This window comes from Lissotriton vulgaris, chromosome 6 (genome assembly GCF_964263255.1).
Source record: "Lissotriton vulgaris chromosome 6, aLisVul1.2, whole genome shotgun sequence".
Classification (NCBI taxonomy): domain Eukaryota; kingdom Metazoa; phylum Chordata; class Amphibia; order Caudata; family Salamandridae; genus Lissotriton; species Lissotriton vulgaris.
In genome coordinates this window covers 1,098,770,439-1,099,923,871 of record NC_141694.1, presented here as the reverse complement: position 1 = coordinate 1,099,923,871, position 1,153,433 = coordinate 1,098,770,439, and the positions used below count along the sequence as shown (strand labels likewise).

Below are 1,153,433 nucleotides of genomic sequence, written 5' to 3'. Positions count from 1 at the left end.
TGACAGCTTCCTGCTGCCCCTGAATCTCACCTTTTCTCTTCAGGGGTGAAGCAATACCTCCTTATCAGTGTTTCTTTCATGGGGGTATACCTCTGCCTGTCACTCCTTTCTAGGGCCAGTAGGGCATCCCTCCAGTTCTCTGAAATATAACTCCCCAGACAAAGGTCCCAATCTGCCACAGGGATCCTGCGCACTACCAGAACTTCCTCTTACTCCTGCAACTACAGACATATGTCATCCCCCTCCTTGTAGCTAGGCCCCAGGTATGTGGGTGGTTTTCTCACACTAGATTCATAATGTCTGCCGCCACTGGACTCCACTTGCAATGATAGTGAGTTCAGAACTCCTAAACTAGGCTCATGGGCTAACTGTGACTCAATAGCTAGTTTCTCTCTGGCGAAGGCTCCCTATCTATGTACTGGCGTCCCTGCCCTGCTATTATTTCCCACCCGCTTAGTCTTGTGAGGGTCACTGCCCTCCAGGGGTGGCAATTGGGAACCCTCCCACTCAGAGTCCTCACTAATTTCAGGGTCCTCCTTAGGGTCCCCCTCCCCGCTCCGGTTCTCTTTTAGGCTGCTACCTTGCGATTTCTTTCAAAGTAGAATAGTGTTTTGTAAAGGCCCCACTAAATACATGCCCTACTCACTGCAAGCCCTCCCTCCCTGCAGCATCCCTTCAACTCCACCTCAGTGTGCTCCAACAGGTCATCTTCATTATAGATTAACCCCATTCTGGTACGGTACACAAACACAATTGCAGCAGTCAGTTTCCCAGGTGCAAGAAAACAAGACAGGGAGCAAGCATAATGGTCTAAGTGCAGAGTTTGTGCTAGAGCAATGAGTCACTATGGTATCACACAACCGCAAGTCCTATCCTCGCCGCTGATCACCAATGTTAGAATTAGGATTTCTGGTTGGCGAGTGTATGCACCTAAGTCAGGCAACACCCACCACTCTAGTCAGGGCAAGTAAGTTTCACGCCAAAGATAACCTGTGCTCCCCCGCTCGGTAGCTTGGTAAGAGCTGTCAGGCTTAACCCAGAGGCAATGTGTAAAGTGTTAGCGCAACACGCACACGCAACACAATAAATACACATCAAAGGGAGACTCCACACACTGTTATATAAAAATATAGAGTATATTATCCATAAACCGTAGACCGAGATGACATAAACTAGTGATTACTTTCCCAACAAGGCAATTGTCAAAAACCTCACAATGCATGCAATTAAAAGAACGACTGTTATGTTGCAAAGCATCATGAAAGAAAACATTACGGTGCATATTATGCAGCCCCTAAATAGTACTTGTTATCCTGTCAGTGCAAGGGTAAAATGACATATCATCACATCACAGTATATAATGCTAGACATAAAGATTTACCAAAGCATCCCAGATACACATCAATACCATATGTATCTTCATAGCTTTATAGAGCACAGTGCTATTGTGGTCCTGTTAGACACTATACAGTAATGTGACCCCAAAAAGGAAGTGTAGGGCCAGAGGTATCAATTCTTCTACTAATGGAATGTGGAAAATGGTGGTTCTCTTGAAATTTCCCTTTTGCGGTAGTTCCCAACAGGGGGCCCCCGTTAAGGACGCCCCCCTTGTATACCAACAAGGAACTGGCCAGCACGAGTACCCCCCTGTACTACCCAACCAGAGGAGAGGGGCACCCACAGTAGCGGTCTAGGGGGAGGCCTCGTTGGCCCCCTGCATGCAGAGAAATCACCAGCAGCAGCCCACAATGCTGGCAGTGGATGGCGCTGCCAAGGAATGGACCTAAACAGCAGCCTGCCCCAGCTCCAGGTATGTCCCAAAGGCGGGTGCCCTACATGATGCAGACTCCTGTGTGGAGGCCTTTCTTGGTCCGTAGCAGCTCTGGGTCTTGGGCGTGCCTCGCACATGGGGCCCACTCTGAGGGAAAGGAGAGTTGGGCTGGACCCATGCAGATGCAGGCTGGGGTGCAGCGGTATCCTACACGCTATGCTGTCCCTTAGCCTTGGGGATTCTTCTTGGATGTGACTCTGGGGGCAGGTCACCACAACGAGGCTGTGCTTCCTGGTTGTCGAGGTGACCATCCAGGCAGAGTCCTCCCTGCCTGTGCAACAAGCCCACATTGGGAAGTAAACCTGGCAATTCCAATGATGAACGCACTCAGCCCACGCTGACTTTCCGTGGACACAGCACCTCACACGCACTGGTGACCACAGTGCTCACCATATGCTGGCAGGTCAGATGCAGCCCTCACTAAACACTAATGTTGGACTAAGGGGAAATGAGAGTCATGAAGCGCCCATAACGAGCTAGTCCTCAGGACAGATCAAAGGCCATAATCAAATGCCAATGAAGAGTTCTCTCCGCACTAGTTGCGGGTGGGAGAGGCAGGACTCATAGACCCACATCCAATTATGGGCAGTCACCGATACTACGATACCAACTGGGGGCACAAGAGCAGGGAACAAGCAGGAGACCACCACATCAGAGTACTTGTAGTAAAGTGTCAGTCCTTCTTGTAGTCCAGTAGGCCACAGGTCAGCACAACAAAAAAGAAAGTCCCATGACAGTTCTTCCTTGCAGCAGAACAGTTTCTTCAGGTAATGTGCAGTCTGTAGAGCCAGCAGAGTCTGGTTAAAAACATGTGGTCAGAGCCGAAGTACTTATACTCAAAATGTCTTTGATCTGGGGGAACTTCAAAATAAACCTTAGAGGTGCACCACACCTTTTTTTTAACTCAGCCGCCCAGGTTCCATATGTACAGTACGAGGTAAATGAGCCCGTTGTGTGAGGTCAGGAAACAGCCTATGCAAATATATGTGCGCCCGCCTACCGCTCTCCCTGACCAGGAAGACTGTTCAGTATGCAGATGAATGCATATGCAACCCTGTAACACCTAACCCTCCCTGTGTGATGGCTGTCTGGAAAGTATGCACAAAGCATAGCTGTCCCTCTGTCCTAGATGTGAATTGGAGTCAGGCTGAAAGCACATAGAGTCCTAAACACAGAGACATGCCTACTTTCTAAAAGTAGCATTTTCAACAATAGCAATGACAAACCCACCTACATCAATAAGCAGGATTTGACACCACTATTTCAAACATACCAAACATGGCAGCGCTACTCCTTTCAGATCAGAAATTACCATGTAAGTACCTTTAAGGGAATTCTCGATGTTAGCCTATAAGAGGAGTATGTCTCACAGCAGTATGAAACCAAATAGTCTGTTTGTAGCTACCAGGACATGCCACACAATAAAGGCACATGCCCTACCTTTCACCTGCACAGCACCCTGCCCACAGGGCTGTCTAGGCCCTACCTTAGGGGTGACCTATATGTAGTAAAAGGGGAGTTTTCGGCTTGGTAAGTAACTTGAAATGCTAATACAATGTGGCAGTAAACTGCACACGCAGGCTCTGCAGTGGCAGGCCTGAGACAGGTTTGAAAGGCTACTTCTGGGGGTAGCGTAAGCAGCGCTGCAGGCCCACTAGTAGCAGGCCCTGGTATATGGGATACCACTGCACAAATGAGCATACAAGTAAACTAAATATGTGAAACCAGTGTAAACCAATCATACCATGTTTAAAGGAGAAAGCACATACACTTTAGCACTGATTAGCAGTGGTAAAGTGCCCAAAGTCCTAAAGCCAACAAAAAGAGGGTCAGAAAAATACAGGAGGAAGGCACATCGTTTGGGGATAACCCTGCAAAAACGGCCAGGTCCAACATTGTTGATAGCCCATTGGCTAACACGTAGATTGTATTGAGCTGTGTAAAAATAGATCATGAATCCTGAACTCATAGTTTGCTTTTGCACAGCTAAATACCGACAAGCGAAGAAACAATGACCCTGATGCAAAGGCAGTTTTCACCCTGCACTTTTCTGTTATTGTTTGACTTCCCTGACCTGAACAGGTCCCAGGCAGGGAAATCTAGAGACTCTTGCTCTACTCTTTAAAGGGCAGCTGAATATCACATGGTAGGTGAGCAGCCAGGTATCAGATTTCTGACTGTGGAGCCAACTAAGACTCCTCTGCCAGAAACCTGGGGGCAGATTAACTAACAAGTCACGTAAGCAGCGCAGCAAGATAATTTGCTATGTCTCATTGCATGAAATGAAGAAGGCAGAAATGCGCCATATCTACTAAAAATTGGTTATTCCTGACCTCTCCTTGCGTTGGTGCACTGAGTGAAGCCTAGCGCCAATGCAGGCATCCTTGTGCCATGGTGCATGGTGCCTGCACACAATTGTTTTTTTGTGTGGAGGAATGGATATCTTCCTGTACAGAAACAATTCTCAGAGGCATTTTCCTCTTTCTACGTGTGTGCGTATAGTCTTAGTAGATATGAGAATGCACCACAAACCATGGATGGATGATTGGGAGCACCCAAGCTCTACCTATAGAACGCCTTCCCAGTGTAGAGTAAGCATGACAGCATTTTGCATTTCTTTGAGTTACTCCATATTTACTAAGCTACGCACAGCCATGCAAGGTGGCTTTGGTTCGCTTAGTAAATCTCACTAAAGCCCTATTGTTCTGTTGTGCCGCCTTACGTGATTCGATGAAATGCAAGGGCATCGTAAATCTGGCCCTGATGTTTTGCCAACCTATAAATGAGATAGATGAGACATTAGTTTGGAAGGACCAATAAATAACAAGTTTGGAGTGGTTTAGCTGCTCTGCCAAACTCTAAATAAACCCCTTTTCACATGTCTATCTTCCCATATTTTAAATTCTGGGGGCCTCATTTATGTAGGCCTTGCGCCACTGGTACGTCACTTTTTCCCATTTTAAAAGTGACGCACCGGCGGCGCAAGACCTTCATAAATAAGGCCCTGGATTTTTTGAGCCGTGAAAGGAGACTGTGGTTTACACTTGTTCTCTGAATGTAACACCTTTAAAAACAAAGCTGCTTTGTACCTTTACCTATGGTGACTGGGATATGGTTGTACGATAGTACAACGCATGCAAATATTTTGCATGCCTTTCACACACATTTTTTAATGTGCATGTTTTTACCGCAAATATGCATTTAAAATGCATGCCAATAACACGCTTTGTTTTTAGATTTAAAAACAATGTATTTGTAGGGGTAGACCCCTCAACCCCCCACCAACTCACGCTAAATATGTGGTATTGGCATGCGTTGTAAATGCATATTTGCTGTAAAAATATATGATCCAGTGCGGACCCAATAATATGGACAGGGACAAACATCCAATTAATTCATTTTCTTTGGCCCATACACATACACCCAAAGTCCCTGTTGCGCTGGTGTAAAGTTTGCAAATTCTTTACCAATTCATACACAGTTGTTCAATATTTAGACAGTTCACAATTTACACAATAAACCTTTTGTTCAAAATTCCATCTTCTTGGTCTATGAGCCAATTAGTTGAAAAATTGAAGCCAACATTTATTCAAATCATAGACAGACTGAAATACCCACAGACTCTTCTTTTGAAAATAGTTAAATTTTGTCTAATTCAAATGCATTATTCGTAAAAAATACCTCATGAGAGAGAATACACTCTAAAAATAATAGCTAGCAAATGATCAGTCTCAAGAAACATATGCTGCATGGAGGGGATAGATGAAGAGACAAAAGTACAACGATAAAAACTTGAGTTATCAAAGATACCAACCCAAGGAGTATGAACGAGGAAAACCACCACCCAGGCTTAGGTAGCAGCAGGGGACCCCCAGACAGAGAGTCAGGGATCAAAGACTCTAATCAGGACAAGGATAGGACTGAAACAGCTAGGTCTCTCTGCAACCCGACAATCAGCAGCGCACCCTCCTCTCTTCATGCCTAAAGCAGCAGCCGTATCTGCCACCCTCACATCGACCCAGACCCCACCCCTAAATCACCTATTCTTTATACCCTTAACATACATGTCCATCCCACTTAAGTTGCTAAAGTCACCCATTCTAGCTACAGGATTGGTTAAAAACGAGGAGCGGATGGTCACCCTACCAGTAGATCACACTTTTTGACTACCCCATTGTTTTATTTCCGTTCCCACATATTCGGTATATATGCCTGATTTCTCATGAGGTTAATGAAACACATATTAAGGGCCAATGTTTATACAGTTAACATCTTGTGCATTTTCACATGAAAACTCTGGAGTTGGCTGCACGTCAAGCGTCATGTCCTTCACCGTGCCACACTCATTCAGCTTGTTCAGCATTCCAGCCACTCAGTCACGTGGTTTGTGCACGCTGCAAGATTCACTCATTACAGTTTGGCTAACTTAACACAAAATGGAGACTGGTCCATTTACTAAAAGAACAGAAAGCAGACATTTATTAATAATGTGATAATGAAATGTTCACTGTTAACAACCCACCTTATCTCTAGTCCATGTTAACAGTTAACCTAGCATAGCATAAGCAGGAAAGCGGCATTAAATATTATGGCAAAGCAACACACGTCATGCATTTTATTCCATATAAATACAATTTGCCATGCAAAACATCCATAACACGTTCCACACATAATATTATTAAGATTTTCGGTGATTTACGTATTGTTAGGATCAATTCTATGCATATTGCAAAGCAAATCTCCCACGTGGGATATGTGATTGCACGTTAATATACTTACTATTTTAAATGAGTACGTAATACAGGGGTATTTAATCCAAGTGGGTTTCTTTTTGCGAAACTCCCTCCATCATATGCATGGTAAAAATGCATGGTAAAGGCACAACAAGGTAATAACCTCGTTGTAAAGGCGTGTTTCCCCTTGGATATCCTTCCCCCTGAAGCATAAGCTATACAAGAACAATGGATGTAGCCTTAAAGTTATACGAAGGGGCTGTGACATTTATAGGAAATGGATTTGTTAGTTTATTTATTGTTCAATGGGTTTGTGTCTCATCCATGCATTAATGCAAATTCCAAGCAAGGGATTTTATTCTGTCCCATACTGATCCTCTTGCCTCTGTGGAGCAAACCGCACTGAGCCAGATTTGTAAATCTTTTTTGTGTGCATACGTTCTCTGTAAAACTGTAAAAAATGTAATCTATAGGAGCAAAACTCTATTCCTGATTCACAGAGTCAAAATGGTGGGATTCTACCCTTGGAATTATGATTTTCGCACACTGTAATTCCTTCAGTATACTGGGATTTGCGTGTGATCAAAACAAGTGTGTGAGTATCCACTGATGAAGGAGAGACAGTCAGAAGTAGCAATAGGATGTTACTGCTGAGCACAAGCAGAAAGCATGCCTGCACAACACCTCTGAAAAATTGCAGCCAGCACACGGCCCAGCTACCCACATCCCCAGTCAGTTTACCTACAGCCACACTCTTGACTTGATATTTCTAACGAGTCATTGGTGAGTGTAAAAGCATAGATGGGGTGACGGACAAAGATGGGCAAATGGAGACACCTCGGAAATGGAGGAGTAGAAACATCTTATGCAACCTAGAGCCTAGTGAAGGGATTAAAGTTCCTGCTTTAATTCTTAATAATTTTTTTCTACATAAAAATAAGGAGACAAAGAATAAGTCAAGGTGCCTTATAAAAATTTTGGAGGACACAAAACTCCATCACAAAGATGGGGATTGTCCCGTACGTGGCATTATAAGGGCGTAATAACCTATGGTACTTGTAATAAGGCAAACTGGATATCCGTCACTTTTTTTTAATGAGTATTCTGTCCGCCAAAAGTGAAGCCCAAGGTCTACTTGTGTGTCCAGAGATTTAAGAGATTTTATTTTATCTGATGTCACCCGTATGCATGTTTTCATGAAAAGGGTGCAGTCCTTGTCCCTCATACTGAGACCAATCTCCAAATAAATACATTTTTCCTTTCTTGTGCTAAGCATTTAAATGAGGCGAATCAGTACTTTTCAATGGGAAGTTGTGGAAGAGTTACATCTTGAAAGAATTAAGGTGTTACAAGATGTTATTGAGCTGAAACAGTCAACCTGGCCAACCATGATGTTTCAGGCATAAGTGGTCTTTCAGGGTCATCAGTAGTCATGGAAATATATGGGGGTTTGGGGGCAATTTAAGTCTATTTGAGGACAAGCTTTTCTCAAAATTCCTGAAATGTTTAAGTGTCTGAGTGAAACACTGTAGCGTCCTCCACAGCCCGCATACTGTCCAATGACTACACCACAAACAGAGCTTAGTATAACACGTCTTTATTCTTCTGTGTGTAACTGCGAATTCAACATTCTAAACCTGCATTCACTTCACTACGCTCTAATGCTTATCTCACAGTTCTACGGTCATTTTCTATGCTGACAAGCAAGCACTTGATCTCCTCTAGTGAACATAACACCTTTTGCATGTCAACGCTTGTCTGCATAGGCCTTCATTTTCCTCTTACAATCCAAGTCCTTCATGTGGGTTTCTTCCTCAGTATTTGATCTTCTGTTGGTCCTTTGAGGTAACTTGGTTGTCATGGCTCTCTTGAACATCAAGGTTGCAGGACTTTCACCTGTGGTTGAGTGAGGGGTTGAACAAAAGCTTGAAGGGTCAAATTTAAGACTGCCATAAGGTCAAGCTTTTCTAGTACAGTACACTAGACAGCTTTCTTAAGAGCAGTCGTGAAACATTCAACAAGGCCTTGTTCACTGTCACTGCCGACTACGTCTCACAAGTGCCTCCAGAATGCCCTGGCATCCATTCTAAGATGGCTGAAGACATTTGTGAGAAGTTGTCAGCAGGGTTCTGATCTTTCCCTGGACGATGGACGATGGTGTAGTTGCATTTTTGCAATCACAGACACCTGCATTCAATGCAAGGAGGCATTTGTGCCTCTGGATTGCCAAAGATAGTCAACAATTCTTGATGATTTGTCACCATCGTAAAGGGCTTCCCAGAAAAGAATACATAGAATGTTCACAAGCCCACCACTGCTAAGCTTATTTGCTCAGGTTGTGAATAAGCAAGTTCAGTTTGGGACAAACTTTGTCTTGCATATGCCACAATATGTCTTCAAGCATTTGGGTGTCCACTGTGCTGTGCAAGATTGGCGCCAAACCCAACGGGCCAATGTCAACAACAACCTCTGGTTGAACCTTTGGATCAAAGTATGCCATTTCAGCAATGTTCTCAGTAGCTTGTTTGATTTTCTGGAAGCTTTGCTCACATTTATGTGACCAAAGAAAAGAAACATTCTTTTTTGTCCAGTGTTTTATTGGTGCATTGACAGTGGCAAAGTATCTTATGTATCTGGAGCAATATCTGGCAATGCCAAGGAATGAATGTAACATGGAAACATCTTGTGGGGGACTGGCAATTGACAGCGCTGGCACTTTAACTAGATTGGGTGTCATGCCGCCATCAGAAAAGATATGGCCAAACAACTTTAACTTTGTCTTATGGAACTCAGCATTCAAAGGTAAATCGGCATCAGCAAGCAACTGCCACTCTTCTGTCAGAGCTTTGCTGTGATCCTCTACGTAGCTCAGAAAACCAATGTGTCATCACTATAACTGAAAGTATTCATGCCAGGTTGTATGAGACGTTGAATGGCTTCTTGGAATAGCACCACAGCTGATGAGACACCAAAAGTAATCATTCGTAACAGACCAGACCAACATGTATAGAAAAGGTTGTAATGTACCAGTAATTCTCTTTGAGTTATAACTGATGATATTCTTTATTTAGATAACTACTTTTGGACAGGCCCTGTGGCATGCCTGACTCCTCCCCGCATGGTGGGTCGCGGACACCTACTACCCCTGTTCCGCGGACAAGAACAACACCTGCAGCCAGCCGGGTCGATACCCAGCTCTTCCCCGACAGAATATTGGCTCATAATCATAACATTCTCGGCTGGCCCGGGTCCCCTCCCGAACCACCGTCCCTGGCCCAGCCGCCATCTTGGACCCTCCACGACCAGGCCTCGTGGCCTCGGGTCGACCTCAGCCCCAGGCCTAGCCCAGCCCCGACATCGAGGCACCACCATCCACCCAGGGGGTGAAGAGACCACTTGGCTGGTCAATGGGAGAAGGAGTGTCGATGGCTCCCCTCCGCCAGGTTTCGATCGCCCCCAGCCTCCCTGGGCGCTGGCTCCACCCCCCTGCTGGGTGTCTGGACTCCCTCATCCCGGACCTCCTGACCTCCAAGTGCGAGGGTCCAGACATCAAAGGGCGCCAGACCTATAATCGGGCAGCTCCAGAGCAGGAAGGCAGTTGTATCCTGGAGTCGAGAGACACCGAGACAAACTCATCCTTGGAGGCCTGCTGGCGCGGCTCCTCTTCGTGAACCCTCTTGAAGGCTTGCTGGCGCTGCCGCGGCTCATCCTCGTCGTGAAACATCTTGAAGGCCTGCTGGCGCTGCCGCGGCTCATCCTCTTCGTGAACCCTCTTGAAGGCCTGCTGGCGCTGCCGCGGCTCATCCTCTTCGTGCACCATCTTGAAGGCCGCGGCTCATCCTCTTCGTGAACCATCTTGAAGGCCTGCTGGCGCTGCCGCGGCTCGTCCTCTTCGTGAACCATCGTGAAGGCCTGCTGGCGCTGCCGCGGCCCCTACTTGTGAACCCTCCAGCTCGAGGATTGTGAGCTCCACACCCGCTACCCCTGTACCGGACCGGTACTGAGACTGTCCCGCTACCCCCTTTCCTAAAGAGACTAGAGTTGACGGGATCCTCGCATCCTGGTCCTGCTGTATCGTCAAGCTACCTTGCCTAAGAATACATATAAAAGTGTACCGAACGTATCTTTGTGTGGTGTCTATCTGTGGGGGGGAAGTTGCTCGTCCGTACGATTGAAGGAGAGGGCCCTCGCCAGGAGACCTCTCCCCCTTGCTCGGCCGACCCCCTCCGGGTCCCCGTCTAACATTTGTGGCAGCGGTGGGATCCGAGCCGATGCATAATCGTACAGAGAGTAACTCACCCCACGACACACAGCAGCAATGTCGACAAAGGAGAGTGGAACAACCGCAAAATTTCAGATAGAACGGCTGGAAGAATACAGCCACAAAGAACTAAAGCAATTCTGCCTAGATTTGGGCATCGCTACCACGGGACTGAGCACCAAAGATGACCTCAAACACGCCTTGGAGTCTTGGGTGGAGACAGAAGCGTCCCCACCCCAAAATGAAAACATTGAGGCCACAGAAACGCTTACCACCCCCGTAGAAGAACGAAGAGCGGGCCTCTCGTCCGAAGAGGCCCGAGAACGGGAGAAACGCCGACTCCACGAGTTGGAGCTGGCTCGACTTCGCTTAGATGGAGAACTAAAACTGGCAGAACAAAAGATAACCCTCGAACACTTACGGCTCCGGGAAGAACGAGAAGAGAAAAAGAGCCAGAGGGAGCTGGAAGAAAAGAGACTAGCGTACGAACATGAGCGCAATTTAAAAGAGCTAGAAATTCGACAACAAAACAAAGACCTCGGCGTCCCCGAGAACCAAAGCTCCGCTCCCCCTACGGACCCCAAGGTCCACATTCCCAAGGACGTCGTCCGAGAATACTACAGGAACGACGATATCCAGCAATGGTTTAAGGCCTACGAGGTAGCCATGATCTCCCACCGAATCCCGCGAAAAGACTGGGGAGCCGGGTTATGGGGGAGATTCATCAACGAAGGAAGAGATGCCCTGCTACAGCTCCCCGACCATGAGATGACATCCTACGAACACATGAAGACCGCCCTTCTCACTCGCTATGGACTCACGCCCGAAATGTACCGGCAGCGATTTCGAGACTGTAAGAGAATCCCCGGTACCACCTGAGTGGAGTACGTGAACTTTTTTAGCCGAGCCTTCGAGGGATGGATCAAAGGCAGCCAGGTCACCACCTACGAGCAATTATTCGACCTGATTGTGTGGGAGCACCTCTCCAATAATTGTTTCGTGGAACTAAGGCAGCATCTCCTCGATAGCAAGCTGACCGAACCCCGGAAACTCACCATCGAAGCGGATCGATGGGAGAGCACACGGGTCCCTCGGAGTTGCCCAGGCGAACAGAACAGAGCCTCCCAAGGGCCCCACCGCCCACGGGGGGGGAGGAGGAGGCCAGGGTCGGGGCTGGGACACCTTCACGGTGCCCCCCCACTAGCAACCCCCCGCCCGGAAGAGGAAACCCTCCGACGCGACCAGGATTCCGCTCCAACGTTGTCTGCCACAAATGCCAGCAACCCGGCCACTACGCCAATGATCCAAACTGCCCGAGAACCCAGAGTCCAGTGAACCGCCAGATCACCGCCGTCGCCCTAGGAGAGGAGCAGTGCGACGAAGAGCAAGAAGAGCGCGAACAATACCAGCCCGAGTGGGAACCTGCCGCCATGTCCCTAGTCTGTCTAGGGGAAAGGGACATGGTCCCGTGGGCCCCCATCCCCGCCAACACGCAGAAATACAGCCAGTGGGTCACCATAAATGGACGCCGGGCGGAAGCCCTCCGTGACACAGGGGCCAGTGTGACCGCCGTCCGCTGCCATCTGGTGACCCCTGATCAAATCCTACCCAATGTACTTTGTCCAGTGCGGTCTGCGGACAACTCCGAAAGCCTGTGCCAGATGGCCCGCGTCCCCTTCGAGTGGGGGGGGGGTGTCGGGCATGCTGAAAGTGACCGTCCGAGACGATGCCCCCGTGGACTGCCTCCTGGGGAACGATCTCGAGAGCTCCCCCTGGGCAGCCGTTGAGCGAAGAGAGCACCTGGGGATGCTTGGCCTCCCTGAATGGGTCTGTGCAATGACCCGATCCATGGCCGCCCGCGCCATCCCCCTCACGGAGGAACCAGAGTGGCCCGAACCTCCTCCGCCGATCGTAGCAGAAGAAACCACACCTGAGCCTGGTCCTCCGGGGCTCGACAGCGAAGAACCTGACCAACTCCAAGACCTCCCGGAGCTGGCCCAGTGGCGCCAAGAAGTGGCCCCACTCAGGAACAGTTCCGCCAAGAACAAAGAATGTGTCCCTCCCTCGAGGGGCTCCGACAACAAGCCATAGCCCAGAGCGCAGGGGATGCCTCGGGGGCCCACTGGATCTACTGGGACAACGGGCTGCTCTACAGTGAGCAAAAGATTGCTGAACTGGGAGCCAGCCGGGTGCTGGTGGTCCCCCTCCGATTCAGAGACTTCCTCTTGAACCTGGCACACAATGTGCCTCTTGCCGGGCACCTGGGGCAGGACAAGACGTACAGCCGCCTGGTGACCCATTTCTACTGGCCGAAAATTCGGAACGATGTAATGAACCACTGCCGGGCCTGCCCCACCTGCCAGGCCAGCGGGAAGAGCGGCCGGAAACTGAAAGTCCCCCTGCAACCCTTTCCCATCGTCACCACCCCCTTTGAGCAGGTGGGAATTGACATTGTGGGGCCCCTGGAGCCCCAGACAGCGCAAGGTCACCGGTTCATCCTTGTACTGGTGGACCATGCCACTCACTATCCCGAAGCCATCCCTCTCCGGACCGTGACAGCGCCCGTGGTGGGCTGAGCCCTGATGGGGATCTTCTTGCGGGTGGGCTTCCCCCTAGAGGTCGTCAGTGATCGGGGCACGAACTTTATCTCCAGGTACATGAAGTCCCTATGGCAACAGTGCGGGGTCACCTACAAATTTACGACCCCCTATCACACGCAAGAAAACGGACTAGTAGAACGATTCAATCGCACCCTCAAGGGTATGATCATGGGCCTGGAGGAGCCCCTACGCCGCCAATGGGACGTGCTGCTCCCATGCCTCCTGTTTGCCTACAGGGAGGTCCCCCAGAAATCCCTGGGCTTCAGCCCCTTCGAGCTCCTGTTTGGGCACCCCGTCCGGGGCCCCCTCAGCCTGGTCAAAGAAGGGTGGGAAGTGACCCCTCAGAAGACTCCCCCTGAAGTGTACAAGTACCTCTTGACCCTCCGGAACCAGACCCGGCGGTTCAGGGAACTCGCCAAAGCCAACCTCGAAGCCAGCCAAGAAGACATGAAGCGCTGGTATGACCAAAATGCCTCATCCATCGAGTTCGAGCCGGGACAACAGGTCTGGGTTATGTCCCCGGTCGAACCTTGCGCCCTCCAGGACAAATGGACGGGACCCTTCAAAGTGGTGGAGCGCAAGGGCCCCGTCACCTACCTGGTGGACCTGGAATCCCCCCGAAACCCTCTCCGTGTCCTCCACGCCAATAGACTTAAGCCACACTTCGTACGCTCTGAACTTAGCCTCCTGATGGCTACCGACAGTGGGGCTGTGGAGGACTCCGAGCCCCTTCCCGATCTCCTGAGGAACCTCGAAAAAGACGGCTCCGTGGAAGGAGTCCACCTCTCCGATGCCTTGTCCCCAGCGCAATGCCAAGACTGCCAAGACTTGCTACACCAATTTGCCGACCTATTCTCCCTCATCCCCGGGGTCACCCCCTGGCGCCTCCACGATGTCGACACCGGAGATAGCCCCCCTATCCGGCACAGGGCGTACAGGGTACCTGATCGAGTGCGCGCCTGCATCCAGTCGGAGGTCTCCAAGATGCTGGCTCTAGGAGTGATCGAGCCCTCCGACAGCCCCTGGCCATCCCAGTCGTGCTGGTCCCCAAGGCCGCTGCCTCTGGCGTCACCCCAGAGCTCAGTTTTTGTGTGGACTATCGGGGTCTGAACACCGTCACCAGGACAGACGCTCACCCCATTCCCTGAGCAGATGAACTGATCGACCGCATGGGGGCCGCCCGCTACCTGAGCATCTTTGATTTGACAGCGGGCTATTGGCAGATCGGCCTCACCCCCGGGGCCCAGGAGCGATCCGCCTTCTCCACCCCGGATGGCCACTACCACTTCAAGGTGATGCCCTTCGGAATGAAAAACGCACCCGCCACCTTTCAGAGGCTCGTAAATAAAGTCTTGGCGGGACTGGAGGAGTTCAGCGCCGCCTATCTGGACGATATTGCCGTGTACAGCCGCCAATGGGCAGAACACCTCCAACACCTCCGGGAGGTCCTGAACGCCCTCCGGCGGGCAGGGCTAACAATCAAGGCCAGCAAGTGCCAAATCGGCCAAGGGTCCGTGACCTACCTGGGGCACCAGGTGGGAAGTGGCCTGGTGGCCCCTCTCCAACTCAAGATCGCCGCCATTCAGGCGTGGGAGCCCCCGGTAACACAAACAGAGGTCCGAGCCATGTGCAGCGCCCCCGTGCTCCAAGCCCCCGACTACAGCCAAGAATTCATAGTACAGACGGATGCTTCCGATCATGGCATTGGGGCCGTCCTCTCCCAACTCAACACCGAGGGAGTTGACCAGCCAGTGGCCTTCATCAGCCGACGCCTGTTGGCCCGAGAACAGCGCTGGAGCACCATCGAGCGAGAGGCCTTTGCCGTGGTATGGGCCCTCAAGAAGCTCAGGCCCTATCTCTTCGGTACCCACTTCCGGGTACAAACAGACCACCGACCACTGCAATGGCTGATGCAGATGCGGGGAGAGAATCCGAAGCTGTTACGTTGGTCCATCTCCCTGCAAGGGATGGACTTCACTGTGGAGCATCGCCCAGGCCAAGACCACGCCAACGCAGACGGCCTGTCCCGCTTCTTCCGCCTCGGCGAGGAGATTACCCAAGAGGATGGGTGACTCTCCCTGCCTTCAGCTGGGGGGGACGCATGTTGGATAGGCCCTGTGGCATGCCCGACTCCTCCCCGCATAGCCGGTCGCGGACCCCTACTACCCCTGTTCCGCGGACAAGAACAACACCTGCAGCCAGCCGGGTCGACACCCAGCTCTTCCCCGACAGAATATTGGCTCATAATCATAACATTCTCGGCTGGCCCGGGTCCCCTCCCGAACCACCGTCCCCGGCCCAGCCGCCATCTTGGACCCTCCACGACCAGGCCTCGTGGCCTTGGGTCGACCTCAGCCCCAGGCCTAGCCCAGCCCCGACATCGAGGCACCACCATCCACCCAGGGGGTGAAGAGACCACTTGGCGGGTCAATGGGAGAAGGAGTGTCGATGGCTCCCCTCCGCCAGGTTTCGATCGCCCCCAGCCTCCCTGGGCGCTGGCTCCACCCCCCTGCTGGGTGTCTGGACTCCCTCATCCCGGACCTCCCGACCTCCAAGTGCGAGGGTCCGGACATCAAAGGGCGCCAGACCTATAACTGGGGCAGCTCCAGAGCAGGAAGGCAGTTGTATCCTGGAGTCGAGAGACAGCGAGACAAACTCATCCTTGGAGGCCTGCTGGCGCTGCCGCGGCTCCTCTTCGTGAACCCTCTTGAAGGCCTGCTGGCGCTGCTGTGGCTCATCCTCGTCGTGAAACATCTTGAAGGCCTGCTGGCGCTGCCGCGGCTCATCCTCTTCGTGAACCCTCTTGAAGGCATATCGCTCTGTGCTGTCTTTTTTGGTCAGTTAACCAAGCATTCTCCATTTTACGAAAATGTTGTGCCACAGTCCCTACATCCTCCTGTATATTTTGTTCACATCTCTGAGGCCTCAACCTATTTGTTACAGAATCCAGTCCAGACAGTCTCTATGTGACAGAAACAGTAGAAGAAGTGGAAGTGGTAGTTTTTTGGATGATTGTGTCCTCAGAAGTTGTTGATGTTGCGATGTCTTCCGCTTCAATATTTTCCAGATTCAGTACTGTGTGGGTCTCAACATCTGCAGGGTTTATGGAAGGAAGCTGTGGTTCTTCGGCTTGGAAAGTTGCAGTTGCCACTTCTTGAAGTTCTGCAGTAACAGTATTGATTATTTCGTTGCATATCAAAAGTATTAAAAGAAAACATTTACAACTTTTTGCATTTCATACTTCTGTCTTATTTGAATTTTCTCATATTTGTTAAATTTGTTGACTATTGTTACTCAACTATGTATAGTATTTAGTTATAGTTTTATTGCAATAGATAAACAATACCAGACTACCAGTGCCATTGTTCTTTGCAATATTGCTAAATGTGTACATATAAACAGCTAGATAGTGATATTGATAGATTTGTTAATATTTATATTTTTTACATTTTTTATCATGTACAACAAATTGACTATGGGACGATAATGCGATAGATATTACACAACATGCCACTTATCACTTCCAGTGACTCCTGTGCTTGAAATGTCAATTGAAGATACACCACTGATTGCTTCAGGGTGTAAAGTTGTTACAGTTAGTTCTTCATTTGTAGTAGTTAGACTTTTGGAACTTAGCCCACCTCTAACCGCTGTTGCATCTCTTTGCCTTGATGCTAACCTCTCATTTGTTCTTAATCACAGAAATTCAGATTGCAGCACACATAGAAAAAGTAAACAAGCATTTGCAATGCAATAGGTCTCGCATTAGGAAAGTTTGAGCTATTAGTATTGTAAATGACAATTTTTTCATTTATGTGTTGGTTTTGAAAATAGCGAAATTAATAGCTTTGTCATTTACAATGCCAATAGTTTTAACTTTCGCAAATGTGACACCTATAGCATTTGTAATGTAATATGTGTTGTATTTACATGACTTAGATGTATTAAGATTATAAATAACAATGGCTTTTTTTAAATAATTAATGCTTAAATAAAAGTTATTGTAATTCATGATGGCAATAGCTTACAATTTTGTAAATAAGGAAGATTATGTTCAGTGTATTTTATTGTGATGAAAATCCAAGAGCAGAGGTGGAATATTAACATCTTTTTGTGACATTTGTAATAAAGCTTGAAACATTGAGAGAACATATTAGAACCAGTTGTTGTTGAATGGTTGCACAGAGTGATGCTGTGGCGTTCAGTGGCGTTGAGTGATGCCGTGGCGTTCAGTGGTGCTGAATGATGCTGTGGCCTTCAGGGGTGCTGAGTGATGCTGTGGCCTTCAGTAGTGCTGAGTGATGCTGTGGCCTTCAGTGGCGCTGAGTGATGCTGTGGCCTTCAGGGGTGCTGAGTGATGCTGTGGTCTTCAGTGGTGCTGTGTGATGCTGTGGCCTTCAGTGGTGCTGTGTGATGCTGTGGCATTCAGTGGTGCTGAGTGATGCTGTGGCATTCAGTGATGCTGAGTGATGCTGTGGCATTCAGTGGTGCTGAGTGATGCTGTGGCGTTGAGTGATGCTGTGGCGTTGAGTGATGCTGTGGCGTTGAGTGATGCTGTGGCATTGAGTGATGCTGTGGAGTGGTGCTGTGGCGTGGAGTGGTGCTGCGGCGTGGAGTGGTGCTGCAGCGTTGAGTGGTGCTGAGTGATGCTGTGGCGTCTGCTTGCATTTGTAAAGTGTAGTGAGGGGGCAAGCTTGAGATCCATGGGACTATTAAAATATTTTAAAATATATACAACCCCCTTCACTGTAGTTACCATAGTATTACACTTTTGTAGCCGCAAACTCACATCCACTCTTCCACAATGTGATCTCAGGAGCGTCCAGTTGTGAGGACGCCTAAGCAAGGGCAAGTTAATAGTTGTAGATAACTGTATTTAACCAAATGTCTGAATGGAACGTATCCGACTTAGCTACAATCAGCGGTTTAAAACCGAAACACTTTTGGCTGGCATGTTGTTAATTTATGTCAAAAGCAGTTTTCAATGGAAATGTGTCAAAATACATGCAAAGAGATAAAATTAAACACGTACAAAATCAACCAACTTTATAAAGACTTCAAAAATGCTATTCTCTCTGTGATGTGCTAAAGCAGAGATCTCCATACAGTTAATAAATATAAACACAGATCAATGCATTGCAAACAAGAGTGCATGCGGCAAAACATATCAACTAACATGGTGCACTGGGCGAAAGCATAAGAGTGTTCAGGTGCCCTTGAGAGTCTGTGACATGGTGAAGTCCTTTAGCTGAGCTACAAAGCATTTCCCATGGTTTGCGAAGAGGCCGCTGACCTTTTAGTCTACTTTCGATAACTCGCCCCACGCAAGAACCCTTATGATTAGCAGTCTGGGAGTAGGGCATGATTCACCCGCTCCCACCCACATAATAACTTGGCAGTGGAAGCTCTGGGCGGGGGGTTTCCTTTCTTCAGTGGTGTCAGGATGAAGAGGGCACTCATGTGCTCAGAACAATCTGATCACCTCAGCCAGCACCCTAACAAATGAAGGAGGGCATGAGTGGCAGTGTGAGCTAACATAACCTTCAAAGGCCATGGCATATAAAATAGCACAGCTTAGCTGAAGCATCCTCGTTCTGTTTTTTTCTGATGCGTTATGGGATTTGCAGGCCAGCTTTGAAAATGGAATCAGCCGGGGTACAATTGTAATCAAGAAAACCATGCACACAGCAGCCATAGCAATTAAATAGAAGTATGATCATTACCCAAAGATCAGATAAGAGTTTGGCGGGGTCAGAGGACTTCATGCATCACAATCAGTGATGAAATGGAAAATCTACATGTAAATGTGGGCAACAGACTGACAACACGAAGAAAAAAGCAGCAGCATTTAAAATCATATGTTTTATTAAAAGCAGGAGGACGGCTGTAGCAGAAAATACTCGGGGCAGAACAAACGGGGGTGCATGCGACATAGCGGACAGATGCTCCGTGGGGGGTGGCAGGGGAACACTGAAGAAAAAAACAGGGTCGGGGTACGTGGAAGCAACACGGGGATGGTGGAAGATGACAGAAGCAACATGGGGGAAGAGGGAATGAACACAAAGGGTGCAAGTGGGGAAATTAACAACAGGCATAGAAAAGAAGTGCATGGGTGGAGGGAAACGTAACAGGGGGCGGTGAAAAGCACATGCACTACAGAGAGCAAAACTATGCTGGGGGAGAGAAGCATAGGGACAAATAGTAACCGCCGCAAGCAGCGAACGGAAAGCTGGAGGAGGCTGCACTCGCCTCTCCGTCACATGTTCAGCCTCCCTCTCACTGCCTTCTCCCTCCACGGGCACATTTGCTTGCTGGCATGGCCTAGCGGTAGATACCAATGGCCCGGACTACGCCTTCATCTTTCGTTTCTGTTTGCTTCACTTACTTGCATTTTGGTGCAGCAGGATTGGTGTAGGCGAGACCGAAAAAAATAGGTGGCTTTGGAGAATGCTATTCATGTCCTTTTGTGGGCAGGGACTGCTTTGGTTCTGTTCTCTTGGCGGCTCTTTCGGTCACAGGCCGGGCGCACAGTTGATCGAGTTGAAGCCCACTGTGGACTTTGCTCCTGGTGGCGGTATTGTGCGTGTCCGCCCAGGATCCTGCGTCTTCTTCGGGTAAGACGAGGCTTAAACGCCCAATGGGGGTTAAATGGGTTCTGAATCCACAGCCTTAGTAACTACTTTTAGCTAAAGTCGTCCACTGTGCACCGTGAAAGCCGATGCGTGCACAGTGGACGACTTTAGGTGAGCCTTGTTCTGAGAGCAGCACCCGTAGTGAGCGCCCTATTCAGCTGAAACTCGCGTGTGATTACCAGCCGTCTGTGAACCCGGAAGGTTCTAGATTTCTGAGGAACGCTCAAAAAGGCGGTTTACAATCTTCACCCGAGGTGAGCCTCGTTCTGAGAGCAGCAGCTGCTGACGCTTCCCTTTTTAGGGCAGTTTCTATATAGCGCTAACTTGACCCGAAGGCTTCCGACTTTACAGTGCCCGAGGACTTTACAGGAGCACCAGTTGCTGTACTCATGATTGCAAAATAAGGTGATTTGCTTAGAAAACAAGGGGAGTCCGACAGGGGGGAGGGGCGCGCGTGTGTGTGTGTGTGCGCGTGTGTGTGTGTATATGCGTGTGTATGTATGCGTGCGTATGTTAAAATAGCCCGATGACTGGTGGAGGTGAGGGGATGGGGGAGGGGGTTTGCGTGCGAGTGTCTGTGTGTCTGACTGTGTGTGTGCGCGCGTGTGCATGTGTGTATGTGTGTGTTTGCGAAATTGTGGAAATCTGAGGCAGGGGATGTGCACGGCGCCGGACTGGGCGTGCGCGCCCACGGGGAGAAATCTGAGAAATCTCTGCGCGTGCCCGACCCCTGTCTCAGATTCCCAGGAGACTGACAACAATAGTCGTCAAGCTAGACGCATGCTTCGCATGCGTACTCTAGCTCGACCTAAAAACGAGGAGAATAGACATATTTCTCCTCATTATGCCTTCCCTGGGAAGGCGTAGCGTTTTGACACATTTCCAGGTCTGTCACTCATGGTAAGTCTGGGAATGCACCAAAATCAATGAGTGGATGCGTGGGAACACCCACGTTCTACCCATGGAACACCACCCTGGGGCAGAGTAACGCAAGGCAGCCAGTTGCTCTGCCTTGCGTTACTCCTGATTCACCAAGCCATGCAGGGCCATGCAAGGTGACCTTGCATGGCTTGGTAAGTCTCATTCTAGGTTTTGCATCATCCTGCATCCCCTTGCGTGGCGCAAGGGCAACACAAAATCTATGATAAATATGGCCCCTGGTTGGCAAGTAGTCAGATAATATATCCCTAAGATAATAGGGGCCCGTTTTGTGAACTGCTATGTGCGTAATCAACACAGCCTTAAACTGAATCCGTTTTTAGGTTGCAGCCTACCAGACAGTCCAGCTGCCTGGTTTAGTAAATATATTGTGGGGACATTCAGAAAGTTGACCTAGGAATGCATTCTGCCCGGTGCTTACCACTGGCTTTGTGGGTTGTAACTCACATTTTATAGCTTTCTATTTGCTGGCTTTATTTGAGTTAGGATGTTCAGCTCGAGTTTGTCCCTCCCGTCGCTCAAACCTTGTTTACTGTATTATTCCATGAACTTGCTTTCTGTAGACATGTTTTCATTTTTGTCCTTCTCTTGTCACATTTGCAGTGTATTTAAAAACAGAGGTCAGATATCAGGGAGCTTGGTGGTTACTTTTCTTCCTCTGACTTCAAAGTAAGAGGATGTATGATATAGTCATGCTGGCTAGTGAGGTCTGCTTGAGAAAGGCTATACAGATGTTATTTATTTCCAGCACACAACAAAATGTAAATGTCTCTAAATTAACTGTTCTGATGATCCAATCAATACATTGGATAATGACATTTCCACACATTATCATTTGTGCGCTGTATACTTTTATCAGTAATACTGTATGTGAGTGCAAATGTAATGCTCCTTTCAATTGAAGATGTGCTGTCTGTAATGGCAGTACGCTACCATGCCAAGCCTACTTCGCGTTACCCCACTTCACGCTGCACCACTCCACACCACTGCACTCTACTCGGCACAACTCCACACTATGCTACTCCGCTCCACTCCGCACGATCGCGCCGTAGAAGGTTCTACAGCACGATCGTGCTCCGGAGACGGTTTTGGAAGTTCCATTGAGAACTCCAGGAGCCTTACTAAAGGCTTCCGCGCCCAGCAGCTGTATCCAGGAATCTGCAACCTTTTAGGTGCCCCAACTGGAACCGGTTCCGCACATCTTGATTGCGACATCTCACCGGTATACGGGTACTCATTGATACTTAACTCCCCGACAGAAGCCTCACTACAGGCTTCCACGCCCTGCAGCCGAATCTAGGAATCAGCAAATTTTCGGTGCCTCATCTGGAACCGGTTGCGCACACCTTGATTGCGACTTGTCACCGGTCCGTGCATTAACAGCGGCACACTGTCAACACCGATTGTACAGCCTAGTGCGTAACCCGGGGACCCTCCAATTTAGGTTCCACGCAGGCGTAAGTCGGCCAACCTCTAACCAGCGCTTCTGGAACTTACCTTGAACCGTTGGTACACCCCTTCCTGGCTCCTTATTTTGGCAGCCCGATCGACCCTGACCTAACACAACCCTATAGGCTTTCAATTCAGGCAAGCATTTGAATGTCCTGATGATGATCCATAATCCTAAACTGGATCGAAACGCCGTCGACAAATTATGTAGTCTAAACACCAGCTGACAACCTTGTGCTAAAAATTATGTTTTTTCTACATTTGTGAAGCAAATACATTGAAAATTTCCTTTTTTGCTCCTGTACCTTTTTAATGCCTGAAAATCCCTAGTTAACTGTACTGTGTATTGTATGTATAGCGCTGTGGATACAGGACTGTGTCCCACTGCCCTATTGTTGTTCTGTGAAATTTGACTTATCTCACTATCAAATACATTTTGAAGTCCGGCTGGACTTTATGTTCATTATAGTGCACATTGTAGCCTATAATTATTGAAATTGTAATTCTTCTCTATCAAGGACCATTGTTGTTTACTTTAATTGATACCCCAGGTCCTTGCTTACCTAGTGGGTTCCCTTGTTCTTTAGTAAAACTCCACTCCACACAGCATCACTGCACTCTTCTCTGCACAACTGGATTCTACGCCTCTCTACTCTACACCACTTCACTCTACTCTATGCTAATGCACTCTACCCGACACTACGCTAATATGCACCACTTCACTCTTTGCTACTGCACTCTACACCACTCCACGCCACTTCACTCCTTGCCACCCTACTATGCAAATCTACACTCTATGCCAAAGCACTCTATGCCGAAGCACTCTGCACCACTTTACTCAAAACTAAATAACTCTTCGCTAATCTACTCTGCATCAAATCACTCTATGCCACTATACTCTATGCCACTGCAATCTATGCCACTCTAATTTACTTTGCATTACTGCACTCTACAGCACTCAACTCTACACTGCACCACTGTACTCTAGGCCACTGCTCTCAATGCCACTTTACTCTGCGCAACTAGCCATCTACACCAATGCACTAAACGCCCCTCCACTATACACCATTGCACTCTATCACAGTAAACTCTGCAACACTGCACTCCTTGCCACTCTACTTTATGACACTCTACCCCACTGAACTCTATACCACTGAATACTATGCTAATCCACTCTAAGCCACTCTTATCTACTCTGCAGGCTATAGCACTCTACCCTATACCACTGCACTCTACGCCACTTCACTCTACTTTGCCACTACAGTCTACCCCATTCTATTGTACTGTGTGCCACTCCAAACGACGCCACTCCATACCATGCCACTCAACACCACACCACTACACTCTATGGCAATACACTCTACACCACTTTACTAAAAACCAATACACTCTATGCCACTGGTCTCTATTCCAAAATACTCTACACCACTTCACTGTATGCCAATACACTGTACTCTATGCCACTTCACTTCCTGCCACTCTAATCCACACCATTGCAGTCTACATCTCCTTACTCTGCCCCATTGTACGCCACTACACTCTATACAATGCACTCTATGGCACCATACTATACATCACTGCACTCTCTGCCACTGAACTCTCTGCCGCTGAACTTTGCCACTCTACTCTGCACCACTCTACTCTTCGCCACTTTACTCTATGCCACTGCATTCTATCCTGCACCACTCTATGCCACTCTTCTGCACTCTATGCCAAGGCACTCTGTGCCACTCTAGTCTACTGTGCAGCATTGCACTCTGATACTGCACATCATGCCACTTCACTCTATGTCTCACTACTCCACTCTGCAACACTCTACTCTATGCTAATGCACTCTACCCCACTCTACTGTGCACCTTTGTACCCTTCACCACTGCCCTCTACACCACCTTACTCCACTCCACTCAGCAACACTGCACTCTACAGCAATGCACTCTATGCCACTACTAAATACCACTCCACTTTACCCTGCACCACTCCACTCTACACTACTTCGTTCAACTCTGAAGCAATCTACTCCACGCCACTGCACTCTAGCCTGCGCCACTCTATGTCACTGCACTGTACACCACTCTATTCCACTCTGAGCCACTTCCCTCTACACCACTGCAATCACTCTACTCAGTGCCACTCTACTCTATGCCACTGCACTCTACCCTTCACCACTAAAAGGAACTCTGTACTACTCCACTCTACTTCACTCTACTCTGAAACAGTCTATGCCACTGCACTCTACGCCACTCTGCACCACTCCACTTTATGCACTGCACTCTATGCTGTGCCACTCTAGGCCACTGCACTCTATTGTATGCCACTCTACTCTAAACCACTGCACTCTACACCCATTCACTCTACACCACTTTACTCAAAATCAAGGCATCCTACGCCACTATACCTATGCCAATGACTTTGACCACTGCACTTTACACCACTATACTCTACAGCATTATGCTCTATGCCAGTTCACTCTACGCCACTGCATGCTATGTCACTCTACACCACTGCACTCTATGTCAGTGCACAATACGCCACTCTATTCTACTCTGCACCACTGTACCCTAAGTCACTGCTCTCTGCACCACTCCACTGTACTCAGCACAACTCTACTCTCCACCACTCCACTCTGCAGCACTCTATGATCCTGCACTCTATGACCCTGTACTCTGACATTCTACTCTGCATGACTGAATATTATGCCACTGTACTCTATGCCACTGTACTCTTCTCTGCACCACTCAGCTCTATGCCATTCTACTGCACTCTACACCATTGCACTCTACACCACTACACTCTACACCACTGCACTCTATGCCACTCACTCTACACCACTGCACTATACGCCACGGCATACTACGCTACTCAACTCTACACCTCTGCCCTCTACCCTGCACCACCCCTGTCTATGCAAATCTACCCCACTCTGCGTCACTTTACTTCACTCTGCGCCATTCCACTCTATGCCATTGCACTCTGCGCCTCTGGAACCTACTCTGCAATGCTCTATTCTATGCCACTGCACTCTACACTACTCTACGTCATTCAACTCCACACCACTGTACTCTATGCCAATCTACTCTCAACCCCTGTACTTTACACCACTTCACTCTAGGCAACTCTCATCCACTCCATGATGCTCTACTCCATTAAGTCCACTGACAATCTACTTCACTCTATGGCACTCACTCTACTTCACGCGGTGCCATTCTACAACACTACTCCACTACTCCACTATACAATGCTCTAGGCAACTCCCTCTATGACACTTTATGCCACTTTATTCACTCTGTTCTATGACAAACTACTCCAGTCTACTCAAGGGCAATCTACTCCACTGTATGCCACTCTCATCTATAATACTCTACTCCACTCTATGCAACACCCTCGAAGCCATTCCACTCTGCCTTAATCACTCCATTTACTCTATCTTACTCCACTCTACAACATTCTACTAAACTCTGACACTGTGCTCCACTCTACTACACTGAACTCTACACCCTCCCTCTCTGGGACACCATACTCCCTCCTCAACACAGCATGCTATTCCATGACACTTGACTTCACTCCTCTCCATGCCACTCAACTCTACTGTATGCTACTCCCCGCTACACCACTCTACTTCATTTTACGCCACTCCACTTTATGCCACTCTCCTTTACACTCCTAACTTTTAGCCATGCTGAACAGCAGCCAATCCAGTGTACAACATTGCTGTCCGCCACTCTCATCTATAACACTCTACTCCACTCTATGCAACACCCTCAAAGCCATTCCACTCTGCATTAATCACTCCACATACTCTATCTTACTCCACTCTACGACATTCTACTAAACTCTGACATTTTGCTCCACTCTACTACACTGAACTCTACACCCTCCCTCTCTGGGACACCATACTCCCTCAACAGAGCATGCTACTCCATGACACTTGACTTCACTCCTCTCCATGCCACTCAACTCTACTGTATGCTACTCCACGCTACACCTCTCTACTCCATTTTACGACACTCCACTTTATGCCACTCTCCTTTACACTCCTAACTTTTAGCCATGCTGAACAGCAGCCAATCCAGTGTACAACATTGCTGTACGCCACTCTCATCTATAACACTCTACTCCACTCTATGCAACACCCTCAAAGCCATTCCACTCTGCTTTAATCACTCCACATACTCTATCTTACTCCACTCTACGACATTCTACTAAACTCTGACACTGTGCTCCACTCTACTACGCTGAACTCTACACCCTCCCTCTCTGGGACACCATACTCCCTCCTCAACAGAGCATGCTACTCCATGACACTTGACTTCACTCCTCTCCATGCCACTCAACTCTACTGTATGCTACTCCACGCTACACCTCTCTACTCCATTTTACGACACTCCACTTTATGCCACTCTCCTTTACACTCCTAACTTTTAGCCATGCTGAACAGCAGCCAATCCAGTGTACAACATTGCTGTATGCCACTCTCATCTATAACACTCTACTCCACTCTATGCAACACCCTCAAAGCCATTCCACTCTGCTTTAATCACTCCACATACTCTATCTTACTCCACTTTACGACATTCTACTAAACTCTGACACTGTGCTCCACTCTACTACACTGAACTCTACACCCTCCCTCTCTGGGACACCATACTCCCTCCTCAACAGAGCATGCTACTCCATGACACTTGACTTCACTCCTCTCCATGCCACTCAACTCTACTGTATGCTACTCCACGCTACACCTCTCTACTCCATTTTACGACACTCCACTTTATGCCACTCTCCTTTACACTCCTAACTTTTAGCCATGCTGAACAGCAGCCAATCCAGTGTACAACATTGCTGTACGCCACTTCATCTATAACACTCTACTCCACTCTATGCAACACCCTCAAAGCCATTCCACTCTGCATTAATCACTCCACATACTCTATCTTACTCCACTCTACGACATTCTACTAAACTCTGACACTGTGCTCCACTCTACTACACTGAACTCTACACCCTCCCTCTCTGGGACACCATACTCCCTCCTCAACAGAGCATGCTACTCCATGACACTTGACTTCACTCCTCTCCATGCCACTCAACTCTACTGTATGCTACTCCCCGCTACACCTCTCTACTCCATTTTACGACACTCCACTTTATGCCACTCTCCTTTACACTCCTAACTTTTGGCCATGCTGAACAGCAGCCAATCTGGCGTAAAACATTGCTAAAACATATTGGCAAAGTCAATAGCTCTTGCATACGCCAAATCTATTTGCTTTGCTAATACGTCTTCTACTAGGAGCCAATGTACTTAATTCAAAAGGTGGAGATGAACTCCTAAGGGGGGCTGTAGCGAATTAGCCTAGTGGCCTTGTTCTGGAAAGCTATGCAATGCAGCCATTTGGTTGTTCAAACAAGTGGAAATATTCCATTTTATAGTTATAGGGAGTTCAAATGATTTGCTTCATTTCATACCTGTTGTTACTTCTATGACCATTCACATAACATTTTGTATGTAGCATTCTTGTATGGTTTAAATTTATGTGTATTTTTTCACTGATAATGTGTTATAGCAACATTGTAAACAGCACGGAGCAACCCCTGTCTATCTCCTAGACGCAAACTGCTTTGCATGAGTGATCTGTAACAGACTCAACATAAACTCATATGGATATTTTCCCTTTGTTCTTACACACAGTCGCACATTTCGATTTTCCCACATCAATTGTACATTTAAGATGGCTTTTGGCGTTCTCCATGTAGTTCTCGACTTGAGGAACATACTCTGGGGCTTATTTACAAGCCCATTCCACAGACGGTGCATCACTTTTATGTGTCACACCAGCGGTACTGTGTGCCTGTCCATTATTACAAGGCCACATAAAGCCACGCTGCAGGGCTTTTCATGGCATTGTAAATATGGCCTCCTTTTATTGCCTCCTTTTCTGCATTACACTGCGTGAATGGGGCGTACTGTGGGTGTTGCTGTGGGTGTTCCCACGCTTCATCCATGGAACCTAACCTATTCCCAATCACCCCTAAAATGCAAACACCCTTGCATCATGGCACAAGAGTTCCTGCTTTGGTGCATGGCAGCCAATTGTGATCCAGCGCAGGGGAAAAGGACAGGAATGTGCTGTATCTTTTAGATATGCAAAAAAAATAATTGATAAACAGAATGCAGAACAATCTTATGCATTCACCCCAGTACAGGGATATGGGACTAAATCCATCATTTATTTGCTCCCCATGCCATTCCAGTTTGAACCCAGCCATAAGGAAATCAGCCTTCACTCTGCCCCCGATGGGAACAGTCCAGCGTGAACTGCCAGGCCAGGTCCTCCCAGGACCGGAAGCAAGCCTCCTAGGACCGGTTTCGTGGGTTTCACCCCTCATCAGTCAGGATAGCTTGACTTCAGTGGCATGGAGAGCAGAGGACTCACGTCTGGGCATACCCGTCCCACTTTGGGTGACAAATTTAAAAAGAACAATTGATGGACTGAACGCAGAACAATATCATACATTCACTCCAATAGCTTGATCTGGGTCTAAATCCATCATTTTTTTGCTCTTAATGCCATTCCAGTTTGAACACAGCCATATGCAAATCAGTCTCGACCTTGTGCCCAATTGGAACAGTTCAGCCCAAACTGCCAGACCAGGTTCTCCCTGGACTTGAAACAAGCATCCTAGGACTGTTTCGGAGTTTCACCCCTTATCAGCCAGGATAGATTGACTCCAGTGGCATGGAGATCAAGGGCCCACGTCTGGGCATACCCGTCCCACTCTGGGTGACAAATGTAAAAAGAACAATTGATGGACTGAATGCAGAACAATGTCATATATTCTCCCCAGTACATTGATAAGGGCCTAAATCCATAATTTATTTGCTCCCCATGCCATTCCAGTTTGAAACCAGCCATACGCAAATACGTTTCGACCCTGCCCCCAATGGGAACAGTCCAGCTTAAACTGCCAGGCCAGGTCCTCCAGCAAGCATCCTAGGACCGGTTTCGTGGGTTTCACACCTCACCAGCCAGGATAGCTTGACTCCAGTGGCATGGCGATCAAGGGCCCACGTCTGAGCATAACCGTCCCACTCGGGGTGATAAATGCAAAAAGAACAATTGATGGACTGAATGCAGAAAATGTCATACATTCACCCCAATACAGTGATCTGGGTCTAAATCCATCGTTTTGTTGGTCGTCATGCCATTCCAGTTTGAACCTAAACATATGCAAATCAGTCTTGACCCTGTGCCCAATGGGAACAGTGCAGCCCAACAGCCAGGCCCTCCCTGGACCGTAAACAAGAAACCTAGGACCGATTTCCGGATTTCAACGCTCATCAGCCAGGATAGATTGACCCTAGTGGCATGAAGAGCACGGGACCCACGTCTGGGCTTTCCCGTCCCACTCAGGGTGACAAATGTAAAAAGACCAATTGATGGACAGAATGGAGAGTAATGTAATACATTCCCCCAGTACAGCAATCAGGCCCTAAATCTATTGTTTTTTTGCTCCTCATGCCAGTCCAGTTTGAACCCAGCCATATGCAAACCAGTCTTGACTCTGCGTCTAATGGGAAAAGTCCAGACAGAACTGCTATGCCAGGTCCTCCCTTGTCCGGAAACAAGCATCCTAGGATCGGTTTCGGGGTTTCACCCCTCATCAGCCAGGATAGCTTGACTCCAGTGGCATGGAGAGCATGGGACCCATGTCTGGGCATACCCATCCCACTCGGGGTGACAAATACAAAAAGAACAATTGATGGACAGAATGCAGAACAATGTTAATACATTCCCCCGTACAACCTGGCTGATGAGTGGTGATGCTCCGAAACTGGTCCCAAGATGCTTGTTTCCGGTCCAGGGAGAACCTGGCTTGGCAGTTCGGGCTGGACTATTCCTGTAAGGCACTGGGCCAAGACTGATTTGCATGTGGCTGGTTCCAAACTTGGGTGATGTGGTGAGCAAAAGAACGATGGATTAAACACAGATCTTTGTGACTGGGGGTGAATGTTTGCATAGTAGAGCATTAGGTACATCATTTGTTCTTTTTGCTTTTGTCACCCTAAGTGGGAAGGGTATGCCCAGGTGTGGGTCTCAGGCTCACTGCTCCACTGGATTCAAGCTAGCCTGGGTGATGCCACGAAACCGGTCCCTGTATGCTTGTTTCTGGTCCAGGGAGGATCTGGCTTGGAAGTTCAGGCTGGAATGTTCCCATGAGGCACAGGGTCAAGACTGATTTGCATGTGGCTGGGTCCAAACTGGGGTGACGTGGTGAGAAAAAGAACAATGGATTGAATCCAGATCTTTGTGACTAAGGGTGAATGTTTGCATTGTTCGGCATTCTGTCCATCATTTGTTCCTTTCGCTTTTGTCGCCCTAAGTGGGAAGGGTATGCCCAGACGTGGCCCTATGCTCCCTGCGCCACTGGTTTCAAGCTAGCCTGACTGATGAAGGGTGATGCCCCAAAACCGGTCCCAGGATGCTTGTTTCCAGTCCAGGGAGGACCTGGTTTAGCAGTTCGGGCTGGACTGTTCCCATGAGGCACAGGGTCAAGACTGATTTGCATGTGGCTGGGTCTAAACTGGGGTGACGTGTTGAGCAAAAGAACAATGGATTAAACCCAGATCTTTATGACTGGGGGTGAATGTTTGCATTGTTCAGCATTCCGTCCATCATTTGTTCCTTTTGATTGTATCTTTTAGATGTGGCACATTCCTGCCCTTTTCTTTTGACGTACTACTGCACAGCAGTAAGGCTTGCTGCACAGCTGGTTATCAAAATATTGTAAATGAGGCCCATTGTCTGTTGTTTCTCCTATAGTGGACCAAGGGGCTTATTGAAAAACTCCTTGTAACGCCGCTGCATCTATTTTTATATGGGAAAAAAGTGATGCTCCTGTCACCATTACTGGTTATAATTCAGTAACAGAACTATGTAAGTGAGTTCATCAACCTTTTCTGTAATAGGAGCCACTTATGTCCAATTAGCACATTGGAAAGCTGAGCGCTCCGTTGAAGACAATTGAGTGCTCTGGGTTCCTAATTGCCGGTAGAAGTCCGGAGCATCATCATTCCAATGTTTGACAAAACCCTCACAGAGCCCAAGGGGATTTCAACCCCCTCGGGCCCTGTGAGGCATTTGTTTCACAAATTAAAACCTTCTGCCCTCTAGGGGCGGAATGTTCTAATAGCTTTAGAGCCCTCTGTAACAGGTTCTGCTGGCCATTAAAGCTCTGCTCCCTTGTTAAAGGCCCTTGCCTTTGGCTTGGGCCTTTAACACTGGAAAGGACTTTTAATGGTCGGTAGAGCCCGCTTTGATGGACTCTAAGCTATATTAGAACATTGGAATGTTGAACGCTCCATTGACGACAAGGTTGTGCTCCCGTCTTCTAATGGCTGGTAGAAGCCCAGAGAGCAACATTCCAATTGTTTTTCATTTCATAGCTGTTGCTGTGAACAAAGGCCTTTCAAAGCCAGAGGGGATTTAAACCCCCTCAGGCTCCGAGAAGCCGTTGTTTTTATTAATTTATTTATTTATTTTCTGACATTTATAGAGCGCGAACAATTACCCTTGGGTGTCTCGGCGCTGGGCTGCAGTAATGTCATTCCCTAGAGGTAAGGATGCGGTAAGGATGCTGCCTTATAGTGGGCTCTAACAGCCATTAAAGGCCCCCTCCCTAGTTAAAGGCGCTCGCCTTTGGCTTGTTCCTTTAACGCTGGGCCAGCCTTTAATGGCTGGTAGAGCACGCTATGTCAGTCTCTAAAGCTATATTAAATTCCTTGTGAGCTACAAATATTACTATTGCTGTAATAGTTTCCGGTCCAGGGAAGACATGGCTTGGCAGTTCGGGCTGGACTGTTCCCCTGAGGCACAGGGTCAGACTGATTTGCATATATCCATGTCTGAACTGGAGTGGCAGAGTGGGCTAAAGAACGGTGATGGATTAAACCCAGATCTTTTGACTGGGTGTGAGTGCTTGATTGATTCAGATGCTCCGTCCATCACCACCCCCTTTTGTACCGCTTTTGGCCGCCATAAGTGTGCCAGGGTATGCTCAGACGTGAGTCCCTTGCTCACTTTGCCACTGAATTCAAGCAAGCCGGGCTGAAGACGGATGGAATGCCAGAAACCGGTCCTCGGAAGCTTGTTTCCGGTCCAGGGAAGACATGGCTTGGCAGTTCGGGCTGGACTGTTCCCATGAGGCACAGGGTCAGACTGATTTGCATATAGCCATGTCTGAACTGGGGTGGCAGAGTGGGCTAAAGAACCGTGATGGATTAAACCCAGATCTTTTGACTGGGTGTGAGTGTTTGATTGATTCAGATGCTCCGTCCATCACCACCCCCTTTTGTACCGCTTTTGGCCGCCATAGGTGTGGCAGGGTATGCTCAGACTCGAGTCCCTTGCTCACTTTGCCACTGGATTCAAGCAAGCCGGGCTGAAGACGGCTGGAATGCCAGAAACCGGTCCTCGGAAGCTTGTTTCCGGTCTAGGGAAGACATGGCTTGGCAGGTCGGGCTGGACTGTTCCCATGAGGCACAGGGTCAGACTGATTTGCATATAGCCATGTCTGAACTACGGTGGCAGAGTGGGCTAAAGAACGGTGATGGATTAAACCCAGATCTTTTGACTGGGTGTGAGTGTTTGATTGATTCAGATGCTCCGTCCATCACCACCCCCTTTTGTACCGCTTTTGGCCGCCATAAGTGTGGCAGGGTATTCTCAGACGTGAGTCCCTTGCTCACTTTGCCACTGGATTCAAGCAAACCGGGCTGAAGACGGCTGGAATGCCAGAAACCGGTCCTCAGAAGCTTGTTTCTGGTCCAGGGAAGACATGGCTTGGCAGTTCGGGCTGGACTGTTTCCATGAGGCACAGGGTCAGACTGATTTGCATATAGCCATGTCTGAACTCGGGTGGCAGAGTGGGCTAAAGAACGGTGATGGATTAAACCCAGATCTTTTGACTGGGTGTGAGTGTTTGATTGATTCAGATGCTCCGTCCATCACGACCCCCCTTTTGTGCCGCTTTTGGCCGCCATAAGTGTGGCAGGGTATGCTCAGACGTGAGTCCCTTGCTCACTTTGCCACTGGATTCAAGTAAGCCGGCCTGAAGACGGCTGGAATGCCAGAATCCGGTCCTTGGAAGCTTGTTTGCGGTCCAGGGAAGACATGGCTTGGCATTTCGGGCTGGACTGTTCCCATGAGGCACAGGGTCAGACTGATTTGCATATAGCCATGTCTGAACTGGGGTGGCAGAGTAGGCTAAAGAACGGTGATGGAATAAACCCAGATCTTTTGACTGGGTGTGAGTGTTTGATTGATTCAGATGCTCCGTCCATCACCACCCCCTTTTGTACCGCTTTTGGCCACCATAAGTGTGGCAGGGTATGCTCAGACGTGAGTCCCTTGCTCACTTTGCCACTGGGTTCAAGCAAGCCGGGCTGAAGACGGCTGGAATGCCAGAAACCAGTCCTCGGAAGCTTGTTTCCGGTCCAGGGAAGACATGGCTTGGCTGTTCAGGCTGGACTGTTCCCATGAGGCACAGGGTCAGACTGATTTGCATATAGCCATGTCTGAACTGGGGTGGCAGAGTGGGCTAAAGAACAGTGATGGATTAAACCCAGATCTTTTGACTGGGTGTGAGTGTTTGATTGATTCAGATGCTCCATCCATCACCACCCCCTTTTGTCCCGCTTTTGGCCGCCATAAGTGTGGCAGGGTATGCTCAGACGTGAGTCCCTTGCTCACTTTGCCACTGGATTCAAGCAAGCCTGGCTGAAGACAGCTGGAATGCCAGAAACCGGTCCTCTGAAGCTTGTTTCCGGTCCAGGGAAGACATGGCTTGGCAGTTCGGGCTGGACTGTTCCCATGAGGCACAGGGTCAGACTGATTTGCATATAGCCAAGTCTGAACTGGGATGGCAGAGTGGGCTAAAAAACGGTGATGGATTAAACCCAGATCTTTTGACTGGGTTTTAGTGTTTGATTGATTCAGATGCTCCGTCCATCACCACCCCCTTTTGTACCGTAATAGTGACCACATCACACGAGATTACTTTAGAGGTCACAATAAGCAAGATTACGACAAACTACCATGCGTGGTTGCCAGCAGTACTACAAAGAGACTTTTGAAATACTGAATGCACTACATTAGTAAGCACAATTTAAAGTTGGAGAAACCTGACAAACAGTATGTCAGAGTAGTTCCAAAACGCAACTATTGTCACAGTAAATATTCATGTGCAGTTCTCATAGGGTATTCCAGGTTTTCCCTGTCCTTTGTGCAAGGTCCAAATTCCAAAACATGTCGCTAGTGGTTTTAACCCGAAGGTTTTTTTTAGGGGAAGTTTTATACAGCATGAACTAGACCTGAAGGTATCAGAGCGCTTTACATGAGCACCAGTTATGTTACAGACAGACACGTTCATTTTTGTTAGGCACAGGGAGATTAAGTGATTTGCCCCGAATAACAAAATGTTGAGCGTCCCTGCCGAGACTTAAACCCGGTTACCCAGCTCTGAGGTCGACCGCCCTAGCCCTCAGGCTCCCAATAAATGTAATACTATTTAATAATAAATGTGATAAAAATCTAATAATAAATTAATGAAATAGGTTTGATAGAAAGCAGTCTGTATTAGGACAGAGAGAAACTTAGGTGCATATTTAAAAACCCCTATTTCCACAGGAACGTCACTTTTAGTGACGTTCCTGTGGCGATAATTTCCTCACATTATTTAGAAAGCGTTGTTAAGTCACTTACAGCCTGATTCATCAAGCCGAAATCGGCTCGCAAAGGGCCAGATTCTGAGAATCTGGCCCTTTGCGAGCGCTATTTTTGCATTTGGGATTCATCATCCCAAATGCAAAAATCGGTAATAGCGATTTCGCTATTTTGCGATGATTTACATTTAAGGAATCTCTATTTGAGATTCCTTAAATACAGTTCATCATCCATTTAAAATTTGCAAATTTGCAATTTCGGCCCGCTATTTACCGCGAGGTCAAACCTCGTGGTAAATAGTGAAAACTCAGAAAAATGCTTTTAAAAGCATTTTTCTGAGTTGCATGTTGCACACACACATGTCCTTTGGACATGTGTGTGCGCAACACCTGTTTAAATTAGTATTTAAGGTGTGCTACAGGGTGTCCTCTGGACACCCCTGGCACCCTTTAAATCGCTATCTTATTTGCGATTAGCTAATTGCTAATCGCAAATAAGGAATACTCCCCATTCATTCCTATGGGCCTTTTGGCCCATAGGATTGAATGGGGAGTTATTCCTTATTTGCGATTAGCAATTTGCTAATCACAAATAAGGAATCAGTAGGAATCGCAAAAGATTTTGCTATTCCTACATGAATCCCGGTTTGCGAGTCTGGAATAGCGATTCCTTATGATTCGCTATTTCAGACTCGCAAAACCGCCCAATGATGAATCAGGCTGAATATGTGGCTTAACGCTGCCTTGTAAATAAGTCACCCTTTCATGCTGTACTTAGTGTGAAAGGGGAGGGGAATGGATATTGCGGTGGGGGTTCCACTGCAACACCCATTGATTTTGAAGCTTCCCCCAATTTACAAGCGCAGCGTAAAAAGAAGGCAGCACCAAAATTAAGTACCGGGATAACCTGGTCTTAAAAAGATGAAACGAAGAGAAATGCCTTATTTCTCATTGTTTTTGCTGTTTCCATGTGTGCTACGTTGTGCCGAACATGTAGAAACAGCAACAGGCCATTGATTGTTTATGTACAGGAGATCTTCCTGCACAAAAGCAATCTTCTTCTCAACGCAGACATCCTTGCACTATGGTGCAAGGGTGCCTGCGTTTGTTGCTAGGCTGCTAAATTTAGCGCCAGCGCAGAGGGAAAGACAGGGCTGCACCATATGCTTGTAAATATGGTGCAGCTCTGCTGTTCTGAAGTGGAGGAGCGCGGCGTTAGGCCAAGGAGGCTAACACCACCCTTTGCCGCTTCATTCTAAATATGCCCCTTGGTTTATTAAATCCCAGCACAATTTTCAAAAATTTTTACTTAAGGAGTTGTGGATAGAGTTTGCAGTTTCAGGCGTCATGTGGCAAAAGATTGGATTTTTTTCCAAGATTGGTGCCCTGTAAAAGAAGAAAAAAGTACACGCTTCCAAAATTATATTGTGCATATCCTAACCGCAGTTCTTATATATGGTCTAGAAGGTGCAGAAAAGCTTGGAGGTTTTCATGGATCGCATAATGGGCCATGGCCCCTCATGTGATTTTCACAAGCGAGCATCACTTGAAAATGAACATCAAAGCGTTCTTTCTTGGGTGTTTTGTGGGGCATAACATTCCTATGGAGCACTAAATATTCATTGATCTCCAGTGGCTGTCAGAGCCTAAAGAGGTTCAGAAAATGATCGAGGAGAGTATTAAAGAAAACACAGGAAGCAGCGAACATTTAACTATAACAGTTCCAAAACTTGGCAGGGTGGCACACACTAAATTCTGCCCAAGAAAACATGGCTGGTATTCAAGTGCCCGCCATAAAAAAAAAAGCTTTCTGCAGCGTAAGGAAGGTGGCTCGAAGGAATTTAGACTGACACATTATTGATCTAAAAGAGATGGGGCAGTCATAATTGAACTAAATGTTAAAATGGAATTTTAAACATGCTGATCATACTGAGTATATTTTATCTAGAGTAGAATGGCGAACCTGACGAATGAGGGAGTACTTTAATTAATTAATCTCAGTCACTAGCAACTACTTTTGGTAACACTGGACGCCATGAGTCTTTTTTGTATCTCTGCCATTACAGAAGAGCACCGGTACACATACAAATAAGTTGCAGTGAGCCTCTGTATGCCTTTGATGCAAATGGGAGACAAGGTTGTGTGTGCAGGGGCGGCTCCTCCCTTAAGCCCGAGGTCCCCAACTGAGCAGGCCAAAAGGGAAAAATAAAATGTTAATTACTCATTGTTTTTTTTATTTTTTTATTTTTGAAAACCTTTATTGTACATCAACAGCATACATATACGGGCCTACAACCACCTGGCCGGCCTCGAAAGCAATTATTAGCACATCCGTCGGCAACAAAGCAACTCAACAGTCCCCCCAGTACGATAGACGGCAGTATTTCCAAAACAGTACTTCAGTTTAACGTGACCATTGAGCTACAGGATTCAATATGGTTAATTTTACTATTATAAAATAATAAGGATCAGATGCAGTACAAGCAATCGAGAACAGGGAGTGAGCAACGCCCGCAACAAAATATCAACAGACCAAGTAGTCATAATCGAGGTATCGGTGCTAGAGTATACTTATCAGGATGAATAAACACATAATCACATTTCGCACCAGTCATCGCCCGCCCCATGAACGTAGAGTTACCATAATAATAAGTACAAAAAGCACAAAAAGCAAAAATGGCAAAAAGTGCAATATCTAACCGGCATGCTGACCCAAAACGGAAAGGAAAATAAAGAAGACAAAGAAAAGGAAAGGAGAAGAGACAAAAGAGGCCCATAGAAACTGAAAAAGGACAAAACCAAAGAACCCCCCCCTCCTAACCCCCCACCCTGCACCCCTGCAGAGGCTACGGCCTACCCCCCCCCCCTAGCAGCGTGCCTGTTGCCCACGAGGAATACCTGAAATTTAGTCAAAGAAAAGAGAAAGAAAAGATGTTTTATAAAACTGGAGGAGGGCCATCTGTACGGGTTCCCGGCCACCCCCTCCCGCAAAAACACTCATCCCCAAAGCCTATAGTCCACAACAGCAATCAATCAAGTCAATCAGTAATGGGGAGAAGTATCAAAATACTGCACAGATAAGCGTATCAAAAATAATGCGCGCCCCCCACCCCCGCCAGCCACCTAGATGTCAACATTGGAGGGATACATCTCATCCTTGGCCAGACCTTTCAAGTCCCTTGAGGCATGTCTGCCGATTGATTCTCATATCAGCCGGTGGAAAGAAACAAAGTGTCCAAGCAAGGCCGAAGAGCAACATGAACATACAAAATGGACGTCGCTGGCCACCAACAAAGTCATCAGTACATACGGCCATCTTTCTTAAGACAGTCCCAGTACACGTAGTCCACATCGGAAACGCGAGGACAAGGACGGAAGAAGCAGGCACAGGAGCCAGCCGTCGCTGTGACCAAGCATGGGGCGTCGGTAGCGGTGTAGAGTACGAAGCCGCCATCGTCTGCTGTAAAGGGGGACCATCAGAATAGTCCAGGCCCAAGGATAGCTGTCCATAATTCACCGCACAGTCCAATATCACACGTGTCCCTCCGGAAAGAGGGGCAGCCACGGCATACCCTTCGGAAACAGTTTGGGGCAGATCCTTACGTACCAGGGGGCCGTCCGACCGTAAGTGCCCCAGCAGGAGCGTAACACCATCCAGCTTCCTCCCCAGCTCACAGGAGCTATGTTCCCAAGCAGAGCGAAAGTCACCAATAGCAGCAAGGATGTCGCCGCAGGACAGCATAGTCCTTTTCTCCCATATCGCAGCGCCACTTGACTGTACATACTCCCCCCTTGCTGTACCACGGTAGCCAGGATGGCAATCTCCACCCTTTCCAGGCGACACTCTGGCGTTTCCATCACAAATGGGGACTGGGAGTCGGTCAGAGGCGGATCAGCTCGATGCGACCGCTTTTCGATTCGTGAAGACAAGGAAGGCAGACTCCCACGGAGAGATCTCCCGCATCGGTCATCCTCACCCCGATTATCGCCAGCCGAAAATTCGGGTGCGGCCCGCGAAAACCGGGCCGAATCTTATGCAGCGTCGGAGCAGCTAACATATGTGCTCCTCAGGCATATAATTCGTCCTCCAGGCCAGCGTTTCGGGGGGTGGTACACCGCCGCGTTGCTTGTCAATTAGGGCGTCCGCGGCAAAAATCTGCCGAGGGTCACTGCACACCAATAGATCGACTCCGCTCTAGTACAAATGGCCGCTGTTGTTGCCTTTGCACCCGGCCATTTTCTGCAGCCTACGTCCCGGCTCCAGAGTCTTCAGGGCCGCAGACTGCCATCGCAGATTTCTCTGGTTTTGGGGCCGGCAGGGATCTCGGGGTCGCGCTATCAGTTTCAGCGCTTCTTCCCCAACACAGAATGTAGCGCGATGTCAGGATGATGTGCAGGATAGTCGTGCGGGGCTCGGAGGTTCACGGAGCCGGGAGCCTACGCGTCCGTCCCGATCGCCATCTTGGCTCCTCCCCCGATAATTACTCATTGTTATTATCATATGTATTTTTCCGTTGTTGCTCAGTTGGGTAGGTGCAGTTGGGGCTGAGCTCTCACGGATAGTGGGCATACCGCGTGCAATTCCCCCATAAAACCGGCCCTGGCAAAGTGCTCGGCAGGCCACCCCCCTTCCCCCCGGGGGACGGGGAGGGGGGTTTGGGGGTGCCGCCAAACTCTTTGCCAGGGCTGGTTTTCGGACAATTTTGTTACAGGGACAATTTTGCAGCTCTGCAAAAATGGCCCTGTAACAAAAACGTCCCCCTGGGGCCCAAAACCGGCCCCCATCCGTGCGGCGCACCGGGGGATTGCCTGGTGCCCGCTACGGCCAGTCCGGCCCTGCCCCTGATCCATAGCGCCCAAATCTCCCATTTGTTACACTCCCCCCCACAAAGCACACCAGGCAAGTAGTTGGTCTTCACTGCAAAGTCTTTATTAACTTCAGATAAACACAATCTTTACATTGTTGATGCACAGTCAACTCTCGACCATCTTTATTAAAATTCCAATTCAGCACACATTGATAAAGGCAATAGGCTTGTGAAATATACAATTTAGCTAAAGGTTGATATATATTGTATTTACATTCTGAATCTCCAGAACCACGCTTGATGCGTGTTGTGCCAGCAGGCCACAACCAATTCTTCACAGCTCCCCTTTGCGATAACTACCCGTCGTCTATCCCCTAGACGCGGCCACCAGAGCACTGCTTGGCACCTTTCTTGCACGCCAACTCCCTCAAAGTTGCTTACCACAAGCGTTGGCATCTCGGGTAGGGCCGGATAGTCCAGGACCACCAGCAGGTTAGCCCCCCCTCCTGCCGCCCAATAGTCAGCCCTCCCTGTTTGTTCCAGAATCAGACAGTCCCCGCCAATCTGGAGTCCCTGCCATTTCTCTTACCGGGGACCCCGCCACTCAACCAACAAACCTTTAATCTAAGGGATGGGTAGGTGGGTAACTCTTTTGCAGCTCCGATCCGCTGGACACCGCGGTGAAGGGACAAAGAGGGTTTCCCCCTCGTGACCCCTGTCTTTTATCTCCTTTGTCCTAGTGGGTCGCCAGCGCACCTTGGTGATGCCCCTTCGACCTTTCCTGTCTCCTGGCGATGCCCCCTCATCCCCCTTGACCCTCCGGACCGGAAGTTTGGTTGGCTCTTTTCCCAGGTGCCACTAACGGCCCCCAGTCCCAGGCGTGGAGGGGCCTGCCAGGATGTGGAGGAGGAGTGGCTCATACTCTCTTATATGCACATGATGGATTGGCTGACCGTGCATGGACATGGCACTCAGACCAATCACAGTGGTGCATTGCAGCATTGTGGTTGGCTCAGGTGAGCCTGGGTGCTTCCAGGCTGCTTCTTGTTTCTGCCAGTGGAGGAGAAGAGACGCGACCAGGAGGAGCGGCAAGGAGGACACAGCAGTAGGTAGGTTTAAATATTTTTTTGTATTTACCTCACAGCCACCCTCCCACCTCCCGCTGCCACCCCTTAACCCCTGATCGGTGCCGGTCACCACTCCCAGAGATTCACAACCTATTTAACACAATAGTGGTCCCTAAAAGAGAATATGAACAGAGAGCAATGAATACAGACCCAATCAGTGCTATATTAGTTGAACTTGTCCAGCCGGACAGAGGTTCAATGTTTAATAAGTCAATAATTATCTAGGTAATATGCGAACAAGGATACTGAAAGTGGGACACAAGCCTGCGTCCTACTACAGAAACATGGAGACATACAGTTTGGGAAACATTAAGGTGGGGCTCAGGCAATGCTCACGGATTGTTTCCAAGACAAATTATCAATAGACAAACAAATTGCAAGGGACATCCCTACATAGGAAATAATAACATCACAGTGCATGTATGAGAAGTTTGAGGTGTCAACGGCGTTTCGATCTTGGAGGAATATTCTTCTTGGAGTAAAGAATCCGTGATGGAAGTGTAGCCAGCGCGCGAATGGTGACCCGTGGAGGTAATCTGTGGCACACAGGTGAAAGTTCTAAGATGAATGCGGCATGGCTGCCGGTTGCGGGTTAGATAAGCGGTCGCCTGGTGGAGTGAGGCAGCATGAGCGTTGGATAAGCGTCCAAATTCCGAAGTCACGGTCGTTTGCTAAATAGTGGCGCGGTGGCCTGAAGCCGGGCGATGCGGTATACTGAACCGGGGGTCAGAATCCGTGAATGCACGACCGTAACTTTGCAATTGGGATGCTTATCCAACGCCCATGCTGCCTCACTCCACGAGGCGACCGCTTATCCATTCGGGCACTATATGTCTTCCCAGTGGCAGCATTACGCGTCACAGGTCAGGAGTCAGGGGGGCAGATTTACAAGCCACTTGTGCCACTTTTGCATCATTTTTAACATGGGAAAAATGACGCAAAAATGGCGCAAGGTGCTTGTAAATCTGCCCCAGGGTATTTTAATATTAGTAGAGGCAAGGGTGCTCCTGTTCACCCTTACTCTTTGCTCTGTACATCGATCCGTTCCTTAGCAAAATCGAAGGGAATTTGGATATATCTCTGATAAGGATTGATGGTACAGAGTATCGGGCCCTGGCCTAGCAGGCGACATTGTTGTGTTAACATCAGACGTTTCTTCTGCCTTCTCTTTCCTTAAGGTTTCTGCTGAACAGTTCGGATCGGTGTCGGGGTATAAGTTAAATGTGGATAAAACTCAGGTGGTTCAAACAACTAATATGCCATACTCCGATGCCCCAGTGGTCAGTGAAAAAACCACAGTCGATGGACAGAATGCAGAACAATGTCATACATTCACCCCAGTACAGAGATCTGGGCCTAAAACCATCGTTTTTTTGCACTCCACACCACCCCATTTCAGACATGGCCATATGCAAATCAGTCTGACCCTGTGCCTCATGGGAACAGTCCTTATAAACAAACAAGGGGGACCCACTAAATGGCTTGGGACCATGGGTATCAAGTATTTCAAAGAACAAAGGTCCTAAGCCTAGAACAGTATTTCAAAACAATGACATAAGACCACAATCGGACAGTATGTACACTTCTCTTATACCCAGCCGGGCAAAGAATTTATTAGGGAATATATGACAAGTAGTCGATTTATACGTTACAATGTAACATCAAACATTTAGTGTTTGAAGTAAGGCACAAGCCTGTGCCGTACTAAGCGATAGAGAAAGGGTTGTGAGAAAGGGTGCAGAAGAGAGAACAGTTTACATCAGGCAAAAAGAAGGTTTGAGCAAAGCCCGGTACTGCTTTAAGATTTAAATTGGCAGTATTCCCTAGAGTAGAACATACATATATAAATAACAATGAAACAACTGTATGTCTACAAAACAAAGTCGACGGCGATGCTGGAACCCTCAACCTAGAGAAACCCCTTTTCGCATTTCGGAAGAATAAAAATCTGAAAGATCACTTGGTGAGGACAGCCTTACCGACCCCTATCCCCCGGACCACTCTTGACTCCAACTGGGGGTTACCACCACTGTACGGTCATGTGAAATGTGGGCACTGCATTGTTTGCGAATTTACAATTGAAACAAGGAATATTAGTCATAATGGCGTAAATTTCGAGATGAAATCATTTACAAACTGCAATACTTGTAATGTCATTTACGCGATATTCTGCCCATGTAAGAAAATGTATATAGGTCAGACCAGTCAAAAGGCTAAGACACGCATCAGCCAGCATCGGAGCAGAATCAGATGTAGTACGCCCAATGCTCCCATGGTGGAACACTTCACAGAGATGAACCACACAGCTGACGACATCAAGTGGACAATCCTCAAAGCTATCAAACTCCCACAAAGAGGTGGGAATCTCTCTCAACTGTTGAACAGAGAAGAACTCAAGTCCATCATCCAGTTTAATACTATCAGGACTGGCTTGAACAGAAGCGAGGACTGGACAAATCTGTTGTGAATCTAACCCAACTTCTTTTTGCTTTTGCTTTTATGAATACCGGAAATTTGAACTCTTGACCTAGCCCCGGTTCTTTGAAAAACAATCTTCAAGTTGTTCTGATAATGTACCCAGAAGGTCTAAACATAGACACTGTGAACCTGGTTGTTTTAAGTGTTTTGTATAGCATAATGTTTTTTGTAAGTGACTTTCTGGTTAAACTATTGAATTACGTATGTCACTCTCACCCCATAGCACTAATCCGACACATTGGGGGCATGGCAAGAACCAATTCACTGCGCCGTTGCCTGTCCCTTCACTTTGCATCCCCACTCTAAGATGGCCGCCGCAGTTTAATCGCGATCACGTGACCACGGTCACATGACCGTACTGCCTTATCCTCGGCTGCACGCTATCCCAGTAGGAAGCAACGCTGCCCGCGAGGAACTGGTGTATTGGCACCCCGTCCGTCTTGTGAGGTAAGAACTCCCCCGCAGTCCACAACTCCACCCCGGTCACTCCGTGATCACAGCCATATCCTAAACCCCATTTCTGTTTACAGCGGATCGTGCATTATTCCGACCGCCGCCACGGACAAGCTTCCTGTAAACACGGTGAGAACGCCTTCAAACCACGGCGCTCACCTTGCCCCCGCACAGCGGATCATTGAACTAATCTGACCGCTCCTATGGATTAACTCATCTTCTAAAAGGTGAGAACGCGTCCGCCCATGACCCTCGCCGTATCTATGCACCCCTCCTGTTGTTAATTCCCATCATTATTCCCTTTCCACAGATCGTAATTTAAACACAGAATTAATCATCTAGACGGAGCTCCCACACTGGGCGGCTTTAACCAAAACTACAGAATCAGTCTGCAATTATTTGAATTGCGAGTTGGTAAGTGTCGACCATAGAGGCGGCCTGCCACCCGAGCCCACCAGGGTCCCATAACTAACTATTGCCATATCTCTTATAGTTCCTTGAAGTTCTTCACCCAACGTGCTGAGTGGCCCTTGCCATTTTACTTGGAACCCGTAATCTTCCAGCCCTTGGGGTACCCGAGCATGCTATACCGCTAACAATAAGTCTGATCACTCTCACTGGTAGTTCTTTCGAGTCCTGCACCTTGCCATTTTTAGCACCAATCTTCACCGAATCCGACTCCTAGATAGCGGATATATACACACGCTGCCATTTCCTCACGATCACAGAAATGGCAACGTTTCACAAAACAGGCACAGCTAAGCAGTATCACTATGACCAACCTGTATGCCACAACCAACACCAACCAACACTATTCAATGCACTGCGATTCCGAATTGCATGACGGTTAGAGTGTGACTAAGTTGACTTTTTACTCTTTACCACAGAGTAGCGATCTAAAAATATTTTTGCCTCTCTGTTTTCCCTGTCTCTCCTTACAGGCATATTGTTTTATGTTACTCCAGGCATCTATTAAGTCCTGATGATGATCCCATTATTTTGATCGCGGGATCGAAACGCCGTTGACTTTGTTTTGTAGACATACAGTTGTTTCATTGTTATTTATATATGTATGTTCTACTCTAGGGAATACTGCCAATTTAAATCTTAAAGCAGTACCGGGCTTTGCTCAAACCTTCTTTTTGCCTGATGTAAACTGTTCTCTCTTCTGCACCCTTTCTCACAACCCTTTCTCTAACGCTTAGTACGGCACAGGCTTGTGCCTTACTTCAAACACTAAATGTTTGATGTTACATTGTAACGTATAAATTGACTGCTTGTCATATATTCCCTAATAAATTCTTTGCCCGGCTGGGTATAAGAAAAGTGTACATACTGTCCGATTGTGGTCTTTATGTCATTGTTTTGAAATACTGTTCTAGGCTTAGGACCTTTGTTCTTTGAAATAACAAATCATGGGAACAGTCTAGCCCGAACTGCCAAGCCATGTCTTTCCTGGACCGGAAACAAGCTTCCGAGGACCGGTTTCTGGCATTCCAGCCGTCTTCAGCCCGGCTTGCTTGAATCCAGTGGTGTGGAGAGCATGGGACTCACGTCTGAGCATACCCATCCCACTTGGGGTGACAAATGCAAAAACCACAGTCGATGGACAGAATGCAGAACAATGTCATACATTCACCCCGGTACAGAGATCTGGGCCTAAATCAATTGTTTTTTTGCACACCACACCACCCCAGTTCAGACATGGCCATATGCAAATCAGTTTGACCCTGTGCCTCATGGGAACAGTCCAGCCCGAACTGCCAAGCCATGCCTTCCCTGGACCGGAAACAAGCTTCAGAGGACTGGTTTCTGGCATTCCAGCCGTCTACAGCCTGGCTTGCTTGAATCCTCTGCGCCAAGATATGGGAAGGCGTTCACTGAAAGACATAGTTTGTCTTCAACCTTTATTGTTCTGGGTACATCTTAGAAGGACCCCGGAATTGACAAATTATGAGGCTGTCCTGGATGAATAAATTGCACTCAATACGGATAATAAGATCAAGTTGTTGAGTAACCTCAGGCAGCTGGTTTGTGTACAGGAGGAGGATATGCGTAGCGGTAAAGAACAGTATTTGGAGTTTAAACCTGTAAGGAAGCTTGAACCGTTCCTTGATTTTAGACAAAAACCTTTGGATAGATCGCTCTATCTAAAATTAAGGTTTGGGACCCTCCCGGTAAACGAAACTACAGCAGGGTGGAAAAAGTCAAGCTCCCCTACTTGTCCTGGGTGCTCAGCTCCCATGGAGTCTGTGGCTTACTTCCTCTTTGCATGCTCAGCATATAGGGGCGCAAGGAAGACATGGTTAAAACCAATTTGTAAAGATCTGGGCCTTAGGGGTCACAAGATGGCCCTTCGGGTTCTAACCACCGATGCATCATCCGTGGTTACAGTTTGTGGGGTAGCAAAATACCTGGGTAGTGCTTGACAGACACGCTCACGGATGGTAAAGCAAATCTCCCCATAGATGTCTATGTGTACTGATTAATGGCATTTTTAACATTTTGTATTGTGATTATGATCTGGTTTTATTGTATATATTCTTTAAAAAATTTTTTTATTTATATACCAAATATGGTTGTATGTAATAATGGATTGGTGTTTTTTTATTCTGTATAAGGATGTACATACTTTTATGATAAAAAATGTTATCGAATAAAGTACATACAACTTCTTCTAAATAATTTAAAAAATGTGTAATTTACAATGCCAAACGTTCCAACTTTTAATAATGCTAGCCCTATTGCATTGTAAATGCTTGTTTTTTTACTGATCCCTGGCTAGTTTCATACCCTACTGATATTGGTGCTAGCTTCTAAAATGTCTCTTCATCCGGGGCTTCCCATCCCCTCTGCCTCACTTCCTATCCATGCCTTTCTCACTTCCCCCTCCCCTAGGAAGCTCAGTCGCCACTCTGCTAGACATCTAATGTGCAGTCTAGGGGATTTCTGGTGACATTACAACATGGACTAATACATGCCTGTTACTTCAGACTTCATGTTGATAATGTTAAATGCCTTGACGCTAATGTCTCGCAGCAATTTTAGATGGTTCTCACCACTTTCTTCATTTCTTCATCTCCTCTCCAATTTCACATAAACTCCTCCCAAGTAAGAATTAGTTGTGTGATATGTTGTTCAGGATAGCAATTCATAATTCTATACAAGTAATACTCAGTCAGTAGTTCATGAAAATGGTGACAAACTTCCTTTTGCAGCTCTCTGGTTTCATTATTTAAACTGCACCTGCATGGCCATTTTACAGTAGTTAACATAAAGCATGCTCTAATTTAAACACTATCAATCAATCAATCAGGGTTGATAGAGCGCAACTACTCACCCATGAGGGTCTAAAGGCACTGAGGGGGCATGAGTGCTGCTCCATTGAGTGATGGGTCATCCGAAGAGCCAGGGCTTTTGGTCCTTCCCGAACTAGGGCAATGTGGAGCTTGCCGGAGGTAGTTCCAGGCCATGGCTGCTAGGTAGGAGAAAGACTTTCCTCCTGTTCTGGTCTTGTAGATGCATGGGATGGTGGCAGGATAGAAATTGACTGATCTGAGGTGTCTGTTGGGTGCGTGGAAGGACAGAAAGTTGTTCAGGTATATGGGTCTGATGTTGTGAAGGGCCTTGTATGTGTGGGTGAGGAGTTTGAAGGTTATTCTTCCTTCGACTGGGAGCCAGTGGTGATCGCTGAGGTATTGGGTGAAGTGATTGCGACGGGGTTGTCGAGGATCAGTCTGGCTGCAGCGTACTGGATGGTCTGGAGGTTGCGAAAGAGTTTCTTGTTGATTCCGATGTAGAGAGCATTGCCGTAGTCCAGTCTGCAGCTGATGGAAGCGTGCATGACAGTTTTTCTAGATACGGATGGGTTCAATCTGAAAATTTTTCGAAGCATGCAGAGGGTGTTGAGGCAGGTCGAGGATATGACGTTGATCTATCGGTTTATTGTGAGTGATGAGTCCAGCACGATGCTGAGGTTTTGGGTGTGTTCCGTTTGAATGGGAGGATTCCCGAGGGGTGGGGGCACCAGGAGTTGTCCCATGCAGAGGGGGTGGAGCCAAGGATGAGGACTTCTGTTTTCTCAGAGTTGAGTGTCAGGCAGCTGTTCTTCATCTTCATCCAGGTGGCGATGGCTTTCATCCCTTCTTGGAAGTTTGTTTGGTGATGTTGGGTTTGTTTTTGAGGGCCAGGATAAGCTGGGTGTCATTGGTGTAGGAGATGATGTTGAGCTGTGGTTCCTGATGATGGTTGCGAAGGGGGCCAGTGGGGGCCCTGGGGCACTCAACAGTTGGTCTCTGTCGGTCCGGAGAGGTAGGGAGGGAGGCTGACCAGCTGAGTTCTGCCAGTGAGGAAGGAGCACATCTAGTCGAGGGCCTTGCTGCGGATGCCGGCGTCATGGAGGCTGGTGGCTAGGGTGCGGTGGGAGACGGAGTCGAAGGCAGCCAAGAGGTCCAGGAGGATGAGGGCTGCTATTTCGCCCTGGTCGAGGAGGGAGCAGATGTAGTTGATGGCCACGAGTAGGGCGGTCTCAGTGCTGTGGTTGCAGCGGAATCTGGATTGGGAGATGTCCAAGATGTTGTTAGCTTTGATAAAATCTGCTAGCTGGGTGTTGACGACTTTTTTGATGACCTTGGCTGGGAATGGAAGCAGGGAGATGGGCCTGAAGTTTTTTAGGTCTGTTGGGTCTGCAGAAGGTTTATTCAGGAGGGGATTGACTGTGGCATATTTCCAGGGTCAGGGAAGGTGGTGGAATTGAAGGAGCAGTTCATCGCCCAACTTAGTTAAGATTTGATAGTCGAGGTGGCTCAGTAGAAGATGTGGTGTGAGCAGGGGTCTGCGGGTGCTCCGGAGTGGATACTTTTCATGGTCAAAGTTGTCTTCTGTCGTGACTGGGGTCCATTTGAGCAGAGTCTCTTGGGTGGCATCACATGGAGGGGGAGCTGGAATAGTGAGGGGTTCTTTGTTGTTGAAGTTGTCGTAGATCATCTTATTCTTAAGGTGGAAGAATGTGCTCAGTATGTTGCAGAGGTCTTGGGAGAGTGGGACGTCTGTTGTTCCCCTGCAGGGTTTGGCGAATTCCTTGCTGATGGAGAAGAGTTCTTTGGTATTGTGAGCGTTGGTGAGGATTTTGTCTTGGAGGGATTTCTTCCTTGTGGATTTGATGAGATGGTGGTGTGCGGTGGTGGCTGCTTTGTAGGAGGAGCATGTTTCGTGGTTTTGTTGTTCCTCCATGTCTTGCCGAGTCCAGCTTGCTTTCTTGATGTGTCTTCCTGGGGTTTTCTTGAAGGAGGTGATCTGTCCAGAGGTGTTCAGTGGTATGGCTGTAAAAGATTCTGTTTCCTTTGGTGAAGACGGGGTCAAGTGTGTGTCCTGCTGTGTGTGTGGGGGCGGTGACTAGTTGCTTCAGTCCTTTGTTGGCAAGGTTTTCTAGGAGAGAGGCAGTGTTTGAGTCATCGTAGTTGTCCGGGTGGAAGTTTAGGTCACGGAGTAGGGCGCAGTCTGTGGAGGCGAGGGCATAGGGTGCAATGAGGTTGGTGATGGGGTTGGTAAAGGGAGCGCTGGGGCCTGGCAGCCTGTAGATGAGGGTTCTGCAGAGAGTAGCTTTAGGGTTGATCTGATCTGCAGGTGGAGGCGCTCCATGAAGGTCGTTGTGTCGTCCGGGACGTTGGTTTTCATGCTGAAGGTGCTTTTGTAAACAATGGCAATGCCTCCTCCTGGGCGGATGGGGCAGTCCTTGCCCCGGATCTTGTATAGTTCGGGAATGGTGGTGGTGATGTTGGATGAAGAGGTGGATTTGGTCCAAGTTTTTGTGAGGAAGGCAACATTGCGCGAGTGGGTGTTGAGGAGGTGCCAGATTTCTATGATGTGTTTGTGTGGGGAACATACATTGAGGAATTCAGTTGAGTGGTTTGTGAGGGTGAGGCTGGGAGATGCTTCTGGGGTATGGAGGTGGATGAAGTGTGACAGCAGTGTAGACAGGAGAGAGGGCCTTGGGTTTTGTTCAGTATCTACAGCTGGCAGTTGTTGCTGCCTCCAGGGTGGAGAGTGTGGAGGGTGCTGGAGTCGCAGCGGATGCAAAAACAACAGTTGATGGACAGAATGCAGAACAATGTCATACATTCACCCCAGTACAGAGATCTGGGCCAAAATCCAAGCCACCCCAGTTCAGACATGGCCATATGCAAATCAGCCTTGACCTAGTGCCTCATGGGAACAGTCCAGCCCGAACTGCCAAGCCATGTCTTCCCTGGACCGGAATCAAGCATTCTAGGACCAATTTCTGGCTATCAGCCGTCATCAGCCAGGATAGCTTGACTCCAGTGGCGTGGAGAGCACAGGACTCCTGTCTGAGCATACCCATCCAACTCGGGGTGACAAATGCAAAAACAACAGTTGATGGACAGAATACAGAACAATGTCATACATTCACCCCAGTACAAAAATCTGGGCCTAAACCTAACGTTTTTTTGCTTACCAAGCCACCCCAGTTCAGACATGGCCATATGCAAATCAGCCTTGACCTAGTGCCTCAAGGGAACAGTCCAGCCCAAACTGCCAAGCCATGTCTTCCCTGGACCGGAATCAAGCATCCTAGGACCGGTTTCTGGCTATCAGCCGTCATCAGCCAGGATAGCTTGACTCCAGTGGCGTGGAGAGCATGGGACTCACGTCTGAGCATACTCGTCCCACTCGGGGTGACAACTGCAAAAACAACAGTTGATGGACAGAATGCAGAACAATGTCACACTTTCACCTCAGTACAGAGATCTGGGCCTAAATCCATCGTTTTTTTGCTCACCAAGCCACCCCAGTTCAGACATGGCCACATGCAAATCAGCCTTGACCCTGTGCCTCATGGGAACAGTCCAGCCCAAACTACCATGCCATGTCTTCCCTGGACCGGAATCAAGCATCCTAGGACCAATTTCTCTCTATCAGCCATCATCAGCCAGGATAGCTTGACTCCAGTGGCGTGGAGACCACGGGACTCACGTCTGAGCATACCCGTCCCACTCGGGGTGACAATTGCAAAAACAACAGCTGATGGACAGAATGCAAAACAATGTCATACATTCACCCCAGTACAGAGATCTGGGCCTAAATCCATCATTTGTTTGCTCACCAAGCCACCCCAGTTCAGACATGGCCATATGCAAATCAGCCTTGACCCTATGCCTCATGGGAACAGTCCAGCCCGAACTGCCAAGCCATGTCTTCCCTGGACCTGAATCAAGCATCCTAGGACTGGTTTCTGGCTATCAGCTGTCATCAGCCAGGATAGCTTGACTCCAGTGGCGTGGAGCGCATGGGACTCACGTCTGAGCATACCCGTCCCACTCGGGGTGACAAATGCAAAAACAACAGTTGATGGACAGAATGCTGAACAATGTCATACATTCACCCCAGTACAGAGATCTGGGCCTAAATCCATTGTTTTTCTGCTCACCAAGCCACCCCAGTTCAGACATGGCCATATGCAAATCAGCCTTTACCCTGTGCCTCAAGGGAACAGTCCAGCCCGAACTGCCAAGCCATGTCTTCCCTGGACCGGAATCAAGCATCCTAGGACCGGTTTCTGGCTATCAGCCGTCATCAGCCAGGATAGCTTGACTCCAGTGGCGTGGAGAGCATGGGACTCATGTCTGAGCATACCCGTCCCACTCGGGGTGACAAATGCAAAAACAACAGTTGATGGACAGAATGCAGAACAATGTCACACTTTCACCTCAGTACAGAGATCTGGGCCTAAATCCATCGTTTTTTTGCTCACCAAGCCACCCCAGTTCAGACATGGCCACATGCAAATCAGCCTTGACCCTGTGCCTCATGGGAACAGTCCAGCCCAAACTACCAAGCCATGTCTTCCCTGGACCGGAATCAAGCATCCTAGGACCAATTTCTCTCTATCAGCCATCATCAGCCAGGATAGCTTGACTCCAGTGGCGTGGAGACCACGGGACTCACGTCTGAGCATACCCGTCCCACTCGGGGTGACAAATGCAAAAACAACAGCTGATGGACAGAATGCAAAACAATGTCATACATTCACCCCAGTACAGAGATCTGGGCCTAAATCCATCATTTGTTTGCTCACCAAGCCACCCCAGTTCAGACATGGCCATATGCAAATCAGCCTTGACCCTGTGCCTCATGGGAACAGTCCAGCCCGAACTGCCAAGCCATGTCTTCCCTGGACCTGAATCAAGCATCCTAGGACTGGTTTCTGGCTATCAGCTGTCATCCGCCAGGCTTGACTCCAGTGGCGTGGAGCGCATGGGACTCACGTCTGAGCATACCCGTCCCACTCGGGGTGACAAATGCAAAAACAACAGTTGATGGACAGAATGCTGAACAATGTCATACATTCACCCCAGTACAGAGATCTGGGCCTAAATCCATTGTTTTTTTGCTCACCAAGCCACCCCAGTTCAGACATGGCCATATGCAAATCAGCCTTGACCCTGTGCCTCATGGGAACAGTCCAGCTCGAACTGCCAACTGGTCCAAGTTTTTGTGAGGAAGGCGACGTTGAGCGAGTGGGTGTTGAGGAGGTGCCAGATTTCTATGATGTGTTTGTGTGGGGAACATACATTGAGGAATGCAGTTGGGTGGTTTGTGAGCGGTGATGTACGGTAGGCTGGGAGATGCTGCTGGGGTACGGAGGTGGATGAAGTGTGACAGCAGTGTACACAGGAGGGAGGGCCTTGGGTTTTGTTCAGCGTCTAAAGCTGGCAGTTGTTGCTGCCTCCAGGTTGGAAAGTGTGGAGGGTGCTGGAGTCGCAGCGGAGGCGGGTTTGAGGACCTGGGTCCCTGGCACTGGTCGTGGTCTGTCGCGGAGGGGAGCAGACAGGCTTGCATTTGACACGCCTTTGGCACGCCAACTTTGCGGCTGCACAACCGCCCCCATTAAGTAGGGATCAGGGGAGGGTGGGTCAGCTGGGAGGCGGGAAGGACACACTAGAGGGGGGAGAGGCTGTGGGGACAGCAGCCACAGGGGGGAAATGCAGTAAAAAAAGAAAAAGGGGAAGACAGAGAAGAAAGGAAAAAAAGAGGGCATAGAGGAAAGAGCCAAGAGAGAACAAGAGGGCATGGTGAAAAAATACCCGAGAGATTGAGGCAGAACAGCAGAAGAGCAGAGTGCTCTTCCACTGGACAACCAGGAATGAGGCGCAGGCAAGAGCCTGCGGGTGGAGGAGGGCCTCGAACACCCTGCAACAGTGTGCTCAGGGGGCAACACTCAGTGGGGGAGCTGCGTGGGGGAGAGCAGTCACACTGACCAGGTCAGTGATCTTGCTCTTCTTGCCATGCAGCAGCCACCATTTTAAGGGATCGGTGGGGGTAGCAGGTCAGTTGAGAGGTGGGAAGGACACACTGGAGGGGCCATGGGGGAAGCAGCAGCGGGGGGAAAAATGCTCTAAAAATAAAGACAAAAACTCTGTATAAAAAAGAAAAAGGAAAAGACAGAGAAGGCAACGAAAAAAGAGGGAACAGAGGAAAGAGGCAAGAGAGAAAAAGAGGGCACGGAGAAAAGAGGCAAGAGTGACAGGGGCGGAACAGCAGAAGAGCACAATTCTCCATCCTTTCCAGGAAACAGAATTGACCCACATGGAACTAGAGATCTGTCCATAACCATCTTTCAGTCAAGTGTGAAAGCCAGGATCAGCACTTGTGCCTCCTTGCCACACAGTTGACAGTTCAAGTAGTGGGCCATATCTCCAGCCCTGATTTGCCCATAACCCATTAAAGCACATCACTGGACACATGGATAGACAGCTAATCTTTGCAATTTATAGTTAAATTCCTACAGCAAGTTGACAGACCCATAGTATCAACTCCTAGTTTGTCAATTTTCTCGGCCTGATGGACTATTAGTCCAGGCTAATAGTAAAATAAACAAAGGAAATACCTTCTACACAACCCTGAAAGAGCATATCCAAACCAAAGAAACTGTCAGATAAATATAGTATTCTAGTTCAGGGAACAAGTCCAGCCGGTAGGAGTAAAGTCCGTAGCAACTTTGTTTGAGAGATTTCCCACTGATTCCAAAAATATACCTAAGGAAGGGATAAAGATAGTAAAAATGAATACCAATCAATTAACTTCCATAACAGATTCTGTTATTATATGCTAGTTAAATTCTACAATATACATGAATGGAATTAGACTCTACCATGAAAATCTAGATAATCAAATACAAGAAAATAGGCAGATTGGAGTCAATTACATTGTGTTAACATACAAACAGATTTTGACCATGGCGGACCGAGTACCATCCTTTAGGGTGGCAAAGGATTTAAAGTTCACCACCGTGATGAACAGTAGTCTGTCTTATTTAGAGATGACCACTGGCTAATGGCCATTGATGTACACTGAAAAGAACTGCAATTATTACAGTTCCCTTCAAGGCACAAAAAGTTGGTTGGATGGCCGCTATCAGTTTTGACGGTAGAGTGCCAAACGTATGATTCTTTTTATTTTTCTCACAAAATAGAACTTTATTAGTAAGAAAAAAAGAATGACTCCACACCCTGAGAGTTTTCTTTCATGGTGTGGGTGAGTGGCCAACAATTTTTTTTTCTGTGCTCCATGGCCAGATATTCCCTGGCGGTGATGGACAAACAAAAGACCCATCAGACCGTAAACGCTAAACAGAGTGGGATTTGTGATAACTTTAGTCTGATGTACTATACTGTCGGGCCATCGGAAGTAGCTTTCCGTCAATACAGCCCCTGCTGTCAGGGGCTGACCGCCCTTTCAACCGTAAGCGGGGAGGGCAGACTGTCAGTTTGGCGGATAGGGTAAGCTGTCATGTTTGCAGTGGAGCACCTTCTGCCAAACTCTAAATTACCCGCAATGTTGCTTTGTGGTATTGGTGTGCTCTTTCATAATTGTGAATAAAGCACTTCAAAGAAGCAAAGCCTTTCTTAAAACTGACAATTCCTTCATTCTTCTACACTGGTTAGCTGCAAAAACTTGCGTTATAGTCCAGTACAATACTATGGCCCAATGACCCATTGGTGGTGCCATTTGAATTGCTTACATTCTTAAAGGTGAGGATAGCAAGCTGAGCTAGTCCTCTGAGACATCTATGGCTGAGGGTATGTTGGGAACCACAAGTCCATGAAGCGCTTTTTTACTGCTGACAGCTCACCGTGAACTGCCATTTTAAACTTTCGATGGCTACAGATGAACTTATGCCAAGGTGGTTTATTACTATTTCTTTTTGTGTTTAGGCTACGTTAGAATACCAGTTCCACAATGTTACAGAATCTGGCGTTTTAATTATTGGTTAGTTAGATGAGGACACTGCCCATCGGCTATGAATGGAAAAGAATGAACCGTGAAAGCTTTCAGACGTGTTGTGGCTCTGTTCCTGACTGGGGAACGGGTGCTTTTAGTCTGGTTAAACTACGCCATAAACACCATCCTGAAATGGCAAACTATTGGTTGCTGCTGTAAACAGGAAAGCTTGGCAGACTCCCAGATGAGGTTCCAGCAGGTTACGGAGGAGAACAGCCAGTAACCTAATGAATTTGCCTCTATGTTTTCTGTCTGTTCTTGGTGCAGCAAATTGTCCCTACACCAAAGGACCCAATGTTTTGTTTACAGAAGTAATTGGGTGTAACTATTTCAGGCCACCGTTCCTGTCTGCATGTCCCAGGGAGCAAGTAGATTAAATTTGTCCATATGCTGTCAAATCTTTTTTTTTAATGGCACGCAAGATCCAGCTCGCTTATTTTCAATTCTCTAAAATGCCTACAGTTCTCTTACTGAGCATCACAGGCTGAATGTTCGTGCCCCTGATGACAGCCTTACCTACAGAGTGGAGAGGTGTGTGTAGAATATTCTGCTCAGTACCTGATGCCAGCATTACCTATGTGTGTCAAACATAATGCTCATGGACGTATTTGAAAATGGTGTGCGCTGTGACACAAAGGCTTGTGGTAATTGAGGATATGTAGTTACTCTTGATGATCTCTGCAGAGGCCAAAGTCTTCAAACCAGAAGTAGAACAGTTTGAACCTCTTGCTAATCTGTCTGCAAGCTGGTTCACCAGGCAGTGGGTTAGTTAAAATCCCCTGAGCCAGGGAACTGTCTAAATGGTAAAGAGAATATGCAGCTGGACTATGCAAGTAAGAGGCCCCATCACCACCTGTTTCCTGCATCCCTTAATCCAGGCAGCTCCTTCTCCACCCTCTTCAGTCCATGATAAGATACCCTCTCTCAGCAGTTCAACAGTAAGCGTAAAGGCACAATAGCAATTGTGAGCCAATCTGTCTTTATGAGCATAAATATGCCATAGTGCATCCAACTAAATAATGCAACAATAAATATGCAACCATTAAAAGATCTTTTAAAACAAATAGCAGCACTCCCATCCCTTTAAAATCACCAGTTTGCATATTTCACACTAATATTCAGCCCCTATAAAGGATGTAAACTATGATGGAGCGCTTACAGCACTCTAAATTGTATTGGTGCATTATACTCATGGTTTACACGCACTCACATGTATTTTAACATTTGCAGCATTTTACGTTTATTAAGATGCATTTATCCACACTATATAAGTAGTGAATTGTAGTGTACACAATCAAGTAGGATTTTACATGTATTAGAGACACTTATAATTCCTGTATGTATAATGTGCAGGATGACATTATACTTATATAAATGTAATTGTGTGTCGTTTAAGTTCTGTTCACTGAAGGCCCAGAACTACAGGTTGTTGTCGATTTAGACTACTTGGTTGCTCAAGAAATAATTAAATGAATCCTTTTGTGTGCAAGGACAGTATGTTCTCATCCTACTGCAGGTGTAGGAATTCAACCTCGTAATTCTTAGTTTAAGGAGATACCCGGAATGTCTTTGAAGAAGTCTGAAAGGCGAGAAGGGCGGATGCCTTCAGTGCCTGGCCTATCTGAACCTCGAGGCCACTAGAAGACAAGTAGAACTTAATTAAAGCATCTATGGAAATCTACTATAGAATATTACAAGTGAAACAGTTCATCTTGGGATACATTTGGGGGGGCTGAACTTTGTTTTTTGTATGATGCGCAGGGACAGAAAGAAAGAGACGTCTGCATTTTTCTGAGGAGAAGGAGGATCTTAGAACAAGCTCCATAGCCTTAAGCTGTCTGACCCATTTAACATGAGTACTTCTTAGGAAGTCAACACGTGCTGACGCCTTTGGGGTATGAGCTAAGGGAAATAGGCAGGACTCTCAGTGAGAGCAGTGTAGGGAAAGATAACCTTTGTTTTCTTCCTCATGAAAAAGGATTTGGACTCAGCTTCAATTCTGGGTTGCATTTTGATTTTGGAGTTTATCACATTATGCCTTCTATGCCGAATTAATTATAATCGAAGGTTCGGCTCTGTATTGATTTTGATGTACCTATATCCTCTAATTTTAAGGTGTGTTTATATCCAATTATTTCTGGCCATAAAATAAAATCCATAAACTGGAATTCGGAGTTTGTAGTCTTTTTGACATGACTAAATTGTAAGTATAGTTTTGAATTGTTTACTCCCCTCAACCACTTTCACAAGGCAAATAAAAGGCCATCTGTGCTGAATTTAGTAGGGAAGGCAAGGACTAAATTTAGCATAATCAAATGGTAGCAGAGGTAGGTTTGGCTCTAAAGTGAGGGGAGAATGAAGGCTTTAGAGTAAAAACCAGAGGAAAATTGGGCTATGGACTTGGAGTAGACAACGGCGAAAAACAAAGATTGGTGGAGGTCGGTGGATGCTGAGGATGCGGCAGAAATGGTATTGGTGTGAGAATGAAATTGTGGTGTGCTAGATTGCTGTGATGAATTAATTGTGCGATGTCTTGCCAGTGGGAATGCAAGTTGAGTGATTGTGGGTGAATCGGTCTGGACACGTGCAGATCAGGAAGTTTAGTGAGCGGGCTCAAGAGAAGTCCAATGTCCCGGGATAGTTTTGTATATGTGATTGTCCAATCAAAAATTGTGGGTGTCATGAAACGCTATCGGAGATCCACTTGTGATAGGGAACTTTGTGTGAATGTAGGAGTAACGTCGTGGTGGAAAGCCTCAGGTACCGGTAGTAGACTACGGTGATTGGGTGACCAACGCAGGACGCGGGTCACATCGCTTGTTCTTGTAAGAGTGTTCTATCAATCTTTAGCGATGAACAATTACTTGTTTATGTAAGTGTAAGTTATTGTGGCTGTGTGAGGAAGCAGTTACTTAGTTTAATGACTTTGGATATACAGTTACTTGTAGTACGAATGTGTGAGCGAGTGTACAAAATGAAATTGTAATGGAGGGTGAGCCGCTGCAAAGAGGGAATTGTGACATTAGTGCGAGCCGCGCTGGGATAGGTCAGTTGGTGTAACACAACGCTGGGATTGGAGGAAGTTCGTCCAAAGTTGAATATTGAATTCTGGATTGCAAATGACTGATTTTCACAATGAAATGTTTTAAGGTATTGCTTGATTTGTGTAGAGGCGACACGGGTGGTAAATATTTTTTATTTTTATTTTTATTTTATTGCAAGCAAGAACAGATACATAATTCACATTGAAGAGGAACAAAAAATGAAACATAAGAAAAAGAAGTACATTACAGTTCATCATATGCTCATATCTCAGAGAATCAAGAAAAAAAATCTGTTTAGTTAATATTATATAAAGGTTGCCAATTTCCCAGTTCTTCCTGTATCCATTGATAAATTGGATCCCAAATGTCCCCCCCATTAGTCTTTTAACACGTCCTTTCACAGCGTAGATTGCCTGTTCTATGTTATACTTTGCTAAAAGCCGAGCCCTCCAAGTATGAAATTGTACCGGATCTGGACTAATCCATTCCTGAGTAACACAGGCACGATAAACAGACATACATATAAATAAGAGGTTTTTTTATCCTCAGGAATGTTGATAGATGAGGTACCTAACAAAACAATCTCCGCTGTGAGAATAATATTACATTCAAGAATTAAAGACATAAAGATCTGTCTCTGGTTTAGTACTGATGAGAGCATCGGGCAGAAAAAAAACATGTGAGTTGCATCTGCTGCTTCTAAGGAACATCTCTTACATGCAGTGCCTGTGGATGCTCCCCATTTAGAAATTTTTTCAGGGGTATGTTATAAATCATAGAGAACCATATAATGCTGAGTACGGGATCTACCCATAAGTAAAATAGAATTAGCCATCATAATGGAGTCTTTTTTTTTTTTTAAAGTGAAAAGGTTTTATTGTTTCAGTTAATTAAAGCCATAACAATACATTTTATAAAATCAACTACTCATAAAAAATGTCCTTTTGTTTGGATAAATTCTCTATTAATTCATTCTAAAACATTCTGAATTTAGTGCAACACTTTGTTTTTTGAGAACAACTAAGCAGTTCATGTAGTTTGTAGTTCCAAGAGTACTGATATTTACATGTTATTAGGTTCAAGAGGGCCCTCTCACAAAACTACCGCTGTTATGTTGTCCTTATGTGGGCAAGATGCCTGGTTCTGTTTTAACGCTTGGGCGTGAGCCTCGAAGGAACTTTAATAATAAACAGTTCAAACAGGTGTCTGTTGGATTCAATGTTGACATAATCGCCGATCTACACTTTCTTATGCCTCGTTCGTTCATTGCCTTTTTCAAAAAGACTGCTCGTCCTTGGGCTAAATTCGGACAGATGCAAACTAGATGGATAAAGTCCTCCTTGCTGCTCCCACATAGTCTACAGATTTTGGGTCCGTCGTGCACCCAAATTGGTTGATCCATGGTAGATGGAAGATTTCCCAGACAGAGCCCCATTAATTTTTGTTTTCTGTAAGCTGGGAATGTGATTGTTAGGTGTGGGGCTGCAGTGAGAGTTTTGTAGTTTGATATGACCATCCAAGCGTGTTTTCTCATGCTGAACGTGGCTTTGTCAAGTAGAAGAGAATGGAATTTTGTTGACTTGTTTATGGCTTGTTTGAACGTTGGGTAAGGCAGATTGAGATCCCAGAGATTTCTTGTTCCAGTCTCGGTTATGGCCTTCTCAAGGTACTGGTTGTGGGGGGATTTAACATCATCTTTTATTTCTTCCCACAGTGCTTGGTGCAGTTTTGAGGTTGCCATGTTCTGTTTCAAGCTGTACCAGTACTTTATATTTGCGTACTTTCTTCCCACTAATTCATTTATTATTCCAAATTCTAATCTCGTCTGAGCTGGTGAAGCTCCCCGTTGAATTTGGAAGGTGGATTTAAAGATGGCTGTCTGCATTGTGTTAAGCAGCTCCGCGTCTTTCCCGTGCAGTCCCACGCTGCCGTATGACAGGGTGGGAAGCACTTTTGCTTTTATTGTTGCCAGTAGAGGTTTGTATGTAGGCCCCGTCAGTTTTTTGGCCAAAGATCTAAAAGCAAATGACAGTGAGTTTGCCCTCTGGGCTATGTACATCTTTTGTTGCTGGTGGTTATGTCGATTATCAAAGTAAAAGCCCAGGTACTTGTAAGTTGGTCACGGCCTCTATTTTTGTTCCCTCCAGTTGGATGGGTGGGTTGACTGATCGACGTCTGGTGATGACCATTGTTTTTGTTTTTGTTGTATTTATCTCCAGGTTGTTGTTTGTTATAAATTCCGCTAGCTATGCTAGTGACCTTTGTAGGCTAATCTTCGTTAGGCTCACCAATACCACGTCGTCCGCGTAAGATAGATGAGTTAGGGATAAAGAGCCTAGTTTGGGTGAGTGGGATGAGATCTTGTTTAAAGTTGGGGATAAGTCTGCCATGAAAAGATTAAAAAGATGCGGTGCCAGAACACAGCCCTGCTTGAGGCCTTTACTGGTGTTGATTTTTCTTGAGAGCCTTGTTCCGTTCTCCAATTTTACTTCCATCCAAGTGTTGGAATAAAGGAGTAGGATTCCTCTCAGTGTTTTGTCCGGGATGTTCCAACTGCGCAGTTTTCTCCATAAGATGTTACGATCTACGCTATCGAAGGCCGCCTTTAAGTCGATGAAACATAGGTGGAGGGGCTGTTTTTTCCGTAGATATTTGTCGGCTATCACTGAGAGAGACAGGATGTTTGTCATCGTCCCGGTCCCTTTCCTGAAGCCTGTTTGATTGGGCGGTATTCTCTTTGTGGCATCAGACCAGTTTGTTAGGTCTATCAGGATTAGGGATGCAAAGTATTTCGCCTCCACATCCAGGAGGGCGATCAGTCTGTAATTTGCCGGGGATGTTCTATCTCCTCCTTTGAAGATGGGTGAGATTATGGAGCCCTGCCAGCTTGATGGAATTTGATTTACCATTTCTATCTCGTCAAATAGTTTTTTTAGTTTTCCGCTCCAAAAGTCCAGGTCAGTTTTAAAAATTATTGGTGGTATCCCATTCAGCCCTGGAGCTCCACTGCCGCGAGTGTTCCTTAGGATTTTCCTTATGTCCTCTTCGCGGAACCTTGTATGTTTGGGCTTGTTTGTTGTCTCCTTGATCTCCAATGGCTGAACCATGTCATGGTGAAGACTTGTTATGAGGGGATCCCCCTCTGATGATTGGTTTGTTCTGCCTTCTTCCTTCTGGTGTTGCATCTGCCTACGATAAATTTTGAGTTCGCCGCTGGAAACGATGCTCGCTTTGCTTTGTTTGTCCCCTTTGTTGGTATTTTGTTGGTTTGCTTCTGAGTTGGGCTGGTCCAGGGTTACTTGCGAGAACCTCTGTATAAGTAGCGCGGCCCAGTCTGCTTCTTGGACGTTAGATGTTATTGGTTTTGAGGGATGATTTAAACTGTTTATGATCCTCCAGAATGCGGTTGAGTTGGTGTTCTTTGTCGTGCAGAGTAGTCTTACCCAGAAGTCATCCTTAAGTGATCTTTTATGTTCCCACATTTTCTTTTTATACTCTTTCTTAAGGTTCTGTCTTTGAGCCCTGTCTTTTGGGGACATGGTAGTCTTTGTTAGTGCTCTGGCATTTCTCCTTATTTCTGTTTTGAGCTTTACCAGGGTCTTTGGCGGTGAGTTTTTATGAATTGGGGCCCTTATTTTTTTTGTGGTGTATTTAGTTGTTGTTAACTTTTTCGTAAAGTCCTCCCATTTTTGTATTTGGTTGTCTGTGGTTGTCTCACTTTCAATTTTTAGTCTCTGTACATTTGCCTGCAGCTCGTCGATGTTGGCCGTTGTCCAATTGAGTCGTTTCAGGTTAGTGGTAGAGGAGCTGTCTCCCACTGACTTGAAGCTATGATGTTTGGTGAGGTTTAGATAATTGAAAATCGCTGGACGAATTGCAGTAATGGAAGTGAGACTGCTATGTAATCGAGTCTTGAGGTGGTCAGGGTTTCTAAATGTGTGTACTGCGGTGGGTTATCACCTGGAGTTCTTCCGTTGAGGAACCGCAGCCCAAGAAATTCCAGGGTTGTTACTAATTGTTGGCCGATTTGATCGAAGCGCTCTGCTTTGAGCTGGCTTTGTGGTTTGACATTACAGAATTCATTGGCAGCGCTTAGCATCTCATCTTCCTCTGGAGTAAAGATTACATTTGAGTTAAAGTCACCTGTTAGGATGACTTCCCAGGTGGAGTTGTTATTTCGGATGTCCCTAATTGTGGATACTAGCTCATCCAGCTGGGCTTGTTTCTCTTTCACCTTTGGGGGTGCGTAGAAATTAACCAATAATACCGGGACTGCTTTCCCAGGTAAAGATAGTTTTATTAATTGCATGTTAGGCCCTTGCGATGCTATTTGTTCTGATTTGATGTTGATTTCCGACGAGATATAAACTGATAGCCCCCCTTTTGGTCGGCCGTGAGTAAAACAAATTCTCGCAGGTATGCTAAAATGTGTGTACCCAACAAGAGGTAGCCCCTCGAGTGCCCAGGTTTCTTGAAGGGCGATAATATCACATGAGGTCCAGTTGTGGGGGGGTAGGCCTTCTTCCAGCCACTTCCTGGACCCAGCTATACTCCAGGACAGTAGATGGAGGATCTCCTGACTGTTTTCCTTTACAAATTTTTTGGATGGTCAGTTTTTCTTCTGTTTGTTTATTGTGTCTGTTAGACCGCGCCAGTAGTTGGCGTCATCTTTGGGGTTCGATTTTTGTCCTGTATTGAATAGTGGATAGTTTGCCAATGGTGGGCTATTCCCTCTTGCGTTCCGTAGTACTGGAACTACCTGAGATTTTTGTTCTAGCAGATTTTCTTTCTTTTTTCCTGTTTCTGCCAGTGATTCTTCTAGAGGGCCTGGGTAGCGTGGTTTTGCCTGCCTGGAGAGCCTTATGCCCCATGAGCCGAATCTCTTTCTGAAGGATAGTATTAACTGAGTGATCTCTGCTGTTCGCCATGTTGTTATAATGGAGTCTTCTATCAATACATTTGTCACCCCCAGTTTTTCTGCCCAACGTTCTTAAACTACAGTTAAGTCATCTGAGTATGATGAAATCAATAAGTTGTAGAGGAAACCTATCTTTCTTTTAATTTATAGAGATTCAATCAGAAGTATTTTCTGAAGCCCTAGGCGTTGCTCTGGAGATAAAGTATTAAAGTAGCTGTGTAATTAAAAGTATTTGAAATAATCCAGAGTCGAAATAGTAAATTTAGCCTGAACAGTCAAAAAAGAGATCATTTCATCATTCTGCCATAAATCATTAATAGAATTAATTCCTTGTTTACTCAATTTTAACATAATTTGATCTCTAAATATATCCGGCAAGATGTGCTTAGATGACGGGGGGTATATCTCAAGATTTTCGGAATCCCTAAATGTCGCTTGATAATCTTCCATGCCCGGTATGCTGCTATTACGGACTTGAATTTAATTTTCTTAAAGTAACTAGGTTCAATATTTCTTAAAAAGCAGCCACGAGCTTCTGTCCCTAAAGAAAATTCATAAATGGAAGGGAAATGTGCTTCATGAATTGGGGCTTTAATGCCGATAATTAAGGAATTAATGAACTGCAATATTGATGCTAAATAATAAAATAAGAAATGTGGTGTGCTCCATCCTCCTCTGTCCTTAGGGAGAGTCAGCTTTTTAAAAGCTCTACGGGGACGTTTATATCCCCATAGGAATCTTCCTGCCATTCTCTCCAATTGTTTAAAGAATTCTATTGGAAACTCAAGGGGTATAGTTCGAAAAAGATATAAAAATCGTGGAACTATTAACATTTTTAATACATTATTTCTACCATGTAATGACAGGTGTAAGTGGTTTATCCGTTCCAGGGTAGTATTTGCCTTTTTAAGTATAGGGGTGAAGTTAAGCTTGGGTATGTCAGAAATTGGAGTTGTGATATTGATTCCTAAATATGTTGCAGTGGGTACTATGTTAAGGTGTGTAGGGGGATTTTGACCTACAAATAAAATTTGGGTTTTTGAGGAGTTTAATTTATAGCCTGAAAAAGTACCGAACTCTTCCGCTATCTCTTCGATTTTTGGAATTGCCTTTACGATATCAGTGGTAGTCACTACCACATCATCAGCATATACCAATGCTATGTAAGGAGTCCCTGCCACCTCCACAGGTTTTATATCTCCCTCTTGATTAGGTTTATTAAGGTATATGTCAATATATATAGAGAATAGCAGTGGAGATGATGGGCACCCTTGACGGGTACCCCAAAAGATAGAGAATGGACTAGAGTTACAGGACCCAATTTTAATATGTGACGATGGTGATAAATATAAAGTTTTCAGAGCCTCAATCATTTTTGGCCCAAAGCCTTTCAGAGCCAATACATCCCATAAGTAAGGCCAAGTCACCCAGTCGAATGCCTTCTCGGCATCCAACAGGGTGATTCCGATAGGTGTGTTAGTGGTTTGGGCCCAGTCCATCATAGCAATTATTCTACGGACATGGTCCGCAGTGTCTCTATTAGGGATAAACCCGTGTTGCCATCGTGAAACGAAAGCAGATATCACTGTTGACATACGGGTGGCTAATATTTTTGAGAAGACCTTGCTATCAGCGTTTATTAAGGAGATCGGTCTGAAGGATGCCGGATTCAGGGGAGGCTTATCCTTTTTAAGGAAAGCCATCAGTGTGGATTGACTCCAAGATACAGGTGGAGACCCTCTCTGAGCTTCCTGGAATGTAAGCAGTAGGTCTTCTTTCATATCGTTTCTAAATCTCCTAAAGAATTCAAGAGGGATACCATCCGGGCCCATGGCTTTTCCCGTAGCCAAAAAGAGTAACGCTAATTCAATTTCATCCCATGTAATGTCCTTTTTGAGGGAATTTGATTGTAAATCATTTAATTTTGTAATATTGTTTTGTCCTATAAAGCTTAACAACATATCGTGAGAATATGTCCTATTATCGATTTTGTACAGTTGGGAATAGAATTGCCGGAATACCTCAAGGATTTGATCTGGATCATCATGGACTTGACCTGCCTCATCTTGTATCGCATTAATTGAGTTTGAGATTTCTTTCTCCCTGGTTCTTTTTGCAAGTATCTTTCCGGAATTTTCACCCATTTCATACTTTTTCCGCTAATTTAGCTGCAAAAATTTCATAAACCCTGGTCTTATGTATATCTAATGTAATTTTAATTTGTTCAATATCTTGATGTTTAGAGATAGCTATAGCAAGTTTTTCCTCCCATTCTCGAACTAGATTAAAATTCTGTTCTGTTTTCTCTTTGATAATTGTTTGTTTTTTAATTGAATAGGAAAGTGTTTCCCCCGAACCCCCGCTTTAAAAGCATCCCAAACTATCTGAGTAGATGTACTGCTTCTATTAAAAAGAAAAAAGTCTTTAATCCATCTACTCATTGTTTCTAGATATGGTGGATCTGCAAGTAATTTCCGATCAAATGACCAGGATCTTAAAGTTGAGGATGAACCAGTCACTGTCGTAACTTCTATTAGTATTGGGTTGTGATCAGATATTATTCGGGGAAATATTTTAAATAGTGTGTTGTTTATTAGACCGCTATTCAGAAAAAAGTAATCTATACGTATAAATTTTTGACGGGGATTAGAAAAAAAAGTGGATCCAGGTGAAGAAGGGTTTTTTATGAATCCCACGTCTTTTAAGCCATATTCTGTTACCAGCCCTTTAACAGCATTTAATTTAATTTAATTGTGGCTTACTAACACGCTAGAATCAACTCCCGAATGAGTATCTCTGCGCAATAGACCGCTGGGGAACCCGTCCTGGCTTTCCCTGTGAGATGGTCCCTATAGGGTATCTCCAAGGTGAAACCAGGCATCCCCAGCATATGTGGGGGGCCATTGTGGAGATGAGGCAAGCTAATGCCCAGAGTTGCCGAGTGTGATACCTGGTTAGAGTACACAAGGGGGTAACCCAATGGAATCACAGGGACCTGGGTACAATACGTATTAAGAGGAAGGGGTCCCAGTGAAAGTGGGAGACATAAAAACACTTCACAAGAATTGATCTAGAGCAATAGTTTAGATCCACAAAGTTTTATTCAAAATGGGATCCAGTGTCATAACTACACGTAGCAAAGCAAATAGTCAACTGTATTCATGGTCATACAGTGCCCCAGGGAGGAAAGGGAAGTGATCGTGAAGGAGGTAAGGGAGTGGTGGGATAGCGTGACAGTAAAACCAACAATTCAAAATATTCTTGTGCTATAAATCACATAGCAGTGGGTGCCACAAGCTTATGGCAACATTACATATAAACAGGCATACGACACATGATACAATATAAATGCAATTTTTCGCAGGTGTGGTTGCCGTAATTGAACAAGCCGTCGACGTTTCGACCCTCTGAGATTGCAGGAAGATTTAACCTTGCTGCAGGGTCTTCATCAGGACCAAGGAAGGGGCAGGGGACCTAGTAAACGAGTATAATTAATTTAGTTTAGAGGGGTATGGCTTCAACCTCTATTTATCACATAGGTAGGAACGTGGGTACATTTCAATCAACATTCTAAAGCATGCTTAAGTGCATATAAATCAACATAGTGAACAACTCTTACATAAGTATATAAATTAGGGTAGTTGAATAAAATAAAGTCGAGTAGCGTAGGCTTAAATTGGCTTATTATTACGAAAGTCTAGGTGCCTGTGTGGGAAACTGGCGGAGTCAAAGGCGGACAGACATTCGCCTGGTAAAGATACAATAGATAACCACAAATGAAGAAACATAAGGATGACCACAAAGGTCCCAAAGGGCCTTAAATTAGTTGGTTACAGATGCTAACATTTTACGAACGTGAGGTAAAAATGTGGAATTAAATAAATAAATTACGGACATACCACATGGTCCGTCGTATGCAACGTGGCCTTGTAACTACTTGGAACACGGGAGGTCTTAGTCAGCATCTGAAGGCAATTGGTAGTATCAATTAGAAAAGGACTAGGATGACAGTAGCAAGATTCGGCATAGCGTAAAAAGGGGGAAAGCTTACCGAAACGTGGCATGGTGCCGGTACTCGTTATTCGGTAAAGCAACTTTCACAGGGAGTTCAATCCACAGTCGAGCTGGGGAGAGAAGGCATTGGAATCATAAGGCGTCTGTTCAATGAACGGATTCCGAGTGGCAAATTAACAGAGCGAGACAGGGGATAGTAACTTACTCGGTGACAAAAGTTCACGGAGCTCCGTTCGCGGGCAGCCGATCGGCACGGCATTTCCTGGTTAGATGAAATAACCATGGAAACAGGTCACGTGGTGACCGTCCGAGTCATAAACACTAAGGATAGACTATGCAAAGCAGAAGAGTCTGGTAGTCAATGTTGTTACACCATAAGGGAATGGAATGCGACCAAGGCAATTATTAATTATGGTAGTGACACGCAAATAGTTGCAGCGTTACACTAAGCAACAATTGGGAATTGAAAACAATTCAAATATTATTACAGAGCGTAAATCGTTGACATGGGGGTGTTCAATGGTCAATGTATTACATCGTTAGGTGACTGGAAAACGACCAAGGTAACAATTCATAATGATGATAAGTTACATATAAATAAGTACAGCGTCACACTCAGCAGAAAAAAGGGAATCCAAGACGCATAAATTATTATTGCCGGGCGTACCTCGTCCACATGAGGGTAAGGCCCATAGGGTAATAATTGCAATAATCACAGGTTGTTGGCAATGTAGTGTACATCAAAAAAGTAGAAAATTGTGGAGGATGGCGTACCTATCGCACATGATGGTAAGGCCAGCCTGACAAGATCTTTTAAAGGATTGTTAACAAAACATTGTTTAAACAGTTTGTAAACCAAGGCCCATATGGGGATCGATATAAACATGCACATTCATTGAGGAAAGACAAATGACCGAGAGATGGCATACCTATCACAACTGAGTCAAGATATGTTGTGTTGGAGTCAGGCTACAATTATAATCAGGTGATACTCGGAATTGATAGGAAAATGTAAGCCCACATGAATGGATATCATGGTGATTAATGAAGGTAGTAAATCAGAATGAATCACGGGAGTGTGGCCAATTGTGAGAATGAACTATCCTGTTCATTGAGGCCAGTTTCTATGGAATTGAAAAAGTATATCCATTTCAGTTCTCGAGTATTCAAAACATCCGAGATGTTACCACCTCGTGGTCCTAGCATGGTTTTTTCAATAACTAGCCATTGTAGACTTTCGGGTGGGTGGGCATGCAGTTTAAAGTGATCCACAAGGGGCGCGCCAGAAACATCGCATCTAATGCGGCTCATATGTTGTAGGATACGAGCTTTAATTTTTTGCTGAGTTTGTCCAATATAAATCTTATGACATGGGCATATGATGGCATAAATGAGATTATTGGAGTTACAATTACTGAAAGATTTCAGTTTGACAGTTAAATGAAGGTGTACAAATTCTTTAGTCTGTATGGTTGATTCACAAGCCTTACAGTGGCCGCAGCGAAAATGGCCGATGACCGGTGGAAGATTCCACAAGGTGTTAATGGTGGGTTGATCTTCAGGCGGTAGGAAGGAGCACACAACATAGTCTTTGATGCTTTTGGCCTTCTTAAAGGCATGAAGGGGTGTCTCTGCTTGTTTGATTTCATCCGAAACCAAATGCCAGTGCTTATTGATAATCCTCTTGATATTATTGCTTTTGGTATTGAATGTAGTGACGCACACAATACGACTCTCATCACAATTTGTTCTGTCTTTGGGAGTTAAAAGTTCCTCGTGTGGATAAAACCATGCGCGTTTGCGTGCTTTTTTAATCAATCGTCTTGGGTAACCTCGTTCAAGCAGGCGATTGGAGAGAACCTGAGATTCTGAGAAATAATCGTCTTTGTCCGAACAATTTCGTCGTATCCTCAAAAATTGCCCAAAGGGGGAGGAGCTTCGCCGGCGATCAAGATGGCCGCGTGAGCTCGGAGCTCCGAAGACCTCCCGATCCTCCGCAATAATCCTGATGCCTATCCTGTCCCACAACTGTGGGAATCGATTGCTGAGTGGGTCCTGATGCGGCGCCCGCTTTCGGAGTGAAAATCGGACATTCCTGGACCCCGTTAGCTCGACGGACCCTGGTGGCTCCGCCCGTGACACTGGTCTATTGCTGTGGTGCGCAGCGGTGCTCCCATGCGGGCGCTTCTTTGTCTAAGCCGGGACCCCGTGGTGTGTGACTCCGGTATTTGACCGCTCTGGTACTCGGCCGATGTATTGGACTCTGGTGACATCGTTGAGTGTGTGGCGCACCTTCCACTGGACTTCCTGGTCCCTGTTAATCGTCTTGTCGGCCACGCCAACATGGCGGGCAGAGGGGACCTGGACAAAGGCAAGCCCCAGCGGGTCAACAGAAAACCGTCCCAGTCCCAATCTACCATCCCAGAGCGCTTCTCCCAGTCGAAGGGCTCGCCGGTTCTGGCAGGCCGTACCAAGGACCCGACTAGGGATCGATCGCCGGAGGACTCTGAGATAACGCTTCGGGACGTTATGGGTGCAATCACGGGAGTGCAATCAGAAATGCATACTCTCCGAGAAGAACTGTCCAGCAAGGTCGACTCCCTGAAGATTGAGTTGAACCTCATCAGAACTGACCTCGGGAAAACAAACGACCGGGTCAAATCGCTGGACCTCAAGACGGCTAGCCTGATCACCGACGTGTCGGATATACAGACGGAGGTGCGTGACTTGAAACTGGCGAACGGTATGCTGGCGCGCCGGCTGGACGATTTCGAAGGCCGTGCGCGACGCCAGAATGTTCGCATTACTGGGGTCCCGGAGAAGGCCGAGGAGGACTCAGTGGAACTTTTCGTGGAGGAATTGGTGCTTAAGAACTTAATGCCCGGTGGCTTGAGTAAGTTCTTCTCTGTGGAGCGGGCACACAGGATACCGGGGGGACCGCCGAAGTCTGGCGCCTTCCCTCGCCCAATTATTGCACGGCTCTTTAACTTTAGGGACAGAGACGCTATCCTGCAGGCATCGAGGACCGCGGGCCCTCTGCGTTTCCAAAACTCCGAAGTTAACTCCTTTCCAGACTTCACCCAGGCCGTGCAGAAAAAACGTCAGAGTTTTACAGGGGTGAAACGGCGACTGAGGGAAATGGGCCTGCGGTACTCCATGCTCTACCCAGCCAAGCTTCGGATTGAACGTGACCACCGGACCTTGTTCTTTGACTTTCCAGATGAGGTGGGACACTGGCTGGACACCCTTCCCCAGGAGCGACAGGAACCGGCTGACCAGACGGAGGAGACCACCGGAGGAGCGGAAGCACGGGAGTGATGGTTTTCAGTTTGACTTTCCGTTAGCTGGGTGACCGTATGGGACCTCAACTTCAGACATTGCTGCTATTGGTTTTGACTCTTTTTGTCTTTAATATGGGGGATGACGGGGGGCGATAGGATGTCTCCTTTCTCCTCTGTAGACTTCTTGTAGATTAGTTAAGGGGCGACAGGCACACTGCTAGTTGGGGTGGATTATAGTCTAATGCAGGGGTGCAGGGTGGGGGGTAGTTGGGGTGTGATGTTTAAACCTTTTTTTCTGTCTTTTTCTTTGTTCTGGCTGAGGGTTCCTTGGATTGTTATGTCGTTGCGGTGGGCGCCATTGCGGGGGGCGGGGAGGGGGTGGAACCTCTTTGACGATGGGGGGTAAATCTCTAAACTTGCTGAGCTGGAATGTCAACGGGTTGGGGGACCGCATTAAGAGGGGTGTTGTGTTGCAGATGCTTAAACGTTATTCGCCTGATGTCATTTTCCTGCAGGAGACCCATCTAGTGGGACACACTTGTAAAGCACTGAGCAGACGTGGGTTCAAAATGGTGGCACACTCGGGGTTCTCTTCGGGATCACGAGGGGTGGGCATCATGGTGCGCATGTCCCTCCCGCTGGAGGTGGAGTCAGTGACTGCGGATGAGAGAGGCAGATACGTGGCTGTGGTGGGTAAATGGGAGGGCCGTACTTTGGTTTTGGTTTCAGTTTACATTCCCCCGGGGTTACAGGAAACTACTTTTAGGGACCTGGCTGCCGCCATTTTGGGTCTCCCCGAGGGCCTGTTGTTGGTGGGTGGGGACTTCAACTCTGTCGTGTCCGGGACCCTGGACCGCTTCCCATCCAGAGACCTGCGTCCTTCCCAGTCCTGGTTGCCTGACTTTCTGGGTTCAATGGGGATGGTCGATTGTTGGCGGTTGATGCACCCCTCCCAGCGGCAGGACACGTTTCTCTCCGGCGCCCATGGTAGCCTGTCCAGGATAGACTACGTTCTCTCCCCGGCGGCCCAGGCGCAGTCCGTATCCACGGCGCGTCTTCTGGCTAGGGGTGTCTCGGATCATTCCCCAGTGTGGGTTTCCTTCGATTTCCAGATCCCCGCGTCCTCGCGAGTGGCTCCCATTAACCCGTGGTACTTCCGTGACCCGAAGTCCAGGTCGCTACTGACCAAAGCAATGGATCGGTACTTTGCCGAAAACACCGGCTCAGTTGACTCAGCAGTCTCCCTCTGGGAGGCTTTCAAGACCGTACTACGCGGCGAGGCCTTCTCCTTGATTGCGGAGGCCCGCCGCCGGCGGGATGAGGATGTTGTTCGGCTGGAATCCGACCTTGCTGAGCTAAACTCCCAATTGGAGCTAGATCCCTCTCCCGAACTGCTTCACGCGCTCTCCCTTAAACAGTCCGAGCTCCGCGCGACTGCCACGGATGCGGCGAAAGCCCTGAGTAGGGAGCAACAAGGTAGGATATACGACGCGGGGGACAAGGCTGGTAAGCTCTTGGCGTGGCTAGATAGAAGGGAACTCGCGTCCCGAGTGGTCCCGGAGTTGGTGGGAGAGGATGGTGTCACCTTGACCGACCCGGCCGCGATAGTTGGATCCTTCGCGGACTACTTCGAGGAGGTCTACGCCTCGGCGGACCCTCTTCCGGAGTCTGCGTCGGCCTCATTTTTGGACGGCATGGAGCTTCCCTGTCTCTCGGACCTTGAGCGAGACGACATGGACCGGACACTGACGGTGGACGAGGTGGCCCTGGCCATTAAATCCTTGCGTTCTGGCAAAGCGCCGGGGCCTAACGGCATCCCGGTTGAGCTCTACAAACTCAGGGCTGACTCGCTTGCCGGGCCTTTGTTGAACATGTTCCTTGAGGCCCGTGCTGTGGGGGAACTCCCCCCCGACCAGCGGTTGGCCACCATCGTGGTGATACACAAGGAGGGGAAACCACGCAATCTCTGCCGGTCTTACCGACCCATCTCCCTTTTGAACGCTGAGCCTAAGATTCTGGCTAAGATACTGGCTAACCGGCTAGTGGGCGTGATCTCGGACTTGGTCCACCCTGACCAGTCCGGCTTCATTCCGCACCAGAACACGGCGCTCAACCTGAGACGGCTTCACGCAGTAATGGCACGTTCGCACCTGCTTCGTGAGCCTGCTGTCCTCGCTTCTCTCGACGCCACTATGGCCTTCGACTCGTTGGAGTGGAATTACCTGTGGGCGGTACTGGCCAAGCTGGGGTTTGGACCCGCATTCATTGGCTGGGTCCAACTACTATACTCTGCACCTCTGGCCAACGTGGCGGTTAACGGTCGGCTATCGGCCTCTTTCGCGCTACGCAGGGGCACTAGGCAGGGTTGTCCGCTTTCCCCGCTACTCTTCGCTCTGGCACTTGAGCCACTGGCGGCGTGGATCAGAGCGCACCCCGATATCTCTGGCATACCGTGGTCCCCGGGATTTGAGGACCGGGTGTCGCTCTATGCTGACGACATCCTTTTATACCTCACTTCTCCCTGTCACTCGCTCATAGTGGCTTTCGACCTCTTGGGGACTTTTGGGGCCCATTCGGGCCTGGTAATCAACTGGACTAAGTCCTCGCTGTATGTACTGTTCGGAGATACGCCGCGTCTCCCCCGGGGGTGCTCAATCCAGGTGGCCCAACAGGGCTTCCGGTACTTAGGCATCTATGTGTCGCGGGACTCCCGAGCCCGTTATTCGCACAACCTCCTTCCGCCGTTGGAGCGGCTGCGCCGGGACGTCGAGGGCTGGCGGAAGTTGCCGATATCCCTTATGGGCAGAGCGGCCCTTTTTAAAATGATGGCGTTACCTCGTTTCCTGTATGCCCTGCAGAACACCCAGGACCCTGTGCCAGCTAAATACTTTGAGCGAATCGAATCCCTCCAGCGGGCGTTACTGTGGGACGGCAGGCCGCGGATTGCGCTGGCCAAGCTGACTATACCGAGTTATGACGGGGGTATTGCGCTGCCTGACGTGCGGCGATATTACTGGGCGTCCCAACTTGTGGCAATCAATCACGGCCTCTACGGACCGGCGGTTAACCCAGGCTATGCTATGGATCGATGGCTCGTGGGAGACGGGAATTACTACAGAGCGTTATACTCCAGGTCTCTGGATCGGAAGCTTACGGGTCCCACTAAGACTATGGTTCATATCTGGCGGGCAGTTACTAAAACACTGGGCTGGCACAATAGGGTTACCATGGCCACCCCGCTGTTTGATTCGGACGTGTTGGGGAAGTTGTGGCACACGAAGGGCTTCGACAGGTGGGACACCATTGGGATATCCAAGGTTGGGGACATGGTGGCCAGGGGTAGGGTCAAGTCTTTCGAAGTGTTGCAATCAGAGTACCAATTGGCGGCAACGGAATATTTCCGACACGCCCAGCTTACCCATGCTCTTTCCCCTTATGTGTCGGGGGCGGAGGTGATCCCTGAATCATCTCCCCTGGAGGATCGGGTGTTGGACGGCCACATGCCGGACAGTGCTATCTCCCTGACCTACAAAAAACTTATTAATGTGCGAGTTGATTTGCTGGTACGATTGAGAGAGCTTTGGGTGCATGACGGAATTGAGGTGGATGACGAGGAGTGGCAATCGGCGATTTCCTCTCCCAGAGAAGTGGCAATTTCAGCGCGTCTCCGCCTGGTGCAACTGAAGATACTGCACAGGGTGTATGTCACCGGTCCCAGACTAATACACATGGGGCTGTCTACGGATGGCATGTGCCGAAGGGGATGTGGAATGCTTGGGACCTTCCTCCACATTATATGGGAATGCCCTTGTGTGACCAGATATTGGACGCGTGTGCATGCCGTGATGGAAGAAGTGACTGGTGTGACCCTGCCGGCTGAGGCCCGGAGATGCCTCCTTAACATCTGGGGCCCGACTGACTATAGTGTTGCGCAGACCCGGTGGGTCACCCTGGGTAACATGGTGGCCAAAAGAGATATTGCCCAGAAGTGGGGTGCGCCGGCTCCCCCCTCGCTCAGCCTCTGGGAATCGAATATGGACTGGTGCATGCTGCGTGAGAAGACGGTGTATGTGGCCAGGGGCAAGCCTAGAACGTGGATGTCTGTGTGGGGAGCCTGGAACTCCTATAGGGGAGACATCTGCGACCCCCCCGTGGAACTCGATACCGAAACCCTGCCTTCCCCGTAGTGCCCCATACCCGGGACTCCACTGTATGTCTCCTGCTGGGTTACCCCCCACGTACTTCACGGTTGCCATTCTTATTGTGCACAAGCTTGGGTGTTGAGCCTCCGACCCCCTCCCGCTATAATAGCCCGCTATATCTGTAATGTCCTCAGCCTCCCTCTCTTTCTTTTTCGCTGTCAATCGTGCTTCCTGCACACCTTTTTCTTTCGGCCCTTCCTGGGCCTTTCTATCTCATGGTTTATTTATTTTTGAGTTCACTCTTATTCAAAATTAAACCTGACTGCTTCTGCTTATGGTGTTGTGCACGACTTTTCCTGTTGACTCCATGCTGCCTGGCCTCCGGGATGTATGGCTGAATAGCGGTGTACTTTTTCTATCAATAAAGGTTTTCCAAAAAAAAAAAAAAAAAATTGCCCAAAGGGAAGATTGTCACGGAGGGCACGTGGATGATGGCTATTGTAAGCCAATAAGGAGTTTCTCTCTGATGGTTTACGATACAATTTTGTGCACAGTCTTCCTGATTGATGGTAAATGGTTACATCCAGGAAATCAATAGTAACACTGTCTGATGCCATCGTGAACTTGACATGCTGGGATTGTTGGTTTAACCAGGCAGAGAAATCATTCAATTGGTCATGGGTACCATTCCAGACCATTAAAATGTCATCTATATACCTCATCCAGAGGTCGATATGCTCTCTGGATGGGTTGAGTTGGTTCAGGACACTGTCTTCTTCAAATGCTGCCATGTATAGTATGGCTACATCTGGGGCAAATGGAGCGCCCATAGCTACACCTGAGATTTGCAGGTAAAACTTATTATCAAACAGAAAAAAATTCCGAGTCATGGCTATTTTGAGCAGAGCCACGATGAACTCCGATGGGACTTGGACTGGTGCAGGACGATCTTGGAGACATCTGGTTATCACAGTGAGTGCCTCTTGTTGCGGAATGCAAGTATAGAGGGAAACTACATCACACGTGACTAACCTTTGTTTAGTTGGATCGTATGGAATGTCTTCAACTATGTTGATGGCGTGCATTGTGTCTCGAAGGTAGGACGGGGTAGATTCGGCAAGTGGTTTGATGAAAAAGTCGATATATTTACCCAACGGTTCCAATATGGAGCCACAGCCAGATACTATTGGGCGACCAGGAGGCTGGGTCATGTTCTTATGTATCTTGGGCAAAGTATATAATGTTGCAAGACGAGGATTTTTATTGTTCAAAAATTGAAATTCATTTTCGGACAGAAATCCTAAATTGAGGCCTTCCTGGGTTATTTCAAGAATCTCCATTGCAATTGAGTGGGTGGGATCAGATCTCAACAGTTGGTAGCAATTGTCATCCTGTAATTGGCGAAGAATCTCAGACTTGTAGGCACATAAATCCTGTATGACAATGGCGCCGCCCTTATCAGCAGGCTTAATGACGACTTGGTGATTGTTAGCCAATGATTGTAGGGCTGCCTTTTGAGATTTACTGGTATTGTACCGAACAAAAGTCTTATCTTGAAGGGCTCGTTGGACATCGCGCCAGACCACAGATTCATATGCAAGAATTTGATTGGACATGGTATGGGCATATGGAACAAAGGTGGAGGGAGGTCGCAGGCCCGTAACAGATGACTTGGGCTGTGTTGCAGAGTTGCGAAAGAAATACTTCAGTCTGATTTTTCGAAAGAATTTATAAAGTTCACTTCTGATAATGAAGTTGTCTGGATTGTACGTGGGCACATAAGATAGTCCTTTGCTGAGCACTCCTAGTTCGACATCACCGAGTGGCTGCTTGGAGATATTCACCACAGGATTTTGAGTTTCAATTTGATTTACCAGCGGTAGGTCTTGTTGCGAGTCACTCTCTCGCCGTGCTGTTCCGGTTGGAACCGGACCTGTTTGGAAGATTGACCTCGTCCTGAATCCCAGTTGGTTTGGTTCTGCTGGGAGCCACGTTGATTTTGCCCACGGGGCCATGCATTTCCTCGTCCTCCTCGTGGGGGTCGCCAAGATCCCCGGCCGGGTCCTAAAAAAGGAGAAAATTGTTGAGGTGGATAGTTGTAATCGGGGTATTGGTATTGGTAGCTAGGGCCTGCTGTTTCTTGTTCACCCTCGGAACTGTAGGACGAGTCCGAAAAGGTAGGGTAGTTACGTCTACCTCGATAGCCACTACGACCTCTATTTGTGAATCGACCTTGAGTGTCTTGCCGGTAGTAGTCGTCTTGTAAATAGGGATAAGTCTTTTTTTTGTCGTAAAGACGAATATCCCGAGCCAATTTTTCGAGTTTCCGTGTCTGAGTAGTTAAGTCGAAATCCTTCAAAGTGGCTTCCAAATTAGTTAATGCCCCGGTTACTTACCGGTAATCTTCATTACTCCGAGTATAGTCTTCCTCGCCACATGAGTTACATAGTGAGCTTTAGCTCCACAACAGAACCCTCCAAAGCAAAAAGAAACCACCTCCCACCCCCTCCCAACATGGCCGACCAGTCCCACCTGACCTCTATAAGAGGCGGGCCGGCCCAACCAATCAGCCTGATCTACCAAGCAAACAATGAAGCCGATAGCCAGACAGGGAGGGGGGGAGGGAACTCATGTGGCGAGGAAGACTATACTCGGAGTAATGAAGATTACCGGTAAGTAACCGGGGCATTACCTCCTCGTTAGTCTTCCTCGCCCCCTGAGTTACATAGTGAGCAAATACCCAAGCCAACAAGGCTTCATTGACCACCATAACAACAACACCACACGGTGAAGCAGAGAAACCAACCCAAGGTTGAAGTATAACAACTGAAAAGAAAACAGGGATCACAGGAAACCTGAAACAAGACCTCCAGGAAAAGAAGGCCAACCAGGAGTCGCAGCTCCAGCACTCAGAATGGCCCCAGCGAAGTCCCCCCGGGACTGCTAGAGACCCACGTACCAGGCGGGGGACGACCACGCCGAAGCCAGATAAAACTCCACAGAGGAGACACCCATGAAGGGGGCCCAGGGAACAGAGCCACACCTCGCGGACCGACCCTGGGCCCCCGCCGGATCCACCGAACCCAGCGAAGCGTAGGGAAGGAAGCCAGCCTGCCACTGAGCTAATAACAGCCGAAACGCGGAGCACTTTATAATGAAATGGTTCCCCGGACCTCCGAGAAGGAGACCGACGCGCTGCCAATCCGACGAAGGAAAACGCACCTGGAGGCACTTATAGCTTAACAGTACACGCAAGTACCAGAGTAATCCCGACATCAGCAATTGCGTGCCGAAGAGTAACACAAATCCATCCAATTACTCTGGGCCCGCCCCCGAGAGGTGGGAGGCGCCCGGAACCAATCATAGCGCGGCAAACCGCCGCGGCCCGTAGGGCAGCCACATCCATGAAGGGAGGCAGAGGGGAGACCCGGCCGCGACCAGCGTCCCAGGCCCGCAGGAGGGGAGCACCCGGTCCGGATCGCAGAGCCCCCGAGGACCCGCCGAGAAAAAGGTAGGACCGAGTCCGCCCCCCTCCCCCCCCCCGAAGCGCAGATCCGCAAGGCTCCAGCACGTTGTCATTTTACATCAGTGCTTACCTTGCAACAGAGTTTTTCGGTGCTCAGCACCGGGCCCTGAATCAGCAACACCGGCGCATACCATGAGCACCAGCGAAGGAAGCAGTCATTTGCAGACAGATATTCCTTCGTGTACCTGAGGGAATCCCAGGTCAGAAGCCGGACAAGCGGCCTCACAACAATCAGCGCGCCCACCGGACACAACAGAATGCCGAGCCAGAGACGCCGAGACTCGAACCCGGCTCTCCAGCACCGAATTCGACAGCTTTGACCATTATGTCAAATCCTCTCCCCCCAATAATAAAATAGAAATACGAAACACACATCGGACTCGAACCTGGGTCATGTTTAAGCGCCAAACCGTCCATGACCCCAACTCGGGGAGCAGTCGAATCATACACGCAGGCAGTGCCACAGCGCTAACTGCTGCCTGAGGGTGTAAAACCTTGCGCAACACACCCCCGTAACCGAGGCACATGCATGTAGTCAGAGCGCAATTCCATGCGGTAACTACACAGTGGAGTCAGGTCAAGAAACACCCCTGCTTGAGGGGAGTGACAAACACCAGCATGACCACATACAGGAGAATGCGCAGGACCCAAAAGCCCATTCAATGGCTCGGGCCCCTCAGTAACGACCGGGGGAGACACGGGAATGTACAGCCACTCCACACCCCCGGCCGCCCCCCCCCCCCCCCCCCTGTAGACCCATGGCACGCTACAGCAGCACCTAACCGGCCCCACAGGACCGGGGGAAGGAAGAGGGGGGGGGAATTTTTAAGCATAAGGCACCAGAGACCGCTAGAGCAGGTCCACACCCTAAAACCCCAGGGCCAGCTCACGCCGGCCCATCTTACCTGAACAGTGCTCTGGAGAGAATCGTGCAGAACAAAAAAAACAGGCTGATTGGTTGGGCCGGCCCGCCTCTTATAGAGGTCAGGTGGGACTGGTCGGCCATGTTGGGAGGGGGTGGGAGGTGGTTTCTTTTTGCTTTGGAGGGTTCTGTTGTGGAGCTAAAGCTCACTATGTAACTCATGTGGCGAGGAAGACTAACGAGGAGGTAATGTGTCCTTTGCACTAGCAAAGTTGGAGTCAGCAGCAATTTCAGCTTTCAGTGTTTTCATCTCAGCAGTGAGTAGTTGTACTTGATCAGCAGCTGTTTCAACGCCCAACACCATCCAGTGGTGCGAGCAGTTGTTTGTTCGGTACAATACCAGTAAATCTCAAAAGGCAGCCCTACAATCATTGGCTAACAATCACCAAGTCGTCATTAAGCCTGCTGATAAGGGCGGCGCCATTGTCATACAGGATTTATGTGCCTACAAGTCTGAGATTCTTCGCCAATTACAGGATGACAATTGCTACCAACTGTTGAGATCTGATCCCACCCACTCAATTGCAATGGAGATTCTTGAAATAACCCAGGAAGGCCTCAATTTAGGATTTCTGTCCGAAAATGAATTTCAATTTTTGAACAATAAAAATCCTCGTCTTGCAACATTATATACTTTGCCCAAGATACATAAGAACATGACCCAGCCTCCTGGGCTCCATATTGGAACCGTTGGGTAAATATATCGACTTTTTCATCAAACCACTTGCCGAATCTACCCCGTCCTACCTTCGAGACACAATGCACGCCATCAACATAGTTGAAGACATTCCATACGATCCAACTAAACAAAGGTTAGTCAAGTGTGATGTAGTTTCCCTCTATACTTGCATTCCGCAACAAGAGGCACTCACTGTGATAACCAGATGTCTCCAAGATCGTCCTGCACCAGTCCAAGTCCCATCGGAGTTCATCGTGGCTCTGCTCAAAATAGCCATGACTCGGAATTTTTTTCTGTTTGATAATAAGTTTTACCTGCAAATCTCAGGTGTAGCTATGGGCGCTCCATTTGCCCCAGATGTAGCCATACTATACATGGCAGCATTTGAAGAAGACAGTGTCCTGAACCAACTCAACCCATCCAGAGAGCATATCGACCTCTGGATGAGGTATATAGATGACATTTTAATGGTCTGGAATGGTACTCATGACCAATTGAATGATTTCTCTGCCTGGTTAAACCAACAATCCCAGCATGTCAAGTTCACGATGGCATCAGACAGTGTTACTATCGATTTCCTGGATGTAACCATTTACCATCAATCAGGAAGACTGTGCACAAAATTGTATCGTAAACCATCAGAGTGAAACTCCTTATTGGCTTACAATAGCCATCATCCACGTGCCCTCCGTGACAATCTTCCCTTTGGGCAATTTTTGAGGATACGACGAAATTGTTCGGACAAAGACGATTATTTCTCAGAATCTCAGGTTCTCTCCAACCGCCTGCTTGAACGAGGTTACCCAAGACGATTGATTAAAAAAGCACGCAAACGCGCATGGTTTTATCCACGCGAGGAACTTTTAACTCCCAAAGACAGAACAAATTGTGATGAGAGTCGTATTGTGTGCGTCACTACATTCAATACCAAAAGCAATAATATCAAGAGGATTATCAATAAGCACTGGCATTTGGTTTCGGATGAAATCAAACAAGCAGAGACACCCCTTCATGCCTTTAAGCAGGCCAAAAGCATCAAAGACTATGTTGTGTGCTCCTTCCTACCGCCTGAAGATCAACCCACCATTAACACCTTGTGGAATCTTCCACCGGTCATCGGCCATTTTCGCTGCGGCCACTGTAAGGCTTGTGAATCAACCATACAGACTAAAGAATTTGTACACCTTCATTTAACTGTCAAACTGAAATCTTTCAGTAATTGTAACTCCAATAATCTCATTTATGCCATCATATGCCCATGTCATAAGATTTATATTGGACAAACTCAGCAAAAAATTAAAGCTCGTATCCTACAACATATGAGCCGCATTAGATGCGATGTTTCTGGCGCGCCCCTTGTGGATCACTTTAAACTGCATGCCCACCCACCCGAAAGTCTACAATGGCTAGTTATTGAAAAAACCATGCTAGGACCACGAGGTGGTAACATCTCGGATGTTTTGAATACTCGAGAACTGAAATGGATATACTTTTTCAATTCCATAGAAACTGGCCTCAATGAACAGGATAGTTCATTCTCACAATTGGCCACACTCCCGTGATTCATTCTGATTTACTACCTTCATTAATCACCATGATATCCATTCATGTGGGCTTACATTTTCCTATCAATTCCGAGTATCACCTGATTATAATTGTAGCCTGACTCCAACACAACATATCTTGACTCAGTTGTGATAGGTATGCCATCTCTCGGTCATTTGTCTTTCCTCAATGAATGTGCATGTTTATATCGATCCCCATATGGGCCTTGGTTTACAAACTGTTTAAACAATGTTTTGTTAACAATCCTTTAATAGATCTTGTCAGGCTGGCCTTACCATCATGTGCGATAGGTACGCCATCCTCCACAATGTTCTACTTTTTTGATGTACACTACATTGCCAACAACCTGTGATTATTGCAATTATTACCCTATGGGCCTTACCGTCATGTGGACGAGGTACGCCCGGCAATAATAATTTATGCGTCTTGGATTCCCTTTTTTCTGCTGAGTGTGACGCTGTACTTATTTATATGTAACTTATCATCATTATGAATTGTTACCTTGGTCGTTTTCCAGTCACCTAACGATGTAATACATTGACCATTGAACACCCCCATGTCAACGATTTACGCTCTGTAATAATATTTGAATTGTTTTCAATTCCCAATTGTTGCTTAGTGTAACGCTGCAACTATTTGCGTGTCACTACCATAATTAATAATTGCCTTGGTCGCATTCCATTCCCTCATGGTGTAACAACATTGACTACCAGACTCTTCTGCTTTGCATAGTCTATCCTTAGTGTTTATGACTCGGACGGTCACCACGTGACCTGTTTCCATGGTTATTTCATCTAACCAGGAAATGCCGTGCCGATCGGCTGCCCGCGAACGGAGCTCCGTGAACTTTTGTCACCGAGTAAGTTACTATCCCCTGTCTCGCTCTGTTAATTTGCCACTCGGAATCCGTTCATTGAACAGACGCCTTATGATTCCAATGCCTTCTCTCCCCAGCTCGACTGTGGATTGAACTCCCTGTGAAAGTTGCTTTACCGAATAACGAGTACCGGCACCATGCCACGTTTCGGTAAGCTTTCCCCCTTTTTACGCTATGCCGAATCTTGCTACTGTCATCCTAGTCCTTTTCTAATTGATACTACCAATTGCCTTCAGATGCTGACTAAGACCTCCCGTGTTCCAAGTAGTTACAAGGCCACGTTGCATACGACGGACCATGTGGTATGTCCGTAATTTATTTATTTAATTCCACATTTTTACCTCACGTTCGTAAAATGTTAGCATCTGTAACCAACTAATTTTAGGCCCTTTGGGACCTTTGTGGTCATCCTTATGTTTCTTCATTTGTGGTTATCTATTGTATCTTTACCAGGCGAATGTCTGTCCGCCTTTGACTCCGCCAGTTTCCCACACAGGCACCTAGACTTTCATAATAATAAGCCAATTTAAGCCTACGCTACTCGACTTTATTTTATTCAACTACCCTAATTTATATTCTTATGTAAGAGTTGTTCACTATGTTGATTTATATGCACTTAAGCATGCTTTAGAATGTTGATTGAAATGTACCCATGTTCCTACCTATGTGATAAATAGAGGTTGAAGCCATACCCCTCTAAACTAAATTAATTATACTCGTTTACTAGGTCCCCTGCCCCTTCCTTGGTCCTGATGAAGACCCTGCAGCAAGGTTAAATCTTCCTGCAATCTCAGAGGGTCGAAACGTCGACGGCTTGTTCAATTACGGCAACCACACCTGCGAAAAATTGCATTTATATTGTATCATGTGTCGTATGCCTGTTTATATGTAATGTTGCCATAAGCTTGTGGCACCCACTGCTATGTGATTTATAGCACAAGAATATTTTGAATTGTTGATTTTACTGTCACGCTATCCCACCACTCCCTTACCTCCTTCACGATCACTTCCCTTTCCTCCCTGGGGCACTGTATGACCATGAATACAGTTGACTATTTGCTTTGCTACGTGTAGTTATGACACTGGATCCCATTTTGAATAAAACTTTGTGGATCTAAACTATTGCTCTAGATCAATTCTTGTGAAGTGTTTTTATGTCTCCCACTTTCACTGGGACCCCTTCCTCTTAATACCTGGTTAGAGTAGGCACCAAGGTGAGAATTATCGAGTCCGCTGACCCTGGTCCACGACCCTGCTGCGTCGGGCATTGAACCCTGGTCCCAGGCTGTCCTCTGCTCCCGGGTCTGCCACCTCTAACCAGTGAGCCACACCACTCCACTCCATTATACGTCTTTTTTTTATACCTGGGTATATACTATCACTAGATATGTCAAACTCTCCTGCAAGGTGCATATTCAAATCTCCACCAAATATAAGCAAGGATGGCCAATCCGCTAATTCTAAACTAAGATAATCTATAATCTCAGGATCATCTGTATTTGGGGCATACACTGAGCAGATAGTCCATAATTTAGCATTCATCTCAAGCTCGACTATTGCCCATCTTCCATACTGATCGACTTTTGAGCGTTTTAAACGCCCTCGTCCATATCTCATAAGGATTGCCACACCTTTTGTGGTAGTACCTTGTTTAGTACATGCTAATAGTTGCAAACCAAAATCTTTAAACATGTTTCTATCACTCCATCTGATATGTGTTTTTTGAAGACACATTATATCTATATTCATACTCTGTATAATCTGGTTACAGATCCCCCTTTTTTTTTTTTACTAATTCCACAGACATTCCAAGAACAAATACTAAGTTTACCCATCGTCATCAATTATACAGTTTTCTTTTCTGTTCACCTGCATATATCCAAGCTGCCTAGAACAATGATCATTTATATGCAAATTCAAATTTTTATATTCACCCCTTCAAAGAAAGAAATTATAATAAACAATGATGGAGCAACAGTCTGAAAATGTAACAATTTTTTTTGCTGTTTTTGCTTGCACCCGCCACCCACCCTGGTGTCCCCCCTCCCTCTTCCCCTTCCCCTTGACCCCACCCCATCTTGGGCATAAGGACTAGTAGTCCCTAGTATGGATGATGTGAGAAGCATCTAGTGTCTCACCGCCCCGCCTCTACATCCTTCCCACCTTAAGCTCTTGCTATGAACCCTATTCAAGAGAGAAAAAAATGTCTTATTTTAGTCAGCAAGTAATACATTATTTAGTTAGTTGCTGTTCCATCTACACAGAAAAAAAGTCAAACTTTTTTTTTTTTTTTTACAAACGTTGCATTCAAAATTAAGCCAGAAGCTCTTTAGCTGCCCCCTCCGAGGTCAAAAAGTACGATTTTTCTTTGAAGATTATTTTAAGATTATTTTAAGTTTAGAAGGATTTAGAAGGAAGGCCTGAGCACCTTTGGCTTGGAAGGCAGGTATTAGTTGTCGAAACTGCCAACGTTGTTCTACTGTGGCATGACAGTAGTCAGGCGGATCAAAGAATTGAACTCCTCTCCCCCTTCTTTTCCTGTCTGGCCTGGCCAGGTCACGGGTGGTAACTCTGGTGGGAGAATAAGCTCCATCAGAGGATACCCCGGCACGTTATATGGCAACCAATGACGGTCTCCATACTACAGTGTGGTTGCAAAATTGGCACAAAATTACAGAGAAATAGGGAAAATTGGCTTTCCCTCGTTATGGGTCATTTCGGATGGAGGTGCTCTACCAGCTGAGAGGAGTGATGTCTTCTCTGAAACCTGCACCTAGACCAACACAATTTGAGGCATTAGATGCGTGAATGAGAGCAGCAATGGCGAAGAAAAGAGAAGCTATACAGGGAAGAATGAAGAAAGCAATAAAAACATATCTGGATGCTAGGTGGGATGCACAATTGAAAAGGTGGAAAGTAGACACCATAGAGAAAGAGCACTTATATCCATTCAGGTTGCTAAAAGGAGGGTCTGAAGGACAGAGCAAGACAGAGGAGGACAGTGATACATATGATAGTTTTCTAGAGAGGCTGCTAGCAAAACGTCCTCAACCTTATGATTCCAGATTGGAGAGGGAGAAAACGCAGCAATCTGGGGGAGTTATAGGAGTGGGTCGAACTGGTTCAGAGGAGCAGACAACTGGAGTAAGAGGGAAAATGGCAGTGGGAATAAGAATTCCAGGGGGATCTGGAGGGCCAGGATATGCAGATCTTGAATATGACGGAGGTGCATGTACTATGCAGTTACGAGACTCTCTTACGGTACTAGTTACAATTGGACCTGTGGTTTCGATCTATTACCCGAACAAGAGAGCAAGTGAAAGGTAAAAGCAGACAGGAAGCAGGTAAGAGACTATGTCAATGAGTGGAACAGGAATGGCTCAGATGCCAGTGGAAGCTAGTACTCCACTGCCAGCCACGGCTGATCCATCCCGAATGGACAGTGTGTCGGAACGAAGACAAACAGGAGCTTTGGCAAATTCTAGGTCAGACACCAGAATGTGGGTTCCACCAGTGAGGGAGTCCATGATGTCAAGAGAAGAACTGGAGATGAGACGAGAGGCACCTAGAGTATTATCGGAACCACAGGGTTTGTGTGAAGGTAACCATTGGAGAAGTCGAAGTTGTGAGAGGGAAAGTAGTCCAGTGTTGAGAATGGTGGAGAGTGCAGGATCAAGGAGGGCACAAAGTTGTGGCAGGGAATAAACAGGAAGTGGGAGGGGCCAGAGAATCATACAAGTGGCAATGAAGGCACCATTGTTGGATGTGGTACGATTGAAAGTTGAAATTGATGAAGTGATAGAAGGGAATCTGCCATTGGACAGGATTAAAACATATGAACCAAGCGAGTTGCTCTTTGTAGCCAAGGATGTTACTAAAAAGGCAAAGCGGGCTCCTGAAGCATTGGTACAGTTAGCACGAAGGTATGAGGTGGATGTGACCGAGATGAAATTGATTCAGGGAAGCTGTAGATTGACTTTTACAGATCAAGATTTAGAGGAAAAACGAATGACAGGATTAAAGGCACAAATTAGAGATTTGATCATAGCAATGCGACCATGGAGAGAATTAGACAAATGGGAAGAAAGGTGGTCGAAAAAGAAAAGGGCCGAGAAAGTGATAGGAGATACTCCGCCTCAAGGGGAAGGGATGTGTGCAGCAGGAAATTTCCCTCTGGGAGAAGTACAGAATGGGGGGTATTTACATGTGCCAAAGACCCGGGTTGATTTGGCAGCTTTCACTAACGATTTTCCTCAGCTGAGGGAGAAACCTGCTGATTGGTATAAACAAATTGATCAGTTTGTTAATATTTCGAAGGTGTTATGGATTGATTTGAATACTTTGTTTGACATAGTGGTTCCGGGTGATCTATGGACGGCATGTAAGGTTGGTGTTGATTGGCCTGCTGCAGAACCGGCTAGAGATGTGGTGACTAATGGTCCTTCGGGTGAGGTAATGAAGAAATATGAACAGGTGATTACATGGGATGATGACTGCTGGAGAGCCTTCCTGGAGCTGAGAGAGAGCCTATGTCGCGCTCCAGCTCTGAGAATGCCAGATTACAATAAAGTGTTTTTACTCTTTTGCTGTGAGAGAGAAGGATATGCATTAGAAGTCCTTGTACAGACACATGGAAGCACGCGTAGGCCAGTGGCTTATTTTTCCGCTACACTAGATCCTGTAGCTTCTGCGTTGCCCGGATGTCTCAAATTCGTTGCTGCAACGGGTGTCAGCATTGAGAGATGTGAAAGCATAGCGATGGGTCATCTGCTTATTGTTTCTGTGCCACATTCAGTAAAACTGTTAATGACAGGAACAAAGACACAGCCTTTAACGAATAATAGACTTACAAAGTATGAGCAAGTTATAGTGGCTTGTGAAAATGTTACCCTAAAACGCTGCACTACCTTGAATCCTGCAAATTTGTTACCTCTTCCGCAAGAAGAAGGAGAGAATTGTGAAGAGCATGACTGTCTGGATGTTACTGAACTATCTACCAAACCCAGACCTGACATTGTTGATTAACCTTTGCCTGAATCTGATTTGATCCTCTTTGTTGACGGTTCATGCTTAAGAGACAATGAAGGTTGTTTGAGAACAGCTTTTGCTGTGTGTACCATCTTGGGGGTGGTTGAAACTGCCTGTTTGAAAAGAGTATATTCTGCTCAGGTGGCCAAAATTATAGCCCTGATACGTGCCTGTACCATCGCGGATGGAGTTCGAGTGACTATTTATACGGACAGCCACTATGGGTTCAGAGTACTTCATGATTTTGGACAGTTATGGTCTCAAGGGGGATTTTTAAAGTATTCAGGATCCCCAATCCGTAATGGAGAATATGTATGGAGGCTTTAAATAAACCTAGAGAAATAGCTGTAGTCAAATGTGCAGCCCATAGAAAGGGAGAAGATTTTGTCACCAAAGGTAATAACTCTGCCCATGAAGTGGCTCGTTTTTGTGTTTTCAATGGAGAATATGTAGGAGAAAGCACAGAAGAGACAGAGCTCACCATGATGTTAGCTGTAGCCGATAGATGGGATGAGGTGAAGCAGCTGCAGGATGAGGTCTCAGAGGAGGAAGATGCATCATAGGTTAGAGCAGGCTGTGAAAAGAGAGAAGATGGCATTTGGGTATCGACAGATGAAAGGGCAGTGCTACCTAACTGTTTACTGAGCCAAGTGGCAAGGCAGATTCACAGAGCAGTTCATCTTGGAAGAGATGCTATGGTGCAAGTGTTTAGGCAAACATGGTTTAATCCATGATTCCGTGTGCATGCTGAAGTGAGTCTGTTACAGGTGTGTTACATGTCAATAAATGAATGTGGGAAAAAGAACTGTGGTTGCGATGTGCCACATTGGAAGATCAGGAGGTCCTTTCAATGGGATGCAGTTGGACTTTATTGAGATGCCGAGATGCAATAGTTTGAGATATGTGTTTGGTGGTGGCGTGTATCTTCTCATGTTGGGTTGAGGCGTATCGAACTAGACGATGTGACAGCCTCACAGTGGCAAAACTGCTCTTAAGGAAACTGATACCGCGGTTTGGATTTCCGACCTTGGTGGAGACAGATAGAGGAACACACTTCCATAACAAAATCATGAAGTTGTTGTGTACAGCTTTGAATATTCACCAAAGATTGCACTGTAGCTACAGGCCTGAGGCTACTGATCTTGTGGAGGAGATAAATGGCACAATCAACATGAGGGTGTCAAAGGTGTTTTTGTCCATTTCATTGAAATGGCCAGATGCGTTGCCGTTGGTATTGATGAGTCTGCATAGTACACCTGATAGGAGGACAGGGCTCTCTCCCCACAAAATATTGATGGGTAGAGCTATGCGATTGCCTATGGTGCCAGCTACAGCATTGGTAAACATCACAGATGATTTGGTTATGGATTATTGTAGGGGATTGGCTGATGTGGTTAATTCTGTGCCCACCAGGTCGAGGCTGTGACTGCATCCACCTCGAGAGACCTGCTGCATGATCTTAACCCTGGTGACTGGGTGCTTGTCCGAAAGCATGTGAGGAAGAGCTGCCTTGATGCTTGCTGGCGGGGACCATATCAAGTGCTCTTGGTCACAAGTACAGCAGTGAAGTGTGGAGGATTGCCGAACTGGATCCATGCTTCACAAACTCGCAGAGTCCCAGAACCTGTTGAGGATATGATTCCCTTGTTCCGAGAAGTGCAATCGAGACTGCAACAGAAACAGAAAGAACAGGTCAGATGGTGAGAACTCTTGATGAGGCGGAACAATCAACTGAGCAAGAAAGAATAAATCAAACTGCTCCCGAGGTAAATTCAGACTCGGAGATAGACGACATTATAGAGGTAAACTTTGAACCAGAGCAAAGTTAACAGCCTGATGCAGAAGTATCAGATCAAGAGGAAGAGAGGAGAGCAGATGTTGCAGCAGCAAAGTGCCCAACAAAGAAAGAAAGGCTAAACATAAGGATTGCATCTGAGAAAAATCTTGCTCCGATTCCTGAAACATCTGAACTCGATCAAAGTGAAGTTGAAGAAAGACCGGATGGTCTAAGATGATCCAGAAGGGAGAGAGTACCGTCTCGAAAGTACTCATCTCCTTAGTAGACAGCTCTAGCTGCAGATGCAGAGACTGGAAAAAAACAGGAGGTTTGGGACTGGCACAGTGAGTCATGGAGAGAGCACTCTGACAATTGATATTCAGTTAATAGTCCCTGGAGTTGATGCCTTCGGAATTCTGACTCTAACAGTTCCCCATCCACCAAGGCTGAGTGGGTTACGATTTCTGATCCTCAACCACGTTGCTGTCCCCACTTTTGGTCGACAGCCAACCGCACAAGAAATGGAAGAGATTCATGCAGAAATACTACAGCTTGTTCTAGCTATGCTTGGATCTAACATCATTAACGATGAAGCTTAAACTGTGAAAGAAAATCGTATTAGCCTTAGAAAGGAGATAACCTAGCCCCAAGAGGAAGAAGATTTAAAATAGGGACTTTCAATAGAAGAAGAATTGAGTGTTCGTGCTGACTATGTCTCTTCAATAGGTTTAGTATCATTGAACTGAACATTGCAATAATCAAATGGGAAATGGAAAATAAAGAGACATTGTAAATAACCAAATTAAGCAAAGTAAAAAGAACAGAGACTTTGTTGAGTTCATTTACGTTTAAACCCAAAAACAGTGGTTCAAAATGGAATCTGAAAAGTCAGGACACAAGCAAAAATGCATAATTGGTACCCTTATTGTTGTGGTGCTTATTGTCATGACTGTGGTGATTGTTACATCTTTGGTTGGGTCTCGCAATGCTGAAAAGAATGAAGTGACACCTACCCTATCTACCGCAGATGTAGGAGAGGGTGCATCTGCCAAGGATAGAGATATGATTAGGGAAACTAGTCGGATGTTACACGTAGATTTATCAAAGGGTGATTTTATGCTAAATGCATATGCCCATTTGTTGTATGAGTATGTCGATACAATGGAAGCGAAAGATCGTTATGTGTGTATGCAATTGCCAGCATCAGTAGAAGAGGGCATCTGATATCATCACTAACCTTTGACTTATAGCATTACATGTAGCGTGCTGCTGAGCATGTTTTACAGTAAGGCCCATTTTGAGTACTACTTCCCAAATTATGATGTGGTACGCTCGGAAGTTCCGGTCCTTAAGTATATGGATAAGTATGATTACTAAAAAGAGGTAGAGAGGATGTCTACGTATTTTGTGCCTACTATTACTCTAGATCCATCATATGCTCATAGACACAATTTGACTTGCATATTTACTGCCATTGAAAAGAAATTTGTACATCAGATAGAAGATCGGCACAGACAGACCTTATTCAGACCAGACCCAAAGCATAAGGTTATCCCACGGACACAGGAAGAATTAGATCATAAGGAGAATGGAAGTTCTAGTCCAATAGCTTTGGACTTTCAGCAAAAATGAAAATTGTGCATTAGACACCCGTCAACATATTATGATAAAATATTTGTAGGTGAGAGTGACAGTGAACACCTTTTCTTGATTGAGGAGGCAATAAGAAAGGCGGTATTGGATAAATTAACAACAGTACCAAATGTGTATTTTGTGTGTGGGAAAAGTGCGTATGTGAAATTGCCCAAGAATTGTTATGGTACATGTTATTTAGCGATGGTATTTCTCAGAATCTTTCATGTACATGATCTATGGCCCTTGGAGGGAAAAAGCGTTCACAGAGGAAAATGTGGTGCAAGTGCCGGAGAAATTGTTGGAGATGTATTTGGAGCCATGATACTGAGAGTGGGTGTGATCTTGAATGATGTGAAAATTTGAAAGCTGGAAACAATAGTGGATAAACTCTCTGTGACTACGGCCCAAATCCTATTACTTGTTGATGGGGAGATGGTTTCTATTAGGGCTATGGTTCTTCAAAATCGTTTTGCTTTAGACGTCCTATTAGCAAAAGCTGGAGGAGTCTGTAAATTATTGAAAGTTCAACAATGCTGCACGTATATTCCTGACAATAGTCGGGATATATTAAAATATATCAGTAATATTTCAAAGATACATCAAGATTTACGCGATTTGGCTGCAGATGGCATCTGAGAACAAGTTGGCAAGGGATTTGGGAAGATTGGTAGATGGTTTGGAAGTCTGGGACAAGGGATAATGAAAATACATCTTGAAACCCATCATAATAGAGGTCATTTGTATCATTGTGTTATTGGGAGCCATCAAAGCTTCTAAATGGCGAAAGGCATGCCATAATGAAAATTCCTTTAAGAAATGAGAGCATCAGTTAGAACGACTGCAGGACAGTCATTATCTGCAACTAAAGGGATTTGAAACATTAAGACAGGAACAGCAAGCTACAACTTCTGTTTAGGTTGATCTCCTGAACAAGGAGAAAACTGTAGGTGAGTAAGATGTTGGTGTTATGACACCAGTCATAACAGGGGGGGACTGATAGAGCGCTTCCAGCATTTTAAATTATATGGGTGCATTATACTCATGGTTTACACGCACTCACATGTATTTTATCGTTTGAAGTGTTTTACGTTTATTAAGATGCATTTATCCACGCTATATAAGTAATGAATTGTAGTGCACACAATCAAGTATGATTTTACATGTATTAGAGACACTTATAATTCCTGTATGTATAATGTGCAGGATGACATTATACTCATATAAATGTAATGGTGTGTCATTTAAGTTGCCTGCCCTGAAGGCCCAGAACGACAGGTTGTTGTCGGTTTAGATTCCTTGGTTGCTCAAGAAATAATTAAATGAATCCTTTTGTGTGCAAGGACAGCACTTTCTCATCCTACTGCAGGTGCAGGAATTAAACCTCATTATTCTTAGTTTAAGGAGATACCCTAAATGTCTTTGAAGAAGTCTGAAATGCGAGAATGGAGGATGCCTTCCGTTCCTGCCCTGTCTGAACCTCAAGGCCACTAGAAGACAAGAATAACTTAATTAAAGCGTCTATGGAAATCTACTATAGAATATTACAAGTGAAACAGTTAATTCATCATGTGATACATTTGGGGAGGACTGAACTTTGTTTTTTGTACGACGCGCAGGAACAAAAAGAAAAAGACTTCTGCATTTTTGCGGAGGAGAAGGAGCATCTTAGAACAACTCCTCAGCCTTAAGCTAACTGACCCATTTAACATGAATACTTCTTAGGAAGTCAACTCGTGCTGACACCTTTGGGGTATGAGATAAGGGAAATAAGCAGGACCCTCAGTGAGAGCAGTGTAGGGAAAGATAACCTTTGTTTTCTTCCACATGAAAAAGGATTCATGCTGAATTATTTATATTTGTATGTTCGGCTCTGTATTGATTTTTATGTACCCATATTAAGGTGTGTTTATTTACAATTATTTGTAACCTTATAATAAAATCCATAAACTGGAATTCGGAGTCTGTGGTCTTTTAGACATGACATGACTAAATTGTAAGTATAATTTGGAATTGTTTACTCCCTCAAACCACTTTCAGAAGGCAAACAAAAGACCATCTGTGCTGAATTTAGTAGGAAAGGCAAGGACTAAATTTAGCATAATCAACTATAAATAAGGCAAAGTTTTCATTGATTAGGTGACAAACTATAGGACAATCGTCCTATACTTAGGCCACTAATGCTTCGTTATACCAAAAGAGCATCAACATTGACGATTACACAAAGGAACACCACCAACATAATTAGAGGCTTATTTATGAGCTCCTTGCGCCGCCGGTGCATCACTTCTTGTGACGCACCGGCGGCATAAATTAGGAGCCACACTGTAACATATTTACAAAGTGATGCATTTAAGCAGATACATCATTTTGTAAACCACTGTGCTATATTATACCTGCCTCAGGTATAATGTATCCTGGGTGGGCATTCCAACTCAAAAAAGGGTCGTAGAAGTGGTGCAGTAAAATCTATCAGATTTCCCTTTGCCACTTCTATGACACCACTGCGTCAAATCCTCAGAGCAGGCGTAAGACTGATACAGGCCCTTTCACATAGGCCTTGCCTCATGTGAAAGGACACATTGCTGGAGTTGCGTCTGCTTTCAGACAAACTCTAGCAAAGTGGCAATGTTGTGCCTGCTGATACATCAGAAATACGGACGTATCTGTAAATCCTTGTGACGTGGAGCGCCGTACAGTAAATACAGCGCATCCATGGAGTCGCATGCATAGCGCTATGAAAAGTGTTGCATCGCTGGTTTCCCTCAGTGATGCTATACGTTTCATAAATGAGGCCCTTAACCGTCAGTTGAGCCTAGGCTATCAAGTACATTCTTGTAACTGTCCAGGCAGCCTGAAAATAACTGGCCACTGCCATACGGACTGATGGATTACCTGTTCTGTAGCAAAGTGCAAGTACTTTAATCAAGTTAGTCGAGAACTGCTTAAACAGTGGTACAAGCAATTTGGAGAGTTAATGCCAAGTTTTAGTGCAAAACAGCAAAACAAAAATTGTGTGTGCCTCCCACGCTCTAAACTTACATTTCAGCAATCCATCCCAAAATGGTTAATAGCAAACTTGGCCAAATATACTCTGGAAGGTAGAATACCCAAGCAGAACTTTTTGTACAAAGTGCTGTGTGCAATAGTGGCAATTTCATTTAGATATTTTCCCATACCTAATGTAGGTTTTACTTGCAAATAGTTAACAATCAAATTTAAGGAACAGGCCTATCCAAAGTCTCCATCTCAATAAGGTGTCTTTTACCCAAGCCGACCATAGTGTAGGATCTGGATTGGACCAAAGATGACAGATTCCAAGTTCATCCAGGCATCTCTTAACATAGATTAGCCTGGGTTTGTACAGAAAGTTTCTTAAAGGTCGATCCTTCCATAACCACTCTCAGATATGATGCTTCATGGCAGTTGCGATTTACTCATATTCAAAAGGGGAATTGCAGGAATGAATTTTCAGTTTTTTACAATTGCGAAGCAGTCACTGTATCCCCAGAGTTGCTGCTACTACAGCTGTTTGCCTGTAAACTTGCAAGATAAACATCAGGAAGTAGAAACCAATTTTATATTTAATCCAAAGGATGCCATTTGCTTGGCGCTACAAGACATTGGTTGCCCTTTTCAATATGGTCGCACCAGTTCAGTTTGTTATTGAAGAGGATGCCCAAGCAGTAATAGCTCTTAATGGTTTCAGGCACCTTGGGATGCATTTTTTCCCCAAAACGGCATAGCTGCATTAAACATCTTAGACAGGACCATCCTCCACACCTTGGGGGTCACAGCTAAATATGTTCACTGGGACACGATCAGGGCCAGGGGCTTTATTGGCTTTTTGCTCTGTACGTGCTCTTTCTAACTTCAGGCGTAGAATGTTTAGTTCTCCAGTTGGTCTATGTTTGGCGAATTCTCTCCCAAATGTGTCAAACCATCACTGCCATTATATACTGCCTTTTAGTGGTCCACCCAGGTCTGTGAGCAAATCTAATGGCCATGACTAATTGGATCATCCCTAAACACTCTGGCAATTTTTCCCCAAAAAGGATCTACTATTTTTTCTCTTCTGCTGCCTTATTCAGGTCGTTCCACACTCCTTGCTGGTAGTTTGATTTCTTCTTCCTTAGGAGGGTTTTCAATTTCTTCCTTTCACTCCTAAACATTTGATCGTTGATTAACGGATGATGCCGGTCCCCATATGAATAATAGACCTTTGACTTGGCAGGTATACACTGCTTATCGTACCTCCAGAATAATTCTTTAAACAACCATTATACTTGGCCTTTCTCAATGTAGACCAATAGTGTGGAAGTTCACTTGATAGAGCCCTATCATTTTCTACTGCCACAATATGGTCTCCATTTTCTACAGCTTCAAAATTCAGAAGATATTCCTCTATGGATGCCATCAGCATGGTATTGTCTGCTGAGTAGGTATCCGCAATCCATTTTACATCTCTCCTACTGTCCTCATAATTCAGAAAAGGGGGAGGTGATGGACAGAGTATCTGAATTAAGCAGAACACTCCAACCCAGTCCAAAGATCAGGGCTTGATCCATCACCGTTTTTTAGCTCACTGCACCATCCCAGCTCAGAACCTGGCTACATGCAAATTAGTCTGTCCCTGGCCCAGTGCATCATGGGAACAGGGCAGACCAAACTACCAAGCCAATTCTTATACTGGGAAGGAAACAAGCTTCCGGTGACCGGTTTCTGGTATTTCAGCCATCTTCGGCCCGGCTTGCTTGAATCCTGATGGTGCAGTGAGCAAGGGACTCACATCTGAGTATACCCTTCCACGCTTATGGTGGACAAAACAATTAAGAAAAGGGGGTGGTGATGGACAGAGTATCTGAATTAAGCAGAACACTCCTACCCAGTCCAAAGATCAGGGCTGTAATGCCAGAAACCGGTCCCCGGAAGCTTGTTTCCTTTCCAGTAAAAGAATTGGCTTGGTAGTTTGGTCTGCCCTGTTCCCATGATGCACTGGGCCAGGGACAGACTAATTTGCATGTAGCCAGGTTCTGAGCTGGGATGGTGCAGTGAGCTAAAAAACGGTGATGGATCAAGCCCTGATCTGTTGACTGGGTACGAGTATTCTGCTTAATTCAGATGCTCTGTCCATCACCAACCCCTTTTTTCTGAATCGTTTTGTCCACCATAAGCGTGGAAGGGTATGCTCAGACATGAGTCCCTTGCTCACTGCACCATCAGGATTCAAGCAAGCCGGGCCGACGACGGCTGTAATGCCAGAAACCGGTCCCCAGAAGCTTGTTTCCTTTCCAGTAAAAGAATTGGCTTGGTAGTTTGGTCTGCCCTATTCCCATGATGCACTGGGCCAGGGACAGACTAATTTGCATGTATCCAGGTTCTGAGCTGGCATGGTGCAGTGAGCTAAAAAACGGTGATGGATCAAGCCCTGATCTGTAGACTGGGTACGAGTATTCTGCTTAATTCTGATGCTCTATCCATCACCAACCCCTTTTTCTGAATCGTTTTGTCCACCCTAAGCGTGGAAGGGTATGCTCAGACACGAGTCCCTTGCTCACTGCACCATCAGGATTCAAGCAAGCCGGGCCGAAGACGGCTGTAATGCCAGAAACCGGTCGCCGGAAGCTTGTTTCCTTTCCAGTAAAAGAATTGGCTTGGTAGTTTGGTCTGCCCTGTTCCCATGATGCACTGGGCCAGGGACAGACTAATATGCATGTAGCCAGGTTCTGAGCTGGGATGGTGCAGTGAGCTAAAAAACGGTGATGGATCAAACCCTGATCTGTTGACTGGGTACGAGTATTCTGCTTAATTCAGATGCTCTGTCCATCACCAACCCCTTTTTCTGAATCGTTTTGCCCACCCTAAGCGTGGAAGGGTATGCTCAGACATGAGTCCCTTGCTCACTGCACCATCAGGATTCAAGCAAGCGAGCCGAAGACGGCTGTAATGCCAGAAACCGGTCCCCGGAAGCTTGTTTCCTTTCCTGTAAAAGAATTGGCTTGGTAGTTTGGTCTGCCCTGTTCCTATGATGCACTGGGCCAGGGACAGACTAATTTGCATGTAGCCTGGTTTTGAGCTGGGATGGTGTAGTGAGCTAAAAAACGGTGATGGATCAAGCCCTGATCTGTTGACTGGGTACGAGTATTCTGCTTAATTCAGATGCTCTGTCCATCACCAACCCCTTTTTCTGAATTGTTTTGTCCACCCTAAGTGTGGAAGGGTATGCTCAGACATGAGTCCCTTGCTCACTGCACCATCTGGATTCAAGCAAGCCGGGCCGAAGATGGCTGTAATGCCAGAAACCGGTCCCCGGAAGCTTGTTTCCTTTCCAGTAAAAGAATTGGCTTGGTAGTTTGGTCTGCCCTGTTCCCATGATGCACTGGGCCAGGGACAGACTAAATTGCATGTAGCCAGGTTCTGAGCTGGGATGGTGCAGTGAGCTAAAAAACGGTGATGGATCAAGCCCTGATCTGTTGACCTGGTACGAGTATTCTGCTTAATTCAGATGCTCTGTCCATCACCAACCCCTTTTTCTGAATCGTTTTGTGCACCCTAAGCATGGAATGGTGTGCTCAGACATGAATCCCTTGCTCACTGCACCATCAGGATTCAAGCAAGCCGGGCCGAAGACGGCTGTAATGCCAGAATCCGGTCCCCGGAAGCTTGTTTCCTTTCCAGTAAAAGAATTGGCTTGGTAGTTTGGTCTGCCCTGTTCCCATGATGCACTGGGCCAGGGACAGACTAATTTGCATGTAGCCAGGTTCTGAGCTGGGATGGTGCAGTGAGCTAAAAAACGGTGATGGATCAAGCCCTGATATGTTGACTGGGTACGAGTATTCTGCTTAAATCAGATGATCTGTCCATCACCAACCCCTTTTTCTGAATCGTTTTGTCCACCCTAAGCGTGGAAGGGTATGCTCAGACATGAGTCCCTTGCTCACTGCACCATCAGGATTCAAGCAAGCCGGGCCGAAGACGGCTGTAATGCCAGAAACCGGTCCCCGGAAGCTTGTTTCCTTTCCAGTAAAAGAATTGGCTTGGTAGTTTGGTCTGCCCTGTTCCCATGATGCACTGGGCCAGGGACAGACTAAATTGCATGTAGCCAGGTTCTGAGCTGGGATGGTGCAGTGAGCTAAAAAACGGTGATGGATCAAGCCCTGATCTGTTGACCTGGTACGAGTATTCTGCTTAATTCAGATGCTCTGTCCATCACCAACCCCTTTTTCTGAATCGTTTTGTGCACCCTAAGCATGGAATGGTATGCTCAGACATGAGTCCCTTGCTCACTGCACCATCAGGATTCAAGCAAGCCGGGCCGAAGACGGCTGTAATGCCAGAATCCGGTCCCCGGAAGCTTGTTTCCTTTCCAGTAAAAGAATTGGCTTGGTTGTTTGGTCTGCCCTGTTCCTATGATGCACTGGGCCAGGGACAGACTAATTTGCATGTAGCCAGGTTCTGAGCTGGGATGGTGCAGTGAGCTAAAAAACGGTGATGGATCAAGCCCTGATATGTTGACTGGGTACGAGTATTCTGCTTAAATCAGATGCTCTGTCCATCACCAACCCCTTTTTCTGAATCGTTTTGTCCACCCTAAGCGTGGAAGGGTATGCTCAGACATGAGTCCCTTGCTCACTGCACCATCAGGATTCAAGCAAGCCGGGCCGAAGACGGCTGTAATGCCAGAAACCGGTCCCCGGAAGCTTGTTTCCTTTCCAGTAAAAGAATTGGCTTGGTAGTTTGGTCTGCCCTGTTCCCATGATGCACTGGGCCAGGGACAGACTAAATTGCATGTAGCCAGGTTCTGAGCTGGGATGGTGCAGTGAGCTAAAAAACGGTGATGGATCAAGCCCTGATCTGTTGACTGGGTACGAGTATTCCGCTTAATTCAGATGCTCTGTCCATCACCGACCCCTTTTTCTGAATCCTACTGTCCTCATAGGCATCCTGGGATCAGCGCACCCACAAGAGAGCTCGGACATGAGGGGGTTGGGTACTTTGTATTATTGGAACCGGGGTTCCATTTTACCAAACCTACTAAGTGCTATAATCTATTAATATTTTATTAAGTGTCATAATTTTATCTTTTGTACTTTGCAAAGGTTTTCTTTTAAATGATGCAATAAAATTATCTTATACTTCTACTTCTGTTATCTGGGACGATACTAGTGACATAACATGAAGGACTTTCAAACCCTGTCACTATTTCATGCTTGAAGCACAGAGGGTCATGATCACCCTTAGGCCGCCGAATTACTTGCATTTCCATCACCAGTTCCCATTAGCTGTTCGGAAATAGGATACTACTTCTCTTATTGCTTTGTAACATAGGAGTCGCAGGGCTATCCGGGGTGGTTTAGCCATTTTGGAAGCTTAGATTTAAATGGGAGAGGAAGTTAGCGGAGGATCTCCCTTCACTATATCTGCTGAATGGAATAGAGCAGGCAGTATCAGGCTCCATTCCTCTTTGCTCACTGCCTCGTCCCATATACATTTGGGCGGGCGAATAATAAAATCTCCACAGACTATCAGATAATGCTTGTCACCGAGGTAACATTGGCCTTTATTCCATGGATGACTTCCTGTGGTAATGCAAATTGATCCTTAGGTTTACCACACTGGTTGGGCTTCAAATAGACATTAACAGCATCTATTATGGCTTGTGGGCCTTGTTAAGTCTTACATGCAACAAAAATAATCAAGTCATGGACAGAGAAACCTTTCATACCACATAAACTAGATTTGTTGAGATCCAGGAGCAGAGCCCCCTCTCTCTCAACTGGATCTATTTGCGTTGGAGGCAGACCCCATGTAGCTTGACGGCACCATAGTACCATCTACAGCCCAAGTCTCCTGAAAGCAGCAAATCACCTTAGAACTAACAAATGCCACTTAGTGCTCATCCTCAAACTTTGATTGTAGGCTGGCTATTTTCTCAGACATCATTGTTATCCCGCTGGCTCTATTCTGTAAGATGTCTCCAGGTCTAGTGGTACAATTTTTTACAGGAAACTGGGTGTCCTTTTAGTTAAAACGACGAGGCACAGGTGGAATAAGTTTTATAACTTGCTGTATTAGGGCTGTTCACTACTGCTGGCAGCTAGTGCCAATTAATGCCCCCACCTACTGCAGGTTTAAGGCTCCTCTTCTGATTGATAATAACAGTTCTATCGCCGTATTCTCCCCTGGTAACTGCCATATTTTTGCCTCCCTTAGGACATCGGGAGTCAGTTTATAAAGTGCCTCCAGTCATCTAAGGAGGACTAGCTTATCTTGTTGCTTCTAGTTCTCCTGGCCCAATTCCATCTGGCAATCATTCTTGTGAATGCTGTGCTCCAATCCATGCAGATGATCCATGTTATCATTTATCAGATTCGGAGTAACTGGTGTATAAAACTCCACGTCAATCCTGCAAGGTTATCAGACTAAGTGCATGAATAGCCTGGCACACTTAATTTAATGGAAGTGGAAATCTTGGATCAGGGAATAGAAAAATAAAAGTACATTTCACTAGTGCTTGGGGAGTCAAAATATTACAATTCTCAAGGATCCCTAGAGGTTTAGTTCCCACTACTGTGCTTGTTGGTTCAGGCAGAAAACCCCTCACACAGGGGTTTAATGGCACAGAGCTCCTACCAACTGCACCAATTTGCTCTTCACCATAAATTCCAGTGTTGTTATCTTCGAGGACACTTGAGGGCGTCATTGCCTGGATGGCTGTGTCTCCTCTAACATTTCCTGCATCTGCATTGCTCTCCTTATCTTTTTTGTGTGCCTCAGAGCCAATCTAGCTTGCTTAATTCTCTTAACTTTCTTCTTCATTTTGCACTTTACTTTTGGTTGGGAGGTGGACTAGGCACATGGCTCTGCAACGTGGGGGTGCAGTTGGGGTATTAGGGTTTTTTTCCTAAATATTGGATACAGTTGCATATAGTCTTTGTTGTGTTTCTCTTGCTCTCCAAATAGCTCTTCCACTACTACTGTTGAACCATTTTGATTTGAAGATTCTGGTTCTCTCCTGGCTGGTTTACTTCTATTATGGCCTCCTTTTGTTCCCATTTCAGTGGCTACCACTGTGCTATTTAGTAATGCTTGGTCATTTGCACCAGGCTGTGTGACAATCCAATTGCCTTAGGGATTCTACCTTTCTGTCTTTCCCCTTTAGATAGTAAGGGCCCCATGGGGACCTCTACAATATGATTTTCTGCTACTACGCTGTTATCCACATTTAGTGGTGTAGTTTTCCTTACACCAAACAGCCGCTACACACACTGTGCAGATGCTGGGTGGTTTCACTTTAAGGTTGCCAGCACTGGTGGACTTCTCCGGAGATGCAGACAGCATGTACTCATTTGGTAGCTACACGTCTGTGGTTGGAGGATCTAATGTTGACATATCTAAGATGGTTTGCAGCGATTAATTGTGTGGGTGCACTGCCCTAAGCAGGTGAGAAAGTGAGAAGGAGTGATGCTCCCTGTTGTCACGATTCGCTCCCAGCATTCTTGTGCCCACCACCAGAGGGGTGCATAGTGTGACCTTACTGTGTTCTAATAAGCTTCCAAGTACTCCCCTGCGGGCATATCCTAATTTCCTTCCATCCATTTGGTCACTATTTGGGAATTGACATCCATTCCCAACCAATGCCAGGTTTTGTTAAAGCCTGCCTAGTCTTGCATAAAGCCAGTCTGCAAACGTTTGACACCCTGTTACCTAGAATTCTCTGCTCACTGCTTCGTCCCCACCCCTGCGGGCCAAGGGTGGGTGGAGGAATTCAGTCGCCCTGTGGCTGGCTGCTGCTAGCCTTCCCACATCTGAAGCATGTGATTTCTGTGAGCTCTTTTAAGCCCCAGGTCCCTTCAGTCAAAGGTTGGTCATTGTAGCCGTGTAATGGTGAGACCATCCCTTGTTTCAAGTGTTTCCTAGGTAAACAGTCAAAATATCGAATTTTTAATTTCGACTTACACTTATATCGAGTTGCTAATATCGATGGGACAGAATATCGATGTCCAGAATATCGATGGCCAGAATATCGACCCTAAGGTAAGTAATATCGAAATTACTTATATCGATAGCATATATATCGATGTAAGTAATTTCGATTTACTAATATGTGTTAGAAATTTTAGTTAAGTATTTAAATTAATTGTTATAATATGTGTTTAATATGTTTTTATAAATAAAAAATATATAAAAGTAAATTTTTAAGTAAATTATATGTTTTACTACCGGAGCGGGTTGTGGGTTTTTAGGGGAATAGGGTGGGAAGTAATTTATTTGTAATTAAATAATTATTTTTTAATGATTAATTTATTTTGCAATTAAATATTAATTGGCAATGAATTATTTTAATTGATTAATTGATTAATTAATTGATAATTTATGTATATTTTTAAGTAAATTATATGTTTTACTACCGGAGCGGGTTGTGGGTTTATAGGGGAATAGGGTGGGAAGTAATTTATTTGTAATTAAATAATTATTTTTTAATGATTAATTTATTTTGCAATTAAATATTAATTGGCAATGAATTATTTTAATTGATTAATTGATTAATTAATTGATAATTTATGTATATTTTTAACTAAATTATATGTTTTACTGCTGGAGCGGGTTGTGGGTTTATAGGGGAATAGGGTGGGAAGTAATTTATTTGTAATTAAATAATTATTTTTTTATGATTAATTTATTTTGCTATTAAATATTAATTGGCAATGAATTATTTTAATTGATTAATAGAATAATTAATTGATACTTTATGTATATTTTTAACTAAATTATATGTTTTACTACTGGAGCGGGTTGTGGGTTTATAGGGGAATAGGGTGGGAAGTAATTTAATTGTAATAATTAATTTTGGGTAAAGGAGTATTTTTAGGGTTCAGGGTCAGTTTTGGGTTTTTGGGTAAAGGGGTATTTTTAGGGTTCTGGGTCAGTTTTGGTTTTTGGGGTAAAGGGGTATTTTTAGGATTCAGGGTCAGTTTTCAGTTTTTGGGTAAAGGGGTATTTTTAGGGTTCAGGGTCAGTTTTCAGTTTTTGGGTAAAGGGGTATTTTTTAGGGTTCAGGGTCAGTTTTCAGTTTTTGGGTAAAGGGGTATTTTTTGGGTTCAGGGTCAGTTTTCAGTTTTTGGGTAAAGGGGTATTTTTAGTGTTCAGGGTCAGTTTTTAGTTTTTGGGTAAAGGGGTATTTTTAGGGTTCAGGGTCAGTTTTCAGTTTTTGGGTAAAGGGGTATTTTTTGGGTTCAGGGTCAGTTTTCAGTTCTTGGGTAAAGGGGTATTTTTTGGGTTCAGGGTCAGTTTTCAGTTTTTGGGTAAAGGGGTATTTTTAGGGTTCAGGGTCAGTTTTAGGTTTTTGGGTAAAGGGGTATTTTTAGGGTTCAGGGTCAGTTTTCCCTACTGTTGCACCCACTGGAGTGGGAATAGTAATTATTGTTAAGTAAGTATATATTATATATGATTTTTAATTATTATTTTTTAATTAAATATGTATTATTATTTTTTTCACCATTATTACATATATTTAAATATGTTTAAGTAATCAATAAGTATTATTTACAGTATTTTTTATGTTATTTTAAATCCCAAAAAAATCGATATATTTGACAACGATATTTTTAACATCGATATCATTTTTTCGATATTTTGGTACTTAGCATGTTGTACATAGGGCGTCAATATTTTTGCTATCGCTATAATTACGCCGATATTTGTGTAGGTCGAAATTCTGTCTGTCGAAATTCTGTCATAGATCCTGTTTCCTAAGCTTTTGATATTGTTGATTCCATTGTTTCTTGAGCTTTTGATATCTTTGTTTCCTGAGCCTTAGCATTCCTTGTTCCTGGCCTGCATCAGTTTCCTTTGTTCACGAACTAGCACTGCCTGCAGTGCTACCTTGAGTCCTGAGCTTTTGCTCAATTCTAGTTCCTTGTCCAGCACTGCCTTTGGTGCTACTTTGTTTTCTTGATGCCTGAACCTGCACTACTCTAATATACACTTGTAACCTTCCCTTTTGTATATCCTTTTCCAGTCCCTGCCTTTCGTCTCATTTCCTTGGTTCCAGTTCTAATTTGCTGTCTTTCTATTCTACTGTCTTGCTTCTATTACCTTGTATGTTTGTTACCTGCTTTCTGCCAACTGTGTACTGTGAATTCCTCCCTTTCCTGTTAAGCACTCCTCCTTGTCAGCTCCTTGTCTATCGTACTTGTGTTTAGTTTTACCCCCTTGCTGTTACTGCCTTGAGAGTTCCTGTTTGATCACCGGGATCCATGGACACAGATCACTACCTGGGTGGTGTTTCTTGTTCACTGTGAGTATTGTCTTTGAGTTACATTTATAACATCACCATTGGTATAAGCTCCACAAACCCTGCCTTTGCATGCATGTCCTATATGTGGGTATTTGCAGTTAGTATCTGTAACAGCAATTGTGGGTGAGGAACTTACTGAGCTTCTGTCTTACCATGTGGAGTTCCCGGGTGCTTTACCTCACATCCCCCTTATTGGTAATGTTGTTTTATATATCATTGTATTGCACATCCGTCCTCTGTGTAATGATTCTGAATGCTGAACCACCTCGTGAGTGCCTGTCCTTTCTGAGTCTTAGCCATCTTGTTCCTTCGTGCAGGCTTTCCCTTTGGATCCCTTTTTTCCTCTGACTTCCTGTGTGATCCTGGGCCGTGCTGTACTCCTTTTTCTGCTTTATTTTCCACCCAGTCACCAGTATTTGCCCAAGTCTCTGAATATGTCCCAGACTCTCCCGGGCAGTCCCTGACACCTGTTTGACAGTGGTTATTGGTCCCTGGACCTCCCTGTTATATACAGGCTCTTTCTTGCCCTCGACCATTGTGCAACTACCTGTGGTATTTTCAATCCCCTCCAGCTTGGGTGCTTCAGCCCCTGCTCCATTACTCATGGTCATGAAACTAGGACGGCAACTTACTAGGGCACATTGCCAGCATCGCACATTCCTATACACAGATTCTAAGGACACATAGCATACACTTTACCCATTATAGAAACATAACAAAAGGAACACACATCATAAAAAGAAGGAAAAGAAATCTAAAGCTACCACAATCACAACCTCTATAACATATTGTAATCATAAACTTGGCAGAAAGTCCCCTAGCTTCACTACTAGCCTAACTCCGCCGTGACCCAAACCTACTCCATTTGGACATAGGAACAGAAAGCACCATCATTCATAAGAAAACATGGCAAGATGTTGCCAGGAACAGGGTAAACAGTACAAAATTACTCCTGCCCTCTATACGCAGATATGTTACTCCTATTCCACACATTACCCCCTTCAACCTAAACTGCTCATTCTTATTGACAGGGACAGGATTACACAGTTAGATTGTGATTTATTATAACTCCTATGATGTCTCCTTCTTACGTAATCATACACTCCAGGCAGATTCTCACAAGGGTCTCTCTCTTTCCATCCAAATAAATGATATTTCTCTTTATATATTCTTCAACTCTAAGTATTACCCCTAAAAATGATCTTCATGTGTAGGTTCCTTGACATTCTCCTTCAACCACCATGGTGCTAGGTGAGACCTTGTTTCCACCCACTCTACAATGCAAATGGTGAAACCCCATAACGGAATTAAGCGTAACCATGAAAGCAATATTGATCGGAATGCTCTGTGCCTTGGATTAAGGTGGTAAAAAGTAATCCTTTTATGCTCCACACCACACTTGACAAGATAATTTGCAACCCTAATGCAGGTCAACCCGTGGCCTATTATCAGTAACCAAGTAATAATTAACGCCCTTGTTACAAAAGGCATTCTATAAAAATTGATTACAGTACTCAAAGTCACACTTTCATCAACATTCAACTCTGGACATTTGTCATACTAATTTACAACGACAAAAGCCTAAACCTCCCTCCTGTCAGTGCCTGGAATGGTCAGTTCAGATCAATCCCAAGCTTCCACCAAAACCCTTCAGAAAGATCCACAGGCAAGGACTGAACCACACAAAATGTTGCCAAAATATCACTTCCACCACATAATTTGCCTTGCCTCAGCCAACGATCCACGACTTTATCCACCATTTGCCTCTGAACATGTGAAGATTAATACCACAACTCCAGTCGGCATAATATCAGGAGGGAAGGGAATTAAATGTGGCCTGCTAAAAGCCTGATCTTTGGTGAAACATGCCATAGAACGAAATGTCCTACTGGAATCCAATGACTGGGAGATCCTTTTCATTGCTGAAACCTGGATTTTCTGTGACTCGGAGATGGATCTAGGAATAACTTGCTAATCAATCAACCGAGGGCTGAGAAGATTGGAGGGGGAGTGGCTGTTATATTTTTAAAAAAAGGGAGTTAACCCTCAAAACGAAAGGTGGTACTGGTGTCTATGGGCTCCTTTAACCCCCGATGGGTAAAGGACCGGCCAACCAGGCCAGCAGAGGTTATGGTTCTCCACCCTGCCCCTCTACAGAGGAGATACCACGCAAGTGGCTACACTGTAGGCTGAGGGGTATGTCGAGAGGCTGTTTTGGGGCAGCTCAGAACCTCTGTTTCGTTTATCAATCACAAACTTACAAGTGTAAATGTGTTATTGAAGAAAAATCAATCATCCTGATGTACAGTGATCTCCTATGGGGTGTCCTGGGTTACTAATGTATTTCCCTGCCCAAGGCTGCCTTGCACTCCAGTGTGGGGCAGTCTGCAAAGTCACTGGTTTGTGTCAACACAGCTAGCTGAAGGTCTGACAGGACTAACCCTGCAGTTGCCCCACCTCTAATTGGGTGGGGCAGAAAAGCAAGTTTGGTTGGGGTGGTAAACTGCCAATTTATGGTAGCTGACTTGCTCTGCCAATCTATAAATGACCCCTACGTCTGGTTCACAGTGTTAAATGGAACAGAAGTGAGAATGGACAATGGTACACAGGAGAGGAGGAGAGGGAATATAATGTAATGTTGGTTACTTGTATAGTGCACTTGCCACCTTAAACATTTGAGGGGTCAGAAGAGGGAAGTATGTGACTTGAAAGGTGAGGAGCTACCAGGAAAGAAAGAAAGATAAAAGTATTGCCTGAGACAGAGGAGATGGCAACTTCACTTTAATGCATTACTGTGTTGGATGCGGGAGACGGCACTACTGCTCAGAAGAAGAGCACACTAAAGATGTTTCTTCACCAATTTAATGACCTAATGTCCCAGTATTTGGCATGCAAACTGCTTAATGCAGCCTTCTCAGGGCTGGCTCCAAGAATTTGGAATGAAATTAAATGAAATTAAATGAAGAAGGTTCTTAATAGAGCGCACTGCGACCAAGCGGCTTCCTGGCGCTGAGGTAGAAGGCTAGGGCAGAGATGTGATTCAGCCGGAGTATGCTATGGAAAACAGATGTGTCTTGAGGGCTTTACGGAATTGGGAGTAGGATGGGATAGACCTAATTGACAGGGTGAGGCTGTTCCAGAAACGGGGAGCCAGCACCGAGAATCTGGTGCCTCCCGTTTTAGATTTGCGAAACCGCAGGATATTGAGGAGGAATTGGTTGGAAAAACGGAGGGCACGGGTGGGAGTGTAAGGGATGATGAGTGAGTTGATGAAGGCTGGGGCCATGCGAATACGGGCCATGAAAGCCAGGCAGCTCATCTTGAAAAGGGATCTTTGGCAGATGGGAAGCCAGTGAAGGGATTTCAGGACGGGCGTGATGTGAGAAGATTTAGGCAGGCGATGAATGATTCGAGCAGCTTGGTTCTGGATGGCCTGCAATCGGTGCAGTTCGTAAGCCGGGATGCCCGCGTAGAGACTATTCCCGTAATCAAGACGGGAAAGAATCATTGCTAGCATGATAAGTTTAAGGGCATCGGAGGAGAAAAAGCGGGACACTTTCCGAATAATACAGAGGGAGAGAAAACAAGAAGAAACAACGGAGCTAATCTGGGCATGCATGGAGAGGTCCCCACTGACTTTAATGCCCAGGGTCTTTGCAGAGACCGATGGTATGGGCGGAGGGCCAAAGATAGGAGGCCAAAAAGCAGATGACCATGGGGAGATGGAATGGCCAGTCAGGACCAACTCCGTCTTGTCCAGATTGAGCTTAAGTTGGTTGCAATTCATCCACTCCGAGATGAAGACAAGAGTGGAGTGAAATGTAGGTAGGGAGTGCAAAGGAGAGGAAAGGTAAAAAACAAGCTGGAGGTCATCCGCATAGTTATATACGGAGACCCCCATGTCAAGGAGAGAAAGAATAAGGGGACGAATGTAAAGATTAAAGAGAAGGGGGGACAGGGAGGAACCTTGGGGGACCCCGCAGGGGACCAAGCGGGTAGGGGCAATGTGGCCAGCCAGATGGACTGCCTGAGTCCATCCGTTAAGAAAGGAGGCGAGCCAAGGGAGCGCGGTACCCTGAACGCCCGCTGCGCTGACCCGGTCGAGAAGGATGGAATGGTCGACCGTGTCAAACGCAGCGGACAGATCGAGCAGCACCCAAGCTTGTGACAAGTTGGAATCTGCCTTGCTCTTGAGCTCGTCCAGGACGGACAGGACCACTGACTCAGTAGAGTGAGCTGGGCGAAAACCCGCTTGGTGGGAGGCCAAGAGATGGTTGTCCTTAATGTAGGAGGAGAGACAGGAGGTAATGTGGCTCTCTAATATCTTCCGAAGGTAGGGAAGAAGGGAAATAGGTCTAAAGTTGGAAGGAAGGGAAGGGTCTGCACCGGGCTTTTTTAGGATGGGGCGAACTATTGCGGATTTGAAACATTTGGGAACTAGGCCTGAGGAAATAGAAGAGTTAAGAAGCGAAAGAGGGGGATCAGGGCAGTAAGTGAAGAGCTCTCTCAGAATGTGTGCAGGAGCACAGTCAGCTGGAGAACCTGACTTCACTTTCTGAAGTAGTGCCAAAAAGGGGTTTAGAGTGATGAGTGGAAACTGGTCAAGGAGCGAAAAGGGGGGGGGAGTGACAGGGAGGGAGAGGAAACAAGGGGTGTTGAGGGAATGTTGGATTAGATCTTCACGATTTTGTCTAAAAAGAAGTCATTAAGGGACAAGCAAAGATCTTGGGAGGGGACAGGATTGGAGTTAGCTCTGTCCGAGGCGACTAAGTTGCGGACTATGGAAAAGATTTCCTTCGGTCTGTTAGCTGATTGAGATATCTTTTCCGAAAAATACCGAGTTTTGGCTAAGAGAATAGCCTTCTTGTAATTATTCAAGAGAAGTTTATATTTGGATCGCAGAAGAGGACAGTAATTACGTCTCCAATGGCGTTCAGAGTGCCTAAGGTCCAGTTTGAGAACTTTCAATTCGTCTGTGAACCATTTTTGAGCATCATGGGGGCGACAGGTCTTGACTTTTCTAAGAGGGGCAACGCGATCACAAGTGGAAGACAGCCACTGATTAACAGCTTCTGCTTGAAGATCAATGGAGAGGGCACCTGGGTCAGGAGGAGAAGCAGCAAGAGAGGAACAAAGGAGGTTAAGATCAACCCGATTCCAATTTCGAGCTGTGATATTCTTAGTCAAAGGGGGTTTTTTTTTGGGCTCCAAGGTCAATAAGAAATTAGATCAAAAAGTGGTCGGACCAGGTACAAGGGACGATTGTGGGGGAAGTAACAGTGCAGCTGGCTGACCATATCTGATCTAAGGTGTGGCCGTGAATATGGGTAGGGGAATGGAGGTGAGGAAGAAAATTAAGACACTGGAGAGTAGCTGAAAAATCTTTGGAGGACAGGTCCTCCCTAGGATCACCTGGCCAGTAATTAAAACCTCCGAGAAGGAGTAGTGAAGAGTTGTTGACCACAAGAGTGGCCAATAATTCTTGTAAAACAGGTACAAAAGTAGGCATGTTCTGAGGGGGACGATACATTAAGATTATTGTGAGGGGGGCTAAGAGGTTGAGTGAGCGAGCAACCAAGAAATCTATATCAGGTATAGGAAGTTGGGGAAGAATCTGAAACTGGAGATGGGAACGAATGATCATCGCCACACCCCCGCCGGCCTTGCCGGCTGGACGATCCGCCCTAAGAGCGTAGTACGAGTCGGGGAGGGCGGAAACAGATCAGGAAGGGAATCAGCAGAAAACCACGTCTCGGTAAGGAACAAAAAGTCTGGAGCGTCAGTATCCAGCAAGTTAAAGAGCTCATATTTGTGCTTGCCTGCTGATCTGGTGTTTAACAGGCAGGCAGTGGCCATGGTGGGTGTGGAGAGAGAGAGGGGAGTGAGCAGTGCGGATTCAGGCGAGGTAGTAGAGGGAACATAGATGCCCAGGGCCGCCACATGCATAGACAAAGACGTGCTGATGGGCTGTACTGTGTTTAAGGGGAGAAGTTGGGCTGGGGTATATGTGAGGATTGGGCTAGAGTCCGAGGCCCCTGGTCCCTGTCGGTCGCGGACGGGCGCAGACGGGCTTGCCTTTGGCGCATTGACGGCGCACCCGCTGCGCCCGTCCGCTGCGCGAACGGGGAAAGCACATTATTTATAGGGAGATAAGGTTGCAGGGGCGTGGCCTAATGAAGGTGGGCGTGGCCTCGGGAGGATGGCGGCGATCAAGTTGGAGCCCGCTGCAGCTAATTAGTCTGCTGCGCGGGAAAGCCCAGAGCGGAAATACAGATCCTCAGGAGAGGGAAGTATGTGATAAAAAGCACAATTGAAAATACACAGTTGCACAGTTTTAAAAGTAGTTAAAATCCTAGCGTCTCCCGTCTTTCCGCCTCAGGAGTAGGGGTTTGGTTCTAATGGCGCTCGTATTCAGCGCAATTTTAAGCCCTCGGTGGGGGGCGTGGCCTAATGAAAGTGGGCGTGGGCTCGGGAGGATGGCGGCTATCAAGTTGGAGCCCGCTGCAGCTAAGTAGTCTGCTGCGCTGGAAAGCCCAGAGCGGAAATACAGATCCTCAGGAGAGGGAAGTATGTGATAAAAAGCACTATTGAAAATACACAGGAATGCCCTTCCAATAAAGATCAGTACCAACCCCTCCACTGCTTCATTCAATGAACAGGTGAAATGGCTACTGTTGGAAGAACTTCATCAGCAATAGCCTCTATGTCATTTGCTAGACACTTACCTTTCGTGCTTGACAATCGTTTTACTTTGTGTGTTGAAATGTATGCTTGACAATTATTTTCACTTTGTGTTTGAAATATGTGCTTGACATTCATTTTTACTTGGGGTTTAAATCGCATTTCATCGTTCTATGGAAGTAATTCGATGATGAAACCGCTCGGCCCCATCTAGGTGGGTTTTTACCTGTTTGATCACTTGCTACCTCTTCTTCCCCTAGCATCCTCATTTACTTTATGCTTCAGGTTCCTCTCATGTTGCTTTATTGTATTGTACTTATACTGTCTCTGCACGTCAACATCAGTGTTTCTCTTTCTACAGCGCTCTAATACCCGTCTGGGTCTTGTTCATGCTTTATAAAACTTTTCGAATCGATAAATAAATACATTTCAAGTCATGTTGGTTGCTAGTAATGCACAAACAACAGACCGAAACTTCTATAGACATTGATCTCAAGAGGGGATGTGAAGATCAAGGGATGAAGGTGTACTAGAAATCAGTAGGTCACAAGGAGCAGATTATTTGCTTGGACATGTCTTAGAAGTCAGGGATAAGAGGGATCATGGTATGAGACTGAGTTAGAGATTAGTGAGAACAGTGGGTTGGAAAGGCACTAGGTCCAGACAAAGAGATTCCAGGGAGACAGTTGACACCACTTTTCCCATTCTCTTTGACAATGTTTGATGAAAGATACAGGTCCTACCCCTAGTCTACAATCCCAATTGAGACTTTGATGTCCAGAGACAGAACTTGAAGACTGAGTAGGATGAAGCAATAAGGAGTAGGAAGGGCTTCAGAGACATCAGTCGTCAAGTCAGAAATATTTTCTAGGGTGCTGCACACTCCTAGCCCAGGACTGATTGGCGTAAGCTTACAGAGTTTCAAGACTGACCCCGGGCTGCCTTAGCAGCTGCTCTGATAGGCGTTATTGGTCTTTAATCCAAGAGGCCTAAGGAAGTGTTCAGGAATATTAGGGGGGACCCATGACAGATGTGGGGCTTATTTCAAACCAGGATTACAGGAGCACAGTTGGTGGTGATGGAAAGTTGCTAAATGCAGAGGACCAGAGACAAAAAAGCCCCAGCTGTGTAAGTGGAGGGCAGAAAAAAAGGTTTACTGAACTAAAGTCTTCAGCTCGAGGACCGGTGGCTTAAAAATTGGAGCCTGGCTTCAAAAGATATATTTTGCCAATCCTTACATATCCCAAGCCTCATCTTAAACAGAACATGCCTAGCACTCCAGCCCAGCCTACTTTTTTTCCACAGACCCCAAGTTCCAAAATATCTTTAAATTTCATCTCTGAGACCAAGATTCTCCTGAATCTGAAATTGATGGGAGTATGCCAATACCAACGTCAGTCACTGGAGTATAACAGAGTGGGTGGGAAGAGGGGTGGAAGGGTGGGTCTGCGGTCCATTCTGTGTGGGTGGAGTTGAAGTTAAGGAAGGTGGTTAAGCTTTCTAGGGTGGCGTTTGAGGGCCACGGCATGGGGCTTGGTGCACCTCAGATGGCCATGACAACCTGGTAAGGAGTTTACTATCCAAGTGGCACTGGATGCGAGAGACTATCCATCAAATTCAGCGGTATCAGAGACTCGCAGAATAAGGGTTTCTTGCATAGCGTTTGTTACAGGAAAAGGCTGCTTCAAAGCTCTGAGGAACACAAGATGGAAGGAGGAATGAGGGAAGACGAGAAAACGATCATCTGCTGTCATGACAGTTTCTGGTGCAGCTTCAGTCACGCCATACATTTGCCTAAAATCAGTGAGTGGGACAGTTGGGGGAAGGAGGCAAAGTGAGAAAGAAGGGGCGACACAGGAGAGTGGGGAGAAGGGTGAGCTGCTGAGTCAATAGAACAGAACTGCTTCATGTAACTTGTGTAAGAAATACTTGGATGCAAGACATTTACTTTAAAATATAGCCTCGCCGTTAAGTGTTTGCTTAATTTGAAGTCTTGTAAAAGGTCAAGTAACTGCAGGGCCAAAGTAGACAAAAAGGCAAGCTATATTATTTCCTATGCAATGAAGAAGAAATTAAGTCTGAGCTGGGCTGAATGACTAGAACTAATCACACGGGGTGTGAGTGCTCCACTGAGCAGTAAAATATCCTTGCAATTAGTTATTATGAAAGGAAGCGACATTTTAACATACTTCTATCAAATATTAGTTCATGCACCCTCTGTTGAATTGCCCATTTGTACACACATCACTACAACATTTCATAAATACCTGAATAGTTCAAGTTATGGTTATATTTAATACAAATGTAAAGATCACTGCAGTCTGATAATGTGTTAACATGCACTTGTCTTGCCACACGACATTATTATTTTGAGGGCGTTCAATGTTGCTGCCTTTAAATCCGATGTCTTTCCTTTTGAATTAGGGCTGGCTGCTCACTCTGAAACGGAAGTCGCATTCAGTTCTCGATCACTGCTGTTCGTCGTATATTGTAATGCACAAATCAAATGGAACGCCTTCAATTATGTATAAACAATAAACCATCTCCTACTGGTTGAAAAAATGTCTTCCAAAAGTATTTCTTCTCTAATTAACGTGGTCCGGAGGTCATTGTTTATTCAGTTATTTTCTTTTATTCCTTTAAGGGAATGCGCCGAGTGATTATCAGGTTTTTAAAATGCACCAAATAAATAAATAAATAAATACATACATAAATAAATAAAACATGTAAGTAAACAATATAGTTCTAAGTCCAAGCGCGACCCTGAAAAAGAGGTTTCCTAGCCTACGTTGAAACTGAAAGGTGACCCGTGACCCCCTCCCCCATCCACCCCTTCAGCATGTGTACTTAATTTTAGAGACTGAGGGCAAAGTATAGTAATACACCGATGAGGTGATCTCAGAGAAGGCAGAATCCTAACCCTCTTATGGATTTTGCCTATCTCCATAGCATCAGCATAAACCCCTTATGACATCACACCATCTGCACTATGATGTCACAATGCGCGGGAACATGAAAACACTCGAACAGGGAGGACTCTGCTGTAGCAGAAGCAAGGAGGGGACATCGTAAAATCAGCAGTCACCTCAGAGACTACACGACGAACTGTCCACGTCACTGGTCACATGAACTACACAGGTAGAAAGACGACTTAGAAAGCACAACTGCTGCTGTGCTGTGGATGGATTTCCGTTCCATCCCCCACAGCCACGAGGCACATGGTCTTTCCCGATTGTGATGAGGAATGCATTGTGACATATTCTGGGGATATAAGGGGCAGTTACCAGGGAGCCGCCGCATTAAAGACTCTCACATGGCCACGATGCAACCTCTGCTGGAGCCTAGGGACCACCGAGAGTCCATGGCTGAATGACACGGACTCCCTCAATGGAAGAGGAGAGGGTTACCTTGCCTGCCACAAAGAGAACATGTGAGTCAGTGAAGCAATACCGCTCACAACAGACTTGTACCCCGATGTGATAATCCACCTTAACCCCAATTTTCGAAATATCTCCACACCTCTAAATCGTTCTATGCAAATCTTCCCTACTTACACCACTTCATGAACTAAGTGGCTTTGCCCAAAATCTGAAAAGCCACTTAGTTTTCTTCCAGTCTTTTCAATCCTTCCCTAATGTCTATTTCCAAAACCTGCCTTATGACAAATCTGTTTCCCTAGTTTGTATACCTCCCCGACGCCCATACCTTACTCCCTTCAGTCACCATACCTTACTCTCGTTACCTTCGATCACCTCAACTTGTCACACACGCTGCCCTTATCATATTTTAGTCCCTCCCTTAAACCCAGTCTGTTTAATTTTATTCCCCTACATTAGCCCATCATCCCTATTACTCGTAACCCATTTCTAGAGGATGAAGCCTAAAGGCTAGAGCGGTCGACCTCAGAGCTAGGGAACCGGGTTCGAGACTGCAAAGGACGCTTAACATTCTGTGATTCTGGGCAAATCACTTAATCTCCCCATTTCTAACAAAAATGTAACTGTAACGAAACTGGTGCTCATGTAAAGCACTCTGATACCTGATATAGTTCGCGCTATAAAAAAAATCTAAAGAAAACATTCCATCTGACTGCCACCCACTTCAATTTGTCCCCTATTTTGCACACTCCATCCTCCATTATTTGCCAACCTTCCACACCTCGAGTCCTTACTTCAAAGCACTTCCCTTGTACCAAACGTTAATTTACCCAAACCGCACCTGGGCCCCATTTTCCACCAATTCCACTTCTCCATTATCATTACAACTTTGGGTTACATCGAATATACATTTTTAATCATTATGTTGTTTATGGAAGTGTTGTATGCTTTCATGGCTTATTGACGAATACAGATGGTTTTGATTGGCTGCATCGGATATTGGGCATAAGCACTGTTTGAGCCTAATCTCTCATCCGGATAGTGTGAAATTGCTGCACTTTCGGTTGTCAGGCATAACAGATTGTAATGAGGGAAAAGTGCAGATTTTGGGCATGGTAAACCCGCATTTGCACGTCATTTCCTATCCCGACCTCATTTACTCTGAAGGGGGAAGTGAAACTGTCGGGGCAAAACACTGTTAACTGAGGTACCCTGGGGAGATTTTTACTAAGACGTAATTCTGAGGCATTTGTAACAACGCCATTGATTTCAATTTTTTTTGATAAAGCAGACTGTAAACCCAAATAACCCAAATTTTGGCCTTACATGAACGTGTCAACAAAACAATTGGACTTATTCTTTATCGAGCGCCAGCGCCGAATTATGGGGTCCATTAGGATGGCGGACGGATCGCCACCGCCATGCAGGCGGTGGCGATCCGTCCGCCATCCTTGCCCGTCCGCCACCTTTCTTTCCCTGCCATATTACAATGGCGGGGGGGACCGTGGCGGAGGGGAATACCATACGCCCCTTTGCCGGAAAAGGCCTGATATGGTGGCGGTGTCTATCAGACACCGCCAGCCATATTAGGATGGCCTGGGAGGAATGCCTTTCCGTGGCGGCAATGCCGCCACGAAAAGGCATAAGGTTCCTGCTTTGGGGGCCCGTTGCGGGCCCACAGGATGAAGGGGGGTTTGGGTGTGCACATGGGGGGTACCTATGGTACTCCCCTGCATTTGCATGCACAATGTGGCAGGCACCGCGCGGTGCCTGCTGCTTTGTGCATGCAAATGCACAGTATGCATTTTTTACTTTGCGGCGGGTGCTGCTTAAAGCAGCACCCACCGCAATGTTAAATATACGGGATGTGACTGCCAGGGTGGCGGTCACATCCGAATTCCAACGGAGAGAACGCCGCTGCTCCTGCGGACGGTCCCTCCACCTCGGGGGTGGCGAACGGACGCAGGTCGGTCCGCCATCATAATCGACCCCTATGTCACGCCCGGAGCTCAAACTGAAAATTTACTGAATAATATAGGTAGTGAGTCTGGCTGGATTTAGAAATTAAATACAAGTTGAAATTTTTGTAGGGAGACATCCATATCATGGAGTTTATCTCTCTTCAACTTTTGTGTTTGGAGTTTTTGTTTCCATGCGTGACCACCATTTGAGAAAAAGGATGGTAAAGCTACTTAGGGAGGATGAAGGGTTGTCTGGTAAAATTGTGGGTGTTCCCTGGAGCCTTGACTGAAGAGGGTAACATTATTTTTCTTCTCCCAGGTTCGAGCCTCTCAATGCTTTGGCTTCTGGTATTGTAGTGAACATGAAAGAAGGACTCTTTTCTGCTAGGTATGATAATCAGCCTTCTGTAACAGATTTGTAGTTGATGCAGCAGTTCTTAAAGATGATGCAGGACCACTACAAACAAGAATGGTCCCCAAGAATATCAACTACAAACTGAGCAATAGGTTTCTAAGAGTGCAAACGTAATTGAACCAATCATCATAGGGCCAATGAAAGTGGTTTATAATAATAGAAGCTCCACGCTATATTCATGCCGTCTCCATCTTCTTTGTGATACGGTGGTTGAAAAATAGGTTGCTGTTTTAATGTATAAGCAAATGCTCATTTAAAAACATTTAAAAAATGGGAAATTATTGAATTTATAAATGTAACTAGTTTTAACCCTAGGATATAGTGTTTTTCTCGAATAACCACTCTATAATTAAGTTCATTTATATTCGACATTTTCAGTCCTATTTACTAGGAAATGGCGGAGCCCAGCGTTAGCCACCTTGGCTTAACACCATGCTCCACCACTTCCAAAACAGAGGGGTGCCCTGTATTGACAAGGATACGGTGCAGCCCTGCGTTTCCCCCTGCGCTGGTGCTAATTTTAGCTGCCTAGCGCCAATGCAGACACCCTTGCACCACAGTGCAAGGGTGCCTGCGTTGCAGGGAAACATTGTTTATGTGCAGTAAGGTGTGCCTTCCTGACAATGACGGTGCCCCTTCCTGCACATAAACATTCTGAAATGGCATTTTGAAACTTCTATGTGTGCTGCTTAATGCAACACACATAGAAGTTGCAAAACATATATATTTTTTAAATGCTTATGTAATGAATTAAATGAATTTGTACTTGTAAAGCACACTTATACCCCAACCGGGGTTTCCTGGCATTGTACGCATACCGCTGTGGAATCCTTCCTGGCTTTTTCCCTGTGAAATGTCCACTCCTGGGCACCCCCAAGGTGAAGCCAGGCATTCCACCGCTGTTGGGGCCGTTGTGGAGATTAACCCTTTCGATGCTCATGACAAGCTCAGCTCGTCATGAGGCACGGTTGAGCTGTGCTTATGACGAGCTGAGCTCGACATGAAACTATAGTATTCAAACAAGTTCAGCACAGGAGGGGAAAAGTCACAGCAGCCAAGGTGTTAAGCAAGCTATTGCCCAGAGTTGCAGAGTGAGACTCCATGATTAGAATAGGCACCGAAGCGAGAATTATCAGGACCGGGGAAATTGGGCCCAAGACCTGCCGAGGCGGGAATTAAACCCTGGTCCCGGGACAGACCTCTGCATCAGGGCCTGCCGCTCTAACCATTGAGCCACACTTCTCCACAAACATCTGTGCAGGAAGTCTCACCTTCCTGCACATAAACAATCAACGGTCTTTTGCTGCTCTATGTGTGCTGCACTACGCAGCACACACAGAAACAGCAAAAACGAGGAGAAATTAAACATTTCTAATCATTGCGCCTGTTTAGGACCAGGTTTTCCCTGGTCTTAATTTTGGCGCTACCCCATATTTATGCTGCCCTTGTAAATATGGGGCAGCATCAATACCAATGGGTGCTGCGGTGGAACCCACACCACAACACCCATTGTCAGCCCCTTTCACGCTAAGTATATCTTGAAAGGGGGCATTGTTTACAAGGCAGCGTTAAGCCACATTAAGTGGCTTAATGCTGCCTCAAAAATAAGGCGAAGCCGAGATAGCCACAGTAATGCCACTAAAAGTGATTGTCCTGTGGCCACAGGGGCTTGTAAATATGCCCCATAGAATATAGAGTGCTTAAAGACTGGTGAAAAATGACAAAATACTTTGGGGGTTATTCAGTGCTTGGTGGATGTGAGACATCTGCAAATAACTGGTGGATTCTTGTCAATACTAGTTAGAGTTTATCCTGGATATTCTCTCTTAATAGTACACAAAGAACATCCATATTTTTTGGTAGATCTTCCAAATCCACCAAACTCGAAATAATACCTTTTGCCATTTTTCTAATTTCACATGGAAGCCACCTGAGCTAACCCTTTGCTTAAAATGGTGGTGAATGTATGTCTGTTCATACATGTGATTTTTATTTGACCTCATCTTATACAATTCAAATCATATACATTTGAAATTATCTGCAAAACCTTGAGGCTTCATGAAAGGAGAAGTGACAAACTGAGCTAGAAATCACAGGGAAGGGCAAAGTGGTGAAAGAGTTATGAATAAAAGGGACCTCATCTTCATAATATTGCAAGATACAGCTCTTACCCATCCTCTTCACACCCTCTCACAATAACAATGCCCACCCAGCAGTCTCATAGAGAATACCTAAACAATAATATTTAAGCACCCCATGATACACAGACCAGACAATTTGTTCCTTATTACTTCCAATCAACTGCTGACATTTATTTTTCCTTTTGACCCTGCAGAAACGCTGGAGCTGGGCTCCCATCTTGTAAAACATGAATATATTCATCTCATGGACTACCTTATGGTTTACCCTTATCAGGGCAGACTTTAGGACAAAGGTGTAAATGTCCATTTCATGTAACACCGCATTTGCAGCATTTGATGCCTCTTTTGTGGGGTTTCATACTGAGGTCCGTGAAAAAAAGGACAACTGCTCCGGAGGTTTTCATATGTGTTTGTCAGTGTGATACTAGCTACTCATCTACTAAATCAAGAATGAAGCTGAAGTTTTGGAGAAAAGTCCAGAGAATGAAGTCTATTGATCCTAGTTATCCTCACTAATGTGGGGAGTGATGAGCTGGGATGAGATGAGGGGTCTTGTGCAATTTCCTAAAGGACAGCTAGAATTTGCCAAGTGCGCATTGCACGCAGAAATTATGTAAGCCGTTAGGCTCTAAACAAGAAGATCTCAAAAGCAGCAAAAGATGGAGGTACAGTCCATCAAAGCATGAAGTGCCTAGAAGGAAGAGCATAGTGCTGGTGCAACAGCCAAGAAAGAAACAACTGATCCACAATGGAAAATCAGAACAACTCAACAGTATGGAATAGTCAAATTACATATTTTAACTGAAATCAATCTAACCTGAACAGACTAGGATGCAAACTAGAGCGGTATTCTCTCCCCCAGAAAACACCAGCCCATTCCAAATGTACTGCCTCAGAAGTTGAACCGTCTTACCCAAAATCTCCACTATTAGACCATCCTTTACTCCTCATTGTGGTTTGGTTGAAGCCGTTACAATGTAAAAATTCGACACTAACAACAGATTACACCCTCATAATGCTTGCCACCACCGTACACCTATCATCGTTGCCTTTCAGATATTCATCCCTTTCATGCCTCATACCTTTGCACTCATTTTACTTTTGGTTCCTTGTTTGAGGTACTTACAACCACAACTTTACTACACTATGCCACTCCACCTTACACCACTCCACTCAACACCACTCCACACAATTGAATTCTACTGCACTCTACACCACTCCACTCCACACAACGCCACTCTGTGCCACTCTACTCTACACCACACCACTCTATACCATTCTACTCTAACCCACTCACCACCAGTCCTCTACCCCATTCCACTCTACACCACTCCATTCTACACCACACCCCTCTACACCACTTCATTCCACTCTACTCTATGCCACTTCACTGTATGCCACTCTATGCAATTCTACTCTACTTCACCCTTCTGTATGCCATTCTACTCTACAGCACTCCACTCTACTCTATGCCACTCTACTGCACACCACTATATTTAACTCTACACAAGTCTAAGCCACTCTCTGCTCAACGCTACTCCACTGTAGTCTATGCCACTCCACTTTAACCACTCCACTCTACGCCACTCCCCTCCATTCATTCAAGTCCACTCCAATCTATGCCACTATACTCTACCACTTCACTCTACGCCCACTCTACTCTGTGCCACACCACTCTACACCACTCCACTCTACACCACTCCACTCTACTCAATGTCACTCCACTCTAAGGCACTGCACTCTACGTCCCTCTACTCCATGCAACTCTACTCTACACTACTCTACGCTGCTCCACTCCATGCCACTGTCCTCTACGCCACTCTCCCCATGCCACTCTATGCCATGCCACTAACTTTTACAAAAATAACAATTTAGCCATGCAGAACAGCTGCCATGCCACTGATCAATATTGCTAAAAGACTGGCAAAGCCAATAGGTCTTGCATAGGCAAGAGCTATTGACTTTGTACATGGTTGTTTGTGTCTGCTGCTGCCTCTGGGCTTTTTTGGTGCCTCCTGCTTGGGCTGCAGTGTCAGCCTACTTCAGGTACTGATTCATTTTTGTGCTATTCAGATTTTATTTTGACTTAGCACAGCATACACCACAGGGCAGTGGGATATCCCATTTTAGCTACTGATCAGTTAGACAGCTATTCTTGTTTTTGTATGCCCACAGTATTTGGGACAACACTAAAGTATACAAAACTGTGATGGATAGAATGCTTGAATTAATGTCAACCACTGGTAATTACTCAGGCCGCATCCCAAGCCATTATTTTGCACACCATCCCATCTTAGTTTGGACCTAGCCATATGAAAATCTGTTTTAACCCTGCTCCAACGGAAACAGTCCAGATTGAACTGCCAGGCCAGGTCCTGCATGAGATGAAGTAGGTTTAGGGCCGTCAATGTGTTCTGGGTTCTTCTACATTTTTTTCGCTGAAGAAGAGGTTGATGGCATTGCACTTTTCTGTAGAGTGATGAATAGGTGAATCTGGCAGGAGAGATGCACACCTTGATTGTCTTGAAGAATGTTCTGCTTCTTTTGGTGGATTCATTGATGGTGATGGTATAGTACTGTACTTAGGCTGATGTGATGACCTATCTGCATTGTGCACTGAGGGCCTTCACTATCAAGAGCTCCTCAGGACTTCTGTTTTTCTTACCTGCTTCATATGGATTGTTTATTTTCAGCAATGTCTTTAGAATGCTGGGGTGCTAAAGTCTTTGTCTTGCACTTGCATTTTGTAATTTGGGTGTGGATGTTTGCAGGAAGCTGGCTCTGTATATACTGTACCAAAAGAGGTATAGTGTGCACAGAGTCCAGTGAGTCCCCAAAGGTATAGCAGAGGTTAAAGTAGATAATACCTTACTCTCAATTTAGTGGTAGCTGGACTGAGCGGCAAGGCTTATCAGAGGGTAGTGTTAAGCATTTATTGTACACTCCCAGGCAAGAAATGATGCCTCACACTCGAAGACTGAATGCAGACCAATGGGTTGTACAAAAAGTTGTTACTTTATTGGTTTATTACTAAAAACTAAGAATCATTTACTGCAGGTAAGTTCCACAGTGGTTTAAAAGTAGCAATACTTTTCAAGAATGCAGTAAAGTTTTGTGAATGCAGTTATATACTTTACATTCTTAAGGATATTTTCTTTAGATGTCAATCAAGTATAATTGTACGCTTTAGCAGTCATAAGGTTTGAAAGTTCAATGCAACAGATAGAACAACAAAGCAAATGTATGGAGGAAAACAATGTTAAACAGTTTGCAGGTAAGTACCTAAACTTACTTTCCCAGGCTTTTAGGGTTTAAAACAACACAAGGCAAGGTTCAAGACCAGGTAGGTACTGCACTACCAGTGGCACTGGGGCGGCTGAGTGCAGGGGTCACTGGGCGCAATGTTATCCATTGGAGCCGGGGGGTACCTCGAAGAGGAACAGTTTGAAGGTAGGTACACATGGTCTAAGGGCAAATGCCTGGGGTTGAAGTGTGCACAGAGTGGGCACAAAACAGCACCTAAGCTACACCACCAGCGGCACAGGGGTGGCCTGGTGTATGGTGCAAATCAGTGTCGGGCAGCTAATGCTTTCCAACGGAGTATGTCGTTTTCAGAAAGAGGCTGCAGGCTTGGACCAGGATGCTGGATGAAGGTGACCAATGGTTGTGCAGGTATTATTTTGCGATTTGTAAAGCGATTTGTAAAGCGCCTGGTGAGCCGTAGGCATCCCCACGCTGTAAATTTTTTAAAACCAAGAGGGGGAGACCGGGGAAACTATTTGGGGAACAGGAAGGTTTTTAGTTTTTTTTTCGGAAGAGGGCGTGACAAGGTTCAGTTGCAGTGTGTGGGTGTTGAGGTGAGATCCTCATCTCACCTCAACACCCACACACTGCAACTGCAGGCTGCCCTCAGAGGTACCCTCTGGTCACAAGGCCATTGGTACCAGTGGTACCTTTTACAAGTGACTTGCATGTGTCCCAGAGGTGTGCCAGTTGTGGAGACAAAGGTACAGTTTTGGGAAAGAACATATGCCCTGTAAGCCAGATAGGCAGGGGCCCAGGGCACATCCAGTCAAGTTGGCTTCATGTATCTGTCAAAAGGTAAGGGGTAACTATGCAAAAAGGGACACCCAAAGACTGAATTAAGACCATTAGGATTGTGCAAAACGGTATTTTGTTATTTTATTTCTAGAACCAAAAATCACTTAGTGCAGGGTAAGTTTCACAGTGGTATGAAAGTAGCAATACTTTTCAAGAATGCAATAATATTTTGTAAATGCAGTTATATGCTTTACAGTATTCAGAATGTCTTCTGTAGATGTCAATCAAGTACAGTTGTATACTTTTGCAGTGATAAGGTTTGACACTTCAATGCAATAGCTAGAACTACAATGCAAATCTATGGAGGAAAACAATGTTAAACACTTTGCAGGTAAGTACCTAAACTTATTTCCCCAGGCTTTGGGGTTTAGGCCAACAAAAGCCAAGGTAGGTACTGAACTAACAGTGGCACTGGGACTGGGGCATCTGAGTGCAGAGGTTACTGGACCTAATGTTATCCATTGGAGCCGAGGGTACCTCGAAGAGGCACGGTGTGCAGGTAGATATCCACGGTCCTAGGACAAATGCCACTCTGGAATTGAAGTGAACAAGGGTGGCCACAAAGCGGCACTAAAGCTATACCTCCAGCGGCACAGAGGGGCCGGGAATAGGGTGCAAAACAGTGTCGGGTACCCAATGCTTTCCAACGGAGGTCGTAGTTTTCGGACAGAGGCTGCAGGCTTGGACCAGGAGACTGGATGAAGCCGAACAACAGTTAGGCAGGTAAGATAGATAGCTGGGGGACACCATTAGCTGGGCTCCCTAAAGTCAGGGGGGAGAAGATGCAGGGGGTGCCTTTTGGTGTCAAGCTTTCGCAACTGGTTACAGTCGCAGTGGGCTGCAGGCGTCGAGGTGGAGGGGGGGTCCTGCATAGGTCAGACACTGATACAGACGAGGTCAGGATCGCCAGGGAGACTTCACAGGATAGGTGAATCACTTGAACTCGGCCCTTGCGCATCAAGTGCAAAGTGTGCTACGGACGCGGATCCTCCTGGATCCGGAGTCCTTGAAGTTGGAGTTTCTTTGTTAGACAATCACTGTCCTCGGAGGACGAGAGTCTTTTTCAAAGGCAGGGCAGGTCTCCAGGGCTCTTGGAGGCTGCTTAGCTGCAGGAATCACTGGTTTCAGCTTGAAGATTCTCTGAAGTAGAAGACAGGCTGGTAGGGATGGGGCCAAAGCAGTTGTTGTCGTCATCCTTTCTGCAGCACGGCTCTTTGGTTCTTCTTAGGTTGTCGTATCTGAGTAGCAAGGTTCAGGTGTGCCCCTAAATACCTAGATTTAGGGGTGTTACAGAGGGGATAGACTGGGACAAATGGGTCCCCTTCCCTGGGGTGTCTACGCCCCCTCTTATGACACCCTCTAGTTGGGGGGGGGGGGGCATATGCCTCATCCTCATTGGGGGTGGCCCCTCATCTTCAAAATGGAGGGGACTGAGATGTGTGCTTCACTTCACCTCTCCCAGCTGAGTGGTGGGGTTGGCAAAGGTAGGCACACCTCCCTTTCTCTCTAGGTTTTCGGGCGATTCACCTGCCCAAAGTAGGGGTCAGAACCGGTGGGAGTCAGCTCCTGAAAGCAGCAGTGGCTTTGGCTAGCTAACAAAGGAAGCAAGCCTTTGAAGCTTCCAGTTTGTGGAACCTGCCCATCCTTGGGGAGGAGGCATGACACCTCTGCCTAGGATGTGCTTTTGTTCAAGACCCAGAGAGGTGATGGATGGCAGAGAGCCATTCAGTAACCACCCCTTGGATGGCCACTTTCCAGGGGGCATCTCTAAGATGCCCTCTGAGTGCATTTTACTTTAAATCCAACACTGGCATCTGTGGGGGTTTAATGTGCTGTGAAGTTTGGTACCAAACTTCTCAGTCTTCAGTAAAGCCATCATGGAGTTGTGGAGTTCGTGCTGACAAACTCCTAGCCCATATACTCAAAATGGCTTCACTGCACTTACAATGTCTGTGAATGGCACAGACACTGTAGGGGCATATTGCCCATGCAGCTATGCCCTCACCTGTGGGATGGTGCTCCGTTCCTTTAGGGCTGTACTGCCTGCTAGAGGGGTGACTTATCCATGCCACAGGCACTGTGAGTGGGTATTGTACACAGGGATGTGTCCATGTCGACTCTTTAGTTTGGTCTGCACCAAAGCACGCAGCCTGGAGTGGCAGTGTGTGGGTGTTAAGGTGAGGGGTCTCTGAGGGTGGCATGCCCACAGAGGACCTTTCTGGGCACTAGGCCCTTGGTACCAGAGGTACCATTTATAAGGGACTTGCATGTGGCCCAGAGGTGTGCCAATTTTGGAGACACAGCTACAGTTTTCGGACAGAACATAGACCATGTAAGCCTGACTGGCACGGACCCAGGGCACACAGACAAGTTAGAATCATGTATCTGTCAAAAAGGTAAGGAGTAACCATGCAAAATGGGGCACTCAAGTACTGAATTCAGACCATTAGGTTGTACAAAAGATTATTACTTTGTTATTGTATTTCTAGAACGAAGAATCTCTTAGTGCCAGTAAGTTTCACAGCGGTTTAAAAGTAGCAATACTTTTCAATACTGCAATAATACTTTGAAAATGCAGTTATACTTTACAGTATTAAGAATGTTTTCTGTAGATGTCAATTAAGTACAGTTGTATGCATTTACAGTGATATGGTTAGACAGTTCAGTGCAATAGATAGAACCACAATGCAGTCCAACAGAGGAATAAAATGTTAAACAGTTTGTGGGTAAGTACTCAACTTACTCCCCCAGCCTTTGGGGGTTTAGGACAACACAGGTCAAGGTTCAAGGTCAGCCGGATGCAGAGGACTCTGGGTACAATCTTATCCAATAGAGTTTGGGGGTACCTCGAAGTGGCACGGTTTACAGGTTGCTACCCACGGTCTTACGTAAATGCCCTGGGGGGTGAAGTGAGCACAGGGAGGGGCCACAATGTAGCACCAAAGCTACACCACCAGCTGCACAGGGAAGTAGGGTGCAGGGTGAAAACCAGCATATGACGTCCAATGTTTTCCAATGGAGGTCGTCGGTTTCGGAAAGTAACTGCAGCCTTGGACCATGAAACTGCACGAAGGCGATCAACGACTGGGCAGGTAAGTTGGATAGCTGGGGGACACCTGGGAACCGCCAGCTGGTTTTCAAAGTCGGGGACAGAGGATACGGGGTGCCTTTTGGTGTCAGGGTTTTCTCATGTGGTTCTTGTTGCTGTCGGGGGAACCCTTCGAACAGAGAATGCAGGCATTGAGGGGGGGGGGTCCTGGAGAGGTCATCCACTGATGCAGGCAAGGTCAGAATCGCCGGGGAGACTTCACAGGATAGGTGAGTCACTTGATCTCCCGCCATTGGCGTCAGGTGCAGAGTGTGCTGGGGACACGGATCTACCTGGATCCAGAGTCCTTGAAGTTGGAGTTTCTTTGTTGGAAAATCCGTGTCATTGAGATACAAGAGTCTTTTTCGAAGGCAGGGCTTGTCCCTGGGGTTCTTGGAGGCTGCTGGCTGCAGGACTCACCAGTTTCAGCTTGCAGGCTATCCGAAGCAGGAGACAGGCTGGTAGGCCAGGGACCAAAGCACTGTTGTCGTCCTCTTCTCTGCAGTACAGCTCTTCGGACCTTCTTTTTTTTAGGTTGTCGTATCTAAGGAACAAGTTACCAGTTCCCCTTAAATACCTAGATTTAGTGGTGTTACAGGGGGGTATAGGTTGGCACCAATGGGTCCCTTCCCTGGTGTGGCTACACACCCTCTTATGCCACCCCCCAGTGGGACGGGGCTTATGCCTCTTCCTGATCGGGGCAGTCCCCTCATCTTCAAGATGGAGGGCATTGAGATGTGTGCTTCGCATCAACTCCCCCACCTGAGGGGTGGGGTTGACAAAGATGAGCGCACCTCCTTTTCCCTCTAGGTTTTTCTACTGATTCTCCTTCCTAAAGTAGGAATCAGAGCCAGTTGTTGATAGCAGCAGGGGTAGCTAACAAAGGCAACTGGCCTTTGAAGCTTCCCCTTCGTGGACCCTTCCCATCCTGGGGAAGCAGTCATGACACCTATGCCCAGGATGTGTTTTGTTTCAAGACCCAGAGAGTGGAGGTTCTCTACGCAGGAGCCAGAAACCTGTCTAGAGGTGGTAGATGGTGGGTAGCCATTCAGGAACCACACCAGGGCTTGTCGCTTTCCAGTGGGCATCTCTAAGCAGCCCTATGAGTGCATTTTACATTAAATCCAACACTGGCATCAGTGTGGGTATAACATGCTGAGAAGTTTGGTATCAAACTTCTCAGTCTTCAGTAAAGCCATCATGGAGCTGTAAAGTACATTCTGACAAACTCCCAGCCCAAGTATTCAAAATGGCTTCACTGCACTTTCAATGTCTGCGAATGGCACAGACACTGTAGGCGCATATTGTTCATGCAGCTATGCCCTCACCTGTGGTATGGTGTACCTGCCTTTAGGGCTGTTATACCTGGTAGAGGGGTGACCTACCCATGCTGCAGGCAGTGTGGATGGGCATTGCACACAGGGATGTGGGCCATGTCAACTCTTTAGTGTGGTCTGCACCACAACACGCAGCCTGCAGTGGCAGTGTGTGGGTGTTAAGGTGAGAGGTCTCCGAGGGTGGCATGCCCTCAGAGTTCCGCTCTGGTCACAATGCCCTTGGTACCAGAGGTACTGTTTACAAGGTACTTGCATGTGGCGCAGAAGTGGTCTGGAGAGAAAGGTACCATTTTGGGAAAGAACATAGCCCCTGTAAGCCTAATTGGCAGGTCCCCAGGGCACACTCAATCAAGTTGGCATTATGTATCTGGCAAAAAGGTACGGGGTAACTATGCAAAAAGGAGTACTCAAATACTGAATTCAGACCATTAAGTTGTACAAAACGTTATTTTGTTATTTTATTTCTAGAATCAAAAATCACTTAGTGCAGGTAAGTTTCACAGTGGTTTAAAAGTAGCAATACTTTTCAAGAATGCAGTAATGTCTTGTAAATGCAGTTATATACTTTACAGAATTAAGACTGTTTTCTGTGGATGTCAATCAAGTACAGCTGTAAGCTTTTGCAGTGATAAGGTTTGACAGTTCAATGCAATAGATAGAACTACAATGCAAATATGTGGAAGAAAACAATGTTAAACAGTTTGCAGGTGAGTACATAAACTTATTTCCCCAGGCTTTAGGGGTTTAGAACAACACAAGGCAAGGTTTAAGACCAGGTAGGCACTAAACTAACATCAACAATCAATAAAGCCTGTCCTTTGGGCGTAAAAAATGTCAGTATATTTTGTAACAGACCAGTCACATGTTCATGATCTCTGTTACACTCCCCTATCCACCGTCTTTAGCCCTGACAAATCTGCCAAATACATTGAGGCAGAGAAACATGTTGGCGATAGATAATAGTATGCAATGGTAGCTACCAGCCTTTTTAATTCAATAGTTCACACCTAGTATCTAGGAATAAAATTGCGGAGAGGTGTGCCTGTTGATTTTAAGCACATTTATTTGTCACAAGCAGATTGGATCTGCTACCACTTTCCTTTTCACTTTTTGGTTTTTGTTTGGACACACGTATCCTTTTTTTTAAAACTGAATGACGACCAGTGATAAGAAAGGGGCACAGTCTGGTGATCACTTGCCAGTTGCCCCGAGGGTGGTGTTCCCGTGAGGTGTCATTCGGTTCTTCACACATTTTTTTGCAGAAATCTGTCTGCTGCTAATCCTATGCGGTGGATTCTCTGTATTGATTAGGGTCTCAGACAGTTTTGTGTTGTTCTATGTGACTGTCAAGAGTTGTTGGCCAATATGTTTTCTTTTTCACTTTCTAAAGAATAATGGATGTATTGCAGTAAATACCCTGTAGAAAAGATGGTGGATAGGGGAGTGTAACAGAGATCATGAACATGTGACTGGTCTGCTACAAAATATACTGAAATTTTTTACGCCGAAAGGACAGGGTTTATTGATTGTTGATGGTCTTTGAGTGGAGGGCAACCCTGTCCTTTCCTTTCCCTCTGAGCTCCTTTTTGTGATAGGCACTAAACTAACAGCAGCGCTGGGGCAGCTGAGTGACAAGGTCACTGGGCCTACTGTTATCCAATGGAACGGGGGGTACCTCGAAGAAGCACGATTTGAAGGTATTTTTTTTTTTTTAAATATATTTTTATTGCAGAATTATAAACCACAGGATACAATTAATCAGCCAGTTCAACCGTGATATCCCCCCGTCCAATAAGAAATCCCAATCGTACACAGCCATTCAGCCCGCATCCCGGAGGCTGGGCGGCATATTACTTCATTCAATAGGAAAACATCACGGTGCACGTCCCATAGGGACCATGGTTGAAATGTCATTTTGCGTATCTGCTTTTACCCCCCCACCCACAACATCACTCCCGTCAGCCATCCCAGTGATAATCAGTGGTACCGCCCTTGTCGGGACCTGCCCTAGGCGCTATGGGTTTGTCACGCCTGGCCGCTCTCCCCAGCCATTCCACACTCCACACAGTACCCACCGTCCTAGTAGATCCAAGGTGCCCTAACGAGCTACCATCTAATGGCTTCCGGCCCACCCCAAACTCCCGTCAACCAGCCCCCCCAAAGCCCCCCCTCCCCTGGCAACTGCTAAGGTGTGTGCCTCGTCCTGTCGAATTGGATGGATCCACTACAGTGCGTGGTACAATACTTCTGTGTTCGCCCCGCGGTGTCCATCGGCTTAGTTCTCACCATCCTCATCCTCTACCAAAGAATCACGCAAAGCTTGTACCACTAACTCCCATGCACGCGCCGCATCCAATGCCTTCTCATTCCCCATCTTGACAGCCTGCCTCATCCGGAGCACACTCTCACAGTCCGACCACCGCAGCAGTTCATTCTTCCATCTACGCAGTGAGGGTCCCCCCCTGGACTTCCAATGCCACGATATTTCCCTCTGCGCCAATATCAAACCCAGGTATATGAATTTGCTTGTCACCTTGGTGTGTTTAGTATGCGGGAACCAGAGCAGCAGGCACGCCGCCATATCGAATTCCACCTCCCTATCAGTCACTTCATTCAGGAGTTCCCCTACCTCCGCCCAATAGGTCCCCAGGTGTGAGCACCCCCAAAACAAATGGTCCATGTCCGCTCCCAGAGACGAACACCATGGGCATCGAGCATCCGGCACCTGAAAGTACCGCTGTAATTTCTCAGGAGTTAAATAAGCCCTATGAAGCACATAGAAATGTACCTGCTGAAAGCGCGCATTTCTCGTGCCCTTACACGTGCGCCGCAGGATGTGGCCCCATGCCGTATCCGGTATGGGTCGGCCTACGCTCACCTCCCATTTAGCCTTGAGCCCTTGGAGTGGTTCCAGTCCCTCATTCAGCATCCTATTATGGAGGCACGTCACAGCTTTGAACGTACCTGCCGCCATCACCACATATTGGCACGCCATAGTCGTTGTGGGTTCCATGAGCCCCCCTGTCCAGTGCTTCTGTATGGCAGCCACCACTGCCGCGTGTAGCAGGAAACCCCCATCGGGCAGCCCGAACTGGTCCCGGAGCGCTTCGAACGGCGCCAAAGCCCCGTCTATGTATACGTCGCCCACTACCTGCAGTCCCGCCTCTTCCCAATCCAGCAACGGGGACCAATCTCCCCCGTGCGGCAAAGTCGTCAGCATTCCGATCGGGATCTCCGGTGCATAAGGCCGCGAGGCCTTCGCTCTCCGAAGGCTCCTCTGCCAGCACAGCCGGAGTGTCCGCTCTTCCATGGTAAGGGCCCTTAACTCGAGCCTCTGTTGCATGATGATGTAGGACAGCACGTGGTGTTGTATCCCCCGATCCTGGTCCTCCTCTGGACCCCGAAACACCCTAGCTACGTTCTGTGTAAGGACCTGCAACTGCGCCGCAAGATAATACAGCTCGAAGTCGGGCACAGCCATGCCCCCTTCTAGCTTGGGGCGAAGTAGCGTGCTCAGGGCCACTCTACGGCGGCCAGGCCCCCATAGGAAGCCAATAATCATTGACCGCAGGTCTCTAAAGACCCCCTGGGGAATCCAGACAGGCAGCATTCGGAAATAATAGAGGAAGCGGGGGAGCGCCACCATTTTCAACAGTGCAATCCTACCCAGAACCGTCAGCGGGAGGGTCGACCAGAAAGACACGCTGCCCCGCAGTGCCCGGACACAGCGACCAATGTTGCCCTCCAATAGGTCCGCAGTCGCGTGGTAGATGCGAACACCCAAATAGGTGATGCAAGAGGGCTCCCATACCACACCCAAATCGCTGCCAGGGACTGGCGATCCCGCTCGCAGCGGTAACACACAAGTCTTCGCCCAATTGACCTTAAGGCCCGACAGCCGGCCGAACTCAGAGAACAGATCCATCGCTCCGACCAATGCCCCCGAGGTGTCAGCTAGGTACAGGAGCAAGTCATCCGCATATAGCGATATATAATGCCACTGCCCGCCGCTGACTATCCCCGCGTACCTGTCACCTGACCTCGCATGGACCGCCAAGGGTTCCATCGCCAGAGCAAACAATAGGGGGGAGAGAGAACATCCCTGTCGTGTGCCCCTGCCCACCGGGTACGCCGCAGACACCAGGCCGCCCAAACGCACTCTCGCCGTTGCCGAGGTATATAAGACCCTCGTCCACCTGCGGAACCCCTCGCCCATGCCAAACCTCTCTAACACTCCATCCAGGAAAGACCATTCCAAACTATCAAAGGCCTTCTCGATGTCCACGGACAGGACCGCCGGAGCTCCCTCCCCGTCCAAGATGGCGTCCATTATTCCCACCAGGCGGCGGATATTCAGCGCCGTGCTCCTCGTGGGTATAAACCCGGCCTGGTCCTTGTGTACCAGGCCCGTCATATGTGGGGCCAGCCTGGTGGCTAGGATTCGGCTCAGGATCTTATAATCTACCGTCAGCATGGATAGCGGGCGATAAGACCTCACATCCGCGGCATCCCGGCCAGGCTTTAGGAGCGGTACAATCAAGGCCTCCCGCATGGACCCAGGCAATGCCCCCGCCTCGAAAGCTTCCGTATACACCACCAGCAGCCTGGGAGCCAAGCTGTCCACATACTGTTGATAAAATTCAATCGGCAGTCCGTCCACCCCGGGCGTCTTGTTGCGGGCCATATGTTTGATGGCCACCCGTATTTCCGTGAGCGTGATCGGGCTACCCAGCTCCTTCGCGTCCTCCTCGTCCAGGACCGGAAGCTGCCTCTCCTCCAGGTATTCCGCAATGTCCTGAACCCCCACTCCCAGCTGACTCTGGTATAATTCCTCAAAATACCCCCTAAAACGTTCCAATACCGCTGCCTGGGAGTACACCATTTCTCCCTGCGCATTATTAATGCTGAGGATCGGGCAGCCCCTAAGTTCCGGGTTAGCTAGTCTGGCCAAGAGGGTACCCACCTTGTCCCTTTCTGCATGTGCCCTGATGATATACTGCCTGTAGTCATAACACCTTAAACGTTCCGTCTCGGTGGCAACCACTTCCTTCGCTTCCAATAACTGGGCCTGTAAATCTGGCCTAGCCGGCCTGCGGCGCTCCAAGTCCCTCAAAGTTTCTCCCGCTTTCATTAGGTCGTTCAACACAGTCGTGCGAGCATTCGAGAACCTACCCAAACACACCCCTCTCACCACCACTTTCATTGCATCCCATTCAGTGGACCTACTCGTGGCCGTGCCCTCATTCACTCCGAAATAGCTATCAATGCCTTGCCGAACCGCGTCGCTGAACACAGAATCCTCAAGCGTCTCCGGCCGAAGCCGCCATGTTGGTATCACTGAGCGCTCTCTCTGCCACTGAATGTGTACCAATAGGGGGTTATGATCGGAGATAGTCCTAGCCAGGTACTCTGCATGGGAATTCAATGGGGCTAGGGATCCACCGCAGAGCACCGAATCAATCCTGACATGCAGATCATGGAGAGCAGAATAAAAGGAATAATCCCTGGCTCCCCTGTGCCGCTCCCTCCAGACATCCAGCAACCCCCATCGTTCCTGCCAGTCCTTCCTGTGCGCGGCCAGCCTGCGCACCGGGGAGTCCACCAGGGGGGGATGGGACCTATCCAGAGCTACATCCGTGATCGAATTGAAGTCCCCCCCTAACACTATCGGGCCCGCCAGGAAAGAGGCCAAGGACCCCGAGAGGCTATCAAAGTATCGAGCTTGTTCAGTGTTCGGTGCATATACACAGCAGAAAACCACATCCCGTCCATATAACCTCCCCTCCACCGCCACAAACCGGCCATCCGGATCCACTACTTGATTCAGCACTTGAAAGGGTATCCCCGCCCTCACCCAGATCAACACCCCCCTGGCATACGCTGAGTAAGTGGTGCCAAACACCTGGCCCGCCATCTTTTCTGCAAGGCAGCGCACTCTTTTTTGGTGAGATGAGTCTCCTGGAGCATAGCAATCTGAACCCCCCTGCGTACTAGATATGCATGTACTTTGTGACGTTTCACCATAGTCCGTAGCCCCCGGACATTCCACGTCAGGCATTTCAAATTAGGTAATGTCCCCATTCCAACTTCGTACAGTCCGATTCAAATAACGAAGGTTCATAGCCCCCCCAATGCAGTTGCCCCCCCCCCGAACATTCCCAAAACTGAAAAACTTCCCAAACCCCACTCCCCAGGACAGAGCACACGAACCCAATGGCCGCCCCCATCCAAACCTTGAACCAACTCCTCGCACTCTTACCCTGTGGTCTCCACCACAGTTGGCCTTAAGGGCCCAAGGGGGGTGAGTCACCGCCGACCCCAGCAAGCGGAGCCCGCGCCCCGCGCCTTCATCCCCTCCGAAGCACACAGCTCCCCCTCCCGGCAACCCGCCCTCCATCAACAGGACACCACCCTACCATGAAGTCTCGATCTAGTCCCAATTCTATCTCAGCCGCAGAAAATACCATCCGATGTCTGTGGGGTCACTATTGGCCCCTTCGAGCTTTCCGCCTCTGAGAGTTCCTCTCCCGTCCTGCTGCCTTCCCCTCCTGAGTCCGTTTCTGCCCGTTCACTGTTCTGTTGCGACCCTGTAATGGCCGCCGTCGCTGCGAGCGCATCCCTCTTCTCCGCCGCCATTTGAGCCTCCAGTTTCTCCCGCTGGCGCCTGTTGCGGGATCTGATGCGTTGTGACTGCCTCACCCGGGGCTGCTTGGGTTGGTCTCGCCTACTTTTATGCGATCTGTCCGTCCCCGCTCTATATGACTCCAGCCATTGCCAAACTTCATCCGGAGTCTGAAAAAAGTGCGTAGAGCCATCCATTATGATCCGCAGCTTAGCCGGGTAGAGCAAGGAGTACTGGATGCCTTCCTCCCTGAGCTCCTTCTTCACCGCGAGGAACGATGCCCTGTTCTTCTGGACCGCTTGAGTGTAGTCCGGGAAGATCGTAACCTTACTGTTCTCCACCTCATACGGGCCCGACATCCTGGCCCGCTGGATGAGGAGATCCCGGTCCTTGTAGTGGAGGAGCCGCACCACCATCGGTCGGGGGGGGCGGCCAAGCCCCGGCGGGCGATCAGGCACTCGGTGAGCTCGCTCCAGGGTGAAAAAAGGAGTAAGCCCCTCCGGCGCTACCACAGTGCGGAACCAGTTCTCCATATAGGCCACCGCATCCTCCCCCTCAATCCGTTCCGGCAGGCCTACGACCCGCACGTTGTTCCGTCTATTGCGGCCTTCGGCATCCTTCGCCCTCCGCTCCAGTGAGTCCAGTCGGGCCAAAATGTCCGTGATCCTGTGCTCCGCGGTCACCACCGATGGCTTCAGGTCCAGCAACAGTTGGTCATGGTCCTTGACCCTGTCCGCCAGCTTCGCGTGATCCGCGCGTAGCAGCCCCAGGCCCGTGGCCACTTGGGCAATGTCATGGTGCAATGCTTCCTTAGTTGAGGTGATCGCATCAAGTATGGCATCCAAACGCCGGTTCAGCCGCTGTTCTTGGTCAAGCTCCGGGGAGGGACTCTCGCTCAGCCGAGTTGATGTCGCCGAGTCCCCCTCAGCGTGACTCCCGGGCATCGGCCCTCCGATCGCCGCCATGCCAGGGTGCTGCGTCACAGGTCCGGGCGCCCGTTTTGCGTTGGCGCCCGTGGTTCCGTGCCAGTCTCCGGGCACCGGGCAGTGCAATGTCCCCACCGACGCTCTCAGGAGCAATGACCAGTTAGACGAGCTCCGTTCCGTCGCCCCCCTCCGAAGCCTGAGGGGGGAAGGATGAGTCTCAGGGCGGTGGCCAACGAAGGTCCCCAAGCTCCTGGGCAAATCAGGTCAGCGTCCCCTGGTCTCAGGACACAGCACCGCCGATCCAAGTGCCTCGATCAGCCGAGTGCAGGATCTCTTGCCAGTCGGCGACAACTTGGCTCAGGGCTGAAGTTCGGGGCCGTCCGACCTCTTCGCCGCCATTTTCTTCGCACCCTCGGCAACACCTCGGCCGCCTCTTCACTCGATCTTCTCGGGGCCAGCATTCCCCAAGCGACTCTCCGATTGTGCCCAGCAGTCCCCTTACACTTCAGAGGGTAGGAGCGTCATCTTCGGGTCGCCTAGGGTCCCGAAAACAGGAGAATTAGCGGGATTCCGCGCGGAGCAGCGAGCTCACGCCGCCATCCCGATCGGCGACCAAGCCACGCCCCCGAAGCACGATTTGAAGGTATGTACCTACAATGTAAAACAGTTTGCAGTTAAGTACTCGACTTACTTCCCCAGGCTTTGGCGGTATAGGACAACACAGGGAAAGGTTCAAGACCAGGTAGGTACTGCACCACCAGCGGCACTAGAGCGGCTGGACGCAAAGGTCGCTCGACACAATGTTATCCAATAGAGCCTGAGGTACCTCAAAGAGACACGGTGTGCAGGTAGGTACCCACGGTCTTCGGGCAAATGCCCCGGGGCTTAAAGTGAGCACAGGGTGGCCACAAAGTAGCACCAAAGCTACACCACTAGCGGCACAGGGGTGGCTAGGTGTAGGGTTCAAATCAGTGTCGGGCATCCAATGCTTTCCAAGGGAGGTTGTCGTTGTTGGAAAGAGGCTGCAGGCCTGGACCAGGAGGCTGGATGAATTCAACCAATGGTTAGGCAGGTAAGTTGGATACCTGGGGGACACCCTCAGCTGGGCTCCCTAAACACAGGGGGCAGAAGATGCAGGGGTACCTTTTGGTGTCAGAGTTTCATAACTGATTCCAGTCGCAGTCGGGCTGCAGGCATCGAGGGGCAGAGGGAGTCCTGCATAGGTCAGCCACTGATACAGACGAGGTCAGGATCGCCGGGGAGACTTTACAGGATAGGTGAGCCACTCGTATTCAGGCCGTGGGCATCAGGTGCAGAGTGAGCTGGGCACAGGGATCCGCCTGGATCCGGAGTCCTTGAAGTTGGAGTTTCTTTGTTGGACAATCCGCTCCCTCGGAAGACAAGAGTCTTTTTCGAAGGCAGGGCAAGTCTCCAGGGTTACTGGATTCTGCTTAGCTGCAGGACTCGCTGGTTTCAGCTTGCAGGGTCTCTGAAGCAGAAGACAGGCTGGGAGGGATGGGGCCAAAGCAGTTGTCGTTGTCATCTTCTCTGCAGCAGGGCTCTTCGGTTCTTCTAAGGTTGTCATATCTAAGGAACAAGGTTCACGGGTGCCCCTAAATACCTTGATTTAGTGGCGTTACAGGGGGGTACTGGTTGGGACCAATGGGTTCCTTCCCTGGAGTGTCTTACCCCCTTCTTATGCCCCCCTGCAGTGGGAGGGGGCATGTGCCTCGTCCTGATAGGGGGAGTCCCCTCATCTTCAAAATGGAGGGACTGAGATATGTGCTTCGCTTCACCTCCCCCTCCTGAGGGTCGGGGTTGACAAATGTGGGCACATCTCCCTTTCTCTCTAGGTTTTGTGGGTGGGCATTGCACACAGGAATGTATGCCATCTCAACTCTTCAGTTTAGTTTGCACCAAAACACGCAGCCTGCAGTGTGTGGGTGTTAAGGTGAGGGGTCTCTGAGGTTGGCATCATACATACTGCAGCTCTCAGAGGCCCTCTCTGGTCACAAGGCCTGTGGCACCAGAGGGACCTTTTACAAGGTACTTGCATGTGGCCCAGAGGTGTGCCAATTGTGGAGAAAAGGGTACAGTATTGGGAAAGAACACAGGCCCTGGAAGTCTGATTGGCAGGGACCCATGGCACACTCAGTTACGTTGGCAACATGTATCTGGCAAAACATTAGGGGGTAACCATGCAGAAAGGGGCATTTTCCTCTAATGTTTACATAGTTTTCTAAGAAATTGTTGAGTCCAGGCAGGCAGGCTTCATGCAGAGTACAGGCAGAGTGCTTACTTGACAGACTCCTAATTTTAGTTCAGGCCCATATTCCCCCATTAACTGTTGGTGCTGGGATGTAAAGCCAATACCTCATTTTGATTCCATTAACTACTTCCATCTTTTTCTGGAGAAAGATTTCTTTGAGGAAATTAGGCACCAAACAAATGTACATGCCTTTCAGTTTCTGAGGAATCACGGAGGCATTCTGTTGCGTCAATCTGGGTACACCTGGAGACTCCCACTCCACTTGTGGAGCTAAAAGAAATTACGAGCCTAACACTTATCATGGGGAAACCTACACAACCCAACTGTACAGTTCTTCTCCTCATGTGGTTTGGGCAACACCCAGCTTCGCACTGGTCATGAGCACAGCTAGGTTTTTGATTTTGGAGCCTATGTTGCTTTTCAATAAAAATTCAGCTGCATTGCCTCGGGATCACCCATACCATGGCAGACTGTTCAAAATACAGCCTGTTGTGGAACATTTGTCTGCCAAGTTTCTAGAGATTTATATTCTTGGAAAGAATATAGCAGTCAATGCTTCCTTGATCTTGTACAAAGGGGGATTTCTGTTTAGGCAATACATATCAAGTATGAACTAGTTACGGCATCAGGATGTACATGTTTTGCGAGAGTGCTACGAGTTATATGTACAGCCTAATAGTATATACAGGAGAACACTCCATAATAATCTTGCAGGTTGCTCTTCCACTTTAGGAGTTAGTGAGAAGATTGTATGGCAGCTTGAACCCTCCTGCCCCAGGCATACTAGCATACTAATCTTTCTACCCCCACTGGATGGCATATAAGGGGTGTTTAATCTCAATCTGCCCAAGAGAATCAGAATGCCAATTGGGCCACTTGGAAATTGTTACATTTACTGTTTTGACTGGAGTCTCCCCGCTCAACATGGGTCTGTGCTCCCTATATCCCCTGGATAAACAGTTTTTCTGACCCCCCCTTGAGGGGTGTTTGTTCCTAATCTGCTCCCCAGGGGATAAAAAGCTTGCTAAATGAAAAGTGAATTGCAGAGTTAATTTTTGGGGAGTGAGAGGCCCCAGGACAAAATATGAAATGTGGGCAGCCCGCCCTGTTATTGGGCTTAGACCCTGTCGCTAAAACCTCTAAAGCCCAACAGTGTTTCTGGGTGCCTGGTGCACTGAGCATTCCCATGGCAAGCAAGAGGAAATTTAAATTGGTCTGGGTGCAAACTTCACATATGGACCGGCAGAGTGGGGTTAAATTCAAATTTCATTTTTCATGCCATACTGCCATGCTAAATGGCTGACATTTCTGAAAACTAGACACCAGGGGAGCACAGTGCAGTGTGTCAGCTTGGCAGTGATTTATACATTTGGCATTCAGCCCCTCCATCAGGAGAAGGAGTAATCTACTCTGTGTCCTTCTGGTGGAACAACGGGTCATCCACCATAATATAAATTGGCCCCTAAGCCTTTGTCTTGAGTGATGCTCCTTACAATAGGATTAGCTCGAGGCTCAAGCACCCACAACAGATGCACAGAGGAGGTGTGAGCAGTCTTCACCTTCACTATAAACAGCCAAATCTAATAGAAATCAGGAAGCGAGACAATGGGCTGTTGACCTTCTAAAGAACTTTCACAACCTGAGAACAGATACTGCAGGCCAAATGCAATAATTGGCTAGCAATTATAGTCCCAGACTGCATTGTGTGAGATAGGCTGCGCCCAATTTCAATTATTCATCTGTGAATCCAAGTTTATCCAATACTTTATTTATGGTGCAACTATTTAGAAATCTTTTTAACTAACTGTTTTCCAAGTATATTACATTATCTCAAAACAATTTAAGAGACCTCCTTTGTTGTCAATCAACTACCAATGCATTTTGGACAAACTGTCCTTCAGGGGAAATGATCTTATATTTCTGAAATACAAAATATAGCTATTCTCAACTGAGGAAGCTTAATACATGATTACCAAAACAAATACATACCACTTGACCGTTTGGCATGTTTTTAAGGCTTGTGGACAGAAGGCCTACTAGACCAATGCGACTAAACATTGAAAAAGGTTTCATTTAGGTTGAAATTAGAGTGTGTTGAGAACCAGAACTAACAGACTCTGCAGTTCCACAACCCTACTGTCCATCAAAAGACTGTTCCATCAGCAGCCCTCTGTATCAGAAAGGACCTAATCGAATTTATATGGGGAAGGCTTGCCTCAACTTTTCCCACTTCAGTGTCTGGGTTCAATTCCTCTAGTCTTAGGAATGTCAGCAAAACATTTCCACTGGCTAAACATACTTCTAGCCATGGTGTGTCTATGAATAGCCAAAGGCTTCTAAAATGGAAACCACAGACCTATGTCGCTCTGTTCACCCATACACTGCACACCACCACACTAGCATACACCCACATGCTTAAGTGCATAGGATTGTGGTGCTACGATACAAATCATGTTGAACAGCAGAACAATAATGCTGCCACCTCGGTACCACACATGTGAAGCACCTGAAAGCGACAGTAGTCCAGCTGTCAACATGAGGATTTCACTTGGTTCGCCCCTCAAAGTCCAGGACCAGCATAAGTCCAGTCCTTCTTGCAAGTCAATGGCAAGCTTGGTCTTCTGAATACACACTGCATTAGTGATTCACCATGCAAACTTCAACTATTTCCCTCAATAATCATGTAAAGCTGGCAAGCTGAGCCTTTGCGTAACAACATAACTGACAGCTTTCACAGCCATACTACAAAATAATAAGTCACTAACACTTGACCAACTGATTGACACTGTCACCACTCTATTTCATGAGCATGCTATTTACAATAAACCTCAACCCACAAAAGCTGTTTTTTAAGATCTTGACAACATTCTTGATAACCTTCACACTCTGGCCCCTCTGAACATTCTTGGGTTTTGTAACAGATACACAAACACCCACATACAGAAAACAATCTCCTCTCTACTTGATGCTGACCAGATACTCATTAATATTCATGCATGCTTTACTCACAACACAACAACCTCATACTGAACTCTGGACACAGAGGCTACTTCTGGCCCTCCATGTCCACATTCCTCTGATCAAGCCTGCTTGCACATAACAGTTACATTGCCTCCATAATGATTCACGGAGTGTCAACTCATCTATCTCTAGATATAAAATTCTATACTTTACGTCTGCTGGCTGTACCACAGTGCACACTAATCCTTCTACTTCACCAAGTCCCAATATCTTCTATAACCTCAGAAATACACTTCCCTCACTCTTAGATCTACACTTGCATCTCAGAATCTGTAACCCTCCAGCACTACATGCAGAGCAATGGATCCTTTTTGATGTCCAATCTCTGAAAGCCAAGCTACAATCCCAGTTGCAGTCAGTGCTGGAAACCACCCTGTACCCCTCAATACCTAGAAACGTACAAAATCCCACTCCTTGTCTTTGCTTATAACTTGACAAAACCAAAACATTTTTCAATCACAATTTTTATCTTCACTCCAGAGTCATAAAACATGTCTTCCACATGCCTTACAATCACTGTCCTCCATAATTCCATATCTGTCACTTCAGAAACTCTTGCAGACACCCATTTTGATACATATTTCTCCTAGAACATTTACATCAGTATCACAATGCCCACTCTTTGTGCAATACCCCTAGCTCTCTTATTCACCCCATACTCCTATAACTAGAACTATTGCACAGCATCTGCCTCAAGGCATACTCTCAACATAAGAGTATTCAACGTTACCAACTCCTTCACACACTCACCTCAATCATGCGTAACAGACTACAGAGTAGGCCTTCTAAACAAATCACTGAGAGCTACCTGTCAATACTTCAACTTGGCGACACTAGAACAACTGACCATTAGCATCATTGTCATCTTCAATCCACCCAGACTTTCAAGAATCTAGAACAACATCCTAGATCTACAAAACCCCTTTGCCACTGGTTATATTTGGAGACTGTACTTAACTAAAGAACCACAAAAGAAACACACTCTTCTCACAACTTCTTGTTGACCGTAAGCTAAACATTACATATTCCATTCAATCACACTGCAATCCTCTTGACTGCATACACATCTCTCAGCATATCAATAACTCTCAAATCTTCCTGTGCCTATCCACCTTTGACCACATCCTCATCCACTTGTTCCTAACAGTACCTCCACCCAGTAGTCACCTAATTCACCAATCTCCAGACATCCCTGATTACCACATCACAGTGCAAAACTATCTCATTATTTCAACTGATCCCAACTCCTTCAGTAACCTCACAACACACTACACTTAACATTAGATTCACACTTCCCTTTGTGAACTATGATTTTACAAGCACATTACCCTGGATCTTTCCTGGCATTGATCTTTAATAACTAAAGTGCGATCCCAGATGCACAGCTGGAAAAAATATCAAAGTCCTGAAATATTAAAAACATTTGCTTCTTGCCCTCACCACTGCTCTTGTCTAAAACCTAATCATACTAATACTGAAATATCATCTTCATTCCAGCCTTATCTAAACCAATCACCAGCTTTTTGTTCACTTTTATGCAAACTAAATCACCTGTCATAGTTCTTCTTCTATTTCTCTTGACTTCTTTATATGGGATACTTCATTGCACTCGTGTCCACACATCTCAGTCCTCAATACCTAACCACATAGACATAATTTTGCAGGCAGCCTCTCTATCTTTCAGTGACATAAACAGGATCTATAAGTAATGGAATATATATATATGTATTCCGTCAAAATCCAAAAATATTTCTCACAATCTCCCAAGACATGCACGGGGATAAGAAAATCCAAAGCTAACTTGATCCATGATTTCCCAATAACTTCTGTTAGCGACAAAGGTGGTTCACTTACAGTCTTTATCTCCACTACTGACACATGCACAACACTCTTTCACCTTTTCTTTCATTTGCTTGACAACATCAGAATGATTGGCTCGTCCTCCTGTAAGCCACTCAGGATGCCTTTTACAGTATTATTCAGTTTCTTATGACTAGAAGTGGTACAATTGAAGTCCTCCTCAGAAGTTCACTCTCATGCATACAAAATAAAGACATGTCTTTGCTTCTGGAAATTGATATCTATCAGTCAAACCATTCGCTATTTCTTTTTTATATAATTCATGAAGGGTCCTTCTTTATCACTTCATCTCATTTTCCATTACGCTGGACTAGTTCCTCTCCCATCATCACGACCATGTAAGAAATTAATGCAAATTCACAAAATTGAACTGCCCACTATGTGTAGAACTCAATTAGGATGCGTTTAAATGCTGTTGAAATGTTGCCTTGGAAAATGAGATACAGATACATGATTGCATTTTGATAGAATGTTAATCAATACACTGTGCAATGTATTTTATTTGTTAATGTAATAATTTAGGATGTCTTTGAAATGGCTCATTAATAAATGCATGTTTTAAAAAAAGTTGTACCAGGCAGCTATTTTGAATCCTGAACAGTAACAAGGCCCAAAGGCCTTTCTTTCAACCTTTGCTCATAGTGGAGCTGTACTGTATGTCTGCTTAGCACTGATGTCATCTTAGAAATGTGCTGACTATAAGATGTTTGCTTAACTTTTCACCCCATGTTAGATCCTTGCAATAGAATACCATGAGCTTACTAGATTTTTATAGAATAAATGGTGACATAGACTTTTGTAAAATATTGCTTCCGAATAAAATGTATAGTTGTCTTGGAGAACCGGGCCTTTAAACCCAGCGGCGTCAGGGCCACGCCTGCAATCTCCGGATTCACCTGCCTTGCTATACAGAGACACGGAATACTTCTGGGTGGCGTCAGAGACCAAGTTTGTTAGCTGCAGCTGGTTACAGTGGTCCTAGAAGTACAACACGGTGTAAGTTCTCGGGAGACTGCTCACTTTACTAATGCGAGACGTCTCTTTTTATGCAGAAAAATCACATTATAAATGCACACCCACTGCACAAAATTCTGACCAATCGGTAACATTTTAAAACGAAGTATGACACAGCAAAAACTCAATTTACTGTAACCCAACCCAAAAGTTAATTATTAGGAATGTCTTAAATTCATTTTCCAAAAGGTGAACAAACCTATAATTGAAAGCATGACCCATGTAATGAAGAAACATAGGAAAGAACAGTTATAGCTGATGAACAAGATAAGGCAGATTGCAAGGAAACTAAAAGGTAATGATGTCCTGAACATTGATTGGCAATTTCAAACCGAGATCGATCAGGGAAATTGGCTTTGCGAGGTCAGTTTCAGGTGAAAAGGTCAGTTTCTATAGTTCACTCCAGTGTCAGAAGGAAACCTAGTTAATGTGTACATGAACCAAGAAGGCCCGGTCACTTTGTTCGTTAGGCTGCCTTCATGAGCCTACGTGAGGGCAACACAGAAATGGTGGCACAGTACAAAATGGAACCCATATTTTAAAGTGGAGTCGTGCAATCTATTGTACTTGGAAATTACAGAACCTCAGACCCTCCTTTTGCCATTATGTAGGAAATAACCTAGGACTCACTTTAATCTGAATCTAGGTCTATATCAATGTTCATTAGGTCATCAAGGTGTCGCTGTAACATTATCTTATTATTCTCTACTTCTTCTACAAATGGCGGGACCACACTGGATGCAAAGGCAACAAGAGAAGAGAATAGCTAAAATCATACCAAGGAATGTCTGGATCTTCCATCCCCATTTGGACAGTAGTCCCCAAAACCATCCTGTCAATGGCCAGTCTCCTTCGTCTACGTGGATAGGCCTGGTACACTGTCGGGGCATTATCTGGTATGTATAACAGCAACTAGATCTGATCAATTTGCATACTCCTCCTCGATCTGCAAGTATAATGTCTAAAACCATACGATTCTGCAAGGTCATAAGGCGGTCCGCTTGAAGCTCCGCTGTAATATTACTTAACGCTCCTGCTGTCTCATTGGCTTCAACAACGCGACAAGCTGTCGAATATGCCTACTATTCACCATAGGACCACAAAAGGGCAGGAAACCCTTAAATAAGTCTCCTACTTCCTGTGCAGCAGTATCTTCCTGATCAAAGACACCTCTACCATATCTTGTTCTATGATAGTCTGAGGAGGCAGTATATGTCGGGGGAAGCAGAAACGCCACATAACACGTTCATGAAAAATCAGGTGGCAACCATGTATAGGCTCTGTCGTGACAAACAAAATATGTCCTTTTAGCTGGTACAAACGGTGGAGAAGTCCGGGATGGGTAGACATAGGTTTGAGCACACACACTCCTACCTAGCTGAGCTCTCGGATTTCGACCATTACCTTGTAGGCAAAACTGACCTCGATGGGGCACAATCCAAATAGGAGGAGACCTTTTTCGTCTCTCCTTTTCTGTCAAACTAGCACTGTATCAAGTTACATTCCAACCAACGTAAGCTTGCACCTCATCCTTAGGAATAGCATTATATGCATCAATATCTCAAATCATATCTACTATTCCTCCGATCAGGGCACTATTGTTCAGATTGTCTTTAGAGGAACGTAAGGGGTATACCTCATTTGCATAGATGAACATAGTCTGGAAAGCCCACACAGACCCATTAAAAGAAAAAGGCAAAACCAAATATGGCATACCTTTATCTGTTGTATGAGGCATAAGGCCACAAACCCAACAGTTAGTGGTATTCACTACCAACTGATGCTGATGCAACAACTGTATGAACAAGTTGTTAACAAATTATGATCTCCTTATCTGTTCATGTTCAGGCAAAGTATGAAACTGGTGCAAAGAAACAGTAGTGAAAGAAAGCATAGGTTGGGAAGTGGGTGCAGATGTCAATTGTGTAGCAGAAACAATCCAACCCACACAAGTTAATATAACACTTAAAAACACTAAAATACACATTGCTATAAAACAGTTATTATGTAATAATGTATCACATTTTGATCTAGATTTCAACTTCGAAAAACTCCTTCTCTCAACAACAGACTCCATCCTCTAACCCTGCTGTTCGCGGCAGTTGTTTCTTTTCGCTCAAGTGTGCATCTGTAAGTCCAGGGAACGCCCTAGAACAAACCAGAACCGCTGAACTTGCGTCCACACGGCTCACAACCTTAAGTCTTTATACCGCGACCCTACAGCTGAACCCGGATGGTGGTTCGAAAAAGCAGCAAACAAAAAAGTCTGTGTTTGGAAGAAGTAAAAAAATCATAAAAAACTCAAAATGTATTTGTCCTTATTAGATCTGAGATTATAGCGGTCTTTGCCAGGCACAGTTTGATCACAAAACAATAGTTCAGGTTCTGTAGTGTCCAATCTCAAATGTGGAGGCACAGCTGCTTGTAAAACATCATCGTCCTCTAGTTCAGACCGAGTCCATTCAAGCTGTGCGTCACTAAAAGGCACAAATCTAGGCACTTTCTCAGTCTCAGAATCGCCAATGCCTTCACGGACCCACTGGTCGTACGCTAGGGGTAAAGGTACCCTCTTACAGTGTACGCCGTGGATCCAGTTCTTCTTGCCGAACACCTTCACAGCCGTCCGGGTGGTGAGAAGAACTTGATATGGTCAGTTCCAGCGAGGCTGAAGGTTCTTGGTCCGTTGAAAATTTCGGACGAGCACCCACTCGCCTGGGTTGATAGCGTGGCCTGGGTCTACAGATGCTGATGGGAGTTTATCATGAACCTGTTGGTGAAGGACACGCAGTTTAACAGTCAAATCGTGTAAGTAATCAATTAACATAGGATGTTCAATGTTGCTATACTCGCTGGGTCTAGGGACCGCCCAAACATTTGCTGGGCGTCCAAACATGATCTCATATGGGCTAAGTCCCACACGAGAATGTACTGTAGTCCTTGTTGACAAATTTGCCGACGGCAAAGCGTCGGGCCATGTAAGGCCAGTGCTCGCTTGCACTTTCACTAGCTTCAGCTTCAGAGTGCCATTATAGCACTCAACCAGGCCTGCTGACTGGGGGTGATTCGCAGCATGAAATTTCTGTTTGATACCCAATCCCGCAGACACTTTCTGCATAATCTGACCCACAAATTCACTTCTGTTGTCACTCCATACAATTCTCGGCATTCCATACCTAGGGAAGAATTCTTTGAGCAAAACCTTGGCTGTAGACAAGGCAGTATTATCCTTTAGGGGGTAGGCCTCTATCCATCTGGAAAAGGCACAAACAACCACAAGGAGATACTTCAAGTTATTGCATCTTTCCATGTGAATGTAGTCTATCTGTAGCACCTCGAACGGATACGTTGGAGGAGCAAAATGACCTGCAGGAGTTGGGGTTCCCTTTCCAGGATTATGCATCAGACAAATCATGCAATGCTTAACCAAATTCTCAGCACACTTAGGAATCCCACTATTCTGCCATGCCGGAGCTAACAACTTGCATATACCTTTCGAACTAATGTGAGCCAACCCATGAGCCATAGTAACCATCGGAAGCACATACGCATCTGGTAACAACCATCGTTGGTGTTCTGACAACTCAATCCAACATCCTGTAGAATCTAACATTCCCATACTCTCTCTCCACGTACTCAATTCTTTCTCAGTAGCTTCTGCCTTGTATCATCTTCACACTCTCTATTGTGTCTTCACACATACCACCTTCCGCGATCCAATTAGCAGGGCCTGCTACATACATTCGACTCGTCACATCTCTCGCTGTTTCTTTCTCAACCTCGTCTGCAAATGCATTTCCTCAACCAACATCATCCGTAACTCTCTTGTGTGCGCTACACTTCACAATCGCAACTAGTGTAGGCAAAGTAAGTGACTCAAGAAGTTCATTCACCAACTGTCCATGCTGAATCTTAGCACCATGCGAAGTCAAAAACCCTCTCTCTTTCCACAAACGACCAAAACTGTGAGCCACGCCAAATGCATACTGACTATCCATATAAACATTCACTTGCTTTCCTTTTGAAAACACACACGCTCTGGTCAAAGCAATCAATTCCGCTGCTTGCGCTGAATTCTGCACGATACGTGCTGTTTCAACCACTGTTCGCAAAGTCGTAACCGCATACGCTGCAGTCGTTTCACCATTCGGCAACCTAAAGCATGATCCCTCCACCCACAAAGTACCATCAAGATTCACGAGTGGAGTGTCCTTCAGATCCACTCTACTCTTAGTTTCTTCCTCTGTCCTAAGAAAGCAATCATGCTGTTCTTGATCATCCATCTCAACTGAAATCGTCAACAACGTAGCAGAATTCAATGTGTTGCATCTCTTAATGTGCACATGGCTAGCCAAAGTGTCAACTCGTAACCTGACAAACGTGCACTAGTAAGATGTTGAGTTTTCGTTCTATTCAATAGGGTATCCACTGCATGTGGGACCATCACAATCAATGTATTATCCAATACCAAACCAGCAGACTGTCGAATAGAAACAGCCGCTGCCGCTGTAGCTCTCAGACAACTAGGCAATGCTTTAGCTACTGGGTCTAAAGTAGCCGAAAAATACGCACATGGACGCTGCTTATCTCCAAATTGTTGTGTCAACACTGACAACGCACAACCTTCTCTCTCGTGCACATAAAGCGTAAAAGGCTTCCTGTAGTCAGGGGTACCCAACACCGGAGCAGAACATAATGCATCACGTAATTCAATAAAACTCTTCTGACATTCGTCAGCACAAGGAAGAGGGTGTGGTGTATCCTAAAGAGTAAGTGCCAACAAAGGTTTCGCTAGCAGAGAAAAATTCGGAATTCATTGTCTACAATACGACGTAATACTCAAGAAAGCACGCACTTCTCTCTGCGTACTTGGCAAAGTCATTTGAGCAATTGCTTGAATACGCTCTGGGGTCAATCGCCTTCCCTCCTTCGACAAGAGATGACCTAAGTAGGTCACTTCTTGGCTGCAATATTGTAACTGCGAAGGTGACACTTTGTGATGAAGGTTAGACAAGTGTCGCAACAAAGAAAGAGTAGCTTCTTTACAAATTTCTTCATCATCAGCAGCAACCAACAGATCATCAACATACTGGATAAGAGTGGCACCAGAAGGCAAGGAAAAAGTATCAAGCTGAGTTTTCAATGCCTGACTATAGATGGAGGGACTCTCACAATAACCTTGAGGAGCGCGCTTAAACCGGAAACTTTTGCCTCCTAAAGAGAAGCCAAAAATATCCCTACTCTCCTCAGCAATCGGAATACTGAAGAAAGCATTTTTCAGATCAATAACGGAAAACCAAGCAGCTGAGGCAGGGATCATAGTCAGTAAAGCAGTAATGTCCGGAACAACAGGAAACTGTGGCACAACAATCTCATTGAGCTCTCGATGGTCGATCACAAACCGATACACAGGTGGCTGGGAAGAGTCAGTACGCTTAAGGACAGGCAGAACAGGACTGCTACACACATTACCTCTTGTTTCTTCAATCACATCTTTCTCAACCAAATCATAGATAATCGCTAAAAGAGCTCTTTCGCCATCACTAGAGATCTTGTACTGGGGAATGCGAGGTAGCTTAGCATTCGACTTGAGGGTAACAACGTAGGGTGGAATCTGCAAGAGACCAACATCATTGGGACCTATAGCTCAAAGTGTATCAGGAAGAGCATGCAGTTCAGGTGGAAGCCGATCCTTAGACAAATACATCGGAGAAATCACTTTCCTACCCACTGTAAGATGTACCCCTGAGGGAGAACAATGTAAATTTGCATGCAATATTTTCAACAAGTCCAAACCCAACAGATTCTCACCACAACCAGTTGTTAGAATAAGGTGAGCTTTCAAATCACAAGGACCAATAGAAAGGGGCAAAGGACAAGAAACCGGATTACGAACTGGGGCGCCAGAAATTCTACCGAAACATTCGTCAAGCCAGACAAAGGTGCGCCAGGGAGTTTAGAGTGCATAATAGAACTCTTCGCCGCACCAGTATCCACAAGAAAAGGTACTGCCACACCTAGTGTAATCACTTCAACATAAGGCCCACTCTGGTCTACTGGAACTGACACAACTCCCTCCCTTTGTCCATGGCTGTCCTAGCAATCATTAAACCCAGCACTCTCACTTTCAACATAATAATCATCCGTATAGTACTGAGCGGACTGAACAGTCGGAACATTCTGTTGGTCAAAATAATTCATAGAACTCTGAGGGGGAAAGGAACGCTCATTCTGAGGAAACGCACCACGTCCCCTACCCCTAGGTGCTTGTTGAAAACCACCACGACCTTTCAGACCAGACATACCATTCGCACGCTGTAGCAGAACCGGGCAACTATTCTTGAAGTGACCTTCTTCTCTACAATAAGCACACTGATTAGGGCCTAGCAGGAGTCACGGAGCAAAAAGCTCAAGCTTCTGCAATAATTTCTGAAACTGTGGGGGTTGCTGAAACTGGGGAGGTTGCTGAAACTGACGCTGATTAGGACTAGGCGGATAAGCCTGCTGCAGAAGAACGTTCGTCTTTAGTTCTCTAGTTTTCTTCTCTACTTTATCCTTTTCATCCTTATCTCTGTTCTCATAGTACTGTGCAGTAGCCAATATCTGGGCCGAAGAAGAAACAGCCCATGAACTCTCAGAGTCCTTTAACTTATTAGAAAGTTCAGGAAGCAATTTAAAAACAAACTTATCTACAAACAACCTCTGGCCACCTTCTGTACTCATATCCTGACCACTGTTATCAATGAAAGTTTCCTCAAACCTAGTGAAGAAATCAGACACACTCTCGTCTTTCTTTTGTTTGCATGCTGCTAACTTGTCCCAATTCACTCGCAAAGCAGGCATCATTGTCTTCATCAATGTGATTATTCTACCAGGTAATTCCGTAATGAATGAATGAATGAATAAAGTATTTAATAAAGCGCACGGTGGCCGAACGGCTTCCTGGCGCTGGGGACCTAATCAGAGCTCAGCAGAGGGAACCCAAGGAGGATTAGGAAGGGAATGCCTGAGAGAAAAGAAAAGTTTTAAGAGCTTTGCGGAAGTGAGTGTAGATGGGAATGGAACGGATAGAGAGAGGAAGACTGTTCCAGAACTGGGGGGCCAGGACTGAGAACCGAGTGCCCCCCGTTCTGGATTTACGGAAGCGGGGAATATGAAGAAGAGAAAGAGAAGAAGAGCGGAGAGTGCGGACCGGGGCATGAGAAGAAACAAGAGAAGTGATGAACAGGGGCGCAGAGCGGAAATGAGCCCGAAAAGCTAAACAGGCCAATTTGAAAAAGGATCTAAAGTGAACTGGAAGCCAATGAAGTGATTTGAGAACCGGGGTAATGTGAGAAGATTTGGGGAGGGAAAGGATAAGACGAGCAGCTTGATTTTGAATGGCCTGTAGGCGGCGGGATTCGTAAGCCGTAATCAAGGGTTCAGGTTTGGCACCTCCTACCTGTCTACCATCCGCAGCAGTAACATTAACCCATGAGTCGCCTAACTCTTGCGCATGATCCTCGTGACGGATCTTCGCCCACAAAGGTTGAGGAACTACATTACCCAGCAACATATCTATGTCAGCTAAATTCATAACACACGCATCAACTGTCTGAGACAACTCCTTGTAGTAACCAGCAGGGTTTTTACGAGGGTCAGGCAAAGTCTGCTTAAGAGCCAGGACCTCAGCTCTCTTCCAAGGGACATGTACCCACACTCGCTGAAAATGAGCCAGTGCAGCCACAATACCATGAGCAGCATCAGCCACAACTGCTTCTGTCCATACAGGGGGAACCTTTCTCATGGGATACTGCTTCACTCTTCTCCTAACAGAAGGATCAGGGTCGAACAATGGCTGAGAAGGAAGTCCAGTCCTAAAAGTAAGAAGCGTCTCTACCGCTCCATCAACATTGGAACCCAATATCGTCCCTTTAGCAAATTCAGTCTGAATTTTAAGCAATCCCATAGGGACTGACTCCAACTCATTATCTTCCCACTCCTCACGGAGAAAGGTACACATGGTGTCAAACACATACCTTTGTTTTGGTTCCTCCCACTGTAGAAAAGTATCTAGGACCACTTGTGGACTATACTTAGAGGCATTCAAAACCCATCAACGAGCAAGAAGATCCAACACTGTCCATTCCTCGGGACCAGGAAGCTGACTACGTCTTTGTTTTCGTTCAGAAGCAGGGGTCATAACTAGCGACCCAAGTAAAGGAGCCAGAAAACTAGTGACAGAATCAGCCATTCGCTGACGAGTAGAAGGAGAAACAGACATAAGAACAGGAGAGAAAGTGTTTTGGGGCGAAAGAGGCGTAGAGGCAGAAACAGAAGAAGTTGAAGATGAAGGGGTGTGAAGCAAAGAAGCTTGAGGCAAAGGAGTGTGAGGCAAAGCCGGCAGCCCTGGAAGGGGCGGCGCCGGAGGAGCAAGAACCAACTGTGGAACAACGGGTGGCTGAACAACAACCGGAGGCTGAACAACAGCAGTGGGTTGAACAACTGGAGGTAACAGAGGCGCAGTAGCACCCTGCACATAAGGGGAGGTAATCTCAGTAAATGAGACATCAAAGGATCCTTTTCAGGGTCTTCAGTCGCATTTGAAAGGGGAGGTGGCAAAGCCGGGTAACATTTGTCAACGGCCATGCAATGTTGTCTATCTGACACTTCAATCGCATGATCTTCTTCATCTTCCTTAAACTGCCTAGCAGCTTGCATTACCGATATATTCCTTTCCTTCCTATCTCTCATAGCTTGCTTAATTTCTCGCTGTTTGGCTTCCTTACGCCCAAGGCGGAAAGAGTCAAACATCGCCGGCCGGGCTTTCTTCTTAAACAGTTTAACTTCTAGATTATCTAACACATCTGTCTGAAAACTACCATTTTGGGGCCATCGCAAAACACCATCTTTCCTGGTGTAACGGACCCATACTTCATTAAAGGTAATAGGACCCACACCATGCTTTGAATAGAGCTCATAAGTTGGAGTTCCAACCGGAGGTATCGGACACGAGTCCTCCAATCGGGAATTCCTGTTACAACCAAGACCAAACTAATTTCCAAATTTGCTAAGACTAGGCATCTTATAGCTCACTAATCTAGCTTCAAACTTCAAGGGGTTATCTCTACCAATACACTCGCAAATATACGAGCCCCTCGGCTCCGGCAATTGCAATGACCGAATCAAACCTAAGAACCAAACAAAGTAGTGGGAGCGACCCACTTATACTTAACCAAGATGTCTGTTACGCCACCAGAAGACCGTCTATCTTCTCACCTTACAAATCATCACAAAAGGGTCCAAGACAGGGCGACAGTCAGGGCAGCAGTCCTTCGCAGCCGTCAGAAGGGGGAAGCCTCGCAGAAAAGACCTTCGGTCCACGTCGACATGCAGGGGTCGATGAAGTGGCAGCCTTCCTCCAGAATTTCCTCACGAAGCTCCTCACAATCTTCGGGCTTGGACCGGTACCGCTGAAGTCGCCCCACGTTGGAAGCGCCAGTTGGAGAACCGGGCCTTTAAACCCAGCGGCGACAGGGCCACGCCTGCAATCTCCGGATTCACCTGCCTTGGTATACTGAGACACGGAATACTTCTGGGTGGCGTCAGAGACCAAGTTTATTAGCTGCAGCTGGTACAGTGGTCCTAGAAGTACAACACAGTGTAAGTTCTCAGGAGACTGCTCACTTTACTAAGGCGAGACGTCTCTTTTTATGCAGAAAAATCACATTATAAATGCACACCCACTGCACAAAATTCTGACCAATCGGTAACATTTTAAAACAAAGTATGACACAGCAAAAACTCAATTTACAGTAACCCAACCCAAAAGTTAATTATTAGGAATGTCTTAAATTTATTTATCCAAAAGGTGAACAAACCCATAAGTGAAAGCATGACCCATGTAATGAAGAAACATAGGAAAGAACAGTTATAGCTGATGAACAAGATAAGGCAGATTGCAAGGAAACTAAAAGTTAACGATGTCCTGAACATTGATTGGCAATTTCAAACCGAGATCGATCAGGGAAATTGGCTTTGCGAGGTCAGTTTCAGGTGAAGAGGTCAGTTTCTATAGTTCACTCCAGTGTCAGAAGGAAACCTAGTTAATGTGTACATGAACCAAGAAGGCCAGGTCACTTTGTTCGTCAGGCTGCCTTCATGAGCCTACGTGAAGGCAACACAGAAATGGTTTCACAGTACAAAATGGAACCCATATTCTAAAGTGGAGTCGTGCAATCTATTGTACTTGGAAATTACAGAACCTCAGTCTCTCTGTTGCTGAATAGCTTTTGTCTACACAATGAGTTTATGGAGCATCCTTATCTTAGGTAAGAGGGTTCTAATGAGAACCTTCCCTCAAGTAACAAACATAATACAATTTGTATCAAACTTGGAGACGAGTCCAGACTGTAGAAATCAGAAGAAAATGCATTGCGCGACTGGTGACACAATCACATGGGTGACTTTCATTCTTCATCAAGTGATGGATGACGCCTTTGTATAATTAAACAATTTCAGAAAACCTATAATAATGAGTGTTCCTAGTATGGCCACACTTCCTATTCCTTTGCCTTGTCCAGTGGTCACACTGCTGGATTATATCTGTCCTTAGACCTTTCTTTATGGAGAGTTGATTCCTTTGGCTATTCTTGAGGTGTCTGAATCTTATGATCAATAATACTGCACAGATCATTTTCTTAGAACACAGTTGGTATTACAACTGTGGGGAGACTCGGCTAGTTTCCAGAACTACTCTTTATGAGAAGTTCCTTATCCTCGCTGGCTCTTTTCCTGATGGAACTCTTTATGGGTTCTGCTTATAGTAGAGTTAGATTATCAGGGTTTCTTTATGGAACACTGTGTTTGTTTTATGCTGAAATTTTAAACTAAAATAAAGATTTTAAACTTTATTAACCGCTCATCATTTACTCATACGAAATCCTAAATGTCTTTGAATATTTTGAGATTTGTTTCCAGGCTGTAATTATAGCACAGTGGAAAAGGCCCATTGACCTCTTCAGTGTCCGAGGATTCTCCATGGGGATATTTGTAAGTGAGTGTAATTGATTGGACCATCTTGGCGGGTCCTTGGGCTTCCACAACCAACTGCTACTCAGTTTTTGTCCTCCATTTTATCTCCTTCTTTGTTGCTCAGGAATCTCAGTAGGCCATCAGCTTCTACATTTTGTAAACTTTTCACTTACTGTACCTCAAAATAATACTCCACGCTCCACACTTGGGAGTTACACATCCATCAAATACTCAAAGATATATGTAATATGTCTGAAATCAGTTTAGCTTTAAACCGAATGATTCATCAGCAATATTCAAATGCCTCCATCTCCATTGCAGAATACCATACGTCACCACACCAGTCACCCCAACGAGACAAATGCAACAAGCTTTTTATTCTTCCATTAGCTGTGTCCAAAACCTCAAAAACATACATTACTAGAATCCATGGTAAACGTAGTGTGACATTTAGCACCAAAATTACCAAAACAGGATCTTTACTTGTAATAGTTTTTTATGCGCTCAATCGTTTCTGGGCACACATCATCCCATGTAAACCCATCTTTGCATTTTCTTTTCTTTGTGTTTCAACTACATTCAAGAAGTTGTCCACAATTAGAACATTATTCAGAGATCTGTTTACATCACCTCTCTGATCATACTTTCAATTAAGTTTATGTCCTTCCCCGCAATCCCAGTCCATCATCAGATACAGAAAGCATGTGCATATATGATTCTTTGCCCATCAGTGTATATAAGCTATATAATCTTCAACATTTCCCTAATTTATATGAGCAACAGTATGGGTTATCCATCTTTTTACTAATCTCCATCATCTGGATGCCAATAATGTTCCCATTTTTCTTATTATTTTTACAAACATCTTCTAACACCGTCTTGTACATGTTCACATAGATCTATTTGTTGCACTGCTACATAGTTTTGCAGTGTCCATCTTCTTTCCCACACTCTCAAATTTTTTTTTTGCTTCACTTCATGCTATGTGCCTAACATACACAAATCTGTAGCTTTTTTCTTTTATGTGAATACTTACTGTGATCTTTAAATGTTCGCATAGCCAATAATTTTTCTCCTTGTCACTGATGGGGTTGCTCGGTGCTTAACTTTTTAATATAAATCTATTTTATTAAGGAAGAGAAGAAGAATTAACATGTACACAGCATGTCGCCTACAAACCTTTGGCGAGGAGGCCGCATGATGATGTAAGCACGCAGTGAGCAAGGGTGTGGAATTGTGAGGCTATGCATGGAAATTGGATTACACAGCAAGTCGCCTACAACCCAAGCAGGGCCGGCCACGTAGCATGATATTCAAATGTGGTGGGTGCAGGTTTTAGGACTTCTCCAAATGAGTAGAACCATAACAAACAAATGGACTCAAACATAAAACAATATGCAAACAAAAGAAGAGGAGACGTGAAAGGAGGGGAGGAGCCCCCGAGACTCTTAGAGGATAAGGAGTGAGAAGAAATAAAAGAAACAGTGAAAAAAGAGAGACGAAGAGAAAGAGAAGAGAAAGTGAGGGTGGGCACGAGGGTTGGGTATTGCAGGGAGCGTGGCTGGGAGGACAAATTGCACAGTGTTGACGTTGGAGTCAAGGGAGTGCATCGAAGATATGAAGGTGTATTTCGTCTTCAAAAAGGCATAAAGCCCGGTGTTTCGGGGGCTGAAAACGGGCATCTTCTACCCTACAGAAATGATCAATTAATGGTTTCCAAAGTTTGGTGAAGTGGATGTCTCTGGACTGTAAGCGCGCAGTGAGTAATTCCATCACCACAGTATGCCACAAGCGAGTGAACCAAATAGTGACTGGCGGAGTCTCCGCTTTTTCCCAATATAGGGCTATGAGTTTAGTCGCGCGCAACATATAAAGACAGATGTGCCAGTCTCTGTGTGTAGGCAAAAGACATACAATTGATGGACGGAATGCAGAACAAATCAAAACATTCACCCACAGTCAAGAGATCTGGGTTAAATCCATCATTCTTTTGCTCACCATGCCACCCCAGTTAAGATCTGGCCATATGCAAATCAGTCTTGACCCTGTGCCTCATGGGAACAGTCCAGACCGAAATGCCAAGCCAGGTCCTCCCTGAACCAGAAACAAGCATCCTAGGACCGGTTTCGGGGTTTCCCCCCTCTTCAGCCAGGATAGCTTGATTCCAGTGGCACAGTGAGCCCAGAACCCATGTCTGGGCATATGTGGCGCACTTAGGGCAAGAAAGCAAAAGACACACAATTGATGGACGGAATGCAGAACATATCAAAACAGTCTCAGCATGTCAGCACACGCAGATTGTCAGGCTTAATACCCAAGAAAACCGTAGCTGGAGTTTCAGGCAGGGGAAACCAAGAACCAGTTTAATGTGGCTGAGGATCTCTTTCCAATAGGTGGGCAGAAGTGGACAAGTCCACCAAACGTGAAGGAAATCTCCGGGAGAATTCGAGCATTACCAGCAAAGAGGAGAGGATGTAGGGAACATTTTATGTAGCCTGTCTGGGGTGTAGTACCACTGAGTCATCACCTTATAAGCAGTTTCCAGCTGAGAGATGCAACAGTAGACCTTTGGAATGCCGCGCCAAAGGCGATCCCATTGTGCGGGTGTGATGTCTGTGGATAGGTCAGATTGCCAACGAGATTGATAGGTATGCAGGGCTATCCGCGAGGGGTGCTAGAGAATGTAATACGTACTAGAGATAAGGCCCCCAGAGTTATCAAATGAGCGAACCTGCCGCTCAAAGGGAGTAAGGGCACGTGTGGCTGCCTGCGTCAGAGATTTGCTTTGTAGCCAGTGTCGAAGTTTCAAATATTGTAGACCAGCCCCTTCGGGGAGTTGAAACTCATGTTTACATTATTCAAAAGTCTTGAACGTGGTCCCTACGTAAAGGTCCCTAATCGTTCTACACCCACCATCCAGCCATTCACGGAAAACGGGGAATGTAGGGCAGGTGGGAAGAGGGAGTTACTAGCAATGGGAGTGTGGGGTGGTTCAATTTTTAACTCTCCAACAGTTTTTTGCAACATCAGATTATTCAGCATCCATCTCTCATCCTGTTGGAGTCACCACAAAGGATATGCTTTGCAACTCCTCTTTGGCAGCACGTATTTCTTGCTTTGGTGTATTGTACTCTTATATGTGGATGATACTGAAATCTTCTCTTTCCCCTCTTTCACCCTAAAAGTACTTTTCCTACATCTCTACCTTTTATTTACCTGTCTCATAACTATCTACTACTACATCGCCATGGACTTCCTTCTAATTAATGCTGTCAAATCAAATAGATAGATTTCCAACCTCCATGAACTTTCTCATCGCCTTCCCATCTCAGAGACCATCACTCCATCCTCCACGAGGAGAAACGAGGGAATGATTATTGATGCTATTGATTCACAATTGAGGAATTATCTCCTCCACAGCCTAGGGACAGAGTATCTGCTCCTATGCATTAGAAAAATCCATCATCACGTCCCTTTCCATCTCAACACAAATCTCCTTTGTACACCTGTTCCATGAACAAGCTATTGCAGTAATCTAAGTAATCTTGATTACTGCAATAGATTGTTCATGGAACTCACCAAGTATGTGTTCTCTCCCATTGACAATGTTATCAGTTTCTCAACCTAAACATCTTCTCCCTTTCACATAAAACTCCCACCTCTCCCTCCTGCGTTTAGAGTGGTTGAGTTGCAGCCAATGGCAACCCCAGCACAAAATGTGTATCATAATCTTAAAACAATTTATGGCCTTGACCCTCACCTGTCACACCTCAACTTGATCACTTTGATCTGCTAATGCTCACAGTTCTGATCGTTTCATGTGCCAAGTACCTCTTGTGCTAATCCTACCTACCATGTACCCTGAAACCTGCAAGCCTTAATTATCTTTAGTTTCACAATCGTACAAAATTCCAGCCACACATACCTACATGCCTTTTGTGCAAGTATTGGATCTCACAAAGAGAGGCAGAAGTATTTGAACTAATGTTTTAGAAAACATTTAATTGTCTTCATTCAAGAGAACAATGGTCAGTTGTTTTTCTTTTTTTAAAAACCTACTAAATTCATTAGTGAAGGTGGTAAATGTAAATTTGTAAGTACTCCCATAAAGACTTCTTTAGGCCGCAAGGCAATGTAGGTTTTGGGACAGTTGTCAAATGTTGTTCTTAAGTGACACATTCTGGACCTGCAGACTTTTCTCAGGACAGGATTCAGGAGATGGTATTCTATAGGCATAGCTACTCTTAGTGATGTTTGGGGACCAAAGAGTCCAAAAGCATTCCCCCTACTAAAAATTGAATACGAGATGGTGGATACTGAGGCTTTTCACTGCCTGCATCTGCACCATGCCCTAAAAGAATTGTGGGTCTTGAGAGTGAGGCAAAGGACACCTCGCCCATAAAGCATAACATGTTAAATTAATCTTTTCATACACAATGGTATCCATGATCTACAAACCAATTTACAACAACCATGTAGTATGGAATGTCTCCAGGCTGGATGGCTGGCTAATCTAGGCCATATTGAGAAAACTGTTTAGGAATAAATGATGCAACCTAAAGTTGTGAGCATTTGTCCAAGATTCAGACAGGTAAAATATAAACTTTTACATTTATGCTCTGATTACAAGTAATTGGTGCAAAATGTATTCCTCTGAATAAAATCCAACTCTTCTGAGTTGGAATTTATTGTGTGACATAAATACCACCCAATTATGAGTTTTTCCTCGATAATAGAGAATAATACGCAAGTTTTAGTCCTTACTACGTCAAAATCAACATGTTCTGGTATTTACCGGGCATCATCCCCTTCCAAGTAATATCCGCAGGTTTGACCTGCTGAAATTTATCCAGAGGATGTGATTTTCAAATCACTACTTATTACTACTGATACTTAAATGTGCAGGATTTGGAATTACTGTACAAACTGAAATTTAAAGGCCAGCTCATAAAGAGGGCCAGTATCTACTACACTCAAATACAGATGTTATGATTATAAAACGAATATTCATTCACGTTTGAGAGGATGTACCCAATGATGTACTTTTTTCCTTATTTGGAATGCCGCAGTTACAAGTGTTTTGTAAGGAGGTTGCGGAAGGCCTCAGTAGCACCACTGACGCCTCTGTGCCTTCACATGCTGGGGTAATGTTGTTTGGGATGTCGGATGGTTAGAATCCTGCCTTGATTTATGTAAAGCTTTTAGGGATGTAGGATTGGTAGCGGCACGCTAAATTGCCAGACTGTTGGGCAGAAGATACGTACCACAATTTAAGACCTGGTTACCGACAGCAGAATAGGGCATCCATACCGGTAATGGTTGTCTTTGTATGTTTATTAAACTAGGAGGCCCTAGGAGAATGTTCCTTTGAAAAGAGACCAACTGGTCTGAATGAAGGTGGCCATCCAATAATAAATTATCTAAGAACCACATTGAGAATCAGCAGTCAAGTCTAAAATTGTGGCTACCACTGTTAAACCTGGTAGGGTTTCCACCACCCTTCCCAGCTGAAATCTATAGGAGCTATACCAGGAGATAAATACCAAACACTTGGTCACCCTCATCAACACTATGATGCACCTTGGTGAGATACCCCATGGGCAGTCCATTTTCATTAGATAATGGAAGATAAGCCTCTTTCTTCAGCAATCATCATAGTCGCTCTCCTATGAATCATTTGAAAGATTGGGAAAGCTGCCATTCGTTACTGGTCTCTCCGGGATTGAGCCGTCCGGGGTATGTTTCTGATGTTACAGAGGCAGCACCCAGGCCTGGCTCCACACAGACATCTTTGAGGTTATTAATGGTGAGTCAATTGACCTTGAGGGTGAAGTGAAGGCAGAATGAGTACCATCAGCTGTTGGTTTATTTTCTCTCAGCAGGTATGCGGTTACATATTTGAATTCTCATTGTTTATCTAGGGCGGAAAGGGAAACGTCTTGGAACAGCAAGACGTTATCGCCGCAGAATATCACAGGCTCCTAGCTCTGCACTGCCTGGAGCTTCCTATGTGGACAGTGCATGAGATTTTTCTTATTTTACCCTTTTCCCTGCCATTGTGGGAGAAGACATGGGAGGGCTCCACTCTTAGCCGTCCTCTATGTGCATGGCAGTCCTGAGAAAGGTTGGATGGTCTCTCTGAGGCCCTTGTAAAAGTGTCTTGTTGGGTGACACAAGGCTCTGAGCCGCTTTTGGCTACTGTGATGGGAGAGGGCCCAAACGCTTGCAGGACTAGAAGCAGTATTGCCCCTTCGGCGTTTCCTATCCTCTTGTTATGCCTCAGAAGCAGGCTCCAGCCTAATGACCTTGCCTCTGATTTCCCACAGCCTGCCAATTCTCAGATGCATGTAGGTATCCTTGGGTAGGGGTGTGCCACTTCCGGCAAAGTGCCTGCTTGTATTGTGACCAAAACGATGACGCAGCTCTGATAGAGGATTATCGATCTCATGGCCCAGTTCTCACATGACACCGATAGTGGAGAGGGGTCAACATACGATACACCCATATTGAAGGGCGCAGGAGATCAGCGTTCAAGCACCAGTTAGCCATCGCTAAAGCCAGGTGGTTGTATGACAGAACCACGCCTCATTTGCAATTCATGCCTGTACCCCCATCCATTACCACACAATGCCTTTACCATGCATTGCCTTTACAAAGCAGTCTTTTACCATGAATACACCTTTACCAAATATGCATTTACAACACAAGGTAAGTATATATAAGGTAAGTGAAACTTTATATATGTGTGTGCGTGCGTGCGTGTGTGCATGTGCATGTGTGTAAAAAGGTTATCAACCTATTTCCAATTTACCAAGTCCAAAAATAATAATAGCTATACATTCATATGTATAAAAACAGAATTATTAATTAAATTAATATATTGAATATAGAAAGTAAATGTAAAACATTTAATAATAATGTAAACCCTAAAATTCTGTGAATAATTGGAACAATATAAACACACAATATTAAATAGAAATAAAAAAAATCTATGAATGCAGGTTAACAAACATTCCATAAAGTAATTGACTTACTAATAATTATTTTACTGTTCATTCTCCATCCTATAAAACAGTAATGCAAGTGTTGGACTTCAAAGGGGTTATATTTACTATTCACTCTCCAGTCAAAGCAACTGAGGGGAGAAATTGGTCAATAAAAGATCTTCAAATAAGCAGGACACACGCAGTAGATTCACAGCAGAGGTTTATTATAAACACCTCATCCATCAGCTTCTGGCCAGTACTGCCAGATGAGACACAGAACCAAATACATTGCAAATTCTATGTTCCAAGGAACTTTCATCGCATGAATGCAATGCAGGGAGACACCACATTCAGAAAGGGCACAACAAGACAGTCAGATCCTCTTGTCGGCACCTGTTCCAATCGGATGATTAAGCATGAATTGGATTCAGAACTTGTTCATACTGGACACACTATGTAAGGTGCACAAGGGGTGGCTCTAGGCTCATGGCGGCCCTGGGCTGGGAGTGTAGGTAGGGAGCCCCGGAACAGGGGGTTGGGGCGGGGCGGAGCCCCCGCCCCGGAGCTCAGGAAGGTCTTTTAATAAAACGTCCAGAAATGGCGTTAGATGACCAGTACCTGCGGCTGCTCCTACCCTTTCGAATTCGTCTCAGAACGATAACATTTAGGAGGAGCCAGATTGCTCCTTCCTGTGACGCTACGAAAGCCTGCTGAGCCGCCTTTCTCTTTCATTTTGAATAACCAGATTCGTGTACTCGAATTCTCTTCATTTTGCTTGCAATGTTATATACACCGGTACCAGCGGGCCAGAAGTGGATAGGGAAAAAAAGAATTTTCACAACAATGGAGAGAGAGAGGGAAAATAATAATGCTAGGCACTATGTGAGGTGGGAACTCCTGGTCCCCCAATTAATCTGAAAAAACAATAAAGGAGTAAACCCTCGTGGGTAGAGAGAAAGGTAACTCTCTTACAATGAGCACTAGTGCTCTGGTTAGCACATTTTGCCCCAACCTGTTACTGGATAGAGCATATCCTTATAGAAGACCCCTCACTCACCAACCTAGTTGGTGACATGCTTCATCATCGGGGTCCCACCCCATAGGCCGAGTGCCTACAGGGTGTGCTGCGACACCTGATTACAGTGGAGCTGGTTTCGTTTTTATGTGTACAAGACTATCAAAATTGTGTATTAAAAAGGGCCAACACTACTCACTTCAAGTATTTATTCTTGAGCGCTTGAACCCTTAGTAAAAATAAAGTGTGGCACCTTTGCCCAATTAGGAAGGCTTTGGTGTCAAAAAGTCGTGTTAAAATATATAAAAATAGCGAAAGTGTGCTATGTGAATGTGAATGTACAAAACTATTGTTTAAAAAGGTCTACATGTTTCAACCCAAACATGGATTCAAGGGTTTTCGTCAGGACCGTAGGTGATTTGAACTGGGTGGTCCGCCCACGCTAAGGAGCGTCCTGCCCTAGTTCAATTTAGAGATCGTAAATAGGGATCTCGTGCAAAAAGGTGCGTTTTTCACTTTTGAAAAAACGCTTGAAAGCGAAACTCTCGCTTCATAGGCACCAGCGTTACCAAGTGGACAGGATTCCGTTCTCTTGTCGCTTCTGATCATCAGACCAATTAACCTACTTGGTTCTTGCTCGGCGTGCCCCGTGGAAAGAGTTTCGCTTTCAAGCGTTTTTTCAAAAGTGAAAAACGCACCTTTTTGCACGAGATCCCTATTTACGATCTCTAAATTGAACTAGGGCAGGACGCTCCTTAGCGTGGGCGGACCACCCAGTTCAAATCACCTACGGTCCTGACGAAAACCCTTGAATCCATGTTTGGGTTGAAACATGTAGACCTTTTTAAACAATAGTTTTGTACATTCACATTCACATAGCACACTTTCGCTATTTTTATATATTTTAACACGACTTTTTGACACCAAAGCCTTCCTAATTGGGCAAAGGTGCCACACTTTATTTTTACTAAGGGTTCAAGCGCTCAAGAATAAATACTTGAAGTGAGTAGTGTTGGCCCTTTTTAATACACAATTTTGATAGTCTTGTACACATAAAAACGAAACCAGCTCCACTGTAATCAGGTGTCGCAGCACACCCTGTAGGCACTCGGCCTATGGGGTGGGACCCCGATGATGAAGCATGTCACCAACTAGGTTGGTGAGTGAGGGGTCTTCTATAAGGATATGCTCTATCCAGTAACAGGTTGGGGCAAAATGTGCTAACCAGAGCACTAGTGCTCATTGTAAGAGAGTTACCTTTCTCTCTACCCACGAGGGTTTACTCCTTTATTGTTTTTTCAGATTAATTGGGGGACCAGGAGTTCCCACCTCACATAGTGCCAGGGAAAAAAAGAAGCCAATCAGGAACCAGGAGGAATGCAGGCGCAGAGGCCAGTGAAAAGGGGGGGGGGGTGAGGGTGTTTGGAAGTAGAACAGAGCTTGAGGCCGGCAAATCCCTGCCAGGGACCACCACACAAATATGTATCCATCCTCAGAGGATTATTATACTAAGGATATATATTGGCGTGGCGACCCCTGGGGCTTGGCGGCCCTGTGCAGGTGCACAGCTTGCACATGCCTAAGGCCGCCCCTGGGTGCTCTGATCTAGGGAGATAAGACCTTCAACTGACTACTGTTCATGAGTGTCAACTTCATATAATTATACAGCTTAGTTAGAGAAGAATGCCATTGCACACTGATAATATTCGATTGTACGATGTAATAACATTGATTTGTAGCTCTGATGCAGAGTATTACTTAGTCCTTATGGTACTCAATATCTTCCCTTGCATTACAATTCAATTTGGGAACCTTGGTCATGAATACAATAGGTTACTTATTCTGGGCCCCCTTCTCTTATGTAGTTATTATAGTCACTACAATGTATGTGTTTGTCCGCTGCCTGAAAATTAAACAAGCCAGCATGGTTGGGTAGGGAACCAGAATGAGTAGAAAGACCATTAAGAATGCTGCTATGGGGGAGGAGCTACGACGGCAAACAAGATGGATGCTTAGGTTCCCGGCTCCGCCGACCTTCGTATTCCGCCACAAGATCCTGTACGATATCCTGATCTTACACCCAGCCTCTGCCTGGATGAAGTGTTCCTCATTCCGGTTGTGAAATCCCCAAGCTTTTATCGGTTGATTTCACAAACTTACACCGAGTTAAAGATTGTGGCCTGTTCTAGCGTTGAAGCCGGGGCCTCGAGTAACTGCATGGCCAGGTTGCAGTTCAACAACATCGGCTGAGAGACCCTGGCAGGGTCCGGTCCATCGTAGTGGAGACTTTGTCTACGCCCGAATTTGGTGGCGATTGTTATCCTTGCCCAGCATTGAGAGAGAGGTGACCTGCTGCTGCTGATTGTGTGTGGGGATCCCTGTACCGCGGACCCGGTATAGATTCCTGCCGGGGTTCGGCGGGTCGGGACCCCGGACTGCGGTGCTGCACCGGGTTCTCCCGGCTGTGGATAACTACGGGTTGCCGTCCACGCTTCCCCTCTCATTATCCTGTTCATCCCCCCCGAAAATGCCTGATTCACCCGGGGAGTCGATTGTGACTGCTACCGAACTTGGTATAATGGATCGAACGGCGTCTGGGCTAACGCTGAGATCAATATTGGCAGAACTTTGGGCATTTTAAAATGGATGTAAGTCTGACTGGGATTCTGTTCTAAGTACCGAACCCTGCCCCACGGTTGAACCATTAGAGTAAATCTATTCAACAAAAGATACCTCTATAATGTTTTATTCACATTATAGGAAAAGAGCAGTAATAAGCATTCACAAAGCATACAAAATTGTAATGGTATAGGTGCCCCTGGGGGTGGAAGGGACGTGACATAGTGAAGGTAAAGTGGGGGGGATTCGTGACAGTAAAAACACGATATTGATCAAACAATAATATGAATTCAATGTCCAATATTCGGTGAAACAAATGATTAATCAATGCCAAAATTCATACTGGCCCAATTTTAAATGATGTTCCCCTTTTGTATAGATTGTTCGAGTGGCTCTCCCCATCCAGCATTCGGATCTTCCCCGTGAAAACCGGACTTTACTTAACAAGTAAGTCCTTTGGTGATTTCCATTACTAATTCATTGGATTTAATCAGAATGACAATATTTTTAATGGGTACAATTATGATTTTTCTCAAGGTTTGAATAAACGTCATCGACCTTTCCCTGGAATATTTTACTTCCCAAACTGATGTACTCAGGTACGTCTTTTTTACCCTATGTGTCTACCCAGACCAGACTTAAGATTTGTTCATTATTTAAGTATAATTATCTAACTCATCTTTTTAATGTTAGGTTGGCTGCCCCACTATCTTCACCCGTCCTGAAGAAGACCCACATGCAAGGAATTCAACTAATCCTGCGTCCTTAGGGTCGAAACGTCGACATACGTCCCTGCCCTTTAACAGCCCCCTCCAACCCACTATGCTTGTATAATATGGACATTGGGGCATGTGCTTTTTTGAATTTTGGCATTGATTAATCATTTGTTTCACCGAATATTGGACATTGAATTCATATTATTGTTTGATCAATATCGTGTTTTTACTGTCACGAATCCCCCCCCACTTTACCTTCACTATATCACGTCCCTTCCACCCCCAGGGGCACCTATACCATTACAATTTTGTATGCTTTGTGAATGCTTATTACTGCTCTTTTCCTATAATGTGAATAAAACATTATGGAGGTATCTTTTGTTGAATAGATTTACTCTAATGGCTTTTAAATAACATGGTTTCTTCCTTCACTGGGACCCCCTTATTCTTAACGATAGTTACCCAGGTCCCAGCGACTTTATTGGGTTAACCCTTCTTTCACATAACGTACCACGGTTGAACCAGCAAACAACAGCCCCTCAAGCCGCGGCCATTTTGACTTCGTGCGAGGACCCCGTGTGGGAACGAGAATGGATGTTAATATCAAATTCAACGGATGGCGCCCTGGAAGATGGTGTCCCAGAGACCATGAGCGTATCACAGTACCTTTCATCATCATTGACTTTGGAGGCATCGAATGGTGTTCCCCCCCCGGAAACCTGTGGTGTAAACTCTTCCCTCATCTTGTGGTTTTATACCCCTTTTCTGGACATTCTACTATTCCGGGGCAAGAAACATCGGGACAGTCCAGCTAGGAGAGGGGAATTTTCCGCGTGTGAAGTCCTCGTGGAGTCACTAGCTACATGGGGTAATGGATTGACTTTCGATGCTTTCCCTCTCGTCTATGACTTGTTTGTGTCCTCATGGGTTTCTCTAGGGAGGGTTCGTGTGCTGATTCGAAAGGGTCAAGGTTGAGTCAATTGAATTGGGATGGTTAGGAACACTTGTTATGGAAGTTTGAATTGTAACTGTTTAATTATAGAGACTGGGCGGTGTATCACGGTGCCCCTTATTGTCTTTTGAAAGAGTTGCTTTACGTCCGTCTTTTGCGGCAGGGGGTGTCTGTGTTTTGGCGGGGGAGCCAAGGGGCCGGGAACATCGTATGACTATGCCCTCCTCCATTCTTCTTCTTCCTTCCTTTAGGGTTTAGGTTAATGGGGCGACCGGCACGCTGCTAGTGGGGTTAGGCTATAGCCAACGGCAGGGGTGCAGGGTGGGGGGGTGGGGGGGGGGGGTTTATTTTTCCTTTTTTATTTTCTATGGCCTTTTTCTCCCTTCCCATATATTCCTTTAGGATCGGTATGGTCTGTGCTTTGTTTTGATTTCACTGTGATCTGAATTTAGTGTCCATGCTTCTCACGTTAGTCGAATTACTGGGTGGGCGGGCCCTGAGAACTGGCGTTCACGAATATGTATACTGTCCTGCTGTTTATACTGATATATAAGCATTAACGCCAGAGTTCCACGAATGGCTGTTTCTACATGCATATCCTGTTTTCTTGGCCTGTCCCCCGTATCCTATTGTTAGATTGTATGGCACCAGATCCGATCATTTAAATAATATAAAAAAGAAGACCGTTATTATATCCTGTGATCTATCAATGCGTTCTAATACAAGATCCATCCTGAATCGTTGCCGGACCTCAGGGTTGTCGGCTGAAGAGCTGTGTTGTGTTATGATAAATCGAGTTTTACTTCTGTTTAGCGGCCGGCCCCTGCGGTTGTAGGCCCATACTTGTACTTTATGAATGCTGCAATAAAGGTTTTTCAAAAAATAAGAATGCTGCTATGGTAGTTTGGAGCCAGCACCTGTACTCTTGATAACAGTTTAACCTGAGATTTATTATGTAGGTCTCTGATTGTATTAGAATGAGGAGGTGGTTCTATGACTAACATTTGTGACCCTGCTTTAAAATTGTTGCCTAGTGTATGTTGCAATGCTAGAAACTTTATCTCAGCGCTCAAGACCTCAAGCACACCTATCCTCTCCAATTCCCTACCCGCCCTGGCAGGTTTGAATTGACACATCCATGAGGTCTGTGACTGATTTAGCTACCTGTGCCTCTAATGCAATATCACCACCGACACGTAGTGAAGGCTGGATCAATTCTGGGAGGCAACACATGTTACGGCTATTCTTTTAGGAGATAGTGAGCTGTTATTGATTACTGGAGACTTGCAGGCTGTGAGGTCTGTACCACATCACTCGGCCTGGTGGCTACATTGGTTTTCCTTCTCGTCTTTAAAAAGATATGGATTTTGTCACAGGCATGCCAATGCTTTAGGAAATTATTCCTGGCTTATAATAGATTCCACATCCTCAATCAGGAGGTCAATATCAGCTAACGTACATTTATCCACAGCGTGCTTTGGGATCTTTCCCCTTCCCTTAGCCCAATACAGAGCTTTCTTTTTCTCCATAAATCCAGTTAGATAACCAGTTAGATAATGAGGAAGAGATTACGTACACATATTTAGACAGATTATTTAAAAGAAAAAGGATGAAAACAAACTTAAAACTCATACATAATCAGCCGATTGCAAAGAAAAAACCTAGCATAAAAGAACATTACAGAAAAATAGGAGGAGGGGAATGAGCTGCGCCATGGCTGTTCCCAAACCCAGCTTCAAAAGGAGGAGGGTTAAATATAGGGCTAGCTAACTCCCTATGTTAAATAATGCTAGCTGCAGAAACATTGACTAAAAGACATCCTGGCTTAGAGGCGAGAGGGATCTCCTTCACAGGGAGCTCTGACACCTTGTTTGAAAGTCAGAAAGAAAGGTGACCTGAATAACTGCATAAACTACAGATGGGTAACTCTTCTAACAACCCCATAAAAATGTGTGCAACAGAGTTATCGTGAACAGAATGAATAAACAAGTCAACACTCAGTTATGAGACCAGCAATCTGGCTTCCTCACAGATAGATCCTGCACAGACCAAATTGCAACACTGCGTATCATCACTGAGCAGTCGGTGGAATGGAACTTCCCCACCTATCTCAATTCATCAACTATTAGAAGGCATTCAACAGTGTGGACAGAGAGAACCTTTGGAAACTACTGAGGCAATAGGACCAGATGCTGCTTGAACTCGACTGTGCCTTCACCATGTGTGTCAGTCACATAAGCTGCCTTTAATGTATGGAAGGCACCCCTAAGGAAGTGCACCTTAGCCCAGGAGGCAGGCTGCATTATATTTAAGGTGTGGACATGAAAGTGCAAGCCTATATGTCCCTTTAGTGGTATTTCCAATCTGATACCACTATGGGAAAGTATCATTTGGCAATTACCAATTAGCGATTTTTAAGAAATCTCTATTTGGTAATGACAAAATGAAATGATACAAAACAGACAGGAAATAACGATTCCCTAATTGCCATTTCTTAAAAATCGCAAACACAATGAGGGAATTGCTATTTGCAATTGCGACTCCATTTGTTACTATGGGCCTCTAGGCCCATAGGTGAGAATGGTCTTGCATTACCTAAATTGCGATTACCTAATTGGTAATCGCAAATTAGATAATGCAAAGGCAAGGATGCCCAAAGGCCTAAGGTCCCCTGAAACACCCCTAACAGAAAAGATGCCCATGTAAGGCACACACATGCCCAAGGGACATGTGTACAACACATGGCCCTTTGAAAGATGCAGTTTTGTGCTTTTTTCGAAGTTTGCACATGGTTACATCAACTTGAAGTTGATGGTAACAGAGTTTCCTAAATGCACTGTTCACATTTAGGAAAGGCTTCTTTCATGTGTATTAGGGAGTCGCAAAATGCGAGTCCCTATTTGCATTCGCAATTTAGGTCATCACAAAAAACTGCTAGTACCTAAATTGCGAATCCAAAAGCCTATCATACATGAGGAAAGGCCATTTTGCATTTGCAAACGGCTGAATTTTGTGATCCGCATCATTTGCAAACGCAAAATTGCTTGATACATGTGGACCTCTATGTGTTATTGGTCCATTGGCTAACATGTGCTGCCAACCGGGTACCCTTCTGATTGCCAGCTCAGTGATGGTACCACTAAAATATGTCATGTTTTGTATCAAACAATATTTCTAATGCCCTGGGTGACATGGCATGCACCCAGTGAGCTCTTTAGAGATTACCCCCTGTTCCCCCCCAGCTTTACTGTGTTCTGGCTGACCTGACTACGCTATCCTGCGCTTGCTGCCACTGAGACAAGATTATGACCTCCTGACAGGCAGTGTGATCACTCCCAGGAGTCAGAGACAAAGGCTAGGCAGGAAGGAGGTCACACCTCCCTCCACCCCAGATTGCTAGTGAATTGGCACATCAGAGCTGTGAGCTTGAAAGGCTACACCACCTCTGATATGCGTCTGGGCTGTCCCTCTGAGGAGGAAACACCCTCACCTTATCCCAGACATGTTTGCACATGGGGAAAGGAGGGAAATTAGCTATGCAGGAGTGTGTTAGTCTTGCCTGGCCTGAAGTCTCAGACCCCAATGTTTCTCCCCTGGACCCAGTGAAGCTCCCAGCACTTTTTCTTGTGCCTACCGCTGCCAGGGTTTGTTGGTCACCAGTCTGATAACAGACCCCCTCACTCGACGAAGCAGCTACAGAGAACATTGCGCAACCATCATCTGAAGTCAGCAGCTGTGTACCTGTTGTGTTTTTGCATTTTGTTTCTTGCAGCGCTGTGTGCGCAGTAAAAACAGCACAACTCCTGTTCAGCACCAACGACAGCCAGAACAACTCTGCACCCGAACTCCACAGGATAGATAAAATTGAACTGACTGTTGTGGCCTTACCCCTATCAGGGTTCCAAGTAACTCGAACGACAAGTGACCGATTGTCACTAGTGGATTTGCCATTGACCACAATGTTATTTTGTCTATTAATTGTACTGCACTGATTTAATATTGCCTCAAAAATCTATAACTCCACTTATATGTATGATATTCCGTTCATTTTGGTGTCTAAAATAAGATAAAAATACATCTATTTATTATAAATTGGTGTCTGATTTCTCTCAAGGTGTGTCAATTACTTATTGTCCATGTTGGTACTCTGAAAATGCTTAACACATGTTCCTCTAGTAAAGCCTGATGGCTGTTTTCCACTCTGACAGGACAGAGCTATGGATTTATAAGTGTGAATCCAAGGACCATCTTTGGGGTATTATAATATTTCATGATAAGGTCACCCAGCCATAGCAAATAAAATTCCACTTTCCTACATAGAACTATCAGTCTACTGGACAATCTGTCTTCACCAGACAGGTACTGGACTGGGCAAGCACCATAACTGGATGCAAAACAGTTCGATCTTATCCCCTCTCTGGTCAGATTTTCACTCAAAAGTCTGCACTGTTTATCAGGCTTTTAGACCTGCTTTGACATACTTCAAAGAAAACCTAGATGTGATTGCGAGACTGCACCACAAGACTTATTCTTAGGTGTGCTAGTGAACCAAAGAGAAATTGATTGAGAGAAATACAATAAAAGGAGGAGTGAGGCAGCGGTGTGAGTTAGTGATGACACTCTTTTCTCTATACATCAGTGATGTGATTATCTCTCTGATGGAAGGTATCAATGCACTAGGTGGTATGAACATTTCAGCTTTTTAATTTGGAGATGATCCCCTTCTCATATCTAAATCTCCTATGGCCTGCAAACCCTTTTAAATAGGTTTTTTGTATTTTGTACACAGAGAGGTCGCGAGCTAAACACCTCGAAAACTAAATGTATGGTGCTTAAGGCACATAGAACCATAGGAGCAGGTTGTATGTTGGTAATGTGCTAGAACAAGCTAGTAACTTTGACTACTTGGGCGTCAAGAAAGCTGACACTCTTTCTTAAGCCCTGCATGTCAACAAGAGTAGTCTAATAACTCAACACAGAGCAAAGGCAATTTTAAATATGTTCAGAGCCGTAACTCCGGTGAGCCCTGGCTGTGTAAAGGGCAAAAGCGCAAAGTGCAGTTTATACAGTGCAGAAATATGGGGTTTGCATGCTACTCATACATTCGTTTTTTAGGAAAATAGGTTTGTACAGGACTTTGGTAAATGTCCCTGACAGCACCCTGATGCTCCCTCTATTTTTAGATATGAATATAAAAAGAATATCCTACTTAGTGACCATAAAACCATTACTATACAGGCTTAGGGTATGGTTCACCCCGGGAAGGACTGGTTTGAGGGAATTGGCCACAAAGACTCTGTGATTCAAATACATACACACTTGGCTTTACAACATAGGGCTAAAGACCTATCAGATAATCACAGTTTTATTTCCAGTAAATCTGTTGCATAATTCATATGTGGTTATTGGCAATGTATCAGTGATAGCTGGTGTATATGTTTAAAAAAAGGGGGGCTGACAAGGAAATTATTGGATTTCAAGTTTGTACCCAAATTTTAGTTTTTTTTTACAATGTTTTATTTCCTCCTTTGTTAAGAACTTTGTATGTTAAATTTAGGCTGGGGAACTTACCTTTAAATAGGTTTACTTTTAAATTGGATAAGGGTTTGCAGAAGCAAAGTTTTGTGATACATGCTTTGCTTTTCTCGAAACCAAAGCACATTTTTTGCTCTTTTGTCCATCTTATCAAGAAGCTTGACACAGGTGGCTATGGCCAGTTTGCAAGAACTTAAGTATTAGTCTGTACTTACTTACTCTTATGATTTTTAAAACTGATTTGTCTGATTTTATTGTTTATGCTGTGAGTTCGTTTTAGGTACTGCTTGATTTGCATGGAGATCTATTGTGGATCTGCTGATGTATATTCAAATTTACTTGACAAATTGTAATGTTTTATCTCACCATTATAACATACTTATTTAACTTTCTTTTTTTCTGATGTTTTATGGATTATTCTCAACATAAACATTCAATGAAACTAACTTTTTATTAAGCACACCGCATGCTCCTGTGCAGGGGGTCTATTTGGCCTATGTCCACCTAACCATGAAGAGGGTCTTCCCTTGAAACGAGAGGCACTCTTAATCTATTGTTTTTTTTAAAGTAAGCACTATCACTTTTTCTACTAGAGCTGTGGTCCCCCCTCTGAAATGTAAAGTGTGGACCCCCTCTCACCACTGAGGCTGTCATATTTAATTTACAAGTAAGTCTCTAATAAGGTAGTACCATCTCTGTCCAGGGCCTGTAAATTAAATGCTACTGGTGGACATACAGGACTGATTTGTGCCACCAGCTTAGATTGCAACTTAAACATGTTCATGCCTGTCAATGCAGTCTGTGTGTGTAGTTTTTAAACTGTCATATGGACCTGGCAAAATGTTGCCAGGGCCAACCCTTCCTTTTATAAGTCACACCTTGGGTAGCGCCCTGGACAAACCAGAGGGGAGTGTGCAGTGCATCTGAAAAGTTAGACATGTATTTTTTCATTTTACATGTCCTGGTAGTGGAAAACTCATAAATTCGTTTTTCACTACTACAAGGCCTACCTCTCCCATAGGACAACATTGGATTAATCTTATTACATATAATAGGCTGTGATTTCCAAATGGAAGCAGGTCAGCATTTCATATTTTGTGTCTTTGGAATGGTAGTAAAAAGTCCTAACTTATGGTAAAGTCGGATTTTAAATTACAATTATGAAAATGCCACTTTTAGAAATAGATAGTGCCTGATATTGGGAAAATCCAAGAGACAGATTCATTAACCCTTATAATACTCACAGAATGTAGGAGTACTTCACTCTTTAGTCACGATGAAGGGAGACAATGAAGTATTCTTTAATGACACTGCAGTGGCAGAAATTCTTAGAGCACAATCACTCCTATCAGAGACTATAGTCCCTCAGACTTTGATACTTGCAGATGATTGGGAAACACTTTTTACCATGGAGAAGGAACAGATAAGGACTTCATTACATGGGGCTGTTATGGCTAAGTATCTGAGCAAAAACGCAGCTAATAGGAGTCTGATTGTAACTACTGAGAACTGTGTATTTTTGAATAATAAGGAATTCAGAATGAACTGGTCTTTCATAGCCTAGAAGTGTAGAAGGGATTGGCTGGTAATGATTATAAACACAGCAAAAAAGATAGCAGATTTTCAGCTTATCGAAATCCAAACCAGGGACAATAATCTTAAACCTCTGTACACATTTCAGTATTCACAAAGAAACTGGAGGAAATTAACACACACCAATCACAGTATAAGGAATACATTACCCAGTCGAAATTTACAAACTTCAGGAAAGATGTTAAAAAATTCCGCCATGAGAAATTGTTCCTGTACCCAACTGATGAGCATTACGAGAAACTTCAGAACCCCCAATTCTAGAGACATCAGCCAAGATTCAGACCTACTCCTCTGAATTGGATCTTCAGTTCTGGGGATGATAGGAACAGTAGCAGTTGTGATGAGGGCGGGTTGAGTGGTCCACCTAGACCATTCTGTTCAGATGCAACCAGCAGTCTACCAATGATGTCCATTGGATACTGGCCCCAACCCTACCTAACAATGCAACAAGGGTTTCCCTTCCATCAAGGCAACCCTGCTTTTTTACACAGAGGCAGAGGAAGAAAGAGACAAAAACCTCACAAGCAGGATGCCAGTGTGCAGTGGGAGGACCAACAGCCAACCCAGAAGGTCACGAGGAGCAAAGTGAGGAGATCCAATCCATCTACTAGCAGGAAAACTCCATTGTAGTAAAATTGAGCATGACCACCCTTGCAAGTGATGAAATGGGGTGTCCTGTCAAAGGGTTTGGGATTTGTTCCCACACCGAGAAGTGATTTGTTAACCTTACGTACCGAATTGGCACAATTTTTCAGACAAATCAATTTACAGGCCTTCTTTGGAGATTATGGTATTTCCGTAGAGGGAAATGAAAATACAGGGTTAAGGAGAAAATCTACCTTTCTACCCCCATTGCCGTCACTCCCATGTGAAGTTTCGGAGTTTGAGCAGGCAGTCCTCAGAGAGATTGATACTATCGAGTAGAACACCATTAAGACCGTCCACAACCTCAATAAAAATTAGTCTCTTGAAACCCTGAAGAACAACACTGAGCTTGTTATTAAACCAGCTGACAAAGGGGGAGCAACAGTTGTCTTGGACAAAGTCATGTACAACAGAGTGTCACCACTTTTTATCAGATAGAGCGAGTTATAAAGTTCTAGAAAAAGACCCCACTTTGAGACTAAGCAACAGCATTACATTTCTGGTGAAGGAGGCACAATCCAAAGATTGGATCATGAATCGCGATGCAGAATTCCTTATTGCAGAGAAACCCAGATTCCCGAGGTTTTATACCCTACCAAAAATACATAAACAAAGATTACTACGCTCTGTGATACCAATGGTTTTGGGGGTAGGATCACTACTGGAACCACATTCACAGTTCTGTGACTGGTCCCCGAAGCCAATTGTAAAAACATCTACCGCGTATCTACTTGACACTAAGGATGTCTTATGTCAACTTCAGGATATGGAGATCAGGATTCTGGAAGATATGGTAATAACTATGGTTATAGAAGTACTGTACACCAGCATATCTCAGAGATGTACCCTGGAAATGGCAGAGGGGATTCTGGCAGAAACAAAGTGGGATTTCATGACTCCGAACCACTTTGTTATGGAATGTGAGAACTGCACTAACATACATTTTTTTGAATTGGAAGGAGTGATACACTATCAGATACAGAGAACATAAATGGGGAGTACCTTCGATCAAAGTACTGCCTGCCTCTACGTGCACCAATTTGAGGTGGTCCACATTTTCACCCAGGAGAACCCATACAAAGATAACGTTAAATTATGGCGCAGATACATCAATTATGTACTGAAAATATGGCATGGCAGTGAACAGCAGACCACAAATTTTGACCACTGAATTTACTCCAGAGACAGACACTTGAGGTTCACTCATATGATATGTAAAGAAGAGGCAGTTTTCCTGCTCTTAGTGATTACCATTGGGCACAGTGGCATTGAGATGAGTGTTCATAATAAAACCACAGGCAAGAACAGGTTGCTTCTATATGACAGCTTTCACTCTAGGGCCCTATGTGGGAGCCTTTCAGTGGGCCAGTTCCTGTGAGTAAGGCACAACCGTTCCTTCCTGGAAACCTTCAAGACACATGCCACCATACTTGAAGAAAAACTTCTGGCACACCATTATCCCAGTAAAATCATTAGGAAGGCAAGAAATAATAACAGAGAGCCATTTGTAGAGACCCACCACAAACACAACACTGACAGATTTGCTTGTGTCACTACATATACCCCCATTTTAAATAAAGTATAGCATGACATCAAGAAACATTGGAGGACATTGAATAGTGGAACCAAGCAGTTGTCTCCACTACTGTTTGCATTTAAACTGAACACAAATCTATGTGACCTATTGGTAAACACCAAAGCTCAAGCACCTATCAATCCATCAGACCACCCTATGGAACAATGAACCTTCAGTGGGTCATTACCCCTTTGTAGCCTGCCACTTCACAAAACCTATGAAGGAGGTGGAAATCAAAACAGGGAGACCAAGGATCTCAAAAGTCAATAGTGAGAACATGGTGTACTTGATTACCTGTCCATGTGGTCTGTTCTATGTTGGGATGACGACTCGCAAAATAAAGGTGCGCATAAATGAACATCGAAGCACTATACCTTGCAAGAAAAAACAACCCTAACTTGACACGCCCCTATTTGGAAGCTAATCATAATGATGGTGACATATCCTAGGTGGTTCTTGAGAAAGTGGCTGCTACCATCCCTGACACTTCTGAGAAACTGTTCACACGTGAACACAGGTGGGTGTACAACCTGAGAACATGGATAAGGAGCCTCAATGATGAGATACCATGGCTACATGTGAAAAAACACACCTGTTGCACAAATCTCCAAGCATTCGAGGTCTGTCACAAGCCACCTTAGGTGCCCCAGGACATAATACACACCAAGTAACGAAACACGACCCCCCTTTGCAGCACATGAGGGATGTACATAATGATTATATTATGGGGCATATTTACAAGGGGATTGCCCCACTGGACAGTCACTTTTGTTGATGTTCCTGTGGTGCAATACCCTGCACCATATTTACAAAGCAGCATTAGGACACTTTGACTGGCTTAAATTCAATATCCAAATATGGAATGCTTTCACGCAGATATCTGTGTGAAAGGGATAAGTACAATGGGTATTGCTGTGGGCATTCCACTGCAACACCCATTGCTTTTTGATGATGCCCCAGTTTTACAAGGATGTGTCGATCTGAGGCAGTGCTAAAAACTAAAGCCCTGCAAAAGCACGTGTTAGATTGGTGCAATGAGGAGAAATACTTTTATTTCTCCTCGTTTTTGCTTTTTCTATGTCTGCTGCAAAAAAACCTATAAATTATTGCTTTTGTGCAGGAAGATGTCCGTTCCTGCATAAAACAATCATTAAATAATAGTGATTTGCTAATTCTATGTGTGCTGCGGAGTACAACCCACATAGAAGTAGCAAATTGCCATTATTGATTGTTTTTGGCAGGAAGTGACACCTTCCGGCACAAACAGAACACAGGCGCTTTTGATAGAGCGGAATACCTACAAATCAGTGACTTATTTAAATTGGGAGCCATTACAGAGGCTGATACAGCATGCCTCCTTGACTCTATGAAGAGTTTTGGGTTTTTGCAATTGGTGGAGGAGCCCACTCATCAGGCTGGCCACACGCTCAATGGAACCTTTTCCAACAATCCACATATCATAGTAAAGGACACCCTGCCACTTATCCTGTCCGATCATTAACCATCGTGTTCACTATTGGACTATCAGAAACAGTCTCCCAAACAGGTGGTGTAGTTAGGAGTAGATTAGTGAGTGCTTGGAACAGGATTAATCAACAGAAACTGCAAAAAAACTTAGCCAGTTCCCAACTAGAGTACAGGGAAGATGTAGACAAAAACACCAGTATTTCAACCACTGGTTGAAATTAAATGTTTCACTATTAGCCCCCTTGGCCTCTTTGCTCTCTCTGAACAGTCCCCCGATGCCCCCCTGGTACTCGGATAGGCTGAAGGAGTGCAAAGTAGGATGTAAAAAACAGGAACGTATTTGGAGGTCGGCCTATGACCAGGTAGGGAGACAAAAATAGAAACAAAGCCTGGGTTAATATAAAGAAATGATAAGGAGTGAAAAAACTATATATTTTTCACAAAAAATAGAGAGTGCTAAAACTTCCTCCAAGGATCTTTTTAGTACTGTATTATCTCTCACCCCGACACCCCCCCCCCTGAGAATTTGCCAACCCAATCTCGGTGCGACAAGATCGGCACGCACTTTGTGCACAAAGTGGAACCAAGGAGAAACTGCCCTTTCCTGACATCAGGCATGCTGTAGGTAAGCCTGCCGGGAGCCGAGTCTTCACAAGTTTGTTGATCTGGATAAGGCGAAAGTTGTGGACCTAATTGCAAAAACTAAATCAGGCTCACCGACCGGCCCCTGCCCAGTGGTAGTGGTAAAATTGGCACAAGAAATCGTAGTGAACAATCTGTCAAAAATGTTCAATCTAATCTTAAAGACAGGAGACTTCCCCAATACCTGGAGAACTGCATCAATGCGGCCTATTTTAAAGAATTCCAACCTAATCCCTGAGGACGTTATCAATTATCATCCTATATCGCGTCTGCCTTTACCTGCCAAACTCTTAGAGAGGGTGATGAATAAACAGACTGAGGAATATATCAACCTACATAGTTGGCTAGATGAAACACAACATGGCTTTAGAGCCGGTAATAACACTGAATCAGGCCTGATCAAATCAGTTGAGGAAATCAGTGAATTTTTATTTATTTATTTATTTATTTATAGTGTTTTGTATAGCGCGGACAAGACCCGTGGGTATCAGAGCGCTTAACAGGAAGGAATTGCATATAAAGATAATAAAAGCAATAATAACAACAAGAGCATAGTGAGGTAGAAAGGCAATATACTGTATGGACGCGATTAATATATATATTCATAATGATTGTGCAATTGTCATTATATGGAGAGCAAGGCTTGGCTTGTGTCATGTTAACAAACCATGCTCGTTGAGGTAGGGTTATAAGGCGATTCAGTGCATATCAAGGATAATAAGTATAAATAAATCAAGTGAGGTAGAAGTTATATATAGTGGTTGAGACAAATAGTTAAAGTTCCACATATATGGGTAAATAAATCAAGTGAGATAGAAGTTAAATAGTATGACTGTGAGATATAGTTCAAATTCAAATTCACACATGTATACGAGGTAGCTGTGAAGTGTCAAGCCTCGGCTTGCACACGGTATCAGTTCATTGTTCGATGATGATCTTTCCATTTTCCATGGAGAGGGCAGCACTCCGTTAGCGTCATTGATCATCCCAGTGATCCTTAAGTTACTCTAAGTAGGGTATTTACTCATCAAGTGGCTCTTCAATTCTCGTTTGAATGTTACTGTATTTTGAATCTTCCTGATGTTTGGAGGGAGTGAGTTCCAGATTCTGGGGGCAGCTCCGGAGAATGCTCTGTTGTAGGTCTTTTTCTTGTGGAAAAAGGCTGGTCGTAATAGCAAATCTTTTGCGCTTCTCGTTGTTCTGTTACCTCCTGAGATCTGAAGTTTCTTGGCTAGGTATCTCGGTGTGTTGTAGTGAACCGCTTTGTGCGTGATACAGGCCATCTTCATTTGAATTCTGGCTTCATAAGGTAGCCAGTGTAGTGCTTTCAGGTGAGGAGAAATGTGATCGAATTTCTTCGTTCCCGTAATGAGTCTCGCCGCTGCGTTGAGGCAGGCTTTTAGCGGTGCTGTGGATGTTTTTGGCAGGCCCGCCAATGTGGTGCAGCCATATTCGATCCTCGAGATGACTAGTGATTGTATAGCCAGTTTTAGATCTGTCTCAGTGATAAAGGGTTTCAGTTTTCTTAAATAGTTCAGGTGGAAGCGGGCGCTCTTGGCCATTGCGTTAATATGGTTTTTCATGTCGAGGTTCTTATCTAGTGTAATTCCTAGTGATTTGGCTGAGTTAACTAGGGTCGGGGTGCATTTTAGCGCAGTCACCAGTTTAGTCCACTCTATAACTTCAGATTGGCTCCTTGTCGGTGAGATTAGCAGGAATTCGGTTTTCTGGGCGTTTAGTTTCAGATGGTTCATCGTTAGCCATCGCAGAGCACTCTTTAATGTCTTGTTCATTAGGTCAATGTCCTCAAGGGAGGCGATCTTTATGTATAATTGCGTGTCGTCCGCATACATGTGATAGGATACTTGTGATTTTTGAAGGATCTCCGTAAGAGGTTCTACGTATAAGTTGAATAGATCTGGGGATAGCGTGGAGCCTTGCGGGACCCCTATTGCGTTGGGGCTCGGGGAAGAGATTGCTTGGTTAACCAGGAATCGCTGAGTCCTGTTCTGTAGGAAAAAATTAAACCATTTCAGCACGTTTCCAGACAAACCCATCCTGTTTTGTAGTCTGGTCATAAGCACTTCGTGTTTAACCGTATCAAATGTTGATGATAGGTCTAGGAGGATCAGTAGGCAAGATTGATTTCGGTCTAGGGCTTGTAAGGCGTCATCGACAATGTGCAGGATCGCAGTTTCGGTACTGTGCCCTGTTCTGAAACCTGATTGGCAATCATCCAGTAGCAAGAATTTAGCGATGTGTTGACTTAGTTTGCCCTGCACGCATTTCTCAATGAGTTTAGCCAGTAGAGGGATGTTGGTCACTGGTCGATAGTTGTTCGGGTCTGTGGCAACAGCTGTCGGTTTTTTAAGGATGGGCATCACCTGCCCTGTTTTTAGACAGTCAGGGAGGGTTCCTTGTGCAAGTGAGGCGTTTATTATCTCAGTCCAGATCGGAACTAGCGTGTGGCTGATTTCTCTTACACACTTTCCTGGTAATGGGTCTTGAAAGTGGTTGTTCGGTCTAAGTGCCGCCAGCGTTCTGGCGATTTTTTCCTGGTCACTGGATAATGGTGGGAGTGCCACCCTCATTTTATTAGAGCTGTCGGCGGCCTTCAATACTGTCCACCATACCATCTTTGTGGAAAGGCTAGCAGCGATAGGAGTGCAGGGATCAGCACTCCATTTGCTTAACTCTTTTTTGCAAGACAAGGCGCCATTTGTAGCTATGGACCTGTTCAAGTCTAACTCTTTTCAGCTCCTTTGTGGAGTTCCACAGGGCTCTTCCATTAGCCTCACCGTTTTCAATGTTCGAATTGCAGCCCTAGCCCAAGTCGTAAAATCTTCTGGCTGTTCCTTAACGTCTTATGCCGACAACACACACATTGTCGTAGCAGTCATTAAACAACCTCACACCATTAGTAAGCAATTCAATTATTGCATTTCAGCAATAAGTTCATGGATGAGCTTTAATAGTTTAAAACTGAACTCTAATAAAACTGAGGTTGTGCTTTTTGGCAACAATCCCTCTTTCTGGTCCCTCTAGGCATCCTGCCTGAGTCAGTCAAAAAAGTGAAAAATCTTGGGAAAAATATAGACAGTAGGCTCTCGTTTGTCAACCAGATCAATGCTCTGACATCCTCCACTTTTTCACCTTAAGAAAACTCTGAAAGATTTTGGCATTTATCCCAGAAAATTCCCCAAAACTGGTCATATGGGCTTTGGCAATGGCTAGATTAGACTATTGCAACAGCCTTACCTTAACCTTTGGGCCCAACATCGTAGGAAACATCAGGTATTGCAGAATACAGCAACTAGAGTCCTCACTCGCACCCCCAAACATGTCTCAGTCAGGAAAACCATCAAGCAGCTGCATTGGCTGTGATTAAAGGAGAGGATTCAATTCAATGCTTTGTGCTTCACGTACAAAGCCTTGCATAAACAAGGACCAAAATATCTAGGCCAGAAACTCTGATGGTACTTGCCTAATAGCCCACTTAGATCGTCCAATTCGAGAACTATGGTAGTACCAAAATTCAATAGAATGAACTGAGGTGGCAGAAGTTTTTTTTTTTGGAACTACAGCAATCTGGAATAAGCTTCCATTATCCATTTGATCTGTCACCTCCGTTCTCAACTTCAGAAGGGAGTTGAAAACTTGGCTCTTCAGTATATCAGATTTTTGGTAAGATACCTGCCTTCTATCCGATTATTGGCTAGCGCCAGGACACTGATTGATAACAGAGTGCTCTATAAATCTCCTACATTAACATTATCATTATTGTGTTTCAGCTACCTAGGGACCTTAGATTAGAGAAGGTCAACAAAAGTCATCCCTATGCTGATATTGGCATGAACGGTGGCGTGTGCCATGCAGGTATCCTGTGTTTCTGTCCTGAAGAAAGCCAAGGACTAGAATGAGCCATCAGCCAAAAATGTATTGACAGTGTGAGTAGTTATGGGGTATCAGTTCCCCTTTCCCTCACAATGTTTTCTTAATACCAAGTGGTATTTCATTCAAATATAAAGGTCAGTTTGGTATATCATATTGGTTTTTCATTTTTCTATGGCTTGGCTCCATTCCTAGTTAGAAGTGCCTCCCTGACCTCCAAATGTAGACCTGCTAATCATCAAAACATGTTTTTGAAGAGTGTGGTGAGTCCTAAGATGTAGCATGACATGTCGTGGTGTGTGAGGACATCCTGTCACATTTTTGTTAATGTCCAGATATAGGCTGTTGTAAGGAGTAGCATTGGTTTTAATAACTTCTCAGTGGTTTAGTTGTGTTTAACTCTTAGAAAGTTGGCATTTACCTGCTTTAGCCTTTTGGTGCCTTCAGCCTGTCTCTGGGTCACATGACTGGGCATAGTTGATAGATGGGCTTTGTGTATTCCTCCTAGACAGCGACACACAATAGGGAGTTTAGGTGTGTCTGGATTTGCCATCACTAACAGGATAGGAGGGAGTGTTAAACCTTAGGCTGCAGCATCTACTTTATCGGCGCCATCTTGCCCCCTTTTCGAGCCCATTCATGCGCGTAAGCGGCAGCCATTTTGAGCACCATGGCCTCTCTGCCCATCGTTGATAGCCAGCGCGTCTCTCTCTCTCTCCCCTGACCTCGCAAAGCATCCCCCGCACGCTGACAGCCCCCACTCTCACATGCCTTGGGTCATAAACCCCTCTTCCACGCAGCTCTGCCTCGGAACCCCATCCTGTTCCCAGCGCGACACCTCCTTCCATTCCTTTCATGGTCCCGGATCCTTTGATAAAACCCCCTTTCCTTTGTGCCCGTTTGTCTTACTCGTTCCCAGGCCGCCACCTGGCCCTGCGGATACTGTTATTGCCCCCCTCCCTCCTGTACAGTAGGAAGCCTCCCCCATCAAAGGATCCATGAGTTGACCAAAGCCCCCACCCCATGAGATCCGATCGACCTCACACATTCCGTGAATCGGCGGAATGTCCAGCTGCGCGATAATCATCACCTGTTGTGACCGGGGTGGGGACTTCAACTGTAAATGTGTGTGGGAACGGGCCTGAAGCGGGGATTCCGAGGATGTCTTTCCTTGCATCAAAGTAATGACAGAGATGTGTTTAACGTAATAAAGCAATAAACTCGTGTATAAGAGGCCAGTCCTCAGAGATGCGGTTAGAGCACCTCGAGAAGATACCCTGTTGTCTGATTTGATGTGTTCTGCTCCGTCGGAATAAAACTTCTGTTTCCTGCCTTCCAGTCTCCAGCGCCTGCCTCTTTGTTTGGGTAAACTCAAGTGGGTATAGAGGCGACTAACGCCGGGCAACTTCGGAAAAGGTCTTCTGCCTGTACCTTTTTCAACAATTGGCGTCCCAAACGTGGGGCCCATCAGCGACCAGTGGATCCAGTGGGAGAGGTCCTGACGACAGAGTGAACGACTGCAACGATCGGGAAGTGCACCTGTCCGATAGACCCTCGTCTGACAGACGATCATCCGAACTTCACTGGTTCCGAACAGACCTCTCTCGAGTGATCTACGGTCCTGACGGAGAACCATCAGGAGTGCCGCGAGGAATACGAAGAATAGAGGACGATCGGGCGCTGGATTCGGAAGACAAGAAACTGTCCATGCGGTCCGGGTAAGGTCATGTAAACACGACAAATTGCAAAATGATTGATTGTTTGAAAAATACTAGTATTACTCTTTGTTGATTCATTTGGAGATCCGCTGCCTGCAAACGGGGAAACAACAGGCTCTCTCTTTGCAAGCAGTAAAGGATAGGTAACACAGACTTTTGTCCCTATTGTCATCTATCGCGCCTATCCTTCTCCCCCACTGATTAATTGATTGAACCCGAACTGCCGTTCGCGGATTATTTTCTGGAGATTCTCTATCTACAAACAGGAAAGAACAGGTTCCCTCTTTGCAGATGGTGAAAGGGTAGGTAACGCAGACTTTTGCGGGCCTACTTATTCTCCCCACTGATTATTTGATTGACCGAACATTGACCGCTCGATATTGGTTCATGAGGTATTCACTGCCTGCAAACAACGTAGAATAGAAATATTCTGTCTAGTCTTTGCACACAGTGATAAGATAGGTAGTGCTGACTTTTGTCCCCATTTCCGTCATGCCTGTCTTCTCCCCACTGATTGGTAGCCTGTTTAGCCCGGACCGCTTATTAGAGATGAACCATCCGGCTCCACTGGAGGGCACCCCTAATAAGGACATGTTCATGAAGCATGGATTGATCGCTATAGCCTATAGCAAGCTGTGGCATAAATATACAAAAAAGGATCGAGAAAGTCAGTGGCCACTGATAGGATCCTTCGATGATGATAAAATGAGCGCGCTAGAAACAGCCCTTGGTAAAAACAAGACAACGCCCACTATGCTTGATAGTTTCGGCATGTGGCGCAAAGAAACTGAACAACGTAAAAAGAAAACTGAGAGTAGGTTGGGAAAAGAGCTACGAAAAGCAGCCCACCTAGCTGCTCAGAAACTAGAAGAAGAGATAAAAGAAAGAGAGGAAGCCAAACAGAAACTAGAAATAGAAACATCAAACCAGTGTCCGGTTAGAACGCCCCCTATGCTCTATCCTGAATTACCCTCGAAACAACGAGCCAACGATGATCTGCTGTTAGGTCCTCCGATCATCTACATGCCCCCTCCATATGCCCCCTCCCAACTCCTAGCACAGCACCCATTACCCCCAAGTACAAACAAGAGTAGTGCCACAGCTTCGGCCCCCATGGCCTCTGTGCCGGCCGAACTCCTTGTATTAGATACTACACAAACAACAACGTTAGGCGACCCCGAGACCCGAGGGGCCGGTCCTGCCAGAACAAACAGATTAAGCAAAGATGAGCGAGCAGGGATTGACAAGATAGCAAGGACACTGGTAGAAAGGAAGGAAGATGAAGAGTATATCACAGATATGTTTAAATCGTATACAGGAAGTCACAGACGACACTTTACCGTTCGACTGTGTTACTATGTCTTGAACGCATACGAAGACCGATATCGAGACAAAGGTCCTGAGAGCCTAACGACTCTGTACCGGAAGGTCGATATCGGGTATGAGGGCGAGTGTGATGTGACGGACCTCCTTACGCGCACGCTTGAGGTTTTCCGCCACCTCACTGAACAAAAATCGGGAACTAAAACCACGACATCCGTAGTGACCGAACCACAAACTGAGCAATCTAACGCCATGATGCCGATACGAGAAGCTGCTCCTTACTGGGTTCCTCCACGAGGTGAGGGGACTCACGATGATGCAAACAACAAAGATGCAAAAGGAAGGGTAGTGTACAACTGGGTCTACCAGCCGTGGGACTGGCAAGAGATTCTGACATTCCGGAAATCTCTGCCCGATCTACGTAAAAACCCCACTGCCTTCTATACTGAGTTAGCTACAGCCCTAGGTTCAACGATTATGACCCTGGCTGACTTCGACTTGTTTTTCGGGTTATGTCTACCAGCTGATGTGTGGAAACAAATCCGGAAAGTCGACCACCTTGAGCTGTTTGGACATACCTGGTCACAACTCGATGGCATTGATAAGCAACGAGAACCTGGACAAAAGCCTTTGAAATCCATTTTAGACCTCCCAGATAAGATCGTACAGAAATTAAAAACCCTGATTCCAGAAAAAAAAGTGGACTGGTCAATAGTAACGGCCTGTCGCCAGAAACCCCAGGAGGATGTATCGGATTACTTCTCCCGGTTTGAAACGGTGTTCTCCGATTACAGCGGCCAGGACATGACCACTGCAACCGGACACCATCTGTTTGTCCAGAATTATGTTAAGGGTCTGTCAACAGAGGTCTCCCAGAAACTGCAGGCCAGCGAGAGTAGTTGGGCAGCCTCCAAACCTACGGCTATCCTCCAGATGGCCCAATATTATGAACATCAGAAAAATGAAAACGATAGAGCAACAGAGAAAAAGAAGAAAGACTTGAAAGAGAGGGTGATGATTGCGCAGCTGCAAGGGGTGACTATAGGACGAGACCAATACAGGGGAAATTATCAGACGAACGCCCCTAAGAATGCACCTCCCAAGGACCGCGCTTCGACTCCCCACATTGGACGTACAGACATTAGAGAGGACCAGTGTGCTTTCTGTAAAGGAACTGGCCATTGGAAATCCCAATGCCCGATCCTTTTGGAAATAATCAGGAACAAAGACCCCAAGGACATAGCAAGTGGACCGAGAAATAGGGGACAACCGCGAGAGCCCCCAAATGACACGACTAACGATAGATCAGGCAGACCAAACACATTTGACCGACCCAGACAGAACCAATGCCAGCAATCTGACTACGATGACGCCCACGACTTTGCATAGGACTGCCAAGGGCAAGGGAGGGATCCAGTCGAGCTCTATGTTGACCAGCAAGGCCCTTATGTCACTGCTAAGGTCCTGGGTACAAGGTCTCCATTTCTGGTAGACACTGGCGCAACACGTAGTGCGTCATCTAAACGACTGATTCCAAGGGCACCCTTGTCTGGCTCACTCATAACCTCGACAGGTTTCGATGGAACGCCCTCCACTAACCCTTTGTCCGCCCCAATCCTCTTCGACTTAGAAAACAACACCACTGACACCACGTTTTTGCTTTCTGCCAATAGCCCTGACGCCATTATGGGACTTGACTTATTGAAACACTTCCGAGCGACAATCAGATGTTCTCAAGACGGAGTTCGAGTTTTCCTTTACGACAACCCTGTTCTGCTTAGACATTGCCCTCCCCGACGCATGTTCTCCATCACCGACGCTGACACCTCCCTGCTTGACACTCTGCCTCCGCATCTGTGGGCCAAGACGGATTCGGACGTAGGGCGCATGATGATTGACCCAGTGCACATTACTGTCCGACCAGACGCAACACTCCCAAAACTTCCACAATATCGGATATCGCCCGAGGGCGAGAAGGCATTGGTAAAGATTATTCAGTCACTGATAGACGCAGGAGTGGTAGAGGAAGTGGTCAGCAACGTTTGCAACAGCCCTATCTTGCCCATCATCAAGAAACAGGGAGAAGGAGATGAGAAAGCATACCGCTTTATCATTGACCTTCGAGAGATCAAAAAGTGGTGGTACCCCAGTACCCCGTGGTCTCAGACATTACCACCATCCTGACTCTGATCCCTTCTACGGCCACCACCTTCACTGTCATTGACCTCAAAAATGCATTCTTTTCCATCCCCATCCACCCAGACAGCCGATATCTCTTCGGCTTCACCCTAAAAGCCCGCTCATATAGGTTCTGCCGAGCACCCCAGGGCTACACAGAAAGCCCTAGCATCTACAGCCAGGCCCTCAAGAGACAACTAGATCAAGTCCAGTTACCCGATGGAGTGGTGTTAGTGCAATATGTCGATGACATCCTTTTGGCAGCCGACACCACTCCATTAGCAGTTGCAGCCACCATTCAACTCCTGCACTTCCTTGCGGAAAACGGCCACAAGGTCTCCAAGAAGAAGTTGCAATTCTGCCAACCCCAGGTCACTTACCTAGGCCACCTTTTGTCCAAAGACGGAAGGAAACTCACTCCCGACCGGATCCAAACCATTCTCGAAACACCTGTCCCTAAGACTCAGAAACAGGTTCGCTCCCTACTAGGCCTCACCTCCTTCTGCCGACAGTGGTTGCCAAACTTCAGCCTCATTGTGAAACCGCTGCTTTCTCTGCTAGCCAAAGACGTCCCCTTCCCACTCCCTTGGACCCCTGAATGCCAAACCTCCTTCACGGAACTATGAGATGCCCTTTGTTCGGCCCCTGTCCTAGGTACCCCCGATTACACAAAGCCCTTCTCCCTTTACACTCACGAAAGGGAGGGGTGCGCTTCGTCTGTCCTGACCCAATCCATTGGCCCAAAGCAACGACTGTGCGCTTACTTCTCTGCCACTCTTGACCCTGTAGCCAGAGCCTTGCCTGCCTGCCTTCGAGCTGTGGCTGCCGCTGCTATCTCTATCCGACAGAGTGAGGGGATCGTACTCTCGAATCCCCTCACAGTACTGGTACCCCATGCAGTTGACACCCTCCTGAACCAAACCAAGACGCAACACCTGACGAGTGCACGACTGACTGGATACGAGCTGACTTTGCTTGCACCCCATATCACCCTGAAAAGATGCACCACACTGAACCCGGCAACTCTGTTACCTTTACCAGAGAACGATCCCAATGTGCACCCTGTACATGACTGCGTGACTCTTACGGACGAACAGACTAGAAGTAGGGTTGACCTCAGAGACACGGCTTTTCCTGACCCTGACGGAGAGCTGTGGGTGGACGGTTCTTGCATCAAACTCCCCGATGGCACCACTTCAGCTGCCTATGCAGTCACCACGGCTCGAACTGTAGTCGAGACAGCCTGCATCACACAACGATCTGCCCAGGCAGCGGAACTGATTGCCCTGACACGAGCCTGCATTCTAGCTGCAGGAACCACAGCGAACATTTACACTGACAGCCAGTACGCCTTCGGGGTGGTTCATCATTTTGGGCTCCTTTGGAGAGAAAGGGGATTCTTGACCTCACACGGCACCCCCATCTTGCATGGAGATTTAGTCTCCGCCTTGATCGAAGCTGTCCTTCTCCCCAAGAGGCTTGCGGTCATCAAATGCCAGGCACACAAGAAGGTGACGGACATTATTGGACAGGGAAATGCACTAGCCGACATCACTGCCCGAACGACAGCCGAAAATAGGACGACAACACGTATGTACGTGACCAGGTCACAAGCCGGAAAATGGACTGACGCTAGGGACACTATTAGAGACATTCAAATGGCTAGCACACAACACGAACTGACTGAATGGACACGGGTGGGATTGAAGGATGACGAAGGCTGCTGGCGGACAAAGGACACAAACAAATGGTTGCTACCTGACTCGTACCTGATTCCCATACTGACTATGGCACACTCCCCTGCCCACATAGGATCAGCCCCCATGATTGAACTTGTCTCCAGAGTTTGGCACAATGATAAAATCACAGACTCTGCCAAACGTCTGGTCCAACAATGCTTGATATGCCTGCAACACAACCCCGGGAAAGGAACTGTAGTACCCCGGGGAGGGTTTGGGGTCCCAAATTACCCGTTTGAAGTCCTGCAGATGGACTACATCCAGCTAGACAGATGCCAAGGCCTGAAATATGTACTTGTAGTAGTATGCGCATTTAGCAAGTGGGTGGAAGCGTACCCAACCCGTGACAACACTGCTATGGCCACTGCAAAGGTACTATTAAAGGAATTTTTCCCTCGCTACGGCCTCTGTCGAATTTTATGGAGCGACAATGGCCCCCACTTCATAGCCGAAGTCATCCAGCTCATCATAAAGGGGCTGGGCATCAAGCAGAAGTTCCACGCAGTTTTTCACCCCCAGTCTGCGGGTCTCGTTGAGCGACACAATGCCACCCTGAAGCTCAAATTGGCCAAGATAGTGGCTACCACGGGTCTGAAATGGCCAGATGGCCTCCCACTGGCATTGCTATCGATGCGTTCCACCCCCACCAAGCATCACTTGACACCTTATGAAGTTGTTTTTGGTCGACCCATGAGTGTCTGGTCTGCACCGAAACTAACTTCCATTCATGACGTCCCGGACGTCCTAATGTCAGATTATCTGTATAAATTGACTGAAACTCTGTCTGTCATTCATCAGCAGGTGCAGCAGGCCATCCCCGATGCTTCCAGGGGTCCGGGTCACACCATCCAACCTGGAGATTTCGTGCTGATCCGAAATTTTCAGCGAACGAAAAGTCTGGAACCCAGGTGGACGGGCCCCTGGCAAGTGCTGCTCACCACCCGGACGGCTCTTCGTGTGGAGGGGAAACGGCACTGGCTGCACGCGCACCACTGCAAGAAGGTCTCCTCGACCCTGACCACGACAGAAAACATCGACAACCAGGAAGAGCTCCTAAACAAGGACCGACCGTCTTTAGCCTGCTATCCTGACTCCGAAGCCCTTGAACTTGCAAATTTCTCTGATCCTACCGTGCCATCCAGAGAAGGGTATTTCCTGCGACGAAAGGAGGGAGCTTCGGCTAAGCAGACCACGGACTAAGTTAAATCTCAGAACGGTGACCAAAACATCAACAAGGGTCACCCGGAGAGACGCTAAAACGAAGTCTGTGGCTCTGCCCGCTACCGAGCACCTTGAAGATGATGGAAGCGCCAAACAAGAAGATGATGGAAGCGCCAAATAAGAAGATGATGGAAGCAACAGGAAATACCCACTACAGAAACCCGAAAGCAGACAGACTCCACAGCTCAAAGACAATTGCACTTTTTATCACGATCCTTTTCTGCTTTCTCCTCATGACCACGCTCTGGATTATAGAAGAAAATGCACCTGCTCACGAAACATTCCTGACCACTGCTCAGCCTACCACCATGAAGGAACATTACCTGATTTCGCTCTCTCCTCAACTTAGAGAGAGACGAAAGGAATTTTGGAATAACTCCTTTGTACAGTTACTGCACCAGCACAACCTTGCAACCAACGCCACCAACTGTTGGATCTGTGGGTTGCTACCCCACACCACTGGACACTCGATACCTTTCATCCCTTCACCCTTTTCAGTTCATGGCTCCTGCCTTGCTTGGCTGATCCTCCTGCAAGAAAGCTATAAAGACAATGCCACCTCCGGCAAAACCATGACACACTTCTATCATGGGGTCTGGCGAAACCGGACGAAGACACACTTCTGCCCGCAGACCTCCAACGACTCAATCCACATGGACATCCCTGCTAAGGAACGAATTGAAATGCAGGTGTTCAACAATCCAACCAGACCCACCTTCTCCTACCTGCGGAAGCGAACGGCTGCCACTCTGACTGTGGCCCTGTCAGTCATCAACTTCACGGGCCACATGTGCATAGAAGGGCTCGGGACACAGCTGGTAGGCCACAGTGCTTGCCGTTTTACCAGAACTTTGGACTCCACTGATCCACCTTCCTTTGTGTCATCCCCAAATATGTATTTCGTCTGCGGCACAAAAGCTTACACCTGGCTCCCCAAAGGCTGGGGGGGCACTTGTTTCATCTCCTTCATCCTTCCTCCGACTTATGTGGCCCCAGCGAATCATCATAGACAAAAACAAGCCAAGGACATTGAACAAGCTGACTCAACAGGGGCGCAGTTCCTCGATGCTATGAAGGGACTTGTTCCACTCTGGGGCCCGATGGCAAACAGCCGTGCCATCCGACATCTGACCCAGGCAGTTGAGACAACAATGAACATCACAGCTGGTATCCTTGCTAACAACACCGCCAAACTTCAAGCAGTCCGCTTGGTGGCCCTTCAGAACCGCCTTGTCCTAGATGTGGTTCTTGCGGACCGTGGTGGAGCCTGCCGAATTATTGGGTCCAGCTGCTGTACATTCATACCGGACAATTCACCCTCAGTGTACAAGGCCATCGAACATCTCCACAGACTCTCTTCAGAAGTCCACCAGGAACAGGAAGAATGGTCGCTTGGTGGCTGGTTCTGGAGTACTGTAAAGAACTGGGGCTGGAGACTGTTTACCATTATCCTGATCCCTGTAGTTGTGATATGTGGTCTATGCTTAGGAATTCAATGTCTGCCACCTCTGTGTTCACTATGCTCAAATTGTATTTGCCCTAAAACTGTGGACTTTAGAAATGAACGCATGGAAGCATTGTATGATGCCGAGGTCAGAGATCTAATGAAGATTGATATCGAATAGGCAAGCTGGCTAGATATGTTGAAAAGGGAGGACTGTTAAACCTTAGGCTGCAGCATCAACATTATCGGCGCCATCTTGCCCCCTTTTCGAGCCCATTCATGCGCGTAAGCGGCAGCCATTTTGAGCACCATGGCCTCTCTGCCCATCGTTGGTAGCCAGCGCGTCTCTCTCTCTCTCCCCTGACCTCGCAAAGCATCCCCCGCACGCTGACAGCCCCCACTCTCACATGCCTTGGGTCATAAACCCCTCTTCCACGCAGCTCTGCCTCGGAACCCCATCCTGTTCCCAGCGCGACACCTCCTTCCATTCCTTTCATGGTCCCGGATCCTTTGATAAAACCCCCTTTCCTTTGTGCCCCTTTGTCTTACTCGTTCCCAGGCCGCCACCTGGCCCTGCGGATACTGTTATTGCCCCCCCCCTCCTGTACAGTAGGAAGCCTCCCCCATCAAAGGATCCATGAGTTGACCAAAGCCCCCACCCCATGAGATCCGATCGACCTCACACATTCCGTGAATCGGCGGAATGTCCAGCTGCGCGATAATCATCACCTGTTTTGACCGGGGTGGGGACTTCAACTGTAAATGTGTGTGGGAACGGGCCTGAAGCGGGGATTCGGAGGATGTCTTTCCTTACATCAAAGTAATGACAGAGATGTGTTTAACGTAATAAAGCAATAAACTTGTGTATAAGAGGCCAGGCCTCAGAGATGCGGTTAGAGCACCTCGAGAAGATACCCTGTTGTCTGATTTGATGTGTTCTGCTCCGTCGGAATAAAACTTCTGTTTCCTGCCTTCCAGTCTCCAGCGCCTGCCTCTTTGTTTGGGTAAACTCGAGTGGGTATAGAGGCGACTAACGCCGGGCAACTTCGGAAAAGGTCTTCTGCCTGTACCTTTTTCAACAGGAGAAGCTTGGACCAAACCCACTTACACATGAGTAGGCTGTGTCCTGTCTCCACACAAAGGGCTGCATACCCCTTGTAGCTAGTCTGGAATCAGAAGCTTGTCCCCACTTCAATGGCACAACTGGAACCTCAGACACCAACTCTACAGTACACTTCTGGACATGTGGATACTGCCAGGGAGAAGGGCTACTGTGCTGCTGAAAGGATTGCCATGCTTCTGGACTGTTGTACTGAAGAACTGCTGCCCTCCCACGCTGCTCTGCTGTGCTGACCTGACCTGCTACTCTCTTGCCTGGGTGAGAAAAATGGACCTGCATCTCTTAAACCCAGAATCCAGAGTGACTCCTAAGGCTAGTTGGTTGGCCTCCCAATCTGAAGCCTCAGGGACACAACAGGCTTTCTACAACCTTGCACTTGGACTCTGTCATCTGTCAATCTTCCCTGCCAAGTGGTGCCACTCCAATTGTGGACCCTTGGAAGTGAACTTGATGTGCTCTACCAGCCTCAGTGGATCTAGCGGAACCGACACACCTCCCCTGCTGCATGGGGCAAACCTGAGCAGGATTGCCACATCGCTTCTGCTGTGTGGATTGGACCCATCGCAAAGAACAGCATCTTTTACGCAGCCCTATCAGAACAACCTTTGCATGATGTATCAATAGCACAGGCCCTCGCCTCTCTCATTGACACTACATTGCAGCACCTCTGAACTGACGCATTGCTGCAACTATGCAGTGCATCCTTGATGCCGGACTGCGCATCACCAGCCTCGACGGGATCCTTGACGACGTCACAGGCCCTTGCATCGCTTCATCTCGGAACAGACGGTATCGCTTTGGCTGCGCCAGACAGCTTTGACCATGCTAACAATGCTCTGCATCCCAGGATTTAAGGGACTCTATTTAGCATGCCTAACAGACTCCCTGTAGCTGGCCCATGCTCTATTGCGGCCAGCCTTAACTTGTGACTTTGTCCCGTTACAGTGAGACCAGACAGCCACAGTTGGTGCTTTGTGCTTTTTAGTGGTATTTGCACTAAAATGTTTATAATTGCATATCTCCGGTTCTACTGATAGGATTTTTGTCATATTGGTCTTCTTTTATTTATTAAAGAAAATTCTATTGTTTTAACTTGGTGTGGGTTTATTTTCGTGTGGTGTTTTAATTTTATTACTGTTTGAAGTATTGCACAAATATTTTACACATTGCCTGTAAGTTAAGCTTGACTGCTCCATGCCAAGTTACCAGAGGGTTGAGCACAGGTTAATTTAAGGTTGGCTTCTGCCTCACTCGAATAAGGATTGAGGTTGCTGCTTGACCAGGGCTGACACCCCAGCCAGCCAACAACCCAATTTTCTTACAGTGGAACAAGAATATCTTCACCTTCTGATTCATCAACTGACTAATGAACAAATGCAAACATATATGTCAGAGAAGAAGAATCATCTACTATGGTCAATCTCGTTTTGCAGGCATGTGATTGGGAGATGCAGGTTTGTAATTACTGCCTGCTCCAAACTTATGAACTTGTCTCAGTCAAGATTTGGCTACTAATCTAAAGTTCCACATAAAACCTGTATTATAACACTCTCTTATTTAATTAATGGACATGCTTAAAAAATGCTCATGAACCAGAATTTATTGCCAGAACACATACATTAAATACACAAATAACGACAATAATATCTGTTTATTTTGGAGAAAAAAAAACAAACTATAAACCAATAACCTCAAGCGTCACTGATTTACTTTTCAATTTAAACAGTCATTGTTTTCCTGAACCATCAAAGAGATGGAGCTACAGTTGTTGGAGAAAATGACTGAAAACTGAAATCTAAGCTTAGAAACCTTTTTCCACGTTTGTCTTTCTCTTCTATGGGTAACGAATGACAGAGTCTCTTGAGGATGACAATGCGTAGGAATGGGGGAAATCATTTGTGAACATGGTCAACCATACAAATAAATAATTATGTACAAAGCAAGACACATCAATAGCTGGGAAAGCATAAGCATAAAGTTGCAAGTCAAATTGAAAAGTAAGAGCATGTGAGAACAACTAATAGGCTTGGGGCGTTTAAGACTCTACTACATGGTAGTAAAAACCTCTTTTTGGTTTAGAAAATCATAGAGTTTGCAAGATGCCATTGCAAGAAGCCAGCAACAGCAGGTCTTTTGCAAATACAGTTCTTTTTTTCTAACAACATTTTCTAGATCTACTTTACTTCACTTGCTTGTCCACATTGTTTCCATACAGTTTGCTTCCAAATTCCTAGTCACCTCCAACAGGTAAATTCACTGAAGCATTTCAGATAAAAAACTATAATCTCCATTAGCTACACGACAGCAGTTTGGCATAAATGATTCCAAGTTTCGCACCATCTTTGAAAATGTTAATATTCACATTTGCACTTCTTTATTTACAAGGATATATAATATATTTAACAAATATTATCCACTGGCTGGTTAAATAAAGGTTGGGTTGCGTATTCAGTGAAATTCTGTTCAGACCAGCAGTTTGTGATTGCGTGATGTACAAACCCGTACCCAAGCAGAGTGTGGCCTGGCTGGATTTATTCAGCTGTCCCTTTGCATGTGGCTGGCATCATTCAGCCTGACTCAGAGAGATACAACCCCTTTGGGGTGTCACAACAATATTTTTGTTTATTCACTGAATTGCATCTTTAAAAAGTTTATTAGGCCAGTTAGGAGGACCTTTCGCTCTATGGTCTAACCAGAACTACAATCCGTGTCAAAAATTGAGTTGCCTTTTTCAGGCCACCACTCATTTGACTGGATACGAAATTGCTAGCACGTTTCAGTCGCATCCTAGCAGGAGCACAACCATTTGATAAATATCTGTAACTCTTTCGTCATCAAAGATATCTCTCCGGGAGTTTGAGGACTCCTTTTTACTATCACAGTATGAGAACATTTATGCCTCTGGTCCAGGAGCACTTAGACTGCAGATGTATGCATGATATTCACAGTCAACTTAAAGCCACCATGGCAAGAAAAATTGTATTGCTGTTGCACGGTTATTGCAACTATGATGGATATAGTTGTTGTATGTCTAAAACTAAAATAAAAGGAGAAAACTCAGAGAGAAGTATGCTTTCATTGCTTTCTCACACTGGAAAGCTGATGGTGACACATACAGTGCAGAAGTGAGGCAGAATATTGTTATGTTATTTCATGTTACGTTAAGTGTCTGTGTACAGCAGAAATATCACCGGGGAGGGTATCCTGGCACTGATGAGAAAGGGTGTTGCTTGCTGCCGTCTGGGTGCTATGATGTTTTGTTCCTGAATTCTAAGACTAACTGGCAACGCTAACTCAAAGGGAAAGTTTTTTCCAGGCTTCAGGAAGACAGACAAAGGCTCATTTGACTTTAATGTTCAAAATACATCAATGAAATAATGCTTCCTCAAAAAGCTGAGTCTAGGGAATAAAGAATGTCTCAGATCGATCACTCTATAATAAATCTCATCTTTTTTTAATAATATCAGTAGAAAGGAAAGAAATGAAAGTATTCCTTTAACAGATTCATATAATTAGGTTCTGTTTGTGAGGGTAGTGGTGGGAGGAATCAAGAATAGCTCATACGGCATTGCTTTCTTTGTTTCCTGATTCTCCTAATCAATAGAATCCCTTTTTTCTCAATCTTTTTTGTGAGAACATGTTTATACTTGCTAAAGGCACAATGTGAGAAGGCACACAATCGAACCGTCTTTTTAGACTAAACGCATAGCGGGAATTTCCTTGACAATGTGACCCAACATAGAAAACCAAACATTTGTGCATGCACTCTGTGAATCATGCTGTAGCAAGAGCAGAATTTAAATTGTGCCCCCTTGCTTTCTCCTTTGTGTCTCTTTTTAGCGCCAGTTACATCCAATTTTCATCTTCTTGCGTCTCGTCAAACTGGGGGTCAGCTAGAATTTTGTGCTGTGGCTGAAGGTGTCAGACATGATGATATTCTTGTAGAAGTTGTCAGAGTGACCAGAACAGTATCCCTTGAATTTGTCGATAACTTGGTGAACAGGGATGATTGGTGTTTGCTCTCCATCCACACGGGCAAACTTTACTGAGGGCTTGTCATAAAATACGTTCTCTAAAAAGAGGAACAGAAACAGGGAAGGGTTAGTTAACAATGGGTAAATGAGGAGTCAGACGTCAAAGCGCAAGTATGTTTAGTAGTACAGTAATTTACGTTCCATTTATGATTTCCACACAAACATTTTTCAAATGATAGAGTCACCATTATGTAACTTCATTACCTAACCTAACATAAGAGCTTTCAGCTTATGTTCTAAGTATTGGTTTCTGGATATGAATAATATGATTGGAGTATTCAATCTCCTGTTCTAGATCACCTAAAAGTAACGTCTTCTATATTGTTTCTTTTTTTTAATCTAGGTAAGACAAAATAAGTATTTACAAATCAAATGCTACTATATTCCTACATATATCATAGATTAGAAGAGAGAACAAGATAGTACATTTTTAAACTGTATCTTCAATGATACTACGGTTTGAACTTGCCCCATATTTCCAGATCTAATTTCCTACCAGCTCCATCTTTAGTTTGTAAAGTGCGCATTTAGCTTAATAAATAGCGGACGTTTTCTGCCACCAATGTGCATATTAAGGTAAATCTCAATTTTGTCAAATATTTAGCAATAATGAATTTAGTTACTGTGATTGTAACAAAATAAAAGGCTACGGTAGCCAGAGGTATAAGCTGTTTTTTGTAATAGTTAAGTAGTACAAGAATGAGCGATATATGTGTTTTTGCGTCTCCGTTCTCCAGATCCCGTACGTCATTCATGATTACCACAGTGACCAAGCTTTGTGAGGTCAAGCAGTTCCAGGGATGGTTGGCGGTTGATGCTGAGCAGATGAGAGAGCTCTGAATATTAATCTGATCCTTTTGATATACACTTGTTAATTCATTACTTGTAGTTCAAACCATTACTTCAATTTGGCGACAAGCGCCTGTTTTAGATGGAAGCCAAAAGTCAGGAAGTAGAGCCCAGGATGTGTTTATCAACATATTAGAAATTAGAGGTACCTTGTTCACAAGTTCATCGGTGAGAGCAGGAGCAGAACTTTACTTTTTGCGGCTAAATGATCACATTTGGTTCACAGTGTGAGCCAATATGGTAACAATTTAAAACCCCTCTTGAATTCAGAGCGAGGTCACGACTGCTGCAATCTTTGTCAGTGCGAAGGGTCCTGAACAGTAAGCTTCCATTAACATTATATCACCTTGCTTTCTACTTTGTGTTACTTTTAGGCGGTGGTTACATCCAATTTTTATCTTCTTGCAGCTCTTTGAACTGGCACTCAGCTAGAACTGTTTGCTGGGCTGAAGGTGTTCGACATGGTGATATTCTTGAAGCCGGTGTCAGAGTAACTAGAACAGTATCCCTTGAATTTGTTGATAACCTGGTTAACAGGGCTAATTGATGTTTGCTCTCCATCCACACAGGTAAACTTTATTGAGGGCTATTCATAAAATGTATTCTCTAACATGAGGAGCAGATACCAGGCATGTGCCTGACACATGCATGTTTACCTCCTTCCACTTTAGTCGGGAGTATGTTGCGCCCTCTGCGACCGTCTGCATTTTGCCAAGCCTGACACTTTTGACTAGGCTTACTTCTTTCTACAAAAGGATTTATGTAACAAAGAGGGGAAAAGAACCATTGTCTCTTAGTAACAAGAGAAGAAGGGCTAATTTATCTAATCTTTACTGACATTTAAAGTATTTAATACAAATGCTTATTCAATAGTTATAATGGATAACTATTCATTACAATCAGTTGCTGCGCACCCAATGCTTTTGCCTCTAGCTGGTCCACCGCCAGTTATATGGGAAAAGTGGACTTGAAGCAACTGACTGACTACATTTAAACCAATGAGGAAGAGACCTCTTTCAATCAATGCTTTAGCAAGGAGGGGCTACAGGTTTTTAATTCTATCTGTTGCTATGGGAGCAGACAACACAGAAATAACAGATATGTATGTGTAATCCAAGAAAAGGTAAGATATATGTAGACACACATTTTATACACAGCCACAAAGAAGTCATGAGACAGTGGGTCAGTTTGTAACTAGACTAAAAGAATTGGAGGTGAAGTGTGACTTTGGTGAAATGACAGATCAGATTAGAGATCAATTTATTGTACAGTGCAATAATGAAAGAAATTCTGGAGAAACTCTGGGCCGCACATAATCCCACATTAAGTGATGCAATAGGAATTGCAAACATTGTAGAAGAGTCAGGCTTATACATGTGAGAAATGCAATAAAGAGATGCAAAGAGAGATGAGCATGTCAATGCTGTACAGAGAAAAGACAGTGCAGCCAAATCTTTTAAGAGATTAAACAGTATAGGAGATTATTTGGGAAGTATTATAGAAAAACATAAAAACATGCAAACTAACAACAAACTGTAATTTGAAGGTGTTATAGGTGTGGTAGCATGTCAAATGCTGCACACTTTAAGGGATGTCTAGCAAGAGACAAGGATTGTTCAAAGTATGGGAAACTAGATCATATAACAAAAGTGTGTAGAGACATGTCTAAAATGCAGGTGGGATGTATAAAATAAGATAAAGAAAGGGTTTTGTGCATTGAAGATAAAGGAGAGGCATGACCAAATTGACTTTGCTTATTAGTCAAAGGTTGATCCAGGGTCTATGTACACATTTATTCTGAAGATATGATTTGAAAAGACATGGCTTCACACTTTACAACATAGGGATATACAGCCTAAAGGATATGGTGGAGGAGACATTCTGATTTTAAGATACATGGAGTGGCAAAAGGCCAAATGTATTTGCTACAGAGTGGTCCTGCTATTTTAGGGTGGGTCCAGCAATATGGTCTGCATATAATTCTAGATCCCATGTCTGAGGAGCAGGTGTTGCATGTTGCAGGAAGCGAGTCAATAGAAGACATAGTAGATACATTTAATATTGTTTTCCAAGACACATTTGAATAGTTGAAGGGGTATGTACACGAAATAAAACTTAATAATGACATAGTGCCAGTAAGAGATTACATAAGGAGAGTTCCTACAGCAGTCCGGGGTGAAGTTAAAAAAATGTTGGAAGACATGCAAAATGAAGGTATTATAGAGGGGGAACAACCTTTACAATGCGGTCATCACATCGCGTAACCTTTACAACGTGGTTGTTACAACAACTGCGTTGCTAAAACACAGTACCATTACAACGCAAATCATTACAAAGACTTGCTCTAGCTGGTGCTCTAAACTAAGGAATAGTATAAATTACTATTCCAACACCTTCCCTACTGTTGCACACACTGGAGTTGGAATAGTAAATTATACTATTCTTAAGTTTTGCATGTCATCTAGAGAAAGTTGTTGTAGTGACTTGCGCTGTAATGGTACTTCATTGTAACAATGCGGTCGTTGTAATGACTGTGTTGTAAAAGCATGCAATGTAATCCCTCACGTTGTAATGAGACATATTCCGTATATAGTTCGTTGAGGCTTCAGAGTGGTTGTCTCTGGTAGTAATAAGAAAAAAAGAAGATAGCCATTTAAGGATGTGTGTGGACTTAAGGAGCCTAAACTGACGTATATTGATGGACAGCTTCCATTTACCCAACATTTCAGTGATGGTTTTATTACTCATTGGCTCCAGATTTTTCACTAGACTAGAATTGAAGTCTGCATATCACCAAATTAAATTACATCCCAAATCCAAGCGGCTCACTGCTTTTTTAATGATGGAAGGAGTTTTCCAGTTTACTAGACATCCTTTTGGGTTAGCGTTAGCTTCAAGAGTATTTAAGTGCATGATGAATTGTTTGTTTAAAAACATGCCATATGTTTTTTTTTTCAGGGCGACATTAACTTATTAGTGCCACAGTGGAGGAGCATAATAGGGTTTTAGTTAGTGTTAGAGATATTGACGAAAGCCAGTTTTAACTTTGTAAAGAGAAATTAATTTTCTAGTGAAACAGACTGAGTACTTAGGATACACTGTTTCAGAGCAGGGTATTAAGCCTAAAGAAGACTTGGTGAATCGTATCATATTGGCTCTACCATCCCAATGAAGAGATCACTTACTGTACTTCATGGGACTAAATTAATATTATGCTAAATCTGTTAGCGATTTTGCAGAAAAAAAACAAAGACATTGAGAAAATTGTTGAGGAAAGGAAGGAATTTTGTTGGGAAATGATACAAGATGATGCTATTGTGAAGCTCAGATACGACATTAGTGACAATCGAATATTGACTTTGTTTGAACCAAAATGCACAAGTAAATTGAATTTGGATGCCAGTGCTCATGGGTTGTGAGCAGTTTTATTACAACATATAGGGGGGAGTTGAAGATCCTGTTGAATTTGCCTCCAGGGAATTTAGTGTCATTAAACACAATTATGCAGATATTGAGTGAGTGTGAGGCTCCTGCAGCTGCATGAGGGGCTGAGTATTTTCATACCTATTTGTGAAGAGCCTATTTCACATTATGCAAGGAACATAAACCTTTACTTAAAGCGTTACAACTAGGGGAAATTAGCACAGTTTCAGCAAGATTGGCCAGATTTGCATCTCATTTATAAGAGTACAAATATAACATTGACTATGTAGAGGATTGGAGGAATGTACCTGATGATTGTTTATCAAGACTTCCTTTGACATGGAAGGGTAATGGAAATAGTGATTAGTGTCCTTGTGAACACCGAAGATGAGCAAAATGCAATTACAAAGGAAGAAAGGGAAAAGGCTGCACAGAGTGAGGGGGATTCATTGTAAGTGATTGTGACAGTCGGTTAGAGAAAAGCAAATTTGTGTATTCATGTGCGCAGATGTTAAAATTCGACATGAATTGTCTATGGATCAGAGGTGATAGTTATGAGAGGGAACATATATATATTTCCAGAAGGAGTTAAAAGGAAGGAGTTAATAAGTTAATTTATGAGTGAAATTTTGGTCAATCACTTACCAAAAGACATTTGAAGGAAACGTTTTGGTGGCCAAGAATAGATGATGAAGTCAAGGAAGAGGTAAAGGCCTGGGATTTGTGAAGGGAGAGTCAGATGCGTTTGCAATTAGGAGGTGAAGCTATGGGTACTTTAACTGATTCTGAAGAAGCCTAGATGAAAGTAAGGGTAGATTTATTTTGTCTTTTGGATTATTTATCTGAAAGGAGTGTTTTGCTATAGTGTTGGTAGACATATTCTCAAGATGGATGGTGGTGGAATTTGTGAGGAACATCACCATAGAAACTGTCATCCATTTTTTAAATAAAACTTTCAGAAGAGAAGGCTGTCCGGAGTAATTGTGACAGACAACAGGACCCAATGTATATCTGTATCAATGCAGGAGGTTTTAAAAGGACAGGGGATCAAATATATGCATGCATCCCTTGTATAATCTTCTCAGGAAATGGGTTAGTAGAATGAGCAGATGGGGTGGCCAAGGGCACCATTCAGATGGCTCTGAGAGTAAGGAAAGAAGTAAGGACTCTTGTAGATATATTGGTTTAGACGTGCAATACTACAAGGAAGGGATCTACTGGTGAGTTGCCAATTGTGAGTATGAGAGGAAGAGTACTCAGAAGAAAACTGAAATCTCAGTAGCTGGAGACCAGTGGAAATAAGGGCGTGGAGAGTGATGAGCCAAAAAGAAGAAGAGTTTCTGAGAGTGATTTTGTGAAAATCAAATTGGGAAGGAGGAATGATGGAAGAAATGCATTCTCTGGCACATGGTCGTAAAGTGCGCACATAATTGGCATATAGTACTGACAATTGTAAAAAATGGAAGAAAAGGATAGTTGCATTATATTGTATGAAAAACAAGACAAAAGCAAAAAGAAAACCAATAAAAAGCAACATTGATGATTGAGGGAAGACAGTGAAAACATCAGTAAAGGGTGTAGGAGTTTCATGATAATGGATGATAGAGACACAGTTTAGAATGAAAACGCATTGGAAAGAGATGTGATTTAAATGGCCAATGAGGAGTGATTGAGAATTGTGCAGAGGATTGAGTGGTTTGGTGTTGATTTGCAGGAAATGGTTGAAGAAAACATTGTTTGTCACTAGATTTCAATATTTTGTGCTGAATTGATAAAATATACGCAGTTTTTTAGTCACAGTTTGTAGAGTTTTTGGTATTTCTCTCTTGATGTATCACACATTTATTTGTGTTAAGTTTTTTGATAATTTCCCCTTTAAAGTGCTATTCTCTCTCCCTCTCTTTTCAACCTCTTTATGGAACCCCTCACCCTTATTCTTAAGCATGCAGGAATCAAGTATTACCTCTACGCCGATGACACTCAACTTTATCATAAGATTCAATCCTGCTCTGACATGCTACACCTCAATGACGCCTTGAATAAGATTCAATCCCTCGGAATTAACATTGACCAGAACCTCTCTCTCATCTCCCACATACAAAACCCGTCCAAAAGCGCTTTCTTGACTCTCTGTCACCTCAAGAAATTAAAACCCTTCATTCTAGCTGATGACTTTAGATCAGTTGTCCAATCACTGGTCCTGCCTAAAATCGACTATGGTAACGCCATTCTCTCTGGAACACGTAAATTCCACTTAGCACCAATCAAATCTGTTCTTAACATCGCTGCTAGGCTCATTACCGGCCTCAAAAGGTTTGATCATATCTCGCCTACCCTTACAGCCCTCAATTGGCTTCCCATTGAAGACAAGACCGATTGCATTATGTACAAAGCCGTGCATCAGCACACCTCGCTGTACCTCACAGATAAACTCCTCAAAGCGGGCTGCTCTCGAACATTGAGGAGCTCAAGCACTCTCGTTCTTGTCCCTCTTCTGTTAAACAAGAAGTCCACACAATCACGCTCCTTCTCCGGAAATGTGCCTACCATCTGAAATGCACTCCGTAAGGAACTTCGTTGCAACCCCTCCTACTTCAGCTTCAAAAAAGACCTCAAACTACACCTTCTCAGCAAATTCTGGGGTCCTTAACCCCTTCTCTGGGCTCATATCCCAACCCGCTTTCCTACTGTTTAGGATCCCCCTTCTGATCTCCCAACACCCTTTCTCCACCCCTTTTCCACTTCTTACTGTTCTTCTCGCTCTGTCTCACTAATCTCTTTCATAGGCCCTGCCTGACATACTTGATATTTCCGTACCCCCCTCACAGCCTCTCACCATTCTTACATCCTGCCCCCCTCTTCTCTATCCTCCCTTCTCCACGTCAACCCCTCTTCTCTTGACTTGCTGTTGAATATCGCAATTTGTTGTAACCAGATCGTATAAATTGAGATACTTTCTATTGTTTTAATTGGACTTGAATGCTACCTCATTTTCTTTTTGCTACTTTCATATGTACTCATGTGACCCTTGTAAAACACTCTTATACCCTTGGGTCCAGCCAGTGCTATATAAAACCTTTAAAATAAAATAAATAAATAAATAAATTAAATAAAGTAAAGTGTTATTATTGTTCTCTGTATTGAAAGGAGAAATGTTGTAAAGTTACATTGTTCACAAATGTATGATATGTGTGTGTTCTCCATCTCCATTCTCCAAACCCCGTACTTCTTTTCTTGTTACCACAGTGACCAAGGTTTGTGAAGTCATGAGATTCCAAGGACGGTAGATCGTTGATGGAGAGTAGGTGAGGGAGCTCCTGATTATCAGCTGCACCTTATAATTAAACACTTGCTAATTCATTAGTTGTGGTTTAAACCTTTACTTCACTGTTCAATGTCTACTCCTAATATTATAAACAAAGCACTAAACTTAATCCTGGTTTCTGTATTTCCAGTTAACGTATTTGTTATCTAGTCCCACTAATTCCTAAGCGTTGGTACACATGGCACCCATGTGTATTTCATCTGCCTCTTCCATGGTGCATCTAGGGCATCTAGAGCAAAGGATTTTTTCCAGGAGTCCAGCCTGCTAAGGAAAAATATAATCAATGCATTGTTTTATATTATTTCAATAATAAGTTGGCTGCCCACAGATATTTATTTGCTTGACTGATGCATTATAACATTATTGCAGTTCTTATGTGGAGATGTAAAGCCACAGTACATTTCCCCGCTAGCTGAGGAGTACAATTTGAAGCTCTCTTTCAGTATTTCCATTATTTCAATTTTATACATTAATAATGTGCTCTTCAGTAAATAGTCCCTCATTTGAAGATATTTAAAAATCCTCCTTCAGGTGAGGAGATCTATATTACTAAGATCCTATAAGACAGCATGTGTTCATGCTTGAAGAGATAGCTTAATTGAACAACCACCTCTTTTTACCCATTTTTGTGTATGCCATCCTAAAACATTTCCAGTAGGTCTGTTTTTCCACCGATTGGGTATACCAATTGAGTGATAGAATATTAAAATGCTATACCCATTGTAACCAATAGTATCTTGAACTTTCATGCTTGTAATTGTTGGGATCAAAGGGATGGGGTAGCCAACCCATAGTCTTACTACTTAGGCATATCAAATATATATTACTGCCATGAACCTTTTCAAAGGACAAAGCAGGTTTCCAATTCTTTTCAGATGGCAGCCCAGCATTAGAATTGGAAGTTTCAACATTTTGGTGGTGTGGCGGAACTGCTTAAATCCTTATCCAAACGTGATAAAGATGAATTTAATTGTTTAAGAAATGATAAAGGACTACGTATTGGATTAGAATAAAATAAGTATGAAAAAGTATAGTAATTTTAATTAGATGAAATCTCCTGATAAAGGATATATGGAGTTTATCCCATATTTTCATTAATATTTTAATAATCCCAAGAAGTGCATGGTGATTCAAATGCTAAAATCTCATACATAGTGGTTCAGATATATACACCCAAATATTTGACTGCCTTGAATTTCTGATTTGTATTTTGTGCAATAATAATGTTAGTTAAAACCGCCATATTGGTGATAATTAATTTATAACTTGAAATTCTCCCACACTTGGCGGCTATTTGATCAACAGCAAAAATACCAGATGATGGACGGAATGCTGAATAAATCAAACATTCACCCCTAGTCACAGATCTGGATTTAATCCATGGCTTTTTTGCCCATCACGCCACCTCAGTTTGGACCCAGCTGTTTGCAAATAAGTCTTGACCCTGCTTCTCAGGGGAACAGTCAAATCCGCACTGCCAGTCCAGGTCCTCCATGGACTGGAAATGAGCATCCTGGGACTGGTTTCAGGGTATCACACCTCATCAGTCAAGCTAGCTTGAATCCAGTGGCACAGTGAGCATGGGCCCCACGTCTGGGCATACCCTTACCGCTTATGGAGATGAAAGCAAAACTAGCAAATATAGGGTGGAATCCTGAACAAATCAAACATTCACCCCAGTCACAGATCTGGAATTAATCTATTGTTTGTATGCTCACCAAGCCGTCCCAGTTTGGACCCCGTCATATGAAAATCAGTCTATATCCTGCCTCTCATGGGAACAGTCCTGCCCGAACTTCCAGGCTTGGACCTCCCTGGACTGGAGACAAGCATCTTGCGACTGGTTTCAGGGTATCGCCTCTCATCAGCCAGGCTATTCTGCATCTAATAGCACAGGGAGCATGGGACCTATGTCTGAGCCTACCCTTCTCATTTGGGGCAATAAAACCAAAAAGTAAAAATGATGGATGGATGGAATGCTAAACAAATCAAACCTTGACCCTCCCAGTCACAGATCTGGGTTTAACCCATCATTTTCTGCTCACCACGCCACCCCAGTGGGGGCCTAGCTATATGCAAATCAGTCTTGTCCCTGCTCCTCATGGGAACAATCCAGCCCGAACTACCAGGCTAGGTCTTCCCTGGACCAGAAATAAGCCTCCTGGGACTGGCTTGTGGTATCACCCCTTATCAGCCAGGCTAGACTGAATCCAGTGAATCCTACTTAGGGTGACAAAGGCAAGAAGAAAAGATGATGGATGGAATGCTGAACAGATCAAACATTCATCCCCAGTCACAGATAATGGTTTAATCCATCATTTTTTGCTCACCCTGCCACCCAGTTTGTTGTATTTGTTAAACAGCAGGAATAGCTGCTTCAACATTTCTGGGAAAAAATGCCATATCATCTGCAAATGTGGCTAACTTTAACTGGTACTCATTTAGATTCACCACAGATATGTGACTTTCTTCTTTTACCTTCCATAGATAGGGATCTAGATATAATGCAAAAAGTAATGGGGAGAGCAGGCATTCCTGGCATTTGCCACGGTGCATCTCTATAGTTGCTGATTCCTAACCCATCAGCACTACATAAAGTATTGGATGTAATATAATTTTTGTGCAAATTTCACAATTTGCCTTTGTTAATTCATGTAGCATAACACCTCCTACAAATACTCCCAGTCTACCCTATGAAATGCCTTCTTGGGGTCAAGTATGATCAAAGTAGCCCTCCTGCTTGCGGCATCAAACATACTTATGGCCATATTCATATGTTCAGTGGTTTCTCTTCCTAATAAAAAACTGTGTTGTTTACTTGAGAATAGCTGTGGCATTATTGCAGAAAGCCTGCAGGCCAAGATTTTAGCATAAATGTCGGCATCTGCATTGATCAAGGAGATAGACTGGTATATTCCACAAACCTCCACAGGCTTGTCTTCTTTAAAAAAAATAAAGAGATTAGAGTATGTTGCCAAGTTGCTGGAATTTCCCTCCCATTATTTATACTAATCAGTACATCCACGTATAATGGGAGAATACCATTTAACCCCTTCAGCGCGGCGCAAATTTTCGCGCTGTGCTGAAGGTTCTAATGAGCCTATTGGCTCATGACGGAACGGTTCCGTCATGAGCACAGCTCAACCGACGCTCATGACGGAACCGTTCCGTCATGAGCATGGAAGGGGTTAAAAATATTTAATAGAATTCCGATGGCTTGGCATCTTCCCCAGTTGCTTTCCCATTTGCTACATTTTGAATTGCAAGTCTGACTTCTTCCTTAGTGAATGGAGTATTCATAAATTATGATTCTACGGAATAGTCTTTTGATTTTTAAAAAAAACCTTTGTTTATAGATTTTCAGCAAGTACAGACAGCGGCATATTGCACCAGGTGTAAGTGGTGCTGGGGAGACATGTAAAGGCAAGTAATTACGTGTGTACATTCAAATACACAGTTACTAAGTCATGAGGAGTGGAAGTCCAGCAGTACATGCAATGTTCTGTCATCTGCATATAATCACAACAATTTGTATATCAGTCCGGAGGGCAGCAGCCGCATGTCAACAAAAAGGAAGGAGAAAGAAAATAGAATAGAGAAAGAGGTCTAAAGCGGGGATCATCTGGGGAGGCGGGGAGAAAGGGGAGGAGGAGAGAGGGGAAGGGGGGGTGTGAGAGGTATCTCTCTGGTCTAATTGAAAGAAAAGGGTACGCCGATGTGCTGGACGGTCCCCCCTACATCGCATGCATCCCTGGATCGCTTACACCTCCACCGCGGGGGCATGTGCATGGTCAACTGGGTATGTTCGTAAAAAACTTTGCAAGCGTTCCCATATGTTATGAGGACGTGCCGGTGCAGGCATTAGTTCCCTAAACTCTGACAGTTGGTTATGGCAGAAAGAATCATCCCTAAGCCATTCGTCCCTACGCAGCCTACGCTTACAGCCCCAGCAGATAGCCAAATGCCTCTTAGCCAATGGCAGCATCATGGCTGCCAGCCTTCTTGTGCATGCCGGGAGGTTCTTAACATATCCTAGCAGGGCAGTCAGCAGAGAGCGCTCCAACCTGCATTCCAGCATTTCATCCAACGTATCAAACACGCAATCCCAATATTTCGCAACATCCATGCATTCCCAGGCCAAGTGCATGAAGGAGGCCTCAGGCACTCCTCAGCGTACGCATTGCGCCTCCGTGCTCAATCCCGCTTTGCACATACCATACAGGGGTCCTGTAAAGTCTGTGGAGGTATTTAAAATGAATATGCCTCAATCTATAATTGGGTGACCTATCTCTTGACTGCGTGCAGCTGTAGGCCCATACTCCCTCCAAAAATGGGGTTCCCAGACTTTCCTCCCATTCGCGCTGGGCAGGGGGTATGCTTATTGGGGATTCACACTGCATGCCAGAATAGAGATGTGTTATAAGTTTGCGAGGTGAGGGATTAGTTAAAAATGCTTCCAGAACATGTAGAGTTGGGGGCGAGATCGGAAACGATGCATATTGTGATCACAACGCCGCCCGCAGCTGGAAGTATGTAATTCTATCGAGGAGGCCAGTGTGTTCGTCCCCTTGTGTGGCATCTAGTCTGATGAAGATGCCATCAGGGAAAGCTCTCCCCAGCGTATGCAGCTGGAGCTTGCGCAGTCATTGACAGATCCCTGCCTCATCCATGAATGGCAATGCTGGGTGCCTAGTGAGCAGAACCAACAGTGCGTATAAAGTGTCAAGATGTGCTCTGCGACAGAGTTGCTGCCATGCCCAAACCGTGCAGCCTACTGTATCAATCCCAGAGCGTGGGCAGTTTCACAGATGAAACAATGCCATGTGTAATGGGGTTGGGTCTGCTTGGTCACTTTCGAGGTAGTGGGTGTCATAAATTGAGTCGGATATATCCAATGGAGCCCGAATTGGGCCTGTGCGCAGCTATGATACAGTTCCATATCATGCGCTCCCAAGGCACATTGCTCAAACAGGAGCGTGAGGGTCTCCCAGGCTACATGGGGTTGCCCGCCCACCCATGCAAGGCAAATCAAATTTGAGCTAAGCCTCTTCTTGAATTCGGAGGTAAGAGGGAGCGGGAGGTTTACAAAAACATATAAGAATTCGGGCAGTATCACCATTTTGGCAATGGCAATTCGGCCTGCCAAAGAGAGGGGGAGCGCTCTCCAGCGGGGTAATTGACTTTCCAGCCACTCCATGAGGCTGCCATAGTTATAGCGCCACCGCTCTTTGTGATCCCTGCTGATCCAGATACCCAGGTACTTCACTGGGGAGTCTGCCCATTTAGGAGGGAATTCTGAATGAAAAAAGGATTTTTTGCTGGGCGCACAGCGTGATTTGAACGTTTTAACAGTTTGTATGGAACTCCAGAGTATCGCCTTCTGCCTGGAGGCGTGGTAAATATGAAAAGGGTTGCACTCTCAACACTGAGAGATGTCCTCCGGGTTCCAAAAAAGTCCTTACATAAAGGTTTCACAAAGGATTGTAAACTTTACTCAAGAAAGTTGTTTGAATATTTATTCATATATTCAATGCTTGTTGCATTCACAAGTATATATTTGGTTATTCAAATTTCATTTTTTGCACTCATATGATCCCAATGCATTTCGGCATTCCAATCATGCCTTCATCTGGGGATGTGTTTCTGTAAACGAAGAAAATGTTTGTATTTTATATGGAGTATAAAATGTTCACTAGCTAGGTGGTGCACTGTGACCAATAATGGTTTAATTGTGCCGAAGCATGCTCAAACCTGTGATTGTGTTAAGATACCGGGTTGCTGTGCTTAAAAAAATATATATAAGGGTTGGTTCAGGTGTGCAGCGTGATTAATAGTGAACTAACGAGAACGAGTGAAGGATGGTAAAATAGCGCATAGTTTAAAGCGTGAGGGGAAAGCGCGTATAACACGCTAAAGTTTTAAAGAAACTCGTGCTCTGGTTACCGAGCGTATCAACGTATAACATAGCGCTTAGATTAAAGCGTGAGGTGAAAGCGCGTGTAACATGCTTAATTTTTAAAGAGACTCGTGCTCTGATTACCGAGCGTATCAACATGTAACGATCGAATCGTTCTTTGAACAGAGCGCTTACCGTGAAAGTGCAGACCGAGTTTCTAAACGCCGACAATCTTAGTTGTGACCGGGTTCGGGTTACGTAGTGACCCGGAAGTTAATATAGGCAAAAGGGTGACCCAGAAGCGAAGCGTTAAAGGGGACGTGTGGGAAACGTGTTACCAGAAGGAGATGGGTTATTTAAAAATAAAGGTCGAAGCAGCTTTGAAGGCAAAAGGGTGACGCAGAAGCGAAGCGTTAAAGGGGACGTGTGGGAAACGGTTACCAGAAAGAGATGGGTTATTTAAAAATAAAGGTCGAAGCAGGGTTTGAAGGGTGACATGCACTGTTAAACAGTGCGCGAATATACACAAAGGGTATGTGTGAGATCAGAAAATACAATTATGATATGAATACCATTCTAATCAAGATTATAGAATTAGAGATGTAAACAATAAGAACAAAAATATAAATCTCAGTGTATGTGCACCAGTCTATATAGGAAAACAGTGAATTACTCTCAGTAAAACATCAAACTGTAAATGGTATAGCGAGTTAACCACTCTGCGGATATAAGGAGTCCTTGGCTGGAATTCCAGCGGTTCAAAGGTAACAAAAATATTCCACAAAAACATATAAGAATTCGGGCAGTATCACCATTTTGCCAATGGCAATTCGGCCTGCCAAAGAGAGGGGGAGCGCTCTCCAGCGGGGTAATTGACTTTCCAGCCAATCCATGAGCGATCTGTCCGCCATCCTAATGGACCTGCATGTCGGCTTTCGGCTTCGCTCACAGATTCCTCACTATGATCCGGGCTACCTATCTCCAACCTCGATCTCATGTGTTGATCAATGGTAAACAATCACCCTCTTTTCTCCACTCTCAGGGCACCAGGCAGGGGTGTCCTCTTTCCCTCCTACTCTTTGCTCTCAGCATTGAGCCCCTGGCTGTAGCGATCAGAGCAAACCCTGTGATTCAGAGGATTCTTTTCACAGGGATCAACATAAAATTTCCCTGTTTGCTGCCAATGTCTTACTATCCCTTGCTGATCCAGCGACATCGCTTCCACTGGGTGTCCGGATCACACCTACAATAGGAGGTCTTTACACCACTAATTTCCCTCCCATATTGAGGAGTATCCAAGCAGAGCTCATCAAATGGGAACCCCTCTTCTTATCATGGCTGGGTCGCATCCATGCTGTAAAAATGACTCTCCTGCCTAGTCTCCTTCATCTATTTCAGGCTTGGCTATCAAAATGGAGAGGGAATTCTTCCAACGAGTTAAGACTATGATCCTGAATTTCGTATGGTATGAGGCAAGCGTGCTTCTCTTTTACGATGGTATAAGGCTGCCCAACTACATGTTCTCACAGAATGGACAAAATATGAGTGAGATAAACATTGGCTGCACATGGATCGTAGTGTGTCTGGTCGAACCATATGGGACTTGGTATGGCGCCCTAAGCGCGATAGAACGGCAAATACCTATCTTAGCACCCCTGCTTGCACAGCACTCAAGGTTTGGGACTCTGTGTCGGGCGACGAGAGATGGACCTCCTTTCCCTCCCCCTTCACGCCCTTGCATTTTAATCCTGCATTCCATCCAGGGCTTCAACCTGGCCCATTCGATGCTTGGAGGGAGGGGGGATGCCTGGCCCTTACGCACCTTTTTCACAATTATGACCCCCTCACCTTTGATAGTTGTAAAAAGGAGTACAACTTCCAGAACTCAGAGAGTTACCACTATAACCAACTATTACACTGGACCCTCGCACCACCAGTACAGGAGGCGGCGACACGTCCACTGACAAAATTCGAATCCTTCCTCACTAAGGCAAACTCCATGACAGGCACGATCTCCTTTATATATAAATTTCTCCTTACCACCACACTCTCTCCGCGCCCCCGTTATATATCAATGTGGGAGGGGTTTATTCAACGGGCATTACAGATGAGGATTAGTCCCATTTATGGTCTGATATTACAAAGTTTAACCACTCCGTCGATCTCAGGGGAACACACCTTAAGACCGTGATGGACTGGTATCTTCATCCCTCCAAGCTTCGAAGCATTTTTCCCGGGTCCTCCGATAGATGCTGGAGGAGATGTGGTTTCCTGGGAGATTTCCAGCATATCTGGTGGGAATGCCCACACATAAGGCCTTTCTGGGAGGAAATACTGGCTCATATCAAAGACATGCTCGGTTATTCAATTCCCACTACTATGGCATGGGTTTTGTTGGGGCTTAGGGACCCTTCCTTAGAACACCAGACATGTGCAGACAAAAAGATCATGTGGCTCTGCATAGGGGCCGCAAAGATTATGCTAGTGGCGGCATTGAGGAGAAGGGAAACCCCAGCGATTTCCCTCTGCTTCTCCAGATTATGGAAGCTCCTCAGCATGGAGCAAATGTCAGATATCTTTAGAGCCGATTTTAAAAACTTTGAATTTAGATGGGGTTCTTTGGTCACCTTCCTTTCCAGGGGTCTTCCGTCCGCTGTATGTCCTGCCTCCGCCAGGGCACTCTACCTTTTCCAATTGTGATGTGCTATCCACTGAACAATCTGTAGCGTGCGCTTTTTCTACCTTTCTTTTTCTTTTAGGCCGCCACCATGTAGTGGGAGGGGTTGATTACTTATTTTCCTGTTTAACGCTCCGTGGTTGGGAGCTAACTTCACTCTGCTTTGGTGCTCCCTTTACATCTCCCTCGATGCAGAAGGTTTCCGGAGGATGACATTACAAAGCTCGATGGGACCTCTATCGAAGTATTTGCCACATTATACGATGAGCCAAGTGCCTAGTACACTAGAAGCTGTTCCCCCTAAACGTGCATTCCACTATGTTTCGGCCGGGGCTTGTCTTCATTGACTTTCATGTATCTTCATGCTGTTAACCTCTGTAACCATTGTTTTATGTTCCTATGTGAAGAATACAATGGCATTGTGGAGTGTTGTACTATGCAAAAAAGTTCTAATAAAAAAATAAGTTTGACAATAAAAGATTTTTTGCAAAAATCGAAAAATCTTATTGAGAAGGTTGGTCCTGCATCTAGCGACTAACTTTTTATTGTTTGGTTTTATTTCACTGCCCAAGGCTCCTCCTCCTGCCAAGGCTGGACTGGAAACCTAAAGTTGCTCTAACAGATGTTGTCAGACCATTCCCTGCACAGTGCACACCAACTGCAGCGAGTGAGCCTGACCACTGCAAAGGGGGCTTTGGGGGGCTCTCCCCATATAAAATTTTGGGGAAAATGGTGCATTTTACAAGACATTTGACATTCAATCAATCATGGCATTTTTAAAGCGCACTACATACCCGCGAGGGTCTCAAGGCGCTGGGGGGGGGAGCTGTTACTGTTCAAAGAGCCAGGTCTTGAGGAGTCTTTTGAAGGTCAGAAGGTCTTTGGTCTGCCGCAGACGAATGGGGAGGGTGTTCCATGTCTTGGCGGCGAGATGGGAGAATGATCGGCCGCCGGCGGTCACTCTCCGGATGCAGGGGACGGTGGCGAGGGCGCAGTCTGCGGAGTGGAGCTGGCTGGTGGGGGTGTAGAGGCTGAGTCGGCTGTTGAGGTACGTTGTCCAGTGTTGTGGACATTATATATTGAATTGTATTAGCTTTTAAAGCATAGTAAATAATGACCTTACCATCACCAGGATACAAAAATCTTTTGCCAATCTTCAATGATTGACAATCTTTAATGATTCCCTCGCTAATACCCTCCAACAGGGCCTCTCATCTCTCCATAACACATGTATTTAATTTATTTTATAGCACATCTCATACCACTGTAGGGTGTCAGAGCACTTTACATCACACACATACAGAGACAATGGATCATACATGTGTAAGATCAGTTAATAGAAAATGTTACAGAAGGGGACCACAAGGTGTAGGATTGGCATGTCATCCATACTGGGAGGCGTTTTTGGAGAGTTCTTGCTCTGAAGAAGCACAGACTCAGGATTTTGAACATAACACAGGGGTTAGCGTGGATTTATTAATAAGGAATTTTTGACGGGGAAAAAGCATAACTTACTAATTTGTACCATGCAGTTTGGCTGCAGTTTATAGCTCACTGTGCTAGATTATGATTGGAACTTGTGAACTGCACAATAACAAAATAATCTTGGAGGCAAAAGCAGGAACACAGTGAGCTATGCCCAAAATAAAGGACTGTTTTTTTAATGCATGGTAGACATTCTTTGCAGCAGGCATAATAACCATCTGCACTTCCTTAGATCAGTCTAAGCTGCCACTGGACAAAACCCTCATCTCTCTCCAGCATGGACATTAATCACTGGAGTTATCTTGACACTTTTATTGCTGCCCAAACACTGCTCATTAGAAAAGGAACTTGCAGTGCTTTTAAACCTGCTTTCTGCGGACCCCCTGGGAATGTGTCACGGACCCCTGGGGGTCCGGGGACCCCAGTTTGGGAACCACTGGTGTAGGGTAGTGTTTTAGGGTTTAGGGTAGTGTTGGGGGGGTCGTGCAGAATAGTGTTTCAGTGTAGGGACCGGACTGGGAGTCGGGGGAGGGACGTGCTGGGGGAAGCGTTTTAGGGTAGTGTTGTGGTGTTTGTGTAGTGTAGGGTAGTGTTTTAGGGTTTATGGTATTATTGGGGGGTCATGCAGGGTAGTATTTGAGTATAGGGACCGAACTGGGGGTCGGGGGAGGGACGTGCTGGGGGAAGCGTTTTAGGGTTTAGGGTAGTGTTGTGGTGTTTGTGTTGTGTAGGGTAGTATTTTAGGGTTTAGGGGAGTGTTGGGGGTCATGCAGGGTAGTGTAAATGTAGGGAGAGGACTGGGGTTCAGGGGAGGGTCGTGCAGGGGTACTAAACGACGGTTTATGGTAGGGCAGGGAAGAGTCACTTACCTTTGAAACATTTACCATGAGTATACCTTTACCACACATGCTTTTGCATTGCAATTGCATGCGTGGTAAAGATATACAGCCCGATTTGTCAAGCTAAATTGCGCTCGCAAAGGGCCAGATTCTGAGAATCTGGCCCTTTGCGAGTGCAATTTTTGCATTTGGGATTCATCATCCCAAATGCATAAATCGCTATTTGCGAAATCGCATATTTGCGAGGAATTAGATTTAAGGAATCTCTATTACAGATTCCTTAAATGCAATTCATTAACCAATTTGAAATTGCGAATTCGCAATATTTGGTCGCTATTTACCACGAAGTCTGACTTCGTGGTAAATAGCGAAAAATTAGAAAAAAGCACTTTAGTGCATTTTTCTCTGTTGCATGTTACACACACACATGTCCTTTGGACATGTGTGTGCGCAACACCTGTGTAAATTTGCATTTCAGGGGTGCTACAGAGTGTCCTTTGGACACCCCTGGCGCCCTTGAAATGGCTATCTTATTTGCGATTAGCTAATTGCTAATCGCAAATAAGGAATACTCCCCATTCAATGAATGGGGAGTTATTCCTTATTTGCGATTAGCAATTTGCTAATCGCAAATAAGGAAGATGTAGCAATCGCAATATTTTTTACAATTCCTACATGAATCCCGTTTTGCAAGTCTTTAATAGCGATTCCTTATGAATTGCTATTAAAGACTCGTAAAACGGGTCTTTGATGAATCTAGCTGATAGTTGTGGTAAAAGTTTGCGACGTAATGGTATGTCGTTGTCATTGAGTAGTAATACCCATGTTGTAATGGCATGCGTAGTATTGGTATGCAATGTAATGAGTCATATTAAAAAAAAAAACCAAGGAGAAATAAAAATATTTCTCCTTGTTGCGCCAATCTAACGCCTGCTTTTGCATGGCGCTGCCTCAGATTTACACATCCTTGTAAATCTGGGGCAGCATCAAAAAGCAATGGGTGTTGAGGTGGAACAGCCACAGCAACACCCATTGCATGCCCCTTTGATGCAGATGGCTACGTGAAAGGATACCATATTTATAAAGCGGCATTACACCATGCAAAGTGGCTTAACGCCACTTTGTAAATATGGTTCAGGGCACTGCGCCACCAGAATGCCAATAAAAGTCATGTTGCGATGGTGCAATCCCCTTGTAAATATTAGGCCTGGGCGTTGAACTCCACTACGTGTGCCGAGTTTGCAGAGTTTCCTGCACTCTGCGCTCAGCGGAGCTCGCGGAGTGCAGAAAACTCTTCTTAGCGTAGTGCAGTGGAGTTTTTTCCCCCCTCACACTTGCGAACAGAATTTCTACCCAAGAGGCAGGAAGACCTGCACGAACCGAAGCTCCTACTAGAACCCTGCCACTTACGTAACGTTGCCGAGTTTTTTTGTAACTCCGTAAATTACTCCCAGGCTTAGTAAATATGCCCATTAGTGCCATATATTGTGCATGGTGTTAAGTTAAGTTGAAGGCATGTCTTACCCGAGCTCTCCTGTGTTCTGGGCTGACAGGCGCTATATTCTGTATTGTTTGTTGCTGCAGTTTTTATATAGAGCAAACTCGACCCGAAGTACTGCAGCACTTTACATGAGCACCAGTTACATTACACAAGGACACATTCATTTTTGGTAAACCCTGGAAGATTTAGTAATTTCCCACAATCACAGGATGTTGAGTTGATGCGAAGACTCAAGTCTGGTTTCCCAGCTCCTAAGTCAGCAGCTCTGGCCATTATGCCACATGTGTGTACAATAAGGAGGGGCGTTGGGTGCCCTTAAACAACTCACACAGGAGTGGGAGTTCCAGCATAAACAAAGGCCCAAATGAAAGTTATCAAAATTCGAGTTATGCCGTTCCTCTAGAGTCAGAGAGTGCTAAGTCAGGAAAGACCGGAAACCCCATTGCCCCAACAGGGGTCAGTGCTGGGAATCCATATGTTGGATAGTAATGCCCTCACACACCCTTGCAGGTGTCATGCTTCATCATCTGGGCTGCTCCTCGTTGGGTCGGCGGTGTAATACCCAACGGGCTCCCTATGATAGAGGATCTTTATCGGAGATCTTTTATCGAACAGCCGTGTGGTGACGTTTGGGTATTGGGCCAGAATTGTGTAGATGTAGTAATGTGAGTTAAAATAAGGTTGGGAGTACCAAGGAGAACAGACTTTTATTCTAGGGGTCTCCTACCCTAAGTAAAAACAAAAAACAAGGCACTAGCCCGAGTGTAATGTCTCGTGTAGTGGTGGCCTTGTTATGAAGTGTGGGGCAACATGTTTCTAGCTTCTGGATCAAAATCCTCGCGATTCTTCAGGACCTAATTGATTAACCTCTTCGACGCTGATGACGGCTCCCGGCTGTCATGAGTCATGGTGGGCGTGTGCTGATGACGGCCGGGAGCCGTCATGACCACGCCCGCGATTAGAATCTTCAGCACTGTGGCGGAATTCGCGCTGCAGTGATGAGGTTAACTATCTACACTTAAAGTTAGTGGTATATCGTCTTACTCACAGTAATAGTGTAAATTACTCAATGTACCTGGAGTAACCTGGATTTACCTGTTGTTGGAGACAACAATGTATAGGCATCATTCAGGTTGATGTAGCACATTACAAACATAGACACGGTCTTACAGTGACTCTGAATTCTGTCTTTAACACACATGGGGTGAACACAATTGCGTAAGAGGACGTTAAAAAACAGTAGTTTTAAAAACAAGTGGTGAGTCTCCACAGTGAGCTATTGTGACTATAAGCACCTATGGAAAACCATGATGCAGCAGAAATATAGTAAGGTGGACTCGCCCTATTCAGTATAATCTCCAGGCATCAACAGTACCGGGTGGGTTACGCATAAGGCTTGGCTCCTATGTGTATTGGACTAAACAGGAAAAAACACAATTCATGCATATAGTTGGATACATATACGTGTGAGGTACAGGTTGAGGTCTCAATCATTTTTTGTTTTTGCGTCTTGCATAGATTGTTATCAACCCACTAGGCTTGGTTACTCACACACTTGTTGTTTAGTTGTAGTTAAATGCGACTTAACATACGGTGCATAGTTATGTTTGCTATAAATTCATATTGTAGTTGTTTGTTCATTGCCAAACCAATAGATGCATAGATTACGCCCAGTCATGCGCATCGTTGGGTGCCAGACGTGTTTATCTCAGGTTCGTACCAAAACGGGGTCCTAGATGTGAGTGGGAAGTATTTGTCCTTGGGCGCACTCTGCGGGCTGGGGCCGACAAGATGCCTGCTTAAGTCTAATAAATCTCGGGTGCGGTTACGGGTTCGGGAGCGGGACGTGTACGTCTCACTTAGTATCAATAGTATCAAAAACAGGGTCCCTGATTAGAGCGGGACTTGTGTGCTCGAAATGAAATCACCTATGGTAGAAAGGTGGTGCACTGCTTCTGGTGTTCAATAAAACTAGACCCGGGTGCTAGCAAGTGTGTTATTCATCTTGCGTCCAACGTTAGTCACGGACGCTAAGTTCTGTGCACTCGGCGGGCTGTGTCGACCAGTTGCCATAGTAAGTTTAAATAAAAAAGACATTTTTAATAAAAAATTATCAGGTGCATCTATGGCGCGTGTACACTGGTGCGCACAGTTGCATCCCTGTCTGTCATATGAATGCAATCCGCTGGATGTCTTTACCCAGTATTTATGTCACCAACTCCTGGGCAGTGCCTCCCCTTCATTACTATACAGACGGGTCTGTTACACAAAGAAATCAGAGTCTGTTAGTGTGGTACAAAGCTTACGCTCATATCAAGAGCAGGGCCATTCCAACTTGTAGTTCCATACAAGCTGCCTAGCGGTACAGTGTTACTTACGGTTTCTGCACATTATGCTGAGTTCTCGACCTGCCCTATCCACCGGGTCTGGGAGGTGGCGAGGTCAATGGCTACGGTGTTTTTGTAACCTCAGCGGGTCACATGACTGTGGGTGCGGTTTGGGCTGAGTTTGGGCTAGTCTAATCTTCCATTTTCCCCTGGATATTTACATTTGAGCACTTTGAGCCTCGACTTGGGTGGAGGCGGGGGCTGCTTCTGATTCTGTTGCTACTATCCTCTCCTCAAGGTTCGACACCCTGTCACCTACATTTATGCAGGACTTGGAGAGTTTTCTTACAGCCCATTGCATCTTTCTCATTGCTGCCTGGGCCTTGCCAGAGTCCACACAAACTGTAACACAGCGACTTGTATTTATTTTCTTACATGTCCTTGCAATCTGTACTATGTGGGAATGACGACTCGCCCAATCAAACTGCGCATCTCAGAACACTGCAGCAACTTTTGCTGCCACAAGAACAATACCAAAATGTGTGCCCACTATCTAGAAAAAAACACACTCACCAGACTCCCTAAAATGGGTAATTCTGGAAGCAACACAGAACATTTCTAAGACCAACCTTTTTGCAGAACAACAGAGATGGATACATCGCTTATCCACACATGACAAGGGGCTCAATGAGGACATACCCTGGAGCTCTATTAGGATCTAGCTGGTCTGTCCGAAAGATCTGACTTTTAGCGCCCAACTCTAGTATGGATTCATGCCCCATTGACAACCGTTACTAACCATTATGCTGAGTACCAATTCAACCAACTCAACCACTAGTCGATGGCCATTCTAATCCATTGGAGCTGGTCCGTGTTACTAACCATGATGCTGAGTACCAACTCAACCACTAGTCAATGGCCATTCTAGTCCATAGGAGAACTATAGGCTTACTGATGATTTATGCACTAGTACCTCCAACAAAACAGCATAAACATACAATGTGGCCATTTAAACATACAGCACCAGAGTAATAATCACTTTTGGATTCATTGCGCCCATCTTTTCCTTAACACAAGTAGTACTAATCACCGTTAAAAGATGGCTGCCGCCATAGTACCAACTCAACCACTAGTCTATGGCCAATCAAGTCCATAGGAGCTGGCCCGTTTCTACCATTGCAGAACAATAGGCTAACTGATTAGATATGCAATAGTACCTTCAACATAACAACATAAACGGACAATGTGGCCATTAAAACATACAGGACCAGAGTAATAATTACCTTTGGATTCACTACGCCCATCTTTTCCTAAACACTAGTAGTACTAAACACCGTTCTAAGATGGCCGCCGCCATAGTTCTCACACTAGACTAGCCCAAAACCAGCCCAAACCACACCCACAGTCACGTGACCCGTTGAGGTAACAAAAACATAATAGCCATTGACCTCGCCACCTCCCGGACCAGGTGGAGAGGGCAGGTCGAGGACTCAGCATAATGTGCAGAAACCGTAAGTAACACTGTACTGCTAGGCAGCTTGTATGGAACTGAAATTTTGAATGGCCCTGCTCTTAATATGAAAGTAGCTTTGTACCACACTAACAGACTCGGAATCCTATGTCTAACAGACCGGTCTGTTTACTAGTGAAGGGGAGGCACTGCCCGGGAGTTTGTGACATAAATACTGGGTAAAGACATTGGAAGCCAGCGGATTGCATTCATATGACAGACAGGGATGCAACTGTGCGCACCAGTTTACACGCGCCCTAGATGCACCCGATAATTTTTTATTTAAACTTAACATGGCAACTGGTCGGACACAGCCCCCCGAGTGCACAGAACTTAGCGCCCGTGACTAACGTTGGTCGCAAGATGAATAACATACTTGCTAGCACCCGGGTCTAGTTTTACTGAACACCAGAAGGAGTGCACCGCATTTCTACCGTAGGCGATTTTACTTCGAGCACACACGCCCCGCTCTAATCAGGGACCCTGTTTTCGATACTAAGTGAGACGTACACGTCCTGCGCCCAAACCGGTAACCGCACCCGAGATTTATTAGACTTAAGCAGCCATCTTGTCTGCCCCAGCCTGCAGAGTGCGCTCAAGGGCAAACAAATCCCGCTCACATCTAGGACCCAGTTTTGGTACGAACTGAGACACACAGGTCTTGTACCCAACGATGCGCATGACTGGTCGTAATCTATGCATCAATTGGTTTGGCAACGAACAAACAACTACAATATGAATTTACAATCAAACATAACTAAGCGCCGTATGTTAAGTCACAATTAACTACAACTAAACAACAACTGTGTGAGTAACCAAGTCTAGTGGGTTGATAAAAATCTATGCAAGACGCAAAAACAAAAAATGATGGAAACCTAAACCTATACCTCACATGTAGATGTATCCAACTATATGTATGAATTGTGTTTTTTCCTGTTTAGTCCAATACACATAGGAGCCAAGCCTTATGCGTAACTCACCGGGTACTTTTGATGCCTGGGGATTTTACTGAATAGGGTGAGTCCACCTTACTAAATTTCTGCTGCATCATGATTTTCCATAGGGGCTTATAGTCACAATAGCTCACTGTGGAGACTCGCCACTTGTTTTTAAAACTGCTGTTTTTTAACGTCCTCTTACACAATTGCGTTCACCCCACGTGTGTTAAAGACAGAAGTCAGAGTCACTGTAAGACCGAGTCTATGTTTGTAATGTGCTACATCAACCTGAATGATGCCTAAACATTTTTGTGTCCCACAACATGTACAGCCAGGTTGCACCAGGTACATTGAGTAATAGACACTATTACTGTGAGTAAGAAGATATACCACTAACTTTAGAAGTAGATAGTTAATCAATTAGGTCCTGAATGATCGCGAAGATATTGATCCAGAAGCGAAAAACATGTTGACCCATACTTCCTAACAAGGACACCACTACACAAGACATTACACTCGGGCTAGTGCCTTGTTTTTTGTTTTTACATCGGGTAGGAGACCTCTAGAATAAAAGTTTGTTCTCCTTGGTACTCCCAACCCTATTTTAACTCACCTTACTACAGCTACTCACCCGTTGGGTATTGCACCGCCGACCCAATGAGGAGCAGCCCAGATGATGAAGCATGACACCTGTAAAGCTGTGTGAGGGCATTACTATCCAACATATGAATTCCCAGCACTGACCCCTGTTGGGACACAGGGGATTCCAGTCTTTCCTGACTCTGCACTCTCTGACTCTAGAGGAACGGCATAACTCGAATTTTGATAGCAACCATTATGCCACATCCTCTTCCCTATTAAAGGCAATGGCAGCAGTTATGAGTTCTTTACAATAACTGATGGAAACAGCAGTACTTGTAATGGTTATTTGAATTTTACCGAAGATAACTTGCCCATAGGGAATTAGATAGGATACAGCAGGAATTTGTTGTAATTAGACCTGGGTGTAGTTTACGGAGTTTTGCTAAGCAGAACTCTGCGAAGTTACAAAAAAGTTCTCTTTTGTGCTGGTATTTCTGCCACTCGGGTAGAAATTCTTACAGTTTGCAATCACAAACTTACAGTTCGTGATCATGAGCGGGGAAAGAAACTACACTGCCCATCGCGAAGTGGAGTTTTCTGCACTCTGCGAGCTCCGCGGAGTGCGGATTGCAGAAAACTCTATGAACTGAGGAAGTTCACCAACCAGGCCTAGTTGTAATCTCTTGTCTAGGAAAATATTTTTTCTCTGGAGACCCCCCACCCACCAGGGTTGCCCCAAGGTGGCATGTTTCATCATTGGGGTTCCTCTCAATCCTCTATGGATTAATGTGTACTGTGACTTGCGAATTACTTATGGGCACTTTTTATTGTAGACTATGTGTAGTGCAGTGATGTGGAGTGGAGTGGAAAGGGAAAGAACACTTAAAAAACACCTAACTAGCTGGCCGCTCTTTTATTTCTGCCCCTAGTTGGTTTGGTTAAAAATCAAGGGTCGTTTACGGAGAAGAAACCTTACCTTAATGAGTCTGGTTATCTCAGTAATGTGTTGTTGTCAACATGTTTCGAGCTGTTCCCCTAATAGCTCTTCGTCAGGATTCCAAGGGGTCCAGCCCCATGTGTACCACTCCTAGTGACTCCTGGAATAATGACACAAACCATGCACACCTAAAGCACATTGCGGTCTCCAGGGAGAGGAGTAGGTTACTGTACCAGAGGCAGCTTTGACGAAAGTGTGACTATCAAACCCCTCTACCCAACAGACAAATTCTTGCCGTATCCCACCGAATTTTCTATGGGCAGGTTTTCTTTGATATACTTGATTAATGTCTAACTACGTAACTACCAGGAGGATAAACCTCTGCCTCCCTCTCTACTTCGGTACCTATTTGAATTTTACCAACAGACTGGGCACTCACTGGTGGCTAACCTGGCATGTGTGTAAATCACATGGCAGAGAAAGCTGCTACTATTACTGGCATCAGCTTTCTGATACACTGAGATTTACATCAACATTACACTAACATGAAGCCCATATCAGTAAGCTTGGACAAAACCCAACATTGTATTGATATGGATTTTGAAGCGGAGTCATAAAAAGAGATCCATAACTAAATTGTTCCATGTTCTGCCACTATATTGTGAAATGCTACTACACGCTATATTGTTACATTGTGAAAAGCCTTCTGTGCAGCAGGAGGACAGACCCCCAAACTATGCACCAATGACCAGTAAAAGTACAGCTAATTATAATGAAATTGTCACCATGTCTTATTTTGATACGAATGTGAAGAAAACACAAATGAACTCAGCATCAATGATTTGGGCATAGGTAGCCTCTCTCAGAGTTAGAGTGGGCACGAGGTGCTTTGGGTCTTCAGTTAGGCCATTTTCTACCACCAGGAAATCACCCTCTGACAATAGCAGTGCATCAGAATAGATACGCACTGCTGGAATATCTACAAGGTCCTGAGCCACAGGAAACTGAAGAAGCATATGAAACACCGGAAGAAAACACCAAGAGAGGCGGCCCTCCTTCTCAGCTCATAACCACTAATAAGAGCAATGTTTCTGCAGAAGCCAAGTGGCTTCAATACATGCCTGAGAGCTTTTAAGGACATGCAAAGACCAAGGATGATGAAGCTGATGAAGAGCAATATAGCATAAGTAGGGAAAAGGACAGCTTAATCCCCTGCCTTCAGAAAAAGGATACTTTATTACATTTAATTCTGCAATCTGCAAAGGATACACTCCAATGCCAGCTAGAACTAGGCAAGGAGATTCACTATATCCGCACCAAAGTGGAAGATAGGGAGAAGTGGATTATATTCTTCTCAGAAAAACTGGAAATTCTGGAAGAACCAGTCAAGAACCATAAAAAGGTATGTACTAAACACCATGGAGAAACAATTCTGGCCATTAATAAGCTCAAACTTAAAAAAGGTGACTTGGAGAATATGTCCCACCGATGCAATTTGTATGTAGTTGGGATATCAGTAGGCACAGAAAGCACAAAAAGGGCTAAAACTTATTTGTCGAAGAAACAATAACTGATCTACTAAATGAGGTGGTATTGCAAACCCAAGCAAGACATGAATTGTTAATAATCAGAGATCATTAACTACATTTTCAGAATAAAAATAAAAAAAACAAAAGCATGTACTGTTCTGGCTTGCTTTTGGACTATCTTCTGAAACTGAAATTCCAGAGATAAGGTCAATTGAAGGACAGGTGCAGATGGTACAGCAAACTAATTTAAGAATACTCTGGAAGGGGGGAAATAAAGTGATGCAGGAAATAGAAGATGCCATCACATTTGTTTCTACAATGAGAACAAAGTCTAAGGAATAAATATGGCTTTAATGCTAGTGAATTAGCATAGCCCTGTCTGCAGGAACACACCACAATACACCAATTTTGCACAACGGATGCATGCAATCGCATCCAAAGTTGGGTGGATAATTGCCGCCTCTCCTTCCACACAGAAGAAGCAGTCTATGGGGACTGAGGCTGACAGCTTGGAGTGGGGGGGTTGGACACTGGAGGTATTGAGGTTGGACTGGGGATACGTGGGGAAAGATAGAGAGGACATAGAAGAAGACAGATCTGCCATTCTCAGATAAAAATGGACATAGACAGAAAGGAATGGATATAGGGAGTACACAATCAGCTACAAGAGTGAGGGCTATAAAAATAATAGATTTAAGTTCACTTTAAATTATTAGTTGGAATGAGAATGGATTTAATGCTAGGTGAAAAAGAGCTCTAATCAGTCGAAAGTTGGCCAAGTATAATATATATCTATATATATATATATATATATATATATCTATATCTATATATATATATATATATATATATATATATATATATATATATATATATATATATATATATATATATAGATATATATATATATATATATAGCATTTAAAAAATTTGCCTGCAGAAACTCTTAATTTTAACACCCTGCACCCTCCAGGAAATTGTTTCCCCCAACCAACACTCACCCGGACTTACTGCATTATGGGAGCTGTAGTGGTGGCAGGACTGCAGCGCAGTTGGAGTCATGTGACCAGTGGTCAGTGGAGTTCCACCAATGAGGGAGACACTGGATAAATACAGGTGGGGGTGGAGTTACACTCTGCAAACGGCGGCATCCGAAGAAGGCCGTGAGGCCGAAATGCATCGTGCCATGCTGTTTAAATAAAGAACTTCCCGAAGACTCCCCTGAGTGGCCCTTTCCTTATCTGGAGGAGATTTGGATTTTGTGGATGTGTACGCGCCAGCCAGAGGTGCGTTAAGGGTCCCGCTCCATCAAGAGGTCGGAGTGTTACTGGTCCCCCGCTGCTTGCAGCGCTTCTGTATCAAGGTATTGATATTCTCCAGCACGCCCCAGAGTGTACCCCATTCCAGGAATCGCTGCAGTGTGCAGATCGTCAATCGACGAGGAGGCAGTGATAACCCATCCTGTTTCCCGAACTGGGGGGTGTATGCGCTGAGAGGTTGGAGCGTCAAAGGGGACGGAAGGAAGAACTTTGTTGCCTGCAGAAACTCTTAATTTTAACACCCTGCACCCTCCAGGAAATTGTTTCCCCCAACCAACATTCACCCGGACTTACTGCATTCTGGGAGCTGTAGTCGTGGCAGGACTGCAGCGCAGTTGGAGTCATGTGACCAGTGGTCAGTGGAGTTCCACCAATGAGGGAGACACTGGATAAATACAGGTGGGGGTGGAGTTACACTCTGCAAACGGCAGCATCCGAAGAAGGCCGTGAGGCCGAAATGCATCATGCCATGCTGTTTAAATAAAGAACTTCCCGAAGACTCCCCTGAGTGGCCCTTTCCTTATCTGGAGGAGATTTGGATTTTGTGGATGTGTACGCGCCAGCCAGAGGTGCGTTAAGGGTCCCGCTCCATCAAGAGGTCGGAGTGTTACTGGTCCCCCGCTGCTTGCAGCGCTTCTGTATCAAGGTATTGATATTCTCCGGCACGCCCCAGAGTGTACCCCATTCCAGGAATCGCTGCAGTGTGCAGATCGTCAATCGACGAGGAGGCAGTGATAACCCATCCTGTTTCCCGAACTGGGGGGTGTATGCGCTGAGAGGTTGGAGCGTCAAAGGGGACGGAAGGAAGAACTTTGTTGCCTGCAGAAACTCTTAATTTTAACACCCTGCACCCTCCAGGAAATTGTTTCCCCCAACCAACATTCACCCGGACTTACTGCATTCTGGGAGCTGTAGTCGTGGCAGGACTGCAGCGCAGTTGGAGTCATGTGACCAGTGGTCAGTGGAGTTCCACCAATGAGGGAGACACTGGATAAATACAGGTGGGGGTGGAGTTACACTCTTCAAACGGCGGCATCCGAAGAAGGCCGTGAGGCCGAAATGCATCATGCCATGCTGTTTAAATAAAGAACTTCCCGTAGACTCCCCTGAGTGGCCCTTTCCTTATCTGGAGGAGATTTGGATTTTGTGGATGTGTACGCGCCAGCCAGAGGTGCGTTAAGGGTCCCGCTCCATCAAGAGGTCGGAGTGTTACTGGTTCCCCGCTGCTTGCAGCGCTTCTGTATCAAGGTATTGATATTCTCCGGCACGCCCCAGAGTGTACCCCATTCCAGGAATCGCTGCAGTGTGCAGATCGTCAATCGACGAGGAGGCAGTGATAACCCATCCTGTTTCCCGAACTGGGGGGTGTATGCGCTGAGAGGTTGGAGCGTCAAAGGGGACGGAAGGAAGAACTTTGTTGCCTGCAGAAACTCTTAATTTTAACACCCTGCACCCTCCAGGAAATTGTTTCCCCCAACCAACATTTACCCGGACTTACTGCATTCTGGGAGCTGTAGTCGTGGCAGGACTGCAGCGCAGTTGGAGTCATGTGACCAGTGGTCAGTGGAATTCCACCAATGAGGGAGACACTGGATAAATACAGGTGGGGGTGGAGTTACACTCTTCAAACGGCGGCATCCGAAGAAGGCCGTGAGGCCGAAATGCATCATGCCATGCTGTTTAAATAAAGAACTTCCCGAAGACTCCCCTGAGTGGCCCTTTCCTTATCTGGAGGAGATTTGGATTTTGTGGATATATATATATATATATATATATATATATATATATATATATATATATGTATATATATATATATATATATATATATATATATATATATATATATATATATATATATATATATATATATATATATATATATATATATATATATATATATATATATATATATATATATATATATATATGACAAACAAGTCCTTGAGAAGCAGCTTGCCAGGGCAAAATCTCCACCCAACGCTTCTTACCAGGAACGGACCACAACGAAAGGTAGTTCTTTTAAAGTGCAGTTTTTATTACCACCAACATGACGCGTTTCGACTAGGTTACCCCAGTCTTGATCACATAACATGCTTGAAAAGCCCATGCCCTTAAATACCTTGTGGCTACAATAATGACACTCCCAATAGGGTATAGAAATAGAGAGCAGACTATGATTTTTAAAATGTTAAGTAAACAAACAATGTTTTAAAAATCAATTGTAAATATCATTCGAAAATCAATTGTAAATATCATTCCAAATATCATTTAAAGAAATCCAGGGCAAGTGCCCTAACCAACTATAAACGCCCGCAAATACCTATTTCACCTAAGAATTAACATACCGAGGAGGATAACAAAGGAGCCCACAAAAAGGTACACCCAAAGTGAAAGGACTAAAATGTAAAAATTATCACAATATTAGTCCCCAAACAAATTTCATTTACAATCTGATGAGCAGATGCGAATATTTCAAAATACAGCAGAACATGATGTCATAGGCTAATCGATACAAATTATTGGAACATTGCAATGATACAAGTATAAAATTGTATCTGGTCGTCTTAGAATGTCTGTAATATAAACATCATAAATAGAGAATGTAGAACACAACAAACATTCATATAAATGTGGCCAATTCATAACACCTCTGCCAGAGAATTATCAGTAAAACTAAGAACCCAGTTAAACCAATAAGAAACTCCAAAACTTTGAGTAAAATGCATATAGCCAATAAATACAATAAATATTACATTAGAGTGCCCAAAACTCAATAATGATATATATACACATAAGCATTCAAATATGGACAGAACTCCAAATTTCATTATTGCTAAAAATCCATTGAATAAAAAGCAGCATCATAAAGGATAGTATTTCATCATATAAGTAAAAAATATATATAAAAGAAACATCACCAAATTGATTATAAACCTGCAGACTATATTAAGCAATTTAGAGAAAGTTGACTAAATCTTCCCCAGTATTGAGCCCATTCGGCATTTTAGTGTTAAGACGCACAATATATTGACTTTCTAGTTGCCGAAGCTTCTTTTCACGGTTTCCCCCTCTTATAGATTTAGGAACCGAGTCAATAACATAATATTTTAAATCCTGAAGTTTATTTTGATGCACTAATTTAAAATGTCGGGCAACCGGGTAAGCGGGGTCTGAATTGACGATTGCCCGTAAGTGCTGCAAAATACGATTGAAGACAGGAAGTTTAGTGCTGCCGACATAGCATAATTGACAATTACATTCTAAAATATAAACCGCAAAATCAGTTTTACATGTAAAATAGCCTGCAATTTGATTAGGCATATTAGAAAAAGGATCAGTAAAAGTCTTTTTGTTTGTCCCAAACTTGCAAGCACGGCATGAACTGCATTTAAAAAATCCTATCTTATTAGTGAGCCAATTGGCAGAACCAACTGACTCTGGACTTGTTCTAACCAATGCGTCTCTCATAGAGGGTGCTCTCCTAAAAGTAATGGTAGGTTGTGTAGCAAGTTCTGGGGCTAATACTAAATCCGTTTTTAAAATAGGCCAATGTTTATTAACAATCTTTCTTACTTCTCTTTCCTGACTACTGTACGTGGTAATAAGTCTCACTACAGGTTTTGCTTGAACCAAAAAGATCGGAAGAGCTTCTTCTGAATTAGAGACATCATCAGATGGTGTTACTTTGTTCAATTTGGCCAATGCAAGTTGCAAGATTTTAGGTTCATATCCTCTGGCGAGAAACCTATTCTTAGATTCAGTAAGACAAGTATTCAAATCTTCTTCTCTGCTGCATATTCTTTGAATCCTTAAAAACTCCCCATAAGGGATACTTTTAATAAGGTGCTTAGGGTGAGCACTATTGGCATGGAGTATTGAATTGCCAGATGTAACTTTTCTGTGTAGTTTAGTACAGATGACACTCTCTTCTATAAAAATCTCAACATCCAAAAACTCGACTTTTATGTTACTTATTTGAGCAGTGAATTCAAGATTAAGTGAATTGACATTAATCCTACTCACAAACTCCAATGCAGATTCTTTGGAACCTTTCCAAATGACACAAACGTCATCGATGAATCTCCACCATCGAATGACGTGGTCAGTAAACTCTTTCTTAAAGGTCTTAGCCAGGATATGCTTCTCCCACCAGCCTACGTGTAAACACGCATAGCTGGGGGAGAAGCATGCCCCCATCGCGACACCTCTCAGTTGCTGGTACAATTCCTTATTAAAAATAAAGAAATTGTTGATTAAACAAATTTCTGTCATACGCAGCAACATTTTCGTGTGTTCATTGTAACAGATATTTCTATCTGATAAAAAGTGACGTATAGCATTTAAACCAGCCAGATGATCAATACTGGTATATAATGAACAGATGTCCATAACTAAAAAGTGGTAATCTTCTTCCCACTTGACCTCTTTTAATTTTTCCAAAAAATGACCCGTATCCCTGATAAACGAGGGAAGGTTAGTAACATAGTCATGAAGAAAGAAATCAACCTATTTTGACATGGCCTCCAATAGACTCCCTTGAGCAGAGATTATTGGACGACCTGGTACTGGCATGATTTGTTTATGGACCTTGGGCAGAAGATATAATGTGGGAGTGATAGGGAACTCTGTTTTAAGAAAATTAAACTCATCCTTGTTAATTAGCCCCTCCCTCTTCCACTGCAAAAGTTCTTTTAGAACATTTTCTTTAACTTTTAATAAAGTGGGAAAGGCTACCTGTTTGTAACAGTTAATGTCACTAAGTTGTTTCTTAGCCTCATCCATATATGCTGCCCTAGGCCAGAGAACAATATTCCCACCTTTGTCCGCTTTATTAACAATAATGTTCTTTTCTTTGCTGATTTTATCCACAAGGCGTGAATATTGTTGTTCTCTATAGTGTCTACGTTTATTTTTAGACAAACAATCTCTATGAAGGTTCTTCAAATCATCAACCACACAGTCCCCAAATACATCAATTGCATCTCTAACCATGACAGGCATAAAAGTAGAGGGTGGGCGAAAATGTGTTTGGGCAGCCTTGTTTGTAATGATATCCATCCCCAACAAATCCTCCTGAGTACTAATAGATTCTGTATCATTTATTTCAGCCAAATCAGTCACAGTTCTTAACACAGGAACATCAGAAATCTGGAAAGCAGCACTAGGTTGACTGAGAGTGTCAATGATAGATGCTCTAGAATTCGCACTCTTCAGTTTGTGAAATTTCATTAGTTTAAGCTTTCTTATGAATTTAAAAGTATCAATTCTAGATTGAACATACTTAAAGTCATTTTTTGGACAATAAGAAAGTCCTAAAGATAGTAACTGAAGTTCTGCCGTGGTTAACTCCAGTTCAGTCATATTTATCACAGTATTTACATTTGCCGTGTTCACCGTTTCTGTGTTTCCCTCCTCCTTATTTAGTTTCTTTTGTTGAAACCGCCGCGCTTTCCTCCTCTCTTTGCATTGCTTGTTTCTCCGACGGCGCCTTGAGACTGGGGCTGTGCCCGTGGTACTCTCGGTCTGAGGGTTTGCCGACGGTCCTCGATCATAAACCCCAACTCTTCAGAGGGGCTAAAACTAGGAGGCTCATGTAACATTGTGACTGTTGAGTCATTAGGAATGGATTCCACACTGCTTGAAAGATGGCTTTCACCTGAAGTGGATGCAGCATCAGTGCCCTGATTAATAGAAATTAACGGTGGTTGAATTTTATTAGTCGCCAATTTCTTTACAGAGTCAAAACGCTTTGCAAATGTAAAAATGCGTCCGGTTTCATAGTCTCGTTTGTCGCGAGCAAATTTAGTGACCTTTCTGTTCATAATTACATTCTCGTGTTTATCCAAGCGCTTTTGAATATCTTCTCTGCCTTTTTTAACCAAATCCTTTTGATCCAGGGCATCTAATTTCGCAATTATTTCATCAATTTGAATCACAATCTCATTTCGATCAATCTCTGCGTACTTAATTAGCATGCAAACCATATTCATGGAACAGTCCAAATTATTGGTCGCCCATTCCTTCAACATCAGTGGGTTTGGGTTTTCAAATGAAGGAGCTATAAGTACTCTCAACCCCCTCGGCACTCTCCCAACCTCTTTGTATTTTTCAAGGGATTTACGTTCCCACCATTTTGTAAGTTCATTACGCTGTAATTTCTCCAATTTCTTCAATAAACCCTTAACATCATTCTGCTCATTTGTTTGCACCTTGTTCTGTTGGCCGGAATTACTTGCTGCCGGCATGTCGGCAAACATCGCATCTGCTCGCTCATCTCGGCTTTTCAGCACGTCTGTTGTTGATGCCATAGCGTATTAAAAGGAAAAACTTGTATGCACCAAATATTAATGTCTTGCGAACCCTTAGTTGCAATAACGGCAGTAACAACAGCAATGCCTGAGCCCAGGCAAGTTACTTTCTGCCGAAGGGTCGCAATAACCTTTCAATCTTCGCACCCGCTATATCAGCGTATCACAAGGGTACAGCTCTTCTTTCACATGGACAGTGAGCGGCTCACCTGAACTAGGACCTAAATGACACCCGTAGTCCTCCGACTCCAGAAGCCGCCTCGGTCCCGGCACGAATCACCACTCAGTTGTTCCGCTTCGCAAGCCCCTTGTTTTCCAATGTGCGGGGAGCCAGCACCAGTACCACTTCCGGGTCAAATGCAATGATGCAAAATGCAAAAAAATGCAAAATGATTTGGGCATAGGTAGCCTCTCTCAGAGTTAGAGTGGGCACGAGGTGCTTTGGGTCTTCAGTTAGGCCATTTTCTACCACCAGGAAATCACCCTCTGACAATAGCAGTGCATCAGAATAGATACGCACTGCTGGAATATCTACAAGGTCCTGAGCCACAGGAAACTGAAGAAGCATGTGAAACACTGGAAGAAAACACCAAGAGAGGCGGCCCTCCTTCTCAGCTCATAACCACTAATAAGAGCAATGTTTCTGCAGAAGCCAAGTGGCTTCAATACATGCCTGAGAGTTTTTAAGGACATGCAAAGACCAAGGATGATGAAGCTGATGGAGAGCAATATAGCATAAGTGGGGAAAAGGACAGCTTAATCCCCTGCCTTCAGAAAAAGGATACTTTATTACATTTAATTCTGCAATCTGCACAGGATACACTCCAATGCCAGCTAGAACTAGGCAAGGAGATTCACTATATCCGCACCAAAGTGGAAGATAGGGAGAAGTGGATTATATTCTTCTCAGAAAAACTGGAAATTCTGGAAGAACCAGTCAAGAACCATAAAAAGGTATGTACTAAACACCATGGAGAAACAATTCTGGCCATTAATAAGCTCAAACTTAAAAAAGGTGACTTGGAGAATATGTCCCACCGATGCAATTTGTATGTAGTTGGGATATCAGTAGGCACAGAAAGCACAAAAAGGGCTAAAACTTATTTGTCGAAGAAACAATAACTGATCTACTAAATGAGGTGGTATTGCAAACCCAAGCAAGACATGAATTGTTAATAATCAGAGATCATTAACTACAGTTTCAGAATAAAAATAAAAAAAACAAAAGCATGTACTGTTCTGGCTTGCTTTTGGACTATCTTCTGAAACTGAAATTCCAGAGATAAGGTCAATTGAAGGACAGGTGCAGATGGTACAGCAAACTAATTTAAGAATACTCTGGAAGGGGGGAAATAAAGTGATGCAGGAAATAGAAGATGCCATCACATTTGTTTCTACAATGAGAACAAAGTCTAAGGAATAAATATGGCTTTAATGCTAGTGAATTAGCATAGCCCTGTCTGCAGGAACACACCACAATACACCAATTTTGCACAACGGATGCATGCAATCGCATCCAAAGTTGGGTGGATAATTGCCGCCTCTCCTTCCACACAGAAGAAGCAGTCTATGGGGACTGAGGCTGACAGCTTGGAGTGGGGAGGTTGGACACTGGAGGTATTGAGGTTGGACTGGGGATACGTGGGGAAAGATAGAGAGGACATAGAAGAAGACAGATCTGCCATTCTCAGATAAAAATGGACATAGACAGAAAGGAATGGATATAGGGAGTACACAATCAGCTACAAGAGTGAGGGCTATAAAAATAATAGATTTAAGTTCACTTTAAATTATTAGTTGGAATGAGAATGGATTTAATGCTAGGTGAAAAAGAGCTCTAATCAGTCGAAAGTTGGCCAAGTATAATATATATATATATATATATATATATATATATATATATATATATATATATATATATATATATATATATATATATATATATATATATATATATATATATAGCATTGTAAAAATATGTTTGCAGTAAAGACATGTTCCCTATGCAGAGTGAAAACTCTTTGATCAAATGGGCTTAAGTATTTGAGGTTTTTTTTTAAACTTTATTTATCAGTTTCAAATTGCAAAACAAAATACCATTCCAGCTCCAGTTCCATGACAATGGATACAAACAGTTGCCTGTTACGTAATGTGCCTAGGACATGAAATGCAATATCTCTACACGATTTAAAGTGTGCTCAAACAAGAGTACGTTTGCACAGAGTGCTACATCTCGCATCCCATTTATAACCCCTCTGCCCATATATCTATCAATACTTAATATGAATAACCATCTTAATTGTAACATCAGAAAGCTTATGTCCAATTACATTGTATAGGTGGTCCTGGATTAACCGATACCAACGGGTTCCAGGCCAGCATCTATCCGTGCGTCAGATTGAGATTGTGTTGTTGCTGTATATTGTTGAAAAGGGCCCCAAATGGCCCGGGCGGAATGTGCTAGGCAACATGGAGGCGTATAAGTCCTAATTTAGGTTACAATATGCCATACTTATCTGCCAGTAAGTATTAGATTTAATTTTACACAGAGATTACTGTTCCTATGCATAATATACAGCAGAGTTATGTGGCAAATTACCTTCTTAAGTCATATTTTGCCTGGGACGCTACAGATTTATTTAACTTGGATGCTGCCTGCAGTTTAATCCAGTGAGCTTAGTCATTACCTTAGACAGATAATGTGTTTCTTTTTGAAGAGGCTGAGACTGGTTACTGACCCAATAGTTTCTAAAACATCTGGATTCTTCTTGAAGTCTTTGCTCAAGCCTTCACCAGAACTTGCACTGTCATCCACTATTGCAATAAATAGTGGTCAGACCATGAGAAGGCATAGTGCCAAAAGCCTGTCCTCCAATTTACAGCATATGTCCACTGCTCACTTAACATCTATTGAAGTAAGTCACCTAAGACTTAGCTCAGAATGGCTAGATGAGCGCATGTACGGACTGGAATGTTATGTTATGTTATGTTACGATTATTTATTGTGCGCACAGATACTCCAGCCAAGGAGCGTCCTGGCGCAGCCAAGGAGCGTCCTGGGAATGTATGTTTCCTGCACATAGAGGGAAAGTGACATGTTTCACTGAAATGAAGATAAGATGAAGTCTATAAAGATTTATAGCAATTTGTGGTCTACTATTTATCAGAGTCTGTCCTCAGACCGAACAGCAGCATTGACATAGGTGTGGATCTATCTTTTTAACTTCTTATAAGGCAATGCACCACAGTTTTTGCTGGAGGCCATTTGCATTATTTATTCTTTTTTATCAATTCATCCTCTGTATCTATCACAGGGTAAACAATGAGGATGACAAACACTGCAGGACCGATTCACAAAAATGTGTACACTTGGTTCTACTCTTTACATAGATTTTTGTATTTACAAAATGCAACGGATGGATAGTGGAAATCTATGTTAATCCAAAAATGTTAAAGCATTCTTCTTGACTCCCAGACCCATCCTGTCGATTGACCAAAGAGGTGACAATGCACTTGAGTATATGTGGGGTGCCAACTGTATTTATCGGGCATACAGGTTATTTTTTCAATTAATTGTCTACGTGAGAAAAAATTTGATCCATAGGAAACCCCTTTCCATTATTCCATTGCCTTTAAGTATGAAGTTTGTCTAATCTTTTCCCACCACATAAAATCCAAGAAAATGAACTGTTTGTGAACACCCATAGATGAATGTGTTTTTGGGTTCACCACATCTTGCATGGGCATCTCTCTTGATTCTACCTTGAACTCCCACTACCCTTCCATAACATCACAGCTATGACAGTTGACAATTTGCCTAGCGGACTTTCCACAGTAATACATCTTATCAACCAGCATAAATGGACACTATTTCTAATTCCACAATATTTTGTTTTGCACAGACATTTCTCTTACATGCACATAGCAATGTATATCAAGCTGTGTGTGACAACTTTCTGTGGCTGTGGTAGGCATGGCTTACTCAGTCAAGATTTGTGACTGTCTGCTTCCTCCACCAATCTTTTAATTTAGAAAATCGCTTCAACGCTCGGCTACAGTCTACATTTGCAACACAGGAAGGTATCATCGAGTGTGGAATGGTACAGCACAACCCATGTCTGATGCCCTTTCCTGGCGACTGACATAAGCGACCTATCCCATATCGACAAAACAGCTTAGTATACCTTAGTGGATGTGAGGTTATATCTTGCCAGTCAAAGACACAAGTAGCAGCTATCTCAAAAATCCAGGATTACGTATAAATCTTGCAAATATATGAGAAGTCTGAAAAAATGAGCCCCTTTGTTCACCTAGAGGCGGCACTAGCCTCAGCATTCTGAACATAGTGTCAGTCATCAAGTACAATGATTCATTTATCACATGCATTGACCAGCTCATCACTCATGTATCATCCTTTAGCCCACAGCAAGTCCAAATCTTTCACTGTGTATTGTGAGAAATATGCCCATCTGGAGGTATTATTATACCCTCCTAACACAAAGTATTCCTTGTATTAACATCATGATAGTCTCTCACCTCTTTTAGATTTGTTTAGTGGGGTTTTAAAATGCAATTACATTGTTTTTTGAATGAACTGAAACTCACAATTCTCTTGACTGGTCCAATGATTATGACTTTCAAATATGAAACTAGGTGCTCCTATAAGAACGTTTGTTGAACTCTCCCACACACAAACCCGCATACCAACACATGAAAATCTGTCTGTCTATCCTTTCTTTGTACTCACTCGCCATTCTTAATTTCCATGTGGAAATTTCACCAACTGGTGAATAGTCAGGTGCCTGATGGCTCAGTGAACGCAGCACCCTCAGGATAATTTATGTAGCAGCTTTTGACATGACCTTCCGGGTGATGCCCATATCCGTTGACCCACAGTGGTTGTTTTGTATGGCAATATTAACAAATTACTTTGTGAGTGTCCAGAAAAATACCATACTAATGCAACAAAGGGCATAAAGCAGCTGTAACACTACAGTGAAAGCCCTTGCTTAGAATATCAGCCTTCAGTCAGCAAGTTTAAGAGAGTATAATACTGTAATAATCCAAAAGAAATTTGGCTGCATCCACTGACTTATGCCATGGCTGACTGATGGAGTTGGGCTGCATGACAGATCAAAGCGGTGGTTGTCCCCCTTCCTTTGCCAACCGCAAGCCCTGAAATAAGCCCCCAGCAGTCACACCGGAGGGGCAGAGCGGGAGCTGATGCGGGCTGAACTGCGACCCCGCGCGGCAAGCTCGAGTGCGGAGCCGGGCAGTGGCCGGGGAAAAAGTGTGAAGAGGAAAGGAAGTTAGGATAGGACGGAGAAACAGAACGACTGCTGCTATCGCGCTTCGGAGAGAGAGCACCAGGAACAGCCGTGAAAAGCCAGCTGCAGGAGAGGCAACGCCCACTACAGATGCACTCGTGGAGAGGGAGCACATCAGAGACGGGAGCAGAGGTACCGTGGTCAGTATGGAGGCAACATTGAGCAGTTAAGGAGAGAGGGAGAGTGAGGGCTGCGAGAGCGACGACTGCCGCCCCTGTTTTAATGGATGCGGTAAACAGCAGTCTAGCCAGTTAGTGTACATGATTCACGACAAAACAGTGGACCTATATCCACACACGCACTACTCCACCTCAGACAGCACAGGACAGTGTTTGGGGTCCGATACAAGCTGAAGCAAAGCATTGCTATTCCGAAATGGCTAATTAAGATGCAAGATGACCGCGGGTGGAAGAGGAACTTAAGCAACAAGCTCTGGGCGGGAGATTGTTTCTTTTGGCATTAATACCTTGGTGTCAGCTTTAAGAGACCCTCTAACACTGCACACATAGAAAGAGGACTAAGGAAATAGGCCCTAAATTTCCCATAACATACATAGAAACAGGACTAGAAGAAAGGAGTGGACCTACTCGCTATAAGCAAAATAGCCGAACTTTAAGTTACCCTCTCCAACAGCAAACATAGAAAGAGGACTACGGAGATAGGTTCCTAATTTTCACATAACATCAATAGAAAGAGGTCTAGGAGAACGGGAAACAAGTAAAGACTACCAACTTCATAATTACTCTCACGCCCATCTAAGGAAGGTACTATCAGCTCTCCCCTACAACAATTACAGAAAGAGACCACTTCCCCTGATTCAAGAAAAGGTCAAGAGAGGGACTCAGGAATCAGAAGAAGATTTATAGACCACTCTTCTCTATGAATACTGACTTATGTACAATACATAATCTTATAAATTGTGGAGGGGCGAGATAGCCTGAGTGCATAGAGCAGCTTCAGATGCCCCTGACATGAATGTATTGATACCCAGTAGTCTGCTGAAGGGCACCATCAGAGTGGTGAGACTTGGGTCACATGTGACATTCCATATTGGGGCCCCAACACGATCATTAGGAGCACACAGGACCTGGTCCTTGGCTGGGGTTTAATCCACTCAGGGAAGAATAGCTCGTGCCCCACTTGCCGGAAGAGGGTTTCTAGGACACTGCCTGTACGACCAATCAGCCACCATGACTAAGATAGCTGCGCGAATGGATGGACAGAGGAGAGCTTGGAAGACGCTTGGCTGAAGAGGGGACCGCGGCTTCCAAAAAAGGCTACCTAACCCCAAAGCCCTGAGTTGTTAAATGACCCACAGATGGTGCAAAATGACAAAGTGCGAATGGAGCCACCATTTTATTGTTTCTTGTCCTCTTCCTCGGTCCGTCTGACTGCAACCTGCCGACCCTCAGACATTGCTCCTCGGCTGGATGGCCTTATCTCTTTCTCCCCCCAGGTCCCTATCTCTCCTAAAACCTATATCACCTCCCTCCCCTCCCTCTCTCTACCCCCTTGGATGTCTTATTTCTCCATTCACTCTGTTGAAAAGTAACATACAATCGTTTTTATCCTACTCGTTGTGATAATAGAACCCTGAGTGAATTTACTATTTTGCATAGTAACAACTCTAACCACCAGTATATGTGTAAGTTCTTTGTACTTGATACCACCATTTTGTGATTCTGAGCTTTTTGCGTTTACATTTATCTCCTGAGTGACTCTACAACGTATTAATTTCCTTTTATCTCTTCCTTGTGGGACTCTTCAACTCGCTGACTCCCTCCCTTTGTCCTCCATGACCCTTGCCTTTCGTGGATCCTGTCTTTTTCTGGATCGCTAATTTATCCGGGTATTTTATGTGTCATCTTTCTGTAATTAATGCAATTTTCTTTTGCCGTTTGTTCCCCCTCTGTTGACCTGCCAGTTCCGATACCCCTCCTAGCCCCCTATCCCTTGTTGCCCTTTGACTAAGCACTCCTTCTCCCCTTGTTGGGGAAAGAGCTAATATTTTTACTCTGGAGTCTCAAGGAACCCTCTGAGAGAGTCCACAGTGTCAAGGGAACCGTGCACAGCTGAGGCATGGTATGGTGCCCCTTACCAAAGCGCTCCCTCTCCCCTTGTTGGGGAAGTATCCAGTAGGTGGACCTTGGAGTCTTAGAGACCACTCTGAGAGAGTCAACTGTGTAAAGCACCCCCCTCTTTTCATGCTGTCTCTCACCCTTTCCTACCGCTTTCCCTCTTTTATTCTTTTTCTACTTCCCCTGCTCCTATCCCCTACCCCCTTATTCTCTACCCTTGCCTGCTATGCCCCCTAGCCCCCTGTCCAGTGCGCCCTTAGCCAAGCACTCCTTTTCCCCTTGTTGGGGAAAGATCCCACTACTTATACTCTGGAGTCTCAGTGATCCCTTTGAGAGAGTCCACAGCGCTAAGGGAGCCACTCACAGTAGAGGCATGGTATGGCGCCCCTTGCCAAAGCACTCCCTCCCCCCTTTTTGGGGATGGATCCAGTAGGTAGGCCTTGGAGTCTCAGAGACCCCTCTGAGAGAGCCCACTGTGTAAAGAGAGCCTCGCGCATCTGAGTTGGGGGAATGATACCACTTCCCCTGGGATCACAGCTCACTGGACTTTGGTTGCAGTTTTTACTCGTCTATCGGTTTATGCCCCCGTCATCCTCCCCGTCTTCTTTCATGCTGTGTCTCTCACCCTCCCCCTCCTCTTTCCCTTCTTCATTTGCTGTCTACTTCCCTGCTCCTACCCCTTCCCCTCTGAATCGCTCCCCGTGATTGCTTTTTCCCTTATGCATATGCCTTCATTGTTTGTCTCGACTGAACATGTAACTATGTAGCTATGCTCTAATAACTGGGTAACCTTTGTAACAATGTAACTTTCAACTATGGTCCAATACTCATGTAAAGCGCTCTGATACCTCTGGGTCGAGCCAGTGCTATATAAAACCTTTCAAATAAAAAAATAGGTAGATATCAGTGAGAATGCTCTGGTGCAAGTGATTGGCTAAACGCGGTGAGCTAATACTCTGGAAAACACACAATTCTCAGGCCAGCATACTAGATAGTAACACTGCTTCTGAGTTGTCCATAAACAGGGATTCCAAAATAAAGGCGCAACTTAGCAGCATCCTCATCATTCAGGAATAGGACGGGTTAAAGAACAGCGTAGAAGTATTGACACTGCAGATGAGACCACACAGTGATCTTAGAGAAAAGAACAGTAGGCAAGCTGCAAATGCTGTTTTTGAAAAAAGCTTTACAAAGAAGGTTGGCCATATATGGCACTACTGTGGGATGCCAAAAAATGTAACAAAGTTACAGAGCCTTAATCTGTTTCAGAATGCTAAGGATAGTGGAGCATATTTTCTGTCTGGTAGGCCAACCCAAAAAAGCCTAGAAAGTCAGCATATTGAAATATAAGGGCAAGGAGGCCACGGAGCATCTTGAGATCTAAGAAATGCCTAAAGCCATCCTAAATTCATGCTACAGTTGAGCACGGTACAGGGAGACTTCTCAATCAGTGCAGAGATTTCTGCATGGTAAAGTGTTAGAAAAAATAAAAGGTGTATTAAACTCAAAAATAAACATTATTAATATTTTATGCGAAAAATGAATACAAATTACTTTTGTACATTTATTTAAAATGTAGGACCAAATAAAAAACGCTATAGCACTACTAACTTAATTTTTATATACACTTTAATAAATGGAAACATAGTTTATTCAATTAGAATTGTTTTTTGGAAGTTTAAGTAAAAAATCTGTTCCTGCCTAAAGAAAAGAATAATCATTTTTTATATGCATTATTGTTTATTAAAAGTTATGAACACAATTAATTAAAAGTAATTTACTTATTAAGTAACATTAATGTAGTTATATTTTAATAAAAAGTATTGGTATGTTACTTTTTAAATTCAAAAAAGGGTAATACAATGCGATAATTAAATAATAAATAGGTACTATTTTTATATCATTTGTAGCATTACATTATATTTATTTATATCTTAACTATTTTAAATATTTTAAGGTAATTTAAAATTTTTGCTTATGTGGTTTAATTAAGTCCCTATCACCATTATTTTCTTTAGGATGGTGTTGTAGTAGCACTGTTTGGCCATGTGCTATGCTGGACTTACTATAGTTTTTTTAGCAGCAACTTACACTTATTAAACTTACTCAAAAATATAAATTACTTAAAAGTGTTAGTTACCTTTATAAACAAAGGCCCTTCGTGAATAGCCAGTAAAGTTACTCAAAAGTGTAAGTTACCTTTGTGAATAAGGCCTACACTATGAAGACACACAAACATGCTACCATCTAGGATTATAAAAGGAGAACTCTGCTACATGTGGAAGGGCACATAGGATACGCACCCAAAGAGTGTGCTGAATTGTTATTCTCTACAGGCCTCGAAGGCCTTCCTACGCTGAACTGTAGATTATCTGCCAAAACAATGGACAGCATCTTGTGTCTTGCCAGTCATGAGCGAAAGACAATATCAGTGTCGTACTATTGCCTTGTAGCCCGCCATAGCAGGATATACCAGCTAATAAAGGCCTGCTGCAGCGTTAAAGGCCCGAGCAGAAGGCGAGGTACTTTAACAAGGCAGCAGGACTTTAAAAGCCGGCATCGCCCTGCTACAAAGGGCTATAAGGCAATTAGAACATTCTGCCACTAGAGGGCAGAATTTTCTAACAAATAAAACAAAGCCTTCAGGGAGCACGAGGGGATTGAAATCCCCTCAGGCTCCCTGAAGCTTGAGGGGATTCAGCTCTGGCTGTGAACAAAGAAACATGGGAATGTTGGAGCACCGGGCTTATACCAGCTATTACAAGCACTCCATTGTTTTCAACGGAGCTACCAACATTCTAATGAGAAATAGACCTCAGCAGCTGTGTGTGCCATAAACCACATATGGATTCAAGAGTTAAAGATTTGCTCGTGTCATCCGGAGATTCAGAAGCTCAACTGGTGGGCCTGCGACCCAAAGCTCCACTTAAAGAATTGGTTGCAATACTTTGTTTGACAAGCTGCCTCTGAGAAGACTAAGGGAGGAAAAACAAGCTAAAAGTCAATGTTGACTCATGCACCATGTGGAAATCTGGAAAGAGCGACACCTCACATTTAGTGTTCTTCTAAATGCCAGTATAAAAACTATAACAAATCATCCTCTTAACTTGTCTTTCATTTCCACAGTAACCTGATATCATGAAGCAGAGGGAAGGGACCTAAGTCTTATAACATATCACATCAAATACTGATTCTTTTTAATTTTTTATTGGGTTTCTGTCCATAAAATGAGTGAACCTACTTTTTCTCCAACATTACCTGAAACAAACCAGAATTATGTTGTCTTCCAATTCTCCACATAGCAGTTACCAACTCGCTCAGCGTTGTCTTGCAAAGGGTGGTTTAAATGATTTTGTTCACTGGCTTTTTATTTTAAGGTGTTTGGAAACATTATGGGGCATATGAGCAAGGGCAATATCGCCGCTTTAGAGGGACTTTTTCCCGCTAAAGCAGCGATATTTTTATCGCCCTATTAGCAAGCTGTCGCTAACAGCAGTAAGCGACAGCTTTTAGGCGATAGCTACAGGTTTGGGGACTGCTTTGCATATCAGCGATATTCATCGCTTATGACATGCAAAGTGGGTGTACCCAACCTGTTAGCGACTGAAAACAGTCGCTAACACAGCTATCGCCTTTTAGCTAGGCAGGCAAAGCGATAAACAAAATCGCGCTAAGCGCGATTATCGCTGTAAACTAACGCCTGCTAAAAAGTTGACTTACCTGTATAGTCAATGGGGGGTGGATTATCAGATTAAGCCCCCATTGGCGTTAATGCGAGAATATCGCTGCCAGCGATATTCTCGCATTTCGCCACTATCGCTGGATATTTTAGCACAATGGAGAAAAACGTTGCTAATAGCATGTTTTCTCCGCTAAAATATCCAGCCATAGGCAGCGATAAAAAATAAAGTCGCTAACCACGTTTAGCGATAAATATCGCTATATCTTTCTAATAGGCCTCTATGTTTTTTTTGCAGAATGTTTTCTCACACTAAGGGTATGGAGATGGTATCTCTTTGGTCTAGGTCATCTGAGAAATTTCATGCTAATTTCTTGCTTCCCAGTTTCTCGCATCTTCTGTGCATTGAAAATGTGTCTTTGATGTTTAATATGGGTTTCACTCTTTTTTTTGCAGTGTTCTATTGCAGAGAGATCTTGGTGTTTCTAGATTTTCTCTGCATCATCTGGCATACATTCTTTCTCAATCATTTTTTCTCCTGGCTAGATTCATTTCAAGGCATGGGCAAAATGAACAATTACCCAAGGTCCCCATCTTTCAAAAAAAGTGATTTTTTCTCTATATATCACCTTAATTTTTCTAGCTCAAAATCTTTCTCACTTTCGGCCTACCTCTACCTCTGACTCTGATTGTTTTAATCCAGTATCATCTGAAGGATTTTCTGGGCCTCTCTAGGATATATTTCAGTTGTTTTTTGTGACTCTGTTTCTTGAAAAGGTATTGTATGATTCAATATTGCTTGCCATCATGTTCACTTGAATTAGCAGAAAATTAAAGTTGTTCAGAACACGAGGCCCCAAAATATGCCTTGCCCTGGGCCCAAAAAATACTTACCATTACCCTGCACCTGGCTTCTAGGCTCACCCAATCTGGATGTCACTGTTGTGCCATAAAAACCCTGCTCCTCAGAAAAGACACAGGCTGCAACCAATTCATGATGATAGAGAAGAAACATCTTGTTCTGTTTCCAGAAATGTACTAATACAAATAAAAATAATTCTGAATGTTTGTGTGGAAAAAAGCCGGAGAATCAGGAAATTCGGAGGGATCTGGGAAACATCTGACCAGTTGTTCTTCGAAATGTACACACCTGGCTCCAACCATACATGATCATCTCAGACCAAGCCCCTCTTCAGGACTCACCCCAAGCAGCTGCAACCAAAATTGTGGCTCTTTGATCAGATCTGTCATTGAGTGGGTTTTGGAGATTGCAGTCAAAACAACCCAATCATAGGCATGGACCACCATTAAAGGTTTGTTGTTTGCACATGCTCAGCATAGGTTTACATACATGACTCGTCAGCTACCTTTGTGTAAATCCTGATAATAAGGGTTGATATATATGCCATTGAGCTCCACCTTTCAAACCTGGTATTGGGTTTTATTTCACCCTTTCTCACACAACAAGAAATCAGAAATACATAACTAATACATACATAAGAATAAATATGACCAAGATAATTTCAACATATGAAAACATTGAACATTTTCAAGAGCAAAAAGAAGAATATAGAGCGGATGAATTAAAAGAATAAAGAACAGGCAGACCAGATTACACCAGGGCGTCACCACTATAAAGCATAGCCGAATTTGAAACTATGCCACCATTTTGTTTGGAGAGACATTTGGGCTTATTTTATCCTCTCGCTCACATACTCTGTGCCTCTGTTTTTATGATTTGATTTTTGTATATCTTGCCTATTAAAAAGAATGTATTAGTTATGTGTACAGTATGGTAGGTCCCAAGTTAACAAAGGATTTGTGTTCTCCCGCAGGTTAACAAAACAGCATTACACTTCCATATAGAAACAAACTCACCTGCCCGTATTACCCAAAACAAAACAAGTGAAGCCTAGGACAGTGGATTGAATGTAATTATGTGTCAAATATTATATTCTGTGAATCAATCAATGATTCTTAAAACCAAAGGCTGGGATTGTATTCGTTTCTGGCGCATCCACCATTTAAATCGAAATAAAGGGCAGATTCTGTGAGCAGATGTTCGTGTGTTCAGCCCCTTTTAGTAATGTACCATGGCGCCGCAAGTAGAATCTTGTTTCTAAATCACAACTTTTTTAATGTCTTTTGTAGTAATTTCAGAAAGAAAGTTTGTCAAATTTTGAGTTTTTAAGTAAGGAATTTCCGTTTCTTGGCTCACTTGACGTACTTGCCATGGTACATTGTCTGGCAGGGTCTGTCTCAGAAGCCCATGCATGACAGAGAGAACAAGTGTTCGAAGCCCCTCTCCCTTCCCCCATGAGAATCAACGACATGGGGAAACAGGCAGCGAGAACAAGCAGTGATTTCTTCGTCTCCATTGCCTTCATGCAAGAGCATGCCCACGCCTTTCTTCCAAAGAAATCATGCATTCAGCAAAAGTGACAAACTTTACCTGTAAGGTTCCACCTCAGCTTAGGGAATGCTCTTAGAAGATATTATCTATGCCATAAACACATGAATGTCTCAGTCATTTCCAGATTTCGGCAGTTAAACGTTATAACAGTACAACATTAACATTAGCATTCAAGGCACCCACAGAGGCAGAAAGTAATAAGAATATATTGCCAGTGCTCTGACACGCTTAACAAAAAAATACATATTCACGATTAAGCAACAACAACAACAAAAATTATGCAAAGAACTCTAACCTGGAAAACTGAAATGATAAGAAATGTTTTCAAAACTAAATAATGATAAAGTTTGAAATTATCTCACGGTGTATTTACACTGCTACCAACACTGAATAAAGGAATAATGTCTGATATTTGTCTTAAAAAAGCACCCATTGATAAGTTTGACATTTTGAACGTCCACATGCATGAATGACACCGTTTTTGACTAAGATAAATTGTCCCCAATGGTGGAGGTTGCTATAATTTTAAAGTTTTGAATTGTGACTTTTATTTAAAAAAAATAAACAGGGACAGAATTGGTAATACCTCACCAAATGCAGCGCAGCATCCTATAGACCTATAATCCTGGCCCATTGATATACTTCTGTAAAAGAATTATGGTCCAGAGATTTACATTTTTGATTTGTGTTTTTGTATCATTAGAGAAGTCATTTAGTTAGGGTTTACATTGCTAATCCATGCTGAATTTTTCTAGAGGACATTTTTTAAATTGGCAGATGTGTTGCAGAGATGATGTAAGATTTCAGGAACTATGAGACCTGTATACTTCATTTTGATGTCAAACATAGGTTTTTGGGGTAAAGTAGTCTTATAGAGACAGAAAAAAACTCCTCAGAGGAACCCTTCTACCATTTTTCAAAATGGCAGATCTATAATGATTTGTTTTAGCCATCATATTGGTAATTAATTTCAATATTGTTTCTGTTTCAGGTTTTCCATTGATTCTAATTCATAAACATGAGCGAAGCAGGCGGAAGCAGAGGATGTTTACCCCCTGACAGACTGCTGCTAACTACAAAATCTGAGGACTCCTTTAACAAAGAAAAATGTGTCATATGCCAAACTAATCCAAAAGACATGCTAACATCAACTGCAGCTATAGAGAAGAGAGTTTGAGATGCTGCAGAAATACGACAAGACGGAGTTCACAAAAGATTGAAACTGATGGGTGAAGAGGATCAAATATTTTATCATTGTAACAACAAATGCTACCAATCATATACAATGTCAATGAGGAGATGGTGCCTGCAGAGATATATTCAAAAGATATGGTCCATATTGTTCAAGAACTCAACAGCAAATTAGAGGAAGCTGACCTTCATGTTGTGCCACATATTGAGTGGGCTGCTCGCAATCGAGTCATTGTACGGTCAAATGACAAAGAGTTTATTATTATTGTGCTACTTAGATTTGTTGCAATGTTCCTAAGTCAAGGATTGTCAGAGTTATTGATATGTTATGTAACAGGTGGGAAAAGTCACTTCATATTCTGTACAAGAAACTTGACCCAGAGATGCCCAGGTGATGACGCTTTGAGCATAATTAGAACAAAGCCTGGAGCTTTAACTGCTGAACCTGTGAAGTTTCTAAAAGGATTCAAAGAGTTTGCTGAGGCAGAAGAAGAATGTGACTTTAGAGACATAGAAAAACACCTTGTGTGTGGAAAACGAGTTCTGACTGACACACATTTGATAACCTTCGGTACAGTGAGTTCAAGAGATCATTCCAGCTAAGTGACCTTCCACTGACGTCATATTTTGTGCGTGGACACATTAAAAGAGTGTTCTACTTGATCAGAAAATGTGTTATTGTTTTGGATCATGCACATGTAGAGAATGATCTGTTTGAATTTGGAAGATATTGATGGGGTGCTAAAACCTACAACATTTTAAAAGCCTCTACCCACAGAACTTACACTTACATCTCCTTGGAAAACCTGTGCTACAAAAAGTTGTCTCTGTCGATATGCTCTTCTCAAATGTTCAACATTCTGCAACTGTACCACTAACAAATGCTGAAACAAATAACTAAAGTGGACTTCGAAAATGTGTCTAAAACAGGAGAGATAAACATTATTTGTTTTCCTATTCAGATCATAACATGTTTTGGTATATCCATAACAGGGTTAAAAATTAAAAACCATTATTATTTGTTTGATATCTATCTATGTCTCTCCTTCCTCTGTTACAGATGCCATTCTGGAAAATGGCATACGGGTTACTCTGAGGAGTTATTATCTATTTCTATAAGACTACTTGACGCCCAAAACCTATGTTTTGACACCAAAATAAAGTATATAGGGCACATGGTTCCTGAAATATTACATCATCTATGCAACACATCTGCCATTTTTAAAATGACGTCCAGAAAAATTCGCCCCAGATAAGCAATGTCTACCCAAGCTAAATTACTTCTCTAATGATTCAAAAACACAAATAAAAACTTAAAATTTCAGGACAGCAATTTCTTTTACAGAGGTATATCAGTGGGACGGGATTACTAGAAGAGGGAGAGCAGGACAACACCAGATCTACTAGAGTATGGAGCTGCTGCTCTCTTCCCAAGTGTTGTCATACTTTCTAGTTACCTAGCATCAACCACACAAGATGTCTGTGTGAGTTTAGCTCTGGTTGTATAGTGGAAGGGTACCCATATGGCACGAAATACTATGCTCAGACGTACCTTTAAACTTTTCTCACTTTGTGTGTGCAAGAACTGTTCACAAACTGTTACTCTCAGTCAGAGAATCCTCAAATGTCAGCAAAGGCCATAGGGATATCATTTTAAAGTGCACAGTTACTGATCAGGTGTTTCTGTTGTTTTAGGAATCTGCCATAGTGGGGCATCACCTGATTTTTCCTTTTAAATGGGCATTCATCCCCACCCCCTATAGTGAATTGGGAGTCTTTTTTCAAAAAATCTAATCTGGGGAAACATTTGGAAAATGCTTTGAATTGTGTAATGGCAGACCCAACACAATTGTTTAAGCCACTGCAGCTAGTCTGATTGTGGAGGTTCACATAAGTCGCTATCTTTTCATCGAATTACAAGCCCGATGAGAAATAGACCTTTCTCAGCCAATCAGGTTAGTTTTAACCTTGAACTGAAATTCATGAACCATTTGCGAGCTGAAAATCAAGAAAAGCAGTGAGAGCCTAGCATTCCAAATATACATAACATTTGGCATTCAAAACACTCACCGCGTTTTTTATGTAAATATTTGATAAAAACTGCTAATTGAATTTACACCAAAATAGCAACGACTATATTTTAATTAAAGCTCTATTTTCATGACAGATTTAGTGTAATTCCTTCAGCAGTTTTTGCGGTAGTGGGGAGCAAAAATTCCTATCGAACTTATAATTGGAAATGCTGTTTTTTATTTGTCCCAGGTAACTTTGGCCGACCGTAACCAATCAGGACAAAAACTGAAACAAATGACTGGGACTTGACAGACCAAATACCTGCACCATTGTGTCCAGATTAGTCGAACATGGCAAACATGATAGAAGTCACATTAGGGTGCAAGGAACACGCCACAGTTATTGTCACTGGTACCCCCAGCACCACCTGCCCAGGCACACAGAGGGCCTGAAGATCTATGTTCTTGTACTCTTTTTTAATGCATTTATTTGTAGTTTTTATGTTTCGCCTGTACAGCGCTTGTGCAATCTCTTGTATTTAATATATCCTAAAAGGGGGCTCTTATCAGTTCCCATACCGGTATTACTGTGTTTGTTCTCTTTTGTGTGGAACTTTTTTTTTGGTAACTTCCCATGGCTACACGCATTTACGATACTTCTACTAAAGGTGTTCACACTGTTTGAGCCCCATTCCCTGCCAAAATAAGATATCTTCCCATGGAAAAGGCAAACAGCTTCTTACAGTATGCTGGAATTCTTGCTTTTTATTACTTATTTGTGTAAAGTAGATGCTTTAACCTTAAAATATTTGTGTCATTTCCTATTCATGTCTCAGTGCATTTCTTTGCACTTTGTAGGCATTATCAGATTGATTTTTTTTAACTTAATCTATTTGGTCATTATGATCAAATTCTAAATGTTGTAATGAACATTGCACTGGAAAAATAAAGTTAATATACAAGAGCTATGCTATATTTTACTAATAAACAGGCAGTAACAGGAGCAGTTCCCTTTCAGACAACAGGGTCATGATTGGAATGGTGCAGCAGGTGCAGTAGCACTGGGCCCAAAAGTTTCAAAACTCCTCTAAAACATATAATATTTCTATATTTGACTACTAAACAGGAGGTCACAACTGCAGTTACCTTGCAGACAACAGGGTCATGATTTCAAAGGTGCAGTAGGTGCAGCGATACCAGGACTAAAACCTCAAGGCACCTCACTAAACACCTAAAATTGCGATATATTAAAACTAAACAGGCATTCACAACACAGTTATCTTGCAGACAACAGGGTCATGATTTGAATGGTGCAGCGGCACCGGGCCCAGAAATTGTCAGAACTCCTCTAAACACCAAGGGGGTCATTAGCATGGCGGGCGGACAAAGTCCACCCTCCATACCCCCGGGAAATGGGACCGCCCGCATTGCAAGCGGCGGTCCCGCACCTACCATTAGGAATCGGCCGGCACCCTGGCGGGCACAGCCCGCATTTGTAACATTGCAGAAGGCGGGCAGGCTGAAAGGACCGCCCACCGCAATGCCACAAATGTGCCAAATATACCAATATTTTACTACTAAACAGGCAGTCACAAATGCAGTTATCTTGCAGGCAGTAGGGGCATGATTTGAATGGTGCAGCAGGTGCTGTGGAACCATGCCCAAAAGTTGTCAGAGCTCCTCTAAACACATAATATTGCAAGTTATGAGTTTCAATGCACAACGACGTGACAGGCACCGCGTAACGCCTGCCATGTTGTACACTGAAATGCAGGAGGGTACCATAGGTACCCCCATTTGCACTTCCTACCCCCCAGAATCCCTGTGGGCCTGCTACCGGCCCCCAATGTTGAAGATTGCCTGTCAAAGGCAAAACCCTGCATGCATTCTAATATGGATGGCGGTGTCTACCAGACAACATATTAACAGCTTTTCCGCCCGGTCGACTCATCGACCGGGTGAAAAAATGGCATACGATCTTTCCATACGCCGGTGTTACCCCAGCCATAGTAATACGGTGGAGGGAATAGGCATGCGGACGGGCAGAAATGTCAGGCAGATCGCCACCACCATGTGGGCAGTGGCGATCCGCCTGACATACTAATGTGCCCCCTAGTATTGCTATATTTTACTACCATACCTTGCACTTAAAAGGGGCTTGATTTAAATGGTGCAGCAGGTGCAGTGGCACTGGGGCCACAAGTTGTCATAACTCCACTAAACACCAATGATTGCTATATATTATTCTAAACAGGCAGTCACAAGTGCAGTTATGTAGCAAACGCTAGGGTCATGATTTCAATAGTGCAGAGGGTGCAGTGGCACTGGGACCAAAAGCTCCAGGCCCCCCACTAAACACCTATTATTGCTATATTTTACAACTAAACAGGCTGCCACAAGTGCTGTTATCTTTCAGGTACTAGGGTCATGATTTGAATGGTGCAGCAGATGCAGTGGCATCAGGCCAAAAAATTGTCAGAACTCCTCTAAACACATAATGTTACTATATTTGACTACTAAACAGGCAGTCACAATTGCAGCTGAAAGGCGCTTTATTTAAATGGCGCAGCAGTGCAGTGGCGCCAGAACCTAAAGCTCCAGGCACCCCACTAAACACCTAATATTGCTATATTTTTTCCCAAACAGGCAGCTACAAGTGCAGTTACCTTTGCAGACAACAGGCTCATGATTTGAATGGTGCAGCAGGTGCAATGCCACCAGGACCAAAAATTGTCAGACTCCTCCTAATAATGCTATATTTTACTACTATAAAGGCAGACACAATTGCAGCTATTTTTCAGTTAGGGACTTGATATGAATGGTGCAGCAGGTGCAGTGGCACCAGGGCCAAAAGCTCTATGGATCCCACTAAACACAGAATATTGCTAAATTTTACTACTAAACAGGCAGTCACAAGTGCAGTTATCTAGCAGGCACTAGGGCTCTGATTTATTGGTACTTCAGGTGCAGTGGCACCGGGGCCAAAGGTTGTTAGAACTCCGTTAAATACCAAATATTGCTATATTTAACAACTAAATAAGCAGTCAAAAGTGCAGTTATCTTGCAGGCACTAGGGTCATGAGTACAATGGTGGTAGCAGGTGCAGTGACATTGGGGCCCAAAGCTTTAGGAACCCTTCTAAACACCAAATATACCAATATTTTACTACTAAACAGGCAGTCACAAATGCAGTTATCTTGCAGTAGGGGCATGATTTGAATGGTGCAGCAGGTTTGGTGGAACCAGGCCCAAAAGTTGTCAGAGCTCCTCTAAACACATAATATTGCCATAACATAAATTAATTCTATTTCCCCCTCTTTCATTCCATTTTTCAAAATGTTGCTATAAAGTACCTGCACTAAACTACTAGTAACAGCACAGTATATTGCATTTTTGTGCGCAAACAAGTCATAACACTTTAACAGACTTTTTGTATCTTATATTGTACAACTACTAAGCAAGTAAATAAAAAAAACAGCTTCTTATTAATAATACAGGAAAACCTATTGCATTTGCCATTGCTTGTTTAATAGTGTGACACAGAACCCAAAATGTTTCAAGAGGACTCTACAGAGGTCAGTAAATTAAAAAAATGATTAAATAAAGAGGATCCAGAGATGTGTTTATATAAAAGAGTCTCTATTTACTATGTTAATTAATATGGAGAACTCTGAAAAGAAATATAGAATGAGTTTAAGGCAGTAAGAAGATATAGGGCCAGATGTAGGGAAATCATATTTACCGACTCTGAAATACCGAATTTTACCGATTCGGTATTTCATAGTCGGTAAATATGAAGGGGGGAGATGTAGGTATTTCCAGATGTGGAAATACCGAATCGTTTGAATTCGGTATTTACCGAATCGGTAATTACCGAATCGGTATTCCCTATTGATTCCTATGGGCTGTGAAGCACATAGGAATGAATGGGAAATACCAATTCGCTAATTACCGAATCGGTAAATACTGACTTTTGCAAGGGCGCAGGGGGTGTCACTTTGACACCCTCTGGCACCCCAAAAATAGGCATGTGCGCCATGTGGCACACAGACATGCCCTAAGGGCATGTCTGTCACATGGCACATGTCACATGGCTAGGTGTGCATGCACACAAGTGCATGCACACCTGAATTCGGTATTTTAACACCCAATTGGATTGGGTGTTAAAATACCGAATTTGTAGGGCCTTTGGGACTCAGAAGAGTCCCACCTACATCTGAGATTTACCGAATCGGTAAAAATACCGATTCGGTATTTTACCGAATCGGTAAATTTACCGAATCGGTAAATTTACCGATTCTGTAAAATAATGCCCCTACAAACCATTTCTGATGTACCGGTCGGTAACGGCCGAAAATACCGATTTTCGGCCGTTACCGACCGACCTACATCTGGCCCATAATTGTGAGATGTACTGCAGAAAAATAGACTTTTTATCTCTTTTCTGAACACTGAATGTAAACTATTCAGGCTCGTTGGGTGGTGAAAGAGGAATTCCAGATTCTCGGGGGGTGTGCAACCTGAGAAAGACTGCATCAGAGGGCTTTCTATCCCCTGGTACTTTCAGAGGAAGTACGTCACAGCTCCTCCTTGCTGCAGGGAGTGTAGGAGAGGGCTTCTTTGAGCTGTAATTTGAAGGTGGTGAGTGACTGCGTTAATAGATGGAGAACGGCTTTGCTATCCAATTGGAAGGAGTAGAATCACAGAAGGTTTGGAGGCGTTTGGAGGAGGAGGGGACATAGTGGGGGAGGATGGAACAATGGACCCTTAACTGATGACTGTGTGGAACGTCATTGGATGCGGTGAAGAACCAAGAGCCAGTCAGCGAGTTATTTGGGGACTGTTGTCAGGGTACTCTTAGACCTTTCAATAAATAGTAATTTTGAAGTTACAAAAAAGAATGTTACATTAAGGTTTTTGAAAATACCCTGCACAATTTTGAAATACTTCCAAAAAGATCCCATAATTTCTTATTTTTATAATCAATCGCCTGTACCATAAAGCAAAGGCAATTTGGGGCATATGATGATCGCAGCATCATTTTCATCGTAACACAATCCCGAATTTGTAGGAAGCAGCTAAAATATGCAGGGATATATTTCCAGTCAGTATCGCTGAATGCATATATTTAAGCATAGGTGATGCTAAATTTGCATATATGTGTGGCGAATTGCAGTGTGGTGTAGGAAAATGTAAATGTTTCTGTGCAAAAATTATAAAATCACGTTGTCGGTGTGTTCTGCAAAGTAAGGCCTGAAAAATATCATATTGAATAATCCAGAATTTTAAATTCCTCAAAGGTTAATGAGTTGTAGGAAGAAACGTTTAAAGTTTGTAATCCACAATGAGAATCTATGCTATGAGTTATGGGTTCCCCAGTTATATATTTTTTTTACAAAGAAACTGCCTCGGAAGCGACTGACCCACTGAGTTCTGAAAATGGCAGGAACCAGGGTGGGCCTTACAGAGGGCGAACAATAGTGTGGAACAAAGCCTCATACAGTGATTCTGGTAAAATACACGAGTTGCTAACGTTTACCAAAAACACTTGTGCTTGGGCACTGTTTTACTCAAACTGTGCTGCCGCGCAACCCCACCTGACAGTCTGCACGGGGACACGCCGTGATGGCGTTACTGAGCGCTCTATAAGCTCTTTATTATTATTATAAACGTTCTGGTCTGATTTGGTGGGCACCTGCACTCATTTTTGGGGACCATGATTTTTTTTTCTTCATTAGACATATTTGGAGGAAAAATGAGTAAGGAAGACAAGTGAGACATAATTAGGACGAGAAAAATAGTAGAAAATGGAGAAAGCAAGGATGATGAATCTGGAAGAGTGAGATAGAGACAGGAAGTTTGGGGTGGGTGGGAAAGAGGCATGACATTGAAACAACACTAGGCAGTGTTGGCATCCGACATGTCCCTTTTCCTGGAGTCAGAATAGTTTATTTATCAAGATTTGTGCATGCCGACATTTTCCTGTTGAAATTCATCAAATGTTTACAAGTGCATCTGGATGTTGGGTGGAGCAAATTAACTTTCACTGAGCTAAACGAACTGACTGCCTTAAACATTGTAACTGACACTTATATATGTTGTAACTGATTCGCTTACACATGGTAATTGAGCTGCTTACACATAGTTACTGACCCATCTAAAATTGTAACTGACCCGCTTACACATTGTGGCCATAATTCCATCCCAAATGAGTAAAGAATACTGCGTGTACCTTTTACTCAGGGGTGTGGAATTGAAGGAAATTCAGAGATGCACCTTTAGATGTCATTAGAAAATTGCGACTTACTGGGGGAATCAGTAGTTCTGGGCTTATTCCCTTGGTAATTTCCCATTCCCCAATACATTTTCTTTTGTAGACTGTAGTGCTCAGCAACCATAATTTCTAGGCCAGTATTACTAGATCTGCATCAAAAACGTGAATTTCAGAACTCGAAGGGACTGGCAACTCTTGTAATAGATTCGATCAGTGATTTCAAACCTATGTAATCAGCTCTTATTAAACTTGCAATCTGTGGGGCAGATTTATGATAACTGGCGCCAGTTATATTGCGCCGCTGCTCCGCCACCCATGGTGCGCCGTATTTACAATGCGGCGCACCATGGGGCAAAAATGGCACAGATGCGTGACGCATCTGTGCCGTAAAGGTGCCGCATTGCTGGAGTTGCGTCGCAAGCGCAACGCAGCCCCAGCAAGGCTCGGGGGTGCCCTATATGTCCAATGCTGCGTCAAGCCTTACGCCTGCTTCAAGCAGGCGCAGGGTTTTGACGCAGCATTGGCCTGAAAGTGACTGAGTGAAATCTTATAGATTTCACTCAGCCACTTTTGCGAGGCGCACCTGCCCCGGAACGCCCACCCTGCGCCGGAACGCCCACAAGTGGCGCAGGGCTTTACAACGTGACGCATCTGCCTAGATGCGTCACGTTGTAAATGGGTCGTAGGGATGCGCCACATTTACGCCGCAGTTGCGTGACGCAAACGTGGCGCATTACCAACATAAATCTGCCCCTCTGTGTTTTGACTGAGAAAATGCTTGCATGTTGCAAGTGGAACATCACTCTATCACTCAAATGCAGCTCAGGAACATTCTGCGTTCATTGCCGGTGTCATTCGCTGAAGATACACACAAGATCGCCAACAGAGCCACACTAGAAGACACTCACCTGGGTTGCTGTTCTTTTTGAAGAAATGGTTGGAACTGGATTTGGATTTCGATGTCCAGGACGTAGAGTTGGATCCGATCGAGCTGGAGGATAAGGACTTTCCCATGTTGTCTGAGCTGGCCTTTTTTGTGGTGTTGGTATGCGTCTTGCTCCAATCTACAAGAGAGTTTACAAGCATGTCATTAACTCATGTTAAGGGAGAGAAAAAGGCAAGAAAACAAAGCATAATAAGCATTGGCAAAACCAATAGGCCTGGTGTTTATTAAGGGAAGTGATAGGTAGTAGTATGGGGACATTCTGCACTTTACCTCCAGGTGTCCAACAAACAAAATTCAATAATGAATTAGCATCTTAAGGCGAAAATAAGGATAGGAGTAGGACGCCTTTGCTAAACAGACTGTATTAGGAGAGTTAAGCTGTCCCCTCAAAGAAGAGTGTTGTGAAAAGGAGTCAGCAAATGACTTGCATTGGAAGTGGTGAAATAAAAGGCATACACAGCAAAATTGATTGCACTCTTGAATATTGAGTACAGGGCACACTTGTATCATAGACAACATATTAAGGGACAAATATGGAAAGGTAAGTGGACAGAGTGAAGTATATATTTACTATTCATAACTCCATAACTATGTACCTTGACAATGCACATATTGTAAAGGTACATGGATGTGGAGTTAAGCATGGAAAATCTATACATACTTACCTTTTGATAAGGACATCTTGATGCACCATCACCAAAACCTGATGGCAACTCATATTAGACAATGTATCAATCCACGAAATCCCAAGGCCCTGAAGGATAGCCCATCCAACTAATTTCAGACCATGCGAAGCACACGAACACCAATGGATAAAAAGGCTCATTCAAAGCCCACTATCGAACTCAGGGGCCGATTATGATGGCGGACGGACCTGAGTCCGTCCGCCACCATAGAGTAGGAGGGAACCTCCGCATGGCCTGCGGAGTTCCCTCCTGTGCAATTAGGATGTGACCGCCACACTGGCGGTCACATCCTCTATTTTTACCATTAAGGCGGGTGCGGCTTCAAGCTGCATCCGCCGCAATGGTAAAAATGCATACATTGCATTTGTATGCAGAAAGCGGCAGGCACTGTGCGGTGCCTGCCGATTTCTGCATACAAATGCAGGGGGTACCATAGGTACCCCACATGTGCATCCCCCACCCCCCCTTCACCCAGGGGGCCCGCAACGGGCCCCCGCAGTGAAGTTACACATGCTTTTCCACGGCAGAAAAGCCGCCGCGGAAAAGCATGTTTCACAGCCCATCCTAATCTGGCTGACGGTGTCTGAGAGACACCGTCACCATATTACAGCTTTTCCGCGGCGGTTGTAAGCCAAACGCGGCGGAAAAGCTGCGGACGGAAACCAGGACCCACCAGCCATCCTAATGTGGCTGTGGGTCTTTGGTGGGTCCGCAGAGGATTTTCCGCATCCTCCAAGCCGGCGGCGGGTTCCGCCAGCCCGGAGGATGCGGAAAATCCTCCATCGTAATAGGCCCCTCAGTGTCTTATTGTACTTTTTTTGAAGAGTTTATGACATTAGGCCTTTTTTATACAGTGCATGCTGCCAAGTAGCCTGACATCAAAAGAAGACAGGTCACCAATTGGCAATGCAGGCAGTTTTTCTAATTAGCAATGTAAGTATGTAAGTGTGAGCCTATGGACAGGCCAAAGTAGGGCTTTAGAATTCAGACCTGTGCACAACAGAGGGTTACAGAAAAAGAAAGGGGTGCAGTGAAAGTAGATGACAGAATATAGGCAGTGTTTACAATAACTAATTAGCCAGTGCAGAAAATGATGTCGAGAAGGGGAGTAGAGCGTTTTCCAGCTGGGAGGAGGGAAATGGATTCTCTTCAGGCAGAAGAACATCACATAAAAAGAAGAACATTGTCTAAAATTCGGACACCACGCAAGTAATGTGCCCATTAACAGACATTGTATACTCACAAGCAATGAGAACATATGTCTTAAGTTGCCTTCAAGCTGGCCCTTACGTGACCCTCCCATTTGAAGCGTACCATCCTGGAAAATATCTGAGTGAAGGCCTTGAACAGGAGGCAAGCGTTCACACATGCTTCTTCTCATTGGGTTGGATCTGAGCGGATTCAAGAGATGGAAAGTCCTATGTTTGGATGGCAGTTCTGTTGTGCTGGTACAGATCTTTCTGCCATAGGCCAAAGACTTAGGTGTCCTCATCTCTTACATTTAGGCCTGGAAAAGTTCCCCACAACATATAGGAACCAGCTGATGCCTTCTACACACAGACTTGGTTGGGCACTAAGCAGCTTTTTAAAATCATTTTCTTGTCTTGCCTGCTCCTGTTCCCCTGCCAGGTAGCTACAAAAGACATCATTTGTGGTATGTGATCAGTGCCTAATCTGTAAAAACAATAAGTGCCAGGGCCTTCCTCAGAACGCCACTGCAACTTGCACCACCTTCTGTCCTGCCTGAGCTGCCAGTGATAGTACCAACGCAACTACTAATCATCGCACTCCTACAAGTGTGCTAATTCTGACTATTCCCGGCTCCCAAAGCTGGGGCCTGGGCGGCAGGTATTAGTAATGTTTAATGTGAATTGAATTAATAAACAACTGTTGTTGTGGTCATCTCTAAAAATAGGCAAACAGCGCTTCCATGTGGAAGATCATCATAAGGGCCAGTGTTGACAATTAAGTGTCGGTATTAAGCACTGGAAACCACTGGCTCAAATTAAGCACAGCCTGTGCTGCCATTAAAAAATAATTATAAATGCAGTCACAGCAACATTCTCAACCCACAGTTGCTGGGCTGTCTTTCCTAGAACCATATGTTCTAAAACACATGGCAAGCCATGACATTTGTGTGAGGCAGCTTAGTGCATGACGAATGAGAGACAAAGACAGAAAAAAAATTACCAGTCTCTTGGAACCCTTGGGAGGTGCAGCTCAGTGAGTAAATGCAGGGGACTAGTTAATGAGATAGACCACGCAACTACAAAAAAAAGTATGGTTCATAATTGACTTATTGATTGTATTAAGTGAGGGGGGTAACATGAGGCTTGATTACCATTTTGAGATGACGAATGCACTTACATTGTTTTACCTGTGTTAGGTTTCCATAATCTTACATTTTTTTTGGGTATAACTGTTTTTATTCTTAGAAAAAAATAGAAGACTTGACCGAGGTATATAAGCAAGGCAAGAACAAGTATAATACTGACAGTAGTTGGCCAACATTGCGCAATAAACAAGGAAGTGTAGGTGGGTTAGGGCAGCCAATTAATGCCATTCAAATATAACGGATCAACCCAAAAAATATAAAAGAAAAGCAAAAGAACAGAAGAGCAACAAAACAGCATAAATAAGTCCTCAGTGTATAGAAAAGTAAGGTCGCAGCGGCCAAATGATCTGTAATTGCAATGGGGGAGAGAAGAACTCCCCGGTCCCATGAGCTTCGCCTTACAATATAGGAGGAACAATAGGTAAGGGGACGTAATATGGAAAAGAAAAGTGTAAGAGGGAGATGTGTATCAGTGAGGTATTGCCCTTAAATGTGTCACAGGCGGGGGAAGTGAGGAAGGGATATGTGTGTGGAGTGGGGGGGATATGGACCAGGAGTTCCCTATTCTGAGCGCACTGTCTAGGGAGAACTGGACGGGGCCATAATATTAAACCATTTTGATACGGTTTATAATTGCATTTATCACGTTTACATCCAACTGTTGTTGTACATAAAAGCTCAGCTGGTGAGTCAGAGTGAATAATACACTTGCAGAAAGTAAGCAGAAGCTACACACTGATAAAATGGATCGAGGAGGAAAGCATGTGCAGTGCTTTGTGCTTAACCGTGATATTAACTGATTCAAACCCCGGCAGGCCTAGCCCAGCCATTTATCTTCGATATGTGAAGATACTGAGCACCACTGAACTTGGAAAAGAAAAATCCTTTTTTTAAAGTCTTTGCAGTCAATTCCCTTGGTGGTGCACCCTAGCCAGAGCCACTCTAGTCTCCATAATATTTTCATGACATTGGGGTGAGAGCAGCTTTTTATAGATTTCTAATAAACATTTTAAACATTCCAATCCACATGTGGATCGTTTAAAATACAAAGATGTAATTTCCCTTCTTATGAGTTTGAAGTGTCAGGAAATCCAAGCTAGGGAGTATGTCTGTCATGCTACACTTAAAGCGCAACTCTAAATTTGCTCAAGGTTGGGATTATGACATAAACCCAAGAAAATGAAGGCAGAGGATGCAGAAATATTCATCTATGAATCTTATATGCAACCCTAGAATAGGTGTGACTGAAGAGTATATTACCAGTATATGGAGAATCAAATATACACAAATTGTGGTACAAAAATATCTTAGTCAGAATATGGGCTTACAAAATATTTTGAAAAATAGGTGTATAGTGTTTAGTATTGATGTAATATTCATACTTCCACATACATCTACCATTCTGATACATACCTTCTGGGTACATAAATGTGCAGGTGAGAACAGTAAATCTCTACTATACATACTTACTTTTAAGACATGCTGGTAGTCGATATTCTGGCTATGGTATTTTTGCAGCACAATATTTGTGGGGTTGATATTGTATAACCATATCATACTTTTCTGAACCAATAAGGGAAGGTTTATCATAGACGTTGCCACATGTTAAAAACCTTTGTTTAGGGGTTTACACCATTGCAAGTGTATCATCACCCAGTGGTGTCCGTATCACCTGGCACCGCAGGCGCACAAGTGACATAGTTCACAGCAAGCAGACCAGTGAGGTCCTACAATCTGTTCGGGAGCAGCCAGTTTGCGCGCCCTTACCGGAGTTGTCCGCCAGACGCAGTTTGCCACAGCAGAGATGCCGCCTCCACTGCTTCTGCACATTTTCCTTCATTGCACAGTGAAAGACGAATATAAATAAACCTGGAATTGAAAAACTCATGTTAGAAATCAGGCATCCTTTAAAGGAACGTATTGTTTCTTTCTCACGTGAGGCAGAGAAATATTGGTAGAGCTGTGTGGTTGTCCTTTGGTGCGATGCCGTGGGCGCCTTGCCTTACCAGATACTTCATTTTTGAAAGCTCTGATTTAGTAATCTATTCATACTTACAACTGTTTTAGGTCATGAACGTATTTCTGTTAAAGTATACAAAAAGTGATGGATGGAATGCTTGAATTATTCTCAGCCACTGGTAATCACTTGTAGCTGCATCTCTGTCCATTGCTATTTTGCACACCATGCCACCTCAGTTTGGATCTAGTCATATTCAAATCAGTTTTGGCCCTGCTCCAATGGGAACATTCAGTCTGAACTGCCAATGCCTATTTTTCTGGCCCATGAGAGGATATATATGCCACTTAAAAATCCTGTTACCTTATAATTATATCTAAGTTTATTTAAAAAGAAACATAAAACAACATTGATGGTGTAGACAGAGTGTTGTTGCTCAACATTGCGCCATGGCAGACGGGGCGATCCATACTAGATATTCAGGATATCTTCTGACTACATTCATGAAGTCTATTTAATTTAAATGACTGTAAATTTACCGTAAGCAGATATCAGGACAGCTCGGTAGAGCCTACAATTTTACATGAATATTTGAGAAACAAATATTGGGCAGCTTATGATGAGTGAAACTAGCTAGTAGTAAAGATAGGTTGAAGTCTCTCTTCTGCTTGAAAGCATTCACAAGTCTGAAGCCAAGTGCATCCTCCTCCAAGCGCTTTTAAGAAAGGAGTGTTGAGGATTTACTGATGCTCACTTGTTTGAATATTCGTGGTGGGACCTCCACTTTTCTAACCTAAACTAACAAGGCTCTATTCCTAGCCCTATAATGCAATGCTCTTATCCAGGATTTCTGCTGAAAGTGGTTGCTATTGTACTATCTGTTTTTGCTTGACTTTCCATTTGTCTTCCTTATCTATCAGTCATCGCTCTCTTTTTTCACATTCTGCCTCTTTATTTCTTTTGTTTCCTTTCTCTTCCTCGCACACATTCTTTTTACTAATTGTGTCATCTCTTTCTAGCTCTGATTCCTATGGTCTACCTCTCATGCTCTTTTTTTTCAGGGAATACCTTCTTCTCTTTTTCATTGTTGCGCTCTCTGTTTGGCTCTCGCTCTCATTCCTGCTCTATTTATCTCACTCTCTCCTTGCTTACTCATTATGTATGTCTCTATTCTTTCTCTTTGAATCTGAGCTCTTATTTCGCATGCTGTCGTTTTCACTCCTCCTCCTGTTTCGTTTTCTTTCTACCTCTTTCTAGTACCCCTGTTTCGTTCTCTCTCTCCGTCACTGTCTCTTTCTCTCTCTCTCCCTCTCATTCTCTCTCCCTCTCGTTCTTTTCATTCTCCTTCTCGCTCTCGTTCTTTCTCTATCATTCTCACTTCCTCTGTGTCTTGTAATCTGAATCTCATTCTCTTTCGTTTTGTTTTTTTCTTCTCTTTTTCACTCTCCCTTCCTTCCTCTCTCTATCCCGCTCTTTCTCTGTCTCTCCATGTCTTTGTATGTATTTATCTCACTCTTCATATCACTCTTTTTTTACTGCTGTTCTCCCTCTTCCTACTTTTGTCCGCCATTGTGGCCACTAGGGAGGTCCATCTTACCTTGCAGGGAGTTGAAGATGGCAAAGAGGTACATGAAGGCGATTTGCACAGGTCCCCAGGCGAAGAAGGCGAAGCCCCAGGTCATCCCCAGCAGGAAGGTGAGGCTCACCACACTGCGCACGTTCCGCAGCACCTCCTCCCTCATGCTCCGACTGTTCCTCTTCCCATTCCTCCCGCAGATCTGCACCATCACCACCACAAACATGGCCACGTTCATAAGAAACATCACGGCAAAGTAGGCCACGCAGGCGACGTAAAAGACGACGTCATCCTTGATCCAGCAACTGCAAGGAGGAAGTCAATTAGTGCTGGTGTGCTGCTTGTGTTTGCAGGTGTCACACAGGGCACAGTAATGCATGTCGGATTGAAGTGCTTCATGCTACACTGATCTGTTTTCCCAAACATTCAAACATTGGGAATGGGCATTGGAGTGAGGTAGTCACACATCAGCCACTTGACAGACAGTTAAATCTTAATTATACACCAAACAAGTCCAGACACACATCCTGGTCACTGAACACTGGCATGTTTTCCCAGCAGCACTTTCTGCTTTGTCTTTTACATCCATTCTTCCTCCCTCCTTCTTATGGTGAATATTTTAAAATGAACTTGCCTTCCAAATATGCTCCAGGAGAAGTGCCTTTCTGCTAAAACTACCTACATTGACTTCAGAGAGTTCTAAATGCAGAAAATAGCAATGTTTCCTTTTTCTAATTAATTAAATATTATGAAAAAGTTTTATGAAGCTGAGAAATACGTATTCAATACCTACGTATATGTAACATTGAAGTAGGTTGACCAACACATTAAATTACAATATCCATGTTTTCCAGAAAACATCATGAGAATGAAATACCTGCATTTTGAACAACATAAACGTACAATCCACATGAACCTTTGCTCTATGTAATGATCATTACCTGATTCAGTAGTAATGTAAATACGAATTAAAAGGACCACACTCCAGATAGGAGCTAAAAAAAGAAAACATGAACAAGCGACAAAGATTTCCTATCTATAAACTCTACTCATATATGCATTTATAATTATAATTATATCAGCTTCCTTCATTTCTGTGTTCTAAGTGGCGTAAGCTGAGAATATCGAATCCCGAATCTCGACGACGAAGAACATCATTACAACAATATCAAGGGACAAAGTATCAAAAGGTAAGTTTCTATACATTGTCTACACCTAACTCCACACCTATGTACCTTGAATATATATATATATATATTCAATGAAAAAACCATAGGTTATAGACCATATATAGTTAGGAATTAGCATTTACAAAACCTTGAAAATTCACTGAAAAAACCATGGGTTATAGACCATATATAGTTAGGAATTAGCATTTACAAAACCTTATTTTACTCACACAAAACCATTGAAATTTTGCACTAACTATATATCGCGCACCCGCAATCCACTGCTGATCATGTCACATATTACATCATTCAGGACATGATCAGTGACATCACTGATGACATCACTGATGACATCTCAAATGACATCACTGATGACAACATCCAGTGACTGTGTGTGTCTGTAAAGTCAAAATATGTCTTACATATTGAAGAATGAGTGGATGTATAAGTGTCTGGATGAAGGATTTAGTAGGTGCATGACTGACTGTATGAGTGAGTGATTAAATGTGTCTCACTGAGTGCATGGGTTAGTGACTAAACTGTCTTAATTTGTGCATCATTATGTCTGTTTTCTGTAAACTGCTGCATGTGTTGATCAGTAGCTTTATGATTAAGTATATGGGTTATTGATTGGTTGCCCAAGTATTTGTATGGGAGACTGAGTGTGTGTGTGGGTGGCTGGGAGGTGTATGACTCTGTGCCTAGATGTGTGAGCAGTTGATTCACTAGATGTATGGGTTCAAAAGTGCATGTGGAAACAGCTGTATGGGCGGTTGACTGTGTGCATGAGTGTAGTGGTGAGTGAATGGATATCTCAGTGCTACATGTCAAAGTAAGTACATATGTAAAACACAGTACATGTGAGAGTTGACATATATAAATAACTGTGCATAAGAGCCAGTGAATTTGTGAGTGGCTGTATGGATCATTGTGAACTTGTATCAGGGATTGTATAAGAGAGTAAATATGTGTTAGTATATGTTTGAATAAGTAAGGTGTGTATAACTGTATAGTTGAGGAAATGGAAGTGTGATTGATTCTTTGCATGACTGACTAGGTGTGTGAGTAACTCCATGGATGAGTGACAGTCTGTGAGTGGCTATTTACTCTGAGTGTATCTAAGATTATATTAGAGTCTGAAGAGGTTCACCGTATTATCACATTAATGATGTCATCAGTGATGTGATCAGTAATGTCAAATGAGATGTCATCAGTGATGTCATCAGTGATGTCATTTGAGATGTCATCAGTGATGTCATCAGTGATGTCACTGATCATGTCATGAATGATGTAATATGTGACATGATCAGCAGTGGATTGCGGGTGCGCGATATATAGTTAGTGCAACTAACTATATATGAAATTTCAATGGTTTTGTGTGAGTAAAATAAGGTTTTGTAAATGCTAATTCCTAACTATATATGGTGCAGTAGTGTGGCTCACTGGTTAGAGGCGGCAGACCCGAGAGCAGAGGACGGCCCGCGACCAGGGTTCGATTCCCGACGCGGCAGGTTTCTGGACCAGGGTCAGCGGACTCGATAATTCTCTCGCCTCGGTGCCCACTCTGATCAGCGATCACACTGGGCAACTCTGGGCATAAGCTTGCCTCATCTGCACTAACGGCCCCACCAGACCGCCGGGGATGCCTGGTCTCACCCTGGAGATACCCATTAAGGGACCATCTCTCAGGGAAGCCAGGAAGGGTTTCGCAGCGGTCGAAGCGCGGAGATACTCCTCCGGGAGTCGATCCTAGCGCTATATAAACTTGCAATTAATTAATTAATTAATTATAACCCATGGTTTTTTCAGTGAATTTTCAAGGTTTTGTAAATGCTAATTCCTAACTATATATGGTCTATAACCTATGGTTTTTTCAGTGAATTTCAATGGTTTTTTAATAGCAAATATCAAAAGCTGTAAAATGTCAAGTACGTGGTAGGTAAAAACATTTTCGTATTTATGCACGCTGATGTGCTTTGAACGCTGCCCCCCCCCCCTCTTTTCTTTTAGGAGTATTCTCTCTTTGCAGATAGTGAAGGGTAGGTAACACAGGCCTTTGCCCCCGTTGTAATCCGTCGTGCCTGCTTCCCTCTCTATTTGATTGATTGTTATCCTAGCATTTATTGTTTTGGAATTGGTTCTCTTTGGTTCATTCTCTATTTACAAACAAGCACAGAGTCGCAATACTCTGTTTAGTCTTTGCAGATAGTGAAAAATCGGTAAAAAAACAAAAGGAATCAAGCAAAATCAGTAGGCCACTAATGGGATCTCTTTTTGACCTCGCTAAAATAGAAACATTATGAACAACTCCTCATGACAAATACGAAACTAGTGAGAGGAACTGAGCTCGACACCATGATGGCTGCAAGACAGCTCGGCTCCGCCGCCCACCCCACCCAAAATAACGACAAACACTATGCAAATATTATAAATATATACAACACACCAGCAAAGTAACAGGGTAAAACGTTTTATTAAATAACTATTTACATGGCAGCCTGCTGCAACATCGATCCAAACAAGCCTTTGTATTTTGGGCTCAAAATCAACCATCAATAGTAAGATTTTCATAGGTGAGTGTAGGTTCATGGTTTTCCATCCACAGACTAAAAGCCTGGAGTGGGAGTGAAAGAACAATAACTAGGTAAGAAGGAAGGCAGAGGTTGTGGGAAGGACTCTGGATATGGTATGTTGCTTAGTCCCTGAGATGCTTCGATGTCACTGCCTTGCACAAATGGCATAAGTCCTGGATGTTGGGTGCCATAGTTGAGGGTTCCGAGCAGCGCTTGTAACACTGTCTGAAGCTTATTTGCACCTGCTGCAGCTTCACTATTCTCAAAGTAAATGGGGGCTGTTAGTGGACCTGACTGCATTGGAAAACAATGTGATGCGGTGCCTCCCTGAACCGCTTGACGGAGGCCCCAGAGATAATTGTGCCTGCTCCACACCTTGTCCCACAATCCGTTTGACCTGAAGACACGTCCTGCGGTGCCCTGGTCCGACCATCACACATACCTGCGCCAGGAGACGGCGTGGGGTGCAGTAGAAGGGAGAGGCAGAGCGAACGAGCCTCCCCCACCTCCCCAGGTGGAGGTTTCTCAGCTACACCCCAGCGCTTCACTCGACCAGCTGACTTGCGCCCGCTCTTGCGACACAGTGCCTCGCTCGGCTAGCTGAATTGCGCCTGCTCTTGCTATTACAACGTCTCACCCGCCATCCAAAGGAATTGCACCCAATCTTGCGGTACAGTGACAGGCGGCTGCTACGGAGCTCACGAAATGGCGGTCGGCTCCACAGACTTGGCCCTGGCCTGCAAAGATGGCTCTGGGCAACCCTGGAACTCGGACGCTTGACTGCTAGGGCATGGGCCCCATTCCCAAAAGAGTCCCCTCAGCCTTGAAGATTCTACAACAGTCACTGGGACCCCCGACTCCCGTAGACTTCCGGTGGGGAGCGGCTGCCATGATTGCTCGCGGAATGGCCACGACGTAGCCGTGAGATGGTGGTGCTCTCATGCTGACGCCAGCTTCAGTCTGAAACATCCAGAAACACTGTAGACTACCAATTCGATCAGTTACGGTGGAGCCCCAACGTGACCCGGTAGAGAAGAACTTGCCCTCCCCTCTTTGACTGATGGTTCTTGCTGCCTGTCCCTTCTGTTGTCATTTAACAGAACTTTTTGGACTGCTGAAAGGGGTTGTGTTCCGACCGCTGGTTGGTGGAGACATTTTGACTATATTCTGGACCTGCGTTGTCGCGTAATGCGTCATATGACGCGCTGCGTTAGCGCACCCGGAAGTGCTCTGGTGCGCGAGGCGCAGCTTCCCGGAAACGATCCAGAGCGCGGAGCGCAGCGCGTAACGTAAGCATAACAGGTCATGTGACTTGTTAATAAAACTTTTCATTGGTTCATTTTACTTTTGTTATTCTAATGATGAAAGGCTTGGTCATATGACCTAAAAATAACACTTTTCATTGCTTTCGAACATTTTTTTTTCCCAAATGATGAAAGCCCCACCTTTTTTTTTCTCACTCTGACATGTAAAGCAAAGGACCCCGATGCATTTACAGTTTATCACTAACAATGTTCCAGGCTAATGTATTTTCCCGGGAAATTTACAACTGTCCTGCAAGTAAAATATTCCTATTTCGAGAAAAAGGGCGTTTCTTCGTCCCATGAGGGAGCAGTTGAACAAAAGAGGCTCGGCCTGCTGTCTTAGTCGCTGATAGGCATGAATATCGGATTCTTATCGATCACTTTATGTTGCAGGAGTGGAAAACACAACAGCCCTTGACCATTTATCTTTACTGCGTTCCTGCGTATTATACCTTTTAACCGTCATGTAATCGGGCTGCTTTATTTCACTTGCCTTTCACTGATTCAAAAACAGTGGCTATTATTCAAAACTTTACCAATCTAGGTACTACTACCATGTTTTGTTTTAAAAACCTTTACTGTGAAAATGTCAGTACAAAAATACGGGCCTATAACCACGTGGGCCGGCCACGGAGCAAACTGGAATCGTATATGATGAGGGGACATTTACACTGTAGAAGAACGTAACGGGCGACCCATTAGGTTGCAAGAACTAAGGTGTCTAACAGTTGCGGAATCGGCGGATGTACATTTTATAATTAAAGTACGACAGGGCCAGTTACAATAAAATTATCTACATATACATTTGCGGGCAAGTACCATGGGTGACGTTAATTCGAACTTTCAATAGTACAGTAATCAATAACACATCAGAACTTAATATCAATAGGGATGTCCAAATGTTCAATCAGTACTCGTCCCCGCCCGCCATGTGCTTCAAAACTGCATACGTATCTTGTGATATCAAGGTTGGGCAACCACTACACAACAAGGAGTTACGAGTCCCATTTATACCGGCGCCATTTTGGGCAAGGCCGGGCAGGTCCAGGATATAGTCAAAATGTCTCCACCAAACAGCGGTCGGACCAGAACCCCTTTTGGCAGTCCAAAAAGGTTCTGTTAAATGACAACAGAAGAGATAGGCAACAAGAACAATCAGTCAAAAGAGGGGACGCTTTCGTGAATGGGGCCCATGCCCTAGCAGGCAAGCGTCCGAGTTCCAAGGTGTCCCAGGGCCATTTTAGTGGACCAGGCCCAAATCCAAAGAGCCGGCCACCATTTTGAGAGTCCTGTTGCAGCCGGCTATCGCTGCACCGCAAGAGTGGGCGCAATTCAGCTGGATGGCGGGTGAGTCACTGTACCGCAAGAGCGGGCGGAACTCAGCTGGATGGCGGGCGAGACGCTGTACCGCAAGAGCGGGCGAAACTCAGCTGGATGGGGGGTGAGGCACTGTGCCGCAAGAGCGGGCGAACGCTAAGGGGCGCCCCACTGCAGGTGAGGTGCCTCCACCTGGGGAGGCGGGAGAGGCCCGTTTGCGCCGCCTTCCCCCCCCCGGGGGGCACCCCACCCCACAAGGGCACCCCACGCCGTCTTTCGGCGCAGCATTGTAGGATGGCCACACCAGTGAAACTTGCTGGACACCACCTCGGTGCCATCCGGATCTCGGCGCGTTGTGCTGCCTTCGGCCTACTGTAGCAGCAAGTGCGGGCACAACTCTGCTGGACGGCGAGTGAAACGGTAAGGGGCGCCGCACTGCAGATGAGGTGCCTCCACCTGGGGAGGTGGGAGAGGCCAGTTCACGCCGCCTCCCCCCCCCCCCCCCCCCGGCACCCCACGCCGTCTTTCGGCGCAGCATTGTAGGATGGCCACACCAGTGCGGCAACTTGCTGGACACCACCTCGGTGCCATCCGGATCTCGGCGCGTTGTGCTGCCTTCGGCCTATTCGCACATCGGTCGGTCCGCTACTGACGCCGCCTCACAGGCCAACGGATTTTGTAGGCTTTTTATAGCCCAAAGCCGCATAACAGGTCATGTGACTTGTTTATAAAACTTTTCATTGGTCCATTTTACTTTTGGTTTCCTAATGATGAAATGCTTGATCATATGACCTAAAAATAACACTTTTCATTGGATTGAAACATTTTTTTTTCCCAAACGATGAAAGCCCCACCTTTTTTTTTCTCACTCGGCAATCCAAAAAGGTTCCGTTAGATGACAAAAGAGGGGACAGGCAACAAGAACCATCAGTCAAAAGAGGAGAGGGCAAGTTCTTCCCTACCGGGTCATGTTGGGGCTCCACCGGAAGTCATCGAATTGATAGTCTACAGTGTTTCTGGATGTTTCAGACTGAAGCTGGCGTCAGCATGAGAGCACCACCAGCTCGTAGCTCCGTCGTGGCCATTCCGCAAGCAATCATGGCAGCCGCTCCCCACCGGAAGCCTGCGGGAGTCGCGGGCCCCGATGACTTTTGTAGAATATTCAAGGCTGAGGGGACGCTTTCGAGAATGGGGCCCAAGCCCTAGCAGGCAAATGTCCGAGTTCAAATGTGTCCCAGGGCCATTTTAGTGGACCAGGCCCAAATCCGAAGAGCCGGATGCCATTTTAAGAGTCCTGTGGCAGCCGCCTATCGCTGCACTGCAAGAGTGGGCGCAATTCAACTGGATGGTGGGCGAGACGCTGTAGCCGCAAGAGCGGGCGCAACTCAACTGGATGGTGGGCGAGACGCTGTAGCCGCAAGAGCGGGCGGTAAACAGCTGAATGGCGGATGAGGCACAGTGCAGCAAAAGCGGGCGGTAAGCAGCTGAATGGCGACTGAAACGCTAAAGGGGCGCCCCACTGCAGCAGAGGAGCCTCCACCTGGGGAGGCCCGTTCGCGCCGCCCCCCCCCCCCCCCCCCCCCGGGGCACCCCAGGCCTTTTTTCGGCGCAGCATTGTAGGATGCCAAGACCAGTGCGGCAACTTACTGGACATCACCTGGGTGCCGTCCGGATCTCAGCGCGTTGTGCTCCTTTCGGCCTATTCGCACAAAGGACCGCTACTGACGCCACCTCACAGCAGCCCATTGTTGCTTTGTTTAAATTTTTTTTTTTTTTTAACGTGTTTACTTTGTTGGAGCGTTGTATATATTTATAAGTTATTAAAGTGTTATAATCCTACTACTTTGTTGGAGTGCTATATATTTTTAATGTGACACATAATTGTGAAGACTTTGATGTACAAAAAGGCATCCCTGGAATCTTCCGCTTCAGGCTCGGTCCCACACACCCTCACAGTGAGAATCCCCTCCCCAATCACAATACAGGATCGTTATCAGATAGTAGGAACGCGTGTGGTGTGACGGATCTCATGGGGTGGGGGCCTTGATCTACTGTAACTCCTTTGAAGAGGCGTGATTCTTTACAGTTGGGGCCATAAACTACATCCACAGGGCTAGGTGATAGCCTGGGACCGGCCTGGACAATCAGACACAGAGGAAGAGGCGTGTCAGAGGGTGTGGTAGTGAATAGGGTAAAAGGGAGGTGTCGGGCGGGCACAGGGTGTGATTCTCAGGGAAGAGCAGCGCAGATGGGGGGAGGTTTAAGGCCCATGCATGAGAGAGAGAGCGGGGGTGACCAGTGCGTGGGGGAGATGCTTGCGAGGGTGGGGAGCCATGCTGAGGATCGGCGGCGTGCAGAGAGTGGGTCTGGTCAAGGCATCTAAAATGGCTGCCGTGCACGACAAAAGTGTGGCATTGGAAAAAAGGCAAGATGGCGCAGACAATGTTTATCAATACAGATTAATTTATAACAATTATTTTTAACAATATATTTACTCGCAGTGACAAAATGGCGGTCAACACTTCCTGATTTCCTTCGAATCGAACGTTAACAGACGTCACGCAGCAAAAAAAAAGAAAAAACCGCTCACGCGCAGCCGCTGGAAGACATGTATCAACATATATGAGCATCCTCAGCCACCCTCAGAAAACATAGGGGGTCAGGATACGTCTCCCGTACCCCCTTATACCCATTTCTCACATTGTTTTTCCTCCATCTTGTAATTTAATTAAAACGAAACACAAAATGGCGAATTCCTGTTTCGCGACCCGGTTCTACCGCAAAAAATCAATTTTTTTTTATTTGCCCCACGGGACCCTTTAATAACCCCAACATCATTCCTAGGGGGTCAAGAAGGGTCTACCTTGCCCCCTTTCATTAAATTCCCCCTTCGTTTTTCTCCTCCTCTTGTCTCTCGATCCTACCGAGAGACAAGATGGCGGCCGTTCCGGACTGTTTAGAATGTTGACAGACACCGGAGAGCCAATCAGCTTCGCTTCGCAAAGTTCCGTTACACGAAAAGTTCGCGAACCGGAGCGCTACCCGGGACGCTGTCACAGATTTATCTGTTTTTTAAAACGTTAATTTCTCAAAATCCACTGGAGCACATATATTGGGACCTAGCAAAGGCACATCGGGCTAACAGTCCCTACAATTTTGACAAGTTTCGTGCAAATCCATTCAGCCGTTCGAGCTAAAAGTGAGGCCAAACGCCCTATGGAAAAATGAATGGGAAAAACGCGTTTTGGGACCCCCCTTTTTTCTCGGCCCCCCCCTTGACGAAACCCCCCCCCAATTTTCAGGGGCTGCTCAGAAACAAAATGCGCCATTTTCCTGAAAATTTCAGCCGATTCCGTCCACAAATACCAAAGTTATTAGACATAGAATTTTCAAAAGTCCTATAGAGAAAAAATCCTAACTATATATACCTACTGGCGACCGCCAGTAGGTAATATATATATACGCGTCATGCCGATGGCGAGGAAAAATAAAGCCACTTCTTAAATCTTACCTTGGAGTTTTGGTGATCTGTTCCACGGTGGTGCGAGGAGACGCACTGCAGGACCCTGTGTTTTGATATATATATATATGTATATATATATATATATATATATATATATATATATATATATATATATATATATATATATTTTTATATATATATTCACTGAAAAAACCATAGGTTTCGCACCAGTTATAGTTAGCTAGAATTTTTACTGACATAAAACCAATGAAATTCCCACGTTATAGTTAGTTGGACTCACTATAACTTGCGCATGCAATACACTGCTGATGACGTCAAATATTACATCACTCATGACATGGTCAGTGACATCACTCATGACATCACTGATGAAACCATCCTTGTGACATAGGGACAGACCTCCTTTCACTGTAATGTAACACTTGAAACACATATTCAAAAATAGAAACTACATTTTTATAAAAAATTGAGATACCCATATCAGTTAAAACAACCAATTCAGTAATTCAACTATCTATATACAAATCCACTCATTCACCAACAGTTCTATATAGTCACTCATACATATACTCACTCATCATATGAAGTGATACACCTATACATCCTGTTACACACTGACAGTCATCCAAAAGTTACTTACACACATACTCACAGATGCAAATAAACTATTGAACATCCATTTATTTGCATATAGAGCAATACACACACTACCACGTTACTTCTATTGAAAATTACACATATTTATTCTCTTAAACAATCACTTTTCGAAACACATACTTATTTAAACAGGAACTCTTACAATCTCTTACTCTCACATATACTCACAAACACTCATACTGATACTAATAAAACATCTAATAACCCATGTACATACACATGTACCTACTCACCAACCCATGCAGCTACTTATACACAAAGTGAAACACTAATACATATATTTAAAAATTTAAACATTACTCACTAATATTTATTTTTTAGAAAGACACACATTCACTGGATGGTGTCATCAGTGATGTCATGAGTGATGTCACTGACCATGTCATGAGTGATGTAATATTTGACGTCATCAGCAGTGCATTGCATGCGCAAGTTATAGTGAGTCCAACTAACTATAACGTGGGAATTTCATTGGTTTTATGTCAGTAAAAATTCTAGCTAACTATAACTGGTGCGAAACCTATGGTTTTTTCAGTGAATTTATTAGGTTTTTCAAATGCAAATTCCTAACTATAACTGGTGTGAAACCTATGGTTTTTTCAGTGAATATGTGTATATATATATATGGTATGTTCCTGCGGACTTCGGTACGTAGGGAGTACCAAACTCCAGGTACACATGCGCATATTACAACACCTACGAGCCATACTCCATAACGATCCGGCCTATCCAGTCGCAAGGCATTTCAACCATACTCACAAAAGAGATCTATCTTGCCTTTCGTATTATGTAATTGGTTCTGTACCTCTGTCCAGGAAAGGTGGCAATAGAGAGCTATTACTCAGGAAGTTAGAATCGAGGTTTATACTTGAGCTGGATACCCGTTGGCCCAACGGGCTTAACAATATTGAAGAACTGCACCACTTTTTAGAATAACACTTCATTCCTTAGATTCTCTCTTCCAGTCTATAAGTGTAACCCTATAAGCTCTCTGACATCTCAAGTTAGGTTCCCTATTTGTGATGTCCATCATTTAGGTACATCCATCTCTTACCCAGCCACTCATACCTTTGTCCTCCGGCTAACTATTGGTACATAAGTTAGGTTCCCTATTTATGTACCCTGCAATTTGAGTGTATTTCCCCACCATGTCTCATTCATGCAATTCTATTTTTCCTTACTTTGATATTGGTGTGTTGAGTCTTGCACTGTGTATAGCACTTTATATAATTGCTTGTTGCACATTGTTTATTTGCTCTGTCTTAATTGATTGTAGATATTGCTATATTTATAAGAAATTTTGATACCAGCTTTTTAACACTATTTTAACACTTTTTCTACACTTTTGATACTTCTTTTAGCTTCTGTGACATCGATTGCCTTTATATATTTATGACCTTTTTTTAATTCAGGGCTCTGAATACAGTTATATCTATTGCTTAGGCTTCCGTTGTCCTGGTGGTATTTGAGGCTTAACATATACTTCCATAAGACGTTGTCCATCTTCCGTCGCAATCACTATTTTTGCACTTTTTTGTCACATATGCACTTTATTATGGTCTATTTGCTGCTAAAAACTACTTTGCTATATTTTGCACACTTATACTATGGTCCTGACGCCTGTTTGCACTTATTGGATTTCCATTCCCAATATTTATAACAGTTTTTTCGCATATTACACGCTATGTATGCTAATACAATAATGAATTACTCTGTATATATGTGGATTTAACCAGTTATTTTGTGCAATTCGCTAACATTGTTTATTTATTTATCATGGATTTAACCTGACATTTGTTTTAAGTGTGCTTAGAGAATAATAATCCCCAAGCAGCGATAGTCTCTCTACACTTATGTTTATCACGTGGTATAGGAAGCTACCACCAGGGGGTGGTAACCTACACAGGTGACATGCATTTAAAAACGGCTTGTGATTGCTTTATTCTTTGCATAGCAGCGTGAGCAAGGGCATCCGTGCCCGAAACGCGTCGCTGATATATGGCTGTGTGAACTGCAAAAAATAAAATACTATTTGCCTGCCAGATCGGTGGTTCGTCTCTTCCTTCCTGTGGTTGGCGTGGAGGCAGTGTCCGCATACGCAGAGCTAAAGAGAAGGGATCCAGTGTTCTCATATATATATATATATATATATATATATATATATATACATATATATATATATATATAAATATATATATATATATATATATATATATATATATATATAATTAATAAAGGTATTTATATGTTATATTAATGTCATTATTATTTTAAATGTACCATTATGGACATGTATATTTACATACATGTTTTCATATTAATAAATGTCAAATATTAAAAACAAAACATAAATAGTCAAATACATATTTATTTGTTATATTATATATTTATAGTATTACATTTATAATAGAAAAAAATATAATTTAGATTGGGGGTGACAAGGTCTTCTTGTGTCCTGAGGACCTTATGACTAAAGTGGCTTTCATCCTTCAAGCAGCAGATCGCCAGGAGGACCATGCACCCTAACTTTCAGATTTCAACTATCTGAATCCACCAATCATTGCTTGTGATTCAAGAGCAGAGAAACTCCACAATTATTTTTTTGTAAACTCCTACTGTTCCAACTGCCATTTCATTCGCACACTTCATCTGACTGGACCAGAACCTTCTCACATCATGTACTCTGTTTGGATTATTGGACATAGCTACATCCACTGGGCTCAAAGGTATGCAGCTAGCAGAAATTTTCATAACCTTGATTTATCAAATGTGGAAATCAAGTGGATTGGCCACAGAGGATTAAAATGTCACCAATTGATACCATTGGTGAAAACCTTTTTGCATCTGCCAGAACCTGACCTTATAATTGTGCACTGTGGTGGAAACGATCTAGGCACATTAACTGGGGTAGGTCTGGAAATGCTATTAAAGGACACCTTTCATCAATTGATGATACTTTTTCCCCACACTGCCTTGGTATATTCCAATATATGCCAAAGACAGAAATGGAACTGGTCCAACCAATTTGGTCCACAATTTGAGAAAGCACGGAAACATGTAAATAAATCTGTTTCTGCTTACATGAGAGACTATGGAATGGGTTCAATATACAATAATAACTTGCGTTACAACATGCAAGACATCTACAGAGGAGATGGAGTGCACTTCTCAGATGAGGGGAATAGAATATTCCTCCTGAATTTAAGAATGTGTATTGGAACCTACTTGTAGGTACCTAAATCAACCACAGAACCCAAAAGCTCTTTTCAGAGCTACCCTAACTCTGATCATTCAAAGCGTTTATTTTTTTCTAACTTTTTTCACTATTTTTCACCAAAGTACGCTTTCGGGTACGCTTAAAGGTGCGCGCACCAGGCGCTACCCCCGTGGAAAATTAAAGATTTTTTTTTTTTTTTTAACGTTTATGAGCCTCCTAAGCCCCCCTCAGAAAACCTAGAGGGTCAAGAAGTCTCTACAGTTCCCCCTTCTATCCATTCCGAACATTGTTTACCCTCCATCTTGTGTCTCGATTGTACCGAAACACAAAATGGAGGACTCCCGTAACGCTGCCAGTGCGCGTAAAGGAGCGCGCACCGCTAAGCGCTCGATAAAAAAAGGTGGGAAAGCAATTTACAAAAAAACCACTGGAGACACTTTCATCAAATATAGAATAGGCCCTACTACATAGCAGTCCCTACCATTTGCCCAAATTTGGTGAAATTCCATTGAGACATTTAGGCTACAGGCCTGTCTAAATATCCTGAGGTAAATTACATGACAAAAACACACTTGTAATGTTAGAATTTACAACCAATTAAAAAGTATCTTTCATTTTCTACGATTATTTCCTGACGTTTGATTGGTTAAGTACAAGAATATATATAAAAGAAGAGAGGGAAACACAGCCATTTTGACTACTGCTTCCAGAAGTACACTTGAAAACAAATTTCACTGACAACTTCAACTAATTTCTCTAAGGTAACTTCTAATTATGGAAGTATATTGTACACTTTAAGTTTATTTCTGAAAAAATATTCTGTTAGTGATATGCTATCCCTCTTTAATAGTTAGAGATAGAGATAGACTTCTCTGTAATAGTTATGGATTGAGTTAGGCTTCTCTGGTATACAGTACCCTAGCTCTACTAATATAGTTAATTTGTATGCAATTTTCAGAAAGAAAATGGAAGGAGAAAATAAGGCAAATGATACTTCTATCAAAGTAAAGGTGGAAAAACCAGAAGATCAAAAAAAAGAAGTTGATTTCATGGATGACTCTTTGGATGAACAGTTTATAGAATGTTTGGAAGAAATGGAATCATGTACATATAATTATGAGGAAATTCCGGACAATATTATGTTAGAAATTTTATTAAATTATGAAAAAGAATCAGAGGAATAAATGTATCTTTAATAATTTCAATTGTTTCAGACAATATTCTTTTTTATATGTAATTCATAAAGTATTACCAAAAATGTTTAAAATATAAAGTGAGACTTATAGTATACTGTTCAACTATTTTTCTGTTACATAGTAAGTTTACTCATAGTTACTACCTTTCTCCCACTATATTATCTCATATGAATATTTTACACCTCATTTTCATAAGTGAGCAGGATAGACTACTCATGATCCCCTAGAAATTCTCAGGGAGTGCTTAAAAGATCTGTTTCTCCTTTCCAGACAGACTATGTTATGAATTCCATATACCACAAAAAATACAATAACAACATGCAAGATGTCTACAAAGAAGATGGTGAACATTAAATTTAAGTCTCTTCATTAGTACCTACATGTAGGTACTTACATAAAATAAAAAAATTAAAAAAAAACAATTAATAAACATACAATGTTTTAAAGTGATTATTTTTCCATAGTACCCTCCTCGATACGCTCCCCCGTGCGCGCACCAGGCGCTTCCCCCGCGAAAATCGAAAAAAAAAAAAAAGGGGGTGAGACCCCGCGGGGCCCTTTAATGGCCCCCACATCAAACCTAGGGGTACAGGGAGTGTCTACTCTGCCCCCTTATGGTCATTTCCCCCTTTGTTTTGGCCACCTCTCGTGTCTCGATCCTACCGAGAGATAAGATGGCGGCCGCTCCGGACTGTTTAGAATGTTTACAGACACCCGAGAGCCAATCAGCTTTCTGCGCGCAAGTCGCGTGTCGCGCCTGGAGCGCACTCCGGTGCGCGCACCGGAGAGCGCCTATAGATATATATATTTTTTTGAACCTAAATTACTCAAAATCCACTGGAGCACATATCTTGAGACATAGCAAAGGCACATCGGGCTACCAGTCCCTACAATTTTGCCAAGTTTCGTGGAAATCCATTCAGCCGTTCGGGCTAAAAGTGAAATCGACCGCCCTATGGAAATTAACATGGGGAAAACGCGTTTTGGGACCCCCCTTTTATCTCGGCCCCCGCTTGACGTATCCCCCCCAAACTTTCAGGGAAGGACCGGAACCCCGCGAGGCCATTTTCAGGAAATTTTCAGGCAGATTCGTCAACCGGCGCCAAAGTTATTCCAAATAGAATTTTGAGATTTAACATTGAAAAAAATCCTAACTATAACTACCTACTGGCGACCGCCAGTAGGTAATATATATATATATATATATATATATATATATATATATATATATATATATATATATATATATATATATATATATATGTATGTATGTATATATATATATATATATATATATATATATATATATATATATATATATATATATATATATATATATATATATATATATATATATATATATATATATATATATATTTCCACAGACGTCTCCCCCACAAGAAGAAGACTTGAGGCAGCACTCGAGGTCCGTTCAATCCTTTATTTTCAATTAACACCATGGGCATTAACGCGTTTCGGGGGTTTACTTTCCTTTGTCAAAATGCCCCCCTGGTGAGTAAGTCGCCACTGCTGCTAACAATCCCTTCATCAAAGAAGTGTGTCCTTCCCACCACTTGAAGTAGCGTGGGTTGCCTCCAAAACACGGTGTGGAGTCGCCTCTGTGTTCGCAGGTGAATCACATTTCCCAGCATGCAACATCATTCCCAAGCTGGCGGCGATCCCATCCATCGGTGCGTTTGTTTGGTGAGTGACCGATGGGTTGTGTGAGCAGGCAGGGAGTGTAGCTAGTTTTCGGGGCATTTAAAAAGTCAATCACGGTCCTCTCCCCCTCCCATGCACTTCCATCCGTCGTGGCGCCGAGAACACCGTTAAAGTAAGGGTGTAGTCCCATAAAGTATATATATATATGTATGTATATATATATTCAATGAAAAAACCATTGGTTTTAGGCCATATATAGTTAGGAATTAGCATTTACAAAACCTTATTTTACTCGCATAAAACCATTGAAATTCCATATATAGTTAGAAGCGCTAACTATATATCGCGCACCCGCAATCCACTGCTGATGATGTCACATATTACATCATTCATGACATGGTCAGTGACATCACTGATGACATCACTGATGACATCTCAAATGACATCACTGATGACATCACTGATCACAACATCCAGTGATTGTATGTGTCTGTAAAGTTTAAATATGTTTTACATATTGAAGAATGAGTGGATGTATAAGTGTCTGGATGAAGAATTTAGTAGGTGCATGACTGACTGTATGAAAGAGTGATTAAATGTGTCTCACTGAGTGCATGGGTTAGTGACTAAACTGTCTTAATTTGTGCATCAGTATGTTTGTTGTTGTGTAAGCTGCTGCATGTGTTGATCAGTAGCTATAAGAGTGGCCATATGGGTTATTGATTGGTTGCCCAAGTATTTGAATGGGAGGCTGAGTGTGTGTGTGGGTGGCTGGGAGGTGCGTGACTCTGTGCATAGATGTGTAAGCAGTTGATTCACTAGGAGTATGAGTTCAAGAGTGCATGTGGAAACAGCTATATGGGCGGTTGACTGTGCATGGGTGTGTTGGTGAGTGAATGGATTTCTCATTGCTACATGCGCAAGTAAGTACGTATGTAAAACACAATACATGTGAGAGTTGACATATATAAATAACTGAACATAAGAGCCAGTGAATGTGTGAGTGGCTGTATCAATCACTGTGAGCTTGTATCAGGGATTATATAAGAGAGTAAATATGTGTTATTATATGTTTGAATAAGTAAGATGTGTATAACTGTATAGTTGAGGAAATGGAGGTGTGATTGATTCTTTGCATGACTGACTAGGTGTGTGAGTAACTCCATGGATGAGTGACAGTCTGTGAGTGTCTGTTTATACTGAGTGTATGTAAGGTTATATTAGAGTCTGAAGAGGTTCATTGTATTATCACATGAGTGATGTGATCAGTGATGACAAATGAGATGTCATCAGTGATGTCATTTGAGTTGTCATCAGTGATGTCATCAGTGATGTCATTTGAGATGTCATCAGTGATGTCATTTGAGTTGTCATCAGTGATGTCATCAGTGATGTCATTTGAGATGTCATCAGTGATGTCATCAGTGATGTCACTGACCATGTCATGAATGATGTAATATGTGACATCATCAGCAGTGGATTGCGGGTGCGCGATATATAGTTAGCGCTTCTAACTATATATGGAATTTCAATGGTTTTATGCGAGTAAAATAAGGTTTTGTAAATGCTAATTCCTAACTATATATGGCCTAAAACCAATGGTTTTTTCATTGAATTTTCAAGGTTTTGTAAATGCAAATTCCTAACTATATATCCACTATAACCTATGGTTTGTTCTGTGAATTTCATTGGTTTTTTAATAGCAAATATGAAAAGCTTTAAAATGTAAAGTACGTGATAGATAAAAACATTTTCGTATTTATGCACGCTGATGTGCTTTGAACGCTGCCCCCCTCCCCTCTTTTCTCTTAGTAGTACTCTCTCTTTGCAGATAGTGAAGAGTAGTTAACGCAGGCCTTTACCCCCGTTGTAATCCGTCCTGCCTGCTTGTCTCTCCATTTGATTGATTATTATCCAAGCATTTACTGTTTTTCAATTGATTCTCTTTGGTTCATTCTCTATTTACAAACAAGCACAAAGTCGCAATACTCTGTTTAGTCTTTGCAGATCGTGAAAAATCGTGTAAAAAAATAAAAGTAATCGAGCAAAATCAGTAGGCCACTAATTGGATCTCTTTTTGACCTCGCTAAAATAGAAATATTATAAACAACCCTTCATGAGAAATACGAAAATAGTGAGATGAACTGAGCTCCACACCATGAGGGCTGCAAGACAGCTCGGCTCCGTCACCCACCCCGCCCAAAATAACGACAAACCCTATGCAAATATTAAAAATATAGACAACACACCAGCAAAGAAACAGGGTAAAACATTTTATTAAATAACTATTTACATAACGTTGGTTTATAAGATGATGTCAGTAGTGGACCGATGTGTGAATAGGTCGGAAGCAGCACAAGGCGCCAAGATCCGGATGGAAAGTCCTGGATATTGGGTGCCATAGTTCAGAGTTCTGAGTTTGAGCCTTTTTCAATGCCTGTGCTTTGTTGTTTCCCCTCCATCAAAAACAAAAAAAATATATAAAACTGTGCAAAAATACAAAAAAAACAAAAAATGTTTACAAAAGCAGTGCTTGTAAGACTGTCTGAAGCTTATTTCCACCTACTGCAGCTTCACTATTCCAAAGTAAGTGAGGGTCGTTTGTGGACCTGACTGCATTTGAAAACAATGTTATATGGTACCTCCCTAAACCGCTTGACGGAGGCCCCCGAGGGGCGGTGTGATGACACGGACTCGGAGAAGACGCTTGGCTCCGACCCCCTCCCCAAGTCTTATAGCACTGGTGTAGCCTGAGATCGCCCCCGACATAGGCGGCCGGCTCCCGGGGTCCGGCGGAACTTTTTGCCTTTTGATGACTCTTCTATTCTGGACTTTGTCCCACAATCCGTTTGACCTGAAGACACGCTGTAGTGGGGCGCCCCTTTACCGTTTTAGTTGCCATTCCGCCCGCTTTTGCTACACTGTGCCTCTTCCGCCATTCAGCTGTTTACCGCCCGCTCTTGCGACTACAGCGTCTCGCTCACCATGTAGTTAAGTTGCTCCCGCTCTTGCGGTGCAGCGATAGGCGGCTGCCACAGGACTCTCAAAATGGCGGCCGGCTCTTCGGTTTTGGGCCTGGTCCACTAAAATGGCCCTGGGACACCTTGGAACTCGGACGCTTCCCTGATAGGGCTTGGGTCCCATTCTCGAAAAGCGTCCCCTCAGCCGTGAAGATTCTACAAAAGTCTTGGGGGCCTCCGACTCCCGCAGGCTTCTGGTGGGGAGCGGCTGCCATGATTGCTCGTGGAATGGCCACGACGGAGCTACGAGATGGTAGTGGTCTCATGCTGACGCCAGCTTTAGTCTGAAACATCCAGAAACACTATAGACTACCAATTCGATCAGTTCCGGTAGCGCCCCAACATGACCCGGAAGAGAAGAATTTGCCCTCCCCTCTTTGACTGATGGTTCTTGTTGCCTGTCCCCTCTGTTGTCATTTAACAGAACTTTTTGGACTGCTGAAAGGGGTTGTGTTCTGAACGCTGGTTGGTGGAGACATTTAGACTATATTCTTGACCTACGTTGTCGCGTAATGCGTTTTATGACACGCCGCGTTAGCGCACCCGGAAGTGATCCGAGGCGCGGCGCGCAGCGCGTAACGTAAGCATAACAGGTCATGTGACTTGTTAATAAAACTTTTCATTGGTTCATTTTACTTTTGTTAATTTAATGATGAAAAGCTTGGTCATATGACCTAAAAATTACGCTTTTTATTTTTTTCGAACATTATTTTTTTTTCAAACATATGTTATAATATTCCAGGCTAATGTACTTTCCCGGAAAATTTACAACTGTCCTGCAAGTAAAATATATTCCTTTTTCGAGAAAAAGGGCGTTTCTTCGTTCCATGACGGAGCCGTTGAGTAAGAGAGACTCGGCCTGCTGTCTTAGTCGCCGATACGCCTGATTATCAGATTCTTATCGATCACTTTATGTTGCAGAAATGAAAAACACAACTGCCCTTGACCATTTATCTTTACTGCGTTCCTACATATTATACCTTTTATCCGTCATGTAATTGGACTGCTTTATTTCACTTGCCTTTTACTGATTCGAAAACAGTGACTAAAAGTAAAAACTTTACCAATGTAAATACTACTACCGTGTTTTGTTTTAAAAACCTTTATTGTGAAAATATCAGTATACAAATACGGGCCTATAACCACGTGGGCCGGCCACGGAGCAAACTGAAATCGTATATGATGAGGAGACATTTACACTGTAGAGGAACGTAACGAGCGGGCCATTAGGTTGCAAGAACTAAGGTGTCTAACAGTTGCGGAATCGGTGGACGTACATTTTGTAATTAAAATAAGACAGGGCCACTTACAATAACATTTTCTAGATATACATTTGCGGGCAAGGAGTTACGAGTCCCATTTATACCGGCGCCATTTTGGGCGAGGCCGGGCAGGTCCAAGATATAGTCAAAATGTCTTCACCAACAATCGGCCAGACCAGAACCCCTTTCGGCCCTTTATGCTACAAGATGGTGTCTTCCATTCAGAAAATATTGTTGGCAGCATTTTGAAAGGAAAGATAAACAGCCGTTCTCCTAGTGAGTCTCACATTGTTACATTTAGGAAGAATGTCGAAGAGTAATATGTGGAAAATCTGAAGCCATTTTTCTACAAACTCTCAATCAGCCTAAGTCATGGGCGATCTTTGTCCACACCAGGGCAATAGTGAAGCTGCAGCAGGTGCAAAGGAGCTTCAGACAGTCTTACAAGCACTGCTTTTCTAAACATTTTTTTGTATTTTTGCACAGTTTTATATATTTTTTTTTGTTTTTGATGGAGGGGAAACAACAAAAAACAGGCATTGAAAAAAGCTCAACAGTGCAGGGCGCCTTGTGCTGCTTCCGACCTATTCACACATCGGTCCACTACTGACATCACCTCATAAGCCAACGGGGCACCCCACACTGACTTTCGGCGCAGCATTGTAGGATGGCCACACCAGTGCGGCAACTTGCTGGACACCACCTCGGTGCCATCCGGATCTCGGAGCGTTCGAGTCACTGTACCGCAAGAGTGACCGGAACTCAGCTGGTCACACCGTCTTTCGGCGCAGCATTGTAGGATGGCCACACTAGTGCGGCAACTTGCTGGACACAACCTCGGTGCCATCCGGATCTCGGCGCGTTCGACTCACTGTACCGCAAGAGTGACCGGAACTCAGCTGGACACGCCGTCTTTCGGCGCAGCATTGTAGGATGGCCACACCACTGCAGCAATTTGCTGGACACCACCTTGGGCAACAGTGAAACTGCAGCAGGTGCAAATAAGCTTCAGATAGTCTTACAAGCACAGCTCAGAACTCTCAACTATGGCACTCAATATCCAGGACTTGCCATTCGGATCTTGGCGCCTTGTGCTGGTTCCGACCTATTCACACATCGGTCCACTACTGACATCACCTCATAAGCCAACGGGGCACCCCACGCCGACTTTCGGCACAGCATTGTAGGATGGCCACACCAGTGCAGCAACTTGCTGGACACAACCTCGGTGCCATCCGGATCTCGGCGCGTTCGACTCACTGTACCGCAAGAGTGACCGGAACTCAGCTGGACACGCCGTCTTTCGGCGCAGCATTGTAGGATGGCCACACCAGTACGGCAATTTGCTTGACACCACCTCGGTGCCATCCGGATCTCAGCGCGTTGTGCTGCCTTCGGCCTATTCGCACATCGGTCCGCTACTGACGCCGCCTCACGTGCCAACGGATTTTCTACGGTTTTTGTAGCCCTATGCCGCATAACAGGTCATGTGACTTCTTTATAAAACTTTTCATTGGTTCATTTTACTTTTGGTTTCCTAAAGATGGAAGGCTTGGTCATATGACCTAAAAATAACACTTTTCATTGGTTTAGAACATTTTTTTTTCCCAAACGATGAAAGCCCCACCTTGTTTCTGGATCATTCAGACTGAAGCTGGCGTCAGCATGAGAGCACCACCATCTCGTGGCTCCGTCGTGTTCATTCCGCGAGCAATCATGGCAGCCGCTCCCCACCGGAAGCCTGCGGGAGTCGGGGGCCCCCAAGACTTTTGTACAATCTTCACGGCTGAGGGGACGCTTTTCGAGAATGGAGCCCAAGCCCTAGCAGGCAAGCGTCCGAGTTCCAAAGTGTCCCAGGGCCATTTCAGTGGACCAGGCCCAAAACCGAGGAGCCGTCCGCCATTTTAAGAGCCATGTGGCAGCCGCCTATCGCTGCACTGCAAGAGTGGGAGCAACTCAACAACATGGTGAGCGAGACGCTGTAGCCGCAAGAGCGGGCGCAACTCAGCTAGATGGCCGCCACCTGGGGAGGCCCGTTCACGCCGCCTCCCCCACGCCCCCCCCGGGCCGCCGCACGCCAATTTTCGGAGTAGCATTGTAGGATACCAAAACCAGTGCGGCAGTTTACTGGACATCACCTGGGTGCCTGTCCTACATGTTGTGTCAGCCATGTGACACTGGACACAGACCGCTACTGACGAGGCCTCCCCCCGCACCACCCGGGACGCCCCACGCTGTTTTTCTGTGCTGCATTGTAGGATCCCTAAACCAGTGCGGCACCCAGGCGACATCACCTGGGTGCCGTCCAGAACTCTGCACGTTGTGCTGCCTTGGGACTATTCGCACAAAAGACAGCTTCTAACCATTGTTGCTTTTTGTGTTGAGAAATGTTTAAATGTTTTTAGTTTTTGTTCCGTTCGTTAAAGTTAATAGTTAATAAAGTTTTATAACCTTACTTTGTTGGAGTGTTATCTATTTTTTTAAAAACGGGTGAATGGGGCCTTGAATCGGGTTATTGTCATGTGTGGGCTTTGGAAGTGTGCTGCTGCAGGATCGGACATTTCAAACTCAAATGCACGTTCTTTTTCTTACCTTTCCGAAGCATGGAGCGCAATAGCAAGCAGAGAAAGGGTGATGCACGTGTTGAACACTACCTGACCTAGCAAGTTGCTGGCAGTGCCCCCCCGCCCGCTCCTGAAAGAGGAAACACACACACCGCCGCTCCGAGTACTTCACAAATCTTTAAAAGACCATGCGCTTGTTCATGAGGCTTAAATGGTTTATCACCTCTTCTAGAACCCCTGCATCGACCCTCTGACGTTTCCTGGAAAAATTACCATGTAACACAATACCAAGACCTGTCAGCTGAAACCCCCAAGGAATCGTGGGCATATTATCAAGGGGGTTTATCTCCGCTTTTTTGGCTTTAAAAGCCTTGAAAGCGGAGATAAAATTATCTCCCTATTACCAAGCTGTCGCTAACACCAGTTAGTGACAGCTAAAAGGAGATAGCGACCATCTTGGGCCCCGCTTTGCATGTCAGTGATACTTATCACTAATGACATGCAAAGTGGCGTGCCAAGATGTTAGCGACTGGAAACAGTCCCTAACATCGCTACCTTCTATTACCAACTTTTGGAGATATTCGCGCTAAGCGCGAATATCTCCAAAATCTAACACCTGCCCTGAGCAGTTCTTAGCCATGTTATCCAATGGGAGGTGGATAACATGGCTAAGAGCATTTGCTCGATAATACATGAATATCGCTGACTTTTCTGCGATAATAGCAAGGTTTATCTGCGATAAAAATCGCCGATGTACGGCGATAATTTTTGTCTCTAAACAAGTTAGAGACAAAAATTATCGCTAGTTGTTCGTAATATGCCCCCGGGTTTTTGCTTGCAGAAATCGGGAGGCGGGAGACTAGCACTGAAATCAGTAGTCACACGCCTGAATCGGGAGGATTGGCATGTCTGAATTCTCTACAGCTGGGGCCATAAACTACATCCGCAGGGTTAGGTGATAGCCTGGGACCAGCCTGGCATCTAAAATGGCTGCCGTGCACGACAAAATTGTGGCATTGGAAAAAAGGCAAGATGGCGCAGCCGCTGGAAGAGATGTATCAACATATATCAGCCTCCTCAGCCACCCTCAGGAAACATAGGGGATTAGGATACGTCTCCCGCACCCCCTTATACCTAGTACTTTAATTAACGAAGCACAAAATGGCGAATTCCCGTTTCGCTACCAGTTTGCGGCCCAGTTCGCGGCCCGTGAAGCGCTTCTACCGTGAAAAATCATTTTTTTTTATTTTCCCCACGGGACCCTTTAATAACCCCAACAACATTCCTAGGGGGTCAAGAGGGGGATACCTTGCCCCCTTTCATTAAATTCCCCCTTAGTTTTTCACCTTTTCTTCTCTCTCGATCCTACCGAGAGACAAGATGGCGGCCGCTCCGGACTGTCACGCAGCAAAAAAAAAAAAAAGCTCACGCACAGCCGCTGGAAGAGATGTATCAACATATATCAGCCTCCTCAGCCACCCTCAGGAAACATAGGGGATTAGGATACGTCTCCCGCACCCACTTATACCTAGTAATTTAATTAACAAAGCACAAAATGGGGAATTCCCGTTTCGCTACCAGTTTGCGGCCCAGTTCGCGGCCCGTGAAGCGCTTCTACCGTGAAAAATCATTTTTTTTTTTTTTTTCCCCACGGGACCCTTTAATAACCCCAACAACATTCCTAGGGGGTCAAGAGGGGGATACCTTGCCCCCTTTCATTAAATTCCCCTTTCGTTTTTCACCTCTTCTTCTCTCTCGATCCTACCGAGAGACAAGATGGCGGCCGCTCCGGACTGTTTAGAATGTTGACAGACACCGGAGAGCCAATCAGCTTTCTGCGCGCAAAGTTCCGATAAGCGAAAAGTAAGCGGACCGGATCGCTGCCCAGAGCGCTGTTACAGATATATATCTTGGTTTGAACGTTAATTTCTCAAAAACTACTGGAGCACATATATTGAGACCTAGCAAAGGCACATCGGGCTAACAGTCCCTACAATTTTGCCAAGTTTCGTGCAAATCCATTCAGCCGTTCGAGCTAAAAGTGAGTCCAACCGCCCTATGGAAAAATGAATGGAAAAAACGCGTTTTGGGACCCCCCTTTTTTCTCAGCCCCCCCTTGACGAAACTCCACCAAATGTTCAGGGGCTGCTCAGAATCAAAATGTGCCATTTTCCTGAAAATTTCAGCCGATTCCGTCCACAAACGCCAAAGTTATTAGACATAGGATTTTCAAAAGTCCCATAGAGAAAAAATTCTAACTATATATACCTACTGGCTATCGCCAGTAGGTAATATATATATATATATATATATATATATATATATATATATATATATATTCGGCTCACGGTCTCCACCAGACTTTGCACGAAGGAAAGAAACCACGCACTCCGGGGGTCGTTTTCAGTTACTTTATTTTCTAGTTTGCAACAGACGCGTTTCGGCGCTCCGCCTTCCTCAATGTTACAAACATTGACGGTAGGCGCCATGTTTTTAATAGCGTTCACACGTGATCAGTGGGCGAAACAAACAAGGGACAACAAATCATTACCCCATATTGGAAAGTGTTAACAGTAAACGACACGTTGTGAATTGCTGTACACTTTAAAGGCTGTCCTACTTAATTCGGCCCCAGTAATTGCTAACATTAGTTTCTAGCATTATTAACGTTTGTGATTTAAATAAAGCTTTGATTATGCGCAATTCACTTTCGCATTTTATGGTATTTCGCCGTGAATCGGCATAAAAACCTCTTCGTGCTGGCCACCCATCGGCCATGTTGAAGTGGCGTAACATTTATCATATTAAATCACATAGTCAATAGAATACAAATCAATGTACTGAACCACAACCAGTGCCGAGTGGAAAACATATCGCCGTGGATCGGCAAGTCACCCTTGATTCATTTTGTGTTTCGTCCCAATATTAAACTATAGTCATCAACATCATTTCATATTTTCTAAATTCACACTGTGGAAGTTCTACAAAAGAGCAAAGTTTAAACGAAAACAGAATACTAATAAGTGAACCCATTACAATTGACTTCTAGTTCATTACACTTGCTGCACCTATTCTTCTTGTCCACAACACATTTATCACTACTTAGAAGCACCCAGATTGGAATAATGTTTTTCATGTTGCTTTTACAGATATATTTTGTATCGCAGATTCATTAATCGGGTATGGTATTTCACTACATTTATACACATATACATATACAGTTCTTAGTTCATCATGAATTGTGCATTTTTTAGTAGCTTCTTCCTTTTTACTGGCCTATGTGAGAAGCCAGTTCCTCCCCCGCGTTTAAACCTTTTGGGTATTTAGTCATTAAATCAATAATATATCGAGATTCCAGTCTCCTCAAACTTTGCAGTCTATCACCGCCCCTTGGATTTTCCGGTATGTGGTCTAGCCCGAAATATTGCAGTTGGTGTCTGTTGCTTGAGTGTTCCTGCTGAAAGTGTCGAGCAACTGGATATGCCTGGTCATTTTTATCTATTGCTCGCAGGTGCTCTAAAATCCTCATTTTCAGGGGTTTGATTGTACTCCCGATATACATTAGTCCACACGGGCATTTAAGACAATATACTGCATAGGGTGTGTTGCATGTGAGGTATTTATAATTGTTTTTACTATCCCTGTGTCTGGAATCTCATAAGTTTTTACCCTCTTGCTGTGTGCACAGGCTTTGCAATGGTAACATGGGTGGAAGCCCTTCAAGTCTGCGAGTCTATTGGTTTTCTTCTCAATTTTCTGTAGATGACTTTGAACCAACATGTCTTTCAGGGATCTTGATTTCTTGAAAGTTACCAAGGGGTGCTCTGGAATATCATCCTTAATGCAACTGTCGGTTTTTAGAATATGCCAGTTCTTTCTCATCATGCGTTTTAAGTAATTCGCTTCCGCCGAATAGGGGGTTACCAGCCGGAATTTACCCTGTTCCATCTTATTGTCCATGGCAGAATGATCTTTTTCCGTCAGTAGATTTGATCTTTTTAGTGCGTTTACCTTTTGTAACGCGCTTTGTAGCGTTGACATTGCGTATCCTCTTTGTGAGAATCTACTGATGCATGCTGATGCTGCAATCTTGAAGTCTGAATCTCTAGAACTGTTCCGCCTAAGCCTAAGCAGCTCTCCATACGGTATGCTTTGTATTAATGCCGGCGGGTGGTTGCTAGTGGCATATAGTATTGAATTACCCGCTGTACTTTTGCGGAAAAGTGCTGTTTCTATGCTATTGTCCACAATGAATACTTTTAAATCCAGGTATTCTACGCATACATTACTTATAGTGCCACTAAACTTGAGATTCATGTCATTTGTGTTGAGGACATCTATGTAGGCCTTTGCGGTGTGTTCCGATCCTTGCCAGATTATAAACAGATCGTCGATGTAACGACACCACTTGATTACACTGCCTTTTTCTCCATTCAACTCCAGCGACCTGGGTACTTGCTCCTCCCACCTGCCCACGAATAAATTCGCGTAGCTGGGGGCAAAGCAAGTACCCATCGCGGTTCCAGACACTTGTCTGTAGTAGACGTCCTCAAATAAAAAGATGTTATTTTTTAAACAGAATTCTACAAAGATTGCTAGCATCTGATTGTGCTCCAAAAACCTCAGTTGTCGTTTTTTTAAGTAGTGTTCCACTGCTTTGATGCCTTTCTCGTGACTGATGCAAGTATACAGGCTTGCTATATCTAATACTAGCATCCTGTAGTTTGAGTCCCATTTGATTTTATCAAGTTTGGATAAAAAATCCTTAGTGTCTTTCACATAGGAATCCAATTGTTGCACTAGTGGGTGAAGAAAATGATCTATGAAAGTAGAAAGATGCTCGGTTAGACTGTTTTGAGACGAAATGATTGGTCTGCCCGGTGGGTTATTGCAGTTTTTATGAATTTTTGGAATGTGATAGAAGGTTGGGATGGTTGGATTATTGCTCCTTAGGAATAGATATTCCTCCTTGCCCAGCATGTCTTTACGGTACCACTCAGAAATCATTGTATCATATTCCTGTATGCTCGCCATATACATTTCTTTCGAGGACCGTTCATAATTTACTGCATTGCTCAGTTGTTGCATTGCTTCTTTGCAGTAATTATCTCTGGTTTGAAGGACAACGTTCCCACCTTTATCTGAAGGCTTGATTATCACGTTCTTGTCCTGCATTAAATCAAGGATCGCCTTCCGTTCATCCGCGTTCATATTGTTGCTTCCCCTATTTTTAACATCTTTACTACTTTTCATCCTGAATCTTAGTAGATCGTTTGTCATTGCCTCAGAGAATATGTCTATCGCATCCAATGTTAGCTGCGGGTTAAAATGTGATCTAAGTTTGTATCCGCTTTCCTCCCTTTCTTGTGGGATGCCAGTAGTTAATGCTCTAATTTCATCCTCCTCGGAAGTGGGTGGGAGTTGGCTGCCATATTCTTCCAGGGCTAGACTCTGTGCTATTTCCACCGCTGGTAAGTCTGTGCCTCTCAATGCATCAGTCACGGACGCTCTCATTTGTGGTCTTGATACATTTTGCAGGGATGGTCGTGTTTTAAAATACTTGTGCAGTTTCAGTCTTCGGACGAAATTGAAAAGATCAATACGCGTTTGCGTGTACTCCAGATGGCTTGTGGGGCAAAAACTAAGACCTAGGCTTAGAACTTTGTTTTCGGTGTCGTTGAGGACTCTTGGTGTTAAATTTATGACAGTTATGCCCTCTACTGTGCTTTCTTGCGATTCACCCAGTTTGATCTCTTGGGTCTCCCGCGTCCTCTTCCACCTACTGCCCCCTCCTCCTCGTCTTGTTTTTCTCCTTCTTGTTCCGGGGGTTTGTTCTTTCCTCCCCGTAGCCACGTGTACTGTATTACTTGATATTCGCCCTGAAAAGGTGTCAGCTCAGATGTGCTTGCTTGGCTTCTCTCCCTCGTTGTTGTTTCATCCGCGGACTCATTTTCTGTCGCGCTGGATTCCGAGGTTTCTATTCTCCGTGCCTGTGCCTGTCCTCTCTTTTTGCTTAGCTCTTTCCTTGGAGCATCGAATTTTCTAGCAAACGTGAGAACCCGGCCCATGGAGTAGTCTCTTTGGTCACGGTCAAACTTTTCTTGTTTCCGTGTTCTTATTTTTTGCTCATATTTGCCAAGTCTTATTTTCATTTGTGTTCGCATAGTGTCAATCGTTTCTTTACTCTCCTCCATTTTAGCCATATCTTCCTCAATGCTCCGTATCTCCAATAACGCCTTTTCCCGATCACTCCAGGCGTACTTAATGAGAAGACTCAAGGTTCCTTTACAATAGTGTGAAGTCAACTCTTCCCAATCCGTCAGCAATTGGGGGTCGGGGTTCTCGTAAGAGGGCACCGTGTACACTCTCAGTCCCCTCGGTACCATCTTCTCATCGCAGTAGTGTTGAAGGCTGGTTGCCTCCCACCATTTTCTAACCTCTCTTTCATAGAGTCGTTCCAGAGATAACATACGATCAGTTATTTTATTGGGTGGGCTTACTTTGGAGGGCTGTGGTCCTTCCGTGTGCTTTTTGAACATTCCTTTTACGGCTTCATGCCGTGACGCTTCGCAAAACATAGCGCCATCCATGATAGAACTTGCGTTTGTAGATCTTGTATTGAAAACGTATACCCCTTTGTCTTGCCTAGTATGCTTGATATAATAGGAAAACCGATGTCTCCTCACCACTCTGTTGGCCGTCGTCAGTCCTCTCTCCGAAGCGCTGCTCCGATCCAACCAGTCGCGAAGAAGTCGGTGTTTTTAAATCCTTTGCTCAGCGTGGCGGTGCTCCTGAGTTTAGATCCAGCTCGAGTCCCTGCAGGTATTCAGGAGCACTCGCAGACGGGTGCGTGATGCGGTCGCAGGACCCGCATTGTATTCGGCTCACGGTCTCCACCAGACTTTGCACGAAGGAAAGAAACCACGCACTCCGGGGGTCGTTTTCAGTTACTTTATTTTCTAGTTTGCAACAGACGCGTTTCGGCGCTCCGCCTTCCTCAATGTTACAAACATTGACGGTAGGCGCCATGTTTTTAATAGCGTTCACACGTGATCAGTGGGCGAAACAAACAAGGGACAACAAATCATTACCCCATATTGGAAAGTGTTAACAGTAAACGACACGTTGTGAATTGCTGTACACTTTAAAGGCTGTCCTACTTAATTCGGCCCCAGTAATTGCTAACATTAGTTTCTAGCATTATTAACGTTTGTGATTTAAATAAAGCTTTGATTATGCGCAATTCACTTTCGCATTTTATGGTATTTCGCCGTGAATCGGCATAAAAACCTCTTCGTGCTGGCCACCCATCGGCCATGTTGAAGTGGCGTAACATTTATCATATTAAATCACATAGTCAATAGAATACAAATCAATGTACTGAACCACATGTGGTTCAGTACATTGATTTGTATTCTATTGACTATGTGATTTAATATGATAAATGTTACGCCACTTCAACATGGCCGATGGGTGGCCAGCACGAAGAGGTTTTTATGCCGATTCACGGCGAAATACCATAAAATGCGAAAGTGAATTGCGCATAATCAAAGCTTTATTTAAATCACAAACGTTAATAATGCTAGAAACTAATGTTAGCAATTACTGGGGCCGAATTAAGTAGGACAGCCTTTAAAGTGTACAGCAATTCACAACGTGTCGTTTACTGTTAACACTTTCCAATATGGGGTAATGATTTGTTGTCCCTTGTTTGTTTCGCCCACTGATCACGTGTGAACGCTATTAAAAACATGGCGCCTACCGTCAATGTTTGTAACATTGAGGAAGGCGGAGCGCCGAAACGCGTCTGTTGCAAACTAGAAAATAAAGTAACTGAAAACGACCCCCGGAGTGCGTGGTTTCTTTCCTTCGTGCAAAGTCTGGTGGAGACCGTGAGCCGAATACAATGCGGGTCCTGCGACCGCATCACGCACCCGTCTGCGAGTGCTCCTGAATACCTGCAGGGACTCGAGCTGGATATATATATATATATATATATATATATATATATATATATATATATATATATATATATATATATATATATATATATATATATATATATATATATATATATATATATATATATATATATATATATCCAGGTGAGCTCCTTCAAAGAAAGAGGTGAGGCCACAAGAGGGGAAACCATGAGGGCAGCTTTATTTCGTCACTGAACACGGCGAATGCATTTCGGCACCATTTGCCTTCCTCAGCGCCAGCAGTGTTTGAGATGTGTGCAGGTCATCGACTTAAAAATATTTCACAGTCTCCGCCCCCAACAGCAGTAAGTACTGGAGCTCACCTGTTGCAAGTCACATGGTCTGTGTGAACTGCAACTCCCAAAGTCCATTTCGACAATCAGGTAGGTGTAGCGTGGGGAAAGGAAAGTTCCAAATTTTGCGGGATGTGTTTAAAAGCACGATGAAAAATGAAGCACCAAACCTGTTTATTGCCAGTGTCCGATTTCCAGCACCCCCTCGGGTCCCCAACCGCATCAACCCAAAGTTCAGAGTCTTGTCCGTGGGGGCTGAAATTAGCAATCCAATAACGCCCAATTGCGAGGTCAATGACCCCTGCACCACTTTCTCTCCTCCAAAACGAATGGGTGGGTTCTGGCAGTTCCAATACCTTGGAGCAAAGTTTTGTTTCCGCCGCAGCAGACACCAGCAGAGCCAGACCAACTTAAAGATGCGGGGACCTCACAGCGCGTTCCTGGTCGCCGCGCAACGTAACCAGGTGAGCTCCTTCAAAGAAAGAGGTGAGGCCACAAGAGGGGAAACCATGAGGGCAGCTTTATTTCGTCACTGAACACGGCGAATGCATTTCGGCACCATTTGCCTTCCTCAGCGCCAGCAGTGTTTGAGATGTGTGCAGGTCATCGACTTAAAAATATTTCACAGTCTCCGCCCCCAACAGCAGTAAGTACTGGAGCTCACCTGTTGCAAGTCACATGGTCTGTGTGAACTGCAACTCCCAAAGTCCATTTCGACAATCAGGTAGGTGTAGCGTGGGGAAAGGAAAGTTCCAAATTTTGCGGGATGTGTTTAAAAGCACGATGAAAAATGAAGCACCAAACCTGTTTATTGCCAGTGTCCGATTTCCAGCACCCCCTCGGGTCCCCAACCGCATCAACCCAAAGTTCAGAGTCTTGTCCGTGGGGGCTGAAATTAGCAATCCAATAACGCCCAATTGCGAGGTCAATGACCCCTGCACCACTTTCTCTCCTCCAAAACGAATGGGTGGGTTCTGGCAGTTCCAATACCTTGGAGCAAAGTTTTGTTTCCGCCGCAGCAGACACCAGCAGAGCCAGACCAACTTAAAGATGCGGGGACCTCACAGCGCGTTCCTGGTCGCCGCGCAATGTATCCAGGTGAGCTCCTTCAAAGAAAGAGGTGAGGCCACAAGAGGGGAAACCATGAGGGCAGCTTTATTTCGTCACTGAACACGGCGAATGCATTTCGGCACCATTTGCCTTCCTCAGCGCCAGCAGTGTTTGAGATGTGTTTGAGATATATATATATATCCAAGATGCCCCCAGGCAAGGACGCACCCGGACGGCAACTAGCGTAGAAGCCCTTTATTGAGGTAAACTGAGTCGAGCATTCCGAATATATTTAAAGCCTGCTTGCCGATACCAGCCTGACGATTTCAGAGCTGGTATCGGCTTGAGAACTACCCAGAGTTCTATCCTTCTTTTTTGCACAATTTATGCGTCACTCAATGCCTAAAAGGGTTTTGTTTTTATATATATTTTATATATATTTTTATATATATATATATATATATATATATATATATATATATATATATATATATACATATATATATATATATATATATATACATATATATATATATATAATAGATATAGATGTAGTGAGCAACTCGGACTTGCCCGCCGAAACGCGTCTGGTCGTCTTTCTTGTTAATAAAGACCTTTGATTATGAATCCCACGGAGTCGGTGCCTGCTTTCTGAAGGATTTTGAACACAGGATTTGGTTCATATATATATATATATATATATTCCATGTGACCAAGCTCCGTTCGCGGAGCGAAACGCGTCAGGGACGGCACTTGCTCTTGCACTTTTGCTTTAATAAATTTGCACTGCTGGCACCTTACGTGGAGTGATGGCTTGTTGATCTAACAACAGTGATTTTTGTGGAGTAGAGGTCTGCGCCCATTGCTGCCGCTTCGTTAAGCGGTTGGGATCTTGCTTCTTCATATATATATATATATATATATATATATATATATATATATATATATATATATATATATATATATATATATATATATATATATATATATATATATATATATCTATATATATATATATATACATATATATATATCACTCCAAACCTCGCTCCTTTGAACAGGTATGAGCTGCATCCAATACTATAAAATTTTAAAGCTTTTTTTGCGTTCTGGCGTTTTCCTAATATTTTTCGGTCAAATATGACCTTCTTCAGAGGACAGCCATTTCATCTCGAAACTTCTGCGTGCGCTCACATCAAGCTGACAGCGTGTTCGTTTTTATGCCCTCTGGTGGATGCCTTGATGGTCAGGGCTGAGGCATGCTGGAATATGTGGTGCACTCGAGTCTTATGGTCTTTCCCTTTGGTGGGCGATGTTTGGCGCATTCATTTTATCGTAATCCCCAAGCAGTCAGCCTTTCATGCTGCAGGGGTTCCGAACCAAGGTCCAGTCCTTGGTGGCAGCTCGCTGCCCTTTTTGTTGCTTTTGCAGTCTTCAGATGGCGGTTCGGTTACGGGCAGCATAATGGCGCTCTTTTGTCGGCGGTGCAGGGCTCTTAGGCGGGACCACGCCTATTAACATCACTCCAAACCTCGCTCCTTTGAACAGGTATGAGCCGCATCCATTACGATAAAATTTGAAAGCTTTATTGTGTTCTGGCGTTTTCCTAATATATTTCGGTCAAACAAGACCTTCTTCGGAGGACAGCCATTTCATCTCGAGACTTCTGCGTGCGCTCACATCACGCTGACAGCGTGTTCGTTTTTATGCCCTCTGGTGGATGCCTTGATGGTCAGGGCTAAGGCTTGCTGGAATATGTGGTGCACTCGAGTCTTACAGTCTTTCCCTTTGGTGGGCGATGTTTGGCGCATTCATTTTATCGTAATCCCCAAGCAGTCAGCCTTTCATGCTGCAGGGGTTCCGAACCAAGGTCCAGTCCTTGGTGGCAGCTCGCTGCCCTATGTGTTGCTTTCGCAGTCTTCAGATGGGGGTCCGGTTACGGGCAGCATAATGGCGCTCTTTTGTCGGCGGTGCAGGGCTCTTAGGCGGGACCACGCCTATTAACATCACTCCAAACCTCGCTCCTTTGAACAGGTATGAGCCGCATCCATTACGATAAAATTTGAAAGCTTTATTTGTGTTCTGGCGTTTTCCTAATATATTTCGGTCAAACATGACCTTCTTCAGAGGACAGCCATTTCATCTCGAGACTTCTGCGTGCGCTCACATCACGCTGACAGCGTGTTTGTTTTTATGCCCTCTAGTGGATGCCTTGATGGTCAGGGCTGAGGCATACTGGAATATGTGGTGCACTTGAGTCTTATAGTCTTTCCCTTTGTATGGGCGATGTTTGGCGCATTCATTTTATCGCAATCCCCAAGCAGTCAGCCTTTCATGCTGCAAGGATTCCGAACCAATGTCCAGTCCCTGGTGGCAGCTCGCTGCCCTATTTGTTGCTTTCGCAGTCTTCAGATAGCGGTCCGGTTACGGGCAGCATAATGGCGCTCTTTTGTCGGCGGTGCAGGGCTCTTAGGCGGAACCACGCCTATTAACATCACTCCAAACCTCGCTCCTTTGAACACGTATAAGCCGCATCCATTACGATAAAATTTGAAAGCTTTATTTGTGTTCTGGCGTTTTCCTAATATATTTTGGTCAAACATGACCTTCTTCAGAGGACAGCCATTTCATCTCGAGACTTCTGCGTGCGCTCACATCACGCTGACAGCGTGTTTGTTTTTATGCCCTCTAGTGGATGCCTTGATGGTCAGGGCGGAGGCATGCTGGAATATGTGGTGCACTTGAGTCTTATAGTCCTTTCCTTTGGTGGGACATGACAACATGTTAATGCGCTGTTTACTTATATCAGCAATTTCAGGTATGAATTCGAATATGCACGGAGTGGCTGACGAAAGGCATGTTACACCAACAGCTCACAAATAACAACAGCATTTGGAGAGAGACTAACAATGGCCCAAAATATCGGACAATTGTGTAAAGGCATGAACATCTGATCCATCACGAGGGAGGAAATTCATTTCCAAAGTCGATAATAAAAAGAAACATCAATTTAGATGGGACTTAAATGCACCTTTTCACCTTCAAAGATGGCGCCGCTAAAACAACAAACAGGACCATGATGCAATTGTAGTCCTCCCTTGTTTGCCATGACATAGAAGCTGTGCTTCTGGAGCTATTTAAACCGTGGAATATGAACAATCGGTTTTCATCACACAGCATTTGATAAAGGCCTGGTGGCTGAAACGCGTCATGCGAGATGAAATAAATGTGTTTTAAATCAAGCCTGAGTGTGCTCCTGTGGCGTTCCTGGGTGAAGGGACAATTGTAATAAATATGTATATATATATATAAATAAATATCTCTTTATTGTACGCAGATGTGAGGAACCTCCCTATGTGCACTAACCTTTCGTTATATTGTCTATCTATATTATTCTAACAATATTCGGAATTTGATATCCCGAGCCACAATTGTTCTAGGTGCATTAAAAACCTCTCTTGTTTCAAATCTAAACTTACCACTGCACTGTCTCCACTTATTTTCTTCTGTCTACCACTAGGTTTTGCTTTACATATATGTGTATAGAGCCTGTTGACATTATTGATTACAAATGTTCGGTTGGATTTCTGTCAGGCACCACTTTCTTTTATTGATTAATTGTCATATTCAGGTATTGCTACTGATGTAACAACACAGTAGTTGTTGATTGCTAATCGAATGTCTACCTTGTTCTCACTACATCCCTACAGCACATTGTTTTGGTTGCACTTGCTTTAGGGCCCAAGGGATGTGTGTGCGACCATAGACCTGTTTATTAACAGAGGCGGCTGGTGATATGCGAAAGTGGTGAGCGGTAAACTTACTGTTGGAGTGCACTGTGGCGAGCGAGTGAGCGCAGCGAGCGAGCCCGAACATTTCAAGGGGTGTTCGGGGGGGTTGCGCCCTCTGTCCCCCCCCCTCCCCCCCTTGGGAAAAGAGTGGGTAAATGGTGCATTTTCAAGCTCAAACTCAAAGGATTTGAGTGACTGTGATCAAAATACAAGTGGTGTTATCCCCCCTAACCTAAAGTGCCTGGTGGCAGCTGTGGGATTCTGTCACCTGAGTCTTGTATCATCCTTAGGCCTTAGGCAGAGGGCGAGCCTCACAAGGTGGTGCAAGTCCAGATGTATTACCTGGAGGAGGTAGTAGCTCTGCCTGAAACCTGGCAGCACGCACAAGGAATGAAATGAGTATGGTAGTTAGTTACAATATTTTTATAGAACGACATTTTTGTTTGGTGATGTTTGTGTGCTTAAAGAAATAATGTAACGCATGACGTTGCTACTTAAAAAGATAAAGATCCGCAAACCGCCCACCAAAGACACACCAGCCGGCAGGCTGTTTTTCAGATTTTTTAAAAGATAAGTTACGTAGGTGAGCCCACGCGCATACTAGCCCCGCAAAGTTTTTTTTATGATTCAGCATGAAAAGCAGACACCCTCATAACCCCTGCTCCACAATGTGCAGCGGGAGTGATTCACCAACTCTGGCTGCTCAGTCCAGATGGCCCTCCCTCCCCCACGGCCCCTCCTCCCTCTCTTCCCAGGTCCCCAATGGTCATCAGCGCAGGCATCTCTGGAGCTGGCCTCAAAGCTGCATCTGCCCTATAGTCACCCGGAGCTAAATTTAGAATTAAACAAATAAAAGGTGAGGCTCACATGTTGCCGCTGGTCTCCAGAGGTTTCTGGGATTCAAACACACCACGTTTTGTCACCATATACAGCCCGACATGGAGTAAATTGATGCATTGCATTAAACTTCACAACATATTCCACTTTTCATTTCCTGTCTGGCTTTACCATGTCTGCCCCCTCCCTTAATTCCTTTGTTATGTGCAAATTAAAAATGCTTGTAAAGTTCCGTAGCGCTCTCGGAATCTGGGAGTTCTAATCGGCTCTGGCTCGTGGTTGACTGAGCCAAAGAGGTCTGCTGATATTATGTTTGGTTACGTTTCAGGCTGTTTAGAGATGAGTCACAGTGGGTGGTGGTCAGCGAGGTGAGCATGTGCTGGAGTCTGTACAGTGGCTGGCCAGATTCTGACGTGGGTCAGTGTGGCGCATTCTGTGTAAGGGCGCATGCACTGAAAGGCTACTGCAGACATCTGCTCCAAGAACAGTTATTTTGTAGAGGCTTGAAACTAAACACAAGAAGTGCCAGCGGGTAAACTAGGCGCTAAAACAGGAGTGCATACTAAGTGCTAAAACAGGAGTGCAGTGTCTCGGACCTGATAGAATTCCCCTCTTCCACATCTCCTGCTCGCTGTCTGTAAGTGTCACCCTACAACAGGAAATGCATGTGCACACCTCTGCTTAGCGATGGAAACAGCACACAATTCTACCACCGACTGCAGCACTGACCTTTGTGCTCAAGAAGCTCCTTACCAGCGCCCCTTCCCCTCTGATACTTTAAAACTGCTTATAGCAAGTGTATGGCTCAGTGAGCTATTCAATACTCTACTACACATTAAACTTGCAGCCACAAGCGCACTAGAATGACAACTGACTGCAAGCACTTTTATTGACTGCTGATACTCTCGGCAGCACATCACCTGCTGAGGTATGTATATGGTAACCTTTACCCTGTAAAATCTTCTCTAATGCATACTTTGTAATTACACAATGTAAAATTATAAAACAAGTTGTTACCGTATCTGAGTGTAAATATATTAAGCATTCAAACTGCATTCATACCATCATTTTTTTCACATCGACCTTTCACATTGTGTGTCAAAGATACTGCTGTGTACTTTCTAAAATATATATAGCTTTTAAACACAATAAACTGTATTTGCATCTATTTATCGCGTTTCATGCGCAACAGTCCAGCTTGTTTATAGTCAAGACAATCACTGCACCTACTTGGGTACTCTCTTACAGTCATTCCAATAGCCAGTGACACTTCGTGAAGGATGCGCTGTACCCATGAATTCACCCACTATGGGTAACCGTGACTCCTGGAACCACTAACGCTGTAGTGTCTTAGCTATCCGCAAAGCGCGTAATCGCCTCGTCAACAATCTTAAGCACTCTGCAACTCACTACATGTCATTCGCGGCTTGCATCACAATACTCGCAGGGGTAGGTTGTGTGGGGTTAGGGCAACCGCAGTTGGCAGTAGGAGTTCCTGCAGGGCGGTGACGTGGGGAGGCAGGGTGGGTGGTAGTAATGTATGGATTACGGAGCTTAACAGGTAAGTAAACATATAAATAAATAAAAAGAATTTCGTTGCATGCACTGCATCACCAAATGCAGTGCAGTGCGCGCAACAAAATTTGTTTTATTTATATGTTTACTTACCTGTTAAACTCCTTAATCCATACATTACTACCCCCCACCCTGCCCTTCCCCCTCCCCACGTCACCGCCCTGCAGGAACTCCTACTGCCGACCACGGCGGGGTAGGGGCCGGTGAATTAAAATAAAAATAAGAAAGAAAACGTACCTGACCGCCGGTCCGCGCCACCTCTGCTGTGCCCTTGGCGCCTTCACTGGATTGGCAACCCCTCAGCCAATACGGGCGCTACTGGAGTAGCCCCAGGATAGGCTTGAAGCAGGGTTACTCGCCGCCCGCTTGCCCATTAGACCGAGGGTTGAGCCTTTGATCAACCCTCGCTCTCCTAATGGGTAGGTGGCAGCCAGAGAAGACACTAGTGCGCATGACTGGGCACGGCGGAAAAATTCACCAACCTTCACCAGTCATGCGTAATTGTGGTGCTGCCTGCCCCTGGTCTGCATCATGCATGTCAGTCAACATGACGCCGGACCGCCAACCCCCTTCAGACTCTGAAAGAGGTGGGCGGTCCGACATCATGCTGAATGACATGATTGTAAGTTCTCCCTCTGTGTCTCTCAACTTAAGTAAATGGAGTCAGTTTACTTAAGTTCACAAACGTCAAGGGAGCTGTGGGCCCAGGCAGCTTGTGGGGTAATGTCCCAGCACCCTAATGGACGCACCACCACTGTTTATTAGTGGCCCCGGTGAAGGGTGGGAAAGGTTAAAATGGGAACCAGCACTTTGTGGCACTGGACCTGTGCTCCAGCATTAATGGCTGATTTGTCCTGTTTCATGTTCCATAACAAGACCTCCTGTGGAAACTCAGCAAGATTATATTTGCATGATGTAAACTCATGCAAGCGAGAGAAATCTCACTTTTGAACGTGCTGTCTGAAGGTCTCAGACAGTGCAATTCAGATTAGAAAAGGGGCCCTTAAGTACTACTATATTGCACACTTTTTCCACTTAGCAACAAACGCACTAGTTTGCACTTCTTTAGCCCTCATTACTAGTTGCAAGGTACTGGGGGAAATGGTATATTCCTATATAAAATGTACGCTACAATGTAATAAATCTGCTCCAATACAGTGCACTTCATAGGATTTGAAGGTTAAACCCTATAGGACTGGGAATTACGCGTGGGTCTGATTTCTTTTGTTGTAAATGTACAGGGAATTTTCAACTTGGTGGGGTTTAATGTACCACTGCTCTGAGCTGGTGGTAAATGTGTGCAGGGGCCTTAGGTGTTTGGTGAGTGAGGGAGAAGGATGGAGGGAGAGGGGGTGGACAAAAAATAGTTTTTTTCTGTTGGGGGAGCATGTTATGCACCCCGCCAGGGAAAAAACAGGGAACGATAGAATGAGGCCTGGCTACTGCCGCAGCCAAAGCCTCATTCGGTGTTCTCCTCTGGGAGAAGGTCTAGGAGTGGGGATGGGCCTAGTCTTGTTAGTGCAATGGCAAGGGTTTTAGAGATACCAGATTGTACGGTAAAGGAATGTTTTGGGGAGGCAGGTTGGTGACTGGAGCAGTGACTGGGACAGCTGCAGTAAAGGGCTCAGACCACGGAAGGCTAAATTGGTTATTAGTGCACAGCGTATGAATATGACAAGGAGCAGCAGATGGAGGAATGGCATTCGAGGTTAGAGCAGAATTTGCAATGAATTTGCTGTGTGAATGCAATGTTTCTAAACAACTTGCCAGGGTATTTTCGACGACATAGTCTGGAGGACAATGAGTCTAATGATGACTTCATTAGGTTTCCCAAGAATTGTACTGCTGTAAGGGTACATTTAATGTCCTCAGATTTGCTGATAGGGTATGCCCATTTTGGCCCGCTAGGCCTCACAGCGGATCCTGATTGAGCCCAGGCCCTGTATTCCACTGCTTTCATTGAGGGGGGTGACAGTTTCTTACGCTTCACGGGGGGGAGGACAAGTCAGCAGGAGAATTGGGAGAAATATCCTTGGAATTTACCTGGGCACACCCATTATTAGTAGAACACGTGGTCAAACCCTTGAGGTTCTCATCTTTGTAGTTCGACGTGGAGGGAGGGACAGCACTTATGATGTCTGCTGATGTTTGAAGACATGCCCCCAGTCTTCAGACATGCCAACCCTCCCGATTCAGGCGTGAGACTACCGATTTCAGGGCTAGTCTCCCGCCTCCCGACTCCTGCAAGCAAAAACTCGATTCCTCGGGGGTTTCAGCTGACAGGGCTTGGTATTATGTAACGTGCTAATTCTTCCAGAAAACGTCAGAGCGGCGATGCAGGGTCTAGGAGGGGTGAAAAACCAATTAAGCCTCATTAACAAGCATGGTCTTTTAAACACCTGTGAAGTACTCGGGGCGGCTGTGTGTGTGCCCTGTTTCAGGGCGGGCGAGGGGGGGGGGGGGGGGTGAATGCACTGCCAGCAACGTGCCAGGCCAGGCAGTGTTCAACACTTGCATCACCCTCTCTGCCTGCCATTGCGCTCCATGCTTCGGAAAGGTAAGAAAAAGAACGTGTATTTGCGTTTGAAATGTCTGGTCCTGCAGCAAGCAGCACACTACCAAAGCCCACACATGACAGTAACCCGATTCAAGGCCCCATTCTCCCGATTTAAAAAAAAAATCTCCCACTTTGCTCTTCTGAAATGTTGGCATGTATGAGTCTTGCCTCAGCAATCTCTTTATGGATCGAGCCCATTGCGCTTGACAGGAAAGTCATTATAGATGTTATGAGCTTGCCCTGAGTCTTGGAGGTGGGCAATTTTCTTTTTAACCATGATGGCGCAAAGTTGAAAATGCAGGGCCAAACTCATCTGGCCCCGGACAGGCACAGACCAGCCTGCTCTTGGCCTGGACACGTGCCTGGGCATGTCCCACGTGTGTCCACCTCTGTCGGAGTGCTACCGGGGTGATACGCACCTCCTGGTGCAAAAACAGCCGGAGCCACCTTCCTGCCACTGATGATGGGAGGTGGGAGCTATAGTTCATGGTTCCCAACTCTGGAAGGCGTCCCGCTCTGCGGGAGTGCTGCAGGCGTGATATGCACCTCCTGATGCGAAAACAGCTGGAACCGTTTGTAGTTCGGGGCCCCGGCTCTGTCAAAAGCGTCCAGGGCCAGACTGGCCATAGTGGGCACCGGGCAATCCCCCTGGATGGCATTTTTGTTACAGGGCTGTTTTTGCAGCATAGCTGCAAAATCGGCCCTGTGCCAAAATCGGCCCAAAACCGTCCGGGCAAAGAGCTCGGCGACACCTCCAACCATCCTGAGTGGGGAGGGGGGCCGGCAGAGCACTTTGCCAGGGCTGGTTTTGGTTCCCAGTCCGGCCCTGAAAGCGTCCCACTCTGTGGGAGCCCTGCAGGGGTGATAAGCTCCTCCTGGTTGGAAAACAGCCTGAGCAGCCTCCCTGCCGCCGGTGATGCTGGGCCCTGTAGTCTGTGGCTCAGCCTCAGTGGAAAGCATGGCAGTCAAATTCTCAGGGCCCAGCCTGTTAAGGCAGCAATGACAATGTCGATTTTCTCACTCCAGGACACAAGCCCGAAGTCAACAACATGACTCCATCCCTGTTCCAGATGTGGAAGAGTGCCAATGAAACACAAGGTTTAAGCGCTCATGAATCCCAATGACCTGTTTTGCATCACAGTGCTCTGCGGCACATGCTACCCCTCTTCCAAATCGGTCTCTGATGCTAGGCTGGGCTCTTATTCGACCTTCATTACGGGTGCTGAGGAAATACTGGTTCAATCGGTAATTAGGATGACAGGAAATGCAGTAATCCTGAACCTTAGGGGATTTTCTGGGACACATTTTAATAGTTAAAACCTGTCGGAATATGCTCACAGAAAGAATGTTCACAGGCATCCAAGAATCAATGTGAAAACACTGATAATAGCAAAGGAGGTCTATCTCATAACTGCGAGTAAATACTGCACCCGAAAAATGAATACACCTTATGGTATTGGAATATCAGGGTGTTTTTTGTTCCCACAACAGAAGACCCATGACACAAGTAACGAAGATTTGTTGGCAATCAATGAAAGCACGTTAAAGAGAGGTACAGCTACAGTCGTTTACTTACAAATCATCACCTCCATCCCCATTGGTAGTTTTGCCATAGTGCTGTTTTCCATAGGCACTGTTTTTATTCGTGCTTGCTAGAATAACTGCCACAATTACAGCTGGTACACCTGTATAAGAACAGCATATAATATAGGGTTAAGAATAACCGAATAACAAAAGGACCAGATTACCTGTATTCTCCAAAGACAATGTACTCAAAAGAGTTTAATGGCACTTAGTGCCGATATCGGCAACCCTTCCCGCAAACATGGTAAATAGCTACTTAGCACACAATGAATGAAATAAATCAGATAAGACATGGTTTAGTGGACAAAAGTCTGCTCTAGGTTAGTTTTATAAATGAAATATGCTGCAGTGGTGGGTTAACTTACTGGAGATCCAAGGGCAGTCAGCGGTGAGTGCCCTAAGATGCCCACCCGCATGATGAGACAAACAGTACTTTGGGCCAACCCATTCGGTGCTACCATTTTTTATCTGGAGAGTTTTCTCCCTTAAATCCGTCACCACCAGTCCAGGATTATTATTAACACCTTTTTAGGGATGGAGCGTCAACCAGGCAAGCCCACGGTTGCTCAGGCTTGCAACCGCCCACGGCATCGTCGCTTACATCCCAGGTTTTTGCCATAAAACAACCCTGCTGTGCTCCCTCAGATGGTACCCCTCTCTACCAAACGGCCTCCAGACCGCCCTGTAACTTCTATATCAGTAACTTCTTAACTCATTAATGAACAGGATCCACACCTGCTCAAGCAGTGGTATTTGTTTTCTGTGGTCCTGTGGGAAATTACTGGTTGAATGGGGTGTAAGCCCTGGTTTAGCAGCAACCATAATCCTTGTTAGGGAAAAGTCCAAAGGCAAGCCTGTCTGTGCCTGTCCGCGACCCGACCGCGGCCAGCGCCAGGAACCCTGGGCCTACAACCTCCCACCGTTTCAACTCCACTACCCTCCTCGCACTCAACCCCGGAAAAAACAACAACTGCCAGAGGTCGAAACCGAACACCACCCACGGCCAGTTCTCCTGCCAACACTGCAGACAATCCTTCACAATCAGTTCCCCCCTCAGCCGCTGAACCCAAAACGGACACTTGCACCGCCGAAGCCTTGACCTGCATACTCCTAAAAGTGCGCTCCCATACAGACACGCCACGCCACGCCACGCCACGGGGAACTGTTCGACACCCTCTCTCTAGATGTCGCATTCTTTACGGAAACATGGACCAACGCCACCTTTACCTCAGACATCGCCACCGCTATCCCCGACGGATACAAGATCCAAATACAGGAACCGCCCAGGAGGAGGACTCGCCATTGCACACAAGAGTTCCCTCCGACTCTCCACCTCCAGCACAAGCAACTCCCTCCCCACTGAACACCTCCACTTCCAGATCCAAACCACCCCCAGAACCAAGCTGCATGGGACCCTCATCTCCGGGCCCCCCGGGCCTTGCGCCTCCTTCGCCTCCATCATCGCCGATCTCGTCGCACCCAAAGCCATCGCCTCCATGCACTACATTCTCATCAGAGACCTGAACTTCCACCTCGACAACCGCTGTGATCCCAACTCCACCACCCTCCTTGACAACCTCGCCAACCTCGGACTAAAGCAGCTCTTCACCACCCCTACACACAGAGCCAGACACACCCTTGACTCCATCTTCACAGGAGGGACAGAAATCCACTACAGCCACACCATGGAGGCCCCCTGGACAGACCACCACTGCATACACTTCGCCTTCAACACAACCACCGCACCCAATCCCGCCACGCGCCCACCCCGAAGGAACTGGAGCAAGATCACAGAAGAATACTTCAACACCACCCTCCTCCATGACCAACGCCAACACCGCAGCCAAAGAACTACACCGCTGGATTTCCAGCTGCGCTGACATGCTGGCAGCCCTCCACCACCCTTTCAAACAACCCCCCCTGAAGGCCGCCTGCTTCACCACCGAACTCCAAGAAGCCAAGCGCTCCTGCAGATGCCTCGATAAACTATGGCAGAACAAGAAAACCACTGAAGACCAGAACAACTGGAATGCCATGAATGAATACCACCTGCGCTTAAGAGCCACCAAGCGGACCTTTAACAAGAACAAAATCCACACCAACACCAGTAACGCAAAAAAACTCTTCAACGTCATACAGCAGTTCACCACACCACCCCCCCAGCAAAGCCACAGACATCATACCATCCATCACAGGACCTCTGCAACAAGCTCGGCTCCTACTTCCACCTGAAAATCAAGGCCCACTACGGTGACTTCAGAGAACAGACTCCGGTCACCACCCCCCTTCCCACCACCGACAACCAACCGACCATCACCTCCTGGAAAACCGCTACTACCGAAGACACCACCACGACCATGAAGAACACCCACTCAGGAGCCCCCACGGACCCTTGCCCGTCGCACATCTACCAAAGAGCTGCCGCCACCATAGCACCCGAACTGGGCCGGACCATCAACACCTCCCTTGAATCCGGCATCTTCCCCAACTACTGGAAGCGGGCAGAGGTCAAGCCCCTCCTCAAGAAAACCTCGGCCGACCCGACAGACCTGAAAAACTATGGCCCATCTCTCTCCTTTCCTTTGCAGCTAAAGACACTGAGAGATTTATCAATGCCCAGCTGACCACCTTCATCGAAGAGAACGCCATCCTCAACTCCTCCCAGTCTGGATTTTGAAGTAACCACAGCACCTAGACCAGCCTCCTCGCCACCACTGATTACATCCGCGTGCTACTTGACCTGGGCCACACTGTGGCTCTCATCCTACTAGACCTCTCTGCAGCCTTCAACACTGTCTCACACCACACTCTCACAGCCAGACTCCACGACACCGGCATATGAGAACCGCCCTCGCCTGGATCTGCTCCTTTCTCTCTGGCAGAGCCCAAAAGATCAGACTCCCCCCTTCCTCTCCGAACCTACTGAGATCAATTGTGGAGTACCCCAAGGATCTCGCTCAGCCCCACGCTTTTCAACATCTACAGGGCTCCCCCTCGCCGCCATCATCAGACAGCATGGGCTCAGCATAGTATCCTACACCCACGACACCCAGCTCATCCTCTCTCTCACGAAGAACCCCGAAGACACCAGACTCAGCTTCCAAGAACGAATTAAAGAAGTCGCAGCATGGATGAACGACAGCTGCCTAAAACTGAACTCGGAGAAGACTGAGGTCCTCGTCCTCGGATCCTCCCCCACTGAATGGGACAGCTCCTGGTGGCCCCCTGCGCTCGGAAACCAACCCACACCGAAGGACCACACCCAGAACCTCAGAATCATTCTAAACTCCTTCCTTACCAGACCAACGCCGTCACCTCCAACTGCTTCAACTCCCTCTGCATCCTCCGCAAGACCTTCAAGTGGATCCCCCCGAATGCAAAAAAAACGTCACCCACGCACTCATAACCAGCAGACTGGACTACGGTAATGCTCTCTATGCAGGAATCAATAAAACCCTGCTACACAAGCTCCAAACCATCCAGAGCACCGCAGCCAGACTCGTCCTCGGAACCCCATGACACGAACAAATGACCCAGCCCCTACAAGACCTACACTGGCTCCCCATTGAGAAGAGAGTAATATTCAAGCTACTCACCCACGCCTACAAATCCCTCCACAACATCGGACCCAAATACCTCAACAAAAGAGTCTCATTCCACGTACCCAAAAGGAACCTCCGCTCCGCCGACCTTTCCCTGGCAGAGACCCACACATCTGCAGAACCAAAGCAGGCGGAAGGGCCTTCTCCTACCTCGCAGCAAAGACCTGGAAAGAGCTCCCTGTCAACATCAGATGCTCCCCCACTCGGCACACCTTCAGGAAGAGCCTCAAGATCTGGCTCTTCGAATGATCCGGAGCTGCAACCACACCCCCACCCCACCCCACCAGTGCCTTGAGAGTTGAGACCCTCACGGGTGAGTAGCATGCTCTACAAACCCCTGATTGATTGATTGAACCCCAAATTAACCTGTTCTCAACCCCCTGGTAGCTTGGCACAGAGCGGTCAGACTTAATTTAGAGTCAATATGTAAAGTATTTGAACAATCAACAAAAGAGTGATTCCCCAAAAAGAGCGTTTAGTACAAGGAGTCACTGTATTTGCACTTTCACATAAGGATGTGACTGGCCACTTGCAACCACATTGTACATCGGCCTACACAATTTTTGAACCTTGTCTTACTTCACCAATAAATTCAGTTAAGACAATTAAAGACATTTTTAACTTTGCACTTTCACCTTTTTCACCTCACAAAAACCCGCTCCGCTGTAATCAGGCATCTTAGCACACCTGTGAGGCATTCGGCCCCTCGGGTGGGATCCCAATGATAAGGCATGTCACCAACTAGGTTGGTGAGTGAGGGATCTTCTTAACAATAGGCGTTAATACTTGTGCTAAATGCTCTTTGTTGGGAATCACTCTTTTGTTGATTGCTTATTTGTTACAAGGGATCAAGAGTGGCTCCATAAATATTCCCTTTCTCTCCTGTTGTTTTGATATAAAGTATTTGAACAACACTTCCAATAGTGAGACAGTGACACCACCACACAAAAAGGATCCCACACCAAATTAGAAAAATAAAGCAACATTTAATAAACAAAACAAGACCAAAAGGGCAACCTTCTTTTTAGGCTCAGACTAGGACTGGTTACCACTATTCCCTTGTGAATTATATTTTACTATTTGGGGTGCTGCACAAATACTTTACACATTGCCTCTAAGTTAAGCCTGACTGCTTTCTGCCAAGCTGCAGAGGGTTGAGCAGGTAAAAATGAAGTTTGTTTGTGGTTACCCTGCCAAGGATTGTGGTTGATGCTTGACCAAGTAACCCAATTTCTCACACGTATCTACTCCCAAGTCTTTCGATCCTTGTACTCTGGGTTTGGGCTTCACCAGGCAAACATGCAACATATTTTCGTTTTTCTGCTCATGATATTTGTTTATGATATATGTTTTCATTCTGTATGTTCACTGAGTTTGCTCACGAGTTATTGTTCATGAGGGATAAAATCTTCCACTACTCCGTGTGAAACAAGGGTTACTCAGCTCCATACAATTTGTTCACTCATTAGGATGAGGCAATGATCAGAAGACATCCTTCATAACTTGGAGTGAAGTGTTAAGAAGCACAAAGGTATAGGCAAGAAAGGTGGGCAAGAAATGCGTTAAATCACATTTCAAATATACAAAAGTGACCTAGTAGTCTTGGGCCAATTGTGCATTGGAGGCTTGCATTTTCTGAACCAGTGCTAAAAAATCAGTACTATTGACGAACCAAAAAATAGATAGTAGGAAATTTGCTGGAAAATCTTAAGTTTCTATAATCCTAAAAACCTTTTGACAGCCATCTGACAGATGAGTTATTTAGGATAATCCTGGGGATTTATACTTGTTCGTCTAGGCCAAGTTTTGCGAATTTCATTAGTGTGAACAATGTGAAAAGCGCTTGCTTGCTAACTTTAAGTGTGACTGTTTTCAAGTAATAATGACTAGTGTTTTGTTTTTAAGTCGACTGCTAACTCCTTTTGTTATCTATGGCTATATAACATGTGATACTGCAACGGATTTGTTGGCACATAGGCCCTTCTAGATATAGCAAATGGACTGCAACACTTTGTATAATCTATAAGGGTGATTTCGTTTAATTTAACAAATTGAAATCCTGAATGCAATATGGTACATTTAATGTACTAGTTATTGTCATGACTTATACCCCTGTGAATCCTTCAGTCTACCACGAAGATGCTAAATCAAAGGTGCTGTTGTAACTGCTGAGATCCTTTTCTCTAGTACCCAATGCAGCCTCAATTCTGACATAGAAATGTAAGCAAACGCGTTAACATTCTCTTTTATTATTCAAATTCGGTCCAAAAAAAGTAGGTGCGAGAAGTCCACAACACCCCTCCTCGTTAGAAAATTAATATCTTTTATTTTGCATATTACTTCCCCTACCTACATTAGGAGAATTATTTAGGCTACACTGGTGGTACCAGCGGATGTGTTTTTTAAGAGTTATCTTGTGTCTTTTGTTCCTTTGCTAAGAATCTTAATTATGGTAGCAGTAAGGATATTTATGTAGGAACAAAATATTCCACAATATCCCAAAACTATACAGTTCAGCATCAGAAAAGAAGTCTATCTTCTAATTAAGTTTTGAGCTACCTCTACTCCGTCTAAAAGTATTTTATATTATGCCACTGGGGCAAGGCAATTCATAATCCCACTGGAAAGATCTCAGATTCATCAGCCTAGAACTGATCTGATATTTAATGCAGTTTGTGAGCTGAAATTCATTATCTCCAATGATGTAGACGCTGTGGTTTGCTTAATCAATGTGGAGTACAGGACTATGCAAATAGGTCCTTATTTATTTATTTATTCATATATAGTACAGCTTCTGTTCGAGGCCATCTTGGTGGTTGAACAGGCAGGCAGAAAGGAAAAAGAAAAGGAAAACCAACAAAAAGAAACAGTTTAGCTGAAGAGTTGATTGTTTACCCTTTTCCCGAAACAGTGATTGAAGAGAGATTTACTTTAACATCTCTTGGTATGTGAAGCGAGATACATGATTTGGTCAGAAGGGAAATTATGTTTGATCATCATTGTCAGATACACAAACTGAGATGTGATGTTTGTCCTGATGTATTTGGAAACAATTTTGAGGTTACAACAACTAAATTAAATCATATGACTGAGAATATATATGTTGAAGGGATGGAGCGTATTGTATGGAACCTTCCTGAACAGAGCATTTGTGTGAGTTTAGCAAAATGTAGATTAGAGTTCTTAGCATATATTTAGTTTTAGAGAAGATGAGGTTCCATTGGTCTCATGTAATGTATTAGTACCCAAAAACACGCTATGAGACTTTAAGTTTGACACTCTGATACTTTGAAAATCCTGAAATTGCAAGCCCGCAAAAAATGAGGGTTTTTGCGTGGTGTGTATGTTTGTTCATCTGTCTGCTTGTCTGTGAGCACACGCACAGGAAGTGGACTCTCTGGGTTAATCTCAGTGGTGGTTTCGCTATTAAGCATAATACTCTCAATAAACTATTTGGGGATCTAGCAATTTCAATTTGGATGGCCCACTAAAGTAAGCTGGATTTTTACCAACATGCTCTCTTTATAAGCCTCTAGGCTAATGCCATCCCCTATACATTTTGTTTCTGCAATTTTTTATAATAGGAACTTGGGTCAAGGGAATTAGGGCACTACATATGAGAACCAGACATTGTAACGTGAGAACCATAAGTTACACATTTTTTCACAAATTTGTTAGGAACTGAAGACGTTAAGCGATTTGCCCTAAATCACAGGATGTTGAGCCAAGGCCTGGATTTGAGCCCGGTTCCCCCAGTTACAAAGTCAGCAGCTCTGGCTGCTAGGCCACATCTCCTCAGGCAATATACCCCTTGGAAGAAATTATGAACTTTCAACAAGAACGAGAAGGGGATTGGGATACGGCTCGGAAAATAAAGCTCTTGACTGGAAGTGCCAATCTCTACAAATATTTTTTGATTTGGTATTTGGGGGACACATAGACCATCTCTAAAATGGGGAAGTCATGTTCGGCAAATAATAAATGCATTAAAACTTTATAAAGTGAAGGAAGATGCATACTTTTATAAAGAGATGTTGGGAAACTCAATGAGAAATGCGCAGCCACTATGACAACAAGGTAAAGAAAGACCAGGCAGGTTGTAAAAGGGTCTCTATTAGGAATACAAAGATTCTTGTTCGCGAAACATAAAGGACCTGATTACGAATACGGTGGTCCTGGGATCACCGTACCCGTGGATGGCGGTTAGACTGCCACCATTGCATTTGGCTACCCACCTAATTACGATGGTGGTGGGAACACCACAAGACCGCTGGGGAATGAAGGTGGGAATCGTGACAGTGCAGGTTCCGGAACCAGAGAGCAGATTAAGACTTGCCTTTCTACCAAGCCATTCATGGCAGGGACCCCGCCATGAAATGCTTGGAGGAAAAGCATGTAAAGGGACCCCCAAAAGGGCCCCAGGGGAAATCTGCCCAAGGGGGTGCACGCGGGGGGCACATGATGTGTCCCCCCAAAAGTGCACCGTCATGCATGCACTGTGTGGCATGCACTACATGGTGCATTCCACAACATGCACAGATGTGCTGGAGGCGCTGTCATGGCGTCAATAGGCTTTTTAGGCTCTCCTATGAGCCAAACATTCCCACCACTGTGACACTGCTGCACTGCCTGTCCTGGATTAATATTGTAATCCAGCGGGTGGGTTTACCGCAGACATGGCGGACTTCCTGGGACCTCTGCAGCAGCATTCCTACAGGAGGACAGCCAAACTCTTAATAAGGCCCTAAGTACCTGGTTTTCCTTCTGGATGTAGTCTGGGGTCAGATGTTAGTAATTTTCTCTTTCAAATTTTCAAAGGTGAACTAGAGTACTAATTGTGATAACTACACAGAAATTTGAAGACATATACCTTAGGAGGGCTTTAAAAATCCCATGAAGTGGATAACTCTTCCAAATCAAGAGTCAACTGTGAGAGAATATTTTGTTCCAAGAGCGGGACCGTTGTTGGCTTTCTTTGTTGTATGTATATGCCAAGAACAACCTTTTGAGGCAGATTGTAGCTTGGCAACGCACTGGTTTTCTGATCAGCAAACTGTTTATCAATAGAGTTTGGGCCATCTCTAATTTGTTATGAGCCAAAGATCATTCCTTTGCATAGTGACTTTGTTGGATGTGTGAGGAATGTTGTTTGCAAAATGGTACCTGCTCTAGCTTTTTAACTGGGCAGAGAAAAACTGTTTAGTACTTACCAATTAGGCTAGCTAGAGTTTGGCTTAGTAATATAGACCATGTATGTATCCTGGATTATCTGATTTGAAGGTCCAGTGAGCAGAGGCAACAGTTAATGTCCTTCGCTATTGACCTCTGTGTTTCTTTTGACTAGGTTGACAGGAAATTAAAAAAGATGATGCTTGAAAATATGGACCATTGAACACCAAAATGTCTAATTCCCTAACACATGAAGAAGGATTTGTACAGGCAGAGTGTGGGTGGCTACAGCATATCAAGACAACTGATATGTAGTGTGTCTCAAGTTAGGGTGCATTACTCATCGCAGGTCTTTTGTATACAGAGGATGTGGACTTACTGTACCAAGCCTGAATAGGGCTGAAACATAGTTTAAGGGGTTTGGATGTGTACTGCACCCCAAATGAATCAGCCAAACAGGATAATAAAGCTGAAATAGTGAAAGAAAGTGGAAGGTAAAATGTGCTTGTGGCTGAAATCCAGGATACCACAGTAAATTCTAACAGATTCTAGCATTCGTTTTTGCAGGTCCCTAGTCGGTGGTCTGGGGGAGTGTTTGCGCTCTGCTGAACTAATCCTCCATATTTAGAGGGAGCGCAAAAGTATTTTTGAGACAGAACGAAAAATAAATATAACTTGGCCAAAGTGAACGCTTAGTCCGAGCACAAGTGCGCTATACATTCACAGAGGCATTTATTGATTTCTTAGTGACTATTGAAATTAATGTAAACTCCTAAATATTACTACGAGGTTTTAACATGTGAGCCAAACATCTAAAAAGATAACCAGTGGAGAAACAACTTGGCGTGGTGAGAGGGTGCAAGCAAAAATGTGGCCATACTTCAGACACAGGGCCCCATCACAAAGGCGCTGCAAACCACTGGTGCTCATGCTAATTTGTGCTACTGTGGGATGTGCAAATTGATGGGTGTGTAGTTTGCACCTTATTATGAGTAATGCAAAATATATTGCAGAATAATGTTCTAGTAACACATGTTATTCCCCACTTTGAGGGGTACGAATAGCAGAAGAGCTGTATCTGCTCCTGTGAAATGGGACAAGCAGAAAATCTGTGGATCTGTGGGGCTTTACTTTGTAGTCTCTTAATTAGCAGATGGTAATTCTGCAAGATAGATGACCACTGTGTCTTTTATATGCACTTCTTTGCACTGTTTTACTAAAGGCTAAAGAACAAATATTCAAAGCTAGTCCTTTTCTACTGGAAAAAATATCACTTATGCAGAAGCAGTCATGTTTTTCTGCAGTTCTATTTTAAATCATGTACAAGATCAATTAAAGTTCCAACTCACCCCAGCCGATAATGCAGAACTTAAGAATGTAGCGCCTGATGTAGGTGTTGAAAACTTTAACCAGTGCAATGTACATGTGAACAGCCTCCAGCCCCATCCACGTGAAGGTTGCAAGTAGGAAGAAATGCAGGAGGGCCGCCACTGCGATACACAGGCCTTCGATGTCAAATGACGCAAGCCAACTGTCGAGCAGGAAGATCAGGTTGAGGAACAGCAAGGCCGTACTCAGGTTCATTAAGATCTTGGATGGGTAATCTCGTCGTATTTTTCTGAAAAAAAAAACACAAGTCAGTAGTTAAATCTAAGCTAGAAGGTGTACGTGGATTGGATCCATAAACGAAGTGAACAGATCCTGACATGTAGAGCTCCAAAAAGGGGCTTGTTTTGTTATTTTGTCAAAAGAACTTGCTGAGTGAAGATCTGTTTTAGCTGGACTAGTAGGTAATATGCAATGGCATTTTTGTTTAAGTGGAGATTGGCATAGGCCGTGCTTGAACAGACCACTCCCATGTTCTGAAAACTTTGAAAGAACTGGCCAGAATTAGGTCAATACTTCTAAAAACTGTTTTGTTGCTGCTTAACAAACACCAACATATGGCAAATTGCAGGAATTATCTTTATTGATTGTTGTTAAAATTCGAGAATACCACAACAGATGCAATGTCAAAACACCACTAAACCTGATAATACAACTGCTGTGCAATCTTTCACTTCTGGTTTTTCCACCTGTTACCCATTCTTCAATTCTTCCATTGTTTCCTTGGATTCTTTGCCACACTCTAGTACATTCAATTCACCTTCGGAGAAGTCAAATGTTCCCTACATACCCTTTCATTTCCACTCAATTTTCACCTGTGCAGATGGCCACAAAAGCTGCCCTATCCACTTCTCTTAATTCCATGCACTTCTCTATCCCTTCTTTCCTGTTTTCCTAGAATTAGCTCTTATTGTCAAGGTCCCTAAAGCCACTACCTTCATGCATTTGCCATAAGCAATGTATGTATTTATTTAGTAGTTTTATGCACTGTGAAGAATGTGGGCACGTTTCAATAAACAGTGGGAGCACAGTGAACGAGCAACGAGACAAAGAACAGTGGCATAGGCCACTGAGAAACATAAATCAGGAGATACAATTCACTAACCCAAAATGAGTTTGAGTGGTTTAAAAAACAGATGTAAAATATAATTCAGTAATCCAGTATATGTTGGATGGCTTAAGATCAATACATTCTGCATGAAATGAGAGGAAAACAGTATTAGTAATCCATGCTTTAGTCCAAGGCCAAATTAATTCCCTCCGCAGACGTCAATCAGTTCTTTCACGTGCCATCATCCTTAATAGATTGCAATTGCAGAAAACCACCTCTTTATCCTACCTTTTAAAACCAAGCAGGAACCACGAGGAATGTACTCTAGTTCTAGATTCATCATTTGAATAAATTGTTTGGTGCTGAGCAGTTCCCACTACACTGCTTATCACATTGATGTTTATATAGCAGGAACCTACCAGGGAGGCAAACAAGCATTGTACATGTATAGGGGAAATGTAGGAGACAAACCAAGACCATGAGTATTAAGTATTTTACATATTTGAATTAAAACATTTAAAATTTAATTTCATTACACATATTATTACAACTTTATGTGCAAGGAAAAACCTTATTACGAGACATTGGGAATTTTAATGGAGAAGTACCTGCTTAGGAATTACCTAACCCCAAACTTGGAGCCTCACTAGTTATGGAGCCTAGAATGGGGAAGAACAGGTCAATGGCTACATGAGGATAGCTATTTGGCGTCCAATAAAAGAGCTTTTTCTAATCCCTCAACAACATAATTGTGCAGTGTATTAATTAGGAGATTTAACTTTAAATATGTCAACATATTTGAGAAATTGCAGTGCATTTTGCCTTTATGTTATGTTATGTTTACACCAGCAATGTCCTTTCTAGGTTACTTAGGAGTTTTAGGTTATTGGTCAATGACATAATTTTTCATTTGAAACAAATGCAGTATCTGTGGTCATTTGTTTATAGAATTTGTTGAACAGGTGAAGCTATCTTTCATTCGCGAACTAGTGACATCTTGCACTTGTAAAGCCGGTGCTTTTTAAGGCACGAGATACCTTTTCATTTTAAACTCCATTCCGTGCAATGCTCTATCATCTCAAGCATTAACAGCCGTTCAGGGCTGATAGATGTATGTCAGTGAGAAGGAAAAACACACTATCCCATCACTAATTATATTGAGAGGAGGAGGGGTTTTGGTGCTGATCAAGACGCCCTACCAGCTCAGAAGTTCTGTCTCTCAGAGGTGCTTCTTTGGAGAAAAAAACACCATTTTGCGTCGACTCACCATGTACTTTTATAGGTGCCTCTCTCTGGACAACTAGGGAAATAAAAGGAAGGCGGTTTTCAACATAAGGAAAAACTGTTTTTTCATCACTATTGCGGGCACTTGCTGAGGGAAAGCAGCTTGATCACTATTTTAGATCACTGCTTCACTGAGAAAGCTTTTTTTTAAACTTCAGGACTGCATTTTTGATGCACTCTTGTTCTAGTATGGTGAAACACTTCTAATTATAAACTGAGCAGCAAAATTACATATTTGAAGCAGGGGCGGCTCCTCCTCAATGGCAGAGGAGCGTCGCCCCACTGCCTGTCTCAGAGCCAGCAAATGAAAAATAAAACGATGTTCTAGCATCGTGTTATTTTTCATTTGCCGGCTCTGAGCTAGCTTGTGCAGCGAGGGGCGGGGCACGGGAGGAGTGCTATGTGCACTACCCTAAGTGTGCATATGTGTTTGGCTGGCTGTCTCAGCCGACCAAAACACACATTCACACTTAGGTTTCTCCAGCCCTGCTGCATTGAACAGCTGGGCTGGAGAAACCCCCCCAGACTCCCTTGCCTGAGCAGAGCGTCTTGTAAGCCTGCTCAGGCCAATCCTTGCACTGCTCTCCTAAGAGAGCAGCACAGGGATTGGATGGGAGTCTGTCCCAGAGGCTGCTGGGAAGAGAAAAGGAAGCGCAACGCGACGTGGGAGGCGACCTTCGGCTTTAGGTATGTTTTTTATTAATTTTTATATATCCCCCCGCGTGCTCTCCCGCCATCCTGCGCTGCCTCCACCCGCCCCACCACCGTTGTTTGTAATGGTGGCAAATGATTTGAAGAGTTCTGAAGCATTATATTTAGTTGCAGCACTTAAAGACTTTTATCTAGTGTGACTGTTTAGTTTCATCATTCATATTATGGCTGCTTTCTCCTCCTTATAGATTATTTTGCCTATGTTATTTATTCAGCATATAAGTGTTTACCTGACTCATTTATGAGATACTTACTCAACATAGGATATGCTGCCTAACCCTCTGATCTATTGAACTCTGATCTATTGAAACTTATTTTCAATAGGATCCCATGTTCTGTGTTTTCTTTCATAGCTTATAGTCATTGCTTTCTTATAGCAATATTGTAATAAATATTTATAATCCAGAGGTGAGCAGAGGTGCTCTTTATATAAGAGTTAGAAAATGTGGCACTTTGGTATCTGTAAGACCTAAGATCGCTAGGTGATTCTATACATGGTGGACAGGCCTACAAACCTGTTATTATTAAATAATTCTAAAAGCTCCTTTTCTAACATGGCTTCTGTTTCTAATTTCACCATAAAGCATTAGCCTTCCTCATCAGGTGCTAAATCTGAACACATTAGGAATGATCCTCTATCTCGAAATCATTCTCTGAAAATCCTATTCTCAAGAAAATATTACATTAAATAAGCGCTCTTTGACCATTAAGGAATCAGGATTGCTATGAAAAATCGATTGAGTTGGAGCAACTATTACAAGTAATTAGCAATTTGCAAGGTATTACAAGTAACGTTCCTGGCTTGTTTCGAACGTGATATTTGCACTTACAAAGTCATGATGAAAATTTTAAGAATTGGAATCAATGCCATAACTTAAGACGATATGGCGTGCATTAAGGAGTAGACAGTATTAACTTTTTTAAATGAACTCTGACTGAAATAGTAAGTCTACCTAATTATTTAGGTTTAATTATATAAAGATTTGGCAAGAGTAACCCCATATGCAGCAGCTACTTGTCATATCATGCTATTTTTGGAATACATCAACCTTTTAAAAATAATAAGAGCAAGTAAAGATAAAAAGAACTTACGTGCCCTGGCCAGCAGTTGTTCATTTTGAGTATCATTCTAATGCAACAAATGTCAGTATGAAAGACATTCTTGCTATGAGACCAACATTGTGGCAGCCTAATATTCATTGTGGTAATATTAATTCCTTGAATCGTCAAGACCAAACATAATGGAATCTCCCAATCCTTTAATGAACCATGCCAGCTACTAGTATATATATACAGAAACTGATTTACTACTATATTGAAATTCCTGCTGCAATTATGAATTATTTGTTAAGTTTTGAATTATGACTGTGCATTCATATCATAACAAATAATTTTTATCTGCAAGCATCACTCTCGCTTGGGTGTCATGTCCATTTTACACTCAATGTTTTTTTTGTTATAGGTACATTTAAGTTCAGGGAGTTTTCCCTTGAACGATTTGTTTCATGTTTTCATTGTCATCTACTTCTCAAATTAGGTTTCTCTTTTTTTCGACATCGATCTTTAACTATTAATACTGGCTCATTTAATCTTGTCTATGAAATATTTCCATGTATGTGTGAAGAATTGTTTTATTGTGATTGATATTTTTCTTTTTGTCATCACAGGTCATCAGTATTGGGTGCTTTGCTGTATCCTGTTTTTTCATTATTCATGATCAGTTTGTCTCTTGGAAAGTGTGTGCTTTGGGCAACTCAGTTAAAAGGCAAAAACAAATACGAAAGTTGCCTTTTACGAGAAACTCATTGTAAAGAATCTTAACTATTAAACCTTGAATGTTTTTGGGTAGGTAATGTTGCCTATTCTGCAGCTATAAATCTCAAATGAGGTGTTGCAGTTCTCTTTCATAAATCTCTTAATGTTGATATCTTATTCCAGGAGTGTGATACTGAAGCAAGATAGATACTACTTGATGTCACTATTAATAAATAAGAATTCCATTTTTAATATATGGCCTTACAAAACTAGACACTTCTTTTTCGAATGACATCAAAACTGAAATCCCACGTCTCCAATAAAAATATTATTATTAGTGGTGATTTTAAAAATGCTCTTGATCCCTTCATATGATATAAAGCCTACATGCAAATATACATCTCATACAGCTTTAAATTCTGTTATAATAAACAGAAAAGCAAATGATATGTGGAGACTCTTTAAATAAGACCCCTACAAATGTTCTTTCTTTTCTTCAGCTATAATAACTGAAATGATGATTTTATGATTAACATATCCCTTACTCAATGCACATTTTTGATTCAGATGTGTGTGATCTTTATCTCAGATCAAGCTCCTATTGAAGTTAATTTTAAGTTATTCGATTTTAATTTAAAACACAATAAACGGATATTAAACAAAAATAGTCTAACACTTTCAGTACTGAATTATTTGATTTTAAAAACTTTCTTATACTAATATGGCAACAAATTGGGATGCCTTTAATGTGGCTTTGCATTAATTCAGAATGTCATTTATTGCTAATATGAACATAAAATAAAATAAAATGTACAATATAACTCCTTATTGAAACGATATAAAGTATAAGAAAACACATTACTAGTAAATCTGTTAAAGTACTATAAAATTAAATGCGAGCACAATTTAATGTCAATAAAATTTCAACAATTAGGCCCAGAATTAAAAATATTTAGCGACAAGTTTGCATTACTTTTTTAATGCAGACCTGACGCAAAATTCAGGTTGCTGTTTACACATCCATGTAAATGCTGGTTTGTGTTGTATGTAACACAAAGAGATGCCACACAGCGCAATGTGGTGGCATGCTCTACTTTGCGTCAAGGGGACATTTAATGGATGGTGCATGGGTGTTCCTGTGCATCCACCCATTGATTTTTATGAAAATCCATATCTACAAAGGATTGTAGGTATGGGTTTGCTCCAACATTCTGTGCCTCCCTGAGGCTAGCATAACTAGGAGAAATATTTTTTCCTTGTATTTTCCTCTTGGCATGTGTGATGCATGTGTGCTTGCCAAGGTGGCAAAGTATTTTCCACTTGAACAAGACACTATCTCAAGCCAACATTTTGTTTGAATTGTGTACACAAGGAACGCCCTCTCGTTCAATCTTCACATGTAATACCTGCCAAGTTCCTTTTATGTAATGCAGAGTGTTTCATATAGTTTTCAAGAAAATAACACATATTACAAAAGGGAACCATTAAGGAATTTTACCAATCACTAGATACGCGCTTCAGTATTTAGTCAATGCCTATACGCTTTGGTTGACAATAACAACAAATGAATTATCTTCAAGCAGGTTACTAAATTAAGCAGAAAAGTATTTTCAATGAACGACAAATATATTTGAGGCTCAGGAGAGCATTTGTCTTCCCTTTGTGATTCTGTTGCCTCTGTGTCTGTCAATTTCCAGGGTAAGATACCATTTAAGAGAGTCAGTAGACGCACCACGAGAAGGAGATGCAGAACAGTCATAACTGACAATACCGACCAGGGTGGGGTCTGAAACGCACTGACTCAGCCACCAGTAGACGTGCAGTTGACTTCGACATCATAAAGGGCAGAACCTTGGAAAGTGTTAGTGGACCCAGAAGACCATGTCTGGAACCATCAATTTTTTGGACTCTTTCACTTGGTGCTTTAGTTAACACCAATAATGCAATTTCCTCACCTTGGATGTTTTCCCCCATATTGGTTCCATTGGCTTCGCTTCTTCCTATTTTTTGGACTGACCCTTGTTTATGTTTCGGAAGAACCTTCGTATCTGAAGCAGATATTGTTTTTTAACCTATTCTCATTATCTCCTGGGATTTGACTTTGGTGACTAATAACCTGCTTTTTGGACTATTCCCCTTTTTGGTCTCCCAAATACAATTCTACTTTCCCGTAGAGGAGTGTGCAAGTCATCTTAGGTTCTTGGGCAAGATTCCAGGTTTGACTAGGGCTCGTTACAGCACCGCCTCCTCTAACACTGGGTAAAGTGCATCAAAGTTATTCCATAATACTTACCTGTTATCCGATATTCACTGTCTTCTGTTTCCTCACTTAACAGTGAGTACTATGGTGCCTCTGCAATGCTGTGCCATCCAGTATCTCAAAGAGTTCAGTCCGGGATCTCTCACAATCACCCTGCTGGAAATGAGTGTCACTTTTTCTCTAATTTCTCACCCTCTCAATCCTTTTTTTTAAAACAGGTTATACCTACTCTGCTGGAATGTGATGCAGGGAGTGGGGCCATATATATGGGAAGAAGGGAGGATTAACCTTAACATCCTTCCAGTAATATTAAAAGGGCCATGATACTATCTGACATTCTTAATTCATATTAGTAATATAAATCCTGATTGTATTTTCTTTATCCATGTAATCGGGTTGCAATGAATAATTGTGTCAGCCAACAAGTGTATATGGGCATGTATGTTAATGTATAGTGCATGGCAGTCTTAAAAACATATGGCAGACCATGCAAATTTCTTGGCCTCATTTTCTCATGCTAAGTCACTTTGTATATAGGGTGTACTACAACAGCCCAGCCTCAGGGGGTACAGCTATAATCAGCGCAGTAGATGCAATGAAACCACAGCACTGGATTGTACAGGTAACTGTATCCACATTTGTGGCTGCATTTTATCACCTTACCAACAGGGGCCTATTTTCCTTGCATGTATTTGCATCCATGGCTCACTTGCTATGCACCGCCATAGGATGCTTCTAAACTTTGACAACTTGCTTTGTGGGGTCAAGAGGTGAGGAAAATATTATATGCCCGCAGAGAGGGGAAGCTGTAGATTATACCCTTACAAGCCAGACTCAGGGTTTCATTCCGAGGTCTACAGTAATCCCAGTTCGGCTGTGAATGGGAGTTAGCAACAGAATGAGGAATTACAAGATCTGTGGTAACTCTCTGGATCTGTGGTTTTCATCCAGGGATTCTGGGTGAGGCACTGGGGAAAAATGAGGTTTTGTTGGGGGGATTCAGGGCTGTGATTAATAATTCCTCTGGTAGTTCCTTATTTCTAAGGAAACCTTTAAGGTCCCACCTGGAACTTCATCCCTTAGGAGTTACCCATCAAGTCTCAGTATCAGTAGCCCTAGGGGGCGGAGTTACTGCAGATTACTCCGGACCATTTGTAATTGACCCTTTAGAACGACGTGCCATCACCAGGACTCAGAACATACTCATTCTGGAGCACACACTTTACTAGCCTCATGGGTTGCTATAGATAATTCAAAAAGGGTCAAAAATACTTACTCAAATGCAATGTAGGTGAGTAAAGTAGCAGCTGAGCATATAGCAGATATTCCACAACCTATATAGGAGATGAAGGTAAGGACTTTGTTGTTGACCGCGTCAATTTGTGTACTCGTCCTCTGGAGGTCCTAAATGGGAAAAATCAGGAACAAGAGCGATCACACCAGATCTTAAGCCAAAATATTCCCCAAACACAAATTGCTCAAGTTAGGTTTCTTAACCTTTCTATCATCTGTAATTAACAAGGACATACTTCTTTGCTGGGAGCAACAGAGATATGCGTTTAGGTCGATCAACACCAAGAAAAGCTAGCTGGCCTTCAATGGCCTTTCTACACTGTGTAGTTATACTGATTAACCTTTCCCCAGCAAAACACGATCTCCTTGAGTAACAAACATTATTTTAGGATGCCCCCCAAATTCCAAATGTTTCATCAAACTGATATGTTTCAACTCAACAGCATAGTTTCAGATACATACATTCCTTCTAAAGTATCTCTAGAAATTCTCACCAAAGTAGATACAAGACAATCCAGCCACCCCAGATAACTCTTTCCCCTTAGAAAAAGTTATGAGAGTTACTCCTGTAGTGACAACAGTGCTTAATTTGCGGCCGTGCTTGCAGGTGGGGCATCATTTATCCTCTTTGATCCAGAGCAAGCAAGAGAAAAACACAAAAGTGGGAAGAAGGAGGAATAGGAAGACAGAAACACAGTGAGAAAAGGAGAGAGCGTCATGAAAAAGAACCTGTAAGAAAGTGATAAAGAGGCAGGGTGAAGTTTGGTGGTGGATTAAAACTGCATGAGGTGAAAAAAAGACTGTGCTCTTGGTATTCAGTGCCATAGCCTTCGATGGTGCCTACTGCAGCAAAACATATAGCCCCAGCACTTTCTCTTTTACAAATAAATCACGGTAGCGTCTACATGTAAAAATGGTATCAGTAGGTGTTATGCTGATAGCATAGACCTTTACAGTGAGACCACATGTCTCACTGAGGTCTTCTTCCCATTTGAGATATTAACAAGAGAGTAAACAAGAACATGATAGGTAAAGGGACAGCACACAATCCTCTGCATAAACACTCTGCCGCTGGCCGGTATCAACATGAGAGTGCAACATCAGGGTATTGATGCACTGCCCAGCACTTATGGACAAAGCATGCCACCATGTTCCAACACCCAACTTTCTGTACTGATCAGCAAATGGGAAGAGAGTCAAGAGGCAGCAACTAGATTGAACATGGGTCAAAGGGTGGAGGAGACCACTCTGGAGAGGGAAGGCGACCAAGTGGTGGTCGGAGATCCCATACACCAGTGGGAAAGAGAAAAAACTATGGAAAAAGAACAGTGGAAGTAATACAGCCTAGTCTAGATAGTGGATGAGAGAAAGAAAATGGTTAGTTAATCATAAAGAGACACCTATGTGTCAAGGCAAAGAATGGGTGAGAGAAAATATTTAGCTAGGGAAAGAAAACAGAAGGAGTGGAATTACTTTATACACTTTACATCGTTTTTCAAAATCAAACCAGGGACATTTGCATAGCGCACACATCACTTGGAAGTCTCATGGCGCTTGCAGACGGCTCTGGTGGAAATAGCCATGACTTCAGCTTCTTACGAAAGAAGTTATGATCAGGGATGATGCGTAAGTGTGTAGGAATTTTGTTCCATGATGCCGGCGTGAGAAAGGAGAAAGACGTGCCTCCTTTCCTATCGGTGCGGATTCTGCGAGGGGTAAGCAAGGATTCATTACTGGATCTGAGCACCCTTCGTGGCTGGTACTAACATCATTTTTTAGACCAGTATCTTGGGCCTTTTCCATACATATGCTTACATGTCAAACAAAGGATCGTAAAGAGAATTTGTTTTCTCACTGGGAGTCAGTGAAGGGCTCTTAAACAGGGAGCAGAGGAAGATCTGTGAGGAAGATCTAGGACCAGCCTAGCAGCAGTCTTCTGCAAGATTTGAAGTCTATTCGAAAGGTTTTCATTAATTGAGAACAATAGGGCATTTCCATAGTCCATTCGGTTTATTATTAGTCCTTGGACTAATGGTTTCCTAGCCGCAGTAGGAATCCATTTGAAAACCTTCCGTAAGCTGCGCATCACTCCGAAACAGGTGCCAATGATGTGATTAAACTGGCTTTTCATGGACAGTTGGTTGTCCATGTAGAAGTCTAAGTTACATACCATTGATTTGGGAATTGGACAGGGGCCCAGGTTAGGTGGCCACCAGTCGTGTGACCTCGTCAAAAAGCATGATCTCTGACTTGCCAGCGTTCAGTTGGAGGTGGTTGGAGCTCATCCACCTGTCAATATGAGACATACATTTTTTGAAACGCTGCTTTGTTTCGACAGGATCTGGGGCAATAGTGATCAGAATCTGCGTGTCATCTGCATAAGATATGACATCAAAATCATAAGATCTGATCACCTTAGCCAGAGGCGTCATATACAGGTTAAAAAGCGTTGGGCTCAAGATGGAGCCCTGTGGCCCTCCCATCTCGACCGGTCTTTCACATGAGATGCTGGTACCCATTTGGACAGTTGTTACTCGGTCTGCTATATCACTCTTAAACCACTTGAGGGCATTTCCTCTGACACCTATATCTCAAAGCCGATGTTCAAAAATGCTATGGGATATGGTGTCAAAGGCGGCAGAAAGATCGAGCAAGACGAGGATGGCTGACTGATGCTTGTCCAAGGCCAACCTGAAATTATCTGTTACCTCGACCAATGCTGTCGCTGTACTGTGCGCTGCCCTAAAACCGGACTGTGAGGGATCAAACAGCCCATGGCTCTCGAGATGGTCAACGAGCTGTTGGTGTATGAGAGATTCCAACATTGTCCCAAAGTATGGAAGTAGAGAAATTGGACGGTAGTTTAGGAGCAGTTTTGGGTCGGCAGTGGTTTTTTTTAAAGATCAGTCTAAACCTAGCTGCTTTCCACATTTCAGGAAAATCAACCTCCGAAAGTGATTTATTAAAAAGACCTGTTAAACTTTATAATAATACCAGTGCAATAGTGGGGGAAAATTTAGGAGGTACAGGGTCTGTGGGGGAGCCTGATTTTATCTTCTGCATGACAGTGGTAACAGACTCAATGCTGCATTTGACAAATGTGTCCAAAATATGTGGGGGGTCAGAGGACATGCTAGGCACATCTTCAAAGTAGATGTTAATATGTTGTGATGGGAAAGAGTGATGGATAGCTGTAATTGAATCTCAAAGAATTTGACAGAGTCAGACCAATCTTCTTATGCTTCTCTCAATACATTGGCCCTGTGATCAGTTGGAGTATATCTCAGTGCAGTCTACAGTTGTTCTCGTTGCCTTAAAGAAATCTTGAGATTTTTATAATATCTCTTCTTTAGAAAATCCGCCGTTGACAGGCAATGCAAAAACCACCGTTGATGGACAGAATGCAGAACAATGTCATACATTCACCCCTGTACAGAGATCTGGGCCTAAATCCATCGTTTTTTTGCACTCCACACCACCCCAGTTCAGACATGGCCATATGCAAATCATTGTGACCCTGTGCCTCATGGGAACAGTCCAGCCCGAACTGCCAAGCCATGCCTTCCCTGGACCGGAAACAAACTTCCGAGCACTGTTGTGCATGCATTGAGTGAACCACTGAAACACAAGCATTAGTTTCTTCCTCGGATTCATTAACTATCTCATCTCCTTCTTTGAATTCTTACTTAAACTTGGGAGGAGGCAAAGGCGATATTGTTCATAAGTCTAAAGGAAGGTGTAGTTATTAAATTTGGTATTTAAAAGTACCTACTTTAATTATCACATTAATCGGAATATATTTTAACTTCGAACAAAATCTCTTGCTTCATTTGCTTAAAGTGCTAGAATGCAGGGTCAAATCGCTTTTGAAAAAAAAGTCTATGTGAAACCACTGCAGAACGTAAAAGTAAGCCTCTGGTCCAAGACCTTTTTATGAGAGAACAGACCGAGGTCCTGAGAAAGCCACCTTTTGTAGTGGGTTACTGGAACATATGCAAGCAGTTACAATCTGAACTTTCTCAAGGCCTGTCTCCATCCGTCATCAAGACCTCCACCATCACTGCAAGCACTACCCACATAGAACGCTGCATGCCAGAGAGTACACACTAGAAAACTGAAAAATAATGATCATGTTTGAAATGTGGTGTATTTACCCATCAGACCTTTCATTTCAGTTCATGAAAACCGTCTTGGCAGAGCCTAGAGCCCATATGCAAAGGAAAGGCCTCAGACCAATCAGGGTGTTTTTTTCACTCCACCTAAGTTTCAGACGAGCATCTGGGGCAGTGTCTAGGCTCCACGCTATAAATACCGCCAATTTTCTTGGCTGTGAGATCGGTTTGATGGAGGGAATTAAACTTTTTTAACTTCAGCCGAGCTCTGGGACACTTGTTGTGCGCATTGTAAGATCCAGTCCCATTCCTTATTTATCCTGTTGTGCACCAGGTCTGCCTGCCATTTTAGTTCGGCTTTAAGCTGGTGTTTTGGTACCTTATCATTGAGTGCCTTATATAGCATTGTAATGAAGTGTTTACCACCCCCTATCGTCAAGAGTAAGTGCAGGATGTCGTGTTGTGTGGGGCTACCTTCTTTCGGGTCCCATAATTGAAGGCCCAGATTACTGCTGCATATGTTCAAAAAAACGGTTTTGTCTAATATCTGGTAGAGTCTCTGTAAGTTATGCGAAGTATTCTGCATCAGTATAAATATGTTCTGATCACAATAAATCACTGTCATCATGTAAGGGTACAGGCATGTTGACAACATCTTGCTGGATATTTGAAAATCAAGGTTCAGCATGGACAGTGGTTGAAGTCTCCCTGGTTTTACCCGGCTTAGGCAGGGGTACCCCCAAATCCTCCCGTGTTGTCGCTAGGAACTCTCCCTTTTCTAAGGACGCAGCATCTTTGGCCAGCTGTGGGGCATGGAGAGTAGAGTATGTTCGATAGAATTTAGCCAGTAATCTGTCCAGCCCTGGTAGCTTTCCTTTCTCTTATGGCCCCTCGTATTTCGTTCTGGGTAATCGGGACACCACATTTTTTCCTATCTCCTTGGCTCACTGTGTGGAGCATGGCCCTATCAAAAAAGGCGTCCTCCCGGGAAGCCTCAGCGTATGGTTCAGACAGTTCATATAGTAATCAAGGAAGACATCATCAATGTGGTCCTGGTCATATTCCCTGGTGCCATCAAGAACCTGGAAGATAAGTATCGGAGAGCCTATCAACTCCTGCCAAGCCAACCTCATTAATACCCTCCCTGGTTTGCCCTCTCCTTAATGCACTCTGGTTATATGCTCCCTGTAGTGGTGTCATCTAACCTCTCAATAATTTTTGTGTAGTCAGCTTTGCAATCAGCTAGTCTTTATTAGGCATCTGGATGTCAGTTGACTCCCGTTCTAACTCATGTATTGTCTTGTCCAGTCGCATCAGCTCTTTATCCAGTTACTGCTGAATTCCTACAGTCTTATCGAGGCAATTACCTCTATTACCACCTTAAAGACCCCGCAAACGATAAGGCCTGATGATGTTGTTCATTAATTCAGAACAAAGTACTCAGAGATGGTCGTACAAAGCGATTCTCTGAAGAGGGAGTCAGTCAAGAAATTGGGCTGCAGCTTCCAGGCGGGCATCGGAGGAGAGGTTCATCCCACCCTCCATGTGAATATGAGGGGGTTATGATCTGAGATTGTTCTCCAAGATATTCTGCGCTTGTCAATGACGGGCCTACTTGTCTTGAGCAGGACATACATGGACATTGTGCATTGTAGAATAACAAGAATAGTCTTTGGTGTTCCTGTTATGCTGCCTCCAGACATCCACCATTTCCGAGCTACATACCCAGGTGGAAAACCCCTTAGCAACCCGAATATATTGTGCCCTCTGCACCGGTGGAGTGAAGTGGCCTAGTCCCACACTAATAACATAGTTATAATCCGCAATCAATAGTAGAAAGCTTGTTGAGAAATTCACTAGTTGCTGTGAGAGAGAGTCTAAATATTCAAGCTAGTTGTGATTCAGAGCAGAAAGAACAATAAGGTGAAGGAGGGCCTAAGGGAGTTTAAAGACCATGCAGAGACACATTCCTTAACTGAACATATGAAACACAAAGGTGTCAAAGGGTCTAAATACAAAGTCTATGTGTGGTTCATTGAACTAAAGAAATCTGTGTCAACCCATTTAAAATCTATCAAAAAGCACTTCTTTATGCTTTTTCATAGATTTTAAATGGGTTGACACAGATTTCTTTAGTTCAATGTACCACACATAGACTTTGTATTTAGACCCTTTGACACCTTTGTGTTTCATGTGATTAGAGCAATCATGCTACCCAGGAGAATCTCCTGCCCATCAAACTTGCCGGCCACTAGGACCCTTACCCCACCGTATCAATTCTAGTGAGTGCCCCTCTCATGTATGTGGAGTAACCAGTCGTGATGAGTTGTCCTCTCTATCCACACTTGAGTCTGGTTACGTCCTGCCATGCAAGGTGCGCATGCATAATATGTGTGCCTTCCTGAGACCCCGGGAGCAGATGTAACCAGTGACTACTGGATGACGTCATTTTTAACTGTCCCAGCATGCTGTACAGGAGCATTAGGACAGGTGTGTAAAGACAACGTGGCACCCTAGGATTCCTCAAGGGGAGCCTGACTTCTAGAACCCTCCTCTCTCCCTTTTAAAAACTCTTGAACAAGGGGAAGACTCTCTCTTGCCTAGTGATTTTTCTGGTCTTTCTGAGGGAGAATTCTCAGGCTTATGCATCTTCACTAATGTTGCCTTCCTCAGATCCCTCTGGTGGGTCCCAACACACAGGAGGGTCCCATCCTGCCGGGCATTATAAAACATATCCTGCATTTGGTCTGCCATGCGTGATCCTACACACTTGAAGAATTCAGTGGGCAGACCATTAGGGCCAGGGTATTTCCACCCTTTCTTTTTGCCTAGGGCCTTAGCGATCTCCGTCTCCCTAATTTAATCTTCACTTGCGTCTCTCCCCAATCTAGGGGTTGGGAATTCTGCCATGTATCGAAAAGCAAGCAAAACGTCCCTAAACGTTGGGGGTATACCCTAAGACGTATGATAACCCCACCAAGGAAACTTGGGGGATATCCACGATTTCAGAGAGAAAATTATTTTCCTAAAATCAACATACATACAGTTACTAAGTGGAAGCTAAAGTCAGTGTAGGAACCCTGTGTACAATTTGCAACATTAATTATTAAAAAACTATAATCTTCACCAGTTTTAAAAAAATCAACAGTTTATTGTTTAAAATTTTTAACATAATGCAGTATAACAATACAAAAAAGAAAACAAGTTACTTACCTGTAACTTCAGTTATCCAGTATTGGTATCTTTCATAGATTCACATGCCTGAATCATTCCCCGTCGTCGAGGCGGGAGTCCCACGGTAAATAAAAAAGCAGTGCCAAAAGCACTTTGTAGTAGTAGGCCCTAGAAAAGGCCTGAGGCCTATATTATAGTAGCCTATCTACATCATTATGCTAAAAAGACCAAAGTCTTTGCTCCAACCAATCAGCTTACAGCACCCTCTAGAACCTTCCCTGCAGAGCCAGCTCTCCTCAGATTTTCGTAGCACAAGTGGGAACAAGTATCCCGAACTTAGAGAACTGACTCTCCGGGGAGGAGGGTGGGTGCATGTGAATCTATGAAAGATACCAATACTGGATAACTGAAGTTACAGGTAAGTAACTTGTTTTCTTATCCAGTATTGGGGTATCTTTCATAGATTCACATGCCTGAATCAGAATAGCAAGCAGTATACCAAGTATACAGTCGGTTGCGGATGGTGGGAGACGTGTGCTGATAAACTCCCAGATGCATCCATTATTTGTTACCAGAGGCTTGATAATGCAAACCTTCAAAGTTAAAACATGATTTATACGAACTAAAGAGACATGCATAATAAAGTCCAAACATGGATATGTAAATCTCATACACATCCAATATATCAACTAAAGTACATATAAATATAATATGTTAAAATCGCATAACCTCATGCATATCATGAATAAAGGCAAGCATAGATAATATTTAAAAAGCCAAAGGGTAACAGAAACTGGTATTAACGAAAAAAGGTAGCGTAGGACCACCTGTCCAAGTGCCGAACCCTCTTGACATGTAGACTAAAGGCAGTAATGTCTCGTGAACGTGTGGACATTTTTCCATGTCACAGATCCACATATCTTCTGGAATTACTCCAGCCTACACAGCTGTGAATGTTGATACTGTTCTAGTCGGAAAGAGCTTTGACCTTCCTCTGCAAAGGTTTGTTAGTCTTGTCATGGCAGAAAAGATGCTAATCATCTGGCTATTCTTGCCTTTGTTACAGCCGTTCTAAGAGTAGCTTGACCATAAGCCACGAACAGCTGGCTGGATCATCTGATATCCTTAGTTTTCTGTAGTTAGAATCTTAAACAGCGTTAAACCTCCAGCGAGTGTATTACTCTTTCAGCTGGAGGAGACGGATCGGGAAAGAATGTCTTTAATCTTACCGGTTCGTTAGACTGAAATTGTGTTGTTACCCTAGGAATGGACCTGGGATTTGTCCAAAGGGTTACATAGTTCCGAGGAAAATGTAAAATTGAGGTGTTCCTTTATAGTGAAAGCTTGGATCTCACGAACCCTTTTTTCCAGAGGTAAGAGCCAGTAAAAGGGTAATTTTCCAGGTGAGGAATTTGAGATCTGGTTACTGGTTAAGCTCCAATGTACACTGCATTAACTGCACTAGCAATGCCGAGTTCCCACTCTGGGAGGGTGCTCGCCTGGAGAGAAGGCTTGGAAAAGCCCTTTCATAAACTGTTTGACAAGTGCCGAAGAGCAGAAAAAAGAAACTTTAAACATTTCCTAAATCTGGAAGACGCATTTTGTTCGATGAAAAAACTAAGCCCACACTTGGCTAGAAGAGCAGATAATGGAGAACTTGTTCTGCAGTAACTAATTGAGGGAATGGCATTCACCTCACACCAACCGCAAAATCGCTTCCATTTGAGGCGATAAGCCCTGATTGTACCTTGGGTACGAGATTTGGCCAAAGTTTCACAATAGTTCCTTGAAACGTTGATGCCCTTGAACTCTAACAAATGATAAGCTGTGCGTGCAAGTGTAGTGACTGTGGGTCCGGACGAACCACTTGGCCTCCGTCCCCTGACAACATCGTAAGCTCAGGCCGTAGCCGAATGGGCTTGCCTGTAAACAATAGCAGAAGTTCCGAGAACCAATTTAGGCCAACGGGGCGCAATCGGAATCAGATGGTAACCTTTCAGCTTCATCTTGCAAAACACCTTCGGAACCAATGGCATTGGGGAAAAAGCGTATGCACAAACTTCTGACCATTGCATGGACAGGGCATTCCTTCTTGATCCCTGTTAAGGGAACCTGCTGGCATCATATCGGCCTTCCTTGTTCTCTTTGAACGCAAATAGATCCCGTGCCGGCTTAACCCAAACTTGGAATACTGGGTTCACCTGTCCCTTTCCCAGCTTCCACTCGTGACAGTCCGACTGAGACATGCTCAGAGCATTGTGGAGAGCCCTGACGTGTTCAGCTCTCGAAATCTTGTGAAATGCGACACCTTCTCACAATTCCTGAACCTTTTGCGAGAGTGTAGCCGATTCAGTTCCTCCTTGTTTATTGATATAATACATGCTGATGATATTGTCGGTTTGGACTAGCACAGAGGAATTCTCAATCCTCAGAAGGAATGCTTGGGGGAACAGAACAGCGTTGTGGAGATCAAGCCTGTTGATCTGCTGTTGTCTTTGTCTTTGAGACCATTTTCCTTGAATTCTGCAAATCCTGCCGATGACCTCCCCATCCTTTCATGGAGGCATCAGTCGTTAAAACTAACCCTGGAATGGTTTGCAGGAACGTGCGACCCTGGGTTATATTCTCTGTCTGCGACCAGCAATATACCTAATTTATCATGCACAGCGTAACCTTGATGGTATCGTCGAACGAACCCATTGTTTGTCTTCCTGAAAAGGTCCCATTTTGAGCCACGCTAAGGGTATGAGATGTATCGTTGAAGAGCACATCTTCAGGAACGAAGCAAACATTTGATGCTGTCGTTGAGGATCCGCCCCAGATACAAGACGAGATGGGTACATCTACTGTGGCAATCTTGGTTTCGTGTTCTGAAGGACCTCTGAGCAGTCATTCTTCTAGATAGGGGAATACTTGCATTCCTCAAGATCTCAATGCTGCTGCCACTGGTACCAAGTACTTCGTGAATGGCTCTTGGTGACGATTTCAGCCCAAACGGGAGCACTCCGCACCTATAATGGGCGCCAGCCACGTGAAAGCGAAAATATTTGTGCTGTTTGGGGTGGACAGGTATGTAGAAATTTGCATCCTCTCCATCCAGAGAGGCCATAAAATATTTGTTTAAATAACTTATTTGTTGTGAAAACGATGGGGACCCCTGGGCGGAGTAGTATATGGTTGTTTGATAAATTCCAGGGAGTGGCCATTGGTTACTAGGTATAGAACCCATTGGTCTGACATAGTTCTTTGTCACTTGTAAACAAAAACCTGAAATCTTCGGGCCCACGCGAGAAAAGGGTAAAATGATTGGAGCCCTGTGGGGATCATGGCTTCCTGTTAGCGTCTCAGCCTTGATACTTAAATCTCTTTCGACCACCCTGACGGGAGAAACTAGACAGACTATCTACAGCAAGATGCCTGGCTGCAAGGCTGTACCGAGATTGATACTGCTCCTCCTCTTGATGAAAACCTCTTCATCTCGCTCCTCAGAAAGATCCGCGCCCATATTGAAGGGTGCTTAATGATCGTGCAGTATCAGAGCCAGGTTTTATAACTAAAAGGGCTTCTTTAAAATGTTTACCCAACCAAAAACTCTTCATCATAGGCCATGCCAAGAATCTTTGCTCAGGGCTTAAGGTAGCGGCTTTAAGCCATCCCTGACGTCTAAGCCCTGCCTCCCCTGCTAAATGACGGAGGTTGTTGTTGTCGATGTTCAAGGCGCAATCTAAAGTTTTGATGCGGCATGTTCACCTTCCAACAGAATCTTTCCTGCATCCCGCCTTCGGTCCTCAGTAATGAGGTCATTGAAACTCGTTATGTCCAACCATATTCGACAGTCATAACAACCGATCATGGATAAACGATTGCCAGCTGTACTAGAGGCTGCTGCCAAAGTAGAGAATTTTTCCCCATAAGGTCCAGACGACACCCTTCTTTGTCAGGCGGTGTGGTAATAGGCATTGCAGGATTTTAGATTGCTGTTGAGCGGGCTGTGAAATTACTGAATTTGGTCGAACAGTTGCCTATCAGACCGGATGGGCTGTTAGTAGGTACACATCATTTCTGTTCTATGCGCAGAAACACTGGAATAGACTTAGTCTATAATAGGTACTACTCTCGTAAACTTCCTGCATACCTTCTCAAAACCATGAAGGAGATATTCTGTTTGCTCGCCTGTAACTGGCAGTCAAACTCTAGCTGCTGCCCACTACATTAAAAAATATATATATAATGCTGTTACCGCTGAAGCCATCGCAGCCAATCGCATCATAGACTTTGTCGTAGACATGGTTATGTAGGCCAGGTTAATGCAGACTAGAACGACGTCAAAGATAACCATCATGAGCAACCATCCTAGACGAGGCTGTCATAAACGACAGCCATATACAATGCCATCGAGGATGAGGCAATCATAAGTGAGGGCATCCGTAGATGAGGGTAACACAAATGTGAGACCATTGGTAGAACAGGCCATCGGTAGATGAGGCCATTGGTAGATCAGGCCATCGGTGGATGAGGCCATTGGTAGATCAGGCCATCGGCGGATGAGGCCATTGGTAGACGAGGCCATTGGTAGACGAGGCCATTGAAAGACAAGGCCATTGATATACAATGCCATGGTTAGAGTAGGCCATTGATAGACGAAACCATCGGTAAACGAGGCCATTGGTCAACGAGGCCATTGGTCAACGAGGCCATTGGTAAATGAGGCCATTGGTAGACTAGGCCAGTGGTAGACTAGGCCAGTGGTAGACTAGGCCAGTGGTAGACTAGGCCAGTGGTAGACTAGGCCAGTGGTAGACTAGGCCAGTGGTAGACTAGGCCATTGGTAGAGTAGGCCATTGGTAGAGTAGGCCATTGTTAGAGTAGGCCATTGTTAGAGTAGGCCATTGCTAGAGAATGATGCTGTCATTGAAGACAGTCATAGCGATACCATCATAGATGAGGTTAACATAAGTGATAACATCCGTAGATGAGGCACTCAGATGAGGCAATAAAATGATGGCCAGCCATAGGTGATACTATTCATAGATGGTGCCATGTGTAGTATAGGCCATTCACAAATGAGGTCATATGTATATGAGGCTACCTTGATAAGGCAGTCATAGACGACCATCGTAGCTAGGCATTGCCATTGTAGATGACACTATCAAAGATCAGGCATAGACGATCACCTTAGATGAGGCCCTCGTCAACGACCGTCCGTCATAGACGAATTTTGTCATCGTCGACGACCGTCGTAGACGAGGCCCGTCGTCGACGACCCTCGTAGACGAGGCCCGTCGTCGACGACCCCCGTAGACGAGGCCCGTCGTCGACGACCCTCGTAGACGAGGCCCGTCGTCGACGACCATCGTAGACGACCATCGTAGACGAGGCCCGTCGTCGACGACCGTCATAGACGAGGCCCGTCGTCGACGACCATCGTAGACGAGGCCGTTGTCGACGACCGTCGTAGCCATCTCGTAGAAGAGGTCATCGTAGACGACCATCGAAGATAAGGCAGTCGTCGACGATCATAATAGATGAGGATTATAAAGGTAAGGCAGTAATAGTAGACATGGAGTTACGTTATATACTCCTAATGTCAGGTCAAGTGGACTTCCCTGATGCAGTGTCAGGGAAGAAAAGGGAGTTGAATCCTCTGCGAGAAGTGCCTATAAAGACTCAAGGCGAATCTTATGGCTTTTATGCGCGCCCTCAGTAGGCTCCTGGCGCGACTTCTCCCTTTGACCTCTCATCATCCTCATCAGAAGTGGCAGGTTGAAGTCTCTGACCCATAATAGCCTCATCTCTCAGAACGTGAGAGCTATTGAGGAAAAGGTTAGACATAAAATATAGTCTATTACCTTGTTTACTGCCATTCTGCCATATTACTGCCTTAACAGGGTCAGAGAAATGAAGTATGATCTGGAACTCCAAAAAGAAGTAAAACTGAAGAAAAAACTGAGCAGAGCTCAGGGAGACTCCCTTCACCCACAACGTGCGGTGAAAATCTGAGGAGAGCTGGCTCTGCAGGGAAGGTTCTAGAGGGTGCTGTAAGCTGATTGGTTGGAGCAAAGACTTTGGTCTTTTTAGCATAATGATGTAGATAGGCTACTATAATATAGGCCTCAGGCCTTTTCTAGGGCCTACTACTACAAAGTGCTTTTGGCACTGCTTTTTTATTTACCGTGGGACTCCCGCCTCGACGACGGGGAATGATTCAGGCATGTGAATCTATGAAAGATACCCCAATACTGGATAAAGATTTTTTACAGTCAAATACAAATTTAAAAAAACAAAAGTCGACGCGGCGTTTCGGTGTCTTGTATTGATGGTAACACCTTCTTCAGGACGGGGGTTTTTTTGTTAAAAATCTCTAAAAAAGTAAAATTACAAAAATATAATTCTGCCATGGAGCCACTCATGAGATTCTTGATCCTTCTTGGCCCAGGTCCAGTACAGACCCCCCAAATAGGAGGTAAAAGCTTGTGCCATGGCCACATTTCAGCCACATCTCCTGTGGAGTACCTGACCATTGACACCTAAGGTTGCCCCTCCTCTCTACATGACATCCAGAGCAGGAGCTTCCCCATCTTCTCGCCCATCTCATTTAACCTGCCTTGCTGGGTCTGGAATTTTGCACTCACCTCCTGTTGAGTATGTGCCCGCAGATCAGCTCTTAGCCTCTCAATCCTATGGGTGAGACCCGGGGAGGGGGCAGCCACATATTACTCTTCCAAGGAATTCAATAGTCTTCCAATTTTCTCAATTGCCTGTATCTCGCTTTCTTTTTCCCCGACATGTGTGCAATTGTTTGAACCCTTAGGACTGCCAGAGGATCACCTCAGAGTCTACTGTTCCCTTGTTGCCTGAAAAGTACGTTGTCGTAGCCTCGGCCACAAGCTTACAAGTGTTCCAATCTGTCAGCTCTCTCTGCAGTCATGGGGCAGTGGTAATCGGGTAAGTAGCAACAGAAGAGTGATCAGAAATGTCCCTAGGCAGAAAGACTGTGTGAACAAATTGTCCCCGCTAAGCATTCAGCACCAGTAAGTTGTCTGGACAGAAAGAGCATCTTGCTAGCTGCATACAAGTATAAACAGGCTCCTGGGTGTTCCTTTCTTCATAGGTCAACCAGCCCCAAAGCCTCTAGAAATTTGGACAGGCAGTTGTCTGCCCAGGGCCTCTTCCCATAGCTGTCACCTCTTGCCATTAGGTTTAGATCTCCTCCAACAAGAAGGAGAGTCCCTGGAGCCCCACTATCCAATTCCCCAATCAATCCAGACCCTTTGATTGCAAGACTGGTGGCAGGTAGAAGGAAACTAGCACTAAGTCTTCCCCATTCCACTGTCCCCGAACCGCAGTCTGACATCTTGGATCAGAAAGGAGTAATCAGTAGACGGAGAGATTTGAGTGTTAGAATTCCCACTTCCTAGACCCCCTGGGGAACCCTGCATAGGTCAGTAGTTTTTATTGGCCTTAGCTCATGATGCCACAGCAGTTGCCGACAAGGTGAGTTTCTTATAAAAAAAACTTAAATCTGGGTCATGCCTGGAAAGATACTTCCAAGCTATACCTAGCTTGAGCTTATTGCCCAATCCGACATTCCAGGAAAGGATTTTTAGGGTCTACCCTGAGACTATCTGTCTGGACACCCACCCTTTTTGGATATGTTTCTCAGAACATTCAATCATTTGTCTTGAGTCAGCATACCACGAGTAAACTTCCCATTCCCCAATCCTCACTACCTAGCATCAGGGACCCCAAACTACCTGCCACCCCAAAGCCTGAGAAGCCTGTTGCCTCAAAAACAGGAATGTGTGCTGCTTGTCAGTGAACACTGACAGTCAATATAGAAGATGATGTTTAAATATCAAAGCGTGAGACTCAAGTGGTGAAGTGCACCACGGAGCCAGTATAGATCGCTGTCTGCTGTGAGTCCGCCCCTGCGGCACTCCACCTAAGGCCCCTTTGCCATCATTAGAGTGACCACAGGATGGACCTCTTCCTCCACATCTCCGTTAGAAGCCTCAGAGTCCTCTGTTGACATCTCAGAGTCTTTTACCAGGACAGTCCAGGGATCACCTGGATGCAAAAATTGGCACAGCTGAATGTCCACCACCACCTTGCCCTTTCTGTCTTCACCTGTTCCTGGGAGGGGGCAGCCCATGATCGTCTATATGCCTGGCAACATGAGGTCTGTGCCCCCCACTCCTGCCGTTACCTCCATCTCGCTGTTCTGGGGCTGGGTTCCCCTCATTTCCAACCTGTCCCATTGTTTCTGTTGCTGAGTTTAAGTAACAGGCCCCATACTGGTCGATTATCTTCAATTTTGCAGGGAAGAACTGTGGATATTTCAGATTCAGTGTTCTCAAATTGACGTTTTGCCGCAAGTGTTTCAGTGCATTGGTGTAGTCCGAGTATATACTCCCTGTGCCTCTCCCCAGCTCCAAAGGGCCATGTGCTTGGGCCACCTAAAGAAAATTATCCTAGTCTCTAACATTGAGGAGTCTTGCCAACGCCGGATGGAGTGGCGCCCCTTGTTCTGTCAGGTGCAGGCTGGTCCCCACCCACAAGCTGGGGCCTCTGGTAGGAGGAGAACGTTCTCCAAAGGGCCCGCCACCAGAGCTCTACACTGATGCGACTGGCTCAATACGTGGCAGGCCAAGCCCAAGTATGTAACAGATTTGTGCAATTTTATAGGGGAGCCCAGGTGACAAGGATGTATTTTTTTAAATGTTTTGTTCCATGTAATCTGCCAGTAATTCCCCATGGTGTGTACTCTGCCCTGTAGTATGTCACGTAAAGAAGAGCTGCATGCGTGTCTCTATGCACCCAGCTCCCAAACCCCAGGGTGACAAGGCAATAGCCCGTCGCCCAAACCAAACAACAACAAATTGGAATACTGAAATATTAAGTTCAAAGGCTAATGGCTAAACAAGGGTCAGTGTATTTAGCTTTCAATCTGACTACTGGGGCTCTGGCTCTCCCCTCCTCTCTTGTCGTCCCTACCAGGCACATGAGAAGTATTGGAAATATAGAATATCAGAAGTCCCAGCCAAGCAACTCATAGGCAGTCCAACCCAGAATTGCTACAGCTCAGTGTTCTTACCACAGCTGCTTTTCAGTAGGCCATATCAGAGATCATCTGCCATGCCGGAGCTAATCTGTGGGTGGCTGTCCCCATCAGAGACGACACCGCCCAGACAGAATCAGAGGAGCAATTCTCAGATGCCCTCACACTGTTCTCCTCAGACTGGTGTCTCATCCGATTTCTGCAGCCACCAACACTGCTGCAGCTCTACCCTTCTCTAGATGCTGTTTGATTGGTTTACGTGCGCTCCTCAGAGCCTTTCTTCTCATTAATTTTGCCTTTTCAAGCAGCTGACAATGTGATGATCACAGTGCATTTTTGGTCAGTCCATTACTGTAAAACTCAAGCCACCACCATGCTGCAGTGGGGCTAAGTGAAGAACAATGATTAACCATGTATCAGGACCTTCAATTTTGCTGAGAACATTAAGGCGTTATGAGCGTTAGTTTCTGTGAGTGCTCTTTTCAACCTTAGGAGGAAGAACCTCTTGGTTTACAGAACCATTGCGTAGTCTGGAAAAAAGTGCAGTAGGAGATCACTGTCCCGGTAGTGTAGGAGTTTGGCCACAACTGCCTTGGGGGTCTGCCTGGAGGGGGCCTCTGGGCAGGCACCCTGTCAGCACGTTCTAAGACAAGAATTGTGTTAAGCTAGGAGGAGCCACCTCAGCACTTATTCAGTTTTCCAAATAGGTAACCATGTCAGTGCCTTTAACTCCTTCTGGGAGACTTACAATGCGCATGTTGTTTCTTCTCCTACCTTCCTCATCACCCCCCCCCTGTTTCAATTGCAAGTCAGTGAGGGAGTTCAGATGAATCTGTGTCACCTTGTGCTCAGGTTTTAGCTCTTTGAGGCCTTCCTCATTAGATTTTCCTTTGTCAACCAACTAACAGTAAAAAAATTAAAATGTAAATCCGTATTTGTAAAGCACAACCTACTCACCCTTACGGGTCTCAAGGCACTGGGGGCCATCGTGGAAATTAAGTGAGCTATTGCCGAGAGTCACATGGTGCTGAGCTGAGCTGCCGCTGGAGCCGGGGATCGAACCGTAAACCCTGTGCTCCGAAGGCAGCTGCCCTGACCGCTGCACCACACCTCTCCACTCAGTGCCCACTCTGCAACCCTCACCTCCAGAGTCACTGTGTCTATCTTGGTCTCCCATGCCACTCTAGAGGCATTGTTCACAGCCAGTACTGTATTGAGGTGGAGATGGAGATAATCAGGGAGTTCCGCCTATTCTGGCGGCTATTCAGCATTTCCCCTCTCGCAGCCATACAACTGAAGGTTCGACCACTCCACAAGGGTCAGGCTCGATAACGGGTTTGGGTTTCCCCTGGGATATAAACCACTCCAAAGTTTCTCCACTGTCAGTGCCCCAAGACCATTCACTATTGTCTAGTGCTCTCACTTTCTCATAGAAGAAAAGTCCAGAGCAATCTGCATTCACAAGGGAATATGTTTCAGGCGTGATTCAGGGGGGCTCGCTCCCCTGTTCAGCTTTGTGGTGTTAGTCCTGGAAGCAATGGTATCTCAATAGCCTGTCCTCAAAGCCAAGTCCTACCAGGGCCAATTATCAACAATTGGGGCCTCTTTCCAGCATGGCTTCCATCCCCCAGGTGTGTTTTTGGCTAAAACTGGGATGGTAAAATCTCTGGCGCACTAGTGCGCACAAGGTAAAGGTACTAATGCATGGTAGGACCTTGGCTGATAGTCACGAGTATGGGTCCACCAAGGAGGTTTAGACTGTTTGGGCAGGCCAGGAACAATCGTGCCCCTTGGGTACACTTTCATGGACATTCAGGCATTGCCCACAGTAGGGGCACATGTGATCTCTATCGCACAATAGATCATAATTGTTGAAAATGCTATTCCACAAATTTCCAATCCCTGCCCTTTTCATCAGTTCCTATCGCATGTACCTATGTCTCTTTTAGATTCTATTTGGGGGTTTACATTTTTTTTATCATTTCTGAATTTGCTTTATACATTCATCTGAAGAAAGCTGTGCATCTGTGTCAGCAGTCGAAACAAGTTTGTATTCTATGCCACTTATAACAGCTTCTTTTGTGTACTGATTATGCCTTGTTAAAGACTTTTCTAAAATTGCGGTTTTCCTCACATTTTGTGCTCTTTTTCCCATCAATAAAATATTAAAGCAGACAAAAATACAAACAAAAAATGTAGTGTCCTAGAAGCTAATACTTTGTGTAAGCAGTAATCTTATTAAAATTACAGATAATCATTGAACCCAATATAGGGCGTATGATGGGTGCAAAACAAATGTAAGCCAGAAAATTAGGCCGAAAAATAAAATAAGAAAGACAATCTTGTTGGTACAAAATCAAAAATGCTAAGGCCATCTCATGCGAAAGGTACAGAATATTTCTATTTCTAAGTATCATGCATATTCAAATCTACAAGTTGAAGTTAAGCAGTTAATTATTTGGAGGTCATGGAAGGCTTTCAGTTTAGCACTGATAATTTTAACATATTCACTATAAAATCAGTCAAACGTGTATAAAAGATATATTACATGAATGAGTCTCACTATATGCTATTTTGGTTAATGTATCCCCAAACCAAAAAATAAGGTTGTGTGAGCCATTGCCTTCAGACACTAGACATTTAGTTATTGGTAAGGATTGGATTACCTTGAATTCAATGTTGGGCCTACATTAGTGAGACCACGACTTGCACTTGCCTTATTATTGTCACACTGAAGTCACTGTATAATGATTACTCTTCTCTTACCTTATCCATGATTCCATGATCATCTCCAGAAAAAGTAAGAGTTAATACTGTCTGGTGCTGTATTAATATGTTTACATTTTCTCAAGCAAAGGGAACAGATTCTAAGCCTTTGAAATGATCTCTCCATGTTTGACAATCGGCAAAGACTACAACAGTGATTGAATTTCATCACTTACCATCAGTACCCCAAAGTGTGTGAGGTGATTGCATAGGCACACAGTCTCGTCTGCACTGGATTCTGCATAGAGCACTCTGCAACCCGTCGAATTCCATCCACCACTGTAATCTGTAGGAAAGGAGGGGGTTGATTGTGTTTAGGAAATGTACAGAAAAGTGGATTTAGTCAACTTCCATGGTCTTTCCACAAGGTATCTGGATTAGGAACTGCAAAAGTCTTATGGCAAAACGAACTCTACCTAAAGACATTTCTCCATATTTGAATATATCTGACCATAATGAGAGGAGAGTGAATAATAATAATAAATAGGCACTTATGAAGCGCGCAGCTACCCCAACGGGGTAGGAGGAGAGTGGACTGCAGTGGAGAGGAGAGGCAAGGAGAGGAGAGGAGAATAAAGTGTGGGAAGTGGAGAGAAGAAGAGATAGAGACTGATTTAATTTCAGAGACATTGAATTCCTAAACTTACTATTTTTTGTCATATCCCAGAAAACGCACGATGGCTTGGGGTTTTCCTGAAAAAATAAATCAAAATCAATTACTTCTGACAATGTATCTTCCAGGACTTTTCTACATCCCTTAAGAAAGATGTGTTGGCTTAAATTCATGGAGGTATTTAATTCTTCCTCAACTCCATGCTAGTAAGACGTACCATCACCAACCTTCTTATTAAGCCGTCCGCCCAACTCATCTTGCTCTATAAAGAAAAGGCTTTTGTCTCTGAAGCAGATTTCAGAAAAGCTGACCAGGCTTGGACAAATATCATTTTGCCCCCCTACTCAATGGCATCAATTAATCACAAAATCACATCTGACATCACTTGAAGAACATCCTTCATGCTGCTTCCTGACGGTATACAACCGTTACAACGCAACTTTTACAACTACCTACCATTACAACGCAACTTTTACAACGCAAACTATTACAACGCATTGCGCTGGGGGGGCGCTCTAGGATAGGGAATAGGTTCATTTACTATCCAATAACCTTCCCTACTATCCACGGGGACTGGAGTTGGAATAGTAAATTAAACTATTCACTATCCAGCGCCTAAAAGCATTATGCGTTGTAATGGTATGCGTTGTAAAAACCGCGTTGTAAAGGTAGGCGTTGTAAAAGTATGCGTTGTAACGTCATACATCCCTTCCTGACTCATTAATGGACTGACGATGTTTTTACAGAACCCCCCCAAACCCTCAAATACCTAAACTCACTACGAGTGTTCATTCTTGTCAAAGTCTGTTGCATCAGCCAGCTACGGATTGGTAACGCAGGCACTCCGGCAATGCCAGAGAGGCAGGTTTCCAGTTCCAGCTGTGGGCTGCTTTTTTGAGCAGCATAGGGGGCCGATTAGAACAGCTCTGCATTGTTCGGAGGTCGCCAGCGGCCCAGTGGGTGCCCAAGTGGCCTTTCTGGAGGCAGATGGGCGTCCATTACATCCCTTTTACCAACGGCACAGAGGTGTCACTCACTTTCTCGCGCTGGGCACGCCCATTAATATCGAGCGGGGGCAGGGGGCCTGAGCAGAAGTGGCCACACTTGTTTTCAGGTGTGTTTCACCAGTGCGAACTAATCCATGCATTGTTTTAACCCCACGCCTCCTTTTCCAATAAAATTTTGCTGAAGCAGTGTTTTGTGGAAAGGCAATATGCAAATGTGGGCTGCTTTTTTTTAGCGTGCCCGAGCTGATTTTTATTCCCAATCCAACCCTGGCATCACCTTCAGCGCTGTACACAGAATCACCCACTACTGTGGCAAGTAAGAACAAGAACTCCGACTGGTAACATTACACTTTTAGCAGAAGCATCATCAGGCTCAAGATGTAGAAAGCAGACAAAGCACTACACCTTCTCCTTCTTTCCAGAATTTGCTCCAAGTCTGTGTTACTTCCTCCCCACCCAGAATCTGTAGGCTCCAACATTCCTGCCCTTCCCCAAGGAACTGAAGACCTTACTCTTGAAGTAACATTTAACCCACATGTAACTCTTTTTATCACTTACCTCAAGCATGAAATCCATTCACCCTATCAATATCAGTTGCTACTTCGATGGCTTTTACATCCAGAGTCATTACACCATAGTAAGTACATCGGAGTAAGTTGTACATTTACATCATAGTATATTACTTTGGGAGTGTCTTCACTTCACAGGTTAGTTGGTTAGTATTATTTTAAGCCCCCTCTACATATGGATATAAATGTGTGTGCGTGTGTGTGCGTATTTCAATTCTAATCTATTTTTAAGTATTTTTTTTTAATTACACTAATAATTTATTTTATTTAATGCAATATAATTTAACATTATCCATCACTTAACTCTAACCATTGGCTCCACCCATTCCTAAACTCTAAAAAAAAATCCTTACCACCACTAAACACTATCCATCCATGAACACTAAAAACTCATTTCTACATCTAAACAATACCCATCCCTGAACCCTAAAACCCCCTTACTACTGCAGAACCATTTCACATACTTCAAAATGCAGTTTGCAAATATACCCTTTGGTTCTACTTTTTCCGGGGGTTCTGGATTATTACCTCTCCTATATTATGGTATGTACGTCTAAAGCACATGTCGTCATTGTTAGTCCTTTTACTCTTGATTTTTCTTAATGTCATGATTTAGATTGGAGACATTTTGGGGTGTCGCTTTTCTCCTACAACCAATTGCTATAGTTTTTACTAACATGCTAATAAAAAATCACAATGTTTTCTCTGAAGCCTTGTTGTTCAGTAGTTAATTTCAGACACACTAAGAGAAATTTTAATACCAAATGTATGCTGCGTTGGTGCTTTCAACTTCAATAAAATGCACTAGAAGAAAATGACAGGGAATAGGTGAATGCGTGCACGGGCCTTAGCAAGGAGCAAAAAGCAACTCAAATTGTATTCTGTGAGTCTGCAATGACTCCTTATATTTTGGCCAATCCCTCCCTGAAACCTACAGGAAGGATAACTGCTAGACCTGACAGCCTTTGTTATTGTCTTTCCCCACATTTTTGCTTAATCATCTCCTGCTTTCTGAAATTCATTTATGTTTGCTTTAGGAATCTATGCCCTTTACAACTGCCAACTACACCTAAGGTGCTTGTGCTCACTCCATAAAGCATGGCAAAATTGTTTACACCTGATGGGCATATTTAATTTGCTGAAAAGTCCCAAGTAAAGTGGTAGGACATGTATCCAGGGCCTGTTAATTAAATGCTGCTAGTGAGCCTGCAGCACTTATTGTGACACCTACTTAAGTAGCCCTTTAAAACATGTCTCAGGTCTGCCATTGCAGCCTGTTTGCAGTTTAAAACTGCCAATGCATCCTGGCAAAATAAACCTCTTGCCGGGCCAAAACCTTCCTTTTTAATACATATAAGTCACTCCTAAGATCGGTCGTAAATAGCCAATAGGGCTGGGTGGAGTGCATTTAAAAGGTTGGACATATACTTTTCAGTTTTACATGTACTAGTAGTGAAAAACTCAAAAAATAGTTTTTCACTACTGTACGAACTATCTCTCACACAAGATAACATTGGGTTGCCCTATTAAATTTAATAAGTGCTAACATGTTATTGGGAACAGGTAGAAATATCAAATTTGGGATCACAAAATGTCATTTAAAATCCTCTTCAATGGTAAAGTTGGATTTTAAATCACAATTCTGAAAATACCTCTTTTAGAAAGTTGCCAATTTCTTTTCCTAGCCCTTTGTCGCCTGCAGCCTGTGTTCTAGGTCACATGACTGTAAATAGTTGGCGGTTAGCCTTTGTGTATTCCTCCCAGACAGTTAGGCAAAGGGGGACTAGATGTTGGCAGAATGGACCAATCATCCAGAATGAAAGGGATGGAGCTGCTCCCTGCCCCACTTACATTTCGAAGGGGCAGCTTTCAGCAGACTCACTAAGAATTTGACACCAGACCTTTGTCACCCTAGACCTATTGGAACCTGGGCAGGGGAGATAGGAATTTGCGAGAATTAGATGTGGGGGGAAGTCCAGAGGTTTCTCCCAATTCAAAGGCTGGCACCAGGTATAAATATTGGACCCACAGACCAACTTTTCAGTTCACTCCTAGACCTGCAGAGGACGCCCAGAAGGGCTGCCTTGTACTTCAGAGGACTGCTCCGCTGCTTGAGGCCAGCTTTGTACCTTAGAGGACTGCACTGCTGCTACAAGAGGACTGCCCTGCTGCCTAAAGCGTGCCTTGCACCCTCACAGGACTGCCCTGCTGCTTGAGGCCTTCCTTGCTCTTTGATACCAGGACTACCAGAGTTCCCTAAGCACTAGTCGGTTGGCCTCCTGTTCTGAGCTACACGAACACCAAAAGCTCCAACAACCATTGAACCTGCACCTGGACCCTGCCTGAAGTGAGCCCTGCCCTCCAAATAGAATCTTGGGACTTAAACATCTTCCCACCAAAATGTGTTCTGTGGACAGACAGAAGACCGGGATGTACCTGCTCGCCCATCCACCCAATCTGTATCGCAGGTAGGCCTGCCTTTGCAGTAGCTCCGCAGTAGCAAATCCTGTTCAGCAGCTCCTCTTCAGAAGAGTCTTGCCTCACGGAGGCCTTGTCGACTACAAAAAGCAGCTTCGCTGACCTGGAGGTTTTCAACTTCCAAAAAAGAGACAGGTTCCGAAAGTAGAAATCTTCACTGCAACTTCATCCAGTAGCACCCCAACCATGACATTTCCTTTAACTTTAATTTTTCAGACATTTTTCTTCAAAAATTCTTCTAAGTCCAAAAGTAAGTTGAGGCCAGCCCCAATCCACCTCGTGTATCCAAACAAAGCTCCATATTGGTAGGACATAACTTTTGACTGTAGCCTGGTCTGATGTAACTAGACATCCGCAGTTGGCCTTAGATCTTTTAGGTGCTATTTTTCACTAAAAACTTTTAAAAATCATAACTCCAGTTCTACTGATTTAATTTGTTTTAATGTATCATATTTAATAAAATGTTCTGTATTTTCCTAAATGAGTGTGGGATTTTTCTTGTGTTTTGTTTTAACTTTATTACTGTTAGAGTGCTGCCAAGATACTTTACATATTACCTCTAAATTAAGCCTGATTGCCTTTGTGCCAGATTACCAGAGGGTTAAGTGCAGGTTATTTAGTGACTTTTGAGGTTCACCGTGACAAGGATTGTGGTTATTCCTCGAGAAGGGTTTTCACTCCCTCAAAAACAAATCCAGTTTCCTATAGTAACACAGCTGCAGCAAATGCATTAAATATTTAGCATAGCTGAAGGATAAATTGGTTTTGCAGCATTAACATGCAAATGGCACCTTGGGTTTCATAAAGGTATGTTTTACAAATCATACGTGAAATATTTTAATCTTATAATTAAAAGTAGCACATTTCAGATGTGATCCTTAACGTGGATGGGACTCCCTTTGTTTATTTTGACCCAAACATGAGGTGTGAATAGTGATGCTGTTCCGTGTGCATGGAAAACAATGCCAGCCTCAGATAAAGCTGAGCTGCATTGCCCATTGTCTCTGCAAGAGAGATGGTATCCATTCAAGATTATTTTTTGGTGGCGATATGATTATAGATTCTATTTAACCAAAAAAGCCAAACAACTCTTATTGCTCCTGTATGAGCTAGAGCCACCAAAAGATAAGGCCCTGCCCTTAACAACTGTATATCAAACATCTCTTCAGTTGGTGGGGACGAATCAGGGATTTCAGGAGCTACCTTCCCACTAGAGTACAAAGGTTGTTTCAAGTTTAATTTATTTGCATAGTTAATTAAAACCGTTGCAATACGAATATGATCATCAATTAAAAGCATTTATACATATAACATTTTATAGTTCCTATATTATATATTTAACAACATTTTAAATCAGTGTTGTAATCAGAGAGAAAGGAAGTTCTCCTAACCAAACTTTTGGAATTTGCACATATTATTTAAAGGTTGAAGGTACTTATTTCCAGTCCGTATCTTCCCTTCACTGATTGTGCCATACTTCGGTATAAAGTGCAAAGAGTGCTTAAGACTTTAATAAAGTGCTCTAGTGCCAAGAGTAGAGTAAATAAAAGGGAGCTTCATCTTTTATCCTCCATGCTGGCGTTGCACTTGTTCCTGTTTTCTAAAAGGGTTAGTATTTATTGAGTTGGCATTTTATTTTCGTATGTCCTCAGGAACTTTACTAGGCAGCAGATTTGTTGTGGATCATTGGGTGCAAAACATGCCACCACCGCTTGTCTTCTAGTGCATACCCCTCGCTGGTTAAAATGGCATTTTAGCAGTTGTTTCCATTCTTGTAAAAGTTCTTTACATGTACACAGCAGGTGCAACAGATCTTCTGGAGCTGAGCGGCATAAGGGACATGTAGAGCCCCCTTTTTAGGGCTTGCGCCTGCGTAGCTGTGCGCAGCCCTGATCGAGCAGCGAGAGCCGTTTTGTATGGGGTTCTGAAAGCTGCTCACACACTCGTGCATGTGAGCAGCTTTCTGCGGCTGCCATTGGCTTTCGCGTGCTTTTTTTTTTAAAAAGCCAGCACACAATTGGGCCAAGGCGGGTGCATGTCCCGCCTGTGCTCCACCCATTCTCTACGGCGGCTAGCACGTGCAGCAGCACGCGTATGCCTCGCTGCCGCGCTCCCTACCCCCTCTGTGTTTTCTTGTTTGAGGTAGTGCGTGCTAATCTCAAATATTTCAATGTTTGATCTAGGTCGTTTAAAATGTTACGGGCCGTCCACGACATGCCATCTGTCACCCCCCCCCCCACCCCCGGCGCATGTCACTGCTGCCCTCGGTGTGCAGGGGCCACCATCCATGGCCTGTGTGTCACTGCTGTCCCGAGGCCCCTCCTGCACTGGCCGTATGTCCTGTGTGCACACGTCAGTCCTCGCAGTGCCCTGCTGCTTGTGAGTGTCTTCCTTCGTGTTTACCCGGTAATTAGCTTCTAGAAAGGGCCTCCCCCCCCTCCGGCCAGAGTGAGGGCCCCTCTCTCCAATGGGCGTCCGACCCGCCTCTGCAGGGCATCGACCCTCACATTCTTGTGCCCCCCTTCCAGGCTCGCCCTCTGCCCGGCTCCCCCTGCTCCTCGCTCTACCATGCTCTCTTTCCTTCATACTCGCCCCTCCTACTCTTTCCCACCCCTGTTAACGGGCCGGCTGCAATCGCCGGACGTTATTTTGGGTTCCTTGGTAGCATAACGTTCATGGCACTCACTGCGTCCTGTCGGCTGCTGCTGTGGGTCCCACGAGTTGCTGGTAGTAGAGCCCCCTCTGAGCCGGCACCGGGCGGGAAGCGAGCCTCGGGTTCTTCATGCTGCTGCTGTGGTTTATGCCGCGGTCCTGGTGCTGTTGTAAATACAGATGCAGCGGTCCCTGGTACTGCAGTCCCTTGTGCGTTTGTTGTTTCAGCGTGGGCCTTGTCCTGCTGTGGTATCTGTTTCTTCTTGTGCTGCTGTAGCTGCGGCTCTGAGTGTGTCCGGAGATGCTCTGACCTTTCAGGCCTGCACTGGCCTCTTTATATCTGTGACTCTGACCATGCTGCCCCCAGGCACACACACAGGCCCAGAGGCGTCAATGTAAACACGCCCTCTGAATGCGTGCTGCCCCAAATGGCGCGGGGACACATGCACCAGAAGGTGTCAATCACACCCAAGCAGACACAGAGGAGCCCCCACCCCTGTTAGTTTATTAAATAGTCAAATTAATGAGCAGGATCACAAGTGAGCGCAGGGGACCGGACGCCCTGCTGCGGGGTTGGTTTTGATACATTTTGACTTGTTCATTGGTTTACCTAGTCCTAGACATTATATCTAGGGGTGGGCGGAATTGGCGTAATCGCGTTACACAGCTCCGCGAAACAGTAAAAAATCTCAGCGAACACGCAGAAATTTCGTGAACACACGGAATTGCTTGTTCGCAATGCTTTTTTCCTGTCCGCAATTGCTGTTTGCGTGCGCGCGGGGAAATATCCCGCAGACACGCATTTTGAGAACGCAAACAAGTAAAAAAAATTGCAAAGTCGCGGAACGCAGAATTTTGGGCAATTTTGTGTTCTCCGTTGAACGCGAAATTACCCAAATTCCGCAAATTCCGCGAGCGGAACGGAATTTTCCGCCCAGGCCTAATTATATCTTACGAAACCAGCAGCTTCTCTACAACTTTTATCATACTTAGTTATTACCTAATTTGTTTAACCCCAGAAAGACAGGTACCAGAGGTGTCTTCACTTGCAGCAGCTGCTGAGCTGTGAAACTCAAGTTTCTAATACTAGTGCCGTCTTTGACAATTCATGGATCAAATCCATTTTTCAAAAACTTGTTTTTTAAATTAGAGAATGAGTCGAGATTCTGAATTTCGTAGAAATTAAGAGTAACAGGACTTAAGATAAACACTTGGCTCCTATTTTAATTGCATCTTTCGTGAATTGCATACAATCATTTTGATACAGGAATTCACCAGCTAACCATGTCTCCTGAAAACAAATAATTTAATTTTCAATCTGTATCTTAGGACCTCATTTAGATTTCGGCAGACATGTTACTCTGACACAAATGTTTCTTATATCCTGTCAGCCAAAATATAATTCCCATAATATCCCATGGGATTGATATATGTCACCGCTGTGAGGGAGTAACTCATCTACCAAAATCTAAATCAGGCCCTACGTCAGATCGACTGTATTACATAGAGTCCTATGTCTTCCACTGTAGATGTTTGTGGGGTTCTCACTATCCTAGTGACCCCTTTTACAATGAGCTGTAACCCTGCCATCACAACACATCACTAAAAGGCATTGTCATTTACAATGCCAAAAGCTCAAACTCTCACAAATACAAGACCTATTGATTTGCAAATGCTTGTTCCTTTAGCCAGGGTGGGAAATGCTGTATACAAGGTAACAGGTCAAGTCTGTGCTTCAAAACCTGATTTTTGTGGTTTTGGCATAGCCCAAACCAATATAATTTTGAGCAGCTGGCGCAGTATAGGTGTTCAGAGTCAACCACCCATGTGCCCTTTTCAAGAGAGATGCCTTATCCTCAGTCCATGACAAGTTTTTGACCGTCTTCCAGAACAGTTTTTTTAACGTGCTGGTATTTGTAGTTGTATCCCAGAGCTGGTTCAGCCCCATATTGTGCAGGCTGCTTTTGAGATATTTGGCAGCAGGTGAAGTAGTTTGTAGTTGCACCTTCTTCCATAGATGTTCGTTTAGAGTTCCTTGAGCAGATTTCCGCACTTTGTCCCAGGTAATAATATAGGCCCTTGTCTCGCAAAAGACTGTTTCTGAATACCAAACTCTAGCCTGATTTGTACAGGTGAGGTAGATTTGGGCAGGCAAAAAATGACTCTATAAGAAGCTGTTACTCTAGTATCAAGTGTTTTAGCATCTCTTCCTCTTTGTGCCTCGCTGCCATAGGCAATTGTTGGCAGAATCTTAGCACGAGCCACCAGTACCAAGGGCATGATCGATGGGCCGTTTAATTTGATGTTCAATGCTTTTAAAGAGATTGCCAGGCAAGGCCTTTATACCTAATGCAGTTTTTCTGTGCAGAGAACCAGCCGCCTTTATCTATCGTCACGCCAAGATATTTGTATTTCAACGTGTCCTCAATTCGGTTCTTTCCCCAAAACCAAGCTGCTGCAAAGGCTGGGTGAAGAGGCTTGTAAACTCCAAAAACAATTGGCTGACAATATTTTCAAAACATTATACCTGAAGATTGTTCAATCATTTCAGAAGGTTCCTGATGGGTTCTCTCAAGGCCATGCAGTGTCCTCGCACGAAATATTGATTACCATTCTCTTTAAATGTTTTAGTCTTTGAGGAAACAAACTTCAGAATTTTAGGGAGAAGTGTGGCGCAACGGCCGGAGTGGCTGACTCCAAAGCGAGGGCCTCACGGTTTGATCCCTCAGAACCGCATCATCCCTCAGCTCAGCATCATGTAACTCTGGGCAATTGCTCACTTAATCTCCCCGACTGCTTCCCCCCAGCGCCTGGGCAAGTGCACTTCCAGCGTGACTTGAGCCTACCTCCAGGCTGAGACTATTTGGGCCGAAGGAAGCTTTGCAGAAACTATGAGCCCGATTCACAAAGGGCCTCCACACTTGTAGCGGAGGCCCTGCAGTCGGGACGGGACCTCTGCAATGATAAACTGCAATATGGATGTCCCGCTACGAGTACGGGTCACCCGCCACTACTGCGGGGCTTCCGCCACAAAAGTGTAGGCCCTTTGTGAATTGGCCCTCAGTGTCCAACTTGCCTGCTTCGCCAAAGACCACCTCTTAAGTTACCAACAAACATTACGCAGGAGCAAAATAAAGAGCTCACTTGTGCAAACTGCTTTTTCTTTGAAGCCAGTCCTAGTTCCAGTTGTTTCCAGACTGACTAATGGAAGCAGGAAGTGGCTAATACCATGACATAATATAACATGTGTATTTGTAAAGTGCACGTTCACCCAGAAGGGTATCTTGTGGCTGAATAACAGATGTTTATTGTTACCCAACTCAATGGTACTCATAATAAGAGGTTCTGTCCATCTACACCCTTAATAATAATCCCTACTGAGAATTCTACAAGGATAACTCTGCTGTCTTGTAGAATAAACTATTAAAAAGAGGCTGTTATATTCCAGGGTCAATTGGATGGTTGTTTATTTTCCGCCTCCTCTGGATGTTATTGCCTTATTTCTTTAAGCGCAATACATGGTAAATCATTCTACTTTTAATCATACCTTTTCTGAGCCATACATTTATTTTCGCCCCAACTGTGTTACGTCAAATCTTACGCTCTCCTCACGTCTTGGGCTCATACCGAGTTAAAAAGATGGCGAGGCAGGGGTGGCTGTGGGATACTGGCTCGTCTCTGTGTGTGAGCTGTATCCTTTTTAAGGACGGGGGTCTGTTATAGAGTGTTATAAATGTATGCGCTCGCTCTTCCACTTCTGGGACAGTGCGTTCCCTACAAACACCCTTGAAGAATCCGTTAAGAAACTGTTCTCTCGGAAGGGAAGCTGGTTTGCGCACAAGGAACTTGAGAGGACAGGTCCGCTGATTAACGGGGTCGCTGTTCCAGCTCCGCCAGGGAGCGCGCGGGAGGTTATCGCGCAGGTCAGGGGGCATTTTGCGGCAGACACTGCAGGAAATGCTAGAGATGCCCTCTGTGCACATTCGTAGAAGTTGCTGCCAATTATTCAGGAAGCAATGTCTGCCAGATGCCGTCTGCTCCTGTCTACGAGGGATCCTGCGCCTTGTTGCTACTTGCCTTCAAGCAACACATTTTTTCCGAACCAACGTTCGCAAGACTTTAAAAGAGTGAAGGTCACACAAGTTTAACTCAACAACAGCATCAAAACAATCACGGAATGGGAAGCACAAATCCAGTTACATATGTTCCCCCTACTGGTGTTTCTTCGATTCTGTGGGCCTCATTTGCAAGAAAAATCGGCGAGGAGCGATGCTGCAAGCCATCTTGCAAAAACCACAGTTGATGGACAGAATGCAGAACAATGTCATACATTCACCCCAGTACAGAGATCTGGGCCTCAATCCATCGTTTTTTTGCACTCCACCCCACCCCAGTTCAGACATGGCCATATGCAAATCAGTCTGACCCTGTGCCTCATGGGAACAGTCCAGCCCGACCTTCCAAGCCAGGTCCTCCCTGGACGGGAAACAAGCTTCCGAGGACCGGTTTCTGGCATTCCAGCCGTCTTGAGCCCGGCTTGCTTGAATCCAGTGGTTTGGAGAGCACGGGACTCACGCCTGAGCATACCCATTCCACTCGGGGTGACAAATGCAAAAACCACAGTTGATGGACAGAATGTAGAACAATGTCATACATTCACCCCAGTATAGAAATCTGGGCCTAAATCCATCGTTTTTTTTTTTTTTTTGCTGCACTGAGCTGTGTCATTTTAAAAGCACAGGAATGCGTCATATTAACAGCGATACAATGCATCCGAGTGCTTTCCCCTGCACTGGGGCACAATTAGGCCAGCGCAAGCACCCTTACATCATGTTGCAAGGGGGCCTGTGGTGTGATTATTTTTGTGCAGTAAGGGACACCTTCCTGCGCAAAAACTACAATTAATGTCATTTTCTTCTTTCTATGCAGCACGCATAGAAAGAGGAAAAAACAAGGAGAAATAAAAGTATTTCTCTGCGTTCCACCACTCCTACACCTCCCTTGGATTCTGACGCATTCCCAGGTTTACATAACTTTGTAAATCTTAGAATGTTTCAGTTTCCATGGATGTTGCGTGGGAACGCCCACAGCAAACCCCATGGAATGCCTTTTTCATGCAGAGTAATGCGTAAAAGGTGCCCATATTTACAAGTCCAGGAAAAGTCACGCAGGGTGGCTTTACATGGCAATGTAAATATGGGCAGGTACACTGCACCGCCGGTGCGTCAAAAAAAGTGACGCAGCAGCTGTGCAATGGCCTTGTAAATGAGGCCCTACGAGTTTTGTCGGATGCTTTTGCAGGACGTAGGAATCTGAATGTGAGGGTGCTATCAGATTTGGAAGTGTGTCAGCTCTGCCCAGGATACCTTGTGAGAAGCAGTTGAAAAGAACAGAAGAACAGGTTTATAGACTTGGAAAATCACAAAGCAGTGGAGCAGGGATTGTTTTTCAACTTCACAGGAACTCACTGTGTTGCGTGCCTTACCAAAGACCTTGGGGTCACATTTTTGAAGCCTGATAGCAACGACTCATGGTTTCCTTTTCCTGAGGCCATGAAATGAAAAACCATTGAGCTAGACAACACTTATGCGTTTTTGTCAAGAACTTTCATTGTAAGCAGTTGTTTCTACTTCCAGCAGAGGGCGATAACTGCTGTAAATTGTCCTAGACAAAGGCAGCTTTTATGGAAGTAGCAACAAACAATGAAACACTGTACTCGATGGGTGTTTTACAGATAAAGTGAAAAGGGGGAGAGTGCAGCTCTAGCTTCAACGGTAGGAGTTACACTGCTGAGGGGAAGGTTGCTGGGTTCAGGCTTGTAAGGAATGGCATGTCACGGTGAGCTGGGATCAGTGCTTAATTTGTAAAAAATGAAGCGCCAGGGCCCTTCTCGGAAGGCCACTGCAGCCTGCACCACGCAATGCCCCAGGCAGTGCTGCCAATGACAGTACCAACATGACACCTAACCATCACACTCCTACAAGTGTGACAATTTGGACTATTTTAGGCCACACGAAGCTATAATAATGTTGTGAGGAGCTGGTATTATTCATTTTTAATCAGGCGTGGTCGGTACAAGTAGGAGCAGTGGTCAGGGTGGAAGTTGGCAGACGACAGGATAGGGGAAATAAATACATTAAACCACTTACCTTATGCCCCCTCATTGCTGACTAAGCTCCACCTCACTGCTCTTACCTGTACCGGCCACACCTCTTTTCAATGCCATTTCACTTCATAAACACAGCTGTTGTGCTCGTCTCAGACAGCACCACCATGTAGTGGACTATCACTAGAGCGGTTGCTGACAGTTAAGTGCTGGTGCCGAACACCGGAAACAACTGGCTCAAATTAAGCACTTGCTGGGGATGAGGGAAGAGAGAACTCTTCCGACCTTCTTTAGCATCCGAGTTGGAACATGCACCAGTCAAAATCTCACGAGAATCTGCAAATCCCTGACTCAAGGAAAACATTAAAAAGAGCCATCATGCAACTAAAACCGAAGAATGTGTGGATAAAGCAGGAGACTCTCAAACTTCTACGGCATAACTGTGTGTATGACGCAGGAAAACACATGCCTGTTGCATTTACTGTACTTCCATGAGATAAATTCTGGACATTATTTAGAGAGGCTTACTGTTAGTAAAGTAGCTCCAGTAATAGTGCCTTTAGATATGTTGTAGGTGGATTTTGACCTCACCTGTGCTTTGAGGTGCTTAATGGTGATCCTGACTTCTTCTTGGAGATCCCGAATAGTAAGGTTTCCGATACTGCATGCAACCACGAAACTGGCAAACTCTTGCCCGGATCCATTGATTTGGGGATCCTTTTCAAAAAGAGATGGAACGAAGCAAGCTAAATACATTTCCCAATAATTAGATAGATCAAACATGACAGATCAGACACAGTTTTATATAATTCTAATAGCTGAATGGTAACTACACTACAAGCAGAACATTTCTAAACTTCTGAAAACTCTCTGGATCCTCTGCCTCCTCCCCTATTACATTTAGCACCACCAGAAGGGAATTTGCAAGGGTCATAGTCAGCCAGCGTTGCTTTCCTCCTAATGACTCAGACGGCAAACAACGCTACTCTATAGGGCACACAATGCCGACTGATAAGGGGTCATTTAATTAGATCACTTCCTTAGCAAATAATGCACTAGTTTTCTTTATCTGATAGGCACACAAGTCCCTTATTAAAAATGGCTGTGTAAACAACTGATATTGCTTTCTGTCTGTTGCGTGCTAGTGTCAAATAGACATAGGCACACTGCAGAATCGTGTAAATAAGGAGAGAAAAAGCTGAACATTTACTGGAAGCTTATGCATGAACCACGAGTGGCAGATTTAAGTGGGCTCTTATGCTCAAAGCAGGTATTGGGTATTGAGGAATATTCTGTATACAGGGCACTGTGGCAAGTGCTAAGATGCTGCTTTTCGCTGTAAAAGGAACCTAGCTGCGTCTCAAACACCTCAGATTTGCCTCCTAGCATTTAGTGAATTGGTGACTGAATAGTTGAACCTTGCCAGCTTCAACCACCGACTGAAGGTCCCATTCCTTGTCATCTTACACCACCACACCAACATAGCTCGGTGCGCCAATTCATCGCCATCCTATGCCATCTCGTCAGATGCAGGGTAGAGAGGACTTGGGTTTGCGAAATTTGTGTAATTTCCTATGACGTAATTGATTGAAATTTTAGAAAATTTAAATGAAATGAAAATCTGGCATTTTGCAACATTTCTACAGCACACAGTGCACAAAGACGACCTTTAGGCTGATAAAATAGCACGAAAAACACAAGGCCACAAACAAGAGCCACTCATTCTGTCCGCTAGCATTGTACCAGTGCTCCCGCAACATGATATCTTTACATGAGCAACCGCCAACCACACCATGAGGGATAATGGCAGAGTTTTGCATAAAAATTATAACATGAAATCTTAATAGCTTTTCTTCATTTCCATATGCATAGATTTGCAAATAATTCATTTAAGGCTTGATGTGTATTTGGGAGGAAATGGAAATGTTTCCATGTTATAATTCCACTGGGAGCGAAAATACAACTACTGGGTATTCTTCTAGATTGAGCATTTCTTCTGGAATTCTGAGATTTTTTCATTACTGCCCAACTTTAAGTCAGCCCTTTAACTTCATGAAGGGGCTTATGGAAGACGTAAGCGGCAGACTGCACTGTAAAAGCAAATTAAAGGTGAAGTCAAGCGATTACATTTCACATTTGATAGCGCTTTTCTATAATATGGTTTATTAACAATTACAAATGCAAAAAAAGGTACTGGGTTTATTCTGTTAACTGAATTAGAGATGACCATCCGGAACTGCTTTCAACTTGCGCATGGACAATGAATGCAACCTCTTTAAATTTAATCTTTCCAGACAATTTGCTGGAAAAGCTTCAACATATTACAACAATGACTGCTGGACGCAGGTAGTATCTAACTATAGTACCATTCCCCCTTATGTTTCCAGCGACAACCTTTTTAATAAGAAATGGGTGAGATTCTTCAACTAAGTCTATGCCCACTTCAGGTACTTTTTAATTATTTTTGGCACGAATGTAATGAGGCTGGCTCAGTATATTTACAAATGCCTAAACACCTTTTAGTTTTTATGCTAGTGATAACTAAAAAAACCTTCGTTTAGTATTCAAATTGTTCAGCCAAAAATTAGAAAAATTCACAACCTTTTGTAGAGTTCCTTTAATTTACTCTGCTTTAATTGCACTGTAGAAATATGTGCCCTTGGATGCCACAAAAAATAGATATTAATGTGGCTGTCCTCTTGCTACAGAAAGGTGTATTTTTCTCTTAAACGGTGACAGGTGCATCCCATTTATGGCAGTTTAGGTGCAGGTATCTCTTCCCCAACCTCCTTCAGATTCCCAGAAAACAGTTTTGATGATTTGTATGCTCAAATCCAACTCCACTAGCAAAGCCTTTAAGAAATCTTCAAAATATGACTTAATATGGGCATACAGGCATCTCTGCAATTAATGTATGAAAACACTGTTATGTACATTATTGGTTGAAATTGTGAATGGACTTGGAATCTGACCACAGGTGGGATTGCTGAATGGTTTCAAGCATGAGGCTGAAAGATAAAGGCACAGTTTCATATACTGCAGATATTCATGGACGTCTGCATATGTACCCTTCAAGGAAATCCAAGGCTCGTGCCAGAAGCCTGGCTTTGTGTCCTTCCTAAAGAAAAAGTTTACTTGATGACCCTGTGATCTTTCCAGGGAAAGGGATTTTTTTTATGTTTCCTTTATTTGTGAAAACTCTGAAAGCCTTCCTTCCTAATCCACTTGTGTGTGAGGAGCTGGCTGTCCTGATTACTCCCACAGTTCCCTGAAGGTGTGAGACATCCCAATGTATGTATTTCATCATCGCGCCCTGCTTCCGGCCCTTGATTTCACTTGCGTATTTGGAAAATACCAATCAGTCATAACAAGTGCAGGAATGTTTGGTACTTGTGTTTACGTATTCGTATCATGCAGTCAGCTCGTGGGCCCCAAATCGCTGACTGTTAAAGTGCGAGAAAAGTGCTGTGGTGAAAAGTGGTGACTCGTGACATGGCGAACAGAAAGAGTGGCGAACCTACTTGATTGGCCGCCCAAAAGCCATGCACAATAGGGGTTTTCAACTCGTGTCAGGTCGGGGACAGGAGGACCTGACTGAAGACGGGATGGTTTACTCCTGCGGCACATGGCAAAAGGATGTGAGCAGCGGTGATTGGATGCCTGGGGCAGGCCAGGAGCAAGGCCTGGCCCAACGCCAATGGCTGTTTGCATCAGTGAAGGGAATTATTTCAAAGACATTGGTTGAATGTATTATGTCATTAAAAAAACAAATTAACAGTAAAGACTACAATTAAGGTGAAGTTATGGTTAGGATTTGCTATAACACCTTAGATTATGATTAAAAAACCTCAGAAAGTCAGTTAAAAACCATAATCAAAGTGGAGTTATGATTTCAAAACAAAACCTAAACGCCAATTAAATTCACCCTTTATTTGTTAGGTTGGCAATCCACAACTCACACAACAGCCATTAATACCATACGTCAAACACCATAATGCAATGCTCATGACCTCACAGAATTTATACCAATAAGCAACAATACCTAAAAGCATTTGATCACTTGATTACACTTTATACTCAGACCACTGGATAATACTACATGAATAATTGTCTCATTCACAGTGTTAGTGATAACAAAGTATGTAGCCAGAACTGTAAGATAATTTTTGAGACTTGCAATTGCATCTGTTACATTAAGGGTAAGGCAATGAGCATTGCATGTGGTGTGCGAGTTATCGTTTACATGGCTGTTGTGCATAAAGCGGATTGAAACCTAGGCATAACTGAAGAATTTCAATGGTGCTTAGGTGCTGTTTTGTACTCACAAATTCACATTAACTGTGTGTTTTTAAGTGGCTTGTTCGGGATAGGTATGGCTGTGACACAGTAAATACAGTTAGAGGGCTCATGCAATAATGTGCAAAGCCTAGCCAGGCACATTGAGAATAGGGTGTAGTTTAAGGGACCACTAGTCACAAGAGTTTTTAGTAAACTAGAAAATGTTGGGGGGTTGTCTCTAGTAAGAAGAAGTTGCAAAGGGTTGTGTTACCCTTTGTTAATCTGTCCATGTAACATGTGATAGATTGCATGTTAGACTATTGTTGACAAAAATATTGTTCGGTAGAATCATTGTATCCAAAATATGATTTACAAGCAAACATTACTTTTGGGATTAAAATTTATGATATTAGCTTCAAATGGGAAACATTTCTGTAAATAGTATTTAGGACACAAATTTTGTGTTAAAAGGTATATAGCCAAATATACACCAGCACTATACCAAACTGGTCCAAGAATCGAAAGAATAGAGCGAGTGCCTCTAGGGCTAGAGGGACTGTGGTATCATTGCAAAACAATACACAAAACTACAGACAATTATTCATCAAACAAATAAATAAATGATTAAATATGTTATGTAATTCATAAACAAAGATACACAATAAAACAAATTGTAATTTTAAAGGGAAACTTGTCACTTTTCTAAACTGGGCCTCTCATTGTCCATACTATATTCTGTTTGATGCACCTGCACTGCTCCCACGAATCAATCTGAGGATACTAACTTAATTTTCAACCTCCAATTGCAAACTGCTTCACATTTTGAGAACGTTTTAAAATGTTACATTTGGCATGTTGCTTCTTTTTTTTTTTTTTTTTAGTAATGTGTTAATAATGTTTGATTTTCTAAGCAGTTGCAGACCCCCTGAGAAGGCATCCTGTCGTCCCCGGACCACACGTTAAGAATCACTGCTCCAAAGGAAGCAGGAGAATCTGCTACCTATGAATGCAGGAGCAGGGGTTCCCCCCAGGTGCAGAGGACTTTCCTCCTAACACACAGAAATGTTTGCCATTTATTTATTTGTATTTAACATTGTTTTTATAGCGTGGACTGGACCAAATTGTATTTCTGTGCATTACATAACCAAAACAGTATAGAACATGTAGAACAGTGTAGCAGTACATAAACAGATCAAGGGAAAGATTCGGAGTGTTCAACACAATACACTGCAAGTATGATACTACTTCTGCGCCTATAGGTGCCAGTTCAGCAGTGGGCAGATGGAACTAGTATATGTGCAAGTGGAAAATATATGTTTTTGGTAATTTTCTGAAGCATAATAGTGTTGAGTTCTCAGATGCTTGGGAAGAGTGGCCCACTGGTCGTTGGTCATCCCATAGAAGGATTGATTTATAGCTTCAGTTGACTTGAATTTGGGTTTTTACAACTGGAGACTCCTTGCTCCCCTCTCTCCGTAGCCAACTGACGTAAGAGTGGGAAGACAATGGGACTTATATAGAGTCTGGTGGATGGAATACTCATAAATAATATGAACGTCATATCTGCCTTATTACAAGTGCTGTATAGCATATGGTCCGTTTAATGTGGCGGAAGAGATATTTGCCACGTTTTGACAAATTATCCCGTCCGACAATCTCTAAATAAGGTCTAATAACCCTTCTTACCAGCTTCCCAATATCTTCATGGAGTTTCACAATAGGGCCCAGGCAAACATTAACTGCCCACAAGCCAATTAGAATTCAGCAGTCAGATTGTGGATGCAGGGCTAGTCTCTTAATTTGATAATTAACCACATGCCATCAATTTGAAGAACATAAACTTCATGGGACCTTGGTTCTTCTTCGAACAGCGCAACATCACCAGATGGATGAGTAGTTTTGCGATGAATATGGATGGTGTGTGTCTGTGGTTGTGGGAGACTAATGAAAGCTCCTTGACTGGAGAATACAGCAAGCAACATGGGTGTTCGTCATGAATTGATCACAAGTTGTCTCAAGTGAACAAAACTGTCCTCAATGCTCAATACTGAAATTTGGTCGTGCAGAAGAAAGTCTTACATTCTCCGACAGCAGATTGAATTTCCGGTTGGAGAAAGCCATTGAGAAATTAGAAAATACTTTGTTCTTCCAAACTAGAAGTAACTTATTTTTGGACTCATGGCACAAAATGCAAGAACCATTTATGACTGATGGCTGCCTTTAGCTTGCAAATTTAAAAACAAGGATCATCCCCGCATTCACCCTATTTACAATTTCAAATGTATGAATGTATCTATTTTTAAAAGGCATGCTTATGTTGACAAAATCGTAAGGTGAGTAAGCAAGTATGTTCTTTCTCTTTTTAGAGGTAGGCCAAATTGTCAAAGCTCATCCACTTGTTTGTGAAGTTCTTTAATCTTCACCAAGTTCTTGACAGAGTAATAAGCATACAAGTTGTTTCAAAAACTGTAAAGTATGTTTTTTTATGGGCAATGTCTAGAGCAATCATCAACATGTAGAGCATTATTTTTTTGGCAGGAAGACCCTGGGTCTTTGTACAAGAATCACTGCCCTCAGGTAAAAGCTCTGAGATGAACACAAACCTTGATACTTCGTGAACTTCACAACTTCGCACAACTTTGGCCAGACGAATGTTAACATCTCATTCTGATATCAGACCGACAACTATGTGTTGCCAAATTTTGGACCCACTCTATTATGTTCAATGAGTAGTTTAAATGTGCACGTTGAAATGCAGTTAATCTTACCTGGAACAGCCCCTTCTTTTTGAAGAAAGTAAACTGAGCTCTGGATACTGCATCGAAGTCAGATGGCTGCAACGCTGTCAATAAACTTGAAGGCAGGACCACCGAAGCCAAGGAGTTTGGTGGAGAGCTCCCCATGTCAATCTGTTTAAAACATATGAAAAGAAATTAAACATTCATCTCACCTTAGCCTTCTCCAACACTAAATTGTTCGGACTTTATTAAATTGTTCGGACTTTATTAGATAATATTAGATAATATAATTATCACCTATTCTGACTTTTTGGGGGAATGATTTGTGGGTGTTAGTGCTTTCTACACCAAAATCTGCATGTACCTAATATCAGGGCGTTTACCCTTGTTAACTTCCGGCAGGTTTGATATACTGAAACTTAACAAAGAGTGTGGTCTTTATAGCGACTACTAATTAACGGGTGTGATAAACATTGCACCACTTATAATTCCGATCCCTGCGCTACTTGTTCTTTCCGAAATCTCAGATCAACAGGCCAGTTGGAATGAGCCTGTAGTTGATAAATGTTTAATATTTATTACTTACCTAATCTGACGATTGTTGACAACTAAAATTCAGACCAAAATGAAGCAAAGCAAATTCCAGTACTCTGACCAAAGAACGCTCTTGATATGTACTGATCACCTTAAACGTCTTTCTTGGCAAAACGGTGACAAGTTGGCAGCTCCAGAAATAAACAGACAGGCATTACAACAATTATGTGCATTGTGATCATGGAGGAATTTGGATTTTTTCTTTTTTTTAGTTCTGCTGATCCGCTCCAAATGTGCGGATTAGCCTACCTAATGATGGTAAAGCCACTTAACTCACTGAGAAATAAAGGGGGGGGGGAGTCTAAATAAGATGGGCATGGCAGAGCACAGAATAAGAGAGAAAAGAGACAAAGGAAGGAATTGAAGTATGTTGGACACAGGCACAGTCTAAGTCAAAACAGAAGCGAGACCAAGAAAGGGAGAGAAAAGATCAAAATAAAGATGTAAAACATGTGAAGTGTATTTAGCATATCCTCTCTCAAGAATAACTTGTGCAGTAAATCCAAGCATTTATGAATAATTAGAACATTGATAATCTGAGACTGCCATTAAAGACAAACAGTGTCAGAAGCCCAGTGATGGTAGCTACAGACCTTCTGATTCCTCTGTTCAATGTAAAGAATTGTACCTGTGGTGGGTTGATGGTCCCACCCATCCGCTCACAAATGCACACACATTCTCACACCCATCCACATTGCATACTCCCTCCCATCCATCCCTTCACAAGTGTGCACACATACACCCACCATTCACAAGCACACACACCCATTCACAGTGCACGTTCAGTGACCCATACATTCATGCATACACACCAGCATTCACCAATCCTTTACCAGGCTGCAGCAGTGTAATTGAGGGGCCGGGGGGGATAAGATGAAAGGCCTCTGTGGTTCCTGCGGGGTTTGGGAAAGAAAGGGACATACAGAAAACCTTTCCTCTCATGCACTGACCTTGTCATGGGCCAGCCAATGAGAGAAGGACCTTCCCTAACTCCTCACAGAGTGGGGTAGGGTCAGTAAGACTTCCAACGCTGTTACGAGGCATTACTAATAAACAGCCAGGGCTGGGCACTTCAGGGCTTCAACCTGAGGCACCCAGGTCTGATTCTATCAGTGATGCCCCCCCCTTCTCATGAGGAAGAGGACCTCACAGGGTTTTGCTGGGCTGATGAGGACATGCCCTCAGGGCTATGAAATCTTCAACGCAGCAAAGCTTGGCTCAGTAGCTGTGCATTAGCAATTACAAAGTGCCTAGCTGCCTGGCCCTGGTATGGTGAGTGCCTGCTAGGCTTTTCTCAGCCTGACAGACACTCATGAATTGAAAAGGGAGGGAGCCAGACAACCCTTAGTGGTGGGCTGCCCCTGCACCCTCTATAATAAACTATAGAGGTCTTTTGCAGTGGGAGTTTTGTCTGACCATATATGTGCATAAGCTTAAAAAGCAGTGGACCTCAGTGTGAGGGCAGATGGGACAATACTTTAATTTAACTATGTTTTTTTTCTTTCCATTCCGTAACCTTTTTTAAATCTGTGTAGTTTTCCTTGTATTCTCCCATGGCACAGTTGCTGATGTGCTGAAGAAGATCTCTGAAGATCGTGATGGTCTGTGTTATTAATGCGATGCTCCAAGATATAATTCCAAAATATAATTATGGCAAGGGTCACAAAGATACTCCAGGAAAACATATTCCATCACCACCAATAAGGATTCAGATCAACAAAAGGGTTGTAAACCACTAAAAGACATCTGTGAGACCCTCCTTAAAAACCAGAAGAAAGACCAATTAATACTTTTATTTTCCTCAACATCACCAGTACCCATGACATGGTGGCCCATCAAATACCACTTGATTGAGCTGAGTAGCGAATGAGCTAAGGGAGGAAGTATCACCACATTTCTTAGACATATCTTATTTTGGATGATGGAAAATTTCCTTTACTTGAACAAAATGGATTCTAGAAAGATTAATCCTACCTTTCACAGGACCCCATATCTAGAACTTGCAGTTTCAAAAGTGAAAAACCCAACAGTCCTTACAATAATCGTCCTTTGACTCCCAGATTATAAAGTTGTTGAATAATTTAACACCTTGGCTGCTAGGGGTTTCCCCCCCCCCCCCAGTGCTGGACTCACAGAGTTGTCTTTATCCATGTCGAGCTCAGCTCATCATAAGCACAGCTCAACCGTGCCTCATGACGAGCTGAGCTCGTCATGAGCAGCGAAGGGGTTAAACTCCAACGCCATGTTTGGAGTAGTGGCCCAGCTACTCATTTCAACCCACAAGGTGCAACTAAGAAGATTCCTAGCAAAGGCTGAACCACTGTGACATTATAAGTGCCAACCTGACAATAACAAAAACCCAAAAACTTCATAGGATTCAGGACGAGCGATAGAGGGTTCTCATGAATTACCAACATTTGAGCATATCACCCTGGCCTTGGAACCTTTCACCTACTTCCAGTACATCAAAGTATCTGGTTCAAAGTTTTGGGCACCATACACAGAACATATAACATAGAGGTGCCCTCTACCTTTTAAAATTAGCCTTTAATTTCATACCTCTCCGGAATTTCAGGAGTAATATACTACCCTAATATGCCATGACAAGCCAAAAAGGAAAAAGATGGAGGAAGAATGCTCAATGTACTTGGATTTAATATTTGGAAGGCTGTTGCCCAAAACCTGAGATAGCAACCAAACTCCAGCTACCATTTTAAAAGAAGATGTAAAACTCAAAATGAGATGGCCTGGCCACTGGGCACATCTGGCAGACTATGTCCTCCAGAACTCTGACTCTCTTCCAACCGGAGGTTTCGTTTTGCTGTAACCGATGATTGCTGGAACTGGTACTGAACCATCAAGGTTCTAGCAGCAACACCTTTGAGAAGAGATCGCCCTCCATGCGCAAGTACGAGGGATATTTGCAGTACTTGTAACATCTGACCCACAGTACCAAAAGGTAGTACCCTGGAATGGTTGTGTCGGAACATTGTTTTTGATGATATTTAAAACCACTACTAAATGAACACAAAATTAGGCTCTTTCCCGCGAGAATGCAAAAGAACTGCAGGAGCGAGTTCCTCATTGTACCTCTGGCTGTCTGGTGACGTTTTGTATTCTGCTACTGGTTTCTTGTAGAAGATGTGTTTGGCCTCTGGAAGCCAGTGTTCATTTGTGCCAATGTTCACAGGTGTTGGGGACTGGCACTCATTTTTGGCGTTCAGGCTTACTTTTCGTTATCAAACTTTAACCAACAGCAAATTAAAGAAAGACAGTGGAGGGGAAAAAAGAAAGAGGAAGAATAAGACAGGAAAAGAGCGGCATAGGGAACAAAACAAGAATGAAAAAGAACCCGCAAGAACGAGGTGAAGAGACACGAAGTGTTGAGTGGTGGAAAAAGAGGCCTGAGGTGAAATCAAGGCTTTAAACAGCTTTGGTATTCTGCAACCCCGGCATCAGGGGACGAGTCGGGGGTACACGCTGGTGGACGGCGTCCTCACACTATTTTCACAGTGTGAACGCCGTCTACCCTGCCAAGACTTTGGGCCCCTCTGAGTAATGTGCTAAACTCATCCCGGTGTAAATTCGGAACACTGGGACACTTTCAGCATCACCTGCACTGTTGTTGTCTGCTATCGTTCCACAACAACGCGCAGGTGGGGACGGAACAGGGCTCCTGCTGAGCCCATAACAAAGGCCGAATTTGAAGTGTCATTTGGCCTCCTGATGTTCCAGTCTCATGGCTGGGAGCAGTCAGGAGCCTCACACCTGATGCAAATGCAGCTGAAGGAAAACAAAGTCTCACACCTTGTTAGCACTTCACACATACTTAAGAGAGGCAGCTTTTCACTTTGTTCAGTCCCTGTTTAGGAGATATGCATGCACTGTAAGAATATGCAAAAACAACAGGTGATGGACCAGATCTTTTGACTGGGGGAGTGTGTGACATTGATCCACATTCAGTCCATCACTTGTTGTTTTTGCACTGTAAGAATGCCAGATGTGTTGGTCTTTCCCGGTATTTAAACAAAGCAAATTGCATTTATATAGAGCTTACTACACCTGAGATGGGGGTGAAATAATTTAAGTATCACTATTTTTTCTTGTATAGCCCTACTCATCCCAAGGCAGGGTGTCAGAGCGCTTTAAATCAACATGTGCATGTTGCATGTACAATACATTATACAAGTTTTTAAATGAATGTACTGGATGTGTTACATAAAACTGGGGGATTGCAAGGTGTAGAAGTCACATAGTATCTTCCTTTGCTCGCTGTGATATTATCCACACAATGCGCTCAAACGTACACACGATAGACCTGCGAAACATATATGTGAGGGCTTTAGATCTGATGTCACTTCTTGTGATGTCACTTCCTTTAAAGTCGTGGCTTGTGATGCCACTTTCTATGATGTCAGTTAGTGTGAAGATCTGATGTCACTTCTTGTGATGCTACTTCCTGTAAAGTCGTGGCTTGTGATGCCACTTTCTATGATGCCAGTTAGTGTGAAGATCTGATGTCTCTTCTTGTGATGCTACTTCCTGTAAAGTCGTGGCTTGTGATGCCACTTTCTATGATGTCAGTTAGTGTGAAGATCTGATGTCACTTCTTGTGATGCTACTTCCTTTAAAGTCGTGGCTTGTGATGCCACTTTCTATGATGTCAGTTAGTGTGAAGATCTGATGTCACTTCTTGTGATGCTACTTCCTGTAAAGTTGTGGCTTGTGATGCCACTTTCTATGATGTCAGTTAGTGTGAAGATCTGATGTCACTTCTTGTGATGCTACTTCCTGTAAAGTCGTGGCTTGTGATGCCACTTTCTATGATGTCAGTTAGTGTGAAGATCTGATGTCACTTCTTGTGATGCTACTTCCTTTAAAGTCGTGGCTTGTGATGCCACTTTCTATGATGTCAGTTAGTGTGAAGATCTGATGTCACTTCTTGTGATGCTACTTCCTGTAAAGTCGTGGCTTGTGATGCCACTTTCTATGATGTCAGTTAGTGTGAAGATCTGATGTCACTTCTTGTGATGCTACTTCCTGTAAAGTCGTGGCTTGTGATGCCACTTTCTATGATGCCAGTTAGTGTGAAGATCTGATGTCTCTTCTTGTGATGCCACTTCCTGTAAAGTCGTGGCTTGTGATGCCACTTTCTATGATGTCAGTTAGTGTGAAGATCTGATGTCACTTCTTGTGATGCTACTTCCTGTAAAGTCGTGGCTTGTGATGCCACTTTCTATGATGTCAGTTAGTGTGAAGATCTGATGTCACTTCTTGTGATGCTACTTCCTGTAAAGTCGTGGCTTGTGATGCCACTTTCTATGATGTCAGTTAGTGTGAAGATCTGATGTCACTTCTTGTGATGCTACTTCCTGTAAAGTCGTGGCTTGTGATGCCACTTTCTATGATGCCAGTTAGTGTGAAGATCTGATGTCACTTCTTGTGATGCCACTTCCTTTAAAGTCGTGGCTTGTGATGCCACTTTCTATGATGCCAGTTAGTGTGAAGATCTGATGTCTCTTCTTGTGATGCCACTTCCTGTAAAGTCGTGGCTTGTGATGCCACTTTCTATGATGCCAGTTAGTGTGAAGATCTGATGTCACTTCTTGTGATGCCACTTCCTGTAAAGTCGTGGCTTGTGATGCCACTTTCTATGATGCCAGTTAGTGTGAAGATCTGATGTCACTTCTTGTGATGCTACTTCCTGTAAAGTCGTGGCTTGTGATGCCACTTTCTATGATGCCAGTTAGTGTGAAGATCTGATGTCACTTCTTGTGATGCTACTTCCTGTAAAGTCGTGGCTTGTGATGCCACTTTCTATGATGTCAGTTAGTGTGAAGATCTGATGTCACTTCTTGTGATGCCACTTCCTGTAAAGTCGTGGCTTGTGATGCCACTTTCTATGATGCCAGTTAGTGTGAAGATCTGATGTCTCTTCTTGTGATGCCACTTCCTTTAAAGTCGTGGCTTGTGATGCCACTTTCTATGATGTCAGTTAGTGTGAAGATCTGATGTCACTTCTTGTGATGCTACTTCCTGTAAAGTCGTGGCTTGTGATGCCACTTTCTATGATGCCAGTTAGTGTGAAGATCTGATGTCACTTCTTGTGATGCTACTTCCTGTAAAGTCGTGGCTTGTGATGCCACTTTCTATGATGTCAGTTAGTGTGAAGATCTGATGTCACTTCTTGTGATGCTACTTCCTGTAAAGTCGTGGCTTGTGATGCCACTTTCTATGATGTCAGTTAGTGTGAAGATCTGATGTCACTTCTTGTGATGCTACTTCCTGTAAAGTCGTGGCTTGTGATGCCACTTTCTATGATGTCAGTTAGTGTGAAGATCTGATGTCACTTCTTGTGATGCTACTTCCTGTAAAGTCGTGGCTTGTGATGCCACTTTCTATGATGCCAGTTAGTGTGAAGATCTGATGTCTCTTCTTGTGATGCCACTTCCTGTAAAGTCGTGGCTTGTGATGCCACTTTCTATGATGTCAGTTAGTGTGAAGATCTGATGTCTCTTCTTGTGATGCCACTTCCTGTAAAGTCGTGGCTTGTGATGCCACTTTCTATGATGTCAGTTCCTGTGATGCCATGTGCAGTGATGTTGTGCACCGTAAAATCATGCAACGTGATGTCGTGCGCTGTGATGTCAGTTGCATACTGCCTAACTAGGGTAGTCCCCCCACTTCTTTTTTTAGGACTTGAGCCCTGCCCGGCATTCAGCAGCGCCAACAGCCTGCTCTTGAGATGTACAGCCCGCTCTTGAGATGTACAGCCCGCTCTTGAGATGTACAACCCTGCGCCTGTTTCACGTTGACTATTAAGCACTGAAGCTAATGAAAGGCTCGCTCATTGAAAAGCATGGCTACTCCGCAGATGTGTGTGTGCCCAGCAGCAGTCCATTGCTAATGCGTCCATTACCCCTCGCACCACAACGACCTTGAACCTCATCTTTGAACTTGAGTTACACGTTCGGTGAAAGTGAAGTTTCCTTTGCGAGCACTGCCTATAGCGAACAATGTATAACTAACAGCCCAAGACCGGTGTCTCGGCCTCATGATAATAAACGTGTCAATCTCTCGCCTTGGGGGCACGGGATCTGCTTATCAGAGCTTGCAGCTTCCGCGTTAAACAATTTATGGAAGAAAAAACAAGTGCGGATTTGTAAGAAGGGTGAGTTTCCTTTCGTCTGCTAATCGCCTCGCAAGCCAAGTTCATGTAAATGCAACCCTGTTCGGAACCTGTTTCAGAGGAGTGCGCAAGAAAAACATACGCAGTCGAGAGACGATAAAGGCCCAAGAAAAACAAGTGCCTTTGACCTGCGAGGGTGGGCCGCGTCGCTCAGCCATGTCCCACAAGCAAGGCAGCAAGGAGCAGCGAGGCGGGAGGAGTCAGTGCTGTACCGAAGTTCAGAGATAGCGCCTTCGTCTGATTTTAATGCGCTCTCCCCTCATGTCTTTGACAGCAGGGCGCGGAGGAGCCCAGCTAAGTGGCTGCTGTGCCTGGTGTAAAAACGTAAAGACTCACAAGGGTGCATTGTAGAGAAGGTACGACACCCCTGTGCTAGGATTACGGATGACTCAATGGCAGTCTTTGGAATTTCATTCTTTGGAATTGTATTTAACAAAAACTGCTTTCTGGTGGTTGGTATGCTGTTTTACTTCATTTGAACCATTTGGACAACAGCACGAGGCAGTAATGATGTGTAAAAAGAATGCTCGGGACAGGTTGTAAGTTGTTAGGTGCCTAGATTCTGGGGAGCAACATTTGTCTTCATAAAGCATATACTACTGAATGAATCATCAGAACGCTAATTCATCTTGAGACCGAAATAGCGGATCGCGCTGCATGGGCGTCCGCAGACATTTTTTCAGAGGGGGGTGTCATAATTAATAACATTTCAAGATGGCGCTGCTATATATTACACAGGCAGCGCCATCTGGTTTTTAAAGGGCAAGTGAAAAATCCAGGATCTGAAGGGGGCAAATCCCCCCCCCCCCCTACCCCCTCCTTGCGGACGCCCAAGTTGCACTGGTGTAGTTCAAATAGCGGCAGGAGTCAAGAGAAGCAAAATGTCATACCACTTTATGATGTTGCCTCACAAGGCCAAGTTCTTAATAGAAATTTTAACTGACAACAGGAAATATGGCAAGAAGGACACCACCGGGTGGCCACTTGAGAAGGGTTTGATGTATGAATGTTCACTCATTATAATGCCATGATTAACACCTGTTGACTATTGATGACATCCCAAGTTTGTGCCATTGCCCCACCTCTAACGCTTCTTGTTTGATGCTACAAGACTAGGGTAAGGACAAGTAAGGGGTTCAACGGAAGGTGCACCTGATACACTTCAGTTTACTAGGTAGTCCTACTACGGCCTCCATGATCCCCAAGACTAGCACCATCATATGTAAGAGTCGCAAACGGAAAACAGAACGCAGGTGCTTTTGTCAGAGCGGAATACCTGCAAATCCGTGACATTGCTCTGCTGCCCAGCGCTGAAGGAGGAACCATTGTAGGAGGAGGCATTGAGATGAGAGACTCCAAGGGCCAGGTTCCGAGACCCAATGCTGACAGACGGCCCGGTGAACTGAAGCTTCAAGGCCAGGGCGTCAATGGTCTTTAGAGCTCTACAACACAAGAGGAGACACAGATATCATGGTTATAGATGGAGTATTTCCAGGAACTTTAAAGAGGCGAGCCAAGCAAATTAGGGAACACACAATACTGTGTTGGGAATGAGGAAAAGAAAAATATGACAATAGATATTGAAATGAGGGAGGTGTTACTGGATATGCAAGCTAGAATTGCTCCACTTGAGTTAAAAATTGCTCACAAGTATACTGGCATGCACAGTTGCATCACCAAGTAATTTAAAATTACGAGTTGACCACTTTTGCATTGACTATGAATCGATTTTAACAATATAATAACAATATAATAGTAAGAAAAGTAAACACAAAGGAGACACCTCTGGTTTGCAAAGCTTAAGTCAAGTATCCTTACTACAATTCCTTAACACTCTCAAAATAAACACAATATATTTAGTTTTAAGGTGAATTGTATTTTAGACAATCAGCACGTATTCAAAAAAAAAGAATGTTCTAAATTGTAAGTCTGTCCAGTATGTACTGGTTTGTAGATTCATATGGAATTATTTTCCTGTGTAGGCTGTCTCATGGGGACAATAATGTAATATGTTAGAGTTTCTTTACATCCCTGATTTGCTTGGTCTTCACCATTATAAAGACTGAGGGCCTTTCTTAGGGCCTGATTATGATTTTTGTGGTGAGCTCACGGGTCCACCCTCCCAGACCATTGAAACTGTGTACGCACCGCCTGCCAGATTATGACTTTTTCAGTCAGTGGCGGGCAGTTCTTTGGCGTTCCGTCGGCGGTGCATTTGAAATAGACACTGCAATGGGTACATCCAAAACAGTACCTGCACGGCATGGACTGGTACAGTCCCTGCTAAGCAGGTACTGGGGTGCATGCACACATGGGGGCACAACCTGTATCCCCCCTCGTTCAACCCATGGCCCAGAGGCAACAGGAGGCCCTGTAGAGCCCCCTTTGTTTCCTCTCTGCCATGGTTTTCATGGAGATGGAACCACCTTGAAAACCTTAGCGGAGAGAAAACTCGTAATATGCTTGACGGGACTGTCGTGGTCCTTCCAAGCATATTGTGGCCTCAAGGCCGCAGCGTCACCCCCAGGGATCTCTGATCCCTGGCGGTTGCAACCGTTCACTGGTGGTCCAACCACCCTAGTTGCTATAGGGCAGTTGGAGACCCCCACCGCCACGCCCCATGAGTCTGGCGGTTCATGAATCGCCAGACTCATAATCAGGCCCTTAGAGTACGATGGGTGGGATTACAAGTGCCATAGGAAATAATGCACTTGTAATATATCAGTCCGGACCTACACCACATTTGTGCTGCTGGGCTAGATGTACAATGGGTTTAGCATGTGCAAACCCTCTGAGTTGGAAACTCAGTGGGGTTGCGAACACTAAAACCCTTTTAGCTATGTATTAAATGCATTTAGCAATTTAGATTTTTTTCTTCAAATTGCTAAATGTTCTTACAAATAGATACTGATTGGGCCCGATTCACAGAACTAACTTAAGACAAAATCCTAAACTTACTACTTTTGATATTCACAGAAGTTAGGATTTTGTCTTAAGTTTGTCTTAAGACAAACTTAAGACAGACTTAAGACAGACTTAAGTTAGGATTTAGTCTTAAGTCTGTCTTAAGTCTGTCTTACCTTTGTCTTAGGACAAACTTAAGACAAAATCCTAACTTCTGTGTATACCAAAAGTAGTAAGTTTAGGATTTAGTCTTAAGTTAGTTCTGTGAATCGGGCCTTCTGTATCTGGAAGAGATGTGTTGTAGGTATCCCTTCCAAATTCCGAATCAGTATCATATGTAGCAATGGCTTGCAGCTGAAATCCGGTCGCAAAATATTGAAATTTTACAGACCGCCCCATGATGGAGTAGTAACGTGTTTGCCGAATCACTGACAGAATTTCGATTTCTAAAAAATCGACCTACTATAACATCGAGTCTCTAATATCGTTAGCACTAATATCGACACCCTATACTTAACATGTAAACTACAATAATATCGAGCAAACTATATCGATGCACAAAAATATCGTCTACAGAAATATCGTTAGCATTATTTTCGAATACAATAATATCGACACTCAATACTACATATAACACACTACAATAATATCGATTACTAAAATTTCGATAGCACTAATTTCGTCCATATCAAAATATCGATAGCTAAATAATACTCCTTTTTTTATATATAACACCAATAAATCTATTATCTAAGTAATACTCACATTTCAAATGACTTCACTAATGTATTTTCAAATTATTAAGTAACATTTAGTGTACGAAAATTTATTTTCGCCAACTAACGAAATTTTTATATAAACTCGTTGTAAACATACTTATTTAATACTTAGTACTCATTTTACATAATCTTAATTTATTACAAAAGTTTTTTTTTACATAAATATATCATTTCAATTCTTCAACATAAACTATTTAAGAAGATATATCTTAAATATTTAACTTAAAAAAAATTCAAACTAACCAATAGTAACTCGTCTTTACATATCTGACCAATCAGATAGCAAACTTAATTACACATAGACTATATAAACCAATCACAAACAGCCATACAAGTTGCAGGAAATATTCTTCGTGACCACATACTGCCAATTTTGGGAGCACCATCTCTATTCTTCTCTGCAAGAAAATTCGTCCTGAAACTACAAGTAAGTAATCATATAGCTCTGTTACTAAAATCTAATGTTATTTTGCTATTACTTATAGACCAAAATTTGTAAACTAATTTGTTATTTCTTTATGTACTTTACCTTTAAACAGACTCTACAAACAAATAAAGTTATACTTCAACTTCAAGATACAGGACACTTTACATTTAAAAAAGGTATCTACATATGTTTAACATTTACTTAACGTTATTTGCCAATTATTGGCCTAATTTAAAACTCTTTACTTTGTTTCTTAGCCTGTAAATCTTAATACATAGTGTGAAGCCAGAATGTTTTGAGGAAAAAACATTACAATGTTGTGTAAAAAATGTTTTCTTCCTGTTCTTAAATATGTTTTTCTGTGCTTTTACTCATAATACATATGTCATCCTCGGTTCTTTTTAGCAAATAAGTAACAATGCTTTATAACAAATGTGCATTATTTATATAACATATAAACGCTTTAGTAATTTTCATCAACTTTCTCTCTAAACAGAACTCTAAAGTACAGAAAAGAGAAAATTCACATCAAACAACAAACATTCTGATACTACTATAATTCTCTTGGTAAGTTCACAAATAAAACATAACTAGTCTTTATAAACTCTATATAATGTACTCGAAATAAAAGTGACTCTTTTTATGCATCTGTTACTATAATCTTCCTGTTCTTAAATATGTTTTTTTGTGCTTTAACTCATAATACAGGTATCATCCCCGGTTCTTTTTAGCAAATAAGTAACAATGCTTTAGAACAAATGTGTATTATTTATATAACATATAAACGCATTAGTAATTTTCATCAACTTTCTCTCTAAACAGAACTCAAAAATACAGAAAAGAGATAATTCACATCAAAGAACAAACATTCTGCTACTACTATAATTATCTTGGTAAGTTGATAAATAAAACATAAGTAGTCTTTATAAACTCTATAGAATGTGCTACAAATAAAAATGACTCTTTTTATCAATCTGTTAGTATAATCTTGGAAATTTCTCTGTTTAAATCCAAATAAACTAAACTATTTTTAGAGACGTTATAAAGTAAAAAAAATGTTACCAAAAAACAAATAGTAACTTATCCTATAACATACTTATTTATTTCTCTACAGACCGTGCCAATAGAAGAACAACATCAAACTGAACAAGCATCTACTTTCGATAAATAGAACATTACTGCTGGTAAGTAAATTACTAGAAGAATACTAGCTTTATTTAAAATCTTTTATACATTTCTGAATATATTAATATTTGTATATTAACTTTTCTAGATACCAGAACTCAAGAATGACTGATGATGCAACATTTATTACATCTCAGAAAGGCAAATTTTTGTTATGCTATATGGGCTACATTTATACTCAGGAGAAACAAAAAGACCTTAAAGTGAATTGGAAGTGTACAAAATATTACTCCAATAAATGCTATGGCCGTGCTACAACAAGGGAAACTAGTGTTATAAATACCACTGAACATAATCACCCACCAAACATCTCGGAAATAGAAGTGAGATCCACTCTTGAGAATATCAAGGAATTAAGTACCAGATCAGAACTACCTACCAACGTAATTCTTAAAGAATTACTACCTAAAGTTCCCAAAGAAGCAAGAGGTCAACTACCATCTATTGCTTCCATTAAAAGAACAATAGCAAGAACAAAAAAAGCAAGTAGACCCAATATACCAACTCCTAAAACTTTTGAAGAAGTCATAATTCCGCCAGAGCTTGTAATTACTCATAATGACGAGCCATTTATTTTTTATGATAATCATAGCAAGGATAAAAGAATTATAATGTTTGCAACTAATAACAATATAAAAAAATTAACTGAAAGTACTACTTGGATGATGGATGGAACTTTTTCTATATGCCCAAAACCTTTCTACCAGTTATACACAATTCATGGGCAATATCATAATACCTGTATCCCCTTCATATATTGTTTATTACCAAACAAACAAGCCACAACTTACTCTGAAATCTTACAAAAAATAAAGGAACAAACTTCTGATTACTTCCCAATGAAAATCATCATAGACTTCGAGCAAGCTATGATTAATTCTATTTTGAAAACTTACCAACACACATCCATTCAAGGATGTTATTTTCATTTCAATCAATGTCTCTGGAGACATTTATAAAAATGTGCCCTTAGTGTTGAGTATGCAACAAATATAACTTTTGCATACCAAATCAAACATCTCATTGCTCTGGCATATGCACCAGTAACTGATGTGGCCGAACATTACAATTTGTTAATTGAAAGTCCTTTCTACACCCAAAATGAGCAAAGACTCGCCCCACTTTTAGATTACTTTGAGGACAACTGGGTAGGAAGACTACACAGGTCAGGCCACAGACGCCAGCCAAAATTTGCAATTCCCTGGTGGAATGTCTATCTACCAACACTCAACCAAGAGGCAAAAACGAACAATGCTGTTGAAGGTTGGCACAATGCCTTCCTCTCTTCTACTGGACGTACAACACCCACATTACACAAGCTAGTCACAGCTATACAAAAAGAGCAAAGCTTTCAGGAACTACGTATGCAGCAATCTGTCATACAACTGAAACCAAAACTCTCTAGACAAACTGCTCAAATGTATTTATATCTTCAACAGCAAGTCCAACTATATCCGACAACAAGAGGACTGGAATATTTAAAAATGATAGCCAAAACATTGAACTAATTGCAATAACTAAATTAATTAATAGAGATCAAACAATATCCTTAATCTAATAAAACACATATTTTAATATAATATAAAAATATTTATTTAGTCTAATTTATATTTTAACACTATTCTAAAAAGACTAAATAAATATATTATTATATCACAATATTTGTTTTTAAAAACTGCTTCCATCCAAATAAAATAACATAAATTTATAACTTACCTTTAAATAAAACATCATAAAGATAATTCTTTACCGACAATACAATGTGTAAATATCAAAGACTTAATCCAAGAAATCATTATTTATGTTTTCTGTAACTCTGCTAAAACTCTCCATCATCCAAATTAAACGACTATTTAAATGCCATTTAAAATAACGACTGTTATCTTAAAGTGTGAAAAATATTTCACAGAACTGAAAATATAAAGGAAGAATGTAAATCATCTCCGTTCTAACAACTGAAACACACTTCCTTTCCCCCCCAAAAAAAATTCGGAAACGGAAATAGCTGTTTCAAAATACGAGAAAAAAAAACAGCTAAACAATCCCACCGACATAACAGTAACGAGTATCCCATAATATATAAACATAAAAATCCTATTAATTTTTATTTTAATAAAATTATACCACATACTCATTAACTCCAATTTTTTTAAATGGCTCAAAAAGTCGTGAACGAAAATACGTATTAATTCCACTCCATTATATGTAAATAGTCATACTTTAATGACCAACCCCAAATTAACAAAATATAACCTTTATTTTTAATTTACATTACTTTAAAAATATAAAAGTAGAATCGTACCTACTCAAAAGTGAACCTGCTTCCAACCGCGACTTTCCCTTTACCAAAATAACGCAAAAAGACAAACAGTGGTTACAAAATAAACAAGCCAAATTATATGTAACTGTGAAAAGTACTACTATAAATGTCCATTATTGTTATATATATGGCTCGAAATTATGTGTACTGTAAAAAAAATTGTATAGTATATTGTAAATAGAAATTCTTTTTGGCTGTATATTATTTATATATTACATCATTTTAATATTTATTACATTAAGTATGAAAATATATAAATATTTAATGTAATATTTATTAAAATTATTATATAACTAAATATGTAATATTGTATTTGTTTATCAGATTTAATTGTTTACAATATGACTAATATGTGAAAATTGTTATTATTAAAACGTATTTATTAATAATAATAGTCATACATAAGAATATTGTAATGTTAAAAGAATCATTGATGATGATGTACATGTTCTCATTAGGATATTTATATTTTATTAAACATTTAAAAGTGTTCATATGTTAATATCATCATCAGTATATCATAATATGTATTAAAAATTTGTGACTTATGTTTTTCATTACACATGTTTGATGTTTTATTAAGAAACAATAATTGTATTATGTATGTATAATATCATACATTGCATTATGTGAACTAACAATTTTTTCTCTACAAATTAAAATTACTTGTCAAGAAAATTACTCAAAAATGTGATTATTCAAAGAACATTATCCTCCTTTTTTGTTTATATGTATACCAAACATAGCTTGATAAAATGTATATGTGATCGTATATTTCAAGTGTTGAATAAAAAAATATACAGAAAAGAAAACTGGTGTCATTATTTTGTATTACCTATGACAAAATCATTATTATGTATTTTAGCAAATGTATTATAACTGTAATGTTCTATCTATTTCTATATACCACATGTAAATAAATAACATACTATACACTGAAGTTATAACAATTATTAATCATACACCCATATACATATAATATCAATATTTGAAAGACACATAATTAAATTTTTTAATATTCCGACTCCAATAACCATTTACTTTAGGTAATTGCTTCTCAAAAACCGTGATTAATTTACTATTAGAACAGCATTCACCATTTAATTAGAGTAAGTGCAGGACACAGAACATATTAAATTTACTCTTCCAACTCCAAATAACAATTAATTTAAGTAACTGCAGGACATTAAATAATAATAAATTATTATAGTAAATCAAATGTAAAAAAATGAATAATGTAATATAATGAAATTTAATTTAATGTAATAAATTTAATTTAAATAGAATCTTAATTTATGTTTTTCCTGAACACCTATAACTAAAAACTGACCCTGAAACCTAAAAATACCCCTTGACCCACAAACTAAAAACTGACCCTGAAACCTAAAAACACCCCTTCACCCACAAACTAAAAACTGACCCAGAAACTAAAAAATACCCCTTTACCCACAAACTGAAAACTGACTCTGAAACCTCACAAAACCCCTTTACCCACAAACTAAAAACTGACCCTGAAACCTTACAAAACACCTTTACCCACAAACTAAAAACGGACCCAGAAACCTTACAAAACTCCTTCAGCCACAAACTAAAAACTGACCCTGAAACCTAAAAATGCCCCTTGAACCACAAACTAAAAACTGACCCTGAAACCTAAAAATACCCCTTCACCCACAAACTAAAAACTGACCCAGAAACCTAAAAAAACCCATTTACCCACAAACTGAAAACTGACTCTGAAACCTCACAAAACCCCTTTACCCACAAACTAAAAACTGACCCTGAAACCTTACAAAACACCTTTACCCACAAACTAAAAACTGACCCAGAAACCTTACAAAACCCCTTCACCCACAAACTAAAAACTGACCCTGAAACCTAAAAATACCCCTTCACCCACAAACTAAAAACTGACCCAGAAACCTAAAAATACCCCTTTACCCACAAACTGAAAACTGACTCTGAAACCTCACAAAACCCCTTTACCCACAAACTAAAAACTGACCCTGAAACCTAAAAATACCCCTTTACCCACAAACTGAAAACTGACTCTGAAACCTCACAAAACACCTTTATCCACAAACTAAAAACTGACCCAGAAACCTTACAAAACTCCTTCACCCACAAACTAAAAACTGACCCTGAAACCTAAAAATACCCCTTTACCCACAAACTAAAAACTGACCCTGAAACTTAAAAATACCCCTTTACCCACAAACTAAAAACTGACCCAGAAACATAAAAATACCCCTTTACCCACAAACTAAAAACTGACCCTGAAAGCTTACAAAACACCTTTACCCACAAACTAAAAACTGACCCTGAAACCTTACTAAACCCCTTCACCCACAAACTAAAAACTGACCCTGAAACCTAAAAATACCCCTTCACCCACAAACTAAAAACTGACCCAGAAACCTAAAAATACCCCTTTACCCACAAACTGAAAACTGACTCTGAAACCTCACAAAACCCCTTTACCCACAAACTAAAAACTGACCCTGAAACTTAAAAATACCCCTTTACCCACAAACTAAGAGAATGTACAAAAAAACTTTGTTTTAAGAGGAGGAGTGCTCCCCAGGACCACTCTTTCTCTTTAACAAACAAAAACGAAAAAGGAATCTTTCGTTTTTAAAAGAAGTCTATTACCTTTAATGAAAACAGGCTGCATTAAAAATACATTTGCTTTCTTTGAAAGCACTCACAGACATAGTGGTCTTCTGAACCTAGCAGGCCACCATCCCTGTGATAACTGTTAATTGCGATAGGTTGCACTTTGGACCTACCTCATTATATTCATATTATTGCACAAAGGTTAATTTGCAAAATACTGCACTGGTCGCAAAAATATTTTTACTTTATTATATCACAATATTTGTTTTTAAAAACTGCTTCCATCCAAATAAAATAACATAAATTTATAACTTACCTTTAAATAAAACATCATAAAGATAATTCTTTACCGACAATACAATGTGTAAATATCAAAGACTTAATCCAAGAAATCATTATTTATGTTTTCTGTAACTCTGCTAAAACTCTCCATCATCCAAATTAAACGACTATTTAAATGCCATTTAAAATAACGACTGTTATCTTAAAGTGTGAAAAATATTTCACAGAACTGAAAATATAAAGGAAGAATGTAAATCATCTCCGTTCTAACAACTGAAACACACTTCCTTTCCCCCCCCCAAAAAATTCGGAAACGGAAATAGCTGTTTCAAAATACGAGAAAAAAAAACAGCTAAACAATCCCACCGACATAACAGTAACGAGTATCCCATAATATATAAACATAAAAATCCTATTAATTTTTATTTTAATAAAATTATACCACATACTCATTAACTCCAATTTTTTTAAATGGCTCAAAAAGTCGTGAACGAAAATACGTATTAATTCCACTCCATTATATGTAAATAGTCATACTTTAATGACCAACCCCAAATTAACAAAATATAACCTTTATTTTTAATTTACATTACTTTAAAAATATAAAAGTAGAATCGTACCTACTCAAAAGTGAACCTGCTTCCAACCGCGACTTTCCCTTTACCAAAATAACGCAAAAAGACAAAGAGTGGTTACAAAATAAACAAGCCAAATTATATGTAACTGTGAAAAGTACTACTATAAATGTCCATTATTGTTATATATATGGCTCGAAATTATGTGTACTGTAAAAAAAATTGTATAGTATATTGTAAATAGAAATTCTTTTTGGCTGTATATTATTTATATATTACATAATTTTAATATTTATTACATTAAGTATGAAAATATATAAATATTTAATGTAATATTTATTAAAATTATTATATAACTAAATATGTAATATTGTATTTGTTTATCAGATTTAATTGTTTACAATATGACTAATATGTGAAAATTGTTATTATTAAAACGTATTTATTAATAATAATAGTCATACATAAGAATATTGTAATGTTAAAAGAATCATTGATGATGATGTACATGTTCTCATTAGGATATTTATATTTTATTAAACATTTAAAAGTGTTCATATGTTAATATCATCATCAGTATATCACAATATGTATTAAAAATTTGTGACTTATGTTTTTCATTACACATGTTTGATGTTTTATTAAGAAACAATAATTGTATTATGTATGTATAATATCATACATTGCATTATGTGAACTAACAATTTTTTCTCTACAAATTAAAATTACTTGTCAAGAAAATTACTCAAAAATGTGATTATTCAAAGAACATTATCCTCCTTTTTTGTTTATATGTATACCAAACATAGCTTGATAAAATGTATATGTGATCGTATATTTCAAGTGTTGAATAAAAAAATATACAGAAAAGAAAACTGGTGTCATTATTTTGTATTACCTATGACAAAATCATTATTATGTATTTTAGCAAATGTATTATAACTGTAATGTTCTATCTATTTCTATATACCACATGTAAATAAATAACATACTATACACTGAAGTTATAACAATTATTAATCATACACCCATATACATATAATATCAATATTTGAAAGACACATAATTAAATTTTTTAATATTCCGACTCCAATAACCATTTACTTTAGGTAATTGCTTCTCAAAAACCGTGATTAATTTACTATTAGAACAGCATTCACCATTTAATTAGAGTAAGTGCAGGACACAGAACATATTAAATTTACTCTTCCAACTCCAAATAACAATTAATTTAAGTAACTGCAGGACATTAAATAATAATAAATTATTATAGTAAATCAAATGTAAAAAAATGAATAATGTAATATAATGAAATTTAATTTAATGTAATAAATTTAATTTAAATAGAATCTTAATTTATGTTTTTCCTGAACACCTATAACTAAAAACTGACCCTGAAACCTAAAAATACCCCTTGACCCACAAACTAAAAACTGACCCTGAAACCTAAAAACACCCCTTCACCCACAAACTAAAAACTGACCCAGAAACTAAAAAATACCCCTTTACCCACAAACTGAAAACTGACTCTGAAACCTCACAAAACCCCTTCACCCACAAACTAAAAACTGACCCTGAAACCTAAAAACACCCCTTCACCCACAAACTAAAAACTGACCCAGAAACTAAAAAATACCCCTTTACCCACAAACTGAAAACTGACTCTGAAACCTCACAAAACCCCTTTACCCACAAACTAAAAACTGACCCTGAAACCTAAAAATACCCCTTTACCCACAAACTGAAAACTGACTCTGAAACCTCACAAAACACCTTTATCCACAAACTAAAAACTGACCCAGAAACCTTACAAAACTCCTTCACCCACAAACTAAAAACTGACCCTGAAACCTAAAAATACCCCTTTACCCACAAACTAAAAACTGACCCTGAAACTTAAAAATACCCCTTTACCCACAAACTAAAAACTGACCCAGAAACATAAAAATACCCCTTTACCCACAAACTAAAAACTGACCCTGAAAGCTTACAAAACACCTTTACCCACAAACTAAAAACTGACCCTGAAACCTTACTAAACCCCTTCACCCACAAACTAAAAACTGACCCTGAAACCTAAAAATACCCCTTCACCCACAAACTAAAAACTGACCCAGAAACCTAAAAATACCCCTTTACCCACAAACTGAAAACTGACTCTGAAACCTCACAAAACCCCTTTACCCACAAACTAAAAACTGACCCTGAAACTTAAAAATACCCCTTTACCCACAAACTAAGAGAATGTACAAAAAAACTTTGTTTTAAGAGGAGGAGTGCTCCCCAGGACCACTCTTTCTCTTTAACAAACAAAAACGAAAAAGGAATCTTTCGTTTTTAAAAGAAGTCTATTACCTTTAATGAAAACAGGCTGCATTAAAAATACATTTGCTTTCTTTGAAAGCACTCACAGACATAGTGGTCTTCTGAACCTAGCAGGCCACCATCCCTGTGATAACTGTTAATTGCGATAGGTTGCACTTTGGACCTACCTCATTATATTCATATTATTGCACAAAGGTTAATTTGCAAAATACTGCACTGGTCGCAAAAATATTTTTACTTTATTATATCACAATATTTGTTTTTAAAAACTGCTTCCATCCAAATAAAATAACATAAATTTATAACTTACCTTTAAATAAAACATCATAAAGATAATTCTTTACCGACAATACAATGTGTAAATATCAAAGACTTAATCCAAGAAATCATTATTTATGTTTTCTGTAACTCTGCTAAAACTCTCCATCATCCAAATTAAACGACTATTTAAATGCCATTTAAAATAACGACTGTTATCTTAAAGTGTGAAAAATATTTCACAGAACTGAAAATATAAAGGAAGAATGTAAATCATCTCCGTTCTAACAACTGAAACACACTTCCTTTCCCCCCCCCAAAAAATTCGGAAACGGAAATAGCTGTTTCAAAATACGAGAAAAAAAAACAGCTAAACAATCCCACCGACATAACAGTAACGAGTATCCCATAATATATAAACATAAAAATCCTATTAATTTTTATTTTAATAAAATTATACCACATACTCATTAACTCCAATTTTTTTAAATGGCTCAAAAAGTCGTGAACGAAAATACGTATTAATTCCACTCCATTATATGTAAATAGTCATACTTTAATGACCAACCCCAAATTAACAAAATATAACCTTTATTTTTAATTTACATTACTTTAAAAATATAAAAGTAGAATCGTACCTACTCAAAAGTGAACCTGCTTCCAACCGCGACTTTCCCTTTACCAAAATAACGCAAAAAGACAAAGAGTGGTTACAAAATAAACAAGCCAAATTATATGTAACTGTGAAAAGTACTACTATAAATGTCCATTATTGTTATATATATGGCTCGAAATTATGTGTACTGTAAAAAAAATTGTATAGTATATTGTAAATAGAAATTCTTTTTGGCTGTATATTATTTATATATTACATAATTTTAATATTTATTACATTAAGTATGAAAATATATAAATATTTAATGTAATATTTATTAAAATTATTATATAACTAAATATGTAATATTGTATTTGTTTATCAGATTTAATTGTTTACAATATGACTAATATGTGAAAATTGTTATTATTAAAACGTATTTATTAATAATAATAGTCATACATAAGAATATTGTAATGTTAAAAGAATCATTGATGATGATGTACATGTTCTCATTAGGATATTTATATTTTATTAAACATTTAAAAGTGTTCATATGTTAATATCATCATCAGTATATCACAATATGTATTAAAAATTTGTGACTTATGTTTTTCATTACACATGTTTGATGTTTTATTAAGAAACAATAATTGTATTATGTATGTATAATATCATACATTGCATTATGTGAACTAACAATTTTTTCTCTACAAATTAAAATTACTTGTCAAGAAAATTACTCAAAAATGTGATTATTCAAAGAACATTATCCTCCTTTTTTGTTTATATGTATACCAAACATAGCTTGATAAAATGTATATGTGATCGTATATTTCAAGTGTTGAATAAAAAAATATACAGAAAAGAAAACTGGTGTCATTATTTTGTATTACCTATGACAAAATCATTATTATGTATTTTAGCAAATGTATTATAACTGTAATGTTCTATCTATTTCTATATACCACATGTAAATAAATAACATACTATACACTGAAGTTATAACAATTATTAATCATACACCCATATACATATAATATCAATATTTGAAAGACACATAATTAAATTTTTTAATATTCCGACTCCAATAACCATTTACTTTAGGTAATTGCTTCTCAAAAACCGTGATTAATTTACTATTAGAACAGCATTCACCATTTAATTAGAGTAAGTGCAGGACACAGAACATATTAAATTTACTCTTCCAACTCCAAATAACAATTAATTTAAGTAACTGCAGGACATTAAATAATAATAAATTATTATAGTAAATCAAATGTAAAAAAATGAATAATGTAATATAATGAAATTTAATTTAATGTAATAAATTTAATTTAAATAGAATCTTAATTTATGTTTTTCCTGAACACCTATAACTAAAAACTGACCCTGAAACCTAAAAATACCCCTTGACCCACAAACTAAAAACTGACCCTGAAACCTAAAAACACCCCTTCACCCACAAACTAAAAACTGACCCAGAAACTAAAAAATACCCCTTTACCCACAAACTGAAAACTGACTCTGAAACCTCACAAAACCCCTTTACCCACAAACTAAAAACTGACCCTGAAACCTTACAAAACACCTTTACCCACAAACTAAAAACGGACCCAGAAACCTTACAAAACTCCTTCAGCCACAAACTAAAAACTGACCCTGAAACCTAAAAATGCCCCTTGAACCACAAACTAAAAACTGACCCTGAAACCTAAAAATACCCCTTCACCCACAAACTAAAAACTGACCCAGAAACCTAAAAAAACCCATTTACCCACAAACTGAAAACTGACTCTGAAACCTCACAAAACCCCTTTACCCACAAACTAAAAACTGACCCTGAAACCTTACAAAACACCTTTACCCACAAACTAAAAACTGACCCAGAAACCTTACAAAACCCCTTCACCCACAAACTAAAAACTGACCCTGAAACCTAAAAATACCCCTTCACCCACAAACTAAAAACTGACCCAGAAACCTAAAAATACCCCTTTACCCACAAACTGAAAACTGACTCTGAAACCTCACAAAACCCCTTTACCCACAAACTAAAAACTGACCCTGAAACCTAAAAATACCCCTTTACCCACAAACTGAAAACTGACTCTGAAACCTCACAAAACACCTTTATCCACAAACTAAAAACTGACCCAGAAACCTTACAAAACTCCTTCACCCACAAACTAAAAACTGACCCTGAAACTTAAAAATACCCCTTTACCCACAAACTAAAAACTGACCCAGAAACATAAAAATACCCCTTTACCCACAAACTAAAAACTGACCCTGAAAGCTTACAAAACACCTTTACCCACAAACTAAAAACTGACCCTGAAACCTTACTAAACCCCTTCACCCACAAACTAAAAACTGACCCTGAAACCTAAAAATACCCCTTCACCCACAAACTAAAAACTGACCCAGAAACCTAAAAATACCCCTTTACCCACAAACTGAAAACTGACTCTGAAACCTCACAAAACCCCTTTACCCACAAACTAAAAACTGACCCTGAAACTTAAAAATACCCCTTTACCCACAAACTAAAAACTGACCCAGAAACATAAAAATACCCCTTTACCCACAAACTAAAAACTGACCCTGAAAGCTTACAAAACACCTTACCCACAAACTAAAAACTGACCCTGAAACCTTACTAAACACCTTCACCCACAAACTAAAAACTGACCCTGAAACCTAAAAATACCCCTTTACTCACAAACTAAAAACTGAGCCTTAAACCTAACAAAACTCCTTCACCCACAAACTAAAAAGTGACCCTGAACACTTAAAATACCCCTTCGCACATACACAAAAAAAGACCCTAAAAGCACAAAAAGTACCTTAGAAAAAACTACCCACCCTGATCCACTATAAACTCGACATCCCACTCCTAAAAAAATGATACATTTATTTATAAAATATCTACTAACTTATATATTTTGTATACTTTTTACTACATACACAAAATACCTCAATTTAGAACACAAACATAATAGTGTTCATAATTTCGTATTTAAAGCATATGTTTATAAAATTTCTAAGAGAAACAAAAAAAAAAATTACGAAATTTTTAATTCTATGATTAGAGTATACTTTGTTTATACACTACCCACCCTTATCCCCTTGAAACTATACATCCCACTCATAAAATATTTAGACTAATATTTTACGAAAAAATCTAAAAATATTATAATTACAAATCTATTTTAGTATATACACAACAGCAAACTAAAAAAATAAGTACTATATTCGATAACAATCGATAGCATTTCGCATTATTCAAAATATTTTGAATTTTAGAAATTTGGAAAATTTATATGAAATTGCGAAATTTATTTTTATATAATTACCCTATATATTTTTTAAAAACTACCCACCCTTATCCCCTATAAACTCTACATCCCACTCCTAAATGTATAGTACAAATATTATAAAAATATAATGTAATATTTTATTATTTTTAAAACTTTTTTGCACATACACAAAAATGAATCATAATGTTTATTATACTCCCTTAATTTCGATAAAAATTCGACAACTACAAATATTGTTAAAAATTTTCAAAATTTTGAAATTTAAAGGAAATTCGAAATTTTAAATTGTACAATTTCGATATACTTTTTTAAAACACTACCCACCCTTATCCCCTATAAACTCTACATCCCGCTCCTAACATTAAAATACAATTATTTAGTAAAAATTTTAAAATTTAGATATATTTACACAATTTATTAATATATATCCAAAAGCAAAGTACAAATAATTTAACAATACTCAATAAATTTATATAAAAATTCGAAATTTTAAATAATTTGAAATAAATTTCGCAAATTTAAATTTTTTAACAAATGCGAAATTTATTATTCCATATTTACAATATACTTTTTTAATACACTACCCACCCTTATCCCCTATAAACTCTACATCCCGCTCCTACACTTCTAACTAATAATTATAAAATTATATGTAAAAATTACATTATATATATACAACATTTAACTATATCATTACTTAACATACTTTAAAACATCACTTTTACATATCGATATTTTTGACATTCAATATTTTCAGCATCGATATTACTGATTTCGACATTAATGTCTTCGATATTTTTGACACACACATAAATCGATATTTTCTACTACGATATTTTGGTTTCCGATATTTCTTACCATCGATATTTTGGACTCGATAATATGGTACATCGACATTAACAACTCGATATTTTGACTGTCTACCGTGTTTGCCAGTGGAAAGGGGTCACTTTGGGTCCCCTTTCCCTTTGAGAATGTACAAAAAAACTTTGTTTTAAGAGGAGGAGTGCTCCCCAGGACCACTCTTTCTCTTTAACAAACAAAAACGAAAAAGGAATCTTTCGTTTTTAAAAGAAGTCTATTACCTTTAATGAAAACAGGCTGCATTAAAAATACATTTGCTTTCTTTGAAAGCACTCACAGACATAGTGGTCTTCTGAACCTAGCAGGCCACCATCCCTGTGATAACTGTTAATTGCGATAGGTTGCACTTTGGACCTACCTCATTATATTCATATTATTGCACAAAGGTTAATTTGCAAAATACTGCACTGGTCGCAAAAATATTTTACGACCTTTGCTGTGGACAGCTGGCCAAAAGTATCCATTCTGCCAAAGTCTAAATAAGGCCCAATGTAATTTTAAAATATAAGACTCCAAAGTTTAATAAAGTCCGTCTCAAACTCACTACACACAGTGGAATAGCAAGGTCAGGTGGTACCCGGTGCAGAACATTTCTTGTCACCCCCGGCTAGACAAAATGGCAAAAATATGTATTTAAAACACATATTTTTGCCATTTTGTCGAGCCGGGGATGACAAGTGTCATCACTGAGGGGGGGTGACAAAACGGCAAAAATATGTGTTTAAAATACATATTTTTGCCATTTTGTTCCCCCTCAGTGATGACGCCCGGGGCGGCCCGCACCCACCAACCCCCTTCCTACGACCCTGACCACACATTAAAAGCAGCACGATTTATGTTTTAAGGAACTGAGACACCTAAGTCGCACTCACTCTGAGAAGGATTTCGAGAGCGCCTCATCTGAACTGCTAATGATGTTAGAAAACACATTTAAAACAGTGGACCCCAGCGAAGCGTTGATCTCGGCGCCGTTCACGAGCTTCTTGAGTTGCTGGACAAAGGTGTCTACTTTTTCTTGAGTCAACTCTTGACCGTCACCAGTGAGATTCAAAAGCTGGTTGGCTAATTCTTCCGGGTTTTCGATGATATCTAAAACAAATACACATATTGTGAGTGCATTTTGTACTGTCTGGATTCAACCAATAGGTCTTTTTTGATAGACTTTTCGATTTTGTTCCAATTCGGAGGTTAAGTGGGACAGCAGTCACCAAATAAGGAGAAAAAAGTGAAAAGAAGAAGAAAGAAGGAAGACAAGGTATCGATATACAGTACAGTTGTAGATAAACAAGTAACAATACTACAGTAAAAATCAAGTCGAAAATGTTTCCAGGTTTTTGCAAGTGATTTGACTTTGTTGGCCTGCATGCGGCATCAGAAATTCTACTGCTATCCCCAGGGAGTTCTATGTGACTTTGATCGACAACTTCCTTTCCTCTTCAAGGCCCGTGAGCAGAGGCAACCTTCCCTGCACGGGTTCACGTCCATCAACTGTATAGGGGAGCCCACAAGTCGAATTACTACACCTTTCATTCTGGATATCTGGTTCTAGTTTTAAACATTTTCATGCAATTACCTTTATATTTGTACTAATTTGAAACCTACTTATTTCATAATGCATCATGCTATAAACGAACCTGGTATCCAGTCTTTACTGTCTGTATTGCTTGCCAAGCAGTCATAGCCAGATAAACAAGCATTTGCAATGCAATAGGTCTCGCATTAGGAAAGTTTGAGCTATTGGTATTGTAAATGACAATTTTTTTTATTTATGTGTTGGTTTTGAAAATAGCGAAATTAATAGCTTTGTCATTTACAATGCCAATATTTTTACTTTCCCAAATGTGACACCTATAGCATTTGTAATGCAATATGTGTTGTATTTACGTGACTTAGATGTATTGATATTACAAATAACAATGGCTTTTATTTTTTTTTAATTAATACTTGAATACAAGTTATTGTAATTTATAATGGCAATAGCTTAAACTTTTGTAAATAACTTTTGTGAAGATAATGTTCAGTGCATTTTATTGTGACGAAAATCCAGGAACAGAAGTGAAATATTAACATCTTTTTGTGACATTTGTAATAACGCTTGAAACATTGAGAGAACATATTTGAACCAGTTGTTGAATGGTTTCACAGATTGATGCTGTGGTGGCGCCGAGTGATGTTGTGGTGGCGCCGAGTGATGCTGTGGTGTTCAGTGATGCTGTGGTAGCGCATAGTGATGCTGTCGTAGCGCATAGTGATGTTGTTGTGCCCCTGAGTGATGCTGTGGTGGTGCTGAGTGATGCTGTGGTAATGCGATAGATAGATAGATAGATAGATAGATAGATAGATAGATAGATAGATAGATAGATAGATAGATAGATAGATAGATAGATAGATAGATAGAGTGAGGGAGATAGATAGATAGATAGATAGATAGATAGATAGATAGATAGATAGATAGATAGATAGATAGATAGATAGATAGATAGATAGATAGATACATAGATAGATAGATAGATAGATAGATAGATAGATAGATAGATAGATAGATAGATAGATAGATAGATAGATAGATAGATAGATAGATAGATAGATAGATAGATAGATAGATAGATAGATAGAGTAGTTGCACTTGATTGGTTGGGGAGTCCCCTCCTTGCTGCTCCCCTCACAGAGGGCCGGCTGCCTCCATGAAGCTCCCAGATACATGTTCAGCTGTTCTTTGTTTTAGCTACTGTGTGTCAGTGCACCGTGTAAGCGCACAAGCATACCCTGCTCTCTCTAGAACACTCACACTGCTGAGTCTCTCTCACTCTGCTGTCACTCTCACTCTGCTGTCACTCTCTCTGCTGTCACTCTCACTCTGCTGTCACTCTCACTCTGCTGTCACTCACTCTGCTGTCACTCTCACTCTGCTGTCACTCTCTGCTGTCACTCTCACTCAGCTGTCTCTTTCACTCTGCTGTCTCTCTCACTCTGCTGTCACTCTCACTCTGCTGTCACTCTCACTCTGCTGTCACTCACTCTGCTGTCACTCTCACTCTGCTTTCACTCTCACTCTGTCATCTCTCACTCTGCTGTCACTCTCACTCTGCTGTCACTCCCACTCCTCTGTCACTCTCACTCTGCTGATTCTCACTCTGCTGTCACTCTCACTCTGTCACTCTCACTCTGTCACATTCACTCTGCTGTCACTCACTCTGCTGTCACTCACTCTGCTGTCACTCTCACTCTGCTGTCACTCTCACTCTGTCATCTCTCACTCTGCTGTAACTCTCACTCTGCTGTCACTCTCACGTCACTCCCACTCTTGCTGTCTCTCACTCTGCTGTCACTCTCACTCTGCTGTCACTCTCACTCTGTCACTCTCACTCTGTCACTCTCACTCTGTCACACTCACTCTGCTGTCACTCAATCTGCTGTCACTCACTCTGCTGTCACTCTCACTCTGCTGTCACTCTCACTATGCTGTCACTCCCACTCCTCTGTCACTCTCACTCTGCTGATTTTCACTCTGCTGTCACTCTCACTCTGTCACTCTCACTCTGTCACATTCACTCTGCTGTCACTCACTCTGCTGTCACTCACTCTGCTGTCACTCTCACTCTGTCATCTCTCACTCTGCTGTCACTCTCACTCTGCTGTCACTCTCACGTCACTCCTACTCTTGCTGTCTCTCACTCTGCTGTCACTCTCACTCTGCTGTCACTCTCACTCTGTCACTCTCACTCTGTCACTCTCACTCTGTCACTCTCACTCTGTCACACTCACTCTGCTGTCACTCAATCTGCTGTCACTCACTCTGCTGTCACTCTCACTCTGTCACTCTCACTCTGCTGTCACTCACTCTGCTGTCACTCACTCTGCTGTCACTCTCACTCTGCTGTCACTCTCACTCTGCTGTCACTCACTCTGCTGTCACTCTCACTCCGCTGTCACTCTCACTCTGTCATCTCTCACTCTGCTGTCACTCTCACTCTGCTGTCTCTCACTCTGCTGTCACTCTCACTCTGCTGTCTCTCACTCTGCTGTCACTCTCACTCTGCTGTCACTCTCACTCTGCTGTCACTCACTCTGCTGTCACTCTCTCTGCTGTCACTCTCTTTGTTGTCACTCTCTCTGTTGTCACTCTCACTCTGCTGTCACTCTCACTTTGCTGTCACTCTCTGCTGCCACTCTCACTCTGCTGTCACTCTCACTCTGCTGTCACTGTCTCTGCTGTCACTCTCTCTGCTGTCACTCTCTCTGCTGTCACTCTCACTCTGCTGTCATTCTCACTCTGCTGTCACTCTGCTGTCACTCTCAGTCTGTTGTCACTCTCACTCTGCTGTCACTCTCTCTCTGCTGTCACTCTCACTCTGCTGTCACTCTCTCTGCTGTCACTCTCTGCTATCACTCTCACTCTGCTGTCACTCTCACTCTGCTGTCACTCTCACTTTGCTGTCACTCACTATACTTTCACTCTCACTCTGCTGTCACTCTCTCTCTGCTGTCAATCTCTGCTGTCGCTCATTCTGCTGTCACTGTCACTGCTGTCACTGTCACTCTGCTGTCACTCTCTGCTGTCACTCTCACTCTGCTGTCACTCACTCTGCTGTCACTCTCACTCTGCTGTCGCTCTCACTCTGCTGTCACTCTCCCTGAGATATACAGCGATGTCTCACACTCACACACTTATCTTTCCCTCGCACACACACACTCCCTCAGGCATACACAGCTTCCTCTCTCCGTTACCCATACACAAACGGAGGCTGCTGTCTCTCTTCCTCACACACACTGTTCCTATTGTGAAGCGTTCTGACACCTTCGGGTAAAGTTCGCTATAAAAACGCATAAAACAAATACATAAAATAAATAAACGCTGCTGTATCTCCCTCAGACAGACACACCTGCCTCACGCACACTGCTGTCTCCCACGGTCTGTGGCTGCACCGGGCACGGACTGCCAGTCATGTGACCTGCTGGATGTGGCGCTGAGTCACAGGGGCAAACCCTCCTGGACGGTGGCACCCGGGGTCAGACTGGGACAGTAAATAGACCTGGCACCTAAATAAACGCGGACCATGCAAGTGTTACAATACACGTTCCTAATGGAGAAGTACACATTTAAAAGAATTAATATGAAATGCAATAACGGTAGAGAGTGGACATGCAGCACTTTGCAGCTGCTTCCTACTTAAACTAGCGAGACCTAACAAGGCAGCTTGACGAAGCTTCAGAGAAGAAAGTTCGTCATGACGGCCGTAATGCAGGCAACTATGTCCGGAGAGGCCGTTCCGAAAGCGGACAGGGCGGCAACGGAAAACCCTCCTTTCTAATGGGAAGCCAGCGTTTACCATGAACACTGACGCTACCCAATAGAAAGGAGGGGCGGGGCTTAGGCTCCCTTTTTGTTTGCAAGATCTCTCCGAGGGCGGGGCAGCTTTGCTGCCACACCCACGCGAGGCCTAAAAAGCTCAGTCTCTTATATGATGGGGTGCAAGATTTTCAGTAGCGGCTGCCACCGACCAGGGGTGGTAGGGTGGAGGGACGAGGGAATGGGGAATAAAAAAAAAGCCCTTACCTATTTACCACCGATCGTCAGCCGCTGCCTCTTCTTTCTCCGTCCTCCTCTCAGCAGGAAGCACACAGCCTCCCAGAATCCCCTGACCAATCACACCGCTTCCTTAGCAGCGTTGTGATTGGTCTGAGCACCGTGGTTCGGTGCAATGACAAGGGCTGGCAGGCTGTGCATGTTCTCCACCCAGTTTGTAATGCAGCCTGCGTGGAGAACATGCAGAGTGCGCTTGTCACTTTGGCCGGCCAGAGACAGCCAACCGAAGAATCATGCGCACTTTAGGAGCTGCCACCACTCTTCCCCCTGTGACACGGGGAGCCCAGCCACGCCCGCCTGGCTTCAGCTGCAAGCTGAATACAAAGCACAAAATGATAATAACTAATGTTATCATTTTATTTTTTGTATTCAACTTGCAGCTGAAGCAGTGGGGGCAATGCTTCTCTGCCTTAGCAGATGAGCCGTCACAGAATATTTTACTGGTTGGAACTTTTAAACCAACTTTACAATAATTTGTATGCCAAAGTTTGCCACCCAAACCATACTCCGTTTCCCAGTCATTAAATGTAGTACACATCAAAAAAAGTATTGGTGGGCATTTGTTTAACTTGTTGGCAGTCTTTTTGTAGTTGCTTCGTGGTAGATGTTCTCAGGACTAGAGCTATTTATTACGCACATTGTAGCTGAGCCACTAAAGACTGATTATAGTCAAACTATCAGTCAATAATGAAGTCAACAAAACGCTGGTTCTTCTCACAAGCATATACCAAAGGACATGATGCATCTAGTACTTAAGTAAAACCATTTACTCTACGAAAATTGGATGAAAAAAGAAGAAAAAAAACTTACCGCTACAGTTTGACAGATCAGGACTGTCCCAGGTTGGAGTGTAATTACGTGAATCCAAAAAGCTGATAGAGAAAATATAAATGAATGTTCATTGGCTTTGCCTGTCACACAACTCTTATTCTTGATTCAGAATCAATTAAATTTGTCTGAGGTATACATTTTTACAAATCAATTTCAGAGAGCTCCCAAGTCAAAGTAAACAAATGAGAGCAGTGCTTAATTTGAGGCGGTGGTTTCCTGTGCTTGGCACATGCACTTTATTGTCAACATCAGCTCTTATAACAGCATGCAACATTGTGGTGCTGTTTGTCTAATTTTAAGAGGAGCACAACAGTTGTTTAATAATTAAATATACACTAAAATCACTAATAACCGCCATCCAAAACTTTAAAAATAGCATGAGCGGCCTGGATAAGTCATTTTGAATGTATATTTTAAGTCTGAATTATCACACTTGTAAGGTTGTGTGATGATTAGTTGTGATGGTACTGTCATTGGCAATGCTAATTCAGGCGATGGATGGTGAAAGCTGGAGTGGTCTTCTCATAAGGACCCTGGCACTTATTTTTTTATAAATTAAGTACTGCATGTGAGGAATCTAAAAAGTAACTGGGTGAACTCGACATTGTAACTAGTGGTGTATGAACTTGTTAGCTGTTGTTTCAGCTCAGTTCAGGACTTTCTTTCAAATCGTAGCCTTTGTGAACTGTATAATATGGTCAAAATGTTTTTAAACAAAAGCAAATGTAAAAAAGCTACCATAAGTTGGTGTTTGAGTGGGATAACATGCAGAAATCATCATTCACAGTCTCTTTTTATATGTGTGCACTATAATGGCTTGCTATCCCACCCTCCATGAGTTTCTCCTACTGGGGCTTCAGTAACTTTGGTGGTGGGTGGTAGAGAGGAAATAGCATGGATTCTGAGTTGGGTATCATCAAATTAGCGAATTGTTGTGAAATTATGAACACTGCATCTGATTACCTGGTAATTATTTTTTCACATAATGTCAGGGTTAAACACTTCAGATCAGCAGATTCGTCAACGATCTCATCATCTCAAGATGGCCTTAGCTTCTTTTTCAATTTTGCATACCATGGGACTCAAAATAAGGCTATTAGAGGGAAAACTGTGCTTCAAAAGTTGTTTTAGTGTCAGAATTTAATAGCAATCCAACAGCCAAATAATTTTAAGGTGTACTAGGGCACCCAGTGTGCAGCAATGTGGATCGTGGGGGGATCCTCAATGACCCATCGGTCCCTGCTGGCTCCCCATCTCTATTGGGAGTCGGCATTGCTCCTCCACATACTGAGCAGATAAAATGCTGCTCCCTGTGTGCAGGAGCAATTATTTCATCTGTTTTCCTGCCCGCTTGACAGTGGGCAGGAAAACAAATGAAAAGACTTCTCCCAGGGAGCGTGAGAAGTTTTCTTGCTCCCGTCGGCTGAGAACAGACTTATAGTTTGCTCTCACTAGGCAGGAGCTGTTAAAGCTCCTGCCAAGCAAAAGAAAACTGCTATGCCTGAGGGTGGGCACCTTGGGAGATAGAGAACCGGCCCTGGGGGACCTGCTCCCGCCTGCTGGAACCAGAGTGTTTGCTTTGGCTTGGTGGGAGCTGTCACAGCTCACATCAAACACAAATCAATATAGCTATGTCCTGATGTGTGCACCCAGGGACATAGCAGGAGCTGGCCCTGGGAGATGCATGTCCCCAGGGCCATTATTGGCTTCAGGAGGGGTGCCACGTGGCCCCTTTTTTAATGTTAATTGTAGCCCTGGGGAGGTAGTGGTCTCTTGGGCTCGGGGAAGGGGGGGGGGGTTCACGCAGCTCCCCTATTCCTTTCATTTATAGCCCACAGGAAGTGGAGGTGGTCCCCAGGGCCCAGGAGGTCCGCACACTACCCCATACATTTTAACATAAGCTCCGGGGGGGGGGTGGTGGTATCTGGGTCTCGAGGAGTCTACGTGGCCCCCCCTATTCACTTTAGTTATAGCCCTGGGGAAGTGGTGGGTTGTGGGTATATATATATGTGTATGTGTGTGTGTGCGCATATATATATATATATATATATATATATATATATATATATATATATATAGAGAGAGAGAGAGACCACAAACCTCATCTGAAACTCCCCGATGGCGAGGAAAAATAAAGCCACATCTTAAATCTTATTTTGGAGTTTTGGTGATCTGTTCCACGGTGGTGCGAGGAGACGCATTGCAGGACCCTTTGTTTTGATATATATATATATATATATATATATATATATATATATATATATATATATATATATATATATATATATATATATATATAGAGAGAGAGAGAGAGAGACCACAAACCTCATCTGAAACTCCCAGAGTCCTCCTGGAAAGACGAACATAACATATAGGTAGTTATAACTAGAACCATGTTTCCATAGGGAAAGCATTTTTTGACTTGCCTATATCTTTGGCACTGTTAGATGAATCTTCACATAATGACTCCAAAAAAATATGTAAAATTATATATAAGAAATTAAGTTTTATTCTTTTAGATCTATTTGAGGCAGAGAATGCAGTGTCTAAATTGGTGATAAGGAAAAACTGACATCCTGAAATTATTGTTAAATCATAATTTTCATTTGAAGCCTTGGGCAGTAGGTAATCTGGCCATTCCAAATATACATCACATCACCACTACTGGAAAGTGGAGGAAACTATGGAAAAAGAAGAAACTTAACCTCAGGAAGGATTTGGACGTGTCAGTACTCTAAAGTTTGAGTGCCACAGCATGATTGGCGGTCATCAATGATGTCATTTGAGATGTCATCAGAGAGATATCCTTTGAGATAGCAGGATTGGCTAAAGGAATGGGTGAATATGTTGGTTCCTGGGGATCAACTATTGGTCTTAACCTGGGGCCTGGTCCTGACCCAACCATGTGTGCGACTAACCTGAGTGTTCCTGGAGCAGTGTGCAACTGCCAGACCCTCACAAAAATAACTAAAAAATAATAACAAAACAAGGGTACACTACAAGATGTGGTGCAAATCAGCTAACAATAGCAGTCCGGTAGCAGCGAACAGCTGCTTAGCCTTTGCAAAAACTAAAATGAATAAAAAATGGAGGAGGTGGGAGACAGAGCGAGGGCAGTGATGCACTCCCATGGGGTTCAGAAGGAAAAATAGTTCCCTTACATCACGGGAGAAAGGATACAATTCACCGAAGCAAAACACCGTGAGACTGAAATTCTCCCTGGGCGGGACAAACACAAGCATAGGAATGAAGCGACTTTAAGTCTGTATTGTTTATTGGCGAGACCTAACAATGAAGAGCATAATGAAGTGGTTGACATGAAGGAATGCAGAAGGACAACAGCTCTTACCACCTCCTTGAGGCTGTGTGGATTAAACTGCCAAAGCACGGAATAGTTGGGGTCTCATTTGGTTTGGTTGCCGGCCACACATATAACGGAGGACTTTCATCTGCTGCACATTGCTCTGAGTGGAAAAAGAACACAAGCTTGTTAAGGGTCACAAAAGCACATTTCTAATTGTCTAAAATTATTTCTTCGTTAACCTACTTTGCTCCGAATTGTTAAAATGTAAAATAAGGATGTAAACTAATACTGCGGTTCTTCATAGAGAAGGTTGCTCATATTATCAAAGTGGCAGGAAGCCTTGAATTCCTTTCTTAAACTTTATGTCTTCAGTGTGTCACTGTATTTTAACCGTACTTTAAGTAATGTAATTTCATTCTTTTTTTTTTACCTAGAGACAATTTATGAATTTTACAAGTTAAAGCGAAGATTTTCTAAAAATCAATTCAAAATTCATCATAATCTGCGTTAAGAATATTTCTATTATATAAAGTTCTTGAAAGTAATTGAAGCCGACATTTGTCTCCTAATCTTCCTTGCCATCCTCTTTTGTTTTCCCTCTCCCCTTTCCCTCAAGTAATTTATTTTGAAATATTTGTAAAGTTCATTCATAAGTATTTAATTATTGCTGTGTGTTAGTAGAACACAACATCCTTTCCCACTTTATTCTCGGAGGAGTTAACAATATGAAAAAGAAATCTTGAAAGACAAAATCTGTTGTGATCTCAGAAAGCACATGTTTCCCTACATTTAAGGCAACTGCATTGTATGTGGATGTGCTCCTTATGAAAGAGCAGACTTGTGTCACTCACGGTGAAATTAGTCAATGGCTGAAGTTGACTGACCCAAAGCTTGATGTAACACAGGAAACCAATGGATGAAGAGGGTTGCGTGAAAAAAAAAAAAATATATATATATATATCCCCTTTGGCGAGTTTTTACGCGCCAGGAGGAACTGCAGCACCGAAGAGAAGTACCAGGAACACAAGAAAATAATGCATGATAGGTTCAAAGTGAGAGGTTACCACGCCAATATGTTGAAAAAAGGCGAAGATAGAGTAGCCCTCATCCAGAGAAACAAGGCATTATTTAAAGACTCCAGAGCCAGTCCCCACAACGCAAAAGCCCCTATAAGACTGATAACCACCTACAATACCCAGTCCTCAGCTTTCAGCCAGATCATAAGGAAAAGATGGGACATCCTCTTACAAGACAAGGTACTAAAAGAAAGGCTAGATCCACATCCCTCCATCACCTATAGGAGAGGAAAGTCTATCAAAGATTTAATAGTACAGAGTCACCTAGAAAGAAAGAAGACCTGGCTGTCAGCAAAAGGTGGGTTCTTTAAGTGTGGGAAGTGCAAGGCCTGCAGCCACAGCTCAAACGTAAGGGAGGTCGAGCTCAAAAGAATAAAAAGGAAATGGAAAATAACTAAAAACATCCAGTGTACCACTGACCATGTCATTTATGTTGTGACCTGCCCTTGCGGCAAATGGTACATAGGCTCAACCACTTTCCCTGTGAAAAAGCGAATTTTGGAGCACTGGCGTGCAATCACCAACAAGGACTTTGCATACAGTACGGCCAAACACTTCCACCAATACCATGATGGAGATTGGACCAAGGCGAAATTTTTCGCACTGGATTCTATCCCCAAACATATCAGAGGAGGGGATCGTCTGACAGCGTTACGCAGAGCAGAGTCCAAATTCATTTTACAGGCAGGGTGTATCTTTCCTTTTGGGATGAATATTGACGAAGAAATGTATGTACATTTATAAACTACTGTTCGGCAGGCTTCCCAGCCTCCCTCTTAAGGTACTCTGATTTCATGACATATCTCTTCAATTATGTCTTTTTAACCGATATTGTTTGTTTTTCAGTATTTGTTTGGTTCCTTGCTGAATATAGGTTTTATTATCTTTAAAAATTCTAAACAGGTTGTAAGTTTGGAAAGTTATGACTTCGTGAAGATCGCTATGCTGTCTCTTAAATGTAAATGTACAGTTGATTTCAATGTACTAATATGTTCTGTTTTCACTTTTTCCTCTCCCTAGAGTATAAGACCTCGTCTTGATATGAAGCGACAAACCACTGATAGAAAGTATTGCTATGAGCACCACTGCTTCACTTGGATATAGATACAACTATGAGCACGAGGTCCTTCTCCCATTTCTCTTTCTAGGGGAGGGTAGAGTTAAATCACCTTTGTTTTCACTATATGACATTGTTGACTAGACATAGAACATAGCTTCCTTTTTTCACTTACTTTAACATGAATGAAATGAGATTGGAATACACCAGATGTTGTTACAGAGGGTACTATACCCAAGTGATCTTAGTCTTTATAGATATATTTATATCCTCTCTCTAACTATAATTTTTCATCCCTCCCTGTTTAATTTCTCCTAGCTTTACAACCTGTTCTTTTTTGTAAACATACCATGGGTACTACACCCTTAATGAGCATTTTTGAAACGTGACATTGTTTACTTGAAATGTTATGTTATCATTTACTATATATCTTTTCTTTAAAACCAAACAATTGGGGGCGTGGCTTGAACGCCGTACAAGATGGCGGACTGATCTCGGAGCTCCGTCAGCCGTCCACCGGACCCGGCGATTTTCTCCGCGTTTCCTGACCAAATGCGAGCGCTGTCGCTGGAATCCGCCGCCGGAACATGAGGTGAGCAGGGGGAACTAATCTGCTCTCCTCGCAACCGGCGGTGTCAGATTATAACATCTGCGACGCGCTTCGCTCGTCAGCGGCCGCCATTTTCGCCACTCTAAGTGCGCAACGCTCCTTTCCTCAAAACGCCGCTTTTTCACTGCCATGAATGCAACGCGGTTATTACAAGCACCGGACTCTTGCTTTTCTTGCCTCCTCTTCACCACTTTACCACCTCATTTGTAAAGTGTATTTACTAGCTCTGTGACAGAAAACGATGAGGTATTTTCTTCTCTCCTAACTGAATGCTAGTTCCTCGTGTATGTGAACTTCCTTTCCACAATATTCTGTCGCATTGCTCTACATTGACTCTGCAGTTCAGCCACCATTTCATTATGCGCTTTCCTTGACATGAGGTGATATTTTTCCTATATAATCTTCCTTATTTCTTTGAGAAGGCAATATAAAAACTTTTGTGGAAGAACATTGTGCTTATTCTCTGCACTCCTACGCAAGTTGTGGTCTTAATACACTTCTTTTTCCCGTTATTTATGGGGAAGCTTCGACAACTTAAGCTTACAGCCCCCAAAGCTAAACCACAGCTTTCCTCAGACTCTGACTCTGCGTCTCACGTCATGGATGACTCTGTTCCTGTCAAACCGTCCACAGCTCAAGGCGCAATTCCTAAATCGGCTACACCTAATAAGCCTCTTCAACCTGCTTCAATCAAACGTCTGAAAAAAGACCCTCCATCTCCGGATTCCTCGGCGCATTCTGCGTCAATGGATCTTATTCTGGAGGAACTTCGTGCACTCAAACCCTTCATGGCTGAAACGACTAAAACTTTACAATTCCTTCACGACAAATGGTCTACTCTGGAATCAAGGGTTTTACTGGTGGAACAATCTACAGAATCTCTTCAAACCTCCTGTGCAAAAATTACACTTTTGGAAAAGGATATTTCAATCTTGAAACGACAGTCGGAAGAGTTGGAAAATCGTAATAGAAGGAATAACCTCCGCCTTTATAATCTTCCGGAACTTACAGAAGGATCCGATCCGACAGCTTTCTTCCAAACATTTTTGCCAAAAATTTTGGACCTTCCTTCTTCCACCTCTCTTAATATTCAACGTGCGCACCGTCTCGGCCCTAAAGTCTCCACCAAGCCCAGAGGAGTCATCATGCTGTTCCTCCAATACACAGATCTTCTCCAAGTATTATCAGCAGCAAAGACTAAAAAACAAATTATGTGGGAGGGTCGCAGGCTATACTTATCTCAAGACGTTGCTAAAGTCACAGCTGATCGTCGAAAGCAATTCCTTGATTTAAGACCGCGTTTGAGAGATCTTGGCGCTCGTTATGGACTGCTTCATCCATGTCTCTTCAAGGTGACCTACAAAGACAGAACAACCACTTTCGAAGATCCACTCGTCCTGGAGGAATTTCTTCGTCGTCATGAGACTGTTAACATGGACACTGCAAGACCTGTTTAATCATCTTTGTTTTACCTTGCTCTCTAGACTTGTCTCCCTCCAAGTCCCTTGTCGTTTCTTGTTTCTAATGTTTGTATTTTACTGATTGCCTCCTATATTTCTACATTCTGCCCTCGTTGTTCAATTTCTCCGGTACTCTTCTTCTCTCATTCTTCATATGTACGCCTAATGTTCTTTCCAATTTTTATCTCTTCACAGATCCCAACCTTATGTCTCTCCATCCCGGTGTATCCGTGCTTCCATTCATTTGTTCCTTCGCTGGTTCCTACGGTGTTCGACGATGTGAGTTTCCGTTGTTGATGTCGTCCTCTTCTGGCGTCGTCATCCCTCAACTCTCTTGATTTATTCGTTGTTAGTTACGATGTTGCTTCTCTCTGTCCTCATCGCTATCTCTTTTCTATTACTTCTTTCTTCTCTTTCCTTACTCAATTCTTTCTCTTTATTCCTCTACTTTATCATCTATATTCTCTCTTGCTCTTTTTCTCTTCTATCTCATATTTTTTCGCATTTTTACTTTACCTTACTTCACATTTTCACTTATCTCTTACTATATCTTACCTCATATCATTTTACTAATCTTGTAAATTCCGAGTAGTTACTTGGAATGTTAAAGGGTTAAATAACCCCATTAAACGTCAGCGCGTCCTCACCCACCTGGCTAGGCTCAAGGCCGATGTAGCTCTAATACAAGAATCCCACCTTTCTGATGCAGAAGCTACTAAACTTAAAAGATGCTGGGTAGGACATGTTTTCCATTCTCCTGCTTTAGGTAAGAAAAATGGTACTGTTATTTTATGTCATAAGAAGTTAAATGTTTCTGTTGTTACTCAAGAACATGATGATAGTGGACGTTGGGTTATTACTAAGCTCCTTATTGATAAAATACCTATTGTTATCTTTAATGTTTACGCTCCTACAGGTGTTGATAAATTGTTTTGGCCTGCTATTTCTGATAAATTAGTTACTCTTAATGAACAATATGTTATTTTCGGTGGTGATTGCAACCAAGTCCTAGACCCTTTCCTTGATAGAAATTCCAAAGTAAAATTTATCCCTTCCAAGATGCATTCCCAGTTTAGTGCCTCGATTCAAAACTATGCTCTAGTTGACATTTGGAGATTATGTAACCCTGACCTTAAAGAATACACGTTTTATTCCCCCACCCATCATTCTCAATCTCGTATAGATTATTTGTTTCTCAGTAAATCCCTAGCACAACTAGTCACTCATTCAGAAATAGGTTCCATTCTAATTTCAGACCATGCCCCCGTTTTTGTTGATATTGACCTCATTCCCTTCTCCCCTCATTCGGGACGTTGGAGATTCAATAATTCTCTACTTTTAGACCCCATTTTCACCACTAAATTTATAGAGTTTGCCTCTGAATTTTTTACACTAAATCACCTCCCTGAGTCTTCCTTTGTCAATGTTTGGGACTCTTTCAAAGCAGCTGCTAGAGGATTTATCATTAATTTTGTCTCTCAAAAGAAAAAACAGTCGATTCTCAAGTCAACTCAAATTTTGGATAAAATAAAGAAACTAGAATATACATATTATAATTCTACCTCTGAATCTTCACTTCGTGAACTTATCTCTGCCAAAATTGAATTCAATAGATTTACTACTAACGCAGCTTCCAACTCTCTTCTTAAATGTAACTCCCGCTATTATGGAGGTCAAAACAAAATGGGCAAACTTCTAGCTAACTACCTAAAAATACGCAAAGAAAGAACAAAGATTGAGTCCTTGCTGGATTCAGCCGGTGTTTCTCTGTTCAAAGACAAAGATATATTAGCTCAGTTTGTCTCATTTTACCAAACTTTATACACTCCTGAGTCTAGCCCTGCCCCTGATGACCTTTTATCATATTTCCAAGATATCCCCTCCCCTCAATCTTCTCATGTAGATTTTCAATCCTTGGAGCTGGATATTTCCCCCTCTGAAATCTCGCATGCGGTTTCCATTCTCCGAAAAGGCAAAGCTCCAGGGCCAGACGGTTTTACTATTGAGTTTTACAATCATTTCTCTTCCCTTCTCCTCCCTAAGCTTTTACTATTATTTCAGTCCTTTGTCCAATCTGGATCTTCTCAGGGATCTTTTCAGGAAGCGTTAATTTGTCTCATACCCAAGCCAGATAAAGATCATACGTTATGTAAAAATTATCGTCCAATCTCTCTGGTAAACACTGATTATAAAATCTTCGCCAAAATTATAGCCCTTAGACTCGATCCTCTATTACCAGAACTTATCGGTCCGGAACAATCCGGTTTCGTTAAAGGTCGCTTATCGTCCGACAATTCTCGTGTTTTCTTTAACATTTTAAATAAAGCGTCCTCTCTTCCATCTCCTTTGGCTGCCATCTCTCTCGATGCCGAAAAGGCCTTTGATAGAATAGGATGGGATTTTATGTTTCAAGCTCTTCGTTGGTTTGGTTTTCCACCTAAATTCATTTCTCTCATTTCTTTACTTTATTCCAGCCCCCATGCCTCCATCTTTGCCAACGGTATTACTTCTGATTATTTTCCTCTTCGAAGAGGGGTTCGTCAAGGATGTCCTCTATCTCCTCTTTTATTTATCCTAGCTTTAGAACCCTTCTTAACTAAAATTAGACGAGATGAGCACATTTCTGGTTTTCAATATGGCCCCCAACAACAGATCAAATTATCGGTCTACGCGGATGATATTTTATTTTACTGCTCCGACCCTCAAACAACTCTACCTTCCTTCCTCAATCAAGTATCTGCTTTCTCCATTGTATCTGGTTATAAACTAAATACGGACAAATGTGAAATACTCCCCCTGAACCCATTATGCCTCAAACATCTATTCGACACCTCTGGTTTCTCCTGGCAACCTTCTAAGATTAAATATTTGGGTGTCTGGTTCGCCCCTCGCCTTTCTGATACCCTCAAATTTAACTTTGATTCTCTTTCTACTAAGATCACCAATTCTACCACACGTTGGAATCCTCTCTTTCTTTCTTGGTGGGGACGATTGGACTCCATAAAAATGATGCTGGCGCCTTTGGTTTTATACACCATTTCTATGACTCCTATTCATATCCCAAATCATTACTTCAAGTCCATAGATTCTATTTTGTTGAAATTTTTATGGAAAGGAAAAAGATCTCGAATAGCTCTTTCAGTTTTGAAGAGAGACAAATCTATGGGTGGGGTCAAATTCCCCAATTTTAAAGCGTATCATAATGCCTTTTCTTTAAAACAAGCTCTACGCTGGCTCACTTCAGATCTTCCGTACTATCCTCCACTATGGCTTACGCTAGAATCATCCTTCCTCCATCCCTATGACTTCAATGAAGTTCTTTCCTTTTCCTCTAATGTTTCTTCTCTTCGGTCCCCTATAATTTCTCGCACTCGCTCCCTTCTCCAGCCCTACTTATTATCTTCTTATCCTTCTACTTCTTCTCTTCACACTCAACCTATTTGGCATAACAAACATCTTCAAATTCGCAACCGCTCTCTCTATTGGAAATCTTGGCACTCTCGTGGTTTAAAATGGATTTCTCAACTTCTTTCTGATACCGATCCTCTCCCCTTTCACCTTCTTCAAGAACAATTTTCACTACCTTCCTCTTCTCGTAAACAATATTTATCGCTGATTCCTTCCCTTCTCCAATATCTCTCCGATCTTCCCTCCACCAACTCTATTCCTATACCTCATCTTTCCATCTCTAATGCCCTTGACCAATCTCCCTCTGCTTCTTTTCTATATAAAAATCTACAATCGTCGACTGAACGCTCTAAATCTAAGGTTGAGCTGGCTTGGGAAAAAGACTTGTCTCAAGAGTGGCTCCCTATTTTTTGGGATAAGATTTGGTCTAAAATTCACAAAACATCTAGAGCTGCTAATACTACCCAAACCTTATTTTTTATATACAATCGTACATTATACACTCCCTCTATTTTGTCATCTTTCTCATCAGACACTCCCTCCACCTGTTGGTCATGTTCTTGTCCTATAGCTGATTTGAAACACATGCTCTTTGAATGCCCTCCCATTCTCCGTTTCTGGCATTTAGTTTGGTCTCAAATCCAAAAACTTTTCAATATCACTCATCCCTTTTCCATCCTTCATATTTTTCTGGGTTCCCTTTCCCCTGATCTTCCTGGATCTCACCTCAAACTCAAACTACTGGACCTCCTGATTGCCATAGCCTTTCATCATATTACATCACATTGGAAACAGGCTAATGATGTTTCCTTCACTGCATGGTGGAACGCAGTGTGTTTTAACCATCGTCTAGACACAAATTTTGTATCCCCTATTTCCCTAGCAATTCAACGTGACCTACTATGGATACCCCTTACCGAATACCTATCCCAGTTCTCCAGACCACCTCCCACTTCTCCATTACGCAATGTCGAAGTTCAAAAACCACCTTGAATGTTTAGTCTTAATATATATGAATCTATCGATGCACATTATGTTTTCTTATTGTTATTTCTACGATTTTTACTTCTAATGATTTTCCCTTCTCCTCAATATTCTTGCATCTCTTCAATATACATTGTTTTCTTTACGTTATTTTTCATGAATAATTCCACTGTAATGTAAGAGAAAAAGTTGTGTTTTTATAACTTATGATTGTTTCTTCCTGTACTACTGTACTGCTTTGCTAATCTCATTCCTTAATAAACTTCAAACTTAAAAAAAAAAAACCAAACAATTGGGAAAATGCATTAACTAAGATACTCTTTGAGTTTCTGTTTCTGCTGAGATAAAATGCATTGCTTTTAAAGGGATCTCCGTGTGATGTTTGTAAACATGGAGATCTTTCTTCCCTTTCCATGATAATGCAACAGTATATATACATGAGTGAAAAAATGCTGGTCATGTGACCAAGAGCCCGTGAGCTCGAAACGCGTCGTTTATGCCCAAATAAACTACCTTCTGAAGTACCTGATGGTGTGGCTTGTCATCCTTGATCGAAAACGAGAGGATTCTTTGGATATATATATATATATATATATATATATATATATATATATATATATATATATATATATATATATATATTTCCAAGGATAAGAAATCCGATAATGAAGATCACTCGAGCCCGCACGATCAAGGTTTGCAGGAAATGTATTTTCAAAGCTGCAGACAAGGACGAGGCGTTTCAACCAGTCCTTGGTCTTGGTCACATGACCTCCGCCTCCATTACAGTGGCATTTAAAGGTACAGTAAAGTGACACACTAATGAACATAAAGAAAATACTAAATGTTAATGCACATGTAAAGCATAATGGTGGTGAAAAAGTTAAAAAAAAACATGCCAAACAATTGAGCAGACATTGCAGCATAGTGTGTACTTAATGGTGATTGTATCTTAAGTTTCTGCCATGATATCTTTGGGTAGCATCTCCGACTGGGTATATTTGCACGGGATCAATCTTGTGTGTCTTGATTCCACGTATGTTTGTCAATATATATTTATATATGTATATATTTCTAGAAAAATCTAAAGGTCTTGACTCACCCCGCATCTAAAAAGCAATATCACCAGGGTTACAAACTTTGATGAGGTCTAAGCACTGCAACTAAGGTCTTTGTGGTTGCAGAGCTGATGATTTTACCACTTCACTGAGCTTCTTCATTGGTAAGTATTGAAAAGGACAGTCTGCCCCTTATCACAAGGCAAGCTATTATTTTTTCTGTCTTACTGATCGCTGGGGCTGCTCTGCTTTAATAGAGTAGAGAGAACACTTCTCAGCAAGGGTACTATTTAAAGGCACAGTCTCCAGCAGGGTTGTAATACAATGAAGTAGACATTACTGCAACATCTTGACATACTACACTGGGGCCAGACAAGAACTAATCAGCAGTGTTCTCATGCTCTTGATTGAGACAGCACTGACCCTGCTTAGCATGCATACTATACTGGGAGAGTTCCTGTACTTCTAAGACAGGATGCTGTACTATAAGCATTTTACCCTGTACCCTGATACTACAGATTATAAAGTTTCCACTAGGCAACATATCTTGTCCCTTGGATTTTGTTCTGTAAACGGGTGGTATTTCGCACTTCTAAGCAGGAGTGCAGTGTTTTAAAGGCTGGCCTTTCTGAACAGGTCAGCTACACATTTAATGGGACAGCATGGACACTTTTTGACACAACTGCTGTACATTATCAGGACAGCACCAATGTGTTTCTAGAATTTAACGACACGGGTACAGTCCACTGTTGCATCTGTGTTTATACCGTGTGCCTACGTAGTCACAACAGACTAAAGAGTGCTAAATTTCATGACCACTACCTCCTGATCCTCTGATCGTTCCTAACCTGTGGTACAGGGACCCCTGGGCGTCCATGAAGCCTCTTCAGTGGGTCCATGACTGTACAAAATTTACAAAATTAAATAACATTAGAGTTAATACATTAAAAGTGATAAAGTATAGATAAATGAAGCAAAATTGTACTTTTGTAAACGTTTCCATATTTGATTGTGAATGACACTAAATATTCCAATACTTGGGCATTTGTGTGGTGTGCAAATTGATTTGTACTTTTGTGTGTTGTTGTGAAGTTCAAGTGATAGAAATTCTTTAGGTTGACGGTCCCCATATTCCAATAATGACTCAGTTGGGATCCCTGGATTGCACTTCTGATTTAGTGGGGTTCCACAGCAGTAAAAACATCAAGAATCGCTTCTCTATAATATTACTACACCAAAGCTCTCAAGTTGCTCCATGGCAAGTGTGAGTAGCTCACAATGACCTCGTTTGTGCTATGGATTTTGCATTTGTATTCTTAAATTTGTAATGGAAAAAGCTAAACTAAAGATACAACAGTGGAAAGTTAAAAAATGATGTGAAGAATGCATTGTTCAATCAAGCTTTTAGATCCTAAGCTCCAAAAATGAGACAGAGGCCATTGGCTTACCGAGTGTGATATACTATGTTTAACAGTCGATAAAGCGGAATGCATCCAGCCGGCTCACTGCTGATGATTCACTGTGGGATCCTATGTGATGGTAATGACTTAAAAAATACAAGCTAGGCTGGCATTTTCAAACACCACCAAGATCTTATGAAAATTGCAGGTGCATGTGGCCTCTTTTTTGGTGGTATCTTCTGAGATGGACTGTATGTTCTTCTAAAACTCGTTCAAGCACAGTGACACTGACATCTTTGGAGTGTATGTTACTGTTTACGTATTCCATTCTACCAGCATGCACGATTAGAGCCGTATATTTGTGTCCATGTTGGTTGGAAGCCAATGCTTACTTTGTAAAACGAAATGAATAAATAAAAAATATGCACCCAAAGTTTTTCTTTGATACCCACCGCTGACAATGCTCAATGCCGGGGCATCGTTCAGAATACTAAAGCTGTCTAGTCTTGATTCCATCTCAGGCAGCTTTTTTCCACACCCTACATTTCCTGACTCTTTATTCCATTTTTGCAGATTGTGTTTTAATCCCTACTTTCTCCCTTTGGCACAATGTTTCTATATTTCTTCTCCTCCTTTCTCCCTTATCTGCCTTTCTCTTTCTTGCTCTGGGTCAAAGTCTGATGTCCCATCACATGCACCCACCGGCACAAATTAAACACTGGGGGAAGTTTTGAAGTATCTTGGTCATGTGGAAGTCATAAGAGTGGCAGAGTCAGCAGCACTCATAGTCGGTGATGGAGTGCCAACATATACTACTGTGCACGAGTAAATGAGTATCGAATTCCTGAGAAATATAGTTCAATTAATTTCCAGAACATACTTAGGTTTCACCAAAGCAGGGAGTAGCTATACATAATGCTGCAGATGAAGTGGCATCAGCCCTAGGGTTAAGAACGGTCATGGGCAACCCAGTTATTAATGTTTTCATTTACTGCCAAACCAGAGGTTGGAGGCTCATTGTCTATGCTTGCATTATGGACCATATCACTATTGTGACGCCACTGCAAAAAACCAAAGGAAGCTAAAATAAGGTTTGACGCAATACAAATTACAAGTCTCACCTTACCTCGAGACAGGCAAGAGTCCACCCAACCCAACTTTTAATGCTGAACCAGTTCACAGCATAAATAGTGGGGACCATGGTCATGCGAGCATGCTGCTGCTTTCAGCCCTTAAAAACCTGCTCGAGGGACCTGCTTCTGTGACCCTTGCTCCATCTACCCATGCTAATACCCGAGAGTGTAATGCGGAGACAGAGACATCAGTCTATGGATATTAATTCTCATCCAAATGTGAGCAGGCTATGCCTCCACTGGATTTCTATATCTGTTATGGAACGCACACCCAGTTGAGGAATCCATTGGACTTGCTTGAGAAATTCTGCTCCACCCGATCACAAATGGGCCTGTGTTTTACACCTGGTTTTCCCGGGTGTGGGAGCACCGGACACAGTTTTTGTTGGCTTGAATTTCCAGCTCCTATTAACCACCTGCAGGGGTAGCAATGCGATCCCTTGACAGCTATGAGTACAAGCACTAGAAGTTTGAAAAGAACCCTGTTTTTGGGATATGAATCAGCAGCTGTTGAGGTGACAAACTGGGGTAGCGGTGTGCTTTCAGTACATTATTTTTGCTGGTGGTTGAAGATGACAGGCACAGGCACTCAATTTTGGGATCTTGACTTATTTTCCACCATTGCACATTCAGCTGGAGCAAAAGCAAGACATGCAGAATAGGGAGTAAAGCAGTGAAAAGGGCAGAAAGCAAGTATAAAAAGAGCTTGCAAGAGGGAGATAGACAGGAAGAATAGGGCGGAGGAGGAAGAAAGAGGACTGAAGTGGAATCAAAACATGCAGCTTTGTTAGTCGGGAGTTGCTACCGCACTGGTTTTGGAACTACTACATGGAGAAAACAAGGTTCTGGACAAAGGACTGGAGGTTGGATGTGACCATGGTGGACATGCTTGACATTGGCCCTATGGACTCGCAGGGGTATTAGGAATGTAGCAACGGAAAAATCCCATGAACTAAACCATATCCTACAGACCCGGCACACAATTCAAGCTGGATGATATAGATGGAAACAAACTACATGGTTTCCTAGAGAAAAGGTACCGCTAACTGAATTTAGTTAACTCGAGTTTAAGGAAGTTTTAAGGTGGAGGGCTCATTAGGTGGTCATCCATGAAAGGTTTATTTCAGAAATAAAAATTGTAACTTTAGCTTGGGTAGGAGAGCTATGTGTAAAATATAAGAGAAAAAAATGAATGTGGGAAGCATACGAATATGGATCGCCGTTCTTCGATTTGCTTACCAATTTTTCGTACATTTACGTTCCGTAGCACCAGTCCACCCGGAACGCTATGATTGTTGTTTGTGAGTCTGTCCTCAATGACATGGTCTGTCAAGGTGGCGTTGTTGGTTTTGTTGTAAACCAGAAGAGCCCACACCACATAGCTGTAAGTAAAGAAAGGTCGGTTAAAAACTTGCAAATGTTGAGCGGGTCAATGCAGCATGCTTTCAAGGTGTATACACTGGGAAGTGAGACGAGAACCAGCGCCAACATGCTTATATTCTGCATCAGTGGTTGCCACATAACCACGGTTGGTTACACACACAAAATGACGCTGAGTGCGTACTCACTATGACTAACTTAGAGGAAATAGATGGTCAAATTAAATCTTTCCCACAAGTGGCATGTACATCATTTACATACCTGCTTGGGCCACTTTTTTCATAGAATGCAAAGCGAAAAAAATGCACCAAGCTGTTTTTTTCACGCGTAATGAAATGAAAATTGTTGCTATGGGTTGCAGAGGGTTTTCCAGTTTGGGGAAGGGGGGTGGGGGGGAGCCTCTGAAATTCCACAAAACCTGCGAAATTAAACATCAATCACAGAATTTCGCCCACTGCAAGAAATATACAGAAAGTGCAAAATCAGTTCGCAGTGGAACTCTATGCACTGCGTGCTTCACTGGAATGTTTCGCCCCATGCAAGTCAATTTCATGGAATTTCTTGACACATGTAGAGCTCCATTGTGCACTAGATATACATTCTGTGTCATTATTATTAAAGTTTATTTGCTCTTTAAAACAAATCTTACAAGTGGTGCAGTATCATGAAAATTTGAACAAATTCGTATCTTCAACGTCCTTCGATAGATTCTGAGACTTCACGTGGTTCAAAAGGGAAGAATACCTCAAACACTGCAATGAAAATGCAAGTGGGCTGATTTGCCAATGTCACTCCACTACTCCAGCACCTTTGGAATCTCCTATCATCTGGGGACAACCAGTACCAGGGGCAAACATTAAGAACTACACTGTACACCTTCGCCTGGTCTTCTTGACAATAAAGTAAGAGAAGTGATGATTCATTATGTATATATTGATGTATTCCCAGATCTAAACAGCTTTAACCCATTAATCGAGGCTGTCTATTGAATCACTTTCACATGGTCTCAGCGGTACAAGTCATCAAATCTAATGACATTGATAAAGGGCGACTAGAAAACAAGGGGAGGTCATGGCGATCTCAGAAACATCTTAATCTCCACGGTCGAGTTTGCCTTTAGTAATAATGGCATACTAATCCTCCAACATCTGGACCATTCTCCATGTATGCTACCGCCTAAAGAATATACCACAGAAGGGAGCAGTAAATCCACCGAAGATCTCATCCACCCAGCAGAAGGGACTCAGTGGCAAACAGGGTGTGACAAATCGGCAACCATAGGAAAAATGTTGACCATTAACCAGCTACTACCCAATGGCAATGGAAATCTGATATCACAACGTCTTATTTTATCTTGCGAGTGATATATCGCTCACTCCAGAGTCAAGTGGCTGAGGATCAAGTAGTAAGCACTGACAGAGATTGGAGATGGTTATCTCAGGCGCTGGACGGCAGAACCTCAGGGAAAGTATTGGAGGAGATAAATTGAAATGTACAATTTAGTACCTCCTATGGTAAGATTTTTTTTTTACATTTCTTTATTGGCATTTAGGTATAAACAACAGTACAACAATATCCCTAGGGGAGTGAGAACAGCAGGGGAGGGGAGAAAGGGAGGGTCAGGGAGGAAACGTGGGAGGAGCACAGTACTAAGCAATAAGGTTCACAACAACAATGTGCTCATTTCTCGTACACCAATGGCCTCAAGTATCACAACTGGGAGGATATGCTCCTCAAGTTAAGAGTGCCCCTCTAATCGGACCGCTGATATCTGGGCTTGGAGTGCAATGTTTCTAAGTGGTTGCATTGTAAGTTCCATGGCACAGGGGCGCCGGACTCAACAGAGCACATAGCACTTAAGTATTTAGGTTCCGAGGGTTTGAGTGCTGGTCCCAGGGTTAGCCTCCATTTACAGTGAGGGGGGAATCCCTTCATCTTAGAAAGGTAGGTAGGGGATCTCAAATATCCTTGGGGCAGGAGTGCAGTGGCATTAGTTCCAGAAAGTGGTATAATTGTTCTTGACAAAATGTTGCATCCTTAAACCAAGCCTCTATAGTGGGGCCAGGCCAAATGTATGACAGCCATGCGCTTGGCCAAGAGAAGGAGCATGGCGGTGAGTCTGTGGTTCCCCACGAGTACAACCAGTACATACCCCAAGAGACCCACCAGTGGACTGTGTGGCGGAGAATGGCCTGTAATGGAATGCACAGTGGAGAACACTTCAGACCAGAAAGCCACCACCTGCGGACATTCCATGCGAGGTGTAAGAAGGAGGCTTGTGAGGCTGTTCATTGAAGACAGTGTGTCAGTGACCAGCCCCATATGGAGGACCTGTAGAGGGGTATGGTAAAATTGGTGTAAAAAATGTAAGTGAATTAGTCTGTAATTTGGAGAGAAGGTCCCATCTGGCCACAACAGTAGGGCCACTGAGCATCAGAAATAGAGGGTTCAGTGTCACAGCGGTGGTTCCTCCACTATGGCAGAGGAGCGTCACCCCCCCCCCCCCCGCCAGCAGCCAAAAACATGAAAAATAAAACAATAATAAACCCTTGTTTATTATCATTTTCTTTTTCCTCTAAGAGCAGAGGCTTGGGGGCGGGATCAGGGGATGACAGGCACTAGGGGAAGTGTTTTGCACTGTTATCAGCACACCTAACGGTTTAGCTGGCTCTCTCAGGACGGCTAAACCGTCATGCGCACAGAAGCTCTCTCCAACATGAGCTGCGTTGCCGGGTTGGAAATTACAGGCACAGGTTCCCAGTCTAACTGGGAGCACAAATCGAGGGTGCCCGTGCATTGCGGTCAAGGTATTTCATCTCGCCAATGGCATCCTCATTGATCTCGGTCAGTTTCTCCTGAATGGCAGACATAGTGGCCACACTTTTTGAGGTGATATAGTCCATTTCTCGATATTGGATGTCCGTTTCCAATCTAGTGAGCTGCCCACAGATCACCTTCAGAATACCTGATTGTTTTGCAATGCAAGCGTCCCAGATCACCACCTTAAACGCCTCCCACAGAGTTGATGGGGAAGATGCAGAGCCCTCTTGTGCTAAAAGTAATCAAAAATTGTTCTGTAGGTCTCTATGCAAAAGACCGGAAATCCGAGGGCATGCACCAGCTGTAAACTTGAAGGACCGTCTGTAGCAGATCAAGTACCAAAAAAACAGGGGCGTGGGTCCAACAAGGGGTTGCACAGAGATCAGATCAGGGTAAGAAGTAAAGCAGTGTAGTTGTTGTTTTGAAATACCGGAACCTGACATGGCTTATTTCAGGTCTAGGACTGGTATGGGGTTTAAAGATTACCTAGATAAAATACAGCCAAACCAAAGAAGGCCGATATATATTTTGGAGACTAGGGATACTCCTAACAAGGTCATATCTCGTCAAAATAAAGGAGGACTCTCCCTGCAATTGCTTTGAAGGGGGGAGAGAGCATACTATAATCCCCTTGCTTTTGTCTTGTTCAAAATACACTTCCATTAGATCTAGGTGGCAACAGTCTCTCTTTGAATCATACGGGATTTGCAGCATTACAGATGTGACTGAGTTATGTTGTAGGATAGATAGGGAGGATATTTTCAATAATGTATCAGCCAATCTTTGGGGGACTTGGACGGCTGTCAGGCAACTGACAGTAGCAGAACAACCCCCCACCCCACACCCACATACACCCACATACACCCAATAGTGCCCGCAGTTTAATATAAAGCAGTAGCAGAGCCATTCATGTCACTTGTAGGTATCTTTGCATGGAATTGCATGCCCCAACCTCATATCAATACAAACCCTTTAACTGTGCTAAATTGTATGAAAATGAATTGTACTTTAATTGTCTGATGTTTACCACTCAAGTCACCTTATAACTGCTGGCACTTTATATCTAAGGGTTTGCCAGTTGGTGAACACTCAGCAGATTTACATCTGATAATTATTTCACAGGGCTTTTTAATGTTGTTTTTATTTCACACTAAGCGGCACTCTGGTCGAGGATGGTACCCGGAGTGAAGTTGCAAAAGAAGTATTTTAAAAGTGTAGGGTACTCCAATAAGTCCTGAATGCTGGGGGGTATATTATCGCTCAACGTAACTTGTACCAGTGATGATCCGGTAGACTGTGAAATATTTGTTCTCCCTATACCCCATCTCGAAATTGTTTACTATGTGACAACATATATCTGGTTCTTAACTCGTTTACTGTCATTCTCTTCTGTTTTATTGAATGAATGAGCCATTTTATATTCTGTACTCTATGAAGGAATGCTTAGATTTTATCTCCATTGCTGTATGGTGAATTTTAATGAATCATATTCTTCTGAAGACAAGTATGAAATGTTGTTATATAGATTTCGTTATGAAGGATTCTTCTTTTTATTAGGGAAACATGTTTGTAAGTCTTTTTATGCTGACATAAAATAAAATTGGATTGATTGATTCCTAGTTTTCGTCTACAGCACGCATGTGCTGTCAGCAAAAGCTATAGTTATAAAAAAAAGTTTTAAAAACAGGCTTAGAGCCGTCCCATTACTAACCAATACTTTCCATTGGCTGGTTTCCACTTCACTCACGTCTCCTTGCTTCTTATTGGTCATGCCTCCTGCTTCCTGCCTCCTGCTTACCTCCTTCTGCATTCTTCTCATTGCTTCTGTCTCTGCCGTGGAGCTTGGATCCAGCACAGCTACCTGTTTGCGGTTAGTGTCCTTCCACTGGCCGCATCCCACTCCAGGTACTTTAGTTTTTATTGCATTTGGCCATCCACTCTATGAGAGTGCATGGTACTGCACCGTCTCCTCACCCTCCACCACACCCCTGCTGTCCACTTCCCACAAGTCCCCAACACCATCTGTTTTTCCTCTCACACCCCAGTAGTCTGTTTAACCCCACCACCCTGCTCTTAATATTTCCCTGACATCCCCTGCTGTCTATTTTGTTTCCCTCTCCTTTCCCCCTCCTTTCACCCTCCTTTTACCCTCCTTTTACCTTGTGCTGCTTAATCAGCCCCCTACCCATGTATTTACACATACTGCGCAGCACCACGAGCTTCTGCACAACATGTCTTAATCAAAGCGTCTTACACAATGACAAAACTAATAGGTCTTGCAGAGGTGAATCTAATGTGTGTTTCTCTCCTGTTGGTCCATCAATGTTAACACTGCAGCAGGCGCGCAAAACCCATTGGCCTCAAAGGGCTTCAGCCCCCCCCCCCCCCCATCGTGTGTGGCAGCCCGGGATGAGACACTTCCCGGGCCCGCTCACAGTCGCACCCAAGCCCTTCACAGGTCTTCAAAAGACCTTGTGCATGTTAATGGGGCTTTCTTTGTTGTTTCACCCCTTCTAAGAGCCCCTGCAGCTCGACTTTGCCGATTGCCTAAAGATTCAGCCCCCCCCCCCCCCCGAAATTTTCTCTTAGCCCCCCCGAAATTTGACTCTAGTTGCGCCTCTGCACTGCAGCCCTCGGCCCGCTTGACAGTAATGCGGAAAAACCAATAACAAGTTATGAAGTCAATAAAAGGCTCAATACTTAAGAGTATTCAATAATAACCGTAGCAGGCTTTGTTGCCAGGGCTGTGAGATCAACCAATTTCTAATGACCTTTTTACTAACCATGCGAACTTTGAGCAGTACAGATAAAACATTGTAGAAATCGATAATAGAGCGCAAACACCACTAAAGTCGATAGACCTCTCCTGTTCTCTTACAGCATTGACGGGGGCACATAGTGCGCTCTTGCAGCTAAGTTGGAAATACTAACGTATTTGTAACTTGGGAAAAAGTATCCTTAATATTGAGTGATTATCATGCTAGGATATTTATTCAGCATTCTACTCAAAGCATCCTGTGTAGTAGTATTATTTGTGAAGTCAATTAACCACACTTTTAAACCATGAAACACCTAAACTTACCCGGAAGAAAAATAAAGTAAGGGCCTCATTATGAAAAATGGCGCACTGTTGAGCAAAAACAGCGATGCAACACTTTTCATAGCACCATGCTTGTGACACCATAGATGAGCCGTATTTACACTACAGAGCTCCATGGTGCAAGGATTTAACAGATAAATCAGCTTCCTGACCCACGACGCATTAATGACGCATTACTGGAGTATGTTGAATAACTGGTGCAAATCCAGCAGTGTGTCATTACACATGGGTGAGTTCCATGTGAAAAGCCCTGCTTCACTCCTTGCACCTGCTTAAAGTAGGCTTAAGGATTGTGACGCAGTCAAGTCATAGGAGTGGCGCAATGAAATCTTATAGATTTCACTGCGCCACTTCTACAAAGCTTTTTTAAGGGGGAACGTCCACCCTGCAAACATTATACCTGATGCAGGTATAATGTAGCAGGCCTTTACAAAGTGACATATCTGCCTAGATGCGTCAATTTACAAATAGGACGCAGTGTGGAACATTGATTATGCCGCCACAGCATCACTGAAAAGTGGTGCAAAGGCGGCACAAGGCCTTAATAAATGGGGGCCCTAAGATTTTTAGTACAATATGTTTGTCATGCTTGATTTCCACGTAATACCTAGATACAGATAACATCCTGTCACCCACTGCAGTGATGACGTAAAGAAACAGTCACTTGGCGTCTGCGATAACACCTGGCATCATGCCAGAAAGAATGGACACTGAATGACAGTTCTTCCACCCTTAAGTATTCAGACTTTCTTACTTTGCCCATCAATCTCGAAAATCCTGATTTGACCTCTAACAGGAGTTTGGGGCTGAATTAGGATTATGAGTGATGTTTGACAACTCTAACCATCCGTTTCCCCCTGGACCCCGATCATCAGTGAAAAGCAAGTGGAATACATTTGTAGAAATGTTTTTGGTTCAGAGTAAAATGTTTATAGATTGCTTTGCAAGTGACAGTTTCCATGGTCAAGCCTCGTTTCAGGGCCCAATAGTCACGATGGTGTAACAATACCACACATAGTTATTTGTGTACCAAGACATCAGCAATCTAGGGACCGACGGTGCAATAAAAAAATAAACTAAAGACAGGCCTTCTTTATCTATGCACCCAAGACATGGAATATGGACATCAGAACAACTCAGACCCTACTACTGAACCAGGCACAATCTCCGCTTGAAAACAGGACATTTTCTCTTTTTTTTCTCATCCCATTCTTTACATTTGTGAGGTGTCGAGAGAAACACCCCACTGACATCAATCAATCAATTAATCAGGATTTATAAAGCGCCGCTAATCACCCGATAGGGAATCCAGGCGCTTGCAGGCCCTGGAGGCGTATTCAAACAGTGTAGAAAAAAGAGTTTCCTTTCTGTGTAATTCACTATATCTAGACTCAAGACCTTATTATGTCGTTTAGAGTAGAACCTGAAGCATTTACCTCCACACACAGATTTTAAAATGTTACCTCGATTTTATTTTCTAAAAACTGGAATTTAATGCCCCAAGTGCCATGAATTTTTCATACATTTAATTCAATATTCACAATATATCAAACATTTATCAGTTTTTCACAAAATACATAATGTACATAAATAAAATATAACTAAAAATGGGGTCCTTTTGTCGAGGTAACATTTTAAAATCTGTGTGTGGAGGTAAATGCTTCAGGTTCTACTCTAAACTACATAATAAGGTCTTGAGTCTAGATATAGTGAATTACACAGAAAGGAAACTCTTTTTTCTACACTGTTTGCACTTCCCAGTCCTTTCTGGTACAAGGGAAACTCTCTCTTTTTCTGAAAAGGCTTATTCAAACAGCCAGGTCTTGAGGGCCATTCGGAATTTCTGGAAGTGGGGTGATGGTCCAGTGGTGCCTGGGGAGGCTGTTCCAGGTCTTTGCTGTGATGTGGGAGGAGGAGCATCCTCCACTTCTGCTTCAGTAGATGTGGGGCGAATGGGCAAGATATCATCGGGCAAGATATCATCGAAATTACTTATTAATTACACATAATTCATAAAAATCTTCCCCTTGTTCTTGTATCGCAAAGGGGAACCCATCAGCCAATAAGTCTTTGTTTCTATCGCTGAGAAGACTACGTAGAACTGCTGGAAACCAGGTCAAATTCAGAAACATCTGTCGCAGATTACTCTGTATTTTTGTCATGGTCTGAGTTCAGTGGTTTGGGGAGCAGCCCTTCTTTCCAGCATGGGAACACGTTGTAAGCTAATACAAGTAAATTTCAAGTCATTTGACTGTCAGTCTGTTTTTGCCTTGGAGATCTTCACACTCCTTATATCTCAATCCTTTATTCCTTAGGATTTATTCTTGATGCTAAGTTCAATTTAATGCATTTTCATTTAATTGAAGTTCATGGCTCAGCGCTGATGCAATGTTCTTTGTCAAATAAAGCTTCTCCTTTTTGGTTCTGATTTTTATTTCACTGACTCAGCCTTGGCTATTTCCAAACTGAGTGATGAGAACACACTTTTTGTGCGCCTCCCTGATTCTGTCTTTGCACCATTGACATCTATTTTGCATGCTGCAGCTCAGCTGGCGGTGGTACTAGAGTTTTGGTCACACCAGTCCCAACTTGGTATCTGCACATTGGTGTTCTCAGCACCTTTGTTCTCAGTGTGAGTTATAAGATATTGCATAGAAGGCGATCTATACTGACTTGCACTAAATTCTGGCATTCTTAGAAGCTTCCAGGATCATGCATACTAAATATTCGAATCTAACCTTTTCTAAATGTAGGCATAAACTGTTAAATAATAGCTTTTGTCTATCATTCTTTCCAAAGTGATGGAATTTGGTTTCATGAATAAACTCTTGTTCGTTTGCTTTCGTTAATTTCATTTATAATATTTGTATTCCTGTTTTATTTTTTGAACCTCATGTTATGGACCTTAATACTTACTATTTATTGTTCTGTACCTTATTAACCTTTGAGCTATGCATCATTTTCCTGTAAGCACGGCTATGGATGGCAAGTTCTTTTTGGGCTTTACACATTTTTTAGCATTTCCATATTTGTCAAACCATGTTAAAAGGGCCCCACCTCTAGTAAAGTACGGTAGGTTGTTAACTTTTACAAATCAGTTGCTAGTGGGCAGAACCCTGCAGCAATTTATCCTTCTTTCAAGCCCTGCGAATAAGGGTAGGGTCTTCTTCACCTGAGCAGATGATTTTTTTAACCTTGAGTGTCAAGCAAGCGTATGCGTTCACTGCAGACATAGTAGAACTACCACCATAAGCAATGTCTTTGAAAAACAGATCACAGGATGTAGTCTTTCTTCGGTTCTAAAACTGATGAAAGGCTATAGCGTCCTATTGTTATGCTGCAGTCAAAGCCAAAAATAATCATTGTGCTATGTGATCAGCAGAACATCATCATACCATCTTCATTAATATTCATAAGCAGGCATTGAAGTTGAGTAGCCAAACTCCAAGTGCTGATGTTTATAAGGGGTTTGACTAGCTCTCATGAGCTCATCTTCGAGCCACTCATTTCGTGATGCTTTGTAACTCAGATGAAACCCTTGATAAATATAAAACTGATATTAATACTGTGCTTTCCTAGTTTTAGTCAAAGCTCAATAATGTGAAAAATGTAATGAAAAAATAAGATAGCGAGTATCTGAAGAGAGTCAACGTAAGGTTTCTTTCAGTCTTCTTTTCACTATCTCACAACAGGGTCTTTACTCGCTCTCTTTATTTCTTTCATAACCCCGCATGTTGCCAGAAGTGAACTCAGTGGGTTCTCAGCATGTTGCCATGTTGTTCATTATATGCTCAATCATCTCAATATTCACTGTTAGAATTATTACAGGGGTTTGAGTAACTATTGACCTTGCATAAGTCAACACTCATCACTGGTGTAAACAGCTGGTGTTGCCTCTTAAAGCCATGACAAGAGAAGAGCAGTCTACAAGTTAAGTTACTGAGTCACAGGTAGCTACTCCTACCCTTAACAGTTGTCATCAGATTACCATGACTATAACCATCTCTTTGAGCATACTCCGACTGTCACCTAACAGCGTTTATAGCTCACCTATTGCTGTCCTTGCATGAGCAACCAACCTTAACTGCTGCCCTTTTCTGCATCCCAATGCACTTAGTATGCTTTACATTTGTTTATCACTGGAGGAAAATTGATCTCCAATTTGTCTGGGAATGTTTAGCAAACAATACTGGGCATATTCTTCAAGGCATGGTCAGATGAGCAGACTATTCAATGAAAGCAGATTTGTATTTTGTTTATTTATTTATAAAGTTTTATATAGCGCGCACTTGACCCAAGAGGGTATCAGAGCGCTTTACATTTAGGATTGTTGCGCTACAAGTTACATCAGTTACAAGAGCATAGTAAGGTACAGTACACAAAAACAATGTTGCAAGAGTTCGCAGGAGGGAGGGGAGAAAGGAGTAATAGCGGGGAGACGAGGAGGAACTGTGCCCAATGTCCGGCTGGGTAGGTGACTGTCAAGGGGGAAACCAGGGGGAAACCAGGGCTAATCTCCTCATTAGCTGTCTAGTAGCTCCACCGGGCATCGGCCATGTTGCTCAGGTCTCAATTATTTGATTTGAGAGGTTTAAATAGCGCTGGCTAGACCCGGATGTATCAGAGTGCTTGACCAGATGAAATAACAAATCAAGGTTGAGTGTTTCTGCACAAGTGACTCCTTCCACGTCAGGGTAGGAAGGAGTAACACAACTGGTAAACTCAGAACTGGATGTATTCCTAACTTTTACAGGAGGATTCAGGACCTTTAGTGACCCCAAAGGATCAAAAGTGTTGACACAGAAAATGTGAACATCTGTTTTGCATTTTGCGATACAGGAGGTTAGTGTTTAAATATGTCATTCCTGCCACTGATGTATAGAGTGATCTTTGCTTCTCGTGGATGAGACTTTAGGAAAGTGTATTATAACAGTCCTGCTGTGATCTAGGCTACTTACCGACTGTAATAGCTTTCCAAGATTAAAAGTCGGAAGCAGAAGGTACGACTGACAGACATTAACTTGCCTAATTCTGCCTGTATTTTCAGAAATTGACTTTTATCTACTTTATTTTCAGAGAGAAAGACTTAACTTCACACAGGTGCTGTTGGACAAAAGGTTAGTTTTTAGTTTACAATGGGAGTGTGAAATGTCACTTTTCTCTTTAAATTCTTCTTTTGCCCTAGTGATGGATAGAGAGGGTGATTTAGGCTTGGGAGATAGCTTTTTTCCTGTTAAGAATGCCCTCTGGCCTTTCTCTCATAAGTCTTCTGCAAATCTTTCTTAGCCATAGAAACATGCGAGTATTGCGTGTGGGAGTTACTACCCCGTAGGGTGAAATGTCTTTATCAACGGTGTACTAGGTTTGAGCTTTGTCGTTGATTAGTAACTTTTCAATTTGAAAGTGGCTGTGGCCTCAATTAAAGGCTATCACCCAACAGGAGAACAGTGAAAGATCAGTTCTTAGCCTGGACTTGGTTCAGAACAGGAACAACCAGTTTCCGTAAGTGGCATGTAGGGATAGTGAGCCCTGAGTCTGTAGCAAATTGTTTGCAAGCTAGCTCCTGAAGGCTGAGTGCCTCCAGGAATTCAGACCTCTATACAGAGGAAGCCATCAATTATTAGTATAACATGACTACTTGGAATATTGATCGGACTTGTACAAGATGTGTGGGGACACTTGGGCTGCTAGCCCCGTAGTGGGATGTATTTTATAAAGTCTAGCAGTACCAGGGAATTGAAGGGGATCTGGAACAGAGAAAGTCTTTTACTCCTAGGAATAATTACATTCTGACTGTTGCACTAAGATACATGTGTGCACATGATCTAGCAGAGGCAATCACCCAAAAGCTTTTGCAATGTGACCGTGATGCTGGACACCAATCAATGGTGTAATTCCCTCCAGTAACATCACCCCGGACTTCACAGTCCCCACCGACAACGCTTCTAACCTAGCTCAGCACCAGAACGACATGCACATCACCACTTCCCCCACCACACCAGTCGATCACCCACCAGCTGTAACCACCCCACACTCCGCGATCACGGACACAATTAGCTCCCCATCTTACACCAGCCACCCCCACACCTCCGTCCCGGGGACCCCTATCCATAACACCCCCACTCCTCCTCTCCCCCCTGATATCACAGACCCTGCCCACAACCCCCCTAACTTAGCTCAGCGCCAGAACGACACACATAGCGACAATTCCCACACTCTGTCCCCCCCTTCTCTCAGCCCCCACTCCCACAGGCTAACTAACCATGCAGACCACATCACCTCTACTATCTTAACTCCCCCTCCCCATGACAGGACCATCTCCAACCCTAGCTCCCCCCCGACTCTCAGCCCTCACTACCCTTCAGGCTCCCCCATCACCACCATCATACACTCCACTTCCACCCGCTCTCTCCGCCTACCACGAATTCCCTCCTCTACGCCACCAACCTCCTCCGTACTCCATCCACTCTCATCGCCCCCTTACCCCCCCTCCTCCCTAACACCAACCCGTACGATGACATCACGGAGCCCTGCATGAACACCAACCCTCCACCCCATCCGCACGATAAGTCCCAGGTCAGCCACCCACCCATGACTTCCACCCCCAGCACAAACACTTATCCCACGCTGGACAAGATTATGGCCTCCCTCCTACAACTCAAAGAAGAAATTCACACCATCAAAGAAGACATGCACACCATAAAAGAGCTACTCACCACACCCCCTGGACTCACCTCACTCACCACCACCCCCCCTCTCAACTTGCTCTCCTCCCATCCTGACGACGAGCCTAAGCTACGTCCCTCACACAGGACCGCGATCCATGCCCACAATCGCAACAACCGCACCCGCCGTTCTCACTGGACCGCGATCCCTGCCCACAATCGCAACAACCGCCCCCGTCGCACATGCAACCCTCTTTCAGATCTCGACACTCTCTCCCTCCTCTGCTCCTACGACCCTGCACCCCTAAACCTCACAACCACCTCGACCTCGCACCACCCCATTCCCACATTACTCTCAAATCCCCATAGACCCTCCACTATAAACAACAGAATATCCGTCCCGAATAACCTTAGAAAAGTCCCCCTCTCTCTAGTTCCCTCTTCCTCTCCCGACACATCCCGTCTCAAATGCACTCTCCTAAACTGCAGATCGGCTTCTAAACACTCCTCCGCCATCGCTGATCTCATCCTAAGATTGGACCTGGACCTAATCTTCCTAACTGAAACCTGGCTAACCGAATCTTCTACACCTATAATGGACATTCTGGTTCCCCCCAACTACCACATTATTAGGCTTGACAGGTCTGGCAAGATAGGCGGCGGAATCGCATGCATATACAGGAACAACCTTTCTGTTCTGAAAGTCTCCGCGCCTTCCCTACCCTCTCCAACTTGCTATGAATACATCTGCCTCGATATCATCAGTGATGGCAAACCGATATGCTCTCTTCATGGCATTTACCACCCTCCCAGAGACCACCTCATCTTCGCCCAACAAATGATGGACTTGATTTCAACCAACGCAGGACGACAGCTCACCCAAATATACCTTGGTGACTTCAACCTCCATTGGAACGATCTCAATGATGCGGTGGTAAATAATCTCAAAAGCTTCCTCAGCGCCCTGGATCTCACACAATTATGCAACAGCACGACCCACGAGAAAGGTTCTATCCTCGACCTTATCATCGCCAAAGAGGACGCTGCTCAACTTGAGTCTATTCAACCCTGTGACTGGTCAGACCATCATATCGTCACATTCCACATCAATGAAAAAGTCAAACTCAACCCGGTTCAACCCTCCTACCTAAAGTCTGGAAAAGAGATCTGAAAAAACTCAACCCAGTCTCCTTACCCCCGAACAGACGCGACATCCTACTCCCGCCCTCGGGCGCTACAGATGTACAATCCCTGACTGACCACTATCTCAACGCCATGACCTCAATAATCAATGAGGCTGCTCCTATGCAGCTAAAAAGAGTCTCCGCTAAAATCTCCAATCCATGGTACGACGGGAGTCTCAATGAAGATAGACGAGCCATGCGAATGGCAGAGCGCACCTGGAGGGCAGCTCCCTCTGCACTGCACCTGAAAACCCTGAAGAAAAAGAGAAATGCCTACTTCAGGAAAATAAAGCGCTCAAAAGCAAACTTCTTCAGCCTCCAGCTCGACCAAGCAAAAAATCGCCCAAGAAAACTGTTTGAGTTAATCAGAACACAAACGAAGGAACAACCCCAACCTCTCAGTACCTTGCACGAAGCACCCTCCTGTGAAGACTTCGCCGCTTTCTTTACCCAAAAAACTGACAACATAAAGAGTGATCTCCGCGCTGACGCAAGACTCCACACCACACTCAACTGTATAACACCCACTGGACCTAAAAACAATGCTACATGGTCAACCTTTGAAACCTACTCCGAAGAAGAAATAGGCAAACTGCTCAGCACCCTGAAACCTTCCAATCACCTCACGGATCCCCTCCCTGCTAACGCTGTCAAAGATTTCACCCCACTACTCCTTCCACTCTGGACTAAGATTATCAACAGCTCGCTCCAAGAAGGAATCATCCCTGACTCCCTTAAAGTTGGACAAGTCACACCTCTGCTAAAGAAACCTACTGCCGACCCATCTGACCTAAACAACTACCGTCCCATTACCAATATTCCCACTCTCGCCAAATTATTGGAAAAATGCGCTCAACTACAACTGACTAAACACATTGATCTGTTTGATCTCCTCAACCTTCATCAATCAGGCTTCCGAGCAGGTCACAGCACCGAAACTGCTATGACTCACATAATCGACGACGCCCTTCAAATCCTAGATCAAGGGGATACCTGCCTCCTCATTCTTCTTGATCTCTCTTCAGCGTTCGACACTGTTAAACATGAGAAATTACTCGATCTGTTGAACACAAGAATGGGTCTTTCCGGGACTGTTCTCAAGTGGTTCACCTCCTTTCTACACAACAGGTCACAGAAATTCAAGAGTAACAACCTGCTATCCTCTCCAATACCTGCTTCGTTAGGTGTCCCCCAAGGATCCTCCCTTTCACCAACATTGTTCAACTTAGTTATGGAACCTCTCACCACCTTGCTTCAAGCATCCAATGTTCTTTTCCACATGTACGCAGATGACACTCAACTATATCTCAAATTACAATCCCCCAATGACATCTTACTCCTGAACTCTACGATCAGAAGCACCCAATCCTGGCTTGCTGATAATCATCTCAAACTCAATGCTCTGAAAACAGAATTCCTGCTGATCTCACCTCCAGCGAAGATCTCTACCACTCAAACCTGGCTTAAACAGCTAACTGCACTCAATGTCCAACCCACCATAGTGGATTCAGCGAAATCCCTAGGCATAACTCTCGACTCCAATCTCAACATGCAGCATCATATCAGCAAGGCTACTAAGGGAGCCAACTTCCAAATCAATACCCTAAGGAAACTTAAACCCTTCCTACCAGCCAAAGACTTCCAAACTGCAGTACAAGCACTAGTCATACCGCGAATTGAATACGGCAGCACCGCCCTCTGTGGTCTCCCGTTAACCACTACTGCACCCCTAAGAGCCTCTCTAAACGCTGCAGCGAGACTCATCACTGGATCAAAAAAGCACTCTCATATCTCCCCTGACCTGAAATCACTAGACTGGTTGCCTTTTGAAGCCAGAATACATCTGAAAATCGCCTGCATGACACACAAGGCTCTACACCTGAGCTCTCCCGGATACCTCACTCAGAAGCTGTCAATCTCTGGCGGCTCTAGAAACACCAGAGGCACAAACAATCTTCTGCTAAAACCTCGAAGATTCCGGAAGGAAAAAACTTATAAACGTTCTTTCTCAGGAATGGCACCCAGGATCTGGAACTCACTCCCTCCTGAAACTAGGCTCATCTCCTCCACTACACTTTTTAAGAAAGAAGTGAAAGCTATTTTTATGGCCAAATACACCTGACCTATGAGCATAGATCTAGAAAGACTCTACACCGACCTGTATTATTATGTTCGATCTCTATGACTATGTATTTCACCTGTATTATTGATGCTACTGACTATCTATGCACACTTTTAACAGTTATATTTATATTAATGATTTGCTGTACTAATTTGCTCCCTCACGTACCTACCCTTCCCACTTATTATGTTTAAATTCACTCTCTTGTTGGTATTCCCGGCTTTGTAAAGCGCTCTGATATCTGCAAAGATCTTGTTCGCGCTATATAAAACTTTCAAAATAAATTGGCAATACAAATTCCTGAAAAAATAATGCTGCTGCTAGGCGGGCATATGTGTACATCTCTGTACTATGCAACCTTAATCGAGATACTGCTCTGGGGCAAAGCTGAAGTTCAAATATGAGAGAATTTCATTGCCAGCAAAAGTGGACTGAGGTTGCTGGGAACGTACGAGAGGACTAATAGTACCTCACGAGAGCTAAATAGAGCCAGGGAATCCAATATATAGCCTCAAACAGCCTTATGTTGGGGGCAGCATATAAAACATATTGGGAAAATATTCAGGCTCATTACATTTAAGACATCAAATTTTGCCTACAAATGTTCTACGGCTCACTAAATGGTTTAATTTGGAGCACAGTTACCGCATATTGGCACACTGCATATTGGCAAAATCCTTGGGTCAGTTGCTTCCATCAGTCATTGACTGAATTAGATCCTGCTGGGATCTGGGAAAGATAATATATTTGCCAATAATTTTGCTGTATAGTTATAAACAATTTAAGGATGACCATACATCCCTCAGATTTGGAGTTGGGGATGGAACTTGGTTCTTATGATACAAATTTACCATTGCAATATTTACACTCTTCACCATGGAGCCCTACTAGACATGGGATTTTACATATGAGTTTTATTTTACTATTTATCCCAATATCAATTCATATGCTTCAGGGTTAGCTTTAGGAAAGTGTTAGAGGACGTTGTTCATACTATTATCTGTCCAAGGTGTCCCTTCCCGCACATAAACATTTGCCCATGCAGCGCAGTCACCCTTTCAACAGGGCGCAAGGGTTGTCAAATCTGTAAGAAAGTTAACGGTCACTGGTTGAAATCTCGTAATAAACAACTGAGCTTTTCATCCTTCAAGGTTAACGAAACAATAGCACTGTGTTAGCTGATAGTACCAACTTCCAGTTACTGTGTTACCTAATTGTTAAACCTTGTTAAAATCCACAAGCAAAAAGTTAAAGCTATATTTCATAAAGGGCCAAATATATGGCACCTATCAATCCTGTCATCTCACCTATTTCTGTTATGTTTATTTATCAATCGCAGACAGTAGCATCACGCCTAAAACTAGTTAGGCAACATGTAGGCATAGAACAAGACATTTGTATCAGTTAGCCCTGGATAAGAATTGCATCTTAGACTGGTACACTCAAAGAAGCTATTGTTAATACTGAGTGCCCCAAGGCAGTGGTTTGTTGTCCAGATTTAATACTTTAACCACGTTCAAAAAACTGCTACGAACAATGGAAATTGGAAACTGGCTAAGGTTTTTTCCGTGATAGTCTAGGAAGAAAATAAACCAAGAAAGAACAAAGGGTGTATTGAATGTTTTCATGAACATAGTTATGACCACAAACTAATGTATGCCACTGTAATTGCAGCTACCGCACTTACTCGCTGGTAAGCCACACTTGTCTGATCTTATACTGCATGCACTTGACGTAGGGGCGGCTCCTCCATTATGTCGGAGGAGCGTCGCCCCACTGCTGGAACCAGCAGATGCATGTAAAGGAACATGATAACAAAGCAGTTATTTAAACTGCTTTATCATTTTACTTTACTCCAGAGCTGAGCTACAACTGAGTCTTGAGGGTGGGGCCAGCAGGAGGAGTTGTGGGCTCAGGGCACTGCCAGTGCGCATACAGTTTGGATGGCCGTCCGCGACTGGCCAAACCAGCATGCACACTTGGAAATCTCTAGGCTGTTGCTTGGAGTTATCAACAGGGCTCAGGCTCCCAATCCCTGCTGGAGCATGGAACCATCCCACTCCGTCCAATCCCTACGTTTCTCTCAAGCTGGGTAATACCAGCATGAGAGTAGCATCTACAATGGCGTAGCGGACTCTGGGAGACTGTGTGAACATCGTCGGAGCAGAAGAGGCGGCGGACGTCAGGCTGCAGGTACGTTTTGTTTTTCTTTATGTTTTCCCCCACACTGCCTCACCGATTTCCCTTGCTAGCGGCCACCACTGACTAAGCTGCTGTCATTTAGGTTTCATCATTTTGCAACAAATTAATTGACATATATAGGATAGTTCCAGTGTTATGCTATTTTGTAGAGCATGCAATTCACCTGGAGGGGTATCCTTGTGCGTATGCAGGAGCAGCTTGGGCTGAGCCACGGCCTGGCCTAGGGGAAGAGCTACGTCTTCACTTCTTGCAGATCTCAAGAACTGAGGAGGCAGCTATGATGTGCAGGAGCAAGTACCTTCAGGCTTTAGGAGCAAGACAAGAGAAAGAAAAGCACTTGGTTCTGAATTTGTGGTGAATCTGTGGGAGTAGGAGTTCAGCTTAGGATAGGTTTGTGGAATCTCATGTGGTTGATGAGGTGTGTGTAGAGGTGGGCGAGCCACTGAAAGCTTGAATCAGGCTCGAGCTAGGTCTTCTTGGAACCTCATGCCCAAAACAAGACAGTGTTTTGTGCGGCTTCTGCCTGTGACCCATGCTCACGCACCAAAAATGAAAGCAAAAGTATGAGCATTAGATGTAAAACAAGAGAGAGAAAAAGACACCATCTGGTACCCAAATTGTGCAATGTGAAAACCGAAAACCTGGGATCAATCCCAGCTCCCCGCTTAGCAAATTGGTATGATCCTATGCATATATTTTATTTTACCGAGCCTCTTTTTGTTATCCTACAGGAGAGCAGTATACAAGCTGTACAAACACATCTTGCGGTTCATTGAACAGACTATAATGTTGGCTATCATTGATGTAGAAGACGTGGTGACACCAGGACCCCTAAAGGACCCATAGAACAATGATAATGGATGTATTTTAAAATCTAAAGAGACAAAAGGGCCATTTCCTTGGTTGCATCAGGACCCATGGCATTGTTGTAAGTTATTGGTGATGCTCCATCTATACGGGTCCACATTTGATAGAAATGCATTAACAGTAAGACACGTTATCAACTTTTACATGATGTCAATATTTTCAGGGTTCAGCTCATGATTAACTTCTTGGAGCCAGGCTAGACTCTTTGGTCAGCTCTGGATAGACTCTCTTTGTTAATGTATTGTCTCATCAGCCATTAGTTATGCAGGGCCCATGTTGTGTGTAGGGCATTGACTGTGAACATGAGGAGCATAGAGAGCTCATTTGTGGATGGGGCACCAGTGGTGTTCTTCGAGGTATTGTGTGATGTGGTGCATAGTGGGATGTTGAGGGTGAGCCTGGGTACTAAGTTCTATGTGGTATGGAGTAGTATATGGAGTGGTATAGTATGAGCTGACTCTCGTTGACATAGGGTAAGACATAGAATCCATGTGCGCGGATGATGCTATCAACAGAGGTCATGTAGCCGTTGAAAAAGGTGGGGCCAAGCGATGATCCTGAAGGGTCTCAACAGATGAGGTTGAGGGGGTTGGAGCAGAAAGGGATTAGGTTGACTAACTACGTACGGCCTGTCAGGAAGGAGCTTAGCCAGCAAAGTGCAGGCCTTTGGGATGCCAGCTTCAACTCTTGTATGAGGATGTGGTGGAATACGGTGTCAAATGCCACAGAGAGTTCCAGAAAAAGAGGGCTGCGGCTTCTCCCCTGTTCATGATCATTTGGATGTTATCTTTTGTTGTGTTTCCGTGCCATGGTTAGGTCTGAATCTAGATTGTGTGGTGTCAAAGAGATCATTTTCTTTAAGATGGGTGACTAGGCATTTGTTGATTACCTTTTCTAGGACTTTTGCTGCGTAAGGCAGAAGGGAGGGATGTCGGTAGTTGTCTAGCATACAAATATTTTGTTTAGGTTTTGAGAAATTGATGTCATAATATTGATGTCGAGTGTTTGGAAAAATAGGAAACAGAAGGACTTTTTTATATTCTTCTCTTGTCATTTTAGCAAGCACTGGTTTACGAAAACATCTATGGTCTACATAATTCTATGTATTCACCGCGATCACAAGCTGTAAAGCTGACAATTACATATCTCGGTCTTGTGTCTCTTTACGATAACAGTTGTCAAGTGCATTGATTACATTTTTATATCTGTGGCGCATTGTTTGTGTCAATGTATTTTTTTTTTCCTTCGTCAAGCTGCTGTCCTAGGTGCTACATTGCCTTGTTACGTAAACCTTCAGCCTGATTCATCAAGCCGAAATGGTCTCGCAAAGGGCCAGATTCTGAGAATCTGGCCCTTTGCGAGCTCTATTTTTGCATTTGGGATTCATCATCCCAAATGCAAAAATCGATAATAGCGATTCCGCTATTTTGCGATGATTTACATTTAAGGAATCTCAATTTGAGATTCCTTAAATGCAATTCATCATCCATTTTAAAATTGCAAATTCGCAATTTCGGCCCGCTATTTACCGCGAGGTCAAACCTTGTGGTAAATAGCGAAAACTTAGAAAAATGCTTTTAAAAGCATTTTTCTAAGTTGCATGTTGCACACACACATGTCCTTTGGACATGTATGTGTGCAACACCTGTTCGTATTTACTTTTAAGGGGTGCTACAGGGTGTCCTTTGGACACCCCTGGCACCCTTTAAATCGCAATCTTATTTGCGATTAGCAAATTGCTAATCGCAAATAAGGAATACTCCCCATTCATTCCTATGGGCCTTTTGGCCCATAGGAATGAATGGGGAGTATTCCTTATTTGCGATTAGCAATTTGCTAATCGCATATAAGGAATATGTAGGAATCGCTTTTGTTTTTGCGATTCCTACATGAATGCCGTTTTGCGAGTCTGGAATAGCGATTCCTTATGATTCGCTATTTCAAACTCGCAAAAGGGCACTATGATGAATCAGGCTGATAGAGAGGTAAACAGTGATTTTAGTTTTCAAGTCCTCTTACAAATTGAAAGAATGTAAAAACAATCGTAAGATGCAGTTGATAAATCAGTTGCTAAATTAAAACACACATGGAATTTCGAAAAAGTAGTAATTTAGCAAATGCATTGATTGCCATTTTAACTTTGCTCAAAATTCCAATTCACCATCAAGCTATAGAACTACTTACAATGTATACAAAATGCCATTCTCAGCCATTCTCAGCCATGGTGGCCGTAAGGAGTGCGAATGGGGATAACGCACACTGCAAACTACTGTTGAGGTTTGGTAGCAGTGTCTGGAAATTGGCTGACCCTTTTAAAGTTAAAAAATGATTAAGAAAGATTTTATTTTAAAAAACACGCAATAGCCTACACTCGTTGGCACTAAAAGGGACTGCTTTGGGTTGATGAATTTGTATTTTGGCAGAATGATTGCCACTTACACAAAATTAACCAATGGGTAAAGTGGTCTGATTTATTGCCCATACTATACGATGTGGTAGGTTGAAGCAAAACGTAAATGACGCTACAGCAGACCAGTGGATACACAGGGCTTATACAGCAAAATCAAAATGCCTTGTATGAAACCAAATCAAAAAAGTAGAAAACCCTTTGAAACGAAGGTGGCAACTTGTTCATCCACCTTTTGGAAAATGATCAAGATCCTTGCTCATGAAGATGCAGCATAGGATCCCACGGTGCACACATGGAAGACATCTTGAGGCAGCAGCACAGTGTTTTCAAACCTGCACCACAGATGTTAACTCAGCCCACATTTGGCAGAGCCACATCTGTTTATTAGTTTGCCCAATTTAGACAGATCTACCTTTCTTTTCTAGAGGATGAGGTTCTTATGCTCTCTTGGGCTTGGTAAGTATGCGAGTGGCTGCAGTTATATTTCCATACTATCAACAAACATAGCACTGGTATTATTTACTCTGAACTCAGCCAGTTCAAGAAGCAAAAAAAGAAAAATATACCCACATTCTGAGGCTCGTTCTGTTTCACTTACCACCAAAACGTCCACAGCATTCAGCATCTAAATGAATATCCTTACATTTGTAATCAGTGCAACACTTCAGATTCTAAACCTTGTATATGTATGCGTAGTGCAATCCATACATTCATACAGTTGCATGGATAGATTGGGCCTGATACATGAAATTTCCGCTTGCAGAAAGTGCTCCCACATTGTGCACTGACTTTTTCGAACAGAAAGGAATTTTGCAAAACTACCTGTGCGCTAATATGTTGCTTCACAAAATTCCAAATCATAGTGGGTCGAAATCCGTCACACAGCTGTTTTTGTTCGTGCATGCACCTTTATCTGAGAAATCAAGGATGTCAAAATAGCCCATGATGTTGATGTTGGTGTCTCCTCCCCAGCTAGCAGGGGACCAAAGATGTTTTTAAAGTGCAGACGAACAAGTTTGATTCTTGTTATACTGACTCGTAGATCAATGAGTGCGGGCGTACAGGTTTACGGTCTTATCTAGCTGTCTAATGGAATCATGAAGGTACACTGCCAGGTAGATACATGCGCCCATCTTTTTCAAGAGGTTCCAGTGGACTAGGATAGCCCAGGTTTTGATGTAAATGACTATTTCCCGGATAGCAGCCTAGTCCAGTTTATCATAGCTTTGTCTGAAGGCTTTTTCAGAAGGTTCTAAGGTGCCAGGAAAGCATAAGGTTTTAATGTCAGTGTCTGTTCCCCGGCTGGCAGCCAGGCCCAGTCTGTTGTGATTTTGTATGGGGGGTCCCAGAACAACCCCTGGCTGGTGTCCATTTTCACTGCACCTCGATGCGCTCGTTTACTTGTTTGCTTAATTTTTGTTCTCATTTATTTAAAAATGTAATGAAGCACCTGTTCAGTACAGGGTTGTTGGGCTTCAGACAGGATATGACAGCCTGCCTGTAGGTGCAGACCCCTTTACTTTTTAATGAGGGCTTGAGGAGACGCCTGCTCTCCACTGCCATTTTGGGGCGGAGTAGGTATGGGCGGAAAATCCGTTTCGCTCGCGGATTTTGCGGATTTTCGGGAAATTCGCAATCCGCGAGATTCGCGAATCTCCCGCAAAATCCGCAAATCCGCGAGCAGCGGATTTTGCTCGCACTGCTCGCACTGTTCGCGTGAGTTCGCGGCTTCCCAGTACAACTTCGCGCCCCGCGAATAAGTGCTAAATTGCAGAAATACGATCTTAGCAAAACTGAAACTACTTGCCAGGTTCAAAAGTTCAGGCTCATCATTAGTAGCCATTTCCTGTAGTGCTTCCTGAGGGGCCCCTCCAGAGTTCAGTTGCCAGTTGCAACTATTATGTGACCCTGCTCTGAACCTCAGAATAGTTACACATATGCCACAAAGGTCCTGAATTACAGCTAAGGGAGACAAGCAGGAGCCAGGCTGGAAGTTAAAATCCATTAAGCAGCCCCTAATTCATTATTGTCAGTTGGGGCAGGGCAGGTGTTGTAACTAATTTTGCAACAATGAAAGCACTTAGCAAGTGCAAAAGATCACTAATCAGGGCGCACTAAGGAAGCAGGTGCCAGCTAAAAAAATATTCTGTGACACATTAATCAGCCCCAAATTAATTCAGGTCACTTGAGGCAGGGAAGGTGTGCTTTGCTTTGCCGAAAATAATGTACACTGGACAACCAGAGGGTGTGGTGATGAAACAGAGGGTGGCATGGGTGGGCCAGAGGGTGGCATGAGTAGTCAGAGAGTGGCAGTGGTGATAGAGAGTGGCAGTGATGAAGAAGAGTGTCCCAAACAGGCTGGACACGTAGAAACAACAAGTTCGCAAAACTTGCGACCCGACAGGTAAGTTCGCAAATTGCGAAATTGTAAAAACCCTCGCGAACTGGCAGAAACACGGGCGAACACAAAAAAAAAAAAAAATCCGCAAATTCGCGGGAATTCGCGGATTTTGCGGATTGCGAGTTCGCAAATCCGCAAAATTCGCGAACGCGAGATCCGCAAAATTCGCCCATGCTTAGGGCGGAGGCAAGTTAGGTGCAGGAGGCTCTCTTTGTTTGATCCGCATAAACAACAACATCTGTCGCTGGGGTATAGCAGTGCAGGCAGGGCCAGCTCTATTTTTTTGGGGTCCAGGGCAGAAACGCAGCGTGAGAGGCCCCTCTAATTTGCATACAGACTTACACATTCAGAGCTGTTTGCATCTCAATAGATTACCCTGGTCCTGAAGCGTTTTTTGTACAGACCCCTCCTGGGATGCAGCCCCTCCCTCTCAGCCACCTACAAGCACCTCTCAGCAGCTCATAATGGGCTGAATGCGTGAGAGTTGCTTTTCAACAGGAAGGTTTAAAACTGCTGCAGGACAATGGGCATCCCATGGTGCCTCTGAATAGGCAGCAGGACACAAGTCCTGATTGCAAGACAACCCTGCAAAGGTGTCGCCTTGCAACTGTGCCAATAGGAGGGCCCCCCTTCGCTAGGTCTAGCCTCACTATACCATGGTTGTGAGGCCCAGGGGAGATGGCATACACGTTCATGTATTTCGCCATGCTTGAGCAGATATGCATCATGACATGGCAGTCATTTTTTCTCTTTTTTGTGTTCAATTTACAGTTTCAAGATGTCAAACACCAATCTTGGAGCATTAAACTAATAACAAATATGCACAAAAGCACATTAAATAAAAGGAGGTAAAGGGAGAGACCCAGTAGTAAACAGGAGTTGTTATGCCCTGAAAAAAAGAATTTTACTGTAATAATGCAAATTGAAAGTTGGGAGATCAACAGAAAAGAGGTTGATCAGTGCTGGAGTCAGATGTCAATGCCGGGAAGCAACAGGCAGCTTTTAGGGTGTAATTGAAGTAATAGAGAAGTTGGTGGGATTAAAAATAAAATAGTGAAAGCAGGTGGGGAGGGGTGGGGCAATTATCAGTGTGTGTCACTGTGATAGTCCAAACCAAAATCAATGCCATGTAGACTGAGCTTTGCTTGAATAAAAATATTACATAGGACATGGAAGGATGGTACATTGGTTTTGAAGTACACATAGCATTACTTTAGCTTAGGAGTACAGGAGCACTGTATCAAATGATACAACATCATGTAAATAGTTGGCATGGCAGATAGGTTCTCTTCATAGTTTAGTCCAGGAGGAAGGGGGAAATAGATGGTCCATAGTCAATATAGCAGATTAATCGTGTATTAAAGAAATGCATTTTCAGCCCCTCTGTGAAGTGGAAGAAACAGGGAAGAGCCTGATATGTGGGTTGATGTTGTTCCATATCATATGTGTAGCTTTACAATTCTTGTCCTCTAATCATTTCCTTTTAGCACCTCTTGATATCCAACGTAACAATGAATTGGCTTTATGTATTAGGTTTGCCACTAAGATGGTGATTCTTCCAGTCAGGTATTCTAGTGTAGTAGCTGTTACTATCTTGTAGATAACATAAAAAGCCTTGGAGAAAATATAAGACTATGAAGGAGGCTAGTGATGCTGATGGCATTTTCATCCTTTAAGCAGAAGTGGGCCAAAGTTTGTTTGGTGACGTTTAAGGTAATATATTATTGTGAAGTGGAGGGATAAATTGTACTACTGACATTTCTTGATGTGTTGTTCGTGAAAGAACGTTGTCCCATGATTATGAAACCAATAAATGTTGTGTTTGATTCTGGATTATAACAGAGAACCACTCCTGGATCTATATTTATTTAGAGCTGTAGGCAAAGAAGGTGTCTGTGGACTTTGTAGGATTCACTTTCAGGCTTCACCTTAACATCTATCCTTTTATATGGGAGAGGCAGTCTTTGAGGTGGTTTGCGCCACTGCTTGTGTGGGCTCTTTCATGCATATATGTTTGCATGTAGTCAGCATATTGGTAATTGTTTCTGTGGTTGAACTGAAGTACCAAAGAGAATGAGTTTAAGGTACCCTCTGTGGCACTGGTATTCAGAAAGGTCTGGAGGTGTTTAGCTGAATAAGTTGATACGGGTTGCAGTGACAGAAGAACCAGTGTAATATGGTGTCATCAGATTCCATGTCAAACATTGCGGAAGGAGGTTGAAAAACCGAGGAGGACCATAAGGCAGGAGTCGCCCCTGTCTGTGATAAGCATGGCTTCGCCCATGGCCTAAATGGTTGCAGTCCTTGTGATGCATCATGCCTGGATCTTGCACTCAGCGATCGCTCCCACTCGCTCCTCCTCGAGCCCTGCCTGTCCAGAGAAAGTGCCTCGGAGATTTCATAGCGCCTGGTATCGTTTGTGCTCAGTGCTCCTGCATAGCGCCTGGTATCGTTTGATTTGATTAATTTATTAATTTGTGCTCAGTGCTCCTGCATAGCGGTAACATAATTTATTTAATTGCACGTGTACTGTATTTAGGCATTTTGAAGGACGACTGTGCCCCTGCTTTGGCTCGCGCTACCCTACCCCCATTTTGCTGTTGTTGTTGGTGTTTACCTTGTCCCCATGTCTCCTCCCCGCTCCCGCCTCCCAGCTGACCCTCCCACACACTAGTATCGCTCTGCAGGCCCCGTCCTCCTCTGCCTCTGTGACCGTCTGGATCTTGCACTCAGCGGTCGCTCCCACTCGCTCCTCCTCGAGCCCTGCCTGTCCAGAGAAAGTGCCTCGGAGATTTCATAGCGCCTGGTATCGTTTGTGCTCAGTGCTCCTGCATAGCGCCTGGTATCGTTTGATTTGATTAATTTATTAATTTGTGCTCAGTGCTCCTGCATAGCGGTAACATAATTTATTTAATTGCGCGTGTACTGTATTTAGGCATTTTGAAGGACGACTGTGCCCCTGCTTTGGCTCGCGCTACCCTACTGCCATTTTGCTGTTGTTGTTGGTGTTTACCTTGTCCCCGTGTCTCCTCCCCGCTCCCGCCTCCCAGCTGACCCTCCCACACACTAGTATCGCTCTGCAGGCCCCGTCCTCCTCTGCCTCTGTGACCGTCTGGATCTTGCACTCAGCGGTCGCTCCCACTCGCTCCTCCTCGAGCCCTACCTGTCCAGAGAAAGTGCCTCGGAGATTTCATAGCGCCTGGTATCGTTTGTGCTCAGTGCTCCTGCATAGCCCCTGGTATCGTTTGATTTGATTAATTTATTAATTTGTGCTCAGTGCTCCTGCATAGCGGTAACATAATTTATTTAATTGCGCGTGTACTGTATTTAGGCATTTTGAAGGACGACTGTGCCCCTGCCTTGGCTCGCGATACCCTACCGCCATTTTGCTGTTGTTGTTGGTGTTTACCTTGTCCCTGTGTCTCCTCCCCGCTCCCGCCTCCCAGCTGACCCTCCCACACACTAGTATCGCTCTGCAGGCCCCGTCCTCCTCTGCCTCTGTGACCGTCTGGATCTTGCACTCAGCGGTCGCTCCCACTCGCTCCTCCTCAAGCCCTGCCTGTCCAGAGAAAGTGCCTCGGAGATTTCATAGCGCCTGGTATCCTTTGTGCTCAGTGCTCCTGCATAGCGCCTGGTATCGTTTGATTTGATTAATTTAATAATTTGTGCTCAGTGCTCCTGCATAGCGGTAACATAATTTATTTAATTGCCCGTGTACTGTATTTAGGCATTTTGAAGGACGACTGTGCCCCTGCTTTGGCTCGCGCTACCCTACCGCCATTTTGCTGTTGTTGTTGGTGTTTACCTTGTCCCCGTGTCTCCTCCCCGCTCCCGCCTCCCAGCTGACCCTCCCACGCTCCGCCCCCCCCCCACTATCCATTTATGGACAGATGGACCTACGCGCAGCGTCCACGCGCTGCGGCCGCGCTGAAGGTGCGCCAAAGGTAAGCCCGTCTACGCCCGTCCGCGCCTGGACCGCGCCCAGCGCCAGACCCCCTGGTCCCCGCCGCTCCCAACCCTCTAGAGTCACATTTGATGCCGCTACTCTCCTCGCCCTCAACCCCGGACGTACTCCACTATGCTGCGAAGCCACTCCAGGACGTACCCACGGCCCATTCGCCTGCCTCTCCTGCAAGTTCAACTGCTTCAGGACCCTCACCAAATCCACGTCCTCCAAACACAACTCCGACTCTAACCGCCTAAATTGCATCCTGCTCAACACCCGCTCGGTCCACAGACACGCAACAGAACTCTGGGACCTAATCGACACTGCGTCACCTGACATCGCCTTCCTTACTGAAACATGGATGAACACATCATCTGCTCCCGACATCGCCATAGCCATACAGGACGCTTTCAAAATTATCCGAAAAGACCGCACCAATCAAACAGGAGGAGGCATCGCCATCATCCACAGAAACACCATCAAAATCACAACCAGCTCCGACGACAATCTTGCAACCGCCGAACATCTCCACTTCCAGTTCCACACCGACCCCAGGACCACACTTAGAGGCACCCTCATTTACAGGCCTCCAGGCACCCGCACTCAATTCAGCGATGACATCACGGACTTCGTCAGCCCACACGCCCTTGCCTCCGAAAACTACATTCTTATAGGAGACCTCAACTACCACCTTGAAAACAAACACGACAACAACACCACCACCCTTCTGGACAACCTGGCCAATCTCGGACTCAAACAACTTGTTGACACCCCCACTCACACAGCCGGACACACGCTCGACCCTATCTTCACCTCCAGCAAGCACATCTCCTTCGATCGCACTACAGCTCTCCACTGGATGGATCACAGTTGTGTTCACTTCAGCTACAAAACCACCCTGACCCACAACCGTCCACAACCTATTCCTCAGAGAAACTGGAACAAAATCACCACCGACCAACTCCTCACATCACTCAGCCAAAACCCTCCCACCCTCTCTATGGACCCAGACCAAGCGGCCACCAACCTCAGGCATTGGATTACCCTCAGTGCGGACAAATTAGCACCCCTGAAAAAGCACCAGATGAAATCAGCCAGCAAAAAGGCTCCCTGGTTCAATGACGAACTTAAAAAATCCAAGAAGCTATGCCGCACCATAGAGAAGAATTGGCGAAAAAACCCAACCTCAGACAACATGGCCTCCCTCAAGACAGCCACCCGCAAACACCACCACCTGATTCGATCCGCCAAGAAATCAGCACTCAAGGATCGTCTTGACAACAACACTCATAACAGCAAGGAACTCTTCAATATCGTCAAAGAATTCACCAACCCCACCGCAGCAACTAACGACATCACCCCCTCCCAAGACCTCTGCAATGCGCTATCCTCCTTCTTCTACAACAAAATTGCCGACATCCACAACAGCTTCGAGAATTCTCCCAGCGATCAACCCGCCCCACCCCCTTCAGATCCTACTCCTCCAACTAACATCCTCAGCGCCTGGAACCCAATCACCACTGAAGACACCATTCACCTCATGAACTCAATCCACTCTGGCTCGCCTTCTGACCCCTGTCCCCATCACATCTTCAACAAAGCTGACTCCATCATCGCACCCCAACTCTGCGATGTCATCAACTGCTCTTTCAACTCTGCCACCTTTCCAGAAAGCTGGAAACACGCCGAACTCAGCGCCCTTCTGAAGAAACCCACAGCGGACCCCTCAGAACTGAAAATCTACTGACCCATATCCCTCCTCCCTTTCCCGGCCAAAGTCATCGAGAAAGCCGTCAACAGCCAGCTCGCCACCTTCCTTGAATCCAACAACTCCCTTGATCCATCTCAATCCGGGATTCGAGCCAAACACAGCACCGAAACCGCCCTCATTGCAGCGACCGACGACATCCGAGCCCTCCTGGACAACGGAGAAATAGTGGCCCTCATCCTACTCGACCTTTCCGCCGCTTTCAACACTGTCTGCCACAGCACCCTTATACATCGACTCAGCAACATCGGCATACAAGGAAAAGCCTTGGACTGGATCATCTCATTCCTCGCTGGGAGAACTCAAAGAGTCTGACTTCCCCCATTCTACTCAGAGGCCACCGAAGTCATCTGCGGCGTACCTCAAGGATCCTCACTCAGTCCCACCCTCTTCAACGTCTACATGAGTCCTCTCGCCTCCATCGCGCGTCAACACAACCTCAACATCATATCTTACGCCGACGACACCCAGCTAATCCTTTCCCTCACCAAAGACCCCAACACCGCCAAAACCAATCTTCACGAAGGCATGAAAGAAGTAGCCGAATGGATGAAACAGAGCCGCCTAAAACTCAACTCAGACAAAACGGAGGTGCTCATCCTAGGATCTTCACCCTCAGCTTGGGACGAATCTTGGTGGCCTTCAGCTCTGGGCACAGCACCCACACCCACAGACCATGCACGTAACCTTGGCTTCATCCTAGACTCCTCTCTCTCGATGTACAGACAAGTCAACGCCGTCTCGTCCTCCTGCTTCAACGTACTTCGCATCCTCAAAAAGATCTTCCGCTGGATCCCCCTCGAGACAAGAAAGACTGTCACCCACGCACTGGTCACGAGTCGACTGGATTATGGTAACACACTTTATGCCGGAATCACAACAAAATTACAGAAAAAACTCCAGCGCATCCAAAACGCGTCAGCGAGACTCATATTAGACATCCCGTGCCAAGATCACATCACCGGACATCTAAAAGACCTCCACTGGCTTCCCGTCAACAAAAGAATTACCTTCCGCCTTCTCACCCACGCACACAAGGCCCTCTACAATCTAGGACCCGAATGCCTCAACACTCGATTGTCCTTCTACAAACCCACCCGCCAACTAAGATTGTCCAATCAAGCCCTCGCCGCAGTCCCGCGCTTCCGGAAATCCACCATGGGTGGCAGATCCTTCTCCTTCCTGGCTGCCAAGACCTGGAACTCACTCCCCACCCACCTCCGCCTTAATCAGAACCACATCTCCTTCAGAAAAGAACTGAAAACCTGGCTATTCGACAAATAAGTGAACCCCTTCCCCTAGCGCCTTGAGACCCTCTGGGTGAGTAGTGCGCTATACAAATGCCTGAACTTGAACTTGAACTAAATCCTATGAGGGAGCTGTTGTGGTCTTACATCTGGATTTTTAGTGTAAACATATTCTTAGGAAACTCTAGTCAGAGTCTTCGGGTAGAAAAACGCACATGCCATCCGTCATGTAGGACTACAATGACGAGGCACTGGGACATGACACAACAGTAGAGTACATTCTGCTCTGTTGCAGCAGCAATTAACACGAAGGGTGTTGAATATTTTCCATTAAATGTTTTGTGCACAGACCAATAGGTCAGGTGCCCCTTCAACAGAGCTAAAGATAAATGTAAACTAAACCCGTGACAAAGAAACAGACAAAGGACTGTTTAATGCATAGATATATACTATCATGGAATAACCATTTGCTCTGTTAGTCTCTGCATAAACCTTGGCCCATAGTTTCCAAGTATCTCTTTCCTTAGTACGTTAGCATACGAAGACATATCTCTACATCCACTGGAAACGACGGAAATTGTATCTCCTGGAACAATAATCTCTCAATCTAACCTCAGCAACCTGGCTCCATATTTCACAACACAGTATTTGAGGATTTCTTTCGGTCACCCGTGGCTGTTTCTTTCCCTGCCTTACCTGAACAAACCAGGCATTTCTCTCACATGTAAGACTTGACCATCCTCAAGAAACAAACAGTACCTTGCGCAACTGGTCTTACAACTGGATTTCATTCCGGTTTGCAAGTTTGACTGAGAAGACTGAATCTGTTGCTTGGGCAGTTATCCTGTCAATGAAAAATCCCACCCAGGTGCATCTCAAGGGTAGATTCACCTTTCTATCAGTGAGGACAAAAACTCGCCTCTTCTCGGTGATACCTGGCCTAATTTGACATTTCAACCACACAGCGACACAGAATACGAAGGCAGCATAGTAATGTTTCTGGATAAAATTATGGTTTATATACCGTCCCATTGTTTCTATGAGATAGTTTGAAAAGATATATTTAAAAACATAATACCTGTTCTGTCTTGTTTTACTTTCCCCATGCTGAAACTAGAATATATTGAAGAATTGTAGTATGCTGTGATGCCATCAACTTGGACTGTAAATGCACACATTTGCTGCTAGGCTGTATGTCAGGTTAGTTTCCAAGTCGCTACATTTCATTTAAGGTGTAGACTAGCTAATCATTAACATGGGATAAAACACAAAGGTGTCTGATTGTTAGTACATAGGGCAAAGAACCTAGCGGAGGTCCGAAAGAAAGTTCATGAAAAGGGTAACAGCAGAATCTAATGGATCATGAACAGTCTGTGTTTCTGAATCTATCCGAGCCAGAGAGACTAAAATGAGAAGAGGAGAAAGGTGTACTGGAAAGTGGAAATTATAACTTTTATTCTGTGAGTTACATTGGGCCAGCGCTCAAATAGAAACAATACAAACCTGCCAACTTGAAGAACAATCTCACGTGTGAGGATGGGACAGGGCCCAAACCCCCTCCTCCCCAAACAAATATCTAGCTGAGGCTGGTGCCAATGTCTGGGGGTGTATAAACACCCCTTGATAGACGTCTGCAGTTCAAAGCCACATAAAACGAGCTGGAACACCACTATTCACAGTGGTTTACAGCTCGTTTTCCCTGCCACCATGTGTTAATCGGCTCCTCACCGGGAGACTGTGTGATGGTAGCAGATATCGTGTGTCACACGGTGGCACCGTGTGAGTTGGCAGGCATGCAATACTAATTTGAGAAGTTCTAACAAAATTTGCCGAAACGTTGCAAGGACATCCCAGTGGCAAAATTTCCGCTCGTATTTTTTTCTAGCACCTCAATCAAACTCTGGTAGGATTCAGAGAAGAAAGCCATATGGATATATTTATTCCTAGCTGTTATACAATTCTTGCCTCATTATTCTCAGCCAGGGGAAAAATGAACAGAGCCCATCAGCAGAGGGTTCTGGGAGTACAGAGCAGATGCTGCATGCGATATTGTACGCTAATCCAAAATCAAAGATGCTCTAAAATTACCCACACGCTGTTTTGTGAACACATTAATAATTTATGACAAACCATTGCAAACTAAATTGGACATATCATTTATTTTCTATTAAAAACAGCTAACTTAGGGGTGTCCAAAAGGCCTGAATCCATGCCAGATTTTCTGGATATACTCTTGATCAATTTACATTAAATCAATGAAAACAGATGTCTCAATAAAGCAACAACCAAAATCAAGCTCAATTGATTGATGGCCCTTCCTATTTAACCTGAAAGGCTGCCAAGTTTGAGAATACTCTAGGATGTCATGGAAATAGTTTTAAACACTGCACACATTTGAATAGCATAACGTCATTAGATAGTCAGCCCTCATAGTGATGCTGCATTCTTCCCGCCTTTGGGGCCTTCGTTGGACGCTCTTGAGCTAATGTATGTTTAACAACTATCCACATGGTCTCTAATGCTTAATATGTAAGGAAATACTTTCAGGTGGGTTTCAGTGTTTTTGTGTTCTTGTACACTGTTTAGACCATGATCATCACCACATTGTTTCTGTTGGCTAATGGTCTCTGATGTCCCAGAGGCAGCAATGTACAATGCTGTCATCACTTCTGGGATATGATTCTTTCCTACTCATAACCTTATTGAGCCTCAGGATATTTTCTGCATGTTTTACTCACCCAGCTCCTTCAAGAAAAGGAACATATTTTTTAGACCTTTCAGCGTCCTTTTGTAATCAAGTTCTACTGTATCCTACTCACTGGATTAGGCCTCCTCTGAACGCGATGAAGAAATTGCTTTTTTAGCAGAACAGAAAGTGATTCACTAGATGCATCCAATAATATTTTGATAACATTTAAAGAGCCCATCCTTCAAAAGTACAATCAGAATTTATATTATCGTAACATTGCGCTAGAATCTAGATTGTGTGGTAAAACAAAACTATATTGCTGAAATGATTCCTCAATTCACACCTTATACAAGGTGTTGTAGGGGCGGGGGAGGTGAGTGAAGCCTGGACTTAACATTTTCAAATGCAGCATTTAAATAGATTGTGTGCAGACATTCTGGCCGTTACCAGAAATCACAACTGCCAGGAATCCCTGCACACAATTTGCAATTGGGCGCTTTGTAATTTTGCTGAATCTTGAAGTATATAATTGCCAGTTTTGTAACATCGCAATGTAAATAAAAAAAAATGCCAGAGACATCATGAAAAGAGGATGTTTTACAATTTAAATGAAAACTTTGTGAAACCTTCTTACTGGAGGAGAATGATCCTTAAAAAAAGATTGAGCTAAAAACTCTCCCCAAAAACTTTCAATGGGAAATTTCACATGCAGGCTAAGTTAGGGAAGATGCCAAGCTTTTCAAAGTTGCAAAGTTTTGCACTTTGCAACGGTGCCATATAAATTCTCACACCTCTAGTTGCAAATCTGCTGTGCCTTGATGGAAGCAGTAAGCAAGATGCGGAAGCAAATGACAACTGCATCAAACGTGTGACTTTGAATAGACACTCACAGGAGTCTTGCATCTGCATGCCAGCCGCGACAAATGTTCAGGCAAAGCGATCTAATCCATACTTGACTTCAACTGCACTTCACAAGATGTAACGATGGTGGATTACCTGGTACTGTTGATGTTGATGCGACTGTCGACACTTCTCTTCACGATTTTGGGAGATCCCAAATTTAGAATCTCGATACTGAAAAGAAAAGTGGCCCGTATACATGTTAATAAGATATACGTTTTACTGCTATCAGCATTGTCACTCTAGAACTGTCAGTGTGTAAAATGAGTGGATTTATCTTATAGAATTTCCAACAAAGATCAATATTTCACTAGAAAGTGTACAGTTATCTCCAAAAAGGGTGACACTCGAATATGCAACACTATATATCAAGAGAGTTTTTTTGCTGGCCTCTTCCCCTGACAATGAAGTCTCTTGATTCATGTTAAATGTTTCAATTATATTTTCATGTTTACATTTGGCCAATGATTGACCTTTGAGGACCGAAAAAAGTAGACAATAAGTGTAGACAGAAAACACAATGCAGTCACACTTTTTTCCATCACCAATCGTCAGATCGATACTAAGAAGAGGGGCGTGGGGCTACCATTAAAGATAGACATCAGTGGATATATGTCATGGAGTCTTGGGCAAACAGCTTCGGTGCCAGAGTGGTGATATGGGCATTATGTCTTCATTTTTAACTCTTCTCGCACCATTGGAACCTTGATGAGCTGGTGGAGCACCAAGGGCTTCCTAAAATTGACTGGCGATACTATTGATGGTTTTCAAATCAGGGTGGTGTGACACTAGTAAGAGTCCCACTTGCATGCAATTGGATTATGTTTGTTCACCCAATTTAGTCCAGTCACTGCTGAGTCCCTTAAAATCTTTTAGGATTAAGATACTGGATGCTTCACAATGATCCAGGATCTGGTACGACCTGCTACCTCATGATGTTTAGTAGAACAGGCCAGCGGGTAAAGGCAGAAAAAGCTATCTTTCCCATCTCCGTGCCCAGCCTACGCTAAAAGTGCAGTTCACAGAGTTCTTTTCCTAGTCGAGCATTAACAAAGTTATGAAGAAGCTGAATTTCCAATCATCCAAAACCTTAATTTTGAGGCCCTACTTCCACATCTTGATGCTACCAATGTACCACTGTCAGCTTTTCGACCATTGGTTGCCTTTCGTAGTTTCACCGGTCACTTCTCTCGCTTTTTCACCAAACAATTATTCTCTTTTTTTTTTATATTAGTATTGACCACGGATCACACCCCAGAAGAAAAATAGACATATGCGTGCTTATCAATTGATTACGTACCTGACATTTACCACAAACACAGAGTAATTCCAGTTTTGAAATGTTCCATTCAACTAAAAAATGAAAGAAATGAGAGTCAAGAGCAAGCCTTACAGTTAGTGTGTTGAAACGCACACACACACGTACACACACAAGCACACACACAAAGAGCGTGGAGTGACGCACAGCTTCTGTATTCTTCGCCTGGTTGCAAGACTCTTACTACATTAAGACCGCTGAAGTCAGCTACTTTACCATGCCACAAGAGGTTACAAGTGGACACCGCAGTGCATATCTCCACGCTGTTGGGGAGTACGAAATGGCCAATCATCGCACCACAGCTTATTTCCACAGGCAACAAATTGTGGCGTTGAAGGCCCCACATATCTCTGCAGACAGATGTTACTACTCCCGCTCTTTCACAGACACACTGGGACTGTTGTTGACATACATGCCATGCTGAGGCTGAAACGTGGATTCCTGCCTAGGTGGTGCAAAAACTGTCAACCGAAAACAACTGCTGGGATGGAAACTTCAAGTGGATATTGGTTACATTGCTAGTAAAGGTGAAGTTGCTAGGACTTAAGAGAAGGAACAACAACCTGTATCCGACTAGTACAGACATGATCACCTTCACTGAAAACCTTGCTGGTGTAGAACCTACTCATTGAATCTGCATTGGCACACATTCATGAACAAGCACAAGCCGATACAAAATTCCTGTTTTTACATATGTCACTAATACACAGAAGTGTGATGAGAACAGACTCACAACTCATACTTACCCACTCTGACACCTTGTTCTGTACCTCTGCGTCTGAATCCAGATTAAGTTTGAAAACAGTTAAAGAAATGCGGTAGAAGATCCCACCTGTTAAGCAAAGGCATCATTTACACATCGAATGTTTTGATATAATTATACATAGAATACTGTGTTATACATATACAGTATAGGGGATCACTAGGTGAACTATGCCGATTGCGCTCGGAATACCTGCAAGCACACAAACTCAAAGCGGATGCATTGATATAAATTTGATCAATGCATAGGTCTATGTGTACATATTTTTTATGGCATTTTAGGAAATTATTTGTTTATGGCCCTAAGCGACTAATGTGTGATGTTGCGCCAATCAGGAAACTCTGAATAAAAAATGATTCCTGTTTGTTTTATGGTAATTTAATTTCGTTATGACTGTGGCTGATTGATTAAAATCACCACACCTTCATGTAGAAAAAGACAATGCTGAAGGCTTTACGGGTCGGCACTCCAAAGTGAAGAGACTGAGGAACTGCAAAAAAGGATCCTTTGATTCTCCGTCACCCATTCTGAACTAGGAGACATTTTTTCAGGACGTCTTAAATTTAGAAGCTTTCTTAGATCACTTTAATATGCCCCCCCCCCCCTGTGCCAAAGGGATGTATGTAGGTCACACAATGCAACCTGCTTTGAGCTTGCCTGTTCCAGGTGTTTAACAAAAATCTACAAGTTGTATAGTTTTCAAGATAATTCGTCAGATTAAAGGAAGATACAATAGAATGGAACCCTCTACTCCCCGTCCTATAAATGTAGACACAAAACAGTGTTAGTAAAGGCTAGCGCATTGTAGGAATCTAGTAGAGTATATATGATGTCTTGCTAGTCTAGGGCATCTCTACATAAAAGCTATGGGTACCTCAATCAATGGCAAATCCTTTGACTTCTCTTGATGGAAAAACGGATTAGATGAAGAAATTTGATGAGTGAAATGGTTCTTTCGCTTGGATTAGTGGAACAACCTGGTCTGGCCAGTTGAAGTAATCCAACAGCCTAATGCCTTAAATTTAGGCATTCCAAAGCATAAGTAATATGAATAAATACCATGCCGCCAGTCCAAATGGAAAAGAATGTGATCAGACAACTTTTGTCAATTTACCATCATAGGAAACAATTCTAAGTCAGGACCAGAGGTGATAATTATGCTTTGTCAACAATACCTTCCCCACAGATTATGAGATTAGAACTGTAACATGTGACCAACATAGCCAATCACAATCCTTAAATGTCCTCACAATACAGAAGCTTGTCCCTATCAAACTCTTTTTCTGTTGCTCGGGAGCCACATACATTTTTCTCAATTTTGGGAGTGGCGAGAGATTCTAACAAACAACTCCCCTGTCTCCCTGGGCATTTGTCATTCTATTTTATCTTATCTGGCTCCTACATTTTCGGGGGCCTTTTGTGCACAGTCGGAGGCCAGAGTGGTAGTCCCACAGACTACAGTGTCCATCAAGACTTCTCATTGCAGAACCATGTTCTTTGCAATCTTTTCTCATCAGGTCTTAAGCAGGTACTCTGAGAACTGCTGTCAGGTGAGGAAAACCTGCATGGTGCAGTTCAGAGCGACTGTAAGCTTGTTGCACCTCCACGTGCGAGGGGTAAAGGGGTTGCGCGCAATCACCTGAAGCTCACCCAATCTCATTTCCAGGTCAACAGACATGGTACCAGCTACAAAGCGAAAGGTTGGTGTTACCGTCAAGGTGATTGGTGCCTCAGTGGCAGTCTTTAGCCCCAAAATCAAGATCACTGTGCATGAGAATGTTGTTTTGACCCTGATTATTTGGAGAACCACCCATGGCCATTTAGTGCCAGTGGGGCAGTTTGTGAAACAAGTCAACTACTGAGCAGGGAATCCATTGTACCTTGTGGGGAGTGTGATATTAGTATGGCACAAAGACATAGGCAGTGATTTGTTCACAAGGTGATATGGTAGAGGAAGAGCAGATATTTTCCGAATGGACGAAGAATTTCCTTAAGCCATCGATTGCTTTGTCCAATGGGCTATATGAGAAACCCTAAAAAGATTAAGTGCACAGCTGCAGAAACTGGCACCCTTAGCATTGAGCCCTTCCCCCTGAAGGAAGACGAGTTTTGGGATCCAATAGTCCTTAGCTATCGGAGGACTTATGAACTCATGCTGAATGTGAAAACCAAGAGAAAGAGGAATCCCCCCGAGTATTTAGATGCCTTCAATTTCTAAAAGAGGACAGCCTTCTAAAAGGCCAGAGGACGCATCCCATACCCTCAGTCCAGGAGACTGTAGAATTTAGTTCATGTGGCAACTCAGTTTATCTAAAGAAGGTCCTCCAACAGAGAAAAAACCTCTTATGGCAGATGAGAAGTCAGGTGACAAGGAATTCTCGTGTGAGGCTAAACCTGATTCTGGCTAGCAGTGGTGCTGCACCCCAAGTGGCAACCTGTAAAGTAGGTATGAGTATCAGGTTTTCCCATTGGAAATGTATGGGATGAAATGCAATAAAGGGGAGGGGTGCGCACACTTGCTGATACCTACTACTACACTAGATCTTAAGACTGGGAGATAGAGATACATTTGAAAATGTGCCCTCCAAGGCCAAATTCACCAGGAATACTAAGAAGGGGATTAGACGTTCTAGGTGGTCTTGCCAAGACAAAATCTTAGACGTTCCACCACCCTTTACACAGATTTTAGCTATGGCAGAGAAGGCTAGAGAGCCCGGCACCATCATTTCCCGAGACACACGTTTGAAAAAGGCCAGCATACACATTTGTGTGTAGTGAAATACCATTCGTCCAATTTCAACAGAGATGTAATTTGCTGTTCATAAATGTGAGCACCATGCTTAGGCAACCCTTTCGTTAAAGAGTTGGATACGTTTGTTAGTACATGTACTTCTTTGGATAAGACTTATGATCAAAAGGTCTTTAGTTCAATTTTATATATTGGCCGGTCATAGCATGGGATACTCCGCCTGTGGGGTGGTAAACTAAGGCTTCAGGAGAGGTTAGGGCTCCTATAGTGAAATCAGAAGCAAGATTATATGTGATTGAGAGGCTTTTTTCTATCCAGAGTCAAAACAGGCTTTGGCTGCAGGAGCAACTACTGAGGGTTCTAGGGGAACAATGCCACACAATACTCAGGGGAGAAGAATGCAGTTTTCCTGAGTATGACTGAGTGGATGGTTGGCTAAATTAGTTCCTAACTGGCGTCTACTGATTTGGGGCTCTTGAGTGCTTGAGCTTATAACAAGATTCCACACAGAAATGTATGACCCCCACCACTGAGGCAGGGGGTGAAATTTCTACCTCTGATGTTTTCAGAGGACAAGCACTCCTTTATTGGCAAAAAGATAGCAGAGATCGAGGTCAAAGGGGCAAAAGTTAGGGCAGTTTTACACTCCAGTGCTTTCTTGAGCAACTTATTTCTGGCGGAAAAGAAACACAAAGAATATCAGCTAGACCTATGAAAAATTTGGGAGTTGAACATGTTGTGGATTTAAATACATATCAATTTTAATCGACATCCATCTTCTTAAGGAATTCCTTCTGGAGGGGGACCAGGTGTTTCATCTGGTCCAGAATCCTCCTACCTGAAGGTACCTATTCTTGCTCCTCACAATAGGTTTGTACAATTTTCCTGGAGAGGGCAAGTGTTCATTTTCAGATCCCTTGTTTTCAAACTTTCCTCATCTCCATTCTGTTTTGCAGAACTGATGGAGAAAGTGGTGGAGGTCCTAAGGATAAGGAGACTATGGCATTATAGTACACCTGGATGATATCCTTTTTATTTGCCAGGAGCAATAGATGCAGCATAAACAGTTTGTCCAAGTGGCATAACTTCTTCAGGACTTAGGCTTTTGTATTAAATGCTGACAAGTCAGAACTGGCCACCAAGTGATCCTTGAACTTTCTAGTTTATGATAAAGTCAGTGACATTGAAGCTTTAACAGATCACTCTGACAAACATCAGCAAAGAGTTTAGGAAGTTTATGGTCAAAAGCAACATTTCCTTAAAATATTTGTTGGCACTGGCTGAAGGTGGTGCATCTGAGCAAGGACCTTGCCCATTCAGAATGGATAACCCGGACAGAAGAACATAGGAAAGAAAATTAATATTGGTTGGATCACATGGTTGTCTGGAATGGCAGGGATATTTTTGGTGTGACTCCAGATCTTGCTACTGAAGTGAATGGCAGCTGCCTAGTTTTGAACACATTCTGTGGATGTTGCTACATATGATACATGGTCAGGAGTGGAGCTGAACCGTCACAGTAAATATCTGCAACTCATCGCGGGCTCCTTTGCAGTCAGAACTGTCTGAGGAAAGATTAGATTGAAATACAATACATTTTTTAAGTCCATGATTTTCAAGGGTCAGTTTCTGTTAGATTGATCACCTGTGTGGGAACAACATTAGATGAGAAATTTAAGGGGGGGGGAAGTGGGGGGGGGGGGAGACTCACTGTCACTCAAAAGTACTTACTTCCAAGTGAAGGATTTGAACAGTGTTTTACATCTGCTTTTAACAGGATGCCAAATGATGGTCTCTCTAAGAATGAGCTATTGGTTTTGTTACCCATGATTTAGTGTCATGCAGAAGGGTGTCAGATGAGATGCTGGGCATTGTACTTGTCACCCCAAAAGGGGTCAACTTCACCATTGCTAAGTGAGCAAAATTCTTAAATCAATTCAATTTCCTATTCCGAGACTTGGTAAACAATTTTAAATGGTGATCTCGGTATAGAAATCTTGAGCTCTGGTTATCACCAACCCTAGTGAGGTGGGTTCATTGGGTAAGGAAAGGGGTGAAGGGTTCCATGACTCCCTAAGGTTTTTTTAGTCGGAGGTAATCTGGAGGATATAAAGTTGTTTGGCCAAATAGTCAATAGAGTTTTACCATTAAGAAATTCTATTTAAAAGCAGTAGTAGATGCTACTTCTCTATAAGTGAAAAAACTTTGAAAAACTATCATCCTCACCACTGGTCCAGAACTAGAAAAAAAGTATTCTCTATCGCGAAGGATTCTATTAGAAACACAGAGGTGAGGATTATCTTTCCAGTACCTTTTTGATAATACTAAGCTACTGTGTGGTCCACCCCAAGTTTTGGATGAAAAATGTGTTCCTAGGTTGTAAGATGTGGGTACTTTGTATTTTAAGTTAAATACCCTGACAGTATGTGTCTTGAAAATGTCTATAGATGTCTAACCTGAGTTATCTATTTTTCTGGATCTGAGCAGAATAAAGTTTAGTTGCGCAGTCTGAACAAATATAGCATCTGAATATCTGCTCTATATATATTCGATGGGCTGTGTTTATTCATGGCATCAAGAGAATCCACAGGCACCATCTTGTAAAATGGATTTAGCAGAGCAAATTGAATACAGATAAAAGGCATCTAGCATGCATTAATACATAGATTTGTGAAAATCATCACAGTATTGACTTCTATGTTTTCACCTCTATGTTTTTCCGTGCAGCATTCTCCTTTGAGATACTTGAGCTAGATAACAGGGTTTGGTAGATACTGGAGTCTATAGTCTAATACTAATTACAGTCTAATATTATAAAATGTTCTAATCAATGTACTTTGTTACGGGCTTCTAGTTGCCTATACATACTACTTCTACTTCTAAGCGATCATTCAACAGTAAATCTAGTTCTATAGAAAGCAGGGATATCTACAACTTTGTACGCTAACATCTTAACAAACTGGACTTGCCGCTGGGTCTGCAAAGGCAGTTAGAACCTGTAGAAGGATCACATGTACAGGGTACAACAGCCGAGGGTCGGACAAGTGGATCCAAATCTTTACTGGCATCTTGATGTTTATCTGTTCCGGGAGACAAAGTACGGCTGAAGCTGTCATCTTCAAGAGTGGTGTATAAATACTTGTCATTTTCTGGAGATTCCTTTCCTTGGGATGAAAACAGAGCTGATTCAGCTGTTGACAAGGAGCTTAAACTATTTCCCCTCATATCTCCACTGGATGCAGGAGATGCTGAACCTAGTTGCTTAATCTGCTCTGATTTTAGAGCAACGGCATCAATGCTGCTACCGGTCGGCTCAAGAAAATGTCCATAGTCTTCGTCAGAGGTATACCTAGAATATGGTAGTTCCGTTTCCAGGGAGAAGTGATGCTGGCCAGACCCTTCAGCATGACCAAACGAATAGGTACCTTGCTCCCCAGGGGGCATACTTAACAACAGACCACCTTCATCATTCATCATGAAAGAAGTACTTTTCAAATGTCCCACGCCCATTGCACTCATGCTTTGTCCATTATAATACATAGAAATCGGGTCTATATTCAGAGTTTTAAGTGAGTTAGGCACTGAAATCGTTGAGTGATTGCTTACTGGTTGTGTTGTGATATGAAATCCCTTTGCTGTCTCTGGGACTTCTAAGGTTGTTGAGATTTGATCTGTAGCCAGTTCATGGTTCATTGATAAAGGTGTTGTAGGATAGGCAAAATCTGTTAAATAAATGTTGATATCCGTACGAAACCCTTCCAGTGTTTCGGGATATGATAAGAGGGTTGGCTCCAAAGAATCCGTCAGGTCGCCTGGTCTGGATTGTGTCATGGTTCCTGAAAATTGAATTTCTTCAGTTAAGTTGTTTCTGTTTCCATTAATATCAGGCAGGTTTTCCTGATGGGAAAAAATGTTTTTCGGATGTCTCAATGTTGAAAAAGGTTTCAGATCTGGATCAGCTGGCGCCGAGGTGTCCAAATAGGATACTGGTGTAAGTAAAGGCTTCTCTTGGAAGCAGCTTCCATCAGGGTCATTAATGTCAGTGCATTTTGACTGACTATGGATGTCTGGGAGAAACCCTGGTGTAGATGGGAACAGAATGTGTCCTTGATCTCTAGACATACCTTTTACAATTTGCTGATCCTCAGATGAGACAATCATTGCATTTTCAAATGACTCCATATCAGGTCCCGGAATTGCGCTTGGTGCTCTTGAGGCAGAGTTCTGCAACTCTAACGATAGACGACTCGGGAACAGTTCCTCAGGAAAAAATGAAGTGTGAGATGTAGGCTTTAAAGAATCGCTGGTATCAAGTGAAATGGTGCTTTTTCCCACTAAAAGTGATCCATCAGTTTCTGGTTTAGCTCCCCCCGTACCATACGTTGCAATTGGTTCTATCTCAGTATCTAAAAGAGAGGCTCTTGCAGATAACATGTTTTGCCTGTCTGAATAATGCTGTTCATTAGCAGAGTATTTCCAGTCCGTATGAGAAGCCCTAGAAAACAGCACCGATGGTTCTATGTCATGCTGTTGTGCGGAAGCAAATCCAACCTCAGTGTGAGCATGCAGACTGAAAAGTTCTGTTTTCCAAGAGTTACTATGGGGTGCAGAGTTTTTTGACTGCAGAGAGGGGAGAAGAAGATCCACAGATGGGTCACCTTCTCTGTTGTTTGCATGCTCAACTCGAAGCAACTCACTGGGTTTCCACTGCACACTGATAAAGGGGTTTAACTGTGCTTCCATGTGGTAGATATGGGGCACAGCTGTGCCCTGTACTCTGCCATTCTCTGCTTCAACAGATGTGTCTTGGATGGCAAATGTGGTTGGAGGACTTTCTACAAGTCCATGAGGAGGTATTACGGATGCACTCAACAATGGTTGGCTCGGAGGTGTTCTTGTTGAAAACACATGATTGCCTTGTTGTGGGGTTGACTGTATGTATTCCGCACTGTTCCATAATGATAAACTGGGTACCCCTGTGCTGTACTCCAGTGGTAATGTGTGAGTATCGGACTTCTGCGGGATGATTGTTTCTCCAATTTTCTCCGTAAGTGACTGGTTAACTGATGCTGGTTGCGCAATCTTCTTCTCTGCATTCATTTCATTACTACCTTTGTAGGAAATTGATGATATAGACTGTATTCCACCCTTCACTGCAGTGGTAAGAGAAGAACTTTCTGGAAAAATTCCTGGAAGCGGCACACTCAGACTCAATGAAATACTGTCTGCTAAATATTTGCGCAACTGAAAACTCTCTGCAGTTAGCTGATCTAATGATACTTGGCTGCGCCTGTTCTCCGGACCCAGTGTGCCTTGTGCATTTGCTTGTATGAAGTAAGCAGTATCGTGCCAGGGAATAGACACCTCTTGAGACGGTTCGATGTTAGATTTCGTAGTGGTTCCGCGCTCCAAAGAAAGGAGTTTAGATTCATCATTCCATCTTTGATGGCCAGAGGAGTCAGCACGCATGTGATCTTCCCCTTCTGCATTCAAAGGCAGAAGGACAGCTTCCATAGCAGTATCCAAGGAGACAGAATGAGATGGAACTGTTCTGATGATGTCTACCACATAGTCTTCAGAGAAAGCAAACTGTTCAAGGGATGATACATTTAGGGCTGTGCTGTTCCCTGCATTCACATTTTCTAGAGTAGGAACAAGTGCCTCCAAATCTGCCCTCCCAGATACTGTTAAAACAGCTGCAGTTGGCATAAGTGACAAGCTGTGCATATTGTTTCTCTCTGACATTTGATCCTCAGATGTTATACTTTTCTCCCAAAGGAGGGGTCTTTGTTTCACTGGCCATATGATTGGCGTTGAGATGATTCCTATGCTTCTGACTCTTTTTACATGGGAGTCCAGCTGCGCTTGGTCATGAACGTGGTTTGATGACTTTCTCTTTGTTCTGACTGAAAACGTAGCGGGTACATTGAATCCCTGCAAGCCTGAATGTGTTAAGCCGACAAAGTTAATGGACAAAAAAGCATAGCTCAAGTAAATTTACAATGTGCTACCTTAAGACCATACAACCTGTTCTGCTTACAATACCCCCTCACTTTATTCTTTGACTCAGTCTGTCACTCGCCTATGCTGTGATTGCTTGTAAGATCTGTTATTTACTCATCACTTTTACCTTTATTGATGATAGCTGTTCAGATGAGTGTACTGATGGTTGGTTATTAATAGGGAAAGTAAAAACCTATAAATCACTTTTTTGACAGCACAAAACCTCACTTGCATCAACGTACTTTCCCACCACTTACTCCAGTCTCATTTTAATATCCTCAGATGTTAAGGACCGCACCACATTTTAAAGTTAAACAATCATAAAGTCGACTGCAAAATATGAAGTACACAAATGCTGTCTAACATATCCACCCAATCAAATGACAATTCTCCTAATAGCAGTCTAGACCGCTGATGGGACTAGATGCGCCTTTCTCTTTTAGTACTCTTGACTTATTCCAGAATTCCAGTCTTTAGCCAAGAGAGCTCCTGGAACATAGGTGGATGACAGGAATACTACAAGAGTAAGCCACAGCAACATGTTAGTGAATTGGATGTGGTTCTTGTCAGAAAATGCAAACAGTTCAAACCGTGTGAATGAACTAGGGACCAGAATTAGATTTTCGAAACTTATAACATTTATTTTGAAACAACATGAGAGTGTGACGCAATTTTCAGGTGTTCCCTGCAACCGCCTCTTCCTAGTGCAGACAATCTGAGTGCCAGTGACATTCGCATATGATGACCAAGGGCATATCCACCCGTTGTTCCCTATGAAATGTGGGATTATAACTGCAGTATATTTTCTGCCAAATAGGATACTCGGGAAGGGACGGCCAGACACTTTAAGGTACATTGTCACCATACAGAGGTACATAAAGAGCAGGACCTTTATACTGCACTAAAGAGCACAGTAAGATCTGAATAAATCCAAGATATCAAATTCTCCCTCCTAAGGAGCAATCATTTGTGAATGTGCATGCACCAAATATATTCTGTTTTTGTTTACTTCCTATGGGCTATTACCCCAGGGTCTACCATTATTCTAGAAATATCATACACTTACCCATGATTCCCTCTACTGGTCCTGTTGCCTTCAGAAATGCATCTTAGTGAAAGTAACGTTTAACTTTATTCAGACATGACTTGGTTACCACACATGTGAACAACAAAGAGGGACATAAAAAGGACAATATTTGTGGGGGTCCAGTGAACCTGTCCTAAGAACATGCAACCAAGTAATGTACAAAGTTCCCCAAGAGGTAATGCTAGTGTGGCAAGGTAGTCTCTCTCTCTACGAATGAAGGTGAAATCAACAGTCAGGGAACCAAAGGGGTCCCTTGTCGGAACTAGGAAACCTCACACAACTAATTAGCTGGATGACTTGTTTCATCCCGCACGATGGTTGTCTTGCCTCATCAACGGCTTCCTGCTCCAACGTCAAGCCGGCGCTGCAATGCCTGACGGGTAACACAAGGTGCTACACTTTTATGGAGATCTTTTGTTCCTTGCCGTTGTTGAGTGCGTGTGAGGGGCCTGGGAAGGTGAAGTAGTGAGCGAGGGAAAGTGTGTTTAAAAAAGGTTAGTTTAGTCCACTAAGTCAACTTTATTCACGTGGCTAACTGCCTTATTAAAAGAGTGAAAGGAGGGGTACCGAGAACCAAAGTCAATGTAGTTTGGCCTCGTTCAACCCTCGCCTGTGGTCAACATGTTTCATGCCCTATAGGCAATTCTTCAGGACCTAATTGTGCTCATAAACTTATAAGGGACCCAGCATGGGCTACAGTGTATGCAATATACAACCTGGTGGGTCAGTAACCAGAGCAGGCCGATGGTCCTGCATAAAAATCAGACCCTAATAAACCATGGGAAAATCCCCGCAGACTGTTCTTGTGGGACCTGTGCTTCTAGGTGATTACCTGGTCAGCGCGAGGCCAATGCCTCTAGGAACCTACCCCCACACTCCGGCGTGTCACGGCACGCAGTTGGTTACCACACACCCACTCTTACTTTGGAAACATGTTGTCATTGCAGACTTTTGCCTTTATTCTTGAACACTTCATTTGGAATTCTCAAGAATTCAAAGCAAGTGTCTCGGGGTACTTATGCTAACGTCTACTGTCAATTTTAAAAAGTGTGTAAGTATGTAAATTGGTATAATCAGACCCTTGTGCTATTGTTACCGTTTTATATAAATCTATTACATATGCTAAACTAGTGGTGACACAGAGTCATCATCATTTATTAGTGTTTAATAAAATGTTAATCTGAAACCCGCATAACCATAACCTGCATGATTTATCCATGATTTATTTACCATTTACAAATTTTCCATACACCATTCTGCATGTTGATTTATATTTATGTACAATAAATTGAATGAATTATAGATTGATTAACTTAAGTTAGCTTATGTGCACTTTGACACTTTCGTGGATAGGCCTGGGTGCCTTCCTCCATGTTTGAGACAAACGTTCAATTTTTACTCACTGTGCATAAAACTTTTTCTGTTGCAGCCACCAGAGTTACCGTATGCTCACTGGGTTTTGATTGGTTCCTGTCCGATGGAAACCCAAAGAATGTTTCATTTGAACGAAACTTATGTTTTAATGGTGTGAACCTTGTCAGTTAAGTCTGAGGCCAATTGTTCTTTACTTTTCTGTCAATAGATATACTCTTGAGAGAAAGTATATTGCTTAATAGTCTAGTTGGAACATTTTTGGGGTCCTTCTTTCTGTGTTCTTTTGCTGCCACCTGCTGCACATCAGTTCCCTCAGCCGCACTCCAGGCCCCTGCTGCTTTCACACCCCCTCCCCGCTCCGCCCCCTCCCCTGCCCGCCGTCTGTTCGCCGTCTGTTCCCTCAGCTGTCTGTACCCTGCTGCTTAACACCCTCTCCCCCGCTCCGCCCCCTCCCCGCCATGTCGCATGCAATCGTTTCGTATTTTTGATAGCCGAAGCAGCCACAAGCCTTTGTCTCTTTATTTACTAAATGACGGGTGCCAGGATTGCTTTAAAAGGAAAGATATTTCTATCATACTCACAGATTTAGGGGCCAATACCTTTTTGCAAATCTCTAAAAAGTAATACACAAGGAGCATCTCAGTTATCGGAGTAAATTCCCGTTATTTTTTTGGGACAGAATAACTAAAAAGTAGCTTCCGCACACCCTTTCCCCTATTTTGCATCTGCCGCACCTCTGTGATGCGTCCACAACCATGCCCGTGTTCCTTTCGCCTGCCCCCTTGTTTCTATTGCATTGCAAATGATTTGATAGCCGAAGCAGCCACAAGCCTTTGTCTCTTTATTTACTAAATGACGGGTGCCAGGATTGCTTTAAAAGGAAAGATATTTCTATCATACTCACAGATTTAGGGGCCAATACCTTTTTGCAAATCTCTAAAAAGTAATACACAAGGAGCATCTGTGTTAGTTAACAGGCCACAAGGACATGTGAGCATACCTCCATATAATAAGAAGGCTCACAAGTTGTTGTTGTGCGTACACACCAGCAACCATGCCAGTGTTCCTTTCGCCTGCCCCCGTACAGAAAAATGCTACAGTTCCTGGTGAAGCTGAGGAGAGTAAGAGTACAAATCATGAGTAGGGTTGCTAACGGAGGAAATGAAATTACTGAACTGAAGTTCCTTTAAACGTGACCAGCAACTTCTGAGATACAATATAACTGACTCAAAACAAGATTAATGCATTATTTAAGCATGCAGACTGTTTCCCTACTTGCGTCGAAGTGGAAAGTCCCCGACGATCTCTGTTCGATCTTTAGTCTGCTTTGCTTTCACTTTCTTTTAAGACAGTAAAGTTAGCATTTCCAGGAAAGGAAGGACACCCACGCGCAGTACATGTGAATGCCCTCACCCTCACTCACCCTCAACCCCTCACCCTCACTCACCCTCAACCCCTCACTCACCCTCAACCCCTCACCCTCAAACCCTCACTCACCCTCACTCTCACTCATCCTCACTCACCCTCAACCCCTCACCCTCACTCACCCTCAACCCCTCACCCTCACTCACCCTCAACCCCTCACCCTCACTCACCCTCACTCACCCTCAACCCCTCACTCACCCTCACCCTCACTCACCCTCACTCACCCTCACCCTCACTCACCCTCACTCACCCTCAACCCCTCACCCTCACTCACCCTCACCCTCACTCACCCTCACCCTCACTCACCCTCAACCCCTCACCCTCAACCCCTCACCCTCACTCACCCTCAACCCCTCACCCTCAACCCCTCACTCTCACTCATCCTCACTCACCCTCAACCCCTCACCCTCACTCACCCTCACCCACCCTCAACCCCTCACCCTCACCCTCACTCACCCTCAACCCCTCACCCTCACTCACCCTCAACCCCTCACCCTCACTCACCCTCAACCCCTCACCCTCACTCACCCTCACTCACACTCACCCTCACCCTCACTCACCCTCACTCACCCTCACCCTCACTCACCCTCACCCACCCTCAACACCTCATCCTCACTCACCCTCACCCTCACTCACCCTCAACCCCTCACCCTCACTCACCCTCACTCACCCTCACTCACCCTCAACCCTTCACCCTCAATCCCTCACCCTCACCCTCACTCACCCCCTCACCCTCACTCACCCTCAACCCCTCACCCTCACTCACCCTCACCCTCACTCACCCTCACTCACCCTCAACCCCTCACCCTCACTCACCCTCACTCACCCTCACTCACCCTCACTCACCCTCACTCACCCTTACTCACCCTCACTCACCCTCACTCACCCTCACTCACCCTCACTCATCCTCACTCACCCTCAACCCCTCACCCTCACTCACCCTCACCCTCACTCACCCTCAACCCCTCACCCTCACCCTCAACCCCTCACCCTCACCCTCACTCACCCCCTCACCCTCACTCACCCTCAACCCCTCACTCACCCTCACTCACCCTCACTCACCCTCACCCTCACCCTCACTCTCACTCACCCTCAACCCCTCACCCTCACTCACCCTCAGCCCCTCACCCTCACTCACCCTCACCCTCAACCCCTCACCCTCACTCACCCTCAACCCCTCACCCTCACTCACCCTCAACCCCTCACCCTCAACCCCTCACTCTCACTCATCCTCACTCACCCTCAACCCCTCACCCTCACTCACCCTCAACCCCTCACCCTCACTCACCCTCACTCACCCTCACTCACCCTCACCCTCACTCACCCTCAACCCCTCACCCTCACTCACCCTCACTCACCCTCACTCACCCTTACTCACCCTCACTCACCCTCACCCACCCTCACTCACCCTCACTCACCCTCACTCACCCTCACTCTCACTCATCCTCACTCACCCTCAACCCCTCACCCTCACTCACCCTCACCCTCACTCACCCTCAACCCCTCACCCTCAACCCCTCACCCTCACTCACCCTCAACCCCTCACCCTCACTCACCCTCACTCACCCTCAACCCCTCACCCTCACTCACCCTCACTCACCCTCACCCTCACTCACCCTCACTCACCCTCAACCCCTCACCCTCACTCACCCTCAACCCCTCACCCTCAATCCCTCACCCTCACTCACCCTCAAACCCTCACCCTCACTCACCCTCAACCCCTCACCCTCACTCACCCTCACCCTCCCTCACCCTCACTCACCCTCACCCTCACCCTCACTCACCCTCACCCACCCTCAACACCTCATCCTCACTCACCCTCACCCTCACTCACCCTCACCCTCCTTCACCCACCCTCAACACCTCATCCTCACTCACCCTCACCCTCACTCACCCTCAACCCCTCACCCTCACTCACCCTCACTCACCCTCACCCTCACTCACCCTCAACCCTTCACCCTCAATCCCTCACCCTCACTCACCCTCAACCCCTCACCCTCACTCACCCTCAACCCCTCACCCTCACTCACCCTCACTCTCACTCACCCTCACCCTCACTCACCCTCAACCCCTCACCCTCACTCACCCTCACTCACCCTCACTCACCCTCACTCACCCTTACTCACCCTCACTCACCCTCACTCACCCTCACTCATCCTCACTCACCCTCAACCCCTCACCCTCACTCACCCTCACCCTCACTCACCCTCAACCTCACCCTCAACCCCTCACCCTCACCCTCACTCACCCCTCACCCTCACTCACCCTCACTCACCCTCAACCCCTCACCCTCACTCACCCTCACCCTCACTCACCCTCACCCTCACTCTCACTCACCCTCAACCCCTCACCCTCACTCACCCTCAACCCCTCACCCTCACTCACCCTCACCCTCAACCCCTCACCCTCACTCACCCTCAACCCCTCACCCTCACTCACCCTCAACCCCTCACTCTCACTCATCCTCACTCACCCTCAACCCCTCACTCACCCTCAACCCCTCACCCTCACTCACCCTCACTCACCCTCACTCACCCTCAACCCCTCACCCTCACTCACCCTCACTCACCCTCACTCACCCTCACTCACCCTTACTCACCCTCACCCACCCTCACTCACCCTCACTCACCCTCACTCACCCTCACTCTCACTCATCCTCACTCACCCTCAACCCCTCACCCTCACTCACCCTCACCCTCACTCACCCTCAACCCCTCACCCTCACCCTCATCCCCTCACCCTCACCCTCACTCACCCTCAACCCCTCACCCTCACTCACCCTCAACCCCTCACCCTCACTCACCCTCACTCACCCTCACCCTCACTCACCCTCACTCACCCTCAACCCCTCACCCTCACTCACCCTCAACCCCTCACCCTCAATCCCTCACCCTCACTCACCCTCACTCACCCTCAAACCCTCACCCTCACTCACCCTCAACCCCTCACCCTCACTCACCCTCACCCTCCCTCACCCTCACCCTCACTCACCCTCACCCACCCTCATCCTCACTCACCCTCAGCCTCACTCACCCTCAACCCCTCACCCTCACTCACCCTCACCCTCACTCACCCTCAGCCTCACTCACCTCAACCCCTCACCCTCACTCACCCTCACACCCTCAACCCCTCACCCTCAATCCCTCACCCTCACTCACCCTCACCCTCACCCTCACTCACCCTCAACCCCTCACCCTCACTCACCCTCACCCTCACTCACCCTCACCCTCACCCTCACTCACCCTCACTCACCCTCACCCTCACTCACCCTCACTCACCCTCACTCACCCTCACTCACCCTTACTCACCCTCACTCACCCTCACTCACCCTCACTCACCCTCACTCTCACTCATCCTCACTCACCCTCAACCCCTCACCCTCACTCACCCTCACCCTCACTCACCCTCAACCCCTCACCCTCAACCCCTCACCCTCACCCTCACTCACCCTCAACCCCTCACCCTCACTCACCCTCACCCTCACTCACCCTCACTCACCCTCAACCCCTCACCCTCACTCACCCTCAACCCCTCACCCTCACTCACCCTCACCCTCAACCCCTCACCCTCACTCACCCTCAACCCCTCACCCTCAACCCCTCACTCTCACTCATCCTCACTCACCCTCAACCCCTCACCCTCACTCACCCTCACTCACCCTCACCCACCCTCAACCCCTCACCCTCACTCACCCTCAACCACTCACCCTCACTCACCCTCACCCTCACTCACCCTCAACCCCTCACCCTCACTCACCCTCAACCCCTCACCCTCACTCACCCTCACTCACACTCACCCTCACTCACCCTCACTCACCCTCACCCACCCTCAACACCTCATCCTCACTCACCCTCACCCTCACTCACCCTCACCCACCCTCAACACCTCATCCTCACTCACCCTCACTCACCCTCAACCCCTCACCCTCACTCACCCTCACCCTCACTCACCCTCACTCACCCTCAAACTCTCACTCACCCTCAACCCCTCACCCTCCCTCACCCTCCCTCACCCTCACCCTCCCTCACCCTCAACCCCTCACTCACCCTCACTCACCCTCACTCACCCTCACTCACCCTTACTCACCCTCACCCACCCTCACTCACCCTCAACCCCTCACCCACACTCACCCTCACCCTCACTCACCCTCACCCTCACTCACCCTCAGCATCTTCACTAAATATATTTAATAAGTTTTAAGCTATTGGCAATATAAAATAAAATCCATTTTATTTACGTATTAATTATTAATTGTTTTTTAAAGCCATTGATTTTTTTTATATCAATACATATAAGTCACATATAAGTCCCGTTAATACAAAACATGTTGCTTTACAAATGCTAGAGGTGTCACATTTACAAAAATTATAACTATTGGCTTTGTAAAGAAGAAAGCTGTTAATTTAGCTATTTAGAAAAAACAACACATAAATAAAAAACAAAAAAATAAATAACACCTATAGCTCAAACTTTACTACTGCGAGACCTATTGCATTTCCAATGCTTGTTTGGTTGGGGCGGTCTTCCTGGTTAGGAAGGCTTCTCACTATCCCCTTTCCTTCCAGCTACTCTGTGGATAGGATACCAGAAATCATCGAGTCTTTCCTTGCTCCAGTGTTGGCTGACTCCATCACTTTCCACTTAGGCTATCAGGCAGTTTCCGGGTAGCTAGAGGGACTACTCACAGCATCATGTTGTTCATTGACAACTAAGCACATGAATATCCATTTTTCTTGTTTGAAGCAGTAGAAATGCTTAGACTTGCGGTATTCATCTTTCAGCCCTTTTGCTCCAGACTCCACCTGGATATACAAATTCCATTACTGATGAGAGCAGACCAATAGTTCCGAGGCTACTGTGGTGTCGTCTGCTTTAAAACAGTGTTATCTCTCTCTCTCTTTCTATTACTCCCTTTTCGCCCTAGGGTTTTACCCAAGCCTGGCCTCCAAATGCACTGGAAGTTCCTCTGCTCTGCTGCAGTAACATCTGTAGTACACAGCCAATTCCTTGTTGATTCTCTGAACCTGATACTCTACAGTGTATTTACAACACTTTAAGAGGTCAAAAATACTCTGTTGTTGGCTTAAGCAAGAATCTGATGCTGATCTTTTAACTGTGGTAGGTTACATTTATGAGTCATGAACTTGTATTCAGTCCATGGTGGTTCTGTAAACTGGAGCCCATTCAGAAACGACTGATTTCTGTTTTGAGGAAGAAAGGTGAATTTCAACAGCCAACTCAAGGAGTCAAGATTACAGCTGGGAACCCATGGGTATCAGGTATGGAAGAGAGCTGTCCACAGTCCCAACACCTTTCCTCTTACAATCTCTTTTAGACCTTCATAACCATGACCCAAAACAAAACTAAATAATTAAGAGGAGATGCAGGGGTTGGCGGGCTTAGTCTTTAAGATAACACTGAGGGCACAAATGTAATTGTACATGCCCTGCACAGGTAAAGAGCTTGATCTGACTTCATGAAACTTGATTTATACTCTTGGAGTGGGAGGCCACACACCTTTAACGCACACAGCGAGGAGTAGTGTATGTGAGGTTCTTCAAGAGAGGTGGCACATGCTTTGTGAAAAAATACTGCCCTCACTCACAAGATTGTGAGCACGGGGGCATGTGCTCATGACGGCGCGGTTCCGTCATGCCGCTGCCGCTTCGCCCACGCAGCACTATGACGGAACCACGCCGTCATGAGCACACTCCGCCCGTGCCTCATGACGGCGTGGTTCCGTCATGAGCACCGCAGCGCCGCGCTCACCCCTTAGCCCCCACGTGCCGCTGCAGAATTCGCAGCACAGGGAAGGGGTTAATAAAGTGTTCTTTCCGCACAACGGCTAAACATTGACATCTTTAGAGGAACTGTGAAATGCATGTTGTACTGTACCTAGACTCACTCTACGCCTCCTCTCTGGAGTTAGGCACCACTAATTGCACCTCTATGTCTTCTTGCATGGTTATAGAGATGTAAGCTCTTATGTAAGAACACATTTTCCCATAGACACAGAATGAGTCAAACTCTTTGATACATCAGCACCTTAGTAATTTTGGTATTCCATTTCAGATCGATTACTGGGTATCATGATTAGGAGAAACCACACACATTCCCACTTTCACTATTTCTTGTAGGTCCTGAAAGTAAGCACTGTGGAGAACAAACCAGACATGATCCCACATATTGAAGGATGACAAACATTCAAAACAGGAGCCCAGTCTTCATTCCTGGAAGAAGAAAGAAAAGGGAAAACAAAGGACAAGGTGTCTTACCCTTCAGGAGGTTGCCTGGCGTATTAGTAACAGGCATGTTAGTGGTGGGGGTGGGTTGCGGAGGTAGTTCAGTGGTAGCTGGTAACAAAGACAAGAAATACATAAACTGGCATGGAAATATAGTCAGTCTGGGAAAACAATACAAATTACTGCAATACAGTGCATGCTGGGAGACATGTTGGGGTACACTACTAGGACTGAACAAACCATCGGAGTAAACAAAGCAGGGTGCTTAATTGGCAGCTCGTGAGCTGCAATCAATTCATAGCAGGGAATAGATCAATATGAAGTGATACTTCAGTCAGGCATATTAACTCCTGATAAATGTAACTCTTTTTTGATAGTGCTTTTTATACTCAATTTGGACTCTTACCTTAGAATGAACCTCTGGTAGATCCTCAAGATCATCTCGCTGTAAATCTTCTGTTTTGTTAAACATGCTTGTGCCTAAGGTTTAGCGTTGCGTCTCATAGGTCTGAATTGCCTCGGGAGGCATGACCTCCAAACACTGGTCTTGTATAATTGTTTTCATGTGGACCAAGCACTAAGGTGCCCTGTGGCCGGCAAATAGAAACTTAAAATCTCAGAGACTTACATATCAAGCAATGGAATTTTAGTCTGTTTGACCCCGAGACTACAAGTTTTTTTTAATAAAGGTATTAGGTTGTACATTAAACATGCAATCACATTTTTAACAAAAACCATCAATAAATAGATGAACAATAAAAAACAGCCCCATAAGTGTGGCTCATGAAAATGTTAATTACAGCTTGACACACCATTCTTCATATAATCTCTGGATAACCCGGCAAATCATATATCAATCAGCCATTATATAACACCATGGGTAAAACAGACAAAAAAACAGTAAAAAGGCTGGATGTATGACTAAAATCTAAATAATACGTGTGTAACCGTCATCAGGATCATGATATCCCTTTTCCCCCAGTAGCTTTGCGGCAGACAACCGGCCACGAAACGGCAGGTGATAAAATGGATTTTGGGGCCCATAGCAGGCACCCCCTTAATACCTGGGCTAGGAGGAAGAGCAGTGGAGGGCATCTCTGGTGCCCCCCTACATTTCCCTGCACGATGTGGCAGGCACCACATGGTGCCTATCGCGTAGTGCAGGGAAATGTCTACGGTGCATTTTTCACATTGCAGCTGGTGCTGCAGCTAGCGGCACCCGCTACAGTGTTAAATATAGCAGATGCGACTGCCGTGGCGGCGGTCGCATCGTAATTCCATATGTGGAACCGCCACCTCATAGGCGGTCCCCATCCCCGGGACGATGGCTGACGGACAGAAGTCCGTCCGCCATCGTAATCAGGCCCTATGTTTCTTCGCTTCAAGTTGAGAGTGTGTTGATATCGTCAGAATGCCCCTTGAAAATCCTGAATCTCTAAAAGATGGTGCACTTCTGGGAACTGAATCATAGAATGTGCTCCCTCCGCTTATACACATTTAAATAAATATGTTTACCATCAGAGTAAAATGGAAATCAACCTGTTATAAATTATTTTGCCATGTCAAGTACGATTTAATAGTGATTCAGCTCAAATGCCCCTTCCATTTAATCGCTCATTCATAAGTTCATTCATTGATTCCGTCAATTTTAGCTTATCTATTCCATAATTGACTCAACTGAATGAGATAGCATTAGTTAGAAAATGCATTAATTCATTTTTTAACACAGAGCGTGTAGCCTGCTACTTTTATGTGAGCAGCATAGTGCCTTAACACACAACAGTCCAAGAGTCTCAGTGATATTGTCACAGGCTTGTTTCATTGTTTGGAAATTGTGTAGGTTGGAACTCTACAGTTTACAAATCTCTGGAGGAGTTTTACTTCATAAATGCTTGAATGTGGGGGAAGGGAGAGGAATGCCACCTCTGGGTCAAGCTGCTGACTGGATGTCATGTGATGTTGGTACACAATTCCAGAGTGTATCAAAGAAAACAAAATGGATTTATTACATTGTGGTTGCTCTTGCAAAAAGGAGCTGGGCCTCAGTTGTCAAATTAAATTAAAAAAATGTACGCCTGTCACTGATAGTGATTTTATTCCTAGAGAAACGGTGGGTGTTAAGGGGATATGTGGCCTCCGCTTAGTGTAGTGCTTCTCAGACAGGAGGTTAGACCCAACAGTGTTTTGTAGCATTTATATAGTGCTCCGTACATTCGATCAGGCCGCGAAGTCCTCCAATTTGCATTGGATTACTGGCGCCTTTTCAACAAGCGCACGCTCTAAAGGATGCTTGTTGGTTGCAGCTGGGCCAATATGGAAGTTATTAGGTGAGGTATGTGGGGTTCAAAGCCGCCCTGCCAAGTGCCACATATTAATTTAATAAATTATTTGAGACCAAAATGACGTGGAGGATGGGTCGCGCAACGGCGATTCCGAGGCGCTCCGGGGCAATGATGTGGAGTCCTGCGTCGACATCAAACATGTCTTGTAGAATCATATAATGTGAAATACCAACTAGTGTGTGCCTGTACTGATTTCAGGTTGAGGTTTTACATTTTCCGCTAGCATATTAGAGAGTCTCTAACCGGTTTGTCTGACTCCTAACATTCATACGCATTCGGAAGATAACTATGTAGGAGAGGGGTGAGAGCGGAGAGGGGTGAGAGCACCTGCACGTTCTCCTTTTCTCCGAAAGGTCTAAGTTACTTTTTAGGGTTTATGAGATCTACTGCATGTGACCCCAATCATTTGGGGTAACATGGCAAAGATGGACCCTCAACAAGGAAAAATAGAAGTAGTTCTTGTAAGGTACATCACTACAAATTTTGCCCAAGTCGCTTGGGGACACTTGAGACCTCATTACAAATGCCCTAGTATTCCCGATTTAGCAAGTTCCTAGCCGCAATAGGAGTAACTTCACAGATTGGGAGTATTTCCCCCTGAGAAGGCAGCTCTCCTGCTGAAACAACATGTTATGGGGCATGGCTGCGAACATGGTCAAAGACCCAAGGGTGGTGAAAAGTCCGACCTAGAAGTGTAAGTAAATAACAGTTATGTTATGTCTGTCCTTATTTATGTTTTGCTCTCAGAACAGATTGGTCGAGCTCACAACAGAGTGTTGTAAATGTGCACCCACTATACCAAATTAGAAAAAATACATTGTAAAAGAATGTGTGGAGATTTACTGATCTGTTTGCATGTACTTTTTACACTTCTTTAAAATTCACAAGTATTCCCAGTAGAAAACTTGGAAATATTCCCCAAGCAAAGGTTGACATGTGTGCTACTGGTAATGCCATGTGATATATTCCGCAAAGCGTAATTCTATGCATGCATTTGTACACTGGGAAAATACGGTCTGAAATGCAATTACACATTTTTTTCTTTCCTTTTTTTCCATACTACGTGAGAAAAAATTTCTCCATACAGAATCCACTTTCCCTACAGCCCTTACATGTTCAGGAATGGTAATGGCTGTACCTACAACCCTCTCGTGCAAAAAAAACTCCAACCATTTCCAGGGAGCGTAGGTGTCGGTTTGGAGTTTGGGATTACCAACAATCTCACAAGTCTGCAGGTATTCACAAACTTTTAAGGCAAACAACGGCTCAACCTTTCGGGATGTACCATAGCAGATTTCTCATCACATGTAGCTGGAAAAATTGCAATAGGCAAGTCATATACTGCTGTAACGAATTTTTGTGTGAATTCTTGACAGACAGACTTAAAGAAAATCTTTTCAGCCATTAAGAACTTTGTGAATCAGCCCCATTGTGCTGATTTCAAAACCAATCTGGAAGAGAGAACATATTTGAAGGTACTGCTGGCAAGCAACATGCCACACATTTGGGCAGTAAGATGATGTACTGATTCCAGGAAACTGACTTTACAACTTGTCCAATGGATGGAACTGCTGCCAAAAATAGATGCCATGTCATGTCTCACAAAGACCAAAACCTGATCTGAAATGCTGTGTATTTGTGCTGTGCGACACACCTTAAGTTGGCCATTGACAATGACCTTAAAACCACTGTTTTCCACCATGTCTCTTATTTTCTGATGAAACATAAGTGCAGGAGCACGTATATTCAGATGAAGACACCCGGGCATTCGTTTTATCATCTTTTGAGAAACATTTTATGGAAATCTGCACACAATGTTAGTGACCTTGAGTGTTCTTTTATCAGTGTTATTAAATGCCTCCTAATTTTAATTTGAATGAAAGGCAGAACCTCGCCTAAGGCTTGCAGAGCACAAGGCTGCAGTCTGTAACACTGTGCGTCTCGAGTACTTTAACAAAGTTGGGCAGGTCCAACGCAAGCAATGGCCAAGCAAAAAAAAAAAAAAAATGCTGTTATTGTATATTTTTGGCACAGTGCCCTTGTTCACAACCATTACTCCTACAGAAAAAAATGGCTGAGACAACAGCCTTTTTGTCCAAAAGATTCATTTTAAACCACGACAATGTCTTTCTTACAAAGTTACTTTGGTAGCAAACTTCTGTATGAGGTACACAGAGACTGAAGATTGAGCTGCAAGGCTTGTGTACTGACGTCAGAGGCAGGTTTGTAAATGGTTCCATAAAAAGGCCTATGAAACATCATCCAACCCACCATAGTACAAGGGGTTTGCCGAAGATGCTTGAAAGGATTGTTTTGCTGCATTAGTCGAAAGACATCTCAACAACCGCATCTTGCATTCTGAGTAGCAGTTTGCTAAGCCCGAAACCTTGCCCTTGCAGTTAGACCAAGGCTTCACAGACTTTGCACAGTGGCAACATTTGCAGTTGCCAGCTTTCCCCGCAGAAGAGGTTTGATGCAAGGAAAATCTGCAAAATAATTTCTCACTCGGATCTGGTTCCTAGTGCCCAGTAAATTTAGAAGTAAGCTTAATTGCCTCCAGCTCAACCTCAAACTGGGTTTTACGTTCAATTTAAGATTACTAGATGTGCAGGCCTGATTTTTTTCCTTGTAAAGATCAGGAAAACCCCGGTGAAATTTGAATGGGGAAAAGAAGTAAGAGGTTTACAGTGCTTAATTTGTAAAAAAAAAAAAAAAAAAAAGGAAATGCCAGGGCACTTGTCAGGAGGCCACTGCTGCTTACACCACACAGTGCCACTGCTACACTGCCAATGATGGTAACAACTACTAACCATCACACTCCTACAAGTGCCAATTCGGACTCTTTCAGGCCTCCAAAGCTTTAAGAATGGCTTGGGTAGCAGGTAATAGTCGTTTTAATGTATATTAATAATTAGCTGTTGTCGTGGTCATTTCCAAATTAACCAGACAGTGCCAACTTGTGGCCGACTGTCACAAGCTCTGGTGTTGGCAATTAAGTTCCAGTGCCGAGCACCGGAAACCACAGGTTCAAATTAAGCACTGAGAGTTCAAACCTATGCTAATCACTTGTGCAAACTCCAATACCCCCGTTTATCTCTCATTGACTAGAAATGGAGAAGTATGTATTGTTGCAAGGAAGATCACATATTTTCCAAGAGTAAAACTATTAGCTGATAAATCTAGCCTATTTGAGACAGCCCTATAACAGTGCTTTGCAGGGTTGTTTTGCTAATAAATCTACTACTAGCTGAAATTGTTTCTCACTGGGGCCCTCATTTCAAGTGGCCAGCAGCTAATTGGTGTGATATTTATGGCACATGAGTTGACATTTATTGGGAACATTAACTACTGTCCAATTACGAGTTTTTGGGGAATAATATGCAGATGTTGGTGATTTCTGTATTAGCTTCCCTATTTTTTGTTACACACCAGGCAGTTTTCCCCTGATAAATATTGCCAGGTTTGACCTGCCGATCTGTAACAAAACTCAAAATTGCAATGTGAACCGCAACAGTAGTTATTGCACATTTTATGCAATTAACTGAGCTGCTCATAATAAGGGCTTAATTCTTTAAAAATGTTTTGTACCTTATGAGATTATTAAAGATTGTTAATTTTTTTTAAAAAAGCTGTGGAGGATAAAACCTTTGTATCTATGCACATCCGAAATCTTTAACTGTTCATGCAATCCTTCAGTTGTGCTACAGCCTACATCCCTCGTGTGTATCAGTTTAATAAAATACTTTTTTATGCCAAAGCTGAGGCTTTTGATCTATGTTACTCCATCGCCCCTATTGAGTTCTTTCTCTGTGCTGTGTTGCAGTAACAGTTATCTCCTAAGTACTGCAACAAACTCAACAATGATACATTGGATGTAAAATCTGCAAATCACAGAAGGTTAAGAGAAAGTGAAAGAATGATGAATACCATGAAGAGATATCTCAGAAATGAACAAGAGTTACTCAGCCCTATTCTTCATTTTTTAACCCCTTTAGAGCGAGGATTGGCCGGATGTCAGATGAAGGATGAAACCTGGGAGGGTTCAAAAAGAACCTTAGGTGCTTGTTAATATGAGGTTACTGCTGTGCTCGTCTGGGAACGTGGCTGGCATTGCGAAAGTCTTTGCGTTTGAATGGACTGCAAAATGGTTGGTGCCTTGTTGTGGCTTTACGGTTCACTTTCAATAGCCTGATACTGTCATTAATATGTACTCTCTGAAGCTAGAACTTTTGGAGCTGCCAAAACCACCCTGTTTAAGTGGTGGTTTCACTTTAAATTAACAGTAACAACCCCTCACATTTTTGAGAAATGAACACCTGGAGGTGTCCAGGGTGTTGACATGAGACATCCCTGGGGACACCAGGGTGGTGTTCCTTACATGGATCTCACAATGTTTTCTTACCCACAATGCCCTGCAAACCTCAAATGTTGCTATAAATCACATATTTTCCTTTCATATTTCTGATGGAAACTTCTAGAATCATCAGAAACCCACAAAATCCCTGCCACCCACCGTTACCCTACTTGTTCTGATAAAAATGCTACCCCACTTGTGTGGCTGGGCCTAATGCCCAGCTGCAACAGGAACGGGTCGGGTCAAACCTAGGTAAATGGGAGTGAGATGAGAGAAGATTGTGAGATACGTGCAAGCCACACCATCATGGAGTCTGTGGTTGTCTAGTTTTCAGAATTGTGCTGGTTTGGTAGGTTTCTCTGGGTGGCAGTCCAGACAAGCCCCAGAATCCACATATATCCACATTGCAAGAATAGGGTTGGTTTGAACGGGAAACATTGATGAATCCATTATGCTCTTTGAGTTGGCTCCTGCCACAGAAGGAAGGCACCATTTTTATCGAGAAACAAGGTGGGGGCAGTGGGTGGTAGGAAATGTGTGTCTCCCTTCTAAATGCAGAACTTTCCATCACAGAAATATGTGAAAATGTGTGTTTTTAAATAAAGTTTGAAGTTTGCCAGGGTTTGTAGGTGAAAACCCTGGTGAGAGACACACAAGTCACGTCACCCTGAATTCTCGCTTGTGTCTAGTTATCTGGAAACGTGTTTAGGACACCTGTTGGTAGGAAATCTGTGGCTCCCTGAAAATTCCAGTACTTTTCGTCACATAAATATGAGAACATTTTTGGTTTTAGATACAGTTTGCAAGGGCCTTTAGGTGAAAAACCTGGTGATAGACATGCTAGTCACACCCGCCTGACCTCTCCTAGTACCTAGTTTTCAGGAATGTGCAGCTTTATTAGCTTTTCCTAGATGTCAACTGAGCTGGGACACAAATTCCACAGCAACCCAAATTGCCAAAAAAGTTTGGTTTTCAATAGAAAAAGTCAATGCATCCATGTTGCTTTTGTATCCCTTTCCCATTGCAGATGTTAGGCCCACCCACACAAATGAGGTGCCATTTTTATCAGGAGACTTAAACAACTGGGTGAAATGTGTGACTCTGTACAGGCCGGAACTTTCTGTCACAGCAATGTGAGCAAATGTGTACTTTTTAACAAAGTTTGAGGTTTGCAAGGGCATCAGAGTAAAAAACAGTGGATGAGACCCACAAAAGTCATGCCACCCTAAACTCCTAAGGGTGTCTAGTTTCCAGAAATATGCAGATTTAGTAGGTTTCCCCATGTGCAGTACAATTTTTATCTGGAGACTTGAGGTAACGCTGGGTAGTACGAAATATTTTTCTCGCCGCAGAATTCAGAACTTCCTGTCACAGAATTGTGAAGAAAATGTGCTTTAGACAAAGCCTGAAGATTTCAATGGTTTCTGGTGAAAATATCATTGTGAAAGACACTCAGGTCACACCACACTGGACTCCCCTGTGTGTCTAGTTTTCATAAATGTTCTCGTTTTGTAGGTTTCACCGAGTGTCGGCTGTGCTAGGGCCCAAAATCTACAGCTAGCCAAATTGCAAAAAAAAGGGTTGGTTTACATTAAAAAAAATGTGATCTGTTCTTGTTGGGTTTTGGGCCTTATCCTGTCAGAAACATTAGGCCCACTCACACCAGTGAAGTGTCATTTTTATCGGAAATTTGGGAAAATTGTGGCTTCCCACGGATTCCAAAACTTTCTATTACAGAAATGTGAGAAAAATGTGTGTTTTTAGGCAAAGTCTGACATAATTTAACTAAACTACAGCATTAAAAACCAAATGTGTCAACTGGACTCAGAGCAAACATCCATCAATAAAATACTAATAATAAGCAAGAGTCAAACTCTGACTCACAAAACATTTTCTGTACAAGAAAGACAGAGAAGGAAATCCATCTCACCCAGACATTTTGATTACTTTCAGCAGGAGAAATGCCCAGGTGAAAGTCTTATGACCTGTGGTGTTCTGTGAGATCAGTAATTCTGATTAGGCCTGTAGCTCCCGGCTGAATTGGAATTACCAGCTGATTTGTGATTGGCCCCCTACTGAAAATGATGTGGACAGTCCATCCGACAGAACTCTTCCTATTGCCATGCTGCAAGGTGCTGGCAAGGATTGGACCACTATTCAGCCCGTGTTTGGCATGAGCTACAGGGCTCACGCCTGGGGCGCCAACATTTAGAGCGGGGCATTGAGCTGTCTGAATTAAAGCTAAACACGCAGCATCGGTTTGAAGAAGCTAACCAATGGTCAGTTCTGGAAAGGTGGGGGAGGAGCTTGGGGGTTGTGCTCAGAGGAAAACCAATGCTCTGATCAGCTAGGAATGGACCTGTGAACACAAAAAAGTCGCTATCGCGCCTCATTTTAATCAAGTGCAACAGCAGCGAATGGTGCAAACATTTGTTTCTGCCCAGAGCACTATCTGAGCAAGGGCCAGTTCTCAGTGCAATTTAGCTTGCCACAGTGATTGTGACTCATTACTGCATCCTCTGGGGTGCTGTGACAGCTGAGACCCAGCACTGTACCGGAATCCTTCAGAAAACATTCTATTCTTCAAAAGTAGTCCTTAAAATTTATCATTTAAAGTATTTATTCAAACATGCACACTGAAGCACCTTTCTACCACCAAATGTTTATCCTTGCTTATTATAGAGACTAGTGACTACTTCTAACTCCTGCTGACTTATCTTTGGTTTTTAATGCCATAGCTTTATTAAATTATTGATTTGGGCTCATTTATCAGCACAGGAAGTTCCTGCTTTAATTTTTAATGTTTGAGGTATGACGTTGATTTACCTTTACCTCATCATGACTTCTAACGAGAAGCCTCGTGCTTAGCATGCTACCCACAAGCGAGCAGCAGCTACAGCAAGATAAGGGCTAATTTATAACCCACTGTTCTCTGTGTGTCATGGCTAGCAATAGCTGATATTAGAGGGAGTTCTCATATGTTTTCTACCTGCACCCCTAGCTATGGTCTACTACTGAAGATTATTAACCTTCAGTCAGAGAACATAGCTAGAGGTGCAGGTGGGCATCACATTCAAAGCCCCACTAATTCTCAGTGACGCAATGTCACCTTCTCTTGCTGCTTAAGCTCTCCTCTTTCTGTCTCATATTATATTTTCCACTTTCTTTCTTATACTAATATATCTATAATAGTCCATCCTCCCTTACCACCTCAGCTTCTCCATGCAAGTGTTATGCTATAAGTTAACCATCATCGTCATGGACCATACCAGAATTGCTTCTCATCAGATTGTGCCTCCAAAATTGTATATCATTTTCTGTACATTGTCCTAGTGATACAGATCATGCTAAAACAATTTATCTTATGGTGGCTACATGTCCTCCATGTTCGCATCAGCATTCCTCTTATTCTGAACATGAAATCCGTCCATTTTTCAACCATTGTGACAGTGACACACAGGACAACCTCCCAATCGGCCTACTACATGCTGCCCTTTAATGTATCCCTCCCACCTCGTACTACTTCCCATTGTTTGCAACAGAAGGGTGTAAAGTTTTTATTACGCAAGCACTGTCTCCCAGACTTGCTGATTCTAGCCCTACATGTGGTTCTTTTAGGTTTTTGATTTATACATGCCTAGGTACTCACATAGTATTTTCTTCTTGTGGGCTCCAGTAACTTGCTAGCATTTTGTGTGCATTTTCTTGCTTAGCTTTTTCTCATGAGAAGTCTGTGGCCATGTCAAGCTTCCAACTCACTAACATTTTGTTGGCAAATGTATACCTTTTCTAAACACAAAGGGCCTTTTTAAGCGTACGACGATCTATAGGACCACCGTACTTGTAGTGGTGGTCCGACCGCTGCCACACTGTGGATCCTCCTGCAGTCTTAGAAGTGTGTTGGTTGGACCGAAACTGGAATGTTGCGTCCACTGGGAATATAAGATCCCAGGGCGGTGGCACAGTGGTCAGGAGCACTAATAAGCTGGTGAGGCTGCTGACCCTTTCATGGTGGTGAGCTCGCCATGAAAAGGGTAGTTGAGAGGCAACTACGGGGGACCTAACAGAGCCCTCTACTGCTTCTGGATCTGGGGATGCATGGGGGGGGGCACATGTTGTGCCCCCCGGATATGCACCCCCATTTCCTGCATGATGTGGCATGTATGCCACACCATGCAGGAAGGTGCAGTTGGAGCTCTGACAGAGGCAGTCTGCATATTAGGTTCCTCTGTGAGCCTAACAGACTGCAGCTGTCAGACAACCGCAGGACTGCCCACCTGACCAGGATTGAAGTCCTAATCTGGCGGGCAGCAGCAGCACAGCTTTGGCGTTCCTGCAGCGGATGGCGCATGTTGGAGTGGGCCCTTTTTGGCTAAAGTTCCCTAAACTTTTCACCTTTCCCCTAGACCTTTTTCAGACATGGTGTTGCCAACTTAGATGCTTTGGGCACTTTGCCTCTGCTGATCTGTGTCAAAGTGCGAGTGCTCCCTGTATAAAGTGTAATGGTAATTGGTTGTCCATAATTAGTATATTTGTTTTACTAGTAAAGTGCACTATGTATGCCAGGGCTGGTAACACAAATGCTACTAGTGGGCCTGCAACACTAATTGTGCCACCCACACCAGTAGCCTTAAAGAGAGAACTCAGGCCTGCCACTGCAGTGCCTGCATACAGTTTGTTAAACTTCCTTGTTTTCCTAACAATTGCACCCACTTGCCAGGCCTAACCCTTCCCTTTTTATGCACATCAGACACCCCTATGGTAGGGCCAGGGTACCCCCCTGGGCAGGGTGCAGTGTATGTGAAAGGTAGGGCATGTACTGAGGTGTGTACCATGTCCTGACTGTGAAATACTCTCCATTTTGGTTTTCAGTGTTGAAAGGCCATCTTGCCCATATGACAGAATGGGGAGGCGGTGTAATATTTTTCCAGCCTATCTTCCCATAGGCTTAAGATGGAGAGGTGACGTTTAGCATGCCTGAACTCACAATTTAATAGCATATCTTTTTGTGAAGGTGGTTTTTGCATTGTGTGTTTAGAAACCACACTTTTAGATGTGGCTGGTTTTTTGTGTTCTAACAATTTTGTGTGTCTCTGCCTGGTTGTGGATTGACTGTCTGGATTTGAAAGTGATAGGATCTGGGGAATGTCATGACCCAGGGGAGGAGGTGAGACAGCAACAGGCTGACCTGCATCTGGTGTGTAAGGGGGAGGAGTAGCCCCTGGAGGTGAAAAAGCCTGGGCTGCCACCATAAAACAATGGCTCCATCTCCTGCTGAGTGATTGAGGATCCAGACCCCCACTATCAAAGGAAGAAGGTCTCACTGGCAGGGAGACACTCAGAATTCGTTTGGACAGGGGTTAGTGCCCCCTGAACACAAAGACTTCAAAGACATTTAGGGGTATATTTATGAGAGCTGAAACCCATGGACTTTGGACTGATCAAGACTGAAAAGGATTGAAACTACTTTGTGATCAAGAGGAACCTCTGCCAAGGAAGAAACAGCTGAAGAGACAGAAGCAAAGGACTTGTCCTTGATGAGTGTTCTGGGGCTGACCTGCAGTTTGCTGATGTAACCAAGGAGAGGCTAAGGGACTTTGCTGTGTGCTGGGTCCCCCTACTTGAAAGGACTTTGCTGTGTGCTGTGTCCTGAAGTAACTTGTCCCCAAGGGTTCCGAGGAGAGCTGGCTCCCTGTTGTGGAAGCTCAGGAACATAAAAGTTTCCAGAGGTGTCTCAGCGAAGCTGTGTGCACATGCTTTTTGCAGCCTGAGACCTTCGTAAGAACTGCTCTGTGATCATGTGCACCCGGAGTCCATGTGAATCTCAGCAACGCTGTGTGAGTGTGCTTCGTACAGCCTGAGACCTTCGTGAGATCTGCCCTGTGATCGTGGGCACCCGGAGTCCAAGTGAGTCTCAGCGACACTGTGTGCGTGGGCTTTGTGCAGCCTGATACCTACATGAGGATTGCCCTGTGATCGTGTACACACGAAGTTCAAGTGATTATCAGCGACGCTGTTTGCATGTGTTTCGCGCAGCCTGAGACCTTCGTGAGGATTGCCCTGTGATAGTGTACACCCGAAGCTCAAGTGAGTCTCAGCGACGCAATGTGCGTGTGCTTTGTGCAGCCTGAGATGTTCGTGAAGTTTGCCCTGTGATCGTGGGCACCCCGAGCTTAAGTGAGTCTCAGTGATGCTGTGTGTGTGTGTGCCCTGTTGCAGCCTGAGACCTTCGTCATTTCATCCGCCGGGACCGGCATCCCCAGAGGAGTTGGGCCGCCGGTCCAAGCCTGCCTTTTCTAAGGAGGGACCTCGAACCATCCCTTTCAGGGGGGGGGGGCTGTGTTTCACTGCCCAAGATCAACAAAGTCGCATCGGAGGCCCAAGACGCGAGGAGAGGAGAGTGAGATTGCACCCTCCAGGTAACGCTCTGCGAGCGTGCGTGTGTCACGCCTGGGGCGGGGTGTGGGCTACGAGAGAAACGCTCTTGGCCTTTCCTCACTTTGCAGAGAAAGCCTCAGCTGAAGTCCGTATTGCGGCCCGTACTTGCCGAGGAGTGGCATCACGAGGACAGTCAAATCCTGGCGAAATTGTTTTTCCTGAAAATGGCCAAGAATTCTGGAATTACCTGCTAAAATCGATGAACTATCACAGATTCCATATTCCATAGGAAGAAGTGGAAATATTCTAGTAATTTCTCATCATGCTATTACTGATCACTGCACCTTAAGTAAAACACAAGTGAAATTACAGATGTGGGTATGTAGTATGCCACACGATGAGGGCTTGCGGGCTTAAATCAGAAGTGTGGAGTACCACCAATTTAAGCGCACACTGGGCTTTGTACGGAAATAAGCATTGCAAAGAGTGTGCAAATTTTACAAAGTTCATTTGGTATTACCCTGCAGTAATCTTTCCAGGTGATAACTGTCCAAATTTGCAGGCAGAAAAAAATCCACGGTTATAAGTTTTGCAGCTCAGAACAAATTAAAACATGTGGAATTACTGGGTATTCCTCATTGCGAGCTGCAAAACACATAATGGAAAGGTAATACCACGAAAAGGAATAACTGCATCACATAATGCGTGCCTGCAGACTTCTTGAATTTAGAGTTTTTGCTGTCTTAAAGGTACAATTAATCTCATAGAAATGCATTTCTTATCTTATTTCTGTTAGGAGTGCAATTATATCTATTCCATAATTCGAGGCAAGTAACTAGGTTTTCTCTGACTTTGAGGAGTTATTTAAAAGTGGTACTTCACCTAGATTTAAACGGTTTTAATTAGGTTTAAACAGTGTCCTTTATTACATGAGCTGTGGAAATCCTAACTCGTGGGCAGATGAGTGTCTGTGTCCAAATTGGAATTTTGTGCACCAAATTTCACACATTCTTGACAGTTTTCCCCAGGTAAAATAAAAAAAAATTGTGCCTGGCAAAACATAATATTCCGAGTTTAGCAGCTTGAAAAGGGGGGAAACGTGTGGTATTGCCAGATTCGACCATATTGTGTACTACAGAACCTGGAGCTTGGGGAGTGAGCAATACTGTAATGAGCAAAAACTGAAGCCTACAGAATCAGAATTTCCTCAGCCAGTTCTACCTCCAGTTTAGCCATAATTCTTGAACAAAGGGCCATTTTGTATTAAGTTTTTATTTAGTAGGCCTGGGTATGATTGAAAACCATCCCAGGTAGGACAACAACATCCTGGACCCGTCCCAGTCCGGATTCAGATGAAACCACAGCACTGAAACAGCCCTCATCGCCGCCACAGACGACATCAGGCGCCAACTAGACAATGGCAAAACATCAGCCCTCATCCTCCTGGACCTGTCAGCCGCCATTGACACGGTCTGCCATCGCACTCTAAAGTCACGCCTCCTAGAAGCCGGAATCCAAGAGAAGGCCCCTGACTGGACCTCGTCCTTCCTGACCGGCCGAACCCAAAGTGTCCGCCGCCCACCCTTCCAATCCGAAGCCACCGACATCATCTGCGGCATCCCCAGGGCTCATCACTCAGCCCGACGCTGTTCAACGTCTACATGGCCCCCCTTGCACTACTGGCCCATCATCACAACCTCAATATCATCTCCTATGCCGACGACACCCAGCTCATCCTCTCCCTCACCAAGGACCCACACACTGCCAAAACCAACCTCCAGAAGGAATGAAGGCCGTTGCCGCCTGGATGAGGAGCAGCCATCTGAAGCTGAACTCTGAGAAGACGGAGGTCCTCATCCTCGCATCCACCGCCTCAGCCTGGGACGACTCCTGGTGGCGGACCACACTGGGAACAGCACCAACAACCACCGACCAGGCACGCAATCTAGGATTCATCCTCGACTCCTCGCTCTCCATGTCTAAGCAGGTCAACGCCGTCTCCTCCTCCTGCTACAACACCCTCTGCATGCTCCGCAGGATCTACAAGTGGATCCCGACCAAAAGAAGAAGAACGGTGACACAGGCCCTCGACAGCAGCAGACTGGACTATGGAAACGCACTCTACGCAGGAATCCCAGCCAAACACGTACGACGACTACAACGCATCCAAAACGCCTCCGCCCGACTGATCGTCAACATCCCCCGCTGCAGCCACATCACCCCCCACTTGAAAAACCTACACTGGCTCCCCGTCAACAAGAGGATCACCTTCAAGCTCCTCACCCACGCACACAAAGCACTTCACAACACCGGACCAGCCTACCTGAACAGCAGACTCAGCTTCCACACCCGCACCCGCCAACTCCGCTCTGCCAGCCTCGCCCTCGCCGCTGTCCCCCGCGTCCAACGAACGACCTCCGGTGGCAGATCCTTCTCCTACCTCGCAGCCAAGACTTGGAACACCCTCCCCACCCACATACAGCAGACCCAAGACTTACTCACCTTCAGAAGACTCCTCAAGACCTGGCTCTTCGAGCTGTAGCAGCACACCTCCCCCCTCCCTTCAGCGCCTTGGGACCCTCACGGGTAAGTAGTGCGCTTTACAAGTACTCTGATTGATTGATTGATTAGTAAAAAATTAAGATGTTTAAGAAACTCACTTTGACAAACTCCTCCCAGACTTTCACAGGTTGTCGGTTCTGGTGACGTAGTAGGCATTTGGAACGTACCTAGAGAAGAAGAACACGGTTTGTCAGATGTGTAAAATGCACCCTGGAATGCTAAGTGTTAAATCACATGAAAGCAAGAATTCAAAACAGAAAGAATGTAGTCAGCACTCTTTTCCTGCCAATTGCTGTGTGTGTCTGCAGATCCCAGTGCTTAATTTGTAAACTAATATGTGCCAGGGCTCTCATCAGGACACCAGTGCAACATGCACCAAGCATTACCCCTACCATGCAGCCAATGACAGTAACAACACAACTACTAACCATCACACTCCGGCAAGTGTGACAATTCGGACAATTCCAGGATCCCTAACCTATAAGAATGGCTTGGGCAGCAGGTAATAGTAATTTTTTATGTATATCAAATAAATAATTGACTGATGTTGTGGTCATCTAAGACAGTGTCACCTTGTGGCAGACCATCACAATCACCAGTGTTGAAGATTAAGTGCAGGTCCGCAATGGAAACCACCATCTAAAATTAAGCACTGGCTGATCCACACTGACAAGGAAAATAATGCTGCACTGACAGCGGCTCTCAGAGAGTTCTCACTATGACAGCAGAGATCATAGCAGAGAACATAGCTTTGGGCAAGGAGAGGGAGGGAATGTGCAGATGTTGATGGGGAAGGATGGCAGAAAGCAAATTAGGGATGTTATTTATTATGGGTGACGGGAGGGAAAAAACAAAGTGCTAGGATGGCAGGGCGAAGGGTTTAGAGTCTTGAATTGGGGTGGAGGGAGGGTGACAGGATATAACATAACTTTATTAACAATTGAATGGGGTAGGAACAATGCCTTATGTTATGGGTGGTTGGGGGCAGGCCAACTGGCATTGTATTACCCATGATCCGTCCACTCTAGCACTGCAGGGCGGGGGAGAGAGGGCGGGTCAGTCAGGCATAACATAAAATTGAAGGCCAAAAAATTTGAATTAAAGGGCTATTTTTAAACCTGGGATTCTGAGTTACTTCTTCAAAAACTAGACATTTTCTCTAGTTTTCTATTTGATGTCACTCAGAATCCCTCAGTGAAAAACATCCCTGCTGTTCACAATTAGTCATCTATGTTTCCCAAAGGGCTAATTTTTTGTTTCTTTAATCAGGAAAAATTACAGGAAATTTGATAGTTCAGATGTGTTTTTAATCATATTTGGCAGCTTAACCCCTGCAACATCAAGGAAAACAGTGGACAAAAGGCTAAATAAAGTGTCAGAAATTGCTCCCAGTGGCTTACAGAGAGGACGTTTTTTAACATTTGCAGGTCGATGTTGTCTTAAATCACCGCCACTGCCAGGTCCCTGCTCTCCTGTTACCGCCTCTGCTGAATGCGCCCACCCTTGGTCCTCCTTAATGCAGGCTGCTGCATGACCCCATTGAGAAGGCACCTGGGCTTCTGCCTGACTGTTGACAGCTCCTGTTGCCAGCACCAGCTACTTTCGGCTGTCTCCCTGCTCATTTCACCTCATTACTACCGTGAATCTCCACTGCTGCCAGGTTCACATTCTCCAGTTCCCACCTCTGCTGAAGCCCCTCCCACCCCAGAACCTACTTAATGTCTGCACTGGTCCATGCCTGGACTGTGCCCAGTCCAGGAACCCTGGCCACCGCACTATCTGATGCAAGATCATAGTCGCAGCTGACACCTGCTCCGAAAAACCCCACCTCTACTCTGCCGCCTTCCTCCACGGCCTTAACTCAATAAACTGGCCTTCATGCTGCTACCAAGCATTTCCCTGAACCATGATAGGACCTTTTACCTACGCCCACTGCAATTTCCACTGCAACACCTCTCGTGCATACACAACTGCCACCAAGCAACCAACACACGCCACCAAGCAACCTAAGTACAACATCACCACCACCCCAAACCATCTGTCTACTATGCTCCTTAACGCCCGCTCACTAAGGAAACACTCCACAGAAATCAGAGCCCTCCCAAATAGCAATGCACCTGACCTTCTCTTTCTGACCGAAACTTGGCCAACCAGGACATCACCGCAGCCATCCCGCCCACCTACAAAATCATAAACCTAAACCGAACCCACAAACCTGGTAGATGACTCACAATCATCGACAAAAACACGATTGACTGCACCACCTCCACGGACTTGGTCTCCAACCTCATGAAACACTTACACTTCAAAATACAAACAGACAACACCACCCTAAAGGAAACCCTTGCCTACCATCTCACAGGCCTCCAAGGGGAATTCTGCAACCACATTGTGGACCTAATTGCTCCCCTCTCCATAAGATCGGCAAACTACATCATCCTCTGGGACCTCAACTTCCACCTGGGAGACAACACAGACCTCAACTCCACAGCCCTCCTCAAAAGCCTCAGCAACCTTGGACAGACCCAGCTAGTCCATGGACCAACCCACACAGCAGGCCATGACATCGACCCAACTTCTCCTCAAACGACTTGATCATCATTACCCATCTGACTATGTAGTGGGCTGACCATCTGAGCTCACATCGTCAGACTACTACATAGTCTACTTCAGGATACCTGCCGACTGGGTCACTCTTACAAAAGCAAACAAAGCACCATCACGACACTGGGGTAGAGTATCCGAACAAGAATGGACCAACCCCCTACAGGAACAACCCCCACCGACACCGGATACCCGGATGTCGGCACTAAGATCTTCAATTCCTGGATCACAAATTGCGCCACCCACAATGCTCCTCCAAAAACAACACCAAGAACAACAAACAACCCAACTGGTATAAAAGCGACCACAGGGATATCGAACACCACTGCAAACAACTCGAAAGAAAATGGAGACTCAGCAAAAATGGCACTGTAAGATTCATGTACACCCTTAACCTCTACCACAAACTACTAGAGGATGCAAATAAAATATCCCTAGCTCTTAGACTCAAAGCGAACTCAAACAAATGCAAATAATTCTTTACCATCATCAAGGAGTTCTCCAATCCTGCAGCAGCTAACAACGGCATCGCCCCATTCCAAATAGTGAGGACCTCTCTAACATTATCGACAAGAAGTTTGCCAAGATCTACAAAAAAATTCAACCCACTGACCAAAACTCACCGATCAGCTGGACTCTGCCACATCGCCAAACAGAAGATCAACAACTGGAACAAAGACACCACTGCCCTGATAAATGCCGTACACTCAGGAGCCCTTTCTGACCCCTGCCCCCACTTCGTCTACAACCTAGAAAGTACCACAATCTGTCCTGCTCTGACCATGATCATCAACACCTCCTTAACCATCGCGATATTCCAGGCAAATTGGAAAAATGCAAAAGTCACCGCCCTGTTGAAGAAGCTGTCAGATGACCCCAACGCCTTCAGCAACTATAGACTCATCTCACTTACCATTCCCAGTCAAAGTCATGGAGACAGCCATCAACATTCAAATTTGGAGTGCCACCAACTCAACAGATCTCAATTAGGTTTCAGCAACAACCACAGCACTGAAACACCTTTATCACAGCCACCAATGACATCAGAAGCACCCTCGAACAAGGAAAAACAGCTGCCCTCCTCCTCCTCAACCTCACCGCAGACTTTGACATCGTCTCCCACCACACACTTATCAGAAAGTTTCATCTCCTGGGCATCCGTGGTCCAGCCCTTAAGTGGATATTCTCATTCCTCATGGGAAGAACACAAGTCAGACTACTACCCTACACATCAGATCCCAATAATGTCATCTGCGGATTCTATAAAGGCTTGTCCCTCAGCCCAATGCTCTTCAAAGTCTACATGGCACCCCTTGCAGACATCGTCAGATCGCACAGCATCAGCATTGTTTCATACACCGATGAAACACAGTTCATCCTCTCCATAACGAACCAACCCAGAGCTGCCAAAACCAACTTTGCCAACTGCAGGAGCAAGGTCACATCATGGATCAGGGACAACTGCCTCCAGATCAAACACAGACAAAACCGAAGTTCTGATTTTCTGAAACAACCACTTCCCCTAGGATGCTTCATGGTGGCCCCCACCCACGCCAAATGACTATGCTAAGAACCTTGGGATCATCCTAAACCCCAACCTTGCCATGAATAAACAGATCAACATTCTTTCTCCTCATCATGGGTCCTCAACCTGCGAATGCCATGCAAGTATGCAAGACTTTCAAAGGGATTCCTATGAACACCAGATGAACGGTCACCCAGGCTCTAATAAGAAGCAGACTCCACTATGGAAGCGGAATCTATGCTGGAATCCCAGTACACATTCTACGTCGACTCTAAACCACCCAGAATGCAGCTGCCAGACTAAACTTGGACATCTCACAAAAACCCCACATCTCACCACTCCTCAACACACTCCACTGGCTCCCAGTTCAGGAAAGATGCAAATTCAAGCTGCTCACGCATGCCTACAAAGCTTTCAACAAAATCGGGTCAACACTGCCTCAAATTCTACCAACCCACCAGACACCTTGGGTTGGCCTCCAAGGCTAACGCATGAACCTCTCGCATCAAGAAAACCAGATGCGGAGGATTATACTTCTCGCACATCGCAGCCAAAACCTGGAATGTCCTCCCGCAACAACTCAGAAGCGCTCCTCCCTAATGGTCTTTCGAAAGCAGTGCAAGCCCTAGCTCTTCCAGAAAAAACAGGCACGAGTCAATCCTTCAACCTTCTTGGACCATCGCCCTGCTCAGCACCTGGATGCCTTTGCGGGTAATGGCCGCACTGTAGAAGTCCACATAACATTAGCAGATGGGTAGATTACATTTTTTAACAGGACATTTTATGACAATGCGATACAAATAAAACACAATAACATTTGACATCAAATTCTCATGTAGGGTCTACTTCATAAAATGTCCATTAACCAATGAAAACATGCACATGCGGTATCATTACAACAGAGGGCATAAAGCATATATGCAGAGGCACCTCTGTGAGAAGTGGTGCACAAACCACATTTTGCTCAGGTGCACATTGCTTATGATACGCCCTTTTCCTAGAAGGAACTTTTTTCATGAAAAGTGGCGTTGCTAGACTACCACAAAAAATAACTAAATCAATCAAGTATTGCTTTTCTACCTTAAATGTTTATAATTCTCCCATTCAAAGTCCTCTATCTATTCAAGGATTCCACTTCTTATGGAAACACATACACTGATAAACATGTCTGCTTAACCTCCCTCTCTCGTTTCCCCTTCCTAATAATACCCCTCCTCTCTCTGCCACCGCAGACATCCCTCCTCCCCTCCCACAATCTTTGGTGTAGCCAGATAGCAAAATCCGGGACTTTTGAATCATTGCACAACATAAAATAGCATAAATTCCATAAAATGACAAAATGTGGCATGACATAACACATGAACGTGCTTGCGATGATTGAAAAGAGGGGACACAAAGCAACATCAATACCAAAATGTGTCAGACTGACAGGAAAAGAAAAGTAGACATCAGCATATGTAATCCGTCCTACAACAACTGATATATGTAACCTATATTCATTTTTCTAAATATGATTACCAATGTAGTATGGACTAGATTTTTTTTAATTATTTTTATGATGTCTAGTTTTTCTAATTCGTTGTTTGCAGTTATTGGAATTTCACTGTTATGCTCTATCTTTATGATTGTATTTAAAGGTTTTGATGCGAACCAGTTCTCTAGCGCCTCTGAGCGTTCTACAACATGCAAAGTAATAGCTGTAGAATCAACATTTTGACAGACTTCTGTACTAGTAAACATAAGAAGCCTATTCTCACAATGTTCAAAGCTAAAAACCTGAAACAATACAACAGCAAAGAACATGTCATCAAAAACAAGTAGGTGACAATAGGGAACATAAACCAGTCAATGCGAATCATAATAATATGGTTGTCACGTAACAGGAGTGGTGTTAATTTTGTGTCATCACTCTCTAACTTCCTGCTTCAAGAAGAAAACTTTTTACGAGTTTGTTGGTGGCACTGTCCAGTTGTTACGCTCTGTTTAGAGGAGGAGACAAGGAGCTCAGTGTGGCTCTAGACGATAGATAAAACAATTGCCTGGCAAATCTGAAAGAGGACTCACATGAGGAGTTCGAGTGAACAGACATTCCCTCTGCAGCGGGTATGAAAGATGTGAGATGACAGAGGTCTGAAAGAACGAGGTGTCCAACATTGGTGCTGTGACAAAGCGTTTAGCACTGAAGAACTTGCCGGAAATTGTTCAAGGCAGAGAAACATGTTGGCAGTAGGTATTGGTATGCATTGATAGCTACCATCCCCTTTTTAATTTGACAGATCACACCTTAGAATTAAGAATAAAGTTTTGAGAGAGGTGTGCCTGTTGATTTTAACCACTTTGTCACCAGTGGAGTGAGATTGTTTATCGCTCACCTGCATTTCACACATACACTTTTTTGTTTGGACACTTTTTTTTTCTGGGACAAAAAATGACTGCCTATGATAAGAAAAGGGGCCCAATCTGATGAGTACCTGCCAGTTACCCCGAAGGTGGTGCGCCCGTGAGGGGTCATTTTTGTCCTTCACATTTTTTCACTCGTTATCATATCACATAACTTGTGTTTCAGACACAGCTTTCTTCTTTTTTGACTGTCATTTGAAAAATCATTTTTTAGAGAATTTTTTTTAACTTTCTAAATAGAGGGCGAAATACAGTAAACACCCCGAGAGAAGGAATGGTAATGAGGGGGGTGTAGCAGAAGAAATTGATAAGGAGAATACTTTCTGCGAAAAAGAATTGATATATCATTCGCCTAAGAGACAGGGTTATTGTTGTATTGATGACTTGTGAGTGGAGGGCAACCCTGGCTCTCTTTTTCCCTCTGGGCTCCTGTTGAAATAGACGCTCTATTTAGAGTCAGGTAAACCCTCATGTTTCCACCAGCGGTGCTCCTGGTGGATCAGCCTGTGAAATCTTTAGACCGACGGCCTGATAAACTTTAGGCCGTCGCTCTAAGTAACTTAGAATGCCCACCGTTTTAAGAGTGGACATTCTGATATATTTTTTCCCTGTTCATTATTGCCAGGAAAAGAATAACAGTCCCCCAGCAGAAAAAAAACATAAAAAAGGTAACCTTAAAACCCTGGGAGAAAACTGAGGGTGTCACATCCATTCGTTCTTTTTTGTGTTTTAAAAAAAATAATCTTCAGCTTTGGGAGTTTGATACTGAGGAAGAGAAAGAAGAAAAACGTTTTCTGCGTGGCCTTGTGAAACATGACGGCTGTTTAGTAAACTTCCAGCTCCTACTGAGGTTCAGCTGTGACTCAGGCTCCTCTGAAAGTACAGAGATCTCTGTCAGTCAGACAGAGTACTTTTAAAAAAACATCTGTTTATTATTTTCAAGTCACATACAAGAAATCACAGTAACTTCATCAGAAGAAATGGTACAATAATCGGTACAGTAGTTGGGTCTTATTACCTTCAAGGTACATAGTAGTAGATGTCTCCTCATGCTATGCCAACTTAATGCCCTGAATGCTTGTCGGACTGGTGAACACCTGTGCATTGTTTAGTGTATTCTGGGAGAGATATTTAATCACATTTACAGTTCCGGCACCCGGCTCCTGTAAAACATATCCCTCCTCATCCTTGACAAAAAGCTTACATTTCAGCAACCGCAGGCACAAGGACGGCAGGCCACTCTTTCTCCCTCTCCCCTTTATTTACTATGACAGGCCCTCCCCCACCCACACCATCCCCCGCTTCTCAGAAGCATTAGTATAGCCACACCGATCTATGGGGGGTACTTGGATGTGCGAGCAGGTAGCATGTTAGCGGAGCCCATATATCCCTGGGCCTGGATGCTACGGGCAACAATTCAGCATATGTGGAAAGTTTTTCTTGGCACAATATCAAATCATCAATCCAGTTCTTAAATTTGGGTGCCGGCCCCCTCCCCCAGGGACATGCCACTCTTCTCTTAGCCATGAGCATTGCCAGTGCTACAAATTTTCGGTGCTAAGCCCGTAAGGTTTTAACATAACCTAAAAGGGCCATCAACGGCGTAGGGTCAACGTGCATATCTATCATCAACGTTATAGCCTGGAAGATCTGTCTCCAGTACTCATGTATCACGGGACACTCCCACACCAGATGAAGAAAGTCTGCGTCGTCGGCCTGACTTTTGTCACATCTGTTCGAGTCGCTTAGGCCAAACTTGTGCATCCTAGCAGGGGTATAATACAATCTGAGTAAGAATTTATAATGAATTATGCGGAGCTTACTACTGGCTGAGACCTGTTCAGTCTGTAAGCAACAAAACTCCCAGTGATCATCAGTTAGGGCAAAGCCCAGCTCCTCCCCCCATCTTGTGCAGGACAAAGTGGCCGGTACGTCCCTCTGCTTGTGTACTGTATGATATATCAAGGATACCAGACGCCGAGCTGACGTGCACTGCAGTAACAGTTGTAATGGTGTTAACGCTTGGGGCACTTTTGGAAAGTCCGGGGTCAGCGAGCGCATCCCCTGCCTAAGCCGGATATACAGAAAGGTGTCCATTGGGGTCTGCTGTGTATTCTGGAATATTTGCTCCATAGTTCGGAATTGGCCATTATGGAATAAGTCCCCCAGGTGTGAATATGCGTGCGTTTTTTAAAGTTCTGGAAAGTGAATTCTTGCAAAAGAGGCATGTTTGGGTGATAAGTGAGAGGCAACAATGGAGAGTATATCATGGGTGTGCCCAGCATACGTCCTATATGCTGCCATGCTGAAATTGTACATGTAAGGGTCGTCAGCATCTTGTCCCTTACTCCCACATTTTCATATATGACACCATCTATAGGTGTAGGGTGCGCTAGCCAGTGTTCCGCTGTAACTTGTGGCATGTATCTCAGCTGCGTTACCCAGAACCAAGCATAGTGGGCTTGCGCGCTCATGTAGTAGAGTTCAAAGTTTGATATTCCAAACCCTCCCTGTGAGTAGGGCCTAGTCAATATGCTCCATTGCAACGCGGCTGCCTACCTCCCCATACTAGGCGTATCAGTTCCGATCTCAGTGTTTTGAAGAAAAAAACCCCGGGGTAGTACAGTGTATTTAGAAAGAGATAGAGCAGTTGGGGGAGTATCACCATTTTAATCAAGGATGCTCGACCGGCCGTGGAAAGTGGTAGAGCTATCCAACGGGTAACACTTTCCGTTATGCGGGTCATGTTTGTACCATAATTCAATCTCATGAGTTCTCCCCTGTCTCTAGCAACTCGTATCACCAAATATTTCAATTCCTCGTCGCACCACTCTAAAGGATAGTCTAGTTGAAAGCGGGTTGACACTGTTGTCAGAGGAAAAATATTTGACTTCCCCCGTTTAATTTGGATTCCCGACAGCTTCCCAAACACTATGAATTCCCTAAGCACCGGGTTTAGATTCTGCTATGGGTCTCGAATGTAGAGAATAATGTCAGCTGCAAAAAGAGATATAAGTATTTGACGCAAATTACATTTCAGGGCCTTATCCTTATGGTGATGTCGCAGTTTTGCAGCCAGCGGCTCCACTGCGATAGCGAAAAGTAACGGGGATAGTGGGCATCCTTGGTGGGTGCCCCTAGTGATGTGAAATGGTTGCGAGCTATGTCCATTGATCAACACCTTAGCATTCGGTAAGTGATATAGCAGCTTGATACACAAGAGGAATAGGGGTGGAAAGCCCATTCGGAGCATCACACCAAAAATATAGTCCCACTCGATGGAGTCGAAGGCCTTCGTGGCATCCAGAAAAACTGCAGCCATAGGCAATTCTTGGGAGACATTATTCAAGATGGCGAATAGGGCCCTCAAGTTATGGGAGGTGGCTCTTCCAGGCACAAACCCCGTCTGGTCAGGGAGTATCAAGATCTCCATCAACTGACTTAGCCTAGTTGCGATTAGTTTTGCAAGTATTTTTGCATCACAGTTAAGGAGAGACTATGGCCTATAGGAATCACAGTATTGTGGCAACTTATCTGGTTTCAGCAACAAGACTATAAGGGCTTCCCTCATAGAGGTGGGGAGGCAACCCACCTCTAGCAATTCCTCATATACCTCACGGAGAATGGGGGCCATCAGGTCTATATATGTTTTGTAGAATTCTACTGGGATCCCGTCAGTCCCAGCGGCCTTCCCAGATTGCATACTCATGATGGCTTCCTTAACTTCATCTACCTCAAAAGGGGCACATAAAAATGTCCTCTGTACATCTCTTAGCCAGCCAAGCGCCACGTCCCCCAAGAAATTCTCTAGATCCAGCCTATCCACCCTGTTCGTGGTGTAAAGCCGATGATAATGGCGCGAAAAGGCGTTAAGAATATTGGTCGTGTCTTTATAGACTTTCCCATCTAAATCCTCAATTTGCAGGATATAATTAGCGCAGATAGGTTTTCTAACTATTTGTGCCAGGGCCTTGCGAGGCCTTTCACCTTCTCCATAGCTCCTGGCCAACCAAAATCTGCCCTGAAATCGCACCTCCCTTTGTGCCATATCTGTGTATTCTGTGAGCGTGTTTCTGAATTTAGCCTGAGTGTCTCCATTTGGTCCCGCCACCAGTGCCTCTTCCAGTGCCTTGAGCTCTAGCTCCAGCTTTCGTATGGAGTTAAGTATATCTTTCAGGACCCCAGAACCCTTCGATATGCAGTGCCCTCGAATTGTGACTTTAAATGCCTCCCAGATGGTGTCAACGCTGTCCACTGAGCCCTTGTTCCGCACAAAGAAATCCTGTATTTCTTTTCGTAATTCCTCCTGAAAAACTGTGTCTAGTAACATAGGAGCATGGAGCCGCCACCCACCTCATGGCATGGCAAAATTCCGGGAAGAGAACGTGAGCAGAACTAGAGCATGATCCGAATCCGTTCTGGCTAAATGTCTTACTTGCGACACTGGGGGGGCCAACCCTCGGGAAACCAACCAAAAATAGAGCCTTGCCCAAGATGCTGCCTGTGCTGTGTAATGTGTGCCCTCCTGTGCGTTAGGGTGTATGTACCGCCATGCATCAGTCTGTTGGTAGGTATCTACAGTGTCATTCAGTATCGCCCGCGATTTGGTGTAATGGTGCGGAGCAGGATGTGACCTATCCAACCTGGGCTGAAGTGTGACATTAAAATCTCCTCCCCAGAGTATGTGGGTAGAGCCAACTTCAAATATTTTGGCCCATAGTGAGGTAAAATATCCCGGGTCGTCAGTGTTCGGCCCATAACAGCAGGCCATTGTGATGGATTCAGAACCTAGTCTCCCCCACAGTATACAATAGTGGCCCTGTGGATCACATGCTGTGCCTGCCAGGTGGAATGGTACACGCTTTTTAATGAGTATCGCAGTCCCTCGTGCATATGTGGAGTAGGAGGAGAAAACTCTGTGTTTCGCCCATCTACTTGCAAAGTTGTTAGCTCTCTGAGGTGCAATGTGAGTTTCTTGTATCATCGCTATGTGCACTCGGTGTCTATCCAGATACGGCAAGATATGTCTTTTTTTTCGTGGGTCACCTAGGCCTCTAACATTCCATGTAATTACATTCAGGATTTCAGAACTTACGCTGGTTCAGACCCAGACATCTCGTCTTATGCAGCAAAATATATATCGTATGATACCCAGTCCACTAGTACCTACGTATATTATTCCTGTAAAACTCTCGTGACTCCAACTGAGTATCTCAACTGCCCAACTCTCGCCCCCCCAAAGTGGCATTCTGATGTAGACATATAAAACAACAATGCAACCACTCAGCCTCTCCTTTCAGCCCACCCCTCTGTCGTAGTCCTAAACATTTCCCCCCCGTACTGCCCACCTCCCACTGAAGCAACCCCAACTTGCCAGCATCATTTTCCCACCCACCCCCTGCTATCCCTAACACAATATGCAACACCAACAACACTGCAGACTCCCATTTTGTCATGCAATAGATAAGTCGTGAGGTACACCCAATGGGGGTCATGTCAGGGTGGCAACACTATAACCCCTCTCCCTTCAGGCCCATCCCAGATGGAACAATCGGGTCCCATGGAAGATTGGGGTGCCCAGTGTGCAATATGTATCGCTTATTAGACCTAACACCTCATATATCATACAATCCTTGAGTTCAAGCCCCTACTCCGAATCATGTATACTACTAGTTCAAAAATTATAATCTTGTCTTGACAGCGATGTCGTGCTTTACTGCGAGCCATCCCCAGCTCCTGTCGACCCAGGTTGTTGAGATGCAGTCCCAGCCTCATCAGATCGGTTAGCGTGTTTCACATGCTGGAAAAAGTCCTCCACTTGCTGCGGTTTCGTAAAGAATCTTTGTTTTCCTTGATGCGTGACTCTGAATCTCGCCGGGTACAATAGTGCGTAATCAATCTGTGCCTTCCTCAGCTTGCTTTTAACATCTAAAAACTTTCGCCGTTCTTCTTGTACCATGGGCGTAAAATCTGGGTATATTGAGAATGTGTTCCCGTCATATGATAGAGACTGCTTATTCCTTGCTGTACGTAGGGCCACATCGCGGTCTCTATAATTCAATAACCTCGCTATTATAGGCCGCGGAGCAGCCCCCGGTGACGGGCGCGGTCCAAGTGATCTGTGGGCACGTTTCACAATGAACTGACCCGAAAAGGATTCCGCTCCTATCGCCATCAGCAGCATTTTTTCAACATACTCCTCCATCCTACCGTGTTGGTGGATTCCAGAAGACCAATCATTCGAATGTTATTGCGCCTACTGCGCGCTTCTAAATCTTCGTTCTTGGCAGCAATCACTCGTAATAGCTGATTCATGTGAGCCAGCTGCGTGGTGTGCCCAGACACCATATCTTCTGTGTGTGAAATGCGCCTCTCCGTTTCTTTTAACCTTTCTTCGTCCCCCTCCAGCTTGTGCGCTATGGCATCTATACGTGCCGACATACGGTCAACTTTGTCCACAATAGTGGCAAATCCTTGCCTAACCTCTTGTAAAATGCTCTGTATGTCCGTTGTTTGGGTCACAGCACTGCCCTGTGCCTCATCTCCACCATCACGATCTTGGTCATTCTGCGCGGCGAGGCCAGTCCGCTTTGCAGCGGCAAAGTTCAACTTGGGTTGTCGCGTGTCCGGTTTCTCCATGCTGGTATCAAGGTGGGAGCAAACGCCAATCTGCCTCTTTCTCTCACTTTCCCACTGTCGAGGAGGCTCAAGCAGTTCAGTTCGGCAGCACACCCAGCCAGCCGATTGCACCTAGATGTATTGATCGCCAGTAACCTCACAGGTCGCAGAAAACCACAGCGGAAGGAAGCCGGATACTAAGGCGTGTAAAGGAGGGGAGTCCCTCAGAGGCAGCTGGGTCCTGCTGCACACGCCTTCTGATGTCTCTAATTTAATTACAGCAAGCACACGCCGATGTCAGTTCCTTGAATAGTGGAGTCTCAATGCTGCTCACTATAGTCAGGAAGTGGGGGCACTATCCACCGCCCACCCCCATCCTAAGTAGGGTCGCCTTCAGATGCCGCCCGGGGACTACTTCACTGACTATCAGTGCAGCAAACTCTCCAGCCTGCTGGGTCGTCCTCACGCTGTCCCGGTTTTCAAAACGACGCCTCTAGCATTTATGATGAGAAATGGCGTCAGGATGAGCCAGTAGTCAGCGTCCACCTACTCAGCAGGGTGAGGGGGGCACATCTCCAAACTTCTGCAGCCCTTCCTCACCCTAGTTGGGGATACAGTTGTCACGCTACTCTCCCCTGCACTGCCCAGTCTTCGTACAGGTCGTGGAAGGAAGGGGGGGGCGGCCGCAGCCCCCTCCGCTATTACGATGCGCGCATCCGCCTCACCTCCGATCGTAGTCCAGGAATCCCCGCAATGCAGGCCCGGGTATCTATGTGCCTGCAATGGTCACTCGCGGGGATGGGAGACGCCGCTCACACCTTCTCGCGGCACCGGCTGCCAGATCCTGCTTCGCGCCCACTCTATCTCTCTGCTCCTCACGTCTACTCCCCGCGGCACCGGTGTCAATATCTGGTAAGCGCTTCACGGTCCACCGTGCACAAGCACCGGTCTCCAGGCACTCTCAGTTTGGAACTGGGTGAAGGCGCCCCGCCTCCGCTCCCAACACGCTACGCTCGTGGGCAGGCTTACGAGTCCTCAGTGCGAGCACGGCCTCAGGTGACCTGCGTATCCCCGCCTGCTCTCACAAGACGTCCGTGTCCTCTCACAGCTCTGGCTTTAGCACGACAGAACTCGAGCAGGCTGCAGTCTATCTCCACCAGATTTTCACCGAGTCTACACGGAGCAAAGGTCGTCCATTAGGCAGTGTTTATAGATGTTTTGCAGGCCTACAAGCAGGATAAATAACAGGATTGGGACACGGAGCTGCAGGAGCCTCACCTCAGTGTGGCCATCTTGCCAGTGCGCCACCTAGCGCCCCTTCCAGAGAGTGTACTTTACGTATGGTGCACTGTATGTCTGTCAGGACAGCAGAGTACATACCTCCACTGCTCCAGCGGAATGCAGTACAACTGGCCAAACAATAAATAACCACCCAAGGCTCTTATTTAGAGTAGGTTGGTATTGAAAATCCTCTGAAGGAAAGGCCACATCTGGTAGCAAACCCACCAATGTTCAGGCCTCCAAAGGAAGGACTAAATCTAGAGACAAATTCAGCAATAGAAAATTCTATGATGGGAAGACTAAGTTCCTAATTTATATTTTTACGACAAGAAATTCTGTCACAAACGTGACGAATATCCAGCCCACCTTATTACAAGTGCAATAGGATATAATTAGGGCTCCCGATTTTATGGTATTTATTTTTTTGACATTTCTGTCTGTATTTATCCAAATTTATTTTTTGTTAAATTTTATCTGTATATTTATATATTTATTTGGGATTTTGTGGAGCAATGAAGCTTAAATTAGTATATTTCCACATTTATTTAACCAATAAATATGCACTCATGCTTGAATGCCTGACAGGTTTCAATGCTGTGAACATCCACAGAAGATAAATCAATGCCCTTATATGAAAATATCCACATTTCAGTATCAACCTTGTGCATATCTGCTGCTTTTAAATCCTCTTTGCTAAAATTATTTTCTTTTACCCCCTTGCCTATCAATCCACAGACTTATGGGCCTGGAATTCATGGCAGACAATATTTAGAATAACTCAAAAAGCAACCCAATTTCCGTTTTTATCCACATTTAAAAATAAATACATACAAGAAAACAAATGTTTTCTGTCTGTGTTTATCTGTACAAATCAGTAAAAACAGAAAACAGGTAGTCTTAAATATAATGCACTTCTAATACGGCGAGCAGGATATTTCTCATGTTTGTGACAGTGTCTGCCGAAATATAAATCAGGCCCTAAATCTGGATGGAAAGCCAACAAGGGAAAACCCTACAAAAGGAGGGATAATTCTGGGGGCAAATCCTTCAATAAAAATCCTTCAAAAGAAGGAATAAATCTAGAGGGAAACCACCAACTGAATTTTCTCCACCGAAGGGGCAGTAATACCACTGGTGGATTCTCATATAGATTTAGCACCTCTTTCTAAAAATCACCATCCAACTCTAAATAGGTTCCTTTGACTAATTGTTGCTGCAATGCTTACTTCCAAACTTTATGCTTATATACCATAATATTAATATTGCCCTACCACAGTACTGCAGCAAAAATATTGATGACCCAATTATCGAGAAGGTATGTATGTATATCTAAGTATAGCTCTGCTATTCTTAACTTTTCAAATATAAATCTTCAAGATTAATAGATATTGTCAAGATTCATATATGATGCTTTAAGTTTAGTAAACCTATACTTACTTTGTCGATACTTTGGCTGTCGATATTTCTGCTACTATATTCTAGCAGCATATTACAAAATTGATATTGTAGTATGATACCAACAAGCCAATCAACTAATAGGTGATAACGAGAACTAAAACTCATTTCTTGGTATGATTTTCAAGATACTGCTTAGTGGAGTCACAGAAAGACCATCCATGAGTTTGCTGGCGTGGAACCACTTTTCTTTAATATTTTCAGATCGATCTGTAATTTACAATAGGTGTCTCCAACTCCGGGCCAACGTCTTCTACTTTGTAATGGATCTTTGCCACCATTTTAGAATAGAGCTTCAATAGAAAAATATCAATAGACATCATCAATTTAGTCATTTAGTTCAGTCAATGATGAGAGTTTTGGATCAGTTTGAAAACCTTCATTTATCGATAAGAGTCTAGTGTCTATTTTGTCTTCTTATTCAAATAATAAATAAGATAAATCTGTTTACAGAAATATCAAGAACAGTCATAGTTAGAATCAATCAAGTAAATGACAGCATGTGCCATAAAGAATATTAATCCCTTTTCTACACTAAATGGATTCTAACTTTCCAGAACGCATAAAGAGTCCTTTAAGAAAAGACCAAGATTTAAAGGGACATTGAAATAGAATCAGACTGAAGCTGAACTCCTCAAGAAGAATAGTTCCGGAAGCTTATCGGAGTCTCTTCTCTCACATCAGCATCAGCAAACAGTCGCAGTAACAACTGTTCATATTAAGCTAAGAAAACAATCACAGCCTTAGCCATAACCGTCAAAGAACCCACATAGTAGAAGGCAACAGAAATCACTGTCAGCAATAGATCTCGGTGAGTAGGGTAAAAAAAGTACTAAGGTAAATAGAAATGGTCGCAGAAGAACGGCCTGGACCAGACTGCCCTAATTCTAACTAGGAACACGTATTACAAAACACAAAACAGATGTGCCAATCCATAGTGGTGTTAGGTTATCCTAAGCCAATGAGGAAGTATCATCCGATGGTCTGCTGCTTCTTCCTTCGCTCCCACTGTAGATGCACGAAGTTGGCAATGTGCTATCTACAAGCCTCAACTGAATTGCTAAACATTCATGAGAGTTAGTTAGCTTCACTCTGAGTTCCTATGAAAACCCTGCAGTCTAAACTGCTTGTTATTCAGTATTCAACTTAATGAACTATTCTAAAGGCAGAAACATTTCAGTTGTCACCTACGTGATTAATTCATGATTCATTCATGAGATTCATTATTGTTTTTATACACTATTCAATATTCATCATTGTGAACCCATGGCAGCTAAGACTATCTTAATAAATGACAAAATGTAGCTTAGGAAAAGAACAAATATATTTTATAGTCAGCATATTCTACAGAGATGTTACTTTTAAGCAAGTCAAATGTGAATCATTTAAAAAATAAAATTGCATAGTTCAGCATTTCCTAAAAGTATTTGTGTATTTATTATAGAAGAATATTAACTGATAGAAAGAAAGATGGAAGAGGCCGAGTCTGGCCTAGTATTGTAATTACGATAAAAGTGAGTGCTTACTGCAAAAATCAAGCTACACGTTAAATTTGCATATGTGAGAAAAGGCACATTTTCCTGTTTCATTTTATTAAGCATTTTCGTGTGAATGTCTAGTATAAATTATGGCATTTATTTAAGCTAAATGAGTCTACTCTATAAAGTTCAAGAAAGTTCTCGGGATGAGAAGAATCAATTCAAGACGTACATCTTGAATTATCCCATTTATATTTCCTAAATAAATCCACTGTGCTCGGTCCTGGGGTCCATGGAGCTGCTATTCATTATTTCCACTGGAGTGGGCGACAGCAGCAGCTAAGCTGCCTGCACATGAATTAACCAGATGCCATATGTCTTCTGTCCATTCAGATTGACTGTGCAGAATGTGGCAATAAATAAGGACCCCCTTCATTTTAGATGCGCTGACAACGTGCTGGGAAATGGTAACGGAATCTCTTGCGGCACATCTTGAAAATCACCCTCAGGCGCCTATCGAAAAAAAAACCGCACAGACCGAGATGTAGTCTCCAAACAACTGTCAGAAAATCTGCAAACGAAAAAAACCGCAAATGCCATCCAGTAAGCACTAAAGATAGTAGGCAAACAAAGCACGCACAGGGCCTGGGTTCCAGAGTTTTTGTCAAAAGCAAAACAAAATTATCAATTGCTAAAGATACCATGGTCTCCAGGGCTCATGATAGCCTCAGTAAGCTTCCGTGAAACCGCCCCACCTCGTGTGATTGTTTGAATTTTTTGTTTTCACTGTTTCAGGGCATTTTTGTGAACATTTTGAGGTTTGGTGATGGTTTGTGAATTACCTGAAGATGCCAAAACATTAACAAACTTTCATGATTCTTGGCTTTTCTTTGCAGCCTTATCCCATCTGTTTCGTGGCATGCGCAAGTGAAATTCCACAGACCAGATATATTTTTCTACCGCATTTCGTGACACAAAAAAAAATTGCCCAGGCCCAAAGGCCTCATCCTTAGAGGAACGTCATCACATGCTCCCGCTAAATGTTAGTCCAAGAGGATATGCCATTTAAGAACGCAGCATACTACAATGGCGCTCACTTAGCACAATCAACCACTCTGACGTAGGTGCTGTGCATGCCACACATTATCTTCAAACATTACCATGAAAGGTAATTGAAAAATAAGGCAAAAGTCCTTCCAGGAAAATTTAAACTGGGATTTCCTTTTCTGTGGTCAGTAGGCACCAGGAATTTCGTGAGATGGATTTGGTCTCAATGGATAGCAGACTCCACTAATGGAGGGCAACCAGCCTTGCAGGTAAGCAATGATTCTATTGACCAATATGCTGAGAATATGCTTCTTCATTTGATAGTCTCCTCGCCTACAGACATTCTTTCTTCAAACAACACTGGCACTGCATTCAGATCTGAAGTGTCCAGAACCCACTAAGCTCAGCAGAATATCTGTTACTTGACAAGACAAAAGGCAATGACTCGTCCAAACCTTGCTCAATGACAGTAGCCTGGATAGAGTAAAATCCCAACTTTCACACAACGCCAAGTCTCTTGAATTCACTTGATTTACCCTGGACCCAAACCTCCCTCTCAAAATGACATTGTGAGGAATACAAAGATGGCCCCTTAAAATATTTCTCTTCTAATGAAAGTGAAACCCACCCTCATCAGACAGATACCCTCACATCTGGATGGTGGCAATACCTTGCTCTACGACCTCTCAGCCTCCACACCAACCTCCCTCATGAGCATCATTTACACTGGTGGACATCTCATTCAGGGCCTGCAGAAATATGACCATATCACCCCATGGCTATTGAAATTCACGAGTTCCTCCTGCCGGCCTTCACCATCTTCAAAACCAGTTGCATCATTTACAAAGTGGTCATCAGCAGCACCTCCACGTAGATGGCTGACAAAATCACAATCTCCAGTAGCTCTCCGAAAACCTGCAGTCAGTACACCATTGACTGAATACAAAGAAGTGCAAACAATTGAGGAAAAAAAACCAAGACAACATCCCTTTTCGATTTATGTGTCCAAGAGGGAGAACAACATCTCTATATCCCTCAGGAGCACTCAAATCTTGCTCAAATTTAGAAAACAGCTACAAATGTACCCATTTAAAGAGCAAAATATCATGAGGCACTAACCATCTTTTTATGGTGACAGAGCCTAACTACCCTTCCAATATCTCATTTACTGTATTTTTGCATTTGACTCTGTACAACTCTCTGCTGCCTTTTGGCTAGGTTAGCACTATGCAAATACCACACACGTATACGTACATATGGGGTAGGAAGAGGAAAAAGAGGCAATGTTGAATTAATTGCTGGGAAAAGAGCTTTTCAGATTGTCAAAATTGAATTAACCAATATGACAAGGACTTTTAAGAGAGTGAACAAAGTTCTAACTCTCTCTAGTTAAATGCAATCCTTACAACGTGTGTGTGCTTAGGAAGCCTTTTAGGCTCATCACCTGTAGATTTATCCCTATCATTTCTTTTGACAATTTCACCCTTGAGTTAGGTTAATCCAACTGCAAAATAAAGAAGAGGGTGGAAACATGACAATATAACAAGGATGTTCTTGGTCTCCTGTTTTTCTGGTGAGAGTTTGGAAATGGAACATGGGACACAAGTACAAGAGGGGAAGGATGTATGGTAGATAAATGCAAGAGGGAACAAAGGCACACAAATGAGTGAAAGAAGAGAGACAAAAGTTGGATAGAAGAGGTACCTAAAGTATGAGAGAGGAGCCCACAAGGGGTTAGAGTGCATTAGGGTGCAATGAAGGATTATAGTGGAATGAAGTACCTGCCAGCTGGGAGAGGAGCTATAGAGATGATTTCAGACAGACAGTGACAGTGCGAAGCAAGGTTCAAACTGAATGAGATATGGGAGTAATGTCCAGGCCAGATAAGAGAAGAGAGTGATGCACAAGAAGCAGGAGAGATAGGACTAGGTACATGATGGCCGAGAAATGAGATTGAGTAATACGGGTAAGAGAGGGGATCAAGGCATACAACTGATGAGAGACTCAACCAAAGCACAGTGGGGATTAGCAAGGCAACCCAGGGAGGATGACATTTATGAGAAGTATTCAAGACACAATGTGGGTGAGAGTCAGGAGTGAGGAACAAGATGGATTAGAGAGAGGAGGTAGGCATGCGTTCAACAGCGGACAAAAGATAGGTACAGGTTGGATGAGATAGGACTGAAGTGTAAGATGTTGCTAAATGAAACCGGGGCACATAAAAATGGAGAAAGGAGACCAAGGCACAAGATGGATGGCAAAAGGGACTCGCATGATAGATTGAATGTGAGGTGGATGCAAGAATGAAAAACGAAACATATTGGAAGAGAGAGGGGAGAGTGACATAAGTTAGATCTAAAAGCAAGTAAAGTGAAAGACAATGAAAGTGTGAACCGAGGCTTGCAGCGCATGAGAAAGGGACTTATCTTATCTTAATAGTCATTTCTTGAGCGCACGTACACCCTTGGGTTTCTTGGCGCTATAGAGTCAAGACAAACAACACCATTCTTAAGCGTAAGCCTGTTGGAATAGCCAAGTTTTTAAAGATTTTTGGAACGTCAGTAGATCCTTGCTCTGTCTGATAGAAAGGGGGAGAGCATTCCAGAAGGAGGCAGCCAGATGGTGAAAGCAGCTGCCGCCCTGGCGTTTTTTCTTAAATGAGGAGACATTTGCAAGAAGTAGATGTTTAGAGCGTAGGTTGCGCGAAGGTGTGTAGTTGGTGATAGATTGCCTGATAAATCTAGGGCCATAGTCGTGGAGCGCCCTAAAGGTGATACATCCTGTTTTGAAGGCAATCCGCTGGGCCACTGGCAGCCAGTGAAGTTTTTCTAACCCAGCTCTGATTGATTGCCACTTTGGTTGTTTCCAGATCAGTCTTGCCGCCTGGTTTTGAACCATCTGTAAACGTTTTAGTAGTCCCGCCGGGAGACCTAAATAGAGACTGTTTGAAATATCTAACCGGGAGAGAACAAGGGCAATCACCACTTGAATAAGTGCAGAGTGTGTTAAAAGATGGTCAATTTTTCTAATCTTCCTAAGTTGATAAAAACTAGCGGAAACTACCGTTCCCACCTGTCCTTTGAGAGATAGATCCTCATTGAGTGTAATCCCCAGGCTTTTTACCAATTGGGTCTTTGTGGGGGGGGATCCCATGTCTGTTGGCCAGCACAGTTGCCCCCAGCTCAGTCCACTTTCCCCAGGCAAAATCAGTTCTGTCTTGACTGGGTTCAGTTTAAGATGGTTTGAGGTCATCCACTTTTGTATGTGTGACATTATGGCTGAGCATTCGGCTGCAGAATTTGGGGAATTTAGAGGAATGATTAGCTGAAGATCGTCAGCATAATTAAATAGGGTTATTTTGTAATTTTTTAAGGAATAAATCAGTGGGCCGAGGTAATGGTTAAATAATAAGGGGGAAAGTGATGAACCTTGGGGAACACCACAGGTCGATGACATCTTGGGGGCTGTAAATGATCCCAAACGCACCGATTGTGTGCGATTTGTGATAAAAGTGGCAATCCAATTCCGAGCGGGGCCTCTGAGGCCGGCTTGTTCGACACGGTTGATCAAGATGTTATAGTCAACCGTGTCGAACGCGGCCGACAAGTCAAGGAGCACCAGGGCCTGATGGATGCCTTTGTCAGCATTAGATCTTAATGTGTCTTGAACAGCCAGAATGACAGTTTCCGTGGAGTGGCATGGCCGGAATCCTGCTTGGTTTGGTTCCAAGTATTCGGAGCTTTCAATAAAGTTGGATAGACATCTGGAGACATGTGCCTCCAGAAGTTTAGAAAAAAAAGGAAGAAGAGAAATAGGTCTATAATTAACTAAAATTGAGGGATCAGCTCCTGGTTTTTTTAATAGTGGAATCAAGGTGGCGTTTTTAAACCCGTCAGGGACTTTGCCCTGATTGAGTGATTCGTTCAGAAGGGGAAGAATTGCTGATGGAATAGCTAGGCACACTTCCTTTAAAATGTGGGGGGGGCAGCTGTCAAAAGGCGAGCCTGATTTAACACGTGAAAGAAGTTCTAACAGGGTCTTCTCGTCGATAGGAGGGAGTGTATCTAGTGTGGTTGGATTGAAATAGATATCTTCAATAGGTTCCCCATTCGAGAGACCTTGAATATTCTTTTTGATAATGGCGATTTTCTCTATAAAAAAGTCATTTAAGGAGTCACAAAGCTCCTGTGAAGTCGCCAGAGGAAGCGCAGTTCTGTCGCTGTTACACAGGTCATTTACAATATTAAAAGTGTCCTTTATTTTATTTTGGGAGTTTGAAATTTTTCCAGAAAAGTAGTTGATTTTGCTTTGTAAAATAAGCTTCACATATTTCCTACGGGCCATAATATATTCCTCCTTATCTTGAGGTTTACATTTTGCTCTCCATTTCCTCTCTTTTTGTCGTACCTCGAGCTTTAGATGTTTGAGATCCGAGGTAAACCATTTGTGTGCATCTCTGGTACGTGCACGTGTAAATTTTATGAGAGGTGCATGAGAGTCAGTTGCCTTTGAGAGCCAGTGTGTAATGTCCTCTTCCATAAGATTTAGATTTACCTCCTTTTTAGACACTGGTACCGTAGATGCCAGTGTTTCAATGAAGGCAGGTAAATTTATGGCTTTCCATTTCCTGGTTTCGCCGCCCGCCAAAGGTGGATTTTTTCTATATCCATCAATAGTTAGCATAAACTGGATAATAGCATGGTCAGACCAAATGCAAGGCATTATAGAAGTTAGTGTGCAGGAAAGATTATACGACCAGATTTGGTCTAGCGTGTGGCCTTTCTCATGCGTAGCTACATGTATATGCTGTGTTAGATTAATGTTGGAGAGTAATTCTGAGACTTTCAGTGCCTGAGGGTCGCAGGTAGTATTGTCGAACCAGTAATTTAAGTCCCCGACCAGAAGTACATTTGGGTATTTAGTCACCAAGTGTGCTATCTGTTCTGCTAGCGACATAGGGAAGGTAGTCATGATTTGAGGAGGTCTATAAATCAAGACAAGTAATAGCGACCCCCCAGTTGTATCCATTTTCATTACTATATTCTCTGTGTCACTCAGAGTAAGAGAGGGCAGTTGTGAAAATTTGTGCTCTTTACGGATAATAGCTGCCACTCCCCCACCCCTTTTACCCATCGGGCGATTCTCAGCTAGAATATAATAATCGGAGGGAAGTGCTGCGAGAATGTCTGGTAATGAGTCCTGGGAGAGCCAGGTCTCTGTAATTAGGAGGATGTCCGGTTTTTCAGTGGAGAGTAGTAAGAAGATGTCAGTTTGGTGCTTGACCATAGATCTGGTGTTGAGGTATTTACACCGTAGCTTTGTTTGGGAAGTATTAGCCGATGAGACGGTGCAGGGTATATCAATTGGATAGGCTGCCATGTCTTGAGAGATACCATACATGGCCGTACGTCTCCGGATATGAGGAGCGATAGGAGGGCAGAGATGTGATAGAGGTCTGAGGGAGATAAGCTCCTCTGCTGAGTAAATAATTTTTTGGCCATAATCTCTGGCCCATGGACCCGGCTGGGCGCGGACGGGCGCAGACGGGCTTGCCTTAGGCGCGCCTTCGGCTTGAAAAGTCTTGAAAAGTAATATGAAAAAGTAAGTGTGCCACAAGGTGGTTGGAAAAGGGCACAACTATAAAGTGCAGGAAGTAGGTTTTAAAGTCAATCTAAAGAAAATATTTGTTAAGCTTTGGTAAAAGGTAAGAAATACATTTTCATAGTTATTTGGGAATCCTATGAATAATTCAACATGAAAAAACATAATGACAAGATAACCCTTCCTTTGTCACAAAAACTAATGAGTCAACACCAAACTCTACACAACTGATGAGCTGAGGTGAAGAATCAAAAAGGGACTAGTGTTTGGAAAAGGTTGCAAAAGCAACCATCAAGAGTAAGTTTACTGAAAGAATTGTCAGAGCACCACAGAGTTTTTGTCAATTTTGTCACTCAGGACATAAACCTGTATTTTTCCTGGGTGAAAATGTGACGAAACGGTTGCAGTCTGGAATATCATGCATGGAGTATCAGTTTACCGGAATATCATTGACAAAATATTTAGGACCAGGTATTAAGGAGGTAAGTGCATATAGGTAAATTTAGATTTAATATTCTTAACTCTGCATCCATGTAGCTTGAACATATATATATTTTCAAGGTACCTTTACGTTGAGTTAAGTAAAAGTGAACCACTACTTAACCTATTTATGCTTAATTTGTCGATAATTTAGTCCTCGTTATTTTTAGCAACTATATTCTGGTAAAATGATATTCTCTACTCGATATTCTATACCATGACTTCAGACCACATCTAACATTCACATTACCAAAACATCTGCACAGCTTGACATTTGGGAATGCTTTTGTTTCATTAAGTGCCTTCACTACACTAATCTTAATGCCTAGTTCCACAACTCATAGCATTTCCGCCCTGGTGCAGATTATCTCATAGAAAATACTCAAGCAAACTATGTTCTAGATAAAAGATTGAGGTTCTTATTAGGAGTGGCCTGGAAAATGAGCTGTCATTTCCTCACCACTGAGTTGCAGATACAAGAAGAACCAGAAACTCTGGGGTTGGGGAAAATCTGGTCGAGAAATATGTAATTAACAGGGGAATTGATAATTCTGTATTCAATTACTCTGGTAAATCATGATATCCCATGGATCTTCACACAGCAGTAACAGCTATCATCTGGATGAAAGCAGTGAGATCTGACGGACAGTAACTACTGTAATCAGCCCTCAGAATTACAAGGCATCTCATAATGAGGGCCTAAGAGAGTAGTTTTAAAACAAATTATTTTATTGTTTTTTTAAAACACAGTAAAATAAGAAATTATGTGCCAAACTAATGGGCAGAATTCTCCTGGGTAGGTTAAAACAATGGGGTGAGGAAAAACATATTCTTACTGACACACAATAAGGGTTTAGGAGTAATATTGGAATGATAGAACAATGTGTCAACTTACATCTGCTAATTAACAAATACACAGTTACAAAGAAGAGACACATGCACCTAAGCTTTGCAGATCTGAGTAGTTTGTTCGATCTGGTACACCATAATACATTATGGGAAACACTTGTGGACATGGGTGCCCCACAGGGTTATTATCAACTACCTGTCCCAATGGTACTCTCACCTTGTGCACAGGTGCGTTATGGTCCAAAGGGGGAATGCACAGAAAGTTTTAAGGTTGCCCGAGGGATTAGACAGGGTTGTGTCCTTGCCCAGCAGATCTTCTCACACTATATAAATGGGGTGGATGAATGTTTACAAAAAGTTAAGGCTGACGACCCCACATTGGATCTCGCTCAGTCCCCATTTTATTATATGCAGACAATGCAGTCCTCCTATCTAGAACAGGCAATGGGCTGCAGATCTTGATTGATAACTTTGTTAGTTTCATGGAAAACAAAGACATGAAAGTAAATTTAAAGATAACTATTACCATGGTGACTGGAAAAGGAAGAGCAAAAAAGAGGATACACAGTATAAAGGGGAGAGATTAGCTGAGACACAAATGTTTGTTTTCATACCTGGGAATTCAGATTACTGCATCAGGGTTTTGGGAAAACCAATTAACTATCTCTAAAATAAAATTCCAGAGAGCTATAGAATCCATCTTTAGGTTTGCGTGTAAAATAGGCCAGAAACCAATCAGGGAGATACTGATATTGTATAAAAGCAAATGCCTCCGACGTGCTGGTTACGGCGCTGCCCTCTGAGTGTGCACAAACTGAGCCCCATTGCAAACTCCTGAGAACCTGTTCTTGGCTCGACTGCTGGCCGTCCCAAAAACAAGTTTAAAATACATAACACACAAGAAAGTGGCAGTTCCCCGTTTTAGAGGACGAACCATACATTAGACCCATCCTTGTGTGGCATAATATATGGATTAAAGTAGGGATAGAGTTTACAAAGGTGATGATATTAGACTGCCTTATGTTAGATGCTTGGAAGAAAATAAAATGGTTTTCTTATATAGACAGCCACCTAAGAAAAGTGTGCCATGCCATCAGAGCCATGGACACAGATAAAGTACTAAAATATTCCAAAACATATGTGAAATCTAGCTTAAATCCAGTTGAAAAGTGAGCAATTGACCCATGTCTGGGCATACCCTGCCAATTTAGGGCGAACAAAGCAAAACCAAAGGGGATGATGGACGGAGTGTTGAACATTCCAAGCACTCACCCCAGTCAACTGATCTGGGTTTAATCCATCATCATTCTTTAACTCACTCCACCACCCCAGTTCAGACAGGGCCAAAAGCAAATCAGTCTGACCCTGTGCCTCATGGGAACAATCCAGCCCGCACTGCCAAGCCATGACATCCCTGGACCGGAAGCAAGCACCCTGGGACCGGTTTCTAGCTAATAAGCCATCATCAGCCAGGCTAGCTTGAATCCAGTGGCAAAGTGAGCAAGGGACCCACGTCTGGGCATACCCTGCCAACTTAGGGTTAACAAAGCAAAACAAAAGGGGGATGGTGGACAGAGTGTTGAACATTGCAAACACTCACTCCCAGTCAACTGATCTGGGTTTAATCCATCATCATTCTTTAGCTCACTCCATCACCCCAGTTCAGACATGGTCATATGCAAATCAGTCTGACCCAGTGCCTCATGGGAACAGTCCATCCCGAACTGCCAAGCCATGTCTTCCCTGGACCGGAAACAATCATTGAATGGGAGGTTGTCGGCTGACACTCCCCACCCTACAGCAGAAGTCATCTTTGTTGTTACGTCTAACTTTAACAAGGTAAGCAGCTCCAGGCAATCTGAGTGATATCATTATAAACACTGACACACATTAGGCCCTGACCTTATTCATTTTACATTCATAGGCTGTCCACCCTTCTTGCAGTCCTTATGAAGACCCACCTTTAGATGCACATAGTCAGCGCATCCCATTTAGGGTCGAAACGTTGACGTTCTGTCTATGTATTGGTCCACACAGAGTTTTAACTAAACTAAAGAAATAATATATTTGTTTGAAACAATTGTGCTTCAACGTGGACACTGATCATTGAAATATGGTGTTTTTATGTATGCTTAAGATTATGTTCTTTGTTTAATTTTCTGTAAAGCACCCAGTCACCAGTCACAATTCACCTATCTAATATACATTTTGTTGATGTATTGTTTGTCTTGGACAGTTTCTTAAAAATATTGAGAATCAAACCGACAAAGGCCAAATACAAAAGATTTGCCTATAACTTCGATTGTGGTCAGTTTCTTGCTCTGTTCTCCTTTGAATTTAGTTTCTTGATATATCACTCACAGGATATATTTTCACCATTATAAATTCAATATACTTTCAATGTAAATGCGATTCCCAACAGAACCATTGTTTTTGTTTAGTTAAACTAGTTAAACTCAGATCAATAAAGTTACTTCCGCCTGCTTCATGAAACTACGCATGATAAGAAAGATCCTCCCTTACCTCCCCATGGATTCCCGCCGCACAGTTACCCAGGCCCTTATCACGTCCCACTTGGATTATGCCAACAGCCTCTATGCAGGGGCTCCCCAGTACCTGATTGGTCGGCTGCAGATTGTCCAGAATGCTGCAGCCAGACTGATCGGTAATATCCCGTACCGTCAATCTGTCTCTGCATATCGGAGGAAACTCCACTGGCTCCCTGTGGCTAGCCGCATCCAGTTTAAGGTCCTCACTCTTACCTATCGAGCCGTCAACAACTTCGGTCCTACTTACCTGAAAAATCGGGTCTCGATATCCCGCTCCACCAGATCCTTGAGATCCAATGACCTCCGCCTCCTGATCTCGCCCCGTTTCAGACTGTCCAGAACCGGTGGCAGAGGTTTCGGTGTCATTGCTGCCAGACTTTGGAACTCCCTTCCACTTGAGCTGAGGTTTTGTCCCTCTGAAACCATCTTCCGAGCCAAACTTAAAACCTGGCTCTTCTCCTGACTCTAGTCTCCCTTTCATCGCCTTCTTTTTCACTTCCCCTTTCACTTGGTAACCCCTGGATTTTAGCGCCGGGACACCCCTTCGGGGGTAGCTGCGCGCTCTACAAACTCCATAAAATAAAAAAAATAAAAAAAAAAACTACTCAGGTTCTGAGGGTCACTGGGTTACCCCATTACTTTTAATGGCGCAGCAAGGCTTTGGCAGTCTTTGTGTCACTCCACGCTGAATCTGATGGAACCTTCATTTAGGCCATTAGGAATTCTCTCTGAAGCTAGCCAAGGGTCCAGGACCTGGGAGACACACCTCTTGAGGATCACTAAAGCACTCCAGCAGAGACCGGCAGGGCTCAGGCAGGTTCAACTGCAGGTCCAGGAAGGTCCAGTGCAGCAAGTTGGCTGGGCATTTGCAGGGAGGCCCCTGGAGCATGTTGTATCCTTGTAGCTCAGAACATGAGGTGTACCAACTGACCCTTGGAGTTATTCCGCTACTCTGGGCTAAAGGGAACAGGGTCAATATTTTTTCTCAGAAAACAGAGCAGGTCTCAAGCACCAGGGCAGTCTTCAACCACAAGGGCCGTCCTTCTTCTTCAGTGTCCACAAGTCCAGTAGTGCAGTGAAGAGTAGGTCTGAATGTCTAATAGTTATACCTAGTGTCAGCTTTAAAATGGGAAAAAGATCTAGACTCCCCTTCATATCTGGTTCAGGAATTACCTTCCCCCCCAAACTCCAAGAGGTTTAGGGTGACAGAGGACTTGTGTGAAGTCGTATGTGAGTGCGCTGAGGCAGCCTTTTTGAAACATAAGTGGGGCAGGAAACAGCTTTGCCCATCCTGCCAAAACACTTAGTCCCCCTTTGTCTTACTGTCTGAGAGGAATACACAAAGGCCAACTACATCCAGTCCTGTGACTCAGGACAGCGGCTGAAAGTACCAAATAATTAGGACAAGAAAATGCTAACTTTCTAAAAGAGGTATTTTTACCATCAAAGAGGGATTTAAATTACAATTCTTTTGAATGTAAACATGAAATTCATGCCTCCTCCCAATCAAAAGTTATCGTTTATGAAATGTAATAAGGCAACCCAATGTTATCCATTGAAAGAGATATGCCTCACAATTGTGAAAACACAATTTGGAGTTTTTCACTACTAGTATATGTAAAACCTAAAGACACATGACCTCCTTTTAAATACAATGTACCATACCCTATATGCTATTTAGGGCATACGCTGTTTAGGGCCTACACAAGGGGTGACATATGTTTTAAAAAGGAAGGTTTGTGCCTAGCAGCTAGTTTATTTTGCCAGGTCAAAGTGGTAGTTTAAAACTGCACGCAAGTTACAATGACAGGTCGGAGATATGCTTTAAAAGGGTACTTTTAGTGAGTGGTAGAATGAGTGCTGCTGCCCACTAGTAGTATTTAATTTACAGCCCCTGGGTACAAGTAGTACCACTTTATTAAAGACCTATAAGTAAATGAAATATGTCTTTTGGGTGTAAGCCAATTTTACCACGTTGAAATGAGTGAGCACAGGCCCTTTGTCACTAATTAACAATGGTAACATGCACAGAGTCCTAAGTCCAACAAAACAAATTCCATCAAATTGGAGGGGTGAAGACAAAACCTTTGGGGGTGACCGTGCAAAGAGGGACAGTTCCAACAGGTATGAAATAGGGAGTGCAAGATGTAAGATGGCTGATGCCTACAGAGACAGAGTAAGGACTGCTACAACCTCCAGCTCCTCTGCATCACTCAGCTCTTTTGTTGGCCCAAGCGAAATTTCAATTATGTTGGCATACTCTCAGGTAATTTCAGGTTACGCTTTTTTTTTGAATGGGGTAATTACAGTGCTTCCTCGTGTTTGAAATTTATGTGAAGATGCATTTTGCACTAAATACAGCGCCAAATCCAAAATTTGCATTTCATGTAATTATTCAGAAATTTTGCAAAAATATGCAAAAACAAACTATGTGACTTTTGCAATCCCATACTCTTTTGTTTACTGATCCTGTCTGAGAAAAATATACAGAGATTCTCATTACAAAGCTGAAATATTATACCTGTTTGGTATCATGAAAGCAGAAGCACCCACAGTCTTGTTCTGGTAGCAGGGCATGCCCTCACCCTTCCCAGAAATATCTCTGAGGAAGGAAATTGTGTCACAACCTAGTTGTTTGGAAATTTGCAATTAACTTTATATTAATATTGGTGCTTGCTTGGAGTCAACTGTTGCTCATCTACAGAGGGCTCGACTCTATGTTGAAGCCCCACTCCACTTTATTAAGACCAGCGAGTCTTGTGTGGGCCCTGCTGTGGTTCTTCCCTCCCCCCCCCCCCGGCACACCCTTGATTCCCTTACTCTTGGACTTGGGCATTAGGCCTATTTGTGAAGAGATAGCCCTTAGACCCCTAACTTACTGGCGGCGGCTATTGGTGACCCCAGAACTGGCCACATATCGAGTTGAGCTTAAAGAGATATTGAGCAACCCGGGCTTTGCAAAGTTACACTGGTTCAATCATATTAGGGTTCTTTGTAGGAACCTGGGAAAAAACTGAATTTTGGAAATCAATAGAAGAATCATGCCCATTAACTTTCCATGTGTCATGCTCAGCGGACCTTTTTAAACTAGTAATTATGTTTCTATTATCCTGAAAATATTTTTACTGTTTTAACTTGGGATAGCTGCCCAATTTTATTTGTTTTAATTGTTAACTGACTTTTTTTGCACCTGCACTTTAATAACAAATCTTGTCTAGGTTGGTGGAGAATTCCAACATGTATTTCAAATCAGGTTCATTCGTTTTCAAATGTACAGTTTTCTTTCCATACATTGGCATATGTAGTAGTTCTATGATGGTGTACTATCTATGATATAAATGTATATATTGTCTTTTTTATATTGCTATGAACTGTACTTTTATGTTCCTTGAGACCGAAATAAAGTTATTGAATGGAATGGAATGGCTTACAAAATGTGGAACTTCATGCTGACTGTTCCCTTGAGACTAGAACAAATCCTACTGCCCTGCTGAACAGTGCTTACTTTGTAAATAAATATGTGCTAGGGCTCTCGTCCGGGGGCCACTGCAGCTTATACCACACATTGCTCCTGCCAGCGCTGTCAATGAAAGAACCAACACAACTACTAACCCTCACACTCCTACAATTGTGACAATCTAACTATTTCAGGCTCCCAAAGCTATAAGAACAGCTTGAGCAGCAGGTAATAGTCATTTTACATTTATATGTAATTACTAATTACCTGTTGTTGTGGTCATCTCTAAATTATCAAGCAGCTCGCTGCAGTCCCGTCATGCATATTACAAGTCTCCTCTCCGCCACGGTTTTTATGGCGGTTCCTTCACCATGAAAACAGTGATGGAGAGGAAACAAAGGTGGCCCTACAGAGCCCCATGTTTCCTCAGGGCCATGGGGTACATGCAGGGGGCACATGTTGTGCTCCCCTGTGCGCATGCACCTTATAATCTGCACGGCAATGACTGCACCAGTCCATGCGGTGCAGGTACTGCCTTGATGTTCCCATTGCGGTGCCTATAAAATAGGCACTGCCAAAGAACCGCTCACCAGTGACTGTAAAAGTCATAATCTGACAGGCGGTGCACACACAGGTTTGGTGGTGTGGGAGCAGGCAGTGGCATGGTGGTCCCGCTCCCATACTGCCATACTCATAATTTAGTATTTGATAGGAGGCATAACATGCCTCTTTATTATCGAAAAGATTTTTTATGTTACCAATCACATTTTGTGTTTTACTTAAATCCCCCTGCAGCAGCAGAAAGACTTTATTTTACCTAGAATTCAACTTCATTCTGTCTGGGCCTTTATTTACAGTTCGATTTGCCAAACTCCTTCTCCCCTAATGTACTGCTACCACAATACACTGTATTATGGAAATTTCTGTTGGATTCCAGGACTTAAACGTGGAATGGGTTTCTGACAGACTGGGCTGCTCATATATTAACATTTAACCACAGTAGCCTGAATCCTTTAATTAAAGGAAGGAAAAATGAGACCGAAGGGCTGCTACACTGATAAAAGAAAATAAAGAGAAAACCCACAGCTGAGTGACTCTGGTATCAGCTCTTCCCAAACTCTGTCACTGGACCCTCGATGAATGCGGCCCTTATGACGCATCCTGGAATCAGAAGCTCTCTCATGAGGTTCCCAGATGGCGCAGGTCTGTTGTGGCCTCTGAGGCGTGGCAGAGCGAGCATCCCCCCGGGGCGAGGATGCTTTCAGTGAATGAACAAGAATAGGCCTGTGTTCGGCCAAGTGACTAGGCAACCTCATTCTGAAATGGGAGACAGTGACTGACTTATGTTCGTGGGAAGTGCTTCCCCAGGCCTCAAATTCACTTTTTCTACAGAGGCGATCCCTATCTGTCAAACAAGAGACACGCCTTGTGGAGCTGTGAGCTCATCTCCGCTTTCATTTTTGATTCGCGTTTTCCTGCTCCAGTTATATATATTTAGGGCAGTGTTTGAAGTGGAAATATAGAAGTGCAGGTCCTCTGTAACAGAATACTTGCTTGTTTATGGGAAGTGTTGGTACTCTCCAATTGAAAATATAACGTTTTTCTTGATTAGTGCAGGTACTCTCCGTCAGGGCCGGACTGGGAACCAAAACCGGCCCTGGCAAAGTACTCGGCTGGCCCCACGGGGGGGGTTGGGAGTGCGGCCGAGCTGTTAGCCATGGCCAGTTTTGGCCGATTTCGTTACAGCGGTCGATATTGCAGCTATGCGGCAAAAACAGCCCTGTAACATATTCGGCCCCCAGGTGCCCAAAACCAGCCCCCAACCCTGGCAGCCCATCGGAGAAATGCCCGGTGCCCGCTATGGCCAATTCAGCCCTGCTCTCCCTCTCAAAACAAAAAGTGCAGGTACTCAGTACCGGCCCATTTACAGCACTGATTTTAGGGCTACCAATCGCCCCCCACACCTCCATCAGGTTCGGCTTCTGTCCTGTATCATAGGCTCACCCATGCCAGTTGCTTTCATTATCAGGCTTGAAACGTCAGGGAACACCAGATTTGGCTCGCCATGACTTGATAATATTCCAGTTCAAGGAATTTCAATCCTATGGTTCGGACTGCCGGCCAAAATATTGTGGGCCGAATTGAAAAACTCACAATAGTGCTCTTCATTTATTTACTTTCCAGTTTTAAAATAGCATGCACTCGACTCGGGACGTTTGGAGCGCTTTACATGACCACCAGTTACATTAAACAAGGTCATATCCAGGTTTTTTGTTTTTGTTTTTAGGCAGAGGGACATTAAGTGATTTGCCCAGAATCAAATGGAGTTGATCCTACATTGAGACTCGAACCTGGTTCACCAGTTTGAAAGTTGTCAGCTTAGGCCGTAATGCCACATCCTTTCCTCTCATCCTATTTATAGTGTGGGATTTTACTTTCAGTGCCACTTTTAACACAATAGAAACCATAAATCACATTAAAACATTCACTAATGCCAGATAACTACTGATTTTGAAGAGGTAAACATCAAAATCTGTATATCATTCCCATTATCAGAGAAAACTCATAATTGGGAGTTGATACATTCCGACCCAACAGTGCTGGATTTTACTGAATCCTATATATGTCGGCGCAAACACTGCCACTCCTAATGAAGGCCAGGCACTATTGTTTTTAAATAGGTTGTAAGGGAAAACTTGATGTTACATTTTTCTGCAATGACGGAGGAGCGTCGCCCCACTGGTCAGTCAGCAGCTAAAAAATAAAACGATTTTTCATCATCGTTTAATTTTCAAGCGGCTGGCTCAGCCAGCGTGTGCAGGGAGGGGCGGGGCTAGAGCATGGAAGGGAGCAGAGGAGTGCTGTGTGCACTCTCTAAGTGAGCATGTGTGTTTGGCCGACCTTCTCAGGACGACCAAAACACACATGCGCACTTATATTTGTCTGCATCGAACAGCTGGGCTGGAGAAACCCCACAGACTTCCTGACCTGAGTGGCCCGTCTTTCCAGCCCACTCTGGCGAATCTCTGCGCTGATCTCACAGGAATTGGAGAGGGAGTCTGTGACGTAGTCTCAGTGTCTGCTGGTATCAGGAAGAACCAGGATAGGGGTACACGGCGCAGGAGGAGGCCGGCAGCAGGTAAATGTAACTTTTTATTATTCTTAAATTACCTCCCCCCCTGTGCTCCCCCTCCGGTGCTCCCCCACACCCTCTCCCCCACCCCACCACTTTATTTATGTGGCGGCCACCACTGAAAGAACCTAGCCACAGTTTCACCAGTCCCCTTTATATATTCTTGTGGATTAAACACACTCTTACACTGCTTTGGTACTGATCTATCACTGACTGTGATGCAGCACCCCATGATACAGATGTCTTCAGGGAAGACACACACCATGACAAACACATTTTTCACCCCAGGTGGGACGGGTATGCCCAGATGTGGGTCCCGTGCTCTCCATGCCACTGGAGTAAAGCTATCCTGGCTGATGAGTGCTGAAAGGCCGATACCGGTCCTAGGATGCTTGTTTCCAGTCCAGGGAGGACCCGCCTGGCAGTTAGGGCTGGACAGTTCCCATTGGGCGCAGGATCAAGACTGATTTGCACATGGCTGGGTCCAAACTGGAAAGGCATGGTGAGTAAAAAAACGATGGATTTAGGCCCAGATCTCTGTACTGGGGTGAATGTATGACATTGTTCTGCATTCTGTCCATCAATTGTTCTTTTTGCAGAAGACACACGCCATCCCATTGATTTAAAATCTCACTGTATGGGCCTGATTATGAGTACCTCTTGTCAGTTGTGAAAATGATCACCCTTATAAAAGCTGACACCGAGATGTCAGTAGTTATCTGGTGTGATAGTTGTCACATGTTCTGACGTTTTGAGGAATAACAAGCAGATTTTTATATTTATTGGACCGTGGGCATCATGTTCAAGCACATATTGAGCCTTTCCCCTCCAAAATTTTACATGGGATGCAAATTTGATTGCATCCGATAATTCGCATGTGCTTTAAACTTCGAAATACTTATGGTGTTTATGCAACAATCCCAGTTTATAGGGTCAGTTGTAATTAGCCCCTTAGTAAATTAACACTGGGTAACAGTTGTATTTTTCTCTTGTTCCATAGTGCTTCCCTGCTATGGCAACCCTCTGATATATCATTTTCGAAATCTAATTTTATTTTCCCACCAAATATCTTTGTCATATTTATTGCTCTTCATTTAAGGTCTTACGTGTCTATAAAACTCCTCTGTAAGTAAATGTTACCCTAGTACAAAAAGGAATAGCACATTTTAGGGTACCTGAAAAGTCTCCCCTACAGATGTTGAAAGTAATTGCCATGAGTAGTATCTGAGATATTTTGGCTCTGATGTGAAACACATGAATGTCATTGGTGCCAAGAGAGAACAAACAAACCCTGCGGCAAAATGAACATCTTATAGACACAAGAGAGGTGAGGCAATTCTGTTGCTTCATATTTTAAGTTCCTTTCTGACAAAGAAACATTCAATAATCCACCTAGAAACACAAGTGGAGACTTTTGCTGAGATACTCACCGCAACTTAAGTTTCCTTCTTCTCTCAGGGCTGAAGCTGGAATATTCCAGAAGTCGTTTTCCCAGTTGACAATGTTCCCTTCCACCTCGCAGCCAGGGGCGGTGTGATTTTGGAAATCCATGGTGTAATTCCAAAGTCGAAAGTTGTAAATGTCTCCTTGTAAAGGAGATGTTATATTATCATAAGAGCCCAATATTAAATTTCCGTCTTTCGGAACAGACTGGCCCTTAGTACTTGGGCAGGACAGTGTCCTATTGGTGTTCCTGGCCTTGACACCAACCAATCCCGTGGAGCCATCCCACGTTATGCAGACTTGTTCAAAAGATCCTGTCAAGAGCTGTCCGTCCGGATTAACAGGCAGCACACTGTCTAGGGAGCAGTTTGCGTCTGCAATTTTGACAAAGTGTCCAGTGGTAGACTTTCCAAAACTGAAGGAGTCTGTTGAAGAAACCAAATACGAGAAGACTTTCCACTCTTGGACAGTGCTGGTGGGGTCCCTGGTTGCTTCGAAGCAGAGAGTAAACTGCGTGAGCTCTGGTTTCGGTACTCTGGGCGATACAGACACAATCCCGTTACTTCCATTCGGTGGAATCGAGACCACCTGGTTTCGCAAAGATACAGCAACTAGAGGAAGAAATGCAAAAGGAAAACATTAAAAGGGTTACTGTAAAAGGCTTGATATCATGGTGGAACAAGCATTGGAAACGCCAACAGGTCAGGCATTGTCAAGAGTGTATTGTGTTTTTACATTTTCATTTTTTGAAAACATATGCAAGATGTAAAACAGGTTTGTCACAGATATAAAAAAAACTAAAGGAGAGGAAAAGCAGGCCAGAATCACCACCCCTGGCATTAAAGTGCACACTTTTTTAGGTGAATGTGCACATCTGATCTGAATGACTCACTGTGCTGAGAGCCAATGCCTGGAGTATACTGACCCATTGCCCCGTGCTGTTTGTTGTGGTGGGTGGAAGAAAAATGTGAATGACTCTAGAACAGACAAATAGCTGGTGAGAACTGGCCAACATCTTGCCTGCATATGTGGATATACATGTAGTTTTATTATGATTTTTTGGGAAAAGACGAGGCTGTCAGAAAAGCTAAAATGTCTCTAGATCAAACATAAACGGTTAATCTATAGAAATCTTATTTTTATATCCAACTTCCAGAAAGTAAAGCATAGCAAATATTCAGTAATTCATTCAAAAGTGTTTATGCCAATCATCTGTGTCATTTTTAGTAAATGAAATTCGAGTGACATTGACATTATTTTTTGGCTTTTTTTCACGCAAATTTTTGTTGTTCTTAAAATACTGGGTTGACAGAAGTAAGAAAACGCCCCACACATTTCTTCAATTGTGTTTATTAATTAAGTAGCTTTATAAAGTGCTGCACGTCAACAAGAAAATTTGATCCGCACACACTATACACAAGAAGTCAATTCCACCAGGTAAGTTGGTTCACACAATTCTTTATTCTTTGAGTCTTTATTTTCTTTTTTCTTTTTTCTTCACAGTAGCCAACGGGTTTTGTCCTATTAAAGGACTTCTTCAGGGCTCATAAGGCATTCAGTCTTGTTCCAAAATGTGTCCCCTCTTCTCAAATCGAGCACACCTTACACTCCTTCTTCTGTATCCCTACAGTCCTGTGGTCTTCCTGTTAAAGGACGCACTTGTCTTTGTGTGTCCCTATAGGATTCTGTTTGTAGTAATGCAGCATCAATGGCTTTGCTTCTTCAGTCTGTAGTCGTTAGACAAGATGGTATTGTAGTAGAAATTTCTTGAGCATTATACAGTCAATGTTGACCCATGCTTCTTACAAGTGTAGCACCAGTACAGCGTCCTCCACTATGTTTCACACCGCCAATGTTTCCTTGGTCAACGCACCACATTGTTACAAAATTCCTCATAATATAAATAAGTGCAGTATCATATATTGACCCTTTTCAGTAAATCAAAGCTCTGCATGTCACCTGTGAGCTACTTCGGAGCACTGATAACAGCAAAGACAACTTCGGGCAGGTCTAGGGAAGGTTACCATTCCACCAGGTAAGGGAGGTTAAGTGCTACATTCTTATTCTTGCTTAAGAAAATATGTGGAAAAGAAACTAGTTGGACAAGTTGCTGAAAAGTCATGGCAGTATTAAGGGGTCACTTAAGGAAGCTGCAGAAAAGTCAGAGTAAAGTAAGCAGACATCCTGTTTACCCAGATTGACCAGCCTCTAAAGCAAAGCCATGCATGGAAATAATGAGGAGGTGCCAGAGGTAGCAGCTGCTATCCCTTGCTTGCTCATTGCTACCCCTGGTCTCAGAAGTGACAAAAGCAGTGCGAAGAACCGAAGGCAAACAGTGCCATGATGAACACTGTTTACTTTCTGCAGCTCCTACTGGGAACCTGGACATTAGGCTTTCAGTTTTGTAAAACGTATACATTCAGCAGAGTAGTGCACACTCTCCTGAATAAATAAATAAATGAGATACATAAAAAAAGAACACTTTTTAAAACAACCCACCGCTGAGTGTCAATACTGTGAATACATGGAGAATGATTTGCTTTAACAACAACTTCATTTCTTCGCTTTGTATGGCGTAAAGTGCCTTTTAAGTGATCATATCCAAAACTTTGTAACAATGATAAGGAATAGTTTAAATTAATAACTTTGTCCACAATGAATATGAGGTTTGCTCAACATGAATTAATATTGGTGAATGGAACTAAAATTATTTTATAAAATCTCTTTTGAATGTCTGTTTGTAGTATATTTCATTGAGTTACACACTAGGGGAACCATTATGGCATCACAATTTGTAGCTGTAATAATTTCGGTTTCTACTGTTGTTCAGTTTCTTTGTCACACTATAGCTTCCTCTTTGAACAACATATAATTTTTCATGCAAATTTAATTTTCAATTAATACCCTATTTCATATGTTGTCTCATATAAACTTTATTACGGTCATACAGCTCTTAAAAGCACCAACCTAGACATACATAGATTATTACTAATTAGATATTCCTAATTGATTAGATTCTTTTTTTAAAAACTAATTGGAACATAGATACAGTTTACATATGTAATAAAAATAAATGAAAAGGAAGCTATGTCCATTAAAAATCGAATAGCTAAAAGGATAACATTTTTATAAAACAGTGAATTATTGAGTCTTAGACCTTTTACTGTTATAAGTTAATGTATTGTGTACTTTGGGACAGTCCAAACTGCTGTTCACTGGCCAGGGTTAGAAAATCACAATAGAACAATTTGGCAATGTAGATAGTATCAGTCGTAACTTCCTTCTATACCTTTCCAACACTTCTTGAAAGTGGCAACGTGCATAAACAAAAATTAATGCTAGTAACATGTAGACAGTTAATCAATGTGCCACAGGCCTTCTGGTTTTTATAAGTTGGTACATTGTATACTTTAAAACAGTACAAATTGCTGTTCGCTGACCAGGATTAGGGAATCACATTGAATCAAATTGTCACGGTAGATGATTTCAATTGTGCCTTCCTTCTGATTCCCCGCATGTGACTTAAAAACTTAGCGGTCGCGCAAACAAACAAATCTAAACAGTATTTGGTCACTTCTTTCTTACTGTTTTTGAGAAATTATGTTTTTTCCTTCTTTCTTCTTTTTTGAATAACTTAAAAATTCTTTGGGTAGGTGTTGGACAGGCCTCGTGGCAGGCCCGACCCCTCCCCGCATGGCGGGTCGCGGACTACTGCTACCCCTGTTCCCCGGACAAGAACCACACCTGCAGCCCGCCGGGTCAACCCCCGGCCCTTCCCCGACGGAACCTTGGCTCATGATCACAACAGCCACGGCTGGCCCGGGTCCCTTCCCGAACCAGCCACCATTTTGGACACTACACGACCAGGCCTCGTGGTCTCTGGTCGACCTCGGCCTCGGGCCCAGCCAGGCCCCGACATCGAGGCACCACCATCCACCCAGGGGGTGAAGAGACCACTTGGCAGGTCAATGGGAGGAGTGTCGATGGCTCCCCTCCGCCAGGTGTCGATCGCCCCCAGCGTCCCTGGGCACTGGCTCCACCCCCCTGCTGGGTGTCTGGACTCCCTCATTCCGGACCTCCCGACCTCCAAGTGCGAGGGTCCGGACATCAAAGGCCGCCAGACCTATAACTGGGGCAGCTCCAGAGCAGGAAGGCAGTTGTATCCTGGAGTCGAGAGACACCGAGACAAACTCATCCTTGGAGGCCTGCTGGCGCTGCCGCGGCTCCTCTTTGTGAACTACCTTTGAAGGCCTGCTGACGCTGCCGCGGCTCATCCTCGTCATAAACCATCTTCAAGGCCTGCTGGCGCTGCCGCGGCCCTCCTCGTCGTGAACCATCTTCAAGGCCTGCTGGCGCTGCCGCGGCCCTCCTCGTCGTGAACCATCTTCAAGGCCTGCTGGCGCTGCCGCGGCCCTCCTCGTCGTGAACCATCTTCAAGGTCTGCTGGCACTGCCGCGGCCCTCCTCGTCGTGAACCATCTTCAAGGCCTGCTGGCGCTGCCGCGGCCCTCCTCGTCGTGAACCATCGTCAAGGCCTGCTGGCGCTGCCGCGGCCCCTCCTTGCGAACCCTCCAGCTCGAGGATTGTGAGCTCCACCTCTGCTGCTCCCGTACCAGACCGGTACTCAGACTGTCCCGCTACCCCTTTTCCCAAAGAGACTAGAATTGTCGAGACCCTCGAATACGGGTCCCCACTGTATCGTCACCATAACCTGCTTCAGAATACCTATAAAAGTCTACGTAACCTATCTTGGTGTGGTGTCCATCTGTGGGGGGAAAGTTACTTGTCTGTACAATTACCGGCGAGGGCCCTCACCTGGAGGCCTCTCCTCCTCTACTCGGCCGACCCTCGGGGTCCCCGTCTAAAATTGGTGGCCAGCGGCGGGATCCGAGCCGACGCATAATCGTACAGAAAGTAACTCACCCCACGACACACAGCCACCATGACGACAAAGGAGAGTGGAACAACCGAAAAATTTCAGATGGAAAAGCTGGAAGAATATAGCCACAAAGAACTAAAGCAATTCTGCATAGAGCTGGGCATTGCTACCACGGGACTAAGCACGAAAGATGACCTCAAGCACGCCTTGGAATCTTGGGTGGAGACGGAGACATCACCACCCCAAAATCAAAGCCTCGAGACCACCGAAACAAGTACCACCCCTGTGGACGAAAGAAGATCGGGCCTCTCGTCCGAAGAGGCCCGAGAACGGGAGAAAAGCCGGCTCCACGAGTTGGAACTGGCTCGACTCCGCTTAGATGGAGAACTCAAACTGGCAGAACAAAAATTAACACTCAAACACAAACGGCTCAGGGAAGAACGAGAAGAGAAAAAGAGCCAGAGGGAGCTGGAAGAAAAAAGACTAGCATACGAGCATGAGCGCAACTTAAAGGAGCTAGAAATTCGACGGCAGAACAAAGACCTCGGCGTCTCCGGGCATCAGAGCCCCACTGCCCTTACGGACCCCAAGGTCCACATCCCCAAGGACGTCGTCAGGGAATACTACCGGAACGATGATATCCAGCAATGGTTTAAAGCCTACGAGGTAGCAATGACCTCCCACCGAATCTCGCGGAGCGACTGGGGAGCCGGGTTATGGGGAAAATTCGTCAACGAAGGAAGAGATGCCCTGCTGCAACTCCCCGACCACGAGATGACATCCTACGACCACATGAAGGCCGCCCTCCTCACTCGCTATGGGCTCACGCCCGAGATGTACCGGCAGCGATTTCGAGACAGCAAATGAATCCCTGGTACAACCTGGTTGGAGTACGTGAACTTTTTTAGCCGAGCCTTCGAGGGATGGATCAAGGGCAGCCAGGTCACCACCTACGAGCAATTATTCGACCTGATTGTATGGGAGCACCTCTCCAATAATTGCTTCGTCGAACTAAGACAGCACCTCCTTGATAGTAAGCTGACCGAACCTCGAAAACTCGCCATCGAAGCAGACCGATGGGAGAGCACCCGAGTTCCTCGGAGCTGGCCCAGCGAACAGAACAGAGCCTCCCAAGGGTCCCACCGCCCACCGGGGGGAGGAGGAGGCCAGGATCGGGGTCGGGACACCGTCACGGTGCCCCCCACTAGCAACCCCCCACCCCTGGCCGGAAGAGGAAGCCCTCCAACGCGACCAGGGTTCCGCTCCAACGTTACCTGCCACAAATGCCAGCGACCCGGCCACTACGCCAATGATCCCAACTGCCCGAAAAATCAGAGCCCCATGAACCGCCAGATCACTGCCGCCGCCCTGGGAGAAGAGCCGGGCCCCGAAGACGCCGAAGTGTACGAGCAGTACCAGCCCGAGTGGAAACCAGCCGCCATGTCCCTGGTCTGTCTAGGGGAGTGGGACATGGTCCCGCGGGCTCCCATACCCGCCAACACGCAGAAATACAGCCAGTGGGTCACCATCAATGGACGCCGGGCTGAAGCCCTCCGTGACACAGGGGCCAGTGTGACCGCAGTCCGCTGCTATCTGGTGACCCCTGACCAGATCCTACCCAATGTACTTTGTCCAGTGCGGTCGGCAGACAACTCCGAAAGCCTGTGCCAGATGGCCCGCGTCCCCTTCGAGTGGGGAGGGGTGTCCGGCATGCTAAAAGTGACTGTCCGCGACGATGCCCCGGTGGACTGCCTTCTGGGGAACGACCTCGAGAGCTCCCCCTGGTCAGCCGTTGAGCGGAGGGAGCACCTGGGAATGCTTGGTCTCCCTGAATGGGTCTGTGTAACGACCCGATCCATGGCCGCCCGCGCCATCTCCAGCCCAGAGGAACAGGAGTGGCCCGAACCTCCTCCACCGATCGTCACAGAAGAAACCACCCCTGAGCCTGGTCCTCCGGGGTTCGGCAACGAAGAACCGGATCAACTCCAAGACCTCCCGGAGCTGGCCCAGTGGCGCCAAGAAGGGGGCCCCACTCAGGAACAGATCCGCCAGGAACAAAGAGCGTGTCCCTCCCTCGAGGGACTCCGACAACAAGCCATAGCCCAGAGCGCAGGGGATGCCTCGGGGGCCCACTGGATCTACTGGGACAACGGGCTGCTCTACAGTGAGCAAAAGATTGCCGAGCTGGGAGCCAGCCGGGTGCTGGTGGTCCCCCTCCGATTCAGAGACTTCCTGTTGAACCTGGCACACGATGTGCCTCTTGCCGGGCACCTGGGGCAGGACAAGACGTACAGCCGCCTGGTGACCCACTTCTACTGGCCGAAGATGCGGAACGATGTAGCGAACCACTGCCGGGCCTGCCCCACCTGCCAGGCCAGCGGGAAGAACGGGCAGAAACTGAAAGTCCCCCTGCAACCCTTTCCCATCGTCACCACCCCCTTTGAGCGGGTGGGAATCGACATTGTGGGGCCCCTGGAGCCCCGGACAGCACAGGGACACCAGTTCATCCTTGTCCTGGTGGACCATGCCACCCGCTATCCTGAGGCCATACCTCTCTGGACTGTGACGGCGCACGTGGTGGGCCGAGCCTTGATGGGGATCTTCTCGCGGGTGGGCTTCCCCCGAGAAGTCGTCAGTGACAGGGGCACGAACTTTATCTCCAGGTACATGAAGTCCCTATGGCAACAGTGCGGGGTCACCTACAAATTCACGACCCCCTATCACCCGCAAGGGAACGGACTAGTAGAACGATTCAACCGCACCCTCAAGGGGATGATCATGGGCCTGGAAGAACCCCTACATCGCCAATGGGACGTGCTGCTCCCGTGCCTCCTGTTCGCTTACAGGGAGGTCCCCCAGAAATCCCTGGGCTTCAGTCTGTTCGAACTCTTGCATGGACACCCCGTCCGGGGCCCCCTCAGCCTGGTCAAAGAAGGGTGGGAGGTGGCCCCTCATAAGACTCCCCCTGATGTCTACAAGTACCTCCTGACCCTCCGTAACCAGACCCGGCGGTTCAGGGAACTTGCCAAGGCCAACCTCGAAGCCAGCCAAGAAGACATGAAGCGCTGGTATGATCAGAATGCCTCATCCATCGAGTTCGAGCCGGGACAACAGATCTGGGTTATGTCCCCGGTTGAACCTTGCGCCCTCCAGGACAAATGGACAGGACCCTTCAAGGTGGTGGAGCGCAAGGGCCCCGTCACCTACCTGGTAGACATGGAGTCACCCCGAAACCCCCTACGTGTCCTCCACGCCAACCGACTCAAAGCCCACTTTGTGCGCTCTGAACTTAGCCTCCTGATGGCTACCGACAGTGGGGCTGAAGAAGACTCCGAGCCCCTCCCCGATCTCCTGAAAACGCTCGAGAAAGACCCCTGTGGAGGGAGTCCGCCTCTCCGATGCCCTGTCCCCAGCGCAACGCCAAGACTGCCAGGAACTGCTACTACAATTTGCCGACCTGTTCTCCCTCATTCCGGGGGTCACGCCCTGGTGCCTCCACGACGTTGACACCGGGGATAGCCCCCCTATCCGACACAGGGCGTACAGGGTGCCTGATCGAGTACGCTCCTGCATCCAGTCGGAAGTCTCCAAGATGCTGGCTCTGGGAGTGATCGAGCCGTCCGACAGCCCCTGGGCCAGCCCAGTCGTGCTGGTCCCCAAGGCCGCCGCCCCGGGCGTTGCCCCCGAGCTCAGGTTCTGTGTAGACTATCGGGGTCTGAACGCCGTCACCAGGACCGACGCTCACCCCATTCCACGGGCAGATGAACTGATCGACCGCATGGGGGCTGCCCACTACCTGAGCATCTTTGATTTGACAGCGGGCTATTGGCAGATCGGCCTCACTCCAGGTGCCCAGGAGCGATCCGCCTTCTCCACCCCGGATGGCCACTATCACTTCAAGGTGATGCCATTCGGAATGAAAAACGCACCCACCACCTTCCAGAGACTAGTGAACAAAGTCTTGGCGGGTCTGGAGGAATTCAGCGCCGCCTATCTGGACGATATTGCCGTGTACAGCCGCCACTGGGCAGAACACCTCCACCACCTCCGGGAGGTCCTGAACGCCCTCCAGCAGGCTGGGCTAACCATCAAGGCCAGCAAGTGCCAGATCGGCCAAGAGTCCGTGACCTACCTGGGACACCAGGTGGGAAGTGGCTTGGTGGCCCCCCTACAGCTCAAGATTGCCGCCATCCAGGCCTGGGAGCCACAGGTCACCCAAACAGAGGTCCGAGCCTTCCTGGGGCTCACCGGGTACTACTGGCGCTTCGTAAAAGACTATGGCAGCATTGTGGGGCCCCTCACAGAACTCACGTCCAAAAAGAACCCCCAGAAAGTCAACTGGACTCCTGAATGTTAGGCGGCCTTTGAGAACCTCAAGTCCGCCATGTGCACCGCCCCGTGCTCCAAGCCCCCGACTACAGCCGGGAATTCATAGTACAGACGGACGCCTCAGATCATGGCGTGGGGGCCGTCCTCTCCCAACTCAACACCGAGGGAGTCGATCAGCCAGTGGCCTTCATCAGCCGACGCCTGTTGGCCCGAGAACAGCGCTGGAGCACCATCGAGCGGGAGGCCTTCGCCGTAGTGTGGGCCCTCAAGAAGCTCCGGCCCTATCTCTTCGGTACCCACTTCCGGGTGCAAACAGATCACCGACCCCTGCAATGGCTGATGCAGATGCGGGGAGAAAACCCGAAGCTGTTGCGTTGGTCCATCTCCCTGCAGGGGATGGATTTCACTGTGGAGCATCGCCCCGGCCAAGACCACGCCAACGCAGACGGCCTGTCCCGCTTCTTCCGCCTCGGCGAGGAGAGTACCCAAGAGGATGGGTGACTCTCCCTGCCTTCAGCTGGGGGGACGCAAGTTGGACAGGCCTCGTGGCAGGCCCGACCCCTCCCCGCATGTCGGGTCGCGGACTACTGCTACCCCTGTTCCCCGGACAAGAACCACACCTGCAGCCCGCCGGGTCAACCCCCGGCCCTTCCCCGACTGAACCTTGGCTCATGATCACAACAGCCAAGGATGGCCTGGGTCCCTTCCCGAACCACTGTCTCCGGCCCAGCCGCCATTTTGGACACTACACGACCAGGCCTCGTGGCCTCGGGTCGACCTCGGCCTCGGCCCAGCCAGGCCCCGACATCGAGGCACCACCACCACCCAGGGGGTGAAGAGACCACTTGGCAGGTCAATGGGAGAAGGAGTGTCGATGGCTCCCCTCCGCCAGGTGTCGATCGCCCCCGGCCTCCCGGGGCACTGGCTCCACCCCCCTGCTGGGTGTCTGGACTCCCTCATTCCGGACCTCCCGACCTCCAAGTGCGAGGGTCCGGACATCAAAGGCCGCCAGACCTATAACTGGGGCAGCTCCAGAGCAGGAAGGCAGTTGTATCCTGGAGTCGAGAGACACCGAGACGAACTCATCCTTGGAGGCCTGCTGGCGCTGCCGCGGCTCCTCTTCGTGAGCTACCTTTGAAGGCCTGCTGGCGCTGCCGCGGCTCATCCTCGTCGTAAACCATCTTCAAGGCCTGCTGGCGCTGCCGCGGCCCTCCTCGTCGTGAACCATCTTCAAGGCCTGCTGGCGCTGCCGCGGCCCTCCTCGTCGTGAACCATCTTCAAGGCCTGCTGGCGTTGCCGCGGCCCTCCTCGTCGTGAACCATCTTCAAGGCCTGCTGGCGCTGCCGCGGCCCTCCTCGTCGTGAACCATCTTCAAGGCCTGCTGGCGCTGCCGCGGCCCTCCTCGTCGTGAACCATCGTCAAGGCCTGCTGGTGCTGCCGCGGCCCCTCCTTGCGAACCCTCCAGCTCGAGGATTGTGAGCTCCACCTCTGCTGCTCCCGTACCGGACCGGTACTCAGACTGTCCCGCTACCCCTTTTCCCAAAGAGACTAGAATTGTCGAGACCCTCGAATACGGGTCCCCACTGTCTCGTCACCATAACCTGCTTCAGAATACCTATAAAAGTCTACGTAACCTATCTTGGTGTGGTGTCCATCTGTGGGGGGAAAGTTACTTGTCTGTACGATTACCGGCGAGGGCCCTCACCAGGAGGCCTCTTCCCCTCTACTCGGCCGACCTTCCGGGTCCCCGTCTAACAGTAGGTTAGTATGTATGTTTTTTTACTTTAAGTATCATACTTGAATCATTGTTAGGATTCTAGTATTTAGTCTGCCCCAGGTTCAGGTCTTAGGGCTGCCTCTGCTGTCGATAACAACAAACAAAGATTTAGCATCAGTTTTTAAGATACGAAGTGCCTTACTATGGTCCCTAGTGCCCGGTTGCTTGCATATGGGAGCAAGCCACCTACTCCTAGGGGCTGCATATGCTGGACAGTCAACCAAGGCATGACCTATAGTTTTTCTAGAGGCAGGACAGCATGGACAGCACCAGCTGGCAGTGGCAATGCCTGACCAAGAACGTGTACATGTATTCAGAGGAATTGTATCATGTCGCAATTGGCTATAAAGCTTTCTATCAGCAGGGACCTTTATCATGTCAAGGAAACTCTCCAACGATCACCGAGGTTTAAAATTTAGCAATTCCTCTGTTAGACTTCCTAAGTTGCTGTTCCTGATCTCATTTCCGAATACCCAATCCCAATACATGCATTTTTTAATTGTTTTTTTTGGGGAGGTCTTGGGGATTAGTGCAACCTCCTGTTAACCCAGTGTTTTTAGTAAGGTTTTTAAGTTCCTTATCCAGCCTATCTTCTTATGTGTGTCTAAAGTACATACTTCCTCAAAAGCCAGAGCATATGGGTGCAGATCCGGGATTGAATGGAATCTCAGCCAAAACAAAAGGGGACATAATTTGGCCAGGTCCTTTATAGAGCTGGCAGCAATATCAAATTTGAGAGGAAGTAATGGTGTGCTTGATGGAAGTGAGACTACGTTCCTCAAGTATCTGTTCTCAGTTGAATTGAAATCATCCATTTTATCAAGCCCCTCCAGCTCTGCGCCATACAGAGCATTGCTTACTGCTTTGATTTTGTAAATATCTAATACTGGAGCGACCGGTTTAGTGTAAGATCCTGAATGTTCCTTTCTCAGGGCTCCAACTATCTGTCTAAACTTTAGGTTGGTCTTAGTCAAATGGGGCTTCCAGGACATTCCCTCAGCCAGCTTTACACCCAGATATTCAAAGCTACATACCCACTCCAGTCTAGTGTTATTTAGAGTAAAACAGCCTCTAAAAGATTTGTGTGAATTAAGCATCATTCGTTTTGTCTTGCTAGTAGTTATTTCTAACCCCCTCTCATCACAGAACACTTTAAATTGATCTAATAGTGTATGCAGCCCCTTGGGAGTTTTGGAGACAGGAAGAGTGTTATCCGCAAAGAGGAGCGTAGTGATAGTGATATTCATGTTCCCCAGGGAGGGAGAATCAGCTGGTATTCTAGCTAAAAAGCCCACAACCTGATTAATATATAGCTAGAACAATGTTGGGGCCAGCACGCAGCCCTGTCGAACCGCCCTGTTTACAGTAATATGGTCAGACACTTGGCCCTGATTGCCCCGGTGCACCCTGGCATTGTTGTCTTTGTGAAGATGAACAATCAATGCCAGGATCTCCAGGGGCATCCCCATGTCTCTCAGCACCTCCCAGAGTTTTCCACATGATACTAGGTCAAATGCTGACTTTAAATCTAAGGCAACATATAGGCTCCCCCTACCCAAGACCAACATTTTCCAATAAAGGAGAAGGGATCTAAAAACCTGGTCAATTATCCCAGTCTTTTGTCGAAATCCTGCCTGTAGTTGTGTTAGTATAGTTTCATCCGTCTCCAATCCTGAATTGTGGCTAAGAGGGTTCGACTGAACACCTTCTGGATGCAGTCAATTAGGCTTATTGGCCTGTAATTAGCCGGTTTGCTGTGATCCCCTTTTTTAAAACCTGGTATGACCTCGGCTCCCTTCCATGGCTCTGGAATTCGTGCTCCCCCTGCTATATGCGTTAAAATGTGACAGCATATAATTTGACCAGTTATTTTTGTCGTATTTGAACAAATTACTGGGTATGCCATCGGGTCCCGGGGCTTTTGCAGCTACAATAGATTCAATTGAGGTTTCTATTTCCTCCTTAGTAAAGTTATCCCTCACTCGATTTGGTGGTAAGTCTAAAGGAGACATCCCTTTGGAGCAAATTGTAATAGCAGAGTATCAGTTCAGATATTAGTGGTATATAAAGAAACATGTATCTGTGTTGTAACTATTGTTTAAACATTTTATTAATTGTGTGTTTAATGGACTCAAAAATGTCATTTATTGTGATATCATTACAATTGTCACATGACATAACTTCGTAGGAAGAGTCAAGGTACAAAATCATATGATGTCACTTCCTGTGATGTTATTGGGATCAAAGCGTGCGTGATGTCACTTCTGATATCCTTGGCATTTTGGTGAATCAACATTAGGGTTGCCACCTTTCCCAGAGAAAAATATCAGCCATTTGTTTATGTTTTAAGATTATGCAAAGGCCTGGATATGATACATGAACAGGGCTGTATATATAATTGTCTCTATTCATTTTTAATATGGTTGTTCTGTCTTTGTTTACTTTGACTATCAGAAATAGATAATTAAGACAGCTCTAGAACTTTAAGTGCTGTTTTGAGTATGTATTGATAAGAGAAAAAATGGCTACAGGTGATTTTGCAAATTATTGTCCCATCCTAGAGTTTAAAACACAGGTCATGCCCATAAAAACAGCCAAGTGGCAACCCTAATCAACGTCCAGGATCATGTATGGCGATTCATGTTATTTTAACATGTTTCACTGTTACTTGGTGTGTGTGTACTGTACATCATTTAAGTTTTTATACAATTATTTTTTTCATTGTGGCTACAGAATTATTTTTAGTTCTTTTTGCCCGAATTTCTTTTTTGCAGGGAAGAGAAATCCATTGAGAGCACAAAGCGTGGCACTCAGTCCTCTAAGAAAAAAAATAGTTGAGGCAGTATTTTCCATGAAGAAAACTTGACCTGACATGTGGTAACAATTCTTAAACCAATCACTGACTGATCTAATAGAATTGATTACTTAATTATGTGTGCCTGTAAAATTTTAATTGGTAGATCTTTGCTTGATAGACAAGTTGTCGCCAGCCTTTCAACACATCCTAAAGGAATTGAATAACCAAAGATTAAAAACACTTCACTGTGGGACATTAACATTTTAGACAGGGTGGCATGACTTTTTACAGCCAAGAGAAATTTAATTTACTGTGCACTAGCTGCTCTGTAAGAAGTTTTTATTACAAAAGCAAATTCTTGCATAGAATGTTTTTATTGGCCTATCTGCAGTTCACAGAAATTCATGTTTTTCCCATGTCTATGCATACATGTTGTTTTCCCATCAAACTGGCAATATTTCCTTGTATATATTGGTAGATGCTTAAAATGGATGCGCCATTTTCTGTGGTTAACTTAAAAAATCTTTTCCTGGCACCTTTAAAACTGAAAAGATTCTTTCAAGGGTTTTGTTGTAAGACACTAAATGTACTAATAATAGTATTTACAGGAATTGCAGGAGGTTTGCAAGAACAAATCTTTGTAACTGCAACTGAACATATAGCAGCAGATTGATCTCCACAGTATCAAAGTCAATTTAGTCTCCATTCCAGAGTGGGTATCATAAATGACTTTGATGATATTTGAGAAATGGTCAACTTTGTTAAACATATCTCCATAGTAAGGTTCAACTAACATAGAGGTTGGCACAGGATTCAGTGTGCCCTGGAGAGTGTTGTGTTTACTGGTCATTGTGACCTGACACTGGCACAAAAGTCTCCATATGAATCCATGCTTACTTACGGGTACAACAATGATACTTCATCTATCAAAGGAGTGTGTAGTCTGTGGCGATGCAGATAAAGCAGTCGGCAGGTAGAGAGGTGTCCAAAAGCAGTTTCCAGCTTAGATCCTAGGTCCCTTGCAAGGCCAAGCCAAAAATCCCAGGGGATAAATGTGCTAGTCAAGCTGTAGTAGACAGAATCAACTTATGTATACCTAGGGCAGTCTAATACTTTGGAGGCTATTCAATCCAGACCGAAGTTAGCAAAGAGGACACAAACCTCTAATGTAATAGTAAAGGCCACAGATCAAAAGGAGCTTACCTCAGTATGATTCTGAAGTTCATTTTAAATGGTGATAGAAGGTTATAAGGGTAAATGTCACAGGAAGAAAACACCTGATTTGCAGAGAATCATACTTAATTAATTCAGTGTGTGTCAAATAAAAGCATGCATTTCAATAGACTTACGGGCTAGAGAGATATCTGAGCCTAGTGTTTAATTTGTGAAAAAATAAGTGCTGGCAACCACAAATATCCCAGAAGGGCTCAAGGGCTCCGGAGGAGATGCCCACGAGTAGCATCTCCACTGGATGACAGGCTTTAACTTCCTCATTCTTTTGAAGAAGACTGGTGCAGCAAGCATATGCTGCACTTTTAACCAGCCTGCAGCACTTACATTCCTGTGACACCAGTCCTCCCTTCAGCAGTACAGTAAGCCTGTCGAGTGAGAAGCATGTATACAAGCTAGGAGAGAAAGTAATAATCCTACTTTCATTTATGGAAATGGAAGAAGGGCTATCAATACACTGAAATGGTGAAGCAATATAGGATTTGTATAAACAATATTTTGTCCCCGAGCAACCAAAATGCAGTGTTAGAGAGCAATTATTTCTATATTTTCAGTCCAAAAAAATCCTCCAGATTTCGTCATTCACAAAATAAATTCTTTATTTTCTTATGTGGAGATTTGAGGTAACATGTTCCGAAAGATGATCCTGTGTAGTTGGTATCATCTGATGTAGCCAAACAGCCGACACGTGTTTCATCTGGGGGACAAATCACCCAATGACTTCCTCAGGGCTACAGGTTATCATCTACCAAAGAATCTCAGAATTGAACCATAAGCAATTGGAGGATAGATTCCATTTATGCTATAAAAACACCCAATGTGCACATATCAGATTAATGATATGAATATAATAGCGGTGATAAAAGGAAGAAACGAAGGTGAGAAGATGATGCAGAAAACCTGAGAGTCGCCAGGTGAAAGGAGAAGAAAAAGATCCATCAAAAAAGTCAAAGAGTTCCAAAAATCAATTGCGGTCTACAGGTACACCAAGGATTATTTTATTGCCTGGTAAAGAATTATTGTACCAACATCTAAAACAATTTGGTTTCTAATCCGGTGACAAAAAGCGCCCATAACCAGAAATGCCAGATAGGCAATTGGTCAATCGAGGCTTGGATTTGTTATTCAACTGGGCGTTAGGCAATTCCTTGAAGCTCAATCCTAGAAAACCGGAATAAAACATAAATATTGACCCAGTTTTAATTTCTTTTTTTTTAAAGTTTTTTATTAACAAACTGATGAGGAAGACAAATCAATGTACATATCATAAGAAAACAATTATTTACAAAGTAAATATAGCTCGTTCTCTGACGAGAACTAATTTCATTTTCCACTTGGAGCACGTTACAGCATAGTTCATTTTGTACAAACTGAAAGCATAACAGCAAAAATGATATAGTTATACACAAAATCAAAGTATCTATCCAACAGACAATGTTAAGTAGCCTCGAGGCCTTCATATAAAATTGCCCCAAATGTTCTCAAATTTTTTTAGTGAGCAGACTCCTCTAAGTTTTGCTAGCCCGAGCTCCATAGAGTGAATTTTGTTGACTAGTGACCACCATTCCCAGATGTTAGGGGGTTTAGGACAAATCCATGCTCTAGCTAATGTAAGTTTAGCACAGGATATAAGAATCGATACCAGTGCAGACTGGGAAGGGAGACATGATGTATATCAAGTAGTACTATTGAAGCAGTAAGAGAGGGTAGAAAGATCTTCTTGATTTCTAAAATTTTATGTACTCCCCCCAAAAGTCTTTCAAAATTGGGCAAGAAAACAACATGTGTTCCAGATCTGCTGCGTCAGCGAAGCATTTAGGGCATTTAGTACGATCACCTTGGATATTATTGAGAGACCACTTGGAAATCCTTTCCGGTGTATAATATAACATGCAAGATGTTCTAAACTGTTGCAACCTTAAGCTAGATGATTGTACAGAATTATTGATATTAGATAGAGAACATGTTATTTGTTTGGGTGTTATGTTTAGGCCCATTTTGCTGCTCCACTTTTCGGCTAATTTTGGACAGTCATCGGTTTTGAAGGCGCAAAAGTGTTTGTAAGCCTCACTTATCACTGACTTGTTTTTAGTAGAGTATAAAAAATTCCAAATATCACAATCTAGGATATTGTGTATTTGATTCTTCCTTATCAAAAAGTCCTGTATTTGTAAGTGTTTAAATCTCATTGTTTCCGGCAAGTCAAATAAGATTTGAAGTGTGTGAAAATCTAAAAACCCTTGTGCGCCATATAGATCTCCCAGAACATTAATTCCCCGAGCAGACCATCTGAGGGCCATACCATCGTTAAAAATCCCAGGGAGACCCGGGTTGCCCCATAGCTGCAATTTCGGATGAAAAAAAGAAGTATTACAGTAGGCTGAAATATTGTCCCATATCCTAACAATATCTTTGGCGGTCTTGAATTTTACCCTCTTGTAATAGTTAGGGTCGTTAGCTCGGAGTAAAAACATGTTTGAGTCGGATTTTAGCAAAAAAGTATGAAAAAAAAGGTATCTTCATTATGTAGCAAGGACCGGAGGCGTCTGATAAATTAAGACCAAAAGTACAGCTTAACATCGGGAAAGTTTAGGCCCCCCTTATCCATACTGTTTTTAAGGAGTTTCATCGACCTTCTAGTTTTTTTGTACCCCCAAATAAAACTACTAAATATTCCATCTAGTTGCTCAAAAAAAGAGTTATCTAGTGCTAGTGGGATGGAGCGAAAAATATATAAGAATTTAGGTAGTACCTTCATTTTGATGAGATTAATTCTGCCGATTAAATTCAAAGGCAATCTGTGCTACTTTTTTAACAATAAGATAGTAGATTTAGGGAAACATCACTTACAACGCAACTTTTACAACGACATACCATTACAACGGAACTTTTACAACGCAAAAACTTTTACAACGCATGTATTTACAACGCATGTATTTACAACGCAGGTACCTTTACAACGCATACCATTACAACGTAAGTATTGGTAAGTATATAATTATATTTTAAATGTTATATGTTTGGGGTAAAGGGGTATTTTTAGGGTTCAGGGTCAGTTTTGGGTTTTTGGGTAAAGGGGTATTTTTGGGGTTCAGGGTCAGTTTTTAGTTTTTGGGTAAAGGGGTATTTTTAGGGTTCAGGGTCAGTTTTTAGTTGTTGGGTAAAGGGGTATTTTTGGGGTTCAGGGTCAGTTTTTAGTTTTTGGGTAAAGGGGTATTTTTAGGGTTCAGGGTCAGTTTTTAATTTTTGGGTAAAGGGGTATTTTTGGGGTTCAGGGTCAGTTTTTAGTTTTTGGGTAAAGGGGTATTTTTGGGGTTCAGGGTCAGTTTTTAGTTTTTGGGTAAAGGGGAATTTTTGGGGTTCAGGGTCAGTTTTTAGTTTTTGGGTAAAGGGGTATTTTTGGGGTTCAGGGTCAGTTTTTAGTTTTTGGGTAAAGGGGTATTTTTGGGGTTCAGGGTCAGTTTTTAGTTTTTGGGTAAAGGGTTATTTTTGGGGTTCAGGGTCAGTTTTTAGTTTTTGGGTAAAGGGGTATTTTTGGGGTTCAGGGTCAGTTTTTAGTTTTTGGGTAAAGGGGTATTTTTGGGGTTCAGGGACAGTTTTTAGTTTTTGGGTAAAGGGGTATTTTTGGGGTTCAAGGTCAGTTTTTAGTTTTTGGGTAAAGGGGTATTTTTGGGGTTCAGGGTCAGTTTTGGGTTTTTGGGTAAAGGGGTATTTTTGGGGTTCAGGGTCAGTTTTTAGTTTTTGGGTAAAGGGGTATTTTTGGGGTTGAGGGTCAGTTTTGGGTTTTTGGGTAAAGGGGTATTTTTGGGGTTCAGGGTCAGTTTTGGGTTTTTGGGTAAAGGGGTATTTTTGGGGTTCAGGGTCAGTTTTGGGTTTTTGGGGTACAGGGTAAAAATAAATTAAAATTAAATTTAAATTAAATTACATTAAATTATATTTTTTTCAAATTAATTTACGATTATAAAATTAATATATATTTACCAATACTTACGTTGTAATGGTATGCGTTGTAAAGGTACCTGCGTTGTAAAAACATTCGTTGTAAATACATGCGTTGTAAAAGTTTTTGCGTTGTAAAAAATGCGATGTAAAAGCATGCGTTGTAATAACATGCGTTGTATCATCATATATCCGTAGATTTAATTAGTTCATTATAGTTGATATCATTTATTTCTCTTATTTTAGATGTAATTTTAACACCTAGGTATGTAGCGATTTTGCAGATCTCCGGAACCCTTACCACTGGTGTATGATTAGCTATGATTTGTGTTTTGTGTATATTAAGCTTGTAACCGGATACTTTACCAAATTTACAAGCCTCAGTGGTAATCCCTTGTAGTGCCTTAATAATATCAGGAGAGTAGACGGCAATATCGGCATATGCCGTAATTTTTAATACCTGTTCATTAGACCTGAAAGGTGCAATTTGGGGTTGCGCCTGGAGGGCATGTAAAAATGGTTCAAGTGAAAGAGCAAATAATAGGGGTGATAGGGGGCAACCTTGACGGGTGCCCCGAGAAATCATAATATCTGAGGAGGTCTGTCCCCCATAACTAATATGAGCTGAGGGATTATCATAAAGTGCATGTACCCATTTAAAAAAATGTCCACTAAACCCCATTTTAGTCATAACGTGCCAGAGATAGTAACACCCCACTCGGTCAAAAGCCTTTTCGGCATCCAACAAAATCATGCCGAGTGGGGTGGACTCAGTATCGGCCAGATCAAACGCTGTTATAGCCATATTGACGTGAGTGGTAGTATCTCTCCCAGTCACAAATCCATGTTGCTGTGGATTAACTATTTTGGGCATAAGAGGAGCCAGCCTAGTTGCTAAAATTATTGCAAATATTTTTGCGTCAGTATTGATCAGAGAAATGGGTCTATATGACCCCCTCTCTTCCTTTGGTTTGCCTTTTTTAAGAAAAAATATTATTTTAGCTCTATTCCAAGAATTGGGGGCCCTTCCGGTCATCCCGATAAATTGTATAACCTGTAATAGTAAGGGTACTAGTTCCTCTAAACAGATTTTATAGATCTCAAGAGGAATGGTATCTTCCCCTGCGGCCCAGATTTAATTTCTATACTTAAAGACTATGGATGTCCATTTTCTCATGCAACACATCACTCAAATCACTTGGCTTCATAATTGAGAAGACCTCTCTCTCAAACATCACAGCAGCTTTCTGGCCGAAATTAGAAACTTTAATCCATGCCACCCAAAAAAAATTAAACACTTACTTTCCAATGATCAACAAAATACTGCTGCTCAAGCTCTCGCCATCTCCAGACTGAAAGCAAGTAATGCCATCCTAAATGGACTTCCAGCCAACTACTTATCAAAGCAGTCATGCTATGCATTCCACCACAAGATTGAAGGAAATATGACACATTTCCCTAATCTTGAAGGATTTTCAATGGCTTCTCCTAGAAGCCTGAATCAAATTCAAACTCTGTTATTAATCGTACAAGGCACTCCAACTAGGCAGGCACAGTTACCCATCTGACTTTCTGAAACTCTCTGGTGGCATTAGAGAATCATGCTGGAAGGTCTCTCTTGCTCTGGAACCAACTAAATTCCAAACAATGCAAGCTCAAAGACAACCCTTCTCCAAATTTGACCCCCCAATTTAGAACACCCTCCAAAGCCATTTAAGAACAGTGACTGATATCCTTTCCGTCTGCAAAAACTCAAAAGCTATCTATTCGTAAAGCACATTATCTAAGAACTTTCATGAAAAGTTACTCCACATTAGGAAACTAAGGGCCTGATTTAGATCTCAGCAGGCGAGTTACTCCTACACAATGGTAACGGATATCCCATCCACCGAAATAATAAATCCCATTATATCTAGGCTATATGGTTTTAGGTTTAAACCTATAATAACTGATAAAACCCCACTGAAAAGAAAATAGCCAACTCCGGTGTAAACATATAAACACTGAAAATACAACTTTGCAACCACAAAGTGCCATTCAAAGAAAGGAAAAGATGAGTGAAAGTGTAATTTTTATTTCTTCTTGAAGGGGTCAATGCAATGTAACTTTGTTGTACAAGGTAGCATCAAGGAAGGCTGGGCTAACATTATTCTGCTTGGGTTTTGTTATTTAGGGATGTCACTAAAATATTGTCTCCTCTTCCTTCTGCTTTTTTCAGTTTTGTAGTCTTTGGTCTAAAGATGCAGTGTTTAGAAGCATGTTTTGGGTCTTATTTAGTTATTTTATAAACTGTAGAGAATCAGGAAATATCAAAATCCTATTTGATATTTTGGCTACATTTGATTTCACTGATAAATAAAATGGCTGGTTTAATAAGAATCTTTCCTAATATGTAGCATCACATTTACCCACAGACAGAGAACGGGTGAAATCCTTTGATATATCAGCCCCCTTTTCTAGCGAGTCAGTATTGATTGTAAGCAAATTGCCAAACACCCAAGGCTTAAACATTCAATGCAAGATGGAGCGACAGGTATATGTGAAAAGAATGTTGTCACCAAGCATTTGAGATAGTGGCGAAAACATGACACCAGAGGTTTGGTAAACATAGAATGCAGTGTCAGCTACGTATATGAAAACTTTGTATGATGGCCTGTCAAAATCGATACCTGAGCTGAAGTGTTTTCTTGTAAGACATCTGTGTCACTTGCTAGATGGTATGCTGAATGCATCTTTACAATCTTCAGAGTTAATAAAGAATGCTATTGACTTTGTAGTCCATTCTGGTGAAGTAAAATGTATTTGGACCTCATAAGCCCTGTGCACACGCTATCTAGACACATGCACTATCAGTATAGAAAGCAAGCAATAATTCAATTTAAATTTAAAATTCCATAAACACTGGAAATACACTGTTTCTGTTGTTTTTAATAGCGCAAAAAAGTGTAACCACTGATAACCACAGTTTTTTTAAGGTATTGAAAAAACTGAAATAACCCCACCAGAATTTACCAAAAATAGAAACTGAAAACAGGAAAGCCTAATTATTTCCTATGGGATTCATATTTCAGCAGACAGAGTAACCCATCCACCGAGTTCTAAATCAGGCCCTAAGATGTCACAAGACTTTTTCATATAACTTACAACGCCCCAAATTGGCAGGTTTCAAAGGCATAGTACATCACTGACAGATGTTATATTAGTGATTCTCTACAAGATTACCAATCTGTATCCTCTGTCCACCGCTGACCTTGCTTCTGATCTACCTCTTTTGTATATTTTATAATGTACTTATTGTAAGCTTATCATGATTAAACAGTTAGGGCCTAGTTATGAGTTTGGCGGTCAACGGACCACCAGACTCACGGGCTGCAGAGTTGGCAGACCTGCCACCGACCTCCCGATTGCAAGTTTGTCGATCAAACTGCCAGTGCACCGCCACAACCGCCAGTGATCAGAGATCCCTGGTGGTGGTGCAAGGCTCTTGAGACTACAATGCACCACGTAAATTATCTGGTGGTGGTGCAAGGCTCTTGAGACTGCAATGCACCACGTAAATTATGAGCTTCCTCTCCACCACGGTTTTCAGGGTGGTTCCTCCTCCAAGAAAAGAAAAACTGTGGCAGAGAGGAAACAAAGGGGGCCCTCTGGGCACCCTGTTGCCTCTGGGCCATGGGATGCATGTTGTGCCCATCCTGTGTGCATGCACCCCTGTACCTGCACAGCATGGACTGCACCAGTCCATGCCGTGCAGGTTCTGGCTATGACGTTCTCATTGCAGTGCCTATTTCATAGGGGATCTCGGTTCGATCCCTCATGCCGGCGGCAGGTTAGCCCAGCAACTTGTGACTCTGGGCAATAGCTTGCTTGATCTTCCGAAGGCCCGCAGTGGCGGGACACCTCTCCTGAGGTAGCTACGCGCTTTACAAATGCTGGTATTATCGCTGTGGGAACACCAAAGAACCACCCAAGAGTGACTCAAAAATTCACAATCTGGTGGGCACACAGGTTTGGTGGCCCTGGAGTGGGGCAGTGGCATGGTGACCCACTTCAGGACCTCCAAACTCACAATCAGGCCCTTAATGTAAAGCGCTCTAACATCAACTAGTGAAGGGGCGCTAAAGAAAAACAATGCAAATAAATAAATACATATGGCAGATAGCCCACTTGGTCAGCAAAAGTCCTCTGCTGACTTTGCAGGAGAACACCCACAATATTTACTTACAGTCAGGGAGATCTATGTCCCTATAACACAGCTAAAATCAGAACAAGTCTGCTGAAAGGTACTGAAGCTTTCCTGAGTGAGTGCCATTAATCATGCACCCACAAAGCAAAGTGTTATTGTTTTTCAAAGGCAAACTTCCAAAGCAGGAGTTTGTTATTGAAAACAAAAATGACATTTTCATACTGAGAGATTTCTTCCAGGATATGGGGGTCATGGCTTAGGTTTCCTGTTCAAGACCACTAGGTTTTCACTGGCAGTCTCGATAGGAAAAAATTATGACAAAACAGCTGTCCACAATATGGCAGACTTTCTGTTGTAAACTGACCAAATTGCCCGGTAATGAACAAGAGTCCAGTAAAATATGTCTGCCAATGAAGTTAGACGAGTCTATTCTGTTTGGAAAATGGTACTGTCCCTGACTTTACATAGAGAGGGGAACTGTAAGTTTGGAGGAAGGAACATCTTTTCAGTAGATGCCACCACACCACTAAATTCTAAAACAAGTCCTTAGATACTTAGCTAAAGATTCAGATAGCCATCTGCACCTGTACGTCAAGCTTATAAAAGAAAATGGTTTGATTTACAAGAGCACGCAATTTCAAAAAGGTGCGTGGCTCACAAGGGCTAAAAAGTAAGTGCCATTCCCCAAAAATGAGTGCCGGGACCACATACACCTGCACAACCAAATGCAAAAATTAACCACTCCTCTTGTGGTTAGTAATTCTGTTCTATCTGCTTCTTTTACTCTTTAACAAATGAGCATCAAAGCTGCATCATCTTCCAATTGAGATGGTTTGTGCTAAGGAAGTAAATGCTGCTGCAACAGGCTTGCCCATGATAGCCATAAGAGTTGTTATCAAATTCTCCCAAACTGAAGGAGTCATTTCAAATAAAGGGGTCACAACTATCATTATCCATTAAATGGATGATTTTAATTCAGTTCAAAGGATATGGGAAACATCCACTCCATTACTAAGAGCCCGATTACGTGTTTGAAGGTACGGCGGTGGGTCCGCACCACCAAACCCACCTGAGAACCACCCACCAAATAATATTTTTGTCATTAGCGGGCGATTCCTCTGGCGGTCCCACAGCAGTGTCTATAAAATAGGCACCGCAATGAAAATGTCAAAAGAAGTTCCAGCATGGCATGGTCTCGAAATTCCAAGCCGTGCAGGAACTTCTGTACATGCACGCATGTTGTGCCCCCCCTGTATGCATCCACAAGGCGTGAGGTAAAAGGGGGCCTTGCAGCGCCCTCTTTCGTTCATATCTGAAAATGTTTTCATTGAAGAAAGACCTCCATGAAATCAGTGGCGGAGATGAAAGTTGTAATATGCTTGGCGGGTCGGCGGCAGTCCCGCCAAGCATATAGATGCCTCTTGACCGCCTCACAAACACCAGGGAACAGCGGTACCCTAGCAGAGTTGACAGTCCCAGGCCGACACAACGACTATGGTCATAATGCGGCAGTCGCAAGACCGCCACTGCCGCGCCAGCATGAGTCTGGTGGTCCTATCTAGTCAGGATGTACTCATCTGAATTAATCTGTGGTACAAACAAAGCGTGCCTACGCTAAGGCGGAACAACACAGGCTGTCTGTTCAGGTAAAATGACGGCCTTGCCCTGAGAGACCCCATAAGGGGCTAGGCCCGAGGCGCTTGCGGCCTGCACTCTATCCACTCGGCGTGGTGGGGAGGCGGAGACCGGCGAGGACTGACACCCGACCACGGTGGTGATCCATTGGGACGCTGAGTGCACCGGGCGCGGGCCTGCTTGTTTGCCTGCTCCCCCCACTCCCTTGGGTCCTGACAGCTTGGCTGGGCCGCAGCCGCGTTCGGCTGCCCTAGTCCACATTACTCACTCTTCCCGCTTCCCTGAGGCCCCGCGGGGACAGGGCTTGCAAGCAAGACTGGCGGCGGCCACCCGGAGGCGAGAAGCGGGGTGGAGCCGGAGCAGGCCTGCGGCTTCCCGCGCCCGGGCGCTTCCCAGCAAAGAGTCTGCCTTCAAGCACCATACACTACATGAGCCCCGTGGCCATAGGGCCACGCGACTTGCCATCCCCCTGTTCCGACTGGAGACATGGACAGGCATCGTACCCAGTGCTGGGGCTTCTAAACAGTCATCGGCTCCCAGGTCATTGCTTGTCTTGGTCCCTCCACGGGCCTCCTCCGGGGCTCCATCGCATTTGCACGCCGTGCTGGGAGACTGGTTATTACGGCACGACTGGGCCCTCCATCCCGCCTTCATAGAAACCGCACCCCTCCGAAGCAACCTGCCTTAAACCTGGATATTGCACTGCACCTGGGCTTCCAAAATCACGCGCCTGCCCCAGGCCGCCTGCAAGTTTCTTCACCAAGCAGCTGGGGGATGAATACCATGCATGCTGGCATCGCCCAAGGCCCTGTGGACTGAGCCTCTGTCTCCTGCACCTTCTGATCCCTGGTATTTCCCTGTCCTTCTTCTGCAACCAAACCCTAGTTTCATTCCTCTGCTGCTCCACTAGTCTTGTCGCACTGCGGCATGGGCCGCAAAGACCCTAAGCAGAAGACCCTCCCTTTTGAGAAGCTTGTGGAAAAGGTCTCTGAGAACTGTGTGGGCATGGCCGAGGGCGGACAGGGAGTGGACCGTGTGGACGACCTCTCCGCTCCCTCTGCCTCTCTTCTGCAGGAGATGAGAGCGGGCTTCAGAGCGCTGGATGGGCGGTTCGACACCCTAGACAAGAGCCTGGTGAGCATGGGGGCCAAAATGCAAGTACATGACAGGGGCCTGGATGTGGCTGTGGTGTGCATCTTGGACAATGAGGATGGAACTGTACAGTCCCTTAAAAGGCTAGAACGTGTTGAACGCATCCTAAAGGAGGTAGCTATAGAGAACGAAGAACTTGAAACATGCAGTAGGTGCAACAACATCTGCATCCTTGGAGTTCCAGAGTCTACAGCCACGGGCCGCCTTGACCTCTTTGTGGAGACTTTGCTGACGGACATGTTTGGGAAAGAATCCTTTACCCCCGGATTTGTGGTGGAGTGCGCCCATTGCACCTTAGGGCCCGGCCTATTACAGGCTGACCGCCAAGACCTATTATTGCCCGCATTATGAACTTTCAGGCCCGCGACACTACACTGCACCTCACCAGAGAACGTGGAGACACCACGTGGCAGGGCTCCTAACTCTCCCTGTACCTGGACTTTTCCATCATGGTGCAGGTGGTCCATCGCAAATATAATGTGGTCAAGGCCTCTCTTAAGAACCTTGGTTTGAGATATGGCATGTTACACCCTGCCAGATTGAGAATTGACGTTAATGGCCCGCCTCACATTTTTGACAACCCCTCAGAAGTACGGGAATTCTGCTGTGCATATAAACAGACCAATGCGCAGGCAGGCACGGACAGTGGTGTTGGCTCTCCTCCACACAGCGGCTCCGACGCAAGCATGGAACTCTTTACTGGTGCTGGGACTAGCTAATGCTTCCATACGGCTCCATCTGATTATTAGCAGGACTGTACAGGGATGATGTTATTCATCCATTCAAATTGTTTCTGATAGCTGGCAGACTGACGTGGCGTTGCCACCCCTCATGGTGGACACCCTGGGTTTGTTTTTAGTTACTTGGATGTACTGTTCTAGGGTTTCCTCATTCAACTGCAAAGATACTTGGTACTTCACGTCTTGTTCGTTGTTATGGGTATGCCTTGCTTCTTTTGTAGTGAGGGTGGGTGGGGAGGTGGGATGACACTTGCTATTGCAGTGCTATTCGTAGTTATCTTCCATTTAGTTCACTGTCATGGTTTGCATTCAAATTTTGGAGCTTATATTCGTCACCCTTGCTACAACTAGCAGGTGGTTCAGCTGGGTAATATTGAAGGTCCTGCTGTCATGGAATGTCAGGGGTCTCAACGACAATCGCAAAAGAAGACATGTGGTTCATTATCTCATTTGCCATAACGTTGACATTGACTTTCTGCAGGAAATGCATTTACCTAAATCTGACTCTGCTCGTTTAGGTTCAAGTTGGGGCTCACACAGGTATTTCACCAATTTAAGCAATTATGCTAGGGGCACGGCCATTCTTATTCACAAAAGGGTCTCATTCCACTTCTGTTTAGTTATAAAGGACAGTGAGGGTAGATACCTCATTGTCACTGGGTCACTCATGGGTCACAGTATAGCTTTGATGTGTATATATGTCCCGAACACTGACTCTACTGAATTGTTTCATGACCTACATACATACAGCTTTCCAAGATAGACCCTATCCTATTATTGATGTGAGGGGTTTTCATTTTGCTCCTCAATCCTGCGTTAGATGGCACCGCTACCTCCCCCGGCACTAAACCACGTGCGTGCCGCGCTCTTGTCGAGCTATGTGAGCAATTTTCTCTCCTAGACATTTGGCGTACCCGGAACCCATCTCACACATTACGCTGGTCAGCACAACACCTGGACTAGGATTGATTATTGGCTTGGTTCCCCTGGTATTTCCGGTTGGGTCCATTCCCTCATGACTCTCCCGAGAACATACTCAGACCATTCACCTGTCCAGCTCCTCCTTCAGGTTCCTCAGCCTGAAGGGTTCAACGGCAATGGTGCTTCCCAGGTAGCGCCCTTAGTGATGACCTCTTCCATACCGAAGTGCGTGAAGCTATTGAAGAATATGTCCTCCTTAACACTTGGTCTGTTGACACCTGGGCGGTCCTGTGGGAGGGTTTTAAGGTATACATAAGGGATGTTTATATTGCCAAGCATGCTGGGATGCTTAAAACATGCTCTCATGCCTGGAAGGCAACCTAGCGGAGCTGGATAACGCAATCACACACACTGCCAGCCCTGACATGGCGGGAAACAGTTTGGCCCTCCTCACCGAATACAGAGATGTTGCAGATCGCACGATACTCTATTTAGGCAAATATCAAACCGCTCAGCGATACGGCGAAGGTGAGCGCCCCGGCCGGTTTCTAGCTCAGATGATTCTGTCCCCATACAGCAGGGCCTATGTCACAGAGCTGCGTACTGCCGCAAATCAGGTACTCACAAGCACCTTGGAGATCCGCGACAAATTCCTAGATTATTTTACATCTCTCTATTTCTCCAAAGTGGGGAGCGATTCCACAGCACAGGAAGCTTATTTATCTGAGATCGCATTGGTTTATTTGGAAAAAGGTATACAGGATTTTTTAGTGGAGCCCATCTCCAAGACCGAAGGTCTCGGAGCAATTGACACCCTTCGATGCTCTTCCACTCCTGGGCTTGCTGGCTTTACTGGGGAGTTTTACAAGGCATACAAGTAGTTACTGCCGCCGCAATTAAATGAAGTGTATGCAGAGGCTCTCGAGAAACAAATCCTTCCTCCCACTCTTCGTGAAGCGCTCATCATACTCCTCCCTAAACCAGGCAAGGACCCGTTGTAATGTGGGTCATACAGACCTCTGTCCCTTCTAAATTTAATTCACAAAATTTTAGCTAAGATCATCGCCAATCGCCTGTCTCGATTGATGGAATTTATCATCTCGCCGGCCCAATCCGGCTTTGTTCCCCATCACTCTACTTCATTGAATCTTACGACACTCTTTTCAGTCCTCCACAGGATTAATCCTGAGGTCCCCGCTGCTGCAATCCTCTTGGATACGAAGAAGGCCTTTGTTTCGTTAGCGTGGCCTTTTTTCATATTGATTCAGAAAAGGGGGTGGTGATGAACAGAGTGTCTGAATTAAGCAGACCATTCTTACCCAGTCCAAAGATCAGGGCTTGATCCATCACCGTTATTTATCTCACTGCACCATCCCAGTTCAGAACCTGGCTATATGCAAATCAGTCTGTCCCTGGCCCAGTGCATCATGGGAACAGGGCAGACTAAACTACCAAGCCAATTCTTCACCAGAAAGGAGACAAGCTACCGGGGACCGGTTTCTGGCATTTCAGCCTTGTCGGCCCGGCTTGCTTGAATCCTGATGGTGCAGTGAGAAAGGGACTCATGTCTGAGTATACCCTGCCACACCTATAGTGGCCAAAAACGATTCAGAAAAGGGGGTGGTGATGAACAGAGTGTCTGAATTAAGCAGACCACTCTTACCCAGTCCAAAGATCAGGGCTTGATCCATCACCGTTATTTATCTCACTGCACCATCCCAGTTCAGAACTTGGCTATATGCAAATCAGTCTGTCCCTGGCCCAGTGCATCATGGGAACGGGGCAGACTAAACTACCAAGCCAATTCTTCACCAGAAAGGAGACAAGCTACCGGGGACCGGTTTCTGGCATTTCAGCCTCGTCGGCCCGGCTTGCTTGAATCCTGATGGTGCAGTGAGAAAGGGACTCATGTCTGAGTATACCCTGCCACACCTATAGTGGCCAAAAACGATTCAGAAAAGGGGGTGGTGATGAACAGAGTGTCTGAATTAAGCAGACCACTCTTACCCAGTCCAAAGATCAGGGCTTGATCCATCACCGTTATTTATCTCACTGCACCATCCCAGTTCAGAACCTGGCTATATGCAAATCAGTCTGTCCCTGGCCCAGTGCATCATGGGAACAGGGCAGACTAAACTACCAAGCCAATTCTTCACCAGAAAGGAGACAAGCTACCGGGGACCGGTTTCTGGCATTTCAGCCTCGTCGGCCCGGCTTGCTTGAATCCTGATGGTGCAGTGAGAAAGGGACTCATGTCTGAGTATACCCTGCCACACCTATAGTGGCCAAAAACGATTCAGAAAAGGGGGTGGTGATGAACAGAGTGTCTGAATTAAGCAGACCTCTCTTACCCAGTCCAAAGATCAGGGCTTGATCCATCACCGTTATTTATCTCACTGCACCATCCCAGTTCAGAACCTGGCTATATGCAAATCAGTCTGTCCCTGGCCCAGTGCATCATGGGAACAGGGCAGACTAAACTACCAAGCCAATTCTTCACCAGAAAGGAGACAAGCTACCGGGGACCGGTTTCTGGCATTTCAGCCTCGTCGGCCCGGCTTGCTTGAATCCTGATGGTGCAGTGAGAAAGGGACTCATGTCTGAGTATACCCTGCCACACCTATAGTGGCCAAAAACTATTCAGAAAAGGGGGTGGTGATGAACAGAGTGTCTGAATTAAGCAGACCACTCTTACCCAGTCCAAAGATCAGGGCTTGATCCATCACCGTTATTTATCTCACTGCACCATCCCAGTTCAGAACCTGGCTATATGCAAATCAGTCTGTCCCTGGCCCAGTGCATCATGGGAACAGGGCAGACTAAACTACCAAGCCAATTCTTCACCAGAAAGGAGACAAACTACCGGGGACCGGTTTCTGGCATTTCAGCCTCGTCGGCCCGGCTTGCTTGAATCCTGATGGTGCAGTGAGAAAGGGACTCATGTCTGAGTATACCCTGCCACACCTATAGTGGCCAAAAACGATTCAGAAAAGGGGGTGGTGATGAACAGAGTGTCTGAATTAAGCAGACCACTCTTACCCAGTCCAAAGATCAGGGCTTGATCCATCACCGTTATTTATCTCACCGCACCATCCCAGTTCAGAACCTGGCTATATGCAAATCAGTCTGTCCCTGGCCCAGTGCATCATGGGAACAGGGCAGACTAAACTACCAAGCCAATTCTTCACCAGAAAGGAGACAAGCTACCGGGGACCGGTTTCTGGCATTTCAGCCTCGTCGGCCCGGCTTGCTTGAATCCTGATGGTGCAGTGAGAAAGGGACTCATGTCTGAGTATACCCTGCCACACCTATAGTGGCCAAAAACGATTCAGAAAAGGGGGTGGTGATGAACAGAGTGTCTGAATTAAGCAGACCACTCTTACCCAGTCCAAAGATCAGGGCTTGATCCATCACCGTTATTTATCTCACTGCACCATCCCAGTTCAGAACCTGGCTATATGCAAATCAGTCTGTCCCTGGCCCAGTGCATCATGGGAACAGGGCAGACTAAACTACCAAGCCAATTCTTCACCAGAAAGGAGACAAGCTACCGGGGACCGGTTTCTGGCATTTCAGCCTCGTCGGCCCGGCTTGCTTGAATCCTGATGGTGCAGTGAGAAAGGGACTCATGTCTGAGTATACCCTGCCACACCTATAGTGGCCAAAAACGATTCAGAAAAGGGGGTGGTGATGAACAGAGTGTCTGAATTAAGCAGACCACTCTTACCCAGTCCAAAGATCAGGGCTTGATCCATCACCGTTATTTATCTCACTGCACCATCCCAGTTCAGAACCTGGCTATATGCAAATCAGTCTGTCCCTGGCCCAGTGCATCATGGGAACAGGGCAGACTAAACTACCAAGCCAATTCTTCACCAGAAAGGAGACAAGCTATCGGGGACCGGTTTCTGGCATTTCAGCCTCGTCGGCCCGGCTTGCTTGAATCCTGATGGTGCAGTGAGAAAGGGACTCATGTCTGAGTATACCCTGCCACACCTATAGTGGCCAAAAACGATTCAGAAAAGGGGGTGGTGATGAACAGAGTGTCTGAATTAAGCAGACCACTCTTACCCAGTCCAAAGATCAGGGCTTGATCCATCACCGTTATTTATCTCACTGCACCATCCCAGTTCAGAACCTGGCTATATGCAAATAAGTCTGTCCCTGGCCCAGTGCATCATGGGAACAGGGCAGACTAAACTACCAAGCCAATTCTTCACCAGAAAGGAGACAAGCTACCGGGGACCGGTTTCTGGCATTTCAGCCTCGTCGGCCCGGCTTGCTTGAATCCTGATGGTGCAGTGAGAAAGGGACTCATGTCTGAGTATACCCTGCCACACCTATAGTGGCCAAAAACGATTCAGAAAAGGGGGTGGTGATGAACAGAGTGTCTGAATTAAGCAGACCACTCTTACCCAGTCCAAAGATCAGGGCTTGATCCATCACCGTTATTTATCTCACTGCACCATCCCAGTTCAGAACCTGGCTATATGCAAACCAGTCTGTCCCTGGCCCAGTGCATCATGGGAACAGGGCAGACTAAACTACCAAGCCAATTCTTCACCAGAAAGGAGACAAGCTACCGGGGACCGGTTTCTGGCATTTCAGCCTCGTCGGCCCGGCTTGTTTGAATCCTGATGGTGCAGTGAGAAAGGGACTCATGTCTGAGTATACCCTGCCACACCTATAGTGGCCAAAAACGATTCAGAAAAGGGGGTGGTGATGAACAGAGTGTCTGAATTAAGCAGACCACTCTTACCCAGTCCAAAGATCAGGGCTTGATCCATCACCGTTATTTATCTCACTGCACCATCCCAGTTCAGAACCTGGCTATATGCAAATCAGTCTGTCCCTGGCCCAGTGCATCATGGGAACAGGGCAGACTAAACTACCAAGCCAATTCTTCACCAGAAAGGAGACAAGCTACCGGGGACCGGTTTCTGGCATTTCAGCCTCGTCGGCCCGGCTTGCTTGAATCCTGATGGTGCAGTGAGAAAGGGACTCATGTCTGAGTATACCCTGCCACACCTATAGTAGCCAAAAACGATTCAGAAAAGGGGGTGGTGATGAACAGAGTGTCTGAATTAAGCAGACCACTCTTACCCAGTCCAAAGATCAGGGCTTGATCCATCACCGTTATTTATCTCACTGCACCATCCCAGTTCAGAACCTGGCTATATGCAAATCAGTCTGTCCCTGGCCCAGTGCATCATGGGAACAGGGCAGACTAAACTACCAAGCCAATTCTTCACCAGAAAGGAGACAAGCTACCGGGGACCGGTTTCTGGCATTTCAGCCTCGTCGGCCCGGCTTGCTTGAATCCTGATGGTGCAGTGAGAAAGGGACTCATGTCTGAGTATACCCTGCCACACCTATAGTGGCCAAAAACGATTCAGAAAAGGGGGTGGTGATGAACAGAGTGTCTGAATTAAGCAGACCACTCTTACCCAGTCCAAAGATCAGGGCTTGATCCATCACCGTTATTTATCTCACTGCACCATCCCAGTTCAGAACCTGGCTATATGCAAATCAGTCTGTCCCTGGCCCAGTGCATCATGGGAACAGGGCAGACTAAACTACCAAGCCAATTCTTCACCAGAAAGGAGACAAGCTACCGGGGACCGGTTTCTGGCATTTCAGCCTCGTCGGCCCGGCTTGCTTGAATCCTGATGGTGCAGTGAGAAAGGGACTCATGTCTGAGTATACCCTGCCCCACCTATAGTGGCCAAAAACGATTCAGAAAAGGGGGTGGTGATGAACAGAGTGTCTGAATTAAGCAGACCACTCTTACCCAGTCCAAAGATCAGGGCTTGATCCATCACCGTTATTTATCTCACCGCACCATCCCAGTTCAGAACCTGGCTATATGCAAATCAGTCTGTCCCTGGCCCAGTGCATCATGGGAACAGGGCAGACTAAACTACCAAGCCAATTCTTCACCAGAAAGGAGACAAGCTACCGGGGACCGGTTTCTGGCATTTCAGCCTCGTCGGCCCGGCTTGCTTGAATCCTGATGGTGCAGTGAGAAAGGGACTCATGTCTGAGTATACCCTGCCACACCTATAGTGGCCAAAAACGATTCAGAAAAGGGGGTGGTGATGAACAAAGTGTCTGAATTAAGCAGACCACTCTTACCCAGTCCAAAGATCAGGGCTTGATCCATCACCGTTATTTATCTCACTGCACCATCCCAGTTCAGAACCTGGCTATATGCAAATCAGTCTGTCCCTGGCCCAGTGCATCATGGGAACAGGGCAGACTAAACTACCAAGCCAATTCTTCACCAGAAAGGAGACAAGCTACCGGGGACTGGTTTCTGGCATTTCAGCCTCGTCGGCCCGGCTTGCTTGAATCCTGATGGTGCAGTGAGAAAGGGACTCATGTCTGAGTATACCCTGCCACACCTATAGTGGCCAAAAACGATTCAGAAAAGGGGGTGGTGATGAACAGAGTGTCTGAATTAAGCAGACCACTCTTACCCAGTCCAAAGATCAGGGCTTGATCCATCACCGTTATTTATGTCTCCCTTGCTCATTGCACCATCAGGATTCAAGCAAACCGGGCCGAAGACGGCTGCAATGCCAGAAACCGGTCCCCGGGAGCTTGTTTCCTTCCCAGTGTAAGAATTGGCTTTTGTAGTTTGGTTTGCCCTGTTCCCATCATGCACTGGGACAGGAACAGACTAATTTGCATACAGCCAGGTTCTGAAACTGGGATGGTGCAGTGAGCTAAAAAACGGTGTTGGATCTAGCCCTGATCTCTTGACTGGGTGAGAGCTTTCTGCTTAATTCAGAGACTCTGTCCCTCACCACCCCTTGTTGTAAATACTTTTTTCATATTGGTCATGCGCCGTATGGGAATGCCAGCGGGATTCATAGCCACCACAGCACTAATATATTGCCGCCCTGCAGCTGGACTTTGCCTGAATGACACACTCTTAAAACCCTTTTTTCTATCCAGAGGCACCTGACAGGGTTGTCCACTGTCCCTCTTATTGTTAATTTTCGCCATGCACCCCTTAATCCAACATTTCCAGGAAAGACAGCTTCAGAGAGGCCTGCAATTCAACACTGGCCCTCTCCAGGACTCGCTTTATGCAGACGACACCATCCTATATGTCAGAGATCCCGCGACAATCCTAGAACTGCTCATTAGAGAGATTATTCGCTTTGGTCAGCATTCAGGCTTGGGCATCAACTGGCGCAAGTTGATTATTTTCCCTTTAACCTCCAGTACTACCCCATGGGAATTGGAATTTCCCCTCGAATGGTGCTCTGACTCAATTAAATATTTAGGTAATCCCATCCTACTTGATACCGCCAGATTCTATGTCTCAATTATGGGCAGGCAATCAGCGCCCTCGAGGCCCAGGTGGACAGATGATTGTGGTTGCCATTGTCTATCGCCGGCAGGGTGGCGATCATTAAGATGATGGTTCTCCCCAAATTCCTATATCTGTTTAACAATATTCCCATACCCATTCCGAACAGTTTCTTTTCAACGTTGCGCTCCCACCTTATTAGATTGGTCTGGGGGCAAGCAGGCCTGTGTATGCTGGCAGGTCCTGACACTGTCATATGAGAGGTGAGGGTTTGGGGTGCCGGATTTCCATTTGTACTATTTAGTGGCCCAATGCAGTTACGCCTATGCTTGGTACCACCCGACGCTAGGATCCCCTTCCTCCTCCCGGAGGCAGATTTCATCCCCCCGAAGCCGTTGTCCACTGTGTTACCCAAGGGCATACCTAGGGACCCTAATGATATCCACTACCAGCTAGGCCTGGGATAAGCTGCGACAAGTCACTGGCACCTCCACACTGTATTCCTCTGCTCTCCCTGTCCCGAACACCCACTGGCTGTCAATCACAGGTGAAAGGCTGGTGCAGCGCACGTTGGCCAAAGTCGACATCTCCAAGCTGGGTGATTTTTACCCAGAGGGGCACATTTTCTCGGCGACGGAGGATGTCCGCTTTCATGAGGCCTTGTTTATGGATAACATGAACAGATATCCTAATGAGGACCTTAGAGATATTTTCACAAGAAATCAAATCTGTCAATCTCTTTCTGCAACAAAATGTAAACTAGTGACTAAAGTTCCAATCATACGATCAGCCTTCCCCTGCTTTCCTTGTATTTGTGAATTTACTTGTTTCTATTATCCAAATACTAAAACAAACCCACAAATCTAATCCCAATCACATTAGTTGACCAAACACAATTTTTTTCAGACCTGTGCGGCAGCGCAAATGACTTCTTCATGACTACTAACTTGAATATCATTTATACGCTTTTTAATGTCTTCTCTACAAATAATGCCCACATTTTTCACCTAATACTCCATGTGTAATCTAAATACTGCTTTGGGTCAAGATAACCCCAAATTCCCAGCTTGGAAAATAAATCCTTGCATAATTCACTTTAGGCAGGAATCATTCATGTGGAACCTAATTAAAAGTGATTTGGAAAGTGCATACGGATTGCATCAGCTTGAGATCCGAAAAGCAAATAATGTTTCAGTTATTCCAAGCAACCATTCAGATCAGTGTACAAGATGGAGGAAGCACAGTAGCCACGTTGGTTAACTACTTGATGTCCTGGATGACTGCGATGTGCAATGACCTCTTTAGCAGGATTGGATCTGGCATAACTGCTGATTTAGCTGATAAAACACCCTTTTTACTTGTTTTTTTGGTTAACTTAATCACAGAAGTGTGTGCAATTCTGCCTCCAGTGGCTGTCTACAAAGGAAATTTGGTGCTGAAGAAGGTGAGACTTCATTAACCTATTAACACATGTTCTTAAATTAGGCATAAGTCAGAAGTGGCTCAGGGCCAGAATGGCTCTAGCGGGCACCATGCATTTCCCCTCCAGGGCCGGTGGGGTAGAGGGCGGTTTTCTGGCCATGGGGGGCGATTTTGTCACTGGGGGCCAGTTTTGCGGTAGTGCTGCAATTTCGGCCCCCTGTAACAAAAGAGGTAGAGGTGCATTTTACTAGCACACCCACCCCCGCTAACAGGGACGGTCGAGCAGCAATCAGCCAGGGCTGGTTGCTGTTCACAGTCAGACCATGGGGTGGACCCCAGTTGACACCACATTTGCACAATTTTCATTTCATAGAATGGGCGTTATTAATCTTAGCCGAAAGCTAAGGGAGGGAGGTTGAATGGACATGCTGCCAGTCCTGTGGAGGTTTAGAAGAGCCACATGGAGCTGTTGCCAATTTTTTTCAAATCCAGAGCGCAGGCAAGTTATACAGGCTGCCTTGTGGCTGCTCTACGTTTTCTTTGGTTGTCCAGCACACCATGCAGAATATGAAACCCAAGACATTTCACATACTCAGCCACTCACCAGTTGGGGGTGGGAATGTAACTCTGCTTCTGGAAACATGGAAGATCTGAGCATAGAAAAGTAGAACATGTGTGCATAGATGGAACTCAAGTGTGCACTGAGTTATATTTCAACATAAGCCTTTGCATAAAGTAGTGCAAATTTGCTGCACTCATGTACTAATATGCATTAACATTGGTATTCAAACTTGTATCTCTAACTATCACATCACAATATCAGCAAAATAATGTGTGTCCCCGTCCATGATAACAACTATCAACTTATGTAAATGCAGACAGAATGCCATATTGTGGATAGGGCAGCAGTAACCCCAGAACTTACTTCTTGTGTACGACGCGTTGAACCCTTTCTTCTGGATGCTAAAGTCACTTGTAAATAGCACTTTCATCTCATTGCCTGTTGAGTTGAATGAGAGTCCTTTCGCCGTCAGCCCACAGAACTTCATTGTGCTCTGACCAGTGTCAATTGTCATCGAGTCGTAGACGCATTTCGGAGCTTCCTCTACGTCAAAATCCACAAATGTGATCTGGATAATAAATCCGGGAGGTGCTCGAAAGGACCACTGGCACGACAGAGTGTTGCTGTAATCTTTCGGGTAGCAGGGAGTGGAGAAGTACCCTGAAGAGTTGGTGATCACCATTCTGCAGTTGGAGCATTCCGACACTGTTGGACCAAAAGAAGGACATGAGAAAACAATACCAGTTTGCACATAAGAACAATCTACAAATTTGAAATTTTGCTAAGATTACCAAAATACCACTTGTCATGGGTAGAGAGCAAATCCATTCCAGTTATTCTTTCGACAAACCATAGTAATATGGACCTTCAGTCCAGTTGGTTTCATTAGAACAAGCAGCATTACAATTCACAGAACTCACTCGGGGGCATATTATCGAGACAAGCGATAAAATTATCGCAGTTTTAGCGGCAGAAAACTGCTGCTTAAACAGCGATAATGGGCTTGATAATATGCTCTATGGATTTCCAATTGAAGCCCATGTTAGATGTCCTTTACATCTAACATGGGCTTCAATTGGAATTCAATAGAGCATATTATCAAGCCCATTATTGCTGTTTTAGCTGCAGTTTTCTGACGCTAAAACAGCAATAATTTTATCGCCTGTCTTGATAATATGCCCCTGAGTGTTTATAGAAGGTCAGGTTTGGAACGAGATGTCATGATAAGATAGAATCAACAGCAAACGTTTCACATGGTCATTGCAACTGTTGTGTAGTAGAAGTAACATAAGATGATAGAATGCAAACAACAATGGTCTTAGATAAATAAAGATGAGGTCAACCTACAGCGAACATAAGAACCCTTCTCTGCATATTTGTCAATATTAAATACATTTCTACTTACCAAAACAGCATCTGTGTTTATATGACAGTCTAAAATGCACTAACAACTGGTTCCTTGAAAGCTTGAACTCCCAAGTTCAGAATATTAAGCCAATTATCACCATCCCCTTATATTGCTTTCCTTATAAAGATGGTCAGAGCTGGTCATACCATAGTCCTTTGGATCCCGAAAATCAGAGCTATATATAAATATGTCTTTACATTTTGTGTTTAACTTGTCACATTTGCAGTGATTCAAATATAGAAATCAAATGTCAGGATGCTTTAGTATTTAAAAAGGGGTCTTTGTGTTTTCTATCTCTGACTGCAAAGTGAGATGAGTTTTTAAAGTGAATTATGTGATAACATAAGATGTCGTTTTTTGCAGTCCACAACAAAATGTGCATAACTTAAACATTAACTGTATGAATCCAACAGTGAGGAAAGCAAAAATCAAGCACTTTTTTAGTAATGCCTAAGTGTGCTGGAAACAGAGATTTTTAATAGGGCAAAAACAAATCAAGACACTTAGGGCCAGATGTAGGTAAATCTTATTTACCGACTCTAAAATACCGAATTTTACCAATTCAGTATTTTAGATTCGGTAAATAAGATGTAGGTAATTATTCGGTAATTTTTACCGAATCGGAATGATTCGTAATTACCGAATCCGTATTTACCGATTCGGTAATTGCCATTGATTTCTATGGGCCTTGAGGCCCATAGAAACCTATGGCAATTACCGAATCGGTATTCTGTAAAATTACCGAATTGACAAGGGGGACAGGGTGTCACTTTGACACCCTGTTGCACCCCTGATTCAGGCTTGTGTGCCATGTGACACACATACATGCCCTTAGGGCATGTCTGTGTGCCACATGGCACAGGTGTACATGCACAGATGTGCATGTACACAGGAATTTGTTATTTACCATGCAATAGTATTACATGGTAAATAACGAATTCTTAGGGGCCTGTGGCACTGTTTGCAGTGCCACCTACATATAGATTTACCGATTCGGTAAAGTTACCGAATCGGTATTTTACAGAATGGGTAAATTCACCGATTCAGTAAATTTACCGATTCTGTAAAATTTAGGCCCCCTACATCTCAATCACAAAATACCGGTCGGTAACGGCCGAAATCGGCTGTTACCGACCGGTATTTGGTGACCTACATCTGGCCCTTACTTGTTTATGCAGAAATTATAATTATTCATAGAAACCAGAATTCCTCACATTAGCATTTGTGTGCCATGTAGTTTTATCAATAAAACTGTCTGGTAGTGCAAATGTAGTGGTCGCGAAAGTTTGTTGTTCTAAAAAGGGGGTTGTGGTTGTGAAAAGTTTAGGAACCATTGACAGAGGTCTTCAATCTGTGGGGTGCAACCCCCACAGGGGTCGTGGAGTCATGGGAACGGGGGCACGCATTCGTCAGCTGGAGTGTCGTTCAGGGGCTCTCCTGTGCTGTAAAACCGAAGTTTGGCAGACAGCTAAACGCATTTCTGTCAGCGTGCTGCTTGCTTGAAAGAAACGCAAAAGGGCACAATGACAATCTCCAATTGTGAAGGGAAATCTGCAAATGTAAAGGATGCCTGGGAGCTGGTTCTGGCTTTATTTGATCAAATAACGTGAAGCTTATTTTTGAGTGGTTGTGCAAAGAGTTAGCAACTGAGCTGTGAAGTGCATGCTTTTAATTGGCATTGTATTTACATAGTGCTTACTATCCCTGAGGAGGTGTTGAAGGCACATTTATGTAAAGAATAGCAGAATGGATGGTCTTGTATTACTAAAATCTATATTTTGGAAGCACCATTTTATCGTAAAAGTTTTGTTATTTTGTAGCAGTCTATCATATACTTTGTGTAATGCAATTATAAAATAATAACTTACACATTCACAGTGCTTGCTGTCACCCTCGTAGCACTAAAAATACACAAGTCACTATTCCCCACTGCATCAACCAAGATGTAATTCTGTGAGTCTCTGGTTACACACAGACCTCTGCAATGCATTCACTAATAGAGGTTTCATAATGTGCTATAATACATTTCCCACTGAGTAACAACTTTTTATATTTGGTTATTTTTTTCATTTAAGCTGCCCGTTATTTTATAAGGAGGTACCTGATGGTGAAAGACCTAAAACAAAGTACATAATACTTTGCTTTTAGCCACATATTTGACCTCGCCCCATGTTTAGACTCTCAAGGCCCTCTAGTCTCCCCTCTACGAAGACTGAAGTCAACAACTACAGCAAACTAATATAACCAGGAGTCAGGTTGTGCTAAAATAGAGGTATCTTTTCCCATATTGGTAAAAATAAAAACCTTTTTAGAACAACAATATGATAGAAGATTAAGGGACCACCTCATCCCCTAGATTCAAGAAAGAATCCTACTTGGACCATGCAGTTCATAATTAATGATTATAAATACTATGTTTTAATTATGATGAATGATGTTCATCAACCTCCACTTCCAAGCAGCTGTAAAAGCCAAGCCGTCAACATTCCATGAAATACAGTATGGTTCTCCTTGAATGCCTTGCACTAAAGTTGCAACCCATGCATTATAGCCATTATACCCAGGGCCACTGGAAGTATGTGATTGTGTGGATGCGGCAATTTTAGCATCATTATAGATTTGCCGTATTCGTCACATAGTCCATCAGCTGCCACATAATCTGCAGATTTTAACAAAAAAACTGTTTTTTATTATTCAATCGACTCAAAAGTCACTAAAAAGCAGCATCACGTGTTGCCGTGCAATAGAAGGCCCTTTACAAAGCTGAACTGGTCACCTTTTCATTGCTTATTGATATATTTAATTATTAAACTGGTACCAATGAGGTGCAACCACAGATTGACCTTTTCTCTGGATAAAAACACGCACACCATCAGATTGGTTCAAAAAGGTGTTATCATCTGAATATGTTTTGTCAAATTATGTTCTGTTTGTGAAAAATTAAGACACATTGTGTATTTCTAAGAAATTTTTTTGGGAGAGACTTTTGTGGTAAGCCTCTGACACCGAACCACAGTCAACCACAAACCTTTGGTTTACTAAACACTATTTAATATTATTTGCCCCCCGGAAAAATGAGGTGCCATGGGAATTGAGGGCATTGATGGTTGGCAGTGGTTGTTGATGATGAGGAGTACCCGGTTCTAGAAATGAATTCTAGACTCCTGCCGAGCAGTCTTATAACTTCGTGTATTCAGAAGAAATCACAGTGTAATATTTACATCAGAAAATTATTACTCAGTCATTAGTATATGAGCAAAATGTCCCAATTCTCATCCAGTGAGTATACAGACACCCGAATCTTGAAATACGTCTGGTCCAAGTTTATTCCAAGTTTTGAAAGGTCAATCCAAATCGTCCTTGATTCAATCAAAAGAGTCTATTCAATTCCAAAGTTCATTCCAAATATTCAACAAAGTTCAAAGAACAACCTCTGCAGCCAACACGTGTTTCGTTGGGCATTAATCTCATGCCAGTCAACTTCCTCAGGGCTGCAAGCCAAATTAATAAAACATATAAACTAGTATGAAATATGTATCAACAATATTGTTGGTGTAGAAAGATCAATATTATGCTATTATAAAATTCACCTCCTAGGTGAGTAGGAAAACATAGTACCCTTAATTAAGTGACATGTGTTATTCAAAATAACTGTATGTGGATCCCGGTGTCTCTTCTATGACAACAGCTTAACAGTTAGGTGTTCACCAAATTCATGATAGTGATAAAAAAGAAAATAATATATTATTTACCTAAACTATAGGTCAATATTCTCCAATCTCAAGATCCTTTCAGCAATATTTGTGCACAAACTTTACTATATCTGCAAATAACATAGGAAAGCTTTTAGCTCTGTCACCACTGCAGTCCATTATCAAAGATTCTTAAAGTCTCATTCGCAATATTATTCTATCTTAAAGTTTAGTAAAATTAAGATAGTAATATAAAGTTAATACCTCTGCACTTCTTTACTCCCACGTTGATATTATTTTATGACTATGTAGTTGTCTTCTACGTATCTATCAAAAGGATTCCAACTTTCAGACTCTTACTATTACATACAATCACATAAATTCCTATTGTATATAACTTAGTCTCACCTCATTTATATCTCGGTATGTAGTTGTCTATTCCCGTAATATCCGTTATATTTTAATTTTCGTGTTTAACTCTCGGGTCTATAAGTAAAAAACCACACTGTTAGGGGTCGGCTCTCGGTATTAGTATTTTAAAACGCTCTAAGTTTATATTTAACAGAGCTACTCTTACCTATATCCCGGCTTCGGTTTCGGCGTGTATCTCCGCCTGTTTACCTAGTATCGGCGTGTGTCAGAAGCGCCATCTTGTTTAAGTACGTATGTGTAATACGTAAGAAAACACGAAGAAACACCAACTAAGCAGTCGCCATCTTAGCGTGGTTAATGGGTCCGTGCAGCGGATCTGTTTCTATCCTCAGATGTTATTCACTCATAATTATTCCCGCATTTCGGTAACAGTACGTGTTAATATAATTAGCCTTAAGTGTACAGCTATTATATTATTAGTCAAACCCGTCTCGGAGTGTTATATTGTAGAAATGTAAAATTTTCTCATTATTTAATTACAGCAAAGTTGTTTGATTAATAGTATTAAAACTAATTTTGTAAATAATTATTAACCTTTGCATATTTCTCAGAGAAAATTTCGTTGCCAATATCGAAACGATATATTTATACGTGTAGAAATGCATTGCCATCTTTAATTAGGTTTTAATATCATAAATTATATAGATTCTGATTAACTCAAACCCATATTCATGTCTCTGTTCTTAGAGGGAGTTTCTCCTTCGACATCTGAATTAGGCTTCTTTGTCCATATCACTTCAATTAAGTATAATGTATTTATAAGATGATACAAAAGAATTTAGCTAGTGTGTTAACGTATTGGTTAGGTGGTGACTCGGCTTCCAGCGTTCCGTGTTATTCCGCTAGTGATCTATATGATAATATTGTAAACACAATTAATAACTCTTAAACAAAGACTAGGATGAAAGAGTAGTGACATTAGCATTTGAAGTGTCCTATTAACATTACATCAGTAATTAATCATTTGTATCTGTAATATATATGAGAGCCAAATCTTTATACAGTAACATTCTTTCAGTTCTGTTACATAATTAGTCTCCCAAGAAGTACTGTAGTTCCGTATCCATATTCAGCCCTTCTTCCACCGCCCGAAGTGCCATAATCCAACGTGCCTCTCTGCGTCTGAGCTTAAGTACTCTGTCTCCCCCGCGTTTATCAAGAGTCACTTGTTCTATGCCATGATAGGAGAATTTATGATTCCCTATATCATTTCTATTCTGGATGGAGTGTGACGCTATAGGGTATCTTGTGTCTCCATTCTTTAGTGCCCGATAATGTTCCACCATGCGATCTTTAAGCCTCCTAACTGTACTTCCCACATAAATCTTACCGCATAGGCAAGCAATAACATAAATCACAAAAGTAGATTCACAATTAATGAAAGAGTCTATGTGGTGGGTACCTGTATCATTGTACTCAAATGTTATAACTTTTCTCTTAGCCCACCAGCATGAGCTGCAGTTACCACAATAATGAAAACCTTTTGGGCGGGCACGTAACCATTCACTCTGATCCAAGTATGTAATCGGTTTTGGGTAGCTAGGGCTTACAATATTTGCAATAGTTGTTCCTTTTCTGAAGGTGATACTAGGTTTCTCAGTCAGATAAGGTTTCAAGTCTTTATCCGTATACAGAATATGCCAATACTTTCTCATAATACTGAAAATTTTGTTGCTTCCAACACCAAAGTTTGTAATCATTCTAATAGTTTGTTTATCTACTTCAGTGCTTCTCTTATCTTTTGATTTCAGTGTCTCATCTCGTTTGAGCTTCTGTACTCTGTTGGCAGCTTTATTAACGATGTTATTAGCATAGCCTCTATTTTTAAACCTTATCTTCATGTCCTTAACATTCACATCAAAATCTATGTCTTTGGAGCAGTTTCTTCTCGCTCTAATCATTTCTCCATAGGGGATTGAATTGATTTGGCTCTTAGGGTGGCAACTATCCGCTCTTAAAAGTGCATTGCAGCTTGTTTCTTTACGAAACATGCGACTGGACAGTTTGTTTTCATCTACAAATAATTCAATATCTAGAAAAGTTAAATTCTTTTTATCATAATGTGTGGTAAACGACATATTAAGGTCGTTAGAGTTTAGATAAGCAAAGAATAATTCTAATTCATCAGTAGTACCTCTCCAAATTAACAAACAATCATCTATGAACCTTCCCCAATAGTATATATGGTCTATCCATTGACTGCCCTTAGGGCCCCAAATCCACTCCGCCTCCAATCTCCCCATAAAGAGGTTCGCGAAGGACGGAGCAAATTTGGAACCCATCGCAGTTCCGGTCTTTTGTTTATACCAGGTAGATTCAAAGAGAAAGTAATTATTCTCCAAGATCATTCTTGTCATTTGTAGTAGCATAGATGTGTGATCCAAATACTCAGCTGGTCTTTTGTTCAGAAAACTCTCTATTGCTGCGATACCTTTGTCATGTTCAATATTTGAGTATAAGGATATAACATCTAAAGTCACAAGGATCATACCATCATCCCATACTATGTCATTCATTATATTGAGAACATGTTTAGTGTCCTCAATATGAGATGGCAAATTACGTACGTACGGTCTTAGGTAAGAGTCCACAAATTGGGATAACTTCTCTGTTGGTCCCCCAATGCCCGAAATTATCGGTCTGGAATAAACTTGGACCAGACGTATTTCAAGATTCGGGTGTCTGTATACTCACTGGATGAGAATTGGGACATTTTGCTCATATACTAATGACTGAGTAATAATTTTCTGATGTAAATATTACACTGTGATTTCTTCTGAATACACGAAGTTATAAGACTGCTCGGCAGGAGTCTAGAATTAGTTTATATCTTGGACTAGTCCAGGATACTTAAGGAAGTTTGGTAACCTTCCTTTTCTGCCTAGTAGCAGTCACTGTTAATATTCTTGAATCTTAACTTGCCATACATATTGCTGTGCGCCCCTTATCCTTGTTACCAATTCAGTGTTTATAGCGGTTCTAGAAATGTTTGACAGGAGGGGGTCCTTATGCCTAAAAAAGGTTGACAGACGGTCTCGGTCTCAAAACGTTTGAAGACCTCTGGTCTAATAGAACTTTGAGGCCATCTAGTGGTGAAACATCAGGGGTTTTGTATTTCAACTGAACATCATATTTTGTAATCCAGTTGGTTTTTAACTGTGATAATCTGTTGAAACCGAAAATCGGAGACCCTTAGTATAATCAGAGTGCATTACCTTTTTAATCCTAGCTCGTCCTAGTCTTTACTTAATTGAAGATATGCCATAGAAAGCATCTCATGAGCTTATTCTCACTAAAAAACGTACACTTCTAGTTTAAAGAAGCACAGCTATCTTAATAAAAAAAATCAGCATTACAGGGGAGGCCAAGAAAAGAGACCACAAGGACTCTGGTCCCAAAGTCCAAAGAATGCTGGTCCCCCAAATCTGACTGAAACTAGGGGATTAAAGGAGGAAAAAGGAGCTGTGCATGTTGGAGCTCAACAAATATCCTGAATGGGCCATGAGTCAGCCATCCCACAAGTATCCCTCCCTTGCACCAATCCTGGCAAAGAATATGCTGGTGTTCAGAACATTACACATATTTTACATGAAAAAACTGTGTTGTTTTGTCCACTTTTAGCCTTTGTGACTACAAAGACTCCAAACTCAGGTGACGCAAACTCATAGGCCTATTACAGCAGGTACAATGAGCGCTACAGTTAAAGGGTTTTAGAGACTCTCTGCAACCCAGTACTTGCTCTCTTTTACTGTCTAACCGGGTGAGGGAGCCCAAACGTTCCTGTTTGTATATGACCTATGGCGCTCTTTCAACACCACTTGGTGCGTACACAATTTCAGACTTGGTGTGAGCATGCTTGCCTGGCCAATTCTTGCATCACACCATCTCTTTGGAGTATTTCAGCTGTAAGCAACCCACACCAACATCTATGTTGGGATTCGCATTATAAATAAATAAATGTCAAGCAAACTCGTGGCCAAATTGTTTCTCAATTGAGATTCATTGAGGTGCAGTTGAGTCACGTAGCTCTGACTCAGACACGTAACTAATGTGGTATGATCAAGCCAGATCACACCGGCACTGATCATCTGATCATCTTTAAAGTCAGCTGCATCATTTACAAAGCTGTCATTATCAGCACCCCTGCTTATCTTTCAAACAAGCTCACCATCTCTGTTGGTTCCTGACACACCTGCAGCCAGGAAGCCATCACACTGCAGACTAAGAAGTGTAAAAAGAAAAACACAAGGCAGTAAAAGACCATCTTTGCACTGAGGATGTGGAATAAAATCCCCACATCGATAAGGACCACTTCAAGGCTGCTCTAAATTATAACTAGCTGTAACAATCAATGACTTTATGCTTATCTTTGGTCCTGTACAGTGATACGCTGCGTTTCTGGCATGTTTCACACATAGCAAATATCACATATGTACATGCATACATATATACATACATAGACACACAATGGAAATTTACTTGATACGTTTTACTTGTTTTTTTATTGATACAATATAGCCTGGTCAACGTCTGCAGGAATCACTGCAACTAAATGATAATCCTGTTTGCTCGACTTGACGAAATTGTGTGATCCTTCAAGATTTTCTTGTGTGACAGTGGTCTAGTGCAGGGTTCTCCAAAGTCGGTCCTGGAGGGCCGGATCCATGCTAGATTTTTAGCATATCCCCATTTAGATAAATGTAGTTATTTGAAAAATCTGGCATGGATCCAGCCCTCTAGAACCGACTTTGGAGAACCCTGGTCTAGTCGATGAAAATTGTTAGGGCTTAGAAACCAGTTCTCACTTATGAACAGAAATAGTATCTTATGTGGTTTTTGGTTTAACACATTCATAAATTAAACTGAGAAGTCCAGTTTGCTACTGAGTGCAAACCTCTAATATATGAGGGCTTAGCTGGCCTTCCAAATCCTCAAGTGTATTATTTTCCTGGTGCTCAATATCAAACAGAGATAAAAATAAAATCGTAGTAAAAACGAAATTCATGCTGCAGCTGCTGTTGTTGCACCGCCGAAAGTCCTCCTTGGTGCAAAAGAAGTCTGTCGTAATTAATAGGCAAAATGTCAAATTCTTCAGTGGCTGGGAACATTGCAATTAAAAGTTAAAACAATTTTCCCTGGGGCGGCGAATGTCATAAAAGTTAACTTAATCATTCATTCTGGCACAATGTCAAGGCAGCTCTCCTTTGGTCATATAATGCTGAAGATTTCGCAAGATGTTGCTTTTAATACCTGTGTACAATAAAGACTAGACTTCAATTACTAACTTACCGTACTCATACTTGCCAACATTTTGGAAGAGGAAAGTGGGAGATTTTTGAAAAAATATCAGGATAATGTATGTCTCCTATTGACTTCTATTGCTGTCTGCATCAAGTCTATCGGCGTGTATAAGACTTGCAAGTGTGCTGTTACAGGGTCGGACGTCAGAAATGAAAATGTATGTTTTTTCCAAACCTGTCAGAAGAACAGAAATCACTATGGCAGGCAGAGACAGTCTGAAAAATACGTAATGCACTGGTCTGCAGGAGCAGGTTATTAACAGTGCATAATCTGAGTGACACAAGACCTATTCCTGCCATCTAATGCCTGCCGAGGAATCAGGTTTTTCCATGCAGGATTCGTGAGGTGGGAGACTAGCCTTGAAATCTGTAGTCTCCTGTTTGAATCGAGAGGGTTAGCATGTATGAATGCTCTTGCTTGTATGTTTAACCAGGCAGGTACTTTAAAAAACAATTGTAACATTTCTTTTTTCTTTGTCATGCACTGTATAAGAGTGAGATCCATCAGTAGAAGGGGAGTCTTATAACATACAGTGTCCAACATTAACAAACCGAATGAGGGGCAGAGCGTCTTGGTCGGTGAGCTACCATCCATGTCAACAGATAAAAAATATGAAAGAACTGGTGTCAATGAGAGTACATTTAAAGATCCTGCGATTCGACAGCCATGGGATAGGGTAATAAGAGGTTAGAGTAGTAAATGCCGAGAACAATATGTGGGGCCTCATTTATGAGAAGTGACGCATCGTTGCGTGAAAGCAGCGATGCGTCACTTCTCAGTGCGCACTCCTTGCGACATTTCTGATGCGTCATATTTAATGTATGACGCATCATGTCGCAAGGAGTTACAGATATGTCAGTATTTCTGACGTATCTGTAAGCGCAAAAGTGACGCATGGCTGGAGTGTGTCACAAAAGTGACGCAACTCCAGCAATGCATCCTTTCACATGGGGCAAGCCCCATGTGAAAGAGCCTGTGTCAGTCTTACGCCTGCTGTGAGGCAGGCGCAAGATTTTGACGCAACAGCGTCCTAAAAGTGACGCAGTGAAATCTTAACATTTGGTGGTATACAAGTTTGTTCTAATATAAAATCAGGACACCAAACAATGGAGGATCAAGGTATACATCAGAGTTGAGCGAATGATGTCACAAATAAATAACAGTTCTGCAGCATATCATGTTGTCATGTTGCCTTTCTCCCTGGGGCCTTGTGTCACAATATCCACTACTGTAATATCATGCTACAAGAATATTGCAGCTAAAATATTTAGAATCTAATTATGGAGGTACTTATATACGGGTAAATCTAAATTTACTAGTGTTAACTCCACATCTATGTACGTTTAAAATAAATATATATATATTCGTAAATCCTTTCTCCGTTATTATAAACAAAGGCTGCCTACACTCTAAAGCTGTGCAGTATTTGCAATTTTATTCACATTGATATTGTACTGTGACCAAGGCTGTAGGGTCGGCCGAAATGCATCAGGGCAGTACAATATCAGTGTAAATAGAATTGAAAATGCTACACAACTTAGGAGTGTCAGCAGGCAATGTCTAAAATGAAGGAGAAATTGTTAACAAGTGTATACAGGATAGCTGACTCCTCCAGCTGCCAACAATCCCTACAATTAGGAGCACAGCAGTGGTCAGTATTGTTAATTTTATATATATATTTACACAAACAGGTTCAGTCCTGGCACACTCTGCTGTGGGTGCCGGCAATGGGCTGAACCTTTAAGCCCACAAGTCATATTGTATCCAAAGAAATGCCACACTCAATGAATCCTCAATTTATTCTTCTGTATTTGGTGAACACCACTGCTACACCAACGCGTTTTGACCTCACAGGATCTTTTTCACGGTAGGTGAGTCTTTCTTCACTTGTGATATATATATACCTACTTCCACCATTAGCGCATTATGATGCATGGTGGGAGTTGCGGTTCAGCATCATATCGTTACAATTTCACATCAGGTAAAAAAAAATATTCTGTTGTTTTTGTGCAACAATGTTTTAAGTAGTGCCCAGTACCAAGATGTAATCAGTAATGCCGGCTAATTGACAAACCTTCAATTCATACTGAAAAATGTAAATGATCAATGCAATTTATTGACACATCCTCAATTCATGGTGTAGTACCAATTCACATACATAAATTAATGTTGTTGATCTACCGTATTGCAAACATGTGCATATTGAAGGCAATCAATTATTTTAAAGTAAGTACTCAAATTTTATGCACAATTTAAGGGTCCGGTTCCTGTAATGAACTAAGTGTCAGTGATCCAATCATTGTCATTAATTGTGATTTTCAACAATACATTGATGATGTTGTACCAATGACACTGCCGTTAAGATACAGTACCATAATTCATCGGTTCCCCAGTAATGGTATTGTCTTCACATTCTATCTCTATTGCACAGTGGGTATGTTCTGATCCATAATAGGTGTATGAAAAATTCATCATCGCTATTAAGGCCTGTCGGCGTCTTCGTCTTGAGTCTGATTATACATTGTGATTCCAATTGCCTCTGTTTTTTAGTCCTGTCTCCCCCACGTTTATTCAGCGGTACCACATCTAATCCAAAAAATGTCATTGTTTTCCAGTCTGCATTCTGACACTGCATGAGATGTTTTGCTGTGGCATAGTTGGTATCCTTGTTTTTCACTGCTTGTATGTGCTTCAGAATTCGTTTCTTTACCATACATGTAGTACTCCCTATGTACTGGAGACCAGATTTACACTCTACCACATAAATCGCATGTGTTGTCTTGCATGTAATGTGTTGTTTAATATGAATTTTTTTCCTTCTCTGTCAAACAAATATTTTTTGTTTGTTCCAATGAAGCTTGTTGTGTTCTCTGTCCCTTATCCAGGGCCAAACTTGGAACCAATATATGTCCTGGTGGGTTTTTTAAACCAGTCCCTGTTCTGTCATGTGAGCAAGCAAGGCCGACCCTCTCTGGAGGAACAAGGGTTTTTTCTCCATGGAAAATTTTAGGTGGACTGTTAATTCTGCTGTCAAATATGTAAAAGGCTGCTGCTTTGTTTGAGTGAAGCAAGCAGATTGCTAGGTTAGGTGCGGGTACTGATCAGGGCTGTGGCTAGAACAGAGTAACTGACACTTCAAGTTGGGATCGCGGCAATTGTCTTGGTCCAAAGATAGCCATGGCTCTTCAACCTACCAGTATAATGCTAGAGAGTCCAGCTGCCCTACCCAGCTCTGCTCATCAAGTTGACACCCATGAGCAAGATGCACTTTGCACTCTAGGCCGCTAACATGCCCCACAAACATGGCAAAGATTTTGCAACTGAGACAGAAGAATCTGAGAAAAGTTAAAGAACATGGAATTGAGTGCTGCTCAGAGCTATAGGGCAAAGACACCTCTATTCACCCCTGAATGTGGAGTCCACCAACAGGACGGGCCACTGATTCTTGTCAGCAAAGGCATTGGCATAATAAGCGGAGTTTAAGAACTCAATCAATCAATCAATCAATCAAAGACATTTATAGAGCGCACTACTTACCCGTAGGGTCTCAAGGCGCTGGGGGGTGGGGAGGGGGTTGCTGTTACTGCTCGAACAGCCAGGTCTTCAGCTTCTTCCTGAAGGAGGTGGTCTTGGGTCAGGCGCAGGTTGGTCGGGAGGGAGTTCCAGGTCTTGGCGGCCAGGTAGGAGAAGGACCTTCCTCCTGCTGTCGCTCTTCGGATGCGGGGGACGGCGGCGAGGGCGTGGTTGGCTGATCGGAGGTGGCGTTTGGGAGCGTAGAAGTTGATTCGGTTGTTGAGGTAGCTCGGGCCTTGGTCGTGTAGGGCTTTGTGTGCGTGGGTGAGGAGGCGGAAGGTGATTCTTTTGTTGACGGGGAGCCAATGCAGGTCTCCCAGATGTCCGTAGATGTGGCTGGTTCGTGGCATGTCGAGGATGAGTCTGGCTGAGGCGTTCTGGATCCGCTGGAGTCTCTTCTGGAGCTTGGCGGTGGTACCGGCGTAGAGGGCGTTGCCGTAGTCCAGTCGGCTGGTGACGAGGGCCTGGGTGACGGTCTTCCTGGTCTCGGTGGGGATCCACCAGAAGATCTTCCGTAGCATGCGTAGGATGTTGAAGCATGACGAGGAGACGGCGTTGACTTGTCTGGTCATGGAGAGGGAGGAGTCCAGGATGAAGCCCAGGTCGCGTGCGTGGTCCGTTGGTTTGGGTGCGGTGCCCAGGGTGGGGGCCACCAGGAGTCGTCCCAGGCGGAGGGCGAGGAGCCCAGGATGAGGACTTCCGTCTTGTCCGAGTTCAGCTTCAGGCGGCTGGTCGACATCCACTCAGCTACCTCTTTCATTCCGTCGTGAAGGTTGGCTCTGGCGGCGGCGGGGTCGTTGGTCAGGGAGAGGATCAGCTGGGTGTCGTCGGCGTAGGAGATTATGTTGAGGTTGTGTTGGTGTGCGATGGCCGCGAGGGGGCTCATGTAGACGTTGAAGAGGGTGGGGCTCAGCGAGGATCCTTGAGGGACGCCGCAGATGACTTCGGTGGCCTCTGACTTGTACGGTGGTAGGCGGACTCTCTGTGTTCTTCCGTCGAGGAAGGAGATGATCCATTCCACTGCCTTCTCCTGGATTCCGACGTTGCTGAGGCGCTGCACTAGGGTGCGGTGGCAGACAGTGTCGAATGCCGTGGAGAGGTCTAGGAGGATGAGGGCTGCTGTGTCTCCGTTGTCCATCAGGGCTCGGATGTCGTCGGTGGCGGCGATGAGGGCGGTCTCGGTGCTGTGGTTGGCTCGGAAGCCAGACTGTGAGGGGTCGAGGGATCCATTCGTCTCGAGGAAGGCGGCCAGCTGCTTGTTGACAGTCTTCTCGATGACTTTGGCTGGAAACGGGAGGAGCGAGATGGGGCGGTAGTTCTTGAGTTCGGTGGGGTCCGCTGTGGGTTTCTTGAGTAGAGCGCTGAGTTCGGCGTGCTTCCAGCTCTCAGGGAAGGTGGCGGTGTCAAAGGAGGTGTTGATAATGTCCCGCAGGTGGGGTGCGATGACAGCGTCAGCCTTGTTGAAGACGTGGTGAGGGCAGGGGTCGGTCGGAGATCCGGAGTGGACGGAGTTCATCGTGCGGACGGTGTCTTCGGTGCTGATCGGCGTCCAGGCGCGGAGGGTGGTGGTGGGGGGCGGTGGTTCGGTCGTGGTGTGCGTTGGTTGAGTGCTGAAGCTGTTGTGTATGTCCGCGATCTTGTTGTGGAAGTAGGAGGCGAGGGAGTTGCAGAGGTCTTGCGATGGGGTGATGTCATTGTTTCCGGCGTTGGGGTTGGAGAGCTCTTTCACGATGTTGAAGAGTTCCTTGCAGTTGTGTGCGTTGTTGTCCAGCCGGTCCTTGAATGCAGTTTTCTTGGCGGCGCGGATCAGCTGGTGGTGCTTCCGGGTGGCGAGCTTGAAGGTGGTCATGTTGTCCGGTGTTGGTTCCTTTCTCCAGACTTTCTCGAGGGCTCGGCAGATCTTCTTGGAGCTCTTGAGTTCGTCGGTGAACCATGGGGCTTTCTTGCTGCCGGGTCTGCTGGGCGGGGTCCTCAGCGGGGCGAGTTCGTCCGCGCAGTTGCTGATCCACTTCGTGAGGTTGTCGGCGGCCTGGCTGGCGTTCTCTGAGCTGGCAGGAGGGTGCTGGCTCAGGGAGGTGGCGAGCTGGTCGGCTGTGATCTTGTTCCAGCTTCTGCGGGCAGCCTGTTGCTGGTGGTGGTGGATCGTCGTTCTTTTGAAGGTGAAGTGGACACATCTGTGGTCCGTCCATTGAAGTTCTGTGGCGTGGCTGAAGGCGATGTCTGTGCTGGATGAGAAGACGGCGTCGAGTGTGTGTCCGGCGAGGTGGGTGGGGGTGGACACCAGCTGCTTGAGTCCAAGATTGGCGAGGTTGTCGAGCAGGGTGCTGGTGTTGCGGTCATTGTTGTTCTCCAGGTGGAAGTTGAGGTCCCACAGGAGGATGTACTCAGCGGAGGGGAGGGCATGCGGGCTGACGAAGTCGGCGATGTCCTCGCTGAATTGAGTGCGTGGTCCCGGAGGTCGGTAGATCAGGGTGCCTCTGAGGGTGGTCTTCGGGTTGGAGTGTATCTGGAAATGCAGGTGTTCGGCGGTGGTAAGGGTGTTGTCGGTGCTGGTCGTGAGACGGATGGTGTTCCTGTGGATGATGGCGATGCCTCCTCCCATCTGGTTGGCGGTGCGGTCCCTCCGGGTGATCTTGTAGCCCTCAGGGATGGCGATGTCGGGTGCTGAAGAGGCGTTCAGCCAGGTCTCCGTGAGGAAGGCAACGTCCAGGGCTGTGGTGTCTAGGAGGTTCCAGAGTTCGATGGCGTGTCTGTGGACGGAGCAGGTGTTGAGGAGGATGCACTTGAGGTGGTTGCTGCTGGTGTTCGGCTTGGCAGGTGCTGGTGTCGGGCAGGTCCGGATGCAGGTGAACTTGCAGGCGTGGCAGCTGAAGGGTCCGTGGGAGCGTCGTGGGGTGGCTCAGTAGCATCCTGGGGTTCGGCCGGTGTTGAGTGCGTTGAAGGTGGCGGCGGTGTACGTTAGGCGGGTCGGTCGGGGTCCTCGTGGGCCAGGGGTCCTGGCGCTGGGCGCGGTCCGGTCGCGGACGGGCGCAGACGGGCTTGCCTTTGGCGCGCCTTCGGCGCACAAACGGCGCACCCGCTGCGCGTGACCGCTGCGCGTTCGCACGGTCGCCATATATGGCGAAGTACGCGGGGGGCAGAGCAGCTGGGATGGCAGGGGGCGTGGTCACTCGGCGGCAGTGAGGCAGTATCGCAGGGAGGCACTCGCAGCAGCTGGCGGCCGTGCGGCGCGGGGGTGTCCTAGACCTAGGTCACACTCACCTGCGTCGCACGGTCGCCATATATGGCCAAGTGCGCGGGGGGCGGAGCAGCTGGGAGGCGGGAGCGGGGAGGGTACAGAAGGAAAAAGGGGCGGGGTTAGCGGCGGTGGCGGGAAGCGGGGAGGGATGACGAAGGGCGCTACAAGACAGGGAAAACGGCAGAAACGGCGGAAAAAACCAAAGTACAGAGATCAGGCAATACAGAGACTAAGGCAACAGGGAATACAGTAGAAAAGCAAATACAAAAACAGAAACCAGGCAATACACGGACAAAGCTATAATCACAACAGGGGCAGGTCGGGCGGCCACGGGCCACGCTGCACGAAGGCAGGGGGCGTGGTCACTCGGCGGCAGTGAGGCAGTATCGGCAGGGAGGCACTCGCAGCAGCTGGCGGCCGTGCGGCGCGGGGGTGTCCTAGACCTAGGTCACACTCACCTACGTCGCACGGTCGCCATATATGGCCAAGTGCGCGGGGGCAGAGCAGCTGGGAGGCGGGATCGGGGAGGGTACAGAAGTAAAAAGGGGAGGGGTTAGCGGCGGTGGCGGGAAGCGGGGAGGGATGACGAAGGGCGCTACAAGACAGGGAAAACGGCAGAAACGGCAGAAAAAACCAAAGTACAGAGATCAGGCAATACAGAGACTAAGGCACCAGGGAATACAGCAGAAAAGCAAATACAAAAACAGAAACCAGGCAATACACGGACAAAGCTATAATCACAACAGGGGCAGGTCGGGCGGCCACGGGCCACGCTGCACGAAGGCAGGGGGCGTGGTCACTCGGCGGCAGTGAGGCAGTGTCGGCAGGGAAGCACTCGCAGCAGCTGGCGGCCGTGCGGCGCGGGGGTGTCCTAGACCTAGGTCAAGAACTACATCCAAGACCAGTCCTCAGTGGGCACAAAAGGAGATCCTGAGGCATCACCCATCTGCCTGCTGAGCTTTTTTCCTGGGAACAAGTCAAGGGTTTTGATAATGGTCACATAAACTCTGATTGGAGGCTTCACTCTCACCTTTTGTTATCACCCGGCTAACAAAAGATATATTTGCAATGACAATGCAGCTTTTTAGATTCTGTCTCCGACCTGTCTGGCTGTTTCCCAGTAATGGATATATTTAGGAAAACAGATTATTTTTGTGTGATCATAAAACAAGCATGTGGCGAACCTTTTGGCATTCCGCTTTCATTAGTTACAATAAGTAATTTATCATTTCACAGGAAAGATGTAGGCAAAGTGCATTGGTGTTTTCATTCTAAATATTGATGCATTCCAAACAAACCAATAACATCACCACAATGTTGGCCAGGTTATTACACTGGTTCGCCAATAATATATTTCCCTCCACGTGAGCACAGCTGTGAAGTTGTGTTGCACAAGAGCTTCCAGATAACTGAGAGTAGTGGAAAAGTAGTTTGTTTATAGCTGAAGAGGGGCCCTTTTAATGTTAAAAAAGCATTTTGCACACCATTCTCCAACCTACTGTTGCACCCACGGTGGATGCATTTTTTAAGACCAGTTCCACTGAGTGATAGGCATCCTAGTAACACCAGTGTACATTATATGATAGGCGAGGTCTGTGCTTAATTTGTATAATAATAAGTGCACAAGACCAAAGTTTTTCTAAGGAGCCCTCTGTCCCGCTACCAAACGCCCACGTTCAGGTGCGGTCCATGCTGGTAAGAGGGCGTCCATGCTGGTAATAGCGGTGGGGTGGGTGTTGTGGGTGGGGCGGGTGGGAGGTGATATACATTGGGTTAGTAAACATAAAATGAACAAATAAATCGGCGATGTGGCGAGTGCAAGGTAAGTGGTTTTATTTCTTTTATGTTTACTAAACTGTCGTATGTCGCCTTCCACCACCCCAACCCCCGTCCGCCCCATCCCACCGTGCTCACCTGCACATACTGCGCCTACCCACATTCCTGTATACCACCGCTGGCTGTTTTTTATTACATCTTGTGCTCTTTCTTCCTCCACCCTGCCCTTCCTGTCTCTTCATCTCACTCTTGCAGGTTCTTTTTCATTTCTTCTCTCCCCCTTTGTTACTGTTTTCCTACTTTTTCTCTTCCGCACTCTTTATCCATTACTACTTTTCTCACTCTTGCACTGGATTAAAGTCTGATGATGAAAATAAAGTTCCAGCCCACAAAATCCTAGTGCCAATGCCCACCTGCTGCACCCACTGGAACACATTAAGCACTGACAGGGCTGTGTGCTGAAGCTTTGCAATTTAAAGTATTCCCAGAGCAGCACAGTCATAGCAACCTTTGTAAACAAGTCTGTTGGCCTCACCTAAAAAACATACTATTTTTTATCACTGTAACTAGCATTCTCCAAATTGATGCTTTTCGTTTTTAGTAATGAAGTATAAAATGACCAAGTGGCCCTACTAGAGTTCGAACCTGTGGCATGCCTATTTCATGCTGACTTCACTTTACTCACTGATCTACCTCGTAGCTACAGGTTTAATAGTGTGTGTGTCTGTATGCATACACGTAAACGTGTGTCCACCGCATTTAGGCCAACTGTATGCATCAGTATTGCACCACACATCAATTAAAATACAGACCCTGGCTTGATCATGTGTGAGATTATGTTCCTAATAATAACTGCCTTGTGCAGTGATAAAGATTGATTTTTCCTTTTATGGTGCTGCAATGTGTTTTCCTGCTTTAGTGTACCAACATTATTGATGTTAGCAATCCAATAACAAAGAAAAGATAAGCTATAGTTTGGCACTAGAATTAAAAAAAATGAATAAACTCAAAGTGTCTGACTGCATAATTCAGTCAGGAGAAAGACCTAACACTGATTGTACTACTGAATATCGACCCCCAAAAGATTGTGATACAAAAATCAAGGCTAAAATATAGAGGGAAAAATATCGAAAAGTATGTGCATAGAGGGAAGTATGGATTTACTATTCCTAACTCAATATCTATGTACCTTGAAGATACGTGTACTGCGTAGGTACATATACGTGAAGTTAGGTATAGAAAATCTAGACTTATCTATTCTGGGTTTGATATTCAGGGTGCACACCCATCAGATCAATGAACAAAATGCAGCATGCATCTTTGAAGATGGATTATGCTACTTTCACTGCACATGCCAAATACTTATGCTGAAAACACAGGCAACATACATAGCACGTAGACCCTCTGCCATGCTGTACTGCCTAAAGGCAACAGCATGATAGCTCTTTGAGTTAAATGTTTACCGTTGCGGTATATGATCATCTGCAAATTATACATTTCATTCCCAGTAATGCTGACTCAGCTGCCACTCTGACAAGTATTTGCAAATTGACTACAATTAACTTTGGTAATAGTAACATCTGTTATTTACAGTATTTACAAACAGCAGGCATATGATATGAGGCAGTGTCTAATAAGCAAGTCATCATTATGTGATTACAAACTCTATTCAGAAAATAACTCATAACTGCTTTATTGTAAAATTAATTGCAGCTGTATTCCGTGTCACAAACAGTCCAAAACGGATTCATCTTTTTCTTTGTAATATTGTAAGAACTTACTATTTTCTTTTTTTTAGTAAACTCTTCATGTAAGTGGTTTGCAGGGAACCCTACATTCAAATGAAAATTGAATGAAGTCAGCTTTCTTCTGATACTTCCTATATCAGGAGTCTCCAACCTTTTCTTTAATAAGAGCTACTAAAGTTTAAAAACATATCATCCCAAGCTGGTAATTTAGGGGCCGATTATGATAGCAGATAATTCGCATCCTCCGGGCCGGCGAAAGCCACCGCCGGCCTGGAGGATGCGGATTATCCGCTGCGGACTGAGAAAAGACCTCCCGCCAGATTAGGATGGCTGGTGCATCTTTTTTCCGTCCGCCGCTTTTCGGCCGCGGTCGCCTTCCGACAGCGGCGGAAAAGCTCTAACATGGCTGGCGGTGTCTATCAGACACCGCCAGCCATATTAGGATGGCGGCGCTCCTATGCCTTTCCACGGCGGCATTTACGCCATGGAAAGGCATATGGTGTTTTCTTCGGGGGCCCGTTGCGGGCCCCAAAGGGTGAAGGGGGGGGTGCACATGGGGGGTACCTATGGTACCCCCCCTGCCTTTGCGTGCACGAAGCAGCAGGCACCATGCGGTGCCTGCAGCTTCGTGCATGCAAAGGTAAACATGCATCTTTTAACATTGCGGCGTGTGCTGCTTCAAGCAGCACCCGCCGCAATGTTGAAAATATAGGATGTGACCGCCAGGGTGACGGTCACATCATAATTAGCACGGAGGGACCGCCGCGGCCCCTGCGGACGGTCCCTCCTCCTCTGGGGTGGCGGAAGGACGCAGGTCCGTATGCCATCCTAATAGGCCCCATAGTTAGTGTTGTAATAGTGACCACATCGGACAAGATGACATTAGTGACCATCTCATATTAGTAAATGAGCAGAGATCACATCAGAGTATCTGGCTGTAATCTGAAAAAGGCTTTATCAGTTCGTAAACCTCCACATGGCTTATACATAACAGGCATAGGTGCAGTGCAACAAAATCATGTCTCCTCAATGCCACATATTGTAGCACTTAAATAGCAGCTTCAAATATAACGTGTATTTGTAAAGTCCACGTTTACCCTATAAAGTATATTGGTGTTGAAATAATATGTTTATTGTTAACACCTTCGCCGCTGGGCTAATTCCCCCGCGGTGCGGGAGGGAGAGGTGCCGCGCCGTGCGGCGGTGCTTGTGAGGAGCTTGGCTCGTCACGCTGCACGGTGGCGCTGTGCTCATGATGAGCTGAGCTCGTCATGACCACGCCCGCCTAATGGAACGCCCAGCACAGGGGAATTGTCCCCGCGTGGGCTTTCCACGGCAGTTATGACGAGCTCAGCTCGTCATGAGCACAGCGCCACTGTGCCTCATGACAAGCTCAACTCGCCATGAGCACCGAAAGAGTTAACCAACTGAATGGTTGCAGTGGTTGAATTGGGCATGCAACCATTTTAGTCAAACATCAATTTATGAGTTCTGAAAATACACACATTTCCATCCCAAATAAAGGCTTTTGGATTTTGGTATACATATTCAATTATGCAAATGTTTCTACCTTAGTTGCCTGGGCTGCACACATGAGCGCTACTTCAAGGTAGCCGGAGAGCTACCAGTCGCTCACAAGCTGCTCGATGGAGAAGCCGGCCCCATATGTTAGGCGAACAACACACAAAGCCCATATGGTGGATTAAAGGTTTTTTCCCATCAATAGGTCTGTTTTGGGTCGGAAAAAAGGATTATTCACCCTTCAGTTCATCACATGCAAAATGTGTAATATGCCTAAAGAATGACTTGTGTGCATAAGGTACTCATGCTAGGTCTTTATTTTGCACATCTCAATTAAGAGGGAGATGGAAAGAGGCCATCCCCGGGGAGAGTCCGAGGAGGGGTCTGGGCATGCCATGCAGATTGTGGGGAACCTAGTCTTCCAATTCAGGCTGGACTATTCCATAAGGCGCAGGACCAAGGCTGGTTCGCATACAGGTGGCTTCGGTCTGATGTAGCAGGATGGCCATAAAACAATGGACTGGAATGCTGCCCTGGGAGGTACCAGTGTCTGGGTAGAATTCAAGCATTCGCCCCAATGGCTTTTTTTGTTTTCTTCAGTGAAAATTTGGTTACCAGCCACGACACAGTAACTTTCTGGGCATTCACATTTCACAAACATCCTGGCATACACATACCTGGAGGCTTAACCTACGTCCAAAAGGATTTGTCGCGAAAAGTACCGGGAATGTGAAGTGCAGATTTCGGGTTGAGGATCGTCCAAACGTGTGTAAGAAGGGGCAGCATGAATCTTGTACAAGGAAAGACAACAATACTACTACTGCTACAGTTATTATTATTACTATTATGACGATGATTAATATGGTGATGATGATGATTAGTAGTAGAAATAATAATAATAATACCAGTGATAATAAAATATTCATCAATATTAATAGTCCTGTGAACACAGCAGTATTACGTATTATTATTCCTTTTTTTATTTTGCTTGTTCTTATTGACTTTTTATAATACGGTCATTATAAGGGTAATAGGAACAAGCAGCATTAATTAATTTAATATTAATAATAATAACACTAATAAAGATATTATTTAAAAAAAACAATAGTAATAAAAATATTCCTATCAATAATGATAACAGGAGGATGAACTCTTTAATATACAGCCCTTACTAACAATGTGTTGTCTTTTTTTAAGCCCTTTAAGAGACAGGCGTTACTATTTCAAAGGTACCGGAGGAGCATGTTTGTAGGTGCCCGTAGTTTGGCCTGGAGAAAGGAGATATCAGATTAAATTTGAGGCATTCTGATGGCAGTAGCACATTGAGCCATAATCCAGAAAATTTCAGAAAAAAATTGAAACCAAAATAACGTATATGAACATGTATTCCCAAATCTAGAATATCTTGTAGATGTAAAATTAGACACTGTTCGGTAGGATCTGATTTGAAGCTGTCGCTGAGCTGTGATGAAATACACTTAAGTCATATCTGGAACTGAATGTTGACGTAGCGGTAGCTTTACTCTGCTAAGCGCCTTGTGGATCGATAACCCATCATGGATGGAACAGTGCAATTGTTCTCTGATAACCTTCGGGTTTTGTCAATGGACTTTCATCTATTTATCTTGGGATATTATTGTCTCACTCGCTTTGCGCTTGATAAAGTGTTCGTGTTTTGTGGCCAAGCAACCATTTGCTCATTCCTCGTGCTCTGTTCATGGTGGCGGGTTTCATGGAACTCAGTGAGAGTAGAACAATAATCAGTAAATCTGCACCACCCGCCATCTTGCACAGGTATCTTCAGAGGGAGGACATAAATCCCTCTACTCGTTGTGGAGAGAACTGGAAAAAAAAAGGGAACACCGACCTGGGATGGGTTTATATCCAACACCCACTTCATACTTATTTTAACATGTGATTGGGCACCAACTTGCAGACAGCATATGGAACTGCAGAGAAAAGGAAAATGTGATTGAAAGCTTGTTCCGACTTGAAAATGGATAGATTATGTCTAAGTGCCAGATTGTGCCCTGCTATGAATGGGAACGCGTGACCACCACTATTTTGCCTCAGTTGGGCCTCCTCAGTGAAGTCTAGCATAGGTCATCTTGGCACAGAGAGCTGTAGGATCTGCATCTGGACATACCTGCACCACTAAGGTTGCTCCTTGTGCTTCATTCTATTTCAGCGATTTATGCTCACAGTCCTGGAAAAAGCTCTCACATTTCTGGACCATCACTTTGGTGGACAAACATTTGGCACGTATAGACAATGGAACGTCTTTCTACCATAATATCTGATAAGATGTTGAAAATTGATGAAGTATGGTTGCCCTCAAGGTATATGTCAAGAGAAAAAGAGAAATGTTGGCCCATGGCATGCCGGAGACTCCCTTTCCCAGTTAGGAGGATTTGTAAACGCCAGAGAGCGAGGAGGTTAATAATATTGCTGTCTTGCTAGATTGAACAAGATTGAAGACAAACTGGCAAGATAATATATTTTCATTGCCTAGAAATTCTCGATTCACCAAAATATACTTTGCCCTTCATTTTAATGGAAGATGCTCGATCATTGTCTTATCGTACTGTCGCAAAAAACAAAAGTAGTCTGTCTTGGATTTGAAACGTTAATAAAGAGTTAACAAGCACAGGCATCAACCGTGCACAAAATCAGAATAAGTCTGATTGAAGCATTTTCATCCGATCTTATCCATGCTGCCTCAGTGCCTCAGTGCACATTCAGCTCTTTATTGCATGCAGCAGGAGCACGTTTTCTATTCTAGAAATAAATAGAGTTTTGGGGCCACAAACTGAGAAAAATTCTTTTGCGGTATGCTTCCCCTGATGGCTAACTGCCTAACTGCAATATAATCCATCTGTTTAAAGATAGTGTTTACATTTTTCTTTGAGATTTAGGTAAAGTAAGTTGGTGCTGCTACTTAATGGTGATGGGGTGAGTCGCGGGGGAGGAAATGGTAAAAAGAAAAGAAAGATCCCCTACCTGTCAGCCGCTGCCTCACGGTCCTCTTTGTTCGCTTCCAGGACTCCAGGGGAAACATCCTTTGCAACAAAACTTTTTCCACGCAGTACCTTTACAACGCAGGATTTACAACGCAAGTTGTTACAACGACTTGCGCTGGAGGGCGCTGTAGGATAGGGAATAGTTTAATTTACTATCCAAAACCTTCCCTACTATCCACGGGGACTGGAGCTGGAATAGTAAATTAAACTATTCACTATCCGGCACCCCCCAACGCAAGTCGTTGTAACGACTTGCGTTGTAAAACCTGCGTTGTAAAGGCATGGGTGGAAAAAGCATGCGTTGTAACGACATACATCCGGACTCCAGGGGCAGGATGCAGGAACAGGAAGCACCCAGGCTTCCAGTCTCCCCAAGCCAATCACAATGCTGCTGATAGCAGCGTTGTGATTGGTGTAAGTGCCGTGGTTCAGCACTCAGAGAGGGACTGGGAGCTTGGGCTTTTTCTCCACCCAGGGTATGCAACACAGAACGGTGGAGTACATGATAACTGTGCATAACTGTTTGGCCAGCCCAAGACGGACTTCCAAACCGTCATGCACACTTACAGAGTGCCACCACTCCTCCAACCGCACCTCAGACACAGCCCAGCGCCACCCAGTCTCTAACCAGCTGAGCAAGGACAAAAAATATAAAATGATAACTACAATGCATAATTATCATTTTATTTTTCCTTTTTCACCTCCTCACAGAGAAGTGGGGCGGTGATCCCCGGCCTTAGCGGATGAGCCGTCCATCCTCCCATCGCCCTCATGATGCCAGTATTGGATGAATTTTTCAAGATAAACTTGCAATGTATCTACCATGCAGAGATGGACCCTGTGGCAAATATGGAAAGGAAACAGCCATTTTCATCTCGCCGGACAATTGGAAACTTGCTAGTTAAAAGGTGAGTCATGAGATACCCAACTTACAGGATCTAATACTTACAGGAACACAGGAGGGACATCAGTGTCACCAATGCACTTGAAAGGTCCACTCAAGGGAAGGATTCATTAGATCATTTCATCTTACACTAGTCAAAGATTCCTTTCATGTCCCATCATCCATGATACATGGGGGCTTGAGGCCTAGTAGACCTTAAATTACTTCCAAAGTCAGTGAATGGAAAATGACATGGCTGAGTCTCGAAAGAAAACTTGTGTAGGTCCCTTTAAGAAAATCACTCGCAAGAAAGAGAGTGCAGAAAAGCTGTAAGATTTTCAGGAAGTGCTAGAAACATATCTATGTGCCCACCATAACACCACTTGTGTCAGCTATTGTAATAGTAATTTTATTTATATAGTGCTTACTAGCCCTGACAAGGCGTTGAAGCACTTTTCGGCAAGTAGCACACTACTCCGACACCCAAAAAGATTAGTGGTGGATTCGTTTAGGGAAATAAGATTACAGTTTTAGTATAGGGAGGTACGAGTTAAATTTGAGGGGAGGACGTGAGTCTTTTAGTTGGATTGAATAGAGTAATGGGATTGTTCATGAGAGTTATTGACCCAATTCAAATCCCAGGCGCACCCTTTTCAAGAAAACAAACTGTCATCAGACTTTTTGTCATTATTCGCCAGGGTGCCACCAGTGCTTCTTGTGTCTTTTAATAATTCACAGAGTCACTATATCTGTCAGTAATATCAGGGTGCAGTTTAATGTGCCAGGGTTCTGCCGGTAATTTAAGGTTGTTACTAAGATATTCAAGAGCGCTGCCAAAGACATCTGTATGCAATTCTAATGGGAAAGGGATAGTCGCAACCATGATCGTATCTTCTACATATGGAGACTAGCGAGCAAAAGTAAGTAGGTTATTTATCTAGTGTGCTCCGCGCATAGTGTCTCTAGGCAGTGGGTGGCAATTACAATGGGGAATCGCAAGCAAGCTATGAAACCTTTCGTTAGCGGGTGTGTCCTTAAAGAGACAGCGAGACTGTGCTATCAATTGGGAGTCAAGCCCGAAAAGCGCCCTCCTCTCATAAGGCGTGTTCCATGTAGAAGCGCTGCAGTGGGCCCTTGTATGTTGACCTGCACTAATGGGTAGTTGGAGGGGTGAAAAGGTTCATTCGCAGATAGGTAGAGGAAGCACTGTATACAAATATTTGAGTTGAACGGATCCGCCTTCCATAGGTGAAACTCTACAGGTGCAACCATGGAATGGTCCACTCCCACTAACTTCATAATAAGCATTAGAGCGGGGTTTGGCATGACCTGCGACTTAAATAGCAGCAGGTATGGCACCAGAATATCAGAGCCTAAATACTGTCTGGTGGAACAGTTATGTTGTAATATAGTTTACAAAAATACCACACAATTAAAGTTAATAATGGAAAATCTACGACCAGTTTAGCGACATATTTACAAGTGATCGGCCACAATATTTATGTCGGATGATCTTTTTCGTACAGATGTTGTAGTGAATAATTCAGCGTCTCAGTAATTTCCAAATAAAGACTTGGGTGTTGCGCAAGTGCGTGCCATACCACTATCTATAAAATGCACTGGGTCATTTTGTTTCCGAGAAGAATCTGTTATAAAGGAAGAAAATATTTGGATCACTTATTAGTAGTCATTTCAATTACAGAATTATATTTCAGTGAATAATTGTTTTTACTTTATATCTCACTGGGTCGGGTTTTATCTTCCAATATGTTTTCCACCTCGCTGCCCTTTTTTAAACAAATATTGAACTGGCCATGGTATCGATAGATTGAGCCCTTGCGCAGGCCTCAGATTAGTGGATTTGAAAAGTCAAAGCTTAGTCCCAAAATTATTTAATTCATGTTAAAAATATCCAACATCGTTTTGTTTTGTCTAGGTTTAGACTTGGAATTGTGCACCCTTTGGTTGCTTTTCCTACTGTGAGGTCTTGCCCCACAAACCCGACCCTATGCCCATGTGACGGTACTAGCAAGCAAAGCACTTTGCACTTTTTGTTGCTCTGCTATTTATACTCTCAGTATAGGCACTAGTATAGTAAACCATTTATTTAAAGTTTTGTATAGCGCGAACATGACCCAGGTGAGTATCAGAGCGCTTCACATAGGTTTAGGTAGAGAGAGATTGTTTGTTGCACAGAATATAAGCACTCATAAAGTTGCTTTTAAGTTTCTGTATGCACTTTTACTGTGTGCACTGAACGATAATCGAGTATGTTTTAATGTTGCTCTTTTTATCCTGAAAGCCATGAACTTGAGGAAAAGTGTAATGTATTAGAAATGTTTGTATTATAATGGATGTATGGTTTTTAATCATGAATGTATTTTGAGAATTTGTGAAAATAACTTTTAACGCAGTGTTTATTTTATCTGTTATGTACGTTTATTGGCTGTTTTTTAAAAATTGCTGAATAAAATTTTTGAACCGATCCGAGGGCCAGGACGCAAAGTTTCTCTAAACAGCTCACTGCCAGCACTGCTGGATATCATGGTCAACGAATACCAAGGCAGCCTCACCTTGAGTCCACCTCATGACTCTTTCTTTCACCACATTATATTACCTTTCTCTTTATTCACCGCTGCTAGTTCTTTTACTACCTGCTACCTCCCTTTGCCACTGTTCTGCTAATGTTCACTTTCTCCTCCTTTTTAGGTCGAGGACCGTAGGCTGCGCTTGCTCAGCCTCCGGAAGGAGGTTTAATGTTTTGGAGTATGGGGGCTTGAACCCGCCTCTCTCCTCCATTCTCCTCCATTGGCTGGCTTCCTAAACGGAGGCCAGCCATTGGAGGAGAAGGGAGTCACTCCAATAAAGCCCCGTCTCTTTCGGATTCGGGGGCGTGTTTTTTTGCGTTCTTTCGACTGTGACGTCATCCGTCACTCAGAACGCCAAAACACACCCCCGATTCCGAAAATTTCGGGAGCTTGCGGCTGCCATTTTTTTTTGGGGTTGTTGGCAGGAACAGCCTCGCTGGCCCTGACTATATACACGGATTTTCTGCCTGCGGCAGTGGGGGGGAGTCTCAAGATCTTGTCCCAGGGTTGTGCACTGGGGTGTCCCCATCTCAGGGGTTCGCCGTCCCGCCATGAAGAAGTGGCAGTCTCTGTTCCAGAGGACGGGCTCGTGCTCCAGCCTCCAGCTTTCCCAGGTGAGTGAGAGTGAGGGCGAGGGACCCGAGAGACTGCAGTGTGTCCGAGAGACAGCTGCAGCATGCGAGATGTCTGTCTCAGTAAGTATAGGTTTATCCCGGTCTTGTCATGGTGTCCGTGAAGTACTCACTCAACTTGCTGAGACGACACTCGCATTCAAGGTACCGACTGGCACTCCGTGAAGCACGCACTCCTACCTCACTGAAGAATGCTGCCCCTGAGGCACTCTCACCCCCCTGAGACACACTCACTCTCGCACCCCCCTGAGACACCCTCCCAGCTGAGCTCCCTCCCCCGGCAAGCTCTCGCACCCCCCTGAGGCACACTCACTCTCGCATCCCCCTGAGACACCCTCCTGAGACACCCTCCTGAGCCCCCTTCCGCCGGCATGCTGTCTCATCCCGTGAGGCACACTCTCGTCCCCCCATGAGGCACACCACACTCCCACCTAAAGGTACTCCACATTCCTGAGACACTCACGACCGTTCTGAGACAGCCACATTAACGTGTCGCGGAACAAAGACACAGGTTGGGCACACTCCTACCCACTGGGGCAGAGCAGTACATACAAACGGACACCCCGCAGCACTCTTAGCTGTGCGGGGATCTGACCCGTCCCACAACATTCACCAAAAGAGACCGAGACAGACCCAGCGTGAGAGAGAGACGCCCAGACTAAGTGAGTGAGTGAGAGAGGCCAGCGGTGTGGAGGACGCCCGTGCCCTGCAGCGTGTGTGCTCTTCCGTCGGGCTGCGGGCTACGGACACGTCTCCGCTGTTCTTTGTGTACTTTGGGACCTGGCCACGCGGCCGCGGCCTCCCTCACTCGGTGGATGTGACTGACGTCCCCTCACCCTGGCACTCCTTCACCCCAGCCACTCTCTCGCCGCCTGGCCCTTTACATGCGTGGGGCAGCCAGAAATACAGGGGGTGAGGGGCAGGGAGATGGAGTAAAGGATAGAGTGGGGGATATGGGATAGGGTGAGTTGAAGGAGGGGGAGGGGACAATGAGGCAGAGAGGGGGCTTTGGAGTGGAGAGACACGTCCAAGAGCAAGATGCTACCTGGAGAAAAGCGAGAGTGTGAAAGAGAGCGGCGGGAGGTGGGGGTCTATAGTGAATTAAGAAGAACCCAAAAACGACAAGGAAATGGACAAGACAGATTGTGAGAAAGTTGCACAGAAGGGGGGAGCGAGTCCCTGAGAAACCGAGTGAAGGGTGGGGCAGCGATCAGTCATGCAGCAAGTGCAGTGGCACCGGGCCAGAGGGTCTGAGGCCCCTCTGCACCCCAGCAATGAATGTATTTCAGAACCTAGACTTGAGGTTAAGAAAGGATAGCGCTCGCACCAGGACCCCTGCAAGCGAGAAACTCCGCCTACCAATCCCATGGTTTGATAGTAAGATAATACAATAATGGGGCTCATTGGGCCTTCAACCTCCTCGGCCGCGGTGTCACTGCACCTGCTGCATGTTCATAGCTCCGACCGTGACAGGGCAACAAACTGAAAAGGCCATGGTACACTAGACTAGGGGTAAGGGATGGTAAGGGGTACGGTGTCAGACGTCCCGGTTTTCAGAGGACTCTCACGGTGCCTGAAGCTTTTTAAAATGTTCAACACATGTTCCGGTTTTTAAACATAGGTCAAGTCAGCCTGCAAAACGAAGCACAGTTGAAAGTTATACTTATGTTTCCAAATGCGCCACTAACTTTTGAAATAATATAAATCATGTGTCTGTGGGAGGAGGAGAGGAAATGGAAAGAAGCAGCAGAAACAGGGAGACGGAGAGGAGGAAGAAAACGTGATACAGAGAAGAGAGAACGGAGTGAGAAGAAAGAAAAATGAAACGATAAGGAAAGGCGTGGATTGAGCTCCACCCCCCCCCCCCCATTCAAGTTTCAGTCGAATACCTACATTTGAATTTTACAATGAGAGGGGCTGTCGCACGACACTCCCGCTCCCACTGAATAGCGGATATCTTATTTTAATTGTACCATGGGTTTCATACAAGTTTTACATTCGGTAAATGGGTCCGCCCGCAAGCGGGTTCCTAAAGTGGGCAGTTTCCTTTGAAAATTCAACGAGGGAAAGTGTCACGTGATAATCCCCACAGGCAGCTGTGCCGTGAACATCTGCAGTGACAGTAAACAAACCTTCTCACCACTTAAAGCAATGTGGGAGGGGTGCATTTCCAATTCTTTGTTTTACGCCTACGAAACTATTTGGGGCAAATCAACAACCCTCTTCCTCTGTAATGGAAAGAGTGGTCCGTTGCCTCCGGCCAACCTGTCTCGTGCACTGGCCGGACTCTGACATTCTGCCACATACACCGATTTTTTGCCTGTGGCAGTGGGGGAGAGGGGGAGTCCTGCCTTCGTTCCCCGACACCGTGATTGGCAAAGGGGTGCCACCATTGAAACCAACCGACCAGGACTCCTGCAGCGCCAATCCCCCCTGCGCCGATGCACGCCCTCCCCAGAGTTATCCTCCCGCCGCCCTCAGTTCCCAGACCTGGGAAGATACCCCTTCCCCACCAGCACGGCTCAGCGCCCTACTCTCCTCTCCCGGTCCTTTGGCCCCCCACTCCCTCCGTGGAGCTTCCGTCGCCCCCTCCGTAGCCGCCCCCATGTCTGCTCCCTTTATCGGCTGCAGGTCTCGTCTTCTTTCTGCCGTGTGGGCACTTCGGAGCACCGATATGCCTCCCGCAAGGTCATGGATGTGCAGGCTTACTCTCCCCTTGGAGCACTGAGTTGGGCACACAATAAATTCACATCAGCAGCGCCGATGCACGTCCTCCCCAGAGTTATCCTCCAGCCGCCCTCAGTTCCCAAACCTGGGAATCCCTTCGCCCTGCCCTCGGAAGAGGCTGCTGGGGACACTGCCTCCCTGCTGGACGTGGCCTGGCAGACCTGACCCAGCACAGCCCCGGCCAGGCTGGGGGAGGGGAGCCCGGCTGACAGATGCGACCTCCCCGTGACCGGCGCAGGGCACCCAGAAGGACTCAACACCAAGCATAGAAGGGACCGGAGCGACATGGAGATGCCCCAGTAAAAAGACAAGTGCCCCAACCCAGGCTGCGGCAAGGTGTACGGCAAGTCCTCACACCTGAAGGCTCATCTGAGGACGCACACAGGTCAGTCCGGGCACAGCCCCCTGGATGTGTTTGCTTCCCTGCCCCCTCGCTGTGCTTGCTTCCCTGCCCCCTCGCTGTGCTTGCTCTCTTGTGTGTGTATGTGGCTCTGGGTGTGTGTGGCTCTGGGTGTGTGTGTGTGTGTGGCTCTGGGTGTGTGTGTGTGGATCTGGGTGTGTGTGTGTGTGTGGCTCTGGGTGTGTGTGTGTGGCTCTGGGTGTTTGTGTGGCTGTGTGTGTGTGGGGGGGCTCTGTGTGTGTGTGTGTGGCTCTGTGTGTGTGTGTGTGGGGCTCTGTGTGTGTGTGGGGGGGCTCTGTGTGTGTGTGTGTGTGGGGGGGGCTCTGTGTGTGTGTGCGGCTCTGTATGTGTGTGGGGGCTCTGTGTGTGTGGGGGGCTCTGTGTGTGTGGGGGGCTCTGTGAGGGTGGCTCTGTATGTGTGTGTGGGTGGCTTTGTGTGTGTGGCTCTGTGTGGGTGTAAATGCAATAGGTCCTGCATTTGTGAACGATTACGCTATTGGCATTGTAAATGACAATGCCATTTATTTAACGATTAAGCTATTGGCAATGTAAATGACAATGCCATTTATTTATGATTTAAAAAAAAAAAAGTCATGAGCAATGCCAATAGCTCTCCCTTTAATAATGCCGAGACCATTGCATTGTAAATGCTTGTTCCCTATTCAGTCTTTCTCTCTCTTGCACTGGCTTGAGGTTGGATGATGAAAATTAAGCTTCCGTCCCCAAAAATGAGTGCCGGCCCGGTGCCACCACCTGTAACCTCCCCCACAAATTAACCACTGCCCCCAAGTATTGTTGGGTGAACAACTATGTTTCCATGCTGAACTGTCTGGACTACATTCTCTCACTCGAGTGTGTGCAGGCACTGAAAACAGTGTTTGATCTCTTTGTGCACACTTGCAGAATATGGCTGTGTATCTTTGTGATACGACTTGGTGCATTAAGGTGTGATAAAACTAAAAGATCACAAATAAATAATGTGAGACTAAAGGAACAGAACTCAAGATCTGGGAAGTGCAAACGTGCAGGAAAACTGCGAGTATCAAAAAGATTAAAAGTCCAGACAACCAATTAAGTATCTCAAGGACTATCATGGTGAACTTCAGCGAAAAACCCAAACACACGGCTCCAGAAATAACTTCGGCTCTTATTAATTCTTTTCTAGTTCCAGAAATGTTCTGCTTCTGACTTGTGTTCAAAAGCTATTTTATGGAGGTGTTTGTTTTTCAGCGAAGAAATTTGATTTGGCAAGATATATTTGATGCAAATTGATCCCCCTTAAACTGAGCTTATGTCTGGACGGGTTCAACATGTGGAAATGTGTTCTTATACAAACGCAATTCAATCAAATAGATCAATGTAATACTACAACTCTTTATTGCCCGGATAAAGTTATTCAACGAAAAATAAGCCTGGATATTTAATTTAATAATTAATTACCATATGATCATATTTTTTAAATGAAGTACGCATCAAGAAAGACGTAAGGTGTTCTACTGGGGCAACATTCCACCACTCTGCTTGTGTCAGTTGCAAGAAAGCTGTGTTGAGGTGTTCAGCCCTCCCAGGTAGCACTGTTTTTGGGGGCGGTAGAGGTAAACAAGTCGGGTCTGTCGATTACCACCATCCCAACGTCCCCCGAGAACAAGTCATCTGTGGCCCGCCACCCCCCCTGAACAAGTCGTCCACCAGCCCCTGCCCATGCTCTTACCGGCACCGGGCGGCAAACTTAGGGGCTGTCTTGGGTAGCATTAGGTCTAGCTACACCACTGCTCCAGGGGTCATTTCTAGTTACTTTCATGGCCAGGCTCTGTGACCAAAAGCCACTCACCACTTTCAAATGTCTCCCAGCAGCAATGATTGACGGTAAAACAACCACCAAGAAAATGGGAACATTGTTGATTTTTGTGTGAGTTTCTGGGTGATATCTCATACGGATAACGCATATGTTAATTGGTTGATCAAACGCTGCACCTAGAAATATGTGTTAAACAATAAAGATATCATCATCTCAACATACCATGGAACCAGTTCTCAAGGTCTAAATTGGAAACGCCATGAATCTGCTGGCAGTGGTGTGCTCGTCTGTTTGGAGAAGACTTTGGAGATTTTATGACATTTGCAAAGGGCAACAGAACAGAACCACTGCTGGAAATCTGTAGCACATGTAGATTCCCAGATAGACTCCACCTTTACCAAAATGTGGCTATGAGTATTTTCCACTACGAAAAATCCTTTTTGAGTGAAACAATGCGGAAATGATCCTTTTGGCAAGTTCCTTTTTATTTTTTTCCCTCCACAGTGTAAATATGTGTCTACATTGCCAAACCCATTTCGAGAAACCCTTCTGACATACGGGAGTACCGCCTTTCATTTTACCAACCTGGAGAGACGAATGCTTTTTTAGAACCTGCCAAGTGCCCCACCAGCCTACTTTGCTTCAAATGCATCCACCCTTGCGATGCAGAATGCTGACTAAGCACCATGTTTTCTTTGACTACTCATCATTCCTTTTTTAGATTTCACAAATGACCTAGTTTCTCAGTTGATGTTCACCCTGTCCTAAAACGGGTGAAGCAAAAACAAGGGAAGCTGCGGTCCCATGATGGCTGAATCGCTGAGTCAAAAGTTTTTTAATAGCAAAGCCAGCTGAAACTTGGTTGTTGGTAACCAGTAGTTCACTAACCACTAAACGTTCCATGGGAACAACAGGGCTGGAGGGCGAGGTCATCCTTCATCTGAGCACATCCCGGTTTACTATTACGCAAACGTATAGGGCATTACAATGGGATGATCTTACGAGACCACTCCTAAGTAAGGAAGCATGGGAATAAGATAGTGGAGAACAGATCACTGACAGGCACAGGGATACAGTGTGTGCACAGGTCAATGAGATATATTGCAATGCACAATTTAAATTGATTCAATTCAGTTTCCACCACAGAGCATACTTGACCACGGCAACGCTGAGCAAAATGTATCCAAATAGCGCAGCCACCTGCCTGAGATGTCAAACGCCCCCGGCCATCCCCACATTGCACCATTACTGGACAACAGTCTTTGCTATCTTAACAGCAGCCACATGTGTCACATTGGAGCCTGGCCCAGCACAGGGTATATTGGGAATATTCCTTAGAGAAAAAGGCAAAAGTTGCATCATAAATTCCTTAGATGTGCCCTGGTCCTGGTTAGAAGACAGGTGGTGATGATTTGGATGAGCACCTACACTCCCCAAATTCATAGGTGGCGGTGCAGTGATAAGAGAATGGGTGTCGGCAAACAAAAACCCAATTTAAGTGACTAGAAGGGACCAAAACGTACATCACCATATAGGTGCCCAACACCCTTTCCAATATGGCCATCGCTGTTTAAGCAGGCATATTCCTTTGACATGTTTTTGGCATTTTACTACTGGATACAAATCTTAGAGGAACAATAAACATCCATAAAAGCGGTGAAAAACTGGCATATATGCTGGCCATAAACTAGATAAATAAAGGCACAGGAGTGAAAAAGACAGGCTGGCCGCACATTACTTGTGGCTGATTACCGGTAGCCGAAGGGCTCTGACAGCTCCGCAGCTCGGCATTATTTGCTGAGTGATAAGCATTTATGAGTTCCGTTTCCGGTGGTTCGAGCGGTCAACAGTTCTGTGGCTAAAGTAACATGCGTGAATCCCTTGACCAAAAATGTCTCCGAAGTTATCTAATATTTTTTTTTCTTTTGTATTTAAAAGTAACTTATCTTAAACTGCTTGCAGGTGTTCAGATGGGGAGGATCTACTGAGAACTACTTTACAAGCTTATTTTTTTTTTTACTTTACCTTAACAAGTTCCCTTAATCTCTGTTAAAAACAATATTTCCCTGAGCGGCAAATGGCGGCTTTGGGTTGCCTCAGGCTGAAAGGCAAGGAGGGAGGTCTTCTGCAGTGAAGGGACCGGCTGCTAAAAGAGGAAACAAGGCTTCTCTCGAAGGCGCCTCCTCCCTGAAAGAAATGTAAATGTTTGCTGTAGGTTAATCGGCAAATCGAAGGGCTGCTGAACCCAGTATAGGATGAAATGTGTTGTTTTATTTGAGGCTTCATGGTGCGTTATTGTTTTAACTGCAGCAAACTATCTGATACTGTCATTCTTTGTTTTAAACCATTCGCTTACATATCCATAGCATTTCCCGTCACAGGCTGAAAGGACGCAGCACTATAAATATGTCACTATCACAAGTGCACAAACCAAGCTTCAAATCTTGATCCTTGGGTTTAGGCACAGACATCTGAGCTTTCCTACCACGACCATGAGATTGATTTCACTTGCATTTACTATTACTTAAGGCTCTGCGTTATGTGGTGAAAGGTCAACAAAATGGTTACAAGTTATTTTGTTATTTGTAGCTATACCCCCACATGCATCATCCCGGGTGTTTGCGAATTCTAAATTGCGAAAAATAGCGATTCGCAATTTAGAATTCGCAAAACGGGATGCATGAATATTTTCGGTACATTTATGCGATTCGGTAAAAATCGCAATTTTTACCAAATCGCATAAATTACCGAAATACAATTTGCGAATTCGCTATTCCCATTGGTTCCTATGGGCCAAAAGGCCCATAGGAAGCAATGGGAAGGCATTAGGAAATTGCGATTTTCACATTGAAAATCGCAATTTGTTAATGCATTTCATGGGTGCAGGGTGGGGTCCAAAGGACCCCCCATGCACCCCTGAAATGTATTTTTCGCATCATGTTTCACACACACATGTCCTAAGGACATGTGTGTCCGTAACATGAATGTGGAAAAAATGCATTTTCAGCATTTTAAACACTTTTTGCAAATTTACCGAGTGGTTCAACCACTCGGTAAATTTGACCCCCTAATTGCGATTTCGCAATTTTAAAAGAAATCATGCATTGCTTTTAAGAAATCGCAAATTTGCGATTTCTTAAAAGCAATCGCATTTTTAGAAATCGCAAAAATGTTGCGATTTCTAAAAATGCTTGATGCATTCCAAAAAGCATTTTTGGAATCGCAAACGGACGATTTTAAGGAATCGCACCGTTTGCGACTCAAAAAATGCTTGATGCATGTGGGGGTAAGTCTCTAACCCAGATCCCACACTCATTGACCACGCCTCCTCTGTGCTCAGGATCACAGTTCCCATACGTTGTTATGCTCTTAGACAGCTGCTATAGCGCCAAGATGCCTCGGCATTCGTGCGCTCTATACACATAAAACTTACCTACCTAGTTACTCACTTACTGACTGTATGGTTCTTTTCAAACATTTCCAGTTGTTTTACATGCCTGTCATAAAACACCCAGTGCTTAATTTGTAAAAAAAAAAAAAAAAAAAAAAAGTGCCAGGGCTCTTGTCAGAAGGCCACTGCAGCCTGCACCACCCATGGCCTCTCTCGATGCTGCCAATGATAGTAACAACACAACTACTAATCATCTCACTTCTACAAGTGTGTTAATTCGGACTTTTCCAGGCCCCCAGAGCTATAAGAATGGCTTGACCAGCAGGTAAGAGTCATTATTAATGTAGATTGAATTACTAGTTAACTGTTGTTGTGGTCAACTCTAAATTAACCAGACAGCGCCACATTCTGACAGACTGTCATGCGTCCATGTTGACAATTACGTGCTGGTATGGAGCACCGGGAAGCACTGGCTCAAATTAAGCACTGGAAACACCCCTAAAGTATGGATTGCCCTACCAACCCAAATTCAGGTGGTGCCAGCTCTGTCTTTTTTCAAGCATGGACCGAAAGGCGGCCATTCATTCCGACATGGAATCCCTTGATTTGCTTAACATCCTCGCTTTGTCAAAATCGTTCTTTTTGTTACTTTCCAATCTTTATATCACCTACAGAGTTAGACTGTTTTTTTTCTAAACCATGCCTTTCCAACAAAATGTTAGCAGGCTCCTTTACTTCTCTATTGCTTCCTCTCCCTGCATGGAGCCTGTCTTTACCTTGCAATTTTTTTTTCTATTGCTCTGTAACCCTGTGTTGCCCTTTTCCCCTTGGCCATGTCCACGTTCTAAATACACTCTACTAAATAAATAAATAAGTAAGGTCCATAAGCTATTTCAAAATGAAAACATCACTCATGAAAGGAACTTCCCTTAAAAACCTTCAAAAAAGCATGACTGGTGCCTGCCTGTTTAAGGTCTGTTTTTTAGAATGGAAGAGGACTGGCTTGCACTCCACCCCACAATGCTTTGAGCTGTGAAGCCACCAAGTTCACTACCAAATGCATTCATTATGCAGCATTTCAATAAGCCCTGAAACCTATTATGTAAAAGCATGTGGCTTTCGGCCAGCCCTTTTCGGCGGCTTTGAGATCTGGGAGCGATGCTTGACTGCGATGCTGAGCAGGAAGAGCCGGTTTTCTGGATGGTTTACAAGACTGTGATCTGACACCAAATGCCAGGAGGGTTTTGTTTGTTTGCTTAGGTGTTGTATATAACTTAATATTCTACATTTTGGCCACCTCAGACCACTCTGAGACATTTAAAGCAAGCAGTTATGATGTCTACAGACATCTATATGTCAGATTGTGGTGTAAAAAATATCGCCCTACAACAATATCCTAGCCAGAATATCGATTTCTACAAAATCATAAATATAAGCCTACATAAATAAGTTCAGACTTACTATTCTTATATCCACATCTATGTACCCTGATGTTTGGAAGATCTGCTACACCTCCTATGTACTTGCAAAGAGCTCTCGAAGGAATGGAGGCAGCGCATTAAAGCTTTTTTTAAACAAAGAGCGAGTCGGACTCAGAGACAAGCCGTACCGGCCAGCTTTTCACCAGAAGCTGAATTGCCGACTGGTACAATTTCTGACATTGGTGGCTAAAAAGGTTCCAGAATGCTGAGTCAGGGGACTTCAGCACAAAGCAACTCAAAGGTGGCTCAAGAACTCTGCAGTCACTTCCAGTGGCGTGGCAAGGACAGGTGCTACCTGTCGCTCAAGAACTCTCCAGACACTTCAGTGGCGTGGCAAGGTCAGGTGCTACCCGGTGCTAAAGAACTCTGCAGTAACTTCCAGTGAGGTGGCAAGATCAGGTGCTACCCGGTGTTCAAGAACTCTGCAGTCACTTCCAGTGGCATGCCAGGTCAGGTGCTACCTGTCGCTCAAGAACTCTGCAGACACTTCAGTGGCGTGGCAAGGTCAGGTGCTACCCGGTGCGAAAGAACTCTGCAGTCACTTCCAGTGGGGTGGCAAGATCAGGTGCTACCCGGTGCTAAAGAACTCTGCAGTCACTTCCAGTGGGGTGGCAAGATCAGGTGCTACCCGGTGTTCAAGAACTCTGCAGTCACTTCCAGTGGCATGGCAAGGTCAGGTGCTACCTGTCGCTCAAGAACTCTGCAGACACTTCAGTGGCGTGGCAAGGTCAGGTGCTACCCGTCGCTCAAGAACTCTGCAGTCACTTCCAGTGGCGTGGCAAGGTCAGGTGCTACCCGTCGCTCAAGAACTCTGCAGTCACTTCAGTGGCGTGGAAAGGTCAGGTGCTAACCCGTGCTCAAGAACTCTGCAGTCACTTCCAGTGGCGTGGCAAGGTCAGGTGCTACCCGTCGCTCAATCACTCTGCAGTCACTTCAGTGGTGTGGCAAGGTCAGGTGCTACCCAGTGCTCAAGAACTCTGCAGTCACTTCCAGTGGTGTGGCACGGTCAGGTGCTACCCGGTGCTCAAGAACTCTGCAGTCACTTCCAGTGGTGTGGCACGGTGAGGTGCTACCCGGTGCTAAAGAACTCTGCAATCACTTCCAGTTGGGTGGCAGGATCAGGTGCTACCCTTCGCTCAAGAACTCTGCTGTCACTTCCAGTGGCGTGGCAAGTTCAGGTGCTACCCGTAGCTCAAGAACTCTGCAGTCACTTCCAGTGGCGTGGCAAGATCAAGTGCTACCCGTCGCTCAAGAACTCTGCAGACACTTCCAGTGACGTGGCAAGGTCAGGTGCTACCCGGTGCTCAAGAACTCTGCAGTCACTTCCAGTGGTGTGGCACGGTCAGGTGCTACCCGGTGCTCAAGAACTCTGCAGTCACTTCCAGTGGCGTGGCAAGGACAGGTGCTACCTGTCGCTCAAGAACTCTGCAGACACTTCAGTGGCGTGGCAAGGTCAGGTGCTACCCGGTGCTAAAGAACTCTGCAGTCACTTCCAGTGGGGTGGCAAGATCAGGTGCTACCCGGTGTTCAAGAACTCTGCAGTCACTTCCAGTGGCATGCCAGGTCAGGTGCTACCCGGTGTTCAAGAACTCTGCAGTCACTTCCAGTGGCATGGCAAGGTCAGGTGCTACCTGTCGCTCAAGAACTCTGCAGACACTTCAGTGGCGTGGCAAGGTCAGGTGCTACCCGGTGCGAAAGAACTCTGCAGTCACTTCCAGTGGGGTGGCAAGATCAGGTGCTACCCGTCGCTCAATAACTCTGCTGTCACTTCCAGTGGCGTGGCAAGTTCAGGTGCTACCCGTAGCTCAAGAACTCTGCAGTCACTTCCAGTGGCGTGGCAAGATCAGGTGCTACCCGTCGCTCAAGAACTCTGCAGACACTTCCAGTGACGTGGCAAGGTCAGGTGCTACCCATCGCTCAAGAACTCTGCAGTCACTTCCAGTGGCGTGGCAAGGTCAGGTGCTACCCGCCGCTCAAGAACTCTGCAGTCACTTCAGTGGCGTGGAAAGGTCAGGTGCTAACCGATGCTCAAGAACTCTGCAGTCACTTCCAGTGGCGTGGCAAGGTCAGGTGCTACCCGCCGCTCAAGAACTCTGCAGTCACTTCAGTGGCGTGGAAAGGTCAGGTGCTAACCGATGCTCAAGAACTCTGCAGTCACTTCCAGTGGCGTGGCAAGGTCAGGTGCTACCTGTCGCTCAAGAACTCTGCAGACACTTCAGTGGCGTGGCAAGGTCAGGTGCTACCCGGTGCGAAAGAACTCTGCAGTCACTTCCAGTGGGGTGGCAAGATCAGGTGCTACCCGTCGCTCAATCACTCTGCAGTCACTTCAGTGGTTTGGCAAGGTCAGGTGCTACCCAGTGCTCAAGAACTCTGCAGTCACTTCCAGTGGTGTGGCACGGTCAGGTGCTACCCGGTGCTCAAGAACTCTGCAGTCACTTCCAGCGGCGTGGCAAGGTCAGGTGCTACCCGTCGCTCAAGAACTCTGCAGTCACTTCAGTGGCGTGGCAAGGTCAGGTGCTACCCGGTGTTCAAGAACTCTGCAGTCACTTCCAGTGGCGTGGCAAAGTCAGGTGCTACCCGGTGCTCAAGAACTCTGCAGCCACTTCCAGTGGCATGCCAGGTCAGGTGCTACCCATCGCTCAAGAACTCTGCAGTCACTTCAGTGGCGTGGAAAGGTCAGGTGCTACCCGGTGCTCAAGAACTCTGCAGTCACTTCCAGTGGCGTGGCAAGGTCAGGTGCTACCCGGTGCCCAAGAACTCTGCAGTCACTTCCAGTGGCGTGGCACGGTCAGGTGCTACCCGGTGGTCAAGAACTCTGTAGTCACTTCCAGTGGCGTGGCCAGGTCAGGTTCTACTCGGTGCTCAAGAACTCTGCCGTCACTTTCAGTGGCGTAGCAAGGTCAGGTGCTAACCGTCGCTCAAGAACTCTGCAGTTACTTCAGTGGCGTGGCAAGGTCAGGTGCTACCCGGTGCTCAAGAACTCAGCAGTCACTTCCAGTGGTGGAGCAAGGTCAGTGGCTACCCGGTGCTCAAGAACTCTGAAGTCACTTCCAGTGGGGTGGCAAGGTCAGGTGCTACCCGGTGCTCAAGAACTCTGCAGTCACTTCCAGTGGCGTGGCCAGGTCAGGTGCTACCCGGTGGTCAAGAACTCTGCGGTCACTTTCAGTGGCGTGGCAAGGTCAGGTGCTACCAGGTGCTCAAGAACTCTGCAGTCACTTCCAGTGGCATAGCCTGGTCAGGTGCTACCCGGTGCTCAAGAACTCTGCAGTCACTTCCAGTGGCTGGGGCAAGGTCAGGTGCTACCCGGGCCCAAACAGCTGTTCCGTGAGCCGAGACGCCGTTCTAGGAGACTGCAGGAATATCTTATCGGCCCTTATCAAGGAGGCCCATAAATCGTATGAAGCTACAAGACCGAGTACACTTGACATTTTTTGAGACCAGGGTCCAGGGTCTGATTGGGCCTGCAGAAACCTCCTTTCACAAGCACCATACTTGCCATACACACCTTTTGCTACGCTTGCCCTGACGAAGATCAATCTTTGAACAAAACGCGTTGGCTGACGTTTGCACAAATCCTATGGATTGTTTAAAATAAAGATTGATATATTTTTGCAACGAAGACACTGATCAAGCTTCTTTATTGACGCTGTATTTACTTGGTAGTGCACCGCTCCAGTATTCCCAAAGACAAGAGTAATGTTAAACCTAATAAAGTAAACAAAAACAAAACATCTGTGTGGGGCTAAATTTAAATTAGTCTATCCGATAACCTAGCCAGGTATATGCATGTAAGTCGATCCTTAAGGCAGTTAGGGGTTAAATGACAGCGTTACTGTTAATGTATGCTAATATTAAAAGATTTACACAAAGTGGACATGTATATTCTTGTCAGTATAAAGTATGTTTCCTTACTCTGAGATGTCCACTTTGTGTAAACCTTTTAATAATATCCTTGAAACCATCTAGACCTGTACTATTGTTTGTACCTCAGTATCAATGTTTCAGTTGCCAACATAAGATTATTTAGTCTGATTAAAAAGCCTAAAAGAATACACATCCTAACAGCATGGTGTACATAAATCAATAATGTTCGTTTCTGTTTGCTATTTGTATAAATACTGTGGTGTTTTTATGAAAACTATTTTCTTTTAACTGTGTATATGTTATACTGAATGGGGGGGCTGGACGTGACGCTTCCAAAGCACAGTTATAGCACTAATAGGACTATAGAATATGTAATCGCAGTGCTTAAAATGGGCTGGTACTGTCCGGTACTGAGTACCAGCACTTTTTCATTTCGAGAGGGAGAGTACCTGCACTTTTCAAGAGTGACAAAATACTTTTAATTGGAGAGTACCGGCACTTCGCAAGAGTGATATAATATTTTTAATTGGTGATTACCAGCACTTCCAAGAGTGACATAATACTTTTAATTAGAGAGTACAACACTTCTCCGAAACAAGCAGGTACTCTGGTCACGCATTGTGTAATCGGGCATTGTCAGCACTTCTCAAATGGCCGCTGTAGCCATGCAAAAGGACTGCTGGAACACAAAAACAGTTCTTTCTTAGCGTAAGTGGAGTTAGTCAGCCTTACAAGCCATTCGAATATGTTGTGCAAAATGTTATTTATTGAAATACCAAAGGGAACAATCAGCAATACGCTATATGCCGCAATCAGATGCCAAAAACGAAATTGTGTAATTTACCACTGGCAAATTGAAATGCCAACATTAGCTTTTATTGGTAGTAGATGCAAATAAAGAAAACAATCACCTGGTTACATGATTCCTGCTAAAACCACTCTCAAATTCAAATGCTGCTAACACGCAACTGTTCACCGTGATCCACTTGGGGAGCGACTGCACAGCGGTGTCTCCATTTCAAACTCTACCAACATTAAGTTGGTGTAAATCCTGCATGGTGCTCCTTTTGAGTAACAGTGTAAAAAGAGCTTCTTCTCAACTAGTGTGGTCATTCAGTGGAAAACTCCTTGTTTTGTGCCGCTTGTATTTTAACAGTTTGCATCTGTTACTTGTGTTGCTGCTTCCTGCTTCTTCTGAGCTTGGAGGAGAGCCTGCCTCCCCCTCCTTGTGTTTCTAGCAGCAGCTCAGGCCGGAATCGCTTTGGAATCATCGCTCTTGGTCCACACTCAAGCTCTTGGCTCTCATGACTTCACATCCCCCGTCAGCACTGGGCACTGCCCACACTGGTCCAGTGGAAATAGAGCACGACCGCACTGGAATATTCCTGCCCATGAAAGAAGCGATTGTGGACCCTTGCAAATGAATGCAACAATCGCACAGTGACCACTTAAGTCAGGAGACAAAGAGGATATTGTGTCCCCCTGCCATGCATGCCTTCCTCCATCAAGATATGTGATCTGCTGTCGCATGAATCTCCCCTAAGCTCGCCCTCCCCCCCCCCCCCCCCCCCTCCGCCCCACCTCAGCGTGCAAGAGAAAATGATCCACTTGCCGCCGGACTCCATTTAAGGAGGGAGACCTATCTCTCCTGTTGTTATTTCTAACTTTAATTTCTCACGTGGACCATGTTGGAACAGCGTGTTACATGTTCAAGAAATTTGAGAGGCGCTTGCAATCTCCTGTGGAACAACACACGCCCTATTGTAGGAAATAGATGGTGCTGTAATGTCTACCATAGCGTTATGGGTGTGTAAGAGCAACCCGCCTCCTTTGCGGGCAGCAAGTAGGTCACCATTAGTGGTGTCTCCAGAGGAGGTCAAATGGGCAAGCTCCAGTTGCCATGTGCCCCCCATGACACCCACCACCACATCTGCTGAATGTGCCAAGAGGCGACAAGAAAAACAAATAGACACTACATATATAACCTCTGTATGTGGCCCCAGCACTTATTTCTGTGCCCCAATGTGTGTGGTGCCACCTTAAAATTAACTCCTAAAGAAGCCAATGGTACCTCACAGCAGTTCTCCACCACGATTTATGTCATGGAGACCGGTAGATTTGTCATAACTTGAATTCTAAGAAACAGGTCACATTCATTGAAAACAATTAGGGCAAATTGAGTAAATGACTATTACAGAACATCAGAGTCAACCCGTTCTGAACAATTTTTTAGGCGTCCCAGCCTAACATTTAAGTAAACTGTTCATAGTGGTATCCTTCCTTGTAAAATGACCCTACTCCTTAGAGTAAGTTCACCCTTTGATTGCAGAGTCCACTATTCGTGGACGGAGAGCAACTTCATTCAAAACGTTCAATTATAAGATATTGCTTCAATGAAAAAGACGTTTGCTCCTGACAGCAAACAAAAAGCCATTCTGAAGCAGGATTGCACTTCTGCCCTGGTGTGATCACACTTGATTGCCTGGTCATCATGGCTGCTTCATCAAGGCTGGCCATGGCAGGGTGTAGGAGCTGCTGTTGCTGCCCCGATAAAGACATCTCTTCAGAGCCTCTTCCAGACACGGCTGCAGCTCCTTTCTACTCTGCTTCATGTATGAAGTAGTTGCCATGGCAAAGGATAAACAGGAGGGTGTTGGTAGATGTAACTTCTTTTAACTCTGATGACATGGAAGCGAAGAGGCGGGTTGGTGTGTATCATGAAAAGAGCAGGTTCTTCCTCTAGACTACTGAATGGAGGGAGCAGTAAGGGTTGCAAATGGTGTCCGGTGGGATGAGGGGGTCTGCTGGCTTTAACAGGAGTTAGGGTGATAGTAAGAAATCGTCAAAAGAGATGCTTATATATCTGCATTATTAATGTCCGGACAGCAATGAAGAAGGACAGAAAAATATGTCAGCTTGCTTTCTTCCAGGGCAAGGCATCCCCCAAGGTCTTTTTTATTTATGGAGTACGTGAGTTTTGTCTTGCAGCAGGTGATTAGCTTGGAATGTGTCTTTTTTATGTCTTGTTGACAAAATGTAAGAGGTTACTGCATCGTGGAGAGTGAGGGTTGCAGGATAGACCAAATGTTTGCGACTTGAGACTTTGGGAAGTTCTATGAAGGTGGTGATGGAGACAGGGGTTTTACTTTAAGGTATGGGAAGACCTCAAGAGCCTCAATGCTCCAACACAGCAGCATAACTACTGATTTGTTAGAAAAGTAATTTTGCTCCACAGTACATTCTTTTTTTTTTATTTACATTGTTGCTGGCAGGAAACCTCATTTGTGGCTGTCCCAGGATAGTGTGTTTTGAAGTGGGAATGACTGTAAGATGAGTAGGGATTAGAGGGAGAATGAAGACGAGATGATCCAGCACTGATATCCCAGTCCCTTGACATTCGCAGGGTTTTCCTGTAAGGCACCTCTCTGCTGACCTGCACCGTACACTGGTATTGCAGTGTGCCTATATACTGATTTGCACAATTCATCGCTACCCCAGAACTGGGACCACCACAGAGCTCTCACAATGCCAACGACAGAACTCACACAATATCCTCCATTTTGACTCACACCAACTTACACTAGACACTGATATCTCAATTATGAGACGTGTGTATGGCTCTCATAATACACTTATAGTGCAGCCAGATTTGCACAGCTATCCTATTACTGAGGCACTTACCGTTCAAATACTCATCTCAGTACTGATGGTAATTCTACACTGATATTCCAGTACACGGACACTGGCCGGCCCTTGTAAGCACCCTGCAGTGGTGTCTTGTAGGGAAAGTTGTTTGGGGGGGGGGCAACGAAGGGGGCGGGAAGAGGTTCGCGGTTTAGAAAAAAAAAAAGATTTGCTGGTCTACGGTCGCCAGCCGTTGGCTCTCCTCCATCCTCACCGTTTTCCTGCCTTCACAGTAGCACCCAGGCTACCAGACTACCCTAGCCAATCACGACACTGCTTACATCAGCATAATAGCAGTGCTGTGATTGACCTGAGTGGCCTGGTTTGGCACTCAGGCCGGGAGTGGAAGCATGTGCATGTGCAAGTTATTCACCCAATACAGCTGGGTGATGAATATGCAATGTGCGCATGACAGTTTGGCTGGCCCAAGACGGCCGGTCAAATCGCCATGCACAATTATGGTGCACCAACCAATCTTCCCTCTGATGCGAGCCCAGTCCCGCCCGCCCTAACCTGCCTCCGTTATACTGAAAATAAAATGATAATATCGTTCTGTTCTTATCATAATATTCTTCCTTTGCACTGCTCATCGAGCAGTGGGGCGACGCTCCTCCGCCGTAGCAGAGGTGCCGACGCTCTGCACAAACCTAAATATTTAGAAACATGCAAAAGGGTTGTTGAGCATTCATGTATAATGACCTTCATGCTGATATTTTGGGGCAGTTAGCGGGAAGGGCACTGTGGAGAACTTCCGTTGTTTGCACCACAGCCCGGGACAGCCTTGCCATGCCGCTGCCTGACTCTCATGTGGAAAGCCTGCTCATTGGTCATACTTAGCTGTGGGCATTCAAAATATGCCAGCCAAAGAAGGGCTTGCTTTCAGAAACCTAACAGCAAACAATGGATAGGAAAACAAAACCATTTAAACACTAAGAACCAAAAATGAAATAAAAATATGAGAATCCAGTAAATGCAAAAAAAAGATTTCGTGAAAAAATTTAAACAAAAATGATGAAATAATTGCTCGGAGCTCGTCCCCATCAGCAAGGGCGCTGCCAGTCAGGCCATATAAGCCCTGGACTGAATACATCTTGTTTGACACAGAGTGCTTGGGGGCAGATTTAAGAAGGGATAGCAGCATCATAGTTTGGAACAGATGCAGCACTTATTAAGGCAGAGTACAAAGCTGCTTTGTCCGGGACACAAAGTATCCAAAACAAAATATTCATTGTTCAAAGAGTTAAGGGCCGTCCACCAGAGATGGCCAACGCACAGCAGGCGTTGCTAATGTCATCCCTGTTACGGAGCTGGAAGCAGGGAGGCAAAGTGGGTCGCTAAATGTCATAGGGTGAGAGAGGTGTCCAATAAGGAGACAAAATGAGAAGGCTTCATCTGGACAATTTCACTCGTCAGTATTCACTGTCAGCTGGACTGTGGTAAGCACTTCTTAGAATGCAAAGCTAGTCAACGACAGGCGACTGGGAGCCGGCGTAATTGTCACTTGGGCTGCAGTCAGTAGTCTCTTTGAGTACTGAGGATGAGGGTGACGGTTGATTGCCAAAGAATGTCTCAACATGTGCTTTGTTTGATCTTCAAACTCAGTAACTCACTTGTTTCCAACTCCTTAATTTCTATGCTAATTTTCTCATAAATTGAGTCTGGAATTGATCCAATCAACTTATCAAGGTACTAACCAATTTCATGCCTCACTTTTACTCATTTATTCATTTTTTCTCTTGTCCACCCATTCACTGACTCGTTCTTGTTCATCATTCATTCATTTGCTGGTTTCCATGATCATTCTTGGCACTAGCTCTCAAAGACTCATTAAGTGATAGTGTTTTATTATCATGTTGGCAAGTGAGGGGCTCACGGCCTGCCCTTAGTATGGACTTCTAATGCTGCCTGTGATCTCGGGGACGGTCCATACCATTCCAACATTAGCACTGCAGGTTGGAGTCTGAAAGCTCCTGAGACAATATGCTTAGGGTTCTTTGTTCTATATATAGTGTTGTATGGTGTGACTTGCCTGAATAGTCTGATCTGTAGAGCATCCTCTATAGCATCTATGGTTTGATGGTCTGGAGGTGATTCAGGGTTACAAATATTTTTCAAGTCTCCAGTTCCCCGTAAGTCAGAGCGATGAATGCCATGCACCTTAGTTCTGTTTTCTGCCCCAAGTTAACACAGTTGTCAAAGTGTTAAGTAGTCAGCCATCTTGTCTTAAAAATGCATGCCTCTTCTTAAAACTCATCACCAAAATCCGCACTTGAAAGAATGGGTCATAGTGCACCCCGTCTATTCAGGGCTCTGAAAGAAACTCATTGAGGTTCTCAAATGGTTAAAAACCTGGCAGTCTGAACCGGAACAAATGTAATCACATCAGACCAGTACTGGAAGCGCTTTACTGGCTCCCGCTGGAAGCGACGATTAGGTTTAAGGTTTTCTGAAATCCACAAAGCCTATATTGGGAAATTAGCCCTCCTACAATTTATTCACAAACTAGAAATCTGCACTCAACAGCTGGCCAGTCACATTCTCGCCCAAAGAGCCTTCAAAGGGTTTAAATACAAGGCAAATTCTTGGAAGTTCAAGGCCATGGGTTTAGGAAGACCTTGAACTCAAACGTGAGAGCTGAATCAAACTATTTCAGAAACAGGAAAACAGAATTCTTCTAACTTGCCTAGAACGAACATTATACAGTAAAAGGGTCATGGGTGAACTACATCTGACATGTTCCCGCCATACAGGTTGGACTCTAGTGAACCTTGCAAACAACCTGGCCTTTAACATGGGCGAGCAGGCCCACGCCTGAGATGGCAACTTTTAAAGGAGCACAGAAGAAGCCTGAGTCAGTCTCCCTCCAACCTGTTTCCAAAGAAAGATGTAGTAAATACCATTATAAGTCTCTTTTTCTCCTTTTCAAGTCTCCCTCATCCTCTCCCTCCCGTTTCCATTTTCCCAACACACTGCTAAAGAGAGGGAGGAATGGGAGGGAAAGGTCAATTTCAGGGCACAAGTTTTTAAAAAAGAAGTGGAGGGACACTGACATCACAGCAGGAGGTGATGTCAAGAAAGGTGGTTTGCACCATCAGACTCATTGCCTCCCCTTGCTCACCCCTTAGATGCGATTACATCAGAGGAGCCAGCGCGTGAGCAGAGTTCTGAATGGGCTCCGATCTCGCCCCAGAGAGGCCAAAGAGTGAATGTGTGGCTCCATTTGCTCCAGTTATCGAGCTCCCGATAAAATAAGTGGGGGGATGACGTCCACCCGCGTGATACCCCGATTCGAGCCCTGGTCAATTTGTTTCGCCCCGGGTGCTATCTGAGTAAAGGAAACTTCCTGAAGCAACCAGAGCTGACTTTTCATCAATTGCACTTTCAGTGCTCTGAAGAAGTGTTTAATTTGAGCCAGTGGGTTCCAGTGCTCGGCACCAGCACTTTGATGTCAAGACCAGCACTTATGACAGCCTGCCACATGGTGGTGCAGATTGTCTAATTTTGTGAAGAGCACAGCCACAGGTGTTTAATATTTCACTATACATTAAAAATGAGTAATACTTGCCATTCAAAGCTATAAGAATAGCGTGGACAGCAGGTATTTGTCTTGTTTAAGGTACAAAGTCTGAATGTCACACTTGTATGAGTGTGATGGTCAGAGGCGCACCTAGAGTCAAATTTTGGGGGGGCTAAGAAAAAATTTCAGGAAGGGGGATTCTTCAAGCAAAAGGCAGAGTGGAGCTGCAGGGGCTCTAAGAAGGGGTGAAATACATCAAAGCCTCATTAACAAGCAAAAGGTCTTTAAAAGACCTGTAAAGTACTCAGGTGCGGCTGTGTGTGCCCAGGAAGTTGTCTCATCCCGGGCTGCCACACACAACAGGGGGCGAGGGGGGTGCTGAAGCCCTTTGAGTCCAATGGGAGTTGCGCACCTGGTGATGGTTTAGTAGCTGTCACTGGCAGCGGCAATGGCTAGTGCAAACTGCTGCCTCCTGAAAAGGGCCCTGGCACTTCTTTTCTTTTACAAATTAAGCACTGAAGTCTGAAGGGAGAAACGCAGCACTTTCTAAAAATCCCAAATAGATGCATAAGCAAATGAACAAATAATGAAAGTGAGCCTCCTTATGCATATCAGGGTGGCCGGGAGGTCCTTGCTGGAACAGCCTAGTGTGTATCAGCACTTCCCCCGCCTCTCTCACACTGCCCAGCTGTCCCGCAGCAGCACTTGCCTAGGACTGATCTTGGAAACACCGAGTACGAAGCACAATGAAGCATAATATTCTTAGAGCCAGGGTGGGGGCCTCCTGCCGGTTTCCTCCTGCTCCTTTGGCCCGGTGCCTATAAAAATGCTAATGGGATAAACACGTCGACTCGCTGGGCCTCTGATGGCCCGTGCGCGCGGAGCCCGCCAGCAGACACACGGAGCGGATATTTCCCTCATGAGACGGGGTGAAAGTGAAAATCCTGTGTTACACCCACTGTGACACGCGGGCATTCTGATTGCTTCTGCGTGCCAAGAAGAATAACTTTCTGCAGAAGAAATAAACGAAGGGGTAGATTAATTTGTCTTGGCCAGTGCCACACTGACGCACAAAAACAACACAAACACTGGAGTTAGTCACTGTGATAGCTCTCAGACTGGGCAGCAGAACATAGTAATTAGGGGACATTTTGTTAAGAGCCACCACTTATCTGCTAAACAATTTAGGAACAATAGTGTATTGCTAAAGCTCACGATTTAGTTTTGTTGCAGCTCCGTTCACTTGGTGCGCTCTCTGAGGGGAGACACCAGAGGCCGTATTACAGAGAGTGCGCGCAGGGGGGGGCGCAACGTGCGTTTGCACCCACTTTGCACACCCCTGGGGCACTTTATACTAAGGGCCACAGATGCTTGTGCGGCCCCTTCTGTAATACCGATAGCACTGGTGCACATAAAGCACCAGCGCTATCTGCAGCGGGTGTTCCCTCATTAGCATGGGTGCGTGCCCCATGCAAGTGAGGAAATTCCCTTTCCCTCAAGCTGTCAGGAGGAGCACTGACTGTGTCATCTAAAAGGTCGCACACTATCAGTGTGCCCCCTGAAAGCAGCCCTCTGCAGGGGGTAAAGGGGGCCCTATGGACCCCCTAGACATCCTCTTGCAGGCGGGTGCAGTCACTGACAGCACCCGCCTACAAGGGGATCTCTAATCCCCTTCAAAGTGCAGGTGGGTTGCCGCCTGTACAGCAAAACATGGAGCGGTTGCTTCAAGGTCGCTCCATATTTCACAGGTATGCGCTGTCCCCAGGGCAGCACGAGATCACGGCTGCCCTGGGGGCAGCGCATTCTATGTAATAGGACGCGCTTTCCCTGTTTGCACCTGGTGCACCTGGTGCAACTGTTTTAGGGTGTGCCAAGCGCAAACAGGGAAAGTGCACCCTAATACATAATATGGCCCCAGATACTCAAGGGGTATGGGAGAGGCATAGGTTTCCCTTCACTCCCACATGTGGGAGCTTGGTAGCCGGATGCAACTCTTGGCAACCTCAAAAACAAAGGTGCTTATTTATAAGCCCGTTGCACCGCCGGTACATGACCTCTTTCCATATTAAAAGTGAAGTATCAGCTGCTCAAGGGGCTTGTTAATAAGCCACTAAAATCGGTACCTGTGCTGTCTCCATTTGCTGACGACTGGTGGATCCAGGCTTCATTGCTGACAGCCCAGCTACTTGAACACTCTGACCCTGATTACGAGTCGCAAACTCTCCAATCAAAATTCATATTGCATTGGGTTACCACCACACTAGTGCCGTGCAATTATGAGTTAACGCCTTGCGTGCTGCCGCGATTTACCCCCGGTGCTGGACCTTCCATAACTGGGTGTGGTCGTGACGGAACCATTCCGTCATCAGCACAGCTCAACCATGACTGATGACAGAATGGTTCCGTCACAAGCATCGAAGGGGTTAAGCCCCACAAAATAGGGAATAACCATGTAGACACAGATTTACTATTAGTCATAACCCACAAGGAATTCCCAATAACACATATTTACCAACTGCTCCGAGCACGTGGTAAATGTGTCTTTGTGTGTGGATGGGTGGAGGGAGGATGTGTTTGGGCAGAAGGGAAAGGAAGGGGAAGATAAGTTCTGTCAGTGGGAAAGTATAAAATGCTGCCCGTGCCAGAAAAAAATGGGCAAAGAGGTCTGGCTGCTGCTGCCAGTGTCTGATGCAATCTTTCCTGGTGGATATACCGCTGGGTAAAATCGGGTCCGGAGTTCCAATGCCTGTGAAAACCATGTCCAAGAAGACTGACCAACTCAGAATCAGGCAGAGAGGTATTCTATATGGTAATTCTGCCCAAACAGACTCTTAATTAGGCTCTCTGGGTGCTGAGCATTAAGTGATGCTGACCAGAAGACAAAGGAGGTCATCATCTTTAGAAATGCTACAAATATGTTCTCCCTTTAGAATACTTAATCTCAGTGAAATAAAATTCGATGAAGATAGCAGAATATATTTTAATCACCCACCATACAGGCGTAAGTCATAAATGAATAGCCTTAAGAACAATTAACAATTGCCTTAGATTGGGCTTCAATAGCATTTTCAAGGCCAGATTTACAGATTTTTAGAACCTGACTGCCCTCAATGTTCCTAGAAAATTGAACTCAATGTGTCAGCAGGAAAGTGGAAACAGATGAAAGACGGTGTGTATAATTGTTGGAGCAAGCTGTCTCCCCGAGAGTTGAGGCTCAAACCCCACTCCTATATCACATGAAAGGTATTTAGCAATATCTCTTGGGGGAGAGTGGTGGGGTGCGGGGGGGGGATTGAAAATATCCTTGAGTACCTTTGCAAGCTAATTATATTCCAAGAGTACCCTTTTCTGGATTAAGTTTTCTTCTGAGCAGTGCTTAATTTTTGGCATAATTGATGGTGTTAGACACTTCCCAGTGCTTCATTTGAGCCAGTGGTTTTCGGTACTCAGCTCTGGCACTTTTAATGAGCATCAATTAAGGAGGACACTTCATTTATGGGGAGATTAAGTGGTTTGCCGGGAATCACAGGATGTTGAGCTAACACCTGAGACTTGAACCTGGTTCCTCAGCTCTGAAGTCGACAGCTCTGGTCTTTACGCTATATCCTCTCCCCACTTTCATGGTTAGGAGTTGGTTCGGTTTGAAGCAGTGCTAACAGGGGGAATGGGATGATGCAAGTTGCCTTCTAACGAGAGCACCAGCACTTAGGATTTTTACAAATTAACCACTGGCACCTCCACTCATGTTTGGCCACTGGGGCTAGTTTTTCATCATCAGACATTGGCCCGAGCAAGAAAGAGAAATTAATGAAAGGGAGAAAGGTGGAGGAAAAGAAAGAGAGGAAGTGGAGACAAAGCGAGAAATCAAGGATGAAAAAGAACTCACAAGCGCTAAATGAATAGTCAGGACACTGTATTAGTAGAAGAAAGATGCATGAGTTGGAAGCAAGTCTAGGCTGCATTGGCATTCAGAAGCCCTGGCATTCTACCACACTGGTAGTGAAGTCATAAGAAAACCTTTAGGAGCCTTCACATTCTTTTTTCTCAAACTAAGCGTGGCTTTTGAGTTAAAAGGTCTGGATAACCCACAGTTCTCATTCTATATACCGTGCATTAGGCATGACCTGATGCAACAATGTCAACTTACATCAAAGAATTACTTTGCGGCATAGGCGGCAATACAGCTCCCCGCGGCTCTCAAACTGTGTTAGATGTAAAACATAGAAACATTGTCATCTGTGAGGTACAGTATCCTTCTACTGAACCAATTACACGAGGTGTGTTGATCCAGTTAACCTTTTATGAATACCAGAATCTGGGAAGAGTGGCTTCTGGTGACAACAGAGCACATGCATAAACTTCGGCAAAGCACATACCCCATGTGCAATCACAATATTATTATGGCGACACCGGGTGGTGCATTGATTTAAGCTCAATCAACAAGAAAATGCGAGGTGATCTTTCCACTGTAGTAGTGACATGGCCACCTGTGGATATTGTTGAATGATTGTCTTGAGATTATCTGACTGAGGAGGATGCTCCCTTGTATATTGCAATTAAGCTGTGCTTTCCTTTATGTTGGCACAACATATCAGAAGCTTTAATAAAGTGAATTAATTATATGATTAAATAAATGAATTTGTTGTTGATAATATTGTTTCCTCATGCTGAGGTGCTACCCAATCCCTGTTTTCGCTTTTACACACTGCTGGAAAGCATAAAAACCTGTAGTTTGTGAAAAATGAAACAAGTGCACACTCCCTTTGGTAACCAGGGGTTACAGAAAAATTAAATGACATAATATCTTCCACCCTAAAAAAGCACAACTTTATGATAAAGCTGCAGGGCTTTCCTGTTGGGAACTATGGGGAGTAACCTATTTTTGTCTCACTCGATTTTGTTCTTTTCGTCCACCTGAGTAAAATTAAGGATGCTGAGATTTATTATTATTAATATTGTTGTTGTTTTTGCTGCTGCTGCTGTTGTTAATATTATTAGCTGTAGCCGTCATAGTTTAGGCCTTGAGAGACCTTTTAATATTAATATAATAAATTTACTATGGGATAATAATAATGCCAGTTAAAGAGGACATGAATTGTAATCCTCTGCCCGGAAATGTATTCGAGGCTGAGGTCAGTGAGACCATCAGTGCACCAGACCTGTTCCAGGGTGAAGGGGTTCGAGTCATGGAAAACAGCAAGGGCATTTAGAGCTAGAGGAAGGGAGCACTGGGTGGTAACTCTCTGCAGGGGGGTGCACCTGACTCTGAAACAGCAGCAGAGGATGAAACACACGCATGTATGTGTGCACAAATGCCACACATGTGCATGCACATACATTAGGACAAACTGTAGCACTGGTGAAAGCAGCAGTTTCCATTGAACACACAAAGATCTTATGGAGGTGTCTCGCCTTAAAAGCTGAAGCATTCAGTGGTGTAGCATAGGCCCTTGCAGCCCCCATGATGCGGGTGTCCCCGAGCTGCAGGGAGCCTCTCAGCACAGTACTCTGGCCTGGGAGCTCCTGATTGAACCCAGAGGTGGATGCCTCCATGCACTTTGCAGGAGGGGGGGGGCTCCCTCAGGTTTCGTCCCTTCAATGGAAGCACTAAGATGCTGTATGGAAAACAGCACAATCATGCTTGTATGAAGGACTGCGAAGGAGATACCCCTTATATCGATGCCTCTCCTTTTTCCTTTCAAATTACACTCTACTTACTTTCCATCTCCTGCCTGCCCCCGCTCTCTGAGTGCATCCTACTGCGTCGCATGCATGTTTGCCTTAATGCTTATTATTTTAGTTCTGCAAATTGCCCACACCTTATTTCATAGATCACAAACTTCCCTTTAAAAGTGATGCCCCTGCAACCTAACAATAGCTAACCTCATGTAGCTCATCTAATAATAGAGGCAAACATTTGCATGAATTCACATACCGCCAGCCACTTAAGGATAATTTTCTAACTTGTATTAATTTAATCTACCACGTAGAAATTGGAGTATATGTATGGAATGGTTTCCTTAAGAGCACAAGACTAATCCCAATAACCAACAGCAACCACTAGAAAAATGACAATAACCATAGATTCTGGAAGAGCATACTGACCAGAGTAAAGCGCTTGAACGTCTCGTCAGGAGTAGTAAGCGCTATATATATGCAAATACACCAATATACACAATATATAACCCTCCTGGCTGACTCTAATACCATAACACTCAGCGGTCAGCCTTTGATTGTAGTTAATATAGGCCGCAATATAATTTTCTTATACTGTTTGAAAATGTTACACTCACATAATACAAAACTGTGGGTCATGTTCATTGTCCAGCAGTGTACCAGCACACGGCCGTAAATCACCCTTCACCAACTGAACAGATATGGAATAGCAGAAGAGATCTCTCACATGCCGCTAGCAAATGGAAGACTTTAATTTAGTCCACCACTGCATGTCTCAGCAAGCTATATACTATGGCCGCTTCTTGACATCGCACATGAGAATCAGATATGGGATAATATTAACAATGTTTCTCCCTCCAAACTATTCCTGCTCAAGGCTATAACCAAAATATCTCAGAATGGACAACCCACTAAAGAAAGAAGCTAAGTGGACTATTAAAAAGCGACCCAAAAAACCGTCAATGCTGTCATCTTAAAGAAAAAACATTAATTGCATGCCTCTTTCCCAGTCTTCTTTACTCATCATACTGATAAGTAGTGCATCTCACAACATGATAACAGCACCTCGGTGGTTGTCATGCATGACAAGGAAACACTTTCCACAAAATATAAAACCAAAACACACTTCCAACCACACACTCTATCTACATGGTGTAGTGTACTACTCATGTAGTTAGGCATTTCAGCTTTGGACATAGGGGTAGTAAGCATTATATAAAGGTTGCACTATAATACAATACATGTAGTGATTGCTACTGCTTTATGGTCAGGGCCACTGCAGTTATGCGATTGTGCGACTACTGCGATTTTCGCATTATTATAGATCTACTACATTTGCCACATAATCCATCATATGCCGCATAATCTGCAGATTTTAGCAAAAGTATTTTTTTTCTAGCTCTAACGGTTCAAACATTACTAAAAATGCAGCAACACTTGTTGGCGCACCGTGAAACACCCTTTGCAAAGCTGGACTGGACACCTTTCTGTTGCTTAATGCTATATTTGGGTGTTAAACTGGTACTGAGATGCAACCAATGCTCAGACAGTGTTACCAAGTTTAAAAATGATGACATAACGAAGTAATACTGTTACAAAATATGGCACATTCTGCTGCATAATTAGTTTTTTCTATCTGCATAATTTACTCAACCCTGCCACATAATTTGGCCCTCTCCTGCCGCATAATTCCAGTGGCCTTGTATATGGGTAAAGCAGTACTGAATGTGCAAGGCGCAGTGATGCAGCTAGAATGCCAGGAATTGAGGAGGACAATGTTGCACAGCGAACATAAGCAGTACATGATTCAGGTAAAGGGGTCTAGTGTGTTTTTTTCAATATTTCTCTGGGGGATAACCCTTGTATCCATGATGCAAGCTGTCTCTAAATTGAAACCGGTAAAAGCAAAAGGAAAAGGACATGTCTACCTGTTCCAGCCATGCCCCCTGCAATGAGAAGTCTGTCAGGTATCAAGCGCCATTGTCATGGAGAACGACAAACAGTATATTTTCTCAACTGGTCGTTCACACAAAAATGTTACAATGATACCTTCTCAGGGTGTGCACTATAGGAATAGTCAGGGCTTTAAGTGGGACGGGTTCTGTCGGTGCTCAGCACCCTCAGTTCTAAAACGCAGGTACTGAAACCGGTCAATATAGGGCTGTCCATCTTTTTACTACACCCTCAGGGTGGAAAAAAAATCTTAGCTCTGCATCTGTGCCACCCTTCACTGCCTTTGATGCAACTTCAAAGAAACTTGTTATAGTTCGTTCAGTCTCATCATTTCAGAACTGAAGCATTTTCCTCATTATATACAAGAAAGCAATCGTTATTGCGTATTTACCTTATGCAACTAACAACACTGGACAAAGCCAATAGCCCTGGCTTGTTGTAGGTGTAATGTAACTTGCTGTATTATATATCTGGATGCAATGACAGAAGCAGCAAATGTACCAATCAGGCGGCACACTATGTTAAGCACAGATATTTAGCATGTGTTTTAAGCCACACCCTTAATTACATAAGCCACTCCCCTTTTAGAGACCCCCTCCGTTTTTTCATCCCACTTAAAGCTCTGGGGACAGTAGTACAGTACAGCTGCTCATGCTTGAACCCGAGGCCCTTAACAGGACTGTTTATATAGTTATTTTTTAAGCAGATGCCACAATATAATCATTTCATTGATTGTGTAATCTATTAACAAAGGGGCTACCTGCATTGTACATGCCATATTCTACTTAAAGTGTTTTGCTATGTGCATACGTTTATGAATTTTAAGTACTAAGAGTGGGAGAAAAATGCTATTACTAGGCCACTAAATATCTGCTGCCTGCAGAGAAATCCTGATGTTGTGCGTTTTGAAGGAGGGCCCTGGAGAACAGAAGCCTTGTACAGACGTGTTAAGACTGTGGCACTGAAAGAATGACAGCCCTGAAAAGAAGTGCTGTACTTGTCCCCAAGGTGGACTAAGCCCAGCTGAGTCCTGGTGATGCTAAACCAAAAGTGTAAAAATCCTTGTGAGTATCCGTATCCCACTGAGGGCCTCATCACGAGGACCCCGGTAAATCAGATGCAGGCCCGATACATTTACAGCCAGAGCAACAGGAGTCTGGCTGAAAAATACCAGGGAAAACATGCAAGAACCCGAACACAGCTGGACATGCTGGCACGTCAGTACCCAAAAACTCCTAATAGAGAATAACGCTAATCTCTCCCTCCAGTGCTACTGATGCCCACACTCAGGCGTGCAACGCCCATTGGGCTGAAAGGGCCCTGTCATGTGTGGCAGCCCGGGCCGAGCCTGGGACTGCTTCCCGGGCACACACACACAGCCCCACCTGAGTACTTCACAGGTCTTTAAAGACCATTTAGTTGCTAACGAGGCTGTGTTGTTTTTAACCTGTTCTGGCCCCTACATCTCCACTCTAACTATCACTAGCAGAATCAGCCCCCCCCCACCCACCGATATTTTTAGTACCACCCCCAAGAAATGTGGCTCTAGTTGCGCCTCTGCCCACGGTATCAGAAAGTCGAGGAGGCGGCTCAGCTACCTAGCCCTTTCCCGGCTCCCTTGTTATGGATCCTCAAAGTGTTGCATCCTTATTTATTCCGAATATTGCAGCCCAAACCCTTCCCACACGTGCATACCAGTGAGTTCCCAGAGTATTTTTTTTTTCATTTTCAGCACCATTAGTTATGACTTTTTAAAAGCGTATCAATTTTAATCTGACAGTTGTGAGTTTTTTTTTTTAAAACAATATTATCTCAGGCGTCTGAAATATATATTTTCACCACTGTAAATTAGATTGAAGACTAATGAACCAGCCGTATGCAAGGGCATAGCACAACCCTTGCAGTACGGGGTGGCACCTCTTCAAGGGGCCTCCAATCCCCTCATGCGGCACTATTCAGGCCAAGGAGTTCCCACGATTTTGCGTTACGCCACTGGGCGCACGCATTGAGGCACGGCGGACGCTTCCGTTGTCCTGGGATTGGTCACACACCTCCCTTGGAAGGAAGCCTCGCGCAGGTCCCACTTGGTCAGAGCAGGGCACGCGCGCTTTCGTGACTCTCGCGGGCCTGCTGGGCACCGCGGTGAATGCTCCGGGCCTTCGGGCAGCCGGGCTTGATCACGAAGCAGAACAGATGGTCCGTCTCCCTGCTGTCCTCGTGGAGAGGGTAGGATGACTTCATCCCGGAATTCCTAGAAGAGGGCTGAGCATTTACAACTCCTGGGATGATCAAATAGATCGTCCTAGGGGAGCGTGGATGCTGTGACCCTGAACAAGGTCACCAGGGGCCTCGTGGAATCTGCCGCAGCTGCATAAAGAGGCCCGTTGGAGGGACGGACATGGCCAATGCACCTCTACTACATGGGAAGAGATCAGTCAGAGGGTCGCACTATCTTCGTACTAGAATGGAATTGCGCTCAACCAATATTCTTTTATATCACAGGGATCTGAAGCCGAGCCCAGGAGTGCCAGCCACACACGTGACCAGGTTTTTTAGTGCAAAGTTTTTTCCTATGCATTCTGGGACATGTAGTCCTGCTGAATTATTGGGTAAACAAGATTACATGTTCCACGAGTGCAAAATGCACAGAGTAGCAAAAGTGAATAATCCGAAAAGGAAGTAGGATTTAGAGCACACTGAGAGAAGAAAAGGAGAGACAAAGATGGGGAAGAGGCAGAGCGGGACAGACCCCAAGGTGGTTGTGGTGGTGAAGAGGGAGGGGGGGTGGGGGCGGGCAGGGGCTCCATAGCGGGAGAAAGAGGCGCCAGAGAGAGGGAAAGTCTGAGAGCTGGGGAGAGCAAAAAAGCACATCAGAGAGAGAGAGAAAGGGCAGGAATGTGGTGGGGAAGAGGAGGAGAGAAAGGGAAAGAGAACCTCCCAGAGACAGAATGAGTGAGAAAAAAAGAGGCGACAGACACAGAGAAAGAGAAGTAAATAGGCAACAGAGGCACAGAGATTAAGACAAATGTTTAAAAGAGACATTAGGAAACGGGCTCATCAAAGCGAATTTGAGACAGCAAGTAAATGGGAAGAAATTTAGCTAGAAGAGGGATCACGTACGAAAGAAAGATAAAGAAGACAGAAAGATATAGTTATGTTAACATTTTGGTTGAACACTATTGACGTCAGATCAAATTTAAATAGACTGGGACAGAAAAGGTAAATGATGTGGCGTGACACAACATGAAAGCTAGAGAAATCTCTAAATTGGAGCGAGAGTAATGAAAACACCACATCAAGAGAACCATTTACAGGTGCAGAAAAGGGAATATAGAGTGTTGGAAAGGCGAAACTGAAAAAGAAGATGAATAAGTCAGTACACAGAAAGGATAAATCAAAAAGAACCATAAAAGTAGGCTGAAGAGAAATAAAAGAAGATGGGCAAAAAAGGAAGAACAAAAAGAGCATGAAAGGGGAACAGAGTTCTGACAGAAGTTGGAAAACATATCACACTGGGACGCGTGAGAGAAAGTAAAAGATGTGCAGACATCCAAAGGAGACAAGGAAAGTGGTCACGAGAAAAGTCATCACACAGAGAAAAGTATTGCTAACTGCTAAAATAATATGCATTGTATTACAACAATACTAGAACTGCGTTTCAAGCATTAACATATACAACAGGAAGGAAATATTATTCAACACACAGAACATATACAGCTTAAAAAGTAGCAGTGCATGTTTCCTTCATGCCCAGAAAAAAATACAGCATGGCCAACAGTTGAGCAAACGTTCCTCACAGCATAGGCAGTTCCCAGTCCACTCAGTATTCCCACTTTCCTATCAGCTCATTGTTGGCAGTTCCAAGTTAGCTCACTGTTGGCAGTTCCAAGTTAGCTCACTGTTGGCAGTTCCAAGTTAGCTCATTGTTGGCAGTTCCAAGTTAGCTCACTGTTGGCAGTTACAAGTTAGCTCACTGTTGGCAGTTCCAAGTTAGCTCATTGTTGGCAGTTTCAAGTTAGCTCATTGTTAGCAGTTCCAAGTTAGCTCAACGTTGGCAGTTCCAAGCTAGCTCATTGTTGGCAGTTTCAAGTTAGCTCATTGTTAGCAGTTCCAAGTTAGCTCAACGTTGACAGTTCCAAGTTAGCTCATCATTGATGATTCCAAGTTACCTCGCTGGCGGTTCCAAATTAGCTCATTGTTGGTGAATCCAAGTTAGCTAATTTTTTCCGGTTCCAAGTTAGCTCATTGTTGGTGGGTCTAAGTTAGCTCATTTTTGGCAGTTGCGAGTTAGCTCATTGTTGGTGGTTGCAAGTTAGCACATTGTTGGCGGTTCTATCAAGCACATTGTTACCAGATCTCAGTTTATTTCTTATCACCAGTTAGCCCATCATTGCCAGTAGTGTACAAAATACTATTGTCCCTTAGCAATTAGGTTACGGTTGTGCCATTGCCAGTTTTTAGTAAGCATTTAATGCATGATTGCAAATATCTTGTCATTGTTGTAGTCCATTTAGCTCCTTATTGGCAGGTGTGTGGAAACATTTCTTGGCAGATACCTCTGAGCTGAACAATTCCAGTTCCCACTAAGGTTACTATTGTAATTCTCTGCTGAGGTCAACACTGCCATTTCTAAAATAGCTCATCGTTTCAAATGAAATTAGTATAGCCATTTTCAAGTAAAGACATCACAGCCATTATGCTATGCAGCCAATATTTTACCATGCACATCTCTTCCTCCAAGAGCTGTTTCCGTCTGAGTCACTGGAAAAGTGGCAGGCATGGGTTTTTCAAGGAGGCCATGTTATCACTACATTATCACTTTCACCTCTCCTTTAACAGTCACCTGCCGTCCCAACAGAGGCAGCAGCCACTAATGTATAACCTCCTGTTACCACCAATACCACCTACCCTTTAGTAGGTTATTGCCAGAGGCACTGCTATTGAACCAATATCCCACCACCCACTTCCCTCCCATGCTGAGGTCTGAGGATATGCTCACTTTCTGGTTCTTTGACACTATGTACTCCTCCCAAAACGTGTACATCATCTGGCCTGACCTGTGCGGCACTGGTGTTTGGGGGTGCATTTTCACGTCATTTCACTCCAAAAGGTTGTGATATTTGGATATGCCAATGTTACTGCGAGATCCGCGGCTTAGTGGAGAGTGACAGTGCAACATTGTGGGATTTCGGGTAGTTTAGTGGAGTATGTTTCTTCTCACTTTAAAGGGTTGTGAAGAGGTGGCTTCCATGGCTATCAGGGACCAGAGGAGTCTGAGGCCGAAGTAGAAGAGCATGTGAGGCAACAGACCATATCCTGCTTGAGGTTTGAGATGAAAAACCTAAGCCTATAAGACGCAGTGAGCTCAATTATCTTGTGGGTGGTGGTTACTCTTTATTGTGGTTCCAAAAGGTAAGTTTTAGCAGTAGTGGTAATTTGCAGAATTATCTTTTGGTTTCCTCTTGCAAAGTATTGCTGCTACATCTGAGTCACTCCAACATTACTCTTTTAATGGCCATGTGAAACTGTGTATGTGCGCACGCGCATGTATGCACAGGCTTAATTTTGGAGATTTATGAACACTCAAAAGGAGAAAGTGCCGATTTTTTTGCTTGCATTTTCTAGTGTCATGTCATTGCATAAATATCAGTCTTCCTTGAAAGATGTATTCATATTATCAAGTGTCCCAGTCAAATTACTACACAGTTTACAGGCCTGACGAGACCCTCAAGCAACAAGGTATCCAGAGTAAAGGTGACACCTCCATGATGTGATATGCCGATAATACACAGTAACAGTTTTAATGCTAAAGATACCCACAAAGTCATGGAAGCAATGAGGACTGAAAAAGGTATGACGATTGGTTAATGATTTCCCAAATGTATTGCATTGCACACAAATGAGGGGACATCAGGATCAGATGGAAATGTCACTAAGATGCTAAGATGCTAAGGGAGCAGGAGTGACAAAGTCCCATCAAACACAGAGGAATATGATTAGTGTAACCTCCTCTAGACAGAATATTGTAGGACTCGTTCTAGTTAAAGACTGTTTTGTCCAAAAAGTGCAGTATGATACCACAATATCGTGGACTAAATATTGTCTGAGAAAAATATTTCATACTAAATATTACTTACAAAAATATTGCCCCATTGAAGTTAACCCCTTGCACAGTTGGCATGTGTGGAGGACGGCCGGGGCCGTCCGAACCCCGCCCACTCATTATTTCGCCAGCACCGCAGTGGAATTTGCGCCGCGGTCAAGGGGTTAAAATAGAAAATATATACACAATGTAGGAAGGTACCTCCTGACTATGGTTGCCCCCAACTTTTTGCCCTGTGTTTTAGCTGGTTTTTGACATAGTCGACCTGGGGCCCTGCCAATCAGGACCCCAGGCCTACTGCTCTCTCTGTAAAATGGATTCCATGTACCCTAGGTGCATTTCCAATTGGTACTGGGCCACCCTGTCAGACCCTGTAACTCAGGGCATAGGTGTACCCAGGGCTGCCAGGGGCTGCAGCATGTATTATGCCACCCCTGGCTGGCCTCCTAAATCTGACACAACTGGCTGCATGACAGCTGGGGCAAAGTCGTGTAATCACCCTTTGCTGTAGGTGTAGTATACCTATACCTAACCCTAAAAATGGACACACAGATTCCTATCAGTCACTCCTATGGCAGGCCTTGACAATCCTGAAGGCAGAGTGCTTGGAATCGTGTGAGATGGTGCTCTGGCATGAGCTGAGCCTGTCTGCAGCTTGCGGAACCAAGTCCTAATAGCTGTTCCATGATATCGCATACCATATACTCTTAAGTGCATTATAATCCTCGCGGTTAAATGCTAACTTTGGTATTGCTTTATCAAAACATGTCGAGTAAGGTGTCATACGAATTGGAATACTAACCCCTCGCCAATTCTGGCGACGGGGTTAGCATTCCACCCTTCTAGAGGGACACGACATGTATGTAACTGTGAACCCCGGTTAAAGTTAACTGAAGCCTCAGCTCCACAAAATGGATGCTGCCACCACAGACACGAGTCTGACCCCCTGCAGCTGGGAGTTCTTCCAGCGAGGGGAGCCTGGACAAAGGGTTTCCTGTCCGGGGCGGTGCTAGCACCGTCCCAGACATGGTTTTGTGTATCCTGGGTAGGCAGGGCTTTTCAGGAAGGTGACTGCTGAGTGGCACCCCGGTGCTCACTACGCATAGGCCGGTCAGAACCAGTCCAGGGGCACACCAGCCCCTGGCCTGGGGAAAGTCCGGCATGGCAGAGGGGTGTAACCACCCCCCTCCTAGTCCCACCCATAGGCAGGACCTAGTCACCGGGTCAGCCCCCTTTTTTAGTATAAAGATGGGAGCGGGCCCCCTGTTAAAATTAGATCATCTTTGGAATCAAGACACGACTTTCTGCGAAAGGACTTCACGATTTCTTCATCAAGATTCTCCCTTGTGGCTAAGGAGTAGTCACCCTGCATCCGCAGGCACCATCCTAAAGAACACTGCGGTCTGCTGCGAGTCCTTCATCACGAATCCGACGACCCAGCTCGACGAGACCCGGCTTCCCTGGCACCTCTGACCTCTACTCACCTCTACAGCCAAGCTGAGAACCGTGAGTGCGACGAGACCTCGAGGGACCGACGATCGCCAAGACTGCACAACATCTTTACAACAAGCCCACCGTGTCCTCCACGGGTGAGTGCTTTGGGGTCCGAGAAGCCCCGACCCTGCGCAGCTCCAGCACCCAAGGTCAGCCTCCCTGCATCTCCACGATCTGCGTGGGGCCCTTCTGCTGTTTGCTGTGCACCGCGTTGTTTGGCTACTAGCCGGCTGGCTTGTGGCCTTCTGAACGACGCCCGCCGACATCACTGCTGCTGGTCTGGTTGCTCCAGACTGGCCCTTGCTTCCTTCTTGAAGAGAGGCACCCCGGACCCTCCTGGTCCACTCCAGACGCCATTTTAGGTCCACCGCGTGGGCTTGAATTTGCCAAGGCTTTGTTGCCCAATCCTGGGTCCAGCGATGCCGACAGCTTCTATCTTCGTGGGACAGCTCGATCCTCCTTCCTGGTCGCCGACAACGCCTCCTGGTCCGTGAGATCTCCGAGCCCAGCGTCACCCACACGCCTTGTCGAGGTGGCTACCATCCGGTGCCCTCCTGGTGCCCACTGACTACTGGCTAGTAGTCTCGAACTTGGTCCCCTCTGCTTTCAGGTGTCATCTTCCATCGATCCAGGCTTGGATCCACCGAACTTTCTTCACTGGTCGCCTGCCAGCAACTTCTTTCTTCCAGGCTCCTGGTCCGTCAACGAGGATTCCCGACGTCTTTTGAGTCCTATGCAGCTGCAGCCCCTGGGCTAGGTAACTTCGGCATTTCGGTGCCCCAGCATAGCCTCACTATCCAAGGGTCAGAATCTACTTTTGTTTTCTCCCTACCAGGTCGGGTTCGCCCGAGAACACTAACTTTGCAAATTCTAGCTACCATAGACTTTGTCCCGCATCTCGCGTGAGAGTGCACACACTGCACCCGAGTCCCCTGGGTCTCCTAGAAGTAATCTAACGATTCTATAGTCAAGTCCTAGCGATTCCAAAGCCTATTAGTACTGTACTTACCTGCTAGTAATTTCGCATTCCACTTTTCAAGTATATGGTTTTCCGTGCCCCTCGGGCATTTGTATATACTGTGCTAACTTAAGTATTTTTGTAAGAGTTTTGGTTTGTGCTTAGTACCCTGTCCTCATAAAGAGTACAGGGCTGTTGTGATTCTTAATAAATAACTGTTTATTTTCATAACACTTGTGTGGTGTCCTTTCACTTGGTGTTCAAGGGGGATATGTGGTATAACAGCTGGCTTAACACGCCCTCTCGAGTCTTTAGCCTTAGACTGCTCGTATCCACGCTACTAGGATAGCTGGTCTATAAGGTTGACTTACAACCAATCATCAATAAGGGTTGCTGGACTGATACATAGTGTTCACTAGAATAGTGACCACTGCATATCAGGCCACCTTCTCACATTGGTGAGCAGCGGTTGGGATTTGAGCTTGCTGTTGTTTTACCACACGTATCCTAAGAATATCTTGTTGAAAGATCACATAAGTACTGTTAGTACATATAACTAAGCTTAGAATACTCTGAGTTCTACTGAACCAGCTGTTGCAGCTCCTCAAGGCTTAGCACACCTTGGCTGCAACTCTTAGCAAGGGATCAGTAGGTAAACACATAGTGTAGGTAGGTGCATCACTTACACCACACTAGAATCAGCATGTCAGACAAAGGAGGAAACTCTGAGTATCCCCTTGTGTCAGTGGACCCTCCACAGGTCCTTACTTCAAAATATGCTGCTCTTAGCTTCCATGAGATGAGACAAGTGTGTACCCTCAGGAAGCTAAAACAGGGGTCTAACCCCACCACCTCCTTTCTGATTGGTCTCTTAGAGGCTTATGATGCCAGTAGGGCTGGTAACCCAGACCCTTCTAATCCAGAGGGGAGTTTGCCCTCCTTACAGGGACCCTTTGATAGCCAGGACCATCCCCTCCAGGAAGCAGATGATGCTGAGGATGAGGATGAGGACCAGTTGTCAGGGGATGAGGCAGATAAGGGACAGGTAGAAGTCAATAGACTAACCAGGTCCAACTTAAGCAGACATGAGCTTGGTACTAGGGGACTCCTGGGCCCACTCTCAGGTCAGCTTAACATTGGGAATGGACGAGTTAGGTCTCTATCAAGAGGCTCTAACAGATCCCTTCGAACCAATGGCTCTCTCAACTCTTCTCACAGAGGGATGTCTTCCCCTAAGAGGAGGGTGTATGAAGCTGAAGAAAGGGCAATCAAACTGAGGATTGAAAGGGAAGAACTTGCCCTGGGCAAAGAGAGACTTGCCCTTGCTAGAGAGCAAGAATTATGTGGGCTACAGCCCACTGGTGGCAGCAATAAACCTAGCAATAGGGAAAGGAGTTTTGATACAAAGCACCTGAATAAGATAGTGCCCCCCTTTAAAGAAGGGGATGACATCCACAAATGGATTACTGCTTTGGAGAGAGCCTGCACTGTGCAGGGTGTTCCCCAAAGTCAGTGGGCAGCTATCTTGTGGCTCTCCTTTGATGGTAAAGGTAGAGATAAGCTCCTCACCACAAGGGTGGAGGATGCTAACAATTACAAAATCTTGAAGAATACACTGGTTGATGGGTTTGGTTTAACCACTGAACAATACAGGATGCTGTTCAGAGACACCCAGAAAACTCAGTCTCAAGATTGGACTGACTTTGTTGATTGTGCCACTAAGGCTTTTGAAGGCTGGCTACTGGGTAGTAAGGTTACTGATTTTAAAGGATTGTATAATCTAATTATGAGGGAGCAAATCTTAAATAATTGTCAGAACCAGTTATTACACCAGCACCTGGTAGACTCTGATCTGACCTCTCCACAGGAATTGGGTAAGAGGGCAGACAAATGGGTCAGAACCAGGGTTAGGCCTAAAAACCAGGGTGGTGACCAGAAAAAGGAATCAACCAAGCCTCAAGAGAAGGGTGGGGATAAATCCACAGAGAAGACTTCCCAAGGGCCCCAAAACTCCAACAAGGGTGGTGGGTCCCAGAACACTCCTTCAGAACAGAAGAAACCTTATTGCCATACCTGTAAACAGGTGGGTCATTACAAAAGTGATGCCAGTTGCCCTAAAAATGGTAATAAGGGAAATATACCCCCAGGTAATACTCCTAAACCTCCTGTTACCACTAGTGGTAATCCCCCAGGTGGTGGGAGTGCCCCCAAGAATGTGGTGGGCATTACTTTGGGCAATCAGGAGGACTATGGCTTAGCCAGGTTCCCTGACCACACTCTTGTCTGTGAGACTGGCATGGGGTTTGCCAACTTCACTACTGGACCCCACATTTTGGGCAAGTATAGACAATAAGTTTTAGTGAATGGTCAGAAAGTTGAGGCATTCAGAGACACAGGGGCCATCCTCACCATGGTGAGTGACCATCTGGCCCCCTCTGCTCAACTGACCCCTGGTTTTACTTATCAGGTGACAGACATTCATGGAGTGAAGAGAAGGCATCCCATGGCAGTAGTCAAGCTCAGCTGGGGTAATGTCACAGGGCCCATGAGAGTGGCAGTGACAGATAACCTACCTGTAGATTGCTTACTGGGGAATGACCTGGAACTCTCAGCATGGGCTGAGGTGGAGCAAGAAACTCACTCCAGAATGATAGGCCTATCCAGACAGGTTAGTGGGGCAGTAATAGCTACAGCCCCAGTCCAAGCACCATTCCTCCCTGAAAAGGTTGGAAGGGCAGTGGTAGCCACTGCCCAGGCTCAGACAGACTTTCCAGAACAGGATAGGAGGGCTGTGACAGTCACAGCCCAAACACAAACTGAGTGCCCTCCTGAAAAGGTTGGCAAGGTTGAAATGGTCTCAGCCTCTACTCAGACAGATAGTGAGGTTGTGAAGCCTGAAACAATGGATCACTCCACTCAAACAGAGAGCATTGAGGAGGAAGAAGAGTCTTCCCCCTCCCAGACACTAGGTGAGAGCCAGCCTCCTCAGGGAACTGACTCTACCCCTGTTGAAGGAACTGCCCCAGAGGTAGTCAGGCCTAGCCTGGCAGAGCCTCTGATGGCAGTGGACCCTTCCCAGGTGGGACCCAGTCTGGAGCAGGTATCCTGCACCTCTCTACCCTGCCTCAGTCAGCCCAGGGCTGAAGAGATCAGGGAGGCCAGTGGTGGACCCCAAAGGGCCCCCTGTCCAAAAGAACTCCTTAATCAGCAGATTAGGATCACTGAAGCTGGTAAACCTAGCCAAGTGAAAATAAGTCAGACTCCTGAGGGATCCCCCTTAAAAGTAGTTAGGGAACTCCCACAGCTGGACACTGTTGGGCACAGCCAAACCTGGGGCCTAAAAACCCCAAACCTGACCTGTCCCTCCAGTAAGCCAAACAGAGGGACTCAGCCTCCAGCTTTAGGTAGCCAGAGGCTGACCCTGAGAGCTCAGTGCATCTCAGCTAAAGAAAGAAAGGCACACATGATGAATGGTGATTGGAGGAAGTTGAGCCCAAAGGTAGAGGAGCCTCACTTCAGTACTCCATCCCAGCATCAGCCTTCTTCTTTCCCAAGGCACACTGAAGGCAGAGATTCCCTATGGTGGAGACCCTCAGATACCCTTATGGTGAGGGGTTGCCTAGTGGACCATGACACAGGGGGAAACCAAGCCAGAGCTGGTCCTTCCTTATATGGCCACTTAGGTAATAGAGGCTTACCTGGACAAGGATAGCCTTATCTCCTTTCATTTGGGGGGGGGGGGGGGGTTGTGTAGGAAGGTACCTCCTGACTATGGTTGCCCCCAACTTTTTGCCCTGTGTTTTAGCTGGTTTTTGACATAGTCGACCTGGGGCCCTGCCAATCAGGACCCCAGGCCTACTGCTCTCTCTGTAAAATGGATTCCATGTACCCTAGGTGCATTTCCAATTGGTACTGGGCCACCCTGTCAGACCCTGTAACTCAGGGCATAGGTGTACCCAGGGCTGCCAGGGGCTGCAGCATGTATTATGCCACCCCTGGCTGGCCTCCTAAATCTGACACAACTGGCTGCATGACAGCTGGGGCAAAGTCGTGTAATCACCCTTTGCTGTAGGTGTAGTATACCTATACCTAACCCTAAAAATGGACACACAGATTCCTATCAGTCACTCCTATGGCAGGCCTTGACAATCCTGAAGGCAGAGTGCTTGGAATCGTGTGAGATGGTGCTCTGGCATGAGCTGAGCCTGTCTGCAGCTTGCGGAACCAAGTCCTAATAGCTGTTCCAGTATATCGCATACCATATACTCTTAAGTGCATTATAATCCTCGCGGTTAAATGCTAACTTTGGTATTGCTTTATCAAAACATGTCGAGTAAGGTGTCATACGAATTGGAATACTAACCCCTCGCCAATTCTGGCGACGGGGTTAGCATTCCACCCTTCTAGAGGGACACGACATGTATGTAACTGTGAACCCCGGTTAAAGTTAACTGAAGCCTCAGCTCCACAAAATGGATGCTGCCACCACAGACACGAGTCTGACCCCCTGCAGCTGGGAGTCCTTCCAGCGAGGGGAGCCTGGACAAAGGGTTTCCTGTCCGGGGCGGTGCTAGCACCGTCCCAGACATGGTTTTGTGTATCCTGGGTAGGCAGGGCTTTTCAGGAAGGTGACTGCTGAGTGGCACCCCGGTGCTCACTACGCATAGGCCGGTCAGAACCAGTTCCAGGGGCACACCAGCCCCTGGCCTGGGGAAAGTCCGGCATGGCAGAGGGGTGTAACCACCCCCCTCCTAGTCCCACCCATAGGCAGGACCTAGTCACCGGGTCAGCCCCCTTTTTTAGTATAAAGATGGGAGCGGGCCCCCTGTTAAAATTAGATCATCTTTGGAATCAAGACACGACTTTCTGCGAAAGGACTTCACGATTTCTTCATCAAGATTCTCCCTTGTGGCTAAGGAGTAGTCACCCTGCATCCGCAGGCACCATCCTAAAGAACACTGCGGTCTGCTGCGAGTCCTTCATCACGAATCCGACGACCCAGCTCGACGAGACCCGGCTTCCCTGGCACCTCTGACCTCTACTCACCTCTACAGCCAAGCTGAGAACCGTGAGTGCGACGAGACCTCGAGGGACCGACGATCGCCAAGACTGCACGACATCTCTACAACAAGCCCACCGTGTCCTCCACGGGTGAGTGCTTTGGGGTCCGAGAAGCCCCGACCCTGCGCAGCTCCAGCACCCAAGGTCAGCCTCCCTGCATCTCCACGATCTGCGTGGGGCCCTTCTGCTGTTTGCTGTGCACCGCGTTGTTTGGCTACTAGCCGGCTGGCTTGTGGCCTTCTGAACGACGCCCGACGACATCACTGCTGCTGGTCTGGTTGCTCCAGACTGGCCCTTGCTTCCTTCTTGAAGAGAGGCACCCCGGACCCCCCTGGTCCACTCCAGACGCCATTTTAGGTCCACCGCGTGGGCTTGAATTTGCCAAGGCTTTGTTGCCCAATCCTGGGTCCAGCGACGCCGACAGCTTCTATCTTCGTGGGACAGCTTGATTCTCCTTCCTGGTCGCCGACAACGCCTCCTGGTCCGTGAGATCTCCGAGCCCAGCGTCACCCACACGCCTTGTCGAGGTGGCTACCATCCGGTGCCCTCCTGGTGCCCACTGACTACTGGCTAGTAGTCTCGAACTTGGTCCCCTCTGCTTTCAGGTGTCATCTTCCATCGATCCAGGCTTGGATCCACCGAACTTTCTTCACTGGTCGCCTGCCAGCAACTTCTTTCTTCCAGGCTCCTGGTCCGTCAACGAGGATTCCCGACGTCTTTTGAGTCCTATGCAGCTGCAGCCCCTGGGCTAGGTAACTTCGGCATTTCGGTGCCCCAGCATAGCCTCACTATCCAAGGGTCAGAATCTACTTTCGTTTTCTCCCTACCAGGTCGGGTTCGCCAGAGAACACTAACTTTGCAAATTCTAGCTACCATAGACTTTGTCCCGCATCTCGCGTGAGAGTGCACACACTGCACCCGAGTCCCCTGGGTCTCCTAGAAGTAATCTAACGATTCTATAGTCAAGTCCTAGCGATTCCAAAGCCTATTAGTACTGTACTTACCTGCTAGTAATTTCGCATTCCACTTTTCAAGTATATGGTTTTCCGTGCCCCTCGGGCATTTGTATATACTGTGCTAACTTAAGTATTTTTGTAAGAGTTTTGGTTTGTGCTTAGTACCCTGTCCTCATAAAGAGTACAGGGCTGTTGTGATTCTTAATAAATAACTGTTTATTTTCATAACACTTGTGTGGTGTCCTTTCACTTGGTGTTCAAGGGGGATATGTGGTATAACAGCTGGCTTAACACGCCCTCTCGAGTCTTTAGCCTTAGACTGCTCGTATCCACGCTACTAGGATAGCTGGTCTATAAGGTTGACTTACAACCAATCATCAATAAGGGTTGCTGGACTGATACATAGTGTTCACTAGAATAGTGACCACTGCATATCAGGCCACCTTCTCACACACAAGGGGACAATACTTTTGTAAACAATATTAAACACACAATATTTTTGTCCGCCAATATGCCAGGAAGGCTGAAAGAGTTTTTTTTGCGGGGATAGGAGTGTGCAGAAAACATAACCAACATGTAATATACAGCTCCATTAAAGTTTAGAGGTAAGGCCTACGAGCCTAACCACATCCTTTATGGACTTGCAGAGTTGGAGTTGTGTGCAGTGACTTCACCTGCTCTTACCCAAGAGCCCACAGCACAAAGGTTTCACTATTTGCTGACGGCAATGTAGCAAAAGCTGTCGTTGATAATCTTATCTCACAGTTTGGTAGCCTCGCTGAGATAAAAGCCATGAACCTAGCATAACGATACTGAGGAAACATAACACAAGATATAAACTAACACAAGATAAATAAATATGCAACCTAATAGCTGGACAAAGACACTTAGGGCCCAATTATAACTTTGGGGGTGCAGTTTTGGCTTTGCCCCGCCACTGCACCGTCAAAGCCATGGTCAGATCACCCACCAGATTACAAGTTATTCTCGTGTCTGGTGTTTAGGTCGAGCAGACCTAAAAAGCATGCGAAGCATGCTTTGTCTGCAAAGACATCTTTTGCTGGCGTGTCTGGGGGAATGTAAGACAGCGATCGCCCACGCGCCTCGCTGTCTCAGATTCCTCCTCGAGGGCGCGCACGTCGCCGTGCACATCCCCAGCCTCGCATTCTCTCTCAATCACACACAGTCACGCATGCGCACACACATTCCCTCGCGCACACACTCCCCCCCCCCCCTCCCCCCCAGGCGTACACACAGGCAGGCACGGAGTCCCCTACGGGGGACTCTAACTTCACAAAATGCCCCCAGAGCCTCTCATGGGCTCTCTATCGCGTTGGGGCGGCCCACTGGCAACCGGGGCCGCCCTGGCTCTCCTCGTTGGAGCGGACAACATTCGCCGCCTCCCGCCGGCAACACCAGCAGCAATGGGGGACCTCACGGGTAGGTATGGGCGGAAAATCCGTTTCGCTCGCGGATTTTGCGGATTTTCGGGAAATTCGCAATCCGCGAGATTCGCGAATCTCCCGCAAAATCCGCGAGCAGCGGATTTTGCTCGCACTGCTCGCACTGTTCGCGTGAGTTCGCGGCTTCCCAGTACAACTTCGCGCCCCGCGAATAAGTGCTAAATTGCAGAAATACGATCTTAGCAAAACTGAAACTACTTACCAGGTTTAAAAGTTCAGGCTCATCATTAGTAGCCATTTCCTGTAGTGCTTCCTGAGGGGCCCCTCCAGAGTTCAGTTGCCAGTTGCAACTATTATGTGACCCTGCTCTGAACCTCAGAATAGTTACACATATGCCACAAAGGTCCTGAATTACAGCTAAGGGAGACAAGCGGGAGCCAGGCTGGAAGTTAAAATCCATTAATCAGCCCCTAATTCATTATTGTCAGTTGGGGCAGGGCAGGTGTTGTAACTAATTTTGCAACAATGAAAGCACTTAGCAAGTGCAAAAGATCACTAATCAGGGCGCACTAAGGAAGCAGGTGCCAGCTAAAAAAATATTCTGTGACACATTAATCAGCCTCAAATTAATTCAGGTCACTTGAGGCAGGGAAGGTGTGCTTTGCTTTGCCGAAAATAATGTACACTGGACAACCAGAGGGTGTGGTGATGAAACAGAGGGTGGCATGGGTGGGCCAGAGGGTGGCATGAGTAGTCAGAGAGTGGCAGTGGTGACAGAGAGTGGCAGTGATGAAGAAGAGTGTCCCAAACAGGCTGGACACGTAGAAACAACAAGTTCGCAAAACTTGCGACCCGACAGGTAAGTTCGCAAATTGCGAAATTGTAAAAACCCTCGCGAACTGGCAGAAACACGGGCGAACACAAAAAACAAAAATCCGCAAATTCGCGGGAATTCGCGGATTTTGCGGATTGCGAGTTCGCAAATCCGCAAAATTCGCGAACGCGAGATCCGCAAAATTCGCCCATGCTTACTCACGGGCCCCCGCAAGGACTCGGTACCACTGGAGGGGGGGGGGGGGGCGGGGCACCGGCAATGTGCCCCGTCGCGCCCCCCTCCCTTCACATCAGCCCTGGGCCCCACTCACCAGCTGCTCTCTTCCAGCGGGGCTCCTCTCGCGCTCTGCTCCTCACAGCGCGTCTCCTCTTCTGGATTGGGGCTCCCTCAGGTCAGAGGAGCCCCGCAACAGGCGCCACACTCCTCCTTCTCCCCGGGCCCCCTCCTGGGGACCCGGGCTACCCAGGACCGGCAGGGCGCTCCATGCGCCGGCAGGCCGCCTTCTCCCGGACCTCAGGAGGCGGGACTTCCGGTCGGCCGCGAGCGGATTGGCCGGCCGGCCAAGAGCTTCCGGGTCGCCGCAGGCAGCGCGGCGGCCCGTTTTCAGACAGGCAGGCGGAAAGGCAATCCAAATATCGGCGTGGGCAGCCGAAGTAGAAATAAAACAGCACATAAGCGAGGTGGGCACTCGCAGACTAAATAACAATTTAGTGGGGCAAATCCACGCCGGGTGGGCACCGGCTCCCAACAATAAAGCGCTCTTAGCGCTAAATACGATTTACAGCGCTACGGGCAGAAAATGAAGCGCTCTTCCAGGGCTGCAAGCACTAAAGCGCTCCCAAGGCTAAAAGTGAAATTAAAGCGCTCCCAGCGCTAACCTTCCCTAACAGGAACATATATAATTCATTTCCATTCTGTTACTCCTTTCTCTAGTCCCTCATTTCACCTCCCATATCACCAAGTGCAACTATTTGTCCTATTCTCTAGCTCTTTGTATTTCTGTCTATACATCTATAACACCATCTTTCCTTTCTTTGTTTCCAGTCACTGTAGCCCTAATTCTCGCACGCTTGGAGTACTGAAATGGCCTGATGGCTGGCATTAAGAAAACAACTCTAAAAAAACTCCAAAGTGTGCAACACGCGGCAGCTAGACTGGTCCTCAAATTGCCAAGAAAATCCTCAGCGTCAGCAGCCCTAAAAACTTTACATTGGCTACCCCTCCACAAGAGGATTTTATTTAAAATCCTGATTGTGGCCTTTCGAGCTTTTCATGGAACCGGCCCGAAGTACCTTATCAAGCGCTTCCCCCATTACACGCCAACCAGGACATTACGTTCAGCAGGAGAAAACCTCATTAAATTGACCAAATTCAACCTCAAAACCAAGGGGGGCATAACCCTAACCTTCCTATCCTCCAAGGCTTGGAATGCAATGCCCAAACATCTCAGACAACTCACTCAAGAAAAACAATTCAGGAAACATCTGAAAACCTGGATTTTTAATCTTCCAGATGAGTACGCATTGACAGCCATTTAACTCTAACCCGCAATTGTTTGCACTTTGTTCTACTAGCGCCAAGATGCTCCTTCCGGAGCGATAGCTGCGCTCTACAAATAACCAATACAAATACAAATACAAATAACTTTCTCCATCTCTATACCCTTTCTTTCTGTCTGTAAACACCCCTCATTCTCAATTTTCCTCTGTCTAGTTCTTCCTCTCTCTCACTCCCTACTTGTTTTCCTCTCCTTTGTGTCTTATTCTACCCATGTTCTCTTTTCCCTTCTTTTTTCCTTTCTTTCTCTCTCACGCTAGAAATTCCCCTCTCTCCTGTATCTCCCCATGAGCTCCTCCTTCAGTTATTTTGATATTTCTCGTGTCATTATTCCTGCTCTCATTTAGTATCTCTTTGGAGTTTAATTTGTGAATGCAAACCTTCCCCTCCCTCCAGTCGTGTTCTCGCCTGTCCGTCCCACTCACTTCCCTCTACCCCTTGAAATCTTCTGTTCTCTTTACTACACCTAATGTTATATTCTGTTGCAATGCAATATGTCTCACTTTTGCGAAAGTTTAAGCTATTAGCATTGTAAATGACAATGCCTTTTATTTATGTTTTAAAAGCAAAAACATAAATAAAAGGCATTGCCATTTACAATGCCAATAGCTCTAACTTTAATAATGCGAGACCTATTGCATTGCAAATGCTTGGTTTTTTTTTGGTATCCCAACAGCGGTGCCCTGAAAATGGGCACCGCAAGGGAACGCCAGAAGCAACTCCTGCACAGCATGGACTGAAAGGTCCATGCCATACAGGAATTGGTGTTCATGCACATGCCCCGCTGTGTGTATCCACATGCAGAGGAGGCACAGGCGGGCCTGGGGTCCTCTTTGTTTCCTCTCCGCCACGGTGTTCATGGAGTAAAAACCTCCATGACACCGCCAGCGGAGAGGAAATTCGTAATATGCTTGGCGGGACCATAGTGGTGCTGCCAAGCATATTGCGGTCTCCTGACTGCTGTGACTCTGCCAGGGAATGGCGGTTTCCTGATGTCTGTGGCGGGCTGTGGCGGTCCGACCACCCAACTCATAATCGGGTTGTCAGGAGACGGGCACCGCCGCACCCCCACGAGAATGGCGGTGGACCACCAGACTTGTGATCAGGCCCTTAGAAATTAACCACAAGCCGCTTAGGGCAGTTGTCTTGGAGGAATGGTTGCATTCCCTCTGACTTGCTGAAAGACCATATAATTACCACAATACAGTTTAGGTTTAATTTAGATATAAATTCTCTCTAAAGTCTATTATTTCTACCAATCTTTTAGCAATAAATAGAAACCTACCACTCAGCTTCAGTTTTAACTAATGAGGTCTTCGGTACTAGTCACCAGGCTCATGACCAAAGTCCACTTATCAATTTGGATTATACCCAAAGGTGGAGGCATCTGGGTTGGGATTCGCAAGCTCAAAACGTTATCTGAAGACCTTCTACGGCATCAAAAAGTGAAAAATATGGGATTGCATTCTGAAATGCCCTAGGTGAGGAGGTATAAAGTACAATAGAGGCAAATGAAGTCTGTAGCAGTGTGGATTATATTGATGGAGTATATATCGGAGTAAGAAAAGAAACAGTTTCCTCATTGATACGATGGTAGAGAAGAGAGGTTCAAGCGCCTCACTGACGGGCAAACATAACAACATTCTTAAAATATAAAGAACATGCAGCATAATATCTGACTTCATTTACATTATAAAGAGACCACAAAACATAGTACAAATGGTTTTGTTCAGAAGACACACCATGTCCCAGTACTAAAAATGTTAACTATTTCCAGCAAATGCATTCGAATGAGCAGTGAAATGTGAATCACATTTGATCCTGAAAAGTCACTTTTTAGAGCTGATTGAGTTTTTTGCCATAGAAATTGTTTGGAAATAGTACAAGAAGTCAGGGCAGCCTAATCTATTTTAAAATTCCCAACTCTACTGCTTCAGGGCTAGTCTTATAATAGGTCAGCTCATAGGGACAAGGCTATTGTAAAGCGGCACAGACCGGAAAAATATATCTATCATGCAGAGATCTTTCCTGGTGGAACATGCAGGAAATCCATTGACAGGTGCACAGTGTTCCTTGAAAGGAGGCAGGAAACATTAGGCATTTGTTGAAAAACGGGCAGCTTTCATGATACCACGCTTCAGCACAGCTTCATGGAGTACAACCTGTTCTCCGCAGTCAATTCGCTCAGTGGCGGGTGAGCCTCAACCCAGGTGTGTGCTTTGTTTGCCTTTCCAGACTGAAGCTCGCTACAAAGGCTTGCTTCATGGGATAAAGCTATGCACAACAATTTGGAGATGGGTGTAGGAATAACAAAGCTCGTGAATTATTTAAATGGAAATATTGCCATGAGGCGCTGCAAGGGCTTGGTTGCCGCACTCAACAGGGCCCTGCACACCCCATTGAATGGGATCTGCGACTGATGAGGTATAACCTGATCTTCGTCCTGGGATATCGGATCATCGAGCTGGGGGGGTGTAGAACGTGTCTGAATTCAGATTAATGAAGTGCCACCTTACTGTACATTAATTAAATTAATTCAACATACATTATTAAACAGTGAATACCAGACAAAATCCTGTAGCCTAGACCAATAGCTATACAAGCCAAATTACAGTAAAATGTATAATTCCTAAAGGCTGTTATCGTTACATGCAGATTAATATTAAAAAAATCTTTATGCACAGCAGAGGCATTATTGACCGAAAAGCCTATCATTAATGCTGGTTTTTGGCCCTCGCCAGATTAATGAGTAATGTATGTGCCTGGCATAGTTTTAGGCCCTCAAGGAGGATGAAGGGCAATAACTAGTGTTACTCGACTACTCAAAGGTTAATGATTTTATTAGCACCCAATTGTGCGAGGGTGGTCACCGCTCCATCCTTCCCACCCCTCCACCAGTCAGTTGCCCGTTACAAGAACACTGCAACTAACACATCTCTAGGTTTAACTCAGGAATACATGCCTAGCAATCTAACTGCCCGCCTCAGAACATTCAAAGAAAACTGCTGATTTAGTGTTACTGCATAATGCTGCAAGCAATGACGACTGGTAAAAGCCCAGACATCCACTATTAGCCATAGCAGAAAGAGAGGGCACGTTATGGGTAAAAAGGCAACCCACCGTTTTTACTGTTTCATTCCTGCAATGGGCAATAAAGTTATTAGCACCGCCAGCCTCTGTGTCGGACTCTTTTCCCAAATACAACCTTTAACCTGCAATACATTTCTGTCTTGTCCAGCGAAGCAACACACTAAGGAGCATATTCACAAGGGCCAATCGCCCCCCGAACGCCTCTTTTTGTTACGTTCTGGTGGAGATAACACCTGCGCCCTATTTTGAACGTTAAGCCACTTAGTTTGGCTTAACGCTCCCTTGTAAATAATTCCCCTATTCACGCAGCACTTAGTGTGAAAGGGGCAAGCAATAAGGGTTACAGTGGGCGTTCCACCACAATTTACAAGGGTGGCGTAATTATGGGGCAGCTCCCAGAAATAGGACCAGGGAGAACCTGGTCTTAACCGGGCGCAACAAGAAGAAATTATTAATTTCTCCTTGCTTTTGCTGTTTTTATGTGTAGAAAGAGCAAATCGCCAGTAGGGATTGTTCATGTGCAGGAAGGAACACCTTCCTGCACATTAACAATCATTCCCTGCAATGCAGGCACCATTGCACTATGGCATAATACTGCACTCCACCATTCTGTTGTATATATGCCCCTTACTTTCCTTTCCCTTCCCTTTTCCTTCTTTTGCTGTTCCTAGACTCCATTCCCCAGGCCCATACAATAAGAGCAAACCCGTCCCTCCCCTGTGTTCCATTGCCCTAAATGCAAGTCCCCTAACTTATCCCCAAGAAACAGTGGCGGCTGCTCCCAGGAAACAGCAGTGGGGCAGGGAAGTAGGGGTAAATAAATCACTAACCTACCAGCCAGCCAGTCAACTGGCCGGCCGCCGCCTCGCCTCATAGCCAACCACAATGGTGCAATGCAGCATTGTGGTTGGTCTGAGCCCCGCGGTTGCGCCCCCTACTCCTCCCCCTGTTCTGAGAGCAGAGCAGATTCGCCCGCCCTGCCAAGACGCCGTAGCGGGAACAAATACAATTATAACAACATATAATTATTATTATTTTATTTTTCCTTTTTTTTCACTGTGGAAACAGTGGGGCAACGTTCCTCCGCCTTAGCAGAGGAGCCGCCACTGCAAGCAACAACTTCCGACGTCATTTACCCAATTACAGGTTGCCACAAAGTCTCGTGCCCCAACAAATGGTAACCAATGGCTGGTCCACACACACCCTGGGGTTATATCTAACCGGCACTCTGCTCCATACATGGGCTTCTGCCCTGTTCTGTGGCTCCTTCTGTTCTGAAGAGATGCTCAAACACCCTGTCCTACCCGGTGCTACCATCCTGCCACACATTACTAACATGGCACCTCTCAGAACCCTGAAAATTCCCTCTCACCTTACAAACTCACTGATTCCTGACCCCAATATTGCAAATATTGAGACCGTAGTTGTAATCAGGATAGACAGGTAGACAGGGAAGCTGGACGTAGGGGGCTGGAGGGGGCTGCAGTGTCCCCAAGTTAACTCAGCTGAAGTTCAGAAGGTGAATGAGCAATAAAAAGGCATTTCAGTTTCCTTTCGTTCGCTGTGTGTTCCAAGACAGAAGTCAAGTATCACACAACATTTTCTGAACAACTGCTGGTTGTTTAACATGAGCATGGTTTTACTTTTTTTTCTTTGACTGTAAAGTGATGGAATTTTTCAATGTGAACCAAGTGACAATCATGCTCGATACAGAAAGCATGAAAGGAAATGCTGCTTGAGGTCAAATAGTTCTTAGCACAAAAAAACAATATAAATACTTGTGAGTGAAATTAACAAATATTTCAAAATATATCAGCAGGAAGAAACCTATTTTTTGTAATTATGAGGTTTAAGGTAACATAGGTTGTAAAACATCAAAACAAACTAAGACACTTTACCTGTATAATGCACAAATGATAAATATAGACAGAAATTATATTTTAGCATATTATTGTTGGAGCACTACATAGATTTATTAGTAAAGCTGCATGACTAATGGACATTTAATGGGCATTTCAATAGGGCATTTAAATGGAAATTGTGCTCTGTGTAACAGGCTGTACCCTAGCATAATAAACTTTATTTATTTAGGACACTGTGCTCCAAATTGCTAAATGGTAATGGCTAATTTCCTACACTTTGAATAACACTGGATTTTTCACAAACCCTGGACATGATTGACATAACGTTGCCTGATTTAGAAAATAGTTGAAAATAAATCATGGAAAGGTGGTATTAGAAGAAGTGGGTGACAGCTAGCGTTTAAATCTGTTCACATTTATATATCATTTGGAATTAAAGTGCATCATCCCAGCCTTCTGGCTGCATCCAGCTTTGCATTAAAGTGTGATTGAACAGCATAGGTTTGAGGTGCAAAATGGGAGCACTAGAATGAAAAGGCACCAAGAATTGGTAGATCTGCTTTGAGATCTGCTGATATGTGGGATAACAACACCCTCTGGGTCAAAAAGAAGGGGGTTGTGTGTGAAATAGTGAGTGTGTGGTGTCAGGAAGGGGCCTCTGGTTCCCTTATACGTTTTTTAAACTCCAAACAGAGACGTTTTAAGGCACGGTCAAAGTGGGCAATTGCCCAGGGCCCCCACCTTCCAAGGGGCCCCTGGAAAAGTGAATTTTCACTCTATTTACCCGCTATCTATCCTATTTCTCTTGCTAAATCTCTCTCCCTCTCTGTCTACCATTACCACTGACTCTACCCTATATCATTATAGGGATGTCTGGGTTCTGAGCAAGACATATTTCAACTGTTATTCTGTGATCCAGGTAAAGTTTAGCATATCATTTAGTTTTGTTTGGCATCATGCAGGATTGAATTAGCAGCAAATGGGTAATACAATTCAAATTTGTTTCATACAGGGGCTCCAATATATGTCTTGCCCGGGGTCCCCCAAAATCCTTAAGACGACCCGGACTCCCTAACTCCTAAACAGGAAAAAGGGTAGGCAAGAGATGAGCACTCAAATTAAGAGTGAGACTTCATAATCTGACAACCACAGAACACTCCAAATAAGAAAATATTTCCTTGGGTTCCCACACTCTTTGGTAAACCAATTGCAGTATCCTGGTGACCACTTTCTATCATTTCAGCGCTCAGTAGGTTCATCGCGCTCCTGCCTGGTTTATGACGATGCAACAATATCATGCCTGCTATTAAGTGCTTCTCTTTGTGCCTGGTTTAGCAAGGATGTCAACTGAGGGCCCTATGCATTGTCTACGAGTTCCTTTGGCAGTAAAATGGGAGGCCGTTCCTTTTCTACTCTGGGCCCCAAATATTGGAACTCCCTCCCACTGGCATTAAAATCAGAGACCAACCTACTCCGCTTCCGTAAGGCTCTGAAGACTTTGCTTTTTACTCAGCGTGGCCAATAGTCGGTTGTGGCTTCAAGTCAGGTGATATACCCTCCTTTCTTCTACAGTCTATCCCTGGCGCTGGGAAACCCATTGTGGGTAGCTGTGCGCGATATAAGCTTAAATAAATAAAATAAATAAAATAAATAAAGCCATGGGTAGCTCAGATCACACTAGAATCTATATCAGCCTACAAGATCTTTGAGATCCGAACACAGCAACTGCATTGTTCTTCAATTCAATTATATCTCTACAGGACATGAATATGCAACGGAAAAAGATGAATTAGGAGGATTTCTGCCCCCCGGTCCTTTGTAATATCATATCTAGAGTATGATTTCCCAGATTGGTGAAGACATGGCGGATATCTAATGCCTTTGCTCACTCTATCTGACTATTATGTATTGTATTGTATTGTAATTGCATTTATATAGCGCTTACTACCCCTGACGAGGCGTTGAAGCGCTTTTTCGGCGAGTAGCACGCTACTCCGGGACCCATAGAGGATTAGTGTTGAATTAGTATAGTGAAACATACAGTACATTTTAAGTGATGGATAGGTTAGTGAGCTATTTGGATTTGGAATGATAGCAGAAGGATAGAGGAGGACAAAGGTTTATTGACTTAAGAATTGAAACCGTTTCAATATTATTTATTTATTACAAAATTGTTGTATTCATTTTTCTTAATGAGCTAACATCCTTTGTCAAAGCCAATAGTCCTTGTCGGTTTTAGGTCTAATATACCTTGATGCAATTACATTAGGCTCGAAAGGCGCCAAAATACCCGCTGAGTGGCACTCTATAGGAAGCACAGAATTTGAGTTTGTATGTTTAAAGCCATGCCCTTAATTGCACTGGCCACGCCCCCTCCCCACCTCACGTAAAGCCCTGCACTGCACAGTCACTAAGGCGCGGCGCCCCGCATGTACTTGGCCTTGTGGCACAGGGGCCTCGGGCGCGGGGAGGAGGGGCGGTATGGGGTGTGGGACGGGACTCCGTATGTATGTTTTCCGGTGCCTGCAAGTGCACGATACCAGAGCTGCTGAAATCTGCAGTTAAACGTCCACCTTTGAAGGTATTCCGAAGACGTCATCACACTGAATTCTATACTGCATTCCAAGCACCAACTGAATACGTGACACGCGTCGTCTGATCAGGGACCTGTCTGTCCTGAGGAGTAAAGAATGTTGAGCAGTCCTACGAGGCACATGTGCTAGACCAGATGTTTGGCCTGACTTCAGAACTCAACACTGCTTTTAAAAAAATGCCACTTTTTGTTTCTTCTGACACCATGAAATCTGCATTGCTTTTTTAAAGGGGCCAGACAGAGCTTTTTGCAAATGACGAAACGGCATATTATAAAGAACTGGAACCTGAGGGCTGCCCATTAATAAAGATTGCGACCTCCTCCCCCGCTCCCTCTGGCACGTACACACACACACACCTACACACACACACACACCCTCATCAGACATCTCTGCTGGCTGCTCTACAGGTTTGGCCGGCCTACTAAATTATTGTTATTACTTCTCAAAAGTTTGAAAAATAACTCACCTTACTGGAAGATATATATATTTTTTGTCACAAAAACGCAGATCATGTCACATTTTTACCATCAATGCATAGGGGGTGCGATGTGTACATTTAACCTGCTTAATCTTCCAAAGTTAAGAAACCTTGCGCTTTGTAATTTATTCGAAGTTTAGCGGCATCAAAAAACTTCTCTTCTGTGAAATTTACAATTGTAACTTGGCGAGATAATTTTCTCTGCCATTTGTAGATCAAGCGTTAGGCAAGATTGTTCGATTGTAATAAAAGTGACTACTAATCTACTATTTGGGGTCTTATTCAACAAATCACCAATAAAGCACAACACTCACTGAGTGAAAGGTGGGAATACACTAACCTACATGGGACAGGAGGCATCAGCTAAAATTTCCGAAAATGGGTAGCCAACCAACATTCAATAATTAATTCTGCCAATTAAAACAAAATAATTAAAGTGATCATGGAGGTTTCTAAGTACCATGGCCAGTTACCATGAGTGTCACATCCACAAATTACGTCAACTCGAAACGCTGCCTTAAAGTGAGCTCACCATGGCGTTCAAAGGGCACCATTATACAAAACGGTAACCTTAAACTACTGCTGCCCCGATGGTTGGATTCCATTGCTAGAACAGCATAAACAAAGGCTATTAACCAGTTCCGTCTTAATGCTTGGGCATGCTGGGCAGTTTCCAGAGGCCCACAAGCATAGGGGCCCCATGCAGACCAGAATTTAACACTAATTTCCTGTTAAACATTTGTATTCCTGTGAGCGGTAGTGTAGTGCGCTGCTTTGTCCGGGGGCCTATAATCATGTTTAAAACAACCTTGCTATTGACGCCTGGTTCTCAAATGCTCTACTGACCATGGGACAACTAAATTGTATTGCTTCCTGCATTTATATGGAGCGAGACCCATCCAAATGTGGCCATTCTCCTTCACCTGGTGGGAAGTGTAATTCCCAGCAAAGTGTATTCACTATTGTGGATGCCCTAATAAGTGGCACTGAAAATAATTGAACCATCCCTGTTACTTTCCCTTTCTTAGTGGTAAAGCTTTGGGTCACACTCAGGAATCATGCAGATCCTACGTGGGGATCCCAATTCTCAGGTCGAGCCTGGGCAGCGCTTGCGCTGCTCTGCGAGGCATGCTGTATTCGAGTATGGACTTAAAGCTCCACCCACTCTTCGCTCATATTTTTCATTGGCTTGTATTTGTCCTTTGTAAATGCTGGCTTCTGATTTTTTAAGAGTCCCTCCTTAGTACCGCCTTGTCTTCATTTGCAACCTGCTATGAGGACTGGCCATTTTGCTTTTGGTGTTACACAGTATGTCCTATTTAGTCTGAAAGCACTATCTTCTTTAATGAGTTTCTCCAACTGCAGGCACAACATACTTTCCTGCAACATTCAGCGCACCATGCACACTTTAACTTTCCACGCAGCCTGGGAAAATCGCGGCAGCTTCTTCGAATTGAAATAGGTCTCGCGTTTAAAGTTTGAGCTAGTGACACTGTAACTAATGTGTTAATTATCAAAACAGATAAAAAGCATTGTCATTTAAACTGCCAATAGCTTAAACTCTCGTAAATGCGAGACCTATTGCATTGCAAATGCTTGTTCTATTTGAATATGGGTGACTTGACAACAATCCTGGAATAGCTGTCAGCAATGGTAAATGACATAACCCTGCACGATAAAGGAGTTTGGATGCTTTACATGAAAGCAGCAATAAAGTGGCCCAGATGAGCTTGTTGTACTGCCCATGGGACCTCAACATGATCACTTTATGAAGCCAAGCACTCCTGACCAATGGCTAGATTCTGGGTGTAGCCCTGAGTGAGAAATGCATGATAGCAGTCATTTGCATCCATTTCACATTCGAGCAGTATTTTATTGAGGACTAAAACACAGTCAGGGGACGGTCTCTGTTACTTTTGAAAAAACTGTGCTGCACTTGTGTGCTTGGGAGCTTGTGTGACCAGCTGCCTAAGCTTGAACTTTCAGGGAAACACATACATAACACTCGAGCGCTATTAAAGTGTCTCATTAACGTACATGGTAGTTTAAGTCTCGCTTGACAGTGCACCTCTCACCTGATCTTTTTACCTAATCCAATATTATTCTACAGTTCTTTGGCTCCACACAAATACATATCCATTTCCATGCTATTTCCTTGTAATACTTCACATTATTTTGTTTATTTATGCAGCTACATGAGCTTGAACTTTCAGGGGAACACATATGACACTGTAATGGTGATGGGAGGAGGGCAGTCATTAACTCACATGGATGTTTATGTCTGTTTTGACAGTGCAATTGTCACCTAACCTTTTAACTTACACCAGTTTTATTCTACAGTTCTTTGCTCCCACACAAATACATATCCATTCCCATGCTATTTACTTGTAATGCTTCACATTGCCATACAACATGTCTTTAAAGATAAAGCGACTGGCATTGCAGTGCTTGTTTGCTGCTGTACACAGTAACAGCAAAATGGATGTAGTTGCTCACGATCTCTTGATGCTGCAGTTCTAGTGTCTAAAGTGGGCACACAAATTTAGCTCCATCTGTTTGTAAGTATAAATGAACAAGAAGTCTCTGAACACATTGAAATGCACAGTGATTGAAGATACACCAAAACAATCAAGCAGAATATGCATTTCTGACCTTACTGTGGCACTTGATGGCAAAGGTCAAAATACATGACAATTAGCAGGCACATAAGCAAGCTATCAATTATAAACCCTTAGACAGACTGTAGTTTCAGAGAATGCCCTGGAAAAGTAAGAATGTGCATTTTCACAGGTCTAATGGTTGTGATAGTAACCACACAAAAGACAATGAGAGGAATTGTTTCAAATAGTCTAAACCACTGGTAATCGTTCCAGGTAGCACTTCAAGCCATCGTGTTTCCTACACTGTCACCCTAGACAGTGACTCGCCTTATGCAGCTCAGTACTGACCCTGCTCTTCGCAGCACCAGTCCATCCCGAAATGCCAGACAAAATCCCCTCCAAAAGGCAACACAAGCAATTTTAGACTAGTTTTGGTCTTGTTAAGCTGTGTTAGTGAGGTTTAACAAAGCTTAGTTGTGGAAGAGGCAAAGACCTCAGATTTTCTCCCAAGGACCTGCCAGTGTCCCACTTGGCACATTTACAGGCATTTCGATTGTTACCATTACTGTGCAATGGATGTCTACCAACGTACTGTGTAACAACGTCTTCTGTTAGGATAACAGGCTCCATGAGAATCTCTATAACAATTTTTGGGGTTAGATATGTGATTGTTTGCACTGTATTAGGTTTGCTCCCGCAACACAATTTTTGGAACACCCTAATTCTCTGTGTCGATGTCCACATTATATGCACTGCTTAATTTGAGCCGGTGTTTTCCGGTGCTCAGCACCTGCACTTAATTATCAACACCGGTGCTTTTTATGAGCGCCAGTAAAGGACATCTTCATTTACAGGGAGATTAAGTGATTCGGCCAGAATCACAGGATGTTGAGTCAGACCAAGACTTAAACATGATTCCCAGCTCTGAAGTTTGCATATCTGGCCATTATGCAACATCCTCTCCCCACTTTCTGGTTGGTAGTTAGTACTGTTTGAGGCAGCACCAACAGGAGAAATGGGCTGGTGTATGCTGCTTCCTGAAGAGAGCCCTGGCGCTTCTTTTTTTTTTTTTTTACAAATTAACCACTGACTACATGTGATTTCAAATGTATCTGGTTCAATCACTTTAGTTTTCTGCATTATAAAAGAGATGTATACCGTGATCATTTGACATGCAGCAGAGTGTTTAAGATACTCCAAAACCCCTCAACTCATTATTTATGGAGGCCTTTCTTCCACACTTTTTATACTTCTCCCGTCCTTTACCATAGCTCAATGGACTAATGCATCCATGGTCGATATCTGTGTGTAACCCGAGGATCACACGATTGAATCCATTTGAACCATTTTATCCTTGACTCCTTCTGGGGTGATTTAGCAGAAGATGCTTAGTAAATGAAATGCGCCAATCACATTATTCTAAAATATTCCAATTATTACCACAAAACAAATGGTTCAATTGCAAAATGCATATAGTGTGTAAGAGATACCAATGAACAGAGTGCACTAGTCAGACTAATACTAGTGAGGGTTACAAATACTAAGTTATTTGAGCTAAAGCAGGCTCAAACTGTACTTAGCTGATGTACGCCAAGTACGCAGGAAAACACCTGCATAATGTTCGCCATTATTTTTGCCACCAAAACAAGTTGTGCGAAGGCAAAGCTGGACCAATGAAGGGTCCGCGATGAATGCCTCCTGAGGCAGGGACTGCCAAGAGACATGCACATAGATTCATCATCGGCATGTTTTGCGAGTCTGCAATAGCGATTATTAAGGAATCGCTATTACAGACTCGCAAAACGGGATTGATGTAGAAATCGCAATATTTATTGCGATTTCTACAGCTTCCTTATTTGCGATTAGCTAATTGCTAATCGCAAATAAGGAATAACTCCCCATTCATTCCCATGGGCCTAAAGGCCCATAGGAATGAACGGGAAGACATATCAATGTGCGAATCGCTATTAGCGATTCGCATATAGAGTTTGCGATTTCAAGGGTGCAGGGGTGTCCAAAGAACACCCTGTTGCACCCCTGAAATGATATTGGATGCTGGTGTTACACACACACATGTCCCAAGGACATGTGTGTGTGTAACATACAACTTAGAAAAATGCACTTAAGTGCATTTTTCTAAGTTTTTGCTATTTACCACGAGGTTTGACTTCGCAGTAAATAGCGGCCCAAAATAGCGAATTCGCAATTTTTAAATGTTTCATGAATTGCATTTCAGGAATCTCAAATAGAGATTCCTTAAATGCAATTCCTCGCAAATTTGCGAATTCTATAATAGCGATTTTTGCATTTGGGATGATGAATCCCAAATGCAAAAATTGCGCTCGCAAAGGGCCAGATTCTCAGAATCTGGCCCTTTGCGAGCCGAATTTCCGTTGATGAATCTGGCTGAGAAGGCAGTAAGCATGCAAAAATCGGTAAAAAAAACAGCAAAATTGGAAGCAGGGGATTTGCCAGCAAGGTTCAAAACCCCCTAATCAGAATGAAGCTTGCAGCAGAAGAAGAGAGTTAAAAGGGCAGGGTACAACACCCTGGGCATTCCTTGTCCTCTCCATGTTGACCCACCCACACCGGATTGCTGGCGTCGCAGCCACAGGTTGGGTTGGGCAAGGAGGCCATGGAGACAGCACACTTAGACAGCCAAGAAAGCACAATAGCCTAGAAAGTGGAGCCGCTCACTGTTCTTGGGATGCTTTACGTCAGGGTCAGCAGCAGGAGGACACAGCACTTTCAGCCCGGGGCAGGCCTGATGGCTGCCCACACAGGTTTAGGTAGCCAGGGACAGGGACGTTTTAAGGATTTGCGGGCCCTGGGCCAAATGTATTTTGGGGGGCGATTGTTCGCAACAGCTTTGATTTTATGATCCAGTTTCAGCTCTTACATGCCCTCTTTGCTCAAATCCGAAATGTGCGTACTCTGATATTCAGGAACAGTGATGTGTGTTTTCAGTAACACAGCAGCAGCTCACTAATATTACTGTAAATAATCTCCGTGATACCCTCCCATTTCACATATGTGAGGTCCTGTATTGATTTAAAAGAAACGTTTTATATGGATGTTGCAAGAAACAAATACATTTTGTCTGCCAAACGTCTGTAATAGACTCTAACCGCCGATTAAAAATAAATGATAGAAAAACGCTCTGTACAACAATCTGTTGAAAACTTATTCAAGGTCATCAGGGCAAGGCCCTCTGCAGAACAGAGATGGCTCTGTCAGGGCCCCCTGAAAGGCTGAGGCCATGGGCCAGAGCCCGCATTGCCCATGCCTTAAAATGTCTCTGGCAAGGGAAGCCTAGAGGCCGCGAAAGCTGAACACCTGCTAAAAGGCGTTAAATCAGGGTAGTGTGCCGGAAGTGCTGAAATAGTTATTGTGGACCAATTAATCAAACTGTTGAGAAAGATGTCAGATGTGTGAAGTATTAAAATAATGGAGCGTACAATTGACCATTAAAATCTAATGTTTATGTTCCATGTTTCTGAATAAATTGAAGCCGTTATGCAGTGATTCAACTAGTGTTTATTGAGTTGGGATAAAAAGGTGCACGAGGAAGGCCGGGAGCGACTGGTGGTCAGTTGCACGTCTGGGAGGGGTCACAGCTGTGGACAAATGTTTTTTACTCAAAGGAGAGGAGGCGGAGTTGCACCCTCTGTGGTCATAATAGCCCGAAGGCAGGCAGTTTTAGGCAGCCAACGAATTTCGTTGCATGCACTGCATCACCAAATGTGATGCAGTGCGCAACAAAATTCGTTTTATTTATTTATATGTTTACTTACCTGCAAAACTCCGTAATCCATACATTACTACCCCCACCCTGCCCCTCCCCCTCCCCACGTCACCGCCCTGCAGGTCATCCCACTACAGACCGCGGCTGGTTTTAGGTCATGGCTCATGAAGTGTATCAACCAAAAGGAACACCTGGGCCTCATTAATAGTGCCCCAGAAATCCCAGGAGGAGCCTTGTTGGATTATAAAAGCAATGGGAACAATTATATTTGTGAGGATTTCAATCAGAGTGTCTGGACTAAATTCTGGCAGAAAACAGAGGAAAGAGAGCAGAAACACAGATTCCTGTATGGCTCTCCCCCCATAAACAATAACTGAGAGAAATTCAGCCCCGAGGGAAGGTGCACAGCAGATATTCATTTAGTTTGTCTTAAGCCTAAAGGTACATCTAGGTAAGCAAACCCTTACAATTCTATGATTAACCCCTTCGATGCTCATGACGGAACGGTTCCGTCATGAGCATCGGTTGAGCTGTGCTCATGACGGAACCGTTCCGTCATGACCACGCCCGTTTTCGTTAGGGCTCAGCACCGGCGGTAAATCTTACCCGCACGCTATGTGACACGAGTTAACATCCATAAACAAGGCCACTATAATTTAATTTTTGTGCAATGCCTTATCTCATCAGAGGTTTATTTATGCCTACAGCAATGTGTATCCGAGAAAGCAACCGCGCTAGGGGACCACATACAACCTCCCACACCAGGATAGCCAAATCGGAAACTATGTTTAAATGGCGAAATCAAGCTCGCTCTTTAATGGCAAGTACATCACTCTTGGAAAGTGGAACTCAAAAACCAAGTGCTTTAATCCATCAGTAATTCAGCCGAACCCCAGTCACGTGAATAACTTTCAAATACAAAGCAAAAGCAAAATGTGTCGGCATCAATCATCCCAAATCTTGTTTCAAAGGAACAATCCACCATCATGAACAATGGGTGGAATGCTTCTGGCTGAGATATTAACAGAGGGATATTATTGGTATACACTGAAGGTGTCACTAGGTCTTCCTTCATACTAGTATTGCAAACACAATATTATTTTCTAACCTCAATAGCTTATGACTTTTGGGAAAAACAGTAATGATGACAGCTGCCACTCCTGAAGGATACTTGAGCAAATCCCGCATACTGGGCAATGTTCACAAATTAGTTCACTTGTCAACAAATTATTAACAGCACCAGTGGTGGCTCCTCTGCTAAGGCCGAGGAGCGTCGCACCACTGCTTTTCGAAGTGTAAAAAAAGGAAAAATAAAACTATAACAACTCGACATTATTATCATTTTATTTTTTTCTGCTGCAGTAGCTTTGTGGGGTGGGTGGCTCTGCTCCCAGAGCAGGGAGAGTAGTGGTGGGTACACTCTGTAAATGTGCATGAATGTCTGACCGGTCGTCTCAGGCAGGCCAAACAGTCATGCGCACTTTTCATGTTCAACCTGGGTGGAGAACATGCCTAGGCTCCCATTCGCTGGCTGAGTGCCAATCCACAGCACTCAGACAAATCACCACGCTGCATTGCAGCATTGTGATTGACTTTGGGGAGCCCGGGTGCCTCCTCTTTCCAGCCCGACGCGAGAAATTACAGAGGAGAGACACAGCGATAAGGTAAGCTGAGGTTGTTTTTTTTACACACTCTGCCCCACCACCCCCAATCAGTGCAAGCCATCAGTGAACAGCACTGCACAGAAGATGCCTGGGTTGAGTTCAGTTGAAATGTGCTCAATCAAAGACAGGTCCGCCAATATCTTTTGAATGATCTCCTCACATCTACGGAACCCATCACAAAATTGTGGAATAACCTCAACAGTATCAGTCACTAAGACAAAATACCTTGTACCCATGAGTATAGAGGTTCAATTAAGACACACCAAACTTTGCATAATTTAACACTGAATCACCCTTAATTGATCTACGTAATAGTGTTCAGGTCTTATGAATACGGTCTTAATTAAATAATTCAGGAAAGTTAATTATATCCTTGGAAAGAATGCTATAATTACTCGGGAGCCTCACGTGTGCAGTTTATCACATGAACACAGCCACCTCACCCAGGTCAGTGCTCCAAAACAAGTGACCAGCTCGTAAACATCTATTGACAATGTCTATTTCTTCCAAGACAACACATACACACACCCTAAAGAAGGAACTTGAAATTGCAACAATGGCAATTTATAGATTATAAACAAGGCCAAACACAGTGCACCTACACCACATTTTACTATACACATTTAACTTCCTCTAACCATCCTGACATTTAAGGATTTAAACAATGGTCCGATAATGCATGTTTTGCATGATGACACTAGCAACTGACAACACAGACTATAAAATGAGCGGGCTTTGCACTCTGACTCTAAACACTGGTCTACTTAACCGTTGCTCTGCCTCAAGATCTCTCCCAAGCAGTATCTCTAGTCTATCACTAACAGCCTTTTTACTAGTGCCTATGTAATTTCGCTGGAGCCATATAGTGAGCTAGGGTCACACCGAAATTTGATGTATTGAGGTGGCCCTTCCTGCACAAAAACAATCCTGCATGCAATGCAGGAACACTTGCACCATGGTGCAAGGGTGTCTGCGTTGGTACTAGACAGCTCATTTTGCGCCAGCGCTGGGAAAATGCGTCATTTTGTGATGAATACGTCACATTGCTGCCCTTTCACTGTAATGGAGAGCAGTGTAGCAAGGGCTCTTGCGGCTCTGCGTTGCTCTTTGATAAATATGCCCCACAATTTTTAACCCCTTCGCTGCGCCCGTCGGCCAACGGCCGTCGCGAGCACTACCTCAGTAGTGCTGCGCACGTCCGTTGGTCGACGTGGCCCAGCCCGTGCAATAGAACGCCCGCAGCTAAGCGGATTTTGCACCGCGCTAAACGGGTTAAGTGAGAAAACAGAGTTTGCACTTCTTCTGGCTTGGAACAGAAGAGTGCATTCGAGGGTAGGGGGTTGGATGTAGTAGACTCTAAATGACATTACACTATCTAGGTGGGAGAGGAGAAAGGAGACTTAAGAGCACTTATTCCCAACAGTGGGTCATCAAACAAAAAGATCCTCTAAGAACAACGTCACTGCTTTGGACATGTAATAAACACATTGTTCCAAGCATGATGTAAGCATTTTAGAAAATTGTTTAGTAGCGGGTAGACAGTAAATAAATGCAGATGCTACTCCCAGTGAAGCTGGCCTACTATGATAGCAAGATCCCCATAGCTACGCCTGGTAACTCGGCTCCCTGGAGTTACCAATACAGACCTCAAACCAACTAATTTCCAAACATTTATTATCTGCAACAAAACCTTAAAGGCAAGAAAGGAGCAGTTTCTAAAGCAAGTGGTAGCTAAACAGAGGCAAGAGTCTTGCTGGTTCTTAAGAGAGTAGGTTGGTGTTACTAATAAAATTGCCCATCTACTGTTCTGCATCCTAGACTTTGTTGGAGTCTCACTATTAAGGGGTTATTTCCTAGCCACTACAGAGAATCGAAAAGCAGCACACAGTTGCGCCCGCTGCCTACCTAAAGTGGCAGGGCAGCTGGGGGTGGAGAGGGAGGTGGGTTGGGGGGTGAAATTAAATATACCTTTAAATAAAGACTTATCTGCTGCTCCCCTCAGCTCCCGCCTCAATGCTTCTCTCGTCGCCCTCGGGTCGGAAGGGGATGGTCGCTCAGAGCACAGGATCCACACCCAATCCAGACAGTGCTCTCACATGAGAGCAGCGCCAGGATTGGTCTGAGCAGCCTCATTTGCATTGGAGCCTGTGCTGTTTCTCCAACCCGGCTGTGTAACACTGCAGGGTTGGAGAAACATAAGTGTGCATGTGTGTTTCGCCGGCCTAGGACGCCCGGCCAAGCATACATGCGCACATATCAGTGCGCATTACTCTCCCTTACCTCGGCCCAGCCCCACTCTATACATATTGTATTGCGGGGCTCAGAATAAATAAAATGATAATATTGTCTTATTATCATTCTATTTTTTGTTTGGTGGCAAGGGCTGTGGGGCGATGATCCTAATCATTGAATATATCCATGACAACGGGTAGTCATAGCAGACAACTTCACTGCTCTTAAGTCCCAGATAACGTAACCAGATACAGATCCATTTTAAAATACAGTACCACACTGTGCACTGGGGTAATTCTGTAAGCAAACTGTGTGCGAGTGTTGATAAGGATATGGAAATGGTGCAAGGGCTGCAGTTAGCCTCTGAAGCCACATCACCAGCCACTTGTGCACGTTCTTTACTTATCTTTACAACGAAAGGAGCGGACTATTTTAGTAAATGCAACTCTAATGTATACTGTAAAATTAGCTGCTTGTCGTGCTTCATGTATTTGGCTCCTCTCTCACCATTGTATGACTTATTTGCACACATAATTTAATTGGAAAGGACATGACATCATAGCAAGCGTTATCAAAGCCTAGAGATCTGGCCTTGGCAAGTGTAGAATGTGTTTTATTTATTTTTTTGCAAATATATGTGTTATATGTGATCTTTGTCTCCCTGTGGCTCACATGATGTCATTGTGAGAATACCTGGTGACATCATAGAATGTTGGGGGGTTTGCCTGTAGTTTACTGGCAGTTGGTGCAGGCAGGCTGAGTGGCAGGGAGGTCACTCGGGGTGGGGTCCTTTATTACCATCTTAACATCTGGACTTGTAACCTATCTTGAATAAAGCAACTTGAATATATTCCTGACTTATGGACTTCCTTTATGTACAACAATATGCAACATGCAGAGTGGCCCAGCAGTCTAGGCTTACCAGACTTTGCATTGAATTTCACTCCTTTTCAAGTGAGTGTGCAGGTGATCAGGCAAAATGTTATTCACAGTGCATGACAGCCAATCAGGATGGACCTGTTGCCCCCATACTTATGCTGCGGCCGGGAGGGGACGACAAAATGTGTATGACACGTGAACGGAACAATAGACGAAGCAGAGGTTAATTAGTAAAAAACATAAATGACGAGGCTCTCGATAGGAGCTAGCTTGCATTAGCCCGTTTCTCCTGTTAGAGCCTCAAACAGAACCAACTACTAGCCATGAAAGTGAGGAGGGGATGTGGCATAATCTCTGCTGTGTTCTTCGGAGCTGGGGAACCAGATTTGAGTCTCGACGTTGGCTCAACAACCTGTGATTCTCAGCAAATCACTTCATCTCCCCATGCCTACCATAAATGAATGTGCCCTTAACTAGTGCTCACGAAAAGCGCCGGTGTTGGTGATTAAGTGCTGGTGCTGACCACTGGAAAACACCAGCTCAAATTAAGCACTGGGAAGAGGCTGACCAAAACACCCCATCTGTTCCTATGTTAAATATATTTTTTTTTAACATGAATCTGTGTCTAAGCTAGACTTACAATTGTCAAAGGCAGCTTTCAGCTCTCTTTTTGACCCAATTTCTCATCCTCATGCGCACTTCAGATTCAAAGAAACGTCTTACAAACGATATTGCCGGAAGTGGGTTGCCACTTTTCCAGGAAAAAAAATGACCTGCCCTGTGTTTTTCATGGTTATTTTGACAAAAGTGTTGAAATTCTCATGTACAAAAAAAATGTGCCACGGAATGTAGACTCCATCTGCTCCGGTCTATGTTTGGAAATCGTTTAATAACCTCTGCAGCACCCAAGTGAGTGTTTTTCCACCTGTGCTTTCCTCTGCAATAATGTTATTGAAAGGGAAAAATGACAGGCTGTTGCTGACTTTTCCTAATTTTTAGGAACAAATAGCAGGCGTGTTGATAAAATACAAGCCAGATGGAATTCTGGAATTTAGCAGTTTTCATAACGAACCCTTATTTATTAGGCTGCTTTATACTTGTAATGTAACTATCACACTGACTCCCTTCAAGTTTAAAAAAATCTTTTTATAGAAGTGGTTTTATATCGTTGCCATGTTTGGGCATTCCACACGATTAGGTGTTGCTATCATATATTGAAAACCCTGCACAAAGCTCTGTTACAAAAGTAGCGCAACTATGAGAAGTGTGGCATTTACTACACCTCATTACAGAGTGCACCCTTGGAGCTTTGGAAGGCCGCGCCAGCTGAAATCTGGTGAAAAAGACCCGGTGAACACCTCAGACCCCTAGACACTTGTACCCCTGCACCAACTCCACTAAATGCAGCCGAGAGTCATCTTAAGGGTTCTGATCTTCTCATTCTGCTTGTGTTTCCTCTCCCTTTCCGAGTTGTCTATCTTCCTCCCTTAAAGTTATCAACTTTTCATTTCTTCTTTCACCCATTTGCCTTCTTTTCCCCTCCCCATTCCTCTGTCCCCAGTTCTCCTTAATCCGCTCTCCTCTCTGCGGTTTACATCATGCCCTTCTCCGTCCTCCATCCTCCCTTTGATCCCACAGTCTCCTCTACTCCTTCATATGTTTCTCCTGCACATCTCATTGCCTCTCTCTCTCATCTCTTCCCTCTTATTCTCCCAGGCATACTTACCTTTCTCTTTTCCCTTCTTAACTCCTTTTGCAAACTATCCTCTTTTCAGCATCTTTTTCTCTTCACATCTTTCTCACACTTTTCATGCCCTGGCAACTGTTCACCTCTCCTTTTCCTCTTCCCCGCAAACCCCCCTTTTCCTTCTACCCGGTTTCTATCTCACCTCCACTAAGTTCCAGAAAACGCATGTGTAGCACAGGCAGATAGCAAAGTACCAACTTGAGTAGCTGCACTTTTCCAATTACACTCTCAGTTCAAGGCGAGCACCATGTGTAAGGCCTAGGACAACGTCATCTCCCCCCCCCCCCTGCGAAGTGCATTCAGCCCCCCCCCCCCCCCCCCCACGCTCCGGACCCAGTTCAGAGCTCTCAGGCCTGAAAGAGCTGTGAGGGCTTTTGTTACGCCACTGGCCTGGTGTTCTGTCCTAGCTTTACTCTGTTCTGCTTCTTCCAGTGCCTGTTTGGGACCTCCACGAAAGTGACTCTTCCCCAGTGGCGTAGCAAGGAGAGGTGGGTCTGCCCCATGTGACGCGAGCTTTGGGAGTGGTGCCCTCTCCCCACCTCTCTTACCTGTGGCCATCAAGTCAAGCGCAGGAATTGCCAGTACTCTCCCGCTCTTACATGCACTAATAGCTAAGCCCCTGTTTGTATTTAACAAGGAGCTTCAGAATTTGTGCACTCAGGGCCCGATTCACAGAACTAACTTAAGACAAAATCCTAAACTTACTACTTTTGGTATTCACAGAAGTTAGGATTTTGTCTTAAGACAGACTTAAGACAGACTTAAGTTAGGATTTTGTCTTAAGTTAGTTCTGTGAATCAGCCCCATTATTACCACCCATTTTGCTTTTTTCCAACTATTTTCCGCAGACTTACCACACATTTAGCTTTTTTCCAACTATTTTCCGCAGACACATTTTTACCAGATTTAGTTGCTACTGTACCCAGCGAAAAGTGAGCATGTGTGTTATGTGTCACAAAACTTAGGGTCCGATTTATAGTTTGGCAGAGAGGGTACTCTGTCACAAGAGTGATGGAGTGCCCTCTCTGCCAAACTGAAGGCTCACCCACCTCGTTTAGAACTAGGCGGCCCTCCAGTATGTCAACGACGTAGACTACTCAGTACAAAACATTAAAAGTTTGTTGCATGGCTCCATCATGTTGACAGAGACGTCCATCAAATTTTCAATGCATTTACAGGAACCGCCATAAAAGTGGTTCCTGTAAATCCAGCGGATATCTCAACATTTGGCTGGCGGGTGCTCCCCCAGGAATAACAGCTCTAAATCAGGTCCTTAGAATCCACATTTGGGGCAAAGTTCCTTTTTTGCATATAAGAGCGGATTTACACAGCATTCAAAATGAGGGCCTATATGATTGCACCAAACGCTATTTCAAACCTGTAAACCCTATCATGAATGTGTTCGCTCACCCACGACACAAATGTGTGCCTGATATGCTATTGTTCTGTATGTAACACAAACATGTAACTCTAAATTTCTCTGTTAGTGCATGAGCGGTAGACAGCACAATATCGAAACTGTGAGTAGTGGTTGCCTTTGTTTGTTTTTGAGCTGTGGACTCTGTAGCATATGCACTAACTCTGAGAATTTCCAAGTTTAATAAATGCACTTTAAACAGTGCAAGCACATTAAAAAACAGGCACACCGCTGAGCGCTGCGGGACGGCACATGTTAAGACAGCTTCTCCTAGAAGGATTTGGCCAAATGGCCACAGCGGTTGACCTCGAGGCTCGGGAACGGGGTTTGCCCAACATCCTGTCATTCAAGGCAAATCACTTAATCTCCCCCTGGCTAATAACATGAACGTGTCCGTCTGTAACGTAACTGGTGCTCCTGTAAAGCGCTCTGATACCTTCGGATTGAGTTCACGCTATATAAAACTCCCCCCAAAAAAATCAAAACCAGTACCCCATTTTATTTATTTAGTGATTCAAAATGCCTTGAAGTGTAGCAAAATATGGAAAAAACTGAACATTGATATAAACTCAACTGTCAGCGTGCATTGCTTATTTCATCTTGTTAACACAACAAACCAGCCTGCTATATTTGTGAGCAATTATGCTGATACTGCGTAAACATGGCAATGCCTATGCTCTCATTATACAGTAAATAGGCCCCTTGTCTTTTAGCTGTAGAAGTTCGAGAAACACAAGGGTAATTACCTAAATTGCAATGTAATATTCTTTTCTGCACAGCAATTGCTTCTTTCCAAAGCAAACCGCAGTCAGAGCTTAAGTAACATCAGCAAATAACAAGTCTATTTTTCCTACGATGGTGCTCCTTAATCCACATTGCTTTGCAGAATTCAACTACCGGGCTCATTCACGACACCTTGTCCAAGCTCATTACAGACTTATCTTAGCAATCACTTCCGGGTATTGAAATCCCTTCCGCCAGTGGCTGCCAAGAAATCAGCAGAGAACAGGCGGAGTCAAGGAGAGGAGACAGCCTGTATTTTTCTCACCCCTGCTGGCAATCCCATAAAAAAAGCGTGAGCAACAATTCTTGAGAACTTTCTGCTCAGTTCAGAACACTGACTTTTTAGAAGCTAAAATCCATCTAGCTTCCCAGAAATATCTGTATGCTGTGGTATGAACAAATTAGGTCAAAATTATTGGACCTCCCAGTTAAAGTACATTTGAATACGGATCAGCAAAAGGTTTGTAGACTCGAACTACAGAGAGACTTGCCTAGCCGCCTTTATTATCATCTCTACCTTGTCCTCTAGTTGTGGTCGGAAATGGAGCTACTTGTCAAATTGTGGCCTCATAATACTCTCACTCAGCCTCCTGAAGAGTAGGTGAAATTCGTCGTTGCTTGTGTAAATGCATGCATTTGTCACACTGTTTCAGCAGGCTAGCCATACAAATTTACAATTTGGAGCTGACGGAGTCAAGGGGTGGCGGTGCATTGGAATGAGGCAGGTCCAGGTGCCTATGCATACGTGCCACTCAGTATCACTCAGCAAGGACTGATCTTCCGAAACCCTGCACCACCCATGATTTTCTTTATAAAAGTCACCGGAAGTGATAGGTGCGATTGGTTGTGTCTCAACCCCAATTTCTGCAAATCACTCAATGTGCTCCACAGCAGGGCTGTTAGGTTCTCCAGTTTTGAGAAATGTAACAATATCATCAGGTGGTAACCATAGTTACCACCCACAGTTATCCCACCCCACTACTTAACAGGGTCATTTTGTCATGTCAAAAGAAGTTACATCTGCAGCTGAAGCACACAACTACCTAACTACTGATGCTTTCTGTGACAGAGGCCCAGTAGAGGATGCAGCAAAGATAGAACCTAATGTTCACGCTACATTGGAATGGATTTGAGGTTGCATTCACTGAAAAGCAACCCCGTCTTAGAAATTTTCAGAGCTACGCAGTTGAGAACATTGAGTGGGTGCTTTTTAAATTAGAAGCCATCATGGTAGGATTGGCCATGAATCTCATTGGGCGTTTCCCCGGAGAAATGGCGCATTAGCATGTTGGTTTGTGAAGGCCCTGTGCTATTTACACTGGATGTGGTTCAGTGTGCCACTCAGGCCAGTGGGCCCCAGTACCACTGCACTTGGTGCACCAATGGAAGCTGCACCCCTGTTTTTACTACAACATGTTTCTTGTAAATCTTTCCACTGCTTTGTTGCTAGATATGCATTATGCAAATCACACAGATACAGGCATCAAAATATTCAGATTGGCCCTATAATATTTCATTATTTGAATTTCATACACAAATAATTTGTATTCCTCTCCTCTCAAGCATTTCCTTCTCCCTCGCGAGGCAGCTGTGCAAATGTCCAGAGGGCAAAAAAGAATCTTAACGCAAAAGCAACATAAACTATTATTGGCAAAGTCAATAGTTCTTGCCTATGTGAGATCTATTGGCTTTGTCAATATTTTTTTTTACTTGCACTGCGACACCAGTTGCTGTGCAACATGGCTTAAAGTCAAGGAAAAAATGCTATGACGCAGTCATTGCTAATCACATCATTGTTTTTTTTAAGCCATGTTGCATAGCAGCCTGCACAGCTCTGCAATATATTTAGAAAAGCATGAGGGGTGCAAGCCACAAAAGGGAGTTGTGGGGATGAGGGAGGGAATAGCGAAAATGGACAGTGGGGGGAGCATCATGAAGGAGGTGCAGGTTGAGGAGGAAAGCAGCAATAACAGACAGTGGGAAGCGTGTAGGAAATCAAAATGATTGAGGTTCAGGGAGAAGGGAGGGAGCACCTGACCAGAGACAGCAACACGGAGAAGGAGTGAGTGAGTAGACAAAAAACACCACGAACAAGGAGAAATGGGAGGGGGAAGAAGAAATAATACCTCAATCGCAGAGCAACGGATGGGTACTAAGGAAGCAGGCTCAAACTGAGCATGGTCCATGCTCCACAGAAAGGTGGAAGTGATGCTTGTCATGAGCCGACCAATTAGGAGTCAGCAAAGAAGAGTAACATGAAGCCAACAAATGGCAAGCAATGAGCCGATGCAGCTCATGCACCGTCGTAGGCTTGACCTAAAAAGGTAGTTCTGAGAAAAATGTGTGAGAAAACTTGTGAATATTTGTGAGGTTGATGCTCCTACCCATTTCTTTTAGTTTAAAAAAAGGCTTCAGGAACATATAGTGAGACACTTGCTGTAGATTGTTTTTGTGATTCAGGCAACAATCTGTTCTATTTTAAGGCTCCCACTTTTGCAGCTTTCAAAAGCTGACAATGTTGTAAGAAACAATTGTTTTATTGCTTCATCATCTCAGACCTTACCAAAAGCTTTAAAATCTCACCACCTGATAAAATGATCATTTTGGAATTAATATTCTACAAACTCTGTCTTACTCACATCACTCTTCAGAAATTTGATGGGGAACACTTATCTAGAAAGTTCAACCATCAAATTTGCCATGACATATTTTAATAGAGCCAGGCAAATGAAAATTGGGTTGGGGGCGAGAATATAACATAGCAAAGAGCAAAGTATTATCCTGTGTCTTTAAACATTTCAAGACATGCTCCTCAGAAGTTAGATTCATGGCAATCCAACAGTAGAGTGATAAATGGGGAACAGTGCTGTTGTAGCATCTGTCTCCATTTTTAAATCGTCAACACCTGGGATGTAGGTCACAACTTCAACAACCTCTATTTCATCAAGAAAAGTATATGTAAGGAAGCATATATTACTTTTTTTACTCTACCTCTACGTAGCTCGATAATGTAGTAGTTCTTTGACAACATTATTGTGGCCCACTGATACAACATCTGTATCATCCCCATAGCGTTGAACTTTTTAACAGCACTTTATCGTCTTAATATTCAAATGTTCCCCCAGCAGGAAAGAGAATTCGAAAACAGTAACTCACTAAGAGCTTGGTTAAAGAAAGTCATGTTTAATGATGGCTGGTTCCCGTATTTGGACATACTGCCTAACCAAGTGTTAAGATATGAAATTCTAAGAACACGGGTTGGGGTTAACCCTTGGAAGACAGACGGAAAACTAAAGTCTGCACTGATTGGCCCAGAGGTAACTGTAACTGTGGGCGTGGCCTAAGACATGATATGCTGCACATTTTACTTGATTGCTTATTTGTACATGATATAAGGACATTGTTTTTACGTCCTATATTCCTATCACATAAGATAACTGCACGTGCCCAGGCGATCTGTCTACTTACTGATATGCCCACGTTAGAAATTGCAATTGGATTGGGTAAATTCTTGAAGGCTATAAAAGAATTTGGAAGGGAGATTTCGAAGGAGGGGCACTGATTTTGAAGTCGTTTTAAGGCTTTTATAAAATGTAAATTTTCCTTTTTATCCTTTTAGGGATCTTGAGATTTCTGTAAAATTAGGGTGTAATGAATTGTGTGTCTCTGAGGGCGCCACCCTCTTTTAACTTCTTTTAACAATTATTGAATTTTATTTATCTATGATGTAGTAGAATTTTGTCTGTTCGTACTTTTTGGATCCTGATTGTGTGTGTTTTGTACTGTTTAAAAGACCACGGTCTAAATAAACAAGTTTTTCTCTCTCTCAACTCACTAAGAGCAATCCCAAAAGCTCAAGGTTAGACGTAGAATGAAATCAATGAATCCCAGAGATGTGTGACATCAAAATGGGCCTGTTCTATCAGCCAAATTAACTGCCTAACTCGGGCCCCTGAAGTTCAAGATGATATTTTGCAATATCTTTTTAGACCAGATCATACCTGGGTAAACTTAGTGACATAGGAGTTAAGAAGTATTACGGTGCTGGCACAATTTTAAAGATGCTATCATTAAGTGCTCTTAACCATTTTATTAATGATGCCAGAGTGCTGGTGAGCTCACTATCCACTAAGGACCTCCTCCACTTGCTGGACTTGAGGTAATAATCAGAAGAGGTACCATAGTGGTAGCTGCCTCAGTACAAACAAGCGCTACTAACAGATCTTGGTTAAGATGAGCGAGAAAGAGTTAAACGAAGACAACCCAGGTGTAGGGAGGGAAATAGGAAAAACTGAGAGAACAACATGATGGAGTGATTTGGAGTAAGTTGCACACCCGTCAGAAGATTCAGGAGGCAGGCATCTCTAGTGGTTCTCGGTACGCCCACAGCCCAGACACCATAAGACTGCAGACTAAAAAAAAGAAATACAGCTGGCCCTTCTTGTATTTTTATTCGCTCTTAATGTCCATTATCCGCCTGAGGAATGATCACACACCTAATTCAGGCATTTGCATGAGCAATTAAGTAGCAAATGATTGGAATCCCAAGGGTGTGCTCCCAAAAATAGATTAGATGGCCCAGAAACAAAATAATCTCCAACTCTGTGGGAAAACAGGAAGCCATAGGTAACCGCACAGCAATGGCTGCTATGTAGTACCCATATGGAGGCATTCCAAACCGACAAGGCATTTACTCCCGAAACCATGCCTGATGCACTGAGGTGGCCACTGCTTGTAATCTTGAAATGGTAGCCACTAACGTAATCTTGTCTGAAGTGGTCACTATTACCACACATACATATTAGTAGTTTGGGATGATTCCTATTTAGCATTAGTAGCTCTTATTACAGTCAAGACTGGGGACTCCAGGTTTTGAATAATTGAGTCAAGTATTTTTGCTAACTTTTGATCATTTTGAGCTACACATAATGGTTTTTTTGAATCTGGAAACTATGCCATAGATGACGGATTGTATGGCAAGTGTAGAAAATCCATAACTAGGCAGAAAACACTGCAGCCGAACAATTGCATAATTCAAGAGGTCTTGGCTATAGTATGTTGATCACTGCACTCACTATTGCCTCATTAATATGAAGATGTTGTGATGGGGATTGGTGAGGCTACTATGAAGCGAAAACTCACAAACTGCACAGTGCAACGTGTGAGATGCCATGCCCTTGGCAGATTGTGTGCTTTACAAATGCCAATGAGGTCATATAATAAGATAGTGTGTGGCAAATCTTGTGTCCCTGCATACAATGGTCCTCACACAGGAACAGACGGAGGGCACTCGCTAATGAATAAATGAACACATTCAACAGAAGAGAAGCCTGATAAGGAAGAGGACAAAGTCCACGAATAAGTGATCAATGTTTACTCAATAGACACTTGCTGGCACTGTGGCATCTGTGATAACAGGAATAAGGAATACAGCATTGAGGTGTGCTCTGGTGAAGACAGCTCTGCATCGCACCATCGGAGACAAATGTGGAAAGCACGCAAAATGTCTACCAGCCTTGATGTCAGAGTGCAAACTCCAAGTTGATAAAGAAATGCAGTGACTCACATGCAAACGAGAACTGATGAAGGTGCAACATAGGGGCCTGTTCTTTAAATGAGCCTGTTCTTTGACAAGCTTCCATTTTTGCTTTTTTTTGTAATTTGGAGAAATGTTGAATGACTCGATCAAGTCGAAGCATTTGACCAAAACTATGAAATACATGTATTATTGGGTGTATTTCCAAAGTGTTATGCCAGTTTGACCTTTGTGATTAGTCAGAAATCTTTTGACAGAGCCATTTGCACACCTACGTTGATCCTAAGGATCTAAACGGTGTGATGTACAAGCGAACACTGGTATTTGGAATTTACAAAATGTGAATTTACTCTCACAAATGCCAAAGAACCAAGCTCAGTCATGTAGGATTACTTTCTTAGCGCTACGCAGATGTTTGCTTCTCGGTCAATGTTTACTTCTCTGCAGTGCTCTATGCCTACTTCTGTCCCAGTCGCCTACAACTGCAGTGGCCCATGTTTAGTTTTCTCCAGTGACCTCCATTCACTTCTCTCCTGGGATCTGTGTTTCATTCTTTCCAGTGGCCTGTGGTACTTCTCTGCAGGGGCCCTCGTTTACCTATCTCCAGTGGACCATGTTTATTTCTCTCTGGTGGTGAAGTCTCAGTAAGTCAGCCACTTCCTCTATGGATGTCACGATTGCAGGAGGCAGTGTACTGACGTGTAGAAATGAGCATTACAATCTCATACATCCATTGTGGAGATCAGCTGGAAGCCATTTGTAGCCAGAGGTCAAGGTCAGGCGTGGGGGATGCAAGAGGCGAGAGAAGCACAGCTGCAAAGCTGGAAGCGTTTATCTTTACAAGAAACTGATGAGTGTACGTAGGGATAGGTATTAGGTTGGAAACTATATCCAGAGGCGGAAATAGCAAACAGCGTCAATTACAGCGACACCACATTTCTATGGAAAACACCAAATCTGGAAAAATGAAGTTTGGGATCCATCTGGATAAAAAGTATGAGCCCACATTTTGAAAAGAGCTTTGAAATATTCAGGAAACAATGATTTAAATAGGTAGCAAGCGTCTTTTATGTTAAATCTGTGACAGACGTGAATGTAAACTACACGCATTTCCACAGGGAGCAAAAATATTGTCATCCTGCATTATCTGTCAGACTCTTGAGGCATGATTTTTGAGGGGAAATTTCGAGCAGTGACCCTGTATTTTTTTTAATTGGACTGCAACAATTCTTGAGGGAAGAGACGTAAAAGAATGTCCGTACAGAAAGAATGGTGTGTACGAATAAAGTGATCAAAATATATTGTAAATATTGTGGCGTCCTGGTAAGGCCCAGCACGTGGTTATCAACACTGCTAAATAGCGACACTGGCACTTGGTCACAGTTAGCCGGAAAGACCCCGAGCGGTCTTCCGCATGTTTATTTATACCCCGGCGCGAGCCCGCCCCGGGGTGTGCGTGTGTGCGTGGGGGAAAAGATACATTGTAGGAGAGAGCCCCGGTGGCTCTCTACATCCCTCCCTTAATTTAGTTCTGTTCATGCTGCACGCTTCTGGATTTCACTTTAGGGCGATGTCCAGGCAAAGTCTCTCATCCGCTGGTTAGGCCTCGGGTTGGGCCTCAGACTATATCGGTGATTCCGGGTCCATGGTGATTCGACAACCCCGGCCGGGGTTGCCCTTGTGCCTTCACTCGAGTCAGTTGCCCTCGGTTGACTTTGTTTCGGCACCCAGGTTCGGTGATGTTGGCCTGGGTTGAACCTCACCCTGTTGTTGTACCACTGTTGGACTCGGGAAACTGCGGAAGTCCAAATCTTCATACTCTCCTGTTTCCGCTCCTTCATCCACTCTTTGCCCTTCAGTTGTCTCTGTTGCTTTTCTGAAGCCTGACACGTTCCTTGTCACGACCTGTCCATTCCTCTTTGCGGTGACCATTGTCCCTTGGACCTTGTCCACTATCCATACTTCTGACTCAAATAGAGTTCGGAATTTCCATCCGGGATGGCGATCTTTGACAACCACCACGTCCCCTTCCTTGATGTTCTGTTCTTTGGCATGGCGATATACGCTCGCCTTGATGTTTGTGTTCTGTCTTCTCGCTTGGGTAGCCTCGGCGTTTCTCTCCTCTGGCACCCATGTGCTGACGGTTGGGATACTGTCCCTGGGCGCACGCTTAAACAACACGTGGGCAGGAGCACACTTGGTTGTTGAGTGAGGCGTTTGTCGGTACGCTCCTAGGAATTGGTCAAGGGCCGCCTCCGGGTCTTCCCCATTATCCACCGCAATCCGGAGGGCCCTATTCAGTGTTCGCATTAGTCTCTCAACTTCCCCATTTGCCTGGGGCCACAGCGGGGTGATCTTTCTGTGTTTGATCCGGAGGGCCTCCAGATATGACTGAAATTCTCTCCCTTGAAAAGGGGGTCCGTTGTCGGACTTGATTTCCTCCGGGAGCCCCATCGTAGCGAAGATGCGGCTTAGCACCTTCTTAACTTATGGGAATGCTGTCGATGATATGACTTCAACTATTGGAAATTTGGAGAACGAGTCGACTAACACCAGCATGTGTCTTCCGTCCGGGAAACTGCCAAAGTCTATGCTGAGGTGTGTCCAGGGTGTCTGAGGCGCTTCCTCCGGGATCACTGGTGCCGGGGCGGGTTCTCGCCTGTGATAGTGCAGGCATGGCAGGACCGTATCATGGCGTCCACTTGGCTGTCCATCGCCGGAAACCACACCTTGCTCCTTAGCCGTGCTTTTGTCTTGGCCATGCCTTGGTGCCCCACATGTGCTAGACTCAGAGCTCTTTGTTGGAGGCTTTCCGGTATGACGATGAGGTGTCCTCGCAGGATGATTCCTTCATCTATGAAACTTAATTCGCTGCGTACCTGCCACAGTTGTTGTCTTGCGTGGCTCACCTCCGGCCGGAGGCTAGATGCGCCATCGAGGAAGTGGGCCCAACGATTCTCCTCCAGAGCACGGCGGACTTTCGTCAGAGTCTCGTCCCCGGCGGTGGCCTCTCCGATTTCTTTGAGCGACATGTTCTCCGGACACGCGGCCTGCGTGACCATATGGACAATCTCTTCCACTTCTTCTCCCTCTTCTGTGGGCGGACGCTGAGTGATGACATCCGGGTGCCGGGACAGGTAATCGGCCGGGTTGTGGGCCCCTGGGCGGAACACGATCTTGAAGCGGTAACCCTGCAGCTGGACCGCCCATCGTTCAATGCGTGGGGGAGCTAACCGTGATGACCCCGCAAAGAGGGGTAGAAGAGGCTTGTGATCGGTTACCACCGTGAATTCCTGCCCGCAGAGGTAGAGGTGAAAATGCTGGCACGCCCACTTGATGGCCAGGGCTTCTCTTTCTATTTGCGCGTATCTGGTTTCGGTGTCAGTCAGCGCCTTGCTGGCATAGGCAACCGGCTTCCACTCTTCGGGCCCGTATTCTTGCAAAAGGACTGCTCCCAGTCCCACGGGGCTGGCGTCGACGATCAACTCGGTCCGACGCCGTGGCTGGAAGTAGGCCATAGTGGTGTCATCCAGGAGGCTGGCTTTGATGGTTTGAAATGCATTGTTTGCGGTGCCGGTACAGTCCCACTTCTGGTCGGCTCTGGTGAGGGTTCTGAGAGGTTCCGCTATGGCGGCTAAGTTGGGTATGAACCGACCGCAGTAGGTGGCCATGCCCAAGAAGCTGCGTACTTCAGTCGGGTTTCGGGGGGTGCTGGCTGCCTTAATTGCCTCCCCTTTCTTGGGGTCTACCTTCAGACCCTCCCTCGTGAAGGTGTATCCAAAAAAGCCTATCGACTCCTGGTAGAAGGAGCATTTGGCTCGGTGCAGAGTCAGGCCACAATCCGCAAGTCGTTGTAAGGTTGCCCTCAAGTTGAAGTGATGCTCTTCTAGGGTTGCGGAGTACACCAGAATATCATCGCTGAGGTTGATCACTCCCCTCAGTCCGATAGTACCTCTCGAATGGCATTTTGGAAGACCTCCGCCGCGGAGGAGACACCGAAGCTGAGTCGGGTGTAGCGACGCAATCCAACGTGGGTCGAAAAGGTGGTGATGTAACTGCTGGCTGGTTCCAACTCGAGCTGATGATAACCCGAGTTAAGATCTAGCTTTGAAAACCATTTCGCCCCGTTGAGGTCTGCTATTATATCATCCATGGTGGGGGTGATATGTCTTTCGCGCTTGACGGCTGTATTGGGGAGCCTCATGTCCACACATAGACGAATGGCCCCTGGCTGCTTCGGTTTTGGTGCGACGACTAACGGGGAGACCCAGGGTGTCGGGCCCGACACTTTCTCGATTACTCCTAGGTCTTCAAGCTTCCGAAGCTCCTCCTCGACCTGTGGCCTGAGGTTGAAGGGCACCCGCCGGTGTCGGAGTGCTACAGGCCTGACCGACGCGTCTATGTGCAGTATGAATCTACGCCCCTTTAATTTTCCTAGGCCCTTGAACAGTTCTGGAAAATCCTTTAGCATGAAATCCGCATGCGCCTGGTGCACTTGATTGGCGAAGAACACCAAGCCGAGGTCTTCTGCCGTGTGGCAGCTCAGGAGGGTGCCTTTCTTTCCCTCCGTGATGTGGAATTTGGTCTCTGTGAAATATTCTCCATTGACTACGGTCGTTTGGATTACTCCTCGAAGGGGTAGCGGTTCTGTTCCCCCGTAGGTGTAGATCCTCGCTGCGGAGGGTGTTAGTGCAGGCTTCGGGGACATCCTCTCGTATTGGTCCGAGTTCATGACATTCACGGACGTTCCTGTGTCTATCAGGGCACTGACGTTGGTCCCATCTACTGCTATGGAACACATGGGCGGCGGCCTCCTTCTCGTGGACGCTCGGCTTACATAGGAGACGACGTACACCTCGTCGTCCTCGTCGTCTTCGTACCTGGGTCGTCTGTCCTGGGCTTGAGTGTCCGGAGGAGGTAGGTCCTGGTCAAGTGATAGTTGTCGGATGCGCTGCGTCACTGCTCTGGCACGTGGGCCTGCTGACCTGAACTTCCCCCCCCGACAGACGGCAGCAAAATGATTCAGGCGCCCACACTTGAGGCACGTCTTTCCTTTGGCGCCACATGTGGCCGTGGCAGGGTGATCTTCACCGCAATACCCGCACTGGTTTCCTCGTGGCGGGGCATTCCGCTGTCTCGTTGGTGGGAATCTCCTCTGTATCGCATCGATCCGTTCGTCCTTGATCGGCGTAGTTCTCGCAGCGGGCGGGGCAATCACCGGGGTGCGCAGCGCTGCCTCCATTTCCTCTGCCCTGGCGTCGGACAGTTCGTGCGACCTGGCTAGGATTAATATTTCGTCGAGTGATATGCCTGGTTGTCTCAGGATTAGCTTTCTCAGCAGCTTCGATTTGCATCCCACTATGATCTGATCCCTGATTTCTTCCTGGAGGTTAGTGAACGGGCACGTGCTTGCGAGCCGGCGGAGCCAGGCATAGTACATGTCAACAGACTCGGAGTCAGTCTGCCAGGCGCGTTTAAACTTGAACTTTTCAAAGTCATTATTGAGCTGGGGATCAAAATGTGCGTTCAGAGCCGCGACCGCGGCATCGTAGTCGTGCTCAGGCCCTGTGTTGGGGAGTGATTCAAACAGATCGTAGCTTTCCGGTCCCCCGTACAAAATGAGGAGCAACCTCTTTACCGTACAGTCCATTTCTCTGGTACCCTTAAAGTATAGATTGAGTCTCCCGACCCACGCCTTCCACCGGAGCGCCGCTGTGGCCGGGTCCGCTGTCTCGCTGAAGGGCGGGATGGGCGCTGCGCCGGCGTGCAGGTGGGCGGGCACCGCTGGCAAGGGGGCCCCCACTTGGGCTTGGGCTCCCGCCTGGGCTTGGGCCTGCGGTAGTGCCACAGGCATAACTGGCGGCGGCTGGACCGCTGGCGGTGGGGCCTGGACAGCCCCGTCTTGGGCCGCCCCAGTCGCGTCCTGGTTCATGGTGTGGCTTTGAGCACGTGGTCCTGGAGCTTTCCGGAGTCGTGTCGGCGCGCGGGGGCAGGGCTGAGGCGCTTGGGTTTGCCAATGGTTGGTGCGCAGTGAGACACCCTGCTCGTGAAGGTTAGCAGTCTTCGCGCCCCTTCCCAGCACCAGCAGATCAGGTGTGTTGCAGGCTGGGCGCCTGGGAGGCCTTGTGATGGCAGGTTCCTAATTGTGTTTGCCAAGGCTTGTTGATGCGCTGTGGAGCCGGCTGGAGCAGAGCACGCGGAGGCCTGACGCGATGCTCTGAGCGCACACGTGGTCGGGCGCTGCTCGCGCGCCTGTAGCAGTTGAGAGGCAGGGTCCGCGGTAGGCCTTGGCCACGTGGTGCTGCCGCAGGGCTCTGCTATTCCTACGCGGCGGGCGGGCGCACTTCTTCCGCGCCGGCCGGCGAAGGGGGCATACGCGGGAGTCGCGCAAGCGGGGCAGACGGCTGACTCACCCGCAGGATCTTCACGCGGCACGCCGACCCCTCGAGCCCCGCCAGCTAAAGGCGCTCCCTCACGGGAGACGCGTGGGCGGGCCTCGGGACAGAAGGGGATCGGCACAGCAGCGCGGGTGGGCACCGCAGCTGGATACAGGCAACGCGGTGCCGCAGGCTGCAGCGAGGCACGCGCGGATAGAGACCGGCCTTGTCGCCAATGTGGCGCCCTGGTAAGGCCCAGCACGTGGTTATCAACACTGCTAAATAACGACACTGGCACTTGGTCACAGTTAGCCGGAAAGACCCCGAGCGGTCTTCCGCATGTTTATTTATACCCCGGCACGAGCCCGCCCCGGGGTGTGCGTGCGTGCGTGGGGGAAAAGATACATTGTAGGAGAGAGCCCGGGTGGCTCTCTACAAATATCTTGTATTATTTCTATTGCTTCATAAGAAGTGTAGGCAGCTAAGATATACATTTCAAAAACAGTAATATACACAAACGTAAAACCTGTTTAAATAGTTTTTCCTGCTAATAAGTTAACCCTTTAAGCTTCCATAAGTTACGCCCTATTAACGGAAAGGGGGATAGAGCCATTTTCTGGGTTTCTCTCCTATCTTCTGCTTTAGCTTTCAAACCGTTTACACTTTAGGAACCAATCGCCTTGCATGTGATTGTTTCAAAAGGGCTTGTCAGGTGGCTGCATGATTTTCATTTATGCACCTGTCTGTGCACCTCAATCACCAAGTTTAAATAATGCCTGCCTCTGCTCTCGTCACCTGGCCATTTTCTAAGGCTCTTCCTAACTCATTTCAGCGCTCTAGAGAAAGGCAAAATTGTTCATTTGAAGTTTAATAATCTGCATAAGCAACAAAACAAGGTGTCTCTGTCTCGTGAGGACTACATGTTACAATAAACCCTGTGCGTTTGTTTCCTGACAAAGCGCTCTTCAAATATCCTCTACTTGGAAGAAAACATCTGAAAAAGCAAAAAGTCAAAAAAATCACAACATACCACTTCACAGCTGTTGCACGACTTCATAAGTCAATATGTTGTCTTTATCAACTGAGTTGGTACAATTTGTGTGTTTGTATTAAGTCTGACTCTTTCACTTGTCATCAGCAATGAATCTAATTGGAGTTATATACTTTGCCTTTCGCAAGAGATATCATCAAATATGTGCCTGACAATTACGTGTACCAAGTGTGCAGGTGGAGGCCTCTGTGCTGGTGTGCATTCTCTCGGGGGCCATCAATAGTTAATCTGCTATCTGTTCTGGTGCGCAGGCGCACACTGTGTTAGGGTGCACTTGGCGGCTGGGCACAGGTTACTCGCTGCTCTTTTAAGCATGAGACGCCTTGAGAGGCTCTGAATTTGGGTTTTCAACTATAGTTACACTGCCTGGGTCAGTGGCGGCCGATGTCAGGGAAAAGTGGTAGGGCAGCTCGGGGGGGGGGGGGGGGGGGGGGGGGGGAGGTTTGGCCAATTAAAAAATACCCCAAAAAAATAACTTATCAGCTCTTCTGCTCCTCTGGCTCCACTGCAGCACAGGCTGAGGCTCCTCTATGGCCAATCCAGATGATGCTCTGAGAGAAGAGCCAGGATTGGTCTGAGTGGGCTGGATTTGCGCTCCCGCTGGGCCTGGCAGCTGTGCCTGCTGTCTCCAACTGGGCAACGCTGCTTGCATTAGAGACATCTCAGTGCGCATGTCGGTGTGGCCGTCCTGAGACGGCCTGCCAAATCCACATGCGCACTTGCTGCAGTGCCCACCACTCCTCCTCCATGCATGCTTTTGCGATGGCCCTGCCCCCAAGACGGCTCTGTGAAGAAAAATAAAATTATAATAGACCTGTTTTATTATCATTTTATTTTTCCCAGGTTTGCAGCTGATGCAGGAAGGCAAAGCTCCTCCGCCATAACGGAGGAGCCACCCCTGCCTGGCACTTTTGAGATGCCACCTGTTAGACCCGGGGTTCTCCAGTTGGCTGAGGTAGGTACCTTAGTCCAAAGAGGGACCCTTGCTTCTACTCAGGGAAAGGAGGGACACCCTCCAGTTGCTTGCCACGAACAGCCAGGCTTATCTCCAAGGCAATGTGTAAAGTATGCGCAACCACACTCCCATAACACAGTGATAACACCACAAATCGACACCACACTGATTTAGGAAAATAGAGATATCTTTATCCAGAAGAAATACGATGAGACCAAACGATAAAAAATATCCAGCCTATGCGTATTTGTAATATTTCACTGGGACGGTTATTAGGCCAACAATCCCTTGTAGGTTCTTGAGGCATTAATGAGAAGTTCAGGATGATCTAATGCAGTCCTAATGCAATGCTATGCAGTTTCTAATGCAGTTCGTAATGTAGAAATAACACAGTCCTCAATGCAAGTACTAATGCAGTTCGTAATGCTGGAATAATGCAGTTCGTAATGCAAGAATAATGCGGTTCGTAATGCAAGAATAATGCAGTTCGTAATGCAAGAATAATGCAGTTCATAATGCAAGAATAATGCAGTTCGTAATGCAAGAATAAGCTATAAGCCAATCTGTGCGATCAGCTCGGGCACCACTAGGCCCCAACAACAGAGACAACGGTTGTAAACTTAAACAGGTGGCCCCGGTACTGCTGGGCAGGTACGGGTCGCTCGGGGACTCCGCGCATTTAATGGAGTGCAGCGGGAGAGAGATCGGAACACTCCTGTATTCCTCCTGTATGCCTCCCCAGGCCACTCACGCATGTGGCTTCCGACCGGAGTCCTAGCCTTGCCTGAGGGAGGAGGAGGGGGGTGCGCTGCCTTGCTCTCTCTCCCTGCTCGTCAGACGTCCTGCTGGGCGGTCTCGATGACGTTGCAGCTCCGGTGCTTGTCAATACTGTAGAAGGATGGGTTACGGCGCTGCCTTCTCCTTCATTGACGATCTTGGGCAGATTTCTATTGGCGAACAACGATTATGATCCCTTTCACATTGCAACTTCCTTAGCTTCCAGAAATCCTTTAGCACGTTGTGGCTCGGGCCGGCGATCCTTACTCACAGCCTCAGTTACGACGATGGCTCGGGCCACAAACAGCAATGCAGCAGCGTGGACGATGTTTCAAGATGCAGTCACGGGGCACCTCGTAACCAGTACCACAGACCACACAGCAGTCTGAGGAGTGTAAAAGCACCATGCACCAAACATCACTGAGACACGGTTGGAAACTTTGATGTTCCTGAGTTTCCACATAGGAGACCAGCTCTCCCCGGGCCCTTGGAGACAAGTTACTTCAGAAAACAGCACACAGCAAAGTCCTTTCAAGCAGGGAGACACAGCACACAGCAAAGTTCCTTGTCCTCTCCTTAGTCAAATCATCAAACTGCAGGCCAGCCCCAGAACACGCATCAAGGGCAGTCCTTCTCTTCAGTCTCTTGAGCTGTTTTTCTTTGGCAGAGGTTCCTCTTGATCACAAAGTAGTTTCAATTCTTTTTCAGGCTTGAGTTCAGTTTTCAGTTCAGGGGTTTCAGCTCTCACACTCACACCCCTAAATGCCTTTGTAATCTTTGTGTTCAGGGGGCTCTGAGCCCAGTCCAAACCCGACCTGGGTGTCTTCCTGCCAGTGCACACCATCTTCCTTAGAAAGTGAGGGTGTGGGCCCCAGACGCTCCGCAGGAGGTGGAGCCATCATTTTGTGGCAGCAACACAGCCCTCTTCACATCCAGGGGGCTACTCCTCCCCTCACATCAAATGCGGGACAGCCTGTTGCTGTCTCACCTACTCTTCCCTGGGGTCAGGACACTTCCCAGAACCTGTCACCTCCAAACCCAGACAGTCAATACACAACCAGGCAGAGGCACGCAGGATGTTTAAGAAAAGAAACAAGCCACTTCAAAAAGCGTAGTTTCTAATCACAAAATTCAAAAACCATATTCACAAAAAGATGTGGTATTAAATTTTGAGTTCAGGCACACTAAACTCCATCCCTCCATTTTAGGCCTAAGGGAAGATATGCTGGAATGGGACACAGCATTCCCCATTCTGTCCTATGGGCAAGATGGCCTTGCAACAGTGAAAAACGAATTTGGCAGTATTTCACCGTCAGGATATGGTACACATCTCAGTACATGTCCTACCTTTCAGATACACTGCACCCTGTCTAGGGGGGGGGGGACTAAGGGCCTACTACAGGGATGTCTGATGTGCATAAAAACGGAAGGGTAAGGCCTGGCAAGTGGGTGCACTTGTCAGGACAACAAGGCAGTTAACAAACTGCACGCAGGCACTGCAGTGGCAGGCCTGAGGTCTCTTTTTAGGGCTACTTGTGTTGGGGGGCACAATTAGTGCTGCAGGCCCACTAGTGACATTTGCATTACCAGCCCTGGTAATGCCCTGGCACACATAGCGCACTTTACTAGGGACTTTATTAGTAAGACAAACATACCAATTATGGACAACCCATTACCATAACACTTTAGACAGGGAACACTTGCACTTTGACACTAATCAGCGGTGGCAAAGTGCCCAAAGCATCTAGGTCGGCAACATCAGGTCAGAAAATGTTCTAGGAGTAACTTTAGCCAAGAAGGGCCAAGTCCAACACCACCTGTCATTGTTCTACATGTGGGGCCCCAAAGAGTCCCTTGGACTGTCCTTGTCCATCCCAAATTCCCCAGCTAACATGAAGCAAAATGTACCGGGTACCTAGGTGACATGAATTGTGCCTGGACAAATGTTCTTTAAGAGAAAAATGGTCCACAGTAATGGTTATTTAGTCATTAGAATGATTTTTTTTTTTTTAATATATTTTTATTGCAGGAATCAGTAAATTTTTAAAAAGCGGACCAGCATTATAAGTTCAATCAAAATTAGTAGGATACATCCCATCGTCCCTCAGCAGGATGGTCCATTACACAGCCATTTAGCCCACAACCCAAGGGTCGGGCGGCGATTACCAGTGGGGACTCAACAGGAAGTCGAAGCCGGTCCGGACGATCCACTATCCATCATCTGCTTTTCTAAACCATCCTACAAAAAAGGGAAAAAGAAACCCCCCCCCCAAAACACTATGAACCAAACAGAACCCCCCCCAACCCCGCCATCAGTGCACGGTAACAGCCGTAAGAGGATCTATGAGAGGACCCCCGGGGAAAGCAACAGACATGTAAAGTGCAATCGTCTATCGGGACTCGGGGCGAGCTGCATCCTCACTTTCGGAATCGCTAGGAGCGCAATAATCCCTGAGGGCCTGCACTAATGTCTCCCATTCTAGCGCTGCCTCCTGCGCCTTCTCGTTGTGTTGTCTCCTAGCTAACTGGTATCGCAGCGTACTTTCCCCCGCCGCCCATTTCAAAAGTTCGCTGTGCCATCGGACCCCCGTTGGACCAACCCGTGCCTTCCAGTTCCTGGTCACCTCCCGTTTAGCAAGGAGAAGCCCCAGATCGATGAATTTACTAGTGATTTTATTTTTGGGGGTATGCGGAAACCAGTGCAGGAGCCCCACTGCCGCATCAACCGATAAGGACCTCCCCGTTACCTCCTTCAGGGTATCCCCCACTTCAAGCCAATAGGAGGACAGCCCCGGGCAAGACCACAACATGTGGAGGAGGTCTGCATCAGGCGCATGGCACCTGGGGCAGTCCGCCGAGTCCGTGGCAAAATATTGTTGGATCTTCGCCGGGGTCAAGTATGCCCTGTGGAGTACATAGTAGTGGACCAATTGAAAGCGGGCGTGGCGCGTGCCCTTCCAGGCCCGCCTCATGAGTTGGGACCAGGTCGTCTCCGGGATCTCCCTCCCTATATCCTCTTCCCAACGGGTTCTTAAGGTAGTGAGGGGGCTCAACCCCTCATTGATCAGTCTGCCGTATAGGCAAGTAACCGCCTTAACCGTTCCCGCGGACATCATGACATACTGGCACACCGGAGATGTAGGAGGTTCCTCCAATCCGTGTTTCCAGTGCGCCTGAATCGCTCGGACCAGGGCCGTGTGCAAAAGAAAATCGCCGCGAGGAACCTCGAAGCGGTCAATGAGCTCCTGAAAGGGCAATAGCGCCCCGTCCTCGTAAAGGTCACCCACCAACTGTAGACCCGCGTCCTCCCAGTCCGCTAGTCGTGACCAATCACCGTCATGAGGCAGGGCCGTCAGCATACCCAGAGGCATTTCGGGTGCATATGGTATCCGCAACTGGCCCCGGGCGTGGGCTCGGTTCCCGCATAATCGAATGGCCCTCTCTTCGAGCGTCAGGTCCTGCAAGGCCAAGCGTTGTCGCAGCGCTATGAAGGAGAGAACATGCCTAGCCATCCCTGTGCCCCTCCTGTCCTCTGGGCCTCGGAATTCTCTGGCGACCTCCTGGGTGAAAGTCTGCAGCTGCGCTGCCATGTAATACTTCTCAAAGTCCGGTACCGCAAGCCCACCCTCAGCTTTCGGTCTCGTCAGGGTCTTGAGGGCCACTCTTCGGCGGCCCGAACCCCAGAGGAATCCCACCACCATTGATCGTAACAGGCGAAATGTGGCTGGCGGGATCCAAATCGGCAGCGCCCGGAAATAGTACAGCAGCCGGGGGAGCGCCACCATTTTAAGCAGAGCGATCCGCCCCGCTACCGAGAGCGGTAGAGTAGCCCAGAAGTCCATGCTGCCACGCAGCGCGCAAGTGCTGCGAGCTATGTTCCCATCCAGGAGGTCAGACGGTTCGTGGTAGACGTACACCCCCAGGTACTTAAAGCAGTCAGGTTCCCACCTAATCTCCCTGCTGATATCAGGGCTGGGTGTACCCTTGCGAACCGGGAAGAGACAGGTCTTAGCCCAATTTACCCGAAGGCCCGAGACCTCCCCAAATGCCGTGAGCGCCGATGCAGCCCCATTCAAGGCAGCAACAGGGTCCTCAAGAAAGAGCAACAGGTCATCGGCGTACAACGAGATATAATGTGGGCCTGAAGGTGTCCACAAACCGTTATAGTGGGCCCCCGACCGGAATAGCAGCGCCAGTGGCTCCACCGCTAGCGCGAAGAGAAGCGGGGATAATGAACAACCCTGCCTCGTGCCTCTCTCCACCGGGTATTGCGAGGAGATCAGCGGGCCTGCCCGTACCCTGGCCGACGCCGAGGCATACAATACCGTGGTCCACCTAACGAAGCCCTCACCGAGACCGAACCGCAGCAATACAGTGCGCAGGTAGTCCCATTCCAGGCTGTCAAAAGCCTTCTCCAAATCTACCGAAAGGACTACCGGGCATGGGGCGTCCACGAGCGGTTCTCCCAGCAAGCGGAACAGCCTACGGATGTTCATGGTCGTGTTTCGCTTGGGAATTAATACGGCCTGGTCCTCGTGTACCAGAGAGCTCATGTGACCTAGCAACCTCAATGCCAAGATGCTGCTCAGTATCTTATAATCGACCGTCAACATTGATAAAGGACGGTAGGACGCCGGATCGGACAAGTCCCTTCCCGGTTTGAGGAGGGGAACCACTAAGGCCTCGCACATCGAGCCGGGGAGCCAACCCAGCCGCTTCGCCTCTCTGTAAACTATCAACAGCCTCGGTGCCAGGAGATCAGCGTAGGCGGCATAAAATTCAATCGGAAGGCCGTCTAGTCCCGGGGTCTTATTCCTCGCCATCTTTTTAATGGCGCTGCGAATTTCCCCCAGTTCAATGTCGGAGCCCAGGGCTTTCACTACGTCAGGCTCCACTATTGGGAGCTCTAGGGGTCGCAGGTAGTCATCGATCAGGTCGGGGTCCCTGGCAGAGCGACTGCGGTAAAAGCGTTCATAGTAGCGCAGGTAACAACTCAAGATCTCAGGCTGAGTGTGCACTTCGGCCCCTTCCGCCGTGCGCATGGACGTCGTTAGAGAGGTCTGGCGCGTGGGATTAGCTAGCCACGCCAGCATGGCGCCCGATCTGTCCCTCTCCGCGAGCGACCTAACAGTATAGGCCTTATAGTCGAAGCAGCGCAACCGCTCGACCTCCGCCGCTACCGCCTCCTTCGCCGCTGCCGTGCGCTCCTGAAGTTCAGGACGCCCGGGGCGGCGGAGTTCCAACTCACGGAGTTTCCGATCGGCCACAGCCAAATCATCAAGGATGATTCACCTCATGCCCACCTTTTTAGAAATGCAGAAGCCCCTGACCACCACCTTAAAGGCGTCCCATTCCAGCGCCCTCGATCCCGCAGTGCCCCCATTGGACGCGAAGTATTCCGAGATCTTATCTTCTAGGTCCGCTTTGAAGACTATGTCCTCCAAGATTTCGGGACGCATTTTCCAGGTGGGTACAGCAGGAACCCCAGGAAACCAGCGAAGGTCCAGCAGGAGAGGGTTATGATCTGAGATGGTCCTGGTCAGATATTCAGACTGGACCACTGCTGAAACCAATTCTGCCGATCCCAGAAACCCGTCCAGTCGGACGTGCAACTCGTGCAGGACTGAGAAGTAGGAATAGTCCCTAGTGTCGGGGTGCTGTGCCCTCCAGATGTCCGTAGTACCCCAGTGCGTCTGCCAGTCCCTCCTACCTTTAGCCACACGGCGAACCGGAGAGTCAGGGAGGGGGGGTGCGAGCGGTCAGCCTCCACATCCACTATTGAATTGAAATCCCCTCCGAGCAGGAGGGGCCCGGAGAAGAAGTGGGCCAACGAGCCCGATAACCGGGAAAGGAAGGCAAGCTGGTCCACATTAGGCGCATAAACACAGCAAACGTTTAGGTCCCTCCCCCCCAGTGTGCCTGAGATGGCCACGTAGCGACCCTCCGGATCCACCACTGATTTCGTAACCTGAAAAGGAACCCCAGCTCTGATCCAAATCAGCGCCCCCCTGGCATACGCTGAGTACGAAGTACAAAAGACCTGCCCTCTCCACCTACGCTGTAGCGCCACCCCTTCCGCCTTGTTAAGATGGGTCTCCTGCAGCAGCGCCATTTGTACCCCTCTACGCACTAAATAAGCGTGGACTTTGTGACGTCTAGACATAGTGTGAAGCCCCCGTACATTCCAAGTGATGCATTTCACATTAGCAACATCAGCCATTGTCCCATATCGTTCGTGCAAAGTCTCTCCACCCGGGTCCCAACAAAGAAAGAGCAACAATCAACCCAGCACTGATGGCGGCCATTTTCCCCAACCAAAAAACAACAACCCCCGTTCGACCCAAACCCTTGCCCACCCTCCCCAGAACAGGACCCAAATAGTACCATCTAGTTCCCATCCAAACCATACCCCCAACAAACCCACAGTCCCCAACTAATCCTGCAGTCGCCACCGCAGGAAGGCCTTAAGGGCTAGGTGCGGGCTGGGCGCCGGCAATGGGCCCTCGATTCTCGGGCTACCAAGACTAAAGTGAGCCCAAAACAATAAAAAAAAAACCCATGTCACAAGCAAGGCACCCCACCTCCACTTCACCGGAGTTCATGAGCAATCGCCTACCCCCGCCACCCCCGCCGCGAGCCCCCACCCAAATGGACGCAGCTCACCCCGTCATCCCTGTCCATCCAAAAGGTCCTCAACCGAGTTCGGAGTGATCACCGGCGTGTGGACACTGTCGGTCACCGACTCCTCCGAGTCCGTTGGTGCCCCCTCGTCTCCAGACAGCGTAGACAACATCTCCAACACACCCTTCCGCTCCGCCGACGTCTCCACAGTCGAAGGTCTGCCTGACTGGCCACGGCGACTCCGAATTCTTTTGGACCGCCGCCGCTGTCCAGGCTCCACTGCCAGTTGAGATGAGGAGCCAAAGCCATCCTTTCCAGCTCTATAGAGTTCGAGCCAGCTACAGACGTCTTCCGGGGAATCAAAGAACTGAGTCTTGTCATCAACGATTATGCGGAGCCTTGCAGGAAACAGGAGCGAGTATTGGATGCCCTCGCTCCGGAGCTCGCGCTTGACCGCCAGGAAAGAGAACCGCCTGCGCTGGGTCTCATATGTGTAGTCCGGGAAGATATTCACTTGGCTATTCTCCACCTTGTAGGGGCCATTATGTCTGGCAGCAGTAAGGATGAGGTCTCTGTCCCGAAAGTGCAGTAAACGTGCCACCACCGGTCGCGGGGCACGGCCCTGCTGCGGCGGCCTCGCTGGGACTCTGTGCGCTCGCTCCAGGGTGTAGAAGGAGGACAGGCCCTCCGGGGCCACCGTGTCCCGCAGCCAGGCTTCCAAGTAGGCCACCATGTCGCCATCTTCAATCTTCTCCGGCAGGCCCACCACTCGAATGTTATTCCGCCTATTACGTCCCTCCGCATCCTCCGCTCGCCGCTCCAGGGCATCAATCCGGGATAGGGCATCCTTCATCGTCGCGGCCAGGGTTCTCTGTGCTGGCTCCAAGGTCTTTACCGAGCCCTCTTATCCCCACGATCATCTTTGTCCGGCGCCTCCGAGTCTGAGGCGGCTGGGGTGGTCCCCTTGGCTCCCCTCGGTTTTCCCATGGCGCAGGAGTCCCACGGTGGAGAGTCAGTCAGAGGCGCCACCGAGTGCGGGTGTCGACTATGTCCCTCTCGGCTGGTGGTCTTCGGGCCGAGGGCAGACGATCTCCGTCTTCAGGGCCTGTTGGTCCTCCACAATCTCGGGCTGCGCCACCACCGCACTCCGCGGGTCCTCAAACTTCGATTTTCCGTCGGATCAACCCGTGTTCGAGTTTCACCGGGTGCCTCGGCAGGCCCCAGTCGGTCCGATCATCGGTTTACGGGGGCTAGGGTGCCCCGCGGACTCCGATCTGCAGGATAATCACGGGCTCAGTCCCGGAGCCGAGCTCTCAGGCGACCATCGCCATCGGCGTCCAAGCCACGCCCCCCTAGTCATTAGAATGATGAACACTCCCATGCAAATGTGGTAACCTGCCTCAGTACTACAACTGCACGTGAGACGTGCCAACACATTCATCATTACAGAAGACATCACAAAACCTATGAATTTATTAGCCTATCATTATGGCAATATTGTAGAATTGCATCATTCGGGTTGTCAGTGAAGCCTTTTAATGAACATGCATGTGATTAAAAAAAACGAGAAATCAGGTTGCATTCAAGAAAGTTTGCCATGAAGCCACCTAACAGGTGACAGACGTAACAGTTGACTGACCTGCTGAGGATAACCGAGTAAGCATCCGAGGATCCGCCGGATATGGAGGTGGAAAGCCAGTAATGGTGAGAAATCATATTGGAAGTGTCTTTAAGGCTACAAGTCTCACTGAATAAGATATTACTTTCTTGTGCATCCAAAACATGTGACAACAACAGGGTTTTGGAAGGTCGTTAGAAGGTAGCAAGTGTGCCATGGACCCTAATGCAAACAAATCAGATGTGTCTCCCTGAACCTTGGTTAGGTGGTAAAAAACTGCCACAGTTGTTGTGCAGTGAGCCCCTAAATTCTCATGGGCCCTGCTGTCACTGCACCTGCTGCACTACTGATAGCTTTATCCTTGACCATTTTCCAAATTAAAATCCTGGGCATTGCTATTTTTCTAGCAACACAGTCATAATATTCAGTGAAGCTTTTCTATTTTTCTGTTTCAGATTTCCAGTCTTTTGTGTGCTTGCACTGTGATGTTAATGATTGCCTGTTGCTGAGGCTAGCTGTACTTATCCTTTGATCTACTGCCCGGGTGTCTCAAAGTGCCATGAAGATATCACTGGGAGGCGTGTCGAGAGTTACTTAGAACTAATGTTAAGAAGCTTTCACAAACCAATATCTGCACAAATGGAAATGCACTAAAATATTATACTATACAGCTCTTTCAAAGAGAAACCTACAATGTACACTCTAAGTGAGTAAAAGACAGTAGGCATCAAGGAGGTGTAATGATGTCGGTGGGGTGGCGGTGCCGAGCTCAAAGGCTGTCTAACAATGGTCTTTCGACAGGCAGGGTCTGTCTGGGTTCACTAATCTGCCCCACCTTATCATTAAACTAAGAAGACACTCTCGTTTCCTATCTGTTTGTGATAATAGCAAACACAAGTGCATTCCTTCCCAGGTCTTCAGTTTGAGGACAAGGAGGCAGCCTGAATCTCCTCAAGCTCTCAGGAGACCATCAACTTGACTAGGAAACGCACCCATTATACCGGTACACATCTATTCTCCTCGAAACCGATATGAATTTGGAGAGAGAACTTTTCACTTGTTTTCTTACACTTGTGACAAGGATGACTACCATCATTTAATTAATTGATATGGCTGTTTGCTTTCCACTCAATGGAAACACCGTTGAGCATTTACTTTAAATGTCTGACCCAGAACCACCACAGCTCCCTTCAGCAGGCAGCCATGTTGATCCTCACACACAGGAAGACATCAGGCTGCAGTGTAGACACATTAATTAGCACTCTATATTGGAACACAGTCACTGGTAAAAGGTTCAGAAACAGCTAGATAAACAAAACACTTCCCAAGTGTCGCCTGGGATGCTTGCCTTATATAAATTAAATTGTGATCAGGACTAGACTAGTCATTCTGCCGCTTTGGAATATTTAAGGCAGCAGGCTCGGGCTTTTTTCAGAGCAGTAGGGCCGCCACGACCCAACCATGCTCCCATAGCCCCATCTTTGTTTTTGCTGCCTGCAGAATGGGTCTAGTTTGAACATTTTTGCTGTGGCTCATTTTGGTTTTCCCTCCAGCCCTGCCTGTGAGGCTCCAACTCCCTAGTTTTACATCACTCAGTTTCTCAAAGTTAATCTACTCGTATGTGTATATTTTCTTGTGCTTTCAGTTTTTAAATGGCATGAAAACACAATAGATCGGAAGTTAATGATAAACTAAAGAAGAATGTCTTTTATCTTCTACCCAAGAAATTCATCTTTCAACTTAAGCAAGAAAAAGTGCTGCAACTCAAGTATTTCATTAATTCAGTCTCAAACTATTAAAAAAAATCTGAATGCTCGTTGTGGTTCTTGCCCAGGCTTCAGACTTCAAAAGACACTTCATTTTATTGTATGTTATTTTTTTGTCTTTGCACTCTTTACTTGCAGCTACATTAGATCATGGGGGTTGGGCCAGCAAGTATGGCATGCAGTAAGGGTAGTATGTAATGGGAGGGGGACTAGCCCATATGCTTGGCAGAATGGAGGAAGGAGTCATTTCTTTCCCTGATGTTTCAAAGTCTATCATAATTGAAGGGTCAGAGGATGGGATTCGAGAATAAAATGACCCTCTGCCAATACGTTTGTATCATTCAGTGCGGGATCATAATCTGTTGTGGGTTGTCGATCCTAGGAATTTGATGAGTTGACGTGAGATCAACTCACTTTAAAGCTAGTCAGGTGCTCCGCAAAGCACTTTAAGTACAAGATACATGATTTGAACATTTAACTCTTCATGATCAGCCTCTGGAGTGACAACATTCAGGAGACTGTGGTCTTACCGCTTCAGGCCCAGCATGAGGTTGGCTGCTTTGTTCTTCTCAAGGTGGAACTTGCCCACAGATTTTAGTAGGGAGAACCATGATGAAGACATTGCAAAAGTAAATATGTCAGAGGACAAGTCGGCTGAACAGGAATCGGTTTATTACACATAACGCACTATAACATCCACAAAACATTCTGTGCTTTAGGCAATGACGTAGCTAGACCTACTGCCACCCATGGCAGACCTCAAGTTTGCCGCCCAGAGCAGGTAAGAGCGGGGCTGGGTGGTGGCAACAGACGGCCGATTTGTTCTCAGGGGCAGGGGGATGGTGGTACTTGACAGACACGACTAGCTCACATCTGCCCCCGGCTACACCATTGACTTGAGGTGCCAACATTGAGCTGTCCAAGAAGAAAGCATATTAATTTCCTGTAGTTAACATGAACTCTGGTTCATATAGAATAATGATCAGGATGAACTTGTTTACCACTGGTGAGCGGGGTAAATTTGGAACCATCTCAGTTCCGTGAAACTCACTAAAGGAACTTGCACAAGCAGTTGGAGAGGTATCTTTCTAAGAATTTGCCTTGGGTAAGACCTGCTGAGCGGGTCTCTATAGCAATATAAGGTTGTATTTCTTCTCAGAATGGGTTGGTAAATGTGTTGGCTCCCAAAGCGGCAAGAGCTCCGGGCATGAAAGTCGATGATACATACACAAGTGTAATCACTGTGTGAGTAAAGATAAAGGTGGAGACTAAGGGAGGATGAGATGCTCCGTCACAAAATTGGCCTGTCTGCTGTATTACAAGTGCCAAGGTACAATGCGCTTGTAATACGACCGACCGGATAACCGCCACATTTGTGACAGGGTAGCCCATCCAATAAACTCCAAAGAAGGCACAAAGTGTCATCTATGGTACTATATCAAGGTTCAGAAATAGCAAGTCTCACTGGTGCCTGGCTGTCGATATGTGCTGTCCATTTCCTATCTGTGCATGAAAAAAACTAGTATAAATAACAGCAAAGACCACTTGCACTGTCTGGGCATTCTCCAAGAGCAGTAATCAACACATAATTCCAAGGTTCTCGAGAGCCACATTTTCTTTTAAAGATACTGCATTCCTGTGAAATGAGACATAGAGTATGCACGAGCCGCTTGATTACCGAAGCTCAACGGGGCATAAATCAAGCCATTATGCTGATGTTATAAAGGGTGACATCATCCCAAGGCAGGGCTTTGGGACCATCGCCCATGGCAAAATGTCACACGGTCATGTTCGGAGGGGACATTTGATCTCTGATCCGCTTGGAACGGTCCAGCACGAGGTCACACCCTCTTTTATAATACTACAGTCTGCGATACGACTGCGGGAGATCAGTGCTGTCCCTCGGTGGAATCCCCCTTAGGGTGTTTCAACTTTCCGTGCTAAGCTAGGAAGGCATTCCTAGAGGGGCAGATGTCAACTGGATCAGAACGAAAACATTGACATCTTCCCATTATTCCTACAATTTTTCTTCTGTACGATCCATAGTAAATTCCTAAAAATCTATCTCCTCTTCGACTCTCTACTAGAGAACAACTTATAAGAGAAGAACCAGAAACTGAGCGCTTTATTCTGTCATCAGTGTGCCTATCGAAAACGACCCAAAAGAGTTAAAGAAGACGATGGAGTGGTACCAAGCAGTTCCTCAGAGCTCTCATTGATGGTTCTTTGCTATGTGGGTTCTTCTAGAAGCTATGTAAAAAAACACTTTAGCACCTCTTTGGCAGTTGGCAGTCAGGCATCCCTCTACTGCTAAAATTAATTATAATGAATGCTCCCCATTTTCTGTTTTTGATGAGTTCTACGCATATTTACAGAAACAAAATAATCTGTTTCCCCGTCTGTAATTATTTTTCGAAGCAGAAAAACGGACACTGAGATCTTATTACCAAAAAGGAGTACATTTTCGCCTGTAGAAGTAAGCCTACGTATTGATGCAGATTTACTACTTTTCGCTACTTCCAAGTATTTCCAGTAGCAAACCAGGAATGCTCTGCCAGGCGCAGGCTATCAGGTGTGCTACTAGTAATATCATGTGGCATCACCCAGGTGCTCCTGCTCCCAATATGCAGACTTCTAGAGAGAGTAGAACTCCACGTAGGTGGAAAGCAGCCTCCTTTGGACATATACAGGTGTATTTTCCTTAAAAATGGATTTTCGAATGTACACATCCCATATTAGGCTTGGTAAATGTTTACCCGCTCCTAATATGGGAGTGTGGCTGGATACCAATTCCGTTTTTAGAAGGGGTGTCTCTTTCACATACAGAATAACTGTCTAATGTATCAATAGTTTGCAACCTGAATTCCGGTGGAAAATCACTGAAAAGTAACGGACTCCCAAGTTGGAGTAGTAACGCATTTGCAAAGAGGAAGGTCTACCATTTGGCCCCCTTGCGCTTTGAGAATATTTATAAAAGTTTCTGGGGTAGCCATCAGTAGTCCAGAGGACCACTGGAGACTCCCAGTGAAAGTTCTTTAAAAAAGAACACTTATATTTTAAACATAGTCCTGATTGAGAAACAGTTGGAGCACTGCTATGTGAACCATGCGCATTCTGACTACGCAAGCTCTACCATGAATGCCTTAACCACGCATTCCCTTAACCACACATATGCGTGGTTAAGGCTGTGCGCGGTCTAGCTGCAGGAAGACTGAAGCGCCGCGGTGAGGTAAGTGGGGCTGTTTTTTTTTTGTAAGGGCTGGGAGGTAGTCAGTACGTTTTAGAGCAGTGGACAGCTCAGGGTGGGTGGGGCGATAGGGGTGTTGAGGGTTAGGGCGCAGGGTTTTAGGCTTCAGGGCAGTGGGAAAGGAATGGGTAGTTGGGTTAGTTTTTAGGGTAGGGTCGGGGTAGGTTTTAGGGCAGTGGAAGGGGTTGGGGCAGTTTAAGGGACAGCACAGGGCGGGGTATTGTAGGGTTTAGCCCTTAGGACAGTGGACAGTGGGAGGGGAATGGGTAGTTGGGGTCGTTTTTAGGGCTGAGAGGGTGTTGGGGTAGGTTTTGAGGCAGCAGAAGAGTTTGAGGTAGTTTAAGGAACAGTGCAGGGGGTCGGGGTAGTGTACGTTAGGGTGCAGGGTTTTAGGCCTTATGTAGTGGGAGGGAATGGGTAGTTTGGTTCGTTTTTAGGGCGGGATGGGGTAGGTTTTCGGCAGTGAAAGGGGTGAGGTAGTTAAAGGGACAGCGCAGGGTGGTTCGTGTAGGGTTCTAGGCCTTAGGAAGTGGGAGGGAAATGGGTAGTTGGGGTAGTTTTTTAAGTGCCGGGAGGGGGTTGGAATAGGTTTTAGGGCAGTGGAAGGAGTTGGGGTAGTTTAAGTAACAGCGCAGGGGGTGAGGAGTGGAGTAGTGTAAATTAGGGTGCAGGGTTTTAGACCTTAGGGCAGTGGAAGAGGAATGGGTAGTTGGGTTAGTTTTTAGAGCGGGAGTCAGGGTAGGTTTTAGGGCAGTGAAAGGGGTTGGGTAGTTTAATGGACAGGATGGGTGGGGTGGTGTAGCGTTTAGGACTTAGGGTAGTGGAAGGGAAATGGGTAGTTGGGGTAGTTTTTAGGGCTGGCTGGTGGTCAGTAGGTTTTAGGGCACATGAAGAGTTTGAGGTAGCTTCAGGGACAGCACAGGAGAGTGGGGGTCAGGGTAGTGTAAGCTAGAGTGCAGGGTTTTAGGCCTTAGGACAGTAGGAGGGAAATGGGTAGTTGGGTTCGTTTTTAGAGCGAGCTTAGGGTACGTTTTTGGGCAGTGGAAGAGGTTGGGGTAGTTAAAGGGATGGCAGAGGGACAGGGGGTTGGGGTATTGTAGGGTTTTAGGCCTTAGGGCAGTGGGAGGGGTATGGGTAGTTGGGGTTGTTTTTAGTGTTGAGGGGGTCAGGGTAGGTTTTAGGGCAGTGAAAGAGGTTGGGGTAGTTAAAGGGACAGCGGAGGGAAAGGGGGGTTGTCAGGGGGGAGGCGGGGTAGTGGCGACCTTAGCCATTTGTCATTTATACCTATTCCACGAAATTCCACGGTAAAGGCATGCCTGGTAAAGGAATGCGTGGTTAAGACACATTTATGGTTGGGCTGCATGGTAAAAATCATTTGTGCTTCTATCATACAACCGCCCTGATTACATTAAGGAAAATGTGCTGCATTTAAAACATGTTTTCTTTACTTAAACATAATGATAGACATAGTGGTCTGCTGAACTTTGCTGGTCACCATCCCTGATACTGACTGTGTCGAATCAGAGTGAGTTGCAATTTGTGACCTACCTCAAAAATATTAATGAGATACGTCAAGTTGCAACCGACTCCAATTTGGGATTTTGATAACCGAGCTACTGGTAAATAAATCAGTTTTCAAAATCCAAACCAGGTCGCAAAAATTCTAGTCTCAAATTGTGAACAGTTTTTTTGATCAGTGTTTACTACATCTGGCCCAGAGTTACAACAGTCAAATGAGTCTTAACTATCTGTAGATGTGTACATCTGCATGTATTATAGTGCTACACATTTCAGATGAGTGCACTGCCATACATAGCTTACTATATCACTAAAGCTCAACAAGCAACCAATTGTGAGGGCACATTTATAAATTAAATCCATGTGGAAGTGTACTAAGTGCAATTTCTTTTTTCACACAATATGCATGGCTAAACACCAAAAAGGTGTGAAAAATAATGAGAATAAATAGTGACAGAATGCCATAATACCCTAAGCCCAAATGACAATTTGACTTGGGTATCAATATTGGTTGGATGTGTGCAAACATTTGTTTACAAGAGGAGGAACCTTTCCTAAGAAAGGATTATTTGTGGCTGGGTGGAAAAGGGAGCTGGGTAATAGAAGATGTTCCAGATGGAGTGAATAAACCAGAGTGTCAATGCCTGGAGATTAGCTTTTCTTGCAAGTCAATAGGCTTAAATGGAAAATAAGAAACCATCGTTCCCTGGCATCATTCAGCGACAAAATCTGAGTGTCACTTCCAGAAAATCGACATGACTGCACATGTGATGCTTTACATAAAATAATTGTATGTCCACTGGAAGAACTGTAAAGTAGGGAGCTGGGATAACCTTCATGGTGATAATGCGCTTTACAAATCTGTATAACATAACAACATAACAAAAGCAGTGCTGAATTTGTAAAAAAGAATATGTGCAAGGGCCCAAAGTTTTTCTCAAGAGTCCACCACAGGTGCTTGCAAATACCCAGTGCTTAATTTGTAAAAAAAGAAACATGGACCAGGTTCTCGTCAGGAGGCCACTGCAACTAGCACCACACATTGTCCTGCCATGCTGCCAATGGTAGTAACAACACAACTGATAATTTCACACTCCTACAAGTGTGACAATTCAGACTATTCCAGGCCCACTAAGCTATAACAATGGCTTGTGTGGCAGGTAAGTAATTTTTAATCGATACCGAATTAATATTTGACAGCTGTTGTGGTCATCTCAGACAGCGCCACCATGTGGCACATTGCCACAAACGCCGGTCTTGACAATTAAGTGCCGAGCACCGGAAGCCACTGGCTCAAATTAAGCACTGAAAATACAGAGACAGACTAATATTGATACCATTTCATGCCTCTTTCTTCCACCACACTCCCTGCGTCTTTATCTCACTCTTGTAGGTTTTAATCCCTGCTTTCTCCTTTTATAACTGTTTCCCTATATGTTGCTTCCTTCAATCTTCTCACAGTTTCCTGATTTTCCCTTTTTTAATTTAGGTCAAAGTCTGACCACTATAAATAATACATTCTGGTCCCCAAAAATAAGTGCAGTTTTCTTGCTCTTGAAACCCCCAGCACATGTTAAGCAGTTTAGAAAGGTGAGGATGACGTTTTTAGGGTAGCTAAAGGAACTGAGGGGCCTATTGGCAGTCAGAGTTGGGTATGAACATAGGTAAAACCATAATGTAATATATGTAGCTTTTATAATCAATATGGAAAGGAACAGTTTTTTGACAAAACATTATATTTGTTTCCGATTCTGCATACCAAGCATTGACAAGCAATTAAATGGTTTAGAGAATGTATCATTAGGCCTCATTCGTTTTAGGACCTAATAATAAACTAACTAAAATAAGAAAATGAAGTGCCTTTACGTCACCCTCAGTCATTCTTTGGGTGTGTAATTTCTCCATCAGCAAGCAGAGAGACTCTGACCATAATGATCGGCGGAGTTCTCGTGCCTGGATTACAAACCGAAAATCTAAATTTGTGGAATGTAATTCAATGTTTTTATAGTGGTAAAGAAGATCCACTCAGCTCAGCTAAAGGTTGCCTTAATTATGCACTCAAATTGCTCTATATGGCTGACCCAGTCTATATGGTGTACTACCACAGTATCACATTTTAACAACCGTCCTGTCAAAACAATGTAACCAGAATATTGACTAGCACTGTATCATGAAGCTAAGTATACAGTTAAGCATAAGTTTATTATTTTTATATCCACATCCAGGGACCTTGATAATATATATATCCTTATATGTAGAGGTAAGAATGATAAATATATCTATCTGTACATAGACAGTATTATTCTGGATATCATATTATGACAGGACAATATTTTGTCACTCAGTAGTAGGACAAACATCCAAAAAGGAGGTGATCTCCCTTGCTACACAATAAAACACATATGCTCTTTAGACTGGAAATGATCTGGGCATTCAAATTTAAGTACCATCCAATCGTTACATAATTGCCTATTTTGGTGTCTAAGACAGGGCTCTGCGTTCTTTTTGGCTATATCCCAACACTGTACATCATTTCTCTAAGCTTCGCCCACATCCTTATTATCTAAGTTAAATTTCATTCTCTTGGCGGCCATCTTGATGAGTCTTTATAAATAGGTGTATGAGCCATGTGTGAGTTTATAAGCACAAAATGACGTCTCTGGACAGGATATAAATATATTTTTTATTTTTTATCCAAATCTGAAGTTAACCTTCTAGTGTGGCCTGTGTAAGTGTCCCTCCTCCACAGACAAGACAACTATTATCACAGGAACAGCTTTTTAAAGGTATTTATTGGGCTTGTCCGTATATATCATTTTTTTTAAACAGACAGTCCTTAAACCTAGAGGAGGCATATTGCAGCAGCAATGCTGGTCTTAAACCTTTCCAGCACAGACCTGTTCCCAAGCTCTTACATTCCTAAACTAAATATCTATTCAGAAATGAGAATGGCGTGTCCTTTCGGACCCTATCGCTATTATTTAAGGCAAAAGCTTATTTATACACTCCAGAGAAGAACTGGAGAAGTGTGGCTCAGGGGTTAGAGGCGGCAGACCCGGAATCTGAGATCGGTCCTGGACCAGGGTTCAATTCCCCGCCCCGGCGGGTCTTGGGCTAAAAATTCCACGGACTCGATAATTCTTGTCCCGGTGCCTCCTGGACTCACGGGTTCACACTCTGCGACTCTGGGCAATAGCTTGCTTAATCTCCACAACGGCCCCTCGCGGCGGGATGCCTGACTTTCACCCTGTGGACACCCTGGCAGGGCTTCTCACAGGGGAATATCAGGACGGGTTCCCTAGGCAAGCGCCAGGATGCCCTTGTGGTGACAGGTTGCGCTATATAAGTATACCTACATTTACATATGACATGATTGTTTCCGCCGTAAAAGACACGTTGCATTGCAAAGGAGGTCTACACAATATTGAGCAGTGAGTCCTATATGCTGTGCTGGAATTGATGCGTGCATCCACAAAAACGGTCAAATTATATTAATGGAGTCCTAATTTCTGTGTCCGTATACCTGTTTAATGTTTTTTTGGAAAAAGGCAGATGCCCCCTCACACCGAATGCATTTGCATGCATAGCTCTGAAGAGGCTGGACGCAAGGCATAAGTCCACATCAACATTATTTCTAGCCACCTCACAACACCAACCGAAAAAAGGTGTGAGGTGCTGCAAAATAACCATCTTTTGATGAGAAGTGTTCAGATCATAGCGGATCCATAACTCAGGCAAGATATTTTCAATGATGTTCTGAAGATGTGCCCAGAATGCCATGTTGCATTGCAGTGCAGGGGAACTGGGGCAGAGATTGGTACTAGGAAGAAGAGGTGCAGGGAGAGGGAGAGGAGAGGAGGAGGAGACAAGGGCTGCAAAGTAATGTGGAGATGGGATGGGGTTACAGAGAATATTGATTGCTCATCTCCACAACTTCACATGAGCCTCTGGCCTGCAATTAAAACATTTGCAAAGACGTACTCTGGACTACATAAATATGCTACAATACCATTCTAATGACTGATAGTGCACTATCCACCAACAATAACACAGCACTAACTGACAACACCTAGTAAATAAATTATTTGGGCTTTGCTGGTGCATGCTTCATGTCCCCTCCATTTAGACGAGCACACCTCGTGAATATGATGTGGTGATAGAGGCATTTGGTAAGTCAGTGTCCGACCTACCATGCAAAATCGACACTGAAATCCTAAGCCCTCCAAAATATAACTCTTGGCTGAAAAGCAGGAAGTCACCACAAGTCAATCCAAGAAAGATAGAGCACTTCTTTTCCCACAAGTCTACTCCCAGGTGTGAACTCTTTCCTTACCTCCCAACATCATTAAATCCTTTTATAATACATGCTTCTGGGGACCCGTACAGAGGTGGAGGCTCATTAGGCCACTCTTTGAGATCTCAATGCCATACTTCTGTTATAACTAAGATACTAACCTACTTAGAGTGACTCATTTTCTCTTAACAACCCCCTCTCTCCCTTTCCTTGGTTATCTAACAATAGTCTGGTTAATATGGGACTCCTCCCTAAATTGAAAATCCACTGAGGTTTCAATTCAGCTCCTTTCCAGCATTCAATGCTAGTTTGTGATTCATGCTAGTATTTGTGAAATGTATCTGTTTCTCGAGTACATAAGTCATGGTATGCCAACTGAGGGACCATTGACCACGTCAGTCCTATTTGACGAGATAAATCAAATTACTGCTATTTGCTTGGAAATAAACCACTGTGCACATGTTCTTTATGTTCACAGAACTAAACTTATGAAAGAGATCTCTGGCTCAATGTCTGTTTTTTTTGTATTCAGACAATCAGTGTCTAGTAAGCACCTATTTCTCACAGTCTAATTTTAGTTTCTTTCTTACTTCAGTTTCCTTCCAATCACACACCACAAAACGCCAAACCCTTATAATGCAATCTTACCTATTAACTGTTCCATAAGCATTTATTACCCAACTCTTTCTAGAACACACTCAAAAATTCAAACTGTTGGATATCTTTCTGTGAGACATTTATAAAACATGGGTCTGCTAGCGGCCTCTGGACCATATCACCAAAATTCTGAAAGGAGGATTTGCTTTATTTTCAAGCTTGCATTACCACGGTGCACCATGTAATCTAGTACAGATGTTACACATCTTATGTTATATCCTAGACAAGAACCATATTTTAAGCTATCAAATAAATAGATTTGTAAAACAACTTTAAAACTAAAATGATAAGAAAAATAACTCCCACGCTAAAAATAAGAGAGTACAAGTTATGAGACGCCTTATTAATAGCTGACTGGGATCATACAATTGTGTTTGCAAACTTCTCCCTCAAATATATAAGACATTTGCAAACGGTAAAAAGTGTGCCACATGCTTTGCAGCTACACTGAAACCTTGAAAACATACCAAATCAAGACAAAGATTGATTGACTGTTTATTAGTTTGCAATTGAACTTCCTAGATGTATGTGTCAAGCTTAAGTACTGATAGAATTCAGTTTTCGAGGCTCTAATTACCCTATGATGACGTGTGAGTTAGCATCATATGACTAACTAAGGCATTTACGTAAACGCACTTATGCTTATATCCAAATGTATGCGTGACCATATTAGTTTCTTAGCTTAGCCTGTGTGCCACCATTTTGTGTAACTCTCTGTGCCTGCGGGTTCTGCTCGCTCATGCCCCTCCCGCAGGAATACAGAAATATACTAAGACAGCAGTTTTCGTTTCTCGGCTTACTGTGGCCGAAAGTAACAAGTTCCGCTATCTGCAATGTTCTCATGCCCAGAGGCGCTGAAGCCTAGCTCCATGGCCTTGAGCAGAGATAATAATGTATCCCTCGCAGGTGCAGATGCCTGCTGTATGAGAGCATTGTTCACTGGTCTGGGGCTCAGTAGTTTTCCACAAGGGGCGTACCCTATTTACTGTGTTGCATTATAATGTATTGCTGTGATGCAGAGAGTCAGTCCTCTCGTTCGCACTCTTAGGAGTGAGGTCGGACAGGGCCCTCTCATATGAGTGTTATTTGGCCTAATAAAAGACTTTTGTTATACTTCTCCACTGTCCGGCTGACTTCCTATAAGGTAATTATAGGTGAGTGCTGTAAGTCACTCGGGTGGATTTGAGCCACGCTTATCAGATGGCGCCCGAATAGGGACCCCGCGATAAGGATCTTTCTCACCCGTAAGTGGGTAGCAGAAGACCGGGGACCCGCTGGTCGGCACGGTGGGTCCGGGATCCCATTTGATGCCGAGCTTGGTTCTCGCAGCGCTGCCCCACCCTGCTGATCGGGAGAGGTCCCGGTTCGGATCTTACGCCGGGGTCCAGAAGGCGGAACTTGAAGCTGACCGTGTTGGTCCTGGCAGCCGGAGGTGGAGAACGGTAGAGGTCGGTGCCGCCAACGGAAGGTGAGTGGTCCACCTGTGATTGCTGCAGGAACAGGAGTGTTCCGGGAGACTAGAGTGTCTCCGATGGTTTGAGGAGCTGGTGTGCTCCTGGGGCTAGTGTGCTCCGGGGAACTCAGAGTACGAGTTGGTGCTCTGACAGACTTGACGGGGTTGGGGGACGTATTTCGAGGTAATTGTTTGTAGCGATCCGACCGGATGGTACTGTGGTGACGGCGTGGCTCATTGTGGGCAGACTCTGGTGCGCTTACCCTGAACTCCTAGTGTGGTGATTCAGTGGAGGTGTGATCTGGGTTTCCCGCGGTAAAGTGCGCAGTGATCCGCAGTGCCGCACGGGTGGCGGATTCGTTCCCCTTCCTCAGAACAGTTAGTGTACTGTTCGGTCTGCGGTGGAGTCCAGGTTCCCCAGGACTTGGTCGACGGGCCTTGTCCCATTTGGTAACACGTGTTTGGAGATATTGTATATGTGTACGTGGTTCTTTGGTGTACGTCTATATGTTTGTGTGTGAATGAACTCGAGTTGAGATTCAAGATAAAGTAAAGATGCCGTGTTTTAGCAAGTTGCGATGTTTTGGATGTTGTTGTCGACCCTCAGATACTAGACTGGCCGAGAGCCAACCTGCACCCCCTGAAGGGACACCGAGTTTTGATATGTATGTTAAACATGGACTGGTCCCGATTATGTTCGGCACTTTGTGGCATCGATACACAGCTGATAATGTGGATTTACAATGGCCTTTGACGGGTTCTTTTGATGAAGCTAAGTTGGATTATTTGCAAGATAAACTGTTTGCTAGGCGTAGCCGTCAGAGTATGTTTGACTCTTTGCGAATATGGCAGAAAGAGGTCAGGAAACGTAAGATGCGAGAGGAGAAAGAGGAGTATAAAAAGTCCACCCAGACTATGGCGCAGAAAGCGAGGGAACAGGTGGGGAATGAGAATGCATTACGCATGGAGCGCGCTGATAGACTTTGTAGGTTGAAAGAAAATAAAAGCTACGTAGTACGAGAGGACGACCCAGATGAGATGGAGGACATTTTGAATGCCCGACCCCCTCCCCCTTATGCCCCGCAGCCATTGTACCCCTCCTTGCCACTTTCGGCCCCTAGTAGCGCCATTCCAGGTCCTTCAGCGAGTGCCCCCCAACAATCCCTGCCCTCGACACCCCTCGTTTCTCTACTTCAGCCCACTTCACCCGCCCCCTCACCATTTTCCTTAGCACTCCCTACCGTCTCAGCTAGTACCACCCCCAGTCAGGAGATGCTAACACCGAGTCGCGGCGCAGGTAGCGGATTGCTTTCACAGGTACGGAAGTTGCTTACACGTTCTACAGTTGGTTTAGATGAAAAAAGTGTGGTGGCTAATCAGGCATGTCAATGGGCCAGGAATAATATTTATTCGTTCGAAGACATTTGGTCCACCATGAAAGATTTTGAGCCCTTGATGCAGCAGCACGCTTTGTGGCACATGGCTGGTGTATTGATACCGCTATGGGAACAGGGATATGGAGGTGTGGCTCCGGCGGTTTTGCGGGATATACAGGCTGGAGCGTACAGAACGAACACAGGGGTGAAGGAAGTGATGAGTAGTCTGCGCGCGCTATTGCAATACAGGAATGAATTGCCCTCTGCCGGTACACCCCATTTTCCAGGTCTCCACCCGATGCGAGAGGTGCACCCTATTTTTCATCCTGAGGTCCCTGAGTTGTTAGACCCACTGACGAGGGCTGTTACAAGGAACAGAATTGATGCGCATTTTCAGGAGCAATGTGTGTATACGCCATGGAAGAGAAGTGAGGTGTTGTCATTGAAAGCTCAGCTGCCGGATTCTAGAAAGAATCCGACCGCCTATTACAAAGAGCTTACGGAAGCGGCGTCTTCTACTGTGATGACGTTGGCTGATGTTGAATTGTTTTTCGGGCTTTTGGTCCCGGTTGATGTGTGGCGACAAGTGAAAGGTACGGATCATACGGAGGAGCTGGGAGGTACATGGCAGGAGTTGCAAGATTGGGACAAGGAGCGTAAGCCAGGGGAGAAGCCGAAGGCTGAGATATTGGCTTTGCCAGGGTGTATTATAAAATATATGCATTCCCTCATCCCCCCGAAAAAGGTAGATTGGGACAAATTGACGGCTTGCAAGCAGAAAAAGGATGAGGCGGTCTCTGATTTCTTTACGAGGTTTGAGGAAACGTATATGGATTTTAGTGGGCAGGATGTGTCACAGGATGGAGGGTTACGGCTCTTCGTCAACAGGTTTGTCACAAACTTATTGCCTGAGATATCGGCCAGACTGCAAGCGTCGGAGAGCACGTGGACAACGTCCTCTCCTTCGGGAATACTAAGTATGGCGCAATATTACGAGCACAGGGAAAATGAAAATAAGGACAAACAGGAAAAGAAGGCTAAAGATTTGAAGACGAGGGTTTTGTTGCAGCAGGTGGCAAGAGGCAGAGGAAGGGGTGCAGGGCTGAGCCGCGGAGGTGGATTTGGAAGAGGTGAGAGCAGGGACAGGCTGGGACCGAATCAGTGCGCGAAGTGCAAGCAGGAGGGGCACTGGTGGAGGGATTGTCCGCTGCTGCAGGCAAGCGCTGGTGTAGGGCGCGGACGAGGAAGAGGTGGCGGTGATTTTGGGAGACAGGCTGCGCGATCTGAAGGAGGCGGGAGACCGGGAGGCAATTACTTTGACAACGGGACAGATAGACAACAGTCACAGAGGAGCGGGGGCCAGTATTATAACGATGATTATTCAGTGGACGATTTGACAGGGTTTTCCCACAACTAGGACAGCGTAGGACAGAGCATGGGACCAGTACTTATGGAAGTGGATCAGAGGGGACCTTATGTCGAAGCCGACTTACTAGGGTCTCAACAGAAATTTCTTGTGGATACGGGTGCAATGAAAAGTTCAGTGGCTCGTTCTCGGGTCCCAGGGGCGGCTCTGTCTGGCAAGAATAACATATCCGTGGGTTTCGCAGGAACTCCGGTGATTAGCCCCATTTCTAAACCTCTCACGTTAACGATTGGTCCTTTTACTGTTGATTCACCGTTTTTATTGACATCAAATTGTGGTGAAAATTTGTTGGGTTTAGACTTATTGAAGAGATTGCATGCTACCATCTATTGTTCCCCGGATGGCGTGTACCTTACTCTAGGCCCCAATGTTGCCCGCCCACTACAGTGCTTTTCAAAAGACGACCCGCTGCCACCTGAGTTTCGAGGCATACCAGACAGCTTGTGGGCCGTCAGTGATAATGATGTGGGAAGAATGGACATTGCCCCGGTGTCAATTAGAGTGAAGGTGGGAGCCAAATTGCCCAGAATTCCACAATACAGAATACCTAGAGAGGGTGAGAAGGCCTTGTTACAGATAATTCAAGAATTGATACAGTCTGGAGTTGTAGAAGAGACTGATTCGAATATATGTAACAGTCCTATTTTGCCTGTACTTAAAAGACGATCCCCTGATGCAACAGATAATACTCCTGATGTCTATAGATTTGTGATCGATTTGCGGCAGGTGAATAGAGTAGTGGAGCCACAGTATCCGGTGGTCTCGGACATCACTACGATATTAACAATGATTCCACCTTCGGCAAAATATTTCTCTGTCCTTGATTTGAAAAACGCTTTCTTCAGTATTCCAGTACATGAAGAAAGCAGGTATCTCTTCGGATTCTCATTGGCTGGCCGAAGTTTCCGCTTCAAGAGAATTCCTCAGGGGTACACTGAGAGTCCTAGCATATATAGTCAGGCTCTAAAGGCACAATTGGATGATTTGGAACTTCCACCTGGCAACGTGATGTTGCAGTACGTGGATGATATCCTGATAGCATCGGATGACGAACAGGGTTGTCGGGATGCTACTGTGAAATTGTTACACCATTTGGCTAAAAGGGGGCATAAAGTGTCCCTTCCGAAATTTCAATACTGTCGAACGGAGGTCACCTACCTCGGTCACCTCCTTTCGAAAGCGGGGAGGAGATTGACGCCGGAGCGCATAAAAGCGATCACTAACATGCAAGTACCTAACACGCAGCGAGAGGTGCGCGCGTTCTTAGGCATAACATCGTATTGTCGTCAGTGGATACCTAACTATGCGTTACTAACAAAACCCCTATTGTATCTGACTACCAAAGAAGTGCGCGAACCCCTACCCTGGACCCCCGCATGTCAGGAAGCGTTTGAGTTACTAAAAGAGTCTCTGTGTTCTGCGCCAGTTCTTGGAACACCTGATTACCAGAAGCCTTTTGTCCTTTACGTGCACGAGGCGGAAGGTTGCGCGTTGTCTGTCCTAACTCAGTGTTTTGGGGGAAAGCAGAGACCGTGTGCGTATTTCTCTGCAATGCTCGATAATGTGGCAAGAGCGCTGCCGAGTTGTCTGAGAGCCACAGCGGCTGCTGCGGTCTCTATAAGACAATCGGCAGGGCTCGTGCTGGGGACAGATCTCACAGTAATGGTACCGCATGCTGTGGATATCTTACTAAACAGGACACAGACGCAGCATTTAACAAGCGCTCGTCTGACGGGTTACGAGATGACTCTTTTTGCACCCCATGTGACAATAAAAAGGTGTGCCACATTGAACCCCGCCACCTTGTTACCTATCCCCACAGACACTGACACGAATGGTGACATACATGACTGTGTGTATAGGACTGAGGAGGAGACAAAGGGGAGGGTGGATCTGACAGACAGGCCCATGGAAGAACCAGACGGGGAACTGTATGTTGATGGATCCTGTTTTAAATTACCAGACGGGACATCGACAGCAGCATATGCAATAACAACATTACAGACGGTGGTAGAGACTTCTAGAATACCTTACAATTCTGCTCAGGCTGCTGAGATTATTGCCTTACTGAGGGCATGTGAGTTGAGTGAGGGGTTGGATGTGAACGTTTACACTGATAGCCAATACGCCTTTGGCGTGGTTCATAATTATGGGCGACTTTGGGCAGAACGGGGATTCTTGACCTCCCATGGACAGCGCATCCAACATGGTCCACTGATATTACGACTGTTAACGGCATTGACATTACCCAAACGATTGGCTGTGATAAAATGTAGCGCACACAAGACAATAGTGGACGATGTCGGGCGAGGCAATGCTTTTGCCGACGAGACAGCAAAAGAGACTGCTAGAGAAAAATTACCACGAATGTTTGTGGCAGGGCCAGCACGATGGGTCCCAGATATTCATATGTTCGCAGACACGGTACAGAGTGTCAAGAACATACAAAGTAAGGTGACGGATGAGGAATTGAGAGCATGGAAGGATGGGCAGGGACGACTGGATGCGGATGAATGTTGGACAGATGTAACAGACAAGAGAAGATGGATGTTACCGAATGCGTATGTCCTTCCAGTAGTGACGATGGCACACGGGCCTGCCCATGTGAGTGCGAAGGGTATCTGCAAACTATTAGACCCGGTGTGGAGCAATAAAAATATCTCTAAGATGGCCACCAATTTGGTTCGTCAATGTATGGTGTGTTTGAGACACAATCCTGGAAAGGGTACCCCTGTCCCAACTGGAAATTTTGCACCCCCCTCTTTCCCTTTTGAGGTGATCCAGATGGATTACATAGAAATGGAAAGAGTCAACAACTTGAAGTACGTCCTTGTAGTCGTATGCGCCTTTAGTAGGTGGGTGGAGGCGTTCCCAACGAAAGACTGCACGGCTATGTCTACTGCTAAAATGTTGATAAAGGAGTATTTCTCCCGCTTTGGATTACCTAGGGTGATCTGGAGTGATAATGGCACGTCCTTTAATGCTGAATTAGTGAAAAATATATGCAAAGGTTTACACATCACCCAGAAGTTCCACTCGGCCTTGCATCCTCAGGCAGCAGGACTGGTGGAACGCTTTAACGGGACGCTCAAGTTAAAAATGGCCAAAATATGTGAGAGTACAGGTCTCCGTTGGCCAGACGCACTTCCCTTAGCCTTGCTATCCACAAGAGTCACTGTAAATGCAAAAATGGGCGTCTCCCCGCACGAGGTGGTATTTGGCCGCCCGGCCAATATCTGGGGAGTGCCCCGACCAAAATGTTTTTCCGAAGTTCCTTATCCTCTGTTGACAGACTATCTGTATGCTTTGACTAAAGATCTTCGTTCTATTCATCAGCAGGTAGCAGACACTCTGAAGCCGTTGCCGGAGGGGCCCGGACACACCATCCACCCAGGGGACTGGGTCGTGGTGCGACGATACCAGCGGAAGTCCTGTTTGGAGCCTAGGTGGTCGGAGCCTCGTCAGGTGCTCCTGACAACGCGCACTGCACTACGAATTGACGGCAGAAAGGCGTGGACACATGCCTCTCATGTGAAGAGGGTCCCGCTCCCGTTGCCCTATGATCAATGGGTACAAGATGGCATCGCTGACCAGGAGTTTGAACATATTCCGAGGTATGTTCCTTTCTCGGATGCTTCACTGATTGGAGAAGAGCGAAGCGGCATTGAAAATTCTGTGAGCTCGACAACTCCCTTTGTTGCTAGCAAAGAGATACCGGAAAGTTCAGCATCTGCCACGGAGACACCTGCTTTGTTCTCCGACCCTGAAGTGCCAGGGAGCACTCGCTACAATTTGAGGCCCCGAAAGAAATAAGTGCAGTGCTGGAATATGATGGACTAAATACTGGAAGAAGGGCTTAGTGGACATTCTGAAAAAGAAGATTTAGTGGTAGGGATGGACTTGTAAGAGCCCTGGTGTTTAGCCGAAGATTGTGTTCTTTGAGACTATAGAGTGGTGCGGGGCCCAAATAAAGTGCTTCCCTTATTTCTAAGTATTGACCAAGCGACGTGGGAATAGGTATGGACGGTAAAAGCCTGCCTGTGAGGCTTTGAAGGACACAGGGAGAAGATCCCTTTTTAAGGGTTGAAGAACCCCTCTGGCCGGTGGAGGATTGTCTGGGACTATTTTTTTAGTAGCAGTGTGATTTTTTATTTTTTCCTTTGATTTTTGATATTTTTGAACGATTATTAAAAATGTATCCCTTTGGGCGGCCAATTCCTGATGAGGAGCAGCCTTTCGCAGCTCCCCCGAGACGTGAGCCCGATTCCCCCTGGTTGGCCCTTCCCCGAAAGGGAAAGGTTGTTGTAATAATAATTGTTTTAATTGCCTTTCTGGTGACTCTTGGAATACTGTTTTTCGTAGATAAACATTATCCCGTTCATACATTTGCACCCACACCTACTGCTGTTCCAGAACATAAAATGTTAACTGTTGAATATGGTGAGAGAATGATACGTAAGAATTATAGGGATAATGTTTTTATTAAAACTTTGCATCATGCACATGCCACTACCAACATGACAGATTGCTGGGTATGTGGGCTTTTGCCTTCTGCTGCCTATAAAAAAGATAGGTTCCTCGCTCTCCCTTTAACGCCAGTGAATAGCTGTGTGGGGTGGTATACTCTTATAGGTCTTGTTAAATATTTCCAGCAGCCAGATTCCTTGACTCCACTCCTGCAGAATAGGGGGTGGACAATGACAATGCGAGTGCGGCCCTTGCCTTCAGCTTCCCTTGGACGAATATACACTGATGGACGTTTTGACCAGACTTTTATACAGACATGTGAGAAAAAGTTGGGTCGCTTCCTGACACCTAATGATACTGATCGACTAAGGGATAGTTTCATGAAATTGAACGCCACTTTGTCTTATAGGCATCCCCCTAGGAGTAACGACAGCTCCAAAAGTTTGATACCCTTGGCTGTGGTGGGTCCTCCTCCATTTTTCTGTATAGAGGGAAGGGGTCCCATCAAGGTTGGAAATAGCTCTTGTAACGTGACTGCTTCAATACGCCTGCCCGTTAGCCCTTCCTTGATTGCCCCACCCAGTGTCTATTTTGTTTGCGGTGAAAATGGGTACTTATGGTTGCCCGAGGGTTGGGGTGGGGTGTGCTACCTGGCTTATCTGATTCCTCCCGTATATGTGGCTCCCTCTGATTACCACAGAACTCATCGACGATTCCCCAATACTCCAGAGCAGCCGCAGAGGCAGCGTAAAAGGAGGGACCTTCAGGTAGAGGACGTTGATCAGACAGATACCTCGTATCAGCAGTGGACTGATTTTTCTAAGGGTCTGCTTCCTTTCTGGGGTCCTATATTCAACAGTAGAGCTATCAGACGACTCTCTAGGGTAATGGAGAAGGTGGTTCTGGTTGAGGCTGACATTACCACTAACATCTCTGTTGAGGTTCAGGCTATGAGATTATTTACGATCCAGAATAGGATGGTCCTTGACGTCATACTAGCTGATAGGGGCGGGGCCTGCCGCGTCATCGGGACCTCTTGCTGTGTGTATATCCCTGACTCCGCCCCGACTGTTAACTTGGCAGTACAAAAATTGCATAGATTAGCGACTGAACTACACCAAGATAATGGAACATGGTCTCTCCAAGGGTGGCTCTGGGGTGCCTTTTCTTCCTGGGGCTGGAAAATACTGATGGGATTGGTTGGAGTAGTGAGTGTAATTCTGTCATGTTGCCTTGGCATATATTGCCTTCCTCCATGTTGTTCAATGTGTGCTGCAAATATACGTCCGAAAAAGAAGTTACATGGTCAATATGCCACTTCTATGATTACTGAAATTCCTGCTGATGCAAGTTTTTTAATGTTTATTGCAGAAGATGTTCTCGACTGAGGTGGTACAGTTCTGCCCCTAGAATGGATGTCGGCACTACCTTTGGCAAATAAATGAGGCTATAGTTAGCCAATGATGCTAAAAGGAGGGTCTGATAGAATTCAGTTTTCGAGGCTCTAATTACCCTATGATGACGTGTGAGTTAGCATCATATGACTAACTAAGGCATTTACGTAAACGCACTTATGCTTATATCCAAATGTATGCGTGACCATATTAGTTTCTTAGCTTAGCCTGTGTGCCACCATTTTGTGTAACTCTCTGTGCCTGCGGGTTCTGCTCGCTCATGCCCCTCCCGCAGGAATACAGAAATATACTAAGACAGCAGTTTTCGTTTCTCGGCTTACTGTGGCCGAAAGTAACAAGTTCCGCTATCTGCAATGTTCTCATGCCCAGAGGCGCTGAAGCCTAGCTCCATGGCCTTGAGCAGAGATAATAATGTATCCCTCGCAGGTGCAGATGCCTGCTGTATGAGAGCATTGTTCACTGGTCTGGGGCTCAGTAGTTTTCCACAAGGGGCGTACCCTATTTACTGTGTTGCATTATAATGTATTGCTGTGATGCAGAGAGTCAGTCCTCTCGTTCGCACTCTTAGGAGTGAGGTTGGACAGGGCCCTCTCATATGAGTGTTATTTGGCCTAATAAAAGACTTTTGTTATACTTCTCCACTGTCCGGCTGACTTCCTATAAGGTAATTATAGGTGAGTGCTGTAAGTCACTCGGGTGGATTTGAGCCACGCTTATCAGTACCCATGTAGCGGCTTTGCATCAAGATCCTTAAACATAGGTTAAATCACACGTATGAGTGTGTGCATTTTCCAGGTCCATTTGCAAAACTCTGCCAAAAGGTCTCTCGCTGCGCAGTGTATCGCTAGGCGCGAGACCTAAAAAGTATAAATGTGTAAAAGAAATGGTAGCTTACTTGAAAAAAGCTGCATCTGCTTTGAAGACATAAAAGTTCATACCTTTAAATATAAATCATTATATTAAAAAAACTATAAGACAAGAAAAAATCAGAATTTTATTAGGTCTGGCCTAGAGATAACTTTAGCTGTATCACCAGTCTCAAGTTTTACAAATAGTTTATGAATATAAAGGTGTTCTCGGTCAACCATCTTGTTCTGTTTTCTTATGTTCTGCTATGTGTATCTGTAAAGCGCACTATCACCCAAGAGGGTATCCTAGCACTGAGCAGGTGTGTGTTCCTAGCTATGCTCTGCCAATGGAAGACTAGTTATTGAAAAGTCAGGTCTTCAACCTCTTGTGAAATTCAAGAACAGAGGTGGAGGCTCTGATGAGGAGTTAAAACCGTCCTACACTTTAGGGGCGATGTAAGAGAACGTTGGTCTTACTAACCTGGTTCTGTTTATGCATGGGATGTGTGCAAGTATGTGTCCTGCTGAGAGGAGGTGTCTGGATGGTTGGTGGAAGGAGATGTGACTGTTCAGGTAAGTGGGGCCTAAGTTGTGTAGCGCCTTGAATGTGCGTATGAGGAGTTTGAAATGAGCGCATTTCTGTATTGGGAGCCACTGAACCTCCTTGAGCTGTGGGGTGAATTTTGGTGGGAGGTTGAAGATGAGTCTGATTGCTGAGTTATAGAAGGTTTGTTGTCGTCTAATGAGTTGCTTGGTGATCCCAGTATAGATGGTGTTCCCGTAGTCCAACTTGCTGGTGACTAAGGGATGGATGACAGTTTTTCTAGTATTGATTGGAAGTCATTTGATGATCTTCCTCAGCATCTCCAGTATCTGGAAGCACAATGCAGTGATGGTGTTGACTTGTGCGACCATGTCCGGTATGCTGTTGATGATTATTCTGAGGTTTCTGGCATCGGTGCAGGGTGTGGGTGTGCGTCAGAGTTTAGAAAGCCACCTGTTGGAATCCTATGGTGAGGTGTTATTGCTGACGATCACTACGTCTGTCTTATAAAGCTTGAGATGGCTGGCTTTCATTCAGTTAGCGACCTTGGTATTATAGGCAGTGTACTTATTTTTTGTGCTGGGGTTCTTGTCCAAAAGCGAGAGTATGAGTTCGTACAGTCTGTTTAATTGTTATTCAAATGTTACTTCCAATGACCACACCATAAAGCATGGGGCAACCCATTACAGCCATTGGCTATTTTCACTGACTACTAGCCAACTTTAGTGCTAAGGATGCTAGGACGATCCTTATTTTCATTTCTTTTTTCCTTTTTTTATTAATGTAGTTTTCCAATTTTTGCAAACATATGCCTTTTGGCAGTGGCATTTTTTACTTTTTTATTAATTTAGCACTTTCAATACCTATTGCATAGGCTTGTAAACAAATAAAAGTTAAACAAAATCATCCTTGCCAAGGTCAGATCCACTGGCTTTACCTGTGTTAGTCATTTTGTTTATGAAACGCTACCTAATGTTGGTTGCTTTTCACAGCAGCTTTAAAGCTGATTTTATTTTTCGCAAATATTTCACCAACTTTGGACCATAAAGTAAATGATTTATGAGGTCAATCCATTTGTTTGCAGCCAAGCCATGATCTGAGCAAAATGGAGTACAAAATAGGAGCAGATTTGTAGGCCAAGTTGGTGTCTCTTGAAGCAAAGCAACGTTGTCTTCAAATAACAAAGTTGTTAATTCTCTCCCCAATCTACGTGCTTTAGACACACATTTAGAAAGATCTTCAAACAGACAATTCATAAAAATACATTTTTAAAAAGCTGGCGGCCAGGACACGATCACATTTCGTTGATTGAACTTCAAATACATGTCAATTTTATGCTAGTGTACAGAGATAATGAGGATGCATTGTTATCAGAAAGAAATTGCAATCCCAAATGAATTTAAAAAGAAGGCTATATTTTAAAATATACAAAATCATGAATCATGTTATCTGGTTGTGTCTCTTAACTTTAAGCATAATGGCTGTTATAATTAGAGAATGGCATAAACTTACTGGAAAGCATTCAAGAAATTTAAATTGAAGCGGCCAATAAAATGGTGGTTTTGGGTGAAAGTAAGCAGAACTCTGACTTCATTTTGTTCTGCTGTGAGCTGGAAGATATTTAACTAAAATAGCCAAAAAGCATTCCATAAGATAACAAAAGAGAAATCTTACAAATCTCACATACTTTTGAGGGTGAAAAAGAAAGCCAAGAAAACTAAACAAGAATGAACTGATTCTGACAGTATTAATCATATATTATTCCTCATGGCATGGGATGTTGTTCAAATCATTTTTGAGGACTGTTTGAACTGTAAGAGGCGACCGTGGTACCCACTCTAAAGCGCTTCAAAGCCTCATCAGGGTTAGTAAGCTCTGTATAAATGCAATTACAATAAAACTTTGGAAAATGCGGGAGGTGTCGATATTCATGTATATTTGCTTACTGTACGAAATATTTTGGAGAAGGCATTGACCTTGTTGATATAACTAGAGGTTGTGCTGTCCTGGTTCCTTCCATCAAGAGCTTTTCCAATGAAACCAGATGGGTAACTCTCATTGGAACTGCTCACGGAACAGTCCCACAATGCACCAGGACATGTTTAACCTTTAGCATCTCTCCTCGTGTGTCTCAATAGTGGTTTGGCATCAGAAGATCATTGGCAGAATATGGCCTGAGATAAATGTTGTGTACAAAACATCAGCTTATAAAATGTCACCCATTAAAATCAATAACAGAAAATCTACACCCACTGGACAATGTTTTAAAAAATATCATTTATAGCACAGTTTTTAAGTCGCAGAATAGTTATGTTACAATATTCTATCATACAACTGGTTAAAACAGAATAATGGAACTTAATAAGTGATCTCTGTGACCTGAAAAGCTGGCAACAGAAATCAGAATAAATCTGTGCAAGAGGTAGCCTGGTTGGTTACTTGATAAAACATCCATTACACTTAACTACAATTTATTTTCCATAACAAATTAAGACAAGAGATTTCCTTACAGGCTGGCAGGTTGGATCAATGTCATGGCCCAGGATACAGGCATTCACATTGGCAAAGAGATTTCTCCACAAGTAATCAAGAAGTGTGCTTCTTCATAGGCAGCAACAGACTGAAAAAGGTAGCAAACTCATTTACTACTTTAATGCATTGCAAAGATTGCATGTCTAAAAATCATTTACAGTACTAGCATCTGACTTAAAAATGGTGTCTTAAATATCATTTACAAAAATAGTTTGCCTCGTGGTTTAGATTTCTTATTATTAACTGCAATCGAGAAATTTTGATTAACTATTTTTAACTCAATGGAGAGAAAATTTTCTAGACCATGATTAGGATATGATATTTTTATCTGACTAGATTCTGACACTGATATTATGGAACCACATCTGAATACATACAGGAAACATTGTGGCCCTGATCACGAGTTGGCAGGATGGATGTCTGTTATTTCTTGCACCCAGAAAAACAAACACCTCAGTGTGTAGAATTTACTTGGTGAAGTAAATACCTCACATTCAAATTATGGTGCCTGAAATAAGACATAGCATGTGAATGTCGTGTTTACTGCACAAAATTGCTCACGTTTTGATTACTTTCCTGGCATTTTCCCCTAATACAATTTGTCAGGTTTCACCAGACAAAATTAGTTAGTGGACAAGGTGAAGTAATTACCTCATCAATCCTAATCCCTATAGATGTGCAAACTCCTATTTAGGTCTCAGGCCAAGCGTTGCAGTGTGCAGCGCTTATCGCACAGTGCGAGACATTTAGTAGGCAAAAATGGGGTTTCAGAAACTGACCAAGGAATGGCACATGCACGAGCGTGTGCTTTTCCTTTTGTGGCACGCTAATGGGCTTTGCGTGCGTGTTTTTTACAAAGAGAGCACGCAATAGGCCAAAGGCGGGCGCATTGCTCCGCCCATGGTCTATTGGTGTCTATTACGCGCACCGGCCGTCATGTGGTTTCAATTATCGCGCCCAGACATGGGCGCGATAATTGAAACCACATGGCTCGCAGGGGTGTGCGCACACGCTTTTTCTTTTTTTTTTTGGATCCATTTCTCAGGGAAGCAACTAAATGAAAGAAGCAGTGTTTCATTCGCCACCACTTTCACACCTCCCAGGATAGTGATATTTATAAAACAAAGTCTACCTATTTTTATATGGTTGGCAGATGGTGAAATTGTTAAGCTTCACAGCAGACAACATTCGTAGCATATACATTATCACCTATGGAGGTTGCTTTAGTCAGCGATTGGCTACCTTCCAGAATCACCTGTAGCAGATACCCAGACTGTGTCCGATTCTTCCGAAGGCAGATCTGCTCTTTAAGTAAGGTCAACAGCAAGGGTTTTTCATAATCTGCAGGAAGACAACAACAACCGCAAAAGGCACCATATTTCAGTGTTTTCAAGACCTGTTCTAAGTGAATGGGAATAGCCTTGATGACAGCAATGGGACTAGTGCTGATGACAATTAAAATAGCACTGATGATACCAATGGGACTAGTGCTCCTGAAGACAATGAAAACAGCACTGATAATACAAATGGGACTAGATCCCATAACAATAATGAGAATAGCACTGATGATACCAATGGGACTAGTGCCCATGCCAACAATGAGAGTAGAGCTGATGATAGCAATGGGTCTAGTGCCAATGCCAACAATGAGAATAGCGCTGATGATACCAATGGGACTAGTGCTGATACCAACAATGAGAATAGCGCTGATGATACCAATGGGACTAGTGCCCATGCCAACAATGAGAATAGCGCTGATGATACCAATGGGACTAGTGCCCATGCCAACAATGAGAATAGCGCTGATGATACCAATGGGACTAGTGCTGATACCAATAATGAGAATAGCGCTGATGATACCAATGGGACTAGTGCTGATGCCAACAATGAGAATAGCGCTGATGATACCAATGGGACTAGTGCCCATGCCAACAATGAGAATAGCGCTGATGATACCAATGGGACTAGTGCACATGCCAACAATGAGAGTAGAGCTGATGATAGCAATGGGTCTAGTGCCAATGCCAACAATGAGAATAACGCTGATGATACCAATGGGACTAGTGCTGATGCCAATAATGAGAATAGCGCTGATGATACCAATGGGACTAGTGCCCATGACAACAATGAGAATAGCGCTGATGATGCCAATGAGACTTATGCCAATGCCAACAATGAGATTAGCGCTAATGATAATAACGGGACAAGTGCCCAAGCAAACAAAGATAATAGCGCCAATGATATCAATGAGACTAGTGCCCATGCCAACAATGAGAATAGTGCTGATGATACCAAAGAGACTAGTGCAGATGTCAACAATGAGAATAGCGCTGATGATACCAATGGGATTAGTGCCCATGCCAGCAATGAGAACAGCGCTGATGATACCAATGGGACTAGTGCCGATGCCAACAATGAGAATAGCGCTGATGATACCAATGGGACTAGTGCCCATGGCAACAATGAGAAAAGTGCTGATGATACCAAGGGACTAGTGCCCATGAACACAATGAGAATAGTGCTGATGATACCAAGGGACTAGTGCGCCTGACAACAAGGAGAATAGCGCTGATGCCCACAATGAGAATAGCACATATGATAACCATGGGACTAGTGCTCATGACAACAATGAGAATAGCACTGATGATACCAATGGGACTAGTGCCCATGGCAACAATGAGAATAGTGCTGATGATACCAAGGGACTAGTGCTCCTGACAACAATGAGAATAGTGCAGATGAAAACAATGGGACTAGTGCCGATGCCAACAATGAGAATAGCCCTGATGATACCAATGGGACTAGTGCCGATGCCAACAATGAGAATAGCGCTGATGATACCAATGGGACTAGTGCCGATGCCAACAATGAGAATAGCGCTGATGATACCAATGGGACTAGTGCCCATGAACACAATGAGAATAGGGCTGATGATACCAAGGGACTAGTGCGCCTGACAACAATGAGAATAGCGCTGATGCCCACAATGAGAATAGCACATATGAGAACCATGGGATTAGTGCTCATGACAACAATGAGAATAGCACTGATGATACCAATAGGACTAGTGCTCCTGACAACAATGAGGATAGCACTGATGATACCCATGGGACTAGTGCCCATGCCAACAATGAGAATAGCACTGATGATAACAATGGGACTAGTGCTGATGCCAACAATGAGAATAGCACTGATGATAACAATGGGACTAGTCCTGATGCCAACAATGAGAATAGCACTGATGATAACAATGGGACTAGTGCCGATGACAGCAATGAGAATAGCACTGATGATAACAATGGGACTAGTGCCAATGTTAACAATGAGAATAGTGCAGAATATACCGTTGGGACTAGTGCCCATGACAACAATGAGAGTAGTGCTGATGATACCAATGGGACTAGTGCTCCAGACAACAATGAGAATAGCACTGCTGATAACCATGGGACTATTACTGATGCCAACAATGAGAATAACACTGATAGCCATGGGACTAGTGCTGATGTCAACAATGAGAATAGCATGATGATAACAATGGAACTAGTGCTGATGCCAACAATGAGAATATCACTGATGATAACAATGGGACTAGTGCCAATGCCAACAATGAGAATGGCACTGATGATAACAATGGAACAAGTGATGATGCCAACAATGAGAATAGCACTGATAACAATTGGACTAGTGCCCATGCCAGCAATGAGAATAGCACTGATGATAACAATGAGATTAGTGCTGATGTCAACAATGAGAATAGCACTGATGATAACAATGGGAATAGTGCCAATGCCAACAATGAGAATAGCACTGATGATAACAATGGGACTAGTGCCCATGACAACAATGAGAATAGCGCTGATGATACCAATGGGGCTAGTGCTCCGGACATCAATGAGAATAGCACTGATGAAAACAATGGGACTAGTGCCCATGACAACAATGAGAATAGCACTGATGATAACCATGGGACTATTGCCGAAGCCAACAATGAGAATAACACTGATAACCATGGGACTAGTGCTGATGCCAACAACGAGAATATCACTGATGATAACAATGGAACTAGTGCAGATGCCAACAATGAGAATAGCACTGATGATAACAATGGGACTAGTGCCAATGCCAACAATGAGAATAGCACTGATGATAACAATGGGACTAGTGCTGATGCCAACAATGAGAATAGCACTGATAAATATGGGACTACTAGTGCCCATGCCAGCAATGAGAATAGCACTGATGATAACAATGGGACTAGTGCAGATGCCAACAATGAGAATAGCACTGATGATAACAATTGGACCAGTACCAATGCCAACAACGAGAATAGCACTGATGATAACAATGGGACTAGTGCTGATGCCAACAATGAGAATAGCACTGATAAATATGGGACTACTAGTGCCCATGCCAGCAATGAGAATAGCACTGATGATAACAATGGGACTAGTGCCAATGCCAACAATGAGAATAGCACTGATGATAACAATGGGACTAGTGCTGATGCCAACAATGAGAATAGCACTGATAAATATGGGACTACTAGTGCCTCTGACAACAATGAGAGTAGCACTGATAACTATGGGACTAGTGCCCTTGACAACAAGGACAATTGCGCTGATGATACCAATGGGACTAGTGCCGATGCCAACAATGAGAATAGCGCTGATGATACCAATGAGACTAGTGCCCATGCCAAGAATGAGAATAGCCCTGATGATACCAAAGGGACTAGTGCCCATTCCAAAAATTAGAATAGCACTGATGATACCAATGGGACTAGTGTTCATGCCAACAAGGAGAACAGCACTGATGATACTAATGGGACTAGTGCACATGCCAACAATGAAAATAGCGCTGATGATAACAATGGGACTAGTTCTGATCACAACAATGAGAATAGCGCTGATGATACCAATGGGACTAGTGCTGATGCCAACAATGAGAATAGCGCTGATGATACCAATGAGACTCGTGCCCATGCCAACAATGAGAATAGCACTGATGATACCAATAGGACTAGTGCCCATGTCAACAATAAGAATACTGCAGATGATACCAATTCCAATTCCAAAAATTCTTTATTTCGGCCACATGGGCCATAAAAGATGCAATAAAAATACAATACATATATTACACAATAAAATGCAGTATAAATAATACACAGTATTTATATATAAAAAGTCTGGAGGGACTGCATGGGATAAGGAGTGCACAGTTGTACCAGTTCAGGGGGACATTTTCTTCCTTATTATCCAAGCTGCCATTAGGAATTTTGAAACAGCAAAGACAATATGTCCCAGGGTATTAGTTTTCATGACCCTGTAGGCTTGTTGATACTCCCGAAAACCCAGGTTTCGGCACATCGGTGCTATCCAGCGCTTCCTGGGACTCTGGTACGCGTGGCAAACAAACATTATGTGCAAATCATCTTCATCCTTTGTTTTACAGCAAGGACAGAGTTTGTCACCCCCTATGGTCCATTTATGGGTGAATACTTTAGTGGGGAGTGTGCCATACCTCCATTGCAGAAACAGTTTCCTCGCCAAAAGAGGAAAGATAAAATCCATAAAAGGTAAGAATTTTTGGACTCGATAAAACGTCCCGTCAAGGTGCCGCTGATATGGGCATTATCCATGTCAGCCAGATTTTTATTTCTGTAGAGCTGGGCAAGAGTTTTACGCGTGATCCTTTGGCAACCCTGAGCTGGATCATCCCAAAGGTCTGGCAAGTTCAAACTGAGCAATTCTGATTTAATATAGGCCAGCCAGGGGATATTGTTGCTACCATTCAGCCTCAGTACATGGGTAAGGTCCTGCCTGTAATGATACAGTTCCTCGGTAGACCATATCCGGTGCCAAAACTTCACAGGTTTCGATAGGAGATCTTCAGCAATGGAGTGTATCCCCAAATCCAATCTTAGGGGGAGGAGTGGCGTACCTTGCGGGAGAGCAAGTAGCCGTCTCAGAAAACTATTTTCCACCGCTGCCAATGCCTTCCCTGCTTTGTGACCCCACAACTCGCTGCCATACATGGCTGCTGCCTTCGCTTGGGATCTGTATGTTTCAAGGGCCGGGCTTACAGGCTTAAAGGTGGACTTGTTTACCACCTTCAGGAGTGCGCCTGCTAGCTGGGATAGTTTCAGCCTTGATCTCGCTATCTGGCAGTCCCAAGCTAAGTTTTCTTGTAGCGTTACCCCCAGATATATAAAGGTCGAGACCCTCTCAAGACTAACTTCCCCCAGTTTTGGGTTGGGTCTGGTTCTGGCAGGGGGATTGAAGATCATAAACTTGGTTTTATCTGTATTGACCTCCAACCCATGTTGACGACAGAAAAGGCCAAAACCATTCACAACCCTCTGGATCCCCATGGGGGATTTGGAAAGCAAGAGGGTATCGTCAGCAAACATGATTGCCGGAACCCTCCTGCCTGCCAAAACCGGGGCATCATTGTCCTCAACAGTGTCAAGATGTTGAATGACACTGTTGATGAAAAGACAGAACAGGGTCGCCGCCAAGACACAGCCCTGTCTGACTCCTCGTCGGACCGGAAATTTGCCCGAGAGCTTACCATCCCTCCCACACCTCACTTGTGCATAGTTGTTATCGTGCAGCCTGATGATAATGCTAAGGAGGTGGGGGGGGCACTCCTAGCTTCTGCAGAACCTCCCAAAGTTTCCCTCTGGGAACTAGGTCAAAGGCTGACCTCAGATCCACGAAGACCATGTACAGTCTTCCTCCCTCTATAGTTACAGTCTTCCAATATAGGAGGAGAAGGCGGAAGATCTGGTCCATGGTCGACGTGTTCTTTCTGAAGCCAGCCTGGAGGGGGCTCATGATGTCATTGTCCTCCACCCAGTCCAGGAGGTGATTAAGGATGAGGCGCGCAAAGAGCTTTTGGGGTACATCTATTAGGCTAATAGGCCTGTAGTTGGCGGGGAGCAGAGTGGATCCCTTCTTATGGATCGGAACAATCTCTGCCCCCAGCCACGACCCAGGGATTGACATACCTCCTAGGATGGCATTGAAAAGAATAAGGAGGTATGGGCCCCAGATGTCCATGTGGTGCCTAAACAGATCCCCAGGTAGCCTATCCAGACCTGGCGCCTTCCCCGATGATAGGTGCTTGAGGGCTGCCTCCACTTCCCCCAGGGATAGTTCCATTTCACAATCCTGTGTGCCACAGGGCGCAAGCAGGGCTGTGTCAGGGCAGGGGTTAGTGTCTTGATAGAGCTCCCCAAAATGGGCCTCCCAAACCTCGGGGGCAATATTGGGTTCCACTGCTTTTTTGAGTTCCCCTATGCCATTATTAACAAGGGCCCAGAATTTGCGGGAATCCCTGACTTTTAGGGCATCATGAAGATCATGCCAGTGATTCCAGTCCCACTCGGTCCTGGCAGTCGCTAACACAGCTTTATAGTATTTCCTAAGGTCACGTACCTTGGCCTTATTTGTCCCCTCTTTTATTGCAGCAATGAGCTCAGTCTTTGCTGCCCTACAAGAGGAGGTATACCAGGTGGGAACATGGGTCTTTTTCTTTCTATTGGGCACCACCGGGTAAAATACCTCAGCCAAGTCTCTTACGAGATCCTGATGGATATCACCCAGTTTCTCATTGTATTCCGGGGATCTTGGTACGTTTAGAAGTGCATCCACCTCCATAAACCTTGGGAGTGCCAACTCGTATAGCTTGCTAATGGTCTCTTCTGAGCTCACAAGCTTTCCCCACTTGACCCTGCGCCTATTGGTTGTAAGGACCAATTCCCCCGTGTCTCCCCCTGGGTTTTCTGCCACTTTGCCCGCTAAGTGGATGGGCCACTGGATATTTAAACAAAGGGCATTATGGTCGCTATCTGACCTGTTTATTACCCTAAAGTCGAGGACTTTGGGCCAGAGTGTAATGTCTAACATGATGTAATCTAGCCTCGACTCGTGACCCCTCCTATTGAAGGTACACACTGAGGGAGTGTCGGAAGGGGTGCGACCATTACAAGCCCTCAGTGCGTAGTTCAGGGTTAGGGCCATAAGTTGTATTGCAAGGGGGGACCATGCTTTGGGATGGGGGGAAGACGAGGGTGGGACCCCCCAATAATCATCCTCGGCAGTGAGGGCACCCCCCGACATGCCCTCCAAAGGTTCAAAGTGGCAGTTGAAGTCTCCTCCAAGCACCACCCTGAGATCTCCCGGGAGTTGCCCCAGGAAGGAGGACAGGTCGTTTAGGGTTGGAGATTCGTTTGGTGCGGCAACCGGTCGCGAGTAGACGTTCACAATAGCCCATGATGGTTTACCAGGCCATGTGAGCCGAACACACTGGATGTCCTGCGAGAACGTGTGCACCTGTTCCGCCTGGCACCCAGCGTGGCTCGCGATCCAGATTGCCAGACCACCTGACGGCCTCCCCCTCCCACCCCATTTGGCAGGGATTTCAAATACTTCAAACCCACTCCTAGTTGCGGTGTCCCTCGCCCACGTTTCCTGGAGAAGGAGGATGTCGCTACTGCCCACTAAATGGTCCCACTCCGGTGTGCCTTCCTTATTTGCAATGCCCGCTACATTCCATGAAACAATTCTCAAGCCCTGATCTATTGGTAAGGGGCCTTGACCTACAGTAAGGGGTTGACCTGGGACTGTGGGTGGCTGAATTCCTGGCAGAGCAGTCGTACACTCCGTGATGGCGGATGGACCAGCCAACTCCGCCCCCCCGAGTTGGAGGATACGGTCAGTCCCGATGTTGTAATAAGACCCCTGTAAGCCCAGACTGTCACCACTGTTAAGTGGTCGACCTTTGGCGTTATCCTGCGGACCGTGTTCAGTCGCAGGGGCTGCAGCCATTCCCACCCGATTTTGCACCTCAACTTTAGCATTATCCTGCAGGCCCGATTCAGTTACAGGGACTATACTCTCTCCCACCCGACTTTGAGCGTCATCCACCCTCTTCCCAGGGCTGGGAGAGGTCTCCCTGGTTTGTGGTCAGTCGACCTGGTCTAAGCAGGAAAATCTATTATGGTGTATGAAGTTTGCCTGGGCATGTGGTGGATGGTGCCTTGGTCTATAGCGTGAGCCATCCACGGCAAAACCTACTCTAGTCCACCCCTTCTCCCCCCCTGCCTCACTGCTGCTTACATTTGGGTAAAAGTATGAGAGGGGGACAAGTTCAATATTGGACTTGTCAGGCCTTACAAGCCAGTTGGAGATGTAGTTAGCTACATGGGGGCTTTTAAAGCTTATGATAATGCAGTCCCCTGCCCTATTCTTTGGGGTGTGACCAATCCAAGGGATCCTCCTGACCATCAGGACCTCACCTTTCAGGTTAGGAGGCAGCGGCCTGTTGATACTAAGCCAGCTTATCACCTTATTACGTAACGAGTTCTTGGGGCTCCCTCATGTCACCAGTTAACTCAGGTACTCCCACCATGATTACCGTGTATGGGACTGCTTCTGGGGGCAGATTCACCACCCTGCGCCTGTCAAAATGGGGAGCGGGACCATCAGTGGGGCCATTAGTAGGGTTCGCTACTCCCCCTATCTGTGGCGCAGGAATTTGCTTTGATCTCCTTGGGGCCGGGACAGGGGGCCCAGGTGCCGGAGGTAACAGAGGGTGCGTCTGGGGAATAAGCGCACCGTCTGTACCTGACAGCACCCTATTGGTGCCCTGAGACGGTGCAGCGGGCAGCAGACTATTCCCCGAGGAGGCCCGGGGGACTGGAGGGGCATTTGTCACATTTGTGGCTGACCCAGGGCTTTTCCTTAGGTGACTACTTTCCAGTGCCTTCAGTCTGGACTCTATGGCGTCCAGTTTAGCTGCAATGGGGTTTAGCAAATTCTTCATGATGTCTGTAAGTGATTTGACTAATGAGTCAGTGCTAGTGGAAGTTACCCCACCGAAAACAAAAGGGCCCGGGTGCAGGGATAGGGAGGCGGGAGCTGGAGAGCCCATGTGATTCGACCTGGACCTTGATAAATTGAGATCAGGAGAGGCAGAAATGTCTATACTGTCAGTCTGATTTGGCTCTATTGTATCGACTTTGGCCCTCTTTGCCTTCTTTGCTTTCCTGGACCTTTTCCTTTTGGGAGGCTGTTCCACTCTACTGCCTACAAAATCTGTAAGCAGGTCGACCTGGCCTGCATCTTGCAAGACTGATCCCCTACTTTCCGGAATGGCAGGATGGTCAGAGATCCCAGATAGCCGGGAGGAGATCCTGTCCCTCTGCGTCAAGGGAGTCCTTAACTGCTGGAGGACCGACTCGATCGTCTGGTCAATACTGTCCATTAGTGACATATGGGTAACATCCAGTGGGATCGGTGTACTAGCGTCTGTGGAAAGAGTATCCCCCTGGTCCAAAAACACACTTTCCGGACCCATCTCAAGGAGCGCCTCTGGGATTGACGAGCATTTGCTAGCTAAGTTACTCGCTTTAGGGAAGAAGTTTTCCAGAGTGCTTGTACCTTGTTGGGCGGACTTGCTTCGTGAGGTTCTGGTCGCCATTGTGGAGTATGTGGGGGTAGCTACAGGGCCGAGAGCGTCAGAGGGGTGGCCCGGTCCGGTCTCTGCCGGCCTCTAACGGCCTAGAACGGCCCGCTCTTTGCCCGGTCTTCGCCCCGGTGATCGCCCCGCGCGCGTCCCGCGGTACGCGTGAGCGGGTTCTCCTAAGTATGACAAGGGGGCGTGGCACTGGGAGGGGGCGCGGCGCGGCGGGAAGAGGAACCAGCTGGTGATGGCAAATGGGCTGCTGGTCCTCGCAGTCCCGCTCGCCTGCGCCTCTCACCTCCGCTGCGGCCGGACTTTAGGGACAGCTTCTTACTCCCAGAACGAGCGTCAGCTCCCAACCACTCCTGTGGCGAGCAAAAGCACAAGAGACTCCTTGGATCCTCAGCACGAGTGGCACCCGCGAAGCGGGGGCCGCGAGGAATAAAGTACTCCCCAGGCAGGGGGGCGTGGCACTGGGAGGGGGCGCGGCGCGGCGGGAAGAGGAACCAGCTGGTGATGGCAAATGGGCTGCTGGTCCTCGCAGTCCCGCTCGCCTGCGCCTCTCACCTCCGCTGCGGCCGGACTTTAGGGACAGCTTCTTACTCCCAGAACGAGCGTCAGCTCCCAACCACTCCTGTGGCGAGCAAAAGCACAAGAGACTCCTTGGATCCTCAGCACGAGCGGCACCCGCGAAGCGGGGGCCGCGAGGAATAAAGTACTCCCCAGGCAGGGGGGCGTGGCACTGGGAGGGGGCGCGGCGCGGCGGGAAGAGGAACCAGCTGGTGATGGCAAATGGGCTGCTGGTCCTCGCAGTCCCGCTCGCCTGCGCCTCTCACCTCCGCTGCGGCCGGACTTTAGGGACAGCTTCTTACTCCCAGAACGAGCGTCAGCTCCCAACCACTCCTGTGGCGAGCAAAAGCACAAGAGACTCCTTGGATCCTCAGCACGAGCGGCACCCAATGGAACTAGTGCCCATGCCAACAATGAGAATAGCCCTGATGATACCAATGGTACGAGTGCAGATGTCAACATTGAGAATAGCGCTGATGATAATAATGGGACTAGTGCTCTTCCCAACAATGAGAATAGCGTTGATGATAACAATGAGACTAGTGACGATGCCAACAATGAGAATAGCGCTGATGATACCAATGGGACTAGTGCCGATGCCAACAATGAGAATTACATTGATGATAACAATAGGACCAGTGCCCATGACAATAATAAGAATAGTACAGATAACCATGGGACTAGTGCCCATGACAACAATGAGAATAGTGTTGATACCAATGGGACTAGTGCTCCTGACAACAATGAGAATAGCACTGATGATAACAATGGAACTAAGGCTGATGCCAACAATGAGAATAGCACTGATGATAACAAGGGGGCTAGTGCCCATGACAATAATTAGAATAGCACTGATAACCAAGAGATTAGTGCCCATGACAACAATGAGAATAGTGCTGATGGGACTAGTGCTCCTGACAACAATGAGGATAGCACTGATGATAAACAATGGGACTAGTGCCGATACCAACAATGAGAATAGCACTGATGATAACAATGGGACTAGAGCTGATGCCAACAATGAGAATAGCACTGATGATAACAATGGAACTAGTTCTGATGCCAACAATGAGAATAGAACTGATGATAACAGTGGGACTAGAGCCAATGCCAACAATGAGAATAGCACTGACGATAACAAAGGGACTAGAGCCGATGCCAACAATGAGAATAGCACTGATGATATCAATGGGACTATTGCTCATGACAGCAATGAGAATAGCACTGATAACCATGGGACTAGTGCCCATGACAACAATGAGAATAGCACTGATGATAACAATGGGACTAGTGTCGATGCCAACAATGAGAATAGCACTGATGTTAACAATGGGATTACTGCCAATGCCAACAATGAGATTAGTACTGATGATACCAATGGGACTAATGCAAATGACAACAATGAGAATAGCACCGATGATACCGATGGGACTAATGCCCATGAAAACAATGAGAATAGCGCTGATGATACCAATGGGACTAGTACTGATGCCAACAATGAGAACAGCAGTGATGATACCAATGGAACTAATGCCCATGACAACAATGAGAATAGCGCTAATGATACCAATGGGACTAATGCCCATGACAACAATGAGAATAGCGCTGATGATACCAATGGGACTAGTGCTGATGCCAACAATGAGAACAGCACTGGTGATACCAATGGGATTAGTGCCCATGACAACAATGAGAATAGCGCTGATGATACTAATGGGACTAGTGCCGATGCCAACAATGAAAATAGCATTGATGCTAACAATGGGAGTTGTGCCGATGCCAACAATGAGAAAGGAACTGACGGTAACAATGGAACTAGTGCTGATGCCAACAATGAGAGTAGCACTGATGATAACAATGGGACTAGTGCCAATGCCAACAATGAGAATTGCATTGATGATAACATTGGGACTAGTGCCCATGACAATAATGAGAATAGCACTGAAAACCATAGGACTAGTGCCCATGACCACAATGAGAATAGTGTTGATACCAATGGGACTAGTGCTCCTGACAACAATGAGAATAGCACTGATGATAACAATGAAACTAGTGCTGATGACAACGAGAATAGCACTGATTATAAAAATGGAACTAGTGCTGATGCCAACAATGACAATAGCACTGATGATAACAATGGGACTAGTGCCCGTGACAACAATGAGAATAGCACTGATAACCAAGAGACTAGTGCCCATGACAACAATGAGAATAGCACGGATGATACCAATGGGACTAGTGCTCCTGACAACAATGAGGATAGCACTGATGATAACAATGGGACTAGTGCTGATGCCAACAATGAGAATAGCACTGATGATAACAATGGGACTAGTGCTGATGCCAACAATGAGAATAGCACGGATAACCAAGAGACTAGTGCCCATGACAACAATGAGAATAGAGCTGATGATACTAATGGGACTAGTGCTTTTGACAACAATGAGGATAGCACTGATGATAACAATGGGACTAGTGCCGATACCAACAATGAGAATAGCACTGATGATAACAATGAGACTAGTGCTGATGCCAACAATGAGAATAGCACTGATGATAACAATGGAACTAGTTCTGATGCCAACAATGAGAATAGCACTGATGATAGCAATGGGACTAGTGTCAATGCCAACAATGAGAATAGCACTGATAATAACAATGGGACTAGAGATGATGCCAACAATGAGAATAGCACTGATTATAACAATGGGACTATTGCTCATGACAGCAATGAGAATAGCACTGATAACCATGGGACTAGTGCCCATGACAACAATGAGAGTAGCACTGATGAAACCAATGGGTCTAATGCCCATGACAACAATGAGAATAGCGCTGATGATACCAATGGGACTAATGCCCATGAAAACAATGAGAATAGCGCTGATGATACCAATGGGACTAGTGCTGATGCCAACAATGAGAACAGCACTGATGATACCAATGGGACTAATGCCCATGACAACAATGAGTATAGCGCTGATGATAACAATGGGACTAGTGCCGATACCAACAATGAAAATAGCACTGATAACCATGGGACTGGTGCCCATGACAACAATGTGAATAGCGCTGAGGATATCAATGGGACTAGTGCCGACGTCAACAATGAGAATAGCACTGATGATAACAATGGGACTAGTGCTGATGCCAACAAAGAGAATAGAACTGATGATAACAATGGGACTAGTGCCCATGACAACAATGAGAATATCACTGATGCTACTTATGGGACTAGTGCCCATGACAACAATGAGAATAGCCCTGATGATACCAATGGGATTAGTGCTGATGCCAACAATGAGAATAGCACTGATGCTAACAATGGGAGTTGTGCCGAAGCCAACAATGAGAAAGGAACTGATGGTAACAATGGGACTAGTGCTGATGCCAACAATGAGAGTAGCACTGATGATAACAATGGGACTAGTGCCGATGCCAACAATGAGAATTGCATTGATGATAACAATGGGACTAGTGCCCATGACAATAATGAGAATAGCACTGATAACCATGGGACTAGTGCCCGTGACCACAATGAAAATAGTGTTTATACCAATGGGACTAGTGCTCCTGACAACAATGAGAATACCACTGATGATAATAATGGAACTAGTGCTGATGACAACAATGAGAATAGCACTGATTATAACAATGGAACTAGTGCTGATGCCAACAATGAGAATAGCACTGATGATAACAATGGGACTAGTGCCCATGACAACAATGAGAATAGTACTGATAACCAAGAGACTATTGCCCATGAAAACAATGAGAATAGCGCTGATGATACCAATGGGACTAATGCTCCTGACAACAATGAGGATAGCACTGATGATAACAATGGGACTAGTGCCGATGCCAACAATGCGAATAGCACTGATGATAACAATGGGACTAGTACTGATGCAAACAATGAGAATAGCACAGATGATAACAATGGAACTAGTTCGGATGCCAACAATGAGAATAGCACTGATGATACCAATGGGACTAGTGCCCATGACAACAATGAGAATAGCACTGATGCTACTAATGGGACTAGTGCCCATGACAACAATGAGAATAGCGCTGATGATACCAATGGGACTAGTGCTGATGCCAACAATGTGAATAGCACTGATGATACAAATGGGACTAGTGCTGATGCAAACAATGAGAATAGCATTGATAACCATGGGACTAGTGCCCATGACAACAATGAGAATAGTGCTGATGATACCAATGGGACAAGTGCTGATGCCAACAATGAGAATAGCACTGATAATAACAATGGAACTAGTGCCGATGCCAACAATCAGAATAGCACTAATGATAACAATGGGACTAATACAGATGCCAAAAATGAGAATAGCACTGATGATAACAATGGGACTAGTGCCAATGCCAATAATGAGAATAGCACTGATGATAACAATGGGATTAGTGCTGCTTCAAACAATGAGAATAGCACTGATAATAACAATGGGACTATTGCTCATTACTGCAATGAGAATAGCACTGATAACCATGGGACTAGTGCCCATGATAACAATTCGACCAGTGCAGATGCCAACAATGAGAATAGCACTGATGATAACAATGGGACGAGTGCCGATGACAACAATGAGAATAGCACTGATAACCATGGGACTAGTGCCCATGACAACAATGAGAATAGAACCAATGATACCAATGGGACTAGTGCTGATGCCAACAATGAGAATAGCGCTGATAACCATGGGACTAGTGTCCTTGACAACAATGAGAATAGCGCTGATGATAACAATGGGACTAGTGCTGATGCCAACAATGAGAATAGCACCGATGATAACAATGGGACTAGTGCCGATGCCAACAATGAGAATAGCACTGATGATAACAATGGGACTTTTGCTCATGACAGCGATGAGAATAGCACTGATAACCATGGGACTAGTGACCATGACAACAATGAGAAAGGCACTGATGCTAACAATGGGACAAATGCTGATGCCAACAATTAAAATAGCACTGATGATAACAATGGGACTAGTGCAGATGCTAACAATGAGAATAGCACTGATAAACTTGTGACTAGTGCCCATGACAACAATGAGAATAGCGCTGATGAAACCAATGGGACTAGTGCAAATGCCAACAATTAGAATAGCGCTGATGATACCAATGGGACTGGTGCCGATACCAACAAGGAGAATAGCACTGTTGATACCAATGGGACTAGTGCCCATGACAACAATGAGAATAGCACTGATGATACCAATGAGACTAGCGCCCATGACAACAATGAGAATAGCGTTAATGATACCAATGGGACTAGTGCCGATGCCAACAATGAAAATAGCACTGGTGATACCAATGAGACTAGTTCCAATGCCAACAACGAAGAACGCACTGATAACCATGGGACTAGTACCCATGACAACAATGAGAATAGTCCTGATGATATCAATGGGGCTAGTGCCGATGCCAACAATGAGAATAGCATTGATGATAACAATGGGAATAATGCTGATGCCAACAATGAGAATAGGCTAGTGCCCATGACAACAATGAGAATAGCACTGATGATAACAATGGGACTAGTGCCGATACCAACAATGAAAATAGCACTGATAGCCATGGGACTGGTGCCCATGACAACAATGAGAATAGCGCTGATGATATCAATGGGGCTAGTGCCCATGACAACAATGAGAATAGCACTGATGATAACAATGGGACTAGTGCCGATACCAACAATGAAAATAGCACTGATAGCCATGGGACTGGTGCCCATGACAACAATGAGAATAGCGCTGATGATATCAATGGGACTAGTGCCGACTACAACAATGAGAATAGCACTGATGATAACAATGGGACTATTGCTGATGCCAACAAAGAGAATAGAACTGATGATAACAATGGGACTATTGTTCATGACAGCAATGAGAATAGCACTGATAACTATGGGACTAGTGCCCATGACAACAATGAGAATATCCCTGATTATAACAACGGGACTAGTAGTGATGATAACAATGAAAATATGTCTGATGATATCAATGGGACTAGTGCTCATGACAACAGTCAGAATAGCACTGATGATAACAATGACTATAGCTCTGATGATAACAGTGGGACTAGTGCTAACGAGAACAGTGAGAATAGCGCTGATGACAACAATGGGGCCTGTGCTGATGGGATCAGTAATGACAACAATGAAAATAGCACTGATGATAACAATGAGACTAGTGCCGATGACAACGAGACTAGTGCCGATGACAACAAGACTAGTGCCGATGACAACAAGACTAGTGCCGATGACAACAATAAGAATAGCGCTAATGATACCGGACTAGTGCAGATGGCAAATCTGCATGATTAAGAGACTGTTACTCAAGGTCTGCACTGCTCATTCATAGGAGACATTGTCCTAGACTCACATGCCTCTCATCAGTGTGCACACTGGTCTTTAGCCATATTCCTCCAACAAATTCTAGTACATTATTACAGGTTAATATGTTCCTTGTGACGCCCCCTGACTCCTGCCATTGGGATTTAAATTCTGCCACTATGTTGATTATAATTCCAGTGCTGGAGCATTGTGCTTTTGGTAACAAGAAGCCATCTTGTGCTTTACCTGTACTTGTTTGTTTTTGTGAGTAACGTTAATAGAGCCAGTATGCGCTGTAGAAAGGGCTTTTCGTTAACAACAAGCATTTGCAATGCAATTGGTCTCGCATTTACTCCAAGTTTGACCTATTGGCATTGTAAATGATAATGGCTTTTATCCTCTTAAGTGCTGCGTCGGGGCGTTGGCCGACGGCAGCACTACCTCCCCAGTGCTGCGCACGACCATTGGACGTCCATTCAGCACTAGTTCCAATGGACAGCGCAGCACTGGGGAGGGATATTTGCGCCGCATCTAAGGTGTTAATTATGTTTTAAAAACCAAAACATAAATAAAAGGCAATGTCATATACAATAACAATAGCTCAAACTCTCGTTTCCACAGGAAATGGAATTGAAGCCTGCAGTCATAACTAGAGCCTTAGCTGAATTTATTTTTGCTACTTTATCCTCAATTTGAATCAATGGGATAACATTCTATTCATGAAATTGCTTACTAACTGAACAATACCAAGCGCAGATTACGGAAAAATAAATTTGTCTATTCGAACCTTACCAGGCACTATCGTAAGTAATAAGAGACACAACTCAAGTATGTAAAACACAACCTAATAATAGGTAAACAAAACAATTTTAACTGGTCAACAAGAATCCTGGAACTGTGAAGAGCACCCGGATTTCTTGCTATACAACCATGCAAATGGTAGAAATGTACTACACAATTGCACATAACATAATATAACATAACGGCATTGCATCATGATGATGCATCATTTTTAGCCTTACCATTACGACAAAATAACTTTTCCATAAAAATAATTATTTACCTGGAAAAAGATTCCAGGCTCACAATAGATTCCTGGGTCTGGAAACACAATTATAATTACCAATACAACAGGAATTCTAACAATAAAAGGTTTTTATTTATTTAAAAAAAAGGTTACAGAAGGCTTTTTTAATATTTACCGTGCCCCACAATGTTTATCGTGCCCCAGTAGTGAACAGGGGGACTGCGAAAGAGCAACAAAGAAGAGGAGAGCGAGGCGACTGTGAAAAAAAGTAACTGGACAGGGGAAGCTGGAGAGGGTCAAGAGGGTTTAGTGGCAGGGGAAAGAAAGTGTGAGAGGGTTATAAGTGAATAGTGGTACTCCCCTTTTGAAAATAAATTTAGGGTAAAAAAAGGAAAAAAAACTGGGGAGGTGCCAGGGTGTTGAGGTGTGCGTAATTCCCTTTAAAATGGGGTAGAAAACCCAATCTGAAGAAAATTAATTATTTTATCTCCAAAAATAGCTTTCACCGGGTACGTTTCGTGAACCTGGTGAAAGCTATTCTAGGTGAAAGACTTGTCATACGTCGCATGACCGAAAAAGATTAATCAGCACCAGTTTATTCAAGTAGGATTTTCGTTGATAGAACCAACAACACATTATCTACTCTGGGGATATGTGGCTGCTACATTTTACAGAGGAAGTAAAAGACTTTCTATGCACACTGTTTCTCCTTTTGAATGACCTCTGGTAGAAATATAGAAGCTAAGAAGCATATGGTTACCGCTGACAAGTATAAAATTGTTCATCAAAATACCTAACACATAACACAAGATTTCATTTTGCACTAGAGGTTTTATTTGAATTCATGCTTGCAAACAAGTCATTTTTAAAAACAAATAAAAGCTGCAGTATCTCGGAATGTGTAAAAACATGCAGGAGAATTCTAGCTTTTCTATAACTATCTAAGGAGTGCAAAAAATGAACATGTTCTCTCTGCTTGTTATTCATTGTAAGCTAGAAAAATAGAGCAGAAGAAAGAAAAGCAACATTCCGCTTCAATCATACTCCTTCACCTGACCTGCCTATCACCTCAGCAGCAGGCATTGTGACATCAGAACTCGATTGTCATAGTCGAGTTCTGACGTCTTACAATCGGTGACTGGGTGCGCCACAAGTCACCGATTATAAAGAAATTAGAGACTGCTGTTTTTACAGCGATTACAGAATCACATGTATTCTAGAGATAATATATATTTGGCAAGAGCTGAGATAAACGATAGACTAACATGAGTCTGTTTTGAGAAGAGTATTATGTAAGCAAATGGTGTAAGTGTGATTTACTTAAGACCCACATCCTAAAGAAAAGGATAACTTCAAACTGACACCTTTCATCTCTATAGGGTCACGCACATACACCCAGGGGTAAACATACACTGCAAACCTTTAACCATTACTCACACTGCAGCATAAAGCAGCCCAGCAAAGAAATTAAAAAAAGTAAATTGCACTTGCTATAAATTAAAAAGAGGCCTCACTAAATGAAAAGATGGAAAACATGGAGGTCACACTATCCCCAAACAATGCAGGTGAAGTTCATTCCAAATTACTTTAACCCCTTGTATGCTGATGACGAACCCCAGCCGTCATGCACTACGGTGCTCGTGTGCTGATGACGGCTGGGGTTCGTCATGGCCCGCCCCTGTTCATTTGTTTACCGCACAGCGGCGGAAACGGGCCAGCAGCGAAGGGGTTAAGAGTAGTTTATACTTTACAAGGTATCTTTAGTAAACAAAAAAAATTGAAATGTTGAGTATTCTGCAGAATGTCACTGGCTCTACCACCAGACAACTTGTTCCCGGGGAAGGGGGGTCGCGGTCGAAATACAACTTGTTCTCAGGGGAGGGGGGTGATAGTCGACAGATCACTTGCTCACCTCCGCCACCCCAACAAGCATTTGCAATGCAATAGGTCTCGCATTAGGAAAGTTTGAGCTATTGGTCTTGTAAATGACAATATTTTTATTTATGTGTTGGTTTTGAAAATAGCTAAATTAATAGCTTTGTCATTTACAATGCCAATAGTTATAACTTTCGCAAATGTGACACCTATAGCATTTGTAATGCAACATGTTTTGTATTTACGTGACTTAGATGTATTGACATTACAAATAACAATGGCTTTTAATTTTTTTAAATAATTACTACTTGAATAAAAGTGATTGTAATTTATAATGGCAATAGCTTAAACTTTTGTAAATAACTTTTGTGAAGATTATGTTTAGTGTATTTTATTGTGACGAAAATGAAGAACAGAAGTGAAATATTAACATCTTTTTGTGACATTTGCAATAAAGCTTGAAACATTGAGAGAACATATTTGACCCAGTTGTTGTTGAATTGTTGTACAGATTAATGCTGTGATGGCGCGGAGTGATGCTGTGGCGGAGACAAGTGATGCTGTGGCTTTCAGTGATGCTGTGGTAGCGCATAGTGATGTTGTGGTGCCCCTGAGTGATGCTGTGGTGGCTCTGAGTGATGCTGTGGAGGCCGTGAGTGATGCTGAGGAGGCCGTGAGTGATGCTGTGATGGTGCTGAGTGGTGCTGTGGTGGTGCTTAGTGATGCTGTGGTGGTGCTTAGTGATGCTGTGGTGGTGCTGAGTGGTGCTGTGGTGGTGCTGAGTGGTGCTGTGGTGGTGCTGAGTGATGCTGTAGTGGTGCTGAGTGGTGCTGTGGTGGTGCTGAGTGATGCTGTGGTGGTGCTGAGTGGTGTTGTGGTGGTGCTGAGTGATGCTATGGTGGTGCTGAGTGGTGATGTGGTGGTGCTGAGTGATAATGTGGTGGTGCTGAGTGATAATGTGGTGGTGCTGAGTGATAATGTGGTGGTGCTGAGTGGTGCTATGGTGGTGCTGTGGTGGTGCTGAGTGGTGCTGTGGTGGTGCTGAGTGATTCTGTGGTGGTGCTGAGTGGTGCTGTGGTGGTGCTGAGTGATAATGTGGTGGTACTGAGTGATAATGTGGTGGTGCTGAGTGGTGCTGTGGTGGTGCTGAGTGGTGCTGTGGTGGTGAAGAGTGATAATGTGGTGGTGCTGAGTGATGCTGTGGTGGTGCTGTGGTGGTGCTGAGTGATAATGTGGTGATGCCGAGTGATAATGTGGTGGTGCTGAGTGGTGCTGTGGTGGTGCTGAGTGGTGCTGTGGTGGTGCTGAGTGGTGCTGTGGTGGTGCTGAGTGATGCTGTAGTGGTGCTGTGGTGGTGCTGAGTGATAATGTGGTGGTGCTGAGTGATAATGTGGTGGTGCTGAGTGATGCTGGGGTAGCGCTGAGTGATGATGTGGTGATGCTGAGTGGTGCTGTGGTGTTGCTGAGTGATGCTGTGGTGGCGCTGAGTGATGCTGTGGTGGTGCTGAGTGGTGCTGTGGTGGTGCTGAGTGGTGCTGTGGTGGTGCTGAGTGATGCTGGGGTGGCACTGAGTGATGCTGATGCTGCGTGGTGCTGTGGTGGTGCTGAGTGATGCTGTGGTGGTGCTGCGTGGTGCTGTGGTGGTGCTGAGTGATGCTGTGGTGGTGCTGAGTGGTGCTGTGGTGGTGCTGAGTGATGCTGTGGTGGTGCTGAGTGGGGCTGTGCTGGTGCTGAGTGGTGCTGTGGTGGTGCTGAGTGATTCTGTGGTGGTGCTGAGTGGTGCTGTGGTGGTGCTAAGTGATGCTGTGGTAGTGCTGAGTGGTGCTGTGGTGGTGCTGAGTGGTGCTGTGGTGGTGCTGAGTGATGCTGTGGTGGTGCTGAGTGATGCTGTGGTGGTGCTCAGAGGTGCTGTGGTGGTGCTGAGGTATAATGTGGTGGTACTGAGTGATAATGTGGTGGTGCTGAGTGGTGCTGTGGTGGTGCTGAGTGATAATGTGGTGGTGCTGAGTGGTGCTGTGGTGGTGCTGAGTGATGCTGTGGTGGTACTGAGTGGTGCTGTGGTGGTGCTGAGTGGTGCTGTGTGATGCTGTGGTGGTGCTGAGTGGTGCTGTGGTGGTGCGGAGTAGTGCTGTGGTGGTGTTGAGTGGTGCTGTGATGGTGCTGAGTGATAATGTGGTGGTGCTGAGTGATAATGTGGTGGTGCTGAGTGGTGCTGTGGTGGTGCTGAGTGGTGCTGTGGTGATGCTGAGTGATGTTGTGGTGGTGCTGAGTGGTGCTGTGGTGGTGCTGAGTGATAATGTGGTGGTGCTGAGTGGTGCTGTGGTGTTGCTGAGTGATGCTGTGGTGGTGCTGAGTGATAATGTGGTGATGCTGAGTGATGCTGTGGTGGTGCTGAGTGATGCTGGGGTGGCGCTGAGTGATGCTGTGGTGGTGCTGAGTGGTGCTGTGGTGGTGCTGAGTGATGCTGTGGTGGTACTGCTGTCAACGAAGAGGAATTAGTGGGCACTGGTTAGTAACGCGAATTCCCCAGTTGACTGAATTGCACAGTTTACACACAGCTCACAAATTGAACATGGCAGCTGACGTGCTACGAGAAAGGGAATAGGCAGCGGCCATGTTTAACGATGAGATACACGTCTCCAAAAATGGACAGAAGTATTCAAATCACACAATAATAGAAATAATTATTCATAATTGCGTGAAGTTGATAAAAGTCAAACTGCAATGACACTTACAGATGATGTAGGCCCCAATTTAAAACCACCATTGGAAAATCCTATATGTCTCTTCTCTCACCTGTTGGTTTTCCCAGTGATTTTTTGCCAGTGTTAATTAGCATCGGAAAAAAGCAAAATCCTGTGAACGTGCTGCAATGCCTAATCAGATACATGCCCACATACATCATAACACTACAACTGCTGCAACGTCACATGCACCCATATGCATCGCAATGTGGTACCATTTTGTTGTTTGCTTTTATTTAGCATTCCCTGCATGGAAAAGTAAATTTAAAAAACATAAAAAGTGTTACAAAATAACGAATATCAGATTTTATAGCGCACACCCCACGGAGAGTTCTCTCCAGGCGCTTGAAGGAACGGTGCCGCGTGGTGTTCAAGGCTGGCGTTTATTTCGGTGTTTGACATGCTGCGCCCCATGAACACATCCTGTACCTGTGAGCGAGGCAGAGATGTGAATGGGCTGGGTAGGGTTTGCTCTTCCCCCCAGTGTGCTAGTCTGATTTTGGAAATACAGGAACTGTCATTAATCTTATCAAGGAAGATGCGCGTGACATCGCAGGTCACTGTGGATACCGATCGCGGCCGCGAAATGAAATGAAAAGCGGCCGCGAAATGAAATTAAAAGCGGCCGGGAAATGCTCTCGGCATTGCGGGGGCGGGGGTCGCATCCCTTTGAAGTGAAGCTCTCGGCATAATGAGCTAGAGCACGGCCTCGCGGCCGTGAAAGTGAAACAGCAGAGGTGAATTAGGGGGGAGCAGAAGTGAGGCCAAGCGCGCGCTGGGGTGAATGCCTGAGGCCGAGCGCACGATGGGGAAGCTTCAGATGCCTGTGGGAGCGAGGCTGATGGGTTTGATGTGGACGCGCGTTTCACACAAGTGCACCACATGAACTTTACTAAATCCACAATGGTTTCAGAGCTTGTTTTGCCTACTATGCTCTCATATATTTATCCCTGCTTGATAGAATAGTCGAGACCTAAAATACGAGCGCTGCCCGGGGTGGAGCGCCTGCCCTTCCCCAGCTACGCCACTGCTCTCCTCTGCCATACCACTTCAAATCAATAGACAAGCTTAATTGCAAATGTATTGATTACAATAACATTTCAGATTTCTTCTTGGAAAAACAAGAGGTGGGCTGGCATAAAGCCTCTACACTCTCTCTCTCAGGAAATATTCAAAAACCAGAATACAGTTAAAGAACCTTGCTTTCTACACACAGTTACAAACAATGGAACGAATTTCAAGTCCAGAACATGCAGCATGTGTCTGGATCATCCAACAGTGTGACAATATCCCCTTTGAAAAAGCACACTTGGAGAGGTAGTGACATTATATGAGGTCAAGTTCAGAAAAGATATGAAGACAATCTTGTTCAAGCTGTCACCTCAGATTTTTTTTTATTCCTAACACCACAGCCAGCATGATATACATTGCGTAATGAATCCCATTGCAAGAACCTGACTCTTTTATATGAACCTGCATTTCATGCAAAACCTACATCCATATGTTAAATTGACCATGATTTTGAATGTATGCGTTGTCACATCATAATGTAGAAATGCTTCCATTTCTAACGATAATGGCATTACTCCTAGTCCTACTCCCTCGCCTTCCTTCAGTACAATTGAGGCCCCGCCTCCCACCCAGACCCACCCCCAGCATAAAAACTCTGCCCGCCCCCACCTCCACCTGTACATAAACAAGCCGAGCTAGCACTCAGTTGAACCGCACCGGGAGGGAGGGAGGGTCCTTGAAGGAAGGCGAGGGAGTAGGACTAGGAGTAATGCCATTATCGTTAGAAATGGAAGCATTACCTCCCGTCCCTCCCTCGCCTTCCTTCAGTACAATTGAGGACATAGCAAGCAGAAGAAAACAGGGACGGACAACTGAGTGACAAAGAACACAAAACAGTGCCCAAACACAGCAGAACAACATCCCCGGCCTCGCAAAGAGGACAAGACCCTGAGGCCCGAACCCCCAAAGGAGGAACCACCCCCACAAGAGGAAGAGCCATCAAGAACGCGGACCAAAACCCACAACCAGAGTTGGACCACAGCGAATAGACAAAGAGACCCCCACCCGGAAGGACTCCACAACCAGCAGGCCCCACAGCAAAAGATGCCGGACAGCCAAACCGAGCAAACGAGACTCCACAGCCAAGAAAGGAGCAGGACAGAACACAGGCAAAAGCAACCTGCGACAGAGCCAAAACGCCGAGCCACCGGAAGGGACAAAGAAAGGAACCGGACCCAAAAGCAACAGAGTCGAACAGCCCAGACAGAAAGGAAACATCCAAAAACAGGGCCCAGAACAACCCCAAGCGCCCCGCAGGGACGATGGCAACCAAAAAACAAGGCCCAAAGGCAAAAGCCGCAACCCAAGACCCCCAAGGGGCCCAAAGGGAGGACCGGACAGGACATCCAACACCAGCAGCAAAGACCCCGAAGGGAAGGACCCGACAGGCCAGGGAACAAACACCCAGACCCGGAAAAAAAAAAAAAAGAACCAGGCAACAGACCCCAGGCAACACGCAAGGAAGCCAGGAGCACCAAGAAGCTGGAAAGCAACACACTGCACTCGCAGAGGGGCCACCGACAACCCCAGCAGGACCCCAGCCGGAGGGAACCTCCACAACAAAAGGAGGCCAGCACCACAGGAACAACACCCAGAGCAGAACAGCAGGACCAAAAAAGGCCAGCAAACACCAAGCAGAGGACAGCCAAGAGGAGGACCGAGGGGAAGCCTGCAAGCCACCGCCAACGAACCAGGAACCCCCAACACAGCCAAGACCAGCTGCACAACAGCCAGGCAGCAGGGCAAACCCCGCACAGAACCCAGGGGAAGGACACGAAACTCCAAAGGGCACGAAGTCACCAGAAGGAACCTCCACCGAGCGACACACAACCCGGACAGGAGAGGAAAACAAGGAGCCCAAGGCCAACGGGGGGCAACCAACAACCCCCGAGCACAGACCCACAGCGCCCGCACCAGAAAGGCCCAAGCAACGTAAAAGGCAGGGCAGGGAAAGGCACACCGAAGAGCCAGAGGCCCAGGAGAGGGCCAGACGCCCCCCCAAGACCCGGGATCCCAGCCCAGAGACCCTAACCGGGCCACCCAGGCCGACCGCGGCGCCACAAACAGGACCACCACAGGGAGGCCCCAAAGACCCACCAACAGTACAGACACCGGGAAGGAAGGACCCAGCATAACAGAACTGCCAGCACACAGGACACCCACAGAGGCAGAGAGCCGACAGCCCCAGCACCCAGACCAGAGTCCCCAGAAACAGGACGCAGGCAACCAAGGAACAAGGACCAGAACCTGGACCCACCCAGGATGCGGCAAAGGACAACACCACCGGAGCGTCAGATGGAGCCAACACGCACAGACCCGCAGAAAGCCCCGAAAGGGCACCAGGGCAAGGCCAAAAAGGCCGCAACAGCAACCAGCAAGCGGACCCCCGGGAGAGCAGCAGGAACCAGAACAGGAACCCGAACCCAGCCAAGCCCGAACAGGCCGGCAACCGAAGCCACCACAAGTGGAGCCAGAGGAGCCAGCGAACACCGAGCCAGAAGGCAACAGCGGCCGAGCCACCAGGAGAGCCCCCCCCCCGTGGACCGACCGACAAGGGAAGCAGGGACAACAGACCCCGAAGACCAACCCAACAGGAACCAGAGGGACAGGCCAAGAAGAAGAAAACAAGCCCAGGGAACACCGCAGAAGCCAGGCACCCCGGCACAAGCAGCCACAGGATAAGCCGGAGGAGCCCCCGGGGCCACAAGGCCCGAACCCAAGAAGGAAGAGAGGCCAGGCAACCGCCGGACAAAGGAACGGGGCCGAGCACAGACTGAACGAGAGCCACCTAATAGCGCCCGGACATGCGGGAAGACCCAGGGCGAAGGCCCGAGGCTGAAGAGGAAGGAAGCAGAAACGGGCATACCCCACATAGAACCGCAGGAAATGCAGAAAAGAAGCAGTGACCGGGAAGTGGAGAGAAGCGACCCCAAAATACAGGGCATGCCAAAAACCACCAGGCAGGGCCCGCGGAAAGGCAGCCCGAAGGGCCAACACACGGAAGGGCACCAGCCAAATCCAGGAGCAGACCCCCAGGAGAACCAGGACAGGCACAAAGCCGCCGGACACCCCAGCCCCAGAAAGGAGCGGGCCCAAGACCCAAGCCCCACCGACAGGAACCCAGCAGACGGAACACATGGCAAGCAAACAGGACACCCAGTCCAGCAGAGCCACCCAGCAGGAACCGTAGACAGGCACCGGAGACAGCCAAATCCTCACCAAACCGGAGGAACCCGCACCAAGCCGACCCAGCACCCAAGAACATACAGCAGTGACAGGAACCCAACAGGGCAAGGCACTCCGACCAAGAGGCAGTCAGCCAGGGCAAAAGGAACGGTCAAAACCGCGCCCACCCGAAAGACAGAGGAGAAACCCACAGTAGGGACCACGGAGAGGCCCCAGTGCAAGGCACGTGAGAGGCAGAACGCCCCAACTAAGGCAAGGCAAGCAGAGGGCCCAAGGTGGCGACATGCAGCCACCCCGAACCGCCACCGCAAACTCCACGAAACCCAGCACCAAGGAGGGCACAGAAGAAGCAGAGAACAGGCCAGCCAGTGCCACGGCAGCAGCCAAGCAGAACAACAGGCCCACCAAGCAGCGCGGCCAGGACAGAGGACAACTGCACAACCGGAGGAAAGGGGCGACCCCCACCAAGAAGCACAGCCACAGGAGGAAGACAGGGACACGCAGCCCAGAAGCAAACGCCCCAGCGCAAACCGAGCGCGCAGAGAAACCTGAAACCAATCAGGACCAACACAGTGCAGAAGGAAGGAGGGCTGGGAAGAGACCGCCAACGGCAGGCCGCACAGGAAACCGCCAAACAACTGGAAGCAGGGCAGCACCACAGCAGACAAAGCCACATGCACCACGCACATACAACAAGTATGAGCAACGCACGCCACACACAGCACCAACCCCCACCCTGGCACAAAGGGGCAAGCCCAACCAGGAGGGCCGGGGACACCATGGAAAGAGACCCACAGGCCCCGACCAGCAGGAAAGAGGAAAACTGTGCCAACCAGTACAGGAGACCAGCGACCCACGTCCCAAACGCCCACCACCCCGGAGCCACAGGCAGCACCAGCGGCGGGAGGAGGACCCAGACACCCAAAGATGCCAGAAGGGAACCCGCTATCCACAGGAACAGCAGGACGAAGAGGGGACGCAGAAGGCAGCAACAGAACCCCTGAGAACAGGACAGAGCAGCCACCACCAAGTCCAGCACCATCCACGGACATGAGAGGCAGAACAACCCCCACGGAGCCCAGGACACCAGGGCACCCCAGGGGGACCGGAGACCCTGACACTAGCAACAACCCCACGCGACCCAGATGAAGACGACCGCCAAGGCCATCACCAAAGGAATCACGGAGCGCAGGCAGGAAACGAACCCCAGCCAGCGAACACAGCGCCAACAAAGGCACCAGAACAGCCGCCTAAGTACAGCCCCAAGGCCAGTACCACAGGGCAAGAGAAACGCCCAAGCATTTCCTCGAGGAGCACGCTCACAGCAGGACACGATGGGCTGTAGGGTCGCATCCGCCCCAGAAGCCTAAGCGGAAGTGCAGCCGGGCATGTCCCATAACATCAACGCAGCCCGACCGCCTCTGCAATCGACATCCAGGAGAGCGGACAACCGCGTACCACAGGTCCAGCAGCTAACCCTCTCGTGCGCCCAGCATGGACAAGGCCAAGGGGATGTTCAAGGCCAACCGGAATGGAAAAGATACAAAAAACGGGCAAAAACCCGTCCTACCTGGCCTCCGAGAACACAGCATACCGGGAGGAGGCAGCCACGCAGCCCGACCCGGAAACACAGCCCCAGCCACAGGAGGACCGCCAAAGCACCGCTGCGGATTCCTGAGCCACCGCTCCGCCCCCACACCACGAGGGAGACGAGGAGAGGAGGCGCCGCCGGGAGAACTCAGCAGAGGGCACCGCCACAGCAGAGAGCAAAACCGAAGACTCCCCGGCACCGCCACAGGGAGGAACTGAAAGGGTGAGTCTCACCAGTGAGACAGAAAAAAACAGGTGGAGGTGGGGGCGGGCAGAGTTTTTATGCTGGGGGTGGGTCTGGGTGGGAGGCGGGGCCTCAATTGTACTGAAGGAAGGCGAGGGAGGGACGGGAGGTAATGACTCCTGTAATCCTCATTTCTATAGTGCAGACAGAAGGATGACACAGTGATCAAGACAACTTAAATAAATGTGTTTTGGGTAAACATATATTTAACAATATGACTTAAAAAAGACCAAATTCAAGGCAATACTATCTTCAACAGTCATTCTCATTAATTTGTTCTTCAAAGCATGTTATAGCTTGTGTGCAGCAGTTGGAAAAACAGTCAAGAATAGAAAAATTGAAGATGCTGTCAACAGCTCTAAACCTTCGGCCCCTAATTTGGTCACTAGGAATCATTGAGGCAGCTGATTTACATCTGTGTGATCGACTTTCCTTTGCAAGATGCTTGTGTTTGTTTTTCCAAGTGGTGCACGCCTATTGTAACTGTTTTGCTTTCTTTGATAGGTGATCTCTCCTTGTGTGTATGTGCTGTGAGTGATTTTCTTCGCAGAACAACAGTTGAGGCAAGAGCAGGATTAGACGGGTTATTCCTCCTGGGGGCTGCTGTCCTGGCGGCTGATTTCAAAGCAGGATGCGCTGCTATGACCCAGCCAGCCATACCCCTTACCCTATTCTAGGCATAGCCCCCTGCAGCACATGTAAATATAACCCGCATAATGCACAAAAGATTACATTACTCAAATGTATTAGAATAGTGATGGGCAACTAAACAGAGTCACAGTACGCGCACAATGAAACACTCTCACACATGCCCCCTTTTGTTTTAACTAGCAGCGCTCCGCCCTTCACCTTGATCTTCTGCGGGTGGGTGGGTGGTTTCCAACGCTCTTGCGGCTTCCCTGGGTCCAAGGAGACAAAGAGGAGGAGACACGAGGGATGCCACCTTATAACCTAGATGCGGTAAGTTTCGGTTTTGATACGTGTACACACACGTCATCGCGGAATCTGATCACTTAAACCAGCCCCTCCATCTGGAGCTCGGTTTCATGGCGCGACTAACTGCGCCCTCCTCTAGATGAGGGGGGCGCCTAGTCACAGTACGCGCACAATGAAACACTCTCTTCCCTTCACTTCTGACACCCATCAGCTCCCACTGAGCCCAAGAATATCCAAAATTGGTTATATTGTCCAAGGTGTAGACTTTTATTTACAATAACTCATAAATCTACACAACCACAACGGGAGAAAAGTACTACTTGGATATATATCATTGATCACATGAACAGACATTTAGCGACATCCATATGACAAAAGGCAGTCAAGAAATTAGGCTTAACATTATAATTGATTTCAGCTTCGCCATCCACGTGTATTTAAATTTGTTGGCCGACTCGGCCACATCCACATGACAAAAGCAGTAAGGAAATTAAGCATAACATTATAATTGATTTCAGCTTTGCCATACACATGTATTTAAATTTGCTGGCCGACTCGGCCGATCTAGCTGCGCACATTGTGCCGGCAGGCCCAAACGCGCTACAGCAAACATCGCGTTGCTTTGAAATACAGGCCAGCACATAGCGCACCGGGCCACCAAGGTAAACACAGGTAGCCCTCCCAAAGAGTCAACACAGTCTATACGTTGCGGGGTAGGGCAGTAGAGACAGGACCACCGGCAGGTCAGTCCCCTCCCCGTGCCTACCCTCGGCAGTAGAGACCAGGACCACCAGCAGGTCAGTCCCCTCCCCGCCTATCCACTGCACAGTTCCACCGTACCCCCTCTTGGGGTCCATCCAGTCGCTGAAACTCCATTGCTGCGCATGTCCCCTTTTATGTTAGCTGGCAGCGCTCCGCCACAGGGCGAGCAGGTCCCTGGCGCACTTGCACTCCCCTCTCAACCTGGCGCTGGCTGTGCTCCACAATAGCCCCAGTACAGTGTGTATAAAGATCACCATCCCTTTGGCACACAGATGCACCCCATCCTCATGGAACAAACACTCTCATCCCTGGATATAGCAAGTTGTGTCTAGTAGCACCTATGGAGGACTTTCTAATATGCTTTTTTGAAATTGTTCAGCTTCTTTACCGATTAATTCATGGCTTTTACTTACCCTCCCCCCCCCCCCCCCATCCCCCCCAGCCCGGGCTGTCTGCAGAATTATTTATAACCACAAAGCACTGCTTTTGGTGGAGAATGTCTAAACTTAAACCAGCCCCTCCATCTGGAGCTTGGTTTCATGGCGCGACTAACTGCGCCCCTCCTCTATGCGAGGGGGGCGCCTAGTCATTTTGCATTCTAATAAAAGGAAGTTGCTTTGTGATGCCTTAGTTCCAGTTCCTCTGCGGAAAATGAACATATGCAATTCATGAAAGGAACATGTATATGACTTTCAGTAACCTCTATGAAGCTGTGCTTTTTCTCTCCAGATAAAATAAAAAGACTGGCTGCCACACTGCAGACAAAAACCTTGGCAATTCATGTTAAGGTTAAATGTGTTAACCAAGGTTCATTGGCTAAATAGGGATTGAAATGGCAAACATGCACACACCTATATATATATATATATATATATATATATATATATATATATATATATATATATGGAACAATCCTCAGCTACCTCTCGCCCGGAGCCCAAATGCAGGAGACCGCTGCGCAGGAAGAAGGAAGGAGACCTCAGGTGCAGTGAGCAATCTTTTTCTTTATTGTACCTTCGAGGAAGCGGCACACAGCATGACGTTTCGGCCTACACAGAGGCCTTGATCACATATATATATATATCCTTTGGTGTTCAAAGCAGCGAGCACGACTTTGGTGAGCAGTTTGGATTTGCGTATATATATATATAGATAGATACATAGATATTTATATATATATTCTGCTCACAACTTCTTTCACTCCGGTAAAAGAATGGACGCCACTCAGTGATTCAATTTCCACCAATTCATTAAATCAAAAACAGGACGCGCATATATATATATATATATATATATATTTATATTTATATATATATATATATATATATATATATATATATATATATATATATATATATATATATTCACTGAAAAAACCATAGGTTATAGACCATATATAGTTAGGAATTCGCATTTACAAAACCTTATTTTACTCACACAAAACCATTGAAATTCCATATATAGTTAGTTGCACTAACTATATATCGCGCACCCGCAATCCACTGCTGATGATGTCACATATTACATCATTCATGACATGGTCAGTGACATCACTGATGACATCACTGATGACATCTCAAATGACATCACTGATGACATCTCAAATGACATCACTGATGACATCACTGATGACATCTCATTTGACATTACTGATCACATCACTGATGATATCATTCATGTGATAATACGATGAACCTCTTCAGACTCTAATATAACCTTAGATACAATCAGTGTAAACAGACACTCACAGACTGTCACTCATCCATGGAGTTACTCACACACCTAGTCAGTCAATCAAAGAATCAATCACACCTCCATTTCCTCAACTATACAGTTATACAAACTTTACTTATTCAAACATATACTAACACATATTAACTCTCTTATACAATCCCTGATACAAGTTCACAATGATCCATACAGCCACTCACACATTCACTGGCTCTTATGCACAGTTATTTATATATGTCAACTCTCACATGTACTGTGTTTTACATATGTACTTACTTTGACATGTAGCACTGAGATATCCATTCACTCACCAATACACTCATGCACACAGTCAACCGCCCATACAGCTGTTTCCACATGCACTTTTGAAACCATACATCTAGTGAATCAACTGCTCACACATCTATGCACAGAGTCATACACCTCCCAGCCACCCACACACACACTCAGTCTCCCATACAAATACTTGGGCAACCAATCAATAACCCATATAGTTACTCATATAGCTACTTATCAACACATGCAACAGTTTACAGAACAACAGACATAATGATGCACAAATTAAGACAGTTTAGTCACTAACCCATGCACTCAGTGAGACACATTTAATCACTCACTCATACAGTCAGTCATGCACCTACTAAATCCTTCATCCAGACACTTATACATCCACTCATTCTTCAATATGTAAGACATATTTTAATTTTACAGAAACATACAGTCACTGGATGTTGTCATCAGTGATGTCATCAGTGATGTCATTTGAGATGTCATCAGTGATGTCATCAGTGATGTCACTGACCATGTCATGAATGATGTAATATGTGACATCATCAGCAGTGGATTGCGGGTGCGCGATATATAGTTAGTGCAACTAACTATATATGGAATTTCAATGGTTTTGTGTGAGTAAAATAAGGTTTTGTAAATGCGAATTCCTAACTATATATGGTCTATAACCTATGGTTTTTTCAGTGAATTTTCAAGGTTTTGTAAATGCTAATTCCTAACTATATATGGTCTATAACCTATGGTTTTTTCAGTGAATTTTCAAGGTTTTGTAAATGCTAATTCCTAACTATATATGGTCTATAGCCTATGGTTTTTTCAGTGAATATATATATATACATACATATATAAACATATATCATCTGTATATCTATATAAATACAAACATAAATGCATGCATACATATACTTATATGCATTTTAGGGTTGTTAGGGCGTTTTCGTGTGTATTATGTTGCTTTTTTAGGGCTTTTGGGTCAATTAAGTAGGGTTCCCGGAGCCTAGGGCTGAGGGGCCGGTTCAGTTTCGTGCGTATTGGTGTTGGCAAGGTTTTGAGGGATTTTGGCGGTTTTTGGTCGAGATTTGGCCGTTTTATGGCTTTTTTTGTGTTTGCGGGGGGCGCGTATTCGGGTTGAAATTCGTCCCCGTTCCAGTGGATGGATTGGGCTGATTTTTGGTGAGATGTTAGGGAATCGCTGGAACTAGTGTCCAGCCAAGTTTGAAGCGGATCGGAGCAGTGGAAGTGCTTTAAAGAGCAATTTTTGTGCGGAGTAGCGAATTGTCATGTTATTCAATGGGAGTTTTTGGTGCGCATGGAGAAGGTGAATTTGGGGTGTTCCAGTTGCGCTAGAGGGACGGGGCTTGGGTGAGCTGTAGGGAGAGTGGATCGGCAGGTGTGCCGAATTTTTGGGATTTGTTGGCCGAAGGGAAGGGTGTGCTTGGGCAAAGTCGATTTGGTGAAAACGGTGCGTTATTTACATGAAAGTTGAAAAAACACTAATAAAAGCAAAGCTAAAAAGCCACCTCATTACAAACAGAATGGCTTTAACTTAAACGAGGGCGAGATCTATTGCATTTTCAATGCTTGTTTACTTTGGTTCCATCAAGAAGGCATTCAGATGTGTCACACATTTGCCATAAATTCTGAATGTTAGCACTCTAGTTGCACATTAGATCACTGTAGTAAAGCTACTGCTCACCAGGGACGTCTGCTGCTGGTATTCAAAGTGCATGTTTCAGTCTGCATGTCAGAATTTTTTTAATGAAATAGAAGAGGATTTGAGAAGTCACTCAAAATGATCCCTAATTTTTCTTTCTGAAGCACTAATCATACTTTCTATGGCAAAATTAACCCCCTCATGTTGTTCCTTTTTAAATTGAGTGTTTTCAGACTTACCACTTCATTCCAATCAAGATGGCTTCTGGTGTGCCATACTTTTGTCATAAGTAAGACTGTTAGCGCTCTAGTTGTTCTTTAGAACACTCTGGGACATTCTGTCATTGGGCTATACTTGGGGTACATCTGGGTGATATTTGGGCTACATTTAGGCTCTTTTGTCTCTGGTGGCCATCTTGCGAGACTATGTCAGAATTTTTTAATGAAATTGAAGAGGGTTTGAGAAGTCACTCAAAATGTACCTAATTTTTCTTTCTGCAGCACTAATCATAATTCATATGGCAAAATATACCCCCTCATTTTGTTCCTTTTTAAATTAAATGTTTTAAGAGTTACCACTTTATTCCAATCAAGATGGCTTCAGGTGTGCCATACCTTTGTAATAAGTAGGACTGTTAGCGCTCTAGTTGTTCTTTAGAACACTCTGGGACATTCTGTCATTGGGCTATACTTGGGCTACATCTGGGTGATATTTGGGCTACATTTGGGCTCTTTTGTCTCTGGTGGCCATTTTGGGAGACTGCATGTCAGAATTTTTTAATGAAATAGAAGAGGATTTGAAAAGTCACTCAAAATGTGCCCTAATTTTTCTTTCTGCAGCACTAATAATACCTTCTATTGCATAATATACCCCCTCATTTTGTTCCTTTTTAAATTAAATGTCTTAAGAGTTACCACTTTATTCCCATCACAATGGCTCCAGGTGTGCTATACCTTTGTAATAAGTAGGACTGTTAGCGCTCTAGTTGTTCTTTAGAACACTCTGGGACATTCTGTCATTGGGCTATACTTGGGCTACATCTGGGTGATATTTGGGCTACATTTGGGCTCTTTTGTCTCTGGTGGCCATTTTGGGAGACTGCATGTCAGAATGTTTTAATGAAATAGAAAAGGATTTGAGAAGTCACTCAAAATGTGCCCTAATTTTTCATTCTGCAGCACTAATCATACTTTCTATGGCAAAATATACCCCCTCATGTTGTTTCTTTTTAAATTAAATGTTTTAAGAGTTACCACTTTATTCCAATCAAGATGGCTTCAGGTGTGCCATACCTTTGTAATAAGTAGGACTGTTAGCGCTCTAGTTGTTCTTTAGAACACTCTGGGACATTCTGTCATTGGGCTATACTTGGGCTACATCTGGGTGATATTTGGGCTACATTTGGGCTCTTTTGTCTCTGGTGGCCATTTTGGGAGACTGCATGTCAGAATGTTTTAATGAAATAGAAAAGGATTTGAGAAGTCACTCAAAATGTGCCCTAATTTTTCATTCTGCAGCACTAATCATACTTTCTATGGCAAAATATACCCCCTCATGTTGTTTCTTTTTAAATTAAATGTTTTAAGAGTTACCACTTTATTCCAATCAAGATGGCTTCAGGTGTGCCATACCTTTGTAATAAGTAGGACTGTTAGCGCTCTAGTTGTTCTTTAGAACACTCTAGGAGGCTGCAGTAGAACACAAAGGAATCAACTGACAGTCTCTGTCCTTGTTGGATGTACATGTTTTACTGAGAATGTCAGACTTCATTTTCACATGACTGAGAAAGATAATGTGAATTTACAGAAAATATGCTTTCAGTTTAGCTTATAGATCCCCTTCCAAACCACTGTGGGAAAATCATGAGATATTAGTTTTCTTTCAAACAATATTCATGATATCACAGCAGAAGGTTTTTTCACATGGTAAAATCACCTTAGAACCCACCACAATTCCTAAAACGAGTATGGTACCATCAACAAATGATTTATAATGTAACTAAAGTCCTAAAACCCTCTATTAACTACAATGCTTTTTAATGAGGTGCTATCATGTATATTGGTCCCAAGATGGCTGCCAACACTTCTTGGATGAAGTGCTGACAGCCAATCAGATCAGATGTGTGGTTAGGCTCCGCCCAGATATATATATTTTTTTGAACCTAAATTACTCAAAATCCACTGGAGCACATATATTGAGACCTAGCAAAGGCACATCAGGCTAACAGTCCCTACAATTTTGCCAAGTTTCGTGCAAATCCATTCAGCCGTTCGAGCTAAAAGTGAGGCCAACCGCCCTATGGAAATTAACATGGGAAAAAAGCGTTTTGGGACCCCCCTTTTTTCTCGGCCCCACCTTGATGAAACCCCCCCAAATTGTCAGGGGCTGCTCAGAAACAAAATGTTCCATTTTCCTGAAAATTTCAGCCAATTCCGTCCACAAACGCCAAAGTTATTAGACATAGAATTTTCAAAAATCCCATAGAGAAAAAATCCTAACTATATATACCTACTGGCGACCGCCAGTAGGTAATATATATATATATATATATATATATGTCTTTATTAGTAAATGTTTATTGGACCCTGGGCTTCCCTGACAACCCAATTGCGCTCAGTTAATTCTCAGTTCATAACAGAAGTAAGCTCAAGATGCTAGCCAAGATGTACAAACCATCCACAGGCTCGACTATACTCACCTTATAATGCAAAGTAAAATCTTCACTCACCAACTGACCAAACACCTCGCGTCTTCTGAAACAATACCCCTAAGACGATGCACACTCAGCACCACTGAGACACCATGTGCATCAGGAAACCACTCCCATGATTGAATATCCTTCTCCCCAACATCTTCCAAAAATCAATAAGAATCTTGACTACATACGTAAATCGTTGTGATCTCTAAAACCACTCTGGAATCGCAATCCTCCACTTCTTTCTTCAGCATGGTCCACACCACCAGAGATATGGGACAGATCACAAAACATTTTAGATTAACTCTATATGTACCTTCGTGGTATGGAAGGTAGTGCTTGGTAAACTACCTTTTAAGCATAGTTTTATTAAAATAGATTTGTGAAGTGGTAATGTGTGACACAAATATTCCTGCACATTTTTGCAGAAAGCCAGGTGTTGAGGTACAGCAATGCCACAACACAATATCACATTGCAGGAGAACACCACGAGAATAGCAATACAGAACAACACTACATAAGATCATAATAACAAATATACAACACCACAACAACATGATACAACACACCAACAAAATGAAAATGGAACAACAGAATGACAGAGTGCAAAAGGAACTACTACACTACATTAATACACTATTATAATATATTGTACCAACATAGCACACCAAAACAAAAACACAGAACCAAACAACATACCAGCAAAAATATGTGATTGGCATGTGTTAACATGTATTATATTTTTTGTGTTTTTGTGGTGTGGTGTGGTGATTTTATAGATTGCTCTGATTGTGCTTTTGTTCTTTTTTATGTGTAAGAAAAAATGTGCTGTTTTGTTATTGAGGTGCATTGTGTGTGTACTTGTTATGTTGCTATGTTCTATTGAATCAGCATTCTGGTAAGTGTGCTACTGTGTTATTTTGGGTGTGCTATTTTCTTGTTTTTGTGAGGCATTGTTGTGTTTAAAGTTGTGCTATGTTTTAGATAGCGCTGCTTCATTGTTTTGGTGGAGTGTTGTAGGTTAGTGTTACTGTGTTGCGTTTTGCTTGGAGGTGATGTGGTGTGTCATTTTTGTGCTGTTGTATTTTTGTTTTGCATCATTGAGTTGTGTTGTACTGTGATTGTTCAGATTACATTTTTTCCAAAAAGCTTAATGTGTTCTCCCAAGTTGAGTTTTTGTTGAGTTGCTGTTTTGTTTTGTGCTATGCTCTGGAGGTGGGCTCTTTAGTTACTTGACTGACATCATCAAATACTGCTGCATTTCCAGCCATTCCTATAAAACAACGAACAAATCGACACTGTCTAAGGTGACAGCCAAGACCTGCTCCAGCTCTTTAACTATTTAAGGCACAAGTCATCCCAACACTTTGGCGAGACCATGCCTTCAATGCTTCCAGTGCTGCTTTGTTGCAATCTATCCTATGATGTATTGATTCACCCTGTGCCAGCGCCTGTGCAGCCTTTTCGCAGCTCGTGGCAGTGTTGTCTGTTTTACATTGTTCGTTTTTGCTGTGATTGTTTTGAAGCCTCGGTGAATGATACCAGGAAATGATACCAGGAAATTAAAATCTGACACTATTTAAAAGTAGTCTCATTTGATTAACAGTAATAATAGGTAACGCCTCATCTGCCTGACTAACTCAACTAATGAAGTAGTTTGACCATAATGCACACTACGTTACACAACAGAAAATATGACCACGCATGACTGTAAACCTTTGCAGCGACAACCTCATGAACGTGGAAAGAGTTAAAAGCACCGAACACAGAAAGCTGACCTCACAGCTACATGAAGTATCTCTCATCACTTGCTAATTTTTTGGTACAAAGGCCAGCACTTTCAACACCAATTATTGTGCAAAGTTGTACTTTACTTTCAGCGTATGCCTGCTATGCTAGTAAATTAAAGCGAATAAGTAGCAGGAAACATGTCAACACACTTAGCTCCTTTCTGCCTTTGGAATCAATGTTTGCGCCTTCTTTTTCCTTGCTTGGGTCAACAGAGGCAGTTTAGTCTTCATGCAAAGGAAAATAGTGTCGCCTCACCCCGTTCCTCCTCCATTCCCTAATTGTACATTTTTAGAAGTGATTAATTAGTGTCTGGGGTTTTAGGTTGAGGGCAGAGGCAGTCATTTTTGCGGACTGAGACTTATGGGGGCAGATTTACAATAACTGGCGCATCCCCAGGGATGCACCAGTTATTGTGCACCGCAGCTCCGCCACCCATGGTGCGCCGCATTTACCATGCGGCGCACCATGGGGCAAAAACGGCACAGATGCGTGACGCATCTGTCCATAAAGGCGGCACATTGCTGGAGTTGCGTCGCAAGCACGACGCAGCTCCAGCAATGCTCTGGGGAGCCCTATCTGTCCAATGCTGCGTCAAGCCTTATGCCTGCTTCAAGCAGGCGCAGGGTTTTGACGCAGCATTGGCCTAAAAGTGACTGAGTGAAATCTTGTAGATTTCACTCAGTCACTTTTAGGAGGCGTTCCTGCGCAGGCACGCCCCCCCCCCCCCCTGCGCCGGGCGCAGGGCTTTACAACGTGACGCATCTCCCAAATGCGTCACGTTGCAAATACCCCGCAGCATGGTGCATCTTTTGCGCCGCCGCTGCCTCACAAAAATGACGCAACGGCGGCGTAAAAGAGGCGCAAGGGGCTTGTAAATCTGCCCCTCGGTTTTTTTACTGTGTGACTTTGAACCAGAGTATAGGAGAGAAAGTTAGCAAAAGAAAAAAGAAAGAGTAAGAGAAAGGCAGGAAACTAGTGACAAAGCGAGAAAATAGGGATAAAAAAACAACCGGCAGGGCTGAGACAAAGATTTAGAAGGCGTGGGTGGGATAAGACAGTGGCTCGAGGTGGAAGCAAGTTGAGTCCACCTTTGTATTTAGCAATTCCAGCTTTCAGCAACGCTTAGCTCCTAAGGAGAACTTTGGGCCCATGCGCTTTCGTTTGCTTGCTTTTTTGCTTTTGTTTGAGAAAGTAAGCATTAATTGTTAGGACGGATGCGTCATTGCTTAAGTAACTGCAGCAAAAGTAGCCACGTCCAGGGAGTATAGCCGAACATAACTTCTGTGTTCTGACGGCATCCTTCCTGCCCCGCCCCGAGCCGCCCGCCAGAGCTGGGTTACGTAAGAGCGTCAGCACGCATTCACCTTCCGATTATATGATCTCGCGGGCTGATCGCCCTGGCTGCACGCGACGCCAGGGAGACCTGCAAAGCTTGTAGTCCACCCTGGTCTCTGTAGTGATGTTTACATCATATTTCATTAGATAGTTAGGTGGCTCCTTTAATGTTTCATTAGAACTATTCCATGTCAATTTTAGAATGTATTTATGTCATAGAGAATGTATTTAGAGTGCAAGCCACTACAGGGTTCTCCTTCAAGCTGGCAGCACCTTATTTTTATGTACTACTTAATTTGTGAATAAAAGAAGAATTATCCAAATCTGCTTCATGGTGATTCACTACAAATTTGGCGACGAGGGAAACTACTGAATTAATGAAGATTTGTGTATTCCTGCTTCATTGGTGACTTCAAGCGCATTTCCACAATTTCAAAAAAAAAAACTGCGTTAAGAAATTTCTTCGTTTTTCTCCAGAGACGTCCTCTACAGTGCAGTAAGATCTTTCCTTGTATTTAAAAGAAAAGAAAGAAGGAAGCGATTTTGTTTATATTCCTGGCAGAAATATTGTTGTTCCCAAATTCCTAGATGATTTTGTGTGTGAATAATTTTCTGGTTTTTTTCTTTTTTATTTTAAGGAGGAGGATGTGTAGTGATGTTTACATCATATTTCATTAGATAGTTAGGTGGCTCCTTTAATGTTTCATTAGAACTATTCCATGTCAATTTTAGAATGTATTTATGTCATAGAGAATGTATTTAGAGTGCAAGCCACTACAGGGTTCTCCTTCAAGCTGGCAGCACCTTATTTTTATGTACTACTTAATTTGTGAATAAAAGAAGAATTATCCAAATCTGCTTCATGGTGATTCACTACAGTCTCCTGCATTGTTTAAGCAATGAAGAAATGTGTCACGGCTCAGCCCGCAGCACCCTGGAGGAGATGACTGCACTGTGAAATGTGAGAGATAATACCTTTAGAGACAAAAAGGGCGGCAGCAGAGGGGAGGACCAGGTTTCCTGAAGAAGATTAAATCTCACGATTAGATGCCAAAAAGCTATTGTAACAAGGGAGGTCAAACGTGGTAAGGTCTGAGGTACAGCTTGTCTGCTCCACATACGTCTGGGATGAGAGGTGGACATTTCTACTCAGCTAGTTGGTTGTTACACTGATCAAGCAGGTTGGTGGGAATAAAAGACCTACCAGAACCATTGTAGTACATTTTGTTCTATTACTTGTTCAGGCATTTCAGAATTTCAGAGGCATCTATGTGTTCCATGTGGTTGACCCGAACCGTAGCAGTTCCATTCAGGGGATTTTGTCTTTTTTTCAAAACACTGCTTTAGTGTTTAATATGTTATAAAAAGATGGAGGGGGGTTTCTGTAAAAGAGGCATGTTATCTTAGCTTCACTAGGATTAAAAAAAATGCAAATGTTGGCAGATCTCTTTGTTTATACATTAGCTCACAATGGTGAACCACACCTGACTGAATATAAGTGAGGTCACTTCTGGTTAGGCCCCCTGCTTAATCTCCATACATTAATGGGCTGAGACAGCGAGAGACCAGGAATTACACCTCTGCCCCATAGGTAAAAGGAAGGTAATAGAGGTGCATCTGCCTCAGAAAGGCCGCTCAGGCCCCCACTGGGCCGTTGGCATCATCTGAACTGCACAACCACAGCCCATATTGCCCATCACACTGGCCCAGAAAAAGTCCAATAATAATTAACAAGGGTCCGTGGACTATTTCTTATCAATACAACAGTTTGTCAGTACTTAGTCACCAATTAAACATTTGTTGAGCATATAAATCTACTCTAAGCCAATGATGCACCAATATTAAAACAAGCATTTACAATGCAATGGTTTCGCCTTTGGAAAAGTTAGAGCTATTAGCATTGTAAATGACAACATTTGTATTTATGTTTTGGTTTTGAAAACAGATAAATAAATGGCATTGTCATTTACTTTGCCATTAGCTTAATCTCTCTCAAATGTGAGACCTATTGTACCCTACGGACGAGCTCAGCAGACAGCAATTACTACCACACACACCCAAAGCCACACACACACCTACCCACCCAGAGCCACACACACCCACCCACCCAGAGCCACACACAGCCACCCACCCACCCAGAGCCACACACACCCACCCACCCAGAGCCACACCCACCCACCCACCCAGAGCAACACACAACCACCCACCCACCCAGAGCCACACACAACCACCCACCCACCCAGAGCCACACACACCCACCCACCCACCCAGAGCCCCACACACACACCCACCCAGAGCCCCACACACACACACCCACCCAGAGCCACACACACACACCCACCCAGAGCCACACGCACCCACCCACCCAGAGCCACACACAGAGCCACCCACCCAGAGCCACACACACCCACCCACCCACCCAGAGCACCACACACACACCCACCCAGAGCCCCACACACACACACACCCAGAGCCACACACACACACCCACCCAGAGCCACACGCACCCACCCACCCAGAGCCACACACACCCACCCAGAGGGCAGGGAAGCAAGCACAGCGAGGGGGCAGCCCCTGCTACTGAGCGGTTGCCAGAGATGGGACAAAGCCGGGCTCTGCCGCTGAGTGGTAGCCAGAGAGATATCACGCTAGCCTTTGCTGCTTCGCAGTAGACCTCGGAACAGACTGGCGTATTGCACTGAGGGCGAATTAGAGATGGCTTCTGCTGCTGAGCAGTGCACAGAGATGGGAACACACCAGTCTGCATGCGAGCGGTCACTAACTCCATTAAAGCATAGTACGTGTGGGTCCATTAATTCTGTTGCGTGGTAACCAATCCTTCTTTCGGTTCCAACGAGAGAGGGGGAGGGGCATAACAGCAAGTTGCTGGCAACAACCTTCCAGTTGTAAAGCGAACTGTTCTGACACTGCCGTCAGGCAGTCCAACATATACAGTGCATGAATTGGACCGGCCATAGAAAGTTAAACAATCTCTCGATTACAGAGAACGGATGCCCCATTTTTTTGCTGCGCATGGCAGTAGGAAGTGTTCAGACAGGAGCCTGTTTTTCAGTGGAAACCAGTTCTTTTTGATTATTATTTTAAAACAGTACGGCTCCGAAGCAAATGTTGAAGCGCTCACCAAGCACAGGGCTTCAGAGCATGGTCCGTACCTGCTCCACAGCCTTCCTTGGCGGGCTTTACATGCTCTTCTGCAGGGAGGGCCCCTACAAACTTAGAAGGTGCACAAGGCCTACACCTGCCCAAACATCTAGTCCGCACTGCTGTTCTGCAGTAACAGCTCCTGGGTTTTCGGAAAGGGTATGGCAGTGCCCCGCTGTTGGGAGGTTACAACCCTCGCGTTCGTGTCTGCATCTAGTATTACATTGTAAGGAACCCACCATTTCACGCAGCAGAAGTCTGTACTCCACACTCTTGGGCACTTGATATTACGTGGGAAACGAACGCCCAAACAGATCTGTGAGGGGAGTAGTGCCTTTGTTCACTGTTCAGGTGAAACCGGCCTGAGGAAGTGGGCATGTGCCTGGTGTTCAGTGATAGGTAGCAAACCCACCGTCCTGATCGGGTCTGAACCTGTTGAGTATATATTGACCTGAATCTGCTGCTCAGTGGTCGGCAATACCTCCTCTTGTACGGGACTGCATACTGACCTGAGGCTAACACTCGGCCCTGGGCAGACGTGGATATTTGAAACTGGGTCTGTGCTGAGTGCTAATCAGCAGGGGCACACGCTGGTCTGTGTCTAATCTTAACTCGACCCACCCTTACCTGCTCCTGCTCCTTCTCTCTTCTCTTCCGCTCTGAGTTCGATGCGTCTATGCGCAGCTCCGATGGCGTCCTGTGACCTCACAGTAGCTTGCCCCACCTACAACGCCCTGCTTTGCGCGATGATTGGCTCAACGGCCTTACTTACCAGCCATCGTTCGAGTATTTGCGCAGGTCGCCGATTCTGCAAACCTCCATTGCCTTTGCTGCCTGTCGATCACAGCCACGGAAACCCGCCCATTGGCCCTGTCAGGCTCTCACGTAACAAAAGGCCATCCTACAACCCAACCCTCAGCTTGGCGACATCACTGTTAGGAGGCGGAAACAGCCTACCACCAGCAATCTTGAAGAAAGACTATACAAAAAATAAAAACAAGCGCTAATAAAACAGGAAGAAAACCAGAAAGAAAAATTCTACCACATTCCTGTGATAAAATGTTGGCATGTTTGTTAACCGTAACCATACTTGTTATCGACTCAGACACACATCACGAGGATGCACAGCTGCCAAGTTTTAGGCTTGCACACATGCCAATAAACCTGATTAATGTGGGAGACTCCCGTCTTTGGAGGAAAAATTGCTTGCTTTTCGTTGTTTCCGGCTTGAAATTGCCTCCTTCAATTGAAGTCAATGGTAACAAGTCTGGAACAGAGCAACAGGTCGTTTCGGGATTCGGGGGCGTGTTTGCGTGCTCTCCCCTTCCCATTGGCTGGAAGGTAAAATTCCAGCCAATGGGAAGAGGAGAGGGCGGGACTTGAAAAAAGACCCAGAAACGCCCCCGAATCGCGTTCTGACTGGGAAAGACTGATTGACAACGATGTCTTCCAATGGCTAGCCTCCATTTATGGAGCTAGCCAATGGAAGAAGGGGCGGATTCAAGTCCCCCATACTGTAAACAAAAGTTTTCGACTGGGCGGAGCACTGCTTCGCAGTGCTACGTCCAGGTCGAAACCTAAAAAGGGGAAGCAACAGCATACATATAAATCAAGGGCAATTTATTCATTCATTGCCTCTGAGTAAAAATGTAATTGACTGACAATAAATAAGAGTCATAGTGGTTGCCCTCAAGAGGAGCGTGCAAATAGAGAAGGGTGAACCGAATGGTGTTGGGTGATCAAAAGAAGAAAAGAAATTTCAAGAAATAGTGACATGAAGATATTCATAAACACTTTATACAAGACAGTACGGAACCGCAATTATCCGTCCTGTTCGACCCGGCCATAAATACAAATTATTCCATAATTTTCATAGTTTTTCAATAGAAGCACACATATGTGTCATAGATGATTTGCACGTGAATATAAAGCAGAAACATATGGGTCCAGGTTCAATATCAAGGGCGTCGACGTTTCGACTCGACTTCAGGCCTAACGGTGAATTATGCCTGGGCCATGCGAGTCTTCATCAGGACTATAAAACACAGGGCAACCAAACCTTTATCGATGACCCCTCAAGGAGGAAGTGGTACATATATTATGCTTCCATGTTCCAATCAATGGTATTGCCTCCTTGCCTCCATCATGGTGGTAATGCCCATAGGATTTGATCGGCTAGAAGTCCTCAGTCCTCTATAATGAATAATGTTATCCCTGTTTGGTTAATAGCGAAGATTGCGGGGCTTCTCTCATCAAAAAATGATGGAGTTCTGAGTGTAATGAAGCGGTGGTCCTATCAATGTCAGGCCACGAGCTCGATAACCTCTATTCAGTAAGCTGGATTTCTGAGAGTTCGTTCATGTTCGCGTCCATTGTATTAATGATTGGCCAAAAAAAGTCCCACAGCTGCAACTCTGATACCAGCCTGTTGCCCAAGTGTCCGCCTTACCAATCCAACCCTGGTTCCATTGAACAGCACATAAACAATGCAGTTAAAACTTGTTTCTATCTCCTCTATGCCCTGTGCTACATAATGCTTTACTTGGAATAAAACAAATGTTTGAATCCTCTAATGGGACTAGTCATGACACAATTAGATTATGAAAATGCACAATTCTTAGGGCTCCAGCATTCTCATGCAGAAGGTTCCATTAGAAGAAAGAATGCTCTTCCACATCCTTCCAAAAGAAGAGCACATCATGCCAGCTCTGCAAACTCTGGAATGGCTACCAATTACACATCACAAAACATTCAAGGAATCATATATAGCAAGATGTTAAGCTGTTTCTCTCTTCCTATGCCGGTGCTCTATATGTTGTCTTGTTGCAACAGACACGCATTCACCCTTGCTAGGGTGCAAGGGTGTATGCGTAATGCCAGGTATAGGTTTGGTACTGGAAGGGTATCCTGTTTAGACATGGCTTAGTATTTTTACTGCTTTGTATGTGTGATGTGCAATGCAGCACACAAACAAAATAGGGAATGATTTGAGAAAAGAAAGCTCTTCTCAAACTTCATGCCAGCTTTGTGGAGGAGTTCATTTTTGGCATTACTTTCTGTCTACTTTATTTTTAGAAGAGAGTGTTTTGTGACAAAACCCATCGCGAAAAATAGCACAAAGTGTTACTTTATGTTGCTTTAGGGCTACTTTTTTATGCACTATAAATTAAGTACCAAAACACTTTGTGCCCGTTTGTGTGACTTTTCTGATGAAAACCACTTAGCACAATGTTTGTAAATCTGCCTCTCAGAATCTGTAGATTAACTTCAACCACGCACAGCAAATTATTCTTGCGGACTGAGGACCATTGGGAAAAACTCAGAGTTGGCTTTAGGGCGGTGCAACCAGTGAAATTGCACCGGGTTTAGACGTTGATAGGTCACCATTTGAATAACTGACTGCAGAGATGCTTGTGTGCGCTGCATTTTTCAAGGGATAATACAACAGCATGCTTACTATCGTGATTAATGCACCTGATAGAGAGATCTGTGATTTGTCTAGTGGTAGTTTTGACTCAAGGTAATGTAGCATAGAGGGTTGATGATCCTGTTTCAAAGCAAAAGGTGTAGCATGCAACAGCTTTTTATTTTTTGGTGATAGCTCTGTGGGTTACTGCTTTTATCACAGAGATCATTCTATTACTATACAGCTATACACAGCCCCAACCACTGTGTTATGTTTCATATCCGTAGTTTGTGGTGCAGATTTACTAACACTTTGTGCTGGATTTGCATCACAAAATTAACATAAACCTGTTACAAAGTGTTGTTTTGGGATTTATTCCAAGCACAACTTCCGAATTGTGTTGGAAAGTAGCCCTAAGGTAAGATGAAGTAGTACTATGCTCTACTTTGCGCTACTTTGTATCAAGGTGACATGTTATGGGCGGTACATTGACATTTGCACACAACCACCCATGGATTTTGATGTTCATCTCAAAAGTCTGTCATTGTAGAAAGGGATTTGTGTAAAAGAATTACACTTTCTCGAAACAGCTATAACTGTTCAGTTCACATACAAAGTGGTAACGTTAAACCTTGTCATAGCATAGAAGTTTGCACTGGAAGGGTACTTTAACCGCATCGCTGCTGCGGCGATTTTTGCGCTGCGCTGCTTTTTTCACTTTTCCGCGTTACATGACGAGCTCAGCTCGTCATCAGCACACGCCGCCCGTGGGTGATGACGAGCTGAGCTCGTCATCAGCATCGAAGGGGTTAAGGAACAAAACCAAAAGGTAGGCTTCCAGTACAACATAACATCACAGGCACATACCCTTGGACTAAGGTGCAAGGCTATGTGCGTTAGTCCAAGCCAGCCTAAGGTAAGTCAGTGCTCTGTGAAAAAGCAACAAAGCCATATCTTAGTAGAGATGAGGCTGTTTTGTTCTCTCCTTTTGACACAATACACTGCAGTAACATTGGTTATTGTACTATGTTGCATAAAGCAAAGTAAATCTGCCTCTTATTTTTACCAGATGAAGCACTCGTAACATATATTGACTACCTAAAGGGTCACATGTAGCTCATAGACCTTGCTGCCCTCATTGTCTTATGTAACATTTCCTATACCTTGATTTACACATTTATTCATTGTCTCTGTATACTATGTGTTGTGTTGTAAAGCTCTCTGACACCATATGAGTGTGAGTAGCACTGTAAAAGAAATAAAGGTGCAAGAGGGGCTAAGGAGAGATGACGGGCACCATTGGTGTGTGGTAACGAGGGATTCTGTGGGGAAGTATGTCAGTGTGGCCTGGGCGCGAAGATGGCTTACTGCACTGGGCACCACCAATGCTAAAGCCGGCCCTGGAAACACTAATCTGCAATATTCACTCAGTCAAGGCCGGCTCTACGGCGGTGTGATTGGTGCCACCGCACCAGGCGCTGACTTTGGTCGGGTGGCACCATGTTTTCAAGTACAATGTGGTTTTACAAGCAACTTCTGCCACTTTTCTTGCCTCCTGCAATTTTCAGGCAACCATCAAAAAGTTAAGTAACTTGTGATTGAGGGACCTGCTGCAGAGCGTACTGAGTTTTGTCTGGAGGAAGTTTTGACTCATCATAAGGTAGTGCAGGAGGTTGAAATGCCTGCTGCAAAGCACGTGTTCCATGCAGATCACAGAGTGCATATAATGTAAATAGGTAAGAGCATTACTGCTTCTGTCAGAGAGCCCCTTTTGTTGCTTGCAGTTTATAAGTTTAAATCTGAGTTTGTGCTTCTCAAGACCAAGCACTTTTAAACTATAATGCCTACCAGTATGGCTGACATGTGACGCCTACACCTTGTAGTCCTCTGTTGATGTAACATTTCCAATACACTGATTAACACACTTAGGATTCATTGTCTCTGTGTAAAGTGTGTGTGATGTAAAGTGCTCCTACACCGTACACTGGTATGAGTGGCACTATAAAACAAAAGAAATGCATGAGAGAGAGTGGTTATGGAGAGTTATGGGGCACTGTTAAAGGCTGGTAGTGTGGGAATCTGTAGAGAAGAAGGTCATGGGGGTGGTGTGGGATGGCACCAACATTGTCTCACTGGCCGCCTCCAGCGCTAAAGCCAGCACTTCAGAAATGTCTTAAAACTTGAACCGAAGCCACACACCCACGACGACTCTAAAATACATCCCACATTCTCCTCATGTAACTGCAGGTAACGAACAATCATCACCCACGCAAAATGACCCCAGCAAAGTCTGCTGCTGAAAAGCCATTGCATTCCCCACAACACCTTGTCAGTCAGGTGAAATTCAGTTCAAATCAAAGAGGAGTGAATATGGAAAAATAGATGGTGTGATGGGGAGACACCAGCAGAGGCCACAGAGACTTGATAAGAGGAGACTCACGTAGGGATAAGAATGCAGGCAGAAGGCACGGTGACACAAATACGGGGAACCGCAAATAGAGAGATTTGCGTTGTTTGCTCGTTATTTTTATAAATCAAAAAGTGGAGTTAATTCAGTATTAATAGCATGCAAAAATTGAGTAAATATAGTTTGGTAGTGCTCAAAATGAGGGTTTATGTAGCGATTTGGTGCACACTCCCACAATTCCACATATTAATTCTGTTTTCTATGTCTTAGAATATTTCCAAAAGTAGGTATAAGTGTGATGTTCTTATGCCAAGTACCCGAGTTCGGTTATTGAATTACTTCCGCATTTGTTGAGAATTCTCGTTCAGTTTTATAGCAATAAAAGTGGTGTAAAAAAATCCATCCTGTTGCAACTGTACTTATGGTGAGCTCTGAAATCTGTTTGCTGAACGGGAACTCTTGTCAAGGCATTAGTAATATTTGCTTCCTCTAATAATGTGATCCGTGTGTGATAGCTCGTAATGCCCTCGGGGAAGCGTGGCTCAAACTAAATACACTGCATGGATACCAGGTTCATGCTAATGTTTTCAGTATGAAGATTGTACCGTACTGTGCAAAGTATACCACAGCTGTGGGCACTGTGTTCCCTTGTGCACAGCAGCCAATTACAACCTTTTTAGGTTTTGCCTGGCGAAAGCTGCGCTTTCTGCGCAGCTTTTTCGCGCAGGCGAAAACCTGATGAGAACAGTAGTGTGGCTTTGGTTCGGCCCTCGTCATTGATTGGCTGGCTCCGTAAACGGAGCCTTGCCATTGGACGAGGGGCCTGTCCGTCAATGCCGGACCAGACACGGGGGCGTCCCCGAGATTCTTTGGCTTTTGCCGACGTCACGCGACGCCGGGAACGCCCCCGTGTCTGGTCCGGCATTGCCGGCACTTCTGCGTCTCTCCTGCCCCGTGACTGGCCGGCCGGCCAATCCTAGCGCGGCCGGCCGGAAGTGCCCGCCCCCCGCAGCCCGGGGGAAGAAGGAGAGCAAGACGGCAAGCAGTATGGCGGCGCCCGCGGGGCTCCCGTGGCCTGGAGGGAACCCCGGGAGATGCGGAGGACGTTGCCGGTCTCCCATGCCGAAGAGGGAGACCGGAGAAGTGCCAGAGAGATTGTCGACGTTGCCGGTCTCCCATGCCGAAGAGGGAGACCGGAGAAGTGCCGCCGTCGCAAGGTGCAGGTGAGTCGATTTATTTGTTTTTTTTTTTCCCTCCTCTCTTCCCCTGCCTTCCTGCCCCAACCTCTCTCCCCCTGTCTCCTACCTTCACGCGTCGTCGCTACGGGCCGCCGCTTAAGCGAGGTAAGCATACCTGGCCTGTGCACGGTATTCACGCACGAACGAGGTTCAATATTACTGTATTTAACAGTTCAGACAGCAGCCGGGTGGAATTTCCTTTCTTGCCCCAGGACCCATGAGGCACTAACTACAATAACATAACACACTGGGAACCCCGCTCAGTCAGGGGACTGTGGAAACTGCGCACTCCCTGCCTGCCCCTCCCTTTGAGGAGGAAGACAGACAGTTGTGTAAACAAATCTCAGTACTGGGGTGGAGGGTGGGGGGGGGGGCATTGCGGCGACGAGATTAGTAGCTTGCTTTGCACTGTATGTAACGCATGTGGGAACTCAGAGCCTTAAAAGACAGCTCAAAATTCAAGGTCAACATCACAGAAATGAGGTATTGTCTGAAACATAGACTCAGACGAACGTCGACTGCTCGTTCACACACACACTCACAAACTCGCCACTCGTCCGTCCGCACTTTATACTCTGAGTGATGACAACTCGTACACGTCAGTTTTTAGGTTTAACGCGCTAGACCCTATTCACTGGGGAGATTGTGGAATTTTCCATTTGAATGCGCTATGGAGCATTTATTAGTCATTTTGTTTGGATGTGCGTATTTGTGGTATCTACGTGGGCTGTATACATGCGCCTCGCTGCTCAGGTTTAATGTGATGAAAGTGGTATATTGGGAACTGTACCCACGCGGTGTGACTCCTGATACAAAAGGGCACCGATTTTAAAGACGCCCATGTTCATATTAACGCGCTCGGACTTGCATATCTGTTGTAATGGCAAAATGTGCCCACTCTGTAGTACTTCATTTAGACTGGCACAGGCTCCTTTTACACACCCCTCAGTATTCAGACTAAACTCGGCGAGGACTCAGTAAGACCGGGCCTTTCCATGGAATGCGCGATGATCCCCTACCGGGGTGGGGGGTCTGTGTCGATACCCTCTCTTGAATGTCAAAGCCCTTCCCCAGGGGGTCTGGGCTTTGTTTGCATCCAGATGGCGTCGATTCCTCCCAGCAGGGGCAGTGGGCGGTCATTAGCAGCTCACTGTGGTGGGGGTCGCTGGGGAGACAGGTGGGGGTGCTCCCGTGTGGACGAGGGCATGGCTAAGGTTGTGGTGGACGTACATGGCATTGTTACGCAAGTGCGTTTACACAGCGCTTCAAACCTGGCGAGGCGCGAACAATAAGGGCGTCGAAGTTGCAGGGTCAGATTAGGGCTGGGACTGAAAATAGGCCAGGGCACCGAAATAAAAGTGGCCCCATTAACCAATCACACAGCTAAAAAAAAGTAACCCATGTTTGTAAAGTAGGACAGTTTTGAACTTTTAACGACGCGTTATGTTTTGCAAACTATGTAAAAATGCATGGTTTTGAACTTGCCACAGTAAAAACTGTCCCAGCAGGCTATAAATCCTGCCCACTAACAGCCCAAAAAACTGCCCTCAAACTGACCAGCCGGTTAGACACTGCCTGATTGGCCTGTAGGCCAGGCAGACTGTGTAGGGTGGGCATGCAGAATGCGTTCTCCGGATTGTAGGGTTGAAGAGTTGTGATTCCACGCCAGTGTTCCTCGGACTAACAGTTTCCAGTCCGCCTGGCTTTGTATTGCCAGTGAAGCGGGCCTTGAGGAAAGGGTCTCCCCGGGGCCGTGTGGGATTGTTTCTGGGGGGGAGTGTCAGTGTTTGCTTCTGTAGGGCAGGAGTGTAGAGCAGGGTTGATTGCTTCCCAGGAGTGATTCTCGGATTTTAGATTTGGTGCGTGGATGCTTAGAGTGGGTAGAACAAGGTGTGTGGCTGGTCTCGGTGAGGGCTGCTACGCCTACGTCTTAGGTGTGGAGAGTTGGTGTGCGAATGCGCAGCGTGGAGGCCCACTCTGCAGGGGAGCTCAGGGTGACTGGTTTTACAGGGATGAACTGGGGCAGGGGTGAGACCCTCCAGGTCTTTGTTTGAGATGCTCATTCTATTTCTCTTTCATCCAGTCCAGTCTTGTTCTTTGCATTCTGGGGCTTATAATGAGAAAATCAGTTACAAGACCCAGAATACAAATAAAATAACTTAGTTAAAATGAACCACTTACACGAGGCAGAAGGGACCTTGAGCGATCTGGTTTTGCAGATTGCTGCTCAGTTTGGTGCAAGGTAGGTAAGGGGAGCAGAATCTTGGCAGTTCGACAGGAGTGTCAGGGAGGACACTGGAAGGAGGAAGGTCTTTGGATGACTCGGCAGAAAACTTTAGCATGACCATGTGAAACCATTCCATAGGAATGTCATTCATTTAATTGAGTTTTGTGCAAAGTGCACTTGTTACACAGTGCATCAGTGTATATCGAACCATCCTTTGTAATGGTTTCTACAAGGCATGACACGCTTGTTAATTCTGCTGTGGTCTCCTCTCAGGCTGCCTCTATCCTGTGCCCACCATGTGCTGACTGACTTGTTTCCATCCCCCTCCCCTGCACACGTATTGCTTTGTAGATTGCCCGCGAGGCAGAAGCTGCCATCTTTCACCGTCAGCTGTTTGAGGAACTCCGGCGGGTATCACCCCTAACTTGTGACCCAACTGAAGCAACTGCTGTTGGAGCTGTGGAGGCCTCCTTCAAATGCTCCAGTGGAGCCATTATCGTCCTCACCAAGTCTGGAAGGTAGGAGATCGAAGGTCATATTGTGGTCAAGCTGTTGGAGGTCACAAATCGGGTGTGGGATGGAAAGCAAATGTTAAGTCAGCTGCCTTTTGATCCGGGGGGGACTGGAAAGCTTTTCTTAATATATTGAAATGTTTTTTTCTTCCTGTGAGGGATATGGTCTAAGACACAAGTGCGTGCTCTTGCTTGGACTCCTTGCCTTTCCAACATTGCTGGGTCTGAAGTTGATATTTTAAGTGGGTATTCTTAGCCTAGTGTAGCTGGCTACTTTCCCCACTTCTTCAAGCTCCTGACATAGTCTCTAGTTTCTGCGCTGAGCTTTCATACTGATACTTATACTTATGCGGTTTCTGGCATGCCTCTTCCTTTTTCAATTGCAGAATGTTTTTAGTGCTAAATCTGTATTTGAAGTCATTACACTTGAGGTGGTGGGATAGATTAATGGTCCTTATATTTACCGAATCATTGGTGTAACCACCCTCCACCAAAATGTCATCTCCCCTTCCTATGAAATCTTAATTCTCTTCAATCAAAACCTTATTATTCCAAGGTAACTTAATTACCGTTTCTGATTAACAGAAAAATGTTGCAGGCCTGTAAGTGCTGTTCTGCAGCACTGGTATCCTTCATAGATTCTCATGCGTCTCACCTCCTTCGCCTTTGTGCCCCTGTTGCCTGCTTGTGCCTCTGTGTGCCCCTGTTGCCTGCTTGTGCCTCTGTGTGCCCCTGTTGCCTGCTTGTGCCTCTGTGTGCCCCTGCCCCTGTTGCCTGCTTGTGCCTCTGTGTGCCCCTGTTGCCTGCTTGTGCCTCTGTGTGCCCCTGTTGTCTGCTTGTGCCTCTGTGTGCCCCTGTTGTCTGCTTGTGCCTCTGTGTGCCCCTGTTGCCTGCTTGTGCCTCTGTGTGCCCCTGTTGCCTGCTTGTGCCTCTGTGTGCCCCTGTTGCCTGCTTGTGCATCCGTGTCCCCCTGTTGCCTGCTTGTGCTGTGTGGGTGTGTGTGGAGGGCTCTGTGTGGCTGTGTGTGTAGGAAGCTTTGTGTGGCTGTGTGTGTGGGGGGCTCTGTGTAGCTGTGTGTGTGGGGGGCTCTGTGTGTGTGGGGGGCTCTAAGTGGCTGTGTGTGGGGGGCTCTGTGTGGGGGTGTGTGTGGGGGGGCTCTGTGTGTGTTTGTGTGTCATTTGCGATAGATAAAGCTAGTGGCATTGTAAATGACAATGCCATTTATTTATGTTAAAAAAAACATAAATAAAAATAATGTCAAGAGCAATGCCAATAGCTCTAACTTTAACAAAGGCAAAACCATTGCATTGTAAATGCTTGTTATTGAAGTTTCCAGTACGAAGTCTGTAGCATGCGGTGCAAAAGGTAACAGAGCCTTCCTTCATCACTGTGTTACCCTGTGAGCATCCAGGTACAGTATTTGTACGGAATATTCCAGTACGGGGATTGAAACCTGTCATGCACAGGGTATCAGAGCCTTCAGCACTGTGTTTACCCTGTGCACATCCAGGTGTGGTGTTGGTACGGAAGATTTTAGTATCATCCAGGTGTGGTCTTCGTACGGAATATTCCAGTACGGGGATTGTAACCTGTCGTGCACAGGGTATCAGAGATTTGAGCACTGTTTTACCCTGTGAGCATCCAGGTACGGTCTTCGTACGGAAGATTCCAGTACGGAGATTGTAACCTGCTGTGCACAGAGTAACAGCGCCTTTGGCACTGTTTTACCCTGTGAGCATCCAGGTACGGTATTTGTACAGAAGATTCCAGTACGGGGATTGACACCTGTCATGCACAGGGTAACAGCGCCTTCGGCACTGTGGTACCCTGTGCACATCGAGGTAAGGTCTTCCAATAGAAGATTCCAGAAATGAGATCTTTACCTGGCTGTGCCCGGGGTAACACAGCCATCTGCTCTGTGCTAGCTTGCGCAAAGCCAGGAACGCCCTTCATACAGAAGTTTTAGGTACAAAAATTGCTACACAGCTGAGCTGGGACCATAATAACACAGCCTTTCACGCGTTGCTACCCCGTGAAGTGTGGAACTTTGTACTGACGTTTTCAGTAAAGACGCTGTTACCTGGCTGTGCACTTGGTAACACAGTGCAGATGGTTGTGTTGCTTTGTATACAGTGGGATATGATCTTTGTACTGAAATTCACAGACCGAGGATTGCTACCACGATGTGCACTGGATTACGCATCCTTCCACTCTTGTGCACAGCCGGATACAAGTCTAACACTAAAAGTTTCATTATGAAGTTTATTTTCGGATGTGGGCAGGACAGCACAGGCAGCTGCCCTCCTTGTGTACAGCTGGGTATGCCCTTCATTCTATAGCTTTCAGAATCATGTCTGTTACCCGGCTGTGCACAAGGTAACCCAGACTTCCATCCTGTGTTACCCTGTGCACAGCTGTGTACCATCTTCATACTACGTTTTTTTGAGAATGAAGACTGGTACCTGGTTGTGCACAGGGCAACTGGGCACAGGTGTCCACTATGGTGATTTAGCATTAATTTCAACAAACTTCAAACCAGTGAGCTTGTCACTGTAGTACGCTGAATTTCATGTTAGAAGACCCAATGCTTAATTGGTAAGAGAATATGAGCCAGGGCCCAAAGTTTTATACAGAAGCCGACCACCAGCACTTTTGAAGGTCCCGATGGCAAGTGGCAAGGCTGCATGGTTTCGATACCACTGCATGCCAGGGGCGTAACACAGGCCCCCGCAGCTCCCGCGGAGTGGGGGTCCCCAAGCTCCAGGAGGCCCCCAGAGCACTGCACTCTGACCAGAGAGCTCCTGATTTAGCCCGGAGGGGGCCCCTCTACGTACCGTGCAGGGAGGCCCCCTCAATTTTCGTTACGCCAGTGCTGCATGCCTCTTTAATGCAACCCCACAACGCACTCTGCCTCTTTTTATCCTTCTGCAGGCCCCTTTTCATCCCTCCTTTCTTCCTGTGTCACTACTTTCCCTCTTCAGACCTGCCAACTCACACGGTACCACCGTGGGACACACTATATCGGCTCCATTCACACGGTCACCCAGTGAGGAGCCTATATCACGTGGTGGAAGGAAAAACAAGCTGGAAACCATAGTAAATAGTGGATTTCCAGCTGAATTTCCGAGGCTTTGAATTGCCAAAGTCCAGTGAGGGGTGTGAAAACACCCCAGGACATCAGCAGCAGCCTCAGCAAACTTTTTTTTGTTTTTGGAGGAGGGGCCTAGGGGGTAGGGTAGGGCAAAAGTGCCTCATATGTACTTTTCAGCATGAAACCTCGACCCCTCCTCACACGGTTACATTTCTGTTCAAGTTGGCAGGAATGAGTCTTTCACTTTCTCCTTCCCCCCATTTCTGTTTTTCTCTCTCTTGTTGTGACTCAAAGTCTGTTGAGGAAAAATAAGTGCCGGTCCCCAAAAATGAGTTCCGGTGCCACCAACCGCAACCACCGGCTCAAATTGAGCACTGCATACACTGTATCCAATATACCAAAGGCCTCATTTATGAAAAGTGACGCATCGCTGCGTGAAAACAGCGATGCGTCACTTTTCACTGCGCACTCCTTGCGACATCAATGATGCGTCATATTTAATGCATGACGCATCATGTCGCAAGGAAGGACAGATACGTCAGTATTTCTGACGCATCTGTAAGCGCAAAAGTGACGCATTGCTGGAGTGTGTCACAAAAGTGACGCAACTCCAGCAATGCGTCCTTTCACATGGGGAAAGCCCCATGTGAAAGGGCTTGCGTCAGTCTTACGCCTGCTGTGAGGCAGGAGCAAGATTTTGACGCAACAGCATCCTAAAAGTGACGCAGTGAAATCTCATAGATTTCACTGCGTCACTATTACGAGGCTTTTTGCGGGGGAACGCCCCCTCTGCATACATTATACCTGACGCAGGTATAATGTGGCGCAGGGGTTTAAAAAGTGACGCATCTGCCTAGATGCGTCACTTTTTAAATATGGCACAACAAGGCGCATTTTGTACGCCGCTGGTGAGTCACAAAAAGTGACGCACCGGCGGCGCAAAACTGACGCAAGGCCTCATAAATAAGGGCCCAAGTGATCGCACAAACCGAGCGTGCAGCCATTGGGACCACCAATGCAGAGAGAAGTTCCAGGAACATTGGCCGCTTCCTTAAAGAACCTCAGGATGGCACCCTCTGTTTGGAGCAAGGCCCAAATCCATTCTTCCAAGTTACATAATACGGATCGACAAACTCGTTCTACTCTTACATTTAGAGTAAATATTGGCGTCCTGACAGTGATGAGCGCTTCACGGTGGATTATCTCTAAAGGTCCATAGCTGTGACGATTTTTTTTGAGCTGTACATTAACAAGGCGTTGCTCATGTAGTGCATTTGGAGATAGAGAGCAACACAGGAAGATTCTTTGAATTGTATATCCACTTCCAAACATTCAAACGATTTTTAGATCTGTGGCTATATGAAAATACATCTTTCTGCTGGGAATGTAAAAAAGCAAGCGAGCTTTGGAAAAACCCTAGACATACCCGACATGCGCTTTTTTGCTCTGAGTTGACAGCACAGATGTCAAACAGACCTATTGCTAACAATAAACCTAGAGTGGGGTTTGGCTCTGCCCCTATCAACCACAGGCTTCCTGCCAGTACCATGGGACTTTGTCAATCACATCTTGGCTCAGCCCAGTGGTGTCTTCTCCCATTGTTTGGGTATATCCTTCCACCTCTGCACAAGTGCTTGGCCCTGTCTGTCGGCCCCAGCAGGCCCTCTCCTGGGTTTCTCGCTCTAATGTACTTATGCAATATGTTTCAGCACAATAAACCCAGACCTTCTGACTTTTCCAATGCATGTTTAAAATATTTGGGTGTAGCACCTTTTACCATAGTATGTTAATTCAGAAGGATACAGCTATGGGATCAAAGTTAATCAGCTCCTCCTTTCATTCTTACTAATTTTGATACACATTTCATATTTTTCAACTTTATGGGATGGAACACATTATACAAACTCCTCTCTGCGGATGTACAACTTCCAAAAAACAAGAAAAAATAAAAAAGTGTGAATCTTTCAGTACCAAATAAGTACAAGTACAATTTTACCGGATTTGAAGCAGTGCAAAAAAAACAGCTGGTTGTTGCTCCTGCCTGGGCTACCTGCTGAGTACATCAATGTGTGTGACCATCGAAACATAGTGCAATATGCACTGTGATTGTAACTATCGGACCTAAACAGCTGCATTGTGTACAGTATATTCCAAACTTCAGAATCACTGGGTCTTCCCAAGCGGATATGCAAAAAAAAAAACAAGTGGCTCAAGCTCACAAGAACAAGGGACATCTATAGAATATAATGGACAGAGACTCTCATTGGAGAGGAAGTCATAAGGAAAGGGCAAGAGTACTAAAGACTCAAGAAAGAAGATCACAGACACCAGCACACAGGCATAGGAAAACAGATACAGTATAGAGGCTTAAAGAGACAGACATAGACTCGCAGAGAGAAGAGCACAGACACAGGGAAATGAGGGACAGGAATGACGAAATAGAAGGGCAAAGACTAAGGACACAAGAGGCTGAAACATGAGGTAAGGAACAAAGAAACAGGAGGGGTGCACAAACATTGGAATAGTAGCTTAGATACAGAAACTGTGGGGGCTGACCCGTCCAGAAAACACAGGCTCGGAGGACATGTGATAATAACACAGAGGCAGGCACGCAGACCGTATCATATAATTCAACATTATAACACTCCACACTACACATGAAACAGTATCATACAACAACTTACAACACCGTGTCACGACACACCATGCCACCCCTCCGAACACCACATCACGTCTCCAACGGTACATCACACAGCCACACACCTGACCTTACTCGCTACACCAAGCCACATTATTGCATTCAGGCTGTCAGGAGTGGAAACACTGGATGTCCAAGCAAACAAACATGGGTTGAGAATGAGGGTCCAGCGACGTAAGCCCCATCCAACAGTCTGGGTCAACCCACTAGGAAGCCAATAATCTCCACACAGTGCCAAGGTGCCCCCTGCCTCCCCCCGCCCCAGCCTACTTCAATTCCTTTCCCCCCCTCACTGAAGAACTTTTTCTGCCTCTTCTCCCCAAAATTAAATCCGGTTCCCCTGCTGATATATGCCCGGCACACATCTTACGGCAGATTTATACTGTCTGCCCTCTGCCTCCTCTGGGTTTCCTTAATGACTCACTGGCTCGAGGGGTTGTCACTCCATCGCTAAAAGCCGCTTCCATCGTCCCTATTTTGAAAAAGCCAGGAGCCGACCCCTCTGTGATGGCCAACTATCGCCCCATCTCCCTTCTCCCGTTTCTGGCGAAGGTGCTTGAGCGACATGTTACATCTGCGCTCAGCTCCTTTGCCGAGGAGAATGGGAGGCTGGCTCCGTGCCAGGCTGGGTTTCGGCCCAAGCACTCGACAGAGTCAGTGGTGGTGTCAGTATTAGACACCCTCAGAGAGGGCTTGGACATGGGCAGATCTCAGGCGCTGGTCCTCCTCGACTTGTCCGCCGCTTTTGACACGGTGGATCACTCCATCTTGCTTTCCCGTGTCAAGGCGGCGGGCATAGGAGGCTCAGCCCTCATCTGGCTCTCATCCTTTTTGAGGGACCGGACCCAGGCGGTTCACCTTGGGGAGTTTTCTGCTACCCCCTGCCAGGTCCAGTGCGGTGTTCCTCAGGGCTCTTCTCTCTCTCCTTTACTATTTAATCTTTACATCGCCCCTCTTATCTTTGCCTTACAGCAGCTGGAGGTCACGGTATATAATTATGCCGACGACCTCCAGCTCATCTTCAATCTGTCTTCTACCCCTGACTCTATCTCTAACTTCCAATCTATCCTATCTTTCATCAGGGACTGGATGAATTTCAACCACCTTAAACTTAATCCCGATAAAACGGAACTTGTGGTGACAGGTGGTTGCTCCAGTCCCTGGAATTCTCTCTTTTGGCCCCCCTCCTTTGGTTCTCCTCCTACCCCTGTTCCCTCTGTTAAGACCCTTGGCATCAAGCTAAACGATAAACTCACTATGCACTCCCAGATTGGTTCGGTGGTTTCTTCTTGCTTTCTCACTCTCCGCACTATCCGCTCTATTTCACGTTTTTTTTCCTTCTCTGCACTTAAACTAATTATGTCCGCACTGGTCCTGTCGCGCCTGGACTACGGGAACATCTTGTTCAATGGCATCCCTCAGTACAGCCTGCGTAAACTGCAATTAGTGCAGAACCAGGCTGCTCGCCTTGCCTTCGGTCTTCCCAAATTCCACCATACCTCCCCCCTCTTGAAATCCCTCCACTGGCTCCCTGTGCGGGAACGCGCCTTGTTCAAATTAGGCTGCATGGCGTTTCAGGCCAGGACTGGCCTGGCCCCCCTCTTTATATCCTCTGCCATCAAGGCCTATGTCCCTGGCAGAGACCTCCGCTCCTCGGCACATCTTCTTTTATCAGTCCCTCGCTACCGGAAAAAAAAACAGGGTGGCTCGAAATTTTCCACTCTTGCCCCCATGTTTTGGAACTCTCTCCCTTTTCATCTTAGGTCCCTTACCCAGTATTCTAGTTTCCGCAAAGCTCTGAAGACCTTTTTATTTTCCCAGGCCTTTCTACCGTAAGCTTTGCTTGCCTTTCCAGTCGACGCCTTAGCAATTGCTCTTGCCCATTTGGCTGCCTGCTACTTTAGCGCCAAGAAACCGCCCAGGTGTACGTTGCGCTTAACAAATATTTTAAACTTAAACTTAAACTTAAGGGGCTCTGAAAGCAGAGTACATCAGCTTCATAAAAAACAATGGAACAAAAACAGCCGTATTTTCATATATCTGAAGCAATTGTGCTGCACCATCATTCCTATACAGGGACTGTTAAGACAAGTATGTCAGAAAATTTAACAAATACATTATTTGTATTCAAGTATTAATTTCATGCATGACTACACAAAAACATTGAATAATGAACAGCAGAGATACTGTGGGTAATAGTTTCTATATTCCCTGGAAACAACCAATCTAACAAAACAATCCCTTAAAACAAAGACATTTTCAAAAGCATGAAATGTAGCACCCAAGAAAAACTGATCAACTGCACTAAAACAGTGGGAAATACGAAGGAAGGGTTGAGATTAAAAAGCAAACACTATTCATAGCACAACTGGGTATGTATTGCTGTGCCAACCCAAATAACATGGTGGTTGTGTGGGACAATGTGTTCCCATGTAGAACTATGATCACCTGGATGCACCAGAGCCAAAGGCCTGCATGTGTTTGTGGGATATCCCTGGGTGAGCACCAATGTGGTTATGTTTGAATCTTTGTGGTTTTGAACTAGTATTAAGAGGGTGATATGTCACTATACGTTCATCATCCCCTAAAATATCAGAAGTGAATGTGCTGTATACAGAGGACTTTTCGCTTTTAAAAATTATATCAGTCTAAGATAGTTTGTGTTGTGGTAGGAAAATAATGTTATATTATACTCTCGGACTATGACCTGACAAATAGAACAAGCATTGGTAATGCATCTATTTCTCCTATGTAATGAATAAAGAGCTTTTTCATCAATCATCATCCAGGAGAAGGAAAGCGCATCCTGACAAACAACACGGGGTGGAAAGTATGTGGCGCAGCGGCCACAGCTGCTGACTCTACAGCTGGGGATCCGGGTTCGTGTCTTGGTGACACCGCACAATATCATGTAACTCTATGCAAATCACTTAATCTCTTCAGGTGATAAATATGTTGCAATAGTAAAAGGCAAAACTATATGAAAGAATAGTTCCACCAAAGCAGATGTTAATAGTGTTTTGGAGGCGGGAAACTGATAAGAGAAGCATACAAGGAACAAGCATTAGTAAATGCAAGAACATATGCTACAGCCAATAGAAATGGAGGAATGGTAAGTGGCCTGCACAAGAATCAATGAGAAGACAGGAAACGGGATGTTAGTCCTGTTTAAGTTTATATTAAAGCAATATATTTCTCAAGCACAGCACAAGCGCTATGCAGGCGAAACATAAAAAGGAAAGTGAAAAGACCCACTACAAATGACCTCTATGGCATACTTGGATGGTTTAACATCACTCATTCAGCCAAACTTTCACCCTGACATTTCTTAAGGAGTCTCCTATTTAAAAAACAAAACACATTTTTTTTAAAAAAGTGTTAAATCCTGTGTGTTTCATAGAAGAAAGGGAAGATAATGTGAAGAACGCTATTTTCTCCAACTAATCAAAATTCCAACAATGTTTCAGGAAAGAGCAATCTTCCTGAGAAGCTGCAGTGGGTATAACATTCTTATAATGTTCTTCTGCTTCATATTTTTTATCACAAAAATATTTGGCTGCTTGCCAGTTGAGTACAAACAATTACTGAATTTGGCAGCCGCACACCATGTTCTTTTAGCCCAAATGTGTTGGTCAATTAAAATCCTACGCGCAAAATAATACATCTTGTAATCTAAATGTAGGAGGGGCCACATTGGGGGTTGGGGATTTATGGTATGGATGATGTTTACTTCTACCATTTATGGCTCTAGAACAAGTTCTGTACTGCAAGATATGCATCTCTAATCATCCTACATTATTGTTAAAGGAAAATCCTCTTTTATCTTTTCTTCTATCTCGCTATTCCATTCCTTTACAATTTGTGCTCCCTAAATTCTCAAACTAAGTGCTTCATTTAGATGTTAGTGGTTTAGGAAAATCATCACCTTTCTGGAGGATAACAATAAAGCCAGCGGAGAATCCATCAAGTGAATTTCCTCCACCAGAAGGATAATATTTTCTGAACACTGAGGACGATAGACACTAGAAGACTTACTAAAATAGGGACTGAAGCCAAATGGTGACACCAGATTAGAGCCTCCTGCCCATCAAACTCTTGGTTCCCCCCTCTCTATTTAGATTTGGAGGAAGTGTCGGGTTTAAACCAGCAGAGTCATTGATGGCTCCACTATGTAAACCTCTGACATGACAACTGATCTACCTAGGGGCCTCCAGATCAGTGACAGTTGCCCACCCTGCTGAAGAGATGGGCACCATCACTGATTTTCTCTGCCCATGTCTGCTATGTGATACATGGCTGACACAGAAAGGGCAGAGAAATTGCAGGGAGAAAACTCCCTTGCAAATTGCGGCCGTTTGTTTTCTGTTTAGAGAAAAGAAACTTACTTTTCGAACTTCGTTTTTTTTCTGTGTCTAGACAGACTATCAGAAACAGAATTATCATGGGACATAATATTGTGTCGAGAATATCGGGGACAACATTATTGTGAAGGTAAGTTTCTGTAGGTCAGCAAAGTTTACTATATATAACCCCACATATATGTACTGTGACAATATATATATATCCTCAAGGTACATGGATGTGGAGTCAAGAATAGTAAATCTATACTTGCCGATTTCTTATCTTCTCCATATTTTGGTCCTCGATATTTTTGGCACAATATTATGTCCACACGATTTTTTCTATTTCCGATATTCTGTGAGTGATCGGTTTTCTCTGAGCAAAAAAAATGTTTAGACAGCACCAGCATTAAACATGGGGCAAGCTTGGCAAAATGTCAGTGCTACGTAGGGAGCTGCTACAGGGGGGGATCCCTTTACAGCAAAGAGATTCCCAACAACCAGGGGTAGGAATCTCTAAATAGAACAAACGGTCCTTCGCAAGGGTAGTGGAAGTCATGGTCCCCACCTCTAGTGGACCTTTCCACCAGAATTTACATGCCCCCTCATAAAGAATATACAGACAAATTGGTTGTGAACATAATCAATGGTTAGCACTGTACATCTACAAGATGCTTTATGGAAAGCAGTAAGTAAAGAGAAGCAGATGGCAGTAGTTCATAGTATCACCAGTCGAATGGTAATTAAACCTTCCACCATACTGGATAAGAAAACAAGTTACTTACCTGTAACTACAGTTATCCAGTATTGGTATCTTTCATAGATTCACATGCCTGAATCATTCCCCGTTGTCGAGGCGGGAGTCCCACGGTAAATTATATATATATAGCAGTGCCTAAAAACCATTAGTAGTAGGCTAAAAAAGGATATAGGCCCAACTAGGCCCAAAACTTAGCAGCCTATCTACCTCATTATGTAAAAAGAACTGAAAATGTAGCCTCAGCCAATCAGCTAACCTCACCCTCTAGAACCTTCCCAGCCCAGGCAGTTCTCCTCAGATTTTCCCAGCACAAGTGAGAAGTAGTATCCTATATAAGAACTGCCTAGCCGGGGAGGAGGGTGGGTGCATGTGAATCTATGAAAGATACCAATACTGGATAACTGTAGTTACAGGTAAGTAACTTGTTTTCTTATCCAGTATTGGGGTATCTTTCATAGATTCACATGCCTGAATCAGAGTAGCAAGCAGTAACAACCATAACTGTCGGTAGAGGAAGGTGGGAGACAATCCAAACCATATATCCCCACACAACCTGGAAGGTACTAGAGCAATAACATATCTCAATACATATGCAAAATCATGACAACACCTTCATATAACATGTATCTATATATAGAACATTAAAACAGTATATTAGTAAACATGTAGCAATAGAAAAGAAAAAACCATAAAAGGCTGACCTCAGTGAAGAAGATGCTGCAACACTGCTTCTCCCACTGACGTATCTCCATGTAGTACCGGCTGCAGGCAATAGTGCTTCGTAAAAGTATGCACACTTTTCCATGTAGCAGCACGGCAGATGTTTTCCAGGGACACCCCTGCAAATAGGGCTGTAGACGCTGACATCATCCTGGTGGAATGCGCCTTAACCGTTCTTGTCAGGGGCTTGTTCGCTTTCTCATGACAGAAGACGATGACAGAGGAAAGCCATCTGGCTATAGTTGCCTTCGTCACTGCCTGACCACGTGTAGCTTGTCCATAAGCCACAAACAGTTGGGTAGATTTGCGTAAATCTTTTGTCTTTTGTAAATAGAATTTGAGGCATCTTTGGACATCCAAGGAATGCAGCATCCTTTCAGCTGGAGTCTTGGGGTCTGGAAAGAAAGTCTTGAGTTTCACCGGTTGGTTGATGTGAAACTGGGTCGGAACTTTGGGAATAAACTTAGGATGAGTTCTAAGTGTCACACAATCTTTTGAAAAATGTAGGAAAGGTTCTGATATAGTGAACGCTTGTATCTCACTTACTCTCCGGGTTGAAGTGAGGGCTAAAAGAATAGCCACTTTCCAAGTCAAGAATTTAAGTTCCGATTTATGAATTGGTTCAAAAGGCCTTTTCAGCAACTGAGATAACACAATATTGAGATCCCACTCAGGAGGAGGAGGCCGCACTGGAGGGAAAACTCGAAATAATCCTTTAAGGAACTGTTTAATTAAAGAAGAAGAGCACAAAGATGGTTTGTTGTAACTCTTCCTGAATCTGGATATGGCAGCAAGGTGAACTTTGATAGAAGAAAAAGCGAGACCTGATCTGGCTAGAGACAGCAGATAAGGCAGAATCTTCTCTGGAGGAGCCTGTAGTGGATGGACGTCATGCTCTCCGCACCATAAACAGAATCTCTTCCATTTGAAGCGATAGGTTCTGATGGTAGACTGTGCACGAGCCTGAGATAGAACAGCTCTACAGTCTGGAGAAATCTCTAGGTCCTTAAACTCTAAGAAATCAGGAGCCAGGCGTGCAAGTGTAGCGACTGAGGATCTGGATGAAGTATTTGTCCTTCCTCCCTTGTCAGCATTGAAAGTGTCGGCTTGAGGCGCAGTGGAGGTTGATGGGAGAGTATCAGAAGCTCCTGGAACCAATACTGCCTCGGCCAGCGAGGAGCAATTAGGATTAGAGAGCAACGCTCTCTCTTCATTTTCTGTAGAACCTTTGGGATGAGAGGAATCGGCGGGAAGGCATATGCAAAGATTCCGGTCCACCTCATCAACAGGGCATTTCCTCTCGATCCTTGCTGATGGAACCTGCTGGCAAAGTATATGCATTTGCTGTTCTGCTGCGTGGCAAACAGGTCCAGCGTTGGTGTGCCCCAGAGCTGGAAAATTGTTTCCACTTGGCGTTGTTCGAGTTCCCACTCGTGACATCCTGTGAACGATCTGCTGAGATCGTCGGCCAGAGAATTCTGAATTCCCTGAACATGTTCCGCTCTGAGGGAAATTTTGTGGTGGAGTAACCATTCCCACATTTCCTGCGCTTGAAGAGACAGGGCCAGAGATTTTGTGCCCCCTTGCTTGTTTACGTAAAACATGCTGGTGGTGTTGTCCGTGCGCACCAGTACTGCAGAGCCTGCAATTCTTGGCAGGAAGGCTCGCAAGGACAGGAAAATTGCCCTCAACTCGAGGCAGTTGATGTGTTTGTGCTTGTACTGATGGGACCACCGTCCCTGCACCTGAAGGTCCTGGAGATGACCTCCCCAACCCTCCATGGAGGCATCTGTCGTTAGAGTAAATTCCGGTAGAGTCTGAAGAAAAGTGAGCCCCGGAGACAAATTGTTCTTTGCCGCCCACCACAGAAGAGCTTGTTTTATCTTGGGCGTGACCTTGATACGGTCCTCGAAAGATCCGTCTATCTGCCGCCATTGTCGATGCAATTCCTCCTGGAGAGGCCTCATTCTGAGTCGAGCCAGTGGAACTAGATGGAGTGCGGAGGAACACATCCCTAGCAGGGAAACAAACTGTCGGACCGAAAGAGACTTTTTTGACCGTATTTGACTTGCCAGCCTTGTGATCTTGTCCTGACGAATTTGGGTTAAGAAAGCCTTGCACTGAGAAGTGTCTAGTACTGCTCCCAGGAACGTCAGAATTTGTCTGGGTTGAAGTTGAGATTTTTTGGCGTTGAGGGTCAAACCCAGATTCGAGAACATTGACAGAGCACTCTTGACCGATTGCCTTGTCGAAGTCCTCGTCGGACTCTTTATTAACCAATCGTCGAGGTACGGGAATACTTGGATTCCCTGTGACCTCAACGCAGCTGCAACTGGGACTAGAGTCTTGGTAAAGATTCTTGGTGCAGACTTCAGGCCGAAAGGGAGCACCTTGAATTGAAAATGGACACCAGCCACTGTGAATCTCAGATACTTGCGGTGATTTGGGTGAATTGGAATGTGGAAGTAGGCGTCTTCCATATCCAGGGAAGCCATGAAATCTCCCTCCATGAGGCAATTGAGGACATCCGTGAGTGTCACCATGCGGAAACTCTGCTTTTTCAGATATGTGTTTAAGTTTCGTAGATCCAGAATTGGACGCCACTCTCCTGAAACCTTTTCCACAAGGAAGAAGCGAGAATAAAACCCCTGATTTTTCTGGGATGTTGGGACTTTCTCTATCGCATTTTTGTGCAGCATTTTCATGGCTTCCATGTATAACAAATGAAGACGAGGAGGGGAGGGACCCCTGGGCGGTAATGTTGGAGGTTTCTGCAAGAACTCCAGAGTGTGTCCGTGTTTGACTATGTCCAGAACCCACTGATCTGAAGTTATCTTCCGCCACTGTTGATAAAAGGCGGAAATCTTGGCGCCCACAGGGAGGGAGGGAAGGGAGGATGGTGTCCGGCAAAACTCACTGGCGTTTATTTGAATCACGTCCCTGGTAGTTAGAACGTCGTTTCCCTCCTTGACGAGAGAAACCCGCTGACGATGACTGCCGATAGGACTGTTGGTAGTACGGTTTATTTTGAGGTTGATACTGACGGTTTTGCTGATTTTGATAATGTCCTCTTGATGAAAAACCACGGCCTCTTGCTCCTCTGAAAAAACCTCGCTTATACTGTAGTGCACCAAGCGATTTGGCCGTATCAGTATCCGTTTTTATCGCAAGCAATGCTTCATCTATGTGCTTGCCAAACAATAACTCGCCATTATAGGCCATGTCCAGTATTTTGGTCTGGACCTCAGGTCTGAAAGAAGTCGCCTTGAGCCATCCTTGCCGTCTGAGAACTGCCGCTCCGGCCAATTGTCTAAAGGCTGTATTAGATACGTCGAGGGCGCAATCGATAATTTCAGAAGCTGCCCGCTCGCCTTCCAAGACAACCTTCCTGACCTCTTCAACACGGTCATCGGGAACCAAATTGATGAACTCCGACAGATCTGACCACATTTGTCTGTCGTACCGTGCTAAAATTGCCAAAGAATTAGCAATCTTGACAGTAGCAGCGGCATTAGCCGAGAACTTTTTTCCAATTGCATCCAATCTCCTGCCCTCTTTGTCTGGAGGCGTTGAAAGAGGTGCAACCGGATTTTTGGATCGTTGTTGAGCCGCTTGTGAAATCACTGAGTCAGGACGCGGATGACCAATCAAACATGAAGGAGTGTCCGGTGGTGCTCGGTACTTCTTGTCGACTCTTGGAATAACCGCCGGGATGGAAGCTGGCGTCTTCATAATATCAATCCCTTCTTTCCAGATATAATCAATGATAGGGATAGATCTGGACACCCTTCTATACCCTTCTTTGAAATCATGAAGAAAACAGTCGGTTTGTTCAACCGAAACTGTGATTGCAAATCGAGCAGCTGCCCGGTGCCTGATGTTATGAAAACCTCCTATGTCTTCTGGCGGAGAATCTGAAGGTTTTGGCAGATTAGGAGAGGGCATAGGAATGACGTAATCATTCCATGGTTCCGTAGGCGTGGAATCCGGAAGTTCCCCATCCTCTCTTTCATCCTCATCTGGAGATGAGATGTCAACATCCTGACCTCCAGTCCCGGGGTCAACATCCTGCCTTGGAGAATGTGAAGGATGTGGCGGTGGATTTACTGGCATGTCCTCTGGCACAGTATTTGGAGTAGGCAGAGTTGGTGGAAACCTCTGACGATAATCGGCCAGCATGGCCTGCAAATCCTGTACTAGAACAGACGGAAGATGAGTCGTGTCTTCTGTGTGTTGTTGCTCCTGATGATAAGGAGTAGCTAAATTTTCCTGATAGTAATGAACCTCATCATCATCCTCATCCTCTTGATATTTTATGTGCAACTGGGAAGGGTGATGGGCCACTCCAAAAGGATCATCATCATCATCCTCATCCTCTTCATTATCCGAATCTGCTTCCACGTAATTTTCCAAGATATGCGAAGGCAAGAGGGGAGACAAATGAGAGTAACTCTGTCTCTGAAAAGATTTCATCTGAAAATGGGTATACTGCACCCTAACCGGAGATGTGGGCAACAAATGCGTAGACGGCACATTCAAAGATGCCAGCGCTGCTGTCGATGGCAAAAGTGAAACCGATGTGTGAGTTGCCGATATTGTCGTCGACGGTATCGTCACAGGTATTGTAATCATGGATGAAGACTTCTTGGAAGGCGTCCTAGTAGACGGATCCGTCGAAGGACTCCTCGTCGTCGAGCTAGTCGTCGACGGAGCTGAAATCCTCGTCGACGTGTTTGTCGTCGACGGGCCTGTCGTCGACGGGGTCTTCGTCGACGAGCCTTTCGTCGACGGGCGCTTCGTCGACGGGCCCTCCGTCGACGGGCCCTCCGTCGACGGGGCCTTCGTCGACGGGGTCTTCGTCGACGGGGTCTTCGTCGACGGGATCTTCGTCGACTGGGTCTTCGTCGACGGGATAGTGGAAGTCTTCGTCGACGGAGGAGCCGTCGACGAGAGCGTCGACGGAAGCGATGACGAGCGCTTCAAAGATGGTGATTTGGTCGTCGACGGTAGACTCGTCGACGACGCGCTTTTCTTTGACGATCTTGTCTCAGAAGAAGAGGCCATGACGGACATCACAGGAGAAGTAATTGCTGAGGTGGTAACAGTATTTGAAGAAGTAGAAGACGTAGAATAGGTGGTAACAGTGAGAGAAGACACTAAAGTGACAGCTTTAGTGCGGACTGTACTCACAGTAGAAGACTCTGTTGACGCAGCACTCCTTGTGGATTCAGAGGGTTTATGAGAGAACTTAGATTTTTTCAATCTCTCAGGGGAACACCTCTCTTTGGAACTGGCTCTCTTACTTGAAGTAGAGGCTCTGTCCTCGTCATCTCTGACAGACGACTTCAGCCACAAAAGAACTCTCGCCTCTCTATCCCTTTTGGTCTTAGGAGGGAAGGTTCGACATATCCTGCAATCCTTCACAACATGTGAAGGATGCAAACAATAAATACAGTCCGAGTGCTCGTCGTCCACGTGAACTCTCTTCTTGAAGCATGAAGCACAGGCCTTGAATAAAGCCTTCTTTTCCGACATCTTGAAAGAATTGAAGAAATTTCTGAAGAAAACTGAGTAGGCACTAGGGAGACTCCCTTACACACGAAGTGCGGTGAAAATCTGAGGAGAACTGCCTGGGCTGGGAAGGTTCTAGAGGGTGAGGTTAGCTGATTGGCTGAGGCTACATTTTCAGTTCTTTTTACATAATGAGGTAGATAGGCTGCTAAGTTTTGGGCCTAGTTGGGCCTATATCCTTTTTTAGCCTACTACTAATGGTTTTTAGGCACTGCTATATATATATAATTTACCGTGGGACTCCCGCCTCGACGACGGGGAATGATTCAGGCATGTGAATCTATGAAAGATACCCCAATACTGGATAACATCTTATTTCCTGTTTTCATGTTGATAGTAAAGACTACTTAACGCAAAGTGTAAAGTTCTACTCTTCCTTTTAATGTTTTCCTTTGCCACCCAACTGCAAGTCAAGCCCTAAGCTAGATATGTCAACAATGTAAACTGTTGTGTACTGTAAAACTGCTACATGAACAAGTGAAATTTCATATTACTTACATGGATTGTAACTTTTGATTTGGTTAAAATACTGGTATGCCACATTGTGATACAAGTGCTATTCTTCTGCTGTTGCCCCACTTTTTTAAGTTTCTTACATGTCCAAAAGCAAAGGAAGAAATCGCATTCTCACACACAAGCACAGTACAAACACGACTCTGCTCAAAAGATACACATTGTGCTGCAGTGGCACTCTGAAAGTTGGTCCTTGGACTTAAGTCCACCCTTTTACCCTTTATCTATAACCTGCCCTTTATCTTCATTGTATTGTAATTGCATTGTATAATGCTTACTACCCATGAAGAGGCATCAAAGCTATTTTTCAACAAGTAGCAATCGCCTCTAGAACTTATAAAGGATTAGTGGTGAATTAGTATAGTGAACTATGAAAGTAATTTGAGTGATGGATGTGGAGGGTAGAAGAGGGAAAAGGTTTGCATTTATATAGCACTTGCTACCCCTGATGAGGCGTTAAAGCACATTCTCGGCAAGTAGCATGCTGCTATTAACCACATAAAGGATTAGTGGTAAATTAGTATAGTGAAATATGAAAGTATTTGAGTGGTGGATATGTTATACTTAAACAACAAAAGAGTGATCATGGGTATGAACCTAGGTGAAATTAAAAGGTACACTCACTAAAGAGAAAATTCGGTAAGGAAAGGGTTAGTGAGGGGACAATTCTTGTTTAGTATGAAGAACCCTCACTCATCGACCTGGTCGGTGACATGCTTCATCATAGGGTTCCCACCGGGTAGTCCGAATGTCTGCCCGGTGTGCTACAATGCCTGATGTTACAGCAGAGCTGGTTTTTGTGTTGTGGGTAGTGAAAAGTGAAGGTTTTAAAAGAAAGCAGTCTGTGTCCCAAAAATACTTTTTTATTACGAGACCAGCTTGCGTTCATTAAAAACAGGTGAGGCGGACGCCAAAAGTTCATAAAATAGAACCAATAGTGTCCTTAGTGTTAAAAATAGGTCGACATGTTTCTGCTCAAAGAGGCTTGTTCAGCTATGATTTCATCAGGACCAGAGAATGACCCCGGACGGTATACACACGCTAAGGTGTATCCTAACCCCAGGGTTGTGTTTGTTGTTGGAACTAACTCACGGTTTAGTGGACAATCCTGGAGTTTCCCAGCGTCCAATACTTTGTGGACAAATTATGTCACGCTTCTGTGGACTCACGGCGGGGGAAACCTTCACGCCAAATCTATCTTCAAATTTGGCGACAGCCCTTTTGCAAACCTACTCGTAACGCGTCTGTGGCCATGGGGCTGACATGGGGACTAACATATCCACCACAGCGTGGTGGATATGTTAGTCAGTTATTGCATTCAGAAGGATAGTGGAGGGATAGAAGAAGGAAAAGGTTTGCATTTATATAGCGATTGCTACCTCTGATGAGGTGTTGAAGCGCTTTTTCGGCGAGTAGCATGCTACTCTGGAACCCATAAAGGATTAGTGGTGAATTATTATAGTGACACATGAAAGTAATTTGAGTGGTGGATATGTTAGTCAGTTATTTGGATAACAACATGTCTGTCATAAAATTTACAGGTGTTCAACAATCTGATCTCAGGCTTCAATCAAAGAGTTAATCATAAATAATGTTGCCTGTCAGCACAAGAGACTGCCTACAAACATCTTACTAACCAGACAAAGACAATTTTGTCGGAAAAAATGAAGACAAAGGCTTTTTATGTGAGTTCATGAGTTTGCACTATAGAAATAGCACAGATGATGAAATGTTGTGGTAACAGAGGCACTCAATTTGTCAATTACTCTTTAAAGCGACTCTGTAATTCGGTCGCACTTTCCTTACAATCAAAGTGTTGGACACCGACCTACGTTCCCATTTCCTTCCTCTTAATAGTTAGTTAATGCAATCGTCAGATTCTGACCTTTCCAGTTATTGTGTTGTGTAACAGTTACTTCATGTGCAAAATGCTTTCTGTGTGTACTACGGCTAAAAGTCTTAATGAAACCCTCTGTGATGAAACACACAGACGTCAGTTTGTCTTCATTGCGCTCACCAAGAAATTTGCCAAATCCCTATTGTTTCAAAGGACCAAAAAACAACAAAGAACAAAAAAACCACTATTGCTTCTCACTTTATGGGACCTCAACCAACGAAGTCTAAAGAGAAATGTATGATTTGCCAATACATGCTGCCAATGTCTGAAAAGCATGACAATTACAATTGTTTTCAACCATTGCCTCTTTGAAATATTTGTATATTAATATAAATATAGTACCACAAGTAAGGTTGTTATGTTATGTTAAGGTTTTTATAAAGCGCTCAAAACACCCTGGGGCATCGCGGCGCTAACTAGGGAGAATACTACTGAGGGAGGAAGTACAGATAAATCAAGCAAAAATTGCTAGAACAGAAAGGCTTTCAGCTGTTTCCGAAAGACATTATATAGCTTGTGATTTTACGTAGAGCCTGTAGGAGCTGGTTCCAATACCTTGGAGCTAGAAATGAGAAGGCTCTACCTCCCGTACGGACCAGCCTAATCCGGGGAATCTGTAAAAGATTCTGAGCGCTGGATCTAAGATTCCTACAAGGAGAGTATTTCTGTCGTTTTTTCCGCTGATACAGGGGGCCTCTTTCATTCAGTGCATTGTATGTCAGGCAACACATTTTGAAAAAAGATCTTTTCTTTACTGACAGCCAGTGCAGTTCCCTCAACAGAGGAGTTGAAGATGAACCTGCAGGTTGATTTAAAATGATTCTGGCTGCTGAATTTTGCACTACTTGAAGTTTGGCCAGGAGTGTCTTTCCTACTTCCGCCAGCAGGGCATTTCCGTAGTCCAAGCGGCTAATTACAATGGCTTGTACTAATGTTCTACGGTGAGAGATGGTTATGTAAGGTAGAATTTTTCTTAAGAGTCGAGGGCCATAGTAACACAAACTCGTCGTGGCCGGAACCTGATCTTTCATACTCAGGACCCGGTCCAATTTTAGTCTCAGATTTTTTACTGTCAGTGTAGGAGAAGGGGCAAAGAGAAAAGCGGATTACTGCGATTCAACGTAGATCTCAAACTATAGAAATCGATCACTGTGCCTAGAAGCCAAAAGTGAGGGATGGAGGAAGGTAGGTGGAAGGAAGGGAGTTGTATGGGGCTGGCAACCTTCTCTATCCCTCCTAACCTTGAAATCAGTGTCTCGTGCTGTCATCTCAAATAGGGGTAAGAATTGAGGCCGGCTGCAATAAGAAAAACATTTTATCTTCCTGCATGAATTACATATAGCTTGGCAGAATGCTTATTTCTTGCTGCAATATGCATGGGAAGGCACGCTCCTTATATTTTCTATCTGTTTTCGGCAGTGCTTAATTTGAAAAAAAAAGATGGATGGCTGTGCCCAAAGCTCTGCTCAGAAGCCTTCAGCTTGTCACATGTCGGTGTGCCTGCATAGCCTTTAATCCACGCCATGCCTCTTTAATTTTCTTCCATACATTTCCTGTCTGTTTATGTCGCTCCTGCTGGTCCTTGCTTTCCCCTTTTGTGACATTTGTTCTGTCTTTCTCTTCCTCCGCAATTCTGCTGTGAGTGTTTTTTCCTCTCTTGTTCTCAGTAGATGTTCGATACAGAAAATAAGTGCCAGTCCCCGAAACGAGTTCCAGTGGCCCCCATCGGCAAACATTGGTTCAAATTAAGTACTGGTTTACGGTCAGACCCTCTGCCCCCACTCCCTGCATATTTGGCTGCCAGCAAAAGAGGATCTTGGTGTAACAATATGTTTCTTAAATTTAGGTGCCTTTGTTTTATACGTCTATGGAGAAACAGATACACATTACAGAGCTTCTTAGGTAGCAAGTTCTCATAATACCGCACCTTCCATAATTAATGCGTGTGGGGGGGGGGGGGGGGGGGGGGCTGCATTTGGCTCAAGCACGGTTCAAAGCTGAGGCTTAGACGAGACCTTATGTCCAAACCATTTTTCATGCGCCGACTCACTTGGTTAAGCATTCAGGCTCTCGCCAGTTCCACTACAAGGAAGATAGCAGGGGTGCCTCACAAAATCTGATTTGACAAAGAATTTGCTCAGCAGTTTTGGTGGTACCTCTAATTTGGTTATAAATTCAAGTTTGCGTCCATACAGCTGATAACATACTGCTAAACAGGGTAACAGTCCTGCACCCGTGCGGATCACCCATTTGTGTAGAGCGGGGTTCTCCAAAGTCGGTCCTGCTACATTTTTAGCATATGCGCATTTAGATAAATGCAGTTATCTTAAAATCCAGCACGGATCCAGCCCTCCAGGACCGACTTTGGAGAGCCCTGGTATAGAGTAACAGTTGCCAATATTCTGTATGTGAAGGGGGCACAGTTAGCTCATTTTCTGAGACCAGAAGAAACATTTAATTTTAAAGGTTGTTCATTGGAAACACAGCTATTTCTATAGTCCATATCTTGAATTTCCAAGCCTGCTGACTTAACTGTTCTGCTCTTTATAATCTAAAAAAGGGAGCTAGACTGTAATCCCAACCAATAGTGACTTACTCACCACATGGATAGCTTAATAACGACCCAATTTTTCTTTTAATCAGTAACACGTAATGGAATGCTCATTACATTTGAAAAGACTTCTCTCGTTTCTAGCACTCACACTACACACACATCACCCAAGATATGGTGGCATTAGTTTACCATTTACAGACAACATGCATTGACAAAGCCAGCTGGCCTGGTTTTATTTTATGCTACTTGGCGCCTCACACGGTAATCTATCTTTAGCGTATGAGCAACCACATATGTTAAATTAGATCCTCACATACCCAGATGTGGCTGTCATATGCCGGGTGCTGCTTTCAGTACCCAAGAGCAACCATCACATGCACCTTGCAGACATATATATGCCCATGTACAATAATCATACGACTAGGTCCAGCCTCATAAGCCCCACTGCAGTTACATCTTGTATATCATGTACTGCTGTTGCGTATCAAATATATCTTATTCCTGTAAAAAACGAATTTAGGTAGATGCAACCACATTATACAGCCACCGTATGCCCTTTTACAGTCTCATATAACCATGAACGTCACCACATGTCAGGTACAGCTTTATGTGCCCAATTACAGCATTACATTTCCGGTGCTGCATCATCTCTCTATGTGCTGCTTGCTGTGCAATGCCAGGTGCATTCTCAGATCCCATGTAGAACTACCATATGCCCAGATAGAGACTCTTAAATCCATCCAGAGACAATATAGATTACCTCACACAGCAGTGCTTGTTACAATCCTAATTAGCTATGTCAGCCTCATATATGTTCAGGTACTGTTATCTACTGGGTGTGCAGCTTCAAAAATTCTTAAATCCAGGTAATCCTCATATATTTGGTACGAGCATGTAAATCCGGGTCCAAGCTTCACGTGCCCTACTACAACCATCATATGTCCCATGATCTTCAATGAAGGTGTAACTGCTACATGCAAGTTATATCCCATATGCACAAGTGCAGCTTCAAGTGCCATAATAATGCAATCTTATGACCTGTACAGGTCCACATGCTCAGTCAGCTAAAACCGGCAAATGTCCAGATGACCACGTATGTTCTGAACAGCCATCAAATTCCTGGCTACGATAAGCCTCATATAATGAAGACCTGGTGTCATATGCAATGTGCAGCATCACCAGTACATATACTGCCATTTTTGCACCAGGGTTATCCTCATTTGCAGATTAGTGCCATTGTATGCCATGTGCAGCCAAATATGCCAAATACCTCCAGCTCACAGGGCCTCACTCTTCTTTAAAATGGCTCCTGCTGGGTTGATTGGTAAAACGGTGCAAGGTTTCCCCAAGTAGGAGGCACTTAGAAAGCTGCTCTTAGCCATCAAAGGATAACCCCAAGTGAACTTTCAAAAGTCAGCAGTGAGTGATTAAATCCACTTATCTGAATTAAAACTGTTTGAGAGAATTTCAATGCTACCATCTAACAAACAAGGGGCTTAGCAGGAGAGGGCGAACCCTCTCACTATTTGTAAAACAATACACAGTCAGAATGGAAAATAAACACATGCCAATGATATACTTTAGAAAGCAACTTTGGGGTACCCTAGTAGGGTCCTCTTCTCCCTGAGGCCTTGAGGTACCTGTCACACGGTGCAGGGATGTACACAAACTCCCATTTCACTATGGGAGCTTGTCCTCTGGCAGAAACTGCCCGCAGCACAAGCTCCCATAGAGAAATGGGGATGTTGCAACCGCACAATGTGCAGTCGCATCATAATATGGTGTTCGGAACCGCCGACCTAAGGTCATTCAGTTCCCACACAGAAACGGTGTCACCACATGACATTGTAATTAGGGCCACAGTCTTCCCAATTACATTTTACTGCGTTCTCTCGCCTTCCTCCCTCCTGGCTAGATATTGATTCTTACAGAGGAAGTAGCTTCACTTGCAGGGCGCTCGTTCTAAATGTTCTCATGTAGTCACTCAACACCACAGAATTGTGAAAACTGCAGCAATTCTGGGTGACCTTCATTTTTCACTCTTAAAACTCCCTGTAGGCACCTCTTCACCTATGTGATTTCTGATTTTCCTATAGGTTGACCAGACTCTTCGAAAATCTCCATTTTGGTTCACCACCAAGATCCACACTAGATCTTGTCAGCGCTTTCCTCTGCACATGAACACCTACTAATACCAAGCAACAGATAAGGCTATTGCCCCTCCTTCATCAGGCCTTACTTAAACAAGCCCTATGACTACTTGGCCACAGCCAATTTGGCACGAGGCCTGTTTCTGTGGTATGGCTCAAAAATGCTGAGGTTCTGACTATCCCTCTACAAATCTGACAGTAAATGCCACCTTAATGGATTATTGGCATTTACCCACAACGGAGAACAATTCGGATCTACTTATTTGGTAGAATTTATTAGCGAAAAAGACATCATCACTATTGCACCTATGGATGTGTGAAGTAGGCATGCTTCAGACTTTCTTAATAGCAAGCTAATTCCTCGATTGACCTGTGTTAGGGCAGTGTTTGAGTTGTAACACGGGCACATTAGGGTTGTGCTAAATTGGTAACTCTTTCCTTTGCAAGTTTCATGAAGTTTTATTTTGCGAAATTGGAAGTTTGATGAAATTGACAAAGGTTGGCGAGTTTTAAAACAAAATAAATAGCAGAAACAAAATCCTTTTAAAGTAGAATTTCCTGAAAAATCTTGTAAAAAAATTGGACTTTTAGAATTGTGTAAAGAAATTATGTCAATCTTTCACACAACTGATGTATATTTACTCTGAGAAGTCTACTGGCATTGGTGCCAATGGTTGCAGATGGCTGGCACCAGCACTCGTTTTTTGGTGCCAGATTCATCATCAGGTTTAACCCACAACAGGAGCTAGGCAAAAGAGAAAGAAAGAAGGAGGAAGAGAAAAAATGAGTAAATACGGGCAAAGGGAGAATAGAGGGATGAACAAATCCTGCAAGAGTGAGATAAAAAAAAGTGGGAAGTGTAGGTTGGAGGAAGAAAAAGGATGAGGTAGAATCAAAACTGGGCAACCTTGATCAGCGCCATCCGCAGCATTTGAGACAGGCTGCTTTGAAAAACTTTGGCGTGGGTTAGGAATATTGTGACAGAATATCAAAGAGTCACAATATTGTGACAAGAATATTGTGGAACAAAATAACAAAAGGTGAATTTGTATAGGTTTTCTATACCTAACTCGAGATATATGTATCTAGGGGACCTATTTATATTCAACATATGTAAATGTGGATTCAAGAATAGTAAATCCATACTGCCCTCTGTTCACTTACAAAAAGAACTATTGATGGACATAATGCAGAACAATGTCATACATTCACCCCAGTACAGAGACCTGGGCCTAAATCCATTGTTTTCTTGCTCACCTTGCCATGCCAGTTTGGACCCAGCCATATGCAAATCAGTCTTGACCCTGCGCCCAATGGGAACAGACCAGCCTGAACTGCCAGGCCAGGTCCTCCCTGGACTGGAAACAAGCATCCTAGGACCGGTTTCAGGGTTTCTCCCCTCCTCAGCCAGGATAGCTAGATTCCGGTAGCATGGAGAGCACAGGACTCACGTCTGAGCATACCTGCCGCACTCGGGGTGACAAATGCAAAAAGAACTATTGATGGACAGAATGCAGAAAAAATTCATACATTCACCCCAGTACAGAGATCTGAGCCTAAATGCATCATTTTTTGCTCACCATGCCATGCCAGTTTGGACCCAGCCATATGCAAATCAGTCTTGACCCTGCGCCCAATGGGAACAGTCCAGCCTGAACTGCCAGCCCAGGTCCTCCCTGGAGTGGAAACAAGCATCCTAGAACCGGTTTTGGGGTTTCACCCCTCTTCAGCCAGGATAGCTAGATTTCTATGGCATGGAGAGCACGGGACTCACGTTTGAGCATACCCGTCCCACTTGGGGTGACAAATGCAAAAAGAACTATTAATGGACAGAATGCAGAACAATGTAATACATTCATCCCAGTACAGAGATCTGGGCCTAAACCCATAGTTTTTTTGCTCACCATGCCATGCCAGTTTGGATTTCTTCAATAATTTGTCCCTTGAAATTCAGGTTACAATATTGCGACTGTTTGATATTGTGACTTGGGGTGACAAATGCAAAAAGAACTATTAATGGACAGAATGCAGAACAATGTAATGCATTCATCCCAGTACAGAGATCTGGGCCTAAACCCATAGTTTTTTTGCTCACCATGCCATGTCAGTTTGGATTTCTTCAATAATTTGTCCCTTGAAATTCAGGTTACAATATTGCGACTGTTTGATATTGTGACTTCAATATTTCCTACCACAATCAAGAACAGGGCAGTACGACCAGTGTGGCTGCACTGGGTGCTGACCTGGAGGAGGGCACTGTGTTTAGCAATTACCCTGGTGTGGCTTCACTGGGCGATGACCTTGAGGAGGGCACTGTGTTTAGCAATAACTTACACACGTCCAAATTTCAGGCAGCAATAAAAAAATGTCAAAATTGCTCTTGTGATTAATGTTACTGCTAGAGAGATCTATCAGAGTTCTGTCAGTGGAAGTTTTGCCTCGCCATAAAGTAGCGCACAGGGTTAATATACCGGCTGCAAAGATCAGATCTGTATTTTATGAGGATAGCTGAGTGGATTAGTAAAGCCAGCCGTTATCAGCACTTTAAAAAAATTGAAATGTATGCTAGAGAGGGGCTATGGAGAGATGAAGGGCCCTTTTGTCGAGTGGAACTGAAGAGGAGGCAGGGCCAGACTGGGAAACCAAACCGGCCCTGCCAAACTGCTCGGCCAACCAGTTTGCATGGGCCGGTTTCGGCGGATTTTGTTACAGGGGACCGATATTGCCGACCCCCGGTAACAAAAAACGACCCACCAGGGGCCCAAAACCAGCCCCCAGCTTAGCGGCCCACCGGCGAAACGCCCGGTGCCCGCTACCGCCAGTCCGGTCCTTAGAGGAGGTCATGAGGAGGATGCTAAAAAAGATTGCCGCACCAGGCGCACAAGCGCTAAAGCTGGCTCTGTTCAAAACCTATGGGTCCCAGCGCTTTTCACAGAGCTATCAAATTTCCTATGTCCGTGCATGAGTAGCTCATCCAGTCTGTTTTTTTTTGCATTCTGGGATTTGTAGTCCTGTATAGGCTGTAAAAAAACTGGACTTCTACTCCCAGAATGCAAAGAGGAAAACTGGGCAATATCAGCGACTCACAGATTGGCGTGGGAAACTTGAACGCTCTGGTTTCTCACCAGGCCTCCACCTTGCACCTGTTATTCTGCAATTGGGTTAATCAAATGTATATATTTCGCATATAGATCTAAACACCTGGAGGCCCAAAGTGATTTTTGACAATGATGGACTGTTTTTTTTTTTTTAATGGAGTGGCATAGTCAGCAGGTGCTTCCAATATGTCATCGACAGCTTTCAGCACACAGAGTTTCCAGCCTTGCAGGGTATTTTCACGAATCCTAATTGCAGGGTCCCTGGGAGAGCGCGGAGGCGCTGCTGTCTGTCTCTATACAGCAGGTGCCACACTGTCCCAGACAGAGCTCACAATCGTTTTACAAATAAACATTTTTTTTGTTTGACTTGAAAGCCGATCCTGGCCGCTACCGTGTCATTTTTGTTAAAGGACAAAGGAAATGATGAAAGGTAAACCCTTCAAGCTTGTAAAGAGATCTCCCCGCGTTGAGTTTAGAAGTGCTTGAGGGGAGATGATAATCAGAAAAGTCTCTTTTTCATTAGTAAATTAAACAAACACAGTGAGTGCGAGGAGTTTCCTCTGTTTTTTTGTTGCAGAACATTTGCGTTGGTGCGATCACACTTGGCAAGGTCTAGCGCCCTGACTACGCCTATTTGTCTGCAGACACCTAATCCTCTAGGCTTGAAAACATCATTTAATTTTGTACCTCTTTTCATACAGCACTTTATGCATAATTACTACTGCTTTCATCCACTGTAATGCCAAATGATTACATTTATCAACCTCAAAATACTCATCCTCCTTTCATCGACGTAGGAAGGCTGAAGGTGTCTACAACGCGATTTAAATTTGTATCCTAGAATTTCTGCAGCAGGAGCATAACCTGATAACCTGTTGAACAAGCACAATGGCAGCATGTGTTTCTGACGTTGTCTCGTTATGGGAGGGATACCATAAAGGTGTGGCACTTGCAATCAGGGGTGGCTTTTTCTTTATGGCGGAGGAGTGATGCCCCACTGAAAAATAAAATGACAATAAAACCATTTTATTACCATTTGGTTTTACTTTCCTAATCCTACAACTGCCAGCCAGCGGTAGGGCGGGACCATCGTTACGGAGCGTCACAGTAGGGAGGAGTGGTGGGCTCTTAAAAGTGCGCATGTCAGTTTGGCCAGCAGTCTTAGGCCAGCCAAACTGACATGTGCACTTCGGTTTCTCCAACCCAGCAGTGGTGTACAGCCGGGTTGGGGAAAAGCTGCAGGCTCCCTGTGCCTAAGCGAGCGTCAAGTCAACCATCTCAGGCTAATCACAGGACTGCTTTCATGCTGGTAAATAATATTACTAACATGAGAGTTGTGTTGTGTTGCCCCCTGGGAGCCTGTGCAGCATTCCCAGCATCAGGAGAGGAGAACCGATGTGGCGGCGCGGCCGGAGGTGAAGGTAAGTTGTTTAATTTATTTTTGCCACTACCCCACTCCCGTTCGTGTTGCCCCACCGCTTCCAGTGTAGAGCAGGCGCCACTGCTTGTAATTGTTCTTCCTCTAGGAATGAACTTCCTCTAGCAACAAAATAAGATCTTATTGTACCTAAAATAACAGATATTTACGGAAAAAAGAAAAGGTTAAAGGGAGGTTACAGTTAGGTTGGGTGATAACATCTTAGCATACTTTAAAAGATTCAGAACTTCACAAAAGAATCTCAGTTAAGGTTAGTTATGGTTGCTAAACAAAACCTGAAAACCATTGAAATTCGAAAGTTATAGTTCTGCGACCTAACTCTAACCTGCAGCCCTGCCAATCACTGCTTATGATGTCACATTTTACATCATTTGTGACATGTTAAATTACATCACTGATGACATCCAAAATGGCATCATTGATGACATCCAAAATGGCATCATTGATGACATCACTGATGACATTGACCAATAATTGTGACAGTCTGCTATAGACTTTGTGGATTATGAGTAATTCAATAAGCTTTATCTCTGTTTAATCTTCAATAGGCAGTGAATTGATAATGGACATAAACATTGCTGACGTGCAGGGCATATGGCGTATTTGTCAACTCAACTAAATGGTGTATGACACCCTTTTTCTACAGGCTTTCGCCCTCTTAACAAATAAAATGTCTCTAGAGACTTTAATGGAGTCACCCATTTTTAAAAAATGTCAACACCCCCTAAAAAGTGTTTGCACTTGATTTACCTAAATGGTTAGAGACTAACTTTTAATAACATTGTAAATTGAAACATATCTGAGTGGGCCCCCTTACAATGCACACTCGTGTAGAACATACACTTATTCAAAACATTCAGGGAAGTGCTGCAATTGAACATCTACTCATTTTACATCTTGTCTTTTCTTGTAATTTGTCTACAGCAATGTATGACAACCGTTTACCAAGAACATGCCCAAACATCCACAGGTGGATAATCTGTTCTCACTAGAAGTGCTGGTGTTTTCATATATTTTGGCAACAGGTCTTGCCTTTAAGGCAGAGACGTCTTTGAAACATGCCCATCCAAATAACACCAGGTTCATAAAGCCTTTATCTTATTGAAGAAGCTGTACAGCTGTTCTGTTGCCTCATTTTTTTGGGCTTGTCTTAGGAAGAGGAAAAAGGTGGGACAACATTTTAGTAGTAACAACTAATTAATTAATTTTAAATTCTGAACTGCTTTTTGCATAAACGTTTTATATGAATTTACCTGGATCACTGCAACTGTTTAATTCTTATTTTAAATGTGTATATATCTGTATTTATTGTGTTGGAATTTTTAGATAACTTGTGCTTTTATGATCCGTTTTAAAAAGATCGAATAAAGCTGTGTGACTGACAACTAGTGAATTTCATGATTTTTAGGTTTTCTTTTGGAACCCTAATTGCATTTTAAATTTGTTTTTTTCAGTGATTTAAAAAAAAAATTATGTTTAGATCTTATCACCAAACTTAACTATAACGTCACTTTAATCTTTGTCTTATTCAGTGTTTTTTTTTTACCTAACCTGTGTCTATGAGGAACATCTGCCCAGACTCTGAGCCCAACCCTCAGCGGGTGGACAACACCTGCTTCATTCAACCGGAGGCAAGGTGCAGCAGGATTTGGCCACAAGTCCAGTCAATCCTCTGCAAGTGGCCAACCCATGCTGCATGCTGCAAAAGGCTGTGCCAAGACATGCCAGACCCTGCAGCCGACTCACTGCAGGCAGCGAACCTCACTTTACATGGCCTGGCTATGGTGTGTTCTCAGCATGGCAGGGGTAGAAGTCATGATGTCACAGAAATGTCAGGCAGATTCAGGCTGGCAGATCCACAGAACAGCGCTAACGTTATTTGCGAATGTACCTTTATTGCCCCTCGACCCATTTTCCTTTCCTTGATGGATCTATTAAAAATTTGACATAAACAAAAGAAAGCTAAACCTGCTTAATGTCTCCTTAATTTTGCTTGTATTCAACAAACAGTTCCCACGTTTTAGCAAATGGGCATTTCTTCAACCCATTTTAAATTTCCCCCAATTCTTGATGCTTCTAAATGAAACTGAGAAATCCAAGTATGGACTAAACATGCTAAATCTTTTTGAAATATAGTTCAGGTCTCACAAAAGTATGCCTCGGCGGAATTTCTATTAAGCCAGTGTATTCAGAGTAATTTTGGTTATTCCGCATTACTATTTGATGCTGAATCACCGATAATGATGTTATTCCACCCGCTCATGTAATTTGAGGGGAAAATCCTACTGCAAAAGCACATTTAGGGAGCACGGGCAGGTTCTCAAGCTCACTATTCGTGTTCTGTTACATTTAGCGCAGTTTCTTATCAAAATGCATCTTCGCATCCATTTTGGGCGAGAAAATAGTGTACACATATCAAGTGCGACTGGCTTCTCAAGCTCGCTATTCATGTTCTCTTGCATTTTGCATGAATTCTTAGCATCTATTATGGACGATAGGGGAAATTTTTGCAAGTGAAAATTCTGGGTGATCTCGCAGAATATTTGTTTAATTTTATATGATTATGCTACATGGAATTATACGATTTACTCCCGCCTATACTCAAAAGGTACTAAAGTTATTCGAAAATCAAAACATCTTTAAACCCCCTCTTTAACTGTGCATCCCCGTTTGATTTACACGAAACCTCAAATAACAACACTCGTGAACTGCTCACTGCCTGCTACCTTTGATACTGATTCGTCAGTGTTGAAGTTAAAAGGACTAATATATTTATATTTCCCTCTTTATCTTTCCCTCCTTCCACGTTCCCCTTTTAATAGAATGGAACAAAATATGAAATACAATAGAAAAACAATTCTTCCAAGCTTCTGCCAAATTTTGTGCAGCTTCATCATACAGTGCAAAAATGATTAACAAATGAACACTTGTCGCCCCTCCTTTTTAACTTCCACCACCCCCATAACCTGTGTAGTTATAAAGAACGCTTTCACCCAAGGGTAGCTTGGCGGTGAATAACAGATGTTTATTGTTACCCAACTAAATGGTACTCATTTTATTAACCTCAGAAGGACAAAGGCGGAGTGGAACCAATGGGATTTGAACATGTGACCAAGAGGTCGCGCACAGGTTTCTACAGTGGCTGCATTGGTCCACTAAACCACCAGACGTGGCTTGAAGAACTAACACAAACACGAAAATGAGCTAAACATGCGAAGCCTTTTCCATATTTCACGCAGATCCATCAAATTGAGGCAAAGTTATTGTAGTAAATAAAAATGGTTTGGCACCTCTATCCTTTTAACGTTGCCCTCACCACCACCCTCTGGCCCCTTCCCCTACATCTAGTTAATCCACATAAAAACGATATTGGATTCAGGTGAGTAATGTAGCATTGAGGAAATGGGTGGAACAGCGGATTATGCATGGAATGATGGAGAGAGCTGAAATGGGCATGTGAAATGAGTGCAAACGGTTTGCTGTACTGATGTTCTGGACTGTGAACAGTAGACTCATTGTCCAAGGGGGAGGGCAAAGGAAGAGGAGAACTGCCTAAAGAGTCTGGCTGTTAACACTTGTACTCTCTGTGGTACTGAGAGTAGGCAGAGCTGTGCAGCCTGTGTGATGTCCTCTGTCCCGAATGAGTGCTTTTATTATGCGGGCACGGACACATGTTAAATACGAATAGAAAGATAGGAAACTGCGCTTATTTTCACAGCACAGTGAATTAGCTGAATGTTTTCGCATGAATTAAATTTACAAATTGTAAATAGTTTCCTATTTCACAAATGTATGTACTTTTTCCAGAAATATATGTTTGTGCTGATTAGGTTTCTTATTTAACTGAAGATATATTTTTGAGTGTTGATTGGCCTTTATCACAAATGTATTGTTTGCTTTTCACAAGATTTTTTTGTCATAAATAGATGAATTTTTCAAAATTTATTTTTAGGTAATTTTTTTTCCCAAAACAGAGAGTGATTTGCATAAGCGGCAAATGAAAATGTTAGCAACCAAATACGCTTAATGGGCCCAGCCTCATTACGTCAAGATTAACTGCAAATGCTTTGCTACTATATCCCTTGACATTCTCTTCTTTTTGTGAAAACTCAGATGACTAAAGTTCTTTTGAATAGTCTCAATTTCTTTTTTAATAAACTTCACTCAATGTAATCAGCCTGTTCTATACCTAGATACCTTTACAGACACGGTTAGGCAAGGGCAAAAAGTTTGTTATGCCAGCCTAATCTTGTGTATTTCCAAGCATTTCGTGCTACACTTGTTTTGCAAAAATCGTGACATTTCGCCATTACCCCATCTCGAATAATGTCAAGTCCATTCGGGTAAAACGCCTATTGTAGGAGTATGGGACCAATGCGAACAGAGAGCGAGCGGCTGTTGTTTGCTTCATTTGTGCTTTTTAGTGAAAAATACGTCCTTGTGTCCAAGTACACATTTCCAGCTAAAACCAAGCCCTAAACGTCAGATTTACATTTTGTATAGTTCCGCATATTTGTTCTGAAATTTTCATAATTACTCAAAAGGAAACTACACAAATTTACCACACTCTTACTCATGATGTTTTTACTTTACTTCTGTTTATTTGTCCCTTTGAAGAATTATCTCAAAGAAGAATAGTGGAGTGTTTGAATATATAAGCTTAGGTGCATATATGTGGATCCAACACAAGATAATTTCGTAGTTCTCGTGTATATCTAATTGCAAGAATTTTCATTATTTGCGAAAATTACGAACAAATGTCTGCAAACATGCAGACAGCAAAACTATACGCAACTAATAACACTGAAGTGTTTTATATCCGAAAATCACCATTCCTCGTTTCATGGGAAAGGATCCCGAAAGCATGTGATGCACCTCCATACCATGCCGCTCACTTCCATATTTTCACCTGTGGCTTCTCACCTCCATCTTTTTACCTGTACAAGTGGCCAGTGTCTTCTCATCTTTACCTTCATGGCTGAAAGTTCTCCCCTGACCCTTATCTCCTGCGCTTTCTTGTATGTACCTTTCCACCAATTCCTTATCACGTGTGTCTTCTTGTATGTGCCTTCTCACCTTTTTCTATCACTTGTGCCTTCTCATCTATGACTCTTACCTTCTTCTTTCTTATCTTGCCTTCAAACCTAAGACTTCACACTTATGCCTTCTCACCTCTGTCTTCTGTCCAGTACCTTCTCATCTTTTCCTTCATGCCTGTGACTTCTCAACTGTGTGCTCTTGATGTGCCTTTTATCTTTGCATCCTCAACTGAGACAATTCACCTGTGTCTTCTCACTGTGCCCTTTACTTCCAATCTTGGTCTCTCACCTTTACCTTTTCTTTTTCTACCTTCATCAATCTGTCTTATCTGGCGGTTTTAATGTCTGCCTTCTCACCTGTGCGTTATGCTGACCTTTCTCTCTCATACCTTAGAACCTGTGCCTAATCACTTGTGCCTTTTAGCCACTGCCTTTTCGCATATGCTGTCTCACCTATGCACTGTCAGCTGCCCTTTCTCTCCCACACTTTATAACCTGTGCCTTTTCCCCTGTGCTGTCACCTGTGCATTGTAATCTGCCCTTTCTCTATGATACCTTATAACTGTGCCTTTTAGCCTCTGCCTTCACACCTATGCACTGCCATCTGCCCTTTCTCTCTCATATCTTATAACCTGTGCCTACTCGCTTGTCCTTTTAGAGTCTTCCTTCTCACCTGTGCCTTCCTACCTGTACATTTTTATCTGCCCTTTCTCTCCCATACCTTATAACCTGTACCTACTCACTTGTGCCCTCTAGCCTCTGTTTTCTCACGTTTGCTGTGTCACCCGTGCATTGTCATCTGTCCTTTCTCTCCCATACCTTATAGACTGCTCTCCTGCTCTTCTTCAAATGTACCCTCTGACCTATTCCTTCCTTTCTTCGATGTCTCACCGGGGCTTCTCACCTCTGCATTGACTTTAGGGTATTGCATGAGTGAGGACAGGGCCGGCCTCAGCGCTGGTGGTGCCTGGGGCGACAATCATTCTTGACGCCGCCACAACCCATGACCACCTCGGATTCTCTCACTACCATCGGGCAAAAGGGCCACTCAGCTCTTCAATCATACATTATTGCTAAACACACCCCCCTCCCATCCCCCGGAGATCAGCGCCCCCTCCACGGGTCGCACCAGTCGCACTGCCCTATATCAGGCCCTGAGTGAGGATGAAGTGCAAACATTCAGGCCCTTCAACTCATCGGTTCATTTATCGGACGGAAGTGTGGGATGGTGACATATTGTGCCTCTTGTTGAAGTCACTGATTATTGCTAACTGAACTGGAACTGTCCAGTAGATCATGTTTTTTACCATACTACAGCAGTCTTCAGGGAACGGCACCGTGAGTCAAGGAGATGTCCCTGTGATCTACTTACGTAACTGCATACCAAGCTGTTCACACCCAAGTACACCCAGTGACACCACCAGGAAAACCTTTGAAAAGGGTTGCAACAACCCACTGACTTTATCTTACAGCACAATCCTAACTCCTTCCTTCCTGGTACTGATTAAATATATTTTAAAGACACAATAAACATGAAAAATGCCATGGAATAAATTACACATTATGAATATATATATATATATATATATATATATATATATATATATATATATATATATATACATATAAATATATACAAACCACAAAATTGCCTGCTAAAGAGACGCCCGCAACAAGTGAGTAGCTGCCATTAATCTTTATTGAGGGGTATAAGGGAACCAGCCGCCAAACATCACAGTTCATATCCAGCCTGGTGCGTTTCGTGTTTGGACAACACTTCTTCAAAGGCAGCAGATGTAGGGAACTTCGGCACGGCGGTTTAAATGACACCACTCACTATTCACCCTATAGACCCTCCATATTGTGAGTAGTGCTTCATGTGCCTGATTAAGGAACAATTGGTGGGGGGAGTGATGTTGGCCAAGTCTCATTTGTATTTTGTACCCTCCATTTTAGCATCCGCAGGGTGGATCGTGTCGCAGGGGACACATCATTTTTATCAATTGCACTGTGTTGTGACCTGAATAAAGGGCTTGCACCCCAGATTAGAGTATACTGTGGCCTGAACAGTGTCTGTCTTTGCTGTTGCAGTTGGGGGTCTGGAGCTGCTGCATGCCTTACTCTCCCACTGCTCATTCCTTGGAGTTATTTCAGATTCTTTGATTTAAGTGTAAAGGGCTGGGTAGGGTGTTAGCACTATGTGACCTTGAGGAATGCTTTGGAAGAGAGAAGTCAGTAGTACTATCCACAGTGAGACCCTAGAGGCATTTGACCATTCATGGTTATGATAGCGGTCAACAAACTCTCCAGACAGAGTGCATCTTCAATTGTGTTCTCCCCAGGTCCCCAGAGTTCCATAACTGCTTAACGGCTAACTATGGAGAATCAAGAGTCCACACAAGCAGTTGGACCAAAACTTAGGTACCATAATCAAAGGCCTAGATCAATGTCAGTAGTTTGAGTAAAAACGTTTGTTCACAGGCAGGGTGGTTCACCTGCTTCAAGCAAAAAGATATGCAAGGACAGCTAAGCTCGTGGACTAGGAAGACTGGATTTGGGTGATCACTTGTCCAACAAGACCCATTGGCTTGCTGGGATGTTGGGGGATATGGAAGGCACTACCCTAATGCTAGACATTATCAAAGCCATCATTGGGGCAGTCCGAGGATTCAGGTGTATAGAGTGTACAGAACCCAGAGTCAAAAGCCACTGGTGGTTCGCCCCATATGCCATTTTCATACTCTTTTAGTAACGGAAAAAAATAAAGTGATCTATTCTGTGGCCAGGACAGAAACTTGTGGGTCCACCGGTTCCTTCTGTATTCTTATTGTGTAAGGAGGGAGGGATTATATTTTATCCTGACCAGGCTGTGTGCTTTCTCGAGGCAAAGGGTATTTGGATATAAAATATCTCATCTGTTTTTCCGCATATATGAGAGCTATTGCACTCTTTAATAAAGCTACAAATGGTGCAAATGATATAAGAATTTAAAGCAGAGACAATTGCAAGAAGCAGTTATAATTAGGAGTTTCCATGCCTGTACCGAAGGCACTTAGCCCAATGGCCACCCTGACTGCTAACTCCTTTCTATCTTAAGGAGGGAGGCATGGAGTTCCTTGGAGCTCCAATGACAAAAAAGTCTGTGCCACACCTTTGTGGAGGGAAAGGTGGTGTGCGGGTAATAGACATCTCAGCTGACAGATGCTGGAGGCACCCAGACCTTGTCTATAAAGCTGGACAGTGATGTTCTGGATGGAAAGTTTGTTATCTATAATCAAAAAGAAATATGCCTGGTGACAGTTGTTTAAGCTCTATTACTAGAATGTTTGCTTTGAGTTTGGATGTGACCCAGGAATAGTTCATAGGACTGTAAAAAGTAGGAGTGGGTGGAATGTGCCATTCTACCCACAGAATTGGTGGAATTTCGGCCACTCCGTGCTACTCTTTAAGGCGGAGTTCTGGCCAATTTCGCCAATTGGCGCATGGCGAAATTTTAGTCCTCCAAGGCTCCAGAATATGCAAACTGCCAAGCGAAAGTGAGATTTGGCGTCCCCTAGTCCAATTTTCTATCATCAGTGTTCACTTGTGTTTGCGAGCAGTCGCTTTCAGAGTGCTGCCTTTTGAGTAGATATGCTGCAGCTCAAGTAGATTTTCTACTCGAGCAGCAGCAAAATCCATTCGAATGGCCTCATGCTCTTGCGCTACACATAGTGTCTTTCACGCTGATTTTCAGTGCTGCTCATGCTACTGGCGGTATACAACCTTTAGCACGCATCTTTTAGCACGCACTACCATTGCCACGCATCTGTTACAGCGCATACCATTACAACGCATAGCGCTTTGAGGCGATCTGATTTAGGGAATGGCTAGTGATTGGTTAATTTACTATCCAATAACCTTCCCTAGTGTCCACGGGGACTGGTGTTGGAATGGTAAATTAAACTATTCACTATCCAGCACCCAAAGCACTATGCGTTGTAAAGGTATTGTGTTGTAAAAAATGCGTGGTAATGGTATGCGTGGTAAAAGTGTGCGTGCTAACATCATACATCCGCTACTGGCACTGCATTGCAGTACAAGCTGCATATTTTCTACCCATTGACGGAATTCTGCTGAATCTCGCTGAGTTTTTCTTTAACTGCAGAATTCCACGGAGTGAAACTCTGCAAGTTCCGCCCACCCCCAGCAAAAAGCATGTGACAGGTGCTGATTCTGGGATTATAGCGTGAGACTCCATAATGAGCTTTTGTGGAGCCTAGTCATCCCTCTTTACAATCTAAACATTGGGACTGGCTGTGGTTGGAACTGCTATACTACATACAAGAAACGTTTACAGAAGTCCGAGACTGATCTCTCATCAAAGATAGAGGCTCTCACAATGGAGCATAAGCAGATGCAATATCAACAAGTGTGAATTACGTCGAGTACAAGATGCAAAAACCTGCAACATTGAGCCAGAAAGAGTCAGCCTCCTAAAGAAATCTATACAGGGATTGTATGAATCCAATAACATCCCCACCATAATGCTGGCTACTAGAATGGGGGTGTTGGATTACAGGGGGCCGGTCACCCAAATTAATAATGACAAACGGGTGATCCCAGGTATATCTTGAAATCCTGAATACCTTCAAAAATATTATCATGGGTCAATATGCAACCTTGAAAGCTAAAATTGACCACTTCTTGTCACACCTAACCTTCCAGCAACTAATGGAAGAAAACAAACTTGAACATAACGACCCGTCACATTTTGGAGTGATGTATCAGCATTCACCGCAATGAACTTAAATCCAGATGACTTTCTAGTTGAAATTCATAAAAAGAAGGGAGGGGTATTATCCTCTATATTTCTACATAGTTATGGTTGCAGGAATTGGCAGGAGTTTACTAATTATGCTACCAGTAAAAATAGCAACCTGTCTATCTTGCATCTACAACTGTCAATTTCAGCATACTCATTAGGCTAGTGCACATGGATGAAAGGGAATTTATTTAGGAAGACAACTTCAAGGACAACATCAGATTGCTCGATCTACTGACCTTGAATTGGCCTGTACCAGAGATCCTGTAGTATGGTCACTGAACACATTGAAAGCTCTCGGCCCTGTGGACCAACTGGCAGTTCCCTGGGTCGGCTTTTCTCAAATGTGACATAAAGGAGTGAGCAGTACAGAGAGACTCACCTCCTTTCATTCGCACTGGCACAATCAACAAGGTTGCCACCCTTATCTATTATTTGCTATGGTCTTTGTCAATCACAGTGCTGGCAAGGGACTTATGCAAGGTAGACATAAGCAATGGGCTTGACAATTTATTAAACATCAGCCAATTAAGAGTATCTTTAAACCCACACCTTTGGGGTAAATGAAGGCAGACCGGTATCAATGTATAAAATACATTTCACAAAATTGTAGTGCCAAACACGCACCCATGCAACACAGCAGTTAATTCAGGCCACACACAGAGCACACCTGAGTTTCTTCGTAGGGCCCAGAAGGCATAAGCTCTGTGAGAGGTGCCTTCACTTTTTTCTGCCTCTCTAACGAAGGCTAAAAACATTACACATTATACTCTACATGTTACAAATGATCCCCCAATCACTGGTTAAATCAGGCCTGACATGATTTGACAGGATGTTAACCAAGTTCTTTGGGCAGGGCAAGAAGCCTTAAAACAGGAGAGAAGCATTCAGAGCCAGAAAAGATGGGGGATGAATGGACTTAGGATTCTTAAGGCGTATCCAAGGGAAGCTAAAATTGTATAGGTCAAAACGTAAAGGAGGAGGAGGAGATATCAAATGAGGCATTGTTGGAGGCACGGGGTGACAGAGAACCCCTTTAAGCATACCTTTCTGTACCAAAACAGTATATCCCCAGTACACTGAAAATGCTCAGATGCTAGGCCTAGCTCTTTGGGCCATCAACATTCCCTAAATTCAGGGCTGCAACTTCTGTGGCAAACAACCCAGATTTCCAAACCAACATTTTTATTTTAAAAATAATTTCATTAATCTTTCCACCTACCAAACTTCCGGCACCCTTTAGCACGCTCCCCCGCTCGGAAACGTGATAAAGTCATTGTTGTGCGACTGGTGATCTAGGAAACATATACTCATATGCGGCCACTGAGCTGTGCTCCATATTTTCACTCTGTTTACTTTGATGAATCCTTCCCGTATTAAGTCATAACGCTGACTAAATACAGAAATCCAGCGCAGCCTAACCTAACTGCTTCCATCTGCCCAGCCCTGCCTCAGCTGAACTTGCGTTGCGCGTGCCCCCTGAGGTCAGCGTTCCAGCAGTACTCCCTCTTACACACCAGGCCCTGAGTGGAGTTTCGAAGCATAAAACATCCCATTTCTCCTCACTGATTCAGTTCCCACGCCTCAAAGCAGAAGAGGAACAAAAATTACAACGTTAAGCAAATGCCGACAGGAATGTCTGGACATTTTGAAGCGCTTAGCTGTATGAATAAATAGATAAATTCAAATAAACAGGGGCCCAACTTTTTTCACAGGAGACTGCTGCTGGTCCAGATGAATATAGAGGTGACGGAATGCCACGGTTGCAGATCTAGGATTCCACCTTGTTCCTCTTTCTTCCTCTCTCCTCTACACTTAGTATCTCTTTATCTCACTCTTTTTCACCCCTAGCCTTCTTCCTTTTTCACAGTTATCCAGTTTTGCTCTTTTGCCTTTGCTGCATTTCTCTCTCTTTCTCTGGGCCAAGGTCTCCTGATAAAAAGTGAGTGCCGGTGCAACCAAGGCTTGAAAAAGTATGCACTATTTCAGAGTAACAGATTCCCATTGAGAGTTACAGGCACTCTACCGTTAAAAACTGTATCCCTGCGGATACAAACTCGTACCCCTTTTCAAGTTACAGAAGGGCAGGAACTCAGTACTGGAGAGAGCCTGCCCATTTAAAACACAGTCTGCTACCACCTGCACAAATTAAGCACAGGCATTTGGCTCACTACTGGCACATAGACTGGTGACTGATATTTCACCAACTCTGCTGATGTGTTCAGGTGAAGGCTGTCAAAGAATCAGTAAATCAGTAAAAACTGAACCGTCCCCCGCTTTTCAGGCTATTAAAATTGAAATTAACAGTAGAAGGAACTCCTGTTCAGGAGGCGTGATTGTGGGTAGGAAACCTCCTCTGCTAAAGGCTCATTCCAGAGCTCAGAAGAGCAGGATGGTGTTTAGGCAACAAATATTTCTCACACATTACTGTGGAAGTGTTATAGTCACACCAAAAGACGAACAAATGTTTATGTCTTGAGAAAAACAGAGCTAACAATATATCTCCCATTACAAAAGCCTAAGAAACGTTTCTTTGGCTACATTCCTTGGCAAACACAAATTTGAGGTAACTCGAGCATCAACGCATGTAAAAGCATAATATTCTCTCCCTCGGTTTTATAAATGTTCCTCTGTGCAATAAGGGCATACTGATGTTTTGACTCAGATAGATAAACTGCACTAAAGGCAGAAATATGGCCATGAATGACAATTCTGTCATTTATATAAATTTACAGAAAGGTTTGCTATTACCAACAAGATTGTTGTTTCTTGTCCGAAGAAGAAGTTTGTATTCCTGGTTAGAAAGCGTTAATTTGCAAATACTTGCGGCTAATACGACAAATATTTTCCCCACTTTCACTCATTTCCTTGGAGCTCCAGCTTTCCACACCAAATCAGTTTTCCAGGGAATCGTCTACTCTACAGAACACGTATCCTGCATATTTTGAAGCCCAGCCTCTGTAGAAGATGGTGCAAAGACTTGATGCTAGAACTCACCGATGGGACTGCAAGCTGATCGTGGCATAGGCTGAGATGTATGTAGTCTAGAACGTACCTGTGACATATTAAGATCTTTTTCACCTCCTTACTGCAAGCCTACTGTGTTATCTGAATCAGTGAAGACAAATTCCATCAGTAGAGCTGTAAACATATGTCCCCCCCCAGCAACACTCTTTTCAGATTGTTGTCTTACACATGGGTTACCACATATTCTGTATTCTGTTTGGTCAGGTTGTGACATTCTTACTTCGCCGCCCTCTAAAGACAATAGTAGCTTCACACCATTAATATACACTCTTGCCTTGTTGACAAATGTGATTCCTACCCAAATTTCTATCCTGAGGACCACCATAGGAGCAACTACCTTGATGAACTGTATTTGTTTCATCATGACTCCATTGGCCTGTCTGTCCTCTTCTGGACATTCTTGTGATATATGATGATCTAAATTAATTTGAATTGTCCAGCAGGACCTGTCTCCTAAGTTAGTGCTGTGAATGCATATGATCTTTGAGGTCCGTAATATGCTCTGCTGCTCGTATGGGTTAGGTCTCGACATATGAATATTACCAGTAAATAACAAACATTTACAAACACTCAAACTGCAGCAGGTCGGTCAGGCCCTTAAATAAATCTTATATATAAACACACCTAATGAAATACTATGTATCAGTTACTTGCCTTAGGTGATTAGGACCTAGATCTAATTAAGCTCTGCAGAGGATGCACATTGTGTTAAATGGTTTGCACTGTTGGTCAGTGCAGGGTCTTAAAAGATGTGGGTGTAATGGGTAAGGCCTAGGAAGACTTGCGCTTCATGAACCTGAGCTGATTGCTTCAGCAGACAGACTCAATCAAAAGATGGCAGCGGCGGTCTCTGCAGATTAGCACGGTGGGGCGGAGTGGGAGGGGGGAAGTCAACAAAAATAAATCCTATTCCGTCTGTTGACCCCGCCCCACTGTGCTTACCTGCATGGACCGCTGCTGGAGGCACTCTTTGAAATGATTTAGGGTTATTTTGTATTTCAGATTGAACTACTGCAAAATTCTGTGACTCATTGGTAGACCACATGAATGAGTTCTCGAAGATTAAGGAATATGTGAAGACTGAGAATCTCTAGACATCTCTTTTTGCCAGCCACGATCTTTTTCAAACTCTGCCCTGACAAGGCAACAATTTGCAAGAAAACTGCTAATTGCTAACACAAAGTGAAGGACTATACTGTTACGGTAAACCTTAAATACAGTTTAGAATAGAAATATTAAAACCACTTTAATTTATATCGCATTAAATAGTACACATCAAAGGTACATCATGAACTGAACTTGTCGCAAGTGGCAGACAAATAGTAAAGAAAGACAAATCCATAATCACAAAAGGACATGTAATCACAGGCAATAAAATGCCACAAGCTCATAAAAGCAAAAGCATTTTTTGAAAGACTAACTTAAAATAAACCACAGCAGAATGTACATGAACAAACCAAATATGTGCAAATGAACAAAACCAAATGTCCGAAATCGCAAGCCAACCAACAGATAACGAATGTGGAAAAACAGCCCCAAGCAACGGAAGCACACCCACTACTATCTTTCGAAACATGGCAAGGCGCAATAGCTAAACTTAGGTGTGAAATGAGCAAGGCACTTCCCTTCATTACTCACCCGACTGTTGAATGCAAATGGAGCAGAAAGTCACCAGGCAGAGAAAATGCTGCAGCTTCCATTTCCAGTGAATGCACCATACTCCGCTGAAGCGGGACATCCTGAGGAGACAAAAACACACAATGTAATGAGGTCTTTTCATGCAAGGGGGATTTCCTGATTTTTCTGAAATGATAAGACCGAATTTACTACGCGGCTCTAGGAACAGGCAGCTGTACAGTTCTGTTCACCTCATGGTCTGTTGGTCTCACATGAAGCCTTTAGCTCAGCTGCGCATAGGACAAACCGTATCGATATATTTGGGCGGTAGCGCTTAGACGCTGATTCACAAAAATGTTGACATAAGTGGGAGTGATTTCCTCTTGTAGTACTCCTGGCTTACTCATAGAATTTAGGAGTCAGCCCGGAGTACTACGACAGTATGTTACAGCAATCGGACCCTATATTTTTTTACATTTTTTTAATCGAGTCATTTAAGTGGGTACAAGTATTTGTAGTAATAATAATTGCTATTTTTTTTTACATACAGCTTCGAACTTGTTATGTCCTGTTGTCTCCTAGTTCCTTGCTGCTCAGCCTGTGTGAATGTGATGTAATAGTAAGTTCATGAGTGCAAGGTTTGGATGAGTGGTCAGTTGGAGTGAGTAGGGCTGAGCAGCAGAATGCTGTTCCTGGTGGGGCATTATACTTACCATTTTACTTGTAACCGAATACACCTAATTACATAATATACACCACTGGCTACTGAACTGATTACCTACAAAAGCCTTACTTCTTTTATCTAAGTGGTGACATGAAAAAAAGAACCATGCGTGAAGAGCCAAGAAATTGCACTAGAAAGGAAAAGAAGATTGTTAGAGGCTGAAAAGAAGCCGGAAAAGAAGCCTGAGCAACGCCCTGTATGCCCCACCGTTGTCTATTACACCAACCAACCTACAGATTTGACGTTTTGGGCATTTGATGTACGTGATTTGAACACAGACAGCCTCCTGAACTGAGTTTTGGAAGTTTAACTTGTCAGACAGCCTACAGAACCTGTGTGGCTTGAAGCTTGCCTGCAGTCGTCTGAGATTTGGAAACATTGTTTGAAGGCACGTTTAACTGCAGTTACAGAGGTTATTTGGTGTGAACTAATGAACTGGCAGCGTTATTTTAGTGTAACCAGACGTGCACTCCTGCTGAACCAGCAGCGTTTGTTTTGAAGGTACCGGCTTAACCTGCATAAAGTGAGTTGCCTTCTTTGTATGTTTTAAATTAAGATATTCGTTCGAGGGCATAAGTCGGGCCCTGGGGAGAGCTTAGTGGGTGACGAGTCAACCGCTCCAGTGTGACACACTTGCAGGAAGACCATGTTGTGAACATGTGAATCTTTAAAAAAAAGTCACGCTTGTGGTAATTGTAGCGCTCTAGTGCTCCGAGGGTCTCAGGTTGAGCCCCCGGAAGCACTCCGCACAATGTATCACTTTCTGGCCAGGCGTGGCCAGAAAGCTTTAAATAAAGGGACCGAAGTGGCACGGCACTTCCGGTCCACACCAGAGCAGCAGCAGTGTGGGTGTCCTGTTAATGCGCATAATAAGCGACGCAGCGCTGCAGGCCTAGCCCGGCCTTTGAGTCCTCACACTGGCGACGAGGGTGGGATGCCCGTAAACTAAACGGCGCCAGCCGGCGGCATTACCTGCCTGACACCAGCCGACCCGATCACCCCAGCTGCAGCGCCGGAGAAGAGCACCTACGACGGCGGCCACCGCCGGAAGCAAAAGCTACACTCACCGGTAAGCAGCGTGAGCAAGGAGCTGCGTGTGGCACCGGCGGTAGCAACAGCAGGAAGGCCCAAGGCAGAGACGCGCGCCGAAGGAAGCGACCCAGCGGCAGGCCCAGCAGTGCGCGCATGCGCAGAGAGCGAGGCGTCGTCACCAGGGAGAGAAACCCTGGGAGAGCGCGAGGCCGGAGAGGCGCTTTCGAACGAATCGAGCGCGAGGCCCAGCAAGCACGAGAGAGACCCAGCGAGGCCAACCACACCACGAGGCGACGCAGTCAAGCCCAAGCGAGTGCAGACAGCGCCCCATCAAGCATTGGCCAAAGCGAGTCACCAAACAAGCACGAGCAAAGACAATCAACTATCTGTTGCACACCAGATTAAACAAACGCAAACAAGCACAAGCAAGTGCAACCAACAACCTGACAAACAGTGGCTCAAACAGGCACCAACAAACACGAGCAAGTGCAACCAGGGACACAATAGAAAGACGCCCAAAAGGCAAGCGCCCAGCTACCTCCCAGCACCAAAATGACCACAAACCCAGGAGGAGCATCTGGGGGAGCCGGCCAAGCTCAGCAAGCAGCACCACCAGCGCCAGCAGTAAATCTCGGAACACAGCCACCAATGCCGTCAGCCCACTCACAGATTCAGGCACTACCACCTTTCAGCGAACTGATAGACCCAGGGACAGCAGCCCCCAGATGGGCTGTGTGGTTAGGACAACTCAACAACTACTTCACTGCCACCAGGGAGAAGGATAACGAAGTAAAGAGGTCCCTGCTGTTACATTTTGGGGGCACGGAACTGTACAAGCTATTCAAACATCTCCCGGACACAGGAGATGACGATGACTATGACGCAGCAGTCAACGCGCTGAACGCAAATTTCGACCCACAGCTGAACCCGCACTATGAGCGATTCAAGTTTCGCCAATCCAGACAAAGGGAAGGAGAAACCATGGACGCGTTCCATGCGCGATTGAGGGATCTCATAAGCACGTGCACAGATGATGACGAAAAGAAAGAAGTGACCGCACAGCTCATTCAAGGTTGCCGCAACAAACACCTAAGAACACTCATTCTAAGGCAACCGCGCATCACACTTGAAGAAATATTGATCCTGGCCAGATCCCACGAACTATCGGATGCACGTGCAACAGCAATGGAAGCAGCCCTGAACCCGCGGGCAGAAGCAGGAACCGTGGTGAAGACAGAAAGGGTGGATGCAGTCCGCAACACCAGTCGGGGAAGCAGAGGAAGATGGCCGACCAGGACGCCACGCCGAGCGTCATGCGGATACTGTGGCCGAGACGAACACAACCAAGATGGCTGCCCGGCACGTGGCAAGACATGCTCTAAATGCGGAATACCCAACCATTTCGCAAGCGTGTGCAGGGGTGGCTCCCGAGGAAGAGGGGCGTCCGGAAGAAAACCAATCACGGGAGCGGTGAAACAGCTATCGCTAGACGACGCAACGTCGTCTCGATCACACAGATCGCCGAGGCAATCCCAATTCGACGAATCCTCCACAGAGGATGAAGATGAATGCTACTACGTGTCATTCGTAAGTGAACTAAAGAAGCGGCGGAGACCACAGCCAAAATGCCAAATACACATCGACGGATCCCCAGCGACTGGCGTCATCGATACGGGAGCCACCGTGAACGTCATGGGAATCCAACACTATAAAGCACTGAAGCCAAGACCCAAGCTAGTCCCCTCGAAGGCGCGAATACTAACATACGGCAGCCAGGAACCTCTCCCACTGCGAGGGAAGATGACGGTCCAAGTAAAGGCAGAAGACAATGAGGTGACGACAACGTTCCATGTTATAGACAAGGAAGCAGACCTGCTTGTAGGCAGCAACACAGCGGAAGACCTCCGCCTCATTGCGTTTGCAAACGCCGTCAAAGCGCTACAAACAGAAGACATCCTGGAAATGTTCCCCACACTATTCGAGGGCCTTGGCACAATCAAACGACCACCGATCAAATTACACATCGACCCCGCCATCCAGCCAATAGCCCTGAGGCACAGAAGGATACCATTCCACTTGCGCGCAGCCGTGGAAAAGGAACTCAACCAACTTGAAGAACAAGGTGTGATTGAGAAGGTATCAGGGCCGACGCCGTGGGTATCCCCAATGGTGATAGCCGAGAAGCCGCGCCAGCCAGGCAAAATCCGCATCTGCATAGACATGAGGGTCCCCAACAAAGCCATTCGACGGGAGCGGCACCTCACCCCAACAGTAGATGACATCCTGACGGACCTGAATGGGGCCCAATGGTTCTCTAAGTTGGACCTTAACGCAGGATATCATCAGCTCAGACTAGCGGAGGAGAGCCGCTACATCACAACTTTCTCAACACACCTGGGGCTGAGACGATACAAGCGACTAAATTTCGGCATCTCATCCGCAGCCCAAATCTTCCAAAATACAATTAAGGAAATCCTAACAGGACTTGACGGAGTGCTGAATGTCAGCGATGATATCTTAATTCACGCCAAAACAAGTGAAGAACACCACCGAAGACTGAAGGCCACCCTACAGAGACTCGCACAGTATGGCGTCACTTTACACAAAGACAAATGCCAGTTCTTCAGGAAATCAATAGAGTTCTTCGGATACGTATTTGACTCAGACGGAGTAAAAGTGGACCCCCGCAAATCACATGCCATCAAGAACGCTCCAGCACCGTCAACCGCATCCGAAGTAAGGAGCTTCTTAGGAATGGCACAGTACTGTGCCAGATTCATACCCAATCTGGCCACCATCGCAGAGCCTCTGAGAAACCTGACGAAGAAAGACAGCTCATGGAAATGGACGGCAACAGAGGACAAAGCATTCCACCGAATCAAAGAAGCACTATTGGACAGCACAACAATGGCCTACTTCAACACTGCAAGACCCACCGAAGTACTAGTGGATGCCAGCCCAGTGGGCCTAGGAGCTCTCCTGTCGCAAGAATCTGAACCAGGGGTGTGGGCCCCGTTGGCGTTCGCAAGCAAGGCCCTGACGGCGACAGAGTCACGGTACTCGCAAATTGAGAGGGAGGCGCTGGTAGTAAAATGGGCGTGCGCCCATTTTCACCTCTACATATCTGGTCACCCTTTCAGAATGGTGACAGACCACCAACCGCTAATTCCCCTATTCCGTGGCACCGCTCCACACCCACCGCCAAGGATTGAACGCTGGGCGATCCAAGTTCAACATTACCAAATGGACCTAGTGTACCGACCCGGGGCGAAAAACCCGGCGGACTTCCTGTCTCGCCACCCCCCCCGCGAAAGAATCCCGCAATGCAGATCCGGAAGTCCAGACCGAAGAGTTCATCAACAAGCTAGCGACAGGCGCATGCCCCTGCGCACTGACCGCCAACGTCATCATCTCCAATTATGACAGCGATGCAGTCGTCAAGAAGGTAAAAGAAGCAATACAATCTGGAACGTGGGTAAACTTCCTGAAGGATACCAATGGGTGGAACGAAGCAGACAGGACACGCTTACAACAATTCTGGAAGATTCACGATGACCTCAGCTGCGCTGACAATGGCCTCCTACTGAGAGGAACTCGCGTGGTCATCCCCAAAGCGCTGCAAGAGAGAGCAACCACCCTGGCACACGAAGGACACCAAGGCACCCGCAGAATGAAAGCGAGGATGCGGGAGAAGATATGGTTCCCCAACATGGAGGAGGACATCGAAGCCTGCGTGCGAGAGTGTCGAGCATGCCAAATCACCAGCAGCCCCGAAGTACCAGCCCCAATAATCACGGAGGACCACGCCCCATCGCCATGGGCATGGCTAAGCCTAGACTTCGGCAGCTTCCCAGATGGGAGAGTCACCGTAGTACTAATAGACAACTACACTAAATACCCCATAGTAGAAACGGCAGCATCGACCAGCTTCGCGAACATTCGCCCCATCCTCAGCAAAACTTTTGCCCTGTTCGGCATCCCGATGGTCATCAAGACGGACAATGGGCCCCCATTCCAGGGGAGCGAGTTTAAAGAGTTTCTGAACAACCTTGGAATCAAACATCACCGAATCACCCCGCAATGGCCACAAGCCAACGGTGAGGTAGAACGCTTTATGAGGACAATAAACAAAGTACTGCGGATATCTTCAGCGGAAGGGAGTGACCCGGAAGAAGCACTGCAAGTGTTCTTAAGAGAGTATCGCAGCACACCACACAGCACCACCATGCAGTCACCATGGGCGTTGATGCTGGCCGGACATCGGAGAGACTTACTACCCATGGCTGACAATTGGGCTCCCGCACCGTACTCACCAGCAGACACCCAAGAAAGGAGAAGAAGAACAAACGAGAAGGCAAGTTGCAAGAGGAGGGCCCAAACAAAGACCCTGAATCCAGGAGAGACTGTGCTGATCCGAACAAGGAGGCCAGGAGGAAAGTTCAAGACTCCATTCGAACCGGAACCCTGGGTCATCAAGGAAACCAACGGAACAGCAGTCACAGTCAGCCGAGACGGAGAAGAGGTGACCCGCAACGTATCGTGGTTCAAGCAGATACCCACTCCGAAAGGACAGAGCTCAAATGGTGGCATACCTGTAGCGAGGGAAGAAGGAGAGAATACAGCCACGAACGATACTTCGTGCCTGCCCCCGGACACTGCAGAACACCCATCTCTGCCATCACCGGGACCTCCTCGAGACCAGATCCCTCCGAGAGGCAAGTGGCAATATAATCTTAGATCCAATCCACGGCCCAATCACAGACTGGCAGATTTCGCATGTTGAACTGACTGTTATAGTTATTTTGAAAAATATCCAAGTTGGGAAGGGATGTAGCGCTCTAGTGCTCCGAGGGTCTCAGGTTGAGCCCCCGGAAGCACTCCGCACAATGTATCACTTTCTGGCCAGGCGTGGCCAGAAAGCTTTAAGTAAAGGGACCGAAGTGGCACGGCACTTCCGGTCCACACCAGAGCAGCAGCAGTGTGGGTGTCCTGTTAATGCGCATAATAAGCGACGCAGCGCTGCAGGCCTAGCCCGGCCTTTGAGTCCTCACAGTAATCACCGCTGTCATGAGGAACGTTCATGCAGCCATGCGTTAGTCTGGCGTGAGTAGCTTAACAGTGGAGTCGCTGGGGAGGTATCCGCGAACAGCGTGATTTAAGCTATAGTTGAGAGCTCAAGAGGGCACGAGCAGCAGCATCTGTATGTGGTCGTTTTCGTAACAACCACCTCTATTGTGGAGAACCGCTAATGCTGCGGCTATTTGGAAGGAACCGTTGTGATGTCATTGTAGGCAGCGTTGGCTCATAGCGGTCGCGCTGGACTGATGCAGCGCATACGTACCAGATTGGGTGTTTTGCCTCCCTGAATTGATGTGCATGCATGCTCAAATTAATTACAGGCTTGAGTATGCTCTACCTGACTGTGCAATGTCTACGTTACAATCTTTGGCTGTGAGAGTCGGCACTTGCAGGATCGTACCAGTTCTGCCTGCGCAGTTTGGCTATCTCTGATGTGCCAGGGGGGCTGCACGGCATTGCCAAAGGAGAGTCATTTTAATGTACTGGGATTAAGTACTCACCTGAAGTGTTCATGAACTGTATGGCTAGAGCGCAATCTGTTGATATGGTCATTATGGCGATTTGACACGTGGAGGGAATTCACAGCTATGTGTGAGCACCTAACTGGATTTAGGAATGCAGATTTCTCCTTTGTGGCACATTGAGTCAGGAGCTTTGGAGTTATTCACATGGAGTTGTTGTGTAGGTTGTGAGCTCGGGTGAGAGGTCATTCACCGAATACTTGGACATATTTTTTAAACTACTGTTACATTCCAAACTAAGTATTTTAGAGCGCGATTCCGATGCATATTGTCTTGAAGGTTGTTGTAGGCATTGGTTACCATGCTTAATTGATGTGTGTTGCATGTGAGTCAGTATTTTGGTGGGTGTTGCACTTCTGTTGGGTGCATGATCTTATGCAGTATGGGGTGTGTAGGATGTTTTTTGTTGCACAGTGTAGTTTCCTATGTGTGAGAAAGTGTTTGGTTAAGTCTTCTATTGAGACCATGTGAGGCATGTAAGTTGGAATATACACATTGTATAATTCCCTGTTTGTAAGAATGGGAGGGTTTGGTTTGTATTAATTATACTCAGAGCTAAGATTTTCTTTTAGGAGAAATATCTGTGGTTGGAAGATACCTATAATTTGCTGTAGTGGGAGTGCGTAGGTCCTTTGTCCTGCAGTGCGTGCAGTAGTGGGAGTGAGTATGTTCCTTTAGCCTGCAAGGTGTGCAGTAATGGGAACGCATTGGTTCTTTTGTCCTGCAAGGTGTGCAGTAGAGGGGACACGTTGGTTCCTTTGTCCTGCAAGGTGTGCAGTATAGGGAATGTGTTGGTTCCTTTGCACAGCAGTGTGTGCAGTAGTGGGAATGCAACAGTTCCTTTGCCCTACAAGGTGTGCTGTAGTGGGAACATGTGGTTCCTTTGTCCTACAGTGTGTGCAGTAGTAGGAGTGTGTTGCTTCCTTTGTCCTGCAGTGTGTGCAGTAGTGGGGGTGCGTGAGTACCTTTGTCCTGCAAGGTGTGAGGTGGATACATATATAAGTTGTATCCTGCAACATAAATATATATGGTGTTCTCTTGCGGGAACAGAAGGTATATAATATGTGATCTTTATATGTGTGATCTTCCTTTACATCCAAGGAGTGGAATGATTTATGTAATGTTATCTTATTTGAACTTACTTTACAATTCAAGGAGTGTAAGGATTCATGGTTTGTGATCTTATGTGATCTTCCTTTACAATTCAAGGAGCGTAATGATTAATGTAATTGGATCTTATGTGACATGATTTTATTTTGCGCCTAAGGAATGGAATAATTTATGTAATGTGGTCTTTCTTTGTAATTTAAGGATTGGTCACTTATATGTACAGGAGGTGTGGAATATGTATTTTTTTCCTCTTAGCTTCCTTTTGTTTCTTTTACTTCCTGAAGGAAGGAGATATGTAACATCCTGTAGACTTCTAGTTCCTTCAAGCTCGGTCTGTGTGAATGTCATGTAATAGAATTGTCATGAGTACAAGGTTTGAATGAGTGATCAGTTGGAGTGAGTGGTGCTGAGCAGCAGGATGCGGTTCCCTGTGGGCCACAATACTTACCATTTAACTTGTATCGAAAATAAACCTACTTATATAATCTAAACTATTGGCTACTGAACTGATTACCTACAGGGGCCTTACTTCGATTACAAAAGTACTACATCTGCTATTTCTCAGCACTGAAAATTAAAATATCATTGAATTTAATAGTATTTACTTTAGCCACCTCAGCAGGATAGAATGCTGGAATGGCCTTGTCTAAACTTAGCTGGTGATCTGTAGAAGGTAGTGGCATGTGTTTTTACCAAAAGTGCCACCTTGGTAGCACCAGATTTATAGTTTATAGTAACAAAATAAAAAATAGTGCAACAAAAAAATAGGCTTAAATAATATTCTGAAAATGACTCATAAAATTGCAATGAGATACAAAAGAAATGATCCCATTGTTTTCAACTTTCATTTACACCATATAGAACCGTTACTTGGACTTGAAGGTAGCTATCCTAATTATTCAATTCTGAATAACGGTAAACATTTATTTAGTCTACATAAGGTAATCTGAGCCTCCCCTTCCTTCTCATCAAAATGTATTGGTCATCAAATCAAACCAAAGTGCTGTGCAATAAGTGATATATTATACCAATCTATTAATTCTTTCAACCTGACTGTTGTGCTTTGGACTATAATTTGTGACCCTCTTGTGCACAATATGCATGTCAACAAATAATTCGCTAATACCCTACACACAAATTGAGACCATTATGTGAATTAGTTTCTTCTGTAAAACCTCTGTTCAAAGTACATCCGCTAAAAACTCAAGCAATCACAGAACTTGCAGTAACTTGCTTCACCATTCTGACCTCAAGTCATTTGGTAAAATAGTCAACCAATACAAAGACAAAAGCCTCCTTTCTTGAAAGCACACGGACGGAACTCAAAATGGCAATCCTCAGTTTCTCTAGGGGCCTTGGGCACATTTTACAGAAGAACACCCAGTAACATAGAGATTAGCCAATGAATCACCTATTCATATACTTCAAACATACACACTCCCATCCATCCATAATTCTGTCAATCCTAGCAACAGCTGCTGTTTCGTGGATGACATACCTAAGTGTCCTTCATCTTCCAACTCAAAAATCCTCTTCCTCAGAATCACTGAGGGATAATTTTATCTCCCCCCACCCATCAACGTGCCGTCATTCCTCATTAATTTATCCTTAACCTTGAAAAATGCTTTAAGATCACCTTTAATCGCATTCCTTTGGCCTACTCTTAACTACTCCCAAAAATGCATCTTCACATCTGCATTCACCCCCCCTACCCCATACCTCCTTTGATATTGACTGCTATGACATTCCACCACAATTCCAAATATTGACATAATCAGTTGTAGAGGCCACTTCACACTCCTCATCACCATCCGTAAAAACATGGCAAGAAAGTGGGACTATAGGAAGACTCTATAGGTTCAGTTACACCCTTGGAACACAGATTATTCAAAATACTCCTTAGTTTTTTACTAAAAGACAAGAAAACTTGCAGACCCTATGACTCACTGGAACAGACCTGTCTTTAAAGAATATTTTGTACCTAAACCCCACTATTGTTACTAATGCTTCATTATATTGTCAGGGAATTTTTATTCTAAAGTTTCAAAGTTCAAATTGGTCCGCAATATTCTCAACAACCTCAAACAATGAAGGTTTCCCATTTGGATCCAAACAAAACCTGAATTCTTGTTCTTATAAACCACCCGGGGATATCATTGACTTTCTTTGCTACATTGATCTTACTGTTGGTTTTTCTTCCAGGAAACCTCAAATCCACCCACAAATCCATTTTTTATGGCCAATGTAACCACTAGGTAAAATTTTGGAGTCCGCAATTTTCTCTCTCCTCATGGTTCCATAGCTAAAGATTTCTCCAATACACAAATCCAAGCACACAAATCTGCCTTCAATACAACATTGACTTGCATCACACACTTTGGAACCCTTTAGACTTCTGTATGAACAGAAAAAACAAGATTAGGTTTGAGGCTAGAATCATTATCATAGCCTATAACAGAGTCTTTGCTTCCTGAGCAGGCTTTAAATACTCTACCAAAGTGACCTCATTCCTTGAACAGGGTACACGTTTTGTCCACTGCAGGAGACCCCTTAAAGTTTCTCAAATGATAAAACTGCCACTTGAATAACTTTTGTTTAAAGCCTTCTTCTCAGTTTCCTATATCCTTTTTTATTATTTTGCCTTTAAAGCTTTCTTGGCTTCTTATTTCATTAACCTCAAATGTTGTTTCCATTCTACTACCATTGCTATTATCTAATAATCTTCTGCTCTCCTGAACAAATCTTTCAGAATGGCTGATACATTTGGCAACGTTAATAGTGGCACTGAGGGTAATTTGCGAACAGAGCCACAACGGCCTCTCTTAAGGCCTGATCATAGCAAAAGGGGTCACATTCACACTAACCTGCTAACGCTCTCAGGGCAGACACAAACTCTTCAATTGTCTCATCTTCTTTTTCTGTCCCTAAATAAAACGTGTATCCTTCCATCACTATATTGACTAGGGGTGGATGGAATTATGAGGAGTTACAGAAAAACTCAGCGAGATTCAGCAGATTTTTGCCAACGGGCAGAACATTTTCAGCTCAAGCTACAATTTAGCACCAGTAGCACAAGCAGCGCTGAAAATCAGTGTGACCGGCACCATGCGTTGCACAAGAGAGCGCAGCCATTTGAGTTGATTTTGCTGCTGCTCAGGCAGAAAATCCACTCCAGGTACAGCAAATCTAATTTAACAGCGGCCCTCTACGTTGGCCGCTCTAGAACGTCCACATTAGAAAATTGTGCAAGGAGATGCCAAATCTCACATTCGCTTGCCAGTTCCCATAGTCTGGAGCATCTCAGAAGATAAATTCTGCCACACATCAACTGGTGGAATTTGTTAAAGAGCAGCGCAGCATAGCGAAAATTCTGCCAATTCAACAGTCGGAATGGAACATTCTGCCCACCCCTAATATTGACTTTCTTACCTAGATTTCAGTTTGGGCTAAATAAGAAAATGCCTTCTTAAAAGCTGTGTTAAATGATTGCTTAAAGTTAGATAATGTTCTAGGTATCCCTTGGCTTAAAGATGTGAAACAAACATTTATTGATTTGGGAGTGCCAGAACAATTTGATAATCCAGATGGCATGGATGGAGCAGTGAAATGTGAAATAGCAGACAAGCTTTATAAGCAATATGAGTGAGAGCGGCTGGCTAAGGTGTTAGGCTCTCCAGTGGGAAGGGGGATCATTTGCCCCTTGTTTTAGCAAAGGGAATTGAGCCCTGCCTAGTTAATAGGTCAGAAGCCCCCCGTTTAGCTCTTATTTAACCCGATTAAGGCTGAACCTTTTGCATTTTCTTTTTGGATTCCCTATTACTGGTTCATGGATAAGAACATTGCTCCCCATCCTTCTAATACTACACACAAAGCATTTTACACATTTTGCTATGTTGTACTTTAAATACATCTCTAAAGAAAAGTTTTTTATTACCAGTTTTTAACAATTTTCATATCTGTTCCCATAAGGATGCATTGTTCTTAATCCATCAGCTTCCACCTGATATATATGTTTGCCAGTTTAACATTTTATTTGAAGCAAAATTGAGATGAGAATGTTACCTCACTGTGTTTATAACTTAATTAATCCAGATGTAATGATTGCTTTATGGGCATCCGTACTCAACTGTATTTTGGATGTATTGTATGCTGAGCACATTGCAATAAAAAGAGTTACTGCTAAGGTGTTCTTGTTGAAAAAATGCAATAAAACATGTTGAAATAAGAAAAAAAAGTTATATTTTAGTCTCTTTGAAGATAAGAAAAAGTTATGGCAATGCACTATGATCATGTAATTGTGGCATTACTGAGTATGGTTCCTGTACAAATCTTTGCTTGTTTTTATTACAATTCTGTATTGTAATTATTGTTTTATTATCTGTTATGGCTCATTCATAGCCGAATAAAGAATGTTTGACTGACCGACTGACTGACCTTCTAACCATACCAAATGCCTGTGGGCATACTCAGATGCATAAAAATTGCCAGCATTTTCTAAGAGTGGAAGATCCTTGAACTCTTTTAACCCTACACACTCAAGACAGTGCTTAAGTAGGACCAGATTTCTGTGGGGAGTACACGCATCACCCTCCAACACCACAAATGCCAGAGATGCTGGGTACCACAATTCCCCCCCCCCTCCGCCCCCCATTCGGGGATCATCAACTGCATACAGAAAAAAACTGTGTTAATACAGGCTCTGCATTATAAGCAAGGAAATTACCATACACAATTGCACAAATATTTCAAAGAAAAACTTAATATATAAAGAAAAGCATGTGTCACTGAAGAATAGTCAATGTGAAAAGGTGTCCTACTTACAATGTACCAGGATCCCAGGTGTTTTTTCACGAAAGTCAGAGCAGTATCGCTGACAAACATCTGACATGTTCACATATAATACTTTGCTGATTATTCCATTCAGTCAAATGGTACCTTCAAAATGGTTGTGCCATGCACAATGTACTGTTCATAGATGAGCACTATTGTCTTGCTGATTTAGTCCATTCAGTCAAATGGTGCAGTAAAAATGGCCACCTCTCTCACAAGGTGCCGTCTATAACAGTGTATCAGCATTCTTTAGTGTGGTAACACATTTACATTCCTGTCTACCACATCTAACAGGCCTTTGCTTTCAAAGGCGGTCTTGCACAGCACAGTTGAATGAGATGCTGACCTGCATGCCTTACTAATAGACATTGGCACAGTTCGAACCCTATCCACAGTCACCAGCATCTTGAATCCTCCTCACAATACCTGCCCACTATGCAGGACATCTCGAGTTAATGCCCTTTGCCACCAGAAAAATCCTTCTGTGTTCCATCATGATGAGATGCAGACAATGTCACAATGATACTGGACGGACCATAGAACCACTGTCTATTTCTGTATTCCCACTCGTCACCAACATGAAAAGCGTAGAGTCTCACAGATAAGGTGAATCTGAAGATTTATTCCACAAAAAGGAACAGACCAGGAATGACCCACATTGTGCGCAGTAACTCCACCAACTATCCCAATATACATTAAAGAGTCAATAGAACTCACAGCATTCCAGAAGCTAAGAACATTCTACCCTTTGCCACCCACCATGTATATACCTAAGAATACCACATATAGTTCCCTGTTGGGATTAAATGAGAATATGCATGACTCTATTAGCGCTCTTGCTAAGTGCTGGAAATGGGAGGATGAGTTTTTATTGTGCTCCAGTCTAGGATATGTAAACATCACTCCTGATCAATTATAGAAATTGATCAGGGAAAGATATACAGGTGATGTTTGCCTTTTATCACTATCATACGTGAGGAAAAAGATCCATGTTTGAATCGGGAGATATTCACAACTCTTGGTTTAGCAACAAAACGTGTAAAGGAGCTTAGTGGCAACCAGAGGCATTTCCATGCTGTTTGGCATTAATCAACTTCAGCTATTGATTTTTTGGTTCCTGGGATGGCTTACAACAGGCGTCTAGCCACTGCCAATTAGAACCATTGGAATGTTGAGCGCTCCATTGAAGACAATGGAGTGCTTCGGGCTTCTAATGGCCAGTAGAAGCCCTGGACATTCCAATGTTTAACAAAGACCTCACAGATCCCAAGGAGATTTCAAGCCCCTCAGGCTCAATGAGGCCTTTGTTTTACAAATTAGAACATTCTGCCCTCTAGCGGTGTAATGTTCTAATAGCCTTAGAGCCCTCCGTAGCAGGCTCTACTGATCATCAAAGACCCGCTCACTTGTTAAAGACAGTGTCTTTCGGCTCAGGCAGTTAACGCTGGAGCTGGCCTTTAATGGCGGTAGAGCACGCTACAGCTGGCTCTAAGGCTATATTCTAGATTATACCTGGGCATTAAACTGTAGATCACGGGCTAATAAAGAGTAAATCCTTATTTCCATTACAGGAGACATATGTTGGTCCATTTTTGGAAGACAAAAAAGGTATTGTTTTGGTGAATCAATGAATAACTTAGACTTTACTAATCACAGATTCTGATATTTAAATATCGATGCATCGTGTTACGATGTTACTTTTAAATTGAAAACATATTTTTAGTGATTTACTTAGCTTGTCTGTTAGGACTTTACTTGTCCAGAGTTCTATATTATTTTATTAGTTTTAAGGCTTTGTACAAACCAAATAAACTAGTTTATTAACGGGGAATCCGTGAAAGTTAAGGCATGGTAATCAACATGGCGTAGACAGTGAATGAAAACAAAAGCAAAAGGAACAAATGAGGGATGGAATGCTGAACAATGAAAATATTTACCCCCAGTCACAAAGATCTGGGTTTAATCCATCATTCTTTAGCTCACTTCGCCACCCCAGTTCAGACCCAGCAGTATGCAAATCAGTCTTGACCCTGCTCCACGTTGGAACATTCCAGCCCAAACTACAAAGCCAGTTCCTCCCTCGGACTGGAAACAAGCATCCTGGGACCGGTTCTGGGACATCACCACTCATAAGCAAGGCTACCTTAAATCCAATGCAACAGTGAGCATGGGTCCCACGTCTCGCCATACCCTTCCCACTTAGTGAGACAAAAGCAAAAGGAACAAAGGATGAACGGAATGCTGTGCCACTGGAATCCAACTAGCCTGGCTGATGAGGGGTGAAACCCCACAACTGGTCCAAAGATGCTTCTTTCCCATCCAGAGAGGACCTGGCCTGGCAGTTCGGGCTGGACTGTTCCCATTAACTCCGTCCAGTCTCTTGTTATGTTTGCTACTTTCCAACAAAGCTAACTTAAAAAGACTTCATTTACAATTGGAAGATTTAATTGGGACATCACCAGGCTAGCAAACAACGTGGGAGTCCTAGCCACAGGAGAGCTTTCCTTTCAGATCTACCCCGGGCTTGTCTGCTTTTGTTGATGCAAGTGCATAGAAGATTCTTACACATATCAATATTCACTTAAAACAGCAAACAAGCTGTCCCACATATATGACGGGTCAAAGACATTTTCTCTCTACTGTACGTTACGTCATGCCTGCATAAAGGGCGTGTTGTTGCACCATATGTGCTTATTGTGTCGTTCAACACACCATTATATTTCTTCAAAATAGCCAAGAGTAGCCCCTACATGGCACAGACTTCCATACATGGTGGAGACCAAATGGCAGCGATAGACTTGACGCATCTTATTCATGCCGTCAACCAGAAAGAAGCATCACTAAACTATGCATTGGACAGACAGACCTTCACTGACCAAGCCTCCAGACCACTTTCACTGGCCATTAAGAGTCCCACATATGCAAAGGTTGCAAGGACTCTGAAAGCATCACCACCAGACCACACAAATGGTGGAAGTACCCTGACCAGAGCGCACCGTGCTGGAGCCAAAGTTTTTCAGCTCTAATTTCAGAGTTTCCAAGTACACTTTTTAGTAAAATTCACCACTGGGGGGAGGGGACTTGAGAAAGGAAGTGCCAAGAGTATCAGGGAGCAAGCTACAGGTCAAAGCTGCGACCCCTGACTACCTCCAAATGACATCTATGGTGAGTGAGCTTTAACCCAATGTGCTGGTGAGACGGTGGAGCCTGTGGAAGAGTCAGACTCCGCTGCCTTTGACTTTTAATTAACAAGAGCATCAGCGGCACAGGTCCAGTTTTATCAAAGCGGAGCCAGTGCTCTAAATGGGAAAGCGTTTACCCCCGAATCAGTTAATTGTAGGTTTTAAGGGTGATGATAGAAATGGAGTAAAGTTAGGAAGGGCGGAGTTGTGAAGAACAACATCACAACAATCGGTGTTGATGGCAGGTGGCTTATAAAACTCTCCCGCCAAAGAAATTGGTGATCGCCAAAAAGGACAGTGTGATAGTAAAGTTGTTTCTGGGCATATTTAATTGATTAGAATTAAATAGCATTTCAAGATAGCTTCAGGGGGTAAGGTGCCTGCTGCAGAGATCTTTGTGTGTCCAGTAAGTTTCAGGATAGCATAATACTTGTAAGATAACTAAGGAGGTCAATCCACTTACTGCAGATATTTGTGTCCAGCCTTTTGTAACAGGTTTGAGTCCTCATCATATCACTCAGATAGTTGTTGTGCCTCTAATCACAGTATGCAACCTAAATGTCATAGATTGATGTTTTATATAAGACAGCTTCTAAATGATTTTGTTGCAGGCATTCATGAGTTCCCTGTAGGTTACAAGTTACAAAGCTGACAATGTATCTCAGTGAGTTGATCATCCACATTACACATCTGCAAGAAACCTGCATTGTATACATTTGAAATATTGCAGGTATTTTTTCTACATTTAAGGTTTTTAAACATATTACTTTAGATAGTAATACACAGTTGTTTGTGAAGTGCAAATAAATGGATGTTAGTGTGATTCCACAGACATATATACCGGAGATTCAACAAGAAGTCCATAGAGATACTCCTCTTACATACAGAGATTCAGAAACTTATTTAAAAATCCTCAAATTTTAGTTTATGAACTGACAAGATGTGTGTCTGTATTTCGTTTGATGGGCCTATGTCTGATTCTTGCAGCAAGAATGTTATCTTCCAACTGGGGTACTTTGACCTTCAACTGCACACAGCCAGGATATGACAAATGAGGTTATTGATTGCCCTATCTTCGAGGCATTTATGACAATGAGGAGTGGCAAACCCTACCCAACCTTGGGTGGGGGCACTCCGAGGCATATGGCTCAAGACTGCCTGCTACTGGTACTGCTAGTTTTTCCTACTAGCTTAAGAGGTGACTCTGCCATGGCTAAGCATAGCCACAGTCAGCTTGGCTTAAGAGCTTTGGAATTTTTTTTGCCTGGATCCATTATGTGGCCATGCAGGTCTACTTGTTGGTACCTGATGGTAGAAGAGAATACTTAGTATTCTGCATCATTGCATGCTCAGCATTCTGGAGGAAATCCAAAGGGTTTCGCTGCACTAAGAATTAGGAATCTTTGGAGTGCCAATGTATGTGTATCCCTTGCACAAGTGGGAACCCAAGGAATTTTGCCTTCCTTACTCAATGCAGTCAGCAAGGAAGGTACCATCAGGGATAGGGAACAATACACATAAATCCATTGACGGTCCATACAGGGAGTTACCCATGTTCCAGGCTATAAACAGCGGTGACGGGAACCAATGTCCTAATCACACAGAAGTGATTTGGATAGCCCTTGGAGATCAAGCAAAGGCCTACTGTGCATGCATATTGAAAAGTGTGAGGATTTCCCAGGATTCCCTGATGCTTAGAGAGGCGAAAACAAGGATAACCTTTTGTCTGAACTAGAAGAGCGCTGGCATCCTATCTTTCTAGATCACACTATTAGAATTGGGCACAGAGTTCTACTGTCGGAAATTGGCATGCACTAGGCGTCTCAGAGGTTGGGGTAAATGAGGGTTGCCACTGCCAGTTGGCAGAGTTCCCCTCCACCACTGTCTCTAATTCTGCAGATGGGAACAAGGTGGCCGTTATTTGGAGGCATGCAGTGTTGGCCCATCAAACTTTATATCAAGCTACTAGTGGAGTGGAGAGGTGCGGTGAAGCGGCCAGGGCAGCTGATTTTGGAGCACAGGGTTCACAGTTCGATCCCCGGCTCCCAAGGCAGCTCAGCTCAGCACAATGTGAATCTGGGCAATAGCTCACTTAATATCCACGACGGCCCCCAGCACCTTGAGACCCCTAAGGGTGAGTAGTTTGTGCTTTACCAATACATTTCGTTTTTTACTAGTAACCTAAGATGACAAGAGCTAAGCATGTCTGTCAATATTAGGTGTTTTGATTGCCATTTTAGCTAGGTTTTAGCTATATTTCTGCAATAACAGCGTGATCTCAAGTAATTTTGGTAATTTCACATTATGCTTATTACAAAAAATTCCTGAAATTATGCCACTAAGGCATGTCACATAACATGCCTTTCACTGCAAAAATGTAGCACCAGCACAAGGAAACAAAATGATCAACCAGGACACAAGTGGCTGCTCTTTAGGGCACTTGTATTTTTGCTAAAAAAAATTAATACCACATGTCGGTTTAAGAAGCGAGGATGCATTTTGGGATAAAATATAGTGGTAAATGCCAGTTTTGCATTTCATGCAATTAAGTGTAATTTTAAATAATTTCCCCCAAAATTTTCCGTAATTACACAAATGCTAATTTGTGTGAATTTTGCACATCCCTAACATTAGCAAACACATACTATCATGTCTTGCAATAAGCTTCCTCTGAAGGTGTTTGGGAAGCCCATTTCAAAGTCTGTAGTAACATAAACTATCCCACAGCCCTTGTGTTTTTTATACTGCACTGAGACACTTCTATTGATACTAAAATGCACACAAGGTTGCAACATGACTTGTGTTCCAACAGGAAGTGTTATTCAGGATATGGACCTGTTCCCAAATGGCACGGTGACTACATCTTGAGCAATGTATTATGTCCACGACTCCTTCTCTGAACACTTAACTATTCTTTTTATACACATTCATATTGAAAACAAGCATTGGCATAGCCAATGGATCTCGCTTTTGGGACCTTATAAGTGTATAGTTATTCAGCACAATATCCTTGGTGCAACAACATCAAGTGTTGCACGGCTAAACACTTATAAGGTCCCAAAGGCGAGACCTATTGGCTATGCCAATGCTTGTTTTGAGTAAGTGGCTCGTGCAGGCATGCCACTGTGAGAACTTTTACAGGAGCCCCTGTGACATTGCGCCTCTTCAAAATGTATCTTGGGTCTGGTGAAATACTTCTAGCCCCTATTCTCATCTTCTTGCACCCAATGCATCCTTAAATGTCCGATGTACAGCCCGGATTGACACTCCTATTACCCATGCCCTCCAGTGACACTGTACCTGTCACGGGGTGGTGGACGTGGTGGTGGACGTGGTGGTGGTGGTGGACGTGGTGGATGTGGTGGTGGTGATGGACGTTGTGGTGGATGTGGTGGTGTATGTGGTGGAGGACGTGGTGGTGGTGAACGTGGTGGTGGTGGACGTGGTGATGGTGGGTGTGGTGGTGGTGGTGGTGGTGGACGTGGTGGTGGTGGTGGACATGGTGGTGGACCTGGTGGTGGTTGTGGATGTGGTGGTGGAACATGGACGTGGTGGTGGACATGGTGGTGGTTGGCGTGGTGGTGGTGGGCGTGGTGGTGGATGTGGGGGTGGTGGTGGACGTGTTGGTGGACTTGTTGGTGGTGGTGGACATGTGGGTGGTGGACGTGGTGGTGGTGGTGGATGTGGTGGTGTTGGATGTGGTGGTGGTGGTGGACGTGGTGGTGGTGGACGTGGTGGTGGTGGATGTGGTGGACTTGGTGGTGGATGTGGTGGTGGATTTGGTGGTGGTGGTGGACATGGTGGTGGTGGTGGATGTGGTGGTGGATAGATGCTTTATCACTTTACACAAGCATCACACATTAAACATGCCAGAATGCTTACAGATAGTTTATGAATCAGAGAAATATTCAATACCTTCAACATACATGTTAGAAAAGATGATGAAGATCTGCTAAAAAAAACAATATCTTCTTATTGAATGGAGTGCCATATAAACAAAAAAGTCGGGATTGCAAAGGGCATGTCATTCTCACCTTGCTTTGCGAATCTCACCATGGGGAAGTCATCACATGGTGAACTAACAAAGAAATCATCCATACAATTGTAACATGGTTAAGATTCATTTATCACCTGCTGATTATATGAGATGAAACAAAAGAAGAATTTGAGGAATATCACAAAATCTTTAATATCAATGAACATAACCTTAGGTTCACATATGAGATCAGCAACAGCAGTGTAACATTTTTAGACTCTGTGCTCTTTATTGAGGTTGAGAAAATCCACAGCACACTAATTAAAAACTTACATCGATTAACAGACTTTTTACATGAAACAAGCTTCCATCAAGCCAAAAGCCTAAAACAACAGTATCCCATACAGGGACTTCCTTAGAATGAAACGAAACTGTTCAAGAGTGAAGGAACTTTGTTTTAAAAAGGAAGATACCACAACACGAATTCTATAAAGAGGATATTCATATAATACTTTAAAAAAGGCAGCAGTCAGAGCTGCAGACTGCAACAGGTCAGAATTATTGATAGCTAAAACAGAACAGCAAATAAAGAGCATTGAGAAGACAGACAACATGGGAATGATAATGTGCTACTCTAAAGAAGCCAATTAAATCAAGAGGATACTATCCAAGAATTGGGAAATATTAAACAGCAATCTGACCATGAACAAAATATTGTAGGGAAGACACACGGTTACTTTTAGGAGAACCAAAAGCACCAGAGACCGAATAGTACATAGCCACTTCAAAATAGCCGAAATGGGTGGATGGTGGAAAGACCAGAGAGAATTCTTTAAACAAAATCACGGTTAAGATCTGTCGAATTGCTGACATAACAAATGAGTACCGATTTAGAGACTGAAGAAGAAGAACTATAAAAAAAAATTTTTAATCAAATGTGTATACACAAATTAACATGCCTGTGTAATCACACATACGTGGGAAGTGCAACTTGTTAACTCAAAAAAGAAGCACATTCGAATGAGTATAAATCAAGATTGCAACTTTCTAGAGGCTAGGCACTTGGAAACAAAACATAACAGTGATTGACTGTAATTAAAATTTCGGGGTATTGGCACTGTAAACAAAAATGAAAGAGGAGGTAATAGAGAAACAGTCTTGCAGAAAGTAGAACTTTGGGACATCGTCAACCTGGAAATTATAACCCCTAGGGTTTTAGCTTTGGATGAAGAATGCTTTGTACAGTTTACATGAAAACCAGTATTCTCTTAGTAGCCAAACCAGCACTTTTGACATAAAATGAAAGATGACAAAGGCACCATAAATCTTATGCATATACGGATACGAAGGAAATTCACATCCATGGTTTGTGAATTCATCATCATCTCATACTATGTATAAGATATTAGAATTGAGAAGAACAAACCCTTATACACGGTTACGGGTAAACCCACCAGAGGTATGAATTAACTAGAGAAATTGTTGGATAACACAAGAGGCAAATGATTGCGTTATATGAGGACAATCAATCCGAAAAATACTCACCCATGAAGTGAGAAAGTAAGAAAGGAAAACAGGAAAACTCCAGGTCTTTTTGGCAATACCAGAGGCAAATAATTGGAAAAACATGAGGGCAATCAGACGAATAAAGTTGGCCCCTCACGTGAGAAAGCAAGATTCGGATTTATATTGTTTGTATAGCTATAAGGAATGTCTTGTTACTTATTGGTAATCTTCATTACCCCAATTAGGGTCCTCTCGGTCCCAGTCCTAACGTAGTGAGGCAGTCCTGCCTCCAGCCAGCCAATCAAAACGCTTTAAACTTTAAAGCAAAGGTACACACAAGCCCTACACACAATTGCAGGGGGAGGGAGGAAGGGAAGAGGACTGGGACAAGGAGGACCCTAATTGGGGTAATGAAGATTACTGGTAAGTAACAAGACATTACCCCCCTGGTAGGTCCTCCTCGTCCCAGTCCTAGCAAGCAGAGAACCAAGAATAAAAAATGCAGGACACCAGGGATCCATGCAACAGCACAAAATGTAATCGAACAAATGATTAATGAACAGCAGCATTCAAAACGCCAACAGCAAAACTGTCAACAGAGGCATGTAAAGCATCAAGGCGATAATGCTGAACAAACGTGTGATGAGACTGCCAGGTGGCCGCTCTACAAATCTCTTGGATAGAGACCTCTGCCGCCTCAGCCCAGGAAGCAGACACAGAATGTGTTGAACGACCCTGCATCTGAGATGGAGAAGGGAGATCCACAAACTTATAGGACTGGCAGACCGCTAAATGCACCCATCGACTGACGGTAGAAATAGAAACCCTCTTTTGTTTAGCTACACCCCCCCAGAAGACAAACAGGGCAGGAGAAAGCTGAAACCCCAGATAACGCTGGAGGTAAATCTGAAGAGCCCTATGAACATCCAAAGAAGAAGGAGCAATGGAATCCCCCTGCGTAAGCAAATCAGTAAGGATCACCTCCTGCTGTAAATGGAACTTGGAGGAAACCTTAGGCAGAAAAGCCGGGTCAAGCCACAAAACAACCATATCTTGCAGGAACTGCAATTAAGGGAAGCACCCAACTCACCCAACCGCCGAGCGGAGGTGATGGCCAACCAAAAAGGCACCTTAGCTGACAATCATAACAAGTCCGCCTCCAACAAGGGCTCAAAAGGGGGCAACTGTAGACCCCGCAAAACAATTGGCAAATCCCAAGAAGACACAATCACAGGAGAGACTGGACGACAAAGCTGAAAGCTCCTAAGAGGCCAACTCACCAAGGGGCAACAACCTCCAAGGAAGCCCCCGGACCCTGACAAGCAAGAACCTCAGCCCATTGAGCTGACAATGTGGAGGTGGAAAGGGCCTTCAAAAATCCATCCCAGAGAAAGTCAAGAACAGAAGCCAGATCTCCAAGCACAGGATTCACACTATGCGAAGGGCACTAAGAGACAAAAGAGCCCCAATGTCTATCATAGCACTTAAGGGTCGAAGACCGATGCAACAGCTGTATGTCACGGGCCACAATAGAAGAACAGCCCAAAGACTCCAACGTCAGCCGCTCAAGAGCCAGGCTGTCAGATGCAATCGACAAAGACAAGGTAGAGACAGGAGTGGATACTGAAGTGGAGCCGGGACTAAGGAAAGTCGGACAAACCTGGCCCCTGCCAGCTGCATCAGGAGAGGAAACCAAAGTTGACGAGGCCAAAAAGGAGCAATCAACAGCACAGACACCCTCTCGCCCCAAATCTTCTGCAGCACCCTTGGGAGGAGGGGAAAAGGAGGGAAGGCATATAGAAGGCGGAAGGCCAGGGAATCGAAAGAGCATCCACTGCCCACACCTGAGGACACACCACCTGCGAACGAAATCTGGGGAGAAGTGTATTGTAAGGGGAGGCAGAGATCGATCCAGAGAGTCCTGAACCAAAGACAAAGGTTCCGGAACAGAGGAACAGAGAGATGGCACAGACAGAAGACAGAAGGTTGCGGCCCAAGACGTCCGCATGAAAATTAAGACCCCCCGGAATGTAAACAGCCCTCAAGGCCAACGGGTGAGATTCCACCCTTGCACAAATCATGGAAGCCAGCAGATTCAGAGACGGCACCCGGTCCCTCCCTGGTGGTTCAAGTAACAACGAGCCACCTCATTGTGGGTATGAACCAACAGATTCGCCCTGTGGAGAGGAACCTGAAGGAACTGCACCGCCTCCCAAATTAAACGGGCGCAGTCCCTCTGAGACCACTGACCCTTGGCCTCCAAGGACCCCATTGTGGCTCCCCAACCCCAAAGACTGGCATCCGTAGTCAACAAGAGGGGATGAGGAAGCTGAAAAAATGCACCCCCTTCTCGAGATTGAGAGTGCAAAGCCACCAGTCCAAGTCCCAAACCAGATCAAGAGAGAGAGGAACCAGAGTCTCGTAATCCTCCGGGGAGGGGTCCCACCCAGCCAATAGATGAGTCACCAAAGGCTTGAGATGCAGGCGAGCCCAAGGGACCACTGCAGTGGTGGCAGCCATCAACCCCTGGACCCGCAACCAAACCCGAGCTGGGACAGAAGTGTGACTCAATAGGTCCCACAACAGAGTCTGCAGGGAAAGAATCCGAACAGGAGAGAGAAACACCGCCCCCTGGGCAGTGTCGAAGAGACCCTTGATGGAATGGAAGTCCCTTAACAAGAACAAGATGAGACTTGGCCAAAGTCAACTTGTACCCCAGATCCTGGAACAAGGCCAATGTAGCTTCCACCGCCAAAAGAGCCTTAGGAAAGGAGGAAGCAGAGATCAGACAATGATCAATATAGGAAAAAAACACAGAGAAACCCCGATGCCGTGAAACCCCTACAGCAGGAGTCAATACCTTGGTAAAAGTCCTGGCAGCAGTGGAAAGGTCGAAAGGCAAAACCTGAAACTAGAAATGCAACCCCAGGGGGGCGCACCCCACAGTTTGAAGAACCCTGCCCTAGGGCATATATGACTTTACATGTGCACTAGGATATTCTGGGTGCCTCCAGGGGAGTCCTTAAGCCCAGAGGTACTATTGGCTTTGCATTTCTTAAATTGCGATTTCCTATTATGAAATCGCAATTTGGGAAATGCACACCATTTCCTATTTCTCCTACAGGCGGGAATGCAAGGGCATTTTCTATTTGCAATTCTCTAATAGTGATTCCTGATCTGTAGGAATCACTATTAGGGAATCGCAAATTTTGTACATATCCTTTTGTATTTGTTAAATAGCGATTCCTACAGAGTAACGATTTAAGCAATGAAACCGGAACCTTAGTACCTCTGGCCTTATGTTCAGTACATAAAAGTACCTTATGTTAATTCAATGTGAAGCAATATGGGCCCAGAAAATCACCATGCCTTTCTTGAAAAATATACAAAGTTATATATAGGGGAAGGCAGGAGACTATTCTGGTGATTTAGCAGGCACAGGTTAAAAAGGGAGCGGTTCAGTATCTCGACGACGTCAATTACATTGATTAGCAAAACAAAGAGGACTCTGATGTCCTGCAGAGTTTTCTCCAAATTACAGGTACTTAGTGACGCACATGAGCAATTGCAGCTCGGCTCAGCTGCAGACACATGCAGCAGAAAAGCTTTTTTTGCTTTTTGTGCACTCAGCTGTCCGGTTTCTCGTGTTTTTTTTTTATTTTAAAAGTGTATGGGGGTAGGGTGCAGGATTTTGGGTGCTTTCCTCAGCTGTTCCTTGTCTCCCAATAGGAAAGCCACAGCCTAACATTCAGTCTGAGCGAGGCCCGCCCATGCTTTGCTTGCCTGCCTCTGTGCAATATTTTTGCCAGTGAATGGGCAGAACGATTCAGAAAAGGGGGTGGTGATGGACAGAGTATCTGAATTAAGCAGAACACTCCTACCCAGTCAACAGTTCAGGGCTTGATCCATTACCATTTTTTAGCTCACTGCACGTTTTGTCCACCATAAGCGTGGAAGGGTATACTCAGATGTGAGTCCCTTGCTCATTGCACCATCAGGATTCAAGCAAGCCGGGTCGAAGTTGGCTGTAATGCCAGAAACCGGTCCCCGGAAGCTTGTTTCCTTCCCAGTATAAGAATTGGCTTGGTAGTTTGGTCTGCCCTGTTCCCATGATACACTGGGCCAGGAACAGACTAATTTGCATATAGCCAGGTTCTGAGCTGGTATGGTGCAGTGAGCTAAAAAACGGTGATGGATCAAGCCCTGATCTGTTGACTGGGTATGAGTGTTCTGTTTAATTCAGATACTCTGTCCATCACCACCCCCTTTTCTGAAGTGAATGGGCAGATGCGGGTACTTTAATAGAAAGCCCCATTTGCCCTCTCTATTCCTATTAAAACGTATTTCGTCATAGTAGCACCAAAGTTACATCTATTGCTTATCACCAAATATGTCACGCCCTATGCCCTGGTCATTCCTTTGCTTGGTTTTCCTAAGAACCTTGACTGCCTTACAGGTGGTAAGGTGAAGTATTGGCAGGACGCAGGTATCACCACACCGGGAAATCTATTTCTAGGTGGACTTACTTGAGGAGCAGTTCATAATACACAGGGGACAGTTCCTGACACATGGTGTCCTCGTCTGTGACTTTTGGGTCAAATGGTACATTAATGATGATGAACCTGCAGCTCACTCTTGAATCCAAGACTTATTTGTGATTTGTACTTGTAGGAGGCTAATCAGTTGGTTGTATAAAGCCCTCCAATGACATAAACTCTAGAGCAACATTACTGCAGTCATTGAGCAACACATGGGAGTCCAAAGCAAGGACATCATTCCATGATAGGAAAAGGGTCCTAACAACTGTGTATCCACACACAATCTCATGCAAAGTTAAGTTTACATATATACAATTAAATGATCTACACAGAACCTACCTATCTCCTCAAGTCAAGTCAAGTCAAGTCATAACATTTATATAGCGCACTACATACCCAGAGGGTTTCAAGGCGCTTAGGAAGGGGAGGAGGATTATTTGTCAAATATCCACGTTTTAAGCTGCTTTCTGAAGGCTAGGTGATTCTGGTTGAGGCGAAGGTAAGCGGGGAGTGTGTTCCATGTTTTGGCAGCCAGGTATGAGAAGGATCTGCCTCCCATGGTGGTCTTGTTGATGCGAGGTACAGTGGCGAAGGCTTGGCTGGAGGAGCGAAGTTGGCGGGAGGGGGTGTAGAAGGACAGTCGGGAGTTGAGGCAATCTGGTCCGATGTCGTAGAGTGATTTGTGTGCGTGGGTAAGTAGTCGGAAAGTAATCCTTTTATTAACGGGTAGCCAGTGGAGGTCTTTAAGGTGGCCAGAGATGTGTTCGTTGCGTGGGATGTCTAATATGAGTCTGGCTGAGGCGTTTTGGATTCGTTGTAGTTTCTTCTGGAGTTTAGCGGTGGTACCTGCGTAGAGGGTGTTTCCGTAGTCCAGTCGGCTCGTGACTAGAGCGTGGGTGACTGTTTTCCTTGTTTCGGTGGGGATCCAGTGAAATGTTTTTCTGAGCATGCGAAGGATGTTAAAGCAGGAGGAGGATACGGCGCTGACTTGTCTGTTCATGGAGAGTGAAGAATCCAGGATGACGCCGAGGTTCCGTGCGTGGTCTGTCGGGATGGGTGCATTTCCGAGGGCTTCCGGCCACCAGGAGTCGTCCCATGCAGAGGGGGATTTACCTAAGATGAGGACTTCTGTTTTGTCTGAGTTCAGTTTCAGACGGCTTTGTTTCATCCATTCGGCGACTTCTTTCATTCCTTCGTGTAGGTTAGTTTTGGCGGTGCTGGGGTCCTTGGTGAGAGATAGGATCAATTGAGTGTCATCCGCGTAAGAGATGATGTTGAGGTTGTGTTGGCGGGCAATGGCCGCGAGGGGGCTCATGTATACGTTGAAGAGGGTGGGACTGAGTGAGGATCCTTGTGGAACGCCGCAGATGATTTCAGAGGCCTCGGACTTGAATGGTGGGAGGCGGACTCTCTGGGTTCTTCCGGTGAGGAACGAGGTGATCCATTCCAGTGCCTTTTCTTGGATTCCGATGTTTCTAAGGCGTTGTAGAAGGGTGCTGTGGCAGACTGTGTCGAAGGCTGCAGAGAGGTCGAGGAGGATGAGGGCGATTGTGTCTCCATTGTCCAGTAGTGTTCGAATGTCGTCTGTTGCTGCGATGAGGGCGGTCTCAGTGCTGTGTTTGGCTCGGAAGCCAGATTGTGAGGGGTCGAGTGATTTGTTGGCTTCGAGGAAGGCGGCGAGCTGGTTGTTGACGGCTTTCTCGATGACTTTGGCCGGGAATGGAAGAAGCGAGATGGGGCGGTAGTTTTTGAGTTCGGTGGGGTCTGCTGTTGGTTTTTTCAGAAGGGCGGTGAGTTCGGCGTGTTTCCAGTCTTCTGGGAAGGTAGCGGAGTTGAAGGAGCAGTTGATGACGTCTCGGAGGTGCGGAGCTATGACGGAGTCTGCTTTGTTGAAGATGTGGTGAGGGCATGGGTCTGTGGGGGATCCAGAGTGGATGGAATTCATCAGGCGGATGGTGTCCTCGGTGGAGATTGGGTTCCAGGCGTTAAGGGTGTTAACGGGAGGAAGATGGTCAGCTGATGGTAGGGTGGGTTGGCTTCCGGGTTGGTTGTCAAAGCTGTTGTGGATGTCAGCAATCTTGTTGTGGAAAAAAGAGGCTAGGGAATCGCAGAGGGCTTGAGAGGGGGTGATGTCGTTGGAGTTGGCCGAGGGGTTGGAAAATTCCTTGACTATGTTGAAAAGTTCCTTGCTGTTGTGGGCGTTGTTGTCAAGTCGATCCTTGAATGCTGTTTTCTTGGCTTTTCGGATCAGTTGGTGGTGAGTACGGATGGCGCTTTTGAAGGCGTCCTTGTTGCTGGTGGATGGGTCTTTTTTCCAGGCCTTTTCAAGGGAGCGGCACAGTTTCTTGGACTTCTTGAGATCGTCGTTGAACCATGAGGCCTTCTTGTTGCCAAGTTTGTGTTGACGTTTTTTCAGTGGTGCTAAGGTGTCGGCGGTGTTGGATAACCAAAGGGTGAGGTTGGAGGCGGCTTCGTTGGCGTTAGAAGATAGGGTTGGGGAGGTTTGAAGGAGTGATGTGGAGATCTGCTCCGTGGTGATTTTGTTCCAGTTTCTTTGCAGAGTAGGTTGGAGGTGGATGATGGGTTTCGGCTTGTTGTAGGTGAAGTGAACGCAGCTGTGGTCAGTCCAGAGGAGATCCGTAGTGTGGCTGAAGGAGACATGGTTGCTGGAAGTGAAGATGGGGTCGAGTGTGTGACCTGCGATGTGGGTGGGGGAGGTGACCAGTTGTTTAAGTCCGAGGTTGGCGAGGTTGTCCAAGAGGGTGGCGGTGTTGTGGTCGTTGATCTTTTCAAGATGAAAGTTGAGGTCACCCAGCAGGATGTATTCTTTGGAGGGGAGCGCGTGTGGAGTGATGAAGTCCGTGATGTCTTCACTGAATTTTGCGCGGGGTCCTGGTGGTCTGTAGAGGAGGGTGCCTCTGAGTGTGGTCTTGGGGTCGATGTGGATCTGGAAGTGAAGGTGTTCGGAGTTAGCGAGGTTGGCATCAGAGCTGGTTGAGATGCGGATTGTTTTCTTATGGACGATAGCGATTCCACCTCCTGTATGGTCGGTGCGGTCCTTGCGTGTGATCTTATAGTCATCAGGGATAGCGATGGCGATGTCAGGGGCGGAGGAAGCGTTCATCCATGTTTCCGTTAGGAAGGCGACGTCAGGAGAGATGGTGTCTAGTAGGTTCCAAAGGTCAATGGCGTGCCTGTGGACCGAGCGGGTGTTGAGAAGGATGCATTTTAGGTGGTTGGGGTCTGGAATCAGTGGTGTGGTCGTGGCGGAGATGTTGTTGGTGCCGCTGAATTTGCAGGAGTAGCAGGAGAAAGGTCCATGGGTGTGTCCAGGAGCGGCTTGGACGCAGTTGGGGGCTCGACCGGGGTTTAGGGCTAGGAGGGTGGTGGCATCGTAGGTTGTGCGGGGGGGCTGGGGAGCGCGAGGGGCAGGGGGTCTGGCGCTGGGCGCGGTCCAGGCGTGGACGGGCGTAGACGGGCTTACCTTTGGCGCACCTTCGGCGCGGGTTGGGCGCGGTCGCTGCGCGTGAACGCTGCGCGCGGGAACTACTGTCATATATGGATAGTGGAAGGGGAGGGGCGAGGGCGGCTCAGCTGGGAGGCGTGGCGGGCTCAAGGGACGGAGCACAACAACAACAATCACAAAATGGAGGGGAGGGCAGAGCAGGGCGCCGGGGGATCTTACTAACAATGCGCAGGTCGGGTAAATGAGCAATAAATTAAAACGGGATGCACACGCACTTTGAATGGCAAATTAGATACAGTGCAGCTATGAAATCACAATCACAATCTGAACAAATGAAATGAAATACACGCGCTCTTAACTCGACTGAAATGGACACAGTGCAGCATGAAAAATGCTCGGGTAATGAGGGCTGAATGCACACGCTCTTAGGACGCAAAGCTAGTTATCAGAACTGCTTAGTAATAACGATACCAAGTTGTGCAGGTAGCGCAGGCAGGGGAGCGACCACTCGAGCCAGAAGCGAGGAGTGAATCACGAAGCTGCGTGGTCAGAGGACGCGTTTTGGCGCTAGTGGGAGGGCGGCTCAGCTGGGAGGCGTGGCGGGCTCAAGGGACGGAGCACAACAACAACAATCACAAAATGGAGGGGAGGGCAGAGCAGGGCGCCGGGGGATCTTACTAACAATGCGCAGGTCGGGTAAATGAGCAATAAATTAAAACGGGATGCACACGCACTTTGAATGGCAAATTAGATACAGTGCAGCTATGAAATCACAATCACAATCTGAACAAATGAAATGAAATACACGCGCTCTTAACTCGACTGAAATGGACACAGTGCAGCATGAAAAATGCTCGGGTAATGAGGGCTGAATGCACACGCTCTTAGGACGCAAAGCTAGTTATCAGAACTGCTTAGTAATAACGATACCAAGTTGTGCAGGTAGCGCAGGCAGGGGAGCGACCACTCGCTTCCTATCCTCGCTGTACTACAGTTTCAAAAGGCCTCCAGCACATGTTATGGAACTGCCCTTCAGTAGCGGCCCACTGGTCTGAAGCTTTGAGCAGGCTGACAGCTACTACTGCTGTAGCAGACTTAAATAGCTGGGAGGTCTACGTTTTGGAGCTATACAAAAAGGAAACAAAGATAGGGTAGCTGCACACCTTTCTTGGATCTCACCTCACTGATTGCCAAACAAGCAGTCACTATCAGGTGGAATGCTTCCGTACCTCCCACAGTATTGGCGTGGCGCCGAGTCAGAGGCCAAAAGCAACGCCTTCCACAAGGCAGAAGTCACTGGAATGCTACGGCCCCCGATCTCCAACAACTGGGGCAACATGTTGATAAATGTGAAAGAAGGACCCGAAGACAATACACTGATGCAGTAACAGGAGCGCTTATATCCTTTTGAGACCCTCAGCTTCTTATATTTCTTCATCCCAATCTGGACACAGGCCCAGATCTAATGTATTTAGTGACACCTTCCACTTACTAGCTTTCTTTACATCTGGGCCCCGATTCTCACACACCTCTAACCCTAATCCACCATCTTTCTTACTACCTACCTCTTACTAGGTTGGCGTAGGGACTCAGTCACCTCCTGGATAGAGCTAACCAATGATGTCTCAACTGTCTACCAACCTCAACCCTACCACTATTACAATTGCTTGATAAAAAAAGATTGGTCTCCCCTGCAGCATGTAATAAGGGGCCTCTGAGTTCCCCATTTCTCACAGATATACATTAGCATTGGACTGAATGGGGGCCCCAAGAAGGTTGAGGGGCAGCTTGAAGGGTTGGGAGCCCTGCTGCCCTACAGGGCTGCAGAGGTCTGCGTTACGCCCCTGCAATAATAGTCAGCCTCTCGGTATTGGTAAAGATAGTTTATTGGTGTTGTTTACTTTTATGCTGTTCATTGACTTATCCTTAATTGAGTCCAGGCAGGAATATCATTTACGAAGAGTGACAGTCTTTTCTTCTAACATAAATCTACTTTGTCGTTAATGTGCATTATAACAGTTTTTGTTGTTAACCCTATTTTATTAACAGAGAGTGTGGTGAACCAGTGCTTCTAGTCATTGCGAAGTAGAGTGCTTGTATTGTTATTTAAACAATTGTAATAAAGATGGTTTTAAAAAGTTGCATCTATGCCAAAATGTAAAATGTTTTGTGTACCATTTTCCCGTCGCCGGGGACTGGGGTTTAGCGGGCCGGAAGCCTTATTGGGTTGCTCCTGAACAGAGAACAAACCCCAGCTGTACCTTTGAGAGTGAGGTCCTCCTTTTTAGTCTTCGAAGGACCTGAGTGTGGTTTCTTTCTGTCGCTTTCCTCCTCCTTTGTAGCACAGAGCGGGAAGTTCTTGGAAGGGCTGGACCTGCCCGCGAGAATATGGGAGTCGTATTTAAATTTTTACCTCCATACAGTGATTCTCACCCACCTTTCCATCTCCAGGTGCACCCTCTGTTTCACCATGCCCCTGCAACAGCAACACTCTCTGTTTGTTGATGTTGCAGGGCATGATGAAACAATGCCATTCTCGACAGAAAGGCAGCACTGTCCGCAAGAAAAAAATGGAAGGCGCTTCTACGCCCTTCTAGTGCTAAACAGAGGTCACAATGACTGGCCGCAGACAGAATGCAACGTGCACCAAACTTTGGGATTGATTATGAGTTTGGTGGTGTGGGAGCGGGACGCCACACTAGCGCATCGCTCCCAAACCACAAAACTCCACAGCCGGCCACCCGCCAGACTCGTAATTAGCCCCTTAGAATGAAAGGAGCTGCCACAAATGATCAAAGCTCCCTTTGGGAGGATGGTGATTAGCCACCAAGGGTGAAAAGGTAACTGCTAGATGTACAGGAAGCTAACTACGACCACACAGAACAAATGCTTTAAGGCATAGGAAGCGGGGTGTAGACTAGGCAGATTGAATGTGGGGTGGAACCAGAAGTGGGCATTAAATGGAGCTAATCAATGGATAGAAAAACCAAAAGCAGACATGCACCCTGCAGGGAAGAATGTATGTAGAATCAAAGGTGGCCATTGAGCTTGAACAAATGGACGCAGAGAGGGTTGGAAGTGGATTCTAATTTGATGGAGACAGAAGTGGACAACTAAATGGTAAGTGGTAAACAAAGTTCAAAAGTATTGAAGGTTCATGAGTAAGGTATAATACGGCTGAGAATAGCAACAGTAGATGTTCCGTCAATCACAAAGAGTGTGCAGAGGATCCAAACATTGTCATCCAACTGGAAGGAGGGAATGGTAGGAGTCAACCAAAGGCCACCAGTACTTAACGATTAGCTTGGAAGGTGTAAGTTAGAGATCACTATAAGATGACTACCATGTTGAAAGTCTTTGTTTCCACAGCAGTTACACATTAAATTTCATGCTGCTGATTTTCAGTAATTATCCTTGGAGACGGGGTGCAAGGGCTTTGAGTTAATTTGCTTGTAAATTGAACCTTAGCATTCAATCTGTGGTCTTTATTCTTCCTTAGCTTGTGTGGTCTGTATTATTACCTCGCAAAGCGGAAGGGGTTGGCACCACCACTGAGACAACAGCTGTCAAGTATACAGTCGACCTTGAAGCTGGGGAACTGGGCTCGAGTCTCAGCAGGGATGTTCAACATCATGTGATTCTGAGCAATTCCCTTAATCTCCGTGTGCCTAACCAAAATGAATGTCTCCGTTTGTAAGGCAGCTGATGCTCATGTATAGCGCTCTGATACCTTCAGGTCGAGTTTGCGCTACATAAAACTAATAAGAAAAAGGCTCAAGAATTCCCTATTCCACCCATTAACCACAAGGTAGTGCTTTGTCTGCCTGAATAGCTTTTACTTTCACAACATTGACTTTGATCTTGTTAACTGTGGTTTCAGTTCTTTTGTAATATGCTGCAGTCTGTGAAACATCAGTTAGGTGAATCTTCAGTTTTGTGTAGAGAGAATCTTCATTCATTTGACTCGCGTGAGTATTTTGTGGATCAGTTCACAACAGCAACAAACATCTTCTAACTAATGAAGGTGAAAGGAAACTATTTAATTAAAAGAGACACATTTCAAAGCGCTCTGCCATCACAAGTTTCTATCGTGATTCGAACTATAGTATTGCTTTTATTCATAGTATTAATGAATTCATACAATTATTTATGAGGTGTTTCAGTTTGATAATTGCTTTGTTGCTTTGTTTACTGTCAAAACAGTGCAGTAAGTGTTCAGCTGCCACAGGACTCTGTGTGCAGCAGTGGGATTGCAGATTTTTCACTCCCAGCATATGGCCACTGGTGAATACATCGCCACCTCCTCATCTCACCACCTCCTATCACAGAATAAATATGAATAAGGAATACAGGCGTGAGAACGAAGAGAGGTTTCAGGGTCTCCACATATCAAATTAAAAAAACAAAATAGACAGACAAGGAAAAACAGACAAAGCAAAAAGATGAAGACAGCAACATGGAGGCGAAGAGTCAGAAGAAGTGTAACTTCATTTGTGGGTAGCGGACTAACCTGTGGCCACACACCCTGCTCCCATTTACTGTGGTCTCCCCTGTTCTCTTCCTCAAACCAATAGAAGAGATCATGTGCCGGAGAGGCACAGAAAAAAGAAAAAACAAGCAGTAGCAAAGTCAATAGGTCTGGGTTTAATGTGCTAATGCAGGCAGCCTGAGCATATCAGACCGAGACATGCATGGGGAGCCAGCAAGAATGGAGAGAGAAGGCTAAAATTGTAAACATGTCCCTCACGTCGAGCAATTCAAGCAACTGAGCACAGACAGAAGAATGCAACAAAACAGCCAATAGCATTAGGATATAGATGAACACTCCACAGGGCCGAGCTAAGGTATGATTAACAAAGACTCACTACAATGGTTGATTTAGCGTATGGAGGAAAGGCAGGGGCTCAAAGGGGCAGACCCAAAGCTCACACAATATTTATCGGGAGTTACCCTTTCTGACAGGAAAAGGATTGGGTCAGCAATCTACTAAAAACAAAATTCCTTCTCCTGGGTTCAATAAGACATTAATGGTATTGGGATCCCAAAGGGGACGCATACATCAGTGTCGGGGATTTAGATGTTACAATGGTTACCAAATTTACAGATAGGTATATATAGGGCCTAACAGTACCATGGGAAACATGAAACAATAATACAAACTTGAAACAATCATTAAAAAAGCTTTTTCATTTATTTAAGAAGATTTAAAATTAGATTATAACATGTTTTTGCATTTAAAATAATACATAAATTTCAGAAATTTATGTATTATTTTAAATGCAAAAACATGTTATAATCTAATTTTAAATCTTCTTAAATAAATGAAAAAGCTTTTTTAATGATTGTTTCAAGTTTTTATTATTGTTTCATGTTTCCCATGGTACTGTTAGGCCCTATATATACCTATCTGTAAATTTGGTAACCATTGTAACATCTAAATCCCGACACTGATGTATGCGTCCCCTTTGGGATCCCAATACCATTAATGTCTTATTGAACCCAGGAGAAGGAATTTTGTTTTTAGTAGACCCAAAGCTCACTCCTCGTATATTGTTAGCAACATATTTGTTTGAAAGCTGCACTATCAAACCCCTGATCTAAAAACGACACAGTGTTGGGTGCAGGGAGGAAAACTAGAGACACAGTTGATGTTGAAGTCACAGACGGAAACCACATGTACATTTAAAAGTCGGTGCTTGTGGATTTCCCCATAGGGAAGTAACATGCACATTGCATGTATCGTTCAATTTCCTGTGGTAAAATATTCTAGAAGTGTAACTCTGGTGTAATGGCACGTCCTTCTTGGTCTTTGCAAATGTTTTTTTTCCCTTGCTTATTCTCTGTGAAGCCCATTACCTAGGGATTAATAATGTTTTACTCTCCTGCCACTCTTACAAACCCAATCTGCAAGAATCATTGCAATGGTTGGTTATTTTGCTCTTATGGAGCCAAACACCCCTCATTTAGATTGACCACTATCGAAAAGCAGTGACGCAGCAAGGGTGCCCTGGGACCTATAGCAAACACGTAACATTGTCCCCTTCTGCTTTTGGATAGCAAATAACATTAATTCACTCATATTTATGTTGATTATAAATTTCTAAAAAAAAACCAAAGATTTACAAATAAAGTATGTTATTTTCCTACTGACTGGTTAGAATTTTAATTGTAAAAAATAACCACGCAATTAAGAATACATTTGTCCATAGGATTGAACACATTAAAATTGTCAAAAAATGTACTAGAAAAAGTACATAGAGGCTCTTCGTCAAGCTGTTGGCACTTTAACCACAAATGTTCAAGTGATTCTTCCAGTATAACAGAGGCCAGGCTGCATAGTCAATTGTCACAGTACACATGTGGCCAAGCTCCACCAACATTTAACTCTGGAAGGACACAGGAATCGAATTTGCATTAGTTTATGTCATTCATATGACGTTTGAATATTTCATATTGATCAAGGTTGGAGTTCCTCAAATAAAAGCGAGTATAATCACAGTAGACCTCAGAATTACTCAATGGCCAAAACCCGCTGTTCTTGTATATCAATTAATGTTCATACTGGTTGATCATTTAAACGTTCATGATTAAGGTGCTCGGATCTCCTGCACCCTGGCGTAGGGGTATTGGAATAATTTTCAGCCCTTCGCTGGGGCAGCTGTGCGCTTTATAAAATTTTATAACATAACATTAATGTTACATCCCTGAACTCATAAGGACTGTGAAAACTCCAAGTGCGACACCAAAAAACAAATATAGCAAATGTGCCATGCCCATTAAGCAGGAGAGTGGTAAGGGTGTTGTATGAAGCCGGTGGTGCATTTTGGAGCACCGGTCAGATAGTGCATTTACAGACAGCACATTCTCTGTTGAAATGGCCACTAAATTTGGATAGACATGGGTCCAGATTTAGATCTTGGCGGATGGATTACTCGACGGATGTCCCATTCGCAGTAATATAAATCCCATAGGTTATCATTGGGATTTATATTACGGCGGACGGGGTATCCATCATCATTTTGACGGAGTAACCCCTCCGCCAAGATCTAAATCAGGCCCATGGTGTTTACCAGTAAAACTTTGTAGTGCGCAAACAAACGTGTGCGGAAATTGGGTGTCAGCGAATTTGGATCATTTGCCAGCGGCAGGTCCTCCATAAGGGTGGCGGAGCATGGACACCCCGAGCTGAGAGCATAGAAAGTGTGGATACTAGAATGATTCTATTACCATTTTATTCTTCACTCCGCAGCCCGAGCTAAGTGTGAGGGTGGGGCTGAATTGCGAATGTTGGTTTGGCCAGCTGTCTTGCGGCGGCCAGCTTGACATGCGCAATTCAAACCTCTTCAACCTGACCTGTCTTAGACAGCTGGGTGGCGTTCAGGCACAGGCTTCCAGTGCCTGCGGGAATGTTGAGCCAGCCTGATCTAACCTAACCTGACACTTTACTCATGCTGCTTAACATTATTAACAGCATGAGAGCATTGTCTGGATTGGTTAAGGAAATTGGCTGTGGGAGTGGACCTCACTCGGATCCAGGACTGTTGAACATCGAAGACGTGCTGCAGCTAATCGGTAAGTAAACATTTTTTTTATTATAATAAAAAGTTAATGTAATGCGTGCCATGTCAGCCTTTTACTTCATCTTGGCTGTTAAGTATTTCCAGTATGTTGTTCTGTCGAGGATTATTATTTCCTATTTATATGGAAGAAGAGGGTGTGGAATAATGGCCAGTGCTGCCGACTTTGGAGTTAGGGAAGCAGGTTGTTCGAGTCTCCTTGCCAGCTCAACATCCTGTGATTCTGGGCAAATCACTCAGGGCCTGGTTTAGATCTCAGCAGATGGGTTACTCTATCAGAACAGTGAAGGATACCCAGTCGCCCGAAAAATAAATCCCATAAGATATAATGAGATTAATATCTTGGCAGGCGGGATATCCATCACTGTTGTGATGGAGTAACCCATCCACCAAGATCTAAATCATGCCTATGACCTCCCTGTGCCTATAAGAAATGAAGGTGAACGTGTGTAATCCAGCTGCTGCTCTATTTAAGCACTCTAATACCTTTGGGTCGAGAGCGCACTATACTAAAAATAATCTGCATGTATAATGCATACTTTGAATGCACAGGGTTTTTGTTTTTGACTCATGCTCATTTAGAAACTCCCACTGCCTCCAGCCTCAGCTCCAAAGCTCAGAGTCGTGGCCCTTTATACACAAAAAAACACGTAATAATCCACGATTGAGAGCTTTGGTATTAAGCCTAAAGACATTGGTGGTTTTCTCACAGGGCCTGTCAAAATTTTCACTTCACTCGCCCCGCCATTTTCATATGTCACCAAGAGCCACTGTCATTTGTGCATCATCAAGTAAAGTCTGGTGATTTTTTTTTATCCTATTAAAATGTGCTTCATTTTTGCTTTCCTAATTGCTGGTGTGTTTTTAAATATGGGAATAGCTCATTTACAGGTATTTAAATGTTGTGTTTTAGAAAAAAACGACATCCTACAGCCTTACTTGTCACACATCCTGTACCCCATTAACATTGTCACCTATATCACTTTTACAAAACCCTCTCTCTTTGTATTCAGAGAAATAAAAGTAAATACCAGTTTCCAAATTTTCAGCAATTCTTCAGAATACATCACCAGACATTTGACCTCTCCTGTGTCTTGGAATTATGGGCACCAAATGTGACAAGATAAACGTAAAATTTAAAGGCATGTCTATTGCTCATTCGCCTTCTGAACTCCAGCATGGTTATTTATGGGGCGCCCCATCTCCCTCCTCACCTTTACTTCCAGCGCACATGCCCTGGTGCCAATGTACCTGCTGCTCTAACGATAGCTACGCCCCTACGAAGAAGCCTTTCCCTGGCTGGAGCACATGTAACCAAGAATATATACCCAAGTCATTCCCCATGAGGGGTCTGAACTTGGAATAAACTATGCACTGCCTCTGAAAACTTACACAGGAAGACTGGGGCCGGCGTCTGCGCTGAAAGCTCAGCTGCTAACGGCTGCTTTTGCTAGCGCGGTACAAAAATGAAACACCCTGTTCCTCGTGCGAAAGGCGGAGACGTCGCACGCGCAGGCACTCTGGGTACGAAGCGGGAACCGGCTGGCGCGCGCGGCGTCATTACCTCAGCCTGGCGAGCCCGCGCGCCTAAATAGAATTGTCCCCGGGGTTTCCTGTGGAGGGCTCGTCCATTTAACCAGAGCAAAAGGGTGGGAAAAAAGTAATCCTTTGGGAAAGTGAAAAAGGAAATACTTTTTTTCAGCGTCGAGGAGTAACATATGGGCACTCTACTATCGGCTGCAGGGGGAATGGATAAAGCAATATATATATATATATAACAATACAGTACAATCTTTGAGTTTTGTGCAGGGTAATTTTAAGGATTTGAGGGATTTGGGGGCACCTCTACGGAGCAAGTTTTTAATTTTATTACCCATTTCCGGATAACTCAGGCCCTCGGGATGCCAAATAATGCTAAATTATATGTTAAACTTTAACAGGGTCACACAAAATGAGTTCAAATATGTCTGACCCAGGACTGCAAACCTCATTAAGATGACATTGCACTGTTAGAAACCATGTAAATCAAAGATTGTATTGTAGTAGTAAATAGTGTAGAGATGCAGAGGTAGTGATAGGGGAGAGGTTTAGATAGATAAATAGAAATAGAGGTCAAAGAGAGAAACTTAACTTTCCCTGGGGCGCCTTAGAAGGTGGAAGCTTGGGCAATTACCCACTTTGCCCCTTGCCATAAAGCAATTCTAAACATGTGACCTTTTCTTGTGAGAAGCTATCTTGGGCACTCAGAAAACAAGGGAAGTCTTCTGTGCAAGATAGGCTAAGGTTGGCCAGTACCGATGACTGGAACAGCCATAGTTCATACTGTTGTAAGAAACCTTAACTGACATTCAGACATGTGAAAGAATGTACTGCTATATCCCTTTCCAGCCACTTCACAGCACTTTGGAACTGTTGAGATAGAAAACTAGAAGGGGGTTGTGGAAGAACACCAGAAAGGGATGAGGAGATTGTGCATAAAGTGAGAGAAGCGCCAAGGGACCCTTTAAAGCGCTATGAGACTGGAGTGAGTGTAAAGAGTAATCACAACAGCAGTGCCTACAATATGTGGGGCATGGGAGAAACGGACAAAGGAGGGCTCCAATCAGTAGGCAGCGAGATGTAGAGAAGTACAAAGCGCTGCTTCAAAAGACTACAGAAGGGGTCAGGTATGAATCTATAAATCCAGACACTGGGAGAAGAAAATAGGAGAAGATTGTAGATAATTTGAGAAATCATGGATTATTGCCTCACCAGTATCGGACTACTATCTTTTTGCAGATTAAAACAAATGGGCCCAAACTTAGAAGGTCTATTGAACGAGTTTTTATATCATTGCACAGATTTAACCCTTTGTGCTCTGTTTCTAGTTAAATGCTTTTATTTATAACTTCTACACTTGACGAAACAACATCATAACCGACTCAAGTTAGCCTCCACCTCTCAAGAGTCTTGTCCGCCCTCCCGCTCAACAATTGATAGTAAATAGCATTTTATACTCAGCAAGCCCGGAAAAAAATAATATATATATATATATATATATATATATATATATATATATATATATATATATATATATATATATATATATATATATATATTATATATATATATCATGTTATCGGATCTACTGTTAGGAAAACGTCAACTGTCTAGTTTTAGCATCGAAATAAAGACATCCAAATGAGCTTTCAGTTTCTCCTCTAAAAACAACAATTGCAACACATTCCGTGGGGACTGTAACCCTAAAGAAGGAAAGGTCATCGTAGATATTACACACACAAACACTCTTGAAACCTACTTTCTTGCATTCATCCAGTTTATTAAACTTAAACCAAAAATTTACTCTTTTAAGTTACTTATCTTCTTACATTACAACTTTCCTATTAAGTATATGGTATCTGTTACAAAAACAAGCATAGGTCTATTTTTCTAGTTCTAAAGTTGCTTATTTTATGCATTGAGTAAAATAAGTCAGTTCAGAAATTGAACTCAATTGTCTTTTACTTATTCTCTTCTCACTCAAAAATCAGTTTCTGTAATTCGTCCTTTCTCCCTCCACTCCCATCCCACCTGTTAGACCTGCACTGATTGGTGATCTTTGCAATACTTTCGTATGCTATGTCTGGACCTTCCTGGTGTAAATCTAGATATAAATGTAAGAAATTCACATAAAAATCTTTGTAAATACTCCAACAGTTACACCAAAATGTCGTGTGCACCACTTATGCACCAAATGTACCATTCTGCTCCTTTTACGCAACTTAAGAACACTTGAGTTAGATATGCATGTGAACTAAGATGCAAATCGGTTGTAATCTGCTCTCTTTGGCAACCACGGCAGCCGCGGCCGGTAGTGGGAGTACCTGCCGGGCAATGACGTGGGGAGGGGAGGAGAGGGTGGGGGGTAGTAATGCTTGGATTACGGACCTTAACAGGTAAGTAAAAATATAAATAAATAAAACGAATTTCATTGCCTGCACTGCATCACCAAATGCGATGCGGTGCGCGCAACGAAATTCGTTTTTATTCATTTATATGTTTACTTACCTGTTAAGGTCTGTAATCCATACATTACTACCCCCCACCCTGCCACTCCCCCTCCCCACGTCACCGCCCGGCAGGTACTCCCACTACTGGCTGTGGCTGAACCGCGGCCCGTGCAGGTAAAATCTGTGGGGCCGAGTTAGGGGGGGATTCGACAGACAACCACAAGGGGATATTAAATAAATAATTAATGTTCCCTCATCGTTGTCTGTCAAAATCCCCCCTCACCCGGCCCCACCGTTTTTACCTGCACAGGCCGCAGCTGCTCTCTGGATGCCCTGGGTTCCTATTATACATGAAGAATATTATAGTTTATTAAATAAAAAACAGGAGTTTTTGTACAGCGCACCTCCTTAATTCATGTATTTAGCGGGCCTCTGATACATGACAATGAAGAAAAAATGAGGGAAACTGACATAAGGAAATTGCCCAGGTTCACACAATTTGGTTAAGTGGGGAAGCCAGGATTAATCCTATGCTTTCTGGTTTCACTAGATGTATATGCTTCACTTCCCAACACCCACCTTACCCCCAATCACCCATGCTCCCGACCCCCCCACGAACCCCACCGCCACCACCCTGCTGGTATCAATACGGCCCTTGGTCACATCACAGACCAAACTCTTTGGCCCCTGAGAAAATGTTGGAGAGTAGCCATGTCCTAGTGCATCAAGGTTTATATAAATACAATATCGCAACCGGTGAACCTTAGAGAGACAATTGTTAAGGTATGCACAAGGCATTACATGAACAAGAAAATAAGGAGACAATTATTTCAAAATTTGTATGCAAAAGTCACTTATATATTTGGTTCAACATAGGAAGGAAAAAATCAGGTTAGAATACTTGTATGACTTAAGGGACAAGGTCCGTGCCTGGTGTCAGTCAAAGGAGATGGGCTGCATACACGTCTCTCCGGCGGGGGGGAAGTAAATTGGCAGACCGGCGAGAATTATGTGTTTCCAGTGGGGCGATCTGGACACAAGAGGGAGCCGGTTAGGTTCAAGCCAGTACCTGTGGATCAGGAGGTGGTTGAGGGAAGTGGGGACGCTCGTACCTGGGTTAATCAGAACACAGGCCAGAAATCAATCTGGTGAAGGATCTCGAGGCACTGACTTCCGTGACGGAAGTCAGTACCTCGAGATCCTTTGCCGGATTGATTCCTGCCCTAAGTTCTGATTAACCCAGATACGAGCGTCCCCACTACCCTCAACCACCTCCTGATCCACAGGTACCGACTTGAACCTAACCGGCTCCCTCTTGTGCCCAGATCGCCCCACTGGAGACAAGTAATTCTCGTCGGTCTGCCAATTTACTTCCCCCCCGATGGAGAGACGTGTATGCAGCCCGTCTCCTTTGACTGACACCAGGCATGGACCTTGCCCCTTCAGTCATACAGGTCTTGCCTACCTGGAATGTCCTGACTGCATCTATTGATCTAACACCTAAACTAAGGCGCCACGTCGCCCATAGCATCGCCCCAGTTCCCCTTGAATCGTGTTCCAGCCAGCTCGCCGGAACTTCCTTCCGGTTTTCCTCCAGCATTGAAAATGAGACAAACCCGTCCTGAAGATGGTCTCAATTGATCAGAGACCGAAACGTTGTCGACCCCACATTGCCAATTGAGGCACAACATCCAGTGTGGCTCTACGGAATTGGGAATTGTGATTTGAAGTCAACTTAAATATGTCACACACTGTGCCACCCACTGTATAATATTTGCACCTTGTTCACATTGCGCCGCTCACGCTGTTTCACCCCTTCACTTGCGTCGCCAGCCATCACTTGTATATAATTGAGCACCAAGTTTACTTTCAGTTGTCATTTAAAAACTTATGAAAATCGATGCTGTTCTAAGTATTCTAACCTGCTTTTTTCCTTCCTATGTTGAACCAAATATATAAGTAACTTTTGCATACAAATTTTGAAATAATTGTCTCCTTATTTTCTTGTTCATGTAATGCTTTGTGCATACCTTAACAATTGTCTCTCTAAGTTTCACCGGTTGGGATATTGTATTTATATAAACCTTTGAACCCTAATCCCGACTTGGTATATGGGTCACACTCCTGTTTTCTTTACTAGTGCATCAAGGGACATGTAAACACTCTTATGGGTTGTTTTTATATTGGTGAAGAGTGAAATTGTCTGAAGCAAAACTCGACCCCAATTCGATGGCACGAAATGTTCCGAGCAGCTGTTTTCTTCTTAAAAACTAATTAAATTATTGAAAATACTCAAGTGAATTCTCCTTTTTTTTCGAATATGTGTTTTTGGTAGTTAATGTCAACTGCTCTTAATAAATCAGCTTTCCTAACCAGAAACTGTGTTTTTAAATATTTTATTTGGAAATTTTCTTCAGGCATGCCCTGGATAAATTAAAAATAATGCAAACACACCATAAGAAGATTGTTCTGTTTTTCTTCAGCAGGGGCCCCGCCGAGCCGTTCCAAGAATAATTCTACCTTCAGCCGCCCTGTCCAAAAACCAATATTTGGTCTGGATTCGTCCGTCCCGGTGCGCAGAAAGATGCCCCGAGCGCGCGTTTCTCCTGAGGTGTTTAATTGGCGGCCCCAGAACCGGATGGCGCAGCACAAGTCATACCTGTTCTGCGCCGAGCACCTGACCAAGAAACGCGTCTTGTTCGCTGCTTTAAGCCACAGAATGTGTGCAGCGCTCTCCTGCCCCCAGCAGTGTAGAGTTCATGAGCGTTTCGCCCTGCACCAGCTGTGACCTTAGTCTGCGTGTTGTCACGTTTTGAGTGAAAAACACTCCACAAGTGCCCTATGCTGCGTATAAAGACGGAACCTAGCAGAGACAGGGTGACATATGCGCAGACTGACAGATAAATGGACAGAGAGACATATATCCAGACTGAGGCACACGCACAATGAAGCAAAGGGCATAAATACGCATTGATAAACGCGTAAACAGACTGGCATGGATAGAGGTGACCGACATACAATCAGGCAAAAAACACGCAGACAGGGGCACACGCATTGCTGCAAAACATATGTAATATGTATAAAACAGAACTATGGGCAGAGAGACAGATCGAGGAGCGAATAGATAGATAGATAGATAGATAGATAGATAGATAGATAGATAGATAGATAGATAGATAGATAGATAGATAGATAGATAGATAGATAGATAGATAGATAGAAATAGACAACCGAAAGAAAACAAACACATATGAAGACAGAAATGCACACAAATAGGCAAATACATGGATGAAAAGGCACTAGATAGATAGATAGATAGATAGATAGATAGATAGATAGATAGATAGATAGATAGATAGATAGATAGATAGATAGATAGATAGCTAGATAGATAGATAGATAGATAGATAGATAAGCAGTTAACTATACAAATAGGCAACAGACAGAAAACAAAAACATACGAACACAAATGCACACAAATATGCAGATACATGTATGCAAAGGCGATAGATAGATAGACAGACAGACAGACAGGCGGACGGACGGACGGATGGATGGATAGATAGACATGTAGCTATACAAATAGATAACAGACTGAAAACAAACACATACAAAGACAGAAATACACACACATAACAGACAGTCAGATACATGGATGCACAGGCACCAAGCAGTCGGGAAGATAGATAGACCTCAAATCTCTTATCTTCCAAGGACACTTAGAACTAATACCTTCATTCTCAGACCCCTCCAGGAAGTTAGTTCTTCATTGTAAATTTGTAATATCTTCTTGTTCATTCCCCACCCTTGATTACTATGTTTGATATTGTGTTATTGCCTATATGGTTTTACTCTACCTCTCATGGATATTTTTTGTAACGTTCTATTTTGTGCCATCTCTCTCATGTAATATGACTGGTTCTATTGTGAAGCGCTCTGACACCTTCGGGTAAAGTCTGTGCTATATACAAATACATTAAATAAATAAATAAATAGATAGACAGGCAGACATACTGACTGGTAGACAGGCATACGCTGAGAAGGCAGGCAGACAGACATGCAGAGAGACGGATGGGGGAGCAGCTAGATGGGTAAGCAGATGGAGGGACGGATAGATAGATCTACAGAACTTACACATATCTATGTAAAATCTGCATATCTTTTCATATCAATCCAAGTTTGCATCTGTGCATCTGACGCTCTTCGAGTGAAGAGTCCTTTGTGGCCGTTTCCGCAGTCCTGCACTGCAGTCAGGGCTCGCTCTCAGCATGGATGGTGGAGACCGTGCGCACGAGAAGCGAAAAGTTGTGAAAGTTGTAACTTACATGCTGCTGCTGTGCTATGTGTCAGCCAACCAGATGTGGAGGGTCATTCTCCGACCCCTCTTCGGCGGGCGGAGAAGGGAACAGTCCGGCAGGGGTCCTCTATCGATAGAGATCAATATCCCCGGGGTTGTTTGTAACCCCACACCCCCCACGAAAACCAGCAGCGCCTCCCGAGCGGCACTTTTCGGGGCCCCGTCCACACAGCTGGTCTGCCCCTGAACATGAGCAGATGCCCGGATCCGCCCCCCTCCTTCTCAGACGGGAGGCTGGCTCTCTCTCTCCTCCTTTCGACAGTGTGACACGGGGTCTGCGGGATCCTCCGGGGAAGCACTTTGCCCAGAGCACGAAAGCGTGCACATGATATGTTACTTGCCTGTGTCTGCCCTTCCCTCCGCCCCCGCCCAGGCAGGAACGTGGGCCCGCCCACCTGCGGCTCGATGTGAGGAGCCTGCTCCCTGCATAAGCGCGAGAGAGCGTCTGCGAGGTCGGCACAGCAAGTGTGGGGGACGAGGCGCGTCACACACAATATTATCAGTAAGCATGTGAAACACACACAGCAACACAGTACTATGCACATATGTAGCTAGCTAACGTGTGTAAATTATACAGAGCCCAGCGTTTCGTGACTCAGCACGCAGCACGTCAGGACAGGTGTGCTCTTTGTTAACAAGCTCAACAATTCCCGAAGTTATTACTCATAAAAAATTAAATCACTTTCAGGTGTAACCTGCAGGCTGATCCCAGCAGCTGCCACATAACTCACCGATTGTCCGATTGAGATTTCTCACCGGTGACCGATATCCCGTCTTCCAGGGCTTTGAGTGGGATGACAAAATTGGGAGGTCTCTCAAAGGGGCGTGGCCAATGTAATTAAGGGTGTGGCTTAAAAACATGTAAGCTAAACATCTGTGCTTAGCATAGTGTGCCGCCTGACTTGTATTTTGCTGTTTCTCTCATTGCATCCAGATATATGATAAAACAAGTAACTTCATACCTACAAGTCAGAACTATTGGCTTTGCCAGTGATTGTTAGTTGCAAAAGATAAATAAGCAGCAACTTTGACTTGTATATAATATTGAAAAAGCTTCCACTTAAAGCCCTGGTGATACCACAACAATGTTGCTGCTCCTGAGTATCAAAAAGAGAAGGGAAATCCAGAGAGCAAATGACTCTCTTTAAAGGATTTCTCTTCCCCTACAGCACTCACCTGGCATGACGTCATGCCCTAACTACTCCACTAGTGAGAAGTGAGCACTGTGAGCAGCGCACATGGAAGTGCCTGCTGTCACTTCAGTCCGGATAAATATGGACTGCCTGTGGGGGGCGGAGCTTGCCGGCGTTAATGGCGGACGCGTGAGCTCTCAGCTCCCTGCCTATGCCCCGCTAATATCCTGCAACCCCATCCTACACAGCAACTAGCCTGACCCCAAACGACCCGTTTTACCCCCAGCGACACACAGACCCCTGAGGAGGTGCTCAAAGCCCCGGCAAACTGTGGTCCACGGCGGCGGAAGAGAGAGTGTCCTGGCGGCGGCGGACTGGGCCCGGAGCCGCGACCTTTCCTGAGGCGCAAGCTGAGCGACGTCACCCGACGTGCGGCTGGAGCCGCGCTACATGACCCGGAGGTCCGCACTCTTCGGCCATTATTGGACGACTTGCAGCGTGGTTCCCGGCGCTCCTCTCCCCTCCTCCGGGGCCTCGCAGGTACGGAGACGCTGTGCCTGGTAGCACCCCCGACAGCGCTGCGGGGAGGGGGATTGAGGTGCGCCCCGGGCGACGTACACTTGGCCTGGCTGGCAACACACAGGGTCGCTGCTGGCAAGAGGGATTCCTTTGCGCTGGACGGGTTTCCGGCTGGTGGAGCGCTGCTTGGGGCGCGGCGGCACCCGTGAACGACCAGGGGGCACTGCCAGATCCTTCCTGCCACCTGGAGTTGCAACAGTGAGTACACAGGGGGGCGCAGAGGCTTGGAGGGGTAGCGGCCTGCAGCGGTGTTGACGGCGGCCCCCCCCCCACGGACTTGTTTGCATGTCAGCCGAGAGAGCGTGGAGGAGTCAATTGGCGAGTTGAAGGCCATCGCGGCCGCCGCCATTTTGAGACCTGGCCATACTGGGAGTGGTGCTAGCCTTGGGGTGATCGCGCGCTGCAACGACGACTGGGCCATATTGCGAATCAGTGGCGGAGTTGGGCCATGTTGGACTGGTTTGTGGCGCATGAAGCAGTGACCGTGAATGCATGCCCTGAACGAGACAGCCGGCCCCTGACGCCCCGGGAAGCAGTGGCCCTCCTGGCTTTGATCTAACTTCACCCTAGGCGGCCCTCTGACATACGAAGAGTTGCTGAGAGGTGCAATACTGGCCACGCAGGGACAGCGGAGCAGGGCCACTGCCGGCTGCTAATAGTCACCGGTCTGGTAAGGCGTGCAACAGGATTCTGGAACTTGGCGCCATTATCGACTGGTTTCCCCACGAGCGGCCTGACCGTGGTCGCGGAGTGCACTTCGAATACCGAGGCACGCAGCTGGCCCCCTGGAACACCTCACCTGTGTGCAGACGACGGCACGGTGGTCACCTTTGATGACAAACAGAATAGCTATGGGGAAGAACGACAGAACTCAAGCAAAACTCTCCTTTGAGCAGCGACGGACCAAAGGGACGGAGGTGCCAGCTGCGGAGACGTCCCCGAGGGGGGCAACCCTGGATGGATCAGCGGGCGCTGAACTCCACGACCTACTGGTTTCCATGGAAAAGGGGATACAGGACAGTATAGCGTCCATTGGGACCAAAATAGATGCCCTGTCATACTGTATGGACCGAATGTCGGAGCGCGTGGACAAGCATGCTGAACGTCTCGACATGGCGGAAAGGCGGCTTACGGAGGCGGAGGAGGCGCAGACTGAATGGGACAAAGACAGAAAGCAGTTTGGCAGACTCCTGCAGGTGATCCAAGATAAGTCAGAAGACTTGGAAGCGCGGTCACGGAGATCCAACATCCGTATCACGGGAATTGCAGAGACCACCCAGACCGGTAAAATGGAACTCTTCGTTGAGAAACTATTGAAGGTACTGCTAGGAGAGGAGGCCTTTTCGCCCATGTTCATTGTTGAGAGGGCCCATCGTACCCTGGGTCCTAAGCCGAAGCCGGGTGCCCTCCCTCGCCCCATAATAGCGAAGCTCCTGAATTATCGTGATAGAGACACGGCACTGCGATTGGCCAGGGACAAAGGCAAGTTGCAGTATGAGGGCATGGACATCTCCCTTTACCCGGACTTCACCGCCAAGGTGCAGGAGGAGAGGAGACAATTTGCCCCTTACAAAAAACAGTTGCGTGATTTGGGCTTAGACTATGCCATGCTATACCCTGCAAAACTCCGGATCAACAAGCAGGGACATTCTCACTTCTTCACGGACCCCAGGGAGCTCCAGAAATCCCTGAAGGAATGGTCCAGAGAACAAAGGGACGCCCGGAGGAATCGCTGCGACGACACCACTGAGGCCTCCCAAATGGACGAGCAAGACTGAATGTGCAGCGCTTTGCCCCATGGGCGAGTCTCTGTCCAGACAGCGACATTCCAGTTCCGAGGCCCTGGGCGAGGCGGGGGGTGCCGAGGGGCTGCGTTGCCTGGACTGGCGGCCTCCGGTTGACCACATGCTGGGAAAAGCCTAGCGGACACGATGGTGGGTGAAAAACTGAGGTTTTATCTCTGTGTTTGGTATGGTCATGAGGAACCCATGTCATGGGCTGACACTTCGTATAGATCATCAGGTTCATTGAGGGGGTGGTTGGAGGCGTGGAGGACCCAGGGGAGGCCTCCAGGCATTGGAGGGCGGGATGGTCTGATCCATCTGCCCTGCTGTTCGGGGTCTTGCTTAAGGCGCTAAAACACTGACTGGGGCTGGGCGGGGGGAGCGTTAGCTTTGCGGTGTTGTGCAGTTGGGGAACTGATTCTAACTGGCAACCTCTGCCCCGGTGCTTTTGGCTGTTAGGCTCTGCAGTGAGCCAGTTAAAGGGCTGTTTTGAGTTCGTTATTTCTGGGATGAAGGGGGTTGGTTTGGGGTTCTGTCTGACCTGGTTGGGGGTGGTTGGCTCTGGGTGGGTTGGGGACTGGACGGCCGGGTTGGGGGAGGCCTACCATAGAAGGGGAGGATGCTGCAATGGGGACTGTACTCACTGTTCACTTTGTGGAGAATTGCCATTGTTGCCCTGCAATGTGTTACCTGTAGAAATGACAAGCACGAGAACGTGCAATGACAGATCTGCTGTTTGCTACCTCTGGTATTTGCCGTCAGGATGACTAGCGCTAATGGGGGAATCGCTGCACATACTCAGCTGGAATTAAAGATGCTTACATGGAATGTACGGGGCCTTAATGACTACCGTAAACTGCGTAAGGTCCTAAGCTATTTGCACAGACATCACATCGACCTAGCCCTCCTCCAGGAGACACACCTTCCACTCAATAGCAGAATGCTACAGGTCCGGGGACTCGCGGGACACATAGTGGCTGCAGGGTTCACAACACACTGCAGGGGGGTACTTACCTGGGTCAGCCCCGCCTCTCAACTGAAGCTACTCCCACTGGTAACTGATTCTGAGGGTCGGTTCGTTATTGCTAGATGTGTGGGCAGGGGTCTTGATCTTTTCGTGGTTAATGTCTATGGACCAAATTATGACACCCCTGATTTCTACACAAAATTATCGGCACTATGCAGACCACACAATACTTCTAGAGCACTGTGGGGGGGTGACTTCAACTTTGTTTTTGACCCCGCCCTGGATAGATCCTCGAGCCCTGCTCGAAGACCTGTTGCTTCGGCTGCCCACATGAAGGCGGAATTAGTCAAATTAGACCTGGTGGACGTGTGGAGAAGTAAACACCCTACGAAAGGTGTCTTCACGCACTACTCTGCCTTCCACGATATTCATACTAGAATTGATTACTGGCTGATATCTCAGATCATGATAGACAGCGTCCGGAAGTGTGAGGTGCTCCCCCGCACGCTCTCGAACCACTCCCCCATACTACTGCACCTGGCCACCCCTAGGAGGTCTATCCCACCCTTTACCTGGAGGTTCCCCCAACTCTCTGCTGGATGATGCTTTCCGAGCCGAACTGGCGGAAGACATCGATTCTTTCTTTGAAACAAACCTGGGTACGGTGGACAGCTTCCAGACTGTCTGGGACGCGTTCAAGGCCTACATAAGGGGCATGGCGATGTCCAAACACTCGAGTGTGCTAAGGTCCATTAGGAGAGATCTGACAACTCTCGAAACCCAACTATCGAAATTGGAGAGGCAGACACGGGATGACTCAGGGTCTACTACGGATGCCCGACTTAAACAACTGCTGACGGAATTCCACGAGCTTGCCGACAGGGAGATACTTCACATGGGCAAATACGCGACGGCGCGTATGTACGGGGAGGGAGATAGACCTGGGGCGCTCCTGGCAAGGATGGTGCGTGGTACCAGAAGACCTGTTGTGGTGGATGAACTTCACACGCCAGAGGGGGAAGTGATCTCAGACGAGGAGGAGATCCTCCTAACCTTTCGAAATTACTATACCGAGCTGTACAAGTCCAGGTAGCTACGCGTAGAGGATGAGATAGACGACTACCTCGAACACATTGCAATGCCATTTTTACCGAACTCGGACAGAGAATTCCTGATGTCCCCCATACAGGAGGACGAGATTCTGGAGGCACTGGCGAGCATGAGATCCGGTAGTGCGCCGGGCTCTGATGGTCTGACAGTGGGCTTTTACAAGTCATTTAAAGACAAGCTGGTCCCACACCTGATCACCCTCTTCGACGATATCTGTGAGGAGGGCGCTATGCCTCTCACTATGAGGGAGGCCTTACTAGTCGCTATCTTAAAACCAGGGAAGCCCCCGCAGTCCTGTAGCTCATACAGGCCGCTCAGCCTGTTAAATGTGGATGCGAAGATCTTCGCCAAAGTGCTGGCCAACCGCTTGGCGCTCTTGGTGCCGGACCTGGTTGCCCCTGAGCAGTCAGGCTTTGTCCCCAACCGAAACCTGACATATAACATTCGCACAGTACTAGGAACAATGCAGCACGTGCGTCAGGAAAACACCGCCTTAGCAGTTTTCCTTGATATGGAAAAGGCCTTTGACTCAGTGGAGTGGCCCTTCATGATCAGAGTCCTCAGGAAACTGGGTCTAGGAGAACCGTTCCTGCAGATGCTGGGCGCCTTGTACTACCAGCCAACGGCGAGACTGAAGTTAGGGGACAGGGTGACGGACTCGTTTAGCGTCAGCAGGGGCACTAGACAGGGGTGCCCTCTCTCGCCTCTGCTGTATGCCCTTGTTGCGGAGCCTCTTGCATGCGCAATTAGGGAGTATCACAGCCTGGAAGGAATCAGCTTCCCCACATACAAAATAGGCATCTCGACGTATGCTGATGATACCCTTCTCTATGTCCGCGACCCGGAGTCGAATCTTTCGGCCGTACTGCGTGAGGTTGTCCGCTTTGGCGCTCTCTCCGGGCTGAAGGTGAACTGGGACAAATCAATAGCCTTCCCACTAACCCCTGCAACGCAGCCCTTTGATATGGAGTACCCCCTGAAGTGGACCTCAGACTCAGTCAGATACCTAGGCATACAACTTCACACAGACCCGGAAGTCCTAGTCAGGGACAACTATGGCGTAGCACACACTAAACTGGTGGAGGACGTTGATGCATGGTGTAAACTTCCCCTATCCCTCATGGGCAGGATAGCCATTATGAAAATGATAGTGCTGCCGAGGTTCCTATTCCTATTTACCAATATCCCGGTGGTCCTGTCGAAGGCCTTCTTCAAACAACTCACACAAGTGCTTATCAGACTGGCGTGGGGGGGCAAACAACCCAGAGTCCAATGGTCGACCCTAATGCTCCCGTGTGAAATGGGGGGTGTGGGGGCCCCTGATCTGGAGAGATACTACTGTATCGCGCAGGTGTCGCATTTGCATTCCTGGATTCATGGGGATCCACGCATACCACATGTGACCCTGGAGCGCTTGTTTGCAGAGCCCCTTCCTCTCCCGGCCACTGTCTGTCTACCGGAGGATCGCACCATCGGCCAATTGGACTCCCTTAAGTCTACCAATCATGCATGGCATATGCTTACACGCGCACGCGGCTGCCAATATTTGTATTCGCCGCAAATGCAGATTGGCTGGATGTTGTGGCTGGACCCCCTCGGGGAAAAGGGAGTTACGGAGGCCTTACGTGCGATGGGGCTCCAGAAAATGGAGGATCTGTTTACGGCAAGGACCCTGAAGACATGGGATCAGCTCCCCCCCACCCCATCAGGGACTACCCAACTGCAGAGGTTCCAGTTCCATAGACTCCGGTCAGCATGTAAAGAAATGCTAGGCCCTGCAGTGGAGGAACCCCCCGAGATCCCAGAGCTCACCTACGTCATTAAAAACAAATCCTCCGGTAAACTTATCTCCAACTTATACAAGCTGGGCGTTGCACAGCAACAACTCCAGCACTCCAAGGCCAGAGAGCTTGGCAGAGCGATTTGCAAACACCAATAGACGATGGCATGTAGAAGTATTGCTGCTCCAGCACGCGTAGACTATCCCTCAACGGCAGGCACAGACTGGTGCACTTCAAGTTCCTCCAGCGGGTATACTATACCCCGGAACGGCTCCACCGGTACGGACTACGGCAGTCGGCGGAGTGTGAACGTTGCCACAACCCGGTCGCGGACTTTATTCACATGGCGTGGTATTGTCCGGGTATTCAGAAATTTTGGGCGGAGGTCTCCTTGGAGATCAATGCGATCCTGGGATTGGAGCTGACTATTGGCCCGGAGCTAGCTCTGCTGGGTTACTCTAAGCCCCTCCCTGCGTCCCAGCGTAGACTAGTCGATATGGCCTTACTGACGGCCAGGAGGGTGGTTGCCCAGTGCTGGATGAGGGGACCTCTCCCCACTAGGAAGAGATGGTCGGGGGACCTACTCCACTTCTGCACCCAATCAGAACTCTATAGTGAATTGCTCCCTCCTAGAAGTAGGCCTAAAAACTTTTGGGGTCTGTACCAGGACTACCTGCAGGGGAGGGAGGAGGAGGGCCCGGATGGTGAGGAAGCAATTGGCCTCCCGGATTCCATGGAAGACTAGGTATTACAGCTGACACAGTTCCTCATGGAGGGCCCACAAGGGAGGGGAGGCGGGGTTTAGCGTTAGTACTAGTAAGGTCCTACCCGGGGAGTTTGTAGCAGGGGAGGGTTTTTTTTTGGGGTGTTGACGGTAGATTGAGCACACATTGACACACTGACACATCTGCTTGGTTTTAGCTACCAGGGATACCATTGCGGGCACATGGGGACGGGGGGGGTAGTTGGGTTGGTTAGTTTGTTTACGGTCTCTCTTGGCCCTCTTAGACCTTAGGCATACACGACTTTCAGATGCTTGCAAGCGTCCATGGTCCACTACACTCTGCTGGTGGGTTGCATCTACACAATGTTGGCTTTGATGGACTACTACCTAGATCGCCGCCGGGCCCCCGGGATGCCGGCTAAATGGCTGTGTTCAACATTGCTGAAGCTTCGCGATCCAACTGTACTGTTACAACTGCATAAGTGTATGTTTAATTGGTGCAATGCAAGCTGTGATTCATAAGAATAAAGGTCTTTTAAAAAAAAAAATATGGACTGCCTGTGCCATGGCACATAACAGAGCTCGATAGAGACCCATTTCGAGGGCCCCTGTAAAAAACTGCCGGTGCTCAGCACCGTTGAGACCTGGCCCACTTAAAGCCCTGCCGTCTTCCAAAATATAACTCTCATAGGACATAATGGGATTTATATTTCTCTGGACTGGAGACCCGTCATGGTTGTGACAGGGTGACCCATCGGCCAAGATCTAAATCAGGCCTTAAGTTGTTGGCCTTTCAGTTTATACAGCTGTCAACATACAGAGGAAGCGAATATATATATGTACGATAAAAAAAACTGCACCCAAAATCACTGTTTAGTGAACTAACTATAACCTGCATAATGCACTTCTTATGATTTCACATATTGCATCACTCATGCCATATTCAATGACATCATTGATGACATTGATAGATAGATGATAAGGATGGTCTTTGCAATGCGCACACTTGGTGTAAGTTCGAAACTCTACCATACCTTCTTGGATGGATCTTGATTTCAAACTGAAGATTGAAATCATCAATTCAACAACATCTCAAGTGCAGTGAATACCCTGGTGTATTTAAGTTATGATGCATTGGGCATGTTAGGATTGGGAAGTCCCTGCATTTGCATATTTGGAGCGGGCATAGTATTCACTTTCGGCATTTAGTCATCACATTGCATTCGATTTGGATTTGATCTGCACTTACACTTCAGAAGCCCAGTTTGTAACAATAATATACCATGTTGTTTTCTTCAAAATAGTTACTTCCAATCAATAATTCAAATCAATTGGCATTCCCCATCTTCTACATTGGTAGACATCATTCTCAACTTGCATCATCTGAGTGCAACCTTGATATTCAACTCCCTGCATTCCAGTCCCAACTCTGAGACCAAGGCCAAGATTTACAGTATATGGACCATTCTGACATCCCTTTTCGGCTAACTTCGTCTGAGCAAACATAATTTTTTTTGCCTTGAATTTTCTTTTGTTGCAAAATTTCATATGCAGGCTTTGATTGCCAACAAATCACATTCTGCTGTATGTGTGAGCTAACCTCAGGACCCAACCCAAGAATGAACTGGGACACAAAATTAATCAAGTTTCCCCTCTAGGGATTTTTAACCCCACTATGCTGACAGCAAACCTGCATGAATCACTCATGTAAATGTAAATTGATATGTAAATTGATACTTGTATAGCGCACTACTCACCCGCAAGGGTCTCAAGGCGCTTGTACGAATACCGCTGTGGAACCCATCCTGGCTTTCCCTGTGAGGCGTCCACTCCTGGGCACCCCCAAGGTGGAGGCCAGGCATCCTTAGCGTTGTGGGGGCCGTTGTGGAGATTAAGCAAGCTATTGCCCAGAGTTGCAGAGTGGGACTCCATGATTGGAATAGGCACCGAGGCGAATTATGGGAGTTGAAGTTTAGGGTGTTGCACATGAGAAGGGGAGGGGTTTGCTAGATATATTAAGGGAAACGGAAGTGAGAACAACGATAGATGGTTTTTGAAATAGCAGGAATGCAACCAGGACATACTTTGAAGGTACAAGAGTGTTTTGAAGTGGTTTGGCTTAACGAGTAGTGGGTAACCGGGTGTTAGATAGTGGGGCTATATATATTTACTACAATATGATTTATAATAATAATAATAATAATAATACAGATGCTTGTAGAGCGCGAACAGCTACCTCAGGTGAGGTGTCCCGGCGCTAGTGAGTCCTGCAGAAAAAGCGAATAGTCAGGAGGAAGATAAGGATTATTGCACAAAGAGCCAAGTTTTTAAGAGCTTCCTAAAGCTAGCTTCCGTCGTGGCAGATTGGATGGCAGGGGGCAAGGTATTCCAAAGTTTCGCCGCACCGGCCGAAAAGGACCTGCCTCCAAGTCTAGCTTTCCTCACGCGTGGGACAGTTAGCTTGAGCAATGAGTTTGATCGCAGCTCTCGATTTTGGTTGTAGCGGGGAAGTCGAAGTTTTAGATAATTGGGACACGTGCCTTTCAGCGCTCTGAAAGCCAAGGTAAGCACCTTGAACTTAATTCGGCTTGCCACTGGCAACCAATGTAGCTCGTGCAGATGCGGAGAGATATGCTGCCTAAAAGGGACATTTTTTATCAATCTCGCAGCCGCGTTCTGCACGATTTGTAAGCGTTGCACCACATATTTGGGCAGACCAAGAAAGAGGCCATTTGAATAATCAAGTCGGGATGTGATTGTTGCGTGAACAATCGTTTTTCGACATTCAACTGGTAGCAGGGGCAGAAATTTACGCAAATTTCTGAGTTTGTGCAGGCAGCCAGCAGTGAGCTGTTGTATATGCGGCAGGAAGGGCAGATTCTCATCCCATCTTACTCCTAGATTTTTTGCATGTGTTCCGGGAGATGGGGCAGGGCCCATTTCCGTTGGCCACCATAGGTCCGGCGGGGGGTGTTTGTGATTTCCAAAGAATAACACCTCTGTTTTACTCGCATTCATTTTGAGTTTATTAGTGTTCATCCATTTGGCCACGTCTCGAAGACAGCCCCTGATTTTACTGAAAGCTGCCTCTGACGTGTCTGTATAGGGGAAGACCAATTGAGTCTCATCCGCATATGATATTGCTTTGACCCCCCATTTAGCAATCAAGGTGAAAAGCGGGCCAGATAAACATTGAACAGCAGAGGGCTGAGTGCCGACCCCTGCGGGACACCACACCAGAGGCCTTTAGGTCCAGAAGAAAAGGGGCCCAGGGCCACTTTCTGGGACCGATCTGAGAGGTAGGAGTGTAGCCATTTGAGTGCTTTGTCTCCCAGGCCGATGTCCTTAAGCCGAATCAACAGTCTGCTATGATCCACTGTATCAAAGGCAGCGGATAGATCCAGGAGCACCAGCATAGCTGATGCCCCTGAATCTAAAGACCACCTGATTGACTCGGCCACCTCAATAAGGGCCGTCTCGGTGCTAAAGCCAGCCCTAAAGCCAGACTGAGTTTCATGTAGGGCATTGCTTTCTTCAATAAAGCTGTTAAGCTGCCGTTGAATCAATTTTTCTAGCATTTTGTCAGGGGCTGCTAGAAGGGAGATGGGTCGGAGATTGCTCAGATCGTCCGGCGCACCTTGGGTTTTTTTTTTCAGCGGAAGAAGAGTGGCCTGTTTCCAGCAGTCCGGAAACGTGCCTGTAATAATGGACGTGTTCCATATGTGTAGGAGGGGGACTGCGATTGCATCAGACATTAATTTCCACAGTTTAGGTGGGCATGGATCGTCAGGTGCACCAGATTTACATTTTTGTATTTCTTTCAATGCCTCAGAGAGGGTGATGGGCTGAAATTGATTTAAGGAGGAGGCGGGTGGCACAGAAACTCCCACCTCATCCATAAATGTCGGCTCGGGGTCCGTGAAAGTATCATACACTTTTAATATTTTGGTGTCAAAGAAAACTGAGATAGTTTCACAGAGTCTGGCGGATGGGATGATATCCGTCTCAATGGCTCTGGGTTTAAAGAAAGATTGAACAATCTTAAAAACTTCTTTACTTGATTGTTCTGCTTTCTGGATGGAGGTCGCAAAGAAGATTTTTTTGGCTTTTTTTATGGATAAATGTAAGGCATGGAGGGCTTTTTTATAGCTGGTTTTGGCTGATTCACAATAATTTGCTCGCCAAAGGTGCTCCAGCTTTTTGCATTTACTTTTTTCGGCCATCAGCTCAGGGGAGAACCATGGAGCAGAGGGAGATTCTCTACACGACGTAGCGATTCTGGCCGGAGCGATAGAGTCCACAACATTGCCAATCCAAGAGTTCAGTGATGTGGCGTCGGAATTTACATCCGAGGTGAGGGGTAGGGGGATTGCTTGAAGTGCCGGGCATAGAGTGTCCGCTGTTAGATTATCCCATTTTCTCCGTACATAGGAGCGTTTCCCTGTGATCTGAGACTGGGAGGAGATAGAGATGGACAAAGTGATTAGGTAGTGATCCGTCCAGAGCAGTGGTAGCGGAGAGTTGGCTTTTGTTATCAATATGTTGGAAAAGAAAAGATCCAGCATGTGTCCTGCCCGATGCGTGGGGGCTGCAATAGCTTGAGTTAGATTGGCCGATTGCAGGGTTGAGATGAGGTGAGTAGCCTTATAATGTTTGATCAAGAGTAGGAGGATCGTAGTTTTTCACATTTAGGTCTTATGGGTTTTTTGTGGTTATTAGAGGGAAAACGTCTAAGGAAGCATTAATGAACATGTCGCATACCAAATATGTTTTATGTTTTGAATGTTTTTAAAAAAACGTAGTCTAAAGTCATTGTTTATGTTTGTAGTGAAACCCCTGACGAAGGGCGATGAAAGAAGCCCGAAATGCATTGGGAAACACACACTACGGAGGATGATATTTGTATATGTCCTGCTGTCCTGAAAAGGCCTGGATGGGCATACCTTCAGCATCAGATTTTAATACAATTTACGAATTCCATGTGACACGATGAGTTTAAAAAGTGAAAGAAAAATTGATACAACTTGAATAAAGTGATTAAATGGATTACAAATGTGACAGACATTCTTCATGATGCAACAGTGCTTCCGGAACGGGAGCTACCACGTTCCCTGTTAATTAGCTTGTACTCACTTGTGGCCGTGGGGCGGACCACATTTCCGGGATGCACGCATACCAAAAGCAGTTAACTCAGGATAACAAGAAGATAAATGGTGTGCACTTCTTCCTCGCTTTTGAATCGCTTTCAAATGGGGGTTGAGCCAGGTCTCAGTGAGAAAGACAATGTTGGGTGTTAGGGTGAAGATGAGGTCCCAAATCTCAGTGGGATGTTTGTATAATGAGCGTGTGGTGAGAAGGGCGCATGTGAATTAGTGTTTTTGTTCAGGTGGTATCTCTGGTGTATTCGGGTTGGGGCTGGTTGGTGGGCTGGTGTGTGTGCTGTGGCAGGTGAAGTGGCAGTGGGTACAGATGAAAGGTACCTACCATGGAGTGTGGGTCGGCACGGTGGCAGTGTTTGTTGGGTGTCTGGGGTCAAAGGTGTAGAGCTCGGTGATGGTGTATCTTTTTGGGGAGCGGGAGGGCTAAGGGTTGTGGGGCGCTGAGCGTGGTTCAGGTGCGGACAGGCTCAAATGGGCTTGCCTTTGGCACAGCTTAGGTACGCAAGTTGTGCCGTCGTGCTGCAGCCTGTATTAAATAGGTCCTAGGGTGGGCAGGGCTTCTGTTGGCAGATAGAACGGTGAGCGGGAAAACACAAAAAGAAAACCCGAGCATCAGCGGTGTGATTGGATTAGGCTGGAAGAAGCATGAACTGGAATCCACAAGCAAGTGGCAGGCTAGGTGTCCAAGTGCCTACTGATGCGGTCATGCTGCGGCCAGCATTAAGTAGGTCCTGGAGTAGGCAAGGCGTTTGTTGGTGGGAAGAATGGTAAACGGGAAAACACAGACAGGAAAACTTGGGTAGCAGCAATGTCATTAGATCAGGCTGGAACAAGCAGGAACTAGAATCCACATGCAAGTGGCAAGCTAGGTGTCCAGGTGCCTACTGATGCGGTCACATTGCAACCTGCATTAAGTAGGTCCTGGTGTGGGTGGGGCATCATTTGGTGGGAAGAACAGTGAGCAGAAAACCTGGGCAGAGGCAGTGGCACTCGATCACGCAAAATTAAGTTTTCTGTTCCCGTTTGTTGTGCTGAACAAAATGGCATAGCACTTGTAATTTACAATGACTGTCAGGATGAGATGTTAGGTTTTTCGAATATGTGTGTTATAGCACAACAATATGCCATGGCAAACTATAGATAGACATTCCTAAGTCTATGAAGAATTACCAGAAACGTTCTTATTTGCATCAAGTATTTCTTTATTAAAAAAATCAATATTTATCTTTGTACATTATACATGAGCTAGTATAACGGTGAACAACAAAAACACGTTTATTATAAGTACTTTCTATCATATGATTAAATCACAACATATTTAGTTAAATAAAGATGTAAAAAAAAGTTACTGTGGAAGGACCCAAACGACACCCAACTTAACGGACACCATATTTTTTAAACAAATGCTAGGAATCAATCTTTTGCCCTGTGGGTACAGGAATGCATGAGGCTAAACCAGAGTCCACTTCTCTATTTAATCAAAGGTTAATGTCATGAAGAAAGGCCTGTGTTCCCTTGTCTTAATTGCCAGGATTGTTGATGATGGGGAGCAATCCCACGCTGACGAGAATACTATTGCAGCACCTTTGGTACCCCAGGCATGTTTTGGGGAGAAACACCAGACCTAACAATGCCACTAGAGTGACAGCATATTATCTGTGTCATCAGGCATACCTAAAAAAAGAAATGGAGTCCAGTGAAAAAACAGCGGAAACAGCTTGCATTGATACACCACCAGCATAGACAAGAACAAAATGGTGCCTGTGGGAGCATGAATCCCTGATAATCATTGCTCTAGGTTGCTAGTAATACAAGCACCTGAAGGAGACACCTTAACAAGAGGAACATTGATGTAGCATACTTTCTTACAACCACAAGAAGATAAAGGCGTGTGTGGTCCAAAGACTCTTTTCAACCGCGATCGAGTGGAGGCAAGATAGCATAATTTAATTTGACCTCTGCAATAGCTGAAGTTTTCATCATAAAATGTTTTTTCTTCTGAGATGGAGCCTGCAAGCTTAACTTCAGAGATACTCCTCTCTCAGAACCAGAGATGGAGAAACTGAGAACTGAACTAGTGCAGAGGTCTGACAAATTTCTCCCTGTGACTGTGGCTTCAGAAATGTTCATTGCATGGACCATTAGATTCTCTGATAATGGACCATCCAGAGAATGAGAACACTCATGTTTCTGAGCCACAGCAGATGTGGAACATGTATTCAAATAATATTACTGTAATTTAGAATAATCCAGGAACCACAAGTCCATATTCATCTCAATTGTTCTACCTAACAAGTGCAACCATGATGTCAGTTTTTGCATTGACTACTCTACACTAAACAGCAGAACTATACCTGACCAGTACCTGACACCCTGAGTTGATGACATCCTACTCAAACAAACTCTCAGTGGGTTTCTATTCAGACCTTTGGAGTGGGTGTTGTGAGATTGGTATGATTGCCAAGATAAAAAGAAAACCGCCTTCAGTTGTTCCCTTGGATTTTCTGAATTCAACGATATGCGGCAGGACACTTGAGTTCTAGAGCCATTCCTCAGTTTGATCAGTAGGGTCAGGCACAGACATCTTTTGGAAGTGATTGTTTATCATGATGATATCATTGTGTTTGGCAAGATTCCTATTGAAGGTGAAGAATAATATCACATTTTGCAATGAGCCCTAACACACTCGGGATAAATCAAATGGGAAGCTTAGTGTCACTTAAATGAGATTTTAAATTTAATTTATTTATTTGACATTTCATAAAGAATGGTCTAGGACCAAGATGGGGTGCACAGCACTATACAGGAGATGAAAAGAAACAAGGTAAATCATAATCTCTTCTTCTTTTAATGTCTTCAACTCTGTGCAAGAAGCACGATTTCTTTGTAAGAAATAAGGGTATGGGGAAATCATTCACCTCACAGAGAGATGAAGCAATATGGAACATAGAGCTATAACCTTTCTGTTGAATTAAAAATATGCATCTTAAGATAAAAAACAAATTCTGATCTTGAGATTAAAGCTAATTGATAAGATTCTTAATAGTTTCCAGCGAGTGCTTGTTCTCTTAGAGTGGACAATTGTTTGGTCTGGCTTCTGACAGCAAAGCTGTCAAACAGACATATTACCCCCAGGTCCCTCCTGTCCGCGTCCCATTCATTACTTAGAAAAAAAAACAGAGGAATGCTGGGACCCACACTCCAACCCCATGCTGCGGCTGGTCCTTTGCGGCTGGTGTGCTGGCCTCGCAGTCAGTTCCAGCCTACAGTGTGCGTCTTCCTGGTGGGCGGGCCGAGGGGGATGCATGGCTGCTCAGGAGCTGTCCTGGTGTGCCCCTGGGGTGCCTGCCAGACGGTGTGGTGTCTATCCTGCTGCCTTGTTGGGAGTGGTCTGAAAGGCGACGTGGTCAGGAGTGTGTGCCTGCCTAGGGGCTAAGTACTGCATATCGGTTTGACTGTTTCCTTTCTTACTGGGTCAGTGGATTGTATCATGGATCCAATCTCTGACACTTTCTTCTTCTTCTTCAATCAATCAATCAATCAATCAATCAAAACACTTGTATAGCGCGCTACTCATCCGGAAGGGTCTCAAGGCGCTTGGGGGAAGGGGGCCGCTACTGCTCGAACAGCCAGGTCTTGAGTTGTCTCCTGAAGGCGAGGTGGTCCTGGGTCAGCCGAAGGTGGATGGGGAGGGAGTTCCATGTCTTGGCCGCCAGGTAGGAGAAGGATCTGCCTCCGGCGGTGGCTCTCCGGATGTGTGGTACTGTGGCGAGGGCGAGGCTGGCGGACCGTAGCTGGCGGGTGGGCGTGTGGAAGGTCAGGCGGTCGCTGAGGTACTGTGGGCCCAGGTGGTGGAGAGATTTGTGTGCGTGGGTGAGGAGCCTGAACGCGATCCTCTTGTTGACAGGGAGCCAGTGCAGGTTCCTCAGGTGGCCGGAGATGTGGCTGCATCGAGAGATGTCCAGGATGAGTCGGGCGGAGGCGTTCTGGATGCGCTGTAGTCTTTTCTGTAGCTTGGCTGTGGTTCCGGCGTAGAGGGTGTTTCCGTAGTCCAGCCGGCTGGTGACGAGGGCCTGGGTGACCGTCTTCCTGGTTTCGATCGGGATCCATCGGAAGATCTTGCGGAGCATGCGGAGGGTGTGAAAGCATGAAGAGGAGACGGCGTTGACTTGTCTGGTCATCGAGAGGGAGGAGTCCAGGATGAAGCCCAGGTTGCGTGCGTGGTCTGTTGGCTTGGGGGCGGCGCCCAGGGCTGGGGGCCACCAGGAGTCGTCCCAGGCGGAGGATGATGACGACTTCCGTCTTGTCTAAGTTCATTTTCAAGCGGCTGTTCTTCATCCACTCGGCGACGTCTTTCATCCCTTCGTGGAGGCTGGTTCTGGCGGTGTCGGGGTCTCTGGTGAGGGAGAGGATCAGCTGGGTGTCGTCGGCGTATGAGATGATGTTGAGATTGTGTTGGCGTGCGATGGCTGCGAGAGGTCTCATGTAGACGTTGAAGAGGGTGGGGCTGAGTGATGATCCTTGCGGGACGCCGCAGATGACTTCGGTGGCCTCGTAACGAAACGGGGGAGGCGGACTCTCTGTGTTCTTCCCGCGAGGAACGAGATGATCCACTTCAATGCCTTCTCTTGGATGCCGGTGTTGCTGAGGCGTTGGACTAGGGTGCGGTGGCAGACAGTGTCGAACGCTGCGGAGAGGTCCAGGAGGATGAGGGCCGCTGTTTCCCCGTTGTCGAGAAGGGCTCGGATGTCGTCGGTGGCTGCGGTGAGGGCGGTCTCGGTGCTGTGGTTGGCTCTGAAACCGGACTGCGAGGGGTCCATTCATCTCGAGGAAGGCGGCAAGCTGTCTGTTGGCGATCTTCTCGATGACTTTGACAGGAAAAGGGAGGAGCGAGATGGGGCGGAAGTTTTTGAGGTCGGTGGGGTCCGCTGTTGGTTTCTTCAGTAGGGCGCTGAGCTCAGCATGCTTCCAACTCTCCGGGAAGGTGGCGGTGTCGAAGGAGGTGTTGATGACGTCTCGGAGTTGGGGTGCGATGGTGGAGTCGGCCTTGTTGAAGACGTGGTGGGGGCAGGGGTCAGTCGGAGATCCGGAGTGGATGGTGTTCATCGTGGGGGCTGTGTCTTCAGTGGTCACTGTGGTCCAGGTGCGGAGGGTCGTGGTGGGGTGCGTTGGTTCGGCGGTTGGGTGCGAGGATGGTGTGCCGAAGCGGTTGTGGATGTCGGCAATCTTGCGGTGGAAGAACGAGGCGAGGGAGTCGCAGAGATCTTGTGAAGGGGTGATGTCGTTGTTGCCGGTGCTGGGGTTGGAGAACTCCTTGACGATGCTGAAGAGTTTCTTGCTGTCGTGGACGTTGTTGTCCAGTCGATCCTTCAGTGATTTCTTCTTGGTGGTGCGGATGAACTGGTGGTGCTTGTGGGTCGCGTGTTTGAGGGCGGTCATGTTGTCAGTGGTCCGGTCGAGGAGCCAGGCTTTCTCGAGGGTGTGGCAGGTCTTCTTGGAGTCCTTGAGTTCGTCGGTGAACCAGGGGGCCTTCTTGCTTCTGGGTTTGCTGGGAGGGTTCTTCAGTGGTGCGAGGTCGTCGGCGCAGGCTGTCAGCCACTGCGTGAAGTTGCGGGCTGCTTCGTTGGGGTCCAGTGTGTTGGCAGGTGGGTTCTGGCTGAGGGAGGTGGTGAGCTGGTCGGCGGTGATCTTGCTCCAGCTTCTGTGAGGAACCTGTTGCGGGTGGTGGTGGGTTGTGGTTTTTCTGAATCTGAAGTGGACGCAGCTGTGGTCGGTCCAGTGAAGTCTGGTGGAGTGGCTGAAGGCGATGTGCCTGCTGGATGAGAAGACGGAGTCAAGCGTGTGGCCGGCGTAGTGGGTGGGGGTGTTGACCAGTTGCTTGAGTCCGAGGTTTGCGAGGTTGTCCAGCAGGGCGGCGGTGTTGCGGTCCTTGTTGTTCTCCAGGTGGAAGTTGAGGTCCCCTAGGAGGATGTAGTCGGCGGAGGGGAGGGCGTGTGGGCTGATGAAGTCCGTGATGTCTTCGCTGAATTGTGTGCGTGGTCCCGGGGGTCTGTAGATGAGGGTGCCTCTGAGGGTCGTCTTTGGGTCGGTGTGAATCTGGAAGTGGAGGTGTTCGGCGGCGGTGAAGGTGTCGTCGGCGTCGGTCGTGATGCGGATGGTGTTCTTGTGGACGATGGCGATGCCTCCTCCGGTCTGGTTGACGCGGTCCCTCCTGATGATCTTGTATCCATCTGGGATGGCGATGGCGATGTCGGGGGCTGAGGAGGCGTTCATCCAGGTTTCAGTGAGGAACGCGACGTCTGGTGATGTTGTGTCAAGCAGGTTCCAGAGTTCGACGGCGTGTCTGTGTATGGAGCGGGTGTTGAGCAGGATGCACTTGAGATCGCTGCTGGGGTTTGGCTTTGCGGGCGCGGTGCATGTTCGGAGGCAGGTGAACTTGGAGGTTGTTCAGGTGAAGGGTCCTTGGAAGCGCTTCGGGGCAGCTCGGCAGCAGGCGGGGTTCCGGCCGGCATTGAGTGCGTTGAGGGCGGCGGCGTCGTAGGTCTGTTGGGTCGACTTGCATCGTCGGTGGGGGCCAGGAGTCCTGGCGCTGGGCGCGGTCCAGGCGCGGACGGGCTTACCTTTGGCGCGCCTTCGGCGCACAATCGGCGCGCCCGCTGCGCGTCCGCGCGGTCGCCATTTATGGCGAAGTGGGAGGGAGGGAGGAGCAGCTGGGAGGCAGGAGCGGGGAGGGCACAGAAGAAAAAGGGGGCGTGGCCGCGAACACGGCGGCGGGAAGCGGGGCGGGCAGTGACAACACAATACAGCACTGGGGAAACAAAAAATGCAATGCGATTAACAAGACTTGGGAGGAAATATTAAAACAGCACAGATGTGAAAACAAACTGGTGATAAACGGCACAAATGGGTAAATGAACAGACAAACTGAGATATTCGGCACAAATGGGGAACAAGATAGATAGCACACGCAGATACGGCGAGGGCCGTATCAGCGAGGCAGAGGGTCGGGGTCAGCGAGGCAGGCTCTGCGAGCAGCAGTGGGGCAAGGAGCACACGCAGCAGCTGGTGGCCGTGCGGCGCGGGGGTGTTCTGAGACCTTTAGGATGCCAGCTGATGGTTATGCACATGGTTATGCTCTCGGACTCTCACTGGGGAGACAGAGGGTTTCAGTCTAGGCGTTACAATCTCATTTCTCTGCTATTTGAACCTCTTTTGCCTCATTGTTGCATTTGTGGGCAAGTGGGTGAGTCCCAAGCTTCTGATCGATGTGTGCTCTCCTGGTGTATGTGTTGGAGGTTTGTGCCTCACGTCTTTATTTCTCTGTGAACAGTCCATTCTGGGGCAGGGTCCTGTGTGTTTGGTGTCACAGGATCCTCACCCTGCATGGGTGTGAGTCTCTCACACAGTGTCTCCCTGAGCGGAGGTCATCTTTTGTGGCCCTTGTGCAGTTGGAGGTTTTCTATTGTGTGATGCTCTGGGGCTGCGCCTGTGGTATTGGGGGTGTCATGTGGTCCTTAGCCTGCTGTTCTGGATCTTCTGATTTTTGTTCGTGGCTGAGCTGGTCGTTGCGTGTGTGGCCTCTCCTGTCCCCCTCTGGTTCGCCACATGGGGGGGGGGGCTTCCCATACTTGGCGCTGGGGTTTGGGGGCAGGGTTTGGTGGGCTGTAGTCCCTCTGCTAGCAGCTCTGTTTCCTGGGTTGGGGTTTCGCTATTTCGCTGTCTTCCTTGTCGCTTGCTGTACGCCTTCTTGTTGTGTCAAGGGCCGGTTGGCCTGCTTATGGCTCTTCCTGTGCTTTCGGTTATGGTTTCGGCTCTGCCCCTCTTCCGGCCTCTGCTCTCTCGTTGGGGGTTGACTTTCAGGGGTGTCCCTTTCCTTATTTGCTTCGGCTCGCTCTGTGTCAGTACTGCTGCCGGGTCGGTGTGGCTGCCCTGTGGTGCTGGGCTTTTCAGCCTTTTGTCCAGCGCGCGCCCTTACGGGTTTTTCGTGTCCTTTTGGAGCTTTGTCTTTTCTGGTCCTCTGGGTGCTGAGGGTTTTGGTTGCTTCAGCCCCTGTTTCCCTTCTGGGCTTCACCTTTGGGATCTCGGCGGGGATGCCTCCTTACAGCCATGGTTTCTTTGCCTTGTTGCCTACGTGTAGTGTGCTCCTTGGTGGTTTGAGGGTTGCCTTCTGTAGGGCCTGGGTGCCCTGTTTATCATTTTCTCTATTTGACTGCCTTCTTGGTGCCACTGGCACCTTCTGCTTTCTGGCATCCTGGTTTCTGGTCCTGGGTTGTGTCCCTGATGACCTGTTCCTGGCTTGCTGATGTGTCTGACCGCTTTGGGTCTTCTTCCGCATGTGGCCTCCTCTATGTCCTTCTGTTGTTGGCTCCCTCTGGTGCTTTCTTGGCGGGTGCTCCTCCTCCTTTGTTGGTTCAGGGGGTTCTTGGTGTGTGATGGCTGCCCCCTGGGTGGAGGCACTGCAGGTTTTCCTGTTTTTTTCGCCTTGGTTGTTTCCTACTTGTTTTAGGGGAGGGGTGCGACCCTGCGTTTTAGAGGGGTGCTTTCCGGGCTGTGTGCGCTGCCTGTTGTTTCCTGTGGGTCTCTTTCTTGCTTCACTTGGGATGCTGCTTTCGGTGTGGTTTCCTGGGTGTGCTTGAGGATCTTGGAAGGCCGGATTTATGGCTTTAGTATTCTCCACAAGTAATTAATGGGACGAGGGCAGGAGGGACCTGTGGGTAATGCCCTATTACTTACCAGTAATCTTCATTACTCCTGGTCCAGTTGTCCTTGTCCCATTCATTATTACCCGCCCTACCTCACAGACAGCTGGCCTCCCTGTTGGGGGACTAGTAATTTAGGTGGAATGCTGGGTAAGTACTGCTTATGTACTCCCAGTGGGAGGGGTTGGGGTTAGGGTCTCAGCATTCCTGTTCTTTTTTTCTGTCAGGAGATGATTATCTCCACAAGTAATGAATGGTGAAAAGGACAACGGGATCAGGAGTAATGAAGATTACCGGTAAGTAATAGGGCATTCCTAACAGTACAGAATCAACTTTGGGTCTTCCCCTTTGAACCATTGGATTTGTGCAACCAGTCACTGTCAGTCATTGACTTAAGATTTTGTCTGTCACGTCTTGGGTCAGCATACTTCATGTGTTAACACGTTAATCTTAGACATATTGGCTCTATCAATGCAGCTGCACCCATAGTCAGACCCCACAAGAAGGTGACACGACAGCGGTTATCTAGCATGATTTATTGTCTACCATTTTTACACCAACTTCGTCCCTGAAGTAAGAAGCTCTTCTGTTCGATTTAAAATTAACTAAAACACAGTCCTTCAATGGCCTTCTTTTATATCACCCGCCAGAGCCAAAAGCCTCTTTCATCCATGCCATAGGATAATTTCTGGAATTCTGTCTCTTTAAATCTGAGTTCACTTTATTAGGTGACTTCAGTTTTCACTTGGAAAATCAAATAGATCCGGGCAGTGAATTTTTAGTAGATACTCTGTCCGGTTTTGGACTTGCTCAGTTAGTGTTAGTGTGTTGTCCCACGCATTTGGCCACCCATACTATTGATGGAATATTTACTAATAATTCAGCCATCACTAGCCCGGTGACACTCTCCTTAACCTACTCAGACCGCAGTGCAGTACTTTGGGAAATCAAGCTTCCCTATAAAACTCCTTCACCAAGACCCCTGGAAAACCATTTGCTTCTCATGTATGGCATAGGGTCCATGCCTCTAAGCTGCACTCTCTTCTAGCTGGATCTCAGACAGATATACTAATGATCAATATAATGTTGGTGAACTTTCAGTCTGGATGAAATCTGCTGTTAACAAATTGGCCCATGTGAGCACCAAACTACTTAGGAGAAGCAAGACCTCTGCACACTGGTTTAGTGACACACTTAGGGCTGCAAAGCAAGGTTGTCACAGGCAGGAACAAATTTGGAGGCGAGCTTATGACCCGACGGAGAAAGAAAAATATAAACAATATATTGCATGATATAAACAACTCTTACTGATGAAAAAATTTACCTTTTATCAATCAATCAAGATTAGTATAATGCTGCGGCTTCACCCGTGAGGGTCTTGAGACACTGTGGGTCCTGCAGCAGGATTCCACTGCCCATTCCTATTGGTTGAAAATCCAGGTCTTGAGGTCCTTCGTTGAAGCAACAGAGCTGCTCTGAGGTGTAAGGGGAGGGTGTTCCAGATCTTTGCCACCAGGCGGGGAAGGGGCAGCCTCTTTTTTTCGCCAGAAGGATGTGCTGGGTAGTTGCCTGGGAGAGGTATATGGAATGGAGTTCCCTAGTAGGAGGTGGAGTTGGCATCGTCCACAAGAACACCCTCAGGGTCTCAACTAGCACCGACGACACCCTCAGCACCGCCGAACACCTGCACTTCCAGATTCACACCAACCCCAACACCACCCTCAGAGGAACCCTCATCTACAGACCCCCTGGACTCAGACCACAGTTCAGCGACTCCATCAACGACCTCATCAGCACCCACACCCTTGCTTCCACAGACTACATCCTCCTCAGGGACCTGAACTTCCACTTCGAGAACAAAACAACGTCAACTCCACCACCCTGATCGCCAACCTCGCCAACCTCGGACTCCGACAGCTTGTGACAACACCCACCCACGCCGCCGGCCACACGCTAGACCCCATCTTCTCCGCTAACCTTCAGGAGGCCCACCGCACATCGCCGCACACAACAGATGCCTCGTCGCTGCTGGGGAAAAGTCACCGAAGAGCAGCTAGCTACCGCCCTCACCCAGAGCCCACCAGCCGACCACACCGAACCCGACACCACCGCCCTCAACCTCCGACAGTGGATCAACGATTGCGCCAACATCCTCGCTCCGCTCAAGACACCCTCCAACAGTCACACCAGCAAGAAAGCCACCTGGTTCACTGACGACCTCCAGGCCTCCAAGCATACGTGCCGGAAATTGGAGAAGAACTGGCTCCGCGAATGATCAGCCGACAGCCACACGGCCCTCAAGAACGCCACCTGCAAACACTATGTACTCATTAGAAAAGCCAAGAGGACCGCATTCAAGGACCGTCTGGATAACAACGCACACAACAGCAAAGAGCTCTTCAGCATCGTGAAGGAACTCTCCAACCCCAGCTCCAACAACAACAACATCCCCCCTTCGCAGGACCTGTGCGACTTACTGGCCACCTACTTCCACCGCAAGATCGCAGACATCCACGACAGCTTCAATGCCATGACTGCCCCGCCAACTTACGAGGCACCCACCGCGGCGATCACCTGCCACCTGACCGCATGGTCCAACGTCAACATAGATGACACCATCAAAATCATGAACTCCGTCCACTCCGGATCTCCGTCAGACCCTTGCCTGCACCACATCTTCAACAAAGCCAGCACAATCATCGCACCCCACCTCCAGAAAGTCATCAACACCTCCTTCGAAACAGCAACATTCTCAGACAGCTGGAAGCACGCCCAGATCAACGTCTTACTCAAGAAACCCAAAGCGGACCCCAAGGACCTCAAGAACTTCCGTCCCATCTCCCCGCTCCCATTCCCGGCGAAGGTCACCGAGAAAATCGTCAACAAGCTACCTCGAGGACAACAACATTCTGGACCCATCCCAGTCCGGCTTCCGCAGCAACCACAGCACCGAAACCGCCCTCATCGCCGCCACCGACGACATCAGGACCCTGATCGACAACGGAGAAACAGTAGCCCTCATACTCCTGGACCTGTCAGCCACCTTCGACATGGTCTGCCACCAGACACTACGAACACGCCTACACAACGCTGGGATCCAAGAGAAGGCCCTGGACTGGACCACATCCTTCCTCTCCGGCAGAACACAGAGCGTCCGCCTCCCCCCCTTCAGCTCCACCACCACCGAGATCATCTGCGGCGTACCCCAGGGCTCCTCCCTCAGCCCAACACTGTTCAACATATACATGGCCCCCCTCATCTACGTCGCCTGCCAGCACAACCTCAACATCATCTCCTATGCCGACGACACCCAGCTGATCATCCCCCTCACCAAAGACCCTCACACCTCCAAAACCAACCTCCACGAAGGAATGAAGGCCGTCGCCGAATGGATGAGGAACAGCCGTCTTAAGCTGAACTCGGACAAGACGGAGGTCCTCATCCTCGGCTCCACCCCCTCAGCATGGGACGACTCCTGTTGTCCGTCATCACTGGGAACAGCCCCGACACCCACGGACCACGCACGCAACCTTGGGGTCATCCTCGACTCCACCCTCTCCATGACAAAACAGGTCAACGCCGTCTCCTCATCCTGCTTCAACACCCTACAAATGCTCCGCAGAATCTTCAAGTGGATCCCCACTGAAACAAAAAGAACAGTAATACAGGCCCTCGTCTCCAGTAGGCTGGACTACGGAAATGCCCTCTACGCCGGAACATCGAACAAACTCCTGAAACGGCTGCAACGCATCCAGAACGGTTCCCCTTCAACAAGAGGACAACCTTCAAGCTCCCACGCACACAAGGCCCTCCACAATGCCGGCCCAGCATACCTCAACAAACGACTCTGCTCCTACGCCCCTACCCGCAAGCTCCGCTCGGCCGCCCTCGCCACAGTACCACACATCTGAAAAACAACCGCTGCCGGCAGATCCTTCTCCCACCTCGCCGCCAAGACCCGGAACACCCTCCCCACCAGCCTATGGCAGACCCAAGACCTCCTGGCCTTCAGACGACTTCTCAATACCTGGCTCAACCCCCCCTCCCCCCCCCCAGCGCCTTGAGACTCTCACGGGTATGTAGCGCGCTTACCAAATGTCCTGATTGATTGATTGGAAGTTCACTCATTTGTTAAGGTACGCCGGTCCTTCATTGTGTAGTGCCTTGTAAGTGTGGGTGAGCAGCTTGAACTGGCATCATTTCACGACTGGGAGCCAATGGAGTTTCTTGAGGTGAGGGGTGATGTGCATCTGTCTGCGGATATAAAGGATGAGTCTGGCTGCTGTGTTCTGGATGGTCTAGAGTTTTCTCAAGAGTTGTGCGATGATTCCTACATAGAGGGATTTGCAGTAGTGGAGTCTGCTAGTGAGGAGAGCTTGCATGACAGTTCGCCTGATGTTGTGCGGGAGCCATCTGAAAACCTTCCAGATTATTTATAGAGTGAGGAAGCAGGGGGAGGGGACCGCCCTGACCTGCTTCTTCATAGATAGCTAGCTCTCACAATTACATTGCACAAATAAAATCTGCTAGCAGTTCGAATAAAATACTGTTTCCAAAATATTAATTCGGCAGAAGTAGCCGGGCTTTCTGCAATTCATTTTTTTTTTTAAAAGAGTTTTTATTGCACACTCATAAGTTACACATTACTTCCATGCAGGTGTTCCATTTCTGGCGTTGACTGGGCGCAGTTGCTGTTCAGTTCCATACACAGCCGTTAAGCCCACATCCCGGAGGCCGGCGGCGTTAAGTAGGAAAGTGTCGGAAGTAATAAAGTCATACAAAGCTGTTATTGGTGTGCTAAATGTTCTCATGTCCGCTTTTCTGTTATTTTCGCCCCCCATCCCCCTCCCCTTCCGCCCCTAAAAATCCCCAACTACTCCCCCTTCCCCCTGAATTCCACCACCTACGCGTGTGAGCTTGTGTAGTCTACCTCTGTAAATGTTATCATGAGCTAACGATTGTCTAGGTGTGTGATGTGCCTGGGACGTCTTGGGGAGTTTCAATGTTAGCGTTAAGGTCGTCCCCATCGTCTTGCGACCCGCAGTCGCGTAAGGCCTGCACCAATGCTTCCCACGCAGCAGCTGCGTCCAGTGCCTTGTCGTCTAGTCTCTGTCGTGCCATTTGGTGTCGAAGCGTGCTTTCGCTAGTGGCCCATTTCAACAGCTCATTAATCCATCTCCTGTATGTGGGGCCTGACCTCGTCTTCCAAAGCCTCTTTATTTCTCTTTTGGCAAGGAGAAGGCCCATATCAATAAATTTACTTGTGATCTTGTTTTTGGGAGTGTGCGGGAACCAGTGTAAAATACTGATAGCCATGCCATAGTGCAGTTGCCTCTCCGTTGCCTCATTCAATGTGTCACCAACCGTCCGCCAATAGTCTCCCAGCGCAGGGCAGGACCACATCATATGATATAGTTCCGCCCCCTCTATAGAGCATCTGGGACATGTTGCCTCAGTTGTGCGGAAATATTTTTTGATTTTATCAGGTGTTAAATATGCCCTGTGGAGGATGAAGAAGTGTATCTGCTGGAAGCGTGCGTTTCTCGTGCTCTTCGGTGCATGTCGCACTATCTGTGCCCAGTCCGTCTCCGGTATCTCCTTACCTAGGTCAGCTTCCCACTTGGCTTTCAGAGCCGTCAGGGCGGCAGGTTTTCTCGGAGCATTCTAGAATACAGGCATGTGACTGCTTTGTAGGTCCCTGCTGCCATCATGGCGTATTGGCAAGCCATGGCCGTCGCAGGCTCTGATAGCCCTTCTTTCCAATGCGCTTGCATCGCTCTAGTAATCGCAGCATGCAGGAGGTATCCTCCTCTTGGGAGGTCAAACCTCTCTTGTAGCGTCTGGTACGGTAATAGCACCCCATCCTCGTACAAATCACCAAGGACCTGTAGCCCCGCGTCCTCCCAGATCTGCAGCTGCGACCAATCCCCTCTGTGAGGAAGCGCTTTTATCATTCCGAGAGGGATCTCAGGTGCGTAGGATGTCGTACGCCCGCTCGACGCTGGGAGCGATTCCAACAGAGTCAAAACGTCCTCTCCTCAAGGGTTAAATCCCTAAGGGTAAGCCGTTGCTGCATGGTTATATAGGCGAGGACATGTCGTGGAGTCCCCCCCCTCTCTCAGCCTCCGGCCCCCGAAAGACCCTCGCTACTTCCTGTGTGAAAAGGTGCAGTTGGGCTGCCAGATAATAAAGCTCGAAGTCCGGGACCGCCAGTCCCCCTTCGTCCTTCGGGCGGGTCAGCATTGTCAGGGCCACTCTGCTTCTACCTGATCCCCAAATAAACTAGGTCAGTTGCGATTTCAGTTGACGAAAGGTGGAGTTGGGAATTCACACAGGCAGTGTGCGGAAATAATATAGAAGGCGCGGTAGGGCAATCATTTTCAATAGGAAGATTTGGCCCGTTACCGAGAGCAGGAGGGTGGCCCAAAAGGCCATGCTGCCCTTCAGTGCTCGCATACATCGGCCCACATTGCCTTCCAGCATGTCTGCTGCCGTGTGATATATGTACAACCCCAGGTATTTCAGGTAGGTGGGCTCCCAGTTAAGTAAGGGGCGAAAGGCTGGTCGTGCCTCTCCCTGTCGTACAGGGAATAAGCATGTTTTGGACCAGTTAACTTTCAATCCCGATAGATCTCCGAAGCGTATTAATAACCTCTCCGTGCCCGCCAGCGCTGCATCCGCGTCCTCAAGGAATAACAATAGGTCGTCTGCATATAAAGAATTAAATTGTTGACCCTCTCTGCTATTTAAACCCTTGTAGTGTTTACCTGTCCGGACTTCTTCTGCGAGAGGCTCGATCGCCAGAGCGAATAAGAGGGGGGACAGAGAAAACCCCTGTCTCGTCCCTCGCTCCACCGGGTATTGCTGGGAGATGAGTGAACCCACTCGTACTCTCGCTACTGCAGAGGCATATAGCACTCTTGTCCATTGGATATAGCCTTCTCCAAGCCCAAAGCGTTCCTTGACCTTATATAAGTACTCCCATTACAAGCTATCAAACGCTTTTTCAATGTCGATTGACAGAACCATCGGTGTCTGCTCCTCTGTATAAGTGTCATCCAACAACCTTATAAAGCGTCTGATATTTGCGGTCGTGTTGTGCGTTGGAATGAATCCGGACTGGTCTTTGTGGACCAGGCCGGTCATATGCTGCAGTAGTCTGACTGCTAATATGTTACTTAAGATTTTATAGTCTGTGGTTAACATGGATAACGGTTTGTATGAGGTTGTGCTGCTGCTCTCCCGTCCTGGCTTCAGCAAGGGGATTACTAACGCCTCCCGCATTGATTGGGGCAAATAGCCAGCCATCTTAGCCTCTGTGTACACTTCCTGGAGACGGGGCGCCAGCAGGTCCACATATTGACTATAAAATTCTATGGGCAATCCGTCTAGTTCCGGCGTTTTGTTGCCTGCCATCCGCTTTATGGCTCCCCTAATTTCCCCCAGGTCAATGTCCCTGCCTAGGTCTTCCGCCTGGTCCTGGTCCAGCCGTGGGAGGAGTAGTCCCTCCAGAAAAGCGTCAATGTCGCAGTCACCTCCCTCCAGTGTGCTCCTGTACAGTGTTTCATAATAGCGCTGAAACCTCTGCAGTATTGCGGTTTGAGTGTAAATTGTGTGTCCCTCATCGTCTTCTAGTGCCAGGATAGGGGAGCTTCGTTTAGTGGGGTTAGCTTACCACCCCAGCAGCGTCCCAGCCCTATCTCCTTCAGCATGGACTCTAAGCGTGTAGGCCTTGTAGTCGAAACTACGTAGACGCTCCACTTCTATCGCTACTGCTTCTCTAGCTGCATTAACCGCCTCCTGAAGTTCGGGGTGGCCCGGCCTCGCCACTTCTGCGTCTCTTAGTTTGTCCTCTGCCTTGTCAAGATCTCCCATCAAAACCCTCCGTACCCCGACACACTTCTCGATACAGCGCCCCCGACAACAACCCTGAAGGCGTCCCACTCCGTCGCTCTGGATGTTGTTGTGCCAGCGTTGTCCGTGAAGTACTGAGTTATTCCCTCTTCTAGCGTTGCATAGAACAGGGGGTCGTCTAATGTCTCGGGTCTCAGCTTCCAGGTTGGAACACATGAGACTTCAGTCATCCAGTCTATAGTAATCAGCATAGGGTTATGATCTGAGATTGTCCTGGCAAGGTACTCAGTCCGCGCAACAGTCGGCATCACCAACGGGGAACACAGCACTGTGTCAAGCCAGACATGCAGGTCATGCAGGCTAGAGAAATAAGAGTAGTCCCTGTCATGGGGGTGTTGTGTTCGCCAAGCATCTATCAGATCCCATCTCCCTTGCCAGTCTTGTCTGCCTCTGGTAAGTCGGTGTACTGGGGAGTCTTCTAGCGGCGGGGGAGACCTGTCGAGAGTAATGTCCGTCACTGAGTTGAAGTCCCCTCCTATCACTACCGGACCTGTCAAGTAATGCGCCAGCGCTCCTGAGAGACTCGTCAGGAAGGACAGTTGATCAGTGTTCGGTGCGTATATACTGCATAAGGCTATGTCCCTGCCCCTAAGTTTGCCCTCGATGGCTACATACCGGCCCTCAGGGTCTATCGTTTGCTTGGTCAACTGGAATGGAGTGCCCGCCCTGACCCAGATCAGTGTGCCACTAGCAAATGCGGAATAAGTAGTGTGAAATAGCTGCCCTCTCCACCTGCGCTGTGGAGCTACTCCCTCCTGTCTTGTCAGGGGCGTTTCTTGAAGAAATGCTATATGTACCCCCCTACGGATCAGGTAAGCATGAACCTTGTGTCTCCTTGCCATTGTGTGTAGTCCCCTCACATTCCAGGTTATACATCTCAGAGTGCCTGTATTAGCCATTGTCCCTTAGTTCCAGTTGTGCCATCAGCCGGTCTTCAGCTCTCGCGTAAGTGGTGATTACCCCCCAACATGTCTCCAGGTCCTCGCATGTCCAACCCCCCTCCAGAACAGAAACATGTAGATCCCAGTGGAGAGCGACCCCAACAATCCTCCCTTCCCTCCCCCCCAGAACAGGACCCAATAACAGACTATCAGTTCCCATCCAAACTCAAGTAAACAACCCAACTTCCCAACAATTCCACAGTCGTCACTGTGGTTGCTTTAAGAGCTATTGGAGTGTGGCTTTAGATCGGAAGGTAGCTACGCCAGCCCCTCACCCCCGCACCAAAGACCCCCCCAGAAATAGCAGCGGTGAATCATCTCGTGTTGCAACATACATCTGTATTCCATAACAAAAACTCTCCCAGTTACCAGTAGTGTCCGTCTGCAGCTGTACTCGTGTCAAATGTTCAAAATTCCCTCCGCCGTCTGTGGTGTTACTATCGGGCCTCTGGTGCTGTTTGCTTCCGGTTGGTCCGTTTCCGAGTCCGTGATGTGGCCCTCCGACTCAGTGCCCTGTCTTGAGGGGAAAGCATCCATCCTCGAGAGTTCCACTACTGCTTGCAGCGCCGCTCTCCTCTCCCCTTCCGTTTAGGACATCGAGGGTCTCCGAGATCTCTGCCGTCGTCTGCGGAGTCTTTGTGATTTCCGCACCTGCGTTGTCCGCCGTTCTTCTTCTTCTCGGCATTTTGCGTCGTCCGTGCCCGCCTTGTACGTTTCCCACCATGCCCAGGCATCCGCCGACGTGAGGAAAAAAAGTGTCTTGCCATCCAACACCACCCATAGCTTAGCCGGGAAGAGCAGGGAATACTGTATGCCTTCAGTTCTGAGTTCCCGTTTAAGGGACAAGTAGGAGGCTCTCAGCCGCTGCGTCTCATAAGTGTAATCAGGGAATAGCGTCACTTTACTGTTGGCTACTTGAAATGGTCCCACATCTCGGACCCTCTGGAGCAGCAAATCTCTGTCCTTATAATGCAGTAACTTAACTACTATCAGTCTAGGTGGTTGGCCTGGTCTGGGAGGCCTAGCCGGAACACAATGGGCGCGTTCAAGTGTGAAAAAGGGAGAGAGGCCCTCTGGTGCCACCGTCGCCTTAAACCAAGTGTCCAAATAGCTGACCATATCCCCTCCTCCTGTTTTTTCCGGCAGGCCTACCAAACGAACATTATTGCGCCTGCTTCTGTTTTCGGCGTCTTTGGCCCTCCGCTCCAGGGCTTGCATTCGGCCTAGGGCGTCCGTTAGCTTCGCCTCCATTGTTTTATGGGCAGGGGCCAACTCCTGTAGGGTGACTTTCGTGTTCTTGACCCTATCTTTAAGTTTGTCATGGTCTGCACATTGGAGCCCCAGGCCCGACGCCACTTGTGCAATATCCTGCTGTAAGGTGTCTCTCGTTGCCGCGATAGCCTCCAGTATACGGTCTTGGAGTTGTTGCAAGTCCGAAGGCCCTTGGGCAGAACCCTCCGGTGTTTCCGAGTTCGCGCCCCATCCGTCTTTTCCTTGTTCTTCACCATGGTGCCGTAACGCCTGTTGTACCGTTACTCTCCGCAGTGTGGGTGGTGTGTCCGTGTCCGCAGGCCACAGGAGGGTTCGCAGCAAATGCCCCCGTTGGTCTGCTTGCCCTCCGATCGTGGGTTTGAGAGCAGCCGCAGTGCCATTGGTTTCTAGGCGCGCTGGGCCTCCCCTGTTTACGTGTAGTATGTAGGGTCCTCCCATCTCAAATCGCGGTTCACTCACCAGCTGTGCTTGAGCTCCTCGTGGTTCCTCTTATTGGGTCGGGTCAGACCGTGGTCTGGGATCGAGCTCTCCGCTATCTCTCTGCGTTAGTTCTGTGTGCTAGTAAATTGGAGCAGTTCGAACGCTTCTCTTTCCAGTGGCGCTCATCCACTACATCTGGTTGCCAGCTCGCCCCCAATGCCATCCCAGAGGTCCGTATGGACTTGTCACCAGTGCCCCCACAAGTTTGCAGCGTTCCTGAGGGCTGGTCTACTGTTCTCCTCAGCCTTTACGTTATGGCGGGCTCGGGGTGCCACTTCGGTCCGCTTCAGCCTTAATTTAGCGGTGCTCGGCACTAGGCTCCCGGAATCAGGCCCCTGGCTCCCCCACAGTATGCGCCAACAGCACTGAGCTAGCACGAGTCCAAGTGCCCTGCACGGATCCGGCGCGGATCGGGGGTCCGCTCTCTCGTGTGGCGTCGCAGCCTGCTCCCACCCGCTACTTCGCCGGTTCACCCGTCCCGTGCGCCGCCGGACTCATGTGTTCCCGCTATCCCCAGCTCAAGTAACTGTGCACACCAGAGCCCGGGCGATGTGCAGGGCAGCAGACCTCCACCGGAGCGCTCAGTCTTTTTCCACGATGCGAGCCGCCGACTGCATCGCTTCACATCGGAGCCCGGGCCCTACCGCCATTTTGTGAATCGGCGTCTCCATCCTCCGGTCGAAAGGGCAGGCCGATTCTACTCCGTGTGTCCTGCGGGATCGGCAGCGCCACCGGCAGCGCACTTGTCGTCCGTCTCCCTCGCACCTCTGGGACTGCCTCCTCGTTGTGCAGTGCGATCTGTTGGGGCTCAGCAGCAGCGGTCCTCCAGCTCAGCGACGGCCGCCATGTTCGGATATCTCCGCCCACAGTATCGGCAAGCTCACCGTCCGGATCTCTGCTCCGCTGGCGGGATCTCTCCTCCGCTTACTAGGGTGCCACTATCATTCCCCCTGCTAGTGGAATGCAGGCGAGCACGTTTGCGCGGTTTTCCGCACCTTTATTCAGGATAATATGGAGGATCAGGCGCGGAGCCTCTAGCTCACGCCGCCATTCCCTCTGGCGTCCAAGCCACGCCCCTGGCTTTCTGCAACTCATTAGCAAATTTCTTTCACAAGATTGTTGAAATAATCTATAATAGATTTTCCTCTAGGATTGCAGAATGCCGGAATAGTAATGATATTCGACTGGTGGATTCTGGAAGAATCAGCTTTAGCAAATTTGACTATCTCACTGAGGCACAAGTCAAATTGGCTACTAAATCAGGATCTTCATCAAACCTATGTCCGCCAAAGATCGTCCATCTAGTGCTCGATTCAGTGGCCTCTTACTTGGTTAAGATCTTTAATGCCATGTTTAGTTCAGGAATTTTTCCCAAACAGTGGAAATCAGACACATTGTTAGAAAACAACCATCTTTTAGATGACAAAGAGTTGGGCTTCTGAAGTGGTCACAGCACTAAATTGGCACTAATTGTGGCCACTGAGGAAACCAGGGCCTTTGTGGATAAGGGCGGCAATGCAGCCCTTATCCTACTTGATTTAGCCACAGATTTGACACGGTCAATCATGAACTTCTGATTGACCAGTTACAGAGTTTGGGAATCGAGGGTGTAGCTCTGTCCTTGTTGCGCTTCTTTCTCATGGATCGCGTTCAATCTGTCTTTTGAAGATTTTACATTGGAGCCCTTTCCCTACTGTGCAGAGTTCCGCAAGGTTCATCATTTGGTCTGACCCTGTTCAATCTTTACGGTACACCTCTGGCATCTTTGATCAAGTCTTTTGGTTTGTCGTTAGTATCCTATGCTTACGACATCCAGATTGTGGCCTTGATTTCTAATAAGGGCCCAATACGAGTGATACCTTTTGGAACTTCATAAGCGAAGTCAGCAAATCAATGGACAACAACTGCCTTAAAATGATCCCCTCTAAGACAGAAGTCATCCTATTTGGTAATAATACCTCCTGGGCCCCTTCCTGGTGGCCGGACAAGCTGGGTTCTCTTCCGACGCCGGTCAAGACGGTCAAAAACCTCTGCATTTTAGTAGATGATAGATTATGTTTCAAAGAGAGCAAGTTAACAAGGATATTTCCACATCCTTCTATACCATTGTTCTGACCGACTTTTTCGGCCCTCCTTTGAGGGAGAATGAGTGAAGGTGACTCCAGCCTATTATCCTTTTAGTGCAGGGATTAGAACTATAAACAGGGCCTATTTATAAGGCATAGTAATGCACTTTCGTACCCTTTTCCTTAGATCAGGGCTTATAAACGTATGTTAGGGGATAGATTCATTAGTATTAGTGATAATCCGTCCTTTTGCAAGAGCGTTAGTATACCTTCTATGGAGTTATGCTTATTTCGGGCCTTGTAAGCCTCAAACGGGAGAGACTCCATCTTGCTTTCTGCCCCGGCAGCTTGAGAGGCTTCTAGGTCAAGTGTAATGTTTTAGTTTCGAAGTGTTGTTCTCTTGGAGAGAACCGGCTCAGGCTGGCCCTTATCGAAGGACTGTATTTTTCTCCATTCCGAAGACACAACATCAGGCTGGCCAGCTGGGAACGTGTCCTTGGTACGGGGAGGTACAAGAATTTGGTGGGCGGCAGGTTACTGGCCGTAACTTTCCATGAAAGGACAAGCTTCCATATTAGCGAAAGTGTTAGGCTGTGAGTCAGTCAGTCTGTAGGCGGCAGCTAGCCGTTAGCATCAATGCCATTAATTATTTCCAGGCAGACAGTCGCCATTTTGAAGTCCGAGAAAGATCATGAAGCTGATACTCTCTGAGAAAGATTGAAGGAGAAGGAGAAGTAGCGCAGAGCGAGTGGAGACAGAGAGAGACAGCAGCTAATAAAAAGGAAGGTTCCAGTGACTTGGAGGAAAGTAGAGACGACCGAGCATAGCGGTGCAGACGTGTACTCGTGACTGCTGAGGTGTGATTCCGAGACGAGCCAAGGCACAGACGAGAAGGGAACCTAGATGACTGTTGAACCCCGACTTCGTGCTCACAAGGTGACTTCTGTCCTATCATGTGTACCTTCTAACCTTTCACTTTTCTTTGTAGGATATATGTTATAGTATAGTGCTGTGTTTATAATCATTGTAATAAAATACCCCAGTTCTTAGTGAACCAACATATGCCTTGTATTCTTGTTCAATCAGGGTAACCTGGTCTTCTAGTCAGACATCGTTTTCATGAACGGATGTAAATCCCGGTCAGGTAAGAGGTGACTGAATAATGAGGGAGAGAGGGACCATTTGATGCTGAGAGCAGAAGGTACATAATTCAATTTGGCAATCTGTACTAATTCATGTTATTGTAGTATCATCCTAAGTAGCCAATGAGAGATTCCTTCCAAAGGTATTCATAGGAGAGTGGTCGTTGTTGGTAAGCGGCGTTAATGAGAACACCAGGTGGGAGACTGGTGTGTAGATCCGCCGGATTGCGGATCGGGTTGTAAGTAAGCGAGCACTGGGAGGGAGACCAGTGTTTAGGTCCGCCGGATTGTGGACCAAATAGAGAGAGAGAGAGCACTGGGGCTGCAGCCCAGTGTGTATGGCACGCCGGATTGCGTGTCGAGTGAGCACTGATGGTGATCAGTGTGTAATGGTACATAATTAGAACTGCCCCAGGGTAGATTAGTCTGGGCCTAAGTGGCCGCGAGACTAACTGGTATGAGTGGGATATTGTAGAAAACCTATGCATGTGTATTGTTATTTTCTCCATCCTTAGGTACGAGATGTACATACATATACCTATATACCCATTGTAAATACGTTCTAAGGAGGGAGGTGATTATGTTCCGACTGGGTTGGAGGGGCTCTCAGGAGCTGATCCCATCTAGTTCGAGAATCCGGTCGTTACATCTGGCGTCACAAACTGTTTACGAAGCCTGTGTGCGCTGTATTGTTTTGATCTTGTTGGTTTGCGCTCGGCTCGTACGTATTTTCTTTCTTGATAATTGTGTATACATTTTTTGTGTGTCAAAATGTTTTCGCGTAAATCGAAATCTACTTTCAAATTGCCTGTTGAGATTCCCGGCTGGGAATCAACGCCTTACGAGGCTTTGGCCCGTGAGTGGGCCGATTCTACTGGTTTGAGTGAGAATTGGACTTCTTGTTTGGAGCAGGCGGAGCCTGCTGATTTGGTTTCTTGCTTGCAGAAGGCTCCAGTAGTGAAGGGTGATGAGCTTCCTGTTTTAGGACGCAGAGGTTGGATTGTGTTAACTGCTTACAGAATACTTCATGAAAACTTTGTGAAATTACAGAAGCGATTTGTGGATATGGAGGAGAAGTTTGTTGAAGTACAGAATGCGCATACTCTTTTGCGGTGTCAAAATAAATTGCTTGCCGACAAACTTGAGACCTATCAGACTATAGCCGAAAGGGCTGCGGTCCGAATTGCGAAGTACAAATATAAAAACCGTCCTGGTCGTGTTTCTAAACCGAAAGTGCGTCTGGTCGTGGCGAAAGCCGGACTAGATTGGAACCCCGACGAGTATGATGGCAATATCTGGGACTCGAATGATTCTGGCTCCTCGGCTGAGGAGTCCGACAGACGCGAGTCTTCTCGCTCCGGACGTGATTGTAAATCTGCTTCTTGTCACAATGACGATGATTCTAGCGACCGTGGTCGCTCTTCCTGTTCTAATGACGTTTCTCACCCTGATTGTTCCTCTAAATCTATGGACCGGGCTTCTTCGAATGCTCGTCCGGAGTTTTCTGCGCACCCAGTTTTTCGGCGCAAATTACAACAGGCTCCTGGTAATCCGAATGGTCTTCATTTGGATAGTATTGAAGATTTTACTCAACAGGAGGTTAGTGACATTTTGCAACGATTTCGACAACGGCCTGGTGAGGCTTTGCTTACATGGATGGTGCGCCTTTATGAATTAGGTGCTGCAGGTATCATGTTAGATGCAGGTGATTGTTTACGTTTTTGTTCTTTGAGTTCGGATTCTACTATACAAGACCATTTTCGAAATTATAATGGTGCCGGCCAGATTAGTCTGCTCCAGCTAGCGACTGATGGCTGTAATCACAAATACCCTACTGAGTCTGATTGGCCTGTCAATGATAAGCCGTGGTATACTTTGCGCGATGCGTCGCAGCGTTTGAAAGAGGAGGTGATGAAAACTGCGATTTTTCTCAGTACTGCTGACAGGTTGTTGGATAGTTTGTTGACATCTTCTGTGCGGAATCGCATTATCCGTTCTTCCCCTGTTGCTTATAAGCAAGTTATGATGACTTTGTTAATTAATCAAACTGGCAATCCTTTGTCTATGGTGCTCGAATCTGTCCGTCAGCTTGGTGAGTTGGGTGACTGGTTTAAACCTGAGAGACAGTCCAGACCGGAGGGTCGTACTGCCGGAGATTATAAGTACACTAGACGTGATATGTTTCTTGCTCTGTTGGCTGATGGTGTGAAAAGGGATGATATTGACGGTGAACCTAATAATCGCTTATGGGACATGTTTCGTAAGCGTGGTTTGGATCGAAAGGAGGGTGCCCGTCGTGTGCGGAAGAATGATTGTGATCGTGGTGATTCTGATGATAGTGGTGACGACAGGCGTCGTGTGGATTCTGATCGCCGTGACGGACGGCGCTCTGACCGTACTGATTCCCCTCATCGTGAAAAGGAGAGGGGGAGAGAGGGGGAAAAAGAAAGGGGGAGAGATGATCGCATCTACAACAGATATAGAGATGAAAGGGATCAGTCCCCTGAGTTGAGGAGAAGGGAGGATCGTCACAGGCTTTCTGATCGTAATTCACAGTTCTATGAAAATGACAAAAATCCATTTTGTAATGGAGATGGATATGAACAGGATATTTTGATACCCAAGAAACATGAGAGCATTTACCCTGACTTGTCCTGGTTGACAGAACGCAGTAAAAATGACTAGGAAATAGGTCAAGCTCCAGTACGCAGGTGGGCTCACAAAGACAATAGACCCTATGTAGATATTGACATCTTTTGGAAACATCGTAATATCCAAAGGGCCCGAGCATTAGTAGATACAGGAGCGGAGGCCACTCTAATTCATGGTAAGTCAAAGAAATTCAAAGGCCAATTTTTCACAATTACTGGTTTAGGTGGAAAGGAGACTCCCGCAGTGCAAACTATGCTTGAAATGGGAATAGGCAGAATTCCCCGAAGAGAATATTCTGTATTAGTTGTACCACTCTTAGAGTATATAATTGGAATTGATATCTTAAAAGGAATGACTTTGCATTTGGATGACGGTTGTTATCAATTTGGAACTAAACACTATATATCGTCCAGACCCGTACGAGTTGGCCGTTTACGAATGCCCCCCATAAAAATTCCCCAAGCTACAAAGGTGGTTTCTCAGAAACAATATTGTATTCCAGGTGGCCATGAAGAGATTAGTGCCACAATTCAGGATTTGGTTGACGCAGGAGTTATAACTCCGGTTACTTCTGCTTGGAATAATCCTGTTTGGCCCGTGCGCAAGAGCGATAATTCTTGGCGTATGACCGTTGATTATCGAGAACTGAATAAACATACACCCCCTTTGACTGTTGCAGTACCAGATATTGTTACTTTAATTGAAAGAATCCAAAAGCATCCAGGCACATGGTATGCGTCTATTGATATTGCTAATGCTTTCTTTTCAATTCCGATTGCCCCCGAGTGTCAGGAACAATTCAGTTTTACGTGGAATGGACGTCAAATGACGTTTAGAAGTCTTCCTCAAGGTTATGTACACAGTCCTACGATCTGTCACCGGCTGGTGGCGGAGCACTTGTCCGAAGTAATTGTACACCCGCAAATTCAAGTGTGTCATTATATTGACGATATTTTAATTCAAGGTGAAACACAAGATCAAGTTCAGACCCAATTGGATCAAATCCTTGATTGCTTGTGTGAAAAAGGTTGGGAAATCAATCCTGACAAGCTACAAGGTCCATCCCAAAATGTCAAGTTTTTAGGTATCAATTGGCATGAAGGTCACAGAGAGGTGATCCCGCAGGTTAAACAAAAGATTTCAGATTTTGCAGTTCCGAGGAATAGAAAAAAAGCTGAGAGCTTTATTGGCCTGTTTGGTTTTTTGCGCCAACATATTCCCCATTTGAGTCAGATATTGGCTCCTCTATATCGAGTCACTCGCAAAAAGCATGCGTTTGAATGGGGTGAACCACAACAGAATGCATTTAACTTGGCGAAAGAAGCGATTCAGTATGCTTTGAATTTGTGGCCTGTGAGCGAGGGTGATGTAGATTTAAATTTGTCTGTACAAGGTCTGTATGCAAATTGGAGTCTGTGGCAAAAGCAAGGCAGACAAAAAGTGCCATTAGGTTTTTGGACTAAAAAGTTACCTGAGGCTGGTGAGCGTTACACACCTTTTGAGAAACAGTTGCTTGCACGTTATTGGGCTCTGGTGGATACCGAGCAATTGACTTTAGGTCATGATGTGATTCTGAGACCTGAAATTCCTATTATGCAGTGGGTTTTGAGTTCGCCGAAAACTCATCGAATTGGACATGCTCAAGAGGCGAGTGTGATTAAATGGAAATGGTACATTCAGGACAGGGCACTTGCGGGTCCGAAAGGAGTGGCAGCATTACATGAGCAAGTGGCGCAGGCGCCATCGGATGAGACTGGAAGTAATTGCTCCGTACCTGTAGTACAGGAATCTCCTGTCAAGTGGGGTAAGCCATTTGATGATTTGTCCGCGGAGGACAGAAAACATGTGTAGTTTACGGATGGTTCGGCGAGGTTCATTAGAGAGAAGCGGCATTGGAAGGCAGTGTCCTATAATCCGATCACACAAAAGTTGTTGAGTACGACTGGTTAAGGAAAGAGCAGTCAGTTTGCTGAATTATATGCAGTTTACCAAGTTTTGAAACAGGAACTACCTGGCACATGTCATATTTTTACTGATTCCTGGTCCACTGCTAATGGACTGGCGGTCTGGTTACCAACTTGGCATTCTCATAATTGGGAATTGCATTCAAAAGAATTGTGGGGGAAAGAATTATGGCAAGAAATTTGGGAAATGCTCCCACAGAGTACTGTGACAATCTTTCATGTGGATGCTCATACCCCGATAGATTCCCTTGACAAATTCTTTCTTAACATTGCAGATGAGAAATCTAAAATTGCTGAGGCAGTGGTGGACATGCAAGATTCTGATTTGGCGGGATTGGCGAGATGGGCCCACCAGAAAGCAGGACATTTTGGAGAGAGAGCCACTAGCAGGTGGGCCGCCGATCGAGGAATTTATATTCCTTTAAATTCCATTAAAGATGCTATTTTGCATTGTCCCATATGTCAACATTCTAGACAACGAAAAGTACCACAAATTGTTAAAGGTCATTTACATCGAGGAAAATTGCCCGCTCAAATTTGGCAGATTGATTACATAGGCCCGCTCCCTATGAGCAAGAATTGTCAATATGTTTGTACAATTGTCGATACTTACAGTGGCCTTTTGGTGGCCTTTCCCTGCAAACGAGCTACTCAAGTGAATACCATTAAAACATTGGAATTAATCATATTATATTATGGCATTCCATTTCAAATTCAATCTGATAATGCATCCCACTTTCGTGGAAGATTGGTACAGGAATTCTGTGTGGAAAACAATATAGAGTGGGTGTTTCATATTCCTTATTACCCGCAAGCATCGGGTCTTATTGAGAGAATGAATGGTTTGCTAAAAGAACAGTTGCGAAAATTAACTGATGAGAAATATAAAAATTGGCGGGACTATTTATTTCAAGCATTGTTAATTCTGAATAATCGTCCCTTGTTACATGCTGAATCTCCTTTGATGCGTTTGTTTCCCCCAAACATCGATGCCAAACCAAACACCATTGGTAACACTGTAATGTATTGGGAATTTTCCCCCGGAGCTTTGGCTCCATGCAGAGCAACCCCAGGTTCTGCAGGCTTGGACCTGCATGCCATGAATGACGCTATACTTAAAAGTAAAGACAGAATCATTGTCGAGACCGGCGTTGGCGTCTGCATACCAGCTGGAAGTTTTGGTCTGATTGCCCCTAGATCGGGCCTTGCCTTAAAAGGTGTTCAAGTACTCGGAGGAGTGATTGACAGTGATTATCAGGGAGAGATTAAGGTCCTCCTGCTAAATAGCAGTGAGGTTGATTTATCAATTCAAAAAACTGACCGAGTTGCTCAATTGCTAATTATGCCTGTTTTCAGTGGTGAGATTCAGAAAGGCACTGCCCCAACTTTATTAACTGTACGAGGCCAAAAAGGATTTGGTTCCTCTAATAATCCTGGAGCGAGAGTGTGGGTGCAATCGCCTAAACATCCCCCTGAACAAGCTGAAATTATCGCAACCAGTCATGATAACACCATTTTGGTGATGAGACCAGGGAAAGATAGCTGGGAAGCTGTCCCGGCTGACAAATGTTACCTACGAGAATGAATAATGCCTGTATTTGATTTTCTTTCAGATCATTCTCTGGACTGCTGCTGCAGGATGTGCCGGCGTTGGACTCCTTTTGGTCTGCTACGTCGGGAGAGAAGGGAACCCACAGACTTTGGTTGATTCGAGAACCCGAGTACCGCGTTCCTTCGCTGCGTGGGATTCATCATCAAATTTTTGGACCATTCTGGCTAAGCGCGTCACTAATTCCCCGCATTTTTGCCTGGCACCCATGCGCTCAGTAACTGACATTTTAGCGACCTGTTTGGTTGCTGTCCCTGCCTCATTAGAGACTTTAAAACATATTTTCAATATATCAAATGCTCGACCCAATGTTATTCTGGGCGATTTCGCGGCCCATGAATTTTGTCCTTTATGTACTATTCTTTCAGAGTCCATTCCCCCGATTCATTCTCAGATTACCACGTATAATATCACGCAGGGTGATTTGTGCTTTTTCTTGACTTGTGATCCTAATGCAATTACTGAATGTGTAAAGTTAAAACTGAGAGCCGCCACTTCTTTTTCGGCTCATGAACGATTGTTGTGCTCACGAAGATCCCCAAAATCATGTATTTCTGTTAAAAATAACATGACCTGTAAAAATATAGTTGTTGCCCCTAGCCATTACCGTACAATGTTGCTACCTGCTGGTTGGCTCTTTTCGTGCGGCAACTCCTCTTGGCCCTATATTCCTGCAAATATTTCCGGAGGCCCGTGTGCCATCACTAGACTGAGTTTATTAATGTTTTCTTCACATCCCAATACCTATTCTGTGTAATCCGTGATTCTATGATGTTACATGAGGACTGTGATTCTTCCTTACATCTCTATTCCAAATCTGAATACCTTAGTTTAGCTATCTCCATTGTTGGTGTTCCAGCGTTAGCTGTTTATAATGCGAAGTCTATTGGGAAAATGGCTTGTTGGATGGTAAAATCGATTAATCAAACCTCTACCATTTTATCTGATATGCTATTGGATGCCCAGGGTGAACGTAGGGCAATTCTGCAGAACCGCGCAGCTATTGACTATCTCCTGTTAAAGCATGGACATGACTGTTCTGACTTTGAAGGTCTTTGCTGTTTTAATTTGTCTGACCATACCAAATCCATTCAGGCCCATATTGACAAACTCCATGACTTGACTGCAGAGGTTAGAAAACATATTGATCAGGGCTGGTTTGACTGGCTCTTCAATTGGTTACCTGACTTGCATTCCCTACGACAGATATTAGGGGGTATTATGATTTCTATTTGTGTTTTAGTAGCTATTTGCTGCTTTATTCAGTGCATTCCTTCTCCACTCCAATACTGTAGGTTTGGCAAGAGGAATAGATCAGTTAGTTTTGTTTCCTATTATTCTTCCACAGATGTTAGTTCTATATAAAGAATGATTAATAGACTGGAGTCAAGGGTGAAGTGTTCTGACCGACTTTTTCGGCCCTCCTTTGAGGGAGAATGAGTGAAGGTGACTCCAGCCTATTATCCTTTTAGTGCAGGGATTAGAACTATAAACAGGGCCTATTCATAAGGCATAGTAATGCACTTTCGTACCCTTTTCCTTAGATCAGGGCTTATAAACTTATGTTAGGGGATAGATTCATTAGTATTAGTGATAATCCGTCCTTTTGCAAGAGCGTTAGTATACCTTCTATGGAGTTATGCTTATTTCGGGCCTTGTAGGTCTCAAACGGGAGAGACTCCATCTTGCTTTCTGCCCCAGCAGCTTGAGAGGCTTCTAGGTCAAGTGTAATGTTTTAGTTTCGAAGTGTTGTTCGCTTGGAGAGAACCGGCTCAGGCTGGCCCTTATCGAAGGACTGTATTTTTCTCCATTCCGAAGACACAACATCAGGCTGGCCAGCTGGGAATGTGTCCTTGGTACGGGGAGGTACAAGAATTTGGTGGGCGGCAGGTTACTGGCCGTAACTTTCCATGAAAGGACAAGCTTCCATATTAGCGAAAGTGTTAGGCTGTGAGTCAGTCAGTCTGTAGGGGGCAGCTAGCCGTTAGCATCAATGCCATTAATTATTTCCAGGCAGACAGTCGCCATTTTGGAATCCGAGAAAGATCATGAAGCTGATACTCTCTGAGAAAGATTGAAGGAGAAGGAGAAGTAGCGCAGAGCGAGTGGAGACAGAGAGAGACAGCAGCTAATAAAAAGGAAGGTTCCAGTGACTTGGAGGAAAGTAGAGTCGGCCGAGCATAGCGGTGCAGACGTGTACTCGTGACTGCTGAGGTGTGATTCCGAGACGAGCCAAGGCACAGACGAGAAGGGAACCTAGATGACTGTTGAACCCCGACTTCGTGCTCACAAGGTGACTTCTGTCCTATCATGTGTACCTTCTAACCTTTCACTTTTCTTTGCAGGATATATGTTATAGTATAGTGCTGTGTTTATATTCATTGTAATAAAATACCCCAGTTCTTAGTGAACCAACATGTGCCTTGTATTCTTGTTCAATCAGGGTAACCTGGTCTTCTAGTCAGACATCGTTTTCATGAACGGATGTAAATCCCGGTCAGGTAAGAGGTGACTGAATAATGAGGGAGAGTTGGACCATTTGATGCTGAGAGCAGAAGGTACATAATTCAATTTGGCAATCTGTACTAATTCATGTTATTGTAGTATCATCCTAAGTAGCCAATGAGAGATTCCTTCCAAAGGTATTCATAGGAGAGTGGTCGTCGTTGGTAAGCGGCGTTAATGAGAACACAAGGTGGGAGACTGGTGTGTAGATCCGCCGGATTGCGGATCGGGTTGTAAGTAAGCAAGCACTGGGAGGGAGACCAGTGTTCAGGTCCGCCGGATTGTGGACCAAATAGAGAGAGAGAGAGAGCACTGGGGCTGCAGCCCAGTGTGTATGGCACGCCGGATTGCGTGTCGAGTGAGCACTGGTGGTGATCAGTGTGTAATGGTACATAATTAGAACTGCCCCAGGATAGATTAGTCTGGGCCTAAGTGGCCGCGAGACTAACTGGTATGAATGGGATATTGTAGAAAACCTATGCATGTGTATTGCTATTTTCCCCATCCTTAGGTACGAGATGTACATACATATACCTATATACCCATTGTAAATACGTTCTAAGGAGGGAGGTGATTACGTTCCGACTGGGTTGGAGGGGCTCTCAGGAGCTGATCCCATCTAGTTCGAGAATCCGGTCGTTACAACCATATGCATCATCAAGAAAATAGCTCAATTCTTGCCATTTGATCTGTTAAAGTCAGTTGTTACTGTGCTAGTCTTATCCCGAGGAGAACACTGCAGAACCGGGATTTAGACCCAGCGGCTCCAGGGGCACGCCCAATGTCTTCGGGTTCACCTGTCTTAGAATACAGAGACACGGGATACTTCTTGGTAGCGTCAAAGATCAAATTTATTAGCTGCAGCCAGTAACAGAGGTCCTAGAAGTACAACACGGTGCATGTTCTCAGGAGACTGCTCAACTTTACAAAGCAAGCCATCCCTTTTTATACAACAAATTGTGCTTCAGGCAAACATTCCTTATTTACAGTTTGACCACTCACATGTTTCCACGACAAAAAGCATTGCATGATGACAAACCCATTTTTCAGTTTGTCCAGCCCATAATTAATCATTAAACAAACCCAAGATAAACATTCTTCTTTAGACAGGCCGGACAAACCCATAATAAAAAGGACCTCAACCCACATCATAAATAGACCATAAAGAAGGAAACACAAACAGATAGAAGTAGGAAAAGGCATGTGTGTGTGGTAAAACTTTAAGATGTCCTGTGCTCTGATCCTTAATCTTGATCAGCTAAAGGGCAAGAACTGGTTTGTCAAGGTCAGCTTCAGGCAACAGGGTCAGTTCACTCAGGTCAAACAGAAGTCAGCACAAACTCAAGCTAAGGTGTATGTGTCCAAAAGACTCGTTTGGCCACAGTCATCAGCCTATGTGAGGGCAACCACAAAATGGCTGCCGTACAGAAAATGGAACCCGAAGGTTCGGAACGAAATCCCTGAATACGCAGTGTATCCATCAATCGAACATGACGAAAACACTTGTACATACCGCACTCGTTATTTGCGGTCCGCTGATACCAAAATCGTCACGATACGACGACCTTTATTGAACGGGTTCAGAATCACGGAACCTCAGGCCCTCCGTTTGCCCTTACATAGGCAATAAACCCAAACTCACATCAATCTGAATCCAGGTCTATATTCATCAGATCATCAAGATGTTGCTGTAGCATTATCCTAGTACTTAGTAACTCTCTCTGGACAGGTCTCCTCGCACACAAAGTAGCATAATGGCCGCATATAGCAGGAGCACACTGTACGCAAAGACAGAACAGGAAAAGGATAGCTAAGATCATCCCAATGACCATCATAATCTTCCATCCCCAGGTGGATGACAATCCCCAAAACCATCCCATTAACGACCAATCTCCTTCGTCTACATGTACAGACTCGGAGATCTTATGTAGCTTGGAAATGGCTTGGTACACTGTCGGAGCGTTGTCTGGAATGAAAACGCAGCAGCTCGATTGAATCAATTTATATACCCCTCCTCTATCTGCAAGTTTGACATCTAACGCAACTCTGTTCTGAAGAGTCATAAGGCGATCCGACTGGAGCTCAGCAGTCAAGTTACTAAGTGCACCGGCAGTTTCGTTTACAGTGGACTCAACCACTCTTGTCAATTGCCGCAGATTTCTACTGTTAACCATAGGCCCCCAAAACGGTAGGAAACCCTTAAAGAAGTCTCCCACTTCTTGTCCAGCGGTATCTTCCTGATCGAAGACACCTCTAACAACTCTCGTCTTGTGGTAATCTGCCGCAGCTGTATATGTAGAAGGCAACAGGAACGAGACAAAACATGTGCCCGAGAAATCAGGGGGCAACCATGTGTACGCTCTGTTGTAGCAAACAAAATGGGTACCCTTAGCTGCTAGAAACGATGGGGAAGTCTGGGACGCAAAAACATACGTCTCAGTGCAAACACTCTTCCCTAACTGAGCTCTCGGATTCTTGCCATTACCTTGCAGACAATAATGACCCTGATGGGGTACAATCCAAATCGGAGAGGATCATTTCGCTCGCTGGTTCTCACTCAGACTAACTCCATATCCAGTCAGGTTCCATCCAATATACGCTAGTGTCTCATCTCTCGGGATAGTTTCATAGGAACTAATTCCTCTAATCATGTCTACTATAACCTTAAATAGAGCACTATTCTTTGGATTGTCCTTCACAGAACGTAGGGGGTAAACTTCACGAGCATAGATGAGCATCGTTCTGTATGCCCACACAGAACCATTGTAGCTAAAAGGCAGAACCAGGTAAGGAATACCTTTATCAGTTGTATGAGGCATAAGGCCACACACCCAACAATTAGTCGTGTTCACTACTAGCTGGTGTTGGTGCAGAAGCTGAACAAAGGAGTTATTGACAAATTCCATTCTCCTAATAGATTCATGGTCAGGCAGAGGGTGAAAAGAATGCGAAGAAACAGTAGGAGGAGGCATAGGTTGTGTAGTGGGTACAAACGTCACTTGAAAAGAGAATGTCACATATCCTATTAAAAACATCATTAAACTAAACAACATAAACAAACATAATATTAGAAAACGCTTTCTGCTCATCACCGTACATGTTTTACTCTTAAAGCTCATTCTTTCAACAGGTCTCTCCATCTCGAAAAACTCAATCCTCTAACCATGCTGTTCGCGGCGGTTGGGTGTTCCGTGCTAAGGAATGCGTCTGTCAGTCCAGGGAACTCTCTTAGACCAACCAGAACCGTCGACCTAGTGTCTTCGGCTTGCGCTCCAAAGTCTTTGCACCGCAACCGTACAGCTGAACCCGGATGGCGGTTCGAAAAACAAAAATCAAAACAGTTCCTCGGAGGAGAGCTTAACCTTAAAAATAGCAAAGAAAGAATGTATTTTTTTATTAGTCCCACGACTCTTGGTCGCAAATTATAACGGCTCTTGCAGGACAATGTCTGATCACGGAACAAAAGTTCAGGTTCTGAAGTGTCCAGTCGAACTGACGGTGGCACAGTTTCTTGCAGAAGACCGTCGCTTTCACGTTCAGAGTTTGTCCCAATTAAACGTGCATCGCTGAAAGGCAGAAAACGAGGCACGGTTTCAGTCTCAGAGTCTGGAATACCATCCTGGACCCACCGGTCGTATGGCAGAGGCAAAGGGGCCCTCTTACAATGTACTCAGTGGATCCAGTTCTTTTTACTGCGCACTCGCACTGCTGATCGTGTGGACAGTAGCACCAAGTAGGGTCCGTTGCAGCGGGGCTGCTCGTTCTTAGTCTGCTGGAAGTTCTTCACGAAGACCCAAGAGCCAGGTTCGATAGCATGTCCTGGATCTTCAGATGCTTGTGGCAGTGTATCATGAACCTGTTGGTGCAAAACACGCAATTTAGCCGTCAATTCGTAAAGGTAATCAAGCAATACAGGGCGCTCTATCTCACTGAATTTGGTCGGCCGCGGCACTCCCCATATATTCGCCGGGCGACCAAAAACCACTTCATACGGACTAAGTCCCACTCGTGAATGTATGGTCATTCTAGTTGACAGAAGTGCTAACGGCAAAGCATCGGGCCATTGTAGACCAGAGCTCGCATGAATCTTGGCTAGTTTCAGCTTAAGGGTCCCATTATAGCATTCTACCAAACCAGCTGATTGGGGGTGATTTGCAGCATGGATTTTTTGGCGGATTCCTAAACCATCACACACTCTCTTCATCACTTGACCCACAAATTCACTCCCATTGTCACTCCAGACCATTCTCGGCAATCCATACCTAGGAAAAATTCCTTAACAAGGGCTTTAGCTGTGGACAAGGCAGTATTATCTTTCAGGGAGTATGCTTCTACCCATCTTGAAAAGGCACAAACAACCACGAGCACATACTTTAAGTTGTTGCACCTCTCCATGTGGATGAAATCTAGCTGCAAAGCCTCGAACGGATACGTTGCAGGTGCAGAATGACCAGCTGGAGTTGGAGTTCCCTTACCAGGATTGTGCATCAGACAAACCATACAATTCTTGACCAAATTCTCTGCACACTTAGGAATTCCAGCATTTTGCCATACTGGAGCCAACAACTTACAAATCCCTTTCGCACTGATATGAGCCATTCCATGCGCCATCGAAACCGCTGCAAGCACGTACGCATCAGGTAACAACCATCGTTGATGCTCTGACAACTCAACCCAACAACCATTCGAATCCAATTTACCCTTACTTTCTCTCCGTTCATTCAACTCTTTCTCTGTAGCTTCAGCTTGAATGGACTTCACGCTCTCTATCGTATCTTCACACATACTTCTATCCGGAACCCATCTCGCCGGACCTGCAACATACATTCGACTCATCACATCCCTCGCCACATCTTTCGCAACTTCATCCGCAAATGCATTACCACGACCAACGTCATCGGTAACCTTCTTATGTGCACTGCATTTCACAATCGCAACTTGCAACGGCAAGGTAAGTGACCCAAGAAGTTCATTCACCAACTGACCATGCTGAATCTTCGTTCCATGAGACGTGAGGAACCCACGTTCCTTCCACAAGCGACCAAAACTATGAGCCACACCAAACGCATACTGGCTGTCGGTATACACAGTCACTCGTTTCCCTTTCGACAACACACACGCTCTTGTTAATGCAATCAACTCTGCTGCTTGCGCTGAATTATGTGGGATCCGTGCAGCTTCAACAATCGTATGCAAAGTCGTAACAGCATATGCCGCAGTCGTATCACCATTCGGAAGCTTGAAGCATGAACCATCCCCCCATAAAGTACCATCACACTTTGCAAGAGGAGTGTCCCTAAGGTCTATTCTCCCTTTCGTTTCCTCCTCTGTCCTAAGAAAACAATCATGCTGTTCAGAAACATCTGTCTCTACTGAAATCGGCAACAGCGTAGCTGGATTCAACGTATTGCATCTCTTTATGTGCACTCGCTAAGAGTGTCAACTCATAACCTGACAATCGAGCACTAGTTAAGTGCTGTGTCTTGGTCCTATTCAACAAGGTATCCACTGCATGTGGAACCATTACAATCAAAGTATTATCCATCACCAAACCAGCAGACTGTCGGATAGAAACAGCTGCTGCCGCTGTAGCTCTCAAACAACTCGGCAACGCTCTAGCTACTGGATCCAAAGTCGATGAGAAATACGCACATGGACATTGCTTATCGCCGAACTGCTGTGTCAAAACTGACAATGCACATCCCTCTCTCTCGTGGACATAGAGTGTAAAAGGCTTACTGTAGTCGGGAGTACCCAACACAGGAGCCGAACACAACGCATCACGCAATTCAGAAAAACTCTTCTGACATTCATCAGTCCAAGGAAGAGGATTCGGGGCATTCTTGACAGTAAGAGCTATCAAAGGTTTCGCAAGAAGTGAAAAATTCGGGATCCACTGTCTACAATACGAAGTAATACCCAGGAAAGCACGCACTTCTCTCTGTGTCGTTGGCACACTCATTTTCGCAATCGCTTCAATTCGTTCAGGGGTCAATCTTCTTCCCTCCTTCGATAAGAGATGACCTAAGTAGGTCACTTCTTGTCGACAATACTGTAACTTCGAAAGAGATACTTTATGATGGAAAGCAGACAAATGACGCATCAACGACAAAGTAGCCTCTTTACAAATCTCCTCATTATCAGCAGCAACTAACAAATCGTTGACGTACTGGATAAGGGCAGCACCATCAGGTAAGACAATCGTATCAAGCTGTGTTTTCAAAGCCTGACTATAGATCGATGGACTCTCACAATAGCCTTGAGGAGCGCGCTTGAACCGGAAACTTCGCAATCGGGATGCTGAGGAAAGCATTCTTCAAATCAATCATCGAAAAACAAGTAGCAGAAGCTGGAATCAAAGTCAGTAAAGCAGTGGTATCTGGCACAACTGGAAATTGCGGAACTACAATCTTATTCACCTCGCGGAGATCGATCACAAACCTGTACACAGGCCGCTGAGAAGAATCAGTACGTTTCAAAACAGGCAAAACCGGACTATTGCACACATTACCTCTTGTTTCTTCAATCACACCTTTCTCAATCAGATCACAGATGATCGCAAAAAGTGCTCTTTCACCATCACTGGAAATCCGATATTGGGGAATACGAGGCAATCTAGCATTCGCTTTCAATGTCACAACATATGGCGGGATCTCCAGGAGACCCACATCATTAGGACCAGTAGCCCAAAGAGAATCAGGAAGAGAAGACAATTCTACTGGAAGTCGATCTTTAGATAAATACATCGGAGAGATCACTCTCTTTCCCAATGTAAGCTGTACTCTTGAAGGAGAACAATATAGTGTTGCATACAATCTTTTCAACAAGTCTAATCCCAACAAGTTCTCACCACAACCTGTCGTCAGAATAAGGGGTGCTTCGAATTCACAAGGTCCAACAGAAAGAGACAAAGGACTAGAAATCGGATTACTAACAGGGGCGCCAGAAAAACCTACTGAAACATTTGTCAAGCCAGACAAAGGTGCGCCAGGGAGTTTAGAGTGCATAATAGAACGCTTCGCAGCACCAGTATCCAACAGAAAAGGCTCTGACACACCTGATGTAATCACTTCAACATAAGGTCCACTCTGATCTACTGGAACTGAAACAACTCCCTCTCTTTGTCTATGGCTGTTCTAGCAATCATTACCGTCCATATTCTCACCTTCGACATAGTAGTCGTCCGCATAGTACTGAGTCGTCCTACCAGACGCACCATTCTGCTGATCAAAACAATTCATCGAATTTTGTGGAGGCAAGGAACGCGCGTTCTGGGGGAACACACCACGTCCTCTACCTCTAGGAGCTTGCTGAACACCTCGACCTCTCACACCAGAAGCACCATTCGCGCGCTGTAACAGAACCGGACAACTATTCTTGAAATGACCCTCTTCTTTACAATATGCACACTGATTAGGGCCCACAGGAAAACGCTGTTGAGAAGACTCGAACCTTTGCGAGTTTCTCTGAAACTGTTGAGGTTGCTGATAATCGCGCTGATTACTATGAGGCGGATACGCTTGCTGCAAAAGAACCTTCGTCTTCAACTCTTTAGTCTTATTGTCGGCTCTATCTTTCTCGTCCTTATCCCTATTCTCATAGTACTGGGCAGTAGCCAATATCTGCGCTGACGAAGAGACAGCCCAAGAACTCTCAGAATCCTTCAACTTAGTGCACAATTCTGGAAGCAGATTATGCACAAACTTATCAACAAACAACCGTTGACCACCTTCCGTACTCATGTCCTGACCACTATGGTCGATAAACGTTTCTTCAAACCTAGTGAAGAAATCAGACACACTTTCGTCTTTCTTCTGCTTACATGCAGACAATTTTTCCCAATTTACACGCATAGGAGGCATCAAGGTTTTCATATAATTAATAATCCTACCAGGAAGTTCTGCCACTAAAGGCTCAGGTTTAGCACCACCAACTTGTCGGCCATCTGCGGCACCAATATTATTCCATGTATCACCTATCTCTTGCGCATGATCCGTATGACGAATCAATCCCCATAAAGGCTGAAGAACTACATTTCCAAACAACATGTCTATATCAGCTAAATTCATAACGCATGAATCTGCAGTCTGTGATAATTCCTTATAGTACCCCGCAGGATTTTTACGAGGATCAGGCAAAGTCTGCTTGAGGGCCAAAACTTCAGCTCGCTTCCATGGAACATGTACCCAAACACGCTGAAAATGAGCCGGCACAGCTGGTGGAACATTATTTGCACCAGCAGGCACTGCATCTTTCCACACCGGAGGAACCTCTCTCATTGGATATTGTCACGCTTTTCTCCTAACAGAAGGATCAGGCTCAAACAATGGCTGAGAAGGAGACTCACTCCTAAACAACAACAACTTCGCAACTGCTCTTTCAACGTCGACACCCACTATAATTCCCTTCGCAAACTCGGACTGTACACGGAACAACTCAGACGGAGTCTGTCCTAGATCACCATCTTCCCATTCTTCACGAAGGAAAGTACACATCTTATCAAAAACATACCTCTGCTTCGGTGCTTCCCATTGATGGAAGACATCCATAACAGACTCTAAATCATATCTTAAAGAATGGGTAACCCATTTACGCGCTAAATGATCCAATACTTCCCGCTCATCTGGACCAGGCAATTGGCTACGCAACTGTTTACGCGCTGAAACAGGGGTCACACTCAATGCCCCAAAGAAAGGAGAAAAGAGACCAGTGACAGTATCAGTCATTCTCTGTCGAACAGAAGGAGAAGTTGACAAGAGAACAGGAGACAAAGCAGACTGAGAGGAAACCAACGTAGGAACTGTAACAGAAGAAGTAGCAAGTACAGGAGACAAAGTCGTAGGAATTGGAGGCGGAGTAGGTAGCGAAGTCGGCGGCCCTTGAGAAGGCTGCGCCAAAGGAATAGGAGCCAACTGAAGAGGAGCTGGCGGTTGTAGGACAACAAGAGGCAAAGCAACCAGAGGTTGCGCAACTAAAGGTTGCGGAGGTGCTGTAGAACTCTGCACATAAGGGGGTGGCGAACTCAACAAATGTGACATCAAAGGATTTTTCTCAAGGTCCTTCGTTGCAGCTTGCTGATGAGGTGGCAAAGCTGGATAACACTTATCAATCGCCATTTGACGTTGCTTGTGCAACTGCTCACTCGCTTGTTCTTCTTCATTATGTTTAAACTGTATAGCAGCCTGCATTATTGAGATACCCTTCTCTCTTTTATCTCTTTTCGCTAATTTAATTTCTTTCTGTTTGGCTTCCTTTCGCCAGAGGTGGAAAGAGTCAAACATCGCCGGCCGGGCTTTCTTCTTGAAAAGTTTAACTTCTAGATTATCTAAAATCTCTGTGTCTTAACTACCATATTGGGGCCACTTTAGGACACCATCCTTTCTAGTGTAGCGAATCCACACTTCATTATACGTGATGGGGCCCACGCCATGTTTCAAATAGAGCTCATAGGTCGGAGTTCCAATCGGAGGCACCGGACACGAGTCCTCCAATCGGGAATCCCTATTACAACCACAACAAAATATCTTTCCAAGTCTGCTAAGACCAGGCATCTTCGCTCACTAGTCTAGCTTCAAACTTCAAGGGAATATCGAATACGATAGCCTCGCGAATACACGAGTCCCTCGGCTTTGGAGCTTGCAAGTCCCAAATCAAAGATCCCAAGGGATACCCAAAAATTAAGGACTGGGAGACGCTCCACTCATACTTAACTGAAGTATCGATGACGTTGCCAGAAGACCCGTCTATCGTCTCGCTCTACCAATCACCAAAGGGCTCCAAGACAGGGCGACAGTCAGGGCAGCAGTCCTTCGTAGCCGTCGGACAGCGGTGAACCTCGCAGCAAAGACTTTCGGACCATGACGACATACAGGGGTCGATGAAGTGGTAGGCCTTCCTCCAGAATTTTCCCACGAAGCTCCTCACGATCTTCAGGCTTGGACCGGCACCGCTGAAGTCGCCCCACGTTGGAAGCGCCAACTGAAGAACCGGGATTTAAACCCAGCGGCGCCAGGGGCACACCCAAAGTCTTCGGGTTCACCTGTCTTAGAATACAGAGACACGGGATACTTCTTGGTGGCGTCAAAGATCAAATTTATTAGCTGCAGCCAGTAACAGAGGTCCTAGAAGTACAACACGGTGCATGTTCTCAGGAGACTGCTCAACTTTACAAAGCAAGCCATCCCTTTTTATACAAAAAATTGTGCTTCAGGCAAACTTTCCTTATTTACACTTTGACCACTCACATGTTTCCACGACAAAAAGCATTGCATGATGACAAACCCATTTTTCAGTTTGTCCAGCCCATAATTAATCATTAAACAAACCCAAGATAAATATTCTTCTTTAGACAGGCCGGACAAACCCATAATAAAAAGGACCTCAACCCACATCATAAATAGACCATAAAGAAGGAAACACAAACAGATAGAAGTAGGATAAGGCATGTGTGTGTGTGGTAAAACTTTACGATGTCCAGTGCTCTGATCCTTAATCTTGATCAGCTAAAGGGCAAGAACTGGTTTGGCAAGGTCAGCTTCAGGCAACAGGGTCAGTTCACTCAGGTCAAACAGAAGTCAGCACAAACTCAACCTAAGGTATATGTGTCCAAAAGACTCGTTTGGCCACAGTCATCAGCCTATGTGAGGGCAACCACAAAATGGCTGCCATACACAAAATGGAACCCGAAGGTTCGGAACGAAATCCCTGAATACGCAGTGTATCCATCAATCGAACATGACGAAAACACTCGTACATACCGCACTCGTTATTTGCGGTCCGCGGATACCAAAATCGTCACAATACGACGACCTTTATTGAACGGGTTCAGAATCACGGAACCTCAACACTGCAACGTCCTTTATCAAAATCTACCTAAAAGGTCACTGAATAAACTGCAGGTTCTTCAAAACTTTGCTGCTCATATGTTTTGGTAGGGTCCTACATTACATTTGGCCTCTCAAGCAATCAGTAGCCTACATTGGCTTCCTGTGAAGAAGCGAATAGTGTTCAAGGCTCTTTGTATTGCTTTCAAATCACTTCATGGTTTAGGTTCAGCCTATCTGAAGGAAAGGTTCAGAAGGTATTTACCATGCAGGACCCTCCGTTCAAGCTCCCCCAGAAAGATGGTAGTCCCCTCTCGCAAATATTCTTCTTGGGGAGGCAGGAGCTTCGTTATTTGCACTGCTCAAAATTAGAATCTTCTCCCACGGGATCTGAAAGCTGCCTCTTCTCATTTGAGTTTTCAGGAATTCTTTAAAAACCTGGTTGTTTAGTTATTAGAAGCTGCAGCTGGTTGCCTAATTCTTGTAATTTTAACGCCAAGATGCCTGCAGGCATTCCTTGCGCTCTACAAATTAAAATCACAATCATAACTGCACACAAGTGCCACAACATCTGTGGTTCAAAGTGTCAGATGCCGATGTAAAACAAAATATGGATCTCAGTTTGAAGACTGGGAGCCGGAGCAGGTCAATACTCTGACTTCATCTTAGATTTTCTGCCTTTACTGAATGAAAGTTCCAGGTATTTCTCATCTGATGAAAACATTACTTGACGAGTACATATATGGCGTCAGTCTTTTTCCTTACAAAATTTCAAAACCTTTATATTCTACTTCAAAAAATTTGATTTTTAGATTCTAGCGGACAGAAAACATGGCAAATGGATCCATTATTGTTCAATATCATTGAGAGAAGCCTAACACAAGCGGACAAAGAAATATTGTTTTAAGAATTTACTTTAAGTCTGAGAACTGGGTGTGCCTCAATAAAAATGTTTACGCACACTCATTTTCCTTGTGCTCAGAAACACCGAGAATTTCCTCGATAAGGGAGCGATTACAAACATGTTTCTTCTACTAGCCTGCATATGTGGCTGCTTTTACCAGATTTATTATTACACTCACAAAGACCTTCAGTTTATTTGGTATTAATCATCTTTTAAATTACGTCACTTTCACGATATGTCAATCTGTAGCACAGACATCCCACCAATAAGAACAAACCATGGGGAATATTTACAAGCCCTTATCGCCACCAGAGCGTCACTTTTTGTGATGCTCTGGTGCCATAGCAGCATTCCCTATATTTACATGGTGATCCTAAGCCAGTGGCTTAACGCCACCTTGTATATAAACACCCTTTTTGCCGCAGTTCTCTGCCGCAAAGGGGCGTGCAGTGAGTGTTGCAGTGGGCGTTCCACTGCAACACCCATTGCTCTTTGATGCTTTACAATGCTTGGGCAGCGACAAAAATGGAGGCCTGGGAACACCTGGTCTTAGAATGGCGATAGGAGGAGACATTATTAATTTGCGCTCGTTTTTGGCTCTTTCCATGTGTGCTGCATTCTGCAGCACACATAGAAGAAGCAAATCGCCATTATTGATTTTTCATGTGCAGGAAGGTGTCCCTTCATGCACATAAACAATTGCCCCGACAGTGCAGGCACCCAGCTTTTTTAGCAGCATCCCTAGGGGAAACAGAGGGATGCGCCCTATTTTTGAAAATACGGCACATCCCTGTGTTTTGAAAATGTCGGGGAGCAGCGTTGCCAAATTTGGCGTAAAACCGCGCTCCGACATTTTTTGGTACATATTCCCCTATGTTCACTACTGCTGAACATGTTTGATGGAACTCTGTGCACGGCCAGCATTTATACAGTCTTAAGGTTGATTGTAAGCTTTTATATGGACCAATTAAAGATTAAAGTGTCCTTTGCAGCCAAAGCACGCACATCCAGAGCTTCAGCCTTCAATCTAGGGTGGGATTTCTTGAAAATGTCTGCAGGGGTTCTATCAGTGTTGTGTACATTGTGATGATTTGTTTTCCATTACCTTCTGAGTATAATCAGGGGCATAGCTTCGTCTATAAGATTGGGGGGGGGGGGGGGGGGGGGAGCTTTACATGTCCAAAAATCACTTTGGAATTTAATGTTAAAATACACTATATGTGGGAAGGGTGCACGAGAGGGGCTTAAGGGGCAGTGGAAAGGGACAGAAATTCAGATTGGTGGGGGTACTAAATGAGGGACAACACATTTTTGTAAACCTATCAACCGTTTTGAAGACTTTAAAAACAGAGGCAGGGAGAGAGTATATGTGTGTTTTTGTCTATGTAAAAATTCCTAGTGAAATCCGGCAGACACCTCACCATACTCGACTGAAAGCACTTGTACCTAAGTATTTACTAGACAATAAATGTATTAGGGGGGGTGTGAGACCCTAAACCACCCCATGAAGCTACGCCCCTGAGAATAATGCTGTAAAAAAGTACTATACATTCCGTGTCAATTTGTAGGCATTTCTTTTTTCCATTTCGCAATCACAACCCAATGAATCTCAATGCACGTACACATTTGGGATGTTTTCTCTCAAACACACCATCCGCCTGCCACCTGCCTATACCTCCTCAGCACCTGCGATAAGGTCACATTGATATTTACAAAGGTGTGGAGCTAAGTGTGGCTTGAACAATAATTGTGCAATGATGTGCACAGTAAACCAGCCCTATACATTATCTGGGGTGAGGAGCAGGTAATCTGAGTCAATATAATGCTGTAAATGAGCAGAGGTAGCCAGTACTGTGAAATGATTAACTTATTTTGATGTTTTTAACGAAGCGATTTTAACATAACTATGAAGACTCTCTTGAAGTGTATCTTTCAGAAACAAGAAAAGATGGCTGATTGGTTGCTCCTTACAAACAGTGTCACAGAAGTGAAGTGCTTTCTTTACAATGTATGGACGGTAAACAGAAAGAAACACGTCTCCTGTTTGCATGAATCTCACAGTGCTAACGATGTCACGAAAGGGATGTTCAGAGATCCGGAAAGAATAAGTAACCAAGGGTCAGATGTAGGACATTTTTTACTGGTTATAAACCTTGTATCTCGGTAAATTTGTCTGTTTGCAATAGCTAAAAATGTTTTCCCTATAGGCCAAACCCTTTATACCAAAAGATGGATCTGTAAAGTTTTATGGATTTCCAAAACGGGGCTGCGACTGGATTCCGAATCGCATTTTTGGAAAGATATGTTGTGTGCATTCCTTCCACATAGGGATTCTGTATTAGATCTATGAAGGGTTGGAGCTGTAATTCTGGCCACAAGCAATTATAAAGTTACCGACCTTAAACTTGGGGTGGCAACTCCTTCCTAAAGGGGGAAAGTCCGCTTTGGATCCTTTCTGCTTTGTGATTATTTTCAATATTTTCATGAAGAATAGGCAGTGGTCCTGGGAACCACTACCAACCTTCAATGTAACGTAAAAAAAAGTGTATTTTTAAAAACATCCCTGTTTCTCTTCAGAAATATGAGACGCTGTAAAAAAAAATAGTTATTAAATACAATAACAGCCATGGTGGTCTGCTGGCCCATGCATCGCTGTGATTGTGGTCTATCGAAGCCAATTGCCATTTGCAATCTACATCATGGAAATTAATGAGGTGGGACCAACTCTAAATTGTAAGATCACCTATTATTCAACAAAGTTCCGGGAAATCATACACTAGGTGGCAACAGGATTTTGTAAGTTTAGTACCAAGAGAAAGAGGTACCCAAGTAAACTATACTTGATGAGGATTATTGCAAATTATGCACAATCCAGTACAATTTATGCCTTGATTTTTAGTTTAACACTGAAAATGTTGGAGCGGCTGTGGCCCGAAGCGAGGTTGTGAGAAGCACTGGAATATTGCAGCTTTGGCTAGAACATATTGGTACTCTGTTCTCTCTTTCCACCCTCTGGCCTGCATTCCTGCTGCCCCCAAGGTGCTCAGTAAGTCACCATCTCTGTTGTGTCCCTCTCAATGGCTTTCACTGCCTGTTCCTCGTGCCCTAGCTGGACATCTCACACCATGTCACCTACTCCAAGAGTGAGTGAAAGGGTGAGTACCAGTGCCTCTTTGCAGTGTTCCCCAACACTACCCCTAGCTCCATGGCCTGCGGAGAAGGCAGGGACATCTACAGCTCCCCTCTGCTATGTTCTTATCCCCCTGTATCAGGTTCATTGATGGCGAGTCCCGTGTCGGTGGGAGCGTCAGACTAGTGCACAGTCGGCACCTGTTTCGGTAGTCTGTTGCGTCACCGTGACTTTGTGCCTGTCTGACGCCAGGCTACTGAATATTTTCCAAGGTAGCCTTGATTCCTGACTTTTCGCATCAACATACGTGTGCTCTTGTTCTTTTGTAAATGTCTGAAGACAGTAACTTACTTTTTATGGTTCAAATCTTTTTATTATTTACAAAAATCAACAGTTCACGATACATGGGCAATCAGCCCTCAAGATATGATACATATATGAGTGTATTTAATGAAGCTCCCCTCTCCCCCAGGCGAACCATGCCGTTTGTGATGAAGGATGAAGATGCAGCTTCTTGGGTGTGAAAGTGTCATTTCAAACAGGGCTTCCTTGAGTGTCCCTGTGGGGGGGCTTCGGTAAGACGGAGAAGACGTAAGTATCAGGGGAAAGTGAGTTTCCTGAACTCTGTAGATAAAAGAACTATAAAGGGAGGCCATAGTTCAGGGAAGGAGGTACCTTGAGTCGAGAGAGAGAAAGTCTGATGCTCCATCCCCAGGATGTATCATAATCGGTGTGACCACCCCTGGTAGGTAAGGAGCTAGACCTGTGCCCCAGTGTGAACCACTTCCTTTTTAGAAGAACAGTTTCTGATGCAGTGATGGCGAATCATGAATAGGTCTGTGCTGAGCAGATTCCTATAGCCTTCGGGAATCTAAAATTTGGATGCTCTTCCCCCGCCTCCGGCATGTCTGGCTCAAAATAACTCCCCGTCAAGGGTACATTTTGTAAGAGCTGTGTCTTAGTTAGGAGTAGGTGTCAGAAGTCTACCCAGATGGAATCTGACACATATGTTCTCCAGACTAGGGCCCCATTTAAAGTTTTCTATGCAGCTCACCAGTCTTCCAGGTCAGTGGGAACTATGACCTCCCTTTCTATCATGGCTTCAGTGGACCCACTCTACAGTGTCTTCATGGAAGGCAACGCCATTTTGCCGGGCAGGCACATATGTCTTCTCTGTAAAGTATTTTCTTCGACAAGAACCTACACCCAAAGTGGAATCTGTTCTTGCAGAACAAAATAAAAATGGCCCCAAAACGCAGGAAGTTTTCATCCTGAGCATGGGGGCCATTTTGTGATTTGCATACCCAGGCCCATTTGAACCTGGTGATGGCGCCAGGTTGTAAAAATGAGTAACAGCCACCCCATTAAGACCACCACTATCACCTGGAGGTCCTGTGATGGACGGACAGCTGGATCATGGAGTTTCTGCCAGGAGAGCTGGCCGGGTCTCAGCGGGATGGAATCAAGGCACTGCCCCACTTCTCAACGGGGGTGGTCCACAAGTTAGATTGGACAGTTAGTCAACCATTTTATGGTAGAAGCACCATTCTTTCAAAATCCCCCAAATTCCCAAACCTTCCCATTAGGGGAAACAAAGATAAACTGTGTGCCAATCACCTTTTTGCTGAAATAAACTAGGACACGTTCTTAAGCTTTACATATATATAGGAATCAGTGTTGCATCTAAGCAAGATAAGCAGGTTATGGGGATTTGAATAGCTTAGACCAGAACTGCCCTACCAGAATAGTCTGCTTGCTCCTATAGAACTTTTCTACTATGTGTGGAAGGATGCAGAGGGTTTTCTAGCAGAAGTTGTTTCCTTGCCTACCTTGAAGAAAATAAGTACAGCAGTTCTAGAAATGGAAATTTCTCATGCAAGAAATTACCCTGCTATGGCTAGAAGATGCAGAATATCCCATTACTAGAGGAAAATATTGCTGCTGCAGAGAAATCCCCAGGCCCGCTAGAAACTGGTCATTTTGCAGTAGACGGAAAGCAGACTGTGAGCATACGCCGCAAACTCAAAACCATAGACCAGTGCCTAACAAGCAGTCCTAAAAACAGTGTTTTAATTAATCTAGCAGAATTGGACATAGTTAGAATTTTTTATCTCAGGAAGACCAGACAGGCTGCCATAACTAACCACATAGACAAGCCGTTGGCAGCTTCATCTTGCCCACTCACAGATTTGTGCCAGTATCATAACATAACATCTGTATTTGTATAGTGCACATTCACCTAAAGGTATTTTGGTGCTGAAAAACAGAAGTTTATTGTTACCCAACTCAATGGTACTCATTTTATCGACTGCTGAGGGGACTTGCTGAGGTTTTAATATGTGACCATGAGGGTGAACACAGCCCCCCTACAGTGGATACATTATGGTGGGTGAATACACATATCTAACCTCTTTGAGCCTTGCAGCCTTGACTTCCTGAAGCACCTTGAACTCCAGGAAAATTGATGAGCCTATGAGTAAAACGTTTGATCTAACAACCAGCCTTTACTGGTCGTAGTAATTCATGAGTTGGTCTGAAAGTGTGTCTTTCTCCCAGGCTACTACTTGCCATAGTCCAACTCTCTAAGTTTTAACTGTTGATTTATTTATTTTAGAACAACAGGGGGTTTTGCTATAACCTTGATTGTCTTCATTGCTGTGTCATTTTATCTTAATATTATGAAATCTTTTTATTACACCTTCCAAACTTCAAACCGCTTTCATGTATTGGCTGGCAATGTGCGTGTACCACTTACAATTTGTCTGAGGAATTACTTGTAGTAGTCTCACACTACGAAGATTAAGCCAGTGATTCATTCGGGAAACCAGCAAACCTTGGAAGATCAGATTGTTTGGGCCTAGTGGCAACCTGAAAACAGCTCACATCGAATCTCTCTCTCTCTTCCAACACTTAATAACAAATTCCCTAGAATTGCATACCATCGTTTTATATGGCCGTGCCATACAAAGGAAAATGGCTGATTGTAATAGAACAGACCAACGCAAGTGACTCAACCAAAGGGTATTCCCAGTGGTTAGAAAGCTTAGCCTCAATAATTTTTTTTGCTTACTTTTGGTCTAGCTCAGATTTAACCTGATAAATATATGCACTTTACATTAATTTGTTTAACCTTCAACTTCTCTATAAAAACCGGATTGTAAGATCAGTGCTAGAATGGTAGTTTGGTTCACTGACAAAATATCAATGTTAAATATATAGAAGTAAAAAATATCGATGCAAAAATATTGACTACAAATACTTGAGCAAGTAAGTACAAAATATTTCTGAAAAAATAATATCGATGTAAAAAATATAGTTGTACAAAATATCAAATTTATATATATATGTGTATATAATATAAAATAATAAATGTTAAACATGTTAAAAAATAAAATAATATAAAAAAAGTAGATTTAATTAAAATTGAAAAAATATAATAAATACACTTCATTTAAAGAAGTTAAACACACATACATAATAATTCATAAATATTTACTTTCAAACAATGAATAAACTATTAGTTTTAATATATTTTATAATTTTAAAATTATATAAAAATTTAGAAAAATATATACGATTCCAGTAGTCTGCCTATGACGCAGTACGCCTGCCCTTCGTTGTTAGTGCCAGCCGTGGCGGCAGGAGCCAGAAAATTCCAAACAATCCTAATCCACATGAAAAGGAGGCGGCACACCAATTCTGTCCACTAATGATTTATTGTGCAAACCAATGTGTTACAGGCGGAATGACCTTTGTCAGGTTTGTATAGTACTGCCAGCAATGCTATTTAATACATGCAACGTCATGATAGAAATCAATGACATCCTAAAGTGCCATCGTATTTCCGTCATTACAATGCTGCCGATGGGCATACGCTTGCTAATAGAAATTGTGGACCATATTAATGTTGTTAATAGTGCTCATTTTGATTCGTAGAAATAATTACTTTCAAAACCAATAACAAAATCAAAAGGTAAAAATATAATCTATTGGACTCGGGACTGCGAGACAGCGTTCCTCATGTTAGATTGACCTCTCACCTTTCAATAGACATAGAGGAGAGATTTAGGTTGCCCTTGTTGTAAGAGCACAGTGCAAGGAAAGAAACAATACCAAAAAATGATATCAACATTTAGAATGGGTGATTCTATTTCAAATTTCGAATAAAAGTTCAGCTGTCAACCCGGCTGTTCTATACAGACATCTTGTACCATGGCGACCACAATGGTATAAAAATATAGTGCTTGTAATACGACAATCAATTTATATTTTGAAGACATATAATATATGAGAAACCCACATGATTTCATCAGGGGAATCATAATAGCCATATTAATTCATGTCATACACCTAGATGGAAAATCATACTTACAAATCATAACAGAGAATATATAAACTATCTCCACTGTGAGGAAAGATCACTAGGGCAGCATCAGGATTCCCTGATAAAATTGACCTAGATCAACAACAGAATTGTTGCCCAACCAGTGTGCCCCATTCTGGAAAAACCATAATGGACGGGAAAATACAGGGCAAGTGCCCATGTACCTTACATGAATTAGAATAATCCGGATAGGATCCAACCTCAATGAGATAAATGCTCAGTACAGCTATAATAAAATAATAATGAAAATATCCACACACAAGAAGTTACATAATGAAAGAAAACAATGTTAAAACCTATTGATAAGTACAAGGGAAATATGTAGTAGTTACACCCATATGTGTGTTGCCAACTCCTCCTCTTTGTTTAATCCAAAGGGCATTCTGGTATTTAAATCAATGATGTACCAGGACTCAAGGATTCGCAGCTGTTTTTCCTTGTCTCCACCTCTGATGTGTTTTAATACCCCGTGAAGACCCAAATACTTAAGTAGTATATTGTTGCTATTGTGGACATTATAAACATGTCTGGCTATAGGATAATTGAAATCCAAGTATGTTAATGCCCTTTAGTGTTTCAATATCTGTTCTTTTTACCAGCACTTTGGTGATTCCTATATAATGGAGAAAACATGGACATTTCAAAGCTGAATATAACAGATTTAGTGGTGCAGGTGATACATTTTGAGATGGATTTCTCCTTGCCATTAAATGTTTTGAAGGGTTTGCAACTCTGACTGTTCTTACACGCCTTACAGGCATTGCATTTGTGAAATCCTTTGTTTGCAACCAAGTGGTGGTAGGTTCAGTTCGGTGATAAGTCTTGACCAATTTGTCCCTAAGGGAACTCGGTCTCTTATAAGTTACTGTAGGTGAATTGCCTGCACTTCTCCCAATAATGGTATCTGCCTGAATGAGACCCCAATGCTTTCTCATGATGGATTAGAGTCTATTATAGCTTGCATTGTATGTAGTGATCATTCTAGCGACATTGGTCAATTGATTCTTAAGAGGTATTTTCTCATTTTTAAATAGGACATCTGTCTGTTAAACATCTTACAGCTTAGTAGTAGCTTGAGACAGATTGTTGAACAACAACCTCTTCCTTTGAATCTTTGTAGCATAGTGTCATGTTCTTTCTTATAGCCACTATCAGTACTACAATTTCTGTGGGCCCGCAGTAGTTCACCAAAAGGGATGCTGCTTAGGAGAGAAGTGGGGTGATGGCTGTCTGCATGTAGGGTACAATTACCTGCTGTTTCATTTGTAAACAGGTTGGTTACCAGTTTGTTACCCTGCACCATGACACATATGTCTAGAAAGTCACATTGTGTTTCACTTATTTTATGTGTGAAACTTAGGTTTAGATTGTTGCATGAAAGGGACTCGATGAACATCAGGGCTAACTCCGTATCCCTGTCTAAGATAATAAAATGGTCATCGATATACCTTAGCCATCGTGGAACATGAATAGTGAAATTCTCATTGGCATCAATCCATACCACCTGCTCCTCCCACCAGCCCAGGAACAAGTTCACCAGGCTGGGGGCGAAGAAGGTACCCATGGCAGTGCCAGAGTTTTGACGATATAGCATTGTGTCAAACAGAAAGATATTTTCCTGTAAACAATATAGCATCATTAATTTCAACATTACTGTATGTTCATACAAATCAATTGTCTTTCTTTGTAGATAATACAAACAGACTTCCACCCCTTTCTCCTGATTGATACAAGTGTACAGTGAACAAACGTCCAGAGAAATTAACAACAAACATTTGTCCCATTTGATGTCATGAATTATTTTCAAAAAGTCAGTGCTATCTTGGCAGTACACCGATACAGAAAGGGGGTGGTGATGAACAGAGTGTCTGAATTAAGCAGACCACTCTTACCCAGTCCAAAGGTCAGGGCTTGATCCATCACCGTTTTTTAGCTCACTGCATCACCCCAGTTCAGAACCTGGCTATATGCAAATTAGTCTGACCCAGTGCCTCATGGGAACAGGGCAGACCAAACTACCAAGCCAATTCTTCACCGGAACGGAGACAAGCTTCCGGGGACCGGTTTCTGGCATTTCAGCCGTCGTCGGTCAGGCTTGCTTGAATCCTGGTGGTGCAGTGAGCAAGGGACTCATGTCTGAGTATACCCTGCCACACCTATAGTGGCCAAAATCGATACAGAAAGGGGGGTGGTGATGAACAGAGTGTCTGAATTAAGCAGACCACTCTTACCCAGTCAAGAGATCAGGGCTTGATCCATCACCGTTATTTAGCTCACTGCATCACCCCAGTTCAGAACCTGGCTATATGCAAATTAGTCTGACCCAGTGCCTCATGGGAACAGGGCAGACCAAACTACCAAGCCAATTCTTCACCGGAACGGAGACAAGCTTCCGGGGACCGGTTTCTGGCATTTCAGCCGTCGTCGGCCCGGCTTGCTTGAATCCTGGTGGTGCAGTGAGCAAGGGACTCATGTCTGAGTATACCCTGCCACACCTATAGTGGCCAAAATCGATACAGAAAGGGGGTGGTGATGAACAGAGTGTCTGAATTAAGTAGACCACTCTTACTCAGTCAAGAGATCAGGGCTTGATCCATCACCGTTATTTAGCTCACTGCATCACCCCAGTTCAGAACCTGGCTATATGCAAATTAGTCTGACCCAGTGCCTCATGGGAACAGGGCAGACCAAACTACCAAGCCAATTCTTCACCGGAACGGAGACAAGCTTCCGGGGACCGGTTTCTGGCATTTCAGCCGTCGTCGGCCTGGCTTGCTTGAATCCTGGTGGTGCAGTGAGCAAGGGACTCATGCCTGAGTATACCCTGCCACACCTATAGTGGCCAAAATCGATACAGAAAGGGGGTGGTGATGAACAGAGTGTCTGAATTAAGCAGACCACTCTTACCCAGTCAAGAGATCAGGGCTTGATCCATCACCGTTATTTCGCTCACTGCATCACCCCAGTTCAGAACCTGGCTATATGCAAATTAGTCTGACCCAGTGCCTCATGGGAACAGGGCAGACCAAACTACCAAGCCAATTCTTCACCGGAACGGAGACAAGCTTCCGGGGACTGGTTTCTGGCATTTAGGCCGTCGTCGGCCAGGCTTGCTTGAATCCTGGTGGTGCAGTGAGCAAGGGACTCATGTCTGAGTATACCCTGCCACACCTATAGTGGCCAAAATCGATACAGAAAGGGGGTGGTGATGAACAGAGTGTCTGAATTAAGCAGACCACTCTTACCCAGTCAAGATATCAGGGCTTGATCTTGGCAGTACAATCTTAAATCCTTGACAAAAGGTGCCAGAAAATGATCCAGAAAGAAAGAAGTATTCTCCAGGAGTCCTCCATTGGAGGAGACAATCGGCCTGTGTGTGTATCAATAACATAAAATCTAATTAAAAAAACATTCTTTTATAAATTAAAACATTAAACTATTTAAATATCTTCAGACTTAATTTTCCCACTCCAGTGAGTGCAACAGCAGGGAAAGTGTTGGATAGCGAAGGGGTAAAAATTACTATTCCCACTCCATTGATTTGAACAGTAGGGAAAGTGTTGAATAGCAGAGGGGTAAAAATTACTATTCCCACTCCAGATAGTGCAACAGTAGAGAAAGTGTTGGATAGCGGAGGGGTAAAAATTACTATTCCAACTCCAGTGAGTGCAACAGTAGGGAAAGTGCTGGACAGTGGAGGGGTAAAACGTACTATTCCCACTCCAGTGAGTGCAACAGTAGGGAAAGTGTTGGACAGCGGAGGGGTAAAAACTACAATTTCCACTCCAGTGAGTGCAACAATAGGGAAAGTGTTGGACAGCGGAGGAGTAAAGATTACTATTCCCACTCCAGTGATTGCAATGGTAGAAGAAGTGTTAGGATAAAATGTACTATTCCCACTCCAATTATTGTAAAAGTAGGGAAAATGTTGGATAGCGGAGGGGTAACAATTACTATTCCCAGTCCAGTGAGTGCAACAGTGGGCAAAGTGTTTGATGGCGGAGAAGCAACAATTAATATCCTCATTCCAGTCAGTTCAAAATTAAAAACAAACAACATTTTAACAACATATTTAAAAAACAAAATAAATACAAAATATATAAATGTTAAAAATTCAAATACAAATATAATTAATATTAAATTAAAAAAATACATTTTATAATATTAAATACATATAACAAATACCTACAAATATCATATTAAATAAAATTAAAATAAGTTCCAAACAAATACATATTTTTATTAAAAAATATTTAAAAACAAAAAGATTAATTATTACATAAATGTACTTTTTTTATTTCCCAGCCCATAACACCACACAATTCACAATCCACATGATTAATTACCAATCAAAGAAATATTATTAATTATGAAACAAATTTAAACTCATAAAAATGATTTGACTTCCCACACTTTACCCTATAATCCCCACAACACACATAGGCCCCCATTAGGCCCGCAATCCCCGTGAAAAACGGGACCGCCCGCCATAGGAGCGGCAGTCCCGCCTTGGCAATTAGGATGCACCCGCCACACTGGCGGGCGCAACCTGTATTTTTACCATTGCGGTGGGCGGTGCTGAAAGCGCCGACCGCCGCAATGGTAAAAATGCACGTTGTCCATTTCAAAGCACAACATGAGAGGCACCGCGCAGTGCCTGCCATGTTGCACTTTGAAATGCGGGGAGTTACCATAGGTACCCCCCATGTGCACCCCCCACCCTCTGGAGTCCCTGGGGGCCCGCAATGGGCCCCCGCAGTGATTTTCCGCATGCCTGTCCGTGGCGGCAAGGCATTCACATTTGCCCATCATAATATGGCTGGCGGTGTCTGATAGACACCGCCACCATATTATACCTTTTCCGCCCCAAGCGTCGGACGGTCTTACCATCTGCCGCGGTCCCCCCACCATCCTAATATGGCAGGGGGTTCTTCAGAGCAAGGATGGCGGGCAGATCGCCCCCGCCAAGCCGGCAGTGGCTACCGCCAGCCTGGTGGGGACGATCTGCCCGCCATCCTAATGGGTCCCATAGTATTTAACAAATAATTATAAAATAAGTCAATAAGTCAATTAATTTACTTCCCACACTGTACCCCTATAACAATAAAACCCATACACAAAAAATATACACAAACACCCTAATTAAATATAAATTATTTAATTAATATTAATGGTCAACTATTGTTTAATAAACAAAAATTACTTCGCACCCTTTACCCCTATAAACCTCACAACCAACACCTACGATTAATTACACACATTTCATATTTAATTTTCAATTAATTAATTAATATTAATTAACAACTAATTATTAATTAATTAAACATAAATTACTTCCCACCCTTTACCCCTATAAACCCCACAACCCTCACCTAAAATTAATTACACAATTTCCACAATTAATTTTCTATCAATTAATTAATATCAATTAAGAACTAATTATTAATTAATTACAAATAAAAAACCTCCCACCCTTTACCCAATAAACTCCACAACCCACACCTAAAAAAAATCACGCAATTACCATAATTAATTATCAATTCATTAGTTAATATAAATGAAAAACTAATTATTAATTAATTAAACATAATTTTTTCCCACCCTTTACCGCTATAAACCCCACAACTCGCACCTAAAATTAATACCACAATTTCCATAATTAATTAATTAATATAAATGCACAACTAATTATTAATTAATCAAAAATAAATTACTTCCCACCCTTTACCCCTATAAACACCACAACCTTCACCTTAAAAAATAACACAATTTCCATGATCAATTACCAATTAATTAATTAATATGAATTAACAACCAATTAATAATTAATTACAAATAAATTACTTCCCACAATTAACACTACAAAATCTAAATTAAATAAATGAAAGATAATCATTAACTTATTATAATTAAATTCCTTCCCACCCTATTCCCTGTAAACCCACAACCCGCCACCGAACTAAATAATTCAAAATGTAATTAAAATAAGATTCATATTTACTAAAAAATTTACACAAATATTAAAAAACATAAACAATACTTATACAAAAAAAACATAATCACATACATTTGAAATATTAACTAAAATACATAACACTAATTAAAAAATCGATATTTTAAACATCTATATTTTTGCAAACAATATTAATGACTTCTATATTTTTAAAAATGATAATTTTTACCTTAAATTGGACATTCGTGACCACAGTATTCTTGCTGTCGGTATTTCTGAATCATGATATTTCCAACTCGATATTTGTGTAAGTCGACATTTCCAACTCGATATTCTGTCTCAGCACCTTGTACATTTACTGATTTGGCTCCATAGATGGGTAACAACAAACTATGTCATTCAGCACAATTTTGTTTGTGCTGTGAGATATGAAATTGTCAGTCTTGTTATTTCATATTGTTTGAGCCCACGGATGTTTTCTTTGTTCAACCCTTGGAAAATAACCATTCAGTCCTACTGATCACTAGGAATGGATCAGAGATACTGGAATGTGTGGGGATGATGTATGCTTTGCCTGTATTCAAGAATAACACTCCATACAGTCTCTTATGCTTGCTGTCACTTATTTGCCTCCCTCCTGGCGCTACTCGCATAAGATCTTGAGGGTCGTCAGTGGCCAACTGGCCAACTAACATTACCAGCAAGGATTGGGCAAATTGACTTCTTCCAATCCACGGGATGGCAGACATGAATCCAGCGGAACATCTGAATTTTCCACGAAATTCGCATGCACCTCCTGCCTTTGGAAAACAAGCATTGGAAAAGCCATTAGAGCTTACCTTTGAGACCTATTGGTTCTGTTCATGGCTTTTAGCTATGCTGTATTACAACAGTGACGCTGTGCAGCATGGCTACATAAAAACAAAAGCCTATTGTTTCATTTTTGTTGGCGCAAGCACCACGCATGCATGTGCCAACAAAGCAATGTGCCTGCTGTTTTTTTCTTTCTACTTGCCAATGCAGCTCAGAGCAAATCGTGCAAAAGTGTTTTTTTTAAGTTAGTAGGGGAAGCAACATAGATAAGGGCAATGAAGCAACACAGTGGGTTGGTAAGCTCTGAAGCAAAACAGGGCTCCAGAAGCAAATCACAGGGCTCAGCAGAGAGTGCAACACAAAGAGGACAGGGAAGTAAACAGGCCAGAGAGAGCAACATGGAGCATGTAAGATAGATGAGAAAAGCAAATAGAGGAGAGGGCGAGAGAATTTGGAGCTGGGGAGGGATAGAAGCACATGGCGAGAAAGCAACGCGGGCATAAGAGCTGATGAGTGTAAGCGAATCATGGAGTGTAATGGGGAAGCACAACAGCGAGAGAAAGCAGCAGAGATGGGAAAAGAAGCACACTAGGAAGTCAGCTGGAAAACACATGAACTCTCTGTGAGTGGTTATACAAGAAGAAAAAAGTAGATGCTAAAAAAGTGAGTAGTGTAAGGACGATCAATCAATCAATCAATCATAGCCTTTGTAAAGCGCACTACATACCCATGAGGGTCTCAAGGCGCTGGGGGGGGGGGGGGGGGGGTGCTGCTACTGTTCGAAGAACCAGGTCTTGAGGAGTCTCCTAAAGGTTAGAAGGTCTTCGGTCTGCCGTAGGCGGATGGGGAGGGTGTTCCACATCTTGGCGGGGAGGTGGGAGAATGATCTGCTGCCGGATATCACTCTTCGGATGCGGGGGACGGTGGCAAGGGTGTGGTCTGCGGACCAGAGCTGGCAGGCGGGGGTGGAGAGGCCTCCGTCGTCTGTTGAGGTACGCTGGTCCGGTGTTGTGGAGTGCCTTGTGTGCGTGGGTGAGGAGCTAGAAAGTTATCCTCTGGTTGATGGGGAGTCAGTGCAGGTCTTTCAAGTGGGGTGTGATGTGGCTGCGGCGGGGGATGTCGAGGATCAGGCTTGCGGAGGCTGTCTGGATGCGTTGGAGTTGTTTTAAGGAGTTTGGCCGGGGCTCCTGCGTAGAGTGCATTGCCGTAGTCCAGTCTGCTGCTGACGAGGGCCTGAGTGACCGTCCTTCTAGTTTCGGTGGGGATCCACTTGAAGACCCTGCAAAGCATGCGGAGGGTGTTGAAGCAGGAGGAAGAGACGCGTTGAGCAGCTTTGTCATGGAGAGTGTGGAGTCGAGGATGACCCCTTGTTTTTGTGCATGGTTGGTGGGTGTAGGAGGTGCTCCTAGTGCCGTCGGCTACCAGGAGTCGTCCCAGGTCGAGTGGGTGGATCCGAGGATGAGGACCTCCCTCTTGTCCGAGTTCAACTTTAGTCAGCTGTTCCTCACCCAGTCGGCGATGGCCTTCATTCCTTCGTGGAGGTTGGTTTGGGCAGTGTGGGGGTCCTTGGTGAGCGAGAGGATCAGCTGGGTGTCATCAGCGTAGGAAATTATGTTTAGGTCGTGCTGTCGGGCAACGTGGGCGAGTGGTGCCATGTAGACGTTGAACAACGTTGGGCTCAGAGATGAGCCTTGGAAAAAGCCGCAGATGATCTCGGTGGCTTCGAAGCGGAAGGGGGGGAGCCGGACGCTCTGGGTTCTCCCAGAGAGGAAGGAGGTGGTCCAATCCAGGGCCTTCTCTTGGAATCCGGCCACAGTGGTGGGCGCATCATGCATTTATAACATTGTGGCGGGCGGTGTTTACAGCACCATCCGCTGCAATGCTATAAATGCATGGCATGCATTTGCATACACAAAGCGGTAGGCACCGCGCGGTGCCTGCCACATTGTGTGTGCAAATGCAGGGGGGTGCCACAGGTACCCCCATGTGCACCCCCACCTCGCCTTCACTACGGGGGCCCCCAAAGTGAAGTCCCCCTGCCTTTCCAGGCATCTCCCAAATTTCATGCTAATATGGCTGGCGGTGTCTGATAGACACCGCCACCATATACACCCTTTTCCGCCCCAACCGCAGGGCGGCCGGGCGGAAAAGCGGAGGACGGTGTTTCCGTCCGCCGCGGTCCCCCCGCCATAGTAATATGGCGGGGGGGAATGGGTGGCGGGCAGACAAGAATGTTGGGCGGATCGTCACCGCCCGCATGGCGGTGGCAATCCGCCCGACATCCTAATGGGCTCCTATATTTTTGGGGGGAGTTTTATATAGAGCGAACTAGACCCGAAGAGATCGGGTATCAGAGCGCCTTAAATAGCACCAGTTTTGTTACACAAGGACACATTAATTTTATTTAGGCACAGGGAGATTACGTGATTTGCCCAGAATCACAGGATGTTGAGCGTCATTGCCGAGGCTCGAACCCAGTTCCCCAGATTTGACATCGACACCTCTAGCCTTAAGGCTACATCTTCTCCCCATCTCTTATTTTATATAACACACTGAGTGTCTGTTGATGGGGGATTTGTATTGCACAAGCATGCCCTTTACGGGCACTACGAGGATTCAGTCACAAATGTCTGTGGAACTGTTCCATACACTGGAAACAAAAGGCTGGTGCTAATATAATCTAGTTTGGGACAAAGTCAGGGCTGGACTGGGGAACCTAATGCAGCCCTGGCAAGAATGCTCAAACCAATCCGCTCCCTTCATCTCCTGCCTTTTTTTATACATCTAGTTTCTCTTGCCCCTTCTTTCCTCTTTGTCTTATCCCGTTTAGATGGCTTTCTCTCTACCTTTTCCATCTCTCAATCTCTCCCTCCCACTCTTTCTCTCTCTCTTGAAGCTGTTAATATCAACTATTTTTGTTGTGTATTTCACACCTAGAACGTTCGCTTAACGATGAATTACTTTGCAAAGGATGTAGGTCTTAGCATCCCCGCTGATATCGACCTTCTAATGAGTGGGCTACATGCAGGGCCACTGGAAATATGCGGCAAAAGAGGGCCAGATTATGCCGCAGGTTTGAGTAAATTATGCAGCAAGAAAAGGCAAATTATGTGGCATAATGCAGCACGTTTTGTAATGGTATTAATTCATTATTTAGCCATTTTTACACTTGGTAACACGGTCTGGGCAGTGGTTGAACCTCGTTATTACCAGTTTAACACTCAAATATAGAAATAGGCAACAGAAAGGTGACCAGTCCAGAGCGTGGCGACACTTGTCGCTGCATTTTTAGTAACTTTTGAACCGTTTGAGCTAGAAACACATTCTTTTTGTTAAAATCTGCACATTACGTGACAAATGATAGATTATGTGACAAATGCCGCAAATCTGTAATTTTACGAAAATCGCAGTGGCCGCACAATCGCATAATTCCAGTTGCGCTGGCTATATGAGTTAGGTGCAGCACACACATTTGCCTACTGGGCTCTTTAATTGTTTTTATAGCCTCCGTTTATGGTGTAAATGCAGCATGCTCCCAATTCGTCACTCAGGCATGTGCACCCTGTGCCCACAGAGGGGACAGAATTTGCAGCTCAGACCTTTGAGTGACAATCAGGTTCTCTAGGATACATAATGTGCCAGCCTAGCAACCACTTACGCATACACATAAGTAAGTCTGCAAATAGCTCAACTACAACTTAAGCGCTGGCAAAGACCACAGATCCCACCTACATGAGTTATTGACTTTGTCGATGTTTGCAGCCCTGTTGTACAGCAGCGCCAGCTGTGCAGCATGGATGAAAGTTTAAAAAAAGCACTACGACACAGCCAGTGTTTCATATCGTTTTTTTAATTGCTGATGGGCCAGGAGGCAACACAGAGGGAGGGTATGTGGGTGGGACAACACCTACAACAGAGGTTGTGGGGGGGGAGTGATATGGTGCGCTAGTGCTGGCCTCGTCATAGTGCTTTATTTCATAACCTCTTAAGTGCTGCGTCGGGGCGTTGGCCGACGGCAGCACTACCTCCCCAGTGCTGCGCACGACCATTGGACGTCCATTCAGCACTAGTTCCAATGGACAGCGCAGCACTGGGGAGGGATGTTTGCGCGCATCTAAGGTGTTAACTGTGGGATGGAAGACAACACAGAGGGGGAGCAGGAAGCAACTCGAAGAGAGGGAAGGCAATTCAGGGGGCTACACGGACAATGGAGGGGTTGCGGTAGGGGCTGGGAGCATGCATATAGACAACGGAGGGTTGGAAGGAGGCACTAGGAGCAAATGCATGGACAACAGAGGGTAATAGGGAGGTGTTGAGGTCTAACAAACAGGTAACGAAGAGAGGGTGAGACTGATGGGCATGTACGTGGATAACAAAGGGTGGGAGGAAGGGACTAAAACCAATATAAACTCAAAAACACAAATCATTAAAACATTTAAATTTGTATATTTCATAAATGCAGTATAACATAGTTTCCACACACAGTCAATAAAAACAGAATATATACATCAAGATCAGTTAATAATTGTCATGCATTTAGTCTCTAAGAACTTTTACACCTTGACTCTGTATTCTACTTTTCAAGTACAAACTACCAATATATTGATTTTATTAATGGCGCGGAATCTTTTGTTGTAGATTCGGGTGTTTCACAAAGCTCTTGTAGATTTGTACACAGCTGCACTATAATAATTTGGATCCAGGGTCCAATGCTCTCAGTTCCATGAAGGTTTCCCTGTAGTTGAGCTAAATTTGCAACATGCACTATATTTTTCATCCCTAGTTCCAGGTGAAGAGAAGTCATGGGGCACTGAGGGGCAGACTAAGTAATGCTCTTATAAATCTATTCACAGTGTTGGATTTGACCCTTTCTACATGGTCAACTATAAACATTTTTGCCTTCCTTCTTCCGTTTTTTCTTAATTCGGTTTTGTTGGGTTGAGGACTCTGTGCACGTTACCACTGCTAATCAGGGCTAAAGTGCTTCTTCTCTCTCCCCACAACATGGTAACATTGGCTCAAACCCAATTAGCATATTTAGTTTACTTAAAGGTCACTAGTAATGTGCACTACCTGTGCCCAGGGCCTGTAAATTAAATGGTTCTGGTGGGCCCGAAGCAGTTATTGCACCACCCACTTAGGTAGCTTTTTACACATGTCTCAGGCCTGCCATTGCAGAGCCTCTATGTGCAGTTTTAAAAGGCCATTGTCGACCTGGCAAGTTAAACCTCTTGACAGGTCCACACTTTCCTTTTTAATGCACATAATTCCCCCCTAGGATAGGCCCAGGACAGCCCAGAGGACAGGGTGCAATGTATTTAAAAAGCAGGACATGTACTTTTAAGTTTTACATGTCCTGGTAATGAATAATCCTTTACACTCTGCAGGGCCTATAACTCCCATCGGATAACATTGGAATTCCTTATTACATTTTATAAGCATAATTACCAAATGGAAAGATATAAATAGTTCATGTATGCTGCCTCTGGAATCCTAATTTAAAATCCTAACTTATGGTGATGTCGGATTTTAAATTGCAGTTCTGAAAAGGCCACTTTTAGAAAGTTGGCATTCCATTTTCTTACTTTAGCTATCTGGTGCCTGCTGCTTTCTCTTATCACATGTCTGGGGTAGGTAACACTGGGCTTTCTGTATTTCATTTAGACAGCCATACACAATGGGAGCTTAGGTGGCACTGAGTGGGCCGTCCCTGACAGAATGGGAGGCAGGAGATGGATCCAGCCTCACTTACATCTGAATAGGCTGTGTTAGGTTCACACAAAAAGGTCTGCATAACCCCCTTAGTTAGGGGGCAGGGCATCTGTGCACTTCAAAGGCAAGTCTCTAGAGGTTTTCCCCACTCAAAAGGCACAAATGTATATTAAAGAAGGACCTCAGACCTGGACCTGTGGATAATCTGCCAGGGGGAAAGACTGCTGTACTGCTGAAAGGACGGTCACTCTGTTGGACTGCTACTCCGCCGGACTCAAGCTTTTCTGTGCTGACCTGCTGCCTACTGCCTTCTTGCCTGGGTGAGAAGGACTGAACCTGCATCTCCTGAGCCCAGAACCCAGAGTGGCTCCAAGTGTTAGTTGGCTGGTCTCCTGACCTGAAGCCCCAGGGACATAGCAAACTTCCAATAACCTTGCATCTTCACTTGGACTCTGCCATCTTTGCAGTGCTTAATTTGAGCAGGTGCTTTCAGGTGTTCAGCACCTGCACTTCTTTCACAGGGCTGGGGCTACAATGTCTGAACCTGCAGGTGGTAGTCTCAATATTAATTGTTCAATTCAAAATAAAAAGAATAACATACATTGCATGGTGAATGGCTGGTAAATGTTCATAGGCCGGCCAGCATATGCCTGTCCAGGGAGGCATGATTGTGTATCACCACATTAGTGATGATGGCATCACGTAGATCACAAATCCAAGAAGTCATCGACAAACTATGGCTTGCATTCTATTCCCCTAGTCTGCTGCACCCTGCCACTGCCTGAGCCTTAACCTCACATTGGATAATTGTAGCTGGGGGCTGGCTCATGACGGAGTTGGGGCAAGGAAGCTGCAAGACCGCATTTGGAACTTAGGAGTGAGGGCTCTTGAGGAAAAATAAATGAAAGTAAGGGTGGACTTTTCACTTGTTGCGTAGCTAAAGTATCATATCCGGCAGCCCTGCATTGCTGCTATCCTCAATGTGCTCAATGCGGCCCAACACAACTTTTATGCGCCATGGCATCACCAGTAGAATCTGTGTGCTGCACCCCAGCATAGTAATTGCTGAGCGTGAGTGAGTCCTGTAGGCACCACAGCCATACTTACTGGCATATGCAGCATTACTGCTGGGGACAATGACTGTGCTGTAGCAGGCAGGATCACAGCAAGCTGAGAAGTGGATGCCGATGCCGTCGTCATCCCTGGACCTACTAATTACAGGCAGCACTAACAGTGACATGACCTGCTGTGCTCAAGCAGCCGCCTGTTCCGCAATAAACCCAGTCATACCACACTGATTAATATATGCAAAAAAGCATTTTCATTAGGTGTACATTTTGTTTTTGCACTCGGTGTAGGTAAGAAAGTAAAACACGTCATCTTCCGCTTCTTCAGGAATGACAATAAGAAAACGCAGAGTTCAAATAGCAGGGACATGTACAGGCTGACGACAGGGGTCACAGGCAGCAGCAGTGTTAGAGATGAGAAATAGCAAGAGTACAGAGGAGAGAGATAAAATGGAGCAAAGTAGAAGAAAAAGAGGAGAGCAAATCAGATACAAAGGGAAATCAGCCATGATGTGAAGAAGAGAGCATTAACAAGAGAGAAGATAGAATGAAAGAATGAGGACAGGAAAGAGGAAAAAAAGCAGACAAATGATAAAATGGAGACACAGCTAATCACTGCTACAGAGTGATACTGGAGAGCCAAGTTCGGGGGGAGAGAGAGCAGAGCATGGATAAAAGTGAAGAGAGAAAAGGGCAGGGCTAAAATAAATAGAGGGCAAATCAGAAATACAGGGTGTGACAAAGGTGATAGAAAACAATTAGAACAGTGAGAGGATAGACTCTTAGAGGAAAGACTAAGGGGACAAACAACAGATCAAGGTTAAGAAGATAGAGACCGAGGCAGTGAGATTGTTGAAAGTGGGGCTCACCGGAGGAAGACGTGAGCGGTGGCCTCCTTGGCAAAATTTTCAGCACCTGCACTTCTTTTTTTACAAATGAATCACTGCATCTTTGAGTCTACCCTGCCAAGTGGTGCCCCTCCAGTTCAGGAGACTTGGAAGTGGACCCAAGGTGCTTACCAGAGGAATCCGCTCATCTTCTCTGCTCAGCTACGCATTTACTATCCAAGCCAATGAATCTCCTCGGCTGAGCGGTGCATCTTCTAGCAGAACTGACGCATTACTACTGATGCATGGACTGGACCCAGCGCAGAAGGCTTTCATTGCCCTCACAGTCTTCAGAAGCGATGCATTGCCAATGGTGTGGTGCATTTTTGACCCAGGTCCTCGCATCTCTCGTCCAGAGCAGCTCGGCGGTGATGTCAGCCTCCGCACCTCAGCCTCACAGCTCTTCACATCTGCGATGCCTGGCCTTACCATCACAAGCCCTGTCGATGGGATCCTTGACATCGACGCAATAGTACCTTGCAATGCAGCCTCTCCCCATCTTGGAACTGAAGCATTGCTTCGTCTGTGCGATTTTTCTTTGCTTTGGATCCATGCAATGCTCCGCAACCAAGATTTAAGGTACTTTGCTCAGTGAGCCTAACTGGGTCCCTGTATCCGGCACATGCTCCACCCCAGTCGGCCTGAACTTGTGACTTTATCCCAGTCCAACATGACCAGATATCCCTTGTTGGTGCTTTGTGTTTTTTGGCTCTATTTTACCCTAAAACTTTAAAATTCGATATACCGGTTTCCCGGGATGGACGTTTAGCATTTTGCTCTTGTTTTATTAATTAGAATCTACTCTATTTATCTAAACCTGGTGTGGGATTTGTGTGGTGTTTTCACTGTTTGAAGTGTTGCACAAATACTTTACATATTGCCGTCAAGTTAAGCCTGACTGCTCTGTGCCAAGCCACTAGAGGGTGAACACAGGTTAATTTGGGGTTTGTTTGTGGCTTGCCCAGACTAGGATTGTGGCTGCTGCTTGACCAGGGCACATACCCCAGTCAACCAAGAACCCAATTTCTAACACTCAGTTTTGACAAGACTGAGTAAATTAGAGTTTACTGTTACCCCACAACTCAGCGCCATAGAAGACAGAACCTAACCCTTTTGCTCTGTGTATTTCAACTGCCGACAATAGGGCGATGTTTTCTGAAATTCAATACCGGAAGAGCTTTGGGCTGGAGGCACGCATGGCACTTTGTGATCTGTGAGGCCCAGAGCAGTGTGTTGGGCAGCCTAACTCCTAGATAATCAAAATCTCTCACTCTGTCTGGAAAAGTTTCCCCCAATTTAATATTACCTCAAAAGGGTTCACTGACAAAATATCAATAGCAAAAATATAGATGCCAAAAATATTGAAGTAAAAAATATGGTGTAAAAAATATCGATTTAAAAATATAAATAAAATAATATATATTAAATATATGAAATATTAATATTATCTTTAACAACATTAATTAAATGTAATATACATTTTAACTAAATATAGAAAAGAAACTTCATTGAAAAAATATAAACACACATACATAATTTACACATATACATATATTTACTTTAAAATAATTGATTAACTTTATCTTTATTTATTTTTAAATATTTAAATTATATAAAAATAACATATATACATATATCAATAATTTAAAATAACAGAAAAACATTCTATAATTAATTAAAACATTAAACTATTTAAAAACTTTAAAACGTACATTTCACATTGCATTAAATACAACAGTAGGGAAATTGTTGGATAGCGAAATAATTACATTTACTATTCCAACTCTAGTGAATTCAACAGTAGGTATAGTGTTGGCTAGCGGAGGGGTAAAAATTACTATTCCCACTCCAAAGAGTGCAATAGTAGGGAATGTGTTGGATAGCGGAGGGGTAAAATGTACTATTTCCACTCCAGTGAGTGCAAAAGTAGGGTACATATTGGATAGCAGAAGCATTCAATTTACTATTCCAACTCCAGTGAGTGCATAAGTAGGGAAATTGTGGGATAGCGGAGGGGTACAAATTACTATTCCCACTCCACCAAGTGCAACAGTAGGGAAAGTGCTAGATAGCGGGGGTAAAAATTACTATTCCCACTCTAAACAGTGCAACAGTAGGGAATGTGTTGGATAGCGGAGGGGTAAAAATGACTATTCCCACTCCAGTGATGCAACAGTAGGGAAAATGCTGGATAGCGAATGGGTAAAAATTACTATTCTCACTCCAAAGAGTGCAACAGTAGGGAAAGTATTGGATAGCGGAGGGGTAAAAATTACAATTTCCACTCCAGTGAATGCAACAATTGGGAAAGTGCTGGATAGTGAAGGGGTAAAAATGACTATTCCCACTCCAGTGATGCAACAGTAGGGAAAATGCTGGATAGCGAATGGGTAAAAATTACTATTCTCACTCCAAAGAGTGCAACAGTAGGGAAAGTATTGGATAGCGGAGGGGTAAAAATTACAATTTCCACTCCAGTGAATGCAACAATTGGGAAAGTGCTGGATAGTGAAGGGGTAAAAATTACTAAACCCACTTGAGTGAGTGCACCAGTAGGGAAAGTGCTGGAGAGCGGAGGGGTAAAAATTACTATTCACACTCCAGTGAGTTCAACAGTAGGGAAACTGCTGGATAGCGGAGGGGTAAAAATCACTATTCCCACTCCAGTGAGTGCAACAGTATGGAAATTATTGGATAGCGAAGGGGTAAAAATTAATTGTCCCACTTCAGTAAGTGCAACAGTAGGGAAAGTATTGGATACCGGAGGGGTAAAAAAGACTATTCCCACTCCAGTGAGTGCAACAGTAGGGAAAGTGTTGGATAGCAGAGAAACAAAAATTACTAATAACATTTAAACAATTGAAAAAAATTAAATAATCTTACAGATAAATAAACAACATTTCATAAATATGTGATTAAATATAATAAACATATAAAAAGAACACATATTATAATAATAATTACATATAACAAAAAGGTACAGATATTATATACAATAAATTAATAAATACATTTATAAACAATATTTATTTAAAAGGAACACATTTTTAACAAACATTATATATCATATTATATTATAAATATTATTTTATTTCCTAACCTATAACACCACTCCAATAAAAAAAATACTTCAACATTTTTATTTAAATTTATTTCCATAACTAATAATTACTAAACAAAATATTATTAATAAAAAAATAAAAAACATTAATTGAGTACACATTCTTTAACACTATAATATCCACAACACACACCTAAAATGAACTAGATAATTAACATAACTAATTATTAATACTTTAAATTAATTAACAACTAATTAATAATTCATCAATAAAAAATAAATTATTTCCCACCATGTACACCTGTAAACACCACAACACAGACCTAAAATTAATTACACAATCATTAATTATTAATTAATTAATTAAAATTTAAAATAATTATTAATTCCTCAATTAAAAATAAATTACTTGCCACCCTTCCCTCCATTTTCACATATGAACACCACAACTCACACCTACAATGAATTACACAATAACCATATTTAATTGCTAATTAATTAATTACAATTAATCAACAACTAATTATTAAATATTTAATAGCAAATAATTTTACACAATTAACAATATAACATCACAATTAAACACATATTAATAAATAAAAAGGATTCAATAAATGTAATAGAATTAAATTACTTCCCACCCTATTTCCCTATGAACCCACAACCCGCTACAAAACTAAAAATGCAAAATTCAAATAAAAATAATAATAACTACTAAAAATAATGAATACATTTTTATATAATTAAATTAATTACCACCCTAGTCCCCTATGAACCCACAACCATCTATGGAACTAAAAATGCAAAATTCAAATATTTTTTTTTATAACTACTAAAATTTTAACACATATAATAAACATACAAACAATTCTTATACAAAAAAACATACAACACACACATGAAATATATACTAAAATACATAACATTAATAAAAAAATCAATATTTTTAACAACTATATTTTTGGAAACAATATTAAACACTTCGATATTTTTTACATCGCTATTACTTACCTAAAGTTGATATCCTTGACCATGAGAATTTGTCTGTCGATATTCCTGACCCACGATATTTTTGACACAATATTTGTGCAATTCAATATTTTTTACTCCATATTTTGTTTCTGCACCGAGATAGGACATGTATTTTTTTGATCTAATCCTGTACCCTGGCCAATATTTGTCTGCAAAAGATCTTCTGACCATTATCAATTGGACTAATTTGTTCATATTTGCCTAAGTATTTTCTCTTTCCCCTTTTTTGTAGATTGGAATTATTTCTGGTCCTTCCCAAGATGCTAGAATAGTAGCACCAGCTGCAATTGCATTTGGCAGTACTTTTACATACGGACCCCACACAGCTGACACTGCAGGGAAGAAATCCTCTAGGATCATGTCAAATCTTGTAAAATCTAGGGGCTTTACCACTTTTTAAAGTTGCAAAAGCTTTTTGTGTTTCATCTAATGAGAATCTGATTGGTGAGCTACACTCATGATCCAGGGAGATATCAACTACTAGATCAGCTATATTACTGTGCCACTGGAGTCAAGCTTGCCTGGCTGATGAGGGGTTATACCCCAAAACCGGTCTCAGGATGCTTGTTTCTGGTCTAGGGAGGACCTGGCTTGGCAGTTCAGGCTGGACTGTTCCCATGAGGCACAGGGTCAAGACTGATTTGCATATGGCCATGTCTGAACAGGGGTGGCGTGGTGAGCAAAATAACGATGGATTAAACCCAGATCTGTGACTGGGGGTGAATGTTTTGCCAATGTGCAACATTCCATCCATCATCTTGTGTGTTTTGCTGTTCGCCCTATGTGGAAAGGGTATGCCCAGACGTGGGTCCCGTGCTCACTACGCCACTGGAGTCAAGCTATCCTGGCTGATGACGCTGATAGCTAGGAACTGGTCCTAGGATGCTTGTTTCCGGTCCAGGGAAAACATAGCTTTGCAGTTCGTGCTGGACTGTTCCCATGAGGCACAGGGTCAAGACTGATTTGCATATGGCCATGTCTGAACTGGGGTGGCGTGGTCAGCAAAATAACAATGGATTAAACCCAGATCTGTGACTGGGGTGAATGTTTTGCCAATGTGCAACATTCCGTCCATCATCTTGTGTGTTTTGCTGTTCGCCCTATGTGGGAAGGGTATGCCCAGACGTGGGTCCTGTGTTCACGCCACTGGAGTCAAGCTATCCTGGCTGATGACGGCTGATAGCCAGAAACCAGTCCTAGGATGCTTGAGTCCGGTCCAGGGAAGACATGGCTTGGCAGTTCGGGCTGGACTGTTCCCATGAGGCACAGGGTCAAAACAGATTTGCATATGGCAATGTCTGAACTGGGGTGGTGTGGTGAGCAAAATAACAATGGACTAAACCCAGATCTGTGACTGGGGTGAGTGTTTTGCCAATGTGCAACATTCCGTCCATCATCTTGTGTGTTTTGCTGTTCGCCCTATGTGGTTAGGATATGCCCATGTGTGGGTCCCGTGCTCACCACGCCACTGGAGTCAAGCTATCCTGGCTGATGACGGCTGATAGCCACAAACCGGTCCTAGGATGCTTGATTCAAGTCCAGGGAAGACATGGCTTGGCAGTTTGGGCTGGACTGTTCCCATGAGGCACAGGGTCAAGACTGATTTGCAAATCGCCATGTCTGAACTGGTGTGGTGTGGTGAGCAAAATAACAATGGATTAAACCCAGATCTGTGACTGGGGTGAGTGTTTTGCCAATGTGCAACATTCCATCCATCATCTTGTGTGTTTTGCTGTTCGCCCTATGTGGGTAGGATATGCCCATGTGTGGGTCCCGTGCTCACCACGCCACTGGAGTCAAGCTATCCTGGCTGATAACAGCTGATAGCCAGAAACTGGTCCTAGGATGCTTGATTCCAGTCCAGGAAAGACATGGCTTGGCAGTTTGGGCTGTACTGTTCCCATGAGGCACATGATCAAGTCTGATTTGCATATGGCCATGTCTGAACTGGGGTGGCGTGGTGAGCAAAATAACAATGAATTAAACCCAGATCTCTGACTGGGGGTGAATTTTTTGCCAATGTGCAACATTCCGTCCATCATCTTGTGTGTTTTGCAAGTAGGTGAACTTGCCAGGTCGACATGGTAGTTTGAAACTCCACACAGGCTCTGCTGTGGCAGGCCTGAGACTGATTTGAAGGGCTACTCACATGGGAGGCACAATCAGTGATGCAGGCCTAGTAGTAGCATTTGATTTACAGGCCCTGGGCACACATAGTGCTCTGTACTAGGGACTTTTTAGTAAATTAAATGTGTCAATCATGGAGAAACCAAGTGCCATTCCATTTTAGAGACAGAGGACATGCACCTTAGAACTGGTCAGCAGTGAAGAAGTGCCCAGAGTCCTATGGTCAGTGTTGGACCTGGCCCTTTTTGGCAGGTTCACCCTGAAACTTTTTGCTTTTTCCTAGCCTGTTTCTGTGACCTGGTATTGGTGATCTTAGTCCTCTGCGCACTTTTTCACTGTGGTCCAGTGTAAAGTGCGTGCGCTCTCTGTGCGTGTGGTGAGAGTGACCTGCCCTCCCATAGGAATGCATGGGGAATATGTGTGACCATGGTAGTTCCTGATGTGTGGGGAGTGCAGGGTTGAGTTAAGTATGTGCGAACTTGTGAGATTGAATGCTGCGCAATGATGTATGTGGTATGACTGTGTCTAGTGTAGAAGTGCCACTTCTGGAAGTTGGCATGTTTGTGCATTGAGTGTGCTGGCACGTGATTGGCTGGAGCTGGCTGGTGAGCCTGGCTCCAGGAGTCTGGATGGGTCTTCCCCGGTGGTGAGTGGAGAGATTAGCATGCTGATGTGAAGGAGGGGTGCACCTGGGACCTGAATAGGGCTGGGCTCTCCCCACACAATGCTGGCTCCGCCCCTGTGGTGCGACTGATGACCCTAGCCTGGCCAGTGAATAGAGAGAGGGGCTGAGCTCATCAAGAGTGCTGCCAAACCAGCTGGGCCTGGTTTTGCTCCCACCCTGCACCTTTAGACAAAGGTTTGGACTGTATAAAAAGGGACTGTGTCCCCTTACAAAATGTTCTTGTTTCTGACTGGAATCCACCAGGGGCGTGCTGCTGTTGGGGCTCAGGGGAAGGCTTGCCTCCCTGGGCCCTGCCCAGCCCCTGGACTGCTGATGTCCTGGACTCCTGAAGGACTTTGTTGCTTTATTTTACTCATAGCGCTAGGGAGCGCTTTAGTTTTACCTGGACCTTGCTTGATACTCTAAGCGCCTGGGAGTGCTGTTTATGGTCCTATAGCACTTGGGGGGCGCTTTATCTGCCTTTAGCGCTTGGGAGCGCTTCATTTGTGCTAAAACCGGTGCCCACCCGGCCTCTTTGGCGTGCTGGGGCTACTGAGTGGCGCGGGTGCCCACCCCGCTGACTGCCACATTTGTGGCCAGAATCGCCACTGCCGCCCGGCCGGAAGTCAGGTAGGCCGGGGCGGGATGACAAGACATCTGGAAACCCAGGCGGGAGCCTACCCCGCACTGGGACGTGTTGGCAGAGGGAGGAAGGCTGCCGGTGCGAGCGGGGCTCCCGTGAGGAGAGGAGAGCCCCGCACCGAAGGAGGAGACCGGCGCCGCCGCCTGCGGGGACCCCCAGGAAGAACAGCGCGCTGCGCTGTCCGAGGCCGCCCCAGACCCTTCTGACCCATTGAGTGGAGTCCCAGGGCTGCGCTGAGGAGAGGGGGGGGCGTCGGGGCAGTGTCGAGAAGGGTAGAGCAAACGCAACAGGTGATGGACCGAATGTGGATCAATGTCACACACTCACCCCAGTCCAAAGATCTGGGCCCAAATCCATCGTTTTTTTGCACTCCACACCACCCTGGGTTAGACAATGGCGATATGCAAATCAGCTCTGACCCTGTGCCCCATGGGAACAGTCCAGTCCGAACTACAAAAGCCATGTCCTTCCCAGAACGGAATCAAGCATCCGAGGACCGGACCGGTTTCGAGGTAACACCTCTCATCAGCCCGGCTAGCATGACTCCAGTGGTGTGGAGTGCCTGGGACCCACGTCTGGGCATCCCCAGCGCACTTAGGGCGGAATATGCAAACACAACAGGTGATGGACCGAATGTGGATCAATGTCACACACTCACCCCAGTCCAAAGATCTGGGCCCAAATCCATCGTTTTTTTGCACTCCACACCACCCTGGGTTAGACAATGGCGATATGCAAATCAGCTCTGACCCTGTGCCCCATGAGAACAGTCCCGTCCGAACTACAAAAGCCATGTCCTTCCCAGAACGGAATCAAGCATCCGAGGACCGGACCGGTTTTGAGGTAACACCTCTCATCAGCCCGGCTAGCTTGACTCCAGTGGTGTGGAGTGCCTGGGACCCACGTCTGGGCATCCCCAGCGCACTTAGGGCGGAATATGCAAACACAACAGGTGATGGACCGAATGTGGATCAGTGTCACACACTCACCCCAGTCCAAAGATCTGGGCCCAAATCCATCGTTTTTTTGCACTCCACACCACCCTGGGTTAGACAATGGCGATATGCAAATCAGCTCTGACCCTGTGCCCCATGGGAACAGTCCAGTCCGAACTACAAAAGCCATGTCCTTCCCAGAACGGAATCAAGCATCCGAGGACCGGACTGGTTTCGAGGTAACACCTCTCATCAGCCCGGCTAGCTTGACTCCAGTGGTGTTGAGTGCCTGGGACCCACGTCTGGGCATCCCCAGCGCACTTAGGGCGGAATATGCAAACACAACAGGTGATGGACCGAATGTGGATCAATGTCACACACGCACCCCAGTCCAAAGATCTGGGCCCAAATCCATCGGTAGAGCGGCCCCGGTTGTCAGAGGGCCGCTACCCTGCCGCCCCACACCAGCATTTTCCGAGTCCCCGCAGTGGGACTCCAACGATGGCGCATTGATGCTGAGAGCCACGAGAGGCTCACAGCGCCACATTTGTTCTTCGAGCCCAGAGTGGCTCACGGCGCCAAAGCGGTTTCAGAGCCCCGAGAGGCTCCAGGCACCACAGTTGTTCTTCGAGCCAAGAGAGGCTCACGGCGCCCCATTTGTTCTTGAAGCCCGAGAGGCTCCAGGCGCCACAGTTGTTTTGAGAGCCCACAAGGCTCAGGGAGCATTTCCTTTGTTCAGAGCCTGTGAGGTCCCACGTTGGCCCCATCATTGTTGCTACAGCTGCCCAGCACTTAGTGGGCAGCTGCCACGTTTAGGCCCCCCTGACTTTGGGACACAGGGCGTCCTAGCCCCTGCAAGGCCAGTTGGCCTAGGGACAGTCACAGGTGGTGACTTATGTGAGTGCTGAGCAATTGTTCTAACACCTCTAAATGTGTTGGTTATGCATCATGTGTTTTCCTTCCCTACACCTCTGAATGTTGTGATGCATCATGTGTAATGTGTTCTTGCCTATGCCCCTAAATGTGATTTATTCTTAGGAGGCAGAGCCCAATGTGTTTAGACTAGTGAGGAGATTGCCTACTGTATTTTTACTGGTTAGGCCTAAATGTGATTGCTGCGTAATGTGCTTTGCCTTTATGCTTGTGTTATACTTCTAAAGGTGCTTATGCTTAGAAGTCTGTTTTGCATAGTATGTTATACTAGAGAGGTTATGTGTCCATGCGTGATCTAGGCCTATGGTTATTAGTATTGCATAGTGTGTACCTACCTGTTACCAGTGGTTACTGGTTGTGATCTATAATTGTTATTTTGTGCTACACTTATTCTAAGTTCTAGAAGTGCTATTTCTGCTAAGTGCTGATTCTGACAGTGGCCCATGTGGCCCTGTCCTAGTGTAAATAATCCCATGTGAATATTTCCCGTGCCAGTTGGCACAATGTATATTGTGTGATTACTATCTGATGTGTTTTGACAATACAAAAGTTGTTTTAATATAACCTTGTGTGGAGTTCCTTTTGTAGTGTGCCTAGGATGTTGTTGCTTTTGTGTGCGTGCGCAAATGCTTTACACATTGCCTCCGGGATAAGCCTGTCTGCTCGTGCCAAGCTACCAAGGGAGTGAGCAGGGGTTATCTTGGCGTGTGACTCCCTTGCCCTTACTAGAATGGTGGTTTCTGCCTGGCTTTGGCGTAAGCCTTAGCCAACCAGAAATCCCATTTCTAACAGTCAGAAAGCAAAAAGACAGAAGAAATCATGGCAAAAGATGCCAGGTCTAACAGATGCCAACTGCATATAACTCTGACTTCCTCAAGAAGGGGCATTATATTGTGAATACAAGACCTACTCATGAAATAGTATTGTTCACCACTTTTATTAAGTTTAACTGATGTTAGATGTATCAGAAAGCCCCAGATGACAGGGCTGGGTGTTCATTGTTGACTTATTGAGTTTAGTTTATGTATTATTTCAGATTACAATAAAGCCTTACAATAAAAATCATAAAATAAACAAATTACAGATTCCGTATGTACATATAATAAGTTAAGGACTACCCATAATACAAAAATATCCTTCACTGTACACATTCCTTTTGCTAAAATACCTCCCTCCTACACTATCTGACTTATACATTTGGAACCCAACAGGTTAATAGTAAACCGCAGTGGACTAACAGTTACGTCAAGTGATTTGCCCAGGTACTATCGCATAGAAAAGAGTCCAAAAAGTAAGTCTGACTATTGTCAGCCCCATAAATAACAAATAAATACAACATTTCTGAAACACACAATAACAACTGGTAGCAGAATAATGATTAAATAAGTTAGTGTATTTCCTACAAATCAAAAAGGCCAGTTAGTGTCACTCATTTGCTAAAAAGTGAAATAAAATAAAAGTAACGTTGACTATTATACGGAATTATAAGTATCTAAATCATGCAATCATTGGTGTTCTTGACTAAACAAAAACTAATAAAGTGCCTGCATAATTGTCATATAAGCCAACTCTAGTCCATGATGACATTAGAATGGTTTTGAAAAGAAGACATTGTTATTGTAACCCAAAATATGGTATGCAAAAGCAAATCCAATAGATATCGCCTGTGATATGAAGACATCAGACGGACTGGCTTTGCCAATGCTTTTTTTGTCAGATGGCTGCCGTGCTCGCAGTCACACAGTATCCTTCGGGAAGGTTTAGTAATTAAGCTTAAGGGGAAGCATTTCAGGATGGCAGACATGCATGGGGCCATATTGGAATTGTTCAAGAAACATATAAATATGGCTGCAAACTCATATATGACCAGTCGAGGGACAGAGCACCCTGGGCTAAAATAAATAAAAGTAAGCGTAGGAACGAAGGAGGAGAAGAAAAAAAGAGAAAAACCTGCCTGCAGAACTATCAGCAAAATTTTAATAAGAAAAATAGATTACCTAACTAAGTTACAGATACTATGAGGGCACGGCCAGCACCTCTACTTTGCAAGAGCTCGGTTTAAGTGCAAGGTCAGTAAGTGCAGGGCGACTAGTGTGGGCCTAACCGTTTAGTCAGGGCTTGTTTCTGGATAATGTCTGACGCATGACAGACGATCTCTTTCTGAGCCCCAGATGTGAGCATCAGATCTTGCGCAATCCTGTGCCGTCGTAGGCTCCACTTAGGCTCCTTGACTCGGTTGGTCACTGGCGGTGGGCCATGATTGCTCCTTGATCAGCGGCAGTGACGCAAGTCATCCATTACCAGCCTTACCTTAAGTGGCCCTCTCTGCGTAGGGTGAAAGTTGTTTGCTCTGCTTACAGAGCGAGCATGATTACAGCGATAATGTATTGTCCAATTAAGGGAGCAGCATTTTTTCAGAATAATGTGTAGGGGGAAAGTAAGACATATAGGCACCTATATAGAGTCACATAACTAATATATATATATGCAGTAAGTGCAAAAGTGATAGCAATATTCTCTGCTGCATTGACGTTATTTGTAATATGTAAGTAAAATATACAATTATTTCAGTAGTATGTGTGTATGTAGCTGATTGAACGTGGTTCATCGGTGTGCCTTATGTGATAAAGAAACAAAGATGGAAAGATGATCAGTGTTCCTGTAATAATGCCTGCAGTGTCAGGCATATTCTTTTTAAGAGTGCCATCCTGTGGATGTAAGGTCAGAGTATGCTACAAGGGACTTGTTTCAGAAAACAACCAATCTCAGTTGAGATCCGTCTCCCCAGATTTACATTTGATGCTTTATTACTAAATACAAATTCTCTTTGAATACAATTTACTTCCTCCGTGTGTTCTCTTTTCCTTCTTTTGATTTATTCCAGTACATTTTCAAGTGTGATATCTTTTGGATACACTGGAGTGTGATATGTCTGTACGACTCTCAACTGAGATTGATTGTTTTCTGAAACAAGTCCCTTGTAGCATACTCTGACCTTAAATATCCAGTGCCCAAGCCTACAAGGGTCTATTGGGTTTCCCCTGCCTATATCACATCCTGTGGATGTAAGCAGGGGGTTGGGGTTTGAGTTCGATTGTGATATGATTCACTGGATAGCATCTTTACATGGGATATTTTCTGTGAATGATGTCACAATGGTCTCCAAACCCAAGCAGACATCATAACAAGCATTTGCAATGCAATAGGTCCTACCTTTACGGGAGTTTAAGGTACTGGCATTGTAAATGACAATAGCTTAAATACTCGCAAATGCGAGACTTATTGCATTGCAAATATTTGTTGTTGTTTACAAGTGCCCCATGTCGCGCTTTCACATTAATAGAGGCAGCTTGGCTTTCTTTAGATGAGCCGCATCTAAAGAAAGGTCAGCAACCGCGATTAAAGTGAAAGCGTGGTATGGGGCGTATTTACAAAAAAAAGCATTTGTTTGTCAAACTTTTTGTGATATTTTTTTACGAAATATTGCTCGAAGGCTGTAATTAAAGCTTACAGAGTGCCAACACACGTAAGAGGGCTAGTCCTTATGGGAGGGTTACAAGAGGAGACAAGGCGGTATTAAGGAGGGACTACTAAGCCTATTGACCAATGAAAACTATAGTTTATAAAGGACAATGACACAAGCCAATGAAAAATATGGGCGTAGAGTGGGTGGAGCTTCAAGTCCATACCCGAATACAGCATGCCCTACAGGCAGCCCATGCACTGCCGAGGCTCAACCTAAAAAAGTAACATTATAAATTCCTTATTGTTGGTGATTGCTAGACACACAAGACTGGGTACACAAATTATGTTTTCAATACATTGGAGGTGGAAGAGCGTCGCCCCACTGCTCGCTATTAGCAGTGTAAAGGAAAAATCAAAAACAAACTGGAGCTAGGTTAGGGCGGGACGCAGCTGCTCTCATTTCAGAGGGAAGAGTGGATGGGGCGCCTAAGTGAGCATGACAGTTTGGCCAGCCTTCTTGGGCCGGCCAAACCGCCATGCTCACAAGGTATGTTCCCCACCAGGGTGTAATGCACAGCCTGGGTGGAGAACATGAAAAGACTTCTACTCCCTGTCTGAGCTCTAAACCATGGCACTCAGACCAATCACGACGATGCTGTCACGGTGACAGCAGCATTGTGATTGGCTTAGTGGAGTCTGGAAGCCTAGGTGCTGCTTGATTAAGGAAGAGCAAAGGATGGAGGAGAGGCGGCAGCTGGTGATCAGCGAGGACCAGGTAAGCCTTCTATTTTTTTTTTTCTAACTCCCCCAGGGCCACCGTTCCCTGCAAGCCGCCACTGATTGGAAGGACCATTTAAAAGGCCAATTGAAGAAGGAGGGCTCAGATGTATGACTCACGCACTGAGGAGGAGATGACCTGAGATTATGCAATATTTGCGTCACAAAAGTGACGCAAAATCTTTTTTTCTGATTTACTTTCCAGCGCTGGAAATAACGTGAAAGTAGCGCAAAGCAGCGCATAGTGCTGCTTTGCATTAGTTAGTACCAAGGTGGCTTACCATGGGTGGAGCATGGACATTTTGGTGCAACCGCCCAAGGTTTCTGACGCTAAACCCTAAATTCTAAATAAAGTAGACAGGATTTAGCATCAGAAAACTGCGCCTTTTAAAATTAGGTGCAATGAAGGAGAAATGCTTTAATTTCTCCTTCCTTTTCCGACTTTTGGAAAATGGTTGAAGTCAGTCTATGCAAAGTATTTTGTACCGGAAAGGTACCCTTCCAGTACAAAACCTATGGTAGATTCACTGAGACACCCTTGCACTATGGCATAAAGGTGCCTCCGTGGTGCACAGCTAGTGATTTCAGCACCTGTGCTAGGGATAGGGGAGGAGAGGGCCATATGTCTGTAAATATGGTGCTCTCCTCCTCTCTCCTTTTCACCCAGCGCAGTGCAGCATTTGTGGCTGCTGCACCTTGCTGCATGAATAAGTGGTAAATCTGGCCCTGAGTTGCTGCATAAAGCTTTGTTTACTTCTGGAGCCGAGCTGTGCAACAGGCCATTAAGTAGTGTGCATTAGTGATGGGCATTTGTAAACTGTCCTGACCTAAACATGGCGAAAGCTAGATTGGAGAACTTTGCAGCCTTTTTGAAGCACGGTGACCCCCGGCTCAGAGTTCTAGTTAATATGAAGATAATGTTCTCACTCAAAGATTACTGGGTCAAGTATCCTATTTTGAATTATAATGGATGACTATCACTATCACTTCTGGATGCACACCTGATTGGTTCACCATGGACCCTAGAAGTCAATAAGTCCGAAGGATTTTCCGCCAATGCAGCCCTATCTGTTTTAGATTTGAAGTGGTAGCGTGGAGAAGTGCCTTAGATATCAATCCAGATTAGTGATATAGAAATCTGTTATGAAATCTGTGGTCCATGAACGAGTGACACTAATCTTCAGTGCCTCTACCCCAGGTTTGTCTTTAAAATTAGGGATCCTTTAAGTCAATAATGACTTCTTTTTTCAAAAGTATCACAGGTGCCTTCTTCTTTTTCCGTACATTTTTGTTTCCTTTCAGTTTGTGTATCCCTTCCTCCTTAACCCACTCCTTAAATGTTTCATTTCCTCATTTATTTGGAGGGAGGCAATGATAGAGTGCAGGTTCACCTACTCGTTTTACCATACTCACCTGGGCCCATAAAACTATATACACATTGAACAAGTAAATCTACACTCATTCAATTTTATTCTTTAAATACATTCGGGACCTATACCATTTTGGCTTACTAATCCAAGACATCGATACCTAAAGTCCTAGAGGATCAAGGGAGTTAGCAAGAAAATAGGTAGTAGAATAACATTAGTGTTTCATAAATAACCACAAACTCAGGAAAGGTTTAAGTTCTTTTATCTAAGGTAAATTCTTAAATGTTTGAAGCCATAATAAAATCAAGAATTTCTTGTTCTATTAGAATGATGAAGATTGACACGAAATGTGCAATAATTTGGAAAGAAATATCCTTAAGCATTAAACACAAGGTGGGTAGAAAAGGGAAAACAGTACATTGACAAACCCACACTTTATAGTTACCAAGAATGGTGTGAAGACCAACCCTGGCACAGACTGGGATAAAGGATAGGAACCCCAAAGAGCAGGTGCCAGCGAGAAAGAACAGGTGCAAACCAGAATCAGGACAGGTTATGGACCAAATTGGATCAGGACTAGACCACTACAGGCTAAGACCGGCACCACAGTTAAAGTTCAGAACACCAGGGTTGTAAACCCTCTCTGCAGCTAACAGTAGAACCCCGATTGGGTTATTGAACTCCTTTCCGGAACCCCTATTGGATTAATGAATCTTCTGACAGAGTGCTCCGCCAGCACCTCTGCTCTCTATCACCTATTGAGTGCGTTGGGTCAGTGACAGATCAGCTATTCGGACAAGTCAGACAATCTATCTAGCTAAGCCTACACTAGTTATACTATTTTCCAGGTCTGTGTACCACCCTCCAATGTTGCAAATGTGTGAATCCCACAATTTTATTGGTCAAAAGACGAGGAGAGGTCATCACACCATATTAATTTGAGATGATTGTCATTCAGTATTCAAATTATGTTCCCTCCCATAACTTTATCTTCCCATGCACTTTTATTCCACCCGGCAGTGAATGTATCAATAACATACAATGTTTCAACAAATTGTACAACTCAGCTTCCTCTGGCAGGGTTAGGAGGTCATGTTCTCATAGTTTTCACAGTTCATGTCTGACGCTGGCATTGGTTCAATGCCATGGCTTCAATAGCTTGAGTTTCTTTGCGCAGGCGCAGTTCCTCCAAAGATGGAGTTCAGAAGTACATTTCAGGCCCAAATGTGATACATGCAAAAATAGAAGAGAAACAGTTTAAGAAACACAGAATAAATTAATGCACTGAATACCACTTATCTCTATTCTATTCCCATTATTTTATTTAAACTATTGCATTAAGGATTAGGCAGAACGAACAGCTTAGCAAAAGCAGCGTTGCAAGCTTCTTGCACGTTAAGACACAGAACAGCCATCTTAGTTCTAGTGCGCAGAAGCAAAGGTTTCCCACCAATCGAAGTAATACGTCATGTCACGTGAGTGTGACAGACGCATGAGTAGTAGAAAATCCCGCGTAGCAGCAGCCATTTTATGCAAACGGGATACAGTTAGTAAAAGCACATAGACGAGCTTCCCCTAGATACTAGAAATGTTGTGTAATGCAATATTAATATAACGAAACATGTTAGTTAGTACATTATTATTATTTTGAGAGGTCTCAATCCAAGCAAGTCGCTTTACGTGTGCAACCTTGCTCCATCAATCCCCTCTTTGATGATATTTTATATCATCACCAATTAATGAAACAGATGCCAACTTTCACATTCCACCCAACTCAATTTCTTCAAACTTTCTGTTAAGTTTCTTTTCATTATTCATGTGAACGTTTTTCACTTTCTTGTGCAAATGTCCATTCAACTCTTCTAATTCAATTTCATTCATATTTATTTTCTTTCCTTTCTTATTCTCTGTATATGTCTGTTTGTGTTTGCTACATTTGCAACAAATTATTGTCTCTAAAATCAGTAGGGCTATTCCCACCATTGGCATCAGTATTCTACCTACAAAACGTTTTCCTACATTAGAAAACCAACTACCTATAGAGGAGAGACCATCTGTAAGTCTCTTCCATGCACTATCAACCTCCAGTGGTTTGAGTTCTTTTTCTAAATGTGTAATATTCCTTACTTACCCCTTAATTTCTACACTTTTGTCAGGTATGTAAGTGCAACAATGTTGTGCTTTCAGCATTCTGCAGACTCCGCCTTCTTTTGCCAACAATTTATCAAGAGCAAGTTGATTTTGTCAAACCATTGACCTTATCGCAACCAATTTGATATTGATCATTAAGAATCCTCCAGCAGTGTCAGTCGATAAACGATCCACCACTGTTGACAATTTGTAAATTCTTTGAGTATTCAGAACCACTCCCACTGAAGCTATCAATGCACTAAATATATCACCTACAATTTCTGCAAAACTAGCTCTTTTACTACGCATTAGTCCATTCGTTTCTTCATTGCTTCCGGTGATTTTGTTTACATGATATACCTTTGGGAATACTATTCCAAAATAGCAACTCCCATACCAATGATCAGGCAATTTGTAATATGCTTTGTTCCCACATATTTAATAAATTCCAGGAAATACTGGCTCAGTTCCATCTTTGAAACCCCAACCCCCAATTACTTTATAATTGTGTTCACATTCACTAGAACCAATAAATATATTGTTATAATAACTCGTTCTCTCCCTGTGGAGACAGAGTTTCCCTTTCTTTTCGAAGTCCAGCAACATAGCAGTGCGAGATTTGCCATTCAAGGTGTACTCTTTATTCTCTGCCCATTTAGAAATTTCTAGTTTCTGTTCAGTTTCCTTTTTCTGGAAATCTTCTCTCCTTTTCTCAACTAAGTTCAAGAATATGTTTTCTTTTTCATGTAAAATGCATGTTAAATTGTTCTTGTGTGCTTCAGCTATATCTATTGTACCTATTGTTAGAAAATATTCACCCATATAACAGTTATGTCACTTTTAGTATGTACAGGATTCAGGTTACTATGTATAGGAAGTTCAGAGAAAATCACGTCTGAGTTAGAATAATAATATTGTTTTTATAAAATAAACTAGCTAAAAAACTACATAAAATACCATAGGTCAGGGGCAAATGGTGGTAAGTAACACCTTCGGCTACAGATGTAGGTAACTTCATACAGACATAGCAATCACTTATTTCCATTGCTTTTACATAATGTACTAACAGATTTGCAAATACGTTCAAGTGTGTTCTATTTCTAACTCTATTATAATGCAATCCTTCCTCATCTGATGCTTCTAATTCTACCTTTTGCTGTCTAAAACTATCTATTTTTCCATGTATATTTAACTTTTCAGGTGCATCTACTTTCTCATGAATGTTAGTGTTATTCTTCCCACTTTTACTCATTAGATAAGGAATAGCTACCGTCAGTCCTAACCATACTATGAGCACTATTACTATACTGCATGTGCATACCCTACAGCATGTTTTTAAGCAGTTTCTTTTCGGTTTACCATTAACAGTATGATTAGCCATTTTTCTGACTAAGGAGACTTAGCCCCTCTTTTGAGACTTTTCACAGAAATTTAACCTGTGAAATTTTCAAGTTGGTCTCACTTCTTCGTCTGTTGAATCATCAATTAGTTCGTCATCACTTTCATCACTCAGTTCTAAATTTTCAAAATCTTCAAAATCTTCAAGGATGATATAGGTCCATTCAGGGCCTCTGAACTTATTATTCAGTCTTTTCAGTCATGGACTCCTCCTTTTTGGTTGTTCCGTGGAAAGCCCAGTTTGACATGATATTTCGTTTACTTGCTCTGGTTCTTCATTTATTGTTTTAAGGCGGATTTTCAATCATTTGACAAAACCAGGCCACTTATCTCCCTTTGTGAGTCTTTTAGCTGGTTCTGTGCTTTGATTTTCTTCAATTGCTCTTTTATTCTCGTTCAGTTGTGGCACAATTTGTACATCCTCGTTGTCTGTATCCAGGGCGTGGCTTGGACGCCGATCGGGATGGCGGCGTGAGCTTGCAGCTCCGCGCAGGGTCCCGCTATTTCTCCTGAAAACCACACCTGGGGCGATCCCTGGTCGGAGCAACTGGCCTGCAATGTGCTGGGGAACCACTGGAGAGCGGCTGAGACCTCTTTGGGGACCGCTAGTCCCAAGAAGACCTAGTAAGACGACGTCTGAGGTGCTGCCCGGAGGGTGAAGAAAATGGCGGCGGCGAGGGTCGATGGTCTCTGAACCGAAACTGAGCAGAGTTGGCATCGGCTTGCGGGGTGGCCCGCCTGTGCGAGATCGGAGTTGCAGGACCTGCTGGCACGGACCTGAGGAGCGGGGAGATTGAGGTCCAACGTTGGATTGGTGTACTGGGGGCACGCATTCGTCTCTTCTTCCCCCCCTCCCCCACCCCCCGGTTCTGGCGACAGTGGGGCGGGCGGCGCTAGAACTTTTGATTCTCAGAGCTGTGGGCACTGCGGAGGCACTCTACCTCGGACGTTGCTGATGCGCACGTCCCTTGAGCGGAGGATATCGGGACCTGGTGGGGTCCGGGCCTGCCCGTGTAGCGGCGACAGAGACACCTAAGATGGCGACCGCGGGAGGAGCAGCCATCACGGAGCAGGACCAGAAGGATTCGGCCGCGCTGTCCCAGGTTGGCGAGGCCTCCCCGCCGATGATGGACCAGGAGCAGAGACTGAATCGGTGCCTGGATGCTATTCTAGATGCCATCACCTCGACCAAGGAGGCATTGCAGCAGGACATTGCGCAGGTCGCTACGGGGCTGGGGCTCCTGAGAGCGGATCATGCCAAGCTGGCGGATAAGGTTAAGGACCATGAGCAGCTGCTCTTAGACCTAAAACCGGCAGTGGTGACCGCGGAACACAAGATAACGGACATCCTGTTCCGGCTGGACACGTTGGAGCGACGAGCGGAGGATGCCGAAAGCCGCAACAGACGGAACAACGTGCGGGTCGTAGGCCTGCCGGAAAAAATTGAAGGGGAGGATGCGGTGGCCTACATGGAGGACTGGTTTCGGACAGTGGTGGCACCGGAGGGACTCACTTCCTTCTTTACGTTGGAGCGAGCACACAGGGTACCGGCTCGCCCGCCAGCGCTTGGCCACCCCCCAGACCAATGGTGGTGAAGCTCCTCCATTATAAAGACCGGGACCTCCTAATCCAGAAAGCTCGGGCCTCGGGTCCGTATGAGGTGGAAAACAGCCGAGTCACGATCTTCCCAGACTATACTCAGGCGGTCCAGAAGAATAGGGCATCCTTCCTGGCGGTGAAAAAGGAGCTGAGGGAGGAGGGCATCCAATATTCCTTGCTCTTCCCGGCCAAGCTGCGGATAATCCTGGATGGGAACACTCATTTTTTTCAAACTCTGGATGAAGCGTGGTCGTGGTTGGAACTGTATCAAGCTGGCACGGACAGGAATGGCAAAAGTCAGCGGGAGAAGCCTAAGCCGTCTCAGGTCCGGAAATCTCAAAGGATTCGTTCCCGCAATAAGCTTCAGCGAGCGAAACGGGAGGCCCAAATGGCTGCGGACAAAAGAGGGGCGCTGGCAGTGACGGCGGCTATCACGAGATCACAGCAGGAGAGTGACTTGGCGGCCACGGACTCTGGCGAGGACGGTGGCAGGACTGGAGAGGAATTTTTGGAGGCGGAGAGCTTGAAGGGGCCGGTGGTCACCCCCCAGACGTCTGATGAAATTTTTCATGGCTGACTCTTCTATGGGACTTGGGACATTGTCACTGGTAGGGTGGTATCCTGTTGGCACTTGATGGGTCGCAATGTGGGGTGAAGCATTAGCATTGCGGGATGGAAGGCGTGGGGTGCGGGCTCCGCCTGCCCGGGGTCGGCGATAACTCACCCCTTCAGGGCCCTTAAGGCCTTCTGTGGTGGCGACCACAGGTTAGTCGGATGTGTGTTTTGTTTAAGGTTTGGATCGGGGCTGAAACTGGGTTTGTAGGCTCTGTCCTGGGGAGTGGGGTTTGGGGAGTTTTTTCTATGGTTCGTTTCGGGGGGGGGGCAACTGCTATGATGTGGGCCTTGAAAGGCTATACTTGAACTGGATTGCTCTACGTTGGTATGGGGACGTTACCTAACTTGAAATGCCTGACGTGGAATGTCCGAGGACTGCAAACTATGGTCAAACGCCACAAAGTGCATGCTTATCTGGTGAGACGGGGGGTTCAGATAGCCATGCTGCAGGAGACTCATTTAACGAAACGGGAATGCACAGCACTACAGAAGAGATGGAGGGGTCAGGTCTTTGGCACCACTTACTCCGCGTTTGCTAGAGGGGTACTGATATGGGTGCGAGCGGGGATACCGTTCCAGGTGTTGAATCAATTGGTGGATCCTGAGGGCAGATATGTGGCGGTGGAAGGGAGGTTGTATGGTCGGGATGTGGTTCTCAGCTGTGTATACGCTCCAAATGTTGATCAGGTCCGCTTCTTTGATGGTCTATCCGGCTCCTTGGCCTCCTTCTTGGCGGGGCCTGTGATACTGGGGGGGGACTTCAACTCGATCACGGATGTGGCCTTGGATAGATCTCACCCACCACTGGTTGATTCCCCTGTACGTAAGTTAGCCGCACACAGGAAGGATTGGCAGGAAAGATGGGGACTGCTGGATGTGTGGCTGGAACAACATCGGGGTGGTAGGGACTACTCCTTTTTCTCAGCCCTCCACGCTTTACATGTTAGGATTGTGCAGCGGGTCCCTAGCCCCACTGGTCTCCCATACGGAGTACCTGGCCAGGACCATCTCGGATCACAATCCTCTGCTGGTGCACGTCCAGTGGCAACGGGCACGCTCCGCGATTCCAACATGGCGGCTCCGGCCCGACACCCTTGAGGACTCGGTGTTCAGTGATGCAGTCCAACGGGGCATAGATCAGTATTTTGATGAGAATGAGGGGACAGCTACTTGTAGGTCCACTGAATGGGATGCAATGAAAGTGGTGGTGAGAGGAGTATGCTTGGGTAGGTTTTCGAATGCTCGAATGTCGATGTTGAATGCGCTTGCCAGTGCGGAGGAGAAATTGAGGGATTTGGAGCGGCGGAGGCCAGGCCAGCCGGATTTACAGGCCCGGTTGCTGGAGGCCAAGGAGGTGATGGCTACCGAAACGGAACGGCTGCGGTGCTATGACTACAGACAATATGCCGTTAGAGCGCATGCGGAAAGGGATAAGGTGGGCACGTTACTGGCGAGGCTTGCTAATCCCGAACTCAGAGGCTGCCCGGTCTTGAGCATCAAAAATGAACTGGGGGAGACGGTCTATTCACAAGCTGCGGTGCTAGAGTGCTTTCGGGCTTACTATGCTGAGTTGTACGAAAGTCAGTTGGGAGTGGAGGCTAGCGAAATTGCGGAATATTTGGAATTCATGCAGCTTCCGGTGCTTGACGATGACGATGCAAAGGACCTAGGTGGACCTGTTACGCTGGCCGAGATTAGGGCGGCCATTAAACATATGGCGAGGAATAAAACGCCCGGGGTGGATGGCCTGCCAATAGAATTTTATCAGAAGTATGTTGATAGCTTGGCTCCCAGGCTGCTGGTGGTGTATGAGGAGGCTTACAGGTTGGGGGGTCTGCCCGGATCAATGAGGGAAGCACTGATCGTACCGCTGCTGAAACCCGGCAGGGAAGCGACTGATGTGAGGTCTTACAGGCCATTGTCCATGTTGACGGTGGACTATAAGATTTTAAGCCGGATCTTAGCCACAAGGTTGGCCCCACATATGACCAGCCTGGTGCACAGGGACCAAGCGGGGTTTATCCCCACGAGGAGCACGGCGCTGAATATTCGCCGTCTGATTGGAATATTGGATGGTGCAGCGGGTACGGACGATGCCCAGGCGGTGTTATCTGTAGATATCGAGAAGGCTTTTGATAGTTTGGAATGGATCTATCTGGATGAAGTCCTAGTGAGGTTCGGCATGGGTGAAGGGTTTCGCAGATGGACAAAGGTGTTGTATTCCTCGGCTACGGCGCGAGTACGTCTGGGCGCTCTGGTGTCTGCGCCTGCGGCTTATCCAGTCGGTAGGGGGACGAGACAGGGGTGCTCCCTCTCCCCTCTTCTGTTCGCACTGGCGATGGAGCCTCTGGTGGTGCGCGCCAGGTCGGGAGACATGTATGCAGGGATCGCTAGAGGAGGGCAGTTGCACCACATATCATTGTATGCGGACGATCTGCTACTTTACATGGGGGATACGGAACGGGCCCTGGAAGGGGCGATGGAAATGCTGTCTAAATTTGGTCGGTTGTCGGGTCTCAGGGTTAACTGGTCGAAGACTTGTGTCTTTCCGCTTAGGGCGGATGCGCCCGGCCCCACCCGTGACGTAGGGGTGGCCTGGGAGCCTTCTTGCTTTACTTATCTGGGAGTCCGAATCTACCACGAGGTCGCAGACTTATTAGATGGCAATATTGGGCGGTGCGTACGGGCGCTGAGAGGTTGCATGTCTTTCTGGGCCTCCCTCCCCCTGTCGGTGTTGGGTAGGGTTGCTCTGCTGAAGATGGTGGCGCTCCCGCAGCTCTTGTACTATTTTCGCACGCTGCCCATTTGGATTCCTCAGAGGATTTTTAGGGACTTGCGGACGATGGTCATTGACTTTCTTTGGAGGCACGGCCGCCGCAGGGTGGCACTGAACACGTTGCTTCGTCCCAAGCTTGAGGGGGGGATGGTGGTCCCTGACTTTGAATTGTACTATTTAGCCGCGCAACTTCAGGTTCTCACACAGCATGTGGCTAGGGTGTTTAGAGGGCCGGAACACGACCGAGAGCGGGGGATACAACGCCATGTCCTGGCCTATATCGTCATGCAGCAGAGACTGGAGCTGCGAGGCCTTACCATGGAAGAGAGGACGCTCAGGTTGTGCTGGCAGAGGAGTCTGAGGAGGGCGAGGGCCTCCCGGCCGTATGCCCCGGAGATACCGATTGGTATGCTGACTGCACTGCCGCATGGGGGCAAGTGGTCTCCATTATTGGAATGGGAGGAGCTGGTGGTGGGGGATTTGTATATTAATGGGACGTTGGTGCCCTTCCAAACGCTACATGAACAGTTTGGGCTGCCGGAGGGGAGCTTCCTCTTGCATGCGGCTGTGGTGGCGGCCATGCAAAAGCATTGGAAAGGGGGGCTCATTGAACCGGAAGCGACTATGGCTTGCCAGTATGTAGTGATGGCCGCCGGCACCTTTAAAGCGGTGACCTGCCTCCATAATAGGATGTTACATGAGGGGCTGGAACCGCTCCTGGGCCTGAAAGCGAAATGGGAGGTGAGCATAGGCAGGCCCATTCCGGACACGGTGTGGGGTCATATCCTTAAGCGTACGTGGAAGGGCACGAGGAACGCACGCTTCCAGCAGGTGCATTTTTATGTGTTGCATAGGGCCTACTTGACCTCGGAGAAGATCAAACGGTACTTTCAGGTACAGGAGGCGCGGTGTCCGAGGTGCTTGGCGTTGGAGGCGGATCTGGATCATCTGTTATGGGGCTGCCCGAACCTAGAGGGTTACTGGGCGGTGGTGGGGGAACTCCTCAACGCGGTGACCGACAGGGAGGTGGAGTTTGATATGGCAGCGTGCTTGTTGCTCTGGTTCCCACACACAAAAAACACTAGGGTGACAAGTAAATTTATTGACCTGGGACTGATACTGGCGCAGAGGAAGATCACCTGGCACTGGAAGTCTAGGGAAGGGCCGTCTGTAAGGAGATGGACGAATGAATTGCTGAGGTGGTCTGAATGCGAGAATGTGCTCCGTATGAGGCAAGCGGTCAAGCTAGATAATGAAAAGAGCCTGGAATCAGCGCGTGCGTGGGAATTGATAGTGCAGGCTCTGCATGACTCTCTGGTGGACGATGAGGACTGAATGGATAGGGCTTGAGGGCATCACGGGGCTTACGCGTGTGGGGGTATACGCAGATCTGTAGCGGGACCCATACTGGCATTAGGAACACGGTACACATCATTAGCGGTTGCTGGGGGGGGGAAGGGTGTTACTATAGGGTTGTTAAGGGGTGGGTTGGGCACCGGGATCCAGGTTGGGGAGCGGAGGTAATTCCGGGCCTGTGACTGTCTTTACGGGTCTGCGGAGTATGGATAGATGGTGAGCAGGGGCATGAACACGTGGCAATGTTCTGTTAGGCATCACTGGGACTGAGGGGCGGGATCGCAGTATTGTCATGAGATCGGGCTGTCAGACTATGCTGGACGGTGTTGGGGATGGGTTAGGTGTTGGGGGGGTAAAATGCAGATACATGAAGAGATTTCGACCAATTGTCCCTCAGGGATTTTCACTATGATGTCTTGCTGGCAACTGGAACATTATGCCGCCCGGCCCCCGGGATACGGGCTGAATGGCTGTGTATACTCTATGTTTACTCGATCCATGCGGGGGGACGCCATGAGTGTGCTGGTTGATTTATTGTATGCAATGGTTTCTAATTCTGCAATAAAAACAAATTTAAAAAAAACAAATAAAAAAATCCTCGTTGTCTGTATCCCTCTCTATATGACTTGGTCCAGGTCTTGTTTCTGTTTCTTTTGCCTGGATGCTAATCTGGCCTTGTTCAGGAGTGTGCTGTAATTGACTTTGATTTCATTCGCTATCTTCTTCCTCAACACGTTTTTTATACATCTATCTGATCCTGCTCAGGTATCTCGATCTTTTGTTTTTCTTCTTCCTGAGGCTTCGCCCTATTACTTATCTGCCCCTCCTCAGACTCTGGAACTGTAACAGGTATCTGGAATGTCTGAGTATATTGATCTCTCCTTATCTGTTCCTCCTCAGAATTACTATTGGCTTTGATTTCTGTAATCTGAGTACGTTCTTCTATTCCTGACTCATCCTTACTATCACTCTGTCTATCTAAATAGTTCTGACTTCTGGTTCTCACAACATCTGCAGGAATGTCAATCACTGGAATCCATTCATCCTGACTGGTGCTCGGTTGTTCTTCACCAACTACTTCGGAATCACTTTCCTGGGACTCCTCATCTGCACAACCTTCAGCTTCAGTAACATCAGGTTCAGTCACTCTTTTGGTGTGACTCGCATGGATCCAATTCGGAATATCCTTGCACTTTACAGCTGTAGTGGTTACCAATATCACTTGTGGCCTTCCCCACCTCGGAGCTAGGCAAGATTTTTGAGTATGTTCCTTTATCACAACCCAGTCACCTGGAACCAGATCATGCGCTGGAGTTGATTGTCTGGAGACAGAGTCTTCTCCAACCTGGTGAGAGATAGAACGCACTTGGTCAGCCAGTTCTTTGCAGTACTCTAGCACTAAGTAATCAGATATATTTATCAGCTTGTGTCCTGGCACCCATGCCTGCCTCATTGCTCTTCCCATGAGTATCTCATGAGGACTCAAGCCTGTGTTTCTGTCTGGAATGCTTCTGAGTCCCATCAGAACAAGAGGTAAAGCATCGGGCCAATTTAATAAAGTAGATTCATATATCTTTCCCAATCTTGACTTGATTGTGCCATTCGGATGTTCCACCACTCCAGAAGCCTCTGGGCAGTATACACAGTGCAGCCTTTGATCAATTTTAAATGCTTCACAGATTAGACCAATTATTTCATGATTAAAATGACTTCCTCGGTCTGATTCAATTATTACTGGAAAACCGAAACGTGGAATGAGCTCTCTAGTTTTGCTACAGTAATGCTATCATTTCTGCGAGTAGGGTAAGCTTCCACCCATTTTGAAAACAGGCATATAATGACAAGGACATACTTCAGTCCTCTGCAAGGGGGTAACTAAATAAAATCAATCTGAAGACGGATAAAAGGACCTTCTGCTTTCCCAATATTTCCTGGTAACACTACAGTTTTCTTCCCAGGATTCATTTGCTGACAAATTAAGCACCTATGGCAAAAACTCTCTGCTACATTCCTGAACCTCGCATTGAACCAAGTTTGTCTGAACAATCTAATCATGGAGTCATGCCCTAGGTGAGAATCACCATGGTACATCCTAGCCATAGGAGCAAGCATACAGGCTGGTAACACAGGAATTCCATCAAGATAAACAATGATACCATCTTCAGCCCTTCTGTGACAACCTATTTTTGCCCACTCTTCCTTTCTTTTTGTTCTGCATCATTTTGCAAGTCTCTCACTTCTTCCCACGTTTTCACTCTTCCAAGCAACAGAAGTTGGCAGCTGTTTCCATTTGTTTCAATTTTCTTGTTTATTGCCATTTTATTTTTGGCGCAATATTGTGCTAATTGGTCAGCATATCGGTTACCTGCTGTCACTCTGTCATTGCCAGATTGGTGAGCTGCACACCTGACCACAGCCACTTTTTCTGGTAACTGGATTGCTCTCAGCAAATCTTTCACATAATTTCCATTTTTATTAGGAGTGCCTGATGAAATCAGAAACTCCCTTTGCATCCAGAGTTGGCCTAAATCATGCACAACTCCATAGGCATACTGGCTATCAGTATAAATGGTCACTTTTAAATTTTTCCCAATTTTGCAAGCCTTTGCCAATGCAATTAATTTAGCTACTTGTGCAGACTTGATTCCAGGTAAATATGATGCTTCAACTGGACCCCATAGAGTACATACAGCATAATCAGCACTCAAACCTCCTTCCTCAAGTCGCATGCATGAACCATCTACAAATAGCCCATGTTCTGAGTTTATTATTGGCTCTTCTATTATATCTGGGTGAGGTTTAGTACAGTATTCTGTAAGATCAATACAATTATGTTCGACTTTATTTTTGACTTCTGCAAATTGTGAATCAGGCAATAACGTTGTTGGGTTCAGAATATTACATCTAGCAATAGTCACGATTTCTGCACTTACAAGAATTTGTTCATACTTAGTCAGCCGACTAGGAGTTAGGAACTGAGTTTTAGTTCTGGTCAACAAAATCACAACTGCATGTGGGACATATATGGTTACTGGATGTCCCATAATAATGGACTCACTTTGCTCAAGACTCATGCAAGTTGCTGCTACTGCGTTCAGACATCCTGGCAATGCAGCTGCCACTGGATCTAGTGTGAAAGAAAAATATGCAACAGGACGTCTCATCAGACCATGGGTCTGAGTCAGAACTGAAAGTGCACAATTGTCTTGTGTATCACAAAACAATGCAAAATCTTTTGAATAGTCAGGCAAACCTAATGCTGGAGCTGAACACAGACAATCTCGTAATTTTAGGAAAGATCACATACTTTCATCATCCCATTCTACTGGGTCTTTTGCTCTTTTCTTTGTCATTTGTATCAATGGTTTTGCTAGGACTGCAAATCCCACAATTCATTGCCTGCAGTAACCTACAACTCCAAGAAACATTCTGATTTCTTTCTGTGTTTGAAGTAGATCCATGTTTTGAATTATTCTGATTCTTTCAGAAGTAACCCTTCTGACACCTCTCTCTATCTGGTGCCTCAGATATTTCACTGATGTAGTACAAAATTGCAGTTTCTCAGGTGATACTTTGTGTCCTTCTTTACCTAAATGATTCAGTAGAGCAATGGTATCAACAACACAGTAATTTCGATGTTTAGACACCACCAGTAAGTCGACTATATACTGCACCAGGAGTGATTGTCCAGACAATATTAGGGATTCAAGGAACTTTTTTAAGATCTGATTAAAAATCGATGGACTTTCCGAGTACCCCTGAGGGACACGATTCCAAACATAGATATGGTCGTCGAATTTGAATGAGAAAAGATATTTGCTATCTGGATGTAATGGTATGGAGAAAAATGCATGGCACAAATCTATTACAGTAAACCAGCCTGCTGCCCATGGTATTTAATACAAAATTACAGCAGGGTTTGGCACAACTGGACAACATGGGACAACAATTTTATTAATTTTGTTGAGGTCTTGTACGACCCTATACTTTCCGCTCGGTTTCTTTATGCCAATTATGGGTGAATTACATGGACTGCTCATTATCTCCTGCAAAATACCTGCTTCAACTGGACGTTTTATTTCTAGTGCAACTCCTGCTTTTATTTCTGGGCTCATTTTGTAATGTCAAAAATTTGGGTAAACTGCACCTTCTTTTACTGTCACTTTTATTGGATCAACATTTGCCAATAATCCTACATCTTTTCCTGTGAAATCCCACACATTAGGATTTACCGTATGTTGTAACTCTTTTGGCAAATCTTCTAAAGTCAACTTTTTATTTTCAGTTCCGTGTTTTGCTAACATTCATTTATAAATTCCATCTTCATCTGGGGTTTGATTTTCAACACCATTTGGTGTGCAAAAGATGGTGCAATTCATTTTGCACAGCAAATCTCTACCTAACAGATTTACTGGACTGGAGTCACATACAACAAACTTGAGCATTTCTTTAAAATTGCTTATTCTGACTTCCATTGGCTCTGTAACTGGGGTACTAATTTGTTTTTTAGAAACGCCCACTACTTGGATCGCTTCTCCCGAGAGGGGTAGGTTTGGAACGTCTGCTGGTCTCACAGTAGAACGGGTAGTGCCAGTGTCCAACAGAAAGGTAACATCATTTCCTTCAACCTTTTCCTCAATGTATGGACCTGACTGATCTACCTGCAAGGATACGCCAAGTATGCACTCCTCGTCCTCCACGCTCAGGTGCCGTCAGAAACTGTCTTCATCAAAATATGTGTCACTCAAAAGAAATTGGGGTGTCACTGTGTCCCTTTTACCATTTCTCTCCCAATTTGTGGTATCCACACTGTATGTGATTTGACTCCCAGGATTTGGCATAGACGCCAATGGTAACTGGTTTTTTATTACCTGTTGTTGCTGTTTTTTCAATACCTCATTCTGCGTCTGTGAATTAAAATTATTAGTTTGCATGTTATTATTTAATACAGCCTTACACTTGTTTTTCCAATGCCCTAATTTTCCGCACCCATGACAAGGAAATTTCTCTTTAGCTTCATCTCGGTTAAACTTTCCCCATGGTTTACCCCCATTTCCATCTCCTTGGGTCTGAATATTTTTCATTTGGAGTTCTTGTTGCTCTGCTAGTTTTACTTGTGCCCACATTACCTTTTCTTCTAAATTCTTTCGTTTATTGTCTATCTCATCTCCACAGTATTTTGCATATTTTAATATTTTATCAATGGGTTTGTTCTGCCAGCAAATCTTATGATCTTTAATCATCTGCGAGATTTCTGGTTTTAATCCTAACACAAAACGATATATAAAATGGGTCATGTCTTGCGTGTCAATGGTTTCCAATCCACTATACTGTTTGAATACCTGTAAAAGGCGTTCATAATATGCATGTACAGATTCATCTTTATTCTGAATGGTTCGGTCTATTGTAGTCCAATCAGTTTCCTTAGGGGGTACTTTTCCTTTCAAGTACAGTATTACTTTATTATATTTTTAGATCGCTTCATCTGATGGGGCTCCTGTATTTGGATCTCTAGGGTACTCATCATTAGGCCAATCAACTGATATTTCACACTCTGTCCATAAATCTACAGGAACAAAAATGTTGAATAACCCATCCAAATCTTTTAGCAACACTTTTGAGACCTTTCCAAATCTTTTGACCTGCCTTTACAACTCTATGGGTTTTTCTCTGAGTTTTGGGAAATCATTCGTAAATGATAGAATATCCTGTCGGGTCCATGGGACATGCACATAACCTCCTCCTGGCACTTCTCTCATCGGGCACAACTTTTCTATTCTTTCCGGTTCTTTCAATACATATTCGGACCTGACACATTCATGTTTTCTAAATCTTTTTTCAGAAAATTCAGCTCAATATGGTTTCTGTAACACTTCAGATTTACCAATATCAATTCCCATTCATTTGCCAAACTTGTTAACTTTTCATGAAATTGTTTTGTATTTCGAGTGATACTTCGACATATAAACAACAATTCATCTTCATTTAATGCATTTAATTGGTCTAACCCCATATTTCCAGAAAGCAGCTCTTCCAATTCAACTCTTAATTTAAAAATATCCAATGTCTTTGGCTGTGATTTTGGTTTTTCTATTTCTCGAGACCATCTTTCAATTTCATCTGGGGTAACTACAGTAGCACTTCTCGTACCCGAGGAGGTTTCTATGTGTACCTCTGTAGAATTTAAAGGAGTAGTTTTCCTAGCTGAGCTACTTACTAGTTCTCTTATAGGTAAATCCATCAGAGAAATTTCTGACTCACATTCACTCGCTTAATCATCCACTAATAATGTTTCTTTTCTTGGCTGCACTACAGGTGTAGTTAGTACGGGAGGTATAAGACTGGTTTGCTTATCTCCATATAAAGGAACAACAGGACCTAGAGTCACTGGAATCATTAAGGCTTCAGGACTTGTATTTAACTGTGTAATGTTCTGAATTAACTCATTTCTTTGTTCTCGTTCCTTTTCCAGTAACACTTTTTCTAATGATGTCTCATGTATTACTTGCAGAACTAAAGGTGGCTTTAAGAACGAAGCACTCGGATTAACTTGATTTGGCTACTCATTATAAGGTGGTGGATTTTTCATTAGTAAATCTTCTAGGTAATCATCTTCTGGATCAACACTTGTCATTAGATTTTTAGTTTTCTCTGTACTTTTACTTCCTGTTTGTTCTTCTAAAGCTCGGACAGGATATAACCCTTCCACTAACACGGACTGCCTCCATTGTTACATCTGTTTATCTCTTGTCTCTTTAGGAAATCTGGGATAGAATTTACTCCAGTTTCTGTCGCTTCTAGGTCTATCTCGCTCAAAAGCCTCAGTTTCCCATTCCTCTAATGCCTCGTATTGGGTTAATCTAGGTCTAGGATCTAATTCATTCATGCGTGTCCTTAAATTGTACAAAACTCTACCATTGAAGGTATCATTTCCTGGAAATGCCAAAACTCCATCATCTTTTGTATATTCTATCCAGTTTTCTAACCATACGCAAGTGTGATAGCCCCTTTCAACCATCATGTATTCTGTGGTGGAATAATAATCCCTTCTCTGGTTTTTACTGGTTTATCCTTTTTAAAGACATTTTTTACTTTCTTGACAAATGCCATTTTTCCTTTATCGCCGTACATGATATAAGGTCTCCCTCTAATCATCTGTTCCTTAGCAAAACCTAGATATTTTCTATCTGGTCTATTTCCTATGAATCTTGGATCTAAATGCCACGTATATTTTATGCCGTTTTACTTTGTGATGACACTAGGTTGTTTACGAAAAGCCCCCAATACCAATGCATTTCTTATTTTCAATGACCAATCAACAATTAGAATTCAAATACATCCAACCAATAATTGCGCTGCTTTTCCGTGAGACAATTTCTCAAGCTCCTGTACTCACCCCTCCTTTACAATATTACCTCAGCTACACACCCGCTGTCTCAACCAATACCAGTGCGGCTCTAAGTGACGTCAGCGCAGCTCCGCAATTGACTCCCTCCTTTGCAAGGTAATACGAGAGCTTATTTCTATTCACTTTAAATGTTCATTTCATTAATAAAGGACATAAAAACATTCACCACTGTGCCTGTGTGACTAATTCAAAGAAAAGATTGATTTGTTTTCACAGCGAGTAACTCCCTTACGTTTACTCTTCATACACTACAAGTAGATCCCGTCTGTCTACCTTTCACGCAAGCATCAGAGAACCTGTTACTCCCTCGGGCTTACCCTTTCTAGGTGAAATAAGGCCAAAGTTTCATCAGCGAACCCTTTTTGCTGTCAATCAAGCTCATAAGAACCTGTTACTTCTTGAGTGTGAGCCTTTCTAGGTGATATCACACCAAAGTTTCACTAGCGAACTCTTTGCTATCAATTATTCACACATTTATACAGAAAGTCCTTAAAATAGTGCTTCCGGTTTTACCTAACCATGCACTTACTTCCAGAGGCAAGTGACCTCACTACAGAGGGATGTATGTCGTTACTACGCATGCTTTTACAACGCATGCCTTTACCACGCAGGTTTTACAGTGCAAGTCGTTACAACGACTTGAGTTGGGGGGCGCTTGATAGTGAATAGTTTAATTTACCATTCCAACTCCGGGCCCCGTGGATAGTAGGGAAGGTTTAGGATAGTAAATTAAACTATTACCTATCCTACAGCGCCCCCCAGCGCAGGTCGTTGTAACGACTTGCGTTGTAAAAGTTGCGTGATAAAGGTACTGCATGGTAAAAGTTGCGTTGTAAACGCTGTTCCCCCTAAAGAGTGGCTTCCATTTACCACCTGTTATTCTGCCCCCGGGTATTCCAAAAACAAACATATAACAGGTACAAAAAAGTTTAGTTAATACATAAAAATCAATATAATTTTTAAATACACAATGCAATTCAATTTAACCACCTAACTACAACTAACTACCTATCTTAACTAAACCCTAACCATTACTCTGCTACCAAATTAACTGATAGAGCACAGGCTCACCTGCTCGTTTTACCCTACTCTCCTGGGCCCATAAAACTATATACACATTGAACAGGTAATTCTACACTCATTCAATTTTGTTGTTTAAATCCATTTGGGACCTACACCATTTGGACTTACCAATCCAAGACACTGATACCTAAAGTCCTAGAGGATCAAGGGAGTTAGCAAGAAAATAGGTAGTAGAATAACATTAGTGTTTCATAAATAACCACAAATTCGGGAAAGGTTTAAGTTCTTTTATCTAAGGTAAATTCTTAAATGTTTGAAACCATAATAAAATCAATAATTTCTTGTTCTATTAGAATGATGAAGATTGAAACAAAATGTGCAATAATTTGGAAAGAAATATCGTTAAGCGTTAAACACAGGTTGGGTAGAAAAGGGAAAACAGTACATTGACAAAACCACACTTTATAGTTACCTAGAATGGTGTGAAGACCAACCCTGGCACAGACTGGGATAAAGGATAGGAACCCCAAAGTGCAGGTGCCAGCGAGAAAGAACAGGTGCAGACCGGAATCAGGACAGGTTACGGACCAAATCGGATCAGGACTGGACCACCACAGGCTAAGATCGGCACCACAGCTAAAGTTCAGAACGCCAGCATTGTAAACCCTCTCTGCAGCTAACAGTCGAACACCGATTGGCTTATGGTACTCCTTTCCGGAACCCCGATTGGGTTATCAAATCTTCTGACAGAGTGCTCCGCCAGCACCTCTGCGCTCAATCACCTATTGAGTGCATTGGGTCAGTGACAGGTCAGCTATTCGGCAAAGTCAGACAATCTATCTAGCTAAGCCTACCCTAGTTATACTATTTTCCAGGTCAGTGTACCACCCTCCAATGTTGCAAATGAGTAAATCCCACAATTGTATTGGTCAAAAGATGAGGAGAGGTCATCACACCATATTAATATGAGGTAACTGTCATTCAGTATTCAAATTACGTTCCCTCCCATAACTTTATCTTCCCATGCACTTTTATTCCACCCGGCAGTGAATGTATCAATAACATACACTGTTTTACCAAATTGTACAATTCAGCTTCTTCTGGCAGGGTTAGGAGGTCATGTTCTCATAGTTTTCACAGTTCATATCTGATGCCGGCATTGGTTCAATGCTTTGGCTTCAACAGCTTGAGTTTTTTTGCGCAGTTCCTCCAAAGATGGAGTTCAGAAGTACATTTCAGGCTCAAATGTGATACATGCAAAAATAGAAGAGAAACAGTTTTAGAAACACAGAATAAATTAATGCACTGAATACCACTTATCTCTATTATATTCCCATTATTTTATTTAAACTATTGCATTAAGGTTTAGGCAGAACGAACAGCTTAGCAAAAGCAGCGATGCAAGCTTCTTGCATGTTAAGGCACAGAACAGCCATCTTAGTTCTAGTGCACAGAAGCAAAGGTTTTCCACCAAGTGAAGTAATACATCATGTCACGTGAGTGTGACAGATGCTTGCGCAGTAGAAAATCCCATGTAGCAGCAACCATTTTAATGCAAACGGATTACAGTTTGTAAAAGCACATAGACGAGCTTCCCCTAGATACTAGAAATGTTGTGTAATGCAATATTAATATAACAAAACATGTTAGTTAGTACATTAATATTATTTTGAGAGGACTTAATCCAAGCAAGTCGCTTTACGTATGCAACCTTGCTCCATTAGCAGACCCCTCCAACCTTCCAAATGTTGTCTCCCTCATCCAATAGATTTACCCCATGGCTGTACTCACATTCTCGCCTGGAGATAGCAGACAGACTCTTGGCCTCACACCTTTAGGCTAGAAGTCTTTCAATTTCATCTTCTGAAGGTTTATTTTAGAACCACTGTCAACTGATGCTTCAGGGTTAATGCTATGTCATTACCAATTCTATAATGCACGTCTACTGTTTGGATGCCACTGTTACACATAAAGTATCTAGGTGCCCTTTTCATAAGGTTCAGGGATTTTCATTGATGGTTTGGTTGATACTTTTAGATTGTTTGGTGAGTGCATATTCGGTAGTCAAAAATAAGAAGTAATAATATAGCCTTAGAGCCCGCCGTAGGCTCTACCGGCCATTAACGGGATGCTCCAGTGGCAAGGGCCTTTAACAAGGGAGCGGACCTTTAATGGCTAGTAGAGCATATGGTGGGCTCTAAGGCTATTAGAATATTCCGCCTTTTAGAGTGGGGTGCTCTCATGACTGGTATTGCTAGCCAGTTACAGCATATAATTGGTCTAGTGCTGTGCTCTTGAGGGTGTTGAATGTTTAAGCTAACTTTTATTGAAATGTTCTAATATGTTTATTTATATATGTCTGGAATGTGTTGTCAGGTATGCAATGCTTTGCCAACAGTGCCATATTGAGTGACCACCGGCTTCCAGAAGTCTACCTTAAGCGTGTTGTTGGGTTTGGATGCAACTGATTCCGAATATATTGCAGTTTGATAAGTAAACTCGGCCAAGCGTTTTGGGGCGTTTTACACGAACATGAGATTACATTACTCAAGGTCTGATTCAATTTTTTTTTTAGGTATGGGGAGATTGAATGATTTCCCCAGAATCATAAGATATTGAACCCACTTACATACTCGAACCTGGTTCCTTGGGTCACAAAGTCAGCAGCTCTGGCCACATCTCCTCTTTCATGCTTTGAAATGCATTTGTGGGTGTTAGCTGACATTGGAAGCAGAAGCAGTTCCTCCATAGGGGTGGAGGAGCGCCATCACTGTCCCCATACAGCTGCAGAAAGCTAGAAAAATAAAATGGTAATGAAAGGATTTTATTACCATTTAAGCTTTCCCGCTTTCTGCCGAACTGAGAGGGCAGGGGGGGCCAGTGTGTCATTGCTGCTGACTGGCAGCAATGATGAGTGGCCCTTCCAGTGTGAATTGGGCATGTCGTTTGGCCAGCTACATTATTACAGCCAAACAGACATGAGAAATTCAACCTCTACAACTCGGCTGTCATAGACAGCCAGGTTGGAGAGTAGGCACATGCCTTCAGTGCTCTTCGGAATTACAGGATTTCTATTCCAGACCAGAAGCATGCCGCTTTCTCCCAGATAATCAAGGACGTTCTAGAAATAATTTTATACGTTTTTCAGACATTTCATCGTCTTCACGTGGGTCTGAAGCAGATATTCGCAATGCTAGACCTGATTTTTCAAAAAGCTGCAATTTTCAGCAAAATTATCAACAGAACTTCCCACAACAACAACAGTCTTTTTTGGGGAGAGGTCAGCAAAAACAACGGGCAAAACACGCTTTAACGAACAGCCAAGGGAAAATGTACACAAGGAGACACAACTACAAAAACTAAATGAGTCTCCAGTCTATAACCTGTCTGACAAGATTTTGACAGAGATGGAGTTAAGTGTTCTGGAGAAGGGATTAACGTTTGTACCTACAAAACCTACGAATTATGTCCAGATGAAAGCAGAATTCATCGAATTTTGCAGAAAGATCCGTCTTACAACATTTTTTTCAGGACAATCAAATGAAATGAATTTAGAGACAACAGGTCTCAGGAAGAAATCTAGCTCCTGTCCACAGTCCAACAAAGTTCTAAGTGAAGTATCTGTATTTGAAAAGACAGTGCTGTCATCCATAGCGAATAAAGAAAAAAGTAAACAAAGTTTCCTAAAATACAATCTGTCAAAAGTTCAAAAAGAAGCTCTGTACAATCTAAAAAATGATAACACTGTAACAATAAAACAGGCCGACAAAGGCGGTTCCATAGTGGTTTGAGGAGTTCCACAATACACAGCAGAAGTGTATAAACAACTAACAAATATAGAGTGTTACAGAATTTTTTTTAATGACCATACATGCGAATTGCAAAGTCAACTCTTTGAAGTATTGAGATCAGGATACGAACAAGGCTTTCTTGGAAAAAAGGAATTTGAATATTTGCAAAACAAACATCCAAGAACACCAATTTTTTATGTGCTCTCAAAAGTACATAAAGACGAAAGACAACCACCTGGAAGACACATAGTCTCGGTTTGCGAGTCTTTGTTCGAACCGGTCTCCAAGTTCATTGATTTTTTCTTAAAACCATTTATGTTGGAAGTTCAATCATTTTTGCAGGACATGAGGGATTTTATAAACAAATTAAGCCAGATGGCATTAGATGACAACAACCATCTGTTAGTCAGTATGGATGTAGTTTCTTTATACACCCAAACCCCTCAGGACGAAGGACTAGCGGTTCTACAAATGGTTTTGGATAGCAGACAAAGACCAGTGAAAGTTCCAACTGAGTTCATTTTGGAATTGGCAAGCATGGCGTTAAAGAAGAACTATTTTAAATTCAACAAAGGAATTTTATTTCAAAATAAAGGGAGCCGCAATGGGGTGTCCATTTGCCCCAGAGTTGTCAGTGCTGTTTATGAGTGCCTAAGAAGAAAAATTTGTGTACGCAAACAATCCTTACAAACAGAGGATCAATGGTTGGGTCCGCTACATTGACAACGTGTTTTTAGTTTGAATAGGAGAGGAACAACAACTCTATGCATTCCATGAGTAGTTGAACAATAGAACTAAATATATTCAATTTAGTTTAACCCATTCCAAACAAAGATTGCAGTTTTTGGATGTAGAAGTATATTAATCGGAAGGAGGGCTAGCCACAACACTGTTCAAGAAAAAATCTGACAGAAATAAATCATTACACTATACAAGCAACCACCCGCAAAGCTTAAGAGAGAATTTGCCCTTCGGACAATTTCTCCGGATAAGAAGAAACTGTTCCTTTAAGGATGAATATATGATGCATGCAAATCATCTAAAAGAGAAATTAACATCTCGGGGATATCCAAAAAAAACTTGTAAAGAGGGCTTTAAAAAGAGCATGGTGGACACCTCGAGAAACCCTACTAACCAAAAAAGAAAAAACTCCACTAAACCGGCTAGTCTGTGTGTCCACATATTGTCCAACTTCCAACTGGCTAAACTCATTAATCAGAATTGGCATCTGGTAAAGAACTTGGATCCTAAACTATTTGAGGAACCACTATTTGCATTCACAAAAGATCAAAGTATTGCCAATAAAATCGTAAGAGCCACACTGCCCAAACAAAACACAGCCATGTTACGGCAATATGTAGGTCTACCACCCATCATAGGCCACCACAAATGTAGAATTGCATCTGCTGTCCATTAACAATAGAAGGCGATGTCTTTGCACATAATGGAATTTATTGGAAGCACGAACAATTCACAAATTGTAAATCTAAGTATGTGGTCTATGGGATACTTTGCCCATGCAAAAAACTCTATTTTGGAAAAACCAATCAAGATATAAAACATCGGATTACCCAACACAAATCCGAAATAAAAAAGAACGTACAAACAGCTCCACTGGTAAACCATTGGCATACATATGACCACACTGATAATGATCTAAGATGGACCATAATCTCAAAAGTGGTACAAGATGCCAGAGGAGGTGACCTGGAACTTAAACTGACAAAAAGAGAAGCAACTTTAATTATAAAATTTAACACAGCAGTAGATGGCCTTAATGAGCTGGCTGAGATTTATCATCTGTAAAGATCAAGACGTCTCTGAACAAGCATTAGAAATGCAATAGGTCTCGCAGCATTAGAGTTAGTGCTTTTAGAATTGTTAATGGTTTTTTTTGTAAATCTTTAGCATGAGGTTGAGGGTGAGTGAGGGTGAGTGAGGGTGAGGGGTTGAGGGTGAGTGAGGGTGAGGCTGAGGGTGAGGGTGAGTGAGGGTGGGTGAGGGGTTGAGGGTGAGGGGTTGAGGGTGAGGGGTTGAGGGTGGGTGAGGGGTTGAGGGTGAGTGAGGGTGAGGGGTTGAGGGTGGGTGAGGGGTTGAGGGTGAGTGAGGGTGAGGGGTTGAGGGTGAGTGAGGGTGAGGGTGAGTGAGGGAGGGTGAGGGTGAGTGAGGGTGAGGGGTTGAGGGTGAGTGAGGGTGAGTGAGGGTGAGGGGTTGAGTGTGAGTGAGGGTGAGGGGTTGAGGGTGAGTGAGGGTGAGGGAGGGTGAGGGTGAGTGAGGGTGAGTGAGGGTGAGGGTGAGTGAGGGTGAGTGAGGGTGAGTGGTTGAGGGTGAGTGGTTGAGGGTGAGTGGTTGAGGGTGAGTGGTTGAGGGTGAGTGGTTGAGGGTGAGTGGTTGAGGGTGAGTGTTTGAGGGTGAGTGGTTGAGGGTGAGTGGTTGAGGGTGAGTGGTTGAGGGTGAGTGAGGGTGAGGGTGAGTGAGGGTGAGGGGTTGAGGGTGAGTGAGGGTGAGTGAGGGTGAGGGTGAGTGAGGGTGAGTGAGGGTGAGGGGTTGAAGGTGAGTGAGGGTGAGGGGTTGAGGGTGAGTGAGGGTGAGTGAGGGTGAGGGGTTGAGGGTGAGTGAGGGTGAGGGGTTGAGGGTGAGTGAGGGTGAGGGAGGGTGAGTGAGGGTGAGGGAGGGTGAGTGTGAGTGAGGGTGAGTGAGGGTGAGGGAGGGTGAGGGTGAGTGAGGGTGAGGGTGAGTGAGGGTGAGTGAGGGTGAGGGGTTGAGGTTGAGGGTGAGGTGTTGAGGGTGAGTGAGGTGTTGAGGGTGAGTGAGGGTGAGGGAGAGTGAGGGTGAGGGGTTGAGGGTGAGTGAGGGTGGAGGGTGAGGGGGTGAGGGTGAGGGGGTGAGGGTGGGGGTGAGGGGTTGAGGGTGAGTGAGGGTGAGGGGTTGAGGGTGAGTGAGGATGAGTGAGGGGTTGAGGGTGAGGGGTTGAGGGTGAGTGAGGGTGAGTGAGGGTGAGGGTGAGGGATTGAGGGTGAGGGGTTGAGGGTGAGTGAGGGTGAGTGAGTGGTTGAGGGGGAGTGAGGGTGAGGGTGAGTGAGGATGAGGTGTTGAGGGTGGGTGAGGGTGAGTGAGGGTGAGGAGTTGAGGGTGAGTGAGGGTGAGTGAGGGTGAGGGTTTGAGGGTGAGTGAGGGTGAGGGGTTGAGGGTGGGTGAGGGTGAGTGAGGGTGAGGGGTTGAGGGTGAGTGAGGATGAGTGAGGGGTTGAGGGTGAGTGAGGGTGAGGGGTTTAAGGTGAGTGAGGGTGAGTGAGGGTGAGGGTGAGTGAGGGTGAGGGGTTTAAGGTGAGTGAGGGTGAGGGTGAGTGAGGGTGAGTGAGGGTGGGGGGTTGAGGGTGAGTGAGGGTGAGTGAGGGTGGGTGAGGGTGACTGAGGGTGAGGGTGAGTGAGGGTGAGGGGTTGAGGGTGAGTGGTTGATGGTGAGTGAGGGAGAGGGGTTGAGGGGTTGAGGGTGAGGGAGGGTAAGGGGTTGAGGGTGAGTGAGGGTGAGGGGTTGAGGGCGAGTGAGGGTGAGGGGTTGAGGGTGAGTGAGGGTGAGGGGTTGAGGGTGAGTGAGGGTGAGGGTGAGTGAGGGTGAGGGGTTGAGGGTGAGTGAGGGTGAGGGTGAGTGAGGGTGAGTGAGGGTGAGGGGGTGAGGGTGAGTGAGGGTGAGTGAGGGTGAGGGGTTGAGGGTGAGTGAGAGTGAGGGTGAGTGAGGGGTTGAGGGTGAGGGGTTGAGGGTGAGGGGTTGAGGGGTTGAGGGTGAGTGAGGGTGAGGGGTTGAGGGTGAGTGAGGGTGAGGGGTTGAGGGTGAGTGAGGGTGAGGGGTTGAGGGTGAGTGAGGGTGAGGGTGAGTGAGGGTGAGGGTGAGTGAGGGTGAGGGGTTGAGGGTGAGGGGTTGAGGGGTTGAGGGTGAGGGGTTGAGGGTGAGTGAGGGTGAGGGTGAGGGGTTGAGGGTGAGTGAGGGTGAGGGTGAGTGAGGGTGAGGGGGTGAGGGTGAGTGAGGGAGGGTGAGGGGTTGAGGGGGAGGGGTCGAGGGGGAGGGGTCGAGGGTGAGTGAGGGTGAGGGTTTGAGGGTGAGAGGGTGAGGGGTTGAGGGTGAGTGAGGTTTAGGGTGAGTGAGGGTGAGGGGTTGAGGGTGAGTGAGGATGAGTGAGAGTGAGGGTGAGTGAGGGGTTGAGGGTGAGGGGTTGAGGGTGAGTGAGGGTGAGGTGTTGAGGGTGAGTGAGGGTGAGGGTGAGTGAGGGTGAGGGGTTGAGGGTGTGTGTGTGACAGTAACTTGTGTGTGTGAGGGCAGTGTGTGTCAATGCAACGGGGCTCATGTTATCGACCTCAGAAGCATTAAAAGTGTGTGTCTTGGAACGTCTGAGGGCAGCTCGTGTTACAAGCTTGCTTTGAAGATGGTCATGCAGTGCTGGGAGTGGAGCAGATGGTCCTGTTTATGACCTGCAGAGCGCGTGTGAAGTGGGCGCGGATGAAGTGACTGGGGGGTGAGGGGTGTGCAGCCTGGTGTGCTGAAGCCTGGCAGCAGAGGCGGCGCGCGCCAGCAGAGGCGGCGCCTGCACACAAATTGGCTAAGTGGCTGGTGGCAAATGGACGCACATCAAAGGAGCCGCGAAAGTAGCATGCAAGCAGAGGAACCAGAGACTCATCTGATATCAATATTGTTCTCCTTCTGGGAGTGAGAAACTCCAGCTTTTAGAATGGTTTCATCACTCATCAAAAACACAATTCTACAACCAGAGACACTATCATTTTCCATTCTGCGTACAGATCTTCCCATGTGTAGGAGTGGTCCCAGTCACCGGATAAGTCCCAGCTGCGGCATTTTTTGCATAGCCATCTTTTTATTTGCGTACCTAATAATGTTTGATCTATACACCAATGCTATCGGACTCCATTCTGCCCCGCTCTATCATGGGCCGATTGCAGGATGCCCGATAGCTTCTTGCGACCTTTGGCGCCCCTAGACCACCTTCGCTCAGTAGTAAATACAATTATTTATATTGGAATTGAGTAATGTCTTTTCTGACTTGCTTTTCATTTCATGCATCACAGCCTCCCTACAATGTAACTACGAAAGGTTGGTATGGCAGGAAAGCTGCCACTTTAACAAGTGTCTGCTTGCAAAATGTGATTACCGCAGCCAGGTCTAATAGTTTGAAGCACACACTTCCAGCAGAAACAAGGAGAAGGGGGACTTACGGAAGGGCAATGCACCCCATAGGTCAGAAACAAATACCCCAAACATGGCAGTACACACACCACAGGGCAGGAAGAAGGGGCACCGACAGGGCAACACACAGGGCAGGGAGCAGGGATCCCGACAGGACAGCGCACAACACAGGGCAGGGAGAATGGGCAGCGCACACTACAGGGCGGGAGAAAAGGGAACTGACAGATTAGCGCACACCACAAGGCAGGGAGAAGCGTTATTGATAGGGCAGGGAAAAGCGGTACTGACCATGCAGTGCATGCAATGGGGAATCGAAAAGTGGCACTGACAGGGAAGCGCACAGGACAGGGAAAAGCGCCACTGACAGGAAAGCACACACCACAGGCAGGGAGGAGCGCCACTGACAGGGAAGCACACACCACAGGCAGGGAGAAGCGCCACTGACTGGGAAGCACAGGGCAGAGGGAAACTGCGCTGGTAAAGTAGCACACAGACAGAAATGCGAGATGCGCGCAGTGAGAGGGCAGGGAGACCGGCGTGCACTGGCAGAAGCGAGGGAGGCCTATTGTGCGAGTGTAAGATGGAGAATGACCTGTGCTGGGAATGGACCGGAGGATGCGCTCAATCACAGGGAAAGGCAAACGCTGAAACTGAGGGTGAACGGATGCGCAAAGAAGCATGCAGAGCAGCAGCGCTAGAAAAGCGAGCCAGCAACAAAGGATGACTGCCCGGAGGTCGTGATCAGATGTGGGAACAGAGACAGAATATACAGCTTCAGAGTGAGACGACGAGTGTCGACGGGGGATTGGAAAGAAGAGCAGTCAAGGGAACGGATTCTGCCATGATATGGCCGTAGAAGCTGAAGAAAAAGATCCAGTCGATCAGGGAGACTGAACAAGAGACCAAGAACGCTGGACGCCAAGCAGGAAGGCAGCGTTTAACAAGCATCAACAAGGCTAGCGGCAGGCAGGCAGGGGAGGAGAGGAGGAGGGGGGAGGAGAGTAGGGGAAGGCAAGGCGACACGGCGGGAGGGGGCGGAGCGGGTAAACAAAGATGGACATGCACGCGCCCGTGACTTTTAAGGTCAATGCGCATGCGCATAAGCTTAATGCGCATGCGCATTGACCTTAAAAGTCACGGGCACTGCAAGGAATCGCCACGATTCCTTGCAGTGCAGATAAAGAGTGGATAACTCGCAATACTCTCGCCTTGCTCGATGCGCATGCGCATCGACAGGCGAGACCTAAAAACCAATACCAGGAACAGAGTTCATACATTGGAGATTGCACTTAACAGAACTGAGTCTTTCATATAACAAACTGCGGAAGTTTACCTTCTTCAAAAAACACTAGGAGTTGCCGATATACGCAAATAAAGTTTTTATTGAGCTTTTTTCATTTGCAAAAACCCCCATGAAAATACCATTCGAAACCGGGTTTTACGAGAGATGATTCCTTTTTCCCCAAAAATATAATATTAGGAAAAGACACATTCCAGCTCTATACCAAGATGCGTAAGACATAGTTTACATTAGCCTCTCGTCGGTTTGCCCACATTATTATGTAGTCATTGGATTATATCAATGTTATTATTCCAACTGTTTAGCTCCAATTTTGCAACCATTTGATTTCATCTTATGACGCCTTACCTATAAGGCATCCATTTCATAGGTTTAATGTCTACTGTACGAACTGAGAAGAATTAATAGAGGTGAGACTACAGGTCCCATCATTCTTAGAGCGCAATGACGCGCTTATCAGGGCGTCCTGGCTGCACACAGTCACGTGACGAACAGCCGTCAGAAGCGGAATGAGCTTCAGTTTTCACCGAGTTAGGAGTACCCGGCGCTAAACAGGTAAGCTGCATCAGTGAGCTTACAACTAACCGCTTGTGCGAAGGTAGAGTAATAATAGAGCAGTTAACGTTAACAACACGAGCGTATAGAAAGGATTTCATCATACGCCGCACTGTTTATTCAATTTCATTAGTGCTACGCCAACATAACAAGTTACGACATGGCGATCTGCTTTCAGTGTACAAACAACCCATTCCGATATCGTGGTTTTAAAACATGAGGAAGCTGAAATATGAACTCGAGTAGTTTTTTAATTAGAGCGTAATCAAAGTATATATCATTTGACTGTTTATGACAACATAGTCTCATTCTCCAAAAATGCGGGATTGAATCTTTGACATCTCCATCTACAAATAAAGAATAGAATGTCGCTTCATGATTATTACAGGTAACAGTCTGTTACTTTTTGAAAGAATTGAGTTTATAACTAAAGCGTAAACAAAAAGGCCTGAAATAACTTAATATTTTCACAGATACGAGGCTCTTCGCTTGAAGAAAATATAACCCCCAGTGCTGCACACTCTTCAGAAAATAAGTAAGAGTTGCTTATTTCTGCCTGTTAGTTTGGCAACAGAACGATAATATTAACATTTTCTGATCCAATTCTTTATGGTTACAGATGTTGTGAGTTCCTGCATGCCAATTGAGGTAAGAGATCTATGCTGAGAGAGTAGAGAAGTGTGGTAACGGTTATTCGAGAAAAAGGATAGTAAGAGAAAATTTCATTCTTTTGTCTTCCAGAACTTGTTGGGCCCTGAAGAGAATCCCCAGACCAAGGGTGATTCGAAACGCGTAGACCGTAGCGATGTTTAGGCCAATCTGTAATGATTAAAGCTGTGCTTTATATTTGAATTTGCATTACATTGGATAGATGGCCTTGTATATTTAAGTTGTATATATTGCATTTTGTTATTGATTTTGCAATTTCTGGCGCTTCACCTTCAAGTAAAGGTTTTAAAAAGAATTCCAGGGTGGGCATTGTGTGAGTGTGGTAAGATTGAGTGTATGGATGGATGTGAAGATGAGGGATATTAGAGTATGAGTCTGACACTGGGCATTTGGTGATTAAATGTGTAGTACTTTTAGAGAGTGAGTGTGAGTGAAGTTCCTAAAGGGGCTCCTAAAAAAAGATAATATATAAAAGGTTGTTGTTGAGTGTAAAATTATTTTTTAAAAAACTAATTCCAAATAAAAAGAGACATATATAAAGAATGAAAATAAAAAGTTTTTGAACTAGTAAGAAACGGAAAAAGTGGTTTCTTGCGGACAATAGTTTTGATCATTGTTTGCTCGTACTGAGGCTAATAATTGTGTAGCACTGGCATTTGTTTTGTTTATTCTTCGGAACGCTGAAGCAGCCTGCTAAAGCCAATACAGACACTTCTCATGCAGCATGAGAGCAGTGTCTGGATTGGATAAGGAGCTGTGTGACCTTGCGCTGGAGGAGTAGGGATCTGGCTGAAGTAGTCAGTGCTGGCTGGAGAACACCAGGACAGGGCGTACTGCAGACTGAAATGGTAAGTGAAACTATTTTTTCATTTTCAAATGTAAATGTTTCTTTTTTATTTGGTAATTTTATCTATATTTTCCCACCATTTTCGTGGGTCACCAACCACCACTGGTTGGGAGATCAATAATAGCAAATTCGTAATATCTCTTTATTGTGAACTGCCGGGTAATTTTTTTTTTTTTTATATAAGGTGCCTTTGGTAGCGCCTTGATACTCTATTAAAGATGTGCGCCTTGTTGTATGGGAAAGTGAATTCCAGTACAGCAGGATGTGCCAGGAGGTAACACCTTGGCTGCTGCATGAGTTCCCCCCCTGTGCTGGACATTCCAGAACAGGGTGTGGTCGTGACGGAACCATTCCGTCATCAGCACAGCTCAGCCGTGACTGATGACGGAATGGTTCCGTCACAAGCATCGAAGGGGTTAATAGAGGTAAGAAAGATACAACAGGAGGGCACAATGTATGAGGGGGCTTACTTCTACACACACTTGTCTGTATTAATGTATTCTGAAGAGTGAACATTGATTTACCACTGTTAAGCTCTCCCAATCTGATAAAGTAAGCAGAGCAGAGGTTGCCTAGTGATTAGACTGTCAAACAATGGCCATTGGAAATAAATGCCTTTTTGAAACCGCAAATTGGGGTTTATGTCCCCTGATCTTGGGTTCTTAATGGGTCTGTATGCTGAAAGAAACCTGGTCATGGTGGAACAACCCACAACAGCAGTAATCAGACATTGCAATAACATGCCTGGTTAGATAGGGTAAAGGTCATGGCAAAGGACACATTGTAGATAACATCTGCTAGGGTCCTGATGACCTGCATGTGGTAGTAGACTGTAGACTGAGCATTGTATCTGAATCTATGCCTCATGGCAATAAAAGCACATTTGAGGATCAGTCTAACCTACCTGCTGGAAACAAATGAGTCCCTCACACTGGATTTCCCCATCTTTGGGGATGTTGATACTTTGCAGAACTCAGCCATAAAAACAATACGCAGGGGGACAGGAACCCATCACCACAACTGCTGGAACACACAGTTTCTACAAACACTGTACTGATAACTGAATAAAAAGATGCCCCAGGGAACCTACTGCAGAGAGATCAGTTCCAGGCCTACACATGAGGAAGGCGCCAGATCTAAGTGAATCTTCCCACGAAGCTGACAGGCTCTCCCCACGTCATCAGTATGTTAAAAAGAGAACTCACAGAAGAAGAGGCCACCAGAGAAAGATAAAATCTCAGGTCAATCCGCTGGTATTTAAGAAGGGACCTCCATGATCTACCAGAGGAGTATTTGAAATGGAAGTAGCCATTATATGTGACATCCAAGGGCTTAGATTTGAAAGAGCTTTCAAGGAGTCTGATACTGCTACAAAAGAGCAGCAGAAGGAGAACACTGGTGAGAGAAATGGAAAAGAGTCAGGCTCAGGCAATAAAGCATCCAGGGGTTTGAAGGTGTTACAATCCTCATGTGTAAGCTATTAAACCCTTGGTGGACTTTGAAGAATATGGAGAACTTTCCATGGACTTTGACATGAGCATTCAGTAGATATTTGAGTCTCGTTATTTTGGAGAGGATTAAACATTTTGGAAAAAGCTAGAACACCACCGTGAAAAATATGAAATGTATGTATTTAGTTCTACATCATTATAAAACACACTCAACCCAAGGGTATCAGCACGCAATACATACAAGGAGAAGGTACCATCACTTAGAAAGCACCAGAAGTAAACAATCATCAATTAATAAAATGTTTTATTATTTTAGTGGAATCAGAATCAGAATATACTTTACTCGATTTTAGTCATTAAAATCATAAAAGCATCAAGATAAGACATTTGACACAAATAAAAATCAAGTTGATTTTAAAATTTCAGATAATTGCACGCTCCATTCATATACAAATCCATCTATTACATAAATTACAAGTCTAGGTTATTCACAGGGAAGTAGTGCGGTGGAAAAGCATTATCTAGATAGATGTTAACTTGTTATGCTTTTCCTTACTCGCAATACATTTTTCAAGAAACCAGACATAACATCCGCGCAGTAAACATTGTCCAGTAATTGCAGATATTGAAAATCCAGACGGCATTGCTTCCATCCCCCCTACTTTAGCAGTGGCAATATCCATCTTGCCCTTTCCCCTTTATAAAATTTGCAAAAGAGGGTCACTTCTATTGTAGATTGTGGTGCTACGTTATCACAAGGGCACTTGCAAAAATCTCTGGACCAATCATTAACTGCTGGGTGACTAACCAAATGATGGAAACTTCCAAACCTGAATCTTGTTAAAACATATCTGTTGTATCCCGTGGTACACCAATCTAAATAAGGTTGAATTCGGAATGTTACTAAAGTCATTTGATGCTGAACCACTGATTTTTTCTTCATTTCCAAGGCCACTCGTAGCATCTCTAGGACTCCTTCCTTGAAATGGAACACAGAGATTCCAGGGAAGTATAAAAATCAGATCGTCCAAGATCCATCTGAATTTTTTTCACGTAATTTAACTAAGTGATTTTGAGTACATGGTCCAGCTTAATAGAATCCGTAATAATTTCTCTAATCAGCCATGTACTGCTGGAGCTCCAGACTCGATGCCATAATAAAACTGGTTGCACTTTAATAATGTCAGTAATGTAATAAAACCCTAGCTCACTATGGCAATTAAAAACTGGGGAATTCGATGGCACTGCTAAGATCTACCTTAAAAAAGTGTTTTCCACTTGTTGAATTGATGATACATCATTACATCCCCCATTGCTACCTGGGCTTGGGTGGTGGTTTTCCCTTACAGATCCATTGGGTTTGTATTTGATCTAATTTAGCATTGCAGAAAGTATTTTGCAGTCAAATTCTTGTCTTTGTATCTTTTGTCTCTCAATCTATTTCTCCGAATTGTTGGTATAAGGTCAATGTTATACTTGCATCTAATGTCTCTTCACCTATCCACTCGTTGCAAACGTATAAGTTGAGATGACAAAATAATCAGATTATTGCTCTCTCTCATGAGGTTTGGTATTTGAATTTCTAAAAGATGTTCCTATGAGCATTTATTATTACTAGATAAAATTATCAAATCTTACTGAGAGTCTGTGGTTATTTAGTCGGTTTCCTATAAAGATTAATGTTTGAGAATTACCATTGCCATCAACTCTTCAATTAATTGGTTCATCGACAAAATAGATGAAAAGTCAATTATCATTTGTTCAATACGTAAGAAGTACAGGATGTTTATACTATGTGCTTGAGTGATAAAAGTAAGTCAAGTTTATAAACTTGGCCCCAGCGCATCAGTGATTTGGGTGAATGTGTATGGCCAAAGTATGTGATGCTATTGAGTATTTATCTTTAATCAAAGTAGTGGGTCTGCCCTTTATCAGTTTCTTGGCAGCAGAGAACGGTTTAATTATTGATTAGTTTGGTAATGGTTATTGACTATTGATTATAGGTCTTAACATGAAGAGTTAGTGTCTGTTTTATATTGTCTAGAAGTACAGGTACGGAGTTGCCTGAGGTATCCCGGGAAGGAATTTGCCTGACGTAGGCAGAAGAAGTGTGTGGTAAAGAAATCACACTGCAGAAGTACTTTGTCTGTTGTGATAACACTGAAAAGCTACCTAGGGCTGACAGTGTTATATTTAGGGACATTTTGTGTGTAAGTAAAGTGTCTGAAATAGTGAGGGGTCCACTTTTGAAACTCCAGCATTATCTCTGGGGGAGTTACAAGACACCTTTTTAATGCCAGGAAAGTCCTCTTGTGGATCTTTGACTTTATCCCTAGAGGAGTAACGGGTCTACCCGGTATTTGTTAGAAAAGTGAAATAACGCTGGTCGTTATTGTTACTTGCAGTATAGGGTTCTTTTGGAAAGGTGAAGACTATCTCTTTATTTAGCGGAGCAGATAGAGTAGCATTGTCTTTTTATGTTGTAACTAATCAATTTTTGATTAAGAAAACTTAAAAAAAATATTGTAAGATTTTGTGAAGGAGAGTTCAGTAGCAGGACTTAGACTGATGTTTAAAAAAAGTGCTGCGCTGGTATTGGACGAGGCTACGGACATGTATCGAGAGTAGATTGTAAAGGGAGTGTCAGTAGAAGGAGTAAAAACTGACATCACAGAAGGCCGTGCTGGCATTGCTCAGATAGCGGGAGTGTACAAAGTTCCGATTGGTTGGCTAGTATGAGTCGTACTGACATTGGTTGAGACTGTGGTTACGTCATGAACTGTGATTGGTTGGTTGGTGTGAGTCGCGCTGGTATAGGACAGGACTCAGCAAGTGGAGAGATAAGAATTATGGAGAAGTTTTGATATTCAATTGATTGAGAAATCTTAATAAAAGAGTCTGAAATGGGTTTACTAAAAACAATACAGAATTTCTTTAAGAAAGATAAACAAATTGTGACGAGGGAGGGAATTCCAATTCCACCCCAAAAATGCCTGCTTCTTATATGATGATAGAGCGAGGGTACCATACGTATGTTTGGTTAGAGAATTGGAGGAAAAACACAAAGGATGATGGAATGTTAGCTTTCCCTGAACATGGTACATTTAATGTAAGGGTTTTACAGAATTGGAGAAATAGGATGAATTTGCTAGAGCCAAGTCCTAGACTTACTCAGTATGAAGCTTTGCAAGAATGGGAAGTGGAAGCTTTTGAGCGAGAAAAAGGTAGAAGTGGTAGAAGATTCAGAAGTTATATGCCTAGGTACCCATTTGAGAGGCGAGAAGATCAAATGAACAGATGGAGAAGGTATCCAGTCTTGACAGAAGGGAGTCAGACAGGCACGCCACTAAGTGTAAAGAGAAATAGAAAAATATAGAAACATCCAGAGAGGGATTGAATGAATCTAATGATGAATTATTAGAAGATATTATGACTAAAAGACCTGCGCGATATGAAGAAAATTCAGGGGAATTGCTCCACAACTGATAAATGTAACTCCATTAACTCCTCAAGCTACAGAAATTGCTAGTAGAATAGTGCGAGAAAATGAAGTGAGTTTAATGAATAAAGATAGAATGGAATAGGTACAGAAACTAAATCAGTTAAGTTTAAATGCAGAGGCTTTAATGGTGCTAGTGACAATTGGTCCAGTTGTTCCATTATGTGGAGATAAATCGACATTGCCAAAAGTAGATGCATTGACAGTTCCAAGAAGTAGTGTAAGAAGGGAAATAGTGCCAGTAACAAACGAGAATAGACAAGATGACCAAAATACCTCACTGTTAGACCTCCCGGTTGGTGATTTACTAGCAGAGACCCCTAGGAGATGTATTCCATTAGACCCAAGGAAAATAGGGCCAAATATTACTCCAGTAGCAGGGAGTTCAGCAGGTCCCCCACCAGAAGAACCAACCAATTGTTTAAAAGAAATGACCAAGCCAAAAGCTCATGCCCAGAGTATAAATGTGAGTCAATTAAAAGTTTATTTAGAAGAGATGATTATTGGAACAGTAAGTCCAGACAGACTATGGACTTATAGTGTTACAGAATTACTATTCTTGTGTAAAAGTATTACTTGGAGAGCAAAGAATCTTCATGAGAAACTATTAGAAGCTGCTGGAGAAGTACATGGGTGAAGAATAAGGAAGAAACTACTAGAAAGTGAACTTCCATGTTTCCGTTAAAGGAAAGGGAGCAGATTGAAAGGGCATGTCCAATGAGAGCGGTTCCAGGTGGTGGATACTTTCATGTAGCTTGGACTAGACAAGATATATTGTCATTCACTAATGACTTTCCCAGATTGCGAGAGAAGGCTGTTGAATGGTATAAATAGGCTGTCCTGTTTTCAGTTTCTATTTTTGGTAAATTCTGGTGGGGTTTTTTCAGTGTTTTCAATATCTTAAAAAACAGTTGTTATCAGTGGTTACACACTTTCACGCCACTAAAAACAACAGAAAAAGTGTTTTTCCGGTGTTTATGGAACGTTTTGCTTTTATCATTGCTTGCTTTCTGCACTGAAAAAACATGGTATATAGACAGTGTACGTATAGTGTATATGACGTCCAAAGAGATTTTTGCAAATTAATCTTATTGCAGTACACCATACAATACTTCTTCAGTCAGTCTTTGGTCATGTGCGCTCGTGCTTTCCTTCCCATGTAAACTTCTGTGAAAAGGCCCTCTCAGCATTCATAGCCCCTTGGGCTGAGAACCGTCGGCTAAGGGACACAGTTGGGATGACTCTTTCTTTGATGCCACATAAAGCACGAAATTATAAATATCTGTGTTTTAGTTCCTGGGCATAAGAAAACAGTGCACCAGAATGGATTAAAAAGTCAATAGCATCCCTCATTAACTCTGAAGATTGTAAAGATGCTTTCAGCATACCATCTAACAAGTGGCAAGGATCTCCTACAGGGAATCATTTCAGCTCGAGTATCAATTTTGACAGGTAATCACACACATTTTTTATATACGAAGCTGAATCACTACAAATACAAACAATATCACTCCAATCTTTGTTGAACTTGGAAAGAACCTTTTTTGCAGAGCATAACAAGTGACTCTGCGTTCCATGCTTTCCAAAAGTCTAGTGTCACGTTTTCACCACTATCCCAGATGCTTGGTAATATATATACATGTCACTATACCTTGCCTTTAATGTTTAAAGCCTGAGGTGTTGGGAATTCACCTACTATCAATACTGACCCACTAGAAACTATGGTCTGATGTATTAAGGGTTTTTACCCATTCTCTGTGGGTAAATGTAATGACACATATTAGGAAAGATTTTTATGAAACTAGCCATTTTACCTATTAGTGAAAGAATCAAATGCAGCCAAAATATCAAATGTGAGTTTGATATGTCCTGATTCTCTACAGTTTATAAAATAATTAAACTAAACGTGAAACTAAACCCTGCATCTTTAGACCAAAGGCCATAAAACTGAAAAAAGTAAAAGGAAGAAGAAACAATATTTTAGTGGCATCCCTAAAGAACAAAACTCAAGCAGAATAATGTTAGCCAGTCTTTCTTACTGCCTACTGCTAGCTTGTAATACAAAGTTACATTTTATTGACCCCTTCAGTAAGAACAAAATGACTCTTTCACTTTCTTTTTCCTTTCTTTGAATGGCATTCAGTTTGTGGTTGTGCAGGTGTTTTTTCAGTGTTTATATGTTTTCACCGGTGAGGGCTATTTTTCTTTCAGTGGGGTTTTATCAGTTATTATAGGTTTAAACCTAAAACCCCACAGCCTAGGTATAAACAAGTGGACAGATTGGTAAAAGTTTCTAAGGTATTGTTGAAAGATTTAGATGGTCTTTTCGAAATAGTGGTTTGTCTTATTTGTGAAAATAATGTAAAATTACTGTTGATTGGCCTAAGGAGGAGTATCCCAGGGATGCAAAAACAGGTGCACCATCTGCAGACGTGATGAAAAAGTATCATCAGGTCATTACCTTCTGGAAAGGGAAGATTTCCCCTAAGGAAACATATTGGGTTAAGATTGATAGAATGACCCCAGAGCCTAAAGTATCCATGCATGCATATTATGATAGATCGTTACAGGTGTTTAAGCAGTACAGTGCGTTTGAGAATATTGCAGATAAAGATATGGGACACTTTGTATATCAATTTGTATATGGATTGAAACCAGAGACTAGTGCCATGAAACAGCAGCATACGCTCTGCTGGCAAAGTAAATCAATAGATGAGATTTTGAGGTATGTAAAGTACTGTAGTGATGACATTGATTCAAGGCTCAAAAAGCTGAAGAAGAAAATGATGTGGGCACAAGTAAAAATGGCAGTTCAGCAACAAGAAAATAGTAATGTGCAACAAGGCCAGAGTCAGGTTGGTCAGGGAAACAATGGAGTTAAAGGGAAATTTAAAATGAGTAAGGAAGAAGCTAAAAAGAAATTTCCTTGTCATGCCTGCGGAAAGTTTGGACATTGGAAGAACAAGTGTAGATCTGGTCAAAGGGGTAATGAAGTAAATCAAAATTTAAATCCACAGATGCAGATTGAGGTGATTGGAAATCAACAGCAGCAGGTAGTTACTCCACAGTTACAGGTGCCACAATGTGAATGCTCATATGCAGATGTAGAGTGCAAGTTCTGGAATTTACGGAGAAGTGCAGTTTGCTAAGAATCCACTGGTTTCTCAGTATTTGGTGCAGTGCAATGAGAGTGATTCAGATTCATCTCAATGGCGGTGCCAGAGGGGGGAGGAAGAGTGCGTACTTGGTGCATCTTTAGCGGTAGATCAGTCAGGTCCATTTATTAATGGAAAAGTAGTAGGTAAAGATATCACCTTCTTTTTGGACTCTGGTGCTACCCGTTTTACTGTGAGAGCAGCAGAAATCCCAAACCTACCCTGCAAGGGAGAAACTATCCAAGTTGTAGGCATTGTAAATAAACATATCAGAACTCCTGTCACAGCCCGATAGAAGTTCATATTGGAAATTTTAATTACATGCATCGGTTTGTGGCATGTGATTCCAATCCCGTTAATCTCTTGGGCAGAGATTTGTTTTGCAAAATGAATTGCACCATTTATTGTACACCGGATGGTGTTGCATTAATGACACTTGATGAGGATGTTGAAGACAAAGTCATGATGGCTCAACGAGAGTCAGAAGTGAGTGAATAATATTCACTCCTCGCTGAGGAAGATTTGCCTGATGAATTAAAGGGCACAGTGTGGGATTTCACAGGAAAGGAGATTAAGCTAATAAAAAATGTAGGTCCAATTCAGATTACAGTAAAAGATGGTGCTATATATCCAAATTCCCCAGAGTAAAAAATGAGTCCAGAAGTATTTGCTGGAGTCACACCTGTGTTTGACCAAATGATTGAACAAGGGATTCTAAAAGAAATACTGAGTAGTCCTTGTAACTCACCCATTATTGGAATTAAAAAGCCTAATGGAAAATATCAAATAGTTCAAGATTTGAGAAAAGTGAATAAAATTGTAGTGCTGTGTTGTCCAGTTGTGCCAAATCTGGCAGTAATTCTTTACCAAATTCCTTGTGCTGCTAAATGGTACACAGGTATTGATTTATGTCAGGCATTTTTCTCCATTCCTTTGCACTTGGAAGGTCAATATTTATTTGCATTCTGGTTCAGAAACCGCGTCTTGGCATGGCATTGTGTTCCTCAAGGTTACACTGAGAGTCCCTCGATCTTTAATTAGATCTTGAAAAAATGTTTATAGACTTTGGTCATTCCTGGAAACTCTGTCCAGGTTCAGTACATTGATGACCTACTGGTGGCATCAAAAACTTGAGAAGCATGTTTAGCAGACACAATTGTTTTACTGAACCATCTAGCAGAAGGAGGACATAAAGGGTCACCATCTAAATTACAATATGGCAGACAGGAAGTTCAGTATTTAGGTCACAAGATTGAAAAGGGGGTCAGAAAGGTGATGCCAGAGAGAATCCGTGTGATCAGGAAAATGAATCCACCCAGAAATCAAAAATAAGTGCGAATGTTTTTGGGAATGGTTGGATACTGTAGACAGTGGATCTGTGGTTTCTTAACGATTGCAAAACCTCTGCAGAGGTTGACACGAAAAGATGTGAAAGATCCAAGTGTCTTGGATGAAGAGAGTATGGAATCTTTTTCAAGATTGCGAAACAGTCTTTGTCAATCACCTGCTTCAGGAATGCCAGATTACTCTAAGGAATTTGCATTGTACTGTTGTTTGAGAGATGGATGTGCACTTGCAGTCTTAACTAAGAAACAATGAATGGCATGACGTCCGGTGGCATACTTTTCTGCTACCCTGGATACAGTGGCAGCAGCATTGCCAGGCTGCTTAAAAGCAGTGGCTGTCACTTGTGTAAGTCTGGAACAGAGTGAAGCAATTTTGATGGGTTACCCAGTAAAAATATGTGTACCACACTCTGTTGAGATCCTTTTAACATCTACTCGGACTCAACACATGACCTCTAGTCGGCTGACTAAATATGAAAGAGTGATTCTTGGTGCTGAAAATGTGACGGTGGTGAAGTGCACTACTGTGAACCCTGCTACTTTGTTACCAAATTCAAGATGTGAGGAAGTGAGAGAGGAAGCAGAACATGATTGTTTGGAAGTGACAGAACTCCGTACTAAGCTCTGACCTGATATAAAGGATGAACTATTGGAAGATACAGATTGTGAACTGTTTGAGGATGGATCATGTTTGAGGAATGGAAAGGGTGAATTGTGTGCTGGATATGGTTTGCACCTTATCAGGAGCACTAGACGCATCTTGCCTGAAAGGGGTAAATGCCGCCCAAGTCACAGAGTTAATTGCTCTGGCTAGAGCATGGAAATTGGCAAAAGGTCTAAAAGTAACAATTTACACCGATAGTCAGTACGGATTTGGCATCGTACATGATTTAGGTCAGCTATGGATGCAAAGAGGATTCCTGACTTCCTCAGGTTCCCCAATCCGAAATGGAAAAACTGTAAAGGAATTATTGGAAGCTTTGCATTTACCAAAAAGAATTACAGTTGTAAAATGTGCTGCACATCAATCACAAGATGATAATGTGACAAAGGGTAACAGATACGCGGATCAATTAGTGCGTTACTGTACACAAAATACAGTAGCCATTAACAGATCAATTGAAAGAGGAAATACAGAATGCCACCTTATGTTAACAACCATCTTTGAGACTTGGGATGAGGTAAGGCAAATACAGGAAGAAGTCAGTGACGATGAAAAAGAAGAATGGAGCAGAACAGGTTGCAGGAAGAATGCAGAAGAGATATGGGTTTATCTTAATGGGAGACCAGTATTGCCAGAGTCATTACTTTCTCACATGGCCAGGATGTACCATGGAATTACAATATCAGAAGAGATGCAATGGTTAGACTATTCAAGCAGACATGGTATAACCCTAAGTTCAGGGTCATCGCAGAAAGTTTATGGCAAATATGTGTCATATGCCAAAAACAAAATCCAAGAAGAAAGACAGTTGTAAGTTGGGGTGTCATTGGGAAAGCAGGAGGCCCTTTTACCGGACTTCAGATTGACTTCATCGAGTTACCACAATGTAATGGGCTGAAATACGTCCTTGTCATTGCTTGTTTGTTTTCTCGCTGGGTAGAAGCCTATCCAACAAGAAGGAATAATAGCCTCACTGTGGCTAAATAATTGTTAAGATAACTGATCCCTAGATTTGATTTTCAAGCCACTTTGGAATCAGATAGAGGATTGCATTTTAATAATGAAATAATTTGGATGATTTGTGCAGCATTGTAAATTGAGCAGAAGCTACATTGTGCCTACTGACCAGAAGCATCTGGTATTGTTGAACAGATAAATGGCACAATAAAATCTAGACTAGGAAAGGTATGTGCATCCACAACACTGAAGTGGCCTTACGCTTTAGCCCTTGTATTGATGAGTCTTAGAAGCATTCCTGACAAAAAGACTGGATTAAGCCCCCATGATGTACTAATAGGAAGAGCCATGAGACAAGCATAAATACCTGCGAACAAACTGATGAATATGTCTGATGATTGTGTGCTAGATTATTGTAAAGGACTGGCTGACCTGGTGAGTTCTGTGTCTCACCAGGTAGGAGGAGATACCACACCGACACAGAGGAACCAAGCACATGATTTGAATCCTTGTGAGTGGGTCCTAGTCAAGAAGCACATGAGAAAAACGCGCATAGACCCCCGTTGGAGCTGCCCTTACCAGATCATATTGGTGACGACCACTGCAGTGAAGTGCTTTGGCTTACCAAATTGTATACATGCAAGCCATACTTAACTAGTCCCAAGTTCAATTGAAAGACCTGAAGAACAGCCACTGGCAGATGAAAATCAAGAACCAGCAGCTGAAGTGTGCAAAGCTGAAGAGTCTGGAGTGACAGATTCTAATTAACATTTTGACAATGAACAGCCAAGCACTAGTCACGTAGAATGGGCACCAGATACTAGGACTGAAAGAACTGCTGATGAGTCAGAAGAAGGGGAGGTTGCCGACGAGCCAGAGGGAAATGAAGCAGCTATCAAAACAGAAGAAAGTGACATAGATGTTGAGCCAGAAATAGGGCCAGAGGAGAAGGAAGTCACCAAATAACTAGAAGAAGGTGAACTCACTGGTGAATCAGAAACAAGGGTTGAACCTACAGAAACAGAAATACTCAAGAACAGTTAGGGGCAGTTAGAAAGAAGAATACATGAAAGGAAGGGTGAACAAACCACAGAAGGAGAAAAGGTAGTACAAATAAAGAGACATAGAAAATGAGACAATTGGTCAAGTGGAGCAAGAAGACTAAAGTATAGAATAGTAAAGAGAAGATTGAGGAAAAGACCAGAGCAAAGTAACGAAGTTTCAAGCCAAACAGAACTAGCAAATACAAAAATAAAAGCAACCCGAAAATCAAGAAGAACAAGAATTCTATGTAGAAAGTACAAAACTCCTGAATGGACCTATGTCATATTAGAAAAATTTGAAAGTTTAGGTCTAATTGAAGAACACAACAGTAGTGGTACCGAAAAGGAAGATGAGAAAAACTGAGACCACCTTAAAAGGAACTGTAACGAAGTTAAGGTAAAAAATGTGTCAGTTGAATTTGAGTTAAAGACTCAAGAAAAACCCAAGAGACTGAAATAAAGAAAGGGGTGAAGAAGAAAGTCATTACGTGTAGGATTACACAAAATTCTTTTTTTTTTATAGAATGGAGTCCATATAGATTTTTTCATATTTTTAGATTATAGACTAGAAATTTATTAGACTTTTTATAGTTTTTGTATATCAAAATGGCGGAAACAGAAGTGACAACAACCAAAATCTAGTTTAAAACGTAGATGTATTAAAGCTTGCTTATGTAGTGTTTTCCTATTAGCACTTATATGGATATTGTTAATTGAAGTCATACTCATTCTTAATGTAGATAACAATGGAAATAATACGAATGATGTGTCAATTGAAGGAATGAAAGATGTTTCTAAAACACTAGGAATACTAATATAGAACAATTTGATGGGAGCATTCTCCATCATGACAAATCTATTAGTGATTTTTCGTTAAATGTATTTACCAAGTTGTTGTATGAATATACTAATACTATGAATCTGAGTGATTGTTATGTATACATGAAATTACCTTCATCTGTCTCAGAAGGTATAACATATCATCACCTTTCACTAGCCTATGGTGTGTCATGTTGTGTCCTTAGTAACCTATTTTACATGACAGGTAAACTGGAGTATTAATATACAGATATAGATTTAGTTGTTCAGAAGTACCAATTGTAAGGGAGCTAAATAAAGTAGTAAGTGGTAAAGATGCACGCTATATGGGGGAATTCTTCCATATCACTAAAGCTTTAGATGTAGAACAGCTTACAAAAATAATTTGACGTGTAGTTTACATTTTGAAGGGAGATTATTCCTGGATATGGTAGAAAATAGAAGAGCAAGTTTCCAGAAGAAAGCTAATGAACAGAAATCAGAAGTACCACATTGGGCTTTTAGAGAAGGAAATTATGAGAAAAGTGAGACATACGCTGCGATGTCCATGGACTGGTCATGGAAGTGGAAACTATGAGCCTCATTAGATTGGCGGTGAATCCGCATCCTCCGGGCCGGCAGAAGCCACCGCCGGCCTGGAGGATGCGGATTTACCACCTATGGCACCCCCCAGCATTTACATGCACAAAGCGGCAGGCACCGCTCGGTGCCTGCCGCTTTGTGCATGTAAATGTTAAACATGCATTTTTAACCTTGCGGCGGCTGCTGCTTCAAGCGGCACCCGCCGCAAGGTTAAAGATACAGGATGTGACCGCCAGGGTGGCGGTCACATCCTAATTGTACCGGAGTGACCGCCGCTGCCCCTGCAGACGGTCCCTCCACCTCGGGGGTGGCGGACAGACGCAGGTCCGTCCGCCATCCTAATGAGGCCCTATGTTTTGTTTAGATCAAAGACTAATTATAATAATTACTTCATTGGCACTAGTGAATGTGAGCATACTTTCCAAATTACTGGAGGATGGGGATTAAAGGGTGAAACTAATCCTGTATTCCCCAGAATATATTATGTCTGTGGTAAGAAAGCCTATTAAAGGTTACCTGCTCATTGGTATGGAAGTTGTTATTTTGGAATTGTTTTTCCAAAGGTTTATCATGTGGATTGAAAGGACAATAGTTTCAATGAAGTAAAACTTGGACTAATACAAAGTAAGAGAGCACGTTTTTCAGAAATAGTAGGTTATATTTTCGGTGCATTGATACCCTCAGTTGGAATTGTTTTAAATTCACACAAAATTCGAAAATTGGCCAGAGTGGTTGATCTTTTATCAACAGATATTGCTGGTGGTTTCTTGATGATTGATACCGAAATGGTGACAATCAGATCAATGGTTTTGTAAAATCGACTTGCCCTAGATATTCTTTTGGCAAAAGAGGGTGGAGTCTGTGGAATGTTGAAAGTTCAACATTGCTGTACTTATATCCCGGATAAATGCAAAGGGATCAAAGGATATATTAGACATATTACAAAATTACATAATGATTTAACCCAACTGGAGGGTGACGGTGTTTGGGGGCAGACTTAGGGGGTCATTATGATAGCGGATTTTCCGCATCCTCGGGGCCGGCGGAAGCCACCGCCGGCCCCGAGGATGCGGAAAATCCGCAGCGGACTGACCAAAGACCCACCGCCAGATTAGGATGGCTGGTGGGTCCTGGTTTCCGTCCGCAGCTTTTACGCCGCGGTCGGATTACAACCGCGGCGGAAAAGCTCTAATATGGTGACGGTGTCTTCCAGACACCGTCCACCATATTAGGATGGCCAGTAAAGTATGCTTTTCCGCGGCGGGTTTTCCGCCGCGGAAAAGCATACGGAACTTCACTGCGGGGCCCGTTGCGGGCCCCCTAGGTGAAGGGGGGGTGGGGGGTGCACATGGGGGTACCTATGGTACCCCCCTGCATTTGCATGCAGAAAGCGGCAGGCACCGCGCGGTGCCTGCCTCTTTCTGCATGCAAATGCAATGCGTGCCTTTTTAACATTGCCGCGGGTGCAGCTTGAAGCTACACCCGCGGCAATGTTAAAAATAGAGGATGTGACCGCCAGGGTGGCGGTCACATCCTGATTGCACAGGAGGGAACTCCGCATGCCATGCGGAGGTTCCCTCCTGCTCTGGGGTCGCGGACGGACGCAAGTCCGTCCGCGATCGTAATCGACCCCTTAGTAAGGGTTTCTCTGCGATGAGTAAATGGTTTTCCATATTTGGAATTAGTTTATTTGGAAAAGTAATAATGCCAATACTTTCAGTAACAGTAGTAGCCTTAGTAATATTAACAGCGTATAAGTGTTGTAAATGCATAAGAGAAAGAAAAGATTCAACAGACAAAAAGAATAAAAGAATAGGATTTAAGAGGAAGAGAGAGGAGATAGAGTTAGAAGAAATAAATAGAGAATATTATGACATGATAAAAAAACTAGAGGAGAGTGCCATAAAGGGAGAGAAAGAAAGTGAACTCTAGATAAAATTAAAGGTGGCACTCGGTATGCTAAGTATTTATGACGGCTCCTAAAAGCCATCAGAGGGGGGGTTGATGGAGCAGGATTTTGGAAAAGAAACCTGCTCAATTAAACACCCCTATAATATGTACTAACCGTAAGTATTGTTAGAACAAACTAACGTGCACATTTACACTACACGCAGGAAGCTTGCTTTGCAAATTGCATGAACTAACTAGAATTAATGCGTAAATAACTGGTACTGTAATAATCTAGTGTTTAGAGTGAATTAAAGGGATTTTCATGGTAAGGCTGCATGTGTATTTAGTAAAATGCATGGTGTGTGTTGCTATAACCTAATGAATAATGCAGTTTTCCAGCTTATGCTATGCTAGGCTTACCGTTAATAATGAAGTAGAGCTAAAATGGGTGAGAATTTCACTGCCACATAATTGTTCATTGTCAATTTTCCGTTCTTTTAGTAATGGGCGAGTCTTCCATGTTTTCAAATTAGCCTAACCGAGGGCGAGTAATATGGTATGCGAGCAGGAAACATGTGTCCACGTGACTGAACTGCTGAGTGCAGCTGAGAAAGCCTGACCTGGTGAAGGACAACAAAAAGCTGAAAGCCAGCCAAAGCCAGTGTCATCATGAGAACGGAACCTGTAATCGCTGAATTTAATAAATTGTACAACAAATTGTTACATGTGTACTCATGAGAGGGAAGCTGTATTGATGACTGTATACAAAATTATTTAGAACAATTGTGTAGTCAAGATTAGATGATTTCATAAGAGGGGTGACATCCCACCCCTAGAACTCAACCAATCCCTTAGCTAGAAATTATGAATTTTGCAACTGTTTGGGATGGACATGTAATTTTAATGTATAAGAATTGGTGCTTTTGGGGTGTGGTTTTGGTTGCTTAGGCTGAAGGTGTCCAAGAGAGGGGTGCGTCGCTGTTCGTCGGTTTGCTGAGAGGCCTAGTTGTTCCTGTCCTGTCCTGGTCCTGGTTCTTGAGTCTTTGATCCCTGACTCTTGGTTCAGGGGTCCCCCACTGATACCTAGGCCTGGGTGGTGGTTTTCCTTTACAGATCTATTGGGTTTGTATTTGATCTAATTTAGCATTGTAGAAAGTATTTTGCTGTCATATTCTTGTCTTTTTATCTTTTGTCTCTCCATCTATCCCTTTGAATTGTTGGTATAAGGATCAATGTTATACTTGCATCTAATGTCTCTTCACCTATCCACTCTTTGCAAACGTATATTTTGAGATGATAAATTCATTAATGTTAGGATTAGATTATTGCTCTCTCTCATGAGGTTTTGGTATTTGAATTTCTGTAAGATGTCACTATGAGCATTTATTATTACTAGATAAAATGATCACATCGTAGAGAGATTCTGTGGTATTAAGTCGGTTTCCTATAATGATTAATGTTTGAGAATTACCATTGCCATCAACTCTTCAACTAATTGGTTCATTGACCAAATATATGAAAAGTTGATTATCATGTGTTCAATTTACTTGAGTAAAAAGAGTAAGTAAAGTTTATAAACTTGACCCCAGCGCATCAGGGATTTGGGTGAATGTGTATGGGCCAATGTATGTGATGTTATTGAGTATTTATCCCTGATCAAAGTATGAACATCAATTTATAATTTATACTGCAAAATAAACATGATGGTGCAGAAAACACAAAGGATTTGGGAATTGGATTAACCGGCAGGTCCTAGATATTGCAGTCATTTTAATACACCTCCGGGAGGTCCTTATTTTACGCCATGTTAGGAACTACTGCTTTCTTGATTGCCTTGTTGATCCTAATAAATAGAAATGCTATGCAGTTCTCGGAATATATATGTTTAATTTAATTAATAAAATAGACTGAAGGCCTCAATTGCAACTTCCCCATTATCGAGTGTGATAATTATCGCACCCGATAAAATCTGGCACAGATTTGATCAGAATGTGTCCCTTCTTTGGGATTTGGACCAAAACAATTGGGCATAACGTTGGTGTCTTGGTCCTTTCAATACCAAAATCCGAATATTATATGCCCATGTAACATAATGGGGCACTTTAAAGAAAATATGGCTCTTGCTGCGATTTTCTGTTTAGAACTTTAGGAAAGATTAACTATTCTTCTATGGAGAGGTGGCATGGAGGATTTTCCCACAATTAGCTTTGTTTTCATTACTTCCATGGCAAATGTATTTTTGTGTATTTTATTTTTGGTTTTTAGACAACACTAACCTAGTCTCAAGGCATAGCTGAGAGCTTTCATACATTTGAGTATTTTATGTTTAAGTAATCAATTGTTTAATTAAAACTATTGGAGCTACAGTGTTTTGGCCATGTTCAGTTCTTTTCATGGAACATAAGTTCTGTTTCAATGTTGCCTCCATGATCTGCTCTGTATTACTCACAGCATCACGGACACTCACACATTAACCCAGTGTACGCATGCACAGAGAGCATGCGTACACTGATGGTGACGGGTAATACCATTGCTCTGCCATGGTGTGCTATTGGTTGTTACTACTCTTTGGGGAGCCATGAAGGCCCCTTTTGAAGAAGGGTATAGTCTTGCTGCATCCAGCTTCATGGAATTCGTCTAGAAACTGGTAAATTGCACATTGCAGGGTGTGCATGTACACACTCAGTTTAAAGTGGCCGTGTCCCGTGCGGGTAAGAGTGGTAGGGCGGTGGGCCGGGTGAGGATTTCTACAGACGACGCAGAGGGGAAATTAATTTTTAATTTCATTTTTCTTCGTGGTCGTCTGTAGAGTCACCCCCAACCCAGCCCCACCGTTCTTAACTGCACGAGTCGCGGCTGGTTTAAAGCATTGCAAAAAACACAGTTGATGGACAGAATGTAGAACAATGTCATACATTCACCCCAGTACAAGGATCTGGGCCTAAATCCATCGTTTTTTTGCACTCCACACCAACCTGGGTTAGAAACTGGCAATATGCAAATCAGCTCTGACCCTGTGCCCCATGGGAACAGTCCAGTCCGAACTACCAAGCCATGTCTTTCCCAGACTGGAATCAAGCATCCAAGGACCGGTTTCTGGCTATCAGCCTTCATTCAGCCTGGATAGCTTGACTCCAGTGGTGTGGGAAACCTGGGACTCACGTCTGAGTATACCCAGCACACTCGGGGTGAAAATTGCAAAAAACACAGTTGATGGACAGAATGTAGAACAATGTCATACATTCACCCCAGTACCAGGACCTGGGCCTAAATCCATCGTTTTTTTGCACTCCACACCAACCTGGGTTAGACACTGGCAATATGCAAATCAGCTCTGACCCTGTGCCCCATGGGAACAGTCCAGTCCGAACTACCAAGCCATGTCTTTCCCAGACTGGAATCAAGCATCCAAGGACCGGTTTCTGGCTATCAGCCTTCATTCAGCCTGGATAGCTTGACTCCAGTGGTGTGGAGAGCCTGGGACTCACGTCTGAGTATACCCAGCACACTCGGGGTGAAAATTGCAAAAAACACAGTTGATGGACAGAATGTAGAACAATGTCATACATTCACCCCAGTACAAGGATCTGGGCCTAAATCCATCGTTTTTTTTGCACTCCACACCACCCTGGGTTAGACACTGGCTATATGCAAATCAGCTCTGACCCTGTGCCCCATGGGAACAGTCCAATCCGAACTACCAAGCCATGTCTTTCCCAGACCGGAATCAAGCATCCAAGGACCGGTTTCTGGCTATCAGCCTTCAATCAGCCTGGATAGCTTGATTCCAGTGGTGTGGAAAGCCTGGGACTCACGTCTGAGTATACCCAGCACACTCGGGGTGAAAATTGCAAAAAACACCATCAACTGTGTTTTTGGGTTTAAAGCATTGACAAGGTATGTGCATGTGCATTACAGCCACACTTTTTGGAAGGGGGCCAGCGCATCCTTAGGATCAGGGAACCCAAGCGGAACTATAGGAACATCTCCAATGACACCTTGGCCCCTCGTATGGCCAACTTTAGGACGGCCCCCGTGACGGAGGCCCATGATGCTCCGTTAGACCTTTCTAATGCTGTCACTAGAGCGGTGGATTTTCTAGCCCCTGCTTCTTATGGCTACTCTGCCAGAAAGCGACCCTCGGCCCATGGTTCTCAGAGACATCAGGCTTCTAAGACAGGACTGTAGGAAGCAGGAGAGGCTCTGGCGAACTAGCTGGGATCCCAGAGAAAGGGAAAAGCACAAAATTCTGCTAAGAGACTACAAAAGGAAGATAATTGAGGAAAAGCAGGCCTATTTTTCCAACCTAACGGCCTCCCTCACTTCCTCAAGGGAATTGTTCAAGATCGTGGATTCCCTCTGTACTTTACAAACTCCAGACCCTGTAAATGGGTCTCAAGAATTGTGCGATAAGATCTCACTATTTTTTCACACAAAAATAGCGGACATTTATACCTCCCTGGAATCTCAAAGGGACCTACTGGGTCCTCTCCCTCTTCCGATTCCATCACCCACGGACTGCCGGCCTAAAGACTCCTCTATTGATCTTTCCAATTTCCCTCCTCTCACGCTCCAGCAGTTAGACCTGCTTCTGAACAGGATTAAATTTGGCTCACCTTTGGACCCCTGCCCCCTTAGGATCCTGAAGGATTGCAGGAAAGTTTTACTGCCCTTCTACCTTGAAGTGATGAACCTTGCCATAACGGAGGGCATCTTCCCAGTGTCCTGGAAAAAGGCAGTGGTCAAGCCTTTCCTGAAAAAGCCGTCATTAGATCCAGAGATATTAAAGAATTTTCGTCCAATATCACTGCTGCCGGCTCCAGCAAAGATGTTGGAGACACATCTCAATTTACATCTGACTGCCTTTCTCGATTCCTCTGGCCTTCTGGATTCATCGCAGCATGGTTTCCGGAAGCACCATAGCACAGAGTCGGCTCTCACTGTGGTCGTTAACAATATCCGTACAAGGGTTGATCAGGGGCAGACTACTTTACTGGTCCTGTTAGACCTGACAGCAGCTTTCGATACCCTATCTCCCTCCATTTTAACATCTCGTCTCAGGAAGATAGGGGTAGAGGGCTCAGCACTTAGTTTGCTGTCCTCCTTCCTCAATCAGAGAAAGCAGAGGGTCAAGCTAGGAGAATTTGTGTCCCCTCCTAAGCCTGTGCGTTGTGGGGTACCACAGGAGTCGGCTTAAAGCCCCACTCTTTTCAACATATATGTGGCCCCACTCGCCAGTTTGGTAAGATCTTTTGGGATGGAGGTGGTGTCATACGCCGATGACACCCAAATCCTGGTCTCTCTCTCCCACTCGGTGAGTACCTCCGTTCTTAGCTTCAGGAACTGCATGGAGGCAGTCTCACAGTGGATGATTTGTAACTCACTGAAGCTGAACAGAGAGAAAACCGAGGTTTTGATCTTCGGGGGAGGCCAGGATGCCTGGTCAAGTGACTGGTGGCCCCATCCCTCGGAGAGTGCCCACAGCCCACTAAATCCGTCCGGAACCTGGGCGTGATGATTGACACCTCTCTCTCTATGGACCAGCAGGTAAACAGAACGGTTTCTACCAGCTGGGGTGTCATTAGGACCCTGAGGAAGATTACTCATTATCTCTCTCTGAAAGCCCGTAAACAGACTGTAGTGGCCTTAGTTACTTCCCGGCTATATTATTGCAATTCACTCTACTCGGGCATTAACTCGGGCCTGATACAACGTCTGCAGACTGTACAAAATGCGGCAGCTAAGTTTATTCTTGATGTCCCCAGCCCCTCATCTGCCACCCTAGCCAGGAAGAGTCTGCATTGGCTCCCGATTCAGGCTAGGATCTCCTTTAAGATCCTATGCTTTGTCTATGGGGCGCTATCTGGAGAGGGCTCTGAAGATATACGATCTCTTCTAGTCTCTTACACTCCCTGCAGAAGCTTACGCTTCTCCAGTAAGAATCTCCTGACTGTTCCTCTGGTTCGGAGAGTCAGGTGGGGTGGAAGGGCTTTCTCTGTTTGGCCCCCAGGTTGTGGAGCACCCTCCCCCCTGAACTAAAAGCACAACCCGCGATTGGTCCTTTTAGGAAGGCATTAAAAACATGGGTTTTTTCAGAGGCTTATCTGTAAGTGGGCTCCCGGTACATATATTCTGTATTATTCATGTTAGGCGCCTTGATGGGCTAAGTCTGCGCAATATAAGACTGCTTTCATTCATTCATTCATTCATTCATTCATCCCTGAGGGCAGTCTGTGTTTGTAAATTGTGAGAACACCAGGGCAAGCATAAATGTTTATTCCTTATGTGGCGCCTAAAGAGTTTGTGAGGCTCTGTATGCCACCTATCAACATTCACCCCAGAACCACAGGTAATGTTTACCACCACAAAGGCCGGGTACATTCAACTCATCCTCTTACGGCTTTTTATTTTCAACACATGCGCATGTTTCAGCCCTGGGAACTCGTGTATAGACAAAGGGGTTTCCTTCATGCAAATGAGGGAACGCCAATTTTTGTGTGTGCACTTGTTTCAACAGCAGATGGGGGTTCAGTATCTCTGAATGTGCTTCTGCACTTTCAACATGTGGCCCCAGCAGAGCAAAAGACACCGCATATTGCTATGTAAAGTGTGGCGACGACAAGTGAGGGAAGACAATCTGATGATGTAGACATTCTAGATGGCCACAGGCGGTGTGAGCAGAGGAAATTCATGCACAGTGATGTTAAACAGCTATCAACGTGCATTTTGGAATTCACTCTTAGAACAATTGCCAGGGATTGTGAAATGGATCAGTGCACCAGTCAGTACATCTCATATACTGTGTTAGTGAGTGAATGATCAAGTGTGCATTTACACATGCTGTTCATACACACAAATTCTCTTTCAATCAGATCCTCTGATGGAGCAGGACTGAAGAAGACACTGATATTGTGTACACTGTGAGGTATGAGCCCGGGAGGGGTACAATCAGTGGTCTTGTTTGTCAGTATGGTGGTCACAGGCCATGTTATGTTGTGTCTATTTGTATAAAGCACAACTCACCCGTGAAGGTGTCCAGGAGCAATTGCTGGTTCGTAGGTCTGTGGTCCACTTGGGGTTAATCGAAGAGCCAGGTCTTCAGCTTCTTGTGGAATTCAGAAAGTGAGAAGAGGCTGAAATGGGTTGAGGGAGTTCGCTCCATGTTTTGGATGCAATGTAGGCGAAAGAGCGGCTCCTGCTCTGCTTTTGCCATAATCTGGCAGAACATGCTCTTCAAATTAAAAAAAAACAAATATTTTCACATTTGTTGAATTGGATGTTCACGACTTTGGTGAACAATATGCATACATCATATTTTACTTTACTATCATAGGAGCGGTTGCCTTTGCACGCAAGTAAGTAGTAAGGCAAGAGGGATCAATTGTACTGACCCTAGTTGAGAACTATGACTGAATGGGTCCAACAAATGTAAAAATTCCATTCCACTTCACACATATTGAGTAGTGCACCCAAATGCTTTAGGCATGCATGCTCAGGGCCAGACAGACATTTTATTCCACTGGGCATTTCCCCAATGGGCTTGAGCCCAGGTCTGATTAGGCTTATACCAGCAGGCAAAGGGAGGCTTCCATTGAGAGAGAAAGAGAGGAAATGTGGGGGAAGGTAGAGAGAAAGTGATCAGAGAGGGAGAAAAGAGATATAGAATGGATGAAAGGAAAGCGAAAGCCTGCATGAGGAGACAACAGAATTTGGGCTGATGTGAGCCTTTTTTGCAAGGGCTGCTTTTGGGACCCCAGTTGGGACCCCAGTTCGGCCCTACGCATGCTGACAGCAATTCATAATTGAGTGGTGTGGCTCACTGGTTAGAGGCGGCAGACCCGTAAGCAGAGAACGGCCCGGGACCAAGGTTCAATTCCCGACGCGGCAGGGTCGTGGACCAGGGTCAAAACGGACTCGAAAATTCTCGCCTCGGTGCCTACTCTAACCAGGGAACACACTCGGTAACTCTGGGCATTAAGCTCGCCTCATCTCTACAACGGCCCCCCACAGATGCCGGGGATGCCTGGTTTCACCTTGGAGATACCCAGAAAGGGACCATCTCACAGGGAAAACCAGGACGGGTTCCCCAGCGATCTTCAGCGCCAGGATACTCCATGGAGTCGCAGTGCGCTTTACAAGTACACCCACATTTACATTTACATAATTCTTTCCGCACATTTCTAATATGCGCGTTGCTGGCCCAAAACGTGCCTCTGTGTGTGATACCTGCAAAAAACACAGTTGATGGACAGAATGTAGAACAATGTCATACATTCACCCCAGTACAAGGATCTGGGCCTAAATCCATCGTTTTTTTTGCACTCCACACCACCCTGGGTTAGACACTGGCTATATGCAAATCAGCTCTGACCCTGTGCCTCATGGGAACAGTCCAGTCCGAACTACCAAGCCATGTCTTTCCCAGACCGGAATCAAGCATCCAAGGACCTTCTTCAGCTTAGATAGCTTGACTCCAGTGGTGTAGAGAGCCTGGGACTCACGTCTGAGTATACCCAGCACGCTCGGGTGAAAATTGCAAAAAACACAGTTGATGGACAGAATGTAGAACAATGTCATACATTCATCCCAGTACAAGGATCTGGGCCTAAATCCATAGTTTTTTGCACTCCACACCACCCTGGGTTAGACACTGGCTATATGCAAATCAGCTCTGACCCATGTGCCTGATGGGAACACTCCAGTCCGAGTATGTGTGTGATACCAGCATGCTCATAGAAATTCCTCAAATACATGTGCCCATATCTGATGTAGCACTCTGGAACACTGTAATCGAGTTATGTCTTTTAATAACTAAGGACTCAAGATATTTGTCAAAATGGAACAGTTTCACAAAAGCGTTTAAGAGTATCGAAAGCAGTAGTACAGAATGTCGCAGCGCTCGTAGAGAAAAACACACCGAGGCACAGGTACGTTACATGCGTGCTTCTTTATTCCCTGCTAGTAGCATACTAGCTTACAGGCTACAATATCCTGTGCTTGTCATTTCCGGTTCCTACTTCCTGTCCGCCTGTCCTGTCCCTCGACAGGGTCAGGCGGGAAGACATGACATCTCCCCTGTTTTGCAAAGTCTCACTTTCCCTACATTTCTTCCACGAGTCGTCGAGGTCTTCTGATAGGACGTTGTGGGCGCTTCTCTCCCTGGGGTGTGTGTCTGGGGCGAGTTGCGGGTTCCACCAGTCGTGGGGGGCTGTGATTTTGGTCACTGTCATCGCTTGGGTTAGACAACTCGCTTGAAAGTTGACTAGATGAGGTCTCATGCCGATCACGCATGGGACATCTTTTGAAATGTGAAATGTTCCTCGTCAGCTGTTTGTGATCCGCCTTGGCGGTGATCATGGTTCCTTTCCTCTGGATGACTTGTAAGGGAATGTCACAATATCGACTGTCTGCTTTGGCTCGGCGGCCACTCTTTACTATTACCCAATCTCCTTCTTGGATATTGGAGTCTCTGGCGGGTCTATGCTGGTCGGCATAGGTCTTCATCTTGTTCTTCTTTGCTTGGTCAATATCAACTAGTGTGCTGTGATCGACGGTGACTGGTCGTTGTTGTGACGCTGCATTTAGCATAGGTATCCTGGTACGAGGTATTCTTCCTAGCATCACTGTAGCTGGACATTGGTTGGTGGTGGCGTGTGGCGTATTCCGGTAGGCTCTTAGTACTTCATTTAGCGTTTGTTGGATGTCCCGGTGGGATGACGCAGCTTGCTGAATTGCCTTTTTGAGTGTCCCCATGAATCGCTCCACCATGCCATTTGCCTGCGGCCATAATGGTGTGATTTTTTGGTGTTTGAAGTTAAGATGCGCTGCGAAGTTTGTGAATTCCTGCCCATTAAAGGGAGGCCCATTGTCTGTCTTGACTCGCAGTGGGATGCCCCAGGCTGCGAATATTTCATCAAGTACCGGGATCACAGTGGTTGCTCGGGTGGATGATATCAGATGTGCAAATGGAAATCGGGAGTATTCATCCATAGCTACCATGATGTATTGCCCCGATTGTAATGGTCCGAAGAAGTCAACTGCAATCTGTTGCCAGACTCCCTCTGGCAGTTCCGACATTTGTAGTGGTGCCGGTGGCTCTTCTCGGCTGACTATCTGACATGTCATGCAATCTTTCAGAGTTGTTTCTACCATGTTGTCAAGCGAGGGAAACCAGACACGCTCTCTCAGGGCTTTCTTGGTTGCATTGATGCCTCTGTGTCCTTCATGTGCCAGATTGACAACTCCTTGGCGTAGTTTGTGTGAAATGACTATCCTCCCCCCTCTCAAGAGAAGGCCGTTGTCACTGATGGACAGTTCATCACGCACACGTTGAAATGCTGTGAGGTCTTGGCGCAGTTGCGCAGAATCTTGGGAGTGCTGTTTCACGTCCCTCCATGAGTTGGTGCGGATTCGAGTCATTACAGCTTGCACAAGGGGGTCAAGTGCAGAGGCTTCTTGAATGGCTTCAACTGGAACTGTGGGAGGGCATGCGGTGTCAACAACAAAGTGAAGGTATTCATCCGCCACAGAGAGGGAAGTGCGTTTGCCGGGTAGTGGGTGGCGTGACATGAAGTCAGCTGGGTTTTCGGATTTGCCTGGTTTGTGAACAATGGTAAATATGTAATCTTGCAAGCGGAGGCCCCATCGCTCGATGCGCGGTGGCATCTTCGCATTGGGGTTTCCAAAGATTGTGATGAGTGCCTGATGGTCCGTAATAATTGTGAAGTGTTTGCCGTAAACAAAGAGATGGAAATGCTCGCACGCCCATACTACAGCCAGGCTTTCTTTCTCCGGCTGGGAGTAGGCTTTTTCGGTGTCCGTGAGGCTGCGGCTTGCGTATGCTATGATGTGTCTCTGGTCAGAGTCTTCACGGTATTGGGCCAGGATGGCACCCAGACCCACCGGGCTGGCGTCTACTGTGATTCCCGTCTTTTTCTTTGTGTCGAAATATGCCAGGTTGATGGCAGACCCGACAGCTTGTTTGATAACGGTGAAGGCTTGATGACATGCTTCAGTCCAGTCAAATGGCTGACCTTGACGAGTGAGTTCTCGTAGGGGATAGCTGATTGTGGCATAATCCCGAATATACCTCGCACAGTAGCTTGCCATCCCAAGAAAAGAGCGAAGGTCACTCACATCTCTGGGTGTTGGGGTGTCGGCAAGGGCTGTCACCTTTTCAGGGTCCGGTCGCATTCCGTCTTTGGAGAATATGTGTCCGTAGAATTTTAAAGTGTCTCTGTGAAATTCGCACTTGCTGGCGTTGAGTGTAAGGTTTGCAGTTAGTAATGCATGGCAGACCCTGTCCAGTGCGGTGTCATGTTCGGTTTGGTCCTTTCCGAATACCAGCAGGTCATCACTGTAATTGAAAGCATTTGGAATGCCTTGAATAACTCGTCTGATGGCTTCTTGAAAGATCTCGGCGGCCGAGGAAATGCCAAAGTTTAGGCGTTTGTATCGAAACAAACCTTGGTGAGTAGTGAAGGTCGTGATATACCTGGATTTGTCGTGTAGTTCCAGCTGGTGGTAACCTTTATTTAGGTCAAGTTTGGAGAAGACTGTGGCACCGTTTAATTTTGTGATCATGTCACTGATGTGGGGCCCAGGGTGGCGTTCCCGCTCGATAGCGGTGTTGGGCGCGCGCATGTCGACACACAGTCTGACCTTATTATCCTGACCCTTTTTGGGAACCACCACAACTGGCGATACCCATTGGGTGGGTCCTGTCGTGCGTTCAATGATGTCTGTTTGAAGCAAGTCTTGGAGCTCGTCATCAACGGCTTGTTGTAGGTGAAACGGCACCTTCCTATGGTGTTGAGCGATAGGTGTCACGTTCTCGTTGATGTGTAGTTTTACCTTGAAGTGGTTCAACTTGCCAAGGCCTTTGAATAGGTTTGGAAACTTTGCCACGATGTCAGGGGCATCTTCTGTCATGTACAGTAGTTCTACAAGTTTAAGTCTTTCTGCCGTGGGTAAGCTTAGCAGGCAGTCTGCGACATCTGGCCATTCTACAACATGTATGTAGGCGTCGATTTTCCGATCTTTGAATGTGAGGGTGGTAGGAAATCGACCCAGGCAAGGTAGTGGTTTGCGTGACATCCACGTAAATATGCGAACGGCAGCCGGTTCCAGTTTAGGTTTCTGCTTCATGTTGTGGTACTCTAGGGCGCAGATGTAGTTCAAAGAGGCGCCGGAATCTAGGACAAATTTGGCCGGGTGGTCGCCTATCAGTATGTCAAGCTTTGGATATCGCTTCAATCGGTCTGGGTCAGAGACCATGCAGATATACTCATCACTGTCTTGTGATGTGGGGGTGTGTGAAGACGACTCGCTGGAGGTGTCTCTGTGTGACCGGTATGATCCAGTCGCATAATGCTTGGTGCGATGGCCGCTTCCGGATCGTCCTCTGGATTGCTGGGAGTATGTTGACTGGACGCTGGAGTTTGATGAGCTGGATGACCGACTTCTTCTCTCTTCTATTGCTCTTGCATGATGACGTGTGTCATGTCTTTTGACGGACGACTTGTGACTTGGCTGCTTGGCCTGGCATGCGATTTCAAAGTGGTTATCTCTTCCACAGCGGTGGCATCTCTGACCTATCGCTGGACACTGTCCCGAGTGCGGGTAGTCTTGCCCGCATCTGTAGCAGGTGGGCACAGGCTTCGTGGATTTTGTGTGTCGTGAACTCTGCTTGGACGATGTTTTCCGGGTGGTGTGAGACTTGTGAGATTTTTACGTGTGTCTGGACGTCCTGGAAGAGCTGTGTGCCTGGACTCGCAGAGCTTGGTCTTTCCTGTCTGATGATTTTTGTGTCCCCATCCGCTTGGCGTAATCTTCTGCTTGGTCAATGATCCTCGTTAGTTCCTCAATCTCCTCTAACGTGTATGGTTTCTTTAAGAGTCTCCTGCGGAGTGTTTCAGATTGGCATCCGTTGATAATGCGGAGTCTCAAAGCATCTTCCGTCTTGAAATTATCGAAGTCGCAGTATCGCGCCAGTCTTTTAATGCGCATGATGAAATCACTCATGCACTCATCTTTCTCTTGAGCTGCTAGGTTGAATGTGTGACGCTCGTAGTCTACGTTGCGTTTGTGCAGGAAGCGCCGATCAAGGGCAACTTTTACCTCATTGTAGTTGGCAGTTGCTGCGTTAGGTAGTTCTTTGATAATTTGTGCTATGTCCGGGCCTATCAAGTTTCTTAGGGCCACTAGTTTTTGTTTGGGATCTTGCACTTGGGACCCTATCATGTAGTCCTCAAAGTCCTCACTCCACGTTTTCCACATCGGGCCCATGCTGTTGCCTGGCGTTAGTGGCAGTGGTTGTGGTTGGCGCATGAACGATGCTCCAATAGGGTTGGTGGCCATCGTGGGCGCGTTGTTGACCGGAGGGGTTGGGCCTCCTGTGCTTCCGGTGCTTGGGTCTCCTGTGCTTGCAGTTCCTGCTGCGTCGTTTACCTCTGATGAGCTGTCCGGGTTTGTACCGGACATTTGTAATTGGCTGACCCTGTATGATTAGATTGTGTACAATCCTGATCTGTTTCTTTGTTTCTGGGACCCTTCTATGTCCTGTGCTTGCGTTGTCCGCCTTGTTCTGCAACCAGCTTATTACTTTTTGGGCGGTGCCTGACCTTAAAATGGCCGCCGTCGAAGGTGTGTGGTCTGTGCTATGCACTGGCGCCTGACACTAAGATGGCCGCCACTCGGGACATGGGGTCTTTTTCTGATTCCCCTCGTGGTCTCTTGACTCCCTCGTGTTGGCTGGGGGCCCGTATATAGGTATGGCAGGGCGCGCTGGAGCAGCTTGCAGGGTTGGACTCACCCTAATATTTGTTTCCTTTTCTTTCGTTTAGCCGGCCTCTTCACCTTCTTTTGGTGGCTGGGGCTGCTTCCGGCACCGCGGCGCCAAGAGGAGCCGACCGCTCGACTCTGGGGTTGCCGGGTAACAGCGCTCGTTCGCTCGCGCTCGTTACCGGCAGCCTTGAATTTCGCGCTCTTTCTCTGCGCGGCCAGGATCGGTGCTGCAGGGCTCGGTGGTCGGCCACACAGGGTGGCTGAGCGATGGTGCTGCGTGTGGGGTTAGGATTATCCCACCCTCGTCGCCAGTGTCGCAGCGCTCGTAGAGAAAAACACACCGAGGCACAGGTACGTTACATGCGTGCTTCTTTATTCCCTGCTAGTAGCATACTAGCTTACAGGCTACAATATCCTGTGCTTGTCATTTCCGGTTCCTACTTCCTGTCCGCCTGTCCTGTCCCTCGACAGGGTCAGGCGGGAAGACATGACACAGAAGTACTCTTTTACATACTTAGTTTTATACGTCCTGGTGTACCAAAACCCTGTTAGCAAAAGTTCAAAGAGGACACAGTCCTTTCTATTTGTACTAAGTGTATATGAGCATTTCATGAACATTCCTATTTTAGTCCCATTTGAGATGTTTTGGGGTCATTTTACTAAAGCATCTACGAGTACTTGAAACAGTATTACAGGAGTACATTCCGAAGTATCTTTGTGAATAGGTCCAAATGTGTCCCTCTATGTGGCTTCTCACTGCCCCTGTTTCAGCCTGCCAGGAAATCCCATTTTCAACACAACATCCGGGCTCGGAATGCCTTCAACCATGGAATGCTGCTTCTGGAACAAACTAAACTTAGTCAAGAGCTAAATGCACCAAACCAAATAATCGTTTTAATCTACACCAATTTATCATTCTGCTCTAATTAACCCCATTACAGTATCCTTTCTTCGTGCTCAATTTCCTTTCCAGAGGACCACCAGCATGTGAATCGGAATCCTACCAGTGACCATAGGGTTAGAGGGCTTCAGAGCCATTATTTTGCTTGTGAAGTTTGAATCCACTCACTAAGAGGCCCTGTGTGTGTATGAGGGTAATAATTTCAGTACTTAACATACAGTTCTCAACTCTCAGACGGAAATAGGGTTTTTAAAAATAAAAAAAGCTATGTCTTCCAGAGCACTACTGCTACCCAGGGACAGGGTGTTCTGGTGCTGAGAGAGAGTTAATAATAAAAACAGAAGGAGAGGAAGTTCACTCAACAGTAGAAGAGTTTGTCAAGGAAGAATAAGCCTTGGCAAGGACAATAGGTTGCAACTTTCTGACCTATTGGGGTTGGCTGTGTCTTTTAGCCTCGCTGCACGATATAGGCATGTGAATGCTCTATTATGCATGTGTACTTGCAAAAATAATGCAGGTACTATTTTGATTCATTAATCCAAGGTGGATCAGTAAATAAACATAAAAACAAAATAGAAGTAAAACAAAAGTGCTTTTCAGGCAGACAGGCCAGCAGCAATTTGCTGCCTGTTGTTCTACTGAAAAAAACTAAAACTAAAACTAAACAAAAGACCATGGGTAGGGGAATGGAAACCAACAAGGAGTGTGCACCAACAGGAAAAAGAGAGTGGGATAGGGAAGAAACACTTGCGGTATAAGCACACAAGTGAGAAAGCAACACAGGTGAGAAACACACAAAGCCAAGCGCAACAAGTGGTGCGGAGGAGAACTACACAGGTGAGAGAAAGCAACACAAAGCGAGGGAGAATAGAAGTACAGGAGGGAGACGGATGAAAAACACATGCATTCTCATAGAGTGCTTAACAAAAAGAAAATAGTAGTGCCTGAAAAGTAAGCAGTGTAAGGACACAAGTCATGAGGCATGCTCCAGGGGAGCAATAAACACAAGAAGAAGAAGGAATAAAAAGGGATCCAATGAGATTGACATTAAAGCCAACCACTGGGAAGCGGTTGGTGGGCTCCAATCTATCTGTAAGCTGACAGTAGGTCTTTTTGTAACCAGAGAGCTTGGTGTGTGCGGTAGACTAAACCTAAAAAGAAGTTGTTTTTAAATTTGATATGAAATCAAATAAGGCTTGCAATCGTTCTTAAGGTGAAGGTTGGTCAAGACCTTAAACATCAGTATAGAGAAAGCTTACGAATGCAGTCAATTCCCAGATGGCAGGCAGAGACATAGCTAAGATTCTGTGATGGGATGGGATGAGTGTGTAAATGTTTCCCAATGAAGAAATGCCCCCTGTCACAATAATAATGATGAGCCATACTCAGAGCCATAGAGGTGAGGATGCAAGATATCCGATGTTCTGCTCAGCCACAGAAGAGGTTTGGCAGCTGAGATCTGGTTACATTTCTGCTTCTGGGAAAGATATTGTGGCATGTCCAGAAGCAATTATTTAAAATATTTCAGTCCATATATAATGATCGACTGAACCAGTGCTTAATTTGTAAAAGAATGACTGCCGGTGCCCAAAGCTAATGGCTGGGTACATTGAATGCCAAGTCTGCATGGTCTTGAATTCTTGCCAGGTCTCTTTAATCCACTGCACCTTTATCTCACTCTTGCCGGTCCCTGCTTTCTCCCTTAGAGCCATTTTTTCCATCTTTCTCTACCTCCGTCTTTTCACTTGGTCTGTTTTTATTCTTCATGCGTTCTGGCAATATTTGATAAGGTAAAATAAGTGCCGGTCCCCAAAAATGGGCAGCGGTGAGCCCCCTCGGCAACCACTGGCTCAAATTAAGCACTGCACTGGACTATAGTTTCACTGTACAAATAGAGAAGTAGAAGAATAATCTTTCTTTTAGGGGAAGCAAGTTTGCTCATGTGTTTTTTTATTCCAAAATTAATGTCAAATATGTCTCCAAGATTATTTGCGGATGAGTAGGACAATGCTTTAAATGGAAGTACTAGTACTCACCATCTAGAATACCTGTGTCTTCTTGAGAAGTGCTGGTACTCTACCACTCTACCATTAAATGTATTGCACAGCACGGAAGTGCAGGAACTATCCCTTTCAAATTAAAGCAGTGCACGTAGTCAGTACCGGACAGTGCCTGCCCATTTAAAGCACCGAGTGGGGCGAAAACAGATAGAGAGAAAGAGATGCAGAAGAAGTAGAGAATTTGGAGAAAGAGTAACATGTCAGGGGAGAGAGGAATGCTGGAAAGGTAGATCAAACGTGAATCAATGGGGAAAGAGAGACATAAGGAACAGAATGAGGAAGCGCCTAGATGCGGCAAAAGCACAGCGAGAGATTGTAGAGACAGACCAGAGGATCACAAGGAGGGTGCCAAACATGGTATCAGTAACAGCAGTTGCAGGCCCCATTGGAATTATAAGTTTGTTGCGTTTTTTTTTTAAGTTCAAACTGAGATTTCAGCTTCCTAAAACACCCACAATCTCTTTGTGGAGGTCCAGGGAAAATGAGAAATGATTGTGAGAACTGGACCTATTTCATAGTGTACACTCAGGGTCATATTGGGCTGTATTTTCATGCCCTGCTTCTGCCGGGAGTAAGGACAATCCGACCCTTTCTCCAAGCCAATCGTAATGAAGGTCCCAGCCCTAGATGGATTGAGAGAAAGTCTGGCATGTGCACTAGTCAGTAAACCACATTGATAAGTCTGAGGGAGTAAAAGCATCACTGGCCCAATGTTCTTTAGTATGCACCATCTCATGAAAATGGGAGAAGAAATGTCTTGAGGTAGATGAAAAATCTGGCTAAAACCTACAAGTCGATATTCCCCAGAGAACTCTTTCGATGGCCAGCACTTCTGTGCCCTGAAAAATAATACTGCAAAGATGTCCTCCCTGTGACACTTTATGAAACATGGGGCATATTTGAGAGAAAATGTTGGAGTGCGGAGCTGCATCAAATTAGAAGCGCTGCTCTCCGACACATTCAAAACGCAGGGATGTGCAGTATTCACAAAAATACAGTGTACCCCTGTGTTTTCCCTATCGCGGGTGCTAAATTCAGCTGCCTAGCACCAATGCAGTTACCCTTGCACCATGGGGCAAGGTTGCCTGCGTTGCAGGGAAAGAACGTTTATGTGCAGGAAGTAATGGTGATTAGTTACTTCTATATGTGCTGTAGAATGCAGCATACATAAAAGTAGCAAATCATTATTTGATGATTGTTTATGTGCAAGAAGGGACACCTTCCTGCACATAAACAATCATTTGTGGCATTTTGCTCTATTTATGTGTTCTGCATAATGCAGCACATATAGAAATAGCAAAAACAAGGAGAAATAAAAGTATTTCTCCTCGTTTCACCATTCTAACACCTGCTCTTGCATGGTGTTAGTTTTTGTCCCTGCCTCTGATATACACCTCCTTGTAAAGCTGGGGCAGGGTCGAAAGCAATGGGTGTTGCGGTGGTACGCCCACAGCAACACCTATTGCACACCACTCTCATGCTAAGTGTTACGCGTAAAGGGGCCTTATTTAAAAGGCGGTGTCAAGCCACAAAAAGTGGCTCAACACCGCTTTTTGTGGCTTAACACGTCTTTGTAAATATGGAAAAGGGCATATCGCCACCAGAACATCGCTAAAAGTGACGATCTGGTGGCGCTATCCCCTTGTAAATATGCCCCATGGTTCGGTCTCCTTAAACCTAAACATGGAAAGCTTGGGTATTTCGAACTTCAGTCTGTACAGGGTTCACAGACTGCGATCTTCCCCTGTGTCAGGCCTGCCTTAGCTCCCTCTGTCTGATTGTGTCACTGTTTATCTAGTTAGATTAGGTCGATAGCAATCACATTGTTCCCTTCCTTTTCCCATACCCTGGCCCAGGAAGTAAGACACTTCCCGCCCCTTCCTGTCAGATCAAACTGCATGTCTATCACTGCAAAACTTTGATTCAAAGGCCAGTGTATGGTTTCTTGTTAGCTTAAGTTGTGTTGTTTCAATGACAATGACCAAATCCACCAACAAATGCACCTCTGCGACCAGCGTTCTAGTGTAAAGCAAAAAGAGCAATGTCGTGAGAAAATGCATAGCCCGTGCGTGCATCCTAATATAACGACGTAAAGTAAAGAACAACAATGCAAGGCAGAAAGAGCGGGGGCAAATCCAGGGCTGAGTAAACACTGATAACTGTTAAGACTAACTGAAACACAAAACAAAGAAATTGGACCTTCATGCCAAATCTGGCGTTTCAGAAAAAAAAAATATAGGAACACACAAAACATTACTAGCGATACTGTGTGGAATCAACTTTTCAAACAAACGGCGACAAAAGCCAAATTTGTCTCTATATGGTTAAATGCTTTTCTGAAGTTTCATTAATGCTGTGAAGGAGCCCCGGGCAAAATTTGTGTTATACATTTTGTGTTAGGCAAAATTCTCAAAATTACACTTTTATTAATTTGTGGCAAAATGCGAACGATCAGAACGCAAACAGCTGCTATTTGCGGTGTTTGGGTTTTAGCACTATTTTTATACTATTTTTTATACTGCAAAAAGTACCCTCACATCCAAAATTCGACGCAAGGACACATTTCACTTTTAAAATACAGCGCCAAATGCCAGTTTTGCATTTTGCGTAATTTTGCCTCATTTTCCAGAAAGTTTGTGTAATTATCCAATAGTAAAGGACACAAATTTCTCACACCCTTGCTGTGAGGTAAGTTTCATTGGTGCACAGTACATGTGCAGATTGAGAATTAGCCTAACATCCTCAATCACAAATAGCTGTATGACACAGACAGCACTTAAACAAGCTTCTCTCACGTAGAAACTCTGCAAGTACCTCACAGGTAACAGTGCTGTCTACTTATCACATGCAGAAGAGGTACAACACATGCAGGTATGGCGGCAACCTCCCTCCCAAACTGCACTTGTAGACCTGAAGCAGCAGTGGTGCAAGCTTCTCTCAGACAGGACATCTATAACACTGACAGTCACAGAGCCATGCAGCCACATGCATCAAAGGAAATTGCATTCGCAAACGGTGCGAATCGTAAAATTCGGTCGTTTGAGAATGCAATTTCCATTTTTGGGATGCATTAACATTTTGTAATTTTCGCAATTTAAGAAATTGCAAAATTGCTATTTCTTAAATTGCGATTGAAATTAAGGAATCTCAAATTGAGATTGCTTAAATGCAATGCATCAAACTCTGAAAAGTTGACCTTCATGGTAATTTGCGAAGACTTTGAATAATGCACTAAAGTGCATTTTTCAAAGTTCCATTTTACACACACACATGCCCTTGGGGTATGTGAGTGTGCAAAATGTACTTCTAAGCAGATTTCAGGGGTGCAACAGGGTGTCCTCTGGACACCCCTGCACCCTTGAAATTGCATTCTTAATTTGCGAATTTCTAATGGTGAATTGCAAATTAAGAATGTCTTTCCATTCATTCCTATGGGCCTCTAGGCCCATAGGAATGGATGGGTAAGTATTCCTTCATTGCGATTCTCAATTAGAGAATCGCAATTAAGGAATTTTAAGAAATCGCTATTTTTATAGCGATTTCTTGATGTGTTGCAGTTTGCAATTCCTTAATTGCGATTCCTTATTTTTCGCAATTAGGTATCGCAAAATGCAATATTGATGCATGTGCCTGATTGTCACTTACAAACGGGTAGGTTAGAATCTTTAGTAGGGATTGTCAGTGCTTAATTTGTTAAAAAATAAAATATTAATAATTTAAAAAAAGATAAGTCTAGGGAGCCAATTTAAAAGTTGAAGACCATTTCTAGCAGTGCTATATGCCAGAGATGCTGAGTTCCTTGGCTGCCTAGTCTCGATTCCATCTACTGCCTTTTTCTTTCACCACCCTACAATTCCTGGCTCTTGGTCAAAGACTGGTCCTGAAAAAGTACCTGGGTCCCCAAACCCCTCAGAACAAATTAAGCTCTTGTTATAGTCACACTCCCTCAAGATGTTCATTCTCGTGCTGGGATGGTTAGGCCCATGGATTCCTATTCAGGCGTCAGAGTGTATGTGGGGTTTCACCTGGCGTCAGCACTCATTGGCACAGGCACTATGAACCTCTGAAGTTTTGAGAATGACCAACCCATCTGTTCACACATTGAGACATGATAGCTCTTTACTAACCTGCTGCAGTGAAACCTTTTGCATTTTAGAAATGTGCCTAATGCCATAAAATAACTTTAATTTGCTCATATTTGCTATTAGCAACTTCATGGCTCACAGAGACAAAACTTTCAAAATATCATTGCAATGAGGCAAAGGGAGAACACTGAAAATACCAACGATGCCCTGTTTGGCAGCTTTTTGTTTTTGAGAAGGGAAGAAAAGAGAGAGAATTGGGAGAGCTGTCCAAATACACAGTTTCCTTGCATTTATTTTTATAATTTTACAGGAGAAGTGGGGAATGTGCACTCTACCTCCACATGTTCCTTCAGGTCCCCTTATTCTCCCAAAATAGAGCCTACTGAAGAACCGGGTTTTAGAACCCAGCGGCGCCAGGGACACGCCCAAAGTCTTCGGGTTCACCTGTCTTAGAATACAGAGACACGGGATACTTCTTGGTGGCGTCAAAGATCAAGTTTATTGGCTGCAGCCAGAAACAGAAGTCCACGAAGTACAACACAGCGTACATTCGTAGAAGACAGCTCAAATTTGTAAGGCGAGTCATCCTCTTTTATGCCAAAAATCACATTCCGGACAAACACCCACTATTTACAATTTGTCCAATCATAGGTATTATTTCAAAAGGTATCGCATGACGACAAACCCACTTTTCAGTTGTACGGCCCATCATTAATTATACAGGAAAGCCCAATATTCCTTCTTACACAAGCCAGACAAACCCATAATAAAAGGACCTCGACCCATGTCATAAAAGAGGCCATAAAGGAAGAAACAGAAACAGTTAAGGAGCAGGATAAGGGGTGTGCGTGTGCATACTAAACTTTACAATGTCCTGTGCTCTGATCCTCAATCTTGATCAGTTATCGAGTAGGGAACTGGCTTAGCAAGGTCAGCTTCAGGCAACGAGGTCAGTTCACTCGGTTCATCCAAAAGTCAGCACAAACTCGAGCTAAGGTGTAACTGTACTAAGGCCTCGTTCGGCCGTGGTCATCGGCCTATGTGAGGGCAACCACAAAATGGCTGCCATGCACAAAATGGAACCCATAGTTCGGAACGAAATCTCCAAATACATAGTGAACCCATCGGTCTAACATGACAAAATCACTCATACTTGCCGAACTCACTAGTTACGGTTCGCTACTATCAAATTCGTAACAAAACCATGACATTTATAAAACGGGTTCAGAATTCACGGAACCTCAGACCCTCCTTTTGCCCTTACATAGGCAATCACTCAGTCTGCATGCGAATCAATGTCAATATTTATCAGATCATCAAGATGCTGCTGGAGCATCATCCTATTACTCAGTACTTCTCTCAAGACAGGTCTCCTTACACACGTAGTAGCACAAAGGCCACATATGGCAGGACCACACTGTACACAGAGACAACACGAGAAAAGAATCACTAAAGCTATCCCGATGATCATCAGAATGTTCCATCCCCAAGTGGATAACTGTCCCCAAAATCATCCAATCAACGAACAATCTCCTTCGTCCACATGTATAGACTCGGAAATCTTATGTAGCCTGGAAATGGCCTGGTATACGGTAGGAGCATTATCTGGTATGAAAACGCAGCAACTCGATTGGATCAATTTACATACCCCACCTCGATCTGCAAGTATGACATCTAAAACAATACGATTCTGTAATGTCATAAGGCGATCCGCTTGAAGCTCAGCAGTCAAATTACTAAGGGCACCAGCAGTTTCATTTATGGTGGACTCAACCACTCTTGTCAATTGCCGTATGTTTCTACTATTCGCCATAGGTCCCCAAAACGGTAGGAAACCCTTGAGAAAGTCTCCCACTTCTTGTCCCGTGGTATCTTCCTGATCGAACACACCCCTAACAACTCTCGTTCTGTGGTAATCTGTAGCAGCAGTATGCGTAGAAGGTAGCAAATATGCAACATAACAGGTTCCCGAAAAATCAGGAGGCAACCATGTATATGCTCTGTCATAGCAAACAAAATACGTGCCCTTTGCTGCTAAAAACGGTGGGGAAGTCTGGGACGCAAAGACATACGTCTGAGTACAAACACTCTTCCCTAACTGAGCTCTCGGATTCTTGCCATTACCTTGCAAACAAAGATGACCACAATGGGGTACGATCCAAATCGGAGGTGACCTTTTCCGTCTCTGCTTTTCACTCAGACTAACACTATATCCAGTCATGTTCCATCTGATATAAGCTAATGCCTCATCCTTAGGAATAGTCTCATATGTATCAATATCTCTGATCATATCCGTTATCCCCTTCACTAAGGCACTATTATTCGAGTTATCTTTCATGGTACGCAGGGGATAGACTTCGTTGGCATAAATAAACATCGTCTGATATGCCCATACAGACCCATTGTAACTAAAAGGCAGAACCAAATAGGGAATAACTCTATCCGTACTATGTGGCATAAGACCACACACCCAACAATTAGTGGTGTTCACTACCAACTGGTGTTGATGCAGAAGCTGTACAAAGGAATTATTAATAAACTCTGACCTCCTAATCAGTTCATGTTCACGTAAAGTATGAAAAGAATGCAAAGGAGTAGTAATAGAAGAAGACATAGGTTGGGAGGTGGGTACAGATGTCAGTTGGGTAGCTAAAACAATCCAACCCACAAAAGACAACATCATGCTAAGAAACACTAAAAGACACGTTATTAAAAAACATTTGCTACGAATCAATTTACACAATTTTGTCTTAAAGTTCATTTCTGCAACAACTCTCTCAATCTCAAAAAACTCCATCCTCTAACCATGCTGTTCGCGGCAGTTGGTTTCCTTCACTCAAGTATGCGTCTGTAAGTCCAGGGAACGCCCTAGAACAAACCAGAACCGTCGAGCTTGCGTCTACACGGTTTGCTACTCCAAGTCTCGATACCGCGACCCTACAGCTGAACCCAGATGGCGGTTCAAAAAAGAAAAATAGAACGAAACAGCTTCTTGGATGAGAGTGTGCAATGTTAAAAAAACAAAAAAAAACAAAAAGGAATTATTTCGTTATTAGTCCATTGTTTCTTGGTCGCAAATTTTAGCGGCCTTTACCAGGCACCGTCTGATCTCGGAACAACAATTCATGCTCAGTGGTTTCCAATCTCAAAGGCGGAGGCACAGCTGCTTGCAAGATATCGTCGTCCTCTCGCTCAGACCTTATCCATACCAAATGTGTGTCGCTAAACGGCATACATTTCGGCACTCTTTCTGTCTCTAATTCACCAATACCCTCATGGATCCACTGGTCATACGGCAGAGGTAAAGGTACCCTCTTACAATGTACGCCGTGGATCCAACTTTTCTTGCCGTGGACTCTTACTGCTGTTCGTGTTGATAGAAGTACTTGGTATGGGCCAGTCCAACGGGGCTGAATGTTCTTGGTCCGCTGGAAGTTGCGCACTAGTACCCATTCTCCAGGATTAATGGTGTGACCTGGATCTTCAGATGATTGTGGGAGGTTATCATGAACCTGTTGATGTAAGACACGCATTTTAGCCGTCAGGTCATATAAGTAATCAACCAACACAGGATATTCAATGTCGCTAAACTTCGTTGGTCTCGGCACTCCCCACACATTTGCCGGGCGGCCAAACACAATCTCGTATGGACTAAGTCTTATTCGAGAATGCACTGTAATTCTAGTTGACAAAAGTGCCAACGGCAACGCATCGGGCCATTGGAGACCAGAACTCGCCTGAATCTTGGCTAACTTAAGCTTCAGGGTGCCATTATAGCACTTGACCAAACCAGCTGATTGGGGGTGATTCGCAGCATGGAATTTCTGCCTTATGCCCAAACCCTCACACACTCTTTTCATGATCTGGCCCACAAACTCACTTCCGTTATCACTCCACACAATCCTTGGCAAACCAAACCTAGGGAAGAATTCCTTGAGCAAGACTTTAGCTGTGGATAAGGCAGTAATATCTTTTAGGGGGTAAGCCTCTACCCATCTTGAAAAGGCACAGACAACCACAAGAACGTATTTCAGATTGTTACATCTCTCCATGTGGATAAAATCCAATTGCAGTACCTCGAATGGATACGTCGGAGGCGCGAAGTGACCAGCTGGAGTTGGGGTTCCCTTTCCTGGATTATGCATCAGACAAACCATACAATTCCTGACCAGATTCTCCGCACACTTAGGAATTCCACCATTCTCCCACACCGGAGCCAACAACTTACAAATCCCTTTCGCGCTGATGTGAGCCATTCCATGTGCCATCGTAACCAATGCAAGCACATACGCATCAGGCAGCAACCATCGCTGGTGTTCTGACAACTCAATCTAACAACCAGTCGAATCTAACATTCCGTACTCTCTCTCCACACACTCAATTCTTTCTCAGTGGCTTCAGCCTGAATCGATTTCACACTCTCTATGGTGTCTTCACACATTCCTCTATCCGGAACCCATCTTGCTGGACCTGCAACATACATTCGACTCGTCACATCTTTCGCCGTTTCTCTCGCTACTTCATTCGCAAATGCATTACCACGACCAACATCATCTGTAACCTTCTTATGTGTACTGCATTTCACGATCGCAACTTGGGTCGGCAACGCAAGTGACTCAAGAAGTTCATTCACCAACTGTCCAAGCGGAATCTTTGTACCATGGAAAGTAAGGAATCCACGTTCCTTCCACAAACGCCCAAAACTATGGGCAACACCAAACGCATATTGACTATCGGTATACACAGTCACTCTCTTTCCTTTCGACAACACACCCGCTCTCGTTAGTGCAATCAGCTCTGCTGCTTGAGCTGAATTCTGCGGGATACGAATACGTGAAGCTTCAACAATCGTGTGCAAAGTCGTAACCGCATACGCTGCAGTCGTATCGCCATTCGGAAGCTTAAAGCATGAACCATCTACCCATAAGGTACCATCAGAATTCAAAAGAGGAGTATCTTTCAGATTCTACCCTTCGTTTCTTCCTCTGTCCTGAGAAAGCAATCATGTTGCTCTTGAACATCTGTCTCAACAGAGATCGGCAACAACGTAGCTGGATTTAACGAGTTACATCGCTTTATGTGCACATGACTCGCCAAAAGCGTCAACTCATAACCTGACAACCGCGCACTAGTCAAATGCTGAGTCTTCGTTCTATTCAATAAAGTATCCACTGCATGTGGAACCATCACAATCAACGTACTATCCATCCCCAAACAAGCAGTCTGTCGAATAGAAACAGGCGCTGCCGCTGTAGCTCTCAAGCAACTCGGCAACGCTCTGGCTCCTGGATCCAAAGTTGACGAGAAATATGCACATGGACGCTGCTTGTCACCAAACTGTTCGTCAAAACTGACAATGCACAACCCTCTCTCTCGTAAACATAGAGTGTAAAAGGCTTATTGTAGTAGGGAGTACCCAACACCAGAGCAGAACTCAATGCATCACGTAATTCAGAAAAACTTTTCTGACATTCGTCAGACCAAGGAAGAGGATTCGGAGTATCCTTAAGAGTAAGTGCCAACAGAGGTTTCGCAAGTAACGAGAATTTCGGAATCCACTGTCTACAATACGAGGTGATACCCAGGAAAGCACGCACTTCTCTCTGTGTGGTTGGCACAGCCATTTGCGCAATCGTTTGAATTCGTTCTGGGGTCAACCTTCTTCCCTCCTTCGACAAGAGATGACCTACGTAGGTCACTTCTTGTTGACAACACTGCAACTTCGAAGGTGACACTTTATGATGAAGGTCAGACAAATGTCGCAACAAAGAAAGAGTAGCTTCTTTACAACCTTCCTCATCATCAGCTGCAACTAACAAGTCGTCCACCCACTGGATAAGAGCAACACCAGCAGGCAAGACAATCGCATCAAGCTGTGTTTTCAAAGCCTGACTATAGATGGAGGGACTTTCACAATAACCTTGAGGAGCGCGCTTAAACCGGAAGCTTCGGCCTCCTAAAGAGAAGCCAAAAATATCTCTACTCTCCTCGGCAATTGGGATACTGAAGAAAGCATTCTTCAGATCTATAACCGAAAACCAGGCAGCTGAAGCAGGGATCATAGTCAGCAAAGCAGTAATGTCCGGAACAACAGGAAACTGTGACACAAAAATCTTATTAACCTCTCGAAGGTCGATCACAAACCTATACACAGGCGGCTGAGAAGAGTCAGTACGCTTCAGGACAGGCAAAACAGGACTGTTACACACATTACCTCTCGTTTCTTCAATCACACCTTTCTCAATCAGATCATAGATGATCGCTGAAAGCGCTCTTTCACCATCGCTAGAAATCCTATTTTGGGGAATACGTGGCAATTTAACATTCACTTTAAGCGTCACAACATACAGTGGAATCTCCAAAAGACCCACATCATTAGGACCAGTGGCCCAAAGAGTATCAGGAAGAGAACGCAATTCCAGTGGAAGCCGATCTTTAGACAAATACATCGGAGAGATCACTTTCTTACCCAATGTAAGCTGCACTCCCGAAGGAGAACAATGCAATGTCGCATGCTATCTCTTCAACAAATCCAAACCCAACAAATTCTCACCACGACCTGTTGTTAAAATAAGAGGTGCTTCCAATTCACAAGGCCCGATAGAAAGAGACAAGGGACTAGAATCTGGATTACGAACTGGGGCGCCAGAGAATCCTACCGAAACATTTGTTAAGCCAGACAACGGTGCGCCAGGGAGTTTAGAGTGCATAATAGAACTCTTTGCTGCACCAGTATCCAAAAGAAAAGGCTCTACCACACCCGATGTAACTACTGCAATATAAGGTCCATTCTGGTCTACTGGAACTGACACTACTCCCTCCCTTTGTCCTCGGCTGTCCTAACAATCATTATAACCAGTGCTCTCACTCTCAACATAATAATCATCAGCATAATATTGAGCAGATCTGCCAGTCGGAACATTCTGCTGATCAAAATAATTCATAGAATTCTGTGGGGGAAAGGAAAGCTCGTTCTGAGGAAAGGCACCACGCCCTCTACCCCTCGATACTTGCTGGAAACCACCATGACCTCTCGGACCATACATACCACTCGCACGTTGTCGTAAAACAGGACAATCACTCTTGAAATGACCTCCCTCCCTACAATACGCACACTGATTCGGACCTAACGATGGCCTCGGAAGAAAATACTCAGGCTTCTGTGATATTCTCTGAAACTGTGGCTGTTGCTGAAACTGCGAACTTTGCTGTGACTCTTGCTGAGTCGGGCGAGGCGGATACGCCTGCTGCAGCAGAACCTTTGTCTTCAAATCTTTAGTCTTTTTCTCTACTCTATCTTTCTCATACTTATCCCTATTCTCATAGCACTGTGCAGTCGCCAATATCTGGGCCAACGAAGAAACAGACCATGAACTCTCAGAATCTTTCAACTTGTTACAAAGCTCGGGTAGTAATTTAAAGACAAACTTGTCCACAAACAACCTCTGACTACCTTTCGTACTCATATCCTGGCCACTATGATCTATGAATGTCTCCTCAAACCTAGTGAAGAAATCAGACACACTTTCATCTTTCTTCTGCTTGCATGCGGCTAACTTATCCCAATTCACTCTTAAAGCTGGCATCATCGTCTTTATAAGATTGATAATTCTACCAGTTAATTCTGCAACTAAAGGCTCAGGCTTAGCTCCACCAACCTGTCTACCATCCGCAGCAACAATATTCACCCATGTATCACCAATCTCTTGCGCATGATCCTCATGACGAATCTTCGCCCACAAAGGTTGAGGAACCACGTTACCCAACAACATGTCTATGTCAGCTAAATTCATGATGCATGCGTCAACTGTCTGGGACAACTCCTTGCAATATCCAGCCGGATTCTTAAGGGGATCAGGTAAGGACTGCTTAAGAGCCAAAACCTCAACTCTCTTCCACGGAACATGTACCCACACTCTTTGGAAATGTGCTGCTACAGCTGGGGGATTATTATTCGCACCAGCAGCTACCGCATCACGCCATACTGGAGGAACTTCTCTCATCGGATACTGTCTCACTTTTCTCCTAACAGAAAGATCAGGCTCAAACAGTGGCTGAGAAGGAAACTCGCTCCTAAACGCAAGTACTGTCGCAACTGCTTTCCCAACACCGGGACCCACTATCGTCCCTTTCGCAAACTCGGACTGTATATTAAGTAACTCCAATGGAATCTGACCCGACTCATTATCTTCCCATTCCTCACGGAGAAAAGTACACATAACATCAAAAATGTACCTTTGCTTCGGTGCTTCCCACTGCTGGAAGACATCCATAACTGACTCTAGATCATATCTCAAGACATTCGAAACCCATCTACGAGCCAAAAGATCTAACACTGCCCATTCTTCGGGACCAGGAAGCTGGCTACGTAATTGTTTACGCGCAGAAACAGGGGTCACACTCTATGACCCAAAGAAAGGAGACAAAAGACCAGTAACAGTATCAGTCATTCTTTGTCGAACAGAAGGAGAAGCTGTCATAAGGACAGGAGACAAAGTATTTTGAGTTGATAGAAACGTAGGAGTAGTAGCAAGAGAAGTCGAAGGTGCAGGAGAATAAGACAAAGAAGTTTGAGGCAGAACTAATAGCAAAGTCGGAGGCCCCTGAGGAGGCTGCGCCGTAGGAGAAGGAACCAGCTGAGGAGGAGCTGGTGGCTGAGCAACAACAAGAGGTTGAACGGCTGGAGGTTGCGGAGGTGCCGTAGCACTCTGCACATAAGGGGGTGGTAATCTCAACAAATGTGACATCAAAGGATCCTTTTCAGGGTCCTTCGTTGCACTTCATAGAGGAGATGGCAAGGCTGGATAACATTTATCGATAGCCTTATTATGTTGCCTATGTAACTCCTCAATCGCTTGATCTTCTTCGTTTTCTTTAATCTGCCTACCAGCTTGCATTATCGATACACCCTTTTCTCTCTTATCTCTTTTAGCTTGTTTAATTTCTCGTTGTTTGGCTTCCTTACGCCAAAGGCAGAAAGAGTCAAACATAGCCGGCCGGGCTTTCTTCCTAAATAATACAGCTTCCAAATTATTTAAAATCTCGGTATCGAAACTACCATGTTGGGGCCATCGTAAGACACCATCTTTCCTAGTGTAGCGGACCCATACTTCATTAAACGTAATAGGGCCCACGCCATGTTTAGAATAGAGCTCATAAGTCGGAGTTCCAACCGGAGGTATCGGACACGAGTCCTCTAATCGGGAATCCCTGTTACAACCACAACAGAATATCTTCCTAATTTTGCTAAAACCAGGCATCTTCGCTCACTAATCTAGCTTCAAACTTCAAGGGATTATCAAAAGAAGATAGTCTCATTAATGTACGAGTCCCTCGGCTTTGGTTACTGCAAGAACCAAATCAAAGACCCAAAGAAACCCAAAACAAAGGACTGGGAGCGACCCACTTATACTTAACCAAGGTATCAGTCACGCCACCAGAAGACCCGTGTATCATCTCGCCATACAAATCATCACAAAGGGTCCAAGACAGGGCGACAGTCAGGGCAGCAGTCCTTTGTAGCCGTCAGGAAAGCGGGAAGCCTCGCAGCAAAAACCTTCAGTCCACATTCGACATGCCGGGGTCGATGGAGTGGGGGCCATCTTCCGGAATTTCCTCACGAAGCTCCTCACGATCTTCAGGCTTGGACCGGTACCGCTGAAGTGGCCCCACTTGGGCGCCAACTGAAGAACCTGGTTTTAGAACCCAGTGGCGCCAGGGGCACGCCCAAAGTCTTCTGGTTCAACTGTCTTAGAGTACAGAGACACAGGATACTTCTTGGTGGCGTCAAAGATCGAGTTTATTGGCTGCAGCCAGAAACAGAAGTCCACGAAGTACAACACATCGTAAATTCGTAGGACACTACTCAAATTTGTAAGGCGAGTCATCCTCTTTTATGCCAAAAATCACATTCCGGACAAACACCCACTATTTACAATTTGTCCAATCATAGGTATTATTTCAAAAGGTATCGCAAGACGAGAAACCCACTTTTCAGTTGTCCGGCCCATCATTAATAAACAGGAAAGCCCAACATTCCTTCTTACACAAGCCGGACAAACCCATAATAAAAGGACCACAACCCATGTCATAAAAGAGGCCATAAAGGAAGAAACAGAAACAGATAAGGAGCAGGATAAGGGGTGTGTGTGTGTGCATACTAAACTTTGCAATGTCCTGTGCTCTGATCCTCAATCTTGATCAGTTATCGAGTAGGGAACTGGCTTAGCAAGATCAGCTTCAGGCAACGAGGTCAGTTCACTCGGTTCATCCAAAAGTCAGCACAAACTCGAGCTAACGTGTACGTGTACTAAGGACTCGTTCGGCCGTGGTCATCGGCCTATGTGAGGGCAACTACAAAATGGCTGCCATGCACAAAATGGAACCCATGGTTCGGAACGAAATCTCTAAATACATAGTGAACCCGTCGGTCTAACATGACAAAATCACTCATACTTGCCGAACTCACTAGTTACGGTTCGCTACTATCAAATTCGTAACGAAACCATGACATTTATAAAACAGGTTCAGAATTCACGGAACCTCACTACAGTCTTCCAAGTATTGTACCACTTGCAGCACATTTATACAGCATACACTCACACTACACAACACTGCATCCTTCATGTATTGTAGCATTCACAGGCACACATACACCGAGAACATGTATACCACATGTGTACTACACAGCATTACACACCCAAACGATGTAGGTCAAAAGTGAGTCAAGCACTGAGCAGTGGAAAATTTTAACGAGTGAAGTTGTAGGCCTCACTCCAGTGACACAGGTAAAAGAGGCCCTGTTCACTCCTACTGATCACTGCATGGCACCGAGACACCCGTATGGGTAACTGATGCGCTCTAAAAATTGCGATAAATAAATGGTATGCTGCCTCCACCGCTCTTGTGCTGCGTAACTATTGGCAAAGACAGTAGCCTTTCACCGCTATGAGGGCAGTGTTTTGGGTGCCCCGCCAGGTTCAAAAAGACTGTGATCCGTTAGACAAGCCTATCTTATGCCACACAGATATGATCAGTGTTTGCCCATGACAATAAAAATCAGAATTAGGGATGTAGAAGACATCATTGCAGTTAGGCCACTCAGGGCAGGAGTGCACGCCCATCACTATGCAGGGTATTTTTTCGTCTCAACAATGGATAAGTGTTCATAGGGCAGAATAAGGTATGAAAGGCTTTGCGGCCACATGTTGTTTACAGCAGGCTTGTTAGGTGGTAGTCGGTTGAGAGGACACCTCCAACATATGCCTTCAGACACTTTAAACAGTTTACAATGGGTGTTTTTTACCACTTACTAAAGGTGAAAACTTGTTGTATTATTCTTCAGTAAACAATGTCACAATGCACATATTTGTCACTCTGTAATGCCTCATCAGAGACTTTATTATTCTAAGTGCCAAAGGGTGCAATGGTGTTAGCGGCCTCTTTTTGTGCCCCAAGGCACTTCAGTATTACAGAAGGGCCACATTTACTTTTGCTGCTACTTTATATATTTGAATGACCTCACTGAAAATTGGCACTGCAGTGATAATCAAGAGGCATTCCCTCACATGCACCAGCCAGTGCTGCTTTATAGACTCAGAGCCAAGAAATATGTAGAAACATGCAAACTGGCTCAGTCAGTGTGCCCCTTGGTGGCATCCATTGTGGGGAGGTAAAAGGGTAGCAGGTATGTACTGGCCCTGGGAACAGTGCATTTTCTATAATCTGGCCCCCTTTAGTGCAGCTTTTTAACTGGGCCCATGGCGCAAAGAGGGACAGTGCGCCTAATCTGTAGTTCTGACATCTTTTTGTCCATGGAAGCATTCCCTGGGCATGTGACCTTAAGGGGACAGCATTTATGCTGACAGAAAATGGAGAAGCCTGTAGCTCCACACAGCAACACCAGACATCCTCAACACTGAAATACAAACTGCAGTGGATCACTGCAACATAATACTACAAAGATGTCAACCTAGCTGTTGTAATTGCATGCTACATTCAAGAAGGTACGGTCTTGCTGTTTAGATCATGTCATATATTGATTACATTTGCTTAAACAAACAAAAAATGGGCAATCATATGATAATGAGTTCTCATCAGAGGTGTGACATAAAATGATGCCTCTTACCAGTGCTTTAAATGGGCCGGTACTCACCGGTACTAAGTACCGGCACTTCTTATTTCTATCCCTTCGAGTACCGGCACTTCAACCACCATCAAGGAGAGTACCGGTACTCATGTCTGATGCACTGTTTATCGCTAATTCTACCAGATACTCTTGACAGGTTAAGTACCCCTGGAGCCCTGTTGAGCCCCTGCTGAACTGTTCGACAGCAACTCAGTTGCATTATGTCTTCTTGGAAGTGTGGGTGTTGAAAATGTCACCTTCACGCTGAGCTTGACAGAGCAGTGTCCGTACCATTCAGACACTGCTCTGTCAATCACATTTACACTTTGGTGTGCATTTGTGCACACCCTGGAATCCAGGCGATCCACTGAGAGCGGCAATTAAGGAAGCCACGGGCGGTAAGGAGTTGAACGCGTGCTTTATCCTGCGTGAGCCTTTTGTGTGAGTGTTTGATTGTGAGTGTTTAACGACTTGTGCGTGCGTTTACGTGTAAAGGACAGAGGAAGAGAGAGAATGTGGATACTCTACAAAGTTTTTTAAAAGAAAGTGTGCGCCTGTGTGAGTGTGTGGGCACATGAAAATATGAGTATTGGCTTGAGCCAATGCAAAGTTTAAGCTGACTGACTAGTAGATACACAAAGGCATTGAGGTTAGTTGCCCTCTCAGCATGCGTGCGTCACTGCGCCAGTGGCGTACAGTTCATCGAAAAGCGTGAGACAGGCCTCTTACTCTAATACGGCCCTCGCGCGCAGATGGAGAGGTGTGTGAAATACAGTGTCACTCGCGCGCCAAGGGTCAGATTTGCAAGCCCCTTGCGACACTTTTACGCCGCCGTTGCATCACTTTTGTGACGCAGCGGCGGTGTAAACAATGCGCCACATTGCGACTTATTTACAACGTGATGCATCTAGGCAGGTGCATCACGTTGTAAAGCCCTGCGCCACATGAAACCTGCGTCAGGTTTCATGTGGGCGTTCTGTCGCAGGGTGGGCATTCCCTCGTATCAAAGCCCCGTAAAACTGACGCAGTGAAATCTACAAGATTTCACTGAGCCAGTTTTACGACGCTGCTGCGTCAAATCCTTACGCCTACTTCAAGCAGGCGGAAGGAGTGACGCACCATGTTATGTATAGGTGGCCCCTGTGCATTGCAGGAGTTGCGTCGTGCTTGCAACGCGACTCCAGCAATGCGCCGCCCATACGCCACAAGATGCTTCACGCATCTTCAATGCGGCGCATCTGTGTTGGCGCAAGGAGGGGATTGCATGACGCATCTGTTCTGGCGCATCCCTGATGATTTGCAGAGACGCGCCAGAACATGTAAATATGCCCCCAAGTGTTTTAGTGTTTGTTTTCTGTGAAGTGGTGGTCCCCAGGCACGGGTGGGGCGGCGTCCATCCCCCGTACAGCAGTAGCACTCGGGCCCTTCGATATGCCCCTGCATCATGTATCTGTTTGCAAAGCCCATGTCCTGCTGTACAGATGAAAAAACCCGCATACAGAGAGAGCCTGTCTGGTTCAATAAATATGCCTTCAAAGGGTGACAATGTGCAGATCCAAAATCACTGGCCGGTGCGTTTTAAGCGTATTTCCTGCCAAATCAGCAAAGCAGCACATGGAAACCCTTTTCTGCCTCGCGCCCGGTGAGTAATGCGACCATCAGCAAATGTGCGCCTGACGCATGTCATTACTGCGCGTAGGAAGGCCAGCAGTTAAAGCATTTTGAGGGTGTTCCACTGCTGTTGTTTATTTCTTTCCAGTTCTGATACAATGTCTTTGTTCTCTGCATGCAGCTAGAGCAGTAATTCGTGATAATAGTAACAAGGTGTTGTAACTGTTTCAAGGGTCTGAAGGACCTGGACTGAGATATCACAGCTGTATCTTAAGTCAAGAGGTTTTTTATTAACCACTTGAACAAAGGGTATTGATTAAACCCATGACCACTGTTACACTCGTACGTGACATTTCCTGTGTATAACTTAGAGGAGACCCACAATTATTGTACGCTCTACCTTAACCGGGGTAGCCATTTATCCTGCTGTTTGCCAAGCATTTTCCAAGAGACAGGATCCATTTGAGGTCCTTTTTTGAGGGTCTGGGACTGCCACTGGGTACCCAAAAAGACTCTACATCACCCTGGGGTATAATACAACATGCTTAGTAGGGGAGAGGAAGAGAAAGGAAGAAAAGGAAGGCTAGAGTAAGGAATAAAGAAACAAACGACAAGCATTGGCAATGCCAGTAGGTCTAGCTTTAAAATAAGGTTGTATTGTAATATGAAGCACTACTGGTAGATGTCATTGAATCGATATGTATTTGTGTGGACTCAAAGAACTGTACAATAATGTTGGTGTAGGTTAACATGTCAGGTGACAGTTGCACTGTCAAGGCAGACCTAAAAATCCATGTAGGTTAATGTCTACCATCCTTCCATCTGTGCTGCCCCATACAAAAACACCCTAAATTAGCTAGTTATCTAAGACATATTATTAGCATTACAATATCACCTGCGTGCCTCTTAAAGTTCAACCTCCAGCAGCAGCATAAATAAACGAAATAATCACAGCTGTGTGGAGAGCAAGCACTTTTTTGTGGAAGCACACAACTTCTTCCCAATCAAAACATGTAATCTAGACTCCCAACGTGGGTGGAGCCAAACCCCCTCTCCTGGTGATTCTAATTTAATTGTCCGGCGACAGTTGCGCTGTGAAACCGCGCGATAAAAAAGACTTGGAGCTGGTGTGAACATTTTCCCCAGGACTGCTTTTTCTTCCCTGTCAATCCCTGCACTCTACTCCAGTTCTGCAGCTGGAGTTTGTCTACGCTCAGCACTTTTTTTCATTATCAGGGCTTTCTTTATTTGGAAATACAACTTAAATGTGAATTTAAAAGTTAATGGTGGGAGCTTTCCAATCATATCCCCATTGTCTCACTGTTTATGTCAGCCTGTACAGATATTTGATCCTTGAAATTCCAGGCATTCTTGCCTGAATTAGAAATGATTAAATGGATTCCGAGAATGTTTAAATGGTCTTCATATACCTTCCTTGAGTCCATGGTATTTGGGTGGTTTTTTAGGCTTTGATGGGATCCAATTCCCTTAGTAATGTCAAGCTTTGGGCTTATTTGGTTCATTGATTTTACGTAGGTTTGTCAGTATTGGTCAAGTTTATGTTGGCTTTGGGCATATTTACATTAGATTTGAGTATTTTCCTCAAATCTGCACTAGTTTGTTTGACTGTATCGTCCTTGATTGATTCCACCTCTTGAAGTTATCTAACACTTCAGGATTATTTGGTTAATTCATTACAGGTAGCTTTGTTGGTAATGGGCAATTTTACATAAGGGTTTAGGCATTATTAAATTGACTTTGAGTCTTTTTCTCGAGTCTGCGTTAGTTGGTGTGCCTGGCTTTGTAGGAAAATGCCTCCGAGCATCAATGACGAGCAACACGTCTATCCCAAAACTGACTCTCTGGTTCATTGACATGCGCACCTCTACCACCATAAGTGCAGCAACACGATCACAGTGACATGATATGAGCAGTCTCTTTCACATATGCACAATACTGAAACCATTACTACACACACCACACTGGATTTACACACTTCTCTATAGAAACACTAGCACCTTCTTAATGTGTGTCCTATCTTATCCTTTTGGTTTGCTTAATGCAATAGGCACAGCAAACACAACTATGATAAGAACACGTCTGGTCATCACACACAAGATCAAAATACTTGCCCCATAGGCAACACCAGAAACCCTTACTCCTTCATCCATGCATACCCACAGGATAGAGTGCTACCCATCTAAAAAGACACTTCGGTGTCCTTCTGGTGTAGGAAAATCTACACAGAATCGGACATACAATAGAAAGCAATTCAAAATAGGACCACGCTATCTTTTAGTTAAACCACCTTCTTTAATTAGGGTTTATTCACATACAGATTCTCGCACACATTCATGGAACCGTTTATAAAATCAGCCCTAAAAAACATTTGTCACACCGGGCTCTCTCTCAAGAACCTTGCGATAAACTAATTCTGGTTGCCTCCTGTCCCATAAATATCACCTGAAGAGAGAAGGCTGAAGCTTTGAGGTATTTTGTGCAAGTTGCTGGAATCAACTCCTGATCAAGCTAATGAAGATGTAGTCCCACACAAGATTCTTAAAAGAACTGAAAACCTGGATCTTTAAAACCCCTTAAATAGTCAGCCAGCCTCCATATTCTGTTCCTAGTCCTCGGCGCCTATGGGCAGTGTTTGTGCTTTATAAACGAATTTTACATTACATTAAAAATTGTTGAATCTAACTAAATCTAACTAAAGGCTCAACAATAGATATTTCTTCAGCTTTTATCTAGCTGTCTTAGAACTGCCCTGTTTGCTGCACCTGAGGGCATTTGTCCTTCATCAGCTGGAAGAAGCACCTGCATATTTCGCACTTCAAATCCTTTTTTAAAGTTGCTAGATTAATGAAATGTCCAACTTTAGTGCTATGGGATTCAATTCATAATTTTCATTTCAAGTATGACTCTTTTTGCTGCTTCAACTTTGATGATTTAAATGTTTGAAGTGCACCTCTTTGTAAGTTTAAAAATGTGTATGCAGAGTATGATTGTTTCGTACAAATTCAACACTGACTTGAATGCCAAACTAATTAATGGTGTTAGCAGTAATTATAATTGGAATATTGGATTCTTGAATGCTCCATTGAAGACAATGGAGTTGTTTAGGGCCAAAAAGGGCTAGTATAGTCCTTCGGCTTTACCATTATAATGTTTGTCTTTCTTTTTCTACATTTAGGGGCCGATTATGATCGCGGACGGACTTGCGTCCGTCCGCGATCATTGTGGAGGAGGGGACGTCCGCATGGGCTGCGGAGTCCCCTCCTGTGCGATTAGGATGTGACCGCCAGGGTGGCGGTCACATCCTCTATTTTTAACATTGCGGCGGGTGCGGCTTCAAGCTGCACCCGCAGCAATGTTAAAAATGCACGCATTGCATTTGCATGCAGAAAGAGGCAGGCACCGTGCAGTGCCTGCCGCTTTCTGCATACAAATGCAGGGGGGTACCATAGGTACCCCCCATGTACACCCCCCTTCACCTAGGGGGCCGCAACGGGCCCCCGCAGTGATGTTACACATGCTTTTCCACGGCGGAAAAGCCGCAGCGGAAAAGCATGTTTGCAGGCACATACTAATCTGGCGGACGGTGTCTGAGAGACACCGTCACCAGATTAGTGCTTTTCCTCCGCAGTTGTAAGCCAACCGCGGAGGAAAAGCTGCAAGACGGAAACCAGGACCCACCAGCCATCCTAATATGGCGGTGGGTCTTTGGTGGGTCCGCTGCGGATTTTCCGCATCCTCCGGGCCGGCGGTGGCTTCCGCCGGCCCGGAGGATGCGGAAAATCCGCAATCATAATGAGCCCCTTAAATTTAGAATATTTTACCCTTTGTGGGGGGAATGCTCTAATAGCTTGCAGCTCAGGCCTATAACTCGGGGTCAGGGTCTTTATGGCCCTCGGCAGCAGGTTATAAAGTTATAATATTGCAATATTATATCTATATGATTCTGTCCCTCCTCACCCATCTTTCCTGATAATGTATACTTCAGCACAAATTATTACTACATGGAAGGAACATTTCTCCTTGGGAGATAATACTGAGATCTGTACTCTTCCAAACTAACTGCCAGGCAACCTTGAATATATGCTCTATGTGTGGAGTCACCATCAGTGAAGTAGCCATAAAAATAAGGGGGCATATTATCAAGCCTGTGCGCTAAAATTATCGCCGCTTTATCGGCCGAAAACGGCCGATAAAGCGGCGATAATGGGCTTGATAATATGCTCTGTGGAATTCCAATCGAAGCCCATGTTAGATGTCTTCACATCCAACATGTGCTTCGATTGGAATTCCATAGAGCATATTATCAAGCCCATTATCGCCGCTTTATCGGCCGTTTTCGGCCGATAAAGCGGCGATAATTTTAGCGCACAGGCTTGATAATATGCCCCAAAATACCCCCACTTTGAGCCACATGGAACGAATTGTCCTAGCAAATTGAGCGATCCTGACCCTTACTATTAAGGAGATAGTAAGCATTGTTGCAGAGAGGAAAAATATTCAGAATGATGCATTTTATAGCATGATTTGAAAGGATTGTGGCCAGAAACTACACATTCACCAGCATTAATGCATAGATTCATCAACCGAAATTGCGATCGCAATAGCTGCGAAACAGCTATTGTGATCGCAATTTCCGCTCCCGCAATTCATGAAGCAAAAAAGCACCAAATTGCGAATTTGCAAACATAAATTCCCAGAATCAATGTGGAACTCCTTTGCGATTCTGTTACAGCGATTTCCCACTTTTTCTGTGAAATATTTTGCGAATTTGCAAATAAATCACAAATTCAATTCATTAAAAATCGCAAATTGCGAAAAACACCAAAATCACTAAATGCGAGTCGCAATTTAAGGAGAAGTCAAACCAGGTGGTAACCATGAAATTCAATTGGGAAAAAAAAATCTCAAACAAGTAACAAGTGCGGGGTAAAACAAACACACTTAAGGAGACACAGTAGGAGAATGAGGACATTCACAATGCCAGGTCTCTACATTGTGGCAAGGCGGCTGAGGCTCCAGGCTGCAGCCCGGAACCGACGCAGGATCCAAGAGCACATCTTCCGGCTGCGGATCACACTCCTGGGCCAGACTGAAGAGGAGATCTACTCCAAATACAGGCTGAATGGGGCAATGATAACTAAGCTCATCAGAGACCTTGACCACCTGATGCATCACCCAACAAGGAGGACCAATGCCGTGCCCACCCATGTCCAGGTCCTGTGCCGCCTGCACCTCCTGGCCTCCGGAAGCTTCCAGGGGATAGTTGCATATGCAGGGGGGATGTCCCAGAGCACACTGTCACGCTGCCTACGGAGTTTCTTGGACGCCATGCTGAGCCGGATACACCACTACATAACCTTCCCAACAACCCAACAGGACTCAACCCAAATAAAACTGGACTTCTATAACACCGCCCAATTCCCCCATGTAATTGGCTGCTTTGCCTGTACCCACATCCACATCTGTCCACCCGCTGAGACAGAATAAATGTACCGGAACCGCAAGTCCTACCACTCACTCAACATCCAGATGGTTTGCAATGCGAAGACCATCATCACCGATATTGTGGCCCAATATCCGGAGAGCACGCAAGATTCGTTCATCTTCAGGCACAGTGGCATACACACACGCTTATTATTTATTATTGTTTATGGTTTATGTGTAGTCTTATTCTAGTTGGATACCTGGTTTGGTTCTTCGTTATTCTTTCGAGCAAATTGTGCCCCATATGGACATTATGTAGAGACCTTATGCTCTCTCCGGATTACTGGTGGCCGGTGATACAGGAGTACTCCTAGTCCTTTTAATAGCCTCCTATTTCTATGATGGTGGTAGATGCTAAATGACGTGAATGAGAGGGTGATTTGTCTACAGTGGCCGGCCGGGACTGTGAACCAATAGATGAAGTCGCTAGTGGGAGTCCGTTCTCTATAGCAGTGCTGACGGAAGATGACGTAAGTGGGTGTACGTGTTAAAATAAGGGCCGATGGAACTCGTACACTTGCTTCTGTTTGGAAAACGGATTGCTTTAAGTCTTGGCAGTTCGATCGAAGTGACAGGAACGCGTATAGCAGGTAATTCATTGGGGAGGCGCTTTACTTGTGGTAATTGGGCAGTTCCGTTAGAAGTATGCAATATGCGCTATGCGGTTGCTGTAACACGAGAAGAGATGTTTGGTAAATCGTTCTTTTCTCTCTTGTTTTCTTTTGGATAATTATGTATTAAGTGCCTGTGTTCATTCACCTTTTGGAAAACAAAGTGGATTGGTGACGTTATTTTTTCGTGGTATAGAGTGAAATACAGATTCCGAAGGTATGATTTACTTTTTTTTGCCTACATTGAATACGTTTTAAGTATTTTGAGTCGTTGTGTTTTGCCCGCATATGATTTGAAATATATGCATATTGTTGTTGTCCTTTTTTGTATTAGGATTTAAGGGCCAGTGTTGTCGAGGAAGCAGTGGGTCCGGCCCCTGCTGGCCGTGCGTCTTTCCTTTATAGAAAATATAACCTACCCAGGTATGAGTAGTTTGAGTGGAAGAAAGAAGTATCTTTGTTTCACTGGGTGTTGAGTATCTCAGTGTGTGTTCATTGCTTGTTTTTTTTACTTCTGGAGAGCCTGTCCCTGGTGGTGAGGTGGCTTGAGACTATGTGTCATGTTTGGGGTTTCTTTCGTTTGAGTCACTCCCTTTTGTTTGTTATAACTGTTTGGGCACTTTCACGTGTGTTGCTGAGGTTTGGTTCACAGAGCACAATGTGTATTCTCCTCAGGCACTGCACAGTCACTCTAGGGCTAGTTTATTCCAGTGCTGGTTGGTTGTGTTGATATTTAGTAATTTGATACGGTACAGAATACATTATGTATAATTGTCATTTTAGAAATATTGAATCCCCTGTCCTGATGATGCCAAAAGGAATTTCTGGCTGAAACGCGACCGTGCCAGCGTCGACATTTCTAAAGGAGTCCCAGTAAATAGAGCTGTGTGAAAAACGTAAAGCGCCTTTTGTATTATTTTTGAGGTGTTATTCCTCAGGCACAATAGAGACTACCTTGGAGTGTATTACTCTGATTCAAGAGTGTACACACTGTTTGTTTTGTTCTCAGTAGGGTTACCAATTATTGATTTACTGGTTTTTTGAGATGTGTATATGTTGGATATATGTTGTATAGGTTGTATATATGTAGTGTATTATATACATGAGTGTGATTTAATTGTTTTTGTATGCTATATATATTGTGTATATATGTAAATTGTACATTGTTTTGATTATACTGTGTTTCCTTTCCCGTCACTTGTAACGTTCACAAGCTATAAACAGCAGAAATTAATTTTGCTTTAATCAGAATTAGCGAACAGCAGGGGAATTAATTGTACTCTGCATGTAAATAAATATCTTTGATTGATCCCTCTTTACCATTTTTTCTTTAATTATACATCGTTGATGTTTATGCTCAGGTATATGAGGGTCATTTGGACATGACCCCTAATACTACTTATATTTATACACACCCGCTTGGCCAGGGGTGACTGTGGCGAAGGACATCTCCTAGGTAAGTACACATGCCCACATACAGTATGTCAAGACCATGTAGCTACGCATAACAGGCACTGACCCTCTGCTCCTATCCTTCAGGTGACAACGCCTACGGCCTCCGTGAGTACCTCCTCACCCCATACCTGAACACTGCTACACCACAGGAACGGCGTTACAATGCTGCGCACATTCACACAAGGAATGTCATTGAGCGGACATTTGGGATGTTAAAGAGCTGATTCAGCATCCTACACAAGACTGGTGGGGCCCTCAAATATCAGCCTGAGGTCTGCTGCCGCATCGTGGCCATGTGTGCCATACTACACAATATTGCCACCAAGCGGAGGATCCCTGTGGAGATCTCTGGTAGTAAGTCGGAGGGGGACAACCAGCCACCTGCACATGTGCATCATGCACGCGGGGAGAATCCTGCAGAAGGACACAGGCGCCACAACAACATCACACTGAACTACTTCTAGTGCACCCATACCCCTCACACAACACTGCACTCATGCAAGCTACATGAAATAATGACATGAGGAAGATTTGTGTTCAAAATAAATTGTTATTCATATGTTGAACAAGATCTAGAACTTTTTAGATTTTTCAAACAACATAACTACTGTATTGCGTCATACAGCCTCTTGTATGCAAAGCAGGCGTGCTTGGTACATCAGCATGGCACTGCTGCTAATGTTCAGTCATTCACTGGCGCCTCCTGCCGGACGCACCCTGTCGCCTCTCCAACTCCACGTTGGGAGTGTCCGGCAGTGATGCTGCACTGGGCGTGGTACTGCGGTGCCTTTCTGGTAGCACTGGCACAGACCGGCTGCTCAGGCTCGATGTGCCCTCACTGGCATCATCACCCCCCTTGCATGGCCATGGCCACACACCCGTTGGTGTTGAACTGCGTTGGTGACCTGCTCCAGGGCCCTTGCTACATCTTGGCAGCATTGCACCATTTGTATTTGCATTGCCAGTGACCGGCACAACGGTTGGGATGTTGCGTTCCCTATCAGGTGGTTCGACCGGGTATATGCAGATAGCCGGGTCAGCAGCTGGCGGTGGCGTCGGAGGGTGATGTCCTGCTGCACCACCATCAGTTGGCTGTTCTCCTTTACTGCAGCCGTTACTCCTGCACCCTTTCTGTAAGCTGATTTACATTGCATGCAGTCTTGTACAGCTGCAGCTGCATGGCTGCCATGTGCTGTGCCTGCTTGCGGTGCACAGCTAGCATCCGGGCTTCGATTCCTAGCCCTAGATCTTGGGCCTGTTGCTCCCTGTCTGCTCGTGTGGCCACGTTGCGCTGCTGCCTCAACCGGCCGCTTGCCTGCGACCGCACAGTGGCTGTGCGGCGTGTCTGCCTCCTGGGTGGTGGTGGGGCCTGTTCCACTGCCATGCGTGACGCCTGGGGTGGTTGCACTCCTCCTGTGGGTGCAGGGGTGGCCCTGTCCATTTGGGAAGGTAGTGGTACTGGTGCAGGTGCAGGTGTATGTGACGGTCCAGGTTGTGGGGCTGGATGGCTCTCTCCCTCCGTCTCATCTGGAGTCTCCTCAATATGGAGTGCCTCGCTATCTGAGGTCTCAGCATCTGCAGCACCTGTGATGTGAATGGGTGCATGATTAATGATATGAATCTTGCACATGGGATGTTGCAACATGCATGCAGGCTTGCATTCCCTGACTGGCTTTAGGGATATGTTTCACTTGACAGTTCTGGCTGTGTGTGGCTATCAGGGAACATTGTCACACTACAGGTCCCACAATGCAATCAGGCGTTTCTGATGTGCAGGGACTGCATTACAGGGGTTATCAAATGGCTTGCTCTGGGGGCATGGGCATTGTTGGGGGACGGGGTCGCAGTTGAATGGCTCTTACTTTGTGATTGTTGTGTGGGTCGGAAGGTGTCCAGCTGAGTGACCTCCACGCAGGCTGCAGGGTTGATGGTGTCCTCAACCAAGTCCTCAAGTGGTGTGTTGGCGGCAGTCTCCTCCTCCCGTGGCCAGTCTCTCCCCCAGCCTCTCTGCTATGCGCTCCTTGACATGGCCTCTGAGGTCATACCACCTCTTCTTAAGGTCATTGATTGACCGCTGGGTCACTCCTACGGCGTTTACCTTTGCCCTGATGCGCAGCCAAATGCGCCTTTTGTCAGCCTCGGGCACCTTCCTGGATAGCTTCCGAAAAAGCTTGTCATGGTCCCTGCTGACTCCCTAAATCAGGTACTCCAGCTCCTTTTCCTGCCAGTTTCTCTGGATCCTGCTGCATCCTGGGACATTGTGGGTTAAATGTATGTTCTGTTGTGGGGCTGCAGGGTGTGTCTCTTAGAGCTCAGTGCTGTGACTCCTCCTCTCTCCAGCTCTGTGTTCCAAATGAGTAAGGGAACTGCCTACTTCCTGGTTGTGATGTCATCATTGTGCTCAAAATGCGACTTCCTGTTTTTGCGATCTCGCAATTTGAGAGATCGCTATTTGCGATTTCGGTAATTGCGAAATCGCAATTTCGGGCTGGGAAAACAGACAATTCTGCGATTTTTTGCCATTTTTGGAAATTTGCATTCGGCGATTGCGGCCGATTGCGATTTGCTTTTTTTAGGCGCATTTTTTGGTGCATCCCATTCTGCGAATTCAATTAGCGATTCGGTATTTTTCGCAAATTGGAATTCGCAGAATGGGTGCTTGATGCATCTGGGGGTAACTTCTTTGTTTGTTTGCTTGCTTCTTTCTTGTCTTTCTTTTTCTGATTTATTCTTTTTTTTCCTCCATCTGTCTTTCCTGTGTTCTATATATGTATTTCCTCCCTTTTCATTCTCCTTTCATTCCGTTTTCCATTTTTCTTTTGTTCTGCCCATTCTTCTTTCAGGAATCTTTTCAGGTCTCTATCCTTCTGTACATACATGTTTAATGTTTCTTCCTGATTTCCATCTTTCCCTTTTGTGGTGACGGCTTCAATAGAAAGACGGAGCCGTCACGAGTAATGACAGAAGCCTTTATTTAAGGTTAAGTATTACACCTGCGACCTCAGCCACAGCCTATTGTTCACGCTGTCACCGCCTCAGTGTCCCCGGCGCTCGCCTTGGAACGCTGGTCGCGGTGACATTCTAAGTGATGTCACCGCGAGCAGCACCATTACACGCGGAGCCGCCGGGGGACAAAAGAGGGAGATACCACACATCCCCCTTCCCTGCGGGAGTTGAAAACATAAGATAAACAAAATGCAGAAACCAGAAATGGGTTAAAACCGTACATAGGTAGAATGGCATAAATCACATCATTACATATTGATCAAAACGCCTGGGAGGCCTGGTCACTCTCCTGCTGGGTCTGTGGCCCGGATGAGAAACACCTGACGGTCTCCTGACAGTGAAACCGCTATCCCTCCCAGGACCCTTCTCCCCCCCCTTAGCATCTTCTTGGACCTCTATAGGAGGGTGGTACTTAACAACTCTCCCTAGGTTCCATATTTTCCCCTCTTGGGTTTTGACTGCATTCTTGAAAAGTTTTGTGATTTTCGTGGGGCTGCTGTACTCTGACCAGCTTGCCTTCCCTGTGGGAGCTTTGATCTTGATACTATCGCCTACTACGAACTCAACCTCCCGAGTGGCCTTGCGTTGGTCGTAACCTTCTTTCCTTGATTTCATGGCTAGTTCTTGCCTCCTCAGGCTATCCTTTTCTTTTGTGCGGTCTGACCACCCCTTGTGCCATTCCATCCACCCCGGAGTGAGCTTGGTGTTGGGTGTCCTTGCGCGGAGCAATTCGAACGGGGTGACGCCCGTCGTCTGATGTGGAGTGAACCTGTATGCTTCCAGACGCCTCCACATTTCTTCTTTCCAACTTATGCCACTGGCTTTGGCCAGCTGGATGCTCTCCTTGATGGTTTTGTTGAAACGTTCGACCATGCCATTGGTTTCTGGGTGGTATAATGCGCATCGCTTGTGTCTGATGCCTCTTTCTTCCAGGAAGTCTTCCATCTCCTTTGAGCACAGTTGCACTCCGTTGTCAGTGAGGATGTTGCTGGGGAGCCCCTCTCGGATAAATACCTCCTGTAAGAATCCAATGACAGTCTTAGTCGTGACTTCACTGACGAGTTTTATCTCCGGCCACCGAGAATACAAGTCCATGAGCACCAGCATGTAAGGTGTCCGTAGTTCCCCAGACATCGGGCCTATGATGTCTAAAGCCAACTCGTCCCATGGTCCTGACGGGGGCGGCCTGCACGCCATGGGTGGCGTCTGCTGCTTCAGGACCTTGTCGCTATTGCAGCACGGGATGCACTCCCTGATTCTCCTTTCCGTGATCAGGTCCATGTTCGGCCACCAATAGCTCTGCCTGAGTCTTTGTTTGGTCTTGGTGATACCTAAGTGCCCTTCGTGAGCTATCTCGACCAGGTTGTCTCTCACAGTAGCTGGTGGTACGAGTCTTGTTCCCCTGAACAGGCATCCGTCAACAATGGTCAACTCGTCCTTAACAGCCTGGAAAGGCCGCAGGTCTTCATCACGCTTGTCCCCGTGCTTCCATCCATCTCTCACTCTTCTGCAAACTTCTTCCATGGTCTTGTCCTCTTCTTGTGCCTTTCTCCACGTTTCTTCACCCAACGCCTTCTGGATGGTGCAGACATTCTCAACCATGAATCCTTCTTCATCTTCATCGGTTATGTCTCGCATTACACTTGCTTCTACATCACTGACAAGCCTGGACAGACAGTCAGCTGCAAGGTTTTGCGTTCCTGGAACATACTCGACATTGAATGTGTACTCCTGGAGACTGACCACCCAACGCCTTATCCTACTGGAGATGGCATCCAAACCCTTCTTGCTGAACACTTCTACCAACGGTTTGTGGTCGGTTCGGAGGGTGAACTGCGTACCCCACAGGAAGTCTCTGAACTTGCCTACTGCCCAGGATGCCGCCAATGCCTCCTTTTCAATGACTGAGTAGTTGTTCTCAGATTTTTGGAGTGACCTTGAGGCAAAGGCCACGGTTTCTTCTCCTTCCGCACCTTTCTGGGTAAGAACCGCTCCCAACCCTTTCGCACTAGCATCAGTGGTGAGGATCGTTGTCCGGCCGGGCATGTAAGACTTCAAACTAGGGGCTTCCGCAAGAGCTCTCTTTACATCCTCGAATTCGCTCTGGCATTCTTGGCTCCACTTGAACTCGCTTTCCTTCTTCAGCAGCAGCCTGATGGCGTAAGTCCTGCCTGCTAAGTTTCTGATGAACTTTCCATAAAACTCCAACATCCCCATGAATGATTTGATCTCGTCTTTGTTCTTGGGAGGTGACAGATTCACAATGGTGTTTTGGAGCTCGATCTTGGGACGTATGCCCTCTGCTGTAATCTTGGGACCCAGGAAATCCAATTCGGCACAGCTAAAAACGCATTTGTTCTTCTTCACGGTAAGACCCTGGGACAAAAACCTCCTCAGCACACATCTCAGTCTCTGATCATGCTCAACTTGGTTCTTTGCAAACACCAGCACGTCATCCTGGTAACACATGACGCCAGGGATGCCCTTCAGGATGTTGCCCATGATTCTTTGGAAGACGGCAGCCGCCGAGACTAGGCCGAAAGGCATCCTTTTGAACTTGTAAGCGCCCATGGGTGTCACAAAAGCAGTGAGTTCTTGAGACTCCTCGTGAAGTTTTATCTGGAAATAGGCCGAGGTGAGATCGAGGGTGGAAAACACCTTAGCACCCTCTAGCATGCTCATCATTTGGGTGATGTTCGGCAAGGGGTATCGGTCAACGACGACCTCTTTGTTGAGTGCCCTCAAATCAATGCAGAGCCGGACCGACCCATCCTTTTTCTTCGCTGCCACGATGGGCGCCAACCATTCGGTCGCCTCCACAGGTTCGATAACTCCAGCCTTGCACAGTTTCTCCAGTTCAGTTCTGACCTCCTCCTGAATGGCTATGGGGAGTCTTCTGACTTTAGCCACAACGGGCTTGGCATCCTTCTTCAATTTGATTTTGTGGCAGTAGTTCTTCAAACACCCAAGCTTTTCCCTAAATACCCCTTCAAATTCTCTTGTGATGTCATCCTCACCTTCCTGTATCTCTTGTATCAGGATTTGGGGATTGCTGTTGGGATTGAGGTACACCCCTAACCCCTTTTGTGCACGCCACCCCAAAATGTTGTCCCCTACAGTGGACACATATACTTTTGAGACCGTAGACCTGTTTCTGTACTCAATTTTACTCAGGAAGTACCCTTTCATGGAGATGGGGCGCCCCGCATATCCTCCTGGTCTCAGGTCTAACCTCCTCAAGATTATCTTGCCTTTTGACACACGTGAGAACTCCTTGGCATTAATGATAGTTATTCGAGAACAAGAGTCAAACAATGCATCTAACTCAACATTCCCAACTTTTATGGTGTCTTTAGGACTTTCAACTTGTTCCTCATCTACCTGTGCTGTAACTTCTTTACCCAAGGGGTTTCTGGGACCAGGCGTCTTCAACTCTTGTACTTGCACAACAAATTCGTCGCTCACCACATTCGTTCTGTCTCTATTCTGTCTACTGGCCCCTTGCCCACTCTTGCAAAACTGCCTGAAATGGCCCTTCTTACCACACTTATTACATGTGAACCTGAGGGCAGGACACTCCTTGTCGTTGGCTAGGTGCCCTTGTTTCCCACACCTGTAGCAGGTACCTTTGTATGACCCTCCCGGTCTGCTTTCCTTCTGCTCCTTGCCCACTGCCTTCTGACCTTTAACAACAGACACAGTCTCGCATTCGGACACCACCTCACTGACATTCACCTTGTCATCGATCTTCTTCTCCCCTGCATCTTGCTTAATTTCTTTGACGCACTGCAACATGTGCTCTACCTGCTTGGCTATGATGAGAACTTCTCTTAACGGCGGGTCATCTTTAAGCCACAGCTCTTCACGCACTCGTTCCATCCTGCAGGTCAAAACAAACTGGTCCCTGATTCTCTCCTCACTCGCTCCCCCAAACTTGCATGTGGCGGCCAATTTTCTCAATTCAGACACAAAATCCTCTATAGACTCTCCTTCCTTCTGCGCTCTCCTACCAAAGTGGTACCTCTCCATAATTGTGCTAGTCTTAGGGAGGTAGTGCAAATCTAACTTCTTAAGGCTAATTTCAAACTCATTCAGTCCCCTTGCTTCCTGCGCACCTAAATCCGGGAGATGGTCTAGGACTTCCTCCCCTTCTGCACCCAGATAATAAGCTAACAAAGCAACTTTTCTTTCTAACCCTAAGTTAGGCCCACACACAGTAGCGTAATTTAAGAACACTTTCTTCCATTTTTTCCATAAGATGGTGGGGTCACCTGGGTTTGTTAAGAAAAAGGGTGGAGGGGTTACACTTTGCATGTTTTAAACCACAACAGTCTCAGAACAAGACAGGACTCTTTACGTTTGCACCGCCCTTCCCTCGTGGGACTCAAAGAGGTGGACACCCTCAGCTTACGCCTGGCAATATTGGTAGAGACCCTAGCTACTAGGGCTGAAGGGTGCACCGCACTGCTCTGCTTAAAACTCAAAAAAGGTCTGGCAAAGACTATGGTGAAGAGTCCAACATCCCTCTGGGCAACTGGGTGAACACCTCCAGTACAGAATTCTTCCACAGTCAAAGTTTTCACTCTTCTAGTGCCCTCCAAAAAGTTCCACAACAAAGTACAGCCAATCTTCCTAATGTCAATCCTCAACTGCTCCTGCGCTGTGTAGGTCACGGCGGGGTCTTTATAAGGCTTATTAACGCTGAGCTCCAAGGCTTCACACTGCTACATGCGTCGCGCTTCCCAGATGCCCTCTGAGGTGCTGCTCTTAAACCTCCCTGCGCCGAGTTTGTTCCTCGTTTCCCCGCAGCACTCTTATTAGGCACTCCTCGCAGCCCCCTTGATGTTTTTCACACAGGCTCCTGACGTGGAGGGAGTCTACACACATTAATCTCCACTAACGCGCTGCCCCAGTGTGCTCCTCAGAAACAAAGCGGAAGGTTGACACGCATTGAAGCGGCACTTTTGTCCGTTTAAGCTCCCACACACACGTGAAATATGCAGATGCGCTTTAGAAGCGGCGCGCGGCAAAAGTCTTTTCTTCAGCAAGTGACTTCGAGGCTCGAGCGGAGCTTGTGCCCATTTACTAAAATGCTCCTGTCACATTTCGATGCTGCCAGTGTCTGCGTGAGAGGGTCTGACAGTGTGCTGTGAAGGGACGCGCTAACAGCAGGCAGGAGTCACCTTACTTTCTCCGTAGATTAAAGCGGTTTCCTTCACGACACGCCTCACACGGCTCGCCCCTGCCGACTGCTCGATGACCTCGGGACACTCTCTTCCACTTTCCGCTTTTCCCGGAATCACGCAGCAACGCCCGCTTTCTTTCCTCTTCTCCAGCTGTTTTTCTTCAATTCCCCTTTGGCGTGTTGAGGTCGCAGAAGGCCACCCTCGTCGCCAGTGTGGTGACGGCTTCAATAGAAAGACGGAGCCGTCACGAGTAATGACAGAAGCCTTTATTTAAGGTTAAGTATTACACCTGCGACCTCAGCCACAGCCTATTGTTCACGCTGTCACCGCCTCAGTGTCCCCGGCGCTCGCCTTGGAACGCTGGTCGCGGTGACATTCTAAGTGATGTCACCGCGAGCAGCACCATTACACGCGGAGCCGCCGGGGGACAAAAGAGGGAGATACCACACCTTTCTTAGTCCAATCCTCACATTCTTGCTTTGTCATCTCCTGTAGCTCATTTTCCCCCTCTCTCATCCCTCTTTCTTCTTGAAGTCCTTCCTTTTGCTAATTCTTTCTTTTCTTTCCTTCCACCGACCTTCCACCGTCTCTTATTTCTTCTTTCCAATATTTTATTCTATTTTCAGCTTTACTTTCTTTCAGTTTTCCAATTTTTTTTCTTTGTTTCTTCCCGCCACTCCTCTTTCCAAGTTTCATTCTTTTCTCCCCTATTCTTTTTCCCTTTCTCTGCTTCTTACCATTCTTCTTTTGTACCTATGTTCCATCCTACTTCCTTTTAACTGTTCTTATTTAAATTTTATTTCCCTCCTTCAAGCTATGTCATTGTATTTGCCTCGAACTTATTTTTTGTTCTATATTCCAAACATTTCTTTTCCATTCTTTCACAATTTTAGGCTCTTCCATCCATTCTCCATCCCACAGGTGTGCCCTTCAATTTCCTTCTTTCTTGCAATGACCTGCAAGCTAGAGATGAAAGTTAAGAAGGGCCGTAAAACAATTTAATTTGTCCTATGCATTCCCCCCACTTAAGCAGATAGAGTAGGGGTTTCACTACGCCCTTGGTCACCACTGGTGATAATACTGGGGGCAAGCACAATAAATAGACTTGGGAACTACCTTTCCCATGACTACCACCACTCAGATGATGGATGCTAGACAAATCACGCCCTAGCCAAGCCCTCAGGCTTAGGAACTACCTTTCTTATGACTACTGTGACTCACATGATTCACACTTAGACCGATCATTCTGCAGCAGAGCCTTCAGCGAATGCGGGCACTACACATCGGTAACCATGTGACCAATGGTAACCAATCATACTGCAGCAGGGCCTTCTGTAAATGCGGGCACTACACATCTGTAACCATGTGACCGATGGAGCCCCATCCAAAGATGGCGCCCACCAGCATAAAATTGCCAGTAGACCCTTGTCTTGAGCACGACAGAGGTCAGCTGGCACAAAAGGAGATAATAGGTATTTAGAGAGGCCCATTTTCCTTGATGAAGTACTTGACTTCTAGACTGATCCTAAGGTCGTTTGAATCGCTGCACTAGATCAGCTGGGTGTGTGTATACCGGTATTAATAATAACTTTTACCTGTGCTACCATACAAATTAGGATATGGATTAATGACTATAGCTATCTCAGTTTGTGACTATACATCTAGTAAGAAATACTGTTCTTTCATGTAAAATGAAGCACATATCATAATGTTTCCACTAATAGAGGTCAACCCATAATATTCCATATAAAAGTGTATGACTACAGGCGCCCCACTCCTGCTGGACCATAAAATAAAGAGTAGCCCTGAATATGGTAAGCAAAGAAACAGTAGCATGCATATTGACTGTTACGAAGCTGCACAGTTGATAAGGTGCCTAAAAAAAATAAAAATGAATGTCTCCACCTGTAACAAACTTGTGCTCATGTAAAGCGCTCTGATACCCGATGTCTCAGGTCTAGTTTGCGCTATATAAAGCTCTAAAAAAAAAAAAAAACTTAAAAAAAAAAAAAGGATGCTGTGTTTGTGTGTGTGATTTACAGTACGACCCTATCACATGTGTTGTGCCTTTGAATGTTTTTACTATGAATCCTCACCATCCCAGCATGATGGGTGGTATCATATTGTCTACACGTATGTGCTTTTTTTCCCTAGGTCTTGAAACTCAAATAAGGAGAGGTAGGAAAATCCAGTATTACCAATATATACATATATGTACTAACATACACTCATAGAATTAGAGTGAGTGATCCTTTTCGCCCTGAGGAATGCCCCTGATCAGTTACTTAGTTCTTTCAAAGGACAGAAATATGTCAGCACTTTCCAATGATGATGAGGCCTAGCACCCCTAAACATCCAGTCATTTATTTATTCACATTTTAATCATCCTTGAGGTACCACATTATAAAGGATAAAACTGTAGAATACATTAAGGTATATTTTTTATATAAAATGGATCCCTGTATTATCCAGGAAATGGTTATATCTTTTGTTCTCCCCATCAATTTGGGTTGAGTCCGCCCTGGTAGTGTGGATGAGGTGGCCAATTAGGAAACATGCCTCATTTCGTGGTTGAGGCCACCTCATCCAAAATCAATCTAATTTTGCCCCAAAAGGGGCCCAATAACCTGGCGACAAGGTATTAGAAATAGAAATTACCCATTCTGTCAATAGATTCACCACACCTGTTGAGATCTAGGGGAAATGCAGACCCTTAGTGGCCTTTTTTTCTCAATGTATGTACTAGAGCACCTAAATGATTCTTGGAGCATTGTCTCCTGTGGAACACCCTAGGGATCATCCCTATTGTGTCTTCTGAACAATATCTATGTATGTATGGCTCTTTACCCAGCCACTTGGGAAATAGCATGTGGACCTCACAATGCATACAGATTATATACCAATCATTTAGACAACAAACCTGACAACACAGCCAGCATCACTGCATTCTTGCATTATGTGCTTTCCTGGATAAACTAAAGTTGTCTTCACCAGGGCAGAGTTAAAACCAAGATCTAAGCATGGGGGGCAACCAAGAATGTACTCTTTGACTGGCCCACAGGTCTAGGTACACGTCCTTCAACTTCCTTGAAAGCAAGAATGCTAAGGATACTCTTCAATTCTGAAATTTCGTTTGCATCTCAAATAAATGCAATTATCTACATATCAACCCCCATCTCTCCCCACTCTGAAAAATATTACCACTACTCCAAACCATTCACAGATTGGAAGTAACAGGAGCCTTGATGAGGGCAGCACTGGATTACTCTTACTTTATCTACACAGTTTACATGCAACATCCACACGAAGAGAAGAACACATCAGTGGTCTACAGGTTTGCGACTTCAGAACCCATGATAACAGGACAGATCGGATGTGGAAAGGAGGGGACTCAAGGGAATAGAAGGGAACAGGCCGGACATGCACATGTCTATCTTCTGCACAGGTTTTTTCATGTATCCAGGCTTTATTAAGTAAAGGAAAATCATTAGAAATTCTGTATAGAGTACCTGATTCAGAGATCTTACATCTGGCAATGAAGAAACAACACAAGCAACAGGCACTTGGAAACAGTCAACTAGAGAAACGCAAGCCCCAAAAGAAGTGAGATCAAAAAAGACAGGGCCAACTGCAATAAAAGGACATGGTAAGTATAAAAAGGAGGACCCCCCCTAAAGTGTCACACACACTGCCAGAGAGAGATTGAGCGTGGAAACACAGCTCTGACAAGTAGAGTAACCACAGCACAAACAACGCCAGAATTCAAATGAGTGAAAAATACGGGAAAACAAAGAAGCAAGAAAAAGAAAGAACATGGCCGCCCTGCTAGCCTCACCCAAGTCCTGCATGAGAAACACATCTTTAGGAAGAGAGCTTGCCCTGCCCCCAAGTACAAGAAAGGGCAGAAACAGCCCTTGGATCACAAAGCATGTACGAGACAAAGAAAGAAAGAGCACAACAGCACCAAGCTGTGAAAGAACTACAACAAAAACAATTGTTGCCCCTCCCACGGCTCAGTATTAAACCAAGAGCAACACAGGCTCCCTCTACCAAGTCAGAGCAAGGCACACAATTGCCAGAAAAATACTATTCTAAAGTCAGGCTTCTCACCCGGACAACCAGAAAGAGGCCAGCTAAGTGTCATGTTTAAGTCAGGCACCCACAGCAAACAACCAGGGAGATACTATTTTGAAACTACCAAACCACTTCAAAAGAAGCGAAATGCCTTCTTGAGAAGAAGAGGCCCTCTGAAGACAGGGAACCCACCAGAAGGGGAAAAGGCATTATCCTTAGACCACTAATGTTTTGGGTACGGTTATGGACCACACCAGCACTCCTTTATTACAGAGCAGAGTTAGAGGAGCTAAAAGATCTGGATACCTCCAATTGTATCACATGGTTCACACACATAAGAGTATGGTTTGAGAGGGTAGGACTGTCACACTTTTGGAATAGTCCAAAACGCATTAACCCCGAATTCAAGAAGGACATTAAACGCTATCTTTTGGGCCTATATGAACGAACACAGAACTAATGACATATCAAATGGCTCCCTAACCAGAGAATTTCTGTTGCTCAAAACAGACCCCCACTATGAATCCTTCCTGAATGAAGTGAACCCTCCACTAGCTAAAACCTTATACCTTAAATTTAGGTATAGAATACTCTTGTTAAAAAGTTGTGCTGCAAGGTGGAGCAATAACAGTGATGACAAATGTACCATGTGTAATGGCGGTGGGAGGGAGGACATTACGCATGTTCTGTTCTTCTGCCCCGCCTATAAGGCACAAAGGATAAAGTGGCTGACCATACCTCAACAAGTTTCACTTGCGTCATGACCATTTCATGAGCACTTGTGCACAGTATCCCACAGGTTACATGCCATTTAATGTAATGCAATGCTGTTCTTCTCCATGTCAGAATATATGAAGGTATTTATAACAAATATATATGATTACCGAAACTCAATTTTATGTTGTCAAATTGCATTTTTGTCTCCCTGGTTTCTCCTTCTGCTCCTAGCAATTAATTGTGCTGCGCTAAATTGACTACTAACCAATACCCTCAGAGACATTGTTGTATGTTATAGATGTTCGCCCTGGTCTCTATAGGGTGTATGGGCTACCTCCTGTAGTCTAATATTGATTAGCAACACCATTACAGATCTCACCATGCAAGGGCGCAAGTTCGAATGGACTCTCACCTGCAAACAAGCCTTTCCGGAGATCAACAGTCAGTGAGGCTGAAGATGCCACCACAGGAATCCAACTATAAGGATACTCTTACACCATTACTCCCAAGCCGGGAAAGGACCTCAACTCAACTGACTACATGTCAAGTCACCCCATATCCTCCAAGAGATGCACTGTGTCATCGGCAAAAGAGTAATTACATTTTGTGAGGAACTAGGCAGTTCCATCATCAGTTTCATTGCACTCCATGGAAGATGCCACAAAGATGGACCTCACACCGAGCAAGGTCCAAAGAAGACCATGATAAGAAAAATCGTATCACATTGAGGAAGCCAAAATCCTAAAGGGAGTGGACCATAAATAACTAAAATATTTTGTCAATTTCAGAAGGATCTAAAAACAACTCCTGGAAAAGGAATCTTACAAAGAGGGACCTGAATAGAGACCCAACCGCATTTCAAACCCAAGCGGTCAACCTACCCAATGAAGGACACAAAGAAATCATTGCCACCAAGCAAACACTCAGACAGCATCTGTGGTTCCCAGGGCTAAACAAAGTGGTCCATTACCAAGGGGTGTCTGGTGCAACATCACCATTGACTTCTACGGCCTGATGCAATCAGGCCAATACATAATAATGTTGATGAGTAAATACTACAGTATTCCTATCGCAATGAACCCGGGACTCAGAAATTGAAGTAGGTGAATGGGTTCCGGTGAAGTAACACAGGTGGCGAAAAGAATATTTCAGATATGAGTTGATGCTATTTCGAGAGTGAGATAAAAGGAAAGATAGTGACTGCCAAGGCTGGAGATAAACAGACAATCCAAAACTTCTTTGACTTCAAACCATACCATATTGCCAGATTCCACACTAACACACAAAAACGGAGATGAACACGCTCCAGAAAGATAGAGCCTGACATTGAAGGCAAATAGCACACCCCAAAGGAAGAAGAATCATTAGGCATGAGATATCAATCAATCAATCAATCAGGGGCATTATAAGTGCACTACTTGATTATAACATCGGCGTGGGAGACTATGCTGAGGCCATGCTGTTGGATGATGGGGGCGAGGGGAGCCATGTAGATGTTGAAGAGGGTTGGGGTCAGTGATGATCCCTGCGGAATCCGCAGTTCATTTCCGTGGGTTGGGAGAAGAAGGGTGGCAGTTTGATCCTTTGGCTCCTTCCGGAGAGGAACGATCTGATCCAGTCGAGGGCGGTGCCTTGTATGCCGGCGTCGTGTGGTCTGGCTGCGAGTGTGCGGCAGGAGACGGTGTCTAAGGCTGCTAACAGATTGAGTAGAATCAGGGCTGCGATGTGGTCTTGGTCGAGGAGGGTGCAGATGTCATCACTTTCTGCGAGTAGGGCGGTCTTGGTGCTGTGATTGCTTCAGAATCCAGACTGAGAAGGGTCTAGAATGGCGTTGTCTTCGATGAACCTCGTCAGTTCTGCGTTGACTGTCTTCTCAGTGACTTTTTCTGCAAACGGGAGGAGTGAGATGAGCCGGTAGTTCTTGAAGTCCTTTGGGTCGGCAGAGGGCTTCTTGAGCATGGGTCTGACGTTTGCGCATTTCTTGTCGGGAGGAAGGTGCCGGTCTCGAAGGTGGTATTAATGGCGCATTGTAATACGGGTACGATGGTAGTAGCGGCTCTGTGGTACATGAGATACATGAGATATCACAAGAGGTCAACTTGAATGATTGAAAAGTGGGGGTGGGAAATGTCATGTTGCTGCCATGCGGTATCCAAATGAGAAGTAGAACAGGTCAATGGTCTAGAGGATTACGACCTCAGAACCCGCAAGAATGGGATGGACCAGATGTGCAAAGATGGGAACTCAAGGGACGAGACAGAGCGTGGCTGGATTTGCATGTGGCTGTCTCATTGCATAGGTAATTTCATGTACTCAGTCTTTATTCAATAAAGAAGTATCATGAGCTATTCTGTCTAGAGTCCCTGATTCCGTAATCCTAAAACAACTTCCCTAAATGCCTCATTACCAGACTACAAAGGCAACAACATCAGGGAGCCAGTGCCTAAAATTCCGCAAGCACCAGCACACCAGACATATTCTCCCTGGACTCTATTGGCTCATTACTGATGTGAAGTCCAAGTTCAAAGTCCTCTTTATAAAGTGTATGCAGGCAAAGGTCAAGTATATTTACAAAAACTGGTAAGTCACGGAGAAGCAAGCTGAACAGGCAAGTATACTGATTACCCAATGTTCCTTCAAGAGATAACATACGGTGGCCATTTCCTGGATGTGCAAGTAATCTAACTGCAGAACACAATGAACCCCAACCTGAAATCTGAATCATGTAAGAAGTAGTTCAGGAAAACGTTGGAAAAGTGAATACACTGATTCAGGGGATATGACTGTAGATCAGTTGACACAAGTTCAACTCTATCTGATCGGTCTCTAACCCTTTCATTTATATCCTTTCATGCTTCCTTTAAACCATTCTCAGCAGTCTGAAGAGTGCAAATGGCTACATGTAATGTTTTATGACACTTCTCAATAAATACTTCAATTCAATTGTTAAAAATCAAAGAATGTAAATGTACAGGAATTTATATAGCGCAAATCACCGAGCGGTTTCTAAGCGCTTGCTTAGGGAACCCGTCCTGGTATTCCCCTGTGAGATAACCCCGGCAGGGTATCCGCAAGGTGAAAGCCAGGCATCCCGCCGCGAGGGGCCGTTGTGGAGATTAAGCAAGCTATTGCCCAGAGTCACAGAGTGTGCACCCGTGAATCGAGTACACACCGGAGCGAGAATTGTCGAGTCCATGGACATTTTAGGACTCAAGACCCCACCGAGCCGGGAATTGAACCCTGGTCCCAGGCTGGCCTCTGCTTCCAGGTCTGCCTCCTCTAACCAGTGAGCCACACTTCTCCAGGCAAAGAATGTTGACAAAGAGCAAAATCATTCAGTCAATCTGTGCAGGAAGTGTTTGGGAGGTTCAAGATCTTCAGGGAAGTCATATTAAGTCTTATGGAGGAGCTATACAAAATTCCAGGCAGATAAACACTAAGGGACGTATTTATTGAGGGGTTGCAAAAGCGACCCAACCCCTAAAATGAAATTTATCAAACCACGCAAATCCCCCTTACTTGGCTCTAAGTGGCTTGATAAATCCAGAATAATGCAGCACAAATCGCTGCGCTGCCTTACTCTGCCCCATTGAGGCGTCCAATGGGCAGTGCGTAGGTGTTCCCATGAAACACCCATGGATTTTGATGCATTCCCAGTCTATCCATTAGTGGTAGACTTAGGAATGCACCAAAATGCTACGCCTTCCCAGGGAAAGCGCAACCAGGAGAAATCTTTATTTCTCCTTGTTTATTCCTCTTTCTATGTGGGCTACATTTTGCATTCTGCAGCACACATTGACAGAGGACATTGTTTCAGGAGATTGATTTTGTACATGAAGGTGCCCCGTCCTACACCAAAACAATGCTGCTTGAAACGCAGGCACCCTTGCACCATGGTTCAATAGTGCTTTGGCGCTAGGCAGCGCATTGTGTGCCAGCACTGACAAAAGGCAGGAATGAGCCGTATAATGTTAAATACAGCACATTCCTGACCTTTCCCTGACACGTTGATCACTTCTTGATAAATAGGGCCCTGAAGGCTAAGCAATCCTTACATATGTTTACTAGTTTAAATTTCTATTTCATACAGGTTCTTTTAATTTACTATATTTTCCTTCATGCTCAGTCTACTTCTTCTACACTGTCTATAAAGCAACACTAAGGCCCAAAGGACTCATTGGAATCCGACAACAGGGCACATGTCTTAATAAAACGAATGAAAACATCTTTAAATTGTTTTCTTCTTGTACATGTATACACTTCATGATGAAAATGAATGTTCATAGTTTCCAAAATACATTGTTAATTCTCCACCAAATTATAAATCAATTCCAATAAATCATTGAAACGAGTAGCACGTTTTTGAATTTCAGTTCAAGTCTGCTCCTTCATCAGGACTGTTCTTTTTTGTACACGAAAAAAGTTATATTTGCTACAAATTAAAAATATAACTTTATTATGTTTTATGCCTGTAATCCTTACAAAGATATGCTACCCACCATCAGTGTTTGAATACATATATTCAAAAAATAGTATTGGTAAATTCCACACTTCTAAACTAACAGAACAGAAGATAATGCCGTAGAAGACAAAAAACTTGCAACAGCGTTCCTTGAGTTTGGTAAGACTTATAACTTCCAAAGAAGTAATTAAGAAAAAGGGGATTTTACTTATTTGTTATTAAATATTTGCCTACGTATTGAAGATGTACAAAAATAAATGACATAAATTAAAGAAAAAGTAATGTATTTTCTAATTATTCATCCATCTTTGAATGAACAATCAGTTTTTAATTAGTAAAATGATACTTGAACACTATGAAATTTGAGTGCTTGTCATGTACTATGTACTATGAAATACAAAAGTATTTCATAGTAAAGTTCTCAAAAATAACAACTAGTTCTGTTGAAATTAGTAGTTTATTGAAGCAGAAACAGAGGTGTTTAGGAGAAAATATGGTGAAGGTAAGTTTCTATAAGCAAGTAAAGATTTACTAAATATTATCCAACATATATGTACCGTGACAATATACATATATCTTCAAGGTACATGGATGTGGAGTTAAGAATAGTAAATCAGCACTTGCTTTCTCAATATTTTGGTCCTCAATATTTTTGACACAATATTCTCTCCACACAATATGTTTGGTTCTGATATTCTGTCAGTGATCCGAAACAGAAATAGCATCCCTGGCACATGCTAAATTTGCAAAACACACAAGATGATGGACGGAATGTTGCACATTGGCAAAACATTCACCCCCAGTCACAGATCTGGGTTTAATCCATCGTTATTTTGCTCACCAAGCCACCCCAGTTCAGACATGGCCATATGCAAATCAGTCTTGACCCTATGCCTCATGGGAACAGTCCAGCCTGAACTGCCAAGCCATGTCTTCCCTGGACCGGAATCAAGCATCCTAGGACAGGTTTCTGGCTATCAGCCGTCTTCAGCCAGGATAGCTTGACTCCAGTGGCTTAATGAGCACGGGACCCACGTCTGGGCATACCCTTCCCACATAGGGTGAACAGCAAAACACACAAGATGATGAAGGGAATGTTGCACAATGACAAAACATTCACCCCCAGTCCCAGATCTGGGTTTAATCCATCGTTATTTTGCTCACCAAGCCACCCCAGTTCAGACATGGCCATTTGCAAATCAGTCTTGACCTTGTGCCTCACGGGAACAGTCCAGCCCGAACTGCCAAGCCATGTCTTCCCTGGACCGGAATCAAGCATCCTAGCCAGAAACCGGTGTCTAAATTTATTAGGGAACTAACATCAAGGCACCCCACTGTGTTGGTCGATGGAACAGCTAGTAGAGGTTAGTTGATGGAGATTAAGACCAGCTCAATCCCAATATTCCCATTATTTTATCATTTTACTTTGTCATAACTTTAATTTAAAGGAACACAGACTCAGATACGTTTTATAAAAGCGTTTATCTAAATTCAGTTATTAAAGAAAATAGAATTTCGAAAAGACATTTTTTAACATTTATTAATACATTCAAGAAATAGAAAATTTTGAAAACATAACTAGTCCGCCATAGACGATGACAGATTTGCAAAGAAACAGGTTCCCAAGCTGACTGTCTTTCTAACCTCCTCGATGTCTACCTCCCAAAACGGACTCCACTTTCAATTCTTTGCCTCATCAAAATTTAATGTTTTTTGGAAGAACAATGGTTCAGGAGTGGCCTAATAAGGTCCTAAAAGAAGGAAGGCGTAAGATTAATTCACGCTAGGGAGCTAAGGGTGTAGGTACATGAAAAATTATTTTATTTTCTTTTTCAACATTTATCAAGAACGTTTCAGGTGCTCATATGAGTGACAAGGTGCATAACGTGACACAAGTGAACATAGTGAAAAACGGAATGTCACACAACAACAAGGTAAAAGACCACATGAATATATACAATGGGGGGTGATATTTCCTTGGGTAAGTCGACGACGTTTCGATCTATATTTATTTTAGATCATCTTCAGGACTGAAGAGCCTCCTGAAATCTGTGGTAAGTGTCGTCCTGCAAGGCCGAGAGATTCAGTTGGAATTAGGTCGTGCTTCAGATCGATTTGCAGAAGAGGTTTTCAATCAATCTTGAGATCTGCATAGTAGATCTGGTCAGTGGTTAGTTTGCTATCAAGGTTGCATAATTTGAGGCAGCACACCAGGGATAATTTCAAGGATGGGCAGCTCGGCTGGGTAATTTTAAGGGTGGGTCAGTCTGGTGGCACATCAAAATTTAAAGTCCAAAAACAACTCAAAGTCTTTTCCACCAAAAATCGTTCAAACCGACAGCATGTCGTGGTGTGCAATAAAATTCACGGTACCAACCCTTTCCCTCTTCCATACAGGCTCTTTTATACCCTTTTCCCCAAACTATCTGACTCAAAATTGAAACTTTAGGGTCCATACTCATTTCTCATTGGTCCATTAGAGGGGTAGTGAAGATCACCTCATGTCCTCCTTGTCCAAACCAGTTCATAATTTGGCCAAAATTGTCCATTTTGCAATTTGTCATCCTCGTTTAAACATCACAAAGTTACAACACACAATTTTCCCAGGCTTTCAAATTCAAGCCTCCTTTGGCACATCTCCGGTGTCCTAGGCCAAGCTGACCTTGACATCTTTAACTCTGAGCACAGGCTGCTCAAACATTTCTGGCACAGTCGCGCATGCGTAGGGCCATATTTCTCGAAGTCTCACTTAAGTAGCCATTTTTTAACTAGGCCGCACAGGTCTCAATGGGAACTAACATGAAAACAAACACGATAGATGTTAGATTTATAACTTTAGCCCTTCAGTTTACCTCCAACCATTATGATTTCCCTTTTTTGAGGTTACCTAGGAAAAAGCAACATATATGCGCGTTTTACTTACCAAGTTAATTGTTTTGCCACACAGACATCCGATAAAAAGCACAAGTACACACTTTTATTTATATAAAAATCAATGCTCTATATAAGTATGACTTCTGCATTTTATTAATAAATTAGTTTTTGCAAATCAGCAAGTTAGTTTTCCCACGTGTTACTTTATTCTGTGTATGCTTGGTTGATTAATTCTCATGCTCCACACAGTTAATACATGTTATTATGAGAGATTGACTTTACAAGGGGTATACAAAAATGTTTGTCTCCCCTGCTCCATCAACATCTCAATCCAGGTTTAATGGGTTACGCTCAGGGACATTCTACCTGACTGGGCCTGCAACCCCTAAAGCATGACAATAAGCTTCTCACGAAGTCTTGGTTAGATAACATCACAATAGTCAAGGGTCAAAGGTTCTTAAAGGAAAGCTGGGGGAGCAGATGTGATTAAAGGGCCAACACTGCAGCTACCCAGATACTCAATGTAACAACAGACGTACATTGAGCGTGGACACAGGGTACCATAGTTATCTTATTCTACACTTTTGTTGTGTTTCTTACATGAGTCAATTGTGCAAGAGTGGTTTTTAAAAAGACACTGAACTCTCACCCACACTAGGCGACATGCTTCATCATTGAGTTCGTTCCCTTCTGTGGAACAGTGTCCACTGCAAGTGAGAATAGCCACCTATCAGACTCCTTCTGATGGAATATTATCTTTCTGAGCTCTCTGTCTTTAAATTCCATAGAAGTCGGTGAATAAATTACCAAACAATTTAAATAAAAGGTATTTTAGGAGCCTTCATGTTTTCAACAGACATGTCATCATGTTTCTGCCCACACTCCAAGCATCCTTAGATCTATGGCATCCCTCAGGATAAGAACCCTTTCTCTTCTAAGTATTAGTCCCTTTATATGTGTGGTGTTGTGTACAAAATTGGGGGAAATCTTTAAATAACCAATTTTAAAACCAAGTAGTAGGTTGTGGTGTGTTCCTTGGTCACTGCACTATGTACAAGCATACAATTATTCATTCTGTAGACATAGTCTTCCTCAGGGTGGCAACTCCTACATAGAGGTGTCCATAATGCAAAATAAAAATTTCTTGTAAAATATAATTCAAAGGTGCATCAACTGTGGCTGCCTAGGTAACTCTGCACATCAACCAAAAACTTTTCCTTTGTTTGATGTTTGATTGAATAGTCAAGGGGGGCCACACACAATGCTTTTGAGTTCCACGTAATTAATGATTCGAGGAAGATGTAGCATTTTTAAGAGGTGATAAAAAAACATATTGATCCCTTTAATCACAGTGTTAACTTGGAGCACAAAGGAATGCTCAGTACCGAAAATAATCTCCAGGCCCCTTACTTTTGACAATGTGTTTGGGCTTGTACCTAGGCAGTAGGCAAGGTGAGGAAGTCCAATATTGCCCTCCCAGCACCAAGATTTCAGTTTTAGCTTTAGTTGTGCAGTAGAACCTATTCTTGTTCCAGTTCATGAGCTGTATGCCCGTTTTTCTCAATTCTTCTCCTAACTCACTGCAGGTGGGTGTCATCAACATGTATTTGGAAATTCACCTGCTATTGCCCAGGGAGCTGCAGCAGAAGGTGCCCATAGACATTAAAGAGCAAGCAAGTACTGTTTCCTCAGGTACTCTACATGACTCTGGTAAAAAATATGATTCCTGTGCAGTGCTTTTTATTTTTGATTGTAGATGGAAAGAAAGGATTGCATCAAAGACTTAGAACTTCAATTCATTACTGCCCAGTTTCCAGTCCGTTCTGGAGGTATGCATTGTGCACCATATCATAGGCAGTAGCAAAGAGGATAATTAAGATTGCTTATTTGCATTCATTCATTAAGAAGAGGAGAGAGTCTTTAATGTTGCCTAATTGGTTGTGTGTGCCAGTTGCTAGTCTAAATCCAGAATGATGATCATGTAGGAGAAGGTGATCCTGGAGAATGCAGCAGCTCGCCTGATCACGGGTACCCCTAAGTTTGCCTCGGTAGCACAGGATCTGGTGAAGCTACCCTGGTTACCAGTTCGTAAAAGAATAGTTTTCAAAGCACTCTGTGTGGTCTTTAAGGCACTGCACGGCCTAGGCCCCCAATGCATGAAGCTGCTCTTCCATTGGTACAAGCCTGTAAGATCCCTAAGCTCAGCTGAGAAGGGGCTGGTGACAGTCCCAAGAGTCAGGAAAGTGCGTTGGGGGGGCAGGAGCTTTTCCTTGGGCGCTGCAAAAGCATGGAACAGACTGCCGCTAAACCGCAGACAGATGTCTGACCTTCTATCTTTCAGAAGAGCTTTAAAGACCTGGCTCTTTACGCACTAATTTCTCAGCTCTCACGCACTATGGTCAGACAGTCAGCGCCAGGACACCTCCGGGTAACAGTGCGCTCTAAAAATGTGAAAAATAAATAAATAAATAAATATGTTCTTGGAGGTGTCTCATAGCTTCTCTTTCCATGATCTTGCTGAGGTATGTTAGGTTTGTGGTTGCTCAATAGTTTGCAAGGACCTTTGGGTTTATGATATCCCTGAAAAGACCTGGGAGGATCTGTTTAAAGTATTAGGTCAGAAACAGTTCAGTCCGTAAATTGGCAGCTTTTTTCTTAAAGATCAAGTTTCAGCACATCTTTCGTCTCCAGCGTAACTGAAAGTTGGGAAGGTATATTGAGACGCAGAAGAAGGGAGCGTGGCTAGTGAGATGTTGAAGGGTTGCTCGAGATGGAATCATAAATGTTGCTTATTTTAGACTTCAAAAAAATCCATAAGCTTATCGCAATGTGTCTGAGATGCACATGATGGTGTTCTTCAAGTTGTCTGAATAGATTAGATAGCTATTTTAAAATGCTAAAGATGTTCCGTATTTGGCAAGCCGCATCAGTGATGTGTTTACATGAAAGACTATATTGACCCTCCTATTTGGTAAGCAGTAGCCTGTAAGCCTAGAAGCTTATCTTCAGTCAACACTGGCTAACTCCATTAGCACTCTACAGTTCCATTGACCCATTTCAACACTGCTCGATCCACTAGTTCCTTAATAAAATGTTTGGTTGGCAGATTTAATCTCATGATTTAGGGCCTGATTTAGAACTTGGTGGACAGGTTACTCCGTCACGACGGTAACCAATATCCTGCCCACCGAAATATAAATCCTATTACATCCTATGGGATTTAAATTTCGTTGGACAGGATATCCGTCACCACTGGGACAGAGTGACCCGTCTATCGAGTTCTAACTCAGGCCCTCAATGTTTTCATTGTCTTGTCTTGGTTAAGGCCGCCTTTTTGAGAGAAATAAATGTATTGAGGGAATGGTTGTTCAACAAGGTTAGGTTTGCCAGCCACAAAGTTTACATTTCATTGCTCTATGTCGATGCTTCCGAAGAACTTCATTGGGATGGGTGAGAATTTGTTTCTGCTACAAGAGTTGGGCTTGTATTTCAGGTTTGAGAAGTGACTGGAGACGCAGGAGTGGTCAAATCATGTCCCTAGTTGGACTACTGTTTTGGAAGTGTAAAAGTTAAGACTATGTACAAGGTTGTGTGCTTTAGGCTGTTGATTGTCTGGTTGACGCATAGGGCCTTCAATTTTCTGAGGATATTTATTTTTAGTACAGACTCCCATCTGTCAGATCAAAGTTCGGACTGGCTCATGATCTTGGTTTTCTTTAATGGCTTTGCAAGCGTGGAGACATATTCAGGAATTCAGCGAAGAATGTTGGAGTGCACATTTTAATTTAACCAGAACAAGTTTCATTCTTCAGTAAGCTAAGGCAAAATATACAACATGAATACAGTGGCTTAAATCGAATATGCTAAAAAAAACAGCGTTACAAAACTGCATAAAGCGAGATTATCTGTCACTTTCCTTAATTGAATGATGTGATACCTACATCGAAGAACAGCAGTATGTGCAATGCATATTGCAGTTCTTCACAGTTGTGCTAAGCGACAACTATTGCTCCGACAGTTGATGGCTTAATGAATGCTATATTTAAGTTGGAATATGAAGGCTAAACACTTGTAACATGAAACCTGTGTTTGTAAAGCCACATTCAACCCTTGGGCGCCTCAGTCAATCCACTCAATGGAACACTGCAGCAGGAGATTTCAGTAAGTGTGTGTGGTGATAAACTGTGGTTGGTAGCCATGTTTGAAACACGCGGAATCAGAACTACAAGGCCTATTCACAGTCACGGATATGTACATCGCACTTTGCTTAAGTTCACATACATATCATTGAGTACTGTGCTAAAATTATGCACAGCACATGATGATCACAAATATGTCAGTAGTTCTCAGACCCAAGTCATTTTTTGGCCAGCAGACCTCACTCACCACAAGTGCATTTGGAAAACTTAACTCAATAAAATCCACATTTTTATTAATGGAAGGAAAGTTCCTCCTTTAGGAAGTAACATTCACAAAATCAATGTAATCATTCTCAAATTTGACCAGGTAAAGTTCCAGACGGAAGTAATTCGCAGCAAACACAGAAGTACATGTTGTATTTCTACTTTTGTGAATTATTAAAAATGCTTTGGTGCTTCCTCTTTCTGGAAAGAGATCATAATATGCACAGCCTTCACTAGTCCTCGAGAATGAAACCCCACCTGCATACACCAACTTTTTCACACCTATTCAGAACTTCTGCATACATAAGTGTGCCTTACACACGTACGCTTGACATCCAGCCACATAAATTGTGCTTTCACTTTCGTTTGCAAATCAAGCTTGTTTTACTTATGCACAGCAGCCGCTCCTCCGCAATGGCGGGGAAGCATCGCCCCACTGGCTCAGCGCCAGCAGCAGAAAAATAAAATGATATTCGAATATGTAATGATGTTAATGTGTCCCCCACACAGTACTCTGAGTCAGCTTATGTTTGGAAACAGCTTTATTCCATACATTAACAAGTGATAAGCAGATAGAGCGCCGAGCGTCTAACTAGCGGCTGCTCCGGTCGCCAACTGCCGTTCCGCTTTCGCGCTCTTAGTTTTCCCTTCACTGCGCATGCGCGCGTCCTACGCTCTCGTCTCCAGCGTGACGCGTCATCGCGTTCACGCTCGGAGACTAGAGCGCAACACCACATATCTCCCCCCTTTGACACACTAAACTTAAAGCAGTACTGTAGTCCATCTCTAATGTCCACTCATATCAAAGTCTCTATATCTTGAGGGCAAGGTGACAGTTCTGCCCAAGCGGGTGCGCCTTACCAGGTTGCTCTCCTCACCGTCGTCTCCTCCGGGAAATTTCTCAGTGTCTCTCTGATCCTCCCTCGCTCCGTCGGAAGCTGGGATGGAGTGGCCTCCCGCTAATTCCGCTGTCTGTGCATCTCTTTCTCCTCCTTCTTCTCTGTCTTCTGATGATACTCTCTGGTCCTCTCCGCTAGTGGACATTTCTTCTTCTCCCCCTATGCGTATCTCCTCTTCCTCGGATTTGGGCCATCTTACAATCCTGTTGACCTTCGCCATGCGGTCTTGGGACCACACCTTGCCATCGCTGAGTAGGGCGGCTCTGCCTCGTACTTCCTTGACTTGTAGGGGTTGGCTATACTTGCTCTCTCCTTTCTTTTGCACGGTGGGAAGTTTGACTCTGACCCATTCTCCCTCCTCCAGCGCGGTTTCTTTAGCGTTGCGCCGCTTGTCGTAATGGGCTGCATATACCCTCTGAGCCTTCTCAAGGTTGTGCTGCACCACTGCTGGGGACCATTTGCTGGTTACAGTTTTTTCTCTCCACACCACGTTGTCCCGGGTGAACGGGAGGCGGCCTCTCAAAATTTGAAAGGGGCTATACCCTACCACGGTGGGGGTGATCCTGTATGCCCACAACATGCTCTGTACTTCTGCCTCCCAGTCTTTCCCTTGCATGATGGCTGCTTGTATTGAGCCCATGAGCACGCGGTTAAACCGCTCCACATGGCCGTTACACGCCGGGTGGTAGATGGCGGTGTGTTTCGATTTGATTCCATTCCTCTTCATGAACCGGGTCCATTTATCTGAGACAAACTGAGGTCCATTATCACTAAGTATTGTCTTTGGTATTCCTTCCCTTACGAACAGGGCAGTTAGGAACTTCAACACTGTTTCAGTGTCCATGGACTCTTGCACATCAACTTCCGGCCATTTTGAATATTTGTCGATGACCACACACAAGAATTTATTTATTCCACGGTTGTCAAGCACTGGTCCTAAGAGGTCAATGGCTAAGTCTTCCCACGGGTTCTGGGGGTTCTCGAATTTCCCTAGCGCTGGCCTGAGGGGACGAAGTATTTTGTCAGCACCTTGGCATTGTTCACATTCTCTCACCTGCCTTTCTATCTGGGCGTCCATGCCAGGCCACCAATACATTTGTTTCACTCGGGCTTTTGTCTTTACGATGCCCAGGTGTCCCTCGTGCAGTTGGTTCAATAACGTCGGTACAAGGGCTTCAGGTGGAATGACTCTCTCACCTCTGTACAGGAAGACTCCCGAGTCGCTCAAAGACAGTTCCTCCCGAATTTCATAGAACTTCCTCACCTCCGCTGTGAGCCTCCGTTTGTCCGGCCATCCTGACGTGAGGTGTTGTTTGACCTCAGACTTCTCCAAGTCTTGCTCATACGCTGCTGCCCATTCTTGTCTGCTTATTGTCATCTCGTTGTCAGCCATGCTTGCTACCATCTCATCCTGGTCCGGTGCGACTTCCGGAGCATCCTCCATGGCGGAAGCTCTACTGAGGTAGTCAGCTACCCTGTTCTGGGTTCCTGGTAGGTATTCAACATCATACGTATAGTCCAGTAGCTTGAGCGTCATTTTTGCAATGCGCGGGGTAGCAGTGTCATGGCCTGAGGACATCAGGACTTTGACCAACGGTTTATGGTCAGTTTGGAGTTTAAACCTGGTGCCCCAGATGAATTGTCGGAATTTGCACATTGCCCAGTTGACCGCTAACATCTCTTTCTCAATGACGCTATATCTTTGTTCCGTGGGAGAGAGAGCACGTGAAGCAAAACTGATAGTCTCTACTGAGCCATCCGCCCTCTCTTGTGCTAGCACCGCGCCCAGGCCTTTGTCACTGGCGTCCGTGGTCAGGATTGTGCTGCTTGAGGGGTCGTACCCTTGCAAGGGGATGGCCTCACTGATGTCCGCCTTTATGGTTTCAAATTCACTTTGCGCTTCAGTGTCCCAGTCGAACTTAGATTTGTCTCTGATGAGCTGGCGCATCCTGTACGTTTTGGTGGCAAAATGTCTCACGAATTTACTATAGTACTCGGCCATCCCGAGAAATGACCGTACCTCTTCTTTGGTTCTCGGGGCGTCGGCATCCTTGATGGCTCTCACGTTCTGTTCCTTGGGAGATATGCCGTGCGTCCCAATCTCGTGTCCCAAGTAGGTGACAGATGACATCCCTATTTTGCATTTGCTCCATTCCGCCGTGAGTCCTTTGTCTTGCAGCACGGTAAGGACCTTGGTCAGCTTTCCGTCGTGATCTTCCTGGGTGGACCCCATTACTAGGATGTCGTCCTGGAAATACTGGACTCCTGGTATTCCTTTGAACAAACGGTGCATCAACTTTTGGAAGACCGCGGCTGCCGATGCCAGGCCAAAAGGCATGCGGCGGAATTGGTAGCACCCAAACGGCGTGATGAAGGAGGTGTATTTTCTGCTAGTGGGATGCAGGTCGATTTGGTGGTACGCCGACGTGAGATCAATAGTGGAGAAGTGGGTGATGCCTTTTGTTCTCGCCAGCATTTCCTCAATTCTAGGAAGGGGGAACTTTTCCACAACGAGACACTTATTGAGTTCGCGGAGGTCCACACATAGACGGACTTTGCCGTTGGGCTTCTTGGCTACAACCAGGGGGGCCAACCACTCTGAACTGTTTATGGGTTCTATGATGCCCTGTCTTTCCAGCCTTTGGAGTTCTTGTTGTACGGCCTCAATAGTGGATAGGGGGATGTTCCTGACCTTGTGGGACACCGGTGTCGCCCCTTCCTTGAGTATTATCTTGTGGACGAATTTGTCCAGTTTTCCTACTGTTCCGTCAAACACCTTGGGGTAGGTCAATTTCCACTCCTCACCGTTGGTGCTGCGTAGTTCTTCTGTTAGGAGGATTTGTTCCTTGCCTCCGGGGTCTAATTTGATTCCTAGGTCTCCGGCATCTCTCCACACGAGTACAGAGGGACCTCTTTCCGCCACGTACAATTTGCAGGTTGCTGATCTCCCTCTGAACTCAAACTTCAATGGACGAAAGCCTATCATGGGAATGGTGTTTTCGGTGTATGATATGGCTCGGATGTCCGGTGGGCGTAGTTCGGGTCCTACTACGGGTACAAAATCATCTTCCCAAATGGACCGTTGCACAATCATCCAGGGAGACCCCGAGTCAACGGCTACGTGCACTTTTACTCCGCCTATGGACATGTCCGTGCGTGGTTTGTCCGTGCGTTTCCCAGTGGCGTCCAGTACCTGACCTTCTATACACAGCACCATGTCACCGTCCTCCAGATCGTCCTCCGCACAGTATTCTGATGGTGCTGATCCCACGCACTTTACTGTGGACCTTTTTCCCTTTTTGCGGCATACTTTCTCAAAATGGCCGACCAGGCCACAGAACGCGCATCTGGCGCGAAACGCCGGGCAACGTTTGTCCTGAGCTGAGTGAGCTGTGCTTCCGCACCTGTAACACGAGAACTTGCTGTCTGCAGACTGTCGTCCCATCTGCTTCCCTGCCCCTCTGGGTTCTTGCTTCTGGTCTCCGTATGGTCCTTTTTGCTTGTATGTGGTCGAGGCTTCATCGATCTTGTTGACCATCTGCTTCTGTGTGCTTTCTCGTTTGGCTGCGTCTGCACAGCGCTTCGACATCTCGGCTTTTTTCACCATGGCTATGACATCCTTAAGCGATGATTCGCTCTGTGCCCATAGTTTGTCCTGGACTGATTTGTTGGTAGTATGCATGACTATCTGGTCTTTTATATACTCATCTTGCAGTGTTCCATACTTGCACGTGATGGCCAGACGTCGTAGTGCGGCCACGTAGTCATCTATAGATTCGCCAGCTTCCTGTTTCCTTTGCTGGAAATTGTAACGGTCTATGGACACGCATACGGCTGGTCGAAAGTGGTTATCTAGATCTTCTAGCACATTCTTGAAGACGTCGTCCTCTGTTGCGTCGCGTTCCTTGGGCACTATGTTGGCGAAGACCCTCACCCCTTCAGGACCTAGGTTGTGGAGCAACAACCTCTTCTTCCGTGCTGGGGCGTACGGTTCTCCATTCTCATCCTCTAACGCTTCTATGTAATTCCTGAAGTACTCCCTCCAGTCTTCCCACTTCATTTGGGGTTCACCTGGTCTGGGTAGGAAAGGGATAGGAGCCATCAACGCTGAGGACTGGTTTGCCATCTTAGGTTCGCCTCTGGGTGCTTCTACTTGGGCCCTGGGGCTGTTGGGCGCGCTGGGGGCCTCCGCTACACCTCCGGTGTCTCCTTGGCTTCTGGGGCTGACTGGGGTGTTATCCCCTGTCCCTCGCGGTGGATTGGTTGGCTGCTCGCCCTCCTCTGGCTCCTGGTCGGTGCCTTTAGTTGCCAGTGTGCTGGCTGAGGAACCCCCTGCCTCTGGGACAGCACTGACCTGAGGGTTGTCTGTGACTGCACCTCTGCCGAGTGGTGGGGTGCGCTGCTGCCACGCTCTATGCTTCCACGTTGGTGCTGCTGTGTGCGCTGCTCTCTAGGCCTGGGGTGGTCTCTTGAAGTTCAGGCTCAGCTCCCAGTTGGCTGTGTGTGGACAGTGGGGTGATCCCAGTCCTCGTCGCCACTGTAATGATGTTAATGTTTCCCCAACACAGTACTCTGAGTCAGCTTATGTTTGGAAACAGCTTTATTCCATACATTAACAAGTGATAAGCAGATAGAGCGCCGAGCGTCTAACTAGCGGCTGCTCCGGTCGCCAACTGCCGTTCCGCTTTCGCGCTCTTAGTTTTCCCTTCACTGCGCATGCGCGCGTCCTACGCTCTCGTCTCCAGCGTGACGCGTCATCGCGTTCACGCTCGGAGACTAGAGCGCAACACCACATATCTCCCCCCTTTGACACACTAAACTTAAAGCAGTACTGTAGTCCATCTCTAATGTCCACTCATATCAAAGTCTCTATATCTTGAGGGCAAGGTGACAGTTCTGCCCAAGCGGGTGCGCCTTACCAGGTTGCTCTCCTCACCGTCGTCTCCTCCGGGAAATTTCTCAGTGTCTCTCTGATCCTCCCTCGCTCCGTCGGAAGCTGGGATGGAGTGGCCTCCCGCTAATTCCGCTGTCTGTGCATCTCTTTCTCCTCCTTCTTCTCTGTCTTCTGATGATACTCTCTGGTCCTCTCCGCTAGTGGACATTTCTTCTTCTCCCCCTATGCGTATCTCCTCTTCCTCGGATTTGGGCCATCTTACAATCCTGTTGACCTTCGCCATGCGGTCTTGGGACCACACCTTGCCATCGCTGAGTAGGGCGGCTCTGCCTCGTACTTCCTTGACTTGTAGGGGTTGGCTATACTTGCTCTCTCCTTTCTTTTGCACGGTGGGAAGTTTGACTCTGACCCATTCTCCCTCCTCCAGCGCGGTTTCTTTAGCGTTGCGCCGCTTGTCGTAATGGGCTGCATATACCCTCTGAGCCTTCTCAAGGTTGTGCTGCACCACTGCTGGGGACCATTTGCTGGTTACAGTTTTTTCTCTCCACACCACGTTGTCCCGGGTGAACGGGAGGCGGCCTCTCAAAATTTGAAAGGGGCTATACCCTACCACGGTGGGGGTGATCCTGTATGCCCACAACATGCTCTGTACTTCTGCCTCCCAGTCTTTCCCTTGCATGATGGCTGCTTGTATTGAGCCCATGAGCAAGCGGTTAAACCGCTCCACATGGCCGTTACACGCCGGGTGGTAGATGGCGGTGTGTTTCGATTTGATTCCATTCCTCTTCATGAACCGGGTCCATTTATCTGAGACAAACTGAGGTCCATTATCACTAAGTATTGTCTTTGGTATTCCTTCCCTTACGAACAGGGCAGTTAGGAACTTCAACACTGTTTCAGTGTCCATGGACTCTTGCACATCAACTTCCGGCCATTTTGAATATTTGTCGATGACCACACACAAGAATTTATTTATTCCACGGTTGTCAAGCACTGGTCCTAAGAGGTCAATGGCTAAGTCTTCCCACGGGTTCTGGGGGTTCTCGAATTTCCCTAGCGCTGGCCTGAGGGGACGAAGTATTTTGTCAGCACCTTGGCATTGTTCACATTCTCTCACCTGCCTTTCTATCTGGGCGTCCATGCCAGGCCACCAATACATTTGTTTCACTCGGGCTTTTGTCTTTACGATGCCCAGGTGTCCCTCGTGCAGTTGGTTCAATAACGTCGGTACAAGGGCTTCAGGTGGAATGACTCTCTCACCTCTGTACAGGAAGACTCCCGAGTCGCTCAAAGACAGTTCCTCCCGAATTTCATAGAACTTCCTCACCTCCGCTGTGAGCCTCCGTTTGTCCGGCCATCCTGACGTGAGGTGTTGTTTGACCTCAGACTTCTCCAAGTCTTGCTCATACGCTGCTGCCCATTCTTGTCTGCTTATTGTCATCTCGTTGTCAGCCATGCTTGCTACCATCTCATCCTGGTCCGGTGCGACTTCCGGAGCATCCTCCATGGCGGAAGCTCTACTGAGGTAGTCAGCTACCCTGTTCTGGGTTCCTGGTAGGTATTCAACATCATACGTATAGTCCAGTAGCTTGAGCGTCATTTTTGCAATGCGCGGGGTAGCAGTGTCATGGCCTGAGGACATCAGGACTTTGACCAACGGTTTATGGTCAGTTTGGAGTTTAAACCTGGTGCCCCAGATGAATTGTCGGAATTTGCACATTGCCCAGTTGACCGCTAACATCTCTTTCTCAATGACGCTATATCTTTGTTCCCTTCGAGAGAGAGCACGTGAAGCAAAACTGATAGTCTCTACTGAGCCATCCGCCCTCTCTTGTGCTAGCACCGCGCCCAGGCCTTTGTCACTGGCGTCCGTGGTCAGGATTGTGCTGCTTGAGGGGTCGTACCCTTGCAAGGGGATGGCCTCACTGATGTCCGCCTTTATGGTTTCAAATTCACTTTGCGCTTCAGTGTCCCAGTCGAACTTAGATTTGTCTCTGATGAGCTGGCGCATCCTGTACGTTTTGGTGGCAAAATGTCTCACGAATTTACTATAGTACTCGGCCATCCCGAGAAATGACCGTACCTCTTCTTTGGTTCTCGGGGCGTCGGCATCCTTGATGGCTCTCACGTTCTGTTCCTTGGGAGATATGCCGTGCGTCCCAATCTCGTGTCCCAAGTAGGTGACAGATGACATCCCTATTTTGCATTTGCTCCATTCCGCCGTGAGTCCTTTGTCTTGCAGCACGGTAAGGACCTTGGTCAGCTTTCCGTCGTGATCTTCCTGGGTGGACCCCATTACTAGGATGTCGTCCTGGAAATACTGGACTCCTGGTATTCCTTTGAACAAACGGTGCATCAACTTTTGGAAGACCGCGGCTGCCGATGCCAGGCCAAAAGGCATGCGGCGGAATTGGTAGCACCCAAACGGCGTGATGAAGGAGGTGTATTTTCTGCTAGTGGGATGCAGGTCGATTTGGTGGTACGCCGACGTGAGATCAATAGTGGAGAAGTGGGTGATGCCTTTTGTTCTCGCCAGCATTTCCTCAATTCTAGGAAGGGGGAACTTTTCCACAACGAGACACTTATTGAGTTCGCGGAGGTCCACACATAGACGGACTTTGCCGTTGGGCTTCTTGGCTACAACCAGGGGGGCCAACCACTCTGAACTGTTTATGGGTTCTATGATGCCCTGTCTTTCCAGCCTTTGGAGTTCTTGTTGTACGGCCTCAATAGTGGATAGGGGGATGTTCCTGACCTTGTGGGACACCGGTGTCGCCCCTTCCTTGAGTATTATCTTGTGGACGAATTTGTCCAGTTTTCCTACTGTTCCGTCAAACACCTTGGGGTAGGTCAATTTCCACTCCTCACCGTTGGTGCTGCGTAGTTCTTCTGTTAGGAGGATTTGTTCCTTGCCTCCGGGGTCTAATTTGATTCCTAGGTCTCCGGCATCTCTCCACACGAGTACAGAGGGACCTCTTTCCGCCACGTACAATTTGCAGGTTGCTGATCTCCCTCTGAACTCAAACTTCAATGGACGAAAGCCTATCATGGGAATGGTGTTTTCGGTGTATGATATGGCTCGGATGTCCGGTGGGCGTAGTTCGGGTCCTACTACGGGTACAAAATCATCTTCCCAAATGGACCGTTGCACAATCATCCAGGGAGACCCCGAGTCAACGGCTACGTGCACTTTTACTCCGCCTATGGACATGTCCGTGCGTGGTTTGTCCGTGCGTTTCCCAGTGGCGTCCAGTACCTGACCTTCTATACACAGCACCATGTCACCGTCCTCCAGATCGTCCTCCGCACAGTATTCTGATGGTGCTGATCCCACGCACTTTACTGTGGACCTTTTTCCCTTTTTGCGGCATACTTTCTCAAAATGGCCGACCAGGCCACAGAACGCGCATCTGGCGCGAAACGCCGGGCAACGTTTGTCCTGAGCTGAGTGAGCTGTGCTTCCGCACCTGTAACACGAGAACTTGCTGTCTGCAGACTGTCGTCCCATCTGCTTCCCTGCCCCTCTGGGTTCTTGCTTCTGGTCTCCGTATGGTCCTTTTTGCTTGTATGTGGTCGAGGCTTCATCGATCTTGTTGACCATCTGCTTCTGTGTGCTTTCTCGTTTGGCTGCGTCTGCACAGCGCTTCGACATCTCGGCTTTTTTCACCATGGCTATGACATCCTTAAGCGATGTTTCGCTCTGTGCCCATAGTTTGTCCTGGACTGATTTGTTGGTAGTATGCATGACTATCTGGTCTTTTATATACTCATCTTGCAGTGTTCCATACTTGCACGTGATGGCCAGACGTCGTAGTGCGGCCACGTAGTCATCTATAGATTCGCCAGCTTCCTGTTTCCTTTGCTGGAAATTGTAACGGTCTATGGACACGCATACGGCTGGTCGAAAGTGGTTATCTAGATCTTCTAGCACATTCTTGAAGACGTCGTCCTCTGTTGCGTCGCGTTCCTTGGGCACTATGTTGGCGAAGACCCTCACCCCTTCAGGACCTAGGTTGTGGAGCAACAACCTCTTCTTCCGTGCTGGGGCGTACGGTTCTCCATTCTCATCCTCTAACGCTTCTATGTATTTCCTGAAGTACTCCCTCCAGTCTTCCCACTTCATTTGGGGTTCACCTGGTCTGGGTAGGAAAGGGATAGGAGCCATCAACGCTGAGGACTGGTTTGCCATCTTAGGTTCGCCTCTGGGTGCTTCTACTTGGGCCCTGGGGCTGTTGGGCGCGCTGGGGGCCTCCGCTACACCTCCGGTGTCTCCTTGGCTTCTGGGGCTGCCTGGGGTGTTATCCCCTGTCCCTCGCGGTGGATTGGTTGGCTGCTCGCCCTCCTCTGGCTCCTGGTCGGTGCCTTTAGTTGCCAGTGTGCTGGCTGAGGAACCCCCTGCCTCTGGGACAGAACTGACCTGAGGGTTGTCTGTGACTGCACCTCTGCCGAGTGGTGGGGTGCGCTGCTGCCACGCTCTATGCTTCCACGTTGGTGCTGCTGTGTGCGCTGCTCTCTAGGCCTGGGGTGGTCTCTTGAAGTTCAGGCTCAGCTCCCAGTTGGCTGTGTGTGGACAGTGGGGTGATCCCAGTCCTCGTCGCCACTGTAATGATGTTAATGTTTCCCCAACACAGTACTCTGAGTCAGCTTATGTTTGGAAACAGCTTTATTCCATACATTAACAAGTGATAAGCAGATAGAGCGCCGAGCGTCTAACTAGCGGCTGCTCCGGTCGCCAACTGCCGTTCCGCTTTCGCGCTCTTAGTTTTCCCTTCTCTGCGCATGCGCGCGTCCTACGCTCTCGTCTCCAGCGTGACGCGTCATCGCGTTCACGCTCGGAGACTAGAGCGCAACACCACAGAATATTGTTTTATTTTTCAGCTGCTGGCCGAGCCAGCGTGTGTAGGGCGGGGCTGGGGTCACGGGGACGAGTTGTTGTGCACTTCTAAGTGCACATGCATGTTTGTCCGGCCATCTTGGGCCAGCCAAGCAGACGTGCACAGTTAGATTTCTGTTACCGGGCCGTACTCTACAACTCGGTGGAGAAATGTGCCAGACTCTCTGCACCTGAGCGCAGTGTGTAAGCAGCCTGCTCAGGCCAATCCTAGCGCTGCTCTCATAGTATGAGAGCAGCGCCTGGATTGGTTGGTGAGTCTGTTGTAGGGACTGTCGGGAGCAGCTGGAGAAGCCCAAGGTGGCCACAGAATCAGGTAAGTTTTTAAAACATTTATATTTTTAATTCAAAACTCCCCCACCCCGGCCGCTGCTGCTGCCCTGCCGCTGCATATTGGCAGCAGCTGCGACGTCATATGCATGAAGTTCTACACCTTTCTTATGTTATATTACAGGAACTTGTTAAGTGCACGTACACCACAAGGTTTCTTGGCAGTAAGGGCGTAAGTCCATTTAACAGCAACTTATCATTTGTGACACACCCTCTATGCACGTGGATCGAATGTATCTATGATTAATTCCCATTCTCCTTACCCTTACCTCTACAGTCATGCTAAAGAGAAGGCTATATCACTCAGCCGTGAAAATAAGACCTTAGCAGCTGCATCTGGTTTGGCAACAGCATTACAATAAACAGATATTACACTATAATATTGTGTCTTCACACAGCGCATCATGTGGTACTTCTGTATTTTCTCAGTGCTGTAAATATCAGGTATTACTGTTACCCAATTTACCATACTAAATTGACCTGTCTTGGAGAGGTTGTAAGACTGAGTTGGCGGCCTTGTCAGGATCCAAACTTGCAAACTGCTGATCACTGCTTTGCTAGACTAACAAACATTTAACGCATTGGGCAAAGCCCCGGCTAGACCTACACCTGTAGCCATATTTAGTTGCTCTCACTGACAAAACCAAGAGTCTTCTTCATGCACAGGTGACACTGGGACAGCTACATTTAAATATGTTAATGGCAGAAGGAAAAGCATCTGCAGCCCTCATTAGGAATGGGCCCATAGCCCCTTAAGATAACTATATCTAGTCTGTGTTGCAATAGCTCAAATACAATCTAATAACAATGTAAAGCATCTGGAGTAAATTTCATTATATGTACTTTTTCCACATACATATATAAATTGTAGTTTAGGATTTAGGATTTTAGATGTACCATAATGCAATGTACCGCGTACACATGCCGCAAGGTTGTGAGTCAGACTATCGTTGTCACAAATATCAAATGACATAAATATTGTGCCAAAAACATCACTTGCTAACATATTGTTTAATTCAGTAAAGATTATCTTCTGTTTTTTAATATTCTCTATCATACCAAGGGTATAGTATTTCACTGCTTTGTTTACGTTCAATGTGAGTATGTTTCAGTTTAGAAGGGAACACTCAAGGAGCCTTGCACAGTAATTGACACAAGATCCTGCCTGCATCTTGAAAACAATTGTGCAGGCACTCAAAATCCTTCACATTTGCAATGTTGTGTTTGAGAATGTCTACAATGGGTCATAAATGTACCTCAAAAGAAGTGAAAAGGTATACCCTTGTTTATTCCATAAGAATTTCAGACTCACATTAAGCCAAACACCACCTAGAAAACATACTGTGGATTAATAATGTGTTATGCAAGGAGCCCAGATACATGGATATGGAAAATAGAAGAAATGTATTGGCTTAATGTTTGGAAAAAGAGAAACACTAGGGAAGTCCTGTTATTAAACTGGAGCTGTGGAAATTGAAGAAATTGATGTACATAAACAGCATTCATTTCCCTTCTTCTCCCACTCCTCTCCCTGTGAGCACCATGAATACCGTAAATTATTGACCGTATCACTCTGCCAGTAAGAGCCCATACCCATATGCATATGTACAGCCATTCTAGGCACCATGGCCTTTTACCCATTGGAATCCCCGGCTTCCCTCCTGCGTGTATCTTAAACCCCCTCTCTCATGCATAGACCATGAAACCCTCTCCCTCTGCGCGACCCTGCTGTGAAAGGCAACCCTTCTGCTTGACCCGCACAAACCCCCCGTTCCCTCTTGAAGAGACATCCTTCGCCTTAGCTGGCATAGCCCTCCCCAGCTGCACCTGACTGCCCCCGCTCTCTCATGTACGGGTCATAAGACCTCTCTCTCTCTCTATGTGACTCTGTCCCTGTGTCCACCCTGGCTTCCCCCCCCTCCCTTCTCCTCCCATGGGCAAGTCATAAACCTTCTTCTTCTGCAAGACCCTGTCCTTGGGAGCCACGGCCGCGCCTGACCAACACCTCCTTTCCTTCCATGAATGCCCCTCTGTTGACAAGCCTTCCCTCCGCGCTCGATTGTCCACGCGGCATGAATACCACTCCTTTGATGACCCCTTCCCCCGAGTCCGGCTGACCACACATGTCCGAGGCCATCGCCTGAGCCAGGAGATACCATTTACTGCCCTTATTGTATGAAGTCACTCCTCTTCAAAGGACCCACTATTGATCCTGGCCACCCCACCCCCTGGGCTATGATCAGGCGCACACATCCTAAACTGTTGACGGAACACTCAGCTGCGTGATTGCCCTCCCCTCTTATCAGCAGGTCAAGGGTCCCCATTGTGAACACATGTGGGGTAGGATTGACACGAGGATCATGGGGATGTATTTTCCTTGTTACACAATATCATGATTGTAATGCCAAGTGTTCTGTAAAGTATAAAAGACGGAGTCTCAGCTCACTTGTTAGAGCACCTCCTGAAAGACACCGTGTTTCGTGTCCGAAATGACTGGCTCTCCTCATGAGAAATAAACTCTGTTCTTGATTCCTGCTTCCAGCGCCCGTCTCTTTATTTGGTACCTATTCAACATGGGAACTAAGAGGCGGTTTGCGCCAGCGGCCTGGGCATCGGTAGTAATCTGGGCTCCTGTTCCACAATTGGCGCCCAACGTTGGGCCCATCAGTGACATAAGGTCCGGTAAGAGAGATCCAGACGAAGAAGTGAACATCTAAATGATCGGAGTATACCTGCCTTGAGAGGGCCCTCGCCCGGCTGCCGATCGAAAAGAACTTCACCAATTCTGAACGGACCTCTCTTGAGTGACCTATTGTCCTGACTGGAATCCCACAGGAATGCTACATGGAGTAAGAGAACGATCGGGCGCTGGAAGAGGAAGGCGAAGAACTGTCCGTATGGTCCGGTCCGGGTAAGATTAAGTAGGGTGTTTTTACGCCTGATTGGTAGGGTGGTTCTATCCACCTGATTGATTGATTGTTTGTATTGGAATCGGTATTTGTATACTGATATTGTTGGTATTGGTTCATTTAGCTTTGAATGCTACTTGACATATTGGTTCTCTTCTGGAGAACGAGACATTCTCTGTTTGCAAACAGCAGCGAATAGGAACGTCGTCCCTCTTTGCAGATAGAGAAGGGTAGGTAATGCAGACTTTTGTCCCCGTTGTAATCCGTCATGCCTACTTTTCTCCCCACTGATTGTTTGAAATCGATTAATAATCGATTGTTGCTCTTTGAGATCTTCCCTGTCCACAAACAGGGACGAATAGGAATATTCTGTTTCCTTTATGGATAGCGAAGGGCAGGTAATGCAGACATTTGTCCCCGTTGTAATCCGTCATGCCTGTTTTTCTCCCCACTGATTGATTGGTTGCCTGGACATTGTTGTTCCAGGAATTGTTTCGTTTGAGGTATTTTCTACTTGCAAACAACGTGGAATAGAAATATTCTGTCTAGTCTTTGCAAGTAGTAAAGGGTAGGTTATGCCCCTTTGTGAATTCGTCAGTCCTACCCACTCCCCACTGTTTGGTTATTTGGGGGGTAGCTCGCATGGTCCGCCCAGGAGACTACCCTTATGGAGGACATATGCTCCCCGCTCATGGGCCATTTAGTGGTCCGTCCAGGAGGCTACCCTAGTAAGTGGAAGTACATCGCTTGGTCTGTCCAGGATGATACTCTAATGAAGGAATATATGTTCCCCTTTTGATCGATAATCTCGTTCCACCCCGGACCATTTATTGGAGGGAACTCGTCTGGTCCGTCCAGAAGTACCCCCTAGTGAAAAGGACACATAAAAATATGAAGAGATCACCGTTCCCTACTAACAGAAAACTTTAGCTCGAAACACGCTAAGGAAAAGAAGGTAAAATAAAAAGAAATCAGGCTAAGTCAGTAACCCCCTGATGAGCTTTTGACTTCACTAAAAATAAGAAACATTAGAAATAGTTCGTAATAAGAAATATAACATGGCGAAAAGTTTGACAGCAAAAATAGCCACGAGGTAGCTAGGCTTCACTGCCTATTCCTGCTCCCAACATGTCTGCCTCATTGCCCACCACGCCCAAATAACGGTCACACGAAATAGAAACAATTCAATAGGTACCTACCCCCATTCCAGAAGCTCCCGAAGTGCAACAGGTCCGCGGTTACGCCCATCCGGAGGGCGAGGCCTCGAGGCATGCGGGGCTCGCCTGGCCGCGGTCAGTAGGAGATGCTGGTGGGCAGGCGGCCCAAAGAATAATAAGGACCTCTCCACCTTTCCCTCTTCTGCCGCCCTGCAGGCCGCGGGGAGAGAGGGGGCTGTCTTGCCTCGGCCACCGACCACCCCTCTCTCTCACCCGATCCGGCTTTCGTCGAAGGCCGAAGCCAAAGCGAGGATGGCGGCATTTCTTTGTGCTATAATGGCCGCAACTACACCCAACGCCTGACAGTTGCAGGTAGTCCCGCCACATGCCATCGCCTGGATAGTTACAGGTAGTCCCGCCACATGTCAAAGGGGGGGGATGTCTTGCCTCAGCCACCGACCCCCCCCCCATCTTCAATGGCTGGCACGGCCAATACCGAAGCGCTGGAGCCGAAGAACGGCGCGGGGTCGCTGGAAGGGGGAGGCGGCGCGAACGAGCCTCCCCCACCTCCCTCCAGGTGGAGGCTTCCAGCGACACCCCAATGCTCTTACTTAAAGAGGGTCAACATCGAAAAGCGGTCTTTTGCCCAGGACGGGCACACGCCCCATGCCTTCTCTCCTCAACTTTGAAGATTCTATGAGAGCCGGGGGGCACCCCGATCCCTCCGCATGGGCGCCCCCGCCCCCCTCACTGGGAACCGCGACATCGGTGCACTCCTGCCGGCGCCAGCCTCAGTTTGGAAATGGCTAAAAATGCAGCCACGGCACAGACTTGTTCAGTTCCGGAGGAACACCAGAATGATCCGGTAGGAAAATTGTTGCCGCCCTCCCCACTCTTTGACTGTTGTTAGACTGTTACCACATGATTCAAAACTTTTTGAACTTCCAACGGAAGGTTCTGGTCCAACCACGAGTCATTGGAGATATTCTGACTGTGCTGGAACTCGCCTGACCCCACCCAAAATGGCGCCGACACAAAATGAGACTTTTTGAATAAACTTTGTTGCACCCTGACCGCGCAGCTTTTTGTCCCGAGATATGTATGTAGTTTTTTGGATAATGAAAGTAGATATGAAGGATATTGAGTATGTGCTCGGACAAAGAACTGACTTAGGGTGGGTACTGATTATGATTTGGAAAATGAATTGGTGTAATTTAGATAAAGAATGAGTATTGGATAATGAATTTATGACTTAATTAAAAATGAATTACCGACATGCATCATGCTTGCTCTGTAGGGAAGTTTAATACGATTTTATTGCACTGCTGCACTTTATGCAATGAACTGCCACCAACTTCGTTCTTCTTATGTACAGTTTCAATCTGCTCCGTGGCCGGTCCACTGGGTTGTAGGCCTGTATTTATACATCAACACTTTTTATTAAAAGTATTTTGAAAAAGAAAGCATAGTTGTAGCGGTTGCATTAATGAGTTTTGGATGTTTTGCTACTGTGAGCGAAGAATAAGTATGATGAAAGATGAAGGTTAAAAAGGACCAGATATTTAGCAGCTACATTTTGTGTCACAGGCAGCCGAAAAAAAAAAAAGTGTTTTAGACGCCCTTGAAACAACACCACAGAAATGCCACCTGGCCGCCACCCTTGCACCCAACAAAAGGGGTTGCGACCAAGTAACTCATGTAGATACGCAGATCGTCAATGATTATCTGTCTGACATTACTGGTCCCTCTGGGCTTAAACGCCGAGATGGTAAAGAAATGCAGTACGTGGAGATAGGTCGAGTATGTGGTAAGTAAAAACATTTCCGGACTACTGCATGCCGATGTGCTTTGAATGCTGCCCCCCCACCCCTTCTTTCTCCTCCCTTCTGCAGGTCACGTCAGAACGTCGGCTGAAGTGTGGGAGAGCGATGGTCGAACCACCGACGAAAAGGGAAGGAGGGAATATGTGCATAGTCCTTATGACGATAAGTTTTTAAAAGACGTAGACTTAAACATGACTGTTCCTCCTTAGAACATAGCGACTGGGAGGATGGACTGACATAGAAACTTGACGGGTACTGTATGACGACAATTGACTAAGAAATAACACGTTAGACAATGTAACTAGACATTTGACTAGGTAGGGTAAGGACAAGGAAAAAGTGTGTGGGTAAGGGTTACCACGGCACCACCCGTCTGGGAAGTTAGAAATGTTGCTGATGTTCAAAATGCACTGCCCCCTTTCTCACACTCTTATAGATATAGCCAAGCTGTCCGACTGTTCTCCCGATCAATACTTGCCGTTGCCTCAGCCTGGGGAACTTCCCACCAAAGGAAGGAACTGAAAAATGGTTTAAGATCCAACCATGGGTAAATAGCACGACCAGGTTAATTTCTGATCGACTAACCGAGGTGTAAGTATTGGCAATTGAGAACGCTCGCAGAGATAACAAGCGAGAAGGAAAAGGAGGGAAGGGTAGAAAGAGCTAAGCACATAGATAAATAGGATAGTAAAGATACGTAGGATATAATATGGATTTTGTTGGCCACCTGTTGTTTTCTGTTTTGTCGTGAATGTCTTATATATGGTGTGCACCTGTTTCAACGCATTTTTTACAACGCACTACTGTTACAACGCATCCATTACAACGCGGATACTGTTACAACTCATGTTTTTACAACGCATTTTTTTACAACGCAGGTACCTTTACAACGCATACCATTACAACGTAAGTATTGGTAAGTATATAGTTATTTTTTAAATGTTATATGTTTGGGGTAAAGGGGTATTTTTAGGGGTTAGGGTCAGTTTTGGGTTTTAGGGTAAAGGGGTATTTTTAGGGTTCAGGGTCAGTTTTGGGTTTTAGGGTAAAGGGGTATTTTTAGGGTTCAGGGTCAGTTTTCAGTTTTTGGGTAAAGGGGTATTTTTAGGGTTCAGGGTCAGTTTTCAGTTTTTGGGTAAAGGGGTATTTTTAGGGTTCAGGGTCAGTTTTCAGTTTTTGGGTAAAGGGGTATTTTTAGGGTTCAGGGTCAGTTTTCAGTTTTTGGGTAAAGGGGTATTTTTAGGGTTCAGGGTCAGTTTTCAGTTTTTGGGTAAAGGGGTATTTTTAGGGTTCAGGGTCAGTTTTCAGTTTTTGGGTAAAGGGGTATTTTTAGGGTTCAGGGTCAGTTTTTAGTTTTTGGGTAAAGGTGTATTTTTAGGGTTCAGGGTCAGTTTTTAGTTTTTGGGTAAAGGGGTATTTTTAGGGTTCAGGGTCAGTTTTCAGTTTTTGGGTAAAGGGGTATTTTTAGGGTTCAGGGTCAGTTTTCAGTTTTTGGGTAAAGGGGTATTTTTAGGGTTCAGGGTCAGTTTTTAGTTTTTGGGTAAAGGTGTATTTTTAGGGTTCAGGGTCAGTTTTCAGTTTTTGGGGTACAGGGTAAAAATAAATTAAATTAATTTTAAATTAAATTATTTAATAGTAAATAAATTAAATTAAATTACATTGCATTATTTTTGGGGTTGAGGGTCAGTTTTGAGTTTTTGGGGTACAGGGGTACAGGGTAAAAATAAAGTTATATATTTTTTTATTTTCAATAATTAATTTAAATTATATTTCATAAAATTACTTTAATTTATTTTTGGGGTTTAGGGTTAGTTTTCAGTTTCTGGGGTACAGGGGTACATGGTAAAAATAAAGTAATATTAATTTAAATTTAAAATAATTAACGGAAATTAAATTATTTAAAATTACATTAAATTATATTTTTAAAATTAAGTTACTATTATATTATTACTATTAACATATACTTACCAATACTTACGTTGTAATGGTCTGCGTTGTAAAGGTACCTGCGTTGTAAAAAAATGCGTTGTAAATACATGCGTTGTTACTGTATCCGCGTTGTAAAAACCGCGTTGTAACGGTATGCGGAGTAAAAGTCCGCGTTGTAACATCATATATCCGAACAAGTACACACATTTGCAGAATATGTCCCCAAGGGGTGGTAAGGGAAGGAAATCCCTAGTGTGTGGGTCAGTGAGAGGGACCCTTGATCAGTTTATCACTAGGGTGGCCTCAATGCCGGAACATGAGATAGAACTGTGAAGCTACCACACTAGCCAAACAGTAGAGAGAAAAAAGAAAATGCAACACGAAGTAGTTATATATCAAAATTGTTGTTATTATTAGCAAAATATCAGGGTAAGTTCATCAGTTTACAGAATAAAACATAAGGAATTCAAATGTACAAGGAAGACATCAATTGATCCCACAGTACAAAAGAATTTGTCCCAGCTATTACATATAATACAGTGACCACTGCTGAATTCACAGTGAGATACTGAACGCAGTGTGTCAATGATAGCAGGAGTGGACGTGCAGGTCGACGTTTCGGTCTTATCTGAATTACTCAGAAGACCATCTTCAGGACAAATATATCGGTATGAGCAGATAACCCATATAAAAAATTCGAAGTCTGTTGTTGTAAATAAGCTCGTGAATTCAATCGTGGATTCGGTTTGTAGTAAGTTAACACTCTGGACAATATCTCTAGTGCTCGAGGAACAGATAATTTCTCCTCTGGACTGGTTTGCGTTCGCAATGAATCACATACAGGACTTCGCTCGTAATTTTATCCAGGTCGAGAGCTGGATGTGCTTCCGCCGAATTAGGAGAGGCAATCTACATAGTCTGAAATAATTGGACTGTATAACATATTACAGCTACTGATGAATACAGTTAGGATCTAGAACTCAAATTTACTGCAGATCCAATTTGCTGCATATAATAGTGTGAAACAAATCCCTTGCTGGCACTTGTTTGTTATACATTATCGGCCCAAGCCCGCAGTGGTTTATTGGGTTACCCACCCTCCTCTTTATTGGAACATGAGATAGCCATCACTGAGCGCCTCCTCTCAACAGAACTTCAGAATAAACGTTCATCACTAGGACCCCTCCAATTAGCGACCACTCCGACTCCGATTTCAGGGAAGGAAAAATCAGTTCACAGCGACACTAATGCTCCCTCTCAGCTTCAAGACGCTACAACGCTATCCGAGATCAGTAGGACATTCAATAACAAGGATTCTAGTATAGATCCTGTATTAGAAATAATCTCAGAAGAATCCTTGACATATAACCCTCCAATGTCCAATTCAAAAAACAAATCTTGAGCCCGAATACAACCAAAAGGGCATTCACTAAAGTGAAAGAGGGGGGGAACAAACATAAGGGCAGGCAGGCTAAATTATCTAAGACTTCCCCACTTTTTCCAATAAACCATATCACAGGAACTGGGAACATAGCCTCAGTTCAGATACCCACGTCCCTTCCCCCAATCCAAGAGCTAATGGGGAACATCGAAGTCCTAGTAAAGTCATTATTACTCCCACTAGTGGAAAGAGTTAAAAAGATAGCTGACCACTTGGGGTCAATACAAGATGCAATTACCTTAAACACTGCCTTAATAAAGGACCTGGCAGATGATAACCGGAATAAAACTGCAACTGTGCAACCCGGGAAGCATAATGTAAGCAATGCGAATAAAACATTAGAACTCCTACACTCACTGCCTGATAAAACATTGATTCCACCGAAGACAAGCAGTCATCCAATAACATTGCGGACAGAAAGATCCGCTGGACACACAAATAAGTTAGAGGAAAGACAGGGAAACAGTGCCATGGAGTACCCAAATATTAGGAACTATAATGGCCCTAACTTACAAATAGACTTGCCACCAGAAGCTGCCCCATATGTCGCAGTATTGACGAGGGTCCCAGAATTGAAAACAGGGGAAACCGAAGGGTACACTGAACTAAAAAATAAAGTTATCTATTGGCTAAGAAACTACAGACCACTACCCCCCCAACATCAACGGGGAAATTCTACATGTGAGAAGGCTGAGATGGGTAGGACAGAGGCCTAAAGACATTCAGGGGGATGTCATAACCATCAATTTTAGGGACCTCAGGGGAATTCCGTACCTTAACGATTGGTACCATGAGAGCGGGGGAAGGGGATTCGGATACATGACCTGAGCTATTTCTACCCCAGGTCCCTATTACCTCAGCAATCAAGTTTAATGAATCCATACCAGAACACCCTGGGGGGCTCAAGTTTTAACATCCATACCTCAAATCGATTTGCTACATTCACGGGACTGGATGGGGTAGATTGACTTAACAACGTAATGCCTACGACCCCATGTGTACTAAATCATACTGATCCACCAATTGTGTTGAAGGGATTTTTACCCGTTGTTTCTCAGCCATGGGTGGACTAAAGTAATTGCACGACCAACACAAACCCTCCATACAGGAAATTCTAAGAAGTGGGTGTGAGGGGAGGAAGGGCGAGGAAAATCATGTAGCTAATATCAACACGGCCACCTCTATGGTGCCTCCTGTTGAGGGGAGCTCTGATAACAGCACCCTAAAAATTTTATATAAAGAAAACGGCAATAGAAAAAGCTACTTCAACCAGGCTAGTTGTTCCTTAAAAAATATTTATAAAACTAAAGACGTGGGCACTATAAATTCCTTGTTAACAAGCACGGTTTCTATTACCCCTGCTGAAATTGCTAACCCTACAGTGGGGACTAACAGCCTGATTCATCATAGTGCTGTTTTGCGAGTTTGAAATAGCGAATCATAAGGAATCGCTATTTCAGACTCGCAAAACGGCATTCATGTAGGAATCGCAAAAACAAAAGCGATTCCTACATATTCCTTATTTGCGATTAGCAAATTGCTAATCGCAAATAAGGAATAACTCCCCATTCATTCCTATGGGCCAAAAGGCCCATAGGAATGAATGAGGAGCATTCCTTATTTGCGATTAGCAATTTGCTAATCGCAAATAAGATTGCGATTTAAAGGGAGCCAGGGGTGTTCAAAGGACACCCTGTAGCACCCCTTAACAGTAAATACGAACAGGTGTTGCGCACACACATGTCCAAAGGACATGTGTGTGTGTAACATAAAACTTAAACAAATGCTTTTAAAAGCATTTTTCTAAGTTTCGCTATTTACCACGAGGTTTGACCTCGCGGTAAATAGCGGCCGAAATTGCGAATTCGCAATTTGAAAATGGATGATGAATTGCATTTAAGGAATCTCAAATTGAGATTCCTTAAATGTAATCCATCGCAAAATAGCAAAATCGCTATTACCGATTTTTGCATTTGGGATGATGAATCCCAAATGCAAAAATAGAGCTCGCAAAGGGCCAGATTCTCAGAATCTGACCCTTTGCGAGCCCATTTCGCCTTCATGAATCAGGCTGTAAGTCACACCTAGCAAAACCATTAATAAGTAACCCCGTAGTTAATTGTGAGGGGTATCAATAGCTTACCAGTCTGTTGCCTGCAGAGGGAACCATAGAAACTATTATACCAGGGGCCACAAATAATGCCCCTATCATAGAGCCGCCACCTCCCAGTAGTATCATAAGCTGGAACGTGGCGGGCCTGTCTGATAAAATCAACAATCCAACATGGCGAGCAGTGGCATTAAAGCATAGCATTGGGGCTAACAAGGAACAACATATCCTGGGTTACAAAACATTTTACACTCCAGCTATGCCCAGCCAAAGTGGCAGACATAAGGGGGGCTTGTGCACCTACATTTCATACACCGTTGGATCCCCAAATGTTAAGTTCTTTACTGATGAATTTTATCAAATAATAGTCACATCTTGGGGACTCCTACAAAATAGGACATTGGTGAATTTCTATAAGAATATTCCGTTTGCTTCAATTGAGCACGCTATAAATAAACTGTTGTCAGACCTAATGGAAATCGAGGAGCAGATGGCATGAGACATGGCCTTGCTATGGGTAGGGGACTTTAATTGCCCTCTTTGTCCCCGAGGAGCAGCGGGCGTGTGCGGGATGGGGGATTTTAACGAGGAGGCCCTTACACATTTTTCTCATTCGAAATTAGGGGAGTTGCTTAACTCCATATCCTCCCATTTTATCTAGTCATTTGTCAACGAGCTCTGCACCCCTGCTAAACCATTTAGACCCATCTTCAACGGGAGGGGTTGTAATTCAATTATTGATTTTACACTCTTATCATCCAGATATGCAGGGGTTGTTCTCAATTGGGATACCGTAGATACCGCCCTTAGTGATCACTATCCCATTTCTGTAATCTTGAAGGCCAATGACTCTGCTTTAAACCCAACGAATAATATCTTATATAATGTAACACCTATGCTAGCAAGCAGTAATGGGTATTGCATCAAATGGGACAAGGTGGTGCCTACGAATTTCATTCAAAAACTTGTTGGGAACACATCAATGTTGGTACGGGGGAACAGCAGCGGACCCTACAGTGCCGCACCTAAAATCCAGTTCCAAGTTTAGTCCTATTTCTTTTATATATGTTTCTTTGTGCTGCCAACCCCAACGCCAGCTGCTGTTTGGCGTTGCTGTGCTCTCCAGATCAGTAAATGTTTTTTCCAGTGTTCATGGGGGCGCACCAAAAGAGAAGTCCAAAAAGAAGTTATGTAGAAAGGTTCTTTATTTATCTTAATCCATTAAAATACAAATCATCAAGTGGTATACAGCGAATTCAGCCAACGCGTTTCACTCCCACCAAGGAGTTTCTTCAGGGCACTGCAATTTTTTGTATCCTGTATTCAAAAAAGTTCCCCTGTCTCCAAACAGATTTCTTGGTCGGTCCTGTTCATTTAGTTATTTCTATATTCGTCTTGTATCTGTGCAGTTTGTGTCTTCCCTTGTATGTTTCCACTTTCCCAGTATTTGTAGTTGTTAGTCCCCAAATCAATTCAGAGAAACCACATTCTTTCCTTCCCTGTTCATATTCGTTGTGATACTGTATTTTACGGCGTCCTTGTTATCATGTCGGCATGGCTGGTTCCAGGCCTGGAACCAGCCATGCCGACATGATAACAAGGACGCCGTAAAATACAGTATGAACAGGGAAGGAAAGAATGTGGTTTCTTTTTAGAACTACCTCCAATTTATAAAAAAAGGCAAAATTTTTTAAAAACTCTGTCATTCTTTGTTCCCCAAGGTACGCTCCCCGGTCCGCTCCCCGTTGCGCGTACCGGAAGCTCCCGCTGCGCAAATCGAAACCTAGGGGGTCAGGGGGGGTCTACTCTGCCCCCTTTTGGTCATTTCCCCCTTTGTTTTCGCCACCTCTTGTGTCTCGATCCTACCGAGACACCGGATGGCTGTTTGGAATGTTGAAAGACACCCGAGAGCCAATCAGCTTTCCGCGCGCGAACTCGCGTAGCACGCTGGTTAGCGCCCCGGTGCGCGTACCGGGGCGCTTATATATATATATATATATTTTAACCTAAATTACTCAAAATCCACTGGAGCACATATCTTGAGACATAGCAAAGGCAAAGGCACATCGGGCTACCAGTCCCTACAATTTTGCCAAGTTTGGTGGAAATCCATTCAGCCGTTCGGACTAAAAGTGAGGTCGACCGCCCTATGGAAATTAACATGGGGAAAACACGTTTTGGGACCCCCCTTTTTTCTCGGCCCCCGCTTGACAAATCCCCCCAAACTTTCAGGGAAGGACCGGAGCGCCGCGAGGCAAATTTGAGGAAATTTTCAGACAGATTCCTCAACCGGAGCCAAAATTATTCACAATAGAATGTTGCGATTTCCCTGTTGAAAATAATCCTAACTATAACTACCTACTGGTGACCGCCAGTAGGTAATATATATATATATATATATATATATATATATATATATATATATATATATATATATATATATATATATATTACCTACTGGCGGTCGCCAGTAGGTATATATAGTTAGGATTTTTTCTCTATGGAACTTTTGAAAATTCTATGTCTAATAACTTTGGCGTTTGTGGACGGAATCGGCTGAAATTTTCAGGAAAATGGCACATTTTGTTTCCGATCAGCCCCTGAAAATTTGGGGGGGTTTCATCAAGAAGGGGCCGAGAAAAAAGGGGGGTCCCAAAAAGCGTTTTTCCCATTCATTTTTCCATAGGGCCTTTGGCCTCACTTTCAGCTCGAACGGCTGAATGGATTTACACGAAACTTGGCTAAATTGTAGGGACTGTTAGCCCGATGTGCCTTTGCTGTGTCTCAATATATGTGCTCCAGTGGATTTCGAGAAATTAACGTTTAAAAAAACAGATATATCTGTGACAGCGTCCCGGATAGCGCTCCAGTTCGCGTACTTATCGCGTAACGGAGCTTTGCGAAGCGAAGCTGATTGGCTCTCCGGTGTCTGTCAACATTCTAAACAGTCCGGTGTGGCCGCCATCTTGTCTCTCGGTAGGATCGAGAGACAAGAAGAGGAGAAAAACGAAGGGCGAATTTAATGAAAGGGGGCAAGGTAGACCCTTTTTGACCCCCTAGGAATGATGTTGGGGTTATTAAAGGGTCCCGTGGGGCAAATAAAAAAAATTGATTTTTTGCGGAAGAAGCGCTTTCCGGTTCGCGAACTGGGTAGCGAATCGGGACGCGAAACGGGAATTCGCCATTTTGTGTTTCGTTTTAATTAAATTACAAGATGGAGGAAAAACAATGTGAGAAATGGGTATAAGGGGGTATGGGAGACATATCCTGACCCCCTATGTTTTCTGAGGGTGGCTGAGGATGCTCATATATGTTGATAATTGTCTTCCAGCGGCTGCGCGTGAGCGTTTTTTTTTTTGTTGCTGCGTGACGTCTGTTAACGTTCGATTAGAAGGAAATCAGGAAGTGTTGACCGCCATTTTGACACTGCGAGTAAATATATTGTAAAAAATTATTGTTATAAATTAATCCGTATTGATAAACATTGTCTGCGCCATCTTGCTTTTCTTCCAATGCCACACTTTTGTCGTGCACGGCAGCCATTTTAGATGCCTTGACCAGACCCACTCTCTGCACGACGCCGATCGTGACGTCTGTTAACGTTCGATTTGAAGGAAATCAGGAAGTGTTGACCGCCATTTTGACACTGCGAGTAAATATATTGTTAAAAATAATTGTTATAAATTAATTCGTATTGATAAACATTGCCTGCGCCATCTTGCTTTTTTTCCAATGCCACACTTTTGTAGTGCACGGCAGGCATTTTAGATGCCTTGACCAGACCTACTCTTTGAACGCCGCCGATCCTCAGCATGGCTCCCCACCTTCGCAAGCATCTCCCCCACGCACTGGTCACCCCCGCTCTCTGTCTTATGCATGGGCCATAAACCTCCCCCCGACTGCGCTGCTCTTCCCTGAGAATCACACCCTGTGCCCGCCCGACACCACCCTTTCACCCTATTCACTACCGCACCCTCTGACACTCCTCTTCCTCTGTGTCCGGTTGTCCAGGCGGGTCCCAGGCTATCACCTAGCCCTGCGGATGTAGTTTATGGCCCCAACTGTAAAGAATCACCCCTCTTCAAAGGAGTTACAGTAGATCAAGGCCCCCACCCCATGAGATCCGTCACACCACACGCGTTCCTACTATCTGATAACGATCCGGTATTGTGATTGGGGAGGGGATTCCCACTGTAAGGGTGTGTGGGACCGAGCCTGAAGCGGAAGATTCCAGGGATGCCATTTTGTACATCAAAGTCTTCACAATTATGTGTCACATTAAAAATATATAGCACTCCAACAAAGTAGTAGGATTATAACACTTTATTAACTTATAAATATATACATCGCAACAAAAACATTAAACACCTTAAATTTTTTTTATTAAAACAGAAGCAACAATGGTCAGTAGCGGTCTGTTGTGCGAATAGTTCCAAGGCAGCACAACGTGCTGAGTTCTGGACTGCACCCAGGTGAAGAACCATCCCTTCTTTAAACCCCATGGTGACCAACTATAGTTTATTCTCTATTTCGTTCCCTTGCCATAACAAAATAAAAGTCTTGGGTTTCCTTGTGTTTCTTAATAGCATTGGTGTCTGCACACTTCTTTGTCAATTCTGTGAATATGACAGCTGCTTCATAGACAGAGACGATATCTTTGTTAAGTCATTAGTGTTAAGTGTGTCTGAAACTACAGTGCCCTTCTGTTTTACTTTCCTCAGACACTACAGAGTTTTGTGTGTTGTTCTTCTGAGCGACAATTATTCCAGAGGTTTCAGGTTCACTTGTTTTGTCCTGCAGTGAGTTAACAGCTTCAGAGACTTCATGTTTATTTGCTATGTCCTGCTGTGCGTCAACTGCTTCAGAGACGTCAGCCTCATTTGTTATGTTTGACTATATCCTGGACCTGCCCGGCCGTGCCCAAAATGGCGCCGGTATAAATGGGACTCGTAACTCCTTGTTGTGTACTGGTTGCCCAACCTTGATATCACGAGATACGTATGCACCGTATGCGCCCCTGGGTGCCGCACTGGTTTTGGTATCCTACAATGCTGCTCCGAAAAATGGCATGGGGCGCCCCGGGGGAGGGGGTATGGGGGGGGAGGCGGCGTGAACAGGCCTCCCCAGGTGGAGGCTCGTCTGTTGTAGTGGGGCGCCCCTTTAGCGTTTCACTTGCCATTCAGCGGTTTTCCGCCCGCTCTTGCGGCTACAGCGTCTCGCTCACCATGTCGTTGAGTTGCTCCCACTCTTGCGGTGCAGCGATAGGCGGCTGCCACAGGACTCTTAAAATGGCGGCTGGCTCTTCGGATTTGGGCCTGGTCCAATAAAATGGCTCTGGGACACCTTGGAACTCGGAGGCTTGTCTGCTAGGGCTTGGGCTCCATTCTCGAAAGCGTCCCCTCAGCCTTGAAGAATTTACAAAAGTCTTGGGGGCCCCAGACTCCCGCAGGCTTCCGGTGGGGAGTGGCTGCCATGATTGCTTGTGGAATGGCCACGACGGAGCTACGAGATGGTGGTGCTCTCATGCTGACGCCAGCTTTAGTCTGAAACATCCAGAAACACTGTAGACTATCAATTCGATGAGTTCGGGTGGAGCCCCAACGTGACCCGGTAGGGAAGAACTTGCCCTCCCCTTTTTTGAGTGATGGTTCTTGTTGCCTGTCCCCTCTGTTGTCATCTAACGGAACCTTTTTTGATTGCCGAGTGAGAAAAAAAAAGGTGGGTCTTTCATCGTTTGGGAAAAAATAAATGTTTTAATCCAATGAAAAGTGTTATTTTTAGGTCATATGATCAAGCCTTCCATCATTAGGAAACCAAAAGTAAAATGAACCAATGAAAAGTTTTATAAACAAGTCACATGATCTGTTATGCGGCTTTGGGTTATAAAAAGCATACAAAACCCGTTGGCCCATGAGGCGGCGTCAGTAGCGAACTTTTATGCCCAAATTACGCAAAGATTTAGCTAATCTGCTAAAGGGGGGAGTCTCTTTTTCTTTTGATAATTTATTCACCCATCCGTAGCCTCTCTAATCTCCATTACAATGTGTTTGTTGCTGTCGCTAGCTGATGAAAAAACTAAAGTGACAACTTCCTTATCCTTAATTTGTCTTTCTTTGTCCCTTAAGATGTCATCTGTGTCAACCTCTTCTGAGAATGCTGATGCGTTAGGGATTTCCTTGTGTTTCTTAATAGCATTGGTGTCTTCACACTTCTTTGTCAATTCTGTGAACATGACAGCTGCTTCATAGACAGACGATATCTTTGTTAAGTCATTAGTGTTAAGTGTGTCTGAAACTACAGTGCCCTTCTGTTTTACTTTCCTCAGACACTACAGAGTTTTGTGTGTTGTTCTTCTGAGCGACAAATATTCCAGAGGTTTCAGGTTCACTTGTTTTGTCCTGCAGTGAGTTAACAGCTTCAGAGACTTCTTGTTTATTTGCTATGTCCTGCTGTGCGTCAACTGCTTCAGAGACGTTAGCCTCATTTGTTATGTTTGACTATATCCTGGACCTGCCCGGCCGCGCCCAAAATGGCGCCGGTATAAATGGGACTCGTAACTCCTTGTTGTGTACTGGTTGCCCAACCTTGATATCATGAGATACGTATGCAGTTTTGAAGCACATGGCGAGCAGGGACGAGAATTGATTGAACATTTTGACATCCCTATTGATATTAAGTTCTGATGTGTTATTGATTACTGTACTATTGAAAGTTCGAATTAACATCACCCATGGTACTTGCCCGCAAATGTATATCTAGATAATTTTACTGTAACTGGCCCTGTCGTACTTTAATTCTAAAATGTACGTCCACCGATTCCGTAAATGGTAGACACCTTAGTTCTTGCAATCTAATGGGTCGGCCGTTACGTTCTTCTACAGTGTAAATGTGCCCTCATCATATACGATTCCAGTTTGCTCCGTGGCCAGCCCACGTGGTTATAGGCCCGTATTTGTATACTGACATTTTCACAATAAAGGTTTTTTAAAAAAAACATGGTAGTAGTACCTACATTGGTAAAGTTTTGAATAATAGCCACTGTTTTCGAATCAGTAAAAGGCAAGTGAAATAAAGCAGTCCAATTACATGACTGTTAAAAGGTATAATACGCAGGAACGCAGTAAAGAAAAATGGTCAAGGGCTGTTGTGTTTTCTACTCCTGCAACATAAAGTGATCAATAAGAATCTGATATTCATGCCTATCAGCGACTAAGACAGCAGGCCGAGCCTCTTTTGCTCAACGGCTCCCTCATGGGACGAAGAAACGCCCTTTTTCTCGAAAAAGGAATATTTTACTTGCAGGACAGTTGTAAATTTCCCGGGAAAATACATTAGCCTGGAACATTGTAAGTGATAAACTGTAAATGCATCTGGGTCCTTTGCTTTACAAGTCAGAGTGAGAAAAAAAAGGTGGGGCTTTCATCATTTGGGAAAAAAAAAATGTTCGAAAGCAATGAAAAGCGTTATTTTTAGGTCATATAACCAAGCCTTTCATCATTAGAATAACAAAAGTAAAATGAACCAATGAAAAATTTTATTAACAAGTCACATGACCTGTTATGCTTACGTTACGCGCTGCGCGCCGCGCTCTGGATCGTTTCCGGGAAGCTGCGTCTTGCGCACCGGAGCACTTCCGGGTGCGCTAACGCGGCGCGTCATATGACGCATTACGCGACAACGTAAAATGTTTTTACCTACCACGTACTTTACATTTTACAGCATTTGATATTTGCTATTAAAAAACCATTGAAATTCACTGAAAAAACCATAGGTTATAGACCATATATAGTTAGGAATTAGCATTTACAAAACCTTATTTTACTCGCACAAAACCATAGAAATTCGCATATATAGTTAGTTGCAATAACTATATATCGCGCACCCGCAATCCACTGCTGATGATGTCACATATTACATCATTCATGAGTAAAATAAGGTTTTGTAAATGCCAATTTCTAACTATATATGGTCTATAACCTATGGTTTTTTCAGTGAATATATATATATATATATATATATATATATATATATATATATATATATATATATATATATATATATATATATATATATATATATATATATATATATATATATATATATATATATATATCTTGCCACAAAGTGATCCTGCATATAGCGAGTGCGCTCACCAGCGTGTGCTCGGCTCAGGGGTCGGATCCTGACCCAGTTTAGAGTAAACTCTAAACTGGGTCAGGATCCGACCCCTGAGCCGAGCACACGCAAAAAATTGATGCAGAGAGGTGCGCCCGATTTTCCGTGACTGGAGAAGACTACTTCCTGGATGACACACCCTCTTCCCGAAGGGCAGGAGAACCGTGCGGCTGTGCGGGACAGCTGCAGACTACTCGCGAGGAGGTGAGTGAACTGTACGACCTGTGCAATATAATAAGCGGAAATCGAAGCGGCCACGTCTCGTATGAGTTCAGAGACACCGCAGTTGTTTATCTAACACGCGGTAAACTTCTACGAACCGGACCAAAATCTTTGAGCCTTAAAGGAACAGTGCGCAACATAAAGTCACCCTTTTTGGTAAATGGTGTGGAAACGAAACAACTAAACATGGAAGCGCGAGTGGCAAAACGCGCCTCCAAAGCAACAACGATGTTTAAATCCGGGGCAACAGTGGTAAATGTAACCCAGGATAATGTAACGCCAGACAGAATGAATATCACGCTCAGACAACAGATGAATTCGTTGGAGCGACTATACAAAAAAGAAATAAACAAGAGCTGGGAAGTGATAGCGGTTGAAAATTATGTGGAAGTCAAACGCATTCCCCGTGGCCTGCGCATTTTCACCATGCCCACACACCCGGATACTAAAGAGGATCTAATAACAGAATGGATGGAAAACAATACCAACTGTTCATTAAATATGATGAGATTATTCATTAAACATGCTAAAATTGATATTGATGACATAACGATCAAAATCAAAGAAGCAGAAGAGATACTACAAAAAGAAGTAAATCAGGATGACATTACTAAACTAAGAAAAGAAATGGAAATAAGGCTTGACCAGTATGAAAAAGAGATTGAGGAACAAAAATTTAAACGTGATGAACAAGACTACTTACATGGCAGAATTTTGACATTTGCAAAACGTTATGATAATTTAAAAGAACTACCCTTTGCATAAAGTAGCATCAAGTGCAAGCGAATCTGACATTAGTGAGGATGGAACCACACGCATAGTACCCCAGACAAAAAACGTGTCTGTTTTAGACGAAGTGACACTGATGAACTTGGAAAAGAGCATCTCACGTGGCGGAGGAAGGGGAGGAAGACCATACCGAAGAGGCGGACGAGGAACAACAACGCAAACACAACCAACCCCCTCGCCAGCACCCAAAAAACCCGCAGATCAAAGCGGCGGAAGAAGACAATATCCCCTCCGCAACAGGAAGTAGTGAACCTGATTGTAAATCTCTCCAGACATCAACTAACAGAAAAAGATAAAATGGTACTTAACAAGGGATTGTTGTTCTGTCCGGAATCCCACTTTGACTACACACAGACCAAAATCGATCTGTACAAATTTGTCAGAAGATTAAAACTTGCCAAAATACATGCCAACAAACCCTCAACCACGAATGACCAGACCTTAAATACTGAAGAAAGTGAGACCATGACTACAATTGAACAATTACCTGATTTAAGGCGAACTTTTGAGATGCTGTATGATCAAGGAGACAATAATCTCACAGACATCCAAATGTTGGAACAAATGGATTTTAGAACCAATGAGAAATCCAATACTGGATTAAAAAAGAAATCCCGGTTCTACCCCATTTTATCACCAGGTAATAAAATTGATCTCTTCTCGGATGCTCTAAATGAAGAGTTGGATAAACTAATGAAGGTAAGAAATAACAGCAGAGAAAACTTAACATCGGATGAGAGAAAGGCAATAAAATCATTGATGGATAATGAAAGCATCACAATAAAACCCGCTGATAAGGGGAAAATATTGTGATAATGGAAACAACGGATTACATTATGGAAGCGATGAGACAACTGAGTGTACAGCAGAATTACACAAAATTAATGAATAATCCAATTGCCAACATGATAAAAGAACTTAAAAATCATCTAAATGCATGGCACAAGAGGGGACTGTTAAGTGATGAGGAAAAGAAATTTCTAGATACTGATTTCCCGACAATGCCCTGCATATATTTCTTGCCAAAGATACACAAGACTCTGATAAATCCACCGGGGAGACCTATTGTTTCCTCATGTAGCTCCCTGCTCCCTATATGAGAACATTTCTAAATATTGCTCAAAGTATGCCCTCCTACATTAAGGACACGGGAGAATTTCTAAGAACACTCCTGAATGTAACTTGGAATGAGGAATATCTTCTAGCCACAATTGATGTGGTATCTCTCTACACATCAATTAGACATAATGTGGGGATAGAGGCATGTCAGTACTTTCTGAAACAACGCAGCATCACCACACTGGAACACACGAACATGCTTTTACAAATGATCAACATGTGCCTGACCAACAATGTATTCCTGTTTAATAAAGAATTATATAAACAGGAGTGTGGCACCCCCATGGGCATATCATTTTCGCTGAACTACGCGAATACCACCATGGGATGGTGGGAAAAGACTATTGCATGGAACAACAACAATCATGAAGATGTAGATCGTATAATTCTATGGGTACGCTACATAGACGATTTGTTTATAATCTGGCACGGATCTGACCTTGAATTCCAAAATTATTTTTCAAGATTGAATACAAATGATGTTGGTTTGCAATTCACCTGCACAACAAGCAAAAAACAAATCGACTTTCTTGACACCAAGATCTATATATCTGATGGTAAATTAGAATCCACACTGTTCCGCAAAAAAAACAGCCACTAACAGTGTGCTACACGGGACCAGCTTTCATCCTAAATCACTGTTAAAAAGCATTCCGTATGGAGAATACATAAGGTTAAAAAGAAACTGTTCTAAACCTGAAGATGCTGAAATTAAAATTCAAGAGAGCAAATCAAGATTCAAATCAAGAGGATATGATGAACGTATCCTAAAGAACGGCAAACAGAAAGCTGACCAAAAAACAAGAGCAGAAATTTTGATAGAAAAAACAAAAAAATCAATGGAAAAGGATCCACCAAGATTTGTGACCACATATAGTAAAGAAAGTGGAATCATTGCCAATAAAATGAAGAAATATTGGCATCTCATATCTGGAGATCCGGACATTGGAGTACTAGCGGGAAAACAACCAGCAATCACCTACAAAAAGAATATCTCTCTTCAAGATCTCCTAGTAAAAAGCCATTTAAAAAAAACCTCAAACAAACTGGCTACAAGATCAACGGAAAGGATTTCAACCGTGCTCTACGTGTAAAGCATGTAAAATAGGAACTAGCAAAAAAAGCTATGAGGAACCGAATGGTAACATCATGTACATTGACCAACAGATCACATGCACGTCTAAGAATGTAGTATATGTCAACGAGTGCAGATGTGGCATCAAGTATGTAGGCAGTACCACCTGCATGCTGAAAAAGAGGATCTTAGAACACATCAGGGCGGTCAAAAATAAAAACATGCTTTATGCAACGGCAAAACACATAAATGCTTGTCAGGAAGGAGATTGGAGAACAATGAGATTCTATGGGGTGAAAATGCTCACTAAAATGGAAAGAGGAGGAGACACAGTTCGTAAATTGCGACAAATCGAATCTCGCCTAATCATCCGATTACGAACAAAAACACCAAGAGGCATGAACTTTGGGGAAGACCTCCACATACATTTAGAGTGAACTTGATAGTACCAGCTTAAATATTTTCACTTTAATTGGGTACTATACCCTACAACAAACTAATAGTAACAATGGGAACTATTCCAATCATTAATATAAAAGAACTATTTTGCTCATGTGATTTAACATGTTAAGAAATGTATATGCAATGAATGACACACCAGTCTTTCTTTTAAAAATGTGAACTGTTTGTAAATACTGTTTTCATACTACAACTCCCATAATGCCACCTAAGGCTAACATGGGCCAGTATAAAAAAGAAAATAGTAGAAGGACTTACTGACCGTGAACAAAGCCCTGTGAGGCTGAAACGCGTTGGTGGGGTGAAGCTCTGATTAAAAGGCTTCAATAAGAAATTGGTTGGGCCGCTCCTTTTGTGACATAAAATATATATATACATATATAACCTACTGGCGGTAGCCAGTAGGTAGTTAAAGTTAGGACCTAGTTTCCATAGGAAATCCACAACATTCTATTTGGCATAACTTTGGCGCTGGTCGACAAATCTTTGTAAATTTCTCCAAGAAAATGGCCTGCTTGGCTCCTTCCCTGAAAGTTTGGAGGTGATTCATCAAGCGGGGGCCGAGAAAAAAGGGGGTCCCACACCGTGTTTTCCCCATGCAATTTGCCATAGGGACCTTTAGCCAGGGTTACAGCCTGAACGGCTGACCGGAATTACACAAAATTTGGCAGAGAGGTAGAGTTCTGTTCGCAGATTGTGCTTTTTGTTAAATGGTGTAAATCCGTTCAGTAGTTTCTGAGAAAATCGCAAGTAAAATCATAGCGATATCTAGAGAAGGAGTTCAGCACGCGTACGGAAATCTGTTCAATTACGAGCACGAGCTGTATGTTGATTGGCTGTGAACTGTCTGTCAACACTCGAAACCAGGAAGTGTTGGTGGCCATCTTGTGCCTCGCTAGAACCGATTTACAAAAAGGGGGTGGTGATGAACAGAGTGTCTGAGTTAAACAGACCACTCTTACCCAGTCCAAAGATCAGGGCTTGATCCATCACCGTTATTTATCTCACTGCCCCATCCCAGCTCAGAACCTGGCTATATGCAAATCAGTCTGTCCCTGGCCCAGTGCATCATGGGAACAGGGCAGACTAAACTACCAAGCCAATTCTTCACCAGAAAGGAGACAAGCTACCGGGGACCGGTTTCTGGCATTTCAGCCTTCTTCGGCCCGGCTTGCTTGAATCCTGATGGAGCAGTGAGAAAGGGACTCAGTCTGAGTATACCCTGCCACACCTATAGTGGCCAAAAACGATTTACAAAAAGGGGGTGGTGATGAACAGAGTGTCTGAGTTAAACAGACCACTCTTACCCAGTCCAAAGATCAGGGCTTGATCCATCACCGTTATTTATCTCACTGCCCCATCCCAGCTCAGAACCTGGCTATATGCAAATCAGTCTGTCCCTGGCCCAGTGCATCATGGGAACAGGGCAGACTAAACTACCAAGCCAATTCTTCACCAGAAAGGAGACAAGCTACCGGGGACCGGTTTCTGGCATTTCAGCCTTCTTCGGCCCGGCTTGCTTGAATCCTGATGGAGCAGTGAGAAAGGGACTCATGTCTGAGTATACCCTGCCACACCTATAGTGGCCAAAAACGATTTACAAAAAGGGGGTGCTCATTGCACCATCAGGATTCAAGCAAACCGGGCCGAAGACGGCTGTAATGCCAGAAACCGGTCCCCGGGAGCTTGTTTCCTTCCCAGTGTAAGAATTGGCTTTTGTAGTTTGGTTTGCCCTGTTCCCATCATGCACTGGGACAGGAACAGACTAATTTGCATACAGCCATGTTCTGAAACTGGGATGGTGCAGTGAGCTAAAAAACGGTGTTGGATCTAGCCCTGATCTCTTGACTGGGTGAGAGCTTTCTGCTTAATTCAGTGACTCTGTCCCTCACCACCCCTTGTTGTAAATATTTTTGTCCACCCTAAGCGTGGAAGGGTATTCTCAGATGTGAGACCCTTGCTCATTGCACCATCAGGATTCAAGCAAACCGGGCCGAAGACGGCTGTAATGCCAGAAACCGGTCCCCGGGAGCTTGTTTCCTTCCCAGTGTAAGAATTGGCTTTTGTAGTTTGGTTTGCCCTGTTCCCATCATGCACTGGGACAGGAACAGACTAATTTGCATACAGCCAGGTTCTGAAACTGGGATGGTGCAGTGAGCTAAAAAACGGTGTTGGATCTAGCCCTGATCTCTTGACTGGGTGAGAGCTTTCTGCTTAATTCAGAGACTCTGTCCCTCACCACCCCTTGTTGTAAATATTTCTGTCCACCCTAAGCGTGGAAGGGTATTCTCAGATGTGAGACCCTTGCTCATTGCACCATCAGGATTCAAGCAAACCGGGCCGAAGACGGCTGTAATGCCAGAAACCGGTCCCCGGGAGCTTGTTTCCTTCCCAGTGTAAGAATTGGCTTTTGTAGTTTGGTTTGCCCTGTTCCCATCATGCACTGGGACAGGAACAGACTAATTTGCATACAGCCAGGTTCTGAAACTGGGATGGTGCAGTGAGCTAAAAAACGGTGTTGGATCTAGCCCTGATCTCTTGACTGGGTGAGAGCTTTCTGCTTAATTCAGAGACTCTGTCCCTCACCACCCCTTGTTGTAAATATTTTTGTCCACCCTAAGCGTGGAAGGATATTCTCAGATGTGAGACCCTTGCTCATTGCACCATCAGGATTCAAGCAAACCGGGCCGAAGACGGCTGTAATGCCAGAAACCGGTCCCCGGGAGCTTGTTTCCTTCCCAGTGTAAGAATTGGCTTTTGTAGTTTGGTTTGCCCTGTTCCCATCATGCACTGGGACAGGAACAGACTAATTTGCATACAGCCAGGTTCTGAAACTGGGATGGTGCAGTGAGCTAAAAAACGGTGTTGGATCTAGCCCTGATCTCTTGACTGGGTGAGAGCTTTCTGCTTAATTCAGAGACTCTGTCCCTCACCACCCCTTGTTGTAAATATTTTTGTCCACCCTAAGCGTGGAAGGGTATTCTCAGATGTGAGACCCTTGCTCATTGCACCATCAGGATTCAAGAAAACCGGGCCGAAGACGGCTGTAATGCCAGAAACCGGTCCCCGGGAGCTTGTTTCCTTCCCAGTGTAAGAATTGGCTTTTGTAGTTTGGTTTGCCCTGTTCCCATCATGCATTGGGACAGGAACAGACTAATTTGCATACAGCCAGGTTCTGAAACTGGGATGGTGCAGTGAGCTAAAAAACGGTGTTGGATCTAGCCCTGATCTCTTGACTGGGTGAGAGCTTTCTGCTTAATTCAGAGACTCTGTCCCTCACCACCCCTTGTTGTAAATATTTTTGTCCTCGCTAGAACCGAGTCAAAAGAAAACAGTAAAGCAAAGTTGAGAAATAAGGGAAGGGGGTAGGCTAGAAACATTCTGACGCTCTAGGCTTGCACAGGGAGTCGTACAAGGATGTTTCGGCTCTATTTTTTATTTTTATTTTTGAAAGGAAAATCGAGGCGTACCTGTTTGGAAAGACGTACAATTACGAGCAAGAGCTGCATGCTGATTGGTTGTCAATACTCCCAAACAGGAAATGTTGGCAGCCATCTTGTTTGTCACGAGAGCCGAGTCACAAGAAAACAGTAAAACAAAGTTGAGATATAAGGAAAGGGGGCAGGGTAGAAACATTCTGACCCTATAGTCTTGGTCAGGGGGGTGGTACATGGATCTTTAGGCTCAATTTAAAAAAGAAAAAAAATGGCGGGGTACTCGTGCAGTACTTGTACGCGGTGGAAAAGGTGAAATAAAACTAGAAGTTTGTTTTGTTTATTAGGTCCTGGAGGGGGGCAAATTACGGGGTCAATTTTTAGAGCTATATTTCTTACAGTATGTAAAACGTTCAGGTTTTTTTTTTGCTGCTTCAGTTGTACCGTCTACGCATGCGCAGCCTTGTTTGCAAGTGCACTTTTTTTTTCTTTTTTCTTCAGGTTCGCCAAGCAAATCTCTCCTAATTTTAGGTATTAAATTTTCCGCTTTGTTTTCCTGGGTCATGTGTGTTATCCGGTGCTATACTTTTGTAATTTATTAATAAACATATTGTATGTATATTTATTTGAAATGTAGTGTCGAGGTGCCAAACGTTGATTACATACTCCGTCCAACAGCTATTTTAGTAGTTTTCTTTCGTTATTTTTACTATACCTGTTACTTCATTTTACCCTGCGTATATTTTCTCTGTGATCGATGAGATTTGGTGCCACAGATACCACAGTGTTTGTCCTTGGCCTCCGATCTTATCAGAGTTGGTCACACGTATACCTAGAAACTAATTTGAAGGACGTAAGGCACAGGCATTACAACACGTGTTGGTCAACAAAAAAACATTATTACGATTATGCATTTATCATGTGTGGTAAATGCATATTAGTTGTAAAAGCATGTGTGGAAAAGCGATATGCATGCTAATGGTTTTGTGGTGACGATCACGCGTGCTTATGAACCGGGTCTGGGTGTGGTGGAGTCTAGGTACCAGGCGGAGGGGCACGCAGCTGCACTCATACAATATAGAAGTAATATAGGATTCTTAAAACTTAAAAAAAAATATTCCATAATTATCCTAGATTAAGTCTTCTGTTAGTATGTTCATTAAATAAATGAATATATGTTTTTAAACAATTAAAAACATTTGCGTCTTTTTTGTACGGGGCACCGTACATGACGTCACATGGAGGCTTTGATGCGACGCGTAACCTCGAAGCGTATTTGTAGCGTATGCTGAGAATGATTAGCAGTATAAACTATGGTGCGGTCACAGGGCGCGCTATGAGAATGGTTAGAAGTGGTCACTCATTGGAGATCCATTTCAGGTGTGTGGCTTATCCACTGTATCATAACGTTACTTTTTAACCTGTTTAAGTTTGAGGTTTGCATGAAATACTATGCTATAGGCAGATATGGATGTTTTGGCAGCGCTTATGTCCATGAAGCTTGGTTATTACCATTTACATATAGGTGCTTGAGGGAGGGAAAAGAAGTCTATGTGAATGGCGAGGATTGCACAATAGTACCACGTCACTCCTTAATTTGTAGACACATACAATTGCATGGCTCTTGTATACAAGATGCGCCTGATTTAGACTGAGTTTTGAAAGGTAGTCCGACACCTGCTATCATAACAACGTTCAGTTTACTGGAAACGGGAGTTATTTACTTTGAAATAATGGAGATTGTTGTGCAATGTTAGCAGGCATCGCTTACATGATTACAGTAACTGAGCGTGTGGTTTGATTAAAAAAAAGTTGTGTTAACTCCTCTGCATGGAAGCTGGATGTTTCCATCTGGTGGTCGATTTTGACCTTGAAAGCAGAGTCAACCAAATGTAAATGTAAATGTAAATGTAAATGTATGTAAATGTATTGGCATTTATATAGCGCACTACTTACCCGTAGGGTCCCAAGGCGCTTCGACCGCTGCGAAACCCTTCCTGGCTTCCCTGAGAGATGGTCCCTTAATGGGTATCTCCAGGGTGAGACCAGGCATCCCCGGCGGTCTGGTGGGGCCGTTAGTGAAGATGAGGCAAGCTAATGCCCAGAGTTGCCGAGTGTGATCGCTGATCAGAGTGGGCACCGAGGCAAGAGAATTATCGAGTCCGCTGACCCTGGTCCAGAAACCTGCCGCGCCGGGAATCGAACCCTGGTCCCGGGCCGTCCTCTGCTCTCGGGTCTGCCGCCTCTAACCAGCGCTATTCTCGTAAAAAGAGGTCGCTCCTATATCTGGTACAGAAACATTCGTCCTTTATGTAGCAAACACCCGCACAGAAGTGCATGATTTATTAAATACAGACGTGCTCTTGAATTTTGGGGAGTTCATTTAGAGTATCTTTAATGTGTCCTTGACTACGGGGTTACCTTACTTTTTTAAAGTTAGAAGCAGTGGCCTTGTGACTTCTGTGGAAAGTATATTTGGTATCTTTTTGGGATTTCATGTAATCTAAGTTGCATGTTCTGGGTTGACTAGTCATTGGTGTTTTTGCTCTAGGGTGAAGAACCAATGAGTGACTGATTGCTAGTTTGGTAGGGGGTTTGTGTAGTAAGGTGGGTTTTGGCACACCGTAATTCACTGAGGTCCTAAGTCTTTATGCACAGTTTTGTGTATGAGCAGAATTCCTGGAATAGTAGTTACAACAAAAAGGCTCTATAAAGGGCTTGCACTTTGAATATGAATATAAAATAGAAGAATAATTAATATTCACAGCTAAGGAATGCTGCAATTAGATGCGTGTATGTGTGGATGATGTGTAGATTGAGTAGAAGATGAAAACATGAAAAATAAGAAAGGTTGGAGAGACGCAAACTACCCACTGCATTGTCAGTGAAGTGGATCTTTCGATTTCCTGGTCATTACTTAGATAGGTTGTTGGATTCCGCAGTGGGAGCAAGATAAACTAGTACAACAACTAAGGAAGAAAGCTAGTGCATAAAGTACACACAGTTGGGCAGATTTACAAGGTCGTGGGAAAAAGGATGCAAAAGTGGCGTAAGGGGCTTGTAAACCTGCTGCAGTGTGTGGTAGAAAAGACGCAAGAATGGACAGAAATGTGCAAATTACCCACTGCTATTCACGGGTAGTAGTTACCAAGAAGGCTGAATAAAGGGCCTGCACTTTGAATTTGAATTAAAGAAGAATAATTGATAAGGTTAGGTAAGAATGGTAGTAAGTAGGTGTGTGTATTTGTGGTTGTTGTGTTGATTGAGTGGAAGATGACTAAGGTGAAAAATTAGAGAGGTTGCAGAGATGCAAACTTTCCATTTCTTTGTAAAGGAAGTGGAAACATAGGTTTCAGGCACGTTTTAGTTAGGAATTAGCATTTAAAAAACCTTAGAAATTCACTGAAAAAAACATAGGTTTCAGCCATGTTATAGTTAGGAATTAGCATTTAAAAAACCCTAGAAATTCACTGAAAAAACCATAGGTTTCACCCATGTTATAGTTAGCTGGATATTTCTCTCATACAAAACCATTGAAATTCCCCCGTTATAGTTAGTTCAGCTACCTATAACTCGCGCGCCCGCAATGCACTGCTGATGATGTCACATATTACATCACTCATGACATGGTCAGTGACATTACTCATCACATCACTGATGACCTCTCAAATGTCATCACTGATGACCTCACTGATGACATCATCCTTGTGAAAGAGTGGCAGACCTCCTCTCACCCTAATATAACCTTTGATACACACATTGAAAAATAGAAACTAAAATTTTCAAAAGAATGGAGATACCAATACCAGTTACAACAACCTATTAGGTAATTCCAACATCTACATACACATCCACTCATTCAGCAACAGTTCTATATAGTCACTCATACATGTACTCATTCATAATATGTACTCATACACCTATACATCCTGTTACACACTGATACTCGTCCATAGAGTTACTCACACACATACTCACACATGCAAATAAAACATCCATTTACTTGCATATGCAGCTGTACACATACCACTACACTTACTTCTATAGAAACGTACACATACTTACTCTCTTAAACAATCACTTATAGAAACACATACTTATTTATACAGGAACTCCTCCAATCTCTCACTCTCACATATACTCACTTATATACATCAATACTCACATATACTAGTTTAAAACATATGTAGTTACTCGTAAAGATAGTATTGAGACAGTGATTCACTCACTAACACACCCATACACACACTCATCCACCCATACAGTCCTGCACACATTCTGTTTTCAAAACACATACAAACAGTGAGTCAGTCATTCATGCATCTGTGCGCTAAGTAATACCCCCACCAAACCATACATACACTCATTCTGATACTCAAAAAACCAACTAATAACCCATATAGACACTCATGTAGGTACTCACCAACCCATGCAGTCACTTATATACAAAGTGGGACACTGATACAGCTATTTACATATTTAAACATTACTCGCTAATACATGTATTCACTAAGGTATACTTAATAAGTCAGTTATACAATCAATTTTACAAAAAAACATCCATTTAGACACTTATTTACCCATTTATTCTTCCATCAACCTTTAGATATACATATATAATAAATATTTATTTTTCAGAAAGACACACATTCACTGGATGATGTCATCAGTGATGTCATTTGAGATGTCATCAGTGATGTATGAGTGATGCCACTGACCATGTCATGAGTGATGTAATATGTGACAACATCAGCAGTGCATTGCAGGCGAGCGAGTTATAGTTAGCTGAACTAACTATAACGGGGGAATTTCAATGGCTTTGTATGAGAGAAATGTCCAGCTAACTATAACATGGGTGAAACCTATGGTTTTTTCAGTGAATTTCTAAGGTTTTTTAGATGCTAATTCCCAACTATAACCTGGCTGAAACCTCTGTTTTTTTCAGTGAATATATATATATATATATATATATATATAGATAGATAGATAGATAGATAGATAGATAGATAGATAGATAGATAGATATACATATCAACTCAAAGGTCAGATTTTAATCTCCAGTGCCTCAGCGATCAAACAAAAGACCAGCGAATCCCAAATAGTGCCAAAAAGGTTTCTTTATTCCAGAAAATTCAGCAGCGTGGCAGACTATATATATATAGTTTCTGTAGAAGGGGTACTTCACGGAGTCAATAAATCACTACGATATGCACAAGAGGTACTCTCTGACATATGATGGTGTACCTGGTTGCTATGATATTTACCTCATGTAAATTTGCATTAATAGGCTGAAATTTAAAGAAGCAACTGTCGTTATTATTTTGGCTTTGGATTTATAAGTTCATTATATATTTGGTGTGCTTGTAACAGTTGTAATTTGAGTAATGTCTTTGCTTTCCATGATGGTGTCATGGTTGCCATGATTATATAACTATCCTTTTAACGGTGCCGAGCTATGTGAACAAGGTGGTAGTTGCCACCAAAATGTGTCGGGTGCCTTTTTCTGTTTAAATAAACATTCAAATTCATACAGTGTGCCGGTGCCTGTTTCGGAGAGGAAGCAGGATTATTGCGGATGTATGGACTAAGTAGCTGGAATCGTCTACACCGATCTGACCTTGCCTTGGAGCACCGTGTTTACTAGCAGCCATGGAGTGTTTTCACAAAGATAACGCAGGGCCCCCGCAACCTGAAGTTACGTTTGGCGAACTACAGTGGACACAGGAGAGAGCATCTGGCAATCAGAGGTCCAGAAGACGATTGGGATACCAGGTATTCTTTCAACGGAGATCCGCTGTTTGTATGCCTTATTGGTGGTTGATGGGAGAGGTAGTTGCTCATTACGAGCATAAGCTGGAGTGAATTGGAGTTTTGCAGTTAAACAGAATGGCTCAAGAATGGTTGCGTGAGCGGGAATTTGCAGGGGAGCAAATGTTTAATGATGATCGCGTCCTGTCTCCGAAGGGACAAGAGGTATTGTGACAACACAATCGCCCCAAGGCAAATTTACGGGCGTAAGTGCGGACACTAGATCAACTTAGAAAGAATTAAATCTCAAAATGGTGGAAGTGTAAATCACTCCAGAGGTATTTGGATGTCGGGAGAACTCCACAAGGATTACGTATACTAGTAGCACCAACATGTGAGAATCTAGATCTCAAAATGCTAAAGGAATGGGCTGATAACAGTGCAGAGTCATCCCAACGTATGATGAAGATACACATCAAATATGCTATCAGTGACAGAGAGAATATTCTTGCCAAGATTGAAGCATTACAAAAGGAAATAAGTTAATATGTGCATAAAGACTAAGTGCTCAAGTATGAAACTACAGAAATACGAGCAAGCCATCAAGGACCGTAAAGCCACCAAATTTTTGCGGGATAAATTAGATTCCCAAAATGGCTAGATTTACACTTTATCACGCAATTTGACAATATCAGGTGTGAATAACTATCTGAAAAAGTGCTTGCAATCCCGAAAACTCAGCGTAAGGAAACAAAGTTCAGAACTTAGTTCAGAGGTTGGATACAGACCCTGAAGACTATGGTGCAAGAGGTGGAGTTGGATCTAGTAGAGACTTTCCTACTGTTGTAGAGGAGCTTAGTTTTTTACGCTTAGATCAGACCCTGAACCTCAGACCCCAACCACAATGCAAAGTCAAGGAGGGAAAAGGAAGAGGAAAAGCAAAAGAAAGAAACAATGTGGGGGCCGAAGGTCACAAAAACAAATCATAACAGACATGGAACAAATGATGATGGAATCTTAATACAGTAATAAATCTTACCACTATGGAACTAAGTGAGGAAGAAGATAGTGTTCTATCATTGGGACTTTTGTACTGTTCACCCACAAATTATGACTATGGGCAAACAAGAATAGACTTCTTTAAATTTGTGAGAAAACTCAAAATTGTATAAATATTTAAAAGGGAGACCTAAGCAGCCATCGGATGGGAATCTCGACCTTCAACGGATGGGTAACCTAAAAGTAGGTTACACACAACTGCTACATGAACTTGATTAATTGCAAAGTGAGATACTGCAAGTAAATGTCATCAGATCTACTAGTGAGTTGGCAGCAGCTATGTGGATGGACATTTTTGGCAGTGTTAAACTCCCTTTAAACCCAAGTCTGTCTTTTTACCTATTATGCCTATATATTCATTAAATATCTTCTCTGAAACAGTAATTTCTGATCTCAAACAACTAGGGGTTACATCTAGCCAGAAGTTTCTAAGTTTAGATCCGAATGTAAGACTCCGGTATACACAGATTACGAAAAAGGTGAAAGACAGAACTGATGTAGTAGTCAGATGGTCAAATAAAGGGGCAATATTGTCCTAGGCTCCTTGACATGTAAATGCAAGAGGCATATAGACAACTACATGACAAAGATTGTTACTGCAAAGTGAACCCTATATGCTTAAAAGAAACCAAAGAGAAATTTCGTACTGATCTATATAAATGGAGAGGACTTGGTCTGATTTCCCAGGATGAATTCCGATATCCTAAGGTAGATTATCCAGTCACTTCCATCTTATACCTGATTCCAAAAGTCCATAAGAATGCTTTAAACACACTTGGCAGCCCAATCATCTCAGCAATAGGTGTACTTTTTGAGAACACCCTAAGGTATATTATTATTTCCTCCAAGAACATGTCCATGCCCTGCCCTCTTTTATAATGGATACGAGCGATTTATTGCGCAGGATATATGACGGTGCGTGTGGCGATTCGTATGTTCTTATGATGATGGATGTTATGGCACTAGACACAAGTATTAGACATTCAGATGGTATGAGAGCCTTAAAACATTATCTTGATGCTAGGTCCATACATCTCCACCAACATACACACATGCTATTAGAAATGGCTAAGTGGTGCCTTAAAAATAACCTCTTCCTTTTAAGAGGCAGGCATACAGACAGATCCAGGGGATGGCCATGGGTACCTACTTTGCCCCCAGCTATGTGAATTTGCAAATGCGCTGGTGGGAGGAGCAGGTACTAGAGGTGGAATATGCGAGAGAATGATCAGAAAATAAAGAAAGAAAGTTTTTTAGATGCTAATTCCCAACTATAACCTGGCTGAAACCTCTGTTTTTTTCAGTGAATATATATATATATATATATATATATATATATATATATATATATATATATATATATATATATATATATATATATATATATATATATATATATATATATATATATAGATAGATAGATAGATAGATAGATAGATAGATAGATAGAAAGATAGATAGATAGATAGATATACATATCAACTCAAAGGTCAGATTTTAATCTCCAGTGCCTCAGCGATCAAACAAAAGACCAGCGAATCCCAAATAGTGCCAAAAAGGTTTCTTTATTCCAGAAAATTCAGCAGCGTGGCAGACTATATATATATAGTTTCTGTAGAAGGGGTACTTCACGGAGTCAATAAATCACTACGATATGCACAAGAGGTACTCTCTGACATATGATGGTGTACCTGGTTGCTATGATATTTACCTCATGTAAATTTGCATTAATAGGCTGAAATTTAAAGAAGCAACTGTCGTTATTATTTTGGCTTTGGATTTATAAGTTCATTATATATTTGGTGTGCTTGTAACAGTTGTAATTTGAGTAATGTCTTTGCTTTCCATGATGGTGTCATGGTTGCCATGATTATATAACTATCCTTTTAACGGTGCCGAGCTATGTGAACAAGGTGGTAGTTGCCACCAAAATGTGTCGGGTGCCTTTTTCTGTTTAAATAAACATTCAAATTCATACAGTGTGCCGGTGCCTGTTTCGGAGAGGAAGCAGGATTATTGCGGATGTATGGACTAAGTAGCTGGAATCGTCTACACCGATCTGACCTTGCCTTGGAGCACCGTGTTTACTAGCAGCCATGGAGTGTTTTCACAAAGATAACGCAGGGCCCCCGCAACCTGAAGTTACGTTTGGCGAACTACAGTGGACACAGGAGAGAGCATCTGGCAATCAGAGGTCCAGAAGACGATTGGGATACCAGGTATTCTTTCAACGGAGATCCGCTGTTTGTATGCCTTATTGGTGGTTGATGGGAGAGGTAGTTGCTCATTACGAGCATAAGCTGGAGTGAATTGGAGTTTTGCAGTTAAACAGAATGGCTCAAGAATGGTTGCGTGAGCGGGAATTTGCAGGGGAGCAAATGTTTAATGATGATCGCGTCCTGTCTCCGAAGGGACAAGAGGTATTGTGACAACACAATCGCCCCAAGGCAAATTTACGGGCGTAAGTGCGGACACTAGATCAACTTAGAAAGAATTAAATCTCAAAATGGTGGAAGTGTAAATCACTCCAGAGGTATTTGGATGTCGGGAGAACTCCACAAGGATTACGTATACTAGTAGCACCAACATGTGAGAATCTAGATCTCAAAATGCTAAAGGAATGGGCTGATAACAGTGCAGAGTCATCCCAACGTATGATGAAGATACACATCAAATATGCTATCAGTGACAGAGAGAATATTCTTGCCAAGATTGAAGCATTACAAAAGGAAATAAGTTAATATGTGCATAAAGACTAAGTGCTCAAGTATGAAACTACAGAAATACGAGCAAGCCATCAAGGACCGTAAAGCCACCAAATTTTTGCGGGATAAATTAGATTCCCAAAATGGCTAGATTTACACTTTATCACGCAATTTGACAATATCAGGTGTGAATAACTATCTGAAAAAGTGCTTGCAATCCCGAAAACTCAGCGTAAGGAAACAAAGTTCAGAACTTAGTTCAGAGGTTGGATACAGACCCTGAAGACTATGGTGCAAGAGGTGGAGTTGGATCTAGTAGAGACTTTCCTACTGTTGTAGAGGAGCTTAGTTTTTTACGCTTAGATCAGACCCTGAACCTCAGACCCCAACCACAATGCAAAGTCAAGGAGGGAAAAGGAAGAGGAAAAGCAAAAGAAAGAAACAATGTGGGGGCCGAAGGTCACAAAAACAAATCATAACAGACATGGAACAAATGATGATGGAATCTTAATACAGTAATAAATCTTACCACTATGGAACTAAGTGAGGAAGAAGATAGTGTTCTATCATTGGGACTTTTGTACTGTTCACCCACAAATTATGACTATGGGCAAACAAGAATAGACTTCTTTAAATTTGTGAGAAAACTCAAAATTGTATAAATATTTAAAAGGGAGACCTAAGCAGCCATCGGATGGGAATCTCGACCTTCAACGGATGGGTAACCTAAAAGTAGGTTACACACAACTGCTACATGAACTTGATTAATTGCAAAGTGAGATACTGCAAGTAAATGTCATCAGATCTACTAGTGAGTTGGCAGCAGCTATGTGGATGGACATTTTTGGCAGTGTTAAACTCCCTTTAAACCCAAGTCTGTCTTTTTACCTATTATGCCTATATATTCATTAAATATCTTCTCTGAAACAGTAATTTCTGATCTCAAACAACTAGGGGTTACATCTAGCCAGAAGTTTCTAAGTTTAGATCCGAATGTAAGACTCCGGTATACACAGATTACGAAAAAGGTGAAAGACAGAACTGATGTAGTAGTCAGATGGTCAAATAAAGGGGCAATATTGTCCTAGGCTCCTTGACATGTAAATGCAAGAGGCATATAGACAACTACATGACAAAGATTGTTACTGCAAAGTGAACCCTATATGCTTAAAAGAAACCAAAGAGAAATTTCGTACTGATCTATATAAATGGAGAGGACTTGGTCTGATTTCCCAGGATGAATTCCGATATCCTAAGGTAGATTATCCAGTCACTTCCATCTTATACCTGATTCCAAAAGTCCATAAGAATGCTTTAAACACACTTGGCAGCCCAATCATCTCAGCAATAGGTGTACTTTTTGAGAACACCCTAAGGTATATTATTATTTCCTCCAAGAACATGTCCATGCCCTGCCCTCTTTTATAATGGATACGAGCGATTTATTGCGCAGGATATATGACGGTGCGTGTGGCGATTCGTATGTTCTTATGATGATGGATGTTATGGCACTAGACACAAGTATTAGACATTCAGATGGTATGAGAGCCTTAAAACATTATCTTGATGCTAGGTCCATACATCTCCACCAACATACACACATGCTATTAGAAATGGCTAAGTGGTGCCTTAAAAATAACCTCTTCCTTTTAAGAGGCAGGCATACAGACAGATCCAGGGGATGGCCATGGGTACCTACTTTGCCCCCAGCTATGTGAATTTGCAAATGCGCTGGTGGGAGGAGCAGGTACTAGAGGTGGAATATGCGAGAGAATGATCAGAAAATATTGTCCTATGGATCAGATATATTGATGATCTATTTATTTTATGAAAGGGGTCATCGGAGTCTGCCATGGCATTTGCAGAAAAACTCAATGTTAATGACCTAAATCTATCATTCACACATGCCATCAGTAAGGAAAATGTACATTTTTGGGATCTTAGTGTGTATGTAAAGGACAACAAAATACATAATAAGACTTATCGAAAACCCACTTCTGGTAACTCTGTACTTCATGCCAGTAACTTCCATCCTGCTAAATTGAAAAATAGCATCCCATATGCAGAAAACCTGCGCATGAAACATAATTACAAGCAGTGCAGAGACTCTAGAGAAGTACAGAAAGATATACAGATGAGCCTCCTTGCACGTGGATATAGGGACGATGTCTTAAAGACAGCCAAAGAGAAGGTGAAAACCAAAAAGAGAGAGGAGCTCTTAGTTAATACACACAAAGATAAGCCATAAGCACAGAACACCAGTCATATTCGTTTGATCACAGGCTACTCAGCCTATTATACGAGACTACGTAGCATCCTGCAAAGACATTGGAATTTGATTAAAAGTGGTCCGGTAATGGGACAAGACCGACCCCGCACTCCACTAATATCATTTAGAAGAGCGAAATCGATTCACAATGAATTAGTGTAGAATTGTCCTCAAAATAAGAACAGAGCAGAGTGGCTAAGAGGCTGTTGGAGTTTTCAAAAATGCTTGTCGCTATGGATGCAACATTAAGACCATTCAGACATCCCTACGCAGAACACCTATTATGATTCAAGGGGTGTTTAATTGTAGGAGTGACTATGCAGTTTATGTGCTGCAGTGCACTTGGTCGAAAATGTATGTTGGGAGCACCATACACATGGTTCATGTAATGATATTGCAACATCTCAGACCCATAACAAAGCAAGACAATACCTATCCCGTAGCAAGACATATCCATGAGTATCATTAGGGTAATGCCAATGAATTAATCTTCTATGTGATAAATGCGATCTCTAAAAACCCTTAGGGTGGAAATACGGAGCTACAACTCAGGAGACTAGAATCGCCATACAAACTTATGTTAAATAGCAAGGTTCCACATGGATTGAATTCAGATGAAGATCTTTTTGTACACCTGTAATTATTTTACTGCTCATTAGCAACCATACGGTCTTTTACTGTTTTCTGGACAGAATGTTAAACCTTTCTTCAACAAGCTGCATTCAGCATCCGTTAATGTGTGTTTTGACAGGTTGATGATTAGGTTATGGTCTTTGCCTGTGGATACTTTATTCCTTACTTTCTCATCACAGTACGATTGCGAAGATGATATCCTCTTGTTCTTTCTGAGGCTTCTTCTTGTCTTTCGTCGTTTTCAAATCATCAACCTGTCAAAACACAAATTAACGGATGCTGAATGCCACTTGTTAAAGAAAGGTTTAATATTCTGTCCAGAAAGACATCAAGACTCGGTGGAAAGTTAAACTAAGATAGACATGTACAAATTCATCCCCAAATTGAAATTCAAGAAATTCTTCACCAAATTACCAACTATCCCGGAGACGAATGTGACTACGTCAGAAAGAGCGACATCAGAGGGAGAACAGCCATACACCATAGCGGAAATTCACAGCTTGAGAACAGCATATGAACAAGCTCATGACATAGAGGAAACAACTAAACCAGATACTGAAGTCTTAGAAGAAATGGGAATCACCATGAATAGACATCGCAAGACCAACTTCACAAGTCAATCAAGATTTTGTCCTGTACTTCATCCAGGCAATAAAGTGGAAATATTCCATGATCTAGTGGTGGCAGAACTAGAAACCATGGAAAATACAAAACACACCTAACGAAGAGAAAACATATCTTGCAATGAACGTCAAGCTCTGAAGTCATTACAAAACAACAACCAAATCGAAATAAAGCCAGCAGACAAGGGCTGTAATACTGTTGTCTTAGACAAACAGGATTACATTAATGAAGCACTTCTCCAATTGAACAACACAGAGAACTGTCAGGTGTTGACTCACAATCCAATTAATAATCTCACCATCGATCTTTGTGAAAAAATCAGACACTGGCATGAAGATGGCTTGCTGAATGATGAAGTGAAAAACGGAGTGTTGAACATTGCAAGCACTCACCCCCAGTCAACCGATCTGGGTTTAATCCATCATCATTCTTTAGCTCACTCCACCACCCCAGTTCACACATGGCCATAGGCAAATCAGTCTGACCTTGTGCCTCATGGGAACAGTCCAGCCCGAACTGCCAAGCCTTGTCTTCCCTGGAACGGAAACAAGCATCCTGGGACTGGTTTCGGGCTCACAGCCCTCATCAGCAGGCTATCTTGACTCCAGTGGCAAAGTGAGCAAGGGACCCACGTCTGGGCTTACCCTGCCAACTTAGGGCGAACAAAGCAAAACCAAAGGTGATGATGGACGGCGTGTTGAACATTGCAAACACTCACCCCCAGTCAACTGATCTGGGTTTCATCCATCATCAATCTTTAGCTCACTCTGCCACCCCAGTTCAGACATGGTCATATACAAATCAATCTGATCTGTTGGGATATAAAATTATATGTACACATGATTGGCCCACTATGTACCATATAACTGTATATGTATATAAATAACCAAATAGTATCACGCAATATATGTATGCTTTACGATCGATTCATGCAGGCCTATTCAGACCTATTGATATAACTATGGCCATCTTGTTTCGTTCCTCCGTGTTCATGTACTGCTTCCCAGAAGTCATGTGACTTAGCTCTTGCTACGAAACCATGTTGCCAGGCATAGCCTCATTCTATGATCTTTAGTGTGTAGCTCAGGGAAACTCAAGGCCACACCTGCCCCTCTTGTGGGATGCGTGCATTCTAGCAGAGCCTGTTCCTGTACTCCCCGGGCTCCAGATAGACAAGATGGCACCTCATTGACCTGTCCCCGGAATAGCTCCGGACTAGCTACTAGCAATCAATAGTGCCTTATATGGGTCTTCCTGCTGGCTCACTGACAACTTGTATTTTTCCTTTTGGGTGTTAACCTGAGTGTGTGAAAACGTATATATGCTTTGTATCACTTGTATGTAGTCAGTCTCCTCTGCGCACCTCCATGGGTCGTGTAGACCGAGGCTCCCCTGCCAGGGCTTGCATTTGATTGAATAAACGATTCGACCTTCTCCATTGCCGACTGCCGTATTATTCTTTTATGTTATATATGGGCAATTGGTAAGTATAGTCCGGTCTTGTAAAATTCGAATCCTTCAGTGACCCTGTGCCTCATGGGAACAGTCCAGCCCAAACCAGTGCTTAATTTGTAAAAAAAGAAGTGCAGGAGCTGAAAATGTTGCCAAGGAGGCCACAGCTAACTTCTTCCTCCGGTGAGCCCCACTTTCAACACTCTCACTACCTCACTCTCTATCTTCTAACCTTGATCTGTTGTCTGTCCCCTACGTCTTTGCTCTAAGAGTCTATCTTCTCACCTCTCTAATTGTTTTCTATCATCTTTGTCACACCTGGTGTGTTACCTTATTCCCTGCATTTCTGATTTGCCCTCTATTCATTCTACCCATGCTCTTTTTCCTCTTCACTTTTATCCATGCTCTGCTCTCTTTCCCCTCGATCTTGGCTCTTTACGATCACTCTTCTAGCAGTGATTAGCTGTGTCTCTGTTTTATCATTTGCCTACTTTTTTTCCTCTGTCCTGTCCTCTACATCCTTTCATTCTATCTTCTCTCTTCTTAATGCTCTCTTCTTCACATCGGCTGCTTTCTCTTTGTATCTGATTTGCTCGCCTTTTCTTCTACTTAGCTCTGTCTTATCTCTCGCCTCTCCTGTTCTTTCTTTCTCCTCGTTACTCCTGCTCTCTCTCTCATCTATAACACTGCTGCTGCCTGTGAGCCCCGTTGTCAGTCTGTACATGTCCCTGCTATTTTGAACTCTGAGTTTTCCTGTTGTCTTTCCTAAAGAAGAGGAAGATGACATGTGTTTTACTTTCTTACCTACACAGAGTGCAAAAACAAAATGTTCACCAAATGAAAATGATTTTTTTGCATATATTAATCAGTGCAGTATAACTGGGTTATTTGCAGAACAGGTAGCTGCTCGAGCACAGCAGGCGATGTGACTACTAGTGCTGCCTGTAATTATTAGGTCCAGGGATGGCGTTCGGCATTGGCATCCACTGCTCAGCTTGCTGTACCCTGACAGCTACAGCACAGGCATTGTCCCTGATGAAGCGGGCTGCAGAAAATATTTTATTCTGGCTTGTGAATTCAATTCCCCATAACAAGAACTAATCAATTAATGAGCTGTTGCATGATTTGTTTAATTAATTCAACCTAGATTAAGTTTGCACCGCACATATACACGCGGGAAACTAATTACATGTGCTCTTGTTGCATTTGCAAGTCTGTTTTTGTAACACATTATTAATATTGTCCTGTTTGTTATGTCTGTCCTATTGTCTTTGTCACTATTAATATGCAGCTGATCATTCATGGCATGTGCTTATTTTATGTGCTTACATGTAAGTCTTATGTTGTGTTTGTCTGTCTGTGTATCATTTAATTATCTTTTTATTCTTTCAGAAACATAAAGCTGGATTACATGAAGAATGGTGGATATTTTATGTGCTGCTTTAAATGTTTGCTTTTGCTAAATGTTTTTTATTAGTGGGTTAATTAATATTTAATAAGGGACTGGGTGGTACAGAAGGGTTTGCTTTACTTGAATTAATCACTCTTTTTGTGCTTGTTTAAATATTAGCTCAAGAGTGAGATGAGGCCTAGTCTTTGCTTTTGGAGAAAAGTTGGTCGGCCTGAACTGTGCAGAAGCTGGAGCCAAGCGTGCACGTTGAAATCTTTCCATGCAAGAGTTTATTGAACTTACTTCTCGTGGCTCTGACTTTTAAAAAAAAAGAGACTCTAACAATGGAGGTTATTTCCATGGACTGCTCTGAATGTTCTTATTCAAGGCCGGGGAAGTGACAGGCATGAATCTGCCGAGCTCTAGGTGGAAGTAGATTGGTAACTTTTTGTTGCAAAACCTCGGAAGCTGATGTCACTCTATGGACAATGGCATAGTGACGCGCATATTCTCTGGACTGGTAGCTGTGGTGGCCTGACAGCCATCATCCAATCATAGTGCTGAACTTTTCTAAAAGTATTACATTTAGTTAGTTTTGAGAGCGAAAAATGATATAAAATTGGCTCTCTTGAAGGGTTTGGGACTGTCTTTTCCAGAGGGGCGAAGCGCTGTCGGATTGCCTTGGGATTGTAAGCATTCTACTGTTTATTATTTGTTTCTCTTTCAGGTTAGAAAACTAACTTAGAGAAAATGATATGATTTCTTAAGTTCATCATTTTGATCAATTCTAGTTTGACAGCTTACATTGTGCCAATGATTATATGATTTGAATTAATAAAACTAAATGCTTGATTTTAATAAAGAGAGTTAATAAAGATTTTTCAATTATGAATTAAAAAAAAAAAACTTTTCAAAATGACAAGCTGGACTTGTTTATTGTAGATAGTTTATTGCTTAAAGACATTACAACATAATGATCCATTCACCTCACTCTCTATGTTTTATGGGTCTGGTATTGATTGGTAAGTGTGATAGTGGATTGTGTCATCATTTATAAAGAATTTTAGTTACTGTGCTCCATCAATTTGGTAGCTTCAGACGGTTATATGTTGTTTTTGACATGCATGTTACATATATGTTGGTATAGACATGGGATTGATGTTTAACAACTGTTAAGTTTTTTTGATTATGTCAGAGTGTTATATGTATTCTTAAGGAATTTTTCCAGCAGTGTGAAAGATTCCTGGCTAATTGCCGGCAAGGTAGTGTGACTAGAAGAGTTACACAGTGCATTTGTCTGTTTCAAAATTGTGGTATAGAATATATCACGTGTTGTGGACGTACAACACAAGTTTAGGGACCTTAGATTGCATGGTTAAATGAATAGTGAGGATTGCCTATGAAATTGTAGCATTAAGCAGAGGGACCTGGTGAGCCTGTTATAAAGCTTTCTGTGAAGAGAATAGTAGGATTTATCCAAGCTTGAGAGAAGGGTGAGAGATAGCGTAGCGTCGTCTATTTCTTATCAATGCCTGACGTTTTCTGTGGTTGGTTCGAGTCCTGCCAAGAATTCAGTGTGTGTTGTCTCTAAAATGGGTAAAAAAAAAAATTCTAAATTTTTTGTGTGTTGTTTGGTGATTTTAAAATCACCAGATGAGGGAGTTGATGAAGCGGGCTGCAGAAAATATTTTATTCTGGCTTGTGAATTCAATTCCCCATAACAAGAACTAATCAATTAATGAGCTGTTGCATGATTTGTTTAATTAATTCAACCTAGATTAAGTTTGCACCACACATATACACGAGGGAAACTAATTACATGTGCTCTTGTTGCATTTGCAAGTCTGTTTTTGTAACACATTATTAATATTGTCCTGTTTGTTATGTCTGTCCTATTGTCTTTGTCACTATTATTATGCAGCTGATCATTCATGGCATGTGCTTATTTTATGTGCTTACATGTAAGTCTTATGTTGTGTTTGTCTGTCTGTGTATCATTTAATTATCTTTTTATTCTTTCAGAAACATAAAGCTGGATTACATGAAGAATGGTGGATATTTTATGTGCTGCTTTAAATGTTTGCTTTTGCTAAATGTTTTTTATTAGTGGGTTAATTAATAATTAATAAGGGACTGGGTGGTACAGAAGGGTTTGCTTTACTTGAATTAATCACTCTTGTTGTGTTTGTTTAAATATTAGCTCAAGAGTGAGATGAGGCCTAGTCTTTGCTTTTGGAGAAAAGTTGGTTGGCCTGAACTGAGCAGAAGCTGGAGCCAAGCGTGCACGTTGAAAACTTTCCATGCAAGAGTTTATTGAACTTACTTCTCGTGGCTGTGACTTTTAAACAAAAAGAGACTCTAACAATGGAGCTTATTTCCATGGACTGCTCTGAATGTTCTTATTCAAGGCCGAGGAAGTGACAGGCATGAATCTGCCGAGCTCTAGGTGGAAGTAGATTGGCAACTTTTTGTTGCAAAACCTCGGAAGCTGATGTCACTCTATGGACAATGGCATAGTGACGCACATATTCTCTGGACTGGTAGCTGTGGTGGCCTGACAGCCATCATCCAATCATAGTGCTGAACTTTTCTAAAAGTATTACATTTAGTTCGTTTTGAGAGCGAAAAATGATATAAAATTGGCTCTCTTGAAGGGTTTGGGACTGTCTTTTCCAGAGGGGCGAAGCGCTGTCGGATTGCCATGGGATTGTAAGCATTCTACTGTTTATTATTTGTTTCTCTTTCAGGTTAGAAAACTAACTTAGAGAAAATGATATGATTTCTTAAGTTCATCATTTTGATCAATTCTAGTTTGACAGCTTACATTGTGCCAATGATTATATGATTTGAATTAATAAAACTAAATGCTTGATTTTAATAAAGAGAGTTAATAAAGATTTTTCAATTATGAATTTTAAAAAATAAACGTTTCAAAATGACAAGCTGGACTTGTTTATTGTAGATAGTTTATTGCTTAAAGACATTACAACATAATGATCCATTCACCTCACTCTCTATGTTTTATGGGCCTGGTATTGATTGGTAAGTGTGATAGTGGAATGTGTCATCATTTATAAAGAATTTTAGTTACTGCGCTCCATCATCCCCAACCGTAATGCTGCCAGTGCCCCTAAGTATGGCTGTGGTGTCTACTGGACTCACGCACGCTCAGCAATTACCATGCTGGGGTGCATGCACAGATTCTACAGGTGACCCCATGGCGTACAAACGTTGTGTTGGGCCACAGCCGCATCGAGCACGTTGAGGATAGCAGCAATGCAGGGTAGCAGGATATGCCACTCGGGCTACACAGCAAGTGGAAAGACCACATTTACTTTCGTTTATTCTTCCTCAAGAGCCCTCACTCCCAAGTTCCAAATGCGCTCTCGCAGCTTCCTTGCCTCAACTCAGTCTTGAGCCAGCCCCCTGCTACAATTATCCAATGGGAGGCTTAGGCTCAGGCAGTGGCATGGTGCAGCAGACTCTAGGAATAGAATGCAAGACATAGTTTGCGATGACTTCTTGGATTTGTGATTGGAGAGATGACATTATCACTAACTTGGTGATACACAATCATGCCTGCCTGGACAGGCGTATGCTGGCCTGTCTATGAACATTTACCTGCCAGAAACCATTCAATGTATGTTATTCTTTTTATTTTTAATTTGAACAATTAATATTGAGACCACAACCTGCAGGATCAGAAATTGCAGCCCGGCCCTGTGAAAAAAGTGCAGCTGCTGAGCACCTGAAAGCTCCTGCTCAAATTAAGCACTTGCCCGAACTGCCAAGCCATGTCTTCCCTGGACCAGAAACGAGCATACTGGGACTGGTTTTGGACCCACAGTCAGAAACTCCTCATAGACCTTCAGTAACACTGGCGAGAATTCCTCCTTATACATCTTATTGAACTCATTAGCCAGCCCGTCACTTCCAAGTGCCTTATTATTTTTGAAAGACTTGATAGCCCCAAGGATTCCTGCTATAGTGATGGGTGAGCACAGGATTTTGCATTCAGTACCTGCCTCACATGCTAAGGTTGCCATCAAGGTACTGAATAATATCGGCTACATCCTGGGCGACCTCTGGCTCATAAAGTTTAGCATAGTACTTTCTGAATTCTTGCATTATATTCTCATGTGCATATAAAGTTTTACCTTTATCAGTCTCAATTGAGACTACAGGGGAGGTTGTCTGGTTCGGTCAAAGGAGTTTTGCTATCATGTGCCTGTCTCTCGCACCACGCCTGCCTGCCACAGCAAATTTCCTAAGGAATATTATCTTCCTATCTGCCTCATCTTGGTATTCTTGTAGCATAATGTGTATGGCATGCAATGTATCACAAGTGCTCTGGGCATGGTATGAGGCCTGTAGGTTCTGCTTCCAGGCCAGCTACTGTGAGCCCAATGGATTTAAATATTCAATGCCCCTTAGCAGTGCATTCTTCCTCGATTACCACCTTGAATGCCTCCCAGAGTGTCCCATATGATTTCACCGAATCAGTATTTGTTTTTAAAAAATGGAGTATAGCTGGCCTAATTTCTTCTTTAAAGGCAATGTCTAGTAGCATGTTGGAATGCAGCCGCAACAATGTATGTGTCTTTATCCTGTCTGGTGGGCTTAGTGTCAGTGGTGAGTGGTCTGAGTTGGTGCATTGCATGTGTTGTGTGACTATGTCCCAGCCAGTCATGTCCCTTTGCCCAGCCAGTAGTCCAGCCTGGAGGCCAAACTCAGGGCTGAGGTGTAGCATGTGTATCCTCTCTCCATTGGGTGCCAAAGTCTCCAGATGTCAACTAGGTCATGTCGCTGTTGTATAGCATGCAGTGCAGCACGTGCCCTGGGATGAACCCCTCCTCGGTTTCCAGTACGATCCAACGTGGGGTGCAGTGTCACATTATGGTCTCCGCCCCCCGCCCCCCTCCCAGCAAGGCAGCAGGCTTCATCTGCTGCACCGTTGCCATGATGGGCGTGAAAAATTCAGGGGCTTCGTAGTTTGAGCCATATACAAGTTTATCAATATTATGTTGGTTGTTTATAGTCGGCCCTGTATAAGCACATAGCGACCTTCAGAGTTGGTGATGTCTTGCAAATGCAAGTACTCTTGTCTTCTATGAATGGCTATTGCCACCACTCTAGCATATGTCTGAAATGAGGCAAATAACCTATGGGAGCTCTAGTTATGCACAACATATATTACCCTCTCATGCACAAGATGTGTTTATTGGCAACACAAGATATCTACTGCATTGTGTTTGGCGTAGGCCAACATATGCCATTTTTTGGGGGGATTTAACCCTCAGACGTTCCATATCATAAGTATTTTTGCGGATTTACCTATTTCCTGCATTTGCTGTTAGATCATTCTATTGGGGGAAGAGTAGCTAGCTCCCCAGCAACAAGTCTGTGATATCGACCATCCAATTGTGTTGTTATAAACTTGAACCATATACCCACCCTCCTGCTCCAAACCCACAGTAAACCCCAACTTTCCAGTGGAATCCTTCTCCTCCTAACCAACAGGTCATGGGAAACTTTGCATAATTCTCACATCTAACCCCTAGGCATAGACATAATAGGCTGCAACCAGTGGAAGGCAGCCAGATAGGTTTCTGATGTAGTGGATGCCGAATTTCAAAGGTGCAGTTGCGGCTAGCATGGTTCCCAGATGGGGGGGGGGGGGGGGGGTCGCGCAGGGAGGCTCATAATAAAAAATAAAAACAAATTAAAACTTACCTTGATGCCAGGTCCTGCGTCTTCTCTGCTCCTGCCTCTGACCCGGACAGGAACAGGAAGCAGGCAGCCAGGCTCTCTCCCATGAACAAAACAATTGCTGCAATGCAGCGTTGTGAATGTTCTGAGTACCGTGACACGGCGCTCAGCCAGGGGCTAGGTTGGTGGGCATGTTCTCTATGCAGGTTCCAGGGGAAAGTGCGCATGACCGGTTTGGGTGGCCCGAGAGGGCTAACCAAACAGTCAGTACACACTAAGGAGTGGGCAAGCAGTCCTTCCCTGCCCTGCTCCATAAGCACAGCAGCCCCAAAAGCAAAGGAAACATAAAATGGTCATAACTAAAAGTTATTACCATTTTATGTTTTTTCTTCTCTCACTGCGAGAAAGCAGTGAAGTGACGCTTCTCCGTCATAGCGGAGGAGGCGCCACTGCAAAGGTGTCAGTAAGATATGGGGCCCTCCCCCACGTTCAATACATAATCTATCATGACAGGTGACCCTGATACATGTTTCTTCCCAGGCCACCCGCCCAGCATCAACACTGGACCAAATTGTTCCTGAGGAGTCATTTGTGCCAGGGGGACACCCTTGGATGCATTATCTCCTTTCATCACCACAATGCCTCCCGGCCAATGGGGACCTCTGACTTACAGCACAGTCCACTGTCATTTATCCTGGAAGTACCAGATCGCATTACTTTCATTTCAAATCACTTGACATCTACTGTCCCTGCTCTAATGGCCCTTTCTCTTCTCAGTTTTATTCAAGAATTGTGCCGCCACCTGGGGTTCTGTGAAGACGTGGACTTTTCTTGATTAATTCAGTTAACATCCACTGTAAAGTTTTCTTCACAAAAGATGCAAGTTAATTGGACTGGATATCTCCTAGGTAACAGCATAGTATGGTAGTTCTCCTCTCCTTGTTCAAGTAAATGCCCAACACCACTTCATTGCTGGGATCCACAAAGTCTGCAGAATAATTCACAGTGGTGCTGGAACTAGGGGTACAGGAGGTGCTGCAGCACCCCCATAAAACCTGAAAGAATGTAACTGGAAAATGAGTAGTAAGGGGCCCTTCAAAGTTTTTTCCCCTGTAAGCATTTTTTGTGTTTTAAAAGAAACATACTCAAAGATCCCCAATGCCTATTGTGAGGTGAAAAAATTGAACAGCACCCCTACTCTAAAAATCCTTCCCCACTGTACATTCAGCACATGATTGCCTTTGGCTGAAAAGCTGCTAATGCATAAGTTCCAGTAGGGGCATCTGCTGGTGACTGAAAAATATGGGTTGCTGGAATGGTAGAGAAATATTTTAGATTTCTGAAGACCTGGTCAGAAAGTCAAACACCAGGCCAGGGTTAAACGAGCATGAGATACAAAATGAATGTTGAACATGAGTTGTTGGACCTTGGTAATAGCTGCATAAAGTTGTTGGCAGGCTCTTTCATGGTAAGGTGTGTTCCTAGGCACAATTCTGTATGCTCTGGAAGGAAAATGTATTGACAGTAATGTTAATGAACCATCTGAACACCACTGCACCCTGGACCTTGACTGTCTTGACCAAGGACTTTAGTACTTTTGCCTGAAGCACCACCACGAATGCGTTTCTTACAAATAAGAGCATGTCTTCTCCACGCTAATGATTCTCCAGCTCATTATTCAGATTCAGGGCACTTCCCTATTAGTGAAAAATGCTTATTTGGAGCCCTATTAGGATGTTGGACTGACTGCCACCGACAGGCCATAGTTGGCAGTCTGTCTGACAGCAAAAGTATCAGTTCGTTCGCCGGATTATGATACTGGTGGTCGGAGCGATTTGGGCGAGGGAAAGATTGCCACCTCTGACAGGCTCAAGGAACCCGTCGGCGCGGCAGTCAGAGCCTAATCACTACAATGGAGGCGATGCCCGCGGAGGCACCACCATAAGGATTTAACAGTCTTTTCATGGTGGTTCAATTGTTATGAAAAGGCTGTCGGAAAGGGACTTTGGGGACCCTAGCAGGGCCCCCGTCACCCGTGGACCTTTGCTATGTGCTCAGGGGGGGCACATGTAGCGTCCTCCCCAAACATCCATGCTTTTCAATATTGCAGCTTGTGCTGCACCTGTTTCCCGGCCGTAGGACAAGCCATAATAGTAAACTGCATGTTTATGGCCTCCTTCGCGGCAATCGGAACGTAATATTGCGGGCAGAGCCGTCCACTACATGTCAGGCAGTCTCCATCTCGCAGCGACGTCTGGCATCATAATGAGGGCCTAAATGAGTCAAGCAGAGATTCCATCCTTGCTGGGTCTTTCTACAGATTTCCTGTTTTCCTGATTGCTCTTATACACAACAAGTGCATTATTAGCCCTTCTCTTTATACAAAATGGAGAATGTGAGGCCCTTTCAAAGATGCTTTCTTGTTGAAGCGATGAAGAAAGGTGGGGGACCCAATCTACCCTTGCGGGCTTGGGCAGAAACTGGAAATTTAAGAAGGTGCCAGCAAGGGAATTTATTTGGGAAAATAAATTAACAGATGTCAGACTTAAGATTAATTTATATATGTTAGTATGTTCCAACACAATTGGTATCTGATCTTGGTTGAATTGTCGGTCTATCAATTGGATAAAGAAACCCTTTAAATCTTTTTTATCAAAAAATATTTTTTTAATATATATTTAGAGCATGAGTTCATGGGGTACATTTCAACAGATAAAACTGATTATAATGCTTTCAAATGAAAAAGAAAATTCCAAATTATTCCTATTGTTCATCTGAACAAAAAGTCCAATCCAATAAATCAGAAAAACCAAATGACTCTTATTTTCTTAGAGTAAAGGTCACTTGTCTAGTTAATAATAGATGAAGAAATGGACTCAGTAGTCGACGTTTTGGTCTTTTGTTGTATGACTCCTTAAGACCTTCCTCAGGACAACAAACATAAGCACATAGCTGTGACCCCTTTTTTGAGTTAATCCTATCGTGACTTCATAGTCAGTATAATCTAAATGGACTCTCTGCGGAAGTCCTGGTTGGGGTGTGCGAAAACAACATTTTGTGGAGGAAGATGTGGGGATATGACAACTATGCACCTTTGTGAAAGCACTGAGTTTCTCAACTTTTCAAAAGTTTGTCAGAAGGCATTTTCCATTAATTCTTTTTCCGGAAACACGTCTTTCCCCCATAAAATTCCCTCGAAAAATAGTCGATCTATGTCACAATACTGAAGTCAGTGATATTTACCTGTACGTATTTTGACTTCACGATATCGATTACCATTTACCATCAAGATAACCATACATAGGCAAGTATGTGCTTACTCTTCTTATCTCCACATCTACTTAGCTTGACCTTATGTTGGTAGGTGATATAATGGTGCTGATATAAGTGCAAGTCTATATGAAAACTTCGATATTGTGATAAACACCCAATTAGGTATTGCTGCTTCTTTTTACCAGAAAAGCTACTTTTTCCACGGTATTTCACCCACATTTTCTCTCCATCTTTGTGAAATTGGCTAATCTTTAAAAAAAAAAGTCTTACCGAAGTTGATAGATATGAACTTCACCAATTTAAACGCAACTATAATCAAGTAACAGCCATCAAGACTTTATAATTTCCTCTTTCTGTATTTTGGTTATTCTTGAGTTTCCAGTTAGTTTGCTTCGTTGAGTGAGTTCACTGGAGTTGGAGTGAAACAGGGTGTATTGAGCAGTCTATTGTTTTGCCCCTTTGTCTGTGCACATGAACTGGAAATAATCCACCTGGCTGTATCTCGCAGATAATTAGGTCTATTTAGCAGGGACACACCTGCAGTGTATGTAATATTATTGGGTTTGAAACCTTTTTACAGATGATAGGTTTGATGTGTTTATTCTTTTAGACATGTGTACGATGGTATACAGGAAGCTTGTGATAGAAAAAGAATATTCCATACTGGGGTTAATGCAGAGCTGGAGACCCCTAGGGATCTTGCTGAAATAGTTTGAGCAACTATTTCCAATTTCTTCCGGAAGAGCAACTCCAAGCAAAGAACAACACAGACAGGGCCCGAATCCAGTTAACACTCAGGGCCTAACCATTTTTTATAACCTCAGCTTTAGGGGTGTCGACAGATAACAGAATAGGAATTATTTATTGATTTAATTTTCCCTATTCCGTCTTCTGACGACTACCCCCCTCCGCCGTGCCCACCCCTCCGCTCCACTGTGCTTACCTACCCAGACCGCCACTGTTTCTCACTAAACTCTAAACACTGCATAGACACAGCTACCCCGGTTCCCAGGTCTATATATGACTAGTTAGATCAGCCCTGGCTTTCCTCTTGGAATTCTGGGACTTGTAGTGTTATTTGACCCAGTATGAAACCAGTCACGCATGGTTGGACCTGTGAAATTTGACAGCTATGAATAGACTGGGGATGGATGTAAAGAAGTAAAGTCTGCTGTTCCACTTGTGATACCCAGGCCCTGATTATGGATAGGCCGCACGCCCTGGTTTGAGTGTAAACTCCTGTCTGCGCCCAAAATAGGATTAGAAATCAGGAGCAAATTGCGCCTGACACAGGAGTATCCCCCACAATTTGCAGCAGGGAAAACCTTCCAGAAATTAACTAGCAAACTGTGCAAAATGTCTCTTTGTGTAGATAGTAATGGATGGAAGGATTCCCCACTTCTAGATCATCAAGGGGCACCTCCACTAGCAAGAGCACAAAATAGCTGGTGCCCCTGATTTATACGGGTCTATTGTACTCAAAGCCTCAAGACTTTCTTTATTGTCTATTTTTATTTATTTATTTATATAATTTATAAAGCGCAACTAATACCGGTAGGCGTCTATCATCTTTTCTACCATGACTGTTACCCTCTCTTTTGTATACATACGTATACGTCTGCAATAGAAAATCACAGAATAGTTAATGTTTTACCAACTGTGAGGCGAATATTTGTACTTTAAAGAAGAAATTCCCCTCTGCCCATTACTCATTCCTCAATTTTCAATTGACTCAGATATAACAAAACATAAACCGGGAAAAAAATTCTGCTTCTAATAGTGTACATCATTTGCATCATAGAGATAACGACACAGAGCATGTGTCAAGGGGACGGAGGACCCAAATGACAAGGTCGAGCTCGATCGACTGGCGGTCGGACTAACGCCAATAAGACTGAAAAGCTGAAAGTGAAGCAGACACCCCCCCCCCCCCCCCCCCCCGGGCGTTTCTTTTTCTCCTTTCTTTCCCCCTCTTTTTCTCTTCTTCCTCCCATGTATATGTTATGCTCCATGTAAATATATCTTTTTTTCAATAAAAAAATTACGGAAATCAGAAAAATATTTTTGTGGAAATATAGAACTGTAGACATTAATGAACAGAACAACGAGATTTATAATAGTGAAATAGTCCAAAGAAATATAAGGGAGAAATACATATGAAATATAATACATTGAATTCAGCTTAATAAAGTAAAACAAATCTCAAAATGAATACACCGGAATGTAATCCGCAATATATAAGTGTAATGATGCACTTTGCATTGGAGTAAACACTTATGAGGCAAAAAAAAAAGAGAGAAAGAGTTTTAGGAAGATAGGAATTGCATATAGGAGTAACAGTTAGAGAGAAGTTAAAAGAGTGGCAAAAAATGAAAAAAAGAGAGATTAACACATTAAAATATGTTGTGCTATGGCATTATTTGTTATAATCTAACAACTTACTACAATAAAGTAGTTACATTACAGCAGTTTAACCCTTTCACCGCCCAGAGAGCCCATTACACTTCAGCCACCACATAGTTGTTTTAAAATTCTCCATCAATTTATGGCGTTGTTATTTTTATAGCACATGGTGGACACTGGTATGTGGCAAAATACAGAAGGAGGGGGCCTCTTATCAATTCAGCAGGCCCTGATAAAATAGGCTGTAAAAAAATGCACTGATTAAGTTTAAAGAGGATCATTTCCAAAATCTGTTGAAACTTCTCAAGCTTCGAAAAATCTCCTTTCAGGAAGTAACTTTTTGTAGCTTGCATAGCACTAGTCAACATCTTTTTAACATACTCAGACAGTGCCAAAATTGCAAAATAAATTAATTAATGCAAGGGCCCATTTTTGAAGAGGCTGTTTGCAGCACCGTTGAATAATAGGGTTGACGAAAACCAGGGCTGTCTAGTCTTGTCTGCATCTCATGCATCTTCTACCCCCACCCAACCAGTCTTGTGTCTTATCTCACTCTTCGAGATTCTTTATATCCCTGCTTTTTCACTTCAATAAGATATTTTGTGGATGCAGGCTGTGTTTTTGCAACCCGCAGGCTTTGCGACCGAAAAGTACCTTTGCTCTTTGGGCCCTAGTTAAGCTGCTTATGCACAGCAATTTCAGAGCTCTGAGCTTGCTAATTTTGACATCGCAGAAATATTATGGGCCATGTTATGTACCCGTAAAAGGTCCTGCTGTAATTTTGGACCAATTTTTCCAGACTTCAAATCATACACTAATGCCACTTGACCGAGTACTGCAAAATCAATTTTGTTTGCTCTGGCTATTTGGTGAAAATGCCACTTTAGGATGCATTAGCAGTGCTTACTTTGAGACAGTGGTTTCCAGTGCTTGGCATTGCGGTTAATTGTCAGCCCCAGAACATTTGACAGTGCCACATGGTGGCACTGTATATCACATTCAGAGAGCAGGGCAAGAACAGTTGTTTATTCATTCAATTTAACTTAAAAACGACTACTACCTACCACCCAAGCCATTCTTATAGCATTGGGGGTAGGGAATATTCTAAAATGTCACACTTGTAGCGGTGTGATGGTAAGAAGTTATGTTGGTACTGTCATTAACAGCATTGACAAGGGCAGTAGGTGTCGCAAGCTGCAGTTGCCTCCTGTTGAGGGCCCTGCCACTAATTGTTTTACAAATTAAGCACTGCTTATTAGGCAGCGTAAATGTTAGAGCATAATTACAGCAGTGCCGTCAATGTAATTGGACAATGTTGGTGTAAAATTGCATCATTACCCTTTATGTATTGTGTTATCATGTCTGCCTCTCTTTTACAGTGACTTTCATTCACCTAAGTACTCTCCTACTTATCTGAGACCCATTCGGTCAGATGTTTGCCATATCTTTTTATTTTACTAAAATTATGCATATAATGTACTTAATTACCTAATATATTCAGCCTGACCTCTTTATCGAGTGTTGTGTGATTCACATTTTTCTTCTGCCCACTACAGCATACAGCATGGGGCAATGGGTCAGCCCACTTCAGATATTAGTTAACGTTACTGTGAGTGACAGCATTATGCTACTTCACAAGGAGAACAACCGCACAAAAAGTTGTTTCCTTTTGCGCCAGGAACTACTAAGGGAATGTGTGCTTTTTGGGGCCAAAAAATCTCTTGGCCTTTTGCTCAATTAGGGATGGCCCAACAGAACCCTCAACAATAACATTTTGCTAGAACTATGACACATTAAAGAATACATTGACAATGTCAAAGGCTTCCACTCAATATCAGCCCCATTGGCTTTGCCAATGCTTGTTTTTGCTGTGATGCTCAGCTAACTGTCTCTTTAAATTGCTAATCCCTCCACACCAGTCTTGCAAACCCATCATTTGACAATGCCTCATTCAGCCTTCCTACACATCCTTCCTGCCTGCAAACCTCTTAATGCTAAATTTACAAAACTAAAAATAACTTTCTCGCTAAAGGTTTCAAAATAAGCTACAACGAAGAACACCTCCGGCCATAAATGCAACAACCTTGATCAATAGCTTGTTCATTTGGCTCAGTAACAGCATACTGTGGAAGGCACATTATTATTTCCTGGAATCTAATATCTGCAAGAAACTCACACATCTAGTGCTTAACTTGTAAAAAAACATATATATGTGCTGAAACCCAATGTTTTCTTAGTTTCCTACCACAGTTGTGTGTGAATGACAGGGCTGCTGTATACTGTCAGCCTGTTCTTGTTTACATGCTTTTTGTGATGTTGTGTATACCTTCCTGGCGCCAGGACGCCCCTTTGCTGGGGCAGCTGTGCGCGGTACAAAAACCATTAACATAACATAACATAACATAACATAACATCTCACGCCTCTATCTCCACCATACTTCACCCACTTCTCTTTATCACACTATAACAGGTTCTTTTTCAACCCTCTTTCACATTTGTCACGGTTTTCCCATCTTTCTGCCCTGCCTACTTTCCCTCTTTGCTGCTTTTTTTCTCTCTTGCACACCTGTTTCAAATGACATTGTCTGTAGTGCTAGTGGAGGCCACAGGCTACTGTTCTTCCTCTACGGTGATCTATGTCTTACTCGGAATTAATTTCTTTGTCTGACCCTGTGTCAGTGGGGCTACTGTTCTCCCCTTTATGGTGGCTCTGTATGATATGGACCACTGCTACCATTTCCTATTTTTTATCTGCTTGCATTTGTCTTTTCGATGGGCGTTTGAGATAGTGTCTCTTCCTACTTCTCTTTCGATGACGTAGCACTCCGAAATCCATAATATCATCCCTTGGACACTTCTCGTTCATTTGGCTTTCAATCCAGATCCATGACTCTTGTGGGACGGTGAATAATCTACCACTGTTGCTGGCCATAATTTAGAATTTTGCCAGAAATAATAGAGCATATCTGATCTCCATGTCCTGGAATTAGCACTTCACTCTATTTGCACTCTCTGGGACTGAACTGCAGCTATAAAATCTGGAAAAAGTATTTCCCTTCGGCGGGTTCCATTAGGCTCACTATGCATATTTTGTTGCGACGTGCCCACCCTTCCGTGTCCTCTGCTCTATAGTCTAAATATTGAAGCCTGTTAATTAAATATTTAATCTGGTGCTTTAGATCACCACTTACAGGTTTGATTTTGGCCACTATCATTTTCGTTTATTTATTGTGCTGTGTTTTCAGTGGTCCTCCTTCAGGAGACCCAAATCAGCTAACGCAGAGTCGATCCTATTTCCCGGGGTATATCTGGTCGCCCTAATTGCTGAAAGTATCTTGTCAAGTTTGTCAGTGCCCCCCGTTTTTCTGGTTGTTTAATTCTGAAGAAAGCAAGTCCTCTAAGTCATTCTTTCTAATTTGTAGTGGTGTTCATCTCAATTTTAGATTGGCTGACCAACGGTACATCAGTCAATGGCACATCTGATGGCTGAATGGTTCACCTGGTTCAGAGGTTGTTATGGCAATACCTCTCTGACGGGATGTGTGGGCTGACTCTCCTCAGCATTCCAGGATGGTGTTAACTGTACTCAGGTGTCCCTTCACAGTTGCCAGTCCACAGTTCCACACAAGACTTAGTGCCCTGTAAGCATGCAGTTTAGTCAGTATTCATAATTATGTGGGAAATAGAGGTATCTTCACAATACTCTCTTCTCTATAAATCATCCTCCATACCGCTCCGGTGTGGCATCACCGATTGGAACATCCTCAATATATTCTTTACAGTCACTCTTAGCTCCAGCTCTGCCTGGCAACCGACATTTTGTTTTGGAGCTATTGTGCTAGTGATTCCTGGATTAGACAGGTTGGGCAAATGATTCTCTATATTCAATTTTTGGCTGCCTTGCTTGGGTTACTGCATTCTTCTCCTTGATCCTGCGATATTCAATTTGTCCTTGTGCTCTTTTAAAATCCAATGTGTCACAGTACCATCTAAGTTTCACTTGTACAGTTGCAGTTTAATGATCCCTTTTTTATCTGCTGTTGCGACTGTTGTTCAACCTCTTTTCTCATTAGCTTCAGATTTGCAGTGTTCTGCGAGTTGGGGCATCCATAGCACAATATCTGATGCCCTGATACAACTTAAGGATTTTTCTGGATAGCGGTGGCGTGCATGCTACTCCATACATGTCAGGCCATACCTCCAACACAGAAAGCTTACTTACTTATGCCTACTACCCCTCCTGGGGCAATAGGGAATCAACCAGGGCTCTCCAGTGATCTCTGTCCTGGGATTTTCTTTCAATCTGACTCCAGGTGTAACCCATTTCCTTGCAGTCAGCTTGAGGCCTCAACTCCAGGTGTTTCTTGGCCTTCCTCTTCTCCTTTTCCCTTGAGGGTTCCAGGTGAGAGCCTGCCTGGTGGTGTTTGATGCAAGCTAGCAGAGGGTGCAACCTATACAATACCAGCATCTTTCCATGATTTCTTCATGAGCAGGGAATTGGAAAGTCTGCTACCATAGGTCTTTGCTGCTGATGGTGTTTGGCCAGCGGATTGGAGGATTTCTCTCAGACAGGTGTTGATGAAGGTCTGGACTTTGTTGGTGGTGGTCACCGTTGCCCTCTAAGTTTCTGCTCCATACAGAAGGACCAATTTTACGTTGGTGTTCAAAAGCCTGATCTTGGTTTGCAGCATTAGATCCTTGGAGCTCCAGATCTTCTTTAGCTGAATGAAGGCAGACTAATCTTTGCCAATTCTTTACTTGATGTTGGCATCTGTGCCGGCCTGCTTGTCTATGAGACTGCCCAGGTAGTTGAAGGCCTCAACCTCTTCCAGTGTATCGCCTGCAATTGGGACTGCAGTTTTGCTGCCCATGTTACGCTTCAGGATCTTGGTTCTTCTCCTCTGGATGCAGTGGCCAAGTTGTGATGATGTAGCTGCCACTTTGTCAGTCTTCTCTTGCATCTGCAGATGAGTATGGAAGAGTAAGGTCAATTTGTCTGCAAAGTCCAGGTCGTCAAGCTGCGTCCAAGATGTCCATTGACTACCATTTCTTTTCCTTGCTATTGATGTCTTCATTATCTAGTCTATGGCTAACAGGAAGAGAACATGCTAGAGCAAACAACCCTGGCAGACTCCAGTGCTCACTTTGAAGGTTTCCGTGAATTGTCCTCCATGGACTATCTTGGAGGTCATTTCCTCGGAAGAGTTCCTAATGATTCTTACGAGTTGATCTGGCACACCATAGCGGTGGAGGAGTTTCCAAATTAAAAGGACATACGAGCTGTGTGAGTCTGTCAATAGCAAAGCCTCAAAATTTAAATTAAAACGTTTGCTAAGGCTTAATTGGAACTAGAAAAAGGTTCTGGCCATTTGGTACTCAGCAACAAAAAAATCAAGAGCTAAGTATACCTTCTGTCTCAAACTACAGCTGAGTGACTGCTGTGCCCCCCCCCCCCATTGACAAAAATGCTGCCTTTGTATACCAAAGACTTGGATTTCATGCACAATGTGTAATTAGAAAAATTAAACATAATGAACCCAACAAAATCTGCATTTAGTCCAATCAAAGTAAAAATATATCTGCTGCTGTCATTTTACATATGAGCTGGGAGATATCAGAAACAACAAAAAGTGCATGGGTCAGACGTGAGGAATGAAGCAGCGTATGACAGAGGGAGAGAGAAAGCGTGAAAACACATGGACTTGCATGAAGTCATCAAAGAAAAAAGTAGTCCTCTGACCTGAGAAATGGAAGGATCCAGATGATCCAATCAAAATGACGGTAAATAAGCTATGCTGCACAGGAGGGACAAACACAAGAAGAGGGAGGAAAGCCCATAAATAAGCCAGTTACTGCAATTGATAAGAAATAATAAGCAATGGGATGAACAGAAGCCCACTCTAAACATTGGTATTGCACATGATAGACCATCAACAAAAAACAACTAAAAGCTTACTGTAGGCAAGACCTAAATGTAGCCCAACTGACAAGGAAAGCCTGAAATGTATAAAGTATCTAGCCACAACTTACTCTGTCAAAAATTTTCCCGGTGTCAAGAAATCACACTATGCCACCAGTACCCTTAGTGATGGCTATTAAGTCTAGAATGCATCTCTCTCTCTCTCTCTCTCTCTCTCTCTCTCTCTCTCTCTCTCTGTCTCTCTCTCTCTCATAAAAACAGTTTGGACCTCCTTTAGAAGAATATCTTCTTGTCAGGCAGTTTGCAAACTCCTTCATGTTTGTATTGTTCAGCGATTAACTTATCCGCATTACCAAGGGTTTCTGACATTCTTAGGAAACAAAGGCGTGGCATCACTCAAAAAGGGGGGTGAGTCTCATGATTATGCAATCTCTGAACACCTGAGTTTGTTCAGGAATTAGCAAGTCCTTATGACTGTGATAGAAATATCTAGGAATAGCACATGGGTTGGGTGCCTTACCATTCTATTGGCTGTCAATGCTTGCTGAAATTTTTTTCTGTGCATTGTGGGAGATAATGTATTTGAGTTTGGTTCTAAAATGGTGGATTGGTCTTTTGCTTAGAAAGAAATAGGTAAGAAATAGGTAAAGCAGAGGTGCTAAGTAAGTTGGGGTCCTTGAAGCAGGCACTGATGTGTGAGGGACTTTTAGTGGAATTCATATTTCAGACCAGAAAGCATAGCTCATAAATTATGGTTTGCATTTCAATTGGTTTGTCAAAATGTCAAGGGTTTGCCCGTTCTTTAAAAATACATTGATGACTGTTTGAAAACTTTTTTCTGCTTTCGACATAGGAACCTCTTCAATGAGATATGTCTGTTTAATAAGTTCACCCAAGATTTTCACAGAGCCTTACTGTTGATGTCCGTGAGATTTTCAGACCCAAAAAATGACACAGATCGCTACGATATCCCAACAAATTACTGTTGTATAACATATATATAAATATAAAATACCTGTGCAAGTATTATTTTTTTAACCCTTCAGAAAATAAAAATGTCATCCACAAATATCACCAAGCTGCTAAATTCAAGCACCATCTAGGTACGGAGCTAGCAATATTGGGCAAGAAGGCAATGGGAGCATGATTAAGAAGCATCTTTGGGAGAAGCTGGTTGATTTGACTCAATCAGTAATTCAATTCAATGCAATTCATAGAGTCTTTATTTCGATTATGGAATCATAAAAGACAAATTCAGCAATAAAATAAATCCATTAAAACACATTAGAATAAATAGATAAAACATGCACAAGGTTCCCTAAAACAAGTATTAAACCACAAGCCAAAACTCACAATTTAAAAACATAATTGGTACACAAAAGATAGATAAAGTTTAAACACTCAGCATCTATGACTTTATACATTTGGAAAAGAGTAAAAAGCAATTCACACTACCCCACATCTGTAATCACTATGGGAAGACATATCGTTAGACCCTAAGTTTATTGGCCCAAAGCCTCCATGCCCACCCAAGGAATTTAGCGGTAGTGATAACAATGGCCTCCAGGGGGCTTGTCTGTAGAATCCTCAAGGCTCCACTGGCAACCCTTGTGCCAAGGACAAGACATATAGGTTTAAGCCATTTCCTCCTCGGGACACTGTAGGCCGAACATGCAAATAACATGTGAGAATTAGTTTCAGGATAGGCCTGACACAACGGGCATAAGTCCGTTTTGGACCTAAGCCATCTGCTTGTGAAAGCTCTTGTAGGTAAGGAACCAACCCTAAACTGGTGATAGAGCTTCCTATCCCGTGGTTTTAAAATAAGATCCCAGTAGGGGTCAAATACAGATACATGCTTGACGGATAGGAAGTCTCTTGTTAGGGTAGGACCTGTTGCACTAGAAAAGCGTTTCTCCATCACAAAACCAATGTAAGCGGCCTTAAACTCCTTTTTAGAGGGAAAAGGAGACAAGTCAGGATGATCCCACAAGGTACCCTGACCTATAGCAGTGAGGGTATCTCTGATACTGAAGCCATTTGATCTTCGATATAATCCCAAACCCCTGAAATCCAAGAGGGCTCTAGCATAAAGATCAAGTTCAGGGGTGGCCCACAACCTTCTCCAGAGGGCTAGAGGCCTATATCTGGCTAGGTCCTCAAAATGGTGACAGCCCAAGTCCAGAAATAGAGGGACCAGGGGGGGAAGATTGCAGCAAACCTGTTAAAGCCCTCATAAATTTGTTTTGGGCTATAGCCAGACAGGTTAAATCCTCGTGCCCCCATAATTCTGCGCCATATAAAACGGCGCCGGCCACCTTGGTGTTACATATTGTAAGTACAGGGGCAATGGGTTTAGTGTATGACACCCTGTGTTCTTTGAGTAGGGCCCCAGCAAGCTGAGCGTGCTTCAGAGCAAGCACATCAATTTGCGGTTTCCAATGCAATTTTCTATTTAGAGTTATACCCAAATAAGTTAACACATCTTTCTCATGTAGAGCAACATCGTTCATGTGGACCTTTCCCCTGATAACTTTTGATTTATGGAGAACCATAAATTTCGTCTTGTCCACGTTTACCTTCAGCTCATGATCTCGGCAAAACTCCTCAAAATGTGACAAGGCCACCTGCAACCCGGATTAGGTCCTAGATAATATTAGAGTGTCATCCGCGAACATGAGAATGGTGAATTTCATTCCCCCGAGCACAGGAGCATCAGTGGGGCATGTGGAGTAATTTTGAACTACCCTGTCAATAAATAGGGAAAACAAGGTAGGCGCAAGAACGCATCCTTGGCGTGCCCCTTTTCCACCATGAATTTATCAGTGACCTCTCCGTGTGAGCCCCATCTAACCTGGGCATAGTTGGAAGCTTAAGTAACATCGATAAGAGCTCCAGGGACATTCCCACTTCTTAGGAGGCTCTCTACATTTTTCTACGTGGAACAAGGTCAAAAGCTGATTTTAAATCAATAAATGCAGCGTAAAGCGTGCCACCACCTACGAGGATGACCCTCCAATATATCATCACAAACCTCAAGACCTGGTCAATTGTACTAGTGCAGGGCTGAAACCCTGCCTGCATGTGTGATAGAATCTTAGCATCCTCTACCCACGATTGAATCCGGCGTAGGACTAATCTAGAAACAATTTTTTGTATGCAGTCTAACAAGCTAATGGGCCTGTAATTACCTGGCTGCGCTCGGTTCCCCTTTTTGTAGACCGGAATTTTTACCGCTCCAGACCAAGTGGCGGGGATACGCGCACCACTAGCAATGGAGTTAGCCAGGAAAGTAATATAGAGCACTCAGTTGTCCTTATCGTGAATTAATAAATCAGCAGGCACACAGTCCGGCCCCGTGGCCCTGCCTCCAGGAACAAGAGAAAGAACAGTCTCAACCTCAGAGTTGGTGAATAACAGAGCTGGAATTGGGCTGGTTATTTTGAATCCATCTAAGTTAGTATTAGTGATGGAAAACTGGGCCATAAAATACTCCGCCCACTGATCTGGCGGGACATGATTGATTGCTTTAAAGGGCGTCCCATCGCTCCCCTATTTCACCAACTGCCAGATGTAGGTCATGTTCTCCTCTTTGCTCGCTAAGAGAAGATCTTTCCAACGATCCTCATCCCATTCTTTTTTGGCCTTAAACTGGGTTGCCTTGTAATTGACCCTGGCGGCCTTCACCTCACCCATATCTTTGGATCTAAAGGCCCTGGTAGGCCTCTCTGCAGTATTTATTATACTAAGAGATCTTTAGGGCCCTAGCCTCCACCTTTTTTTACATCTTTTAATAAGGAAGTTTTTAAAGTTAGAAAACAGGTCACAGTGGACATGCAGAGAAATTAAATCAATGTCCGCCTGTATGGGGCAGCTTTGAAAAGGGTGATAGATTGTGCAACCAGGTCCTTCATTACAGCAAGATCCCCTTCATTGTCAGCAAGCCTTGGCCATCTAACTCCCCTCAAGTCATTGGATAAGGAAATTTCTCGCAAGGGTTTATCAACCTGCTCTATTCGCTAGTTATAAGATTTCAAGGCCTTAATTAGGAGGATCTGTGGGTCATGGTCGCTTTCCGGCCGTGCCTGAACCCTCATATCGATTAAGGAGTTCCAGCATTCAACATTTAAGAAAATATAGTCTATGCCACTGCTCCTGCCACCATAGTTATAAGTGGGAGCACCCAACCTGTCCGAATCAGTCCTCCCATTAACGGCACGCACACCCCTTTCCAGGCACAGCCCTTTAAGTTGAAGGGCAGCTTCTGTCCATTTTCTGACTGGGCACAGATCTAAACACGGGATTCCCCACTGCTTATCCTCATCTACACAAAGGTTACAATCACCTGAGTCTAACGGTTCGAAGGAGCAATTGAAGTCACCTATAATTATCAAGTTGCACCCTTCCCTCTGGTGCTCTATGAGGCTGTCCAGGAGAACAACAGTCTCAGATCGCTTCCCTCTCGGAAGACCTCTAGCATACACATTAAAAGCCAAGATAGCCGGGGCATGATTTACCCGAAGCCGTAGGGCCGGGATATCAAGGCTGTCAGTGGTTACCTCCTCGACTGTTAACCACCTTTGCTGTCTCACCCAGCATATAATAGTCCACCAGAAGGTCTACCTCTCCGCCCCCCTATCGCTGGCTTCCAGAAATTTAAGAACCCTAGATGGTAGACCTGCTCTACAGACCAGGTCTCCTGGAATGCCAAAAGGTCAAATTGTTCAACAAACCCAGCCCATTCCTCCAATACAATTTTAGTTTGTAAACCTGCAATATTCCAGAAACCAACTGTCATAACGGGTAGGGGGTTGTCTGACCTTGAGCACCCTGGGGGAGAGGGGGATTTAAGTACCTTCTCCACCTGATTACCACAACCCAAAGCGGGCTGAATAAGTGTATGGCCCGGGTGATACTGACTGACCTGTTTTACCTGCACTTCCCTGCAATGTTTGTCAAGAAAAGAACAGTCTCTACCTTCTTCCATCACTAGAGAGATATCTCTGGATCTAATAGGGAGATCCAGTATATTACAGGTGCAGAGGTTATATCCCGGGCCCTTCGTAACCCCAAGAGGGCAAAGCCCTTTGTGGGCACCAGTGTCAGAGCTCGGTAGTCAGTCAATGTCCTCAAGAGAGGCAAGGGCGTTAAATCGATTGAAAAGGGGGATGGAGTGATAGCTTTGACCAAACGGCTGAAAGGGCCTCCACCTACCATCATAACTAGTAACGAGTGAAGGACAGTAAAAATACCCAAGGGGAAGTACAGAAATACCAGCCCCCGCCCTCTCTAAAATTTTCTGAACCAGACCAGGGGAACCAAAGCTTAAAACCACACAGTCACCCCGAAGCATCTTATGCGCCTTCCCAACTCAGGAGACTCGACGGACCATTTTAAATTCTTTAAACAATTGGTTGGTAAGCCCCGTCCTTGAACTCAATAGGTGTAAGGCCTTATTTCTTAGAGCCAGCCAGTCTTCAGTTACCAATGGTGCCAACTTAGGGATATTGCCCAGGACTGTGGTATAAGGGGTGGCTTCCGGAGGGAGGTGTAAGAAGGAGGGCTCTTTTGAAGCATCAAGGGGACCGAATGGAATGGAGGGAAGTGATCGAGGAGCCAATGAGGCGTATTGCCGCCCCATTAGATAAGACCCCCCCTGTAGATCTGGGACTGGATGACTAGGATCCGATACTAGAGCAGAAGTAATTTGTTCGTCCGGGACATCCCCTCTTGCTGGCTGATCACCACCTCCCTTATGCAAAGCCCTGCACCCACCCGCTAGCTGTACTGTGGCTTGGGTGAGAGAAGGTTGAAAGGAAACCTGTTCCAATTTGCCCAATCTATCTTCAATCTGGCTCAATTTGAGTGACAGGGATGCGAGGAGATCGACCATGCCCTGCATCAGTCATTTATAAAGGGACTCCTCGAGCATGTTTAAGGGACTACTAGCTACTGTGCCAGATGGATCGGGTTCATTAAAAGGAATGTATCCATCCTGCTCCCTCTGAACTGCTTTCCGTTTCATTCCTGCTGTAGACTGTAGAATAGCCTTAGGTGGGCCTGACCTTTTCTTTTTTTCGAAAGGGGTTCTCCATGTCCAGCCTGCAGAGCTTTTTTTGCCTTGTGTGGTAACCATTGCTGGGCATGAGTTATTAGCCGGAGGAGATGTGGATTCTACTAAGATCTCGGAAACACTACTTAGCTAGTTTAGGACAGTGGACTGTGGTGAAGGTGGGGGGCCTGTGCATTTTGCCACTACCTGGGGGCTTACCTTTGGATTTGGAACTGGAGGTATGGGTTCTAAGGAGAGCCTTCGCTCAGTTATCTGAATCTCATGCCTCAAAACCGATTCTGTCCTAGACAGGAAGGCATCAAGCGTGCCCACGACCCCCCCTCCCGCCCCTAATTTGCGCTTACAGGTGGGCCCCTTCCCCACCAAAGACATTGCCCCAAGACAATGAACAAATACAGTTCCCAAGCACCAAGAAGATAGCATTGAACAAGAGATCAAATGTGTCTCAGCCCGACCCTACCAGTCTCGTGCAGGCCAACAGCGGCCACACCAGTCCCCTTTTCCGCACCTCCTGGCAGAGAGCGTAGATCTCCTTCTCAGCCCCTGACAAAATCCAGAACAGGGTGCCCTACAGTAGGTGACAAGGATGATAACAATGCACCAGCTCAGGGGGGTGGCCAAGCCCTGCCTCTTCCTGTCGCGGATGGGCGCAGACGGGCCCGCCCTTGGTGCTGCGGGAGCCCTCAAGCGGCTTTAAAGCCCCTCCTGGCGCTTCTTTGTGACGACAGTGGTGTGCGCCGCAAGGGGGGGCGCTAGGAGTTGTGGTCCCCAGTGCCCGCATCTCCCCTGGGTGGTTAGCGGCAGCAACTTTGGGGCAAAGGCAGCGTTGCAGTCCCCTCGGACTGGATCAGATAGGTGGACCTGGTGAATCAGACCAACAGCAGCAATAAAGGGTAAAAAAGGGACCGCGCTGCGGAAGCCCTCAAGCGGCTTTAAAGCACCTCCTGGTGCTTCTCCGTGATGACAGTGGTGTGCGCTGCAGGGGGGGACCCTGGGAGTTGTAGTCCCCAGTACCTGCGTCTCCCCTGGGTGGTTTGCCGCAGCAGCGTTGGGGCAAAGGCAGCGTTGCAGTCCCCTCGGACTGGATCAGGTAGGTGGACCAGGTGAATCAGACCAACAGCAGCAATACAGGGTAATCATTTTTTAAAGAATATGCAGATACATCTATGGAGAGGTAGCTTTTTCCCTAATGCAGCACAAGAACCAAATTTGCTGTGTTGCATTGCACATGGGGGAAGACACAGTTCTAAGCTACATCTACTAAGACTGGCAAGCTGCTGCTATTGTACACCGCACTGGTGCTCCAATTTGACTGACTTGCTTGACAAAGAGCCTCGTACCCAGGTGCAGAGGTGCATGCGTACTGTCTAGCATAGGATTTGTATTGGAAGTACACTCTTGCAAAACAAATTATTTGGACTAAACAAAGTCAGAAGGATCCCACACATAGGATGTTGACTGAGCACTTCAACACACACAAAAAATGCATGAATTTTTCTTTTTGAGAAATGAAAACATTTCACTTTGCTGCTGCCTGCTGTAAGGAGGCGGTAGTTTGCCCCATCTGGATATCGTAGTAGATCAGACTTTGCTTGGTTACCTTCAATGGGTGCCTGTATGCTGATTACTGCACTGTCGCCATATAATTAAGATTCTTGGATAGTAACAAATCTGCACTCTGTTTGTAGACAGGATTATGTGCTAATATGAGGTATGCAATTCAAAATGGAAGTGCCCCTTTTTTCAACATAAAGGGAGAACTAAAGAACAGACCCTTCCAACTGTGAAAAGAAGGATGTTCACATCTTTGCAGTTTCTATAAGAGATCATTTCAGCTGACAAGTCATTGAGTAGGCCAAGGGTGGCACCTGATACATCACTGTAATCAGTGACCAGAATGCAACAGGATGATTCCTATATTTGGGAACTAAAGCATACTCATCTGCATTTTTTTAATCTATTCCTCTTCATTGGTTTGGGGATAGTTTTGCACTACGTGATGGAAATCAAAATGAAGATTTACCTTTTAGAGACTTAGACAAGGGAAAGGTACATTTCTAAAACTAATCTTTCTAAAATATTTCTTATGAAACCGAATTTACCAGAGAATTGGGTTTGTAATAGCGGGGGCGCTAGAGGGCGCACAGCGGTATGGCTGCCTTCTGAGTCATCTCTGCCAGCCAGGTTTCATAATCAGCGATTTACAGCGTAAAACCGCCACGCCAACAGCGAAAAGTGAGGAGGACTGGTGTCGGAAGGAGAGGTGACCAAGTTGTGCCGAAAATGAAGGAGACACGCTGCAGGAGGCACGTATATTCCACCTCGACAGTCCAGAGAACCGGAGACATAGATCGGGGCAAAATGGCGGGCGCCGGAGATCAGAGAGAGGCGAAGCGCTAACACAGCGGCATAACTACTGGAATGATCGCATAGGAGGACAGCGTCTTAACGAGCGTCTACGGACCTAAGAGACTTATTACCACGAGACCCACGCTGGGAGCAAAACAGTAAGGCGAACGTGGACTTAAGTGTAGCAGCAGCATACCAGGCTCGCAAGATGGCGGCGCCCATATAGCAGCGGCACGCAAGTGACTTTGCCGTGCTGTAGTCCGTGCGGAGGGACGAGGGTGTTGTGGAGCGAAGCGCAGCAGCGGGGGCAAAGAAGCGCTGAATGCACCCTGAGAGCAGTGGAGCGAACCGGGTGCTCGAACACTGAATGCGCTACAGAACGGCGGGTGAATACGGGGAAGTGACCCAGGAGGCATGAACGCGCTGAATACCGACACATGGCACCTGTGCTTCTGAGGGACTGCTGCGCATCGAAGAATGCGACAAGTGCACCCGCTAAGCCCACCGCAGGCAGTGGGGACAACTAAGGCTTTTGGCACATAGCGCCCACAACGAGGAGGCTGTGTCCAACCTAAGATGGCGGCACCCATGGTGCAGAATGGGCAAGGTGAGGCGCAAAACGGCACCCGGTCTTCACTGGTGGAACGAGCTGGCGGTCTGACCTGTGCGCAATAAGGAACCATTGCCCATAACTACAGCGGCACAAAACAGCACTTCTATATACAATCCCACATCGGAGCTGAACACGCAAAGAATAGGGCGAAGCGAAGGGACAGCGGATAGCGACCACCCACAGGGCGACAGGCACCAGCAGCAAGGACAACATCGCAGTGAAACGCAGTTTAACCTGCACACCCAGTGGGTACGACTAGCTAGGAGAGCGCCCACGAGTCGCATGTACACAGACACGGCAGATTCGCGCACTCAGCGAACAGGGCAATAATAGCAACACGTTTTGGCCGGCGCCAACGGCCCGAAGACTGCGATCTCAGAAGCTAACGCACAAACGGAGCCCAATACAGCGCTATCATGGGGAAACCGGAGAAGCTACAAACCAAATTGTCCTTTGACACCAGGAAAACTGCAAAGGGAACGAATGCGCAATCTGAAGCGGAACCAAAAACTGACAACGATGCGTCAAACGCCATGGAGAAAGTTCTAAGAGCTATACACAAAAGTTTGCAAGATGTGCACGGCAAACTGGACACTAGCACTCAAAGAGTCGACAACATGGCGGCAAAGCTCGACAAACATGGAGAGCGCCTTAAGGAAGCGGAGACCCGACTATCTGCGGTGGAGGACGAGTCACACAACACAACACAGAAATGCTCAGAGATGGACAGATTACTTGAGGTGATCAGAAACAAGTCAGAGGATTTGGAAGCGAGGTCCCGCCGCAATAACGTCCGAATAACGGGACTTCCAGAGTCAACAAATGTTGGTAAGATGGAGAGTTATGTGGAGGATATGCTGAAAAACATATTCGGACCGGAACACCTGTCCACTGTATTTATAGTAGAAAGAGCGCACAGGATCCTAGCACCGAGACCAAAACCGGTAGCCACCCCACGCCCAATAGTGGCACGGCTGCTAAATTACAGAGATAGAGATGTAATATTGCGCCTGGCAAGGGAAAAGAAAGCAATCGAATACCAGGGTAATAAATTGGAATTTTATCCGGACTTTACCATGCATGTACAAATGGCGCGGAAAGAATTCGCTACAGCAAAACAGAAACTACAGGAGTTGGGTGTGGAGTACTCCATGCTCTACCCGGCCCGGTTGAGAATAACACGGGATGGCAAGACAGTGATATGTCAGACACCAAAGGAAGCAATGGAGTTTATCAAAAAGCTTGGCAAACGAAGGCGCGAGCAACGTAAAGCTGACCAACAGCTGGATTCGGAGTGACTACAGATGGGAAAAGACAAGCAGAGATGACCAACGCCTACCCAGACACAGTGGTGAGAGGACAGCGTGATTCAGACAGCGACACACGTGTGCTAGAGCAAATACATGACTCCCAGGTATCAGTTATCGCCAGGTAGATGAGCCGGCTCTGAAGTACTGGTGCCGCGAAGCATCGTAGAGAGACACCAGAGTCCGAACTGGATTGCGCTATGTGAGTTTTATACAATGGGGACTAACGGGAGCCCAATGACTGGAGCAATCAAGTGCACGGGTGAAATGTTGGGTATGGCATAGCACAAATACTTTAGCCGCGTAGCGGCAATAGGTGATAGATAAGAGATGTGGTTGCCGGACCCCTAGAGCCAGAGGTGCCTGGGCTAGCGCGACTCCATAGAACTGACCTGGTACAATGTAATGCGACTGGATGTGAGTCCGGGTCTGGGCAGGAAAAGTATGGCTGACCTCTCAGAAAACTCCAATAAGTGGGAATGAGTTACAGAGTTTGTGGGACCAACATAGAGCATATCTGGGCTCTCATGTGGTATCGGGTTGTTGGCGTGTTAATGGTATGAGATTGCAAGACCTGGCCAAATCCAATATTTTGGATGAGAATGTGTGACCTGAGTGGACCCCCCCACAGGGAGTTCCCCTATCAAAGTTCTGTTGTATAGGTTGAGTTCAGAAGGGAATGTCTTTGGCATGATTGGGATCCTAAAGTGGGAGGGGGGTGGGAAGGGGGGACAAGTACTGTTCAGTTTATACTACTGTATTTGAGAAACACTGCCAAACTCCTAGGAGGGTCAGTATACATAGTATGCATAGAAAGGACGAAGTACTGGAGGTATATATGTGGTACACAACTCAAACTGGTACACAGGTATATGATCAGACTCTGCAATGGCTGAGACATTAATGTCAGATAAATTGAAATTGATTACATGGAATGTGAGAGGTCTGAACAACCCCAAAAAGATCAGTCTGGTGCTGGCCTATTTCACGAGGTTAAAAATAGACATTGTATTTATACTAGAAACACATGTTGACCCTAAAGCGACATCACAGATAGGGAACAGATGGGCGGAATCTGTACATGGGGCAGCATACTCGTCATACTCAAGAGGGGTGTTAATATTATTCCGGAAGGGGTTACACTTTCATGTGGAACAAGTTCATTCGAACAGAGAAGGGCGTTACATTGCGATCACGGGATCGCTTAGGGGGCAGAGGATTAATCTACTCAATATATATGCACCTAACACAGACGCACCGGAATACTATCATGCTATCTGGCGGAAACTCATAGAACTACCTAATGTCCCTACAGTATGGGGAGGGGACTTTAACATAGCATTAGACGACGAGGTAGATAGATCCCAATCATCAGTTGAGACACATAGGAGGGCGTTGAAAATGCTGCAAGACACGATGCAGGACAGGTGCCTCACTGATCTCTGGAGAATGCGACATCCGACGCAACTAGAATCGACACACACTACTGCAGCGCATGCTAGCTGGTCCAGGATCGACTACTGGTTGGGGTCCCCAGATGTGTCACAGTGGGTGGATTTAGTGGAACATCAGCCACGGACTCTGTCAGACCACAATCCGGTGGTGTTGACACTCAAACTACCGAGATATGTACCCCCGCCGTTTAGTTGGCGATTTAATGGGAAGGCGTTGCTGGACCCGATATATTCGGAAACAATTAGAAAAGCCATAATAGAATACTTCAAGATAAATATGCCAAGCACAGAAGACCAAGGGCTTCTATCGGAAGCATTTAAGGCTACCATTAGGGGCATCTGCATCAGCACTAATGCAGGGATACTCAGAGACTTACGACTACAGCTGACCAAAAAAGAAGACACGATTCGCAGACTAGAGCACGAATATGACAACACACAGGATCCCTCAGTATTAGCTGAGATTAGAACAGGCATTACAGAATACCAAAATAGCGCAGAGGAGGAGTTGAAGTATGTCAACAAACGACAAGTAGCAAGGCGGTACGGGGAGGGAGGCAGACCAGGTGCATGCTGGCAGCCAAAATCTGTTCACAGAAACCGCCACCTGTAGTGATAGCAGTGAGGGACGAGAGGGGAGAGCTCACGCATGACACACAGGGAATACTGCAGGCGTTTGTGCACACATACGGGAAACTGTATGCAGCAGAAGATACGGCGACGGCAGAGGAGATTGCAGAATACTTTGACGACATAGCTCTTGCGTGGCTATCGGAGGCACAGAGGGAATTCCTATTGTTACCGGTACTGTGGAAGAGGTGACTGAGGTCATCCAATCACTCCCCAACGGGAAGGCACCTGGGCCTGTCGGCTACACGGGGGAGTTTTATAAGGCCTATGCGGAAATTTTAGCTCCACACATAGTGGCCATGCTGGGAGACGCGCACAAGAAAAAGACACTACCGCAAACATTACGAGAAGCAGTAATTCTGGCATTCCTAAAGCCGAACAAGGATCCAGAGGATTGCGAATCGTATAGACCGCTGTCTCTAATGAATCTCGACACTAAAATCTTATCTAAGTTAGTAGCCAACAGACTTCGACACTTGATGACTAAACGAATACTGCCATACTAATCAGGCTTTTTTCCAACACGATCAATGGCACACAATACCAGAACCCTATGCGCGATCTCCCATTATCTTGTCCCGTCCACTAAAGCAGAAGCGGTCCTACTGGACGCTGCCAAAGCTTTTGATACCATAGCATGGACGTACTTGCACACGATTCAAGGTAGAATGGGCTTCATACAGGTGTTTCTCCAGTGGATACGTCTGTTATACACGGCCCCCACCGCCCGTATCCGGATTAACAACTACGCATCAGCAGCACTTACTATAGGAAGGGGTACGAGACAGGGCTGTCCCCTGTCTCCCCTCCTGTTTGCCATTGCGCTGGAGCCATTAGCCTGCAAAATTAGACAGAGGTACCACTACTCAGCACTCCAATTTCCTCAAAGACCGCTACACATATCATTATATGCGGATGATATGCTGTTGTATGTGAGAGACCCGGAACATAACCTAAACCCATTACTGAGAGAGTATGTCAGATTTGAGAGACAATCAGGACTCAGGATCAACTGGACGAAATTGTCTCTTATACCGTTGACGGATGCGACACAACCAGTCCTCACGGAATACCCGCTGGACTGGCAGACTGACCCGGTGAGATACCTCGGTCTGTGGTTCTACATAGATCCAGAAGTGGTAATCCGTACGAACTACGGCAGAGTAGTAACAGCGCTGGAACCAAAAACAGCCAGGTGGATACAATTACCGCTAACACTAGCAAGCACTGGATACATGGTCTATTGTAAAGACGCTTTAAAAACATAAGAGGAGGAACTACAGACGCGATCAAGACTTAAAGACTACTGGCAATACTTAAAGGACTACTTAACGGCAACGGAGATTCACATGTGACCGAATAGAGTTTAATGTTATAGTACTAGTATAAATTTACACTGGCCAGGAAGGAGGAGGAGTGTTGTAATGCAGTAGAGTTATGAAGAGTTTGCTGTACTTGACTGTGATATTTATTGTAAAATGTCATGTTTGGAAATGCCAATAAAATTTTTTTTTTTTAAAATATTGGGTTTGTAATATATATTTCAAAAAGTCTACAAATTAAATTTGTAGGTTTTTCCTACGGAGAGTAACATTTACTAAACTGAGTAGAGTAACCAAATGCTTTCCTATGGAACATCCAACCCTACTACAGAGGAAATTGCTTTAAGGGATTTTTTTTACTGCAAGGACATGTTTAGCATTACCCTTTTACATGCCCTATTTTTTAATAGCTGGCATCCTGCTTTCGCGGCAATATGTCCTACTTAGGGGTAACTTATTAATATTTAAAAAGATTTCAAAAGGGATTATTCTGACAGGTCGAATTTGCAGTTTTAAAACTGCACAGCCAGGCAACAATGGTAGGCCTGGAGACATCCGTTATAGTACTATTGCAATGAATGGCACAATTGGTGCTGCAGTCCACTGGTAACGTTTAATTAACAGGCCCAATGGGTACCCTTGGTTCCTTATAGTAGGGACATTTGAGTAAATTAAATATGGCAATCAGGATTTTAGAAATTGTACCATTTTGAAAGTAGGAGCAGAAGCTTGTTAGCTCTGTTTAGCAGGGGTGAAGTGCACTATGATCTAGAGCCAGCAAAAATAGGGTCCATCAAAAAGGGAACAAATCTGGGGTGACCATTCAGAAGGGGCACATTACCAACAATAATTCTTCTGTGTGAAGGAATCTGGATTGTTTCTTCAAAACATGTCTGGCTGTAAACCTGCGTACTTTTTCTTATATCTGACTGTTTCTGGCCTACCGAAATGTGTCTGTGTCCTCTCATGCTCTACACTGCTGACTGGTTGCTTTTCGTTATGTAGTTATCTGACCCTGATGAAAGATACCCGTCTCTTGCATCTTTGTTCATTTATTCTGGGGCAATATTGTCTGCCTTTTTGTCACCTTCATTTATAATTTTAATTTCCACAAGGTTCGAATTTAGCAGGTTCGGTTGAGATGCACAATTTGGCTTTTCTGTTTTATTGATTGCGCTCCCAGCTTTTTTTTCTATATGTTGAAGGACGTTGATGAATCAAATGACCTTGTCTCAGGCTCGGAGACGCTCTCAGACACAGTAAAGTAGTCATCACTTACAGCTGTATGTGCAGGTTATGGGATGAAGCCAAAAACATTACTCTATCATAAAAAGTTACCCTCAAGACCATCAATCTAATAATATCTAGCTTGAAAACAAAAACAAATTGTTACTCCAAACATAAATGACTTGACTTGTTCTGATTTGTGAAATACTTAAATAATGTACACAAAAATAGATTGCACCAATAGAATTAATCATAACAGTGATCCTAAAATAAATAAGTGGAAATATACAAGGTATCATGTTTCATATTCCATTTATTTTGTTGTCTAAACCATCATCATTTAATCTTTATTTCGGCTCATTCGGCCATAAAAGATGCATAAACAACAACAATACATTTTGCACAGTGGATACAACATACCAGTGGGAAGCAGAAAATATACAATTCATCAATTAGTACAATAAAATCATCCAAATTAAAATAGACATAATAATAAAAAAAAAAGATTATATCTAACAATAAATAGCTGTAGAACAGATATTTTGAATAGTACCACCACCAGCCAGGATCAGGGCAACCTAACCTACATGCAAAGTGCACCCATTTAATGTCTACAAATCAAGGGCCAAGATTTTGCGGGTGTAACTAACACTCAATAGGAATCTACTGACACAGAACACTGTAAGGAGACCAGTGTCTGTTTTAACGATCCTGTATGCTTCCAGGTATGATCGTATACCTAGAGCTTTGCACGAGGGTTTAATCCATCTTCTCCTTGCTAGATCGTAAACAGTACAAAAAAACAATATGTGGTTGCCATCCTCTCTTTGATTTAACTGACAACATGTACAATTTGCACTTTTTGTTTGCCCTGTGGACTTATCCCATCTAGCTAGTACTGAATTTGATTTGAGTATACCGTATCTAAATTTTAAGTACAAGCTTTTTGCGAGGGGTGGTTGAATTTCATTTAAAAAATCTTCAAAAAGTGGAGAGTCCTTAAAATCAAGAAAGCTACGTGTAATGGATCCACATGAATGATCATTTAGGTAATTATGTGTTATAAACAAGACATACACTGTACACATACTGTTTTTTGGCGGGCACCCATCCCAAAATGTCTTACGAAGAAATTGCCAGTACTACAGCCAATCGGGCTGATACATTTGGTTTTACCCCAGAAGAAACCAGCCGCATTTACTCTCTGATTCAGGAAGTTGATCCCTCTTCCACAAGCACCTTTTCCAACCCAAGTATGTTGAGACAACTACTTTACACCTCCAAAAGAATCATTAACCAACGTTTACATGCTGGAACTCTAATTAGATATCATAAAGACCAACGTATTCCGAGAGGTTTACGCATCGCCTTGAAGCCAACTCTCTGTCGGAACAATCCGAAATTCACGGAACGATGGTACGCCATCTTTAACCGATGTTCATTAGACCTAATTTTACTCATAGTTGAAGAACTTTCGAAAGTCATCGACGATTTGGAAAAAGAAATAACACAAATCCAACGCAACCTCGATAATAACATGCCCAAAGAGGATCTTGATAAAGCTCTTGCTGACATCAACATTCAACTTGACAAATATACAAAAGAAATAAACGATAGAAAAATCTGAAAATACAAACGTGACACCATGGACTATAAACTGGGGGAGGTTTACAGTTGGGCAGAAGTTTATGCCCAACGCAGACAACAAAAACCTTATAGCAACCCTTCCTCAGATGAAGGGAGTTCCACTGATGGTTCCACTTCACAAAGAGGTAACACGAACTATGGAAGGTCATTTAGGAGTACTGCACCGCCCAAACCATCTGATAATGTTCCTCAAACTGCGGCCTCAACATCTGGTGTTCCTTTTTTAGAAACAGGCCAAACTGTCAACGTCGAACCAGGCGGAGTAGAAATCGCCAAAGAAAAAACCACACCGATTGCCCAGGCAACCAGGAGCAAAAAACCCTTGTGATCAACATATCAAAAACAAGACTGTCTCAACTACAACTGTCCACTCTTGAACGTGGGACCACTTTTGTCCCAACATACAACACCTCTGAATTGGAAACTGAAATAAGCCTCTATAAGTTTATGCGTACCTTAAGACTTCGACATTTCTTTACCAATGCGAGTCTCCCTACCAATATTCCAGTTGAACATGCGTGTAAAGATTTAAGAAGCATAAGCACGTTTGTGGCTCCAGTGAGTCACAAAATATTTGATTCATATGAAACGATCACCTTGAACTCCATCAGAGAAAGCTTCAAAAATCCAACCCCAAATATAATAACTTTAAACGTAGGGAGTCAAGAGCACTGAACCAAATTGTGAACAATCCGAACATCACTTGCAGCAAAGCGGATAAAGGGGGTGCGCTTGTAGTCATGGACAGCGATTTTTACAACAAAAGCGTCACTGACCACGTCAGTGATATGAATCTGTACATGAAATTACCAAGTGATCCCACTGAAGCTTTTTCCAACATACTCAAAGTCATTCTAGATAAAGCATTGTCAATGGGAACCATCACGGATAAAGATCACAAATATCTGACACAACCACATCCAAAATGTCCCAGCATACACATGCTTCCTAAAATTCATAAAAACCTGAACCATCCACCTTTTCGTCCTATTGTTTCAACTAAAAATTCCATTCATGAACCCACTGGAAAGTTCATTGATCTATGCCTGCAAGACATTGTCAAATCCATGTCAACTTATTTACGTGACACAACTGACTTCCTGAACCGTCTCCAGCAAGTCATACTGGAGCCTGACATTCTATACACCCTGGTGACAATTGACGTATGTGCTCTATACACATCGATCCCACACAATAGGGGCATTGAAGCTATTGAATCTTTTTTACTCAACCACCCGATCGATGATGATTTGAAAGTTCTGATACTTGAACTCATACAGTTCACACTGTATCACAGTTACTTTTCCTGGAACAATGATTACTATCTTCAACTCGTTGGTACGTCAATGGGAAATTGTGCAGCCCCTAGCTATGCGAACCTGTTCATGCACCGTATGGAACTTGACCACATCTTGAGTCACAACAAATGGTCAAACAACATCCTGACCTTATGGAGATACATTGATGACATTTTTTTAATCTGGATTGGTCAACCTGATGAAATCACTGAATTTCTGAAATACATCAATGATCTTGATGATCATATAGAGTTCACGCACACCATCAGCTCTCACAGTCTACCATTTTTGGATGTTCAGGTGACATTACTTGACAACAAGCTTACAACTAATCTATTTGTTAAAGCAACAGACAGAAACAACGCTCTGATCTTCACCAGCTGTCATCCTACCCCTCTCAAAACTCATTTACCCTATTCCCAGTTATTAAGAGCTAAAAGGATCTGTTCTGAACCAGAAGCCTACGAAACATCGGAACAAAAAATACTTCAAAGATACAGAGATCGGAGATACCCTGAACATACACTGCAAGCAGCCAAAGACCGTGCAGCAACCAAAACTCATTTGGATCTTTTGTCCCCACATATCAAACCCACCAGTGAACAGAGACCGGTTTTTGTATCCAAATACTCTACAAGAAGCACCATCATTAAGAACATCATCCTAAAAAGCTGGGATATGATTCGTTTTGAACCAGACTTTCAGGGTATTTTTAACCACAGACCACTATTTGCATACCAGAGAGCTTAAAACATTAAGAACATCTTAGAGACTGAACCCACTGATCTTTCCATCCACTACTCAGGCACCAAACCATGCCTTAATTGCAGCCATTGTCATAACATCATCCCTGGGAATATTTTGAATCATCCATCATCAAGGAAAGCCATCAAACTACTAACTAACGCCACTTGTGACTCCAAGAATGTAGTATATTTACTAAAGTGTCCCTGCGGATTACCTTATGTAGGTAAAACTGAAAGAAAAGTTAAAGTTCGCTTGACGGAGCATAAAAGTACTATCAGAAACAAAACCACCAAAGCACCATTGGCGGCTCACTTTACCACACACCAGCATAACGTAAGTCAACTGAGGTTCCTTGTGTTAGAGATTGTCCCGCTGAGATCAGGCGTTGATAACAGAAAAAGACTCCTCCAGAGAGAAACCGTTTGGATCAAGAGACTTGATGCTTGCCAGCCTAAAGGTCTCAACGACAGACTTGAATATAGTTGTTTCCTATAATGATTCGTTGTCTCATTGTAAATATTTTCTATTCCTGTCTTATACCCATCACCTCAATCATTCTCATATGTCTACCCTGCTTTTCCATTTCGCATTTATCCTTTCACCCTTTGTACTGTCTGTTATCCTTTTGTGGCTCTTCTCCCCTAACCTTGGTTCCTCTCTTTTATCTATACTGTCTACCTCTCTATTCACTTACATCTCTCCGCTTATTTTTTACTAGTTTTTTAATTCTTTTCTTCATAAATATGATGTTCATTGGAATATATACTACCACCACTTTGTTATTGGGCTTCGCAACCTTTACATGTTTAACTTAATGTTTCCTGATGGTACCTTTATTAATCAGCCAGCGTGATTGACCATTCCAAGATGGCCGCCGCTATCGGCTTATATTGTTTACGTTCTTTTACATTCACATACTTGTGGATTTACTCTTTTTGACCATCACATCCACATCTTAACACTTATTTTCACTATCAGGCTACGGTTGTTGTCGCTTGTCACTTTTTGATAATCCATCACCGGCATGTTTACTAACACCTACGGTAGTCCGTTTTCTATCTTTGACACCGTGTATGTATTTCCGCGTTCTACATCGAACACCGACCCACGATAGACACGTATGTTGTGCGCCGCTACACCTGACATCTGGTAAGCCTCTTGACGTCTTTTACACTTCTCGACCGCTTCACTCTAGCATTCCGGCACATCTTGCTTTTGTTTTCTCCGAGTGCACCTAGACTTCGGGTGTAACCCACGGGTGATTGCTTTACATTGTTCGGCTTTGCCGGCTTGCCCTGATCCTCGGACACATTATTCTGAACTTAACGGTTGGTTTCTGTTGGCTCTCACGCACTTTCTTTGTAACAATCACTCTTTCCCACTGTAGGCATGATTAACCCGAGAACCCATTGGTCCCGTTTTTTTTCTTTCATTAATACCCGCACGTTTAGCTTTTTGACTGTGATGCTTACTTCGTGGAAGCCAGCTCTCCTTCCTGACATTAGTATGTTTACTTTCAGATCTTCCGCCATCCCCTGACGAAGGGCATTGTCCCGAAATGCATAGGGATAATTTGTGGATTAATGGATGTCGTTGAGAATTAAAGTCAATGCACTGTTCTGCTAACCAGTCACTATGATGTAATATGTGACTCATTGATTAAATGAATCCCAAAATGGATTACTACTGACTACATTTTTCAATACCTTTATTACCTAGAAAAGAAAATTCAATACAGGAGCTCACTCTCCTATCGGTGTGCCTTTGGAAGCAGTGCAGGTGGTCCTTGCACTCCCCCATTGTTCGATTAAAACTATCAGTTCCTACCGGCCGGAAGGGACTATTTCCTGGCACCCTTAAATACGAATACCAACCTTTCACTATTTACCTTTTTGAACTTTTCTACCACGAGTGCCGCCATTTCCCTACATCTTTTGGTTTTCCACATACTGTTTTACACACATTCAGAAAGGGTTACACTTATGAACACATCAATTTGAAAGAAGGCATGTACAAACCGAAATACAATAATCATTAAACATACAAAAGGAATTGACCACAAAACATAAACAGACAGATTTAAGTGTCTAATGTCCTACATTATCAAATTACTGGGGCAAATCTTAATTTCCACCCTCTTGTCAGCAGTCCAAACGGTACTGCTTGGCCCCATTTTGAAAAGTGGTCGGAGCGTAGGTTATTATACACATGGGATTGTGAATTCCATCACTGGATATACACACATATGCACAAGTTTATACATTGAATGATAGCTCTTGGCCATGCTCTTAAATATGCCGACACGTTTCGACCTTCACAGTGGGCGCGTGGTAAGTCTGCCTCAGGGCGGTGAACTTTGTGGAACATGTGTAAAATATTAAATCAAATAATGAATATCTGTGAAGTACCCTTGTATTCCCTATAACGTTGATATATGATGTGTATCAACCAACGTAGCATAGAGACATACCGTACAGGCACCTGGTTTATTCTAATTTTCCAGAAGATCTGAGACTTCCTTTGTTGATGGGTCACTCCGTCTTTTGTTTCAGTATTTGGCCCTACATTAAAAGGGACAGATAACAGACTTGTGTCCTGTTACCGAAAAACATTTTCTATACTGTTTTCATGAAGAGGATTTAGAAATAGGAGGAAGTATGAGCGTACCTTAGGCCTGGGCGGTTTTTGGCACATCCAAAGGTGTTTTTTTGATTTTGTAGCAGGGGTCCTGATGGGAATCAAAGGAATCAAAGAAGATGACGTAATCTGTCTATTATTCTAACTTCAGGTAATGAAAGAAGGTATTAGTGTAATACAGGTATTACTGATCTTCTATTCCTTCTAATTGCTTTAAGAGGAGTGCAATCATATGCAAAAGGCATACCTCTACACAGGTGCTTTGCATCAGAGGGTAAAAAACATGTTTTGTGTTTTTTCCTGGGTGGTGGAGCAAATGTGACTAAATCAAACCTGTTTCAATTAAAAAATGGCGAGGGACAGGAAGTTACCATGACCTATTAGTTGTAAAATGCCAGTGATTTAATGCCGCTAATATATATTACTGTCCCGTTATGTGAGACATACCTGCTGGAACTCAGCATGCATCTTCCTATCGCACTCACTTATTGTGGGAGTGCTATTACCTTGAATTTGGGCAATTTCTTTTCTTTCTGGAAACTGGTTCACCTTATCAGCGATGGTGTGCCATTCTTGCGTCGGAGACAGGGGCGTAACACAGGCCCCCGCAGCACACGCGGTGCGGGGGGGCCCATAGCTCCAAGGGGCCCCCTCGGCACTGAACTCTGGCCGGGAGAGCTCCTGATTGAGCCCGGAGGGGGCCCCCTCACTTTTCGTTACGCCAGTGGTCGGAGAAACCGAAGTGTAAGGACCGGAACCTGTTTATGAGCCGGTTGCCTGACCTATGCACTTCATGTTGTCTTGCTTGATGCTTGTATTTCCTGTTTAGAAAGCAGCTCCTGGGCATGTGTTGTTTTGAATTTGGCTAACATTATGGAGAGGTGCCAGGATAGTTGACATGTTGCTGGTTTTACTGTTGGGTGGCTAGTTTTGTCAAGCGCCCCTTTGTCCCCGTTTAGTGAAAGATTGAGCGAGGCTCCCTCAGCTGTTTTAATTGCAACCACTACTCTTCCAGGATGTCAATTTCACTGGGATTGCATGATCTTCATTCTAATGCGAGAGCTTATTTTATATATATATACTCAATCTTAACAGGCTATCTTAGTTTGCCTTTCGAAACCGTTTTTATCAAAAGAACATTTACAATTATTTCCACATGCATCAATCGTGTATAGACATAAAATATAATGGAACCATGGGTGTATATATTCTAAAGAGTTTTATATTGTTGCAAAAAAGATTTTTGAGGGTACAAAATTATTACATTAGACAATGAACCCGGATGTTTTAACTATATACAACTCAATGTCCTTCCTAGTCCACTAGACTTCGGTGGCTCAAGTCGTAACATTTTGTACGACACATGTGGTCGATACTCTTCTAATTTTTTTGGACTGCTAAGTCCCTTTGCATACATTTTGAAGGGTCAAACATTTTTATTAACAGTTCTGAAGATGGTCAGTGGACAAAAGCCTAAATTAGACCGAAATGTCGACAATCACACCTCTTTCTTTTTACTATTGTTTAATTATTTTAGAAAAGGTGTTCACACTTCTTACTAGGAAGGACATTGAGTTGTATATAGTTAAAACTTCCGGTTTCATTGTGTAATGTAATAATTGTGTACCCTCTAAAAAAATATTTTTTGCAACAATATAAAACTCTTTTGAATATATACGTTATATTTTATGTCTATACACGATTGATGCATATGGAAATAATAGTAAATGCTCTTTTGATAAAAACGTTTTTAACAGGCAAACTAAGGTAGCCTGTTAATATTGAGTATGTGAATTGATTCAAATGTTTAATGCAGTAAATCCCTTGTAGGCGCTTTTACCTGCCAACATTACTTGCCCAAGCCTTCAAGGGTAGATTAGGTTTTACCATTGTTGTTGATATATATATATAGGCATGCCGCTCAAGAAAGGGGGGCTCAAAGAATGTCACAAGGGTATCTAGTATGCTTTGTTAGCCTATCAGTTGTTATTCCAAATGCATTCTATTTAAACATGTCCCTGTGTCCCTGATTGTCATGTAAGATGGAGCTATAGACTCATGTCTTGATTCCAGCAAGTGTGATTCTTTCTTTTCTTGTGTAGTGACTGGGCATGTTATATTTATATACAGGATCTTTTTTAAACATTCTGCTATCTCATTTCTTTAATTGAGACCATGGCTAATGGTATGCTAGTGCAAGATCATTCTTGCCTCAAGCTTTGCGAGGACTGCATCTATGTTGCGGCCTTTGACATGTGTTAGGACAGTCCATTTCATTTCTAAGGGCCCATGGTTCATTTCCATATAATGAGACACCATTGGGGCATTTAGTATTTTGCATTTGATGCGTGACCTATGCTGATTGATCCTTTTCTTGATGGCCTGACATGTTTTTCCAACGTACGCCAAACTGCATTGGCATGCATATAACGCAATATATCACATTTTGCGTATTACAGTAGGTAAATTCAGAATGTTTAATTGTCGTACCGTGGTAGGAGAAACATTCTCTCTCTACTGTACTTGCATATACTGTGCGGTTCCCACATTTGTGATGTCCTTTCAGAGGGGGTAAAGCAAGCATAGTATGTAAAGAGGACTTTTCAGTCATGTGGTTCATATTAGCTCTCACTAAATGGCCTCTCAGATTGTTATTGTGTACAAGAGCAGCTCCTGGGCATGTGCTGTTTTGAATTTGGCTAACATTATGGAGAGGTGCCAGGATAGTTGACATGTTGCTGGTTTTACTGTTGGGTGGCTAGTTTTGCCAAGCGCCCCTTTGTCCCCGTTTAGTGTAAGATTGAGCGAGGCTCCCTCAGCTGTTTTAATTGCAACCACTACTCTTCCAGGATGTCAATATCACTGGGATTGCATGATCTTCATTCTAATTCGAGAGCTTATTTTATATATATATACTCAATCTTAACAGGCTATCTTAGTTTGCCTGTCGAAACTGTTTTTATCAAAAGAACATTTACAATTATTTCCACATGCATCAATCGTGTATAGACATAAAATATAATGGAACCATGGGTGTATATATTCTAAAGAGTTTTATATTGTTGCAAAAAAGATTTTTGAGGGTACAAAATTATTACATTAGACAATGAACCCGGATGTTTTAACTATATACAACTCAATGTCCTTCCTAGTCCACTAGACTTCGGTGGCTCAAGTCGTAACATTTTGTACGACACATGTGGTCGATACTCTTCTAATTTTTTTGGACTGCTAAGTCCCTTTGCATACATTTTGAAGGGTCAACCATTTTTATTAACAGTTCTGAAGATGGTCAGTGGACAAAAGCCTAAATTAGACCGAAATGTCGACAATCACACCTCTTTCTTTTTACTATTGTTTAATTATTTTAGAAAAGGTGTTCACACTTCTTACTAGGAAGGACATTGAGTTGTATATAGTTAAAACTTCCGGTTTCATTGTGTAATGTAATAATTGTGTACCCTCTAAAAAAATATTTTTTGCAACAATATAAAACTCTTTTGAATATATATGTTATATTTTATGTCTATACACGATTGATGCATATGGAAATAATAGTAAATGCTCTTTTGATAAAAACGTTTTTAACAGGTAAACTAAGGTAGCCTGTTAATATTGAGTATGTGAATTGATTCAAATGTTTAATGCAGTAAATCCCTTGTAGGCGCTTTTACCTGCCAACATTACTTGCCCAAGCCTTCAAGGGTAGATTAGGTTTTACCATTGTTGTTGATATATATATATAGGCATGCCGCTCAAGAAAGGGGGGCTCGAAGAATGTCACAAGGGTATCTAGTATGCTTTGTTAGCCTATCAGTTGTTATTCCAAATGCATTCTATTTAAACATGTCCCTGTGTCCCTGATTGTCATGTAAGATGGAGCTATAGACTCATGTCTTGATTCCAGCAAGTGTGATTCTTTCTTTTCTTGTGTAGTGACTGGGCATGTTATATTTATATACAGGATCTTTTTTAAACATTCTGCTATCTCATTTCTTTAATTGAGACCATGGCTAATGGTATGCTAGTGCAAGATCATTCTTGCCTCAAGCTTTGCGAGGACTGCATCTATGTTGCGGCCTTTGACATGTGTTAGGACAGTCCATTTCATTTCTAAGGGCCCATGGTTCATTTCCATATAATGAGACACCATTGGGGCATTTAGTATTTTGCATTTGATGCGTGACCTATGCTGATTGATCCTTTTCTTGATGGCCTGACATGTTTTTCCAACGTACGCCAAACTGCATTGGCATGCATATAACGCAATATATCACATTTTGCGTATTACAGTTGGTAAATTCAGAATGTTTAATTGTCGTACCGTGGTAGGAGAAACATTCTCTCTCTACTGTACTTGCATATACTGTGCGGTTCCCACATTTGTGATGTCCTTTCAGAGGGGGTAAAGCAAGCATAGTATGTAAAGAGGACTTTTCAGTCATGTGGTTCATATTAGCTCTCACTAAATGGCCTCTCAGATTGTTATTGTGTACAAGAGCAATAGGGAGAGCCTCCCTCAATTTTTCATGGCTTTTTATGGTTTATCAGTTCTTGCGAACAATTTTTTTTATGTCATTTGTTACACTGGAGAATGTAGTTACACATACCAGAGGTTTATTTATTTCTGTTGTGCTCATTGGGGACCAGCAATGATTCTCAGGGTGTGTACCAGGCCCTTTTTAAGCCAATGACATTACTGGCTTCCAACAGATGAGGGAATAGCTTAGCTATCTTACCAGAGTGGTGTTCAAATGCATGAGCCGACAGTGCAGAAACTGGATGTGCATCGAGTAAATGAGGAGAGGCAGAGCACCCTTGCAGCACTCTTAGGGCTAGATTTACCAGCGCAGTGCAGCAGCTGCAAATGCTGCACTGCGATGTATGAGGAGGAGAGAGCAGGAGTGAGCCATATTTATAGAAATATGGCATTATCCACCGATCCTCCTAACCCCAGCAAAGAATCCTATGCTTAGACTAAGTTCAAGCTATTTCCCACTTTGTATGTGTGCCGTACAGTGCAACACGCACGCAAAGTCGAAAAACAAAGGAGAAATGGAAGTGTTTCAAAGTCATAGTGCCTATCTGAAAATGGCGGCAGTGTTTTGCCATAAAACCCTGGTTTCGCATCATAAACCTTGGGGGGTTGTATGGGAACGTCCATGCACCACCCATGAAATGCCTCCTTGGGTGCTAAATAATGCAAAGCAGTGATGTGGGCTGCTTTGCATTACTTTTAAGTGATTTTCCAGCGAAAAACAGATTTATGCTGCAAAGTAAATATGTAAAAAAAGATTTTGCGTCGTTTTGTGTCACTTTTGTGACACAAACACAGCGTTAAATCTTAGTAAATAGAGCCCTAAGAGTCAAAATTGATACAGAAAGACTCAAGAGGAACAGTTCACAGGTAAGATGTCAACTATTTTCTCACTGTCCAAACAAGATTCAGAAAGGGATGGTGTAGCCACAGGAACGCACACCTGTCACCCCGATCACCTGTAGCAAATCGAATGGGCCCCAGGTAAAATTTACATTTGGCCAAATTAGAAGTAGCTTCTACCTTGAGAGGCGCTGGTGCATGCACAGTGCTGCTATAGTGTTTGACAACAAGTTGACTCGCTTGTGCGCAGTGTGCTGATACAGCAACCTTTTCGCTTGTTGTCTGTAAATTTTCTGTGCTACCACAGCATCATCCCCCACAGCTCTTCGTAGTTAGCACAACTTCCACCAATGCAACTCCGCCTCGCTGTCCAAAAGGAAGCACATATGCAACTGCCAAGGGGCTTTTGACCCCCACAGAATGTTTCTCTACAGATAGGTTCTCATTTGGGGCGAGAATGTATTAGAAACCAATGGTGAATTGTCCACTGCCCTTTGTCCTCTCTCATTTGCCAAAAAAGAAGACCTGCAACCCTGTGCCTGTTCGGCCTTGGTGGGCGTCCAGTGCTTTTCTAGGTTCCAACTGTGGGTGAAACAAGGCTGCCCTTTAGACACTGAAACCTATGGGAGTCCCAAACCAATAGAGATACCGCCATTCACTAAATTATTACAAGGAAAGCCTTGTGTAAGGAGATCAACGAGAAGCGGCCATGTTGGTTGTGCTTTTGCCATATTCCAATTTACATTCAAATTAGACAAGATTACATGAAAATGCATATTCATGAATGAGAGAATTTAAATTTAACAACACAAACACACAATGTACGCATGCTTTCCAAACCAAAGTGCTACGATGACCATGCCTCATGTGGGTAAGCGCATCAGTGCCATACATAGGGGTGGTAAGCACTATATAAATGCTGCAATGTAATACAATACATGCTATCAAAAAACAGTATTACATGGAATTAATGTAACTGTTTTATCATGAATAGGGCTCCCAGTTTTATGGTATTTATTTTTTGGACTTTGCCGTCTGCATTTATTCTTATTTATTTTTTTGCTAATTTTGCCTGTATTTATCCATATTTATTTTGGGTTTTGTGAACAAAAAAGAAGCTGATAAATGTGCACTCATGCTTGAATGCCTGGGAGGTTTCAATGATACGAAAACCCATGGATGATAGATCAATGCACTTAAATGAAAACATACACATTTTAGTATCAACCTTGTGCATATCTATTGCTGATTAAACCCCTGTACTAACCCCTGTACTAAAATTCCTCTCTTTTTTTAACCCCCTTGCCGATCAATCAGCATAGCTTGGCAACGATGACAGATAGAATTTAGCAAACACTCACATAACAACACAATTCCGTTTTTATCCACATTTAAAAATAAATACAGACAGGAAAATATATAGGTTTATGACTATATTTAGCTGGAAAAATCTGTAAAAACGGAAAAGAGGGAGCCTTAATCATGAACATAGCATCATAGTGCAACATTTTGATTAAAAAAAAGTGTGGGAATGAGTGAAAAACAACTTCTTTGTATACCAATGCTTAGCAACTTGTCTGCTTTAAATAACTGGGGCTGGATTATAGAAGTGATAAAAGACCCTAGTCGTTTGTATATTTGGTGCATCTGTTAGTAAGTGGGATGCGAACTGTTTGCCTGATTCTTAGGTTTGTGTGTTCACCAATACCCTTCATTAGAAAAGCGTGCCATGTCTTCTTGGGCACTGGAATAAGACAAGAGTCAAAAGCTGCAACGTGCACCAATCCAGAAAGTAAAATGAAATAAACAATCACCAAAAAAGCAGAAAGTTACAAAGAAAAAAAGCAATGCAGCTCAAAATAAAATATAACGTACATTTTTACGGCCGTGGGAAATTGCATTTGCCCGGATGGTTTGAGAGCCCTGGCAGGCAGAACGTTCTGATGCCAGTACACATTAAAGGCATCTCGTATGCCAGCTACTATATCATATGGAGATGCTGGAACTTAATAGTTGGAAGGCCACAAAACTGAAAGTCTCATCACAGCCGAAATTCAAATGATAACAAAACAGAGAAAAACATGTCTGTGAGTTCCAAGGAGCCGCATTGCTCTTTCATCCGGCTGTCCCGCGGATCTCCGCGCACTTCATTTGACTGACTGTACATCTCCAACGGTCGCGTTGGTCCGACAGCTCTCGACCAAACTCTCACAGACAGAAAAAGAACATTCGGTTTGTGATTCCACTCATGAGCAAAAAAAAAATGAGGTAAGCAAAGAGTTTCACTCCATTTGAATTTCTCGAATTTGCTACTGAACCAGAAAATGGGAGTGCAGAATTATTTATAACTGATTCAAAGTAAAGGGGGAAAGGCAGGACAATGCCTGGGCCATTTCAAGTAAGAGTGAGCAGGTTAAACCTATTTTTGTGTATGTCTTATAGAACTTTTTGCGCTTCCTATATTATAGAAATACATTTTTGGTGCTTTTTTGTTGTTG

The 1,153,433-nt window shown here is 44.7% G+C and overlaps 2 protein-coding genes across 4 annotated transcripts; one reads left to right on the top strand and one right to left on the bottom strand.

The window, feature by feature from the left end:
* Positions 1–193,821: 193,821 nt before the first annotated feature.
* On the bottom strand, positions 193,822–847,695 carry ADGRG6 (adhesion G protein-coupled receptor G6). Of its 3 annotated transcripts, XM_086927164.1 has the most exons (26): positions 847,287–847,695; positions 801,453–801,553; positions 556,963–557,304; positions 519,698–520,321; positions 483,889–483,957; positions 468,188–468,265; positions 449,258–449,343; positions 448,494–448,546; positions 447,290–447,367; positions 412,732–412,874; positions 399,352–399,466; positions 395,982–396,043; positions 390,457–390,673; positions 372,408–372,573; positions 363,379–363,519; positions 356,924–357,049; positions 343,555–343,600; positions 343,084–343,193; positions 323,781–323,908; positions 315,407–315,675; positions 305,279–305,387; positions 262,214–262,497; positions 260,427–260,528; positions 255,601–255,756; positions 245,255–245,301; positions 193,822–196,311 (listed from the first exon to the last, which is right to left on the bottom strand). In XM_086927164.1, coding segments are annotated over exons 1-25 (3,621 nt in total). In that variant the 5' UTR covers positions 847,289–847,695; the 3' UTR covers positions 193,822–196,311; positions 245,255–245,287. The 3 variants fall into 3 exon arrangements, with proteins under 3 accessions (XP_086783290.1, XP_086783288.1, XP_086783289.1); XM_086927162.1 differs by lacking the exon at positions 245,255–245,301 and having other exon boundaries at positions 847,287–847,671; XM_086927163.1 differs by lacking the exons at positions 245,255–245,301; positions 468,188–468,265 and having other exon boundaries at positions 847,287–847,624.
* On the top strand, positions 681,811–720,108 carry LOC147708477 (uncharacterized). The gene is made up of 3 exons (XM_086925124.1): positions 681,811–681,842; positions 717,743–718,875; positions 718,970–720,108. Exons 1-3 carry the CDS (start codon positions 681,811–681,813, stop codon positions 719,986–719,988), a joined length of 2,184 nt encoding a protein of 727 aa, XP_086781250.1. The 3' UTR covers positions 719,989–720,108.
* Positions 847,696–1,153,433: the final 305,738 nt, after the last annotated feature.

Bases quoted from the DNA above. Each gene is read 5' to 3' on its own strand.
- LOC147708477 (XM_086925124.1), top strand. From the start codon at position 681,811: ATGGCAGACCTCAAGTTTGCCGCCCAGAGCAG. The intron at 681,843-717,742 runs GTAAGAGCGGGG...CAATGGGACTAG, and splicing joins AAGTTTGCCGCCCAGAGCAG to TGCCAATGCCAACAATGAGA. The intron at 718,876-718,969 runs GTGCCGATACCA...CAATGGGACTAG, and splicing joins TGATGATAACAATGGGACTA to TGCCGACGTCAACAATGAGA.
- ADGRG6 (XM_086927162.1), bottom strand. The intron at 363,520-372,407 runs GTATTCCGCTCT...TGTTTTAAACAG, and splicing joins GCAATGTCACGGATTTGCAG to ATTGACATGGGGAGCTCTCC. The intron at 343,194-343,554 runs GTAAGTTTAGGA...CCTTTCCTACAG, and splicing joins CTGGGATATGACAAAAAATA to ATTACAGTGGTGGATGGAAT.